General features: G+C 41.6%; 11 protein-coding genes and 8 long non-coding RNA genes across 69 annotated transcripts; 10 read left to right on the forward strand and 9 right to left on the reverse strand.

Moving 5' to 3' along the window:
- Nucleotides 1-377: 377 nt before the first annotated feature.
- Nucleotides 378-7575, forward strand: LOC310703917. The gene is made up of 3 exons (XR_014524468.1): nt 378-443; nt 2143-2217; nt 7430-7575. It is a non-coding gene; the product is annotated as an uncharacterized lncRNA (long non-coding RNA).
- RMND1 (required for meiotic nuclear division 1 homolog) lies at nt 2877-20774 on the reverse strand. 5 transcript variants are annotated; one of them, XM_083496554.1, is made up of 13 exons: nt 20569-20713; nt 19909-20113; nt 18575-19086; nt 14992-15100; nt 13436-13511; nt 12503-12542; nt 11519-11619; nt 10608-10714; nt 9452-9516; nt 9279-9355; nt 7582-7702; nt 5709-5825; nt 2877-4420 (listed from the first exon to the last, which is right to left on the reverse strand). In XM_083496554.1, exons 3-13 carry the CDS (start codon nt 19070-19072, stop codon nt 4388-4390), a joined length of 1344 nt encoding a protein of 447 aa, XP_083352680.1. In that variant the 5' UTR covers nt 19073-19086; nt 19909-20113; nt 20569-20713; the 3' UTR covers nt 2877-4387. The 5 variants fall into 5 exon arrangements, with proteins under 5 accessions (XP_083352680.1, XP_083352684.1, XP_083352683.1 ...); XM_083496558.1 differs by having other exon boundaries at nt 18575-18648; nt 20024-20113; nt 20569-20712; XM_083496557.1 differs by having other exon boundaries at nt 18575-18648; nt 20569-20712.
- A 67-nt stretch (nt 20775-20841) lies between these two features.
- Nucleotides 20842-83517, forward strand: LOC310702450 (uncharacterized protein). Its single transcript, XM_083493932.1, has 19 exons — nt 20842-20977; nt 23201-23306; nt 23900-24135; nt 26423-26588; nt 27644-28400; nt 30250-30721; nt 31956-32061; nt 33295-33530; nt 34888-35053; nt 54002-54133; nt 57008-57264; nt 58264-58408; nt 60251-60436; nt 66040-66357; nt 71424-71624; nt 73708-73881; nt 74647-74889; nt 75628-75864; nt 82109-83517. Exons 1-19 carry the CDS (start codon nt 20916-20918, stop codon nt 82295-82297), a joined length of 4389 nt encoding a protein of 1462 aa, XP_083350058.1. The 5' UTR covers nt 20842-20915; the 3' UTR covers nt 82298-83517.
- On the forward strand, nt 36292-37870 carry LOC310703863 (damage-control phosphatase ARMT1-like). The gene is made up of 2 exons (XM_083496656.1): nt 36292-36391; nt 36712-37870. The coding sequence occupies exon 2, from the start codon at nt 36745-36747 to the stop codon at nt 37471-37473; it is 729 nt and encodes a 242-aa protein (XP_083352782.1). The 5' UTR covers nt 36292-36391; nt 36712-36744; the 3' UTR covers nt 37474-37870.
- Nucleotides 83518-90327: 6810 nt separating the features above from the next.
- ESR1 (estrogen receptor 1) lies at nt 90328-295855 on the forward strand. 12 transcript variants are annotated; one of them, XM_083496475.1, is made up of 11 exons: nt 90328-91343; nt 111512-111669; nt 186198-186700; nt 207606-207677; nt 211083-211273; nt 229218-229334; nt 249324-249656; nt 271017-271155; nt 281285-281418; nt 285481-285664; nt 289774-295855. In XM_083496475.1, exons 3-11 carry the CDS (start codon nt 186267-186269, stop codon nt 290006-290008), a joined length of 1839 nt encoding a protein of 612 aa, XP_083352601.1. In that variant the 5' UTR covers nt 90328-91343; nt 111512-111669; nt 186198-186266; the 3' UTR covers nt 290009-295855. The 12 variants fall into 12 exon arrangements, with proteins under 12 accessions (XP_083352601.1, XP_083352595.1, XP_083352599.1 ...); XM_083496476.1 differs by lacking the exon at nt 90328-91343 and adding an exon at nt 131071-131136 and having other exon boundaries at nt 111037-111669; XM_083496470.1 differs by lacking the exons at nt 90328-91343; nt 111512-111669 and adding exons at nt 158890-158907; nt 288762-288813.
- Nucleotides 93200-94975, reverse strand: LOC310702427 (uncharacterized protein; the record flags this gene model as incomplete). Its single annotated transcript, XM_083493904.1, has 2 exons — nt 93200-93685; nt 94171-94975. The coding sequence occupies 2 exons, from the start codon at nt 94973-94975 to the stop codon at nt 93225-93227; spliced, it is 1266 nt and encodes a 421-aa protein (XP_083350030.1). The 3' UTR covers nt 93200-93224.
- On the forward strand, nt 192742-198668 carry LOC310703926. Its single transcript, XR_014524477.1, has 2 exons — nt 192742-197887; nt 198582-198668. It is a non-coding gene; the product is annotated as an uncharacterized lncRNA (long non-coding RNA).
- On the reverse strand, nt 212760-317263 carry LOC310703887. Of its 4 annotated transcripts, none has more exons than XR_014524425.1 (5): nt 317127-317263; nt 222514-222629; nt 216892-217041; nt 213412-213591; nt 212760-213086 (listed from the first exon to the last, which is right to left on the reverse strand). It is a non-coding gene; the product is annotated as an uncharacterized lncRNA (long non-coding RNA). The 4 variants fall into 4 exon arrangements; XR_014524427.1 differs by lacking the exon at nt 222514-222629 and adding an exon at nt 214071-214302 and having other exon boundaries at nt 213412-213554; nt 317127-317252; XR_014524428.1 differs by lacking the exon at nt 222514-222629 and adding an exon at nt 214071-214302 and having other exon boundaries at nt 317127-317252.
- Nucleotides 317264-317301: 38 nt separating this feature from the next.
- LOC310703892 lies at nt 317302-332685 on the forward strand. 2 transcript variants are annotated; one of them, XR_014524436.1, is made up of 3 exons: nt 317302-317425; nt 318525-318605; nt 329995-332685. It is a non-coding gene; the product is annotated as an uncharacterized lncRNA (long non-coding RNA). The 2 variants fall into 2 exon arrangements; XR_014524437.1 differs by lacking the exon at nt 329995-332685 and adding an exon at nt 329437-329567.
- On the reverse strand, nt 320557-594014 carry SYNE1 (spectrin repeat containing nuclear envelope protein 1). Of its 21 annotated transcripts, none has more exons than XM_083496325.1 (147): nt 593559-593795; nt 582875-583133; nt 557176-557237; nt 551136-551231; nt 548948-549031; nt 548365-548385; nt 547465-547557; nt 545519-545697; nt 543898-544094; nt 543585-543694; nt 539661-539711; nt 534122-534229; nt 532710-532847; nt 531302-531466; nt 526506-526618; nt 525721-525889; nt 522379-522475; nt 520818-521020; nt 518271-518435; nt 517303-517455; nt 516660-516803; nt 516036-516209; nt 514300-514458; nt 512850-513014; nt 511880-512014; nt 511479-511637; nt 510435-510643; nt 509681-509789; nt 508873-509037; nt 507138-507305; nt 506791-506967; nt 505752-505892; nt 504159-504319; nt 500533-500680; nt 495394-495621; nt 494678-494776; nt 493848-494035; nt 493592-493715; nt 492129-492295; nt 491324-491477; nt 490413-491041; nt 488881-489060; nt 487950-488100; nt 487337-487495; nt 485614-485796; nt 484211-484312; nt 483288-483491; nt 481294-481501; nt 480637-480749; nt 479510-479715; nt 477788-477943; nt 476956-477247; nt 475608-475780; nt 474640-474949; nt 473095-473259; nt 471409-471765; nt 469889-470025; nt 469390-469567; nt 468148-468330; nt 466849-466992; nt 465875-466030; nt 464631-464795; nt 464056-464228; nt 461757-461910; nt 461189-461332; nt 460113-460277; nt 458647-458964; nt 457032-457187; nt 455771-455941; nt 455212-455538; nt 454844-454996; nt 453642-453809; nt 452734-452910; nt 452132-452278; nt 450823-450948; nt 449535-449711; nt 447456-447721; nt 443912-446072; nt 441816-442153; nt 440942-441086; nt 440553-440771; nt 438877-439139; nt 438022-438187; nt 436369-436524; nt 433956-434108; nt 431913-432095; nt 430143-430280; nt 427815-428000; nt 426602-426724; nt 425640-425822; nt 424579-424722; nt 420324-420521; nt 419096-419236; nt 415633-415764; nt 413293-413454; nt 412895-413089; nt 411677-411850; nt 409330-409521; nt 406759-406890; nt 405931-406037; nt 404801-404954; nt 404447-404578; nt 404196-404351; nt 402040-402249; nt 400937-401038; nt 400642-400761; nt 399067-399267; nt 398112-398285; nt 397543-397674; nt 395997-396193; nt 394263-394395; nt 393122-393304; nt 391247-391396; nt 390085-390258; nt 389508-389663; nt 385816-385971; nt 385168-385338; nt 384041-384174; nt 383006-383210; nt 381601-381783; nt 380429-380575; nt 379942-380096; nt 378762-378909; nt 376415-376509; nt 373776-374010; nt 372403-372597; nt 371823-371948; nt 371183-371338; nt 368780-368938; nt 368298-368464; nt 357797-357959; nt 353846-354033; nt 352670-352820; nt 349566-349748; nt 349245-349382; nt 347318-347509; nt 346331-346664; nt 344885-344953; nt 342921-343063; nt 339983-340109; nt 337338-337549; nt 335360-335560; nt 334363-334491; nt 333686-333898; nt 332697-332789; nt 329527-329585; nt 320557-321608 (listed from the first exon to the last, which is right to left on the reverse strand). In XM_083496325.1, exons 2-147 carry the CDS (start codon nt 582939-582941, stop codon nt 321359-321361), a joined length of 26460 nt encoding a protein of 8819 aa, XP_083352451.1. In that variant the 5' UTR covers nt 582942-583133; nt 593559-593795; the 3' UTR covers nt 320557-321358. The 21 variants fall into 21 exon arrangements, with proteins under 21 accessions (XP_083352451.1, XP_083352450.1, XP_083352448.1 ...); XM_083496324.1 differs by having other exon boundaries at nt 406759-406893; XM_083496322.1 differs by having other exon boundaries at nt 415633-415800.
- LOC310703893 lies at nt 321906-329517 on the reverse strand. Its single transcript, XR_014524438.1, has 2 exons — nt 324062-329517; nt 321906-324021 (listed from the first exon to the last, which is right to left on the reverse strand). It is a non-coding gene; the product is annotated as an uncharacterized lncRNA (long non-coding RNA).
- A 15229-nt stretch (nt 594015-609243) lies between the features above and the next one.
- On the forward strand, nt 609244-652137 carry LOC310703865 (VIP peptides-like). 2 transcript variants are annotated; one of them, XM_083496659.1, is made up of 8 exons: nt 609244-609426; nt 640367-640730; nt 642360-642480; nt 646718-646858; nt 647138-647242; nt 648519-648656; nt 649159-649279; nt 651761-652137. In XM_083496659.1, the coding sequence occupies exons 3-8, from the start codon at nt 642374-642376 to the stop codon at nt 651767-651769; spliced, it is 621 nt and encodes a 206-aa protein (XP_083352785.1). In that variant the 5' UTR covers nt 609244-609426; nt 640367-640730; nt 642360-642373; the 3' UTR covers nt 651770-652137. The 2 variants fall into 2 exon arrangements, with proteins under 2 accessions (XP_083352785.1, XP_083352784.1); XM_083496658.1 differs by lacking the exons at nt 640367-640730; nt 642360-642480; nt 646718-646858; ... (2 more) ...; nt 649159-649279; nt 651761-652137 and adding an exon at nt 616248-618703 and having other exon boundaries at nt 609247-609426.
- An 83767-nt stretch (nt 652138-735904) lies between these two features.
- FBXO5 (F-box protein 5) lies at nt 735905-749809 on the reverse strand. Of its 3 annotated transcripts, none has more exons than XM_083496568.1 (5): nt 749683-749809; nt 739834-740529; nt 738983-739073; nt 737204-737377; nt 735905-736880 (listed from the first exon to the last, which is right to left on the reverse strand). In XM_083496568.1, exons 2-5 carry the CDS (start codon nt 740487-740489, stop codon nt 736629-736631), a joined length of 1173 nt encoding a protein of 390 aa, XP_083352694.1. In that variant the 5' UTR covers nt 740490-740529; nt 749683-749809; the 3' UTR covers nt 735905-736628. The 3 variants fall into 3 exon arrangements, with proteins under 3 accessions (XP_083352694.1, XP_083352693.1, XP_083352695.1); XM_083496567.1 differs by lacking the exon at nt 749683-749809 and adding an exon at nt 742265-742557; XM_083496569.1 differs by lacking the exon at nt 749683-749809 and adding an exon at nt 741400-741553.
- Nucleotides 742729-753486, forward strand: LOC310703890. Its single transcript, XR_014524434.1, has 3 exons — nt 742729-743015; nt 744082-744143; nt 753391-753486. It is a non-coding gene; the product is annotated as an uncharacterized lncRNA (long non-coding RNA).
- On the reverse strand, nt 749174-755888 carry MTRF1L (mitochondrial translation release factor 1 like; the record flags this gene model as incomplete). The annotated part of the gene is made up of 7 exons (XM_083496563.1): nt 749174-749910; nt 750874-751010; nt 752815-752932; nt 753320-753483; nt 754631-754814; nt 755224-755303; nt 755561-755888. The coding sequence occupies 7 exons, from the start codon at nt 755886-755888 to the stop codon at nt 749695-749697; spliced, it is 1227 nt and encodes a 408-aa protein (XP_083352689.1). The 3' UTR covers nt 749174-749694.
- Nucleotides 755889-763069: 7181 nt separating this feature from the next.
- Nucleotides 763070-821766, reverse strand: RGS17 (regulator of G protein signaling 17). Of its 7 annotated transcripts, none has more exons than XM_083496665.1 (5): nt 821507-821609; nt 784037-784180; nt 767127-767204; nt 764263-764497; nt 763070-763437 (listed from the first exon to the last, which is right to left on the reverse strand). In XM_083496665.1, exons 2-5 carry the CDS (start codon nt 784153-784155, stop codon nt 763249-763251), a joined length of 621 nt encoding a protein of 206 aa, XP_083352791.1. In that variant the 5' UTR covers nt 784156-784180; nt 821507-821609; the 3' UTR covers nt 763070-763248. The 7 variants fall into 7 exon arrangements, with proteins under 7 accessions (XP_083352791.1, XP_083352789.1, XP_083352790.1 ...); XM_083496663.1 differs by having other exon boundaries at nt 767127-767216; XM_083496664.1 differs by lacking the exon at nt 821507-821609 and adding an exon at nt 810812-811000 and having other exon boundaries at nt 767127-767216.
- On the forward strand, nt 814590-823087 carry LOC310703885. The gene is made up of 3 exons (XR_014524421.1): nt 814590-815639; nt 818104-818298; nt 822761-823087. It is a non-coding gene; the product is annotated as an uncharacterized lncRNA (long non-coding RNA).
- Nucleotides 823088-1061005: 237918 nt separating this feature from the next.
- LOC310703907 lies at nt 1061006-1066633 on the reverse strand. Its single transcript, XR_014524458.1, has 4 exons — nt 1066584-1066633; nt 1064168-1064254; nt 1061461-1061503; nt 1061006-1061067 (listed from the first exon to the last, which is right to left on the reverse strand). It is a non-coding gene; the product is annotated as an uncharacterized lncRNA (long non-coding RNA).
- Nucleotides 1066634-1087151: 20518 nt separating this feature from the next.
- On the forward strand, nt 1087152-1112243 carry OPRM1 (opioid receptor mu 1). Of its 3 annotated transcripts, XM_083495953.1 has the most exons (5): nt 1087161-1087963; nt 1099446-1099798; nt 1101563-1101672; nt 1101944-1102083; nt 1107139-1112243. In XM_083495953.1, the coding sequence occupies exons 1-5, from the start codon at nt 1087746-1087748 to the stop codon at nt 1107410-1107412; spliced, it is 1095 nt and encodes a 364-aa protein (XP_083352079.1). In that variant the 5' UTR covers nt 1087161-1087745; the 3' UTR covers nt 1107413-1112243. The 3 variants fall into 3 exon arrangements, with proteins under 3 accessions (XP_083352080.1, XP_083352078.1, XP_083352079.1); XM_083495954.1 differs by lacking the exon at nt 1101563-1101672 and having other exon boundaries at nt 1087152-1087963; nt 1107139-1107326; XM_083495952.1 differs by having other exon boundaries at nt 1087157-1087963; nt 1101563-1102083; nt 1107139-1107326.
- Nucleotides 1112244-1114883: the final 2640 nt, after the last annotated feature.

Raw genomic sequence — 1114883 nt, forward strand, 5'->3', positions numbered from 1 at the left:
CCCCACCCCCAGCATGGAAGCTATGGCTCTGCTGGGGCGTGCATGCCCACAGAGGGCTCTGAGTGCCCGCTCTGGCGTGCGTGCCATAGGTTTGCCACCACTGCTATATAGTCTAGCTGATCACTGCCTGAAAGGTTTACTGGAAGCACAGTAGTGAGTGTCGGGTGCGTAATAGGGCTTCTTTCGCGATCACTAGGACTTAAGGCTGTAGCAGCTACCCATGGAATTGGACAAAATGCTGTTTTCCAAATATCCCAGCTAGACGCAATCCTTACATGCACTGAAGGTTTGTATAACTTCTAATAATCTTGCAAATTTTGAATTTATTTTTTTAAATACTTTGTTTGGGGATGTTAAATCTTAGTGATTTTTTTCTTAGTGCCAAGATCAAGTTAGGACTTGCGAGAAACTTTTCTTAAGTATAAAACAGGAATGGGCCTTAGGTACGTAAGAGATCCATGCCCACTCAGATTTGTACACGTTGGGCTCAGTTTACACATTGAGGTGTGAGAGCTTGCTGGTTGCTTACATGCTATTGGAGATGGGCTCCCTTCTGTCAATTTGCAAGCCCTGAATAGAAAGAAGCCCTTTTGGGAACTCCGTTTTCCACAGCTGGAGCAATAGCCTCCACGCTTGGCTAGGGCAAACAGATGCTTTAGAGCTATACAACTAGTAGTGCTAGGATGATGTGTTAGTGAGACACCTCTTCCCACTTATCTCCTGCCCCTTCAGGTAGTGATGAGTTGTGAATGCTGGAATAGAGCCTTTGGTTTTAAACAGCCTGAAGGCATCCTTTCACATGGTTGGTTGCTATGTGAACCAGTTTCTAGAGGGATAACCATATTCTGCAGCAAAAATTAGACTTCCTAGTGCCTTTTAAGCCTTAAATTTACTAGGGACAAGCTATATCACGGGTTCATGCAGCCTAGTGGTGTATTCTGCCTAGCAGCTCTGATTGCAAGATAGGTGTTTCCCTGGCCTGCTGTGATCCTTTAAATGGGATTAAACCTTCCATTCTGTTTTGGATGGCAAAAATCAAAAAATTATATGGCAAACAAGAAAACCCTCTTAGGGTATTTTGATTTTGTCTGAAATTATTTCCTTTACATACTCAGTTTTCTCAAGTTATTAAAACCTCTAGGTGCTATAGATACAGTTCTCAAATCCTCATCTATTTCAAATTCCTCTTGTGTTTTGCAGTATAGGAAATAAATTTGCTTGTTCTTCAGTACATTGAAATAAAATATGCAGACTCACAAATGGATGTTTTTCCAGAGAGATGCTAGAAAAGAGGAATTGTAGCATATGCACCACCCCGCCATAGTTACCTCACAGGTTTTCATATTTTGTGTGTGGTTCTGGATCTATAGTTCATCTCCATATATTCGTCATTAAGTAGAATAATTTTCTCTCCCTGTTACTGGTTAATCCATTGCCCCAGCTGCCAAACTAAAATATGTTTAGAAACCTGGGAAGAATTTTCCTCCCTTCACACTTGCTGGAATTAAGGAATTCATGATTGTTCTATGAACACAAACAATACAGTTGTGGACAAAGTTAGTAAAAACACGCTTCTTGTAGAAGTCTGGCTTATGGACTTTGTTTAGCTCACTACAGAATGAAAGATGAGCCTGGATCAGGCCAATGGCCCATCTAGTCCAGCATCTCCACAGAGGCAAACCAGATGCCTGCAGGAAGCCCATCAAGGGGGCCTGATCACAAGTAACCCATGTACTGTAATCAGTCTGAAACCAGAATCTCTGTTACTGCAATATGTGAAATAACTATGCTTAATAGTTGCTTAGAAATGCAGTTAGCATTTGATACGTAATACAGAAAGTAGATTGTGACCATAAAGCACTGTTGACAAGGACACACGATCTGGCACTTGTAAAATACAAATGTGTAATTAAAACCCCGTTATTCCAGTTCAACCCATGAATGATAGAACTGAACCTTTTGATAAATTGCAGTTCAGTGGAGTCTCTGAGCTCTCTTTGAAGTCCCCCCATTTTAAGAACAGTCAAGCGACCCATCATTAAGCAAGAAAAGGGATTAGATTCAGGATAATTTGAAGGATATCAAAGCTGCTACCCAGGATGTTAAGCCCAAATTTCATCATTCAACTATGCTTATTTCCAGTTCATGTTGCCTTTCAGAAGTGGTTCAGTAACTTGTTCAACCCACTAAGAAGCAGTTCAGATACATTTCGTACAGGTAATCAAATTCTGAGTGCTACATGAAGTGTAAAATGAGAATATTCAAATGTTTAAAACATGTCATTTCCTTGTACTAGTAACACACCCTACAGAGGTTTGTCATTTCACTTGACCAGAAAACAAGCACACGCTAAGCCTTGCTGGTATGCTGCCCAAAATGGTGCCCTTGTTCTCTCTCTCTCTCTCTCATGTAGCATTTTAGGTACTCTGCAGGCAATGAAGCACTATGATGAGTGTTTCCCAGCTCCCTCTTCAAATGTCTGGCTGCCAGTGGTGGTGGGAGAAACTCGTAATAACCTATCAAATCGCAAGTGTACTTGTAACACTACAGCAGGGAGATTTTGCCATGTGAATGCTGTTTTTGGTGGGCGTACTGCTGGAGTGGGCCACCCTCAGTCTGCTTTTGTGTGTTCCCTAGAGCTATCTGACTTATTTTCCTCATACTTGTACTTGTTGTGATGAGGAGAGAAAACACTGAGTGAGAAGAGGAAGAAATATATATTACCACAACCATTTCTTGCACGCACGCACACACAAACACATTCACATTCCCCTACCTCCAAAGTAGTATGTGACACTTGGGGGGGGGGGGAATTGCCCACTCCTGGTGTACTTCAAAATGCATAAAACCACAAAGTTTGATAACTACTGACTTAGGGGGGGAAAAGATGATGAAATTTTTTATTACTATTAGCTATAATTTGACCACGCACTTCCTTTAGGATCCCAGGGCAACAAATAGATAGGCAGTTAAAATCTTGAAGGGATACAAAACAGTATCAGCAAAACAATTTAAAATACATAATTCACAGTACAGACAAGGAAGAACATGTCATCAGCCGTCTTCACCCTTCCCCAAAGATCCAGATAAACAAGTAGGCCTTTAGCTGTCAGCGGAATGATATTTGTGCAGGGAAACTAACTCTTAGGAGAAGATCCATAGGGTGCCACAGTGGAGAAAACCCTATTCCCATGTTTTCATTTTGACAAAGCCTGTTGGTTGGAGATTTCAAGTAGGACTAAGACATCTGTAAACATTTTGATGAAATTTATGCCTACACATTTATTAGTCCCACTTGAAATCTCCCACAAGCAAACTTGATAACTGTCTGTTGCTCCTTGGAGAAGTAGGTTAAAGTCAATCTGAACTAGCTAGGTGCTTCTGATTGAAGAGACCGTCATATTTAGTGCATCGTCTGGATAGAAATTTTGGGGCAATTCCAAATTTGAATATGCTTTATTTAGATCAGGACAGCAAAATAACTAATCAGAAAGAAACAGTTTGTGCTTGGTGTGGGGAGTTGAGATAAATGCAGGATAACTCACTTTCTGAGTCCTTTTTCCAATTTCCTACAAAATACATTCTTTTGTCCATGTCTCTAGAGTTAAAAGAGACAAATGCTCTCTCATCCTCAAAAGAACCTCCTAACTTCCTGGGACAGTTACTGGTTTTTCTGTTTATGGATTCAGTTTCAAGACTGAACCAGTTCATCAGTTTGGGCTCCTACTTCTGGCCCAGGCCAAGAGCTATGTTTTTCCTGAGCTGTTCCTACGTATGCTGCGTACGGGGGAAAACATGTTTAAATCCTTCCCTATTTAAAAAAAACTGCACAAAACAAATTAGCATGTTTGGGAGAAGAGTTCAGCCTATTTTTCTCCCAAACATGCTTATTTTTCTATGGATAACTTATTCCCCACATACACAGTAGTACAATACTGGAAGTGCTTCCCTCAATTCTGGCAAATGTGTCACAGTTGTGGCAAAATATGCACCACACAGTGAGACATAACCCATATAAAAGCCTTATTTTACATGGCACAGACTACTGCATCATTACATAATTTCCTGCTATACAGCAGATAAAAAAACTGCAAGTGTGGGTACAGCTTTAGTAAGCCAGTCTTTGGTTGTCTGCTTTCTAAACAAAGGTACAGTATCTTAAAGAAGGATCAATATACTTGGAAATATACATGATTTCTTGGAAACAACCCCCAATTCAAGCTTTGGTCTAACCTCAGTGAATTCAATAGTTTCGTTAGCAGCAAGTGTCTATACATTTATTATAAGACTTGCTGAATGTGAAGAATAAAGCTGAAGTCCAGCAAACACAAGGCTGTTGGGATTATCTTCACAATCTTCTCAAACTTCCCTTATCATTCACAAGTTATCAGAAAAGAACTCTGCCAAGTTCAAACATGACCTGCAAAAGAAATAGAATTTTATTACATTTTTTTCCAAGTGTTTTCATTGGTAATGAAAGTCAACAGATCCAAACTCTTCCTTACAGTGGTATTTAAAACCTCACTTAAAAAAACACACACCCTAATGCTAACTAATACAAATAGGGCCCCTTACTCCAGCACAAGCAATCTGTTCAGCAGCTAAAGGCAAAGGGATGGTTAATATTTTCATAAGTGACAGAAGATTCTAATGTTGCTCACTCACCCATATAAGCCTGGTGGCTAGAAAGATAAAGAAACAGTACTATTCATGCAAGCAAAGGCCTCTGTAAGTCAGAGGTAGGCAGGTGGGGAGGGGATAGGATGACAGGATAACAGCCTTCTTTCAGACACTGACTTAAAAGGTGGTCACTGAACAGCTCCTTTCATCAGCAGGTACTACTTGAATTGTTATTCAAAGTCTTCTGCTTTGCTCTCGCACTTGCACCTCAGTGTGTGGGGAGTGACTGGGGCTCTGATTTTGTACATAGCAGTTCCTTAACTGGAGAGAACAGTTCCCAGCCACTGCTTGACTTAACAGGTGTAACTGCTGTTGATTGCCCCCAAAAACCAAATGCATTTGTAGTTTGCGAAATAAAAAGTACACAAATTCCAGTAACACAGGAAGGAGGTAATTACAGATCAATATGCATTCTTAACTTAGAAATGCATCATGTGACATAGAAAACAGTGTAGACAATGTAACTTGTGGCTTTCAGGGCATGTAAACTCAGAAAGCCATGAATACGCTTGGCACTTGAACTACATGCAGGTTACATACCATCCCATGATGGAATTTTGTGATGTGAAGACGTCCTAGAGGACTAATTTTGATTTCTTCTTCTTACATATAGGTAAAAATTATGCTGGTGCAGCGTGGTGGCCAAGTTGCTTGTTCAAATCTCATTTAATCAAAGTCCCTATTCTCTCAGTTTCAGTTTGGCATTTATGATTTAGGGATAATACTGGCCTACTTTATAGTTCTGTTGCCAGAATCATCAAAATAATGTGTGTGAAGCATTTTGAACACTAGAGAGTGCTATATCTACATAAATTCCTAGAGGATATTTACAAAATTCTCCCCAACTTTCCCGCATCATGTTTAATTAAATTGAAATTGTATCAAGACGTGATTCAGTGAACTTGCTAACATTATAGGAAGTGATATACTGATTGTACTCACAAGGAAAGAGCTCAATACATGTTTGTTTCAACAAAGCTGTTAAGTTCATACTAACACTGCACAGCAGCACATTGTTGCAGACTTACCTCTATGGTGATGAGTATCACTATCATCCACTCTAAACGCAAAGCATGTTTTTCACTCAAATGATTTCTCATCAAATCTGTCAGCTCTGTGCAGTGCTGGAGCTTTTCATTCACCACCTGCAACAGAGGAACTGGTACTTCAGAAATCCTTGGGTAAACAACTTGTTCAAGGTATTCTCACCTAAACAGCTTATCCACTGAATGGGGCTTAATGAACATACTGAAGTTTGATGAACTATATCAGAACTGATGTTTCTATCAATGAATGCAGCAGAGCACCCAACACCATAAAGTTAGCATTAGGAGTTTTGACATCTCAGTGTTAGCAGATTTATTGAACTGTCGTTTACAAATATAGACCACAATGACTACATCAGCCAGAACTTTGTTCATTAATAGTTACTAAAATTGAACAGTTTCTAAAGTTTTGGGTTTAAGTAATGGAAGATGAAGGCAAAATCCAACTCAATCCAGTGCAAAGCGTCAACTTGTAAAGGATTCCCATAGACTTAACTGAACTATAATTTCTCCTCCCCTACATGCATGTGTGCATAAGCATGGGATAGCTGCAAACCATGAAGAATGAATTAGAAATGACTGCATTCCTCTCATATCTCCATCAAACACTCCTGTCTGTTCAATCAAGTGACAATCAAGCTGGACTGCCCTAACTGCAACATATTTTCAAAATAATGTCCCTTTCAAATGCATTTTAGCAAAAAGAGTGCAGTTTTGGACTCTTATCACCTGGAGGGCAAAAATCAGCACTTCCTCAAGACCTTGTTTACATAATACAGCTCCTAGTTCTTACCAATGGAGACCCTATTTCAAACCAAGTACCAGCCACATAGGAATCAGAGAAACTCACTAATGTAAGACTTGTACAGGCCTGCCAGAGTTTTCACAGGCAGCTATGGAACCACACCTATCAGCAGGAACAGCAGTTAATAGATTGTCAAAAGATTCATTGTGATAAGCAGATTAATATCCTTTAGGAGAGAAAACCTGGCTTCGTGGGAATCAGGTTACAGATGCTTCAGGTTACAGACGCCGCTAACCCAGAAATAGTACCTCGGGTTAAGAATTTTGCTTCAGGATGAGAACAGAAATTGTGCGGTGGCGGCAGCCGGAGGCCCTATTAGCTAAAGTGGCACCTCAGGTTAAGAACAGTTGTTAACCCGAGGTACCACTATAATGCGGGATGAGCTTGCTATATGAGAAAACTATACTGCAATGAACAAAATTAAATACAATACCAGCAAGCCAGCTCTGAGTAGGAATGGAAAAAAACTGGACATATTACCCAAGAGAAAGAGAGAATAAGATTTCCAAATAGCTAGTTCCACCTTGCTAAGAAAGCAAACAGAATACCAGTTTACTACAGGGATTGGTTTTTTTTGTTTGTTTAAAATTAATGGCATGATGCCCTAAACCACGTAATGTTCTGCATGTGCACTGCCCCATGGAAGCCCTTTGCTCCTAGAAAAGCTGCTCCCAAAATTTGGTGGACCCTCTGGAATGGCCTGTAAAGAGGGTAGTATACACCCTGTGAAGTGGGAAGAATCAACAATCCCCCAGCCAATACTAGGCAGAAGTATCTTCTAACTACACATGGGTCACTTGACGAGTCCATGCCCATATTCTTGCTCATCAGCAATGAAATACTTGTACACAATAAGTGCCTTTATTTACTTAAATTTATGTCCTGTCTTTCCTCCAAGAAACCCAAGGTGGCACACACGACCAAGAAAACAGAAGAAGGAAATGGAGAAGGATGAAAAGTTTAAGACTTCTTTGAGGAGAACCAATCTGTGAACAATTGGCAAAAACTGAAGTTTTTGCTGCAGCAAGAAAGCTGGAATTGTGTACCTACCTTAACTCTGCGACTAATGCTGAGAAACTGGCAAGTTTTATCATATAACTGTTCAAGATGCTCTCTATCCCAATAGAAATCTGGAGTCATCAGCAGGTCGGAACTCAGATTTATGCGGTGCCTGAGGAAAGGTAGGTAAATACATAGATTCAGAGCAATTATGGGTGGTTCTTCCCTCCTAATCTGAGTTAATAATTATACCTAGGTGGTTCAGATGTAATGCCAAACCATGGTTTGACACAAAATGAATAAGCACTGGAAAACTCTCAGGCTTACACAATCCATTTTTCTATCACATGCTACAGCTGCTTCACTTGCTTGAAGAAAAATAATAATTTTCCAGTACCAACAAAATGGCAACCTATAGTGTGCCTCACACCAGGAAAATATTATTTTATCAGAGTGAAAAAGGGGTATTCCAGGCTCCTTTTTGTGCCAAACCATGAAGGCTCTATGAAGGCTATACTGGTCACTCAAAACAAAGTGATGATTTTCATATTCCCTTATGGGCTTCTTTGAGAGGAAGCCTGGACTATAAATTTTAAAAGTAAATATTCATTACTTTAAAAAGGTACAAATTTAATTAAGAAATTGGGCGGGATTCACCTAATGAATCCTGTCAGTGGAAGTCCTGCAGAAGGGGTTCCACAACAGGGCTCCCCCCCCCATGCCCCCCCCATTGGCGCAGGAGAAGCTTCAGAACAGCACATGGAAATTGTTCTGTCTGGCACACTGATACACTTGCGCAGACGGAACTTTTGGAATAGCAGGACATTGAATTCCACCCATTATTTTTGAACAAACAACTATGTTTGTTACTGAACCGCTTTTTTCCCTTGACTACACTATCCTACCAATAAGATCTGGAAACAATCCTGCTCTCTGGTTAAGACCTGTTCCTGCAGCAAGACTTCTCATGATTAGTACTTCTCAGTGGTACTTCTAAATTCTTATGATTAAAGGATTTAGGGCTTATCTCCCATCTCTAAACAAAAAGAGATTCCCTGCTCTCAGCAGCTGATCTAAGCTTTATTTACCATTACCCTTCACAAATCATTCAGGTCTATTACAGACATTCCTAGAAACAGGATTTGGGGAAAATACAGAACTTGTCAAGGTTATAACAGACACACTTGCTTATGCTCTTATCACATATGAAGGCTTAAATGCAGCTGCACCGTACACTGTAGCTCTTAAAAACTGTTACAATAAATCCATAATGTTATTCAATAAGATTTCCATTCAACTGAAGATTCTAGTTTCATGTTTAATAAACACCAGTTAACAGGGTACGTATTTCCAAGTGTTTAGATAATATGGTGCTAACTGGGGTGTGTAGGAAGAGACATGACTGCATCGTGCTCTTCCACTGTATTTAACATTTTTGTTTCTAATCCTTGGTGCCCTAAATCGATCCACCTCTTGCAATTAGTAGGCTTGACTTTGGGTGTGAGCTTAGGATATCTTTAAAAAGATGATGCTAGATTTCTATAGGAAGTTTTGCTTCTTAAAAGGGAACCAATAACTGTGTTGGTAGTGAAGGCAGGGGGTAGAAAACGAAGGTGGCTGGAAGTGAAGGATCAAAATATATTGTAAACGTCTTCAGGATGCCTTGTGGGAAGCTATTTATAATTGAAATAAATAACAACGAAGTGTCCTGGAAATTAAGTTAAGTTTCCTTGTTTTAATGAAGATACCTCAACGCAAATAATTCCCCAATTTTCTGCATCACATCAGCATGAGAGAGCTTCACCTTCCTTCTTGACTTTAGTATCTGTTAAAAAGAGAGTAGTGAGACGTTAAGAGCGAATATATGTTGCAAATAGCTCAATTTAATAATAGTACGGAAGACCAATGAAGCAGTGAATACCTCAGGTATTGACTGGATAGATTCTACAAAATTATCCAATGATGATTCCCAAATTGCCAGCTTCACTACATTAGGGAAAAGTACAAGAGATTTATTATTCAAGTTCACTACCCTTTAATGTTTTCACAAAACCAAGTCCCTACTTTCAATTACCATATTTTTCCGCCTTTAAGACACCCCCAAGTATAAGGACACCCCCCCCATTTTTGGGGACTCAATTTTAGGAAAACAAGGGGAGATGGCCCAAAGTTGTTGAGCCTCTCCCCCTACACAGCTGCAGGCAGGAAACACTCCCTGCATCATTTCCCATGTGCAGCAGCATCGGGGGAAGTTGCACTCCCGCCAATGAGCTGGCTGGCTGCACGCAGCTTCTCCCCCCCCCCCCCAGCAGATGCGGGCAGGAATCACCCCCTAGATCGCTCGCTGCGGCATCGGGGGAAGCCATGCTCCTGCCGACTGGCTGGCTGGTAGCACACTGCTCCCCCCCCCATATGCCACTATCCGTGTATTGGATGACCCCAATTTTTAACATGATTTTTGAGTCAAAAAACCTCGTCCAATACATGGAAAAATATGGTATATGATGTCTTCGCAAGGAACCTAAAAAATGCATGCTTGAGGGCCAAAACAGATGTCAGGTGGGAGACTTGCAATCAGACTTCCCAGTTGTTAGGAATTAAAAACAAACTTTAAAACAGCAATGGAGTAGGGATGTCCAGGTTTTAGTGACAGCAGGTAATAGGTGGTAAACTCCCAATCTAAATCCTCCCCACCACAAATTATTAGCCTTAGGCTACTTCCTGCAAAGCTGAATTGCTTTAAGTGGCACTGAACTCCAGAAGTAACTCAAGAAATTGCTTATCATTTGAATTTGATATCAAGAAGGAATTGTCCAAAACAGACATAGCAACACACATTTTAAGGATACTTTATCAGTGTACCTCTGTAATGATCTCTGAAGTTCACTTCAAGTTCTTTGCATCATGCCGAAGTAATACTACTATACATAACTTATCTCTGGTGCACATTCCCAAGCTATCCTCATACACACATTTTAGGTAACACTTTGGGGAAAAGTTTTTCGCAGCACATGCTACACATCCCAAATTCTGATGCAAAATGCTGCTTAGAAAGCCTGATGCAATATATCACTTACCAGAAAGGCAAAGAGCATTTGAAAAAGCAAACTTCTCTAGAGTAATTTCATCAGGATCTAGTTCCGAATTTATCAGGATTTCTCCTCTATGAAGCTTTGACTGTGCTCTGTAAAGAGCAAGAGGAATACTTTAATTGACCACATGCACCAAAACAGAATATGCCTAGTATGAATCCATGACACATAGGAACTAGCTATACTATACTTTAAAAACAAAAACAAATCAGAGCACCTAAGAACATGCTTAGTTCCCGTCACAGATAATGGAAGAAAACTTCAGACTTGTTGAGCTTCTTTTTCAACTCTATTTGTCAAACAAGAAAAGCTCTTCGCCTGAACAGGGAGTTTCAAAAGCTGCTTAGCAAGTTATTTGGGAATTTTTTTTTAAAGGGGCAAGTATATATGCTGGCCGACTGAGGCAACAGAACTCTCAGTGGCCCATTGCAATTCCTTTCTGAGGTCAGTTGCATCCACCATTACTTTCTCTTAAGTTAGTGCAGGTGATTCTTAAGGTTAATTTATCTTGGAATGAGTGTCAGTTGGTGCAGACTGAAGATACTGGTTGGATGTGTGCAATCGCTTGCTGATCCATGTCCCTTGTGGCTTATAAAGGGACCAATGAAGTTATTAATACAGTACCTCATTACGAGAGGCAGTGGTCCCCAGTTCCCTAAAGGTTTTTATTATTATTTAAATAAGAATATTTTTGTGCTCCCTGTCTCAAAGATGGCAATGGCAATACTTTCTTACTTTGCAAAGGAATTGCAAATGCAGCTTTATTACAAAGATTATGGGAGGTCTAAACAAGCTGGCAGAGTAGCGTAAATATTTAGCAATGTTTTCAGGAAACAAATATATGCAAGAAGCTACATTGCACAGAAACTAGCACTTGATGACATACAAACACTTACTCTCCTAATCTGTAGTTCATCTCTTCATTTTCCCAGTGAACAAGCGCAACTTCGTATGGCTGAATTTCATGCCTTTCCAGCATTTGCATGATACTCTTCATCTAGAAAAGATCCTGCATATTAGAATTGCTGACAAATGCTAGGAGGTCATCATATAAACCTGCAGGCTAACAGTCATGGTACCTTCAGCCAGTTTTGAAATACCATGGAGAGGGAGGGTGGAACTGCACATCACAAGGAAAACAACTCCAGCTTTTCCTTACAATGCAAATACAAGGGCAGAGAGAGGCATACTTACAAAGGGAGAATTGACCTAGGAGAGGAGATGCTTCACACTTCCCATCTCTCAATCCCTCCCCCAGAAAATGGTCTCAGGCAGTTTTTGTTTTTTTCTTAACCTGGGCTCTGAAACTGGAAGCAAGCCCATTAGAGGAATAAACCTTAAAAAGAGGAGGGTGTGCGAAGGAAGGCTAAAATGGTATGTGTGAGAGAGGTTAAGCATCCCTGCCTCCTACTACTTTCCCCCCTACAAGCAACCTCTGACACCACACTTCTGTAACTTTGCTAGGCGCAGATGTAGGACTCTGTGCTTGCAAAGGCAAAATATAACTCCTCTCAGAGTCTGGCTCTACTTTGCACATGGCCACGACCCATAATATCTTCTGTCTCATCTCATCAATTTCCTACAATTTTCTACACTGACAACATTGTCTTTATTCTCAAATAATAACTTGCAGAAATACATCATTGTGAATAACTTAGTTTTTTTAAAAAAATAAAAGCATCAAAAGACATGGGACAAAAACTCTCACTGCCCTTCATATACAATTTTTTTAAAAAAACTGAAAAATTAGACTGTAAAATGGAAAAAAGATACATTAATAGCATTTGCTAAATCTACACTTAAATCTAGCCAAACCATTTTATTTTGTGGAACTGCAAAGACCAATGGAGTTTACCTCATAAAATTTGGCTTCCACTTACTGTTTTTTCTTCAACATTCCAGAACACAACAGATCCTTCCCTGTATGAACAGAATTTCAAGGTGGTGTTAGCAGCACAGATTATGTTTCATGCTTACATGTGTATTTCTTGGCAAGAATAAATACTATTCTAGATAAGGATGGGGAGGAATTTAGTTTGTTCCACTTTAAGTGAACTGACATAATTCACACCCAAATTAATACACAATCAAAACAAAATTATACTTTTAAGATTTTAGTGGCAATACGTGGCTCAGAAACATACAGATGCATACACTGAGGGGAAAATACATATTTAAATAATATTTTGTGATTAAAAATTAAGTACATAAATACAATTTTTAATGGAGTTTTAAAAAACCCAGAATAAGGCAGAAGCAGCATGGAATCAATTTATGACTGTACTGATGTGAAACTGACACAGACTGAATATAGACTGTTAAACCTACAGTCCTCAACTCATCCAAAATTTTAAATCTTAGTTATCTGGCTTCATGTGATCAATTAACCAATTACTATGGTGATGGTGTGTTTATGAGGGTTCAGAAAATATTAAATAGCTTTAAAAAAACTTTTAAATGGTTGCAATTATTTATTCTCAAAAAAATATAGAGTGCAGAGGCTGGCCATCACATAGTACAATTCTATACATATCTAGAAAGGCATGAAATTGCAGTTGTCAGTCCTTGCCCCTGTACTCATTGAGAATTACTCTGGAGTTTGTGTATAGCTGATGGCCTTAGGAAAGCGCTGCCACCCCAGCCTCCTTCATTACAGCAAAGAGGGAGGGGGAAAGATCTGTAGTTGCTTGGGGGTTAAGGCCTTTTGAAGCCCAAGTCCCAGAGTTGCTATCAAGCTAAGCAATAAAACCTATCATTTTGTGTTACAATATTTTTTTTAGTTCACATGCACTTTATTGCTGGGCATTGTTTACCTGAAGAAAAAAATTATTCCAGGATCATATTCTTTCGCTGAGCTTTCTGTACCAATCACCAAAACGTTTGCTGCATCTTGTTTAAAAGAAAGCAGATTTGGAATCATATTCTGAGACACAGAAACAGCGTTTAAAACCCTGTAAAACATTTACCCTACAACCCCAGATATAATTATCTGGGCTAAACCCCACTGAGAACTACATCTAAGTAAAACTACTGGGTTGCATTGCATGTGTCCATTTAATATACAGTCATACCTCAGGTTGAAGTAGCTTCGGGATAAGTATTTTCGGGTTGCGTGCTGTGGTCAAAATGATGTCACGCGCATGCGCAGAAGCAGCAAATTGCGACCCGCGCACACATGGGTTGCGTTCGCTTCTGGATGCGAACGGGGCTCTGGAACGGATCCCATTCGCATCCAGAGGTACCACTGTAGTCCTATTTCAGAACCTTTGAAATGTTAAAGGTACCACTTGCAGATGTGGGGAGAGAGAGATTTGGCCTGCTTGAGTCCATAACAGTTCCTAGTACAGTGGTACCTCGGCTTAAGAACTTAATTCGTTCTGGAGGCCTGTTCTTAACCTGAAACTGTTCTTAACCTGAAGCACCACTTTAGCTAATGGGGCCTCCCGCTGTCGCTGAGCAATTTCTGTTCTCATCCTGAAGCAAAGTTCTTAAGCCGAGGTACTATTTCTGGGTTAGCGGAGTCTGTAACCTGAAGCGTCTGTAACCCGAGGTACCACTGTATACTGAAAACAGAATTAGGGGTTTGAAGTACTCATACAGCTCCACACCTAAGCCTCAAGCCCTTTAGCACTATATAGCACAGCAGAGGATGTTTGCAGTACAGCGCTTCCAAAAGCATTACAGAATTCATGCTCTAGGATGGCTGGTGATGTGAATAGGAGTACTTCTATTGCATGCAGAATACACATGGCAACTTTTTCTTTTCACTTGTACATGTGTACAAGTGCTATTTTCAGATTAAAGATCTACAGGCATTGATGAAAAGAAATGCTGTCAACATCTGCAAATAAAAGTATGTTCAATAGTGGTATTGTTTTACCCTCTGATCTAGAGTGACAATTTATGTTCAGTTTAAGAACCAATAAGCCGTTATACGAGGCCCTTCCTCAGTTTACTCATGTAATAAATAATATCTCCAAATTACTTTACAATGCTTGCCTACCAAATTGCTCTTATGAATTTAAACAATATCAGAAAATATACAAGAAAGTGGAGAGGATTACCACAAAGAACAGGTCATAGGAAAATGTTTTGCCAATGTGCTTCTAAGTATTTAAAGTGTTTGTCTCATTTCAAAGCATTAGAAAGATTAAATAGGCATGCTTTTGGTGAAGTAGCAGCTAAGCCACATTACAGCATGCAATGGAGCATGTTTCAAGATGCATTTCTGTTCAGAAAGTTTTGAAAGAGAATTTTACAAGGTGATAATCATTATTCCACAGTTGATATAAACACTGCAATTTTGTTACTAAGAGGAACTGTGTTCCATGTATTCAACAGAAGAGGGGCAAACTGTTCAGAGGTCTACCTCTAGGTAATGTTCTTATTTCAACATAGCCATATGACGTCAGATCATGGCATAGGGTACCAAGATTATATTCTTCTGCTGTTGCAAAGGCTGTGCACTGCATCAGATCCTGTGCCAAAGGAACAAAGTTTAGTTTAAGAAAACAATCAAGTGATATATTTAGAGGACATTTATTTGGCTTATTCACCAGCACTGTGATACACTCGACTGTTCTATGACCCCTGGTATCAAAATGCAAATGTCACACAAATACTAGGAGAGCTATCCTAGGATTTTTGCTAATAGGTAAAATCACTGTGCTTCACAAATCCTATAATTAAGTTTCAAACTGCAAGCCTTTCATGAATACCATGGTATAAGATTCCAAGTGTAAGATCTTGCAATAGGCTTATTTATTCATTTTGCCTGTTGAACAAGACCCAGAGCGGCCCTTTGGAAGCATCCTGGAGTTTGCAGGGTGTAGAGAGATGCAAAAGACTCAAATGCAATATGGCTATGATCCTATACAAACTTAGTTGGGTGCAAGCCCAACATATTTTGTAGGATTCAATTCCAAATAAATAAAACCAGGCTGCAAGTGAAGTACTTGAGTAAATTACTGCCCAAATGTTTTATCCCCTTCTTTCTCTCCCCTTAAAAAGGGAGCATTATAAAGATTACTCTCATTTTCTGTAACTGGAATAAAGTATTTTTTTTGTTAACTTCAGCACTTCATATAATCTAAAAAAATGTGTTACTGACAAGTATTTTGTTATCTGGTGTGTGTCAAGATTAACACTTGCCCTCGCAAAAAATCCAACATTAACATCCAGCAGGTGGTGCTCTGCATCAAAGAAAGAGACAATTTAGTAACTCCAAATGTTTTTATGTACTATAGTCTGAGTCAGTGCAATCTCTGGCACAAGGTTTTTCCATGTGGCAGCTTTCGCTGAAGTAACCTACCCTTTCACCATGTCTGACACTTTGCCCTGTATTTTTGAGATGGAAAAAACCACAGCAACAGAAAAAGGTGTCTGCAAAACATTTATTTGTGTGTACGGTAATTACAACCCCCCAAACGTTTTGGGTGTTTAAAACATCAGTGTTTTCAGAAACCAACCTGCATTTCAGTGACATGGAAACTTAAGAGCATACTCCACACAGCACAATATGTGCGTGCATACACACACACACACACACACACACACACACACACGTACACACAAACGCTTGTAGCAATGTAACTTGACCAGGAGCAGCACTTGGGAGATTGCATCACGAGTTACACAGAAATTTCACCGTATATAACAATTATGAAAAAAAAACGATGCTCTTTGGTGGAGGGAGCAAAAAAAGAACCTACCTAAGGCCAGTGCTTTTTTTCCTGGGGGTACGCATACCCCTACGCATTTTGTAAATCTTTGTACTTTTGTCCATTTACTGTATTTATTTTGAACTATAAAATGGTGATTTTCTTGAGTCAAAATGAGAGTAGCCCTAAACATTTATTATGAAAAAAAGTACTGCCTAGGGCCAAAGAAAAAGTTGGCAAGCTCTGGGGGAAACATTTTTATAAAACGATGCTTGATTTGGAAAGAATGGTGGTTTTCTTTTATTTCTGGATGGGGTGTCTGTATTTTTCAGTTCCTGTATTGAGGATACTTGCAAGGGAGGTAGGGGCAGGTAGTGTAGCTTCTAAATCGGAAAGTACAGTGACTCCAGCCTGGGAGGAAGCCTTCTGTCTGATGAAAGCCCTTCTCTTTCTTTGAGGCAGGAGAGGTTTGGTGGGAAGATAAAAGCATTCTTGCCTGTGCTCAGAGTCACTTTTTGCACATTTCAGCTGACTGGTAAAAAATATTGTCAGGTATCAATTCCAGCTACAATTCTCATGCCTACTTCACAATGTGGTTCACTGCAGATGTTTAAAAAAGAATGGTTTAGACCAGGGGTCAGTAAGGTTTATCTTGCCTGGCCTGTTCGGTCGCACGGTGATCCCTCCATGAGCCGGATTGCGTGCGTGCGATTTTTGGCCTCTGCGTCTGCACAGACGCGATTTTCGGCGCTGCAGAAACAAGTCCCCGTGCCATGCTGCACCAGTTTAGCGCAGTGCATGAGCAGGCAGCTCGGTTTGGGGGCGGCTCGTGGGCCAGTCAAATGACCTCTGCGGGCTGCTTCCGGCCTATGGGCCTTAGGTTGCTGACCCCTGGTTTAGACTGAGACTGGAAAAGTAGCCATAGTTTACTGTTAGTCTATATTGATACCATCTGTGAGCCAGCTAGGGTTTTCAGAGCTGTTCTCTACAGTGCAGCAGTGGCTAAACTGCTTTGGCCCAAGGGCTGCATTGACGGTCAACCACCCCTCTAAGGGTTATATGCCAGTGGCGTGCATAGATGACATATTCACATTTGTATACACACACTCTATACACACCCCTCACCACACATACACAACGCACATATATACTCTCACTAGACATGATGGTCTCTTGTCTCTCTCTCTGAAATATATGCATTCATACACTCTCACATATAAACACATGCACACACAGGTGCAGTCACATAACCAACATTTCCATGTCTGTCCACTCCAGGTGGCTGAAAACACTGCCTTTTACTTTGCAGAGTAAGCAGCTGTATTTCTCTCCACCCCACTTCAGCGCTGGAATGAAGGTAGGTAGAAATGCTGCCTTCTACTCTTAAAGAGCAGGCAGGGGGTATTTCTGATGTTAGAAGAGCCTTCTGCCTGCTCTTTATTTCTAGAGAGCAGCAAGCCCACTTTACCCATAGATTTCAGAGGGGCTCTCTGTAGCTGCCAGTCAGCCAATCTGTATTTACAGCAAGCCTCTTTGAAGACACGCTCCAAGGAACAATCAGCTGCTTGGTGCTGAAAGTACATCTTCAAAGGAGGTTGCCAAATCCACCAATCAGTTGATTGGCAGATACAGCTACCTCCTTTCAGATTTAACAGGTACCAATCACCTGATGTCATTATGAGTGGGTGCTCCTTCCCACCTGTCCAAGATGGCCTGCAGGGATTGAGGGAATTAGGAATCCAAATCACCATCCAGATTCAGCTCCCTATCCCTGAAGCAGTTGCTTGCTGAGTATATTTAAATGCCACATCTATTCAAATACTGGTTTTCTTTTCACAATTTAAGCAGGTTCATTTTTGTTCTATCTAGGGTTTCTATCATGCATTTTAAGTGAATATTATTTTTAATTCAAAGAGGGTCTTAAACTGTGCCTAGCAAGCCCCCACACACCAAAACTGATGCAACATATCTTCAACAGCACTCAAATGCCACCACTAAGGCAGGAATGAAAATAGAAGTAACATGACAAGAGTCATAGGGACTTTAGTAAAAAGAAAACGAAACCTCATATTTGTGCATGAACGCTCTTCCTTGGTCTGCAGTCATCGACACAGCCAAAGTTGAGGAATTGGGTCAAGAAAGAGTTCATGCTTTCATGGGCTGTCCCACCCTGTACTGTTAGGAAGACAGGAGTTTTCTCATTCCTGCATAATACTTGTTATGAAACATTATTCTGGTCTTCATAACCCTTCAGTGTTATAAGTACTACACTTCAAAGTTTTAATACTTTACCTCAGTTTCAGACGGTAGTGGCAGATTAGCTCTAGATGGCTGCTTGGTCCTCGATGCTTTTGGTAGCCTTTTAGCTGGCAAAATATGTTGATTTGGCATAATTTTACTACTTGATAAAACTGAATAATGTCTATTTGGTATATCTGTAAATTTTCTCATACACTTTGCATTGTGCTTGGAACTTGTGTTTTTAAGAGCACAAAATTGTTCCCTGTGTGGTGGACAAACATGCATACTCAAATAATTCACAGTCTTTGCTGCAATAGGAACGTTAGCTTGTGGTCTCTGCCATTCCTTGGCTTGCACACAAAGCCTGCTTAAGCAAGAAGTTGTTGCCTCTGGAATGCAGATACTGATGGATCTACATGCTAATAAAGAATTGCTTGACACCCCTTGAAGATTGTTGCTTGATGCTGAAAGCCCATATTTATGCAAGTGTTGGCAGTGGCTTGTTTTGTGTGAAGATCTAGCCAGGAATCTCAGTAGTTTAGTTGCCATCTTTTCACTGTGTCCTGAATGAGAGAGTTATAGTGCATCAGCTTTCTGACAAGGAGCAATATTTATCATTTTATAAAAACAGTTCTGCACTACAGCAAGTCAATCACATCAATAATAGGGCTCGTTCTGCATTCATAGGCTCAGCTTCAAATGAAGCAAGCAAGGAAGACTGCAGCAATACATTTACTTTACCCACCACAGCAACATAATGGCCAAACATGGGGTCAGATCAAAATATTCTCATCAAAATATCTGTTCTCAAACATATTAAAATTTGGTTAACGGCAAACAGGGAGATGCATCTTTCTTCCTTTTAGCATAACTTTAACCAGCCAAAGGTAACTCAACAGAATCTGTGAGTCAGCCAATAACTAAGACAGTGAGTGTTCAGTTTCACCAACTGGGGAACAGGATAGGCTAATAAATTAGACACATCATACACTGAAACACGTTGAATAGCATGGTACTCTGACTGAATAAGGTCAAAATGTATTCCTTAGACCCTAGGTTCTTAGATTGTGGTGTGGCATAGGGCACCTAAAGGAAAATTATTTGAGAATGGCCCTACAGTAGCTGGGATCCACTAGTGAAGGTTTGGCATTTCAGTCACCTCTGCCTTCATGTAGATGGCACAACTTTGCTGTGAGGTGTGAGGAGATGAAGTTATAGTGACAGAAGCTCATATGACACTTTCCACTTCTTCTCATCCCTGCAGGTGAGACTTGGCACTGCTCAATGTACTTGGCTCTGCTCAATGTACAGATGGAGGAGCTACTGCCATATTACCTAGCTTCAGGCCACATAAACACAGCTTTGTGAAAGAACTAGGCACTTGCCTGCATAAAGATTGTCAGCGCTGAGCTGGGTGGAATGGAATTACGGTAGAACCCAGTTCCAAGAGCTTGAGAAGTGCTGCCTTAATGGTCTATCTTGCATTTGACTGTCACTCACATGATCGTTCCCCCTACAACTGCCGGATATCTCAACACAGGTCCAATCTTTCCTTCACTGCAGAATTTTCTCCCTCAGGCCAGGCCATTCCTGCACCAATCATATTAGTATTATTTGGATCAGAAAAAGCTGGATTCCGGGGCCCCCAGGAACTACAGGAAACATGGGAAATGCCCAGGAATCATGGGAGCCGTAGGGCCTCAGTATCTTCCCAGCCTTGCCCTGAAACCCTCCCTTACAGCGCCCAGGTGACAGGTGAAATTAAGGGTGAAACCCACACCGCTTCCCGCATTCATGCCAGAGCGCCTCCATTCCTCCCACTAACAAGACCGGAAGGTTGCGGGGAAGGACTCCGCTGGGAACCATATTGCGAGCGCAAAAGGCGACCCGCCGCAGGTAACCATCACAGTATCCGATTAGGGCGCTTTAAGCGGGTGCGGGAGGAATGACCCCCCCCTCCGCTCGCACTCTGCCCCATGCGCGCGCCCCAAACACCATCCAATCAGAGGGAGACCCAGTTCCACGCGCAGGAGCCTTTTACCAACCTGGCGCCGAAGCACAAGGTGGGAGGAGGACCCGCTCTCTCCACGGAGGGCCGGCGGAGCCACAGAGTCAGCCCCGCCCCCTCCGTCTGTGCGGTTGACGCGCGACGTCATATTCCCCGCCCAAGAGCGCCGATGAAGGTCGCCGCCTCCCCCTGAGGAGGCGATTACCCGCAAGGCCTCGCGTTTCGTTTGGCTGTGTATCCCTCCGCCGGCCCTCCTTTACCGAAGGGGCTGGTTTGCTTCAGCGCCCCTCCTCCCTAAGCCCGTTGAGCGAGGGAGCTCAGCCGCCGACCAATGGGAACAGGCGTTGCTTGGGAAAGCGCGCAGCTGCGCCGGGCGGCGCTACGATGAGCAAAATGGCGGCGCCGACGGCAACGCTGCCGCCTCAGCTCGCGGGCAAGTTCAAGGGGTGCGTCCCGTCTCCGCCGCTTCGTCGGGGGCTCTGAGAAACGGGTGGGCGAGGGGTGAACCGTCGGCCATTCGCGGGGAGGCTGGAGCTGTAGAGTACCAGGGGACAAGGGTCCGGGTCTCTTCCCCTTCTCGCTCGGAGAGCCGGGGCGGCTGAAAACGCGGCACTCTAGTGAGCCGCTGTTTTCCATTTCTGCTCTTCTTCCTCCGAGCTCCAGTTCGCTTTGCACGGAAAGCCGACTTCCAGATTCGGAGCTGCCTCCGCGAATTATTTGCGAGTGTGGCATTTGGGGTCTCAGAGGGGTGTCTGTTCCCCGCACTTTGAACCGCTTCTGGTTGGGAAAGGGAGGTTTCGCAATAGAAGCCAGGAACACAGTGGCCTTTTTCGGCTGTCAGTGGGTGGTTGGGTCCGCTCCAACCCTCGTGCTGCAAGTATTCACGTTTTCCCTGCTCCTCCTGCAAATCACTCGGTGGTTTGCAAAACCAAGTTTTCTATTACGTCGCAACAAAGCATAAACCATACATGTTTCTGAGCCGGAATTAGAAGTGAGTTTCCCATTCAGGCTTGAGGCAAAACCAGGAAGTTAAGTCAGAGGAACAGAGCGTATGTGAAGCTAAGTTTGAGATGTCCAAATCATGATTTGAGCAATGTCTTTGACAGAGGACTATTTAATCAATATGTTTGTATTCTCGCGTATTACATTTTATTTTAACCATGCAGTTTTCTTTGACACAGAACCTATGGGCTGCATGCTGCTTGTCATGGGAGGTGGGGCGCTGGGGGGGGGGGTAGTGAGGCCAAAATTTGACACACACCATAACCTTCTGGCAGGGTCCTAGAGCCCTGCTGCCTCCTCAAAGCTTGGAAGTGCTAACTAGGCTTTGGGAATGAGGCGTGAGAGCTCTAGGACCCTGTCAGAGCCCTCATGCCTCCTTCCCAAAGCCAAGCGCCTCCTTACTTTGCTTTGGGAAGGCAGTGCAAGGGCTTGGGGGGGGGGTCAAGATGATCCTTGTGGTCCCTTCCAACTGTACAATTCTATGAAAACCATTTTTGAAAATATGTTTATCTACTGTGAAACCCAGCAATAATACTTGAATTGCCATTGATTAACAAATCATACATTTTCGTACTATTCTAGACAATAATTCAGATGTACTGACATCAGAAACAAGGCATTGTCTCCCCCTCCTCTTTTTTGAAGAGAACTAAGTTGTTTGTTTGTTAATAGTAAAGAAATAATAATAATAACAATAACAATAACAACAATAATATGGTGCCCATCTGACTGGGTAACCCCAGCTACTCTAGGCGGCTTCCAACAAATTAAATGAATGTCTGAAGACTGACATTTTGGTTTTAAGATAAAGATTATTAAAAATGTTACCCAGAGTAATAAATACCATCCTTTAGATATGAATTAGAATATTTAGCTTATTTGAACAAGTTCTTATTGGTCTGGGACATGGTTTAAGGAAGTTGCTGTGAACATATGAAGATGAAGTGTAACTGCAATAATCCATCCTTTATTTTCCATGGTAAACTGTGTGAGATTAAGACCACAAAACTTTCCCCCTGCAAGTCTGGACACTTGGAAGTAATATTTCTGCTTAATTTTCATATATGGAATCAGTGTATTGCTTAGGACTGCATATCAGTTGGGCAAAATCTTAATGGCTTCAATGTGATAAATACTGTGTTTGCATTGAGATGTGGTGTGGAGGGGTATGAGAGGTTTAGAAAAAGGCTGTGTTTAGACATAATGATAAACCATAATTTATTGTGTATAAGAATAATAGACCTGGGCTCCTTCCCTCTGCTCTTTCTCCTCCAGAGCCACAAGGCGGTGATGGGAAGCTTTCACTTCTAATTTCAGTTTTTTACAACCGTAAATTGTGGTTAATCTTAAATATGGCATGTTTCAAACAAAGTTTAACCAGTTCGTCAAGTTCAAGCAAGAAGATGAGCGTTGGTTTAATGAAAATGGAAGTAAAACTTTCCAAGCTTGTCTTATCTACAACAGGGAGGGAAGGCGTATGCAAGCTTGGGAGGAGGTGAGGCTCACTTTGTGAGCCAACATAATTATGGGTTACCATGATATCTGAACACAGCAGTTTACTCCTTCTGTGTAGAAATTAACTGTAATAAAGTTGCCTGATGGTGATTCTGATGGTGATGGAAGTGGCTATTTACAAGCCTAAAACAATATTGTTTTGTTCTTCATAGATCCTTCGCATACAATACAATTAAAGATAGGCTGCCTCTAATCCTGACTAAAGTTATTGATACTCTGCATCGACACAGAAATGAATTCTTTGAAGAACATGGAGAAGTAAGAAATTGCTGCCTTTTATTCTTTCTCTTTCAATGCTGTTCTCTTAAAAACCTTAAGCAAATCAAACTTTGTGTAATTATTTCTGCATGCTTAAGAAAATATTTTTCTGCTTCCATAAGAACATACAAAGAGCCTTGCTAGCACAAACTAAAAAGCCAGTATCCTTAGTGGCCCATGTATTTGTCTCAATTTTCCATTCAAGCCTTTTCAGCTAGTGGCCCTCATCACATCTTTTGGCAGTGAATTACATAAATTATTCCTTGTGTGACCAAGTACTTTTCTGTCCTGAATCTGCTGCCATCTGTTTAACCAGATAACCCCAAGTTCTAGAATTCTCTGTCCACTTTTCCCATGCCATGCATAATTTTATAAACCTGTAACGTCTCAGTCACCCTAGGCCCTGAGGCTACAAGTTGCCTACCTATGGACTAAAGCATTTGGTTGTCATGTTTGACACTTGGGTTCTGGACTTTCGCTTTTGATTGGAATTCAATCAAGTTATTGCAACTCTACAATTTATTGAAGAACATAACTTTATGAACAAAACACATTCAGATTGAAAACATTTATCCATTTTCTCTTAATTTTAGAAAGGTATTGAATCTGAGAAGAAAGCTATAGCCTACCTCTCCAGGTTACGGAATGAGCTGCAGACAGACAAACCACTGATTGCCTTGACTGATAACCTCCCTGACAGCACTCTCTGGAACCAGTGCTTAGAATATCATCAAAGTTTATCAGATGAACCACCAAGCTGGTTTCAGTCTCCTTGGCTATATACAGAGTGTTATATGTATCGTAGAATTCATGAGGCACTCGCTCAAAAGTAAGCATGTGTGTTGTTTGCTGTTGTATCGTTTCCGTCTGTGGGATGGGGAACTGGGGAATAAAGTTCAAGCTTAAGGTAAAACAGAGAAAATAACTCAATCTTAAGTGCCAGCTGTTTTCCTTTTTTTATTCCTTCTCCTGACTTCTAGTCAGCAACAGAGTGATAGTTGCCTCTTGCATCTGGCACCAGGAGCCAGAGCAACATAGCAGCAGTTTGGGTAAATAGACACCATCCTGTGAAGGACTCCAACAGCCATTTCTGGGCTTCGGTTATTTCCTCTGAAACCTGCTATGCGGTACACAGATCAACAGCAGAGTGCCAGTGGAACATCTGAAGACTGGGGAAGGTGAACTTTGTTCCTTCCTAGTGACTCTTGTCTATTTCATGCATTCTTAATATTTTCTAATCCACCTCAAAACCTAATTTAGTAGGTATAGTATAACTACAAGTTGGAATTTTAGTGTCACTTCTTGCTACAAATTTTGAAGTCTTTGTAATTCTCTTCTTCCTTTGCTTTCTGATTAATGATAGACCTGTAAAGTGATTTGTTCACTTTAGCCTACAGCTTAATTGAATGAAACGAAAACTGTTGGCTACTTTCTTTTTTGAACCCCACCCATAGAAAAAACAGCCATCAAATAAAATAAAAAAATCAGTTGAAAAATACTGTAAAGTTAATGTGATAAGAATAATTATATTAATTTACGTAACTTATAACCCACTTTCACAGCTTATACAGTGCCTCAGGATATAGTAGTTACCCAAATCTGGAGTACAGATTGCATGTGGAGTCCTATCAGATGACATTGAAATGATGAGGAAAAAATTGTTAACATTATTTTCTCCTGTTCCTGGAAGGATGAAGGAATACCTTGTTTCTTGGGAAGAAAAAAATGTAAAGTTCGTTTCAATTTTGAAACCATTCTGTGTTTCATAATTACAATGTTTATTTGTTATATATTATTGCTTGGAATTATTTCTCTATAAAAGGTCGTATAAGCTCATTAAAATGTCAAGAAATGTGTGCTTTGCTTATGAATTAATTATTTTAAATAACAAAAAACATTTTATATTGAACAACTTCAGATATTTGATTTCTGTACTTCTGTCATTTTTATTAGACAGGAGCCATGTGTGTTAATAAGGGAGGAAAAAAATATGAAATATTCCTGGTATATTTATAACTCAAGCTATTCTTTCCTTCTCATGCATTTGTGTACCACGTCCAAACCACTGGTCAGAGTTGGGTAATAGGGAACAACTGCAGCTCAGTAATAGAGTATCTGCTTATCAAGCATAAGCTCCTAGTTTCAATCTCTGGCATTTCCATGTAGGAATGGGAATGTTCTGTATGAAAACCCTGAAGAGCTGCTGCCAGTCAGTGTAGACAGTACTGAACTACATTGGACCAATGCAGAAGGCAGCTTATGATTTTATATATTTGTTGCATGTATCTTATTTGGTAAATATGAACTGCAGATTAAACATTCCTGCTTTCTGCTCTTGGCCAAGGAAAGAGAATAGTGGTGGGATGGATTGGTGTATTTATGATGAATGCTACAAGTATGATGAGCAGGGGCAGGGAGAATCCGAGAACTTTTGTATTTGTTCTCAAACACCTTTCTAACATTTACATAGTAAAATGAAACCTGTTTGACTAAGGATGGAACTTCCTGTTGTTCTTTGTAGCTACACTATTGGGAGCTAAGCCATGGTTTGGCTGAGTGTTACATGTTACATTATGTGTCCTGATTCACACATAACCCTAAGCCAAAACGTGGCTTAACATAAATAAGCAAATGTGCTAGTGTGGTTAGGAAATCACAGGTAGTTCACTCCTCCCGCTGCTGCTACACTACCAAGAGCTAGCACATGGTTTGGCTTAGGGTTCTGTGCAAATGTGCTCCTAGCTTGTTTTTCTCTAGACAGACAATGAGCTGTATAACTAAGGTTTGGCGTGAGACAAACCACAAGCCGAGATTCACAGGTAACACTAAGCCAAACCATGGCTTAGCTCCTAATAGCGGAGCAACAGCAGGACCCAAGAAGGAGTGAAGTGCCCTAGTTTTGTACAAGTATACTTGTTTATGTATATTAAGCAGTGGTTTGGCTTAGCATTTTGTGAATGAGGCCCATGACTTTGAGCTGGGGTGTAGAAGTATACAACATATCACCATGTCACAGGGTAAGCAATTGGCGGGGCAGGGAGTTCAACATGTGGATGTGGTCTTCAGTATTTATTAAGGTCAAAAACTAATTTATGTTTTCCCCCTTTTCTGTTTAGCCCACTCATCAGTGACTTTGATGTGTTTAAAGAAGAAAAGATACACAATTTCTTTGAATCTCAACAAGCTATAATTCTAATGAGTACTTATCTGCTAGAAATATTGAAAAACGTGGAGAAACTAGATGAAAATTTATTGGAAAAGGAATTTTTTAAATTGCTTCAGGTAAAACTAGTAATACTTACTGTTTATTTAATGTTGCACATATTTTCTAATTTTTAAGTTTCTTGTTTCAAAGATGGCCTAATGTAAAACATGAGACGTATCACATTTCTGATAAGAAATGTTGAAAAGTTATTCCATGCCAGCAGAATAATTTTAAGAAAGTTAAGATCCTTCAACAACTCATATACTGTTTTCTGCAATGTTGTTTTAAACGGTGAGTAAAATTCTTATATCATTGGCTGCACTTCTAATATTGGGGCACAGAAACGAGCACATAATTCTTTTTCATGCACATAATTATTTCACAGCTCTGAAATAGATGTTTTTGAGATGTTAATTTTTCTGAAATTTATTTTCTGCTATACCCATGGCTTCCCCTGATTATCTTTCACAAAATAGCATTTACATTCCTTCTGTTTTTTCTCTCTCACTTATAATCTGTTGTCACTTATGCCTCATTGGAACCTGATTTTGGTGTCCTTACAAAGTTACTGATGTGATGCTCATTTGTTGAAAACTAATAAACATCACCTAAACTTGCGACTAAAGTATGATGGATGTAGTTTTTGCTTTTGAATTTAGAAACCTGGGAGTTAGTTGTGCTCCGCAATTCACAAGATGATTTGCTGCCCTGGGTTGGGGAACGGCAGAATATAAATTGAATAAATAATAAAATTATCCCCTCTCCCAATAAATCAGCATCCTGCTCTAAATAAGGGATATATGTATTTGAAAGGAGGCTTCAGTGTCCATATCCCTATCCTTAACCCTATCTTGCTAGGCAATAGCTTGTGTAAATGGGTGTTGTGTGCATGGTTCCCCAGCTTAATCCAACAAAGGTAGTTGATATTTTTAAAATAAGATTGAATCCCCTCAATTAGTTGTTCAGAAGTAAGGAGATTGATTCAGACACTCTTCTCTGCTAAACAGCTGACTACTGGGAATCCAGCTTTTTTAAGTATGCCGTTAAATCTGAATCTAAATATATGTGATAGATAGTTTAACAAGGCATTACTAAGCTCACAGGGATTGTGTACTTTTTCTTCTTCTTTTAGGTTTCACTGTGGGGCAATAAGTGTGACCTTTCACTGTCAGCCGGTGCAGATAGTTCTCAGAAGTCTGACCCATTACAGTCTGTGGAAGAGTTAAAACCTTTTATCTTGGTGGATCACATGGAAAAGCTTTGGTCACTGCTTATAAACAAAAAGAACATGAATAAGCAGACTACCAGACTTGATATAGTCCTGGATAATGCTGGTTTTGAACTTACTGCTGACCTTATACTGGCTGACTTCTTGTTATCCTCCAAATTAGCTACTGAAATTCATTTCCATGGGAAAAGCATCCCATGGTATGTGTCAGATACTACAAGGCGTGACCTGAATTGGACAATTAAGCAGATGCAGGCAGCTAATCACAAGGGGATGTCTAGGTGTGGTGTCTGCTGGGAGGGCTATTTGAAAAATGGCGCTTGGATTTATCATGATCACTTGTTCTGGACCTCACCACATGAATATTGTAGGATGGCTCAAGTGGCTCCTGATTTGTACAGTGAATTGCAGAAGTCAAATTTAATTGTTTTTAAAGGTGATTTGAACTACAGAAAGTTGATAGCTGATCGGAAGTGGGAATTCACAGTGCCGTTCCATCAAGCCTTGAACAATTTTCACCCTGCCCCTCTCTGTAGCTTAAGAACGCTAAAATGTGATATCCAGGTTGGGTTGAAACCTGGGCAGGGTGAACAGCTTACTAATACTGAACCTGAATGGATGATCATTGGGAAATATGGAATAATTCAGTTTGATGCTGCTTCATGATTGATGTGCAAAGTTTAAAGGACAGTGCTGTGCTAAATGCCTTTGTTGGTCAAGGTTGAAAGACCGCTGGCTTTCAATATGCATGTTCTCTTCTACGGGTCTTACTGCTATTTTTAAGGTGGTGTGCAATTGTGACATTTTACAAACCCTTTTCTGGTATTCATGGTCTTAAAAAATGAAAACCTCATTATTCTTAGATATTTGTAAGTAAAGAATGCTTGACAGAGGAAACACTGAGAGCAGCTTTAGTAGCTGCGGTTTGTCTGGCCTCTATTCTAACATTAACGACAAAATATTGCACTTTGATTTGCTAAAAGTTTTTGCTTTTCTGTAGCTCAAGTCTTACTTTAAAGCTGCCTGAACTTCTCTGGTCAAGATTAGCTTAAATAAATAAATGGATTCAAATGTATTCAATGGATAGGCTTGAATTCTTTCTCCAGTATAAGCGGTATCTGCATCAGTTGGTGGTAGTTATTATAAATTACCGTATTTTTTGCTCTATAAGACTCACTTTTTCCCTCCTAAAAAGTAAGGGGAAATGTGTGTGCATCTTATGGAGCGAATGCAGGCTGTGCAGCTATCCCAGAAGCCAGAACAGCAAGAGGGATTGCTGCTTTCACTGCACAGCGATCCCTCTTGCTGTTCTGGCTTCTGAGATTCAGAAATTTTTTTTTCTTGTTTTCCTCCTCCAAAAATTAGGTGTGTCTTGTCGTCTGGTGCGTCTTATAGAGCGAAAAATACGGTCATCTAGTACTATTGCGTAGATGGGTTTATGATACAACAAGGTATTCAGGTGCAGTCATCTTACATAATTCTAGATGTATTCTGGCTTTTCAATTGTACTTTCAGTTGTTGAAACAGTCCCACAATCCCAATAAGCTCTTGTTTTTCCAACACCAGCATCTATCAACAGACCTCCTCAGAGTCATGGTGCAAGGATAGTCAAGCAGCTTTATCTTTTAAGTGTAGAATCAAAATGGATTTTCAACATTCCCTCTAGTACACCCACATTGATGCTAAAATTGTGGTGCTGGCAGTACTTTCTTTAGTTGGAGTCCATTAGGGTGCATACAATACCAAATTACACGAACACCTAAGGTACACCTCTGTACCTCCCTGCCACTGAGACAGTGGCAAGATCTATTTTGTATTCCTGTAATTATTAAGAATTAGCTAATATTGTCACCTGGTTCTTCAATAACAATCCCAGGTCCAAGGGTCTTCCTTCACCCTTAAAGAAGAATATGCACCCAGGACCAGTATTTCCTCATCTGTATAGTCTGTCCCTCTTACTCCAAGTTTGTCTTGCCTAGATTGATCTTAAGCTTTGAGTCTACTGCAGAGCCCAGACTCTTGTTCAGGGATACTGACAACATGGGATAATCTCAACTGAGACATGAATGACAAGCAACTCCCTGTCCCTTAAGCCCGTTCCAGGGCCAAAAACAACACGTGTGTTGGGGGTCATGCATCAATTGGAGGTGCACAAAAATGTAGCTGCCTGTATATATAATTTAGAGGTGTCTCACTCCTTTGGCTCTGCTGTGACCAGCTCCATCCTCTCCCTCAACTGTCTCCTTAGTGTAGCCATTCCACCAAACTCAGTGGGCAATCTGGGAGGCAGAAGGCTCCTTCCATCATCAGCTTTGCTGAAAGCCCAGCTCTATCAGGCACCTCCTACTCATCAACTGTGCCAGCTGGTCATTATAAGAACAACTGTTCTAAGAACTGGTGCCTGAGTTTAATTTTTTCCTCCTCCCTCCCAGTCCCTTCTCCCTTGCGTGCCCCGTTTTGTAAGTCTGCGGTTATAGAATATACACAAGAATCCTAACTACCTTCTGCAGCTTACTTTTTAAGAATAGCTCCCTCTCCCCGCCCGCCCACTTCGCGTCTCTTCGCTCCGCAGCTACTCAGCGCCAAGGATCCGAGGCGGAAGCCAGCTGTGCCCGGTCCTAGTGAGGGCGGAAGAGGACAGAAGATAGTCTCACAGGGGAATGCGCGCGCATCTCGAATAGCCACTCAGAACGAGACCTGTGACCTTTTTTTCTTTTTCCCGAGGGCGGGGGGAGGAGGAGGCTCCTCCGCTCCTCTACAACAACCCCGCCCCCCACCCCTCTTCACTGCCTCCTTACCGAAGGAGCTGCTTCGCTCTGCTCCCTTTCTAAGGCCGCTGCGCGAGGGAACGCAGCCGCGGACCAATGAGAACAGGCGTTGCTTGGGAAAGCGCCTAGCTGCTCCGGGTGGCGTGCCGGGAAGGCGCCGCAGTGAGCAAAATGGCGGCGCCGGTTATGGCAACTTTGCCGCCTCAGCTCGCGGGCAAGTTCAAGGGGTGCGTCCCGCCGCCGCTTCGTCGGGGCTGTGCGAAATGGGGCTGGGAGAGGGAGCTTGTGTCCAGGTCTCTTCCAGGGTCTTCCTCCCGCTCTTACCAAGACCCTGAGCTCCTGTGCCACGTTTGCTTTGGGCACAAGACCGGTGTCCAAAGTCTCCTTTTTCGCGCAAGGCTTTAATAAGATTTTATCTTAAATCAATTTTCCATGCTCCTTGACTAGCAAGAGCATCGTAAGCGTTTTCTCTCTCATGGCATAAATTCCATTGTGTTCAACAGGACTTTTATTAGTATATTCCCCCCACACCCCCAGACCGGGTTTGAAAGCGGCTTGCACAAATGACAACAAGGCGGATGAAATATGGAAAGCTAAAAACTTGCAAAAATGATCTTTAAAAAATAATTAAAGTGTAAGGGAATTAAAACAATAGAGAAACGAATCGTATTAGAATACTGTACAGATGATAAAAACAACTTCGTATATAAGAGATGGAGGGAGCATGGAGTGACAGTTGGGAAATGACAGTTGGACGAAGGAAATGAAGGGCTCTTCCATACAGCAGTGTGCTGTGGACTCTGTGCTCCTTACCTGAATCCTCACAGCCACATCAAAATGTACCATGGTATTTCCCTATTTAATGTGAATTTATGGTATTTGTGGAAAATCCAATAGTGGTGTTTTTTTTTCATTCTCCAGAAACTGCTATGTGGAAGTGTCCAATAACAGTTTAGGATGCTAATAGTTCTAATCCTGACCTGATGACTGGTAGGGTAGCCAACAGTAGGTAAAGCTAATGACAAGGGGGACCAACTATTCCTACTTTTAAACCCATTCTCCTCACTTCCAAACTCCACAAAGGAAGCACTGAGGCTAAGGAAGAGGAAACTGACAACCAGGTCCACCCCCTAGGCTGGCTATGTTAGAAGGCAGGAGCCAAAAGAGGATGATACGACAATGCTCTTAACGGGCCAACCAACCCTACTGTGATGTGTATTTAGGACTGTAGCCTGGAGCTACAGTGTTCTGAAGCATACGATCTATGCAGTTTAATGTTTCTTTATAACTGTTTTTAGTTGTACGTTTTAATTTATGCTGTGAGCCACTTTGGGTCCTACAAAGGGAGAAAGTTGTGATTTTAAAAATATTTAAATCCTAAGAAAAGGATACATTACAATATAAATACATTTAGATATTATATAGATATAATATTTTGTTCTTCATAGATCCTTTGCATACAATACAATTAAAGACAAGCTGCCAGTAATCCTGACTAGAGTTATCAATAATATGGAGCAACATAAAAATGAATTCTTTGAAGAACATGGTGAAGTAAGAAATCAGTATATTTGACCTTTTCTTTCTTGATATTTTATTGGAAATCTTAGGTCTACCCGTACCTTTTGAGAATTGTTTCAAATGCCTAGAAAACATCAGATTTCATTTGAGCATGTGAAGAGCCATGCTAGATCAGACTAGAGATCTGTCTTATCCAGCATTATGCTTCTCCAGTGGCAAACTAGATACAATGAAGGGAATAGGCATCTTCCACTGTCTTTCACTATCAACTGGCTTGCAGTAGCATAACTGCTTCTGAACATGGAAGTTCTCTGTAGCCATTGTTACTATTAGATAGTGATAAGACTTTTCCGCCCCGTGAATTTGCCATTCCCATTCAAGCCATTTAACTTTTGGCAGTCACATATTGTGCACAGTGATATCAATAAAATATGCTTTGTGTGAACAAGCATTTTCTATTGTCCTGAATCTGCTGCCAAGTTATTTGCATTGGCCTTAAGTTTTTAACTTTGAGACCATGCTGGGGGTTCCAGTCACAAAATGGCTACCACGGGAGGTGTAATATAGCAACATGACTGCTATGGGAGTGGCCATGGCACAACACAAAATTAAGGATACAATAACACTGAAACTTCCCAGGACTGCATACCTAATCTGTTGAAGTTTTGCACACGAGGCAGAAGCAGGAAAAGGAAAAGGACATTTAGGGAGGTAGAAACAGCGTCTCTTTAAGACCCTGTGGATTCCTATTACCTAGTGCCCAAATCACAGCTCTGACTTCACTCATCAGCTAAAAACACCTGACAGGTAGAAGCAGCCAGGTTTGCTCATTTCACAGAAATTGCTTAGAAGTGTATCTATACATTTTCCATTATAACTTACCATGTCTAGGGGCACCAGTTAAAGTCTTTCAGGCACCACTATGCCCCATGGGCACAGGGATGGCAGCCCTGGTCTTAGAAATTTGTTTCTAACTCTTAAACCACATTTACTTGATTAACACCCAGGATCACAGACAGGTTAGCAATGCCAATGTTCATTCAGCTTAATTCAAATACTATGTTGTTTGTTATGTTCCCTGCTCTGAGAGCTATGTCATCTGGATTTGCACTTTTGATAGGAACTCCTGAGAAAATGACTTTTTATAGCTGTTCTGGTCCTTAAAGCACTGTATTTATCAAATAAGATTTGTTTTTTGTGGGGGAAAAGTAAGTTTTATCAACACACACATTTGATTGAAAATATTTATTTCCTACTTTATTTTAGAAAGGTATTGAAGCAGCGAAGAAAGTTATAGTCCTTCTGACCAAGTTACGAGATGAGCTGCAGGCAGACAAGCCACTGACTGCCTTGAATGATAGCCTCCCTGACACCACTCTGTGGAACCAGTGCTTAGAATATCATCAAAAATTATCAGATGGACCACCAAGCTGGTTTCAGTCTCCTTGGCTATATACAGAGTGTTATATGTATCGTAGAATTCATGAGGCACTCGCTCAGAAGTAAGTACATAGGTTTATATATCAGATAGTAAGCAGTGGCGAGCATAACACATCCATAAAACAACACAAAAATAGTTTGCCAGCAGCAAACTGCATATCACTGGACAGTTGAGCCACTTTATATAGCAGAAAAGTACTGTGTCAACAAGAGTCTCACATAGGCAGCTGAAACCAAGTACCAATGGTGCTTGCTTAATAGTAATAGGCAAGGAGTTCCACAACCTAGGTGCAATCATGCTTAAATGCCTTCTGTCTTGTAGAAGCAACACAAACATGGAACCCTTAACTGCATCTCCAACTTAAAATATCAGGTATATGGGGAAAGGTGGTCCCTCAAGTCAGCTGATTCCAAGCTGTTTAGGTGTTTATATACTAACAGTAAAACTGTGAATTTGGCCTGGTAGGCTATAGTCAGCCAAGATAGGTTTTTACAAGACAGCTTTCCATCAGCAGCAAACAACTCTTATCAAGTGGAGAGTGACGCCTTCATCCCAGTGGTTCCCCTTTATCACATACACAGCACAACAACACAATGACCTATCCCCTCCACAAGCAGCATATGAAATATTATGACTAACCTGACCCAACAACCCTCCTCACACTCACAAACAAACCACCCTGAAACCAACTGAACTCAACCAACCAGGCTCTGGACCCTCTCTCGCAATGCCAATAAAAATTAAATCTACAAATAAAAGCCCTACCCATGTGATGCTGACAATATAACATACACAAACGCTATGCAATAGAACAAAATAATGTTATTGTTCCACCTCTCCCCTCTCTTCCCCCACAACCGCATTTCTAGAATGACAGTGACTCATACACAATGTAAATGAACTGGAAAAGGCTCTATAAATCAGAAATGGAGATGCTATATGTACTTTCCCCCATTTATTTGTTTGTTTTGTAACACAAGAAAATCTCTCATAAAAACTTTGGAGAAAAAAAAGAGAGGAAGTGACCATACTACTCCCTCCTTGAGGACACCAGGGATCCTAATACAGAGAACTGTGAGCTACATTCTGAACCTATCCTGTCATAAGAGAGCTTGGACACACTGCTGCAAGCGCTGTGTCCGTGGGTGTAGCCAGGGGGGGGGGCAGCTGCCTCCCCGAGCAAGTAAATCAATAAAAATACTTAACTAACCTAGGTTCTGCCCCCCCCATAAATCCTCACTGCACCCATGACTGTCCACATCTTCAGGCCCCATCAGCTGACACTGATCCCACAGCACCATGCTAGACATGACATACTACAGTCTCAGCAGAGACTGCAACGGCTATGGGAGAAAGTTTTTGGCATTTAGTGATGTCAAAGACTAATGTATTTTTATGTTTCTATCCCTTCTGTTTAGTCCACCCATCAGTGACTATGATGTATTTAAAAAAGAAAAGGATCATGGTTTCTTTGAATCTCAGGAAGCTATTATTGTTTTAAGCACCTATCTACAAGAGCTGTTGAAAAACATAAAGGGCCTAGATGAAAAATCCCTGAAGGAAGAATTTTTGAAGCTGCTACAGGTAAAATTTTGTTTAAATAATTTATCTGTTGCACATATTCTGTAATGTTAAAATCCAGTTTAAATATCTAGTTTCAAATATGACCTAATGGAAACCATTAGTGATAATATGTTCAGAAACTATTCAGGCCATCAGAACCATTTTAAGTGAGTTCCTATCTTATAAACCTCCAACTCATCATACACTGTTCTCTGCAATATTGTTGAAAATAGTGACTACTGAGGCCCAGAAACAAGCATGACAAATGATCTGGAATAATACATAGAACCCCAAATCTGTTCCATGCACATAGTGGATTTAATAACTAAGGCAAAAATATTTTTATGGAGAGTTTCTGGCATTTATTCTCAGTCATACACATACCTTCCTATGATGATTCTTCAGAAAACAGTATATCAATTATTATCGTTAGCTTGCTTTTTGTTTTTGTAGTTTGCCAAACTATTAATTCATAGGTATTGATCTCTCCTTTGCCAAAACCTGATTAGGGCATGCTGCCAAAAATATTGCTACAGCTTTTACTGTGAGAGAGAAGGTTCAGAAAGTTTCTACAACATTTAAAGGCCTCTCCAAAATGAAATAGGGCTACAGGAAGGCACATATATTGGCCATGTTTGATGGGGATGATGGAAGTTAGAAGTCGAACATTGGGAGGTCACAGGTTCCCCATCCCTTCTTAGCTAAATCAGGAGTCTGCTTTATACTGAGAGATTAATCATATAACCCATCTGCAGAAAACTGCTAAATGCATAAGCAGAAACTATATTAATTACACTTTGGCCTCAACTTTTCTGTAACATCACTTGTTAAAGGTAAAGGGACCCCTGACCATTAGGTCCAGTCATGACCGACTCTGGGGTTGCGGCACTCATCTCGATTTATTGGCATACAGCTCATCTCGATTTACTGGGAGCATTGGTGTACAGCTTCCGGGTCATGTGGCCAGCATGACTAAGCCGCTTCTGGCGAACCAGAGCAGCACATGGAAATGCCATTTACTTTCCTGCCGGAGGGGTACCTATTCATCTACTTGTACTCTGACGTGCTTTCTAACTGCTGGAGCAGTTGGCAGGAGCAGGGACTGAGCAACGGGAGCTCACCCCGTTGTGGGGATTCGAACCACCGACCTTCTGATCGGCAAGTCCTAGGCTCTGTGGTTTGCGTCCCAACATCACTTGTTAGTATTCAATAAAAACCAATTTATTGGTTTAGTTATGTTCTTTCACTAACAGGTGTTTCATACATAACACATTAGAAGGAGGAAGGAGAACTGGAGGGTCACATTGGCCCCCTGAGCCTGAGGTTCCCTGGCTTAGTGGATTGGAACCTGACAGAACAGTAAGTGTGTCTTGGCAGAGAAACTGCTACTTCCTAAGCCTGTTCAAGGTCAAAAGAAGTGGATTAATTCTCATTTTTCTTACATTTCTTATTAAATTTTATTAATATTATACTTTCCTCTTGGGAATTAACCCACTGCCTTTTCACATTGGTTTCAATGGAAGTAAAAAGAAATACTCCGATTCTGACCTACTTTCTCCTGTTACAACAAGCAGAACTCTCAGTAGCCCCTCAACTGCAGTCCTCGAAGATGCACTTGGTGTATAGTAGAGCAAGGATCACTTGGCATACAGATTAAGGTGTACTTTTTCCTTCTTTAGGTTTCTCTGTGGGGTAATAAGTGTGACCTGTCAATGTCAGCTGGGGCAGATAATTCTCAGAAGTCTGACCCATTACTGTCTGTGGAAGAGTTAAAACCTTTTATCTTGGTGGATCACATGGAAATGCTTTGGTCACTGCTTATAAACAAAAAGAACACGAATAAGCAGACTACTAGACTTGACATAGTCCTGGATAATGCTGGTTTTGAACTTACTGCTGACCTTATACTGGCTGACTTCTTGTTATCCTCCAAATTAGCTACTGAAATTCATTTCCATGGGAAAAGCATCCCATGGTATGTGTCAGATACTACAAGGCGTGACCTGAATTGGACAATTAAGCAAATGCAGTCAGCTAATCACAAGGGGATGTCTAGGTGTGGTGTCTGCTGGGAGGGCTATTTGAAAAATGGCGCTTGGATTTTTCATAATCACTTGTTCTGGACCTCACCACATGAATATTGTAGGATGGCTCAAGTGGCTCCTGATTTGTACAGTGAATTGCAGAAGTCAAATTTAATTGTTTTTAAAGGTGATTTGAACTACAGAAAGTTGATAGCTGATCGGAAGTGGGAATTCACAGTGCCGTTCCATCAAGCCTTGAACAATTTTCACCCTGCCCCTCTCTGTAGCTTAAGAACGCTAAAATGTGATATCCAGGTTGGGCTGAAACCTGGGCAAGGTGAACAGCTTACTAAAACTGAACCTGAATGGATGATCATTGGGAAATATGGAATAATTCAGTTTGATGCTGCTTCATGATTGGCTTGTGTAAAGCATTGCACTGTTCATGAACACTGTTTATGATGTTTAAGATTGGAAGGTTTACTGGGGTTCAATATTAATGTTATTTATTTTGTTCTACAGATCTTCAGATTTTTAAAGTTGTGTGAAATTGTGAAATTTTACAAACCCTTTCCTGTTATTCTTAAAGTATCAGAACCATCTTAAAGGCTATCTTTCCTCTATTCTTAAAATATTTTTGGATAGGGTCAAGAAGTGCGTGTTTTAATGGTTTGCCTGCATCTGTCCTCTTATACTGTTTTAGTTATTACAGTGCAGCACTTTGCCTTGTGTTGTATGTTACATTTACAGTTCTTTAGCAGACGTTTTTATAGCTGCTTTGGACAAAATTTAATAAAATAACACATGTAAATAAGCATCTTAATAATTTCTTCAGTATAACAGCTGCATGCATTGGTCAACAGTAGCTTAAAGCAGAAATGAGGAATCTGTGGCCCTCCCCGATGTTCTTGAGACTCCAACTCTTATCAGCCCCAATGTTAAGAATTGATTGGAGTTAGACAACCATAGCTTCCCCATCCGTGGATTAAAGAAACAGGAGAGGGAGTGTTCTGGATGGCTCTGGATGATAATTAGGATACATTCAAATCCAATTTCAGGCCCATGTTTGGGATGGAAACAATGTCTATTTAGAATCATAGAATCATAGAGTTGGAAGAGACCACAAGGGCCATCGAGTCCAACCCCCTGCCAAGCAGGAAACACCATCAGAGCACTCCTGACATATGATTGTCAAGCCTCTGCTTAAAGACCTCCAAAGTAGGAGACTCCACCACACTCCTTGGCAGCAAATTCCACTGTCGAACAGCTCTTACTGTCAGGAAGTTCTTCCTAATGTTTAGGTGGAATCTTCTTTCTTGTAGTTTGGATCCATTGCTCCGTGTCCGCTTCTCCGGAGCAGCAGAAAACAACCTTTCTCCCTCCTCTATGTGACATGCCTTTTATTTAAGGCAACCTCTCAAAATCACAATAGCTATTTTCCAACAGACGTATACCTGAGTCTGTACCTTAAACTAGAAGATGTTCGTGAAACAAAGTTCAGTTTCTAATAACCTTTATAGGAATATAGGATGCTACATTACACTCAGTCAGACCATTGGTCCATCTAACTCAATACTGTCTATAGTGACTGGCAGCTGCTGTTCAGATAGGGGCTCTCTCCCATCCCTACCAGCAGTTGCCAGAGATTGAACCTGGGACCTTCTGCATGCAAAACAGATACTCTACCACTGAGCTACAGCTGTGTCTCAATTTCTCTGATACAATGTTACCAATATGCCTCTTTGTGTAGCCAACACAGTGTTCCACAGATGATTTGGACTACAGCTCCCATCAGCCCCAGTCCTCATTGCTAATGGTCAAGGATAACCTATGTTTTCTATGTGTAGAAACCCTTATCCCCACTTTTCAATATGATGTAATGGTAAATCATTAAATCACATGCACAGTCCAAAATGGAACTGTCCAGACATAGGTTCACCAGCTCTTGTACTGTTTGTGAGAACTAGGTCTATTGTACTGTGGCAAATAATGACCTTTTGAGACAATCTACAAACCCTTTTCTCCATATAGCATCATCAATTTGCATAGTACATAATATCACCTCTAATCACATTTTGCATAATATTTAAGCCTCCAGGGACTCTGTGTGCCTCTCCACATCTGTTATTGATTGAGGGTATTTATATTCAATGTTAGTATCCAATCCACCCAAAGTGTTCCACAGATGATTTGGTCATATCTCGCCCTTCCTAATTCTCTGGTAGGCTGATTAAAAATGTTTACATCTATTTCTTTCTGGTTGTTCCTTGAGCTATAGGGCAAGAATCCGTGGCCATATGCAGTTATTGTATTTCAGACTGATTAGTGGTGGCAAAAATCAGTGCTTCATTTGCAGTTTGAAAGATGTCTTTTATTTGATTAGAAAGGTTTTCAAATTTCTGTGCAAGTGGTGCCAATGCAGTGGTCCAGTCACATATTAGGGCTTGGCAAATTCTGTCAGTATAGGAATCAGAGTCTCTATCAACCTCCATAAGTGCTGCCACTTTCCCACCTTTCTGTGGGTAAGTGTTGCCTTTAGACATATCACTATCTGAGGCCTTGTGTGAGCCCTCAGATATTGAGCCTTCAATTTGCTTTCTTTTTAAATAGATCTAAACATGTGGTCTTGCATTTAGATCCTCAAAATCCTTGAATCTTTACCATTCCTGGTGTGTAAAAAAAATTCTATTCCAAAGCCTGTGGTTGTCTTTCAATTAGATTTTTGCCCCATCATATTCAAAGACATAAAATTATGTCACCATTTAGCTTTGGAGCTAGCCACACACCCATTGTATTTGTTGTGGCATTTAATATATGCATTATCCATCACTACTTTATAGGGACAACACACGATCAAACTAGATGAGATACAAAATGCTAATTAGAAGCCACACCAGCAGCAAGAGAACATGATTGCCATCAAGATCACAACATGCAGAGGGGAGGTTTAACTTTAACCCATTTTTTCTTAACCACAAGCCTTATGAAAAAAATTAAGTTATTAGCTGAGCTTTTCTCCCAAGTCTAACAGCTCTGTGACTGATTTTCATTAGGATTGTGTTGGAAGATGAAAATATGGAATCTCTCCTTCCTGCATATTGTGGCCCTGATGAAAATTGTGTATGTGTATTGTGTATGTGTGTTTGCTATATATTTATATTTAAAATTGATATTGTAGGCAAGAACATAAACATACGTGTGACCACTTTTTCTTTGGCCCACAGCAGACACCAGGGGTGTTCAGGGGTACTGAGCACCTGTTGGAGAGCCATACATTTCCTGTATCTGACAGTTTTTGTACCAGTGTCCCATACACCAGCATCACTAGACTACAGTTAAATCATACCATTATAATAAGAACTTTCAGGTGTTGGTACAGTTTCTTATTATGCTACCAATGTACATGACACTTTACAGAGTCCTGTAGACTGAACAAAAGGTCTCACCTTGCCAAATAATGTGAATTTTGGCATCAAAAGCCATTTTTATTTGTAGACTTGCTGCTCCTCACAATGCATACAAAATACACATAAAGTATATGGTTTCAGTGTATTACACGTGTTCATCTGTGTATGAGGTCTCATATTAGTTTACAGGTTTAAGAATTACTGATGCAGCATGGGATAAATGCATGCAGAAGTGATAACAACACAAAGAATATAAACATATTCAGACATGTCAGAAGCCAAGTCACAGTTTCTCTGTGTTACTGTAGGTTTTGTGCTTAGCAAATGCTAGAATCTTTTATGTTCTCTAGAAATAGAGGCAATTAAATAGAATGCATTTTCAACGTTTTAGTCTGAAAATGCAGTACTTTTCTTAGCTCAAAAGCTTGATCTTCCTGATGATAACATCTCTATTCATGCAATGTAGTGGTAGTAAAAACATACTAATTATATCTGCTCCCCTCCCTCTTTCTGAAGATCTTCTATAAACAAGATTCTACATATGTTACGGGTAGAATGCCAGTTTGTAATAAATCTTGGGTAGATGGATATTTGGTAGTCAGCAAAAAAAATTCTAATCTATCTAACATCCTGTCCAAAGTTCTGGCGATTATCATAGACAAGGCAAAGTGGTCCACAAGAAGAACAAAGGCTTTGTTCCCTCCTTTCTCTTTTTATTAATAGGAGTGAGTTCTCCTTTTGGAAAGGAAATTGGCACACTTTAAAAAGCTGGTTAAAATATATCTAAAGAGGGTCATGAAAATCCCACACTCCCACTACTGATAAATAATTAGAAAATGAGTAGTGGACTCTAGTGGAAGCTTTCCCAAGTAGAAAACTTAAATTGTTTTCTACGTTTCCACAAAAGGATTAAAGGCTTATCTGAGATTTTTACTAAGTGTTCTGGATTTTACAAACCTTTACCAGTAGACTTTTATGGGCTGAAATATGATTTCTAAGGGAGATGACCTAGAAGTCTAATGAATTTCATAAGCTGGCCTCAGTTCTAACTAGTTAATTGTAATTGGGAATAGAAGCCGAATTCTTTAGCAGTTGGCACTTTAAGATCCCAATTTTTGGCGTATTAAGTTAAAAGACATGATTTGGGAGGACAAGGTAGGATATCAATCATTAAAATGGTTATTATTTGAAACACTGTTTCATGCCATCAGTTCTCTCCTTACCTACTTAGCAAGGTAAAATAATATGGTTATGTACCAGCCTAATTTTCAGTTTGGATTCAGCAGTTTGTAAAACAGAAAGCCTCCATTCAGTGTATTAGTGGGTTCTCCAATTCAATTCATCCATTCGAGTCCACTTCATTTTCTCTACCTCCTCTCCCCAGACCCCACTTCACTAGCAGGAATTCAAACAATGGGTATACCTTCATACCCCCTTTATAAAAGTAGATGAAATGTGAGGGCACAGTAGCCCCTCCAGAGTGGATAAATTACAGACAAATAAATCCAAATTTCCTGAAAGGGCAAGGTTCATCAGTCTGAAAATTGCAGGCATAAGGAAAGGTAAGAAATGTGCCAGATTTCAGGCAAAGAAATCCAGGATCATTTGTGCTAGGTACTTACAAGCTTTATGTGTTAGTCACAGCAGGGGTGGGGAAATTTTTTCAGCCCAAGGGCCACATTCCGTTTTGGGCAATCTTCTGGGGCCACCTGTTAGAGATGGAGGCAAAAGTGGAGCAATTGATGTGATGTGCTATTATAGCAGTCTTCAGATATCTGAAGACTCGTTCCCTACTGCTCCAGAGGGCAAAACAAGAACCAATGGTGGAAACTGCAGAAAAGCAGATTTCAGATAAACATTAGGACAGGGGTAGTTAACCTGTGGCCCTCCAGATGGTGTAGGATTCCAGTTTCCATCATACCCAGCCAGCATTTCCAATAGTTGGGAATTGCAGTCCAACAACATCTGAAAGGCCAGCCATCCCTGCACTAGGATAAACTTTCCCAAGGTAGAAATTGTTCAACAATGGAACTGACTGCATAGGGAGAAGTGCTTTCCTTTGCTGGAACTATTTATGTTAAAAGGACAGCCGTCTGGACAGCCGTCTGTCAGCAATATCTGTCAACTATACTGTGGTTGCATCACTGCAGACGGCATTTAGAAGAGAATTTGGTTTAAAAACCTTCAAGCTTCCTTCTAACTCTTATTTTTTTTTGCTCCCTGGAATACCTATGATGCTGTATCTGCTCTCCTTTTAAAGTGTTTAAGCTTTTAATATATTTGATATGTTTACATTTTTATCATTAAAAAAACAATGAAACGGGAAAACAGGATATAATATTTTAAAAGAAAGAATAAAGAAGAGCCATTTGTCGTCAAAGCTCTAAACTTAGGACTGTTTCATACTTAGGTGTATATACGCCTATAGCACTTAAAGTGTGCACGAAACGCATAGAGAATTTGCTAAGAATACAAGATTTTAAAACGCAACAATACAATGTGTGGAAAAGGCGTTTCAAATTCTCCCCACCCACCTGCAGGAAATTACAAATTAATTTGCGTTGTTCTAACTCAACCTGTAAACTGTTGGAAGTCATTAAGCCTCGCCAGCTTTTCTGGTGCCACCACCAGCCTAACCTGATACGGAGGGCAATGCTTTCCTTGCCCAGTTCCCAAACATTTGGAGGGGAAGACAAACGTTATTCAGTTGGATAAAATCCAACTTCAAGACCTCTCGCGAGAAGAACTAATCAGCCGTCCCCTCCAATCTACAAGCTCTGCAGTGTGTGCCTGTTTCCCTGGAGACCAGCGTCGCTTAGCAAGATTTGTGCTGAGGACGCGCGCGGTCGATTTCCCGGGTAAAGTTCTGATCGAACGTTGGAAGCCGCGCAGCTCAGGTCTAGCGCGTGGCGGCCCCGGGGGAGCATGAGAAGCAGCAGCAGCAGCTCCCGCGGGGGCTCTGCCTCTGCCAGGCTCATCGATGTGACCAGCAACGCGCCGTTGCTGCTGCCACCTGCCTCGGCGGCAGCCTCGCTAGAAGCGGAGGTATGGACCCCCAGCTCCAGTCCTGAGCTACTGGTGCGCGGCTCAGTGCTTTGGGCAGGCCCCGTTCTCTCAAATATAATATCCAGAGTAGGCACCCCCAAACTCGGCCCTCCAGCTTTTTTGGGACTACAACTCCCATCATCCCTAGCTAACACGACCAGTGGTCAGGGATGATGGGAGTTGTAGTCCCAAAACAGCTGGAGGGCCAAGTTTGGGGGTGCCTGATCCAGAGGCAAGGTTTTCTCTTGGTATGGAAAGAGAAATCCTATTAATACATTCTGTTGGTACATGTTGACTATTTACATGAGTAAATGTGTAACTGTGTGGTTGCCAGCACCCGCCCTTTTCCTAAATTCAACAGGTGAAACTTTCCTCATCGCTGAATCTCTGTGGAAGGAAAAGTGGCATCTCCTGAATTTTACTCAGCACACAGCTGTTATAGGAATAGCAGCATCACCAAGAAAAAGACAGAAAGAAAAGGTTTCGACTCCTATCGTGGTACAGTACAAGTTGGGATGTGCTGTAGTTCCCTCTGTGTCGCTGCAGTAGCTCAGATGTGCCCCCTAGCTTGCACTTTGTTTTCCAGTTCCGTTTTTAGACCCTTTATTGATGTCATGGCTGAAGTCCTGTTTTAACTCTGGCCCAGTCTTCAGTGCTGCAAGCCTCTGGTTACGGTGTTTGTCATGTGCCTTGACTATAATTACGCAGGTGACAGTATTCAACCAAGTTACAGTGATAAAAAATGGTCCGCACAGTTAGGCACCAGCTCCCATCAGGTACAACTAGTGTGGCCAGTGATGATAGAAGTTGTAGTGCAGCCACATCTTGAAGGCCACAGGTTCCTGATCCCTGTTTGGACCAACCTTGAAGGTCCTGCTTCAGCTGCTCCTGGCTGAACAGGCAGCAATTGGAGCAGGGTGTTTGCCGTATCAGAGAACATGTCATCCCCCCACCCCATGAATTTTGCTTGGTGCCTACACTGTCATTTAGATACTAGAAAGCCATTTTAAGTTCCTGGGACAAATGCTGGCTGGGGTTTTTGCCGCTGTTTTTAACGTCCGTTGTTAAATCGTCAACTATTTTCTTTATATGATCTTTCTAAAAAAGATAATGAGCTACCTTAAGCATTATCACCAGGAACGTGATATAAATAAAACATTTAAAGCATTGTTAATGCGCACAAATGCGCACTGGAGTTGCAGTTGTTCAACATTCAGAACCTACTGAGTCTTTACAAGTTAGAGACCAGAGCCAAATTGGGATACTCAGATGAAGGGTGGTATATAAATATAATAAATAAAAGATAAATACAAACTGCTCACGAATAATAAGGAACAGACTAGAGTGGTACCTCGGGTTACAGGCGCTTCAGGTTACAGACTCTGCTAACCCATAAATAGTACCTAAGGTTAAGAACTTTGCTTCAGGATGAGAACAGAAATCGCACGGCAGCGGCATGGCAACAGCGGGAGGCCCCATTAGCTAAAGATTAAGAACAGTTAATCAGGTTAAGAACGGACCTCCAGAACAAATTAAGTTCTAACCCAAGGTACCACTGTATAATTTTACGCTGTATTTTGTAATGCTTGTTGGGTAAATTACTATATAGGAGAATTCTATATGTTTTTATTTCTCATCAGTATCAAATTGCAAGCATCCTTTTTAAAAAAAAATAAAAAAGTGGTTGCCTAGGATTCTGGGCAAAGGTCTTTCCTAAACTTGCCGCTTGAGACCTATGACCGAAGATGCCAGATGTCTTTTTGGGTTTTTTAGAGCAAAACGTGTTCTACAGAAATTCAGAGAGTTAGGCTAAGTACACACTATACAAATAAGCATCTCCCAAGAATCCTGAGTACTGCTGTTTGTTAAGGGTCCTGCGGATTGTAGATCTATGAGGGGTAAACTATAGCTCCCAGGATTCTTTGGGGGAGATGTGCTTTTAGTATATGGTGTGTACACAGCCTTAGTTCACATGTTATACTGGACTCAATAATGTGAGCAATGTAACATGGTTTTGTTTGTAAACTATGAATACAGCTGCTGTAAAGATCTATTACCACATCCACCCCATCATATAAAGCACTGTTACCACTTTAACAGTCATGGCTTCCTCCAAAGAATGCTGGGAACTGTAGTTTGTTCAAGATGCTGACGGCTGTTAGGAGACCCCTAGTTCCCTATCCCAAAGTGGTTTAACAGTCAATCTTCATGCCTATGGAACTCTGGAAATTGTAGCTCCATGAAGGAGTTACTCTGTGTATGGTCTCTGTTTTACTAGCTTACATATTATGTCACTGGTGTGAATGGGTGACTGAATGTTGTCTTAGTCTTCCGTTTGTGTTCCTCTGTTGTTGGAAGAAACCCACACATCATCAACTTGTCTGACCACTCAGTACCTGTTCAGTATAACTTGCTTCATTTGTATTTTTCTTGGACAAGAAAGCTAACTACTAGTAAAAGTTTTGGAAGCAGCAAAAGGGAAGGCCCTCCCTAAAAAGAATTGTTCTGTGTCAGTTCTCAAGGTCTGGTAGCAGATCAATCCATTTCATTTGCTGTTTCATTTCATAGAGCACAGCTGCAGTGTGCCTTGTATGGTATAAAGCACTAAAGATTATTGTTTCAATTATACTTAGGTACAGCTTGGTTATTAAAGCTTATCTTTCCTAATTCAAGGACTAAACTGTTTCTTGTAAAATGCTGCAAGAGGGAGTATTTATCCAAGGTTTTCCTCTTTTCAGTTCTTTATCTTTCATCCAACTCAAGGCTTTGATCTAAAGTTCAGAGAAACCCAGGAAGATTGTTGCTCAAGTTTCTCATAGGACCTTTCCAGATGATGGGGCAAAAGACTAAGATTTCATGTGTAGCATTTTATTTGCACTACACTTATACTGCATATAGTTACAACACCTGTAATGTAATACCCAGTCTCCACATAACATATGGAGACAAGTCACTTTGTGGTTTTCATATGTTCACTTTAACTTATGCTAACCTTTTTCTCTAGAGTCCATAATAATAGTGTATACTGCAAACTCATTGATATTTATAATTAAAATTAGAACTGCAATTGCATCCTCTAAAAAGAAATATCCCACATCATCCAACCACCTTAGGGACTGCACTCCACATATTTGTAGGGTATACTCCTTAGCCTTTTCTTCTGAAGGGGTCCCACAAAGCACTGGGTACTTTTGTAATAACATATTCTCAGTGCACATGTAATGCAAGCCCAGGAACAAAGTGGAAGCATAATCTTGGAATATGGAAGTAGGAGAGTGAAATACCTAAAATGGATGACAGTCATGGAAGTGGATTGTTCTGTTTGTTTGTTTGTTTGTTTGTTTGTTTGTCCGTCTACCCACCTACCCACCCACCCACAGGATTTATAGCTCTCTCTTCATTGATACTAAAACCATGATGGGATACAACATAAATATGAGTTTGTGTGAATGTAACCACATCAGATTTCCATGGGGAAATTCCTTGTTTGAAAGCACCCTTCATGTCAAGATTCTGGATTGACATTCGGTGTTGTTTTTCTCTATATCCAGATAATTACCAGCAGTCCTGGATTCATAAACATACAACAATTGCAAAATTGAGCATATTGATTTATTGGATCTATTGTTCAGTTACAGCAAAAAAACAAAAACATCTTTATACATTTTTTATAACAGTAGCAGCCAGACAAAAACAACCAATCCACTTTTTTTTTTTTTTGCCAGTGAGCAACTACTTATCTCTGTTCTTTCTTCTTTTTTCAGGCTCCCTTCCTCTACAAAGGCAAGGCCTTTTATAGGATTTGTTATTATTTTATAGTAGACAAATTAAGCTCCTCATCTGCACCTTCTAGTAGCAAGTAACGGTTTCCTATTAAGCCTTTGGCATAAGCTCCCCATTGTCAAATTTTAAAATGTTAGCTCTTCAGGACAGGGACCTGTTTTCTTGTACACTGTTGCCACAACATTCCTTATTTATTACATTTTAAACCTACTTTTCCTCTAAGGAGCTCAAGGTGACATTTATGGTTCTCCCCCGTCTTATTTAATCTCAACAATAACCCTATGAGGTAGCTTAGGCTGAGAAACAGTGGCTGCCCCAAGCTCATCCAATGAGCTACATAGCTGAATGGGAATTTGAACCCTGGCCTCCCAGTCCCCGGACCAGCACTCTAACCACTACCCCACACTGATTCAATACTGATTATATTCTAAATCCTAAGGGTGTGTTTGCGTGGTTGGCTCCTAGGCTGATGTGATTTTGTAAAGTGTACAAACAATCAACATAAAATAACTCTGTGAGCACCTTATTTTTAGGCATATATGTTTGCTGCATGGAAAGCCCTTGTGTTTAGAAGGTGACATGTAACTTGCATGCAGATCACGTGTGTTTCTTTTGTTGCAGTCAATTGTAGCTACAGTGGTGCCCCACAAGACGAATTCCTCGCAAGACGGAAAACCCACTAGACAAAAGGGTTTTCCGTTTTGGAGGTGCTTCGCAAAATGAATTTCCTATGGGCTTGCTTCACAAGACGAAAATGTCTTGCGAGTTCCTGCAGGGTTTTTTCCCTCCCCCCCCTTTTCCCCAAGCCGCTAAGCCGCTTATCAGCTGATCCTAAGCTGCTAAGCCGCTTAACAGCTGATCCACTAAGCCGCTTATAGCTGATCCCCTAAGCTGCTTAACAGCTGGTCCGCTAAGCCGCTTATCAGCTGATCTGCTAAGCCCGCTAAGCCGCTAACAGCGCTAATCCGCTAAGCCTCTAATGGGCTTGCTTCGCAAGACGAAAAAACCGCAAGACGAAGAGACTCGCGGAACGGATTCTTTTCGTCTTGCGAGGCACCACTGTACTTAACTTAAAATATATGGCATGAAATGTGTGAATGTCATACATTTTTATTTATTTATTTAACAGAATGTATTTATCAATTAATCGTCAAAAACTTATCCGTTTACATATGAGGTATGTACATGCAGAGCAGGCTACTTCCTCTCTTAATGGACATTATTTTTCTGTAGGAAAGTGGCTAACCTATTGGGACAGGGGTGGGATCCAGGACAAGTGTAACCATCTGCTCACCATTTGGTGTGGTTTTACTTGCATTTATTACCTGTCCATTTCATAAAACTCTTCTCTTCTGTGGGTTGCTTTTGGGATATTCAAGTATAAAACTGGTCAACCTGAAGGTTACTGGTCATCACTAAGGTAATATTTCCTTTGATGACCCAATTGATCTGTTAGGTTCTGAAACTCTCCATAAAAAACCACTGAGCTTTTGCTGCCAGAAAAGCAATTTGCAAACTCTGTGTATGATGAAAGCAATTTTGCCTGTGGTCATAAATCTGTGCTTTGTAACTTTTGGAATTTCAAAGACACAGCGGGCATCCAAGCAAGACTCTTCTTTTGTTTGCATTTCAGCTGCTTATCATCCAGATTTCGGTAAAAAATAAATCACAGAAATATTTTCTTTTTAAAACTTATTTTTATTCTGTATTTCTTTCCCTATCCCCGATTGAACTTTAATTTTCCCATCCCTTCTCTCTCTCTCTCTCTCTTTAAATGTTTTTGGTGTGGAGTAATGTGTCTATGAATAACATGTAGGCAAAGCTGTATGCTTTATTTTAAACAGATTGCCAGTAAAGCGTAATCCCAAGAAGATGGAGACATTATTAGAGTCCAAAATAAATGAATATATCTGATTTATAGATCCAACCCAGCAGAACATGTCAAGGTCTGTTTTTCCTTGCACATAGACTAAAGGGAAACAGAAATATCCAAAAATCACATATCACATTTAAGATGATTATATAAGGTTGACGCAATGGTTGTTGCACAATGGGGAAAGCTGGTGGGCGTGTTCTTAGCCACATGTTGCAGGGATGCTACCTAGATCTTGTGAGGACAGTTAGTATAATAGATTGGGAGGCATGCTCTGCTTTTGCCTTTGCAACTTTTAAACCACCCATATATGCTAGGCTCCATAAATATCCTGGGTTTGCTGCCTGCCTGGAACTGCAAACACAGGAGATGGTTGAGCACCTGGCATGGTGGATGGGATGTGTTAGGCTCTGTAGTTCCAAAGCTATTCTGGCACACAGTCTAGGCACATGGATCAGTTCGGAGTGGTTGTTCTCGTCTCTCGGCCGCTTTTACTACAGCATTTCATATGGAAGTAGAGCAGAGGAAACCACTACCTCATTACTTTACCTGGTTTTTGATGCCCAGTCATCCAGCAGTTTAGAACAGAAATGAGCAAAAGGTATTTCCTTTGTGTACTTTTCCCAGCTTTATTTTATGCAGCCTGTTTCTTGGATCTCAGTGGATTTACGATTGCTAAAATATTCTCTGATTACAGTAACCTTTTAATTGTATATACCTTAGTGACCATCTGTGCAGAAATTCAACAGACAGGCCAACACTTCACATTTGGGAAAAACTCATTTGTTGGTGAAATAATACAACCTACAAATAACAACTAAAACAGCAGGAGCTGCTACAAACAAACAAACAAAAATAGTAATGTATAAAAATTTGCCAAGCACCAGAAACAATCTAGGTGCTGTACAATTTCTTAATATACAGCTTTTAAAGGCCTAGGAGCCTTGCTAAACATAATCTAACAGCCATTACCCCCCATCCCATCCAGTACTGTTTGTTGTGTTTTATTAATGCAACAAAATACAACTCACATGCCAGGTGTACCTAGTAGGCAATAAAGACAGGACCTTTTCAGTGATGGCCCCTAATCTCTGGAACTCAGTCACATTAGTTCTGGCCTTCAGAAAGGATTTGAATGGTTCAACTGAGATGCTTTTCTTAAGTTTACTGCTGGCTTTTAGACTATGTTATTTGACCTTGTGCTAGTTGGAGAGTATACAATAATGGGGGAAAGCAGTGATTATGGCGTAAAAACCTCTCAGATGAGGTGCTTAAAGGAATAATCAACAATATTTAAGCCATAACAATATGAAACATGAACCCCTTCCTGGGTCTGTGAGCATCATACCATTTGAGTACAGAACATCCTTGTAAATAAGCCCACAAAAGTTAGTAGCCTGCACCTTATTTTGTCAACCTAAGAGTCTCATAATTTCCATGTTGTCTGGAAAAGACTGAAAGCCTTCTCTTCTGGACTGGAACCAGAATGGAAATGAGGCTTGTTTCTTCCATGCATGCAAGCTAGCAGCAGAGAAAGGGGGTTCCCTTTGTGTGTGGTCATCACGGAAACCGAAATGTTGCAAGGAGTGGTGGAAAGAAGGGAAGAAGAACAGAACAATCTGTCCCTCTTCTGCCATCCCACTCACTTGCCAGCACATAATTCCTTGTTGCCTACAACAAGTGGACAAATTGCAGAAAAGAAGCCTGAAATAAAAGCACTGGAAGGTTTAGGTTTCTATTTTTCATTCAGTCCAGAGTGTAGACAAATTGAAGCCAAGACACAAGGTGTGTTCAGGCAAACACTGTATCTGTGGGTATTTGGGGAGGTGGGGGCAGAGGCAGGCATGCATGCTCCATCCCCATGAATATCACCATGTTAGTTTAGTTCCCAGCCTTCACTGTATTGAGCAGGGAATGTTTACATGGGGCTTCTACTCACATTCTCTTGAATGCATGTTGAGCCGTCTGAATGGTTAGCTGAAATTTGTTTAGATGCCTTTGTCTGATTATTTATACACATAAAGATTAACCCCAGCCTTCCTTAAACCTCAAATCATACTTGTACTGTTTATCTATTCTTCATAGCGTTAAATACAATTCTGCTCCAAAAACACATTAGGTTTAATTTTATTCAAATAAACAATGCAACAGTTACCCAGATGTCATGTTAGAAGCATATTTGGAAGGCACGTATTTGATTGTTCTCACTTTCACAAATCCTTGCTTTTATTTAAGATAATTGGGCTTTGGGGGATAACTGTTGCCAGCTGTTCTCAGACTATAGAAACAACATTCAGGATTCTTGTACAGCAAGAGAAATGTACAAAACTACAAAATACCATCAACATCCTGAGTACTGTGTCAGCCAAAAAAATAAAAATCCAAACATGTATTCATTTAAAAACTATATTCTACTTTTCCACTTTAATAGAATGTCTACTTTGGAGACTTCCGGGTTGACGCGATCTGGAAATGGCGGATTCCCTCCGAGTTGCGGAGGGAATCGGCTCTACCGAGGATGGGTCTTTGCCGCGCCGGTGACGCGGGGACCCTTAAAAACCGCAGGCGCGGAAGCCTGCGGACTGAAGACTCGGCGGGTGCCTTAAGCGCCCCCCCTGATTCGCAAAGAGCCTTTTTAAAGGCTGCGGAGGGGATACGGGGGTGGCGTGGCACTGAGAGTCGATCGCTACCTTGGTAGAGCGAAGCCGCGAGCCATGACCAGAGAGCGCTGACTTCCTTCCTTGAAAATTTGGACTGAAAGAATCACCCGTGAGTAAGACGGATTGGGACTTTAAAAAATTTACTTTAAATTGGAGACGACCGGGGGGTGTGCTAAAAGGAAGTCCGCACCCCCCCCTTGCAGACGATCTAAGCAACGACACAAGAGCTAAGCTGGAGAGTCTACCCTTGGCGGGGTGAGTGAAAAAGGACATTAACTTCCAAGATTTAACTAAAGGAAATTTTGGGCTGGAGAGCGGAGTTTTGGAAACCTTCCTTTTGTTTTAAACAACCCCCCCTCCCGGGCTCGGGAACGTCCTGCTTTTGTGCCTGCGTAAGAGCTGCGGAGTTTGACAGCTGTCAAAGCTGCCAAACGGGCGGTTTAAAGTGAGAAATTGCCATTTAAGATCCCTCTGGACTAAGACGAGTTATAATTGAGCTAAAACTGTTGGAAACAAAGTAACAATAATCAGTTAAAGGATTGTTGGTGAAAAGGCAAATAAGTAACCAGATTCCCCCTAGGGGGAATTCTGTGAAACTACAATGGATACAATGGCTGTGGAAGGAAAGTTACTAGTGGAAATCGAAAGGATGTTTCAACTGGTGGGAATCTTACAAGAGCAGAGCTTGGCCATGAATAAACAACTTGAGACTATGACCTTGGGAACAGGCAACTCTGCTCTTTGTATTGAGGACCTTAATGAGAAAGAATCCACAGCTGATTGGGAAACAATATCTACAGAGCTGGAAGAGACTAAACAACAAGAAAAAGAAGAAGTAATCCTGGGAAGCAACAACCAAAAGTTGACATCTGCGGAATACAAGCAAGGAGACGCTGGGAACATATCTACCACAAGTCTGCGAAAGACACAGAAGAAGAAGGAGGAGGTCCCAAGACAAAATGGAATACAGGAATTTAAAATAAAGAAATATGATTGGGGCCTCCGTTTGGACTTAGACTTTGAAGGGATAGACTTTGTGGAAATTCTTCAGCAGTTACTTTGGAATCTTCCTGTGGGAAGAGGATACACTTTGATGGTGAAAGAACTTTTCCCAGACTTGACGACTGACATAAAGGACTACCAACAGGACAGGCGAAGAGGGACTGAAAGAGATTTGAAAGCCTCGGACGTGAGGAACCCAGGCTGAGAATCTCGAATTTGGATTTTTATTGGGAAGGGACAAAAACCGGGGATGGGAGGGAGGGAAGAAGAGACTCTTATAAACTCTTAAGACTTCTAGGTTTGGTTAAGATGACTCTTAATTAAGATAAAATGAAAATCGATGGAAGAGAACTTAAGTCCAACTTATGAAAATCAATTTTTATTATAAAAAAGGTAATAAGATGAATAAGATTGTTAAGAGGAGAAACACCAACTTGCTGATATAATCTTGAAACTGGGATGCACGAGGGGAGGTGGGGGGAAGTCAAGGAACAAGGTTATGAAATGGGGATTTGCTGATTTTATACATGTTTTTGTCTTTTGTCTTCTTTGTGTATGTTTTGTCTTTATAAAAGCAGAAAACCAAATAAAAATTTTATAAAAAAAAAAAGAATGTCTACTTTGACCCATGAAGCTGTTTTGACTTAGCCACACACACTTGCCACACACACTGCACACCTGATGTCATATATGGCATCACCCATTAGGGCAGGCAAAGTTGTGGCTGGACCACGGGGTTGCAGGCACTTCTTATCAGCTGATTGGCAATACCTGGAAAGCCTGGGCCACAGCAATTTGCAAGCACCAGTTTGCAAGCTGAGTATTCCAATGACCAATAGCCATGATATAGAACAGAGGCCTTTCAACCCCACTTCCTGGGTCAATCCCTCCAGAAACCATCATAGCCATCATAATACTTTAGCTGCAAATTCCACTCTGGCAAGGCAATCCAGAATTCTACCATGGCTGATGGCATTGAAAGTCCCTGAGAGGCCCAAGAAAATTAACACGACGGCACTCCCCCCAGTTGATTTTCTTGCCCAGGTCATGCACCAGATTGGAAAGCTGTCCTTAAAATTGGTCCTTTGCAATCCTAAGTGAAGCAATAACAGAAGAAAAGAAAACAAGGAGTTCTTATTCTTTGCCTTTGACCCTGACTATACTATTTTCACTAGGGAGCTCATAATTATTTTTTGTCGGATGTTCCTGTTACTCGAGAGCAGCTGTGCCACTATCGGAATGCAGCAGAAACGGCTCGTAGTGAGTTAGCAGCACTCCTGGTGAAGTATGAATGTTCCCAGGCAGAGGTAAGTTTGGAACTGACATGAAAATGTTTTTTAACCTTTTTGACCCACAGAAAACATCCAGTGAGCTACACTTACCAGATGGTACATGCTGATAAATGCCTCATTTTACAGGTATCCTGGTCATGGTTAGTGTATTTGGCTTGTGCCCAGAGGTTTGTCTCCTCTGAAGTCTCCAAACTTTCTTTTAGGCCTTAGACTACAAACCAGAAGTTTCACTGAGTTCAGTAAGAATGACTGATACTGGACTATAACCTTAGTCTTGTTTCCCCTTGGCTTAGCCATCCAGGTCCCATAGCCCACATACTACTTAAATCTTATTGAAGTGAATGGAATGCGAGCAAAATGGCAGAGGAACAGCTGAAGGTGCTTTATACTGTGTCAAAGCATTGGTCCAACTAGTTCAGTATCGTCTACCCTGACTGGCAGCTGCTCTCTGAGCTTTCAGAAAAAGGGCATTCCCTGTTTTAAAATGGTTTATCCTGGTTAATAAGACTTTGTATTGGCCATGCCTAACTAACCATTCACAGCACACAAACTGCAGGCTTCAGGAAGTTGTTCTCAGGCAAGAAGCATGAGTGCTGCGACATCCCTGTGCATGAATAAGCACATGTACAGTGTTTGCTATATCCATGACGGTGTTCTTCTACAATTTGCATGGCCTAAGCACTAAAATTGGCATTTCTCATCCTCTAATTTTCAGATTTCAGGGTGGTTTTCTAGTCTTAAGGTTGTGAAGGTAGTGGAAGCGACTTGCAAGTGATCATGTGTGGACTGGACCTTCTAAGGACATTTTTTAGGACTGGGCTGGTACCATTAAGTAGAGTGAGGCAATCACCTTATGTGGCAGATGATGTGGGCAGCAGCAGTCTCTCTGCCCAAGCTGGTCCCAAGTCCCTTGGCCATTCTCCTCTGCTGGAGATTATAACTATGTGTGCCAGAGGCTTATCATACATCCCCTAATGTAGCCTGCTGCCCTCAAGTGCAGTGGAGAACACAATCCCATTGCTAGTGTTGACTCAGCTGCAATTCCAGTCAACTTCTGTCCATGAAATGAGGGTGGCAGTGTGAATCTTCTTCAATACATGGGTAAGCAGTATAATTTACTTGATCTGCAGGTCGATCTGATGCATTTGTCCATCAGATTGTAAATGTAGGTCACACATGACAAAATAAGAAAATAATCTGCAGACTTTTTTGCTTTTTCCACATTTCCTGTTTTTAATTAATGGACAGTCCATTAATTACATGTAAGAGAATATGCTTTAATGCATAAACTTTAACGTTGTAGCAAAATCCAGTACATTCAATAGTTGGTTCCTTTGTCTTGTTCTTTTATTATGGGTGTAGGTTTTTGCTTTAAGAGGTATAGTTTACTAGTCTTTTGATTTTAATCAATCAGTCAATCAATCAATCAATCAATCACTTAATTACTTTACTGCCTTTCATCCAAATATCACAGGGCTGTTTACAACATGAAAACACAAAACACATTACATAGTTGCAAAAGTGAATACATTTGTTGTTGCCAGATCCATTTAATTAACTTTTGAGTGAAAAGTGATTTTCTTTCCTTATTGCATCTTGTTAGCATGTTAAGTATAGTTCCCACGATTTTGAAGTGCAAATGTCACACTTCAACATATGGTGAACCTGAAGCTTTTCAAGCACCTGTTTCCATAAATTCTGTTAATAGCAGTTCCATTATATTTATTGTGCAGATTAAAGTTTAACTGTGTAAATGCTGCAGTGGTTCTCTTTATTCCTGTTTAATAATCTGGTTTAAAACCCTCATCCTGAACACGTTTCAGCAGATATTTGCAAAATAAAGCAGCATTGACTTTATATTCAGTCAATCACTTTGGTTCAACTAGTTTGGTGCGAGAGCCACTTTGAGAAGGTCCTGTGGCTGTGAGTAGAAGGCAAAACCTTCCCCAAGTAGCTAATTTCATTTCTGCAACTCACACTTTGACTCCATCTTCCTCTATGAGTTTTTAACTGGGAAATTGAGAATTGTTCTTTAAGGACTCAAATTGCTGTTCCGTAACCATATCTTAGCTTGAATAACTAAATTTTTATGTGATTTTTTTTTTAAATTAAAAATCATTGTTCAGATAATACAGAAAAAATAATGTTGATGAGGCAGGATGGCTTCCATTTATGAGTTCCATGTGAAATAAGAATAACAATCTTTGCTAAAATCATCTCCCTTTGTCAGAAGTTTGGGAAGTGGCTAGCATCATAGTAATTTTTAAGAAAGCTTTAAATACTGAAAGAAGGACACCCCCCCAAAAAAGTGTGAGGGGAGGTAGAGCCTCACATAAATACTCAGACATGGAAGATTTAGTATGCTGTGCTGCTTGCCCAGAAGCGTTTTTAGGGGCAAGAAGGTGCTATAAAACTAATCTGTAGTAATAGTTCATTTGGGGCATGTTTTGCAAAGAAAATGTTTTTGAAGAAACTTGGTCTACTTAACATGCCCTGATTGATATAGAGGGGTAAAACATTTCTTCCATATGGTACTTTCAAACCAATCCTATGCACATTTACTAAGAAGTGAAAGGCACAGATTTCAGTAGACCTTGCTCTCAAATTCATGTGCATAGGGTTGTATCAGGATTGTTCTTTTCACGCGCAGTCCACCCTGCTGGTTAAATTTAATACACTGATGCAAGAAATCAAAACAAATTTAAGTGAATAGGCAAATTTAAAACTGTCCTGGGAAGGAAGAAATTCAGTAATTAAGATAATAACTTAATAACAAGTAATTAACTTATGCCCCCCTCTCCTGATACTTGAAAATGGTTAAAATATGCACTGGGTCATATTGAGATTTCCCTTGCATGCCTGCATTTCATGATCCATTTCTGTTTATAGCTTCAAGATCTTAAATCCAAAATAGCCTCTAAAGAAGTATCTGTTCAGGAACTGAAGGCTGACGTTGAAAGTTATAAGGAGAATGATGCTAGGCAATCTTCTCTACTCCTCTCCATGCAAAGCAGACTCCAGGAGATTGAGAAGGAATCTGGAACAATTGCCTTTTCTAAAAAACAAACAGACCTGAAAGCCCAGGCCATTCTCCAGGAGAATTTGGAACTGAAAGAGAAAACCAGTGAACTGGAAAGTAAAGTCAGGTAATGACATCAAACAAACTGACATCTTAACCTAAAATAATTGCCCTAGAGCAGCCTTTCCCAGCCTGCTACTCTCCAGATATTTTGGACCACACCTTGCTGGCTGGAGCCTGGTAGAAGTTATATTGGAAAACATCTGGAGGGCACAAAGTTGGGGAAGCACATGTATTTTCCACTGACTTTTTTTAGTTTCTGTGGTCAGTTGGAAGATGAGAGCTTGTATGTAAGAGCTAATAGGCTTAATAACACTAGCTTTTGGGGTAATTGTTTTAGGAGACTATCATGGGGACTTGGTCAAAAACCTTATTGAAATCAAGATACAGTATGCTACATCCACAGCATTCCCCTGATATATGAAGCTTGTAACTAGATCTTAGTAGCTTGTTGGTTTTATCCTGTTTCTTTGGTGCATAGAGATAGGGAGGTATGATGTAAAAACCTTTGTAAATGCACTATGGAGTTTGACCTAGACTCCTATTGAGTATAGTTTGTGACCTGATTTCTGACGGAGGGCAGATGTTTTAGAACTGGAATTTTGATTTGGTTTAGTTTAATTACACTTACATCCCACCTTTCCTGCAAGTTGTTCAGGGTGACATCCGTGATGCCTCCCTGAATAGAGCATTCCACAAGCAGGGAGCCACTACAGAAAAGGCCCGTTCTCGTGTTGCCACCTTTCAGGCCTCTTATGGAGTGGGCACATAAAGAAGGGCCTTAGATGATTAACACAGGGTGCAGGTTAGTTCCTTTGGAGAGAGGCGGTCCTTGAGGTCCTGAGCTGTTTAAGGCTTTATTGGTCAAAGGCAGAAACTAACGAGCAGCCAGTGCAGTTGGGCCAGGATTAGTGCAGTATGCTCAAACTGTCTTGTCCCAGAGAGCAGCCTGGCTGCTGAATTCTGCACCAGCTGAAGTTTCCACTGTGTTGATGTATAAATGTTCTTTGTTTTGTGTCCATCATATAAGCTGTTTGGTTTTTTGTTTTGTTTTATATCTTTTTAGAACCTATTTGAATGAGTCCGAAGAGATCAAGACCCAAGCCTCTAAGGCCAGCAGGGTGCATAATGAATTCATTGCACACCTTTGTCATTTTTTTGACATGAGCATAATAGAGAAAGAAGAGCCACAGGAAATGCTGCTCTCAAAGGTTTATGTTTTATATCATAATTTGAGACATAGCCACATTTGTATGTATATCACACCAAACCCAGAGTTCCTATTTTTTACTATGTCATGTGCAGATGATTGAAGAGCCTAATGAGAAAGTGTGACATACATAGTGTCGTAGGGGGTTTGAGGAGGAGAAAGTCTGAAACCACAAATATTCAGCAGTGGATGTGCCAGAGCAGGAAAGCATAATTTGCAAGAAAGGACATGGTTCTGAAAAAAATGCAGGCATGGATCCAGATTCATATTGGAAGGTCAAGCTCATTTCCTTATCCAGGGCCACAGGCCCAGTTCAGAAAATCCCTTGGAGAATCCCAGTCCTGTTTCAAGAGCCCAGTATTAGGTCCAGGCATTCAAAATGGGCAGATTGCTGAAAGGGATATCTGGGAAGGGAGATGCAATCCTTAATGACAATAGCAACTCCTCCTTCCCGCCCACGTTGAGGTTGAGGTTACATCTGGAAAACTAGTGGACACATCAAGAAGAGCTTCTCAATTGTTCCCCTCCATCTACCCATGTTTTACATGCCAGGTTTGCATGTTCTTCTCATATCAAATCACAAATAGCTGCTGCTTTACCTTTTAACTGACCTGACATTTAAAAGCAGCATCTCTGTGATTTGTGGGACCACAGAGTGTTATTGAAACTGAGTGATTGACCAGAAGAACCAGCTGCGTTTTCCCCTTACCTGGTGTGTCCACCTTCTGCCACCATTCTACTAAAAAAGGTAAACTCTAGGGTTGTGCGCTCATCTCACTCTAGAGGCCGGGAGCCAGCACTGTCCGAAGACACTTCTGGGTCACGTGGCCAGCATGACGAAGCTGCTCTGGCGAGCCAGAGCAGCACACGGAAACGCAGTTTACCTTCCCGCTAGTAAGCGGTCCCTATTTATCTACTTGCACCCGGGGGTGCTTTCGAACTGCTAGGTTGGCAGCTGCTGGGACCGAGCAACGGGAGCGCACCCCACCGCAGGGATTCGAACCGCCAACCATGCGATTGGCAAGTCCTAGGCGCTGAGGTTTTACCCACAGCGCCACCCACGTCCCCTTACTACATTCTACTACATACCCCTTATTACCTTAATTACCTTATTACCTTAATGATAGCTCTGCCTTTTCCCAGGCATTCAGAAGGAGCCCACTATAGCCTGCTAAGCACATTTCCAAGGTAATATAATTCTGATAGCCAAATGGACCCAAACAATCCTTTCCCCCTGAAACAAGCCAGTGGTAAAGGTATTCCAGTGGTTAATATGTATGGTAATAATGAAAGCAGCAAAAGACCTAAGGCTGGAGCAATGCCGTAGAGCACAATCTAGCATTTTATATGTGGTTGGCCCTAAGCAAGCTCCTTGCAATGCTTCTTGACATAAGACAGGTTCTTCCATATTCACCACCACCACACATTTAACCTTGCTTTACAGCTCGATGCCCAAGAGGTAGAGAAACTGTCAACCTTGAAAAGGGATGTAATTATGGTAGTAAACCCAGCGAGTGGATATAGCATACCTGATCAAAGCAATGCTTCATACTTATCCAGAAATGGTTATTCTTTAGGATGTGTGAGATGTGGCCCAGTAATGTGTAAATATCTATGTTGTGAGACCCACGGAATAGCAATAGCACAGAGCTGTAAGGTTGTTTAGGTTATGGCAGAAAGCATTTGTATTACTTGAAAGAGTTTAACTGTGATTGGATCATGGCTTTAGTTTAAAAGAAAATAATTATAATTTGATAAGCAAGAGTATTTAAATGTGCATAAACCAGGAAGGGGGAGGGAAGAGTGTTAAATAACCACTTTTAACTAGCTTCCATGCTTCTAGATCAGTGACATGCACGAAGAAAATAAAGTACTAAAAAGACGGATTGCCACACTCCAGGAGACCACGAATGTTCATGACATGGAGTCAAAAGCAAATAGAGAAACCATCATGAGGCTCGTCTCAGAACTGAGCAAAGAACAGAGGCAGGCAGCATCCTGCTGTCAAGACATGGACAAGTTAAGTAATGTAAGTCTTTTTCATTTTTCTGTTGTGGGGCATCGAGTCTTTATGCAAAGGCTTACAGTACTTTGAAGAGAGGTAGGTGGTCGCTTGTCACAAGTTTGGGGATGGAGAGAGAAGTATATGTGACAAAATGTTTTCTTAGAATCAGACTAGACAAGTGCAAGCATTTTTAATAGACAAATTGCCATATAGGGCTTTAACCTTTTGCACTTCACAATGGTCCCTATCTGAACTTGGAGCCCCATGCCTGATTTCCATGTAGGGAGAAAAAGTCTCATTGATGTGAATGGGAGTTTTTTCCTTAGGAAAGTTGGAATCCTAGAGGGGCTTTAACTCTTTAACCCTTGTTCTCGATCCAAATTCAGATCAGGAACATAGCAGGAGAAAATGAGTTGAAGCTTCCCTACTCTCCATACTTGGGTTTCAATCCAGATCAGACCCCCTCACAGTGTCCATTTGTTTTTAAAAACTTTGTACTTAAGGACACAGACATTTCTTTGTTTTGGCATATACCAACTGCAGGTGTCCCTGATTCTTTGCAGCTTCCGTCTTACAGTGAAAGAGCTGCCAGATGACATTTAAAAATTGATAAGTTTCTAAATTCTCCTGCTAAACAAGCAACTGTAATCAGGGGCAGCTGTTACACTGAAGTAAGCACATACACACAAACATATGCACAGGTTCCAGATGGGAATCATTTTCCTGCCTCTGGTCTCCATCTCTGTATGGGTCATTGCGAACTGGGGTACCTCGTTTTGATTTTTTTGATTCAGATACAAAAACCCCAAACTGGTTGACTGCAGCTACAAAGGACAGCTGTAGCAACTGGATTTTAATCCAGAAGCCATTCAAGCAACTGGTCATGTAATGGTAATAAGGTAAAAGCAAATGTGGTTGTCCGCACAAAGTTGTAGTGGTTCTCGGTGCAGGAAGAGTTCAAGAGTTACTGAAACAGATGTTCAGGCAAGCATTAGATATGAGAAGGTGAGCAAAGAGAAAAGATCATGAGTCACTCAGCTGATCTGGCTTAAATTAAAGGCTGATTTATCTAATAGATCTTAAATGGGTAAATGCTTTTAAAATGCATCATTAAATGAGTTAATGCTTTTTTAAAAGGAACAATAAACATGTCACATGAATCTTGTTGAAAACACTTCAGGAGTACATCAAAATATAAAGTTAAACTTATGTTTTGTCTGAAAACTTTAATGGTAAACAATGGAACTCAGTCACGTTTAACTTGCATAACAACAAGACCTTTGTGGGATATTGGCTTTCCAGGAAACATAGATTCTGTAAAAAAACACAAGGCATGCATCAGATCACATCTCAGCTGAACTCAATACAGTCCCGAAACTTCTATACTGTTGGTGATGGTACTTATAGGAACAAATATGTTCTTTATTAAGGGATGTGGTCAGACATACAACTTATGAAATCATGGAACACATTTGATAAATGATTTGGATTGAAGTAAGAACACTGCTTTTGGGGTTGGTGGTCATGGAACTTCCCAGATCTCTTGTACAGTTATGTCACTCAATTCAAGCCCTTTTAAAATGTTCAGCATAGATGTCACACATGTTTACAGGAACTGTGGTGCACTTAGGAATTGTTGTAAAGGAAGGAATATGGCCCTTTGGAAAGTCTGTTTTGTAAGCATAGACTGCCTGCCAAAACCACAATGGAGAATACAGCAGTGACTTATCTGTCAAATATTAACATTTTGTTTTATTTCATGAGATATTGGAAACATGATCAGATCTTAATATATCAGTTGTTTTGAACACTTGCATTCAAGCCACTCACCTATAAGATCCCACCCTTCATCATACGTGATTTTGGGGCAGGTAAGAACAATTTAAAAAACTATTAAAAATAAGAAAACCATTAAAACAGTCAAGACAGCAACAATGATTTTTTAAAGAATTGAAACTGGGTGAAATGTGATAATGGAACTTGATTCAACATATCTTCTTCCATCTTCAACTGATATTTTCTTGCCTTCATCATGATAAAGGCTAATTGGTGTGTGTGAAACACTGTGCAGTATAGATTTAAATAAAGGAGCCCCCACTCCCCTTTATCTGGTTTTGTATAATGTCATTGCAAATTTTGGTCTCCTTTTAAAAATACAAGATCATTGTAACAGCTTTGACGAGATGAAGTGTCATGGGAAGAACCTGAAACAAGAATAATAATTTAGGAACAATTTTCATTTGGACAGAGGGTAGATAGCTGCCATTTAGACCATTGCCAATGTCACTTTTTCTTTGTTTAAATAAGGGACAAAAATTCAAGTTATAAAAAATAATTCTGTTTCCTTGGGATTTTTTACCCCAGAGTATCTGAAAACTTTGTCAAAAAGGAACTTGAAGTAATTTATAAATCTTCAGTTGCTCCTTGGGACATATATTTTTTTAAAAATCCTTTTTTTATATACAGAGACCTGTTCCAACCTCAAAGGCGGTACTATCACTCCCCGCTTCCCTTTTACATTGTATTGAATTAATATCTAGTTTCTCTAAAAGCATTTCCAAGGGTCAGTTCACATAACTCTATGAAATCTTCCATAGAAGAGTGTCATAGAAATTTTTATAATAAATAAATACTGCTTGCAAATGTGCTCGTACAAACTACTTTGCCATTTCACTTCCGGTTTAATAGCAAGCCATAGTTTGGCATTCCATCCAAGCCAAGCTACCTATGCTTCATGTAAATCACAGTTCACCCACAAAGTAGGATCATAAATCATAGTTTGAACTGAGTTTTCATTCCTGATATTTGACAAACTATAGGTTTATAGTATTCAAATGGGCCATTGCACGAATGAAAAGGGACATGGTTTGCAGTAACAATAGTTTTCTAGTTTGGAAGTAAAGTCAAGAAGGACCAGAGTGTTTCTGCTCTTTCAGGTTCACTGTTAAGCTACTGGATCCTGTGAGCTGTGTACTGTGTGTTTACTGTGCTAGATGCACTTAACTCTGGATAATTAATTCACGTCACAAGCAGAAAAGCTGTGCCACAAACAAATGAACATATTGCTTGTTAGGCAAACGCTGCTGTCTGAGTTATAATTAATAACGGGTGCTACAAAAATAGTTAAACGAAGTTTGAAATTAGTAAAAGAAAACTTACTCCTTAGCACTGGATAGGCTGGATTAGAAGGCTGTTCTGAAGTAGGAGATCACATTATAACTTGAAAGTGTGGGTCACTTTATGAGAATTGGTGAATTTTGCTGTAAGGTGCTTTCCTGTAAAGTAGCACGTATACTTTCTTGCCAGTATGTATATCACTGCATGCAGTAAACATGGATGCTAGGATATCTCTGCTTTCCTTGCCTTTTTGAGCATTATGGATATTAGCTCTGAAAACCATAAGGTAGTATCCAGCAGAAAATAGAAGGAATTCATCAGCAGAACTGGGGCGGGAGGCAATTTTTGGAAAATTGTTGTTTCCTCTGAAGCCCCCTGTGCCTCCCCTACATCTGCTAGGGGCACAGGGGTCTGCAGAGAGGAGGGAATAACTGAAAAATTCCTCTTTGCCTGGTTGCACTGACACATTCTGCAGTGGATGGAAGCCTTTGGACACTACCCACAAAATCAGAAGGGACTCTGGATCCCCCATTTTGATTCTTTCTCCTGCAATGGATGTCTGCCTCTCTAGTCTCCCTGAAAACCAGAAAATGCCACAGCTTTCTGTTAACTTTCTTCTATAGTTGGGAAACCTTTCCTAATTGTTAGATCTAAATCAGTTTCCCTGTCATTGCTTTTGCTTGTCATCCCCTCTTAAACCTCCCCACCTCCGTGGTTCTGAGAAACAGTTTTTTGTTGCTTCCTTTCTTGCATCTTTTACAAAATGCTTGAAAATCTTGCTTTGCTCTAGGAGAGACACACCAAGCTCCCTCAGTCCTTCCTCAGATGATGTTTCTTTCAGGCTTCTTATCAGCCGTTCTTCTCTTTGAATTCTTTCCTCTCTGGTACACTCTTTGAATCACAGTGCCAAGAACTGTCTGCAGTTCTTCATCAAAGAATGAAACAAATGTAATCTGGAATGTTTGTTTTTCTCTCATTAAATGCAGGATGGCTGCTTGTAATCATCCTGTTTTTCTTTAGAGATTTCAAATTAAGCTGTATCCCAACCAATATCATTGTAATTTGACCTTAATTTTGTCCTTCATTGCCCCAATATGAAAGAGTGCACCACAGATTATAACTTTCTTTTCTGTATGAGCTTTAGAAATAGGAAAAAATCTCTGTGCCCCACATGCACCAACATGTGTGAGGGACGGGGCTGCTTTCTGGGCCTTGCATATGAATAGCAACATACGTTTTCTGTTGCTCACAGGAGTGGTTGGAAGAATCTGTCCATTTGTTTCTCTTTGTTTCTAAACGATGTTGTGCTGCACCTGCGATGAGGAAAGAGTGCATTTGCTGAAATAATATTGCAATCTGAAATTGTTTCCTCAATTTTCTGTAATATCAGTAATTTAATTCTTGGCGCTGGATTAGATTCCTCCCCACCAAGATCTTTTAAGAAAAGTAGCAGGAAAATTAAATTAAATGGAAGGATGCCAAAATATACAAAGGCAGATTTTGTTGAATGTGACGTCTCCAATTAGAGTAGGTTTGAGTGGTGACAAGTATGCACTTAACACTTCTCATTCTTCTTATAAAGAATCTATTCTTAGAGTTGGGATAATTAGGGAAATAAACTTGACCCTTCAAATCTAGCATTCCACTTCCCATTTGGCATCCAGAACCAGATAAGTCATAAAAAACCAGAACAACCTTTCAACATGCACTCAGCTGGTTGCCTAATTCTTGCATTTTGCATAGAATAAAAGTATTTCCTATTCCCAGTTGTTAATGAGAAGGTGCATTAAACTTGTAGGATTAATAACCATTGCTGTTTTTATAGATTGCGTCTAATTTAAACAGTTTGTTTCTGTGTCCACAAGCATCTAATGTTTTTATTGCCAAACTCCCACAGCGTTTCATTAAATATCACCAAAATTTTGCTTTGCCAGTATTTTTTCTCTGAGGCAGTGAGTTTTGGAAGCACATTGTATGAATGAGAACCAAGCACTTTGTGTGTGTGCGTGCGCAGGCGCTTGCTTAAATTTTAGACTCCCTACTGCAACAGTGCCTCTCCAAAGCAAACAGAAGGCCATTCTGAGCTGATATGGAGAGTTTGTGATGGGGCAGAGAATCCTCATAAGTATGTAAGAATCTTAAAGGTATTAAAAGTAGGTGTCATCTAGTGATTTATAGGTGGGACTACATCATTTTATGAAATATATAAATATTTTCTCATTATTATTATTATTATTATTATTATTATTATTATGTAATCTAGACTTCTATGAATGGCATAGAGTAGGACAAGCAAGCCCAGGTCCGCATCCCCAAATATTCCCTTCTCCTAGCTTGTGCTGTGCTTTATTGTCTTATCATGGATGTTCAAAGAGGAAAGTATGGTGAGTGGTGGACATGGCCCCTAAACTTCATGTTGATTACGCTGAATGCAGAATCTGCAAACCTTGTGCATTAATATAGAAAAGGGAAATTGGGGCTACAATATGATTGCTGTGGCTTTTATTTAGGATCTGAGCAGCACCACAGCAGCTAAGCAGAACCTCGAGAGGGAGATCAGAACCCTCCAAGAGAAACTGGCTGCAAGTCAAAGGGCTTGGGAAGTCTTGCAGGAGGAAATGAGCCACCTAAAGAAACGTTGCCATGAGAAAGAAGAGAACCTGAAAGCAAGCATGGAAGAGGTCAGGGCTGAAAAGCGTCTGCACGATGCCTTTAAAGAGCAAATCATCACCCTGCTTGGAAGCAGCTCCATTACAGCCAGTCGATCTGAGGAGGGCATTGTAGAAAAAATTCGAGAAATGGCCCGCATGGAGGAGAGCAAAAAAACAGTATGTGGATGTCTATTGTGACTGCTTGAGAAGCTTGATTTTCTGTAGCTTATTTTCTGTGTGAATTGAAACCTTGCACGTGTTGGCTGCCTTGTTCTGCATAGACCCTTTGCGAAACAACAAGAAACAAACAAATCTAAGGCTTTCAGCTTTGGAGTTTAAGCACCACAGCATCTGCCTCATCATCCCAGAAAGTAAGCACGGGTACTTTGCAGACAATCCCAGAGCCCCATAGCAGAAGCATGTCCAATTAAATCAAAGCTGATCCAATCCTTTCCCTGACCACAGGTCCACAGAGAATGCATTTTTTGGCAGTAGTGCTGCTGCCCTAAACATTTCAATTTGGCCAGCCTGAGCATATTTGGCCAGCCTGGGTGTATGGCGCAGAGCCTACTTTCCTTGACAATAGAGAGCCTTCCTCTTTTCCATTGCAGGGGAGATGATCTAAATAAGAACAATCTAGGGAGAGGCAGAGCTGCAAACAGGCACTCATAGTAGTGGCATGGATGGAGGCTGCCTTCAAAAATAGTAGTAGTAGAATGAAGAAAAGTCCTCCGGTGGAAAACAATCTATACACATAAAATTATTTATGCCCTGTGGCCTTTCTGTTGCATGAGAATTTTGATATGTAAACTCATGATGAAAGTATGTGCATGCATGAATTATAGCATTAGATGTTCAGAGCTTTGCCAGATCACAAGGCTTTTGCAGAATATATGAACCCTGTCAGATTTCAAGTTACAACAGCATATCCCACCACAATACTCAATCATTCTCTTTTTTCATCATTATCTTTTTGTTTGGTCTCTTAAATTCCCATTCATTACTGATAAGAATTGGTTCCATAACTGTTGACAAAACTTCCAGAGCCCACTCTTCCCTGTCTTTGAAGACTTCATGTGCGGCATTTTAAAATGAAACAGGCAAATTATGGGCAAAATTTTAAGTCTGTCAGGTGAGTTATTAGGAATAAAAATGATCAGTTTCACTTTTGGGAGGCCTGTCCATCTGTATATTGTGCAAGGCTGCTTTTCATTGTTAAAATTTCGCTGAACTGGAACTCAGTGACTGAGCAGAACTGTGTATATTGATGGTATAATTTCCTTTCATTTCAATTTATTGCTAGTGGGAGATCTCAGAGTGAAATCACAAATCAAGTAATAACCGCAATATTGAATTTTATCAACTTTTGCTCCTCCTGTGACTTATTTTTTAATTTATTATGGGTCTCCATATTAATTAATCTTTATAGCTGTCACAGCAGAATCCTACTCAGAAGTAAATCCCATTGATTTCAGCCTTGCACTACAGTGTATACCCACTTACTTGAGAGAAAGAGTCACTGAAATTAATGAAACTTACATCTGAGTAGTATATCATGTGGTGCAGCACCCAAAGTGAATATTTGCTTATTGTAAGACTTTCAGAGTAGTTTCCAGTTGAAAATGCATTGAGTTAAAATAACAGTATCAGCACTAGTTGTGACTGGTGTTTTATTCAGTTAATCCAGGAAACAATTTAGCTTCCATGTTTTTGCACTAAGGGTGGAGAAGCTTTTCGACTCTTCAGGGGTGCTGTATATTGGGATATCTGTTGGACACTGCATGTCCACAGTGGCCAGGAGCCGAAAATTGGTGTCGTCCACATCTACCGCACCCCTAATACATGCACACACATCCATCAATTCTCTCTCTCTCTCTCTCTCTCTGGTTTGAAAACCACTTCTGTTGACACTGCAGAGGGAGGTGCAAGCTGTACGGGGAGGCCCTGCAGGCCACGCCCCTGCTTTATACTAACTGAAGTTTCTGAGTAGCCTTATACATTGTGTTAGGTGGAGGTTACCTAAGATACATAGCTATCTATGGTCAAGAAAAGCGCCAGTGGCAAGTTGATTGTGAAAAGCACCAGTGGGGAGTTCACTGAGGAATCCGGCAAATTAGCTGAAGTGCCTAGGTGTCTTGAAGGTTGGCTGGCTTGAACAGGCTGCTCCACCGTGCCACTCTACCTTCACCTGTCATCATTTTGTGACTGATGCGCCTTAGTACTTTCAACTGTCTCAAGTGGGTCCTGGGGCTAGAAAGTTTGAGAACCCTTTATATTTTAAATTGGAAAATGAGCAGGTGAATGAACCCCTTGAGGCAGGAATGATGATGATTGGAGTAGAGCATGTTACTCTTGCAATGGCGGTGCTATTCCTACTCCATGTCTTGGAGGCTGCTGGTGAGGTGGGGATAACTCTCCATGTAGTAATAGCTTATAAATGTTACCTTTGAGTGGAAAGATCTTTTAGAATTTCAGTGATATCCTCATGGCAAGAATAGCTTTGATAAAAGAGACAAAACTTTGGGACTTGTGGTAGCAGGTGGCTGGGAAGTTAAGCACCCTTTTGTTTGGAATGGAGATGAGATTGTTGGGTTGGGTTTTCCAGAAGGATTCTGAGCCATGGCTCATGAAATGCTGTACAAGTGGGCTTGGCAGAAACATTTGAGGCTACCACAGAAAGTAGGGTGCATACTTGTCCATATAGAAATGGCCACTCTCAGTGAAAGCAAAGATGGAAAAGTACTGTGTGGATTTACTGAAGAAAAGTGAGCCTTAGGCAAGCACATAGTACAGATTTGTCCTGCTTACATGGCCCCAGAATGATGTCTGTCAATAAGGAAGAGTGCACTTCAGCCTCTGGAGAGTTCCTATTTGAAGGTCAGGAACTGAGATAACAGTGTCAGAAAAGACTTGAGCATACTCCAAACTTGTTTTTCCAAGGGAAGTGCTATCAGGTTTTTTGGCTGGAGTGCAGATACACTTATACTTGATCGATCATCTGCTGGCCTCTTCAAAAAAGAAAAGAAAAAGAGTGTAAAATCAAATCTAGCATGTAGTGTTTAGGTGCAAGGCTCAAACAATATATCTTTTTAAACCCACAGAAATTCTAGGGTTTGCTGTTAAATAAGTTATCTAATATTTTTGCCTATATTCCAACAACTCATTGAGACAGGTGAGGTGGTAGAAGTGAGGCTTTGAGGCCCACATTTTAAAATAGCTAGTGTAGGATGGTGGTAAAGTCATCTAGCGTGTGGAAGCTTTGGAAACTATGTGGTCCTATATTTTTGAGAAGGTTAAAATGATCTAATAATCTTCTTGTGGTATCTCATAATGCCTTCACCCTGGGCGGGTTGTATTATTGTGCTGGAAGTAGGGAACAAATAACACCCCACTGCTGCTGTCACTTTGTTTAGATGAGCCTCAAAGCTTCCATTCTTTCATCATTCCTCACCAAAAAAATTCAAGAACCATTTTGCTACATTAGGCTATAGTCAGAGAGCCAATGGGAAGCTGCAAGGATCTTACCCTGCCTGATCTCTGGCCTTCACTAAGTCTCACAGGAAGCTGGCATATGACTTTTTTCCTACTGTCCTGTTGACCAAAACTAAAAAGTTACAGCATTAATTTTTAATTGCTTTGACTAAATTTGCTAAAAGACTTTTGTCATTTACTTTGGGCCCTTGTTTAGGCTGTTATTTGAAGGAGATTCCCCCATTGCCCTATCTCTTTACATAATGGCCCTAAAAGGGGGGGACGACGACCCACATTCCCTGGTTGGGTGGTGGATTGCCAGGTTTTTCCATCTTTCCATTAGGAACAGCTGGCTTGGTTTGTGCCCTATTATTGCTTGGCTTGATGTTTTCAACTGTGCGGCTCACTTGTTTGCATCTCTTTGTTGCTGTTTGCGTTTCATAGCATTTATATACAACCTTTACCCTGTGTGCCTCAGTCTCGGGTAACACAACTCGTTTGTATTTGAAATGTTGCAATCTTTAAGTGCTGAAGCGGGCAGTGGAAAAGTTGTGCACATAAATGCTTGCAAAATCAGGCCAGCTTGCAAACACGAGGTTTACATCTGCTAATCAGGAACACAATTTAACAATATTTTGAGAATGGAGCTAAAACTGTACAAATAAATACCTAAGCCACTACAGAGAAGTACAATTAAATTTAAACCATCTTATTAATGTGGTGAGTGGAATCTAATACTCTTAATTATAAGAGTCTAATGGAAGATTTGTAAAGTTAACAGTTAAAACACATTTTAATCATTTATACAGGCTTGCATAATAGGGTTTAGTCTGTTTTTTTGGCTTTGGCTACCCTGGTTTTAGGTTTTTTGTTTTAAGTCGACGTAAAATGCATGTCTTAAAAGCATTCCTGTTTTAATGTCAAATATGTTTTAATAATATATTAAGTAGTTCATTCCAAAAGTCAATCTATTGCTTGCCTCATGCCTCAGCTGCTTTCAAGTTCTACAATTTAATAGATCCCACCCTTGTTCCTGGGTATTTGGCCAGAGCATGGTCTTACTGGCTTCTCACACCACGGCTTGTCATATTTTATTGGTATGTGGTCTTTCTGTCCAATTTGAAACCTAGTTCATTGTCCAGCTTGCCTGCCACAAACTGTGGTCCAAAGCCTGTTACTCTTCTATCTGTCTCTCATCCCCCACCCCACCCAGCCTTTTGTTTCTGAGAAGGACTTCTGATTTGGAGAAGTCCATGTAGACAGATCCCCATTAGTTAAGTTTTGTATGTGCTTGGCACACTGAATCAGCCTGGCACAATCTATAGCAGGCTTCCTCAGACTTGGCCCTCCAGATGTTTTGAGACTACAATCCCCATCATCCCTGACCACTGGGCCTGCTAGCTAGGGATCATGGGAGTTGTAGGCCAAAAACATCTGGAGGGCCAAGTCTGAGGAAACCTGATCTATAAGCCTCACATGGACTGCAAATTCCAGTGATGGTTCAGTGATGGTTGATTGGCAATATAAGATGTCATCTGTCTTTATTACAATCAAGTAATCAAATACATAATTAAGAGCTGGTTGGCAAACAATCTCAGGCTTGAAATAGCTATTTGTTATTTATTCAAATACAGTGTTAAAATGCTAGTTGTCATATGCTTATTTGTTGTGTAATCTATTTCTGAAAGTTTGGCAATGCCTCTCTTGCACCACAGTTTAGTTTCAAGCTCAGCCTCTGACTTTAGTTTGCTTTCTCCTCCTGCCCCCCTTAGATGGTATCCCAGCTTGAAAGCCAAATAGCTAAATTGACTGAGGCACTGGAGACTCAGGCTGTATCACACCAGGAAGTTTTGCAGAGGACCAGAAAAGCAGAAAACAAATCTGAGACACTTCACAATCAATTGATGTGTCTGGAAGCGGAGCTGGTATCTGGGGACGTGATACGAGATGCTTTGAAGCTCGAGAAACAAAAAGTAATAGCTTCTATTCATAGTATGTGCACAAGGGTAACTAGAGAGAGAGCCCCAAATGCAACAGAATTCATGTTCCAATATGCTGGTTCGATCATATTATTATAAACATCTTCTGATGAATGAGTAATTCTTTCAGTAAGCTTGACCATTTCCAGTCATCAGAATAACTCATGTAGCTGACCACTGCTGCTCAAGGTTCTTCGACTGTATTATACTGCACTTGCAGAGTACTGCCAGGAACCCCAAAGGATAACTTTTAAATTTGCCCAGAGAAAAAGGAGTTAGTTTTGAGTTTCAAAGCTAGCTGAGAAAAGTGGCTGATGTTTCATGGGGTGCTTGGGTGTTTAGATTAGCACTGCTTGCTGCATGACTGTTTCCGTACCTACAACCTGCAATATCCTAGTAATGTAAAAGTTGTACACATTACTAAACCAAGAATCTTAAGGAGTTGGGCCTCTAAATTAGGGATGGGGAACCTGTGGCCCTCCAGATGTTGCTGGACCACAACATTCAGCATCCCTCACCGCTGGTGATGCTGGCTGTGGAGCATCTGGAGAGGTTTCCCATTCCTACTCTAAAGGAAACTGACTATGTAAAGCTCTCCAGGAACTGCCTAGAAGTTGGGAAATGGGAAAATGAAACAATATTTTTAATATGAGATTGAAGAGTTACTGACAAACCACCTAAGCTAATTTTAGGAGCAAAGCTTGAAAAGAAATCCAGTGCATTTCTTAGGATCTGCAAGATTATGCAGTTTCCCATCTTGGTTAATTTGGCTCCAGAGATGTAGTCATAGTAGTCTGTTACAGCTAATACACAAAATAGTTTTGTAGCACTTTAAAAGACTTACATTTATTTGGAGGGGGGTTGCTTTTGGTACACACCAATAACCTGCGTTATTCAGAACAGCCCTTGTTGTTTGCTTTTTGATTTGCACACATTAAAAATGTGCTATATACATGATTGGTGTGATAGTATAAATGGGAACAACAGGAAAATAAATTCAACTTCTGCGTTTAATAATTCTGATACGGTAGCTTAATCTAATATGTATCCCTGCAAGCTGTTCTTTCTTTCTTTTTCTTTTTCTTTTTAGAACTGATCTTTCCTGCACATATTGCCTCTTAGCTAATTTGCTTTATAGGTCATGTTATGCAGGCTCCTTCCAGCTAACCTTGGCCCCAGTTTCAAAACCACCTACTGTGAGAAACACATATTTAGGGCATGTTGCTTTTTAAATGACTTTCCTGGTGCTGAGAGAGAACTGTCTGCAGGAGGTCATTTTCTCATATGAATCAGGGGAGTGACAGCTTGGTCAAAATCCAACATTTCCCCCCACCTGCTAGATGATTCTGTGACTGTGGCTCTGGGAGGGAATGGGTCATTCAACTGGATGTTTGCTGAAGTAATGTGACCCTGGTGGCTGAGTGTTTGGGGGAAGGCATGCTGATAAAAATCAATATGGAATTTAGGGGAAGTTATTGCTAGATCATCTGCTACACTTATTAAAGAAAAGTGTCTATGTTTATGTGACTGCTAACTAGCTTAAAATGCCAATTATGGCAAGTCCAATGAAACGTAAGAAACATTATTGAACCTACCCTGTGGTGTGAAGATGGCAAAGAAGCAGTTTTTCTCCACCACCATTGCATGTTCACGATGTCATCCAGCATAGCCTTTCTGAGTGGTTCAGGGCTTTTTGCTGCCTGGCCCAGTGGGAAGATATGGAAGAACTGTAGCTCAGTGGTACAACATCTGCTTTGCATGCAGAAGGTCCCTGGTTCAATGCCCAACATCTCCAAATAGGACTGGGAACATCCCCCAGGTGAAACCCCGGAGAACTGCTGCCAGCTCAGAACTGCTGAGCTAGATGGACCAATAATCTGTCTTGATATAAAGTCTTCCTATACCCAAGCAGACCCTGTTTTGTGCACACGAACCCTGCCTGAATTCCACCAGTTATGTATAGAAATAATTACATTATCAAAGTACCTACTAGGGAAAAAGAAAGCACTTTTCCTTTTTGAATGTATTTTTGTTGCCTCTTTTCATTTATTTCTGCATTTCTTCCCATTCTCTGAAGTATCTTAAATTCCTGGATCAACTTTCTGAAAAGATGAATCTTGACAGAATGGCAGCGGATATTGGATTTGATATGAGGTTGGATGCAGTGTTGGCTCGTGCAGACCAATTGATCAAACTGGAAGGAGACACGTTAACTGAGAATAAGATCATGGCTCGCAATCTACAAAGAAAGGTAGGAAAAGTGGAGCAAGATTTGAGAATACCACCTTTCAAAACATAATAAAGTGTAGCGCCTGATTATTTAGACCCGCATGGAGTAGTCACTCTAGCAGTTAGTGTCAGATCAGTATCAGAGAGATTTGTTGTGAGTATAAAAATGGGGGAGAGTGACAACCATGTATGCTGCCTTGAGCTTTTTGGCAAAATCCTCCCCATCACTTTTGACAGACCTTTGAGCAGAAGCAAAAGAGAGAAATTTGGGATAGGAGGTTACAGTTCTTAGAGATTCTGGGGTAGTGGAACCATGTATGAGGGAAAAATATGGTTTCCTCTATGAGTAGGCTATGGGGTCAGTCATCTCTTTTGTAGTGTCCAGGTAAGAATTCTTCATCACTACATAGTGTCATTCCCAATTGCTTTAGTGGCCCCATTTCTCAACCATACAACAGCCATTCTGTTGAGTGATTTGCTGCCTAAATGCAGCTTAGTTTTAAAAGCAATCTCCGCCTCCCGAGAAGAACAGAAAGACGCAAACCCTCAGACAACATCCTAAAACAGTAACACATTCCACTCAGTCACCCAAATCTCCACTGCCCCCACGTCAGTGTCCACCTCCTGATCTGCCCTTCAAAGATCCCACTAACATTTGCAAAAAATGTTAACATTCATGTTTTCTGTGGGTGGCAAATAAATAAATATTCACCATGACATTTCACGGTGAAGTGTGATTTTGTGGTGTGTGTATGTGTGTTCACTGCTTTTTAACTTTTCAATGTAGTTGAGAACTCAGAAAGAGCAGCTTGACAGCAAAGAGCTACATATGAAACTTTTGCGTCAGAAGATAGCACAGCTAGAAGAAGAGAAGCAAGTGCGCACAGCCCTGGCTGTGGAAAGAGATGATGCCAACCTGATGGTCAGAAAACTACAAAAAAAGGTGGACAGATTACAGAATGAACTTGCCTTAGCAAGAGAAACAAATACAGACCTGAAAGCTAAACTGGCTGACACCAACGAACTGAAGGTGGGGGAATATGATACCTATCTCTTTTAAGCCATGCTCAAAAGGTGTACAAATGCCAGTGGATAGTTTAAATTTTACATATGTGTATCCAAAACTGTTCAGCTCATGCTGAGTACTGGGCAAAATAGAGCAATTTAGAAATGCTGAGAAATTTGTGTTCTTCAGAATCTTGGACTTCTGCTTAATGTCTTAGTAGATAATAACACAAGCCTATGCAAGTCTACTCAGCACCACTTGTTTCTGGGTAAATGTAGGCAAGGGCCTTGGCAGTAGAGCACACACCCTGTGTAAAAATTCCCCGGATTAATTGCTGGCTTCTCCCCCTCTCCGGATCTGATTACTCCAAAGCATGCATTTTCATCCCCACATTAAGGGGAGTGGAGTTTAACTTTCCCTTCACACCATTTTCTAACCGAACCACCCCCACCCAGCCAAAGCTGCAATTTATTCCGGGGGGGGGGGGGGAGAGATATACAATGTCTTATTCAACAAGGCAAATAGCCATCTGGGGTAGCAGGATTTAGATCAATAAAACAGCGCGAGGGCATGCAGAAGGTTAACCACACCATCCTCTGCACCCCAGCAATCAAAACTGGCTGCTTTTACATAAAAAATGTAAACCTCAAGAGATCTCAGCAGGGATCTCTCACATCTTATGTAGTTTAGCTTTATACCCCCTTGCGCTAGATAGCCTACTGTTTACACCCCTCCTGAGGCAACTCTGGAATTTGTTCACAGATCAGGACACTGGAGCAGGACAGAACCATAGAAGATCTAAGCAAGTCCCAAGAGAAACTGGAAAAGATGAAGGCAAAGGCTGAGAAGCAGCTGACCTCTGTCAAATCAGAGTTGCATGATGTAGAGCGTGAAGCAAAGGAAGATAAAGAGAAGGCCAAAAGCAGACTGGAATCTGTTACCAGTGAACTGGGAACACTTAAATCTACTCTACAGGCAGTGATGAAAAGAGAGAAACAGGTATGTAACAATATGACTGATAAGCAGCTCTTGGCATTTCATAGAATCATAGAGTTGGAAGAGACCACAAGGGCCATTGAGTCCAACCCCCTGCCAAGCAGGAAACACCATCAGAGCACTCCTGACATATGGTTGTCAAGCCTCTGCTTAAAGACCTCCAAAGAAGGAGACTCCACCTCACTCTTTGGCAGCAAATTCCACTGTCGAACAGCTCTTACTGTCAGGAAGTTCTTCCTAATGTTTAGGTGGAATCTTCTTTCTTGTAGTTTGGATCCATTGCTCCGTGTCTGCTTCTCTGGAGCAGCAGAAAACAACCTTTCTCCCTCCTCTATGTGACATCCTTTTATATATTTGAACATGGCTATCATATCACCCCTTAACCTCCTCTTCTCCAGGCTAAACATGCCCAGCTCCCTTAGCCGTTCCTCATAAGGCATCATTTCCAGGCCTTTGACCATTTTGGTTGCCCTCCTCTGGACACGTTCCAGTTTGTCAGTGTCCTTCTTGAACTGTGGTGCCCAGAACTGGACACAGTACTCCAGGTGAGGTCTGACCAGAGCAGAATACAGTGGCACTATTACTTCCCTTGATCTAGATGCTATACTCCTATTGATGCAGCCCAGAATTGCATTGGCTTTTTTAGCTGCTGCGTCACACTGTTGGCTCATGTCAAGTTTGTGGTCAACCAAGACTCCTAGATCCTTTTCACATGTACTGCTCTCAAGCCAGGTGTCACCCATCTTGTATTTGTGCCTCTCATTTTTTTTGCCCAAGTGCAATACTTTACATTTCTCCCTGTTAAAGTTCATCTTGTTTGTTTTGGCCCAGTTCTCTAATCTGTCAAGGTCATTTTGAAGTGTGATCCTGTCCTCTGGGGTGTTAGCTACCCCTCCCAGTTTGGTGTCATCTGCAAATTTGATCAGGATGCCCTTGAGTCCATCATCCAAGTCGTTGATAAAGATGTTGAATAAGACCGGGCCCAAGACAGAACCCTGTGGCACCCCACTAGTCACTCTTCTCCAGGATGAAGAGGAACCATTGATGAGCACCCTTTGGGTTCGGTCAGTCAGCCAGTTACAAATCCACTGAGTGGTAGCATAGTCAAGACCACATTTTACCAGCTTCTTTACAAGAATATCATGGGGCACCTTGTCGAATGCCTTGCTGAAATCAAGGTAGGCTACATCCACTGCGTTCCCTTCATCTACCACTTAGCAACTTGGTATCTGAAGCAATTTCGGGTGTGTGCTTTAAATGTCATATTCCTTTTTGTTGGTGTGAGTTTAAAAAATACTCTTTAGTTTACAAAAAGTTAAACTCCATAAGTGAATGAAGACTTCTTTTTTTACTAGTGTATTATATATGCCATTTCAAGGTTGTTGTTGTTGTTTAGTTGTTTAGTCGTGTCCGACTCTTCGTGACCCCATGGTCAGGCACTCCTGTCTTCCACCGCCTCCCGCAGTTTGGTCAAACTCATGTTGGTAGCTTCGTGAACACTGTCCAACCATCTCGTCCTCTGTCGTCCCCTTCTCCTTGTGCCCTCCATCTTTCCCAACATCAGGGTCTTTTCCAGGGAGTCTACTCTTCTCATGAGGTGGCCAAAGTATTGGAGCCTCAGCTTCAGGATCTGTCCTTTCCAGTGAGCACTCAGGGCTGATTTCCTTAAGTATGGATAGGTTTGATCTTCTTGCAGTCCATGGGATTCTCAAGAGTTTCCTCCAGCACTATAATTCAAAAGCATCAATTCTTCAGCGATCAGCTCTCACTTCAATACATCACTACATTTCAAGGTAAAGGTAAAGGGACCCCTGACCGTTAGGTCCAGTTCAAGTCCGTTAAGATAGCCAGTGCCAAAAAGAATTTGCCAGTCCAACTCTTTTTACATGAATTCTCACACTCAAAAGCCCCCTGAGCTGTGGAGATCACAAATTTGTGGGGTGGATGCTGTATAATGTCTTAAAGGCTTCTGTATATAAAATACATAATTGCTATCCTACTTCCAAACTTCATTGAGTCAGTATATTGGTAATTATACTGATGGCACTGGCTACAAATATAAAAGCACTGACTACTCTTTAGGGGTTTACGTGTAAAAAGGATTTTTCAATAGACCTCTCAGGGGACTAGTTGGCAATCAGGCATCATAGTGATCAGTGTACTGGCTGTGTTGGTTCCATGTGAAACAAATAAGCATTCACTTCTTCCTGTTCTTCAGCCAGAGCTATTTATTTCCCCAGCTAATGTTGCTCTCTCACAATCATTCCACCTCAAATGGCCTCAGAGTAGATGTAAGCACCTCACCTTTCTTCCCTCCAAGCTCTCCACAGCTTGTTGGACTACAGCTCCCTTCAGTCCTGACCATTGGCCACGTTGGGTGGGGCTGATGGGAGTTGGAGTCCAATGATAATTGAAGGGGTTCCAGGGTAGCTCTTCTGTTTTGCTCTGAAGAAGCCTCTTCCCAGGGCCCACAAAATATTGGACAGACCTTCCTTACACCTTCATAGCCAGAGTGGCTTCTGCATTTTATACAAAAGCTTTGAGATTAAACTGCTCACACAGTATAGCACAGCACTCATAGAATAGAAGTGGTTGCCCTTTTCCATGAATAAAAGTAGTTGATTTATAGAAAGCACTTCATTTGATAATAGCACTGCTCTTGGGCAGATTCCTGACAGCTTGTCTTTATTCTCAAAACAAGGATAATGCAATCTGTTGCATCAAATGCCACCTATTCTAATAACACCAGATTAAAGAGCACAAACAATTGTAAGCATTTGGAAAAAGACCTTTTTGGACACAATGAACCACAAAGATCTGAATATATTTTGACATTGATTCAAGTCATGCAATGAAGTGTGTAATATTTAATGTGTGGTTGCAGTATAAAATAAACAGAACTTCAGATTCCTCCTCAACTGCTTTGACTAAAAGTTGTTGAATTTTCAAGTTGGATATTTTGCAGAAGACAATCGCTTCCAGCTTTTTTCCTGGAACTGAGCAGGAAAGGAAACCTAAGCTGAATATTTATCCATCCATCCTTCTTTCTTTCTAACTACTCAATACTTTTCGTGGAGGTGGTAAACCTTGAAGCTGGGTTTTATCATTTCATATAAAATCCAAGGACTCATATGACTGACTGTTCTTTCATACAAAAAAAAAAATCCTTTCTGTACAGAAAGCTAGAGGTCAAGGATCTAGCCTTACTGAGTCATGCTAGATTTCCACATTATTATTCTTTTCTGTGGAGATGTGCATTTCTGCTGAGGTGAGCTCTCCCACACTGGACATCTTCAGGCAGAGGCTAGACAGCCACCTGTTGGGTATACTCTAGTTCTGGGTTTCCTGCATCATTTAGGCACTTAGACTAGATGGGTTTTACAAGTCCCTCTCCAACTTTGTATTGTTTTATGTGAGTACCTACATGCATGAAGTGGCATAGACCAAGCCCATAAATTCAACATGTACAGTGGTACCTTGGGTTACATTTGCTTCAGGTTACAGACTCCGCTAACCCAGAAATAGTACCTCGGGTTAAGAACTTTGCTTCAGGATGAGAACAGAAATTGCGCAGCGGCAGCAGTGGGAGGCCCCATTAGCTAAAGTGGTACCTCAGGTTAAGAACAGTTTCAGGTTAAGAACGGACCTCCAGAATGCATTAAGTTCTTAACCAGAGGTACCACTGTATGTGAAAGTCAGGTCAATAATGCCTCATTATAATTTATTTTAATTTATAATCTTTATTCAGTATTATGTAACAAAGAAAGAGAGCCACTGCATCACACCCAACAGACAGACATGCATATACACCAACCATCCACACACGCATGTCCCATCCAGAGAGAAAGAGAGAGACAGAGAGACAGCAAAGGTAGGGCGAGGGTGGAAAGTCAAGGGCCATTGCTGTAGCCTCCAAGTCTGGCAAACCACATTGGACAGTGATACTCAAGTACATTGCTAAACGCCATTGGCTCTGTCTCCATCCACTTCTGGCTTTCATTCACCATCCGCATGAAGCGTCTTCCAATAAATACTCTCACCCAAAGGAGTACAACCACCAACAGAGAAAAGATTCCCCATCCTTGCAAAGAGTCCCTGCCAGATTTTAACACCCCACTTTGGTGTTTTTTTAAAGGACATGTAAAGCTTTTTAGTGACATTGAGTTCATTTCTTGGTGTGATTTTATAGTAGAAAGGCAATTATTTTCTGTTTCATAGTTTACATTCTATGCATTTTATAAATTATTGTAAGCTCTCTTTTTTATGACGATAATCATTGTTTTCATTAAAATTTCTATGGCTACCCATCTATAAAATTCTCTGCAAAAGTAAGCATTATACAACATTAGAAATGCAAAATATAATAACGAAAACAACCCCCCAACAAAAATGGCAATACAAAACCTTTCTCCTAGCACAGACAGAACAAAACAATTTGGAGCTAAGCATAAAGCCACAGGAAGAGAACAACTTCTTTATAGTAGCACTCTTGTTGCAGAGATATTGCATGTTCCCAGGATAGAATCATAGAATTATGCAGCTGGTTATTCCTGCCTAAGTGCAGAAGCTTATATTTGTCCCTGTTAAAATTGGTTTTGATAGTTTTGGCCCAGTTCTCCAATTTGTTAAGGTCATCTTGAATCCCAATTCTGTCTTCTGCAATTTTAGTTACCTTTCCAGCTTGGTGTCATGTGTAAATTTGATGAACCTCTGCTCAATTCCTTCACCCAAGGCATTTATAAAGACGTTGAACAACAATGGGCCTAGGATAGAACCCTGTGGCACTTTCTAGGATATACTGTGGCGACAAGTGCTGGAGATGTAATGGTCAATGTGCAAATTGTATACACACACACTGTCCAGTAATTCAGACATGTTGGTTTACCATTCAAAATCATTATTTTAGAAAAGAATGGATATTTGTTATTAAATTACTCAAAAATATTGTTACTGAATTATCTACAAGATACAGTCCCAGAGTTAGACCTGGAAATAGATTTAAATCATTTTAAAAATGACCAAAGACAAAGTGTGGAAAGCATCATCATTTTTAGCTTGGCTTGAGAGGATTTGGAACATAATAATAGTAATCAATTTTGCATGTTATATAAGAGAAAAAAGACAACAAACAACTAAATTTATAGAACTTTGTCCAGCACTTACCTATTACATTTTGCAATTATAAGGCTGAGGACAATATACCGTATTTTTCGCTCTATAAGATGCACCAGACCACAAGACGCACCTAGTTTTTGGAGGAGGAAAACAAGAGAAAAAAAAAATATTCTGAATCTCAGAAGCCAGAACAACAAGAGGGATCACTGCGCAGTGAAAGCAGCAATCCCTCTTGCTGTTCTGGCTTCTGGGATAGCTGCGCAGCTTGCATTCGCTCCATAAGGCGCACACACGTTTCCCCTTACTTTTTAGGAGGGAAAAAGTGAGTCTTATAGAGCAAAAAATACGGTATATAGAATTTATTTACATTCTTATAATTTTGTAATATGATCTTGGTTATATTCATTTACGTTCATTTACATTTTCGTTATGCAATGTGTTGTTTTTTGTTAGGATTAATATTGAAAACAAAAGCCTTTTCAGACAAACAAAGCAATAGCAATAGCAATAAAACAGCAGCATAAAACATTCAAACTTAAATTGGTATAAAACCCCAAGCATCTTAAAAGGGCAGCAAACAAGCAAAACCATCTTCCTCTGGCCCCAAAATAACAACAGACACCAGGAACACTCCCTGCATTCCTTGGCAGGGTGCCTCACCACCCACCTTAACATAAATGGCGTGAGAATTTAAGAAGATCTTCAGATGCTTATGTGTCGAGTGCCAGCTCGACATCCGAAGAAATCAGTCTAACACCAAGATAGGTTGAAGAAATATGGCTGCTTTAGAGCTACTGCAGCACAGCCTTTATTGTGTGAAGTCAGAAAGATACAAAATACAAGCAAAGCAACTTGTTCTCAGCCAGCAGATAAGGGCCATCGCACTAGACCACGCAAGCGGTCAGGCTATGCTACGTTAACCAATCATTTGGGACAGCACGAGCTATTCACGCGCTGTTCATGCTCCAAGGATGCTTTTAGCTATGAAATCACCCTGCAATAATAAGAACTTTGCTCATGCTCTCATGTACAAGCAATAATTTTCCCACACTTATGGCATGGACAGATTGGTATGGGAGGAGGAGACATGAGATATAATTTAATCTCTCCCCCCCCCCTTTTGTTTTTACAGCTGGCGGACTTCAGAGAAGTCGTCTCCCGAATGCTGGGTCTCAATATTGCCACCATTGCTCTTCCTGACTATGAAATAATTACTCGTCTAGAGGGGCTGATCCATTCCCATCCACATCACTTTGTTCCCTGTGTCTGCTTCAAAGATATGTCGGTGAGGCAAGATGGATCATTGCAGCTTCTCCACTGAACACGTTCCCTTTGCAACAGTAATGAGGACTGAGTAGAATTCCTGTCCTGGTGGTCCTCTTCTCTTTGCTAGTATAAATGTTCCAGGATTTGACACTGAATGTTGGTGATAAAATTATAGAGGGCCTACAGTGAGAGTGCTTTTTAAAAAAATGCAAATGTCTGTAATACGTTTCAGAAGATCAATCAACACCCGTGAAGTTCAATAGCCATGAAGTATCTTAATAAACAGCATTCTGTTACAGCTGAACATCTTATGCACTGGATATCAAAAATGGAAAGAACATTATTACCGTTGTCATCCATTAGTGAGACCTTGCTCATGGACGCTGCCTGAGCCCAATTTTGATCAGTTCATCTGCCGCAGGTCATCCCACCACAGAGGGTCCCCTTATTTTAGGGGCCATAGAAGTTCCTTTCCACCAACCCTCTTCCATGAGTCCTTCTTGGGATCCAAGTTTATGTGTCAGTGCCCTTGTTTTGCAAAACGAAAGATAAGAGTATTCCACAAGTCATTCATGTTCTTTTGGCTGGGCACAATAATCAGTTCAGCACTTTCACACCAAGGCATCCCAGTTTGCGTTCTTTCCAGTCTCTTTTTTTAATAGCTGTTCTCCACTACAGTACTTTTGTTTTTTTTCTACTCAAGCTGCCACATTACAACTGTCTTTAGTTAACAGATGAAGAACATCCTAAAAACTGTGCCAAAGATTTTTATTTTTTTAAAAGAGAGCTCTTCAACAGGATTTTTGATTCTCCTCTTACGTATCCTCATTTATATTTCTTATGACAGGTTACCAGTTTTAAAAATTGAGAGCAAATGGGAATAACATGACAGATTAGTTGCAGCTGCGGAATTCCTTGGACAAAAAATAGAACAAAAAAAGATGAATCCAAGAGCTCCACCTCATTCAACTATTAATGCTTACAAGAAATGCTGCAAAAGAACACTCTGTTGCACTGTTCACAGATGGACACAGATGTGCAAGTTACAATCCCAGCCCCACTTTATGCAACCCCTGCTGCTTTCTGAAGCTGCCCAATTCTGACTTCCAGTTAGAATTTCTCTCTTCCCATTTCTGCTTTTCCCTTTCTTACCCCTCCAGTTTGTGTGCATACAGTACAGTAAAGTCAGAAGGGAGTTGCTTTCACTTGGTTTCCAGAACAGCAGCTATATTGGTCTACAGTACTGTAAATGAATAAATATGTACTTGACAATAACCCCATCATATCTAGTGGGACTTTTGTCTGAGTAGACCTGCATAAAATTTGGGAGTTAAAAATTTGAGGTAGTCATGGTTAAAATTGAAACGGGGCATTATTTGTTCTGGATTAGTTAATCTGGAACACTTTTCTGTCTGGCGCCACCCATAAATAGTTCTAGTTTTGCTGCCATGTAGCCACAGACAGATGATGCCAGGTTTTTTTTTCTCCAGCTCTGTTACAGAACTTTGATGATGATGCTCCATATTCTTAAGATTTACCACCTCTTCCATAATACATATAGTTGAAAAAGCAAAAAAGAAATAGAACAAATAGAACCATTTAAGTACTCTATAATGAATCTGTTTTGCATTAAGTAATACCTAATTAACACCATGTGGTTCTAATTTGTTTTCAGTAATTGACCTAGCAATTTTAAGTTTCGGTGCCACTTAGAAGTTGGTGCAGCAGTTTAGACATTTACCAAGTCAGCTGTTCTATTATGGTTTCTTGGCATTCATGTATTCAGATGTGACTGGCTGTGAAACTGGGAAAGAGAACAGAGGGGGATGCAGCTTTTTTGAGTCCTGGAGGACCTGCTTCCTGCTTTACAGGCCTTTCTCACCTGGCCTGGCAGGTTCTACTGCTGTTTTTATTGCCCTGTTTAAAGTGTTTTGAATTATTTTTAATTGCTTTTAAAGTGTGTGCTTTAAAATTGGGGGGTTTCGTTGTTTTTAAATGAAGGGACGTAGGATGTACCTGGGAGAGAGGAGCTAGGGAGAGCAGGGGCCACCCTAATTTCAGTGGTTCTTGACAAGGAGAGGTATGGAAGCACAAGCCAGGGAAGGGGCATATGGCAAAAGCAATTAGTGGCTGTGCCATATGCTAGCCCTTCCTCCAACCTGGGGTATTGTGGTTGTCCTGTCAGCCAGCCCTTGAGTCTGTGGCTGTTGCTGCTGAATGCCAGGTTGGTTCTGAGTAAAGCCTCCCTCATCCATGATCCGATTATGAATGAGGAGGCCAAACTGGTCTGTATCACTGAGACCTGGGTGGGTGCGCAGGGTGGAGTTGGTCTCACCCAGCTGTGCCCACCTCGGTACTCGGTGCAGCATCAGGGCAGAGGAGGGTCGGAGTTGCTGTAGTCTGTAGAAATTCCATTTCTTTGTCCAGTTGGGAAGTGATCCAGAGTGTGCGTTCCTAGTGATGGGCAATTGCAACAGATTAGAGATTCTGCTGGTTTACCACCCACCTCCCTGCCCAGCGGTCTCCCTGCTTGAGCTGGCAGAACTGGTCTCAGAAGCGGTGTTGAGGACTCCCAGACTGCTGGCTTTGGGAGGCTTTAACATCCATATTGAGGTGACTGACTCTGGGGTGACTCATGGCTGCCATGACAACAGTGGAGCTGTCTCAACATGTCACCGGCCCAACGCATATGTCAGACCACACTCTGGATCTTGTTTTCTCAACTGGGAAGGAAGAGGGTGGTCTGAAAGTGGGGGATATTGACATCAGTCCCTTGTCATGATCAGATCACTTCATGTTGAGATTTAGGCTTTCAGCACATTTCCCCCTCTACAGAGGTGGGGGACCCATGAGGATGGTCCACCCTCAGAGGCTGATGGATCCAATGAGATTCCAGATAGCTCTGGGGGTTTTCCAGCTGATATGACTTGCACTGCTGTCAAAACCTTGTCTGACCTCTGGAACATCTGAATTGTTCAGGCCGTTGACATGATTGCCCCATAGTGCCCTCTCCTGCTTCATGGAACCTGCTTGGCTCCCTGGTGTACTCCAGAGCTTAGAGTGAGGAAACAATCGAATGCTGATGAGGCATCATCACCATGCCTGCCTAGTGGGAGTGAATTGAATCCTCATTGTGCCAACTGGCAGAGCTTTTCCAGGTAGTGCAAGACATCTTAAGAGTCTAGCCAGAAGGAAGCGGCAGAACCGCTATGACTTGTATGCAAAGCAGTTTGAGGATAAAATCTCTTGAATCCACTGGGATCTTGACTGCTGGTACAGCAGATGAATATCAAAGAGTGTCCAGAGCACTTTCTAGTCTGGTTGTGTTGGATGAGTTTCAGTTAGTAAGGCTCAAGGATGTGGACAAACGTGCTTGGATCTGTCAGGGTCCACTTGTGCTCAGGACCCTTGCCCTTTTAGGACCTGAACCAATGGATTCAAGTCAGAAGAAATGAGATTCTGTTTAAACATCAGTAAGAGCTTTCTGACAAGGAAGAGTTGTTTGACAGTGGAACAGACTCTCCTTCCTTGGAGCAGAGGTTCATAGACTAACAGAACTGAATCACAGAAACTTTATTGGGCAAGGTTCTTGAGCAGGTGGTTGTGGACCATATCTAGGAGCTCTTGAAGGAAACTAATTTTCTAGATGCATTTCAATCTGGGTTTAGGGCCAGTTTTGGCACAAAAACTGCTGTGGTCACTCTGTATGATAATAATTTTGTGACTCCTCTCATCTTCAATGCCTCATGTCCCTTCTGAATCTACCCTAGAGGGTTGGGCAGTTTGCGGAGAGTGGGTACTGTAGGGAGAGGGATTGTCAGAAATTGCCTTTTCTGTTCTGCTGTCTGTTACCAGCTGCTAAGTACCGTATATATTTAATAGCTTTTCAAAACTTTCATAACTCAAGCTCCCAGTTCTTTCTTTCTTTTTCATAAAACTCAAGCTCCCAGTTCTTTCTTTCTTTTTCATAAAAACACACAGAGACACCTGGCTGTAATTTAATCAATGGAAACTGAAAGTGCACTCTGAGTTGTATTGGAGAACATTTGTAGAAAGGAGATCTATAAACCTTTTAAATAAATACCCTTCCAGCTGTGTAGCACACACTCTTGACTATACTCAGAAGTAAATCTGTTGATTTCATTGAATCTGCTTCCTAGCTAATGTGCCTTTGGCTTCAATCCTATGCAGTACACAATTACTGTACCTAGGAGTAAGTCCACTGAGATACCTGCTTTTTCCAATTAAATGTTCATAGGATTGCACATGCTTGAAATGCTTGAAAATACAAACCTGCAGAGGGCAGAAGGGAAGCAGGGGGTGGGAGATTGACCCCAATTATTTGGTAATGATAAAAAGAACAATTCTGTGTGTATGGATCCATAAACACAGGCAGTTGGGAAAGATTTTGTATTCATGCACTGTAACTCAAAGACATAATAATTTGTGGCTACAACTTGGGAATAAAGAAGTTTTAATATTGACAGTGGGACGCGGGTGGCGCTGTGGGTAAAACCTCAGCGCCTAGGACTTGCCGATCGCATGGTCAGCGGTTCGAATCCCCGCAGCGGGGTGCGCTCCCGTCGTTCGGTCCCAGCGCTTGCCAACCTAGCAGTTCGAAAGCACCTCCGGGTGCAAGTAGATAAATAGGGACCGCTTACTAGCGGGAAGGTAAATGGCGTTCCGTGTACTGCGCTGGCTTGCCAGATGCAGCTTGTCACGCTGGCCACGTGACCCGGAAGTGTCTGCGGACAGCGCTGGCTCCCGGCCTATAGAGTGAGATGAGCGCACAACACTAGAGTCTGGCAAGACTGGCCCGTACGGGCAGGGGTACCTTTGTTGTCGTTTAGTCGTGTCCGACTCTTTGTGACCCCATGGACCAGAGCACGCCAGGCACTTCTGTCCTCCACTGCCTCCCGCAGTTTGATCAAACTCATGCTGGAAGCTTCAAGAACACCATCCATCCAACCATCTCATCCTCTGCCGTCCCCTTCTCCTTGTGCCCTCCATCTTTCCCAACATCAGGGTCTTTTCCAGGGAGTCTTCTCTTCTCATGAGGTGGCCAAAGTATTGGAGCCTCAGCTTCACGATCTGTCCTTCCAGTGAGCACTCAGGGCTGATTTCCTTAAGAATGGATGCGTTTGATCTTCTTGCAGTCCATGGGACTCTCAAGAGTCTCCTCCAGCATCATAATTCAAAAGCATTAATTCTTCGGCGATCAGCCTTCTTGATGGTCCAGCTCTCACTTCCATACATCACTACTGGGAAAACCATAGCTTTTACTATATGGACCTTTGTTGGCAAGGTGATGTCTCTACCTTTACTTTAATATTGACAGTATTTACTTTGCTTCTGTGCTCGTTTAGTCAAAGCAAATAAAAATAAGTCCAATGTGAACAAAGTTCAGAGGGGTTATTGAACTGTGCAATTAGTGTCTGCTGAAAGCAAAACTTAATCATCTTCTGAATTTTTAATGAGGAAATTTTACAGGGCAAATTTATATTATTTAATTCTAAATTTTTGTTTTTGATAATATCACTCACAGCTGTCTTAATCTAGATATACTAAGAGCTTCCACAAAAATAGAAACTGTATATTTAGAAAGTAAAGCACCATAAAAGTAAATCTTATACAATAATTTGTGGGTTTGGAAGAGAGAATACAGAATGAACCAACTCGTCTTTGTCAGAATTAAGACCTAAAAAATTCATGCTACAGCTATGACATATATTGTTTATCATCATAAATGTATAGCAATTAGTTTCCAGCTACTGAGGATGCTTCTAGGTGGTGGGTTAATATGACATATGGATTGTTGAAGTATCACACAAATGGTGTGGTGATGTAGAGAAATTCAGGTTTCCTAGAAAGAGATTTTCAGGATTGTAGATTACCCAACAAAGGAGGGTGACCCCCACCCCATGACCTTACTGTCAACTTGTTGAGTGAGAGGTTAAGGATTTGTGTCATAAAAATCTTAACATGTACCTGTTGACAGCAGCCCATATGACAGCGTCTTGGAACTAGAGGAATAGATTGAAGAATAGTTCAACAGAATACGGCAAATTGTCCTAACAGAAAAGCTGAAAGCAGAAATGACAGTTCAGAGAATACAAAAATCAAGGGACACATTTCATGAAGCTTCATTTGGCATGTGCAAATAGGCGAGGACCTGGAATAACTCTGCCAGACAGTGCAGAGAGCATTTATAGGTTAAAGTACATGGTGCTTCTTTGCAAACTATTCCTATAAATACTTGCTACATGCTCTTGGTGGAGGAGAAGGGAAAGGGGCATGTTGTATTTGCTTAGGTTGATTCAGAAAATATATATGAAACAACAGGTGGTTGTTGTTTTTTAACGTACTGGATTTTCCCTTAAAAGAATAAATTCAGATTAAAAGACAAAAGAAATAAGTTTGCCATTTGATGACAGTGTCATGTGACTGCTGCAAGAAAACTTCCATGAATGAGGAACATTGATCACCACAATAAGCACCACCTGCAAACACCGTGAATCTATTTTAGAATAGAATAGAATAGAATAGAATAGAATCATAGAGTTGGAATAGACCACAAGGGCCATCGAGTCCAACCCCCTGCCAAGCAGGAAACACCATCAGAGCACTCCTGACATATGGTTGTCAAGCCTCTGCTTAAAGACCTCCAAAAAAGGAGACTCCACCACACTCCTTGGCAGCAAATTCCACTGTCGAACAGCTCTTACTGTCAGGAAGAGCTTTTAATTTGGTTAAGCTTTGGACTGTAATCTCTAGTGATCACTAGTTGAATTGACAGAAATGTCATTGCTATAGATTTACAGTAGAAACTTTGTTTTACTGTTTGCTTTTAAACAACTGTTCTGATCAGTATGTTAAAATAAATCTTTGGAGGTTTACTGCTGCCTCTGCTTGTCTTTTATTTAACCTCATTTCAATTGGCTGGCATTACAATATGCTACAAATATTCAGCTAGTAAAAATTATACTAGCCATGTACACGGTTTGTATGCATATAAAATAGATCTGTTTTGAGTCTACTTCATGCTGAGAAACATTTGTCAATTTTATGTTTGTGGAAATATAAGGAATCGTATAAAATCACAAGCAACATTTAAATGATTCCCACAGTCCCAAGGAGGGCATTATATTGGAGCATGCAATATTTAGACCTATTGGGGCTGGGGAGGACAGCTTGGCATCAATTTGAAATTAATTAGATAAATTAATAGTACAAGCCTAACCACGTCTACTCAGAAGTAAGCCCTAATTCAGTGGTGCTTACTTACACCCTGGTAAGTTGGTTTAAGATTGCAGTCTAAATGCATTATAACTCAGTTCTTTGCCTGTTTACTCAGAAGTAAGTTCCATTATATTAAGTAGTCCTATGTTAAATGTGCATACAATTGCAGTCTTAGCTTCCAGCATTAATAAAGACTTAATCAGATCAGAAAATTTAGAACCAATTCTTCACACATCACCAATCCTTCACACATCACCCCCTGCCCCATAGCTCAGTAGGTGAGCACATACTTTTCTTGAAAAGGGTCCCGCATTCAATCTGCTGCATCTCTTTTGGAAGCAGAGCTGAAAGGACCAGTGTATATTTGTTTTCAAAATAAATAATAAATGAAACAAATGAGCTCCATTTTAGTTATAAAAACAAATGGGGATCAAATGAATTAGTTACAAATGAAAATACATTTGCTCTTTTTAAAATTTGTTTCACCCATTTCAGTTGAAGCAGCCTTACAGGGGGAGAGGAAGAGAACAGGCTGTGCCTGTGCACCTTTTGAAATGGAAAAAGCCCACACCCATTTTATAGGCAATCTAACAGAGATGTGGAAGATCTGATGCCTTGAATGAGTAGTTGGGTGTCTAAACATTAGAATAGAGACCACTAAAGTTGCAGGCAGCTGAAGACTGTATGGATCACACACTGAAATAACTGGAAGCCAACGCAAATGGAAGTTGAAGAAAAGAATAAGCTAGTTCTGCATCAGACATGAAACAAATGTAATTGTAGCAAATGAGTAAGAAATTAAGTGAAACTTTATTAAATAAACACTTGGAATTAATAACTAAACAACAAAAAAGAGTTCACACCTAGATGTCACTGTGCTATATGGACAAATGATCTGGCTCAATTTAAGATAGGAGCCCTATTCCAGCAATCTTGCCCTAAGAGACAACAAGGGGGCTATAGGGGTATACGTTTAGCCAAGCCCACAAAGGCTGCGTGATAACCCTTGGCTCCTAGCATGATCCAAGTGAACTTCTGAAGGAGGAAGTACACTGGTTTCATAGGCTCAATATTGGTATCAGTGTTCTGGATTGGTATAAAGCAGTTTGCAGGTGTTCAATCCTGGCCTGGGAGGATTGTGGATATTACTGGGCTTCACAGATTACAAGCTTTAAAGTGTGCACCTTAAAAAGTGAAGTGAATGTAACACGTTGCTGCTTGAAAGGAGGGACATTCTCCTGTAGGAGGAAGGGGGGAAGAGGCTGTTTGGGTTGCCTCTGCCCATCTCCCCACTGGCAGGCAGTAAAATCTTTTTATAGAATACACGTGAGGCTAAGACAAGCCCATTTCCAGTTCCAGTTCCTAACAGCCCCACCGCAGGTGGCTTTGCCGGCTGCTCTAGGCAAAAGAGAAAAGGCGGGAACGCCATTTTGGAATGGACTTTCTTCTTCCTTTGTCTCTCTTCCTGGCTCCTCTTTCTGCTCCCTTCCGCAACTCCTGCCAGGTTTCCACTCTCTCCTTCCCCTTCTCCGGGCGTCCATTTCATGGCCTTCCCACCCCACCTCACCCCGTGCCTACAGTCTTGGGAGGCCTTCTGTGTGGGGTGGGGTGGGCAGCCTCGGGAAAGGGCTTCAGTGCAGCGGAAGGGGCTTTTATCAGAGCCGTTTGAGAGATGGATCTCTCTGCAGTCTTCCTGAATCCAGCAGCAGCAGCGAGTCCCCCAGCCACGGAGGTTGTGAGGGACCAGCGACTCCTGTTTGCCTGGCCTGGCGCAGGCTCTGGGCCTACCTGCAGGCCCCAGGCCCACTCCACTTGCCACAGGCCTATCAGGGCTCCCTCAGCTGGAGATGGAACTTATCACGGTAAGTACCAATGTTTGCTTCTCCTGGCAAGATTTGGTTGCGTCTCCCTGTCAAGAATACTTGAATTTGTCGGCACAAGTTGTATGAAATGACTTTGGAGCAAGGGGGATCCAAATGGTGACTTTCAGTCAGCCACAGGCAACGCGGTTAATGGTTAGGGGAGATGGGTGCTGTAGTCCACAGCATCTCAATGCCATGTGAATCAGAGAGTAGATGGGCCAACAAGTATCTCCAGGGGACTTAAGCAAGCAATATTATTGCTGTTGTTAAATTTATTAGTTGCTTTGGGGGGGGCACAGACAACTTAAAGCAAATACTACAGGAGGAGACCAAAAAAATCAATATAAACAAATCATATGTAGTCTATGGTAAAGCAGTAAAAGTGTGGACTCGCTAAACTCAAACGAATGTATTAACGTCAATGCAAAATATTGAAGGGGTAACCTTACTTTCAAAGAGATCTGGCTTTAAGCCGCTCTAGATTTAGAACCTCAAAGGATAGCTGTTTTTCACCCAGAAGGTACTAGGTATGGGAGGAGTCCTAATTGCTGGTAATTAACAGGCAGCCACTGCAAATCCTATACAGAAGTCATATTTTTTCTTATGCAAAACATTAATTATTGGGTTTTATCAGCACAAACAATGTTCAGCAAAGGCTTTCAAACTGCAGAAAACAAACAGCAGGCAAAAGAAAAAATGTCAGATTTCGTTGTCAGCTTTAAAGGTCACTGGATGATTCATAGGACAAGGGAAGACCACTGCTGCATATTGCCTTTCAAAAAATGTCAGGCATACATATCTCCAAACTATTTGCCTTTCACAGTTGACCAAGGGGGAGTAGTCAGGTCCCAAGAAACCAATTACCAATGATGGACCTGGACAGCAGTTCCATTCTTCACACCCACAATGCAGTGATGTCTTTTTTGATGAAGGGCTTCTGGATGGAAAGTAGCAAAAGAATTACCGTATCTCGCCTGCTTCATGGTAGAATGGTAGCATTCAACCATGCTACCATCTCTACAGTGTGAGCAAGGACAGAGCAGGGACTACTATATGCTGCTATCTGGTAACTTTGCAGGCACTGTGTGGTAGAATGTCATGGGCAGTGATGGATTCCTAAGGCACCATGACTGAATCAGCCTTTTGGCCCTTGGCCTATTTGGATATGAGAGAAAATGTAGGGTATTCATGGCAAATTTTCCAAGGGTCTAACAGCATGTTCTTGCTAAAAAATGTCTACCCAAAAATAAGTCCCTGTGAATCAAAGCACATGTATCTCACAGAGATATCTTTTCTTAATAGGACCTGAACCAAAGTTGTTGTTGTTGTTTAGTCGTTTAGTCGTGTCTGACTCTTCGTGACCCCATGGACCAGAGCACGCCAGGCACTCCTGTCTTCCACCGCCTCCCGCAGTCTGGTCAGACTCATGTTTGTAGCTTCGAGAACACTGTCTAACCATCTCATCCTCTGTCATCCCCTTCTCCTTGTGCCCTCCATCTTTCCCAACATCAGGGTCTTTTCCAGAGAGTCTTCTCTTCTCATGAGGTGGCCAAAGTATTGGATCCTCAGCTTCACGATCTGTCCTTCCAGTGAGCACTCAGGGCTAATTTCCTTAAGAATGGATGCGTTTGATCTTCTTGCAGTCCATGGGATTCTCAAGAGTCTCCTCCAGCACCATAATTCAAAAGCATCAATTCTTCGGCGACCAGCCTTCTTTATGGTCCAGCTCTCACTTCCATACATCACAACTGGGAAAACCATAGCTTTAACTATACGGACCTTTGTTGGCAAGGTGATGTCTCTGCTTTTTAAGATGCGCTCCATAATCCAGCGCATGTTTGCAATTTGGTCTCTGGTTCCTCTGCCCCTTCGAAATCCAGCTTACACTTCTGGGAGTTCTCGGTCCACATACTGCTTAAGCCTGCCTTGTAGAATTTTAAGCATAACCTTGCTAGTGTGTGAAATGAATGCAATTGTGCGGTAGTTGGAGCATTCTTTGGCACTGCCCTTCTTTGGGATTGGGATGTAGACTGATCTCCAATCCTCTGGCCACTGCTGAGTTTTCCAAATTTGCTTGTACATTGAGTGTAGCACCTTAACAGCATCATCGTTTAAAAATTTTAATAGTTCAGCTGGAATATCATCACTTCCACTGGCCTTGTTATTAGCAGTGCTTTCTAAGGCCCATTTGACTTCACTCTCCAGGATGTCTGGCTCAAGGTCAGCAACCACACTATCTGGGGTGTACAAGACATCCATATCTTTCTGGTATAATTCCTCTGTGTATTCTTGCCACCTCTTCTTGATGTCTTCTGCTTCTGTTAGGTCCTTACCACTTTTGTCTTTTATTATGGCAGTGTTTCCCAACCGGTGTTCCGCGGCACACGAGTGTGCCGTGAGACATCGGCTGGTGTGCCGCGAGATGCCTGGAGGGAGGCGGGCGGCGCGGGGCGGCGGCGGCGAGGAGAGGCCGCGCCTCCTGCTGCTGCCTGGCGCTCCTCCTCGCAGCCGGCAGCGCTGCCTGGGCGCCTCCGCGCGACTCTGCCTCGCTGGGTTTGGTCTCCCAGCAGAGACGGGTCACACGCGCACCTCCCTCCCTCCCTCAGCCTGCGCGGAGGGAGAGCCAGAGAGAGGCATCGCTCCTGCGCTCCGAGGCGGATTGAGCGCAGCTGAGAGGAGCTGCCGAGGGAAAAAACTTTCACTTTTGTGCGTCCCTCCCGGCGTGACGCTGCGCGCTGACGTCACGGGGCGGGGCTTTAATGGTGGTGTGCCGCGAGATTTTTTTTCAGTAAACAGGTGTGCCGTTGCCCAAAAACGTTTGGGAAACACTGTATTATGGTAATCTTTGTACGAAATGTTCCTTTCATATCTCCAATTTTCTTGAACAGATCTCTGGTTTTTCCCATTCTATTGTTTTCTTCTATTTCTTTGCATTGCTCGTTTAAGAAGGCCTTCTTGTCTCTCCTTGCTATTTTTTGGAAATCTGCATTCAATTTCCTATATCTTTCACTATCTCCCTCGCATTTTGCTTGCCTTCTCTCCCCCGCTATTTGTAAGGCCTCGTTGGACAGCCACTTTGCTTTCTTGCATTTCCTTTTCATTGGGATGGTTTTAGTTGCTGCCTCCTGTATAATGTTACGAGCCTCCATCCATAGTTCTTCAGGCACTCTGTCCACCAAATCTAAATCCTTAAACCTGTTCCTCACTTCCACTGTGTATTCATAAGGGATTTGACTTAGATTGTATCTTACCGGCCCAGTGGTTTTTCCTACTTTCTTCAGTTTAAGCTTGAATTTTGCTATAAGAAGCTGATGATCTGAGCCACAGTCCGCTCCAGGTCTTGTTTTTGCTGACTGTATAGAGCTTCTCCATCTTTGGCTGCAGAGAATATAATCAATCTGATTTCGATGCTGCCCATCTGGTGATGTCCATGTGTAGAGTCGTCTCTTGTGTTGTTGGAAAAGAGTGTTTGTGATGACCAGCTTGTTCTCTTGGCAGAACTCTATTAGCCTTTGCCCTTCTTCGTTTTGATCTCCAAGGCCAAACTTGCCAGTTGTTCCTTTTATCTCTTGACTCCCTACTTTAGCATTCCAATCCCCTATAATGAGAAGAACATCCTTCTTTGGTGTCATTTCTATAACGTGTTGCAAGTCTTCATAGAATTGGTCAATTTCAGTTTCTTCAGCACCAGTGGTTGGTGCATAAACTTGGATTACTGTGATGTTAAGAGGTCTGCTTTGAATTCGTATCGAGATCATGCTATCATTTTTGAGATTGCATCCCAATACAGCTTTTGCCACTCTTTTGTTGACTATGAGGGCCACTCCATTTCTTTTACGTGATTCTTGCCCACAGTAGTAGATATGATAGTCATCCGAACTGAATTCGCCCATTCCCGTCCATTTTAGTTCACTGATGCCCAGAATGTCAATATTTATTCTTGCCATCTCATTTTTGACCACATCCAACTTACCAAGGTACATGGTTCTTACATTCCAGGTTCCTATGCAATATTTTTCTTTACAGCATTGGACTTTCCTTTCACTTCCAGGCATATCCACAACTGAGTGTCCTTTCGGCTTTGGCCCAGCCGCTTCATCAGCTCTAAATCTACTTGTACTTGTCCTCAGTAGCATGTTGGACGCCTTCCGACCTGAGGGGCTCATCTTCCAGCGTCATAACTTTTATATGCCTGTTGCCTTTGTCCATGGAGCAGGGATACTGGAGTGGCTTGCCGGTTCCTGCTCCAGGTGGATCACGTTTGGTCAAAACTCTCCACTATGACCTGTCCATCTTGGGTGGCCCTGCATGGCATAGCTCATAGCTTCTCTGAGTTATTCAGGCCCCTTCGCCATGGCAAGGCAGTGATCCATGAAGAGGCTGGATCATAGTACTGTACTCAATAACCGTTACATCTTCTATCACCTTATTGTCTATAAGGAGGGGGGAAATGCAGCCACTGATGTTCCAGGTTGAAGGATTCATGATTCTGCCTTTGTTTAGTTAAAAAAGGACAATATATGAAGAATATGGGTAGATTTAAATTTCAGAAGTAATTCTTTATAAATTGTGCATGCCCCATGTGCTTTACCCAAGCGACAGAGGTTATTTTGAGTTTGCCCAGTGAACTTGCTTTACTGCTCCCATGTGAAATTCTTGCTAAATTAATTTTATTTCAGTCCATTTGGAAATATATTTGAATATTCAACATTTTAGGGAACAATGATGATGACAGAAGAGTCTGTCTATCTGTTTATCTATCTATCTAGTGTGTGTGTGTGTGTGTGTGTGTGTGTGTGTGTGTAGGAGAATCTAGACACACACAAATACACTGTGTGTCTGAGACTACCTATATGTTTAATTCAATTCCACTGACTTTTCTAGAAGTACAAACAGCACACAAGGTATAATTATATATGGATCAGTTAATTTCCACGGAGTTAATGTAGCATGAAATGCATTATTCATGGCTGATACAATTCCAGCAAAGGATATAGATTGTATCTTTTGTAAGTGATTATAGGGATATTTCAATTTATGTCCTGCCCTGTAGGTGTGGGTAAGAAATTGAACATACAGTGCTTTACTTTCTTTCTGTCTCCACCACCAATGGCTATGGGTGAGAGCTGGGTAAAGGGTGGAGCATGGGAACAGATGGGAAATAGGAAACTCTGAAAGGGTGGCAGGTATAAGAGTGGGGCAAAGGGCTTTTCTTCACCATTTGTACCCCATTTCTTTCACTCCACCCTGTATGTTTGTGCAGCTCCCACTTGCTGATCTGTACTTCCGTTTCTCTGAACTGTGTCCAGTGTCTTTGAAATAAAATATTCCTAGTCAGCTTTGCAAAATGGTATGACTTGAATCTAAACTGCTCTTCCATAAGTGGCAGGCATTTCTCAAATTCAGTTGATTCTGCCTCCAACTGCAGGCCCCACAACAACATTGCATGCCACTCCAGGTATGGCTTTTTTGGAGTGGAAGACAAGTAACTATTGGCTGTAGTGAGAAGGGGTGGGCAGGAAAGCACAAGACTTCCATTTGCACTTCTTTGGATTCTTCTGTATAAGCCTTAAAGGCTTTGGAATGACTTTGCTGACAGAGTAAAAGCAAAGCTAATTATCTCTAGAGCACTTCAGAATCTAATTTTTCAGAAGTACCAGCTTGGGATTTTTAATTTTAAACCTATGATTTATGAGCTGGTGGCTGTTACACTGAAGTGCTTATACTTGATTAAAAGTGTCTTTATCGAAAATGATCAATCTGTTTCTTATGCACTTCAAAAAGAATTTCTCCCAAATGGCATTATATTCATTCTAGTTTATCTAAAAAAGGCTTTCCCTACCTTGGGATCCCAGATATTATTGGGCTACAGCTCCCATCATCCCTGACCATTGGCCACGGTTGCTAGGGGTGATAGTAGTCAAGGTGCGTGTGTTTCATATGCATCCTTTGTAATGCTGTAATGTATTTATGTTTCTGTTTTTAAATGTGTTGTAAGACCTTTGGGCAACATGCAACTAATAAGTCAAATAAATAAATTATCCAACAATATATCGGGACCCCAGGCTGATCTTTCCTGTTTTAGAGATTGGAAGAATGAGAAATTTAATTCTTTTCAGAGGGGCATACAAACCATTGTTCTATATAGCCCAGAACTTGTTCCAGTGTATGAACTGAAAGCGCATTAGGCCCCCACCTTGCTTGAAGTTAAACAATACTTACAAGGACATTAATAAACTACCAATCCGTAAAAATAAATATATATAAAAAGGCAGTCTACACCAAAATACAATCAAATCAGTACATCAAAATTGTGGGTGCCTGCCGGACATCTGTAGGAACAGTGTTCCAAAATGCAGATGCCGCTGCACTGAAACTTTGGTTTGAATGCAAGCGAAATGACTGCAAGGCAGCTGCAGGACAGTCAGGATGATGATTGCAGCAATCTGGTTGGTGTGTAAGGGTCTTTCAGGTGACCTGGTCCTAGGCCAGCTAGGAGGTTGTTGCTGTTGTTACTGTTATTTTTTTGTAGCTTTATTTTGTATCCTATGATTTTTGAGGAGACTGTTCAATTTGGTTGTGTAGCTTTTGATGTTTTGTTTATTGTTTATGACTACTTTTGTTATGTTTGTTATATATATTTGTAAGCCACCTTGAGCATGATTGATTGATTCACAGCCTTTAAGAAGCCCTTTGAAGTTTTAAAAAAACTTTTACAGCACTCAGATCATCTGTACTTAATTTGTTATTAATGAACTATCTTTTTTCTTTCTTCTTCTTTGGCAATCACTTTTAGCTAAGTAAGATGGTCTTCCATGAATATGCTCTTAACAGTGAGTCCGTAAGTGACTGGAGGCCAATTCTAGATCCACACATCCTTCCATAGTGGGGACGTAGGTTTCTGGGAGGGAGTTGATCACGGTGAGGGTTTGCCAAACGTGCCTTCTTCTTAGCTTGTTTCTTCCTTTTGTCCTGAGTTTGTGCTTTTCAAAGTTCATGATGCCTTTGGTAGAGGCTATTCTCCAATTGGAGTGCTCGCAGGCCAGTGATTCCCAGCTGTTGGTGTTTACATTTTATTTTTAAAGATTTGCCTTGAGAGTGTCTTTAGACCGCTTTTGCTGTCCACTGGCATTGCACTTTGTTGTTGTTTAGTTGTTTAGTCGTGTCCGACTCTTCGTGACCCCATGGACCAGAGCACACAAGGCACTCCTGTCTTCCACCGCCTCCCGCAGTTTGGTCAGGCTCATGTTTGTAGCTTCGAGAACACTGTCCAGCCATCTCGTCCTCTACCGTCCCCTTCTCCTTGTGCCCTCAATCTTTCCCTACATCAGGGTCTTTTCCTGGGAGGTGGCCAAAGTATTGGAGCCTCAGCTTCAGGATCTGTCCTTCCAGTGAGCACTCAGGGCTGATTTCCTTTAGTATGGATAGGTTTGATCTTCTTGCAGTCCATGGGACTCTCAAGAGTCTCCTCCAGCACCATAATTCAAAAGCATCAATTCTTCGGCGATCAGCCTTCTTGATGGTCCAGCTCTCACTTCCATACATCACTACTAGGAAAACCATGGCTTTTGCTATACGGACCTTTGTTGGCAAGGTGATGTCTCTGCTTTTTAAGATGCTGTCTAGGTTTGCCATCGCCTTTCTCCCAAGGAGCAGGCGTCTTTTAATTTCGTGACTGCTGTCACCATCTGCAGTGATCATGGAGCCCCAAAAAGTAAAATCTCTCACTGCCTCCAATTCTTCCCCTTCTATTTGCCAGGAGGTGATGGGACCAGTGGCCATGATCTTCTTTTTTTGATGTTGAGTTTCAGACCGTATTTTGTGCTCTCCTCTTTCACCCTCATTAAAAGGTTCTTTAATTCCTCCTCACTTTCTGCCTTCAAGGTTGTGTCATCTGCATATCTGAGGTTGTTGATATTTCTTCCGGCGATCTTAATTCCGGCTTGGGATTCATCCAGTCCAGCCTTTTGCATGATGAATTCTGCATATAAGTTAAATAAGCAGGGAGACAATATACAGCCTTGCCGTACTCCTTTCCCAATTTTGAACCAATCAGTTGTTCCATATCCATTTCTAACTGTAGCTTCTTGTCCCACATAGAGATTTCTCGGGAGACAGATGAGGTGATCAGGCATTCCCATTTCTTTAAGAACTTGCCATAGTTTGCTGTGGTCGACACAGTCAAAGGCTTTTGCCTAGTCAATGAAGCAGAAGTAGATGTCTTTCTGGAACTCTCTAGCTTTCTCCTTCGAAATCCAGCTTGCACTTCTGGGAGTTCTCGGTCCACATATTGCTTAAGCCTGCTTTGTAGAATTTTAAGCATAACCTTGCTAGCGTGTGAAATGAGTGCAATTGTGTGGTAGTTGGAGCATTCTTTGGCACTGCCCTTCTTTGGGATTGGGATGTAGACTGATCTTCTCCAATCCTCTGGCCACTGCTGAGTTTTCCAAATTTGCTGGCATATTGAGTGTAGCACCTTGACAGCATCATCGTTTAAAATTTTAAATAGTTCAGCTGGAATGTCATCACTTCCACTGGCCTTGTTATTAGCAGTGCTTTCTAAGGCCCATTTGACTTCACTCTCCAGGATGTCTGGCTCAAGGTCAGGAACCACACTACCTGGGGTATACAAGACATCCATTTCTTTCTGGTATAATTCCTCTGTGTATTCTTGCCACCTCTTCTTGATGTCTTCTGCTTCTGTTAGGTCCTTTCCACTTTTGTACTTGTACTTGTCCTCCGCTCTTCCTCAGTAGCATGTTGGACGCCTTCCGACCTGAGGGGCTCATCTTCCAGCGTCATAACTTTTATATGCTTGTTGCCTTTGTCCATGGAGTTTTCTTGGCAGGGATACTGGAGTGGCTTGCTGGTTCCTGCTCCAGGTGGATCACGTTTGGTCAAAACTCTCCACTATGACCTGTCCATCTTGGGTGGCCCTGCACGGCATAGCTCATAACTTCTCTGAGTTATTCAAGCCCCTTCACCATGGCAAGGCAGTGATCCATGAAGTGGGGCATTGCACTTACCACTCTTAAATTGGGAATAGAGTAGTTGCTTTGGAAAATGACAATCAGGCATCTGAACAACATGACCAGTTGGTCATGTAATGAACTATATACTCTGTAAAATGTACAGCATTAAGACTAGACTGTTAAAACAGATAATGATTCTAAACCAGAGATCATTCTTTTTTGGGGGAATGATCTGCTACACTAACTAGTTGCTGGTACTGTACAAATAAAACAAATAGTTCAGATTGGGCCAACCTAATGCTTGGAGATCTCTGTGCCTGATTTTAAAACATCAGGTTGAGTCTGGTACAAGTGGCTCTGTAGGAGGTTTTCTTCAAAGGTTTGTGATATTTCTAAGAACAAATAGAGTTAGCACTCGTGTGTGTGTGTGTCTGATTTTAGCATCCTATTACTAAAAAAAATACCAGCTGTTAGAAATAAGTTATTTTATTTCCCCCCCTTTGCTCTTTAATATTGTATCTGTTAGATATGAAACTCTTAACAATGCAGAATAGCAACAGAATAGAAAAGGAAAGTGGGCTTTTCATTGAGATGCAGCAATATTTTGTCTATGTGTTTCCATGTTTTGAGTATAATACAGTTAATATATAGTAACATTTTTCATTTATATACAGTAGTATGTTACAAGAAACTAACATGAAAAATAAATGTGAGATTATGTAGCATTCTTACAGTTCTTACAACATTTTAAGTTGCAGTTGCATTTGATCCATTTGATCAGTCTTAAAGGGGGAATAGTTTATCTGGGTTTAGGAAATCATGATGTGTCAGTTGGAAATACTCAACATGCATATCTAATTCTCGTGGACACATCAGAAGTCACAGTGGAAAGTACTTGAATTATACTCTGAATTAACAATTTGGGTTTTTCTCTTGTAAATGTTTTAAGTAAGATACTTATTCTATCAGAATGCTTCTTTTATTGATTCAAATGGCTGGAATATAATGCAGATTTAGAAATGGATGCTAGGATAATAGCATGTTTTTATTCCTGGCTGTAGTCTGCTTTTGATGTTTGTAATTCTGTGAATTATTGTTGATTTTCTTAAGTTGAAAGTATAAGAGATCCAAGTATGATCAAAAGCTGATATGATAGAATACATATATAGGATTTGATGTACTAGTTACCTGGATATCTCAATGGAGGTGGTATGTCTGCTGATGTGTTGATGTACTTAAGGGTAACATGCCTCTTTGTACCAGGGCATTCTCTAAACAATAAAGCAGGCAAGAAGTTAAATCACTTCTTAATATTTTATTTGTCCATCTCAGAGGGGAGAAATGAGGCTGTATTGTCATATTGTGATAGTTACAATCATTGTCTCCGTGTCATTAAAAACAGTAATCATAACTTTTGCGTTTTGTATGCCATGTTTGAAAGAATAAGAAAACAAACAAGCATCACGAGTAGCAATGATAATTCCTAAAATATTGTCCATCCACTCCCCACTCCAGGGCAACAGAGTGCATATATTTTTCTTAAACAGAATGACATACCAGTGCTCTATCAGATGCCAATCAGATAAAGGTCAGCTATTGCACACCCAAATAAGCCAGAACATGAAGGGAATAAGTCATTTGGACACATCTGTGACTTAAAAAGAAAGGAATGTGGTAGGAAAATGCCTAACATCAGCTATAATGCCTAATACATTATATATTTAGTAAGTGTAAATTTGCATCAAACAGAATCAGGGACATTTGAGAGTTTTCTCACCACTGTTCCACCCCCCCCTTTTGTAAAAACAGGTAAAAGCAAAGGGACATAAAACAAAAAAGAGTTAGAGACTATCATAATGGCAGAACACAATCTTTTTCATTTCAATGGGTTTGTGTTGGATAATATTAATAATAAGAACAATCTATGGCAATTTAAACTTTGTGGAGGAGTGTTTTTGTTTGTTATTATAGTATTGTATATCAGATGAGGTATAGAAATTTAATTAATGATCATGTAATTGATGATGATGACCATGATAATAAAGTTGCAATCCCTACAAGCCTCTAGGGAGAAAATGAGATGTTGCCCCAGCAGGCCTTGGGTGGACTGTAAATATTTAACCAAATGCATTAAAGTTCTGCAATGTGACTGGCAAAAAAGCACATGGATATCAGCATCTCTGTCTTGATGAAGAAATATTTGATTATTTCTGGATATCTGTCTACATTTATTTCACAATTATTTGGGAAATGATATTTATGCAGATTGGCAATATCTTTCCTAATTATTTTATCATTACAAAATACTTTTATAAGCTTGTTTCAGCTGCAATGCTATGTCATGCACTTCTGTTGAGTACCCTTTTGCCTATTTAACTGGCAAAGATCTGATTTATGAAGAGAATAAACCTCTAGATCACAAACACTTCCCTTTTATATGTCTTATATCCCAGTTTTATGTTGGAGTATAAAAGAACTTTATTTTGCCACTTTAGCATGATTCATATGATCAGTTTTCTCACAGTATGATAATATTTATGGAATAACTTCATACTGGGATAATCGCAGAATCCAGATCGCAAGGATAGGTCTACAGTTCCTTTCTCATGCACCAGAAACCAGAATTCAGTTGCTCTTGCTGATGCCATGGTGGGCAGCAAGGTTAGTTCGTTGTAGCAAAAAAACCACCCACCACCAAAGAATCTCATGGATCAAGTTTCTAATGTTTACTGACACTGGATGATAATTGCTAAAATTCAAAATGCGTACATGAGTCAATGCAAATCAGATATGCAAATATCTGATTTATGCATATAAGACATGAGGACCAAATTAGGTGTACAAAAAGATAAAACGCAAACATACTTCAAAGCATACAAAAGTTGCAATACTTGTCTAAACATGAATGCTTTTAGCAGGTGCCGAAGAGTGCAGTGAAGACGCCTGCTTAATCTCAAGAGGCAGGGAGTTCCAAAGTGCATGTGCTGCCACACTAAATGATCACATTCTTACAAATGCAGATATTTTTCTGGTCCATTGGCTGTAATAAATTGAAGTGATGATTAGTTGAGAGACACAAGAGCCTGCCAGTTTGATTGGGGGAACAGGAGATGAGCTGTGGAAGCGGCTGCTTAACACTTTTTCTTTCTACTGTTCCTAGACTCCAACCACCCTCCTCTAGCTGCTGAAAATACCTTTCTCTTTTAAAGTGGTGACAATGTGTGCCTCCCGACACACAGTGATTCAGTCACATACCAGAATGTTAGGTTTGTGCATTTAAAGAGGATTAAGGCACACTCTATCATCCTAGACTAACAAGCGCAATGAACTCCCCCCCCCCCCCCGCCCCATTTGGAAAGCGATGAGGAAATACAATGAAAATGTGAGGCAGTTATACAACTAAAAGGAAGATCTGTCCAGATCAATCTTGCCCTAGATTACTTCAAAGTACATTATGCCACCCTGCAGCAAAAGGGGCGAGTGTCACGACCTCAGGGCCCAGCTGCAAACAAGATTCAGAGCTGGAGGCTATAGAGTCTTCAACAGAGGACTCAGACAAGGAGCCATGTTAGGTTCAGGGCTTGGAGCCTGGTGCTGGAGAACCACTGAGTCTACAGAGCATGAGGCTGACCATCAGGAACCCCCAGAAAAACCTCCCTTATAGCATCAAAGGCATGAGGCTCCCCAGCCACCTTCCCCTGAGAAATCAAAGGTCTCCCACAGTACGTCCAGCAGCCTTGGAAGTACACTAGGTGAGAAACTATAAATGGAGGAGTACCCATATTCAGGCCAGAAGACTGGCATTTTAAGAATCTGAAAATTATCCACAACAGAGTGGAGCCTCGAAGAGGTGGAGGTGGGAGGCTTAAAAAGCTTAGTCTGCACCCAACCTTTGCTGGGGTGAGTTGTTCACTCAGAGCAATCAAGGGTCCAACAATACCTGCCTTCTCTGTGGGATCTGGCATCAGACCACAACCTGACAGTGGGTAAGGATGGGCAATGGAAGACAGTGGTTGTGTCTTTGTGGGAAGGACCCATTTCAGTCTTTCCAATGCAACCAGAGGCATTAAGTTTACTCTTAGGTCTGCCCGGGTGCCCCTCTGCCCTCTCCTTCCCAGCCATCTCCTACTTGGCTGGGAGGGGAGCAGAGATGCCAGGATGCTTTCCTCCACCACAATCACAATGGGCACAAAGAGGAGAATCCTGTGTAATCAGGAGCTCATGTTCTTGTCCAGCTTCCCAGTTGGTGAGCACTTTAAGACTGCCATGATGCTTGGTATGCTCACATGCCATTGCTCTCGTCTATCCCTTTAACTTTGGATTCTATAAACATGTGAGTTGAATTGGTGTGAAATCTATGGGAGTGTCTGATTTGGTCAAGGTGTGGCCTGGTCAGTGTGACTGTAGGGCATAACATTTTAACACGCAATTACTTCTCTGCTTGGTGATCCTGTTTTAGTTTCAGGTCTTGCCATGTGATGCTCATGTGTTTGATTTAAGACTGGCAATACCACAACTCTTGATGCAACACTGGCACATCTTTTCCTCTGAGATATGGCTGTCGCTGGCTCTTCTTTTCTTTTGGCACCAGCTTAAAACATGCCTGTTTATTCAAACATTTGGAAATGGTTAGCTTGGGAATTTTATAGATGATTCTCTGTAGTTTTGTGATTGATGTTAACTGATTTTATCTGCTTTTATGTTTTGTTTAATAGATTTGTTGTTTTAAATAATTCTTTATTGCTTCACCCTGAGATCCCGTGACAAAGGGTAGGTTATAAATATCTTAAATATTTATAATATAAACATACATATTTTAAATCATACTCACTTTTGCTGAATCCCACTCATAATGTTTGGGGTTTGCTAAGCAGACTTCAGAATCATCCTGCAAGAGTGGACCAGTTGATCTAGAACTGCAGAACTGGATTCATTTCTGCTTTCAATTCTGGTCACCAAAATCTATGACAGTTATCAAGGGTTTGGTGGAATACTGCTCTTTTGAGCCTCCTCAGGACAGTTGGTACTCTGCTCTTGTACTAACTTATAGAGCAGAGTGGTCCAACACATGGCCTGAATGCCGCATGTGGCCCTTGAGGCCTTTTTTGGCAGTCCTCAGCAACATTTGACACCAGCCCTCCCCTCCCAGCCCTTGTACTGCTCTCCCAAAGCCAAGTAATGAGGTGCTGGGCTTTTGAAGGCAGTGTGAGGGCTCTGAAAGGGTCCCAGAGTCCTCCTTCCTCCTTCTCAAAGCCTAGTTAGCACATTACCAGCTTTGGGAAGAAGATGGGAGGGCTCTAAGACCCTTGCAGAGCCTTGTACCTCCTTCCCAAAGCCCAACACTTCACTAAGCTGGCTTTGGGAAGGCAGCATGAGGGCTGCAAGAAAGTGTCAAATTTTGGCCTTGCTCTCCTGTGCGGCAAGTCATTGTACAGCCTGCTGGTTCCATGTTGAAGTACTCTTGTGGTCCACTTGGTATGAAAAGTTGGACTGCCTTGCTATAGGGTGTCCAACAGCTAGTACAGTTTCTATTCAATATATGCTCCTGATTTGATCATTGTGTCAAGTACTTGATTGTTGTAAAGTGAATAATCTCACTCTGATGTAGCCCAGCTTTTTTATTGTTTCCAAAATATTTACCACAATATGCTCAGTGATTTTGGAAATACTTTCAACAACCCAACTAGGGTACCTCATGATTAATACGTTAGTACTTCTGCTGAAGTTCACTTGTTGGACAGCAGCAGTGCTATTATCACTCTCAAAAATTATTTCTCTCTTCACTCAGAGCTGATTACAGCAGCAGTAGTCAATATTGTGCTCTCTATATGGTGTTAGGCTACAACTCCCATCAACTCTGTCGGTCATGCTGGCTGGGGCTAATGGTTGTAGTCAGACAACATCTGGAGAGCTCCATGTTGGGTATCTGATATGGGTATGTAAATACTCAGGTGGTTTGACTGCTGGTGCTGACTGTGATGCCTAGAACTAGAATAGGAAGTATGAGTATGGATGCAATCCAGGAACAAAATGCTCAGTTCCGGTGTAGGTTGCTCAGTCAGATCTCTTACAGCTTAATAGTTCTCTTACGTATATTTCTGTTTTGACTACAATTGGAATACATTACCTTGAGTTCTAGACAGAGATTAAATAGAGATATAGCAGATTAAATAAACAGTAGACAGGGAGATGAATTCTTTATAGGCATATCACAATGCTTTAAAAAATAAATTGCAGGCTTTATATTGCGGTACTGATCCAGTGTTATGAAATAGGGATAGAGATACCTCTATTAAGTGCTTTTTAATGGGGGGACGCAGGGGTACACATACCCCTAAATATTTTGTGAATCATTGTACTTTTGTCCATTTACTGTATTTATTTTCCCCGATTTGAACTATTAAATAGTGATTTTTCTGGAGTCAAAATGAGAGTACCCCTAAACATTTTTAAAGAAAAAAAGCATTGCCTCTATGCATAATATAGCAGGAAGCAGTCTTTCCGTAGCAGGAAGACAGCAAGATGGACTGTATCAAGCAATTCTACGAAACTATAAAAGCTGGAATGAACACAAGAAATGTCAGGGACAGGACACAGCTAAGCCCTGAATAAGCTGGTTTCAGCTTTCAGCTCTGGAGATGGGTAGAAATTTAAAGGGGAAGCTATAAATCAAACTCCTGGGATGTAGCCTATTTAGTCATTATTAGACTGAGCCACCATTGTGTATATTTGGCATGTAGCAATAGAAAGACATTAAAATTATGTATGTCGATAATCAAAATTTCATGTCAAGAAAGATGGATTCTATGATCCCCTGTATGAATTAATCATTTATGCTTCTTCAGTTAGTCACAGGGAGAGGCAGAGGGCTGTGGCTGCTGGTAATGAGTAGGCTTTCTTTTCTAGCTTTAAAAAAGTGATAAGATTTTATTCACACACTTTGCAGCCCATCTTTGCAACTTTAAGTGTCAGAAATTTTATTTTAAATGTAAACAACATTATTCAGGGCTGACTTCTGTACCCAGTACAATCTTCTTGTGCTTGAGTGGCAGTGCTGTGCAGAATACAAGCATCTCTCCCATCCGTAGAAACCATCCTTGGGCTCAGCATGCAAAAAGAGAGCAGGAAATAATAGTGGCATTCTAAGCCACATCACAGGAGTATCCCCTCCCCACACCAGAATGCTGTGATAATGACTGATTCAAGGATGCTAAACATCAGTTGTCATCTAGGATATGTGGCAAAACAGTAGCTGTTAGGATTAACCAGAGCAAACCTGAATTAGGAATTGAAACTGATCATCTGATTAGCAATGGGGATTAGGGAATTAGCAGATTAGGGAAAGATACAAAATGGATTAGAAAAAACATCTGAGGATAACAGTGTAATCTGCAGTCTGGTCCTAGGCTGAGAGTGCCTCAGATGAGGCAGATGAGGTACATCCTCTTGATTTAATTTAAATACTTTTATTACCGTATTTTTCGCCCCATAGGACGCACCGGCCCATAGGACGCATCAAGTTTTTTGGGGGGGAAATAAAGAAAAAAAATTATTTCCCCCCCCCAGGCGCTTGTGGGACAGGCAGCGGGGAGAAGCGCTCTTCTCCCCGCCGTCAGCCTCCAAACCACTTCGGGAGACAGCGGGATGGCGGCGTTCCGCCTCCCTCTGTCCCCCGACCTTGTGGGGCTGGCGCTGGGGCTCTGCTGAAGCCTGGAGAGCGAGAGGGGTCGGTGCACACCAACCCCTCTCGCTCTCCAGGCTTAAGTGAAAGCCTGCATTCGCCCCATAGGACGCACCCACATTTCCCCTTCATTTTTGGAGGGGAAAAAGTGCGTCCTATAGGGCGAAAAATACGGTATTTAATTTTGGGATTGAAAAAAACTTCAAACCTTAGAAGTCTGCAAGCATGTGAAAAAACTTTTTTGGAGGCAATTGTTCTTGCATGGTGGGGAATCTTGGGAGCCGTAGTTTGTTCAGTGTGTTGAGTGTTGTTAGGAGACCTGTTTTCCCCCTCAGGGAGCATACAGGTTAACATTTACAGACATCCTTTCTCCTGCAGCCACCTGCACCCATCAAGAAGCTTCTCTGGACAGTAGGGGGCTCTCCTGAATAAGGTAGGTTGGGGCATTGTGGACTGCTGCCAAAATCAGAATTGGATCCTAACATAAATTGAAATAAGGAAGTTCACAGGAAGTGGGTTTCTCCTCCCCCACAGCCCCCACCTGTGTTGTTCAGGAAGGGCCTTTGAACACCTGGAGAAGCTTACAGAGGGAAGGAGGGGACAGGGTACTTTAAGTTTTTTTATTTAAAGGCAGTTATAAATTGCTTAATATTTTGAAATCTTAGCGACTTGGAATTCAAGCCATTACTTTTAGAAATTGTATCTAAAGTGATTGTTTTTTGTTTTTTGTATTTTATGGTTTTACAGTATGGATAGCTTGTTCAGTTCTTGCTTGGCATAGAATCATAAGGGACAACACAGATCATCTAGTCCAACTCCCTGCAATGCAGGATTTCTTTTGCCCAAGGTGGGGCTCGAACCCATGACCCTGGGATTAAGAGTCTCATGCTCTGCCAACTGAGCTATCCCAGAGCTGTAATAATTTATTTTTATAAATAATGACACACCAATTTTTTTTTTGAAAGAAAACATTGTACACTGAAGACAGCTATAAATTAAGTACACTGAAATACAGATTTCTTATGAAAAGCAGTTTCCTATTAAGGCACTGCAAACTGGCTGTTAAAATGGAAATGTGTGAAGAAATTGCAAGCTGTTTTTTTTAAGTCCTATTCCTTGTGTATTTCTGGATGTAGACTATAATAAAAATATATTATTTATATATAAATAAATAACATTTATTTATATTATATTTATTACTATAATATGCATTGATATTTTATGAAATTATTATTTTATTATTTTATTTTATTACTCCTGAATGACTTACACCTGTAGTGTGTGTATTACTCAAGAGCTTTCACATAAGTAGTCCATGAGCGGGAAAGAAGCTATGGTGTATACAAATCTATTAGTATTAACATATATAAAAGAAACCCATCAATTAAATAAAAGTATATGAAATGAATTGGGAGACTTGTCTAATGAATTCATAAAAGCCCTGGAGTCTAATACACATGCTCCCTGGTGATAGTAGGTTAAGTCAGATCCATTATTTATTTCATAAAATTTATACACCACTTGATTGTAGAAAACCTCAAGATGGTTTACAATAAAATCACAACCATACTTTAAAACACACAGAAGTCAAAATACTAAAACAGATTAAAATTATCTCATGATGGGGTCACCAACCTGGTGCCCCCAAAGGCCTCTGAACAGAGGCACCAGACTCAGCTGTCTTATTTTAAAGCAATTTCTGTTAAAGGAGCTAGCCTGACTGCTCCTACCTGTCGCTTTTAGCCAAAAGTGAAGTCAGAGCTGTAAATCATTAAGTAGGTTGTGTGGGCACCAGGCAATAGTAATCCTTAGGATCTAAGTAGGGCTGAGTTCATATAGGTGTAATTGGAGTAATTGCACCAGAGCCCATGCTAGGATATGCCGCAGACTCTGAGCTTTCATTTTAAAAAACCAAATCTCTAGTACTTTTAGATAAGAAGGTATGTCAGACAACCTTTTAAGCTGGGATCACTAACCCAGAGCAGGTGGAGAGACAATAGCAATGCTTCCACCAGCTGTGCAGCACGGACCACTTGGTGGAGTTGGAAGGGCCCACCCACTTGCCACTCTGGTTGGCTGTATTAACTCCACCTCTCCTTTCCAGAGGGAAGGACTTCCCCGGGCAGTTGTGGGACAAAGATGGAAAGAAAAGGGTAGGATAAGTCAACCTCTATAGGTTTTTGGAGGGTGCATGGACTGAGGGAAAGGTTGAGGCTGTTTCACCTCCTTTGCTTTGGCTTCCCATAGAAATACTTTTGAGAAGGTGGGGGAGAGATTATTCCCAAGTGGTTTTAATGTGGGACAGTGCAGAGACTTTATCATAATCAAAACATTTTCCCCAAGTGTTCCCAATTTTTTTTTGGGGGGGCACCCACTTTTGGGGGCACCCATTTCAGAGACATTCATATTATCATTACTTATTCCTCCTGTCTGGCCCACAGCAGGGATTGTTCCCAACTTTTTTTAGGAGCACAGTGTGAAGGCAGAAACATGATTATTGTCTCATACATTCCCAATTTTGACCATAGTCACATTTATTTAGGTGAAAAAATAGGGTCCCCACAAAGGATTGCACACAGGACCCCTCAGAACATTAATCCACCACCAACAGTCTTATATAATCTTATCTGGAAGCCACGCAGCAGACAGTATTATAGCACGTAACAATTCAAACATTTGCAGACGACTAAAAGTGTCTATGACTGTGCAATTAGACCACAGGGTTTAATCCATTTAATTTACATTTATTAACCCACCTCAGCATTTTTCATATAGGGAAGCTAATATTTTGTCTTGTTTTAAAATTCATTTTTCACCATATATCTCCTTTAAATTAGGTAAGCAACTTGTTAGTTTGCTTTCTGTCTCACAGGATCTGTTTGTGCCCAAGGCAAACTTAAACAGCTGTGTTCCAGGCAGAAATGGGAAGATCATGTGACAGATGGGAAGGGCTTAGGAACCAGTAGGAAACTAATCCCTTTCAGGGCCACTTCAGGCAAATATCATACTACTCAGCAGTAGGTGAGTGGAGGGAAATGACGGGCCAATAAACTATCTTTTGCTTCCAAGGACTAGGTGAAAATGCATACAGCTTTAACGTACCTTTGCCAACGTTTTGAGCTTGTGGCCCCATTCTAATGAATATCTAGCAGCATGCATTTCCTGCCTACTCCTTAACTAATGCATTTTTAAGAAGCCCAACTTTTTTTTGTTGTAGAGGGGGGAATTTCTACCTTCTCCACAATTTATAACATAGGAAAAGAAATTCATTTGGACCATCTTAGCATTTTCCTGGCAAATTAATAGCACTATATCCTGTCATATATCTCTCAGCCTTGATGGTAAGTTAAAAAACAAAACTATAAAGTGCAGAGAGAGAAGCGGAGAAAACAGGATTCACAGGGCTCTTTGGGTATTTGATAGATTTCCCAACCTCTAGCGTATGGTGGTGCTAGTACTTTATTTTTCAGCCAGCCAGTCAGCCAGCATGATTATTCATTTTACAGTTCTATCAGCCTCATAGTTACTGCCAGAAAGAGAATCTCATCATAGCTGAAAATACAAGCACACATGCAGCAGAAACCACTCAATGGGAAAGACATTTTAATGTCTCTTGCTCCAGCTTTTGTCTCAGAATGAGAAGATTGGCTGCAACTCAGATGATCCTGTCAAAGTAGGTGACTATCTTACTTTCTTGAATGTTTGTGGTATTGGCTTTTTTTAAAAGACGGCTATAAGTTAAGTACACACCTAGGAGTTATGTGTGTGATGTGGGATATAGTTACTCATTTTCCCGTAGCAGTAAATGCATCCAATGATTGCATTCCCACCCCCGCGAATAGTGGCTGAGGACGGTGTTGCTATCTGGAATCTGTGTCTCCGGCTGTGGAAAACTGACATCTGGAGCAGTAATTACTGGGGATGTAGGGGGAAAAAAATAAGTGCTTCCTTTTTCACAGAGCAGGAATAACAGTCTGTCTTCAGCACTCTGGGTGAAAAAATGTTTTTAGAACTCACTTGGTTGAAGTGTCATATTGTAAGGATACCTGCAGGGAACCACATGGATCTTTCCATTCAGTTATTTATGAATGAAGCCAGAAGCAATTATGTGACTTCGGGCTTCAAAGGCTGTTTTAACTTTGTGTGTGTGGCATGTGTATGTGTAAAGGTAACGTTAAGAACATCACCCTCTACGCAGTTCTGCAGCAAGACGAACTTTCAGCTGCAAAGCAAATTAATTCACCTTTCAGTTTAGCTGGCATTAAATACAGCAGATGTTTTAGAGTGAAAAATGTACCATGTAAGCAGACCACTGTCTAGGCAGACAGGACAATTTAAGCTTCTTTCACCTGCAAGCTCTAAATTCAGGCTGAGCGTGATCAGTGCAGCGCTGTGGGATTGGCTCTTAGTTGCTTGGCTGCCAAAATTCAAATGACTCCCAGAGCGAGAGCTTCAGGGTCTACAGGTCAAGTTGGGAGTGAAGTTCTTTGTGCAATATCACTTGGAAGAACGGTGTGTTCTCAACTGTACAGAAAGCATTGAAATGTCGGAGTGGATGCCCTATCCCCGCTCCCCAATTTATCTTAATTCATGAAAGAATTATGTTTAATATTAAATATAAAAGAGAATGTGTAGGCATATACGCATGGGGCGCATGTAAAATACTAACAGTGTAATTCTAACTATCCCCTATCAGAAATCCTATTGCAGTCAGTAGGGCACAGATACGTGGAGTGCAGGGGTTGGGAGAGAATTAAAGCCAAAAATTAATTCAGTCAATTCATATCATAACACAAGCAGAGTTTACAACAGAGGAAAAACAGTCACAAACAAAAGGGGAAGAGAGGTTGCTTCTTTACATGCTTTTTGGAGGTAGAATTGAAGTGGCAGTCCTGTGCCCTTACCAGGGAGTAATGCCCATGGAATTCAATAGGACTTCCTTCTGACTTACTGTGGTTAGGATTGTGCTGCAAGTCAGGCAAGAAAGAGAAGGCGAGGGTTTAAGCAAATGGATCAGCACTACCTGTATTTTAAAATCCCCCTTTGTAAGTTTGTGGGGGGAAATACAGAACTGATATTTCTGTTTACCTAATGGAGCATTTTATCCCTCTTTTGTATCCTTTTCTCAAATGGCACCAGAGTGAGTTCTCTCATCTTGAGTTAACTTGGCCACCCATATCATCCCGCAAAGCGATAAAGGTGATTTTACCATGATGTTTGGTAGACAAACTGTAAACCTGTGGGCTCAGCATCTTCTTAGAACGCAGAGGAAAAGGTAGTGGTCAACTTGGACAGGACGCTTCCTGAAAACCTTTGGTCACACTTTTAAGACTAACATGTAACAGAATAATTACACTCACTCTGTATTAAGACTTATGCATTAGCTTTTTGATAAATGGGGGTGGGGGGTGGGGAGACATTTTTTCAACAACATAGGAATTCCTATTTTTCAAGATCTCCATGAAATGGATTATGTATCCTTGGCTGTAGCCTTACACCAGGTGACACCACTTGTCTACTTAATCCAGTGTTGTCTACTCCAGCAGGAGTTTCCCATCATCTGATTCTTTTAACTGGATATGCCAGAAACTGAACATGGGATCATCTGCATGCAAAGCAAGTGGTCTGCCAGTACCACTGAGATATGGGTCCTCCCCACCAAGGAACTTTGCTTTAACATTGTATACTTGCACTGCTAGATGGCTCTAATTTGAGAATTTAGATGTGTTGCTTCAGCACTTGGGATCCCTGTGGTCCAAATGTACCCAGTACAACAGCTTACATTGATTTTCCCTCCAAGCTACACACCTAACTGGGGCTTACGTGGAAGCAGCACAAGCTTGTGCAGCCAACATGACTAGGTGTGTGTGTGTGTGTGTGTGTGTGTGGTTCTTCTCTTTTTCCTGGTTGGTTACTAGACCTGCCAAGGCTTCATTACCCTGTTACTGGTGTTCTGTGTTGAATTAATTGCATTTTGTTTTAATTGGCTGTAGTGATACAGTTACCACTACTAATTCTCATTTGCTATTACTCCATGGTGTGGGTGCATCTCTGCTAGCTACTCTTAAAGTGGTGCCAATCTGCTACATATATACATTATTTCTTGCCAAAGAAATAAAACAAGACAAATGCCTAAATGAGGCATAACAAAAGTAGGAGTCCATTCTACTATCCTGTCAGGAAATATGCAAATACCACCTAGCCAGGAATACCATTTTATGTAACATAGGTTGCAATCCTACACCCACTTAGCTGGGACAAACCGCACTGGACACAATCTGAATAGACATGCATATGACCTATCTAATTGAAATGGGATTCTGTTTTAGCCATGCCAAGTTGTTTATTTTCCTCTCACTGATCTTTGAATTGAATATCCATACAAGTTACATACATTCATACATTTCAGGCCATCTCTGCATTCTGAATTTTTGAAAACAAGAATTGAGATGTTGCTTCATCCCCGACCAGCCCATGACCTGGAGACGCAGCTGAGCAGCTTTTATTGAGAAGCTGCCTACATGTCCAGCAGAAATGCACGGAGCTGTACTCCTTTAGATTGCTGGCGGAAGATCATGTGTTTAAATGCTTCCTGGATTTCATTTCTTGCACAAAGAAATCTAGTTTGTGGGTAAAGACTGTAGCACCATTTCTTCTATCTAAAGGACATTTTTAAATGACTCCTATTAAAAACATAGGGACGCGGGTGGCGCTGTGGGTTAAACCACAGAGCCTAGGACTCAGAAGGTCAGTGGTTCGAATCCCCATGACGGGGTGAGCTTCCGTTGCTAGGTCCCTGCTCCTGCCAACCTAGCAGTTCAAAAGAACGTCAAAGTGCAAGTAGATAAACAGCGTTTCCGCGCGCTGCTCTGGTTTGCTAGAAGCGGCTTAGTCATGCTGGCCACATGACCCAGAAGCTGTACGCCGGTTCCCTTGGCCAATAAAGCAAGATGAGCACCGTAACCCCAGAGTCGGTCACAACTGGACCTAATGATCAGGGGTCCCTTTACCTTATTAAAAAACATACTTTACCCCAGTATAGTCTGAAGTGATGTAGTTCCACAAAAAACACAAGAGCTTACCTGTAGTTTGAAGGTTAGAAAATTTCTCTCAGTCTGATTTAGAAACAGTGCCTTTATAAACTTTTCGGATCTGAATTGGTATTTCAGGCTTTCCCAAATAGTATTCTGGACATATGATTCAGAGATGACTTCACACTGTGAACTGAGCCCTCTGATGACCTTGAACTATTAATCCTCCCCACTCTTCCTATTGAATACAGCTTTGTGCTCCTTATATAAGCAAGAGGTCATGGCCACAAGACTCAACCCATAGCAGGAAGGCTGCATTTGTTGCAGAAGTTCTCTGTAGCATCCATGTGCATATCACATGTGTTCATTGGAGCTAGTCAAGTCTGGTATTTTTTGGGTATATTACCGTATTTTTCCGTGTATAAGACGCCCCCATGTATAAGACGACCCCTATTTTTTAAAAACCCCAAATTAAGAAATTAAGTTGTTTAGCTTTTGGGGGGTGGGCTGGGGGAGGTCACTTCCGCCAATCGCTCACTCGCCTGCCCGCCACTGCTGATCGCTTGGCACAGCCACTGCCGATTGCACACCTCGCCGCAGCCGCCAATTGTCTGCCCACTCACCGCCACCAACAGCCCACCTGCCCACTTGCTGCAGCCATCAATCACCTGCCCATCACCTGCCCATCTTGCCACAGCCACCAATCACCCGCCCAATTGCCGCGGCCAATCTCCTGCTTACTGCTGCCATTAATCGCACATCCCGCTCTGTATTCACTATCCATGTATAAGATGGCACCCAATTTTTGCCTAATTTTTTTAAAGCAAAAAGCATTGTCTTATACACGGATTTTACTAGACATAGAAATCTAGATGAAAATCCAAGCTGGCATCTCTAGTATCAAAACAGCATGTTTCTATCTGCATATCTTATAGCCAGTGTGGGGAACCTTTGGCTCTCCAAATGTTGCTTTACTACAATTCCCACTGGCCATGCTTTTTGGGGATGATGGGAGTTGTGTGTCAGCAACATCTGCAGAGCCATACCTGCCTTATAGCAAGGTAGAGCAGAAGGAATTATATGCATTTTACACAAACTTGCTACCTACCACATCGTTTTGCATACTTTAATTGTTTTCCTGGTTTTGTAATTTGTGTCAACATTTTATAAATCACAAGTTTATTTAGGTTCTAATGAGGCATTTCTCCTAAAGTCTTGAAAACGAAGAATACCAAATAGGAAGAATACCAAATAGTAAAGAGATGCCTTGGTACTGATGATATAATATTAAAGCCCTATTGCATGCTCTAACACCTGTTTTTTTCCCTGCGGTTTGTGTTTGGTTAGAGGTACTGCTTGTGGTTCTGCTGATCTGAAAGACCTGTAGGAAATGAAAACTACTGTAGCTTCATTGGCTATTAAAGACAGCTGCAGTGAAATATATGCATTCCTGATGTTATTTAAAGTACTGTGTGTGCGTGCGTGTGTGTGTGTGTGTGTGTGTGAGAGAGAGAGAGAGAGAGAGAGAGAGAGAGAGTGTTCTAATGCCCAACTACAGGAATGTCAACCATGGCCTGCATTCAGCTCACCTTGTATGCCAGTGGAAGCCAGCACAAAGGCTCTTGCTAACACAATGCTTTCCCCCCAGGCACCCCCATGTCTCCCATTCCACTCCGGAGGGTCAGGCGAATCTACAAAACCCAGTTGGAGGAGAGGGGATTTGGCAAGCAGAAATGCTTGTGATGATGGAGTGATCAGAAGACTGACATTTCATTTCTCCCCATACTATTAACAAGTTAACCATATTGTTACACAGTATAAGCAGATATACTGGGTTGTAGGAACTAATGAAGTTTAGGAAGCTGCACTCGATTTATAGCTCTCCTATCAAATTGAGATGAAATAAGGCAGTCTAGGTGATGTAGAGTTTCTTGTAAGAAAAGGGCATGTTTGTTTAGGAAGGTTTGAACAATTGGTGCAACTACTAGTGCTGAAGAAACTGAAATTGACCAGTTCTATGAAGACTTACAAGACCTTATCGAAGTGACACCAAAGAAGGATGTTCTGCTCATTATAGGGGATTGGAATGCTAAAGTAGGGAATCAAGAGATAAAAGGAACAACTGGCAAGTTTGGCCTTGGAGATCAAAACGAAGCAGGGCAAAGGCTAATAGAGTTCTGTCAAGAGAACAAGCTGGTCATCACAAACACGCTTTTCCAACAACACAAGAGACGACTCTACACATGGACATCCCCAGATGGGCAACATCGAAATCAGATTGATTATATTCTCTGCAGCCAAAGATGGAGAAGCTCTATACAGTCAGCAAAAACAAGACCTGGAGCTGACTGTGGCTCAGATCATCAGCTTCTTATAGCAAAATTCAAGCTTAAACTGAAGAAAGTAGGAAAAACCACTGGACAGGTAAGATACAATCTAAACCAAATCCCTTATGAATACACAGTGGAAGTGAGGAACAGGTTTAAGGATTTAGATTTGCTGGACAGAGTGCCTGAAGAACTATGGATGGAGGCTCGCAACATTATACAGGAGGCAGCAACTAAAACCATCCCAATGAAAAAGAAATGCAAGAAAGCAAAGTGGCTGTCCAACGAGGCCTTACAAATAGCGGGGGAGAGAAGGCAAGCAAAATGCGAGGGAGATAGTGAAAGATACAGGAAACTGAATGCAGATTTCCAAAGAACAGCAAGGAGAGACAAGAAGGCCTTCTTAAACGAGCAATGCAAAGAAATAGAGGAAAGCAACAGAATGGGAAGAACCAGAGATCTGTTCAAGAAAATCGGAAATATGAAAGGAACATTTCGTACAAAGATTACCATAATAAAGGACAAAAGTGGTAAAGATCTAACTGAAGCAGAAGACATCAAGAAGAGGTGGCAAGAATACACAGAGGAATTATACCAGAAAGATATGGATGTCTCGTACACCCCAGGTAGTGTGGTTGCTGACCTTGAGCCAGACATCCTGGAGAGTGAAGTCAAATGGGCCTTAGAAAGCACTGCAAATAACAAGGCCAGTGGAAGTGATGGTATTCCAGCTGAACTGTTTAAAATTTTAAAAGATGATGCTGTTAAGGTGCTACACTCAATATGCCAGCAAGTTTGGAAAACTCAGCAGTGGCCAGAGGATTGGAGAAGATCAGTCTACATTCCAATCCCAAAGAAAGGCAGTGCCAAAGAATGCTCCAACTACCGCACAATTTCACTCATTTCACATGCTAGCAAGGTTATGCTTAAAATTCTACAAGGAAGGCTCAAGCAGTATGTGGACCGAGAACTCCCAGAAGTGCAAGCTGGATTTAGAAGAGGCAGAGGAACCAGAGACCAAATTGCAAACATGCGCTGGATTATGGAGAAAGCTAGAGAGTTCCAGAAAGACATCTACTTCTGCTTCATTGACTATGCAAAAGCCTTTGACTGTGTTGACCACAGCAAACTATGGCAAGTTCTTAAAGAAATGGGAGTGCCTGATCACCTCATCTGTCTCCTGCGAAATCTCTATGTGGGACAAGAAGCTACAGTTAGAACTGGATATGGAACAACTGATTGGTTCCAAATTGGGAAAGGAGTACGGCAAGGCTGTATATTGTCTCCCTGCTTATTTAACTTATATGCAGAATGCATCATGCGAAAGGCTGGGCTGGATGAATCCCAAGCCGGAATTAAGATTGCCGGAAGAAATATCAACAACCTCAGATATGCAGATGACACAACCTTGATGGCAGAAAGTGAAGAGGAATTAAAGAACCTTTTAATGAGGGTGAAAGAGGAGAGCGCAAAATATGGTCTGAAGCTCAACATCAAAAAAACGAAGATCATGGCCACTGGGCCCATCACCTCCTGGCAAATAGATGGGGAAGAAATGGAGGCAGTGAGAGATTTTACTTTCTTGGGCTCCATGATCAGTGCAGATGGTGACAGCAGTCACGAAATTAAAAGACGCCTGCTCCTTGGGAGAAAGGCGATGGCAAACCTAGACAACATCTTAAAAAGCAGAGACATCACCTTGCCAACAAAGGTCCGTATAGTAAAAGCCATGGTTTTCCCAGTAGTGATGTATGGAAGTGAGAGCTGGACTATAAAGAAGGCTGATCGCCGAAGAATTGATGCTTTTGAATTATGGTGCTGGAGGAGACTCTTGAGAGTCCCATGGACTGCAAGAAGATCAAACCTCTCCATTCTGAAGGAAATCAGCCCTGAGTGCTCACTGGAAGGACAGATCGTGAAGCTGAGGCTCCAATACTTTGGCCACCTCATGAGAAGAGAAGACTCCCTGGAAAAGACCCTGATGTTGGGAAAGATGGAGGGCACAAGGAGAAGGGGACGACAGAGAATGAGATGGTTGGATGGTGTTCTTGAAGCTACTAGCATGAGTTTGATCAAACTGCGGGAGGCAGTGGAGGACAGAAGTGCCTGGCGTGCTCTGGTCCATGGGGTCACGAAGAGTCGGACACGACTAAACGACTAAACAACAACAACAACAACAACATCAATACAGTTTGGAGAAGGCATGGAAACCTAATCCCTGGTATTGGTGAACAGACTATTGTGGGTGACTAGATTATAGTTGCAGATGCTGTGGACTTTCTGACTTAGGGTCATAATGGGTCCTTAACTTTGTGTCTTGCCCCTCAGTGTAAGAAAACAAACCAAGGTATTTGTCACTGCATATTTGAGAATGTTAAAAGCATGAAAGAGAGGCTCATGCCATGAGCCCCACAGTATTGTTAGGATCAGGCTTAGGCTGGCAGACTGACGCAGGAGATGAAGAAGAAACAGAAGAGGGGGCTGAATGGTGGGAACCTACTTTGAAAGAGGGGATCTCCTTTTTCAACCCTGATGTCAGGTGGTTTGGAAAGGGGAGAAGGGATACCAGCTCTTTCCTCTTACCTTTTTGCAACATGGAGATCCTCAGTGGAGGCTGAAGAGGGCTTTGATTAGCTGAGGGGGACGTCTGAACAGGAGGTGGTAGTGATTGAACAGGAGTCTGAACAGGAGGGTGCGGTCTTGGTACATAGAACCAGGCATGGTCTTTGCAGATGGGAGCAGACCCACCAGTTCTGACAGAGCACATGTTTGCAAGCTTAGCATTCCTGTGAGACAAGAGTCTCATGGGCAAGCATGCTGTGCCTTAGCCCCAAAAGCTGGTGGGAAGGGTGGGGAAGCTGTTGGGTCATCTTTGTCACTTCCGTACAGTTCTGTATTTCTTGTCTTGCTCTTGAAGTCCTGAAGTGACTCCAGAGTACAGTGTCTGCTGTTGAGCCTGTACCATTACTTGTCTGAATAAAGATCTCTTCCTTATTTACAAGTAAGAGCCTGTGTGTGTGTGTGTGTGTGTGTGTGTGTGTGTGTGTGTGTTGGGTGGGAGCCAGGATAGGCCTGCTGTATCTTTGTGGTTTGCCCTTTGCTGATGTGGTGTTGCTGTTGCTTCTGAACTTGTGGGAAGTCCATTACACTGTCAGCATTGCCAATTTTCCTGTTTAATGCAAAAGGAATTTGGGTGCATTTTCTCTTGCTGCTGCTCATATTGGGCACAGTTCTGATTCAGTGCCACAGAAATATGGAGTTGTTGGCATCTGTTTCTCACTCAAGAGACAATGGAGTGTGGCTCCAGTGGTGAAGTCAAACCATTGAAGAATCACAGCGCCTGCTATGGGGGGAAGCCTTCTTAACTGTGGCCGTTAACTGAAATCTGACATGAGCAAAGACCTCCCTGGTCAAGTTTAAATTTCAGCAGATGATCAGGGCAAATTGGTGGGCATGGAGAGATGAGCAAGAGCACAGGTTTCAGTGAGGAAGATGCTAGGCTTCACAAGCTGCTCAAGAAACATGACTTCCCACACTCAGCGCCTGCTCCAAACAGCTGTGAGCCTGCCTTGCATGCTAAGGGCAAAATCATCCCCATAGTAAATGGTTTTCCCAGTTCATAAAAATGACTTAACAACCACTAATGTATAAATATAAGCCACAATTCTGATGTTGGCTACATGTGGTTCAGTGGAACTAAAGCAGTGGTAGGGGAACCCTTTTTGGAGCAGCGGCCACATTCCATTCTAGGCAGTCTCCTAGAAGTCACATGCCAGTGGTGGGCAGGGCCAGAGGTACAAGGAGGTGGAGCAACAAAGTTAGATAAAATATCTGCATAATAGGCTAGTTTTACACACCCTCCTCTATACCCCTCTAGGCAAGCAAGTTCAACATTCCAGCCAGGCAACACTCAAGCAAGATGTAAAGCAGGAACAGTGAGAGTTGTGGGCTGGAGAGAGGAGATGTGGCTGAGGAGGGGTGTGTGACTTGAGGACAGTCCTGAAGACTAGACAGAGAGCATGGAAGGTCACAGGTTCTCTACCACTGGACTAAACATTTATGACCAAAGTAATTTTTGATTAGTAAATGTTCTGAATTCCTTTTCCTGACTCACAACCACCAGTATTGAAGGTTTTCTTGGTAATAAATTAAACATGTACACTTTTAGTCTATAGTTACAAGCATTCAGTGAAATGGCATAACAGAAAATGAGAGAACTTTATGGAAAAGGATACAGAAAAGTTAATTATAATATAAATCATATATAGAAACCTCATTTGGCAAATAACATCCCATTTTATATTTTCTTAATCTGGCAGGAGAGGGAAGCTCTGTTTTCTTAATAAGGGCAAATCTCAAAGATTTTCAAGCCAGCAATGAGCAAATCATTCTTGGCAAATATATTCTTGGGTGGTGTATACAATGGATGAACCCTGATCCTCAGGACACTGAGATTCAGTATGTCTCCTCCAGAAGGAGAAATCTGTGATTTAAGCCCTGGAAAGTTCAGACCCAGTTGGAATATACATCTTCTTTAGCTGAGTCAACACAGAGGTAGTAAAGAGTTCAAGAGCTTCTTAAAATGCAATTGCAGATGATAAAAATACAGACTTAATCTTCAAACTATAAATGGAAGAGTTTGGGACATTTTAATGAAGATCTCCTTTTATCCCACCAGATATATCAAAATCTACTACTGTGAGCAACTTACTCATAGGAAGATTCAGCATAAATCTTTGAGAGAGAATTTTCAGTCAAGGTTTGGGGAGTAAGACATAAGGAAGATAAGGATGAAAAAGACCCATAACTCAGTGGCAAAGCATGTGATCTGAATGCAAGTGAGCACTAATTTGTCTCCTAAAGGTCATCTAAGGGACCTTGAGATCCAGGAAAGTTATTTTCCCACCACACTCCCAGTACTGGACTGTAGATGGATTGCTGGTTTGGCTCCAGATAAGGCATGTACTCGTATTTAAAACCAGTAGTCTCTTAATAACAACTTAGACAGGAGGAACTCTTATTAGAGATATATACCACCAATGAAGGTAGTAGTGCAGCTTGTTCAGGTGCAGCCTAATTTCTCTCTTCAGCAATGTACCTTTCATATTTAGATGGTTGAACTCAATCCTAAAGCTATATTGAGATGTTTATTAATAACACTCTGCCATGTGAGATGAATCCATAATGAAGGAAAATGTGATTTAAGTGACTTTATACCATCCCATTCCTTTCTGGAAGCAAGGACAAACTATTCCAAAATATTCTTATGATGTGCTTTGCAGATGTGGAATTTTGTGGTTACAAAGAGCATTAAGAAATTATTTGTGAATTAGCACTCTAACTAGTCTTCTAAAAAAACAGGCTGGTGGGCTTATCCAGGAGTAGATGTGCTAGTGGTTGAAGGACTCTGCCCAGACTCTTGGAAAAGACTTGTTTCTGATCAGCAGATCTTATGCAGCCCTTCATCAGGAACAGACCCACACATTGCACAAAACACCACTGAGGAATATCCCTTTAATAAAATACTTAGTTTCCTACAATGAAACCCAGTGTTGGAACACTAATAAGCATTGGGTTTTGTTCAAACGGAACTAGCAGTTCCCAGAACTATATCCTTATGGGGCAGATGATGCAGAACAGACACAATTTTATACCATCTAAGCTACAACATAATGAGGCTAGAGTCATTGAATTGAAACTGAATAAGTGCCTTTGACTTCAGTCAGTGTTCATCAGTTTCTTCACCCTAACTGATTCAGGGCTGAAGACCTAATTCAGTTTTGACTGGTACTGGTAACACAAAAGCCTGAAGGGTACAATTTTTAAAGAAAAAAATCAATGTTGCATGGTAAATAGAATCAGATGGACCAACAACTATGAAATTACACAGTTCATTTCCAGGTAAATGGTGGATTGCTTTTCCAACTTAATATTTAGTTCTTTTTAATTGGGCATTTGAAACATGCCACAGAGTGCGTGCAGAGTAGACCACACAGATGGAAACACTGAAGAGACGCAAAAATATATTTGCATGGTTTAATAACAAAACTCCTCTAACATACATCTTACATAGTATTTATAATCATCACCCATCCATTCACCAGGGAGGCAGAGTAAGGTACATACAGCACATTATATACCATTCACAATTGCTGACACAGCTAATTACAGCAACTTATCAGTTGCTTGGTCCCTTCTCCTGCCACCCTAGCAGCTTGAAAGCACATCAAAGTGCAAGTAGATAAATAGGTACAGCTCTGGCGGGAAGGTAAACGGCGTTTCCGTTGTTGGCTGATTAGTTGTGCTGCAGAAGCCGTGCTGAGGAGACCACAAATTACAAGGAATACAGAAGTAACTTTTGCTAGGTTTTAATAACAAAAACAAAAACTCATTTTACATTAATTATAATATATCAATGACCTAACCACCAACCCATCCAACAGGGTACTGAGAGAGCTAGGTGCTGCTCTTTATATACTATACCCAACAGCTTAATCACCACAACTTAACAGCACCTGCTATACTGCTTCACAGCTGTAAAACTAGGTCACGTTATTTGCTCTGGCCCTTTAAGAAATACACATCTTGTGGAACAATAATGAACCTTCAAATTTAAAGAGACCATTCAACATCTGTGTGCTGCTCTGGTTTGCCAGAAGCGGCTTAGTCATGCTGGCCACATGACCTGGAAGCTGTACGCTGGCTCCCTCAGCCAATAAAGCGAGATGAGCACCACAACCCCAGAGTTGTCCGGGACTGGACCTAATGGTCAGGGGTCCCTTTACCTTTATCAGCTAATTACAGTGACTTATCAGCACCTGCTGCACAGCTGTAAAAATTAGGTCAGGATATGCCTCCTGGCTTTTAAAGTGGTACACACAATAATGAACAATAACAATAATGAACCCTAACATTTAAACAAACTATTCCACACTTTTTTGTCCATTGCCTTATCAAAGGTCTTAAGCAACTGGAAACTTTCCTTTGTGCCCAGTACATTATCGTACTATTGTTCCTAGATAACATTGACTTATTCATTTTAACATTGACTAACTCATCTTATTCTTTGCAACAATCTTCGTTTTTGTGATTTGTAGATTGTGAGTTGACTATTAGTCACTTCTTAATCAGACTGTGTTTCTGTGGCTCCTTTTACTCTTATTCCATAGGTCAACTCACTTGTTGTTTTTGTGTTTATTGTTTTTGAACTTCATCCAGCATGTCAGTATCTTTCTGGCAGTGTTGAGCCTGGAATGTCATGTGAAAGTACAAAGGCAACAACCAGTTCATTTATTACCTTGTTTGCCTCTTTCCCTTGGCCAACTCTTGGTTCCCTTCCTTTCACTAGAGATGCTGTTGCTGCCACAAACCATCCCAGTCCATATCCCTAAAACTACATATTTGAAAAGCAGACAACCAAGAAAATGTTTCTCTTCCCAAATAGACCTGTGAGATCACTACAGTCATCAGATGATGCTTTGCTGACAGTGTTGTGATCTGCAGAAATCCATCCAGCAAGAACATGGTCGCATGCACTTTGTGGAATGAACTTCCCTGTGCAATGTGAGAGGCCCACATGGTGGCTTGTTTCAATAACCTGTCTTTTTGCACAGGCATTCTCAGATCATTGATGCCAACTTTTAACTGACCTCCAAGCTCTCACGTGGATGTTCTAGAGTGATGGAGTTCTAGAGTATGGGGAACATCACTGAAAAGGAATTCTCTTTTGGTATTGCACCATGACCTCCCTCCAGAGGCAACACACACGATAATCAAATACATCAGAATGATCTTTGCAAATGTAACTGATATCGGAGGGAGAATGCACCAAATTTTTTAAAAAGAAAGATGCAGATGACGACGACCACACTTGGTCCTGAACTTACTATTGGAGAGATTAAATCAAGAGAGAAATTATTCCATATCATTTCTGTTTCAGCTGTTGCCCAGTATAATATGTGTGAAGCACTGAATTTTTAAAAAAGCACTATATGAATGCTAAAAACTATTATGATCATAAAGAGCTGTAGTTCTAGGTACCCTTTTGTGATCCTTACCACAAAATCATGATTCTATCGCAGTGATGATTTCATAATAAATACGCAGGTAATTGGTTCTGCCTACATGATTGCAAACTTTTAAAAAGCAACACTGTAACCAACATAAAAGCTGCTTCCATGGTGTTCTGTCATAATTAAAGCACCATTGAACTAAGCCTGTGTGATACTGATGATAGTACATCGTATTCATATAGCCCTTCATTTATTATTTTTATTTATAATACAGAGAGTGCTTAAAGCACATTATGGGAAGTGCTTCCCATAATCTCAGCTATTGCTTGCAACCCTGTTGCACAGCAGGCCACCACTATCTCCATAATGCAAATGGGTGGTGGCTAAGGCTGTAAGGCAGTCCCGTACCTATGGCTATCTAGTAAGTTGACAGGGGACATGTCTCAGCATGCCTCTTTGGTAGACGGGTGTTTCACATACAAATGTTCTAGTCTCGTGGATTTTTGGAAATGGCATGTCTTAAAATGTTTGGTTTTTTTTACTGAATATACTCATGATCAAAATATACACATGTAATACTGCAATAGCTCAGCAAAATATGCACTTATAACATGGCGATGTGGAAAATATGAGATACACACACATACAGACACACTTTTCTTCCGTTTCGGTTAATTAGTTAATAATTCTAACCATGACCAAACTAACACACATATAACATAAACTCAAGAAGCAAACAAAGAAGAGGAGGAGATAGTATGGAGTTTTGGAGGAAAGACATGCTCAGCACTCTAGTCTGATCTTGCTCTCTGGCCTCGCATTGTAAACTTGGCCTCAGTAACATACAGCTGGTATGAACTTAGTGAAAGGCTAAGTTAGGGAAGAGCCAAAATACAGTACATGTCTAAGCACAGTCACATGCAAACACAGAGATGGGAAGAGGGAGCAGATTTCTAGGGAAAGGACCTCTAGAAGGTAGGATTGAGAGTAAAAGTTGCCTTTCCCAGCCCCGATTGAAAATAAAATAGCAAGCAATGAAAAACACTGTGGAATTTCAAAAGGCGTGCATCAGGAGGCTAGGTTTTTTACTGCAGCTTTCTTATACTGTCTTCAGAAATTATTCCATTAAACTGTTATGGGTGGAATTTAACTCAAAGGTCCAGCTCACCTGTGAAAATTGCATGAGACTGAAATAGTGACTTTTCAGACTCATCAATCCTAAGAAATTTTGCCATGGATTAAGCAAATTGAATAGTGTTTTGTTTTTTTGGTGTGTGTGTGTGTGTGTGTATAGAAAACTGCTGTTAACAAATAGACCTCTTAGTGTATAGTCTTTCAAGCTTCACAACTTAAAAGCATTTAACTGCAGAAAGATTATTGTTGCCAGCAGAGGAGAGATAAAATCAAGGATATTTTGTTGTACATGCTTTCTCTTGAGAGTTTTGCCCTAGCAAAGTTTTAATTATGAGAGCTGCAGATGTACTTTATACTTAATTAAATGTTCTTTTTTTGTGCTATGTTATACATGTATAAGTTGGGTAAATTAGGGCAAAATCTTACCTAAGAATTTCTCCATGACTGCATATAGAATCAAGCTATCATTCAACAAAGCCCACAATTTGCAAGTAAAATAATTATGACCTATTCTTACAGGGGCAAATATAAATAAGTCTTCTCTCGGACAAGTATTGATTTACATCTAATAAGACTATTATTCTGGCCTGCCACTGCTCAGCCAAAATGGAGCTCTTCTTCATGCCTTGGTACGCCATTTGAATAACAAGATGGTGGGTTAGATAAGCTTTTGGTCTAATCCCGTATGGCTTTTAATATCCTTTTAAAACATACATTTGCAACAAAAATAGAAAGTGTGGGAAATCATAATAAAGTAAAGGTGAGAATGAGGAACCGTGATCACATCCTCCATCCTGCATAGCAATGAAACAGTTTATTAAAGAGGCTGACATAGCTTGTGGCGATGGGGTTCTCTAAAACTACATTTGAGACTAATTGCACCAGCTTGGTTAGAGAGACCCTATGACAGTAAGGTAATTGTACACTAATAGCATCCCTGTTCTGTCTCTTTGGCCCAATACCACAAAAATCCCTCAAACCCAGTCTCACTATGATTTCTTTACGGATGACAACCACCCCCTCACTCTGTCCCTCTGAACTTGGCTAGTGCTGCATCAAGAACCCAAGTGGACACAGCTGGCTTTGCTCAGGCCATCTACCCATGTTTCAGTTGTACGTGCCAAATTCCCCCCCCCCCCAGCCACTGTCAAATGAATGGTGGATGTTTTCTTCTTGGCAGACCTCACATTTAGCAACACCACCACCTGACCAGAGGGTCAGCTGGCCAGCACCCTCTGATTCTGAAATATCCTGGAGGGAGGCTACAGGCAAGGGTAATTCTCCCAACCTACCCCACCCCCACCATTGCATATCCACTACTTGTGAATATTCAGAGTAGCCCTACCTTCTTAAACTTTGGCTGAATTGTGCCCATTGTATCTTCAGTCGTACCTTGGCTCCTTAACGCCTTGAGAATCAAATGTTCCGGCTCCCAAATGATCAAAAACCAGGACTGTGTGTTCTGGTTTTCGAACAATTTTTTGGAAGCCAAACATCTGGCACAGCTTTCGCTATTGTTTCTGTCGTGTCTGCGCAATCAAAAACCAATCGGAAGCCGCACCTTGGTTTCCAAATGTTTTGGAAGTCGAACTGACTTCTGGAACAAATTCCGTTCAACTTCCGAGGTATGACTGTATAGTGTAGATCAATGTTCAGGTAACTAATATGCAAAATTAAACTAGATAACGCTCCAGATCTGTATTTAATGCCCATTCTGTTTCACAACACACTTGTCTTTGAATCCATTGCTATTGATAGTATCTAATAGGTTGAGGATATAGCTCTTGGCTACTGTCATAGTAAAAAATAAAGAATGATCAGCAGAAAATTTGTTGTGTTACCAAGAGATTTTACTACCTTTTAAACAAAAATACTCAGTAATAGGGATTTGCTATTCACAACAATGTGGAAATAATTATATCGTATCACTAAAGGGAGCTGATATGTTTCAATATGTATGTGTGATAATTGAACATGGAACAGCTAGTCAATCTTGTTCTACTGTTTGGGGATAGATTTAGAATTCCCTATTCTCATCCTAAATGAAAATAAAAGTAATGTCTGTAATGAAATTGAAGAAAGCTTCCCTTTGAATTGAGTGTGGCCAGTTATTCTAGCTTAAGTGTGACAAGATCCTATTGTGAATGGTTCCTTGGCAGATAAGTAACATTGCATATCACAAGGAGGAAATGCCAAAGCATTTTTGGCTGGTACAAGCAGAAAATGGGGCCAAATAGATGCTTCAGTGAGAATAACACTAAGGCCAGTTCACACAACCTTTTTAATGTCGTGAGGTATGTGTGAAATGATAATTCTCTGAGAATGGCATGGGACTGGACTATGTTAATGCAGCCCTCATGTTACTGCAGTAACATAATAATCTGGCTTGAATTCATGCAACATAGTGCCTGAGTGGTAAAGGCACCTGGAGTAATTTTGCATATTTTAATTCTGTCCATCGGTTATGAAATCAAATGGAAAGCTCCATTGCACAAGAGCACCTCCTTCCCTCTGCATATATCCCACTGGGTGCTATCCTCCTGAAACTGAAACTCCTGAAACTCCTTTGCACTGTGTCCAATGGGACTTACTAATAAGTATGTTTTGGACTGCATTTAAGAGAGTGAAAGGCAATTATTGATGGTACTGGGCACACCATTTTTACAGGATCTATGGATCACAAAAATAAGCTCAATGTGATACAGGTTGAGATTATGAACATCCTTCCAAAAATTTCTGTTATGGTGCTAGCTTGCCATTTGACTTGTATCAAAGGACATTAAAAAACACCCTTTAATTATGTTTCATAAATGTGAGGATGCAGCAGGTTTGTTCAGCAAGAAACTTGAATAATCACTGGGGTAAAATATAAATTAGGATGCCCAAACCTTTTATTGAGAAAAGTGCATTAATCTACCTTCATGATGTTAATATATTTTGCAGAATCTCCAAAAGTTCACTGGGAAGAAGATGATTTTTCTGAGTTCTATGATTCAGAAATAACCTTGAAATTAATGGTGTCTCTAACTTGGTAGCTACCTGAATTTAACTTGATTGAATGTCAGAGTAATGTGTAGGTTGGGATCCTTTCAGTTTTACCTCATGTCTGTTCTCATGTTTTAATCTGCAGCAATCCTTTGAATTAAATAATACAAAGGCAAGACAGGCATGTGCAATAGCTTTGTAAATGATCTTAATATAAAACAATTAACTATTAAAAGAATAGACAAAGATACAGCTGTCTTGTCATTTAGTAAAAAAAACCCCATTGACTGAGCCATGAAAGCTTTTAACTAAGAAATAAATATTTTTTTTTCAATGAAGGACCTAATGATTGACATAAAATTGTCAAAGCAAAGTTTTAGTAACGGCCGCTTATCCAGTCCTAGGGTAGGTGGCGGTTGTGGCCTGTTGCGACCTAACCCCTGGGAGCAATGCTGGGCTGGACGACCAGCAGTTGGGAAATCCCCTTGCTGGCCACGGAGTAGGGCGGGAGTTCCTGCCAGTCCCAGTTTTGAATTCCAGCCAATCATGCCAGTCCATGGTGGGGCAGGGCTCAGGAGCGAACCAGAGTGGAGCAGGCTTCACTACAGTACGTCCTCTGGATTTAAAAGACTGGCTGCCCTGACTTTGGGACTGCGGTCAGGCGAAGAGCACATCTCCCCATCCCTCCCTCCCTTTCATGCTTTGGGACTTGTTGTATATTAATGTTTCTTCCTCTAGGTTATGTGATTGACAGCCTTGCTCTGGTTCTTTAATGGTTGCCGTATCCAGAGCTGGGAAGGAATTTGCCTGCAAATAGATACACCCTGTTTGCAGGCTTTGCCCTCCACATAGCAATGGTCACAACTTTAGCTGACGTAGGCACTGGGGTGGAATTCTTCCTTCAGCAGTGTGGGAGGGCCATCCATGTAGACCTGCATCTTGTGATGGACCCATTAATCCCATGATCAACCTTTCATGCCTCAGCTTTCCACCAGGATGCTGGGAGGGATACATACCCAATGCCTAAACCAAATTCTACATACGTATATCTGGAATATCTGGAATTGTGCCCAATTTCAAATCCCAGAACATTGTTCTTGTCTCATTTGTTCACCTTCCTAGACTAGGACTAGCTCCTGGGAAAGGGGTCACTGCAAGTGGGACTACAACAGGTACTCTTGGAAACGGTGAAGCATTTGTTGTTGTTTAGTTGTTTAGTCATGTCCGACTCTACATAATTCTGAAATGATTTGCTTCTAGGCTATTCTTGTTTTGGAGCCCCAATTTGGCTCAATAGGCCTTGTAAATATTCCTAATACACAAACAACAATGTGCAGAGGAGAGGGGGAAAAAACCTCAACTCAAATTTAACAGGACTTTAAAAAACAAATTGCCCAAGGTTGATGGTTGAGAGGTTTTAACACTGGATGCCCTTACTTCAGTGGAAGAAAACTGAACTTTTCTCTACAAACTTTACAGGCCAATATAGCTCATGTGTATTATATGTTTTAAAGTTCATTTCTCTCCTCGGCATTCTGCTGCTTCAGTCTCCCTCTGCTGAGGCTTTTCTATTTTAGTTCACAAGGTCCCGTGACCCTGTCAGCCAATAACAGAACAACAGAAGCAATGGAAACTTCTTTCTGAAATAAAAGTAAGTCAAAATAACTCGGCTTTTTTCACGTTCTGCTCTTCCTCAGAATCACTTTTGTTTACTGCTGTTTTTATTTTCAGCATGTTAAACACAACTCATGGTGCCCAGGGGAGTAATTAAAAAGTTTCTTCAAACTGTGTTTTCATAACGTCACTTTTATTTATGGTGTGTCTTCGGTATATTGCAGTGTGACTGATCCTTCAAAAGAGCAACCAAATTGAAGGAATGCCTGTCAGAAGCTGAATAACTTGCACATAAATGCAGATTTCATCCTTATTTTTTTCCTAAAACTGGTCCAGTAATTCAACAGTTACTATTCAGTGAGGATTTGTGTGCCAGGTCTCTCCCAGTTTTCTCTCTGACCCATTCAGGAGCAAGGAACGAAAGTATTATTAAAAAGGTCACATGTTCTAGCCATGACAAATTGCACATAAAACAAGTTTTTAAGCTGTTATCATGGATTTCAGTACTATTAATCTTAAGTGGTTTTAAGATTTTAACCTGAATTAAATAGTTAGCACACTTAAGAGATATTAAATAAGTAAAATGAAAATTAATCCAGCAGGATTTGGGATGACATAACTTTTATGTTCATGAGATTCATTTGTATCCAGGATGAACATAAAATGTGCATACTGTACAGGAAACAGTGAATGCACACAACATATCTGGAATTAGGGCTACATCTTCAGATTAGAGTTGTTGTCTTTTACTAAAATATTCTATAAATATTTTAGTGACAAATACCCCAGTGTATTACGAACGAGCCTTTGTGAAGTGCTATGTTTGTTTCCCTGAGTAATATGTGGTAGTTAACTCTCCCCCCCCCCCCCCGGTAATAGGACAGAAACTGTGATATTGGATTGGCATCTCTGTGTGAAAACAGAAAGCTTTCCAAGTTACACAGATTTCTACTCTTAGATAGTAATAAGATATGGTCCAGTTTTAGCCATATAAAGAGAGTGACTTTTTAAAAAAGAACTATGCGGCAATTTAATAATTTAAGGTCAATGCCATCTTAATCACGTAACATTTAGCAGATGTTACTAGTAATTAACTCATTGTGTATTTAAAGTAACACATAAAATATTGTTTTTCAGTTGACCTGTTTCTTTTATTAAAAATAGCACTATAGTTTAAACCCATAGACCATAATTATCTTACAGATTTAAACTGTAGTAGTTCCCTCCTCCCTGGGAATTGCAGTTCTACCAGAAGTGATTACAATTAAAGTGGTGTGTGTGTGTGTGTGTACAATCCGTGCATCAATACAGGATCACAACTTCAGAAGAACCTAAGAAGTTGCCTTGTACCGAGTTAGACCATTGATACCTCTGGCTAAGTACCGTGTACAAACTAGACGTAATGTTAATTGTATGGATGCAGTTAATGTGCATAAGTTAAAAAATGTAAATAGCAGCCATGGGAAATCAGAGCAGCCTATCTGGGGATTGGGTGGGGACAGGGGGAGCGTCTCAGTGGTCAGAGGATTTAGTGCATTATGCACCAAGAACCACTCTTTCCCTGTCAATGCCTTTAGAAATGTCAAGCAGAACACAGAGACAGAGCTTCATGAAAAATTAGATAGGGAATAACAAACTTTGATATAATATAATATAGAATATTATAATCTCAAGTTTTAAAATATTTTCATTATTCTACCTAAACATAGCATCTAGAGCATTGTGCAAAACAACCTAACAGCCAATATGTGCATCCATGATACGGGAAATGATCTCCAGAACCCCAAATCACATTTTGTTTTAGCGTATAGCTTATTGTGTGTTTTTTTTTTAATGAACTTGACTAAGTCTGCTGGTAACCATATTCCCAGATATTTTGATATTTTTTATAACCAAGGAATTTTTTTAAAAGCTTTTGGAATATGTTTTATTCTCATTGAAATGCTGTGTTGAGGAGCCCTAGACTTCAAATTGGTAGCCAGTATAGTTCAGCTAGGACAGGAGTAGGGAATGGGTGACTATCGATTTCAGTTTCTCTCAGTTTCTAATTTTCCCAATCTTAAAGTTCATTTCATCATTGTGCACTAAGCACAGTTTTTGAACCATCTTCACAGGCTGCCCAGCATAGAAGGAGATTACTAGATGGATGACTCTGCCCAAATACCAACCAAATTCCAAACCCAGCTCTGTCCTCTTTTGGTGGAGAACTGTTTGGCTGTCCCCTCATATAATAAAATAAGAACAAAATAAGTGAAAGAATAATGAGAAGAGAAGGAGTGATACTTTCTTCATTAGCAGACTTTCAGTGCATGAAAGGTGGTCATAAGAATAAGGACTTACAGTTTGCAAATCCGTAGGCAGAAGGAACAGAGTTAGCAGTAATGTGTCAGAACCATAATATTGATATCCTAGAATACAAATAGGAGGGTTGTTTTTTTTTAATGTTAATAAGTTCGATCAATAAAGCCTCTGACTTTTTAATCCACTTTCTAGCTCCCTCTGAAGTGCTGAAAGGCAGTCAGGTAGCAAGATATGTGCTGTAAGAATAGCTTGATTTTAACTATTCCCCCATGCAGTGCTTGTAACCCAGACCCAGCAGGCATGTAACTTGTGAAAACCAAAAACTGAATCTGTTCTGAAACAGATAATTATTTTCATTATTCAATCTGAGTGAAATTCATGCATGAAGTAAGTTAGGCTTTGAGCCTTTTTTATTCTCAAGTAAAGACAAAGAGGCCTTTATAGTTTCATATTTGTGTGCTTTGAAAGAAGAAAGAACATATTCATATGGGAAATAATCAGACGTGATTGCTGAAAAAAGCAGATATAAACTTTAAATTTTTAATCTTACTAAAACTAATTTTATGTTGAAGTACCATGCAAGTTCCAAACAAGCAATTTACCTTCATTTCTTTCTATCACCTGCCTTTTCCAATGCTGACAGCAGTGTACAACATAAAAACAACTACAAAGTCACCCAGTAAATTAACAATAACACAAAGTTAACAAGTAGGGTTCTACTGTACTGTCCAACTAAGTAGCCAAATATCTTCAAACAGAGGGCCTTACATAACAGCCTGAAGCTCAGGTAGATGGGAGGAGCCTCCCTAGCTCAAATGTTCTTCCATAACACCAGGGCAACCTGATGCACCACTCACATGTAGGGCATGGATTGAAGTAGGACCATGCTTTTAGCTCCACCCCCGACCTGGGTTGGGGAGTTGATTTTCAAACAACTGCACATTGAGCACAGTTGTCTGCATGAGAATCATTTAACTCATTGTCTTGTTAGCTTAATTTAAAATAGATTTTGCTGGTATGAAAAGCAGAAGAACACTGAGTGAGACTAATAAAACTTTGAAGGGAAATAATATGTTCCTAGGGATCTGTAACAAAACCGCTACATTCAGACAGAATCATAAATCATCTAGAAAGCAGGAAGATAATGAGGGAATGTGTAAATCTTCAGATGAAACCTGTTATTGAAGTATGTTATAAGTGAGAGTAAAAGTTGAAGACTTAGTAGCATAGCTGCCAGCTGTCAGTGATACCTCAGCGTTGTAAATGGAGATGCTAGGAAAAATGCTTAGTGGTGTAGTTGCCAGTGTGGTTGCACATGAAACTGTAAGTAAGGCGCACTGTAAAAGTAATCATATCCGTTTTTGTCTGTGGAATTTGTGTACAATTTATTTTTGGCGGATAAATGAGTTCATTTCCTCACTTAACTGTACAGTAACACTAGCTTCAATCTATGTCTGGTTATGAAAAGCTATACAGATTCTATATAATAAAGGAGAAAGAAGAGCCTTGCTTCAGACCTGAGTAAATTGCTTCAGAAGAAAACCCTCTTTGCCCCTTAAAAAAGCATAGAGCCCCAGGAGAGCTTAGCTTTAGTGCTGAAGAGAAGGCACATTCGCTGACTGCTTCAGATGAGTGGCTCACAACACTGTCCAATATACTTTGGACAGTACACTTTGACTATAGCTCTTCTATGACCCACATTTTGTGACCACATCTTAAGCATTGCTAAAACACTTTGCTGAAATAGAGTTATGCCACTACCAACACCACCATACTTTAATGTTACTTTCTGTATTATGGTGCTATAGTGCTAGAATGCTCATTTTAAAAGAAAATTAAGTTTCCAGTTACCACCATTTTAGCAGCATGGTTAATGATGGTTAAAAAGATTTCTATTAAACATTTTTCTGTAAAAATGATGTTATAGCATGCATGCATGCATGCAAACATATATTTATTTGTATGCCACCTTTCCATGGTTAAAACCATGTTCAAGGAGGCTGACGACATGTAAAAAACCCCACATAATTACAAACAACAAAAATAGTCATAAACCATCAATAAAACATCAGAAGTAAACAAATGGAACAATTTCCACATAAATCATAAGAAGATATAAAATAAAGATACAAAAAGTTAATATCAATAACAGCAACAACCCACCCTCAGCGAAACCCTCTAAACAATACCCCAGCCCAAGGGTCTGTTCTGTAAACACCCCCCCCCCAGGCCAGGTGAAAAAAGGTCTGCCAGGCAGGTAACAGCTCTTCAAGGACTCACAGCCAAGATGGTCTTGACTTATAGCCAGCATGGTTATGTTATAGCACTATACCTCCCTATCATTAAAATGTAAATAGCTCGAAAAGCATTTTAGCAATAACTAAAAGATCACTTGGTTAAAAAGGGGGTTGTCTTAAAATGGTACCTGCCCCAGAGTACCAAAGTCAGACTTCTGCCGCCTGAGGGGGAATTTTTAAAAAAAGAACCACAAGGAAAAAACCAAGATGACAATGACTGCATGATGACATTGTGTGGATGCCATGTAAAAAGTGAGTGAAAAGCACCTAATGTGGAGCAGTCTCTGTTCTTGTAAATAGGGTTTTTAAGCAGGGAATTGCTTGTGGGAAGCAAGTTGTTGTTTAGTCGTATAGTCGTGTCCGACTCTTCGTGACCCCATGGACCAGAGCACACCAGGCACTCCTGTCTTCCACTGCCTCCCGCAGTGGGAAGCAAGTATCTTTGTAATAATTGCCTATATATATCAGCAGCACCTTTATGATTATATATTGCCTTTTTCACTTTACGTTAACAAACAAATCTTCTAAAAATGTTGCAAAACTGTTCTAGTTTCCTTGCATGACTCACTGAAGCTAAGGCAATGGAAGCCCACAACAAATATGTATACCGCCTTTGAATTCCTTCTGGAGTAGTTTTATGGGTTTGGCCAGAGATTAAAGAGAGTTAGAAAAAGGTACAAGTTATGCTGCAGGCAATGATGGCTGACGCTATCACCTTTCTCTATCTCTGTCATTCTGCCCCAAGTCTTTGTGTCAGTCTATTTAGTTTATTTCTTTACTACATCTGGTACATTGTCTTAAGACAGGTCCAGTTGGAAGTCTATTTATTTCTCAATCCATTTCCCCAGAATCTGGGGTACAGTACTGGCTTCTCTCATGGGTTTTTGAGGACGAGTGAAATAACGGTGCTACAGTATGCTGTAAATAACGTTGCAGAAGTTTGGATAATGATGAGACATTTAGATGAGAGTTATGCTAACTCTCATGGTAATTAGCACTTAATAGGAATCAATTGCTGGAAGTAAGAACTGGAATGCAAAATTTTGAATTTGCTCACATAACATAGTAACAGAATATCACAATTGTAGCTGTGGCTGAGACTATGAACTGTTGACATGTATGTTGCCTTGCCTGTTTACTTTGCTCCGAGATGGTCTTGAGTTTACTTTTTATGTTGTTGCAATTCTGTGGTTTTTAAAGTCTAATTTGTAGGGGCAACTTTCAGTTGCTGAGGTCCAGGTTTGTAAGCAAATCTGGCCAACCATCTGTATGCTTGACCTTGTCCATCATTGTTCATCACATTCTAACAAACAGATTGTCTGGTTGGATCCGGGAGATGAGAGTGGGACCAGTTTCTTTTGAAGGAGACAGTGATTTGGCCTCTGATGAAAACCCTAACCTGGATCCAGAAGAAGTTAGCAATAGACCGGTACCTAACCTTCCTTGATAGTAGTTGCTGAAGGGTGGTTGTTGGGCAACTCTATATACTTTTGGACAAAGCTGATTTCTAGATTACTTTTTAATTTGGAGTAGGTTTTGGAACTGAAACTGCCTTGAACAACCAGCGGAATGGCATTTATTGAGGGAAAGGCAGGGAGAGTGTGACCTTGTTAATTTTCTTAGACTTCTTAGTGGCTTTTGATACTGCTGACCATGTTGGGCAGGCTTTCTGAGTTGTGGATTGGCGGCACTGCTTTGTAGTGGTTCACTTTTAATTGGAGACTAACCCCTTGAAGATTCTATTTCTGGGTCCCATCTTTCCCCGCATGATGTTTAACATCTATATGAAACAAATGGGTGGCATCATCTGAACATACGAGACTCAATCTGTACCAGTGTTTCTCAAACAGTGGGCTCAGACCCATCACTAGGCCTTGGGCCACGTTCTGGTAGAGCTCAGTGCCACAGCCTCTCCAGCGCTTCCTAACTTGCCTGCCCCCCACACTATGTGTGATGGGCAAAGGTGGTAAGTTTACAAATGAGTTCAGTAGAGTAGGCATTACATTCCTCCTCTGAGGTAAAAGGGCCAGAAAAGATAAAAGATGAATAGGTATCATCATTATCATCAACAAATAAATTGGAAATAGAATAGATGAGTGTAAGAGAAGAAAATTATTATAGGAGGAAGCAGTAGTGGCTGGTGGGGCTGCATTGCTCCTGGCTTACTGGGAGGGACCTATTATAGCTTCCAGTTGAGCTCACAATAAGATGAGGTAATATGAATAACCAATAGCATCCCTTATATTCCTAAAGTTGTTTGGCTCTGGCTACAAATAGCCAATGAAGTCTCATCTGTTTACTCTAGCTTGGCGCCTCAGTCTGAGTAACTTGTTGGTTATGAACACGATGGTTAACTCCTACACTGACTGGTTAGTCAGTCACTACCAATGATATTGTGTTGAACAAGAGGTCTGACAAAATGATTTTTCAGTAGCTTGTCACTTTCAACTCAGTAGATCCATGACTAGACAGACATAAGAGAAAATTTCAGAAAGAGGGATGTTAAAGGGTTTAAAGGGTTTGTATGCATTGTATCAACCAAGCAATGCCCTAGGCCAAATATGACAGGTTTTGACACAGTTTTCCTTCATAGATCAGATCTGCTACGTAAGTTGATATTGTGATCCACCATGGGAGGGGTGTGTCTTTAAATGGAGCTTATAAATGCTTTTTAAAAAATAAATAAATAAAATGAAAATAAATAAATAAAATGGATGGATGGATAGATAGATTAATGCAAAAAAACAGTGAGCTCATGTTCTATTTTGGGGGATATAATTAACAAAGAAACAAAGAGGTAATAGCAGCTTTCTGGTAGCTGTGTTGTTTAGGTAGCAATAAAATTTACAATAGACTTTAACTTCCATTTAACTGCATAATATAGGCTTGAGAATTCCTGGCACCTCCTGGGCTGGTTCCCCTCCCTGATAGGGGCCTATCCCCCTTGCTACTCTCAGAAATAGCCAGTCACCAGCCCTCTGCTTCTGGGCAGAAGGAGAAAGCTATGCAAGTGGAGGCTATTGGTCTGTTCCCTTGCTTTTATCACTCTTAATAAGCTGGACATGAGCGGGTGAACAGGCAAGGGAAGAATAAGAAGAGGGCTAGACGTCTGACAGTTGGAGTATGAGCCTCAGTCTTGTGATGTCAATGCCATACACTCCAGCCATTATAACAGGACATTCCTGGAATTACAGAAGCCATCCCAGCTTCTGATTTGATCCTGGAGTGTCCCAGGGATGCGCTGGCCCTTGCAGTGGTGCCGTGCTCTTGCAAGAGTCAGCTAACTCGTGTAAGCTGCACTCTGGTGTAAGCCAGCTGACTTGCCTCCTGATTTTCATCAAGGGAATGTTGGAGGGTGTTCAACTCCTGATACTGGGTCTACATCTACATACAGTGGTATCTACGGTTACAAAATCCGTTCCAGAGGTCTGTTCGTAACCAGAGACCACTCGTAACATGAGGCACACTTCTGCTAATGGCACCTCCTTCTGTTGCTGCGCCACCGGAGTGCAATCTCCGCTCGCATCCCGGGGCAAAGTTTGCAACAAGGGGCATCTACTTCTGGGTTAGCAGAGCACGTAACTCGAAGAATTCGTAAGAGGGACAGCTCGCAACACGAGATACCACTGTATTTTGCCAAGTGATGTGCAACCTATGCAGTCCTATGCATGTTTTCTCAGAAGTGCCTCTTCATCCAATGGGGATTACTCTCAAGTAATTAAGAATGGGTTTTCCTCCCATTCCTCCTTTGCCTCCCTCCCCCAGCTGTTCTGGATGATCAAGGAACCCATTGGTGCAGCAATAAAGTGCTGCTGAGGTCTCTCTCTCCTCCAGTGGAACAGTCTCCAGTGGATCTCAGTTGCTCTCCTTCATGGGAGGGTAAGTCTGGCTCTACCCCATATAATTGATAACTATTTCTTTCGGGAAGCTTTTAATGTTTGATGTATTATAGTATTTTAATATTCTTTTGGAAGCCGCCCAGAGTGGCTGGGGAAGCCCAGCCAGATGGGCGGGGTATAAATAATAAATTATTATTATTATTATTATTATTATTATTATTATTACACTGTCATGTGGCTTACAAGTATTGCTTAAGAAACAGCAACTGATAAAACATACTAAAAAAAAAGCATCAAAATGACAGTTGTAAAGCAATAGCTAATGAAGCTGTTCTCAGCATTTTTCCACAAATGAAAAAGCAAGGCCTTTCCACAATTTGGGTGTCCCAGCTCACAAGGCCTTATTTCTCATACCCACCTCCCCAACCCCCAAGTCTGTAGCCAGAAAGAATGCTCTCAAAGGGAAAGCAATGTTTTTGGGCATGTTCACATTGAAAGTATTTGCACAAAATGCCCCCCTCCTGCCAGTTTTGCTGTTTTAATCAGTCAATTTCGTTTCCTATTGGAGGTTGTCAGGTCATTGTATGTGCTTTCTAATAACTGTTTGCCTAAATAGTCATACTATATGTAATTGATCCTTGTGAATTGGCAATAGTTTTGTCAATGTGAGCCAGAAATGACTTTCATACTATTGTCTGAGCTCAACGTTTTCTAGGGGTTTGGGCAGAACACTTTGTCCTGTTGCGCTTTCAAATATAGTGGTACCTCGGTTTAATAACAGCCCTGTTTACGAACTATTTGGTTTATGAACTCTGCAAAACCAGAAGTAGTGTCCCGGTTTGTGAACTTTACCTCAGTCTATGAATGATATCTAAACAGTGGAATGGCACTGGTGGCGAGAGACCTCATTAGGGAAAGTGCGCCTCGCTTTAAGAACAGTTTCGCTTTAAGAATGCACTTCCGGAACGGATTAAGTTTGTAAACTGAGGTACCACTGTATGAAACGTGAAAAACTGGGAATGGAAACAAAGTAGGCAGCTGTGCTGTTATTGTTGCAAAGCTCAGAAAGGCTTAGATGCAAGTCTCTTTCTATTTTAATCTGAATGTTTGTGGTTGGGAGTGGTTGAGATAAATGACTTGGGGCTCATCTTGAGGCTTAGGGCAGTGTTTCTGAAGTAATTATTTATTATATTAATTTGGCTTTCCCAAACGTATAATAAATCCCAGAAAGTACTTTGCAGTATGTTTATCTTTACGCAATGCCAAGCCATGTCCTTATCCTCATAAGAAACAGTTCTATTTGTGTTTGAGTTTGCAAATTCTGACCTGAAGCAAAATTACCCTTTTCAATAGGAAATGAAGACCTGCTCCCTCTACTTCAGGATGAGAAGTAAAATACAGTTTCATGGCCTGGGCAAGAACATTAAAAGCAATATCCTGGCCAACAGTTTGCTTACTCAGTATATTACTCTTCTCCTAATTCACCAAACTGGATTGTTTTTCGTTCAGAACTGCTGTGTCACGTTGCTATATTCTATGCCAGTCATACTGAATTTCAAGGAGGTGTCTGTGCATGCAGTAATACACCTATATATAGATTTTAAAACATCAGGAAATTACCAACACTACAATCCATTTTTATTATTTTGTTAACACCCCATTTTCTTAAGCAGCCTTCCTGTCAACAGTGAATTCCTTGTGGAACTGTTCATGGCCATTCTCACTACAGCAGGGAAGACACTTCTAAAGGGAAAGCTCTACTTCTAAATAACAACGCTTGAAGGATTTGATTTCTGCAAATTCCTGTGTAAGCTATCCTGATTTGCAGCTTGACTAAGGTGTGGATTAGAACATAATTATCTTTATGATTTCACCCTTCTCCAGATATTGTGATATGGTTCTTGGCTCAGAAAACATACCAAAATGTGTTAAACTGAGTAGTTTAGGAAATTGTTCAGAAATGCATACGTTGAGATAAAAATACATATTCAAATACTATTTTGTGATAAAGTTGGATTTATATGTAGATGTTTTTAAAGAATCCAGAACAAACTTAGGAGTGATCACATGAAAAATTTACACAGACTGGAGATGGATCTTTTCATTTCTTCAAATACACATTTTCAATTCCTTTTGCAATGATGCTAGGTGCAATTAAAAATAATACTTCAAGATATAATATTTTTTGAGCTTTTTTTCTTTATAACATGAAGGACATACTTATGCACAGAGCAATGGATCCAAACTACAAGAAAGAAGATTCCACCTAAACATTAGGAAAACTTCCTGACAGTAAGATCTGTTCGACAGTGGAATTTGCTGCCAAGGAGTGTGGTGGAGTCTCCTGCTTTGGAGGTCTTTAAGCAGAGGCTTGACAACCTTATGTCGGGAGTGCTCTGATGGTGTTTCCTGCTTGGCAGGTGGTTGGACTCGATGGCCCTTGTGGTCTATTCCAACTCTATGATTCTATGTACGATGCCTTTAAAAAAAGTGGCTTTTACAAGTTTTATGAAATGACAAAATGTGTAAGGTTTTGTTAAAAATAGCATATAAACGATTATTCTAGCTACAATGGGCTCCCTTTTCTTCAACTAAGAGTTATAAAACCAGGGAATATTAAAGAAGATTCTAGCTATCATTTTTAAAAGTGGAACTACATATTATGGGAGACACAAAGCTGCAGACAAAAATGATGAGCTTGTGCCAAGTTATTCTCTTCCATAATGTGGGAAACTTGTGAATATTTGCAGAGAGAGAATTTGGGCCAAAAGTGAAATGAAATGAAATGAAATGTGGCAGGACTCAGTGTTGGCCTGGACACATCCAATAACCAAAGTAACAAAAACTAGACAAAACAAATGGCCAAGGCAGTGTTTTTTGTCTTGGAATACAAATTACAGCATGCCATTGGTCAGTTCACAGTTGACTGTGTGCCTTAAGTGATAGTTTTTGCAAAGTAATCAAGGGTTCAAGCACTCCCAACAAGACAGTGGGCAAATTCTAGGCATCTTGAGTAAAAAAAATATGTTGGATATTGGACAAGCTGAAATGATGATGATATAAGGAACCTCTAATGACCCGTATGAAATATGTTTGTGGAATCAGTCCAGTTTGAAGTTCAGAGGATGAAATCTTGCCAAATGTCCCATTATTGTAAAAATAGCCCTAATAGTATGAAGGTCTCCTCCTTCAATAGCAAGGGTTATTATGATGATTTGCTGGCTCTTATGGAACAGTGCAGTTACATTTTTAAATGTTTTCCCTATAGCTACAAGTTTGGAGCATTTGTTTTTAATGCGAGTTGAAATGAATACAGTAGATAACACAAGATCACTCTTACTGTTTTTAAAATGGGGTCATCATCCATTTCAAATAGACGAGGCAAATCAGGTTTTATCCTTCAGGAAACACAAAAATCTCAAGGGCCTGATGACTGCACCCATTTAGAATTGTACTTGAGAGCTGTGAATGAGGGACATTGTTAAGTAAATGTAACCACTGCTTTCTGTATGACATGCTTTTAAATATTTTTAAATACAACCATTGTATTTTCCCTAGTAAAATATTTTAATAGTGTAATACATGGGTGTCAAACACAAGGCCCGCGGGCCGAATCCGGCCCACCAGCCCTCGTCATGTGGCCCGTGTAGCCGCCGCCGGCCGCCGGCCTTCACCTTTTATTCTCGCTCTTTTTTTTTGACACAAGAAAGCCGCCTCTTCAGCACATGCGCGGCAGCCTACAAGCCAGAGAATGTCTGCCCTCTAGTGGCACCGGCCGTTCTACACAGGAAACCTCCACTTTACATGCATTCAGGAAACCTCCACTTGTTTTTATATTGAGCGCATATTGAGTCCTATGGATACAACCGGCCCTTTGAGGGTGACCAAACTGCTGATGCTGATGCCCCCGATGAATTTGAGTTTGACACCCCTGGTGTAATAGCTAGAGACATGTGAACCTAAGTCCTGTGAGAAATTTCACCATGATTTATCTATTATTTTTTAAAAAGATCATCAGAAATACTAGTGGCTTCAGTGATTTCTGCCTTATTCTTTCAGTTATTGTTAAGGAGATTATTAGCTTGATTCTGCCTCTCAAAATACAAGATTTTCACACAAACTCTTACATGCACTGTAATAAAATCAAGCATATTTGGGTACTTTCATTTATTATTCGAGGGAACAATCAGTAACATATAGTTTATAAAATTTCAAGCAGTTTTGTGAAACAACATAAAAATGGGGTGAGGAAATACCCACATTGTTACAATTTATGTATTTTTTTTACCTTGCCCTTCTCATGCACATAATTTACAGCAAATAAAGAAGACAGTGAAATAATATTGAAATAAAATGCAGCAAAATATAATACAATGGAAGCAGACGTAACAGATTTTTCAAAAGTACCTAGGTTTAATGGGATAAGATGGTCTACAATATTGGTGCAGCCACAGTGAACTCCTTATCTCTTTTAACAGCCATCCTTGCTTCAGTCATAATAAAGAGAAGACTGAAACAACCAACTTAGCAGGTTGGTATGAGATTCAGTGATTAGGGCTGGCCCAAAATATTTTGTCGCCTGAGACAAATACAATGTCAGTGCCCATTCTGCTGGTGGACTGGCAGCTGAATCTTATCTCAGCTCTAATGACACCTCCCCCTGTAGGTTAGTTTAAGGGGTCACATGATGGGCCATGTGACATAACACCTCTGTCATTCACCACAGACAGCTGGGGAGCTCTCCAATGTCTACTTGAGGCAGCTGCTTCACTCTGCCTAATAATGATAGAGCCAGCCCCCAGAAGTGCTCCTTAGGTAACAAGTTAACTTTAAATTAACTTTAAAGATAATTACCATCAGTTTGAGTTGTGCCTAATACTTTAAAGGTGTTCTGTGTATGTTTCTATTCCAGCCCATTTTAATGATTGAGGCTATGTCACATTAGTGGCTTTAAACCCAGTGGCGTTGTGTTCTCCCGCTGCATTTTAAGTCACTTTTTCATGTTGCTGTTCATACCAGAGAGTAGTTGGAAGGAATGTTTTGATCCATTACCATTACTTAGTTTGTTTTCTCATACTGAACTCCAATTCACTGACGCTCTTGTGTGTGCATGCACTTCTACAAGTAGCCTGGAGAGCAACAACACGAGAAAAGGCCTTTTCTGTGGTGACTCCCCGTTTGTGGAATGCTCTTCCCAGGGAGGCTTGCCTGCCACCTTCATTACATATATTTAGGCACAGTGGCGTAGCCTCAGTTACTGGTGCACAGAACCAACCCAACCCTTGCTGATGGAGCAAAGTGGGGCTGCCTGCCGACCCATGCAGGGGGGAACCCAGCCAGCTGATTCGGCATTTGGGTGGGCACAGAGAAGCACTGAGTCATGCTGGGGGTGACTGGTTCATGCCTCCACAAAAAATTGTGTGCCTAGGGCTGCAGCCCCATCCCCAGCACCCCCTCGCTATGCCCCCGTTTAGGGACCAGGCAAAAGTGTTTATAACCAGGCCTTTGGATGATTGAATGTTCTATGTCCTTTTAAATGTATTGGTTGGAGGAAGGTTATTGGTTTGCTTTTTTATTTTGCATTTTGTGTTCTTATTTTGTATTTTCATATTGTGAACTATCGTGCGATCTTTGGATGAAGGGCAGTATGCACATTGTATTATTCTTATTTTTAATCAGCTGGAAGCTGGGTTGAGGGAAAGTGAAGCAAACAGAAGTATTTTTCAAGAAGCTATAGGATACTTATGGATTGGGTACTTGGCTTCAAACACTTTCAAAGAGTCTGAGCTGGAGCCAGAATAAGCAGCAATGTGTACGTGCATAGCCTGTGTCTATGAATGGAGATCCATGGCCATATTAGAAATGTGAATATTTTAACATTTCAAATTCTAAGAACCAGATATAAATTAGAAACCATCCTGTCTGTGCTTTGTGTGCCACAGAAATGTCAAATACAAGCCAAGAAGATATGGGTCGAAAAGGGAAATGTGCCATTCAGAATTGTGACCCAGCAACCCTGTTTTTGCCTCACATCTGCTATATAAAAAAAGTGAGAATTTGAAGCTGAAATGGCTTTAGGAAGCATAACATATGCTGATTTGATGCGATCTTTATAATTTTACCTGTAAATCTGTTAATCTAGGGCAGAGGTGGGGACTCAGGGACCAAATGTGGCCTTCCTGTCGTCTGTGTGGCCCTCAGAACTCTTCCCAGTCCACACATCATCTCCTCAGGCCACACCCCTTCTTGGTCCTGCATTACTTTTTGCCCACCTGGAATGTCTCCTTTAACTCTGATCAAGCCTCTTGCTTATCTGGATGGAAGATAGAGGTGGAAACTAGTGAACTGTACAAAGGTAAATTTTACATTCAGTGCTCTGCCCATCGCTGGTATGTGGCCCTCAGAAGGTTGTGCAGAAAGGAATGAGGCTGTCAGACTGAAAAAGGTTCACCACCCCTCTTCTAGGGTATAATGAATATCAATTATATATGAGGGCAGTACATTAAAGTTGAAATGTTAAAAATTATAACATAAATAGTCTTAATGTATCCCAGGGTGAAGCTTTGGTTGGATGCATAATGAGACGCAGCACTAGATCTTTGATCTTCTGTAATGCTCGTTTCCTGACTTTCCACTATGACATGAACCATGGAACAAACCATAAAACAGGCAGACAGCGCAATCCCTTCCTGAGCCAACCAGCGGGGTTTAATTTGGTCTCACATCTCACTCCAACACCTTTCTATCTCCATGCCTTAGTAAGGTGGCTGGCATTGCCTTTCACACAAACACTGCTAGGACACTTTAAAAATTAAGTAACACTTTAAAAAGTTTTAAATAACTGAACTGAAACAACCGTGAATTTTGTCTCCAAATGGTTGCGATAATGACAAAAGAGTGTTTGTCCTTCTGAGCCAAGAGAAGTTTGGCAATTTACAGTAAGTTATCTCATCTGCATTCTAGCCTTTAATTTGATCACGTGGTTTGTCACCATGAGAAGAATTTTCCAGACTAGATATTTTCTTCAGAAGCAGTACTGCAAAATGACATGTTATTTCTTACCGATTGAGTGGATTGCACCTCTTATGTGGTAGTTCAACAGTGCCACTCCAAGGATAATGGCAGTTGACAGGGACTATAACACTGATTTAGAATTAGTGCACAAATAAAGGGATTCTTGCTTTGGGCAATATTACTAAGTAAACTGAATAGAAGGAAAATCTGATGCTTGGAAAGGGCAAATGGGAGTTACACAGCTTGTAGTTTACTATTTTCTATTACTGTGATCTATCATTAGGGTATTATATTGCAAAGTTTTTATTTCTGGGAACAAAAACAGTGCCACAGGCAACAAAGAGGCTGCTATGTATCCAAGCATCCAAATAGCCTTTGAAGGGAAAATGGGAATTTCAACTAGCCAACCAATTACCGTTGTTTTTTTCTTGCTTGGTAATCTAAATCTCCTGAAATAACCAAATGTGTTTCTTTTTGACATAAGTACACTTTACAAACTACAGTCATACCTCTAGTTGCGTTCAGGTTGTGGATTTTCAGGTTGTGAACACGGCAAACCCAGAAGTGTATACTTCTGGGTTTCACCGCACGTGCAGAAGCATTCTTCGTGCTTCGTGCATGCACAGGAGCGCTCTATTTCATCATGCGCAGAAGCGGCACCCTACTTACGGACTTTTCGGGGTGCGAACGGCACCCTGGAATGGATCGCGTCTGTAAGTAGAGGTACCACTGTATAGTATTAGAAGTTTCTTCTAAATTGTCCGACCTTGCCAGAATTTTTCCTGGAGATTAACCTTACAATAAAATTTTTCAATATGCTTGAGATGCCAGCCTTACATTCCCAGGTAAAACTTGTGCACTTGTCATCCTATGTTGATCTTCTAAGAGAGCCCTATTGATTTCAGGAAAGTATGCATAGGATCACAACCTTGATGTGTTTAATTTTGGAGACATTCAACCACAAGGCAATTATTACTGCCATTTGTATATGTTATACATTTGATTACACCTAAGCTGACTGGATGGCAATAAGAGTAATTTTCCATTAGCTAAATTTAGAAGACTGAACACTCATAAAGTTAAGCAACTGGTGTATGTGTTACTATGAGACTGTAGCCTTGATAACATCAGAAAGAAAAGGTAACACTGAAAATTGCTTTCCATTGCTATAAATACTCCTGGAAACAGACCTTGAGCAGTGATGATTCTGCAAGATTGATTTCCTGTGCCTGTGTCTTTAGGGCAAGGAGGTTTTGTTTACAATTACAAATCTTTTTAAAAGTTATTTAAATAGATTGAATATCAGTGTTCTTTTGTGCCCATCAAATACGTGCTTTTCCCACTTTGCTAGTTTCTGAGTCCCACAAAATATTAACAAAATATTAATATTAAAATGTTAACGCACCAGAAAATTGAGCCAGGAGAGGTGACCTTTTGGGCTCCAGGGTTAGCAAAGAATTAGATTAGTACGTATCTAATATCCCTCTGTGGATTGCTACAGAGTGTGATCTGCAGCCACAGGCTGTGTGGTAGTATGTAAGGTAAAGGTAAAGGACCCCTGGACGGTTGAGTGCAGTCAAAGGCGACTGTGGGGTTGTGGTACTCATCTCGCTTTCAGGCCGAGGGCTTACCCTCACTTTCAGGCTGTGCTTGTCCACAGACAACTTTCCAGATCATGTGGCCGGATCATGTGGCCAGCATGTCTAAACTGCTTCTAGTACAGCAGAACACCGTGACAGAAACTAGAGCACACAGAAACGCCATTTACCTTCCCGCCGCAGCAATTGGAGATCACTCCGTCACAGGGATTTGAACTGCCGACCTTCTGATCAGCAAGCCCAAGAGTCTCAGTGGTTTAGACCACAGCACCATCCGTCTCCCATACATACTGCGTGGTGGTATGTATGAGTTAGTAAGACCTTTGGTAATGGATGAGATCAAGTGTACTCCATTGGGTAGTGTTTAGAATTTAGTTGTGGAGTAGTCGAATTCAGATGACCTCAATGCTTCACCACAGCTTCATTTCTAAAATGACATAATTGGCCTCACTCTCAAGAGATGTGGCAGAGAATAATAAGCATTGCAAATCATTTTGCGCATGAGGAAAATGTTAGGAAAATGATTAATATCAACTCCTCTTCTTTAGCAGATTTTGGGCAACTAGGAAATGAAAAGTACAGACCGAATGTAAGAAAAGTAGGAAAATGCTGTTCTGCGTTGTCAGGATTTTCATTGCCTCTTGCTCAGTCACTGTCTCATATACTTGAAGTGATGAACAGTTCTCCTTTCTTTCTTCACCAGATCATTGATGCTAACTCCTACTTTATAACAGCTGCAAGCATTCTGTGCCTGCTTTTTTAATATAAAAAGTAGAGAACCTATCTAAAAAGCCCAGCTAGCTCCAACCTGCTGTTCAAGGCTTTTTGTGAGGGACTAAAAGAAATAATATTCCTTTCCTCCTGAAAAAGATGTTATATTTCACTTCCAAAACAAAACCCACTCCTGTAAATTGCCAGCTGAGTTCATGGGGTATTACTTCTAGGAAAAAAAACATCCAAGAGGAAAAGAAGTGTGTGCAACTGTTGGTTTGAGCAGCTAGGAAAAGCAAAATGGGTTTTCTTTCTTTTCTTTTTACAACAGAAATTTTTAATTAAACTGCCAATGCTTTAAACAAATGGCTCAGTGATAAAAGTACTTACTCCTTTTCCATTACTTGTTTAATTTACATGGTGCTCTGTGGATTTTTGCTTCACAGAATGAAATGGACATATACAGGCTAAATCAATATTTCATGTGGCATTCTGGCATCAGCTACTTCTTAAGCAAAACATAAAGTAGTCCCTGGCCAAAGATGCTGTTTAACTGTGTGGCAAACATCAGCTGGAAAATTACAGAATTTGGCCTCCAGCAGGGATATCCAGTACATCCTGAATCCTGCTAATCCCAAACTTACTTTAGAAAGAAAGTTTATAGTCCTCTTACTTGGGTAAAGGCAACATAAGCTGACAAATGCGTATTTCTACTGAATTTTAGGCTTTGCAGGGTGGTCCTGGAAGTCTCTGTATAGAGGCAATTCAGTATGTAAAAAGTGGGTGTTTTTAAGAGGTGAAATAAATGAAATGATACGTGTTGTGCACATATGATAAAGAGACTTCAACCAGGGACATTGCTAGGTATGTAAAGGACTGAGGCAGAGGCGCATGACACAGTAAGAAGTTAGGGATTATAGATCAAGCGTTGCTTACCTCTCAACCATTTTTAGTTCAAAACATGACCCTAGCCTGGACATGACCCTAGCCACAAATCCTTCCACAGTGGGGACAAAGATTTCTGGGTGGGAGTTGATCATAGTGAGGGTTTGCCAAACGTGCCTTGCTCTTAGCACGTTTCTCCCTTTTGTCCTGAGTTCTAGCATCTTCAAAGTCGATGACACCTTTGGTAAAGACTGGTCTTCAATTGGAGCATTCTCAGGCCAGTGTTTCCCAGTTGTTAGTGTTTATATTACATTTTTTAAAGATTTGCCTTGAGAGAGTCTTTAAATCTCTTTTGTTGACCACCGGCATTGCACTTTCCATTTTTAAGTTTGGAGTAGAGTAGCTGCTTTGGAAGGCAATCATCCGGCATCCGCACAACATGACCAGTCCTACGAAGTACCTGAAGGATTCATTGGCAGTAAAAGTTGGGGTCCTGGCTAGATCCAATTGGCGCTCTGTGCCTGCCACAGAGCTTTTATGAGAGCTTTGGCCTGTTCGTATCCCATGCTGAGTAGAAAACCTGGAGAGATGTTAGTTGCCACAGCCGTTTTCTATGTGGTTTGAAAATCATCATTCATAGTTAGTGGGGGAAGGCCAAGGGGAAAATAAAGATAGTCTGTTGGCATTCCTAAAGTCTGCTGGGATCTCCTCTCTTTCCCAGAATTTTTCAATGAGCTTGTGTTGTGTAAGTTCAATTCCTCCCACTTTGAAGACTTCGGCAGGTATCCCACCAGGTCTGCTGGCTTTGTTGTTTTTCATTTGGTTAATAGTTGTACACAACTCTCCCAGATTTGGAGATACTGCAAGCTCATCTCTAATTTGTTTTTGTGGAATTTGTGGGAGGACCTCAGCAGCTACAGGGGAGTTGTGGTTAAGGAGATGCTGGTAATGTTCTTTCCAGTGCAATGCAATAGCTTCTTTGTCTTTTAGAAGTTTGGTACCGTCTGTTGAGTGTAGGGGGCATATGCCATGATTTATTGGCCCATAGAGCCAGCTCCACATCAGCCTGCTGAATTTGCCAATGACAGGCTGGCTCAGAAGCCAGGGCACACACTGGGGATGGGCTTGATGGAGCAATCAGGCTTCCCTCAGGTCTGCTCCCAGGGGATTTAAAACTATCCATGCTGACCCCCGACACCCAGCTCTCCTTTCTTGGATCAATCCACCCATCCACTCTATTATTATTGCATTTCACATATTGATTTGGCTTTGCTATGGTCACCATATTAGCAGGGCCAGGTAGGAATTTGCCTATCAGGCAAATTGGTTATGGCCTGAAGTTTTGCCTACCTCATAGCAATCATTACAACTTGGGCAGTTTAGACATTGGGTAACCTTAGTCTTGGATGGGGGGGGGGTTGTACCCTCTTCTTCCCCTCCATAAATAGGGTATCCTGATAAAGGGATCCAGGAAGGAGTTGCTTCTGTCCATATGCCCAGATGGGGGCTTGGACCTCAGCATTCCTCTAGGCGGCGATCACTGTAGGGATCCCCCTATTTGAAGTAAGACATAGGAATCACTACTGCCGGGTTGACCCTTGATGTCATTTCTGGCAGGCATTTCCATTTCTTAATATTTAATGGAGGTATCTGTTTAAAATCCTTCAATCTTAAACCAGAACACACCAACGTTTCATAGCTTAACCGCCTTTAATGGTATTAATATTTGTACCTGAACATGTTCTACCCTGAGTTTTCTGTAATGCTGTTTATTTAGTCTATGAGGCAACAGATAAAAATGAAATTCCACTGTCAGCCAATTTATGGGGTTGTTGATTTGAGAATTTCTATTAGTCCACAGTAGGATTGTGTATGTGTGTAAAAAAAACCCAAAAAAAAAAAAAACCCCTCACCAGGCATGGGTTGATTGTGCAAAGCTCTAATTCTCTAGAGTCTGCGTTTCCCTCTTAATATTTTTTCTTCCCAGGGTATTCTTTTTTAATTTGAGAATAAAGAATAAACATTTTCGGGAGAAAACTATTCATACTATGATATGACAAATATTGGTCTCCTGATATGATCAGCACTCCATATAATCTGGGCTAAAATACAACATTTTGAACAATATGAAAGGAAATCAATGTGTCATTCATTCTGAAAAATAATATATCTTCTGCAATGCCTCACAATATTTTATTTTCCCTTAAGCATAAGCATATTTGTTATAGTAAAACAGTGAAGAAACAGGAGCGTCAACAAACAACAGAAATGATTTGGGGTTTTTTTCATTGGAGGCAATTGCACAGGCCATCTGTTGAATTTAAACTGGTCCCTGCCTCACTTCTAGTGCCTAAATGATTTAGCGGTTTAATTTGCTTGTTTTGTGAAAAATTCCCTTTTTGGCAGGCAAATATGCCACCATAGATTTGTGAAAGTGGCTGAAATTATAATGAAAGTGTTCTTCAACCTTGGCTCCCAAGTAGTTGTTGGCATCCTCAGGCAACTCATCCAATGATCAGGAATAATGGGAGTTGTAGTCTAAAATATGGGGAACCAGCCTACATCACTACAGGTCTCAAACTGATGTTCCCTGTGACTAAAGGAAATTAATCCCCCCCCCCACAAAACTATGGGTAGAATTGTTTTTTTGGGGGGTTATTAATCAAATTCATAAACTCTGCTGCTTTTCACAATTTAGTCAAATCACACATCCATTTATCTCGGGGGACAATGGAGGCATGCACCTTGGGGTGAGGTCAAACTGTTGGAAGCTTGCTGTCAGGAAGCACTAGGGGGAGACGCAGCTTGATGGAGGGGGAATGAAATCAGCGTAACACCAAGGATCCAGGAGAGCAAATGGGAGAAGAGGTGGAAGGGCTCCGGAATTCTTCCTTGGAAGTCAGTGAGGAGAGCCCTGGTCCTCCACTACCCACGCCCTCCTTGCGCAGGAGACTCCCGCGCAATGAGAGGCGGAGACGATTGGGAGTCAAACAACTCTTATGCTGGCAACGGTTTAAGAAATGCCCAGCCTCTGCTTGAAGATCTCCAGTGTTGGAGAGCACACCACCCATCTATTGGTTCCATTGTCAAACTGCTCAAAACTTCCAGAGGTTTCTCCTAATAGAATTTATTCTCAAATAAGTATTCATGGAATTGTGATCTTTCTTGTATGGTAATGAAGGCATGCACCATCTGTTCCATCAACTAAAAGAATCCTTTTCACCTGAATCCTTTTTGCCCTTTACAGACGTGGTACAGTTGCCATGAAAAGCTTCTACACTGCAGATGTAATGTACAGAGCAGTTGGCCATGATGACTGTCATCATCACTGAAGGAGGCCATGTTTACACTAGATATTGCCAGTGACATCTGATGTGGTGTAGAAATGAGAGCCAACACATTATGGATGAAAATGGTTCCATGTAGAGTCTATTTCAAGTAGTCTGCACATGGCAATTATAATATGTATCCAAAACCAAGTGTGATGGTGAGATTGTTGCTATTCTGCAAATAGTTCACTAGTTAGTTTATTTCTATACCACCTTTCAGCCAGAAAGCCCCCCCTCCCCAAAAAACCCAGTTTAATACAAATGCAAACATTTAATACAAATACAAAATTCAAACAATTGAACACAACTTTCAAAAAATGAATGCAACAAAATCCTAACACCTTAAAATCTAAAAACCTAAAGCCCAAGGGTAGTCATCCCCCAAATGTCAGAGGTAGCAGGAGCAACTCCTCTATACAGTGCTCTCAGGCAGGGCGTGGGAAGGACATGATAGGTGGGAAACCTTTCCCCCCATACTAAGCCTTTGTTTTATCCCCACAGTGGCAAGATGCTTTAGCTCCAGCTTAGGTACTGTAAAATTGTCCACGCCACATGTCCTCATGGATAAAACAGCATGGAGCAATTCACAATCCAACCTGATACGCATTCTGTGGATAGTCTGTGTGTGTAAGGATAGACAAATTGATCTATTTCTAGTCTGCATCACTTTCAAATTTTCATCACCATTTTGTTCTGCTTCTACAAATAAAAAAATCTGCAAATTACATCTCCACAAATATTCATGCTGAGATTTGTATTTCTACCATGTTGTTTCTCTCAAAATATCCATTTTAAAACATTGATACATTTTTGGAGCCAATAACAGTCCACATGAGGAAATTTGGGTAACTAATATGGCTAAGGGATGCCACTCAGATCAGAATATGTTAAGATTAGCAGAGATAAAGCATTGCTATTTGTGGGTTGATAACAGATTTATTAGTATTTTAACTATCTATATCCCTTTCATATACTACTTTAGGGTTGTTGCTAGTGTCCCTCCCTCCCCACTGCAGTTAATGGGAAGGAATTAACAATGCCATCTTCAGGACAGGTGTAGATTTAGGGCTTTGTTGGGGGTTCTGGGAATGAGGAGGCATATCATCCTGTAGATACATGGTCTCCCCTGACACTCCCCATTTACTGCTGGTAACACAGCAACAATAGCAGAGCCTTTTTCTGCCGTACTGAGGTGTGTGCCAAATCCCTCTCTTCACTTGTGGACCTCCCTCTCCACCAGCAGAGAGGGAAATCTGTTTTTCTATATTTTAGGAATATTTCTTCCCTACTTCTCTGTATAATTTGATTTTAAAAGTCATTTTAAAAATACCTGATTTGAAATTAAAATTATTTATTAACTTTTAAGGCATTTGTTACCTGAAAGGGATATCACGTAATTGTAACTACAGCGCCATTTTTGGTCTTCTTCCTTCTTCATGGCATGATCCCAACCAGTCAATTACCATGTAGTGCACATAATAATGTTTTGGCATTACTGAGCAAATCAGACTGGGACCAACGAAGTCACTGAATCTAAATAAACTCTCCCATTGACTTTGAATTGGGAGAAAAGAAAGAGAATAAATGAGTCTGTATGTCTCAGGCAACTGGTTGATGTTGACTTGCTGTGCTACTGGTTTCATTTTCTGCCCATGCAATCGTCCTAAGATTCGTTTCTTTTTTACCTGTTTACTTGCACCCTTGCACTTTTGTACCCCTTCATAAAGGTGCTCAGTTGAGCATCCCAAAAGAATAAACATGTTTTATGGGAATTACAAAGCATGGAGTCATTTAAGTTAAGCACAAGTAATTATTAGCAAGCTTTTCTGTTACACATTTTGATCCAAGTTGTGGCTACTGGCAGTAGAGCCATTTCCTCTTTCTCTCCTTTGGGAGGAGCAAGAGTGTAACTGCAGATAAATAGTAACATCCATAATAATTCATGAGTGCACATACAGCTTTTAAAACCTAAGAAGAATGCTACCAAGACAAATGGAGTAGATCTGTCAGACATCATAAAACAGCATTGTAGACAACTTTTTCTAGACTTCTTACTAGCTCTGCCCGCCTGCCTGCTCATATGTATTTTAGTCATTTGTGGTCTGTGAGAAAAAAAAGGAATGGAAAAGAGCTAATTTTGTGCAGCTTCTCTCCGTGGTTGCCTCCAGATGATTCTGAATTCTTAGAAGCATCCATGGAAAAAAATCTCTAAAAAGCCTGAATTTAAAGTAATACCTATTTTTAAAGGCAAAAGGTACTACATAATCAAAGAAATACTGATTTATTCCTCTGTATTGAACTTGGATGATAAGGAAAAAACCCCTCTGATTTCTTTAAAACAAAGTCTCAGCCATATTTATTTACATAGGAAGAGCCTACTGGATCAGACTAAAGACCCATCTAGTTCCACAGTGAGAAGTGCCTCACAAGGAGGACATTAGAGCAATAGCAGGCTCTTGTTAACAACAACAGAAAAAACAACAGCAACTTATTCATTATAACCCACCCACCTTGCCGGGCCTCCCCAGCCACTCTGGGCAGTTCCCAACAGAATATATTAAAAACACGAGAATATTAAAACATTAAAAACTTCCCTAAACAGGGCTGCCTTCAGATGTCTTCTAAAAGTCAGATAGTTGTTTATTTCTTTGACATCTGATGGGAGGGCATTCCACAGGGCGGGAGCCACTACCAAGAAGGCCCTCTGCCTGGTTCCCTGTAACCTCACTTCTCTCAGTGAGGGAATCGCCAGAAGGCCCTCGGTGCTGGTCCACAGGAACTTCTTTTATACCACATCTGCCTTCATAAGCCCTTAAACATGGCTACCTGCTGGACCCTTAGACTCTTCTTAGACAAATCAGTCTTCTGTACAATATCATTGTCATTCCCATGGCAAAGGTGTTATAAAGGATGTTTTTATTTTGTTTTCTTTTGATTAATTCTGAGTGCTATTGTAGTAACTTTTTCTGTAAAAGTTGCAATCTAGCACTCAGTGAACTGTTTTTCAGCGTTCAGGAAGATGAAGCTAGTTACTCCTAAAAACATAAAACATGCCACATATATTTATATAAAATACTTTAGTCCTGACAAAACCAAATTTAGCAACGAAGAACAAAACTACAGTAACAGAACACCAAAAAAGAAAGGAGGGGGAGATTATGAAAAGATGATTTATAAATAAACTTTTCCTCAGTTCATTTAGTAGGTGCGCATCTTTAACTCTTTTCTTAATAAGTGATCTTCATAAAAAAGGTCTCCCAAAATTGCCCATACCATTGTAAATTCAATACAGTTTTAAAAGATACTGTGTTTACTGCAATTTGCTTCTCTTAATGAGGATGCTGCAACTTACTGATTTCCTTTGTGAACAATTGCTTTAAAATAACCAAGGAGGATACTTTTGAGTGTTGAGGGTGGGTATGTGGCTAGTTATAGCTTTAGTCTGAGCAAGTATTTCTTATCAGAATAGTTGTACTTGGCAGCAAGATCAAAATATATATAACATACCTGCTCCAAAAGTGTGGCACCGCCAGCACCTGTCCCTCAAAAAGTTATAAATTCTCCCTAGATTTATTGGCGTTAATTACCATCTGAACTGAATTTTGTGGAAACTTTCCTTACGATTATATGAGATAATGTGTTAAACATTTTTATATGTTATTAAATAGTCCAAATATTTTCTAGTAATTGGTCTCCTGTAACACCTTCGGAACCTCACAATATAGAGAACCTAGAACCTGCTGATACCACCCTAGTCTCACATGAGAGGCATGCTTTTATGGAGCTTCCTCAGCCTTCTCACACCATTGTACCCAAAAGCACTCGGTCAGTTGGACTGCACATACCTAGGTCAAGGTTGCAGTAGGTTTAGTTTGGTGAGTTTCTCAGGGATCAAAAGGATGACAAATGGGACACCCTTCCACTCACTCTTCTTTCTCTGGCCTATACACCTCTCCTCTTCCAGCTGCTTTACCACTTGATTCTGCTGAGTGAATAAACTGCTCTTTTGAAGGCATTCGGAGTTGGAATTTTCAAATGACTTTGTGGCTTGCTTTTCACAAGTCGTTCAGATGCTTCATTTATGTCAATTTGCTATCATCGCCAATAACAGCATTGTAGCCTTTACAGCAAGAGGCTGGATGTTAGTCATAGGACTGTCTGTATTCCATGCGAAGATGCTTCAAAACAGAGTTTACAGAAAATATAACATTCCAGATTAGGTTGAAGATGTAATGAATCCGCTGTTGTCACAGTTCAGGAATATGTAGCCCCTTCCCTCCAAAAGAAAAAGAAAAAAGCTACAAGAAAGCATTCAGGAGTATTCATCTCAGGTAGGAATCATAAATCTTTTCTTGCTTCACTGATTCTTTCAACGGCTTATGATCTTCACAAATTCTACCCTCATTTATTTTGTTTGCTTTTCAGCCTGTGGAATTGTTGGCAGGTATTCTGGTACGTTGGCTTGCCCCCATGAAGGGGATTGGTAAGCCATAATTTTCGTTTTCATTAAAGTTTCCTTTCACATAGGGGACAAGGTTGGGCAAAGGACATCTTGTGCACAGTGAAGCAGCATTCACTTTCTTTATGATTTAAGCTTCTTCATACTTAAGGGCAAAGTCCTTCCAAGTACATCAGATGTATTTTCTCCACTTCAAGTGGAAAATTGATTTTATAGCAGTTACTCCTGCTAACTTATTGCTTGATGATATTTCAGAAAAATGTTAAAATTATGAGCCAAATCTATCTTTTCCTATTGCATACTACACAGCAGCACCCCTCCACCAGTAGTTTCTGACTGGAAAAACTTAAGAGGGTTTTTGTTTGCAGTCAAGTCAATGGAGCAACCAATGGCATGGGTCATGGGTCACTGATTCCCCCGCTCTTCCTCATACCTCTTACCTAAATTTACTGAAGCTGTGCTTCTTGATTCTTCATGGTCCCCATCTTGTTTTCTACTGCCTCTTACACCCTCTTCTGTGCCTCAGTGGCTGCTTCAAAATTGCTGCATTCCACATTTGGGGGACTATGCAGCATAGTGGGTCTTTGTAATAATAATAATAATAATAATAATAATAATAATAATAATAATAATAGTAAATTAATTTATAACCCACCCATCCAGCTGGGCTTCCCCAGCCTCTCTGGCCACAGGCACACAAATTTACTTATTTTACATTTCTATCCCACCTTTCCTCCAAGGAGCTCAAGAGAGCATACTTAGTTCTCTCCCTCCCCATTTTATCTCCACAAGAGCCCTGTGATGTGTAGACTAGTCTGAGCAGCAATGACAGACCAAATATTATCTAGTGAGCTTCATGGCAGAGTGAGGATTTGAATGTTGGTCTTGCAGGCCCTAGTCCAACACTGTAACCACTATACTGCACTGTGATACAAAGTGGAAGGTCTCTACAAGTTGTGGCTTGTCAGTATGAATGCGACATGCCAGCTATATATTGCACGCTTCTGGATGCATAACAATCAATGCTGGTTTTTTGCTGCTGGCCTGAGATAAGAAGTAGTATATGTGCGCGCACACACACACACACACTTTTTTCCCCTTGGAAAAAATGAAATTTAGCAGAAGGAAGAATAAGCATTTTTCAAACATCAGACATGAGAGTTACTGGGTAGCAAAATCTTATTACTTTCTAGAATCTTAGAAATTGAGAGATAACAAGAAATATTTAAGTTTTATTGAAGATGCATGCCTTTTAAAATTCAGAAATATCTTTCTTTTCAGAGCTGCAGAACATACATTGTCCTCAGAATGGTATCCAATTTCTTACTGAATGACATCCTAGGAAAGGAACATGTATATTATCAAGAGAAGGACGGTGGGCACTCTGATAGCTTTAAAAAATTGATTACTCTAAGTCAGAATTTCATTCCTGGTTATTATCCTTGGTAGCATCACTGTCTGTAAGACTGCAAATCCAGCGACTAAGCAAGCTCAGCACGGTCTACCAGACATACCGTATATTGTGATTTACCAGGTGCTCACCACTTTTTTACATCCCTGTCTGAAATGAGGATTGTTCCCACACAACCTTTTACCTTTGCCCTCCATCCCTCCCCATGCATCTCAAAGAGAGGTTGTCTATGAGAAACTATTGTAGCTCCACTGCTTGAGCAAGAAAGTGGCTCACACAGAAGGTGCTGGCCACTTAAAGATGCTGCTGGACTTCTTACCCATATGGGGAACTAAGTGGCATTTTTCAAGGATGGGAAATTGGCCCCAGCATTTCAGGATCTCATTTCATCTTGATTTTAGCTGCCAAACAGCCTCAACCCCTAAGGGATGTGCCTGTTACCCATGCCCTTAATCTCTCAAATAACTCAGGTCACTTCCAAACTATTGCCGTTTTAGGGTGGTTTTCAGTTACATTCTGGCCAAATCCAGGTATCACAGTAAAGATCCTGCATTAGTATTTGCACAGTCTTAGGAATGTTGTAGTGCAGTTAAATAAATAAGGTTGGGCCTAGTTAACCCAACGAAATGCATTGGCTCATTATTCTAGATTTGGTTGCAAATATAGCCTACTGGGGTCTTCATGAATCTATTTCACAGATTTAAATAAATGGTAATGTCACAGCGCTGTTAGACTAGATGTTGAAGTCAAAGAGTTGTTAGACTAGTTGAGACTATTTTGGAAATTACCTTGAGGCAAAAGGTGCTGTAGTTGTATAAAGTGGTATTGCTTCTTATTTAATGAAAACTGGGTGGAGATTTCATAGAGCTTGAAGGGAGAGTGTGGGATTCCTAGTGAGAAAGGATAGTCCAACATGAATGATGAGCTGACTTGCAAAGGAAAAACCAATGACTAATGCTTGACTGTGTTTGGGCAGAATAGCCCATTAATAGCAGGTACCATAGCAAATAACATGTAGATATCTTTTGTACCAGATGTGTAAATAAATTATGTGTGGCATTGTTGGCTATCTTCTGGAGAAACCATTCCATCAGTCTATTTTCTAAAAACTAATGTCCGTTAAAGTAATTTCTTTTCAATCAGTGCTCTGAAAACACTGTCCTTATTCATTGCATAGCTGGAAACATCAGCTAAGTTAGTCGTTTCTATTTTGCTGATGCATTTATTTTTATGCACACAGCTTATGCTAAAGTAGGACATCCAGCACTTTCCAGGCTGGATGCTTTCCTTCCCATCCGCTCTATATCTGCCTTCCAGTGGCTCCCCCCCCCCCCGCGCTCTCATGACTTTAAATATAGTCAGTGCTTTTTTCTGGGGGTATTCAAGGGTACGCAGTACAGATGCCCAAAGGTTCAAAGTGGGACACTTACTGTAGCAACATGGTGAGTGCTGGCACCTTTTTCTTTTAAAAAAGCACTGAATGTAGTCAACATGCATTACAAACTCCACTGGAGAAAACTGTGGTGGGAGAGGGGATTTTAGAGCAGGGAAGGTTTGATAGGAAAAGTGTTTTGCAACTCCACCCCAACTGCATTGCCACTTCCTTTCACCCTGACTGGGTGACTGTGACATGGTGTGTGTAATAAGTAGTTTGGTAGCCCAGGCATGCCACTTGCCCTTGAGTTACTGATTCTCAGCCTTTAGATTACTAGTGGTCTTTTTCATTCAAATAATTCTTTAAAGAAATATAAAACACAATTCATTATTGGTAATACTATCTTGTTCTGAAACTGCCTAGAAAACACACAAGGAATTTTGATAATCTGGGGGTATTAGAATATCTGTGTTACTGCTAATTACGATTCTGTTGCATACTGATTCAACAAACTGAGCATTGGTCATACGTCAGTGGCAAATTAAGTCTCTTATGAAAATTTTCTGAAATGCAACTGAATTACGTGAAGAAATCCTTAATGTAGAATCCACTTGCTCACAAAGATTTATGTCTCACATTAGTATTAAAGCTAAACAACTAGTTTGTAATTTATACAGTAGTTTGAGTGTATTTTCCATTTCTTAAAAAGGAGGGGAAAGTTTGGCCAAAAAAAGCATGCAGAATAGAAGAATTTGGCTCTTTGGTGGAAAAAAAAACCCAATGGTTTTGGTTTGGGATAAATTAAGTGGATTTAAACCTTTTAGTTTTTGCATACATATAGTGGTTTTAAAATAATCTATAGCACAACATTTGCAATTATGGCTAACCTCATATTAACTTTTTTGTGGCTGAACTGTTCTAAAATCAGTGTGGTTTCTAGAATATCCTCCCAAATCCAGCTGTTTCAAAGTAGTAATATTGATAACCATGAATTGCTTCCCCAGCCATGGGCTCTTATTTACAAAATTATAGCATCTGGATGTCTCCTAGGATTTCCTATTTTCATTATTTTGCTGGTGGGTATTTGTTTATACCAAGAATATGAATCATGCATCCCTTGCACATACCAAATAACATTATAGTTTCAGTTCTTTGACTAGTTTCGGGCATGAACTGCAAGTGTGCTCTGCCGCTCTAAGGCAGCCTTGCTGAGCTCTGGCAAAGCCCATACGTACCTGGGTGCTAGAGACCATGCAGTACGCAGGCTGTGCAAAAGCCCTGCTCTGCAGCTGTTCTAGCGGCTCTGACAAGTCCATTTGGAATCTTCCCTTTCAGATTTCTTTAAAATGTGTCATATGGCTCACAGTGTCTTGTGAAAAAGACTGTAAAATTTATTTTGAAAGGTGACCTTTTAAAAAGAAATGGCTAAAATAATCAGTACAATACTAAGTGCTGATTGAAAAACAACTACAAACCCTACAGGGAAATGCCAGTAATTTATTACTTTGCCCCCAAAGATTACTTTTGTATTTCACCAAGCATGTGTTCTACTACTCTATCACCCTAATCATGTGGCAACCCTATGATTATCATTATGAAGAAGTGCATTTGTTATCGTGAATATGCCACATGACACAGTGGAAACTAAGGAAAACAGAAGGGCAGATGAGGCAGGGATAGTGAGCCTGTGGTCCCCCAGAAGTTGGAGAAGTACATGCCATGCTGGCAGGGGATAGAAGGAATTACGACAGTACAGTGGTGCCTCTGGTTACATACTTAATTTGTTCCGGAGGTCCGTTCTTAACCTGAAACTGTTCTTAACCTGAAGCACCACTTTAGCTAATGGGGCCTCCCGCTGCCGCCGCGCCACTGCAGCACAATTTCTGTTCTCAATCTGAAGCAAAGTTCTTAACCTGAGGTACTATTTCTGGGTTAGTGGAGTCTGTAACCTGAAGCGTATGTAACCCGAGGTACCACTGTATGCCTCTGGATGCAAGCTGCAGGGAATCACAAATAGGGAGAGTGCTAATGTGCCCACGCCTTCCTTACAGGCTTCCTATAGAGATCTGGATGGCCACTGTGAGAACAGGATGCTGGACTAGATTGGCCTTTGGACTGATCCCGCAAGGCTCTTATTATGTACTTATTATGCACTACCAGGCCAAGATAGCACAGATTGCAGGATAGCACAATTAGCACAGATGTTTGATTTGAGAAGTGTCAGTTTCTACTTCAGCTCTCATGCAAACGTAGTTTAATATTTAGGATAGTACAGTCTTAATTGATGGGTAGAATCTTGAAAAGGAGTGCTGCATAGCAGTAATTTCACTGGCTTTTTCTGCATTCTCAGAAACTGAATTGAATATAGTATCTATGACAGCATTGATGATTTGGAACTTCGCCTTTGAGAAATAATTATTTGAATGAAATAGGCAAGGCTATAAATCAGCAGAAAAGAGATAAGATACCTGGCCTTGACAGATAACTTCAAAACTGTTCAAAACCCTGGAAGATTATAGCAAGCTGTATTTACATAATGGTCTGATTTTGAGGCAGGGCTAGGTAAAAGGGTGTGTATGATATGAAATAAAAGGGAACCTTATTGTCTCAGGCTGAAGGAAGAGAACAATACTCATCCCTCCTCCAACAGGTCTTTTGTACTATTATTATGGCATTAGATGAAAAATATACGGATGGGGGTTGCTCCAAATTCAGGTGGTACATGATCTGATGGCCAAGCCACACATCACAGGATGTGGCAAAAAGGAGTGCAAGAGCATGCACATTTCTGCTCATCAGCAACTAATAATAATGATTACATGATACAATCTCACAATATGTGAGGGAGCCTGATTAATTGATTGAAAAGCTTGGGGATGTTATCACTGAAGAATCATTTTGACTTGTAAAAATGCTAATTGTGACTAGAAAATTGGTGTCTTGTCTAGATGGCCTAGAGTTCCACATTTCCAATTCAATAATGTACTATTTTAATTGTGTAGACTTGCAACAGAGGTCGCCAACATGCAGCTGTGTTTGCTAGTAGCTCCTATGGTGCCTGCAAAAATCTCAGTAAATTTCCAGTAAAAAAACAACAGTGTGTACAAAAAGACTGTCTAGCTCAGCATCTCCTACATTGAATGCAGCCCCTTAAATATGCTCACATTTCATTGGGTTCCAAGATAGGACACCCACCTTTTCATCTATTCTGAACAGAGGGAAGGTGTAAGGAACTGCTGTAGGTGCTTTTTTCCATTGACAAGACAGTCATGAGGAAGCATGCCTGCACTATTTTGTGGCCTTGTGTTTTCCTTGTCTTTGAAATGTGGCAACCATTTTGTGGTATATCTTTGTGGTATATCATGACAGTCACTTTGTAACAGGTATGCACAACCCTTTTTTTTCAAAATTCCAAACATGCCCATTGGTCCCTAAAGCTTGATGGCTCCTTATTTACAGCAATGCTTGCTGTGTCATATAAATGAAATAAAGTTTTCTATGATTTTGGAGTTATACACTAACTTCTAGATCAAGAATATGAAACAACCATGGTGAATCCACAAGTTTAACCAACCCTTCACTTCTATGCTGAGGTCTGAGCAGAAATCGCCACAAAATTCTATTTGTGTTGTGAGGGAAGCATCAATTAGTGTCAGTGGAAATTTCTCTACTAATGCAGACAGTAGATCTTTTGGTGGTGGATGGAGAGGGGATTTTATTTGGCCATAGCAGGGGCAAAAGCATTAAAATCTCCCTTACCTCCATGCATAAGCTCTGACTACGAGGAGCCAAGACAATTTCAGCCTCTAATTATTTTTTTAGGGGGTTGGAGCCCCTCAATGTTCAGAGGAAGTCTTATGTTGTTGCATTGGGCTCTCCTGATTGTCTGGTGCCTCTGCCTCTATAGTCCCAATCTTATTCAGGTCCAGGCAATGGCTGTTTACTGTTAAAATAGAAATATGTGGTGTTAAATAAATATATCTAATGTGGCATGTTGTTTGCTCATTTGCTTGGAATTCAGTGGTGCCCCGCAAGACGAATGCCTCGCAAGACGAAAAACCCGCTAGACGAAAGGGTTTTCCGTTTTTCGATGCGCTTCGCAAGACAAATTTCCCTATGGGCTTGCTTAGCAAGACGAAAACGTCTTGCGAGTCTTGCGATTTTTTTCGTTCCCCCCCTTTTTCTTAGCCGCTAAGCCGCTAATAGCCTTTTAGCCGCTAAGCCGCTAAGCCTTTAATAGCTGCTAAACCGCTAATAGCGCTAAGCCGCTAATAGGGTTGCTTCGCAAGACGAAAAAACCGCTAGATGAAGAGACTCGCGGAACGGATTATTTTCGTCTTGCGAGGCACCACTGTAGTAAAGGCAGACAGTGAAGTATTCTAAAAATATTTACCCCTGAAAAATCTCTCCACAACTCATTCTGGAAATAACATTCTGCATTAAAACCATTTCATTTCACTTGGAATCATATCCCACACACACTACAAAGGCTCAGCTAACAATTATGTATCAGAACCATACACAATCCTTTACAAAAAAGAAAAAGAAACATAGGCCACATGAAAAGCAACAAGTACCTTGCCATATCTACCAAGAGATGATCCACATATGACAGAATGAAGTAGATAGCTGAGGAAGTACAGTATAAACTTGAGCTGTACTACTTCATATTGCAGGCATGGGAGTGGGGTGTAATCTTTTTGAATACTCTGCCATGTAAAAATATATCAATCCTAATTTTTTTGCACAAAGATTGTGGGGTGGTTATATAAGATTAGTTCTTTATTGGATATGAGTTATGATTTGTTTTTTAAGAGGTTGTATGATGTGTCAAGTAATTGTTAACCAATATTTTCCCATCATTTTATTTATTGCATAAAGTTAATTTTTAAAGTTGTTTTAAGAGTACACGGCCTACTTTAATTGCACAGCCTGAATTTGCTGGTGTATGATTGAATCATACTCACAAAACAGTGGCAGTGTGGAAGTGCCTTAATATATCAGAGAGACTGTAGCCCTCTCCCTGACCTGCTGGCTAACATTGAAGAGATTTTGATTTGAGGGAACATTTAAAAAAGTTTCAATTCAGTTTGGTGTGGTGCAGTCCAGAATGCTACCGGATCAGTCTGTGCACCTTCTTTTGCGCAACTTGTATAAAGCAGAAGTTTTAAAATACTGAATCTTGCTTAACAGTTGTGCTTTGTTAGATTTCTAGAGAGAACTTTTATCAGCCTTTTAATTGTATATTTACACCAATTCTGGTGGGCCTGTTAGTTTAATTATTAAGATTATTGCATGGCTACTTTTAACAAAGCATCATCACTAAGCTGGTTGGCTCTTTTGAGTGTATATATAGCAAAGGAATGGATCCAGGCTTGGTCATGCTTAGAATAGACTCATTGAAATCAGTGGGACTTAAGTTAGTCGTGGTTAACAAGACTTGTCTATTTCAATGGGTCTGTTACAATCATGAATAGGCTTGGCTCCAACCCAAAAATATTACAGGGAACATTGGCCTGTTTTTGTTTTTTATATCAGCTATCTCTTTTCAAAATGATTGTATTAAAAATGACTGCATCTAAGGAGCAGAGAGTTTATTTTTGAGATGTTAACACAGAACATTGAAATGTAGGATTGGAAAAATGTTCTAAGGTTACAGAAGCATACTAACCATAGGATGGACTTTATACAGTAGTGCATGACTGCAATTCATCCTTCATAGATTGAAATCTCGCCCCCCACTCCTGAAATTTCATTAGAGATAATGGAATCTGTTGGTCTTGTATCTTTATATGGCTAGTTACAGATAGCTAGAAACATAATAGAGTGAATTGAGTGCATTTTTAAAAATTGGAATATACTTTAGAAGTCATGATGATGGAGTTACAGGGCCTGGTATCTCCTATATGAAATTAACATTTCTAGGAAAAACTGCATCAAGAGATAGCATTTGAGAGGTGGGCCACTTTGAAAGATGAAGGATCTTATGTAACCTTCAAAATACAGTGTATATAATATTTTGGGCAATTATCCTTTCGCTGCATTATTATCCTTTCACTGCTGTTATTATTAGGTTTTCTCCTTGTGTTAATGTTTGTGTGTGTGTGTGTGTGTGTGTGTGTGTGTGTATATCCCCCAGCCTGCTTCTTATTTGCATCCCACTGTCGTCGTTCCCCCCCCCATGGTTATATTTACGGCATATTTAATATAATCTATAAAGATGTTGAGGGTCTCTGTTAAGACATGCAAAATACAGGTTTGAAAGCTGGCTTTATTAACAGGCAGCAGCTGCCATTCAATTCATATCTCTGTCTTTTTTTCTATGCACCTTTTTTAGAGCCAGCGTGGTGTAGTGGTTAAGAGTGGTAGACTCGTAATCTGGGGAACCGGGTTCGCGTCTCCGCTCCTCCACATGCAGCTGCTGGGTGACCTTGGGCTAGTCACACTTCTTTGAAGTCTCTCAGCCCCACGCACCTCACAGAGTGTTTGTTGTGGGGGAGGAAGGGAAAGGAGAATGTTAGCCGCTTTGAGACTCCTTCGGGTAGTGATAAAGTGGGATATCAAATCCAAACTCCTCCTCCTCCTCTTCTTCTTCTTCTTCTTCTTCTTCTTCTTCTTCTTCTTCTTCTTCTTAGCGGGTTAAGTTACTTACAGATTCCAGTTGAAAAACACTGCATACATCAAACTCCTAGATATTCTCAGATGTTTTTTCTATAGGTTTGATTAACCATGTCTCAGATTAGAACTAGTATGCGATCAGAGATGTAGGACCTGTGGTGTCCAGATGTTACTGGACTTCCAGCTCCCATCATCTCTAACCATTTGCCATGCTGGCTGGGTGATAGGAGTCCTAGATCTTCTGAAGGGTATGAACACAAACCATTTCCTATTATGTGTGATACCTGATGGTTTTCATAGTCAGAACTGACCTACAGAAATGGACTTAAATCTTTTGATTTCACTGGATATGATTACTCCGAGTATGATTGAGTTACATATCACACTGAATTTATAAATTGCTTCATCACTGAAAAAAAGCAGTGCATAAGGCAATGCACAATAAACCCCATTAAGAATACAGATATATACTGTTGCCCCAAGCATTGTATGTCTAGTTGCATATATTTTCCATCAAATTGTGAACATTTAAATAACCCTCGAATGAAATATATACATATGGGATAGAAATGGCTCCTACAAGAAACATCTGGAACAAGGGCTCAGATCCCAGATGTGGCAATAAAGTTATGAGCAGGCCATCCAGCTGACTTGTGCTGGCATGAGGACTAGAAATTCAATATGCACCGGCAATATTCCGGTGCATCTAAATTTTAAGATACAGTCTATTAGGAACCAACCAAACTGTAAGTCATCCCAAATGCTTCAAATAAAAAATGTCAAAAGTCCTAAAAGAAATAATGTCTTGTCATGAATACATTATATATATTTATTATTTGCATTAAATATGAAAGTATATTAGGCATATAAATCCCCATAGACAGAGTTTACTATAACCTCAAACTGCAAATGTCCCTTATGCTTTCCAAAACAAATAAAACTGATTCAAGTGTTGAGCTTTAGCCTACCTGTTCTTGAATATCTGCCCAAAATAGCCAATAGTGCAATCCTACACACAACTTCTTGGCAGTAGAGTCAATGGGGTTTATACTCCTGGGTAGGAGTATATAGGATTGCAGCCTGAGCCTATAAATACCTTAGAAACAACAGATACAAAACTGTCAAACATATAGGTCCTATGTTATAGGCAGTCTTAAATGCTCCAAAGCAAGTTAGATAGTAAAAACATGCTGTCTTATCCTTAGACATGAGATTGATTCATCTGCTTACACTACATCAAAGTTATTCTGACGGTCAACATAATAGCTGAGCAGTGCAACACAGCAGTAAGTCCTACCTCTGCAGAGTTGCAGACGACTTGCAACTATATATATTCTATGCCAAGACCATACTGAAATAGAACAGAGCTTTTTAATACTATTTTCTATTTCACCACTGTAGTAGGTATGAGTTACTCGTGCGTAAGCTGGTGCCTCTCTAGGCTAATTTGCCTTGTTAAACCTTTCTGACTGCGCAGCCCCTTCTCATAGTGGCTGCCTCAATCGCTGTCAGAATCCGTCAGTGGGCGTTTCTTGAACCTCTTCCAGCATAAAAGTTGTTTGACGCCCAGTCTCCGCCTTCTCTCACTGCGCGGGAGCCTCCTGCGCAGGGAGGGCGTGGGCAGCGGAGGACCTGGGCTCTCCTCACTGATGTCCAGTGAAGAATCCTGGAGCCCTCTCTCCGATTCCCCCATCAGCCCCCCTCTATCCCTGGTGTTGCGCTGAATTGCTTCCCCCTCTACTGGGCTGTTTCTCCCCCTGCTGCTGGGTCCTTCTCCCGCATCATCAGAGAGCCTCCCCTTCGCCTCTCGCTCTGATGTCAGTTCCCTGACAACTACATTGTTTTCTTTTAAAATGTGGGATCATATCACTAGAAAATGATGCCAGTAATTGCCAGTGCCAAACTCTGTCACCATTTTGTGTTTGGTGGTTCTCAGTAGTTTTCAGCCATGTCAAGTGGGCCCTGGGGCAGAAGATTTTAGGAGACTTTTTTTTTTTTTGCCCTTGCTCATCCATACAATGACTATTATATGTGTCCAAAACAAGGTTTCTGGTCTAAATTTGTCTAGCCTCAGTTTCAAGCCACTTCAATGTGCCTTTTTTGTGCCTTTTTTACACCAAGAGAAGCATAATGCATCAATAGTGCACCTTGCATAATATCTGTTACGCCATAGAAAATCGTGCCTTTGGACAAGTTGATGTATTTTGAATCGTTGTGTTTGTCAAGGAAAGAATAAATATATAGCTATCTTTAATGTTAGCTTCGTTAACACTTAGTACTACCATAGAGAGTTTACTGCCCAAGAACAATCCAGACTATTGACCACTCCAGTGTATTTCTGGAGTGACACCATTTGGTTTGCCAGAAAACAATGCAAACAAGAGAACAAGCAAAGAAACCAAGATTGTTGAAATAATGAATAACCCTGATTTCCTACCCCGCCCCGCCCCCGGCACTGAACTGTGTTCTTTGATCTTTTCTGTTCTGAGTGTTGAAACATCTGCCAAGAAAAAAACAACTGTTGCTGAAACACCAAAGTCCCGTTTGTTCCACTCCAGAGATGAAAATGCATTTCTCTCTTTACACAGCAGCTGAGATGCAACATTAAAGCATTAAGGCTCAACGAACCAGTGGCTTTTCCTGCTGTTGATTTTACTAGCCCCTTTGTTGGTGTGAATATTGGATGGAGTTTTACTTCTGCTTTGATTTGTGCTTGCAGAAGCTATTGTTCCATAACCATAAAGCTGATTCAGAGTGTCCGTATTTTGCAGTGCTTAATACCTGAGCGCAGTATGCATGCAACCTTTGCAACATTGATATTTGGCGTTCATTCTTCAGTCTCCTAATGGTGGAGCGAGCTTGAAGCCGCCACTCTCTAGCAATTCCAATGCAGCTAAAATTGCTGTCTCTGCACTACTATTAGCCATGTGGGGGACAGTGATTTTGAGCATATGCAGAGTTGTGGTGGAGGGGCAGGTTAAAGCCTTCATTCCCCAGGTATCAATATCATTGTCCCTGGCACCCAGTGATCTTTTCCATGTTGTCCACTTGATGGCTGATCAGCCTGGCAGTCAGGAAAAGTGCACAGGGGTCTCTGAATCTTGGAGCACTGAATGAAGAGCAGCTGAGGGACGCATGTAACCCATGGACTGACGATTATCCACACCTATCCTAGGGTACAAGCCTGATTCCACATTAGTCAAGCCACACTTTGTCTAGACAAAGAACAAACCCTGTTATGTATATTGTTGGGAGAGGGCCCTTATTTGCTCATTTCTACTGTAGGGCATACTGACCTTGGCACTGTATTTTTTTGGCAAACAAAATCCTTCAGTAGTGAAACTTGCTTGACAAGGGCACATGAAATTCTTCTTTTCTTGTATCAAAATCACATTTGTGGTGAAGCACTCCCTACTCAGTAATTAAAGCAAGCAGTATGGTGAATAATGCTCAATATTCTCCTCAACATAACAGTACAAATGAGTTCAAATAACTAAATGCTTCTCAGCAATAATTCAGTCTTCCAAACACTAATTCTTGGCAATTTCTGCAAATTAAACAACTGTGAACGTCTGCAATGCAAATGCTACTGGAGCCGTTATTGCTCTGGAGAAGGCTTAATGTCTTCCTGGATTTCTACAATGCTAATGCATTAATGTAAAACGTTCCCCTAGACTCACTGCATAGGGTGCTTTTGCAGGCTACGAGGATAAGCCTCAGGTCAGAATGCCTGTCTTCCCATAACAAAATAAGTTCTCAGGTCAATTCAGCCCTTCTTCTATTGATCTTTGCCAGGGGTTTATCTATCAGACACAAATCTCCTTGGGTTTCCTAAATTATGGAGGACCAGACTCATGCCTGAAACTGATAGAGAGATGTGCAACTATTCTAAAGCCACTTCCATATGCTTTGGGATTATTCTCTAATCCTTTCCTTCTGTTCTTAAATTAACCATATAATTTGTACCATATTGGATAAATCCTTTAAGCTATCTCCTCAGATTCACCAGCTGTATTTTGTACATAAGACAAAGAAAAGTTCAGTTGCAAAAAAATACTAGTTTCATATAGCAGGTTGCTATTCATACAAGCTAGACTTTGAAATGTGAATGCCGACAAATCCAGATACATGTTGTGAATGTCTGAAAGTAGGCATTTAACCATCAGTGGTGGAAATCACATTTAAGTGACTGTAAACTTTCACATGGGAACATATTCACAGCATTTGTGTTTAACATCAAACAGGACTTTGGGCAGGAAACTTACATTGAGTATGGTATGTTTTATGCCAGTTCCTTTGCTTGCTTCCGCGAGAATCTAGTTATGTGATCAAGCTATTTTTGAATGGATATCATTTCTGCTTGGGTAGTCTCATTGGGTGGGCTATGCCCCCAAAGGAGATCTATGTATGTGTGTTTATCAGTTACAGTTTGTGGTGTAGGCATGACTTGATAAGAATACATTTATGGACAACTTTGGTGGGGTGGTTCTCCAAGCTTCAGCTTTAGCTAATATTAGGTACTCCATAGTTCACTGTGAAGTAGATGGGGAGTAGCTTTATCAGAGCAAGTGGCAGTGCAAAATTGCAGACGCAGGAGCCTGATCCAGAATGGGACCACTGGAGGAAGCAAAGGGATTTTCAGAAAATTCCACCCCTAATGCAGAGTTGTGATTTATGGTCATGCTAACCAATTTGTTACAATTGTATTTGATTGGAGCTGTCATCTCAATGCAGGATGAATGAGAAAAGCTGTCATTCGTTCACCAGTGACAATTTCCTGTAAGTGGAAACTTTTTTTCTACTTTGAAATACTGGCAGCAGAGATTACAACAGTGTCTGTACTTAAAAAAAAAGTTGAGGCCTATTAGACTAAGACAGTAGGATGTAAGAGACTCGATCTTTACTAGTTTTAACACATGCAGTGGGGCCAGTTTTATTCCAGTGGGCCATTGGCTCTCCTTAGTCATGTAATGGTGTTTTAATGCTTGACTGTACTGTTTCTGTTGTGTTGGTAATTTGTTATTTTCTATTATATTAGTGCATTGATTATATCGTTCACATTTTGCAAGTTGCTCTGTGTAGCTTTTGAAAGAAGCGTCGGGTATAAAATACAACTAACTAAATATGAGGTGGTTACTCTAATGCTTATGCCATCATATTCCACATACACAGTTACAAAAAGCAAGGAAAAAGAAGAAGAGTTTGGATTTGATATCCCGCCTTTCACTCCCTTTAAGGAGTCTCAAAGCGGCTAACATTCTCCTTTCCCTTCCTCCCCCACAACAAACACTCTGTGAGGTGAGTGGGGCTGAGAGATTTCAAAGAAGTGTGACTGGCCCAAGGTCACCCAGCAGCTGCATGTGGAGGAGCGGAGACGCAAACCCGGTTCCCCAGGTTACGAGACTACCGCTCTTAACCACTACACCACACTGGCTCTGCATCCTCTGTGGCAAGAGCTGTGGTCACCTGTCTATTACCTTTCAGGTATGGGACAGGTAAAACCCTGGGACCAGCCTGAAAGGGAAGAACTGGGGGCTCACTGATCCTTCCTTTCTAGTTGCTGGTTCCATGCTTTTTTGAATGTGGCACCTTTTTCTGTCACCTTACAGTATGTAGAATTGCAGCTAACAAGGAAAAAATGGGGGCCCATATGGAATGCACTCTCATTCCTTCCTTAGCAGGTGCAGCCAGCAACCTTCCTTTGCAGCCATAGGTTGAATTCAAGCTATGGCTGCAGAGGGAAGAAAGGACAAATTGGGAACACATTTCTAATTCTTGCTTTGAAGTGGAATCATCTGATGCCATATGATTGACAGGTGGTCCACAGCTCTTGCCACAGAGTCTGCCTGTCAAAATGGCCCACAAGAGTGTGTGTGTTTTGGATCCATCCCACCAGCCAGATCCAGTTTCCAATCCCTGATCTATGTGATTGCATGACTGAAGGACATACTGCTTATTATGTGAGAAAGTCGTCCCACTTCCGAGTGGGATGGTGTTGCAGTCAGGTCACGTGTCCTCCACACACAGCGGCGGCTGGCAAAGCCCCATGTCATGGCCCCTGGCCCGCCAATCCAGTCAGCCGGGGAGGGTGGTGGTGGCTTATCTCTTTTAAATCGCAGCACAGCAAGGGGATCTTCCTCTTGTTAGATTGGATGTAGCAATATATTTATCTGGAAGGCTAGAAAAATGGGGCGAGGTTAGTGAATAATGTTTCTCTCCCATTTCCCAGTGTAAATGCTTCTCCCTCCAGCTGTTGTTTGACTTGCTAGGTAGACAAAGAAATACAGATACTGTCTTGTGTCTGTATTGTTCTCCAGCACAGAAAATAGCAAACAATTTAGCAAACAACAATAGCAAACAACAATCTAGTTCAATTCCTCTCCCTCTATCTGATCTATTTGGGAGCCCCTGATTTTTTTAAAAAGTCAAAACAATAACAAATGTTAGCAAGCCAGAAGTTCCAGTCATGGATCTTTTGCATAATTTGAACTTTGGCCCTAAAACGATAGTTGGATTAGGGACTGTCCTCCCAACTGTGGCAGATTTCAAAAAGCACCCAAAATATGAAAAGTAGGCAATATAATATACTTAGTGCTTATAATAACAACATGAGTTTTTGGTGGCATTTCTTTCCACATATCTGTTTCTTGAGCTACTGTAGTTTATATATATTTTTTAACACCATTCATGTTGTGAATGTTCATGTTGTGTTTCTTGTGGTGGTTTTCTTGTATCTTCCAGCTCTTTTAAAAGACAATGTCTACAGTATGGAATGCAGACGCAATCTGGAACCACTCAAACTTGATTTCAAATTACTATGGTGGAGTTTCTTCTAGAGTTCTGGCTCTCTGCTTGTGGTTTTGCCTCCCAGCAATGCTTGAATGTGGACAAACTGCTGGCCCAGTTTCTGTCTTGTCTTTGCTAGCAAGCTTATTTCCTCTTTCTGATGGAATAGGTTCTACAGTTTTCCATTGTAAAGTTGTTAATCCTCTCATCCTGCTGTGGTTTCACATGAAGTTTTACCCAACAAATATAGTGATAGCTAAAGCTCAGTGTGGATTTCAGCTCTATGATGGCCAACTTTTTGTGATCATGTTCTCATACAAAAGTTTTTGAAAACCCAAGACTAAAACTGACAGCAAACTGGCAAACAGATATTGCTCTTCTGTCATTTTTAGTTAAAGAAAAACAAACCTTGTACAGTCTTATGCTTCATATATGTGTGTAAGAGAAAGAGAAGTCCTGCTCACTTGATCAAAGAGCTATAGATCTGTCAGTTTTCATTTGTTTGTTAGTACTTTAATTTCAAATTTTCAGATCCTTTTCTACCAACATAGGCTGCCTCCTGTGATGGAGAATACTGTGCAGGGATCATAGGGAAGAGCCTGTGTAAACAGAGCATGCTGCTTGAGACAAAAGAAGGTATCGCAGTACATAGTAGGACTATGGGCATCTAGTAAGATTGCTCACCTAGCTTAGCAGCCCCAAAGAACAAATCACCAAAAAGCTTTGAGAGGTCCAGAAATACAACCAGTGTTACCATCTTCATACACCTGAACCCTGAATGCACCATTTCTCCATTTCTCTTGACTTGGGAACTTGGAATGACAGAGATAAATGAAAGGGAAATAAACAGACCATGCATTCCAGAAATATGATCATGTTCCTCAAGATTTATGAATTATGTAGAAAACAAAGAAACCTTTGGTTGGATCCAGACATAGAGTAGACCCACGGAAATAATTGAGACTTGAGGTAGTCTTTTTGAAATCTTACCCCTCCAAAGCTTTTGAATTTTTTTTTTGGGGGGGGCTGTATATTGCAATGACAGTGGCTTACTCACCTGAACCCGTTTTACAACCCCTTGTCTGAGACAGCCTTTTATTATTTAAAATTGTCAACAGTTGTCTCTTCACTGAGTTCAAGTGCATAGATCCTTAATGTTTACTCACATGATTTATGTTCTGGATCTTTATCATCCTCATGGCTGTAGGGTGAATAGAGTCAAATGAGGACAGGACTCCAATATATTTAGTAGTGTAGAGGTTGGAAACTATAAATTGAAGCTGGAATATTACAACAAGTTGGCAAAAGGAATAGCCTCTTTGCCATTTTACTGGAAAAAAGAAGGCTTTATACAATCAGTTGTAGTAATTGTTCAGTTTTCTGGTTTAGCACTGCTTTGTTTCAGGTGTTAATGTAGCAGAAAGATAATGTATAAACTATACTTAGGAAAATTAAGAAAACATCAAAACAGAGGAATGTGAATTGTATAATTTATTTTCCCAAGCGATTATGATCTTTGAGTTTAAAGGCCCAAATAATCTAAAAAGTCAAACACACACATAAGATAATGAACTTAGATGAACTAGACACTGTTCATCGTTCAGCCCCCAAAAGAACTTAATTCAAACTGAGTGAATGGGCAATAAAATTGCAAATGCAATTCAGTGTAAACAAATATTAAAGTGTAGGAGCAAAAAAATCTCATTTCCACATGTACACTCATGGAGTTTGAAGTGGTGGTGACTGACCAGGAATGGGACCTATGGGTTGTAGTGCGTAGCTCAGTGAATTGCCAATATTCCCAGAACCATACAACAGGCATTAACTCCTACCTAACACTGTTCTCCACTCCATTCTAGTTTGTCAACAACTTTCTTGGAATACCGGTGCTCAGAAGTGGTTCAGATGTGGCTTTGGTTACAGTTTTAGTACAGTACACAGTGCCTTCAGGAAAGGACATAGGTTGCCATGGCTGGCCCAGTCTGGCTTGTGTTAAAACACAGCAAGTATAAAATGCTCAATAATGCTTCTAGGCTTCCTCTATCATAGACTGGCATCTGAATGTTCTGCCTTCTCCCACAAGTTCTCTACCTGCATTCTCTGCCTTGTTCAATAGATTCTGGATTCCACATTCTCTACCAGAGGCTCTTATGTATAATTTTCAGAAAACACCACTTGAGGAGAGACTGAACCCTTGGAAGCACTACAATTCTGAAAATAATAGCCACATAATCAAATACATCTTCTGCAGAGTATAAACTTAAAGCCATTACTCAGCAAGATGGCTTTGAAAATAATTGCTGTAATTCTGATGACAAGGAAACTAGACCAGCACGGGGGGATCAGTTTACTCTGCTAGCCTTATAGGGCTCAGCTACCAGGCTTGGTTTACTTCACCCAGTTGTGCTACTCTTTGATGACACATTTTGGGCAAGTGCTAGTTGGAAAGGAATACTTGCTGGCTTGGTGTATCCTCACATTTGGTCAGGCCTGCCCAGCTCATTTTGGGTACCATCTAATCACCCTCCCAGCAGTGCAGTTCATTACACATCTGCCTGCTTTGCCTCTTCCTGCTTTGCCTTGGGTAGCAACATTCAGTTTTTGAGCAGAATCTGAATGAGGTATTGGGGGCTTTCTTATGATGGTCATAGGTCCTACATTACAGAGTGCAACTTTCTATTTAAAGAGCTTTCAGTGGAGAATCCTCTACTGGATTATATGAAGGGAGAGCAGAGACCTTGAAGTTGTCCATCAACAGCACCTGGTAGATGACTGAGAAGACACAGAAGTCACTTGGTCGCAGTCTTCCCCACTATGATATGTATTTTGTTTCTATTTAGATTATAGACATTATTTATAAATTTGTATTTATACCCATAAATTAGCATATGCAAATGCCATAGAAGCTTGTGCCATTTTGGGTGGCGGGGGTGGGGTGGGTGGGTGGATGCCTAAGTGGCCACACGAGACCCTCTGTCATTGTTACTCTCCATGGAGTTTTTTCTGTATCCCAGGATGGAGGGAACAGTGACCATTCATTAGTAGCCAGCTGCCCTAAGCCAGCCACTGCTGGACTTAAACTGTCTTCCTGAATTATACACTGGCCTAGTTGCACCTGCACAGTACAAACCACAATCCTCTTTGCCTAGGGAGTCAGATGACCCCAAAGAACTAATCTACTTGTGTAATCAGTAATTATAGATTTAATATTGTCTCCAGTTATGATAGTTAGAACTAAGACTCCACTGTTTAGCTTATTCTTGTGGTTACTTTCCTTTTCCTATGTAGTGTGTATGCTTCTTATTCTGGGCCTATATATTAAATAAACAAGAATTTAACAGTGGCAATGAGAAAAAAACCCAGGTATGCCATCCTGTGGAAAAACTGAGGAATTTAATTCAGAAACAGAAGAATGGCAGCAATATGTTGACATACTGGGCCACTATTTCCTTGCTAATGTAATCACTGAGATGACAAACAAAAGGCAGCATTTCTCAGTGCTTGTGGATGTTCAACTTACTCCCTTTTAAGAAGCTTGTTAAAACCACAAAAGCCAGAGGATAAAAGTTTGGCAGAGTTGCAAAAGATCTTGTCTGACCACTATATTCCAAGGCCAAGTATAATTGTGAAACGTTTCAAATTCCATAATAGGAGGTTGAAGGAAGGTGAATCTGTATCAGAGTATATAGCTCATCTCTAAAAACTTACTGAACCCTGTTCTTCTGGAAATCTGGAGGGAACGTTGAGAGACAGATATGTGTGTGGAATTAGTAATGGAAAAAATAAAAAGCAATTACTGGATGATAGGGATCAGACCTATGAGAAAGGTGGCAACTACCATGGAAGCAACGGTGACAAATGTACAGGATTTGCATCTTGACAACAGAGAAACTCAAAATAAGTCTATAAGTCAAGTCTGCAGCCCACAGCAGATGTTTAGAGATCTGGAAAGGTGCTATTGTTGAGGAGGAATGCTGTCAGCCTATGTTGGTAAACACTGAATGTCCCAATGCTATAAATTCATAAAACCTAGGCATTTAGGAAGAAATCGTAAGGAGGTTGTCTGGTTCCACAACCAAGTCAGTCCAAGAGAGAGGCAAGAAAACAAAAATCTTATTATTTACAGATGGAAAGGGGAGAGGAGGCAGCTTAGAAGATCCGCTTGGTTTACTGTGTAATAGAAAAAAAGGAGACTTATACTGTAACTGTGCAGTTCAGTAATCAACCAGTAGGCATGGAAATACTGTAGAGTCAGGGGCTTCTGTTACAGTTCTCAATGAAGAGAGTTACCAACAATGTAAAGGAGACCTGAGTCCATTGGCCAAGAGAATAGTGAAATTAAGGACTTACACTGGCAGAAATCTCCTAGTCCTAGGATCAATAAGAGTTCAGTCACATACAAAGGTCAACATAAAGTCTTAAAGGCTTTAATAGAAAAGGAAGAAAGGCCAAACTTTGCTTGGTTCAACATGGCTGAAGGAAAGTAGAGGCATAGAAATTGTCAGACCTCTCGAGAGCCACCCTAAAATATTTCAAGAAGGAGTAGGTACAGTAAGAGGAATAAAAGCCAGTATTTATACCAGGAGGGCAGCCAGCCAAAGTACTGTAAAACCAGAGCAGTGCCCTGTGCTCTCACAGGGAGAACTGAAACAGAACCAGGTAGATTGGAATAAGAAGTCATAATCAAATTTATAAATTAGACATTTACCCCATTCCAAGAACTTAGTACTTGCTCGCATTGCTTGGAGAAGGCCTCCATTTTAAAAGTAGGACATGCCCCAGGCTTACCAGCAGATGGAACTTGAGGACTGCAAGAAATTCAAGTGTAACAGGTTGCCCTATGGAGTTTCATCAGCCAGAGATATATTCCAAAGGGCCATGAAAAAGCTCCCAAAGGACATCCTGGAAGTTGTGGTGATGATTGATTACATTCTCCTCATCACATGCGAAAGATCAGGACCATCTTTCAAATCCTAAGATAGTATTTGCTAAAACCATCCTCTTTTGAAGATTGCCCTATGCAAATCACTGGGCTTTTAGAACATCTGGATCTGTCCCCTGTAGAGGCATTCCAGATCAGAATGTGGACTCAGCAGACTCCTGTACTATCTGGGGTAATCCATTACATTTTACATGGGCCGCAGCAGAATCCAGGAATGAATTCCGGGCAATGAATATAGAACCGAGCTATATTATCCCTGCATCTTGTGGGTCATGCGGGTGGTGTTACCATGACAAAAACAGCAAAGGGTTCTGAGACGTTTATATGAGGTGCCTGCCAAGAATTTTCTGGATGAAAGCTGTAGCTCGTAGTGATGTCTAGTGGCTTGGAAAGAGTTGTTAAGCACTGTTCCCAATGTCAGCTGCATCAAGAAACTCCAGCACAGACCCCCTTGCACCAGAAGAACGTACACTTTGGAACTTCCTGCCTATTGAGATCAAGTAGGTGTCCACATGGTATTCTTTTGGAACCTGCTAAGAACATTCTTGTTTAGACAAGCCTACCCAGATGCTTGGACGTGGGTGGCGCTGTGGGTTAAACCACAGAGCCTAGGACTTGCCGATCAGAAGGTTGGCGGTTCGAATCCCCATGATGGGGTGAACTCCCGTTGCTCGGTCTCTGCTCCTGCCAACCTAGCAGTTCGAAAGCATGTCACAGTGCAAGTAGATAAACAGGTACCGCTCCGGCGGGAAGGTAAACGGCGTTTTCGTGCACTGCTCTGGTTCGCCAGAGGTGGCTTAGTCATGCTGGCTACATGACCATGAGCTGTACGCTGGCTCCCTTGGCCAATAAAGCGAGATGAGCGCCGCAACCCCAGTGTCGGCCATGACTGTACCTAATGGTCAGGATTCCCTTTACCTTTACCTTTACCCAGATGCTTAGGAAGTTGAAGTAATTCCAATCTGCTTTAGTATTTTAACTTTTGAATGATTTAATGTATTGTTGTGACTTTTCCCTTGATTTTATTGTTTTATCATTTTGTAAACCGCTTTGAGGTTTTCTACAATCAAGCGGTGTATAGATTTTATGAAATAAATAACATAAATAATTTTGCATTTAGACTATGCTGGCCCCTATTTTAGGGAAGAGGATTTTTTCACAGAGGCTCATTCAAAATGTGGAGAACGTTTTGGCTGTCCAGATGTTGCTGAACTACAGTTCCCATCATCCTTCACCATTGGGCATTCAAACATCATCCTATCACCCAGCTTCAAATGACCTTGTTGAAAGAGCAATAAGGGATTTTAAAGAAGTACAAGACAATGCCACAAATCATCATAGGCATAAGTTCTGGCCAACTGCTAATGGGAAGGGGACTAAGGACTCATCTGGATTTACTGTATCCTGACATGAAAGAAGTATGGGGGGGAACTACTTAAAAATCCCTACATGGCTACCATGTCAAAGACTTAAAGGTTCAGAATTCATTCTTCCCAAAAAGTCTCAGTACCCACTAACTTACATGGATTCCAGGGATGACCTGATAACAAACGGGGCCTTTATTATTTAAAGTTGCAGTCTTCTAATAGTGAGTAGTCTGTAAGTATTAATGTGACATCTACATGTGGATAGATGCATCTGAAGTACTTGAGCTGTCACCCAAGAAGAACCAGAGCCCTGGAGAGTAAGTGAGAATTCTGAACCTGGTTGTTCAGGGCTGTTCATAAAAACTGTTCATAAAAGTCAGAGACACCAGTGACGGACAGAAGAATCTAGAGGAGATGCCCACTCCTGAGGAGAAGTGTGATCCAGTGAGAGAGCAAAGAGCTCTTATGTTATTTGAAGGACTATGTCTGAGTTGTAAAGTAAGGGCGGAGCAGTGTTGTAATTGGTTATAATAGAGTTAAATATTGTCTCTTAGTTATTATGCCTTGGAGCTGAGACTCCACCCTTTTACTTCTTCTGAAATTACTTTCCTTTTCCTATGTAGTTGTATATTAGCTTCTTGTTCCGTGCCTACTATGTGATTAACCTTGATTTCTGTTAAAGAGAAGAGAGCCAGTGTGGTGTAGTGGTTAAGAGCGGTAGTCTCCTAATCTGGGGAACCGGGTTCGCGTCTCCGCTCCTCCACATGCAGCTGCTGGGTGACCTTGGGCTAGTCACACTTCTTTGAAGTCTCTCAGCCCCACTCACCTCACAGAGTGTTTGTTGTGGGGGAGGAAGGGAAAGGAGAATGTTAGCTGCTTTGAGACTCCTTAAAGGGAGTGAAAGGCGGGATATCAAATCCAAACTCTTCTTCTTCTTCTAAATAAATAACTGTTGTATCGCTGAATGATGAGACCACCAGAGCTGGTCCCCCCTCCATCTGTGTCATTTACTAAGTGAGGTTACCAGGGCCTTCAGCATGACTTCACCGTCAGTCTTCGGCCTGCCTGACTACAGCTTCCCTCCATCCTGACTGCTTGTAGTCCAAAACTTCTAATTCCCTGTAGGTGAGTTGGCAAGAGGAGGAGAAGAGATGGCGAGGTCCTTTGCATTGGGCTGGGTTGTACCCCACACATAGTGCAAACATAATGGACTCTTTGTTGGATTCAGGTGCCAATCACAGAGATTGGCTTTTAAAAATACTTGTCATCCAATGGATTTCTGATGGTGTACAACAGCCATAAAATTATTCAAAGTGCAAATACAATAAAATTACTTCCTAGTAATTTATAGACTGAGAGGAAACAAAAGACTATAGAAACCAAAAGCAGACTGAGGTGATATAATCGTTTAAAATTCCATGCCAAATAAAAATGTCTTAAGTAGGGATACAAAATAATTTATAAACATGCTGAATTTTTTTTAAAAAGTGTTTTCCTGATTAATATGCAAATTGGAGTATAGGGACTCATTGGATTTCATACTTCTCTGAATTTTGCAATGCAGTTCTGAGCTTTAAAAGTGTGTAGAGGTAGGGGATGCATACCAAAATGAGTATTTTGGGACAAAATGCTTACAAAGATACAATTTAAGGAAGTGTATACAATTTAAACACAGTTTTTGTGTGGTTTAGAAGAACAGTTTGCAGAAAACAAAACAGAATGGAAACAGAACAAAACAAAACTGAACAGATGTGAAACTGACAACAAACACATCAGGCAAGCTTTAACTATAATGATACCTGGTGGCTGACAGGTGGATTTATTTATTTATTCATTTTATTTTATATTTCTACAATTTATATACCACTTAATTACAATGGTCTCTAAGTGTACAAATGGTGTACAAGGACTACAAGCTAATGAAAATAAATATTAGTTAAAGCAATTAAATCAGAGTCTGACGGATTGAGCAGATGAGATCAATAGTGGGTCCAACGGTCAACAAGACGGTTTCTGCATGTGCTGTAGAGGAAATTGAGAGGCAGATGGGATTAACAACCTGGGAAGGTATCCCATCTAGGAGAAAGAAAGCTCTGATCCAAAGCCCCTGCTGTCTTGCAGGATATATTTGGGAGAAGAGAAGGCTAAGAAGAAACCCTACACAAATCCCAAGTGGAGTCCCTAAGATGGTTGGATGGCACCTTGTACGCCTCCTTCCAGCAACTCCCCGAGCCAAGCACGTACCAAACGTATGACTCTGCTTTCTTTTGGACCACATTAGTGAGGCCGAGGGGAGGGTGTCATTCTCTGGGCAGCCTAGGACCTCCATACACTTCCTAGGCTTGTACACTATGGAAGGTCACTTCAGTACTGCTAACACAGATGTTTGACACTCCCCCCCCCCACTGCCTGGAGGTGCACTCCATTGTTTCTTGAGACAGAAAGATACCATCAGAAGTTGCCAGAAATTCAACAGGGACCTCAACTGAAAAGGAGTTATATAAAATTGGACCTAAAACACTGAACACATTGCTGCTGGTGAATATGAGCCGTGTATCTGAGTCATGGGGGACTACTAACTGACTCCCCCAATGACCTCAAATAAATACAAGAAGCCTGAAGCTGGCCCAGTAGCACATGAGCAGCTGGTGAAAGCTTTTCATCAGAGAAGTGGGGTGCTGGCAGCAGTCTGCCCCCACCAACAGTTTAGCCTATGATGTTTACACTAGCTGTAGTGTCTGAACCAGACATAAGAGTGTATTGTAATCATTGAGTCTTGCGGTTGCCAATGCATGAATCGCCATGGCCAAACTATCCTTGTCCCACCCGCCTGTCAAAATTGGCCCCTTGGGGGATGGAGTGAAAGAGTGTCCAAACAGGATTGAACTCCCCAGAGGAGCACTCCTAGAGGATTCAGAGGAACTCACTAGTGCACCCAAACTAGGTAGGATTGTACTCCGTATGCATCAGCGTGGGGAGTTCACTCTTGCTTTCTACAGGTTGGCCAATCCAGCTGCATCTTTACCTTTTCACACACCTGGTGTGACAAGTGAGAGGCAGCTGGCTGTAGTATGGGAAAATGCCCTCATGGGCCAAATGGAAAAGCCTAGTTGGCTTGTGGTAATCCCAATGTAATCCAGCTACAACGTTTCCAGAATAAGGTTAAATGTTGCCAGGCTATCTCTGCCCTGAAACAGCCAAAGCTGACCAATTGGTCAAAGCTAGAAGGTGGGATGCAGCTGGTGCTGTGGGTTAAACCACAGAGCCTAGGGCTTGCTGATCAGAAGGTCGGCAGTTTGAATCCCCGCGATGGGGTGAGCTCCCGTTGCTCGGTCCCTGCTCCTGTCAACCAAGCAGTTCAAAAGCACATCACAGTGCAAGCATTTCCGTGCGCTGCTCTGGTTCACCAGAAGTGGCTGTACGCCGGCTCCCCCGGCCAATAAAGTGAGATGAGCACCGCAACCCCAGAGTCGGTCACGACTGGACCTAATGGTCAGGGGTCCCTTTACCTTTAGTAGAAGGCACTCTGTTGCACCAAAGCTACCTGACCCTCATGTGACATTGTCAAACCAAGGAGCACCTCCATGCTACATACCTGCTACTTCTAGGAGACTGCTTATCCAGAAGCAGAAGAATTCTAATCCACCAGTCCTGAGAGCCACCTTCCCATATATTTAGAATTCAGTTTTGGTTTATTGACCCTCATCCTGTCAAGGTAGATCTTAAGAGGTCTTCTCCTTCTGTTGAATGTGCTTTGGATCACTTCCTTGAGTTTTCTGGAACTCATGTTCTGCAGACGCCATAATGTGCTGCACCCTATTTGCATACTTTAGTTTGGATTACGTGGCATAATTTGTGAGAGGTTGAACTTGTGGGTTCCTGTCTCGGGAATGGGATCCTGGTTTGGATGTCTAGTTTAGATTCCACCTTTCCCCTTAAACTCAGCAAGTTCAGTTTAATGTTGAAATTATGATTCAGGTATGTTAACATTGTCAGGGAATTGTGTATAGTAATTACATTTGTCTGCAATCTCTAATGTACCCTCTGCTGTAGCATTTTTCCCCAACCTCAAAATAATGTGGTATAAATTCCATTTAAACATGTTCATTACCCTTTGTGTTTGTAGCTCTTATTTCATTGGACCCCTGGTTTGGAAAATATAATAATGCTAGATTAAATGTATGGCTGCACAAATAAACTTCGTGTATGCATTAGCCAGCTTTAAACTTACAACCCAACACTACTGCATTCACATATTTCAGTAGATATACGAACGGAGTGACATTGGTGTCTTATGAAAATTGCAAACACATGTGTGTTCAGAGAGAGAGATTCACACACACACACACACACACACACACACACACACTCTTTCACTTGTGCTCTGGGGCATATATACATGCATGTTTGTAGAGTTTTTGTAGGATCTGTCTGTATCCTCAGGTATGTGCATCTTTCTTTCCTTCTTGTGCATATCAGGCATATTTACAACAACCATAATTCCTCACCAGATTTCTGCCATCTATTAAAGCTAGTAGGGGCAAGTATGAATGTGAATATCTATTAAAACTAGCAGATTAAGATCCAAAGAGATTCAAGATATCTTTAATCGTCTTCAGATATGATTGGTGAAAATAGTACCTGTATATTACAAGGTAGCGTTCTGTAAAATGTACAATTTTGTTATTCACTGCAAACACAACTTATGTAATTATGCACCTTGTTACTCATTTGTAACAAAGTCCTTTTTCATAATTTGTGATAAAATTGTTTCAAAACTATTTTTTTGGTTATAGAGGCAAATTCGTGTATTCATTCATATCTCTGCATGTTATTTGTTGTATATGCTAAAAATGTTTAAAACAATCTTTTGTATAAGGGTTTGTAATCTGAATAACAAATAAGCATTTAAGTATGGAATTGCATTCATACATTCACTTGGCTATCTATGTTTCAGTTTCACAAAAGGTTTTGTTTGTTTTTTAACCAGCGGAGCATAGATAGCTGTGAAGCTATCTGTTTGAATAATTTAATGGCTTCTTTGTTTCTACAAAGTTAAAAATCATGAGATGGCAAAATAAATTATTCTGAAGTCTGTTTTGTCTTAAATTTCTTTTTATTTGAATATGTTAAAATGATCCCTTTAGATATTTGCAAAGCTCTGCTTTTTATAGATTGGTCTTAATGTTAAATTGAAGATAAAAAAACCTAGACTTTTGGTTGTTGTTGCTAGATTTATTAGCTCTTTGTTTTCCATGCAGCTAACATGTGGTTAAATGTCAAGAGGCTACATGTTTAAGCAATGACTGCTTTCACTATATATTTTTATTTGATTTCGCAATTCAAAGGAAAGAAGCATGCTGATAAGCACAATGGCAGCATAACTGCAGGTTTAACTTTTCTTTCTTTTCTTTCTTAAAAAAAAAATGCTTTCTGCTACTAAATACCAGGAATCATGATAATTGCACTAGGCATGTTTGTGTGCCTTTTCTCTGACTTAGATACAGAACACTCTTTGATTTCTGGAATTTGACAGTCTGTGGCTGGCTGCACACGAGCAAGCAAGTGTGCCTTCACAAAAACACACTTTACCGTGCCACTTCTCAACTACACTGTAGTCCTACCCAGGGTCATTACAGTATACACTTTCCATATTTCTAACAAACATGAAAATGAACAGGATAGGAAGTAGACAAAGAAAGAATAACTGAAGCCTGGTAGGGGTATACAACATGAACAGACGAGGCTCCGTGCTAGCCTTCGGAATACTTAAAAGCCCCAACCCATTTGCTCCTCAATGCCTGCCTTTGATTATCAGAGCCACATAAAGAGAAAACTTAAACAACTAGTACATTGAAACAATGATTTGGTATAAATCCAGAGTTAATTGTTTTTCAAGTGATGTTTAAACCAATGCCAGTGCAAGGCAAAAGTATCTGGCCTATTGCCAGCACTGTTGTAAAGCATATTAGCTCAGATGAGAAGTACTTCAAGTTAGAGTCAGAGAGTGAGAGAGAGCAGGAGCGACACGGTTCCCTGTGCTTAGACTCTGCTCAGTTATATCTTCCTCCTTGCTGGGACTAGCTGGATACATGCATACTCGGATCTGTTAGCCAGAAAACATGGGTTTTGCCCTATTTCAAGCTGATTTCTGCTCTTTTTTCAGGTGGATTGCCAGCTGCTGATTCTTCTTCTAACACCCTACCAAGATATAGCACCCTCTCTGCCACTAACAATGACCATGACCCTTCACACAAAAACCTCCAGTGTCGCTTTACTGCACCAGATACAAGGCAATGAACTAGAGCCTCTCAGCAGACCTCAGCTGAAGATTCCTCTGGAGCGGCCGATTAGTGAAATGTATGTGGACAGCAGCAAAACTGGAGTTTTCAACTACCCAGAAGGTGCCGCTTATGATTTTTCCACTACTGCTCCGGTGTACAGCTCACCCAGCCTCAGTTATGCCCCTACGACAGAGTCATTTGGGTCCAGCAACTTGGGAGGATTTCATTCTTTGAATAATGTTCCTCCGAGCCCTGTTGTGTTCTTACAGACGGCACCTCAGCTTTCACCTTTCATTCATCACCCCAGCCAGCAGGTACCTTACTACCTTGAGAATGAACCGAACAGCTTTGCGATGAGGGAAGCGGCCCCAACAGCCTTCTACAGGTAAGTCATGCCACTGATTTATTTGAAACAGAGCAGGTGTATAAAACAGTGTTTAAAGCAGGGAGAGAGAGAGAGAGAAGCGTGATTTCTTTCTTTCTGGGGAGTTATGCCATCAGAATTGTTGAGTCACCGCTGAATTATTCGACTCAGCGATAGTGTGGTGTAAATCAAAATGTCTGTTGTGACGGTTGGGTAATTGTTGCTGTGTACGCTAGAAGCGAAATGCATATGAAAAACAAGTTGGGCTGCCTTGGGGAGGGAAAACAACCCTGAAGCCCAAAATAGTGAGCTAGGACAGGACATAACCAAACGCTAGCAAATTCAGATGGAAGAGCAGCTATAATGCAAGAGTTTTTTGAATTATACCAATCTGTTCCTTCTATACGTTTACATGTTTGAACGTTAAGTCGGTGGACAGAAAGATTTTTCCACGTCTGCTCTTACACTGCATCAATTGACTTTTATATGAAGTGTTCAGAAAATTAGAGGGTTGCCCTTCCAAATAGTTGTGATTAACTTAAAGATGGTTCTTCAGTCATAAAGAAGCTTTTAGAAAGTGCACCTAAGGCCACGGAGGGGTAATAAGGTAGTCCTAACAATACTTGTGTGCGCACACTCAGTCAATGGTGTGTTTTAAAAGATCGGCTTCTCAGATGTCATTTCTCTGTAACTTGTAGTACACTAAGTCTCAGAGCTGATAAGATTTTTTTTTAAAAAAAAAATCCTTCCCTTTCGGAGAATGAGGGGGAGTAGCATACATTGGCACTTTAATAGGCCTGCATCTATAAAAGGATTTTAGGGCTCTTTGAACTTGCTGGGGGAATGTGGCTGGTACAATGGTGACAGAAATCATAAAAGCATGAAACAGAAAGCATTGCTTAACTCTCCCACCAACTATATAATTCGTCGAATCAAGTACAACTTGCACACACATGCGTCATGAGTAATGAAACTAAGTGGAGGATCCAGAGAGGGATTGAAACACCACTTATTATTATTATTGCAAATAATACTGTAAGATGCACCTCTTCTGCATTTGTGATCACGTTTGGGGATCTGTTCCAAGAATATTGGGAGCATAATTCTGCAAAATAGTTTGCTGCATTGACGTGAATCTATGTTAATCAATGTGCTTTCTGCTCTACTTGAGATTTCCTTGCTGGTTCCTAGAAATCCAAGGATGCCTGAGCAGCAAACAGACTGTAAAACCAGAAGTAATAATTCCTGCAATATTTATAATTTGTTATCTGCCATACTTACACCTTCAAACACAGAACGTATTGCTGGATTTTAGCCATGGCATGTGTTTTGGTTATGTATTGCCACAGAAGCCCAAAGTCACTCGCCAAAGTCTTGCTGAGCCTGTTTTAAAACACACAAACAAACATGTTCCATGAGACATAAAAACAGATAACTTTGAACTGTTGGGGGAAAGTGCTGTTAAGTTACAACAGTGCCAATGAGATTAGAACAAGTGTACAACCAACATGGAACCACTGTGGGCTCCTTTAGAAGAAGGCACAGGATGGAAATTTAATGATAAATAGATAAATAGAAGGAAATGGAACATAAACTGACCTAGCAGCTTCCTAATACATTCCTCTAGTGGAAATTACAAGAAGATTAAAAAGGCCACCCACTAGGCCGACTAGGGCATGAGATGCTGCTGAGTATGCAACCTGCCACATATCAGAATGAAGAATGTACTGTCTGGAAGACGTTGATTGCCTAAACTGGAAAATAACAGCTTTATACTAAATTCAGGTAGGTAGCCGTGTTGGTCCGACGCAATCGAAATACATAAAAAATTGTCCAGTAGCACCTTAGAGACCAACTAAGTTTGTTCTGGGTATATGCTATCATGTGCATGCACATGAATATCTTCAGATATACTGTACACTTCTTCAGGTATACACTTCTTTAGGTATACACTTCTTCAGATACATATTTCTGAAGAAGTGTGCATGCACATGAAAGCTTATACCCAGAACAAACTTAGCTGGTCTCTAAGGTGCTACTGGACATTTTTTTATTTATTTTGAGCTTTATACAAAGTCACAGAATAGTGACAACAAAAGTAGTTCTTGAGGAATAGCCATGTATTACCAACTTTTGTGACTATATACAAAGTTATTTGCAATTGATTTCTCTTGGTGTTTTGTGAAAGCTCCAATGATGATCATTCCATTTAGACAAAATCATTTAAATAGTACTTTATATATATATATATATATATATATAGAGAGAGAGAGAGAGAGAGAGAGAGAGAGATAGTGCTAAAAACTCAGACATAAAGTCTACAGGGGTTTTTTCAGTCATGGAGTGAATGGAACTGCCAGCTCCTGATTTCTGTGTTGCTTAACATGACTTCAGTAGAATTAGATAATGGTTCACTAAGCCTAGTATGGTTTGGCTTCTTTAGCCTCAGTTCCACTAGACTTGAGAGAAAATAAAATATTTAATTTTCAACTGTGTTATCTTGTAGAGTTCATAGTGGAATATAATTTTTCATTGTGGCATTAAGGTTGCATTTAAGTTACGATGGAGCATTTAATTTTTCTATGGATTGCCCAAATGAGGTGATATCAGCATTCAAAAAAGAATTGGAGGTATATTTTGGCTAGTGTTATTCTTCTTTCTCTTTAGACTTTTCGGAGGAGCTGTATTCTGGAAAATACAATGTGTTTGGTAGTCTGCCTTTCTTTTTGTCCAAAAACCTTTCAAGCATTTTACACTCTTTTTTTCACTGTGTTTTAAAAATAAAATGTTACTTCTACTTTTAAAATATTGCTCTATTGCAAAAAGTTATTACTGTGCTTTAACAGACACTGTAATAGTAGAAATACTCTTCACTTCTTATTACAAAAATAGCATTTTAAAAGATTAGTAGCCGCATCTATATACACTTTAAATTAATGTATGTTGAAATTCTACATGTGCTTACTCAGTATTTGGTCCCGTTGAGTTGCGTAAACATTACTGATAAGGAAGAATGCATAGGCTTGCAGCCTCTTCATATTTTAAACACACTGTTTAAAAACTCCCTATAATTTTTTCAGCTATAAATGATCAAAAATATTGAATTAAATAGTTTAGGTTTCTTAAAAGAATTGCTTATGATATTTAAGTTTGTGGTTAGGTCTCTTACAAGTTAACAAACTGTCAGTGGTCTGGACTCTTTTTGTATAGTATTTTTCTAACACTACGATGTAGATTTATTTCCATTTGTGACTCAGCCCGCAAGTAAGTCTTACTGAACCACTTAGTTTATCGATGGCTGTAAATATGTAAACAATTGAGTGAGACTTCTCAGTAGGCATGCATAGGTTTGTACTGCTACTCTCTGGTGTTTAAGATGTTATAATGTTCAAGACGTTAACTGTGCTTACTTGGAAGTAAGTTCCATTAGTTTTAATGGAAGAATTCTTTAGATTGCAGCGTTATATGCTAAATTCTCATACAGTTTCAATCTCCTTACTAAAAGCATCCCCCTAGGAATATATATATATATATATATATATATATATATATATATATAATCTGTACACAGGGAGTTGAAGCTAAGATACTGTAACTTTTAGCTAGTCAAGGACTGAGTTGGCACTTGAACTTGTTTGACTGAGCCCTGCATGGCAGGCACTGAGTAACAAAGCAGGCAGTTTAGCATTGCATAAAGCTGTAAAGAAGAAGATTTCAGTTGCCACCACTTAGCCCTAAACAGCACTAGAAGTTTACTATGGTAACTGAATGCTCACGAATGACCGTGGAAGGAAAGGTTAGAGTAAATTCATTCATTCTTTCATACTAAAAGCACTGTTTGTGGCAAATACATTTTTAGTTTTATTACTGGGATGCCTTTTGGTATACATTCCAAGAAGCTCATCAGCCGTTTCCAGCCTGGCATTCTGAACTACAACCCCCATTTTTTATGCTGGTAAAGCTGATAGGAATTGGAGCCTTAAGACATCTGAAGGGCATTCAGTTGGGCAGGACTGGGATATAGCCTTGTGAAAAATGAGGGTACAGTTCTTACAAGTATGCTTTTTATAACATGTCCCAGCTGTAGATCTATAATAATCTGATTTACATATTTGCCTGGTGTGTGTGTGCCATGTGCAAAGGTAACATCTGATGTATTGCCACCCTCCTGAAATTTTTCTGTGAGCAGAAATTGCTTCTTTGAAGCCTGCAATTACATCTTTGCTCTGATAATTGGCAAGGATAGTGTTGATCAATATAGTTGAATGTTGCTTTTAAAGTTTCCCTGTGTTTAGAGTACTAGAAACGGTTCTGCTGAAGTTTGTTCTTGTCTGCAGCAAAGCAAAGAGTAGTCTGGCTTCCACGAGGGCATGGCTTTCCTCCCCTGCTTGCACAATCTGAATGAGAGTGGAGGAAGAAGCAATAAGAATAAACTATTTTCAGTTCAGATAATGGGCGCTTTCATTGACATGCTTCATTTTATTTCCAATTAGAATCCCCCTTCTCTCCTCATTCTTGTCAGTGCCATTATAGCTCATTGTTATTGTAAAGACTGAGGACTGGTGTTACTCCTTGAACTTTACATTCAAGAGAGCAGGCACAGAAATACAGAGCATTCATGGCCAACAGCTTTCCTCTGCTAGGGTCCTCACCTCACCTCTACCACTCGGTAGCTTTCCATTGCTCCCTGATCCCTAGAACTCATGGGTGCTATTGTATGTCACCCCAATGCTCGAGCAGTGCGAGATTCCAGGGGTTGGACTCGATGGCCCTTGTGGTCTCTTCCAACTCTATGATTCTATGATTCTTTCCCTGGGTTCATGTTTCCTTTTGGACAATGAGGCAGAGTGGAGACTGTGGTGTCTTTATGATATATGGTTTATTTACACACCTATACAACCTGACCCTACAGTGGAGGGGTTTACAGCATTAACACACCAAAAGGGTCTTGTTTCTCCCATAGCCACAGCCTTGGATTCAAACAGACATCAGACATTGCTCTGTCTCTCTCTACTCCCAGCTTGCTTCTTTACATCTGGCCCACGTCACTACAACTTTCAACTCTTATATTTGTCTTTTTCTAACTACCAGCCCCACCCATTTGTCGCCTCACACAGATCCGTTTCCTTTGTTTCCCCATCACCCAGGCAATCACCTCACCAGGAAGCTAGCCTGGCTTATATTCTAACACTTGCAGGATCCAGGGGTTAGATGGGTCTCTGCATACAGCCTACTTTCTCTACCCAACACAAACAAGTGCCTGCTCCACATCTCCCCACATTTGGACTGGCAGACTACTTGTCTGCCCTGTACTGCTGCCAGTGGTTTTTTTAGCTGATTGCCCAAACCTTTCTTTACATCCAGTGTCTATCCTTTCAACGATGCGCTTGCAACTCTCTCTGAGCAGCATGAGGAGCATGTTACAGATGGGGTCAAGGTAGAGAAGACCTTCTTTTGTAATCCAGCAGAATTGCAACTAGAAAGCTCAGCGTGGCTGAATGTGCTCATGCTGTTAAAGCAGCCCAAATGCTTCTGTATCCGGCTGAGCTAAATAGCCACTTATAAAAACCCTTCAGTGCTCACAGTAACAGGTTAGAATAACTTCTCTACCTATTTATGCATTGCCAGATTGAGAAGAGTCTGATATAGGAGTTACATCTTCTGGCCTTGATGTTGACCTTGATCTCAGCTGGCAATTATTAAAATCCTTGTTGCCTTGCACTCTAATGTCACCTTTAAGCCTTTGCTAGCCATCTGTCAAACAATACAAAAGTTTTTCACACTACACTGTTGAGTCTTTGCACACTGATTGAGTCCACTGGTATAGACAGTCTGTAGCTGATATCCTAGCTGAAAAAAGTAACAGAAGATATTATTACTAATTAATTATCATTGCTCAGGGGAAGAAGAAAGCTATTGTTATGGATCTGCTTTACCAGAAGCATTGAAAAGAGTGGGTACACTGTGTGCTCTCTGGTGGCTCTCTTAACAGTTGTAGTGTAGCGTGTCAACACTGGTTAAACTGCTAGTGAAATAATGAAAAAATGAAGCATGCTATTTATGTGTTTTAGAATATATTCAGTTCTGTTTTGGAAATTATTTGCTTTGGGCGCTATAAACTGGTAAAAGATTCATATTTGACTCATCATCTGTTTTTAAAAGCATTTTTTTTATTCTTATGAACATGATCCAGTTTCTTCTGGTGAAACTAATTAGACTGAAGTGTGCTTAACCTTAGCCAGATTGTGGTCTAATTGTTTAAATTTCAACTGTTTTGCATAAACTGATCTCAATATATATGCTTTTTTGAGGGTGTGGGATTATTTTGTTAAGTTACATTTTATGAAATATACTACAAAACATGGATACTTCCCCCCACCCATTACTAATAAAAAGATAAAAGTATGCCAGTTTGTGAGACACGTATAGGCTAACAAGGCTGGCTCTAGTACTCGGCAGAGAGAGGTGGGCACCTTGGGTGGCAGAACTGGTGGTGTAGGACAGAGCTGTTTGCCATACAGCATGTCTTGCACCCTCTAAGCCTGCCAGCTATCTGCAGGAATGGTGGAGAGAGTGGTCCCATCGTCAGTATTGAAATAAGGTTTACGTGCTAGTTTGTCTACGTTCCGCACATAGAAGACGGGCGCCATATTCCTCAGGCAGCAGGACTGTGTTGGTGGTGTACACCAGAGGCGGGACCAGAGGGGGAGCAAGGGGGCAAGTGGCCCCCCCAAATAAGGAGCTGGCCCCTCACTTGCCCCCCTTTCTACATTCTTTTCATTATCATATGATGTAGAAATATATTTTGCCGCTTCTACTTTGTCGACCACTCCTGGTGCCGCCTCTGCTGTGCACTGCCATTAATAGCACCCATTTGGCTGAAGCAGTGCAGCCTGTTTTACTTGGAATGTGACTTTTCACAGCTCTTATACAATGAATTTTAAGTATGATGGGCAAAATTTATATAGCTAGCTGGAATATTTTTTGCTCTCTGTCTCAAAATAGAGTTAAGGTAGCATAATAGCTGTGACTGAGCTGTACATCTGTGAACCAAATCAGTGGTTCAACTCTCACTTCTTGCACATTTCAAAGGGAAACTCCAGTGTGAAACTGATGAAGTGCAACTTATCAGACAGCTAAATGGTTTCTTGTACCACTTTAGGTGTTGATTTAATCCTCAATGTTAGTTGATTGTGTGATCACCAGTTACTGCTGTTGTGAACCTACTGGAAATTGAGAAAGGTGCTGCCTCTTAGCCTCAGGCCTCCTTCCTGCATTGGCAATATGCAAATAACAGCATTGACTGATTTTAAAGGATTGTTGTAGGAATTACTGAATGATGTCTGTAAAACACTACACAGATGCTTATTATTCATAATAACACATTTTGCAAAGGCTGACCTATAGAAGGGCTACACATGCTCAGTATTAGCACTGGAACCATTTTTAAAAAATTATTTAATGGAAGTCTCTGTGTTCTTTTCCTTTGCAAGTTGTCAACGGGACATGCAAATGACATTAGTGTAGACAGAGTGTGGCCATTCATGCACTGTAAGAAAGGAGGAAATGCCAAAAGCAAGGACAAAAGAGGACACAGGGTTGCATTAAATTTGTAGAGTATATGATAATGTGTATGTAATTAGAAATAATTACTGGAATTTAAAGACAAATATCATACCTCTCACTATAGTTGGGAAGACTGTGGCAAGGTGACCTTGTGTGCCTGTTCAGTTTTTTGTCTAGATGCTAACTCCTGATAATCTACTTCAAGGCCCTTCTTACATTCTTTTTCTTTAAACTAGGCACAGACAAGACAAAGAGAACTATCCTTTGTAAAGTGAGACATGTGGTCACCCTACATTACTGTTCAGTCCAAGCAGTGTGGTTTGGTCATGGATATGAATCCATTGTTCAACTATGCTTTCTGATATAGGCCATCTTCCTAGTTTATCACATGCTGGGAATACAATAAGCTCTCAAATTATGCACACTTAACTTGTGCACATTCAGCTTTACTCGCTTGCAAAAATAAAATAAAATTAAAAAGGGGTCTGATAGGAGGCGAGGAATGTGCGGGGAAAAAGACTTTTGCAATCCCACTTGCCATTGAACCCAATGTATTTTGACTATATGCAATTTTGGCTTTAGGCACGATCCCTGGAACGTAACCCCCATGTTTGTTGCGGGCTTACTGTATAAAGTTCTGCTTCATTCCAGGAAGGACACATACTAATTGGTAGTTAAACACATCCAACAATCACAGTGCATAGGCCCTGAAGGGAAGTGGAAAGAGTCGCCACTTAATGATAAGTGAATCCTGTGACAGACTCACAGGAATAAAACAGCAGATTTCTTTCCTGAATGTCTCTAGAAAATCCAAAAGGGAAAACCTCTGAGCTTTCCAGACTGAACAAGGTTTTTTTGCAGGTTGCCTTGATATCATGTTTAGAACTTTTTAGAGTCCAAATCTATTCTGATTGTGTGTTTGCACTTTATGTGCTTTAGTTAAGACCTATAAACATCAATTACTTCCTATTATAGTAAAGACTAAAGTAGCAGACTTCAAAGTAAGTAACTACTACATTTATTATTGTTGTCGTTCTTGTTTCAATTTGTATGCCGCTTTCCCACAAATCAAATCAATGCAGTAACCGTCAACATGCCAATTCAGTTCAAAACATAATACAGCAATCCAAATAAATAATTCATTTTGATAGTCTGGGTATTATAACATTTTAGATTTATTATAAAATGAACTATCGATCGTACCAATTGATACCAGTTAGTTTTAAAAAATCAGAATCTGATATGACAGATATTTCCAGTGCAATCAGATATTAAGAGTGAAATAACCAGCAACCAAGTACATTGTGGTACTAACAAATAAAGCACACATTTTTATAGGGGTTAAGAATTGAAGTGCACACAGCTCCTAGCAGCTTTATAATTTACTACAAAGTGCACAAAAATCACCTTTCATTAATCCTCACAGGAAGCCACTCTTCTGTCGACAATTGATGGCTTCAATGACCTCTTTCAGTCTGGCCTCTCATCCAGACTCCCATTAAAGCCATCAGATAACCACAGAAACTAAGAGTATATTTACTTAATGTCAGCACTGAATTAGGTTACTGAGTGTCCATACAGCGGTGCACAGAAATCCGTTAAGAACAGTTATTCAGCAATACACACACTTTACCAAACATGTCTAATGGAGAAGTCAGAAAAGATTATCTGTACACAGACATGTTCCTGTATCTTTCCCCCCATCTTATGTCTGAGTGTTGCCACTGTCCCCTTTTTTCTAGACTAGGGATACCACTATGGCCAGTGATCAGGGATTATGGAAATTATAGTTCAACAATCTCTGGAGGGCACAGTGTTGGCATAGGTTTTTTCTTAGTGGCGCAGTAAACAGGTTTGGGTTGAAGTTTCTGTCCTGAAGCCAAGTGGTGGGCAGACAGGTCATATAATGTCCAAAAGCAGCCTAGAGAGGGCCAGCTTAGTTGACCTGTGTCTTGAAGTGGCTCATAACCCAGGCCACGACCCTGTCCAAACTTCTCCCTGGAGACTGATGGAGGATACACACCCAGTGTCTGAGCCAAAGCTTACCCACATCTGTAATCAATAAAGTTGTGGCCATTTTTTAATCCCAAAGTTGTGTCCCACCTATGCTCATGTTTCTGCCCTCAGAGGGTGGATCTGCAGTTAGCCTACTATACAAAGATAAAATTTACATTCATTGCTCCCCCCCCCACTGAAATATGGCCCCTGAACTGTTGCCCAGAATGGAATGTGGCCCTCGCCTTAAAAATGGCCCCTCTGTCCCTGACCTAATAGACCAACACAGTACAACACAGTACTTGTTTCACCCAAGTTCAAAGAAGCCACAGAGGCTATTTATTTTTGCCATTTTGATTTTGCAATATTAAGGGTAGCTGCACTTGCCAGGATGTGATATGGATAGTCTACTGTCCACATGTATGTTATTATAATTTATATTTTACAAGCCCTGATACGTTTACGGGACACTTGCAGCTCTCTTTCTAGGGCCTCTTCACACCATAGCAAGTTCTTTGGTGCAGTGACTTAACACTGGGCAGATTGGCAGCAGTATATTTGTTTCTTCTTCTGTCTCGGCAACAAGATGCCCACCTGCTGTCTGTAATTTGCTTTCTTATTATGGACTGTTTTATAATATCCATAAAACTTAATAGTATGACTAGCAGCATTCGTATAGTTTGAAAGAGAACATTCCTATATCTGACTCAGCAGGAAATCATTAAATTACAGGGTGGGGTGAGAATCAAATTGGCTTATTTTTAAAATGAAGAATGGACAGAATTTGCTTTTCATTAATGCTGCGATCCTTTTTAATAGCATGTTGAAAGACATTATATGTTACTCATTCATAAAGTTTAAGATACTTAAGCAAACTGAAAACTGTTCTAGGTTGGCTACATTAGACCAGTTATCTGCTATAAAAGAATTATGAAATTTATTAGACAGAAGAATCAGAAAAAATACTACTGCATCAATGGGAAACTGTCTATAAATCTAGATTTTCCTAAATGTCAGGTTTTGTTGCAGTTACTTAAATGGACACGCCATTCAAGCTTATTTGAATAATTCTGCATATTATGAACTTGATATATTTGTAGGTATATGAAATACCTATAAAATACAGTAAGAAGCCTATGGAAAAACAATGGCAGCAGTTATCTTAAACTTGAAGTTAAAGGCAAAATATCCAGCAACTTTCATAACACAACTTGGACCTAGTGTGTATAAGTTTGTATATTTTTTTAGGTATATGCCATCCTACTAACTTCTTGACTGCTATATCCAGTAACAGCTGAAAAGTGGCAGTTGCAGAGAATTATATACACGGAATTATGATCATGTACCAAATGTTGTTTACTGGTTTCCATTAGTCTTCTTCATAAATGTCCAATCAGAGTAGTTCATGCTTGTGGTCTTCTCAGAGACATGTAATGTGGTACAGACAACTTCATGTGGGTCCTCATTCACAAACTGAAAAACCATAATGTGATTTTTCCAAGTTAAGGAAGGGAAGGTTGGGCCAAAATGAATGAAATCAATGTCAAAAGGTAGAAATGTAAGGTTCTATACTTAGGCAGGTACAGTATAACCAGCTGCACCAATATAATACGGGGAACTGACACATCACTGTTCCATTTATTTACCGTATTTTTCGTCCCATAGGACGCTCCGTCCCATAGGACGCACCTAGTTTTTTTGGGGGGAAATAAAGGGGAAAAATTTCCCTTTATTTCCCCCCCCCCAAAAGCAGGTCGGGGAAACAGAACCAGGTCGAGGAACAGCGGGATGGCGGCGCTGCGCCTCCCTGCTGTCCCCGGAGCTTGTGGGGCTGGCTGATGTCTGCCCAGCGCGAGCGGCGCTCTGCTTCAGGGCTCCCCTTGCGCTGGGCGGCAGGCTGCTATCCGCAGCGTGGGGAGCCTTGCGGGGAACTCCTGCAAGGCTCCCCACGCTGCGGATGTCTGCCCGGCGCGAGGGGCGCTCTACTTCATGGCGCCCCTCGCGCTGGGCGGCAGGCTGCTATCCACAGCGTGGGGAGCCTTGCGGGGAACTCCTGCAAGGCTCCCCACGCTGCGGATGTCTGCCTGGCGCGGAGGGCGCTCTGCTTCAGGGCGCCCCTCGCGCTGGGTGGCAGGCTGCTATCCGCAGCCTAGACATCCCTGCGGGACCTCCCGCAGGGCTGCCTAGGCTGCGGATGTCTTCCTGAAGCCTGGAGAACGAGAGGGGTCGGTGCGCACCGACCCCTCTTGCTCTCCAAGCTTCAGCAAAAGCCTGCATTCGCCCCATAGGACGCACCCAGATTTCCCCTTCATTTTTGGAGGGGAAAAAGTACGTCCTATAGGGCGAAAAATACGATACATACATACATACATACATATTGCCCTTCACCTGAAGATCACAGGGCGGTTCACAAAATGGAAACATAAAATGCATAATAAAGCAAAAGCAAACCAATAATGCTCCCCTCCCCAGCCAAATGCCTATCTGAAGAGAAACATTTTCACCTGGTGCCTAAAGATATGTAATGAAGGTTCCATGCAAGCCTTCTTGAGGAGAGCAATCCACAAACAGGGAGCTACCTCAGAAAAGGCCCGTTCCTATGTTGCCACCTTCTGGACCTCTTGTGGGGGAGTCACAAAGAAGGGCATCAGCAGAGTCAAGGTCAGTTCATATGAGGAGAGGGTGATCCTTGAGGTATTGTGGTCCTGAGCCATTGAAGACTCTATAGGTCAAAACCAACACTTTGAATTGAGCATGGAAATTAATCGGCAGCCAGTGCAGTCGGGCCAGGATTGGTGTAATATGCCCAAATCATCATGTGCTTATCTGGGTCGAACTTCAGTTTGTTGGCTCTCATCCAATCCATTACTGAGGCAAAACATTGGTTCAGCACATCACTGCCACACATGCAGGTTTAAAGAGCTGTGTGTCTTCAGCATATTGCTGACCACTTACTCAGAACCTCTGAATAACCCCACACAGTGGTTTCACGTGACTTCTGTTTCATCATTTTTAGTGATGGCATCCTACTAACATTACTAGTGCTCATCATTCACAGGTGAGACAAGAACAGTCTGCAGATGGGACAAGTTTGGCTCTGATGGCTATTCTCACTGTCTTATTTCCTGTGGTGTTTTCCAACTGTGGCCTCCTCACTTTCTGTTTTCTGGGCACACTTCTGGTGAGCATGAAGGAGGCATCTTTTAATTTCTCACCACACACTCCTCCACCAGCAATTTAAGAGCAGTATAGTATTGTGATGATGGTGATGATAATTATTATTATATAAAATGATAATAGTTGAAAAAGAGGCAGAAATAGAAATATCGAGACTGCTCATATAAGCAAAGAGAGAGTAGTAGAGATAGCAGTATGGCAACAGAAATGGTGTGCTTTTATTTTTTTGGCAGTTCTGCAAGTAATAAGCCATTATGTAAGCCACCTAGAAGAATGAAAGTATAATTGAGTACACTATATGTGGAATTCTGAGGAAATGAGATTCTGACAGACTGACAAAGTGCAACTCATACACTAGCTTTTCAGTTCAAGTTGTACTGGTTTCACATAGAATGGGAAAGTAATATATCAATATTGGAGCTGCAGGAAATGCCTAGCCCTAGTTTTTCCCGCATTTATGAGCCAGCAGGAGTTCATTCAACATTTCTGTGGCATTCAACAGACCACAGAAGCATTTCAACAACTGTCTGTTTCAGGGCCAAACTAGATGTGACATACAGTCCTATCTCTCTGCCAACAGGCTGTTTGTTTATTTGAAAAGAAGCCTCAGAGGCTGAGACTGGGAGTGGAACGAGTAGCAGGCTTCATTAGCCCTTTGCCCTGTGCCCGTTTGTCCTGTGGAGAAAAGATGTAAAGTCCAAAACCAAATTCATGCAGTGTTTTGTTTGGGTTTTGCATTGATTCCTTCTTGTTTCACTTCACTCTGTATTTGTTTGATGTACTTTGTAAATTCATTGGACGTGAATCCTTGCTGAACAAGACTACTATTAGTTAAAGTATTGTTAGGAGTTTGTAGCGGGTATATACTCTGGGTTCCTTCTAGGCCTGCGTAGAATCTAGTAGAAGAGCTGCTGAACTCGTCAGGCAAGTTTCTTTGAGAGCCAGTGTGGTGTAGTGGTTAAGAGCGGTAGTCACGTAATCTGGGGAACCGGGTTCGCGTCTCCGCTCCTCCACATGCAGCTGCTGGGTGACCTTGGGCCAGTCACACTTCTTTGAAGTCTCTCAGCCCCACTCACCTCACAGAGTGTTTGTTGTGGGGGAGGAAGGGAAAGGAGAATGTTAGCCGCTTTGAGACTCCTTAAAGGGAGTGAAAGGCGGGATATCAAATCCAAACTCTTCTTCTTCTTCTTTGGAAGATAATGGCTTTAGTGGCCAGTTAGGTACAGTGATTTAACAGACCCAAAGAGTCTGTCCTTCCTTTTGTGTGGTTACTGTTTCGCAATTCTACAGTAATTATACCACAGCCATCTAAATCATACAGGGGGTCTCCATGGGTGGAAATGGCTCCCTGCTTCAGACTTTTGCCCTGGAATTCGTGGTGGGCTCTAGTGATGCTCCTGAGAGGACAGGACTTGGCAGCTGTCGCCTGTGCATGTTTGAATGTGTCTACAAATAGAGACTTTGGGGAGAATGCACCAACCTTGCCTCAGTTTTCTAGTCAGTTAGCTGCAGCCCAGTTATTTTCTCTTCAGTCAAGCCACATCTCTCTCTCCCCAATACAAACTGCAGCCAATTCCAGACTGTATCTCTGCCCTTTTCTGTTAGCTGGAAGGTATCAATTTCCTAAGCTCTGGTGGGAATTATGATCCTAAAATTGGAAGTTTCCCAGCAATCAGAGGAACATTAGTTAGCAATAAAACATCAACTGAACATCCTAGACTATTATAAAACCATCAACCTACCAAAGCATGGTACATGATGTTTCTATATTTAATTCTTTAAAGATAGAGGTAAAAAGCAACATTGGAAAACTGAGTTCAGTCAGTCAGTTTTATTGCACATAGCCAAAGGCTGCTGCAATGTACTCAGGATCATTCAACAATTAAAAGAAAATACGCTGGATTAATACAAAAGACTTAAAACATTTATATTATCAAGACATTACCTTGTTTAGAGTTTAGAGCTATAAAAGTACCTTAATATACAGGTTAAGACATTAAGCAATGAAATTTATAGGCTAAAATTGGAAAACTGAGTTAACAACCAACCTTCTACCTATATAGTTGGGAACTATCATTAGCTGAGTTCCTTAATAACTGTGAGCTCCTCCAGACTGGTGGTTTTGTGTATGTGTGTTCTGCAACATGTCTTTGATTTATAAGGACTTAAACAATTCAGGACCACAGTACCTCAAGGACTGCCTCTCTCCATATAAACCAACCCAGACTCTGTGATCATCATCTGAAACCCTTCTTAATGTGCCTCCTCCATGTGATGTTCAGAAGATGGCAACATGGAAATGGGCCTTTTCAGTAGTGGTTCACTTTCTGTGGAATGTTCTCCCCAGGGAGGTTTGTCTGGTGCCTTCATTATACATATTTAGGTGCCAGGCGAAAATGTTCCTCTTCAATCAGGCCTTATTAACAGTCTATGTCCTTGTAAATCTGTGAACAGGAGGAGGGGTTATCATTTTGTTCTTGTTCTTGTTTTTATTATATACTTAATGGTTTTAGTCTGTATTTTATGCTGTGATCTGCCCTGAGATGTTAGATAATAATAATAAATAATAAATTTTTATTCACCGTATTTTTCGCCCCATACGGCCGCACTTAGGGGTTCTTTTTGGGGGGGGGAATAAAGAAAAAAAAATCCCCCCCCCCAGGCACGGGGCTGGTGCGGGGGAAGCCCGAGCTTCCCCAGCCCCCAGAACAGCCTGCTATCTGCAAGCCTAGGGAGCCGCGCCGGTCTCTCCAGGCTTGCGGAGAGCTGCGTGAAGCCCGGGGGTGCTCTTCAGCGCACACCAGGCTTCGGAATGCAGACAGCTCTGCGCAAACTTTGGAAGCCTGGCGCGGCTTTGCGCCAGGCTCCCTAGGGTTGCGCAGAGCTTCCTGAAGCCTAGAGAGCGAGAGGGGTCGGTGCACACTGACCCCTCTTGCTCTCCAGGCTTCAGCGAAAGCCTGTACTCACCCCATAGGACACACACACATTTCCCCTTCATTTTTGGAGGGGAAAAAGTGCGTCCTATAGGGCAAAAAATACAGTATATCCCGCCCTCCCCAGATGAAGGAAGGCATACAAAATTGATTGATTGATTGATTGATTGATTGATTGTGTTAGTGGTGGATTTATACTGAACTGTCCACACATCATTTTTCTCTATTAGTTCTTTTGTGCTTCCCTATATATTGTGATTTTAAAATGGATAGTGTAATTTGTAGATTTGGGTCTATGCATGTATGCACAAACATACCAACCCAGGGTTCTGATGTGATCCAGGAAGCATATGACCCAGCCCCAATCTCTTTTTTTCTTTTTCTTTTTTGGGAGCGGGGAGCTAATGTTCAATTAGGGTAAAGATGACTCACACCTTATGAACCCTCATGCTTAGTTTGACAGTGATAAGAGGCACCCAAACCTATACCACCACACTTTCCCGGTGTCTGGGCATTTACTGCATTTCAGAAGGAGTTGTGTGCACATATAGATGTTTTCCAGTAGAGTTGAAGTTATGCCCCTGCCCATATAGTGTTCCTCTTCATGTTGAAGAACTCTGCCTGTGTGCATGTATAGAACACCTTCCAATGTCCGCCGAATGTGGAGGCAATGGGGGAATGTGGCGATGGCAGGCAGAGCAATAATGTGCAATACTGTGACTTCCTGTGCACATTCTTTCAATGTGCAGAGGGGTTCATGTGAGCCCTCCTAAGAGCAGAGGCATAAGATGGTGGGAAGGCCATTAGGGGCTTTGAAAGTAAGGATAAATACTTTCGTGACATAGATATATCAATTGTTCCTCAGTCCACGTTACTAATTCCTACACATACAATTAGAAAGCTGGACAATTCAAAGAGATTAACTGGCTTTCCCAAGGTCCATATTAATTTGATGTCTCTTAGTCCTTGTAAAGACAATATCAGTGATTTGGGCTCCAAACTTTCCAAGTGAATACTTTCAAAGTCTTTTCTATTATTTTCTCCTAAAGGTTTGGCCAAATCTTGCATTATCGTTCTATGCATTTAACTTATTTGCCAGTTTCCACTTTTACATAATCACTGTGTCTTTTGTTGCAAAAGCACTTCGTAAAGATGTCTCTTTGCTTTATGAAACATTTGATTGTGTCCAAATTGTCTATTAGAAACCGTTTTTGTGTCAGCACGGAATCTACATCCTATATTGTATTAATTCACTTCAGATGACAGGCCAATCCCACAGTAAATGATTAATTCAACTCTGTAAATGTCAGCCCTGGTCGTTTGGTTTAAGGTTTCAGTGATTTGTGAGCCTCAGTCCAGGCTTCAAAAATTTTGGCAAGTTTGCAGCACTTTGGAAAGGGCAGAGGTTGCTTGTAAAAGTGTGAGGTCAGTGGTTTTACCCCCCCCCCATAAGTGTCCATTTTCTTGATATAAGTCTTTAATAAGATTATATGAATGTTTTAGGCCAGGCATAGGCAAACTCGGCCCTCCAGATGTTTTGGGACTACAACTCCCATCATCCCTAGCTAATAGGACCAGTGGTCAGGGATGATGGGAGTTGTAATCCCAAAACATCTGGAAGGCCAAGTTTGCCTATTCCTGCTTTAGGCTGCAATCATGCATACTGACCTGAGCTTGCAGAGCACGGTGTGACTTATTTATGAGTAAACATGAATCAATTATGTTGCTAGTTAATGAATGCTAATTCTGACTCTGTTGCAGAAGGCGAATACTTTGGTTTAGAGTCCACTCAGTTCACTTCAGGTAGTTGTTCTACTACGTTGTGCAACTGACTGTTTCCCAGGACTCAGAATTAACTTTCTTCCTGCAGTTTGTTGATCTTCATAGGGATAACTCTATCTTCCAGGGTAAATAATAAGTTACATCTATTCAAACATATCAAGTCTGCAAACTCACTCTGTGTCCTGGGTGTCAGAATGGAATCCTGCAGCAGACCTTGAATCGGTGATTTGAAGGTTGTCAGGCAGGGATTCCACCAGCTCTTCAGGGTACTTCAGGGACAGTTTGTTCACTGGTGGAAGGAACTAGGAGGCTGGCTCTTTCTAGCTATGGGTTGTTTTCATCTTGCTGCATCTCTCATTTTCGCTTGCCCCATCCTCAAGTATACAGGTAAAGGGGCAGATGGATTGTCAGTTTTATCAATTAGAATTTTGGCAGTGAATTGGCAATTCTCTCAGTTTCTCATTCCTAGTGTTCAGTTCACCGTATCAATTTGTTGTTGTTATTGTTATTGTTATTGTTATTGTTATTGTTATTGTTGTTGTTTAGACTTGTCAGCATTTTAAGTGTACATTTCTCCTCCTGTTCATGTATGGGTATGCACTTTTTCCTAATATACACATTGCTTTGCAAACAGTTTCCCCTAATTGATCGTCAGTTCATTTTCAGGTCCGCACATTAGTGTCCAAAGCTATAAACAACTTAGACTATAAATATCTGAAAGGAGAGCTCCAGCCCCATCTACTCGCAGAATGATGCTGGTGTCATTGAGTGCCCTGCTCTGCCCACCAAAAGTGCAGGTGTATGGAGGTACCACTGGCAGGATTCTCACTGGTGGTTGCTTATGAAGCATCCCCAAATGGGACATTCTGGGGGTGGAAGTAGTAGGGTCTAGGATACATGGACTCCTGTGCTGGCCACACTGCTGCCAATTTGGGCCAAACTGCTATGCTATGCCATGCCATGCCATGCCAAGCAGAGTTTTGTTTATCCCAGATGCAGCTGTGACTATGCTGCTCCATCATACCTGCTGCTGCCTAGCCAGTCAGAATTCCTCTACTCACTGTATGAAATCCTTTTGGAATGTAACACTGTAAATAAGATAAGGTAATAGAAAGCACAAATTGTTTCACTTCCTCTTCCTGCTTTTCAGTAATGCATGGAAGTATAATAGAATCATAGAACTGTAGAGTTGGAAGGGATCCCGGGAGTCATCTAGTCCAAGCTCCTGCAGTGAAGGAATCATTCCATTATCAGCCGGGATTCTAGAATTTTAATTAGCCTTTAAAGGAGATGCCCTCACCTGATTCAAACCACACTACTCTGAGATCTGCCTTCCATTAGTTATCATGGGCTGTGCTGAATGGATGATTAAAACAGAGCCTGCACAGTTGCAGCTCCCATGTCCTCCCTACCCTCTTAAATTCACTACATCAGTAAGCATCTTGACTGCAGTTGCATCTTTCGTGCCCCTTGGAAGCAACAGGTTGTCCTGGGGCCCCAGAAGCTTCTCAGTCTGAAGCTGGAGGGCACGCTACATTTTATTGTCCCTCTTCCTCAACAGGTAGTTCTTGTTGCTTTGAAGTCATCCTTTGCCTTACACCATGTCCTCATTTTATTTTGTTATTAGAAGAACCCTCTCCCACTCCCTGCCGAACTTGACTAAAATGAATTTGGGAAAAACACTGACATATTTCTACTTTTTGACATCTGGGACCCACAGCCTTCAGTTGCTTTCCAGTGCCTTGTTTGGTCCCAATAACTGTAGGCAAAGGAACTTGCTAGACCACTGAATTCTTCAAGGGATACAGGGAGCTACTGAAGCTTAAGTCAAAAGGGAATACGGTACTGAATACATCTGAACCACAGATTGTAAGCTTTGTTTGGTTTTGGTTTTCTGATTCATGCGCAGACCTTTTTGGTACGTGTCTGCAACAATTAAGTCTAGGAATGGTGTTTGGTTTTATTGCTTGTCAAGAGTACAAAAAACATTAATGTTTCTTAACAGGGAAGCCTGCGGCTCAAACTATCAGCTGTCTGCTAGTTGGAGCCACAGGCAAACTAGCAGCTGTCACTTGTTTTTGCGAAAATTATCTGTAATTTTGTCACCCCAGTGTTAGATTACTACAGTACACTCCACAAGTGGCTTAAGGCTTGAAACTATACCAAAGAATGCCTTTGGTGGCAAATAAATTTGTTCATTATTAAATGGTGTTCTGTGCTAGTAAACCAGAAACAAATTGCATCTATTTTTCATTTTCTGCACCAGCTGGAAACCAGTTACTGGATGACATTCAAGCTGTTGGTTAGACTGATAAAACTGTTTATGGTGTCCTTGCTGGTTATTAAAGCAACTGGTGCCCATCTTTTTAGTAACACAAGGCGAAGGTTACCCAAAAAGCCTCAAGTTACAAGCATAGGATGTTTTTTGCACTTATAAATGGGCTATTGTGTCTACACATGGAAGTATGTAATTGGGAATAGTCAGCTTATCAAATACCAGTCCTGTGAACTGCAAGTGTTTTTCTGTTAAATGCTTTTGGAGCTTCTATTATAAAAGAGAAATAATACTATATCACCCTTTGAAAAGTTGTATGGGTGATCATTCTGACAAAATATTCACATTTACGCATTGGCAGGAATCATTCTGAAGCCTGTACTTCAAATGACCTTTTGTGGGTGACCGACACAAGAAAAGGCACTGCAATGATAGTTATTTTAGAGATGGATTTCATGAGCATTGTTTGTGCCTAGGATTTCAAATGTTCTGCTCTTGTAACCATTTATGTGCTGTTTTTGCAAAGAGAGAGATTTGCTATGCAAATAAAGTGAAAGTAAGGGAATAGAGAAAGTGTAGAAAGACTGAAAATGGGAAGAAAAATCAATGGAAAATGAAGGAAACCGATTGAAGGGCTGGTTTGAGGTTAATGAGTAAACAGTACAGGAAGTGAAAGTGAATGCTACAGATGGATAGGAGAATGCTAAGGGCATTTATCTTACTGGATGAACATTGTGTCTACTTCTGATTATTTCAGATTCCCTAAGCCTCCAGGCTAGCTGCTCTCTGAGGGTTATCTGTTCTTGGCAGACTTAAAAGAAGAGTTTTAGCACCTGAAAAAAACGGATTGGCGGTTTTCTTTAGACAAAGAGATGATATTTGTGGTACACCCAGTTCTCACTTGCTGTTCCACATGCTTGGAACTACCTCATGTGCGATGGCACCTCTTTTATTTCATTGCAGTCCCTCCTCAAAACTCGTTTTCCCTGAAGTCTTCAGCATAACCCCACTAGGTCCCATGCCCTACTTCATGGAGAGCCTTTTTCCAGATCAAGTGCCGTATTCCCTTTGGGCCAACCTTCTAGGATGGGAGGGCACATGCCAGGGGCAAAATTGGGTGATGGAACAGAAGCAAGTTTTATCTTTGTACAGTAGGCTAGTTTCTTTACCCTTACACTTCACTCTTTCATCCATCTAGGCAACCAAGAAGCATTACGAGGGTTAAACCGGGCAAGAACGCTCAAGGAGAGTGCAAAGCAGAGCTGATGAGGTGTGTGGCTCAGGAAGGGATGTGGCCGTGGGAGAGTCCTGAGAGTTGCATCCCCACTGCCTCAGTCTCACGCCACATTCTGTCCCAAATAAAAACGAATGCTTAAAGTGGCAACAATAAACAAACAAAAATCTGAATGAAAGGGAATTCCCCCACCCCCTTTAAATGTAATCTTTTAAGGTAATTTCCAGAGGGGCATTTTTGACCCACTGTTGAAATGTCAAAGAAAGGTCTAGGCCAAGTGTTTCTGTCTAGCACTATTTTATAGTCCTGCATTGAAACAAAGTCACTTAAAGGTGCATCTTTTATTCACATAAATGGGAAAATTTACTTTTAATAGAGTGACTTTGAAAACTCATACATTGTAGCAGGTGTGGGGAACCTCTGGTCCATGCTTGCTGGGGCTGAGTTGTTGTTTAACATTTCGAAGGCCAAAGGTTCCTCACCCCTGCATTGTAGGTGCTCTCTCTCTCTCCCCCCCCCCCCCCGTGTGTAATATCCACCCTGCACGAAACCTGGAAATTGTCCTATAGCATTTTTGTGGTACTGGGCGTAGCTTCTTTCAACAAGATTGCATTGTGCTTGCATGGGAAGTTCTCTTTAATAATCAGCATCAACAAAATCTAGAAAAGAAATCAAGGTCCACTCATATTTTACCAAAACAGCACTTGATTCTAAAATCCACATTCTAAGAAATGTAATTGCTGCCGGTGTGTGACCTACTAGACTAGTTAAATAATAACTTTTCAAAACAAATGATTGTGGGTGCATGGATTAAATCAAGGCTTTGCTCTAATTAACCTATTGCTCTTCTCAGCTATTTACTCAATCTTTAAATGGATGAATACATTTATGCATTTTTTTCAGGGATGAAAAATGAAGTGGGTGCAAATAAGCAAATCCACCAAAATGCTAATGCAAATTACAGACTTTAAATAATTAAATAGAATAGTTGTTGTTACATATTCAAGAGCATGGTGCATAGTCTGGCATCTTTTGCTTTTGATTTGGTGCAGACTGCTCCATGATGGAGCAGTGGGGGAAGATAGCTGCCCCACTGGCATCTATCTGTCTCGAGAGACAGAGGGCTCAACAGAATAATTTGGTAAAATAGTACCGAAATATAGAGGCATATCCCAGAGCTATTAGGCATCATAGTTCCAGGTCTCATTACACTTTCTTACTTGTAACATTTAGGGCTTATCCACACTTATCTTTCTTCTGTGCATTAAAGCATGTCGGAGCATCAATTCTTTTGCTCCAGAGCTTTCCCCATGAAAATCTGCTCTTTAAAGCTGAATTGGGAGCAAATGACAATCCACAAAAAACCCGAATAGTAGGAAACTGGAGGCACTGAAGCGTTTCCATTAAGCTCCAATATCATGGGCTAGAAAACTCAATTGAAATATGTTTCCCACATTTCTGCACAAAATATCAGCTTTAAAGAGTTCAGGAGTCGCAGTTCAAATGTTCAGGAGCCAAACAAGACATTCAGGACTAGGCAGAAGCAACTAAGATGTCCCAACCATTTCCATGACCTACCAACCAAGCTATTAAAGGCAAGGTGTGGTGTGCTCACTTTTAGGACTCACTTCTTTGTGAGAATGTCAGGATTGCAAAGGAGCACTCTCCTGGGGCATATGAGTCTGCTCCTATCTGCAGAGGAAGCTCCTAGTTTTGTTCAGGCTGTTGAGCAGATCCCGCCACCTCCTGCAGCTGCCCACAGACCTCCCCAGCTGCCACTGCTCTGCTGGGAGATCAGGATGGGAGGAACTAGCATCCTTACTCCCTCTTCTGAAGTGGCTGAAGTCAAGAGACACTGGAGACATCCCTCCCCCCCCCCCTGATTCCCACCTATCAGCCTGCCCCTGACACTTTCTTCCTCCGGCATTGGAGCCTGCCAACCCAATCCCAACAGAGTTATGAGGCTCATGACACATTTGTTGCATTAGCCTTTCTTACACTCATGCAGTGTTGGTTATCACCAAATACTCTGTCACACAATACATCATTAATTTGTGGAATTGATGGTCACTGGGTGAATTGATGATGATAGGTCTCTCCCACTTCTTAGCCATGATTTCAAAAAAGACGGGATTGCATTGTCTAGAGGAAGTATGACACTTGAGTGTCAGTTGCTGGGAGACAAGAGCAGGGGGGAGCTATTGTGATCATGTGTCTCTTGTGGCAGGGGCAGATTATGGTACTATGATGCCTTGAGCTAGGCCAAACTTTGGTATTCCCAGTCCATCCCTCATGACATGCCAGCCTTTGAGAAGGACATATGAGTGCTCTGGCAGGGTCCTAGAGCCCTCTCATCTCCTTCCCAGAGCTGGAAAGCACTAACTAGGCTTTCGGAAGGAAGCAAGAAGACTCCCAGACCCTGTCAGAGTTCTCATGCTTCCTTCCTGTAGTCAGGCAAGTGCTTGCTGAGCACCCTCTCTGCTTGATGCCCAGTGTGGAGAAACTGCCCTAAACCTCCCTCTGCTTGTGGGTAGAGAAAGCATCATATTTTGAATGGGGAAAGCTTAAAATGCAAATTATCACCACAACAAACAATCAAACAAACAAACAAACAAACAAACAAACACCTGGGCCAATATTAATTGTGTATGGGACTTGCATGCTGCCCATCTTTTCTTGAAAACTTCAATCTTTCTTACTCAAAGCAAGTAAATCTCTCTGTGTGTTGTTGGTTGAATGTTACCAACTTTGGGCTTCCCAGAAGCATCTGCTTGGCAACTAGGAAATGGGATCTTGGACTAGATAGATGCTTGGCTAGGATGAAGATCCTGGTGGCCCTTCAACTTGTCACAATGGCTAGTGGTCAAAGATGATGGGAGCTGTAGTCAAACAGCATCAAGAGACTTACTAGTTCTCCACTCCTTCACTCTGATCCAGCAGAGCTGCTATTGTCCCCCAAGCATTCTGGTTTAGCTTGGAGCATCACATAATGCTTAATCCTGGGAAGAATTGCTTTAAAATTTTGGAGAACAGTCAGTACATTTAGCCATCACAGTTCAATCTGAGTCCACTGCTTTCTTTTAGGTTAATATTCTTCTACAGCTAAAACAGTTGCTGTAGAAAATCAACATATCAGTAAAAATATATTTTGGTGCAAAATGGCAAAAGTTGATAAAGTGCAATCCTTCTTGCTCTTTTTAGGAAACACAAGTTTTTAGGAAACACAAGCACAAAAAGTGGCTCTATGAAATAGCTGAGCCACCACTACCTGAGTGCCTAGCAGTGGTCCTACTTCTCGTAAACACTAGGATGCTGCCATAACATTTGCATCTGGGAAAGTCTTCCCATACCACATGTTGAAGCAGTCAGGCTACTTACTGTAAATCAAACAGGTGGCAACATCATCAAGGTCAATGAGCTCTTTCAATGTTCGTTTTACAGGCCAGGCTCAGATAACAGGCGTCATGGTGGCAGAGAGCGAATGGTCGGCGGCAACGAAAAGGGAAGCTTGTCCATGGAATCCACCAAGGAGACCCGCTACTGTGCAGTGTGCAATGACTATGCTTCAGGTTACCATTATGGCGTATGGTCCTGCGAGGGATGCAAAGCCTTCTTCAAGAGGAGTATTCAAGGTAATAATATTGTGGCTACTTAGCAAATACATGACTTGTTGTAATCAAATAAGTATGCAATGTATCAGAGAAAAGACTGTACAGTGGACGCTTGAGTTGCGAACGTGATCCGTGTGGGAGGCACATTCGCAACCCGCAGCGCTGCATCTGTGCACGTACGGGTTGTAATTCAGTGCTTCTGTGCATGCGCAAAGCACGATTTAGCGCTTCTGTGCATGCGCGACCACCAAAACCCAGAAGTAGCCCATTCTTGTACTTCCAGGTTTCGGCGCATCCATAACCCCAAAAAACCGCAACCTGAAGCACCTGTAACCTGAGGTATGACTGTACCTGTAAAATTGTGAAAATAAGCTTTGTAAATTATAAGCTTGATAATGCGAAGCTACATTTCAGGAGCTAAATTGCATTTGAAGCCCAGAACAAAAATAAAGAAAAAAGTGGGGGTGGGGGTGGACACTCCCAGCATGTTTGCCATCAGACGATTTTGATTTGTTTGGTACACATATGACATGCCTGCTGGATCAGGCCAAGGGCCCATCTAGTCCAGAATCCAGTTCTCACAGTGGCCAATTAGATGCCTATGGGCCACCCATTTGGAGAGATCTCTTTTTGTTTTAGCCACCTTGAACAATTTAGTATCATCAGCAAATTTGGTTACCTCACTTCTTACTCCCAACTCTAAATAATTTAAAAGCAAGTTAAAAAGCACAGATTCCCATATTGAGCAGGGAATATCACTTTCTGCACCCATCCATTGGGAGAACTGCCCATTTGTTGCTACTGTCTGCTAAGCTTATTCAGGAGTCTTTGGTGAGGTACTTGGTCAGAATCTTTTTGAAAGCCTAATTGCAAAATGTCAACTGGATCACCTTTATCTATATGCTTGCTGAAACTTTCAAATAGATTACTGAGATAGGGCTTCCCCTTGCAGAAGACATGCTGGTTCTGCTTCAGGAAGACTTGTAGTTGATAATTTTATTTTACAATGCTTTCCAACAGTTTTCCTGGAACAGATGTTAAGCTGAGTGGCCTGTAGTTTCCAGGACCTCCCCACCCCCCACCCCAATTCCCATGTATTCAGCAGTGCTCCTTCATCACACTCTGCTTGGTTCAAGAACATTTTTCTGGCTATTGTGATAAAAACACACTTTTGTGATAAAAAACAACAACAGGCACATACAAACAAGGAAAATTGAATGGAACCAAGACCCTGCTATAGTACTTTACAGTTCTGGAACCCACCCCTCCTAAAAAAAATAAATAAATGCATATGCCTGGAAAACTACCTCTCATAAGATCTTACTACATCTGTAGTAGAACTATGCATGTTTATAATTTATGCAGCATTCTTTAGGGTATGGAGTGCAATGTAGTTCTTAACGTCATTTGTTCACACAACTATGTGATTTCGGGGAGTGCGGGGGAAGGACTGCCAAAATGAAGGACTAGTTGTAGGAGGCCTAGAGAATGATTGCAGAGTATATGGTTCATTTTCAATGGGCTTATTATCTACAAAGTCTTAAACAGCTTGAACCTTGAGAATTATCCCAACTGAAAGTCACTATGACAAAGGCAGGGGCATAGAGAGACAGAGAGAGAGCCTTGGTGGTTGCTGAACAAATGTTAAGCTTTTTTACACCAAACACTTACAATAATTGGGGTTAGGGACAAGTGAAATGTTATATTGTAAGCCACATTTTATCATTTCTGTATTTATTCAAAAGTATCTTCTGAGATTTCAGTGAAAGTATAGCAGGCATGGGAGAGAGGCTCCTTAACTGTTTCTGTCTTCTTCATCAAGCTGCTTTTCAACCTGCAAATGGAAGATGTGTCAGAAAAATAGCCAGAAGGCAAGGAACAGAGCTAAAAACTTGCAGTCTCATTTAAGAGAATAAAATGTTGGAGGAAGAAATACATACATGTGTCTGCATGCAATATACAGACTGGCCCTTAAGGTCTGAACACAGTTCTATGGTGGTATATGTTAAGGAAGGAAAACCCTGTAATGGCATGATTTTAAATGATTTCAAATCATTCTGCTGGCATTGTGTTAGCAAGTTAGTTGAAGTGATTGCTCAATCAGTGAGCAGGGGAGGGGGAAACATGCACATGCAAATCCAACTGGAAAATAGGTTCACCTAAGTGGGTCCATTCCCTTTTTAAATAAGGAGAGATGAACATGTGGGGGTGGAAGTCGACAGTAGAGAAAAGGTAAAGGCCCAAAGGCATAACAAGCTGCACCCACTCCTGACTCAACATCTGCAGGGGCTGCTGCCAAATCCTGGAGATAATGTAACATTTGACAGAACATATTTGTGCTGTAAAGAGAACCAGCATAATTTAATTCTACTTTAGCTTGGGCAGCTCTTAGCATTATTACACTGGGGTTCTACATTGAGTCAAGTAAAAAAACAAACAAACTAGCTTACACTGGTGTAACTCAGAGCACACACAGAACATACAAAAGCCAATCAACCTTTTTCGGATCCCTTCAGTCAACTTTAAAGAGCACAGCTAAAAATACCACAAAAGAGCTTAAAGCATTTAATATTTAATAATTGGTGTTATAAAATACAGTTGCTTTTTGATACAGTTTACAAACTGCAAGGTATGAACTCACTGCAACAGGTTCTCACATGTGTTAGCCTCAAGAATCCTGCTTTCTTGATATTGAAAAATCTTCTTCTGGATAAGCCCTATGATGTGGTTATAAAATTGTTGACATCTGTCGGTCTTGGGCGACAATGGAAGAGTGCGTTTTTGGGATGAAGTCAGACTTGTTGAAGAGTTACAGCACCTGCTATGGCTGTAGAGACCAATGGGGGAGAGACATGTTTTGTTGCAGTTGAGCAGATGAAGGCATCTGGTTGTGCTGTTGCAGATGCACCATGGCGTTTCTTCTCTCTGTGCTCCTCCCAGCTGTCATTACTCCTCTGGTCACAGCCTTCAGTATGCTACATTATGCTTGTTTGTATCTCCAGTGCATGCTCATGCTCATATATCACCATATCTACACATGTAAGTTGGGCCTGCAATAAAATATTTTAGAGTATTATCTCCCTAAGAGGAGTGGTCATTGTAAGTGCTGCTCAGATGTCTTTAGGGGCAGGTTCAATGAGTGCACCACTACTCTTGGCTCTCATTGAAATTACACGAGGGGAAACACCTGAGTAGGGCGTGTTTTACTATTTTCAGCAGACATGCTACAATTCTGCATCTTAGACTGCTCTCAACCATAGATTTGGAGTCGTGTGTTTGCCTCTGTGTGGAGAACTGAGCAAGGCTGCACATCATGGCCTCACTCCTTATATTGCATATCACACCACTCCCAAAGAAGCTGCAATAATCAGGACAGTTGATCAGATTGTGATCCTGATCACATGGAGTTCCTATTCGTGAGTAGTTGCTGACTTGTAGCTACCTCTTTGTAGATGGCCACATTCAGTGTGTGGATGTTGGGTAGAGCAAGCATGTGCAAATAATGCAAATGTCTGCCTGATTTATTTATGTTTTTAAATCTCCATGTACCTCTCTCTCATCAGTATTTTGTAAATTTACAGGTTCCTGTCAGATAGTTTTATGGTTTTTGTGTGTGTATGTTTTATAGCCTAACATTTAAGTACACCTGAGTACCTAATATATGTAGAAAGCGCTATATTATTTTTGGATGATCCCATTTCACTTAGAAATTGATAGGCATTCGACCACTGAAGGTCACTAACAGAAGGAATTCTTTTTTAAAAAAAGTAAAAGTAAAAACCCAGGTGTTATAAATTGTTAAGGCAGTACATGCCTGGTTCTGCAATGCTCCTCACAATAACATACACTGGTTTGAGTCATCTTGAAGCTACAGACACAGTAGGATTAGCCCTTGCACCTGCATGCTCTTCCACACTAATTAGAAATTAGGTTGAAGGTTCATTAACCGTCATTCCGATCTCCAAATATAAAAAAATTAAACTAAAATGGAGAAAGAGGTATTCACCATTTACTGACAGTAAGTGCTTCAAAAGAGGTCAGTGACTTTTTCTGCTAGAAACTAAACCACCTCTTATTCTAAGTTTGAGGGTTGGAATAAAGTGCTTGTTTTATTGCTCTCTCTCTCTTTCTCTCCCCTCTCTGTGTGTTGTTTGTACAGTAGTTCACATGCTGTCTATTTGCAATGGCTTTTAAGTACACCTTGTTACTTACATTACTTCAGAATGCTTGAGATTAGTTGGTGTAGCAAACATAGCTGTCAACATTTCCCTTTTTTAAAGGGGGAAAACCTGCTGTTGACTTCTATTGGCAGAGCTTGAGATGCAAGATTGATCTGCTCCTACCCAGCCTCACTTTGGATTGTTCTGCCCATCATGTTGATTTACTTTAGCCTCTAGTTCTACCAGACCAACACAAAACTCACACTCCTCCTTCCTATCTTTTTGTGAGGCTGCCATTCGGTCTTAGGTGCTGAAGTGGCTTCAGCTAGCCTTGCTGCTAGCCTCTCACAAACACAAAGGTATTACTAGACTTTCATAATCTTCCCCTGCCAGCAAATCTCCATGCTCTGCCGAGAAGCATCCTTATCCACGATCAGTGCTTAACTTGAGGATAAGATTATTTGTGTATTTTTTCACCCTTTTTGCTAATTATTGCTCTGGATAGCTAACTATACAACTTTTTTCTTAGTCTAAGAGCACCATTTCTTTTTCTCCTTACTCCACTGCATTTTTCTGAAGTGTGTTTGGCAGTGGCTTCAGTTGCTATCTCCATGGAGGAGCCTAGAACACAAAAGCACTCAAGTACTAGTTTATCACTCAGTTTAATCTCCTCTCCATAAAAGTTACTTGAGAGGGGAAAGGGGAAATATCATAAATATCACTCAAACAATGGCTCTTGACTACTGCTGATGTTGCTGTAGTATAAATAGTTATGTAGCTGAAGTTTCTCTCACTCTGAGCCACATGGAAAAATAAAATCGCATTTGCGGTTGGAGTGCACTGAGGAAAAAATGCTTTCAAAACCTTACATGATTTTGCAGCATGAAACTATCTATTTCATTTTTTTGTCTCATGACATAAAAAAACATTCACGTTGTCAAAACAAAAAGCTTTCTATTCTGTAATGACAATGTAGGAGCCCATTTTATAGTAAATTTTATATTCTAACAGTAGACTTAAGCCATCTGCTGAAAAGGGGTACTATTTCAGCATGTTCTGTCTCAGAATGTATTTTTGTTGCCATTTTGTACATTAGATCCCAAAGATACCTAAACACATTTACTCTTCTTTTTGGATTGGATACAGATGTCCCAGTGCAGTGAACATAAAAATATTACGTACTTGGATCTGATTATAGAGCAGGAGATACAATAAGCCAACGCTTAGGAAGCCTAGGTTTGTCAGCTTTCTTGCATAACCAGCACAGCTGTTCAGCATGCTAGAAAGCCAGCCTGGATCCACGCAACACCAACCACACCCTTTCCTCATTCAGCTTCTTCCCAGAGCCCTTAGGCAAGGAGAAGCCAATCTGTAGTTTTCCAGTTGTTGGACTACAACTCCCACCATCATTAACCATTGCCATGTGGCGGATGGGAGTTGCAGTCCAACATCGGTTGCCCATCCCTGCTGTTTTCTTACCTTGTCAGTCTGTGTTGCATGGGTGTGTGTGTGTGTGTAGTGCCTCAGTTAGGATGCATGTGACACCACTTCCTCATGCAGCTCTTTTCCCAGCCAGTCTTCTCTGATTAGCTAATGAAGCCACACACAGTTTTCCAACTCCTGCTGTACCTAATGGTTGAACAAAGAACATCTTCAGCCCTGCCTTTCTGTGCTTGTTCATAATAGCAGATACACAGGATGAAACTTTGCAGCTAACCCAATAAATTCTTCCAGTATATTTTCTCATGCATCTGATAAACCTTTCTCATGCATCACAAATTCACTTGTCAGCCTGAATTTGTGTTGCCCATTCTACAAATCTTAACATTTTAAAAATCAAACAATTTAGAGAATAGTATATAGGATCAGTCACAGGTGACTTTAATAAGGGCTCATCCTTACTGTCACTCAATTTGTATTTTTATAGTTTTAATTCCCCTGGATCTGAGAGCTTTATCTTGTTGTTCTGCAGCTGTGCCTTATGAAAACCCAATCTTCCCACTGAATTGGATCTTCTTAGATGTGTGAAGTATTTGAAGAGAGCCATTTTTAAATAGTATACATTCTAGTCAATATAGGTTTAGCTGATGCTAAATGTAAAGATCAATTTGTCAGTTATGAACTAGGAACATTTAAAGTTGGCTTTTTGGCTCCATACTGCACAGAAGAAGTATATTTTCACCAGCCAATTTCTTTGTCATCTCATGAATATAAGATATATATTTATTAGAAATCCCCCTGTAGAATATTCTCCCAAGTATGTGTTCATAGGAGTGCAGTCATAGATCCCATTGTAAATAAAATAGTGAAATTTAACTCCTTTTTTAATCAATGGAACATAAGCTAGCCCTGATTAACTTGCCCCATTGATTTCAATGGGGTCCAGCAGGAGTTAACTTTTTACTTAACACAATTTGTATACTAATTCTCAAAACCTCTAAGTGGTTTACATAAACATCTTCATCTCCTTTTCTTTAATCTTCACCTGTTTTTTCTTTTGAACCCCATATCTTAATGGGATGATAAACTTTTTTGCCTGTCATTGACAACAGATGTATTTTTTAAAAGTATTCTGAAACTTAAGGAGAGAATTGCATACAATATTTGGGTTACTAATGGATTGCCATCTTGAATCCATTTGCTGTTGCAATCCTTTTTTTCCTTTTTGATGAAAAGCTGACCTTTCGATATTTAAAAAAAAACCATTTGTATGTTGGTGTCTGATAAGTTATTTGGCATATTTGGCATTCTCCCAAATTTTGTTTAAGATTCCTTTTGTTTGCCACATGGAATATGTAGCAGTTAATAGAAGCTCAGTTTCCAGTGCATGTAGGTCATCAGTATTTTTTCAGTGTTATGTCCAAATCAGCCTCTTACACAGAGATGAAAGAACCCTACGTGCAACCACAACTTTGTTTGGCCAAGACCTGTTCAGCTTAAAATCAGTTGCTTCACCTGAGATTGAGCTGTGTGCACTGCTTATGACATTCCCATTTCTTGACCCAAGCCAAGAGTTCAGAATGCTCTGACCTAAGCAGAAGCCCACCCCAGGACTTATTGTAGGCAGGCAGGGGTGGGGGGAATTCTAGAAGGAAGGAACATAAGTCTGCATGTAGCTAAAAGGAAGGAAGGAACTCTGAAGTAAGCCTACCAAGCATAGGCTGAGCCCAAATTTTTATTTTTAAGGGTCTCAGACCTCTGAACCCAGCATAGCCTAACTTCATACATTTTTGAGTTTGAATCGTTACAATTCTTATCTTTAGTTAATTTATGTTATCTTTAAGGCTTTTGCTAGCAAGTTTGCTTACTGGGGTCATGTTTTCATCTTGAAAACTGTGCGACATTTCAAGTCTTTCGATTGACGCAGATTAAATGATATTGCAACTTCTGAAAATGTAGTATAAATAACTGAAACAACTACATTTTTGTGGAAATAATTACACTGATATGTCTCATAAGCCCTTCCATTAGAATAATCCCTTTCACTCAGAAGACATTGAACACAGAAGCTTTGACAGTTTCACACCAGACGTTCCAGAGACATTTTAATTAACAAATATATCATTGACAATTGCTGACTATGTTTGCATTTAATTTACAAGAGCTGATTGATATGCATGTCTGTTCACTCCCTTCCAATATTCAGTGGAAATAAGAAAATAGCTGACTTTGTTCTGAGAAGCACACTCAGTTACAGGGGAAACAAGTTAGCTATGGGGAAACCCTGAGTTTTGCAGGAGAGTGTGTGTGTGTGTGTGTGTGTGTGTGTGTGTCTGTGTCTGTGTCTGTGTCTGTGTGTGTACGTACATCTTATTGATGCTTGTGACAGAACCTCAAGGATAGCCACATCCTCCTCAGGACCAGCTCTGTCTGGAAATCTCCTCCTGCTCTTCCGGGCTTGGAAGAACCCCGTGTGTTTTTTTTCAGGGGGTACTTAAGGGTACGCAGGACTGACACATTTTTTGTTTTTTGTTTTTTTGTTAAAGAGTTAAAGACTTACTGTAACCACTTCATGGTGAGTACCATCACCTATTTTTCTAGAAATGTCCCTCAATAGCACCAAGCTTAAAGGCGAGGTAAAGTCTGCTCCTCCAGCAGCACTCAGACTCCAATAACTTTCCAAATCATGAATCTATTCCCTTGCAATGCTGCCAGAAGATGGGCAGGCCAGGGAGCACACATACTATTGGCTCCCAGTAGGCCTGAGAGGACTCTGGCACTTGACATGTTATATAATGTGTTTGCCTTGGGTGACTTGGCAGAAAGGCAGTATAGAAACTCCAGAAGTAAATGAATACATAAAATCATATTTTTTAAAAGGAAAATAAGTTCCTATAGTGAAGGCTCCAACCTATAAGAAAATAAGATCCCTGCTGGAGGAGGCGAAAGACCCATGCAGCCCAGTATCCTGACCTCATAAGCAAAACATGAGCACAGCAGCATGCTCCCCAAGGCAACACCCCCCCCAAAACTCCAGAAAATAAATGCCCATGCTTCTTTTATCTCTTTGCTAATACATCTGCTACAAACATAATTCAAAATCCTCTGCAACATTTGGTTGCAGGCCTCTACTTGTATTAGTCGAAACCTAAATACCAGGCTAATAAGTGCAATGTAAAATTTAAAGGGGAAAGTTTCAAAGGGCAATTATAGTGGGAGACAGGAATTCATTAACAAGTTTGATTGCATTTTCTATAGTTTATTTAAGAACTGTGTGTGTGTTCCTCATATTTTAAAGAGTAAGTTTCCTTCCATTTGGTTGTATATTGTATTAAGATGCGTTTAGTTCTCCAGCAGTGAAGATGTTGTTGCTTACGCTTCATCTTTGGTGCGCTCACCTTGTTAAATGCCGTGTTTCCTTGGGCTGGGCTGATTAAATAAAATATACTGACTTTTCTTTCTGCTAAGCAAGCATTTCTGGACAAATGCCTTAATCTAGCTGTTGTGGTTGTGCACATAAAGCCTCTAAAGAAAAGCCATTAGCACTCCCAGAAACTATTTGGAAGAAGTTAAGGGTATTGGATTTTATCTCTATCCATGCCCTCTTCCTTGCAAAACATCTGATTTGTGTGATTACTGAAAGAATCCATAGCAGCTTTTTACATATTACTATTATTATTTACTTTATTAAATTTTGAATCATCTTCCACATAAGTCTCAAGCCAATTTACAGAAAAACAACTAGAAGTTGCTTTGAAAACAATAAAGATGGGTTTATAAACAATATAAAATAAACACCTAAGGCAAATACATTTTTAAGCTAACTGAAAAAGGTTGTTGAAACAAATATGTTTTCAGTTGTTTTGGGAAAGTACAAATAGAATCCCAACAGAGATTCTGTTCCGAAAACAGGGCCTGCCACACTGGAACTCTGCAAAATGCAACTGAGCATGCTCAAAAATGCAAGGTAGCATGGTCAGCTGCAGCAATGGAAGTATGTGCCCTTTTACTGCCCACAGTTGAAATCATACTTCACAGCACTAGAATACAAGGGAGGTCTAAATAATGAACAAAGAATCAGACACTATGAATGTGTGATTTAACACCCAAAAGAGAGTCAGAAAGCCTGTGTCTAGAAATCACACATTTTTGTATGTTTTGAAGAATCTACATTGGAACTGAACTGAAGAGCTCCAAAGCAGAGAGCATGCTCAGTTTCTCGCCCTGTAGTCAATACCACGACCCTGTCCATACTTGCTGTCAAAAGAAACATGAGCAGAAGTTATGGGGTTCCACTTCACTGATAAAATGTAGGTGCGTATAATGTGGCAGAAATATAAAAGGAAACTCCCAAACTAAGGCCCTCCAAGATGGCCAAAGGAAGGGTGAGATGTGTCCTTGTATTTCTACTTTTATTTGGGAAATATCTTTAGATATATCCTAGATCTAAAAACAGTGCATTCAATTTATTAGCAATTCTGACCTCTACATCAAAGACAGATAACTAAATGTTATGCATATAGATATGGGATTAATTTACTACATTATTGTCCTCTGTATATCAACAATTACAACAGTTGCCACAGTAAGTTTGAAACCTCCCAGAAGTCAATCATTTGGACTCCAGTTTTGCAATACTATTCATGTTTCCTTAAAAATGAAATAATTCTGTTTCCCAGTTTGTTTATATTTAGAATTTTACAGCAATATCTAACACATGTTGAAATTATGGTTATTACAAATGAATTATGCTGAGTCAAATGAAGTAAATCCAGGTTCTAGGATATCTAGCATAGTATTGGCATATATTTCATTTAATGATGTATTTGTTCAGCAAAAAGCCAACTTGAGTGTTTATTTGGGGGATGTAAAAATTATTGTGAGTTTGTAAGTGGGATGAGGTCAGTTCTAAAGCTTCCATAATTTATTATTTGGTGTATGTAAAAGAATTTGGGTGTAAAGGTTGTTGTGAGTTTGAAAGCATGATGAAGTCGGTTATAAAGGTTCCATTATAATAAGTGCAAGTTAGAATTATGCTTGTAGCGGCACAAGGTGAGAGAGAGCAATATAAAAGATTGGCTTGATGAAAAGAATTTAGTGAAGTGAATGAATGAGAGAAAGCTCTGTTAGTTTATTTCAGCATAGCTGGAAGCTTCAAATTTATTAATTTTGTGTTGCTGTTATATTAAGGTTTGTTTTGGTTTGATTCCTATCCAAATCTGTTCTAAAGCAGTATGGCTGGAGTAAAGCAGTATGCTCAGTTGGGACAGAGCGTGCAGAAGCTATGCATCATTGCCACCATTTGCTATAATCTGTTATGTTACTGTAAGAAGGGAATTAAAATGTTTCTTTTATAAAGGCATATGAGTACACAAAAGCTTCTATCGTATAAAGCAGTGAGTCATTGAGAGGCGTTCCCCTGCCTCTTGCCGCTCCTGCAATGGAGAAGGGCATGAGGTTCTACAAGAAACGTTTTTCAAAGTTCACTGCCCACCTGGTGGCAAAGCTGGACAAGGGAATGCCTCTCACCGACCCAGTGAGAGGGGAGGCGTTCCACAGAGCATTGCTGCTGGTCCCTTTTCCACTGGGGTGGGGGAGACCAGCGGAAAACCTGGGCAGTAGAACGTTGTGCCTCCCTGCTGCTGCTGAAGCCTCCCTTACCTGAATTGCTTCTGTGGTGGTAGGGCAGTGGGGACACTCATGGGAGTGCCACCTCCTCAGTTTCCACCACCTGAGGCAGTTGTCTCACCCTGCATCATGGATGGGCTGACTCTGCTCTGAGAGAAGGAGGGGAAAACAGTCACACTTGTAGTCAGAAGCCCCAGCTGAGATTCTTCCACCAAAACACAGCTCAGCTGCGGGCAATTCATATTTCCTCCCACCCTCCAATGCAAGTAGTTGAAAAGAAAATGTGATGTTATTGTGTTAGTATTTACACACACACACACTTCATTTGTTGCTGTTTGCATAGGATTTCACACGAGGAGATGTTGTTCAACAGTGTTCACATCTCTCTCCACAATATGTTGCCTGGGCCTGAGGCCTAAGAGGTTTGCCTTTCAGAACAGAGTGACAAAGTCGTGCCCTCCAGTTGTTGTGGGCTCCAGTCTCAGCCCGGATGGCAAATGGTAGAAGTGATGGGGGTTGTAGTCCAAAAACATATGGAGTTGGTCACCATGGCTTAGATCTAAAAAGAGAAAGTTGTTCACACAACAGATCACTCTCACGTTCAACACCCCCTGCAACCTTACACTCACAAAGCAACATCACCACTCTGGTTGGTCAAGAGCCCCTCCTTGATGTGTTATGTTGTGAGAGGCTGCAATGGGAGAACGGAATTGTCAAGAATTGGGTGGCAGTGCACATGATGCTCCTGCTCACACAAGCTTCCTCTACCCAGTTGTTCAAGATTCTCTCTCCCACTGACATGACTCATATTATATGGGGAGACTTTTGGGGGGCAGAGAGGCTTCAGGTAGAAGGAAGGGGTAAGCAGCCCTCTCCTTGTGCAACCTTTCTTAGTGCAGATGTTTTGCCCTCCAGTCTATCATAAGTTGAAAGCTGCCCTATGTTACTGGTTGACTTTATATAATAAATATAGTAAGTTAGTAAGAAAGCAAATAAGTGCACAGTGCAAAGTTCTGCAGAGTTTCATTGCACAATGATACCTCATGTAACCTTTGCATTTCTGCAAGCTTCTTTATTCATGATGCTTACATTGTTTTAATTAAAACTCTAATGCAGGGGAGCCTAATCCCCAGTTTGGGGGTCTTATCTCTCACCACCTCGGCAGCAGTATTTTTGGGTTGTATAAAAAACCACCAATTCTGGTGGCAGTGACAAAAAGAAACGAAAAAAGCTGATAGAATGCTAGAGTGATTTGAGGGCAACACGCTGATGGGGATGCAAATGAGCACCAGAATGATAATTTGATGAGAGAAGAGGGGGGTGGTAATGATTAAAAGGAAGAAGGGTATAACTCGCTTCCACAGCTCATCTGCACAAATCAGCTGAGGAGAGCAGACTGTGTGACTTTGTTTATGTCTGTCTGCAAGTCTTCCTGTGTGTATGTGTATGCAAGAGTGTGGGGCGGCCACATCTACTTTTGGCCACATCCACCTCTGGTCAAATCCCTGGATGCTCCTGGAAGGGTTGGCCAAGGGTGAATCTTACCCTCAAGCCAAAACAGTCTAGCCAGTGTCAGTGCAGTACATGCAAATCTCCATTAATTTCATTATTGGGGTACCAGCTATTTCTCTGAGAACCTTTTATAGATGATGCTATATTTTAGGCATTTCTGCCCATTTTTTTGCATGCAGGATATTTGATAGTGGTGGTGTCAAATGTATCACTTGCAGTTTTTAGAAAAAGCAGACAAATACTTTTTCCACATGGCTCTGCAGCTACGTAACTTATTTTTTCATCCTGAAAGATGTGTTCCCCAAAATGCTCATTGTCTCATGGGTGATAACAGGGAGATGGTGGTGAGTGATTGATTTTGTTTTTTATTCTAGTACAGCTGTTGGTTTGATCACATGCCAAGCACTAAAAAACAATTGTGATTTATCAGCTGGAGAGAGTAAGGGAAGATAGCATAGCTCTGTGCCACACTTTTCATAGATTGGAATCTGCACAGTTGATCGGTTCAGCCATTTGGCGGGGGTGTAGGAATAGGATGTCATGTGTAAGTGTCATCTGGAAAAGGAATACTCCCTTTTTATTATCTGTCTGAAATGGGAAAAGATATACAATGCGGGAACAAAAGAATCATAAGACTCTTAATGGATCTCTCTGGAAAGATTATATACCTAAATCTAAATATCTATTTTTTTAAAAAAAAATGAATTTGCATTATTGCTGATACCACAGAACAGGCTGCCTCAACCTCAGCCCTCCAGATGGGACTACAATTCCCATCATCCCTGACCACTAGTCCTGCTAGCTAGGGATCATGGGCATTGTAGGCCAAAAACATCTGGCGGGCCAAGGTTGAGGAAGCCTGCTACAGAACATAAAGTTGATGAAATCAAAGCAGATTGTGAAGAATTCAGAAATACCTCTCCAAGCTGAAAGGGCAACAAATGGCAAATGATATTCAGTGAAAGTAAATGTAAATTGGTGCACATTTAATATGTGGTGTGAAATAGTGATTATAATCTAGAAAAGTGATATTGGGGCAAGGACTGGACAAAAATACTGTTGCACACCCCCTCAGTCTCCAAGTGGTATGAGATTCCAGGAGTTCCAGGCACTTAACCAGGGTTAATATTTCTTTTTGGAAATGAGGCATAGTGGAGACTGTGATGTCTTTATGATAATATGGTTTATTTACATATATACCTGTGCACATATATACACATATCTACAACCTGAACCTGTGATGGAGAGGTTCACAGCATCAGACCCCAACTAGGGTCTTGTTTCTCCCTTAGCTATCTGGAGCGGGGCGGGACTTAGTGCCCCGCTCCAGATGGCGGCGCAGAGCTGCCTGCCGTCCCGGGATCAGCGCAGCTCTGTGCGGCCACCGGGAGCCGGGGGCGAAGCCCCGCCCCACTCCCGATGGCGGTGCAGAGCTGCCTGCAGTCCTGGGACTGCAGGCAGATCTGTGCTGCCATCCGGAGCGGGGCGCTAAGTCCCACCCCGCTCCAGATGGCGGCGCAGAGCTGCCTGCCGTCCCGGGATCAGCGCAGCTCTGCGTGGGAGCCGGGGGCGAAGCCCCGCCCCGCTCCCGATGGCGGCGCAGAGCTGCCTGCAGTCCTGGGATCATCGCACTTCTCCCCATCGCCAGCCCCACAAGCTCGGGGGACAGCGGGGAGGCAGAGCGTGCCTTCCCACTCTTCCCCGAGCTGGTTCTTCCAGCCCCGCACCTGGGGGGGGATTTTTTTTTCTTTATTCCCCCCCCCAAAATATCTAGGTGCGTCCTATGGGCCGGAGTGTCCTATGGGGCGCAAAATACGGTATCTACTGAGATACAAATGCACTAGGTCTGTAATTCTAAACACACACTTACTGCACAGTAAGTCCCCTTGAGCTCAGTGGGACTTACATCTGAGTAAATATGCTTGGTATGTCTACTTTAGGCACACCAAATTGTTTAAAATTATTTATATAAGCCATAGCTCTGGTCAGTATCATTTGCTTGTCAATTTTGGGTGGTGTACAACCTTCACTCATACAATGTTAACCCTGACATGTTCTGCTTTTCATAATATAAGATAAAATACTTACAGTATTTATTGCGACTTTGTTCCATATTTATTTTGATAGAAACTTGTTTTGTTTTGGATTTCAGGGAGGGGGTTTTCCCACTCATCTCCATAAACAGTAAACACTTACTATTAGTATTTTATTATTTTGAGTTTTGAGTAAACTACCCAAAGCCAGTTGTTAATGATTATTCACTTAATCTTTAATCTAACCCACTTCACTGGAAGTAAGCCCCATTGAATTGAGTGGATGTTTGGTTGTACATTTTGTCTACTGTGTCTCTTATTTAGCAATGGCAATTAAGTTTAGCAACTTAAAGAAATTTTTTTATACAACAAAGCCATGTGCAGTGGTACCTAGGATTACAGACGCTTCAGGTTACAGACTCCGCTAACCCAGAAATAGTACCTCTTGGTTAAGAACTTTGCTTCAGGATGAGAACAGAAATTGTGCGGTGGCAGCATGGCGGCAGGCCCCATTAGCTAAAGTGGTGCTTCAGGTTAAGAACAGTTTCAGGTTAAGAACGGACCTCCAGAACGAATTCAGTTCTTAACCCAAGGCACCACTGTAATAGCTTTTGGCCAGTATGAGCAACAGAATATATTTACTGGTCACACAGAATAAAGCTTTAGCTTAAAGTCAGGAGCTTTCCTTTCGTTTGTAGCTATGCTTTGATTACTACGACTTCTCATCTCAAATCAATCTGTCTCAGGTATCCTGTTCTGTTCAATCACATTTAAGGTCATGTATTTGTTTCTTTGACATCCTGCAGAATTGTATAACAAATCTGATGCTAGACATAAGACTAGACATATGATAGCTCTAAGTCCTTTATGTGGAAACGAGGTTTTATTGTGACCAGTGGGATTTATTTTTGTAATCTAGAGTTTCATGTACACAAGACATTCTGATTATGAGAAAAAGTGCTTCAGACATACTCTGACATTTCCTAATCTATACAGTGGTCGTTACCTTATGAAAGAGAATAGAAGCATGTGTTGTTGCAGAGGATGTGACTCCATTCCCTGGGTTTTAGGTGTTTTATGATTAAAGGTAAAGGTAAAGGGACCCCTGACCATTAGGTCCAGTCGTGGCGGACTCTGGGGTTGCGGCGCTCATCTCGCTTTATTGGCCAAGGGAGCCGGCGTACAGCTTCCGGGTCATATGGCCAGCATGACTAAGTCACTTCTGGCGAACCAGAGCAGCGCACAGAACCGCTGTTTACCTTCCCGCTGGAGTGGTACCTATTTATCTACTTGCACTTCATGCTTTTGAACTGCTAGGTTGGCAGGAGCAGGGACCGAGCAATGGGAGCTCACCCCGTTGCAGGGATTTGAACCGCTGACCTTCTGATTGGCAGGCCCTAGGCTCTGTGGTTTCACCCACAGCGCCACCCGCGTCCCTGTTTTATGATTAGTAATTCTTATTTTAAAAATTTAAAACTGCCTTGGGTGCCTTGGCAAAAAGTTGGTATGTAAATCTAATAAATAAATATAATATCTGTTAGGAAGAATATTATATAATAACTGGAGTAGTAAACTGTGACATTCTCACTGTAAACAATTATATAGGTATAAGTACCAGAGATCAGGAATGCGGGTGGCGCTGTGGGCTAAACCACAGAGCCTAGGACTTGCTGATCAGAAGGTTGGTGGTTCGAATCCCCGCAACGGGGTGAGCTCCCGTTGCTTGGTCCCTGCTGCTGCCAACCTAGCAGTTTGAAAGCACGTCAAAGTTCCTGTGATGCCTCTGTAGGGTGTTTAACCTGTGTGGCTACAAGATGAAAACCCACAAATTTCTCTGCACGGGGACTATAAAATTGCTCCCCAAACTTTGTTTATGATAGTATGTGGCTTATGAATTGGTAGTGAAATTTAGTGACTGCTGCAATTTTAAATTAATTATACCACATAAAGTCATGCTCAGAGTAGACCCACTGAAACTAATGGATTTAAGTTGCAGCAAAGTTGCTAAAACAGTAGGTGATATCCAACTAAGTCACACTCAAAATAGACCCATTCGTTTCAGCTGTCTACTGTAAGTATGACTAACACAGAATAGTCAGTCTTTATTTTCTGTGGACTCTAATGTAGTGAATATATTTTGATACAGTACAAACTGAAGAAGTAAAATGTCAAGACATTTCTAATTCCTTAGGTGACTAGTTTATAAATAAAATAAATTATAATTCTGAACAATACTTTTTTTAGGTGTTACGTGGTGTGTCACTAAATTATATAGTGTCTTCTGCTTAATAGGAGGAATTTTATTTATTTTGTTTATTTAGTACAAGTCAACAGACTTGTTCTTGGTATAATCTGATAGTAGCTTCTTTAAAAAACACACACTTTACCTTTGCTAACATATAATGAATGACAGAGGACTGGGTCTGATGAGACCAAGGCCTCCAACAAGCTCACTTTCAGATCCCTGACCTGAATGAAGAACAAACAGTTCTGTCATAAAATTGTTTCATTGTGTGCTGTACCTTGTCCTGTTTAGCTGTGTGTAGAAGGAGGACTGGCTAGGATCAGCTCTGTATTTTCAATCCACATCAAGGCTTCAGTACCATAGGATTTTTGTTTTTATTTCAACTAGGAAATACAAAATTCTCAAGGGAACACTAATACACATCCAGTATACACATGATGAAAGCTGTACTCCTTTGTTAGATCAAGAAGTAGGTCAAGAGCAAGTGACAGGAGTTTATTTTATGTATTTATCTGATGCACATCTACCTTGCCTTTCAGGACACACCACCTTACAGAAAAATATAAAAATATATAAAAACTCAAAAGGCAGCACCACTGTAAAATAAGATTTCAAATATAAAAATCAGCAGCAGTTTCATTTCCCCCCAGCAGAATTTGATACAAAATACTGTCTGCCGCAGTTTAATTAATTTGTCGTGCTGGAAAAACATTTAACATAGACTGGGTTGTTGTTTTTAAATAGAAATGTTTTCAACTTCAAAGCAATGATAAGGTCTTCTGTGGGAAGAGAAATGTGGGACCACTATTGAAAAGACAATGTCCCTCATGCCAACCAACCAGCAAGAAATGTAAAGTAAAACATTATAGAAGCTTATGAAAGCATTGTGTTTTAGGGGTACCTGTGAAAATTGTCACTTTAATGTCATTTCCCTATGATTTTTACAGGTCACAATGATTACATGTGTCCTGCTACTAACCAGTGCACTATTGACAAGAACAGGAGGAAAAGTTGCCAGGCTTGCAGGCTCCGAAAATGTTATGAAGTTGGAATGATGAAAGGTGGTATGTATCTAACCATGTACAAATATTTCTTAATTAATTCATCTCAATTGTATAATACAAAGTTCTTAAGGAGAGTGGCAATTAATTTTATGAAATTGAAGTTTTAAAGAGAAAACAAAGGACTAGGATTTTAGAATTCATTTACTTCCATAAATCATGGTCAAGACTACTAATGAATTTTATGTTATCCTGTAATATCCTAGACAGGAACTGAAGTGCAAAAAGCAGAGATGAACAAATCTTAGTTTCTCAATTTTAAGTTTGCACTTTAAAAAAGTAATCACAACAATTAATTAGCTTGTTAGTGTACATTTCTTCTAGTATACACATTCTTATGCAATCTTACCTAATGTACTTATTTTTCAATGAATATTCCTAATAGCAATGCATATTTTTGTGTTATTTTCACTAAGATATGAATTAATATGCATTTGCCCCCTTAAAATCCACATGGGGGGGCAGATCTGCATAGCAAAATTTAGAGAGGTGCAAATTTCAAAGGATTTCCAAAGCTGCATTTCAGTTTGTGCATTGTTTCAGGAAGAGCAAAATAGGAAGTTTTATATTGAAATGTGATCGGAACTAAATTTATTCTGCAGTTCTGTGCTGAAGGCTGCAATCTACTTTTAGGTGGACAAGTGTTCTTGATCAAAAGCAGTTTCAAAAGAATAGTCATGAATGAAATGGAAATTAGTATGGACTCCTGGCCAGTTCATACAATCCTTTGAATTTAGGTTGAACTGTGGCAGATAGCAGCTGGCTATTTGTATTGAAGGGAAATTTGTTTGTGTGCAGAAACAATAGAGTTGACTGAATACTCAACTGCTGAGCTGCAACATGTCCGTTCTGACAAAAAAATGGGTCATTAGGGGAGTAAAATACTAAGCACATTATTTTACAGTACATAATGAGGTGATTACAGTAAACCAGTTCACTGAATTTTTCAATCAATCAACTTGGAAAACACAGGAATGAGCTAATGAGTAGTACCTGCTTATCTGCACCATATTGCAATATATGTTGTAGGTATTTCTCATCTATATGTTGTTTCATTTCCATATTTAATAAAATATCACACAGTGTAAAAATTATATATTTTTGCAACAACTTTTCCATTATGGCTGGTTGCCAGACTATATCATACAAGTGGTCAATATTCATTAATTGCAAGGTTTTCCAGGTTCTGGCTAGTAGCATTCTAGGTACTAGGTACATAAATAGGTTAGTACTTAATTGGACAATATATAAACTACATAAATTAAGTAAGCCTTACTTAGCCTTAGCCTTTCCTTGCTTCTGTTTCACAGTATTATATTTTTTGTATTTTTGTGACATTTCCCCCCCAAAGGATGCACCTAATAGCAAAACATCACACAGAGCCATCCTAACTGGGCGTGTGAGGAATACAGTAGAGGGTGACCCACTATTTCTAAAGCTCTACCACCTTACACCAGCCAGGGCAGGAGGTGGGAGGGAAACTTTGTTAGAAAATAAAATAAATTTCTAAGACATTCCTTTTAGAGAGTTTGGCTAGTCTTCATTGATTAGCTGTTGCTTCATAATGATTATATTGATGCAAATGTGAAGAATTTTACTCCCCTCTGTTCTACTTCAGAACAGTTTACTGACATATCGGACCTCCTCTTGATCTTGCCGCTTGTTTTCAATTATACTCTGATGACAATTTATTATATGCCAAAGGAAAAGCAGATGATTATTAAAGGAATTCTCAGAACCAAAGAGGAAATAATTTTTTAATGCATCATCTGGAATCATTCCAAGAATTCTAATTTGCCTTGCAATTATCTTGAATGCAACGTTATACTGTACTAAAAATAGTACTTGGTGAATGAGGAAGAAAAATACTCAAGCTGTAGGAAACTATTTGTTTTGTATCTGAAGTGAATGTCTATAATATTTTCAAAACATACTGTCCTGTACCAACGTAAAAATGTAGTTATTAGTACTTGTGTATTTAAAGAACCAATTAACTAAAAGGACACTGTCAAAATACTTATAGTTCAGAAGTATTTTCATGCTCTGTAAATACAAAGAGTGTGCTGGTTGTTTAAACATACATCATAATACTGCCTGTATCCTATTACTACATCAGAAGTGCTATTTACACCTAACACACACCAAATATGCACCTGGATGATAAATCACACCTATCCTTTCTGCTCCTAATTATGTAATTGCTGTCCTCACCCTGCTTAACTCAGTCTGCTCTTCTGATTTGGAAAGAGTAGCTTATCTCAACATTTCATAGAATCATAGAGTTGGAAGAGACCACAAGGGCCATCGAGTCCAACCCCCTGCCAAGCAGGAAACTCCATCAGAGCACTCCTGACATATGGTTGTCAAGCCTCTGCTTAAAGACCTCCAAAGTAGGAGACTCCACCACACTCCTTGGCAGCAAATTCCACTGTCCAACAGCTCTTACTGTCAGGAAGTTCTTCCTAATGTTTAGGTGGAATCTTCTTTCTTGTAGTTTGGATCCATTGCTCCGTGTCTGCTTCTTTGGAGCAGCAGAAAACAACCTTTCTCCCTCCTCTATGTGACATCCTTTTATATATTTGAACATGGCTATCATATCACCCCTTAACCTCCTCTTCTCCAGGCTAAACATGCTCAGCTCCCTTAGCCATTCCACATAAGGCATCGTTTCCAGGCCTTTGACCATTTTGGTTGCCCTCCTCTGGACACGTTCCAGTTTGTCAGTGTCCTTCTTGAACTGTGGTGCCCAGAACTGGACACAGTACTCCAGGTGAGGTCTGACCAGAGCAGAATACAGTGGCACTATTACTTCCCTTGATCTAGATGCTATACTCCTATTGATGCAGCCCAGAATTGCATTGGCTTTTTTAGCTGCCGCGTCACACTGTTGGCTCATGTCAAGTTTGTGGTCAACCAAGACTCCTAGATCCTTTTCACATGTACTGCTCTCAAGCCAGGTGTCCCCCATCTTGTATTTGTGCCTCTCATTTTTTTTGCCCAAGTGCAATACTTTACATTTCTCCCTGTTAAAGTTCATCTTGTTTGTTTTGGCCCAGTTCTCTAATCTGTCAAGGTCGTTTTGAAGTGTGATCCTGTCCTCTGGGGTGTTAGCCACCCCTCCCAGTTTGGTGTCATCTGCAAATTTGATCAGGATGCCCTTCAGTCCACCATCCAAGTCGTTGATAAAGATGTTGAATAAGACCGGGCCCAAGACAGAACCCTGTGGCACCCCACTAGTCACTCTTCTCCAGGATGAAGAGGAACCATTGATGAGCACCCTTTCGGTTTGGTCAGTCAGCCAGTTACAAATCCACTGAGTGGTAGCATAGTCAAGTCCGCATTTTACCAGCTTCTTTACAAGAATATCATGGGGCACCTTGTTGAATGCCTTGCTGAAATCAAGGTAGGCTACATCCACTGCGTTCCCTTCATCTACCAGGCTTGTAATTCTGTCAAAAAACGAGATCAGGTTAGTCTGACATGACTTATTTTTCAGAAATCCATGCTGACTATTGGTGATCACAGCATTCCTTTCTAGGTGCTCACAGACTGTTTGCTTAATGATCTGCTCCAGAATCTTCCCTGGTATTGATGTCAGACTGACTGGGCGATAATTATTTGGGTCCTCTCTTTCCCCCTTTTTGAAAATAGGGACAACATTTGCCCTCCTCCAGTCTGCCGGGACTTCGCCTGTTCTCCAGGAATTCTCAAAGATGACTGCCAGTGGTTCTGAGATCACATCTGTCAGTTCTTTTAATACTCTTGGATGCAGTTCATCTGGCCCTGGAGACTTGAATATATCTAAACTAGCCAAGTATTCTTGTACTGTCTCCTTAGTTATTCTGGGCTGTGTTTCCTCTGCTGAATCATTTGCTCCAAATTCTTCAGGTCGGGCATTGTTTTCTTTATCGGAGAAGACTGAGGCAAAGAAGGCATTGAGGAGTTGATGGTGCATTTCACCATCTTCTCCTCTGAGTGACCCCACTGTTTCTTTGTTCTTCCTTTTGCTACGGACATACCCATAAAAGCCTTTTTTGTTGCTTTTAACCTCTCTAGCAAGCCTGAGTTCATTTTGTGCTTTAGCTTTTCTGACTTTGTGTCTACATGTGCTGAATTCCTCTTTGGTGGTTTCCCCCCTTTTCCATTTTTTGTACACATCCTTTTTTAATCTTAACTCAGTTAAAAGTTCTTTAGATAGCCACCCTGGCTTCTTTAGGCACCTTCTATGTTTCTGTCTCATTGGTATTGCCTGAAGTTGTGCTTTTACTATCTCCCTCTTAACAAACTCCCAGCCATCATGAACTCCCTTTCCTTTTAGTATTACTGTCCATGGGATCTCACCCAGCACTTCCCTAAGTTTTATGAAGTCGGCTTTCTTAAAGTCAAGAAATTGAGTCCTAGTATGCTTGGCTGCTCCTTTCCGCTGTATAGAAAACTTCAGAAGAGCATGATCACTCGCGCCTAATGATCCTTCCACTTCTACCCCACTAACCAGGTCATCAACATTGGTTAGGGCCAGATCTAAAATGGCTGTTCCTCTTGTTGCTTCTCCCACTTTCTGGACAATGAAGTTGTCTGCAAGGCCAGTGAGGAATCTGTTTGACCTTATGCTCTTGGCTGAGTTTGACATCCAACAAATATCCGGGTAATTAAAGTCCCCCATTACTACCATCTCCCTTCCTTTTGCATGCTTGGCCATCTGTTCCAGGAAGGCATCATCTATGTCCTCTGTTTGGCTTGGGGATCTATAGTAAACTCCCACAATGAGGTCTCTGTTATTCTTCTCTCCCTTAATTTTGACCCAAATGCTCTCACTTTGGCTTTGAGGTTCTAAATCTTGGGTCTCTTCACAGGTATACACATCCCTGACATATAACGCCACTCCTCCTCCTTTCTTGTCTGGTCTGTTTCTCTGAAATAGATTGTATCCCTCCATTATTACATTCCAATCGTGGGACTTATCCCACCAGGTTTCAGTGATGCCTATTATGTCATATTTAGTTTGCTGTACCAAGAGCTCAAGCTCATCTTGTTTATTTCCCATGCTTTGTGCATTAGTGTACAGACATTGAAGTCCATTAAACATTCCCCCGTGTCTCTTATTTAAGGAATTTTTACTCCCACCACTAGGTCTGCGTGCTGTTTGCTCCATTTGGTCTATGACATTTGGATGATCATCTTCATCAATTGATAGACTCCTACCTTCAGGAGCACTGTCTCCCTCCCCCACATTAGTTAGTTTAAAGCCCTCCTGATGAGGTTTCTGAGATTTTTGGCAAAAACATTCCTCCCAACCGTTGTGAGGTACAGCCCATCGCTTGCCAGAAGTCCCATCTTCAAGAAACTGCAGTCCGTGATCTAAGAATCCAAACCGTTCCTGTTTACACCATTTGCGAAGCCAGTTGTTCACTTCCACTATTTTTCCCTCTCTCCCTGGGCCACGTCGTTCAACTGGGAGGACAGATGAGATGACAATTTGTGCATTTAATTGCTTCAATTTCCTGCCCAGAGCCTCGTAGTCTCTTTTGATCTTCTGGATGCTATTGCTTGCAGTGTCATTGGTTCCCACATGAACCAAGAGGAAGGGGTATTTGTCAGTGGGTTTTATGATTCCTTGCAGTCGTTCAGTTACATCTTGGATCTTAGCCCCGGGGAGACAGCACACCTCCCGAGACATCTTGTCAGGCCCACAGATCACTGCTTCTGTTCCCCTCAGTAGGGAATCCCCTATCACCACTACACGCCTCCTCTTAGGTTTGGTCAGGGTTCTTCCGTGAGCTGTCCGTTCCAAGGTCGCCTGCACATTCCCTGAGGACTGACTTTGCTGCTCATCTTCATATACCTGATCGACTGTAATGAGGGAGAGATCCTCAAATGGAGTCTGTTCTTCATCTTCCATGCTAGGGGAGAGGACTTCAAAGCGATTGTGTATTTCTAAACAATCAGAGCAAACCCTGGGCCTCCTACTTCTTTGAGTCACGTTTCTCCATATATCTGGCACCTGTGTTGGTGAACTAGCCTCCTTCTCAGGGGTGTCCCCCGTCTCCTCCTTGGTGGAGACGGTGTTCTCTGTTGCTTCCAAGAAGAGCTCCAGCTTTCTAATTCTTTGGAGCGTAGCTACACGTTCCTCCAGTTGCTGGACTTTGTCTTCTAAGAGTGCAATCAACATACATTTGCTGCAGGTAAAGCTGCCTGCAACCTTTGGCAAGATGGCAAACATTGCGCAGGAACCGCAGGCGACTGCAGCTGTTCCCTCACCCTCCATCTGTCGTTGGGGGTGGCTACAGTGGTCCTCCATCTTAAAAAGCGTGAAGACAGGACAAATAACCCCCCCCAAAAAAAACCTAGGTCTCCCCCAACAAACATTTGAGACTAGCTCCCCTAAATCTAAAAGATGGACCGAACTGCGCGTGCTGCCAGGCCTGCAAGGCTGCACCGCTGCCCTGCAAGCTCTGATAAGCTCCTCCCACAACTAATCACATGACTCAACAGAAACCCTGCCCCCTCTGACCTTTGCACAGGGAGAGCAGCTAATCAGCCACAAGAAACACACACACAAGAAAACTCTTTTGCTCCTCCTTCAGCTGCTGCCCTGCAAGCTCTAATTTGTTAGGTATTAAAAGAGCTTTGGAAGGGCCATACAGTACCTCAGTGCTATTATAAAGATTGCCCAGATGGATAGTCCAGTTCTTCTGTTCATCTTATAACATTGCAGAGAGACCATGTTTCTTGGATATGAAGGGTCCCTTGGGATTTGTGAATGTAGTACGGCCTACTGATACGTGCAAAGCAGCGATATAACAAGGACAACCATGTTCAACAATATGTATTGGGCAGCAAGAGGCAAGCAGATACTGGCATGTAATGGATTATTCTTTCGTCACAGACTTTTTACACCTTAACTTCCAAAATAAATTGAGCAGCCTTATGTCTTGTACATGAAGAACATACTTGTGCATGAAGGAGACGCTGAAGTTGCTCACCTGCTGATGTCCATTGGGTGACATTGTGCAGTCAAGTAGCCAACCCATCTTCAAAGTGGTTGTTCAACAGGAGTTAATTTCATCCCCCCCCAACACATATATCCCACCTTTCTATGGAAGGTGGCTTACAAATAAAAATATAAATCACAAAATTCAAATAAGCAGCAATAAGGTGCTCTAAGGGAAGCCGATGAGGAACCTAGTGGTAGATTGGAATAGTCACTTCTGCTCTTCTTGCATTGTTCCAAGAAAAAAGAAAGATAGATCAAGGGATGTTCCTCCTGGTTAGCCAGGAAAAAACGGATCAGTGCAGGCAAAAAATATATGCTTGATTGTGATGGGTTGGAGGGGGGAGTAGCACACAGTTTCTGGCAAACAATGTATTCTTATATTTATGTTTCCACACAAATAGAACATATACATTTATGTTCCATCATTGAACAAAGCATCACAAACAGAGAATCCTTTTTCATATTCTGTTGGGATCTCATAATTTTTGGCAACATGTAAATTTCAAATACAGTGGTACCTTGGTTTGCATACATTTTTTTTTATATGATATTTATTGAAAAGGTTTGGATACATTTTGGAATACAAACCTGGAAGTGCGTGTCCTGGTTTGCAACCTTTTTTTTTTTTTTTTTTTTTGATAACCCATTTTTTTGGGATTATGAACAAAAAAATTTTGGAGGCCCCATTGGCGAAAATGTGCCTTGGGTTACAACCTGTTTTGGTTTACAAACGGACCTCCAGAACAGATTATGGTTGTAAACCAAGGTACCACTGTACAGTATTGCTTGTAATAAGATTATGCCACATGGGCAATTCCAGTTAACATTGGCAGGAACAAATAGTGACATTTAATCTCTAGTACAAGGAAGTAAAGAGAAAGTGCTATTGTGATTTGTTAAAGTATGTGATGAGTCATATAGCGTGTGTGTGTTTCACAGCCTTTAGCAAAGCCTTGTAAAGTGATCCCTAAAAGATTAAGTTTTCTCTAGTCTTGATAAGCAGCTGATTCTTGTCCAAGAATTCTGCTACTCAGCATCAGTTTTGTTTTGTGCCTTCACTTCTGAATAAGGACCATAGTTCACAAATTATGAATTAATTTCTTGCTGTTTTTCTGCCTTTTCTTTCTGAGGAATAGAAACATGACTACAAGAGGTTTCACCTGTGATACTTTGGTCTCTGAATTGTTATCCTTTGTCCCTGCACTCACAATGCCTAGTTATGCACCTCCTCTATTTACATTTTCATCAGTTTTATCATTGTCATCCCAAGGGCATTGCCGTGTGTGTGTGTGTGTGTGTGTGTGTGTGTGTGGCAAAAAAGGTGCTATTTTTTAAGATGTTTATTGCAACCACAAATACCAGAGCATAAAATTTGGCAGGGTTACAAAAAATCTTGATTGACCGCTGAATTCCAAGGCCAAGTATAACAGGAACATTTCAAATTATGTAATAGGAGGGGGAGAGAGAGCTGAATTTATCAATATAGAGCTAATCTCAAAAAGTTTACAGAACGCTTCTTTTGGAAATGTTCTGGAGGATATGTTGAGAGACAGATTTGTGTGTGGAGTTGGTGATGTTGTAATTCAAGAGCAATTGGGAGCTGAACTGGGATCAGTCTGTAAATGTGGAAACTACCAGGGAAGCAGCAGGGACAAATTTACATGAGTTGCATCTTAATTTTAAAAAAGCAACCCAATATTTGGTTGCACAACCAAATCAGGCAAAAAATAATAATTCTTATTTATAGGAGGAAATAGGACAGGAGGCAGCTGAGGAGATCCATGTTTACTTTGTAATAGAAAAAAAATGTACAGTTCAGTAATCATCCAGTAGGCATGGAAATAGATAGAAGGGCTTCTGTCAGTGAAGAGAGTTACCAACAATGAAAGAAGGCCTGCATCTACTGGGCAAGACAAGAGTGAAAATAAGGACTTTGACTATTGAAAAGGCACCAACCCCACAAAATACTTAAACAAAACCTTGTGCTACTGAGCAGACAGACAAAGGGAGGGTTTCCAGTCACTCCATTTTGACCCCAGTTAGTTTTGTCCTGTGATGCTTTATCTTGTAGACCAGGGACAATTCTGTCCCATAAAATAGATCCAGCAGCAGAAGAATGGCCAATCGGTTAGAGGTCCAGTGGCATCCAAGCCAAGAGCCATCAACATGGGCCATTGAGCAGACACAGCACCTCAGCTCTGCTTCCCTTTTATATGTTGCATGCTAATTGCAGCATCTGTGCTTGATGAGGCATGTGACCCTCACCTGTTCCAAGCCTACTCCAGCTGAGGAATCACACCTTTCCTCCCAGAGCTAGCGAGCCCCACCTGGGCTCAGGAGCTGGGCTGTGGGCCCTTGCCTGCCTTAGCCTCCTAGAGTGCCACTCCTGCTGCTCCCTATACCTCAGGGCCCACCATGTTCATGGAGACAGGGGCTCTCTGGCACTGGTAGTGGGTCCTGCTGCTCTGGTTCCTGTGCATTGACCTTTGTCCCCTCACCATCCTTCATCACCCTGTGAGTACTTCCTTTCCCATCCCCTGCTCACCTCAATGTGTCCCAATCCCAGCTACCCTTCGCCAGGATCCTCTTCCTCTTCCCCACCGTTCTACCAGTTCATGACAATGAGCTCCACAGCTTTAGAAGCAAACCGTAACAAATTTTGACAGATTTTTGTTGTTATTGTTGTCCTGGATGGTCTGCTATTAGTAGTGAGGGCACAGTAAAATAGAGTGTGTGATCACAGCCACATCTCAGGCAGATGCTAAGCAATAATGCAACTCTGCAGCAGTAACTGGAATCTGCCTTCAGGCATACATTTCAGAGCACATAATGTAGGAGAGCTCTAGATAGAGGCTGGGCAGTTTGTAAGAGTGGCTAGCAACATAGAAGGGTTGTATTTATTCACTCAGGTTGAGTCTAGATAGGTGAATTAGCCTTACAATGCAGGCTCCTGGGAGACAGCGGATCTCATAACTGTTGCCACTTACTCTGCTTAATCTCTTTGCTCCTTCAGGAGGCTGCTAGGTTCAGGAGAAATGTTTGTATGCTGATTAAACAATTATCTTTTATCTCACCAATTTAGAAAGTGGTGCAAACCTCAGCAGGTAAATAGCTTAAAACGCCACACTAAGCTATGTGATGTGACAGTAAGAATAAAATAAAATGTTCTCTTGAAAATAAATAAATTAAATAATTGTATTAATGTTGTGTAAACATTTAGACTACCCTTTTAGACTGAGAGCCCACCATATGCATTGCCTGTTTCACTGTCACCTGCTTCTCTGTATGCCACTTGCACAGAAGATTATGCTCAAAGGGGCCTATGAGTTAATCAAATGTGCAATATTTGCCCAGGCCTTCCAAAATTATTAATAATGACAATAATAACAACAATAATTTAGATTAGGAAAGGCAGGCTTTAGAATGAGATAAATCAGTTTCTAAACCAGGAGATAAATGAAGAAAAAATTGTTTCTTCATCTCAGGGTTGTGGGTTTGAGCACCATCTTGGGCAAAAAGATTCCTGCATTGCAGGGGGTTGGACTAAATGACCTTCCAATACTATGATTATATGATTCTAACATGTTGCTATAATTTTGCCAAAAAATATGCAGTGGTACCTCTGGTTACGGACTTAATTCGTTCCAGAGGTCCGTTCTTAACTTGAAACACCACTTTAGCTAATGGCGCCTCCTGCTGCTGCCGCGCGATTTCTGTTCTTATCCTGAAGCAAAGTTCTTAACCCGAGGTACTATTTCTGGGTTAGCGGAGTCTGTAACCTGAAGCGTATGTAACCCGAGGTACCACTGTATAAACCCATAGCAAAGATTTTTATGTATTCTATATTTTTAAAGTATATTTGAACTACAACAGAAAGAAAATATGCATATTAGGCACAAATTAAATAGTTAAATAATTGTTCTGTTTTAAAATCCCAGCAGTTTAAAGTAGCAGCAGAAATTAACTCCAAAAAGAAAGAAAAGACAAAAATAGACATGCTAGAAGGCAAGCATAAAATTCATGAAAAAATCATTGCATATTAAATAAAACTAGTAAAATAAGCTCATCTAAATTAATTAAGGATGACTTTGCTAAAGTTATTAATTGGACTCAGTTTTTCCAAATTTATATTATATTGACAGTGTGAGCCTGTATATCCATTGAGATAAATGGGGCTGTATCCCAGAGTTTGTATTATATTGGAACCTGGTTATAGGATTGGTACCTGTACTGAGTAGACATATACATAGGGTTGTACAGGTAGATGTGAGTTTTAGGACACAATTTCACAAAGGCTGGAATTCTAAACACACACTGACAAGTGTGTAAGTACCATTGAACCCAATGTGACTTGTGCCAGAGTAGACATGATAGAATTGCACTGCAAAGGATGAGGTAGTAGTTGCAGCTGAAATACTGCATTAATAACTTCAGTAATAGTTTTCTCAAAATGTACTGCTGTAGCACATTGCATTGCATGGGTATAAAACTGGCATTGGATCTTGACAGTGCCAACACTTTCCTGCCCCATAACTGTAATATAAAAGATTGAATGCTGACATTTATTATCTCTTGGGCCAAATCCCTCACAATAACTTTCAGATAAAGTGCACTGTGGGCGGCTACTGAAAAAACAACACATTTATTCCATTGTGTTGGCATGTTTGCTTGCTGCCTTCCACCTCCCACTGGGAATCCCAGCCAGATGGGTAGAGTATTAATAAAAGTATTACTACTACTACTATCATCATCATCATCATCATCATTATTATCACTACTACTACCACTACTACTACTTTGACTGACCTAGCATAGACACTTGTGGATTGGCTAATGTTTTAATCCTGCAGCTGGCTTCTACAGAGGATTACTTGTGCAGAACAATGGTAGCATATGTCCAGTGTCCTTCAGAACACAGAATAGCAAAATTTATCAATTTGTAAAGTGTGAGTGACAGGTAGTCATCCCATTTAGCATACACAGGAAACAGTACTGTGCATGCTGCCTTCTGTAACCTAATATTGTCTTCAGTCCCATCCATGTCAAACATGAACAAAAATGAAAATACATACTGTGCTACCTGATATTTTAGGTAGTATAGAGGACATGGTAGTTTGGGGAAATAGTTTAAGAGGAAAACAAAGATATATCCCATGGTGCCTCAGCCAAAATATTCTGCTTCAGGCACAAACACACATAGAGTAGCAATATTTGGATCAATGCACAAACACAGCTGGAGGGAGGGAAATTTAAGATTGAGGCTTCTTAAAAATGGTTTCCTTGTGTGCTTTATGCTCTAAACAGCACAATGGAAAGTTGATTTATAAGCCTGTGTCACATTGACTGGCTTGTGCCAGACCAGACAATTTGAGATCAAATTGATGGCTGAAAGATTTTTTTAGAAGGCTGCAGTTGGTAATTTTTATATTCCCCTCCCCCATGACTTATATATTTGTCCACTTGACATATATAGAGGATAGGAAGAAAATATCTTGCATTTTTGCAAGAAAGTACTCGTATTCTGCACCAGCTAGAATCCAGACAAGTGCATGCATAACAGATTGTGAATCTCACTTTGGATTTCCCTATTAGGTTTGTTACTAGATGTTTGGGGAGTAGGGCTACAGGTACATGGTCGTTTTTGTGCCAGCCAACCTGGCTTGCTCCCCCACAAGTATTTATGTTGAAACAAATATTAGATTATTCTATGCAGGCAATAATTGAAACGTGTAATTTGAGGGGTCGGTAATACATTATGTTGCCTTATTCTACAATATAAGATTTGTTGAGACCAGATCTTTATATGGATATAGTAAATACGGAAGGGACTATAACTCAGAACATCTGCAAGAACAGTACAGCCAATGGAAATTCCAGATTCCACTTAGAGCCAATTAAGTTTTGTGCCACCTAAGCTGTATAAGAACACTGTCCACAAACACTGGCTTCCTTTTAAGTTTTATTGTTAGTAGATCCATTGAAATCAATCAACATGTCTATGTTAGGTCCATTAGTTTTAGTAGGTCTCAGTAAAACCCATTCTTTGCTTGGCCCCTCTTCAGCTGGGGGGGGAGGGGCTTCCATTAGTCAAGGGCAGATGCTATGATGCAGGAGGGTCTGGGACTATATCCTATTCTCCAAGAGAATAAAAGGGTGCCTATTGGAAGCAGAACTCAATGCTGTCACATTGTAAGCTGCTTTCAGAACTAAAAAGCCACTTCCCTTCCCCGGGGAAATGGAGTTGCGGGCTGGACACGATTCTGCCCCATGCATGGGGGTGTAGCTAGCCCCTGCGTCTTAGGGAGTCTCCCTCCCCCCCCCGGCACCCTAGGCTGACCAGTCCGGTTGGCCAGGGGGCGTGGCACACAGCATTTAAACTGCCTGCATGCGGGAACTTGCCCCTTTTTTCTGGTTTCTGCTCACACAGTTCTCCCTCCCTCCCTCCCTAAGATTAGGCTCTTAATCCTTTGACCTTGCTATGGACCTTGGTTGGTCGCCTGTTGAAGAAGCCTGGTAGGATTTTTTCCCACTTGACAAATTGGCACCAGCCATTTGGTTTTTTCGCCTACCTTGTAACAAATTGTCACAACTTTGTAAGGTTTGGCGGTTAGGCATTGGAGTATTCGTTTGGAGGTGAGGGAAGGTAGTGGCCATCACCTACTCCTCCTATTTCAAGGGTATTCTGTTAAAGGAATCTGGGGGGCGTGGCCCCGTCCGAAGCCCAGGCGGGGCTAGGGTCATGGCACGACCCCTATTGGTGACCCTGGGGGAGTTCCTAGTCGATGTGCATCACAGGGCTCCCCCTACTGGTGGTTAACCCTTCTGAGACTTCCTGCAGGTGGGCAGGAGTCAGATATAGTCGGTTCAGTTCCAATGCCTAAGCCAGTACCACTCACATTCTGTAACCAATAAAGTTGTGACCTTTTCAGTTCAGCCCATTAACCAAAATTTTGGTGTCAAGTGTCCTTATTCCAACAAAGGGGGAGGGTTTGGGGCCTTGCCATGCAATGAGTTTTTCAGAGTTCTTGCCCACTGCTTCCAGGCATCCCTGCATAATATCACCTCAGAGGGCTTTCCTGATCTGAGGGGTACCTTGATAATAGAACTGAGCATGATTCTCCCACTCCTCATGTTCCTTTTAACCTTGCCAATGCCAACAACTTCAAATGAATCTGAGGGAATTGTTTTTGTGTTGCTGCCAGGCGCAGGCACTCAGTTGAGATTCCTGCATTGCAGGGAGTTGGACTAGATTTCCCCTCAGGGTCCTTTCCAACTCTATAATTCTATGACTTTATGATAAAAAAGTGAGCATAGAAATAAGGAAGATTATTTACTGCCTCTACACTGACTGGCAGGAGCTCTTCCGGGGTTTCATACAAGAGTGTATTACAGCCCTGCCAGAAGATGCCAAGGACAGAACCTGGGACTGGCTGCATGCCTTTGCTACACATTGTGTGGCAGTGAAGAAGATATAGCACCACCGCACTGTAAGTGATACAGATGACTGAGCAACTCTATGAATTTCCACGTGAATTTATTTCCACTTGCTGCCTATATTAGACCTCTGTCATTTATCAAAGCCCTCACAGGTCTATAAGATAAAGTGACCCACTAAAATAATGTCATTCATTCATTCATTCATTCAGTAATTCAATTATTGAGTGACTACCTGTTCTTCACCAAAAAGTCTCATATTTTAGCCATATTTTGCTTGTATTTGTTTTTAAATTGTGTATGTGTTTCCCACCCTGGGCTCCATCAGGAGGAAAGGCAGGGTGCAAACATTCAACTAAAATAGCAATACATAGCTGGACAATTATATTGATTGAATGAAGTTCTGAAGCAGGAATTAAATAATTTTGGATTTTTCAGCATGTGGTAAATGCCTGTCACTTGAAAAATCTTATCAAGTGAAAAATTTCACTTGAACAATCTATCACCAAGATAGCTGTCTGAAAGGACATTTCTTTGAGTCCTGCAGCTGTCTCCTAAATGTTAGACGGAAACCTGTAATAGAAGATGTCTTCCCCACACCTATCTCTGCTCTTAGTATAAGAGAAAAAGTGGCAGCTGGTCACATCTCCGTTCACCCTTGTCTTCTCATGGCTTTATACAGATGTTATTTTCTTCAAATGACCCTTTTCTTTTTTGGCACCATCATTTATATAATAAATATACTTGGAAAGTTTCTGATAAATACAGATGTATAGTCTTCAGAAACTTTTATTATTTATTTATGTAGCATGGTCAGTACGCAGGTTGCCTTACACAGCATAAAAGGGCAGATTCCCTGCCTTGTTATCATTAATTTCTACATATTCAAAATTAGGCTGCTCTTGCATCCACTAAATATGATTTTTCATGGGCTAATGGTGCTAGGAATATGATGTATACACAAAAAGTATCAGATGTAATGACAATTATTATACAACAAACCAACAATACCAAAAACTGGCTTATGAATATAAAGGTCAATTTTACTAGAATAGGTATATAACCTCATAAACCTACTAAACAATAAGCAAACTAAAGTGCAGTCTGCATAACCAAGTCTGGAGATATTCATAAACATAGAATGAACTAATGTCTCTCTCTTTACTGTACTGGTTGTGTATGCAGTAAGTATTACATTACACAGCTGGAGCAAACAAATTGTTCTTCAAATAGTTTTTCACTGGACGCACAAAGCCACATATGTAGGAGCAGTAGCGACAAAGCGTACTTCAAATAGTCATTTGCTGGAAGCGCTAAGCGATATATGTATGTGCGGTTGCAGGAAAACAACTCCTCACTACTCCCATGGTGAAAATGGTACAAATAGTCAAATGGAACCAAATAGAGACCTGCTCTCTGGATATTATCCAGGTTTCGCAGCAAACTTCATTAGTCAATAGTGCTAAATAATACAAAATGGCATTCCAGTTACAATAAATGAAAGACCATAAAATATATGCAATACCATCTTATGTTGTGTCTTACTTAATCACTCAACAAGGTTCGCTCAAGACAAAAGATCATACGAAATGCTCACAGTCACAGTGAATATGGTAACAAACATGTAAATACATTACAGGTGCATGGAATCAATCATCACATTTGTACATTGTTAAAGGTACAGTAACGCTTCTCTGTTACTGCTAAACAAACAAAGGCACAAAAATTAATTTATATATAACATCCAAGGTCAAATACGGTATTCAAACCTTTTGGAAACAAGATTCCTAAATGAAATATTAATTTGTACTCCTTTTGTAACAAGGCTCTTCGTACAGCAACAGATCTAAAGGGTAGTTTTTTAAAAGTCCACAGAAGGAAAAAACTCAGGTCATTTTCAGTGTGAGCCTCTTGCTGGAAATGCTGGACTAACGGGGCGTCTAGACAAGCATTGCGTATTTTGGACCTGTGCTCAGAAATGCTGGTCCTGGTTGCACGAGTAGTGCTACCTACATGTAGAATATGATCCCTGGAGGCATCTTTTCTATCTGTTCAGAAAGAACTCACTTTTTTCTGTTATTGTCCCTGTCTCCATTTCCGTATTTATTTTTTCTTTTCAGTGAGGCAATTTTATATGGCCCATCTTCAATTGAGAGCATTTTAGTGGGCACTATTATTATTTTTTGTTTTGGTTTGGTTTTGCTTGAGAGCAGGTGATTTAACTTTAAATGTGAATGGTTTTGAGGTTGTTATATCAGTTCTACAGTTGCCTTGTTGCTGCAGAACACAGAACGCTGTTGGCTTGAATGGAAAGTAAAATGGAACAAACCCAATGAGCAAAGGATATGATTGGAGGAAGGGGGTAGCACAAATGGCATGCTGTTGTTTTTGTAGATGAATAATCAGGGGTGATGGGAATTGTAGTCCCACAACATCTGGAGTGTGACTTCTTCCCCACCTCTAGCCAAGCTTTTAAAGCAAAGAATTTGTTTTACACTGGGCAAATAGTTGCTTCTGTGCCATTCATCCAATAGCTTTAATCACAGAAGATGAAGATTTAAATATTTTAAGAGTAGCAAAATTACCATCTATAACATTTATTTATTTTTATTTTGGACTTTTTATTTTCTGTGATGAGCTTTGGTAACATTTTTATTGTAGTAGTTAGAATTTGTATCTACTTACAGGAAACAAATAATGTATTGTTTGTGAGTTTTGAGTAATTCTGAATCGATTCAGTTCATTTTCTGGTTTTTCTTTTGTTTTTTATTGTATTTTGAATTCCAGCGCTGTGTTTTTGTATAGGAGTCATATATGAACCTTCTAGCTTCATAGTCAGCTAAGTTCTAACATAGCTTTTAGGCTTTGGTTAACACTTAGCTCCAAAAGTGAATCATTCAAATGGTAGCCTAGTAGATCTCCCCCCCCCCTTTAGGAATTTGTGTCTTGTCTGCTGCTCATGTTATATTCCTTTTTTTTGTACCGGGTACTCACGATAAAATTTGATAAGCAGAAAAAAATGGAGGCATTCAAGGTTTTTTCCACCCAAAGAGAAAAGTGCACTTACTCCCTTTTTGTTCAAGAGAATTAATAATGATCTCTCCTTGTTTCTTCTCCTTCTATGGGATAAGAGCTAGTAAGAAAAAAACCTATAAATCTCTTATGAGCAGTGATGCATCTACAGATTTAAAAAAACCTTTGTCTCTGTAGGTCAGAACATTTCTAGCTGCTGATGTAAGAAAGACAGAATGCATAAAATTAATCTTTTTAAAATTCTCAGTTCTAGTGCCCAAAGCTGTCTTGAGGAAATTTCTATCAAGTGGATAAGTATTTGCAACTTGTTGTTTGGAAGAATATACTGAATATACTGGGAGATAAATGAGCCAAAGACATTTATACTGTAAGGAATAGTTGGTTTTCTTGTCAGAGATGAGTAATTAGATGCTGGTTCCCAAAATACAGGGTGATACATGTACATAGAGTTTCACACCAAGTTTCAAGGATGCTGTGGCAGTCAAGAGCCAGCCTTGATGGGCCTTGCTATGCCCACCCCACCCAGGTGCTGACACTAGGCTTGTTGCCACTGCCGCCATCATCTGCCTCTTTCTGCCTATGGCTCCATTGACTCTAGTTGCACCACTGATTAGATGAATAAATTGGCATTGGAGAGAATTGGCCCCAGAGTTCAGAACCTCATAATAGCATCAGGTTCTGCATATGCAGGCTTTCTAACTCAGTTCAAAAGGAGAAGATTGCCCATATGTCCTTCCTTTTGTGTGCAGAACAGCTTCGTCCATTTAAATGTTAAATCATGGTTTAATGCTCTATTGATGTGATGCCATGAGCCTGAGCAAAGTGTCAGGCTCACAAGTTCCCTTCTCTCTCCCCCAGTCTACTACTTGGCCAGCTTTTCATCAAGCAATGATTAGTTTTAAAAGACACCTTCATAATCCATGGTTTGAAGTTGGTTTGTTTAGAAACTAACCAGTGTTTGTTGTAAACCAGGATCTCTGGTTCATATATAATGTTAAGATGAGATCCTTTGAAAGTGAAAGTAAAACACAACAGAAGTTATCCTCACCGTGCAAGAAGAGGGGACGGGGAGCTAGGGAACCTTCAAACCTGACATTTTGCTCTGGCTCATGGAGCTCATTCATACAAGAAATAGCTTAGCATTTCTTGTAAACTAGGCCAATAGCCATGACAAATCTGTAAAGGTTGTATTTTAGTTGCTTGGAGTTCTAAGATAGCCCACACATGTTTAAACACATAAACAAGAAGTCAGACATGCACATCTGCACTTTGTTTTTAAACAATCACATGATTCTTCATAGTAAAGACACATTCAATTAGTAACTGACATAATGCAGGATACAGTCAATTTACAAGGCAAATAACTATGTGAAAATTATTTCCCTTCGTTCATATGCTTGCCTATTCTGTTTTCATAGACCAAACTAGTATCATATTAATTGTGAGCCATGTGGCAGAATTCAAGAAGCTTCTGATTGAGTTGTCCCTATTAGTTTGCTAGTTAGATTTGTCGGATGGTAAAGTTTTGCCACAAGTTTTGCTGTTTCTGATGATAGGCTTCTTCAGGCATGTTGTCTTTAAAATAAAGGATCAGGTGGCAAGTGTGGATTTGCAGAACCTCTTTACCTGGAAACAATTATTTGAAGAGTTGGAAAGTTGACAACGTGCATAAATTGCAATTAAATAATCCAACCTTCTTAGGTATTTCTTTCTTTTTAAATTCATTCAATTACATGTCACTCAATACATAGAGATATTCACAATGTAGAACAGTTCTTTCCAACCTTAGAAGACATTTTTTCCAGAAGAGATATAGGTGGAAGCAGCACCACAAACTTCAAGCCTCATTGTCAGATTTAAACTGAAGCCTTTAAGTCAAGATTTATTGGCTTGGGATTGATTAAATTATTAGAGTGTTTTGTACAGAGTGAAGTCAATGCTTAAACAGAGACATCCACCCACACCTTGCCTTTTATGTGGTAATTACAGTTTCCCAAGTAGCAGACCGTTTGTTTGAAACTTCCATCAAGCAGTGGCTCTTTTTATCCTTTTCTTTTTCATCTCATTGGTACATTGCTAGTAGTATGCCAAACATTTCTTCTGCAGTTTTCCTTGGCTATTCTCCATCAATTAATGTGAAAACAAATTACATTCAAGAACGATGAAAGGCAAAGGAATCTTTTGGTAAAATTTTGGTGGAGTGTTTCTTTGTTTTGTTTTGTTTTTGGGTTGCATTTCTCTTCATTTGTTAGATTTTCAAGTAAAAATAAATAAATAAAAAGGAAAGAAAAGGGGGAAGGAAAAAATAAAAGACAGTAAAATAAAGAAAATAATGATGATGATGTATAAACAATACTACTACTATTAAAAAATATTTCCCATTAATTTACAGTGTAGCTTAGTGCATAGCATGGCTTACGCTAGAGCAGAAAATTGGATTCATTGGCATTTGCATCATTCCCAGCCTGGCTATTGAATAGTGCTTCAAAGAAGAGGGAATTATATTAACTGAATTTTTATGTTCTCTCTAGGAATTCGGAAGGACCGCAGAGGAGGCCGTATATTGAAGCACAAACGCCAAAAAGAGGAACAAGACAACAAGAATTCGGGGATTGTTGCTGAGAGAAGGAGCCCAAATCTCTGGCCAAGTCCTCTGATGATCAAGCATAACAAAAAGAACAGTCCAGCCTTGTCCCTGACTGCAGATCAAATGGTCAGTGCCTTGCTAGAGGCTGAACCACCTGTTGTCTATTCAGAATATGACCCTGGCAGGCCTTTCAATGAAGCTTCTATGATGACACTGTTGACCAACCTGGCTGACAGAGAACTGGTGCATATGATCAACTGGGCCAAAAGAGTTCCAGGTAAGAATATTAGTAAAGGATGTTTGAACAGCTGTTCATACCTCAAGACAAACTGTTGACTAGATTCTGCTTATGCAAATGTGTCTGAAAGTTTGGAGAAACATTACTTCTTTTCTCCGTTCACTGAACACAATTATCTCACTATATTCAGTGGCATTAACTTGTTCTTTTCCAGAATTGCTATAGCTGGTATAAGCAGAAAGGTTTGACAAAGAAATAGTTGCCAGTTTCTGTTTGATGATCTCATGGATGACATAACGTGTAATCATGGCAGTTCATAGTAGCATGAAATGTTTGTTCCCACATCTTCAGGCTAAATTTGGGCTATTCTATCTTAACTAAAAGTGATTTAAGGTCTATAAAAAGGTACCATATTGCAAAGCCCGAAGTATTGATCTATACAACTGATGTGCAGCAGAATGTGCAAAACTAAGGAATGGCTGGAACTGAAGAACACTTGGTTTATCACTGTAGGCCAACACTATCCTTGTATAATCAAAGAACACCTGAGCTTTCAGCCACTAACCAAGAACTAGATATGATCTATCCCTGTGCACAATTTCATATTTTTATTTTTTCCAGCTTTTTCCAGCCTTGTACTCTCAAGATGTTTTCGACCACAGTTTCCATCACCTGTGCTTACTAGAAATAATGGGAGTTGGAATTCATACAACTCCCTTATGGCTTATAGAACAATAAAACAATGATAAAACCACAATTAACATGATATCAAACAATTAAGAACACATCTGCATAAAATGTAAAAACAGACTATTCTGTTCAAACACTGTCAGTAGATGCATGCTTCTGAAGAAAGTCTGGATCGTTAACAAAAATACGAAAAGTACGTAGAGATTTAGATGAAATAGTAATTGTATCTATCATGAGGTTTTGTGGGTCACCAAGGGCCAAACTAGATGTGATTTTGATGTTGCATGGTGAATTCATTTATTTAAAATCTAAATAGCTGATATGCTGCCCCCCTCCCCCAAAGCCAGACTGGGACCGAGGTGTGGGAAAGGGAGCTTTAACCCTTTGCCCCCACTTTGGTCCTGATTGGAATATCCACCCCAATTTACCTGCTTTGCAAATTGGGAAGGAAGCTCTTGCAAGGCACCAAGGAGAACATGCCTTTGATTGTGCATGGCCGGTGCAGGAAGGGACCCAATTTGAATCTGCAGTGCAGCAGGTTCTCCACATTGACTATGTAAGCTTTTTCCTTAATCTGCTCTGTAACTCCAAACTGCGTGAAGCAAAAAACATCATGTCAAGTTCAGACCTGTGTGCATGTTCGCACAAAAGAAAGTTTTGTTGAACTCCTAAATAATGATTGCAAGCATAGAGACTGGCTTGTGAGTAAACAGGGATGAAATTGTACAGTTAGTGATAATTATATTTTTACTGTCCTGAATCAATCATAACCTATAAAATGGAATGCTACTGTAGGCCACATCCATTATCCTGGTGATACTATAACCATTAACTGTGCAAAATGTCATCCCTCACTTAATATGTAAGGTAGGCAGGCATGTTTAATGTGATGGTTAGTTAGCTGACAATTGTGGTTAGACACTGAGGTAACAGAACTAGTAGCTAATAGTACAGTTACTGGGAAGGGCAGGGTTGATATTTTTTTTCTTTTTTAATAAGAAGGTTGAAGTGGTTGGCATTGCTTTTAGTAGGCTTGGTTAATGATTTACACTCAGTACAGTAGCTGCATTATTTAATGATCCTAAAATGGTACATTGGGCATGCGGGCTTTGAAGTTTCAAGATGATTCATGGTGCTATGGTTATTTTGTGGTTTCCTGAAGCTTAAAAGATAAATACTTGGCACTGTGTTTTTGTTTTAATGCCACTGAAGTTGCTGGCTTTCTTAAGGCATTGTTTTCTCATTTGACCTTAAAAGACTGTTCGTGAAATTAGGAACACTCTGTGAAGGACCAACAATAGCCACGTTTCTTCTTCTTCTTGTTCTCCTCCTCCTCCTCCTCCTCCTCCTCCTCCTCCTCCTCCTCCTCCTCCTCCTCCTCTCTCTCTCTCTCTCCCTCCCTCCCTCCCTCCCCCTCTCCCTTACACCAAAATTCTTGGTTAATTTTGTGAAATTTATTTTCACAAATAGAAAATAAGAGATAATCCACACCATTCAAGTGTAATTATCTTCCATATACTGTTGAAAATATTATTGTTTGAAATTTAATCAGTCTCCCAAGTTCTGACCCAAGTGTGTAATTGCTTCCGCACATGTCCAGACGCCGGAAATTGCGCCTGTGCAGAAGTGATTTTTGGCGTCTGGACATGCACAGACGTGATTTCCAGTATCTGCGTGTGCGCAGACACAATTTCCGGGCACCGCTCGATGAGTCCCTGTGTCGCGCTGCGCTGGTTTAGCGCAGTGCGCGGGGGACTCGCCAAGCAGGCAGCTCGGTTCAGGGGTGGCTTGTGGGCCAGTAAAATGGTCTTCATGGGCCGCATCCAGCCCATGGGCCGCACGTTGCCGCCCCCAGGTCTAAACCACCTACAGAGGGAGATGGCAAAGCATGTATTGCAGCTACAGTTTTAAGACTTCTCTTATTTCAGCTTCTCCGCTCTCTCTTAGCCTTCCTTCTGTGCTGGGATGCTCTTAAACCTGCAACTCTCCAGGGGAAATCATGGTCTCTAAAGAACTGACAGATAAACATTGGGGTAGTTTAGTTATTTCAGGGTGCAACACTGAATAAACACCGCTTTTTGTGTGAAGGTGTTTTCCCTTCTCCAATTCATGTTTAACCTTTATTCTCATGTTCTGCATTTTTCTTTCTCATATTCCAATGCTTATGTATCTCTCTCCATTATGACAATTTCATTTGTGGTCTACATTTTACATTTCTTCTCAGTATTGTTCCCCCCCCCCGCCCCCCGAATTGAAAATATTGAGTCTAGGTTTCATTCACATTGGGGTGGCTGAGCTGTGACCCTCCAAATGTTGCTAGACTCCCCTCATTTGCCCTCAGACAGTGTAGCCAGTAGTCAGGGATGATGGTGGTGGTATTATTATTATTATTATTATTATTATTATTTATTTACATGCTGCCCACCTGACTGGGTTGCCCCAGCTACTCTTGGCAGCTTCCAACAAATTAAAACATCAAACACAGTAAAACGTCTAACATTAAAAATTTACCTATACAGGACAGGGCTGCCTTCAGATTTCTTCTAAAAGTCAGATAGCTGTTGATTTTCCTTTGTAGGTAGTTGTAATCAAACAACTTCTGGAGGGCCACAGTTTATAGTCACTGCTGCCTTGTGTCTTTAGTTTTTCTGCTGTTCTGAGATTCATTTATTGTAGGAGCCGCCAACCTTTTTGGGCCCATAGGCACATTTACAAGCAGGAGAAATTGCTATGAGCACCACACATTCTACAACTAAGCACATACCATATCCTGTTATGTTGGCCGCAACAGAATGCTCATGCATTCATATTTGGGACCCGCCTTCTAATTCTGGGGTGCCAGACATTGAATTTAGCATTTTAAAAATATAAACCATGTTAAAATATAAGCCAAGATGGCTTCCAGATGAGGTAATTGCCTGGAGAGATGAACCATTAAAAGAGCACAAAGAAATGGGTGATGCCCCATTAAGAAGGCTATTTACAGAGAAACTGTGGGCAGACAGCAAATGGAGAAAACCCCTCCATGGGGTTAGAAATAAGAAGAAAAGGCAAGAGTTTTCAGGTTGTATATATGTGTAAATAAACCATATACAGTGGTACCTCGGGTTAAGTACTTAATTCGTTCTGGAGGTCTGTTATTAACCTGAAACTGTTCTTAAGCTGAAGCACCACTTTAGCTAATGGGGTCTCCCGCTGCCGCCACATGATTTCTGTTCTCATCCTGAACTAAAGTTCTTAGCCCGAGGTACTATTTCTGGGTTAGTGGAACCTGTAACCTGAAGCGTCTGTAACCTGAGGTACCACTGTATCATAAAGACACCACAGACTTCACTGCACCTCCTGGTCCTAAAGCACACACAGACCTTCTCCAGTCTTCAGAGACTGGGTGGAGGTGAGGAGGCAGAAAAGCGTCCTCCTTTTCTTTCAGCAGTGGCAGTTTTAATCTGAAATCTCAGGCTCAGTACTGCGCCCAGAGCTCAGAAACTGCTCACATTAATGAAATTCCCTGTGACAAAACGCACCTGGAACAATGGGAGTTTCGGACGCTGGTAACCATATATTGTTTAAACACTGAATTGTATCTGTATTTACCAATGAGACTGGTGAGAAATAAAGCCATTTGAAGGGTGTAGAAGAAAGAGAGAACTGGAAACATCAGCCACTATAGGCAGAGTCCATTTATAATGTAAAGTAAGACAAGGTGGAATTGCTGATGCATTTAATGAGACCATAGTGAAAGGAACATTTGGGCACAGTGAGAGGCTATGTACCTGAGAAGTATTTATGTTTGTACAAATACACTGAATTTATTTCTGGCCAAAATAAGCAGTGAAAGTGTAAGCAGAATTACTGCTTTCTGTCAACATCCTCCAATTGTACAGGCTGGGGCTGTGAAATACTGAGTTAATATCTAACTTGCAGAAGCTGTTTCAGCACACATGAAGATAAATTCACTGTCTTTTCAGTCAAAGTTGCATACTCACTCTAGCTTTCCCACTGTCTAGGAAGCTGTAGTCTACGTTTACATCTACTTGGGTTTTCAAAGACTTGTTTTGAGGCATTTCACTCCACCATGGTGATATTTAAAATAATTTCAAAATAGGTAAGAGTACTACTACTAGGACCAACATCTCTGAGTATAAATATGTGCAGTGTTTTGTGTTATACAGAATTCCTCTACCCAATAAATCCCCTATCAACTGAATGCTTGCACAACTACAAGTGATCCTAATAAGAGATAGCAAATTATCTATGTTTTACCCAGGCAACATACTCCAAAACCAGCTCCTTCAGGGCCAAATGGTTTAACAAAGGTGTGACCTAGAACGGCTAAGGATACTTCTTACTGATGGGAGCCATGCCTACCCTGGTTAGCTTACCCTTGTATGAAACGGATGATGAATGCATGAAGCAAACTCCTCCTGTCCTTGTGGGATCTCCCTGTGTTGTCCGGGGGGGGGGGGAGAGAATCTAAATCATTCAGGAATCCTCCACAAGTAGAGTAGGGCTCCCCCACTTCAGACCTTTTCTCTCAAATTCATGGAGAGGGACTGGAAAAGAGACAGCGGACGAGGGTGGGGAGCAGTTAGGCAGCTCATTTACCCTCACAGATTGTTTCACCCTATATGAAAGCCTGAAGTGTGCGAGTGTGTTTGTAACTTTGGATGCTCCTGAGGAGTATAATGGCACTCACCAATTTAGAATGGGAAATAGAATACCTCTTCTAAAGTGGTTGTGAATTTATTGGAAACACATTATTAATAATTTGGAAGGTCATTTATGAATTTGATTTGAAGATAAAATATAATAGCATTCCTAGTTATCTGTTACCACAACTCTTCACTGTTATTTGTACAACTGCGCACTGGGTGGACAATATTTACTGCCATATGGAAGTGGGAGGGAAGGTGCAGGATATCATGAGGTTACCTAGGCAGATGTAACAGTGAGGAGAAGGAGGAAATAGAGTGCCATTTCAGTGGAAAACAAGCTTTTAAGATTTGAACCTTATCCTGCAATATGCCAATGTTTAGTGCTTCAGTTCCTGTATATTTTTCATGCAAAACATCGTATCTCATTAAAGAGATACAGATCATCTTACAATAGGACAGAAGGCAATGTAATGAACTTTAATGAGAGACGTTAATGTTTTGCTTCTCTTAAATAAGATAATGCATTTGTTTGGGTGACAAAATATGCAAATTATTTGTAGAGCTTTCTGAAGGAATAAGGATTTTCTCTCTCTCTGAATGTTTCACTAAAAAGCTAATTATCTGGAAGTCTTTCTTTAAAAACAACAGAAGCTATGAAATATCCTCAAACACAGCAGGATGGAAAGTCTGACACTATGTAGATTTAAGTGTTTGTTTCCTTGAAAGTAAGTCATGCTGTGTCCAGTTGGATATGCTTCCAGTTAATTTCACATAGAATTGCATCTTTCATTTTAGCTTTCTGTTGGCTCAATTTTATAAGACACGCACAACAGCTCATTAGATTGGGCAGTAGACTCATAAAGACTGACTGTTGGGAAGAGATGCTCTGCTGCTATTTTCCTTTTTCTCCAACACTCCTGTCGGAGGCATTTAATGAGGCATTGGCTTAAGTAAGAATGAGGAAGGCCTTTTCCCATTCCTCTCAAGCACCTGGTTGTTTAATGTCCAATAGACATCTCTGAACTATAGGAATCAAAGGCTATGGATCCTCAGGACACTTACAGAGTGTAGCCTTAATGTATGTACACATGGACATTAATGAGCATTATGTACCACTGCACCAGGTCTCCTTTGCTATTCTGCATATTAGTTGCAATCACATTAAAACAGCTTCCTACCATATCTCAGCCATATAATTGATTTTCCTATTTGAAGACACCATAAAAGATGCATTGAGGTTAGCACATTTCCAAACCTGGATCTGTTAGAGCTCAGCCTAACACTCAGTTTGACAGGCTACCATCAGTTACTGTAGTATATGACCTTCAGGGAACTGCACCACAACACTAGCCAGCAGTAAGGGGTCCTTCCCATAGAAACATGACACCTTTGAAGGACAGGCCATTGTTCACTGAATGGACACCTGCAGCATTTCTACTTACCAATTCCAGGCCTTGTATTCAAAATGCCTGCCTCCTGCCTGTAGTCCGCTTCCTTCTCTAGCTTGAACCTGCTCTAGCTTGCTGTAGCCCCAAGTTACTCCACTCCCATCCCCACTTCCTGCAGTCTCCCTGCGGCATGGAACTTGCTCCTGGAATGGATTTTTAACCCCTGATTGCTTGCTTTCTAATTATCTTTCTCAGATCTCTACATTACCCTGGTATCAAGGGTATCTTTTTACTGGAAGCTCTATTGCTTCACTGAGGAGTCACTGTCAACCAATTTCCTTGCATTGCCAATCTGTTCCCTTCTTTACTTTGTGTGACAGTGCTGCACCACAGTTGATAAAGATGGTGCTTTAGGTATGGTGCAGGCCCATTCTACTGCACCAGAGCAACATTGCAGGATGGCACTGTACACTACAGATTTTGACACTTGGATGTTGCAGCAATACTTAATTTCCATACAAAAGACTTACTGACTGGCACAGAGAACTATGCTGCTCTTGGTTCAGATGTAGATTTACAAAATTGTTTTTTGGTGTTTTTTTTAAAGAAATAAGTGATCTTATGGCCTCATGAGAACATTTCATTGAATTTTTAAAGAAATTATCTGTTTCCTGGTGGATTAATTTTGTCTCTTAACCATTTACATTCTCTAAATTTCAGGTCACTTGTTGCATTTTATTTTATTTTAGAACATTCTATTACTTTTTTTCTCAGAAATCTTCCTTTTGCCCCTACATTCCACAGAGTAAACCACTTGTTTGTTTTGCTTCTTTCTGGATTTGTCCATAAATGAACTTGAAAGCCTCATGCCATCTCCTTTCCATTTGGAGTTTGTACTCTGCATGCAGCTGAACTCAGGTTAAGTACAGAAATTAGAAGGGTTTTTTGTCTCTTAAACTCCTGACACTGATCCCAGCCAGATTGCCCTGAAAGGCTCAACACCTACAATAGTTAAGGCCAAACTAGATGCATGGATGTTAGTGCATATCTTTAATATTTAAATTCACTTATTATCAATTGCTTTTTCAGGTAAATTACTTGTTGAGAAAAGTAGAAAACAAATTAGGCTGCAATTCTAGTCCCTTTACTGGAAAGTTAGCCCCATTGCATTCAATAAGACTTACTTCCAAGTAGATATGGCTAGAATTCCGTATTATGTTTTGTGGGTTGCATCCAACTAAGTTATACTCAGAGTAGATCCATTAATGTGATGTCTATTCACTTCAATGGGTCTACTCTGAGTATGATTAATGTTGAATATAACCCTTTGTGGACATTGGGGGGGCAGATGATCATCTCCCCCCCCCCATCCCCACCCTTAAACTTTGACAAGTAGGAGGGACAACCCACCTGCAAAGTCCCTTTCGGCCAAGGCCCACTTTTACCTGCACGACATCTGATGTCATATATGACTTCAAGTGTGGGGCAGGTGGGCATGGCTTGCCAGAAACACCCTCATAGGCTAAGTTGGGAGGCCTGATAGACTGGACTAGGCCCTCAGGCTATAGGTTCTCCACCCCTGGTGTGCATTACGTAGAATATGTTGACAGTGCCTATCATTTCAGTATGTATGTTCTTATGTTATATATGTTTAATAGTTTGATTAACTTTGCATTTGAGGCAAAAATATTAGTTAATAGTACAGTCGTACCTTGGTTTTTGAACAGCTTAGTTTCCGAATGTTTTGGCTCCCAAGCGCCACAACCCCAGAAGTGACTGTTCTCGTTTGCAAACTATTTTTGGGAGCAGAACATCTGGGGCTTCCATGGCTTCTGATTGACTGCAGGAGCTGCGCTTTGGTTTTCAAAAGTTTTGGAAGTCGAACAGACTTCCAGAACGGATTCTGTTTGACTTCCAAGGTACAACTGTACTGGTATTAACTGTGACAAATGTGAAGGGATAGATCAGGCATAGGCTAACTCGGCCCTCCAGATGTTTTGGGACTACAACTCCCATGATCCCTAGCTAACAGGACCAGTGGTCAGGGAAGATGGGAATTGTAGTCCCAAAACATATGGAGGGCCGAGTTGGCCTACAGTTGGTAGATGATAGATAGGTAGACAGACAGACAGATAGATAGATAGATAGATAGATAGATAGATAGATAGATAGATATCAATATATTATCCAACCAGAGGAACTGTTTCATGCACATAATTCAATGATCATTTAGCCTGCCATAATTTCTTTGAGAAATTTGGCTGCTTGAGATTTGGCAGGCACATGTACTTTCAGTGTATCTCATTATTTAACAAAGAAGCAGTTCTCAGTTGAAAGAGCTCAAACTTGTTAGGTGAGTGATGTGTTTTCTGGGAACATGCTGCTCATTAACTGGTTATGATTCTCCAGAAAGCCAAGTGAATACAAATGGTCAGCTGCATTCCAACTTCAAAATCTCCGCATAATATATTCCTTTGAGCTCTCAGATTGTGACACTCCCACACAGCAGTTAAAAGTATTCATGCTATTGCAGTTGTTAAGGGAAATTGCTATAATTTATTTTGCTGCCCCCTTTCTCCTTTCCTTGCACATAGCCCTGGAGGGGACAGATGGGAGAAGCAGGACTCTGTTTAGCTTTATGATAAATTTATGATAAATTTGCTTTCCCAAGCAAAACCAGGCACATCATCCAAATAATGGGTGGGAGATTTGATATTTTAATAAAGATTGCAATGAGATTCTCTTGAAAAAATAGTTTTCTGCAGACAAAATATTATTTAAATCTTACCCTTTCATACTAATGCTTTAGAGGCTTAAATTCACCTAAGTGGATTCTGCTTTCAGTGCTGCAGGCAAGACAGCGAAATTAGTTCTAGAATGTAGAAATGGAAGGAAGTACATCTATGTCTGTGAGTACACTCACCTGCCCATTTCCCCATGAACAAGCTGTTGGAATTCTTCAAACCTGAGCTATATGGAGACATCAAAATGGGTGCAGGTGCCTCTGCCAAAGACCAATTCTGTTTTCTAATGACTTAAAAGAATTACCAGTATCTGAAGAAGTGTGCATGCACATGAAAGCTCATACCAATAACAAACTTAGTTGGTCTCTAAGGTGCTACTGGAAGGATTTTTATTATTATTTAGTTCTGAAGATATAGTTCATTTATTTGGTACAGCACAGTATGTTCTCAGCAGCTTCTATTTGTAGATGAAGCACTGTCAGATTCAAGTTCATTTTAGATTTAGCAGATTCTGTTCTCCGTAGCCTTTTCTTGAAGGAATCCGTTTCTGTGTTTGTTTAATATGTTGGCATTCCTGATATGATTGCTGATCATCTCAAAGATAAGAACATTCCCTATTTTAAAAAGAGAGAAACTCACTGAAATGCTGTCTTCAGTTTGTTTTCCCCATTATTTTAGGCTGGGTTTGAATTTCACATTAAAGCTTAGTTAAAAAGAAACTATGGTTTTATGTGAACAAGTACTGTAGTGTGCTCATGCACACTCCTCATCAATCTCTACTTTAATCCTCCCCTGCTCCTACTGTTGTCTCAACAGGGAGGACATAAACCTGAGGCTGACTTTATATCATATGTGAACCAGTGCTTGTTTTGCTTCAAGCAAAACCCGAGCAGAAGCTGAGCTTTGTTTCTGGCTTACTTCTTATAGTTTGTTTGAAGAAACAAATCACAATTTGTTCCTAGTGTGGCAACATCTGTTCATTCTTGTTAAACCTTTGTTCATTTTACACTATGGGTTAACGTGTTGGATGAACCAGTGCTTACTCAAACCATTGTCACTGGCTTAAACTAGGAATCAAAATTTTAAATTCCTACTTTGAGCAAATGTTACTGATTTTCTACTTTCCTTTAATTAATGCACATGTATTTTAAAGTGAAGTATGGCCTCCTGTTAGTTTGAAAGTAGGATTCCTCCATATCTCAGAGCCTTATCCATAGAGGAATACAGGAATGAGAGCATAAACTGTCAGGAGCCCTATTCGGACATGGAGCATCACATTCGTGTGTGTGTGTGTGTGTGTGTGTGTGTGTGTGTGTATTAGTATGTCCATTTAGTTAGTAGCGAGGACTGGGATTGGCTACCTCTAGTATAAATACAGCAACCAGATACTTGGTCCTTGCCTGGGAAACAATGTGCTTCCATACATGCAGGCCAAAGTAGCTAGGATAGCAGCCGATCTTGTGTGCAGCATTAACTCCAACACCAAATCTCAGTAAAGCAGTAAGAGGGAGAGTACCACATGAGTATGAGGAAATGAATTAAATCCCCCTCCTACCATGTTTCCCCTTCAAAACCACTTCTTAAATCTGTTTTGCTCTTAGTATTATTGCAAACATGGAACCCCACTATCTGGTTTATGAAGTAGTAGTTTAAAAACAGCAGGGCTAAAAGAAGCCCTCACTGGATCCTACCACCTTGGGATATTTTCAGCCAAGTTCCATTATTCCATTTTTGGGTCAAGTGTATAATACGCATCCCTGATAACACGTGCAACAGTACACAGAAATGCAAACATGTTACCAAAACAGGTGAAGTTTTCAAGATGTTGGGGCAGAAGTCACAGTTTGTCACGGGGGTATTGCTTTGTACACCAAGTATGGAGGGAGGGGAGCAATCAAACATGCACCTGGGTTAAAAATAAAGGTTTGCATTTATTGCAAAATAAAGTAATAATACTAATACTAATAATTTATTACTTATATCCCGCCCATCTGGCTGAGTTTTCCCAGCCTGGTGCCCAGCAGTGCTCTAGTGCCTGTGAAGCTACCTGTGGCACCCCTGAGCAAGTGCCCCAAGACTCTGAACTATCTGTCTGTCTGTCTGTCTGTTAGTATCTATCCCTCCTAGAAAGGTATGGAGCCAAAGAACTTACCTCAGGACAGGTGGTGGTAGAAGCCAGGGGTGGCAAAAGCAGCTGCTCCCAGGGTTCTAGGAGAAGTGCCCCCCATCAGGAACTGGTGGTACGACAAGTGGGGGGGGGGAAACGCTTGACTACAGTTCCCACTGTCCTGCTCCACTGGCCATACTCACTAGGGCTGATGGGAGTTGAGGTTCAGCAACATCCAGAGGGCCAAGGGTTCCCCACTCCTGTATGCTGTGTGAAGCATGGGACAGTCTTAACTGCACCATGACTGAATTCCTAAGTCTCTGAATCATGTGAGGGCCCATGGCCCTCCATGAATAGAGGTTAACAACATCTAAAGAAGACTTAGGTCTATCTGATATGTGTTGTTGTTGTTTTAATGCCACTGCTAAGTTTACAGTTGTGCTCCCTTTACTTATACTGACAGGACATTTAATGAATGTTCTGGGAAAAGAGGCCTCTCTTTTTGGTCTGTGTGTCTTGTTTCAGCTTCCAAAATATCACAGAACCAAAAGTGCTCCCTTGAGAGCCAACAGAGCCAGTTCTCATGAAGTAGCAGGCAGCCATTATTTAGCTGTCTCCTGCCAGTGAGGGAGTTCAGTAGCTGCTGTTTTTTATGGTTGGTATACACGCTCGATAAGATAATGGTAATGGGATGGAAGACTTTGCTCAAATATTGTTTTACTACTATCTACAAAAATAAACACTTCATAGGTCTTGTAACATTTCTCTGGCAGGGAACTGCACATAGCCTTGTCTTCTAGTAATTGTATCACTTAATTATGTGATAAGACATTGTGTTCTTCAAAGAAGCACCTGAAAACTCTTATAGTTAAAACTGTACAGCCACTCCATAAAGACAACAGAGGAGAGTGAGATCTGGAGTTCAAGCTGATTAATACAGAAATCAACAATAGGTTTAGATTACAGGGGTGTCCAAACTTTTTAAAAAGAGGGCCAGATTTGATGACGTGAAGGGCCATGAGGGCTGACCAAAGTTGCTGACCTTTTTTTAGATTGAAGTTGTAGTAAATACAGGGAACAAAGCAGAAAACACTATCCTATCAGCTGATGTGCTCTGAGGACTGCCACTCTTCCAATATAAAGAACGAAATCTCAATAACCCCTAATGGATAGGAACCTATTGAAAATGCACGATTGTTTGCACATCAACAGTGAAAATGAGCATTGTTTCATTTCCATCTGCTTGGAAACACTGGATATGCAGGCTGGTTCCTGTATGAGCTGATTCCCATTTATGATCATCTCTGGGATATGTGAGGCGGCTGCTGGGATCATGACCAGGCTCAGATGGAGGCAGCTTCTGAGCTAGCACTTGTATAGCTACTTGAATGCTACCTTAAATTTAAACTGGGACAGCTGCCACAGAACCTACATAAGCTGACTAGAAAACTTTATGCTTACACCAAGAAGCCTTGGGGCTGGCTGGGTATTGCCTCTAGTGCATGCTGGATCTGGTGCATACTTACTACAAGTATGAAGAAGAAAAATAATAAATCAAGTTGTACAACTAAAAATTGTCCAAAGCAACTGGAGAATATTTTTATTCAGTTTATTTCCCTGTAGAAAGTTGTTGCTTTTGTTCCTTGACTTTAAATGAACTGATTGAATAACCAACCATTTAATCATTTTAAGTGATTCCGTAACTCAGAGCATGCATGCATATGTGTGTGTGTATCATGTATGCCCTACAGATGGAATATTGCAAGTGCTAGCTGAAGGCACAAGTTTGACCAGTTTAGATAAAACATTAGACATGTCCTTTAAAGTAAAAGGCATAATGCAACGTTGACATTTTTATGGCCATCTCTATAATTATAATTGTAAATATTAACTGCAATTTCCCTTTAAAAGGTTTTTTCTGACTTGTATATAGTAAAGCCCATAACAGCAAATATAAAACAACCTTTTAAAATAATTTACACCAGATGCTAGTTTCTCTGACCACATCTCTCCTAATGCATGCTACCAGCTAATTGGGCTTAAAGGGGTAAATTTACAAATTGTGGTTCAGTTTTAGGTGGGATGCAACATCTATGCAGAAAGGACCACTTTGGAGCAATTGGCTAAAGGGGAATATAGTCCTTTACATCCATTTACTATATGAGATAAGGACTATGCCTCAAAAGGCAGTTTACAGTATTTAATGTCTGGTCTATTTTTACAGAAGGAGGAACTGGCTTATTTTTTTGTTTTGTTTCATTTTATTTCTGAAAAATGCATACAGTTGATCCTGTTTGTCAAGGGAAGTTTTGCCATCGTTAATCAAGATCTGGTTGGAAATGTTTAACAAATCTCTGCAGATCTATGCAATGCAAAGCCCAATCCAGCCCAAATTGTGCACTTTTTAAGCCCCATTGGTTTTAGTGAGAGATTTTAATATATGCTTACATCTCCACTATTGAAATTAACGAAGTATTTAAAAAAATGAAATTAATTGATTTTGGCAAGATTCTAGACATATATTTTGGCATCTTGCTTGTGTTGTGCTTTATGTTTTAGGGCACCAACCTCATACTTCAGCCTATTCACTCAAAGTGGAAAGGTCTTGGTTTTAATGACCCTGAACATTTCAGCAAACTTGGCCACCTCACTGCTCACTCCTAACTCTACATGGTTCATGAACAGGTTCCAATACCAATCTTTGTGAGACGCCACTTTCTACGTCTTTTGGAAAACTTTCCACTTATTCCTACTCTCTGCTTCCTGCTACTTAACCAACTCCTGATCCACAAGAAGACTTCTCTTATTCTATGACTACTCCTATTATTCCATGACTGTCAAGCTTAATGAAGTTAGTTTAGCAACATAAGAATAGCCTGCTGGATCAGACAAATAGCCCATCTAGTCCAGCATCCTAGTCTCACAGTGGCCAACTAGATGCCAGAACGTGAGCACAAGAGCACTTTCCCCTCTTGTGGTTTCTAGCAGCTGGTATTCTGAAGCATTGCTGCTTCCAAATTTGGAGGTAGTGCCTAAGTATAATGACTAGCAGCCATTTGTCTTACCTACTTTTAAAGCCATTCAAATTGGTGGCCATCACTCCCTCCGGGGGACGGGGTTCCAGAGTTTGACTGTATGCTCCATAAAGAAGTATTTTTATTTTATCTGTTCTAAATTTTCCATTATTCAGCTTCATTGGATGTCCACAAGCAAGCTACTAATAAGCTCTGGGCATACATACTGCTTCCTCTCCATCTCCATTGACTCCTCCAGTAGGGAAAATGATAACCAGGACCTTCATCAATATTTTGAATGATGGTTTAGCAAGCTGGAAAGGGCTGCCTGACACAGGCCAATGTGGATGAATCAAGTTCATATGCATAAAGTTGATAGCACATAGGTCTATTCTGTTCTTATACTTCTGTTTCTGATTTGCTGCCAACTCTTTGCAACGTATAGCCCATCTGAATTAACACCCATGTTATTCTTCTTTTCCACATTTGACAGGAGAAAGCACTTGTAGTGTAGGCAGCAGATGAACACAAGCTGGGATTTGCCAAATGGTAACTTACTGTGGTAGAAGTGTAAGCATGTAGGGCAGCCACTTGTCTATAACTGTTGCTCATAGACAAAAGGTTCCCTCCACCCACTCACTCTTCTGCTTCCCTGGATTTCTGGTAAAGAAGTAAACTTTCCCTTCCTCCTTAGGCAGGTGCCACATATGACCCAAAGAGTATTTACTTTTCTTTCATTATGAAACAGCAAGTCATAAAGCTGTACGCTCTTTTTTTCCTATAAAGGGAGAATAAAATACCATGGGGATGAAAAGCTTTCAATATGCAGATAACATCAAGCTATATTTCTCCTTTTCCCTGCTTGTGCTATTCACTAAATAACATACACATAGTAAAACTGTCAACAGCACTTTTATCTCTTAAACAACCAACAGCTGGCTTAAACTTCATGCATGCAAAAACTAAAGTGATGTTGCTCAGATGGAGGAAGGTTTATCCAAGAAACCCTTTTGCCTCCTCATCCTTTACTGCTGTTTTTCAAAAAAAGGTTTTTCTAAGTCTCCATGAGAGGGTTGGGGACTAGCCAGTTTTTCATTCCCCCATGGAAAATCATTTGGGGACTACATTCCAGTGGTGGCAGGTTGAGAGGTAAAAAGTGGGAGCAATGGATGCAACTCCATTGATTTACAAGGAGCAATATGCAATATTCATTGAAAATACGTTTGTACAGAAGGCTTTTACACTCTCCCCTGTCTCCATTATTCATCCAGCCACGCAAGAGACATTATCATAGTTAGCTTTCCCCTCATTAACCGCAGGCTGTAACCAAGATTTGTTCTCATCCAAGCTGGTTAAGCTCTCTCTTCACTAACCTAGCTTTTGATAAGTGAGGAGAGAGCTTAACCAGGAATCCCAGTTCAAATGATATACTAAGGCAAACCTTGACTCGTTGTGGCACAGCAGTGGAAAGCACCAAGGAGCAGCAATGTGGCTGCAAGCTCCTCTTGGTGAGCTTGAATGTTCAATAGTTTGGCTTACGGTGTAGTGCAAACCCGGTCAATGTATTGGAAACTTGGATCCAGAGAAGTGATGCATGTGTATGTACTGAGTAATTTGCAGACAGAGAATACAAAACACAACTCTAATTAAAGGCAGGCAGCTGTAACTGAAACAGGTAAGCTATCAGCTTGAGATCAGTGCATGGGTGGTTGTACATACACAAAAAACTCTTGTTTGTTGTTTTTAAAACAGTGATTTCCACTACCAAAGTGTCAAGCTGTTTTGGAGACTGAACATTGGCTTGTCACTTCGGCAGCAGGAAATACTGCACCAAAAACAATGGATGAAATGCTGGCTGTGCATGTACCTGAGCTATGTGTGTGACTATTACAGTTCTTTGTATCGTGGCCGAAATCAGTAGAGGCAAAGCATATTTTGTGAAAAGAAAGTCTTACCAAGCAACACACAGGTAGACATTGGCTATAATCCACAATAGCAGCACTTGCATTTTGACAGGGAACATTTATGCGTCATTTATGAACCATTTGGACTAAAGTGAATAAGCAATAGGGGGAAAGGCTGTTGTTATATAATCTGGTGTTTTCCCTATATAAATGTGGTCTTGATTATGTTCCTGTTGACTAGACCGAAGCTTGAAATGTAGCCATGGTTCTGGAGTGCCAAAAGTTTGGCATTTCAATGTGAAATAAACACAATTTTAAAGAAAAAGTTGCTTGCTTGACTGAGCTGTCAGTGCCAGTGATCCTTTTTCAGAGACTGCAATGCCGTGCTGAGATGCAAAGTATAGTTTGTTGCAGAGGCTGTATATTCATGGCCTTGAGGCCCTAAGGATACTCTAGGTTCCCTTTCTGAATTTTCAATTTTCATTTAAAAAATGCAAATCTCTGGCCCTTTACTTCTGGAGCTATAAAAAAGTGTAGAAGTAGAGGTTTATCAATTTGCTATGGTCCATGGGGTCACGAAGAGTCGGACACGACTAAACGACTAAACAACAACAACAACAGAGGTTTATCAATTTGCTCAATGAATAAATTTGCTCCTGGCAGACTCACAGATAAGTTATTTTGTTTAAGTTTCTGCAGAGTAACTTATCCTACCCTCTGAGTTCCCACATAAAATTAGGAAGCATTTTTTGCCATGATTTCAAACTCTGTACTAGATTTAATGTGGAAGCAGGAACAGAACTCTGGATTGTATTATATTTATCTTCATGTTTGCAAAGCTGTATTGAGGCATTTCCAATCGAGATGATTTCAGTAGACGACCTGTTTTAAAATCTAATATAGTTCAGAAAGAGATCACCCAATTAGTAGTTAAAAACATCTAGCTACTATACTGGATTTAAATATTACCTTGTGCTGGGGGGGGGGAGGGGGCAAAGGTTGCATGCTCCTGCGTTCCCCTAAACTTTATTATGAGTTCTTCTATCCTTATAGCAAATGATAAAGCAGATAGCTTCAATATAAAACACACTTGTTTGATTCCTGTCTGTAAATCTTTAACTTAATTTGTAGTGTTCTACAGTGGCTTTAATGCATTCAAAGAAAATTTCAGTTTATATTTAAACACTAAAAAGTTTAAAAGGCAACACTCCACTCCACTGTGTCAAATGCTTTCTTGATGTCAGCTCCTTCCTTCTTTGTAATGATGCCTTTATGTGGAGAGCTCAGTGCCTCTTCATTACAATCAAAACCAAGAACAGCTAGGCCAGAAATTCCACAGCATCACCAATTTGGGGGTGGCACTAGCCTGACCATAGCCTCAACCATTCTTAAGCTGCTGCAACTTCAAGAAAGGAATGGGGTGCAAGCAATGGAATAGAAATACAGGAAAGGGACCTGGCTAATATTAATGGGCAGGGAGTTCTAAAGAGTAGGTGCAGCCACACTAAATGATCTATTCCTGCGTTTAGTTACATCTATCTATTTCTATTAACTGGGATCTCAGATTCTATCATGTTTGGGGAATAAGATTGATACAGTTTTAAAATAAAAAAAAATTAATTCATCATACCTTAAATCGAAACTGGAAGGAATTCCCTTCCTTTTCCAATAATTTATTGGTCTTTTTTTTTTTAGAGAGAGAGAATGGTTGTTCTACAAAAGTAATAATGTTAGCAGTTTCTCATCAGTATTGATTTGCTCTGACTTTTTCCTGAATGAATCTAATTCTGCCTAAATATTTGGCTCTGAATTTTCTTAGTGCAGGGTGTGGAATCTTTTTCAATGTGAGGTCCATATTCCCTGCTGGGCAGTCTTCTCAAGGTGTGGTGGGTGTTGCAAAGTGGGTGTGGCCAGACACACACTACTGCCCATCCTCCATCCTGGCAAGCAGGAGGCATTATCACAGGACGCATTCCAGTGGGTCCAATCACTAGAGGGCACAGAGCAAGTGGTGGCTTAGGGGGCATGGGGTGGCAGAGTCCTAAGGGGGGGTGCATGGAGGTTGTATTTGGTCCCCAGGCTTGTGGTTTCCCACCCTTGTTTTAGTGCAACATTTTTACTTTTGTAATTATTTATTTGATTTGAACCTGAAAAAAGTATTTCCTATTTTGAGAATTCTAAGACCACCAGAGTATACAACAGAAGTTTCCATTTGCTGTTTCAAGGTTTTTGATAAACAATCTAAAAATGAAACAGAGGACTCGTGCATTCTCTTTGTCAGTACACCACATTACTCACACCAGCAAAACTAACACACCTGGGGGGGTTTTCTGCTTCCCAGTATATTGGGGAACCTCCAACTACATTAGTTTTGCTCTGACAACAGGTTTCTTTCTTTGCTGATGAAGTGGAATGCACTCCGTATCATATGGCCCTTCAGCCAGCCTTCTGCTAGTAAGATTGCTACATTAATTTCATTTTTTTCTATTTTGGTAATTTACGGTTAAAATTATTTTATTATTTAATTTCTAAAATCACTACAAAATAACTTCACTGATCATATTATTTTATTTCAAAATTTAAGGAGAGGCAAAGTTCTCCTAGGCATTCAATTAAGTTGTTGCCTTCTGCTTTTTCTTTTAAACATATTGGTTTAATATTATTACTGCTACTTCTGTTGTCACATTCTTTGACATGATCTTCCATAGGTTAAACTTTACTTTCAGTGCTTAATTGGGATGCCAGTAAATACTTTAACAAATATATGTATTTCTTCAAGGTTTTTTCTGTTTTTACTGATAATTTTTTGTTTTCTTTTTGTAAACTGCTTTGAAGTGTAACTGCAACATAAATCTTGTGAAATAAATAAATAAAATAAATGTATCTCAAACAATGAAAGAGCAAAAAGAATATATCAAAATTGATATATAAGTTAAAACAATAGATTGCATAGTTTCAAGCTCCAAGCAACCAACTGTGCAATACTTCCCCCAGTTCCAACAGAAGAACACACAGTTCCCAGGTGCAAGAGAACACAGAGTTCCCGCCTCTAATCAGAACACACAGTTCCTAAATCAAAGCAATTTGTTGCAGAATTTTGGGCTTAGGCAATCAATTGCAAATTTCCCAATAAACAGTCAGGTAAGAAAAAAAAGCTCTCCTTACTTGTACAAATCCACATTAAACAGGTGTAGCAAATACTTGGTTGACTTGGTTATCTTCTAATTCAGACACATCAGACACAGCCTAAGTTTATGTCTAATTATCAAATCATTTAACAAGCAGAATAGCTAAGTTATTCTAGACAAGAGTATACCTCCTGACACAAAACCTTAAGTCATTAATTGCTGCTTTTGATGCAAATATTATTCCTCTATTATCCAAATCCTAAAAACCTTGGTAGGATTATTCTTTTAAGCAAAAGACACCACTTCTCAAAACAATTCAACCTGTGATCAGGGACCAAGAAGTAAAATAATCTGTCTTCTCAATACACATCCCATGCTAGTTATTGTTACTGAGAAGTTCCTAAAATAGACTAATTACACAGCTTCACCAGACAAAAGTAACTCAAGCAGCACACATAATTCCTTTTAAGAATTCATAGACAGAGTTCTCCACATCCTCTCCTGTGAGCAATCTCCAGAGTATATTCTGGCGATTGTCAAGCTGTGGTCTCGGCCACTAAAATTCAAGATGCCAGAAATGACTTGGCAGGCAGTAGGCATTCCACCAACAGTCTCAGTTACTCTTTTAGCACCCAAAGGTGATAGGACAGACCAAGGTTGCAGTCAGGGGGGCAGATGTTCAGAGTTGGATCTATATTTTTGTGTGGAGGGAGGGGTGGCTGGAGGATTAGCCAGCTTCTCACCCATTGTCTAAATTAAATTCATTCTGATTGGAAGAGTAATCTCATAAAATAAAAAGTCTGAGGTGCCTTTGTTTGTTTGTATTTATCCTGGCTGGTATGAACAAGAATTCCAGGTGAAGCAATCAATGTACTCACCCTGGCTATGGGCCAGGGGGCAAAACAGACTGGAAACACACGTTTTAGTATGCTGGTTTCAAAGATGTGGTTTAAAAATGTAGCCAGAAGGTTCTACATTGCAAAAGGAGTGTAAATTCATTGCAGAATATTGAGGTCTGAAATGTGAAAGGACTTAGAATTAAAATAGTCAAGGATTCCATATAATATTTTCTTTATCATCTGTTGATGGACTATCTATGCTCCAAGTGTCAACACCCTTGTTTAAGTTGAGGGAAGATTGGGAGTACCATGTAGCATAATCATGCCACGATACATGCATGGAGCCTTGGTATGGAAGGTTAGCAGTGTGTGGTTTATAGTGCATGAAGATTCCAAATGCGTAGCTTAAGAAGGAAAGCCAAAGATTTTACACTACAGAAGTAGCGATTTTTATATTATTAATTTTCAAGACCACAGAAAATCAACAACTTGTCAAATTACTATTATGCATTTTAAACAACTGTATTAATATTCCAATAGCAAACACAAGGGGGAAGGAAAAAATATTATTATTTAAAAAGTTAGCTATGATTCAGTCTTTCTGATCTGAACTAGTCCAGGGAGCTCTAATATTCTCCCCCCCCCAAAAAAAAAATCCAATATGTCTACTTGCATTTAAAGAAAGGTTTTATTGTCATGTTTGTGTTCCACCCTTCATTTGAGCTTGTAAGGGCAGCATGCCTGAGGCGATCTTGTTTTTCTATCACAACAATTCTGTGAAACGGATTAAGGTAAGCGATAGTAGTAGTATTTTCTAGGGAACTCTGTGCCAAGCAGGGTTAGGTTTCTTACACCCAGCCCCCCCCCCACTGTATTATACCAGCTACTGTTTTCACATTGCCACATACTGGTCTTCATTTTCTTCTTTAGGGTTTGTGGATTTATCACTCCATGATCAGGTCCATCTCCTGGAATGTGCCTGGCTTGAGATACTGATGATTGGCTTAGTGTGGCGGTCCATGGAGCATCCAGGAAAGCTATTGTTTGCCCCTAACCTGCTGTTGGACAGGTCAGTCCACATGTTCTTTGTTTATTTCTGTTATTTACTGTTGTAACTGTCATGCTATGCAATATTATTAGTATCAGCCTGACCTGCTACCATGCCATTCATACCAAATGCCAGTCGCAGAGAAGAACAAGCCTAAAACTGGAACACTAACAGTATTGTAGCTATACATTTACACAATGAAGCCTGGAGTCAGGATGCAGATCAATACCAGCAACAAATGCCACCTAACCGATTTCATGCTATGTGTGTATTTGCTCAACCATATTTCAAGAGTATTACAACGAGAGAGATGAGCTTAGTAGTTTCTCCAGAATGATATTTATTTGTTTATTGCATTTATATCCCATCCTTTCCCCAGTATAGAACTCAGGGCAGCATACATGTTGTTTCCCTGTTTCTTCTAAACAAAGTTAGCCACTTAAATATAGGACTTGCTTCTAGTTAAGCGAACATCTGGCAGGTTCTGAGATTTTCCTGTGATTTTGGCAGATACTTTCAAACAAATAACTGTGTGAAAAGTGCTGAGAGAGAAGTGACCATTTGGGGATCAATATTTCTTTTATCTATGAATTTGAAAAAAGCAGCAACAGTAGAAATGAACCAATAGTCAAAATAGCCTGTTTTTCTTTTTAAAATAGGCCAAGGATTGCTATTCCATTATTAGAGGCTGAGGGTGGTTCTTTGCAGCACACAAATATTTCCTTTAGAATTGAGCCAGGGACCTGGTTTCTGGTGGCTGCCATTATCGCAGCAGCCAGAGAAACAGGATGGGAAAATATTGTTGTCAATCAAGTGCTGTTGTTGGTGTTTATGTTGGTGTTTGAAATATTCCCCTGACCTTTTATTAAATCACAGCTAAAACTGTTTTAGCTTTACCATTTGATATTTCATAGCTATTCCTCAATTGACCTTGGAATTTGAAATGGTAAGCTGGAATGGAGACAGCTTGGACAGCAGACATCCTACATATTCATTCTTGAGTAATGCAAGGGGTAGCAAAATCAAACCACTGCTTTCTTTATTGGTGTTCCTTTATTAGTAAGATGTAAATGAAAAAATAATAATCCCTCATTCTTGCAGAGAAAACGTTTCATTAGTTTTTGCAGTGCCACCGCATACAGTAAGAACGCATACTCCAGTGGAAAGTTAGGTAGAACTGGACCTTTTTTAAAAAACGATAACTATTTCAGTTTTTCCTGTTTCTTTTTGGGATTAGGTACCATTTCTATTATCAAGCAATGTTCAAAAGAATGAGGAATTCAATACTAGCAGTTCACAGACAGTGCAGTTTCAAAACATCCCTTAAAGGGGATTCTATTCACAGTACATTGCAAAAATCCAAATGAAATGTTACCATTGAATGGATAACTGTGGCCAGGAGGAGCTGAAGTGGTGCAGGAGCCTAAGCTGATGAATGGAACTTTACAGAGTAAATATAAAATAACAACAAAAATAGCAAATAAAATAAGAACAGCAGCAGAGAAAACAAGACAAAAGATAAAAGGTTAAGGAACAGGGTGGCTAGATGCAAAAGAGGGCAGGGTTTCTTGCATAGTAGAGGGAATTTCAACAGGTGTAGTTTGTCATGCAAAAGAACAGGCATTTTTCACCTGCCTACCCTGTTGAACCTTTTTCAGCTGCTTTCAAAACTTATGATAAAGGTCCTTGCAAATGATTTTTCAATGGCTATAGTCATGAAGTGCAGAAGCATTTTCACCAGGCTAGTTCAGATAAAATTTTAGATGCTGAGAATTCAGTGTTTTCAACACATCAAATAATTGCCAACTGAAGCCAGGAAGAAATTCCCTTGTTTCATAAAAAGGCAGTAAATGAGCAGAAAGCTTCCCCCTCCCCCTTTCCTTTTAAGTCACTGCATAAAGACATTTTCAGATGCCGGATATGAGACTTAACAGACTGTTAGCCACTATCTTTATTATAATTTCTGGGTTGGAACTACTAGCACAAATTCCACCGAACAGCAGAATAATGTGTGGTCTTTAAGAGCACAATCCTGTTTATGTTTATTCTGAAGTTCATTTTATTAAGTTCAATGGGATTTATGAAGTCACTTCTGTTGCACAATTTAACTGCTTAAATTGTCAAAGGAACTTTTCTGGGAGATATTTATTAAATAGATACCTTTACTGATTTTCAATCCTGCAGTACACAATAAATATCAATAGTTATCAGGATAAACAACTCAGTAACTAAGGGCACCAGGGACTGGTACTAAAGTTCAGGGAAATCCTGGGTAAACAGAACATAAGATGACCCTGCTGGGTCTTGCCATTGGCTCATCTAGTCCAGCATCCTGACCTCAAAGTGGCCAACCAGATGCCTGTGGGTAGCCTGCAGCACTTGAGTGTAACACTAGCTGATGGCAGCTGTGCTCTGCCCACTTGCAATTCCCAGCAGCTGGTATTCAGAAGCATACCCACTCTGACAGTGAAGGTGGAACATGTCCATCCTGGCTTGTATTGTTGATAGCCTTTATCCTCCATGATAAATCCAACATTCAGCTTCATTGGATGCCTACGTGTTGTGGTGTTACGAGAGAAGGTGCAAATGTTTTCTCCACCCTTTTCTCCATATCTACCATGCATAGTTTTATAAATTTCTGTTACTTCGCCTCTTACTCTCCTTTTCTCTAAACTAAAAAAATCCCAAATGCCTTCCTCAAAGGAAAGGTGCTCCATCCCCTTGATTATGTTAGTTGCCGTTTTCTGAAGCTTTGCCAACTCTGCTATATCCTTTTTGAGGTGAGGCGACCAGAACCGTACACAGTATTCCAAATGCATAAAATCACCATGTCCAGCAAGTCATTAAAATATAGAAATGAGTATTTCCGTTTCCAATAATGGATAATGCTTTTAAGGCTGCAATCCAACACACATTTAGCCCCATTAAACTTAAGGGACATCTGAATAGACATGTCTGAATAGGCATGTACATGATTGTGTTGTGAAATAATTAGCTTCACTTCTACATACCTGTTTCTTTCCATTCCATCAAATAGTTTTCTGTTGAATGCTCTTCGTGGATATTGTTGCACTTCACTCTCCAAATAGCTTAAACTACTGAGACCTAATTCACACTGCTAAATTCCACTATTCAAAAGTATATGCAGGTATATGAGGACATAGACAAATTGCAACATGGAACAGGCTACACATACAGTAACCTAGCAGTCATTTTTGTGATTGCAGGTGCTGGGGAAAGTGGAAGCAGTTATAGAGATGGCTGCTAGATCATCATATTTGTGCCAGCCTTTCTTTAGAGTGGATATGCACCCTATATTACAGAGGCCAGTCATTTGATGGAAGGGCTGTCAGAGGATAGTAATCTATTGGAAGGCATCAGCTATTGTGGTGGAGCAGCTGCAAATGTTCCTGAATGACATATATCTGCTTTAATTGGGGACTGAATCAGCCTTGGTGGCCCTGAACAATGGCCTTTATTAAGAGGTGGATGGGGGAATGTGCCCTCTTACTTGTAGTTTTCAGTGGCTTTTGATACCATTGACCACAGTATTCAGAGAGCAGAATTGAGAGAGTGTACCTCACCCTTTGGCACTTGTAATAGTTCCCACAGGACACTATTTTGTCTCCAGTACTATCTGGGAGCAGTCATTAGGAGTTTTGGGGCATGGTGTTATCAGTATGCTGGAGACACACAGCTCTATTTCTCCATAACACCTGCATCAGGAGAGGTTGAGTATTCTGGATGAAGGCCAGTGGACTTAAGCTATTATCTTGGGAAGACAGAAGCTTTGAGGGTATGTGGCTCCATATCTGGAAGATAGACCAATTGCTTGTTCTGGATGGGGCTGCACTCCATAAGAAGGAGCAGGTACGTAACTTGGAGTATTCCTTGATATATAATTGTCATTAGAGGCCAAAATGATCTCTGTGGCTAGAAGTGTCTTTTGCCATTTTCAGCTCAGATGCCATCTACTGTGTATTTGGATTGGAATAGCTTGGCCACTGTACTGGTGACCTTGAGAGTGGATTATTACATTGTGTTCTGTGTATATTTACTAATGAGGCTTTATGTATGGGATGGAATTGTGGTATATGTGTGAGAGTCATATTGTGTTACCTGTCCATGTGTGAGTTTGTGCGAATGTGTGTGAAGAAGAGGATGGTGGTAAAGTGAGGTGTATTAGCAAGGCCAGAACAGTATAAGATATGACATTGAGGTCCACCAGATCTGGGCTGAGATATGACCTCCAGAGTCTCAAACTGTTCAACTCAAAGAAAACCTAGTAGCCTTTAGGAACTATTGTTTTCCCAAAGGCTGCTGGCAATTAGCGTAGACCTTGGTAAAGCCATTAAGACATTATGTTCTGGAATGCTTCTATTCAGCCTTCCTGCTGGGAGTAAAGCAAGACGCTTACAATAAGCTACCTGAAACTCCAGCTCTGACCGTGGTTGGAGAGGCTAGTAGTTCCAAAACCAAACCCTCTTGGGAAAGGTACCTTCAATGGGCAATGGTGTCTTCTGCATCCCCTTCTCACCACCACCATTTTCTGGACTAAAGTGAGTGGCAAATGAATGGTGCAGAGGAAAAGCTGGTTGTGGGCCTCCAGGTGATACTGACCATTGACACTGGCCTTGGGACACACTTTCATCCTTCCCATGCCTTCTGACTAGTGCACCACTGCCATCACTAGCCAGATCAGAAGTGTTTATAAGGAAGGGGTTACTCGGAAATCAAGGATGGGTAGGTGGGAGGGAGTGTAAAGGAATGCAGAGGGCTTAAGTTTTGTTTTTATACTGAATTCAGGCAGTCTCAGAAATAAATCAAGCTATCTCCCATTTCTTGTGAGTTCATTCCTCAACACAGTCCAGATAAAATCCTATAATGCAAAAGACCTCACAATTTACTCCCCCCCCACACACTTCTGATACAGTGATAGATTATGCAGCTAGAGGATAAACTGCTATCTAGACTCCTTTAACCATTTGATAAGACTGCCTTTCCTGTCAACTGGGTCTCTTATGTGTAAAACTAAATAGTAGGCATTTTGTTGTTCTATAATCACAGACAAAATAGAACAGTTAGTTAAACCTGGTGCTATGGATTTATATTCACATCCACTATGAAAGCAAAGGTGGCACATGGATAGAGTTTTATCTTTGAATTTGGGAAATCAGTAACAAATGATAGTTTAGTTGTTAGCTTTTGCTACACCATTAATTTCTCCTAGCACAAGCTGAAGCATATTTGCTCATATGTAAGTTTGCCAGATGCTGGTGGACGTTCTTGATAAGGATGCGGCTCCATTTGAATGATTGTTTAGGGGCCAGGGAATTGTCTGCTCTGCCGGTTGGTCTGGAGAGAGGGTTGACTCCTCCCTCTGGAAAGGAGGCAAGAGGCTTCAGTGAACCCTGCTTGGTCCTTCCAGTAGGAGGTGTCATCCCCATCAGGAATGTTCTCCAGCAGCATATTCAAACAGAAATTTATGGTAAGACAAATTTCTGTTTTCTACTGAATTCAATGGCAATTATACTCTAGTAAAGGTTACATATAGGGATGCGGGTGGCACTGTGGTCTAAACCACTGAGCCTCTTAGGCTTGCCAATCAGAAGGTTGCGGTTCAAATCCCCGTGATGGGGTGAGCTCCTGTTGCTCGGTCCCAGCACCTGCCAACCTAGCAGTTCGAAAGCACTCCAAAAAGTGCAAGTAGATAAATAGGTACTGTTCCAGCGGGAAGGTAAACGGCGTTTCCATGCGTTGCTCTGGTTTTGGTGTTCTGCTGCGCCAGAAGCGGCTTAGTCATGCTGGCCACATGACCCAGAAAAACTGTCTCTGGACAAACGCAAGCTCCCTCGGGCTGTAAAGCGAGATGAGCACTTCAACCCCAGAGTTGTCTGCAACTGGACTTAACTGTCAGGAGTCCTTTACCCTTTTAAAGGTTGCATAGGATTTTAGTGTCAGACTCTGTTTACTTTGTGTGATGCTGAAAACTCTATGGCACATCGTTAATGTGGGGGATAGAGTTATTATATGCATTAATGAAGCTCCTCATATCTGAACAACAACAATAATCCAGACTACTACTTCTTAATGTGCGAATCAAGATAAAACCACACACTACTATGTAGAGATGAGTGAATATCAATTTGTTGCTCATTTTTTCAATCTTTGTTCTCCACATTTTCTCATCAGTTTGGTATTTTTAAATAAGTCCTTCTGAAAATTCACCAGCATTTTAATGCAGTTTTTTTCTATGTTTTTGTATGCATTTTTGCTTAAAATACTCATTTTTGCAAAACAGTTTCTTCTAATGTGATGCATTTTGGTGTGTTATTTTCACTAATATATGCATTTGTGTGTATGGTTCACCCTGGTGTGTACATTTTTATAAACATTACTTTGCTGGAAAACTGCACCACAAAATTCAGAGAAGTGTGAATTTCAAAAGGTGACGTATGTTTTGGTTTGCATATTACAAAGTGCAAATTAGGTAGATTCGTTTTTAAATGCAAACTCAATCAATCTTCTTCCCTATCTCTACAGCTAGAGTCATTCTAATATTACTTCATAGCTGAGTCTTAGTCTATGGTAGAGAAAAAATAAGCATAAAACTTTAGAACTGATTTTAGAGGAGGGGGGATTTTGGTACTTCTCACATTAACACAGAGATGAAACAGGATCTCTATCCTTCGAATAATATTGTGCAGCTATTTCTTTGCTATTTCTAGAACAAGCTACAACCAGAGAACTCAAATAGAAACCTTTTACCAGTGCCTCAGCAGAGGAAACCACTTCCAAAAGGATGATTTACTTTACAGACTGGCCTCAGTCTTTGAAAAATGTTCTTTGCTGAAGTGCTGACTGCATATTTGGATATTCGCTTAGAAGGCTAAGCAGCAGTCGTAAATAATTGCTTTTAATCATCCCTTCTTGGAAGCAGACTCTTGGTAAAACCTTTCCAACCACACACTTAAAATACTTCCATTTACTTTTATATAACAAAACGTCTCAGGGCACCAAACTGGGCAAAATTTCCACCTCTCTGAGCATGTGACAAAGGGATTTGCCATCCCACAGTGGTTACTTTGTCTGCATTCACTTTGCTTGACAGGTTTGGTAGGCATGTATGCATATATATGAGAGGCCAGGAACCTCAAGCCTGGGTTCAAAAGTGACTCTCTATGCCTTTCCATCTGATCAATGGGACTCTTCCCAGGCTCCACTGCTCACTGGCCCCACTGGGCACCCCAAGTATTTTTGCTAGGTGAATGAATGGAGAATGGGGTGCATGAGAGAGTGTGTTAAAAGTAGCCACTGATCAAAAGTAAAATTTACCTTCGTGCTCTGCACACTTTTACTTCGGTCCTCCTACACTGCTGGCATGTGGCCCTTGAAAGATTGCCCAGAAGGGAATGTGACCCTCAGGCTAAGCATGTTTACCCCAATCTTGTAGATCAGGGGTGTCCAAACTTTTTTCAAAGAGGATTGAAGTTGTTGAGCTTCTTTTAGGATTTTACCCCACGAAATAAACTGCCACATGGGCTGGATTAAACCCCCCACCAGTGGGCTGGATTAGGCCCCTGGGCCGGACTTTGGATATGCCTGCTGTAGATACTCAGAAGGCATGAGGTCCCATTGAGCCATTGTGCAAGCCCTGTCATTGTGCTGCCCACGTGCAGGGAGGAAGGGCTCAAGAGAGAAGCCTGCTGTAGGGTTGCAGATAGAGCTCCACATGTGTGTGTTGAGCAGGCTCTCCTTGTCAGTTCTCCTCCCCACAAGGCATGGTGTGTGTGAGGGGGAGTCGTCCATAAATTTCATCCAATCTAATTCATCATAATTGCACCCATGACCTTGTGTCCATGACCAAATGGCACTGATGAAGGAATATCTTCAGAAATGTATTGATTCCAGTCATATGAAGCAATGCTATCAATAGAATTTGCTGGGGTTTGTGGTTGGATATATTACTCAAGTGTACTCAACCAGTTTTATACTTCTGTTCTTAGCTCATTTTTCTTATTAAGATTTTATTGGAGAATAAGATTTTCTTATTAAGATTTTATGGCTTAGATCATAGGGCAGTGTCGGAAGATACTTCAGGTGGGTGGGACCCATAGCTGTCTGTTTATATAATGATTGTTGCCAAGCCAAAATCCACACAGGTGTTTCTGAAGCAGGATTGAACAGTCAACAGCTGGCAATTAAAACAAAACGACTGAATTATATTGGAACATGTAAATCCCTCTGTCTCCCCTTCTTCCCACCCCATTACACTGGTAGCTGAAGCAATGTTCTTTTTTAAGTGACTGTTAATAATCTTAACACTTTATCCCAGCTAATCAGTCAATATGACAATTTCAGTTTTTTTGCAAGCCAAATGCAACCTTCTGCCCTGTGCAGTACATTCACTAGCTCGCCTCTAACATATATGTTCTTAGCTATTAGGTAACTCAAGTCATGTACTGCAAGAATAGTATTTATGTGCAGAATGGAAGGAATTGCTAACTGATCATAAAAATGTAGTCACTATTTGTATAGATGGAGGCTTCATTTATGTTATTATTAGTGGCTTTCCTGCTGGTACATATACAATTGCAATATATTTATGGAACTGTCAGCTCCTATCTATCCTCTATCTATCATCTATCTATCAATCATTTAACTCAATTTAGCAGATACCCTATAGCAACTGCTCTTGGTTGCATGCAGAAATAATTGCAGCTCAAAATCACAATTCCTCATATATCAAAAAATCAATACAGCAGCACTTAGAAAACAATTAGAGAAAGATCACATTATTGCAAGCTTGAATTAATACAAATCCTGGAAATATTTGAGAATACAGTATTGGATCCTGCTCTTTGGCATGGACTGAACTTCATTGCCATTTTGCCTAACCCATTTTACAGTTTTATGAGTTAGAACAAAAATGAAATTTCCAGCCTAGCGGCAGCAATTCAAACTCAATTAACTCAGTGGGTGTGAAGGAATTCAGGTAGAAAGACTTCTCTCAGATTTTCAGGTCACACAATTTCCCTCCTGTATATACTACCCTTTTGGCAACGAATATAATTATTATAAAACATACAGCCTCCTAGAGATGTTTAAATAAAACAGGTATTTTCTGTAGTTTTCAGGTAGTATTGAATTTAAAACCAATTTTTAAAAGATGCAGTGCCTTATGGATGCTCATTACTTATACTAAACACCATATTAAAAACATGCAAAAAGATTCCTATTTTCCCAGGCCTTTGACTAATTAAACAATCTATGGCTTTTTAAACTGAGTTACTGTTTTAGTTTGTTATTATGTTGTGTATGTTTGTGTTTTTATATTGTAAACTACCCTGTGATCTTCAGATGAAGGACAGTACAGAAATTTAATAAATAATAACTCAAAAGATAATTCAGGCTGTAATTCTATACCCAATGAACTCAGTTCCTGAGAAAATCTGTATAGGAACCCACTGTTAAAAGATTTTTTAAAAAATTATATACTTGTATGACTTACTAGAATAAAAGCTTATTGGCATCCTGTTTATGATCTCTTTCCCAAGAATTAAATGTTTGAAAGAAAATCACGCATTTAGGTCAAGCTGTGTTATTTGATATGGATAACAACCCATATTTTATTTGACAACTAGATTATAGCATCTGGATAATGTCTGATGAAGAAATAAGCTGCTTTCCAAGTGATGAGAGGAAAGAATGATTCTGAAGTTTGTGTATATAGCGTGTATTACTTTCTTTAGTTTCTGTGGATTGTACTTAGTACTTTACCCTTAAAAGTAAGTGATTGCATGCAATTGAAGTGGTTTAGGATTTAGTGCTCCTTCAGTTTTATGCAGCTATAATAGTAGCACTTCCTGCATTTCCAGGACTCCAGCCACTACAAATATAAAAGTCTTTGAATTCTTCATCTGGTAGGGCCTCATCACTGGTTGCCTGTGGGTTGTTGATTCCCTTCACTTGTACAGATCTATTGTCTTTCTTGGGCCAATTTTCATCTCTGACCCTTGGGCCCCAATTGGTTTTCTCTCCAGCTCACATGTTCTACACTCAGATTCAGTTGATGTCTCAGCTCTCCCTTTTGAGTGCTAATCACACAGAAACACACGTGCATCACTCAGATTCTGATCTTTTCTTGCAGGAATCAAGGAAAATGTGTTGAAGGTTTTTTGGAAATATTTGACATGCTGCTGGCCACATCTTCCCGCTTTCGAATGATGAACGTCCAAGGGGAAGAATTTGTGTGCCTTAAATCCATTGTCCTACTCAATTCTGGTAAGTGAGATATGCTTGTTAAGGGGTCAGCTCTAATTTCAAATTCCATGTTGCTACTTTTTCCTGTTCTTGTTGCCATACAGTTATAAGTAAAAAGTAAAAATGAAACAGAGTGTGTGTGTTTAAATTGTGGGGCATCATAGTTCTCCTAACTGTAGGGAGTCATAGTATTAATCTAACCATGTGTTATAATCTCAGTACTGCTTGCCAATCCATGCCTGCTCTTTAAACTGGACATGCTAATTACATTTACAGAGTTAGCATCTATATTTGGCTGGCAGACACCAGCACCACAATACCTGATATATACCCTGGGAAAGGGCAAAATGAATAGGAAAATTAGGTGGATGGGAAGGTAAAAGGAGAGTGGGTTGGAAGGGAGAGAGAGAAGAAAGGAGTGATGGGTATGTGCATGTGCTGTATGAGAGAGAGGAAAAGATGGGCATAGGGAAGGTGTCTTCCATTTGCCACATACCCTCCACTGTGTTTAATTGAACAGGTTGGGCAAGGGAGGTAAAGTTTGTTCCTTCTTCATTCAGTCATATTTGTGTAATGTGTGGCATGTAGGGGGGGACGTATGTGCCCATGTGTATGTATGTGTGTGTGAGGTGTGTGTCTGTGTATGTACAGGTTTGTGCCCAGTGGAGTTGGTGAGGGTGCATCCCTCTCCCACCAACACTACAAATTTTAATGGATCCACATTTGTGCTAAAGTTGTTCAGGCAGTAACAAGGAGCTTAATGCTAGTATGTAGCACAATAATTGAATTTCAGAGCTGCAAGCAAACCCTACCCACATCTTCCACTCATGGACATGTGCTTGCTCCTTTTTTGGGGGGGGGGGTTACATATGCAATTGGAAGCTTGTTCCAACGTTAAGCAGCATGTACAGTAAGATAAAGTTTGTTAACATCGATAAAATTTCATAAACTTTTTGATATCCAAAATTCCCTCCAGATATTCCCCAGTAGATGTGGTAATAATCCATTTTTTCTGTTGCATCTTCTTATAAGATACTATTCGGGCAGCTGCCCAGGTTCAATAGATATTTGAAAGGCTCTGGACAGTGTGAGATTGCTAATCCACCCTTCCACAGGGAAGCCAAAGAAATAAGCAAGTAGTGCAGAAAAGTATTTCCTAGGGTTCACGAAAGCTTGAGGCAAGGCCCCAATGACATGCATCAGATACTGTTGCATGACCTACAGGTAAAATCACTGCTTTGGGCATTGCACCAGAACATGGGACACAAGGCTGCTTTGCAAAGCTCCTGTGATTTCAATAGTGTTGGCTTTACTTGTCTTTGATACAAAGACTTGAATGGACAAGTGAATGTGAAGTTTCATATCCCCTACATCTGCCAGCATTCCCCAAAAGTTTTGTCAGAGGGTTTGGTGGGAGCTCCAGAAAAATGTGAGATGATGAAGGTGGAATAGCTTCAAATCAGGGAAGAGACCAGATCCTCTATAGAGGCTTTTGAGGGTGTGAGTGCAAATGGCTTGGTGGGGGGGAGGAGGTGAAGCTAAACTTACTTCTGTTTCCTTATCTTTGAATGCAAGCCAGTATTTCTGTAAATGTAGTTTTGGTATCTGCCATTTGTTCCACAATATCGCATTCCTGACTCGTGTTCAATTTGTTGCCCATTTTGATTACCAGCTCCTCCTCAGTTCGGACAGATAACAGGCCACACATCCCTCATATTATTTGAGGCTTTGATTCTAGTTTCTTATGATGCTGTAGCTTGTTACATATTTTTTCTTGAATCTCATGTTATTCCTATTAGCTATTCTCTGAGGGTTGAATTGCAGGACAAGCTGCTGTAGTCAAAGCAACAGACAGCACAAATTATTGTGGCATCAGCATTCTGAACAGAATATGCAGGAGCTTCGTTTTGATGTAAAAAAAGCCACAATTAATATACACAAGGTATTATAGCAATTCTAGTTGTAGCTGAGGACAACAGAGCAATGCTGTTGGGCAACAGAGCAAAAACCAGTTTGGGTTTTCTGAGGATTGCTGTTTGCTCCAATCGAGTGTGTTTTTGCGGGGAAAACTCCAGGGCAAAAAAGGATGCTTGGGCTCATGGGCGTAGCCCATGGGCGTAGGTCAGGGGTCAACTGCCCCCCTAAGTAAATAAAAAGCAATAAAAATATAAATCTGAGGTTCTTCCCCCCTAACAAAAGCCTACCCCCCCCCAAAAAAAATCTTGGCTACGCCCATGCTTGGACACAGAGCTTCAAAGTGTGGACAATGCCTAGAGAGAGTAGATGAAAGGTAAGTGTATAAGCCCCATCACTGGGAAGGGGAGGAGATGGATGTCATTTGGTGGGTCACAAGTTATGCTTGCTTTATTTTTTTATGAGCATTCAGCTGCATGCAGGCGGAATTAACATTGGCCTAAAGTGAAAGTAGTGTTTTCACCCTCCCCTTCTGTTTGTGTTTGCAGTTGCAAAATATAGGACATTGACACCAATTTGTGAAATTTTATCCAGATATTTGGACAGCAGCGTGTCTCTTGTTGCAAGGACAGAAGCAGTATTTCATCAGCTTAGTAACAAAATGGAATCTGCCCCTAGATTCACTGTGGAAGAAATGAAATTAACCCTTCAACTTACAAAACAAAGTTGTATTTTTGGGAAACAAACAAGCAAGCAAAAAAGTATTACAACCATGCACTCTATGGAGTGCAGTAGTGTAGCACTGTATTCTGGGGCCCCAATCCAAAGAAAATTAGTCACACTTTCTTGAATGCCCTGGAAACATTGACTGTTACACTTCAACCCTTGGCTCTTACAATGAGTACATATTTTTACTCAGAAGTTTTCTCACTGAATATAATGAACTTAAAATCCAGTTCATTAAACTTAGTATTTTACAATAGCGCATGAATGTAAAACTGCAGTCTCAGATTTGTTGCAGCTAACCTGTCCTGTGGATTTTCATGTGATTTTAGCATAATGAACTTCCTAAGGATTAGAGAGTTTGAACACCAAACTTTGAGACCCATAACCAGTTTTCCTGAGTTTAACTGAAGATCATGGGTTATATATATAGTCTATTTAATTGGATGGGGAAACAAGTATAAACTCAGCACTTAGGCATTGTCAGTTTGCCTACAAAACTACTCATATATTGTGAAATAGTGCAAATGACTTTAATAGGAAACTTCTGGAATTAATGTGTTGTGGCTTGCAGTCCAAGCAGCCCAGCTGCAAAGTTTGAAGCAGACTGCCAGAATGCTGATGATATGATAAAGGGATGAGGAGCATGTGGCAATGTGACTGTCTGTCTTATATCTAGCAATCAAAGTTTACATTCACTTTTCTTTCCCCTTTTTTGGTGTGTATGGTGAGGATGAAAGGCTTGTTTCCATAATTACCAATTCAGAGGGAAGGTTAAGACCAAAGGTTAGCTCCAGTCTTCCTTCTGAGATAAGTTTTAATATGAGACCATCTTTCATAGGAGCTGGGGTGTGTGGAGGCCGGATCTTTACACAGAATACTGAATTCATGTGTGAAGACTTTGTGTCACCTTTATTGAATATTATTGAATATTTGAATCTTCCCTAAAGGTTATGATTTCTAATGGAAGTTCCACACCTATTTTTCTTTTTGATTGACCAGCTATTCATGCTTCAGTCAGAGAAAATCAGATAGAGATAATCAGTTGATGCCTCAGTTGGAGCCAAAGTGGAACAGTACTGTAAATTTACATTGGTTCTATGCCATTTTGTGGATTTAATTTCAGTCTGCTGTGGTGTTGAGCTTCAATTATTTGTTAAAAGTGCTTAATATGTTCTCTTTATTCATAGAACACAACTTGAGTGTGTTGTGGTTTGTTCTCGGTCCTGTGTCTGTTTAGTTCATTACTTTGCCTTGCCTTATCTGTGCTTTAACAAAATACAATAAATTTAATCTTTTAAAAGGAAAAAAGGACTAAAAATCCTAGGTAAGAGTGTTTACCACCTACATTTGTAGTGTGGATATATATGTTGTCATTGAACAAAGTTCACATATTAGAATCCTGCTGCCACTTCACTTTTTTCTCTCTCTTGCCTTCTTCCATAGGTATCTACACATTTCTTTCCAGCAGCTTAAAATCACTGGAGGAAAAAGACCATATCCATCGTGTTCTTGATAAAATCACAGACACCTTGATACATCTGATGGCCAAATCAGGCCTCTCTCTGCAGCAGCAGCATAGGCGACTGGCTCAGCTCCTCCTCATCCTTTCCCACATTAGGCATATGAGGTGAGTTGCACTAGTGAATGCTAACTTGTAAACAAAGCAGACATCATAATATAATATGCTACAGGGAGTGTCAAAAATGTTCTTTTCCCTTCACCATAAGGAGATATACCGACAAGTACTTCTGCAGACAAGGTTGTCCGCTCTGAAATTATTTAATTAACCTCCATCACCTCTAAACTTGAGAGGTCTGGAGGGTGGCAACACGAGAACGGGCCTTTTCTGCAGTGACTCCCCATCTGTGGAATGCTCTCCCCAGGGAAGTTCACCTGGTGCCTTCATGATACACCTTTAGGCGCCAGGCAAAAACATTCCTTTTTAACCAGGCCTTAGGATGTCAATCAAATCAACCCAATGTCCTTTTAAAATGGGGGGGGGGTGTAAGGGAGTTATTGGGTTGTTGTTGCTTTTTTGTAGTTTTATATTTTGATTTTATTCTGTGAACCACCCTGAGACCTGCAGTTATAGGGTGGTCTATAAATTCAATAAATAAATGTCGCATTTGTGAAAAACAGTTACAATAGACTCTTTCATGTGGTTCATAGTCTAATAGAACCACCTTCACCATTGGGGTCTGGTAAGGACCCCAAGATCTCCTGCAACAATTTTGCAGATAAAATCAATCAAATTTGGAAAGAGGTAGAGTCCACCGTGGTAGCAGGGCCGGAGCGGGGGAGTGCCAGTGCCCTGTCTAGATGAGTTGTATGGGATCAGTTTCAACCTGCTACCTCCAAGGATGTGGACAGGCTGCTTGGACAAGTAAAACCGACCACCTGTCTCCTTGATCCTTGCCCATTCTGGCTCATAAAAATGAGCCAGACAGGGCTGGGCAATGGGCTCTGTGGTGAATGCTTCCCTCTGTAAGGGAGTCTTCCTGGACCCCCTTAAAGAAGTGGTTATTAAACCGCTTCTTAAAAAACCATTTTTCAACCTGGTCACCTCGGCCAATTATCATCCAGTCTCAAATATTCCAATCCTGGGTAAGATGATTGAGTGGGTGGTCACTGAACAACTTCAAGCATCTCTAGAGGATGTGGAACATTTGGACCCCTTCCAATCAGAGTTCAGGCCTGAAACCACCTTGGTCATGCTGGTCAATAATCTCCAGCAGGCTGGGGACAGAGGGGAAAACTGTTCCCTAGTTTTGCTGGATCTCTCAGCAGCTTTTGATACCATCATAGTATCCATCTGGACCATCTAGGAGGTTTGGGAGCTGGAGGCATTGTTATGTAGTGGTTCTGCTCCCTCCTAGTCTGTGTACAGAAAATGGTGTTGGGGGATGAGTGTTTGGACCTGTGGGTGCTCACTTGTGGGGTGCCTCAAGGTTCCATCCTTTCCCCCATCCTTTTTAACTTCTATATGAAGCCGCTGGGAGAGATCATCAGGGGGATTTGGCTGAGTGTCCACCAGTATGTGGACAATACCCAGCTCTACCTCTCATTTAAATTGAAACCAGTGAAGGTGGTGAATGTCCTTTGTGAGTTTCTTGGAGACGGTTGGAGGATAGGTGACGGTTAACTGATTGAGGTTGAATCCTGACAAAACAGAAATACTGTTTGTGGGGGACTCCCTGGTCCTGAATGGGGTAACTGTGCCCCTAAAAGACCAGGTACCTAAAAGACCCCCAGGGTCATTTTGGACTCACAGCTGCCCATGGAGGTACAGGTCAACTCTGTGTCCAGGGCAGCTTTCTACCAGCTCCATCTGGTACACAGGCTGAGACCCTAACTGCCTGTACACTGTCTTCCCAGAGTGATACATGCTATTGTTATCTCCCACTTGGACTATTGCAATGTGCTCTATGTGGGGCTACCTTTGAAAGTGACTTGGAACTACCATTAACCCAGAATGCAGCTGCTAGACTGGTGACTGGGAACAGCTGCCAGGGCCATATAACACAAGTCCTAAAAGATCTACATTGATTTATGCTCAGAAACGTACTGGGAGCCAAAGTGTTGGTGTTGACTTTTAAATCCCTAAATGGCTTTGGTCCTGTATACCTGAAGGAGTGTCTCTGTTCCCATCATTCAGCTTGGACACTGAGGTCAAGCTCTGAGGGCCTTCTGGAGGTTCCCTCATTGCAAGAAGTGAGCATATAGGGAACCAGGCAGAGGGCCTTCTCAGTAGTGGCACCCGCCTATGGAACTCCATCCCATTAGAAGTCAAAGAGATAAATTATTATATAACTTTTAAGGCAGCGCTGCATCAGGAAGCTTTTAATGTGTGATGTTCTGTTGCAGTTTTGTATATTTTGTTGGAAGCTGCCCAGAGTGGCTGGGGCAACCCAGTCAGATGGGAGGGGTACAAGTACCGTATTTTTTGCTCTATAAGACTCACTTTTTCCCTCCTAAAAAGTAAGGGGAAATGTGTGCACGTCTTATGGGGCTAATGCAGGCTGCCCACTATCCCAGAAGCCAGAAGAGCAAGAGGGATTGCTGCTTTCACTGTGCAGTGATCCCACTTGCTGTTCTGGCTTCTGAGATTCAGAATATTTTTTTTCTTGTTTTCCTTCTCCAAAAGCTAGTTGCGTCTTGTGGTCTGGTGCGTCTTATAGAGCGAAAAATATGGTAAATAACAATAATAACAACAATTCATTAAAACAATGGAAAGTCAGATAACCTAATGTTTCTACACACATGACAAGCACATACTGGTATGCCTTTTAGGTTTAGGTTTTTTTAAGGAAGAAGTAAATTGTGACTCTTATTAGTAAAAGATATATAGTAAATTTCCAGGACAGGAATGAGAAGAGAGAACCTCTAATGGTGCACTAAAGTATAATTTATTCAGGCCACTGTGTTTAGATCGCACTCTTCATCAGAGGCAGTATAAAACAATCTTTGTTATTTCCAGCATCAATCGTACTCCAAGGAGGCCAGTTAAAATTATTGGACATTATTAACTTAGGTCCCATATCAATGGGTCTACTCTTGAGTAGCCCTTGGCTACAGACCTCTGTATTTTGGACATGTTCTGTTACAAAGCGATTCATGTCATTAAGATAAAGCGCATTGGACTGAATGCATTAAATTTTAGTACACCTCAGACATTCTCTTTTCTCATTCCTGTCTTCCATCCTTTTTTCCACTTTCCCTGACAGGTCACAATACATGGCTGGAAGGCTGTGTTTGGGGCCTTATGGTGAAGGGCTGGTAAGAAATCTTATAAAGAAATAAAATAAATAATAAGTTATGTGTGGGGTATATAAGCAATTGTACATCTCTACTGAAACATGATACTGTAGTGGTGTTTTAAAATGAGGGCAGGGAAGGAAAGGGGCCTATGAGGGAAGAGTCAGGATCTGTGGACAGGCCCAGAGCCACTAGCACCACCAAATTCTTATCATAATATGGAGTGCTTTTAAAGAGTAGTTCAGAATTCATAAACATTTAAGAAATATGTCAAGTTGCACTATTGTTCCTTCTTTCTTAGAGAGTGTAACCTAACTGGTAGCAGCTCTCCAGAGTTTCAGACAAGTCACAGTCAAAAGTTCTACTGGAAAACACAGAGGGATTGAACCAAGGCCCCTATGCACATAAAGCAGGGTAGCCAATGTGGTTCCCTCTCTTGAGACTACAGCTCCCATCATGCCAGATCCTTGGTTACGCTGGCTGGGACTGATGGTTGTAGTCCAACAATAACTGGAGGCCACCATATTGGCTATCCCTGGGGTAAAGCATGCACTTTTTCACTGACCTCGAGTCCTTTTTCAATGTTACTGAGTTTTCACCACTGTGCAACATGACAGCAGTAGAACAATCTTAGAATGTCAGTCACAATAGCATTACTATGAGGACAAATGTATTGCCTATCTCTCTAGGGAATTGCAACATTTCTGAGACAAAGATCTGCAGCATCTGGATATGCCCTAAAAATGTTGCAGAGTCTCGTGAAGAGACTTAAGACATGTTGGTCTCGGAAGCAAAAAGAAAAAGAAATGAATTCAACCCCTGAATAGTATCATCACCACCACCACCATCGTGTCAATAGGTGGCACTTCTCAGGGTATTCCAAAGTTGGATTCCCCTACTTTGTCCTGTGGTAGATCCATGCCTGGAAGTATGATTTCTCTGCATGATAACATCTTGTTTTATTTCTATGTGAATCTGCAGCAATAAAGGAATGGAGCACCTCTACAACATGAAGTGCAAGAATGTGGTCCCTCTTTATGATTTGTTGCTGGAAATGCTAGATGCCCACCGTTTGCATGCCCCTGCAGCAAAAAAACCACCGCCACGTGAAGATGAGGCCATGAACCAGTTAGCAACCACATCCACTGCAATGCATTCCTTACCACCTTGCCGTGTGAACAAAAAGGAAGATGCAAAGGAGCCAGAAACCAAATGAGAGCCTACATTTCAAATAGCCTACAGCTTTCTGATAGTCCCATTAAAAAACTACCTACTTCAGGCTTAGCTGAACTGGTACCATGTGTAAGCACTCCAATACTCAACCAGTGATTCCCAAAGCATTGCTTGATGATATTGTTAGTGGAATGTATAATTTTGGACATAATATGGGGAGTCAGAAACAATTATCTCTGTTTAATATAAACATAACATGATCATGAGGATTCCTGAGGTCTTTTAGCTGGTATCAGACTGAAAATTTGGGTGACCTTTCTCTTTTAAATCAACTGAGCAAAGATCCCAGCTGAGTTTGAGTAGGTGATGTTTACATTTGATGTTCATTGGCTCTTTGATAAATGTAAGAACCCTATTCCCCCCCAGCACACCCACGTACACACAAAATGATGGCGAACTACTCAGATTTTGTTAGACTCCAGTCTCATTCATATTTCAAGAAAAACCAACAGGATTTAGAATATCACCATTCAGGCTTTTTTATTGTTATTTCAGGGACGTAATCTATACACAGCTAAACAAAAACTTTAGACCACGTGAACAGATGACTTCAGCAACAAATCCTTCAATTAACTTGTTATGAGTGACAAAGAAGTGCTAGGTTGCAGTGGCACCCATAATGGGCTTGGTACAGCATTACAGAGCTTATGCTGGTAGAGATGGAACAGGTAGTTTTATGCAGAGCTATTTTTTCTAGAAAAAGAAGTGCCGGAACTCACCACGAATACCTCCCTCATTCTTTTAGAATGGCAATGGCGCCCACCTGAAAGGTGCCAGAACCCTTCTGAGATGTGCCAGAACCAAGTTCCAGTGAGTTCCAGCTGGGAAAAGAAGCCCTGGTTTTATGATCACATAAAGAATTCTTAGATGGGTAGCTACAGGCAGAATCCAGCACATGGGCCTACTAATTTCTGCAATGTGTTTGGAATGAAAGGATTGTACAAAAGTACTGTGCAGAAGTATATCCTTCCCACAGTTGTCTGGGAGTCAACCCTGCATTAACAATTATAGCAGAAGTTTTTTATATATTGCCTTTGACCAGAAAGGCAATTAATGCATTTTATAAATAAGCAGAAGAATCAAAATGGTTCAGTTTAGACACTACCTGATACATTATAGTATGAGATGGCAAAATCTGACTGATCATGTGGGAAGTTTTGTTGGTGCTGCCAGGAAGATACCACACTAGAATGGGAGCTTCCCTTTGTATGTTGCCATTTTGTACTGCAACTGAACAGCTTGCTGCTGCATACTTGGGGGTAGCAGCACTCTCACTTGTATGAATGGCATTGAATTTGGTCTCAAAGAAGAAGCTTGTATCCTTACAATTGCTGGGAAACAGAACAATTGTATCTATTGTATACTATCAATACTGCACAAGAGGACAATAATGTGGGGTCTTTGGGTTCTACATAGGTACAGAAGTGAGTCTTCATGTTTGTGACTGGATGCTCCCCAGTGTACAAAATAGCTCTGTGTTGAGTAACTACTGGCAAAGAGGAGGGAGGTGATGTGAGTAAAGACAATTTGTGTTGCACTGCATCCGAGGTCACTTTCTGCCATTGGCCCAGGCACATACTGGCCCCAACTAATGATGATGAGCACACACACCTGGGGGCAGAACGGAACCAAATCTGCAGGTGATCATCATGAGCTGCTTTTGTGGTATATATTGTTGCGCTCCTGCCTCTACCCAAAATCTATAAAAAGCAGTACAAGCACTAATGTTGTGAATAGTTTTCATCTCGTCTTAATTTTGCAAAATGCGCTCACCAATGCCTAGATATTGAGCTTTATTTCTGGTGGCCTTGCTTTTTATTAACGTAATGAAGTATTTGTCTTTCTGCATTCAAAATGTACAGCAAAACAACAAAAATGGTTCTGCTTTGAAACTTCCCCAAAGCTGTTGGGGACTACAAAGTGCCTTGTCAGAAATTGACACATTTTCAAGTGATAACTGCTTTCTTGTGTATTGCATAGCATGAAGTATAAGCAAGAAGTCAAAATGTGTGTAGGACAACATTTAAAATAATCAGCAAAGTTTATCCATTTGTATCCCAGTGCTTATAACACCCAATACATATAATTTGTACCCTTTTTCTAGGGGGTATTTTTAGCTATTTCCCCAATCCTCTGTTTCTTTGTGGGCACAGAGCTTTATGTGTGTACAGAACTCCTGTGCTTGCAAGGACTTATCCATTAACATCAGTGAAAATGGCACAAAGGACAGCCAGGGGCTTTCCCTCCATTATAGTGAATAGGGAACAATTGTCAGGCACAAGAGCTCTGTGGTTGCATTGGATAACAGAGATGTTGAACTCTGGATGGAAGGTAATGTGTACAACACAAATTAACCGTCATTGATCTAAATACATCTGCTTTCTTGGTTCTCCTACTTAATAGCCACTTGTGTAAATTACTTAAATAGATCTGAACTAATTTTTGTAATTTATAGACATCAGTTTTGATAAAGACTATGGAAATAATTGCTTTGGCTTCAGAAAGAAGCAAACAAAAATAAGACAAGCTACAAAGAAGCTGTGGGTGAGGGAGGGGAAATGTCAGTTTGCAACCAGAATTTGTGGTTTTAAATCTCTAGTTTTAATGCCAACATACCTGTGGCACGTTTAGCTTGGGAGTCCAAGGGGGGAATGTGTTACTTTCTATTAAATCTGTTTAACTTTGCAGGGGTGGGGTGGTTAGTTGTTACTATTGTTAGATTGTTGAAAGCATTGTTTTATCATTATTATTGAAAGCACCTTAAATGATGTAATGTGTGTGTTTGTATGCATATTATATACACACATGCAGAGCTCACCTAACAGACAACTGAATGTAACTGTTGTATTAACCCAGTCAACCGACTAAAATACAAAAATCACCATATGCTGTTTTTATACTTTTCAGCTATCCTCTCATATGCAATCATTTGTGCCTAAGGCTTAGCGATTGTTAGAAATCACTATTTCATATCAATTTTTATATTTACATTAGCCAAGACAGCACTAATTTAGCCTTGTACCTAAACACGATGAGGAACTATCCTTTAATGAAGGAAGGACATTCAAGGCAGCTAATTACGTTTCTTACCAAAATACTACTAATGATGGATATGAAAGATACCAAATATGGCAAGGATTGGTTCTTCTTTTTAAACCGAACGGTTGATACTGCACTTAAATTTAAAGACCAAAACATAAAACGCCCTGGAGATATAGAAAATGTAATCTTGCTACATGCCAAATCATTGTAATATGTTGGATTAACTTGCCTTATCTAATGTCAATTAACAGGCTCACTGGAAATACACAGGAGTGGAAAAGCCTTGAGTGGTGATATTTGTCTCTTTTCATTATTTCTTTTTTTGGTAAGGGCAGTTTTTATAGCCAAGTATGAAAGCCATTCTTGTATTTAATGGTATTGTGGACTCTTGCCTCACCCAGTCATCGTTTTCTGTGTGGCAGGGTTATGCTTTTCTGTATGCTCATGCCATCTGAAATGCCCCTACTACACACAGAAAACAATGAGAGACTTATTGTTCTGTCTCCTGCATGGAAAAAAATTAAATCTGTAAGAGATAGTGCTGTGCAACAGTAATTGTCTTTTAAAAAAATCCTTCCAGTAGCAACTTAGAGACCAACTAAGTTTGTTATTGGTATGAGCTTTCGTGTGCATGCATACTTCTTCAGAAGTGTGCATGCACACGAAAGCTCATACCAATAACAAATAACAAACTTAGTTGGTCTCTAAGGTGCTACTGGAAGGATTTTTTTTATTTTGTTTCAACTACGGCAGACCAGAATGGCTACCTAACTGTAACGAGTAATTATCTTATCTGTTTGGATGGCTTGCCACCAGAACAGGCACAATTTAGTGAACTTGAACTGTGAACAACCAATCTGATCTGCCAGACTGTCTAGCCACATCCTAACACAAAGGTGAATCTCTACCTGCATCTTAATGCAAGAGTGAGTGCATAACAACATCACAGTATTGTGTTCAGTACTAATTATTGATGTGCCGCACAGGTAATTTGCAGCATACTCACATTTAACTTGTATTCATCCAGTTTTATGAGATTGGCAAATTTAAAAATTTAAATTAAAATGGGGACAAAAATATGGGGGGGGGGGCATCTGGGGAAAAGAACTTTGGCAATCCCACCACTGCACCCAATGTGTTTTGAATATACATGATTTTGGCTGTAAGTGCTATCCTCAGAATGTTACCCTCACATAAGTTGAGAGTTGCCTGTATTAGTTACATTCCTGTTTATTGCTGGGGGAAGCCAACTGAGGGAGAGCAAGAATTACAGTGGAAACTCCTGGATGTTTGTGTATGTTGACTTTTGCCACTGCACAATTGATTAAGGAATTTTCATCTTAATGTAGTCTCAAAACACTTGGGGCAAAAATTGCCCGTTTTTTTGTGTAATCTCTCACATTACTTACTATCCTGTTAGTCTCATGATAATATTCTGTGACAGAAAACAATGCAAGTGGCCGAATTTTTCCTTGATGGTTTCCATTAGCCTATTGCCATTTAAAAAGTTGTCCTTCTGTACATAATTATCAACCTATACTTGCCCATTGGAAAATTAGCTATGCCCTGATCCGGCTTTCATCGTGTCTTACAACTAAGTCCTAATTGGGGAAGCACATTCCCATCCACCTCAAAAAAACACATCTAGTTAGTTTTAAGGAGCCTAGATAAGCATCTTCATTAGCATTTGCTGTACACATGGAATCCTGCTTACACAGCTTTCATTTGCTGGATTGTGGTGCTAGTACTTGCCATACAATTTGGTATGGACTTGAGCCTTCATTTTACAGACATGTTCTCAGTGCTACTGCTTTTAAAATGCAAAGCTAAAAGCCAACTTTTAAGTACACAAACTTTTGAAGATGCAAATGCTCTGCAGGGTAAGTCAAATTAATTGTTTGCTCTACATTACACCAATTTCTGAAAGCTTTTTTTCTAATGTATCTTACTGTGGCTTTGTGAAGTGAGTCTTCAGAACTGAAGTGACTGCTGAGTCCAGACTTGATCTTAATGCAGTGTTTTAAGCTATCTGTCCTAGTACATAAAACATTGTTGGAGTGGAATTGTGACATAAATCTTGGGGTACCAAAAATTTTCTTTTACATGAAAAGCCTTCTCTTTATAGATGCATTCTCTAGTTTTAATTCAAATATGGATGTGTTACTGTCTGGAATATTGTTCTGTATGTGATCATTGCCTTTTGACGGGCACTTCAACTTTGCACTGTTCTAAAGAGATTTTTGTAAAGAATCTACTTTTTTGCATTCAAATGTGCCTAAACTTATATGCTGCCATGCTGCAAGCCTGTATTTTAGTAGGAATGTTGTCCTGCTGTGCACCTTTTTCTAAAAAAATAAACAAAAACAAAAAACAAGCAGTGTACTCAATCTTGAAGTGCCCATCTAAGAATGGCAGAAGGATGCTAGTCAGAGAATAAACTCAACAAGCCACTTTATGCCACCTTATTGTATATATTTTTAAAATGAAGCTTTTTGTGCACTACAATATCCTTTCATTGTAAAGCTTTCCCTTTATTATGAGGCTCATGGGCCATAATGTATTTGTTGAATTATTCTGCTCTTTTGCTGATGCATGTAATGGTATAATTGATGTCCCTGTTTTGTTAGAATATTGCTTTGTTAAATGAAAGAAAAGTTTAAAAAGGGTAAACTTCCTTTTTTTGCACTTTCAAAAAATGTTACAAGCAGCTTCAGAAAAAAAATCAGCAGGATATCTGATCTGTCAAGATTTTCTCAGCTTTGATGTCAAAATAAAACAATGAACCACAGCACATTCTAGTTTGTGTATTACTAAAATATATTACCTTGGGTACAGTTCTCAATAATGACTGGTTACATTTCCCTCTCATTTAGCTTTAGTAAAAAAAACAAAACACAATTCTTTGGTTTTGAAAATAAGTGAAGGTTAAAACTTATGTACAATACAAAAGTAAACACACAAACAACAAAAACTGAAAATTTTACATTAGTTTTAACCTTCACATGAGGATCTGAAAAACAGATTCATCCATTTAAAAACAAATCATGCAACCTTGGGCTTGTACCCCCACCCTGCAAAATGATTTGATTCTACATAATAAAAATCCTCCTTCCACTTTTATGCTAAAACTCCCAGAATACAACTGCTAAATAGATGAAATGGTACTGTGCAAGAATAATCAATTTCAAGTTTAAGGGACCTTGAAAAGAATTTTTTTTACAAGAACCCTGATGTCCATTAACCAGAGCTTACTTCAAAATACTAATCCCCGTGTATGTGTAGCAGCTGTATTCTGTGAACTAAAAATGGGGGAAACCTGCATATGCAGGTACATATACAGCATACTGCAGATCAAAGATCTAATACAAAACACTATCTAGTCAGCAGAGCTTCCCAAATAAATGGTGAATGGCATCCAATAAATACTCCTATTTTACAGATAAGAAATGAGTACAAGGCCAGGCATGGCAAATGATATTTTTTTTGCAAGTTTACTTATTATCATTAAGCTAATGCGTGCCATAAACTTTTGCCAATTTACTTGCAAATCTCTCACATAGCAATCAGTAGATCTTTATATTGTTCTCCCCTCCCATTTTAAAGAAATCCTTGTGTGATAGAGAATTGGGACCCACTTGAACAATATTAGGTGTCTCATAAGGGCTAGATCATACAAGCACTTGATTAACCAACATTTGATGAAATGCCGTTGAATGTATGAACTGACACTGTTGAACAACATTTGGTGTATTAAAAAACTTAAAAAGGAAAAGCCCTAAATGGGCAGAGGGACCTCGAACACCAGTGAGCATGCTTGGTGGCTACAGGAAGTGGGATGGAGAGTGGGGGTGTTTGAAAACACTCTGAAAACCTTGAGCAGGGAATGAAATTGTGTAACCTGTATCAGGACATAGCTGGGTGGCTGGGACCCTAAACAAGAGCACTCCACAATGCAGCATATTGTTGTAGAAAGCACATCAAAGTGCAAGTAGATAAACAGGTATCGCTCCAGAAGGAAGGTAAATGGCGTTTCTGTGCGCGGCTCTGGTTTGCCAGAAGCAGCTTAGTCCTGCTGGCCACATGACCCGGAATAAAGCGAGATGAGTGCTGCAACCCCAGAGTCGTCCGTGACTGGACCTAATGGTCAGCGGTCCCTTTTACCTTTACACTTGATGAACCTGCAAGGACCCAAGGTAAATTATTCCCAAGTCAATGAATGGGTATGGGGTGAAGACTGGTTCATAGGTTGGTTTTTAAAAGTTCAAGAATCATTATCCATAGCAGTTGCCTGCTATACTATGAGTGATAATTACTGTTTTCATCAAGAGAGGTTTCTTCCTCTCTGGGGAAAAAGGACGTGATGGAGATTCTGCTAAATTGTTGGTATATGTTATCATAGTGCTGCTGTAACATCACTACAAATTGAATAATATATTGCACCAGTATCGGTGGTGGTCCAAGACAGATTGGGGAGCCCTGGGCAAGAGAGTCATGAGGGGCCCCTTAAAGGTATGAAAGCAAGTCAGGCATAAAATATCACTTAGTTATATATATGAAGCTGCAATGAAAATATGGAACTATGTATCATAATACATTCATTGTGGTCACTTTTTATTACAACAGGAGTGGAGAATATTACTTTATATGTTGTATCAAAACTACACTGAAAACAAAGCAACAATAAGCAAGCCATTACTTCCACATGTGATGCTCTTAAATACCATAAACAGAAAGAGCAAACACACACACAAAGCATACTGTGTGATATCCACATAGGCAGGTCATGTGGTGAACTGGTGATATCCAGTACACTGATAAAGAACAGTATAATGATTTAAGGTTTAATTCTCTAGTGCTCTATTAAATGAAATTAACGTTTCCAAACCTTCTGGGATGATAAGTCCTAAATGAAAACACTGTAATCCAAGCCTCACCCAATTTTATGTTCAACTGAAATAAGTGTTCAATCTTACTAGTTATTCTTGCAACACAGATGAGCACAGATTGATTGGCTTATTTTTCTGCAGAGGGGCAGGGAGCAATTTCAACATTTTGAGTTCTAGTGAGTATCAACAACCACCTCTTTAACTCAACCAACAACTCTGTTGAATCCACGTCTCCCTCAAAGTGCAAAGATTTAGCATCAAATATGAATCCATTATTTGTCCTTAAACTGCACCATTTTGTTCGATCTGTGACCTACATGAACAAGATGGCTGCTGCCTCCTTGTGATGTCCTGGTCAACTGGGTATGAGCATGAGGACATCTCTCAGCCAAGGAACTACTACTGATGTGGATGGCTTTGGGCTAAGGGAGAAAAGGTCATCTGCCTGTGCTTTTGTAGGGAAACATTTGCATGCTTGCCATGCTGCTGAACTCAACACAAGGTAGCCTGAGACTGACTGACTGACTGACTATAAAGGAGGCAGGCAGGCTTTTGTACTTGATTAGAGTGTGGCCGCAGGTGGTTGTCCCAGCCAACACTTGCAGTAAGCTGTTGCTGCACCTTGTCATAGCTGCCAACTTCTCCCTTTTCTTGCGAGGAATCCTATTTGGAATAAGGGAATTTCCCTTAAAAAAAGGGAAATGTTGACAGCTATGCACCTTGTATTCCACAAAGATACAGGGGAAAGACTTCCTCGGTGCCTGCGTGTGAAGATCTGAAGGGAGAGCCTAACCAGATTCAGCTGCTACATCCCACAATACATTAAAAACTCTCTTATAACACTCTTAACAGTCTTGGCTTCCCCTAAAGTATCCTCCTGGGAACTGCAGCTTGTCTTGGATACAAAAAATGGATTGACAGTTCAATGAGGCCAATCTGGTTGACAGCCCAGCTGTGCCCCTATATGGACAGGAATAGCCTAACTTCTGCTGTCTATGCTCTGGTAACCTCTAGATTAGATTACCTAGCTGGTGCAGAATTTAACGCCCAGGTTGCAAAACGATTTGAGCATGTAACGCCAGTCCTGGCCCGACTGCCCTGACTACCAGGTCCACCTGGCACCTTGGTTACATATCTTCAGCCGCCAAGCAGAAACATTCCTCTTCTCCCAGGCCTTTTGCTAATTAAACAATTTATGGCCTTTTAAACTGTGTGTTTGAGAGAGAGGGGGATTTTTTGTTTGTTACTAGGGTACGTATTTTTGCGTTTTTATGTTGCAAACTGCCCTGTGAGCCTTGGGTGAAGGGTGGTATAGATATTTAAGAACTAAATATACAAATAACAAATAAATGAAAAAGAGCCTAAACCCTATACCTTTTACAGTCACACTCCAGGATAAGATAAACAGGACTAAAGAACGTAGAAGGTGGAAATAAAGTAAACTGAAGAGGTTTTTCCATAGCAACAGATAATCCATAAACATACTGTGGCTGCCTCAATAGTTTTTAATAATAATATTGCCAATACAAAAAATTATCTTTATAATATGTGATGGTTCCATCACATCATTCTCTGAAAGTCTTCTTTGGAGATTTCTGTTTGACTTCAGTGCCTCATGCCTTTCCACTCATTTACAAGTTCACTACTTTCAAAATTAACTTCCTGACCAGCATCATAAAGGTTTCTGCATTTCTGGAAGTGTAGAGACAGCTTGCTGAAAGTGTAAAATTACTTGCTAACTACAGCCCACTCACATTGCTTTTTCTATGGGCCTTTAGACCCCCATCGACTCCACTTTAGAGCGGTGTCTTGCTGACATGTCAATAGATGATTGTTCAGCTGTCAGAGATTGGGGGCTTGAGAAATTTGCAGGCAGTCCATATATTACATTAGTTCAAGGCAGGTACTGTATATATCTTCTGGCACTGAACACCCACTCTTCACTAAAGCTCTCCTTCATTCTATTCCAAAGTCTCCATCAGGAGGCAACTTAATTTACACTTTCTCCATTCCCTTTGCCAGATTTTGTGGCCTTCATGAAATTTCTTTTTGCAAAGCTGAATACAAGCACCACTGAAAATGCAGCACATCTCAGCTTCTGTCTTAGTCAATGTTCTTTTCTCTTTTCAACACGTAAAGTCATACAAGTTGGTGGCCACTACTACTACACCTTGGGCGGCAAACCACACAGGTCATCTACGTGCTGTGTTTAGAAGTATTTCTACCTACTAAACAATTCAAAAGAGCCTATTTATATAAACTATTTTAGCAGCAGTCTGTTAAGCCACCTTCAAAGTCTGATGGGTTAAGCAAGTAATTTGACAAATGGAATGGGTCTTTGTCCAAGAAAGAATGTGCACAATTAATGATTTCCCTCAGAACAATAACCCTTGCTTATTAACTGCAGCAATAATGTAGTCTTACACTTATTGTGAGCATCTGGTTTTCTCTATTTTGTAGTTCTTTAAAAATATACTTGAAAGACTCTGTGTGTGCGCGCGCGTGCACGCGTGTGCAGAGACGAAGGTTGACCACAGTTTAGTGTAGAATTCATTTACACAGACACAACTACTGCAGCTCATTAAACACTCTACAAAACACCTGGAGAGTTGGACTCACAGCAAAAGCAGCATTCACTCAGATACACTGCCCCCCCATACACTATACAGACTTTTACATAGGTGTGGCCAGCACAACAGGGCTGTAGAACCAGCCTCCTGGAAGCAGCGTTGTTGCTGATGACTGGGGCAGGGTGGCAGCAATTATGGAGATGTGTGGCTATCTTGGTGGGAGGGCCAGATTGGTTATATTGGTGGGTTGGCACCACCCTGACTTTGCCACCACCCTGGCCCACACTTCCCAGGATGTGGAAGCTGTTACGCTGGCAACTGACACCTGTGAGTTATTATTGTGGTTGTTATGGTTATATGTACTTCTTATTACTAGTATTACCTGTCCTTCACCCCAGGGTTCCAGGGCAGGTTACAATATTGAAAACAATTCTAAACAATTTACAATCGCAAAAATAAGGTGGGTCCTGAAGAGGTGCGTCTTCAACGTTCATTGGAAGCTGCATAATGAAGATGCCAGTTGCACCTCTGTGGGGAGGGAGCCCTCAAAACTTAAATACTTCTACAGAGAATGCCTTTTGACAGGCCACCACCACTTCCAAGGGTCAAGGTGCTACCAGGGCACTACTAAGAGAGTCCCCTGCCAATCTTAGTATCCACACTTGTTTTCTCCTGCTCTGGAGGGTAGGACTCGGACCAATGGCCTCAAGCAACAAGAAAAGGGATTCCGACCAAACATCAGAAAAAGCTTTCTGACTGTAAGAGTTGTTTTACAGTGGAATGGTTTCCCTCAGGAGTGTTGGAATTCTGCCTGGTCAGAGGAATGTGCCACAGCGTAGGCACCGGCAGATATTCCTGTCGACCTCCCCGCGTCTCCACTCTGCTGATAAGCAGGCGAGGTCCCGGCGATTCTTCTCAGATGTGTGAGAGGAACACACCGTTCATCATCTCTCCCCTTTGGTGTCCCCCAGGAGGGGAAAGAAGCAGACAGAAAACTATTTACATCCTTTATTTCTGTCTCTCATATCAGTACAGAGAAACATGTCTGCACTCGACAACAGCAAGAAGAAACTCCTCCCATGTACTTCCAGTACGGGTCATATGACACACACACAGAGCTAACATCCGGTGCTCAGTACAGAATGAACTGCCCCTTTGTTTCCATGGCAACAGTCACAAACATCCTGTCTGGCTTTCCAGCCACAAGCAGCTGACTGAGCTGCTGGAGCCTTTGCTTGCTGCAGCATTGGTGCTTTATGGTAACATCCTCCCCCTAAAGTATCAATGAGTGCTGCGAGCAAAGCGTCATCCAGAGAAGAAAACAAACAGTTGTTATACTTATAACATTCCCCTGTTGTTTCAGTTCCACCCTTGGAACTACCCGCCACTGGTTTTACCAATGTACCTCTCTGGTTGTGTGACTTCACATTTCCTTGGTTAACGACTCTCTGTTGTGCCTTTGTCTCTGACTCAGACACAGCTTCAATCTGTCCTTGATCGTTTACAACAGCAACATATGCAAGGTTAGCAAACTCCTTTGAATACCTCTTGGGTGGTACACCCTTCGTTGCTCTCTCAGACCTACGTAAGAGTTGCTGCTCTTCTCTGCTTTCTGGTTCAGCCTTTGAACTTTCTGGAGAACCAGTACTAAGCTTAATCAGTGGTTCATCCTCCTTTTCTGAGGGTCTAGTCATTATTTGAGATTTCCTCTCAATGACTGTGACAACTGAGCTGTCTGAGCTATCAGTGTCATCATCATCAGTACCACTGAACTCAATAAGATCAAACTCATCATCATCATCATCAGAATCATCTGTGGAAAAAGCGTGAACTATCACTCTCTCCTGTTCAGGAGCACTCTCTAGAAACTTTGTGAGAATCACCTGACCAGATTCAGATAAAATTACTCTGTAGAGACCTTTTTCATAACCCACAAAGATGCCTCTGGCATTCTTTACCCCACTTGGAGCTTCTGTTCTCACATGAGACCCGAAAACCTTAAAATAGGCAACAGAAGGTTTTCTATTAAACAGCTTCTCAAAAGGAGAACATCCCAACTCTGTTGAGGCTTTTCTCAACCACACATGAAGATAGGACGCTAAAGATTCGGCCCAATAATCATGTGGTAAATGTGAACTCAGCAATTGCGCATGCATCCCCTTTTGCAATTCTTTGTTCACCCTAACACAGACACATTTCTTCCATGCTTCTTCGGAACTAGCAAGTTTGTGTCTTATCCCTTTCTCATCCAGGAACCTCTGGAAATCCTGTAAAAGAAAAACTGGCTTGTCATCTGTGAAAAGACAATCAATGTTAGCATCATGCATAGTTTTAACCTTGTCACAAAACTCCTGAAACTTTTCTAAAGTTTCCTGCGGTTTCTTCATCATATAAACCCAAGAATAATTAGTGTAACAATCAACACACAAAAGGTAATATTTTGCACCGCCTCTAGATGGTTCTAGGGGACCAATCACATCAGCATACACCCGCTGAAAAGCTCTGTGGACCTTTTTGGCCACCTTCCTGGTGTTCTCTTTGTTGGTCAGACCTGTAAGAGAAAATTCGTTAGAATCAGAAGTATTACATTTCATGTAATCACTTTGATCAAAAGTCAACAAATACAGTCCATCTTTCTCTTTGGCAGTAAGAAACAGTTCTCCATCTTTGTAGATCTTGCATCTTTTAGCATCATAGTACAGTTTTAGTCCCTTCTTTGCAATCTGCGAAGCACTCAGCAGACTAAATTTCAGTTCTGGAACCAGGTAAACATCGCTTATAGTCAAGTTCAGACTCTCAAGATACACAGTCCCAATTCCGGTAGCTTCCAGCTCTTGACCGTTGGCTTGTTTCACAGTGAAGCTTTGCTTCTTCAACGTCGAAAACAGTTCTCTGTGTGGGCAGAGGTGCTTCGTGGCGCCGGTATCGATTATGAATGCGTTCCCAACATCTGGCGTGGTTCCTTTCGCCATCATAGCCTTTGCAGGTTTCACCTGGCACTTGGTACGGCTTTTGCTTGACGCCTCAGGCTTCGTAGAGCTGTTCTTGGCTCCTTTTGACTGTCGCGGCTTCTTACAGTTCCGCTGTAGATGCCCAGTCTGTCCACAATTGTAGCATCGGACGGCACTCAATGCTACGGCATCACCAGCAGTGGGAAGATTTGAACTCTGTTCTTGCCTCCCTCTGTCTTTCACTTCCAGTGCAGCAAGTCTGTCGTGTTCGTTCAGGACGACAGCAGACACTCTTTCGGCGGTCAGATCCTGAGCAGGTAGCGAACCAAGCTGACTGGCAACAACCTTGTAGGTGCGGCTAAGGCTGTTTATCATCATGAAGCAAAACACTTCCTCCTGTAGACGGAAATTACGTTCCACCATCTGTTGACGCAGATACTTCATCTCAGTCAGGTGCGCTTGAATATCTCCATCAGGCGCTAATCTCAGATTGGTCAACTTCTCAAAATACAGCAACGCTGAAGAACCAGCATCTCTCTGATGCGTTGTACGCAGCGCGTTCCAAACCTCTTGCGCAAATTCCAAATGCTGTATATGCACAAGCTGCGAGTCTGACACACACAGAATTATAGCAGTCCTAGCCTTCACATTCTGTGACTCCCAAGCACGCGTTGGTGCTGCTGGGATGGGATTCTCAATCACCCCAAACAGTCTCTGATTCTGCAGCAGGGCCTTCATCTTTACAGACCAAGATGAATAATTGTCATTGGTCAGGAGGGGTGGAGAAGGCAAACCTCCCCCCTTCTTAGCATCCATTTTGAGTCCTTGCATTGACTCTAAAACACAAGCCTCTAAAATCCAATAGCTGGCTTGTTTACACTCTTGACACCTGGCAACTCTGACACTGGCTGCGTTGGAAAGTCCCTTCCAGCAGTTCGTGAGGACCTAGTCATAACAAAACTTTGTTTTCGCCTTTCTGAGGCATTGTCTGACTGTCCAGCCCTCTCGAGTAACTTTCCATTTCTCCTCTCTGAGGCACAGCCTTCTGAAGGACGTTGCCTAGCAACAGCGCATTCCTTTCCTCGGACAGGAAACCACAAAAATGCCTGGTATGCAGGCCTCTTCTAAGTTGGAGCTGCTTTCCCACACACGCTCTCCGTGAAGCAGAGAATGAATCAATCTGCATTCACTCTTTTAAGCCCTTAAAAGTCTCATACCTTGAGCATCGGCTTGGTTGTCAGCTTCTTCTGGTCAGCTTCTGGCTGCAGAGAATCAGCCTCTCACTTCAGGCTTCCATGGAGCAGAGGAGGACAATTCACCAGCCTCTCATCCAGATGTCCGATGGATCGAAGAAAACAGCAACCATCCTCTGCTGCCACTTTTGGAATTCTGCCTGGTCAGAGGAATGTGCCACAGCGTAGGCACCGGCAGATATTCCTGTCGACCTCCCCGCGTCTCCACTCTGCTGATAAGCAGGCGAGGTCCCGGCGATTCTTCTCAGATGTGTGAGAGGAACACACCGTTCATCATCTCTCCCCTTTGGTGTCCCCCAGGAGGGGAAAGAAGCAGACAGAAAACTATTTACATCCTTTATTTCTGTCTCTCATATCAGTACAGAGAAACATGTCTGCACTCGACAACAGCAAGAAGAAACTCCTCCCATGTACTTCCAGTACGGGTCATATGACACACACACAGAGCTAACATCCGGTGCTCAGTACAGAATGAACTGCCCCTTTGTTTCCATGGCAACAGTCACAAACATCCTGTCTGGCTTTCCAGCCACAAGCAGCTGACTGAGCTGCTGGAGCCTTTGCTTGCTGCAGCATTGGTGCTTTATGGCAACAAGGAGGTTGTGGACTCTCCTTCCTTGGAGGCTTGTAAGCAGAAGTTGGGTGACCATCTGTCATGGATGCTCTAGCTGAGATGCCTTCATTGCAGGGGGTTGGACTAGATGACCCTTCGGGTCTCTCCCAACTCTACAATTCTATTATTCAAAGAGGATCCATAGGAACAAAGCCAGTCTTTCAGATATCTGGGGCCTAAATTGTTTGTGACTTTTAATGCTAACATGAGCACCTTGAAATAGCAACCAAATAATTATATTTCCAGGACCTACCCTACTTTCTATGAGGGCCACTCCATTTCTTTTACGGGATTCTTTCCCACAGTAGTAGATATGATGGTCATCCAAACTTAATTCAACAGAGGACGAGATGGTTGGACAGTGTTCTCGAAGCTACAGCATGAGTTTGACCAAACTGCAGGAGGCAGTGGAAGACAGGAATGCCTGGTGTGCTCTGGTCCATGGGGTCACGAAGAGTCGGACACGACTAAACAACAACAACAACACCCTACTTTCTTGACTGCAGTTAGTTTTAAACTGATTTTGATGTTGCATTTTTAAATTGCTGTAACCCGCACTGGGACCTTAAAGGTAAAGGGTGGGTACAAAAAAAGAAAATCAAATAAGTACTAGGGCACTATTCAACTAAGTTTTACTTAAAGTAGACCCATTAAGAACATAAGAACAGCCCTGCTGCAACAGACAGACTAGTTGTGCACCTAGTCCAGTATCCTGTTCTCATGATAGCCAACTAGATGCTCACAGGAAGGGCTTAACGTAGACCTGTTCATGCATTTCACTGGGTAAAACTTAGTGGACTAGGTAAAGGTAAAGTGACCCCTGACCATTAGGTCCAGTTGTGACCGACTCTGGGGTTGCGGCGCTCATCTTGCTTTATTGGCCGAGGGAGCCGGCCTACAGCTTCTGGGTCATGTGGCCAGCATGACTAAGCTGCTTCTGGCGAACCAGAGCAGTGCACGGAAACACCGTTTATCTTCCTGCCAGAGCGGTACCTATTTATCTACTTGCACTTTGACGTGCTTTCGAACTGCTAGGTGGGCAGGACAGAGCAGGGACCGAGCAACGGGAGCTCACCCCGTCGCGGGGATTCGAACCACCAACCTTCTGATCGGCAAGTCCTAGGCTCTGTGGTTTAACGCACAGCACCAACTGCGTCCTTCTACTACCCCTAACAAATATTATATATAATAAATAATAAATACTATAATGCCACAAAAATGTAATCGATTTTGACACAAGATTTGATTTTTTTCAAATCAACATAACACAAAAACCTGACCTGATGAAGAGAAACGGATGCCATTTCCTGATTCAGCTGTGCAAAAATACCCTAAATCAGTTGTAGAAATCTAGACAACATTCAAAAAGTAAAAAATTGTTGCCCAGTGATAAGTTGTGCCACTACCAAGAAGCTGATTTTGTAGCACACCCCATGGAACTGTCCCAGTAAGCAGCAGTGATGCTCTTGCCAGGAGACCAGCTTCACAATGCAACCTAGCCAGCTATTTCTGCTTCAACACCACAGAAAGCTGCTGGAGTATCCTGCTTTACTAATGGCAGTCTTCTAATTGAAATAGTTGTCCAACTGGAGGTCTGCCCACTTGAAGTCCAACTTAAAGATAAAGAATCATAAGGAGAGAACAGGGATCTTTGAAGGTGCTGACCAACAGTCTGCACCTGGACAGCAGACAGAGAATGAGCACAGGTCACTTGGTTGCACTCTTCCGAATGCAGTGCTAAGTGGGCTATGCATGTGATCAATCCATGCAATGGAACCTCCCCCGATCTCTTCTGTGTGCCCCCATACCCGTTCTTGGGTTTCCTTCAGTCCTGTGGAGGTGCAGGGTGTTGAGGTTGGGAGGGGTGAGGTCTCATTGTGTGAGCGGACCTCATTTTGTGCATGCAACAACTTAGTTGAATCCCACCCTATGTCTATTTAAATTATAGTAATTATGTTTAAATACATATCTATACTGTAATGAGTGTGGGGTTGCTCGTGCGTAAGTTACCGCCACTCCTGGCTGTGTTGCCTTGTTAAACCTTTCTGTCTGGACAGCCCTTCACTTTGTGGCTGCCTCAGTCGCTAGCAGAATCCGTCAGTGGGTGTTTCTTAAACCTTTTCCAACATAAAAGTTGTTTGACGCCAAGTCTCCTCCTACTCTCCCTGCGCAGAAGTCTTCTGCGCAGGGAGGGCGTGGGTAGCGGAGGACCCGTGCTTTCCCTGATGGTGTCCGGTGAAGAGTCCTGGAGCCCTCTCTCCGATTCCCCCATCTGCCCCCCTTTATTCCTGGTGTTGCGCTGATTTGCTTCCCCATCTGCTGAGCTGCTTCTCTCCCTGCTGGGCCCTTCTCCAGCATCATTTGAGAGCCTTCCCTCCGCCTCTAGCTCCGATGGCAGTTCCCTGACATATACATATAAATTATCTTAAGCAAATTAAAATGTGTGAGTGACCCCTTGAAGTTGCAAATGTATGGGCATTGCTTCATTGTATATTTTATTTTACTTATGATTAGAGACATATTTCGAAGACAGGAGTGCCTGGCGTGCTCTGGTCCGTGGGGTCACGAAGAGTCGGATACGACTAAACAACAAAGAGACATATTTCAGTGCTTTGTGTTGCTTACTCTTCTTTCCTGGCATTCTTACTGACTCACCAAACAAAATGACAATACATGCTCTCCATCCCCTCTCTAGATATTTTATCTACCTGTAAATCTCCAATGCCTTTAAGATGAGTCTCATGGTCAACAGTACGTGCTCTTTTCTTTTCAAAACAAGCCCATTGTTAAGAAATGGGTTTGGTTTCCTATATTCTAGGCCACTTCTAACAGAAAAAAAATCATTGTTGTGAGTGCTACCCAAATGTGAATTGATCAGCATTTTATGCCTCACAAGCTGTTGTTGTATGTGAGCCTGTCTACATGGCAACTGCAAACACTACCAGTTTGGCCCCATAGCAAGCAGCCAGATGGATGTCTGGAAAAAGGCTAGCACATTAACCCACAGAGTGGGATAGCAGTAAAGGGACACTGCTTGTCCTATACAGTAGATGCCTCCTACCTATCTCTCGCTCCCCTGCACTTCAGGGAGCTAACAGGCTGCGGCCTTCTTGCATACAACACCAGCTGGGCTTCATGCATGCATCCAGTTCTACAAGTAAGCACCATTCAGATGAGTTCTAGGACACACCAGCATTAGTTTAACAACGCAGTTTCCTACCACGTTAAATCCCACCCATCTTTTGTGCTGCACTTCTCTGACCCCAAAGTAGAGTTGTGACTCATCACTCATCCCATCTGGTATCTATCACATTCTTCATTGGTGTTCATAAGCGAAACATAGTGGTGTTTACATCTCTTTGCTTCAAATAAAATAACATATTAAAACAACACAGAACACTCTTAATCATTCTCTTTAACATTTCTTTCTACTCTGAAGAACAGTCATTTCATATAATTCAGATTTTATCTGCTATTTTTAAGTCATGACGGAGCTTTTCCTCTAACCATGTGGTTATTTATTTATTTATTTATTTATTTATTTATTGGATCTCTCTGAAACAAGTTTATACAGAAATGCTCCTTAGCAATTCAAGCAGATTGTATTCACTGGGCTATTTTCATTTTTAAGATTAAGGTTAAGGGACCCCTGACCATTAGGTCCAGTTGTGGCCAACTCTGGGGTTGCGGCGCTCATCTCACTTTATTGGCCGAGGAAGCCAGCGTACAGCTTCCGGGTCATGTAGCCAGCATGGCTAAGCCGCTTCTGGCGAACCAGAGCAGCGCACGGAAACGGCGTTTACCTTCCCGCCAGAGCGGTACCTATTTATCTACTTGCACTTTGACCTGCTTTCGAACTGCTAGGTTGGCAGGAGCAGGGACCAAACAACGGGAGCTCACCCTGTTGCAGGGATTCGAACCGCCAACCTTCTGATCGGCAAGTCCTAGGCTCTGTGGTAAAATTAATATAATGTAAGTATGAGAAGAGGAATTTTTTTTTAAGTACTTAAAAATATTATTATTGCAGTCTTTAATTTTTTCAGACCCAGAACCTACTAACAGCCAGTGATTTTTTTCTGGAGAGACGAAGGGGGACGCATACACCTAAACATTTTGTGAATCTAAGTTTAGCCTCACTGAGGGGCAGTATTTCAATATGAGTAGGAAAATGAGAGTACCCCTAAACATTTTTTTAGGAAAAAAGAACTGCTTACAGCAGATTACAAAATAACTACAACTTTTATTTTCTTTAAACATATTTTTAAATCTTTGCCTTGGACTGAAAAGATGAGAGCAATAGCAAGAAATCTGTACTTCTAATTATTGCATAGAAATGATAATTTATTTGGGGGCATTTCCTGCTATTCAATGAGAATCTCAGAGGGGCTAGATAGCTTCATTTCCCCTCAAACGCACAATGTACATGACATACTGAATGCAAACAAACCATGAAAAAGAATCTCTGAATTGAAAGTGGAGACACTATTTGTACTTTTTGTTTGTTTTGTTTATTTATTACACAAGAAAGTCTTTAATAAAAACTAATTTTAAAAATAAATAAACTACTGAAAACTTTTGTTGTTGTTGTTGTTGTTGTTGTTGCTGCTGCTGCTGCTGCTGCTGCTGCTGCTTTTGCAGCTGGTCATCCCCACTGTGGGCGAATCTACACTCATGTTTCATAACATTAGGAAAGGGTTAAGAAAACGTTTAAAAATGTAAGGGTCATATTACGCTTAGTTTAGGACTTTAATAATGTGTTATTGAAATGTGACAGCAGAGGGCGTTGCAAAGGTACTAGCTATCTTAAACGGGGTAGAGTTTGTGGAAACGTAATGAAAGGGGCAGAGGAACCAGAGACCAAATTGCAAACATGCGCTGGATTATGGAGAAAGCTAGAGAGTTCCAGAAAAACATCTACTTCTGCTTCATTGACTATGCAAAAGCCTTTGACTGTGTCGACCACAACAAACTATGGCAAGTTCTTAAAGAAATGGGAGTGCCTGATCACCTCATCTGTCTCCTGAGAAATCTCTATGTGGGACAAGAAGCTACAGTTGGAACTGGATATGGAACAACTGATTGGTTCAAAATTGGGAAAGAAGTACGACAAGGCTGTATATTGTCTCCCTGTTTATTTAACTTATATGCAGAATTCATCATGTGAAAGGCTGGGCTGGATGAATCCCTAGCCGGAATTAAGATTGCCGGAAGAAATATCAACAACCTCAGGTATGCAGATGACACAACCTTGATGGCAGAAAGTGAGGAGGAATTAAAGAACCTTTTAATGAGGGTGAAAGAGGAGAGCGCAAAATATGGTCTGAAGCTCAACATCAAAAAAACAAAGATCATGGCCACTGGGCCCATCACCTCCTGGCAAATAGAAGGGGAAGAAATGGAGGCAGTGAGAGATTTTACTTTCTTGGGTTCCATGATCACTGCAGATGGTGACAGCAGTCACGAAATTAAAAGACGCCTGCTTCTTGGGAGAAAAGCAATGGCAAACCTAGACAGCTTCTTAAAACATTCTTAAGACATCACCTTCTCGACAGAGGTCCGTATAGTTAAAGCTATGGTTTTCCCAGTAGTGATGTAGGGAAGTGAGAGCTGGACTGTAAAGAAGGCTGATCAAGGAAGAATTGATGCTTTTGAATTATGGTGCTAGAGGAGACTCTTGAGAGTCCCATGGACTGCAAGAAGATCAAACCTATCCATTCTTAAGGAAATCTGTCCTGAGTGCTCACTGGAAGGACAGATCATGAAGCTGAGGCTCCAATACTTTGGCCATCTCATGAGAAGAGAAGACTCCCTGGAAAAGACCCTGATGTTGGGAAAGATGGAGGGCACTAGGAGAAGGGGACGACAGAGGATGAGATGGTTGGACAGTGTTCTCGAAGCTACAAACATGAGTTTGACCAAGCTGCGGGAGGCAGTGGAAGACAGGAGTGCCTGACGTGCTCTGGTCCATGGGGTCACGAAGAGTCGGACACAACTTAACAACTAAACAACAACAATGACGAAAGAGAAACTAAATGGGACTGACATTTTAGAACGATATTTCTAATATCGTTCTAATAACGTTTTAAAGGTGTGTGTGTAGATCCAGCCTCTCTCTCTTTTGTTCTGTTAAAAGAACAGCCCTTAAGCATAAAAAGGAGGCCATTAAAAAGGAAAAAGGGGTGGCCCACCCAATGAAGCTGGATTCAGGGCAAACAAAAGTACACACAGTGCACATTTTAACTGTGGAATTAGCTCCCACAAGAAATAGTGACCACAGGCTAGGATGGATTTAAGAGGATTAGACAAATAAGGCTATCAACACCTACTAGCCACAACGACTTTGTTTCACTTCCACTGTAAGAGGCAGTATGACGTATGACTCTGAATACAATTTGCTGGGAATCACAAGTGGGGAGTGTGCTGGGGCACTCAGATCCAACTTTTGGGCCTACTATTTCTTATGTTAAAACCTACACTTATGCACTCTACATAAGTAATGTTATGAGTTGCCGGGGGGAGGGTAATATTCTTTGAATATCCAGGCTAGTTTCCTGGTGAGGCGATTGCCTGATGGGTCATTAAGGAGAACACAGGACGGGGCTCTGTAAGAGATAGCCAATGGGTGGGGTAGTTAGAAGGACAAAGGCAGAGTTGAGAGCAGAGAGTGGGATATGAGCTAGAAGCAAAGCGGCAATATGGGAAGAGAGAGATGTTTGATTTCTGTTTGAATCCAAGGCTGTGGCTATGGAGGAAGGAAGGAAGGCTCTCTTGGGGCCTTAATGTTGTGAAGCCCTCCATCATAGGCTCAGACTGAGTATATACCGGTAAGTTGTTTAGACTGGAGCCCCTGGAATCTTGCACCAGAGACTGAGGTGGCATGCAACAGTAATATTAACTAAAACTATGACTATTCTTGTTAATATTTTTGTCTCCATTGATCAGTGTGTATTACCAGCATTTGCTGGTGGAAAATTCTGTATGTTTACATCTTGCTCCTGTACATTCCTACTGACAAATAAATCTCCCCTTCTCCAATCAGACTTGCTTCTAAATTACAATAAATCTATTTTAATAATTTAAGTTTCCTTGCTTTAACTCAGCTCACCCTGAAACAAAATCAGGCATGTGTAATGCATACTCATTTAGAGGTATAATTAATTTTGTTTTATAGCATTAGTATCTGTTGCCAGTGTTGAAAGATAATGACGAAAATACCAGACTTTATGGAGCTATAAGATGGGAGATTGAGCCCTTTGGCTGCTATCTCTGGCCTATCATGATCCCAGGGACAACCCTGGTTAGTTCACACATTTCACAATGTGCAGACACTCTCTGAGGTTATTTTTAACAGCCCTGAACAATAATTTTCAGACTAGCACTTAACTCAGGATAGCTGCCACCACATAGTAGCTGTCTCTGGCACAAAGATTACTGTGGAACCAGGGAAGAAGAACTGATTTAAGACTATGGGCTCTTTTCATACTTACTCCAACAAGACAGTTCCACCATACTCTAATTACCAAAAATTTAGGCATTGGAATTGTGTGTTCAAACAGTGCCAATTCTCTTTTTACTTGTTGTTTTGTGATATATTTTAGCATGAAGGAACTACCTACATTACCCATAATGGGCTTCATGTTTCCTGGCTTGGAGTAACACACATTTATCATTGATGTTGACTGCTCTTCTGTTCAAAAGTTGCTGTTGAGAAACTCGTACTTAAAAAATAATTTTTTAAAAAAGTGTGCATGCCCATGCAAATACCCGCATGCATGCCCCCTGGGGATCTCAGGTTTCTGGAGCTTAGGGAGGGGCAGGGAAACACTAATCGAGGGGAAAGGCAAGAACACACAGCACAAATACAACCTGCCAAGCACCACCCACCAGTGTGGCCACGAAACACTGAAAACGATTTCAGAAGCATTAAACTGAAAGTGCTCATTTGCACCTGAAGGTGCACACAGTTGCGCACCTGGAAACAATGACCGGCATACACATGAATGCCCTAGAGTGGACACAGTCCAGGTAAGTTAAGGATCTGGCCTGATCACATACAGTACTCAGACCAGAGCTGCAATCCTAATACACACTTAGCTGGCAGCAAGCCCCATCAAAGCCAGTGGGATTTACTTCTAAGTAAACATATACAGAATTGTGCAGCACATTCAGGTTCTTTCTTGATCAGGGCTTAGGGAAGCTTCTGGTCCCCAATCCTGGATAACACTTGAGCCATTGCAACAGCAGTGGTGAGCATGCATGGCATGTTGTGGCACTTGTGTAGTACTGATATACAACACTGAATGGTGCCCATCATATACTCTCACTGCCTTTCAGTTTCATAAGCTCAGTAAATCATTTTTATAAGACACAGAGTCAATATCAAATGAAATTCAGGCATACCAACCAGATACACAACCCATGAGATCAGCATCCAACTTCTCAGAGAATGAAGTGGCATTCTGCCACCAGAGATTGAGCAATAACTGCCTGTGACTTCCTTAGTATATGACGGTGTGATTTGTTTGGTTAATTCGGAGAGTGAACAAGATTCTGGCATGAGCATATGGTATTCAGTTTCATAGAGGAACAGGCTCTGAGTGCCACTTGAGATTGTACATATGACTGATACCAAGCAGAAGACAGACATGACATTTATGAGCATCATAATTCTCCTGTTTTAATAGCTCAAAAACAAGTTCTTTCAAGACAGAGTCAACAGTTTACCAACATCCAGGTAAATTAAATTAATTGCTCCAACTTTTAATAATGAAATAATCTGATAAGACAACAACCATGGTCTGAACTGAGTTGCTTTTGATGGATTTGAGTAGTTCCTACTTGTCCTTCTTTCAAAATATTTCAGACTATGTCTACATTGTTGTTTTTTAAAAGTATATATTCCATATAAGTAATTTCCAGGGTATTTTCCTATGTATATATTTCAAATATTGAAGATACTTACAGGCATTCATGCTGAATTATACTACTAGTGGGTACACTGACAGTGGTAGTAGATCTCTGCTCAGTGAATTTTCTGCAGCATAGTGAGAACCTCCCCAGAAGATAAGGCCCCTCTCTAGTGTTACAATTAAAATGCATCCTGTATCTTCAGATATTATTTCAGTAAACTGTCAACCACAATAAGCCCAAAGCATTAGGTCCAGCTTGTATATTTGGAAACCTAGTATATTAATGTTTATTAGAGAAATTTAAGCTTAAGAGAAATTTAAGCTTATGATATTCACATATTATGCTTTATAAAACATGTATCAAATCTCTTTACATATCTCTTTACTATATTCTATTCTTTCATTATTACTGAAGCTGTGTTGTTATTATTATTGAAGCTGCGATCCAGTTAGAAATTTAACTTTTGCATGAAGCAGCCTTGAAGTTTCAGCAACTTCTCAAGAACAACAGATAAGCTTTAGTAGTTGCTTGGAAACAACATTCCAGAGGTGTTTGTTTGTGTGTGAATGGATTTTGCTTACAGGAGTAGATAAGAAATAGGTTTGGCCTAGCAAATGAGCAGTGCCACCAATATGCACTTTTGCTCTTTACTATGCTACAAACTTTGGACCTACACAAAACTGAGGCTATTCCCATGCATGTGAAGAGGACAATGGTGAGACAAACTTGGTTTTTGACTATGCTGTATTCACAGCCAATTGCATTCTTGATCTTGTAGGATAGGACTATGCTTCACTATTCCATGTGTATATAAAGGCAGTTCTGCCCCAGTGCCAATTGGGAAAAGGCAATTTGGATGTAGAAGCCAAGGCAGAGAAACCAATTGCAGAGAAGGTCTAGAGTCGGCCCTCCAGATGTTTTAGGACTACAATTCCCATCATCCATGACCACTGGTCCTGTTAGCTAGGGATGGTGGGAGTTGTAGTCCCAAAAACATATGGAGGGCCGAGTTTGGCCATGCCTGGTCTAGAGCAACTAAGAAGACTAAGACGACCAATTGGGAAAAGTATTATAATTCGCAAAAAGGGATTACAATTAGACTTAAACAACAGAAATCCAAGGTGTCTGCAGCATTCATCTCTCTCTCTCTCTCTCTCCCCCCCCCCCATTTTTACTTGTCACAGCCCCAGTCTTTGGCAGGGGAGTAGGTGTGTGTGTGTGTGTGTGTGTGTGTGTGTGTGTGTGTACCCCATCCTTTGTACCCCATGAAATAGGGTTAGTGTGCTAAGGAAAGTTATACATTCACTACACTCTCCAGCCACCTGTTTCTAGGACTTTTCAGAAGGAAAAGTCCCAACTATGTAATATTGATTTCAAAGAATAAAGCTTTGAACCTTCATTTTTTGTCTTATCTGGAAGTGCCAAGGATTGAACATATGTCCTGCATAGAAAGCAGGTGCTTTAACACTGAGCTGGTTCTGCCTAGAAGTAGCTAACACTGACTAGCATGAGCTTTTCAAGATCTCTGGGTTTTCTCCTAGTCCTGCTGTGCTGACCCTTTTTAAACGGAGATAGCCAACAGTAAATCTGAACCATTTTCCATGCAAAGCATATACTCAACCACTAAGCTGTGGGCTCTCTCATCGATTTCTTTCCTTTCTTCTTATTTAAATTCAACACACGGCAAGCATTATCTACTGCAGCATTAAATGCTACTAAAATGTTGACATTTTGGATGCAACTCTCAGGAAATTGAGTAAAATATAAATTAAGCGAAACACACAATCACAACAATGCTGGAAATTAAGTGGATACTATAAAGATAAATTTACTGAGTACAATTGAAGGGCTGGGATGAATTAGCATATTCTAATTCCCTGTGCATATTCCCTGTGCTCCTGTAGACTCTGCAACTATTCAGCTTATATCCACCAGCCTTGCAAAAAATTAACAAGGGATAACCCCACCACCACCACCTGCCCCAATACACATATACACCTACTTCACTCCCCAATTTCCTTTTCTCCTTTCCTCTGTTACTGGCCCTGCCCCCAAAACTGAAGTTTAGGACTCAGAGCTCCAATGTATTTCCCAAGTTTATCCTCAAATGTCAAGCAGGAGACAATGGCAAAATGGTGCTTTTTGTCAATTGCCTGTTTGACTGACCTCAGCTGGGACTTGTTCCATATCCTCATGCACATTGTAAATTCAGCCTGCACTCTGCAAGCATAGATAGCACATTTCTAGCTGCTGACATGCAGGTGTGTGATAGGGCAATGGAACTACCACAACCCAACATTATACAGCCCACCTGTGGCTATTCTGCCCTGTAAATGTTAACTATTTGGTTAAGAATGACTCCCCCCTCAGACTTCGAGTAATTGAGGGGGGGCTGTATGTACAATTTTCTAACTATTAGCTGACTCCTGTTGAAGTTTCACTTCATGTGCCATTTTTTGAGGCAGGTATATAGACACATTTTTTTGTTCAGGCTTTTTTTAAAAAAAGTAATCCCAGGTGTCTTGGCCTACAGGTGCTTCAAATTTCAGCTTCCTGGGCTGTGAGGAAATTCCCTCACCTTTTGAAGAAACACGTTTGGCAACATACAAGCAGAAACATACAAGGCTCCCTTTTTCATAATCGTTCTGGTCACCAGGGTAACTTGTGGAACTTGTGAGCTAAATTTCAGCTTGTTGAATTAATTGGAAGTATTATTCACCATTATGAGTGAGGCCTAAGAATCCTTAGTATAATATCAAATTATGTTAATCAACCACATTTTCAAATACTGTAAGTATCTGCTCATTCCAAGCAGGAAAATGACGCTTCACCCTGACCACAGTGCTTTAAACAACTGAAAAGCAGAAATTACGTACCTCAGGGAGAAGCACTTCTTCAAAAATCACTGCCCAGTTTCTTCCACCTTTGTTTCCTTGCAGGCTGTTTATTTGTGTGCTCACCTTCTAGCATCTTCTATTCTTTGCTGGGCTCCTGAACTCCACAGTGAATATTGCAAGCTACACAGAGGAGGAAAACTATGGCAGGTGGCAATGAAGGGAAGCAATTGAGTTTGCCTTCCAGCTGCAGCTCCACTCCACCACCTCAAAACAACACTGAGAGAGGAAGTGATCACATACAAGCAGGAAGCCAAGGGAGCAGCACACGTTTTTGCTTGGTGAGAGGGCAGAATTTGGTGGTGAGGGACTTAAGGAAGTTTAAAACTTGCAGGGATATTTTGGGATAAACTAAACAGAAACCAGCCTATCCTTTCAGCATTTTTCTGTTTGTGACTCTAACCACAGCTGCCTCCCCCCCCCCCCATTGTGTTATTGCTATCACAGCTGTGCCGTTACCATTTCCCTGGTTTACCTATAGTTTTGGAAATAACCTGTATGCTCAATGTGTGTGTAAAATCACAGGCCGCACATTTCAGTAGAACAGTTGTTTACACTACCAGTAAAACATTTTAGGAGAGAAATATGAATTTATATGGTGCTGGTTTTCTTTTAGCCTCTTCCCCCAAACACCTTTGTATCTTGATAGATTTAGATATGTTAACAAGCCTATTCTGGCATTTTCTCCCACAAGGTTATAATTGCAGGAAGGGGGGAGACTGGGCTCATGCTCCCTGGCTCCAACCCTTTTATCACATCTGTGTTTGCCAGGCCACACACCTCTCGTGCATTGCTAGGATAATCCAGGACCTATAATGTGAGGAGTCTATACCCTCACAGCAGACTGCCTGCAGAAAAAGTTACCCTTACAATATATGCAAAGACTAGATGATGAAAATGCAACTGTGATCACCACTCTGCTATGCAAGGGAGCTAGCACACATGCAAGGAAGTGTTGCTGGCCCACCCTCAAGATTTATGGTTTGAGATTGCAAAATCTTCATTAAATTACTTGTTATAATCTCCTTGCTGCCAGATCCACAGATCTCTGCCATCTCCTGCTGCCTTGATCCTAGGCATGTCCCATGCTGCTAATTAGTTTTCATGTTAAAGGCCTTGTAGTTAACATATAAAGCCCAGAACAACTTGGGACCAGGATACCTGAAAGACTGTCTGCCCTTATATAGATCAGGACGGCTACACTACTAGAGTATCATTAGGCAGAGATGTGAAAACAGGTATTTCACCCTCCACCTAGTGGACGCACACCCCTCCCCTAGTCATATTTGGACCCCCACAAGGCTTCATGTTGCTTTGTTACTGTGTTGTTTATGGACTTTCCTGATCTTATACTTCCCCCCTACCTCTATGTTTCTTTAGGGCTCTTCCATAGGAGGAGAGACACTGATTGGGTCAAATCCCCCCCCCCCTTGAGTGGAGGAGTGCTACACAAATACATTGGTAAGTGCACACTGCTTCTTGACATTATGGGTAAAGGGGTGGCTAAGCCACACAGCCCTATGACTCTGCTTCATGCACTTCATGCACTCTTTTAATGTATATGTGGGGAGGAACTGGTGCCCATCTTTTAACATTCCTCAAAAGTCTACAAAGAACAAAAATGCCTTACATGAACTATGTGTCATGAAAACAGAGGTGTTTTTGTCAACAGTTTAACCAGCTGTGCATACGATTTCCCTTTTGTTGAAAGGAGAGAATGATGATGCTCTGCAGAGCTATAAATTAGTGTGTAAGCCTATGCCTTGGCTCTACTAGAGAGCAATATCTGAATAAATATACAACTGCATATTCATCTACCTATTTCCCTTTGCCTCCCACAACAACTTCCCATGAAAGATTAAGTTCTCCTCATATAATCTGAATTCCAGTTTTGGCTGATTAATGCCAATAGACATGTACAAGTGTATGCAAATTGTGGCTTGTGGCCGACTGGAGAGCCATGGGCCAGGAACAGCAGAAGATGAATGTAATTCTATTGCCATGAGTGTGAAAGAAGCTATAGAGAAAACTGAACAGAAGCTGAAATAGAGTTTGCCTTAAACTTTACCAAGTGCACTGCAGACTTCCTTCTAGTATGAAGTCTTAATATTGTCTGGCTGTAAAAAGTTCAGCTCTAATCACACTCTGAGGGATAGATCAGTTTTATTCCTTCATGGCTTCCCACACAGCATTGATAATTCTTTGGTGAGGAGCAAATAAATATGTTGGAGATTTCTAGCTTTGTTGAGCACAACAATTCACAGCCTGTCCTAGGGAATGACTGTCAAGCCCATCTTCAGCATAGATCAATCTTGAAAGCAGTGGTGGTGCAACCTCCTCCTGAAGAGGCCACCCCTGTAAACTGAGGTATTATCAACCATTGTCGTGTTGCTAATGTCCCTTTCTTGGGCAAGTTGAAAAAGTGATGGCTAAGGAACTGCAAATGTTATTGGATGGAATGTTTTATCTAGATCTATCTATGTCTGACTTCAGGTCTGGGTAAGGCATCAAAACAGCCATGTAGGAACAGGTACGTAGCTTGGGGGTTCTCCTAGACGCAAAGTTGCCACAAGAGGCTTAGGGGGCCTCAGTGAAAAGGAGTGCCTATGCCTAGCTCTGGCTAGGTCATTCAGTATGACTGTAATCCTTACTCTAATAGCCTGAATTGCTGCAATGCAGTCTATATGGGGCTAACCTTGACGACAGTCTGCCAATGAGCTACTATGTCCAATTCAAGACATTGATACTGATGTACAAAGCCTTAAATGACCTACTTAAAGGAGCACATCCTTTGGTACTTACTGATATGCTCTGAGGTCAGCAGGGGAGACCCTGCTCTATATCCTGTCAATGATGATATTCTGAGGCAGGGCTGTCTCAATAACAGCACCCTGAATGTGGAACTTTCTCTCCAAGAAAGTTGAGTCTACCCTGAAGCCTCAACAACGCTCCCCGCCCCCGACAACCTGTGTTTGGCTGGAATCACAGACGGGCCATTAGAAGCAGACACAACCATTGGGGAAGGAAATTAGCCCCCCCCCCTTCAGCCGCACAGAAACGGGCGCCCAATCCCCTGCCCCCACCCACTGGGAGGAGAGGCAAGTAGTTCTTGCCAGGAAATTTAGGTCACAAATTGGCTCTGCAATTTAATAGTCCATTTTAGATGCTTAAATTATATATATATTGAGCATCACATAGTTGTGAAAGTATTTCCTCATGTAGATGGCCCTTATGAATTAGACCATTCTTTTAATTCAACATTTTTCCTATAGACCAGAATATCTAGAAAACTATCCATAACTGTGCTTGCCCTGTATATTTCTAAATAGATTCCCATGGCCTTAATAATGTATTTGGGGTGTGTGTGCACGCGTGCATAATATAGTGAGAGTGAGAGAAAGAGACTGAGAAATTTGGCCTTGACATTTTGCTTATATATTGCTCCAAAATAATTTTTAAAAAGCACATAGACAAAAATTTCATGGTTTTCTATAACAAGAAATCAATACAACAAAACTAGTTTTAGCAAACTGTACATACATAAATATGTTTCTTTTTTAATACTTAACATTCATGATTTTTGTTCATAAAGCCTTCCATGATTTATTTATTACATCCATTACTTTTTTAACTATAAAAAGTGCTGTTCTGATTTACAGCTTGTGCATCCAAAGCGAAGGTTAGAACATCATGCTCCACCCAAAACCCCACAAAAAATGGGGAAATAATACATGGCCTTGCAATCTCTTTAAAATTTATGTTACAATAGTCTAGAATCTCTTTAGCAGAGTTTGGTTTTTAATGATTCTATGAGTGTGTGTATACTTGTAAAATACCAATAATGCAGATAATGAAAGTTTGAGTAATAGATCTTTATGAGCTGCACATGGGAAATATCTTCTTTCAGACTGAAGTCCTTGTCTATGCATAGTACAGGGCACTGGCCCAAATTATAAAAGTGACTGAGAAGTCCAGAATATTGGCAAAAAAGGAAAAAAAATATTCTATCACTTATTTCATAGCTTTTTCAGTGCCAGAGATGTGAGTTTTAAACAATGCTACTCACATAGTGCATGACTCATTTTGGTACTGATACATATTTAACTTAGTGCCAAGTTGACTTATTTTTGTGTCCAAGGAGGTCACAGGAGAACTACTCTGCAGTGGATGTACCTGCATTTGATACAAGCTTCTCTGCTGTCTTTCCAGCTGCTTCATAAAGGTGGCGGGCCATTAGTATACCTTAGCATGGGGTGAAAGGAGCGTGCAAAGTTATTGGAGAGGGCGCAGCTATAGTCTTCCTCCGTCATTGGCACCAGGCAGGCAAGACCAATTAAGAACAGCAAGAGGAGCTGAAGTGGGAGAGCGGCTCGGAGGACCCTGAGGAAGAAGCATTGCTGCTGCCGCCGCCGCCGAACTGGCTGAACCTCAGAATGGGAGGAATCTAAGCCATCTCTTGTGCACCTAAAGAGACAATCCAATACAGAAATAAACCAATGCATTACTGTGAAATGACACCCAGGCCAAGATGCTGCCTGAAATATCCATGATTTAGAGATTCCAAATGCATTTTACATTAAAGTGGACGTTTTCTAGTTACTCGAAAAGACTATTTGGGTATTAGAAATTATTTTAAGTAGTATGCTACCCTCTTTCCCAAATGTAACACCACTACATCAGTCACCCATCAGGTATATCAGTCACGATCCATGCTACTGATCAACAATATTTCTTAAGGAGTGTAGCCCAAGTATTCCCCCCCCCCCATGTCAGGATCACAGTAAGTATGCCAATATCCAATTAGAAGGATTTTAGATTGCACAGTACAGTGTAGCTCATTTTGCACTGAATCAGCAATTAAAAGCAAATGTGGAACTTCAGATGTACCATTCCTCTTTGAGTATAATTTACTACCCTGGAAAAAAGAATGCAGTACAAATTAACAGAAAGACTGTTGCTTGTCCTAACAAGGATTCTTTTTATTTCAGCCAGGAAATAATATCCACCCTTCTGCCTTGTGATTAATCAAAGCAACTGCATCTCCAGTTGCTATCATTGCAAGGATGATGAGGGTAGGGGTGGGGAGAAAGTCTTTTGTTGCCACTGGACAAATTATGGGCACATATCTTCCCACCCTTCAAAATCCTCAAGTAAACCAGGAAATTCTGTTGGCTACTTTTAGTTGACTAATGGAGACCTGAATGTTCAAAGCTAATAAATGATTAACTGTTTGAGATGAGAGAGCTGACAAGAGGTCCAAGATCAAAAACAAAAGGTGGCAGATTATTTACAGGCACATCACTGAAACTAGGATGGAAAGCTGCTTAGTCTGTTATTAAGTATGCAGCCTTCTATTATGAATGCATCAAAACGATATGGCACATTTAACAGCATCAGAGCATTCTATATTAAAGTTCAATTAGACCCAGCCTTCGAGCATCTGACAATGCCAGCTTGAGGAGTTAATGGGCTTAGGTATAGACAAAGGGAACAGGTAGTGCTGCCCAACTGCCATCTTAGGCTGCACAGCCTTTAACTGTGACTATTTTCTCACATGGCTTTTACTTAGTCCACAGCCTTATGTGCATTGTATGTGTCCAGAATTGTGCCTGCTGGCCCAGTGTCTACATACTGGAGGTGGCATTTGGAACAGGCATGCACATATAACCTATCATAGCTCTGATTGTGCAATAATAGAACAGACCCCATGTACAGACATCACCTCCAACAGTATAAAAGTGCAGCGAGGAATTGAGATCAGGAAGCACAATCCTGATTCTCCCACTAGCCAAAAACCTCACTGTATGTGGAATTACCATCTGCATTCTATCCCCCCCCCCAGCATCGAACAATAACACCATCTTCCAAAATGCTTAAGTTCTTGAACCACTTGGCATTCTGCTGCCCTTAAGCCTTGTCTATAAAAGAAGGCAATAGGAAATATTTCTTGGGGGGGGGGAGTTAAGTCCATTCCAAAACAATTTGTCCTCCTACCTCTCTGTGGTTGTGATAAGGCTGGTATACCCTGTTGATGTGGCCTCTGCATTTGTTCAGGATGCAGAGTGGAGAGAACTGGGTTCAAATTCTGCTGTAGTGTTGAGACTCTTAGAATTGTAGAGTTGGAAGGGACCCAGAGGGTCATCTAGTCCAACCCTTGCAATGCAGGAATTTTGGGTCTGACCTGATCTCTTAGCCTAATGTATCTCAAAGGGTTAAAATTGCATAAATTTGAGAGGACAAAACAGTAGAACCCATGTTTGCCAACCCAAGACACTTGGGGAAAGGGCAAAATAAAAAGGTTATTAAAAATGCAAGCCATTTTTACATAGGCTGAAAATCCTGTTGACACTTTTTAGATAAAACTTAATTTAAGTTGGGACTGCATTTTGGAGCTTATAAAGCTTGTTTCTCCCTTGAGGCAGGTTTTATAAATGTTCAAAGTTCCTTTCTGAGTCCTAATTCAACAAACTTCATAAGCCTACCCAAAAATAAGCATGGCATATTATTGAAACATTGGTCTTTCTTCAGCTACTGGCATTTTTTCATCTGAATTTAAATTTTTATCACCTTTTCCAGTATTTTTTTAAAAATAGACCTCTCCAGTTCATCTAGTTCAGCTACTTATTATTTTGTTTCTCTTTTTACATTTGTTTCTAAATTGCTTGATGGTGTGCTCTTAGATTTTTAGAAATTATCTGACTCTTATTTTCCCCCTTTTTGTTATTTTAACTTTTGTTTCCTGATCTATCATGCAATAGAAACTACTTTGCTTTCCTTAATCTTCTTTCTTTTCGTTCTTACTCTTAATTTGTATTCAGCTTTTGATATTGCTTTATTTAAAGCACTGTCTATTTCTCTCTTTTGGATATCATATTGGCTTTCAGGGTTCTGCCTTTCTTCCATGTCTTTATAGACACACTTTCATGTTCCTGTTCTAGGTATAGTGGTTGAAATACAATCCCCGAGTTAACTTCCATGCTGTTCTGAAGGGTCCCTACCTGTCTGGAACACATTTTGTGGGTGCAGGGTCTGGCAAGATACTTAAAAACATCTGAAAGCCTTTGATCTTATTTATGGGATTCATAGCCAGATTACACTTGGTTAACTCTCTCCTTTTTTAAATGACTGTCACCAACTTGTTTAAGCTAGCCTTTTTGGGAAAAGCACTATGGCTTTAATTTCTTCTTTGCTTTGTTCAATCATTTTATAGTTTTTTGTTGTTGTGTATATTAGATCATAAAACCTGGGCAGGGCATGTTTGCTTTTTTGTTCTGCACACAGCCTAGATATTTAGACACTATTAATTATTTATGTTGTTTCTTTATTTCATGTGGTCAGAGATTTACAAAGCCCTTGACAAACTGGCGTTTATGTTTTTCATAGACTTATTAATAGAGCTGTAAAGCTCCAAAACACTTGAGAACACTTCTGGGTTGTTGCACATTTCCATGGAACTCACACACATATGTCAGTATGTGACCCCGGGGCCATATGGGGGGCACCTTCATAACCCATTGTGAAGTGGGCACTTTGTGTTAAATACCAATGGCTAATTGGTGCTCTTGCACAACAAATGTTGCTTTCAGCAACAAAAAAACACAAACGCCTGGGCTTTTTGCAGCAAGAAAAATGTTGGGAAATTACACTGGAAAGTGCACCAGTGGTGATGCCATATACCTTCCACATAAATTTTGAGAAAACAAATCAGGATGATTGCTCATTATACACTTCATCTGGAAGTGGACCCCGTCATATAGCTCAAATCCCAACACCACAAACAAACCGGCTCATGCCAGATTCTAATGCACCACAAAAAGACTGGTGGAAGGAGCAAGGAACACTGTTGCTAAAGCTGCCTTTACGATAATAGTTACTTTACTACACACATGTTAGTTCAAAAGGGGGCGGGGGCAGGGAGACCCTCTACCCCATATTACCCCATGCATATTTCTATAAGAGAAGCATACACATCCATTATAACAGTGTACAATTTACATCCATATACAAAGGACAAGGAATTATATGTCTGAAATACTGTAATTACTAAGAGTGCTCCAGAATTATCAGGAAGAGAGCACCATCATGCACATCCTAGATTTTTTAATGCTGTAAGAGAGGCATCAAAATGATGGTCATATATTTCCAGTTTCTAGGGAACCAATTTTGAAAGGCCAATTTTTAGCATATTTTTATATGTAACCAGAAGAATTTATACACTAATGGGTTCATTAATAATTATTGAGCTGTGGTTACTGAAATCATAGGGCTGGCAGAGGTGAGTCTATTAAGATCAAAACAAGCCTTTGGGGTAAGTCAGACTCCGTATGAGGCAGCTTCATATGCAGATGCTGGGCTGGGCAGCATCTACCCTGGAACACCTTTGTTAATTGCATGTATTTGTAATCTACCAAAGCTGTGTATTAAATTTCTTATTTCTTTTTTTTCTTTTGCGAAATGTTGCATTCACTCAATAGATATGCAATATTATTGTGTTCAGTAGGAGTAACACTTGATCTGACACTTTGTAAAGGTTTTTTAAATCAATCATCACTTGTAATAGCTCTGCTGATTTTGCCTATCACTAAGGTCTCATTTGTAGTTTCTTCATCTGAAGTAGATTGAGACACATGTTGCACATGGCTGAACGAGGGCATTTGGAGTCGTGGACAAAGCTACAACTAACAATTGTGCATAAAAATGATTTCTGATCACAAAACGTTTGTTCTGCTCATATACCCACTGCCTTGCTTCCTGTGAAAGCCAAGATGAATCTTCAAGTCTGGATTACTATTGGGAATAAAAAGTGCGGTAGAAGAATGTAGCACTTGATTAATGGGTTCTGAGACTACAGACTGAATCACTGGCGCCAAGACCTTTTAGGGATCCTATAGGGTAAACACTTCGGAGAAAAGGACACAATTACTCTAATCTCTAACATTTTTATCTCATAAAATATCTATATTGACTCAAGCCTATGGCTGCAATCCAGTGATACAGCTCTGCTTGAAAAGGTCTCTCAACTGTTGGCTATGGCAGGAAAAATCTCTGAATATGTGTGCAGCTCCATCTGCCTCTGCTGGCAATACCAAGTCTCATGAATAGTTTTGGATATTGATATACATCATTGGGGTATTTTTGTACTAATTACTGATGGCATGGGGGAGAATATCCATTCCTTTATGCAACATTTCACTTGTTTATTTTGATTTTATCCTGACAAAATTCAATGTCCTGGAGTAGATAATTCTATCTATCTCTATCTATCTATGGCATAAAGCAGCATCTAAGTGCTGCTTAACCTGAAGTTCTAGTAAGCTATGCTGAGCTATGCCAATGTGCTAGCAATTTTATTGCTGCACCACATACAATGGTACCTTGGGTTACAGACACTTCAGGTTACAGACTCCGTTAACCCAGAAATAGTTAAGAACTTTGCTTCAGGATGAGAACAGAAACTGCACGACAGCAGCAGGAGGCAACATTAGCTAAAGTGGTACCTCAAGGTTAAGAACAGTTTCAGGTTAAGAATGGACCTCCAGAACGAAGTAAGTTCTTAACCCGAGGGTCCACGGTATATGCACTGTTCCCTGCCAACATAGGTGTTTTGCACCACCCAAAACACACCAATGTGAGAAAGCCAGGGTCCATAGGAAGGGCTGAACCGTAGGTAATGCGTAGTTTGACAGTACCTGTCCTTTGGTCTGATGCAGCTTCTTCCAGATGAGTTTGCATTTAAAACCACTGCCCTTTTAAATTTGCAACAGCAAAATTCCACGGGTTAAATACCTTGGTCTCCTTTTATGTGTCTAGTCTCCCAAGGATTGCTGATCCAGTGCAAGATCAAACACAAGGTACTCAGATCAGAGGCAGGCCAGGTTATTAAAAGAACACAGTGACAGCTTGTACTTCTTTATCAGTCAAAACCACATTACACATCAACTGCAACCTGTCTGGCTCCCATGCTTGATTAACTTCCTTATTCAGTAGAAAACTCATTTGTATTCCGTGCTTGACTGAATGACAAATTGTCTATTGTGTTGTTCTGCTAAGAGATGTGTTAATAAACAGTGCTGGAGAAAGATGCATAGATGCCACAGTTAGAACATAGGCAGGATCTAAAGCTGCAAAGTGGTGGTGAAGCGCATGCTGAGCCAGTGGCTGGCTCTTTCAATGCCAGAACGTTCTAAAAAGGAGGCGTGTGCATGTGTGTGTGGAAGAAGAGGGAAGAGGAAAGTTGTTGTACACAGCAAGCCCTACTGGTACCATCTTCCCAAATGCAACTTCATTTCACAGACTGGTCAGAAAAAGCAATGCTTTGTTTTTGTTCAGTAAGCAGTCTCTCCCCCACCCCACCCCCGTTGTGTGAAAAATAAGGTCCTGCCTCATACGGATTGGAAACAAATAGTTTTTCCTTAAGTTTCTTTCTTGACAACAACAACAACAGGCAACTAAGAGGTAGTCCCAGATATTTTATGCATTTAAGCAAAATTTTGGAAAACTCTGAAATGTGTTCTACTTCATGTGTCACATGACCTCTGGGATTTGAATTCATTTTTGTTTATGAGGGCAAGATCAAGATATGAGGGTGGGTAAAACTGGAATAGCCAAAGAGCCCAGGAACATATTTTTGTTTTGTTTTAATCGAAGCTACCAACACATTTTTGTTTTAATTATGAGTCTTTTAAAATTTATTTTACTTTTATATAGCTGAAATTTAGAGTTATTTTGTATTATTCTGAGCTCCATAAAGCAACCAAGTAGTTTTCCAGAATACCTTCCTCTAATATATTTTTGAATTTCAACCAATTGATTTTGACACTGCAAAGTGGATGGGCACTTTTTGTGGAGCACTGAATACATTTCCTCTTTCAGTCACTTGATGCTTGTCACAATTCAAAAGGCACAAGCTGTGCATGGGTGTAAAACTTTAAGGGACTATAAATGACATGTGGCAAGAAGCGGATAGTGGATTAGCATTAGCATTCATTCTCCCCTCCTATTCATTTCACAATGGCGTTTTGCTGAGAAAAATGTGGTTTGCAAAGGAATGAGTGCCCTTGATTTATCTTGTGATTGATTTATTCTATGCTTGTTTGACTGGCTGATTTATTGTATAAAATGTATTTCTGTCGCACTTCCCATACTTTTAGATTCAAAGGGTCCAAATAAAATAAGGTACAATCCAGGAAATGCTAGGCATGCCATCCCCACTGAAATGAATTGGAACACGACATTTAGGTGCACATTTTAGCTCCATTGATATCAATGGGACCCAAGCCTTTCTAACTTTTAGTGGGCTTCACTGCAAGGGATGGCAGACAGTAGTACTGTTGTTGGTGTGAGCTACATTTTCTGGGTATGTTCATTTCTGTATCTCTCTCTCTCAATCTCTATCTGCATTGTCAGGTTCCTGTTATTAAAAACAACAACAGATGTCAACACTGGACAGGGACGTAGAATATAAATGGGCATTTTCTGGAGCTCTATTTCAGGCCAGACAAAGAAGGAAGGGGATAAGAAGGTAGAGTGAATTGTTGATTGGTAAAAAGGTCACACATAGACACACAGACATGTATATATCTATAGATACATAAATACATCACACTGACAATGACAGAATGCAGAAGCACTGTTAGCTGCAGAGAAGACAGGTTGCTGGTCACAAGGTGAAAGCTGGAAGCTACAGCTGTTTACTCTCAAGTGCTGGCACCAAGAGGGGGTATGGTGCTCTCATAATGCCCTGTGTCTGCAAGCACCTTACTAAGGTTAGTATATTGCATCTGCAAGGAAGTTGTCTCACAGTGGAGAAAAAAAGATGTGCTGCTGCCATATCTTCATTTTCAGCGTTATCTCAGGTTTTGGACTGTGCCTGGAGTCATTAAATATGAAAACCCGCAAACTGAACAAAACTTTACAAAACTTGAAAATAAAGGAGGCAAATCTTAAGAGGATTTTTTTCATTTTCAGATTTGCGGGTTTTGTGAATTCTGATATACTGTATTGGTCTAATACCTGCCATAACTTAACATCTAGAAACAAAGAGGATGATAAAAGTCTTTGCCATGGACCTAAGCATAGATCTGCCAGTAGTTTCTTAGTGGCAAAATGATGGATGCAATGCATACATCCATTTAATCAAAGGCATCTAAATAATTTAAATGTAGGTTGAAGTTCATTGGAAGCAAAAGCAGAATACTATTGAGTGCTTGTAGTGCAATATTTTGTCTTAGTGTAATTTGATACTTGTAGGAGAAAGCCTACACTTAAACTGCTTGATGTCTTTTTTCATCAGATTAAATGTGCACAGTTACATATCATGGACAGTTTCCATCATCCTCTTGAAGTTCTAGATCAGAGTGCAGAAACCAGGAGAATAAGGTACCTGCTGTGTGGACTGCTGACAGAGGGTCCAGGCTGTGAGACATTACATTTGCCTCGTGGCTGTTTGCAATGAACAGGGGTAAAGAAAGAAGAATGTTCAGTCCAGGCAAATAAAGGCAAGCTACTGATGAAAAACAAATTAAAAAGTGCAGCAAAGGAAACACAAAATCAAATGAAGTTACTAATTTCCATGAATCAAGGAAACTGGCTTTTCTTTTCTGCTCCTAGTTGAATATGAAACTGAACGTACAACATGAACTTAAAATGACACTGTAGTCAATAAAACAATACAAAGAAAGTGCGGTGTATTAAAAAAAGAATCTTACGGTTAAATGCCTCAAGCAATTTGCTGTATTAATTCATATCTATTCAAAAGTTACACTTTTGTTTGCTGATGCTTCAAAAATATATTCTGTTTTTAATAATAGTAATTATTATTTTAAGAAAATGTTTCCTTGTTTTGCATCAGTTATCTTTAGAGTCATTCTTTGTGTAAATGGAAGTGGAGGCACCTGTCTCTCTGTGACAACTTTACAGGGGACAGTGGAGACTGTGAAGGGAGGAAGAACTGGAGAAAATCAGTGCACCGTCCACTTCCTCCAGTGCTAGTGGAATTCCACTGAATGCAGCTCTGGATTCAACCCTATTATATTAGTTCAAATTTGTTGTGGTGAACATTATATTTTTTTTTACAAAAAAATCATTTCTATTTGAAAAAGTTAAAGCTAATTTTCAAGATATACCTTAGAGAAACCATCTGTCTCATACTGTACCCCAGAGAAGGTGATGATAAAAAGAAAAAAGTGTGTCAATCAACCAAACAGTGCTCTGTTTGAAGTGACAAATACAGATTTAAGGCATTGAAATTGTGCATGTTGCATTTCTAACCATTGTTTAGTGAATGTCTACTTGCTATGATAAGCTGCTATTTCTACTCATATCCATAAGCTAACCATGATATATATAACTTATATTTTAGAAATGTTGAAAGAAAAAAAGGAAAGTCATGACCCAGGAAACAAAACTGCCATGATTTTTGTGTATCTTCCCCTTGAAAAGCCAGTGTTCCTTTACATTCTCAAACTAGGATCTAAACGAAACTAGTGAATGTATTGAAATCAATTTTAAGAGGCAGTAAGGTTCATAAAGACAGAACTCAGATTTTTTTTTATAAGAGAGCAAATGAAAATTGATAGTTTTCTAAAAGCTAAGGAAAGCTGAATAATACTTAAATTAAAACGAACAAAAAGAATGAAAACCAAGTTCCCTACAGGACTCAAAGTGAAGAGTAGTACATTATGTGGCTCACAGACTGGCTTTGTACTATATTCCAGTGGCACAAAAGGAAAATGCAAGTAGGTGGAAGGGCATGTGTGGTGGGTAGTATCAGAAATAAAAGAAAACAAATTATTATTCACACAAAACTTTGGCATATGCATGCCTGGAATTGTATTGCTTTTACTCCTTCAGCAAGCCAGGGAGTGTGTTGCATTGGGAAAAAAACAACTTGCTTTCTCTGTTTGCTAAGAAATCAGCAGCATACCGAAGAAACAAGTTTTTATTGCCAACACCACCACAAAACAAAGAGCAACAGTTGGAATAATTTTGGTCGGGCTTTTGGGTGACACCCAGTGGTATCTGCCCACTGGCATAAAATCCACTTGCACAATGTAAATTCTGGTTTCTACCTTCTCCTCCAGCCCCCTGTGTGCCCCCCCAATCTGCTCTAAAGTGTTCCTGACCCTCTTACTCGAGCAGATTTTGGGGGTCTTCAGGGAGGTTCAGGGAGGAAGAGAGCAAGGAGAAATCCTGGTTCATGAGCTGATTATCAATTGAACTATGATGGCTCTCACCCTTTGCCCTTCATTGCAAAGGACAAGGAAGACAAAGCTGCTCATTTTCCACACTCAAGAAGAGCAATTCCACCCTTAACATGTGTATGGTGAATTTTATGAATATAAAATTGTTTTCTTGAATCCCTGGGACTTCCCTACAATATTATCTTATCACTAATAGTGATAGCTTAGCAGCTTCTGTGTTGTGTTTTGTAAGTGGTCCTACAATGTTATGGTATTCATCAGGTGACCTTAGAAATGGGATTTTTGATCAGGATGCCAACCAAGACAAAGCACCCACCATTGCAGCTCGCTACTCTACCTAGTACCCCCCAAATTAAGGCAAATCACTCAAGGCCCCATTACCCTGAGACTCTGACCTTGCCACAACTACGCAGGGCCTTTGTAGAACTAAGATTTCAACAGATGCCCTCAGCATTTTTAGAGGGGAAATACAGTCATACCTCATGTTGCGTAACCTTCAGGTTATGGAATCTTTGGGTTACGGCTGCGGCAAACCCCCAAGTGGGCTTGCTGCTCGCACATGCACAGAAGCACTCTGCGGCGGCATGTGTGCGCGCAGAAGCAGTCCTCTGGTTATGGAATTTTCGGGATACGGCCAGGCCTCTGGAACAGATCCCGTTCAGAACTGGAGGTACCACTGTACTGGGGAATTTCCCATACGGATTGCAAATGTATACATGGATGCAATCAGGTAGAGGACATCACACACTACCTGCTGACTTGACCCCTGTATACAACACCCAGAGGAAAATTTATATCGCCAATTCTTAATTGGCTTCCAGGTTGATCCACACAGGAAGTGACAGTTGAACTCCTAGCAGATAAACATCTATATATTACACAACAGGTAGCCAAATTTGCACTGGCAGCCAAGAAGCTTTGCTCTAGCTATGTGAATTTACTTCAATCTTAAGTCTTAATGTTGTAAATTTCTTTTTATGTTGTAAACTACTACAGGTTACGTGTATAATTTTAGATGAAAGTTTCCTTTTATTCTCTGTTGTCCATTGTAAACGCCTTTGACTATATACAATAAAAATATTTGATTGATTGACTAACATGTCGTGAGGCACCTACCACACTTTGAGTCCTGGTTTTACTATATATAGCATTTTATAATCCTGATTTCATGCAGGGAAGGAGATGCAGCAAAGTTTAGGGAGGCAGTGTTTTGTTGGAGGGAGAGCTCTTCTGGGTTGGTGCCTTTTTCTTGCCTATGAGGAGGAGGAAGGTGGCGTGGACCTGTCACCTGGCTACAGCTACCTGGAGCTTCTACCCAAGAGCTAGCAGAAGGTATCTGGTGGGACATTACCGTTCTCTGTCTGCTTGGAGTACTCCTTCCCGATACTGGACTGAGGGATCCTGAAGTGTCCAGCTCATCAGCAGATGACCAGGAGGACAGATCCTAAGGTTCAGAATCAGTGGAGATTAGAAGGGAGAAAACACTATATATAAACTTGGTTCACAAAAAAGGACAAAAAATGCAGACCAACTGCTCGCAATTTGAAACGAAGTTGCTACAGGTTATGCAACACAGTTTGTGAAGACAAGCATACAAGTATTCTACCTTGCCTTGGGCAGAGAACTGTTATTTCTGGCCAAGTCAAGCCCGAGAAAACAGTTGCTCTTTAATGTGTGTGGTGGTTTTTTCCCCTAAGGAATAGGTGGTGTGTACACAATAAAAATTCCCACTTGAATTGCAGATTTTTTTTCCTACACAGAGATATACACTAGACAGACTGAAAACTCATTGTATTATTTGTACACTGTGGTATATTTTATTAGTAATGGGGAATAACAGAGGGACTACTTGCAATGGAAAGTATTCAAATCACCCTTTCAGTACTGAGACAGGTGTATAGTGTTTTTATTCATTTGTCAGCTACAGGCTGGAAGTGTTGTGGCTATATTTTTTTTAAAATATACAGTACAGTATTTTGCAAAAGATTGTCAGATTTGGATCATAGCAGAGCAGCAAAATATACTTTTAACGAATACATATTTGAGATGGAAAATACATTCTGTCCCCTATCAAAAAACAAAGGGCTGGTGTAATTTGGAGATGGACCACTAATATATTGCATTGGCAACAAGGTTTTTGCTTTTGCTTTTTAACTAACTGATTCCCCCCAGAAACAGTAACTTCAGATTAAAGTGGTGTGTGTGATCTAAGCATTTTGATGCCAACAATGCTCTGCAAAAAACTTGCACGAATGATGTCACACTAAACATCTGTCTGGAAGCAACCTAGCAGTGAACAGCCACAATGACTAGTAGATTTGCCGTGGCAGAATGACTTACCAGCTGACTGCTTGAAACATCTAGGATTTTCTCCAGCTCCTTAATGTGATGTGAAACTTCTTTAAGGAGCATTTTGAGTCTGTTTCCAATCACATGGACCTTCTCTTTGGCTTCTAGACAATCCTTGCCTTCAGCATTGACTAGCAGTTGGCAGGACATGTCTTGAAGAGATGCCACCTTCAGCTGAGATTCTAGCAGTTCACGCCTTATTTGCTGTCAGGAAGGGGGGCAATCAGATGCATTTTGTTGCTTTGAATGAGTCAAAATATAATTCAAGTATTTTTTCTGATCTTAAAACTCAGGAACAGGGACCGATAAAGCTAAACTACCATACACTTGCTGTTGCAAATAAAAAAGAGATATCCAAATTCAAAAGAGAGGATTAATGATTGGCATTTTATTCCAAAAGCATGTCTGAACTGCACACTATTTTGCAAGTTCTGCATTTGCTATAAATATGTCATTATTTCAGGGTTCCCACTGCAAAGAAAATGTTTTAAAAACAGATTGATGGCTTTCTATACCAAATCAAGAAGATCTTAGCATTCCTGATAGTCAATACCAGGAATATGCATTCTCGATTGGCACCAAAGGATCACAATATGTGTTCCAGATACTAGTTTCTATGTTCTTTTTTAATCTCTGAATTATTGTTCCTTTAGAGAAAGGTACTGTACCATTAGTAGCCTGTGATGATCCTGCAGAGTGTCTGAATCCAGATTTGGATTGATAGGGACAATCTCATTTTTCCTCCTGTCAATGTTCTCCAGCCACAGCAACAAACCGTGGCTCATCTCATGGAAATCCTAGAAGTGATAGATGGAAGTTTAATGCCAAATGTGTTTTTTTGTGTTGCCCAGAACTCCAAAGATGCATTCAAATTTTACATTATCTGATCCTCCAAAAAATGAGTTGTGAGCATACATCCTTCTCCCCGCTCTCTGGCCCCACTTGACTTAACAGAACACTTCTAGGTTTGTCAAATCACAATTTTTTGTGATGTCAGAACTGGCAAACTGGTTTGAGCGATCCCTGTAAACTTGAATTGAACCAGTTTGCAGTTCTGCTTTGGAGTGATTGCTCTGGTTCAGTAGTCACAACAAATGAGAGAGCATTGTATTAAGCAGGCATATGAGAGGGAAACCAAGCAGTTCTGCACAGCTTGATCTTCCAAACCACATTTGGATTGGCGAAAATTATGTATGAACAACATGTTAAGTGCAGTATGAAACATATGTAATGCTGTTCTGTGTAACAAGGCCTTGATGGCCTTGAGTATTTAATACACCAAACAGGAAGTAGCTACTAATATTACATCCATGTTTGAATCACTTTTCACAGGAACAAAATCCTACATATGGTATAAGGCCTGTCACCTTAACAATATGCCAAAAACATCAATAGAGAAAATGTGCAAGGCAGTTTTCAGGAAGCAATTTAGGAAATGTGCAACAGATTTTACCTAATACACCAAAATCTTTTAATAATTAGGCTTCTGGGCTTCAAAAATACTTGCTTTTTATGCTCTTGTCTAAAATGTCTCTGTGATATATTCAAGGCAGGATATGATGGTGTGCACACATTAAAGTAACTCATTTAAGAAAATGAATGTAATTGGTGCAACATCTAATCCAAGAGTCGAAGGGGAATGATTTTGCATAGACCAGAACAGACCTGACATTGCATTAGAGCGTTCTGCAGTGAACAGCGCCATTCTTCTAGCATACTACAGACATGATCCCAGCGCATGTTCATCTGAGACAACCGTTCCTGCAGTTTCTTGTTTTCCTCACTGTCAGACTGCATGAATTCTGAGCTGCAAAGGTTGATGGACAAAATGATGGCTTTGCGGTTATCAACGGCCTTCTGTAGCTCCTTGGGGAATGAAGAGAGACGGGAGTAAGCTTTTTTACAGGAAACATGCTCGAGAATTCAAGAAGAAACAAGTTCCACTATCTCTCTTAAAGTTTCATAACTTAAAAGACAGTTACTGTGTCTTTATTTTTAAGTGATACGTCTGGCTTCTGACTAGTAAGAACCCATTTTTATAAAGGTCTCCGATTTTATGTTTGCAGTGAAATCCAGAACAAACTAATAAAATATTTAAAGACGTAAAGCCTTATGGCATGGTTGAATTTGATGGGGGTTGGAACCACAGGAGTTGGCTTTTTATTCATACTCCAGACTGTACACATAACCTACTTTCAGACTGTTGCTATTTTTGGAGTGTGGGGGATTCAATTACACACTGGCAAATCCAGATCTCAAAATTATAGTAGATTCGGAGGTCTTGTGCAGGAAATCTGCTTCCCCCCCCCAAAATGACTTTTTGAGGGAAGTGAATGGAAATTGCACCGCAAAGTGTGGGATAGTAGTAGTTTTGATGCAATGTCATCTAGTCTCTCATCAAACAAGTGAGGATGAATGCTCATTAAATAGACATCATCTAGCTTCCCCTTAAACAAATTAGGATCAATACTCAATAAGCATGTCATCTGGAAGCAAGTATTTAAATACTTTGGGAGGAATTCAATGTTGGGCTATGGCAATTGTTCCACCAGCATAAACATTTCTGTTTCCTTTGTGGAATGATTCCCCTCCCCACACAGGCTCTCCTGATTTCCCCAAACGAGTTTGGGGTGTGGGGATTGAGAAGGGGGAAAGTCCAACTGTAGTAGTGGACGTCATTGTGGGCTAGCTAGTGTGAGTTGTTAGCTGAATCTGCCCCATACAGACACAAACTTCAAAAAAGAAAGAAAAAGCGTGAATATTGTACCTCACAATGTCAAAATGCTGAGACAGATAGTGTGCTGTGTCCTGGACTAGTCTAATTTAGAACAAGCCTCTGAATTTCGCATCAAAGAGGGAATTACCTTTCTCTAGAGCAAATGAATTGATGTCATCGTTTGGTTTAGCTGAAGTACTGCAGCCTTAGTTTACGAGGCTTTAATTCAGGCTCAAAGGAAATATTAATGCCACATTCATGTAAAGAAATTGTCCTCTGGATCTTCTGGAAACAGCTATGGGCCCACCCGGATGAAGTATCCCCCACACACATCAAGATACACTGTTAAACCCATTAATGCCTAGAGTGTAGACATTAGTCCCTGTCTGACTATAGGACAAATTCCAAAAGAAAAAAAGAATATTAACCAAAAGGAAGTCTGATGTTGACCATACTGTGCACTGGTAAATAAGCAGAGTTCTTTTCTTGGTTCTCTCAAAATGCCACAGATTTAGCTGATCTGAGTTGGCAGCCTGATGCCTTCACTACATTATAGTGCTCTTTGTAAAGAAAGTGTGGTTGCCCTCCCCTTGGCTTGCCTCTTAAGAGCAAAATCTTCTGCCAACCATCTTAACCATCTGCCACCATGAGTGTCTTTGGAGGAAGATGTAGGATATGAAGAGAAGGAATGAATAAATAAATAATAAAATGAATATAAACACTGGCATACTATGTAACTTAAAGAAGAAGAAGAAAACTCCAATGAAATTGACTATCATAGTCTTTCATTTCCAGCCCTTTAGTATATGAAGAAATGCAGGGTCCAGAAATTGGCAGTGCTTTTTCAATAGGAGCTGAAATGGCACCTCACAAAAATAAAGCACATTAGAAAATCAACAGAAAAGAAGACCAGGAATTAGAACCTACTTTCAGTTTTTTAATCCGTAGCTCAATGGTTTGTATATCCGTGCTGAGATCAAGGCAACACAGTTGTTCCAACTCTTCTTCAGTTTCTCCAAGCCAAACCCAGATGCTGTTTAGGTCAGAACTAAATTGCTGCCATTGCTGAAGATTCTGTTTCATCCTCAGTTCTTTACTTAAGGCCTGGGCCTGGATTAACTCCCACCGATCAATCACACCTAAAGGGAAAAAGATCTCTCTGTAGGAGCAACTTCCTTCCTGACTCCCCCCTCCCCGCCCCCCAATATTCCATCACACGTCAGCATGATCAAGAAACAGAATCTAGGGTGAAGGTGTGCAGACAAAGGCAAGTTAAATTCTGGGCTGACCAGGAACCCTTAGGTTCCATGCCAATAGTAACACCTGAGGACACTCATATAAGTGAATGCCTGCCATCCAGTCTTAGAATGAAAAGTAATGCACTGAACTTGGGGACTGCCTGGACCAGATACCACTGACAGGGGCATCATGGGGGAAGGAATGTGTACAGAGCTCACAGAGAGACATTCAGAGTCCCTTCTAGGTAAGGCTGATCAAGGTGCTGGTGGTACTGATGGTGCAGAAGTTTTCTGAAAGCCTAACTTTGCCCTACCTTAGTTGCTGTGTGTTTTGAAATCCTCATGGCTATTTATTTTCTCCCTAGATTTAATAATCTGAGGGCAGGAAGCAGGAATGCCAGCTTGGCCCCACAACCCTGGGTGCCTGGGGCCGTGGGTTCCATGTAGTGCAATTTGTGAGTGCCCGGCCCCTTCATGAGGAATTTTGTGGGTGCTCGGGCACCCGGTGAGTTGGCACCTATGGCAGGAAGCATTTCCCTCACAATGAAATTGCTTCAGAAATATGGCACACATTGATACATACTGCATCCATTATAGTGGACATTTTGCTGGGAAACATATAGATTCTGTATTTACTCTGTACTCTGTTAATTGGTAAAGTAATAGCCCAAACAAGACAATTCTCACAGAAGGAATTGTGCTAATTAATTTACCACAGCATCCAAAAACTGCACTAATCATTATCATGACATGCTAAATTAACTAATGAAAGGGATGAATACTATGCTGTTTTCATTAAGGGCTATAACGAAGCTTCACACAAGCAAATCAGTCTGAGAATTTCCCACCAGATTCAATTAACTGTGACACTCACTCCCCTGGCTCCATCATTACATAAAGTTCCAGATTCCAAGGCAAAATCTTAAAACAAAAACAAAAACCCATTTCTAATTTCAGTTTGAGATGCATGCTCATTTTTAATTGCATGATTGCTGTGACAGAAATCGATACAGCCTTCCTCTCATCTTGGTGACTGCTACTTACCTAGACCTCCAGTAGCACCTCAAGCCTTATATTGGATCAGTCTATGTCAATTTGTATTAAATATGGAGCTTTGCTCTCTTCATCCATAACCTAAAAACCACACCCCCAATAAGCATTACAGTAAGCCTGCAACTTATGTGGGGGTTATATTCATGCCTAAAGGGAAAATCATGTATAGTGAAAACCAGTGCTTTTTTCCTCTGGCAGTACTCAAGGGCACACAGTACCTTTTCTTCTAGAAGAAAGGCATTTACTGTAATAACTTTGTGCTGAGTACCAGGACCTATTTTTTTAGAAGAAAAGCACTGGGATTCAAAACCCATTGGAGTTGAATGGCTGGTGGGATTGCCAAAGTCATTGTCCTCAGAACCCTGCCCCCTTTCTGCCCATTACTTGTTTGTTTGTTTTGCCATGCACATGAAGCTGAAGGTGCACAAGTAAAATGTGTGTAAGTTGCAGGCTTACTGTATTCCAGTTTGTTCACAAATTCAGTTAGCTCACTTCCATCCACTGCCTCAACATAAGCCAAGACGGAAGCAGCACCAAGATTCTGAGATATACTATTAAAAAATAATAATCTATAACAACATTTAACATTTGTTGGGAACATATATTAACTAGGTGCCATACAGGAAAAACAGCAGTGCAAGCTCATGTACGTTACTCACAGAAAGCCTCACTGACCTCAGTGGGACTTACTCCCTAGCCAAGTGTGCATAGAGGAGTCTATCCTAAGAGCTTCAAGGAAAATACTTGATTAAAACTAGAGCTAAGAAAACTCAGGCACTTCCAAATTCTTATAAAGACCCATAAAGTCATTTCGTACAATTCATTAAATTTAAAATAGTGTGTCACCCTGATACAAGTCTTAAAATAAAATCATTAGGAAATTATTCGCATCAGCCTCTTGAATCTCTCTCGCTCAGAATGAGTGGAACAACTTAAGCCAACTTCCATAAATACTCTCTCAAGAATGGACTTAGAATTGGATAAGAGCCCCAGAAAACTGTTGTCATCCTGATGTACCAATGATAATGTGTGTCCCATGATCAAACAGTGAACAAAAGATTCCAAAAGATTGTGCAATCCCCTGCTAATTTCTTGGTAAAGACCATTAACCAAAGCTGCCACTGCAGTCTCAGTGCTGCTCCAAAATCAGATTGTAAAGAATAAAAAAAACAGCTGTCACCCAGATGTGCAAGCAGTACGATGTGCTTCCATGATTCAATGCTGCATGTCATTATCACTTGTTTTCCTCACATTGCAAGTTCAGTTCTGAATATTACTTACCGGCTGTTTGTGTCTCCGTGCTGTTCAGGTTAATAAATCCAGACAGCTTTTCCTCTTCCTCTTTCAGTTTGTGCTCAAGTCTTCTTACTGAATCTATGCTCCCACTGCATTCGCCCAGAAGCTTCATCTGTTCGAAAAAGAGAGAAACCACTTCTCATTATTCATGACCATGATGGAGAAACAACAGAACTAGGAGCAAAATCCTAGGAATGTTTACTCAGAAGTCAGTCCCACTGAGTTCAATGGGGCTTATAGTCAGGTAAGTATACATGGGATTACATTTTAAGATTCTAACTACAAAACAATTTGCATACTAGTTCTTAATACAAGTTATTCCATGATGTGATAGCTAGAACTCCACTGTCTTAATGGTTTGAAAACGTTGTATGGCTATCCCCTTGTTTTTAATGGCAATTAAACACAAGAAAGAGAGAAATTATGGGTTAACAGGAATGTTTTTGCTATTGCTGAAATTTCAGATATTTAACTAAGAAACTAATGCAGAGTATAAAGCTAAAACTGAGATCACAGTTTGCTTTTAACAGGCACTTCAGGAATCACTGTTAATTTTTTCTTTAGTGAGATGTGAGTTGTTGCTGGGCAAGCACTAAATCTATAGTAATTCACCAGATTGGGATCTAAAAACCCTTGGACAAAACCCCACTTAAGATGTACACTCTGTCACAAGAGACCAGGGCCCTGCGGGACTTGACATCCTTCCGCAGGGCCTGCAAGACAGAGCTGTTCCACCAGGCCTTTGGCCAGGGCACAGCCTGACTCCCTCCCTCGGCAATCTTCGCAGAGCTCTGGCCCAATGGTTGCTAGTGGCTTGAATTAATTAATTAATTAATTTTTATAATGAATGATTTTAGAATGTTGTTTATGTTGTACTTTTGTACTGTTTTATTGTTGTTAGCCGCCCTGAGCCCGGCTTCGGCTGGGGAGGGCGGGATATAAATAAAATTTATTATTATTATTATTATTACATCCAGTGCAATTTTTTAAAAAAGTTTTTCCACTTAACAGCATTGCAAAGGGTTGGACTAGATGGCTCTCATGGTCTCTTCCAACACCACAATTCTAGGATTCTATGCATCACAAACTGCTTTTGAGAGATCAGTTTCAAAACAGGTTTTCTGTTGTGACATGGTGGTGGTGGCAGCTGTTCAAGAGTCCCCTGCACAAGCAAAACTAGTTGCATGGCTCACTGTATCCTTGCCCACCTGTCCAGATCACAGTTCACAAATCTTCAAAATGTTGGTGGGTGTGATTTATTAGGTTGTTGCTTTTTTCATAAGTTACCAGTTCTATTATTCCCTGCCTGTGTCTGCTTTCCATTGCAGCTCTTGACCGCTGGAATGCTCTTCCTCCTGTCATTTTGGCGTTCAAGAAATCTGAGGATGAATCTCTTCACTCCCAGCTCCTTTCCCTTCCTCCCCGCCCCCTCCCTAGTATTGTCCTGTTTTTAATTATTTTTCAAGCCTTTCTTGTCTTTGTATGGATTTAGCTTTAGGTGTTGTATGAATAATAATAAATTTAGTAAACCCTTAAAATGTGTGGCACACACGTACACCCCCCCCAAAAAAAAAACAGAAGGAAAAAAGCTTCAGAAGGAGAACTCCACAAACAGCCCCATCATAGCACAGAGAGACTGAGAGGGTGTGAGGGGAAATCCTGAGATGGATAAATAGAACAGAGTGGTTGAACAGGAGGAAAGAGGAAATGTACATAGAAGAAACAACACCATCATTGTCTGGGTAGATCACTTCCTGGTTTACACTAAGAAGTTATTTTTCAGTGTCTCTAGGGAGGGAAGAAAAAGTTGCCCAATGATATCAGTGTAGAACCGAAAACATTTAATGCACCTAAACCAGGTGTGAGTGAGTTCAAACTCTAAAGGCAGGAAAGAACTCCTGCCAGTTCTCAGTTTTTATTCAGTGTGAGACATTTAAGAAACAAGCCCGGTAAAGAAAATTCCTAAATAAAGCAGTTCACTGTCCCTAAATTGTTAGCTTAAAGTAGAAAAGAGAAAAGAGTGACTTATAACAGCCCAGAAGTGTATCTCTCACGCTGTGAGCCAGACTCTAGGTGATTTACTGTGTTGTCCAGAGGTATTAGATCCATATTGCAAGCTGGGCTGAAGCTGAGAGTAGCTTACAACAATTCTGCAGTGTTTTCTATTGCTTTCTCTGCCCCCCCCAAAAAAAATTCAGATTGGGCTGACAAAAATCCCACAGTACAATTCATTTTTATATCTATTACAAGTAGAAGTGATAGGCTGGCAGAGTGGTTTTCCTGTGGTGTAGCACATTGCTAATATTGCAATCCAGAGGTGGGATTACTTAAATTTACTCAGTCCAAATCAACCACTTAATTGCTGGGTAAAACCTCATGCTCCATTGACTTGCATGCACAGTGGCTGCTGTTAAGTGTAGAGTAGTGTAGTGTAGTGTAGTGTAGTGTAGTGTAGTGTAGTGTAGTGTAGTGTAGTGTAGTGTGTGGTGTAGTGGTTAAGAGCGGTAGACTTGTAATCTGGTGAACTGGGTTCGTGTCTCTGCTCCTCCACATGCAGCTGCTGGGTGACCTTGGGCTAGTCACACTTCTCTGAAGTCTCTCAGCCCCACTCACCTCACAGAGTGTTTGTTGTGGGGAAGGAAGGGAAAGGAGAATGTTAGCCGCTTTGAGACTCCTTTGGGTAGTGATAAAGCGGGATATCAAATCCAAACTCTCTCTAATGTGCAACAACTAAAAGGAATAATAAATTTTGCATTTGATGGAAGGAACTCTATACCTGATGCTAACTTTACCCCCCCCCCCAAACCCTCTCAGCAACTGGCTCAGGTAAGACACACACACACTGCGAATAGCAACAATACAAATAGCAATGAATAGCAATTTTATGTCCAGCCACGAGGGGGGCTAAGCTCACAGTACTTACATAGCCTTTGTAGCTAGAATCTAGTTCCGGCCCTGTTGGTGTTTTACTGCGGATTATGTTCTCCGTTTGCTGTATTTGGAAACGGCTGGTGTCTAAGGCCTTGTCAAGCTGTCTGATGTGTGTTTCTAAGGAACATGGTTCTCCTGTAGAAAATATAGACAGATAGATGTTGCCAAACTGAAATGTCTCAGTGAGTAGGAGAAAATACTGAAGGTGGTGCTGCTAGCTTTGAAAGCATGATAAAGAGTTAATTACAATAGCATGCAGGTGACAAATAGATTTGTAACTATTATACAAACATATCTGCAACTATGTTGGTTAGTGTGTGTACTGAGAAATGAATAATTTTTAAGCGGGACATATCAGGAAAATTCAATTCCCCAAAACAATTCTAGAAGACTGAGCACTCTGCACTCGTTTCATTGTATCTTCAGGCATTTTGCAGTACTGTACAGTGGTACTTCATGTTGCATAACCTCCAGGTTACGGAATCTTCGGGTTATGGCCGCACCGCTCGTGTATGCGCAGAAGCGCTCTGCGAACCACATGTGTGCGCAGAAGCGCTCTATCATGCCGCGTGGATTTTTTGGGGTGCACATGGCACCCTGAAACGAATCAAATCCATAACCAGAGGTACTACTGTATTTATACTAAGCAGGCAACTGGTAAGAGCCTAGAAACTGATGCATTCCCCACACACCCCGTATAAATGCTGGGGAATTTTATAGTCTCAACATGCACATACACATTTACTTGAAAGCATGCCCCTCTGATGCGGGTGGCTCTGTGCGTTAAACCACAGAGCCTAGGGCTTGCCGATCGGAAGGTCGGTGGTTCGAATCCCCGCGACGGGGTGAGCTCCCAGTGCTCGGTCCCTGCTCCTGCCAAACTAGCAGTTCGAAAGCACATCAAAGTGCAAGTAGATAAATAGGTACCATGTTTCTGTGCGCTGCTCTGGTTTTGCCAGAAGCGGCTTAGTCATGCTGGCCACATGACCCGGAAGCTGTACGCCAGCTCCCTTGGCCAATAAAGCGAGATGAGCGCCGCAACCCCAGAGTCGTCCGCGACTGGACCTAACGGTCAGGGGTCCCTTTACCTAAGTCCCTCTGAATTCAAAAAGGCTAACCTTTGAGGAGATGTGTATAGTGTTGTACAAATAAATATAGTTTTCCTAGATTTTCCTGAAAACTTGAAAATATTTGTAATGCTCTGAGCATTACTGCTAATTTTCTGGTATGGAAAGGCATTATGCTAAAACTCATGGAAATCTGTAAGCACATGGCCTTGAACAATAAATTAAACCATAAAGCAGTGAAGTGACCATAGGACAAATCTTTTGCTACAGAAAATGACTTAAAGACCCTTCCATTAAAGCCATTTCAGGGTGCCTTATTTCTTCTTCAGAAATATTGGGCAATAGCCTGTATCTTACTAATATTGTGATATTTCAAACTGTGCAAGAGGGTTAGGGAATATAGAATCAGAAAGGGAGATGTTATCCTATTTTCACATCCTCTTCTCCCAACCCTCCCAAGCTGATTCATTCTGGGGTGTGTGTGTGGAATGTTAGTGATATATTATTACTTCAGATTTGTTTAAGGAAGATGTAAGACAGAGACTCTGGCTTTTGAGCAGTGTGTTATCCTAAATATCCTTTTACTCTCTTAAAACACTGTGATTCTATGATTTCTATCTCCCACCTCTCCCCAGGAAGCACAAAGTTACATAGATGACCTATTTCCCCCTCAATTCATAGGCTATGCAACAGGAATATTAATACCATTATTTTAAGCAGAATACTAAATATATAAGCAAATATCCTTATTTTCTATCAACATGCTGGCACTGATGTGTGAAGAAGAGTGGCTGGGATAAGTAGTGACTAAGAAAGCAGATATGCCAAGAAAGAAGGCAGTGTTATTGGTGGTTTAGGTCTGGCAATCTTTATGATTTCTGTTGCCTACCATAGACATTTCTAATAGCATTTTCAGTAAGTTTTATATAGGCCTCCGGGCTCCCAGGGATCACTATATCTGGAAAAATAAAACACAACCCAAAATGACTGCTTATCAACAATTATTTCAGTCTCCTTTGCGTCAGGCACTGAATCTCCCAAAAGGAGAGAAAACCACCAGTTCTCTACTGCTTTTGAGACATTAACTGAAATTAATCTTTGTGTATTCTCCAAAAATGGTTCAAGGATCCAAGTGAAACAGGCAACAAGGGGAAACCCTAATGTGCAATTACATGATGAGAGACCAGAACTGTGTATTTCAGTAGGACCAAACATGCAACCCCCATCTTGTTGTACTTCTGATAATGAAGCCTCATGAACAGAAGCCTATTCTGTGACTTTAATCTGTTTTTATTTATTTATTTTAACCCTGGGACCTACTGGTGAACAGTATCTGGGAGCAGTGTGTTTGCTGGGTAAGCTAGGCTTTTAGTCTGTCCTTGCAGGGATGTTCTTGTAATCCCCAGCTAAATCTTAGTTTTTGTATTGTTAGGCGTATATATTTCAAAGAAACAAGCATAACTGAATACACATGCTTCCTGTTTGACATGGAAACCAGTGTTGTGTAACTATGTATTGGACCAGGACACAAAAATATAAATCAGGCTTAGGTTTGTGGCAGATGTGCATGTTATGCTCACTTTTGGGAGTCTCATTAAATTCCATAGTACTATGGAAACACTCACAGGATCAAGTTGACACCATCCTTTTACCTCTGCTGCACTGCCCCACAGAAACTGTCGTATTAAAATATTCTGCATGATTATTATTTTCTAGGACCAGCATGGTCACCCAGCTAAGCATGCTTAACCCATGAGTCTTAAGAGTCAAAACGGCACTGCTAAATTGCCACTGATGTAAACTCCTGTCTTACCTAAACAAGGGGTGTGCCTGATCCTTTTTGAACATGGCACCCATGAATTTGACACCACAGACTTTTAGCTGTGTGCTAGGCAAGGCAATGTGAGGTGGTTTTTCACACATCATTGTGGTGGCTGGGAATACAGCAGCTGGCATTGCAGAAGCATTCCCTTTACTAGTTCAACACATGGGGGCTAATTAAAAACAAAATTCATCAAAGTTCATGAGACTAGGCCCTGAACCACAATGACTTCAAGCCAAGCTATTAACTAAACTCAAAGTTTTCCAAGAAAATTTGCCTTCTGTGACTGCTATGACTAATAGGGTAGCGCCAGCTAATCTATTCTGTTTGAAAAAATCTCTTCCAGTTCCTTCTCTGACAGTCTATGAAAATTTCCTAAAAAGCAACCATATGTCAGAGCTGTTCATGTAACCAGCAACTTTACGCCAAGAACTAGGCCAATAAAGGTCAGCTGACTTAGAAATGTCCCTGCAGAGCTGTATGAAGGGATTAGAGATGGGTGAGTGATTATACCTGCTAGGCTTGCTGCTCCTCTGAGATAAAACTCTTTGTCTTCTTGCCCCTCCACTTCTTCAGAATGCAGCGCTCTTGAAACGGCCGTCTCCAGGTCCCGGCTCAGGTCATAGTCATGATCCCATTCCAAGGGGATGGAATCTACACTAGCAGGAGTGTCACGTCCTGACCTTTCACTTCGGAGAGGCTGGGGAAGAGACAGTGAGAGGTTGGAGGAAGGGTGTGGGGAGAGGACACTGTCTGCAGATTTGTCATGCCAATGTATGTCAGAAAGATCTCCCGATTCATCCAGATCCACTTCGCGATCAGAGAGGTCATGCTCATCATCTGTGAGCTAGAAGGAAACATTAAAGAGTCAATTAATAGTCTTCTCAATGGATCAGTGCTAGCTCTAGCTAGGTCAATAAGATAAAAGTGTCATTGTGTAACATTCAAACTCACAACATTCTCATTATGCTTCTTTCTTTTCTGGTTTTATGGGTGTGTTGTTGTTTTTAAAACTCCCATATAACACTAATAAAAAAAGCTAAAAATAAGCATGTCTTGTATGTTTAGTGCTCATCTCTATGGCTGCCTATCAGGTAATTGTCTCTGTTAGATAACATCTCCTTCCAGTCAGGAAATTTACTGCAGTATCTCGGAAATGAGCCAAAACAGTCATGCATTTGGACCAGTACTAGGTCCTTTTCTTTCATCTTCTGAAAACAGCAGTCTGGTTTCCAGATATTTCTTATGTACCTCTCTTTTGCATTTTCAGCCTGGAAACTTAAATGAATAATGATGCCTCTCTATATTTAGAAGTGTACCTTTCTGCAAAGAAACAAAATAATGGTCCAGTGGGATCCACTGTGCAGTCCATTATGGATTGTGTAGCTCTGATCTTGCAAATTTCATGCTTATGCATTCACAAAGCTTTAAATTTGCCATACTGAATGTCCTACCTCTGTAAGGCTTTCAACAATTGCTTATGGTGGGAAAAAAACTTACCGGGAGGCGGATTAGTTTTTTATGATACCGTTCAACTCGGCCGAAGACCTCCTGGCAGTATCGCCGAAGTTCATCAAGCTCTTCTTCAATGACAGCTGCATCCAGAGGCTCACTTTTTTCTATCAGCTGCTCACCCTGGGCAATGATCTGTTCAATTTTGTTGTTGTTCAATGATATCTCCTGCTGAAAGGCCTGCATAGAATAGTTATAATGAAATTTTAAGAGGGTGTGTGTGAAATGTTTCCAGTAAACATATTAATTAAATGATCATTATACCACCTGCTATTTAAATACAGATATTTCAAGACAGTTCAGATAACCATTAAACTAGTACAATTACTGAAAATCTATAAAACATTTATATTATGGAGAGTATCTAGATCAGTCTTCTGTAACCTAGTGCTCTCCAGATCTCTCGGGACTTCAACTCCCATCAGTCCCCGCCAGCACTGGCTAGGGATAATGAAAGTGGTAATTCCAAACATCTGGGGAGCACCAGGTTGCTGAAGCCTTGTATACAACAAGCACACAGATGACCAGGCAGTTGATTATCCCATAGGTAAACAAAATAGAAGGAAGAACACAAAGATTCTCAAGCCATGCTTTTGCATTGTCAAACCGCTTAAGAAGCCAATCAACAAAGATAATGTATATTGTATTCTATTTTATATTGTTATTATACACCACCTGGAAATAACACATAAAGATCCTGCATTCCTAATCTGTTATGTTAGTTGGTGACAATTTCACTTTATTTAAGTTCTTTCAGACTCAGGTGCATACCAAGGTTTTAAAATATTTAAACAGCTATCAGTATAAACAAAATATATGTGTTTTTTGAGGCACCATCTACAACACAGTTGTTCAGTCATGGTGCCTCCAGCAATAGCCCAATGATATAATTAGTTGAGACAGAAGACTGATTTGATCCTATCTACTGTCGGGAGTCTATATTCAGTTCTATATTCACCACACAGACCTGATTCCTGGAACAAAAGTATCCTTAGTTGTTTTAAACTGCAGAGCGAATGCAAAATAGGCACACAGGTGATAAGTCGACTTGACTTCAAAACAAAACAAAACATGCCACTAGTATCATAGTAACATAGACATTTGGCAGAAGACCTGAATCCAGGAACTCCTGAGTATGGGGAATCACAACTGCCACCAAGAGAAGCAATGATGATGGACCCTTAATCGTTGCTCCATCTACTGTTTCCCACTGTGACATGGAAGGGAAGGGCTGTGGCTCAGTGGCAGAACACATACTTTACAAAAGGTCCAGGTTCAATCCCCAGAATCTCTGTGTAGGGATGGAAATATTCAGTGTGGAGAATACTGCACTAGATGGACCAATGGCCTGATGCAGTATAAGGCTGCTTCCATCTGAGAATCTTTAGTTAGGACAAAGCTTGGGTGCTATACAACCGAAATGTCCCATCAGCTCAAAAATGTTCACTTGTGCCAAGGGACCTTCTCCTCTCTATTCCCTTGTGTGCACCTTGTCCCCTCCCCATATCTGCTGTGGAGGGTTGAGGGTAAATCCAGTACAGATTTAGGGAGCATGCTGGGGAAGTAGTGGTCTTGGGCAAGTGGAAATCCTTGCACTGATGGAAGGCTTACTTGGTGCTACTTTAGATACAACCCAGTGACTTGTGCTGGGCATTTCTCCATCTCTTCTCTAAATATGGGTAAAGAAAAGCAACTCGTGAACAAACAATTAAACTTTCAGATGTCATCTGTTTGCTTTCGCTTGCCAGAACTGATTTACTTGGTGTGGGCTGAGAATCCCACTTAGTGCTTTCCTTTCCATTTTCATGTTTATGAAACTTGCTCCGAATAAACCTTTTAAATAATGCGTAAAGTGCTTATTGGGGTTTTTTTGTTTTGTTTTGTTACTGTGTGCCTATAGGTTGCATTTCTATACCTTGAGCTGCTTTATCTTGGCCTGAACATCACACTCTGAGAAATGTTCAATGTTGGTTAACTGTAGATCCATCTCTGTAAGCCATACTAGAATGCTGTCGCGTGCCGTCTCAAACTCCTCACGCTGACCAATGAAATGCTAAAAAAGGAAATAAACCTAATTTAAATGCTTATAGCCTTCAACTTTATCAAACATAACTTAAGCAGAACCACCACAACTACCACATCAATTAATAAAACTGCAATGTTCTCAACAGCAACTCCCCCTTCCCCGATCCAAAAATATACCACCATAAGGAATGAGCTACGAATGGAGAAATACTTTAAGCCTGCGGAGGATGGAGGTCACTCGCTTTTGTAAATTGTCCCATCTCTGGTTTCCTTCATGGACCATCTGCTTGAGGCTGCAAGCAGAGTCAGTGCGGTTCTCTCGGGCCAAGCGGCGGTACTGCTTGTTAATCAGTTCCAGCTGAGTCAGGCTTTCATGAACTTGTCGCTGAAAAGCCTACAAGAATAGCAGCAACAAAAGAGCCTATTAGAGCACTGGCCTCTGTAAATCATGGTTTGTATTTTCCTTGTCCTTGACCTTGGCAACAGGACCACAGAAGAGAAGAGATCTTTGTAGCTGGAAATTACTATCAAGGATATTACATGCATGTATGAAGGGGTAATTTAAGAAGTGACTTTTGATTGGTGCTACAATATTCTACTAAGAATAAATCAATTCAGTTTTCCCTTAAGTGAATCCAGAGCTACACAACACATGTGATACTGGGATGTCACTGGATGAGACCAAAAGCACATCTAGAGTTGCATCCTGTTTTCAAAATGGCCAATAAGATGCCTATGGGAAGCCTGCAAGTAGGACCTAAGTACAACATCAGTCTCTCCATTTGTGAGTCTCATATGATCAAAACCTTTTTTGTTATGGGAATTCAAGGACTGAGATAGGATGTTGGGCAGTAATCATTTGTGATTCTACAAAATATCCTCTTGGAAAACTAAGTAGATGGTGTGTGTGTGCATGTGTGTGTTTGGGTGTGCTAAATCAACATTGGGAGTGGGAATGAATTTTCCATTACAACAAATTGGCTAAAGATCCTAGTCATAATTTTTCCGTTGTCCTGTAGCTTGGTGTTATTAAAAGTTTTGAAGCAGCAAAAATCCCCACATGATTCTTCCCATTAATTAACAACTCAGGTTAAATGTCAATACGTTGATGGGTAAGAAAGAACGAAGAGAAGAGAAGAGAAGAGAAGAGAAGAGAAGAGAAGAGAAGAGAGTTTTCAAATGCAATGGAAATGGTAATCAGAGGAACAAAACATGTGTTAAGATCAGCAAAGTATCTCTCTTACAGAAACAAAATGCACCTGTCTCTAAATGTATCACAAATACATTTTATAACAGGCAGCCCTTATGTCTAGTGAACCACAGTTGCCATGTAATCTGTTAGTAACTTTTGTTCAAAGGATGGACAGCTGCACATGCTTTCAAGCTCTCAGTGCTGTATTAACAAGAACATGTTTCTAAACTGACTTTAGCAACCTCGTTTACAGTGAAGTTCAAAAAATATATTCTCAGAATTAAGTCACACAGTCACACAAATGAATTAAGTCATTTAGACTTGTTCCTAGGTGAGTGTGTTTAAGCCTGAAGCCCCAGTCGCCGGTTAATGGCAATGGCATGAGTGAGAACCGTCACATCAGCTAAGCTAGAATTTTAGAATCCTCATCCTGATAATGAACCAAAAGCACCATTAAGGACATAATCAGAGAAACTCAAGACCAATCTTGATAACCATTTAGGTTCTTGGTACATACAAACTCTACAGAAAAGACCAATGTATGGTTTTTAAAAACCTTGTGGTGTAACGATTCACAAACAAGAAGAGGCTCCTGTGCCTTTAAGAAACTGTATATAGAAGGTGGCATTTCAGAAAATGATGCTGTTCCACTTCTACACAATTGTTACAGGAATCTCACCCTCTTTTGCCTTTTGTCACCTTAAATCCTTATTCTGTGACAGAATATAGAAATAGTGAATGAAAGAAAAGTTCCAAAGCCAACTAGAATTATTTTTGGAGCTTTTCAGTGACCAGTTAATTTTTTTTTCTACAGTAATTATACAATTCAGCATATAGGAAGGGGAAAGTGATTTGAAACAGTGAGAATACAAGGAGATGAGACAAAAATTATAGGACACTAGCTTCAAGATGAAATCAAGCCAGTTTTAATAAGAAAGGCTAATAAATATACTTGGTTGAGTTTCAGTGGAAATCATTAAATATATGAATCTTCAGTGAGTTAGGGGCAGAGGAAATGAGTAAGAAGAAAAGTTTGAAGAACGTTTTTCTTCAGAGAAATTGATTACTCATCCTGCAAACCTAATAATGCATACGAGTGTTCGCATGATGAAGTCCTACTTGGAAGAGCATAGCAATAGTTTGCAAATGAAATTAAAGAGAAAAGAAAGGATGGTGGGAAATTACCAAGTTTTTAAAAATTAAAAACTTGCGTAAAATTGGATGGCAAGTAATGTTTTGAACAGTTCTCTACATTGTACAATCAGAAAACTCATAGTGTTCACGTGAAATATTTCCAGTCCCCTAAATCATGCCAATGAGCCAATTAGAGCCAGTTAGCTGCTTCCTGGTTCAGGCAAAGCTTGCTTGCATTGAAATTGGCAAACTATGGTTTGCATATGCTTGCCAAACCAGAATTAGAACCTATATTTTGAAGCTGTTTTCCAATACTGGTATGAAGGTTAAAGATTACCTATGGTTTGCCTGAATTAAGCAGTAACTAAAGACTCTTGACAAATTCCCATTCCTTCAAAGAATGATTTGGAGATTTGGAAACAATGGCTGCATTCACACATATTGCTAACTCACTATTTAGCATTCATGCATGAGCCTTGTGCCCACTCCTCTTGCCACTTTTCTCAAGGATGAGACTAGAAGGTTTTGCTTCCAATTTTCAACTGACCATGGATACTTGTTAGGCTGGAACCATGACTATGGTTGGTGTTGAAATGCAGTTTAGGAAAACAAGCCAGTATTAACCAGATTTGAAGCTAGCTTGTTCACTTAACCCAGAGTTAACACTAACTAGTTTGTCTGGTTTAGGACTTAAGAATTAACTACAGTGAGTTAAAAACAGAAGGGAAAACATCCTATTGCCTTCTTGTAGCTGTGCTAAAGGAGAAGGGGTGGGTGGGCAGAAGAAACTGAGGCCTATAGCATTATGGAAAGAGTGAGCTTTCTTTGTCTCTAGCCAATTATTTCTCATGAGATGGCTGCAAAAGTATTAATCATTCTATATTAATAAAGAACTTTCCTATCAAGTAACATGCTCTCTGACAGGGCAAGACTACGCTCACTGCTGTAATAGGATCAAAAGGTAATATATTTCAAATGTAACAAGTCACCTCAAATTTCTTTAGTTCTTCCTTAGCAACCGTGTACAGTACGCCAGAAGAACTAGGGAAAGCAGCTGTTCTTTCAGAAATTTTTAGCCAATCTTCAAAGCGAGAATAATCATCCAGGAACTTTTGCCACAGTCTCCATGTCTCTTCAATCCTGAAGCAGAAAATGAAAAATGAGGATAGGATGTGATTCACTTTAATGATTTTTCAACTTCTCATTTACTTCACCAGCTGCAACAGGGAAATCATGCTGCAAACTTAAGCATGCCCAAGCAAACAACAGTTGTACTGAACAATAACTGGTTCTTAACCAAAGCTTGACAGTAAGTTTGATTAACAAGCAATGAAAATCGTTGGCTGAGCTGGAGCAAGACAGCTGTGGGCTGTTGATTTTTCTCTTTATACATGGCAAATTCTCATTTGGAATTCATATAAAAATTGTAAGACGTTTATAATAAGGGTACAGTAAACCAAGTGCTGAGCAGAATAGGTCCAGAAATGCAATCTTGCTTTTACAAACTACAGCTGCTCTCTAATGATTTCTGAGCACAAAAAGAAACTTTCTCTGTGCATTAAATTCTCTGTAGTTGCCCTATGTTGAATTTAAGGGACAAAACATCCTGGAGGCTTCCTTTCACTAGCACATGAATTGGTATGTCCATCATGCAGTATAGCAAATTACTAATCATACAGGGACTCACAGCATTAAATTGTAAATCATCAAAGGAAATAAAATGGTCATCGAGATAAACTTATCAATGGGTTTAAAAAACAATAACCAACACCCCAAAACATTCACTGTGATGTTGGAAACTATCTTATATAGAGATCATTCACCCATCTAGCTCAGCATTGTCTACACTGCCTGGCAATGGCTCTCTTGGGTTTTAGAGAAGTGTCTTTCCCAGCCCTGAATGGATATGCTAGAGATTGAACCTGAGATCTTTTGTATGCAAAACATATGTTTTTAGGATGTGCAGCAGTGACAGACTCCTTGAACTATATATGCACAATCAGATTGCTTGAACTATATGCACACAACTCTATGTTTAGATCCAGCCCAAAGATTTGGGCCAAGATCCAACAGTGGGTACTCTGTTGAATACAGAACTGACAAGGTTTCATCCATTCTAAGCAATACTGAGAATCATCTGAGGACTCTCTGGGTCGAGCGCTTACTTGAGTCTCCTTTCCATTGACATAGCACAGATGTTCCGCCACCTTCGGTCCAGGTTCCGTGTGGCCTGCTGGATGGAGTCACATTCTGTTTCAGTGGCACAGGCGTCACAGTCATGGAGCAGAACTTCACAAAGGTTGAGGACGGATGCAACTCCAGTGCTATGTTTCTCTATGTCCCTTTGCAGCTCCTATAGGTCAACAGATGAGCTTGTAAACATCTTAGACAAAAGAGGAGGCAAGCTTTAAAAAAATATGCAGCAGAAGCAAGCAAGGCAAACTTGGAACAGAAATGGATGAAAGCAGCCTATTTGGCAATTGATTACAAAAAAGCCATTCTATGATGAGTGGTTATCAACTTGTCCAACAGTTTTTGACTCAGATTCTAATTGCATGTACTGAAAAGTAAGGTCCACTGAAATAGTGACATTTAGGGAGGAGAGGGAAGCAGTCAGTCACCACACCTACCCACCTGTGTTCTTCTAAAGTAAAAGTAAAGCAAGGCATTTGTACTAGCTATATTAGCACAAATATTTTTGCTTAAAAAGAAGGAAAAACGTATGCTGATAACATTGATATACATATTATGGATTACACAAAGTAAGCACTCCTTTATTTCAATTTAATAATGAGTGTATCTAGGAGCAGTTCTTTGAACCCTGAAAATCCTCTTAAACCTCTCTACTGAATTATGAAATAACAATCCTTATACAATCAAATGAATTGAATTTCTGAGTAACTTCTCTTTCAGGTGTCAGACAACTGAGTGGCACTTCAAAGCACCCAAAGTGCTTCCCTGCAACGACTTGATTTGAAAACTAAAATTGTCTTTGTTTAGCCTTTATCGTCACTTCTCTATCATTAACCAGCTGGGAACTTATTGTGGTAAGTAGTTAGCATAGTTTATACAAACCTTAAAGTCTGGAATTAAAGGGAGTTATGTTAAACTAAGTTTTACAATATTTAATATGCCAACAAAGGCAAGTAGCTTAATTTTAATAACTAGTGAACATTTTTGATTAACAAATATTGACTTTTGTTTATCAAATCAGAGCCTGATTGATCTAGAAAATTATCTAGTAACAATTCACAAAACAGTGCAAGTGTGCATCTTCTGTTAACTTCAACAGGAGTTGCCTCAGACAAGAATTACTGATGTGAACAATGGTGCCTTCTGGGTTGTATCTGCTATGTTGTGCCATATATACATCTTTCATGGTCCCATATGATCCCTGTTTGGAGGAATATGGATAAATATAGACTATACTATTTTAAAATACAGGCTAATGTAAAATACAGGACGGTATGTGTTCCTCAAGGGCCAGCTTTGGCTGGAAACAATTCAATAGATAAAAAGGTTAGTGTGAGACGCATGTGTGGTATACAGTACATGGTGATATATGCAGTACAAAAGGAAATTACTAAATGGATGGATGGGTGGGTGGGTCATATGGCAATGGAATCATCCTCATAAAAGAAGTTAACCCTAAGCATGTGATTCAACAGTTTACAGTATCCCTTCTGGACTAAACTTGAACAGTACAACAACAATTCTCAGATTACTGAAAATTTCTAAACCCTGGAATTATTCTTGTGAAGCAAGAATAGCTATAACTATGGGACAAGTTTCCAGTGAGAAGATGTCACTTGGTTTGAAGTTCCAGTAACATTTCACACTCCTTCCTTGACAACATTTTGCCTTGTTTACATTTCTCCAAAACGTTTAGTTTCCTCCCATGTTTCAAACTATACCCTTTCTTCTCTTCCATTCCTTGAATATTGTGTGTGTGTGTGTCTGTGTGTGTCTAACAGGAAATATAACACCAAGAGCAGTGCTCTAAGTAGTAATACAAACATGTTTTCATGGAAGGCAATCTTACTCGGCCATGAGTGATTGTCAAAGAAAGAAAAGCTCAGAGTAGGCCACTGAAATTGATGACTAAGTTAGGTCCATTAGTTTCAACTCTGTACCCTTTGACTGTGGGGTACAAATTCAACCCATTTTAGATGCATTGCTATGCCAGAGTATAATTGTGAATAAATGGTACCTAGTTTTACTTTGAATATATTAGTACTAGTGTCTGGGCAAAGCTGCAGAGTCACTAGCTTGCAGGATTTGCAAGATATATGCCTCTGGGGTAAAGAATGACCCCCACAGAAAATGTATTAATGGTTCAATCCTTTTTCTGGGGCCTTCTCAGAAATAAGTCTCACTGAGTTCAGTGAAACTTAGTTCATAGTATTACAGAGTATTATATTTTTCCGTATTTAAAGCTTTTTTTCTTATTTTTTGTACATGTGCACATACAGTATTCTTGTGATCTTTTCCAAATGAAAAACATCTGCATAGGTGTCTAGATATTAACCAGGTGCTGTAATTTTGTGCCCATATGTACCTGTATGCCCCAGTCAAAATCTACATCATACATTTCATTGTAGGCAGTCTCTGGCCTTTAAACCCCAAGGCTGCAATCCTATGTACACTTACCTGAAAGTGAGGCCCATTTAACTTTCTAGGTAGGGTTTCACTATTAATCTTAGCCCTGTGGCATGTTTCCTGAAGACACATGCTTTGGAGAAGCAGACTGACTGGAAAAGTTCCAATATAGTGAGCTCTATCAGGAAGACACCAGGGGTGGAATTCAACATCATGCCAAGGCGATCATTCTATCAGCCCAAGCATTTCTGCTTGCCAGATGGAACGATCTGCCCTCTCCCCGCCAGCCCATGCTGGCTTTTTTTTGGGGGGGGGGGTTAACTTTGCAAAATGCAACATCTCCTGGACTAATGTGTGAATCAAATTTTGCATTCCTCTGAATTTTGCAGTTCTTTCATTAAAGAAAATACCCAAAACACTGCATTTAACTTTAGGACAAAATACATTTAGAAATTTTGTGATATAGCTATATCTATCTATCTAATCCAAATGCACATTTTTGTTTGGACACTTTCTTAAAGCTGCAGATTAATGTAGAAACACAGACTTATGAATGGTCATATGCAAAACTGATGTGGACCCAAAATAGACTAATCCATCCATCTCAGTGTAAAGGTAATGAGTAAATTTGTGCTCAGCCTTTTCACTTTAGACATTGTAAAAGCTACAGTTGGGTCTTGCCAAAAGTAGCTTTTCAGTTGTAGTGAGAAAGCTATGATTCTTTGACTCCTATATGGATTTTTTTCTAAGCAAGCACTTAGAATGGGGTATGCCGAAAATTATTTTAAAAACAAGAAGAAAACCTTATGATTAAGTAAATGTATGGAAAGAAAATGGCGAGTTGAGATCTCTAAAGGGCATTTTTAGGGCTACAGATTCATATAACCAAAAAACAATACAATGAATGCTCAACATCTTAACAATGGCTCAGGTCCCGTCCCCCCCTTCATTCTTCTTGTTCTGTGTTCATGGCTCTGCAGGTTATGCACAAGCTTGAAAGTTAAACATTATTTCTGTATAGCTCATGCAACCCTGCATGCAAAGGAATTATAGCACATGTTTAAAAACAGCCAACAATGAACATATCTTTTGGCATCCCCAAGTATGGAGAGTCTCAGGCATTTATAATGCTTGCAGTGTACAAACACAGAAGGCTTCCTCTAAGTCTATGGCAGTAAACAGTGCCTCACAATCCACTCCAAAACTCCCACACAATGAAAAGCTAATTACAGCAGAAGCTGACATTCTGGATATAACATCACAGTGCCTTACCTCATTTGGTAGGGTCAGTGAGCAGTTCCATGTTGACAGCAGAAGACTCTATCAGAGTAATGCTATAAGCATCACCTGCCATGAAATTTAAGGGCATCTTCCTCTCACTGCCCTCTTGCAATATTGAGCTGGATACAGCAGGCCCAAGCCTGTACCACACTTGGATCACTCTCACCTTTGTGCAATGGGGAGTGTGGGTGTTTCATGATTTTTTTTTGTTCTTCTACCTCAGATTTTTGTTTTACCTGCTGCTCATTTAGTTTCCTTTGAATCTCCTCGGAATCACAGGTTTCATAGACAATGGGCTTGGACAATTCTGACTCAATGTGGGCAAGCCAAGATCTCAAGATGCTCATGTTCTTATCCAACTGCTGGACTGCCACCAGGGTCTCCTTCAGCTTCTTCATCCTGCAGGATCACAGGCAAGATCATGAGTATGTGACTTAATAGTCTGCATTGTTAAACAGCATCTTTATTCTCGTAATTTCCTGTACAGAAGTAGTTGGGCTTTTACATCTGAGCACCACGCTCTTAGGTACAAATATTATAAACAAGGGCTTATACTTTTAACAAAATGTATCTTATTTCATGACCACATCTTGATACAGAAGGCACTGCCAAGTAGGAAAACATTTTTGTGAGATTAATATACATAGAAAAATCTGAAACGTATCTCTACAAACCCTATTTCTGAAGTCTTGGACTCTACAGCTCAGTTCTCAGAACACACTGGGAGTACTAAACACAACAACAAAATGCTTTCAGATGTAAGAGTGAATTGTAGCATTATTTTTTACTGTAGCACTACTCTTTTTACTGTAGAAGTAGTTCTTTCAAGATGCAGTGCTGTTAAGAGGAAGAAAAGACTTCTTGGTACCCATTTTGGTCCAAGTACAGTGGTGCCTTGCAAGACGAAAAGAATCCGTTCTGTGATTCTCTTCGTCTAGCGGTTTTTTCGTCTTGCGAAGCAAGCCGATTGACGGATTAGCGGATTAGCGCTATTAGCGGCTTATCTGCTGATCGGATCAGCTGATAAGCGGCTTAGCGGCTTAGAAAAGGGGGGGGGAGGAAAAAACCCCCGCAGGAACTTGCAAGGCATTGTCGTCTTGCGAAGCAAGCCCATAGGAAATTCGTTTTGCGAAGCACCTCCAAAACGGAAAACTCTTTCGTCTAGCGAGTTTTCCGTCTTGCAAGGCATTCGTCTTGTGGGGCACCACTGTAGTATTTGCCGTTGATAATAGCCACCTTAACTTTTATCTTGATTAACAAAGAAATGAGCTATTATTCAGAATTTTTCAGGTTATTTTTTTCTTAGTGCAACAACTGTGTAGTTGTTATGGGGAATCCAGACCTCTTTAATCAGTGCATAACTTTTCATGTGGGGCTATCGCATTTTTCCCCAACCCAAGATTGCACTATTTTTTGCCAACATTTTAATCTCTAACAACATAATTGATGCAGAACAGTGTATTGTCTTTTGTGGTTAAGCTATATCCACAACAAACCATTGGCACAGCTCAAAACAAAAGCTGAATGTAAAACAGAAAAAAACTTGGCCCTAAAAATCTTTGGGCCAATTTATTTTGCTTCTTTTTTCTTCCCTGTACAATTAAGTACTTCTTTACTCCCACATACAGGATTGCATAGAAAACAGGTGTGGGCTTTCAGCACTTATACTTCTCCACAGGACCTTCCACATGATGGAAAGGATCATGTGGAGAAAAGAAGTGGCTGGTTCACATATTCAAACAGCCATTTCTCAACTTCAGTAGGAACAGATTTACTAATCTGCAGGGGCCTTTACTGAAACCTTGTTAGAAGTACACTGGTGCGTAACAAGAAAATTAACAATTCTGTTTGGCTGCTTTTGGAACATAACTTTCATAAGCAACTAAATAAAAATTCACTTTGTTTTCCAAGGGCTACAGCATGTTATATTAAATTGTATTTTTTTCTCTCATTCAAATTTAAATTTAAAATAATATATTTCTTATAATATACACTTATGATATAACACACACACAAATAAAAGAAGTGCTTTATAAAACTTCCCCCAAAATCCCGGTAGTGGCTGAGTGTTATATAAACAAACTGCTCTTCTCACAACATAAATGTGATAGTCAACTGAAGGCTAAATGATTTTCAAAGAAATACTACCTAGAAGCAGAACATATCCAGTTACATTTAGAAAACCAAGTACTATATGTCACAATGACACACAAAATGCGCCCAAAGTATTTACTTTGATTTTACAACTTTCATTTTCTTCATGACAGCAAATCTATCAAATATTTCTAAAGCAAAATATGTTACATACAATTTCACCCCATTAGCCTTGAAAAAGACTAGCAAGGAAAATTAGTGAAGGCAGATGAAGCAATTCTTTTCAAAACAAGAAAAGTAATGAACAAACTTATGGATGATTTACATGGATCCCGCCCCCCCCCCATGGGAAACAATTTCCCTTTAATTAACAGATTCCTAATAAAAGATATGCCAGAGTGTTTTTACAGTGTTCAATTACAGGGCGCAGAAGGGACTGGTCCTGCTACCTTTTCTGACAGGTCCCGTAGCAGCTGTTTTAGAAGAAAGAGGTAGCCCCCCCCCAATTGATCACAAGGTGTAGTGCATGCACACTATTTGAATGGGAATGCTCATTAATTTTTGGGCAACCCCCTCAAATATTTTATTGGGGGAGGGGGGCAAAGGGACCTCAGCCCCTAGGAATTGGCTCCTGTGTTTAGATGGCTATAGCAGGCATAATTTGGTTTAAAATGGTTGTGGTGGGGAGAGTACCCAGAAGATAGGATTTCACTGAAGGCTCTCGCACCCCTGCCCCAATGTGAGCCTTGGATATTGCACTCTGAATATAACATATTCCAAAATGTATATGCAATACAGTGGATGCTTGGGTTGCAAACGTGAGCCATGCGGGATGCACGTTCGCAACCCGCGTCTGCGCACGCACGGGTTGTGATTTGGCGCATGCACGACCACCAAAATCCGGAAGTAGCCCATTCCGGTACTTCCGGGTTTTGGTGGTCCACAACCCAAAAAAACGCAACCTGAAGTGGCTGTAACCCGAGGTATGACTGTAGTTGCCTTTTCAGACACAAAGTGCTGGAATAGGTGCCAGTCTGTCAGGAGAGAGCAGCCTAAACCAAAAGGTATACATAGGTCCACTCTGTGCATGTGCAGCTTTTAGAATCTTTTGCTTGACAGGTCCCAATCTGATCTCCAAGCATTGTTTTCCCATAATGCCTGAACACCCTAGGGCTGCTGCTGCGCAGTCGCATGGAAAGGGTGTGGCTTACCTACTACGCTCACAGATGGTCTTAATTAAAAAGCAAAGTGGTAGAAAAGTCACAATCATGCATTCCCACCCTGTAATTGTGAAGCATTCACAGTGCAAATTCGCACAATTGCAGGTGGAGCTAAAAGCACTGTACCTTCAAATAAAAATAAAGTGATTCCAGAAGAGAAAAGGACTTAGATCTATAGACGGATTGAAAAAAGGCACAATTTCCCCCTTGCTGGTTGGTTAATATATGAAACAGCAATACCGAAAACAGCTTAAAAGTAAAAATAAGATAATAAATGAAGGCATTGAGACTAATTGCAGCATTTTCCTTATGTCTATATTCGGGGGGGGGGGGAACAGGGAAAGCAAACACTTGGGTGCTCTTCTAGACATTTTTGCAGGTTTTTCTGGCAACATACCAGGCAGCTTTCCACCTCTGCCTGAAGGAAAGTGTGAATTAAATAAACACTTTTAAGTTTTAAACACCAGCAACTGAACCAAAACCTCACATTGTAAACCTGCTTTGACTTAGGTAAGCTTATAATCAAAGTCTGAGGGATATATCCACACGCTTTGGGTTTGGAGAAGATTAAGTAGAAATCATGACAGAGCTATCAATAGCTTTTCATTCATCAAATGGCAAATCCCTTGACTAAACCTAGCAACATAATTTGTGCCTCAAACAACATGGAAAATAAACATGTGTCCATGGGCTTACTCCAGCCATTTTGCTCTCTGGCTTGAATCAGGGCTTACGGGATTTGTTTGCATGCATGTTATCTAGGAAACACAGTTGTGTGGGAACAAGGACACATACTAACTCACATAGATGTGCAGGAAAATGTCATGAAAGACAATGGAATGAATGTAGTTCCTGTTGTGTGTATGTGAGAGACAGACCACAGCACAGCTGCAGACAGAGTAGCTTTTATCTCCTTTGAGGTAAATATGCAGCAGTATCCTTGGGAGTCAGTGTTCTAGGAAAACCTGCAGCGATTCTGAAAATCCCTGGGCATGCTGCTTTAAGAAGCTTGGTCTAAGTCCTTTCTCTTGATTCAGAGAGCTCATGTTCAAAATAGCAGCTTGAAATCATCACATGATGGGTTTAAACAAGGTTATATACATTTAGCAAGCCTGATACACAAGTACAGTAAGTCCCCTGTGACTTGCTGTACATTCCTTACAGCCCACATCTTAACCACTTGACCTTGCTCACTTTCTAATCTAATTGTCCAGGGTCATTATTCTTCATTAACAAATATCTGTAACTTTAAAAGTAACATTATATTTTCATTACAATAACTAGTTTAAATCCTAAGTAATCTGGCATTTTTATATCATTTTAAGAATGTATGTGTGGGGAATTTTTTTTGGTACCATTAAACACTATGATATTTCTTTTTAGACGAATACATGTCTTAAAGTATTTTTATACTGAACATGCATTTACTATTATTCAAGTGCACTACATTGTATCATGAAGTCATAGAATCATGATTAAGCCGGACAGCTGGCTTCTAATAATAACTTGTAATGGTTTTTTAATTTTTTTAAAAAAAGAAGTGTAAGGTTTTTTCAGATTTCCCCCCAGCTTTATTTCAATTCTTCAAGGTATAACGATACAGATCTTAAGATCTTTAGAAAAAAAGCAAGTTGGATTCAGAAAATATAACTATGTATCTAGAACTTAAAGCATTGAAGAAGAAAATAAATCTATTTCCTAGTGACTGAGAAAGCTGTATTGCAGCTCTGATACAGGTTCACTTATAATAACATTCTCTTAGGAAATAAGTAACACATAAAATGCTATGTATAGCTTGCTGGTAATATTTAGAGTGTCTTTGGTGGTTTAAGATAAATTCAGAATGCTGATAGCAAGGATCAGAGCGTATATCCTGCTTGAAATACTTCTGTAAAACCAGTCTCCATGCCTGCCCTTTTCTGTGCCTTCCTTACAGCACATGGAAGACTGTGAAGTCAAATGCATTTTCTGCTATGGCTCATGTGTAGTTTGTGATCCTGCATTTAACTGGCAGTAAAACTAGGTGTACGGTTTCACTGAGCAAGTCACTCCGATGAGCAGGGTGGTTGTTTCCAGTTCATTTTGCTCATTCCAGAACTGCAAAGATTTGTGCTTTATAAAATGTAAGGATCTGTTTATCAGCGCTTAGCTCCCACTTAGTCACCTACTCAACATGGAAAAGGTCTAAAATAGGAAAAGAAACACATAAAAGAAAAAAATAATAATGAATCAAAATGTTCACATGCCTTGTCACATCGCAATTGCAATCAGGGAGGTCCGAATCCACACTGCGGTCATCTGCCATCTTCACGGCCCATAAATCCACCAACACCAGCATTAAGCTTTCCAGCACAAAAATTAAGAACATTCAGTCCAAAATCTTCTCAAGAGTGTGCCACACAGAGCACCATGTGCACACACAAAACGCTCACACTCCCAACAAATGTTAGTAACTCACTGCCTGATAATATGAGCCCAAGCAGTGACAAGTGGTCATGTTTCTAAATAAAACTTACATTCATCAACATGTGCCAGGGTGATCTCCTGGAATGTAGGCCACGAATGGGGGAGGGAAGGGGGGGGGAAGGCTCCACTGCACACTCTGAACAGTTGTAGACTCAACTGTCCAAGAGTCCAGGAGAAAATGTGCCCGGTTATTGTAAACAAAGCAGAGGCTTGTGTGTTTCTTTCCTTGTTTTTATGGGTAATATTGGGGTGATTTCTTTTTATAAGAGACAGAATTCCTACTGGACTATAAGAGGCAAGGGATTAAACAAATGAAAAGAGAAAGGAAAAGAGAAAAAGTTTAAGTTCAGAATAAGTTTAAGATTACTACAGCTTGAGTAAAGATACAAAAGAAATTGGCACTGAGCACATTCCTTGTTTAATGATTTTATGCAACCCACCCACCCCAAGAATGAGTATAAATAAACTTGGGCACAAACCAGCCATAGTGAAGCAAGTCTCATTGGTATTAAGGAGAGGCACACAAGCACACATGTAACACTTGTACTGACAGCAAGGGAATTTAAAATGTGTTTTAAAATGATAGACATGGACACTCTATTTTGTGGGGGAGGGAAATCATAGTAAATTTATTTATTTTTACTGAATGTATTTTTATCTACCCAATCAACCAAATGAATTACAAGGTGGTTTTAGAAATAGTATATTCATTTGAACCGGGAAATAAGTTTGAAATGTTAAAATAGCTGATTCTTATTTATTGATTCCCGTGATATCAAAGAAAGACATTTGAAAACAAAAGTGAATGATTTATAGGGGTGCTGCGTGGAAGAACAGATCACCTGGTATGGTGGAGCCGAAGCAACAGCCTCCTAGCAGCGATGTTGCTGCTGTTTACCTGGAGGGCGGCAGTGTTGAGGTTAAGGCTATGCACCTGAATGCAGCATTGAAGACAATTTTGGGCTAGATGGAACAGTGATCTGATTCCATATAAGGCAGGTTCCTATGTTCCATCCACTGCCTTCTTTGCTTTTCACTTTGCTTTGCCAAAGGTGAGCACTTCTGCATTCAGGGCAGGAGGGGAAAATGGGAGACAGGAATTGAATGGGTACTTCTCAAGTGCGTTTGGGGGGAAACCTTCCACCTCTTTCGGGATGGAAAGTTGTACATCCCCAGCCAGAATAGGTGCATGTGCAGACCATATTATTAATAAGGAAAAATTCAATGTTAGCAATTGCAACGAAAGGAATTGAAAATAAAATTTACTATGAGGTATTGTTTATTTTTATACACCACCTTTCATCACCTAGAATCCCAATATTCAGAGTCAGTGAGCTGATCCAATTTCTGTAGCCAATATTGTATTGGGTTTTATCCTCCACAAATGGAAGTCTATTTAATCCAGCAATGGATTCAATCTTGGGACTGGGGAGGGAGGCACTTTGTGCTTACCTCTCCTCCCTCCTGCAGCTCCCTGTGCCATCTCCCACCCTGTTCCAAAGGGGTTGCCAACCCTCTGAAACAGACTTCCTCAACCTTGGCCCTCCAGATGTTTTTGGCCTACAACTCCCATTAAAATCAAAGGATAAAGGTTGTTATCCACCTGGGAATATCCGTAAAGGGGCAGTATGATACTAATCTCCATAGGCAGGTGTACTGCTATATAAATACAGGTAATCAAGGAAAGAGGAGACAGGTGAAATAACCTGATGGGATTCAAAAACAGATATCGTAACACAGGCATGGGAAAGCTTTCTGAGCCCAAGGACCACAACACCCTCATGCCAGTGGTGGGAACGTCTGGAGGCAAAAGTGAGTGGAGCAACAGATGTGACCTTCACCTTGTGCAGTAGACTACATCCAAGCCATGAGAAAGCGGAACACAGAAACACACTTCTCTACCCAGGCAAGCGATAGGCCTTATCACAGTCCAAGGACACATTCCAGACCAGGCAAAAGAATTTGAGGAAGGCTGGTGAAGGGCCTGGGAAGAGTCTCAAAGGCCAGATAAAGAGGTGTGGGTGGCCTTGTTCAGCCCCAGAGTCTGAGGTTCCTTGCCCCTGCTCAAAAAGGTGAGGGGGAAGGGAAGCAAAATAACCCACTTGTTGCACTGTAATAGGTTCCTTATAAGGACGGGTTAGATGGCAAAGATGAGCGTAGAGAAAATATTATTGAACGGTTGCATGATAAAGGTTTGCAAAGTTGCATGGGATATCGAGAACGTGTTCAAAGAGATACAATCCCTCTCTCATAGCGCTAGGAGTGGAGACCACACAAAGAAACTGGCAACAGCTTCAAAATAAACAAAGGAAAGCATCTAATTACTGCCACAAGATCTGGCAACAGGACTCTAAAGCTTAGGGTCTTACTACATGTTGCAATGATTATGTGATTAGCAATTATGCCAAGGATTCTAAAAAGAAAATACAAGGCACCTCAGAGTGGCGGGGAGGATGGGTAATAGCCAGTGCTAGGTGGGGCTTAAGCCTTCTCTCCCCAGCTGCAATTCTCCACCACCACCACTAACTTGCCCTCTAGCACGTTAGAAGTGAAAAAGACCAATTGCCATGTATATTTGGAGAGAGATACATGTTGCAGTGCCTCTAACCATCTCGTTCCTCCCCACCCCAGATGTTGAAGTTAGGCTCCTTATGAAATGGAATTTAAATATATATATATACATGGTACAAAAAAACAGAACCTCTCTAGGTCCATAGATGGTTGCTTAGGGCAAACTGCCCAGTGGAGGAGCATGGCACAGAGATTTAGGCTGGCTTAGAGAGTTTCCTAAAAAGTTTCATGAGACAAAATAACCAGGTTTTAATGTGGGGCATAGCTGAGAAAGACAAGATACGCTTTATATACCTAAATAGGATTAGCTCCACTGCATTTTGTCTTTGCTTTTTCCTTCTAGGCATGAATGGCTATCATTCATTCTCACGAGGTGACATAAAGCCTGTACTTGGGGGCAACAAAAAGAACAGTACCCTCCAGCAGTGTTCCCCAAGAGCCAAAGGATCCAGATACCCCTGCTCCAACCAGCCAGCAGGCACTTCAGAGCTACTCAGGAGGAGGGACAAGCACATGGAAACACCTGCTTCGGTCGCGGCCTGGCTGAGAGCCAGGAAGCAGGGGAGCCTCCAGTGCCTGCATAAGCTCCCAGTCTGAGCTGCTTCACTGATGAGGCAACAGCTCTCATCTAAACTCCAGCCTCCTTGACCTGGGGAAATGGACAGTAAAGGTGCAATGAGGGAGAAGCTGCCTCCCTGGCCTGACAAAATGGTGCAGCCACCATTGAGGACTTCATGAAAGCAGATCAGTGTTCTATGAACTGCTGAGCTGTGATGACACAGTTGAAATCGAGCAAAACATTTGGGAGGTTTGAGAGGAAGCAGCAGAATCCAAATAGAAGCAACTCATTTAGTTAAATTAGGAATGCATTAGAAAGCATTCTAAGCAGGATAGTGTGTGTGTGTGTGTGTGTGTGTGTGTGTGTGTGTGTGTAAAAATGGCCTTTGGACTTACTGAGTGGCCAGCTACTGCTCTTTATAGGATTGATAAATTTGGAGACACTGTTCTGCAAACCATTTGTACAAAATAAACAAAAATGGTTTCAGAATGCATGTACAGCTCTAGGTCTACTGTTTTCTATAAAACCACATCCTGAGGAGCCAAACAGGTGTTGTAAGAAATACCACTTCCTGTTATAATGAGACTAATGTCTGTGTCTTGGCATCTGCTTTGAAAAATACAAACCTTTACAGGAGAGTAAATGGTGTAAAAGTGGCCACAATGGCTAGAGTAGACTTTACCAACCAGTTTCCCTCTAAAGGTTTTGGACAAACTCCCATCATTACTGTCTGTTGGATAGCTCAGCTGGTTAGAGTGTGATACTGACAATGCCAAGGTTGCAGGTTTGATCCCCGTATGGGACAGCTCCATATTCCTGCATTGCAGGGGGTTGGACTAGATGATCCTCAGGGTCCCTTCCAACTCAACAATTCTATGATTCTATGATCCCTGCCTGTTGGGCCATGCTGACTGGGGCTGATGGGCATAGGAGTCCAAAACATGTGGAGGGCACCAGTTTGAGAAAGGCTGGCTACACCTTACAGAGTTTTGCACAGCATAGGGCAAAGATTCAGAGCAATGACAGCCAGACTGCTGACTCTAGCTGCATACACACTTTTCATTCTAGAATCAATGAAGACTGAGTACTTGTTTTTCCCCTATGCAGTCATACACACAATCTAAATCTAGTGTGGAGTAATGGTTAGAGTGTTGGAATAAGACCTGGGAGAGCAGGGTTCGAATTCCCACTCCGCAATGAAATTCCCTGGGTGACCTTGGGCCAGTCACTGTCACCATCTCTTAGCCTATCCTACCTCACAAGATTGTTGTGAGGATGAAATGGGGAAGAGAAGAACCGTGTACACCACCTTGAGATCCTTGGAATATAAAGGTGGTATAGAAATGCAATAAACAAATAAAAATAGATGTATTGTTTTGTCTCTAAAAACACTTCTTGAGAAACTGGTTTCATTTTGAAAATAAACGCTCACTGCAGATTGATTCTGCACTGTCTTGTCTTGTGTTCTTTTTTTTTTTTACCCACAAAAAATTTTTTTTGGGGGGGGGCAGGGGTTGTTACATAAGAGCCCCAGATGCATTTGAATTGTGTAACCTAAATTTGCAGGTATACAGTTGAATCATACCTGCAAAAAAGCCACAGCCTGAAAGCAGCCTAGATACCCTTACAATACACACAGTTATAGGTTGAGCGCCAGTATCAAATTTCAAAACAAACACAGACATTATATGTCAGGTACTATGGATCATGAAGAATAAATGCCAAGAAAGAAGGACAGTAAGAAGGATGATGGTTGGTTAAGGTAAAGCTTCAACTTTGTGTTTAGCCTGCTGTGATGATCATCAACACAAGCAGCATCTATTTTACCTGGCTGCAATGAGATCCAGAAGATGCTGCCATCTGTCATTGACCTTGCCAAGTTTGTACTCAATCTCCAAAGCTTTGCTTTCATGGCTTGCTTTAGCAAGTCGCTCTCCCATTTGCTGGAGCTGGACTTTATTCTCTTGAGCGACCGCAATTTCATCTTGATAATCCTGGATGACAGAGGGATTGAGAGAGATCATAAAGCTTATTCACAACACCCTCCAGCTGAAGACTATAAAAAACAGGTACTTTTTAATGCTTGTTTCAACAAAGCCTTGCAGAACATTTAAATCATACAGTAGCTAAAAACAATGTTCCTTCCTATTGCTTACCTAGCAGCAATGACATAATGACATAATAAGAATGAAATACAGACACAAATTATTACACTAGATTATTTCCAAGTGCTTACCTAGCTTAATGTAACTGTCTAAACTGAGAATGTTTGAAGAAAGGTCTACAAAAGAAATTCAGAAGCACTGTACCTTTTTGAGTTTTTCTATCATTTCTTCAATGAGGATATCTCCATTCTGGGAAACTTTACTCTCCATTTGTGTCAACCATTCACAGAGCTCCTTGTTCTTCTCACTGAAGACTGCCCACTCATTCAGTCTCTCACTCACCTGCTGCCGTCTCAAGGAAACCTTTAAAAATTTGTAGAAGGAAATAAATAAATAAAATCACACTGTGACAAAAACAGAGTCCTTGAGCTGCCGTACAGGTGTTTCTGCACTGAAGAGAGAAGTGCAGACAAAACCTTTCACGACTCCTTTAACAGCTTAATGATCATGGTTAATCTCAGGATACTTCTGGATCAAATCCCATTTAAGTCAGGAAGGCATTTTCAAATACTGGAGGTCACACAAAGATGAACTGTAGTCTTCAGTATTATGCACAGGCTCTGTTCTACTGTCCTAGGTGTGTTGAGGTGAGGACATCCCCATATAAGCTGAAAGGGTGTCCTAGAACCTTCCTACAAGTCAATATTTCTGTGTGGCAGCAGCAAGGCCTTGGTACTCCCTGCTTATTGACATTAGGCAGACACCCTTGCTATACTGTTTTAGATGCCTGCTAAAATAAAATAAAATAAAATAAAATAAAATAAAATGATTTCAGTAATCCAACCCAGACACATAAATTAGTTATGTATACATGGGTTTTATTTTACATTTGCTGATTTTATATTGTTTTATGTACACTGCTTGGAGATTGTTTTAATTAACTGGCATATATTTTTTCTTCATACACACACATATATACATAAAAATAAATAAATATAGGCCAGTCTAGGTTTGCCTTGAGTTAATATGAAACAGAGAGTTGCTATTTGAATTCATACTTTAAATTGGGGGGGGGGGGGGAGGACAAAAATTATCTTAACATTTAGCATGTGAGGAAGACTTCATCATGAAATGAGAACTGAGGCAAACTTTACGTCACTGCAGATCTAGACTGAAATACTTTTACTGCTCACACTAATAATTTAATCTATATTTGCCCAACAGGCATTTAAAAAATAAAAGCCATGCAAGTAAACTGGCAACTCAATCCATAAATATGGCCACTATTGGCACCAGATTATATACAAGTAATATGCCCCCAAGCCACAAATCCCATGGATTTGCTTGTCCTTTTCTAGCCAACATACCTAAAGACATGAAGGATGACATCAAAAAAGCAATAAGCAGTAAGTCTTGGGGAGATAGTACAGCAGGAAAATAATAGGTGTCTGGTTTAACAAGATGACCCCTGCGTATGAAATCATAAGTACTCTGTTTTGATCTTAAAATGTAGACTAAAGGAAGATTAGGAAGATTCAAGAAGATCTTGAGAGAAAATGCCCTGCTATTTTTCAAGACAATAGTATGACTACAATCTAACGGCATCCTACTTACTGCAGCTGTTTCATCTTTTCTATAAGTGCAGCTCCTTCTGAGTTTACATAAGCTTCTCCACTGAGGAAGTGAACACTTCATAAAATGACTGCAGCAGGCCCCCGTTTTTGTGTATTTTAAGCTGAGATGAAATGATACCCCATTTCCTTTTGCGGTTCTCCACACACTAGCATTAGCAAAAGTGTGGTTCTAGCAACCCTGCTTGTAAATTCTCCTCTAGCGCACAGTATAACCATCAGATGGCAAAAGGCTGGTAAGTCTAAGTTTGTAGCATGTCAATCCTTACTTTTTCTAATTGAATGAATAAAGTTAGGGGCTTCCTGGGCTGGTGCAACTGTCTGTAACTTCTTACTGGTTCTCATATTGCACTGGAAGTTGCTTACTGGTTTAAGAGGGTTTGTTATTATTATTTTTAAATGATGCTGTTTTCTACTCAAAATTGAAACTAATCCTACAATTGTTATGCATGCTGTTCATGCATTCAGACCTTTCTATAACAAAAGCAGTATCATATGGAAGCCCCATTTGTATCCCCCGTCCCCAATTTATACATTTATTTTTGAACAATTTCAATAGACTATTATACAAAACAGAACTACAGATACACAAACACAAAGAAAGGGAACGGGTGGGGAGCAGGCACATGTAGCTGAGATTCAATATCAATGAAAGTCTACTGTCTATTCACAGAAGTCCATACAAAGAGTCCCAACAGAGCTCCATTTGTGACTAAGACAACCCCATAAGCTTTGCAGCCAATGGGACTATGTCTCTTTATTACACATATACACACCAACTTTCCTTCAAGCAGCTCCTGGACCTGTATCAAGGCTGCTCAAGAGAGCTTCATTGTTGAGCAGGAAATTCTAACCCAAATTTCCCACATCTAAACTCAACACTCCAGATGTTACACTACACTGGTTCTCTGCTCTGACCTAAAGGTTTGGTGCAACCTAATGGTGAATGCCCCCCCCATGAATTATACTATTTTACCTGGTGACACAGTTCTTCCCATTGTCTGTGCAGTAGTTCAATGCGCTCATTGAGAACTGATATATCATCTGCACTGATAAAAGAGGACAGAGTCTCCTTCAGCAGAGCTAGGTGGGCAAGATCATCTGTCCACCCCTCAGCAGCACTCTCTAGCTCCTGGATTGGAAGAAGAAATTCTATAAGGCATTGGAATATTTGAGAAATACACCTTTATTATCTGCTTTTGGTGATTCTGTGCAGTACTATAGAAGAGTAACTCTTTTCTAACATTAAATCATTATAATTAAATAAAAATAGTTATCAAAAGCTTCCTATCCTAAATAAGAGCAGCAAAAAACAAGTATCTGGGTTCTGGTTCTTTGGCTCAATTCAAACATTCTGGCTTTGAAACATCCTTCCCCCAGCACAGTTGATCTGATCAAAACTGGAGCCCTTCTAAAGGCCTGATTTTAAGCAAAACTTGAGATGTTGGGACATCTGATCAAGGCCCCTCCCCAAATCTGGTTTGACTCTGTGGCCCAGCAGTATAGGCTAGTCTGCCTCATTTTCTGAACAATGGTTGCCGCAGCCACTTTTATGCCATTGCAGCTATATAGCATCTCCTTTGGGGCCAGAGTCCCTTATGCAGGAGCGTTTTTACCTTACAACGAATCTGTTCTGTGTGGAGTTCATCATGATGGTCTGGCAGTGGCTGGGAGAGCTTCTTCTTGAATGATTTTAACTTTTCCAGAGAATCTGCTATGCCTTTTTCACATTTCTCCCAGTCCTGAAGGGAGAGGGTGTGGGGAAAGACAATATGAATGTAATTTTCAGAATCCGGGCAAGGAAAGAATACAGAGAATATGCAAAAAAGAAAAGAAAAGGGTGATGCAATTGACCAATGCTTCCTCAAAGTTACTCTAAGTGTTTTAACTAGTTTGCAAAGAATCATGAAAAATATAATGAGAACAAGATCTCATCTCTACAACGCAGGGCTGGGGGACATGGGTTCCTCTAGCTGTTGCTGGACTCCCAACTCTCATCCACCTCAGCCAACATGAGCAGGGATGATGAGTTGTAGTCCAGCAACACCTGGAAAGCCACAGGTCCCAAACCCCTGATATGAGAAGGCAGTTATGAAGAGAGACATGGACAGAGCTGGGGTCAGTGACTTTGTCTTTCTCACAGAGGCATTATAAAACAGCATTATTTGAAGTGGTGAATTCATTAAGTAAACTTACTTTTAACAAGAATGTAAGCTGTTTCTTCTGTTCCTCAAGTTTGAGGCTAGCCAATTTCCAGCACTCCTGGATTTCTGAAAGTTCAGACTGTAGGGATGTTTCTGTCTCACCATCAGCACAGAGTAACAGCTGCTTCCCTCCTTCCACTGTTAAGATGTAGCTTCCTTGCTGGCGAAGGAGAACTTTTTCTTTAAGCTGCAAAGACCAGTGACATTCTTCTAGCATCATTCTGGTTTTTTTCACAATACTTTCTTTGATGGATCAGAACTACTGTAAATCCCAAACTATTATAAGTACTCTTATTCTTTTTATCTAAAGAAGATTTTTTTTTTGCAATAGTTACCTGCCTTATGTCAAAGAAAGAACTAGTAGTATCTACAATAAAGAGGCACCTACCAACAATTTCATTTGCTGTTCCTCAGGGCATGGGAGAAAGGGGGAAAATAACCTATTTTCTCTTTCCTCTCTCTTTCTTTTCTGCTCTCCCTTCTCTTTTTTTATGAATCCTTTTTATTTTTCTCTGTATCTTTCCCAAAATAACTCTCTTCCCCCTCTATCTTTTATCCCTCTACACACATGCCTCCTACTACTGGGAGGCCACCCCATATACTGAAAATGATAGTTAGAAAATGTGTTACCAAAATATTTGCAAAGCCTTTTTAAAAAAAATTACATTTCACTCTTCCTTAGAATGCTCAGCAATTTACATCGGTTTCCCAGTTTCTCTCATACAGCACCTACAAAATACAGCAGGCACCCCCAACCTGCTACAACTCCCATTGTCCATAGCTAACAGGACCAGTGGACAGGGATGATGGGAATTGTAGTCCAAAACATCTGGAGGGCTGAAGGTTGGGGATGCCTGAAATATAGGAATGCTGTAGCATCAGCTACCCTTCAGAAACAGTGTCTGATGCCTCCCTTCCCTTTCCCCATATTCAGTTTCAGAACTTTAGTGCTATTATCCTTTTCTTTTACTGTTTATCAGCACAACTGCAGGAGAGACTCCTTTCATTGTCTTCTTTTATCCCAGTTACTACAAATTCCCAATACTTCATACCTATCTACACTATGAATCTGTATATAAGATTTGAATTTGGCTGGTGAGCATTAAGGTTCAAGGACTCCCTAAAGATGTACACCAAAGAAGTGCACCTGGAACAAGCCATTCACAGCAAATCTGGGGAATAAGCAGCAATTAGGTATGGCTAATGGGGAATCAGCCAGATGCTAGGCTGATATTTTATATAATATCCTTTGTATGTATTTTATACCAATTGCGGCTACAACGGATGAATGTATTCACTTTTTACTTACAGCAAAAATTGCACTTAATTCCAGTTTTATAACTTTAAGGGCCTGCCAAGGTTTACCTGCATTTCATCCAGCAATGCTCTAGCCTGCTGCAGTGGTATAGGAACATTGCCCAGCCCACTTGCTGTCTGACCAGACACTTCCATCAGCCACTTGCGCAATTTCTCTGCCATCTCTCTGTAGCGTTGCCACTGGCGAATCTGACTGTCAATTATGCCCCGCCTCTGCTGGGCTCTGCGAATCACCCCTTGCCACTGATTACTGAGGAGGGCCAGTTTCAGATTAAACTCATCCCTATAAGAAGAAAGGGCACAAAATGAAGGATTCATTCAGCCAAACAGCACCAAGAGAGCTTCCAAAAACTGTAGTGTCTGTGAACATGATATGCTTTAATTTAACAAAAATTGGTTGATGTCAGAGCTCCAATTCTAAGGTCTTATTATCATACTTCTGGTGTGATCAGAGGAGCTAAAGCTAAGGCAGCTGGAATAGCCAGGACCTTTGTCTCTAAGGTTTCGTTGTGATACTACAGAGTATCTGCAAAGTTCTTTGAAAGAATCAATGAGGGCAGATGAGGAGCAAACAAAAACAAAGTTCAAGGGTAAGATTATAAAGACCGCAAAATTCCACCCGGCTTCTGATATGTCCTGTATACATATATTCCATTTTATTGCTAGACATGGCAATTTAGTCATCTTGGCTTAAGTATTTATCAGCATATAAACACTTGTATGTTTCGTCTAGACCAGAGTATTTCTATGAGAAACATTTTTACTGAAGTGCATTTTCCTCAACACTCTAGAGATGAAAGCACCCCTGTGACTGTTCTTTAGGTTCACTCTGCTCCATCTTCCTTCTGACTGAAGGTTAAGAATGTCAAAAGTAATTTTTGAAATCAACACATGCAAAGTTTGCCGCAGCTAGCAGTTTCTCCTGGTCACTTTTGATTTTTCCATCTGAGTAACTGACACGAACAATCACCTAAGTACACTGACAAAGCACAAGCTGAAAAATAATATTTTGATGAAATTTATTCCTTTTTGTGCTGCTTGGCAATGCACACAACTGCTTGTACATATCAGTAAGATGGAGGAAAAAGAGGGATAAACAAAAGTTGGTCAGACTGTGATCTCTTACAAAGTTCAGTTTTTAAAAAGCGCAATAATGAACTGAAGAAAAATAATGGCATAGCACTACTTCAGAAAGAAGAGCAGCATTCAAGAAGAACTTTTGTTGCCTAATATTTTTTCCCAGTGCCCAAGAAGCTTAAACCCAGCATTTACATCTCCCACATCTTCCAACTTCACCTTCATTAGAGAGTCAACTGGACTTTTGTAAAGGGAGTCCAAAAGGATGCTAAAGGAGGGAAAAAATTATTTGTAGCTGTCTCCACTGTAGAAGATTTATTTTGTTTTATTTCTTATTCACCCTTTACCATAAGGTTCCATGGAAGCTTACAACAATAAAATATACCATTTCAGATCACTGTGCCTGAACTAACTTTTTCCAGGAGAGGAATACAAGGAACTGTGGCCAACAGTGGTATCAAGAGAAAAAGCCCTAGGTGTTACTGAGAGACTACTAGATCAACAATAGTAACACACAGGACCCAGCTAACATCCTTAAGAAAGCAACTCCCTTATGAGGAAAGGTTTCACCAATGGGAGCTTTTCAGTTGAGTAAGAGGAATATAAAATAATTAAATGATGCATGGTATGGAGAAAATGGACCCCCCAAAGCTTTTCTCCCTCTTTCACACCACTAGAACCTGGGATCACCCAATATAGCTCAATGCTGGAAGTCAGGACAGACAAAAGGAAGTACTTCTTCATGAATAATTAAACTTTTGGAATTTGCTACCAGAGAAGATAGTGATGGCCACAAAACTGGACAGTGTTAAAAGAGGATTAGACCATGTCATGAAGGATAAGTCTGTCAATGGCTACTAGTTATCATGGGGGTGTACTACCTCCAGTTGGAAGTACTATGTCTCTACAGACTAGCTGCTGGGAATCCCAAGTGCAAAGAGTGTTAATGTGCTCAGACTCTGCTTGGGGGCATTCTGCAGGCCATGGAGGCTGGATTCTGATCCAGAAGGCTCTTCTAGTATTCTAGTTGTAAAGGTTATAAGAAAGTTCTTCTAGGAAAAGGCAGGGGGGAGCCTATTTTTCCTGGCAATTTGTGTTAGCACAAATAAGGATACCATTAAACTGGAAGGAAAAATGAAATGCTATCATTAGGTATACTACAATAATCTGAATATTGTATCTGCTGCTGTGGACAATTTCCCAGGCTATTCTTCTGAATGAACTATCCAATTTAACTTTCATTTGAAGAAGAACACAGTTGGCAGCTGGATGTCCAAACGGTTGTACAAGAAAGCAGGGGGAACAAATCAACAACAAAACCCTTCAGCCCACCCACCAGCTGGCTGTGGAAGCTTCAGTGCAGCAAAACAGAATGGAAACTGTGGTGTAGCTGGAATTAGTGTGTACACATTTGTGTGTGCAAAATGCCAGCAGTCCTGTGCTGACCTACTGCTAACCGAGCAACTGCTTTTTCAGAGGAAAAAACACAGGGGCATGTGTTCAGAAAATCCAACAAATTTTGCACTTTATGTGGTTGACACTTTGAGTAGAGCAGAGAACAGAGAAAAATTCTGCAGAATTATAAAGAGTCAAGTTCTGCACATTCTTACCTGTCATCCACCTGTCCTTGCTCAAGAAGGTGCTGACCATCCATGATGATGGAATGTAAAATCTGCTGCCGACTAAACATCTCTGCTTGGAATAGCTAGCGTGTTAGAAGTTTAAAAAAGAAGGGAAAAAAAGGGGGGGGTCAAATAAGCTTAAGGACACTGAAGCATTTGGCTCCAAAACAATTTTTCCACTTAGTCAGTATTCTTAGAATTCAGCTTTTTTAACAGACTGCTCTAAACAAACAAAGTAACTGGTTATTGGTACCAATTGACCTAAGTACAGTTTCCCAAAGCCTGGATGACTCGTTAAGTAATCAGGATCAAAGTGTCTGGGTTTTTTTTTGTGGTTTTCAAGTTATTTGGTCTATGCCATGAAAATTGAGAGCACCAAATTTTTAATCCTGTTTTATATTAATGATAGTATATTGCTTTCTATGATGTATAAGCACTGTAACACATTTCAAGTAGTGTTTGCTAGAGATTTTCCTTTTGCTTGTTTAATCTTTTGTTACACAACAGGGGGAAGAAACTTCATTTTAAAGGGAAAAACCCTGGAAGCATACTGTATTCTAAACACAAACACACACATTGCTTTTTCAACTTTTAAGATAGCATGGCTGAGCATTCCTCGTTATGTTTACAGCCTGTTCCCTAGAGACCTCTGGTGGCAATAAGCTCCACTGTTAGCTTCCCACAATGGAAGACTTTAAAAATGGAGACAGAAGAATCGCATTACAGGTGAAGGAATATGCAATGATATATTAGCATGTTTAGCCTGATAGATTAAAAAAAATGACCAAGGGCTTCAGTTACTGACCTACTGAAGCATTATTTCCCTCCCACCCACTTTAAAAATAAATATCCCAGGATCCTGCATATATGAATACCCACAGATCTGACAGTTCAGTCTATGACCTTTCAACAGTGAGGACAACAGGAGACAACAGCCCAACTCCCAATGTCACCCTCAGACAGAGCCATCTATTTAACTGAAGTTTTTATATATACTCAAAACCAGATTTCCTATAGATGATATAAGGATTTGAAGGAAGTAATGTACCCCAGAATATATTTACCCTTAACAACTTGGGACCAGTTTATCTAGGAGATTGCCTTGCCCCACATGTGCCCACTTGACTGCTACAATGAAGAAGAAGAAGAAGAAGAAGAAGAAGAAGAAGAAGAAGAAGAAGAAGAAGAGGAGGAGGAGGAGGAGGAGGAGTTTGGATTTGATATCCCGCTTTATCACTACCCGAAGGAGTCTCAAAGCGGCTAACATTCTCCTTTCCCTTCCTCCCCCACAACAAACACTCTGTGGGGTGAGTGGGGCTGAGAGACTTCAGAGAAGTGTGACTAGCCCAAGGTCACCCAGCAGCTGCATGTGGAGGAGCGGAGACGCGAACCCGGTTCACCAGATTACGAGTCTACTGCTCTTAACCACTACACCACACTGGCTCTCAATGTGGTAGAATTGGCTTAACCACTACACCACACTGGCTCTCAATGTAGTAGAAACTGGCTCTCAATGGGTGGAATTGGCTAACTACAGGTACCGTATAATACCCATTTGTCTTTCTAAGTCCTCAGTCATTTAGTGTGGCAGCTCCTGCACTTTGGAGCTCCCTGTCTGCTGAGATCAAGCCGGCGCCTTCACTGTACTCTTTTTGGCACCTGCTAAAAACATTAATGTTTAGACAAGCCTAGTCAGATGCTTAAACACTTGAAGTAATTTGTAATATGTTTTAGCATTTTAACTTTTGTGTGTTTTAAAGTATGGTTGTGAATTTTTCTTGATTGTATTGTTTTAGCTTTTTGTAATCAGCTTTGAGTTTGTTTTTACAACCAAATAGTATATAAATTTTATGAAATATAGCTAGATGATAGATAGATAGATAGATAGAGGATGAGGAATGGACTGAACAAATCAAACTATGAAAATCATTTGACAAAGTAAGACTTCAAATAAATTAACACCTGACTCAAGTACCCTCTTCTAGTTGTAGAACTCAGACTAAGCACTCTCTACAGTCATCTTGCACAGTACATTGTGCAGAAATTCTTCTTCTTCATCATCATTATTATTGATTAAATTTATATATACCACCCTTCATATCTGTAGATCCTAGGGTGGTTCACACGCAGCAGTTCCTACGGCTGATACCAATGGACTTCCAGCTCAAATATAACACAGTTAATCAGAATGAGTGAAGAAGGTGTATGGAAGATGACAAAACCTAACACTTGAACAACAAACGCTTACGGTTGCAGTGGTTGCAATCTACAAACCACTGATCAATCCAGCCACAGATTGGATTGTCAGTTTGCTCATTTTTTCATTACAACTTGCCTCGTGCGCCCTCTGCTGTTCCAAAAGAAGTTGGTAGTTTCCTGAAATCTCAGCAGCCAATTTCTGTTCCGTCTGAACCAAGAATTCCATCCAAGTCTCACATTTTTCTAGGAAGGTCTGTTGCTGCAGCATGAAGGATTGCAGCTTACTGCAAGGATAAAAGAGTGATTCAGTAACACCTCAGAGCTTGCTAAAACAAATTTACAGCAGTTCTTAAGGGAGCCATTTCACTTCACTTTGGCCTAAATGAGATTATTTATTTATTCATACTGGGTATTTTTTAAAAAGAAAAAGTACGTACATAAAAATTAATTTAAAACAACTACCACAGTAAATAAACACACACATTTCTGCTTGCTTATTTCATTAGTTTGAATGTTAGAAGAATATGTTTTCCCCACTTAAAATGTACCTTTAGTTCATAAACAAAAACCCACAGCTACCTTCATTTTGGAAGAACTGATTTAGCAAAGCAACCTCTGTTTCAATAAATGAAGTGATTCGCTCATTGTTGCTCTTTCAGATAATTCACTAGTAAGTACAGGAGATTACTGTCAGGTAAGTGGGTACAGGAGGGCAATTTCAGGAATGAGTCTTCTCAAGCTTCCCACGGGTACTAACGCTGTGCGCACACACACACATGGGGTTGTGCCCCTGCTCACTTCAAGCAGGGCCCCAAAGTTGGCAGGCAGAGGAACTAGCTGAGCTGGGGCAGGGGGAGGAGGGCTGCTGCAGCCTGCTGCGGCTGCCCCCTCCAAAGTTTGCTTGGGCTGCCCATCTACAATCTTTCATTTGTGCTGAAATGTGTTGTCATGCTGTAGTTTGCAGCAGCACCTGTTGGCAGCCAAACTGCAGCACGACAACACATTTTTATAGAAACAAGTAGAACTAGCTTTCCCAACCTGGTACCCTCCAGATACTATGGATTATAAAAAGCCCCAGCTAGCACAGTTGTGGTCCAAAAATATCTGTAACGTACCAGGTTAGGGAAGACTAATGGAGATTATTCTGCTTTCAGGAACACAGTTGAATCCATCAAACTTTTAATTTCTCCCAGTCTTATGAAACTATAGAATAAGTTTAAAAACCAAGCCTGGAAGCATCAGATTTATTTAACCATGCTACATTAAACCTCCATTCAGTCCAAGTTAAAACTTTGGTCCTTTATAAGTTGTCCCACCTGAATCTTTCTGTGGTTTGTGACGAAATAATGGACCAATGCCTATTTAGATTTTGCATCCTTTTGATTTCTTTATCATTCAGGGGTAGTCTATATCCCAGCTCATTCAGACGATCCATATCTGGTGCCATGCTGCTGAATTTTAACATCTGGCGCTGTATAGTGACAGGGAACAAAGAAGTAATCAGAGCATATGGGCTAGGGTGCTGATCATCAGAGAACCAGAATGAACATACATATCAGTGCTTTTATGGATATTCATGTAAGATGCCTTTCATATTTTAGCACAATTTTAGATTTTAGACACATCCATTACAACAATAAAACATATTCAGTTTAAATCCTTGTGTTCTGCTGGAAAACAACAACTCACAGTTTACTTTATTGGGGAAAAGGTTCCCTGAAGTGTTTGTTCTCATTAAACATACTTTGGTATCAAACAAATTTTGCAAGTAAAAAAAAAATCCATGCTTCTGTCCTAACTCACTTTAAGCTCTTCCATTCTATTCCGTATTGTGGACAGATCAGATGAACTACTTGGGTCTTGTTCTTTTAGCACTTCTTCAGCTTGCTTTATCCAATCCTCTAGTCCTCCTAGGCTCTTGGAAAATGTCTGGTAATCTTGAACCCCAGCCTTGGATTAGAAAAAAAGGAAAGGAAAGGTCATAAATTATGAAATGTGGGTTTCTTTTGACTAATTGTCTACCAGTAACAGTGTATGTTAGCAAATATTGCAGCTTGGGTGAATCAGAATGGAATAATCACAGTTTCTGGCGTTCAAAGGCATTATTCATGCAGGAACTATTTATAAGAAAAGTGGAGATGAGAGAGAGAGAGAGGGAGAGAGAGAATGAAACAGCAGATATCTTGTTTCAACAAGCTGGGAGAGAACAATAAACTAAATGGCTCAGCTTTTAGAGGTGGAGTTAACTTATAAAGAGAGCTATAAGCAAGTACTGGCTAGATTGCTAGATAAATATGGACTTCTTATTGGCTCTTTTTTACGTTTCTCCTCATGCACTCCTACCCTGATATTTTACCAACTGAGAGAATCTATATACTACCCTTTTCTTGTTTTTTTCTTCTTATTTGTTTTGTTTCCTATTTCATGCATAATTAATTAAAACCTTAAAATAATAATAATGTGGCAACTTATGAGCTCCATACATTGCACAAAGACTTTTCCTCCTTTTCCACAGACATCTGTCCTGTTGCCATGGGGCAACTCATCCATAACGTGACCATTTTAGTCACAATAAGAGCAAAATGCTAAATAAAGACCAAATATCATTGTTTTTGTGTCATTCATTGCAGACATGGTTGCTGATGAAAACTTTCAGACCAGTCATTCAATATGGTGACTACTGTTAAAACAATGTGACAATAATGCTATTCTGCAAAAGCTGGTTTCATTTGCAGAAGTGATAATTACTATTATCATGTCCTAAATAAGGCAGTACGACAATCCCAACTTAAAAATAATAATAGTAATAATTTTATGCCACCCATTTGACTGGGTTGCCCCAGCCATTCTGGGTGGCTGCCAATGAAGTATTAAAATCACAGCAAAACATCAACTTAAAAACTTACATGAATTATGTGAGCAATGGAAGGTACTGGGAAAGAAGGAGCTGTAAGTGTGTGGTAAGGTCTTCCTACCTGTAGTATAGATTGCTGCCTGCTCAGAGCCTGTTCTAAGGATGATAAATTCTGGTTCAGAGAGACTTGACCATACTGGAGAGCTGCTGCTGCAGAAGAGTCCACCTGTTGCTTCAGCTGTTCCCCCAGTTCATGCAGGACAAACAGAGAATCCTGCACAGTCTTCATGCCTTTAAGCAAGTCCTGCAGAGATTGTGATACTTAAAAACAGCATACAAGTAGCTTCTGAGGGGTGATTTTTCATAGTGCAAAGTATTATCGAACTTAGAATATGTTGACATTGACCTCAACATAATAAAACAATATACATTAAACTGTTACAGCTGTGTTAGCTCTCCTGGAAGAAAATGGTATTGACCATCTTGGCTGTGAGTCCTAGGGACCTGCTCCTTGCCTTGCAGGCAAGCATTCATGTATTCATACATACATAAAGGTAAAGGTACCCCTGCCCGTATGGGCCAGTCTTGACAGACTCTAGGGTTGTGCGCTCATCTCACTCTATAGGCCGGGAGCCAGCGCTGTCCGCAGACACTTCCGGGTCACGTGGCCAGCGTGACAAGCTGCATCTAGCGAGCCAGTGCAGCACACGGAACGCCGTTTACCTTCCCTCTGGTAAGCGGTCCCTATATCTACTTGCACCCGGGGGTGCTTTCGAACTGCTAGGTTGGCAGGCGCTGGGACCGAATGACGGGAGCGCACCCCGCTGCGGGGATTCGAACCGCCGACCATGCGGTCGGCAAGTCCTAGGCGCTGAGGTTTTACCCACAGCGCCACCCGCGTCCCCTACATACATACATACATACATACATACATACATTTATATGCCACCTTTATCTTCCAAGGAGCTCAAGGTGGTATACATGGTTCTCCTCCTCCCCATTTCACCACCACAACAACCCTATGAAGTAGGTTATGCTATGGCTGGCCCAAGTTCACCCAGTGAGCTTCATGGCTGCATGGGGATTTGAAAACCTATTCACTGGATGGTGCAGCCATCATTAACAGGGAAGGCAATAACACAGTCCCAGGACTATGAAGATGTAGCAATCAAAAGGATCTGGGTTCAGGGGTAAGGTGGCAATAAGCAACCTTATCTCAACCTCCCAATTTGCTATTTGGGGGAATACCTTAGGGTCTCAGGGCAAATTTGGTGTGGGGAAATGTTTTGGAAAAGCTGATCTCGTTGGTCTATGAGTGGCAATGGTCTGAATGGAGGATCAGGGACTGGAGCCTGGGAGAAGAATGAGTATGGTAAAGGTGTATTGGAAGAGAAGGGAAACACTTCATCTGTTCCCTTGTCAGTATTCAGCTAGTTTTTAAGACTCCTTGCGTATTTAACATTAGGGACCTTGCTGCAGTTTAAAAGTGTGGACTAATGGCACAGCCTTCAGTTTACTGAACTTACGTTGCAATCATGAATCCAAGCAGTAATTTCATCATCAGCAATGTCCTTGCTAGCTGCAGCCTTCAGAAGTTCATTTGTTCGGTCCTCATACTGCTGAACTGTGGAGCAGCACTGTGTGTAATAGTTTTTGTACTTTTGCCAGAGCTGAAGCAGACCCTTACTGGAATGCAGATGCTCTGCAATTTCTTCTAGAAGGTTGTTCCACCTAGTGATTATAACCAATGGATTGTGAGATAGAGGAGCTCACAGAGAGAAAACAAAATAGACTATGGAAGAACTTTTGAGTACATCTTCATCTTGGGTTTCAAAACTTCTGCATGAATCAGATGGCAATTTGGCTATTTCTCACAAAAACAATTTGAAAAAAGGAACACCAAGTATGTTGACTAATGGACTTTGAAGCCAATCTTCATAACTCTATGATGACCTTTGTTTTGTTCCAGAAAAAAGTAATTTAAAAAAGAGACATGTAGGGGTGTGGGTGTTAAAGAAACCCTTCATTTGAAAACTACATGTGGAGAAAAGAACAAAAAACATCATGTAGAATGAAGTGGTAGGCTAAGGAGGTATAATTCTGGACACCATATTGCAGATAGAAGGACCTGTGAATGTTTACTCACATTCAAAAGACAAACATGTAGTAAACTAGCAGATCAGAATTAAAATCTGACCACAATCTTCTCCCATGGGGTACTCTAACTCACACGACTTCCAAGGGGGTTTATTAGAAATGTGTGTGTGTTTGAAACCATAACTTAACTGGATTTGGGTGTCTACTTTGCTTTGAAGCTTCTTGTTTATACCGGAACTATTTAACGTTTCAAATGGTATCAGAAAAATATTTTTGTTTTGCCTGTTTTATACAGATGACTTGAACAGCCTAGAGTTATACTGGCTCAGAGAGAAACGGGTTTTCCTTACAGAGCTGGGAGGATTAAGGTAAAACTATTTGAGGAACCTGCAAGCTTGTTTTGCCCCTCCCACCTTCAGATACCTATTTGGGATTACGTTTATAAAATACGTTTGCTTTCTTACCTCAAGTTCATTTCTTTCAAAGTGTTGTTAAGTACTTCTGTGACAGGTGGGTGGCATTCTTTCAATAACTGATTGGTCACTGATCCAAATTTCTGTAAGCTATGGTCTTGCTTTTCCAATTCATCCTGCAAGTTCTTTAAAAAGGGGGAGAGAGATTAAAGTGGAAAGAAATGTGCAATTGCAACTAGGAAGGAAGACATGGAATAATAAATCACTATGTTATTTATTCACAGGCAGGAGTTACCCATTCGAATTCCAGTTGACGTGACTCCAGAGAGACTACGTCGGAAGAAGAGGAGTAGGCCTCTGTAGAGACCTCCAGTGCCACTGCTGTCAGACAGTTGAACAGCCTGAAACACATTGCCTGCCCACAACAGCCTCACACACTCCACCTCAATCCTAGACTTTCCCACTTCTCCCCAGGAGCAAAGGTGGCATTGGGCCTAGCAACAAGTCCAGAGCCAATGAGGATGCTGTTCCCAAGCAGTCAGAGGAATTCACCACAAGGTCTACTCAGGAGGAGAAGCACAGGAGCATATGTACAGTGGGACCCAGCAGATAACCAGAAAGGGGTAGGAGCCACATAAGAGGATATAAACCTCCCAGTGTCTTGTGGGTTGCCTATCAAGTCCACAGCCGCATAGCCAAGCCCAGCTTGCTCCAGCTCTGAGTTCCCAGGTTGTCTTTCTCCAACCTGGTTTGCCCTCCTCCCAGGTATGGGGAGCTGATGATGGATTCCCCTATGCATCTGATTATAGGTATGTCTGACTTCACCTTTTATGGATCCCCCTTTTATTTACTTTTTACCTACTGAACTTCCAGCACCAACTGAAGATTTTTTTATTATTATTCCAGCAGGCATTTTAATTGCAGTTTGATTTTAAAGTTTTACATTTTCTTTTCAGAGTCACACCTGGCAACCTGTTAGCAGGAACTAAAATGATGCTAGGAAAGAAATGTAGAAATCCTAAAGCACCACTGAATGAAGAACACTGTAGAACAGGTTTGCCATGTTTTAAGCGCAGTTTTAAAAGCCTTCAATTGGCAATAATTTGCTTCCCTGCAAAGTTTGGAAATTTCCCCGACTTTCCTAAATACACTAAAGGCTTGGATGCTCATGTCCTTACCTGGAGGTTATCAACTTGAACCTTCACTGCTTCCAGGGAACCTGTAAGGAGATGAAAGCGAGATAGCGAGTATCTGGCTTCCATCAGGTAACTATTCAGTTCTTCATAAGCTGCTTTATAAGAGTTCCACTGATCAAGGACAGACTGCAGCAATATTTTCAGCTGGCCAACCTGACAGAAAAAGAAACAGAACCAAACAATAAATAAAAAAGGAAAGTATAAATGCCATTTGCTGCCGGTTTAAATCATTCTGAAGACAAGGTTACTATTTCAGATTTTATTATTTTCTCTGGTCTAATATTGACACACACACACACCCGTCCCCTGCAGCCGCCAGCACCACCTATCATGCTGATATGGAGCAGATTTTCAGGGGGCAGAGGGGTCTGCAGTGGGGAGGAAGAATTGCCAAGGGTCACCTCTTCCTCATCATGGAAAATCTGGATCCAACCAATAGCCTATGTATTCTTTAGTGTTGTAAGATGAGTTGCAATCCAAACAGAGTAAAATGTTTAAAAAGCTCTACATATATTCTACACAAGTGAATCAAATTCCTTGGCTAAACTGCAGCAACACATGCACAAATTCCAACTGGCTGCTCTTTGAGCTAAAATTCCCCTCTTCATAAATGCAGCCATACTTGCTTACCATGTGGTCCAAATTTGCCCAAGAATGGTTTAGTTTCTGAAGTGTGTTCATGACAACAACTGAAACTTCTTCTTTTTTATTCTGTATCAAGGAAAGGCCACACTGTTCCACTTTCTCAACTTCCTTTTCCTTAGCTTTTATTTGCTGTTCAAGTTCCTGAAAGAAATACAAATGACCATGGTTTTGTTTTAGGTTTTCAACTTTCTCAAATGTCGAAAGCATTAACAGTTCCCGATAAACAGTGAAAGATCTGGTGGAGAATTTGCACAGCTCTCTAATGCAACAGATTCGCCATAAATAATGATTCACATATTGCCATTTCAATTCTTTTTAATTAAAACAATAGGCTGTATCAAATGCTGTATGGACTTACCTTTCCACTCCTCCTCCCCACACCTCCCAAATCCACTCCAGAGAGTCTCCTAACCCACTGGAGTTACAGGGAAGAGGAAAGAAACAGTAAGTTCCATCATACAAGTGGAACAGTAGCACTGGATACCACCCTGTGTTTATTCAGAATCATCACATTCTGAATGCGATTCTGAATGTCACTTAATTAGATTGCACATGGCCCATAACTAGAAATCACAAGAAGACTTCTGCATAGTCTTTCGTAAGGTTGTATATTACCTATATTTGCTGTTAAAATATAAAGTTACAATTAAATAAAATTACAATTGCAACATTTTTGACAAGTTGTTCCAGTTCTGTTTTCTCAGTATAAAACACTTTTTTTTCTATTTCCTGGCAGACCAATGCTTCACTCTTCATTTTGGAATGGTTTAATGGTTAACATATTCTCTTTTAGATTTACACTGAGGTCTACAACAAAATGTTCAAATAAATAAATAAAATTTAAACTGGCCTGAGATCAAAGGAAAGAAAAATGCACCAAATGCCAAAAATACTGGAAGAGAAATACTTTCATCTTTCCAATCTCATAACTCAATTAAAGTGTCATGCTTGCTTCTGATTTACTGCAGACATTTTCCTAAACTATTTGAGGAAAAATTGAATGCGATCTATCAGCAGTTAATATAGGAATTGCAATATTTGCATTACATTGCTCTAAGAATGGGTCTAAGAGTAGACCCATTAAAATCAGAAGACTTAAGGCTAACTTATGCTGATTGAGTTCAATGAATTTACTCTGAGTATAACTAAGTTGAATATCACTCATGTCTAAAGACTTAGAAAAATGGTTCCTTTGGGTTTTTAGCAGACAAATTCCTGCCAAAATATGGCCTGGTTTGTGTGACACGCTAAGCCAAGCTGTGGCTTAGGAAGCTTGCAGCTAGTTTGCTCCTCTTGTCCTTTTTGCTACCATGCCACTTTAAGCCAAGTTAAAGTTTGGCTTACTATGCCATCTGAATCATGACTCATGGTTAAGCTCTCTCCTCACTAAACCAAGTACAAACCTTGGTTTGTGGATATCTCTATCGCGCACTGTCACATAAAGACAATAAATTGGATGAGGTTCTAGATGTTTACCACAAAACATCTGGGTGCTAAATTATACTTTGTGGTTATTGCATTGTGTAGCAAAATAAGGATGCGGCCATAGAAAGTTAGGCACATCTAAATTTAGAACATAGGAGCAGCTTAACGTAAGGCCCACTTAGTCCACCATCCTGCTCCTACTTTGGCCAACCAGATGCGCAGTACTGTGCTGAATTTTCCTGTGGTCCATGAAAGTTGTCATTTGCAGAGAGACTGGGAAATGTTTGCAAACTCCACTCTTGAATGTGTTTTTGGCACCTATCTGCAGCCATGGCTTAGAAGGTATAAGGAAACACAATGTCATTGCCCAGAGAGTGGGCCGAAGTTTTCAATGGACATCCCACTGCAAGTATTGTAGTGTGAAAAAAAGAAAGAAAACAAATACATCCGCATTGAAATGCGGATCCAAATTCAACAGCGCAATCCACCCAGCCTGTTTCAAGCAAGCATTAATGTAGTGTCACAATTTTATTTATTTACCACCTCAAGTCAAAAACAAATTCTTAGTGATTGTGATTGGTCAAAGGCTTACTTATACAGGATGACAAGCAACCTACTAGGTTAAAATAATCATCATGATCATGTTAAACAATGAAAAAAGGTATCACCCCTCATTTTTTGATAGGTGCCGTTTTGATAATTAAGGTAGACCAACATGATCTGAAATGTTATATTTTAAAAACAAATTTGCTATTTGTCAGGACAAAATTTCTTTAAAAAGACTCAAGACTAGGTTTTCTGTTCATCTAGGCTACCAGATGACCAAAAATATACCCCCCCACAAATGTTTCCCTTCATTTCAAAAATCAAAGAGAATAATTGAAATTCCTGAATACCACCCTGTTCCTGATACTGTGATGTAAGCTATTTGCCAGCCACTTAAAATAGAAATATCTTAATGCTTTAATAGAAAATCTGGTCCTTGAGAGAATTGTTTAGTTTTCAAAGTATAGAAAACATTCACCTCAGTCTAGTGGCACATATGCGAAGTTCCGGAAAGGTCTACAGGATTCAGGGTGGTCTTGAATTTAGGTCAGAGCTAAATAATGGGACAGCTTATCAACATAAGAGAGTGATCCAGACAATCTACTGCCATATTGAATTACACCGACAGAGCCAAGCTAAGATCTGGAATCTAGGTCAGAGCTAAGGAATGAAATATCTTTATCAACATTAAGGGGGTGATTCCAATGATCTACTGCCATATTGAGTTATAGCTAGAAAGTGAAAACAGAACAAATACGTCACAGCTTATGCCTGAGACACAATAGAGACATGGCCACATAAAATTGAGGGATGGAAAGGAGCAAGGGGTGTCAGGGCCAAGCAACACCCAGCCTGCTGAAAGTAGTGATGGGCCTGATGGAGGCCAGTAAACTGAAGATGAATCCTGGCTAGGCAGAGGTGCTGTGAATGGGTGGTTGCCATGTTTGGGAATTAGGTATCTGGAAGAGGTTTCAACCTCCTCCTTTCAATGCAAAGGGAACAGGTTCTTAGTCTGGGACTGCTTTTGGATTCCAACCTGGATTCTAAACACAGCTGTTCCTGGACCAGGATAGCCTGGCTTCAGCTGACCATGTCCTAGTGACATCAGGCCAGGATTACTGTAATGTCTTCCAGGTGTGTTTTCCCTTGAAGACAGCCCAGAAACTGCAGCTAGTGCATAATGCAGCTACCCGGTAGATCCAATGGGCCAATGTACCACAGGTTCTGAAAGCACTACACTGGCTGCCAGTTACTGGGTCAAATTCAATACAATAGTACCAGCATACAAATTTCTAGATGGCTTGGCACCCAAATACCTAAAATAATGCTTCCTCAAATATTTGCAAGGGAAGCTCTGTTGGCGATACTGCCCAGCTGGCATTGACCTGTAAGACAGAGCCTTCTCAGCAGTGGTTGCCTGTTTGTGGAATATCCTCCCTGGTGAGGCACCCGTCTCCCTCATTACTAACAGTCAGGAGAAACTTTAAAACAGTCCTGTTTACAGAGGCATTTGGTGGCTGAAAAATACTGTTCTTGGCAACCCTGCAATTATTAGCTGTGAGACTACATGACTCTTTAAATGCTTGTGTTTTATTTTTAATTTTATTGTATATGACCATTTTTGTGTTTGCTACCCTGGTCTCCTTTGAGAGAAAGGTTAGGACAGAAATGCAGTAATTTAACAACCACCACCACAGCAGCAATACCTGACAGTCTTTCAAGGCATTCTGGACTGAAGCCTGATCTCCAATTTTCTGTTGTTCCTTCAGTCTCTTCTCCTGAGTTTCAAACCACATCTTCAGGGATTGAACACTGTCTTCATATTCTATCCAAGATTCCAGAAAACCTTCTAACAACTGAATCTGAAAAAGATATGCAGATATTTTAAATAATGTACTTCACAGAGTTGAGGTAACCACTTCTTTCAGTGGAAAGTACTTCTGTATTAGTTCAAGCTTTCTTAGAACATAGCATTGTTCCGAGAGCATCGTAGGGCAGCGAACTTCAGGGCAGTCAAGTTACTTTAATAAACAGTAACAGTAAGAAAAAGACTTGTCTGCGTCTTACATAAGGTCAAATTCTTAGAATTTAGGTTGGAATGCATTTTCACCTCCCCCCCCCCACCACAAAGAACCCTGCTATGAAAATTGCTGGGACAAATACTTTGGTCCAGTACTAGCTCTCACACATAAATAATGGAATTCAGATATGTCTTTCCCTCTGATTAATAAGCAGTTTATGCTCTTGCCATTCTCTGTAAATTTGATGGGCTTATTTCCTTACCTTTTCTGTTATCAGGCCTTGCAGGACCTGCCAACGCCTATTCATTACTCCAAGTTGTTCTGCAAAATCAGTCTTGTCACTGCGTTTACTCTCCACATCCTGACTAATCTGAAGTACTGATTGGTTAACAAAGTCTACAGTTAACTGCTTACAGTTGACATCAATCTTGAAACCCTAGTGAAAAAGCGAAAGAATGGAAGCTATCAGACATTGCTTTACAGAAAGAAGAAATGAATGCTAGTAATATCATGCTTTGCCAAAACCCCATAAAAATATATAGTTCTAAGTAATGTATTTTGGAAGGCTAATAATAGAGACAGAGTCACTATGACCCCAAACAGCGAAAGCAATTGTTAAGATACTGGCCTGGTTGGCTCCTCATGTTAAACCATAGTTTAACTATGGTGCTCCTGGTCACAACAGGAGCAAAAAAATGCAAGCTTGTTATGCTGACTGAGCCCAGGCTTGTGGTTTGCCAAACAAACACTGCTCATTTGCATTTAATTAAACATTAGCTGTGGCTGAACATGATGTGCAAACACAGTCATTGAATTTTGGGACAGATTGAAAACCCACCACTGAAAATAAAAAAAAAATATCTGGGTAGCAGACAACTAACTTGTTCTGTCAGCACAAGGATTTATGCTTACGCAATGGAAATTCCTCTCCTGTCCCCACAAACATCCTGTGCCTTCTACAAATGTGCTCTGGAGGGTAGCGAACCTCTGGAGCAGATTAGGGACTGCTTGTGTGGGAGGGGGGAAGGTGTCATTGTGCAAGTGTAAATCCTTGCGCTGACAGAACAAGTTAGTTGCATGCTGCCCTCTGTGTGCTGATTTTCAAAAGCAGGCCCTATTACAGAGGCCCGGGAAGTAGTACAAGACTCTGCAGACACTGCATTTAATTTTCATGTAGGAAAAAATAATTTTGTTTCAAACGAGTCTAATATTGGATCTGGTATACTAAAACCAGTAATGTCTATACAAAAACTGATTTTAGTACCACTGGAAGTGTTTAGAATTGATAAAGCCATGTTATTTGGAAAGACAAAAGTTGTTATTTTAATTCAGTCATTCACATCCTAACTCATAGGTATACTAAAATTTTGTTATCTTATCTTTGGGCTGATCTTCCTACTTTCCAAGTCTCCTGTACCACTTACCTTATATTTCTGAAGATAGTCTTGAATAACTTTGTGTCCTACTACATTTTTAAAGTTTTCCTCATCCTCAGAAATGACATTTTCCATCAATGAAATCCAACTCATGACTTCCACGATGGCATGACGAGAAGGAAGCTTGTCCATTTGGAGCTGCAAGAAATAAAAAAAATACATAGTTATGAAACCCAAATAATAAAATCCATGAAAGAATGGCTCATTCTAGAAATATGCGATAAAACATTATTTTTATTATGTTCTATGACACATGTAGACATGTGTAACAAATATCTAAGTTTTTAACAAAATTATTTGGCATACCGAAAGAAATAGGGTAATCCCGCTTGACAGATTTGTAGTTTAGATAGGTTATCACCTTTTGAATATTTTGAAACTTGGCAACATCTTTATTGAAATCTGGTGCCTATTACTGAATGCATTATACAAATGAGACTTTGTCAGTTATAATAGTGCTGGGGTTTTCCCCCTGAATCTTTTGCTTCTGCAAGCGTACTGAACTTTTCTGCTTCAGGCTGTGATCCAAAGCATATTTATTTGGAAATGTCCTATGGAAATCAATGTAACTTTCTTACAAGTAAATACGCCAGAATCCTCACAGCATGGGGAGTTCATCAAAGATGTCAGCCAATTTGTGGAGTGGCTTTCATGGCTGAGGACAAAGTAGGATCTTCTTGCAGGATCCTGGGGGGCGGGGCTGGCCTCTTATGCAGCTGGTGAAATCTTGGGGTGGGGCAGTGACTGATTTCAGCAGGTCTTTTCCAAATAAATATGCTTTGGATCACTGCCTGTGGCAAAAAAGTCAGTACACTTCTAGCAACAGAAGATTCAGAAGAAACGGCACCACCTGACAGACCCAGAGATTTAGTATAAAGGTCATACTTATTATATAATAGTATGACCTGCAGTAAATTCAACCAGATTATGAAAGTGATGGCAGGTGGACTCTGGGCAAGACAGGTAGGGCTGCTTCCCTATGTTTCTCTGAGCATGTTCACTCTAGCAGGCCTACATTCCCCAAAATTCTTCATCCTTAGCTAGGGGGATGAGGGGGATGATCTTGTCCAACATTCGTCAAGGCCCCAAAGAGCAACCTATGAAGCCAGTCAGCAATGGAAGTTGTTTGGAAAGTTCTCTTTCCTCAAGGATGCTTCAGGGTACTTATTCTCATTCTTAAAATCCACTTACCTGCCCACGATAAATGTCAATCAAACAAAAATAGCAGCAAGTCAAAAAATAAAACCACACCTCTAACAGCCAATTGGAATTCCAGACAGTAGGGAGTAGGCAAAGAAAGGGAGTCCAACACGCTAATCAAATACAACCTCACAAAATTCCCACTCAGTTAAACTGCCCCTCAAAGGGGACTAGCTGCTTTCTAACCAGATCTCCCTCCCCCAATGCCAGCACACCAGAAATTTTTTTAGCGTCAATGCAAGCATTTAAGGATGGTCAAACCCAAAGCAACCTTCCTATAGCAATTGTGGGCTGCTGTTTCTAGCCCAAGTAATCACAAAATCTCCCAGACAGAACCCAACATGGTTCATGGACCCAACAAGGGATTTGCAAACAGTCACATATATTGAGCTGTGCTGAGGGGCAAGGCATAGCAATAAGTTCAACAGAGGCATTTGCATAGCAGGCTTTATAAGGTAGCGGTACTGAATGAAAGCAGTGTTAATGCATATGCAATTTTGTTGAGGGTATGATTTATATACCTATAAATCCACTTACTGAAACATCACTCTAATAACATCTGGAAACCTCACTGATTTCAGTTAGCCATACTTTCACATAAATGTGCCCTGGATCACTTGCAAACATAATGAATTCAGATGTAATGCTGAGCATCTGCCATACCTGATGCAGTTTTTCTTGCACTATAGGAATCTGTGTGAGTAGCTCTGTCCACTGGTTGTCAATCTGGGACAATCCTGCCCTCAAAGCTGCAGTATCCACTTTCTTCAGTCGCAGGAGTTGGTTTCCAGTACTCAGAACAGTGGATTTCTGTGATGACTTGGCATCAACTTCTTTAGAAAATTCCTGGAAAGATTGGCATTTGGTATAACTAGTCGACATAAACATGCTTAGCAGCAAAAATGTTGCCAATCTGCACTATGTGTGAAAATAACTTTAAATGCATTGTGTCCCAGGTGAACTCATGAATGTCATTCAAGGGGGGGAGTGGGAATGGTCACAGGTGAAGATAATGTGGTAATATATGGCCCATATACTGGATGATGTTTTCCCCAGCTTGCTTGCTACGGAAACCAATAAGAAGTTGAAAGGCTTGGGCCCACCACAGCATAGCATTAATGCACTTTCCCACAAGGCCCATTATAAGCTGCAGATCCTGCCCAATGCCCTCCCACCACCAAAAAGGGGGAACTGAAAACCTCACAACCCCCAGACCAATGGTGGTTGTGAGGAAAATTCCTTTCCAGGTCTGTTAATCAGTGACCAATTTCTGTCCACAGCAAGAACAATTTTAACAGTGTGTGGTGGGTGGAGGAGTCTGCAACGGCAATGCAGAAGTCACAGCCCAGGCTTGAACCTACAGTAACTTTTCCCTCTGGTCCATGCCGTAGGCCCCACCTCCACAGAGTCTACCAAGGTTTTTTGACTGGCTCCCTGGATGAGCCAAGCCAGCATCTAGTGTGGTGGTGCTAAATGGGGAAGTCAGCCTACTTATAAAGGCGCACCAAACTGGGAGCACCTCAGGGACCTGACATGTAATGGCAGCAAGTCAAGAATGATTTTTTTCACTGCAAAAACTACAAAAGTATAATAAGGTAGTAAGAATTCCAGAGCAGTAAGTCTCTTTAGCTTGTGAGGAAGGTAGCAGCTTTGCTCAAACAGTCTTTTAACTACATTGTTCTTTGATTAAGTAGAAAAACTAATCAAAACAATACATTGTAAAGTGGGGTCTTGGTTAGGGTGGTGTTATGATAGCAGGATCTCCTGAAACACACAGCTGGCAAGGATACTTATTGCATCTTACCAAAAATGCATTCAAGTGATCTCTGACTGATTCCAGTTCTTGAGGGACTGTAACCGATTGCTGGGTCCAGAACTCCAGACGATCCATTGCTGACTGGAGCCAATGAATCAGCTCAGCTGACTCACTTTGATATCTATTGGGCGGACAAAGGACAGACACATTTCACACCTTACTTCAAATATTGGGCAACCCTGAACTTTCATGAGTTAAGATCCTCCCCCAATTCCCTGACAAAATCTTTCTCCTTATATCACCAAAATTGATGTACAGGCCATAACAGATTTACGCACATCCAAAACATCACTAAAAAGGCGAAACGCTTTATGGAACGTAACCTCCGCACAAAACGAGGATTGCCTGTATTAACTTGAAACATGATTGAATATTCCTGGGATAGCTCAGTTGGTGGAGCGTGAGACTCTTAATCTCAGGGTGATGGTATCAAATCTCACGCTGGGCAAAAGATTCCTGCTTTGCATGGAATTGGACCAGATGACCCCTGTGGTCCCTTCCAACTCTACAATTCTATTATATTTTACAAGTTACTTTTTCATTTAAAACTATGTAATTATGCACACACAGCTGCTTAAATACATGTACAGTGGTGCCCCGCAAGACGAATGCCTCGCAAGACGGAAAACCCGCTAGACAAAAGGGTTTTCCGTTTTTGAGCTGCTTCGCAAGATGAAGTTCCCTATGGGCTTGCTTCGCAAGACGAAAATGTCTTGCGAGTGTTCCAATTTTTTTTTGCTTCCCCCCTTTTTCTAAGCCGCTAAGCCACTAATAGCCTTTTAGCCGCTAAGCCTTTAATAGCCGCTAATCTGCTAAACCGCTAATAGCGCTAATCCGCTCCGCTAGATGAAGAGACTCGCGGAACGGATTATTTTCGTCTTGCGAGGCACCACTGTACTTCTTTACATAAGAAGTACACTTTTCTTAGTATACCTTAGTGTCTACTGTTTCCTGATGTCTTCAACTTGGTTGCAACTCACGATACTCACATTCGACTTTGGGAATGTATTTTAAAAGCATATAAGACATCCCCAGAGTATGTGATTTGTGGAACTCTAGACTTAAAATAAAAAAATTCCTTCCAGTAGCACCTTAAAGACCAACTAAGTTAGTTCTTGGTATGAGCTTTCGTGTGCATGCACACTTCTTCAGATACACTGAAACAGAAGTTGCCAGATCCTTCTATGGCTACCTATCTACTACTAGACTTAAAAGCTACTTCTAGGTTTATTAGCATACAGAATGCAGAATACAAGCTGTTATGGTGATGCAATATTCCAAAATACGTGATAGTGGGACTGTACATATGTAAATAATCAGCCACAAAAGTTCACAGCAGGAACTTGCACCGGAGATACATATATGCATTTTTTTTTTTAAAAAAAGTTTATAACAAATATTTTACTAGATCAAATTTGAAGAAAACTGTATTGGAGATGGAGAGAATTTATAATTAAGTCTGCTTTCGCCTGTTCAAAAGATTGATTTCCTAGGAACTTTTACAAAGTTTTACACTAAAAAACAAACAAACTTTAAAGGCAAGATTTGATTGCTGGAATGCAAAATGGTAAAGCAGTTAAGTCCCCCTTGTTCAATGTTGTATTATTTTATTGTATGTTGTATTATTTTATTGTTGTTAGCCGCCCTGAGCCTGGCTTCGGCTGGGGAGGGCGGGATATAAATAAAATTTATTATTTATTATTATTATGTGATTAACACTACCTTGTCCAGTGTTTAAGTATAGTTTCCAGTCTATGCAGTTCTTTGGTGACCTTGCTGGTATTATTTAACCATTGCTCCCCTAGTTGGTTTAGCTGAGTTTCCAATTCTGAACAGGTGACGGAGAACAGAAGTCTTTTCCCATCATCCAGTATTTGGTAAAGCTTGGGCTGGTATTCAGCAAGGCTAGATTTCAGATGCTGTCATGGCAATGAGAGAAAAGAGGCATTATCAACAACATTTTTCCCCAGCAGGTCCCGCAGTGGGTTATGACAACTGAAAATCAAAATAGAAAACAATTGAAACAGATTGTAATCACAGGAATAGGGTAAGCTCTGAAAACACACATCTGAAGCATCAAAGGCCAAAGCACAGAGGTGCGTCTTCAGCATTCACAGGAAAGAAGCCAGTTGCACCACTGTGGGAAGGCAATTTCACAACTTAGGGGCTACTACAAAGAATGCCCTCTCCTAGGTCACCCCCACCCACAAACTACCAAGAGGACCCCCTCCACTCCATGTTGATCTTCCCAGCCTCTTCCTCTTCAAATTCATTATGAAACCTAGCAAATACTTCCGTGGTAATTAAATCTTTGGCAGTTTTTACATGTTACAAAAGGATACCAACAAAGCTGAACATTGGAAGATTTAGGACTAATGGAAGTAATTCTTCACACAGCACACAGTCAAACTGTGAATCTCGCTCCTCCAGGAGGCAGTGATGGCCACCAACTTGGATGGCTTTAAAAGAGGATTAGACAAATTCATGGAGGAGAAGGCTTTCAATGGCTACTAGCCAATGGGTATGCTCTGTCTCCACGTCTTCCAAATTCCAGTTGCTGGAAACCATGGGATTGGGAATTGCTCTTGTGCTCATCTTCTGCTCCCTGGTTTCCCACAGGCATCTGGCTGGCCACTGTGAAAGCAGGGTGCTGGAGCGGATGGGCCACTGGCCTGATTCAGCAGGCTAGTCTTATGTTTGCATGTCTTTTGCATATCTATCGTGTAATGTAAAAACTAAATTGTCCAGAATGTGCATTTGATTTTAAAACAATTCTCTTTCACTCCCTGTTCTCCAATAACATAATTTAGATATGCACACAAATATTATACGAGACGCAAATAATGTACACAGTCTTAGTGTCATGTGTGGTAGCAATCATCGCAACGTGTGGCTGGAAGACACACTGGGCTGGATCCTCAGTGGGAATGGGCAGAGGAAGACCCCCCCACTCCATGTTGTGTGTGTGGGGGAGGACCAGCGGGGGGTTACTGGATGTGGTTCATGCTGCAGGTGGAACGTAATACTGGTCATTCCCAACTACGTATCAAATAGCAGGCGGACTGGTTGATCACTGGATGCATGCCCAATGCCAATGCAAAACCTGCTCTTACATGTAATCAATAAAGTTTTGTCTTAATTTGAACGCAACATAGAATAGAAACTTCAGTCATGCAAACAGCAATCACCTGAGATAAAGCAATAGATGCTTTGTATTTTTTTAAAAAATAAAAATCAATATTTAAACTGTGGAAACCATCAAAATCACCTGGTAAAGTGCAATCCGATCTGCAAGCCTCTCCTCAGATTCCTCTACCAGACCCACACTAGGAATGCTAGTTTCAACCGTCTCCAGCTGCCGTGTAAGATCCTGATAATCTTTTTGCAGATGTGTCCAAGTCTATAAAGGACATGCACATGTTAAAAGCTGAACCAGTGCCTTGGTGATTTCCAAACGCATTATCTAAAGAATAGTACAATTCTCATTTGGATGCTAAACCATTGTTTAGTGCAACACCACAGAGACAAATCTTCTCCCAGACTCACTCTCTTCACTTCCTTCCGTATGGCTGAGGAAGATTTTGCTTTCCTTCAACAATTTTACAGCTAACTATGATAAGCACTCATAGACTGCATTTGCATTACTATAACCCAGCTTATTAAGCTCCTTGGCTCCTTCTTTGCTCCTCTCTTTGCACAAACATTGGGGGGGGGGGGGACCGACCAGGAAGCCGTTGTTAACCATAGCTTCCTGTTATGTGCAAACTAGGAACTACTGAGTGAAATGCACTTGAAATATCCACATTTTAAGGCAAGGGAAAAAAAGGAAGTTCTTACCTCTAAAATATATTCTAGCTCAACACCCCTCTTGTGAGCCTGTTTTAACACAGCAGAGGCTTGTGCCATCAGATCTCCATGGAACTGAGTTTCCTTCACAAGAGCAAAGCTGCTAATCTTCCTGAAAAGTGTTTCCGTCAGAATTACGTGTGACTCCAGTCCCTGGAAATATTCCTGAAAAATGATACACCCCATCCAAGTATTATTATTTGTATCCAGCTAGACTAAACAGTATGTTCCTATGCACGTTTACACAGATATAAGTACTATTGGACTCCATATTACTTACTCCCAGGTAAGTGCATAAAGGGCAGCAGCATATATTCATTATTTTTAATAAATTATACTAATGTGCTGCAAACTTTAGATTTACCTAGATGTTTAAACCATGGGCTGTCCACACAGATTAGCCATCATTTCTTTTTAGTGCAACTTCTAGCAGAACAGATGCTGGTGCAGGATTTGTGCATAATTTTGTATGTGCAGAAATTAACCCTTGCTTTATAAACTAGCATTTTGTATTTATATTATTTCCTTTACAAGTATGCTAGTGATCAGTTATAGGTTTCCCACAGACATTTGGTTGGCCACTGTGAGAACTGGTTGATGAACTAGATGAGCCTTCAGAGTGATTCACCAGAGCTCTTCTTGTGTGCTTATGGTCAACCTCCTGAAATGCAGGAAAGCCTTTTCAACAGCATCCCTCCAGGTGGTCAATACATTTCGGCTCCTACTATTGCAACAATATAACATGGCAATATATAAAGTATCAGAAAACAGAATCTATCATTTTTTACCACTATTTTCAAATGATTCCATGTGTCATTAAATCATAACAGATCTCTTTCCAGAAATGAAGAACAGAAAAATTAAAGGCAACTACAACAACAGAATGACACTAATGGAAAAACAAGATATTAGCAATAAATTAAATCTAAGAATTACATATTTTTACCTTGTGCTTGTCCAGAAGAATTTGGACTTCCTCTTTAGAGGAAACTATCATTTTCTGGTCAACTGACATCTTTTCTTTGCCAGTTTCAATTAGGTCAGCCAAATCCTGCAACGCTTGCTCATACTGACCCTTAAGTGCCAGATTTTGGTTTAGCCCACTGCGCCGGGATCCTATGACCATTATCAACTCATCATACATATCCTGACATAGGAGAAAAGAGGCATAAATGTTCTGCCTTAGAGTCACAGAGAAAACTCATGCAAATATTAAACACTGCAGATCAGGTCAATCCATTTTGCCAGTATTGGTTATCTGGGTCAAAAATCTATAAGGAATATATTTCATTTACTTATTTCAAGTATTTATATTCCATCTTTTACTAAGATTTCGGGGTGGGTTACAAAAATTCTAAAAGTAAAATAACAACAAATTAGATTTCTTGGAGACTAAATTTAAAATGCTGTATTGCAGATGTAGTCAATGTGGTACACCCCCATCATCTCTGAACATTGGTCACCAAGTTGGGGCTGACCGGAGTTGTAGTCCAACAACATTTGGAGTGCACCATATTAGCTCTCTTGCCACAGAGGCATCCCTGCCCTCGGTCTCGGTTGTAGATGTTGTTCTGGGAATTCTGACTGCACTGCACTGGGGAGAGTTGTGTCCTGTTTTTTTCCTGGGTGCCTTATAATGAATTCAGCGAACTCATAAAAAATATTCTAATGTAGTCATTGACCTGGGAATTAACTTGTCTGAAAAGCCAAATGAGCTTTAAAAAATACAACCAACCATCAAAATTTTGACTGATTTCAACAGTGTGTTCTATATGAAAACCATGGGCAGAGGCCACAGTTCAGTGATAGAGCACTATTTGCATGCAGAATATTATGATTTCATTTCCTATCACCTCTAGTTAAAACTTATTGGGAGTCATATATGGGAAAGTGCTCTGCCTGAGACTCTTGGGAGTAATTTGCAGTCAGTGTTGGCAATACAAGGTTAAGTGGCCATTATTTCTTGTGTCAGGCACTCTTTATATTCTACTGCCACTGGCTTTCTGCCATTCAGTGACTGCAAAATATATTTGTTCATTGATGAAGAGAGACAACTAAACCCTCACAGAATATGATCTAATGTTATTATGCAGCAGGTAAAGAATTTGCATGATCTGAAACAGAAAATCAGAAGATGTTGAAAAATGGAATCCATGGGCTCCAACTCTGTAGGGCTTAGGTGTCTTCAGCCCCTCCCCCCCCAAGTCTGTTGGGATGGGGTTGAGCCCCCACAATCTTGAAGGGCTGGGCCTCACAAAGGTAGCAGACCATGGCAGGCCTTGTGGCAGCGGGCCTCACAGTGGCTTCCTCCCAACGCGCATCACGTGTGATGTCATGTGTGCGCGATGGCCCCTCCCAATGTTGGGCGCAACTCGGCGCCTCTGCTGGGATCATATGTATATATGCTATGATTTATGTTAATATTACCTATAAATAATAATAACTTGTTACTTACAAATAATTTAGTACTAACCATTTTTCAAGAACAATGTTATCAAGTTCTTAATAACAGGTTATGTACCTGAAGTTTTGTTAGCTCTTGCATGGAAGATTGGTCAATCTGCAGTTTATCCCCACGTTTCTTTAACTCACTGATTGCTGCATCTAATTCTTTCAGTCCATCTTCTGCTTGTTGAATAGCCTATATAAGAAAGAATTATAACACTGAACCTCCAGCGTCACAACAACAGTGATGCATGATGTCAGAGACAGCAACTCAACAAATGTGTTAAGGCTGTCCAGCAAAGTTTTTTACTTTTAGGTTAGATAATATATATTTCCCCTCTCCATGGTTAGTAACAGAAAGAGGGTAGTACCTGCATTTGTTCTGTTTCAGGACGTTCGATTGCTTCAGCTAGTTTCTGCAGGGCTATATACTTGTTATCAGCCAGTGATGTGAACATCAGTTTCAGGTCATTCTGTCAGTGAAGAAAATTTTATGTGAGATTTTCAAAATGGTAGAATGTTAGCCAGTGCTTTTTTTTCTAAAAAAATGTTTAGGGGTACTCTCATTTTCCTACTCATATTGAAATACTGCACCTCAATGAGGCCAAACTCAGATTCACAAAAAATTTAGGGGTATATGTACCCCTGCGTCGTCGTCCCCGAAAAAAAGCACTGGTGTTAGCCATAATTTGGAGTGATCCAATGTCAGTCTCTTTCATTTGTAATGTGAGGCAGTTAGCTTGCAGCCTCTACTACTCAAACTCTTTCAGCAGGAGGCCAGTCCACTGTCCCTCAGACCTTGTGGGGGGGGGCAGACTATATTTTGAAAAAATAATAATGAACAAATTCCTATGCTCCCCAAATAACCCAGAGATGCATTTTAAATAAAAGGACACATTCTACTCATGTAAAAACACACTGATTCCCAGACCGTCCGCGGGCCAGACTGAGAAGGCGATTAGGTTGGATCCAGCCCCAAGGCCTTAGTTTGCCTACCTATGTTCTACATTGTTCAAATACACTGATGCTACAGTTGAGAAATGGGTTATCACATGAGCAGTCACAGAATCACAGAACTGTAGAGTTGGAAGCAACCACAAAGGTAATTTATTCCAACCTAACCCTCTGCAATGCTGGACTCTTTTCCCCAATGTGGCCTTTATCCTCAACCAGCAATATTTTTCTCTCACTCTTTTTCCTTCCTTTGTTTGTTTATTGAACACTGATCATGATAAATGATGCCTTTTTTATCTGTTTTATTATTCGTTATTTGTTGACATATGTGCTGATTGCATATTCTCAAAACCATTTTTATATATCTTATATGCATTCTATTTAGCCCAAGGAAAAGTTCTCCGGAACTCAAAAGCTAACTCACTGCTTTGTGATCTTTCGTTGTTCCTATGATGTTCCTGTTCAGAAAAAAATATCTGAAAGGGGAAAAAAATCATTAAGAAGTTAAGGGAAACTTTACCTGAAAACTCAGAATATGCTGAAGTCTCTCTTTCATCTGATGACATCTTTGGTTTACCAGTGTCTCCATTAATATTAGTCTCCTTAACAAACAATCCAAGGTGTCTTCTATAACATCTCGATTGTCAGCATTGTCAGGAAATATGTGAGAAAACAAATTCTTGTTCTTATCCATTTTTTCTGTCATCTCCTTGATATCTTTAGCCAGAGCCTGGAATATATGTGAATAAAACCAAAAAACACTTGAAAATATACTCTCCCAAATATTAGACCAATCATTATGAAGATGATGATGAAAGAGAGAATATAATACCAAAGTATTATATTCCTATTTCTTCAAAACTTGTTCCATGATAGGTTAAGATCATATAAGCAAAATGTAGGTATCTTCATTCAGTACACAGTTAACCAGATCCAGTAATTTCAGCTATGTAGGGCAGTTCTCAGGCTGTAATCTAATGCACACTTATCTGGGAGCGAATCCTGCTGAAAATAGTGGACTTACTTCTGAATAATCATGCTTATAATTGCACTTAATGTGTAGGCAGGAACACCACTGCATATGCAGATTCCATTTATGTACAAAAGTCTCACTATTCATATTAGTGAAAGAATCCCTGCACAGATTGCTTCACCCTAGATACACATGTAGAGTTCTGTATAAATGCTCCATTGTATTCTCCTTTCCAAGATGTCTGTTGATTTCTGAAATATTACAGCATATGGCTAGAATAAATATACAGCAACAGAATTTTTCTGATAATGAAAATCCTCTGTCTTATTGAGCACCTACAGAGTCACTGTCAGTCTAAGGCTGTGTGCACAATTACTGGCTTAAAATACAGCTAGATCATTCTATTTCTCAATTTGGACCATAGCTGCTTTGGGGGGAAATGGATAAAAATGCAGTATTTCAGAAGAAACAACAGAAGAGATACAGGATTGATATGGATTGTGGTTAATGTCATGTGTACGCCACTTCCCAAACCAGCAGAGGGAGTGCCCTGAATGCAGAATAAATGGGAATGTGTACATAGCCTAAAGTAGGAAACAGAAATACTTTTGTTTACAACATTCCATGTTGGCACCTCTGCCCCACCCCCACCCCCAAATTGGATTTCCTGTTGCCTCTTATGTGCACATATTCACACTTCTTTTGATGTATGTATGTACTGCAGTAGTTTTGGTGTATGAATGTAAGCATGGTTTTGCAATTGGGCAAATGTTCTAATCCCTTCTTGTGTACACTCCAGAAAGAAGAAGAGCAGCACTATCTCTCAATACCACCCCTCCTCCGGACGTACATAGCAGTAATGTACATAAATGGTGGGTGACATAGATGTGAAACATAGAGACACCATTGGTAGAGGTGAACACTTCTTCGAGAGAACAATTTTGTCTCTACTGAACTATGACAGACTTGCCAAATGCAACCTATTTTATTTATCTCTTAAAACCAGTGAGGCACACTAAGAATGACACCCACTGCTACATAACTCAACTTTTCCACTTGCGTATTCTCCACCACCATGGGGGCACACAGGTTGGATCTAACGGCACTTGAGGTGTCTTTACCTGTGATTTTTTTAGCAGCTCAGCAGAGGAGCAAATGAACCTTGCACTTGCTCTTCTACCTATCAATATCACATTTAAAACTGTAGGCATAAGCTGTATAGTCTTATGTTTCAATAAATAAAAAAGTACAACATTAAGCTGGCACTTTTTTCTTGATGAAGGCCTCCCCACTTCCTCGGTTCTAAGTCTAGCTCCAACGTTAATGCATCTTTCTTACTGTTGTGATGGATGGGAACTTCTCAGTGTTCCACTACTGGAGGAAATTCATTATGCAGTGGCAGAAGATAAAACCTTTCCCATAGTGGTACCTCTAATGTGGCTGGAGCCATCACTATTTATGTTTCATCACCAGGTAAAAAAACATATCTCTTCAACCAAGCCTTTATAGGGAACAACCCCAGATTAGTGTATACGATGACATAGTATATTTTATCTGGTATTTTAAGTCATTGAATTGGTTTTATTGCTTGTCTTTTAATTGGGTTTTGTTATGTTTTGTGCCCTGGGATCATTAATTAATGAAAAGTGAGAGAGATATTTAAATAATAATAAAATGAAGATGGCAATTTTAGGACCACTTACTTCCTGGTTATAAAGACAAGCTTCTGTCACTTCGGGCAACAGGGCTGTGGCAACAAACAAGTGCTCTTCAACACCATCTAGCCAGGAAGAGGTGGCTGAAACACCACGGTACAACTTCTGCTCAAAGTGCAGGCTCTCCTTCTCCACACCTCCAGGCTGAATAAGGCACCACAAAAGAGAGAGGCAGGTCCATTAGTACAGTAGTATATATTGAACTTCACAAAAAAAGTGAACATAATCAAATATCCTACCTGGGAAGAAGCGTCTTCAAAAGCCTCATTCAAACCAACCAATAAAGATGCAGCTGATGGTTTATCTTGAGATTGCCCTTCTTGTTTGTACATTGGCATGCCAGATATAAGTCGGTTTGGCCTGCTGTAGAGCTGCGAAGGAAGGAAAAGGTAATGATTACAATTTTCAGACGTGACAAAAATTTAAATGAATATAATGATTTTATTCTCCTTATTCAGTTAGTAGGGCTTTGATTTCAAGTGTTCCTTTTTTCAATTTACATTCTGAGAAAAAGACATTACTGGGTTGTAGATTTTACCATTTTCTTTTTCGGTAAAGAGTGCTGAAAACAACAGTTTTGAAAGAAAACCTACCGGCTGCTCTTGTTCTTGTTCCAGAGCATTCTGCAGCAGCCTGTGCTTAATGCTGAATTCTTGATGGAGGCTTTCCCACTTCATTTTCATTTGATCTTCAGCTGACGGTTTTTCTCCCTCTAAACCTAGTTCCTCTGTTAATACATCAGGCTTCCTGTTGATGGAAAAGACAAATATGAATTAGCAATACTGAAACAGCAATATTTCTGGAATGACTGTTACTCTACTGTACTCTCCTCATCAAAATACTGTTCACAGCTGATATGAAGGGTCAGTCATGAAAGTTAATGTAAACCACTGAGATTATGCAAGTTAAAAGTGGACGCAAGTGAAGGTGACTTGCACCCAGTGACTGTGTATGAAGTCCTGCCTGGCTGTGATGCTGCTGGCCACCTCCTACACTTCCAGAACACTTTAATTGGGCTGTTTTAAGGATTTCATAGAAATCTGAAGTACTCATAGTATTTATGCACTAAAACTAGGAAGCCTCATCACTTCTGAAATCAGTAACATTTGAGATTGAAGGGTATGATTTTTGAGGCACTGCATTAAGGAAGCATTTAATTCTTTACAAATGTAACCCTTCCAAAGTTTTTAAAATTAGATACAACAAATATTAATTAAATTTATATTACGTATAAGAATAAACTTTAGGTACCTTTCATAAGAAATCTGCAAGTCGTGCATTATGAGTTAGTATGTCTCTTTTTAACAAAGCCTTGTGCTGGCAGGCTTTGTTTGATCCTCTGCTTATCTTACTTGGATATATATATATATATATATGCAGGTTTTGGTGTCTTCGGGTGTCTTCCCGTGTAAGAGTTGACACCCGAAGACACCAAAACCTGCATTCCTGTACCCGTGAAAATCTACGAAAGCATATATATATATATATATATATATATGAATGATGTTTAGACTAATTAGATAAAAACAACAATATGCTGTTATGATCTAGCCAGCAGTTGTCAAAATCTTGAATAAATTCTGAGAATCTTATTTTAAATGTAAGCTGTTTTTCAGATTTCATTTACAATAAAACACAAACAACACATGAAGTTATGAGCGCACACTGGCATGATCAATCAATACAAAACTATTGGACAAGAATAAAATGCATCAAGCCACACCTAAGATGAGAGTTTTCTGAAGTAGATTGCTGTGTTAGAATTTCCTCTCCACGACTTGCCACGGAGCGAAGTAGGTTCTTCTGCTCTGCTAGCTCTTTCTCTAGCTCCTAAAAAGAATCAAGCACAATTGGCTGAACAGCATCCTGTTTACTATTTAAGAATACTAAATACAGTACAACTGCTAGAATACATCTTAGGCATACAGGAAAATGAAAATAACCAAGATTTCAGATAAGACTGGCCATAGTTATAATGCTTCCTTGCATCTTCTTTCCTCCACAGACAAAGGGCTATCCTTAAATTGAGCTGAAACTTAAATTGAGCTTAAACAATCACAGAAGGGTCAAAGTGCATGTGATGGGAGCAACCAGTGAACACAACTCCCAAAGACCACAAGGGGTCACAGTTCCCTTCATGAAGGGGTGTCGTGTTATTACAAGTGGTACCTCGGGTTACATACATTTCAGGTTACAGACTCCGCTAACACAGAAATATTACCTCGGGTTAAGAACTTTGCTTCAGGATGAGAACAGAAATCATGCGGTGGCGGAGCGAGGCCCCATTAGCTAAAGTGGTCTTCAGGTTAAGAACAGTTTCAGGTTAAGAACGGACCTCCAGAACGAATTAAGTACATAACCAGAGGTACCACTGTAACGGGAAGTGGGGCTGTACTGCTGGCCCCGCTGCCAAAGTTGCACAGCTCTCCTGCTAGCGGGGGGTCCACATCACAGAATGTGGACATCTGCAAATGTGAAGTATACACAATTCAAACAAATGGTTCACTGCATTTAAACAGGTTTAGGATTTGTAGTAACTAAGCACACTCACTTTTTGTCTCTGCAGGCTGCTCTGCTGCTGTTGTGAACGGGTTGTCCGTGCCTGAAGCAGCCATTCTTGGACACTGGGGCTTTGAGAAGTGGCTAGATCTGGTTCACACTCCTCCTTTTCCTGTATAGCACCCTGCTTTAAATGAATGAATGAATGAATGAATGAGAGGGTGGGAGGAGGAATACAAGCGGAATATGAATTTAGAGAGATAGGATTATCATTCTCAGGTCTGGATTTGTAGTCTCCTACTTCTTCGAGAGATTAATAAATAATAATAATAATAATAATAATAAGTCCTGCTTTAATGTGATTCTGGTACTTTAATGTGATTCTGGCCAATGCAATTCTGGGCTGCATCAATAGGAGTATAGCATCTAGATCAAGGGAAGTAATAGTGCCACTGTATTCTGCTCTGGTCAGACCTCACCTGGAGTACTGTGTCCAGTTCTGGGCACCACAATTCAAGAAGGACACTGACAAACTGGAACGTGTCCAGAGGAAGGCAACCAAAATGGTCAAAGGTCTGGAAACGATGCCTTATGAGGAACGGCTAAGGGAGCTGGGCATGTTTAGCCTGGAGAAGAGGAGGTTAAGGGGTGATATGATAGCCATGTTCAAATATATAAAAGGATGTCACATAGAGGAGGGAGAAAGGTTGTTTTCTGCTGCTCCAGAGAAGCGGACACGGAGCAATGGATCCAAACTACAAGAAAGAAGATTCCACCTAAACATTAGGAAGAACTTCCTGACAGTAAGAGCTGTTCGACAGTGGAATTTGCTGCCAAGGAGTGTGGTGAAGTCTCCTACTTTGGAGGTCTTTAAGCAGAGGCTTGACAACCATATGTCAGGAGTGCTCTGATGGTGTTTCCTGCTTGGCAGGGGGTTGGACTCGATGGCCCTTGTGGTCTCTTCCAACTCTATGATTCTATGATTCTATACTGTAAGGAAAGCTTATGTGGCCTTCCATCTGAACAGCATCTGAACAGCACCTCAACTGCGATCTGAGAAACTTAAATGTTCACTAAATAGTTTCTGAATACTGCTGATGTTAAGTATCTACTTTGTGCCATTTAGATTCCAATTTGATTTGTGTCACTCTCTTCAGCACATTTCCCCTTTACTATTCTCCAGAGCTATGTATAGCTGCAGATTACAGAAAAGCTACTGCTTGACCTCTTCAAGGTCAATATTCCAGGCAACAGGTGTTTGCCATACCATAATGTAGAACAGTTTTGGGGTTAAGAAAAAGCTCCCATACATTTTAATTTTCAGTTTCATCTGCCATGAGATTAATGACACAGGTACACTATCCTGCTTCAGGATTAGTGATCAGATGGGTTTGCCATTTCTCAAGTACTGCTCAAGTCTCTGGTCACTAATCCCCAGAGAATTCCTTATGCCCTTAACATGCAAAGAAGAATTATACGTAAGTAGGGAATCACATGCTTACAAAGAGGTTTTGGTTTGTTATGACATCAAGTAGGGAGATAACATCCAAATGGATCAGGGAGGAAGTTGTCTCTTTCTGTGGTTTACTAAAGGCTGCTCTTTCAGCAATTTAACGAGCTGCTCTTTCAGCAATTTCATATATAAAAAAGTTGGCTTTGAAGATGGTGATCTTCAAATATTGCTCCAGGGAATGTTGTATGGATACGTACAGCGGAAGAACTGAATCTCAGAGGTAGATAATAATACTTAAAAACTTGTGTGTAGTTCTTAATACACTAAGTTAGCCTAACAAATATTTTAGCTGAATATTAGGATCCTGATCCAAAGAGATACAGAGCAAGTTCCGGTCAAACGTAGGAATTGCCTACACTCTACCCCATCCCCAAGGCTCACTGCTGCTTCCATATCACATGAAGCCATTGGCAGCATTAAATATACCCTAATGTGAGAAAACGCTGCCAGGAAAAAATGTGGATGCACACATGTATGTAGGTGCATGTGAGTAAAGGATTCTTTTGGGGGAATTACAGCCAGTGTTATCATGAAATAAAAGGCATAGAACTTTTAATGTCAAATTTGCCTCACACCCTAAAATAAATGCATGCACCTTAAGCCAGTGAAATAATTTTGCTGCTGGGAATAGTCTTCTGCTTACAGGCATCATACGCAAAATGATGGTGCACAATTGTTGTTTTTTAAAAGCACTTGCCTCTTTCTCCTGTCTAGGAGATATGTGAATGAACTGATCTAAATTAATAACTAAACTTGCAACATTTTAAAAAGTGCTTTGGGGGCACAGGGCAAGGGACAGACAAGGCTACAAATCCCAATCTCTGAACACAAACAAATATAGGCTCCAATTCAAGCAATTTCCAATTGAACAATGGCAAAGAAGAAGACAAAGACAGGGAGCAGGCTTTAATAAATTTAGCTCTCCGTAAAGGTGATAATAAAGAAATTAAACTGTAACTTGATGGGTAAATTCTAACTGACAGGAATTTAATTACTGCCAGGTGTATAATAATGACAGCCTCTTCTTTTTCAAATTTTCCCCAACCCACAGAAGGAAAAAATGCAAACCCAAACCCTCCCCCTTAAAGCCAATTAGGAAGAGCTCCTTACTTGGATGATGATCTGCTTGTCGTGGAGGACTCTCTGCAACTCCAAAAGGCTTCCCTTTAGGGTTCGGAGCTTTATTGCCAGCTGCTCTGCCTCGTCCTTGGTATGAGCTCTTCCTTCCATGAGAAGGTTTTCGTTATGTACAGACAGCTCAGACAAAGCCACTACCTTCTGCTCAATTTCCACAAGCATGTTCTGAAGCAGCAGAAACAAGGAGGCAAATTCATACATCTTGCAGCATCCGCAGGGGCCTACCTCATCCTCATCCAAGCTAAGAGCAAGGCAGATTTGCATTGTTGCTCCACAGAGTTTTCCACAGAGCCTTCACAAATGTGCTTCCAATATTCTGCATTTCCCAAAGCTCTGACTTTTATTTTTACATACAAGAAACATCCAAAACACAAGAGTCTGCATTGTCTGAAAGCAAAGACTTTTTCACAGCACAGACTTTTTTTTGCATTTCAGTGATATTTAGATGCTTAAATGCTCTAGTTTTTTACTGCATCAATATGTCAGAACCTATGACCCCAAGATAATGGCAATTAGAAGATTATGGTTGCTCTCTTCTCCTCGTTTTGCCACTTCTGCCTGTTGTATGCAGGGAGATCCCTTTTTCTGCGCTCATCTCCCTTCCCTCCTCCTCATTGCTCTGATTGTATTGATAAGCTTCTCTGCTTACTGTGGATCTTTCTGATTGGTGCATGAATGGCCCTAAGATCCTCCACATAATCTTCTTTAGTCTAGAAAGAGATTTATGTCTTTGTAGTGACAAATCTCTGGCATGTTTATTTTGAAATGCAGGTAAGTACTTCCACAGCATACCAAAACGGGGACAATATTCTGACAACAAGTTTAAAGACTTTTATTTAATTGCCCTGAGCAATTTAATCTGATGACAATTAAGTCAGAAGGAGGAAACGTAGAAACTTAAGGATTGTTTTAAAATGGCAAACCAATCTATTTAATTCCCACTTTTAAAATCTTTATTGCCAAAACTGTCATTCTCAATAGGCTTCTGTGTCTGTGGGGGTGTTGATATTAGCTCAGATTTGAGGTGCATATGGTAAATTGGCTTCCTTAAAAATGTGGTTTTAGATAGGATCAAACACATGAATCAAAAACAGTTTTAGGGGGCATTAAAGAATATAAGCATGTTGCTACCTAATTTCATTAAGTTCATAACGGACTCATATCTCATGTTCACTTGTTTAAATCACAATCTGTGATATATACCTAACAACAAGCCAGGGTTCTGAAAGGGGAGCACATGAGTTGAAAGCTTTGCTCAAGTTTGTTCCATGGCTTAGCATTCTATGAAAACACAGTCAGAGATTAACTCCAGTTTGTTTAAAATTTAAGGTGATTGTGATAATTTATTAATTGCCTTCTACAAAATCATCATCATAAAAATGGGGGGGGAGTTAAAAGTGCAAACAAAAAAGAGATACACTTAAAACAAAATTTCCAATCTTTCCTGTGGCTAAAGTAGAGAAGGAGAAAGGAGAGGGAGCATGGGAGTTCAAAGCTCACTTCTGTTCACTCATGTAACACTAGACCATCATTTAGGGAAGAAATGGGATACCTGTGGCCTTCCAGATGCTACTGAATCCAGTTCCCATCAGCCAAGGAAGCCAGTGATCAGGAATGGTGGGAGTTGTAGTCCAACAACATTTTGAGAGCCACAGGTCCCCAAATAATGCATTAACCCACTTAGAAGTTTTACTACAATTAAGCAGTAAGCAAATTTTGTTACAAACAAACAAACAAACAAACAAACAAACAAACAAACAACTAATAGTTTAGTGCTATGTCTGAAATGAGCAACTCAGTCCTTGAGTGTGATCTCATTTAAAGAAGTGAGCATGAGACATGAGTCTGTTATGAACTTAAAAAGCTTTGAGAATTCTGGAACACTTTTATTTCTGCATACTGCTTGGATAACCGAGTAATATTATTTGTTGATTTCTTTAAAAATGAATAGGGAACACTTATTTGCTCTATTTGAAAAAGTAGGCCCAAAACACAAGATTTTCTATTCAAAAGTTCCAGTGATTAAAACATTAGGACCGTGTCTAATTTGCAAGCTGCACAAACTAGTTCTGAATGTCATCTGTCTATTTAGCCAACACTTGGTTTAGACACTGCTCATTCCACCTTCCAGATGTGGCAAAGTTTCAAGAGATGTGCAGGTGCTACATGCACTGTAAATGCAAAAAACAAATTTTAAATGCACTGCTCAACACATGAATATGAGTGATATGCATGTGAGGAGTCCTAATTAAAAACACATACAAGAAAGCCCTATAAGTGCATCAGAAGTAATATTTAGACATGATGGTTGCTATTTCACCTGACAGTCAACCAGCTGGGAATCCATATCCATGGGTTCCTCAACAGTAACCGATGAGGTGTCCAGTGTAGCTTTCGTATTCAGGAGCCAGTGGTCAAGTTCATCCGCTTCAGTGCGATATCTTTGCAGAGCTTGCTCTTGCCGTTGTTCTTCTAGTTGCTCATTGAGTTTCTCCTAGTAATTAGATGTGGCCATTATTTGCAATTCTTTCGAGTTTGAAGGAACAAAATAGATGGGTTGGATCTACACTTGAACTCCATGGAGTGCTGCTCAAGTTCAAGGAAAGGGGCAGATGGCAGAGTTTGCCAGTTCTTTTCTCCTCAAGCCCCTGAAAAGTTGCTGCAGAGGGTTGGGAGACCTTCGTAAACAGTGTTTGAGGTGGCACTGGGGGAAGGGGGCAGATCAGCTAAAATCATCACCTCATTTGAGGTGGCACTGGGGGAAGGGGGCAGATCAGCTAAAATCATCACCTCATTTGAGGTGGCACTGGGGGAAGGGGGCAGATCAGCTAAAATCATCACCTCATTCCCTTTCTTCAGGGGAAGCCTGCACTGTATCCTAATTTGTCGAGGGACAAGTTTTGATTCACAGAAACCTCATACATGTGAATAGTGGTGTAAGAATTTTATAACAGAAAGTGGCTTGCTGAGAGGAGAAAGGAAGCACTCTATATAACTCTACAGCAGATTATAATATGTACTCATTTAAGGTGAGTTCAGGTAATTTTTTCTTAACACCGTGATGTGTGCTGAGCAGCTTAACATAAAAAAATGGAAATTAAAGGAATAATTTAAGAAATGACAGGGAATAAAGAAGAGATGTGGAAGGCAGCTTAGTGTGAAAGGAGAATCAAGCAATTGGAAACATGGCCAGAGACTCAAAGAACAGTGCAGAAGGAATCTTACAGATTCATCTTACAGATCCACACAAGGTAAGGTAATATGATGGATTAGTTCACACAGGCATGCACATAAATAAAGTTCCTACTATGTGTTTAAACAGCACTCAGTGATATGCAGCTGAATGCATGAATAGGCTCTACTGAAAAGCACTGGTGCCACGTGAGGTAAGATGCAAGTTCTGCAGCCCTCGTCAAGTGATAAACATGTTACAGCAGCAAACGAAATGTAGGGACACTTGGAAATACTTGAAAGACCATGGAAGGCCTTACTGATTGAAATTTGTCAGGATGAAAACTTCCTTTCGGTATCTTTGTACCTCAAGCAGCTGCCGTTTCCCTGAAGCTTTCATCTTAATGGTGGCCATCCTCTCTGCTAAGACTGTAAGCGTAGATTGTAGAGCCAACTGGTCGGCAGCATCTGTATCTAGTGGTTCAGACACCAGCTCGTCTGCTAATGAAGTTTGTAGCTCACTAATTTCATCCTGAAGCATTAGGATCTCATCCATCAAAGCCTAGTTGTTGTTGTTTTCAAAAAAATCACAGGATAAAATTGGGTGGGTGAGTGGGAAACATTATCACACAACTAGAAAATACAGACTTTCAACATATTTTCAGGGCAGACAGTACAACTGTGCCAGGAATTTGGATTTTAAGACTAAAGACCTGTAAGTGAACAAGAAGCAAACAATTTATCTTGCCATTCATTTATTTTTACCTGATGTTCAGCCATTTGGCTCTCTGGACTCTTCCCAACCCCCAGGCTTTCATTTAATTTCACCTCGATGGCTTCCATTTTTGTGGATGTAGACTGGAGGGAGTCTTGGTACTTCTGCTGGCGTTCAAGGGCCTCATAGAGGGTACGTTGCTTTTCACTAATCTACAAGTAAAGTAAACCGTGACTAGATATTCAACTCTTTAAAAAAACCCAACAAACAATTCTTTATTCAATAAAGTAAAAGAAACTGGCATTGATATACCACATGAGAACAAAAATACACAATATATGGAACATAATATACAGAACATCATAAAAACCCAAAAAGGGAGGGAAGCAAAGTTATACATAATAAGAGAAACACCCATGGAAGCAGGGAGTGGAAGATAATTTTCCTGCCCTCTCTTCCTCTCAGCAGCCCCCACCCTGTCCCCTCTCACAGGGATCTGATGAATTGGGTAGCTGTGATGCAGGAGAGTTGAAGAAATGGAAATGTTTGCCCATAGAAGAGTGAATTATGTCTGAAATTTTATCTATTATAATTACAAATCACATCATTATGCTATAATTTCCCTATACAGTGGTACCTTGGTTTAAGAACAGCTTAGTTTATTAACAACTTGGATTAAGAACGCTGCAAACCCGGAAGTAGGTGTTTTGGTTTGTGAACTTTGCCTTGGAACAAGAACATGTTTCACTTCCTGTCGAGTGTGTTCCATTTGTAAATTGAGTCCCCCACTGTTATGGGAAAGCACACCTTGGTTTAAGAATGCTTGGTTTAAGAACGGACTTCCGGAATGGATTAAGTTAGTAAACCAAGGTACCACTGTAGTTGGAGCTTCGTATGATCTCTGATGCAGTTTGGCTGCTGTGGACATAGTGATACAAAGCTTTGCACAAATGTGTTTGTTTTACACATGAATTTGCATAAAGAGTACAGCACATGGTTCCTGGGATAAGCAGTTGAGTCCACACTGCTGCCATTCAACATGTTACGGGCATTATCTCCATGTGTTGGCATGGATGTCTGCACTGAAAAAGCCTACATAGGAGCTAAGAGGGAGTCAATTGTGGATTACAGTGGTGCTTCGCAAGACGAAATTAATCCGTTCCGCGAGTCTCTTCGTCTAGCGGTTTTTTTGTCTTGCGAATCAACCCTATTAGCGGATTAGCGGATTAGCGCTATTAGCGGTTTAGCGGCTATTAAAGGCTTAGCGGCTATTAAAGGCTTAGCGGATTAGCGGCTAAAAGGCTATTAGCGGCTTAGTGGCTTAGAAAAAGGGGGGGGAGCGAAAAAAATCGGAACACTCGCAAGACGTTTTCGTCTTGCAAAGCAAGCCCATAGGTAAAATCGTCTTGCGAAGCAGCTCAAAAACGGAAAACCCTTTCGTCTAGCGGGTTTTCCGTCTTGCGAGGCATTCGTCTTGCGGGGCACCACTGTATACTATTTTTATACTGCCCTTCAATCATATTCCTGGGGCAGTTTACAAGAATGAAACATAGGGTGGTATCCAGCTGGTGCATCCCAATTTCTTGAACAACAGAACTTTCCTCCTCCTCCTCTTGAGCACACCCCACAAAATCTCTAAATCTGCTCCTCAGTGCTGAGGAAATGCCTAAAACAGATTTAGGGGTCCATGTGGAGATGGAGAGAGGGCAAGTACCACTGTGCAAGTGGAAATCCTTGTGCTGGCAGGACACATTCACTGAATACGACTCACAATAAACTTAAAGGTCACAGGATTATAAAAGCAGTCTACAGCAGTAAACGAGATCTACAAGCCTTTGGAAAATTCTGATGCTGAAAAATAACAGTTGGGTGGCAAGCAAACCTCTCTAAGGAGAGCATCCTGCTATTGGGACACCACCACCAGGGCAGCTCTGTTTGGTAATTGCCTACCTCACCTCATAAAAAGGTACTCACCTGGAGACAGGTAGTCCTTCAAGTACCCTGGGAGCCACTGCAGTTGGCACAGCACAGTTGTGATATTATCAGAATACCCAGTCCGAGGTGGAAATCTAGCAGCCACATTGTTAAATTATCTGAAGTCAGAGCTTCAATAATGGAACCTAATTGTCTCTGGCCTCACTACTTAAAAATAATGTATGCCTTCAGAGGCTTTGGTATACTTGATGAACTTATTCAAAACCTTCAAACTTTCTGCATAGAAACTTCCTTACAGCTAAAATGCCACCACACCAGTTGGTTCTCTCCCTCCCTCTCTCTCTCTCTTTTGTCATGCATATATTTGCAAACAATCCACTCTGACACAATCACCTAAACCACACAAAAAATTATAGTAACATCTCTCCTTTTCCTCCTTGCACCAAGAGACTTACCACATTCTTCAGTGTTTCCCAAGAACGTTGTAAATCATCCAGCTTGGCACTAGTGGCAGACTCTAACCCCGGCTCAGAGGATTCCTGAGTGGATGAGGGGCTGGGCTGAATCTTTGAAGCTTCTGTCTGCAACTGTTCAGCAGATAAGGCTTGGTAATAAGCAATGTCCTATGAGCATGAAGCACAACACAGCAGTTTCAAAAGACATAACACACTCTTGAAAATGTCAGTTTATTCTTGTTTACTGTTGTTGCTCTGCACAGCTTAAATTTACGGCTTATCTTCTACAATCATTATTTGTATGTATTGTTGTTTTTATCTTTTGTTTTTAAGTAAATTTCCCAAGAAAACACCCACAGCTCTGCTCACAAGCCATAGCTCTGTGAGCTTTAATATACATTGTTAGTCTTATAATGAATCCTTCTAATGATGGTCCCTCCATCTAGCAACCAATATAGGCAGCAAGTGGCTGCAGAGCCTCCTTCTTCGATTCTGCTGCTAGGAAGGTAAGAGTGCTGTGTGGATCAACACCCCTACTACAACTGTCACACCCCTACTACAACTGTCACCTTTAGGCAAAATAAAAAGACAAAAGTGCTGCTACTTACTCATTGCTACTATGACTCTCCCTCTTTGATCTGACAAACTTGCATTTTTAACTCACTCAAACTCTAGGTTGGCCCAATGCATATTTCTTACTTAATTTCCCATGTTACAAAATACATTGCAAAAAATAAATAAATTATTCCTGAGGTTCTTGTATTTTACACTTGCAATGCAACTAAACTTTGCAAAGTCAATGGCTCATTATCTCACTTCCTACATTTGCTTTGCTTATTATTTTAACCTATCAATTTCCTTGTTGAATCACAATAGTGGTGCGTTTTTGCTTTTGTTTGGAGCAAGAAGTACTTGCTACTAGCTTACAATAATTAGGTAATGAATAAATTGTTCTTGCTCTGTTCCCATTCTTTACTAGTGAAGGAGGAATCAGTTTGAAATGCATTTATCCATGGGAAATGGTAGTTCTGACCTGATCAAGCTACACCCGAATTGAACCTTCTGTTGAATTGAGCACTTGCTTACAACTCAAGCATTTTATTTTTAAGAAAAGCTCCAACAAATGATATACTGGCACCCCCCAGTAGAACTGATTACATATATATCTCATATGAAAGAGTCAAGCCTTGTGCTATACCTTACTTCTGCAATATTATGTTATAATACGTAACTATGTATATAATGCTGTATTGTGTTTTTAATATTTGGTTGGCAGCCGCCCAGAGTGGCTGGGGAAACCCAGCCAGATGGGTGGGGTATAAATAATAAATTATTATATTATTATTTTTCCTGTATATGCAGCATTCTGTGTATTTGTTTATGTGCTGGTTATTTTAGGAAACTTGCAGTATATAACTGCATACTATGATATGCATAAAATGCATATAATAACCATATAATAATTACGGTACGTAATGATGCATATAATATGTGAGGAAATCTATCTATGAGAGAATATGCAAGAAAAGCACATTATTTTTCATTGAGATCAAGGAGTGAAACAGGGAGAAGAAAATATCTGATTGGATAAGCTTGACATCAAGGTGTGGTTTTTTTAGCCCTGCATCTCTATTTTTATTCATTGCATTATACCATTAAATATCAAACAGCTTCAGAATGCTCATTAATTAACAAAGGTACCTACAGTGTCAATTTGATAGAGCTGTGCACTGTAATTACTGAAAAGAGAGCTCATGTTGAAAATAAAGCAATGGAATGGAAACAATTTAATCCACATTTACAAAAGTCACCATCAATAACGAAATAATATTAGAACAAAGGAAGATCTTTGCAACTACCTAGTAGCAGAAAACATGCAGATAGATAAAGGGACAACAAAAGCTGTGTTTTGTCAGGATCTTCTGTAATGCTGAAAATCTTGTGCATGCTCCCATTCTTTTATCCGTATCTCCAGTATCAGATAATTGTAGAGCTGGAAGGGAACCCATGGTTCATCTAGTCCAACCCCTTCCAATGGGTAAAGGTAAAGGACCCCCTGACGGTTAAGTCCAGTCAAATACGACTATGGGGTCATGTGGCCAGCATGACTAAACTGCTACTGGACGCCGTTTACCTTTTTGTCACAGCAGTATTTATTTATCTACTTGCACTGGCATGCTTTCGAACTGCTAGGTTGGCAGGAGCTAGGACAGAGCAATGGGAGCTCACCCCGTCACAGGGATTCAAATGCCAACCTTCTGATCGGCAAGTCCTAGGCTCAGTGGTTTAGACCAGTGTTTCCCAACCTTTTTTGGGCAAAGGCACACTTGTTTCATGAAAAAAATCTCGAGGCACACCACCATGCCAGATGGGGAAAGGTCACTTTTTACTTATGTAAAAAAAAAATAAAAAAAATAGTAACAGCATAGAAGGTAATGGTTAGGCTAGCATCCCTCTTCCAAATATGCTAGGTTTTTATTTGCAGGGACTGTTCTACATGGGAAAGCATTCAGCACTGTCATTCTCCCATCTGCCATCTGAATTGGTACTATTCTGGGTCAACTTACTCTGCTGCATGTGTAGATGAAAATGGCACCAAGTGTGGGGGAGGGGGCAGAACAGGTTTCAGATACAGGATATTAAGCATACACGTACTTCAGATTGAACTGGTTGCTTGCTTTGCAAGTTTTCATTTCCCAAATGACTGCCTTGGCAAGCGCAATACCTACCAGGCTCAACGCCGGTCTCGCGCTGCCGCTTCCCGGGCTCTCAAGGACCCGGGAGGAGGAAGGCGTGAAGGGAATCCCGAAGGCGCGAAAACCTCGCGCATGCGCAGGCCTTCCGCCTGCGACAGCCCAGTAGGCCGGCCGAAGCGAGCGGCGATGGGATGTGGGAGGGAGCTCGCTCGCCGCCCCGCGTGTGCCTATGTGGGGCACGTTACAGCCCCGTGACGTCAGCGCCATGCAGGCAGCCAGGCAGGCAGACGGCGAGAGCCCCGCGCTGGGCGGCCTCTCCTCGCCGCCGCCGCCCCGCCTCTCGCCGCCCGAATCGCCCGCCTCCCTCCCACGGCACACTAGGCAACGTCTCGCGGCACACTAGTGTGCCGCGGAACACCAGTTGGGAAACACTGGTTTAGACCACAGTGCCACCCACTCCCTTAACACCTTGCAATGCAGGAATCTCAACATGCGGTCCCTCATCCAATCTGAACCCATGCTTGACCCTGCCTAGCATTTCAAGTGTGCTAGGAGTTTTAATGCTGCACCGCATTTATCTATTATATACATTTTAAAGAACAGCATGTAGTTTCACTTTAAATAATAATATTAAAACAAAAGCTTCATGTTTTTTTGCCCTGAGAAAACACTTCCAAGTTAACTGACAGGACAAATAAGGAACTGCACACTGAGGACCACACATATTTGCACACATCACAATTGAATGAAAGCCAGCAGGGAGATACCTGGTTAACAGAAGCATCTGTATTAGCCACAGGTGAAGGAGAGCGACAGGCAGGTGGAGAAGAAATCTCACTGTTGGTTCCCTCTTCCCCAGACTCCTCAGTAACAGGTGACAGAAGTGTGTGACAGCGACCAGCAGTCATCTGCCACGGGAAATGCAATCCCAAATGACAAGAAGATCATTCAGTCACCACAAGGATTTTTATTTAATGCAGTCATATGCTTAGAGTTCTAACAGACCATAGTTTAAGAGCCTGTAGTTACATGGTAAGCAAATTTCAAAGGAAGTCAGAGCCCCTGTACCTTTAATAACTGTGCGTGAGAATTTTATTTGGCAGGCAGTTTTCCTCACCTTACTATGAGAAAATGTTCATGCCCAAGTTCTCTCTTTTCCATAGCTATTAGACCTAGAAGCCCTGTCCTCCCTGGCATCTGATACATACCAACAAAACAGTATTAATAATGTAGACAAAGAATGAAAGTTTATTTACTCTAGTTCTGAAGTATTTAAGTGATAGCATTTTTGAGAACATATTTAACTTTATCCACATACACCATAGTTGTAGGAGATATCACAGGAAAATATTGGAACATTCAGCTAGGGAAACATGTACCTTTCTACTAGATAAAATATATTTGAGGAATGTTGCAGAAGAAAAGCAGATCCACATGTAAAGATACTGAAAGCAATAAACACATACAACTTAATAGTAAAGCATCTCCTATGGATTCTTTATTCCAGCAAGGTTTCAACTGCTATCCAGTGTACTTAAAAATAAAAAGTTCCATGCATATGCAAAATAATAATTTCAATTTCCCCCTCTCCCAGTTCTTCACTTAGGTATACCAAGGGAGGATAATGCACAAAACAGAAAATAGTAGTAATAATAATAACCTCTTGGGAGTACAAAGTGAAGCTATATTTTGTTATTTTATAAATGTGATTTTATTTGGTGGTTCCGAGGAATTATCCATGTTTAAAAAGCTGAATTGCCAAAAGCCACACTCATACACACCCAAGGATAACAGTAATTGCTGGTTTGTAAAACTGAATAACCACAGCTGCATAAATTTGAGCTCCAGTGCATTCTAAGCAGCAACACCCAGACATCTCATGAAGACAAAGAAACAACATGGACTGTAGCAATCTTTTGCATAATAGTGTCAGAACCAGTATTGTACATGACTAGTGGCCTCAGGAAACAGACAAATTGTACATTTATTGCTTACCATTACTACAGAGGGGTGAGCTGAGTGTGCTGAGAGGAGTTCTTCTGAATCCAGCTCCTCCATTCCTTCTGAAAGTCCTTCCACTTCTGTTACTGTTAGAAGCATAGTGGCGTGCTTGGCTTTCATTGTTAGCATCTTGCACTTGGAATTCAGAGATGCTATTTGCTCCTGGTAGCCTTTGATCTTCTGTGCCAGCTCCTGAGGAAACATTTTCTTCCTTGAGAATCATATGCAGCATGTAGAGGCCGTAAGAAGGAGCAGCAATTCTGCTTCCGTTAGAGAAAGACCGGCTTGCTTGTCTAAGGTCAGCCAATAAAATCACAGCTCTGTGTTTCAGAAGCCCTACCTCAGCAGCAGCAGTGGCCGAACAGCAGGATGTTGATTGTGGAAAACAAACATGTCAGGCTGCATCGCGCTACATACACACAGAGAAAGGCAGAGCTAAACCACCGAACAGAAAGCTATGCAGTGAAAATGGAAAAGCACCATGGAAAATCTTTCCTGCCTGTCACTGATAGAAGGGGTGTCTGCTAAACTCACATTATCATTTCTGGGGATAAGCAAATTCTGCATTAAATCCTGCTGAAAACAAGAAGGGAAATACTCATGTCTGCCGTGTGAGATACTAAAATAAGCTGAAAGTCCCCAGATAAGGCATGCCAAGGAAATGAGGTCATGCAATGACTTGGAAGTTTAAAAAAACATGCAGCATTCATTTCTGACCAGACTGAATACAATGAACAGAGAAGTTAATGCACAAGGCTGTCATGGATTAACAAACACTGTGGCTTTCTTCTTGCTTTGTTCTAAAATGCTGGGAGCCGTGATAAACTAGTAGCTTGCATTTTAATATCACTCTGCAAGGTATTTATTTTCTTTTAACTGCCTGTTTAGAGTCACAGCTTGGACTGGGTCCAAATTGTACTCCTGAATAAATTAGCTAATTCTGTACTAATGCTCTAGTTGAACCCTCTCTGCAGCAGCAAAATTACACACTTAAGAATACACACTATTGATTGCTGTTTCAGTCTAGTTTTGTAGATTATGTATATCACCATGGCACAAGAACGTAGCTAAGGCATTACAGGTAGATCAGCTAAATATTTCCAGTCAGGTTTGTAAGAAATGTGTATGAGGGGACAGCACTGGTTTCTGAGGGCAAAGGCACAGCACTTTGAAAGGGGCAACAATTACCGTAGCTGATATCTGACTCTTTGTAAACCCCTGAGCTTTTGCAAGTGCTGATGGCAGCTGATTGTTAGCACCTGTAAAGATCTGTGACTTTGCCTGTGCAGTTCAATTTCAAACTGTGTTGGCAAACAGGTTACTTGGTGCTATATTTGATATCAGGTGATTCACAAAAGTAAACAAAGGATGGAGTAATACTTAGAGGGAAAACATGACCATTTTAAACAGCAGATGTTTAAAGCAGCAATAGAGAATCACTGAGTGGGGGAAAGTGGCTGTTTTAAACAATGGCAGGTGTTTGAATAGAGAAAACAGGGGATGACACTGCGGGGTGAGCGGCAGTTTGATACACAGTTTGACCACAGCAAGAAAGAATTTAGAAAGACTCTGCTATATTAGCTTTTGGGTGTTAGCTTCTGTGTTGTACCCATCTCTGCTACCTCTCCTTGTTAAAACTCGTTTGTTTGTTTTTAAATGCCATCAGTGTCTTTCCATCACTACTTTTAAGGCACATGCTCTTCCTTTTTATGATTAGGTAAAGGCACCCCTGACCATTAGGTCCAGTCGTGACTGACTCTGGGGTTGCGGCGCTCATCTCGCTTTATTGGCCGAGGGAGCTGGCATACAGCTTCCAGGTCATGTGGCCAGGATGATTAATCCACTTCTGGCGAACCAGAGCAGCACATGGAAATGCCATTTACCTTCCCGCCGGAGCAGTACCTATTTATCTACTTGCACTTTGATGTGCTTTCGAACTGCTAGGTTGGCAGGAGCAGGAGCTCACCCCATCGTGGGGATTTAAATCACTGACCTTCTGATCGGCAAGGCCTAGGCTCTATTGTTTAACCCACAGCGCCACCCGCGTCCCTTTTAAGATTACATTTATTTATTTATTTATAAAAACATTTCTATGATGCAATGTCATAAAATTTCAGCGCAATGTGCAACACCACAAAACACAGTGAAACACAATATATATAATCATTAAAATAGTTGGCTAATTAAACAGCTTTCAAGAGACACCTGGAAGTCAAAAGCGAGGAACCTGCCACATCACTGCTAGAAGAGAGGTCCACAGCATACGACTGTTTACACTAAATGCCTACCTTCTAGTTGAGATCTCTGTAACACAAGGGACAACTAAGAGAACTCCTCACTAATCTGAGTGAATAAGCTGGTATGCAAACGTGCAGGTATTCTGGATCCAAATTATTCTTAAATCAGATGTGGACTGTACAGACCTCAAACAGAGAACATCTGAAAAACAGAGGACTATCCTCTGACAGACCTTCAAAATAGAGGCCTGTCTTATTTAAAGTAGGACACATGGTCAACCCTATTTTTTCCCTTTCGAAAGAGCATTTTCTGACTTCATATGATGTTTGCTTAGTTTTTAGTCCTCAAAAAAAGCAGGACGATTGTTAGATTGTTTTCAAAAGTATTCAGCTGGAACAAAGTGATCTCATGCCATTGGTCCCAAACATGTTTTTACAGTCTGACAGCTCAGAGCAAATGAATTAAGTATAAGAGAAACTCCTGCAAAGCTTAACCTGAATGAATGCCTAAGGGCTGGAGTAATTTCACAGTGAGATAGCCAGTATCATGAAACCAGTCACTCAGGTTTTTAATGGATCTTTTTTTCCACCTGTGAGACAAGGAATCAATGCAGAATGCTTAACAGCCTGCACATCTTTACCTCCCAACAGGATGTGGTGATTATTGCCTTGTTTTTGCATATTCACTTCTTGCATGAATAAATCAGCAATGGAATTAAGCCAAAGGGTGCCTGATAGGAATGAGATCCAAACAGGAATAGACAGAGGTATGTGACTCATATGAAATGATAATGAAGCATGGGATAGCACAGCTGGGTTCAGGCACCAAAGCCGAAATCAGATACCAGGAAGTATATTCCATTTCTGCTTTGAGGTTTTTAGCCAATTAACTCATTTATTACTGATTAACATTTGCTGGTGTTGGGGAAGGTCAGCAAGGAGTGGGCAGTGGTGGGTTGCCACACAGCAGAGGATGAGAAGCAAGAGGAGGCAACTGGCATGCTCCTTGTAGGCCACATCTGCTGCCCCAAGGCAACTGCCTCACTGGTGGACCAGCCCTGTGGCTTGGGAGGAGGTTTATATGTTGATTCTCATGCTGCTGTTTTAATGGTATGTCATTACTAGCCACCATAGGTCTCCGATGCACAAAAGCTGTGATATAAGTGTTTGATTTTATTTTTACTTTTACTTTGTAACAGGGCGAGAGGATCTGTTTTCTCCTTGAAGACATGTACTTCGTTAAATTTAAGAAAAATAAGTGTATGTCTTAATTGTTCAACACAAACCATATTCAAGAGACTCAGATCTTGCAATATTAAACTTTACACTTCACACCTATGAAGAAGAAGAAGAGTTTGGATTTGATATCCCGCTTTATCACTACCCTAGGGAGTCTCAAAGCGGCTAACATTCTCCTTTCCCTTCCTCCCCCACAACAAACACTCTGTGAGGTGAGTGGGGCTGAGAGACTTCAAAGAAGTGTGGCTGGCCCAAGGTCACCCAGCAGCTGCATGTGGAGGAGGGGAGACGCGAACCCAGTTCCCCAGATTACGAGACTACTGCTCTTAACCACTACACCCCACATCCAAGTCCAATGGCATATTTGGACAAGCTACATCCAAGTCCAGTTTTGCTTCTGTGCAATGGCACTTAAGATTTTTAAATGACTGCCAGCTATTGCCTACAGACACTGGGATATACCTCCCAATGCTGCATATATAAGTTGTACAGTTGGCAGTGCATCCATATAAAATGGGAGAGGGAGGGATTGAAAAGCCCATTTGATATAGTCTCTTCAATGGGAAATAGCTACTGTTGTGGAGAGGAAGCAGCAAAAAAGGGGGTTGATATATATATTTTTTCCTCTCCAGTCTGAGTCAGAAGAGACAAAAATGCCAGGGTCTGGTATGACTGCAAGAGTTACCGGTAATACTCTGGAAAATGGGAAAGGAAATGGAAATTTAAGTTTCAGGAAGTGCAAATGAGTTACAGATTAATCTTAGGTACATTACCTCATGGCATGAAATCTGGGCTTGCAATTCTTGAATGTTGCTTGTTGATATGGGCTTGTCCTGGATCTCACGATGAGCTCTCTCTATTAGTTGCTGTAAATGTTTCATCTCTTGTTCATATTGCTCATACTGTACTACTGCTTCCTAGAGAGGAAATATGCCAGGGCCAGGGGGAATACAGTGAAAGCACACCAGAAAATAAAACACCTATTGTGTACATGTGTGTATCATTCTCTTTAGGACTATAAATGCTATAAAAAGCTAGATATTTGCAGTGCAAGTAAGACGCCATTAACATTTTTACTACTAAATACTTTTTTTAAACTTACACACTTTAAATCTGACTTACAAAGTAATTAATTTGTTCCAAATGTTTGTTGCAGGGTTATAACATAATTACTGGGGGATGGGATGCAGATCACTGATAAACCAGAGGTCTAAATTTCATTCCAGGTTGTTTATCATGTGAAAAACGAGTGGTTCAGTATTTTTAGTTTGTAACTTCTGAGAGATATTGCACACTTTCTTTTGAGTAATATAGGCAACAACCATTTTAGGCACGTCCAATTGACGTGCGATTGCCAGTGTGCAGTTCCTTTTGGACTGGGAATAGGGCAGAATCATAGCTGTCAACTTTCAGATTTGAAAATAATGGATCAGCAGCCTCGAAAATAAGGGATCAGCAGCCTCACCTGTCCCGGGGACAGTCTACGGGATATCTTACAATCTGGGATAGCAGCGGGAAGCAGCGGGAAACAGTGCTGGAATAAGGGAATTTCCCGCAAAAAAAGAGAAGGTTGACAGCTATGGGCAGAATGGGGGCGTGATGGGGGCGGGTCACACTTATGTGTGTTCAACTGACACGTGTTAGAGGCCAGGAATGGAACCTCTGCACAAAATGGTGGCCGCCTGTATATATCTGTATGTAAATGTTCTTAAACTAGCAACGATTCTAGAAATTCAAAACACATTTTTCTTTGTTAAGAAAGCTCTTAAGAAAAAATGACATTTACTCCAAACTGTGATATTGCCACCTCTTTTCACATTCAATTTATACTTGCCTGCATTATGTTGTACTGCTGAATAGCAGTGTGCTGTAGATGGCTAGCATCCTCCTGCAGCCTGAGGGCAGTGTGACATATTGGTAGCATGGTGACCACTTCTTCAGGAATCCGCAAAGCACTCTGGCAGATCTGCACTGCATGAACCTTTGGCTTCAGTGACTCCATTTCAGAAAGCAGATGCTAGAAATAACATGAGTGCGATTAAAAAACACAACTTCTCATGCCTCCATTGACCTCAATAGCCTTTTACTAAAGTGAGCTCAACAAAAATCTCAAAATGTGTGCTAAATGATTTATTGGTAGGACATGTTGAAAAACATTCTCTACTACATTTTCACACTTTAGAAAATCAGTTATATGAGGTAATGTGTGTAACAACAACTAAAAGCATCAGCACAAAATTGCCATCTACAGCTGAAAATATTTAATATTACCTTTTGGATTTGACTGAGCTATGCAGGAAAAGAATCTGAGCAATTTATATTTAGAGAAGTTCTTGGGGTTGATTGTTTTGTCTTTTTAAAATATAACAACCAAATATATTTAGCTATTCAGTGGGTGATTTCAGTTCAACTGGAGGACATACAACAGTATCATGAAACACTGTTTTCCCAAATGTCTGTTTTTATAACACCGTAACAAAATCAGTGCCATCAACAATGAAACAGGATTTGTCCTTAGGAAGACACTAACAGGGGATGCTAGAGAAGAATAAATTCATAGGCCAAGTAATTTCTACGTTCTGAATGGACCAATTTTTCCAAGTACTATTGTTCAAATAATTTAACATTTCCTACACCTACAAAAACAGAAGTAGAGTGCATAAAATGGGTTTCCATCCCACCTCAAAGCAGGCCCCAAACAGAACTTAGTCACTTCAGTCGATGTAAATAAATTTCCATCTAAAGTAATACTTTGCTGCTCTCCTTTCACAAAAATTATCTTATAATCAGTCTAACCTGTCGGTGAGAAAGTTGTTCTTTCAGACTCAAACGGCTGATCTCTGAAGATGTCAGAGTTGCTTGGGCTTGTTCTAAAGCTGTTTGAAGAGCCTTTACCTCGGTTTCAAATTTCTTCATATCCTGGGGGGAAAAAGTACAGAAAAACTAGGAAAAACACAAGCCACATTAAACTTGCATTAAGATACATAAGTCAGTGGTGTTATTTTAAGTGATCTCCAAGCCTCTGGAAAATGGAATACATATCATATGCATTCTCTGGCATATTATAGTTCCTCATCTTCTACAGGCAGCAACCATTTCACATTGGGTTCCGTTCCCGGTCCCCGCACACTTCAGCAGAACATGCATAAGCGTTCTCTTCCCCCATTCCCAAAGTACCTGCATGTCAGCAATTGCACATCAATTGGACACACCTGAAACTGTTGCCTCCTGTACAACCTTCCGTCTATTTCAATGTGGCTTGCATAGGAGAACTGTCCTGGGCATTGTGCCCTAGAAATGCAGTATATTTATTTATTTAGGCTCCTAAGTATATTTATGTGTTTAAGCAGGGTGTCCTACAAAAAGTTAAGATTAGAATAAAACATATACCGTATTGCCCTGAATATAAGCTGCACCTTTAAAAGTCAAGGCTTATTTATGGGTGTGGCCCACCTCCTGGCTCTAATGCCCTGAACGGGGGGCAGCCAACGCTTGGTGTCCAGCTCCCCAAGCCGGCACTGGCGTTCAATTCCAAGCTCACTACACACCCGCCTCCTGATACTACAGCTTCCCAGTTCTACCTCCCCAAGCCAGTGTTGGAAGAGACTTGGAAGTGGCAGGCGGACTGCGCACCATTACCCCATGCTCCCTGGCTGCTTCCTGGGGGGGGGGAGCCACGCTACTTTGCCAGCAGCCTTCCCCCCAGCAGCTTGGGGGAGGCTTGGGAGACACGGCCAGGATGGGTGCCGTTGTCCCACACCCCCAACAGCCCTTGTGAGCAGCTGTTTCAGCAGCAATACTGTAAGGTCATGAAGATAAGCCACACTTTAACATTTCACAATCGGAATTTGGAAAAAAAGAAGAAGTGTGGCTTATATTCGGGCCAATGCGGTAAGATTACAACAAACATTACTAAGGAATAATCACAAGAAGATGTTTTATATTAGCCTTGTGCAGTCATAAAGCAGACCTGCAACTGTCAGCTAGATATGAAGGGCACTCCGAATACCTTGGCTGCATCCTGAACATTCTGCAGTCGCTGTCTGATCACTTGCTGCAACTCCTCAGTCTGCCGCCCAAGCTCTGACACTTGTTGAGACATCCCTTTGGTTGAATACACACTCGCCAGATAGTCTATCTTCTCAGTCATGGCTTCAAGATCTCCATGGATCTCTCCAGATTCTTCAAGCATGGCCTAGGTGGGAGTAGTGACAGAATTTGTTTCAATATTCAGATTATGATTTAAAAAATGATAGGCTAAAGTTTACGTTCAACCATATTGTGTCAGCACTCAGACTTCATAATGTTATCCCCTCCCCCATCATATGTTTGAATAGTGGCTTGCCTCAGACCTCAGAACCAAGGCATAAGGCATCACAAGGATTTACTAAGAATACAGGTATCTAAGAACTCCTCTCTGATTCCTGCCAGAATTCAGGAGGCACCCACTGGTGAAATGAAGATCAAGCAGGAGTCTAGAAACTGTCATTTATACAGCTGCTGTCAGATGTGCGTGCAGGAGCCAGGCCCTGTGACCAACAGGACTCTGCAGGACTGGAGCCTTCCTAAGTTTGTTCTGAAGAGGCAAGGCGCGGCCACACAGGTAAGGCCGATTGGTAACTCACAGCACCTGGTGGCAAGAGCTGAGAAGCGATACAAGGTCAGCATTTTCCCTTTGGCTCCTTGCCACAGCAACACGTTCCCTGCCTTGCTGCGTTTGACTCCTTGCTTCTTGATCCTCGGACTCCTGACTTCATGACTCCTTGCTTCTTGATCCTTGGACCCTTGACTTCGTGACTCCTTGCTTCCTGACCCTCAGACCCTTGGCTTCTTGACTCCTGGCTCTCTGGCCCTCGGACTCTTAGCTTTCCGACTCCTGGCTTCTGGACTCCCGTTCCTGCTCCCACCCCGCCATCTTGCCCCCGGTCCCGACGTCCCCAGCTGGGACTTCAATCGCCCGTGAACTGGACCTTTACAGCTGCCTCACTGCATTTATGGTCTATCATCATCCACTCCCCTGAAAAGATACCAAAGGGAACTCTTCCTAGGCCTATTACTCCACCAGAATTGTCCAGGTAAGAGAACAACATAGAGTTCCCAGTGGATGAAGCAATCACCACCCCCTGCCCCAATAACCTATGGAGAACTATTGTACCAAGTCTTTACCTTAACAAAATGAAGTGGGCAGCTGAAAATTTCTGGTATTTCTAACACTATGTAGTAAATTATGAGAACCTACTGAGCAGCAGTTTCATTAAGCCATGTAGTTAATGGAAAACTTATTACATGATGACTATCTGCAGTACTTGAAGCACGATGTATAAAGTAGTTGTCTTATTTCTATAGGGTTGCTAGACTGAGACAGGAAAATTTAGCACTCATTCCTCTAAAGGTAAAGGTAAAGGGACCCCTGACCATTAGGTCCAGTTGCGGATGACTCTGGGGTTGCGGAGCTCATCTCGCTTTATTGGCCGAGGGAGCCGGCGTACAGCTTCCAGGTCATGTGGCCAGCATGACTAAGCCGCTTCTGGTGAACCAGAGCAGCACACTGAAATGCCGTTTACCTTCCCACCACAGCGGTACCTATTTATGTACTTGCACTTGACGTACTTTCGAACTGCTAGGTTGGCAGGAGCAGGGACCAAGCAACGGGAGCTCACCCCGTCGCGGGGATTTGAACCACCGACCTTCTGATCAGCAAGTCCTAGGCTCTGTGGTTTAACCCACAGCGCCACCTGCATCCCTCTCATTCCTCTAGTGATGAACTATTCATCAACACCAATACTTGGAGCCAGGAGTAGAATGTATTAGTCTGGACAGGGCCTTGTGTGCCTCACACAATTCTATTATACACATCCTCTGTTGCAATATTGAAGGTACAAAAACTCTATCTCAGCATGTGATTATAGACATCCAAATACACTCTGTTACAAAAACAACAACAACCCCAATTGGTATACAAACCTCTGTGTCAATCTGTCAAAACCCAATAAGGAAAGAACTGCTTACTGGCAACAAATGTGAGGCAGGGTACTTTCTTATGCCAACGGCATTACTTAGCACAATAAAAACATTTTCATTTGAGCATCAGTGGGGCAGGAACGCATGTTGTTTGATCGGCTACTTCAATTTATTTTTATATATAATATTTATGTAGACCTGGCTTCCAGCATTATATATCATGTATATATTCTGATATTATATATCAGAAAACGGCACAGACTTCATAATTTCATTTGTTAACACAATGGTATTATAGTTCAGAGGTAGAAACTATCTGTGGTGCAACAATTTGTGCCTTCATATATTATCTGAAAAATGTTTTTTCTATAATCACCTGATGAGTCAAAAATTGATCACGAAGCTGAGTGGCAGAATTCCATGTAATGCTCCCATGTGTTAGGATTTTAGCTTTTTCAATCCATTTCAGTATGAATTCTAGCATCTCATTATATTCTTCTAAGTGAGAAATGGCCTGAAAAGACAAGTAAAATCTACTTCAATAAATCCAAAGTACAGTCTTGCTTGCAAAAATACTTTTGGTTTCTGAAATGGTGTCACTTTATTTACCTAGCAATTTTCATTACTTCCATTCTTCTAGTTTCTTAACATTTACACTTCTCGATTACTGTTCTAATGTGCTGATTGCATTAAAATTGGTACATTTGCCATATGCCTATTATGCCTACTTCTTACGCAGATGAAGCTATTTTGAAAATTCGACATGGAAGAATTAGAATGTATTGATGTCAAGGTGTGGGAGTATCACTGCATACATACTAAGATAAATTTGGCTCTATCACAAATGACTGCACTGCTTGCTTCCCTGATCTACAACACCTCTTCCTTTATTGACTGAACTATGTTTTGTGAGTACTCGCACAGACTACAAGCAAAGGACCAATCCCTTTTAAGGGCAAGCAATATATTGCCCTACACAGAAATATATCAGGCGGTTGTTTATATTTCCAAGATACTTTTCTGGACATTTAGTATATTGAACAATTAGGATTATTTAAACCATATTTAGGATTATTTTAAACCACTAGAAACTACTGTTAGTCACTCAGTAATATTAGCATGCAATATATCACATAGGCAATTGGTATAAGCTCATGGAAGACAAGAGGCCACAGAGTAACAGCAAACACGTGTCCCCTGGCTGAGGGCCTCTAGTGGATAAAAGTGAGTCATAAGGGCTTTATGTCGCTTTCAGCCTTACTGTACTTTCTGAAAAGCCCTTTGAACTTACTGGATTTTAAGAGGCCCTCTAAGACTGCCATCCTATGCATATTTACCAGAGTAGGCATCAAAGGGGAAAAAAAGATGTGTTGTAAAGCTGTATATTTTTTTAAAAGTCTAAAAATCTTTTAAAATCTTAAAGACATTATCATCTAAGGATAAACATAATTTCCACTTTCATCCCTTCTACCATGTTGCCACAGTAGTGTATTCTGCAATTTAAAATCAAAATTCATGCCAAGAAAATCTGAACTCTGCAATATGACCCAAAGATACAAACTAAAAATACTTGCATATTTTTGCACAATTTTTCCTGTAGTCTGGTTTTGCTAGTTATTGTTTCGGGGTAAGGAACTATGCAAGGAGCTGGCAGCCTCAACTTAACCTACTGGAAATTTCACTTTGGCTTCTCAAATTACCAGCAGACAATGTCTATATTCACAGTTTAGAGGGCAGGAGACTTGGGGGGGGGGGGGAGGCAAACGTGAAATTCCCTGGAAACTGAATTCTGTGCACAGTACCATGTTCTCTGTGCTCCCATGGAATTGTGGTGTACAGTGGTACCTTGGGTTACATACGCTTCAGGTTACAGACTCCGCTAACCCAGAAATAGTACCTCGGGTTAAGAACTTTGCTTCAGGATGAGAACAGAAATCGCGTGGAAGCAGCGGGAGGCCCCATTAGCTAAAGTGGTGCTTCACATTATGAACAGTTTCAGGTTAAGAACAGACCTCCAGAATGAATTAAGTATGTAACCAGAGGTACCACTGTATTAAGAGTCCTTCATCCTGCTATTATCTGTTTCAAAAATACTTGAACATCTCAACAATATTTGAAATTGCATTACGCTAACGTAATACTATACCTGACTCAGCTTTGATGCCCTGTACTCAGCCTGTCTAATAGTTTGCTGGTGGAGAGCAGTCAGTTGGCTTATCTTGCCAGCCAGGTGCTTAGCCAGCTGAGGATTCTGCTCTGCAAAGTCCTGGACAGCTGCATCGAGTTCCATCAGCTTTATGTTGCAACTGTCCAATTCTTCACCCAGTAGCTGGAGGGAGAAGAAACTGCATTACTTGCCAAAAAAATGGAAAAGACTGAATGAAAAAGAGAAAAGTGGGCAGATTGTTTCCTTTCAAAGTCTTGTGAGTACTGTTACACCATTTTCAGCATTTTTTTGTATGGAATGAGAAGGATGTGCAGATTTCTCTCCTATAGCTTCCAGCTCAGTTTCTTTGGAGTGGCTGGTAATTTTCCTCCCACGCATGCAAAAGGAGTTATTATTGTTATACTAAGCACTAAGGTAAGAGTATGGACATGAACACGCCCGGGGGGGGGGGGGGGGAGAGAGAGAGAGAGAGAGAGAGAGAGAGAGAGAGAGAGAATCATTGACCATACCATGGAGTTGTACATCTAAAAGTGAGAAGTTCCCAATACTATATATACGGTAGTCAGCCCAACAATTTGTAGGATTAGATGTATATAGTATGCACAATGCGACACAAATGGGGGATTTAGATATCTATACATTTTCTCTATTGATTTAAAAGTAAGAAACATTGATAGCTCTCTTTTTAAAGAATGACATAAAGACAATCATATTGATCACATTTGCACAGAATGATATGCCAGAATTTTGGCTTATCGTGGTTTAGCATGAACAAGTAGCATGCTACTGCAGTTACTCTCATTTTGTTCCTCCTTTGGTGGGAGTAATGTTTGGCTGCAATATCCAAACCATGGATCAAGTTTGTTGCTCCTTAACCAGACATATTGCTAGCCAACCTTAAGCCATGAGTACAGTGGTACCTCAGTTTAAGAACAGTCTGGTTTAAGAATGGTTTGGTTTACAAACTCAGGAAACCGGAAGTAATGTCCTGGTTTGCAAATTTTACCTCCATCTAAGAACAGAAGCTGAATGGTGGAAGGGCACCGGCGGTGGGAGGCATCATAATAATAATAATAAATAATAATAATAATAATAATAATAATAATAATAATAATAATAATTATTATTTATTTGTACCCTGCCCATCTGGCTGGGTTTTCCCAGCCACTCTGAGCGGCTTCCATAGAAACCAAAAATACACTAAATTTAGGGAAAACGCACCTCATTTTAAGAACGGTTTTGGTTTAAGAACGAACTTCTGGAACGGATTAAGTTCGTAAACCGAGGTACCACTGTATTTGGTTTACTCATTGTTATTTGTTAGAGAGTAATGAGCTTTAGATATAATGGGGGAATCAAGCTTCCTGGTTTATCCCACTTATGCCTGGGGAGAAGCATAGTGGAATCAACTAGGCAGTGTGCATCAGCATGCAGCTCATTTGCATTAGAACATGATAAGCCAGAAAGTTTGGCTTATCCTTATGTGTGAAGATGGCAAATTCTCAAGCCATCTTTTGCTTTCACACTTGCAAAAATGACTAGCATCAACTAATGATTTCTATGTGTGAATAAATGATCACAGATCATCAGAGAGCAGAGACATCAATCGTTTGCAGGATCCTCAAAGAAAAGCTTTTCATTAAACTTTCAGCTGCTCCATCAGCTCACAAGAAATAAATTGATACACACACATACACGAACCAGCCATTAGTCAAATGCAGTCTTAAAAGCTTTCACGTATGATACCAAAGGGTGATATCTTCCCACTTTCATTATAATCCTTCTCTCTCCATGCTCCAGGTTTCATAACACAGTACAGGGGAAGTCCAAATTGTGTCCTCTACATGTTGTTGGATTCCAGCTCCCATCAGCCTCAGCCAGCATGGCCAATGGGACTTTCAGTTCAACATCGTGAGGGCACTAAGTTGGCTATCCTTGATATAGATTTTTTTGTGGTAAATATTTGATTCTACAAGATTATTAAATAGGGAGTGATTCTGTACAAAGTAGAATCTTATTTACCCTTTGATCCATTTTAGCTTGTGTTATGTTATTTGTCTTCTCCTTCAGTTTAAATAGAATTGAATCGAGCTCTTTTGCAATCCCTTGAATCTTTTGATCAAATTCTTGATTCAATGCTTTGCTCTGCTGAGCTTCTTTTTCTTTGGCTTGAATCTGCCAAAAAACCAAAGTTAAAAAAGAGCAACTAAACATGCTGGTTTACTATACATCAATTAGAGAGAATCAGTGTGACCACAAAATTGTATGTTTATTATGTATGTAGTTTTGCATTTCCTTAGACAAATGCAAGAAAGTTGTGGCAACTTAACAGAGTCTAACAGTAATTTTTTACACGAACTTTTGCAGCCAAGTATCTCTCCAAAGCGTGTTCTCCTTCATGGAGAGCACGTGTTGCGGTGGGGGCCGCCAGGACACTCCAAAGTTGGGGGCAGGCTAATTGATCGTTGGCCACTGATGCGATTGGGGCTTCCCTTGTTGTTGGGAAGAAGTTAATGTTGCCATTTGTTGACTGACAGCCAGAAATGCTAAAACTCCTTGCACGAGGCTAGGGCTTCCTCTTTTCGACCGTGCATCGGATTGCCCGCCCCCCCCTCCCTAGAATTAAGGGTTGTTCGCTTTGACCTTGCTATGCCTGTCATGGGGTCGTCTGCCCTTGGGGCAGGGGCCCGGTAGGAATTTTGTCCATCTGGCTGATTGGCTGGGGTCATTTGGTTTTTGCCTACTGCGTAGCAAATCGTCACAACTTGTAAGGTTGCGGTTAGGCATTGGTTTATGGTTTGGTTGGTTGAGGGGCAGTGGTTAGGCATTGGTTTATGGTTTGGTTGGTTGAGTGCCTGCCCTTGGTAGGTTGAGTGCCTGCCCCTCTAATGCTGCTGCTGCAAGGGATTCCGTTAAATGAATTGGGGGCTAACTATTGCTTGTCCTCTCTGTCAAGGGGGCTCGGGCCATAGCAATGAGCTCCTGGTTGCATTTGGGGTGAGGGCAGGTTCCCTGCTCCGTCACTACCCCCAAGTGTATTCCCCTATTCTGACTTTCGCATCGTGCAGAATGTCAGTCTGCCCGCCATGGTGGGGGCAGATAGTCGCAACCAATGCCTAAGCCAGTGTTTCCCAACCTTTTTTGGGCAAAGGCACACTTGTTTGATGAAAAAAATCTCGCGGCACACCACCATTACAGCCCCGTGACGTCAGCGCGCAGCGTCACGCTGGGAGGGACGCACGAAAGTGTAAGTTTTCAATTTTTTCCCCTCCCCCTTGCCGGGGAACCTCCAAGCTTTGGGGGTGGGGGGGAGGAGGCAGCAAAGCGAGGGACTGAGGGACGGCGGCAGCTGAGGCGGCGGCGGCTGTTGTGGTGGTGGTGGCGATAGCGGGCGGAGGAGGGGGCGGCGGCGGGGCCGAGGTGGCCGGCGGTGGCGGGGGAGGCGGCGGCGGGTGGAGCAGGAGGGCGGCCGAGGCCGGTGAGGGAGTAGGGTTGCCCGGGGCTTGAGGAGCCGTTGCCGGGAGTTGCTGCTGCTGTTGTTGCTGCTGCTGCCCGGACATGCCGGCCTCCTCCTCGTCCGCTGTCTCGCGCTCCTCCCTTTTGCACGCGCTGCCCCACCGCCGCCCCATTGGCTGGGTCCTGTCAGCTGATCCTGTGTTATTTCCTGTGTGTGTGTGTGTGTGTGTGAGGGGAGAATGGAGAGAGAAACCTCGGCACCACCACCGCGGAGCCGCCCCCGGCTCAACGCGGATCCTCGCCGCCGCCGCCTCTCACCGCCCGACTTGCCCGCCTCCCTCCCACGGCACACCAGCCAACGTCTCACGGCACACTAGTGTGCCGCGGAACACCGGTTGGGAAACACTGGCCTAAGCAACCACTCACAAATTTTTATTTTAATAAAGTTGTGGCCAAAATTATGCCAAAAATCTTAAACAAAAAATTCTGTGTGATGTGTGAGTTATTGGGGTGGCCCTGGGGACCTTGACACGCAAGAGAATACTGGGACAAGAGCATGCTTCTGTCTTGCTGTATGTAAGTGAGGAGTTTGACATAGGGCTCAACTGAGACTTCTTCACTCCTTCTGTCTCCCCAGCTGGCCTCTTGGCCAAATGTGTGTGTGCATTAAGTAAATTGCATGCAGATCCCTTGAAAAGAAGGCAGAGTTAGATGTATATATGGAAAGCCCAGATAAGCTCCTGCTGCAAGAAATGGTTGCTGTACAGTAGTGCCAAGGACCAAGCAAGGTGGGATAGGGAAAATGCTTTAATGATCTCTACCAAGACCCATTTCTATATCCACAGCCATATGGGGGGAGGAATTACACCCATTTTGTGGGGTTGGGATTGTACATGAGTGCATGTGTGGTTTTACTTCTCATTCTGCTATTACATGACTCCATTTACAGAATCGATAGTATTCACTTCAAGTATTTTACCTGTTCATGTATATTTACAAGTGCCAATCCGACTTCTGCTAACTGAAGAGAAAGCTCTGAAGGTAAAATGGTATAAAGTCCCAAATATTTGTTCTGCTGTTGTTCAGCCATTTTCTCAACAGCCTGGCGGTGAATAGTTGCTTCATTGAGGAGAGACTAACAGGAAAGAGAAAGTATTGCCAAAAGAGTGGAGAAAAATGATAGGTTTTAGAGCTTCACATTTCATACGGTTACAAAATAATGAGTGGTGTTCTCTGAAATTTGTCTCCAATATGTCAAATCTCACCCACCTCAGTGTGTCTATTTTGACAACAGAGATAATCTAAGATAATGCTGAACCCTTTTGTATGCCCACAGCAAGCAACCTTGACCTGGATACTTCTGCATCACTGGAGTCCTGTTACTTCCAGAACAATGATAATGAGGGAGACCAGCTCAGTGAGCAGTGTCTTAATCTTCCTCACATGATATTTCTTGGGAAGTAGGATAGTAAGAACCCCAAACGACTGCACTTCTTTTAGCCTGTTGCCAATATTGCTTCCTCTCTAGTATCCTCTGAGTGATGGTTCTTTGGGAACGTCATCAACCTCAGGCGTCCTGCTTTTGCACACATCAGTCATAGAGGCATTTGGCAACCATCCAGCCACAGCACACACATCAGAAACACAGCTTTAACTGAGTCTTTGAATAGGATTCACCTAATGTGTCCCATCAGCAGAAGCCCTGCACACTTGCAATGCCCCCCTGCAACACTGGCTTAGTGGATGGGTGAGAGAATCTCCAGAACAGTGCTTTTGCGGCAAAGAGAAGGGCATATTTTCTATCTGGAAGGCTGGAATGCTTACACTGACTGAACGATCAACTTAGCACAATGCTGAATTCCTCCTTAACCTTGTCCAAAGCAGAGCCTCACTGCAGGAGTATTTCATTCCAGGTCACCCTGCTCTCTGAACCAGCTGGCCACCCTTTGTCTTGATTACAGTTTGTACTGTGCCTTGTCAACAAATCTTGATGCTGTACTATTCTTGTGTGCTTTTTCACTAACACATGGTCTGCAAAACTTTGCAATCCATCCACTGCCTTATCTCTATTTCTGGCAGTGGCTTCCATGTTGGATTCAGTCACAATTATGAAACCAGAAATATGGGTGACAAACGCAAAGAACTTGTTCTGATTTAATCATAAAGCTGGTTTTGAGTTGTTACTCGGATGCTATAAGCATATAAGTAACATTTGTTTTGCACTGTAAATGGAGATAATTTAAAAGGTACAGCGGCCTGCTCTGCCCCCATTTTTTTTATGAGACACTTGACAAATATTGTATTACATAATCCACTGTATATATAATTAGAACACTGTAATAGGTAAATTTTGGGATTCCCTTTATTGGAAGTTTTAAATTTTTTTTTGAAAGGAATCTGTGAGAAATACTTTAGCTATAGGATTTCACTAAATCAGTGGTGTTCATGCTTCATATCCTAAAGGAATCCTTTTAAAACTGAATTTTCTCATGTCTGTCTGCTGTGGAACCTCAGTTTGCTGCAAAGAATGGTGTGGTACATTCTAAAATGTGCACAGGGCACCACAACCACTCTCTACAGAAACACCCAAATCTACAGAAACACACTGGCACTGTATACAAGTCTGACATACCTGCAATTCCCCAAGCTGAGGATCTATCTCAATTGTAGGATTTAATAAATATTCTCTGGCTTCCTGAATCCAAGACTTCACTTTATTAATCTCTTTTTCAACTTCTTCACGCTCTTTAAGTTCTTGTTTAACCACTTTTCCACTTCTTTTCACCTTTTGTTGCATGCTTAAAAATACAAACAACATTTTAAAGATTTGAGTAGCACACTTCTCCATACATTTGTCAAAAACATGGAGTACATTAGTGGACACATTCTATTATTTATTAAATTTGTCATTTATATTTTAAATGGAATATAAATGTTATTATTATGGCTGTTAGTAAAGGTAAAGGGACCCCTGACCATTAGGTCCAGTCGTGACCGACTCTGGGGTGCGGCGCTCATCTCGCTTTACTGGCCGAGGGAGCCGGCGTACAGCTTTTGGGTCATGTGGCCAGCAGGACTAAGCTGCTTCTTGCGAAACAGAGCAGCGCATGGAAACGCCGTTTACCTTCCTGCCACAGCGGTATCTATTTATCTACTTGCACTTTGACGTGCTTTCGAACTGCTAGGTTGGCAGGAGCAGGGACCAAGCAACGGGAGCTCACCCAGTCACGGGGATTTGAACCGCCGACCTTCTGATCACCAAGTCCTAGGCTCTGTGGTTTAACCCACAGCGCCACCCACGTCCCTAGATTATGGCTGTTATAATTAATTAAATCAGCAAGTTTAAGTTACCTATCCTATGCTGATGGAAACCAATATTGTGTACTTGTACAGTTTAAACTGTTATATTCAACAGTGAGAAATTCACAGAATATATACAATTATGGATCATAGCCAATATTTACAGTTTAAAATAGCTTTTTCTTACTTCTGGCATCTGTCTTGCATTGCTTTGATTTCTTGCATGATAGGCATTTGCTCTTGGGAACCAGAGGCTATTTCTGTGTCCCGGAGCATGCTAAAAGCCTGTTGCTTCAGCAGACCCAGAGATGACAATTGTTGTTCAAGTTCCAGAATGAAATTACTGTGATAATCCAGAAGATCCGCAAGTTCATTCTTTGAGGCCTTTTCTACTGAACTTTCTGGTAAGCGATCTTGCAACTGATCAAGAGTTTCTGTTGCTTTTTTCATCTAAAGATGAGATTTTAAAAAACCACACACAATAAAAAACATTTCCTTAAACTCGTCAGTCACAATAATTTACAACCATTTTAAAGGCTCTGAATTGCTTTCCCTTATATTTTACAGTTGTTTATAATTAAGCTTTCACATAATAGTAATATTTTTAAAAAATAGTTTGCCACTCACAATTGTACTTCTGTAATTAGGTTATAGTATGTTTGATTTTGTTAATAACATGCTTACTAAACATGTTACAAGACAGTGGTGTTTTGTAAGCACCACAGGACACAAACTTAAGATCTAAGTAGCACTGCTATCTCAATGCTTCCTAGCTTGTTCTGCAGCTGATAATACTCCCTCCCACCTGTTCCCAGTTCATCAGGAGCTGCAGCAGTGGCCCTGTGTGGCTGTGGGAGAAAGGGCAGGAGGCTTCAGGGAGCTTCTGCCCAGGGAGAAGTACTTCACAGAGTGTCAAGGGTGGAGTCTCAGGTGCTGCAGCATGGGCGTTGCCAAGGGGGGGCAGGGGGCAGCCCCCCATCAAATAAAACAATAGAAATACTTAACTGACCAATCCCATCGGTCCTGACCCCCTAACAAAAATCCTGGCTATGCCCATGTGGTGCAGGGAGCCAGTCAGTTTCATTGCTGGGCTCCCAAGGGGAAGAGCTTCTGGGGTGGACCAGAGAGAAGACCACAGGAGTCTAGTCCACTCCAGGAGCATAAAAGTAGGACCCGCCGGGCCTTCTCCATCCCTTTCACTGATCTTCCCATGCATTTGTGCTCTTTTTCAGATTGCTGGTTCTTTCCTACTTTCCTACGGCAGAAGAGGCATTGGGCTGGATTCTCAGAAGGCGAAGGAGAGGGGTACCCTGATCCAGCACACAGGAGATCCCCTTAAAGGGTATTGGAGGGCAGATTTCTGTCTTGACAGCCCCCCTCACCGGTGGCCAAAGGAGGTTTGCCATAATTGGCTCATGCTGTGATGAGCCTCAGCAATTGTCAACCCCTGCTGTTGAAATATAGCTCATCAATCTGTAGGTAGGCTGGTTGAACACGTGGGTACCCGCCCAATGCCTACACCAAACCTGTTATGTAATCTATTTATCTAACTTAGATTGTGTTCGTCATATTTTATTGCTTGTTCCCGCACCACACACAGCTACCCTGTGCGTTGGTCCGCAAAGGTTGATTAGCTTGCTTCATCACATCACTGTAAGATATGCAGTTAATCCAATGAGAAATTATTTGTTTTCAGTGAAAGCCATCTTTAGTGGTATTTATTTCCATGTATATGCAAAATATTCTTTTCCTATAACTCTTCATTTGAATATTTGAATATTGACATTACAAATGCAAAATATACTTGCACCAAATGGCTAATAGTGAATAGTTAGAGATACCAAATAGCCTTGATCCTTATACCTTATTGTTAAATACATTCCATTTCTGCATTGATTCTTCCAAAATCCTCTCCTGGTCTTGGGCAACACTTCGGAGCCTTGTCCACCGCTGCCAAACGGTTGTCATGGACCTACTTATGGTTGCCTTGCTGGCATCGTTGCCTATTTTCTCTAGGTGGCATGCCTTCTCCTCCAATGATGTGACCTTCCCATGAAAAGAGTTCACTACAGACACCAGTGACTGAGGAAGCAAAGAGAATGATTTTTCGTATCTTATGAAAATAATATATATATTTTTTAGCATATCTTATGCTTCATTAAGTGTGTAGCATAGCTGAAACAGATTGTGTTAAATTAAGGCCTGTGGTTTCAGTGGAGAAAATATGACCTGACATAATTCAGAAGCTTTACCTTATGTGATATTAATTTTTCTTCTGCTTCAAGACTGGAAGTTGCTTTAGCTACAGAAAATTCAGATAATTTCTTCTCAGATTCATTCATCAGGTCAATAACTTGCTGCCTTGCCACTTGATACTCCTGCCACTCAGAAGCACAACTTGAAAAGAAATCAAACAATGGAACTTATTTCTGAGCAGGCAATGGCATGTATAGTTATTTGAAATCAATGGCAATTAAAACCCGCAGTGCTTAACTTTGGCTGGATTGCACTGTAAATGTTTTATAAAATAACAATAGTAAGGCAATGGCAAAATACTGATAGTAAATATGAATGATGTGAGGCAAGGTCTTTTAATTGCATTTAATTCATTCAAATTATGATGGACCAAAAACAAACAAGCCTACTACTCTTTTTTGAGAAACAGCCCCTTGAAATTTATTTATTTATTTAAAAATACTATAAACCGTGTAGTATATAACAACTCTAAAGCAACATACACACAGACACAAATGGGGCTCGGATCCATAGAAAAGTGGTTCAACCCTAGGAGTCAGCAACAGAGGTAGATGCTTGCCCAGCTCATTGATATCTTTATGGGAACTGCTCCAGAAGCCAGGAGAAGATGGGTATGTCTCTGAACCTGCTATGACTGGTTCAAAATGTTGACTGCAGGGCTAATCTGAAAGTGGGGAGGGTACACCACCACCGAGCACCCTAGCAGGAAAAAAATCTACCTTTTTACAAGCCAACAACAGAAGTCATGGATTTATCCTCCCATTTCCCAACAGCTGCCTTTCTGAAAAGAGGACAGCAACTATCTTGTCATTTTGTGCGACAACCATCTGCTAGACATATTATCTGACATTTCAAAAACTGAAAATGTACCTTTGCAGTTGTACTTTCTGGGCTTGTGCTTCTTGTTCTGATTCCACACCTTTCTCTTCTAAAGCCTTCACATTCTGCTCCAGCTCCTCTTTTCCTGTGACTTGAATAAAGGGCTCCATGTCGGCCACAAGGGTCCGCAGTTCTCCCAAATGCACACGGAATTGCTTTTCAGTGCTAAAAAAATCTATATGGTTCTTTAGATTTTCCTCCGAGTTCTCCATATCGAGGCCATTGCGTGCCAACTGTAGCAATTCCTGGGCGTCTTCAAGCCAGTCACTAGCAGTCTGGGAAACCTGGTAGTATCTTTGGCACAGGCTATATAATTTATTCAATTTATCCTGAAAACAAACAAATTAAAATGACATGTATGGTCGTTAAGAAAAAACACCACTTATATAACATACATAATTAGGGAGGCTGTGATAACCAGCAGGTTTGATTTAACACAGTTCTGCTAAAATGAACAGCGATGTTGAATCCACCTTCTGTCCAATCTATCTGGAAACCGTACTGGAGTTTAAGAGCAGGGATGACTAATGCAAAATACATGCATTGTTGAATACAACAGATAACACCTGCATTTGGAAATGCATTCAAGTGTGCATATATATATAATCTGTACTCCTAAAAGTGTTACTAGAGACACTGAATGGTTTCTATTAAGTTCCAAGATCATGGAGTGGGAAACTCAATCAAAATAAAGGGACAGGTTTCCCACATTCCTGCACAAAATATCTGCATTAGAATTGTCTCACTATTGCTCATTATTTTATGAGAGACAGATTTCCCCTCTTCCACAACTCTATTAAAGGGAGCTTCTCTTAGTAAAAGCCACTGATGCCCAAGAAGCAAAGTTATGATCCTACAGCATATTTACCATGGAGCAAGTCCTACATGCCTCATGTTTATGGCCAGACTGTTAGTAGAGTGCATTATGCTCATGTCCACAGCATGAGGCAGATCAGACTAAAAGGAGAGAGTAAGTCTCTATGCAGGGATGGATTAATCCATTGCTAGATTTTTAACATTAATGGTCACAAATTGCTCAGCTGAGCGTTCATTTTCTTAGGTGAAGTATATTAAAAATCCCAACAGAACAACTGTGCAACAGGGCAGGCTGGATGCCTTATCTCTTAAGTATAGAAGCCGATGTGCTATATAAAATTAGTTTTGATCTGATCAAAGACTGCAATTTTAAAAGTAGGAGAATTTTTTTCAAATGGAAATAAAGTGGAAGTATACAAAAATAAACATTACTTCCCATCTTACTGTTGGTTTTATTTCATTTTGAAAAATACAAATTTCATTTTATGGTTTATTATCATTTCTATTTTAAATTAGATACATACTTGGGCACCAAAATCTTTTAAGTGATTAGGACCTTGCCTCTATGGTCTCAGGAGCTGTGGACTAAAAAACCTTTGGTGTATAATAACAACTTTTGGGTTTTTTTAAGTGGCATTTACATTGCATTTGCTGTTTAAGGTTCTGTTGGCCAGGTTCTCTGGTAATCCTAAACCAGGAGTGTAGGCACCTGGAACAAAACACAGCCACTTTGCTCCTCCTCTGATTCTACTGATCTAACCAGATCTAAGCCATGGTTTGTCTTGCTCCAGAAAAACCATGAGATATACACAAAGTTTGATGTTCTGAGTAGAAGCACCATGAGTCCGCATTCAGATATGATGCTAAGCCAAACCATGTCTTATATAGTGATAGCACAGCAGTATGAGCAGGACAAGAGCAAAGTGGCTACTTTTTTTGCTTTAAATTGTAATGATGATGATGTATTTATACTACACCCACTCTGGGTGGCTTCCAACAAAATATTAAAATGCAATAATTCATCAAATATTAAAAGCTTCCCTAAACAGGGCTGCCCACATCCTTGCTTGTTCACGCATAACCATAGTTTGGCTAAGAATTAGGAGCAAACTGAGCCAATGACAGCCATACTACCAGCATGAAATCTAAAATTGGCTTCAGCAGGTTAACCCTGGTTATTATGCCATACTGATCATTGTAATACAAATCTTTAATTCCTTGTCTTCTTAATGTTGGGGGAAAAAAATTAAAGGAATGCAAGATTCACTGACCTGCCGCTTGTGTATTGCTTCTTTCACTTCACTATCAAGTTCAGAGAGTTCGGCAAGACTATTTTCCAAGTCAGCAGGTATCAGTTCTTTGGCCTTTGTGTATTTCTCCTTTTCTTTACTGCTTAGTGCTCCCATTATCCTTAGGCTGGACTGAACTTCTTCCTGCTGAATCTGAACTTTACGAATCTCTTCCTGGATAATGTTTAGCTTTAATTCAATACTCAGTTGATCGTTCAGTTCTGCCTTAACGTGCCTCAGCCAATCAAGGGAGCGACAGATTTCAGTTTGAAAATCTATGCTTTGCACCAGTCTGTTTTCACACTCTATCACAGTATCACCAATGGCAGTCTGCAACGTCTTCAGCATCTCCTGCCAAGTTCGCACCTGATGATTTGCTCCTTCATGCACAGATGGGTCAAGCTGGGAGGAAAGCATCTCAAGATGTTCAGCTATGCGTTTCAAAAGGATCCCAGCATCCTGCAGACTGCCAGCCAAGGAATGGTACATTTTCAGTTTTTCCTCTGCTGGGAGTGTTTGTTCATTAACTTTTGCTTGCTCTTCTTTTACAGAATTTAGCTGCATCTCAAGTTGCTTACACATTTCTTCATGTTCTTGATATGCTTCTATCATATCTTCCAACTGGTTTACTTTCTGTTCTATTTGCCTTTTTAGTTTGTGATACAAGGTGGTAAGCAGTAGCATCTCCTCTGGCAGCCATGGTTGCCCAGTGCTCCGAAATGCTTCCTTCTTCTGGTTTAATTCATCAACAGCAGCACCAAGGTTTATGACTTCATCCAGGATGCTTCTGTAATCTTGCTGGAGTGACACAGCTTCTTTGGCTAAGAGGGTAAAAGGGGCCTTATGTAGGCTCACTAGTTGATCTTCCAATTCAGACAGAGCCTTTGTTGTCAATTCAATTAATGATGCATATTCATTACGGGCCAAGATTGCTTCTTGGACTTTACAGAATTTGTCCTTAGCCAGAGCAACAATCACACTAAATTGTTGAGGCAAGGCATTCAGCTTTTCATCAAGATAAGAACGATCCATTTCATTGAGTGATGGTAAGATTTCCTGGCCATCCCTTTGCAATGTCAACAGAAGATTTTCATATTCAGAGCACTGCTCAAGAATTTGATGATACTTTGCTAATTGGGAATAAAGTTCAGAATTGCTGTTCATTAAATTGATCTCTGGGAATGAAACAATATCAGACTGCTTAAGCCAGTGGCATAATTTATCCAAATCTTCCTTGAAATATTTTCTAGAAACCATATGTTTCTCCAGGTCTATTAGTCGCTGGCTACATTTTTGCAAAATAGTGTCATACATGTTCTGTAGCTCTTGCAGTTTCTCTAACACTTCAGTCTTCTCTTGCTCTGTTGTTTCCTTCATTAATGTCCTCCCTTGAGACCACAGTGCAGATATTTCACTCTGGTAGGCCTTAAGGCTGGCTTGTGTACTCTTACAAACCCGGATCTGTTTGCTTACATCTTCTGGTAGCAAACAAATATGCTCATAGAACATTACCTTTTTCTCATGTTGTTGAATGTGATTCATTGCTTGAAAGGCTGCCAGGAGGAATTGGGTTCTTTCAGATAATGCCTTATTCAGGTGCTTTCTCCTCTGACCAACCAAATCGCTAAGGCAATCCACGTGATTTTCGGCATCTGATAGGCATTTCTGGAGCACCTGTCTTTCATTAAGCCCCAAATTAGTCATCACCCTACTGGCATCCTTTGTAAGTGCTTTCAAAACAAGTTGTTTGGCTTCCACTTCACTGCAAATGGTGAGATGATCCATGAGGAAGTTCTGAGCCAGCTCAGGTGGTGGACTGTGTTTGAGAGCTTCAGAGATGCTAGGTTGCTGCTCTTCTGCCCATTCCATTAATTCCTGAAGTTTAGTCTGCACCATACTCAGCTCTTCTAATGTTGTGACAGACAGCTGAATTTTCCTCTTGATAAGGTCCTCTAGCTGGATCCAGCGCTGCTCAAAGTGTCCCGTCTGCTCTTTTACTAACTCTCTGTCATCCAGATTTAGATGTTCTGTTATTTTCTGCTTCTGATCCTTCAAGTCTTCAAGAGCAAATCGTCTCTCCTGCAAAGCCAATGCTAGCTTTTTCAAGGCCTCTAGATGGGTAGTGGTACTTTCAGCATCCGATCTGTTAGAAACAAGTAAATTAAGAGCACAACTCAATATAAACAATAGCACAGGCATTGGGTGGGGGGAAGAGGTGTTCAAGCAATGTGAAAATCTGAAGCATTCTTTTCATTCCCTAAGGGCATTAGAGATTTAAAAATCACATGTAAAGCAATCATTGCGAAACACACTGTCACTGCAAAGTTCTGTATAACTGGAGATGTCACTAGAGTGCATAGGTCTTTGCCTCCAAATATGAACCCCAAGATAAGCATTGCAGTCCCCCGTGTTCTTCTGTTGGGTTATAGACCAAATATATCATCTCCTCTCATCCATCCAGTCACCCACCCACCAATCTACCTGCTCACCTTGGCACCTGCTTAGCCTGCTGCTGCTCTGGCAATGGTGGGAGGAAGAAATGCCAGTATCTTTCTTGCTCCTCCTCCCTTGCTCTACCTGGCTCTGCTACAGCAGCAAGACAAGTGCAGATACCACTCTGAATTGTAGTTGTGGGGACTGGAACTTTATAAATGGGTGGAAGGTGGGCTGGAGAGAGGAAGACTGAAGATATGCAGATGGATATATTTTTAATCTATATCTCAAAAAGGCTTCAAAAGGTCATGCTTTTCTGAGAGTTCTCTATGAAACCTTGTAAAAACTGAACTTACAAGGTGAGCTTGAAGAGGAGTTCACCCATCTAGGTACACTATCCTTTCAATCATTTCAGCAAACCTTTGAGGCATACTGTTAACTTAAAAGCATCTACACACACTGCCAGCTCTTCAATCTAAAATATGCCAATATCTCCTATGACTGTAACATTGCCCTAACCCTATTGTGCCCACAAGCAGTGCAAGCATGTGTTTAGACTTGCTCACTCTTGACTTGCTCATTCTCTTCTTCCATTTTCATAGTTGGTCCTGAAGGAGAGAGGGACTTATGGAGGCATTATAAATAAATAAATAAATAAAAAACCCTCAGGTAGGGGGACATGAGTGCGGAGGCTGTAGGAGGGCCGATGCTCAGTACTAGAGCACATGCTTTGCATGAATGAAGTCCTAGGCCCAATCTTTATCGTAGTCAGTGAAAAAGATCCTAGGGTAGCAGGCCTAGCAAAAGTCTTTATCTAAGCCCTTGGAGAGCTACTTCCAATTAGCACAGACAATACTGAACTAAATGGACCAAAACAGCTCAATGTAGTCAAATTTTCTATTCATTACAATTTGCCTTTTAGAGGAAAACCTTACCAATGTGGCTTCCAAAAGTACAAGAGCAACATTTACAACAGAATAGATTTAAAACCAGAAAAGTATAGTTCTAGACTCTAATGAAAAGTGGTCACCTTAGCAATGTCTGTATCAAAGAAGTGTTACAGATTTTATTGACTCAACCCACAAGCCCCTACCTTGCCAGGTTGTCCCATTCTTGTGTAAACTTTTCCAAAAAGACTTCTACGACGTTTAGGCGGTCATGATAGTCCTTTGTCCTCTGAAGATCTTCCTCCCTGTGTAGGAGCACATTACTTGTTTGAAGGCAAAGGTCCAACCAATGGTTGCTCAAGCGTCCTACTTCCTTGTGCTCTGGTGACTCCTGTCCTTGGGTTAGTTTGCTCACCTTTTCAGTCACAGCTGTCAAAGCTGTCTGTTTAGACTGCAGCTTCTGACTGAACTCCTGTATGAGGAGATACAAAAAGGAAAATGGTAATGAATTAACAACCTGAGAACTAAATGAGAATGTATAATGCATTCTATTTAGGCTGTATCACAAAAACTTGTAGAAGACAGATCATTATTCTTCTGTTTCATGAGATGTCAAGATTTCTGTTTTGACAATTCAGGGGAAACAAAGAAGTAAGAGCTTTTTCAAATGGCAAATCTTCCTTCCAGATTCAGAAAGAAAGTTGACAAAGGATCCAACAGCTCCCTTTCCCTCTTCCTCACACCCTTAGAAAGGAAACTGTCTCTTCCTTGTCCTGTTTTCTGTATAATGTCCCATGAAGAAGGCAAATTGAGCCTTAGGTTGGAAAGCCTTAGGTAGAAATTCCAATACAGTGGTACCTCAGGTTAAGTACTTAATTCGTTCTAGAGGTCCGTTCTTAACCTGAAACTGTTCTTAACCTGAAGCACCACTTTAGCTAATGGGGCCTCCTGCTGCTGCCGGAGCACAATTTCTGTTCTCATCCTGAAGCAAAGTTCTTAACCCGAGGTACTATTTCTGGGTTAGTGGAGTCTGTAACGTGAAGCGTATGTAACGTGAAACGTATGTAACCTGAAGCGTATGTAACCCGAGGTACACTGTAGCTCCTTTTTTAGAGGCAAACTATATGCTATATGCAAATGTATGCAACAAGACTACCAATAGTCTTTTTCTTTAAAATAAGCTGCTCCGGTGAGAGTTTGGGGTACCCAGACCCTCTTTCCCTGTTTAGTGTTTCTTTGCTCCAAAATACTCCTTGAGCAGCTTTCCCACTGGATTCTCACAGAGCAGAGCAAACACAGCTTTGGAATCTCATGGGTAGAAAAGCTACTTAAGGTAGTTGATTTGGAGCAGGGAAGATGCATGGAGCAGGGAAGAAGTGAGGAAAATGTTATGCACTCTCTTCCCATCAATTCTCTGTTCTAAATGCCCCTTCCCTGAGGCTACTTTTCTTTTTTAAAAAAACAATGACTCTTGCTCTTTAAAAATGTAGGATTAAATTTACTACAGTTTTCCATTATGGGTTACATACAGCAAATTCCATGTTAGAAATATGTGCAACATAGTCACACAGGCTAGCTCTGTCCTTCAACACTGCTGTGTCCCATCATCTTACTCTTCCAATGAACGTCCACTTCATGTTGATCAGAAAGGGTTCCCCTGGCTACAGATGATTTGGGTCTCTCTTCAAATGTAGGAGCTGTGAGGAACTTTTTCTGATCAATATGAAATGGTTGTTTATAAGTGACAGCAGCCTATGGCAAAGGTAGCAGGCAGGACCGGTCCATGCCGTCCCACAGCTTCCTTCATGTTATGTGGAGTGGATCACGTGAACTCCCTTAATGTACTTTATCAACCTGGCATTTTGAGATAACCTGGAGACTGTTTTACCCACGCGTAAGCATAGAATGTATTTTGAAAACTCGGCCACTACCTACTTCTCTAAAATAACTAATCAATTTCAGAGGAAAATGTCTTTATTTTGCCAGCTGAAGGTAGCTGTCTACCAAACCTAAGTGGCCTATATCAGTTTCCTGGATTATGGTTGATTTTTCAGAAATGAAGTCAACTGTATAACTCAAAAGGGCATTCATCTTCCATCTCTAACATACCGTGGCATAAACACATAAAGTGCCACTCCTGCCCACATTCTTTCTGCATACCTGCACTTCTTCCAGAGAAATATATAACAGTCAAACAGTGTCAAGAATATGCAAACATTAAAATAAAAATAAATCACCTGTTAGCTACAGATTTCTCTTTTATTTGAATGGAAGCTGCCCCTTACCTTCACCTGCAACACCATATTCTGAGCAATGTTTATTTCCAGCTCTGCCCCTCGCCTCTTCATATTCTGCAGTTGCTGATCTGCATCCTGAAAACATATCCAAAGCTCTGCCTTCATCTGCTTTATTTCCTCCCAGCCCTGAGCAAGGTACTGAGAGTTCATTATCCGATCTTCAATCTGAAAAATATGTGGGAGGGTAGCAGGAACATTTTAATGCAATTCTTTATGGGCTGTCTTAAGATGTACACTACCTCTCTTTATGTAGGGCAGACTCTTGCGATAGATTTACAGCAGGGGGTGGGGATGGGCCACAGAGATAGAGGATAAAGGAAGCTTGCATAAGTCTCTGGGATCCAGAATGACTTAACCCTGTGAAATTTCAAAACCAATATGACCATAGCATGGGGAAGACTCCACTCATTAAATAATTTTATTAAAATTAAGGATAGAAACGGATAACACTGACTGAACTTTAAAGTTTCTCTTTGCATCTTTTACCTCTCTTTCTAAAGGCTTTGAAAACATTGTCAGCAGTACCGGTTTGTTTGGACTATAGTTTATAGATGGCCTGGATTTGTATTATTTTGCTTTCTGAGAAGAAGAGTCAATCTGAATGTTTACAGGAGGTACAGGTCATTGCTGAACAGTTTTTGTGTATAATTTATTTGTCAACAATAAATATTTACTATGAGCAAAATTTATTACTATGGAAATATCATTCAGAACATTTTTTAAAAACAACAACAACCTGATTTGTTTGCACTGTATAAATGCATGTGCATAAATGAATGCATTTGTTATACTTTAAAGTTAATATGGCTGCTCTGTCATAGGACAGAGAATTTAATAATGAAATGGAAAAGTCAATGTATCCATTAGGGTTCCTACTCCTAATGTGCAACTGCAGTTGCAGTTTTGTTGCATGGCGGATTTCAGCTTCAGAAAATATTAGAATCTTTTATGTAGCAGCAATGAAGAAAGCTTAAATATGCAAACTCACTCTGAAATGCTGCAATACTCTACAGTAAAATAAAGGCCTGACTTTTTAAAACAATACTGATATATTTTAAACATTGCTAGTCTATTTATTTACGTGCTATAAAGATATACCACTTATTGTTTTCTAGGTATTACGGCATCAGTTGGTATGCTGTTGATGCACATCTTTCAGATGAAAATCGAAATAGCTTCTTCAAACTGCTATTACCTAATATGACCCTTGTGACACAGTAAGACAATTGCACCTCTAAGAAGGATTAGAGGAGGTCTGCCACAGTTTATCCCATACCGTTTGCTTTGTCAGCTGGATGTCTGTTGCTGTATTTTTCACTGTGCTGTCTGATAAATCACACATAGAGCACAAAAGATCCAAATAGGTGCTTGCTTGCTCCTGCAGGGCTCTGAAATGCTTAACCTAAAAAGAATAAGAAAAGTTTTTCATGGGAACATATTTTCACATTTCACCAAGAAAGCTTTCATTTATACAATGGTCTGATGAACTGAAAACAGGAGAGAATCATTATGGTTATTTTTGTTACAAACTATTCAGAAAGGTGTATAAATAATAAATAACAAAGATGCAACACATCAACAAAGTATGCAATTATCCATCCACTCGTCAACTTGTTTCACTATATTAATGCATGCTAATATTTAAGTTTCTATTTAACATTTCCCCAAAAAACAAAGTATCTGTTAGGCTACTTGAGATCTGACTGAAAGCTATGTCCAGACAAACTGACTTCATAAAACAAAAACAGGACAAGATTCTGGTTCTTGGAGAATTAACAATAAGGGATTGGCTGTCTAGACCAACTAATTACTGTCCATCTGAACAGATTCATCACTGTCTGGCTTCTAATTTCTTAATCCAGCCTAGTCTTAATAATATTACAACCTCAAGTAGCAGCTTTTCAAGGGCAAGCTCTGCAAGATATATACTCCTTCATGAACGGAATATACTACTTAATTTTTTTAAGTAGCGTTACAATTTGGGGGTGATAAATCTTATTGAGGACACAGCTAGAATTCCTCATTCTGGATTCAACATGCTGAACACTTCCATAAGATTTTCCAATGGCTCAAGATACATTTAAGAAATTTGGAGAATAATAAGTAGATACAGGATTGTATCTTAAAGCGGCTCCAAAATGCACATTTGGACTTGTTCATTTTGACTTTAAAGTCTTTAGGGACTTTTTGCATAGAGATGCAAAGTATATCTTTTGAACACTAAAAACATTTATTTGAAATTCACGCTGCAATGATACAGAAAGGCGTTACCAAACAATTTCTGCTAGACATAGCCAAACGTGTTGAATATCATTTGGAATACAGAGTACAGTTCTGGCCACCTCAACTCAACCTGGGAGGATTAAAGGACATGGGGGAGGATAGCATCAAAGCATGCCCCTAGCTCAGGTGGGGGCCCTGCCTGGCCAGAACCCCTCCCCCAGTTCCCAAGTGCGATCCTGGATGCTTAGCCCACACCAGGGTCCTGCACAACTCAACTCTGTTTAATTATGCACACATTTGGATTCAGCCATTTTGGTAAATACTCTATTTTGATCAAATGTTTCAATATGGACTGTTCTTACCTGCTTAACAGCATCTGCCATGCTGAAAGGCGGACGAGGATTTGGTTTTAACTCTGGCCGAACAGCAGAGAGCCAAACTTTACATTGCTGAAGTGTGTCTTGATGGTTAACATGTTTCTGGAGTTCGTGCTCCAAACTCTGGTACACCTACAAAAAAAAAAGCATGAATAAGTTGCCTAATATTTCTGATGTCATTATCGAAGATAAAACTTTTCCCAAGTTGACAGGCTGGCAGTAAACTGCTAACTTTACATATAAAACACCTAAAAACTTTTTGCTAACTGGCCGTATGGAAATGTTGCAAATATAAGACATAAGACTCCTAACATACATATAGTCTATATTAGCAATATAGATATTACTGTAGTTTTCCGAAATGAGTTTCTAATGACCTGTGTTCCAAAATGAGTTTCCAATTCAACTCTTAGATGAGATTTCTTCCATTTTCCTCCATCTGTAATTATGTTCAGTTTTCAGTTCTTCAGATGCCCATTTTGTACCCTATTTGCCAGTATTTTGCATTATATTGTATTTTTTGTATTGCATCTAGTAGATGATATATTACAATGACATCTACTAAACATACATGAATAGGGACTTACCCTCTGAGTTGTGCTACATATAGCTGAATAGCTATCCCTTGTTCCCTGCAGCTGGGTTTCTATATTTTGCTTAAATTTTGCTTGGAGATGCTCTGCACACTCATTTATCAAGTCATCTCCCTTGCTTTTAAGGCTGTTCAGGCGATCTTCAAATCCAGCAATCTCTTCCATCATTGCCTAAGAAAGCAGCATTCAAAACACCACAACATATCACAGAAAATGTTTACAGCATTTAATATTCACCATTCAAAGGGGGGCAGGCTAGGACAAAAGGAGTTGAGCTGCCTCATCCTACACTGTGCCAGGCTCAAGCTATCAGGGCAGAAGGGAGGGCAGAGAAATACTTTGTGCTCCTCCATATATAATATATAGCTGTTTCCCTACTGGAAGCAATGGGAGGGAAAGGGTAGGAAGAAATTTACTGATGCTCAGAAGCATGATTAAATATCTCCCCAGTTTCAGAGCATGTCAGATGGCCAGCATCGCTTTGCATCTTTTAGACCCAGGCCACAATCCAAAATGCCCCTATCATGCATCCTGTTAGGACATACAAATGTCACAACTCTAATGTCACTTGGGGCGACAGTCGTTTGAGGGACCAGTGTCTTCAGAGAGCAAGGCTCCAACATTGAATCGGTCTCTCTGACATCAGAGCTCTGTCTCTGAAGTCTCATAGGTAGAGCCAATCTCATCTAGGGACCCCGGGAAACCCTCATTTCAGTATCCCAATCAATCTGATCACGTCTCATGTGCCTTTAAAGTAAACATGAACTTATGACTTGCTTTTCTGTAAGATGAACTTTTACCATACTTATATCTTATATATGACCTTTCGAAATATTATTCACCTCATAAGGCCCACTACAACATACGAAAAAGGGGGTTTGTTGCTGCCCATTTAGACCTACCTTGTGGTTGGCTAAATGTTGTGTTATAATTTCTAGATTAGTGTTCTCCATAAGGTCAGGAGTAACCAGCCTGCTAGACATCTGTAACAACCACTTTTCCACTTCTTGTAAGTCAGTGTTATATTCTTCATGCTGTTTCACTTTCACCTCCAAAATTGCAACATGAGCCTGCATGATCATAGAAACCAGTCACATTTAAAAAACAGTTCCAAATCATGCCCCCCTCAAAATACAGATTGTAAAAGCATGAAAATACATGTTTAACTTCGCATGAGAAAGTTTCATTCTTTTGCCAGAACTTGTTTGTCATTACACCTGTGCCCTGGGATGCTCCTTTTTATAACACTGTTCTCAGCTCTTCACATGCATTGTTTCCTCAGGCTGCCTCAGTACCTATTTCCCCCCTCTGCTCTTTCTAGAGTGATCACAGTCCATACAAAGTATCTTTTTATAATACACTGGAATAAAAGAAATACTTTAAAAATCTAATCTAAAAAGAAACAAGAGCAAAGAGAAGGATGATGTTTTGAAATGTGCTTGTAGATCTGTACTGTGGTGTGCAATTTGCAGCTCTTTGCAAAAAAAACAGAGTGTTGTGCTGTGGATCTTTATATTGGCCAAGTGCTTGGAAATTTCCACTTTAAAAGAGGCGATCTGCAGCAAGATGCACTAATTGACTAGAGAACAAGAGGAACAACAAACATTTTAATCTTTGTTTGTGTGCCACCCCACCTGCAAAAATTACTTGTCTAGTCACCTACTTCCCACACCCAACAGGAAAGCTCTGCAAATTTAATAACATTTTGTTAGTGTAGGTTATTTGCGGACTGCTGTCACCAGGACATGAAGAGGCCTTACTGCAGGCAGCCTATGTTTCAAGCCTAAATTCACCTGTAGAAATAATTATTACCATCTTACAGCAGAAAACATGGCTTATATAGAGCCATAGCTTGTATTCCATGTAGCACGAAGGCTAACATTTCACCAGCACAATGATTTTCCTTGCACAACCAAAGCTTAATCCCCTTCCTGCCCGCCCCCATCTGTTCCAGGAGTTCTCTCAACCTTCCAAAGCAAATTTGGGGATGGCATGGGATGTGTACAGGCAATGAACAGGGGAATTCCCATTGCAGTTATGAGAATCCTTGTGCTGGCTTCTCCTAGTGCACTCGGTTAGCTGAATAAGACCCTAGGTATTTTACCTTTGCTGTGCTGCAGAGCTCCTGGTATTCAGTTTGAAGTTTCTGAATGTTCTCTGCCAAATTAACATCACGCACTAGCTCAAGAAGGCATTTTCCTTTTTCTGTCACAGATTTTATTGAAGGCTCATGGGAAAACACTGTCTGTTGAATTGACTAAAATGAAAAATAAAGTTAAACTGTGCTTCAAAATGAATACAGGATTTATATATAATACACAACACACAGAGTATCATTATTTTCTTGTGTTGAGAAAGAACCCATTTAAAAATGTGGTGTGAAGTTATCCTTAAAATATGGGAGACTCACAAGCAAGTTACATTTTCTGGCTTAAGACTTCACTCATTTTATAGCTCACAATATTTATTTACCTTATATTTGGATAGCTGTGCCTTTTTCTCATATAATTCCATTTTGGGATCCACCGTGGTATGTAGTACAATCTGATACTCTGACAGCCACTGAGTCTGTACTTTGTACTTATCTAAGAATTCCTTTGTCAGGTGGAGACATTTCTCTAAGGTTGTGTGTTCTTTCCTGATAGAGCTGGTCATCTCATCAAGTTGCTCCACACAACCATTGATCTCTTTCTTTAGCTGTTCCCCTTCATTTGCCTCCATGTACTTAATAGCTTTCTCTCCTTTTTCACGTGCTGATTTCAGTAAATTATGACCCACATCCATGTCACTCATGAGATCCTGTAAGAAGAAAAATGGACAGTTTATATTTTGGCCTGCGACTGAAGAGTGAATTACTTCTGCAGAATCAGTTTTATTCCTACTGCTGTGCATCAGGAGCTTGAGATTTTTCTTCTGTTATGGTCAGTTGTAACCGATTTAAGCTTTCTTATGTTTTGCAACCTCATTATGTACTGCTGGTAAAATATGTGTTGTTTTAAATTGCTGTACCAGTGTCATATGCAAACTATACCTCAAGCTTCTGCATTTTCTTCTCCATTGCTGCTTTATCTACAACATCAGACTTCGTCACAACATCTCTGAATTTCCTAAGCGTAGCTCCAAACCATTCCTTGTAAGCAGCGAAGCACACTTCAGATTCATCCATACTTCGAATTTCATCTTCAAGGAATTTTATTTGCTCCTGCAAGCAAATTTTAAACAGGTCTCACTATTGACTATTTATCCATTTCTTGTATCTCTTTCCATTTCTTGCATCTCTTTTAGTAACTACAAAATACACCGTTTATAAATAAAACATAGATCAGGAGAGGCACTTACTTTCTCCCAGTACGTTTCTGAATACAATTCAAAATGTTGATGCTGACCTTTAAAGCCCTAAACGGCCTCGGTCCCGTATACCTGAAGGAGTGTCTCTACCCCCATCATTCAGCCCGGACCCTGAGGTCCTGTACAGAGGGCCTTCTGGTGGTTCCCTCACTGCGAGAAGTGAGGTTACAGGGAACCAGGCAGAGGGCCTTCTTGGTAGTGGTGCTTGCCCTGTGGAACGCCTGCCCAACAGATGTCAAGGCAATAAGCAACTATCTTACTTATAAAAAACACCTGAAGGCAGCCCTGTTTAGGGAAGTTTTAATGTTTAATGCTGTATTGTGTTTTTAATATTTGGTTGGGAGCTGCCCAGAGTAGCTGGGGAAACTCAGCCAGATGGGTGGGATATAAAAAATAAATTATTATTATTATTATTATTATTATTATTATTATTATTATTATTATTATTATTATTTTTACTACTACTAAATCATTCCTGTCACACACACACACACACACACACACACACACACACACACAAATACCAAGCTTATTGGTCTACTTCAAGTGCCTACAGGAAAACAGAACATTCTGTGTGCTTCTGCGGATAATACAAGCTTCCTTCATTCTTTATTTATTTCCATGTGTTGAAGGAGAAGCAAGACTGCACTGCTGGCCCTGCCTCTATTATCATCCCTATCTTCATATGGCTATATCAGCAAGGAAAAGCTACATCTAGAAGATAGAATGGGACTGGAAGCAGATCATTAAAATCAGTGGCAGCTTTAAAATTAAATGGACTGAAGGACTCCTAAACTGCAGTTAGGACTGTCTACAGTATATGTGAACCAGTTAGCCTGATGGAAAAAACCTGTTACTTTTCAGTTAACAGTGAATAACTCTCTCTCTCTCTCTCTCTATATATATATATATATTCTACTTCTTTTTTCATTTTTATAACTCACCAGTACTTGAAGAACTAGAGCTTGGTACTGAGAGGCAAGGTAGGTTGCTTGCCTTCCCATCCTGCTAGAAGTATGACTCTCCTCCAGAATTTGCTGGGCTAACAATCCAACTTCTTCAACTTCATCTTTATAGACTGTTATCTCCTCGTGCCATTTCTGTGGAAAAGAAAAATATTCATTTTTATAATATCACAGAAGTGACAAAAATGTGGTTTAGGAACTATTAAAATGAAAACAGAAGAATGGAACCTCTCTTTATGAAATAAACAATTATAAGCATGGCATTTTAAACACAGAGCACTTATACTATATTATTTTTGTGGAACAGAAAAAGAACACTGAAATAATGATGCCCAATCCTAAACACTGATTCAGATTAATGTTCCACTACTGGGTGATATACAAGAAAATGTGGATGTGCTTTGTTTGCAGATTTATATTTATGTGTACTGAATTTCTATTCAACTACCAATTACATATCCTACACATAAACGTACACACTTAATCTCCTTCCTCACATGATCATAGATTGTTCAGCTGACTCAGTCACACACACAGACGGGTCACAGATCCCATTATTTTGCACCTACGCATACATTTACACAACTCATTTTCACATGAAGCCAAATCACTGATTAGAACTGTTTCATGTCTTCTGTACTCTTCTGCACCAGCAACACACAACCAGTCTATCACTAAGCTCCAATCTATCTCTGTATCCCAACTAAAAGCACGCAATCAATCCCAGCAAGTACCTCCACAAGGAAAGCCCTTGCAGTATAGAAAGGCCACCACCTCCCTTATATTTATTCTGAACTCAATGGTAGAGCAACTAGGGAGAGCAACTTGGGGAGTGGGTGGCATTGTGGTCTAAACCACTGTGCCTCTTGAGCTTGCTGATCGGAAGGTCAGCGGTTCAAATCCTCTCAACAGGGTTTGCTCCTGTTGTTCTTTCCTAGCTTCTGCCAACCTAGCAGTTCGAAAGGATGCCAGTGCAAGTAGATAAATAGGAACCGCTGCGGTGGGAAGGGAAATGGCATTTTCGTGCTCTCTGGTTTCTGTCACGGTGTTCCATTGTGCCAGAAGCGGTTGGTCATACTGGCCACATGACCCAGAAAGCTGTCTCTGGACAAATGCCGGCTCCCTCGGCCTGAAGCAAGATGAGCACTGCAACCCCATAGTTGCCTTTGACTGGACTTAACCATCCAGGGGTTCTTTACCTTTACTTTTTTACTTAGTAGGCCAGAACAAGCTGAGTATTCTTATTCCAGCCAGGATTCACTAATATGTTCCAGGGTACTTTATTATTTCATCTATTTTTATAATGGTCCACCAGAGAAAGATACGCACATCATTCACACATTGCAAGAATACTGGTGACCTGTGTTCAGACTGGAAACATTTGCATTTACATTTATCCCAGAAATACCAAATAGTTGGCACAGGTAGAAATAAATGCCCAACTTTCAGATGTACAAAATTACTTACTAAGTCAGCACCTGGAACAAATTAGTTAGTAAGCTCATTGGCAGGACAAATGCAAATTAGCAGGCTGCACATTCTAAATGTAAATCCAGGCCCATTATAAATTACCATCATCATATAACTTAATCACCTTCATTTGTTGTAGCTGCATTTCCTTTGTGGCTCTGTCAGACTGCCGCCCATTTCTGATGTTAACTTTCTCCTCCAGAGTTTTGAGCCACTCATCCACCTTCAGAAATTTGTCCTCCATCAGCCTCAGTCTGCTTAGGGTAGTGTTTAGTTGCATCCTGACCTCAGAAAGCTTGTGTTGATAGACTGTCCAGTCTTGACGTACAGACTCTAGTACTCTGTCTTCCAATTGGGGTATACCCCATGGGATTACTTCTTCCCTGACATGGAGTGCTGCATTAAGCAAGGCCTGTCCCTCAGCACAATGCATCTGTAATTCCTGAAAATGCAGGAAGATTAGCATTAATCATTCCATAATTCCGTACAGAGATTCTGTATTACTGTATAAGCCCCTACATTTAGCTGGGATATATTTGAGACTGCATAAGTGCATTTCAAAGTTCTCACAGACATCAGTTTACAATGAACAGATTATCATAAAATTTCATAATATTTGCAACCAACACACATCATTGCCTGTAATACAGTGGTACCTCGGGTTAAGAACTCGGGTAACCTGAGGTACCACTTTAGCTAATGGGGCCTCCTGCTGCTGCCGCTGTGCAATTTCTGTTCTCATCCTGAAGCAAAGTTCTTAACCTGAGGTACTATTTCTGGGTTAGCGGAGTCTGTAACCTGAAGCGTCTGTAACCCGAGGGCCCACTGTAATGAACTTTGGTGGTTGGATACCTATCAATGTGGAAGCAAAATGGGGGTACCCAAAAATAAAATAGAGATTATAACATTCTCCCTATGAATATAGAAGCATATCAGTTTGTAAATAAAAAGAAAAGTATTTTTTAAACTATACTCAGATACCGTCATCAAACAGCCTGATGAGGATCAACAAACCTCCTTGATGTGCAGTGTCTTTTGAAGTGTCAGATAAAAAAGAGAGACAGCAAACAAGAAAAAGGAAACTTGGGACAAGAACAGTTATGTTCCAGTAAGAACAGAAAATTGGCCCGCTCAAGGTTCCGATAATTTATAGGAATGCATGAGGATAGAGAAGATGCATGCGGTGAGGTTTCAAACTCCCCTCCCCACATTATACAAGGACATTTCAGGAGAAAGGAAGGAAAAGAAACACACACACACACACACACACACACACACACACACAAGCTAGCTAGCTATAATAAGCCCCCATACATGGTTGGCAGCCTGCTGCAAACTCGAGCTCTCCAGTGCTGTATATCACAGCAGGGAAAGGCCTCAGTGGGATGGGAAAGAAGAATTCCCTTTTCCTTCCTCCTCTCGAATGCCCCCCTCCCTCAAACCCTAAACAAGAACACAGGGTTCCAGGTTGGCTAATGCCCTGAACAGCAGCACTGTTCTTAGGGTATGGGGATACACTGCAGAAGTTACATTTTTTGTGCCACTTGTACTAAATGTTCTTATTAGGGCAATACATGTATAAAACTCTACCTGGAGCTTTCCAAGTGTTGCTTCATGTCTCTCTGCATCGCCTTCAAGATGTGACAAGCAGTTGAGTTTGTCCTGTTCTTTTTCTAGCCATGCTTCAAAGGCCTTCAGGTTTATTTGGTACTCTTGATGCAAGCGGACCATTTCTTCAGCTTTAATTATTGCCTCCTGTTGTTAGAAATAGCTCATTAGTGTTGAAGAGAGAAAGCTTCCCTGACACAGACCAAATATGTTGTGTGGCCTTCTTCAAACAGATGCCCTCCAAATGTCTTCAATGGCCAATGGTCAGTGAGGATAGTCATTCAAACAAATGAAGGACACCAGACACGGAAAGCTAGTGCAATGTATAATAAAATACCGTATTTTTTGCACCATAACACTCACTTTTTTCCTCCTAGAAAGTAAGGGGAAATGTCTGTGCGTGTTATGGAGGGAATGCCTACGGGTGGCATGCCTACGGATTTTCCTCCTCTAAAAACTACGTGCGTGCTATGGTCAGGTGCGTGTTATAGAGCGAAAATACGGTAATAATATCTGATTTCTCTAAGTTACCTGGCTCCTTAAGTGGTAGATTACTATGAATACTTAGGAAAGATATAACTGGGGAACAGATAAACTAAACACAGCTTTTGCATGTAATTTGATTTACTCGTAAATTACCGTATTTTTTGCTCTATAAGACTCACTTTTTCCCTCCTAAAAAGTAAGGGGAAATGTGTGTGCATCTTATGGAGTGAATGCAGGCTGCGCAGCTATCCCAGAAGCCAGAACAGAAAGAGGGATTGCTGCTTTCACTGCGCAGCGATCCCTCTTGCTGTTCTGGCTTCTGAGATTCAGAATTTTTTTCTTCTTGTTTTCCTCCTCCAAAAACTAGGTGCGTCTTGTGGTCTGGTGCGTCTTATAGAGCGAAAAATATGGTAACTGGCATCAAAACTCAACAGTAATTTAAGGTTATCAGTTAAATTAAGCACACAAATTCCAGAATTCCACAAGCAAAGACACAAGAAAAGCTTTGCACACTTTCTTTAAATAACTCTACAAAATGAAAAGAGCCATAGAATTGTCAAGAGAAGCAATACCGTTATCCTGTCTTTGAGAAACTGGTATCTCTCTCGAAGGTCCTGAAGTTCAAGCTGAGTTACATAATGTTCAGTCATGCCCATGCCTTTAATTTCAATTGTCTCTAGCAGTGTGCTGTGACTAAACACTTCTTCCTTAAGTAACTGTAAAACAAAAAGAGTGTTAACAACCTGATTAGAAATGTTTAGAAACGACAGTTGCTTCCATAATTTATCAAATATGAATTAAGTATGAAGCTGACAAGGAGTATAATAGAGTTATGCAGCAGTTAATTAAGCAATATCAAAAGCACAATTTTTATAAATTAATACATGTTTAGAGTAATTAAGTTTTAATTAAGAACATAGGATGGGCATATCCTGAATGTACGTGCATAACCAGTGTACACATCAGAGTCTTATTTCCCCCCCAATAGCAGCCGTCTCACATTAAAGAAAAATTGCTTGACACAGTTTAGAAGTAGTTTATAATGTGTCATGAGAATGCTACTGCTGTAAGTAGAATGTAGAGTTCTTGGCTGCATGTGTGGATGCTGCTACAATTTTCACAAACGGGCTTTTCACAAACCTTAGATTTGCTGAGTGCAGAATTTTTCTCCCTAAGTTCAGCACACTGCCTTTCTGAAGCATTCATGATTGCTTCTATTTTATCCATCCAGCTAGTAAACTGCCGAACATCATCTTGATAACTTGTCCATTTAGAGAGTGCTCCTTCCAGCTGGCTGAAATGTCAATGAATATATGCACACACATTTAAGAAGTTGAAAGAGGCCCATTTATTCATATTTTTTCAAACATGAGCATTCAAGAATAAACTAATAACATAATGTATGCTTATAGTTTTATATATGTAGCAGCTGGAGAGTAGGCATTTATTTTGTGAACTGCCAGCACTGACTTTTCTGTGAACTGCCTTGAGACTTCCAGGGTATAGGGCAGTATATAAATTCTAATCATCATCATCATCATCAACATTCTCATTCTGCTCTTCAGCCAAAGTAGGCTTCCAGAGCAGCTTACAAATGTCAGTGCCCTAAGACTTATAATCTAAAAGACACAACACAAAAGGGAAAGGAATTTGGAGGAAGAGGATGACAACTCATGTACTGCTTTTAATTGTGGCAGAAATCTAATATGGACTGTTTGGTCCAGCTGATTTATGGACAGGTTCTCATTCTTGTCTTGTTGGAAAGGAAAAAAATATACATGAAGTGATTCTGGAATGCTTGAAATCTTTGCACTCCCATTAAGTCATGTTTATACTAGCTCTTTATGAAACTAATTAATGAATAAGGGACAAATTATGGTGGGTGTGATCCTTGATATTCAAATACAGTGGTGCCCCGTAAGACGAATGCCTCGCAAGACGGAAAACCCGCAAGACGAAAGGGTTTTCCGTTTTGGAGGCGCTTCGCAAGACGAATTTCCCTATAGGCTTGCTTCGTAAGAAGAAAGCCCATAGGGAAATCTCCGGGGACCTCTTTTAAATGCTGGTGGTGGGGAGCAAAGTCTTCCCCCCACTCCGGCCTTCAGAAGAGGTCCAGGAAGGCCGGCGGGGGCCGAAAGGCTTTGCTCCCCACCGCCAGCATTTTAAAAGCAGTCCGGGATAGCAGGGAAGCGCTTCCCGCTATCGCGGACAGCTTTTGAAGGCAGGCGGGGGGGAGCAAAGACTTTCGCCCCCCTGCCTGCCTTCCCGGGAGAGCGGAGAAAGGCAGTGCATTTCTCCGCTGTCCCGGACGGCTTTGGAAGGCAGGCGGTGGGGAGCAAAGACTTTCGCCCCCTGCCCGCCTTCAGAAGAGGTCCAGGACCTCTTCTGAAGGCGGGCGGGGGGCAAAAGTCTTTGTCCCCCCTGCCTGCCTTCCCAGGGGCTTTTACATCGCCCCGGACAGCGGAGAAGTCCTCCGCTGTCCCGGGCGATTTTAAAATGCCGCCCGCCAGCATTTTAAGATCGCCCCGGACAGCGGAGAAGTCCTCCGCTGCCCGGGGTTTTTTAAAATGCTGGGGGTGGGAAGAAAAGCCCTTGTCCGTCCCCCCAGCCTTCAGAAGAGGTCGGGGGACAGACTGTCCCCGGACCTGGTCTGAAGGCGGTTTCCATAGGAACGCATTAATTGATTTTCAATGCATTCCTATGGGAAACCGTGCATCGCAAGACGAAAAACTCGCAAGAAGAAAAAACTTGCGGAATGAATTAATTTCGTCTTGCGAGGCACCACTGTAATGACCAATTCTCTCTCTTTTTCTTAATTCATTCACTATATCATTTAAACTGGAATACTCATAAAATTTACTAGGAAATAAAGCTCACAGAATGCACTATACTGTACTTCTGAGCAAACTTGTTTAGATTTGATAGCTGAGAAATTTCCCATGTCTAGTAATCCCCCAGAGTCTTAAATGGTTTTGAACTTCTATTGTTTTCCTGTTTGCATCTGATACCTTGGGTTTATTTTTTTAAAAAGAGAAATTAGAATAACTGAATGCAAAATTTCTGAAAGTGGAAAGTATGGACTCAGCTTATGAATATAGACTCCACTTGCCCAAAATAGGCCAGTGTTCAAAAGGAACACTCGGGAAATGTCTGTGAGAAAATGGCACACTGATGGTTTACAAATTTAATTAAGCATATATCTAAAGGATTTAAAATGCAGTTGTTGTGGGTGGTATCCAACAAAGCACTTCTGCTAGTGCAAAGATTTCTGCTACTGCAGTGGAACTTCCCTTCCCATTCCTCTTCCCGTACACTCCTAAAATCTGGTCCAGAGAGTTTCACTGCTAAGCCAAAAGTCCTTGTAGAACCACTTCATTTGATACCAACCAGTATGTCCAACTGCATATAAGTTTCTTTTCAAAACCCTCACTCCTTTTACCTTTTACATTGGATACAAGCAGACAAAAGGGAAGCCCATGTGTCTTTAAGTGTTCTCAGCTGTTGTTCAATGACTGGCACTCCTTCTACTGAAGTATTTTGCAAAACAGAGTCTCCTCTTGTTAGCACCATTTTCATTTGGATTTCTTTCTCCTGTTTCACCGACAGTAGTGCCTGTAAAACAAAAAGATTCTGTTTCCATCCTTATCATTATGCTGTACTCCTTCCACAAAATTTAATTATAAATCACCAAATTTAATTGCAAAACAAAGTGTTCCACAGCACTACCATAGTTTCAGAAAAATGTCACAAAGGTAGAAGTAACAGTCTGTTTTTTCCATTAGGAGAAATGATAGAGTCCTTTCCTGCTGTTTTTAGAAATGAGCCCTCACACTTGTTGCAATCCTACACATAGAGCCAAAATACCTGATGTATGCAAGCAAGTGCAATTGTGACAGATGACCTATTCCCCCCCCCCCCAATGAAAAGATGTTTAAGGAGGAAGCAAGTAGAGAATTGGAAGATGCATTTAACCATTTCCCCACTAGTTTTCTTGGGGAATTCTCATTCACTTACCTCCAGCTTTGCCATTCTACTGTCCAGGGCATTTTTGTCTGCTGTGAGATGGCAGTAAGATTCTAGCATCTGAATTGCATCTGCCATCCAGTCCTGAAGCTCTTTCAGATCATGAGAGAACTGCTGGTGCTCTGCTACAATTCTGTCCATTCTGGATACCTTTTCCTTAAATTCATACAGATGTTAACATTACCAACCATTCAGATAATCTATCATTCCACTAGAGTTGAAAAAAATCAGAAAGGGAAATCTCAGAAAACTAAAGTCAGGATTAGCCATGGGCCAGAAAGTTAGATCGATGAACTGTCCAAATTTCTTTGCCTTTGAGATCCCCGTCTGTTCCAGCTTTGTGTCTTTACATAATGGGTGTGTACAGCACATGTATAATATGTACTCGTACCCTATGACTGAAATACATACATTTCCTGCTGCATTTAAACTGAGTACATGTGGTACAACATTATAGCTATGGTCTACATCACATGTGGAAAACATTTTTAAAAGGGCATTTATACTTTTCATGCATTATGTGTTTTTGTTATTTATGTGAGGCATTTTGGTTGAAAGACAATCTCCTGAGGAACCCTTTGGGAGCCTATGCTACTACATGAGCACTGCATGGGCCCCCAAATGAATCAGAGGTACTGTTCGGTGATACCACTGATCACCATGAATCAAAAAGCCCACAATGTTTATTTCCTTCAAAATAACATGAAAAGAACAACTGGTCTTACGTGAAATGTAGTTTTGAGACTGGGGCATCGTATCCAATGGAATTGAAAAGGTGTTCACCCTGTCATCCATTGGATACGACGCCCCACAAACTAAATACGAGGGACAGTCTCTAAAAAAAACTAACTCCCCCCCCCCGCAGTGTAATTATTTATGATGTTAAGTGGACCTGTTTTAATCTTCCTTAAATGCACTACTGCTGGGTGTGATGGTTTCTCCTTCTACAACCTTTTGGGGATATCCTACACTGGCTGAAACACTATACCAGTTGCAGTACAGCATTGGCCTGACTATGTCTTCTTGCATCTAGAAGTCCTGCATTAACTTATATGCTTTATACTACTATTTATGCCTGCTCTTTTAAGTATTGCTGAACATTTTTATCAGTATCTCTGTTAACATCACCAGCACAAGGACATACAAAGAGAATTGTTTATTTCAGGATACGAGCTTTCATATTTTTTTTTTGTTAGAAGTGTTGCATAAAAGCACACAGGGTGAAAGCGCATTACCTTTGTTACATTGCTCAGAGCAAGATATTGAGAAGATAGCTGAGATACTCTGTGCATGAAGCTTTTGCTGGCAGCTTGTTCTTCCCAAAGCTGCTGAGCTTTTTCTTTTAGCCTGTCGAGCTGAGGTTCATGACACCTTATTTCCTCAAGGACAGACTGTAAAGCATAAGCATGTTTCTGTTAAGTGTGGGTGCAAAAAAGCAAACCACAAAGGCGGCAAGCAGCAAGGAAATTAAAAGGACGGCCATCTGCAAAGATCTGTTATGAGACATTGACATAAAAAACTGTTCCAGATTATCAGTTCATAGAGCAAGGAATGTGAAATTGTTACCTATTTGTTCTCTGTGTGTGTTCATGTGGGGAATATCTCTCCACAACGTAGTGCCTCTGTTGCTCAGTAATTGAATCCCAATATTCTGTCAGTGGGGAGGTGCATTAATGCCCCCACCACTCCTCACTACCACCTCAGTGTGGTTGCACGTGTCACTGACACCATCAGAATAATGTCTGTGATGTCATTCTTGTGTCAATCCATACTTAATGAGTGGGAGGAAAATCCTGTATAAGCCAAAAGCTCCTGGGTCTAAAAATCAACTTTGTTTGGCTATTTTTTGTTTGTTTGTTAATATGCTGAACTTGAGCATTTTCTTGCCCCTACTATATTTTGTGAACTTTTACACATCCACATATCCTACATTGGAAGGATAATGTAACCCTCTCTGCAGCACACCTCTCTATCTTCAAGTGTATAATAAAACAGGGCTAAATATCATCCTGTTAGTAAAATATTTTATACGGAATTAGTATTTTTCAGACTATCCTATAAAGGATAAAATGCTATTAGGCTATACCTTGAACTGATAATCTGAATCAGCCTTTGTTTAAGAGAAGGCAACAAAGCATGACATCAAGACCCACTGTAACCACAAACATGCATATACATGGAAGGCCTGAAGCCCATATATCATCATCACCTGTAGTTTCTGCTGTTCTCTCCTTTTAGCCGGAAGGTCATGCAGCCGATTGCTGCTATCATGTACCATCGTCTTGGTTTCATTTAGCCAGTCTTGAAGAGGTTCAGCACTGGTTTCAAAGTCTTTCATCTGGATCTTTAGGTTCTAGGAAAATATGGAAAAAAGCTTGGCCTTCCAACACATGTAATGCAATATTTAATGCAAAACAGACAAGATGAAGTACTGTTGGGGGACGGATCTTCTGACATTCAAATTTTTACTTGTTTTCCAAAGGATCAGCCACATTCAGTTTGGGGCTATTAGAGTCAGCACTGCCATTGGATGCTCAGACGGCATGAAGCATTTTTCACCAGCTTAGGCTGGTGCACCAACTGCAGAACGTGAAGTTAGTTAAAAAATATGAGGGCTAGACTGCTAACTGGTACAGGGCGTATGAAACACATCTTGTCAGTCTTAAAATGGACTCCTAGTCCATTTCCAAGCACATTTCAAAGTGTTGGTGTTTAAACCTTAAAGTTCCAAGGGCTTTGGATCTGGGTATCATACAGATCACATTGTTTTGTATGAAGCTGCCTCAGAGACTTTCCTCTAGCATATTTTTTTTTTAAAAAAATGCATGTATATCCCACCAACATGGATTTAAAAGTAATGCATACTTGCTTTGACTGGGGTCATCTTTGTACTGCCAATACTTTGTGGGAGGAATTCAACTGCAAATTGTGCAACTGAAGTGAATCAAATCAGTCTGTCACACTAAAACAAATAATCCACTAAAAAGGGGGGAGGGTTATTAAGAAAAGTGTTGGGGAAATACATGGAAAAGTCTGGGGTGAACTGATGAGCGGGAAGATACCTGAACACCACACAAACAACTTAGGATAAATGTTCGTTGTCGGAAAATGTCCCTACAAACAACTCAGAATGAATGTTCAATAAAGAACAGACATAGTCTAACTTGCACATATGCTTTGTTCAAGCAGAGCAGAATGATCAATCAAGAAACAGGTTATCTGGAGGAGCCCTGGAAATCATATAGTATTCATCAATTTTAATTTAATTTACTGATCCATTTAAAAACATTTCTAGCCATTTCATGAAAAGCAGATAAACTCTTCTATAAATTCTGAAGCAATTCACAATAGGTTACACAAATAAGAAAACCTTCATGATAAAATACAGCAGTACATTAAAACCTCAGTAGTTCTAGTTAGCATAGCATTAAGCATGACTATCCTTAAAAGGAAAATAGAAGACTGATGTTTATGATTAATCTGCTTATTTGCAATTGGTCACAATTACCTCCAAAGAAGTTTCCTTCTGGTGCAGGGTGGAGATAAATTTTTTCCAGTCTTCCTTAGCTGTAGCAACTTTAGCTTGGATAGATTTAGCTTTTTCTTTTGGCAAAATAGAACTTAATAATTCTCCTTTGGACACTACCATGTTTAATTTATGTTGGCCTTTTTCAGTTTCAGATAAGAATTCCTAAATCAAGAGATGGTCTTATATAACTATACAGCTTGCAATAAATAAATATGAATATAGCCTTATTCAAACAAATTAAAAAGGCAAGAGACTGGTTGCTTGTTCAATCACTTGTCCCTAAAATTCTACTCAAGTGAAGACTCTGCCTCAGCTCACCCCCAGATCTGTTTTTACTTAGCACAACTGAAATGAGGAGATTCTACACCAAACCTGATATATATAACCCATGTTCTAATTAATTAATAATGAAGGATTTCCCCCCCTTTTTTGCTAAACAGGCAAGCTACTCTTCACTAACTTATAACTTTATCTTCAATTTGCTTCAGCTGTCTGTCATAAAGTTCCCTTTGGTCTTGATTTCCCTAATGTCCTCTGGAAATCAACAGGAAAAATATCTTCCATTTCAGATGCCTGGGGTTGCATTTTGTTTTTGACAAACAAATGAACTTTTATTTAGATATATACTAAGGAAACTTGAACCTCATATTATCCCAAGAGTTCTGGCAGACAATACTAAGTAGGAACCAAGTGTAATTTCAGGTTCCACTACATTCTCCCCTTTATCAGGTGTATGTGAGTTTTATAAACATACTGCAAACCCCAAAGGACGTATAATACTCTTCTCCTATTACTGTGTTTTTAATTATGCAGGATTATTAGCAAAATCTGCAATTGGAGTATATTTATAGATTGCTTAAACACACACAAACCATTTAGTATTCTTCATTGTATTCATGAATACACCTCTCTCTCTCTCTCTCTCTCTCTCTCACTCACACACACACACACACACACACACACACACAGCGTTACCCAAATCTTATAAATTAACCTAAAAAAACAAAATGTTTCCTGCGGGGTAGTACATTTCTTTTCCAACTGTGTTTAAGCACTGTTAAAAATTAACTTTATGCTAAGACCGTCAGAGCAGGTTATGGTTTCAGTTCCACATTCCTTTGATACAAATGCAACAGGCAACGTTATTCAGGCATAAAATGTTGTTTAAGTGGATTTTGGAAATGCTGGAACAGCTTATTAGAATAGCTTATTAGAATTTACCTGTATTTTCTGGATATTGGCCGCAGCTTCACTGACATTTTGAGGCACATCAAAACATTTGGCAGTAGTGATTTTTGAATTGACCAGCCATTGTTGGAAGTCTCTGAATACTGTCCTGAATCTCTGCTGCAAGGCTTGCTCTTTACTTTGGCAACCCTTTGAAGCTTGTAGACAAAGACTTCAGAGTCCCATGTTAGTCAAATGAAAATGTAGATTGGGATTATGTTAGACAAAATGAGGGAGATATTTAATCCAGTACAATACAATACACCAAATTAACATAAAAATGTGTTACACAACAAAATACTGCAGTACTGCTGTGAGAAACGTAAATAACATCTGCATTGAATCTGTTATCTCTAAGTGAGGAATGATCTAATTCTTAATGCTTTTGCAAGATTTTAATTAAAAAGCTAACATTCAAAGAACATCACGGTTAAGTCACGCAACACAGACATGCACAGTTTTTTGGTTGTTTGTTCTATAAAGTGAAACTCACCTGTTATATTCCTTAATTAACTGTGATACCTTTGCAGAATAGGTACTTAAATCTTTGGAAAACCGACAAAGGTCATTCAGCTGCATTTTTATATCATCGTTCATATGTTCTGCCTTGGTTAGGGCACTCAATGTTTCCTAGTTGAAACAAAACAATACTAGTAAAATATATGCATTTGCATACATGGAATTATCCCTTTTTCGTGAAATGTATACATTGGCCTGATCAAAAGTCAAAGTGGGATATGTATGGATTTCATTCACCCACAAATAGCCGCTGTGCTCTCCATTTGCTCCTCCCTTTACAATAGATAGGTACAGCTTCCTGGTTTGTTTCCCTAACTAGAGCTTCCTGTTACATGCACCCAGGAACTATGGTTAGACCTGCAAATCCGTGAGATTCCAAAGCCAACAACCATGGCTTGGATCCAGACTTCGGGAGTGATCATCAAACAACTTATAAAACTGAGTAACTTTTTTGTTCCTACTATGAGAGGGCTTAGTGCAAGATCTGAAATGCTGCTGTGGAGTTTGATGTATATAAGCAACAGCTCTGACTTTACAAATACTGGAGGGAAAAACCATGCTTGTGGCTGGTGCGTGGGTGAGTGCAGGACCCATGCATGGAGTCTGTGTGTAAAAAACTTGATTTGGATAATTCAAGAGGAGAGGCAAATTTTGTAAGGTTTTGAGAGCATTTGGGGGCTATAAAATGGGATGTAAGTATTCTAAACTAGTTTACTTTTGACACTTTCTTGAAGCCAATTACACTCTCCAAAAGTCTGTTCCAGGTGGTTGGGCAAATCTCTAGAGCGGTGTGTTGCGTTCAGAGGGAAAGGGGGAATTAGCCAAGATTGCCTTCTTTTCCTTCCCAACATGCACTGGTTAAAAAAACCTTCAATGGACAGAAGGAGCCCTTCCATTTACAGACGGTTAAGTTTGGATTCAAGTTCAAATTAAAATATGGATTTCTCCTATCATTATGGTCCATGATCATTATTCTTGGTCCAAAATTATACAAAACCATCAAGGAAACTGATTGTTAAGACCAGCAGGAAATTTGGTGAAAAACACTTAACCCAAGGCCAGCAGGACTACTGGTTACCTAAACCCCTTGAAACAGCCCATGGCGATTGCTGCCATGAAAGCTGAGAAAGTTAAACAGAAAACAGTACTCAAAGCTTCTGCATCCTATTTCTGCCTCTGCTCAGAGGCCCCAGTTTCAGTGCCACGAGGACCGAGTAATGAAATGCAACACATGTGTATGCAGAAAGCCATGAAATCACTACACATAGTTTCCACACAAAAAACTCCTTCTACAGTTTGCTGTGTAGCTGGTTTTAGTGCTTTCGAAGTTAACTTATATGATTTAGTTCTAAAAGTGTGTTCCAAAGTTTCCAGTTTGGCAACAATTGCATATTACACTCTCTTTGTACAAGCGGCTTTCCCCCTCCTCCCAGGCTTTTGCAGCAGAAAAAGAAAAGAGCAGAAAGAGCTAAAACGGAAACAAAATGGTTTTACCTTTTCTCGGTGCCAGCATTCCACCAGCTCTTTGTCTGTCTGCTTACTATCCAGAGGGGTCAGCGTTTCAGACCAGGTTGCGAGTAGTGTGCTGAAGCGCTGCAGGGCCTCTTCCAGACGAGAAGCTTGCATGGTGAATTCCTGCTCTGACAGAGCCATCTGAGTGTCCAGCTCCTGTAAACTGTTTCGGGTTTGGAATGCAGTCTCTTCCCACTGCTTCCAGTCGGAGTGAAGGGCCTGCATTTCGGTCTCTATGTGCTTGCACCCCTGAACAGTTGTGTTCTTTTTCACCGCTGGAGCCAGCGTCTGAACTCTGTTTAGGCGGCCCTCACCAGTCTGTCTGGAATCTATCAGCTCCTGCAATGGAATATCGCCATGGCAACTGAAATGGCTGTGATCCACTTCAGCTGGATAACGGCATGCTTACTACAAAACGACACACAGCATTCTGCGGAAGAGCTACACTGACTGCTCCATGTTCACAAACAGTTTCACCCAAAATATATATTTTCTGAACAGTGCCGAGCCTGTGCTAAAATGTAAGTGAAAGGTTAAAATAACAAAGCAGGAAAAAGAAAAAAGGAAAGCTGTGCACAAAGTCGCAACATTAGCACCAAGTTACAGAGTTTCAGAATCTAAAGCCCTCATATTTTCCTAGAAAACCAAGTTCGGATTGATTATAATTAACATGGCATGTGGTCTATTTTATATGATACAGATTGTTGTATATTCTGGACAGTCTTGAACTGAGCTGTAAGGTCAGACGCAGCAATTGGAAATATAGAAACATTCTAGGAGAAAAAGCACCCACAACTCATGTTTTGTTTTGGGTATGATAACTTAAGGATGGTGTTATCCTCAAATTACCAAGTGGCCAGTTGCCATGTGGTATATGTACTTTCTCCGTTATTTCACGATTTCTGATTCTTCATCTTCTTGTTATTACAGTCGTACTTCGGAAGTCAAACAGAATCCGTTCCAGAAGTCTGTTCAACTTCTGAAACATTTAACTTCCAAAGCGCAGCTTCTGATTGGCTGCAGGAAGCTCCTGCAGCCAATCGGAAGCCACAGAAGCCCCATCGAACGTTCAGTTTCCAAAAGAACATTCGAAAACCGGAACACTCACTTCTGGTTTTCGATCGTTCGGGAGCTGGAACGTTTGACTCCCAAGGTGTTTGGGAGCCGAGGTATGTTTGTATTAACTAAGCTTATATAGCCAGTCATCAGCATAAAATCCCTGACTGACTTACAGGGCAAAGAATAAAATACATTATTACAAATACAAAGTGACGGTTCAAAATACCAACAAAAATAAAACACAGCATAAAACGTTAATGTTTTAGCATACAGAAATACAGTCAGCTAGCAGCTCAATAAATAAAACACAGCTTACAGAATGAGAAGCCAAGTTTTGTTTGTTTAAAATGTTACCTGTTTAAAAGAACTGGATATATATAAAAAGGCCTTCAACTACTTATGCTGTGTATAATTTTGATTTATTTTAAAAAGCTGCAGTTCAGCAGTAGAGCTCTTAACATAATTTGAAGTAGCAGGTAAGCTCTCAGCTGAATTTGTAATATATAATGTAAGAAATAATGTTTTCTTTTCTTAATGCTTATTTTACCATGTCTTGACTGATATTTGCTAAAGTTAATAGGTTAATAAGCTACTGCAGTAGTTTCTCACATTAATTTTGGCCAGTTTTTTCTGTATGGCTGATGAATCCCCTGACGCATCTGACCAGCGGTGAAGCTCTTCTTTTGCGGAATTAAGCCAGTCGGTGAATTCATGAACTGCATCGAGGTATAGTAGATGGTCCTTAACAATATCTTCCACTCTCTTCATTTTTTCCTATAAGTGAAAAGGAGATTGTGTTCAATGCGGTGTTTACAGAATAACAATGCAATGAGTTAGTTCTGCCAGAGGACCTATATTTGTCTAGTTTCTACCCAAGAAAACAGACCTCACCAACATTTCACCCCTGGAAAGCCTCAGTGACGCTGGGGATGGGAAGTCAGGTAAGTGCCCCTGCCCTGCCAAACTACCAGTCTGATCCCAGAAAAGCTGTGGTTGATCTTAACTATGATTTAGACAAACAAGTCATCTTCAAACCATGGTTTATGATCCTATTTGTTTTCTTAATTACCTATCAGAATTAACCAGTGCTGGGGTGGGCATACTACTAAACCATGCTTGACTGAAAATGAATGTGAAAGCTTCCAATCTTCCCCTTGCAGTTGTGCCAGAAGAAGAGAGGAGAGGATAACACACAAGGACTTGTGTATATAACAATAAACCACAGTTTAGTTTTATACTAGAACCGAATCAGATCACTGTGAGTATAGATTATGTGAATGCTGGCATTGTATATTGTTTCAATAATATGGTTCTCTATAGTGGTAGAGTATGACTAGCCTTCAAGATGTTGTTGTACTCTAATTCTCAGCAGTCCGAGTCAATATGGCTAATAGGGATGATGGGAGTTGTAGTCCAATGAATTTTAGAAGGCACCACACTGGCTACCCCAATACAGGGCCTCTTTGCTCTAGCTACACACATGATGAAATATTCTTATAACTGCAGCAATATGTTTTAGTCCAAAGGAATATACATGATGAGTCACACATATCTTATGACTGAATCGTTCCCTTGCATCCCAAAATAGCAGAACTACTTGATTCTTTCAGGATTTGCTTATCCAATAAGCAATGTCAGATAATGAACCATATTTCCTCCTGGAACTCACTGCACTGAACTCTTGCTTGAAGCCACAGAGCAGACAAGATAAACAGCTACTTAATTTTTTGTTTGCTTTCTTGAGTATTGTATTGCATAGACTCTACGTTTTACCATTTACAAAATATTTATTCTCTACTATATTTCCAATAACTTCCTGTCAATATTTGCCTGTCCTTTCATGGTAAATAAAACCAATTGTATTGGAATGATCCACTCAAATCTTAGTTCCTCCTGAGTTCTCTGACAGGTTTTAAGCATCTCATGCTACTGTATAAGGTCAGCATAGTGCAAACGATGCCTGTCCCTCTCGTTCTCCTTCTAGGTGTGTTGCAGTGACTCAGCTGGATGGAAGTTAGATGAGTGGCCCAGCTGCAACATGGTGTCCACTGCTGATGCTGCTAAGCTACTCCAAAGAAGTTTAAAACATTTAAGCACAGCATCTCTTGGATTAATATACTTCCATCTATATGGGAAAGCATACATAATATTTACCTTGACTACCGTTGCAATGTCACTGAACTGGATTTTCAGCTCCTCTTGAGCAGCCTCTCTGAAAGAATCATCCTCTGTTTTCTCATACAGTTCTCTGGCTTTACCCATGAGCTGGTGCAAGTCTTTAGAATGGTTTTCCACTTCTGCAACAATAGTCTGGAAATGGTCCAGCAGGGAGAATTTCTCTTTCAAGCCATTCTGAGGCTCCAAAGGCTGCTCCACTTTGTGGTCTACTGACTCCAGCCACTGGTCTAGCTGACTTTTCCTCTCCAGATATTCATCCCACTGATGAATCACAGACTCAAGCAAGCTTGCAGTAAAGAAATGCACAGTGCATTTAAAATCTTACACCATTTACGAGAATGAACTAGATTTAGGGCTGCTGTAAAACACCTCCTGCCAATTCAGCCCCCACCCCACCCCAAATCACAGGTGGCAACTGGGAAAGAAAAAATTGTTATTATTGAGGAGTGAGGGGGAAATAATCAAAATGATTTGGGGGCGGAGAAGGTTACATGTCTCTTACTTAACCTTTTTCATGAACAGTTGTTTGTTTCCTTCTCATACCACCCCCTCCTTATTCTTGAAAAGGACATGTTTTACACAGAAGACTGGCCAGTAGCCATCACTGCCATGCCCCTAAGGCACTCTGCTCAGAACTGGCTAGTTGGTTTTGGCTGGCCCTTCTCTCCCATAGCAGCCTGCCAGGCTCCCATTCCTCAATGTTCTGGAGGGCCTCATTGCCCTTCCAGAGATACTTTGTCAGGGTGTAGGCAGATGCAAGATCAAGGAGGGGACCAGAATTTTTTCTTTCATGAACTTCCTTCCTTTCACTTATCTTAGAATCCAAATCAATGCAAACCAGTCCTAAGCGAATTAATTAATCAATCACCAGGTAAGATGAACTTTCAATGAAGAAAGTTACCAAACAATGATCACAAGTATATGTAGAAAGCGAAATAACTTACCTTTGACAGCTCAGGGAGGTATTGATAATGCTGCTCCAGAGATCTTTTAATGTTTTCAATTGGGTCTGTATCGCTTTCTGCCCTTCCTCATTGCTACTTTTAATGGCTTGTTCACCTTTGCCAATGGCCATATTTAACTTGACTTCTCCCTCACCTTTCATTAAAAGGATCTCCTAGGAAGCAAAAGGACTGTAAAGCTTCAATAGTTCACCCACATTACCCACAAGAAGAATGCCACCCATCAAGTTTTGAAACAAAAACTGTATCATATGTGACATTAGAAAGGATTACCTGTGTAGTTTTTTCTATGGACAATACTGAATTCTAGGTTCCTCTTAGCAAGCCCTTTTGGGATTATTATAGAATTACAATAATAGTTCAGCCTGATCTAGCTTTTAAAGTGTTGTCACAACTAGCACTAAAGGTGAAAGAATATATTGGCCAGTAAGCCACAGAAACGAATGGATAGGTTCAGCTTTTGAAAGCAAGGGGAATTTTGTCTCTTAGAATGGAGGAGTAATTCTGATTACCATTTGGCCTGCTTGAGGGATGGTGATGATAATGATTCTTTAAAAGGTAAAGGGACCCCTGACCATTAGGTCCAGTCGTGGCCGACTCTGGGGTTGCGGCGCTCATCTCGCTTTATTGGCCGAGGGAGCCGGCGTACAGCTTCCAGGTCATGTGGCCAGCATGACTAAGCTGCTTCTGGGGAACCAGAGCAGCGCATGGAAATGCCATTTACCTTCCCACCAGAGCGGTACCTATTTATCTACTTGTACTTTGATGTGCTTTCGAACTGCTAGGTTGACAGGAGCAGGGACTAAGCAACGGGCGCTCACCCCGTTGCGGGAATTAAAACCGCCGACCTTCTGATGGGCAAATCCTAGGCACTGTGGTTTAACCCACAGCGCCACCCGCGTCCCAATGATGCTTTAGTTGCCTGTTATACTCATGGTGGATCCTCTTTTAAAAAACTGTGGCTGTTATTTTAGTTTTTAATTTTAGTGTTCACTTCATGGTCACTTGTGTTTTGGTTTAACAGCTGAATATTATTCTTTTCAAAAGTGACACATAAGGTTACAAGCGAGGAAATACGGACAATTCTGTATTTTCAGTAACCCGGTTTTGTCTTTGATCTCTGTTAACTAAAGATTGAGTTTTATCTGGATTTAGGAAGCATATGAGGATAAACATTTGAAACCTTTGCCACCTGGGTGCCTCACATGCTTTGGACTACAACTTCCATCAGCCCCCACCAACACAAGTGCTGGTAATTGTCACAAAAACTTCTGGAGGGCACCCAGCGAACAGTTCTGATACAAACAGTTCCATGATTTTGTTACTTCACCTGTATTTGCATGAGGCGTTTCTCCAACACGACTTTGCTCCCAATGGTGCCCTCTGCAGAGGCCAGCTTTTCTTGCACATCTTTCACCCAGGTCCACATACCCTGCATAGCTTCTTCTAATGCTTGATGTTCCCGGAGAGCCACCTGAGAGGTCTTCAGCTTTTCCTTCACTGCCTTGATTAGGTTATGGTAAGCAGAGAAATGTTGAGAAGCCAGACGGACTTCCTTCCCAGTACTATATCCTTTCTCATTTAAAACCTGTGACTTCTGGGTCAGTTTATCAAAGGATTCTCTAAACAAAAACGGAGAAGAAAGCTTACGGAGTTACACATATGAAAAACTATCGACAATGTTCAATATTGCAATATAGTTCCAATATGAATGGTAAAAGATTCACATAAGGGTACATGAACTAAACTGTAATCATAATATAATAGTGGGCCCATAGTCACATCCCACATCCTTAGTCCTTAATAAGAATGTGGTTGTTAAGGGGACTGAGACTTGCTAGACTGTTGATGTATTTATGTGCCACGACTCACTTATGGCAACGGAACAAAACCTGTATGGTGGATATGAGAAACGGTTCCCTGAACTGACTGCATATTGCAGTGTACGCAAACTTCCCTTAACTACTAAGCTATCTTGAATAAAAAAGTTCAGCACTAGACCCATATGCATATCTCACTTGTTTCTTGATTTCAATACATTTTTTATTTGTCACTGTGCTGGTAAAAATACACATTAAGCAAACTATTTAGGATCGTGTAGGCATTATTATATAATAGAGCAGGCAAGAAGATAGGCTATTTAGGTAAAGTTTGTTTTTTACCTGGCCACCAGCAGCTCTTCTAGGAATGCTTCCACTTTCTGCACCTCATTTTTCTTATCAGAAATATTCTGTTTGCTCTCACCCAAAGCTTCTGTGCTTATCCTTTCCTCCATTTCATGGAGCCACAAACTCCAACTCTTGCACAGATCCTCAAAGCTGTGAACAAAACAAAAGCAGAAGTATGCAACTGTTGCTAGATAAAGAGAGAATTCACCTGCTATTACACAAACTGAGAAAGAAATTTGTCTAGATATCAGTTTTACTTTAATGCCTAGTGCATGAGAGCAGCACACAAACTATTTTTGTTCAGTGACGAGTAACCTAAAAATACTCAACAAGGATCTAAATATGTCAAGCAAAACCGTGGGAATTATAGAGAGAATGGAGCTTTCAACATTGTAAAAGTGGCACAGCTTAATTTTTTATCATAGTCTACGTGGAAACTAAAGGCAATGGAAGGATTGTTCTCTACAGCCCGACTCATACATTCACCCCTCTTGTGACTCCAATATATGCTGTATGCGTGTGGAGAATACATACATACATTAAAGCCTAGAGCAGGTTCCCACTTTCAGAGACCACCCCTTGCAATGTGTGGATGGGGGGGGGGAGGGAGTTAGGGCTGATGAGGAAACAATAGGCCAGCAGGGATAGAGCTAGTGAAAATTATCCCACTCTCTACCTTACACAAATGTAATTGTGAATTGAGGGGTGAATGCCCAAATATGGTTATACAGGAAATATAAATGTCAAATAAGCCTATTTTGGTTGTTCTATTTCCCCTCCCCTTTCACTCTCTCTCTCTCACATATTGAGGACAGGATTCACCTAATGAGTCCCGTCAACAGAAGGTTTCCATTTGCACAACAGGGCTTCTCCCTGCTCCCTTAGTGCCCCTAAAGCTGGCTCAGGGGTCCAGGAGAACTCTTGGGACAGCACACGGGCAGGAAAGGGGGGATCATTCTGTCTGGTGAACCAAAATGCTTGCCCTGATGGAATGATCACCTTAGCACGATCCTGAATTCCTCCTTTAGGGTTGTAACCTCTTTCCAAAGATACTAGGCATCTCCATTTACACATCTAGTTGAAGCAGGAGAAAATGCAGACATGGATCGTTTGGTCCATTCTCTCCCCAGTTGTGCTGTTTATTGCCCACCATAATCTGCTGGCCTGTGTGACATCCTGGAGACATGCTTGCCACCGAAGATGAAGGGAGTCAGGCAAATAATGAAGGAGTAGGCAAATCCACAGCCCCTTTTCTCCTGCTTCAACTGGAGTGTCCAATGGTCAACAATCCTACCCATATCTCCATTTTAACTGTACAAACTAGAAAGAAGGACTGTTTGCTATGAGCACATGAATAAAAGTATTCAAAACTGGACTTGTTGCTGATGTTATGTAAGCAAGAGGACTGAGACCACAAACATTCCTCCCTGTAAAGGAAATGTTTTGACATGGTTACCAACGATTTCATAATGTTAAGCTATATGCTACTGTTTTCTTTTTGTCAAGCAAATCCACTTTTAGGAGAGGCCAAAGTCCAGTGGCCAAGCACATGCTTTGTGTGCATAAGCTGCCAGGCCCAATCCAGTTAAAAAGCTCTGGGGCTGCATGGCTGCGAGAGTCACTGTTGGTCAGAATAGGTAGACCAAGACCACAAGTCAGATTTATATGGATATTTTATACACTGCATCACATGCACAAATGAATAAAACAACCTACCTTCCCAGCTCCGCAATGCATTCTTCCAGAGCTTCTTTATCTTTCAAGCACTGTTTAAAGAATCCCTCAAAGTCCTGATGAGCTTTATTTATCTGTTCCTGGATGCTATTCACAGATGATTTAGGTAGGAAAGCACACAGATGTTCTCCTTCCTGGGAAGCTGCCGCCAGCTTGCTCCTTCCTTCCTCAACGGAATCCAACACTTTCTGAGTGGAACAAACACAGAATTTTACTTGGGAAAGTGGGTAGAGGAAGGAAAAAGAAAATGGAAATGAAGAAGATTGGTTAAAGCATGAATGTTAAGAGCAATTGTTTAGAAAGCCAAGACTATATATACATAAAGATTAGTTGGCACAGACTTCCTTTGAATGTACCACTTCAGATGGTAGACAGAAGATTTGAATGTTACTCCTTGTTTAGAAAACAAATACAAAGTTCTTGTGTATAGAAGACCAACTAGCAAAAAAATTCTAACCTGCAAATTTTGTATGGAAAGAGAAAGTTTGGTATGAACCAACATTCTGCAATCCACCTTACACTTGCATAGTAGCATCCAGGTATGCAAACAACCATGGTAAATGCTGTTTTGAGGAACCATCTTTATCATCCTTGGCAAGTAAAGGGAGGGAGGGAGGGTGGTGGGGCTAGATCTTGGTGGGAGTAGGTTGCAAGGCGCTCTCTAACATCCACAGTAATCCAAAAGACATCACTGGAAACACAAAGGGCCTGGTAGCATCATCAGTTAAGACTGGGTAAAATTTAAAGTCAGATTAATGTTGGTACATTCAGTGAGCATTTCCCAGGGGCTTCTCCATAGCTGCAATTGACGGTATGTGTATTATTTCATGCCATAGATACATACAACATGTCACCATGCCTACAATGTTTTTGGGAAAGATGCTATTTGTGACCAGTAACATGCTAGCAGTATCCTGTCTTCAGTGAGTTCTTCTGTACCTGTTATCTTTGCGCCTTCACCAAGATACTTTTTTCAGAGTTTTTGCTGGTGGTAATGGGGATGAGCATGCATGTTGAGCACCCACAAAACCCACAAGGCTTTGTGAGTGCTTAAAGGGTACACCTGCATGACCCAACAGACTTGAAAACCAAACAATGTGTAACGGTACCTGCAGTTCATGGAGTTTTGCTTCGATGGCTTTACTATCTCCAGATGTAATACTTAAGTCTTTTACAGCAGTCTTCAGGTTAGAATACCAGTTTTGAAATCCACACATAGATTCTTAAAAAAACAAGAAGGGATAGATATAAAACATTATTATATTATACAAAGATGCTGATATTCTGTGCTCAGAATTCATCAAGAATACTCTGTTTTAATTATTATTTTCCACTACTGACTTGTATACTGTAATCACTGCCACTAGAACAATGGCATAGATTTCAATTCAGTAATAAATAACACTGAATATTGTTCTCTATGGTAGACCACTTTGGTGTTAGCAAAACCAAGGAAGCCTGCAAAACAGCAGTGGCAGTTTAATAGAATTAGAAAACAGAAATAACAGCTGAGTTATTCTGGTGAATACTGACTAGGACTCTCTGTTTTGAATAGTGAATATATTAAGACAGTTTATGCAAAAACCCAGCTACTTGGAAAGGTAAGTAAAACAAGTTTTTGGCAACTTGAGTTTTAGGAAAGGCTATGCATAAAAATGAGTTAGTGATGTTAATGGAAACGTTTCACCAACCAAAGCTGGCATGATTCATCTCAAGCAATTTCATACATTCCTGTGGCTCACATATTAACAACCATGACAACTCACGGAAGAAGTGTTTTTCCAGGGACTCTTGCATGGAAGTCTGTGTTTTCAAACATAACTGGTTCACAGCCTCATACTTCTTTATTAACGATGTGACAGTGCCCCCAAGAGTCTCCAGTTCCACAGACGGATATTTGCGACACAGGCTGTTAAGTGTTTCCTGAGTGGAATCAAAGTTGCTCTGCTGCTGCTGCAGGTCCTTTTGTATTTTCTGAGGGAAAATTTGTAACATCAAATAGAGAACATTATGTTTATTTAAATCTATCATGAACACATACATACCATCTTACTTATTTAGATCTATTCCCTACTTGGAATTGGAAGGGACCCCTGAGGGTCATCTAGTCCAACCCCCTGCAATGCAAGAATATGCAGCAGTCTCTTAAAGGGGTTGAACCTGCAACCTTAGAGAGGGAAATATCAGCCATCAAAATAGAAAAGAAATCGATTTTAAATTATTCTACTAACTGTTTTACCTCTGTATGAAGTACATTGAAACTATACACCATTGTCCCTAATTTTGGGACACTTCCTCATGTATCAGTTGAACTGAAGTTTCTTGAAATGTATGTGCAGCCCTGCTTACATTTTTTCTAGACTTCGAATCTAAGCCTTAGACCCTGGAAATACCTCTGGTTCATTGCCATTATATAGCTTCCAATATCTTTGCTACAAGTTTCTACCATGCCTAACAAAGCAGGAAATTTCTCCACTCTGGATCATATGAAAACTTCTGTATAGTGATAACTTTTCACATTTTGACTTGGAAATAGATGGCTGATTTCTAGGGGGAAAGCGAGGGGGCAGGGGGAAGGAACAGCTTGCTTGTTGTCCTCAGTGCTTTTTTCCTTTAAAAAATGTTTAGGGGTACTCTCATTTTGACTCAAGAAAAGCACCATTTTATAGTTCAAGTCGGGAAAAATAAATACAGTAACTGGACAAAAGTACAAAGATTCACAAAATGTTTAGGGGTATGCGTACCACTGCGTACCCCCAGAAAAAAGCACTGGTTTTCCTGATAGTTCTAAACCAACACATGATAAATGCACTATATTAAGTTAGTTTAAAATCTCGTCCATTTCCTGTAATTGGCATTAAACAGTGAGATATCTGGGGTGAAGTCTTTTTTTTTTTTTTTTTTTTTTTTTGGTCTCTGAGCTAAAGGTGCCATGAAACCAGGGCCGGCCCACACATGAGACAAGGTAAGGCAGCTGCCTCAAGCAGCTGGATCTAGACAGGTGGCAGATCCGGCCTCCAAGGAGCATGCTGGCAGTGGCTGTGAAGGTGGTGGTGGTGGGCAGCTGCTGCAACATGCTCCTTGTAACCCTGATGTGCCGCCTCCCACCACTGCCACCTCATTTGTGGTGAGCAGGTGCAGAGTGTGACCAATGGCAGGATGCCTATGTAGTGACAAGGAGGGTTGTGGGGACAGGGAAGGGCTGGCACAGGCATGCTGAGGCTCTGGCCACTACTGGAATGTAAACAAAACACTGCTAAGAGGGATCAGGAGGTGGCCAGAGCTGAGCAGGGCCGGGAGCCATCAAGTCTGATACACTGTCCTCTCCCTCCTGCTGGTCGGCAGGGCGGGGGCACCCCTGCCGCACCTCACAAGGCAACTTCATGAACTTGGTTGTTAGAGTGGTGAGGCCGATGCTGGCCAACTGCTAACTTCACGAACTTCAACTTCAATATGCTTCCCTCACCTTGTATGCTGTCCTGGTTGGTGAAAACAGAACAAATGCCTGAAGGAGATGGAAGCTGGGGGGAGCGGGGCGGATATGAACATTTTTATGAAAGGCAAGAAAGCAAACTGGTTCTGGGCAGCTCTCTACTTCCCACAAGTTCTATTTTCTTCCTTCTATAAAAGGTAAAGGTAAAAATCTGCCTTCTACCACAAGGTGATGCCAAAGCCTCACTAATGCCCTTCTACAGTGACATAAGAATGGACATGGAATTCTGATGAACCATAAATACTATATTGTTTTTGTAATACTCACCTTGACTGTGCTTAGACCTGACAGATCCTGGCTATGAGCACAGCTTAGGAGTGATTCTTCCATTTTGGTGAGCCACTTCTCCATCTGATTAACAAAGTTATGTAACTGCATCTTCTGAGAACTGAAATCTTTTAGTGTTTCTTTTGCTATCTCAGACATTTCTTTAGCGTGCACCAGTTTTTTCCTTAAATCTGCTTCTAAAAACTAAAACAAAAACAAAAACAAGCAGATTCATTAAAGCAAATCCTCCCTGTCATAATCATAAAACAACTGAAAATAATTATTATCCCACTTCTGTGGTACCATTTGTTAAATAAGAAAACATAAGGTCCTTTAATGAATCAACAATATAAACATTAAATCCCACAAGTGGCAGCTACAAAAGTAATAATGTTGCAGTATAGCCTTTCACCCTGAAAGGAGTCCTCTTGATCAGGACTTCAGCTAGCCTTAAACAGAAGCTTGCAGAGGTGTTCAATGGGGGGGGGGGAGCTGATAACTTCCCTCCAGCTGCCAGTACCAAACTTTAGCATTTTAGTCTTACAAGGTGGCCCCATTTTGCTTTCAAGCTGGCACTTGACCACCTGCCTTCATTATTAAAAGGAATAATCTTATTGTGGCTGTTCTTTGATACAATCTTCAGCCTAACAACAGGAATTTCACAATAAGGCCATCTGATCTTTCTTCTATGAAAGAATCAGGATCAGTCACTAAGTTACATGACGGATTTTTAAACACAGAGAGCCAAATATAGACTCCCTCTCATCTATGTATACAGTTTTGTAACAGGAACATTTAACAAAGATTAGAGCTATTAATTCAAATCAAACTTCATAGAAGCCTGAGACTTAAAGAGTGTGAAAGTCTGTTCGGGCTCCTAAAGGACCTTAAAGAACTAGCTGCAATGGGCTACAATATCTTACCTGAAGATTTGGGGGAACCTCTTCTGCATTTACTAATTCTTTAAGCTCAGATATTTTTGAACTGATTTGTTCCACATTCTGTTCTTTATTTATAATTTGAGACTGTAAAAGAGCACATGAGGAAAAATGGCTTTAGTTTAATATCTCCATCCCAAGTCAGAGGTTTTCAACCTTTTTGAGTCCACGGCTCCTTAACCAACTACATTCTTTCTGTGGCTCCCCTGTGGGACTCAGGAGCCCAGTTGTGTCACCCCTTGCCTGTAGAGCTAGCAGCCTCTCACCCTTTTTCAAACCCCCTCCTGTGGAGTGTTCCCTCAGGCTCCGTTCTTTGGGAGTCCTCCAGGCAGCCTGTGCTGCAGCCTCTGGTGTCTGTGCTTACCCCCACCCCCCACCCCAAAGAGAGGTGCCTGCAAGAGGCACCATTCTCCTGCAGAGCTTATAGCCAGGGCTGCTGCAATAAACAGCTGTGCAAGCCTTGGGGAGGCAAAGACATCAGAGGAGGGAGGGAAGGAAAGAGGGACAGAGGCCAGTGTTGCTCATGGCACCCCTGACCGTCATTCAAGGCACCCCAGGGCGCCATGGCACACTGGTTGAAAACCACTGCCTTAAGTGCATTCATCCCATATAAGTGAACAGCTGCCATTCATTCCTATTGGAAAAAGTAACTTGGGTCATGGTGTCAGGAGTGCGTGCAGGAGCCAGGCCTGTGACCAGTAGGGCTTCACAGGACTGGGGCCTTCCTAAGTTTGTTCTGGAGAGGCAAGGCAAGGCCGCACAGGTGAAGCCGCTTGGTAACTCACTGCACCTGGTGGCAACAGCCGGGCAGGAATATAAGGGATATAAGGTCAGCATTTCTCTTTGGCTCTTCACCACAGCAACACGATTCCTGCCTTGCTGCGTTTGGCTTCTTGCTTCCTGATCCTCGGACCTCGGCTTCCTGACTCCCTGCTTCTTCACCCTTGGACCCTCAAATTTGTGACTTCTTGCTTCCTGACCCTCGGATCCCTGGCTTCTGGACTCTTGTTGTTGCTCCACCTAGCTTTCCAATGCCAACCATTACTGAGAGGAAAAGGCAGACCAGCAAGGCAACAAGGAGTTCAGTGCAAGCATGGTGGGAGCCTCTGATGGAATTTGTGACTGCAGCCACATTTTGTTGATCTCCCTGCTGCCTTGTCCCTACCCCTCTGTCTCTGGAAAACTGGCAGTAACCCTTGGCATTGGAAGCCAGATGAGCCAACCACCATTGGATATAGGCACAGGATCTAGATAAAGGTAGATGCATCCTTCTCACTCCTCCTGACTTTTTCAATTCTGCTGGGAATTCTTCCAAAAGCATTTAACACCTGTGAATTGTGTGTATTCATTGGATGTGTATTTGTTGCCTGTTAACAATTTAACGGTACCTGGCATTCTTCCAGGAAAGCCTCGGTTCCCTGGCAGCTGGCCAGGTTGCTGACAATGCCATTCATCTGTGAGATGGAGTTGTTGCACCACCCATCCACATCATCACCAACTGCCAGGACATCTTCCCACAGTGACACACTGACACTCAGCCTATCTATGCTATCGTCAAGCTTCTCTGAAACCTGTTATGCAAAGAAAGCAATTAGGGATATTGCCTGATTAAATAAATCTTTATTGATTATTCTAGTAAGTTTAAGTCAATTAATTGCTTAACTAATTGCTTAGTTCTGCTGACCCACCTGTCATTCTAGCACAGCTCACGTTGATTGCTAAGACAGACTGAGAACATCCTCCTGACTATGCCATCTGTATACTGAGTGACAAAGGTGCCAGATTCTTTGTTGTTCTTACAAGATCCAAGTGTGTTTTCAAGGACCCCTGCTTAGTCACTGGGAAAAGGGAAGACCTTCCTCAAGGGTTCAAATTTATCCTCATGCCAGAAACAGGAATTTATTTTAAAGAACTTGTAGCCTTGCTCAGGAACCTTTGTCCAGTTGCATTATCTTCACTCCCTAGTTGCATCAAATTATAATGAATTTCTACCCTACCACCTTCCTTCTCTAGTCATCACCACTAACCAGAAGCACACAGAGGAGCAGCAACCCTAACAAAAGGTAACCTTTGTGCTTCTTATTCCTCCTTGATCTACACAGAGTGAGAGTAAAAAGCCAAGCTGCCTCTGTGGCACTGGATCTGGGGGCTTGGTGTTAACTAGTGCTATAATCAATGCCTCATTCTCTTCCTGAATTTCAAGGCTGACTCAATTACATAATGCACTGTGTGTGAATATATTGGTGTGCTTTTCTCTTTAAGAATAAGAGCTGTGTGGGGCACAATCAGGATTGGAACCATTACATGTAGGGAGGGGGCTTAACACTTTCCCTGATGAAAGCTTTCCCTTCTGAAGTAGTTATTTCCTGCCAGGAGAAAAGACACACTTTGAGAAATCAAATTCACATTTCCTTCCGTTTTATATAAATATAGTGTACTTAATAAACTGTTCGGCTGAGACTGCAGAGATCTGGGTTCAGACCCCAACTAGGCCAAGAAACTTACTGGGTGACAAGGAGCCAGTTCCTGTTTCTCAAGTCAAACGACACACACACAGGATTGTTGAGAACTGTATGGGAAAACTCTGCATATGCTGCACTGTGCTCCTTGGAGAAATGATGAAATGCAATTCTGATACTTAATAAAAAAAAATCTTTCAAGGTGCCATGAATTATTCACAGTATATGTATAATACAGGCCAAGTTCTGATTATATATAACCCTTCATTCCCATGATTGGACTCACATTTCAGTTACTCACATGATCCAAAAGAAAAGCTACTTTGAAATCTCAGCATGCTCCTCACTAATAACAGCTTGTTTGTATTTAACTTTTTGAATTACATCTTAAATACAGTGGTACCTCTGGTTGTGAACGGGATCCGTTCTGGAGCCCTATTCGCAACCTGAGCAGAACACAACCCGTGTCTGCATGTGCGCGGGTCGCGATTCGCCAGTTCTGTGCATGACGTCATTTTGAGCGTCTGCGCATTCGCAAGCTGCGAAACCCAGAAGTAACCCTTTCTGGTACTTCTGGGTCGCCACGGGACGCAACCTGAAAATGCTCAACCTGAAGCAAATGCAACACAAGGTATGACTGTATACTGCTTACATCCAGCCATTTGTCCACAGTGCTGTCCATGTCAACTTTTACTAGCATGGGATCACAGTTGGGAATCTTTTTCAGTTCTGCTAGCAAGTGTTTTCCTTTGTTAGTGAAGGCATCCAATTCCCTCTGTCTGTCATTCAACTCATTTCTGGCTGCTTCATGCTGGGAACAGAAACATTCGCTTGTTACAAAAATCTGTAAACAGATTCACCATCCATTCTGCCTAATCACCTTTACACGTTACATTTTAAACTTTCCATCATGACCAACTTAGGCACCATTGATTTCAAGCAACTACTTTTATTTTGAAAAGGCCAATCTAGAGTTTTGCAATAAAGTTACTTACTCATTGTAGGTAAAGCAATGCACATATGTTTTACATTGCAGATAAAGATCACAGTCAAGCAACTGCAACCAAACCCTACTATTTCACTTGCAAATGTCTGCTATGCATTACCTTATCAGTGGACGTAGGATTACCTTCTCACGTAGCAGCTCATTGCATAAAAGAATCTATCCTCAAAAGTGAAGAATCGGCAGATCACTATAATCCTGCTAAAACGATTCACTAAATAATTACTACTGCTTTTTTTAGGATGAAAATATTTTAATTTACCTTTGATAAAGCCCATCTAACATCTTCCTGGTCCTTCAACATGGCTTTTGTCATTGTAACATTGCTAGCAACCTCTATGGCTTTGCTTACTGTGGATTTCAGGCTCTGATATTCTCTTATCAGGTCAACAAGGACACAACACTGCTCCTGCCTATGATGTGGGGGAAAAAATGTGATGACACATATGCTTTGTCTACTATGCGCCCAGAGTATGATTGATCATGCAGAATTTCCTGTTGCCTTGTAGTTCCCTTCCCATGATTTGCAGCAGCAGATATGAGCACATGCACTTTGATACAAAGGTCCAAGTAGAAAATGGAGGTACGTACATAAAGCAGCCGATAAAGCTGTTTTGCTCCTTTGAGCAGCCCTGTTCAAATGCTTGTGAACAGAACTAAATAGTCTGCAATTTTGCTTGCAGCAGTATGCTTGCCTTGACCACGTAAAGTGGAGCTGCCACTCTTGCCCTTCTCCTGGGTCTAGAAACTCGCATTTGGGGCAGGGGAAGGTAGCAATAGTTACCTCTGGCACAGAAATTTACAATGCAATAGTGACCTCTTCCAGAACCTTGGTAGTGTGTATTTTCCTGACAGAGATTGGAACTATCAATCCCAGAATCTAATAGGGGTGGAATAAAAACCTCCACTACTTTCTCCTGCTCCAAAGGTAAATTTTTGAACTAAGGGGAAGGGAGAGGTAGGAGGTGCTTTGTGATTGACTTTAAGCCTCTATGGGCATTCAAATGCTAGCAGAGCATCTGCCACCATTCAGCTGGAGTTTTTGCAAAGGCTTGACCCTCTTCAGAGCAACTTGCAGGGTAAATATGAAGGAGGATATTTATACCTACAACTTTAGCAGCGTGTATTAAGTCATTACAACATCTTCATAAAAACCTTCAATGTTTAAATATTGCAATTAATTAAATACCTACTTTTCTTGAATAAGTTTCTTAGTATCCTCCCAGGTGACTTCCAAACAATTAATATCCTTGTCAACAGCTTGAGCAAGGTTTATATCTCTTTGGGCAATTTGCTTTGCTCTGCTCATCAGCCATTTTAGTTCATGCTGGTGAGAATTCAGTTCATCATCCAACTGATTAAAAATCCTTAATCTGTAAATCAACATATTTATTACGTATTGTTAATTTGTTTTTAGGTTTCTTTAATAAATAAATAAAAATAACATCTCCAAACAAAACAGACAAAGCTACACCTCTGCAAACAGACAAAAATATAATACAATATTTTGTTAAGCATCACAATAACATTCTAGAGCAACTGTGATGATATGAATCAAATTGTAGTACGATATATATTCTAACAGAGAGAGCCAAAGTGGTGTTTTTGTCTTCATTAAATTTTTGTATTTATCCCATACTCTATACAATTTTTTTTCCTAATTATGTGATTTGTAAATCCTTTGTGTACTTTCACATTTTCATACCACAAATATTATCATGAACTTCTAAATCTAAGATATGTGAATTCTCCGATGTCATCCATTCCTTCCACCAACAAATACATGATGCTTCATAATATAATCTCATATCTGGCAGAGAGAAACCTCATCTCTCTTTTGCCTCTATCAATATTTTATTCTTGGTTTTTCCCCTTACCAGATATATTTAGAAATATCTTTTTGCCATACATTGAAACAATCTGTCTTGCCAATCACTGGAATTGATTGAAACAAAAATAACATTATTGGTAATACATTCATTTTTATAGTCGACACTCTACCTAACAGTGAAAGTTTCATTCTGTCCCAAAATTGCAAATTATCTTTATACAGATTTATATTATTTGCTGTTAACCATACACCTAGCTACTTAGGAAGGTTAACACCAACCCCATTCCTGATGGAAAGTGTACTTGCAAATATTTTCTGAAATTTAGTCTATTTTTGTCCAATGTTTGGTAAGTTCTATTATTGTAACTGTTTTCCATACAAATGCCTTCACACCTTAAATTTTATATCCCGTTCCATACAAATATGTATGTTTTAAGCGTATGGCATATAAAATATCTATTGTTTTGACAATTAACCTTATTACTTTCATCAAGAAAAAGGATGAAGGGCTAAAACTAACAACTCCACTGCACCATCAACCTCAACCTAGACCAGTACCATCTTATAATGGAAACCTACTGACTGCTACACATACCTACATGCTTTGAGCTTCCACTCAGAATATAGGACGAGATCCATTGCCTTAAAACCAAGCCCTATTGATACAACCATGTCTGTTCCAATTCTTTAGATTAAGACCCACAACTTACAGATTTATAAATGAGGTCAACAAGACCAAACAGCAAAATAAATAAATAATAATAATAAATAAATAAATAAATAAATAAATAAAATGCTGTTCTGACTCAATACACAATCTTAGTAAGTGAAATGAGTTAAGAACCAGTTGAGAAAGTTATCCTCATGTGATGCATGCATTCCTTTTTGTTTTACCTTTGCTGAACTTCCTGAAGGCTTGGTTCATTCAGTCCTTCCTTGTCAGCCCTTTCTTCGATATCTTCAATGCTTTTTAAGAGCTGTTCTTTGCGTTCCATGACAGACCTGTGCAGAGCTCCCAGGGCTTCTGCTTCACTCTGCTTCGTTCCCAGCAAAGACTGGACGTACTCTAATTCTATGCAGATATTGTCAGCGATACTCCTGCAGGAGATTCTTTGCTCAGAGCTTCCATGTTTTAAATGATACTGTGCTTTAGTAAGGGATGTATCTAAACTGGCTGCTGTAGATTCCAGTTTGCTGACATCTTGAATAACCTCACTCAATTCCTTCTCCAGCACTTCGGATTTAGACTTGTCCATGTTTCCAGTAGTTTCTACCATCTGCCTCAAATGGTGAAGAACTTGTGATGCAGCAGTATGAAGCTCTAAGAAGGCCTTAAGGTGGGGCAATGCATCTTGCCTGCGGCTAATTACCTGACTGGCCTCTTGATACAGCTGGAGACAGTCTTCAGCCTTATTCTGGAACACACTGTGATCTTCTGGCCGACTGAAAGAGCACAGCTTTTCAACATGACTCTTCAGACTCTGTAGTTCTTTGAACTTTCCTTCCACTTCCATTCTGTGTTCCTGTTAAGATGAAGGGTAGGGAATAAAAAGTGTTATAAAGCAAAAGGAAAACACCTCTTCTTGGCATAAGCCTTGCTTAGCACTGCCAGCAAATTTGATAAAGTCATTTGATGTTACTAAATTTCTGCTCGTTTCCTCCCCCCCCCCAAATTCTGTACAACTTCTTTTATTACAGGCAGCCTGCCATTTACGAGCATTCAATATGTGCACAACCATGTATACACACATCATACCAGACCCAGAAGTGACCCAGAAATGTCATAAAGATGTCACTGAATTTACCTTATTGTGACATACAGCAGGCTGTTGATCAGCTGTATTTATTTCAGATGTAGAATGTAGTTTACCAAGAAATTGCTTAATCCAGTCAGAAAAACTGAGGAGTAGCTCATCGTACTGTCTATGCTCAGCAACAACAGACTGGAGGAAATTTATCCTGGAAGATGTTGAAATTAACATTTTCATTTTTATCTTGACTTGGTCAGTTTTTGTTTTTTTTAGTTAAGGATGCAATAAAAGAATGTTACATATTCAATTATGTAAGTAATGTACAGCACAATCCTCTGTGTGGGAATAAAAAACAGAGCTGTGGGAAATAATAATGATAAACAGGTACAGCTAATCAAACACAAATTTTGCATGGCTCATCCCTGCAGGGGCACAGTCAAGTAGGAGAGCTGACACAGTGAATAGAAAGATGTATCACTCAAAAGGAAAACAATCTCATAACATCTTCTCTTTCAGAGTGCATTCTCAAATAAACCTTTGTTGGGGAGCTGACCAAGTGAATGATCCCCACATTGAGGTTGTATAAAGCAGTTCCTATAACCTACTCTGTTGCTCAAAGTAGACATTGTCTTGAACTTCAGAGCTGAATGTCTTCCATGCAGAAGACAGAAAAATGCCAGTGATTGTACATATGGGTTTCTTGGATTGTTGTACTCTCCACTTTAGTCCCCATCAAACAACATAGTCCAGTGTGTGATTTCCATTACATTCGACACATTAACTTGTGGCGTTCTGCATTCTGTCAGTGATCAGCATCTGTTTGCGAGTAAAGTGCTGCTATTTAAATAGAAACACAAACCTTTTGGTAATTATCTGAGGTAGAGTTTTCCATCTTCTATCTAAGTCTTCCAAGTCTTTTTTAAGTGTTTTCACACTTTCGCTGGAACTTGTTTTAAATAGTGATTCATTTAACTGCAGTAGGCTGGTATACAATGTAGCATAGGATGCAATATCAGATTGCAAATCCTGAGAAACAAATATATATCTTAGTGTCAACCCTTTAATATGTAAATATTATAATTATAACTTTGAACCAAACACATCTAGAGAAAGTTAAATTGTAAGTGACTAAATTGTGCAGTATTTAACGAGGCATTGCAATTGACTGAATTTATTATGCAAGTCTCAGTGCTCATTGCTGAATGTTGTCCTGAATTGGTTTCCTTAAAACAATACTGGAAATGTATAAAGAAAATTCTAACAACAAAATTCAAATTAAAATATAATTATTTTAGATTTAGAAAAAGTAAAAACAAAACAAAACACCAAATAGAAACGACAAACAGTTTGAGAGCAATGGGAAACTATGCTTACTGAAATCCTCAGGGTGGCTCGAAACAAAGGGTGCCATTGCTAGGATTGATTTTTAACTGCTGCGAGGCCTCCAACATGTTTGGCAACTGTAACAAATCTGGTTTGCCAAAAGCATGACAACACAGAGCTGATCTCACACTGAAATATATTACAGAATTTGGTTCCATGTTGGTTTCACCAACAGGAAAGTATATGTCACTGCAATTTGGGTGAAAAGTAATCAGAAAAGGATGCTGAGTGTTGAATGGTGGTGACATTTGATATAAAATGTTGCATTTGATATTTTATGTGTGCAGATTATCTGTTGAATTCATTTACCATGCACATGAGCATATTTGCAAACCAGAGAAACTGTTGTAGGCATCATATATGTTACTGAGGCAAGGTGTACACAACGTGTGGCTACTAACCCAAACACTTCTTTTGGCGGTCCCACATAGGCAGTCAAACAAGAGCTTTGCTGAGACCCTGGTGGGTTGCATTCAGCTTAATGGACCAGCAATTGTGTTCGCTTCAGGCATTCCAGAAACTGGGAAAATCAGTACCTAATCTTTGTCAGCACAAAGATTACTGCTAGTGCAATGGGGCTTCCGCCCCTCTGCTCCCTCTGAATTCACCCCATGTCCTCCTCAAATCTGCTCTGGATGGTTGGGGGACCCCATAACAGATATAGTATGTGTGTGTATTCTGTTGCACAAGCAGAAATCATTGCATTACGGAATTGCTTGATTAGCACTATGTTGAATACAACCCTATGTCTTGAGCTTGTTTCAGTGAGCAGATTTTAAAATTATGCCTTAAGCTTAGCTCCTTTCAAGCATTCAGTGGAAAGCTGCCACGAGTTGCAGGTCTACACATTGTTTTGTAAAACAATAATAGCATGTAATTATTTCCCAGTATAACCTACAAGAACAATGCAAGCAACCTATCCCAACCCACAAAACTTACTTGGACTAACTGCAGCTCACTTTCCACTTTGACTCTGTCAGCAGAAACATGTTGCTCTGAAGGTCTGGCTGCAGCTTCACACCTTTCTAGCCAAATCGTGAAGGCGGAGAGCTCCTTCTCCTGTCTACCAGAACACAGCCAAAAATAATAATAATAATAATAAAAGAGCTCATCAGTTCAAGTCCCATGAAACCAAAAGCTGGGAGACAGCTGCAGATATTTTTTCTGCCTGCATATCACACAGTGCTTTTCTCACCTCTGCCACTGTGCTAGGTGAACCTCTAGCGAGGCCTGTCTATCTTTAGCTTGTCTCAAAACCATTTCATGTCTTTGCTGAAGCATCAAAACATCCTGGGCGACTTTTTCTTTATTCATGATCTTGCGAGAACCAGATGACAGAGAGGCCAGTGTTTGGTTCATTTTTTCCAGAACTTGACAGAGATCCTTATTTAATTCAACACAACAAAAGAGAAGACAATTACCAACCCTGTGGCCCTCACATTGTCTTGCACATAGCTAAAAAGAAGTAGAACTAATTATGCCATGGCTTTATTTAACTCATCCTCAAGTGCAGTAATGCCAGAAGGTGTTCAGGCTTGACTGGTTGTATAAGTGCTCAACCCAGGCTGATACATAGAGGTTATAAGGCTTTATTGATGGTGGCACCACATCATGCAAAACTATCTGTAGTAACACCACTATGCTGTGGACAAAAGGCAACTGTTGTCATATTTTATTTTTTCTGGAAGGCTGAATTGGGGGAATGCCTCCCTGCAACTCTTACAGCTTTCTGATTAGCCTTCTTAAGACTGTCTTAGGGCAGTAGTGTTACTGGGTGGAACTGAAATAATATCTTTTTTAGCTAACTTTCCCCCACCTATTCTGTTAGTCCTGTTGACCACCACTGCTCATGCTTGTTTAAAACAAATGGGGCTTCTCTCTTGCCCCCACAACACCAAGATTGCTGATTGCAGAAGTAATGTTCAACCAAGATTTCTTCAGTTGGGTGAATGTTGGCTACAGCCAGTACAAATACCTCTTCCATGCTAAACATGAAACTAGGTAACAAACTTTATATATATTTACCGTAACATTATGAAGGGCCTTGTAAGTCTCTGCTGAGGAACAGCATGAAGTATCAGTCTCTGCCAGTTTTCCTTCATATCTGCACAGCTCCTCTTGGGCCTAAACCAGAGAAATTAAGAAAAAGTACTAAATATTTACAAAGTTACAAATATCTACACATCTATGCATGCTTATATGGTAGGAAATCCCACCGGTACCCCCACTCCAGTTAATTGTGCTCAAGGTAGAAAGCTCTGGGCTGCAGCCAACTAAGTTCTACTCAGAGTAGACACATTGAAATTAATGGACCTATGTTAGTCATGTCAATTAATTTCAACAGATGTACTCTGTTGAGTAGGCCTAGCATTGCATCCAACTCTTTGGAGGAAAACCTTACACCCGTAACTGGACCAGGTCCAGCTGAAGTTGGTGGGGCTTACTTCTGAGTAGACATAGACAGTGTTACACTCCATATTCCCAACAAGAATGGATAATTCTAAAAATATGGTGACACTTTCTGTTCTGCAGGCAGATCAGTCTAGTTCATCTTGGTTTTAGTTTAGTTTTAGCATTACATTACCCACAAAGGATTGTAACTCATGCGTGCAAAATACCCCATTAATTCAAATGTGTACAACAGAAAGTATTTCTTTTAAGTGCACTTTTTGAGGTCTTCCCTGACAGTACATTTAATGGCCACTCTCTTTTGAATGACAGAACAAATTTACGGTGTCTACCTTTGCAAAGTTTTCTTCAAATTTTTGCTGTACTGATGCCTTTCCAGTTACTGATCCTTCCAGATGCTGTGTACGATCCCGGAGTTCTTCCCAATACCTTCTGATCTGTGTCAACTTGGCTTTGATATGTGCTGATTCTCCAGATGTAAGATATTGAGAAAATGACTGAGCATCCTTTTCTAAGCTTGGGATTTCATTTTCCTTGTCGTCTATTTCTTTAATAATGACCTAAAATGCAAATAAATTTGTACATAAAGAATCTATAGCATGTGTTTATTGCTTTCCTGCGAGCCATGCACATATATAGGAGTTAGTTACATTTGTTCTTGGGCGACTTCACACATTGCAGCCACCACATGAAACCAATGTAAATAGTTCCAGATAGCAGCTGCAGATGGATGGTGAATGATTCACAAATGCACGGGACTCTCTCTATGGAGAGCAAGCAGCCCTCCATTGCAAACAGTTATATTGCTTTGTAGCAGGAAAAACAGTGAAAGACAATTAAAGTTTTAACATGATCAGCATATCACAAACTCAGTAGTTAAATTGTTAATGGCAATATTGTGCTGTGGTATATGTATGGAATATACAGTGCTTTTTTCTATAAAAAATGTTTAGGGGTACTCTCATTTCCTTACTCATATTGAAATACTGCCCCTCAATGAGGCCAAACTTAGATTCTCAAAATGTTTAGGGGTATGTGTACCCCTGCGTCCCCCCAGAAAAAAAGCACTGGGCATATATCACAGCACTGCATTATCAGTAACTATTTAACCATTTGATTTTTAATATGCAGATCACGTTAAACAATAATGGACTTTTACTAGTTTTTCTGCTAGAAAACATTGTGCCTCCCCCATAGCAAGTCAGAAAAATTATGAAGTCAATCTTTAAGATGATTCCATGACAATTCACCAGATTTAAGTTTCCCAGTATGCATTTGGAATTAATCAAATTATAACAGGCTATCTTTTGTCAGTATTTTCACATGGCCTGTGGGAAACACTCTGACTGCTATTGTAGCCAAAATATTTCATCTTTCTGTAAAGCAGGTAGCTGTTATATAATCTTACTCCCACACTCATCTTCTAACATGCAGCAATAAATGGAGAGTGTAGGTGGCTTTTGGACTCCTGTCTACCAACCATTATTGTGACAATAACTATTGGCGTTTCTCCTGGTTTATGTGCCCAGCCAGGCTAACATGAAATTATCCATTTATCCTCTTTCACCTAGTGATTCTGTTAAGCATCTGAGAAGCAAGAAGGGATTGTGGGCATTTTGCTATGGGCTCATTTTGTTCCACAGAAAAACAATCCAGGTAACTGTGTGTGTGTGTAATCAGAGTTGGAAGGGACCCTGAGGACCATATAGTCTAACCCCCTGGAATGCAGGAATATGCAGCTGTCCCTTACGGGGATCAAACCTGCAACCTTTTCATTATTAGCACTACACTCTAACCAACTGAGCTAACCTCATGGCAGGCTTAAAAAGATCTAACTTTAGTTCTCTAACCACAGGGTGCTATACTTTTGTGAGGGGAATACTGCTCTCAAACATAACTCTCACAGTGCCTCCAAATTACAGTTCTTGGGATTTTCTGGAGGAAGCCATGACAATGGTATAAAACCAATGGTATTAAAATGGTATAAAACCAATATAAAACAAAAGGCAATGGCAATAGGTGCACAAGAGATGTATATATAATATGTCTTTCTCTTCTAGGAGTTCACAATGCAATTAAATATAGTGTTCTTTAAAAAGGCTTCTTGAATTACTGTTAATGCCCAAAACCCTTTGAGGGAAAACTCCCTTCATCAGAGGAATTTTGAAAATATAACGAACAGTGTGGTTTGGATGCTAACTTCCACTCCTGGAAGAGTGGAAGGAGAGTTTCTCACACTATTTCCTTTTCAGCACCCTGAACTCTCCAAAATCCAGTCATCGGTAACCCTTAAGAAATGATGTGGATGGGTCGCTCCCTTACATGAACAAAGAAGCATTTTATGCTCCAAACCTTTATATTTAAAAGTACGTTTTATTGTATTAAAATGCAATAAAACATATCTTTGATATGATAATAGTGTGCTGTTTATATATTACTGTATTGTTTAATATGAACCACATTATATTATGCAATCAGAATAAATCTTCACATACATACATTTCTTGTGTACTTATTGTACTTGCTTTCTATTTTTTTTTGCCTTGATTCTGACTTTTGGCTTTTCCTAGAAAAAAACTATATTGCCTTATAGAGTGCATATGTCCACAGTTGTCAGGTTATGGTGCTAATTGCTGTTGTCCCCTCCAAAGCAGAAAAGGTGAAATCCAGTTCTATAGTAGAACTGAGCACAGATGCACATACCCTATGTGTGCTACCTTTTCATATACACTGAATGGAAGAGGCCAATCCTTTCTCATTTACATTTTTTGTGTATTATAAAGAGGAAAGTTACAGTTGAGACATGCATATGCCCTTCACAATTGACGCAAGGTGCAAATATGTTATACTTTGGCATTTGTAATCCAGAACAAGAGCAGGATGTCACGTAAAATCACTGTCTGGATCTCCAGTTGGCCCTCCTTATGTTGCTAACCAATATTTGTCTCAGATTCTTGCAGTTAGAATGGTGTTAATGACGATCAAACAGAACCACCTTACTAGAGGAGAATTATTTACATATCTGTCTCCCCAAATGCATTATCAATACCACAGTTAGGCACATGCAACGAGAAGCAACAAACAAGCTTCAGATGACTAAACCAAGTGAATGAAGTCACATGCTTATATACACCCTTATTCTAGGAATGTGACCTAGAAGAACGGCAGTAAGTTTGAACCTGAAGTTTAGACATCCACTTAACTAGTTTCATTATTTCTGTATATATTTCCTTGTTCAATTTTGTGTGTTTATATTTCTCTTTTAATGCATTTTTCTCAAAATATCTCATCATTTAGTAATATTTATTTATCTTCTGTAATTCAGTTGAAAATATATAAAGGATACACCAACTCATATAGGCACACCGACAAGAACAAACATATATATACTACGACACAATCACTGTGTTCACTTATTATGTCACACACACCTTTGCTAACTCAATGCCATCCAGATGTTTTAGACTCCCATCAACCCCAGCCAGCATGGCAATGCACATTGCACGAAAGCATAAATGGCCCAAAAGTCCCTACTTCACTAGGCTACATTGTACTGGCAACAACAAAGCATAATCCCTACCTTGTCATGTTAGCTGACCCTGAGCTTGTGGTTGTTTTCCCCCAACCATGAGCAGCAAGCCATTAACAAATCTTGGTTACCACACATAGTTTGTTCAGAGAGAAACAAGCCCAGACTTGTGGTTTGCTGCTTCTGGTACAGCCAAGGAAACGAGCGCAGGAGAAGTGAGGCAGGGACTTTGGAAAAGTGTGCCTTGACATGCTGCTCATTTGCATTAAACAATAATTAAACTAACTATGGTTTAACATGACATGCAAGCTGGGCCATTAACACACACCAACACGAACCAAAACATCACCACCACAAAACAGTATTTGCAAAAGATGTAATATGTGATTTGTAATTGAAATTGTAATATTGTATATTATCCAGATATTTTTGTTTGGAAAAATTATTTCCCATGAAATCTATTCCACCATCCTTAGCAAATAAAAACAGATAACATAAAACTGCAGTACATACATTTTTGTAGTAATTAGGATAATTTGCTACTGTAAGTTTTAAAGAGTATTCCTCCCCATCGTTTTAAGACATAGTGGATGTACTCCTTTTCAGATTTAAGTATAGAAATTTAATGACACTTTTCTACAGCTTATGTTCTGATTTCAGAAAGTTTTATCAAATATGTATTTCAGAATACAGAAAAAAGAGAGTAATGGACTACTTTTAAAATGCCTTCTGAAGCCACAGTACAAGCTAAGAAACTTGCCTAAGATTTATTTATTTATTTGGCTGAGATCGTCTGCTATTCATGAAGCAGGAGCACTTAAGCACCACTGATTTTCAAGAAACTTAAAAGGACTTGAATAGAGTAGACCTCAAGCTGTAAGCTTGAAACTCTAAGCAAAAATGCTCAATGGAAGAAAAATAAAAATAAAAACGATATTTTCATTTCTGGGACACATTAACCCCAGAATCCATCGAGAATGGTGAACTTCACCGGACCTGACACCACATATAAGTCATTGCGGAGGGAGTAGCTTGCACTTCTATTCCCCCATGGTGCAAAAGTGGTCATCAAGCACTGCCATGCTTTACTATTTACTCTTATGATGCTAGTAAATCCTTGGTTGCAAGTGTCGTTGTTTTTAAATCTAGGAACCACCATCCTACAAAAGATTATAAGTTCTAGCCATCTGTTTGGGGGTGTGTGTGATTCCAGTCACATAATAAAGGCATAGCTTTCAGCTGAATTATTTGCCACTGAGATAAAGAGAGAGTTGAAAATATGTTTGTGTGTTTGTGCATTTGCAACAAAATGGCATAGAAATAAAAACAATCCTCTGAAATGGGCAACTTTTTCTTGTTCACAATCAAGGAGCACTTGAAGATACTATGTGCATCTGATATTTTATTAATGCACCTGGAAAAAGAAAACAGAACCTAGCATATGACAAAAAGAATTCAGAGTATGTAGCAAAGGTTTGAGTACAGAAGCTGCTGAGCCCAGTAGTTGCTTTATTATTTCAGCATTATTTGAGAAACAAGATACACAAAAATCATAAATTATCTACCATACTGGAATAAATTACTGTAGCCACTGGCTGCAATACATAGCACGATATAAAACATTATACACTCTGTGAAAATATACCATGAGGATATTTTGCAGGTAAAGAATATTAATGGAAAATATATCTATCTATTCACACCATTATATGTTTTCCTGTTACATAAACTAAAAGGTCTGAGTGTAAATTCAACTCTATGGGGGGGCACACCTCCTGCAAAACCTTCCTCCTTAGTATCTTTGTCTCAAAGTGTGATACATTCTTTTTTACATCTTTGCAGCTGTGAAATCAGATAAAAGCATTTTCCTCTCTTTTGAAGCTTTCTAGAGGAGGAGAGAGAAAGCAGTATTTTAATGCTAAATATAATGCGAACCAATCACCTTAACTTGGCTGATTTGCATATCCAAGGACGATGTTGTTTCCAAGGTATCCAGCTCTTTTTCTTTTTCAGTGATCCAGATGGACAAAGCTTCAAATTTTTTGCCAAAATGATCCCACTTGTTTTTCACCATTTCCATGGTTTTAATACTAAAATCAACCATATTTAGTAGAAAAAATAAAACAGTTTGTTACTGTTGAACTATGCCCATTTTCTTACATCTCCAGTTTGCTGAAAATGCTTACATAATAGCACGCCTTTTTTATTAATTTTTAAAAAGCATATTTCAAATGTCGGTTTACAGGTTTTATAAAAGTTATAGCACCTTAGGAATCTGCCCTTATATTACCTCAGTAGTGTGGGAGTTAAGGGACACGGGTAGCGCTGTGGGTTAAACCACAGAGCCTAGGACTTGCCGATCAGAAGGTCGGCAGTTCGAATCCCCGCAATGGGGTGAGCTCCTGTTGCTCGGTCCCTGCTCCTGTCAACCTAACAGTTCGAAAGCACGTCAAAGTGCAAGTAGATAAATAGGTACCACTCCGGCGGGAAGGTAAACACCGTTTCAGTGTGCTGCTCTGGTTTGCCAGAAGCGGCTTAGTCATGCTGGCCACATGACCTGGAAGCTGTACGCCAGCTCCCTCGGCCAATAAAGCGAGATGAGTGCCGCAACCCTAGAGTCGGTCACGACTGGACCTAATGGTCAGGGGTCCTTTAGTGTGGGAGTTGCTTGGCTACTTCCCTCTCCTAAAAAGTTGTGTGAATTAGCATAACTTCTCATGTGTGATTTTAAGATGTATAGCAAGAGCAGCCTGGCAAGAAGCTACCCTATAGCACCTACAACATTGCCAAGAGAACCTAAGAATGATTTTTTAAATAGGTTTATTATAATTAGGGACTTAGCCATTTAAAAATTTGGAACCTATGAACGCCACTCAGAGCCATTCAAATTAACTGAAGTTCTGAGGAGATGTGACTTACCATGAAACCAAGACAAAATGTAGAGAAGAGGTTTTTGAACATGTGCATATTCCTACCTACCTACTCTGCACCTTGGTATTCAATGCAGCGTTGCAGCTATTTAGTGCATGTACCTATTTGATGCTCACACAGTTGCAGCAGATCTGCTTTGGCACCCTTAGGATATTAGCTTTCCATTCTTCCCCTCCCTTTAAAAACATTTATGGATTAAGGCTTTGGAGTAAATCTTGGAGAGCATGTGTACAATATTTGATGAAATCTCAGACTACTCAGAGCTACTGAGCAAGGCCTTGAAATGGCTCCTGTTCACTGTTCAAGAGTTCATGGTCATTCTTACTACATTACTTTTTCACAGTAATGTAGTTCCCTCAATCTCTATTGTGCATTTTCTTTGTTCCACTTCTGTTCATTCATAGCTACCATTTTACCACTCCCTCCCACCACCAGGTGTGTAACATGCTTCAACAGAGCATCCCTGTGTGATTGTGCTCATGCCACAACTGCTCTAGAAGAGAGGGAGAATGCTTCTCAACAAATACTGCTTGATGTGTAGTAGCCTAAAACCCACTCTACTAACTTTTGTTGTTGTTGTGCTGGATTTCCTTTCTGGGCAAATTTCAAACTTGCAAAACCCATCAATTCCAAAGGAATATGACTGGCTTTCTTTACAACTGATGGCGTACATTTTCTATCTTATTTAGGAAGACAAGTCTATTGTTAGCTGAACTGAGGCAAATTGGGCGCAAGGAGCAGGGCAATCTGTGAGGCTGCAAAGAAAGAATGTGCATTACGAATCATACAGCTATATACATACATTAGGGTAAGTACATATCTGAGAAAGTCAAAGTCAGTTGAAGATGCATGCATATTTTTCAGCTTAATTATGATTGTCTTGCACCTTGTTCATAGATCAATTACATTACATCTGTTAAAACATGCACTGAAAAACAGCATCTCACTGGAAGCAAAAAAAAGGCACTAGAAGTCTTCTGAAGGAAACTTTTCTACTTGTGGGAAAGAAAGAATAAAGACCACTAAAAAAATTACATAACTGGTGTTAGGAGAAAGAGAAAAGAGCAATATGGAAAGAAAGAAGCCACTCACAACAAAACAAATAGCATATGAAATTGCATTCCCCATGATTACTTCTGGGGCAATATTGTCTTACTAAAATGCAGCTCCTCTCTAAAGGTAGTGAAAATTAACCATGAAGTAGGTAAACAAATTTACATAGATTTATTCAGCAGAAAAAAGGGAAGGTATAATGAGAAGCCAAATGCAAAAAATGACATTTATTTCGTTGTACCTGCATCACTGAACACTGTTCATTCTGAAAAGTAATGTCCCAGAGAACAGAACACTGGACTTAGATCAGAAGTAATGTGGTTTAAATTTCTGTCCAGGCATGAAATCAATGGTTGCCTTGAACAACTCACTAACTTTCAGCCTCAGGTTCTCGCCTATGAAATGGGAATATTAGTGAACTCTCCCACAAAGGCGTTGTGAGGATGAATCAATCTTGAAAACTCTTTTGGGACTATATGATGCCATGGATGCATTGATTTGTAGAATTTTCCAAATGAACTAGGATCTCAACAGAACCGGGCAGCACTTCTTGGGAGCAGCTCCTTGGGCTGTGGCACTGCAAATATATGTATCAGCCCTGAAAGGCAGCAACAGCGATATATTTAAGTTTTTGGTTCATTTGTATGAATAAATCTTTGGAGCAATGTGTGGACATTGAAGTGAATGTGTGAATTGGCAAGTGACCACTGATATTTTGATTTTTGTTAACCAATAATGTGAGTTGTAATATGGTTGCACCTTTAGGCCTTTTAGGAATGTTGATGGCTTATTCAAAAGCCCTGCTGGAATTAATAGGTGGTTTACATATTACAGCTGCAAATCATTTTAATTGTCTCGTGCAGCAGTGTAAAAGTTGCTATATGTGTAACTGCCATAACATGTTAACTGGTCCTAATATTTCCAAAACTGGACCATTAGGCCAGATCCAAGTTAATGAACATGAGGCAGAAAATAGAACTTTGAGCTGAAAGTCCACTGCAATGAAGCATCATTTTTAGCAACAAGAAAAAGAACTGGGTTTTAACTTAAGTGAGGAAAAAGGCACATTTTTATATTCTCGTGCACACAGACTGGGAAAATATGAAGAAAAATACTTTAAAAACTAGGCTTCAGGCACTTTAGGATATGGCACTATTCATTTATCCTTGCCTGAGTCAAATAATTTACTATGTGTGTTACTGAAGTGTATTATATTACTTCAGTTCCATGCTCAATTAACTGTGCTTAGTTACATTAAAATTAATTGGCTTGAACATGCATAATTGGATTTATAATTGCAGCTTAGCATGGCAGTTCTAAGGTCACTTGCATGGAATTGAGTCCCACTGATAAATGAGAATCTGCTTCTTGGTACAATGCACTGAGGGACGAGTTACTATTTTCTGTATTGGTTAGTCAAAATAGTTGTTTATACTCTTTCAGTACTACATGGTAATTTCTGCTGTATGACAAGCTGAGGTTTACAAAGCCAGTTGTGAATAAACACCGCATTTTGATAAGACAACAAAATGTACAATTCTTGTGTCAGGAAGGAAATAATACTATGACTGTTTAAGAACATACTCTTCTTCAAGTGAAGCTTCCATTTTTTTAACTTGTTCCCGGACCGACTTTGCTTGCTGTTGAAGGGTTTGCTTGTTCTTCTCACCAAGCTGTATTGCAAAAGACTTCTTGACAAGAGTCTCAGCCTCCATGGCCATGGCTACTGTCTGCTTAGAAAGTGCCTGTAAAGAGGTGTGGAGTTATGAACAGAATATATTTGTGGGGAAAGTCTAGAGATACATTGTTAGCAACTGGTCAAGCAGTGATCATTATTCATCTTGAGTGGATACCTTTGTAAAAAAAGAACTCCCAGAACACCACTTCAAAAAATTACTACTAGAGTGGTACCTTGGGTTACATACGCTTCAGGTTACATACACTTCGGGTTACATACGCTTCAGGTTACAGACTCCACTAACCCAGAAATAGTACCTCGGGTTAAGAACTTTGCTTCAGGATGAGAACAGAAATTGTGCGGCGCTGGCACAGCAGCAGCAGGAGGCCCCATTAGCTAAAGTGGTGCTTCAGGTTAAGAACAGTTTCAGGTTAAGAACGGACCTCCGGAACAAATTAAGTACTTAACCCAAGGTACCACTGTACAAGTATCTCTGGTTTAGATGAGGAATACCCCCAAAGAACAGATTGCAAAATAGTATAGTATATAAATAGGTTTTTGAAAGGAACTAATAATAATGGATTGTTATTATTTATTTCCTTTATAAATCACTTCCTATGAAGTAATTCAAAATGATTTCATAATACAGGGTGGCCCAAGAGTAGGTATACTTTTAAAAACAAACAAACAAACAAACAAACAAACAAACAAACAACAAACATTTTTCTTTCCTGATACTGTGAATGATGAGAACTTGAGTCAAGAACAAAGAAAATGGATTCTAAAGCAGTATACCTACTTTTGAGCCACCCTGTACAATGAAACATATCTAAAGCAATGGCATATATAAAAACAGTTCTTGGCTGATATGTAATGGGAGGCAATTCCAAAGGGCAGATGCTGCCACACTAAAGACTCGATTCCAACACCATGCAGAATATATCTTTGGATAAGAGAGTATCTATAGGATTCCCTCTCCTGCAGAGCACAGTGATCAGTTGGGTATGTAAGTGATGAGGTAAGATGCTCTTTTAGGTGTCCTGGTCCTAAGCTGTGTAGGGCTTTATACATCAGCACCAGAACTGGAGGTGGTAGCCACAATTCAGTCCCACTGCCAATGAAGCAGCCACCATGCCAAAGATTGCCAAAAGTGCACAGGGCCTGTTTTCCACTACCTGAAATCCTGCCCGACTGATAGATTACTAACTTGGAATTGGCATAGTCTGGTCTGCTGCATTCTGTGCCCCACTGTAGAAAGAGAGGAAAACCAGGACTCTACTGAACCTATGGGAATTGTTTATAATGGATGCTATGCCCAGGTTGACCAATATTGTGATGCGTGTGTTTTTTTCTTGAAAAATATACTATAGCACATTTTCAAGGATGTTGCCCAAGGCAAAAACAAGGAAATAAAATAAGATATATATCCTCAGCAAAAGAACCAATAGCAAATAGAACCAATTATGATTGTAAAATTCCAAGTACAGCAACATACATACCTTTGTCTTTTCTAGTTCTGATGACAAACTCTCTAAGCTGCTAAAGCTTAAGATGCGTTCAAGAGCAGAGCTTGCATGACTAAGGTACTTTACAACTGTTTCTTTGTCCCTTTCAAACTGTTCCCATGTGCTTACAGTGAGCTACAAGAAAGAACAAGAAGTAAAAGAAAAAGTTTGCCTGCCCTGCAATTTACTAGCAATATTGTCAAAGTTGATAATGACCTGGTTTGAAATATTAATTTTGTCTAGCTCAAATGATAATGAGTCAAACACCATTTCCCCCGATAGGTTCTTCTCCAACTCAGAATGCAAAACAAGCTTCTGAACATGCAAAATCAGTCTATTTTAGCACTTCATCTATTTTTTTGCTCATACTCCATAGACACTAATCACAGTTCAGACACAGCTATGCAAAAGCCCTGTAAAAGCTTGCTTTTAGGGCTCTAGAAAACCCTGCAGCATCTGAGCCACTGGCACAAGAAAGTTCCCAAGCCTTGAGAACAAGGGAGCTGTGTAATCACTGAGTTTGTCTCAGCAAGAATCACGATCTGCATGAATTGATGCTTAGGCAAAATCTCTTTATACACACTCTGTAAGCCACCACCCCCAACCCATGAAACTGTTAGGAGCTCCACCTTAGGACAGTTTTAACGTAAGTCCCATGGCCCAGAAGAAGGTATATAGAGTATATAAAAGGAATATGTTTAATCTTCTGCTCATGCCAACAAGGAACTTTCCTAGTGCTTTGTCAGAGAAGCTCAAGGTTTGCATAACTGCCTTGCTCTGACACTTGGGAGCTTCCCTGTGCCAACAGCTCACATACTGTACCGCTCCCTGGAGCTGGAATGTTTGTGTGTCTGCATACAAGTGCAAGGTGGAGATGCTGGTGTTTCACAAGCAGAAAAAATGGCCAAGTTTAACAAGAAAATGTATTACATTGTTCAAACTCAAAACAAAACAACTAAATATAGAGCAAATAAATCATAAACAAGGGGACTGTTTTTGTTTCTCTGTGGAGTTACATGAATAACACACTGACCTGCAATTGATCTTCACGTTTATCCATAGATTGCTGCATGTTTTCTAACATACTCTCCAACTTCCATAGCTCTTCTTGCACAGTGGGTGACAGACCACCTTCAATCTGCAGCTGCTTACCTCGGGCCATTTGCTGTTGCACATCTTGCCTCTTTTCATGGAGCCTCTTTGTCTTTTGCTGGGAGAAAACATCGGTAAGGGCTGAAGCAGATGTAGACATACTGATTCCCTCACTACAGAAATAGCCACATAGCTATGTATATATATACAAGTGGCAGTGAAAGAGGTGACTATAAAAGTGCTTACTACCGAAACAAGTGAAGGTTCACATATGGGCTATTGTCCTACCTGGTGATACTGAAGGAGTTGCTGAGCCTGTAATAAGCTTTCAACCTCTAAGATTTTATCAGCTTCTGCCTGAGCTTCTTTTGAATTTGTGATCAGTTCTTCCAGATTGACTTTCACCTCTTCTGTGTGCTGGACGCAATCACCTACAGCACTCAACATTTTCTCAATCTATTGTTAGGAGAAATATTAAACCTCTGTGAAGCAGTTCAGTGTCAAGAATCAATACTTTCAATCAGGGGTGAGGAACCTTTGGCCCTTCAGATGCTGCTGAACTACAACTTTCACCATTACTGGCCAGTGAACATTTATGCTGGGGCTGATGGGAGTTGTAGTTCAGCAACGTCTGCAAGGCCAAAGGTTATTCACGCCTGCATTTAATGATTCAAAAAAAACCCCTGAATTTTGCCAACTATTAAATTTATTATTTCCAAGTTTTTATTTTTTGTCACCACAGCACACTGCAAGTATGTATGAGTAGATTCCCTCCATTCCATTTGGTTAATGCTTTCTGAATTTGCTCTGTCTCACTTTTCCTGTTTCCAGTTCAGCTTCAGAGATTTTTTAAACGAATTGCAGAAGTGGCATCATTCAATGACTTTCCCCTCCATACTAGTACATATTTTATATGCAAAGTAGCAAACCCATCCTCCAAGTGGGATCCTTATGCAATCATAATGGTACCATTAATGCACATGAGGAAGCGATTAGCAGGCTCAGGGGAAACCCCAAGGATATTTAGGGAGAATAAAAAACAAATATGTGTCTGAAGCCCCCCCCCCCAAAGCCCAGTGAGGGCTAAGCTTTCTCAAGCTGCATACACAAAATACATTTAAAGCACCCATTTCAAAGAACCCTGGGAACTATAGTTTAGCCCTCAGAAAGTTACAGTTCCCATGATTTGGGTGTGTGTGTGCTTCAAGTGTATGATCGTTCATATGCAACCTCAGAGGCTGCATCTTGGGGTCTCATGCATCAGTTCAGTCCATATGAGTAAGGGCATTCTTTCAGATAGCCAGGTCTCAAGCTGTTTTGGAATTTATAAGTCAGCCGACAAAAACACCCCAACAACAACAACTTACACTTGGCTCAGTATCATCTTGGCAGCCAATGCTGCTCTTTGAGCAATGATATCACATATTCACAGAAGATGTTAAACTAGCACTGGGAAAGGACAGACCTCTGTGGTCAGGATATAGCCAGCCAATACAACACTTGGAAACTGACCCTGTATAAAGGAGCCAAACTACTCTAACACAGTGCCCCTTAGTCCCAATTCGCAGAGTTGGTCCCGTACAATACCATGTTATCAAGAGCTGCAGGGATGTCAAGCAAGATAAACAGGGCCACACTCCCCAATCTCTCTCCTGATAAAGGTCATACACAAGGGCAACTAAGGCTGATTCATTCCTGAATCCAGGGCTGAACCCACAGTGGTATGAGTCCAAATAATCCATTTCCTCCAATAGTGTCTGAAGCTGTACAGCTATCACCTTCTCTAGCACCTTTCCCCAAAAGAGTGGAATGTACAAGGAATAGTTCTCACAAGCCTCCAGGACCAGCACACTTTATTTTGAAAGCAGCCACACTACCACCTCTTTCAGAGCATCACCCCTTCACGCAATGAAGTGTTCATCACACCCTAAATCCAACCAACCTCTCACCTCAGACTCACTCAACTCAATCATGATGGGCAAGCGTAGAGAGGGCATATAAGCACAATGAAGTGATACTATACCTCTATCAACAAGGCTAAGAGGCTCTTAAAGTCACTTGAAAGTCTGGAAAGCTCATCCTCTTGCTTTTTGGCTTCATTCTCTGAAGAAACTTCAGACAGGGCAGTGAGCCTAGATTTCAACCAGCTGATAGCTTCTCCTTGCTTGCAAGTTTCTTGCTGAATTTCCTGAAATATAATTAATACAGAAATTAGAAACACAAACAAACAGTTTAGTCAACAGTTGTGAGTTGCCCCACTACTTGATTCTGTTTCCCCAGGAAGTGCCAGTTCTCTTACATTCCACTGTTTATATAACCTTGTTTACATTTGCTATAAAGATAAAGGACCCCTGGACGGTTAAGTCCAGTCAAAGGCGACTATGGGTTTGTGGCACTCATCTCACTTTCAGGCTGAGGGAGCCGACGTTTGTCCACAGATAGCTTTCCGGGTCATGTGGCCAGCATGACTAAACCACTTCTGGTGCAACGAAACACCATGACAGAAACCAGAGTGCACGGAAATGCCATTCACCTTCCCGCCGCAGCAGTATCTATTTATCTACTTGCACTGACGTGCTTTTGAACTACTAGGTTGTCAGGAGCTGTGATAGAGCAACAGGCGCTCACCCCGTTGTGGGGATTTGAACTGCTGACCTTCCAATCAGCAAGCCCAAGAGGCTCAGTACTGTAGTTTATACCACAATTCAGTGCTCTAAAATGCCAAAAGCAGAAAAGAGCTTATTTGCACTTTCAGTTTCTACCATCTGAACTCATCTTGCTAGTATTACAAGCAAAAACATCTATCTTATTTTCAGTAATTCTAAATGTACCTCTATTGATGTTTTAAAGTGATTATATTTAGTGGTATCACTGGCACCATGCTTAATCTTCTTGAGCTGGGCTTCCCTTGATGAAATCCAGCTTTCCAATTCAGAAAATCTGAAACATAACCACATAAACAACCAACAGCCAATAAGGAAACAGCAATAGTCATTTATATAAATCTTAATGGAACTAAAAGAATAGAGTTTTGAACTTACTACACCTCAAAAGGCTTCTGACTGTTTAGAAGGGAAATTGCCTCTGTTAAATGTTTTCAGTGATGGAACATTTAAAGCTGGTGAATATACTTTGGAAACATCCTGATCCTTCTTCTTTAATGCAGAGCCTGTACTTCTCTTAGGTATACTTTTATATTCTGTGTTGCTGTATATATGTAAGATTGGAAAAATTTCCTCTACTCCAGAGGAGTATTGTTGTATATTAGGGCTTATCATCTGGGGCCCTAGGACTCTAAAAGCCCTATGTAAAAGTTCAGTTTAGGACCTCTAAGGAAGGGAGGGAGAGGGAAAGGGAGAGAAGGAAGAGGGCAGGCAAAAGAGAGAAATAGAAGGGAAGCCTATGAAGTTTTGGCTCCAGCCCTGCCTACTGTGGGACCACAGCTGCCCACATATTACTCCTACAGGAGTGAAGTTCTATAGTTGTAAATTTATTTGGGCATAACAAAATGATGAGCAGGAGTGCTTTTCTAATTATCTTCACCAAGGTTTTATTATGTCTTTACCATTGTCAGACAAACAGTACCTGTCCTTGTAGTCTTTCCATTTATCTGGGTGATCCATTAGCTTCATGTAGGTTCTGGCAACCAGGGATTTAAGTTCACTGAGGCTTTTCTGGCTACTTTGTGATGTTGTCCTAAGTGGATCCGATTCAGGCAGTTTCAAGCACAATTCATTAATCAGATGCAATCTTTTCTCACATAGCTGTAAGGAGCCTTTCTCGCCAAAGAACAACTGAAGGCAGAAAAGGAAAATGATTGCCAACTCCATTGATATATTTGATGTAATATACCTTCCATTACGGGTATTTGCACGTCTATGGAAGATAAAACTGACTCATGAAGTTATAAAACCTAAAGGTCAGGTCACAGTCAATAATAATTTAAAGTCTGAGAAGTTAAAGCTGAAATCCTAAGCACACTAACTCTGTGTTTCTGGCAGTATTTTGAGCCCAGTTCACATGACAGACTTACATGCTGTTGATTCTGAATGACTGCTTTTTCACATAAATAAGCTCACACATAACCTCATAGTTTCTCACATAGGTATTTAAAATCTTGCAGGTACATTTCAATTTAAAAAAAGATATGACAGTGCATTTGTGAGAAGACACACACCTTCTCTCCAGCTTGTGCCACCATTGCAAGGAATCCAGCCCCTGCCACATGGTGTTGTTTTTTATACTTTATTTTTCTCTTTCCTCTTGAGTATTACAATTACTATTGAGATTCTATATATCAAGTATGACTGTTTAAAGTACCTAATGGGCAGCCCTCCCCATGTGATCACTGTTGACCAGGCACTAGTAGTTTTGATTAATTTTTTTGTAATCCCTAAACTATACAAGTACCCTTGGATCACAATCCAAGTTGGAGAATCCTATCCATTTGGCTGTGGAAGTTGAAATCATATAGGGTTTATTTCAACACAAGCATATATTGAACAGGAATGTAAGGATCATGTTGCTCATCTTCTGAAGCACATTGTGTACTTCATAATTCTCATGGAATTGTACAAGCTCATATGTACAATTTCTACATGTACCCATATAACTGCTTTTCAGGCTTACCTTGTGCTCTCTAATTATCTTCTCACTGCTCTCCTTGGACATCATCTCTTGCTCTCGAGCTAGTTCAGCATGACATTCTTGCACTGTTGCTAGGAATTTGCTCTTTTCCACTTGTATCTTCAAGCGAAGTAAATGGTATGGAGCTTCCAACTGGGCATCCTGCACCCCATAAACGGTGGGAGAGGAAAGAGGAAGTTAACATGATACTCATTTCCATTATTTTATAATATGATGTTAATATTTTTTAAAATATTGTTTGAGCTGCACAATGAAAGTCAATATAAACACATGGGGATTTCTAATTTTGCCTGTTCAAGAAAAGCTGAGAAGAAAATTTGTACAAAGAGACCACCCACGGAGACCAAGTGGAACCATGCTTACTTAAATCTGGAAATACTAACCTTCCATTGCTTATGTAACTTCCTAACAGCTTCCTGAAGAGCACGTTGTTCTTGCTCAGGAAGGATATCCGTAAGCTCATCACAAGCTTTCAGGAAAGCATTTAGCACCCTCTGGTCCAACTGACTGAAAAAATCCTGATGTTGAAAAATAATAGTACATAGTGATAACGTTACTGCTTTGCTAGGGAAAACACACAACTGGTAACAAAATCTCAGACTAAAGGAGGAAGGTGGTATTGCTGTTGGGCCTGCTTTTATGAATGGCATCTGAGCCTATCTTGTCCAAACTACCAGAAAAGCATGGCCAATACAAATACTTCATATCACTAGGAACTTAGGACATGTGGGTATTTTGGAGTTGTGGTGGTAATATTGATAACGATAACGATAAATTATTACAATGATGAAGTAGTAGCCACATCAAGAAACAAGGTTCCATATCACCACTTTCCTCTAAAACTTTATTGGCAGGAAACAGAGCTAGTACATAATTTATATTACTAAGTTCCATATAAAATGTCCCTTGTGCTGCTCACTCCCCATCCAGCTACACAAACCCCAAACATTACTCAGAATGGGAGGCCAGTTTTTATTTCTCATGCAGCTACTCATGGGAATTCTCTTTCAAGCTATGGGGGAAAGGTGTGGATGGACAGCTATATGCAAGTACACACCGACTTTCTGTTCTGAGTAACAGATGGTACACTGTGATTTGTGCACATCCACAAAGGTGTGAGGTTATTTTCGTCCTCTCCCCACAGGCAGAAATTTGCCTGCAGCAGGAAAAGGTCAACCATATCCTAACTTATGAGTCTGGAGTAGGTTAATTCTCAATTTCACTAAAATCAGCATTTTCAGAAATTATATCCTGTCACATACAAAGATGTAAATGCTTGCTTTATTGTGATTCCTAAATATACATTGCTATCAGCTGAACAGGATCATGTTGAAAATAAGGGTTTATACTCACGGTATGTTTTCTGAGAAGTTCTTCAGGTCTGCCTTTTTCCTTTAGACAACGATGTGCTATCTGTAGAACATTTTCTAATTCTGTTCTGGATTCCTCAAACTGCTTCATCAAATGACTGTTTGCCTCCACATTTTTCTTCCAGTCACTTGTCTTCTTGACCATATTCTTTGTAAATGAAAACAGGAAAAGATAACAATAACTCTAGGGGTAGTATGCAACAAAGAATGGACCCACTGAAAAAAATGAACTGAAATGAATGAAGTTATCTCCATTAATTTAAATAGGTCTACTTTAAGTAAAACTTAGTTGCATATCACCCTAGTTTTCATGATTATGTTACTCTACTCCAAATGGAACAAAACAAAATGATGAACATTTCCTTGTTTCCTTTTTAGCATTTCTTTAATAAGAAGCTTTGAAAGAATCTGTGAGGGTGGGTTAGATTTAGTCTGCTTTAATATGCACATGGCCTGAAAACTGGACATTCTGAGAGCTATAGTGCTTAAATCATCAATGGGAAATCAAACAGGGCAAAATCAGATACGACCCACAATTTGTCTGAAATCTGATACAGTATATTGCTAACATGCCAATATCTTAAAAGTAATAGTTCTGAAAACCTAGTTTAAACTGGCCTTAGTTCCTAAGTCCCCAGACCTTCTCTTTCTTTCCATCACAATCACCTGCAATACCTGAAACCGCCTCCATTTCACACTGCAGTTACTGGGACCAGCACATTGGTGAAAGGTAGAACCAGAAACATTGAGAGAGAAGGAGAAATATTTCTCCCTGTCCTCTCAAGCCAGTGGTGTACTGCTTAGTGGCCCTTGTGGAAAAAATGCTTCCCCCAAGGCCACTGGACCTGCACAGCATGTCTCCCTTTCTCTCATCATGAAGGAGCCACTGCCATTTGCCCCAGTAAGTACAGTTCAAGGAGGAAAGGGTTTTGGTGGCCAGGGGCTAAAGCAAAAGGTTAGGCACCTCTCCTCCACTGGACCACCATTCCAAATTTTCATCTCCTGAAGCAGCTTGCCTTTGAAAAAAAATATGCATGTCACATGTTGCTAGGTTCTCCGGCTGCTTCCTTCTCTACTCTTGTCATCTAGCCTGCATTTTTATTTCTACAGCATAATTTGGCAAGGGTTTACCCAAAATTTATCAGACTCAGACAATTTCAGGAAAATCTTCTTTGTGTAATCACAGAACTGAAAGATAACTCAGAGGCTGCCTAGTTCAACCTCTCAACTGAATGCAGAATCTGTGATGCAGGATGCAGCTAAAGCATCTCCTAACAGAGAGATGCCCAGCCTCTGCTTTCACACCTGAAGCTGCCTTATTTGACGTTATCTGGGTGGCTCTGGCTTTCTTCTCAGACATTTGAGATGAAGGCTCAGCTCTTTCATGCTGGGAGTGCTGCAGAATGGACCAACCTCCTCTCACAACAAATTACCTGAAAAGCAGCTTGTATTTCTACTACTTTCTTTTGAAGCACCGAAAGATTGAAGTGGTGTAACACCTTACTTGAAGTCACAAACTTCACAATGGTCTGACTGTTTCTCTCAATTAGTGATATGTCTTTCTTGCAATTTTCTTGATAAGCTACTAGATCCTAAAAGAAAATGAAAAATGAAAGCAAAATTAAAAGTGTTTTTACAGTAAGGAAAACTAAACAGTCAAAATAACACCAGTCCCAAACTAATACATCCATGTGGTATAGCCACCTTTTTTCTTTTTTAACATAATAATAATGAGTGAATTTATCCTTAAAATACAGTAGTTGCAGTAGTATCATTTCACAAAAATTAGATGCTATTTATTATTTTGCAAACATTTTTTAAAGGTCGTAGTCATGTGTGAGGTTTATGTGCACTGAAGCCCCAATGTTTTCAAATAGCTCTTGAGCATTTGAAATGAAACAGGATTGATCATGTATTGGCCTTTTAATGTAAATTTTAGTTGTTAAAATATTATAACAGAAGATTCATTGATACTCATTAAATGCTTCAAGGCTATTTTCCTATGTAAATATGTTATATTTATGACAAACCCGTATTGTGGGCTTATTAGCATTCAGAAAGCAATTTCTGTGTCATATGGAAAATTCAACTGTAACATTAGTTATGCATGTCTTAGCAGGTGACTAAGGCTGCAGTTTTAAAAGCATCTTGTATATAATTGAGCCCCAGTAAAATCTAGTGGGGGGCTACCTTTGAGTGAATATACTTGGGATCAGGATTTAAGTTACTCATATGTATGTTCCTCTGTCTCTATCACTGCATTCCCCAGAAGATAAAGAGGCACATCAAAGCAAAAAATAAAAGGCACTCAGCAAGTAGAATCCATTAAATTTTAATGATTATTGTTTAAAACATCACAAAAAGTAAGGTGGTGCCTTAAGTGTTTTAGAAAGTACCATTATTGTAATTTTTTTAAGCAAAGATCAGCAGCCTGGAATAATCTGGAAGGTATGGTTTAATTATGATTTCTCCAAAGCAGGATTATCTCCTGAAGCAGAGCCTGTGGTAGAGGGAACTTGCTTACCAGACAATTTATTGTCATATTCCTTTGATTCCTTACAAAGATTTACTAAAGTATTCCTTCTAATGATAGCAGATGAGATTCCTGGGTTCTAATAGAAGTGTGTGATAGCTGCATAGGTCAAAGAGCTGCATATTGCTTTAATAAGGATAGATTCACAACGCTGTATGCAGTGAGGCCTTTTTTCATGTTCACTCAGAAGAATAACATTTTTTCATTGGTGCACAGGGTTGCTGCCTAAGCTTGCAAAGGTGACTTCTGCTTTCAACACTCTGCACTCAACACACTGTTTACGATAACGTGTAGATGCATGGCAGCTTTCCACTGCCATGTAGGTCCACAGATATTTTGGAGTAGTGAGAAATATTAGCGTGATGAATGCAAAAATGAATGTCTGCTCCCCAAGGTCTCTGGTTAAGAGATCTTTCCTGGCTCTGCTATCTGACATGCCAGGGATTGCACATGCTATACCACTGAGTCAGGCCCCCTAAGGTGAGCTTCAGTTCAATGCAATCTAAAGTGACTTTTGTGTTGCCTAGAGTGGAATATTGGGTGCATTCTTACAGAGCTGAAACTGGAGCAAAATATGAATCTTTTTAGTATACTGTTCAACTGAATCTCCCCTTTGAGCATTCATGGAAGAAATACCTGATGTTGCTGTTTAAAAACATCGGCAGGCTGGACTTCGGGGTCTAGGACAGAAATAATTTCATTGACTTTCTCAAGAGATTCATAAAAATTTGTAATTTGCTTCTCCAATTCTTCCAGGTGAGGCAGCAGCTGCTGAGATTCATAGAGCACAACCGGACAGGTACCATCTACCTGAAAAATATATATATTCACATTATTGTATATTGTGCATTTTTAAAGTAAAATGGGCCTTGTAATGCATCTTTATTCCCTTAGCACCAACATAAAAGGTTTAAAATAGTAACAGGTTCCTATAATATTATTCACTATATGTTGACTTTAATATGTAGTTATTAAATTATCATTAGAACATTTGTGTGGGTGATATGTCATTCTACTGTCTTATACTCCACATCAGCTTCTCTCTCCCACACATTTCTCTGCCTACCCTTTTAGCCTCATCTTACCTGCCATCCTTGCCTGATTTCCTCTTTGATAGGGCAAATAATACTGTAATCCTACAGGCACTCATCTGGGATAAAGTCCCACTGAATTCTCCAAGACTTACATCCAAGTAGGCATGCACATCAGTCCTGGCCTTATATCTAAGCCTTAGAACATCTTCAACAATTGCTTGAATACCTTGCCAAGCTGTCCTTTGATTCCTGACATAGTTGCAAGCATTTCATTGACTTCTTCTGGTGGAAGTTCCTTGGTAACAAGTTGTGCTGTCCTTGTAACCATCTTGTACTGTGATTCCATCACAGGCACTTTCTGTTTAATATCCTGCAACAAATAGTTCAGCAGTAACTATGTATGTAGGTATGCACTTTCTTTTTATACAGTGACTGTCCGGCTAGTTGTAGGTGCAAGATCTACTCTGAGTAAAACTTAATACTACCTCTGGTCCACCATTATAATGACTACACTACACCAGCTCTTCCTGGTTCTCATGTAAGCAAGGGAGAAATACAATGAAAAGTGTAATATTTGCAAGGAAAGAAAGTACCTGAAAACCAGAACATATAAACTGATGCACCAGCTAAATAAGGCTCTGTCCTAGAGGATGCACTTTCCCATAAACCCTGGGTACAACAGGCAGGACAGGACAGAAGACAAAGAAATAATAGTTGGGTAAACTAAACCCAGTCCCCCAACACCCTGGACCAGTGTGGGAGGTGGTGTTGGGAGCTGAAAGGGTAGCAAAACATCACCTTGCTCTCTCCATTGGACTCAACCCTGAATGTTTAAAGAATGGTCTCTGCTGGAAGAAAAAGAAACTTGCCTCTATTTCTTGAACAAACATTTTCATATTTAGAAAGGACACTTCTAAAGGAACACGGAATTTCCTCTTTGCTTGATCAGTGAAAGCAGACAAGGTAGCTACACCATCCAAATATTCTTTTCTCATTCTGTCTAATTCATCAGCCCGAGCGTACTATGAAAGCAGATAAAACAGAGGGTCAATAGAACACTGACTGGTTCAGGAGCAAATGCTTGCATTTCATCCAGTATTATTTTTAGAACTCTGTGAAGTGATATTTTCGCATTGAAAATAGCATTAAGTAACATGCACATCTTTACAGTGGCATAGGAAGGGGGTGCGGTGGGTGCGGTCCACCCCCAGGTATCATCATTGAGGGGGTTGTTCAGTCAACAGGCGCGACAAAATGTGGCTGAACTCGACGCTGTGTAGTGGAGAGCGTATGGATAAGGAGTCAGCATTGTATGTTCTGCATCTAAGGTCAGAGGAAGTATGCCAGAATTGCACTGGCAGTGCCACAGGGCTTTCCTCCCTCCCGCTCTGTTGGTGGGGGAGCCTGTGCCTGTGCTGTTGCCCCCTGAACTCACTCGGGCTCAGGCATCGCCCTTAAAGGCAGAGGCAGGCAAACGCTTGGGAGCTGTGCGGAGCTGCTTCTCTCTTCGCTGCCACACACTCTGTATCTCTTAAGCACCTACACTCAGGTATTCATGGGTTTCTTTTCCTGAGTAATGGGATGTGTTTTTGAAGTTGCGAACAAATTTACATGGTGACCCTTTCCTCCTTCTCTCTCTCTCTCTCTCTCTCTCTCTCTCTCTCTCTCTCTCTCTCTCCCCCCTTCCACCTTTCCACATATCCCCGCTTAACTGTTTCCTGCCTCGCTTTAAATCCTTTCTCATGTGAAAAGACACCTTGGGGAAGTGATTTTGCCCTTTCAGCTCCTTTTTGTGTCAATGGGTAAAACTATGGAACAAAAACCACCAAGGACATACTTGTTTGACTTGCATAAATAACTCTCTCCATCGTCCATTCAGCAACAGCAGCTGTTGTTTTAAATCTCTGGAAATGGTCTCATCACACGTCTCGATCAGAAAATTGCCAGCATCATTCATAGCAGTGTGCTGCTGAATCCACTGCGGTAAATGCCGAAAGAAATCCTAAGAAGAACACAACTAACAATGAATTCTGAAAATGCAAACATAAAAACCTCACACCACTTATTAAATCATCATTTGGTTTCCTCCTTACTTCCCTTTACAACTAGTCTGACAATGTCTGTTTTCTGCATGTTGTAAAAAACAAAAAACTTTTGGTACCACTTTGTTATGGGGGCAGGTAGTCATCATTAAGACTACCCAAATGAAGATTTGAGACACTGAGGTGCAACCTTGCTTTATTTACAGTTCACGCTTCAACAAATACACTTGGCTTGATAAGAATAAATAGGTAAGCTTCTTCCAAACTTTGAAGCTACAAATGTGAACAAGAGCAGCTGTGAGGTGATCCCAACCTCTTCAACTTCATACTGGGGGAAAAGGCTGAGGACTGTTTGGCAGCTGTGTGGCCAAAGCACTCAAAGAACCTTGGAGACTCTGTAGGACTAAACTGGCAAAAGAAGCCACCAAAATATTTACTGGCCCTGCCTTCTAAAGGGAAGCATGGGGGCACCTATGCAGAAACTGTACATATCAGAGATTCCATGTGTGTAAGGAGATCCTGGACAAGGCTGATCTTTGAAGACACTATGCATGACAGCCTTCAGCAAACTATGATAATAAATTATTTCTACTACCTATTTCTTTCCATATTCTGAGCCTTGGCTTCTTTCAAAGCTAATCCTCTGATCACTCTTGTCGGAGGACCTGAGCATATAGTGGCTTCACTACTGTTGGTGCTACATCTAGGTGTATGTGTCTCCTCTTCCCATCTCCTCTTTCTGGGAGATGATGCCAGACCTGTATCTACCTCTGAATCCTCCTGCCCTGCAGGGGTGCCAACTTGAATAATTTTTTTACGGGGAGGGGCAGGTAAGCAATTACCGTATTTTTCGCTCTATAACACGCAGTTTTTTCCTCCTGGAAAGTAAGGGGAAATGTCTGTGCGTGTTATGGAGCGAATGCCTACAGATGGCAGGGGAATCCGCTGCAGTTGTGAGCAGTCCGTGACTCTCTTTGAAACTGCAAAGCGGGTGTAAGCGGCTCCTGTCAGCGAGCCTAGCCCGGAGGAGGGAGAGAAGCAGATCGGGGTTGGTTGCTTTAAAACAACCCCGTGCTCTATGTCCCTCGAAGCAGATCGGGGTTGGTTGCTTTAAAACAACCCCGTGCTCTATGTCCCTCTCTCTTCTCCAGTGAGCTGCGAAGTAGCAGCAAAGCTTTTCAGCCAGCCTAGCCGGGAGGAGGGAGAGAAGCAGATCGGGGTTGGTTGCTTTAAAACAACCCCGTGCTCTATGTCCCTGCCTGCAGTTTTTTGCTGTCCGATTTTGGATCAGCCACTGTAGGGGCTGTGTGTGTGTGTGTGTGTGCTTGAGCTATCGTTCTCCTCCTCCTCCTTCCTGTTCACTCTCACAGCACCCCAGCGCTCTCCTGTGACTTTAGGATTGATACTCTGTGTGTCTCTGTGTGTGAGAGGCATCCTTCTCCTTCTCTTGCTTCCCCTTCACTCTCCCAGTGCCCCTGCTACTCCCAGCGCCCCTGCGACTTTAGGATTGATACTCTGTGTGTGTGTGTGTGTCTGTGTGTGTGTGAGGCATCGTTCTCCTCTTGCTTCCCGTTCACTCTCCCAGCGCCCCTGCGGTCTCCTGCGACTTTAGGATTGATACTGTGTGTGTGTGTGTGTGAGAGAGAGAGAGAGAGAGGGGGGGGGATCGTTCTCCTTCTCTTGCTTCCCACTCCCAGCGCCCCTGCCTCTCCTGCGACTTTAGGATTGATACTCTGTGTGTCTGTGTGTGTGAGAGGGATTGTTCTCCTCCTCCTGCTTCCTGTTCACTCCCCCAGCGCCCCTGCGACTTTAGGGCGACTTTAGCATGGATCCACATGGATCCTCAGGATTTTTGCATTGGGCTACCCCAAACTCACCGTCAGATCACATGTCTGTGGCCACAGCATGAACCACAAAAATCATACATCCACTGTTTTGTTTAGAATATTTTTTTCTTGTTTTCCTCCTCTAAAAACTATGTGCGTGTTATGGTCTGGTGCGTGTTATAGAGCGAAAAATACGGTACATGACATGGCACATTTGAATGGCAATACTCATCAACTTTGGGGGGCACTGGCCCCCTCAAATATTTTATTGGGGGGCCTGAAGGGACCTTGGCCCCTAGGAGTTGTCTCCTATGCAGCCCTGTAACATCTAGCCTGCCCCCTTTCTAATAGCTGACCAAATCTATTGTAGCTAATTATTTGTTTTGTTAGCAAATGATGTTGGTCCACATGTGTCCAGTGCTGCTGTGCTTAACGTTCTTTGGATCAGGGTCCCTGTTAAACAATGGCAAAGAGCACACACAGCCACTATAGCATTAATCAAAGAATATTCCTTACCTTTTTGGCATGTTCAGAGTGATTCAGCATTTTTTCGGCATCTTCTAGCCAGGCTTGCAGACTGGCCACTGTGCTGCTATATCGGTCCCAATTAGCAATGACTTCTTCTAACATGCTTCTCACACTTCTCACCTCTACTGACAAGTGCCTCCACTGTGTTGTTGTCTCATTCATGAATCTCATAACACTCTCTATCTCTTCAGCTGAAATACAGTACTGGAATTTAACATAAATCTTGACCCAACTGAAGTGAGTATTCCCAGCGCTGCAACTTTTAATCCATTAATTGGCTAGATTAACCAATTCTAAAAATTTTGATTGGCCCCAGACTGTGCCCTGGTTAACTGGGCAGTAGCGTTTTGCTTTTGTTTTCAATATTTAACCTGGTACAGATGAAAACAGCATATGGTGAGCAGCATCTTTAAAGAAGTATCCCTCCTTCTCCCTAATTCAGGGGGGAATAGAATGTAGCTTCAAATATTATGTCTGCTACAACCAGTGCTTTTTTTCTAGAAAAAGAGGTGCTGGAACTCACCATGAACGCCTCCCTTGTTCTCTTATAATGGTGTTGGAACTAAGTTCCAGTGAGTCCCAGCTGAAAAACCCCCCTGGCTACAACACACATGCACTCACAATCTCAACACAGAGTGTGCTTTTTCACTTCAGAGCTATTGCCTTAGGTCATATGTAAATTTAATTAATATTGCCATCCCAATGGCTTAAAAATATGAGCTGGCATGGTTAATTCACCCCACTAACGCTAAAGGGAGGGATTTTTTTAAAATGGAAAATGGCGGGGGGGGGGGAGGGAGGCAGGAGAGAATAATCCACCTCTCCACCCATCTCCATAGGGAATTCTCTTGTTTGTATTTATAGAACATTCCCTAGTGCTTGGTAATTGCTACAATAACGGTACAAGGTCAGTAGTATTATTACCCCCAGCCTTACTGCAGGTGTGAGGCTGGGCTATATGGTTCTTATTTATCCTAAAGCCTAGTTCTTATACCACTGGAAATACATGACCAAGAAAAAGGAAATGGTCTTTGCTGTATCAATGCAATCTTAAGGCTAAGAATTCAAGCACTTTGTACAAACAATAAAATATGTAAGGAATATCACAGTGTATCTGTTCATTTCTTATACAATGCTGGACTATGGATTCATAGAAATCTGTTTATCAAACAAGGAAGCAGAAAGCCACATCAATTTCTCTGTACTAAGGGTAGAACATGTGGATGATACAGGTGCCTGAAATCAACAATGATACACTCATTAAATTACTAGCTGTTACCTATAATGGTGTCAAGGGACTCCTATGTTTTGCTTAGGGATTGCTTGCTTCCATATGCTTCAGTGCAAAACTAGAGAATGCCTACTGTGTTATTGCCAAGAATATTGCTTTGAATTTTCTTCATCTAGTTGATCTTCTACTTAATTTGTACACTGAACTCTAATTTTGTCATGTTCCAAATTGCTTAGCAACAGTTCAGCTTGATCATACAGCAAAAATGGAGCCCAGAATAACTTTAATCTAATGCCAAACAAATATATTGTTACTTACATGAGCCATTAGCTCTGGCATACATCTCAGCTGCCTTTTTCAAGATTTGGTAAGTAACTTCATACTGCTCAAAAAATTTGTTGTTTTCTATAACAGACTAAAAAGAAAGAGAGAGAGAGAGAATGCAAATGATATTGATACAATTTATGGGGAAATAAACATTACCTACATTTTCATGTATGTTAAGAATTTTGTCTGATTTCATCTTTCTCTATTGGCTTATAAAATGAAATATGGAAATGCTTCTGAACATTAATAAACTTTACACCATCATCAAAAAGTGCATTACTTTGTAAAAATTAAGAGAGGATTTCAATAATCATTGAGCACAAATTATTAGTTATTGAAAGGTGTCACAATTAGGGATTGGGATGTCATTCAGATTAAATGAATGACTGTCTTATAATGCATCAGAGCACTGGTCCGTCTAATTCAGAGTTTAATTTTTTTTATTAAATTTCCATTTTGCATTTTAGAATATTCACTTAAACAACCTTAAAATATCAATGACTTCCCTTCCTCTCTTTTCATTTTGAACAACATGAATCCCTTCATATTTTATATAAACTAATTCAAGACTGTCTATAGTAATGTGCAGAGCAGATTTGGGGATGGGATGAGAGTAGGAGAGGGAGGCTAACCACTTGTGCTAGTGCTAATCGTTGCATTGGCACAAAAATGTTGGTTGAATACTGCCCCATATCTATTCAAATATCCTATTGAATTTGATGGATCTTACTTCAAAGTTAAGTGGGATTTGGCTTGCACAGAAATGAATGGAGAAAAGAGAATACTGGGGAGATGAGTGACCTGTCTGCAACTACAAAATGCAGCTTGACTTTACTAGTTAGCTCCTCTAGTGTCAACTTCACATGTTTGCAACTGTAAATGATATGTTGCACTGAAGAACAGACTAGGGACTCAGCTACACAGCTGCAAATAAAACTTTTAAATGTGTTGTAAAGTGTAACATACAAATGTGACACTAGATGCAAAGTTCAACGTACTTTTCAAAACATTTTAAAATAAAGCATTTTCACAGTGTTTTTTATATGTGTATAGATTCCACCTAGGTCATTCTCTTCCCACGTCAACAATCAGTAGATAATTAAAACAGATGGGACCCTTCAGCAAGATGTTGCAGTGTTCGTAACTGCTCCAATCTAGCACCTTGCACCCCAACCTGGCTGACAGCTCCACCCAACAGTCTTGTGCTCCAACAGAAGGTCAGCATTCTGAAAGGGTTGTGGGGGGTATGGGTATATTGTGCCCAATCCAAGCTGTATTGAATTACCTTATTTCTCCATTAATTTCTATGGATGGCTCTCTCTCCCATTCATGGGGTCATTTAAAAATAGCTTCTTGTAAAACAGGAAGTGACCTTTTCTGACAATGAGATGGTTCTTCCTACCACACATATATATACATACATTTCTCCACACTCCTGTTCCAATTACTCCATTCTGTTCCAACCTCTCACTCAACTGTCAGCTCCCCCCACCTCCTTCCAGTCTTTTAATGTACTGTTCCATCATGTTATTATTGGACTATTTTAGGGTACCCCCCTTAAGTTTCCATCCCCAGAAGTTTTTTTCTTAAAAAGTGTGCATATCTTGAGGATATTCCCTAATCTACCCAGAGTTTTCTCTTGTATGGGGGATGGTACAGGACACTCCTCTATTCAGTAATGTAGGTAATTATGGAGAGTTCTGGCACAACAGACATTTTTGCAGTCAGTATAGCATGTATAGATTCCATCACTATCCTTTTCTTTTCTTTTTTTAGCATAGACGTTTTTCAGTTTGGCAAATGGATTACTGACATTAGCAACCTCATCAGATTCTGGAATATATAAAATAACAAAATGCACTTATTCATTTTATGTAAAAAAAATTATGAAAGCTTAATAAATAGGTTTAAAAAGAGAGCTATTATCTCACTTATTTGGTTTTCCATTTCACTTCAAAATGCATGTCTACTATCCAAATGATTATTGGCTAACTAGGACTATTGTCTCACTGAGGCCATGAGAATAGTTGGTATGAGTTGAAGATTAGTTAAGTCCCACTTCTATGACTGAGGGCACTCTCCATTTTGCTTTGAATTAAGATTGTAGCAGAAGCTGCTTTTAACACATATATGTAAGTTTGAGGCATAGAAGGCTTTCCCACCTCTTTTAAAAATGGAAGCTATGATGCTCAGATTCTGTAAAAGCAACCAAACAACAAAATTTTCACCACTGCTATCTCAGCCATAGAGACTTGTTGGTCTTGCAATCTTTAGGAAGACTTGGGATGCAGTGATCAATACACCACATTAGTCTACACCATGGTTGTCAGCTGGGACTTGGGGCTGCTCTATTAGTTATACTTAGTTCCCGTTGAAACCAGTGGAACTCAAGTCATAAATAGATCGTTCCAATAAATTCAATGGAACCTAAGTAACTTAGTCCAGATCCAACACTATGTGTGGAACAGCTTTATAGTGATATAATATATCAATATATTATATTGATTATATTATATTGAATATATTATATTGATATATTCTGTGCATCAAAAATACAAACCTGCCTCATACTGGCCAGAACATTGGTCCATCTAGCTCAGTATTACCTACTGACTGGATTTCCAGGATTTCAGCCAGTAGCCTTTACCAAGTTCACCTAGCAATGACAGGGTTTGAACCTGGCACATTCTGCAGGCAAAGTGCAAATTCTGTAACTGAGTCAGTTGCAGTGTAACACAAAACTGCAGGTTCTTAAGTAAAATGCTAAGAAAGCTGAACATGAATGCTTTGTGACTGCTTAGGAGGGATTGACAGTTGCCTAGTAAAAAGAGCATATATTAAGAACATGGGCGATGCGGCACAGTGTGTTCCTTGACTCATCACAATGTGGGAGGCTTCACCTCCACTCATTCTGTAATTCCTTTCTGTGGAAAATATGTTAGCCTAGAAGAAGAAGGAAGCTTTTTATTTCCAAAAAGGAAGAAAGATTGCCATCATACAGACCATGCAGCTGTGGGTGTTATCCAGCTGGTGTTATCCATCAGCAGGAGAGGGAGTGAGGCAATTTTATTTGCCCTGAACGCTCCCCCAAAATCTGTTCTGGAGGATTGGGTAGGCCCCCAGAGCAGCTTTCAAGGGGCATGGGGATTGCATGGGAGAAGAGTAATTGCCAAAGGTTGCTTCTCTGCTCATTCCGCTGAAGGATGTGCTCCACCAACGGAGGGGCACCATTTTGACACCATCCTGTAAGATTTATTTATTTTTGCATTCTTGGTTTATATATTTCATTTACGTTTCAAAGTTGCATTCAAAAATGAATCAAGATAAGCTTACAATATAGTTTTGAAGAAGTAGTTCAACAGATTCCCTTCTTCCATATTTGATAATCCATGATTTTAATTTTGATTCTGCAAGGACCAAGAGTGATAGCAGACGGTATTTCAGTTCCAAGAATTCCATTTTCAGCAGATGGAGCTCAGATGTAGAGGCAACAAATTCAAACCTAGACATGAATCACACTATAGTTAACATTCAATTTGCAGAAAATTAAGTTTTCAGGCTGCAAATGCAAAGCCTAAAGGCACATTTAATTTTACATTGTCATTATTTTGTATATTGCTAATTAGTAGCAAACTAATGACTATGTTTTTAAGTGAAGAAAATGTGACACTGCTCTGTAGTAAACATGCTTACATCAAAGTACATTTCATTTAATTCAACAGAGCTTGCTTTTTAGTAAATATATTTAATACTGTAGTCTAAATGCTTTTCATTGTCAAGTAAGATCCTTTTCCTACTTCTCCCATAAATAAGTTCAAGGTGTTGTTACATAACATATTTCCTAACATTCACTGACAACAAACAACCACTATATACATACAGAGAGAGAGAGAGAGAGAGAGAGAGAGAAAGATAAAAATCCACAGCTTATTTAATTTTAAGCTTTTATCAGTAATAGCCAGAAAAGGCTTTGCAAGATGTTTACAACAACAACTTGTTGTTTCCATAGACAGTAAAAGCGCACTGGAAACCTAAGAGGCACCGATTTTAACTGAAAATAATGTAAATCAAACAGATCCTTTTATCATTGCAGCATTTAAGAATGAAATATGACTTACCTCTCTGCCATATCATCTAGCTGTTCTGGTGGAACAGGGACTCCATTGACAAATCGAGCTCTGTGGATCTCCTGGAATGTCTTTTTGTAACCATCTACATTTTTAAGCACATCCTAAATTGGATATTTTTTTAAAGGGAAAGAGAAGGCGAAAAAAGGTTCACCGTAGACAATTTTAATAAGTACAATTTTTAAAAGCTGCACTGATGACTCAGTGTATGAGAGCATTTGATCACGCTGCTACATTTATATGCGAGGTAAAGCATTTACAGCAGCAAAAGCTTCTACAGAAGGAAAGTGCCTTGTGAGATACTGAGCCAAAGCTGTGCCTAATAATTCTGGCACATTTGAAAACAGGCAATAGAGGCACTGCCTAAAGCACTTACAGCTTGAAGGGAACATGTTGCATAAGGTATCTATCTACCAATCTATCATTTGTTGAGATAAAAATCAACAGTTGGCAGCTGTTAACATTTCATGTCTATAATTTTCCACCTCAATCCCAACACTGCACATTTACTGCACTGCTCAAAGCACCTGAACAAATTCTTTCCCCTCTTAAAACCTGCAGATTTAGATCCATCAAGTATGTTATGTATTCAATGCATAGTGAACTTTGGCACATGAAATAAGACTGATCAATAAGTATTGTCTGTGTTAGAAGCATGGGAAGCCGCTAACCCATGCTGATAAATACAAATCAGTATAAGCCTAATAATAACTCTTCTCTGTAGTATCTAAGCAACAGTACTTCAAAGGTTTAAGGGAGATTACATATTAAAACGAATTACTAGTAATCATCACTTAAGAAATATCCAGACTGAAAAGATGCTACATGTATCTGTCCTTGGGCTGCCTGAGTGTGGAGGATTTAGTGACGCACAGTGGCGTAGTGTGGGTTGTCAGCACCCGGGGCAAGGCAAGTAATTTGCGCCCCCTAACTCGTGGATTTGCGCCCCCTAACCCTAACCCCCAGATGTTGCGCCCGGTGCGGCCGGCCCCCCCTGCACCCCCCACGCTACGCCACTGGTGACGCATAGCCCTTATGTAAACTGACTAGCATAAGGTTGATATAGGTAAATAAGTAAGCCAACTTCAATTTTTTCACTTGTCATTCTTGCGACAAAATTACTTCAAAATACTGCTTTTCATAGCCCTTAACTTGAAAGACAACAACACATCCAAGTAGATTTACAACAGTAAGGAATCAGAATGGGCTGCTGCCCACAACCACCTGACAGGTGCTGCTGCTACTGCCAACAGCTCTGCCACTTCTGCCTATTGTGGCACAATGGCTACTGAGCTGATGCTTCATAGATGCTTTTTAGTTTACATACTCACTGTGTATAAACATCTAACACAGCTACAGTAGTACCTCGGGTTAAGAACTTAATTCATTCTGGAGGTCCGTTCTTAACCTGAAACTGTTCTTAACCTGAGATACCACTTTAGCTAATGGGCCTCCCACTGCGGCCGCGCCACCGCTGCATGATTTCTGTTCTCATCCTGAAGCAAAGTTCTTAACCCGAGGTACTATTTCTGGGTTAGCAGAGTCTGTAACCTGAAGCATCTGTAACCTGAAGTGTCTGTAACCTGAGGTACCACTGTACTTGTACAACTGTACAATGCGCTGGGCTGTGTACAGTGTACTCACAATTAGCTCTCTCACACCCACGCCAACAAATACACAACAAAGTACTAATAAAGACAGGGGCAAGAAACAGAACACAGCTGCAAATTAAATGCAAACCTAACCCAAACAACTAGAGCCTAAATCGGTAAAAGGGCAGTGGTACTGCCCAAGGAACTAGTAAGAGTTTTTTAAAAAAAGGTAAGAGACTCCTGACAGTTAAGTCCAGTTGCAAACGACTCTGGGGTTGCGGCACTCATCTCGCTTTACTGGCCGAGGGAGCAGACGTTTGTCTGCAGACAGTTTTTCCGGGTCATGTGGTCAGCATGACTAACTGGCTTCTGCCGAAACCAGAGCAGCCCACAGAAATGCCGTTTACCTTCCCGCTGGAGTGGTACCTATTTATCTCCTTGCACTTTGACATGCTTTTGAACTGCTAGGTTGGCAGCAGCTGGGACTGTGCAACAGGCGTTCACCCCGTCGCGGGGATTCGAACCGCCGACCTTCTGATCAGCAAGTCCTAGGCTCTGTGGTTTAGATCGACCACAGCGCTACCCACATCCCTTAGTAAGACTTAGATGCAGACAAAACACAAATTAATTTTATATTATCTTATCCTATTGTCTTATTTTATTTTATTGAATAAGTATGGGACTGGAATTGAGATATCAGGATGGATTTCAATGTCACACTATGGTGAATGTCCCATCAGCACAAGCAGTGCAGCTTGTCAGGTAGAATGATCCCCCCTCTCCTCCCCCTGTTCTGGGGCTTCTCCAACTCCCCGTGGGCCAATTTCAGGGATGCCAGTGACAGTGGAAGAGAGGAGTGAAAGGAGCTTGCTGACGGAACTCATTAGGTGAATCCAACCCTGAGCGTCTGTTGTGCGCTAGGCAAACTGACATGAGGTGATGATGAAACTGAACACTGGCTTGTGGAACATAAAAACAATTGCAGCAGAACAAAAAATGCCAGATGAATGTGCAAAAGAATATTGGAAAGGATTGAGGCATGTTTGTACATCCCTAGGTGGAGAGCAATTCTTGAAAAATGCAACATTTGAAGACAACAACAAAACGTAATGCCTTACAAGTGCCTGAATGACATTTTCAAGGAGCTACAGCTGTTGATAAAGAAGCATTCTAAACACTATAAAGTTGCAGAGATAATAATTTTGGGAAGTATTTATAATTGTAAAACATTTCTTTAAAAACATGATCCATCAACTGAAAGTTATGAAGTTTAAATGGAACACTTTGAGGAGGTGGATAGCTCAGTTGGTTAGTGCTGACATGCCAAGGTTGAGGGTTTGATCCCCCTAAGGGGCAGCTCCATATTCCTGCATTCCAGGGGGTTGGACTAGATGATCCTCAGGGTCCCTACCAACTCTATGATTCTATGAGGTAAAGCTTGCAATCAGGAGCATTAAAAATAATTTGAGAATTATACATTCCCTCCTGGCTTGCCCTAAACTGCATGCGGGCAGCATACATGCAAAGTACCAGTCATTATTTGCAACTGGAGGGCTCTGGATATTTCCTATATTGGCATCAAGTCATTCCTCTCCTTCCCAGATGCTCCTATCTACAAGCTGCTCATGGTCACAGCCAGGCAGGCATCATTAAGCCCTATGCTGATGGCCTCCTAACACATGCAATGATGTACATTTAAATAAATTTAAGGCAGGAATCCGCCAAGTCCTACTGAACTCAACTGGGCATTCTTCTGAATAGACATGTATAGGATTTCATTGTTAGTCACATTAGTACAGTTAAAGTAGTCTATTAAAAGCACTGGGAGACATCTTCCAATCTTTAATTTGGAATGGGACCTGTAAGCTAGATTGATTTAGAGGGCATCCACCAGATGCCCCAAATTAATCTGATTTTAAGAAGGACACATTTAATCCCATGTCTAAATTCCCCACTTCAGATCTTCCCATCGCAATTCAGAATGAGAAAACCAATTAACTAAATATTAACTTATGTCATAACAAAGAAGAATTTTTTTCTTACAACTTTGCAAAGAGATGCCGCACATTTTAATAGCAAAAAGAATAAGAAAATAAATCATTAAGATCAAACAATTAGAAGACCTTTGTAGAAAGCCCACTTAAAATTGCATAGGAGTAAATAATGGCATTTATTTAATATCACTAATATTGTTTCAATACCAAAGAGAAAATGGGGTGCACTTTTTAAAATTAAAACATATTTCATTGGGTTGAATGGAACCAGCCTTCACCTCCCACAAATGGAAGGGATTCTTCTGTCAACAGATCCAGCAAAGGAATCCCAGTGGCAGAACAGGGGAGGAGGCAATTTTCACTGAATATTCCCTCCCCCTGGAGCCTGCCATAGCCCCAGAAAATATGCAGTTTGCTTCTGAGACTCTGCAGGCCTCCCTTTCTGTTTTGACTGGTGCCCCATTCTGCACTTTGGCTTTTTCATCAAGGTCAGGAAAGATCTCTGCTCTGACAGAAACCATATTCCAGCTGCTGCCCTTTCTTCTTAAATGCTCTTGTCATGGCGCCATTCTGGGGTGAAATAATAGTGGTTAAAGCTCCACAGTCAAGCCCCTCCCCTCTACCAAAAAGGCAGAATGAAGTTACGAAACTATCACTTGGTTGGCAGGTGGTTTCCAAAACCTTTGGAAACTTATTCCTCCTTGAAATTGCCCTATTTTTTTGCCCACTTATGCTTGTGTTCCTTAGTTTTGTGCTTAAGCACTTAAGATATGCATTTATTAATAGGGATATAAACAAAGCAAGAGAATGGATGAAGTTAGAGGGAACAGAGAAAGCTGGCCAAGTGTTCATTTAACCTAGGCTGCTAACATATCGCTCATGAAAGCAATGTTTCATTCAGGATTCTCTTTTTATTTCAAAGAATGTAGCAAAACTAGCATAACATATTTGGGCCTCCATTCAGAAAACATGATAGCAAAAGCTGAAAACAGTAAAGGAAATGCACACCCTTCTTTTTTAAAAGTAGGATCTTTTTTCTCCTATTGTGAAGAATACCAATCTATCTTGGCCTCCTTCTTTTTACTTAGTTTTTGACAAAAGAACCTAACGCTGCTCATGTTATCAAAATATCATCCTACACTGTGTTTTAGCAAAATGTGATCATTTTAATATAACCGTTATGAAGAATCACACTACAAACCTTTTGCTGTCCAAGCTTTCTGTTTATGATGTTTGCTGTTTCCTCATGAGCTTGTTGACTGATGATTTCTTCCGTAAGAGAAGCCTCTGCACGATGAAGCCAGGCTCCAATAGTACCCAGAGGAGCAGGGAGAGATTTATCAAGGTGCAGGTGCCATTCAAATATCTGGAAAATACAAACGTTAAGACTGTTAGTAGCATCAGCATGTATAGTCTGGGGGTATTATTTAGGGATGTGGGGGGATGTAATGTATTTGATTCAAAACCCCCAGATACACATGAAAATATTGATAAATAATGATGTTGTGAACACAATGCTAACCATATGGTTTGGCTCCTCCACAACAAGCAGAGGTGTAAGTATATTAAAAAATTCTTTATGGATAAGCTGACAGTTGCATTAAATTGAGATTTCAGACAAGTGGCTAGTGTTGCCATACAATAACAAAATTTTCAGGAAAAATATATATAAATCAATCTAGTAAGAAACTTGAAGTACCTATACTGTGATATACACCATTCTGCTCCTATCAGCATTTCCAGTTCCTGAACTGTACCATCTTTCCTTCTGCACGAAAACTTCTATACCTGTTATGTACTAAGCTTGGATCCTAGAACAATAGGCAGGTAGGATCCTAGAATGCAACAACCTGATTGGCCTGCAGGAGCAGCCCAATCAGGCCCCAGGAGGAAGTCAATCAGCCTATTAGGCAGGTAGGATCCTAGAATGCAACACTCTGGAATATGGCCAGTGACTGTGCCTTTTTGTGTATGGGCTGTATAACCAGAAGAAGCAGTGAGCAATGGACATGAACATTGCTATGTCTTCTAAACAGTATAGTTGCATAGCTGCCTAGTAGCTACCTGTGGGGAACATAGAGTAGATTTTAGGGCCACAGAAGGGAGGAAAATACTGGGGTGTGGGTGGGTGGGAGAGAGAGAGAGAGAGAGAGAGAGAGAGAGAGAGAGAGAGAATGAATCTCTCTTATTCAGGTGAGATTTTCACTAAATGGTGGTGCTGTCCAATAAGGGGTAGGCCTTCGCACCTGCCCCGCTTACCTGGTTGATTGCCACTCAACCTTGGATGGGGAATATCAGGCCAAGGGAGACTATGTGTGAGAGAGAATTTTGGCTCATGCTGGAAGCTTGGAACACAGAGACTTGTCTTCCTCTGTGCTAAACCCAGTGCTATGGCTTGGGAACCTTATTGGGAGGCAAGACTTGTGGAGTGTTGATGCTATGAGCTTCTTCATGCTATGCTCAGATTGTATAGGTGTGCAAATCAATCTATATATCCTAAAGAGACCACAGCCTCCATTTACCTTCATTCTAAGAAAGCGGTGGTACCCCTGGAGTATCTCACTGCTCAGAGACTGGGATGTGTGCAACAATATTTTTTGAAAACTTACCCGGGAAGTAACTCTGTCCCATGCTTGCTTCACCAGAGCTTGATCAAGAGACAGTTTGCCATCTTTCCTTAGAGACTGTATTGCAGATTCAATCTGTTTCCTCTTTATTTCATACTGTACTCTGAAATGTTTAAAGGACTGCAAGGAAAACAAGAGAGCAAGGATAAAGGAAATATTGGCAAAAGAACAAATAAAGTTCCTCCCAAGCCAAAATAGAAAAGCAGACATAAGACATGGCAAGGACCCAATATTCTTCTGACCCATATAGGATGGGAAGCAGAACACTCAAGAAATTAATGAGATGAGGGATAGCTCAGTCAGTAGAGCATGAGCCTCTTAATCTCAGGGTCATGAGCTTGAGCCCCAAGTTGGGTGAAAGATCCCTGCAAGTAGGGGGTTGGACTAGATGACCCTCATGCTCCCTTCCAAATCTACATTCTGTGATCCGTAATACTGGACAAACCATGCATTTGTAACAGCATCCACTGCTAATCAAATTCCTGCTGCCTCTGGAAAGCTATTTGAGTTATCTGGAGGAAGCAGGGGTACGTGGACAGCACCACCACCCAGCACCCTTGTGCATCTGTTATGATACCAGCATTCTGGGGCCCCATGGATCACCTTTTCCCAATCTGAAAGCTCTAAGCAGAAGCTAGCTTCTGGGCTAAATTTAAAGTGCTGGTTTGGACCTATTGTGCCAGACAAAAGCATTTACTTTCAGCCAGGCTTTAACTTGGAAAGTTTTAGATACTGTGCCCTCCTTTAGTGGATGGGATGTATTATGCTGCCTTTTATGTATATGAACATTTTTAGCTTTTGTTCTGCTTTAGTTTTAAATCAGTTTTGTAATCAGATAACAACAACAACAGCAACAACAGGACTTTGGCTCAGCTGCCTGCCTGCTTGAAGCACTGTTACTGCCTCCAAGCTCCAAGCCCAGCAGCATCTATAAACAGAGGAAGAGATCCACTACAGGGCTCTCTGCCAAGGAGCACCTCAGACCTGAAACCAGTCCTGCAGAGACAGTGCTGAGGGCTTGTTCTACACTGAGGTGCTGCAGTACATTTGGAGGCCTCCAGTTCTTCACAGTTCCTTGATTATATATTTGAAGTGTGCTTTTGCACTATGCTGGCTAAATCTGAAATTAATCTTGGAGTTTTGGTCACGTATGTGGTGGGATTAGATCACATGTAAGCTTGAGAATGTGTGTCTGTCCACCTGCCGTATGAAAGGCTTTCTTCATTTTTAATTAAGTCTGAAATGCCCTCTTCTCCCAACAAACTCACATCAAGGGAGCATTGTGAAAGTTTGGCTAGCGTAAGCTAACCACATGCATAACACTTGCTTCAAGGAATCACTATTTTTTAAAATCAAATGTTTAATTTTGCAACAAAAAACCTCCCCATTCTTACCTGGTACTTCTCCTGCAAGCTTGCTTCCACCATTTGTGCTCTTGTCAAGTCTCTTTCAAATTGTTCTACCCATATTTTCAGGTCTCTTAGCATTAGTCTGTCCTCTCTCTGTGACAGGCAAAAATAAATAGGCCAAATGAAAACCACATCTTGTTTAAGATGTAAGACTGTGTGTGCTATAAATTGTGTTATCATGCAAAACCAGTTTCACATTTTCCAAGTATGTGTACAGCTTTTGCTCTAATTTTATGTTGTGAACTGCCCTCAGATCTACAGATATGGGGTGGCATACAAATAATTTCTTTGTTTCTTCATAGCATATGTGTCCAGGACAGCTGTCTACCAGCTCCATCTGGTACGCAGGCTGAAACCCTACCTACCCGCAGAATGTCTCGCCAGAGTGGTGCAGTAGTCTCCTGCTTGGACTACTGCAATGCGCTCTACATGGGGCTACCTTTGAAGGTGACCCAGAAACTACAATTAATCCAGAATGCAGCAGCTAGACTGGTGACTGGGAGTGGCTGCCAAGACCATATAACACTTGTCCTGAAAGACCTACATTGGCTCCCAGTACGTTTCCAAGCACTATTCAAAGTGTTGGTGCTGACCTTTAAAGCCCTAAATGGCCTTGGCCCAGTATACCTGAAGGAGCATCTCCACCTCCATCGTTCTGCCTGGACACTGAGGTCCAGCGCCAAGGGCCTTCTGGCAGTTCCCTCACTGAGAGAAGTGAGGCTACAGGGAACCAGGGAGAGGGCCTTCTCGGTAGTGGTGCCTGCCCTGTGGAAGGCCCTCCCACCAGATGTCAAGGAAATAAACAACTATCTGACTTTTAGAAGACATATGAAGGCAACCCTGTTTAGGGAAGTTTTTAATGTTTGTACTTTAATTGAGTTTTTAAAAATCCTGTTGGAAGCTGCCCAGAGTGGCTGGGGAGGCCAAGCCAGATAGGCAGGGTATTAATAATAATAATGATAATGGCGTGTCTTCATGTTTGGGCATTCTCAAAAATCATGGGATAGTCATTGTGTAAGTCATTTGCTTTCACCTTGATGCAGCACCACTGAGTCAGATTACAGGAGCCCTATTCTTGTATTCAGACCTCATGAGACACTCACTGCACTGCACTTACTGTCCCCACCCGAGGAACAGAAAAAGCTGCCTTACACTGAGTCAGACTATTGGTACTTCTAGGTCAGTATTATCTGCACTGACTGGCAGTGATTTGCCAGGGTTACAGGCAGGGGCCATTCCCACTCCTACCTAGATGTGACTGGTTTGAACCTGGAACCTTCTGCATTCAAAGCAGATTCTCTACCACTGAACTACACTCTTTCCTCTTATGTCAGACTTACACACACACACAGTGGCAGGGACACTTAAGGATGTGACAGCAGGGGTGGGGATAGTGAACAGTGTTCTGCTCTTCCCCTCATTTGATTACTACCATGTGCAGTATGAACACTCAAATAGGGATAATGCAATGGGACTCTAGGGGACTGCATGGCCATGAAAGCAAACTTGAGACTGGGGATTGGGAACCCATTGCCCTTCAGATGATTTTGAACTCCAACTTCCATCAGCCCCAGACACATGACCAATTGATAGATGGAAATGATGTTCCTGTGAGAGGTTGCAGTCAAACATCTAGCAAGCACAGTGCTAGTTAGTGCATGAAGGGGTTAAGACTGGAGTTGATTCCTATGCTCAGTTAGGTCATGCCCCCTCTCCTCTGGAGAGGAAGCGAAGCTTATTTCATCTTCCTTCCTATCTCTCTTGCTGTATCATGTAACCAACTAAGGAGGATGTGTGTAAGCTTGCTTCTGAGCTTACAGCACATGTTTGGAATTATATTCTATATTTTGCCTGTATTATCCTTTCTGCTGCATGGAGCAATGGAGGATTGAGACATAAAATCTGTAAGTAAAACATTTTTAACTTACTTAACTTTGTGTGGTCTGCTTATTGCAAGAGGGGCTGAAAGAGGTCAGCTGCTGTGTGCAACTGAATTGGGTAAAAAGGTTTAACAACCTATATTCCTAACACCATACTGCTGTTTAACAAACTGAATTCAATCTAAGCAAATATTTGAATTTATATCTTCAACAGATTAAGGTGTTATTGAGACAGAACTGTACCATTAAAAAAAGCAAACCCATTTGCTATTTGGCACCTAGGGAAATGTTTAAACAGGAACAAATGCATTAATCTAAAAGAACAGAAATGGATGCAACATAGACACATCTAGGAAGTAGCACAGGTACTTGTGGTGCACAATGTGGCATTTACTGGCCTATCTTTTTTCTGGGAATCAGGATATTTGATGTCACCCATGGCTGCTTCCAACTTCAGCGTGTTGCATACCTTGTTACACAATAACAAGGTGGTATTCAAAAAAAGAAAAAAAGGGGGGAGCACAACTACAATACAGTTACAATTCAGAGTAAAATAGCAGGTTAACAGAAAGAAAGCAGCTAGTATTAAAAGAAGTCAGCTAGTATTAGTCACCAATAAAGGCCTCAGAAAATAAATGGGTTTTCAGCAAGTGTTGAAATTGTAGGATGAGCTGGTGATCAAAGTGAGATGGGGTAGGATTATTTATTAATCTATATATTGCTTCAGGGCAGAATAGGTTTCTAAGTGGTTTACAAAAAATAAAAACACATAAAGCCATTAAACTAGATCTATAGTTAAAATATACCATAAAACAGTACATACAGCAATTAAAAGATAGGACACCAAGGACCGGAAATCAGGGGAATACCTGTGTAAACAAGTGTGTATTCAAAAGCCAGCAGACTGCCAATACAGATGGGCCTCTTATAGTACTACTAGTACTACCTGCCTCCATATTACTGCAAGCTGAAAATGGTCATGCCATGGCAAGCTTAATCAGGTTCCATTTGTTGTCATTTTACTTGTGCTGAGGCAGGCCTCAATCTATCCTACGTCTTTGTAACTGATGTAATTGAAGCTAATGGGATCTGAAATCATCCATTGCCTTTTTCCTTTCCACTTTGAGCACTATGACTAACTTTTTTGCACCCACTCACACTCACCCCATAACATTAAAGGAGAGCCCGTAGTGTAGTAGTTAGCATATTGGGCTTTGATAATGGAAAGTTGGATTCCTATCTCTACACCACTACAAAACTACTGGGTATCACTGGGGCAATCACCATTTGATCCTAACCTAACCTTTTTATTTTCAAAGAAAGTGGAAAATAGTTATCATGGAATATGGGAACTCTTTGGAAGAGCAGGATTAAAATGTTATAACTTTTTAAAAGTTATTTCTTTACACACACACACACACACACACACACATATATACACACAAATTTACCATATGCTTGAACATCAGGATGTAGGGCAACGTTGTTTTGGAAAATAAAGTCATTTCTCATGGTGATATCCAACTAGGAGACCTACTAAACTTAATGAACTTAGGTAAAGGTAAAGGGACCCCTGACCATTAGGTCCAGTCGTGACTGACTCTGGGGTTGCACTGCTCATCTCACTTTATTGGCTGAGGGAGCTGGCGTACAGCTTCCGGGTCATGTGGCCAGCATGACTAAGGCGCTTCTTGCGAACCAGAACAGCGCACGGAAACGCCGTTTACCTTCCCGCCGGAGTGGTACCTATTTATCTACTTGCACTTTGACATGCTTTTGAACTGCTAAGTTACTACAGTTCTGAGAATGACTAACATTGGCCATCACCATGTAAAAATAAAAAAGCCAACTTAACAGGATTTGGCTCTCAAAATGTTGTGTTTTAGCTATGTATAAAGAAAAGTGAATAGCTTTCTGAAGATTTGCTGAACATTCTATAGAGCATCACTATTAAAATGCAAAGAACAAACTAGACACAATGTTGCAAAAGTGCAAACACATCTCCAGACCAGACATCCTTTCCCCTCTTCATTTTTCTGATAAAAGCAGCTGCAGACGTGTGGGTGGCATTTGGTTCAGAGCCATGGGAGAAGGGAAGTTTACCCCTTTCCCACTGTGCTGATCCCTTGTTGTGAATTGTCCTTTCAAAGCAAGTTTTCCGCTCCTGCCTAACAGCAACTCTGTCAAGGGCAACAACACAGGGGGAAAGGCTCCAACCTCTGTCCCATGGCTGCTGTTTTTGGAGTGGTAGTGAGAAAGGTGCAAGAGGTAAGAACATAAGAAGAACTTTGCTGGATCAAGCCAAAGGCCCACCTACTACAACACTCTGTTGCCACAGTCAACAACCAGATGCCCATGAGAAGTCCTCTCACAGGAAGCAGGCAATTAGTCTGATACGTTTACACATCTCCAGAGTCCAAATAGAAATATTATTTCAAGTTGAGCTAGCAGAGTATATGCTATACTTGCACAAGGTCTGAAGTTCCTGGTGAGGTAATGGCCTATGTATGGTTCCTTAAGGTAACAAAGGAAGTGGTTCTGTGCCAGGCAGAAAATGGGTGGGCCCTCCTCCCTCAACTGTCTGGTAGTTAGAAAGACAAAGGCCAGAGTTAAGAGTTTGTGTTCTGTGAGCCAGAAGCTGGAAGCAAGCTGGGAAGCCAGAAAGACACAGCCATGCATGATTTCTGCTGGAATCCAACGCTGTGGCTATGAAAGAAGCAAGGCCCTTTTGGAGTGTTAATGCTGTGAACCCCTCCATTGTAGACTCCGGTTGTATATACGTGTAAATAAACCTTATATCATAAAGACTCCACAGTCTCCACTATATCTCATTCCAAAGGAAATATAGACCCAGGGTAAGCGCCTGGAATCCCTGGAACTTCACACTGCTCAGAAATTGGGTGGCGTGACAAAATATGTACATTAATCTATCCACTAAGATATGGAACAAGCCAGATGTGTATCCAATTGTATGGATATTGTTCTACTTTGCATTTTTTAAACTATTGTTAGTGACCTGGCTGTTTTAAATCCGTGGGGTTTTTTAATTCACAATGTTATTTTATGCTCTTTAGTTATATTATTTTATCGTTGATTTTTCTTTTCATGTTGTGAGCCACTTCAAAAGTTAACCTGGCAAAGGAGACTAGTGTACAGAAGCAAGTTTTTGCATGCAGATTCTGCATCCCTTATTTGGCCAAATTTTCACATCTAGCAGCTGCCTCTGAATGCAATACTTTCCTGATACTGGACTAAGACTGGCTACAAAGTGTTGAATGTTTGACTTTTGTTGACAAGAGCTGGTTGTCAGCTTTGTCAGCACCTGGGGACTATTGAAATGTTGCTTACACAGTTTTGCCTTGAAGAGTATTTTGTTATTATTTGCTACATTAAACTGGCTAGTATATGTAACTTTAGATGACATAGAAAGTATGTTATAAAATGTTTAATTAACTATCTGTTATATAAGGATGATCAGTTAAATATAGTGTCTAAAGATAAAAGGTGAAGACCCCCCCCCCAAACATGCTAGTTAATATCTAGCAATGCCAACTATAGGTTTTTGATGATCAAGTGGTTTACATACATAATGATAAATAATATAAACTAGTGAGTCAGTTTAATTCACCATGTTTAAACCTTACCTTGTATTTAGGTTTAGAAATAACAAAAGATGAAATTGCTTGAAGTGGCTTCTAGCGATATGAAGAAAAATGGATAGCGGGAGCAGAGAAAGGCAAATAAATAAATAAACAAACACAGAAAAAAGAAAGAAAGAAGAGAGAAGTACATTGAAAAATGTATGTACATTATTCTTCAATGCACAGGAAGTTGCTAAATCTTCAGGTCCAGACCTCTTGGAAGAGAGAAGACTTTGAGTCTTGGCTCCTTGTTGATCAAATATTATAACTTATCTCTACAGTTCCCAACTGTAGATATGTTTCTCAGTAGCCGTAAAGCAGATAAGAGGTGGGCACAAAGTTCTAGGGAGAAATAGGCTCCTGAGACATGAGATGCCTTCCCTTCTAGGCAAGACAAGGGTTGACTGAATGTCCCTAGTACTGAACCCTCACTATATTTGGATTTACACTAAATTAGTGTGTGTGGTTGCACCTTTGCTAACCTCATCCTAACACAATTTGGGAAGTAGGGAGAGCACTGTTTAGTTCTTATGCTTTAAGGCACATGTGAATACCAATGATAAACAATTTTACAGGTAGAAATGGTTAAGTACCAATCAGCAGAACTTTTTGAGACTTCACATCAGTAGTCATACCAACTAACAGAAAATCTCTGAACAATCTTTAGTGTAATTGCATGAAAGAAACCTCTGTGAAAACTAATGAACTGCTAGCCAATGAAAAGAGAAGTAAAATAGTGATCACACAAAATAGTATGAAAATGTTAGATTAAAAGCATTAAGTAGCATCTGTGGGACAAAACAGTACAACAGAGGCACATAAAGTCAGACAGTCACAGTCACAAGTGATTTTTGTAATCACTTAATGATAAGATTCATGTGACAAGTGATCTAGTGAATAGGTCTATCATGCTTCCTGGCCTTGTAGCAGGAAATCCAGCAAATTACTTGACTGCTATAAACACTTATTTCTGGGATAGTAATAAATAATTATTTGGCTCCTTTCTACTTTACCGATGGCATTTCTCCCCTTTCATCTACCTCTGGTTATTGCATTGTCAATGCCTGGGTTATCCACCTGAGTTGATTGTGTTCTGCATTTTGTTCAAACTGGTTGCATTATTTCTTCCCCTTGTATTCTGTATTCCCCTTTCTTCTCAACACTTCTGTTTAATGGCATTCACTGAATGTGTCTTCAATTTAAAAAATAAATAAATTAAAAAATGTTTAATATCTTTTAAAAAGAAACAATATGTCTGTTCTGATAATTTTTCAATTCCTGTTTTTTTTTTTGTATTATGGGATGGAGAAAGGGAACCCAGCCTTATAGTGCATGGGTGGCCAACCTGTAAACCTGATAAACCACAAGTAGCACTAAGAGCAAGATCATTTGACACAGCTGGGCAGAAACAGCAGAGGTCTTCTGTCTGGCTGTTCCATAGGGAGGGCTGCATTTCTGTTTGCTGCTCTTGCACAGTGCAGCCTACATGTTTTTGGGGGTCAGTGGAGTAGAGTTGCTTCTAGATCAGGCTTCATCAACCTCGGCCCTCCAGATGTTTTGAGACTACAATTCCCATCATCCCTGACCACTGGTCCTGCTAGCTAGGGATCATGGGAGTTGTAGGCCAAAAAACATCTGGAGGGCTGAGGTTGAGGAAGCCTATTCTAGATGAAAAACCAAAAAAGCTGGTGGGGGAGAGATTTACACTTCTATTGTATTTTCTCTAGTTCCCATGTAAGGTGCAACACATAAGAGAAGGGCAAGAAGGGGGCCGTGATCATAGTAACCTCCCTTCTTTTCCACTTTGCCTGCTTACTGCTCTCTCTGCCTAACACCAATGGGGAGAAGTCAGATGCTACACCAATATCTCAAGGGTTATCTCATCATCCAAGCCACCAGTTATAGTTTCTTTCACTGGAAGGAATGGAGGCAAAGAACACCATGGAATGGTGTTCCCAAGTGGGGCGCCAAGTTGGAGGCATCTGGTGGAGAGAGTGGCGCTATGCACTTGGTCTCTCATCATAATCATTTCTGAACTTACCAGGAAGGGGAGGTTCATAGGTCCAGCAGCAGAACCAATCAGCTGATCCAGCTGCCAACCTCCCCGCCACTATAACCCTCTCACTCCCAGTAAGTGCAGGGATGCTACTGATGGGAGACAAAGTGAGTGGCACAAGACCCTTCCAGCTGCCTCTGTGCCAAATAGAAAACGCAATAAGCGCTGAGAAGAGGGGAGTATACACAGAGCCTGATAGACACACATACACCCTGATAGACAAGGATTTTCCTGGGAGAAGCCTGGTGAAATTGACAAACCCTGTACCAGGTTTCTCCATAGGTGGCACTGATAGGGAAACTCCTTGTTGGTGTGCATGCATGCATGCATGCATGAGTGGGTATATGCACATATATGTGGCAAAAGGGGGCAGGGTGAGCTTTGCTAGTGCTGCAGAAATAGAAAAATATGTGACCACCAACCATATCACAAACCACTGCTCCACACTAAATAAGACAACAGTGCTATATTCTGTGTTATGCCTGAATGCACTGCACTGCAACTACGGACAAATCAGCACTGGAAGAAAGATGAGATGACAACAGGGAAATCACAGAGACCCAAAGGAAATGCAATTTTTCTGGTGATTTTCAGCAAAAACTGAGTGACTTATTTTAGCAATGATTTGTATCAATACATATTTGTCTAGTAAGTAATCTCCATTTCCTATTCAAAAAGCTGGAGGCGCAATACATTCTGAATTTTATGGTCTTGTTCTTTTGATAAAAGGCCTCTTACACCACATCCATCTTCTACATAGAGGACATGGCAGTGTATTTTAAAAGGCAGTTACCAAGGCTCAAATACTAAGATAGAGAGCTGTACTATAGGACTGCAATGGATCCTGCCTCCAATGAATTTAGCAACACTGATTCAGCCAATAATTGCACCAGACTAGCCCCAGCTCCTACTTTTTGCATCTAGTGAAATCAATGCCCCAGCTGCCCCTGAAGTCCAATAGCAAATAGTTCTTATTAGAAGCACGCGAAAGCTATACTATGAACTGCTTCCCTAGATATGGCACTGATCTACCAAGATGTAAATAACAATGTTATTTTTCTCTTGTTATTTATATCCTGAGGGGGCATAAATATTTAAATATATGTGTGAGCTGCAAAGAAAACGCTTTGCATTATCCCTTTACATTGAATGATTCACCGTCACTGCTGAGAGCTGAGCTGGAAAGGGCATAAAGTCTACACACTTCAGCCACAAAACTCATGGGTTATTGCTGAGAAGCACCAGATGCATTTTCTCTGTCCTGCTGCTGGTGAGAAGCTGAACAGATTGTCTCAGTAGTGGCACTACTAGCCCTTGCCAAACAAAAGATGGTATGATCAGGATGAAAAGCCAAATGAAAGATTGTTTGCTGACAAAATATACTACAGTTAGGCCAGTCCAACAGGAAAGAAATACAGAGCAGAAACAGATTTTCTAAAGTCAACAATCCAAGTGAATTAGAAAGGACAGATGAACCTTTCATGAACCCCATGTCAATTATTTGCACTGTAATAAATTTTGCATTCTTTACTTATATATTGTTCCTTACATTGCAATCCTACACACACTTAGAGAGGAGTAAACACTATTGAGCTATATTAGACTTACTTCTGAGTAAAAATGCACAGGATTGGGCTGCATATAGCTTAATAGTTAATAGGAAACAAAAAATGCTAACATTTATTCCCCCTAAATTGTACTTAATCATCTTCTCTCAACAGCCCTCAACTCAAACTATTCCTAGCTTCTTTAGACCCCTATTGTGCTTTGACAGAGAGGATACAGAATCAATGTCTATGTAAAATATTGTCCACACTGCACATATTGTGTAAAAGTTGTGCAGCCTATGTAAAATAGAATTAAGAACATACATCCATCTCCTGTGCATCACCGGCTGCATTATGAGGATCTGGGAGGTGTTTCAGGAATTGTGCTACATAGGTCATCACTGATTTCTCATCTGGCTTGTCCACATCCACATCTGAAAAGAATGAGGAAGACAGTAAATTAACACAAAGCTGAACTGTATAAAATGTTGGGACATACACTGCCCTCAATCATGCAAAATTAAAATATCACACACACACACACACAAGTATTTTAAAAAGAACTCCCTCCCAAAAACAAAACTAAAATGAGGCTAGGGTTACAGTTCAACAGTGGTTAAATTCAATTATATGATACCTTCAGGATCAAGAAGTCTTGGAATTCCTAATTCTGACTCTGCAATTGTAAATGCCTCTTCCAAATTTTCCTTGTTAGATCTTGTTTTCAACCTCTCCAAGTCTACTAGTTCTGGACGGATGGCATGAATAACTGAATGAAAGGCAACACCACTCCTCCAGCTTCTTCCAAAATCCTTGACTTCAATTCCAGCTTGCCTTCACAACAAGAAGAAATTACTTTGTAACAACCTGTTCTGACCCCCAACTTTTATCTTCACTTATATCATTAACCTGGGTTTGGGTTACAATTTCTGCAATGCCTGGAACAGAACTTTCTTTTCAGTTGAATTAACTATAGTTGCTGTTCCTGATTTTACATAAAACACCCGTCTTTCTTTTCAACTCGTATTCATGCAAGCTCTCATTTATGTATGACTAAATAAGGGGGGGGGGCAGACTGAATGATGGACCCCAGCAGACTTTGTTAATTCTGCCTATAAAACAGTTAATTTCTAGATAATAGCCTTGAAGTCCACAACAGTAATGGGGAAGTTGGGAGAGTTCTTTACAAGGCAGAAGAATAAACAAGAAAGGGAACAGAGAGCATGCCCTGCAGTTGTCCTTGAAAAACTGAAGGATTGGTGTCTGTGTCATACATACTATGTTTCCATCAGTACATCCCAGAACAGTATTTGCCCTCTGTTGCAATGACATGATATTGCTGTCTCCTGCTCAGTTTCATTTCATTATTTATTGCAGAGTTATCTAATTTATCAAGGTCATATCCTATCCTGGTTATATATACTCAGAAGGTGGCGAAGAAGCTGCAAGCAACATAAAGCCACACTCTACACTGGTGAAACTATCTAGAAAAACACACATTCTCTCTTGGCCAATCCATTCTGGATGTTAGATAGCAACTGTCCAAACTAACTAGATGGATAGTACACCAGCACTGCCATAATCACAGGCAGTTGAACTGTAGGTTGTTCAAGCTATTTAAAGCAAACACAAATTGGTTAACAGTCTGATTACATATGTTATTGATGAATGTTGTTAAGAGATTCAAACAGCTGAAAGCTGTTGCTATACACTGCTCCAGTTGCTTGCTTTCATCTAAGCTTCTCTGTCTTGTCATCTTCCTCTGATGCCTTCTATATCCCACACTCTTCTGGCTTCAGTTAAGACTAAACAAATGCAGTGCCACAAACTGTAGGCCAAAGGTTTCTTTCCATTGTGTTCTAAAAGCTTAAAATTGAAGATACAGAAATACACATATTTTTCTTTATGTGCAAATATGAAATTAAAGTTGGCATTATAAAATTACTTAGATGTTTACAAAGAGAATGTTATATTCAATCACTGGCCAAGTTGTGAGGATACATTGGCAAAGTGAAGGAAAATTCAATTAGTGAAGTAAGGTACAAAATCTGATAGCACTGAATTGCTCTGCTCATGATTTCAAGCTGGGAAAAGAATTTTAAGTGTTTTGACAGTGTATTGCCTCTTACAGCCATTCTGACAGAAGACAATTTCCTTTTCAATATTTATTGATCTCTCTGGCACAAACCTTCTTCATTTGCAGGTGCCATAAATTATTACTACATTATTTAGCTAATATCAATCTACAGATTACTCACTTTGCTGCTGTGTACTGCACCCATTTTAGCAAAGCCTTCTTTGCATTCCCTTGGACTTTGGTGACCACTTTACGCTTGGATGGTGGACTGGCTGTCTCAGAACTGACAACACTGTCCACAGATGAGGTACTATTGGAGAGTGACTGGAGCTGAGGGAGGTTGCTTGTAAGCTCCTCAATCTGTTTATGGAATAAAGTTGGTTAAGTGTAATGGAAACAGTCAATTTACAAAAAGCCTATTTCCTTCTGCAGATCAGATCGTCTAGAACTGGTCAGTGGATCTCATAAAAAAAAGACCACACCAAAAATAGCTGGGCAAGATCAAATGAACTCTTAGCCAAACTCTAAATTTTAGGACATGCCTCTAAAAATGTAGGGCAGATCACTCTTAGGAGCATTGGTCATACTTTGGCCAAGTTATGGCTCAATACACATGCTATTTATGTGTAATATACAAAATATAGAGGCCACATATACATCCTTTACACACAGTACTAATGCACTCGCAGATGCCATTCCACATGATAGTGCAATGGCATTTTTAGTAGCCGTAAACATGTCTGAGGTGTTCATAGGAGTAGGCAGCACTGTGAACTAGACCTATGTCTGGAGCATTTTCACAGATGTCTCACATCTGGGCCACTTTTCATCCCCCCCCCCGACCCTGAGTTACTCAAGGTAACATAGTTTGAAGGTGTTTGTCCTATGATAGCATCTCTAAATAGAGGCAAGGTTAATGTAACTCCATTCTGCCCACTGAATTAATGGGTGGGCACAAGCAGCCAGTGAAAAATTCCTGCTAGCAGCATCCTGCAGAAAACTCCAAAAGAAGGTGGAAACTGTCTGAGCCAGCCAGGTTCCACTGGATCCCTATCAGCCCCATGGCATTAAATTTAATTTGGGCTCAATTGCTGCACCAGCTCCAGGCTGGCACAGTGATTTGCCTTTCAGCCTGGTTGGCATGAGTGGTTGGGCTGTGGAAATAGTCTCATTGCTTTGTTAATGTCTGCTGCTGCCCAGTCAGGGCTTGCATTTCAATGAAACATACTCTTCTGCTTTGTACTTCCTGTAAGGCCTAAAGGAAGGGAAGACTGCATAATGCATTGCTCCTGTTCCTTTTCCAACTATATAAATCACGCAGATCTGATTTGCTAAGTTGTGGCCATTAATTTGGAAATGATTCAAACTTATTTGTACAGGACTTTATTTCAGTTAATTTTCTTTAGGGCTATAGCCGAAGTTTCTTGGCTTTCACATACAACCTTTGATGGGAATTGTATCCATTCCATATTGTAGTATCTATTTATTATTAGTACTGGTATTTATTAAACTTATATCCTCTCCTTCCTTCCAAAGGAACCCAGGGCTACATTTGCATATATAGCCACATGCAAATTAGGGGTGCTAGTTTAAGTTTGGAAATGATACTGGATAACAGAATCAAGTATTTTTAAAATATGTACAATTTGACCAACAATGACCAGTGAAAAGGGAAAACGGAAAGCCACATTATAGCAATTACTATAGGGCTTTCTTCAGATCTAGCTCTTCAAAATAGTAAAAAACAAAACAAAAAAAATCCCTGTCAGATCTCTTTATTGTTCCAATAGCATCCTTAATGAAGAGTCTCTTAGATGGAGTTTAAATCTACCGCCTAAGGGCCAAAATACACATTATATTTACTGAAGTCATTTGTATATAAAACAGCTGTGGGGCAATCCATTTTTGGTTGGAGCAGAAAGCAGCATAGGGAAATTTTAACCCTTTGTTCCAACTGCTCTAAATGTCCCCATTCCACGTACCGCAAATTCTTAGGAGCTAATTTACTTCTCATGATACACGAGCAGTTCTGCCACAGAACATTAGTGCCCCTTGACAAACCATTTTGGAATTATTGCTATAACTATTGTAGGCTTCTCTCATACATTAAATAAACAGCAACTGTACCTGAAAATACAAAATTATAGTCCACACCAGCCCAAGCACAATAGAAGGTCTACCATCAGCAATGTCAGTTGAATTAATGTTGACAAGCTTAATCTGTTTTAGGGAAAGAAAGGCACACTATTATCACCCACAACAGAAAGCCACAGCAACGGAGTGATTTTTATAGCAATGTGGATTTTTTGGGGGGGAAAGTGAAGCTTAATAAGCATAGTATATAGTATTTTTGAGAAAGAGAACATATAAAATAATCACAGAAATGACGTATAAAATTATGTATGTACTTTTGAATTTAAGATTCAATTGTCCTCAATATACACAGATGTAACAGGAAAGCTTGCCCTATTGTGAATGAACTGCAAATATGCCTTTATAGCTGAACTGGCATTAGCGGCAGGGTGCTTTGTTTATTTTCCCCAGCTCAAACAGAAGGACAAGGCAATGTGACAAAGAGTGAGCATGGGTGGTCAAAAGCATGGCTGATCAGGCTAATGCCCATCTAGTCCAGCACCCTGTTCTCAGAATGGCCAATCCAATGCCTATGTAAAGCCCCCTCCCCCCACCCACCCACTGCACCGCTGAAACTGATTCTGGGGGAAATCAGGAGAACCCTCAGAACAGTGTGCAGGAGAGGAGGGTTCCATCTGCACAAGCAGGACATTCATTATAGTGCAATGTTGAATTACACCCACTTTACCTTTACTTTAATATTTAGTAATGTGGCTAACAGCAGATGGAAAAGCTGTACTATTTAGGCTGCAATCCTGAACCCAGGAGTAAACTCCATTGAACACAGCTGCGTTTCTAACATGCTTAGAATTGTGCAACTCATTTTACTGACACTCATTTTATTCAATTGACTCATTTATATGGTTTAATGTTTCATAAAATTATTGTACCAACCGGTGATCCTCTGTACACAGACTAGCATGAAAAACAAAACAACATATATTTAAAATGAATTATCTGAATAATGCATAGGACACAGAGATGAGAGAAGACAAAAATATACCTTGTTGCCATATACAGAAATCAGTGAATACCATAAAGAACCTGACATGCTTATTTCATGTTCTTTTTTATATCTATATCTCACATGGTTCCTAGGAGGCCACCTATCCAGGCACTGATCAGACCCAGACTTGCTTAACTTCAGCAAGATGCCTTCAGACTAGATGATCCTCAGGGGACCTTCCAATTCTATGATTTTATGAAATATTATTAGCTAATATATTTGTATTCAGTTTTAGAATTCTATAATTCTTATTTTCTCTCCTTGACCTTTTCCATTTCATATGTTTCTTTAAAAATTCTTGTTAGAGAAACAGATTAAATGGAAAAGTCAACCAAGATAAGGCAGTGGCAGCAATAATAGCAAAATTTATAGTAGCTGCTTTTAGAATTAGGATCATGCTAATGCACTCTGAATGACTGTAGTTCATACACAAATTGCAGCTGTAAACATCTAGCTATCTGTGGGACTTACCCGCCGTCCTTCCAGGAACTTAAGGGCTGTGCCAATGTTGGCTACTCCATGAATTCTCTTCAGCTTTCGGCCTTGTTCACAGGGCTTTTAAAAAGTACAAACAACAAGGACAATTAAGTACCACCATGGCCTGACAGTAAGACCCTAAACACACTCCTCTTGAAAGGAAACTTGGTGAATTCTGTCAAGATTTGCTTCCAAGAAAATGTGCTGATTTCCCTTCCTAAAGTCAATATTCTGATTTATTAAACAACAACAACATTGACCTTTTAAAGTCCTTCTTATTTTTTTTCTGACTCAGCATTGGCTCCTTACTTCCAGTTATGCATGCAAACCAACTACATATAACTCAATCACTGTAAGGTAATAAAAATAAAAAAATTCCTTCCAGTAGCACCTTAAAGACCAACTAAGTTAGTTCTTGGTATGAGCTTTCGTGTGCATGCACACTTCTTCAGATAACTGAAGAAGTGTGCATGCACACGAAAGCTCATACCAAGAACTAACTTAGTTGGTCTTTAAGGTGCTACTGGAAGGAATTTTTTTATTTTGACTATGGCAGACCAACACGGCTACCTATCTACTACTGTAAGGTAATAAAGAAGCTTTATTCCCAGAACAAGCAAGTGGCCAGCCACAGATCCCAAATGTGGTAAAACAACAAAACCATTTTATTTTATTTTGTTCTTAATACCTGTTTCTGACAGCTGAAACCTGGAAGAGAAGAAATGGCTCTGGAACTAGCCTTATCTATACCTCTTTAATGTCTCACAGTCTTTAAGTCCACACAGTAACCACACTTTAATCAAAATAATCTGTCTCTGCCTTTCAATGTGAATGTGGTGAAACACACTCCAGAGCATTTTATTAAAATTCTACCACAAGAGGGAGGATTTCAATATCAAAACAGGAGAGACCTTGATCAAAAGTGCAATTTAAACAAGTAAAAATAAGAAGGACCATGAGAGACATATACCTCAAAAAAGATGCTTTGAAGCAAATTTCACTCAGAACATTGTATGTCACTCTACTAAATGGTCTGCAGTCTATGACTAACTTTATGATAAAATTATTTAATTTGCTGAAATCATGTTTCATATTTTATATAGAATGAGTGTTCACAGGTTTCATACAAGTGCTTGAGGAATTAGCTCAGGACATTGTCACATACTACTCCCTCTCAGCTGCTTCCCTGCATCCCAGCTGAAGGTATACTGGGCCTCGGCCCAGTGTACCTGAAGGAGTGTCTCCACCCCTATCGTTCTGCCCAGACGCCAAGGTCCAGCGCCGAGGGCCTTCTGGCGGTTCCCTCATTGCAGGAAGCAAAGCTACAGGGAACCAGGCAGAGGGCCTTCTTGGTAGTGGCGCCCGCCCTTTGGAACGCCCTCCCATCAGGTGTCAAAGAGATAAACAACTACCTGACATCCTAAGGCAGCCCTGTTCAGGGAAGTTTTTAATGTGTGACATCTTAGTGTATTTTTGGTCTTTGTGGAAGCCGCCCAGAGTGGCTGGGGAAACCCAGCCAGATGGGCGGGGTACAAATAATAAATTATTATTATTATTATATGACAAAGTTGTCAGTGAGGTGCACATAACTGAAAGGTTCTTCATTTTGGTGCAAACAGCTCCTTGTGAATTGCTACTGCAGACCAGCACTGGCACTTCTAATTGTGTACTCTGAATACCTGCCCTAGCCTGCCTCTGCCCTAATTGCTCTGGGTTGTAGCAGCTCAGCTTGCCTGAGATGCTGGAATAGATTTCTATTTTCTATTTTCTAAACTGTCTGTTGAAGAAACCTGCTTTTGATCAAGCTTCTCTAGTTGTGCTTGGTTTTCCCTGGGAAATCCTTGCCTGGAACCCAACCCTGAACCTAAATATCTAAACATAGATATAATATGCAACCTAAACATCACTTGCTGCCCACTGGACTAGCTCTTTCTGAAACCACCCACTGAGTGAACCTGATCCTGCCAGGACTGCTGGTTCATATATCAATCAGAAATTGGAGACTCCATAAAGTTTGTACACATTACTTATTGAGTGGCACGGTGGGGGTGGGGAATCTTGGCATTTCTATGTCTAAAAAATTGTCACATATTTGAAGCTACACTAACATGGCATATTAATAATGATGATGCAAATTAAAAATACATTATAAATAATATATATGTCATAGGAAAATACTTGCCAGTTTTTGTCCTGAGAGAACCTCCAAAAGGGATATCAATACTATTCCATCTTTGATGTCTTCAAACAGATCATTGACCACCATGGGAGGATTGCGCTGGGAGGAAAAGAAGTGGAAAGAACTCAGATGCAGAAATTGAGTTATGCATTCTTTCCTTGCCACAGGTTAAGCATCTCTATCCTACTCCCTGCTGCTGGCCATTCTATTTACATTTTAAAGATTTCTTGTATGGGTGGTATAATATATTCAGTGGTGTAGTGGAGAAGAAATGAAGAGGAGCACAGCTCCAGAATGTTGTTGGTTTTTTTTTTACAGACCAGCAGTAATAAAAGTCATTTATCAGCATAAAAAGGTAACCGGTGGCCCCTCCATGATCTGGAAACAAAGCTTTAAAATCTCACAATAGTTTGTGACAGATTAATGCAGAGGAAGTCAAAGGATGAGGAAAATAATCAAACAGAAGCTGAACCATTGTAGAATGGTGACTTTACCCCCATTCTATTGTCTTGAAAATGATGACTATGGACTTGTTATGAAGAAACTACCCATCCAAACTATTTATAGGAATATGCACATGCAAGTGAGCTTGCTCTGTTTATAGCTGGGAATGGTTATTCTGCTTGATGAAGCAGAATAACCCAAAGACTTGCAGAGCCTTTCACTGAAAGAAGGGATTGCCTCATTCTTATATTTTTAAAAGCCTTGTAAGGAGATACAGGATCTACCCCTCGAGGTGTTCTGCAAACAGAACACAAAGCAGCATGTTTTTGATACAGCATCAGATTTTCTTTTTGTTGTGGCATATTTTTCTGATTCTTAGGCAGGGTAAACTGGTTAAGTTTCATAAAGGTAAGAGAAGGCATGACAGCAGAAGCAGTAAGACTGGCAATATCATTCTTCTAGCTCATAACTGTTGCAGATATTTACCATATTTGCTGTCTGCTTTACTCTCAAGTCTCAGCGGTGATGTTGACAAATGTCAAACTATTACCGTATGTACACCTACTGTATCTTTTCCTGTCCAATTTTCAAAGAAGCCGAATGCTTTTAACTTACACAAGCACTTGACTCTGTTCATGTAATGACATCTGAATATATAAATCTTTGTGTGTTCTCTAGCTGCTTGGTGGATAATAGAACAGCACCGTCATAAATCTTAAGATGCCTACTTTATTGCATGCAGTCTGTGCTTATGAAAATGCATGCCTGTACAGCACACACAAGTCTCCTGTGCTGCTCCTACAGATTAAAAGTAGATGACTGGAGGCCTCATAAAGAGTATTTCCCCAGAGGATGCTAAGACAACATAACTGGGCATAGCACTCCTGTTCTGCAATAGGTTCACAAAGCAGAAAATATTGTATCTTACGGCTGGATCTTTAGTTACAGGAGTCACATTGTTTGCTGATACCTGCTGGTTTTGTCTCTTACTGGTCTGTTATAGTTCAATCATATTTAGAAGTGGCTAACCATACAGTTATTCACCATATCAATGTCTCTCCTCAAAAAAGGAAGGCTAATACTAGTATGTGAAATAACTCAGGATGGGTCAAAAATAGCTTCCCTTTTCCACCAGTCCATTTGTCCCCCATGAAAATGATGGGATTGTTATTTGTAGCTTTCATGAGGCAGAATAAATGTCCCCCAACATTTTGAAAAGGGGTGGGTGGTTTGGTCACACTTACCTTTCTGATGTTGGTGACTTGCCCAAGGGTCTTCCTTCAAACTACTCTTTTTTATTTTTTAAAAAATGGGCTCCTGATCATATAGAAAATCTGATTTCCTATGGGCCAGGCAGGAATATCTCTGAGTACAAGGTTCCCAGGGAAAGCAGAGCATGTTAAAACACTCTCCCTGCTTGGTATAACTATGCCCATGGGATCTATGCTACGCCATGATGCAGGCAGTGTGTTTCTTGCCTAGCCCCAAGAAAATGCAACCTTGTATTTTGCAACACTCCTCCCACAAATGGCAGAAAACAGATGACCTGGAATTTCAACCCAGCCCTAGAAATAACTATCTAGCTGACCCATTACACATGTTCTGATGCTTCTCTGGCAGTGTAGAAAGCAAGCAGAGAAAGCATGAAACACCCTGATCCTGTAATGCAAGAACTGACTTTAAAATGGTTTCATTCAGTATTGTTTGCAGGAAATACTCTCCATGAAATATGAAAAAAAAACCATTTTCTCATATAAAGTCATTAATAAACATTAAACGACCTTATTTGATCAATTTTCCCCCCATCTTGTATGTGAATAATAAATAATGAATGTGACAGCTAGAAAGAATAAAATTGATATGGCCATTTTCTTAGTGGACAAGCTATCAATATATTCTATAATAAGACTACTAAACTATCATGTAAACTGTTTTGATTTTAATAGAAAAATGATGGTACACAACAGAAGGCAGAAGTTAGCAACGTTGGTTCACTGCATGAAAACAAACATGAACTTAGCACACACACACATGCTACCTACTAATACAGTTGTACCTTGGATCCTGAACACCCTGGAACTCAGACGTTTTGGCTCCCGAATGCCGCAAACCCGGAAGTGATTGTTCCAGTTTGCAAACTATTTTTAGAACCTGAACATCCGCCGTGACTTCTGCCCCTTCCAATTGGCTGCATGAGCTTCCTGCAGCCAATCAGAAGCTGTGTTTTGGTTTCCAAACGTTTTAGAAGTTGAACGGACTTCCGGAACAGATTCCGTTTGACTTCCAAGGTACGACTGTAGTTCAGTCACAAAGCTATTTATACAGTACAAATAATACTGATTTAAGTTGGTGAATGTGCCATTAAATCAAGACAGTCTAGCTTTATGAAATTTGCAAGCACAAATGCAAAATAGGTTGTGTGACACAAGGTTTACAACAACTGTGGAAGAGTAATGTAAGTTTTATGATAGATCTCTGATATAGTAGACCAAGTGTGGGCACCTCCAGTGTCCCAGGCCTCCCCATTTGATCTACTAGGCCATTCTGCCAAGCTACAACCACCTTCCATATGCCTGTTATATATGATGTCAGATGCAGGATAGGTAAAAACCTAGCTGGGCAGGGGTGTCTGCAAACCCCATTTAGAGTTCTGTACATTACAAGTGGATATGCAAGACCTGATAATCAGCTGATTGTCACATCTTGGGGGTAGGGGGTTTGAGGTCACTTATGAGAAGAGGAAAGGGAGTTGAGGGGAACTCTAAGGAGTGGGAAGAGAGGATCTGGGGCAAGCTGTAAGGGGACAGGGCTGGTCAGGTATAAAGGGATGGGGGTTGACAGAGGGTGGGGGGGTTGGCAAGTTGGCAAGAAATGCTTGCAGGGGAAGCAGCCTCTGCTCCAAAAATAAAAGTGTACTAGTGTCATAGTATTTTAGATCATAACTAATCTTCGTACAATAGCAGCACATATGGTTTGGGGCTTTGCTCTCAGCAGGTCTGATATTTACGAGGGTGTGTGAGCATGCAACTCTGCTGTTAAGGAGCCATCATCACAAGTAATTTTGTGAACACAGTAGGAGGCATATGAATTAAGTGGAAGCATTTTTAAAAGGTCAGCATGTTGGCTTTCCCCACACTGCTTATTCGCTGAAATGCGTAAACTCAGACGTGATTACTAATTAAGCATATGGGTTGTGATGGCTTTGGCAATGGTGATTCTGCCTAATGAAAGTGCTCAATTACACACTCGTATACAGACACTCAAGCAATGGGCATAATCTAGAAAAACTCCAGCTCTCCTATTTATTTTAATTGGAGAGATTTAAGCACATTCGTAATACATTTGTAGTCCACCTTTTTTTACTACTATGTGCTATCCACAGAAAAGATAAGCCCCGTTGTCCTCCGTTTCATTAAAGACATTTTCACCTAGCCATCACCTAGCCATCCCTCTGTATCAGGAACTCCTATTTCTGAGACCTCTAGGCTCAAGGTACACATTTTACTTAAAATTAAGTATCACTGAAAGTAGTCAGGATTTTTCCAGGGTAAACATAGCCTTACAGCTGATTCTGTGCTTGTTTATGTGTAAAGTTCCAATAATCTCAGCGGTAATTATTAAATTTGCATAGGATTACACAGTGACCAATCAGATGCCTAGAGGAAGCCATCAAGCAGGATCTGAGCACATCAACACTTGTTGTTTCCAACAACTGGCATTCAAAGGTTTACTGCCTCTGACAGTGGAGGTAAAACTGTCATTACAAGGAGACATTGATGGCCATATCTGCCATGAATTGTCTAATCCTTTTTTAGCCATTCACGTTGGTGGCCATCACTATTTCTCGTGGAAGTGTTCAACTATGTGCGTGGTTGATCTAAGATTGCAGTCTTAGTGGTTTCTATTTGCTATAGAGGGGAAATAACCGGGCCTTTCCATGGGGTACTTGAGCTAGGGATTCCTTTTCCTGGGGAGAGATCAGGAATAAGCCTCGGGTTCATGTGCTCCTGCTCTTAACTTCCCAGTTCTCCTGCTCTAACTCCAGTTGGAACATAACAAATTAATCAGGATACCCCAGGTTTTGAAACATAGGGTCCATCTGGAGCCCTGGGATAACTTTTAGAATGTGAGTTTTATCCTATAAGATCAAAGAAATAAAAAGTTTAAATGAACACAGGATCTTGAACTTCATCTGTTCTTCCCTTACTAGGTGAGGAAAGAAAGCAATAGGCAACACACAAGCTCAAAGCCAGCTATTTCTAATATTTCCTTGAGGTTGCAGACGTGGGAGGATAGCCTCTGAAAATGCCCACAGATATTTTTCAAGAAGTGAAGCCGGAACCTAACATATTTCTTTGGAAGAATGTATGAAATTGGGATTTTCCTGTCACAATGCCAATAACAACACAATGGGGGATGGGGGGATGGGATGTAAGTTTGACTTACTTCTAATAATGTACACCATAATTCCCCCCAACAGTATCCACTCATATTTGGAAATTGAGGCTGGAAAACTGAACTGGAAAAATATTGAGTCATTCCTTTCAAAAGCAACTGTAGTGAAGTAGTGCAGTAACATTTTCATTTCAATACACAGTACTGTCATTTTGATCACAAATCTTTGATGTGAAGTTAATCCAAATCAAGCATAGATAAATAATGTATTTAAAAGTACATCTCTCTCACACACATATATATTTAGAAATGTAGTCAAAACATTTACAAGGCTAACTTTCCAAGGTTGTCAGTATGAAACACAGGGAAATACTTTATTTTTAGGAATTTGAAATAGAAGCCCTTAGAAGTATAAGTACATCCAATTCTTCAATTTCCCTTTTATTTCCTCCCCAGCATTATACAGGAAACACAAGTTTCTACTGATAATACCTAGCAACCTCTATTGCCGTACATATTTTCCACATAGAAGAGTTTTTGGACTTTAAATCATTGCAGTTATGGAAAACTGTATCCGCTTTCCTTAGCTCAAAGCCTCAAACAAATTGGATACAACTACAGAAGCATTCCTAACCCTCTGGGAGGAGCAGGTCTGAACAGAGAGGCAAAGCCATGGTTGAATCTAAAGCCCTGCCACTCATGTGGGCTGAGGCCGAACTTGCAGAAGTAGCTACACCCACTGAGTCCATTGCCAACCATTGGACAAAAAGAATCTTGTTTGGCCCTGCTCTGCCCCCTTCTCACCCTAGAAACACCTCATTTGTGGAGCTTCTACTAGCTTCCACCAGTGGTAGCTTCCACCTGCCCATCCTTTCAGTGGATGTAGTAGGGACCTCCCCTGCCAGTGAAGAGCAACTAAACCAAGATGAGCCTGGTGGTGAGGGTGGGAAATTTTGACACATCTAAATCTCATTTAGTGTGGTGGGTTTGCTCTGCTGTTTAGGGATTGCTCCCTGTTTAGGGAAGTTTTTAATGACTGATGTTTTAATGTATTTTTAATCTTTTGTTGGAAGCCGCCCAGAGTGGCTGTGGAAACCCAGCCAGATGGGCGGGGTATGTATGTATGTATGTATGTATGTATGAATGAATGAATAAATAACTGCTAGTTTTACTGTAGGTGGTGGGAGAAAAAAAAATGTATTACCTTGGCCAGATGAGTGTTGATCCATTTTGTGAAAGTCCTCTTTTGCACTGACTCCTGCTCATCTAAAAAAGGAATAAAGAGACCATTATGTTGCACTGGTATTCTAGTCAAACTTGTTCTGGCAGTAAAAGCAGATATGCCCAGTTCAGATTTTTTAGAACCCAGTTTTAAAATAAAAGCCAGCATACTCATCTGACAAGATGAAGAAAGCAATATTTTTAAAGCTTTAGAAAATGGAGGGCAACATGTAGAGTGGTACAAAACATACATTCTTTGCATCATGTTATATTTATATATCGATGTCTATTGTCTTTATAAATTGAATGCAGCTCTAAATAATAACAAAATAAAAATTAATCTGAACAGGCATGTGTGCTAGATGGATTTTAATAATGCATTTGATACACTGTACAGCAAGGGTGAAATCTAATGAACAGAACTTTATGGTTTCTAATTCTGGGTATTAACCCTGCTGCATTAAATTACTGCATTAATTTTAACGCAGGCTGGGAGTAGGGATAACAAATGGTGCCTGATCTGGTAAACTTGGCAATGGACCGCCAGAAGATTTCAATGAACAAAACCAGCTCTCATCTACGTATATCTGTATGTATTCACAGATTTCTCTGTTAGTCATACCATACTATGTAAACGTCTACAAAGTTTGCAAGCTCATTTGCCTTACACACCAACTTGATCACATGTATCCTTTAAGAACAAAACATATCAGCTCTCAGCTTCCTGACCACTTGCTACAGATAATAAGGCATGTGATTAATTATTTGCAAACTATCGCATTAAGTATTTGTAAAGTTAATAAAATTAGTAATAAAACTAGAATGTGATTATTTTCCTATACAGTGGTACCTCAGGTTAAGTACTTAATTCGTTCCGGAGGTCCGTACTTAACCTGAAACTGTTCTTAACTTGAAGCACCACTTTAGCTAATGGGGTCTCCTGCTGCCACCGCACCACCAGAGAACGATTTCTGTTCTCATCCTGAAGCAAAGTTCTTAACCTGAAGCACTATTTCTGGGTTAGCGGAGTCTGTAACCTGAAGCGTATGTAACCTGAAGCGTATGTAACCCAAGGTAGCACTGTAGGTGCTTGTATAACCTTATTGAGTGTAATTACAGAATTATGGGGATTGTCACATTGTATCATAGCAAGCCCCTCCCCTTTCCTCACTGCCCTGTCTTACTTCAAGATTTTCGCCATGAATGCAACCTGGGAGCAGAGGACAGCTCAGTCGGTAGAGCATGAGACTCTTAATTCAGGGTCATGGGTTCAAGCCACACATTGGGCGTAATATTCCTGCATCGCACGGGTTTGGGCTAGAAAATCCTTGTGGTCCCAACTCCCTTCCAAGGCAATGGTACCCAAAATGATTCATTAATTAATTGATTAATTAATTAATTATTAATTCCATCTAGTGTATTCAGTTACACACCATGTCACAAATGCTCTGATATGGGAACACAATTTTTTAATTCATTTATTTAAAAAACCATGAAATATAAATATAAAAAATGTTTAGATCCTGTCAACTCATATAAATTAACAAGGTGGTGTGCCACAATATATACTAACACATATACTGTATTGGGCTTCCGCTGCTGGAGTGGCTGATTCATCCTGCCCCCCCATGGTTTGGCAGTGTTTTGTAAATTTGGATTTGTGGATCAAACTGTTATGTATAAATGAAAATATGTGGATTCCATTCACTGCCATGTTGAACCTAAATAGGGCTATACAGTATATATTTTCCCATTTGTTTGTTTCAACAAAAACAGCCCTTTTAGAGTATATTAAGAATGTCAAATTACATTTCCAAGGGATTTTGTTGGGGGAGCAAAATAGATTCACTTTCCTCCACAATCCTTTAGGAGGGGGCTTGCCTCTTGCTTCTTAATTATTTTAAGCCAAGTGATGTGCATTCTTGCTTGTACATTTTCAGTACATTATCAGTTAACGTCCTTCTCTTGTTAAGGCACTCAAAACTTATCACAGTTCTGGAGAATCCTGTGGACTCTGGACAAGATAATTTCTAATTCCCATACCTCAGAATACAGGCAGTCTGTAACTACTGGATGGAAAGGAAGTGCTGTAAAAGTTGAAGACCTTGATTTAAAACAAATAAGCAAACCAACAACAAAAACATAGCTGCTGTTTTTATGTAGCCTTTTTATCTTTTAAAACATGAGAATTCATTCCCACGAATTTGTTTCATTGGTTTTGGTACTCTGAAAACTGCCCCAAAACAAAAACAAGACGTATGAAGGCTTTTGCCAAGTAAGCCTGCAGAATTATTCCTAGGCATTTCCATAGCAACTCTTTTGCACAGGCATCTCCACCATTGTTCTCATTCTCACAGCTTCTCTTCTGCACATGTGCCCTGATTTTCACATAGTTTTCAGCAGAGGGAGCAATAACTTTATATCAGTGTGATAATTATATATATAAAATCAGAGTATAATGAATGTATGCAGTGTGGATTTTTAGGATTGTAACGGCAGGTTGCAGTCTTGATCCCGATGTGTTATGCATACTTTAACATGGAATGGAGGAACAAGATAGAACAGGAAAGGGAAAAAAGTTTATCGTGGTGTTGAAATGATTAGTTTGGTAATTAATGTGGAAGTGATTAATCTGGCAAAACTGTTTGCGCAAGAAAAAAAACAATATCAAGTACAAAAATGTGTTGGATAGCTAAAGGCTGGTTGTGGCTTATATAACTTCTGTCTGGTGTGTTAAACAAATTTGGAATAGTTTAATAGCAAATGAGTGTGGTTTTTAATGAGCAGCAAGTTTTATAAAGCTTTCAAGGATCTAGCTCAACCTGCAGCCTAACTTAACTAACTCCCTCCTTCATCCCTCCATTGAAGGTACACTGAGATAGAGGAGCTTTCTTCTTTTTGAACTCAGTCAAAGTCTAGTCTTCCTTCTGTCTATGAGCCCTCACAGCTGTCAGGTTAATGTGCCAAACAACGTGCTTCACATTGCCTCAATCATCTTCCCAATGAGTCTCCATTTTGTTTTAACAAGGCTTGATTCCTGTCCTGATCCTTCCTTTCAGCATGTGTTTTCCTACCTCCTAGGATCCCTGCATGGATACAGGAAACAGGACAAGTAACTAAAATATGGATGGACTCTTCCATAAATGTTTGGGTATTGGTTTTTTTAATGATTTGCTTGTTTATTTATATACTAACTAACTAACTGAGGACTAACTTAGTTCAAGACTTTTGGATTCATTTTTTATTTTATTTCAGCAATTCTGAAATCAAGCCAGGCTTCTATGTATCACAATACATATATACGTAGCCTAAGGCTCAGAACTGCCTGAGCTTTACACCAATTAATACTCAAAACAGTCTCTGAAGAGGATGAATTCTTAAAGCAATTGAAGCAGGCTGCTTCCTATTTTCTTGAAATGCTGTATTTAATAGGCTCACCAGTTTCTGTTATCCTGCCTCAACAAAACCCTGTAATTATTTTGAGGCAATTAGTACCAATTACAACTAATTTAAGAAAATAGCTCATTCGTTGAAAAATGTGTGGTTTGACCAATAGCATGGAGCCATCCTGAAGGCTGCTAGGCTAAGTATACATTACAATATATGGCAGCCTAGCTTGATTTTGCTCAAGCTTCAGCCAGTCCCATTGCCTTATGACAGCAGAGAATAGAAACTAATAGGCATTAAAAATAACTTACTGAAACAGAAGAGGCTTAGCAAAGGGCTGGGCCATTTTTCTTATATTCACCTTGGAAAACCCCTACATTAAAGAAAAAGGCTGATAGAGTGCATGAAATAGCAATGGTTCCTCATTCTATGGGTCTCTCATGAAATTGCAAAGAACCTGTTTCCAAATCAGAGTGATAGCATACATAGAATAGCATAGCAAATGCATTTTATGCTGCTTTCAATGGAAAATCATAAACCACAGTCATAATGTAAAGAAGGCACCAAGGCACCAAATAATAATTTGCAAGACACAGCAGCATTTCTTTATAATGGCAAACATTTTAGCTTTATTGAGATTTATTTATTACTTCGGAAACTGCAGTTAGCTTAATAGTTTAACTAATTGTGCTTTTATCTTGAAATTTTAACTTGTGAATAGCCCTTAGATCTTTTGATGAAGGGTGGTGCATAAATCCAATTAATAACAATAACAATAACAATAGCTATAACAATGAATAGACCAAGCAGGCTATGCCACTGCAAGAAATGAACAGTTACATAGAGTATGAGCCAAGTACTCAGAGGATATGTGAATAGCTTAAGAGGTTTTTGTAAAATCCTAAGGCTTTTATACCAGTGGTTAAGTCATTTTTAAAAGTAATTTTTTTAGTCCTCACACATTAATTAGAAAGTGTGCAGGCAATCATGGTTAAAGGACATTCTCAGTAAAACAAGTTACTTTACATAGTGTTTGCTGACCCACAGATATGAATGCCAGAATCATAAATAGTGTCTAGTTGCAAAATTGTTTCTTGGATATTTTCCTGAATAAATGCTCCAACATTTGGCATGATCCTGCCTTAGTTGAATATAAATATATAAAATCAGCCTAATCATTATGGAAATAAAAGCCTCTTCACAATGAACTCAGGCACGTTAACCAAGCCAAGATTGTGGGAAGCAGTAGCAATATCACAGTGCATACTGACTTCTGTTATAGCAGGCGGTATGTACTGCTTCATCACAGCAATGTGAAAAAGGATGCATTAATGAAACCAGTCACGGTATCTCTCCATTGTGACACAATGTCTGCAGATAGGAAAATTTCACCCACAAAATGAATAGGATGTGGCACAGTTAACCAAAGAAACTGGTCACTGGACAAAACCAAAGATAATCATAGCTAAGAATGCATTCCAGATGCCCAGCAACTAGGACAAAGACGAAATACATTGTTGTTGAAACTGGTGAAATCTATAAAGAAGCTTACTTAAAACTGAGGTCTACTGTACTGGCAATCCTCCTTCTTGCTACATTGTGTAGTATTTCTTTTTTAATTCAATGAAACAACCACTTATCAGAAGTGTACTGGTCAGCTTGAGTAATAGTGACAGGCTCTATCCCTTATTATAGTATTGGATTTCAGCTCATCACATTTGTGTAACACTGCTGTGCCTTTGGTCAGCTTAATCACTATGAGTGTTCAGGGGCCAGATGAAAGCATGTTAATGGCTTTTAACACCTGTGGATGGTTTTCCAAATGAGCACCCAAGAGGATAGGATCACAGTCAAGAGCTCTATAGTTGTGTACAACAGAGAAACAGTCAGCAGTTGCAAGTTTTGAATTTGGAAAATAAAAAACTGAGTTTTATAGTGGGAATTAGCCAAACCAAGGTTCAGCTTTTGAAAAGGAAGGCTGCACCAGGTGATGTTCAGAAATCTGATGCCATATCAGCAACTTTCCTCCCTGCTGCAGGAATGCCTATTTACTTCCAGAATGTCAAATTTGTAAACAATCTTTGTAAACAAGACAATCATCACAAAAATAAATAAATGATGTGCTAATGCTATTTCATTTGAAGGAGAGAGAGAAAAGAATGAAGAACTTCTCATTGCAAGGATGAAGCAAGCAACAAACAAAACTTTTTGAGCAATTGGCTTCCTACTATGTCTCCTCTGTGGGTCACTCCCTTTTTCAAGTACAGTAGCCTTGGTATCTCCCTCCCTTCCTCCTCCCTCTTTTTAGGCAAGCTATTATTTGAGTATTATTTTAATTAACATGGGAAAGTACCCTTTCTTATTGTCCATGTTAGAAAACCAAATAGTGTCTCATAAACAAGCATGCCCAGACAAGTTTTTCTGGACACAGTGCCATAGTATGCAGAGCTCAGGCATTTTATTCCTCTACTACATTGCATGACTGATTTCCTTCACAGCTTTGTAAACTCTTTGCATAATTTTCTTTCCTATTAGCTTTTACTTCTTTGGAATACACAATATATTTAATCTGCCATAATATACCGGGTATGTATTTTCCCTTGAAAGTTAAGAGGTGTCTGAGATCATATGCAAAATGCACAAAAGGTTGCCTTCTTCAAAAGTCAAGGAAAATGCACTGGCACCTGAATAACTAATTTATTAGATAAGAACAGAGGAAGCCTCTTTATACTGAGTCAAACCATTGGGTCCACCTAGCTCAGCATTGTCTATACCATCATATAGCAGCTCTATAGGGTTTCAAAGAGGGCCAGTAGTTACTGAGGGAGGGGCTTGGTTAATGTGTATGTGGTAAGAAAGGCATGGCACCAGTTTGAGATTGCTGGCTGATATCTCTATCAGGGTTGATCCTGGCAAATGGATAGCACCCATTGACACAAATCTAATGGGGTAATCCCACCAGGATTCCATTCAGGGATGTTCTATGGCCTGTCAGCTCCTAGCTGAGCTTTCGGACCCACTCAACCCCAAGGTTTAGACTAAGGATCTGACCTCATGCCTTTTTTCACCAAAAGTTGTTACAATTGCTATGAGGAAGGCAAAAACCCCAGACAGGCCCAATACGTATACTGGCAAATTCCTTCCTGGTCCGTAATTCCTTCCTTCCTGGTCTGGAATACAGCGACTGAGCAGTTCCACAACAAGGTCATATATGTGCACTACCTTCTTACCACTAGGCATGGCCACAATATGCAGGGTGGGTGGGAAGACCAATTCCGACTGCACTGCCAGGTACCAGCATAACCGGTTTTTATGCCCCACAAGCAGACAAGACTGGAAACTGGTTCAGCCAGGTCTGCCAACAAGGCATTGCCCAACTCTCTGGGCCTCTGGCAAATTTAAATTTAAAATTATTTTGTGGGATGTCCTGCCAGTCCCCACAGCCAGGTGAGGTCAGTCCTGATGTCACCTGACCACGTGGGCTAACTACCACCGTCCCTCAGCTCCCCGGCAGTTGTACAGGGCCACAGTGGCCGCCACCATTGGAATTACAGTAAATTGCTTTTTCATAAGCAGGGGTAAGTTCCAAACCTGTTCCAGAAATAAAGGGGGCATAGAGAGGAGAAAACGGAATTGGGGCCTGTTTCTTCACACTGCATCCATGCATTGAGATTAAAACTGCATAAGTCCTTTCTCATTTAGTTTCTCTATATGTGTACACGCACACACATACAATGGCTCTGGTTGAACTAGCCTAGTCTGTCCTCCTTGCTTGCATGTTACTCTCCTTTCTCCAGCATGGCTGCAAGGAGGAGGTCAGGAGCTTTAGCTTCTATGTTAGATTAATCTCAGTTTAGCATGTCATCTGAACTCTAAACTGTCCCCAAGAAGCAATCACATAGCCCTTAATATAGGCATAACAAATTATTACAATATGACATATTCGTCCTGTGGCAAGTCATATTTTAAGAGTAATGCAGCATGACAGTAGGCCTAATAATGCTTTGAAAATGGAATGCTTGAACATACCATATTTTTCGCACCATAGGACGCACTTTTTCCCCTCCAAAAATAAAGGGGAAATGTGTGTGCGTCCTATGGTGCGAATGCAGGCTTTCACAGAACCCTGGAGAGTGAGAGGGGTCGGTGCGCACCGACCCCTCACGCTCTCCATGCTTCGCACACCTCTCCGCAAGCAGCGGGACCGCTCCCACTGCTTGCGGAGAGCTGCCAGCATGCCAAAGCCTGGGCGCGCTGAGAGCAGCGCGCCCAGGCTTCGCGGACCTCTCCGCAGGCAGCGGGAGCGCTCCTGCGGCTTGCAGAGAGCTGCCTGTTTGGGGGCTGGGGTCGGGGGAAGCGCGAGCTTCCCCCGCCCCGTGCCTGGGGGGGGAAATAATTTTTTTCCCTTTATTTCCCCCCCCCCAAAAAAACTGGGTGCGCCCTATGGTCCGGTGCGCCCTATGGTGCGAAAAATACGGTATATAGTACAATCGTATAAACTGTGTACACACTCCCAGTTGCTCTGCATCCAATTCTCTCCCATCACTGGTGTAGGACATGGGCTAGTTTTTGGGTGTAAAAATGATGTCAGGGAGGAATTCTGCTGGGGAAACCTGGATGTACAGTGATGCAATGGAAAAAGCAGCAAAAACAGCTTCAAAAGCTAAAAATCACCTTTGGGAGAGGTTCCCAATAAAAGCTCAACAATTTGGGGGTGGGTTTCTTAAAAAAGCTCAACAACTTTGTGGGTGTCAGGAATTTTACTTTTTGCTGGGAATCGAGTATGAGACACTTAATCTCAGGGTTGTGGGTTCAAGCCCCACTTTGGGAAATAAATAAAATAAAATAAAGCAATTCCTGCATTACAAGGGGCTGGACTATATGACCCTTGTGGTCCCTTCCAACTCTACAATTCTATGAAAATGGCTTTACATGATCAGGGATCCTGCATAACTGAGGAGCATCTGGTTTATTCTATTTTCAGCCATTATAAAGATTTGTCATTGCTGAGTCTCTTGCACAGATACACAAGACTGCCAAATCATATATAAAATCTGCTAGTCCGCCCCTTAGTAGTAACAGTTTAATAAATAAGTGTTTAAAATGCTATATTTTAAGGGCCTCTGCTTTTTAAAAACAATTAGACTAGTACTTCAGTTTTGGGAAAACTACACATGGAAGGTCATAATAAATTCTGAGAGGGAGAAACTAATTACCTATATACTAATCTCTACCAGGGAACCAGCATCAATCTGGCTTCTTGTCATCTTTGCTTTTTAGGAAGCATTTTGGTATTGCTGCTAAACCTGGAAAGCTTGTCAGTTTGGTGATGCACATATGGTGCACTGAATAAATGAGTTATGATTAATTTTCAAGCAGTTAAATGACAAACACACTCCATCTGCAGAGGAAAACAAAATGAAGGTGTCCTTGATTCTTTGTTTTTGGCCTGCCTTTTTATTTATGGACAGTTCAGTATGTGCATCCAAAGAAAAACTGGTTAGTGTGGGCATGTGAGCTGTGACTTTCCTTCTTACAAATAACTGCAAGATACATTGACAGTTGTTTTTTTGAGACAGCAAAGCCCAGCATAAAGCACTGCAGTGGATATTGGCAAAAAGAATTCAAGAGGTCAAAAACATAAAGCACAGAAATGTCCAGTATGTAATGAAAGTGACCTAAGGAATTAATAAAATTTAAGAAGAGAATGTGGGGTTATTGTATTGACAAGAAGTTATTCCACCATAAGCTACTATATGTCAGTCGCTTCATAAAGCTAGACAATCTCAAGTTATATTGTCGATTTTAATTCTTTCTGAATGTTTTAAACACTTGTTTTTAACTGTTTTGCTGATAATTTTATTGTTTTTACAAGTCACAGTAGAAGTAATCATTATTTGACAAGGCACTCTCCCTTTCTTCCACCAAAAATACACTAAAACATGTCCGAAACACCCATTTATCATGGCAGTTATATTTTCTACCCTGATTTCATTTTTGGAACACTGATGATGGGTGGAGGGCTGTGGAAACCAGAAACATGGCTATGACTTCATCTGTTCCTGGTAAAACAAAACAATTAGACCTCCTACACTGTGAGTGTTAATGATGTCAGATTGTTTTTAGAGTGTGCCTTAAGCCGAATTCACTTTAAAGGGGGGGGGAGGAGGTAAAACATGTGTTGTATCTTACAATTCCAAACAGCACTTCTAACACAAACAAATCACATTTGAAAGACTTATGGATTCTGCCTAATTTAGTGGTGCTTCACATATAATTGGAATTTCCACCCCTATTCATTTTATTGTTTTAGTTCTTGCTGGGGTTTTGGCTGGCATTTATAGTTGTGTAAGTCACCATGATTTTTTTTTAAAAAATACGATGATTCATAAATACATACACAGTTGTAGTGGAAATAAATGTTTAACTCAACCATGTGTTTATAATGCAAAGGGTACAATACACCGCATAGGCCAGTGATTTCAAGTCACCACACCACACCTCCTTTTTTCCTTCTTTAGAGACAAAAAACATTTCTCCCCCTCCTATGTATTTTCAGTAGTGTACCCACATCTGTGAAACTCTGGTTACTACTATTCTTCCTCCCCAGCATGATTCATAACAGCCAGAGCTCCACTGCTGCTGCCACACTGCACCACTGAAGCCACTGGGCAAAGCCAACAGCTCAAAAAAAGAAAAAGGAAAAAATGGAAGGGGGAGTTGCAGGGGGCTGACAAAGGAGACTTAATTTGCACCTTCACTTACATTTCATTTAGGAGTTACAGCCTTCCCCCCCCCCCACCAAAGCTCACACCCCACTCCCAAATTCAGCTGATACTCTGAAACAAAATGATAGCTCAGTTGGTAAAGCATGAGACTCTTGAATGTGGGGCTCAAACCCCACATTGGGCAAAAGATCCCTGTATTGCAGGCACTTGGACTAGATGACCTTCGTGGTCCCTTCCAACTCTATTGTAGACTCTATTGTAAACTCCAGAGGTTTTTCTCACTTGCCTAGGCTCCCATCCAGAAAACCTGGGAAGCAATTTTGATTTGGTGATGTCACATTACTCACACATCCGTAGTGCATCATATCAATATCTACATCAATAAAATAAATGAAAAAGTACATTAGAAAGAATAATTTCTTCCTGTTGCCCCAGGTCCACTATGTTTCTATCAAGTGAGCAACTGCAGTAATCTAGGTGGTAACTCAGCGACATGGCAATAAAAACGCAGAGCAGCCAATCTGAAACACACTTGAGAGCACAGACCAGGATTCCAGCCTTGAAGGTTTTAACAAAAGCCTATTCTTCTGTATTCAATAGACAGCTCCATTTCAGATATCCTGCATCTGCTCTCTTCTTTTTTCATGTAATATCAAACGATTTTCTCACAACTAACTTTCTGCAGAAGGCCTTCATGAGTAATATAATTTTTGCTCTAAGTCACTGTATATCTTCATTTAGTACCTAGGGAGGGGAAAAGACATTCATGTACATTATGAGTAGCTATTTCTGGCTATGTCAGAGTCAACTACCTACTTGGGACCAACTGCCATTCCTCTTCTTTCCTCAGAGACTTCCAGCCGGTACCTGGTTTTGCTTATTTTCCTCTTCCCTCTCCATTTCTTTTAAATTGTATTCCTTAGATTGTAAGCCATTATTATACAGTAAACTGTAAAACACTCCAAGTGCCTTAATAGACATAAGGTATTTAAATATATAATGCATACTTTCCCCCAAATTAGCCCATGTTTCATTTTGGTCCTTCGTTCAGCACAATGCAATTCTGTTATAGAAATTACATATTTTAGTCATTCCAGATTTCCCTCTTTGGCCTGGATGTGGTATAGTTTACAGACAATAACTTTTATTGTAACATGAAACAAACAATTGTGCAACAAAATGCAATCTTAGGAAATGTTGGCTGACTACTTAGTTAAACTTTAGTGATTTTTTTTTTCCTTTTACAGATTTACAATATGTCTGTTAGTACATCCGAGACCAAAACCTTCTAGGTTTTCCATTACTGGAAATTTCCTTGCTGAGCAGTCAGATTTAATAGCAGGCATAATTAATTACCTCTGGAAAAATGGGAAGAAAAATTACAGTATTTAATTTTATGTTCTGTTAAGTATAGAGAGCTAGGAGCCAATGTAAACCTGAAGTGTCTAATGCAGAAAGCAGTTCAGCTTCATATCATTTTCTCCAGCAGCCATACTGCTTGCCTCTACCCATTCCTTGTTGTGCAGACAGTGTGTGGGATTCAAAGCTACTGGAAACGGGCTGTGCTTTAAAGAAGGATTAGAGACCCACTAAGACCACCTGCAATTTTGTAAAATAAGGAACATGAAAATAGTAATCTACTTGTGGTCTTGAGACAATAAGCTTCTCACATAAAGCTGTCATGATGGATTGTCCCTCCTTGGCTTATTTAGCTGCAGTTCAGAGTATACAGCTGAATTATGAGGGTAGACACAGCGCTGGAACACCTTTTATTGTTACTCAACCTGTTTGTTAAATGTGACTGTCATGGCCCTCAATATACACAAAACAAAACAAAACAAAACAAAATGGTGAGGCAGGGAAGCCCAACCCCCGCTAGTCCTTGCAGGCTCCCCTCCCCCCCCGCCCAATTTGGATGAGTCCCAAATAAAAGACACCACATTATTGAATGGGATCAAATCAGGCCACAACTTTTGAATACAGATGAAGAGGTCTGGCATAGGCAATGGGCAATCATTTATTTCTGGCCCACTTGCTGGAAATGACATCAAGGGTTAACCTGGCAGCGGGGATTCCTATGATTTACATCAAATAGGGTGATCCTGAAATCCAGGCCCCCTCCTGGGCATATGGACAGATGCAACTTTTTGATGGATCCCTTTCATGGGATACCCTATTACTGGAGGGGTAGGTGAGGGGACAACCCCTAGACAGGGAAGCCCAACTCTGGTAGGCCTTATCAGGGGTCTGTCCCTGCCCCAGTTTTAACCCCTACAACATTTTGTCATGTGTCCATTAGAGCTAATGCTGCCGTTGGTTCCTTGAGGGCAGGACATGGAAACAGGAAAACATATTCATGACAGTTGAGCTTTCTCACAATAAAACTTTTCCTGAACTTTGCATTTTGAAGAAAAGCAGATGCACACATTTCTAAAAAAGATACAACACATTATTTCCCTAAAATTGTGTGTGTGGGGGGGGTTGCTTTTGTTTGTTACTATGTTGTGCATTCTTGTGTTATATTGTGAACTGCCCTGTGATTCTCAGCTGAAGGGTGGAACAGAAATGTAATAAATCATATTAATAAAAATAAAATCAATCTACATTTTATTATTGAACTTCAGCCCAATTTACCCCATGCACCGAAAGGAATTATATGTATTCTGGATTTTCAGTTTAGTGTGTTAGTGCCTTTTACTGAAGGAAAAGGCAGCAACGTTTTATAATCTGTATCCATTCAACAGAGCCAGGACCATTTTGATTTTTCCATTACTCTACAGACCCTTGCAAACTTTATAGTAGGCATAATTACCACTCAAAAATGAAATAATATAGTATTCCTTTTATTTTATGCTCTAGTAAGTATAGTGGGCTATGAGCTTATCACAACCTGAAGCAGTTAATACATAATATAGTTTATTCATTCCAGCATTAATATAGTGCCACTTGTTTCTTACCATGATGTTAACAGAATTCCCTCTTGTGTGGCTATAATATTTAATGTATTTGCTAGAACATAGCAATTTACATGAATGCAGCTAGATTATAATATATCTCTCTTTGATTACTGGAGTTAAATATCAATTTTGAGTGAGGGTTGCAAAACATAAATAGATTTTAAAGTTTAAGGCAGTAGCGGTTTATTTCCATTAATTATTTCTTATGTTCTTCAAAGCTTTGATAGTCTACTGGTATGATAAATGTAGAGAATGTAATCACTGGCCTGCATGATACAAGTACCAAGATATATTTGTGAGTCTACTCACAAATGAATTATTTTATAACATGCAATATATATTTTCACCAAGCAATACCAACCTCCTCCCCACCAACCACCAAAGCTGCTTATAGCTGGCTCTAGTGGCAGCCAGCCACTTCAAGTCTGCCTAATTACTGCAAGGGAGAAATTCAGAAAGCAGCTGGGCATCACACAATGTTCAAGTATGCAACAGAATTATAAAAGGTCACATCTGCAGTAGATTATTTTCAACTGCACCGTACTTTATACTGAGATTTTGTGATTTGCGAATGCTGGTTACAGTTCAATTTATACATGAGATTCTGTGAAAATAAACACACTAAAGGCACCCATGCAACTGCTAAAAATTAAGCATTTCCCATCTCAAGTTTGTCATCTATGAACTTTTTCCTCGTCCTCTTTTTGGCTTCAGAGTTTTATTATCCGCGTCATTATTTGGATGAAGACGACTGTTTATCTCTGCAGAACTGGCAGGAAAATATCTATGCTTATCTCATATTTTTAGTGTGAAAAATTAAAATGTCAACCAAACACTACAACAGGGATGGGGAACCTCTGGCTCTCCAGAAGCTGTTGGACAAATTCCTTCAGCCCCAGTTAGTCTATTGAACAGCATTGCTACTGATTGGAGATGCTGAAGCCCAGCAACACCTGGAGGGCCACTATCTCCAGATGGCTATGAAAGCTATCTTAGATAAGACCAGACTATTGGTCATTTTAGTTCAGTATTGGCTCCATTGACTAGCTAGCTATTGCTGTCCATGGTCTCAGACATGGATCTTCTCTAGCACTTCCCAAAGATGGCAGGGACTGAACCAGGGTTCTTCTGCATACAAAACATGTACTCTATCATGAACTATGACCCAACCCCAGGTCCTCCATCTATTCACTATATTTTGCTTTTTACTCTGAAAATCTTCAAAAAACCAGTAAACAAAATGTCAACAAATAAACCTTCTAAAGTATGTGATTTTTTCAAAAGCTATTATTTTGAAGCCTGCTCTGTATGGCTGAATGGTGTTGTTCAGACAGGACTTTGCGGCAGAGCTCCAGAGCCCCATTCAGCAGAATGAGCAGGAGGGCTCCCAAATAGAGTAACCAAAGTAGCACACATTAACATCTAAAGAGGTGAACTGCTGTAAGACCATTAAGTACAGTGTCTAAAATTAGAGCAAAGAAGAGAACACACTTAAAATACAGTACAGAGGTGATGACTGACTTGTGCCATCTTGTCTTGAACCACAAATCTACAGACATGCTGTGGACCACCAGAAGGAAACTCAAGACAGATGGTCTGCATCTGTTTAGAGGAACTCTGAACTGCTGTTAAGTTATTTAATGTCTGGGAAGGCTAAAGAGAGTCAAATAGGAAGAGACATACTATATCCTGTTAGTGAAATAATGTCAGCATGCAAATCTAAGTATTAAGTCTATTTTTTTATTCTCTCCCAGGCCCCAAAACATTTAGACTGTTATCTCCTTATTGCTATGAAATGCTGCTGTCTAGCAGTTCTTTAACTAAAGAAAAAATACCACGCAGCATACATGAACAGTCCCATTCAGCTCAGCATTGTGCTCCTGACACTGGTGAAAGAAATACCCCCAGGAAGTTTACACAAGTCTCACTGGAAGTGTCAGTTCCCTACTGCTTCTCCATGGCATCTGATAATCTGTGGAAGTCAAAAGTATCTGAGGAAAGAGGTGGCACTTCAAGCTATCATACTGTGCAGAGAACTAAGCTCTGTGCTTTCAAAATAGCACCAGTTAATATCTAACATTACTTTCACGTCTTCAAACCAGTTCACAATCTGTAAGGCACTGTCCTCTTACCCCGTGGCTGCAGCTCTTACTTCCTGGAAATTGTAATTAGGATTGCAGCCTTTTCCAAATTGCAGGATGACGATGATGGCAATTGTTATGACATTTGCACAACTGAACACCAACAGAATGAAGAAAAATGGTTTACTACTGAAAGCCTTGTGTTGTTTAACAGTAAAGGGGGTGGTGAGGTTGTAATGAGCTAGAAAGTTTATTCAGTGAAAGGAAACTAAGGGTGCATTCCAAACCCAAGATCCACTGGGGTGAGCCAAGGCTGAGGTAACTCCTCAAGAAGAAGTGGGCCCCTATTCCAAACTCTGTCATATGATCTAGTAACCCAGCATATGTTGGTAAAATGGGTGATATAAGTCAAACTCAATTTTAAAGTCTTATTCTTGCTCTGCCAGGCTTGGGCTGGTTCAGCTGGCAGTAACCCACTCCTGAATGGAGTTTAGAATAGGGGTAAGTTACACCAGTATAAATGATGCTGGCTTCCTACAGTTTAGATTGCTCTGCCTTCTCTATAAAGTGTAATTACCATTGAAAACTTCTTAACACAGCAGCAGCTATGTTTATGACTCCAGGTCCAACATTGGAGAGATGTCCAATGTTTGCTGATGTTCCCAAAATGTTGGTTGAAGCATCAAGAGTCTCATTGCTACTAACATTCCCCATCCCATAAACCTTGTGCTGCTTATTTAGAAAATAGGAGTGGAAGTAGGTATTCTAACGGGGGACAGCATTGTTCATGTGGTTTATAGCTTTGGATCCATCTTCTAAATTAGAGATGCCAGCAAAGTCATTCTGAGCCAAACTCAATTATGAACTAAAGCACCTCTTAGAAGCCATTTTCAAATTGGATCAAAATATGAGTTGGAGAAGAATTTCCAGCTTCCCCTTTGCCCACCCTTGCTGTTCCAAAATGCCCTGAATTGCCAGCCTCCTCACATACTTCATTTCCCCTAACTTATCTAATAAATGGCAGCAGTGGGAGCAACAGAAGAGGTATGTAGGACAGAAGGAGGAAGCAGATTATCTCTTCCCTTCTTAATCTATTGCTCTGCAATGCACTGTGATGCTCTCTTCAGCAGCCCTCATGAGAAGTACTTCTCCCATGATCCCCTGGTGTGGTAGAGCCACAAAGACCTTGTCTCCTCTCCCTTCACATCAGTTTTGCTGCTTCCACTGCTGCTCACAAATAAGTGAAAGGAAGAAAGGGTGTGATTTGGGGTTGGCAAGAGGAGTGTCTGGGGATGGTGGAGGTTGGTGGGGGAATTTTTCCAAGCCCCTCTGGGTTATTGCCTTGGAAAAGTACAAGTGTTTCCAATTTCAGAGAATTCTTTCTGATGTAATGCAAGCAGAGCTTTGGAGAGCTTCTGTACCTCTACTCTAGATCCATTTTTAAGCATGGGAGTTCTGCTGGGAAACTTCGAAGCACCTGGCAATGAGATTATTATAACAATTATTTTCATAGTCTTCTGAGAATACCTTTCCGTTCTGACAACTTACTGTTCATTTTATAGCGTACGCCTTTGCCACAAGTTACTCATGGTGTGAAATCAACCCCAAGGAAACTCTGTGATGAAATGATTTTGGCAGTATAAACCTCTTACTCTGCATGGGTTTCCAATTGCCTTTTTTCTCTGGTCTTGTATGTCTTACAGTTCCAAAGGTATGGCATTCTTGATTTACACAGTGTGACATCAGAATTAGCCACTCTTTCGCTCAAGTAATATAATGCAGGTTCTCTAGCAAATTGTATGCATTTTTAAATTTAAGTTGTTAGCTAATATTTAGATACTGTACAGCGTTCAACAGAATTTTAGAGAAAAGTTCAAAATATATAGCAGGTTGCTGCTGCATATGTTTAAAAGCTGACAATTAGAAATGTTTCCCACCACTGTCTTACAAAGCTGTGACTGTTGTAGACTAAACCCATCAATTTGTAGGAGAAATTCAAATATTCATTAATATAAAATAACAAAAATAGTTTTTGTAAGAGGAGGAAAGGGTGATGTTCTAATTTCCATCCTGACTTCCTGTTTTGAACAAATCAGTTTGCCATGACACTGGAATCAATAAAAATATGGTTGCAAAAACATTTCTGGTATGAAGGCCAACCAAGATTTAGCAAATCAGGAATAAGGTGAAGTAATCAAAGTATATGGTAATAGGAGGTAAAGAGAGAACAATGTGTGGAGCACACATGTACAGAACTCATTCACAATGGTCAGGTTATGGTTTGGATATTAAATCTGAATAAAGCTTGTGGCTGATATGGTTTTTGTTTGCCCAGATTTAGATCATGCTACTTGCGACTTGTAGTCAATTACGTGCTTCTTTTGCAGCAACAGAAGTTTCTTCATTCTTATTAATCCCATCATAATTTGCTCTGATTCCGAGTCCCATTTTAATTAACATCAGAAATTTTTCTTTCTATATGTGTCTGATCCTCCTTCACGACAATATTTTAAAAGTACAACCTCCTGCGGATTCTATAAGCAGCTTCTTAAGATAAAATCTTGACGCACAGAAAACCTTCCCGCCTTCATACAAGTCTCCTAATATTATTCCTTAAAATCTCTTCTTTGTTCTCCAAGTACAGAAATTTCACTGTTATGCTATTCTGGTTTACTTTTGTGAGGTTTGTGATGGTCTATCCATCTTGATTTGTCTTAGAATTCCATTCCAAGAGTCATTTTCAATGACTCAGTGAGAAATGATTCATATTTGCTCCTTTTCAACTCTTTCCTGAATAACAGGTTACACTTACATGTGTTACTTCCAATGTTCTTTATTCAATTACAGCCCAGTTTTCTGAGTTCTGTTCTGCTTTTCATTGTGTCATCTTTATGGATCTCAGATTCTACTGTATGCAACTTCTAAATAAGATCAACTGTGGTTTTTTTAAGTAACATGGTTAAGGTAGAGATCCCACAATTGACTTCCATCTTAAAATTTACTCCATGATCTTTTTTTATATGGAAGTTTAGTGCCAACCCCTGATCTCATCAGCTACATCACTTCCCTGTCTGTCAATATCTTAGTCAAGGTAAGCTTTAAAGGCTAAGAGTGATGGAGTTGTATGTGGACCACCCAAACACCACACACACAGGGGTGAGTTGAAATCTATTCAGCCATGAAGTTTTTTTAGTGGCTTGGTGCAAATAACTGCCTTTCAATATAATCTGCCACAAAGAATTGTTGAGAGGATAAATAAGAGATAAGCCCATGTACGTTGGCCTGGATTTTTAAAGAGGAAACATGCAAATCAAGGTTCAAAATGTATATCCACATATAAGAATTCAGCTGCCAACTTCCATGGACTCAGTAGTGCATATTTAGTTTTTCATTTATTGGTTGCTTTGGCTCAGATCAGCTTTGCCTCTTAGCTGTCTAATGATTTTATTTCAAATATTGCTGTTGGTTAATTTGCCCAGGCAATAGGTATAGATGACATTTATTAAAGAAAGCACATACTGTACATGCTTAAGGCAACTACAACAAAAATCTTATTCGAGAGAAGGAATACTTCACAGAAATACGTAGCAAATCAATTTTTTCTAGTATGCTTTTGTTAGAACTTTTGTAATTTGAAGTATTTGAAGTATTTGATTTCCTACCCACATTTTACAAAAGTTTATACAGAACTTTCAATTTTCAAAACAAACACTTTGAAAATGGAAAGTTTTATACACAGTATGAGCTAGGTATTATTTATTATTGTAAGATATGCAAATACTTCTCTCTCTTACTATATTTTAGTAGCACTTCTAACCTTTGCAGCACTCAGTCAAGATTGATAGGTCCAGCTCTCTGTAAATCAGAACTATAAGTACAAATGTGGATGAGCATAAGTGGTAGACGTACCAAAGTAAAAATGCAAAAAAAAATTTTATTACATATTACAAAACATGCAATTTCCCCCCTACTTGGCAATAACCACAATGTGAATGCATGTGGGGCGGAATGATACACATGACATCTGTTTGCTCTATGTTTAGATAATGCATGACAATGGCTTTTTTCCTCACCTCCATGCAGAAGAGCAAATCCAAGCTGGATTCAACTTGGTCATAGTTTTTTAACACTTGTATCACTGTTTAGGATAAGATAGTAGCCGTGTTGGTCTGACATAGTGGAAATAAAAAAAATAAAAAATAGTCCAGTAGTACCTTAGAGACCAACTAAGTTTGTTCTAGGTATAAGCTTTCATGTGCATGCACACTTCTTCAGTATCTGAAGAAGTGTGCATGCACATGAAAGCTTATACCTAGAACAAATTTAGTTGGTCTCTAAGGTGACACGACTATTTTTTTATATATTACTGTTTAGGATAAGTTTAAGATAAGCATAACAATCTTGTAAGTTCCCCCCTTCTCCTTCTTTCGTCCTATAATTCTTTTTATTTTAAATAAATAATACATTTTTAAAAACTTGTGTGTCAGAGCTAAAAGCAAACGGAAATGTGGGAAGTACTAAGCACTGCTAGCAGATATTGAAAAAAGAAAAACCCGGCCTATTTCTTCAAAACTCAAAAAATGAAACAAAGTATTGTTTCACGTTGTTATGAGATTGGTGGTTGAACTAGATGACTGCAACATCCCTTCTAAGACTGTGATCAGGAACATTTGGTGATGAGAGGTGCTGCTATGCGCCTGGCCTTCAAGCAACAGAGCCACTGCTGCTTCCCAGGAGGAAGAGGGGGGAAACAGCAGGGAAGTTGGCACTGTGTGGATGCATTGGTGGAGCCAATTTGGTGTCCCCACCAATGCAGCTGCACCACAAGGCTCTCCCTGCTGCCTTGTCCCTCCACTTCTTCACTCAATAACCAACAGCATCTCTACTGCCAGGAGTGTGGCATTATGCCTCTCTCACCAACCACACCTGCCTGTGATACTTGTGGAGTCTAATGGTAGGGTCTGTGAAACCAGCCAAACCAGAATGACTAGCAGGGCTGTCAGAGATTGTCTTAGTGGTTTAGCAGACCCACCTAGCACCTTACCTTGCTATGCCCTGTAGCTGGAGTCTTCTGAAAGAAGAGACTTTTGGGAAGAAAACTGACTGTACCCCCTTCCTCCTCCCAGCTGTAGAATGTGCTAAGAGAGAAGTTTGAGTAATTGGAGTAGAGAGACAAACTGAGTTAAAACTAATACAAGGACACAGAAGGCCAAGTTGCTCACTGTAAGGATCTGTGCTGCAAGTGGTTCCCTTAAATATCTGATGGGGAGAGTATATTGGGACATCTATTTGACTTAAGCGGCATCTTCACCTATGCTCCACCTGTATAAGTGTGTGTGTATGTGTGTGTAACAAAACACCAGTAAGCCTCCTGTGATCTGATTCCAAAGAAAATAGACCCTAGTTATACACACACCCTGGAGTTTTCACTTCTTTGGGAAGTGAGCCATGCTTAAAAGTATCTTTAGATTTGAAATGCTTTATTTGAAACAATGGGCTCACAGTGCCCAAACAGGGACAATCATGTATTCTTTAGCTGCCCAGATAAGAACTGCTCTTGGGGGATGAATGATCTCAATCTGTCTACTTTGCTATGATTCCTATAACTCAGGTTTGGCTTCATTATTTCTCAAGGTGCAGGTGTGTGGTGGAAAAATTGATAACAGAAAAAAGAATGCTGATATAGTTGTTTATTTAGTACATTCTTCCCTAACCTAGATGTAGAACATCTGGAAGGAGTCATAATGATGGAAACTATTGAGTTGCCCCAAAATCCATCTAAGTCTTTATGCACAAATATTTTCTCTATCAGACAAAGTACACATAAGATCCTGCCAACATTTGTACCTCTTCTCCATTACCTTTCTGTTCTGTTGAGAATTCTCTATATGGCACTTGAGACAGTCACCCATTCTGTTTTGGAATTACGTGGAAAACAATGATTGTTCTGAAATGAATATGAAAACTTAGATCATGTGATGTTGAGCCATGTGATTCAAGAGCTGGTGGCTGCTTCAGGGACAAAGTAGGCATGACCTATATTCTTAAAGAACTGCAGACTCAGCCCATAGCTTCCCATTACTAGGCTATGGTGAACATTAAATAGGATGACCTATGTCTACTTCCCCAAGATGCTTTTCAAATTTTTGAGATTGATAGGTTTTGCCTTGTGCAAAGGAGTGGACAAGATGATCTTAAGGAGCCTATCAACTATTTAATTCTAGGCCAACTTCTCTAGGGAGAGCTTTCCACAAATGCACAAATGGAAGCCACTGCAGAAAAGGCCCGTTCTCGTCTTCCTACTCTCTAGACCTTTTCTGAAGGAGGCACATGAAGAAGGGTCTCAGATGATGCTCACAGGGTCTGGGTAGGTTCGTCTGGAGAGAAGTGACCCTTGATGTATTGCAGTCATGAGCCATTTAAGGCTTTATGGGTAAAAACTAGTACTTTGAATTGTGCTCTGAAACTAATTGGCAGCCAGTGCAGTTGGGCCAGGATCAGCATAATATGCTCAAACTGCCTTGCCCCAGTGAACAACCTGGCCGCTGAATTCTGCACCAGCTGAAGATGGGAACAAACATTTTTGGTTGTCTTGGTAGATGACCTATACCATGAATGGAGCAGAGTACCAAATCTACAGACAGCATCTTTTTTTGCTGTGAAACCAGCAGGAGTTAATAGTACAGATAACTGAATTTACTTTGCGAATTTAAGCAGATATGATTATAACAGTAGAATGGGCATGTTAAAACAACCATGTAGGTTGGGCAGATCTGTTTTATCCAGAGTCCTGCCAGGGATGGCAAAATTGCAGGTCATGATACATAATTAGTGGCTTGTGTCTGGGCTGATAGGGTACAAGTTGTGCAGACCTGACATAGCATTTTCAAGTCTACAGGGATATTTATAATTCCCTCATCACTTATGTCTGACATCTACTAGAGCTGAAACTCTTAATTCATAAAGGCCAGAAAGAGTCTGCACTGCAGATTGTCTGCTCATCCATAATGCAGGACCACAGCCTAAAAAAAGAACTGTACTCAAGCTCGGCAGAGGTGAAATATTTATTTAACTCCTGTTTGATCTTGCAGCAGAAACCAGATGCTGACAATACAAAGGAAACTCTCTTTATTTTAGAGCAAGGAAATGAGCGAACAGGTTAGAAAACTGTGGGTGCACTAACATAAATGTCCATGTGCCAGTTTATTGCCTTCCCCACCCTCCCTTCTTCTCAAGCATCATCAGTTACATAAATGAGTCATCAGCAGTTTGAGAAATTTCCAAAAGAATGATGAAAACTGAAAATGCACTCATGTAATGTTTCAAGTAAAAGTTACTGATGGGATTAGAGGTCTATCCAAGTGGGGCACAGTGGAGCCATAATTCCAGGGACGTAAAATACTGATAAGTCCATATTGAGGGCCCACATAAAAATTCAGAAAGGCAACTCAGCTAACACAACTCAGGTTCTGATAAATACTGTTAGGTGCAGTAAAAGGTTACCTGATGACCAGCAAGGGGAAAGTTCAAGAAATGTGGTGAGAAAAAAAGCAGAGGTCAGGTTTAAGATAATAAAAGCAGGGAAGTGGTTAGTACCACGGAGAGCTCCAAGTGATAGTGGGGCTGGAAGAAAGACAAGCTGAATGCAGTATTGTTCCAATGACAAGCAAGCTCTTAACTGAGCCTTAGATACAAATGCACATATATTAATTGCCTGATCTTAAGCCAATGTAGCCAACTGGCCAGTTTTGAGCTAGCTTTTCAAGCTTTGGGCCCATTGCTAGATGAAATATCTGTATTTATTATACCCTACATTAGCTTTGGGTAGTATTCTACTAATATGTTCTCTCAACACAAAAAATATTCAGCTTCTGCAATGGGACTTCTCTCCTCTCTTCCGCCCACATGGCCTGGCACCTTCCCAAATCTGTACCAGAGGGTTGGGGAAACTCCCAGAACAGATTTAGGGGGCATGTGGAGGGAGCAGAGAGGGAGAAGTTTCCACTGTGCTAATCCTTGTGCTGATGGAACTGCCTTAGCACAATTGAACATAGTAGTTTCCATGTGTTCCACCCTATAACCAGAGACATGAGATTCTTCCCCTGTCCCAATGACTGGAATCTGATTTTGTTTGTTTAGTTGAATTCAACTGCAATCCAAATCTGCTTTAAAGCAGGCTGGGAGGGGGGTTGGTGTCCTTCCACTTACTTCTGCCAGCTCAGCAAATCTCCCACAGGTATATCCCCACAAGTAGAACCTGGCACAGCCCTGAAATGGGGCACTCTTGAAAGTGAGGTGAGTCTGAGCATTGGGCATTGGGCCCAATCAGTTTGTTCTGCCTGCTTCACCATCATTTCCCACTGCTGCCACTGTGAATGGCCAGGCAGCAGATGTCGTGGCGGTGGTCAATGTGGTTTCAGATGGAATAAGATTTTGTGGTTTTTTTGCTATGGTTTTCATTTACTTTTTTACTTTAAATCATCTAACATTTATATTCTATTTTTTGCTTTAAAAACAAAGCAAACAGTATTTTGTATTACCAAACAGTAATACAAAAGACAATAAAGCCAAACACTAAAATTACACAATTGCATAATTAAAATAACTACAACTATGAGCAGCAAGATAGCAAACAATAGAAGACATCTCAATTAAGCACATCATGCTGCTGTAAAAAATGATAGCTCTTTTCTTCATGAATAAAACAGTCACCTTTCCTCTTCTATGAACTAATTAGCATACAGTATGTACAATCTATTTTATTTACCAAAAATATTTTAATGGATTCTTTTTTAGAGAGTGATCCCAGGGTGGGGTAGATTAAATACTGTAAATTAAAATGAAACGAGTCCCAACTACAGTAGTCAAATAAGCAGATGAAAAGGAGTAGATAAAACCACAGTGAAACCAGTAGCAAAAACAATATCAACCCCCCCCCCCATAAAGCCCTACTGGAATAAGTCATCTGAAGTTGGCACCAGAAACTCAGCCTTACTGCCAATCATACTTCAAGGGAAAGATTATTCCCCCACAGGGCCCTTTTCTTAGTTGCCACATGCCATATTTCCATTGAATGTGGATCAACTAGGAGAGCTTTAGCTGCTGCTTTTAACACAAAGGTAGATGGACACAGAGGGAGATGATGCTTCAAATATATAAGTTCCCACATTTTTTTACAATTTTATAAGTTATTATTAGTACCTTGAATCTGGCAAATTGGCAGTCTACAATCCTCTCAGTATTGGTGTAAGATAATTCTGAGGAGCTGAAGTACTCAGCTATCTAGCTGCTACATTTTTCACTAGCAACAGCTTCTGAACAATCCTCCACATACATTATGGTATTAAACATGGAAGGTTATCAGTGTATGGGTCACAGTGGCCAAGATGTCCCTATCCAGGAGCAGCCAGAGCTGGTGAACCAGCTGAAGCTTGAGAGAGGCACTACTTGCCGCTAAAGCTATTTGTGCTCCAGGAACAATACAATCCTAGATCAAGGAGTATCCTTAGACTACAAACCTGTTTTTTCAGAGCAAGTCATGTACCTAATTCCAGTATCTGGAAACCACCAACCCACATGATCAGCATCTTGCTGGTATTCAGCTTCATTCTATTGGTTCTCATCTATTCCATCATGTTCAGACACTGGTCCAGGGCCTGCACAGCTTCTCCAGATACAGATGACAAGGAGAAACAGACATTGGTGTTGTCTGCATATTGATAACACCACACACCAAATCCCCCGATGGCTTCTCCCAGCAACTTCATACAGACATAAAGCAACCAGAGAAGACAGGATGAAACCCTGTGGGATTCCACAGCTGAACCACCACGGGGCCAAGCCACAGTCCCCAAATGCCACATTCTGAAACCAGTCCTACAGAAAGCAGCAGAGCCACCACAATACAATGCGTCCAACCCCCAACCCACAGTCAGTCCAATAAGGTACCATGTCAGATGGTATCAAAAGGCACCATGAGGTCAGCAAAAATAGCACACTCTCCCTAGCTAAGGTCATCCATTAGAGTAACCAAGGCTACTTCAGCCCAAAACAAAGCCTTTGCCCATACTGAAATGAGCCAAGTTATCTCAGTTTTCCCCCCAGTGTTACTTTCCATCTGTATACAAAGATGGCTATTGCCACTTGTACATGAGCAAATTGATGAGTAAAGGGTAGTTTCACAAGAGGTGCATGGAGTGGCTGATTAGAGAGCAGTGTCTCGGTCAATAGACCACTGTATACATTTTCATATGCTTTTAAATACCTTTAGCTATACAGGAGCAGAAACGTTATTATCATAAGCATTTTATTGTTAGGAAGTGGCAATAAAAGTAATTTGTTCTGGACATAAATGAATCCAACAGCACATATCCCATACATCTCAACAGGACTTGTCCAAAATTTCCCCGTGGTGTTGCCTTATGTTTTCAAGAGCCTAACACGCACGCACACTGTGTTCCACTAGACTTCAGTAACATCTGAAGAAGTTAATATAGCAAAGCTCAGCTGTTCTCTGTCAAGTTGCTTACCTTGGAGTCTCTGCATCACACCAGCAATATCACGAGGTGTTCTTGCTACTAGTCTTGAGGTGGCCATTGTTACTGTGTAGCAAAAAGTCTGCTGTTTTTCCACTTTAAGATGTAAGATTTTGATTACTTCTTTTTGCAAAACATCATGAGTTGTAGCACGGCATGCCTTACTAAGTCACTGCAGCTCTTCAGTCAATACAAGTGCAGCTCTCAGAAATGGCGGTGCTTTAGGAATGCTCTCTTTCAGGAGACCTGAAGTCTGAAAAGACAGAAAAATGCAAGAGTGGGCTTCAGAGAACACAGTCTTGGTATAAAAATACTTCACTATATTGTCACTAGCTAATACATTTAAAAATCTGGGTGCCTTAGCTGTCCCAGGTGACTAATGACCTAATTCTATGAGCCACTGCATTGGAAAAGTAGCACAAGGGCTGCTGCACCAGAGGAACACTAAAAATTGTGGGCTGCTGCTGGTTTCCCCTTCAACCTTCAGTACAGCAGCATTGCCACATAAAAGACAAGACTATGTGGCTGGGAAATGGCTTAGGTGGCAAAGAAGGAATGGGGAAAACATGAGTTCATGCAGACCATTTTATGGGCATTTCATCCACCATGGATTCAGCTTTGTACAAATCTACATTCCTGACATGCTGAATTAACCATTTATAACAATGTGCATCTTCAGGATTGTGGTATATATCTATACACATATCTTTCAACCTAGTTAATGGACAGTTTCCTTAGAAAGTAGTGAGTGCCATGGTTTGATGGTTTCAGAACACAACACTACACTCTCTGTAGTTAAGCACTTAAATGCAACCATTGTGGGTGCACAGTATTTACTCACAATGCTACCTCTTCTCACAGCCAAGACAGAAAGAAGGACTTGCTGGAGTGTATAAAAACAAATAACTACCTGCTGATGGTGGAAGAAAGTAGTATAGAAGCCTATCTCACAAAAGGCCTCAGTAAGTAAAAAGGATAGGTGGGACTGAGAGGAGCAAGTATGGGAAGAGATAGCTAGGTTAGCTTATTATAGGCAGCAAAGCAGCATTTGAAACATTTTTCTAGATGCGTTTTGCCCACAGATTGTCTAGCCAGAGTGGTGCATGCTCTAGTTAGTGGTCCCTTGGTTTACGAACTTAATCCGTTCCGGAAGTCTGTTCTTAAACCAAAGCTGTTCTTAAACCGAGGTGCGCTTTCCCTAATGAGGCCTCCTGCCACTGGTACCCTTCCACCATTTGGCTTCCATTCGTAGACCGAGGTAAAATTCGCTAACTGGAACACTTCCGGTTTTGCGGAGTTCATATACCAAATAGTTTGTAAACAGGGCTGTTCTTAAACTGAGGTACCACTGTATTTCCCGCTTGGACTACTGCAATGCACTCTATGTGGGGCTACCTTTGAAGGTGACCCAGAAACTGCAACTAATCCATAATGTGGCAGCTAGACTGGTGACTGGGAGTGGCCACAAAGACCATATAACACTGGTCCTGAAAGACCTACATTGGCTCCCAGTACGTTTCCAAGCACAATTCAAAGTGTTGGTGTTGACCTTTAAAGCCCTAAATGGCCTTGGCCCATGGTACCTGAAGGAGTGTCTCCACCCCCATTGTTCAGCCCAGACACTGAGGTCCAGCACCGAGGGACTTTGGTGGTTCCCTCACTGCAAGAACTGAGGTTACAGGGAACCAGGCAGAGGGCCTTCTCAGTGGTGGCACCCGCCCTATGTAATGCCCTCCCATCAGATGTCAAGGAAATAAACAACTATCTGACATCTGAAGGCAGCCCTGTTTAGGGAAGTTTTTAATGTTTGAAGCTTTATTCTGTTTAAAATTCTGTTGGGAGCTGCCCAGAGTGACTGGGGAAACCCAGGCAGATGGGCAGGGTATAAATAAATTATTAGTATTATTAGTATTAGTTGTATTAGTAGCATTAGTATTAATGTGAGCAGTTTCTGAGCTTTGGGAGCAGTACTGCACCTAAGATTTCAGATTAAAACTGCCACTGATGGAGTAAAAGGAGGACCTTTTTCTGCCTCCCCACTTCCAGCCACTCTCTTAGGACTGGAGAAGGGACCCTCATAAAAATATTAGGGGGGCGGGCAGAGGATGGGTGGCTTTGGGTTTGTTGTTTTTTTTGCAGTCTTCAGATGAGCACTAGACCATGTGAAAAATGAGTAAGATCTTAGCTGCAGCTCATTCATTTTCAGCTTTGTATTCTTGTAATTTAAAAAGTGTACCTAGACATTCCGTTGCAGTGCTCATAACCTAGGTTTAAGGTGCCATATAGCTCCTAGCTTTCATATCTCTGTTTTGAACACCGCAGCAAAGGGGCAGCAAGGCAGAAATACAGAATGTGGCCCTCAGAACATAATGGACCAGAATTATGGTCCATAATGGTCAGATCACACAGCTCCATCCCAGATATCTCTTTCTCCAACACCTCCAAACATTTCCTGTCCTCATATGCCAGAGAACAGCATCCGTCTCTGCATTCTCCTCAAAAAAGGGGGCAAATTTGAAAAACCAAATGGGGCATAAAGTACGGTATCTATACACTCAACACATTCTAATGAAACATGTACTCAAACATTTAAAAATAGCAATATACTTACACTGACAGTACAATTTTATATAGTCTTACTTAAAACTAAATCCACTGAGTTCAATGGAGCATACTCACAGAAAACTGAATATACAATTTCAGCCTGAAAAAGGCTTGTCTTGAAATCACATGGCTTTATTAATTGTTTGTGCCACTTCCAAGACTTCGTTTCCTCACCAGATTTTTGCACTGTACTTATATTCAGCAGTTTATTCTGTTTTACCTATGACTTGCACACAAAGCTGTTTTTTGCAGCAACAGTGCAGTTGTAACTGCACATGTGGGAAAATATTGTGGTGTAGTAGGACAGTGTACTAGTAGTAGGATAATGCCAGAAGTATTTTCCTTGAGTTCCACCAGCAATCATTTATGCCTGAAGGCACAGGATTTATTTACTCTCTTAATATCATCTTACTTTTCAGTGCGGCAAATTTTATGTGTTCTGTAATATTATGCAATATGAAACATTTCTGTCCTCTAACAACACAGCATTTATTTAAAAATCAGGAAGTACACACACGCACACACACACCAGCAGCATTGATTAAAGACTGTAAGTGAATCAAGCCAGTCATTTATAATAGCATAGATTATCAACCATGAACGCTAGGTATCATGGGATTCAAAATACATTTAACAAGCTTAGCATAGAGCTGTTTATACTGTTGCTATAATAGGAGCACCTCTTATTGTGGTATATTTATTTATCCATCCTTAAAAAAGGAGAAAATTTGTTTAGTGTTCCCTCTCACTTATAAGGGAGTTGTTATGAAATGAACCTTAAAATTCAAAGGTCCTGCCCTATGGCCGGATTTCAAACAGTTTCCCTGGGGGGGAAAATTGCCTTTTCATATTCAGATAAACAGCACACACTATATGTAGTCAAGGTTTGATACAATAATCCAGTTTTCTGTTCCCTTAAACCTCTTTCTTCTTCTCGTCACACTGGGGTCCTTTCTGTCATTTGGTTTGTCTCAATAGGCATGCAAGCTCTGAGCAGCAAATGTTTCACCTATCTGTGGCAAACTGATGCACAACAAAATGGCTCTTGTATGGCATCCCTGGTGGAAGGAGAAATGAAATGAAAGATGCAATGGCCCAGTTCAGATGGCCCAGTTCAGATGATCGTATCTCAGCTTATTAAATCAAGATACACACGAGTCTTTTGGTTCTATGGTTACCAGCTTTAGAAGAAGTCAGGATATATATATTGGCTTGTTCTGAAGGTGGCAACCATAGTTTCCCAATTCAGACAAGACAGAAACTATGGTTAATTAGAGACGTCCTGGTTTAAACGTAAGTTTCACCAAGGGGCTGCATGCAGAGGCAATTGACTTGTGCATATTTATGATTTTCTAAATGTGGCCCAAGATGGATGAGATGAAGTGGTATTTTATTGAAGACTACTACTCTGTGTACAGTGTGCACTTCCTTTTATGAAGGGTAGGTTAGCAGAAATTATAATGACTGTCGGGATGCTTATAGATATAAATACATTTAGTCTATTGAACCAGAATGTTCTGAAATAAGCTACATTTAACAGTCATCCATCCCCAAGGAATGGCAGTTTCGCTTGGCTGAAAGAGTCTGGAAGTGCTTTGTTGTAAGTGGAGGCCACCAGGCAGGCTATAGACAAAACAGACAAAGCCATTAGAAAAGGAATATGTGGAAGAGGAAGCCTGTGATAAAAGGGAAATTTCATGAAAATAGGAATGCTTCTCACTATCAGGGAGCTATGCATTCATTCACATCTACTCTTTGCTCTTTTTCCAAACAAGCTCAGCATGCCTTATATATGGTTCATTAAAAAACATCTGAGCATAAGAAGGGCCTGCTGGATCAGGCCAATGACCGTCTAGCCCAGCATCCTGTTCTCACAGCATTCAGCCAGGTGCTTGTGGGAAGCCAAAAAGCAGGACCAGAGAACAAGAGTCCTCTCCGCTTCTGCACTTTCCATCAACTGGTATTCAGAAACTTTACTGCCTCTGATATCCGACTGGTGGTCTTCCATTCAGGCAGTGTATAGAACTCTGCAAGCATAAAACGTGACTTTACACTATTTTCTAGACCGGAAGGATGGATACACCTGTAGAACATATACCCTGACTAGGATCATGTGTACAAGCAACATTTCAAAGGGACAGCTACCTGTATGTGACTCTGTCGCAACAACCATTACAATAATTATTGCAACACCTTAAAGACTAGAACTTTTATCGGTTAGTGCATGCTTGGTATGCATTTTATGTATCAATAAAATGATCTAAATACCAGATCATTGGATGACAAGATGCAAAGATGACAATACTGACATAATTTGATAAATATGGGATATTAGAATGGTATGCTGCATTTATGCAAGCTATATAAGAGTTAAGTAGTATATTAATTGTTGAAATACGTAAATGTAACTTTCATTATCTGATTAAAATATGAATTAAATTGGTTTTATTTTAATACATGCAAAATTATTATTTCTTTAAACTCTCAGTGTCAAAGGGATTCCATGTATTAGTTATTTCAAGTTATATGGAGACAATATATGAGAACCAGTATTAGGAAACACTCTACAGATTTGGAATATAAATTAAAATTCACATCTACCACTTATTTTGTTTACATTAGAATAGCTTGTTTACACGAACTGTTGAATACCATTTTTTTATAGCTTTATTACCCAAGTGTGGTAAGACTTTAAGCAACAGATAGCCAATTAATTATCTTTCTAAATGTAAAGTGAGACTCCAAGCTATATTGTATTTGTGGTAAATGTTACACTTCTTTGTGTAGGGTGGCAAACTAGACTTGTCTAAACAAAGGGAAATTAAGCTGCAACAGATGGGCAGAAAAAGAGCATTAACAGAAGAGGAGACAACATCAACAGTATGCCCACTTCAGCAATCCTAGACATTCAGCAGAATTACCACAGAATAATAAGACTGCATTCTTGTCTTTATTTCAAACAGCAACAACACACCTGTTGGTATGATTCAAATGATAGTTGTTTTTACACTGAAAAATATACATGCAAGATGGACAGCTGTGAATGAAGTATGAGTAGTCAAACGGCTGAGGTTCCCTGAAAAAAATACATAATTGGGGTTCCCTTCTTTCAAATTTATTGCAATCTCATCAAACACTTACATGTCATTCATATTGCACCATGTGTGCCTTTTAAGACTTGCTTTTTGTACCTTCATTAAGAAATAATTAATTGTGCCCCTAAGAATCCAATTTCAGTCACTTTCCTCCCAAAAAGCTGACATATGACTCAAAATCAAATTGCCATAAAGTTATTGCTGCATCTTTCTTTTTTTAACATAAAAGGTCAATCGTATGGAAACTGAAGTGTTTTAGGGCCTGTTCACATCAAGTATTCATCCAGGGCCAACCCTGTATTTATAGGGTGAAGGGAGGTGGAATGTGTGACTTGTGGTTGTCAATGTTGTCACTGATGTTTTATATGCAGTTCCATTTTAAAGTACTGTCATCATCCTGGAAGCTGTTGTTATTGCATGTAGAGTGTTCACACAGATGTCCCTAGCTCACACAACCACTTTTACTACTCATTTATGAGCCCTCCTTACAAAACACCACAAGGAGATGGAGGAGAGGTCGGCATGACATGATAACGACAAATGTGAGAAGGTCTTCAAAGATAATGATTCCTGACTAACATGGCATGTTTTCCATACAAATGCATCTAATTAATGATATCAATGTGTGATCCTAGGCAACCCATTCCTCTTCATCTGCTTTTAACTGCAGAAGGACAATTAAGGGCTTGCACCACCACACCTTAAAGGCATAATTCTATGCCTGACAAGTGGGGTTGAGATAATCTACTTTACTCTCTAAAATTTGAGCTCTACTTGGATACCATACAGTAAGCACTTACTACAGGAAAGCCTAGCTTAGGGTTGTACAAGTCTTTTTTTAAATCCCAAAAAGCCAAAAAACACCATGAGCGATCTACAATGTGATCTGCCACGTTGTACAGTAGATCACTGGTGCAATTGCTTCATCTACAAATGCTGTTGAACTGCTCACACTGTGCAGATGTGTTTACCTGGAATCATGGCCGGAGCCAGTTCTAAGGTCAAATCAGCAACATAAGCATAAACATTGGCATTGCATTGTGAGATGACCTTACACCTACTCATTCTGGGACTGCCAAATTATAAAATCAGGGCATTACAACTTATCTTGCTTTCCCTTGGGCATACTTTACATTACATACCTTTAGTCACGATAACAGCTTCAACTTCCACATATAAATACAAAAAATGCCATGTAAGATTCACTTCCTACTGTCATGCAATACTGGAACTTGCTTGCATTCTCAACATGCCTCTAAAACATTAAGACAAATTTCTGATAACCAGAAATATCTGGTTATAATGGCAATACAAAAAGTCTTGTGACAAACTGACTGAGTAATTGGTTTATTGGGGAATGAGCTTTCATAAGGAGGAGAGGAAAGGCTATGCACTAGCTGTATGGAAATGAAATCAAAAAAATTGAGCAGGTCATTAACAACAGGAATAGGGGACCTATGGCCCTCTAGAAGTTGTTGGCTATGGGGATTATAGGAGTCAGAGTCCAACAACTTCTGGAGTGCAGCAGGTTCTCCACGTGGGCTTAAAGTTGCAGAAGGTTCAATAGTGCTTTGAATGTTTCGTGATGATTTTATATTGCTATACACAGCTCTGATATTGCATGAGGGGTGTGTGTGTGCGCGCGCGCACGTGTGTGTGTGTGTGTGTGTGTGTGTGATGTACTCCTATTCCCCAATCCTAACCATGATAATTCATCAGAAAATCAGATTCAGTTCAGTGTGATTTAACTCTGACTAAGAAAGTGCAGTGTGATCCTGTACATGTTTACTCAGAAGTAAGCTCAATTAAATTCAATGGCATGTACTCTCAATTAGCATGGGTCTGCAGAGATAAGGCACTCCTGCCATTGGCAGCCTACTTCTGGAAAGGAGTGTAGCATTTGAAAGATGATCAAGGCACAAATATATACTGCAGTCATTAAGTCTGGCAGGTCTTGCAGTGCTATTAAGATAATATAAAGTGACACTTCATTTCTTTGTACTACTGAGGGTAGGGGTGTCCTGAGGTATAGATGTACTGCAGAATTATGGTGACATTTCCCTTCCTACCTCTCAAAACAGAAAGAAAATATTTTCTTTTCCTGGATACTTGTGTCCATATCATCAAGTGATGTAATTCACACTGGCTTCATGAAAGTTAGCAGAGCCCAGTCAAACAGGAAGTCTGTTTATGGAACGGGAGGGGGGAACTTTTGGTCTTTCACATTTATAATTCAGCTTCAATAAGCCAAGCTACACATTATAATTTTTAAACCTATTGTTTACAAGCCATTAAGTAAACTTTTTGTTTGAAATACAACATATGCTCCCTCTACAGCTTTCTACATCACATGATACTTGGACAGTCCAAAGATTAAGGTCCATCCTGTTCATAATAAGTAACAAACAGTAGAATTGTTAGTCACTAAATTAAAAAAAAAAGTTTATGGAAGTTGAGAATCAGAGTCAGCCTCATCACAAATGAAAAGGAAGGAAGAAAACAAGTTCTGCATACTACTTTATACTATTCTACTTGAGGTTAGCTCAGTGAGTCTCAAACCTCATTGAAGGGGGTGGATGGGACATTGGGAGAAAATATATGTTAAGCTGCAGTGAAGGTTCTAGAGGTAGATGGCACCAATCAAGCCCTGTGTAGAATAAATCCTCCCACCAATGAGGTGATTTCAGGTGGTCACCTCCCCTTCTGCTCCGTTATTCCAAAGTGACTCGAGCATAAAACATTCCTAAAGAGCTGCATTGTTCATATTTTTTTTCCACATGACTTGAGATGGGAGTCAGAGTTAACCTGTCATACTGTTAGTACAGGTTTACTTCTCCAATTCATTGACCCTTCAACTCAGTAGCAGCCCCTGTGCTCACAAGTGTGTGCAGATACCATTGCATACTCAACCATAGACAGAGTTATTGATGCTGGATTGGGGAGCTACAGTAGGTAATGTAAGTTCTAAGAACTGGAGAAAACTAGGTTAGATGCTTCCACTTTTGATCCGAAACAGTGTGTGCTAGGTCAAAAATGTATCATGCATCCCTGAAGATAATATGTATCTGCTTTCATAAACTGACTGCCCCAAGACTATTACAAAATTGAAGCTATTGTATATAACAAATAAAAGCTCATAAAGTAAGGAGAGGCAACATTGATAGTGAAATACATTTCCTTTAAGTTTCTAGTATGCCATTTATGAATTAAGCTAAGCATCCTGATCCTGCACATGCTTTAAGTTCAATGACAGTTGTTTCCTTGTAAAGCCACAATCCTACGTGGTAGCTGCACATCTACTGGGTAGCTGATCCCTGGTTTCAGTGAAACTATCACTAATTGAACATGTAAACAACCAGACTAGCTGCAAATATGCCCATGACTCCAGCCTTGCCCCTCAATGTCATGCTTGTTTACTCATAAGTAAATCACTGTGTTCAAAGGGATTTTCCCACAAAGAAGTAGATGAAGCATTGTGACCTTGATTAAAGCTCTTGTTGATTCATGATCAAATCAAAGTTCAGAACAGATTTGTTTCCTCTAAAATTGTTTTTTTAACCCCCCCCCCCCGGAGAAACTATAATTTTTATTTATGCAGTTATTTTTTAGGATCAAATGCTAAAATACACCTGTTCCTCTGTTGGAAATAAAACACATAATTCATTATTTACAAATTGGGCCAGGATTAGTATCACACACACAGCTTTTTAAAAGTGTTTGTGGGAGGGGAGGTTATTGTTTTGACTATTTATTTATGCTTTTATCTTGTGTTTTCATTTTATGAACTGCCCTGAGATCTTTTGATGAAGCGTGGTATATAAATCAAATGAATGAATAACATAATACAATGCTTTTAGTTCTGCTCAGACAGCAGTCTTGGGGTTTGACCCTTGGTGTCCCTGCCAACACTACAATTCTATGACTTGATGATTCTACGAATCTCAGCACCCTGCAGGTGTCCGAGGCCATATGGACGAAAAATATAGTCACACAAGCACACACAGGAAGGCTGTTGACTCCTTGGCATTAGCATGAATTGCTTTGTGTGCAAAGCTGGTTACTAGTGTTACAATCAGTAAGTAGCACAACAACAAATTACAAGGTTAGAACAGCCCAGCGGATAAAAAGTACCAACCCACAAAATGTTTCATGAGGTGCCTTGACCAGAAAGAGCTGTAAATCACTGAGCAACTGACTACCTCCTAGGCTGAGCTAATCCACCAACAGAATCTCCAGCACTGGCATGTTACCGACTAACGGAATGTTCAGTGTGAAATGAACTGGCTGCTAAATGTTTCTGCTTGAAGTTGTACATATAGTAGATTAGTCCAGCTGTAGTCATGGGTTATTGGTTGCACTTCTTTTGCACATATGAAGCAAAACTATTCTTCAGCTCTCAAAAAGAAAGAAAAAATGCAAGAGTAAACAGGCACCAAAAAAAGTGAGTCATCACTTCCAAGGCAAAAGTTATTTTGCTTTCAGTTACATGAGCTGAATATAAACTATCAGTGTGACAGGCATATCCAGCTTACTTCTTGCAAATATTGCCCACCCTGCCACCCCTCCCCAGTCAGCAGTCCACATTGTATTTTCTTGGAGAAATATCCATAATCAGGTTTTGGGCTGTTTTTCCGCCCTAGTAATAATAATAATAATAAATACTTGATTTTAGATCTGGCTCAGTCGCCCACAAAACTGAGAACCCCACAAATCAAGAAAACGATTTTTGCCCCCAATTTGCTTTGGCTGGCCCTAGGCTCCGGCTTCATTGCCTGCGAGTCGCATGATGCGGAGATCTAGATCCCAAAGCGCCCTTCCAGCTGCCCAATCCCCAAGGCGGCAGCAATGCTGTCCCTTGTACCTGCCCTGCCCCAGCCTGCCTCCTCGACGGACATGACAGCGCAGAAAGCAGAAGCATCCCCTCTGCGCCGGCGACGAGGGACGCGAGAGCCCGCCAACGCCGGCTGTGGGTTTTGTACCTCCTTCACGCTCCCCGTCCGGGACTCTTCGCAGCTGCTGCTGCTGCTGCTCCCCCTTGGCCAGCGCTCCCTGCTCGGCCCCTGCGAGCCACCCTCTGCGGACGACACCCGAAGCGCTGCCTCTCTCCCGAATCCCAGGGCTCCGGAGCTGCCAGACGCCGCGGGCTGCTGGCTCCCTGGTTACCGCGGGCAACAATCCCAACCCGGCGACAGGCGTATACACACGCACTGCTGCACCTAGCAGCAGCCGCGGCCGAGAAAGCTCCGCCTCTTCTCTCCCCCCCCCCCTCGCTTCTGCAAAGCGCGCGGAGCTTCTCCTCAGCCACAGGCGCGGGGGTTTTCTCTGCGCGCGTGAGGGATGGGAAGGCAAGCAGGTGCGTGCGCGTCTACTGGGACGACGAGGGAGGGAGGGAGGGAGGGAGGGGGAGCTGACTCGGGGTGCTGCGTTTTGCTCCCCCCTCCCACCCCGCAGAAGGATGCTGCGCGAGGCTAGTTGTGCGCGCGCGCGCGGCGCGGCTCCATCTGAGGGAGCCACGCAGCGCGCCCGGCTAGCCCGCCATCCCGAGAACGAGGGCGCGCGCCTGTCCTGCTGCGGCGCCGGAGCAGCAGCTGCGAGGGTGTTTGTTGTTAGTGGCGCGTGTGGCCGCGGGTGTCGCTCTCCCGCTTCCCACCCTGGGCAAAAGGACAGGAGGAAGGGCTCCTTCCAGCTCCCTCTTCGTCTCTTTACAAACACACGCACGCGGGGTTGAGGCACCCAACAGCAGCCGGCCGAGCGCCTTCTGCCAAAGCCGAGCTGCCGCTCTCGGAGCGGGTGGCTGGCGCGCGCGCGTGCAGCGGGCAGACTCTGGTCTTCCTGCATGGGAGGCCCGCCATTTTTTTCAAGGGCAGATTCCCTCACGTGATGCCCCGACTAGATGCGAGAAAGCGAAGGGAGGCAGGAGCGGCGCCTCGAAGCAGCCCAGCGGCGGCGCTTTTCGCCCAGTTGACGCGCTCTGCCGGCGGCGATGGGGTCTTTTCACCTGCAACTGGCATTTCTAGGTCGATACTTCGTACAGAAATTGTGTTAAGGGCACTGTAAGGTCATGCGATGTTCATAAGCAACAACCCTCAGCTATTCGTTGTCCTCTTAACATGGAAGCCTTTGAGGGTCTGCTTGACATTGAAGCCACTTAAGCCATTGCTCGTCAGCTGGAAGTGGACATGGGTCTGTCTCTGTAGAACAACGTGGCACTTGAAATAACGTTATTGGGACATGATAGGGTATGGCCACACTCCAGTTTCCTGTGGTTTGCTGGGTTTCCAGTGCGGAGTTGACACATGGACATAAGAAGAGCCTGCTGGATCAGGCCCATGGCCAGTCTGTTCCAGCATCCTGTTGTCACAGTGGCCAACCAGATACCTGGGAAACCTGCAAGCAGGATTTGAGCAAAAGGGCTCCCTCACTTCCTGTGGCTTCCAACTATTCAGAAGTGTTGCTGCCTCTAATTTTTAATCTGTGTTCACACAACATTATTCAAAATGCATATGTAACCTGTACTTTGTTATCAGATGCTACCGCTCAATGCATTGCTTCTCAAACCAGCTTCACACCAGATGGAGTTCATCCCTAATTCATGTCTAGCTATAGAGTGAAGACATCCCTCCCCATCAGTGCCCCCTGTGTGTACACAAACAGAAACAAGTCTGACACAAATGAAGCCATGCTGATATCAACAGCTATGGTGGGAAGAGATGTGAAACACACCATACAGAAGAAACAAATTTGCCTGCGCTCCAAGGTGGTCATATGAACACACCCATAGGAAGCTTCCATATACCCAGACCACAAGTCCATCGATTACCGTATTTTTCTTCCTACTCTACTTCCTGTTCTTTAACCAGTCACTGATTGCCCTGAACCCCTGGCCTACCTGGCATTGTCAAGTCCAAAGTCCAGGGCTCAGTCCACACAAATAAAGTTCCAAGGTCAGGAAACACAGTCCTCTGCTTCCCTTTTGTACTTTGCATGCTGATTGCAGCATCTGGGCTTGATGAGGCATGTGACCTTCACTGGTTCCAAGCCTACTCCAGATGAGAAATCACAGGCTTCCTCCCAGAGCTAGCAAGCTCCACCTGACCAGTTAGTGAGCTGTCCTGTGGGCCCTTGCCTGCCTCAGCCTTTGCCTCGGAGCCTGCCATGTTTATGGGTACAGGGCCCCTTTGGCCCGGCTGCTCTAGTTCTTGTTCGTTGTCCTCTGTCCATCCTCTGTCATCCTGTGAGTACTTCTTTCTCCAGCCCCTGCTTGCCCCAGTGTGTCCCAGTCTCAGCTACACCCCTCGCCGGGGTCCTCTTCCTCTTCCCTGTCATCCAGCCAGTTTGTGGCACTGATCCATAAAAGTACAAATAAAAAAATTCCTTCCAGTAGCACCTTAAAGACCAACTAAGTTAGTTCTTGGTATGAGCTTTCGTGTGCATGCACACTTCTTCAGATACACTGAAACAGAAGTTGCCAGATCCTTCTATATAGTGAGAAGGTGGGGAGGGGTATTACTTAGAAGGGTGGTGGGAATGGGTGATTGGCAGATAGCTGAGATAGGTCTTACAGGAAAAGGCAAGGGGTGAGAAAGTGAAAAATAGCTAGTCATGTATAATGAGATAAGAATCCAATGTCTCTGTTGAGACCAGGTCTCTCCATGGTTTTAAGTTTGGTAATGAGTTGCAATTCAGCAGCTTCTCTTTCCAGTCTATTTCTGAAATTCCTTTGTAGTAAAACACCTACTTTGAGATCTTGTATAGAATGTCCTGGGAGATTGAAGTGTTCTCCTACTGGTTTTTCTGTTTTCCTGTAAGACCTATTGCAGTCGTTAAGAGTCGTCAACAGGCTCATCTCAGCTATCTGCCAATCACCCATTCCCACCACCCTTCTAAGTAATACCCCTCCCCACCTTCTCACTATATAGAAGGATCTGGCAACTTCTGTTTCAGTGTATCTGAAGAAGTGTGCATGCACACGAAAGCTCATACCAAGAACTAACTTAGTTGGTCTTTAAGGTGCTACTGGAAGGAATCAGTATGCTGATGACACCCAACTCTATCTGTTGATGGATGGCCATCCTGACTCGGCCCCAGACACACTGATCAGATGCTTGGAAGCTGTGGCTGGATGGTTACGTGGGAGCCGGTTGAAGTTAAATCCTTCGAAGACAGAGGTCCTCTGGCTGGGACGGGACGATATGGGATTGAGGGGGCAACTCCCATCTCTTGCGGGGGTGCAATTAGTGCCAGCACCGTCCGTCAAGAGTTTGGGTGTAATCTTCGATACCTCCCTTTCTATGGAGGCGCAGATTACAGCTATAACAAAGGCGGCATTTTTTCATCTCCGCCAAGCTAAGCAGTTGGCCCCTTACCTCTCTCGCCCTGACCTAGCCACTGTGATCCACGCGACGGTCACCTCCAGACTGGATTATTGTAACTCGCTCTACGTGGGGCTGCCCTTGAGACTGACCCAGAAACTCCAGCGGGTGCAGAATGCCGCAGCGAGACTCCTTACGGGGTCCTCGCTGCGAGATCACATTCATCCGGTGCTATACCAGCTGCACTGGCTCCCGGTGGAGTACAGGATCAGGTTTAAGGTGCTGGTTTTAACCTTCAAAGCCCTATACGGCCTAGGACCCTCGTATCTACGGGACCGCCTCTCCTGGTATGCCCCACAGAGGAACTTACGGTCCTCAAATAAAAACATCTTGAAGGTCCCAGGCCTCAGAGAGGTTAGGTTGGCCTCAACTAGAGCCAGGGCTTTTTCGGCTGCGGCTCCAACCTGGTGGAACGCTCTGTCACAAGAGACAAGGGCCCTGCAGGACTTGACATCTTTCCGCAGGGCCTGCAAGACAGAGCTGTTCCACCAGGCCTTTGGTTAGGGCACAGCCTGACTCCCTCCTTTGGCAATCTTTACAGTACTTTAGTTCATGGTTGCCATCAATTCTGATTTTAATTAATTCTTATGATGTTTTTATAATGTTGCACTATTTTAGTGTTGTTAGCCGCCCTGAGCCCGGCTTCGGCTGGGGAGGGCGGGATATAAATAAAATTTATTATTATTATTATTTTATTTTGACTATGGCAGACCAACACGGCTACCTATCTGTAACATAAAAGTGCAGGTACTCTCATCTCAGGGCTGCTAAGTTTGCTTGCTAAGAAGCCTTTGATGAAGGACTTTATCCAAGCATCACTGTTACATAAGAATAAATACTTCAGATATTCTAACAATCAGTGAGTGGTAGTTTTGTTTATTGTTTCTAAGTTCTGTCTTAAAATATTCCTATGTGATGGGTTTTTGATGCTATTTTCCCCAATTTATTTAAATTTAATTGATTAAAAGTCAAATTATTAATCAAATAAAATGATTTGAAAAAATATTTTTGTTTTATGTCTTTATTTATTTTTATAATATTTTAAATTACATTTTCTGTTTTGTAATTTCAAATAAACATTTTACAAACTTTAAATATCCAATGACTCTCCTTCATCTCTTTCCGAGGTTTATTTTACATATCATACATCCCTGCATATTTTACTATAACCATTCAAATCAATTTTCCACTTTTATATCCATCAAAAATTATTTACTCTGTTGAATTTATCTTAATGCTGCCAGTGTTTTCAGCTGTGCAGTTATTTTCCATATACTCAAAATATGTCTTATATTTATTGGCCAATACTAAAAAAGCAGCTGCTCAAAGTGAACTAATTTACAATATGTTGCAGTAAGATATTGTTACATATATATAGGGCAAAGGTGCAAATCCTTCTAATAACAGAATGTGGAACGAAAAATGTACAATTATGCAGTTATTACAAAGCTTGGAAGTTATCTAAGTGTTAAAGAAGGCAGAATCTTAATATATTTAGACAGAATTTGGTGATGTGTATTGCTATAACAAGTTCTTTACAAGATAATACAATGTGTACCAAATTATTACTTTTAATTGATAAGACTGGTATAACCAGTTAACAGCCCAGGTGGTGTCCAGTGGGTTTCATCTCAATTTTGTTTCCCTTGCCTGTTCACCATTCCCCTACCACTTAGGGGAGTCCTCAGACTGAACACCAGTCATGAAATGACCTGCTTATGTTAATAATACTGTTTTTTCCTTTCTTTCTCTCCATAATGTATTACTTGGCAAGTCAAAGCTTCAGAACTCAGTAGACACAATATTTATATTTTTTTTGTCTAGTATATGCATTATTTTGATCTGCCTTTTCACTTGTGCACTCTGCTAATTTAATATGATCATTTTCGGCTTCTGCTCACAGTCTAGCAATCAACTGAGCACTGCAGAACGAAAGCTGCAGTATAAAGAGAGGTAAGTGACAGGAAGACATCTAAGTAAGAGCTAAAAATATAACATTAGCCTATTTTCTCTGACTCCTGTTTATAACTTGGAGCCAAGAAAAATGTTGTGGTTTTTGCATGAACACTAGTTATTGCTTATTGGTATTTGTCATATTTTGCTATTTCTGACATCAAACCCACTTAGTTCAGTGGGGTTTACTCTACAGTTAGGGCGCATAGGATTTCAGCCAAAGACTATTTTCTGCACTATGTACAGGTGCATTTGAACTATGGTTCAAGTGAGATGGTGTGCACGCTCACGACCATGCTTTTAGAGTTTCCCCAACATTTCCCCCACTTTTCACCCTTAAATGAGCAGCTTCTAAGCAGTTTTAGAGGAAAGACTACAGTGATATGGGGATGAAGCAAGATACATTTTTCAGATTCCTGTGAACCAGCATGCATTGGAAAAAAAAATAAAAATTAAGCTCCTAGATGTCTGCATCAGATTTTTTTCGGATCCTGGGTGATTTTGCACTTGTAAATTTTCAGTCTCTCCAATATAACCTAATGCACAGCTGCTCATTGAGTCATTTTTTAACTTGATGGCATAATATAAATACTACAACTCCATCCAACTTATAGATAGCTGAATTTTTGAGCACACAGAGTACAAGGAATTCTGATTGCTAAAAATAAAGACAGAAAATAGGGCATTAAAAAAGCAGTGTCTGAATTCTAGTTATGCTATAGAAATGTATTTATCATAAGAAGTGAAGATTAGTTGCGATAGAAGGCAGGTAGAACACAGAGTAGATAGGATGGAGTCGTATGGCTGTGTGCATTTACATATCTGAATTATCCTGGGATGGGGGGGAGGGGTACGTTGCATTTCTGTGCTGGGGACAAGCTACACATGTCTCAGAATGGAGAGATATGGAAGTTTCTCCATCAAATACTTCCATCCAGCTAGAATGCTGCTTGCAGAATTGAACCACGATTAGGGACAAAGAAAGCTGCCTTATACTGAGTCCATTTAGCTTAGTATTCCCTACAGTGATTGGCAGAGGGTCTCCAGGATTTCACTCTCTCCCAACCCTACCTAGAAATGCAAGTGAAGGAAGTGGAGACCTTCTGGATGCAAAAAAGATGCTCTATCACTGAGTTACAGGCCTTCCAGAAATGCCATGGGAATTCTGTATTTGCCACAAGCAAGAGAGCGTTAGTTGCTCCTCTGCCTTCTTGAAATTGGTGGGGAAAGGTATTTTTGTCTTAATCAGTGCTGGATTTACGTATAAGCTAAATAAGCTATAGCTTAGGGCCCCACTCTCTTGCCCCCCAATATACTTCTTAATTGTGTTTCACTATTAATATATTTCTTCTTAAATGTATTTCAGTTCAACAATTACTTTGATAAAATACTTATTTTGTTATGTGCAAATGGCTTTAGATACCTATTAGGTCCATAAATTACCATATAGCATATATTCAACACAAAAAACAGTGACAATTTATTGTTGACAAAGGACAGCTGGACATATAAAAGGCCCCATTACTTTCAGCAGCTTAGGGCCTCATCGAACCTAAATCTGGCCCTGCTTACCAACAAACTTTAGGTATGGAGAGAAATCAGTGAGATGAAAGTTGTAATAAATAGAAACAAATATATAAAATAAATATAAGGTAAAGGTAAAGGGACCCCTGACCATTAGGTCCAGTCGTGACTGACTCTGGGGTTGCGGCTCTCATCTCGCTTTATTGGCCGAGGGAGCCAGTGTACAGCTTCCAGGTCATGTGGCCAGCATGACTAAGCTGCTTCTGGCAAACCAGAGCAGCGCACAGAAACGCCGTTTACCTTCCCGCCAGAGCGGTACCTATTTATCTACTTGCACTTTGACGTACTTTCGAACTGCTAGGTTGGCAGGAGCTGGGACTGAGCAACGGGAGCTCACCCCGTCACAGGGATTTGAACCGCCGACGTTCTGATCGGCAAGCCCTAGGCTCTGTGGTTTAACCCACAGTGCCACCTGCGTCCCTAAAATAAATATAGGTAAAGGTAAATTGGTCAGTGACCCCATGATGGTTAAATCCAGTCAAAGGCGACTGTGGGGTGCAGCACTCATCTCTCTTTAGGCCGAGGGAGCTGGCATTTGTCCGCAGACAACTTCCTGGCTTATGTGGCCAGCATGACTAAACTGCTTCTGGCACAACGGAACACTGTGACAGAAACCAGAGTGCATGGAAATGTTGTTTACCTTCCCGCCACAATGGTAGCTATTTATCTACTTGCACTGGTATCCTTTCAAACTGCTAGGTTGGCAGAAGCTGGGACAGAGCAATGGGAGCTCACCCAGTCACACGGAATCAAACTGCCTATCTTCCGATCAGCAAGCCCAAGAGGCTCAGTGGTTTAGACCACAACACCACTCACGTCCCTAAAATAAATATAAGTGGCTGTCATGAAGGTACTGAAAGCTCCCAAGGACAGTGTACATATTTATGCCTTAAATCCATTTCAGCCTAGCACTAATCCAAATTAAAGTAGTAATACAGAAAATCTCATACTGTTATCATTATTTAACAAAAAAAAAGGACAAGACCCCTGTGAAGCATTAGCCACTTAACAATGTTTTTTTAAAATATATATAAAAAAGACCGTATTACCAGTACCTGTTCTTGTGTGTCTTACGTTGTTTGATTGCACTGAGGAAGTTGGCAGAAAAGGAAGTGGTTGGTTTCATAGTTGCCTCTGTTTCCTTTTAAAGACACATTCTCAGTCTTACTAGGTAAATATCTCATAACGTTTCTTCTTCAGAAAAAAGAGAGATTCAGAATGGTTACACGCTAAGGAGGAGAGGTCTCATACCTTAAAAGTAAGGGTTCTTCTTAAATTAAGAAATGTTAGGGCTTATGTGTATTTGTAGATTATTCCTTTAGCAATCTAATCTTAATCTTAGGCCTAGTTGTAGTCTAGGTGTGGTTATTCCCTATACCTACTCAAAGGCATTACTTTATTACCTCTTAGCTTTCAGAAGATAAGAGAGAGCATCACCGTTACTCCCGCAACTGGTTTTCAGTGCTTCATCTGCCTTCTGAGGCACTGAAAGCCAGTTGTGAGACTGGTGGTGATGCTCTCCCTTACGTCCTATATGGGAATCAGTATGATAAATGAAAAGAATGCCAAGGATGCTGTGAGATGTCTAGAGGAAAAAGGGGACTGAATAAAAGTGCACCAGAGTTATGACTCTCATAGAAGATGCTCCAAGAAATGAGAAATGTGTGAAATTTAATGCAAGCAGGAGGGCAGAAGCCTGCATTCTCAATGTGCTGTGTTTCTAAAAATACCCCAAGCACTATATACAAATACACGCCGCTAAGTACAAAGGCTGCTTGCAAGATCTTAGATTTCAGCTATGCAGTACAGGTGTAAGTTTTTCTTCTCTGCAAAGCAGTGGCGTAGCGTGGGTTGTTAGCACCCGGGGCAAGGCAAGTAATTTGCGCCCCCTAACCCGTGGATTTGCGCCCCCTAACCCTAACCCCCAGATGTTGCGCCCGGTGCGCCCGCCCCCCCCCTGCACCCCCCACGCTACGCCACTGCTGCAAAGTAACCCAGCCACTTCTGTTGTTGTTCATACTGCATCTTCACCTGAACAGTTGCTTCAAAGGAAGCCCTCACGTGCTGAGGTATTCAGGAACCTGATCTTCCCCAGGGCCTCCTGCACAGATGCAGGAATGGGACTATACAGTGGAGATGCGGGCAATATACTCAGTACAGGGGCAACCTTAATAAGTCTGCAGATCATTGCAAGTCAAAATGGAATATCTTTTTTAAAATCATAGGGAGAAGCTTTCATTTCCAGAGTGGGACAATGGCTGGCTCTGGAATGTTCATGAACACTCTAGCCACTCACCCATAGAATGCTGACAAACAGTGCAAATTATGTGAGTGAAGTGAAAGTTCAGTTTGGATGGGAAGAATGTTCGAAGTGCAGGGGGATTTGAACTGGGGAGTCTGGCAGCAAAGCTTAGACACCTTACTCCATTTGCCACTGGGACTGTTCTTGGACTAAGGATCTACCAGATCAATATCTGTTATGCTGCAGCACCCATCATATAATGGCAGGAGCCAGAACTGTAGCTGTTCAGTCCAGCCAGGATCACGTAACTTTAGATATCAATAGGGGTTTGGTTGGTTATAAACAGTTCCTGTTCCAAGCTCCATGTCTAAATATGAGCAAATTTGCCTTGCCTTTGACCATTGTCTTCTGGCCAACCTGGTACTAATATCCAGCCAATCTTCCAACTACATGTCTGACCTTGCCTACATCTTGTTGCCTGCTCTCATGCCTGACCTCCAGCACATCTATTTTTTTTTCATCTCAGTTTCATTTAACTTGTGCTTACCTTGTCAGAATCATCTGCAGCAGAAGCTGCCAATGCAAACTCCTCCATTGGCACCCCTGGCCAGAGCATGCAGACTCTGAGCTTTCTTTAAAAAACATAAAATAGTAGCCCTAGAAAGAAATGAAATAAAACGAGCAGATACCCTTCTAAGTTATTTCTGTGAAAAGAGACAACCCGGCTGTTCCTATCTGTCAGTCTTTTTAGCCAATGAGTGAAGTCAAACCTGTGATTGAGAAGTAAGTTGTTTGGAACCAGTCAATAGGAATCTATGGGATTCTAAAGAGGTGCTGTTTCCCCCTACTTTTTCTGCTCCTTTCTAATTTACTGCTCCTTCAAATCTCCATACTTTGCACTTCTTTTTCACATAGCAACCGGGAAACAGCTTTCCTGTGGCAGGTTTGTCTGAGATCAAGGTGAAAAGTAAGAATGCATTTTGCATTTTTTTTAAAAAAAAATGTGTCAGGTGAAAATTCTCCTGTCATTTCAAATGAAGGCTTTAATCCTACACACATGCACATGCACCAGGTAAATTGAACACCTTGTTGCTTATTTCTGACTAAGCATGTTTTGCGCTTTTTATAATAGACAAATAGCAGGGAAAGTCAGTAGCTAAAAATAAGTTATTGCATAATGGCTAATTTGTTACACTTATATAAAAGGTAGTCGCATACCACCACCTTCTGGACAGCAGCATTTTCCTCCTTAAATTTCTACAGGAATCATATATAGCAAAGCTGTGAACTGTGGAATCAAGTCAATGAGCTTTCCATGACATTTAATTTCAAGAAAATGTACGTTTAAGAACTTCTAGAACCACAGCAATATTGTTATAGTGCTAGCCAGCCATTTGCTTTGTTCAATAAATTACTTGCCTGTGGGCTAAATGTTTAACTAAGCTTTTGGGAGTTAATTGTTAGATTATCATCTGACAGTTGGAGATCTCTCCCTGTTGTTTTCAAGGAGATAGCTTGTTATTACCATACTGTTAAGTCAGGGATGGGGAATCCCTGGTTGTCCTGATGTTTTAAGCTTCAGTCAGTTCGAAAATAAAACTGCTTATTAATGGTATTTGGGAGTTTAGTCCCAGTACTGGTTTTGAGTGCTTGATTTGCCCCTGGTATCTGTCATTATTACTATTTATTTATTTATTTTATATACCCCTTTCATCTCAGAGAAGCCCACTAATTACTAAAGACAGCAATACCAGCTTTATCACACCAGCAGGAGGCAGCCTCCCTGTTGCATTGATTAACAGAGTTTGGGGGCTAGACTTTTGAGGGTTGATGCTTAATGGATGGGCTGACACTGACTCCAGTTGGAGGCTTGTTAATCTATACTGTTAATCTATAGCCCAGTGTCTTTGTATTTGGGAGTTTGTGGGTGCCTGTGGCGGGATGAGTGAGCTCAACAACTCTGGTCAAGCCAGTAGATCACTTGCAGTTTTTTTTATAGCGGGAGTAGATCGCAGTCTCTTGGAATTTGGACATGCCTGGTCTAGGGGAACACTAAGCATTCTAAGAGATGTACATGCAACCTGCCATTTGCACACATTCAATATGTGCATGGCCATGCATATACACATCGGGCCAAACCTGGAAGTGACCAAAAATGCCACAAAAAGGAGCAGAATGGGGTGGGGTGGGGACAGGGTAAGGGGCAGAAGAAGATGTTTGTTTGTTCCACTGAAAAATCAATGGAATATATGTGATTTCACTGGTGCACATGGTGCCTCGGAACATAACACCCATGTAAATGGGGGTTCCCTGTAGTTAGGGATATTATTAATAGCCAGAACTGCCCTTATCTGGGGTGGGGTAGGAAGTAGTAAGAATATTTATAACAGAATAATTGTCACTAATCAATAGCTGAGAATAGTGTACTTTTGATGTGCCTGTCATTTTAACATGGGCTTGATGGAGCCTTGGGACGCGGGTGGCGCTGTGGGTAAAACCACAGTGCCTAGGACTTGCCGATCGTATGGTCGGCGGTTCGAATCCCCGCGGGGGGGTAAGCTCCTGTCCTTCGGTCCCAGCTCCTGCCCACCTAGCAGTTCGAAAGCACCCTTAAAAAAAAGTGCAAGTAGATAAATAGGTACCGCTTTATAGCGGGAAGGTAAATGGCGTTCCGTGTGCTGCACTGGTGCAGGCTCGCCAGAGCAGCGATGTCACACTGGCCATGTGACCCGGAAGTGTCTGCTCCTGGCCTCTAGAGTGAGATGAGCGCACAACCCTGGAGTCTGTCAAGACTGGCCCGTACGGGCAGGGGTACCTTTACCTTTACCTTTTACCTGATGGAGCCTTACAAAGCTTCCTATCCAAACCCAGTCAGGGAATTCTCCTAAACCAATCCACCTTTTTTGTTTGTTTGTTTGTTATTTTCCATAGCTTCCACTGGTAGGGACTCTGTGGAAGGGCATAATGGGTAGAGAGACATTTTATGGAGCCTCTGTGATACATACAATTACCGGTATATGAGCTCTCCTTCTACTCCACCAATTATAATGACAGGTTTTTAAAAATAAATTATTCATTCCCATATCATATGTAAGACTTGATTTTTCCAGAGAACTCTAAAAGCCAGAAATCTGCCATTGATTTGCTCATTAAAAGTTTTTGACACATTTTTTACCTCACCTTTTGATATTGACAGGTCCTTTTGAGCATACATAAGTATCTCTGTGCTTTTTATCTCTTAGATATCTTAGTGCCTCAGTGGGGCAACATATTTGCCTTTGTTTTGTCAAATGTCAAGAGTATAAAAAGGCAGCATGAGCCGTTTGAGAAAGAAATTTGCAAGCCAGATTCAAAATGGGCATGACGACATTTCAAAGACAAAATGCTTATTTACCACAGTACAGCAGTGGCTCGTGCAGTGGTTTGCTGGACAGCTTCAAGCTTCTGCTGTGAAGCACTGTTGTATGGCAGGAGAACTTACACTCTTACCACTTGAGGTCACGTGATGGTGACAAAGGCTATGGGACTCTGCACAGACATGTGGCTACTGAGTGTGAGCAGGGCCCAATGCAGGCCATGACACCTGCAGCCTGTGCTGGCTAGTTATGCTTGCATGTGCTGAGGTAGCAGCCCCTGTGCCTCTGGTGCGTCTTTGTGAGAGGATTTGCCAGAGGTCTTCATTGTGTGAAATGGCACTTCTTCTGGTGGTTTGGAATGGCCAGCATGCCTTCCTGGTAATGCTGCTGACAGGTCCAAAGCAGTTTGAGAAGCGCCACTTTTGTCCCAGCAGTACCTCTCCCTGTGCAATCCTGCAGATTATTTCACTGAATGCTGGGAGTAAGATGTCTGGTCTGAACAGCACCACTCCCAGAGCAGTTGCTCAGGAAATGGTGCTGAACAAGACCGTCTCTTACACCTCACACTGGGAGTCTTGGGATGGGCCAGGCAGAGAATGGATGTGGCACACAGGCTGCAAGTTACCCAAACACGTCTAAAGCCAATAAGGAAGGAAATGATTCATTTGACACTGCCTTTTGGCTTGATTGCATGGTGGGAGAAGCAGAAGGCAGGATGTAAGCCACTACAGTTTTGCTTGGGAAGCAGTGCTACCTTCAGGTCAAAATCAGCACATATGAAGCCCAATAATATTGTGTCTGCATAAACTGACAGTGTGTCCCAAAGGCTTCTACAATCATATACAGTGGTACCTCGGGTTACATATGCTTCAGTTTATATACGCTTCAGGTTACAGACTCCGCTAACCCAGAAATAGTACCTCAGGTTAAGAACTTTGCCTCAGGATGAGAACAGAAATTGGGCTCCCGCGGTGCGGCGGCAGTGGGAGGCCTCATTAGCTAAAGTGGTGCTTCAGGTTAAGAACAGTTTCAAGTTAAGAACAGGCCTCTGGAACAAATTAAGTACTTAACCCGAGGTAAAGGTAAAGGTACCCCTGCCCGTACGGGCCAGTCGTGTCCGACTCTAGGGTTGTGCGCCCATCTCACTTAAGAGGCCGGGGGCCAGCGCTGTCCGGAGACACTTCTGAGTCACGTGGCCAGCGTGACGAAGCTGCTCTGGCGAGCCAGCACCAGCGCAGCACACGGTAACGCCGTTTACCTTCCCGCTATAAAGCGGTACCTATTTATCTACTTGCACTTGGGGGTGCTTTCAAACTGCTAGGTGGGCAGGAGCTGGGACCGAACGATGGGAGCTCACCCCGCCGCAGGGATTCGAACCGCGACCATGCGATCGGCAAGTCCTAGGTGCTGAGGTTTTACCCACAGCGCCAACCGCGTCCCGGAACCCGAGGTACCACTGTACAAATATTTGCATCATTAAATTTTATCCTGGGGGAGTGCTCGGGGATTTCTGCTACATAGGCCAAAAATAGTGAGTGGAAGCATATCTGATTCTGTATGGTTTATTTGACTTCTACCATGCCAAAATGATGGACTCTGTGTTATTGCAGATATTTTCTGGCTTGTTTGACTATGGATTCCTCTTAGCCATGCTACTTCAGAGCTGCAGAAGTAGTTTTGGTGAGTGCTGTCCACTACTAACTGCTTTTCTACAAGTTTCCATTATTATTATACATGTTCATATAGCTGTTTTTTAATAGCTGCAGAGGAGGCAGCAGTGGGTGGCATTTTTGGTTTTGCCTCTGAATGCAAAACACCCTGGGCTTGCCTTGCTGGGTTCAGGCCAGCAAATATGTGGGTTCAGGCTGCTCAATCTGGCCTCTAACTAATGTGGAGAGCTGCAGATTTTTTTAAATAAAAAAATGCATGGAATGGACAATCCATATCAATGCTAGCAAAAGGTGGGCTTCTCCTCTTTCAGTGAATATACCAGGCTCCCTATTCAGAGAAGTGAGACAGTGATCAGGAAGCAGGTCTGGGCATCCAGCAGCAACAAGTCAACACCTATTCTCCCTTCTGCTCTTTTCCTTAAGAGCTGGGAGACAACAAGAGTCAAGGGTTAGCTTTGTTGCTTCTGGGGAATTGAGGAGGTATGCAGATCAGACCTGAATCTCCGATTCTGTTTTCTTGTTTACAGTAAGAAAGAAGCATGAATGAGGATGGAAGTCTGGGTATTTCCTTTTCTTTAGGGAACAGTGTCAAAAATGCAACTAAAATAATGTTGAAGTTGTACTCTTCATTTTCAGCATTTGTTATACTGCCTATTAGCAATAAGTTCTGTGGAAGGCGTTTAAATGTTCTTTAAAGCCATTAATATTTATTTAAAGCAACAGCTGCAGGAACATGAACATAAAAAAACCAAACATCAATTCAAACAACATTAGATTAAAGCAGAGCAAAATTAGTAGTGCCCAAAGTCTAAAAAGGACTGGATGTGTTTTTTTAAACAAACAAACAAACAAACAAACAAACAAACAAACAAACAAACAAACAAACAGAACATACTGAGGCAAAGTGAGCTGCCAAAATGATCAGGGCATAGGCATCAGGGGAGAGCATCCCACAACTGGAACGGCACCACCAAAATGGCACCCATTCACATCACCTCATTTGGTGATGGTGCCCAGAGAAAGGGCCTCTGAAGATTATCTGTGGGTCCAGGATGGAATATATGGGAGGACACTATCTTTGGAGCTTTAATGGTTAGTACCAGCAGTTTGTCCTGGGCTGAGAAACAACAGAACACCTTTCTGAAAAGTGCAACACCACACCAAGTTTAGAGATGTCCAGTCATGAATTCCTAATGTACAAACAAGTTGCCCATGTGTGTGCTTTTGAATAGTTAGGAATGCAGGGTGAGGCTCTCTGTGCACAGAAATGCTGGAAAAGGAAAAGTAACTCTCCTCTTTATTTTAGGGATGAGCTTGATCCAATAACAAGTAGAACACAGGGGGATGAAGTATTGTTCTTGAATTATTCACTGCCTAGCCGAGGAAATGACGAGAAGGAAATCGTCCCCCTGTCTCAGGAACCATGTGGCAATCTAAGATAAGGCAAACAGTTGCTAATTTGAGTATAAAAGCAGGAAATGTGATACACTGATTTCCTTTCATGCAAACAGAACAATCTGAGGGAATATGTAAGGACGTTCTTTTCCAAGTCAACTTTCTAATATACACCAAGTGTTCCACTGTGGATATTTTCATTATTTTGACAATTTTGAATACCATGGATGCCAACAACACCAGTTCTGACAACTTATTGCCGAGTAATTTCTGGGGTAAGTACATATCATTATGTGACTTATAATTATTTTCATATTTATATTCTCTCTGAATTCTGTCTCTGTGATACAATTATGTTGTCCATTAGATGATGTCTTTCTAACGTGTTCATTATACACTTTTGTTATAATATTTTACAGTATATTTTACAACAGGCATATCTGCAAACATGGTAAACCCTAATATTTTGCTATCCCATTTTCCCATTTCATTGAATGCGTTCAACATTTTAACAACCATGAGAAAAACTATACGCTATTTATTATTGTTTTGCTTTCTGAGGAAAGAATCAGCCAATTATTAAGAAAACTTTGTTGAGAGGTTTGACTAAGGATTTTTGATCATTACAACACTAAGTTCAGAATTACTACCAGCCCTGGTTACATTTTTCAATACTATAAAGGTGTGTGTGTGTGTGTGTGTGTGTGTGTGTGTGTGTGTGCTTGGTTTTCTAGACTGGGGCAAGTTTTTCCACATTCCTGGGCTTACTGGCATCCTCATTACTATTATTCTACTAGATCAACATAGAACATTCATTTCTTTTTCAAACCCCAGGATATGGAAAAAGCAGAGCCCCTCCCCTATGGCAATAGCATCAGGCATTCCAGCTACTTTAGCATGAACTGTGAAACAGGAACAGCCTGCCCTGTTTTCCCTTGACATAAGTCTATTTAAGTGTCAAGTGAGATGATGTCAAGAAACATGGGCAGTGTGCTTCCACCATAAACTGTTAAATGATGCTCCCATCCCACAGAGACATTTGTTTGGGGCCCTTATCTTTGTGAAGTTCTCACTTCTCTGGTGGCTGCCTCCTTGAGGATAGCGCTTCCCTCATGCAGATTCTCCTTCGTTTTGGGAGAGGAGCCCCCCATCCCCAGCATCACATATCCTTCAGGGATCTGGACAGGCCAGATTTAGATTTGATGAGGCCCTAAGTTACTGAAGTTAATGGGGCCCTTTATATATCCAGCTGTCCTTTGTCAACAACAAATTGCAGCTGGTGTTTTGTGTTAAATATATGCTATATGGCAGTCATGTCCAACCAGTCAATCACGATTTACGGGTCAATCACGGGGTGTCTGTGGTCGATCGTAGTCAATCTGGTGATTCTGATCGATCCCCCCCCCAAAAAAAATCTCCTCAAAGAAAGCTGAACAACTTTGGTCAATCCAATGGGTAGATCACTGCCATTATTTTTATAGTGAGAGAAGATCGTAGTCTCTTGGGAGTTGGACATGCCTCCTTTATGGAAATTTATGGACCTAATAGGTATCTAAAGCCATTTGCACGCTGTCAGGCGCTGGTTGCTCGTGAGTAACCAGGCAGGACTCCGTCCTGTCTTTCCAGGTTTTATTGGTGCAAACTATTTACAGTGTAGAACCACAAAGTTCATGTCCGTCTTAGTCACTTGCAGATTCTGCGAGTGGCCCCTTCCGGCTTCTCCCCCAACATAAGAACTTAGATACCCCAAATCTCTGCCTCCCCTCCTTATGCTTCACTCCTCTGTGCAGGCTAGGTGGTGGAAACGGCATGTCTGCTTCCTGGATAGCTGGGCTAGGTGAGGCGCTTGGGTTCTCAGTAGCATCTTTGAGCCCTCCCCTCGTTTGGTTGCCCCCTTCCTCCCCTGCTCCACTGGAGGTGTGGCTTTCCCCACAGTTGAAGGAGGCGCTGCTCCTCAGAAGTGTCAGAAGCTCTCTGTATCCCCCCGGCTCCCTCCTGTGTTCCCTGACACACATGCAGAATGTAGGCAGCCTATACAGTGGTACCTTGGTTTACAAACATAATCCTTTCTGGAGGTCCGTTTGTAAGCCAAAACAGGTTGTAACCCAAGGCACACTTTCACCAGTGGGGCCTCCAAAAAAGAAGAAGAAGAAAGAAAAGGGTTGTAATCCCCCCCCCAAAAGGTTGCAAACTGGGACACACACTTCCGGAATTGACGTGTTTGTAATCCAAAATGTATGCAAACTAAGACATATGCAAACCAAGATACCACTGTACATAGAAATGAGCAAACCAGTGATATTTAGGGGAGCAGGCTAGCAGGCAGGGATATTTACATCATAGGAGCCTACACAACACAAAACACTGTTGCTGTATGTAGGTTTTATTTTATTTGTTTTTTATCTTATATTTTAGAAATGTACATCATTTTTCTTCTTTTAATTTTTTTTGGGCCCCCCAAGAGAGTGGGGCCCTAAGCTAAAGCTTGCTTAGCTTATACGTAAACCCAGCACTGAAGCTGGAGCAGTTTGAGAATTACTGTCCTAAAGGCATGGGAGTTTTGAGATCAGAGGTATCAACAGCAACTGTGATTATCCTAGGTTCGAGGAGAAACATGGATTCAGTCAGTATGATACCCAGGAAGGCATAGAGCCCAAACCTTTAGAGAGTTGGACTAGGACCTGGGAGACAAGGGTTCAAATCCTCACTTGGTCATGAAGTCCACTGGGTGACTTTGAGCCTGTCTCTGTCCGTCAGCCCAACCTACCTCATGGGGTGGCTGTGCATATAAAATGGAGAGTGGGAAAAATGTGTTTGCAGAGGTGGATTTAGGGGAGCTCAACTAGTTTGCCTGCACTGGGCACTGAGTCAAGAGGGGAATGCCACAACAAGAAAAGGAAGGTGAGAGGCAGGGGTGGGGAACTAATTTTGGCATTGCACAGGGAATCACTGAAATTTGAAAGCCCCAAGTCCTTCACTGGTGTATGCACTTCTCTCTATTCTGCAGTCAAGATATTCTGGACTAGGGTAGAGGCTTGTTGGAAGTAGAGCCACATACCCTTTCTGGAAACACTTTGGAAAATACCACGAGGGACTCTCTGCTGAGGGTCTGTAGGGAAGGAGGCAATCTTGCAGATATTTGGGACCTAAATCAGTTTTTGGGCTTGAGCTAACCCTTAATTTCCCTGGGAACAAAACATGCATCTGGGACCTTTAAAGAGGGATGAACCCAGTAATGGAGTGATAGAGTCCAGAGCAATTTACCCACCTGAACAATTAGGAGTTTTGTCAATTTCTAAAGGGTAAAGTATAGGGACGTGGGTGGCACTGTGGGTTAAACCACAGAGCCTAGGACTTGCCGATCAGAAGGTCGGCGGTTCAAAACCCCGTGATGGGGTGAGCTCCTGTTGCTCGGTCCCTGCTCCTGCCAACCTAGCAGTTCGAAAGCATGTCAAAGTGCAAGTAGATAAATAGGTACCGCTCTGGCGGGAAGGTAAACGGCATTTCCGTGCACTGCTCTGGTTCACCAGAAGCGGCTTAGTCATGCTGGCCACATGACCTGGAAGCTGTACGCTGGCTCCCTCGGCGAATAAAGCGAGATGAGCGCCGCAACCCCAGAGTCAGTTATGACTGGACCTAATGGTTAGGGGTCCCTTTACCTTTACCTTTAAAGGGTAAAGTAGTTACCCATTATTTTTATTTTTGGTGACAAAAGTAGCAGTCAAAATGTAGTGGGAGGAATACTGTGCCATATTCATTATACTAATAAAAGAAATCCACCCGTCATTCACATTGCTGCTGAAACCAGCATATTGTAAATGTGCTGGAAATATTTGTTCACATATGGCAGGAAAAGGAAGTTGGAGTTCAATGTATAATGTTAAAATAAACAAATGCACAGCCTTTCTTCTCAGCTACATCTTTCCCAGTCACAAAGCCAAAGTTTTGTTGACCAAATTTTTAATGCATTCTGCAAATGTTACAGGATATTTTGCTGATTGTAATGTCTGCTGAATTTCCGTTTTTTTGTAAGGAACACCTGAAGCAACTTGGCTCCACATCAGGCATCAGGCTTGCCAACTTTGCAAAAGCCATGCTGATTGGTGGGTAACCAACAACTACAGGAAACTGAAATGTCCACCTCATATAATTTTGAATATGAAGAAAAGTCATAAATCAAGCCCCACCTAGGTCTGGGTGATGTTATTGTCCCCTCTTACTGTCTAATTGCCTTCTGGAATCGTAATTATTATTATTATCTGCTATATTGCATATGGCCACTTATTCTTTATGTGGGGGATAAGAAAGGGTAACATTACAGAAATGGCTTATGACCACTTCAGTACTATAGAAACATCGGTAATAAAGGTAGGTAACTACCTCATGACATAATTAGCTTATTTTAAAAATAATTCTGCTGTAATGATTCAGGTTTCAAATGGTTAAGTGCTTTATTCTGAGTATCTACTGAAACTCTAAGAAAGTAGCTTTTCATCTCTGACAATTTCAGAAACAGTTGTTTACTGACAACATTTATCTTAATCTTCTTCCATCATGGAGCTCAATGTGTTTTTTCTTGTACAGTTGTGGTAGAAGTGTTTTCAAGTGCTGTGAATATTCAATTATGCTTGTGGTTTCGCATGTAGCGGGGAAAGAGGGATGCCATGTTTATGGCTGATCCAGACCATATTCCCAGAATGCACTGGGCTAGCTGTAGTGTAGTCCAACCCAGGAATTACAGGAGGAAGACAAGGGGAAAAGCAAGTTCAGGGAACAAGATTACCATTCTGCATCTGCACGTAACTGTTAAGCAGGCAAGTGAGGAACTGTAAAATAAGCCTGCGCATTTAGTCAACAGCCTGAGGAGTTCAGGATCTCAGACATTTCCCTGAATTGTCAGACCTTGACCTGCTTAGCTTCAGCAGGGTGGCTGCACGAGCCCTTAGACCCAGCGGCGGAGGAAGCCCAGGGGCGGGCAGGCCTCCCATAGGGGCAGTGTGGGGCGCACTGTGGGGCCTCCAGAGTCTGCCCTCCTCCTCCCACTCAGTTGCCCTATAGCTGGAGGGGAGGCAGCGGGTGGACCGTTTGGGCAGTGCGGAGCCTGCGCGCGCCCAAGCCACCATGTCTCTCCCAGAAGAGACGTGTGGCTTGGGTGTGCTGCAGACCCTGCAGTGAGTGCCACCCGGCATTTTGTCACCTCCCTCAGTGGTGACACCCAGGTCAGACCGCACCCACCACACACCCCTTCCTCCGCCGCCCCTGCTTAGACCATGTCCTGGGACCTAACATGTCTTTCTGTGCCTAACACCATAGCAGAGCAGCAAAATATATAATAGTCAGTTTCTTGTACCTTTAATACTTTTTTAGGACGGGGGAATGTAGCTTGCCACGTTACAGAGCCGCAGCAACATAAGAAGAAGGAGAGAGTACCTTCTGAAACTTCCCCATGGGAGTTGAAATGATTGGAGCATTGCCATCAACTGTGGTCCCAAAACAGGCAGTACTTATCTGGCCAGCCAGTTTTTGTGGCTCTGAGAGCAGCGTGGTGTGCGGGAATCACAGGGCAAGTTTTTAATGGCAACAATTAGCATCAGCTAATATCAAGCTGTTGCTGAAAGGCACAGGAAAGAAACTGGTCACAAAGACTTTTCCTGGTGCAAAGTTGACATTTGGTAGTAATGATTGTGGTGGATTACCATGGGGAAATATATTTTGGAAATAATACATATCACCTTCCTACAACAGCTGTAAACCGAACTGGCCAAATATTTCTAAAGAAATATATCAACACATACACATCCAAGCCTAGATATGAAAAAGAAATGAGCAGAAATTCAAATATACCCAGAAGAACCAAAGAGAAATTTACAGTCAGAGTCATAAATGCCTTCTTTATTGAGATTGCCAATTTGGTTTCAACAGTTTTTGTAGCTACTTTCACAAGGAAACCTTGTGAAATGAATTGTTATGTAAGAGTGGTCATGTAAGGGTTCAAAATCCTACTAAATGTGTAAATTTCTGGTAATATTCCCCCCTCTTATTCTCTTTTTAATGGCTGTGTGGACTGGCAGGGGTGGGGGAGTGTTGGGCTGTGAAACTGATATATTCATTTATGTAGTTTTCCAGCAGAGGGCAATATACTTACACTATATGGATATATTGATCATTCTAAGGAAAAATTGCAGAGTCTGTTGTTGTTGTTGTTATAAAAAGATGCAACAATATTATTTTGGTTTTATTTTCTGCAACAGATGGCTAGCTTACTCTCTGCCACACTCTCTGATCTAGAGATGTGTGAAATCGCACTCCTGATAAATTTTGCCACACTTATTCACATGATTTAGCTTTCCTGGAAATTCTTCACATCAAAGGCAAAATTTATTTACCTCAACTGTTAACTGAAGGCATGTTTTAAATGGCAATATTGTTCTTCTAACTGAAGGGCTTGTTCAGCAGAACAGTCTACTTTCTTACAGAGTACAAACTTGATGTGTGTGGTGAATGCCACTGTGCAATTGGACACATTCTCAAAGGGAGGACTGATTTTTATTTATTTCATATTTTATGTATTTCATACAATTTATTTACCACTTGATTACAGAAAAAGCCACAAAGCATTTTTTAATTGCTTTAAAAAAAGATTAACCTTTACAAAACAAATGAAGGCAAATTTTCTACTTAAACAAGGACAGAGATACATTCAAAATAATATAGTTTGTGAATACAGAAGTTTGTGAACACACTGACCTTATTTTCTTAATTGATAAATAATGTGAAAACTGACCACTAAAGTTATGCAAAATTGAAGTGATAAATCTTGTACTCTGTTTGGTCTACCTCAGTCAGCAGTCTTGAACACACTTCAAAAGTCCATTTGATTTTGGACTTACAGCTCAGTCAACATGCTTAGGATTGCATTGTATATGAGAAGTACAAGCTCCATTGATGCACAAAATAAAGCTTTTATCCTCCCACACATTTTAGTAGAGTTGTTGTATTTTTTTTCATTGGAATAGATGGCCCTCAGGGTCCGTTCCAACTCTACAATTATATGATTCCCTGAAATATTCACCCCATTTTACTTCTTTTGTTTTAGATCATATGATAATAGCATTTTCCGTTTCTATGGTCATTGGACTTGTGATCGGAGGTGTAATCTGGGCATTGCTGGCTTGCCTGTCTAGTCGCAGAGCCAGTGCCCATATTTCCCAGTGGAGCACCTCATCCTCTAGCCGGCGTCCCAGAGCTTCTCGTGGATCTTCTGCCAGCAGGCCAGGATTTTATCGCAACAGCAGCTGCGAACGCCGCAGTAACCTCAGCTTGGCCAGCCTGACCTTCCAAAGGCAAGCTTCCTTGGAGCAGGCCAACTCCTTCCCAAGGAAATCAAGCTTCCGAGCCTCAACGTTTCATCCCTTCCTGCAGAGCCCCCCGCTTCCTGTAGAAACGGAGAGTCAGCTGATTACGTTGGTACCAGCCACCACCACCACACTTACTGGGACCACCACCAACAGCCTATCTCGTCCCGAGTTCCACTGGTCCAATAATAGTCTTCGTGTCTCCAACTCAACACAAACACCACCTCCTGCTTACGACTCTATCATAAAGGCTTTCCCAGACACTTGACTCCAATTCTTGGGGATGTATGTATATAGAAAGAATCTCAGTTGTATGATTTTCTGTGGGCTCTATGAAGACACCTATGAAGTCTACCATTGCAAGGACCTGCAGTGCGGAGACCCAAGTGATAGTTCCATGCCCCTCTATGATAGGCATTTGCTGGAGTGAAACCCTGATGTCTCTTTCGGCGACAAAGGCCTCTCTTGCGCTATTATTCACAATGGTATGCAACATCACTGTGTGTTTATATTTGCATTGTAACCATTGCCTTTAGTTTAGATGCAGACTTCATCTAGTCTAACAAATTGACTCATTTCTGAAGACACAGAATGTAAAAATAGTTATCTTTGTGAAAATCCTCCAGTTAACCTTAAACACAGTGATGAAACTGCTGTTTTTATTTAGGTTTTCTTTTCTTTTCTTTTCTTTTTTCCTTTCTTTTCTTTGTCAAAGCATTTTCCTCTGGGCATTTTGATATACAAAGTAAGTAAATAAATCCTACCACTTGTTCATCAGTTGGCCATAAAGGTAAAGGGACCCCTGACCATTTGGTCCAGTCGTGACCGACTCTGGGGTTGTGGCGCTCATCTTGCTTTATTGGCCATAGTGCCATGTGATTACAAGATTTACATGATTTTTAAAAATAGATGTAAATAGCTTAGTATTCGTATTATATTTCTGTGGGCTAAGATCCTCGATTTATGTTTTAAGATCTTTCTAATTGGAACCATTGTCTGATTAAGGCTGCTAGCTTCACATGCTTTCTTAGGAGTAAGTCTCACTGAATTCAGAAAGCTAAACATCAGGGTAGATATAAGAAAAATCTCCTAGAGAAGGGGTTCCCAAACTGTGGTCTGCAAGCTTCATTCAGGTGCTCTGTGGAGTGTCTCTACAGAACCCTTCCAATTTGAGTTCTATCGAATTCTATGGAATTCAAAATGCGATAGAGTAAAATGCAATATCAGAAATAAAAGAAACAATCAAAAATTGTACAGCACATTACATTTGTGACAACAGGCAGGGAAATATAATTCCCAACAATTTCCAAGTGGTCCATGGGAGTGGGGGTGGGGAATGGGAACCACTGCCCTAAAGCTAAAAAAAAAAAAAAAGTGTGCAACAATGTCAATGTTAACCCCAAGATGAGGGGATTCCTGAGTCAATCCCTCCAATAAGCCTCCTAAGCATGAAATAAAAGAGTTGTGCAAAGGAGAAGTATATGTCAGTCATGCTTCTGCTTTCCCTGTGATGAGTCTTGGTGCTTTTATTGGGATGTTGCCATCAAATCACATAATGTTAAATTTTGAGCTGGTTTCAATGCATTCCAATGCTTGCAGGCTGTCAAAGTTTTCAGTTTGGCAATAATCATGCCTTGGATTAACCTCATTGCCTATGATACTGCCACTGATATTATTAGTGTACTTACTGTTATTATTAGTGTACCTAGAAATATATCACAGCAATGAAAAATCCCTGAGCCTTTAATTCTGCTTCCATTGCCTGCTGAGATCAATACAATTGCTGTTCAGAAGAGAATAAGATTTCCTCCAGAATGCATAGCTAAGTTGTTCAGTCTGTGTTTTCGATGATAATGGAAAAGCTCTTTAAATAAATGGTTTTTTTGTTTTTTTAGTATTTACTTCTGGAAATGTTGCAAATGATCTGTATATAGCTTATATAAGGTATTATCCCATGTATAGCATTAGTTTTCATAAGGAATTTATGAGACTGCATTATGTACTGTGTTTCCCTGCTATAATTTACACAGGATGCACAAAGGAATATTTTGTGTGCTCAGGTCAGGGAAGCTGAAATATGAATCCTGTGGTTTGTGGTCAGTTGCTTGATGGTATATATTTAAAGACTAGACAAATCTCTTTTTTATCGGCATGTTGGAAATGTTGGGATTTAAATAAAGTCATAAATATTGCTCTATGTTATATTTTTGGTTATTTTAAGAAATATTCCAATTTATACCTGAAATGAGTTTTCCCCTTACTGAATGCCATCAGATTTGTACCCTTGAAAATCTGGCTACAACAAAGCACTGATTCTTTATTTATGCTGTAGTTGAGAACTTGGAGAACGATAAAGAAAATTCCCCAGCAGGACCTCTTTTCTGCTCTTTAGCACCATTGATACTGACAAGCTATTTGTGCAAATTCCCTTGATTAATTCTTCTCCTCCTTGGCAGGAAGGCCCTATGGCAAGTGAGCTACCTGTTCCCATCCCTACCTGTCTCTGTTTCTTTTGACTTGTTAGGAGGGAAGAGACTGCTCTTATTTTTTATTATTTAATACATGTTAAGCTGTAGAAAGAACAGACTTGGTACCCACAGGGATTCACCAGGGGGCAGGGTGTGTGTGCTCTAAGTAAAGAGCCCTCCCTGAGGTTTCTGCACAAAGTAATTTCTCTTTCCCCTCAATTTCTGTCCCTAGAAGGTGTGCTCTTTGGGCTCGGAAAAAGTTTTCTGTTGTTTTCTACTTTCTGCATGCTTCACTTTTAAAGTACAGTGGCACCTTGGTACTCAAATGACTTGGCTCCCGAGAAAACCGGCTCCTGAATGCCACAAACCCAGAAGTGAGTGTTCCGGTTTGTGAACGTTTTTCGGAAGCCGAACGTCCAGCACGGCTTCCGCACCTTCCGATTGAGTGCAGGAAGCTCCTGCAGCCAATCGGAAGCAGTGCCTTGGTTTTCGAACCATTTTGAGAGTCGGACAGACTCCTGGAACGGATTAAGTTCGAGAACCAAGGTACCACTGTATCTCTTCCCTCCAAATCTGTACTGCTCCCCTGGCTACTTTATCCCTTCTACTTTCTCTTCCACTTTATAGTATGCCAAGGAGGAATAGGGCCCCCTCCACAGATGTGAAGCTGCATGGAGATGTGGGTCAGCTGTGTCAAGCCTCTGGCAAGTTCCAATTGCAGCTAGCTGTGTATAATCTTCCCAACTACAAGGAGAGGCATTATAGCCTATTTAAATTACAGCAAGTATAACTAAATTTGCACAAGTATGTATAAATGGAGGGACGCGGGTGGCACTGTGGGTTAAACCACAGAGCCTAGGACTTGCTGATCGAAAGGTCGGCGGTTCAAATCCCCATGGCGGGGTGAGCTCCTGTCGTTCGGTCCCAGCTCCTGCCCACCTAGCAGTTCGAAAGCACCCCTAAGTGCAAGTAGATAAATAGGGACCGCTTTCTAGCGGGAAGGTAAACAGCGTTTCCGTGTGTGGCGCTGGTGCTGGCTCGCCAGATGCAGCTTCGTCACGCTGGCCACGTGACCCGGAAGTGTCTTTGGACAGCGCCAGCTCCTGGCCTCTTGAGCGAGATGAGCGCGCAACCCTAGAGTCGGTCACGACTGGCCCTGACGGGCAGGGGTACCTTTACCTTTACCTTTATGTTTAAATTAACATTTACATATTTCTGGCAAATCCATGTCATATTTTATGGGGGTGTATTTTCCCTTTCTTAGCGAGGGTCTTTCCCACAAAATTATTAGGGCTTCAATAGAAGCAGGTACAGTGGTACCTCGGGTTACATACGCTTCAGGTTACATACGCTTCAGGTTAGAGACTCCGCTAACCCAGAAATAGTGCTTCAGGTTAAGAACTTTGCTTCAGGATGAGAATAGAAATCGTGCTCCGGTGGCGCGGCAGCATCAGGAGGCCCCCATTAGCTAAAGTGGAGCTTCAGGTTAAGAATAGTTTCAGGTTAAGTACGGACCTCCGGAATAAATTAAGTACTTAACCCGAGGTACCACTGTATAGGGAACTCCCCGGAGGGCCTCTGGAAATTAACTAGATTCAGTTTCTGGGGTGGACCATCCTAATTGTTCCCCCAGGTCTGCAGTGAAGAAACACCTCACCACATCTAATCCAACCCCTTTTCACACCCTTGGCACAAAGGACTTCTTAACCTATGTACTGAATTCTAACAGCTTATTTTAAAAGCTGGATGGTGTTTTGGGGGCCCCCTTTGGGGCCTGGAAGCAAAGGCAAAGATTTTCTTTTTTAAAAAAAGGAAGGAAAGAGTGATGCAATAATTTTCTTCTGAACTTTGCAATCTAGGGATTTTAAAATAATACAGCACTGATGAAATACAGTACATAACTTCCAGACATACATACATAATCAGGCACAATGGCTGCTTATATTTCTATTGGTAGCACTTTATTTCAATTACTTTAAAGCCACAATAGCAAAGTGCTTATTTCTCCATGCACGCATAGACACTGTTCAGGGACAGTAGCGTTCCTTTATCTCCTTATAGGAGCAGTCAGTGGTACAGCACTCTTCTCCAATGCTCCCAGAAACACCTCCTGCAGGAGAATGGGAGATCCATATTTAAAATATAGTATTCTGTATGAAAGCTGAAGTCACTCTCTCGTACATGCATCTTTCAAGCCTTATGTACATTTGGCCAGAACTATGGGGCTTCCTTCAAGTAGAGAAGTAGTCCTTCTCAAGCCTACTAGTCAACGCTAGCAGGACTTGACCCTATCATTCCTATTTTCCTTGCCTTACAAGTCAACATACGGGGGGTGTAGAGCAAGTGACCAATAAGCCAGGTTTCGGACATATGCAGGATGCCATCCTTAACCATTCTGTCTCCCATGGAGGTAACTTTCATAACAGGTGTAAACATGAGTAGATTCTCCCCTCCTATGAGACAGGATTGACTCAGGGAAGCCATGTTCCTGTGGATTTACGCAAAGCTCAGGCTTTGTGAATCAGGGATCTTGGCAAGGTTAGTGAAAAGAGCTGATATTTTGGAAATGTGGTGACATTTAGGGCTGATCCTGCACTTGTTTACTCCAACTGAGTTCAGCGTTGGGCTTCTGTCAAAGTAAGTGTGCCTAGATTGTCAACTTTAGAATTAAGCAGTTTTGTTTGTAGCCATTTGTGAGTTTTATTTGAATTTTAGTGTTTTGCTTGTTTTAAATGAGAACTGACCAGCTCTTGGGGGGTTTTATGCATTGATACCTGGCCACTGTTCTGAAATAACTGATGAATGAGTTTGAAGTATAGCTTATTAGCTCCCCAAACTTTCCTATGTAAAGTTTGATGTTGACTATTCTCCAGATATTCTCTGCCTACTGAAAGCTTGCTAGCTAAGTAAATTCATCTTTACCATGAAGAGCTGAAAGTCACTGAGAGCATATTCAAAATGCAATAAGAAGCTAATCCATGAAATAAAAGCTAATCAGAAATAAAAGGTAATAAAACAAGAAACAAGGAACAAGAAATAAATTTGAGTTTGGTAAAGCAATCATAAGCAAATTATCTGTGGTAGGCAACAGAAAACATACCTTGGCATAGGTTCTTAACCAGCTCAGCATAGTGAGCTCCACATTCCTTGATACGCTCATCATCAGGAAAGCCATCAGAAAGAGAAAGGATTAGTAGGAGAGGAAGAATAATGGTCCAGAGCGCCATGGCAAATTTGACCTGTAGGAAAGGAGAGAAAAGTCAGATGTGAGTAAAATAAGATTGAGCCTTGATTTCATATGCCTTAAGGATAGTCTGTCTGTCATTTGGCTTTGACCATGGAAGGCAAATCTTCATATCTATAAGCAAGGCATTTTTAACTCAAAGACAGTGACATGCTCAAGGTCATCTGGTGAGCTTGCCTGTGAGTGAGATTTGCACTATGGCTTCCCATGTTCAGATCCGGTCCTCAGTGCACTACATTATCAATGATCAGTTGACAGCTCATGTGTCTGATCTGGTCTGCCAAGCTTTCTTCTGTGAATTGCCAGCCAGACCCTCAACCTAATTTGGCAGAAATGGCCTAAAATGGTAGAGCACACCTGCACAACCAGAGTGATTTTCATCCCCACCGTGCAGGTGGGTTGGGCAGGAAGGTCTTGGCCTTTTTGCCAAATCTCAGCACCACAATGGAGACAGAGATCACCCCTCCCCTTTCTCATCAGTTGATTGACCTGATAACTTGGGAGAGGTGTTGTTTATCAGCTACACCACAGAATCTGATACACAAGATGAAATCAGACTTCTATCTGAGACGGCATGAAGAGAAGGATTCCAAACTGCCCCAAGAAAAGTGATCTGGAAATGTAACCACACTGTCTCCCGTCCATATTTAAAACCCAAGGTTGAGTGCAAATGGCACCGATTGGCTTAAAGCCACGTGTCCTTGGCACCATCCTGGCCAGTATTTTTGCAGGTCTAGTTCACTAATGGCCTGGTCCGATGTTATCTGGGAGCCACAGGAGGAACTGCAAGAATGCTTCCTCCAGTTTTAATGGGGCAATAGTAGGAACATTCACTCTGGGAGCCACAGGAGGAACTGCAAGACAACTTCCTCCAGTTTTAATGGGGCAATAGCAGGAACATTCATTCCTGCTAGGGCACGTTGTTCTAAAGGCTTCTGGTCCATGGAGTCACAAAGAGTCGGACACGAATAAAGGACTAAACAACAAAGTATACATAAACATACTTGCCTGACATGATTGTTCATTGTGCTGTGGTAAGAATGTCCCCCACCATTGCCTCTCTGTCACCACTGTTCCTGTCATCAATGCATTGTGGTGGGATGGCCTGATGAGGGGAGTCTGTCCTGCATGCATAGGCTCCCCTGTAAATTAGCACCTTGAGGAAACAGACTTAAGCTTGAATCCAGTACTTCTGTCCAGAAATGCACCATTTTTTTTAAAGGTAAAGGTAAAGGTACCCCTGCCCGTATGGGCCAGTCTTGACAGACTCTAGGGTTGTGCGCTCATCTCACTTAAGAGGCCGGGAGCCAGCGCTGTCCGCAAACGCTTCCGGGTCACGTGGCCAGCGTAACAAGCTGCATCTGGTGAGCCAGCACAGCACACGTAACGCCGTTTACCTTCCCGCTGGTAGCGGTCCCTATTTATCTACTTGCACCCGGGGATGCTTTCGAACTGCTAGGTTGGCAGGCGCTGGGACCGAACAACGGGAGCTCACCCCGCCGCGGGGATTCGAACCGCCGACCATGCGATCTGCAAGTCCTAGGCGCTGAGGTTTTACCCACAGCGCCACCCGCGTCCCTCATTATTTTTTTTACAACTCCATAAAACATGCATTAAATCTGTCTTAATTATATTTTAGCTCCAAGACAATGCATAGAATCATAGAACTGTAGAGCTGCATGTTTTGGACAATTTTTTTACTAATGCTGTGTAGAATTAAGTACCATTTTAATATTGTCTTTCAGGTTCACACCAATAAGCATTTTTGGAATGTTTTCTAATGCCCATGTCCATTCTACTTCGATGATTGTTAACCCAATATTTGCTAAATCCCTTTCCCATTTCCTTTTATATGAAGGGTGAAGAGATTCTTTTGTATATATTGAGAGTGTTATTACTTTGTTTTTATCATTTCACTTGAATGCTGATTCCTGATGTTAAAACAGCACCCTTGCAAGGTTTCTTCAGTAAGGGCCCAGCAGAATCCATATCCTCTGATGCCTGTTTGCACTTTTCACATTTCCCTGTTTCCTAAACAGAAACCTGGTGACCTATCTCATAATGATCATTTGCATTCTGTGAAAGAAGATGAATGATTCCAGCCGTATCTGTTGGAATGTTGACCTTTCATTGGTAAAGACTTTCAACCCTGCTGTTCAGACACAGACAACTGCTCCTACTTCATGAAATCAAATTTTTAAAGTTCGCAAGCAAATCACCACATGTTTTGAGTCATCTCAGTATCTGTTTTTAAGCGTAAAACGAAAACTGTATTTACTGGAAATGTCTGCTCAGACTTGTAATGACACATGCCAGATCCCTGGCCTATAGATTACTTTATGAGATTAGGAGATGCTAGTGATGCAAATCAGTTTCTAGAGAAATGAAAGAAACAGGAATGGGGAAGGTATCTCTGGCATGGCATGTCCAAAGGAAACAAAATTAATACAGCTGATGCATCTCATACAAAAGGCAGTCCCCCCCCCCCATCACTGACTTGATAACACCATTTTTAACCAATGGCTGATAACTGAACTGCTATCAAATTTTGGACTGCAAGCCCTGATATGACTAAAAATTTTGTAAGCTTGCAACTAAAGTGTCAACTGGTTGCTGATTAAGGATCTTGCCTTTTCGGTGGTGGTAGGTTGATTCTTCCATTGTTATTTGCAAAAATCTGAAACCTATTTGAAAAAAGGGAACCAACTCAACCACTTTTTTTCTTTCAAAAATGGATGACTTAGGGTCAATTTGTACATTGCTTTTATGAAGTGTGTAGATGTGGGTGCAAACATGATTATACAAGGAATAATTCCAACTAACATTTCATCCAGTCCTGCTTAGTAATGGCAGAAAGTGAGTTGAGGCAGTGTCTGACAAACAATATTTGTGATTATTCCAAAGTTTTGAAGGGAAACTCATACCACCATGTGCATGGCACATGCACACACAGAGTTTTTAAACAGGGCCGTCGAACAGTTAGTAAATATAGTTAAAGTTCAATTGGTTGAAAGCATTGTAGGACTAGCTGGGATTCCGAAGCAAAATGACTATGTAAAATGCCATTTGGTTCAAGAGCAAATGAACTGTCCTTAAATGCATGCAGGAATGTATTTATGTGACATTAAAAGGAACCCCGAACAGAGAATACTTTGACAACTATAGTCCTTTACATTGTTTCCACATGCCTTGAAAAAGTATCATTTCTAGCAAAAGAATTGATCTGAAAAATTTATTGGTTTGCTTTATTTGAATAGCTCTCAGACAATCGTTTGCTAATATGGAGCCACTATTTTTCCTTTCCGTAATCCCATGCTGCATACCACCCAGAGACACAAGCAGCTATTTTACAAATCATTCAGGTTTCCATGCAAAATCTAGTAAATCCATGCTATATGAAACAGCAGCCAGAAAACATCAAGGCCCTTGTGTAACATCAGCCTGTCCTCCATTCTAATTCTGCTCATGGCTAAATGTTATTGCGTGGCTATTCCCTCCCCCTCCACAGATGGCATAAATGAAGACCAGGACACCAGCATTTTAGGTTAATGGGCGAAAATGGCCACAACTTTATTGATTACAGGCAAGAGTGGTATTGGCTTTAGGCATTGGCCCTACCAGACTAACCAGTCTAACCGGTGAGGGTTAAGCACCAACAGGGGGAGCCACCCGAGATGCATATCCCTAGGTGCTCCCCGAGGGGTTACCGCTTGGGGGCGCGCTTTAGGCCCTAGCCTCCGTAGGTTTCGGACGAGGTGACGCCCCCCGGAGTCCTTTAACGAACTACCCTCCAAGCCTTGGGGGAGGTGATGGCGATTCCTCCCCCCCGATCTCATTTGCATGACAATACCCCGGCCAATGCCTACCGCCAAAACCCAGGAGTTGTGACGTTTTGCTACGAGGTAGGCTAAAAAACCAAGTGGCTTCAAATTCCAGCCAATTAGCCAAATGGAAAAACTCCTACCAGGCCCCTTGCGGCGACCAGCCGAAACCCATAGCAAAATCAAGGGCAAACCTAAAGGGCGGGTGGGTGGGAAACCTCGACGGGTAGGGAGAGAAAAGGGGCGAGCCCAGGGCTGCCCCGACCTTAAGTGGCCTCTTGAAGGCCCGCCCCCGCCGCCAGCCGATTGGCTGGCGGTGGGTGGGGATGCAAATTGAGGGAATCCCTGGCTCCCACGAGGCTGGGGACAGCCCCGCGGGAGTGTGGGCGGAGTCATGAGCCCGCAACCCCCCCTCCTGAGGTTCGGTAGGGGCATTGCGCCTTTGAGTATATTGCTGCTGGCCACCCCAATCTCTGCCAAGAGATGTCCGAAATTCCAGGAGTCTTGGCACTTAACCAGGATTTGTATTCCTTTGGAACAGAATAGCTATATATAATGCAATGGATTAGGTCATAGCTGATATCTCTGTCTTGAAATGCTACTGCAAGAAGTGAAGCTACAGAGAACCAGGCAGAGGGCCTTCTCAATAGTGGCACCCACCCTATGGAATGCCCTTCCCTTCAGATGTCAAGGAAATAAACAACTGTCTGACTTCTAGAAGCCATCTGAAAGCAACACTGTTTAGAGAAGTTTTTAATGTTTGTTGTTGTTGCTTTTTTATTATTGTTATTGGTGTTCTGTTGGGGCCGCCCAGATTATTATTATTATTATTATTATTATTATTATTATTATTATTATTACTTAGTATGCTGTTAAAAGTTCTAATGTCTTACTAGGGTGACTGCTTAAGAGTTGCCATGTGTCCCCTAAAAAAGATGTGCAAAACCTCTGCAAATTTAGAATTACTGTTACTTACATAGAAATACAGGACATCTGACCACAGTGAGGTAGGATGTGACTTACCAAACTGAAGTGGATTGGCTTGGTGGCCTGTGTGTCACTGCTCAAGTGTGCTGTCCAGATATTACCTGTTGATGAACAAATTCAATGCCTCTGCGGTACCCTCATTTTTTGGTTTTTAAACTGGACTTTTAATGGAGAGTAGAGTCCTTCAAATAGAGGACTATCAAGTAGAAGAAATGACCCTCCCGCCTCTTACTTTCCAGGATGCTGTAATAAATAAGGAATGTTCATAAGGCAAGTCACTTCTTGAATGACATGCAGTTACCATCCTCCCATTCCTTTGCTGATGCAGGTGTCAAGAACCTTGGGCCTGCCAGATGTTGCTGAGCTACAACTGCCACCATCCAAGGCCAGTGGTCCATAGCTGTCAACTTTTCCCTTTTCTTGCGAGGAATCCTATTCAGAATAAGGGAATTTCCCTTAAAAAGGGGAAATGTTGACAGCTATGCACTGGTCATGCTTGCTGGGGCTGATGGGAGTTTTTGTTCAGCGTTATCTGGCAGGCCAAAGGTCCCCTCACCAGTGTTCTTGTTTCAGAGCTTAGGTGAAAGCCTTACTCCACTGGTTTTCTTACTTCTGCTTCATTGACTTCAATAAACCAGAACATTCTCATTTGACACGGTGATTATCATTCAGTAGCATGAAACGTCATTTATTGCAAGATGGTTAAGGAAGAAGAAGGTCACTACAGGGAAATCTTGAACCGTACATTAACTCCAGGAAATAACTGAAGCCAGTGAGTAAAGCATAGTTCATGGATGTCCTGTATGCTGAATTGTGCTGCCCTCAACAGTGCTCTTATAGCTCCATCTCTGGATGGACTGGGACATAGTTCTGGGAAAAAGAGGCATGTATCAAAAAGTTCACAAACAGAAGGAGTGCTTTGGGTAAATACAGTGGAGCAAGCAACATAAGCCTTCCCAGCTCACTTGCTATTGTTTCTTTCTTTTATGCTGTTTTGTGTGTGACATCTCAGGTATTAGAGAAATTTTCCCTGACAGGGACTCGGGGGACTTAGAGCAAGAAAGTCTTCACCTGCTCCTGGAAGGATGAGAAAGAGGGAGTCAGTCTAACTTCTCCAAGGAAGGAGTTCCAAAGTCTGGGAGCAGCCACCAAAAAGGCCCTTTTTTCCACATCCCTATCAAGCGTCCCTGAGGGTGGTGGGAACAAGAGAAGGGCCTCCTCCAAAGATCTTAAAACCTGGGCAGGTTCATATGAGGGAACATGTTCTTTCAGATGGCTTGGACCTAGCAAAAGAACATAAGTAGAGTGGCCAAGCAGATTCCATTGGGAAGGCCACAAACGGGATATGAGGGCCACAGCCGGAATACTGCTTCCAATTCTAGAGGTAGTATAGTATAGTATAGTTATCATTTACTAGCAGCAATTGATAACCCTTATCTTCCATAAATTGATTTAGATTCCTTTTAAAATCATGTAGCTTAATGGCCATCACCATATATTGTAGCGGTTTCATCATAATATTTTTTATTAATTTTTCATTAATAACAATATAGACCACATTAATACAATACCAAATCATAATTCAATTTAAAAAGCCAATTGTCAGATTCCAAATTAAACATTTTGGTTGACTTCCCATGTTCTGATTTTAGGAGATTTTTAGGAGATATTGATTCCTTGTTCCCACTCCAATTTGCTTATTTAATCCAAAAAATACAGTTCCGGCATTGATCCTTTATTTTAACAGCCACTGATGTGTTGACTTTTGTTCGTATTTAATTGTTCCATATCCTTTAATTTGCAAGAGGAGTTAATACCTGGTAACTTTCTGTGTGGATTTTTTTTTTAAAAAAACGTTCAACCTTCCTTTCTGGTTGCAATCAATCATTTTTGGCATCCCCCCCCCACTCCAAGGACTCAATTTTACTGCATAGAGACCTTTCACCATCATGCTTTTCTTAAAACCGAAAGTGGTCTGACGTCTGACCATTACTCCAGGTAGACTTCCAGCGTTTTCTTTGAATACTTTCCCATCCGATAACAAGCTGATATCTCGCCAACACCATAATAAATCAAAGTTAGAGTCCTCCGTAGGAGGGTATTGCCACAGAACATCCCAAGATTTTCCACACAGTTCCATTCTTTCAATTAATCCATAAGCATTATAAAGTTCTTGTTGATTCCCTCCGTTAATAATTGCTATCCATTAATAATTACAATCCATTAGTAACTAACTTTTTTTTCTTCCGTGAAGAGCTGCAAAATCGTAAAACAGCATAGTGAATATATAAAGACAAAACAAAGGGTTCTCTCCACCACATACCGATCCAATTACGACAAAAATCTTTTCCAGATCAAGACCTTGGCACTCAGTGGCTGATTCATTTAGCAGGTTAATTTGTCTCCTTTTTCTAGAACATGCCAGTTTCTTAAGTCCAAATTCTGATATATCTTATAAAACAGAAGAATCTCCACTCATGGTGACCACGTTGGAGAGTTTCCGATGTGTGAGGAGGCTATGCACTCAGCGTCCCCTCCCCCCTGCATTCTGTAGGAGTGGAGGCAGGTACCAGACGATCTGTGAGTGAAAGCAGTCAGGGGGGGGGGGGGCTTGCAAGGATAATTACTCTCAAATTATCCTTAACTGGCTGCATGCCTGGGGTCTGCTATCGTAGGAACTGTGGTTCACCATGGCAGCAAAAACTGGAAACCCTATTGTGGAGGTTTTAAACCGTATTTTTCGCTCCATAATGTGATGGCCTGGGAATCCGATTCAGAGGGTGAACCGGAGGAATCCCAGCCTGCACAGGAGTCCCCGCCTCCAGGGCCGGCTGAACTGGGGCAGGGCTTTGATTCTGAGGCGCCTGCACCTGTGCCGGATCCTCAGGAGCAGGCACCAGGTGAATCCACTCTAGCTCCAGAGGTGGTTGAGGACTCAGTGCCTACAGGTGAGTCTCCCCCTGAGCCCAGTAACTCTTCAGCCTCTCCTGAACTGCAGAGGCTCAGGGCAGAGAGGCGAAGGGAATTGGTTTCTCCCAGGAGGAGTGCTCGCCTTAAGGCCAGGAGAGGCGGGTCTCCTGGGGGCCGGGACCGCCCCTGGCCTCAGAGAAGATAAAGGCCAGTCAGCCCGGTCCCAGGTTGCGGGAGCAACGTCGTTGTTGAGTACCTGTTCCTGCCCGGACCCAGACCTGACCCTCCAGTGTTCCTGTCCCCGCCCGGCTTCCTGCTCCGGACCTTGCCCCGCTCCTTGTGTGACTAGTGACCCAGGACCGGACTTTGACTACGCCAACGGTAACCTTCCCCGCGGGACCAGCACACATAAGATGCACTTTCCCCCTCTTAAAATCTAAGGGGAAATGTCTGTGCGTCTTATGGAGCGAATGTGTGGTCCCTGGGGCTGGGAGGGGGGAAGCCGGGCTTCCCCCACTACCAGTCCTGCAAGCTCTGGGAGCAGCTCTGGGGTAGCCCGTGAAGCCTCTGCAGGACAGCGGGGAGCCTTCATCCCACTGCCCTGGGGAGGCTTCGCGCAGCTAACCCTGGCTTTTGTGGGAGGTGGGGGAAGGGACAGAGCGAGGCTCTCTCACTTCCCCCACCTCCCGCAAAAGCCCCCAAGAGCCACACTCCCTTTAAAGAGCTGCACAGAGTGTGTGTGTGGCTCTTGGGGGCTTTTCCCCGAGGAGGGAGAAGGGCAGCCTGCCACTGACTGCAAGCGCCGCACACACGCTCCATAGGGCTCATGAAAGGGAGCGCTGAGCAGAGCCTGGGATGCATACAGGCTCTGCTCAGCTCTCCCTTTAAATAATATTTTTTTTCTTGAATTCCCCCCCCCAAAAAAAAGTAGGTGCGCCTTATGGTCAGGTGCGCCTTATGGTCAGGTGCGCCTTATGGAGCGAAAAATACGGTATCTAGTATGTTAAGAAATATTTTCTGAATTTTCCAATATTCAACTTCATTGGGAGGTCCCAAGTTCTAGTATTATGAAAGAAGAAGGGTGAAAGCATTGCTTTCTGTGCACGTGCTCCACACTATCAATGATTTGATATACTTCTTTCATTGCCCTCTTACTAAAAGGTCCTATACATTGTAACCTCCCCAGAATTACTCTGAATCTCATCCTGGTACAAACCTGTCGCTTTTGGTCATTTCACAGGGAACACATCACACACACACATACACACACACACACCATATTTATATCCTTCAACTCCTAATCCTTCATGTCATAACGTGCATTTAAACATATTTACTAGGATCACAAGAAGAGATATAAATAGCTGCTGTCTTTCCTGCTAGAGTCTGGATATAACATTGATCTGCAGATTGATTTAAATGGCACTCTCAACGTAACAGGTGCAAAAAAGGGGAGATTTGGAAACAACAGCTCTACAGGATGGGTGGAAGCTTGACGCAAATCAACAACTCATATATCACTGATGTAAGACCTTTCAAGGTTAGCGACTTTGGCATGGCTCACTCAAGTCTGGGCAGACAAATACATTTCAAGCCCAGGAAAAGAATAGCAAGAATCAGAAAACTATAGTATCAGAGGATAACCCTCTGATAATCTTTTCTCAACCAGTGTCCCAAAGTTAGATATGGTACCTTATAAGTAAACCCCATGGTTTTATTTACATTTCATTGCTGATTGGTGCTTTACTGGGCGCTCAGTCAAGGGGGTCGCCAGCAGGCGTGAGGCCCTGACAAGGTCCTCGAGTCCTCCTTCCTCCTTCCCAAAGCCTAGTTAGCACTTTGCCAGCTTTGAGAGGGCTCTAGGACCCTGGGAGGGCTCTAGGAACCTGCCAGAGCCTCACACCTCCTTCCCAAAGCACTGTGCCTTCCTTAACCACCTTTGGGAAGGCAGCACGAGGGCTGTGGGGAGGCATAATTTTTTGACCTTGCGCAGGGCACTGTATCACCCAAGTTCACCACTGTTTTACTTAAACATGACATGAGATTTGCACAGGGCACTGTATTACCCAAGTCCACCACTGTTTAACCTAAACATGACATGAAATTTTCCACCTTGAGCCTTGCTTGACTTTGGTAGGAGCCTGATACTGGCCTCATCTTCATACCTTGGAAAAGTCAACATATGCAATTCAAGTTGCTGTTGTTGTTTAGTCATTTAGTCGTGTCCGACTCTTCGTGACCCCATGGACCAGAGCATGCCAGGCACTTCTGTCTTCCACTGCCTCCCGCAGTTTGGTCAAACTCATGCTGGTAGCTTCAAGCACACTATCCAACCATCTTGTCCTCTGTCGCCCCCTTCTCCTTGTGCCCTCCATCTTTCCCAACATCAGGGTCTTTTCCAGGGAGTCTTCTCTTCTCATGAGGTGGCCAAAGTATGGGAGCCTCAGCTTCATGATCTGCCCTTCCAGTGAGCACTCAGGGCTGATTTCCTTAAGAATGGATAGTGTTTGATCTTTTCGCAGTCCATGGGACTCTCAAGAGTCTCCTCCAATACCATAATTCAAAAGCATCAATTTTTCGGCGATCAGCCTTCTTTATGGTCCAGCTCTCACTTCCATACTTCCATACATCACTACCATACATCACATCAAGTTGCTAGCAAAGTCTATTCAAACTCCTGAATGGATGCCTTCAAGCTAATGATGGTACAGGAGGCAGGCAAAGAGACGGCCACTTCAGTTAACTGCTCACTGTCCCAAGTCATTCACCCTTTTGTTAAGCAGAACACACACAGAGTGAGAAACTAATGGGATGACCAAGTTTTAGCCATTTCTCACTAGGATGGTCAAGGTGAGAAAGGGTTAGGCCACTGTTCATTTTAAATCCCCTCCCTTTCCTACTAGAAAGAATGTTATTTTTTAAACCCCAGATTCCCAGTAGGCAGTTGGCTCTGCTGACAGGCAGCTATCTCTTCCAGCCCCAACAGGACAGAACTTACACAGTGCTCCCCAAGACTCAGCACACTTCCACTTCACTTTAAGAACAGGTATACTTTCCTTCCTCCCCCTTTCTACTTCTAGCTAGGGTTTATGGCAAAATTGTCATGTCTACATTCCTGTAGGGAATCCATCACTCTTCAGATGTTGCAGGAGTCGCTGCCTGCTTAAACTGCAGTTTTTGCAATTTAAATAGTCACTTTTATTTCATGTAATCATAGAATCATAAAGCTGCAATGTTGGAAGGGACCCCGAGGATCATTCTAGTCCAACCCCCTGCAATACAGCTGTCCCATATGGGGCTCAAACCTGCAACCTTGGTGTTATGAACACCGTGCTCTAACCAACTGAGCTATCCAGGCTCAACCAAGCTTTCTTTATTCCTCTGTGTGAGAGCTTCTTGGGAGCATAAGTAAAAAAGTAAAACACATACTCATAAACAAGTGTGCATTATAACTTCAGCAGAAGATTCTAAACCTCTCAGCAGTGTGTATATACACATACATGAGTGCCGGTTGTGCACATGTGAATCCAGGTACACTCTTGTAAGAAGACCATGCTGCAAATCAAGGGTTAGTTTCAGGAATCAGTGTTTCCTCCCTTTTTATTTCTTCATATAAAGCTGTTACACTACACTTCTATTCACTCCCACTCCATTCTATTCTGTGAATAACCCTGTGAAGTTTTTTGGGTTGAGAAAGAGGGACTGAGCCAAGGTCACATACTATAGTCAGCTTTATGACTGAGTGGGTTTTCCTGTTGCATGTACAGTGAGGCAGACTATTAGTGCTTCTAGATAGGGGTTTATTTAATATTGCAGGTGAGTATTCGGATACCTCAAACGGGTTAAAAATAATAATCTTAAATACGCATTAGATTTTCCTGTGAAGGATAAATCCAGATTAAATGGGGAAGTGGGAATATAAAGTGCTGGCATTTTGATGCAGACAACACCATGTGGATTATTAAAAAAAAACAAAAACTTGCATGAATGAGCAGCAAGCATCTCAGCACAGGGTTTGCAAGCACGCTATATTTAATTCAAAACATGTTTCCTTCATAAACTGTGGTCTGGTGGGCTTATGAAAGGATCTGTTTTGTGTTGGTGTTGATGTTAGTAGGGCAAGGCAAAAAATTGTTTCAGATAAGGGGAAGAAGTAGTCAGCTGATAAATATCACCTTGTGATAAGTAAGATTTCACAGGGGAACAGGAACATAGCATCTTGCCAGAGATTTGAGAAAATGGATCGAGAGTCTTTCACATTTAAACTAGAAATGTTTTAATGGCCATCAACCCTGATAAAAAGTGTCATGGGAAGCCAAAATTAGATTAGGAAGTTATTTCTTTTCACCGCAAGGTGGTGCTCTCATGCCATGTTGAACCACCATGTTCTCAAGCCATAAAACTCTGAACTCCGTTTTGTGGTTGCTATAGTAGGCCTGTGACTTTTCTCAGAATAGAGAATTGAATTGTATGGTGTCTACATAAAGCAGAACATGTGACTATCACTTTTAAATATATGTTCCCTGAGCCACCTCCAAATAGCCAGTGCTATTCAGATTGATGCCCTCTTACAACCTTTCCTTCTCTTTGCTGTTTCATGTCTTCTTTCCCAGTGAGCAGGAAGTGCAGATTTACTTATATTTATGTGCAGATATATACTTATATTTATTCTAAAACAACAAACAAACAAACAAATTCCAGCCCATTCCAGACACTTGGAAGTTTCTCACTAAAATGAATGGGAGGTACCTGGAGAGCTAAGCTGAACTTTCATACTGATGTACACCATGTTTAGATGTTTGCCACCACTCAACAGAAAGAGTCTTTTAATCTACCAGTGGATGTCATTAAACCATAACGCTAGATCAGTAGCCCTCTTCTCATTCAAAGCAGTGTGCACCAACCAGAGGATCAGATACCCCCCAAAATAAGCTGCTGGGCACACAGAATCATACAAGAGTTGATCCTTCCATGCCCTTCTAGGCCACTGTGGGAAACAGCATGCCGGATTGGATGTTTTGAGCCAGCAGGCCTCATCTCATGTTCTCACAAGAACTGCAGAAGAGCACTGCTTTGCTCTTACACTGTTTCCATTCACTTCAGTAGGTGGCAGAACTTTGAAGCTGCAAAAGGTGCAGAATTCAGTCGCCAAATGGCTGACGGGGACAAGATGGGTCTGAACACCTAACAGGACACCTGACGTCACTGCATTGGCTACCAGTTAGTTTCCAGGCCCAGTTCGAAGTGCTGGTTTTGACCGGCAAAGCCTTTTGTGGCTCAGGACCTCAATACTTCAATGCCTGATTCTCCCCCCCCCCCACACACACCGTGTCCAGGAAAAAATGGGACAGCCCATTTTTTCTCACAAGATCATGATGGCCATTGCCAGTGCTGCAATCTCATGCACACTTGCCCCCCAAAGCGTTTTTTCCAGGGTCGCAATATTGTGTGGTGCCTCAAAATGCACCCCCCAAAAAGAGCTCTTGGGAGGGTGAGATTGTGGCATGGGTCATGTGACTTGGGAGTGCATCCCAGAAGACACAGACTTCGGTTTTGTATCTGAAAAAGTTGGATGAAATGACAAGAGCCAACCTGGACCCTGAATTCTTCATCCAAGGCCCTGTGTGTCCCCCACTGAGGGAGGTGCAGAGGGAGGAGGCACAAGTATGGGCCTTCTCGGTGGTGGCTCCTCATTTATGGAATGCTCTCCCCAGGGAGGCTTACCTGGAACCATCACCATCTATTTTTAGACAACAGGCAAAAACATTCTTATTCACCCAAACTTTATTTGTGTGCTTATTTTTTTTAAAAAATGATATTTATTAAAATTTCAGAAAAAAGAATTACATAAAAACAAGAAGTACAAAAATAACAGACAAACCTAAAAATACAAAGAAAATATAAAATACAAAATACAGAATAAAAAAGTGAAAACACTTACAAAGGAAAAAAAAAGAATCAATCTTTCCATGCCTTACATTCATATCCTTGTTTCCCTGACCTCCTCATACCTCCCTTTTTTGTGTTCCAATTCAATTAGTTAATTCAGCAATTTCTTTCCCTCTTTATTTTCTCCTAATCCTTTAACTTAATATAGTATAACTTTAAATTTTTACCTGATATCAATCCATTTTTACATACACCTTTATAGCATTACTGCTTAAACCACTTAACTTCATTCTAACATCATTCTAACATTCATTAATTTTACAATATTTCTGTAGATAATCTTTAAATTTCTTCCAATCTTCTTTCACCAACTCTTCTCCCTGGTCTCGGATTTATTTGTGTGCTTACTTTTAATGGGGTTGGGTTGGTTCTGCTCTTTTATATATATTAATGGTGCCTTTTAGATTGTTTTTATGCTTGTTTTTAATCCTTTTTGTAAGTTGCTTTGAGTTAAGCTTTCTAAAAAAGAGAGAGAGAGAGACTAGTGTTTATAAGTGCTATGGACTAAGTACTTTGTTTGAGTCCTCCTATTTCAGCACCCTTTCCTATTCTCCTGCTCACTTTCTATATCCTACTTGTAAAGTTAAATATTAGGAAACTTAATGAAGAACAGGGTGACCACAAGAAACCGATGGCCTGCCCTGCCATCCCACGGCATGACTGTTTGTTTCCCAGCCAGTTACAGAGGAAGAAGGGGAACAAACTTCCTGGAATCAGTCCTTTCCAGGAACTCTGGTTTAAGTCACCCTGCTGTCATCCCAGAAAACAAATCCAGACAATTTCTTTTTGGGTTTAATTCATTTAATTTTTATGTAAGTGAATTAGAAAATGTGATTAAGGATTACTGAATATTCACCATCAGGTTTGCCTAAACTCACAAATACATGAAACAGGGGAGAGATGGGAAGTTTATTAGAAGGAAGAGGAAATGGTAATATCTTCCACATTTATTGGGTTTGGGGGCTATGAGTCTTATGTGATTTACTTTTGAGCAAGTCATCTTAAATTTCAGTGGCATTTGCTCATGATTTGGAAATCTCTGGATAAAGATCAGGAGAAATTAGCTTGGTTTAAGAGTGAGAAGAAACAGCTCCATTCAGTGGAAATTAAACATTGTTTCTATTCATGCTCAAATGTTCCATGGAACCAATGGAACTTTAATTTTGGCTGGATCATGCCTCGTACATAATCCACAACTGACCAAGTGATGGTTGTTTGCTGCAATCTTTCTACTTTCCTGCCCTTTGGATGGGTGTTACATAAGAAACATTAAAAGAAAAATGCCTGTGGACAAACTCTCTGGATTATCCAACCCTTGGCACAGCCTTAAACCGACAAAACAGCTAAGAGAGTCTCATTTGAATGTCTTCTACCTCCTCCCACATTCGATCTTTCCATTGTATACCATCTAGCCTGATTAAAATTACTGGGAAGTTTAACATGCAGATAGTGATATTTTGGTTGGCCCAATAAAGTTATTGCCCTAATATGAATTTTGGATTATTTCTTACAGGTCAACATGGCTATCTTTACTTTTTGAAACTTTATGCTACTTATATACCTCTCATTGTCCCCACTGAGCCTCAGATTCAGAGCAGGAGTGGGAGACTTTGGAGGACAAGGACTCAGATGGAGAGCTGAGACAATGCAGCCTAGCCCATTTGGCTAACATCCCCTCTAGATGCACCTAATCTAGGGCTCTTGAGCCTTGGTTGTTTCTCTTGGACTGGAATTATAGTTGCTACTCCTCTGCCTTGTTAAAGCACCTAGTCTGGTATTTGCTCTTCCCTAGCCACTTGGTCTGTGCTATTAGGCTGCTATAATGAAAGTTTGTAAAAACCTTTTTAAAGGCACATGTCTGCAGCTGTTTAAAAATGTCTGGATTGCCAAGGCACACAAAGTGCTCTGGAAGTCTGTGCTTAGACTTCATCCCACCATCGAACCTTGCCTTGCCGGAGCCCTCCAATGCACCCCGCCTCTCTAATTGGGATTAGTACAAATCTTTGTACAAAATATTCTTTGTAGAAGAAACCTATGTAGCCACATCCTTTGCAGAAGAAACCTGTTGCCTATGCTTAATGCATAAATCATGTGTAAGCCTACAAAATGTGGTGGGAATATAAAGACAGAGAATGCAGCAGGAGTGGTCAATGCAGTGGTTTGGGGTTCCAGAGGCATCCACCTGACAGTGGCATTGCTGCCGCTTACCAAGACTGTGGGGGAGGTGGCCCTGGCAAGGCTGGGGCTGCGTGGGTGCTCCTGCTGCTGTGCCTTCAGAGCCCCAGCCTTGCTGCTTATGAATTGCAAACTTCAATCCCCTGCCCCACTGCACTGATAGCTCCTGGAATGTAAATATCAGATTTGGCCCTGGAATACTTTTTCTACATATCTCCTAATACTGCATTTTCAAGTGATGTAAGATCTGTGCGTCACAGCTTAATAAACACTTCAACCTAAAATTGGGTTATTGTTTTAATTTTATATACTGTGATCTTTTTATGTGGGCCTCCTTGAGACTTCCAGGTATAGGGAGGTATATAAATTCAAGAAGAAGAAGAAGAAGAAGAAGAAGAAGAAGAAGAAGAAGAAGAAGAAGAAGAAGAAGCAGCCGCCAGATGTTATTGGACTCCAACTCCCATTATCTTAAGCAGTTAAGAAAGATGGATTTTAGGCACTACAGGATGAAAGCCATTCCCTCTGATCCCATAGTCATGATCCTTAAACTGTTGTTTATCATCACCTATTTACTAATTTCCCATTTCAAGACCACCCATCAACTGAAGTCCTCTGGATGGTTTACCAAACGTGATAAAATATGCAAATACAATGCATAAAACTCAGAGCCTGGCATAAACCTCTTCCAAAAACAACATATAAAGTGGCCAACATAAAATGAACATATTGATATGAAATTATATACATAATATTATAAAATGAAAATATATTAATGCAAAGCTAATATGTTATTGGGGTGACCGTGGCTACTGAATGGTTGGGGGAAAGCACTTTGTACTTGGTCAGAGACCTGTGATACCTGGCCAGCTTGCATACTGAAAGAAATAAAATTAAAACAACAGTTCCACCAAAGTAATGAAAGCAAACCTGGGGGGTGAGTATACACCTGTCTTCTAAAATTTGCTATTACAGAAAATGTTTCTTTCGCTGTGCAAATGGTGATCAACTTGGAAGGCATAAACCTAGCTGTAGGAAATGTTAAAAATGTATGGGTGTCAACTCCCTGGGACCCTGGGTGCCTGAGCACCCACAAATTCCCCATGAAGGGGCTGGGCATCCACAATTTTTGATGCCAGGGCCATGCATGCTGCATGGCACCCACAGCCCCAGGCACTCACAGTAGTGGGGCCAAGTTGGCACTCCTGGTGAGGATAAACCTCTAGGACAGATAGCCTGTTCTCTACATGCATGCTGGGAAATTGTCCTGCTGAACAGATATCTTTCAATTATGCTTATATTTCATATGTTACAAGCCACAGCCTTTGGAAGAGGATCTGAGGTGTGGCTCTGTTGAGCCCTCACTCAGATGAAGTAACATTTTTTGAGTCCAAGGCTGGGAATTTCATTGAAACTTAATAGGTCTATCTGGGGGGAATTTTTCACTTTACGAGTCGTTTCTCTTTTTCAGCACCAAGAATTGGCCTCATGTTCTATGCGTCTTTCCCTTTACAATAAATAATGTTTAACCAGCTAATTCTGGGGAATCAGTGATACAAACAAACTAGAGAGTTAAATGTCAGCCATTATTTGGTTTAGTTTATGGGTACAAGTTTTGACTAATGCTTTATTAGCTGGGATTGCTGGAATGGGCAAACACGTTGGGCAAAATGAGAGAGAGAGAGCAGCAAGTAGTCCTGTCTTGGAAAAGAAAGGGTATTGAAAAGAAAGGATATCTGGCAGAGTGAAGAAATACGAATATATGAAAAGTAAAATATTAAAAAGGAACATCCTAGGTATTATCTGCTCCAGTGTAAAAATGTAGGAAATTCTACTAAGCAAAGCACTTAGGTTTGCTCTCTGTGTAATATGAAAATAACTTTTAGTATAGCCTGATGTTAAAATCAAACATACACAGTACTCAAACTTAGTTGTTCTTTGATCTGAGAATTTAGAAGTCAAAGACATAGTCGTATGTCTTGAAATTGATATCAGGATCTTCTGATATTTCTTGCTCATCTTTCAAAGACGTGTCAGGGAGCTCTGGCTTGGCAATTAAAAAGAAATTAAAAGAATTGGGGAGAGAAGAGACCCACTATGGGTAACTATGACTTAATGCTCTGGGTTTCTGTTTTATAAGTCCCATCTTCCTGAAAGCAGGATTTGTGTCTTAAAAGCTGCATTCTTTGCCCAGTCCAGTGTTACTCATGTTAAGTCATTCATCAATATAGCAATAAATCAATTTAAACAGAGAGGAGGCGGGGGGGGGGCTTCCCATGAATTAAATATGAACTTCCTTTGTCTCACAGCATCCTGGACAAAACAATCACAGACATTTCCATTCATCCCCTTGGGAGTGTGACGTCTCCAACGTAACGCTCTTTTTGAAGCGGAAAAGTGGTCCTGTGTATATAAACCCTATAAGATGAGGCTGCTTGAAAGGCTGCACAGAGTGCACTGAAGGGGGAGAGAGGCATTCGCCCAGGAAGGAGAGCTGCTGAAACTTCAGACCGGCAGTTAGAGGGAGCAGAAACGGACAGGCACTTTCCTTGGCACATTCCTGCTCAGCACCTGAGGAAGAAACTTGTGGATCAGCCAAGGAGCTGCCGAGGGAATTCAGCACTTCGGAAAGCTCCTAGTGTCGCCTGCCTTTGAGGTTCCTCTTCTGGATTTGTAAGTAAAAGTTTTAGGAGTTTCCCTTTGTGGTGCTGGTAGATTTCAGTTCAGAGAAACACCAGACTAATGTTTGTTTGTGGCAAAAGAAATACGGCAAAAAAGTTTCTATGCACAGACTGGAAGCAAATCTGGTCGAGAGATAATTCTTCTTTTGATGCCTTTACTGATTAATCTCCCAGATAACTGAAGTTGTTTCCTTTGGCCTCAGGAAAAATAATCAGTATTTCAGATCCGCTCCTGCTTTTGATCTTACTTCCGGCTGTTATGGGAGTCCCTGCTCACTACTCTTTTTCTATTTTATTATCATAATTTTGTTTCTCTTTCTGCTTTCTTCTTCTCCCTTATCCAGATTTCTAGAGTGTGAATTGTGTTGCACATGACCTTTCCTCTGAAATTGTCCACTTCAATTTCACATGGATTTTATTCTTAGCAACATTCTTGGTATCTGATGAAGGGAATGCAGCTCCCCCTTCCACACTGGGGGGGTTGTGTGCAGTTGTAATGTAAAACAATGAAAAGAGATGCCTTTGCATGAGAATGAATGAATTATCGTTACAGCCATGTGAAATCCCTTTCCAGCTCATTAGTGCCTTGTCTCTAATTCCAAAGCCCTTAAAGTGGAAGTTCTGGACCTGTTCCCAGTGAATTTCAACGGTATCGCCAAGTAACTGCTCCTGGGTTGCAAACAGCATTTATTTACTATCTTGATTCAAAGCTGTAAAGAGGAACTGCACTTTTTGTCTTCAGCTGCGGTCCTGCGCACAGTTATCTCTGATTGAGCAAAGTGGGACTTCTGAGTAAACATGCTTGCTCTGTACATTTCATAAATTGTATGATTTTATATGCTGAATTATATACATGGTGCATTTTCAGTTGTTAAAGCAGTAAAATACATTTAGGCTCAATAAGAAAGTAAGTCAGGTGGCAGAAATATCAAAGTTATATGGTCATATTTTAATACCAGACACAGGAAAATCACTATGAAAATCAAACTGATTTAAATTAACATTTTGACCCCAGTATACTATTAACAAGGTGATTTCTTCTGTCAGTCTGTGTACCTATCTCCTCCTCTCTCTCTGCCGGCTTGCATGTCAACCCTCTGACTTTTTTTTAAGTTAAGCTTCGCCGAAAGCTTCTAGGTAACTTATACTGTGTATCTCACCAAAATAAGCACTTTTAATGCATGAAGAAGTTGATCTGTCAAGGCAGCAAAGAATCATAGAACTGTAGACCTAGATGGGCATCTAGTCCAACCCCCTGCAACGAATGGTTGTTGTGATTCATCTTCTCATTCATACAAGAATCATCCATGCCTTTGCTACCAACTGCACATTACTTATCTCACAAGGAATCTGTCATAAGAAACTTATTTGCCTCTCTCAACCTTCTTGTTCAAGGACAATTCCTTAACACCAGGAATCCAAATGATTTTGCCCAATTAATATTTTAAATTAATATAATTTTTTAATATTTTGAAATGTGCCCTACAGTGGTCTTCCTTTGCCTATTCAGAATTACCAATTTCATGTTTATTAGGCCACCCTTTGCCATGTCTTTTTGTTTATGCAAAATTTGGGCATTGACAACAAGAGGTTAACATTTTTTAAAATTATCTTTGTCCAGGCAGGTCCACAGAGATGGAACATGGAAGTGGCCCCCAGCTTCTCCTCTCCTTTGCTCTCCTCTATGTTCTCTGCACTCAAGCACTCGCTTTACCTCCTCTGGGAACATACTCTGCTATGAGGTAAGGGTTGCTCCAGCTAAGCCTACCTAGAGAACAGCATGATTTGCAAATCCAACAGGAGATGCAGATGTCACAAAACTGTAACAAAAAAAACCCCAAACCCTCCAGTTTGAAATGCTCTAATGCTGCCTACCTTGCAATGGCCAACCTGAATGTGCTTAGGAAAATTTGCAATATCATTTTACTTGGACTAGCCAAAAGGGAACTGAGCACTTTTTTGAAAACTTAACTTTGGGCATAGCTTGACTGGATATTTCATGTATGCTTTTATGCCTTTTGTTACTGACTCTCACTGTTTCGTGCATAAGAGGCTAGAAATAGCTAAATAGTTCAATACAAATGAACAGGAAGAAATGAGGACATATTTACTTGGCAGTAACTTTGATAGATGTTAGTCCAAAATGTTCATCAAATTACTCAGTTCAGTGCCCTTGAAAAATCATTGAGATTCCTTGCATGCAATGGAAGTGCATCTGCAACTTTGCAATACCTAGCCAAAGAGTGAAAATACGATGGCTCTCCTTACCATTTGCTTTATCTGTTTTACTTCCATGCCATCCTTTTAACCCAGCCTTCTCCAACATAGAGCTCTCCATATGTTCTTGGACTACAGCTCCCATCCTCCCTGACCACTGGCCATGCCAGCTGGGGCTGATGGAGTCTGAAATATCTGGAAAGCCCCAGGTTAGGGAAGGTTGTTTCAGCATTCGTTATTACTGTGTTGAAATTGCTGTTGTAAGCTTGGTGTGTTCTAGGATCCATGCCCAGAGCAGCTGGGGTACAATAAATCATCATCATAATCATCACCATCCTTCTCCTCCCCAAGGGCCTGACTTTTAGCTTCCAAGGGTCCTCTCCTTATGAGAGGATGCAGGTATACACACACACAGCAAGAAGTGGGGACAGAGAAAAACAGTCAGGTGTATTTCAAAGCAATCTGTCCCAGGGATAAAAGATAGCTCTTTGATTAGCATTTAACATAGACCTGGATATTCTTAAAACCACACATGTTTACTGCCCGGTTACATATTAAAACTCAGATAAAAATGTTTAGTAAATAAAACCAAGAGGCATGTTGCCTGATCACTATCTACATATTCCAGCCACAACAGGAGAATCTTTAGACACTAACTAGAAGATTCATCCATTCCATCTTCGTTCAAAAGCACTCAAGATCCTATTCATACAGTATACGGTAATAAACTCACCTATAAGTGAGGTGGGATCACACTGGCAGATCCAGCACCCCAACCTACATAATCTCAACTGAATATCTAAAAGTAAAACAGAGCGCCAAAATAAAACTTTGTTTTATAACAGACAACAAGACCTTGTGTATATCAAGCAAAGTCTGTCCTAAGACTCCTGACTGCTCTTCTGCCAGGAGACATAAAACCTCTAGCTTTAGTTCAGCTTCCATTACTACAAATGTTTAATATGGACTATTATATGGAAGAAGAATATAAATCCAGATCAACATGTCCACAATTATTGGTTGCATTCATACTCTTAATGGCGGTTATCATGAGCTGCTTGAGTATTAGCACTCAACAGTCTAGGGTCTAGCCTAGTTTAGCGGTCATTAGCAGTGAATGCCAGCCAACTAAATGTCCAGCTTCAGAAGCACATTTATGCTCTAATAGCTTGTTAATAGACACAGAAGGGGCACGGCAAGATGAAAGGCATTCTTGTTGAATTGTGCTTTTGAGAACGGCACTCGTCTGTCAGAAACAATTTGGGTCATTCTAAAGAGGATCCAGATATTCTTGTGTTTACCATTAGATCATGATTAGGACTGACAGAATGGAATTCCATACAAAGAGACAGCCAGGTTGAAGTGAAACATAGGTAATATTCATCAAGTGATTTTCCATCACAACTACCTTGGTATTTAATCCATGATAAGAGGAACATATTACTCAGGGGTGAGGAACCTGTTGCTCCCTGGATGGTATTCAACTATCTGGTATTCAACCTCTGCCTATGCTGACCTGGGCTGATAAAATTTTTGAGTCCAATAACTTATGAAAGGCCATCGGTCTCTCATATATGACTTAAAATATTTTTTTGCAACCCTGTGCTTGAAACAGACATCTTATAGAACATACGGTAATCATAAACTCAGATGTCAAATCAACGCAAAACCATCATTACAAAGGACTTTATAGCATGTCTATGTATTAAACACATTGGAAAATTCATAACTGAAGCAGTTCTAGAATCAAAGGGCTGGAAGAATCTTAAAGTGGGCATCACAGATTATATGTTTGCTATAAGTAGCACTCAGTATTGTCCATGGATCTTACCTCAGAAAGAATTTTATGTTGAAGAATCCTTAGGAGAAATATGGCTTTTATTAAAGCCTTTTCTGAGAAAATTTGGGAAAACAAGTGCTGGGGGTTACTTCCACCTCTTACCAACCCCCAGGAGCTTCAAGATCCCATTGTGTATTTTAAGTGAGCATTAAATGTCCCCCAACTCATGTTTTTTATTAGCAGAAACATGACTTTCAACATCATATCAGAACTAGGACGCTCTCTTCCTTGAGTCACATGACATATTAGTTTTAGAATTTATGCAGGTTATTGGGATGGGTGATTGTTGAGAGTGAGGGAGGGTGAATGTGTCCAGGTGGTGGTTGACTGAGGAATTTTGGTGGGGACTGAGTGGAATGGATCTTGATTTATCTGCTTTATATATGGTATTATTTAATTTTGGTGTTTAATTTCCTTTGTAAACTGCTTTATGATCGATTCTGATAAAAAGTGGTATACAAATACTTGAAATGAAAAGATAAAAGCAGGAAGGAATATGGAACTAGTCATCTCAAGCCAGAGATGGTTGTCAGTTTCACAGAAAAAAGTTAGCAGATATTCAAACAACAATCTTTCTGATCTTAGTTTTTTTTTACTTTTTTTTTTTACTTCCTGTATATATCTGATTGGGTCACGTATTCAGTCCTGAACAGTTCAGTGTGATTACCTTGTGGTTAATAGTTGGCATGCTATGAATCACTTTGTCCAACCATTGTTTCAAAACATCTATTACAATTAAATTGTTTTATTGATTTGTCATTTGAGATTATCATTCATTTGAGATTATCTATTGGCTACAGTTGTCAAATCAGCCCTGGGAAGCCAAATGTTTGGCCAATTCAGACACAATTCAGTGATGTTTGAAGGTACCCCAAACTTGTCAGGTAAATTATCCAAAGAGACTGCTGGCTGGGGGTTTGATTTTATGAAGAACAGCATCAGCAAACTGAGGAGGCTTCTCGTTTACATTTGTGTATTCGTACAAGGAAACATTCTTTTACTTACAGAAAGCCTTTGGGGGCTCTGTAAGATCCTTTGAAGAAATGGAGCTTCTTCAATTGTATAAGATTGCTGGAGCTTGATAACAGGGTGGTCAGGTGAAATAGAGGACAGAACTTCGACACTTTTAATAGTGTAGAAGAGGGAAATTTGGCAGGAACAGCTTATTATGCTAGCTACATGTGCTAGAATTCCCTCCTCTACACAACTGTTAATGGTATAGCAATCCTGTCCTCTTTTTAACCTGGTCACCATACTTAAACCATGGTATTTGACTTTTGCATAGTGTTCTACTTTCCCTTGTCCTGCTCCCATCATCATGTTTGAGGTTTATCAATATAACACCACAGGGACTGCCATGTGCACGCATTTATACAATAAGTTAAATTACAGACTGAAGCTGCAATGCTATAAACATGCACCTGGGAGTTGGTCCATTTGTGGTCAATAGGACTTCTCAGCAGACATGAATAGGATTGCACTATAAAAATCTCCTTTTCACACTGAAACTCCCTTAGGTCATTTACTATGGTTGTGATCAACTGAAGTTAACTACTTTGAAGTCCCCTTGATTTGAATGGGAGAGCTTAGTGTACCTAAATCTATCCCATTGGCAAGACCATGTTTTCTGTATTATCTTATCAGCACATAATGAAATCATTCTGCATGTATAACTGTTCATTGTGAAGTCTGTACTGAAATAATTAAAAGAGTAGGGACATCTGCATGATATGGACACAGTTTTAAAATATCTGCAGCTGTGACTAATATTCTTCATTGTCATAATGAATGAGAATAATGATTTCATTTATGAATTGCTTACTATATGCATCTTATAGTAATAGTCAATCTTAACCTGGGAGGCGATTGTAAGAATTCTCTAGCATCTTCAAACATTGTTTTCTTTTCCTCTTCTTCACTAGATTAGGAAACAGAATGCCATTTGATGGGGCAAGTGAATCTGATCATTCTCAAGGCTCATTAAAATCTGAGGCTGACATTTTGCAAACTACACTACCTGAGAATGACAAGTTCTATTATGATGTGTACAGAGCTATGGAGAGGTAAGGCATTTTTTTTAAAAAAATAATAATCTAATAATCATTGCAAATCTGAATACTGAACTGCTTGTAATTTCACTGAGGCTTTCTGACCATTCCTCTCTCCCTCTTTCATGGCCTTTAAGCTATGTTTGCATTACTAGAATTATGCAACTGTAAGGATCCACATATCTTTAGCTGCAGTAACTATATGGTTGTCTGTACATTAGCTGTAAACATGAAACTATATACAATCTTGAAAATGTAGGTCACAGCTTTTTACTGTAGGACTTTCAATTGCAGGAACACAAGACATGCCGATGGACTCTTCACAAGCGGCTACAGCAAACTTTTGGGTCAAATTTCGGCAAGAAAATATTTGGAATCGCTTATAGGAAAAAGAGTTGGGTTAGTAACTATTCCTCCTGTTTCCCAGACTCAGCCGGTTTCCCCTACATTCCTCTTAAAAACCCACATTCCACTATGTTTGAATTCAAACATTGATCATACGATCATCATGTGTTTGTATTTTGTTGGCATCTATCTCGGGAGACAATGGAGGAGTGCAACTTTGGGGGGTGAAGCTGAATTGCTGGAGAGTTACAGTGCCTGCTGTGGGTGTAGAGACCGATGTGGGAGAGACATGTTTTGTTGCATCTGGGGCAGATGAAGTCATCTGGTTGTGCTGCTGCAGGTGCACCATGATGTTTCTTCTCTCTGCACTCCTTCCAGCACTCATTTCTCCTCTGATCACTGCTAGCAGGCCACCCTTAGTGTCTCCACTGTTCTGAAAGTGAAACCTGAAAGCCAAGTTTTTAAAGTTGGATATCCATAATTGGTACAAGCTTATCCATAACTGGTACAAGCAGTGTGCCAAATATGGTGGGAGGGATGTAGTCGTAGCTTTGCTTGCATAAAATCCCTGTTTAGTTTCTGATATCTTCTGTTGGAGAGTCAAAGAATCATAGAGTTGTAGAGTTGGAAGGGATCCCAAGGGTCATCTAATCCAATGCAGGAATCTCAGCTAAAGCATCCTTGACAGATAGTAAAGAGACTGCTAGCTGGGAGAGCTACTGACAGTCAAAAGTATAAAGGCAACTCCATTTCATATTATGCTGTATTTTATCCACCAAGCATTTGTCACTGCTTGTTTTGCTTGAAATCAATGAGAGATCCATGCTTATTTTGCACTGGTTTCAGTGGGGTTTCCAAGCATGCTTAACAGTGCAGGACAGAACTCAAAAGTATCTTTTCAATATTTATTACCACCAGATTTGAATTCTTTTCAGAGTAAATTTGGTTTAGTCAACTAACTTTTACTCAGAGTAATCCATTATAATTAATGGCCATGGCTAACTTTGGCCCATTGTTTTCAGTTGGTCTATTCTGAGCAAACAATAGATGAAACACAACTGTAAGAGACAGTTACAATGCAATTCTATATATGCCTACTTAGAAGTAAAACCCTGGTGGGCTGGTGGGATTTGGAGTTCGGCAAAGGTTCCCCACACCTGTGTTAAGAACATGGTCAAGAAATGAGGTCATTGTATTAATGTAGTAAAAGAAAAGTGAGAATAGACTTTCCATCAGTTACTTAGCTTTCAAGAAATACAACCTGTGGGTTTTGAAATTCTTGCATTTTGATTGGCTCCTGTATTAATTGCAAGTCTCTTTTATGTTCAAGAAATAACACTCCCCTTGATGAACAGACACCGCCAGTCAAACGCCATTCAGATGCTGTCTTTACTGACAACTACAGTCGCTTTCGAAAGCAGATGGCTGTGAAGAAATATTTGAACTCTGTTTTAACTGGGAAAAGAAGGTAGGAAGAAAGAGTGCACAAAAGACAGGTGGTTTTTTTTTAGAAGTCTCCAGCAGTGACGAGCTATTAACACAATCTTCCTTTTAACATATAGAAAAGTGCAAGCAACGTTGTATCACAGCGGCTTTCTTCTGAGGACAATTTATAACAAAAATAGCTTGAAAGAACAAAGATTGTGTACAGAAAGAAAGGGCATCATGATCCAGCCATATTTTTCCATGCTTTCTATAGAAGGCATGATTTAACTAAGAATGTGAGAACTAACCCGCTTGTTCTCAAGCAGCAATTACATAATTATTAACTAAAACGTTCAGCATTATGCCTTGAGGTAAACTGATTTCTATAAAAGTGCTATACATTGTTTTGTATAATAAAGCTAGACAGGTTGAATCATTTTAATAAAGGCTAATGATGCAATAAAATGCAACAAAGGAGAAAGTTTCTAAGATGAATTCCAAGAAGAAGTAAATTAAACTAAATCTAAGCTTCTGCTCTGCCACAGTCAGGAAGAGCTAAACCCAGCCAGCGTTCGGGATGAAACGGAATTGCTTGACCCTGCCTTCTCCGAAAACTATGATGATGTCACTGTAGATGACCTTGAGCTTCTGAATCACCTCCCATTGGTAAGTCTGAACATCTTCCCAACCAGAGTAACCATCTTACGTTTATTATGTGCATAGTTCATATGTGCCACCAGGGTTTTCCAGAAAATTGCTCTTAATGACATGACTCCCATATGACATTTCTGTGGGAATCACATCACAGGAAGATAATTGCATGGATTAAATAACGATATTATCTGTGAAGTATTTCTAATGAAAATGAGTGGTTTGATAGTGTTAATTCGCCTGGCTCACTTGGGTTTTCTCAGATTGTGTGTGCTAAGGCATGAAACCCAAACTGACTTGTTTAATTAGGGTGAATAGTACTGTGTCTCTGAGGATAACTGCACTGGCATTTCTTTTAATTAAAACAAAAATAAGTCCACCCACACCTTTCCTCATACCTTTCTTGGCCTTCTGATTAGTTGAAATCTAAGTCGCTTCTGAATCTGACCATCTAGTTAGTGGGTAAGCATAAAAAGATTCTTGGCCAGAAGTCTGGTTCATATTCGTATTAGTGACACTCACACTGTGGGCTGCTATTTACTAAGGCTGCAGTATGAACACAAGTTACCTGGGAGAAAGCCCTGTTGAATTCAAAGGAAGTTATTTCTCTGTAGACATGGGTAGGATTGCAGCCTAAGTGGGTCAAAAGAGGCACTGTGGGGAGGACGTTGACTTCTTATATCAGTGAGTACCGAGGATAATATGGGTAGATGGCATGCAATCAGTGTCAAACATAAAATGATTTTTACACTTATTAGAGTTTGAATTTATTGAAGTGAAGTTTTTTTTTCTGAAGGAGTCCTGTGAAACATAACTTGAGAGAAATTATGCATTTATTTAAACCATGCATCCCCATCCATCAACAGGAGTGGTCCATTTCAGGATGCCTCTAAGGGTGCTCAGTCTCACTAGACTGTACTTTGGGGTTTTGCCCCCTTTGTTTTTTTGTTTAAAAGAAATAACCCCCACCCCTTTGCTCTTCTGCATAACTCTAAGCATCCTGCTACTTCTCTCTTGTTTCTACTTTGGCTCCAATCCTATTGGGCACTCAACCATCTGGGTTTGCTATTAGAGGAAATGATGTGTCTTATCATTCTTATCTTATTTTGTCATTGAGATGCTTAAAGACAAGCCCCTATATCTTATTGCAGCTCCTATTTGGGCAGTTAAATGACATTATTGGCCATGCCATGAAGATGATTTGATTTACCATGACATTTTCCCAAGGAGGTCTGCATTTGTACAAGTTTATTGTTGTCTACTGGCTAACAGCCCAACAACATGAGCCACTGTTGAACAACCAGGGATGGGAAAGCTGTGGCCCACCAGATGATGTCAGACTACAAGCCCTTTCATCCCTGACCATTGGTGCTGGTGGGAGTTGGAATTAGCAACATCTGGAGGTGGCACAGGTTTATCACCTCTTATACAAAGCCCACAGCATTGGAAGAGAGAGCCTTGTCTCTGGCTCCAGATCTTTCCTGAAAGCAAGTGCAACCATTAGCGATGCTGGCAAAGAATATGAGGCCTCTGGATTGAATAGCCCTGATAGAAATACTAGAGGTTTGGACTTCTGTCCTTAACCAGGCAATGGACAAGCAATTTCAATAAGTTGCTTTCCAAGACTTAGCCCACCCCCTTGCCCTGGTTTCACTTCCATCTCCAGATCATACAACCAATTCTGTAGGCCAGCAGTAGGGAACATTTAGCCCACCTGATGTTGCGGAACTACAACTCCCATCAGCTCCAGCAAGCATGGTCAATGGCCTGGGATGATGGGAGCAATATCTAGAGCACCAAAGGCTGTCCACAGCTGCCACAGACCGTCAGTAGGAGAATATCCACTGATTAAGGTCCAGTTCCAGCTAAAGTCTTGGAGCTGAGAAAACATAGGTCATGTTTAAAATGTTTTTATCCTATACACTGACCTAACTGGGTACAGTGCCTGTGTTTGCATATGGCTGCCACCTGAGCCACATCAGCCCCAAACATTTTGCTGCCTGAAATGATAGACAAAACTGCACTCCTGTTCCCACCCATTCCACCAGTTGACTTGTACTTCAACAATGATGATCTGATAGCTTCTTTGCTACACCTGAGGGTGGCCTGCTAGCTTGAGGAGCATAGAGCACAAAGAGCTCTGTTCTTCAAGAGAAGGGAATGCTCTGAGGGCTCAGCATAAGTGTCACGAAGTGGGAGACTGTTACATCAATTGTATACCATCAGAAGCATTGCAATAGCAATCATGGTTCATTTGATTTCTTTACCTATAGTGCAATCCTATACATCTACTCAAAAGTAAGTCCCAAAGAATTCAATGGGACTTACTCCCAGGTAAGTAGGCAAAAGACTGAGTGAGTCACTCAGACGCATTTCTAGCATATGCACTGAGAACTTTTTTAAAATTCAGGATTACTGTATAACCTTTTAATAAGTGTTACCATCATTTTCTAAATTAATGTTTCTAAAGTACGTGTTATTTTTCTCTCTCTCTAGAATGTCTGAAGACAACTCCATAAAAAGAAAAAACCCTGCAAAAAAATCCTAAAGATGAGATCAAACTATTTTTTTGAGTTTCTCATAGTATTTCAAAGAGATGATTTCCGTATTTAAACCAAAACAGATATATTGTGAAGTGAAAATTGTGATATTTTTGTTTCTTATATAATAAAAATGGATGTTTACACTGTAAATATTACTTTAGAGTGATCTACCTAAAGCTGTACATATGTATGCTAGTTTTAACTCACAACAAATCCTATGATCTCTTATGCTGTAAATCTGTTATTTTGATAACTGCATTTCAAAGAAAGACAAGCAACGCACAGGACAGAAAGTACATTAAACTGCTGCTTATGGCTGCATATACAAAATCACTGTATGCTGATTAATTGCTCCTTAGCACTTAAACTACTATCTTGAACTCATGAACTGGATGGGCAGAGAGTGAGCTTTCTCACTTTTTTAGTGCAGTGATGGGGATACAGCATGACTCCAAATGAATTAACTATATTCAAATTGCTGCTTCACTATACTTAGAATTGCCTAAGATGAAACTGGAGAGGGATATGTTGAAGAACTTTTCTAAAGCAAAATGTTGGTAGGAATTTAGGAGTGGTGGTGGTGAAATATTTTTCAGTACAATTCATAACACATATCAGGTGCGCTTCATGCACCCCTAAGGTGCCATTGAACCCTCTTCTCCCTGCCAGCAAGATTCCAGACAATCCGGAGGGGTCTCCTAAGGCAAAATATCTGTAGGAATTTTGAGGACACTGAGAAGAATCTCAGTCAGATGAGAGACATTTTTAAAACTCCCCACCCCCAGGTTTAGTAAATGTTCCCCCACCTCCAAATGTAGATAAACCTTTGTGAAAGACTACCAATTAATGTAAAAGGGAACAACACTGGATGGATTTTTTCATAGGCAACTGCATCATTGGTGCAAATTCAGATTATTTTCATAGCCAAGCAAACTAAAGTCAGATATATATCCTGTATATTTACAGGTATCTTTTTCCATTTAATGATATAGCTACTGGGCTATCAGAATCAATGTAATCCCACAATTGCCAAAGGTGAACGCTTCCCCTCGATTTGTTAAAATCATTGATTTGTGCTAAAATAATGGATGCTAGGATTAAAGTGCATTTGACATTGTATATGTTTACCAATGAAAGTATTCCATATATATATATATATATATATATATATATATATATATATATATATATATATATAGGACTGGAGATACTTTACTATTTTTTTCCAAAATGAATGTAACCGATGAAATATGCAGACAATAAAGACATTTTATTATCACTGCAAATATCATTGGTTTGATTCAGTGCTGCAATAAACTGGGGAGTTGTCAGGTGATAGACATCACCCTAACTCTGTTATTTCAGGAAGCAAGAGAACAGGGGTCAATACAAAGTAAAAGGAATAGCACTCTTCAAAGCAAGCTCACACCTTGCATTAACTGACCTTCTGCAATGCCTGAAATAGCTCCAGGAACTGCTCCAGTGCAACAGAATGGTCTAGACAAAAGCTGCTCCTACCATTAGGCAATGTGAGGCAGTGGCCTCAGGTGGTGTATTACTTTGTCTTTACCATCAGTTTTGTAAGCTCCCTTGTACACATTCACTCTGCAGCTGTGGGTGGGGGGCAGCACTACAAATGCAAGCCCCACCCGCAAGGTCCCTGTGTGTGTCACCCTGTGTGCTAAGTCCCCAACCATCTCCACGTTAAGCGAGGAAGGTGTGCAAGTGGGCATCTCAAGCAACGATCTCTCTTGTAACAACTGGAGGAGTGTTACAAGAGTGTTCCTATTTTGCTCTGTGAAATTATGGTGTGTTTATGGCCATCACGAAAGAGGGGTGCCACAAAAAGCAGAGGTGGAATAAATGGCACTCACATAGAATATTTGGTTCTCCAAAACAGTATGAGAAACTCATAGGTACCCAGGAGCTCCAAAGAAAATGATTTGATTTGCTTTTCCAACAACCAAGCTGATGTGAAAGAAGCTCACAGCATTAACAAATATGAACAACACTTCCTAATTCAAAATAAATATACAATAAAAGTATAATTAAAACAATGAATGCAGTGAAAAAAAGAAAAGTAAAGTAAAATAGCACAAAACACCAGTCGTAAGAACATAAGAAGAGCCTGCTGGATCAGGACTATGGACCATCTTGTCTAGCATCCTGTTGCCACAGTGGCCAACCAGATGCCTGTTGGAAACCCGGAAGCACAAGAGCTCTCTCCCCTCCTGTGGTTTCCACCAACTGGTATTGGGAAGCATTACTGCCGCCAACTGTGGAGGCAGAGCACAGCCATCCTGGCTAGTAGCTTTCAACATAACTGTCCTCAGTGAATTTTTCTAACCTTTTAAAGCCATCACTGCCTCCTGTAGGAAATTAATCAATCCCACTGGATATAGCTTAGGAATGCCAGTTAGCCATGTGCCAAGAAATGGGGGGTGGATCCACTAAGACATCCTATCTCTCACCTAAGGTGTACAGCAGTACCTCGGGTTACAGACGCTTCAGGTTACAGACTGAACTCCCAGCTCCCAGTTCTTCCAGCTCCCAGTTGTCCAGCTCCCATTTGAAGCAGCATCTACAGGTTGCCATTTGAAACAGAGAACCAGGAAAGCATAGGGAATGCTTAACCTTTACCCACCTGCTCTTTTCTGCTGCAACTCCCACAAGCCCCTTTGTCCCTCTATCTACAGAGTTTGGAAAAATAATGTGTAGAGGAAAGGCCAGTACTCTTGACTCATGGGAGAGAGTAAGAGAGTAGGCCACTAGGGTTTAACTGCATGTGATTTGTCTGTACTGTGCATTCAGTGTAACCATCACATGTATCTCTGTAACCACCACCCAGAAATTCTTTCAAGCAACTGATGCTGAATATGAAATTGAATAGATCTGCACCTAAGAACATAAGAAGTCCAGTATTCTGTTCTCAGAGCTGTTAATCAGATGTCTTTGGGGCCCAAGTGCAACAGCGCTGTCCCCACTTGTGATTCCAGCAATTGGTATTCAGTAGCAACCTGGCCACTGAAGAGAAGCTGGCATTGCATACCTTCTCCAGTCATTTCCAGCATGCATCTAAGGCACCCTGCACTGCAGCATGAGCCTAGCCGTCTCTACAGGATGATTTAGTGATGGATTTCTTGCAACAAGCAATGGGTTGGGCTAGGCAGCCTATAAGACCCCTTCCAACTGTGTCCTTCTGACGTCAACTGTGCTCACTTGAAGACAAGTGTGTGCAGGCAGCAATCCAAACCACACTTACTGAGAAGTCGGTGTCACTGATACCAGTGGGACCTGCTTCCAAATAAACATGGCTAAGATTGAGATGCACATTTTGTGACAGTCCATTGTTATGGAAAGGGAATCTCATGCTCATCACTTGTAGCATTTGTTATCTATGGAAAGCTCACATTTGGGTGTGAAGAACACATTTCACAAGATCAACCAGCTGACATTTTCTTAATGTCACCAGACTGATTGGTGTTCCTAAAGCTTAGGGCAGGACCCTAGAGGGTCAGACATAAAAGGAATCTCAGATTTTTAGAGCAGGAATTGGCTTAACGTAAGTTGAAGTGCAATATGGCTAACATAGGCAAATGAGTTATGGTTAGAAGCTGGGAAGCAATAAGATAGATGCAGTAGATGTTAGAATATTTTGTAAGAATGGGAAAAACTAGATCTGCACTGGATGGTGGAGTTATTTTTCTAGAAAACTGGCACAAGCACACAGTAGGAAGTGGCGTTCTCATTTACAAACATTCTCTGCCTTGTTTCCAAGCAATTCCCCAGCTTGAATTAGTTTGGTTTACTGACTTCTGCAGCACACTGACCTTTTCATGGGATAAGCCCAGCTTCTGTGGAGCCAGCATGTGTGGTCTCTGGAGACATGACTTACTCAAATAGCCACAGATTACATTCAACTGGAAAAAGCCCAGAACCCAGTTTCCTATTGGAACCTCAAAAAATAAATCACTTGCCTATCTGAAAAGCCTGTTCAAGGTTGAAGCAGAGAAGCTGAAATATTGTTTTCACCTAAATCATCTTTAAAGTCTGAGTCACCCTATCTTTGAATTCTAAATGCAACAACAGCTACCGATCCAGGCTTTATACCATATTCTACCACTCTGATGGCTGATTCCCATAGCCTTTTTATGCATGCATTGATTGATAAAACTCACTTTTCAATTTTTTCCCCAGGGCATTCTGAGTCACAGGCAGGACACATTTCATCATTCCCAAGACTGATAGTAGAACTTATATTTGGGCATACTTCTATAAGTCAATAAAGGCCTTCAGAGTCTTTACATTTGACTCTGAGGCATTGATCAGCCCAGCCTAAAAAAATTAACAAGATCCCATAACTAGCAGCATGAAACCAATACATTGACACTACCAGCAACCTTAATAAAAATAATCTTAGTCAGAAGCCAATTGAAACAGATGGGTCTCCAAAGCCTTTCTGAATGCCAGCACTGATACAGCCACTTACACATCTCTTAGGAGGATGTTCCAAAGGCTAGGGAGTTGACATGTGGAGTTTCTGCATCATTTGGGGTGTGGCTCCTTCTAGGTCAGATACTTTTGCTGCATCTCTTGTATTGGAGCAACTGGATAGTCTAACTGCACCCATGAAAAAGCACAGAATTATGTGCCTTTGACAGAGGCTTTCTGGGTGTGAGAAGCTGTCTTACACTGAGTCAGATTATTTGCCTGTATTGTCTAAGCTGGCTGGCAACACTTTCAGACAGGAAGGTGTTTTCCAGTCCCAAATGAAGGTGCTGGGGATTGAACCTGGGACCATCTGGAGGCAAACTGGGTGCTCTACTAGGGTTGCCACATTTCATATTTTTTTTTACAAAAATGCCCAAAAAAAACACCCACGTGATTTTTTGATCGACTTACCAGAACAAAACGCCGCCTTTTGGAAATTCCCCCCAGAAATCCCCCCCCCCGGATGTCAATTCTACCTTTGCAATCCAGACGTATGGCAGCCCTATGCTCTACAAACTGTGTGCTATGGGCAAAGGGTAAATAAAAGAATAATGAATCAATCCTCTGTAGATGGCTTGGTTGGGCTCACAGGAGCCCAATTCTTTAATTACATTACATTCATCACAATAATTAATCACCGAAGGCATTTTAGAGCACTTTTCCTGTGACACACTACTGTGCCTTGCTGTTACACTTAGGAGAATATAGCACCAGAATCTACTTCTAAATGGATGATGAAATTAATTATTGTATAAAGTGCCTAAATTTTTCTAGGTACAATGACATGGCTATCACCACTTTCTCTTTCTTTCTAGACACTTCTTAACCAGATACTGACAAAGTAGATTGAGAGAGAGGAAGCCAGCATATAATGCTTCTGAATAGATAGATAGATAGGTAGATAGATAGATAGATAGACAGACAGACAGACAGACAGACAGACTGCAGTTGAAATCTAGCCAAAGCATAGTGCTGGTCACCATTGGTGGGAGGGTGACGGTAGAGCCAAAGGATTTTCAAAAGGATTACCTACTGGATTATTAGCTTGCAGCTGTGCAGGCATAAAGAAATCCAACTGAAAGCACAGCTTGGAAGATTACTCTGTGATTCATTCTGCACTTGAAAGAGGTGAGGGGGGTCACAAGTACTTACCCTAATTCTTTCTACCTTAGAAATGGAGCCAACTTTTGAAAGAGACTGGGGTCAAGACAGTAGTGCCATAGCAGGCACTACAATGCTAGTCTTTAAATATATTTTCTTCCAAGTGTAATCAATTCAAAGAGCTCATTTTTCTAGGCTTTAATATGGTAGAACAGTGTTTACACGTTACTTATATTTCAAAGAGTGCTCCTCACATGAGATAATTAGGCTGCCTTTCGAGAGCAGAACATACAGAACATCACGTAAGAAGGTCAGAGCAGCTTTTCCTTTTGTATGGGGGTTGTTTGTATTTTTTAAACCCACTCTTTTTCTTTCAGAAGGACCTCATTAAGAACAGCCTACGGGCACTTAAAAATATGAAAGAACAATACTGAATGTTTCTCTGTTTGTGGAATTGCTCAAGACCTACATTAGCTCCCAGTATGTTTCCATATGGCGGCTGTTGTTTCCGTGACTTGTGAGTGAAGGATGGCTGAGGTAGTTTCCCCCATTCTTCTTTCCTGTCCTTTTAAAATACTTTGACAAAGAACAGCCTTTACTATGTGCCTTCTCTGCCCCATTGCTTTGATAGGGGGAGAGAGGAGGTGGTGCAGTGCTTCTCTCCCTTAGTGTGTTTTAATACCTGAGTAGCACTGTTCCCTTTTCTCGCCCCTCAGCTGTGTGTATGTATTTCCCTCTTCTTTTATAGGCCAGCTTCCAATGTGGGGCTTATATATATTCCATCCCCCTCTCTCCATACCACAGTTGCCTCTGGGAAGGTCCAATGGCTGCTCTTATTATTCCTATGACTTTTAAATACCGCCTTTCTTCCAAGGAGCTCTCAAGGTGGTGCGTTTATTCCTCCCTCCCCCGCTTCACATTTTACCTTCACAACAGCCCTGTGAGGTTGGTTAGGCTAGAAGATAGTGAATAGGCCAAGGCCACCTAGTGAGGGTGATTGCTGAGTGGTGATTTGAACTCTGGTCTCCTGAGTCTAGTCATATATAACTTTAATTTGGGAAGCCATGCTGCATTATAGTAGCACTGCAAACTCAGACTATTAGCTTACCCATAGAAAGGCTCCTTTGCAATCCTTCATACAGAGCTCCATATGAATGGTACTAATAGCATTAAATCTCTGCTAGTGCTGTGGAATTATTCTGCACTATGCATCAATGGTGACTCCTGTTATTTGAGATTTTTAATCAGGGTTTCTTCCGCCTGTGTTTACTTGGATCAAACAGTATGTGGCAGTTTTAATTCATCTTCATGGAAGCGCTGTGGTGTGGGAGTATTCGCTGGCATTTTTGAGCACTATATATACATCTGCTTAATACATAAATGAATTGCAGCTGAATTACTGTAAGTGCCTTTTTTTGAGAAATTGAATTTTAACTGTTTTAAAAGAGTATTTGTTTAAGAGGGCAGCCTTTTGTCTACTGCTCTGTCCTTTCTGATCATAAAACTGTTTTGTATAGATGAGTTGTTCTCTTTTTTTTTTTTTTTTTTTTTTTTGATATGTTGGGATGGAAATGTTCGGGATGGAAATGTTTATCTGGAATGATTCCCTGCCCCTCCCGAAGACATTTGCAAATTACAGGAAACGATTGATTATACCCCAGCCCCTGACTTGTTTGTATGTATGAAAACATTTTAGAGAAGCAAACAGAAACCGCCAAAACTGAAAATTATATAATAATATCTTTATTGTCAATGTACAACCTGTGTACATTGAAATTAACCGAGCCTCCCCCCCAAACACTCAATCTCATTGCACTCTGTGTGCTTGTCGCACAACACACCAACCCCGAAAATCAGTTGCACTATATTATTTTCCATTCAGCAGCCTAACAGCCCACGGATAGAAACTGTTTTTTAGCCTGTTTGTACGACTGATTATACTTCTATATCTCCTGCCCGAGGGTAGAAGATTAAAGAGGTGCTGGCCAGGGTGTGAATCGTCCCTGAGAATTTTTCTTGCTCTCCTAAGGCAACGATCCCTTGCAATGTCATCTAGCAGGCTCAGGGGACAGCCCATGATATCATGTGTTGTGTTCACCACCCTCTGTAAAGACTTTCTGTCCATGGTTGTACCACACTGTGATACAATATAAGAGGACACTTTCTATTGTGGAGGTCATCAATTGTTGTTTAACATTGTTCTTTTGCAAGACCCTGAGAAAATTGAGTCTCTGTTGGGCCTTCCTAACCACCTGTGTTATATTGTTTTTCCAAGTGAGGTCTTCACTAAGGTAAACTCCCAGGAATTTAAAGGAAGAGACTCTCTCCACACTTTCTCAGTATTTTGTACTCTGTGTGGAAGATACCAGGCTCTGATACTATTCATAAAATCTGCCTATCATTGGCATGGTCATTGCCCCCTGAGTACTCAAGGGTATGCAGTACCGGCACCTTTTTGTTGTTGTTAAAAAGTGTGGCACTTACTGTAACAACTTCATGGTGAGTACCGGCACCACTTTTTCTAGAAAAAAAGCACTGGGCATTGTAAACCATAATGAAGCAATTGGAGCTGAGGCAAACAAAATAGGTAAATTTACTCCTACAAAAATTTTTAAGGGGCCACAAGGGAGGAGAAATATAGTTTGAAGAAGGAAACAAAGGGCACAGGTACCCTATTCCTAATGGGCCTCAGAAACCTGGCCCTGAAAACACCATTTACAGCTGGCTCTGTATTGCATGCATTTTGCACCTAGCTATCAGTCACTTGCAACCAAGTGAAGGTGCCCAGGTTCAGGATGGTGCCTGATATCTCCACCATCTGGAGGTGCATGCCTGGGGACAGTGTTAGAAGCTAATATATGAAAGCTAGGAGCTAAATGGCACCTTAAGCCTAGGTTATGGGTGCAACAACGGAACGTCTAGGTGCACTTTTTATAACAAGAATACAAATCTGAAGATAAATGAACTGCAGCTAAAATATTATGTTCATTTTTCACATGGTCTAGTTTTTCCTCTGCCCACCCCTCTAATATTCTTAAGAAGGTCTCTTCTCCAGTCTTCAGAGAGTAGCTGGAAGTTGGGAGGCAAAAGAAGGTCCTCTTTTCCTTCCACTCTGCAGTTTTAATCTGAAATCTTAGATGCCCAGAGCTCAGAAACTGCTCACACTAATGAAATTCCCTGTCACAGAATGTGCTTAAAACAATGGGAGTTTCAAACACTGCCTGGGGATCATTGGATCGTTACTGTTTCCACACACCAACAACACACCCTGTAGAATTCTATTCATTATATTTTATCTGTGCAATCAGAATGAATTTCAGGAACCATAAAAGTCGTATTGAAAAATATGACTTTTGAGCTGTCTGGCCCCAAAATGGCAACTAAGCATTCTATTTTGGTGACTGTAACCCTGGTTTAAGGAGCCATTTGACGCCTACCTTATATATCTGAGTTTCTAACACTGATAGCATGTGGGTTCCATCCTTCCTTCCTCTTAAGCTAACAGAAACCTTTGCAGGATTTATGAGGTTCCTTTGCTAGCTTGCAGCATTTGGAATGCAATGTATCTGTGTGTTTTCTTTGTGATCTTTCATCAGCCCCAGTTGCTTATCTTCTTTGATGTAATTAGTAAGTTTTTCAAGGCTTGATTTTCCTTTCCTCCCACTTGGGAAAATATAGGAGTCCCCAGAGTGTGACCTTTGGCTTTTTGTGTGACGGCAAAACAAGAATTTATTCAAGCTAAGAGCTATACCAGCATTATCATTCACAAACTTCACACATTCAGCGTATTCCCCAGGATCCTCACGGACTCTTTCCCCCTTGCAGGTTTTTTTAAGAGGATGCAAGTGAAGTTTGTTTCTAGTATAGCATAGTTTAATTTAGCTTTTTTCTTTGCTCTGCATTAGTAACTTTACTTTTATCACAAGAGAGTATTTCAGTTATATTGTTCAGCGAGCCTAGCTCATGACAACTTCTCCCAGTTTTTGAGCTCAGAGTAGACCCACTGAAATGAGTGAACCAAAGTTAGTCATGTACATTAATTTCAATGGGTCTACTCAGGGTATCACTAAGATATCATGCAACCCAGAGAATGTGGCACTCCATCAGCCCTAGCCAGCATAGCTAAGGGTCGCCTGGTCCATCTGGAGGGCCACAGGGTCCCCCTCCCTACTTTAAATGCAAGTTCCAATAAAATGAACAACATATCATCCAGTCACTATGTTGTTACATCATGTTTTAAATGAACACTAAAACTTAAATTTCATCATTGTAGCCCAAGCACATATCTCTTTACAGGTAGCATTATTTAATTTTAAGAAGTGCTGACTTTTTATCTGAAGCTTTTAAGATACAAATCTCTTTACAACATCTTGTATGGGTTGTTCTTGAATATCAGCATCTCAGAATTTTCTACTTTTTACACTGAATTAATTTTACAATGAATGATTTTAGAATGTTGTTTATGCTGTACTTTTGTACTGTTTTATTGTTGTTAGCCACCCTGAGCCCGGCTTCGGCTGGGGAGGGCGGGATATAAATAAAATTTATTATTATTATTATTATTATTATTATTATTATTATTATTATTAAGAAGTGTTTTTCCTCCTGTGCCAGGTTAAGTTCTGCATCATGGATTAACAGATAATAACACATCTCAGAAGAGAATAGAATGTATTCATTCCAAAATCCTGTAGGCTTGCCTAAACGTCCTCCAAGTTCAAGAAAATGTAAGTGACTGGACTTCCGGGTTAGCGCCTTCAGTAATGGCTGAATTCCTCTGATCGGGAGGAATTCGCTTCGTGGAAATTAGGGTCTGGCTGCCACGGCGAAGGCGGGGACCCACCAAAAATCACAGGCGGGAGAAGCCTGTGAACGTGGGATTCGGCTGGCACCTTTTGCGCCTCCCCTACTCGCGGGGAAACCCAGTTTCGGGGATCCGGAGCGACGTGGGGTGAGTGGCGCGGTGCTTCGAATTGACTGCTTCTTTCACGGAGTGAAGCCGCATTGCTGTTGCCGGAGAGCGCTGACTTTTTCCTGTGGACAATTTGATTTTAAAACAACTACCCGAGTGGAACAGAAAATTGGATTTTTAAACGTCTTAATTTGGTACCGAAACGGGGAGGTTTCAAACAGGAAGTCCGCCTTCCCCTTTTGTAAATAGACTGAAGCAAAAAAGGCTGCAAGCTAAAGTCTTGGAAAGCTTTTCTTAAAGGATTAAACTTCCATTGGCTAAAATCATCAAACCCCCCTTGGAAGCAGGAGGAGAGGGGGGAATTTTTAGACCTCGTAAACCTGCAGGAGAGAGTGAAGAAAGTCAAATTACCACTGCTCTGAACCTGGAAACGGGCTGCTAGTAAGACTGAAGTTTTGGATATGCTCATTGACTGTGAATAGATAGTTTGTTGACAGTAAGTTAAAGAAGAGAAATACATTGTTTCCATTGTCTCCTTCTGCATTTAAAAAGGAGTAAATGTAATTGAAAAATTGAAACTAACTTTATTGTTGGAACTGTGCTTAAAAGGATTGATACAAATAGAAATTGTTTCCCCCTAGAGGAAGCTTTTGAAATTGTTACATGAGCGGAGCTGGGGGAATTTCCAGCTGTAAGACAAGACCGTGAGAATCTGGGATTGACCTTGGACCGTCAAGAATGTTGACAGAAGAAGCCTTAGTGGTTGCATTATGTAAGATTAATGGCTCACTGGAACAGCTCCACAGGAAGACGGATGTGATGATTATAAAAATTGATAACTTGGAACAAAAAGTGACTAACTTGGGACAAAAAGTGAATATTAATACAGAAACTATCCAGGAATCGATACAGGGATCTACTTTGACATGGCAAATTGAGGAGAAGGCGGGGGAGAAAGTTGTTAGAGCCCCAGCCTCGTGGATGCAATTTGATGACTATAAGTTGATGCCTTTTACGACTGAATTTAGAGAAAGCCAGACTTTGAGGATTGGAGTCCCGCTTGGACTGGAGAAGGAAAGTTGGATAGATCCCTTCACACAGGGATTTATTGACCTTTGGGACCTGGACTTGGGTCAGGAGGAGACTGGAGTTGTGGGGACCGCCAGACTTGGAGGAACTTTGAAATACGACTGGAAATATCTTGTGAACTTTACTTTTGACTATGGAGATTTGGCTGATTTGTCGAGAAGGAATAAAAACATTGTTAGGTGGGAATTTCCCCGAGATCTACTTTTCAGCATCAAAGGAAGGAAAATAAGAACAAGATCAGGAGAAGACAAAGTTAAGTGCATGTATAAACATGAAGAAGACTCGCAGAAGGGACTTGGAAAAGAGTTAAGAGCCTCGGACAGAAGATCACCAGGTTGATGGACTATATGGAATTGACGGAAAGGACTGGCAGAATCCGAGACCAGGGAGAAGAGACTGTGGAAGAATATTGGAAAAAGTTTAAAATCTATATATGGAAATAATGTAAAATTAATGAGTGTTAGAAAAATGTTGGAAGGAAATTATATGGCTTTAGTAGAAATGTTTTAAGGAATTAAGTATAAATAAGTAATATAGTTTTAATGGAAAATAAGGTTAAAATATGTTAAGATTGTCAGTGTTTGTAAAAAGCAAAAAAAAGAAGGAAAGGGTTCTGACCTCCCTTTATCTTCTCAGTCTCCTTGTCGATACAAAAAGAGTCCACGGGAATATCCTTGCAGAGTTTTATTAAAAGTCTTTGTGCAAAACACGACTGAATACACACCAGCACCAACCAACCCAAACACCAGCCAACACACAAACCAACAGTTCTCACCTATATATACAGCCTGCTGCAAGCCGCTGAGTCATGCTGACCCAGCTTTATTCACATTAAAGAAACAGCGGCCATTTTAGCCGTGACACCCCTTCTGTTTCTTAAATGCGAAAAACCCCAACAGAAACAATACATTACAACAATACAACAATACATTATATACATAAACCCAGTTTTGTCATCAATTCATTATGGCATGTTGCTGGCAAAGGCTTAGTAAACAAATCAGCAATATTATCTTGTGACTGACAATACTCCAGTTTGATTACCCCATTCTGTACACAATCTCTCACATTCGCATGACGGATAGCAATATGTTTTGATGCGGATTTCATTATTTCCGAGCCCGCTAATGCAATGCACGATTGGCTATCTTCATACACTTGGATAGGCAAATCTACTTTACAATCTAGATCTTTTAGTATCTGTATAACCCACATGATTTCATTGCATGCTAGCGACAGGCTCCCATATTCTGCCTCACATGATGAGGTCGCAACAAATCCTTGTTTCTTTGACCTCCATCCAATTATGTAATTGGCAAACATCATAACCATTCCACTTGTAGATTTTCTAGTAGCTACACAGCTTCCCCAGTCCGCATCAACAAATACTTCTAGTTTTTCATCTTGTGTACTAGAGATCTTCAAACATACATTTAATGTCCCCTTTAGATATCTGATAAGCCTTTTCAAAGCACACCAATCGGCAGTACTGGGTTTAGATACATGTTGGCTCAGAACATTTGTAGCACATGCAATGTCTGGCCTTGACCACTGGCTTAAATACAGCAGTGATCCTATTTTTGAGTGATACAACTCAGGCTGATCAAATTCATCATCACACAGTGTCTTTGGGAAATCTGGTGTCATGGGAGTCTGAACTGGCTTGCAGTTTTCCATGCCAAACTGCTCTATTAAATGAAGAATTTTCTCTTTCTGGCTCAATAGGAAGCTTCCATCAGCTTCCTGCCTTACTTCTACTCCCAAGTAATTGCTTACAGGCCCTAAGGCTTTAAGCTTAAACCTCTTTTCTAGTTGACTTGTGAGCTTCTGGATCTCATCTGTGGAACTCCCTGCCACAAGCAAATCATCAACAAAGACTAAGAGCATTAGATATTTGTTGCCTGTCCCCTTGGTGTACAGACATGGATCAGCCACACTCCTTTTAAAACCAAGTTTTACAAGGGCTTCATTTAAACACTGGTTCCAACACCTTCCACTTTGTTTGAGACCATAAACAGCTTTTTTCAAACGCCAGACTGCACCATTCCCCTCTTCAAACCCAGGGGGTTGTCTCATTAACACTTCATGGTCTAAATTTGCATGCAGATATGCAGCATCAACATCAAAATGGTGCACTGCTAGTTGTCTTACAGCAGCAATGGAAAGCATTAAACGAAAAGTTTCACTCTTTACCGTGGGAGAAAACACTTCATCATAACTCTCCCCTTTAATCTGAGTGAACCCTCTGGCTACTAATCTGGCTCGAAAACGTGGTTCCCCAGATGCAAGGGTTTTCCTTTTGTAAACCCACTTGCATGACACCACTCTGCCACCAGGTGGTGGCATTATGACCTCAAACACTTTGTTACGTTTAAAAGAGTCCATTTCTTCTTTCATAGCTTGTTTCCACAAAGCACGTTCCCCAGGGGGTAAGTCTAAGACTTCATTATAACTTTGTGGTTCCACACAACTCACATTGCATACTCTCACTCCTCCTAGGGTCAAACGCTGAGGAGGTACACCCTTGTTTGAACGCTGGGAGCGCCTAGGCACAACTACTTCTTCTTCCCCCCTTATCTCTGGCTCTTCTTCCTCTTCCTCTAGAGAAGTATTATCTATTGCCACATCTTTTGGGGAAATCTGTGCCTCCTCCTCATCCTGCTCCTGTGTTGCCAATGGCTGAGAAGAAGCCTCTTCTCTTACTTGCAGGGGCAGTAGGCAATTAGGGTTGGCATGGATCGCAGTCCATCTGTCCTGGTCAGCGAAGTCTGCACTTCGTGACAGAACCACACGTCCTGGGCGTAAATTGAAACGCCACCCTTTGCCATAGGACTGATATCCCACAAACCGCAGTTTCTGTGCTCTAGCACCCCCTTTCTGACGCTGAGCTTTGGGAATATTTACATGTGCCCAAGAACCCCAATTATGGAGCATTGTCCACTCTGGTTCTTTACCAAACAATACACGATAAGGTATATCTTTTATAGAGCTTGACCAGGTTCTATTAATCAAAAAGTTCGCGGTCAGAAAAGCCTCGCCCCACAGCCTATGGTTGTGACCCAATCCTGCATCCACTAGCAGGCAGTCTTTTACTGACTGTATCACAGCCCCACGTCTTTCACACAGACCATTTTCAGCAGGGCTATAAGGGTTAGTCAAACGGTGAGTGATCCCCTTACGTCGCAACCATGCCCCAAATTGTTTGTTCAGAAATTCTCCGCCCCTATCTGTTTGCAACTGCACAACAGGGCGAGCGAAGAGCTTTTCAGCTTGGGCAACCCATTCTCTGAATGTGGGGAAACACTCAGATTTCTGCTTTAACAAAAACAGCCAACTAAAACGTGATTTGTCATCTATTACCAGAAAAGCATATCTGGCGCCCCCTTCAGTCTTCTGTGGAAAAGGGCCTATCACGTCACAATGGACAAGTTCTAAAACCTCTTTAGATACTCTGTCGCTTTTAGAAGCCACAGGCTTCCTCTTAGATTTGGCCATTTTACATACATTGCAATCTAGGAAACAGTTACAGCTATTTACTTTTAGGTTCTTGCACACCTTTTGCATTTCTGAAAGCACACGGAAATTGGCGTGACCCAGTTTTCTGTGCAGTTGATGTACACACCCCTTATGAACTGGCAAATTATCCTGAACCACCTGGGCTGCTTTAACAGGCTTGTTCTGCATTACAAATAACCCATTTTCCAACTTTGCATGGCCACATACCTGAGTTCCATTCTTTATCAGACAGCCATCCTGCGTGAACTTAACACTATACCCTGCATTAATCAAACAGCTTACAGACAGTAAACAATAGTCCAAACTGCTGACAAACAGAGTCTCTGGTAGAGTAGTGTTCAAGCACTGCAGGAAACATGTTCCCTGGCCATCAATCTTGCTTCTACGACCATCAGCAAGATAAATTGAGTCTTTTCCATCAGCTGGCTTCTCCAGGGTCTTAAAGTCCTCCCGACTGTTGCAGATAATCCTGCTGCTGCCAGAGTCCAGCAACCATGTTCCCCGAGGTATCTTTCTCTCCTCCCGAGAAAATGCAGACACAAACTGAGCAGAACGCGTGTTCTTCTTCCCTGAAGAGAACCCCTTCTGCTTACGTTTCTGCGTCGATTGCTGTCTCTGCTCCACGTCGTCTCCTGGAAGTCTTGCCCTGCATTGGCTTTGGAGATGCCCGGGTTGGTTGCATCTATAGCATCTCCTCACCGCCATGGCCAAGTCCAAACCCTGGCGTTGCTCCATTGGCAGATTCTGCTGCTGGCCCCCTTTGCTGTAACTCCTCCGTTCTTGGAGTTCAGCCTGTCTATCTGACCTTCTTTCTGCTTCTTCGGTCAATCTGCCAACCACATACTCAAGGGTCAGATCTCGGGGACGCATACTCTCCATGCTGTTAATCACAGGCAACCAGCTTTCAGGCAAACTTGAAAGGATAATGTAGGTTTGGTCAGTCTCATCATAATGCTTACCTCTCTGTTGTAGTTGAAGAAACAGAGATTTCAGCGTTTGAAGATGAGTTGCCAAACTCTCACCTTCCTTCATAACAGTCCTGAACAGCCTTCTGGTCAGAGAAATTATAGTTCCAGCAGTTTCTCTGACATGCATTGCCCTTAATAAATTCCAGCACTCAAACGCTGTGCTGGCATTTGCTACATGCAATAACTGAGAGTTGCTCAAACACAGCATAATTTGGGCACGGGCCCTTTCATCTAGCCGTTTTTTCTCAGCAGAGTCCCGTCTCAAAACCTCAGTTTCAACACAGTCCCATAGTCCATCTCTCCTTAACAACTGCTGCATTTTAATTGACCAACTCAGCCAGTTGCTCTCTGAGAGAAGTTCAAAAGGGATGCCTCCCCCAATATTTACAACTTGGGAAGACTGGAAATCTGCCATCTCTGCTGGTGCTTGCTGAGCCCCTTCTGTAGGGCCTCCAGCAATCTCTCCTGACTCTCTCTTTAGAGTCCAACTAGATGGTCCTGGCTGGCACTCACCGGCTTCTAGCTGCTGCCTCTGTTGACCCTCAGGTCCCGCCTGGCTCTGCAACTGGTGTAGCCGCTCTGTGAGTCGCCTACTGTGGTCCTCTAGCAGTTCAAACTGTTCCAGTAGCCGACGCTGAGTGCTTTCCTGATCCTCAGATCCTAGCCGCTCCAGCGTCGCTGCAGACAGTTACAGCTTGCCACCAACTGCTCCAACGCACAGCCACTGTCTCTGTACACCACCAGGACTCACCAGCTCCTTGCTGAAATGCTGTTAGTCGTTTTGCACTCTGCACATGCTCAGAAACACTGGGCCCATAACCTGTCAGTGTTTGTAAAAAGCAAAAAAAAGAAGGAAAGGGTTCTGACCTCCCTTTATCTTCTCAGTCTCCTTGTCGATACAAAAAGAGTCCACGGGAATATCCTTGCAGAGTTTTATTAAAAGTCTTTGTGCAAAACACGACTGAATACACACCAGCACCAACCAACCCAAACACCAGCCAACACACAAACCAACAGTTCTCACCTATATATACAGCCTGCTGCAAGCCGCTGAGTCATGCTGACCCAGCTTTATTCACATTAAAGAAACAGCGGCCATTTTAGCCGTGACAAAGATAATCATATGACAGAAAATAGAGAAAGATGGAAAGGATTTGCTGAAATAATTAATAGAAATGGAATACAAAAAGGGAGGTGAGAGGAGGTCGATGAAACAAGGGAATGAAAGAGAGGATATTGAGATGGTATGATGTGTGTTTTTTGAACTGTTTTTGCTTTTGTTTTGTTTAATGTGTTAATGTTGTGTTGTGTATTGTTTATATATTGTATTGTATGTTTTTTCTTCTTTTTTCTTCTTTTTTTTCTTTGCTTTTCTTCTTTTTGTAAGGTTTAAAAGTAATAAATATTATTTAAAAAACAAACAAACAAGAAAATGTAATTGACTTTTAACCTGGGAGATCCTGAGTGACCTTTTGGAGTGAGAGACATCCAGATCCTTAGCTGATGTGTAGAGCAGTGAAACAAAGTACTCTGGACTATTAATTAATTATTACATTTAGATGCCACCTTTTCTCCTAAGGAGCTCAAGGTTGTGTAGATGGTTCTCCTTGTCCTCCCCATTTCATCCTCACAACAACCCTGTGAGGTAGGTTAGGCTAAGAGATGGCCACTACCCCAAAGTAAGTCAATGAGCTTTGTGGTTGAGTAGGGATTCAAACCCTACTCTCCTAAGTCATAGTCAAACACTCTAACCATTATGCCACATAGTTTGAAATATCATTCTCTAGGGGGCTGCTAAGTCTATAGCCTCACAGTATTCTTTCATATTCTTCCTGGCTGCATTAGTATCATGAAAATCCAAGCAAACATTTTGAAAAGAATAAACTTCTAGTCTTTGTGGCAGTGATTCTCAATACTAAACAAGTAATCCACTCCTTTTTCCATAGTATTTGCATAATTAGCTTAAAATATGTCATATACTTTCAACTTTTAGCAGCACCATTTGGCCTCCTGGTAGATTTATAGCATCTTCTCTGTCTGGCCCCAGGATACACCCCTCTTGAGTGCTTTTGTCTGGCAGAAATGTGTCATTGAAATGTCCTTGTGCTTGTTTGGATCGAGACAGGTGTGTAGAAACCTCTGGCTTTTGTGTGGTTGGAATGTAGTCTAGTGTGCAATACAAATGCCACATCCATTTCTCTGCCCATTTTTGCTCCTTCAATGCTCCTCTATTCTGTACCTCTTAGGAATATGAGAACGTCTGCACCATAAACAACTTATTGCCCACACTTCAGTTCCTCTGTGTCAAGAACTGCCTCCCTAGCACGGGGACAAGTTGGAATATATTATGCTTCCATGTGGCCTGGGGTTTGTAACATTACTTGAAGTGTCAGTCTTTCCTATGCTGCTAATAGCTCCCATGCCAGCAGAGAAACATAAGAGTCAGATTTTGTTTCCAAATGGCAGCTTTTGTCCAAATTAATTTGCCATAGTAGCCCTTTAATATGTCCACAGGTCTCTAATTGTGGATGCAGAGCTTACACTACACTTGTACATGTATCACTTTTTTACGATGGCACATATGGATGAAAATGGTTGGTAACTACATGACAACAATTTAAAATCACTGTGCACTGAGCGATGGTCAAGTCAGTGCAAATGAAATGTTCAAACTGTTCTCCTCAGTTGTCTTTCTCAAGCTATCTCACCTGTGTGGCCTTCCTGAGCTCGGGTGAGAACTATTAGTTTGACCAGGATTCTTGCTTTTTCTTTCTTTTTTGAAATGGGTACACAAGACTTTCCCAACAGTTAAGAGGAGCATGAAAAATAAACCATTCTTGATTCTGATCAGGAATTGGTCTCGCTCATTTGCCAGTTCTGAAAACATCGTGTGTTCTGTTCTGTGAAGACATACTACGCAAGAAATCAAACTTAATAAGAAAAGAGTAAGTATGTTGTTTATAGTCTACATTTCAATGGGCTGAAAATACTCTTGAACATGCTTTTTTAAATCTTCTCATTAAGTCTGTATTTCACAATCCATTTACCTGAGAATAGTCATGTTAAAATAAATTGGAAAGCTGCTGCTATTGCTGAGCCACCAAGCAGATGCACATGCAGAGGGATGTTGAATTGAAGGGGGTAAAATGATGCTTGGGCCCATATTAGCATTATCTCCAAAACCTACACCTTTTCTGGTCTACTAAAGTCAAACAAGTTTTGCTATCAAAAATCTCATTGCTAGGATTACAAGGGGGTTCATTCACTATGGTAGGAAATACAAGAAATGGATTGATTTCACAGGTGTAATCCTCTCTATCTACCTCTAGTCTCCTGCAGACACTCTCTTCATACCCATTTTGACATGACATTATATTATATTATTGTCTCTCAGTTGGAAGTGTGGCACTGCTGTTAAGAGTCAAGATTCACTGTATCCACACTATTCCTCCTGCTTCATCCATTGGGCTACCTTGGCTTATCTTGAAGTGTCATCAATGCAGCAGGTGGTACAGCAAACATAGCATGAAAGTAATCAAAGTGAAAGCAATAAATATTTTTTACTGCCACCTCTTCAGTGTTTTCCAGTGTGTTTGGGATCAGAAACAACTCTTCATCAGGTATAACTGATTTAGATGTGACATTTTCCCTGCTACGATAGAGGCAATTTGTTTCCCAAAAAGGAGCTGTATACACATTTTCTTCAGGAATAGAGGCAATTTCTTATGGGCAATTGGTGTGCGTCTTTCTTTCTTTCTTTCGTTTATGTGTATACATCTATCTATCTAAAGATTGGTCAGTCTTGGGTCAAATAAGGGGATATTCATTTATTTAAAAACATTTGTGAACTGCTTACATTTTGAAAAGCCCAAAGCAGTTCACAGCAATGCATTAGAACGTATCAGTACAATAAAAGATTTGTGGTAAAACAGCAGTACAGCCATTTTTTTCCCAACCACGTCTAATGACATATAAATATTATCCCATCCACATTGGAGTTCTTTATCAATGAGCAGATATGTCTCTTACAGCATTGAGCTGTGTCTCACTAACTGACCAGTTTGGATGGCAGGATTAGCATGGATTGTTTCTGTGGAATTAGCAAACTGCTGGGAGGGGTTGCCAGTTCAGAAGGGAAGACCCTTGCATACAACCCTGCTCATGTTGTTGGGTCATTTAGATGTTCTCCCAGCATAGCAGTAGTCAGGGCTTTTTTTATGGGGATACGCAGGGGTACACATATCCCAAAACATTTTGTGACTCTAAGTTTGGCATCATTGGGGGACATTATTTCAATATGAGTAGGAAAATGAGAGTACCCCTAAACATTTTTTAAGGGAAAAAAAGCACTGGTAGTAGTACCTCTTATAAAGAGCTCTTTCAACTTGTAACACTTTGGAGTTAAAAAAGAAACCAAGTTACTCTGATGTGATTCTTTTAACAAATCCTTTCTGATTATTTGTAAATATATATTTGCCAATGACTCATCTGTTGATTGTCTTATGATGTCACCATGCATCATGTTTCCTTTTTAATATACACTGAAACTTCAAAAAGCCCCTTGATTCCAACAAAGCTATAACCTCTTCAAGGCTACTATTGTTGGCACTTGCAAAGATGGAATAGATGACCTCATGTTGTGTTTGACAATCATGCAAAAGGTTCTTTTATGAATTAGCATTGTGTGAGCAGCATTCTTCTGTATCGGGATATCTCTCTTTACCTCCATTTTTACTGTCACAAGTGGTTGCAACAGGTGCAGAGGTATTGACCTTGGCAACTAAAGAGACTGTCAAGGCTTGCTTGAACTGAGGCTTAGACGATTTAAAGGTGACAGATAATATCATCCCTGTCAGAGGAGCATGGCTCTGGGGATTTCCAAAAGGACAGAAACTTTGATTTGTTGGTGAGCTTAAGATGTCGGTAAGAGGGCATTTTAACCTGCCGTGTTCTTACCATGGCCTTTACTGGCCTAGCTACAAAGCTCTGTTCTGTAAATCTTTAGCCTCAGGAACCTCAAAACATGATAATTACATTCTGATGTGCTTAAAAAATAATTGTCCCAGAGGTGAAGAAAATGTTAAACGCAAATGTGAATGCTCAGCTTCAAACTGGAACTGATTTAATAAACGTATTAGCAGTGGCGTAGCGTGGGGGGTGCCAGGGGTGCCGGCCGCACCGGGCGCAACATCTGCGGGGGGCGCGAGTCCAGAGGGAAGGGACAAGTTCCTTCCTCCGCCGGGCTCCCTGCCGCCACCGCCAGCCTTGCGCCCTAGCGCGCGCGCGCCCCCCACCGCCGCTGCGGCTGTGCTCCGCAGACTGGCCGTTTTATTTGGCTTTGAAAGCCCAACAGCTGCAAATCAGGCGCTCTCCCCCGACCCGCGCCCAGCGCCTCTCCCCTTTCTCTCCCGCTTCTCCCTTTCCCAAGGAATCCGAGAAGACCTGTGTTTAATGAAACGTGAAGTGTGAAAACTTCCTGAGCTGCAGAGGCGACTCCTTAATGATGTTCCCAGATGTGGCGGGGCTGGAGAATGGGGTGAAGGCGCGCAGAGGCGCCTGCCGGAGAGGGAGAACCTCACCTTGCCGCGGGCACCGCTAGGGCCCGGGTAATGGGGGGAAAAGAGCTCTCCAAGCCGCGCGTAATTACGCACCGCAGAGATTCTGCCCTTGCGATGGGCGGCTTCCACCTCGCTCTGGAAAACACCCCGTCCTTGTTATCTTCTTTTTTTAAAAAAATTATTATTTCTTTTCGCGCTGGGGACTTGTTTCATGGGGCTGAGGGGAGGGGAAGAGTCCGATCACTTGTTTAGAAAACGAAAAAGCGGGGTGGGGGGGAGGGAAGAGGGCTGCCAGCACCTCCGAGCTATTCCGGTGAAATTCAATTTGCACTGAATTCTAAAGATCCTCTCGCTGATTCTCTTCCAGGCTGTTACGCGCCGCAAAGACAGCTTGGAGGAACAGCCCACAAGGCAAAGCTGAAACTCCTTCCCTACCACAAAAATACTTTGTATTGGACTTTGTGGTTGGAAATAATTTCACTGGGTGCCCACCAGATACCCAAGCGGTTGCAGGGAGAATGGGGCTTTGGTAATCCTGGTCCCTAGTTAATTCTGAGAGGGTGTTTTTCGGTTTCCCATGTGAGGGACAGAAAGGATGAAATTTCCACCCTATCTGACACAGCCTCATAGAATCATAGAATCATAGAATCATAGAGTTGGAATAGACCCCAAGGGCCATCGAGTCCAACCCCCTGCCAAGCAGGAAACACCATCAAGCACTCCTGACATATGGTTGTCAAGCCTCTGCTTAAAGACCTCCAAAGGAGGAGACTCCACCACACTCCTTGGCAGCAAATTCCACTGTTGAACAGCTCTTACTGTCAGGAAGTTCTTCCTAATGTTTAGGTGGAATCTTCTTTCTTGTAGTTTGGATCCATTGCTCCGTGTCCGCTTCTCTGGAGCAGCAGAAAACAACCTTTCTCCCTCCTCTATGTGACATCCTTTTATATATTTGAACATGGCTATCATATCACCCCTTAACCTCCTCTTCTCCAGGCTAAACATGCCCAGCTCCCTTAGCTGTTCCCAGTGGCGTAGCGTGGGGGGTGCAGGGGGGCCGGCCGCACCAGGCGCAACATCTGGGGGGGGGGCGCTCGCACTCAAGTGCTAAAATCCACGGGTTAGGGGGCGCAAATTACTTGCCTTGCCCCGGGTGCTGACAACCCACGCTACGCCACCGCGTATTAGGGTCTTTCATATTGTTGGTGGCATAGCAAGGTAAAGTTGCCAACAAGGCAGGGCAAAAATTCAGTTCAAACTATTGCATTTTAAGATGTGGACAAAATAAGAACAGTTGGAATGCAAATGTACAGTTAGGAAGAACAGTCTTATATATAGCTCAATTTTTCAGGATTTAACATTACTTCTTGTACTACTTTCTGGGCAATTGATAGTAAATATTTCCCTCCCCCTTTTCTTTGTGTTATTGTATCACTTCAGGTCTTCATTATACTCAGGTCTCATTAAGGCCTAACTATGGTCACCAAAAACTGCTTCCCTGTCTATCTGTGTCATGATCTAGGGATGGTCTCCAGGTTGTGGCCACAGGAGCATCACCCTTCCATAAGCACTGCCAAAATTACCATTGAAAGTCACTGCAATATCCTAGCATCAGTTGTGCTTCTAGTGCTATGTGAAATCAGACCACTGGAGAGCTGCTTTCCTCTGGCCACCACACTGGAACGACAAAGTATTATTGTTGTAGGCAGAAGGGAAGCCTAAAGTTCACATGCTACTTCTCCCATAACTGCATTCACTCCTGGACAGAACACGTGCGGACTCCTGCCCAAAACAGTGGGAGACGATCTTAACTTGCATGTAAGACAGAGTTCTTTATTCAAGCAATTAAAGTGATGGGCTTAGCAGTAGAAGCCAAGAGTTCAGGAGCCAGACAAGAAGTTCAGAACTGAGCAGAAGCAACGTGTATGTCCCAAACTCCTGCCAAGCTTTTAAATATGAAGCATGGCAAGAAGGCCACATTTGTAAATGTACACTGGGTATGGGTGAGTCTGTACCCATCTACAGAGACAACATCTGATTGTTCCCCTTCTGACTCCTGTTCATTCTCCATCGCCTCTACCTCAGTGGGTGGTCAATGCCCTCCTCAGCTCCCAATGAGGCTCCCTGCTGCATAGGAGAGGTGGAAGGGAGAGAACCTACAGGTATATATGATTTCCTTCTCCCTTCTACTTCCTCCTCATCAGTATGACCCCAATCCTGATGGGGCCACAGGACTTATGAGAATAAGTTGCAAGCAAGCACAATTGGTGACATAGAAGAAGAAGAGTTTGGATTTGATATCCCACTTTGTCACTACCCTAAGAAGTCTCAAAGCAGCTAACAATCTCCTTTCCCTTCCTCCCCCACCACAAACACTCTGTGAGGTGAGTGAGGCTGAGAGACTTCAGAGAAGTGTGACTAGTCCAAGGTCACCCAGCTGCTGCATGTGGAGGAGCAGGGACGCGAACCCTGATCACCAGATTACAAGTCCACTGCTCTTAACCACTACACCACACTGGCTCTCAACATCATCATTGCTGATCATGGGACACCAGAAAAGGCTTGCCCAGTAGAGTGGAGCTACAACACTAACTTCCCAGCAGGAAGTACTACTGCTACTTACTGTCAGGGAGAGGGGTGCGGTGATGGGGAGGTTAGCAGAGCCAATCCATTGTTCCCATCAGGAAGCATCAGCTCAGCTGTTTCAGCAGGGCCTGCCTGTTAATACATCAGTCTTAGCTTCCAGTTTCCCAGCTTTGTGGTGCTTGAAATAAGAGGGGTTTTAGTAACTGATTCTGTGGACAGCATGGGATGTGTATGTGAGCCGTCCTGCGCCATCATGCCAACGTCTGCCTCACGGGATGGAGTGCTTTTGCTTGTGGTTGGGTGCAGCAGTCCTCATAACTTTCAGAGTGAGCTGCCCAAGCCGATATGCTTTTTTGATCAGGAAGCATGACAAGTACACTTGTAACAAATTGGAAAATGAAATAACACTGACATTCTCCATTTGGCAGAGCAATGAACTGACTCATGCAGTTGAATAAAGCCAGTGTATTACTCTTGAAGCCTTCATATCTTTTTCCAGCTCGAGCACTTACGCAGCATAGAAGTCTGTGACTTGATGACTTTATTCTTGCCATAGTAATTTAAAAAGTAAGTTCTGGCATCATGGTTTCATGCATTATTGTAGATTATGGTGATCTGACAATAATTGTATAATGTGTGGAAATGGGAAACGTTGTGGTCTCTGTTAAACACAATGTAAATTTCCTGTGCCTCACACATGGAGAACATACACCATTCACACAACGGCAAATCTTGCTCACGGCATATCAGATTTCAGCATGGATTTTATGTGCCTTTGGTAGATGGTATAGCAGTATATACTGTATATTGTCCAGAACTTGCATTGCCTCATGTTGAACCAACCCATGGCCTTAAAAGCATTTGAAATGTCAATATTCCAAATTTTGCCCTGATCAGATGTTAGCTGAACACATGGAGGGGAACGTGGGTTCATGTATGCTCAACCTCATATTTTAATGTCTGAAAAGCCTCCATATGGGCTTTCTCCATGAAGCTAGGAGCTCTGGTTGTACTTTTCCTTCAAAGACATATGCACAGGTTTGTTTTATATCTCTTTTCAGAGTAGTATTAAGATTCATTTTTAAAAAAATTGAAAAAGTAATAGTAAGATGCTATTACAACAGGAAACCAGTTAATATTTGGAAAGAAACTGAAGCTGATTTTAGATACTTTTTTTAAAATGCCTTTTTAGTGGCCTTCAAAATATGTATTGTTCTTATAATATTATAACACTTTTTCATACTTAATTTCAGTCTGTATATTTTGCTGTTGGCCCCAGCAACCCTAAGATGTACGAAGGTGATTCCTGCACTTTAATACCAAGAGTAGTGTGAACAAAATGAATCTTGTAAACTAAGGGGAAGATCAGCCAAATGAAAGTGCAATAAAAATGCTATGAGCATCTCTCTTCTATAAGGCTATTCTAATAGGTAGCACATTTGAAACACTGCTACAATATGGACATAAAATTTATTTTGCCGAAAGGAAGTTTTGAATTGATTAAATTCCCCCACTAAAGCCATAGTTCACTGGGTCTTAAAAGTGAAACAGAACAAGCCATTTTCAATAACAATTTTCAATAGATAAGCAAATACAATAGAACATTAACTTGAAAGTCAGGAGAAATGCATATACTCAGTGATGTTAAATCTATGGGATAATCACATGAAAGATTTCTGAGCTAAAGAATGTGATTTGGATGTTGGCTATGGTCAGACTCTCCATAGCTCAGCAATAGAGCCACCACTCCTCAGTGTTCAGCCAGTCCCTGACAATATGCTTCACCCCCTAAAACAAGATCAAGCTGGAAACATCTAATCTTTTCATGGTCCTCTCAACCATTCAGTATGGAAACAGAAAAGCTGCAATGGATGGAATCTTATGCTTCTTTCACAGCTCAGTTGATCAACCCTGAGCAAGGGCTACAGCTTAGTGGCAGAATGGTTGCTTTGCATGCAGAAGATCCCAGGTCCAATCCCCCAGGATCTTCAGGAATGGCTAGGAGAGATCCCAGTCTGGAGTTAGCTTCCTATGTTCCCAACCCTAGTTCCACCCCATCACTGATTTTTCTAATTCCATATTGCATGTGGATTGATTGACACTTTTGTAATTTTCTTCAGGTGGCACAATGCCTGCATGGTCCTCTGAAAACAGTCTCTTTCTCTTGACATCTATAGGTAAGTTCAGAGCTTTTTTTCTTAGAAAAAGTGGTGCCGGTACTCACCATGAAGTTGTTACAGTAAGTGCTATACTTTTTAACATCAACAACAAAAAAGAGGTGCCGGTACTGTGTACCCTTGAATACTCCCTAGAAAAAAGCACTGGATAATTTCCACCATACAATTAAGTTCTTAATAAGTACCTGAAGGAAGAAAAGCTATCACATCTGGTTTCCAGAGGGCATATTGAATATTGACTGTAATCTGGATCTCATTTGGAGTGCTCCTTTTGGGTTTCACGGAGCCAGGTGAAGACTTATTAAACTGCTGTCAAATAATCTCTTTGTCCAGCAAGACAGGACAAAGTTTGCTAAGACTATGTGGTTTGCAGCAGATGGGGAATGTTTGGGATTCATAAAGTAGAAGAGTGCCTAGCTAAATATTGAACTTGTATGCAGGCTGAAGTGGTCATGTGAAAACAAAAGGTCTGTCTGTGACATTTGCTGATACTAAAGCATGGTGCCAAATATAGGAAAGAACCCTATGAAGCAGGGGAAGAAGTATCAACACCAAGCTTAAAAGCATTGCACTCAGTATTTATTTCTGGTCTCCGCTGATGGACTACATGATGACTGTTTTGAAAGAGCACCAGGAACATAGCTGAGTGGTAGAGCACATGCTTGGATGCAACCATATTCTCTCTTGTTGAAAAGATCAGATAGCAGGTTTCTTCTTGAAACCTTGGAGAGCCACTGCCTATAGGCTAGATTGACAGTCTGATCTGGTGTAAGGCTAGAGATGGAGGAAGAACCCATTTTAAATAGATTTATAGTTGGAACCTGCCAGTACCAACCCAATCAAGCTTTGCTTGCATTGGACTGTCTCTCATTGAGTACCCGTTCGTAACTGAACTGTTCATGTATTATTCTTCATGTGTGTTTTTTTTAAAAGCCCTACTAATTGTATGCCAAAAATACATATTAGAAAGTCTGGATTATGCTGTACAATATTTCTGTAGCATAACTTTATAATATCAAAATATATTTTTTAAACAGTTATATGCATTGTTGTATGCATCAGGTCATGTGCTGGTTACTTTAGGAAACCTGGAGGGTATATGTGTATAACATGCATATATTATACATGTAATTAATATATATATATATATGATGTTACATGTATAATAATGTATGTATGTATATAATAATGCATATAATACGGTAAAAAAAAATTATATTGTTAGCAGAATGGAATTGCTTCTTATGAGATGGAACTAGAAAAATATTCGGTGAGGTTTTCTGAAAGTTCCATCCCTCTATAAGGCCACTTCCTTTGCTTTAGCTTGGAAACATAAACACATGACTGTTGCCCCAATGATGTGCCTTCTCAGCCCTCAGCTCACCACCATCCTGCCCCCAACCCCACACCAATAGCATTGTTGAGAAGGTGGCTGCATGACACCACCATTTGGTGCTGGCTGTCCTGGACAGGGAGTTAAAAAGAAAGAGAAGAGAAGTTAAAGAGAGTGGGAGTGAGAAAAGGGGTGGCAGAAAGAGAGAAAAGGAGGTGGCAGAAGGATAAATATCCCATGAAGGAATGTGGCCCAGGACAAGGGGAAAGGTTCCTCACCTCATCTTTAGAGACAAAGAGTTGTATCCAATGAAGGCTTCCCATTCGCACAAGGACAAATATGGGTATGGGAGGATCCCCACTCTCACATCTCCCTGCATGCCCTCAAATCTGCACCAAAGGGCTTAGAGTAACTCCAGAAAAGATTTGGGGGATATGCAAGGAGAGCAGAGGGAAGTTCCTCAGCACATGCAGAAATCATTGCATGGACAAGACAACTTTGCTGGATGCAGCCTTAAGTATGTGCATTGATTTTGAAAAGAAATGAAACCATTTTGATTGTAGAAATAAATGAGAATTCAAATGAAGGAAGAAATCCATTCATATCTCGTTCATTTCAACTGGAGATGTGTACTCCCTGTACACATCACCAAAAGGTTAGAGGAAAGTGGGGGGAAGAGAGTTGATAAGCTCTGTTTTCTCTCTTCACCTTTTAAAATTGACCATAATATGAGAACCCTGGCTCTTCTCAATCTAAAATTTGTCAGAGATGATCCTTTGGAGAGGCAATAGAAGGTCTGAAAATGGCATAACAATTGGATGGAAAACCTCAAAGTCGTCACCAGAAGAAATGCAGCTGGAATAAATGGGGGATTATATAGGATGTGCCTCTAAAATGGAACCTCTTTTAAACAATCTGACAATTGGCATGTCTAATGCTTTGAGGGAGCCATAGAAAACCTTAAAGATATCATTCCATTTGAATCAAATACACCCAAAGGTACAGGCAGCAGAAGACAGACAGGATCTCCCTTTGATAGTAACAGGAGACAAAAATAAAGGAGGAGAATAATTAACATAATGTAATTCAAACAAACAAAGCAAATTAATCTGGCTAGCTTAACTGGTAAACTAGGAGAGCAGGAAAGGAGAATTTTTAAGGATGATTGGAAAATGTTTGTTGATTATTTGAAAGATTACTGTAAACATCTTAAAACATTAGCAGGATTAGAATAATAAATCTAGCAGTAAAAATATAATCAAGAGAAGAATTGGATGAGCTAAAATAGATAGTAATCAGAGTATGCAGCAACGAAGCAATGTAATGAACCATTGAAGTGGGGAGAAGGGAAGTTGATGTTTAATGTATGAATTGTTCGATGTGTGTTGATTTATAATTTTTTTAAAAAAATAAGTAAAGTTTTTAAAAACCATAATAATCTTTTAATAACACAAGCAAATTGGTAACTAAATGACACCCCTTCTTGCACACCCCTATTAAAGATGCTACAGGGCCCAGCAGGACACTTGTTCCAACAATATTTTAATAATTATTTCAGGCTATATAGCCTTATGAGTTGTTGTTTTTTTACATTTTCCTCCCCGATTGCTTTATAGCCATGCAGTCCACAGCCATAAATATCAAAGGGAGTTTGCTGTTGGCTTTAATGCAGTATTGATTTTTTGTGTTATTGCTTTTATTAGATAAAAAAGGAAGAAAAATCTGAGTATGTGTACAGAAACTAGTATAGACACAATGAGAGTTTGTTTGGCATGGAATATTTGGCACACCATCTTTTCTTTTTTTCCTTTTTTTTACCACTATAGACCCTTTGAAAGCATTACTTTTCACAGCAGCAGATCAATGCACCGAGGCCAAAAACACAAGACAAATGATAGTTCACTAATATTTTCCCATGAATGCTTATGTGCCCCCCCCATCCTGCTGCCCTCCCACCATTACAAGAGCCAGAACTTGGTAAGTAGCCTAAGAATGAGGAAGGAGTAGCTGTTCACTTGTTGGCCCGTTTCTTTTCCTGCTCAGATTGTAAACTCAGTCAGATAAGAAGTATGGCAGGACATGGACCCAGTTCAGCACTGAAAGATTGATACGTACACATTACACGCACACCAAAATTATATTTCAAAACTAGATTATAGTTCAGTGACATAATTGCTTTTGATTCAGAAAACGATGGGCATCTGGAAGCCTAGTCTCATCCATGGATCACCTTATTTGGATCATTCTGTGGAATTTCAAACAGCATGAAGGAGACTTGCTGTTGTAAATTGGTATGGTGAATGAAACAAGAGAGATTAAAAAGGGAGAATGTGTGGAGGAAAGGAGAAATCTTAAAGGGCTTTGATAATCTAGGGATAAGCCTTGCAAATCCTAGATGCTTATCCATATCAAACTTCCAACATCTTAAAACTACTTCCATTCTCCACTTATAATTCCTGTCCTTGGGCTATTTTAGCAATCAGTGGAATAAGGTTGCCCTGTGGCTCTCACAGATAAGTACTGATGCAGATTTGGAGACAGGGGGAAAACAGTGAGCCAAATATGATTTGTAAAGCAAATGTGATCAATCAGGGTAGCCTGCAGAACATGAAGATGCCCCTGTGTAATAATAGATCTGAAGGCCAGAAAGGACAGGCATGAACGATTTGCTTTGTAACCTTAAATGCAAAATATCACTTTTTGATTTCCTGCATCAATCCAACAATTTTGTCTGTGTTCTGTAAACACAGAGGCTATCAACTTTGACTGTGGCTAATTTCTGTGCATTCTACACAAATTAGAGGGTGTGTTTTCTAATCAGCCTTAAATATAGGCAGAAGCCAAGTAAAACTGCAATCCTTGTTGCATGCTGGTGGACTGGCAATCCAAATTCTTGATTTGGCTGATTAGTTGTAAACAGTAACTATGCCAACAGGTCTGTGTAGTTGTTTGAAATATTACTGAGTCACCGGTCAAGTTAAGGATTGTTCTGTACTGCTTTTTACTGTTTGTATGCTTCTATATTGCTGCCCACCACCCTGATATTTTATGAGAGGGCAGTATGTCAATATACAAAATTCAGACACTACCATCACAGCTGTAGTTCGCTTCTTCGGATTCCCTTGTTCAATATCGGGGCTTGACTGTGGAATATGTGAGGGAAAGCTCCTTTGAGCATGTGCAGATACATTTTCTTCTCCAGCTACTGATCAACTACAACTTACTCATGTATGTACATCCACTCCTTCACACACAAAAGGTCTTACAAGGCTTGTGGTATGACTCTCATATAAGTCTGAAACCAAGAAACCTGAGCACAGCCACTAGCTCATTCAACAGTTTTGAAAGAATCTGGTCCTTCTTCACTCATCCATTGTTGTTTTCTCCTGGATATCTTTTAGTAGCTCCGTACTGATGTGGCTTGTCTGTCTGTCTGTCTGTCTTTCTGTCTTTCACACATGCCTACACACACTTTGTGACTGTCCAGGCACATTCTCTATTTCCTACCCACCCAGGGCTACCTCATGTTAGCCCAAGAACCCATTTTCAGTACCAAGGTTGAACCTGGAGAGTCTATACTTTCATTCTATGGGGGGGGGGGGAGGGAGTCCACTTTGTGTTTCTGCCACCACCTCCCTTCTTTCCAGTCAATTTTGTCCATAAAAAGTCAGACTTCTGAGGAAAGACACAGGGTCAGTTTGGTAGGAACTCCAGTTGTGTTAAGGAAGGTTGCCAGCCGCATCTGTGGGCTGTGAAAGGAAGCAATTTTGTGGAATATGCTTAAAAACACAGCCTCCTGTCACTCATACATGTCTCTTTCCTCTCCTACCAGCTCACCAATCAAAGAACTGCAGGCCCCCCTCTTTCCTTTCTCCCCATGAAATGGCAACTCCACCACAGCCACAATGCAAACAATTGCTTATTTTGGACAAGGCCTGTGAAAATGCATATGGAATGAAGGGGAGAGCTTACATTTTAAAGTGTTCTTTGGGGAAAGGTGGAGGGAAAGCCACATATACACTTGCCGGACTGCAACTTTTATTCCTCCTTCCATCCGTTTGTGGAAGTGCTGGATGAGGTCTGGCTGATAATTAGCTGGTGGCAAATCTAATTACGCAGTATTCCCATTGTTTAATTGGCCTTTTCTGATTTCAGCCAAACTGGTCAGTTAAGTACTAATCAGATTTTTCGTTCTGAATGAAGGCATGTGGGCTCAGCAAAAGGAATAGGGAAAACACTGAGCACACAGGGAGGTGTACAGCTATCACTGAAATGCCCACTTTGGAAGAAATTGAAACATGGTTAGCTTTCCCATCCTCTTCAATGTCTGTGCGATGAAAATAGGTGCACTTGTTTTATGCTGACAGATAGGGCTGGCGTGACCATTGGGCAGAGGGAGGCAACTGCCTCAGGTGACAGTTGCTGAGGGGCACCACCACTACTATTACCTCCTTGGCTGTTCCCCTCTTGGAGAGCAGAAGTGGGTGTGGTGGGTGCCATGCCCCGCACCCTCTAAACTAGCCAGGTGCTACTGTCCTGTTGGCAGCTCTGGGGTTTGAGCCAGATCTCAGTCTAGTCACCTTCTGAACATGGAACAGGAGCATCATCTTGTCCTTTGCCTCAGGCAGCAAAATGTCTTGTGCCAGCTATGTTAACAGATGTGACAGTCATGATCAAATAGGATGTAAAGGCCATGCCCAAGAGATCCAATGTCTGAAAGATATTTTAAATCCTAAAGTCTTTATCTGAAATATGCCCATTTTTTCAGGGTGTAAAAATAACTCTTCTTCCAAATTACCCAAAATAAAACATTCATTATACTTTGGAAATGAAGTGAAGTAGGTTGATTGGTGGGATATACCAAAATCCCAGCAGAAAGTGTCCCACTCAATCCAGAACACATATTATAGTCTGGAATTTCATGCATGTGGAGCTTGTGCATATTCTTATCTCTGAGCTCTTCCTTTAAAATTTGCCACAGTTGGAAATGTTGGGAGAAAGTTGAAATTAAAAAGAATTTTTTTGGGAAACCAAAAAAGGAGATGTTTTAAATAGCAATAGATGAGGTAGGAAAGCATATGAGAGCATCCTGCACCATCTAGAACAGAATTTCTGATTCAAACTCTATTAGCTGCTATACCACTTCATTTTTTTCTCCCATTCTCTGCATGAATAGCATTCTCACCCAAATGCTCTTTTCAGAAGGAGCAGCAAGCTTTGTGATGGATTTCCTCCCCTGTAAATGCAACAATGGCAGTGCAAGGTGACAGTGGTCAGACCAATTAAGGGATTCACTATACAGTATCCCCTTTTCCAGCTGCCTCCAAAATGATGATGACCTTGGAGAAAGCAATAAGAAAAGATAAAATGCATTTAGAAGAGTACATTTATGAAACTCTGCATAGAGCAAGGGGAGTGCATTTATTACAGCCATAATTTTTCTAGTAAGCTTTTATCATGGGCTATAGTTCCACTTTCTTGCCATTGTATGGAGGCATGCTAAGTGGGTGAAGTGCAAACACACCGGAAGCAACAAGCAGAGGGTTTTTTAAGTTAAATGTCCCCAAGAGTTATGCTCTCAAGGTGCTTCTAAGATGGCCACTGCTGGTGACAGTTATTTGGGAAGTTCCCCACAGTTTTCCCATTGCCAGCTTGCCACACAATTAAAATCCACAGGATGACAATATTATAAGGCTACCATAATGTCAGATGGTGGGGATGGGGATGAAGATTTGTTTGATTTTTACCCCATCCTTCCTCCGAAAGGAGCCCAAGGCAGCTTTACAACATCAGAGTTAAAAATATTACAAAAACCAAAGCAAGTGAAAACACACTTCTGCCATATACAACAATTTCCAATGCTCCTAAAAACTTATTGCCCTTAAAATATCAAACACCTTGTTGAAAAACCAACATTCACAGGTTTTGTCAACAACTGAACTTCACCAGAAAGGGATTTCTGTCGTTGGGCCACCACCACAGAGAAACTTATGTTATGGGTCACTTCTTCAGAGTCCTGTCCATTTGTAGCACCAGCAGCAGGGCCTTCCCATTCAATGGTATAGCTCACATTGGTTGGTACTGAGGGAGGTGCTAAGTACTTGGACCCTCAAGCCGCATATTTATTCGTTTCACACAATTAATATATATGCTGCTTGACTGTTAAAAGCCTCAAGTGGTTTTTACAGCAGTGTACACTAGTAGCATTATGAATTGGGTCCGATGGTGCACAGGCAACTAATGCAATGCTTGAAGGACCAGCGACACATAGGTCCACCGTGCTTCCTCCCTCAGCAGCTTAGCAGACACCATTTGAACCATCTGCAGCTTCAGATCAGCCAACTTGAGTTCACAGAGCATGGAAAATCTGTGAGCAGGGCACACTACACTGTTACTAAGGGTTTTTTTGAAATCACTCAGGTGGTATAAAGAAAGAACTGCTCAAGAACCTGTCATCAAAACAATAGTTAGCCATTTTAATCATTCATTTGAGAATGTAATATTTGATTAAAGGTAAAGGTAAAGGGACCCCTGACCATTAGGTCCAGTCACAGACGACTCTGAGGTTGCAGCACTCATCTCGCTTTATTGGCTGAGGGAGCCGGCGTACAGCTTCCGGGTCATGTGGCCAGCATGACTAAGCCGCTTCTGGCAAACCAGAGCAGCGCACAGAAACACTGTTTACCTTCCCGCCGGAGTGGTACCTATTTATCTACTTGCACTTTGATGTGCCTTTGAACTGCTAGGTTGGCAGGAGCAGGGACTGAGCAACGGGAGCTCACCCCGTTGCGGGGATTCGAACCGCCAACCTTCTGATCGGCAAGCCCTAGGCTCTGTGGCTTAACCCACAGCGCCACCTGCGTCCCAATATTTGATTATTGGCTATCAATTCAGGTGGCTTACAACCAAATCCTACATTATTTCTGTTAGAATAAAGGATTAAGATCTAGGAGGATTCTGGGTAACTGGATAAGAACAGCTGACCACTGTGAGGTCATTATTGTGCCTCAGTCAACCCAAATGAGGAACTCATTGCCCAGGCAGGTGCATTATGTGATCCATGAGAGCAGCAAAATGCAGTGGTATCTCTCCTTACGAACACGATTCATTTTGGGGTGCCACTCGCACCCCAACAAGTCCATAAGTAGAGTGTTGCTACTGCATGTGCGCGAAGCGCGATAGAGTGCTTCTGCGCATGCATGTGTGGTGAACCTGGAAGTAAACACTTCCATGTTTGCTGCGTTCGTAACCTGAAAAGCCGCAATGTGAAGCAAACATAACATGAGGTATGACTGTAACCAGACCGTACAATGGTGATGAGATAAAATCAAGCCAAATCTTTATGGACAGCAGCACGTAGGGTAAGGGTTGGCACTGCGTCCCAAGATCAGTTCATTATTCCATAAGCCCCATGTTGATAGAATGGATCCACTGGGTTTAGATCACCCCAAACCCATTCCATTCAGCCAGTGCTGAACCTTGCCGTGGTGCAAGCCAAGCAAGCAAGGCCTCACTGGAGGACCAGGGTGCAGATTTCAACCAGGCAGATACCCAACCCGAGCTTGGGGGTGCTGTAGTCCATCTTCCCCTCAGGCCCCTTATGCCCCCCCATATTATGTTTCTCCTGCCCAATGCCATTTCCACCCTCATACAAACAATGTTCTTCCTCCATAATTTCACTAAGGGAAAGGCAACCCCCCCACCAACAACAACCAGGTTGAGAGAGAAAAATCCTTTCCTGTCCTGTTAACCAGCAACCTAAAATTGCTCAGTGAAGGCACTAACCTGAGGGTGGGCAGATGGGATGCTCTCAAAGCAAAATGTTTCTGAGCTCCACTTTGCAAGGGCTCATGGGGCAGCTTTTTCCCATGAGCCCATCGCACAGACAAGATACTGAGCAAAACCTTGTCTGGTATTTTGCTGCAATCTATGGGACCCAGCACCACTGGGCAAAGGCATCTCACACTTATTGGGCATGGAATGAGGCATCTCAAGAAAAAGGCTAGATTGCTGAAATTCTGTGTGAATCCCTTTCCTGCCCCCAGCAAATAATATTGAGCCTGGCCCATATTTGTTGGGAAAAGGCTAGCCTTTTGCAAAAGGAAATAGAATAAAAATCACAAATTGAGTTTGAAGACGTTGAAATAATAAAAGGTGCTGCACACATGGTATCCTTGGATTAGGGATTTAACAGGTTTTTATCTAAAAACATGAAAAGCCTCACTGAATGCAAAGATACATAATACATTCCTCAGCTGGATTTTAAACATGCAATTCAATAAAATGACCAGCTGGTAATGAAATATAGAAAAGAAATAGAGAAATGGATCTGCCGTTCAGTCAATCAAGTTTAGACAAAGCAAATTCCTTCCTAAGGCTGGAAATAAACAACAGTGTTGTTGTTTTTCCAGGCCTTGAAAGTGATTATGATAGATGTCTCATGGCTTTTGTTTCAGGGTTGTCTCCGATCGAACAGATTTTATACAAAACCCTCTGGCTAGGCCAGTGTGGGGCATGGGAAACTTGATGGGAAGCCCATTTCTCTCCTCAAGGGTCTGTTCACATTACCGGTAGTAGCTGCCCTTGACAAATTCCTTCCATGTGAGGTGGGCTGCCGCCCCTGTGCTGCCCACCTGGCTGTAGTGCTGCTTCCACTTGCTAGCACAGAGCATGGCAGAGTGGTGATGAGGGTGGGGGAAAGGACTGGCCACAAGTGTGCCTTCACTGGTGTCTGCCATCTCCCACTCAGCATCTCTCCACCTTTGCTGCTAACCTGCCCTGTCCTACCCCATCCGAGATCTGGTGACTGACTGTGGTCCATCAGCAGCACCTCACCTCATGTGCCACAACTGAGCTTAGGAGCACAAGCAGGCCATTTGCAGTTGAGGCAAAGTTTGTGAGAACTGGTGCCTCCATGTAGTGGCTGGCCATGCAGCTACCATTATTCACGTGGTGGCTGACGCCCTCCATAGAGAGGAGCCAGTAGTGCGTCCCTGTGAGTGTTACCTAGTGGCAACCCTTGTTCATTTCTGAGGTGCTGATGGTGAATATCCTAAGTACATTTTAGTCCGTTTTCTGACTTGGTAGCTTGGTGGTATGGTGGGGTGTGCATGCCCATTACTCCCTTTGCTGTACTGTATCTTCCTTGATTAATAGCTCTTTAAGGCATAAGAACATCTCTCAAGACAGGTAGTGGCAACCCAAAATGCTGGATACATTTGCAGTTAAGTTATTGTGTGTGTGTGGGGGGGGGGTTCAATCTGTTGGTACTATCAGAGACTGCTAAACATCGCTGTTTGCTTGTTTTCTTCTGTTTTTGACGTCTTCCATTCTGCCATGTGTGTCTGCTCTCTCCGCCGAGTTAAATGAAAACAATTAACTCACAATAAAACACAATTTCTTCAGATAGCATTTTGTATGTGTAAGGGTCTGAACTAATTTTTGCTCATTGTGGAGGGGTGAGCTGCCATCTCGTTCTTTCTCGTCTTTGTGAAGAGAAGGGACTGTGGGAAAGAAACTTCTTATATACTTTAACCCACTTTACAGGGGATGTGCATGAAGTCCGGATCCTTATAATAATTAATCTGCCCTCTTTGCTATGCAACAAGATGAGTTCAGAAGAGATGCTGAGATGTAATTGCTTACAAATATTCTGTGTGTATTGAGAAGCAGTCAAACTGCAGCTGCTTCCCTAACTCTTCCTTTGTGCAAACAGATAATGAGTTGTGTAAAGGACACAAGGTAATAGCAGAGCATAAGCTGCCAATGAAATACCAATTTAATAGGAAGTGTTGACTGGTTAAGATGATCACCCTTTGCCCTGGTCCCATCCCATGCCTACTGAATCTGCTTTTTGGTTTACCAGGGAGATGGCGCAAATGTAGGCATCAATAAAAATGCAGTAAATTTGTTTGAACATAGGAAATTGCTTACTAAGAACCTATTCTGTGATGGTGGCATTATCACCAACAACACAACTTCATCTCCATCTTTGCATTCTCATAGTTCAGTCTAATGGAGCTTTTCTGAGTGGTTCAAGGTCTGCACCAACTTGGTTCCCCACCCACACTCTCTCCAATTTATCCTCACAGGTTTTGAGGTAGGTTAGGCTGAGATGGTGACTGGCCCAAGCTCACTCAGTGAGCTTCATGGCTGAGTGGGAATTTTCACCCGGGTCTCCCAGGTTCTAGTCCAACAATCAAACCACTATATCATACCTCATTCTGATATTGCCTGACCCTTGGTCACCTGCTGGACAAACACTGTGTGAAGGAAGGAAGTTGCTGTTCTCTCCTCTACAGTCCTCCCTGAATGAAAAGGTTTTGTGCACATTCTCTGTCCCTGGTCTCTCTTCTCTCTCTCATCCAGCTTTTCTCAAACTTGGGTGCCCAGATGCTGCTGGACTACAACTCCCACCATCCCTAGCTAGCAGGACCAGCGGTCAGGGATAATGGGAGTTGTAGTCCAACAATATCTGGGGAGGGATCCAGATATTGAGAAAGGCTGCAGTAGCAGAATGGGACAGTGGCAGCACTTACCTGACCTTCTGGCAGATGGGAAGCTGCTGCTTACTGGAAGGGAGAGTGGGAAGAGAAAGGCAGTGGGGAGCTTGATGCTGTGCAAAGATACCAGCAGGAACACTGTATTGGCACCACTGGTGTGTTCCCTGCCACCTTGTTTCTCCCTTGTAAGCAGCAGCGACTCACCTGCTGGTTCAGTGCTACCACCACACTGTCTGCAACTGCTCCACTCTTAAATGCCCTAGCTGAATCTCCTCAACCAACTCTTCTCAAAATCACATCAGAGCCAGTCATAAAATACTATCAAATATGATATGCATGTGGTTTTCAAATGTTTTCTGATAAATGCAGTTCTTTGTAAATTGACTTCGTAATCAACTTACAAAGAACCCATCATTGACTCATGGGGGGAAAGCCCAGTGATAGTCTCCTGCTGGCTGCAGTTGAGGAATGTTTGGGTGTGTTCTGAGACAAACTCATTTCACAATGCATGAGTCCCAATTCTATTCCTTGTGGACACTGTTCTCACACCCTAAAATATGCTCCAGGATCCTCTGCAACATGCAGGGACTCCTAACATCTGCATACATGTCAGATGTAAACTTGGAATTGTTCCCTGAAGAGAAAAAGGTTGGAATCTTTGAGAGTTACTCTCAAGTACAGTCTTACCTTGGTTTTCGAACGCCTTGTGACTTGAACATTTTGGCTCCCGAATGCCACAAACCCAGAAGTGAGTCCGGTTTACAGACTTTTTTTGGAAGCTGAAAGTCCAACATGGATTCTGCAGCTTCCGGTTGAGTGTAGGAAGCTCCTGCAGCCAAATGGAAGTGACTCCTTAGTTTTTGAACATTTTCGGAAGTCAAACGGACTTCCAGAACAGATTCCGTTCGAAAACCAAGGTATGACTGTAGTAGCTATGAAAACTGTCAAATACTATTAGCAGGTGCCAGGTGTCATATAATGTTATATGCCAAATACTGAAACCATAAATTATTGACTGTTGAATGCAGGTATTCAATGTGAGTAACTATTCAATTGCTCAGAAAATTCCCAGAGAACATTAGCCATGAAGCAGCATTCTGGGGGGGAGGGGATTAGGCGGGGGGACGGGGGACCCCACTCTAGTTCTTAACATCTCTTATTGAACTCCTGTGAATGAGACTGTTTAATATGTCAACTATTCCTTGCCCTTTAGAACTCTTTGTGTACTTTCCACAAAGACCTCCACCTTCCTTTCTCTATAAATGTTGATAATGACATTTTCAGGTATTAAAAGCCATAAAGATCTCACACTATGCTATAATTAAGCAGTATGTCACTGTTGCACTTTGACTTCAGAGCATCATGAAGAAAAAGCCTCACCTTAGAGAGTTTCTGAATAACATGTTTGTTACAACATGACCTTGACCTGCAAGCTGAGCCTTGGAATAGCGAGAAACTATTCTAGCTGTGCTTTCCAGTTGAATCACTTCCTGCTCCACCTCAATATGGAGGGGAAACTTCTGCAGTGTGATTAGTATAAATAATCATTCATTGAAATGCATGCAAAATCACACATATTACACTTACTCCTAACTAACTAAATAAGATATCTAGTGCTGACTTTCAAAATATTCTGTTTCTGAGTTGCATCTGCAATATGCCCCCCACAAACAGAAGAGTTTCTTTTGTCTACAGAAGATTTCTGATCCAGTGGAGGAGCCCTATTTGGGGGGAGATGGGTTTTGATGATTTCTCCCTCCAGCTGCAGCCCCATATACCCCCCCTAAATCTGCACCAGAAGGTTGGAGGAGGCTCTGGAACAGTGTGAGAAGCGGCATGGCGGTGGCAGGGGAAAACTGAAATTGGCCCCAATGGTTCCCTGTTTTTACCAGCCAGAGTATCCAGAGCAGAGCTTCCCTCATGGAATGAGGAGCAAACTGTGGGTCCAATTCCATCACTTTTAACTTTAACATTGTGATATGTATATATTTAGCAACAACTCTGTTCTTTTTTAAAAAGTAATTTGCTTTTCAAAATGTGTAAGTTCTCTATAATACTCCAAGGCTTTTTATTTTCAGCTGGGAAATTAGGCCAGATCTGTATTTCAATAACGTTAAGTTGCCTTCAGAAAAAAATCAAAAGAATGTTAATGATTTTACGTAAATGCACAGTTCTTATTCCTGTACTATTTTTCCCCCATCATGACAGTTAGCAAAAGGGGAATAGGCTTTGATTGGGCCTTGAGTTATGTAATATGCAAATATGGTCTTCAGTTTATTTCAGACAGTTAATACTGCAAGGGAGGCATTTTCTCTTACCACGGTTTTGTTTGCACTCAGCTTCCTGGATTGAACCCGAGTCTCCCAATATTGAGCAATGACTCTACAATTTTGGGTCTGGTCGTTGCTCAATATTGCAGTCAACAAATGATGAAGACACATAAATGTTACCCTGAGAAGAATAGAGCTGGAAGGCATCTCCTATGCTTTAACATACTAGTTCCAGAACAGAGTGTGCTGCAAGCCAGGAACTGTTGGAAGTACACATTCAGACAAACTAGCTTCATATAGCTGAATCAGGAAAGCTAATCCATATGTTGTAGTGGAAGCTTTCAATGACCCTGATTATGAGCAAAATTCACATGAAAAAGAATGTTACTTTGGATGCCACTCTACACTCACTAGGATTTCCCAGCACCCTGACTATAGCAGTCCCTCATGTCCCAGGTGAAGCAGGTGCATGAAAGGAGAGAGGTTTGGGCTTCCCAGCTCATCATCTTTCTCTGAATCAGCATATGGGAATGTGCACACACATCATAGTTTGAAAACAGCTGGCTCTCGTTCTGTTTCTTCTTGGTCATTTCTATTTTGGCAACTTCTTCGTCCATAGCTGTCAACTTTTCCCTTTTCTTGCGAGGAATCCTATTCGGAATAAGGGAATTTCCCTTAAAAAAAAAGGGAAACGTTGACAGCTATGTCTTCATCTGGATCCTGTAGAAATGTGGTGACACCAGCTTTTGTGGGTTCGAACAGTAAAGTCAGCAGGGGCTCATTCTTCAGTGGGAGTTTTCTTGTCCTTGCGATCACTGGATTTGGACATGGTGTTTGGAGAGATCAAGACTTGAACCTTGAGAGTAGGAGGTGAGGCCTACTCTCACCCCACCGGTGCCCCTGGAGAAATGCCAGGTGAAGTAGGTGAGGCATCAGAACTGTATGTTTCTGATATTGTCTGAATAGGGGTGTTTGGGCATGAAAGACCAAGACCGAGGTCTGCCCCCACATCCCAAGGTGTATGTCTCTCTTCATATATGGACAAACTTTACCCATCAAAGAAAAGTCCAGTAAAATGGGGTTGGGCTTGATGATTCTCAAGTGTGGTGTAGTGGTAAAGAGTAATCTGTAATCTTGTAATCTGGGGAACCGGGTTCGCGTCTCCGCTCCTCCACATGCAGCTGCTGGGTGACCTTGGGCTAGTCACAGCCTCACTCACCTCACAGAGGTGTTTGTTGTGGGGTCTCTCTGAAGTCTCTGAGCCTCACTCACCTCACAGAGTGTTTGTTGTGGGGGAGGAAGGGAAAGGAGAATGTTAGCAGCTTTGAGACTCCTTTGGGTAGTGATAAAGCGAGATATCAAATCCAAACTCCTCTTCTTCTTCTATAATTCTATGATTCTGTGATATCAGATCAGGGGATGGGTGGGGAGGAGGAAGCAAAATCTAGCCTCTTTCCCACTCTCTTCCAGAAAGGTGGTTGGTGGGGGCTGCATTTTTATTTTAACAGTGTCATGCAGGTGCAGCTCCAACTACTTGATCAGGAATTGTGCACCCAGTATCAATTTATATATGCAGCTCTCCATCCAGCAAGGACAATGCAAAAAGCTCTACCACAAACCCACACATGTGTGCATATGTGCATATGCCCCTGGCTCAGTTAAAGTATATATATATATATATGGCATGGTAAAGGGTGTCTATATGTGCAGGCACAGTGATGCCCCGGCAATCTAGCTTCTTGTTTACACCTCAAAGTGCTCTAGTTTTAGAACTGAAAGAAAAAATTCAGACATCTTGCCTGTATTCCCAATTTGTCTTTGAATCTTATTTTCTACTCTCACTTGTCTACTGTAATTATAAGAGCAGAAACATCTTAATCTTCATTTGCATCTCTCGAGTGCAGGAAGGAAAATGTATATAAAGGTAGCTGTTGCACGCCACCCCAGTCTCTGAACAGTGCGAGATTTCAGGGGTTCCAGGCACTTACCCGGGGCTCATGTTTCCTTTTGGGAATAAGGCACAGAGGAGACTGTGGTGTCTTTATGCTATAGGCTTTATTTTCACATATATACAAACTGAGCAAGCGGTGGAGGGGTTTGCAGTATTAGCATCCCAAAGGGTCTTGGTTCTCCCATAGTCATGGCCTTTGATTCAAACAGAAATCAGCCATTGCTCTGACTCTCTCTCCAGCTTGCTGCTTTACCTCTAGGACACTTCACTGCAAATTCTCAACTCTAACTTCAGGCTTTGTCCCTCTATCTCTGAGTTGAGAGAGGGACTCCAAACATTTGCTATCTCGCCCAGGGGCCCCTTACCTTTGTTCTCTTAATGGCCCACCAACTAGGCTATCAACTCAAGACAGGAAGCCTTCCACCTAAAGAAGATTCCACCTAAACATTAGGAAGAACTTCCTGACAGTAAGAGCTGTTTGACAGTGGAATTTGCTGCCAAGGAGTGTGGTGGAGTCTCCTACTTTGGAGGTCTTTAAGCAGAGGCTTGACAACCATATGTCAGGAGTGCTCTGATGGTGTTTCCTGCTTGGCAGGGGGTTGGACTCGATGGCCCTTGTGGTCTCTTCCAACTCTATGATTCTATGATTCTATTCTATGATTCTATGAAGCTAGCCTGGCTTATATTTTAAGACTTGCTGGATCCAGGAGTTAGAAGGATCTTACACACAGTCTACTTCCTCCCCTCCCCACAAGCTCATAACAGTAGCCCTTCCATTCCCTGGGTTTCTCCCCTCTTGCCACCCAACATTAAACCATCATCATCATTTTCTATACTACTAATTTACTGAAAAATTAATATTTAATAGGTTAGTTAATTACAGGATCTGGCTGCTGTCAGTTACCAGTGCATGTAAAAAGGCAGTAGCTAAAAATATTTGCCTCCCTATGGATTGGATTCATAACTGAGAGTTAAATAATTTATTTCTTTGACAACTACTCTCTGCTCCACCTCTATCATTTTAGCAAAGAAATCCTAGTATTTCAGAAAATTAAAATTCATCCCCTTGGCTTATTCCATCTGATGTATATTTTTTAGGATGCTAGGGTTCATTTGACTGGTAGATTCCCACAAATCAGAAGACTCATCCACATTCAAATGGAAAAGATGCCATAAATAGTGCTTTATAACAAGTAAGCCCCTTTCCAAAGATCCACAGGGCTCAAAACTAAGCGAGGGATTCCCTGCACTGTTATATGGTGAGAAATGTTCCGTCTTCGTGCATGTATACTCTGCATTTTGTAAAACTTTGGCATTCAACCTGCTCCCCACCCCCCACTGCAAATCACCTCTTGTCCATTTAAAGAAAAGCAACTTGGTGGTTGCAACTGTGCCCACAAATGTAAGTAAAAAGTGATGCAGACTGGGGCAAAAAATCTTGCAGTGCATACGGCTTTTATGCTGTGGCGGTGGACCAGAGTGAGGACTGGCTCTGTCACATCTGCTGCCAGAGCACCGTCCATTTGAATTTGAAGGTTGGCAGGAAATCCCACCCACCCCTGCAACCAGCCGAGGCCAACAGCAACACCAGCTGATCATGTGGACACATAGCTGTCAAGTATCCCTTATTTGAAGGGACAGTCCCTTATTCCAGCGCCATGTCCCGCTGTTGTCCCTTATTGATGGATGTCCCTTAAATGATGTCCCTTAAATTTCAAAGGAAGCAGCTCCTCTCCCTCCCTCCCAGCCGGCCAGGGAGGAGGGAGGCTCCAACTGTGTTGCTTGGCTGTGTTGCTCACCCAATAAGAACGACTGGGGGGTGGAGCTTGCATGCCTTGTGTGTGGCTAGTTCATGCAAGCTGAGGGGTTTTTTGAATGCTGGACGCCATTTTGTTGCACGTGCTGCTGCAAACTTTGCAGTGCAAAGCCAGGCCGGGGAGCCATCTTAAGTTGAGGCTGCATAGGCCTTGTGGTGCATGTGATTCAGATTCTATTCAGTTGAACCTCTGGTTACAAAGTTGGTTGGACAGTGTTCTCGAAGCTACCAGCATGAGTTTGACCAGACTGCAGGAGGACAGGAAGACTGGAGTGCCTGGAACAGGTGAGGCTGCAGGTCCCTTATTTTGGCTGCTGGTCCTTTATTTTCAAGGCTGCTGGCCCCTTATTTTCAAATCTGTAAGTTGACAGCTATGTGTGGACATCATCTTCTTCACACACTCCCCACCTCCCCTGGGCCACAATAGCCACTGCTGTCTGCAAAAAGTAAACGGTCTTTCTGCATACACCTATTTTGTGCATTTCTGTGGGAAACTGGTGTGGGAACTTGTTTGGGCACCTGCTGTGTTTATTTATGCTGTGTTTTCTTTGGGGGGGGGGAGCAGCCAGGAAAACTACAGCATGAATATTTTATTTTATTTATTCAAATAATTGTCTCTCACTTTTTGACTTCCAATGTGACTAAAAAACACACTAAAGCAACTAACTGTAAAACAGTATAAAAAGCAATTAAAATGGAGCACATTGCAGCAGGAGCAAGATTCCATCACCTATAATAGAACTTAGGGGAGACCAAATTTCAGAAAGTAAACTAAGCAAACACCAGTTCAGGTAATGTTTTTAGTTGCCAGCAGAAAAGAGGGAGGAGGGGGGAAACCAAGCCTCTTACTGCAAGGAACTCTAAAGCCTATAGGCACCCATTTAAATCAATGAACTTGTTATTTAGGTCCAATGGGTGGTAGTCAACTCAGCTTTACTCAGAGGCGGCCCATTGAAATTAATGGATCTAATTCAGTCATGTTCACTAATTTCAGTGGGTGTATTCTGAGTAAAACCTAGTTGAATACCACCCACAAATTTCAATGAGATTGTTCTAAGTATGACTAACATTGGCTAGTATCCTATGTACCACGCTGGAGAAAACCATCTCCAATGGTTACTTTTGGAAGATATGCTGTCCATTAAAATGCATTTCCATTTACAAGCATTTTTAATTGGGCTACAGCAGCCATCACCAAGCCACAGATAGGCTTCTTTTGTGTTCATTTCCCATATGGGTCACTACTGTCTGCTGCAGCTGGAATGGTGAATGGGCAAACCAAGCAATAAGTTGGTTGAGATCTAGATATCACATGGTGTGACAAGGGATGTTAAGGGGGGAGGAAGTGAGTCCATTTGCATTATCAGTCCTGCTCTGAGAAGAATAGTCCTGGAGATATCCTCCCAGCTCCCCCCTCTGCTACCCCACTGGGTTGCATTGTAAATTACACTGCTGGCAAGACGATGACCTGCTGGAACAAAAAGGTATTCAGTCTAAACAAGAAGGACCAAAGAGGATCTGCACGGGCAAGATATTCCAGAACAACAACATGAAGGCCCTACCTCATTCTCACCAGCTGAACCTTAGATGGCTATGGGCATCCAAAAAGACCTCTGAGAGACTGGGCAGGCTCACATGGTAAGAGGTGTGGCTATTAAATAATCCTTATATAACTGTAAAAGGGTCATGTGATAAGCCATTATTGACAACAGCTGGTTGAAATCACTGGAAGAGGTTTTCAAGGAGGAGAGCTAGTATATGACAGAAGCTACAAACCACCAAAGTATCAGGTGATCATTGTGCTTACCCTGTAGGCCATGTGATCACATGAAGCCATCATAATAATTGTAATGCTGCAATTTCTGTTTTCAAAAAAGAAAAAGGACTCATAACCTTTTTAAACAATTGGTTTACAAATACCTCAACCTCATCTGAAGGGCACATGTCTGTTGCAATATAAAGTGTGCAAGTTTATACAATACCAGATCTGGAATGTTTATCATTTACAAATGGTCTGTTCATATGTCTGAGTGCATAATTAATAAAAGATGGAAAAGCTCAGCAGTAAAAGACAGCTGTGCTGGCTGCGGAAACATAATGAAGGCAATTTAATAGACTTTGAAACAGAAGAAAAATATACCCTAACCTGAATTTAAGCCCAAGCAAATCAACTAACTTTTCAATGGAAATCACTTTAACCAGCCACTGCAGCTTAGACATATGGAACCTTCAACCCTCATTTTCTCAAAATTCCTCTTTAGGGACATGGAAAGAACTATAAGTGAATTTATTGACTAGTGTTCAATACGAAATAAAATCACCAGCCAGTGAGTCAGAGGAGATGGTGAAACAGAGAGCTTTCAAGTCCAGAAACAGTCTAATCCTTTATATCTACATCTGTAAGAAGCAAAACCTTAGGAACTGTTATGTTGTTGACTACTAGTGACAACACATATCCTTCCTATCAGTCATTTATATAAGTATGTTTTGAAACTGTGCAGGAATGGATGAGAGAAGATTTTCACTGGTTTTCCCCTTCCCCTCGGCAAGCTCCTGAAATTTTGTTCCAGAGAGTTGCAGGACCCTCTATAGCTGCATGAAAGCCCATGCAGGTAGCTGCAAGGGAAATGAGCAAAAATCACTTCCTCTCCCTTCCTCCAGTGGGGAGCCTCAGTTGGATTTCAGCTCCTTCTGTGAACAGAAGAGTTTTTCCATTCATGGAACAGCTGGGGGGTTATGATCCAGTCCATTGTGCTACCCCTGCACAACAAGCATGTCAGTTGGATTTCTATCCTCATCTCATCAGATGAAAAACTAGTCTGGCAGCTTTTGAGGCTTCGGCCAAGTTGCTGTGAGCCCATGGTTGCAATGGAACCTGAATCCAAGCCTGTTCCCAGAATCACAGCATTTTCTTTCTTCTGGGCTGAATATCAGCAGAGGATTTGGATTTGGTCAAGTGGATAAGGTGTAAGGAACATAAGAGTTGGCATAGCCAATGGTGTAGAGCTGGTCACCAGCACATGGGGCTGTGTAGAGGTGAGGTGGGTGGGAGGGAAATGAACGGAGTGTGCATGCACATTTAACTGCTTGATGACACCCAGGAGATCGGAGCCACAGAAATAAGAAAAGAAGGGTCGTTCGGTTGTTTGGAGAGGTCACTTCCTGTTTCACATGAAGAAGCCGTTTTCAACAGACCCCAGCAATAGATGTACACAGCTGTATTGTGACAGCACAGGTGTTGAAATTTTGCACCTCTAACAATTTTGTGCTTGTGACAACCTCTGCTATGCCCCCCCCAAAACTGTACCACTGGGTATAGCATAGTGATCAAGAGTATGAACATTTAGTTAATACCTCTGATGTGAGCACAGTGTTAAGCAAGACACTGTTCCTCATTCCAAGACCTCCATCTGTGTTACAGATTATAGTATTGTCCTACCTTAAAAAGGTAAAGGTACAGGACCCCTGACAGTTAAGTCCAGTCGCAAACGGCCCTGGGGTTGTGGCACTCATCTCGCTTTACTGGCTGAGGGAGCCGGCATAAAGCTTCCGGGTCATGTGGTCAGCATGACTAAGCCACTTCTGGAGAAACCAGAGCAGCGCACGGAAACACCGTTTACCTTCCTGCCGGAGTGGTACCTATTGATCTACTTGCACTTTGACGTGCTTTCGAACTGCCAGGTTGGCAGGAGCTGGGACCGAGCAATGGGCACTCACCCCGTCGTGGGGATTTGAACAGCCGACCTTCCGATTGGCAAGCCCTAGGCTTAGTGGTTTAGACCACAGCGCCATCCATGTCCTACCTTACAGGGGTGTTATAAGGATTACTGAGATAAATTAATGATAAACCTTATTAGTTACTACTGTATAAAATACAAAAACAACATACAGCATACAAAAAAATGTGAAGGCTTTTGGGCACTCAGACAGTCTATATAAATGGGCTTTTTGTTATTACTATTTATAATAATAGCCACTGTTATTATTATTTTATAGATGGAGAAACTGAGACTAAGCTGTTGAGTATTGCTCACACAGAGGGGGATATAACTGGTGTAAGGCAGCTTTCTGACTGATTGAGTTTTGGCACTCTTTAACCTAATCCGTAAGCATCTTTCTATTCACCAACCTGAGAGTAATTTTGCTTGGTATTTAAACTTGGAGTACAGGAAGCAATGTTATTCAAGAGGGAAGAAGACTATGAGTAAGAGGGATGTGTGTAAGGGGGGGGGGGGAGAATCTAGCAGCAGTGCTTGTGAAGTAGCACCAAATTAGATTTCTCCCCTCCTTTTTAATCTGACATTAGCATGCTGCCCTTTACAAAATGGCCTGAGAAGTTCTGAATCATAGACGATGAGTCACAAGAACACTGGAGCATTTTTAATGAAATGTTAATTTTTTAAAAGTAAAATCAATGCAAAACTGTTGACTTTAAGCAGAAGAGTTTGACTAGTATTGCTATTATTATCATGCGTGAATAGTCGGGAATACTACTGCGCTACCCAGGCTTGTGCCCCGGAGAGGTCACTTCAGTGCTGCAGACACAGGAGAACATGTACCTGATATGAGAGTTATTTCCCAACAAAGCTTCCTGAAGGAACCTTGGGAATCCTTGTTCTCAGTCTCTCTTTTTAAAGAGCAGGTATAGTGTATACCATATGGACCCCATAGGTTGAGGTATAAGTGGCTTGAATGTCTCAGTCCTCAGTTGAAAGGGTCCGAAACAGTCCAGTTTCTCCAAAGACTTTTTTAAAAAATATATTTTTAAAAAATAATTTTTATTAACCGGCCAATCAAATCAAATTAAATCACATCACATAAATTCTGAATTACAAAGCCGAATTATAAATTTTGTTGGGGGGACCCATATTTCAAGATCCGAAGGGGGATTCTGATCATCTTCTTACTACTGCGTTAATGTCCAAATCAGTCCAAACAGAGTTCATAATTCTATCCAGTCTTATCTTGCTGTTTCCACATCACATCTTGTTCATATATTTTCTCCTTTTTCTTTATGATCTCTTCTGATAGTCTCCTTAAGCCGATAAACACCATAATGATCCTGTGTGAATTTTTCCGTTCTTCCAATCCTCAAATCGAGATGGTTTCCACATATCATCGCCTTCATAAATAACATCGCTCTTTCCATCGTTAATCTCGCAAAACTGTCGCTCTTAAGTCCCTCTGAGGAGTTTCACCCACAATATAAAAACAGCTCTATTTCTCTCTTTCTCCTCCCAGACTCAAGACCTCTGACAGATCTTCCCAATATGGCGATGGCATTTCCAACTGCGTCATTTCAAAGCTCTTATACATTCCATGCTCTTCTTAAAACATGCTTTGGTTCAAAAGTTTATCTCCACACAGCCTTAAATCCACAGCTTAAGTCCTTAAAATGACATTTCTGACTCGTAAGGGGAGGGGATTCTTGTTTAATCACATAAGAAAAGAAAGGAAAGTTTTTTCCCCCCTCCCCCATCAGTCATTTCCCATACCGAATCTTGGTGTAGTTTCTCATGATTTATTCTTGTCTTGTTTTACCAGAGATCTCTTCTGTTAGCAGTCTTTACTCCCCCTCCTTCCTTGAAATATGTGCATTCCTTCATCCAAATTGTTTCTTTTTGAAGTTCTTGCAGCTAGTGGCGCGGATCAGGGACGGCGTCCAGGAGCACCGGAATCCCACAGGAGGGCTTTGTGCCTAGTGCCCCCATCCCCACAAATTCGGGGGTGGTATAGGGCACAGCAGACAAGGCAGTCCCCCCACCATCCTGGGGGGGGGGGTAGGGAGGCTAATTACTCCCATCATAGCCTCCAAATTACCTCGTGTGGGTCGGAGAGATGTTATTGTCAGCCATCTTCCGATGCGCCCCCTAGTGGCCCCCAGTTTCTCCAAAGACTTTTATGTATGGTTGGGGTAAAAAGGAGTGAGCCACTTATGTCCATGCAGATCTTTTCCCCTGAGATCTCTCCTCAATATATATTGGTTGACAATATAAAATGTGGACTATTGTTAATACTACCGCTAGGTAGATCCAGATCTGGTTGAAAAGCATATCCAGTGAGTGCTCATTGATGGTTCTGCATCAACCTGGCAGGATGTCTGTTCTATGATGGGGCATAGGTTGGCTTATCAGATTTGAAGATGTCCCAAAGCTGGGAGGGATAGCCAACATCAGAGAAAGCAGAATTAAGATTCAGAATGATCTTGACAGGCTGGGACACTAGGCCAAAACCAACGATTAAGATAATGGTAAAGACCTGGATTTAGGTAAAAACAAAGCACAAATATTAGCCTGTGGAGACCTGGCTTGACTGCATATGAAAAGTATTTACATGACTTAGTCTGGCTAAGCCAACATGGCACCTTCCAGATGTGGTCTACAATTTCAGTGCTCAGCTACGATGGAAGTTGTAGTCCTCAACATCTGGAGGGCACTACATTGGCTATCCCTCCCTAAGTTGTTCCCAAGCTGAACGTGAGCTACTCGTGTGATGCAGCTTCACACCTGTGTCCAGGTTGTAAAAAGTAATAGTTCCACTCTGTTCAGGGTGTATCTCTGGGGTCCCAAAAATTCTAGTCTTGCAGATTTGTGATTCAGTTACTGTGAAGGCAGCTGATGACCTTCTGTATGCATTGGTTTTAAATTATTGTTGTTAATTTTTCTTACTGATAATTTTCTTGTTTTATCTTTTTTGTAAGCCGCTTGAGGCTTTTCTCCTTCCTAGAATCAAGCAGTGTATAAATTTTATGAAATAAATACACACACACACACAGGCTGCATCTGGTTGTCAGTGTCACATTTTAAAGAGGACACTAGTAATCTTCAGGTGTTTCATATTTGTTGTAGTGCATAAGTGCACAAATGAGGACAAGTGCAGTAGCATGGAAAGCCTGTTGGATCAGGTCCATCTAGTCCAGCATCCTCTTCTCACAGTGGCCAACCAAATGCCTATGGGATGCCTGAAATCAGGACTTGAGCACAGCAGTACTCACCTAGGGCCACAACACTCAACTGTTAGCAGCCACTCCCGGCGCACTGTCCACTCTCCCTACCCCCCCCAACCACCACCCAAGGGTTGTAAGTGCCATGACAGTGCTCTTGAACCGTTATTGGATGGGCTAGGTGGCCTCAGCAAAAAGAGTATGGAAAGACTTTTAGGCTGTCACTCTAAATTGCTTTTATCAGTTGCATAATTAGTTTCACAATTCCTATAAAATCCAAACAGCTTCTACACACTATACCGATCTGCCTGATTCATCTCGGGCAGGGGAATGAATCCTCTCAAATTCATAAAATAGTAAAGGCCTATGAAATCCAAAGTAAGCAAATTAAGTATGACAGTAAGTGCGGCTTACTTCTTAGGTAAACATGGTTCAGATCTGGCTGAAAGACATAATACAGGACAAACTCTTAGATGTCAAATATCTTTTAGAGACATACTGTAAATATTAGCATTTTGGCACCAAAGGGTGAAATTACGTTCACACTTGTAACTAGATAATGGATATAGTTTTGATGAACCATAACTACAAATCAATTTCTCCATGCAAGTGACGTTGAATGATGGAACACAGATAGAATTACATATTGTGCCCTGAGGAGCTAATAGCATTTCCTTCCATGGGAACCTGTTCCTTAGAGTAATAAAGCTGTGCAGAATGTCATTAAAAGATCGGGTAATTAACTTTCTGTGTAGATGTTAACAGTCTGCGAATTTAGTCAAAGCATCACTCTCAGAAACAGTCAAATATTAAAGAAATATTAGAGAATCACAAAATTCAATATTCCCAGTAGCATACTGAACTGGTTGATGTAATGCAGTTCACAAATTTCATTGAGGATGACTAACATCAGAGGCATAGCATTAATAATTTGGCATTCTTGCTTATTACTTTTCTTCTTAAAATACTTTAGTCATTCACTCAAAGTTGCCTTTTTGGGAGACTCAGCCTTCTCCCTGATTTGCTAGCTTTCCAGAAGCAAGGAGCTTTTTACATGGGCAGGCCCATTTGCAGTATGAAATGGAGTCCTATTTTTCAGTCTTTGTTTGTCATGATATCCCCACCCATGAGCCCCATTTTTTCAACTCTGCATCCTCTCAGTACAATCCTATGCATGCCTATTGAGAAGTAAGTCTGATTGAGTTCAGTCGGATTTATCCCACAAATGTGTAAGATTGGCATCTGAACCTCACAAAGGTCTCTGGTCCTTTAACATAACTCTAACAGGATTCTCCCTTGCTGCTATGGAACTATGGGAGTTATAGAACACCCCAAAATGTGTGTTGCCCCCGCTCTAAAACCATCCCTCAAAACTCAACTTTGACGTGATCCTCATCCCTAACTTATTAAATAATGTGACATGGCATTTTCCCACATTCGTCTCTTGCTAGCATTGTTTCTTCTTCCTATTCCCATCATTTCCCTACCATCTAACTGAGATTGTAAACTCTTGGGGAGCACAGGCTTGTCTGCTTTTGCCTATGAAACTTATCAAGGCTTATATGCTGTATAAATTAAAAAACAACAACCATTATTTCAAAAAGTGAAACACAGTTTTTATAGTACTCATTCAGGGCCAGTGACTCCTTGTCTTAGTTTGCTTGCTAGAAAGGTCAATGGCTTCTGGTCAATTAGCAAAGATTCAGAAAATGCAAATTTCTAAGAATTTCTTTTCTAAATTAAAAGGAAACGCAGAAAACTGGTAATAGCTGCAGCAAATAGGCGTTTACAAAGCTTTGATAAAAGGTGGCGAAAACAACACCTGTTTTTGTTTCTTGCATATGTGTGCATTATGTTTGTTCCTAGGAGACTGCAAGTTGAAAGGCATAAGAAGTAGACAAAATCTGTGTGTCAGCAGGTCAAGAAAAACAAAAGGCAGGAAAGCATACCTGCTGCTCTCACTGAGTGAACAGCTCACATTAAGAGCTCACACTTCTGCACTAATCTGCTGTACAAGCACAAGAGTGCTCCAATCGAATTTACATGCAAAACCACAGGAAGGTTTGGGTATAATCCAGCCACTTTTAAATCCCGTAATTCTGCCACTGAAACCAACAGGATTTAAATAAGATAAATTTCAACTTTTCAACAAGCCACAATTCCTCATTATATTCCAATTCAGGGTGGGGGGAAGGAGGCTGTGGTTGGTTTAAACTCTTGTTAGCAATTTTATATCTTGGCTTGTTCAAAACTAGATTTACCTGTTGGGTGATGTCCAAGGAAATAAGGAGTGTCAAGTTGATGCCGGTGGGTTAGAAGAAGTCCCTTTGAATGCTCTGGTTTGCTTCTTTGGAGCAACATCCTACAAGGCAATAAGTGCCAAGGGCATCTGCTTGCTTCTCAGATACAATATACACACCTATACCGTGAAGAAAGATAAGATAGAGAAAAACTGGATGTATATACAGTTACTGGAGAGCTGTCACCGTCTCTCCTGGTTGTCCCCCTGCAGCTTGCCTGGGCTGCTCACTCGTCTCTCTGGACCAACCACAGGCTGCTCTCCTGTCAAGGTGCAATTTGTGTGGCCACCTATCAGGACCATGCAAACTGCAGTGTGACAACATTATTATAATCTTATTATATATGAAGATATATAAATGCTTCATTCCTTTTAGCAAAATACTGGCAGTCTGGAGGTGCCCACTATTCAGCTTCTGCTTCCACTTGACTTTCTCCTCCTCACAATCACTTTCTGGAATAGGATATTTGTTATTTTGCAAGCCTCCATCTCCAGATTATCCTTGAAATGGAAATGTTTGACCTTCCGATGGCATCGTCCATAAGATTCACAAGTCTGTATTGCAACAGTAAGGCATCCACTGGCCCCACACAATACCTAGTCCTTCCCAATATTGGATTTCTCCTTTTCCCAAACATTTCTGTTCAAAGGTAAGAACCATAATATATGGAAACTGGCATAAAATCTCTTCAAGTAGCTTAGAGAGTGGACTGCTTAATGAGAAACCAAGATCAAGGAGCTAAGAGGCAGATATTTCTGGGTTGCTTTTCTTTTGAATGATACTTTGTGCAGCATATGTGTGGAAAGCCACCTGGATTTAAAAATAAGCAGCTCTAGCAAATAAAATGGCTGGTAGTTAAAGTTTTCTTCCTATACGATTCCATACTCTGTAGAGCAAGAATTAAAGATTGTGAACAAAACAATCAGCTGAAAACTGTGGAGAAAGACACAAGTGTTAATGTATGCTTTATCAACTAAATATCTGGCACACCCATAAAATGAGTTACAGGTAGGTAGCTGTGTTGGTCTCCCAAAATATCAAGACTCTTCTCCCAAAATGTAAATGCGATTGTTCAAGGCCAGAATGGGCAATGGCACTTAGGAAATCCCCAGCAGGGCTGTCCCAGGATGTTTTGTTGTGAGTCAAGGACCCGCCACCCACATAGGATTATAATAAGACACAAAGACACATTATTTTAGGTTAATGGGTAAAATTAGGCCACAACTTTATTGGTTACAGCATGTGAGTGGTATTGGCTTAGGCATTGGATAAAACAGCAATACATGACTCCACCCCGCTCAGTGGGGAGTCATTTCAGGGTCTGCTCCCGCTCACAACTCCTCCCCTCTGAGAGGAGGAGACGTCCTGCTTGAAGCAAAATAACAAATGTTGCCACCTCTTCTACCCTCCCCGCTGCCCCTACTCTTTCTCCACAGCCCTAGTGCTTCCTTCTTCTTCACAGTAGCCCCCCCCCCCCCATGGTCAAGGTGGCGAGAGAGTAAAATGAGGCCTGAGAGGAGAAGGTGGAGGACGGTGGTGATGGGTGGCAGCAGCAAGCAGCATGTTCCTCAGAGGCTGTCCCACCTCACCTCATGGGAGGCTCAGCCCTGATCCCAGGTCATATAGAATATAAATGAAAAGTGGGCAGACACTAAGGTGCAGCTGAAACAGCAGATGAGACAAAGGGAGCAATTGAGAGGGATGAAATTGTAACCAACTTGGACACCTGCACAAGACCATACAGTAGCCAGGGTGAGGTCATGGCAATAAGTGCCGTGGGCAGAAGCACTATTATCACATTGCTCTCCAGAGGCATCAGCAAGTATCCACTCAAGTGGAAGGACTATGTCACACCCTAGGTAAAGGTAAAGGGGCCCCTGACCATTAGGTCCAGTTGTGACCGACTCTGGGGTTGCGGCGCTCATCTCGCTTTACAGGCCAAGGGAGCTGGCGTACAGCTTCCGGGTCATGTGGCCAGCAAGACTAAGCCGCTTCTGGCGAACCAGAACAGCGCACAGAAATGCTGTTTACCTTCCCGCCGGAGCGGTACCTATTTATCTACTTGCACTTTGACGTGCTTTCGAACTGCTAGATTGGCAGGAGCAGGGACCAAGCAACGGGAGCTCACCCCGTCGTGGGGATTCGAACTGCCAACCTTCTGATCGGCAAGTCCTAGGCTCTGCGGTTTAACGCACAGCGCCATCTAGAACACACACAGAACGAATTATTTAGCTTTGTATCTGCCTGCTCGCTGGAAATATCTAGGGATTTTTTCATTTAATGTTTATTGAGAATATGAGTGTAACATATGTATTATCCACTAAATATCTGGCATTTGGCCCTGTTAAAGCAAACAGCTATAGCCCAGGAAGCCAGCTTCTGGAGAGCTGACTCAGAGGTGCAGCCTGGCTGGAGGAGTGATATACTACTCTCCACAGACTCCCAGGCCTCGTCAAGAATAAAATTTGATTTACCATTAACTCAGCTGTAGTGAGTTCATACGTAAACAGCAGAAGACAATGCAAGGCAATACATGGAGACATTCTAAGTAAAGCTTCAACTTGATTAAATAAATTGTAATAGATTAATTGTGAGTTTTTAATAGCTTTTCTGTGAAATTTGCTTGTGATCAAAAATAAATTTCTGGACAAACCCATGTGTACAATTGTGAGCCATCCTCTCCAACTCCCATCTATTATTTTTTTAAAAGTTACCAACTTTTTTTAAAAAAATATATTTCAAATATTAGGAATCATTGCATCCAAGGCCCTCCTCAGAGAATGTATGTCTGAATCATCCTCATCCAAATGTCACTGAACTTCCACTCTCAGTTAGGCTGCTGGCAGTATGGCTGTTAGAGCTGGAGTCCAGGGACGCACAATTCTAATGAAACTGGACGGGGGGCTGTTGTCATTTGACTGAAGCAGCCACTGACGACCACATTGGCCTTGCAGTCCGTACAACTGCTTAGTCCAGCCTGACACCTTCTGTCAGCAGACAAACTGGAAGAATAAACACTCTGCTGCGTTTTTCTCTGTCCTAGTGTAATCTCCCAGCTTTAATTCATTTCTTTAGACTAACACTTTGGGTCTAATGAGACTTACTTGGATGCAAGAACCATTGATTTACGTAGAACTTATTTCCAAGGAAGTGTTTCTTTAAAAATCCTAGCTAAGGATAGGGAAGAAATTGGATTCAGTTTGCTTTTATAGAGAAACCTATCTAATCAGCACTTACCAAAACAATATGGGAACTGAAATATGACCATCTTTGAGAATCCATTTTCCTCATAATTTTGCAGTATAGTTCTCCAGTCAAGTAGCATGCACAAAAATGCATTCATTCATAAAATGAATTCATAAAAAGTATTCATATAATGTAGCCTCCGGTATTCCAGTTGAGTGTGTGAATACTTTTCTGACTATGTAAAACTCACTAGATACTTGGATTAAGTGTTCCTTCACCGTGTCTATGAAGTAGAGATGTTAGCTGATAGTTTTGCTATATGGCATGTGAATTGTATTAATCTAGAAATAGCAACTATTTTTGCATCTGAATTTGACTTATTCTGCATAGCTCAGTATTAGATTGCAATGTATGATGATTAGAATTAATTGATAATTCTGTCAAGCAAATTGTGGCTTTTCTTTTAAAATCTAAATTATAGATACTGTTTAATGGCCCTTTCCTTAGTAGGTTGTGGTGGATGATAATATTCATTCATTATTTCATCCAGAATGAAACTATCTCCTACTCATGGCAAGAGTTAAATATAGAGCCATTTGTAGATGTCTCTCAGAAGATCAGAGCAGTTGAGTTACACAATGACATCAGAGAAATGACTTAAAGAGCAGAGTTTTTAGTGCTCTATCAAGAAAGGTGGCCAATTACTTTGCAGATTCTTGGAACTATGTTCAGTTTTAAATGGAGAAAGTAATGCTACGTATCAGGCCACATAACTTCCTAAGCCAAATGAAGCCCTTTCATGATCTAATTGCTCTAATAAGCATGCAATTTCAATCACAGGCCATCTCTTGAAGAAAGGACAAGAGTATGATTAATTGTCTATTGTCTCAGAAACAAATTACGTTAAGTCACAAAATTGTATGACTATTATTTTTTTGCCACTCAAGTGGGAGACTCATGAAAAGGATGGTGATGCTTCCTTACACAGAAGCTGATTAGGTTCCCTGATGGATTATTTTTGCCCTTTCCAACATGCCTGCTGTCCATTAACTTGCAAAGGCAAATGGAGCCTGACCATGCAAGAGACATTGCTTGATGGCATAATAAATTCTGCAAAATCCAAAGAGCCTAGATACTATGCCTATGGGGTGCCTTAAAAGAGTGTAAACATTATACAAGTAAATAAAAATGGCAAATGATGTCATTGGTTTAGCCTATGTGTGCCAACCACATTTTTCTCAAGCCATCTCTGTCTCTTCACCAGGGCCCCAGTTGGCACATTGATGCTTGAGCATAAGGATCAAAGTAGATGGAATGTCTGTCATGTAGTTGATTTTTTAAAAAACAAAGAGTGTGCGTTATTCACAATGGGAGAGAATCTGCCACTGACATCAATGGGAGCCTTCCATTGTGAATAACTGACATGCTTTTGGGAGGGGAGTAATTCCTGTTGGAACAGCTGTGGGGGCAAAGGTTTAATTGAGTTTAGTTGTTCTTTGGCTGTGTGATCCCTTACATGTCTACTCAGAAGTAAGTCCCCATTGAGTTCCTTGGGGCCTGCTCCCAGGCAAACAGTATAGGATTCCAGACTAAGCATCTCAGATCATGGAGTATTCACATGCCACTGGACTACAAGGCCCATCATTATTGACCACTGGCCATGCTAGCTGGGGCTGATGAGGGTTGTAGTCCAGCAACACATGACGGCCATTTTGTGGGTTACCCTGCAATAATCTCCTAGCATAGCTTAAAATGTTAACACTAGGCAGAATGACATTTTTGGTTAGCATTCAGGTTCTCGTCTTCCTTTGCTTGAAGTATATGGTGGACTTTAGCAATTCAGACTGCAGACAGGGAATAGCATCTTGGAATGTACTGCCTTAAAAACAAAATAACACATTTATTTTGGCTAATAATAATAAGTGCAGCATACCCAGCAGGGGTGGGGGTGGGGAGGCAGAAGTCCTATCTTTGAAATCTCCCTGAGCTGACAGTTTTCTCCTTACCAGAATCTTTGTTACATGGGGAGCCTCCAAATGTGGCATCTCGCCATGTTGAATCTATCACCTCATTCTGCTATATGTATAGGCCAGGCTTACCTGAAAGGTACTTGGAGGAGGGAGCATGCTTGTTTTCTCCTGCTCTGGAGGGTAGGACTCAAACCAATGGTTTCAAGTTTCAAGAAAGGAGATACCGGCTAAACATTCGAAAAAACTTTCTGACAGGAAGAGCTGTTCAGCAGTGGAACAGAGATGGTGGACTCTCCTTCCTTGGGGGTTTTTAAACAAAGGTTGGGTGGCCATTTGCCATTGAAGTTTCAGCTGAGATTTCTGCATTGCAGGGGGTTGGACTAGATGACCCTTCCAATTCTTAAGATTCTATGAAAGAATCATTTTACCCATTTTACAACTAACTGATCACTGTCCTCCTCAGGTGAGGGCCTCCTGTAGGCAGCATTTTTTTCAGGAGGTCCATCCTGCACAATAAAGAAGTCAGGCCTTTAATATGGTGGTACCTACCCATGTGTACTCCCTTCCCCTGAATATTAGGCAGGAACCATCTCTGTTGCCTTTTTGGTGCCCCCTGAAGACATTATATTTTCAACAAGCTGCATTTGGCCTCCAGGCCTGGGGTTCCCTTTACGGACTGCAACATTTCTACAGCAAAAGCTTCAGTGTCTCCAATGGCTGTCTTCTAATTCCGCACGTATGTGTTTAAAATTACCCCAGTGCCAACGCTGGAGCAGGGCTGAGTCATCAGTTATATTTATGGCCCATAGCCTATGCATTTTTATGGACCCTAAAAGATAAGAGGAAAGACATGGTGTAGGATAAAAGGACTGAATATATTAAAATAACTTTAATTTAAATGGGAAATTAAAAGACAAGAAAAATTAAAGTAGATTTGAAACAAGTCATTTTCATTTAACTTTTTATGGGAAACAGAAGATAAAACAAATATTAATTATTCACGGAAAGGGCCATATCCATCTCAGGAATTTCCTTTTTAATATATTAATGTGAAGATTGTGTCTATATATTTTAAGATTGTGAACATTTGTCATGGCTGAAGTGGTTATGTGTACGATTGCTTCAACATGTGCCTGACGCACTGCTGAACTGATATTTATTGGACTACTTACGTAAGAACATAAAGCAAGTCTGCTGGATCAGGCCAATGCCTCCTCTAATCCAGCATCCTATTCTCAGTGGCCAGCCAGATGCCTGTGGGAAGCCTTGCACAATTGCCCAAGGAGCAGGCTTATTTACAAAGACATTTTACCTTGCAGTATGTCAAACTAATGGATATTTTTAGGCAATCACATCCACAAGTACTCAGAAGGAATGCATATTTAAATTAAGCTTGCAAAAGATGTTGCTCGCAATTCTACAATAAGGTCCTGCAAGGTGCATTAAACCAGTCGAGATGGGATGCTCCCTAAAATCTTTCTTTAATAAGAGATTCTCAGTGAAAAGGCCAAGAAACCCTCAATGCATGAGGCAGGAACAAATCAGCTACTTCATCTTGCTTTTGTTTATGTTCCAGACAAAATCTCCAAACATGGGTTTATTTATGTTCATGCTCCCAGTCCTCTATTACTCATGGATCACTTTAAAAGTGGAACTAATAATTTTAAGACGACTAGAAACAATTGTTTACAAGAACACTGCCTTCTAATGAATTCAGTGGCATGCACTAAGGAATACAGCTTGAATCTAGCATTTCCAAGCTTCGCATAGCCCATGATTTCAAAATAGCTGATCTCTGAATCCCACTGGCTAAAGGATCTGACGTCACTAACTCCAGACAAGCAAGAGAACTTTCTGAGCAGAGGCTACATATAGCAACAGTATTCATGGTTGACTAAAGGTATCTAATGACATTGGTTAGATGATCAGGAACCCTACAGGAGTTTGTCATAAAACAGGAAACAGTGGGAAACTGACATTTACTTGGCAAGCCAAAGCACCAAAAGTGCTTGGGGTGTGCTTTGTGCTGAACCAAAATGACAGAGCAGAATATGATGAGGCTTTGACAGAGCAAAGCACATTATATGATCTGCATTTCTGTGCCAATTAAGGATGCCCACATTCTAGGCTTCCTCAACCTCGGCCCTACAGTTTTTTTGAGACTACAATTCCCATCATCCCTGACCACTGGTCCTGCTAGCTAGGGATCATGGGAGTTGTAGGCCAAAAACATCTGGAGGATGAGGAAGCCTGCTATATTCTATTCTATTGAAATCAAGGAGGCTTTTGTGGCCTTATTTGATGCAAGTCTGTAGGCCTTGTTTTGATTTCTTCCATTCTGTCCTTGCTACAAGTTCTGCTTACTGTTTTCAAGTATTCATTCGTTGTGAGTACAGTGGTACCTTGGGTTACATACGCTTCAGGTTACAGACTCTGCTAACCCAGAAATAGTACCTTGGGTGAAGAACTTTGCTTCAGGATGAGAACAGAAATCGTGCTCCGGCAGCATGGCGGCAGCAGAAAGCCCCATTAGTTAAAGTGGTGCTTCAGGTTAAGAACAGACCTCCGGAACGAATTAAGTACTTAACCCGAGGTACCACTATAGATTATTTAGACTATTCAGACACCATATTCTGTCCCTGCTTTACCAGCTGAATCTCATTTAGTCAACCTCTGTGATGTTTGTTATCAGATGGAGAAATAGTTTTCCAGGCCTTGCAGTTAGCTTCAGGACTCATGACTAAATGTGTGTGTTTTGTGCCAAATTAGATACCATTTTTCTCTGGTACATATTGGCCACACATACTTTGTCTTTCCTTAATACAAATACAAATCTTTAAGTGCTTTCTTGCTACATTCTAGGAACCCAAATGCAAGCAGGATGTATGAAATATACTCAGAGAGGAGCGTGGATTTCATGCTTTTTATTCAGCTCATAGTGGAGACGAGGAATGGGACTTCCCCCAGAATGTCTGCCTTATATACATTATTTACACAATGGCCCCCAGGTGATTGGCTAATTCTGGGATTCTCTGGTAGGCCAATCAGGTTGCAGATTCCTTTCCACCTAGAGCTGGAATGGGTGGCTCCTGTGGACCAATCAGACTGCTGCATTCTGAATCCTATTGTTCTAAGACCAATCAGACTGATGCCTTTTGGATCCTATTCAACTCAGTACATAACAATGTATAATGGGGGAAGGCTGCTAATGGAATACAACACTTTCCCAGTCCGTTGAAGCTCATTGACATAATCTCAAAACAAAATTAATACAACAAATGGTGCAATCCTAACCTTGGCCACTGCCTGGCAGGGCTGAATGGAGTGGTGCTGCCATCACTGTATCCTCAGTCTTGTGCATGACAGCTGGGGTGAAAGGGAAGCAGGCAGATCGTTGCATGTCATGAACTGGCAGGATGCTGTGGAAGGAGAAGAGGATCCCAGTGAGGGGCAAACTGAAGGTGGGAATGGGGAGCTTGGGGGGCTTAGGAGGTACTTACAGGAAATCAGAGGATATTGAGGGAGGGAGCAGCTGAAAGTTCACAGGAGCCAAAGGAAATAGATACATTTCCAGAACCAGAAGTGCCCCCATCTCTGTGGACACGTTGGACTCCAAAGCATTGGGAACAATGGAAGGTCTAACTAGCTGACCAGGTGAAGACCATAGGGCTTGTTAGGTCTGGGAGGAGGTTTAAAGTCATTCAGCTGGATGAGGCTCAGGGCAGGTGAGTATCACATGCCTCATCAAGTGGAGAAGCTCAGCTGCTCAGCTGCAGCAAACCCAGCTTGAAGTCAATCAAAATGGGAAGGATACAAGGGAAGCAAAGCAATGGCTCTTTTGATGGACCATAGCTTGGCTGTTTTGGGAACTCCACTGGGTTGTGCCTTTGGGACTGACTCCAGGTTTTCCAACCCTGGAGCTACTTCAGAGGAGGGACGAATGACTTTGGACCTTGCTTGGTGTATTGGACCTGGACTGGCATTTGACCCTTTGGTTTGTCTAACTACTCTCTAGTGTTGCCCTTGGAATTGTGAGCACTGTTGGGACTCAACTTGGGTTATGCTTGGTTTCGGGACACTGCACCCTCCTGGAGCTGGTACAGCAATTGGGCCTTTATCACTCTCAATGATATCACTTGATGGCATCCAACAAGATTCGGAGCTGGTTCAGCTCCTCCCCACCCACACAACACCCCATTCCAGAGCTCTTCTTCACTGACTACCACCAGCAGGCAACATACCTGCCCTCTTGCTGATTTGCCAGACAGGAGGAGGAGATCCACACCACTAGAATGATTCTGGGATGAGGAGGTTAGTACAGGGTGGCAGGGCTTGGCGGAGGGATACATATGCTCAATCTGCCACCACCAAGACTGTTGCAAAGAAGGTTTGGATTACCCTAGCTGTGCAGTATGAAAACGCCCTTTGTACGAGAAGAATAACAGTTCTAGAAGCAGAAATCCCCCCACTCCACCCCCCAACTGGCATATTAATGGTACATGTAACACACTCTCTCTTAAAAACAACAACCAGGAATCAGTTCTACATTGGGTCAAATACAAATATTTCAGAGCATGGTCCAAAGTGTTGCCTAATCAGTTAAGAAATGCACACAATCCTTTAAGTTAGGCTGTAGCCATTATTTTGTCAGCACCTAGCATGCCAATGCTCTCCTTTCCTATTTTTCCTGGTTCCTTGGTTTGTGGGAGGAATAGATTCTTAAGCAAGTGAGAGACCTTGGAACATTTGAAAATCTAATATATAGGCACTGATTTTATTTTAACTTGGATGCTGGTTACTAAGGTGCTACCATGGCTGTGGGCCTTACAAGGCTTACTTTAACAGAACTCAGAAGTAGCACAGGACCAGAATGGTAAAGGTGCATTTTGTGAACATTTTCATCCCCAGGGGAGTCTGAAAGGTCTTCAAGAGACAGGATTGGAGGGAACTAATGCTGGGTGTCTTCCTTGCAGTGCTGACAGGCTACAAAATCTGCAGCGTAGTGAGGCTAGATGGGTAACAGGAATGTCATCTTTCTCCCATTGCATTCAGAGTGAAGAAGAAGGGAGGGCTTTATCTGCCCTCGGTGTCATTGCCACATACAGCACTGGCCAATGGGGCTGCACTCGGGTGGAGTGGGAGAGACAGGTGCATTGCTCTCCTGGCTTCCGAATTCTGTGTCCTGCTGCCTGTTAAGGGTGGAGGGGATGGAGCAATGCAGCAAGAATCTCGGTCAGTGTGGCTGTAGTGGGGGAGTCAATCTGGTATTCCTGTGCCTGTACTATTCCACTGCCTTGCCCTTTTCCTTCTCGGTAACTGGCAGTGACACACAGGTGCTGGGAAGCCAGGAGAACAATGCCACCTGTGCAATACTGCTGGCCACATAACCAAATCTTACTAGCCACAGGGCATCACAGTCTTGTGTTCACTACATGATCCCTGGTTGGCTTTGATGAAACAGGCTAGGGAACCTGTTACTCTCCAGATGTTGTTGGACTTCAGCTCCTAAAGGTCAGGGGTGATGGGATTTGCAGTCCAGCAACATCTGGAGGGCCACCCTGTTCTCCACCCCGATATGTAAGGTGAAAACAACTATAACCGAAGCTATCTGAACTGTACATTCACATGATCAGTTAAAATAACTTCTGTGTCTGGATGAATGAGAATATATCATACCTCAAAGTGAATGCCGGGTAATAAATTTTAACACCACCACCAAATGAAACATTGCTGGCCATTATCAAAATTTCACCAGTGCTATGGGTTTCTGTAATAATTATTTTAGGAGAAGGGGATAGTGAGGCAGAAAAAGGCTCACTTCCCAGCTAATTTAGGGCTTTATTTAAAGGAGTGATAAGTAGCGTGAAATCTGGAAGAGAGTGAACCCAAAGTCAATAGATTCCGGAGGCGGTAAATGAAGACTAAAGCTTTCTTTATCAAGAGACTGGCTACAATATGCTTTTGTTAGCACTCTTAATAATATAATTATAGCAATGCTGTACATAGGTGAGGAAGATGAAATGGAATTATTACTTCATTCTTGTTATTGTGTAAGGTGTAGGCAAGAAGCTGTTAGCCTAGTTTTGGATTCTGTTTGAAGATTAAAGCTTGAGAGATACAAAATGATACACATTCTTACCTTCTATATATGTTCAAGGACAAAAAGGTAATTATTGAAGGGGTGGTCGGTCAGATCTTTCAATGGGAAGAATAAAAAAAGAAAAGAATTTATTATAGAAATATGGAGTCTAAACATCTTAAGTAAAGAATTGTTTGTACCTTAGCTAATTTAGAGGAAAACCTTCTATCCCATTTCCTCCCAGTTGCTATCTTCCCCTTGCTATGTTTTTTCTATTTCCTTTCTCTTACGCAGAAGAAAAGTGCTCCAATTCTCAATATCTGGAAGCAGTGGCGTAGCGTGGGGGGTGCAGGGGGCCCCAGCCGCACTGGGCGCAACATCTGGGGGTTAGGGTTAGGGGGCGCAAATCCACAGGTTAGGGGGCGCAAATTACTTGCCTTGCCCCGGGTGCTGACAACCCACGCTACGCCACTGTCTGGAAGAGATTAGTTTTTTAAATAGAATCAGTAACACTCCCACCTTCTAAGTGCACTCCCAGCTGCCCCTTTGCATCCAAGTCTTGTGGTAACAGGAAAAGGCATGAAAGGGCTAACTTTTTGGTGCAAAGGGAGCATCAAGAGCCTTGGCTTGCATTCACATATAGGGTTTATTACATTAGTTTAACTGATTATAAGGCTGGCATTTCTGTCCCATTTTCTGACATTCCTTTCACACTGCACAAACCTGTTCCATCACACCTCAACCGTTGTACCGCCATGTTGCACTAAATGTCATTTGCACAGCAACAAGCAACAAACATCAACAGGGGCCAATGTGTTATCCCTCTCACTCTGCATTCTGCCATTCAATGCCAAAATACCAGCCTTCTCATTAGGCAAAAAGAAAAAGCTTTGAAGTGGGCATGCCAGGATGATTGCACCTGACAGCTTGTCACCTGAGTGGTTGTGGCATGAACCCGTGAAAAAGGCAGGAAAATTACCACACAAAACTGGATTGAGGAGGCTGCAAATTCCAGATTTTTTCTGGAATAATATAACACAGAAATGAGCACTAAACTTGTGCTACATTCCTTCAGTTGGCTGGAAGTAGCTTTTATGTCTTATGAAAGCTCAACATAATGCACAGAATATCAGTTAGGAAAAAGTCAGGAAAAGGGAATAAACTGCAGTTAGAATTCTGCCTCGATGGCTTTCCCTTTCCTATATTTGTACCCATTTTGCAAGGACAATCTGAGGCTTCTGTAGTGTAAACACTGGAGGCAGCCATGTTGTTTTCCATGCAATTCCCCCTGGGAGTCACCAAGCCCTGCCACTCAGAGGGGGAAGTTCTTTATGTTCACAAAGGTGAAAGGGGGGATATGACGGCAGTGTACAACCTTGCAAGTTTTGTTTTTGTTTAAAAAATAATCTAATTTATATCCCATCCTTCCTCCCGAAGGAGGCCAGGGCAGTAGATGTATCTGCAATATGTGTTTCTGTGCAAACTTTTAAGGATTTCCCCTTGAAAATCTGCCTGGAAATAAGAAAAGGATGGACTTAGTTCTATCCCTTCTGAGAACTGGACTGAACTCTCCATAGCTCTGACCATCTCTAAATTTAGGTACAACATTTGGTCTCTATAATCTTGCAGTGATGTTTCAATGGCTATAACAAAAATATCTACCCCCAGTAGCTATTTCAATGGTGATAACTTACATTGTCTGAAATGATTTGAAATATAATTTAATTTAATTAGGGAGTAAAATAAGAATGGGAAATATATGACCTCTGGTTATGTGTCCATTAGACAAGTTTTTTTTTCTTTTTCTTTTACCCTTTCCATTGCAATGCATGAAAGCAGCCGTATCTTACTCCCTCTGGCTCATACTACTCATTATACACAGAGTAATGAGTCCTGCCCTACAAGTGACAAAACAATAAAACACATGTATTTTAAAACACACCTCATCACCCTGGGCAGGTTGTGAGTCAGAGCAAAAGAAAAGTGGACAGAGAAGGGCTGCTTAACCTCTTTCTTCCCAGTCATTTTCATCTGAAGATCACCCTTTCCAAACTGATTTTTCAGCTGTAGGTTGGGATGGGTTGGTGTGTGCAGATACAGAGACAGGCAAGAGCACAGCTCCCATTAGCTGTAATAAGATTTTACCATGTAAGATCCTTCACTGGCATGATTACGCTATGCAATACCCTCAACGTGAAAATAACAGAGAGCTTAAGCAGGATTACTTTTCTCATCTGGCTTCTTTCAGGGGCTTTCTTGTTCTTAAGAAAATAATTTGGACACAGATATGCCTTGGTATCTGAGCTATACCCTGAATAGAACACAAAATTAGACATCTTGACATTTCAAGTGTTATGGATACAATGTTGAATAGGATACAATATTTACTGCCAAATGAAAAAGGGTGGTGGCTTGGGGGCACAACTGTGGGGAAACCATGCTTCACACAGTAGTGAAAACAGATGAGATGCAATACATTTCTATTAGTATTGCATTTATATAGCATAAAAGGTAAAGGGACCCCTGACCATTAGGTCCAGTCGTGGCCGACTCTGGGGTTGCGGCGCTCATCTCGCTTTATTGGCTAAGGGAGCCGAGGGTCATGTGGCCAGCATGACTAAGCCGCTTCTGGCGAACCAGAGCAGCGCACAAAAACACCCTTTACCTTCCCGCTGGAGCGGTACCTATTTATCTACTTGCACTTTGACGTGCTTTCGAACTGCTAGGTTGGCAGGAGCAGGGACCGAGCAACGGGAGGTCACCCCGTCGTAGGGATTCGAACCACCGACCTTCTGATCGGCAAGTCCCTAGGCTTTGTGGTTTAACCCACAGCACCACCCGCGTCCCTTATATAGCATAGTTCAGTGCAAAAAGTAATTCCTGTTCTCTGCAATTCTTATAACAACCCTGTAAAGTAGGCAGGTATTATTACTGCAGCCACATTGTTGATGAGGATTTGTAGCAATATGTTATTGTGCAGGGCTTTATATATGAGGTGATATTTGAAATGGGGAAAATACTAGCTCAGAGCTCATTTGCTCTTCACCATTTCTTCAAGAATCACCTCAATATCAGACCTTTAAAATGCTGGGGGGGGGGGGGAGAGAGGAGTAGGAAACCTGTATAATAACCGAGGGAAGAGAAGGATAGATCAGTGTTTCCCAGCCACTGTTCCGCGGCACACTAGTGTGCCGCGAGATGTTGCCTGGTGTGCCGCGGGAAAAATTAAAAAATTCGAAAGATTTTTTTTTTAAGTCAAATTTTCGATTGGGGCGCCGTCACTAGATGACCCCTGGGGTTCCCTCCCTCCCTCCCGCTCTGCGCCTCCCTCCTCCTCCTCCTCCTCCGGGGAGGCCCTTCCTGGCTCTCGGCCAAGGCTTGGCGGTTGCCACTCACTCACTCGCTCGCCCACCCGTCCCTCCATCCCTGCACCCGGCCTCTCCCCCTCCGTCCCCGGCGCGGGGGCTGCCGGGATCCGTAGTCCCCTCGCCCTTGGGCTCCGCGCCCGCGCGGGGTGCGCGAACAACGTTTCCCAGCGTGGCCTGGCGGGCCGGGCGTTTTGTTTGAAGCGCTCTTCTCCCGGCCATGGAATGAGCGCAGCGGCGGCAGCCGGGCGGGCAGGGGCTCTTCCGCGCAGACCCCGCGCAGCCTGCCTGCGCCCCCGCGGAGATCGGGCGGCAGGATGGAGCCCGGGGATCCTCGCGGAGGCGGAGCGGCGGAGGCGGAGGCTGCCCCCCAGGTAGGGCTGCGTCGGGGGGTTTTTATTTTTGCAATGCTGCATCCGTGCCGGAGGGGACGCATCGGACCGCGGGGAGACCCCTTGGCGGGCGTGCAAGGCAATGCATGTGTGCAGGCGTTGCATGGAGTGCAGTGCAATGCAATGGGAACGCGGCGCCCTGCATGCATGCATGCAACTTCCACCGGCGCTCCGGACTTGGCAGGTGAGGGGGGTCCCCAGTGGGCGGCAGAGAGAGCCGGGAGGGCGAAGGGAAGCCGGGGGGAGCAGCGCTGCTCCCCGAGCCGAGCCCGGGGGGAAACTTCGGCGTCGTCGCGCCGGGTGTTGGAAGCGGAGGCTGGTGGGGGCCCCTCACCTGCAAAACCTGGTCGCCTCTCATATATTTCGTGCATTGCATTCATCGCCCGCTTTCTCCTCCAAGGAGCTCCCGGGGCGCGCGTTGTTCTCCCCGTGTTATCCTCGCAACAACAGCCCTGCGAGGTGGGTCAGGCGAGTGGCCCAAGGGAGCACCCAGGGATTGTCCTGGCCAGGTGGGGTGATTTGAACCCTGCTCTCTGCCCGGTCTTCGTCCTCATTTAGCCCCCACATGTGCATGACTGTGCATGACTGAGGTTTTTCCCCCTCGTCTTGGCTATGGTGTGAGTCTGTGCTGTTAATTAATGGGGTTCTGCCTTCGGAGAAGATGAGCCAGCCCTCAAGGAGGTGATTATGTAATTTGCTAGCAATTCATGTCCCTCCCGGCGTGACGCTGCGCGCTGACGTCACGGGACTGTAATGGTGGTGTGCCTCGAGATTTTTTTCATGAAACAAGTGTGCCTTTGCCCAAAAAAGGTTGGGAAACACTGGGCTAGATAGAGGGTGAAAGGAAGGGGAACAGCCTAGAAACTTCAAAAAAAACACCTTGGGGCGTGTATTACATTTCCTCTAGCACTCACCATTTTGGATTTATTTGGGGGCCAACTGTGCAAGTGATTCTTGGTCAGGTCCCAAATATTCCTGTGAATGGTTTCTATTTTTAACCCCTCATTCTCATACACGTTTGCTTCCAGTTGGTGGAACTCACAGTTCTAGTAAAAAAGAACAAAGTTGATCCCACAAATCTGAAGTCTGCCCAGTTCTGCAATAAAGTACACAGATCCCTGATATCTATCTGCTGCTGCTTTTTTCAGATCAGCCTTTGCAGCTGCTAGCTGGGGGCTGATGGGAGTTGCAGTCGAACCACATCTGGAGGGCTCCAGGCAGACCTAAGGCTTCAGTTGGGCTCCTGAAATTGTTGGTGCTTGCTTTATCTTTGGTTATATTGTGATTTTATTGTTTTACTGGGCCAAGTGCTATTCTGATGTTATCACTGGCTAGGGTTTCTTTTTGTTTGCCTTTATTGCTACTGCCTTTTCTTTAGTTTTAAACTGTATTGTTCGATATGTTATTGTGATAAATTTGCTTAATTTATATATTGCTGTGCACTGCTTTCTTAGGAACATTCTTCTAAAACACTCTTCAATAAATAAGCATGGAGGGGGAGAAACATCCTTCCCTCTTGCCCTTCTCACTAACACAGGCACCAGTTGCAAGCACCATTTTTAAACTGCCAGTTATGACTGGGCACCTGTTTTTTTGCACCCCTGGTTTTACGTTTACTTTTGCAAGAGCAATTCTGTGAGCAGGAACCACTAAGTGCTGGTTTCCAAACAGTCAAAATGAATACCTAGGCCCTCAATGCCCCTCATGATTGCACAGTGATTACTGAACAGATGGCCATTTGAGGCATCATTCGTTGCCAGCCAGCTGGTGCACTGTAGGCGGAAGTATCAATATTTTTGGCCTTGGAAGGATGGCTATCTATTCCACTGCCAGACTGAGAATAAAAGGAACCTTCAGGGGCATGTCTGGTTGGAGAGTTGTCTAAGTCACCATGGCAGCAGTTTTTGTCTCTGGTGATGACACTCCTTACACATTACTTTTTTAAAAGGGCACTGCTTGTCTGCTGGTTTATTTTTATGGATTCATATACTCTGTCCTTGAAGAAAACCTTTCCAGAGTGGCTTGCAAAACAGCTTAAAACAACCAAAGATTTCAAAAAGGTATTTTTAAAAATTCAGTATCTACCACCCAAATGTTAAAAAAGTGTGATGGTGACATAGAGGTGAAAAGACATGTATCATGCAGGTACAGAAAACTGGGTGTGGCTTCCTTTTGTGATGGATGCAGCAACACACCATGGTGGCAAAGCTGGGTTACTTTTTATGTGTAAAATAAATCTAAATGAGCATGCAGATCTTTCTGATAGAGAGCATTTACACATTCTAGCCAACTAGAAAAACAGTGGAAATATTCCCTTCCACACACTCAAGAAATTCATCACATAAATGTGGCCATTTGTTGTACCAGTTTTTTCATTCCAGTGTTTTTGAGGGGAAACCCATCGGTCCTCTGCCTAATGTAGGTGGTGTCAAATATGTAACTGGAAGACCCCATACAATTTCCCTAAGACCCATTAAGGAAAGCAGCCAGGTAGATTGCAAAATTTAAAAAAATACACCAGCTTAATACTGTTCCTTGGGAAGAAATAAAAATATAGTCTCAATTGTTTTTCTGATATTCTTCTAATGCACACAAATTACAGAGGATGCAGTATTTGGCCAACAAGATGCAAATGTTTGCTTTTGATTGTTACTGGCAGTGAAGGCCTTTTATGCTTCCTACATTGTCATCTGCTTCAACAACATTAAATTCCAATTTGTTGACATCTGGTTCCACACAAATCAAATCAGAGATGTTTGACATTACCAAGCTGTACTCAGCACACTCGCAATAAAGAGCAGGATTTAAGAAAGGCACAGAACTTCAGGAATGGCAGTAATCGTAGCCTGAGCAGGAGGAAGAATCAAATCTAAGGCTGTGATCCAAAGAACTGTGCATATTTACCATGTATAAATTAAGGTTTCTCTCATTTATGGCTTTTTGTGTTCCTGCACCAAAAGGTTGGTGTGCAGGAGGATACAGGGACTCCAGAAAATGGGGGGAAAGGGAACAAGAGCCTCCCTCAAATTGACAAGGGCCTAGATTCCTGACCTCTAAGTTAACCAATAAAAAAAAATATACTGTTGTAGTTAACGTAGAAGCATAGCCCATTTTCTGGAACCTATCAACTGAACGAATATACCGTCTTGATTTATGTGCCTTGGAGCAGAGTTTTGCTATGTAGAAAGGAAGTGAACCGAAGGTTAATGTAAGGAGAGAGGATATTGAAGGCCAAACTTGCTGTGTTTCAGGACCATGGATAGCAGCATTGGGTCAGGAAGCAAAAAACCTGGAGTAGGGGGACCATCCAGCATCCTGGACCAGGACAGGTAGCAGCAAAGAATAACCAAGGATGCAGCAACACACCAACTTTCACGGAAGACCTTGTTGTTCAGCTGAGAAAAGAAGCCCTCCTATATGAAGGAACTAATGGTCCATCTGTGTGGGTAAAACCTCAGTCCCTAGGACTTGCAGATCGCATGGTCGGCGGTTCGAATCCCCGCGGCGGGGTGCGCTCCCGTCGTTCGGTCCCAGCGCCTGCCAACCTAGCAGTTCGAAAGCACCCCCGGGTGCAAGTAGATAAATAGGGACCACTTACCAGTGGGAAGGTAAACGGCGTTCCATGTGCTGCGCTGGCTCGCCAGATGCAGCTTGCCACGCTGGCCACGTGACCCGGAAGTGTCTGCGGACAGCGCTGGCTCCCGGCCTATAGAGTGAGATGAGCGCACAACCCTAGAGTCTGGCAAGACTGGCCCGTACGGGCAGAGGTACCTTTACCTTTACCTTTAATCTGTGGGTTGACTCAGATCAGGGTCAGAATTATTTTCATTGAGCTGCCACCTGCAGTTTAGAGGTTCACCACACATGGTGTTAAACATACAGTTCCAGCAGCATTAGTCCTGACTGTGTAGTCATGTAGTTTAGTGTTGCATAGATGGGATTTTTAAAAACTGGAAGATGCCTGGATCAGGACTATGGCAGTAGGGGTGGGCTTTAATCCTTTGCAACTGTTAGAATGTCAGACCCCCTGCCAGGCTGCTGTGTGTCCTGTGAGGAAGCTGCCATCTATGTCAATGAGTTTCAGATTATACCTAGATCTTAAGTTCTCAGAGTGTTGATTTTCAAGTAATGTCTGGCTGATCTAGATACCATAAAAGTTATTGCATTAACATATTTTACTCAATGCCACTTAGCTTGAATAACAGCATTGGTGGTGATGAGTAATTTAACAGCTGTAGAGGTTCCTGCTGCCAATTCAGCACTAAAAAAGTACAGTAATCTAATGTTGTAAGGAAATGTTATTGTGCTGCAAGCTGCAGAGGAAGCCCACTCAGGGAGGTTAAATATGTAAGGGGTGACTTCAGGTAGATTTCTTCCATTTGCATGAATCTTGACTGTTTTGGATCACCTTGCCATCTGATTTCACAATAAGCCCCTGTCATAGCCACATTTCACTGTAAGCACTTAATAATCTTCACACACATTTCTGAGTGTCCGGTCTAATCCTCTGTATTCAATTCCTATTCATAGCCCCCAACTAAAATGAAATTGCTTAAACCACCAGGACCTCATTGCAAATAATTTGTTCTCTGTATCCTACTAGAATGGTTTTAAACAAGCCTCCTCCCTCTGCCACCAAATGCTTAAAATGTTTCTTGGTAGTGGAGGGTGAGAGCTGGGAACACCCAGACACATCACTTCCTTGGTTTTGTTTAGGATCAAATTAAATGTAGAGGGTGTGCCTTCTGTCCTGACATGGGAATACAGAGAGCTTCCTAATACTGAGCTGGACCACTGATCCATCTGGCCTGCACCAGTGCTTCTCACACTTGAGTCTTCAGCTGTTGTTGAACTACAACTCCCATCATCCCTGACCATTGGTCCTGCTAGCTAGGGGTGATGGGAGTTGTAGTCCAACAACAGCTGGAAACTCAAGTTTGAGAAACACTGGGCCGCACTGATTGGCAGTGCCTCTTCAGAGTTTCACACCAGTCCGACCTGGAGGATTGAACAAAGAGCATGTGGTCTACCACTGAGTTATGAGCATTCATGTGGGAAGCATCCAATTTGGACAGGGCTGCAGCACACGTATTGGTCTAAACCTTTCCTCCTGCCCTGTGTTGAGGAGGTGGCGATGATAATGGCCAGCAGGCCATTTTCTGGCTTGTTTGGAGCTAATATGCAGCCCTACACAGAGTAGTACCAATATTATTAGCAGTTTAATAATGTGTTAAATTTACTTTGCAAGATCATGCCTGCATAATAGGACTATTATATGTTAGTATCATTATGCTCCTTTGCAGCACTGATGAGAGTTCTCTGCTGAATTATTCAAAAGGATAGCGCCGGAGACTATTACAAACAAAATTATATTTATTCTCTCACATTTTCCTTCTGCCTGGAAAAGCCTGTCTCTTTCAATGAAACTTAACATTTAAGACATTCGTTTATCTCAGCCCACCAGTGTTTGGCCCTGCAAGAACATCAGCAGGATCATACTACAAGCAAGAGGTCATGTACCTTCTGATTCAGCTACAAATCTATTATTGCAAGAATCATGCATGGGCTGAATTTTACATAACAAGATGCAGGGATTAGATGAAGACCGAACCATGATCCTTAGAGGTGCATATATATCAGATCCTGTGTAAGTACACCTTTTTTTATCTGTGGGTTGTTTTGTTTTTTTTACAGATGGGATCCTCCTTAGTGAGGGTCCTGGTTGCGCACGGGCTCCTAAGGCACCCCGCTGGGAGAGTTGTCATCAGGCGTGGCCCAAGCCTTAACCATTAGGCCCCAGGATTGTGCCAGGCTGTTTGGGCCAATCGGGGCAGTTGGCGCGATTCCTGGGGTCTATAAAAGCGGAAGCGCGACGTAACTGAGGGTACTTGCTTCGCACTGCCGAACGCCTGTCCTCCCTACCTAATTTTAGGTGCTGCTGCTTTGGCCTTGCTTTGGATTGGGTCACCGGCTTTGGAGCAGGGGCTGGGTAGGAATTTTTTCCATTTGGCAGATTGGCTGTAGCCACTTGGATTTTGCCTACCACCTTAGCAATCATCACAACTTTGTAAGGTTTGGCAGTTAGGCATTTGGCTTATTGAAGTGTGTGGGAGGGAAGGTCCCTGCCCCTCCATGAAGAAGGGTATTCCGGTAAAGGAATCTGGGGGTCCTGGATCTCATCCGAAGTCTGCTTGAGGAGCTAGGGCCATGCCAGGACCGCAGGAACTCCGGGGTGAGCTTTGGTTGGTCTTCATCGATGTTACTCCCTCGTTTGTTGTTTACCCGTTCACACTTCCAGCCAGAGAGGCAGGAGTCAGTTATAGTCTGTTGCCAATGCCTAAGCCAATACTGCTCACTTTGCTGTAATCATTAAAGTTGTGGCCGAAATTTTGCCCAATAACTAAAATTATGTGACAGTGTGAAGTTATTTTCGGGGGAAGGGCTTGTGGGCCTCGAAGCGCAACATTATTCCACAGCTCAAGTTGAAAAGCAGTTTACAGTGTAACACAGAGGCCCGGGTTAGATATAACAGGCAAACATGGTTTCTTACTACATAAAGAAGCTACATAAAACCTCAGGCTTTCACACTCCCCACTCCTCCTCCCTTCTTTTCTGAGGAAATGAGTGACAGCTTTCATTCCCCATTTCAAACAAAACCAAAGTTCCCTCTGGCATGACAACTCAGGGAGCCATGGTTTATTTAAACTGGTTAGCGAAGACAAGTGAATATCAAGCTGTAGTTTCATATCCTTGTTTGTTTTGAAACTATGGTTTGCATGAGCTACAGTTCCCTGAGTATGCACATCATAGAGAACTGTGGTTACAACCAGAAGCTTTTGATTTCTTTCTCTAGCATGTAGTAAAGGAAGCAAGGAGCACACAAGCTAAAGGCTCATGTGACTTATTCACAATGCTGGAAACCATGGTTGGTATAAAGAGGAAATAGGAGGTTACACTATTAGATCATGACCTTAAAATATCATTCATTCAAATACACCTAAGAATGAATATTTTCTGCAGTTTTACTAGACTGAACAAGATTCTTCCCTAGTGATACATTACACAAACCTAAAGCATTATGGTTCAGATGGATGTTTACCCAGAGTTTTGTGCAGAGCTTGTTTGGTTAGCTAAGATTAGCCGACTGAAATAGAATTCTTGCAACCCCATGCTTAATGTGGCTATTGGAATTATCACATGAAGTCATAGTCATTTGAAATTTCACAATAAAGTTGGGAAATAATTTGTACAAATTACGGTGATACTATTTGCTGCATTTTCTGTTCTTCTGGCCCCTGCAGAATCTATATAACTTACACGTTTGGCCTAGAACGTTTTTAAAAGGGAAGATCTTATTAGGGATACATCTGTGTGCAAGAAAGAGATCCTAAGATCGATAATGAAAGGCAATGTCATTATGGAGCACTGCTTCAATAGACTAACCCACCCCCAGTCTTTGGGTAATGCAGAGCTGTGGGAGGAGGAGGTTACAGAGAGGTTAAGGGGAAGATAAAAGACTTTAACTTTGAATTCATTGCAATAATGCTTCTGAAACATCGCTATAATTTTTAGGCTGCTATTCTGACTTTATGAAGGTAACAGAAAAGGCTTTCATTTGCTGCAATGAATAAGAACGCTGCCCAGTCCTTTACATCCAACTTTAGGCGAGTTCAGCCCTCCCTTCTACAAGGAAGACCGTCAATGGGGCAAAGTGGCTCAGCTGCTTAGTGTGGGGTTGGGAGGATGCAGAAGAGACTGAATAATGTCCCTTCTGTTTCAATTATGCTCCCAAGCACCTAAGGAAACTATGGAATTCACTGCCACAAGAGAGGATTCGACAAGTTCATGAAAGATAAAGCTACCCATGGCTTCTAGTCATTATGAGTATGTGCTACCTCCACCCAACTTTTTCAGACCCAAAACCAGGATGTGCATCTTCCAGGACATGCTCCCAGGTTAGTCACATGACCTGTGCTCCACTTTCACCTTCCAAAAAGCACCCTGGAAAAAAGTGGCCACTGCAATCTTGCGTGAAAAAACAGGATGTCCTATTCTTTTCTGGGGCACTTGGCAGGTATGCAGTCATGGAGGAAGCTATGCCTCTTGATACCAGCTGGGGGAGGAACCCAGGCTTGAGTGCTGTTATGCTCAGGTCCTGAATTTTATAAACCATTCCCTTAAGCAGGGGCATTCTTTCTTTTTCCAATGATCCACATACACAATCCTTGCTGCTAGAATAATCCAGTGCAATAACTTATCTCTATCTTTAGGGACTGCATGCTGAAGATGTACTAGTGAGTACAGTATATGTTTGGGTCCAACCATACTTCAAAATATTGCTTATCTTGGATGCCATTTCATAGTACTTTTTAGCTTTGGGACGGTTCCACAAGCAGTGGATAAAATCTGCTTTATCCATTCCTCATTTATATCATCTGCCATTTCCTGTTTTGCATACTCTAAATACAGTGGTATCTTGGTTCTCAAACTTAATCCATCCCAGAAATCTGTTCCAAAACCAAAGTGTTCCAAAACCAAGGCACACTTTCTCATAGAAAGCAATGCAAAATGGATTAATCGGTCCAGACTTTTAAAAGCAACCCTCAAAACAGCAATTCAACATGAATTTTACTATCTAATGAGACCATTGATGCATAAAATGAAAGCAATAAACAATGTACTGCAGTCACACAATTAATCAGTAGCTGAACTGGGTTCCACACAGTCACAAAAACAAAACAAAAAGAGCGGCAAAAACAAAAACTCAAAATAAATAGCAAAAAACAGACGGACCTCAGAGTAACACTCAAAACGGAAGCGTGGCACTCAAATCAGAAGTGTAACACTCAAAAATGTTAGTGTGGCACTCCACTCAAATCGGAAACATAACACTCAAATTGGAAGTGTAACACTCTTATGGAGCACATTTCGCTTCCGAAAACAGTTTGCAAAGGAACACTTACTTCCAGGTTTGCAGTGTTAGGGTTCCAAGTTGTTTGAGTACCAAGGTGTTTGAGAACCAAGGTACCACTGGATCTGAGTTGATGTTAAATGCCACATTGTCCAAAGCTTTATAGAATTAGCTATCAATGTTAATGTTGCAATATATTTGGAATTATTTTCCCCTATATATTTCCAGACATTTCTTGGGATTGATGTCCCAGTCATAGAATCATAGAGCTGGGAGGGACCCAAGGGTCATCTAGTCCAACCCCTGCAATGCAGTCATATCTTCCCATTTTATAACATGGTTCACTTGTGTACTGAGTGCTATATGAATATTTTTTTAAAAACTGGACACACTTTTGACAAATTAATTTCTCAACATTATTTGGCTGCCTTAATCCTCCTCTGTAAGTTCACAACCAATTATATTTAAAAAATCTCTAATTTGAAAATATTCATACAATATAAATTCTATATCTCTCAAACTTTCTCTCACTTGGTCTTTCTCTGTATCTGATCATTGCCCATCCAATCAATAAATTTCTCTTTATGCCAGTTTGCAATTCATCCTGAAGTTCCCTTTTTATTGAGCAGCGGATGAAATAGCTGTAAAAACACTGCTGGATCCTTTCTCTAATTTTCTGTGTCTTGGGTGCATCCATAACAATGCTTGGGGCAGAGTTAAATTAGTAGAGTTGGGGAGTTAAGTTAGTGTACCATAACTTGATTCAGACTTCTGTTAAAAAATTAACCCTGCAATTGTACTGATTTATTTGAATAACCTTTTAAATTATGCGTTTATGCTATATGTATACTGCTCTTGAAACACATTTGTCTACTGCAGGGCAGGAGTTCCCTAGGAGGGAATACATTGCTATTTTTCCGTGGCAAGAAACATAACACTCCAATCTGGAGGTGGAGAGGGTATTCTGTTTCCGTTTCATCCTTGAATACCAAGGGAATGGATACATAGGAGAGAGCAGGTAGGGTTAGAAAAAAACTGTTTGAAGTTATTTTTTCTCTTTTGCACTCGGCCCCCTGTGACTGCTGTGAGTAAGAGTGCCTTTGCAGAGGTCAAGTCTGCTGATTCAGAGTCTTAGCTTGAAAGCTCATGAAAGTTTCTGAACGTGCTTAGGTCTGCTGCAGCAGAGGCCTGATGGGAATAAAATTTAGGGATTAAAAGGTGTATTTCAATTAAACAAAGCTCCAAATTGAATTTAATATTTAATAAGGCATATGAAACAAGGGAGGAAATTAGATGGGAGCATCTTCCACTTTGGAGTCTTCATTTCCTTAGTTAAGAAATCTGACAAAGAACAGGGTAACAATATTTTCTTCTTCTTCTGCAATTTGGGCTGCAGTAAAATCTTTTCCAGCAGGTGCTCCTTTGTTAATCACATTTTGCAAACATGACTATTAAAAGGCAAACATGACCATTAAGTCTTAATTCCCCTGTGATATAAAATACAGACACCCAGAGGGTGTTTAGCCACACATGTAACAGATGATTCCATGCTTGGAATGTCAGAGTAGTAATATATCCCCCCCCCCCCAATGTGGCACACATAGCTTATGCTTAACTTTGATACAGGCTTGCTATTTCACCTATGCAAGGCATCACTTTGTGTTGTAGTCAGTCATAATTAGAGGCTGAACTTTTTTCCATTTCAGACCTATTCAGGCACACAATTTAGTTATATCCATTCTTAAATTTGTTTTGCGTGTCTTATGGTGCTCTATTGCCTTTGATCCGAACAGAGCATTGCAGGGGGTTGGACTAATGACTCTTGCGCTCCATTCCAACTCTACAATTCTATGGACCATTTTGTAGTAGTAGCAGTAGTAGTAATTTTATTATTTGTACCCCACCCATCTGACTGGCTTGCCCCAGCCACTCTGGGCAGCTTCCAACAAGTACAGAAGCATAATAAACCATCCAACATTAAAAACGTCTCCATACTGGGCTGCCTTCAGGTGTCTTCTAAAAGTCAAATACAGTCATACCTTGGGTTACAGATGCTTCAGGTTGCGCTTTTTCAGGTTACGGACTGCCAAAACCTGGAAGTACAGGAACGGGTTATTTCCAAGTTTCAGCAGTCACACATGCGCAGAAGCACTAAATCGTGCTTTGCGCATGTGCAGAAGTGCCGGGTGCAACCTGCGCGTGCACAGACGCGCAGCTGCGGGTTGCGAACGTGCATCCCGCACGGATCACGTTCGCAACCCGAGCGTCCACTGTAGTTGTTTCTTTCCTTGGCATCTGATAGGAGGGCGTTCCACAGGGCAGGCACAACTTAGAGAAGGTCCTCTGCCTGGTTCCCTGTAAATTCACTTCTCACAGTGAGGGAACTGCCAGAAGGCCCTCGGCGCTGGATCTCAGTATCCAGGCTGAACAATGTGTGTGGAGACGCTCTTTCAGGTACACTGGGCCGAGACCATTTGGGGCTTTAAAGGTCAGCACCAACACTTTGAATGGTCCGGCATCCTGCTCTCACAGTGGCCAACCAGATGCCTGTGGCAAACCTGGAAGCAGGACCCGAGCACAAGAATCCTCTTGCTGTTAGTAGTTTCCAGAAACTGGTATTTGGAAGCACCTGCATAGTGCTGTGTCCCAAACCAGAGAGAATATAATACAGGAAATAAGGAAATGTGTACATATATTTGTACTAACCACAGCATACAGTCTTTCTTGGAGCAGAATTTAGATTTTAAAATGTATTCTATATAGATATACCACTTCCCATGGAATTATTCACTCCTCATGTCACTAGGATTTTAGATTGGAAATGGCATTCTACTTTAAAATGAGAAGCATGCCTTGTTTAAAGTAGCTGCTTAAAATGTATTTATGAGCAAATTGTAACTGATCTTTCCCCCAGTTCATTGTGTTCTAAGACACATCTGCATTTGTAATGCAATAAGTTAAACTGAATTAAATCCTCACAAAACAATACTAAGTTGAAGACATGTACCTAACAAGCTATATGGTTCCCTTTCCGATTCATGCCTTGTTAACAACTTACAAAATTAAAGCTCAAATGAGACTTTGTTTCTCGTTTTGTTGCCTGAAAATGAAAAGATGTAGTTTGCCCTCTAGTGGGAAGGAGAGGGGGAAACAAATACAAGTTGTGAAGAACAGAGCCAATGTTCAGTCTCATCATTGCCCTGGAATAGGAGGCCAACCTTATCCTCTCAATTATTCATTTTAAGGCCAAATCGCCTTGAGATAATCAGCCACACCCCTCTGATGAACCTATGGAATGCAGACTTCATTGTACCATTGTACCAAACTGCCAGATGGTGGGAGCACCACGTTGCCTCCAACAGTATGTTTACTGCAAAGTAGGTGGCCATGGATGATTTGGGCTTCTATCCTAAACACACTTACAGTGCAACCCTACATATCTTTACCTGGAAGTATTTCCCAATTACTGCCAATACGGGTTCAGCAGTAGTCACCCCTGCTCTCTCAGACTTCTTCTGAAAAAGACCTTTCAAACCTGAGATTCTTTGCCAACCAGCTTTTGGCTGTGTGCTTGATGCTTTTATTGTAGTATTTGTGTGTGTTTTTTAGTATCTTGTGATATTTTATTTGAAAGCTGTTTTAAAATATTTAAATAAATTAGATCAAATGCTCAATAAATCCTCTGTATCAGCTTTATGTGAACAAATCAGGACTGATGTTGAATGTACAAACAGGTTGCCTTGAAGCACCCAAAGAGCCACAACAGAACAAGACCAGGTAGAACCAGGAATATAGGAAGCTCTCTAACACTAGGACAATCCCTTAAGTCCATCTTGATCAATATTGTCTATGGTGACTGGTAGCAGCACTTCAAGGTACAAAGTTCTCTCCCAGGCCTACCTAGAGATGCTGGAGATTGAACCTGCAAGTTTCTGCATGCAAAGCAGATGCTCTACAGTGGTAGCTCGGGTTAAGTACTTAATTTGTTCCGGAGGTCTGTTAACCTGAAACTGTTCTTAACCTGAAGCACCACTTTAGCTAATGGGGCCTCCTGCTGCTGCCGGAGCACGATTTCTGTTCTCATCCTGAAGCAAAGTTCTTAACCTGAAGCACTATTTCTGGGTTAGCGGAGCCTGTAACCTGAAGCGTATGTAACCTGAGGTACCACTGTACTACTGTGCTACACCACTTCCCTAAGAGGGAAGGCAGAGTAAATGGGAAAACACGACGGGTAAATTTAGATAAAAGTAGCACTGTGCATTTACTGTTGCCTTTTCCAGTGTTTGAACATGCCAAGGGGGCATGTGGAGTAGTCCATCTCCTGGCATCCTTGCAAATGGATATGCACAAACATCAGAAGGGAGGGTGCATTTGGTAGGGATGTGGGAGAGGGCCTTCTTGGTAGCTGCTCCCAGACGTTGGAACTCCTTTCCTATAAGTTAGATTGGCTCCCTCCTTGTCCTTCTGCAGGCAAGCTTTTGGGAACTAACTGCTTTTAATGAAAAGGCTGCTGGTGAGCTCTTTTTATTCTAATTATTTACCCTGGTGAGAAACTTGATTGCTGAATTCTGCACCAGCTGAAGTTTCTGAACAGTCTTCAAAGGAAGCCCAAAATATAACCTGTTGCAGTAATCTAACCTAGGTTACCAGAGCATGGACAACAGTGGTTAGGCTATCCCTGTCCACATAAGGGCACCCACAGATCTCTTCACCCTGCACCTACTTTCCAACTTCCTGTATCCCTGCTTGGTACACCAAAACTGTAATAACAGTATGTCTTGAAGACAGTTTACTTAAAAACTGTAGGCAAAATTTATAACACAGCACGGTGAACAATTATAGCACTATCATGCCCCTACGGGTATTTCAGGGTTTCTGTATGGGATTCCCCTTGATTTTTGGAAGTCCTTTGTTCCAATTCCTGAGATTTTAACTTCTTGAAATTTAAATTACATATTATTTTATATTGGATTTTTTATTATTATTATAGTAGGCCACATTGACACCCAGGTAGTAAAAAGTAGGACATTTTTAAAAATAAGGTGACTGCACTACAGAAATCTTACACTTACCTTTTCATCATGAAGTGATTAAGATTCATAAGAGATGTCTTCCTGACACCAAATAATGTAAGCAGCCATAAAAGAAAATATAAAGACATGCAGAAGAACCACATCAGATCATTGTGGCTCCTTTCTCCTTCCTGATCCCATCTCTTTCATTCCCTGCAACCCTTTCACTCTGAACTTGTTTTGTGGGCTTTCTGTAAAATTATAAAGTCTAAACATTGGTTTTTTTAAATGGATTCAGGCGGATGTCTGTGGTTCTCCAGGGTGGTGAGATCAAGAAAAAGGTTGTGGATCATGCCTTATAACAACTCATAAAATGAATCAAAATGCACTGTAATGTTTTTCTTCTCCCATTCGAAAACATGTTTTCCTAGGACATTTGTGTATATGCTGCAACAGCCCCATCGTGTGGTCTCCTTTAAGCTATGCAATAACTAAGCAGTCACTGTAAAAAAAGAAAATGGTGTAACTTAGGCCAGTTGAAGGACCCTAGAAAAGATACCAGGCCCATGCAATTTTTCGAGCAACTTACATTTTCAAAGCACGATTGTGGCATAATTACTACTAAGTACCTAAAACTGCATAAGGCAAAGCTAAGGCTATGTGCAATATAATACACAATCAATGCCAAAGAACTTCTAAAAAACTGGAAGAGAAAATGCTTTGTAGGGAGCAACATTTCACTGTTAGGTTTCCTTAAGTGCAAAAAGTTGGTAGCAGTGTCACAATATAGCAGGAATCAAGGGGATACATCAAGCACCGTATTTTTTTGCCTGATAGGACGCACTGGCCCATAGGACGCACCTAGTTTTTTGGGGGGGAAATCAAGGGGAAAATTTTTATTTCCCCCCCCAGGTTTGCACAGCCACCCCCAAGCTAGAAGAGGGAGACAGAGCGCTCCGTCTCCCTCTTCTGCCTTCAGGGACAGCTTCCCTAGCGCATCCCGCCGGGCTTGCAAGACTTGCGGATAGCTTCCTGAAGCCTGGAGAGCGAGAGGTGTCAGTGCGCATCGACCCCTCTTGCTCTTCAGGCTTCTACGAAAGCCTGCATTCACCCCATAGGACGCACACACATTTCCCCTTCATTTTTGGAGGGGAAAAAGTGCGTCCTATAGGGCGAAAAATACGGTATATGGGCAAGAACTCAAATGGGCTAAGCGCCACACCACTGTGCATACAAGTACCACAGGAATCCCCACAGTAAAATAAGCATACCAGACAGAGCTTAAAATGCTCCCACTCTCTGATAAGTTCTTGATTTCTAAGTATGGCGAAGAAATTTTCTCTCCACCTGCATGTGTAATATCTGTCGTGGAACTCTTTGTTATGAGAGAGGATTAAAAAACACACACAGTTCTTGTTTTTATTGCTCAGGGCAATTTTCCGTTCTAAAAATCTAGACCAGGAGTTGGGAACCTCAAGGCCAGAGGTCAAATGTGACCCTCCAAGCCTATTTGTCCCTAGTGACTCTTCATTCGGCCTGAACTGTGATGTGCCCTTGGCTAGCTTGACATGGTATGTGTGACTGCCTCGCCCATTGTATGGAGTTCTGTCCATGCTGGAATGTACCTGTCTCTAGTTAATTGTGTGCTGTAACAAACATAGTGCTGGTATTATTTATAAAGTTAAATTTATTTTTCAGCATAGAGACAGACAAATATTTAAGTATTTACAAGTATATAGGCAGGAGAAGCATCTTGGATTTGAAGAAAACTAAAGGGATAACTGGCCATCAGGGTATTTGCCCAGGAATGAAATGGGGGCATGATAAACAGTATTGTTTCAGCAGTTATGAAGACCAGAGTGGTTATTAATCCCAGTCACATCCAATGCTTTGAAAATAATTAGACAAAACTTGGTCAATAAATATTTCAAACCGCAAATACAAGGGTATTATTGCGTATTTAGCAAAAAATGCATTTCATATCCATTGTCATTCAACAGTAAAGTTCTAAAAGCTTTTGTAAGGCATGAAGTCTGAATACATTAAAACAAAAGCTCATTTCTTAAAACAAATTTATTCTACTGAACTTTCAAAACCTAATTCCACTTTTTGTCCAGATGCTACCCTCTCCATCCCCTTAAAACAAATTGAATTTAATTTTTTTTGGCAAATACCCTTTTTAAAACAGCAGGTAGGACATTTGGAATAGCAAATTCATTTTTTAAAAATTTAAAAGCATCTAACCCACTGGAAAAGTTCCAAAATACATTTATGTTTTCATTCTTTTTAAAAAATGGTTTTAAACAAGTCACTTCTTTCTTTCATATTCACTCTTTTGGACTTCCAAATCAGGTCCCATGGTACAACAGCCACAGCCTGTCCCTCAGTTCAAATTAAAGCCTGCGTAAATTTTGTTTGCTTTTTTTGGTACCAGGAAGGGGTCCTGATTTGAAGGAGGGCTTCAAAGACTTTCCACTTGAGCAGTCCTTGGCACTATGGTAGCTGCATAAGCACTTTGTGCAAAAGTCAAAACCACAGCCTTCACGGATACATGTTGCCCTCTGCAGATGGGAATCATACTTAGCAGGTGAACCACAGTAGCTGCAGACTTTCAGGCTTTCAGTGTTTTTCAAAGTCATGGCAACCTGTTGAGCAAAATAAAATATTTTTTTAAAGGATTTTACTTTCGTAAACATCTCCCTGAATCAAAATGAAGCTCATTTAATAACACACCATGTTTTTACAGCTTGCTTGCCCTTCTAAAAAGAATTTAAGGCTTCCCCTACTTCAAATTCATTGTCAAAAGATACAGCCTGTTAAACAGTTCAATATGTTGCTCACTTAATCTGGCTTCACAAGGTTTGTACTGTATAAGAATAACTGGCACATGATATGGGGCCATTGTACTTGAAATTATTACTAACAATGTGGCATCACCAGAAGCCACTCAGAATTAAAAGCACTTTACCTCGGAAAACTGTGTGTACCGGCTGTAGGAGGAAGAGCTCTGATTGTCCACCTTGATTCTGGATGCTTTTTTAGAGTTTTGTGCAGCTGATACTTTCTGAACGTGAGTTAACGGTTCTCGACAAAGAGCATATTCCCTTGTATCACCCTGTCTGGAGGCCTTCACGCTGTTATTCTGCCAAGAAAATAATGTTTATTACAAGACTGCGGATTAAAAAAGAAAGTAAAGTGCTAATTATCTGTTAGTATACACACACATCGGAACCTGCTTTTGTATTCAGGGAGTAAAGAAACAAAAGCAGAATAAGGAAATTTAGCTGATACTTCGGAGACGTCTTCCTTCTAGTTTCTGACAGTATTCCTACAAAAGACAATCTACTATCTGACCAATAGATGGCTCAGCACCTTTGCCAAATTCTCATGAATAAAAGACCCCTGGTGTAGAACACGGCATTTTAACTCACAGCTTGTATCAGCCCTCCAGGTGGCATATGGCCCAATAGCCTCCAAATGTGTCTTTGGGGACCTTATTAAAAATTGAGGTATTAAAAATTAGATTAAAAATCTAATTAGATTAAAAATTAGTGTTTTTTGCTTTTGGAACTTCCAAAGAGAGCAATACAAATATGGATTGGCCGGCAGGCTACTAAATGTATGTGTAGGCCAATACCTTCCCCAAATTTATCTGCAAGACTGGAACCAGGGCTTCAAAAAAAAAAATCTATTTGATGGACTGCCTGTAGCAACAGCCACTGGCCACATTCACAATCCAATCTTGGCTTAGTAAGATGAGATATGTCTGAGGCTCATAGAAGTATAGAGTTGGATGGGACCATCTAGTCCAACCCCCTGCAACGCAGGAATCTTTTTGCCCAATGTGCATGCACCCACATACAACACCTTTATGTAAGCATGCATGCATGACAGGAAGCCTCTACTAGTCATACATTTCTATTCCAACCGAACTGGAAACTATGGTTAATATCACCCAAACAAACCAGGTTCTGAAAACCAGCTTTTTAAGCCACCATTTTCTCCTGGTTTGGACATAATGGGAAATTAGTTAATTGTTGCTTCCTAGATTGTATATTTGCAAAGCGCTGTGTGTGGTTGTATGAAGTTTCGGAATATCTCAGATGATTAAAACAAGATTTGATTGTACAGGCATTGCCACTGGCAATCTAGCATATAGACTCCTGGCATGCTTTGCTGCTTGCACAATTAGCGGGGCAAAACAGCTGCATGCAAAGCTGACCAAGGCCCAGCCCTTACTCTTGAGCCTTGCCACATATATTAATCAGGCCCTACCAAGTTATCTGGCACAAATAAAAGCAGGCTAACAAATCCAGCCAAAACTTGTGGGCCTGAGAAAACGAGCAAGTTACCTTTACAGGAGCGGTGTATATACCTTTTCAGCCCAATGGCCAACATGTCAGTGGTGGGTGGGGCCAGAGGCAAAATTGGGTGGAGCAACAAATCCAAATTGTGCCTTTGTACAGTAGACTAGTTCCTATGCATGAACCTCTCTACCCTCATAGAAGGAAGAGGCATCATCAGAATTCATGGAGGCATTTCAGCCATGCATGAAGACTTGGGAGTACAAAGGAGAGCCTGTGAGGTGTGTGCCCTGGACCAGACAGAGCCTGAGGTTCTCTACCTCTGCTTTTTAGCTTGTGTTAGCAACCAGAGGCTTGCAACAGAAATAATAGAACCCCCTGCCCCAGTTCCTAGATGTGTAGGTGCTTCAATAATAAAAACAGTAGAAAGTAGAGATTCTTACCAAAGTCAATTTCAGTGCTTTGTTATACATCTGGAAAGCCCACTTGTCATCTTGTAGAATTTTTTTCCACGTAGTGCTCACTTTAGCCACACTGTTGTGAAAAAAACCATCAGTTATATTCAGAAAATAAGACCAAATCCCGTTGCTTAACCAAGTAAACAATTCTACCTACAGATACCTTCAAGGCACCATTTATAAACCTGTTCATTATTATAAATCTATAGGCAACCTCAGTGCAGAGCTGTACATTCATCTCCCTCCTAAGCCCTTTTAGAAAGGACGTGCATGTTTCAGAAGTGTCCACTCTAAGCTTAGGAGTTGGACAGGTTCATATTCTATTTTGAATAGTTCGAAATGAAATAAAGGAAAGCAGAAATGAAAAATGATAAAGGGTTCTAACATCTACAAATATAAAATTGTTTTCCCTACCAGTGCCTTAACAAATTAAATTGAATGGGTAACATCCAATGTCATGTGAACAGACTTCCCCTTCCTCGCCTCATATGCTCAGAGGGTCTTCCAATCCTCCAGAGTATATTTTGGAGTTTGGTGCAACTGCAAAGGTGAATAGAAAGAGGAATCCTGTTGCATAACCAACAGGTCTCTTCTGCTGATTGGATGTCACCCAATGAAGGTCATTCTGAGATATTAATATTTATTGCCAGAGCACTGGGAACAGACAGTAAAAGAGAATATTTGCACAATACTTCACATGGGTATGCTAGCTGACACATAAGTTATGTCTTCATGCAGTATTCGTCCATGAGGAAAATTAGTGCACTAAAAATGGTCTCTTAAGCTTGACCTTATAATTCAGCTTAATGTACAAACACCATATTAAATGAACTCACTTTATCAAGTCCATATAGCTGAGATGTTTTAAGATACTTGCTAGTAGATGACTGAACTTTCCATGGAACAGCTCACCAAGAATGTCTAATTTATCTAGTCCCATTTTTTTGCCAATTAGATTCCTAAATTCCATGTTTTGCTTGGAAACAATCTTATCTAAGACAAGAGCCCATGTCTTTGGATTTCTTCTACTCGTTTTTTTCAAAGTTGAGCAGACAAGTTCTTCAAAATGGAGGACTGGAAGCAAATTTTTTCTTTGATTAAGATGGTGATTTGGTGTATTATTGATGTTTCCTGCCAAAGGCATGCTATCATCGTGGACAGTAGATTCGTGCTGATTGCCCAACAAAGAGGCATACCCACTGTCCTCATTTCCATTGTCCATTTCACTGACACTCTGAACATGCCTCCACAATATTTCTTGGTTTTCTTTGTTGTTATGTACAGGTTCCTCGCCACTTTGGATGCTGACACTCTTGGTACTTCCATTGTGCAGGTCACTGTAGAAAACCTTCTGATAGTCTTTACTGCAGTCTTTACAAAAGTCTTTATCATAATTAGCAATACAGAGCTCTTCTGATCTTTTCTCTGTTCCACCTGGTTTTAATGGTGAATGTCCACAGTGAACATAGTAACAATTAACATCACGTTTCATTTTCAAAGTGGTTTGTTTTTAAATATTGTCAGAATTGTATCTAAAACAAAAATAAAAAGACATTAGCCTTAAAATTATTTCAGAAGACAATCTGGAAGCATTGTTGAAGGGCTGTTTATTTGTTTTAAAACATTTAATTCAACACTTTCATGTTAATATAAAATTACGCTGCAGAAATATAGGGCTTTTTATACATGTGATTATTTCTTACGGTTTATAGACAGCTCACCTTAATACAAATGAACAAAATAACTTACTAAACACATTTTATAAGGCATTTTACCTCTAGCGAAGATGAGGATAAACTGCCAAACCAAAAATTATTTACTCTGCATAGACATATTGTATGCCAGGTATGGAACAACTTGGAAAGCTATAAAAGGAGGGCTACAAAATGGCAGATCAGGATAGATGGTCCTGAACTGGCATGTTTGTCCAGTTCCCTGCTGTACAGTTAAAGCATTATCAGTGAGATTTCCAGCTGGGTCCTGGGGAAATAATGGTTCTACTTTCTGAAGGATCATTAGGGGTTTCCCCTTCATTCAGAATGCTGCTAGGGAAAGGTCAGGAGAAATACGGTAGCCTTTCTCCAAGGCGAGGCAGTCATGGAACCTAGTGGTGGCTAAAAAAAATACAGCTATGGTGCATTAAGCACACCGCTAGTCCTTTTCTCAAGCACCCCACTCAACAGTGAGGTACAGTTTGTAATGTGAAGGGGGTGGGGAAATACAAATGCTGTTTTGGGCATTACACCCTAAAAGGCAGTACTATATATGCTGTGGGGGAAAATATATTCAGATGTGAGGGAATCACACTGCCGTCCCCAAACGAACAATGAGAAAAAGCCCCCCACCCCCAATATCAAGGTGAGTGGCAGTTTCTGTCTATCGGGCCTCGCCCACCGACCCACCCCTATTCGTTGGTTAGAGCAGTCCAAAATCGCTGTTATTTCTCCTCAGCCCGCTGCCATCTCTGAGGGGTTGGGGAGGCGCCTTCTCAAGCAGCGCGGGAGATGGGAGAATGGACATGGGAGGCCCGCCCTGCCTGGTTTCCCCCTTAATAAATGTATGTCTTTCTCGGGGGGGGGGGAAGGAGGAGATATTAAGTGGCACCTCCGACCCCCCCCTCCAATTCAAGGCTCGAGCACGCGCTTAATGGCTGCTCCCACCCTGGCGGGCTCCAGATAAGAGAAGCGAGGGAGGCGCAAACTCGCCCGCGCCCTGCAGAAATGGTGCCCACCAGGCCTCCCAGGGCAAGAAAAATAAGAGGTTGCGGGGCGAGGTGGAGAAAAGGATCTCGGGTGGGTAGAAGAGACCATTCAGTGTTTTTTCAAGGGCTCCCCAATCCATACCCCACGTGCGCTGTAAGGCACAATTTGGGGTGGGGGGAGGCGGTTGACCGGGGTGGGGAGAAACCCATCTCTGGAGCAGATCGAGGGATAATAAACGAGTTCAGTAAACGGAGAAGAGCTAAGGGGGTAAAGGGGATCACCATTTCCCGCACTTTAAAGGAGCTCCCCGTCCACTACGCGGGAGAGCGACTCAGGGCTTCTCCCGCCGGCGGGACTCCTTTCCAGCGTCAGTTCCCTTTTATTGGGGAGAAGAGGGGGAAATATGGACTTTTTCAGCCCATCCATACCAAGCTGCATCCTAATCCCTTCCCATCCATTGCTATCAGACGTTCTTGGGATTTGAGCCCCCCACATCGCCCCCTCCCCAAAGAGGGCATTTCAGCCTTGCAGGCGCCTCTTTCATCCCTGCTTCCCTCCCCTGTACCTGGAACGGAGGAGTCGAGGCACTTCTACGTTTTCCTTCCTACGTTTTCCTTCCCTTTTCTTCTTCCTCCGTCCTTTTCCCTAACGGGGCTCTTCCTCGGCGCTGCTTCCCCAGCCGCCACTAGCCCGCTTGCCTGCTCTGGGCGGAATTTCTTTGCCGGGTACTTTTAAAAACTTTGAATCTGGTATCCAAAACTAGAGGAGCCAATGGCGAGCCGCTGCCGAAGCTCGGCGGCCAATACGGGGAAAGGGAGAGGCGGAGGCCAATGCCCGCTCGCGAGAGGCGGAGCTGCCGTTGGGGGTGGTTTTCCCTCTCTCTCTCTCTCTCTCTCTCGCCTGACAAGAGGTTTTAAAGGCTGAGGGCGCGAGCCTCTGCTACTCCGGGCCTTGAGGCGGCGGGGCGGGGAAAAGGCGTGCCCATCCCCCGCCCCTCCCGCGCGCGCGCTGTCTCTCTCGAGCTTTGGAAGGAGACGCGTTGGAGCGCGGGAGAGGCTGTGGCGCCTGCCCACGATTTCGAAAGAGCTCGCGCTCTCCTTCCCCGGGCCGTTCTATTGGTCAGAGTCTGGCGCCCAGCCCCGGGCTCCTGCGCGTTCAGGAGACACCATTCGGGCCTGGCGGGCTCTCCGCCTCTTCAGACCTCTTGCCACGATAGTACGTATTAGGATAACTGAGGAGGAGGAGGAGACACGTAACACTGTACCGCCTCTTAGACATGTTCCATCTCCCCCGGCCTGCGGTTTTTAATATAACAGGTACAGGAAACTGGTATATAATTAAGTCTCCTTCTTAAAACTAGAGCTTTTGCAATTCTGAGTATGATTAACTTGGCAGCAATTTCCTAAATTAATTGGGTTCTTATAACACAGTCAAGCAACAGGGACCAGAAACTGACCTAGGAGTACAGTATTTCCTTCTATGATACCTGGTTTTTTTGGGGCCCGGGGGCGGGCTGGAGTGGATTGGCTTAGTTTAAGGAAGGAGGCAGATTTTATTGTTCAGCTTCTCAGGTATTTTATTTTATAAAGCCTACTAGTTTTAAACCCTGCTGCTGTAAACAAATCCTAAAGCTAAAGCTTTTCACAGAATTAGGCTGTAGCTTTAAGTCTAAGTAAGTTTGGAATTAAAGCCACAGCTTGCTCCAATATAAGGGTAAAGGGACCCCTGACCATTAGGTCCAGTCGTGGCCGACTCTGGGGTTGCGGTGCTCATCTCGCTTTATTGGCCGAGGGAGCCAGTGTACAGCTTCCAGGTCATGTGGCCAGCATGACTAAGCTGCTTATGGCGAACCAGAGCAACGCACGGAAACGCCATTTACCTTCCCACCGGAGCAGTACCTATTTATCTACTTGCACTCTGACGTGCTTTCGAACTGCTAGGTTGGCAGGAGCAGGGGCTGAGCAACGGGAGCTCACCCCTTCGCAGGGATTCGAACCGCCGACCTTCTGATCGGCAAGTCCTAGGCTCTGTGGTTTAACCCACAGCACCACCCACGTCCCAATATATTCATCCTTAAAAAACACGCTTGTAACAGTAATGACTGTACTTTGTTGGTCCATGAAAGCGTGGAATTGTAGAGTTGGGACTATGAGGGTCATCTAGTCCAACCCCCTGCACTGCAGAGGGTTTTCCTGTAAACAAGCCTTGGGCTATTATCTTTAATTGTAAGTTTGCATGTATTCAGGAGGAGAAGCAGATATAAGCTGCAAGTATGGGAGTACATTCTATTCTGATACTCTAATGGTGCAATCATGTCTTGCTGCAGTGGTCTTGGACAATGAAGTCCAATATTTAGTTTAATCTCTCTTGAAACTTCCCCAGCTACCTGATGGAAATTGCTCCCATTTCTGAATCAAGGACAGCTTGGTGAAGCCTTATCAAAGGTATAAACATTATGAAATTGCATTACAATTAATTTTGTTATTGCCATTATTCTAAAATAATAGAATTATAGAATAATAGAATACAATAATTCTACAATAGTAGAATTGGACAAATTATGCTAGTAGACTTCAGTTTAAAGCTACAGAATGTAATAAGATTCCTTCTGCCATGTCTACGCCATTTTCCACTGGTTTTAGTGAAAGTTGAATGCACCAAGGCTCTTTCCAGGTCATCAGTTTGCAGCAGTTTTATGTTTGTGCAAAAGATATTAATACATTTCCACAGCTATCAAGAGTGTTAACTGTGTGGGACTAGGAATGTACCATTACCCTATCTTTCACCCCCTCCCCAAACACATCAGTTACAAAAGCAGCATGGAAGTGCATGAGAGGCACTGGGTACAATCCTAGATAGATGCACTAAGTAATAATTGTGACAGCTATACTTTCCTATCCAACTCTTAGAAGACCAGCTCTTAACAATTTTTATTAGCTTGTTCATAGAGCCTCAAAGCTATCCATAGATTCATTCAACAAATAATGTATCATGAGTAAACACATAACACTTCATGCCTCTGAAGTGTTTATGCAGATCTTTACACATAAATAGCAAACACTAACACATTACCTTTGCCTCCAGCTACAAAGCTATCAGCGTTGAATAAAAATCAATGTAATACTTTGTTTTTTAAAAAACCAAACAGGGTTAGCAAGAAATACTGGCCTTTAGATAAGGCTGTCTGCTACACTGGAGTAGGGTATGATAGTATGGATCTTTCTGCCACAAATTTTAGTATCAAAAGAATACATTATTTCCCCTCTATGTCTAAACATAAAGCAGCATCTATAGGATACTTGTGCAGAGATAAGAGTCCTATGCATAAGTCCCATTGAGTTCCAACAAATAGACTGAAAAACAGTTTCTATCCAAGAGCTGTGGCCTTTTTGAATGCTGTAACTCGATAGTGTGACCTGGGAGTTTGATGGGTGTGGTGTGGGTGTGGTTGGAATGTGCTTTGTTTGGTTGTTGTTGTTGTTTTGCTTTTGTTGTTTTAAGGGATGGCATCCAATTTCGTTGCACTTTGTGCAATGTTGCACTTGTGTAAAGACAATAAAGAATCTATTCTATTCTATTCTATAAGACTTACTCCCAGGTAAATGTGAATAGGATTGATTCTAAAATTGATCTTAAACACAGTTACAAGAAAGCAACATTTTATTGAATTCAGAGAGACTTGCTTTTGGATAATTGTGTTTAGGATCACACTCTAAATATGCAGCATATTTGTTGAGATTCTCCTAAGTAAAAATGTTAATATCACATTTAAATGTTTTTATGATCATTAAAGAGCCAAGGCATCTTTCAGCAATACACAAGCTAATATTCCAACAAAGAACAATAAAAATACTTGGAAAATCTTTTACAGCAAATCAGCATATGAAATAAAATACTACGAAGTTGTTTTTCCAGAAGCAAATGCGCTTCATATTTTAAGAATTTATGATTTAAACCTAACAAAAACTTGTGCTTTTGAGATAGGCATAGTCCTCCCTGAAATTCATTTTACTATAGCATTATAGTGGCTTCACTGCAGAAATGCTTTCTCAGCTTTTAGGACATTCAGGTAGAAATTATCTTAAATCAAGTAGTTTTAACTACCCTCACTTAATACAGCAACGTAATTTTAAACTTGGGTAATCTATCCTTTATTTTCACCACTTGTAGACCCATAATTTTGTTGTGGCCTATAGGTGAAACAAATTAAGATTACCGTTTCATATCCATCATCTCATGTTCTCCTAAATTGTAAAATATCTTTTGACATAATTTCATTATCCCATGTTGAGAAATTATCACTACAGATATCGGTTTTGTTTATGCCTTTTTAAAGGAAACAAATCCTTATATATAGGTGCTTCTTTCCTTGAAACAGGTGAGGCAGATGCTTCAACTTGCCTCTTTCAAGCATAAACGCTCCAGTTATTTACCGTATTTTTTGCACCATAACACTCACTTTTTTCCTCCTAAAAAGTAAGGGGAAATGTCTGTGCGTGTTATGGAGGGAATGCCTACGGGTGGCATGCCTACAGATTTTCCTCCTCTAAAAACTACGTGCGTGTTATGGTCGGGTGCGTGTTATAGAGCGAAAAATACGGTAGTTGTAGTGATGCAACAGGTAGACGTAGACAGGAAATAAATATGGCAATTAAATTTAGGGTAGGTTTTCATCTTTTCTCAGTGATTAGAAATAAATCTTATCACTGAGAACAGCCCTACGAAAGGTAAGGAGAAAGAGCTTACTAGAGCTTACTGCCCCAACAAAGAAAGACCAGGACTGTACCCTGCCTTTGATGTAATCATGCCAAGTGATAGAATTAGCTGTCTTGAGGGCAAGGGGTCAGGCTCTTCCACTGGATTTAATTGTTACAAACTGCCTTCAGGGCAGGGCAGTAAGGAAGGCAGCCCAACAGAAAGGTAGGGCATCTTTGAATCCTTCTGCCTTTGTGCTGTAAGCCATGGTTCTTGAATCTTATGAATAAAAACAAGCCACCTATAACAGGGGTAGGCAATCTAAGGCCCAGGGGCCGGATACGGCTCATTCGCCTTCTCAATCCAGCCCGCAGATGGTCCGGGAATCAGCGTGTTTTTACATGAGTAGAATGTGTCCTTTTATTTCAAATGCATCTCTGGGTGATTTGTGGGGCATAGGAATTTGTTCATTCCCCCCCCCCTCCCAGAATATAGTCTGGCCCACCACATGGTCTGAGGGACAGTGGACCGGCCCATGGCTGGAAAAGGTTGCTGACCCCTGACCTGTAACAACTACCAAGGACAGAAAAGAATTTCTGAGCAAAGGAAAGCTATCTCAGTAAGGCTCTATAGCTCTCTATATGTTGTTTTAAAACGGTGTTTTTTTAAAAAAACAAACAAAAATAAAAGCCCACACATTTCTTACCAGAGAGCTTATGTTAGAGAGTGTACAAGTGGTAAAAGAGATTGATCCTACTGCACTGTGAAACGGGTAAAATGCTAATTTGTGTACATCATTTTTATCTTGGCTTTAACATTATAAAGAGTGCTATCACTGGCATTATATATTGAAAGATAAGAGTGCAAGATACTGAATTCTCAAGTTAAAGATTGTCATAACACAAGTCATCTCTTGTTGCAAAGCTTTTCCAGTTTGTCCCAAAGAATCTCTTGGGACTCACTTTTCAACCCTATGTCCTTGCATATCTGGGACTCCCAAAATGTTTCATAGTTTCACAACTGGCTCTAATTTCCCCCCACCCTGAATAAGAACAAGCAGGGAATGAAATGTAAAAGCTGTATGAAATAAATGTGCAAAGAACTTTAAAAGTCCCGCAACCCCCAGCAGTATGGCTGTATTCTGTTACAGGATGATACAAGAGAATAATTACAGAAACCTACTGAACTGCTGGGATAAATCTCCAAAGAGAATATCAGACTGTTTCTAACTAAATCACTGGATCAGAATTTCCCAACTTCAAAAAAGTTACTTGATCTTCTGTGAGACATTTACAAATCACTATTAGATTACCGTATTTTTCGCCCCATAGGACGCACTTTTTCCCCTCCAAAAATGAAGGGGAAATGTGTGTGCATCCTATGGGGCAAATGCAGGCTTTCGCTGAAGCCTGGAGAGCGAGAGGGGTCGGTGCGCACCGACCCCTCTCGCTCTCCAGGCTTCAGGAAGCTATCTGCGAGCCTTGGGAGCCCGTGGGAGTTCCCGCCGGTCTCCCAAGGCTTCTGGAGAGCAGCCTGCATCCCGAAGCCCGGGGCGCATTTCGGGCAGATACCCACAAGCCTGGGGAGACCAGCGCGACTTCTCGCCAGGCTCCCTAGGCTTGCGGATAGCCCCCCCCCCAAAAAAAAACTAGGTGCGCCCTATGGGCCGGTGCACCCTATAGGGCGAAAAATACGGTACCTCAGCCTGAAACATGCCGAAGATATTGCTACGGGCATGTGTGCAGGGGTGTGTTTTCTTATTAGTAGCTGGTTTTTTAAAATAAAAAATATTAAATCAAAATTCTTCTTGAAAGCTTTCTACTTCAAGGTTGTACACAGGAAAGTAAAGTCAGGGGGCAATATCCAACAAAGTAGTTCCATCAGGCCAATAATTGGTTTGTGCAATGGAGCTTCACCTTCATGCATTCCCCCCCCAAATCTGGTCCAGAGGGTTTGGGAAAACCCAAAGGCAGATTAAGGGGGGCACAGAGAAAGGAAGTTCTGTTTAATAGACAGACATCCTTGTGCTAATGGGACAACTTGGTTGGATGTCCCCCAACATTTCCATCCCTATTTAACAAATTCCTGTCAACTCATTGTAGATAGAATTTCAGAGCAGATTATCCAGTGGGGTTCTTTTTCACAGCACAGTCACAGGTGTGAAAAGCACAGAAAAAGGAACTCCCTATATAGAAAGCCAATTTGATTGGAGTTTGCCTCAGTGCAAGGCGTTAAGCAGCCCACTGGGAAGCTGTGAAGATGATCTTGGACCTCTGCAATTGGGAAGAGTAGAGTATTTGAGTGTCCTTTTAAAGACTTGCCATATAAAGTGAGGACTTTTATTATTCTTTTTCAAACCAGCCATTAGTCACTTGCCTGTGAACCATAAGGCTCTTCATTTCCTCTAGATTTCTGGGTTACGAGACAGCAGCTAAAATACCAGTGACCTAGACTCTTCCTTCTGTTTGAAGGCAGGCTCTAGGGGATATCCAATGTGATGCCCTTCAGGCATTGTTATACTCCAACTCCAACTCCCATCATTCCTGGTCAGCTTGGCCAGTGGTCATGGATGATAGAAAATGAGGTCCAGCTGGCTACCTTTAGGCAGGCTCTAAGGTTCCAAAGTTCCCAGTCAAATTTCCATGCGTGGTGGAAAACTAGGACATGTAAGTATGGGGTGACCAGCTATTTAGACAGCAGGATGGAAAGTGTAACAGTGTTCTCTTTACTCATGGGATCCATGTGCATAACTGGGCCAAAGGATTCAACACAAGTAGGCTCAGATTTTAAAGAAGTTTCATTTAACATAACAGAGGGGCAACCAGCAAAAGCCCAATCCTCTGACTTGCTATGACACCACAGCTGTTAGAATCTTATGTATAATTTTCTAACAATGTCGCAATAAATAAATTCAAATTTACATGTGGTGACAAATCCAAGTGCCACTGAAAACAATAGAATTTCTTCCAGGTTTTAGATTAAGGTATCAACATTGTAATAACTTAAAACATCATGTTAGCTTTCTTATTGCACTGAATGATTTTCGCTGTAAAAAAGCTATTGGCAGTGTGTTCTCAATTTCCTGCCCACCTCTGAAGAGTACAGCACCAGTATCCATTCAAAAATCTGTCTCAAGTGTCAATTTGCTTAGCACCATTAAAGCTGTCTGCTTCAAGAAGCAATTTGAGAATAATGCTAACTTCACCCTTTTTCACAGAAAGAGAGATTTCAATGTCAGGTAGGTCCAAAGCTAGCAGATGCAGGAAGCTAGTTGGTTGCATTCTGTACCTGTGGGGCAGATCATCTCAGCCTGGTTGGATCACTTTCAGAAATAACTTCCAATACAGTCTCATAATCAGCATATTCTCTTAGGGACTTTATCATGTCATCTAGCAGTTCCTCCCCCAACATGAACCTTTCAATGTCATGCACTGATCTGCTTATTCTGTGATCAGTAACACGATCCTGGGGAAAGTTGTAGGTTCTGATTTTCTCCGACCTTCCTCTGGACCCAGTCTAATCAGAAAAAGAAAAATTTGATCAGGGTTTTTTTATATATACCTAATCCTTTGCAGAGTTAACATAACCAAAAAGACCCAGAAGATAAGCCCTCACCCTGAATAGCTTACGCTCTAAATTTCTTGAGCAAAATAAATAAATGTAGTGTAACAGGAGAGGCTTATAGCTCTCTCCATTATGCTTACACCTAAAAAGCAACTACTGTAAGTAGGAGAAACAGAACATGTGTACTGCATCTCTTATAACATTTCCTGCTTCTGACAAATTGAGGCACCACTTCTCTCAGCCAGTCAAACTTTTAAAGGGAACAGGAGGGAGAGCAGATGCACTTGGAGGTGCCTTGGGCTCTCAGAGACACCTTGCCAGAATATGAAGAAAACAAGAGCATGCTGTATCTAGTTCCTTGGCGACTAACTGGGTTATTGTGCCATGAACAAGAGCTCAGATACATGCATGGATTGGACTGAAAACATATGAGAGATGCAAATGTATTGGAAAACACTATAGGAAACTTATTTTCCCTGCACAAATACACTAACTACTATACCACACCTTCTCTGCCCAAGGTGCTACCAGAAGAACTGTGAGGGCAGTTTCCTCGCCTTCTGAGCACAGCTATAAAAGTCGGGGTGCACACTAATAAGTACTGTCATTAGTTACAGGGATACACTTAAGGGTATTAACAGACATGCTGGTAAGCTTTATGCTCACTTTATTTTAAGTGAGGTGTTAATTGTTAAATTACTCTACTTCACTGTGCTGTTTAGGAAACCTATTTTTTCTCCACCACACAATGCCTATTAAAATTCCAAGCTTCATGCTGTAGATTTCTTCTTTGTGCCCTTCAGCCCAATTATATCATCAGCTCATGCCTTCTTGTCATGTTTGATGTACGTACTTGTCCCAGTACAACTTAAACTCAAGTTTCCAGGCACTGACGAAGAGTAAATTAAACATTACCTGAATCTTTCTAGCAATTTCTGTTTTTCTGGTCTCTTCTTCAAGTTTGATACTGTATAGCTTGGCACGAAGGATCTTCATAGCCTTTTCTTTATTTTTTATTTGAGATCTTTCCTGCTGACACTCAGACACAACACCTGCAGCAGCAAGAAAAATGATGTCAGTCAAAAACAAAACAAAGAGTGCCAAGGGAAGGATGAAGGCCAACTTTCAAGGAGCACAGTGAGATCTGACAGGCAATTTAAGTTACACAACTGCTAGTTTCTGAACTCAGGGCTTGGGGAAGTATATGCTACTGCAATGGCAGCAGTGTGAAGCCTGGTGATTACCAAGATAGCAAAAAGAAAGCAATAAGCTCCAGTGGGAACAGAGCACTGTTCCTAGGGCCCATCATCCCCGACTACGCGAAAAGAACTGGAATCCAAAAGGATCTGGATACTCAAAGGTTAGTCAACCCTGCACTAGAAGCAGGACATCTGGTAGGCATTTAGCCCCAAACAGAAAAAAACAAAATACATTGCTATGCTATGTTGCAATTTAAGCAGAAAAGAGGGAAGGCACTGAGGACTGGAAAAGAGAAATAGGAAAAGCTAAATATTAAGTAGATTTGTAAGAAAGGAAGGACCTTGCTGTGATTATGCTTTACTACTGGTAGGTTATTCAGAAGGTACACCGTCTGTTGCAAATAGCATCAAAAGAGGTTAAATGTGGAAACACAAACCCTTTGCACTGTTACCTATAACTAATTCCCACATACTCCAGGAATTCAAATACTATCTGCAGAATTCACACTTATGGTTGGTAAAAACTGTAGTTCAAAGTGAAAATTCATGTAGAGGCCACTGATAATCGTAGCTTTTAAAAAAATAGATTAAGGTATCACTGAATTCACAGGTTAACGCCACATTTATTACCTGTACATGCAAAAGTCTTGAATATGAATGGAAAAATTATGTATTTGTGGATGTGTTAGTCACCCAAATATACTTGTTGGAGAAGCAGTACTGGTGGCAATCCTAGGTTTTCTGACATGTATATATGAAGTTGCCTTACAATGAGTGTCACTCAGTTAGGTGGACGCAACACCTCCCCATTCCATGAATCTCCCTGGCACAAAGCTAACTTGCTCAACGTCTGTTTTTTTTAACACCTTATATAATTAAGGTGTTCTCAGAGCTTTCTCTAGGGTAGTGATCCCTGGTGGGTAATGCAAAGTCAAGACTAGCTTCTTGCTTCTCTACATTATGCTGCATGGGTTGGTCAGCAGGTGGCTTCTTCCATGGGTCAGCATCTCTGGGCCAAACACCTTCATCTAGCAGTGGTAATGTGTGCAGGCTTTTTGTGATCTCTGCATTCTGCATGCCATTTGCTTCTCTCTGGTGGCTTGTCCAGTTCTCATTTTAAGGGCATTGCTGCCTACGTCCATGCTTTTTCCACTGTCTCCCTCTCACACACCACCTGCTTCCCACCTACACACTATTAACTACTTCCTGCCCACCTCTCCGTCTCCTTAGGTTCTTGTATCCTCTTGTTTCCTCCACCTCACCCCATGCTCAGGTTCTTGGTTTATTTTCCAGCCACCAGCCCTCTGTGTCTCTGCCCCTCACTTCCAGTTAATTCCACCCCACCATTTCTACCAGTCTTCTAGCCTGTCTGCAGCTTCCTAGCACCTGTGTATTATGTCCTTGGCAGGCACAGAGGTCTGCAGCCACTCAGAGGTGGCCCAACAATGGCAGTAAGAAGGGGAGAGCAACAGTGACCCCTGACACTGAATGAGACCACTCAGTCCATCGACTCTGACTGGCAGCAGTATCCACACTGACTCCTGGAATCTTCTGCCTACATAGCATTTGTACTGCTACTAAGCCAGGCTCACTGTTTGTGTAAATCATAATATGCAGAAACAGATTTCACCAAGGTAGAAAGAAAGTTCTAATGTACCTGTGGGAATATGGACTATTCTTACAGCGCTATCAGTTTTATTTACATGCTGACCACCAGCTCCACTGGCTCGTTTAGTTTCAATACGCAAGTCTTTAGGATTAATTGTCAAATTTATCTGCAATGTGAAAGAGACACATTCAACTTATGCTTTGTAAATGAACAGCAGATAATTCGATTTACAAATCATTCTTATTTAAAATGACAAAGCAAGTTTTTCACTGACACCTGGGCCACCCACCACCCTTTAAAACACTCTTCCGAAACAATAAGCTGCCTTCTGCAGAGAACTATGTATACCACCTAGAGCTCCTTGGCAGAAAGGTGGATTATAAATGAAATAATCAAGTAATAAAATCAATAATTATTCTGAGCATAGTAAGTCTACACAAAAGAGCATATCTGAAAGCAGAATATTTGAGCACCTACTCAGAATCATAGAATTGTAGCGTTGAAAAGGGACCTTAGCGTCATCTAGTCCTGCAACTCTGCAACTGTATCATACCTCATCTGGTTGTGGTAAAATTGCTACAGTCATTGTGCTGGTGTGAATGCGTCCTTGCTTTTCTGTCTTAGGCACTCTCTGGACACGATGTACACCCCCTTCAAACTTCATCTGTTTATACGTGTCGAGGCCTCCTATAACAGCAGATGCATGTCTCAAACCACCTTCAATAAAAATAAAAATGCACTGTAACTGTATAGTACAATCCATTTGGAAAAGTTGACTGAAGGATTTATATTGTGACTGATTAATTTAAGCTTACAACCAGAGTTTGTATTTTGTTCTTAATTTTTGCCCCGTTCCTAGAAAGTTTATAAATAACCGGATATACTGATAGCAAACTTGTGTGTTGTTGAGTTAAAGGGGGTATCACCATGCTAAGGAGAACCCTAAGGTTGGCAGAAGTAGAAAAATTCATCAGCATAAAGAACCTAAGACGCCCACCACCCACCCCACTTCACCCTCAAATAAAGCCAAACCATTAAGGACTGAACATGAATAGCAGCCAGAGAATGCTGAGTGTCTGTTGGAGTAGTAAAGGCAGAAAACCAGCAGAAGAAAAGGAATGGAACATCCTGAAAGAAGAAAGAACTGGCTGGAACACCAAATAGGAGCATTCCACACCACAGTATTTTGTTGGGGGTCCCACTCATGTATATTATTGCTTTTACACTGATTAAGTTCAGACAGTCATCTCTGATCTTATTAACCAGACATATGTTCATGCCCATGGTTTGTGCCTTTGCCTGCACATGCAGCCCCTTAACGCCACAACGATCAAACCAGGAAGTTTCCAATTAATCACAGTTTTCTGCCTCCAACACTCTTCCGGTCCGTATCTTTGGTCCATTACTTAGTGCAACCAGCTTTGGAAAGGCCTATCATAGCCAACCTATGAAAATACTCATTAATTCATATAATATTCCTATAAACTAGGTAATTATTATAACAACATATAATAGGGTAAGGAACTGGCCCTCCAGTTGTTGTTGGATCTAACTGGATGTAATTGTTGGATGCAATTTCTTCAGCAGAGTATTCTAAGAGGGTTACTGAAGGCAGCTTCAAACTGTTTTTATGCTACTATTTTCATTTTATTCATGTGGTTATCATACACAAGAGTGCATGCATCTTTAAACACTAGGTGCATACTGGGCAAACCTCTACAAGATTCCTAGACATGTTTGCTGGATTTCAATGATATATAACCATTCATACTGCAACACTCATATTTAGCAGCAGAAAAAATAAGATGTCCCCTGCAGCAATGTAATGTCTAGGGTGACAGCGGTATATGCACTGGTTACTTACCTATGTCACTAGAAGCATATTCCAGAACTTCAAAATTCCACTTTTTATATGCAGCATACTGTTGATACATATCAAACATCTCTGCTGTGAACAGCATTGCTTCCTGCCCTCCAACTCCAGCAGTCACTTCCATGATGAGATCACTTCTATCTGTTTCTTCTGAAGGAATCAAAAGCAATACAATCTGTAACGAAAAAGGGATGCCTTTCTACCCAAATAAAATCTTCAGCCAATAGTATCCGATCACATACCTTGCTGGAACACATGCAATAAGAACAATAATCAATATATATATACAGTTGTACCCTGGTTCTCGAACAGAATGCGTTTGAGAAATCTGTTCGACTCCCGAAACCGTTAGAAAACCAAGGCACGGCTTCCGATTAGCTGCAGAAACCAGGAGGACATTCGGCTTCCAAAAAGCGTTAGAAATGTCACTTCTGGTTTTCTATCGTTCGGGAGCCGAAATGTAAACAGTTCCATGCGTTCAGCAATATGAAAATAATACTGCATATCATATTCCACTCTGGAATTATTCCCACAATGAAAAGCAATGTTTTAAATAAAATGAATAAAAAAAGGAAGCAATGTACCTGGTGTTTCAATTCTGCTATCTCTTCCTGACAGGAAACAGCTTCTTTTTCCGCCAGCCTCCGCAAATCTTCATGTTCATCTAGAATACAGCTATTGTTAGCAAATAATGCCTGTAACGATAATACAACTAAAATACCCGGCCCCTGTATAAGAATTTCAATGCACTAAATGCAAGTACTAATAGCGTTACATGACGGCGAGATGGGATGGTCCCTGCAGGAAGACTCGCCTCTCTCCCTCTGGTACAGACGGTGTGGCAGCCACCACTGAAGCTGCGGCTTAGGGCAACGAGCGCCAAGCGGGCTGTGGCTACGGAGTCTGCCGAGGCGGCCTCACCTTCCTGCGCCAGGCGCTCCGTGTCGCGCAGCTCCTGCTCCTTCTCCCGCAGGAGGCGAATCCGCGCTGCCAAGTCCGGCCAGGAAGCCCCGCGAAGCAGCCCCCGCTCCTGCTGCTGCCGCTCCAGAAAGCGCTGCAGCGCCGGCAGCTCGAACAGCTCGCGCAAGCCAGCCTGGCTGTTGGAGGAGCGCCGAGGTGCCGTCGTCTCCCACCGCCCCGGCGCGAGGGCAACGGCGAGCGGCGAAGAAGACGAGGCGCGCGACCTCCACCTCCGCTGCTGCTGCTGCAGCCGCCGCCACAACAGACTGCGCCCAACACTCCGCCACATGCCGACGGCAAACCACGCTCTCCCTTGCCCGGAAAGTTTCCGCTTCCGGTCACGAGGCCGGCAACTTCCGGAAAGAAAAGAACCGGCCCCGCGTCCAGCATAGAGATAAAACAAGAGTGGGCAATACGAACCGCCTTCACTTCGGGTTCACATTTGGACGGCGTTCTATGCCGGGTAGGAACCGCGTTGGCAAATCACGGAAGCGCTTCATTCCCGAAATAAAAAAATTCCTTCCAGTAGCACCTTAAAAATTCCTTCCAGTAGCACTTCATTCCCGAGTCTCTTTAAGACCATGGCCAGGGAATACCCGGGTTCCAGTCCACACATACACGCACACACCGGATACGAGGCTCACTGAGTGGGCTTGTGCAGTCACTCAGCCGAGCCTACATGTCAGGGTTGTTGTGAGGATAAGGGGGGAGTGGGAATTGCAAGAGCCGCGCGTGCTGCCCCGAGCTCTACGGAGAAAAGGCGGGAGATAGAGGTAGGGGGTAATAATGCGTGGGCTTCTTTTGCTGGTACGGGTTGTCATGTGTTCAGTTGGGCACTGTCGTGCAGGGCTTGCATTGCTAGTTCCCATTCACTGAAACGGCAGCAAAATCCGGAAAAAGCCGAAAAGATGCGACTCCCGTCGGGAGGAAGGAGTAAACGTTTCTATAAACATCATGAAATGAAACATTAGAGGGAGGTAACCCAACCAGAATGGTTGCCTCCCGGTTTCTGGGCAATTAATTGAAAGGTGCTGGGATGACTGACAAACACAGGTATTTGTTTACCTGTGTTGGTTGTCAATTTTTCATTATTATTATTATTATTATTATTATTATTATTATTATTATTGAAACACCAGTTTAACGGCATACTAAACATCAGGTTAAAAAATAAAGTGTGTGTTGCACCTCGCCCTACCCACAGCCAACCAAGGAGCACCTCTCCAGCAGAAGTAGAAGTAAACATGATGAGGGTAGCCAGAAGGGTGCAGCTGCCCCCCTTATTCAAGTAAATAATTAAAAATCCTTAACTAACGGAACAGTCGTGTTGCAGATAACTCGGTTCTGCCCCCTAACATAAAGCCTAACCCCTATGACATAAATCCTAGCTACGCCCAGTGCTTTTTTCCTTTCTAGAAATGTGGTGCCGGGACACCCCACAAAGTTGTTACAGTACGTGCCACACTGTTTAACAAAAAGAGAGAGGTGCTGCCGGTACTGCGTACCATTGAGTACCCCCTAAAAGAGCACTGCCTATGCCCATGGAAGTAAACTATATAGTTTTTGTGCTGGGGATTGTAGTGGCATGCACAAATGCTTCAGCAGAATAAGTACTACTGTTAATGCTGCCTTGTGAATGACCAGTGTGCTTATTTTACATACATTTAACCTTTATGTAATTTTCAACATCTGGGTTTTCGTATTTCATTTTTCTCTGATATTGTTTAGATTTTTCTTTCTCCACCTTCATGTGTACCTAACAACTTAGGGATAACACTTCATGCATCTGATGGACTCTAGTTGGCGAAAGTTTCTGTCATGAGGTTAGATTCAGACTTGCCCTTGTGCAAACTGAACAGCTCCTTCTGTCGGTGGAAGGACCAAGGTCTGGAGAGGAGACATACTGGGAAAAGGTGTGTGTGTAGGATTTCCACCAATTTCTGTCTTTATTTCTTCTTGAAGCCCCAAGCCCCATCTCCACCCCTTCTTTAGTCAGAGTGTACTGAGAGCAGAGTTCCACCTATGGATTTTCCAGATCCGGCTCTGTGCTGCTCCCTAACATGGAAATTGTTTACCTGGGAGAAATAGTTAATATACTTGAGCCCTGTATATGAACTCCTATATTGGTGTGTGACTCAAAATACAACAGTATATTCTAAAATGAGTCCCTTTTCTAACTCATCCCACTGATCTGCTCTTGGGGTCAAACAGATCCTGATTAAGTCAGAGATGGGGGGGAAATCTGATGTATTAGACAATGACTCCCATTTGAAGTATAAAATATAAAATTTTATTAATAATTATTGTTCATAGTACAGGGGTACAACTATACAGAGAGAGTGTCTGTGGTCTGTAATCACCCTTCGCTAGTGTTAATTCCTATGGGGTCTCACACATTTCCCCCTTCAACTCAAAATCTCTCAGAAGTGTGAATACAAAAAACCAATAACGAATTATTAACATGTCTTGTATATTACCTGCTGTATCAGCAAGTGTTGTTAAGAATTTTACTAGTTGTCAACACTTTAGATCCCAAGACCTTGGATATTCCTCCCCCATTCCTCAATTCACTTTAACTGGGATATATCAGAAACCATATAAAAAGTATAGGAAAGGGGAGATCAAACAGTACAAAATAATCAATCCTCTTCCATCCAGAGGATAAATGAAGCATGAAGTGGGCAGCATGTGTGATGGGGTGGGTGGGTTACAATATAGATCTTAACTTCCAGGATCTGGTTCTACTTCTAGAGTGGCACTTTTCTGCCTCCTTCCTGTTGCAGCACTGAGCCCCTAAAAAGCCACTCTTTTAGGTTGGGGATCCTCCAGAATAGCACAGGAAATGGCAAGGGGGCTAGCGTGTTAACGGAGAACTAGTGAAATTAAGGACCCCCCTGGTTTGAGTGAGTAGAAGCACCTTTTGCTAATACAACTGCATCTATGAATTCAGGTTTATGCCCCAAATGCCTAGTAAATTGCTGTCATAAGCCACAGTCCATAGAGCACCCTTACTTATAAACATTCAATAAAAAGATTAGTTGGAATAAGAAATATCAACAGCACTTAGATGAATGAGAGACATGTGTGGGCTTTTGCATGATCACAGGGTATAGATAATTTATTCCAAGCCATTTTTAAATAAAAAGTTTCATATTTATTTCATATATGTGTGGCCTCATGAAAATCCAAAATCCAGGAAGTAAATACAGTTTAAATCTATTTTCGCCTGCAAGTAGTTAAGTATAGGTAGGCATTTGTTTGTTTGTTTGTTTTAAAGTTATTGTATAGCGCATGCACAATACGGTAATCTTTTTAGAAGTTTAATCATTGGCTGCTCACATTTTGCAAATATACCGAGAGCAATGAGATTATGTTACCGTCTAAAACATTGCCAATACTGCATCAGTTTCATAAAACAGATTGAGGTATGCAAAAGTGGCACGAAAAAACTCTGGCTGTTTTTGCAGCCACAGGAGTTTGACACCAACAACCTGCATGGGTTTTTTTTAAAAAAAAACAACAACCGGCAAAAGGCATATATATCCTGTGTATTTAAAATATACATCTACTCCTAGGAAGAACATTTGGAGTGTTGTATGGTGAGTCTACTGACCCCTTAAGAAGAAGGACATAGACTGAAATGTTAACACAGTCTCATTGCAATAACACACTAACCAATTTCTGAAAAGTTTGTTTAAATGCTATACATTCCCCCCTCCCCCAAATACAGATACTATGAAATCCTATGCTAGAATTCAGGGTGATGTTTTTGGGCCCTTATAGTTTTCATCAAGTTTCCTCAGAAGTTAAATTCTGTCAAACTGACAACTCGCCTACTGTATTAAAAGTATCTTATAAAGATAGCTTCTGATTAACAGGTCACCATCAAATAGTAACATCAAAATATGAAGTCTAAATATTGAAAGTTGTATACATGCAGTATTCTCTAATTACATAGTACCTAGTTGTGTGCACCAGAGATAATTGTGTTTCAAACACTGTAACAAACCTGAATTCACACCATATATATACAGGAAGGGTGCTATATATTCAGAGTACCATAGTAAATATGACGTTAACTGTGGTGCTCTTGATATGCAATACCACAGTTAAATCAATTCTGGTTAGGAAAAAAACCACATATCTTACATTTATTTCATTCACAATGAGAATTTCACAGTAGGAGGAGGCATTTCTCTGTCAGTTCCACTCCCCTTGTCCATTCCCACCCCCCTTTAGGGAAAAAAATTCTGTCTTTGTAAACATCTTCAAAGGTATTATTCTATCAATGTATCTTTAAAATTTATTCATAATGGTAAATAACTAACCAACATGAATAAAGTATATCATAACACAATAACACTTTTCAGACAAAACAGATATTTATTAAAAGAATGTCCTTTATAAATAATTCATCTTGCATTTTAAACTACAGTTTCATAAACAACAATATTTAAAAGTGCTGATTATGGTAGGATAGTCAGCAACGCCAGTGTAAACAGACCTTTTATGTTTTCTGCTTTGCAGAATTTCCTCTTATTTATTTATTTATTCTCTCTCCTCTTTTTTTAAAACTCCCATTTTGTCAAACACTACCACAGTTATCCAAAGAGTTGCATAGGGAATAAAGAATAGCCCTTTAAAGTCATTATCTCCTGAATTCTATATAAATTACAAAAAAACCAAATGAGCTTAAGAAAATGAGCAGCTAAATTGCCTGCGTCTCCCTCCCTCCCTCCCTCCCTCCCCCCCACCTAAAAGTTCTACAGATTTCAAGTAAAATAATAAGCAAAAATTCCCCACGTCTGCCCTTTGACATGTGTTCAATAAATTAAAAATGAAGAGGTAGCAAAGGAAAGAGAGGGAGAAAGAAAGAAAGAAAGAAAGAAAGAAAGAAAGAAAGATCATTTTGGAAACATATGAATGGCCCAATCACCAGCAAAAAGGGATTTAGGAAGGGGGTATTTAGGGTACTCTGATATTCTGCTGGCATGGATAAAAGGACTTCTGGTGCAGATGTTTAGGACTGGGGTAGGACTATCCAGCTCTGAAAGTTATTCTGCACCAATCAGTACCTATTCCGGCAGAGAGTCCTTTTGGCCACTGCAATGGAGCTTCAGAGGACATCCTATTCAGCACAGCCCTGGGTCAAATGTCACCTAAAGATGGGAGGGGGGCTGCACCTCAGCATGCTTGGTGGCCCTTCAGAGATGTTGCCCTTTAGGAATAGCTTGCAGACAGGAGGCCAACATTTGAGAACCAAAGTCTACTCAGTTAACACCACAGTGAGGTTTATTTTAAACGAGGGCCAACCACGTCAACTGGCTGACATTAAGGGAGAAGCATCACTGAGGTTTTGGATGGTCAAAAAACCCCAAAACAAAACTCTTCAAAACCCTATGGCCTGCTTTAAAAAAGTTCCTCAAAGGAAATATGTCAACACGCACCACTGGTTTGAACAGCTGTGAAAATGTGTGGTGTTTTCTTTCAATTTTTAGATTAGATATTTATTTGCAAGGTCCAAGCACATATTTAAATCAGGAAAGTTTATTTTTTTAAAAAAACCACATTAAGCAGCTACCTACAAAACTAAACTAGCAGCAAAGGGAGTGTGTATATTTCCCCCCCAGGGATCTCGACCATTGCACAAAAGCAATGAATGGGAGTTCCACAAAAGCCCCATTACTCACTGCCTGAGCTCACGTTCAGTCCAGAGTGGCTTGTGCAAAAAGATGGCCCAAGTAAACTGAGCTTAAGGTGGCTGAACTACTTTGTTCCCTCTTTCATTCTAGTGCTTAAAAGAAGTCCTTTTGTTTGTGTGATTTTGTTTTTGAACAAAGAACAAAGATAATAGAACACCCACCGATCTCATCCTTGGGCCACTTTTTTAAAAAAATTAATATTTATTTAAATCTCTGTAAACTTTTTCTACTCCACAACAAATCCTTCAAAATTAGGCAGGTCAGAAGATAGTCTTCTTCAGCCTTTTTTTTTTAATAACAATTTGGTTTCAGTTTCTGGAAAACACATGAACATTCCATTTCATATGATAGCACTTTTTAGAAAAAAATAACTGACAGACAAATAGTAGTCCTCAGTGTGGACTGAAATGCTACATCTAGGCATCTTTCCCTTTAAAAAATTTAAACTTTTTAATTAAAAAAAGTAAATTATCAACCATGGTTGTGTGTATGCATTAATTTTTTTTGTTTTCTGGGTTTTTGTTTTGTTTTGCTGAATTACATAACATTACACAGCAGCGTGAGATAACTGGATAGCCAGTCTTTAATAAATCTGTTACATTATCCGACATCTGAAATGTACATTGATTATCTGTTCTTATAACAATTAAAAACAATGTCAGCGCATATACTATGTAACCCCAACATGGATCCCTTCATGTAATTGTGCTTTGTTTATGTTTATTTTTTTTTTTGACATTTTGAACTCTGCAATGAAAATGCCACAATTATGGCAGTCAACAAGAGGAACCCCTTGTTTTGAATTTTTAAATTAATGATAAATAACACACACATGCTCCATCTCTCTCTCCATCTTACACAGAAAGCTTGTCTGTCTTCCATAGCAATGGATTTTCCTCCACAGAGCGCTTGGAATAACATTGCTACACTTCAGGGCTAGTTTCTGACAGTGTTCGCATATGTTGTTTAAAAATGCAAGTTGCTTTTCGGCCTGTTCCGAGGATTCCTGTGTGTACTGTAAGACCATATTGCACAAAATATGTTATTAAATACCAATATAATTTATGTTGTTGGATTAAATATTGCAACAACAAAGTGGTAAATGAAGCAGTTTTTGCTTTGCACATGCTGTGTGAGGGTACACAAGGAAATACTTCATAAAACGACACGCATGTCATTGCAATCTCAACTGCAGCTGTGAAAAGTGTGTGAAACGAGTGGTTATTTAGCAAATCTACTCTTTCCCCCTTCCAAACTCAAGCATGAAGGACCTTGGTAAAATGTAGACAAAGACCATTGCGTGTATTTGTTTTCTTCACAGTAGCCTGAGTAGTGCTAAACTGTAGTTCTCCAGGAACTCAGTTCCAGATGTTAGTAAACTACTAAGGTGAAGACAGATGGAATACAAAAAGAGAGCTCGTAGCATGTCTCTCGGCTGTGGGGTGAACCTGGCTTCCTCTCAGCCTCACAAGCGAAAAGACAGACGTAGACATGCCAGCAAAGAAAAGCCTGGCTCAGCTGTCAGTCTTGCTCCCCCCCCTCCCCACTCCATTTAATGGATGAGCCACCCACCTTTTCTCTCTCTCTTTTTAAAAAAGCACAGCGTTCAATCTGCTCATTTGTCACCTTACTCATTGAAAAAGGATACGTTTCTTAAAGTGCAAAACTGCTCCAGCTATTGCGGGGGAGGTTTTTCGGGGGGTGGGCTCTGCAAATCAGCACCGTGCACAGCCAGACTCTGCTTCAAAGGTGCAGAACTGGTCCCCCCCCCCCCCCAGAGGTTGACGTGGGAGAAGAAAGGTACGTTTTGGATTGAATGCAGCAAGGGTGCTTCCAGAGCAGCCCCGCCACTCTAAAAATGCTTCTTCTGTCTTCATCCTAATAGTATCTCCACCCTCACCCCACCCCCAAAAGCTAAATCAGGATTTCAGCCCCTCTCAAATAGATCTAAGTTTCAGAAGTAGAGCCCACAGTACTTTCGACAAGAGACTTATAAATCTGAGAGTTCAAAAACCTTGGGAAAGAGTCTCTGTGCATTAACGTATAGATCTGAAGTTGAGCGTCTTCGTACATATGCGGATTGGGATCCAACAAATTTCTGTTGATCACTTCTCGCACCCGTGAGTCTAGACTAACCTAAAGAGAAGAGGAAGAGAAGTTGATCAAGCCCTCACTCAAGAAAGGTATACAGATCTCACTTTATGGCTTCAGTCTTACTCAATCGCCGTTGCACCCAACTGGATCTTGCCTATATGGAAGGACTGTCATAAGCCCTTTGACATCTTTATCAGTTGTATGATTGATATGAAATGTGCTGTGTTTCTTTAAATCAATGCAAATGAAAATGGAATGATACAAACCTATGCATTTTTGCCTGAACTACTGAGTCATTGGCCTGGGTGGAAAAGCATAGACATAGGACCATTTCAGGTATTTATTTATCTGTTCCATACATTGTTAGTCCAGTTTGGTTGCAAAGCAAGCCCGACCCTCTGCCTCAACTTTTCCCAGGACTCTCTCCATTGTCAGGCATAATGCCTGCTTTACACTATCACTTTGCTGAACAACTGCTGCCATGTTCTTTTCACTTCCCATTATTAGAGAGCATTACAGCAAAGAGTTTATCAATTATGGCGCCTTTACACACCACTTGTGAAGGAGTTTACTTCATGCTTTCTAACCTAAAGGCAACTGCAAGCCTTTATGGCAGGGGTTTGGAACTTTTCCCTTTGTTTTTGTAGACTGCATTCCAGCTGCACAAATCATATCTCTCTCCATTCTTCACCCAACAAGCAAGGGGAATTATCATAGTTCAGGCCAGTCAAAACACTCAAGGGGAATGCACAGCAGAGCAGATGAAGGGCATGGCCCTCAGAGAATTCCAAGGGCCAGAGAGAGCAAGGGGCCTGGGGCCACATTTGACCCCAAGCTTGTATGCCCATTTGGAATTTATGGTATTACCTCTTTGGGTGAAAGTATAGAAATGTAGTCTTCGTATATAAGCCTTGCTTTTTCTTCAACAATTTCTTTGTTCTGTTCCTTCTTCAGGTCTTCACATGCTAGCCAGAACAGCAAGTTTTCTTCGCTATATTCTGTTCGAAGAAATTCTCTGAAAATATTCCTACCGGCTGGTGTTTTCATCATCTTGTCAAAATTTTGAGCCCAAGACAGGATTTCATCTTCTGTAGGGTTTTGGCTGCAAAACAAACAAACAATGACATGAGCAACAACAACGAAAAGCTATTCAGTGTTTCTAATTCTAAAAGCTAGCAGTCAAACAATTCAAATTTAGAAAGAGGTGACAGAAGTAGGTTGTCAGGTTATGTACAGGAGTCAGAGATGAGTGCTGGGATTGGGGACAGAGATTTTGTCTCCCATGGAAATACAAATCTTATCCTAATCCCAAAGTGCAGACCTCAAACTAACAAGTCAGCAAGCGTGGATGGAGAGCAGGTGCATGCCCCCCCCGGCATGCATTTACACCCCCACAGACCATACACCCTCTCCAATGAAAGCTTCACTCTTTGACTTGAGTTGGCCAGAGGGGAAACATGAGACGTGTGAATTAATTCTAAAAAGGATATTAAAATTTGTTTCTATAAGCAAAATGGCTGCGCAATGGATTATTAAAACCTTTATTCAACTTATAAAGACCAGAAATATCGGATACCATTCTTTGAAACTAATGGATGCTATGTTATGAAAAATCATTCTTGTCCACAAGATGGCATTGCCTTGAAGTGGAAAGGGAAGAAAAAAGTTAGACTGAAAACCATGAAGGCAATTTTGTAAAGTCTCAGATCTTGAATTGGTGCAATAGTTTAACTTAACAACAACAACAGTAAGCTCCAATACTCTTATGTTTGTAATTTATAGCATGTAGTAAGGTTATCAATAAGACAGGATTAGGCCAATAACTTGAACTAATATAAAAAGGGAGGAGCAGCAGTATAATGTCAGAAATGAATTGATGCTGTAAAGGGAGGCAAATGAAAGGGGATAGGGAGGCTAATGAAAAACCAATGAAAGGAAAAACTGGGGCAAAAGAAAAAGAACATTGTGTGCATGTGAATTCTGTATAGGTCAACACTGGCTCCAGCCACACCTATCACTAACCACACCCACTAGAACCAAAAGCTCACACACTGCCACTTGGGGCCTAGAAGGCTGTCTGCTCCTAGTGTAGACAACACTGAGTTAGATAGATTAATGGTCTGACTCAGTATAAGGTAGCACGTATGCCTGAAAGGTAACTACATCAGTGTAATTGTGACATGGGTATGTGTCTGATGACAGAACAAGGGATGAACTTCCCTGCTCTTCCAGAACCTCAGCTGAGTGTTGTCAGTTGTGTGAATCCTCAATGGATGATGCAACAGAGAGACTCAGCTCAGATGACCATTAAAATTTCAACTGTGCCTTCCTGAGCCTTCCACTTGCATTAATTAAAAGATCTGGTTTCTGAGATTTCAGTAGGAATTGCCCCCACGCTTGCCAGCATGTTTCTACAACCTGTTAGTTAACAAACTAACAGCCTGTTACTTAACTAACAAGCAACCTGTTAGTTTCACAATCTGTTATGTATCAGACCATTGTAACTAACATTGGTTATAACTATCCACAGTTCTCTAGGTTCATACATAACATGGAACTGTGGTTTATTCAACAGCAAAAGTGAAAGCTTTCACTCCCGTTTTATTGCACAAGGAGGAGAGAGGACAAAAACACACATAAGCCCATACCTGTAAGCAGTTTACATAAGAGTATAAAATATACATTAAAATAATGCTAAAAACAGATATTAAGAACAGCAAGTAATTATACTAATTATCAGAAACTGATAAACAGTTTTAAAAACATACATAATAAAATTAACAGTGACTTACTAAACTGTAAGAAGGCATAGAAGTATGGATGAATAAGAATGCCAATAGTTTGGTAGCAGAGCTCAGGGCTCCATATAGTTATTTGCTTCTCACCATGACAAGCAAAAGCAAAATAAATTACGCAAAAGAGTCAGTGTGCAAAATTTATTCAATTTCCTAATTTATATATGATGATGAGTTCAGCTTTTCTTGGCACAGAATTTGTATTTCCATAACACAGGAGTTTTAACACACACTTATTTTTGCATGGAGCATGCACAGCCCTGAATCTAATTCTGCTTCTTACAGTTATTTCTCTGCACAGAAAAAAATGCATTATTATTCATTGATATGCTGACAGAAATGAGAAAGCATGCTTGATTTTATTTTATTTATACCACAACTATGCATCAGCAATGCTCCTTTGCTGTTATATTACATGAAGACTGGATTGAAACTCAAATTTCTGGTTGTTGCTTTTGTATGAATTACAGGAAAGCACACACAGTGAAGCAACTAACAGTGCAATCCTGTAGATGTTTACTCAGAAGTAAGCCACAACAAAGTAGTTCCATCAGGTTACCAGATGTCCCCGTTTCCCGGGGACTGTCCCTGGATTTACAAACCAGTCCCCATATAAAATCCATTGAAGTTGAAAAGTGTCCCCGGATTCATTGAAAAAAATCTGGTAACCTTATTCTGGCTACACAATGAAACTTCCCTCCCTTCTACTCATTTCTTCCCCAACTTGTTCTGTGTTTTTCCCAACCGTCCAGAGCAGATTTGGGAAGAGGGGAGGGAAGGAAGTTCCATGGCACAAACAGAGATCTTTGTGCTAAGGTAGCCATTGATACCACCCATTGAGTTCAGTGGGACTTAGTCCCAAGTATGTGTGCAGAAGATTGCGACCATCTTAGTTTATGGTAAGAGGCAAATAGAGAAGACAAACAGCAAACTTACCACTCTTCTATGACTTGAATACTCTCCATTTTAGTTGTGTGTGTCGGCCTTCCTGTACTGTCCCCTCTATCTTCATTCCTAACAGTGAGGCTGCAATGTAGTACAACACTTTATTTTGTCTAGAGAGAATTAATTTAAAACAATGAATATACAATATATAAAACAACACTGAGGTTTAACGTGAACCTGCATTCTTAAAGGAGACATTGTCTTGGTGGCAAATGCAGGCCACCATTGGAATACCCATCACAAAAAGAGATTCCCCTGACCTTGTAAGACTCCTCCATCTCCTCTACTCAAAGGAACACCAAGGGAGACAGATTGTATATTTAATATCAACACCTCAATTGTAACTTTTGTAATCTTTATTTGTTTCAGTGATTAAGTCCTGACAATAAACTGTCTCTCTCTATATTTTAATATTTGGAACACATATGTGAACAGAACAGAAAAGAAGAAAGAAAAGAACAAAGAAAAGATGTTCCATATTGTCATTATTTAAAAGGCCCAACAGTTGTTATTTTCATAAATAAGTATTTAAAGCCAGACATACTGTATCAGTATGGCATCTACGCAGGGGCAGCCTGCCCCGTTTTGCCATCTGAGGTGAAACAGGAAGGTGTCACCTCCACCCGGCCGAAACGTCACCTACCAGAATTGTGTTGCTTCTGGTGAGATCTTGTGAGATCTCGCTGGGAGCTGCTGCCACACAATTCTGGAGCATAGCTGTCGGGCTCCACAATTGGCCTCCTTCTACCTGTGTGACAACGGGCAGGGAGGAGGAGGCAGAGCAGGGCCACAGGATTTTTTGGGGGGGGCAGCCCCCTCCTTGAATTTTTTGGGAGGCTGAAGAGCCCTCAGTCCCCAATACTTGGTGCACCTGCCTGGTTTAAACTGGGGCACAATCCAGCAAATCTGGTACTGCTACTATGCAACATCTATTTATTTCAACTAGAGCCATTAATGTTCAGCATATATCTTTAAGAAGTCATATTATCATTCACAATGTAATCGGGTGTAAAAACATATCTATGTACAACAGTATGCCCTAGCACTACTGGGAGCTTGTCTTATGATGATTGATGACATTGTCCAGAGAGTTAATCCAAACTATACATCATCTTCAATGAATAAAACATAGGTATTGAGCCTCCAGCCATCGTTTAATACTAAGGTGCAAGGAATACTCCTTGGCTGTGAGTTCAATATGTACCACTGTGATAAATGGCACTTTGGCCAGTAATCTCTTCAAGCCAATAAAAGCATGTTTGCTTTCCAGCAAAAAAATAAAAATCAAATCTACTTCCAATTACTAGATGCAGAGAACAATGTAAATTTCTGCACCCAAAGACCTGTTTCTCTCTTTTATAATGCTTAATGGATAGTAATGGGGGAATTTTTTTTCTCCTACAAAAATATTTGCTGTGAAATAATATTTGCTTCCCAAATTTGTATGTTAGGTTTCTATGACTATGCTTAAGATCCCTAATAGGTATATTATTCACAACAAAACAGTAGGTATACAGTAAGCTAATTTATAGTTGCAACTAGGCAAAAAATGGAGTTTGGAATAGTTTCTGCTTGAGCTTCTCTGGATTTCTAAGGGAAACAAAGACTAGATATCCCCCCATGGGGCTGCTCACAGTCCTAACCAGGACCCACAGAAAGCATTCATGTAGGTTGTTAGTAAAGTTATAGGTTGTTAGTAAAGTTATTCTGTGGGCACCATCTGATTCTCTACAGCACTGGAGTCAAGGGCTGTTGAAGAAACTCTCCATACAGAGGATAAAACTGGGGAAACCTGGCACTAGTGGATCCATGCAATTTTACTTAAAGCAAAAAGTTGATTTTTTTGAGATTTCATCAGGGGAACCACCTGAAGCCTTGACAGAACCAAAATGATTTTCAATAAGGATAGTGATAGTTCTATAATTGTGGCCAGCCATGCCCCCCCCCCCCCAGTAATCCACGTTTATGGTTAATGGGTCACCTGACTAGTAAATTAGAAATGGCAGCCACCATTTTCGATAACACTGTGAGGCTTCAAAATTATGACTTCTGCTCTTGGTGAAAAAATTAGTGAAATCTTCTACCTGTCTTATTAAGTTTACTGGGACTTAATTTCAGAGTCCCAGGTAAGTGTGCACTGGATTTCAGCCTTACAGTACCAGCCATTTGCAGCACATGCCAATCAACCTAAGCAGTGTAGAATAGTCAGCTATAAACACTGAAAGCTCAGTTTAAGAGTAATGAATGAATCCTAAAATCTCTTGGTGAACAGCTTTGTGCCTTTCAAGTGTCCCTGCTGAACTCAGAGCATACTTTTTGAGGGGTATGTAAATGTTTGAGGGGTATAAGCCCACTAGTCTGGCTTAGCACTAATATTCATTCATGTGTACCCAGTGTTTCTAAGAAACTGAGCAGGGTTATAATGTTGCCCTTGGGAAACAGAGTGTGCCTTTCCATAATTACTTAACCCCTTTGTAGCATGAATTGTATGCTAAAAACTGAACCGAGGGGGGCAGAACTCCCCTTCCCCCCAATGTGTCAGTTTCCGAGCATATTTCTGTCTTACAGGCACTATAAGAATACTACTATGTCATTGGTCTTTGGTCTGCAACAATGATTCAGCAGTGATTCAGTAATGCAGCAGTAACTATGATTTCAATGGAGAAGCAGAACTGTGTGTGTGAGAGAGAGAAATTTGCACCAGTTGACTTTCTGAAGAGTCATAAAACGGGAAAGCGCCAATAGAACAAATAAGCCACCTGCTTTGGGAGTAAATGTTGAACATCACAAACTTGTGTTGTAGACAGTGTGATATAGTAGGCAGAGAGCATGGACCGTGGACCAGAGTTACTTAGGTACAATACTATTTAGAATCCTACTTGTGACCTTGGGCTCTCCACAGACTTTAAAGCTGCATTAGGATATCCTTGGAGGTTGTTGTGAGGATGTAATAGGGGTGGGGGGGATCATGTACTTCTCCCTCCCCAAACATATGACCTGCTTGGAGGAAAGGTGGGACAAAATTGTGATGAAGATGTACCTGTCCATTACTCACATTCATTCACACCCCCAACTGCATTCATATTAGTCAGGTTCTTGCTAAGCAGCTGAATTCAGTGACTGTCTAGATGAGCATGTACAGGATAATAAGCAAAAGGGCCATTCCTATATATTTGCTGTGCCAGCAAATATATACTTAGCATGCAGCATGCATTGCACTATGGCAACATGCTGTAACCCAGATGCTGTGTGCGCTATAATACAGTCAAATAAATGTGGCTTATAGGCAGAGATGCTGGTTGAAGTGTTTAGGGAATGCCAATCTATTACAATGGAATGATTGAAAATGGAACTTGTGAAAGTTCTTCATTTCTCATTGATTCGTATTTGGACAAAGTTTTATTGAATGCATATAGTTGGCAGGTATGTAATCCCCACCCACTGATCTATGGCACTGCTGATAGCTCCCTGATCCCTCTTCCGCTCTTTTCAGGTGATCCATGCTATTCTCCTTGCTGCCCATTTTAAAATGTCTGTGTATGTGCCTGTACACAAAACATAAAAATGACAGTGGTGAACAGTGGCAACAGGGAAGAAGGGACAAGTCTTGACACCAATTAAACATGCAGGGGACTGGGCAGAAGGTGGAACAGCAAGGGGAAGCACTGAGCTTGCTTTGTCTGCAGATCCTTTGAAAAATGTGTGGAAAGCTCTTGTGCCATAGGACTGAGTCAGAAGTCTTAACTATTGATTTTCCCTGAGTAAATGCACCCCCTAGAGTATTTAAAGTGTAAATACTGAACTTCAACATGATACAGTAATAATATAAATAACATGCCTTATCTATTAGAAGGGAATACGTAGCCTCTTTTTTTTTTTTTAGCGTTATCTCTCTATCTAGAGTGTGAGCTGATTGCCTGTTTTGGGGGAAACAGAGTATCTGTGCTAGGAAAACATACAGCACTGATCATCTTCTTGGCACTGTGGTTGTTTTCTCATCCAACAACTGGAACGTATCTATCCATGTGCAATGAATGTGACAATCCAGCTAGAGCAGGCTTCCTCAGACTTGGCCCTCCAGATGTTTTTGACCTACAACTCCCATGATCCCTAGCTAGCAGGACCAGTGGCCAGGGATGATGGGAATTGTAGTCTCAAAACATCTGGAGGGCCGAGGTTGAGGAAGCCTGAGTTAGAGGTACCATGGATGAAATTCAACATCATGCTACTATGATTCTTCCATCAGCATAAGCATTTCTGCTGATGGAACTATCTCCCCTCCCTTGATGTGCTGTTTTGGGGGTTCTCCCAACCCCACTGAGCTGAGGAAAGCAGGGGCATACAGGGGAGCAGAAATGAGCAAGCTCCATTGTGCCAGCAGGACTCGTTGCTCTGGCTCCTGCCAGCACAACTATTGAGTTGAAGCCGGCCCCACACATTTGAATCATTCCTGATCCAGAATGAAACTAAACCAGACCAAGTTAGAGCAACTGTCAGATCAGTACTGTGAGCATATCACAAGCCAAATGTTTATGACTAGGATGTCATTAAGTACATATTGCATTTCTCAGTGATCATGTGATTATTGCTATATGAGCTGTTCGGACACTGCCAGGCAAGTGATGAAAACTGGTCCACCACAATGTCCCATTTAAGTATGTGACTGTGGCCATTTTAATACAGGTAAGTAGCCATCCATAATGTTTGCTCCAACCAGCTGCAAGTTGAATCATGTAAAGTGGAACATAAAGTGCACCAGGGGAGGTTTAAAACATATTTTGGAGAGGGCACTTTGGAATCAACTAACATCTGGAAACAGAAATGATGGGATGAATCCCTCCATGCGAATGAACATTACAGGAGAAGCAAAAATGAAGGTAAGAGGTACAAATAGAATTCCATGAAGCCAAATTGTGAAAATGAAGAAAAGGGGAGAGAGACAAGGAGGCACGATGCACATTCTGTATGAAAGGATGCCTGAGCACATCAGTAGGGCCTCCACATGGATGAATATTTATATTCTGCCAGATTTTTAAAGGCTGTTTATCTTCTTTGCCTTCTGTCTTAAGAAAGAGTAGGGCTGCTTTTTAATTGAAGGATTCCACAACCTCTTGGTTTTAAGTAAGGAGACAGTCTTGAAAGAGTTGCTTAATTCTTTGGAGTCCAGAGATAGTGCTTGAGTTCTGTTTAAAAATCCCAGACACTTATTCCTGGTGCAACTGACATTTTAAGCTGATTTGGAATGATACATAGTTGGAAGATAAACCCTCTGCAAGCAGGAAATTATTCTGTGAGCTAATATATCAGCCAGAAGTTATATCTTTCATCCTCCACTATAGGGGGTGAAGGGGATATTTTTTTTTTATAATTCCATTATCAAAACATTGGCAGTGTTTGCATGTTGCAGAAAATCTTAGAGGATTATTGTGAATGCACAGAAGGCTCTCAGCTCACTCCTTCCCCCTAATTAATGGGAGCAACAGACCATGATCCCTCATGTATCATTACACCTGACTGGGGATCATGGTTCCTTCACTTCAAACAAACCATAAGTCAGGGTTTGCCCAATGTGAACTGGGCCGCTGAGTTAGATTCAGTCACTAAAGTCAAAACTTTCAGATGTGTCTTCGGAAACTCAAAACAAGAGTTTTATTTTGATGCTTGGTCTAATTCCCAACTCTCTTACCTGCTGCTTTTTATTTATAGAGTTTCACTGGCAAGACTAACCCAAGACAATCTGCTGCCTGAGGCTTCCCACCAAGTCAAGGTGCAAAATATCCAAAGCCAACCAAGTTATTTTGGGACCTATGGCAGAAAACCCCGCAAGCACTTGTTCCCTTCCCTAACCCCAGTTTATTGACCCCCCCCATCCAGATGTCTGTCCAAAACCTTCACAGCCTCTCCTGGTTCCAATGGAATGGAAAAATAGAGCTGTGTGTCATCAGCATATTGATGACACCGTGCTCCAAATCCCCAGATGTCAGCTCCCAACGATTTCATATAGGTGTCAAATAGCAAAGGAGACAGCTTGGGCTCTTGAGGGATCTCACAGGTCCAAAGCCATGAAGCTGAGCAACCATTGCCTAGTACGACTTTCTGGTAGCAACCCTGCAGGTAGGAGCAGAACCCCTGTAAGATAGTACCACCACCTTCCTCAGTTGCTCCTGAAGAACACCATTGGCAACGGTGTCAAAAGCCCCTGAGACGTGAAGAGAACCAACAGGGTAGCACTCTCATTGCCTCTCTCCCAATACCAATGAGTTCAATGTCATTACCTGCTAACTGCTGCCCATCACACCACTCATAAAGGTGCAAGGACAGTAGCTGAATTTCCTAGTAGGGGATTAAACAGGTATTCTTGGTCTCCAACGATGCCAACATGCCAACCTCACTAAAATGACAACATGAAATCCCTCCAAACCATCTTGCAATATGCCCATGAAGTCAGAAAAATCAAAATTCCCCAGTCCTTATCAAACTGAAGAGACTAATATATTTATTATTTTCAGTGAGCCCAATTACACTGTTTCAAGTAAGCTCCCTGAAAACAGTTTCTTGACTGCAATCATTTTCCGTTTGAAGGGTAAATATGATAGGAGGGGTGAGCTGGATCCCGTCAATAAGCACACCACACCCAAGCTGCTGCTGGTCGTTCAACTGAAAGAAGACTTAAGTTGGTTCTATACATAGCAGCCAGGAACCATGCCTGAGAAAACATCACTTCCATATACACAGGTGGCTATTCTTTGTAGATATGAGTTTTGCATAGTTCCTGAGCTGAGCAGAGAGTGTACCAAGATGATGTCACCCCTGTTAGGCAAATGCAGTCTATACAAGCTCATAGGAACTTACTGACAGATGACACATTGTTGGTCTGCGCTGGCAAAGCACATTATCTTCACAGTTTCTAGCAATGGATTTTTTTTTTTGAAAAATAGGGGAAATCATGCCAATGCTGTATCTGTCTTATGGACTTGAGTTTCACTGCAGTCTTCTGAATAAAAGAGAGTAAAACGAAATGAAATGTAGGTCACAGCCACACCATACATCTAATGCACATCTAAAGCACATGGCGTCCTACAAAGGATCCTAGGAACTGTAGTTTAAGGGTGCTGAGAACTGTAACTCTGTAAAGGATACTTTTGTATGTGTGGATGTATCACATTTATACTTGGTACTCTAGTTGTTGAATAAAGACATATGAAAGGATTGACAACCTTAACTCTGGCATCTCTGCCACTGTTTCCTGTCCCTTCAGTTGACCCTTATACAGTTTTGTAATTGTTTATGTCCTGAGGTGAACTTGCCTTAATTTCACATAATGCACCTTGACATTCAAAACAGTGTGGAGTCTTATGGGAAAGAGAACTGCATCTTGTGGGAAGGGGTGTCCAATTTAAGAAGCCAAAAGGACATTGAGGTTTTGTTTCTTTCCCACATCTTGCATCCTGAGCAGTTTTGTAGCAGACTATTTTTTTTTTTTGCATGGGGCTTTCTTTGGGACAAAACATAAAATCTTTCCTCACACATCAATTTAAGTGTTACTAGGTGTGAGAAAGAAAACTCTAGGTGTGCAGAGCAGGCTGTGTTCAGAGCTTGACTACACAGACCAAAGGAAAAGGCAAGTTACAGCATTTCCATCTCTGCCTTCTAATAAGGCTAAACAGTGTTATCATACACACTCACTGTACATTTTTACACATGTATACTCAGAAGTATGTCCCACTGAGGTCAATGAAACATCTTCCCAGGTAAGTGGGCAGGTAAGTAGGGTTACAGTCTCCATCACTCTTCTGCATGCTTCCAACAAAGGCTTCTCTGTTTACTGAATTGTAGATACCTGCTCTACAGACCCTGTCTGTCCCATAACCTCATTATGTCGCTACTAACACCTGGCAACTTCTCTTGATGCAACCCAGGTGTACCATATCCCTAGGGATTAATGAAGAGAATGCAGCTAGCTCATCAAGGCCACTATTGGCTGCCAGCTAAGTAGGGTGGCCATGTGTCCTACTTTATAGAGGATGGTCCCCTCTAGTTGAAGGATTACCAGAGGACAGACCTCCATTTGAAGGTGTCTTCTGTTTGATGGGCTGCCAGGCCAAGTCACAGACATAGGGCAATAAGTAGGGAGAGGGATACCCTGGCATTGCCCAGCAGTGGTGAGCAATTGGACAGCAGACTGAGCAGGTACAGTGGACTAAGCACAGGGCACATATTTGCATATAATTCACATTAGCTAATGCATAGGCATATTTAAAAATAATTATATAAATCAATGCAAATTATATGCAAATCTATGCCCTGTATTGGCTGGAGGACACTAGGTTGGTGGAGGCTGTTCTACCGCTATGATCTCTGCAGTTGGCCAGGTGGTTGTTCTAAAATCCTCAAAAGCTGGTGTCCTCCTCCCAGGGAAAGGATTTAAGACATTGTCAGGGAGGCACAAGTGCTAGAACTTGGGAAAGAATAAGCAGCTCCTCCAGGCTGCAGGCTCCTGAAAAATTTACTCCCTTGATTGTAAATGCAACTGATAAGGTCAATAATTCAGTGCTGGAGGATGAATCAATGCAAAATCTTTATGTAGCGGAGAGCAGAACTACCAAGCTTCAAACCAACCCCTTGCTTAAAGATCAGAATCACTTGGCTATTAAGGAACACAAAGCAGACTCCCAGGGCCTCACAAAATAGTGTACGAAGAAGTTATTTGCATTCAAATAGACAAACTGGAAATGTTCAGGTTAATGAACCTGCTTTGCTACTTACTGAAGATTTACTCAATGAGACATGAACAGATGATGCTACCTACCAAAGCCCTGGGTAGGCTAGACCCAGCAGGACGTAGAAATGAACCCCTGGTGGGTTGCCATATGTGACTGGTGGGTTTCAGTCAGCTTGATGGGCCACAAGTTGTGTAGGCCTGCTGCTGAGGTTTTTTTTTAGTGTGAAGCTCAGTAATTTCTTTCATCTAAGTATGGCTGAAGGCAGGCAATAGCTCTTAAGGGAGTTAAAAACTGCTTGAAGAGAAGCATTTCCTCCAATGGATCCTGCCCCCCAGCTGCCTCTGGTCAAATACATTTCACAGAGTTCTTTCCCCCCTCTTCTTCAAAAACTGGTCACCAGGGGCAGAAGTGGGATGAGACCGAGAGTATATAGACCAATGAAGATCAATCCCTGTTTCAAACTGCTTTCCACTCGGAAAATCTCCACAGCTATGTGTGATAATATAGCCAGCCATCTTTATAAATAATCTGACAGCCTCAAATTTTATAGTGATAGCTACATTTAAATAACAGGAGAGAAATCTGGCTCCTAGTGTGGGATGGAGAACAAGACGCTTAATCTCTCTCTCTCTCTCTGTAGGTCTTTACCAAAATACATGTATAGCTGTCAGACACCTCACAAATTCACTGTAAAAATAATGACAAAAGCATGGACGCTGTGACTTTTTTTTTATAACTCCAAGTTAGCTGTTAAACCCATACAAGGAAAAAATGTTCCTTTTAATAAAAAGAAATATTTGTGTAATAAGGTCAGAAGCAAGAGCTTTCAGACTATCGAGGCAAATTACAAAACCAGAAAGAAGAGGTTTCTTGCCAACAGTGACTTTTGCTGACTCTGAGTACTTTAGTGAGCAGCCTGAAGGCTTGCCGAGTTCACCTGGTTCCAGTGCTGGCGTGCTGCCATTCTGGGCCTTACACTTCCATGCCCAACTCTGACTTTTCACTTTGAAGGTCAGGAGCCAACAGCCAATTTTTGAAGAACCAAGACCTTGTATTGTACTTCACTCTATTAAAATAATGTAAAACTTTTGTTTGCTTACTTGCTGGGGGGAAATGGTGGAAATACTGTCAGTTTCTGAACTAATCTATCCACCTTACGTTTATGACACTGTGGCAGAAGTAAAGTTTTTGAGCTTTGGTATGGTTTCATGATGGGTGGTGTGATTTAATTAGTACTATATAGGGCATGTTCAGGGACGGGAGGGCCTAGAGTTCTATTAAAATGCAGGGTTCTTCAAATTTCAAGGCACATGTTGCAATAGGCTCTTCTGCCACCTGATGGAATTAGTATATCCTCCAACATTTCTCTGGTGAAAATAGGGATGTCCCATTCCATTATGATAATTTTACTGGGTTGCCCCAGCCACTCTGGGCAGCTTCCAACATATATTAAAACATAATAAAACACTAAACATAAAAAACAACAACATTCCCTACACAAGGTTGCCTTCAGATGGCTCAGGGGTTAGATAACTCCATACCCTCCAACATTTCTCCCGTGAAAACAGGGAGATCCTAAGGAAAAGTGGTACATTCCGGGATCAAATCAGAAACTGGTACGGCTTCTCTAAATCAGCAACACCCCAGAAAATAGGGACACTTGGAGGGTCTGAATTAGGGGCTTTAAAAATATTTCACAAATTCAGCTCATCAGTTGCCCCCTAAAATTATAATCCCCAAGGAAAAGGAGTTTTGTTAGTCCTAATACATTAGGAAAGTATGCCAAGCCATTACAGCAAGAATGAGGAGCTGTGGTTCTCTAGATGTTTTGTTAGATTCTCATTCCCATCAGCTCCATCCAGCATGGCCAGTGATTAGGGATGATGGGTATTTTAGTACATATCTGGAAGACCACAGGTTCCCCATCCCCAAGGTGAGATGAAGATGGTGTGACTGAAGATTCTGATGCCAAGGTCATTATTGAAACTTACTTATATAGTTGCAGTTGTTACAGCTGTAATATAACTGATGGCTTTAACCATCTCTAAAGGGTCAGTCAAGCAGGAGGTCAGTGCTGTTCTGGCTAGAGGGAATAAGAGGTTGTGAGACTGCATAATTCGAACCAGTTGTTCTTGCTTCTCTTTTAAAAAAAATGCTCACTCTGATGCTTTGTGTGGATGGAGGTGGCAGCAAGATGAGGTGTGTCTTAGATGCCAGGCATAAATTGAATACAGTGCAGATTTCTAAGTATCTGAACTAAAGAAGTCTAACGGGAGAGAGTCATCTTATTTGAGGGTTTGGAGGACATATCCATATGAAAATATGGATCCAATCTGCTTCAAAGGTTGGTAAAAGAGACTTGAATGATTCTTAGGACTAGGCAAGTGCATAGTCAAATAAGTTATTTTCATTTTTAAAGAATGGACTACAATTAGCGATGTAATATTAATACAAATGCAATAATTTGCCAGCTGAAATAAACAAAATTTTAAAAATATCATGCAAGGGTATTCTCACACGGTTTCTTCTGAATGTCAGTCAACACTTTATTTGCTAAAACCAAAGGTCATCATAACTTTCTTAGAATCCCATAGGCTATGCAACCACATGCACACATTTTCTTGCATTGTTTTGTGGATAGAGCTTGAGTGAAAAATGGATTGGTGGAAAGGAAAGAGATAAGGGAGGTAAAAATTCACTGTGGGTATCTCACTTCAGCATATGTTTTTACATCTCTGAGTTGCTCCCATATCCCAGCTGAACTACCTGGATGCCTTCTTATCTATTTTTAGATGGAACTGAGGGCAGGTTGGGCAATTCTCTCTCTCCCTCCCTTTTTTAGTGGGATGGGAATTCTCCATAAGAAGAGCCTGCTGGATCAGGCCAATGGCCCATCTAGTTAAGCATTCTGTTTTCACTGTGGCCAACCAGATGCCTATGAGAAACCCACAAGTAGGACCTAAGCACAAGATGACTCTCCCCTTCTAAGCAACTGGTATTCAGAAGCATTAAGCCTCTGATGGTGGAGACAAAGCCCAGCAATCATGGTTAGTAACCATTGACAACCTCCTCTATTAAAGTCCTCCAAGTTGTTGTCCATCATTGCCTCCTGTGGGAGCGAGTTGTATCAGCTTCCATTGTCCCTTAAGGCAGACACAGACAAGTATCCTTGGCTCTTCTCTTTCCTTGGATCTTGGTATCCAGATTGAATGCAAGCCCCACCAGTCAAATACTATGTCTTTTTCTTTGTTTGTTTTTTAAAAAGATATTAAGTAAACATGTGAAATAATCCTGGGGTAGAGCAGTTTTATGCCAAACTTGCCTGCACATAGAAAATAAGCAGGTAAGCAACCATTATTTCATGCACCCTAGCTTTCCAGAGACAAAAGGTTTTCTGACCAGGAGGAGGAGCATTCAGTCCCATCTGCCTCCAGAAATGGCACAGCCTCTAGGATAACCGTATCATGCTTTAAACAAAACAAAATGTGTAGATCACACTTAGTTACATTTAGAGAGGCTCTGACTAATCTTTCCTTACTTTGTGAAGGTTCACTGCAAATGAAATCTTGATTCATCAGTGAACTTACTTAACCAGCAGGAAGAAAGTTAATGAGAAGAGATGTCTGTCTTTCTACGAAATGACATTTTTGCTTATTCCTTAACATCCACTCTTAGGTCTATATTTCCAGCTAAGAAACCTTGCAGTATTAATAGGTACCACGTGGCCTAATGCCTATTATTAAAGAGGCATTAATGACAGAAGAGGCACATCCTCTCTTAAACAGCTAATTGTTCTCATGCCATATCTAATGCTTTGATTGATGTCATAAATTTACTATCCACTGAACAAAGGTGTGGGTATTTAACTATCAGTTGCTGTGCAAACAAAAGGCTTAATCCTCATTCTGATTCAAATGTTGGCTGCAGTGAAAGCGAAAACTAAACATCACCTGACATGAAATGTGCCAGTCAAACAGATGCAGCCTTAAGGATGACTGGTGCTTTTAAAAAGGTTCCGGCTCAAGGGTACAAAGGTCTTCCAAGCCTTTACCGGGAACAGAAGCATGCACGTCAATCCACTGGAATTACAGTGTGGTCCAGGGGATGAGTATTGGGCATGGACGTTAAGTGACTGGCTTCCAACAGCAGCCTGCATGGTCTGGAAAAAGAATTTATTCTTCATTTATAAAATGGGCATCAAAATGACCTTAGCAGATTTTATAAGAGGCTTTGGGCTTTGGGAGGGAAGGGGAAATGCTGCTGCAAAATGCACTAAATTCTCTGTCCCCGCACCATGTGCAGGTGGAAAAATGGGATAATTTAAGTGAATCGGTTGGGCAGAGCGGGGTGTTGCTTGCTTTCATTTTCACTGGTACCTATGTGGCTGTTCTGGCAATGAATCACCTCTTGACAGCCTTTGCTCCACCTGCAAATGCCCTGGACTGAAACTATGGATTGTATCCAACTAAGGCTTGGGGGGGGGGAGGGTGAAAGTTAGTTATTCATTTCAGTGGGTCTACAACTGCATTTGATAATGCCACACTAAATGGATATTTGCAGAGAAAATGGCAACCACAGTCCCCACCGTTAGTGCTGCTGTGCTCAGCTTTCCCACAAAGCCTTTGGATCATCTGCTTAGTTATAGTAAGGTGGAGACTAAGCCAGAGTATGTGTAATTGAAATAGTCACACATTCTTCCTCTGCCTTCATCTTCCCTTTCCCCTGTTGCTTCTTGTGCCTATTTTAGATTGAAAACCCTTCAGGTAGGGACTTTTTATTTGCAGACCAGGCTGTACATTGAAAGTTCTGCGTAAATGGTGATGGTCATTTCCATGGTCATCTGCACCATTCAAGGAGCTTATTTAAGATGAAACTCACAACTGTTATTTTTGCTGGAGCTAAATGGCCACAGGAGTCAACCTGAGTTTCTATATGGACACAGCAGTCATCGTGTAAAGAGTTAAGATGCAACTTCATCATTGTCCCCCCTTAGCATGAGTTGGATGTGCTGCTGTAATTTTAGTAGCCTTTAGAATCATATATTTGATTCATTTGGTCTTCAAAGATCTGTGCTGTATCTTTCCCTGTTTCCTGAAAGAAAACCAATTTTTTAAAAAACCCTTCCACTGCAAATGTTAGAGATGGAAGAAAAAGTTATTAGGCCATCCAATCTGTTTCTCCTTACATTCTTTTTCCATACTTTTGTCCAATCTAATTCTAAGAATTGCAAGCAATAGCATTTCCACCACAACTTTGATCCTAACTTTCTAACGTTATTATTTTTTAAAGCAGGCAAGCTGTAACAGGCTTGCCCAAACTCTCACAAGAACACTGTATAACTAGCAGCACATAATCTGTGCCGACAGACAGTATTGCAACTTACAAACACACTGAAGACTTGGGTTGGGGGGCATGTAAGCAATGAATGCTGATGCGTAGATCCCAAATACTCACAAGCTACTATATGGGGACTGTGGAGTTTTGGAGTCTTGCCAAGGGCAACATTGTTTTTAAATACCATCTGAGAACGACTTCAAGCTAAGAAAAGTTCCCAGAGAAGTATAATGTAAATAAATTCAGCTTGCTTTTAAAGAGCAGAAAAATACAATTCTATTAGCTGACAGCCATGGGTGATACTTGCGTAACACAGAGAAGAGCTTGAATTATCCCTACTATTTACTAGCAGTGTGTGTGTGGTGAGGCAGAGATGTGGATTTGCCCTACCAAAATCGGGAGGGATGCAGCTTACCTGGATGGGTATAGAGTGGGGAAGGATGTTGCCAAGCTAGGACTGTACGGGTACCAGTGGATATCCAGCTTCCAGGTAAGCTGAGGTGAGGTCAGTGTCGGGAGGGTGGCTCCATATTCCTGCCCCACCACACTGGCTGCTACTGCTATTATTCACCTATATATTCACCTATATTTAAAAAGTCTTTTTTATTCCTTATCCAGCATGCAAAAGCAATCAGGAGAAAGCTTCATAGCAACCAATTTTCCCACCCCTTTCCCAGACAAACAAACACTTGGCTTGACCCTGAAGAGCACTTTGATGTCCATGACTATATAGCATGGACATCAAAGTGCCCTTCTAGGCCTCGGCCCAGTGTACCTGAAGGATTGTCTCTACCCCCATTGTTCAGCCCGGACACTGAGGTCCAGTGCCGAAGGCCTTCTGGCGGTTCCCTCACTGAGAGAAGTGAGGTTACAGGGAACCAGACAGAGGGCCTTCTTGGTAGTGGTGCCCGCCCATCAGATGTCAAAGAAATAAACAACTACCTGACTATCAGGGAAGTTTTTAATGTTTGATATTTTATCGTGGTTTTTAATATTCTCTTGGGAGCTGCCCGGAGTGGCTGGGGAAACCTAGCCAGATGGGCGGGGTATAAATAAATTGTAGTTGTTGTTGATGATGTGAGTTGGTAGCCAGTGTGAGGACTGCATTTGGCCACGAGAGAAAATGGTCACATGATGGCTTCCCCATACATCCAAGGCACAATTCACACACATGAACGGTGATATGGACAGCGGTTTGCAAAGGCGAATGGCATAGGTGCCGTTGGCCAGAAATATTTGGAAACCATCTTCCCCTAGGAAGAGAAATGGCAGAATAATGGAGCAGGAAATCTTCTCTGTACATAATGGTTTCTTTCAAGCTTATAAAACCACACAGTGCAGGCAGGGATGCGTGGGGATTTTGCTCTGCATTTTTAAGCAGACTGACCCGATTCACACTTCATACGGTTCTGGATTTCTGTCTCAAGGTTCTGCCCTAATGGCACCATTGTTCCATCTTGGGGTCTGTTTCTTCATCACACTACAGCAAGGCAGGGGACCTTTTTAATTAGCCCAGGGGTCACATTCCCTTCTGGTAGCTTTCCTGGGGCGATATGCCATTGCCAGGCCAGAGCAACAAATGCAAACTTTGTCTTTGGTAGCCCAATTTCTTCACGTTGACACATTTCTCTCCATCCTCCAAACAAGCAAGTAATCAATGTTATCAGAGTCCAAGGACACATTTCAGCCAAGCAAAAACACTCACGGAGGGTGCAAGACAGGGCTGGTGAGGGGTGTGGTTTGTGAGAGTGTTTGGTCTGGGGAGATTCCCAAGACTCAGAGGATGACATTTGGCTCATGGTGCTGAGGATCTGTATCCCTGCTATGAAATTTTAGCTACTGGCATTTCTAGACAGATGTGTACACATGGGAAACCCAGAGCATCTAAGCAAGTAAATAGCTGTATTGTAACTGCAGCCCTGTTGATGCCACTGAGCTGTTCACATGCATATAAATATTGCTATATTAAAAGTTTTATATATACACTTTTGTGACAGGCATCCTAGGCAGGCTATCCCAGCCTAGAAAGATCACATGGTTATCTGAGGTTATTTTAAAAACAGGAAAATAAACACTAAATTTCAGTCTCATATTTCCTGAGCTGATGATTCTTTTAGGAAGAGCTGAACAGCAACTATTTCCTGGCCTGATCCCCATTAAGATGACGGCTCTTTGCCAGTTGAAGGATCTCAGTGGAATTCGAATGCATCCTGACTATAAATACATTCTGTAGGTTATCAGGTAGAAATAAACAAGACAGTTTTGTTCATGTTTCCCATTAATTCAAAATGCACAGATCATCATCCATTTTCTCTTCCCCATGCCCTGCTTCCCCAAATAATCAGAAAACTACTTTTTTGCACATATTTGCTACATTACTTTTTTTTATTTCTACAGTTGGAAGTTTTCATAAATATAAAATTTGGAAAGTCTTTTCAAATGCCCATCTTTTAAAATTGGTTAGGGGAAAGGCAGTTCTCCTAGAACAACTTTAGAGAGGGTCAAATTATATGCCAAAAGGAAATGCACACAAATGCTCTTCTTGCTTCGCTCTGGTTGCATTATCAGGAGGGAGCTCTGTGTGTGCGCATGTGTGCACAGAGGCTTAGGAATCACATTGTTCAATTACTTTCTTTTTTAAAATGTGCAACATGAGCACAACGTTGAGAGAAGACATGAAGTCTGTGTGCAAGCAATGAGAATCAAATGAGCGTTTATAGTGCAACAACCTTACTGCACAGAAAAGCCCCCCCCCCAGCTTTTTACATTAAGCCTGACAACTGATGGCTTTGGGTTGACATTTACCTGCGCTAGCTATGGTATCAAATAGACTGCGTGACATACCATGAGCAGCTGCAACAACAACACCAACAGAAGCAACATGTGTTGTTGGGCCTTTGGTTTCCAGGTGCTTGAGACACAGCAGATGTTTCTTCATTTTGTGGCTGTTGCCTTTTTCTCATTTCAGCTACTTCAGCACCCCAGTGGCTACAAGAACACAGACATAAAAGAACATGAAGGAAACGCAACCTGCATTTGTGCTCTTTCTAAATTGAAGCCAACGGCTCACGCCCTCTTTCAACTTCAAAATACAAATCAAAGCATCGGCGTGACATCCTGTCTGCCACTTTGTGTCTCAGGTGAAGTGGGATTTCCAGGGACCCTAAGTGGGAGGAAGGAGTGCAGAAAAGAAGCTACACAGAAGGTAAGGAGTACAGGGCAAATTTCCATCTGCCAGTCTCCATCTCCCTAAACCTTTCTGGAAGCAAAGATGGCCTCTAGACTTAATCAGGAGAACAGAGAAAGGAGTTCAAAGGGCTCCCTCTTCAATGTGCATTCCTGAAAAACGGTTCCCTCTTCAGCAAATATATTTTCTGTAGTGATGTGGGGAGAAGGGCAGATATCTTTCACTGCCAGAAAGGTTTTGAAGTGTGGATCTGGGGAGATAGTGCTTCAGGGTTGCTTGCCACAAGGCTTAACACCTAAAAGATGTTCACAGATCCCATCTTGCTGTTTTATATTCCTTTGGTTTAAGAAAGTCTTTTTGTTACCCATGTTCAGTGGTACACATCTCACAGTTTGTATAGCACTTGGTAGTGTTTAAGATGCCAATGACAATGTGACTATCACAGCTTTTCCGTCTTTCTTTTCTTTTTGCAGAGAAAGAATGTCACTGAAGACACACAGACATATTCCCTGTTTTACTCTAAACAGCGTGGCAATATATGCCTTACTTTGCAGAGGAACATCCTCTATTTGAAGGGCTGGCCAGATGAAGCCCAGTTTAAAAGAAAAAAAGAATGGAGAGCAGGAGCCTGAAATTTATTTTATTTTTTATTTATTTTATTATTTTATTTATTTTATTGCACACAATAAAATCCCTTTATTGGCGAGCACCTGGTCAGTCTTCCACACTATGATGAGATGTATTCTAATTCTATCTCATTTATAAAATTATTTCTAAATTTGCACTTAGGCACGTAAATTAGCTAAGGTAAATCTGTGTTCTAGTTTTCCCCTTTTTTGGTAATATATTTCCTGGCGGTTTCTTTTTCTTTTTTTGCAGTGCTTAAGTGGCCACTCTTCTGGGTTCATATAAAAGTAGATATTGTACCCACGCAACATGGACAATACTACTTTCACGATTTGATTGTGAGCCTGGAACAATTTGTGAAAAATGAAATCAATGTGCCTCATTGCTTCTCACTATGTTGCCTGCCGGATCTTTGCCAATCTCGCTGGTTTTTGTTATTGCAAGCAGAAAACATATATTGCAAGCCCTGGTGAAGCACCATAAGTCACGGATAGGTTGAATTCTGCTGGATATGTCATATCTATCTATACAATAAAGTTAAAATTGGTTAACTCTGAGAATTTCTTCACAAGGAATTATGAAATACACTGCTGAAAAAGTGACAATTTGAAGAGGAAAAGTTTGTGGGGAAATATCAGTTAAATTCTTCAGGGGAGCAAACTCTTATCTGATAGAGTACCTGGTTTTAATAATTATTTTAACTGTGTAATATATTTAATTCTGTGTTATCTGTTCTACTTATTGGAATGGCTTTGTAAAAATGTTAGACATTTTCTCTTATATATATAAAATCAAACTGTTAAGGTGCCCAGTTCAGAAACCTCAAGACTTATTTCATTGTAATTTGGCTGGCTTTATCCACTATGCCTGAAAATTTCATTCACTTCTCCCCAAAAGGGGAAAAAAGCAATACCCATGTTTAAAAATTCTGAAATCATCAATGGGGGGTGGGGGCGGGACGGTGAAATGAATCTTTGTTTTTCCTGAAGCAGACTTGGCCTGGAACCTTAAGCTGAATTGAGCAGCATCTGAAGCGATTTGGACTGAGCTGAACTGTTTTGGAAAAGCCAGATTAGGGTCTGAGCTGCATTTTGAAGTTGATGCACAAAAATACCACATTTTTCTCATGGCAGGGTAGGCATTTCTCTCTCTCTGAGAGTTGTTATTTTGAAACCTCTGCAACTCGATTAATGAAATCTACAAAATTTAGTAGTCGGACAGAGGAGAAAACAACCTCCTCAGGAAGCCCAAACCTATGCATATTTATACAAAGAAATAACTCCTTTTGAATTCAACAAGACTTGCACCTAAGTAAGTTTGCATATGATTTCTAACTTAGATATGAAGTTCCATGCCACAGCTTGACTATTTACTTAAGATTCATTAACACCCGAAACACTGGAAACCGCAACAGAGAAGCACAAGCCTCTATACTGTTGATGACAACACCACCCTTCATTCAATATTGTGCTGCTGTTTTCACTTAGTGAGTCAATCATTCAATTGTGCCAACAATGGCCAGTGTTAAACAACAGAAACAAGCGAGAGAAAAGTTTTATTATCATTATTATTATTCACAGGCCAAGAGAGTCGCGTGATTTTTTATAATTAAACCACAAGCTATCTCCTGAGGCTTGGTTCTCCATAAAGTGAAGCCCCACAGAAGCTTGTTACCATATTTAGGGAGAATTAATTATCACAGACTGCACTCTGCCCACAGAAGTAATTAGCAAAAAAAAAATTTAAAAAAAAATTCCCCATGCTCACACAGCAATGCCTTGGGATGGGACCTTGGAAGATCCACACCTGGTACCAGGAATGTTTGCTTCTTCCTTGTATCCATTCACATTCTCAGACCTTCACATAACTAGGCACAGCTCTATGACTAGCAAAGTGCAACAGACAATTTCTGAGTTGAACAATTGCCTTGCCGACTAGAAAGCAACTCCATTATATTATTTACTTTCTATACACTTCCATTACACAAATCCAGAACCGGGATAGTGAATCATCTAAAGAATCCTATCTAAATACACCCTATCACCTGCATTTTATCGGCACACAGAACTGCACCTACCCTCCGCTGACCCCCTCCATCCACTTCCACTATGGTTACAGTCCTCTGTTTATTACACTTGTGCCCCATTTGACCTCCAGAAAGCTCAAATCAGTAAGTATTCCTGCTCAGCCTGCTTAGCTTTGGCAGCATAACTGCATCATCCAATTTGAGAGCATCTCTGGGGCCTAAATAAAGCTGAGGGGGAGGCGGCGGGCGGACCGTTTGGGGCATCGCAGAGCATGCGTGTGCCCAAGCCACTGCGTCACTCCCAGGAGAGATGCATGGCTCGAGCGTGCTGCAGTCCCAGCAGTGAGTGCCACCCGGCATTTTGTCACCTCCCTCAGTGGTGACACCTGGGGTGACCCGCTCCCACCGCACCCCCTTCCTCCACCCCTGGGGAGGGAATCACTAAAAAACAATCAATCTGCCCTGCATCACACTCTTTTGGAGCTTCAATTTAAGTAGGAGAATTTTCAAAATTAATCCGGAACTTTGCAGTAGCCTTTGGTTAATTTATGCTCCATCCCGCCTCCATTTATCAATGTGCATGGAATACTTCCCACCAGTATGATTTTCGGCTGGAAGTTTTCCATTTCTGAAAACACATTCTTTCTTTAAATTGTTTAGTAACAAAATGAATGGCTACGGTGCCAGTCTAAAGGTGTAGGTAACTCCCCTCCCCCCAAAAAACCTGCTATTTCTATTAAAGCAGGTGGATGTCTAGAATCACAGAATTGGAGTTAGCCTTGAAGTCCTCTGCGGCCACATTCACATCATGCATTTAAAACACTCTGATACCACTTTAAAGGAGTCATGGCTTCTCCCAAAGAATCCTGAGAGTGGTAGTTTGTTAAGGATGTTGAGAGTTGTGAGGAGACCCCTATACTCCTCCCAGAGCTACAGTTCTCAAAGTGCCTTAACAACCTGTCTCTCCACACAGGCCACCCTGGCCATTGCACTTTGTGAGGGGAATATGAAATACCACATTTTTCAAATAACACAACAATCAAGTTGGAGAAAACTAATCCCTTGCATATTTCCCAAGGAGATAGTCTTTGAACTCAGTAAGATTTAGCGGTAAATAAAGGAGCATATGTATCTGTTGAAAATCATGACACTCTTTCATAATTGGAAAGGTGAGAATGAGAGATCACAGATTAATCTGTAGCATATTTTCACTTCCAGCTCTCTACATGAAACGCTTACAAGTTTTAACTATTTCCCCTTTTTCTTGCTGCTACTTTTTTTCCTTTACTTGTAAATCAATTTGAATTTTGAAGTGTATGCTGCAAATAAAACAGACTCCTGTGATTTTGTATTCCTTTGAAGCTAATGAATGTGAAGGACTACAAAATTTGTTGTGATTATTCAAGGCATATATCTCTATCATCTTTAAGTTCAAAGCTTTCGGGGGTGGGGAGTATCAAAACAAGGTATGCTCATCACAGAGACTGCTCTGGGTAATTCACATGCTTGTCGCGGTTAAATTGTTGTGTGCTGACTTTGAACACTAACGAATCAGAGCAGGATACCCAGATTTCATGCAAATGAATACGTGGCTGTAGCTGGCACTGCTCAGTCTTTTCCTTTAGCCAGGTAAGGAAGAGGTTCCATTGCAACCATCTACTACAAAGAAAACCAACAGGCCATGACAAAGTCAAGAACAATCATGGGATTTCTCCTTAATCCTCCCCTTGTGTGCCAGCTTTGCTGCTTTTATCTTGGTTTGTTTAATGAATTCATCATTTCCTATTACATCTGAACTGGGAAAATTTGGCTTAATTTTGGTTTACTAACCAGCATATAAAACCATGATCTTCTAGAGATACATTTGGGGAGAAAAAGATAAGAAATGTAAAGAAACAGAAAGTCGCCACTTAATCTGTTAAATGCCCTAGATTGGGGCATGATACTTAGTTACAAATAATCCGCAAATTTTCCAGTTTGTATTGAAGAAAACCCCAAAGGGATTCTTCTCCTTCTCATTGGTGCAGAGAGTCAGGCACATACACAGCACATGTTAATGGAATTATTATTATTATTATTAATGCTTATACCCCACCCATGGGACACCGGCTCCCTCGACCAATAAAGCAAGATGAGTGCCGCAACCCCAGAGTCGGCCATGACTGGACCTAATGGTCAGGGGTCCCTTTACCTTTACCTTACCCCACCCATGTGACTGGGTTTATTCCATACTGGGTTTATTCCATTCTACTGAAAAAAAGTCACAAGTGAAATCTTATTAAGAGACGTCTTTGGACCTTATGCACTGACAGCTACCAGAAGAGGCAAAACCAAGCTCCAACTTTTCTTTGCACCTGCTCAGCAGACATTACATTGATTATTTGAGGCTCCTCTGAGTTCTGTCACATTCCAAAATTAGATGATGACCAGAGGCCTTCTCAGTTGTGTTACCACACATGTGGAATGCCCTTCCCAGGAAGGCTCATCTGACACTGTGCAATATGGTCTTCCGGACTAGGTGAAGACTTTTTAATTTTAATTCGACAGGGCTTAGCATTGCGAACTTTCAGTTTCATAGTTTCCATATCAAATTTAGTATCCCTCAAGTTGTTCCGATAAAAGTGTTCAGAAATCTCTTGAGGACAACGGATGCCTTTCCTCTTCCTTTCTTTATACACACCTCAAAAATATGTAGTATCTCTTGCTTTAGTGATGTTTAAGGAAATGAAGAAACTCCAAAGCTGCTTTCCAATGATCTAATTCCATGATTAACTCTAGCCTATTTCTGTTTATTGCATCACTACTGACTAATCTCATACTCCAAAGATGTATATTAAGAATGGGCTATCCAAACTCAAACCTTCGTCCTTTAAATCCTGTGGGCACATTGAAATTACAGCACATAAATATTGTGGCTTGTCAGATCTGTGCAATTCCCAGCTCTCTAATCTTACCCTGAGTATTAGCACAAATTTGCAATCCCCTAGCTGAGCTATTATACAGGAAGCTATTAAGAAGTTCCTCCAATTGCAAAGGCAGGGGAAGTCAGCATATCCACTTAATTTTGACAAATAGGACCCTCAAGATCAGTAGATGAGGCTGTTTAGAATGTTGTCTTTATAGACTGCTGAACAAACTATGACAAGAGTGTCAATTATCTTGCAGATTCTCCTATAAATCAGATTCAGTGCTAGGTCAGCATGTCTGAAATACTTATAGCTGAACAGAATACAGGTTCCCAAAACTGAATGGGGAAGTTAGTTTCTACAGCTGTCTATATGCAGCAATGCTGTCTATGCAGCAATGTATATTGTCAGCTCACAAGTCTCTTCAACTTTTTGGAAGATCAGTAGAGTAGGAGTTCGGAGCCTCTTGCCCTCTAAATGTTGCTGTACTACAATTCCCATTGGCCATGCTGACTGGAATTGCTGGGAGTTGGAGCCCAACAACATCTGGAAGGCTGAAGATTTCCTACCTATTTTTTAGAGGCTGAGCATTCCCCCTTTGTGGGCATCCATCTATCTTGGGAGACAATGGAGGACTGCGCCAATGGAGGTGAGGTCAAACTGTTGGAAGGTTGCAGCACTTGCTGTAGCTATAGAGACTGATATAGAAGAGACATGTTTTATTGCAGCCGGGGCAGATGAAGGCATCCAGTTGTGCTGCTGCAGATGCACCATGGCATTTCTTCTATCTGTGCTCCTCCCAGCAGCCATTCCTTCTCTGGTCACTGCTATAGATACACAACCTGCCTGTCTCCAACCACTGTGGTCATTTGCAAGGGATTCACACACAGCAGGGCTGATGTTGAGCACTCCTCTTATCCAAAGCTAAAATGGGCATCTCCTGATGTGGTTTTTTTAATAATAATAATAATAATAATAATAATAATAATAGCAACAAACATAATTATGATTGTTACCCTCTTGCAAGGATGTCTACATTGAATACTTGGCAGCTATAATGCAGATCCGTTACAGTCAAACCTTGACTCTCAAATGCCGCTGTTTTGGAATATTTTGGCTCCCGAACGCTGCAAACCCGGAAGTAAATGCTCTGGTTTTCTAACGTTTTTCAGAAGCTGAATGTCTGACGCAGCTTCTGCTTGAGTACAGGAAGCTCCTGCAACCTCAGTTGTCAAACATTTCGGAAGCCGAATGGGCTTCCGGAACAGATTACGTTTGACAACCAAGCTTTGACTGTCATTGCAAAGGAACCATAGCTTAGGGTTGCTATATGGCTGGATTTTCCTGGACATTTTAGCGATTTCTGCCCAGACGCTGCTTCCGACTGCAGTATTCTGGATATGTCCGAGAAATTATGGATGTATGGCAACCCTACCATAGCCTGGTGACCCAGCACATGCTGAATGCCCCAGTTTCAGTCTTTAGTTTCTCCACTAGAGGTCATGGAAAAGTTCTCTGCCTGGCTTCCTGGAGAGGACAACTGCCAATATGTGTGGGCAATACATAAATGGATGAATAACCTAGCCTAGTATAAAGCAGTTTTCCAGTTTAAGCTGTTATCTTACTATTGCTGCCTATCAAGAATACTGGAATAAGAAGAAACTATGTTTCAAAGCTACCTTTTAGGCCTTCAGGGAGGTAGCTGAACTACAAGTGAGTGATAGCTCCAATCAAGACAGAGTAACAGCTAGCTAGATTACTCCCAGACTACAGGTTGCCAAATGTTCCTGCTTCTAATGGATTTTGCATTCTTCTAAAGTATTTTCTGTTGTTCCAGGACATCACAGCTACATAGAAAACGCTGCATGTCCTGTATTTTAGAACACTAAATCTTAATAGAACAAACACAGTGGGTCTATGGCGTCCTTTTTATAATTCAAATAAAACGTCTTGCATTTATTAGAGGACTTGTGTTCTCACAGTTTCACTCCTATTTAACTTGCTACATTTTTATAGGGAAGGCTGGGGCAATTTAAGTTTGGATTTCAGAAATATAATTTCTCTCTCCAAGTTCAGGTGAATCTGACATTTTAGAATTGGTTGACATTTCACTGACTAATTTAACAGTTAAAATAGTGCTGTGCTAAATTTTCACGAGGTTTGATATTCTGTCTTGCGAAGTGGACTTCTAAGGGGAAGGAAACCTCATACACCATAGCGGATTTTTGCAATCTCCCTCCCCTCCCACTGCCCACATTCACAGTTTCATGGCCATTTTTAGGGATGCTCTCTATTTCAGTGCATGATCCAAGCCAATCAGACATCATGTAGTGAGTGTGATGACCTCACAGTGTCATATAACCAATCAGATTGGGCTTTGTGGCAATATCACAAAGGGGCAAAGTCCTCCCATTGCCTTCATTCTCAATGAGGCACTAAATTAGAAGGAAACATTCTTTTTGCCCAAGTAACCATTCTCTGCCTTGCGTTGCTGATTTCATGTCCTGCAGTATTTTCAGACCTTGGCCTCAATCTAGTTCAAGTCTATGTACGTTATGTATAACTAGTTAGAGAGCACCTGAACGGGTCACTGAAAGTCGTGCACTGCAAATAGCAAACAACTACATCACATTGCGGGGGACGCGGGTGGTGCTGTGGGTTAAACCACAGAGCCTAGGACTTGCCAATCAGAAGGTCGGCGCTTTGAATCCCTGCGACAGGGTGAGCTCCAGTTGCTTGGTCCCTGCTCCTGCCAACCTAGCAGTTCGAAAGCATGTCAAAGTAGATAAATAGGTACTGCTCCGGCGGGAAGGTAAACGGTGTTTCTGTGTGCTGTTCTGGTTCACCAGAAGTGGCTTAGTCATGCTGGCCACATGACCCGGAAGCTGTACGCCAGCTCCCTTGGCCAATAAAGTGAGATGAGTGCCGCAACCCCAGAGTCGGCCATGACTGGACCTAATGGTCAGGGGTCCCTTTACCTTTACCTTTTACATCACATTGCATTTCTAGATGTGCACCAATATGCAGCTATCTTCCTCCTCCACCATGTCACTTTCAATGTGATGTGCATTCCAATGGGCATCCTATCTAACTAGCCATCCATGCATGGCTGAATTGAGTGTAAGACTTATCAGCCCAGTTGCATCAACAACACAGCCCAGTGATTCAGCTAAGGCTAGACCTCATGGTTGAAATCCAAAACCCCAAATCCCCACCACCCCAAATTCCAAGAGAATGGAAGAAGATGGGGACAGCAGCAAATAGGACCAGTGTCAGCAACTGGGCCAGTATGAGCATGCCAGGAGCTAATGGGGCTGACACTGGTTGCTGAAGTATCCTTCCTTCCTTCCTTCCTTTTATAAAAAACAGCAACATTTCATACTTAGGGGGACAGCCACCTAGGTACATACATGGTTGTAGAGACTCATTATATTACTTAACGTTTAAAACATATTATCATTTTTTAAACAACAAAATCTTGCTTATTTCTACACAAATGTGTTTAGCATTAGAGCAGGAGCAAGTTCCATTTTAGTCCAGCCTGTTACAACTTTATTTGCAGCTGCAAAAATGTCAGTTGATAATCGTCAGAAGAGAAAGGCTTGTCAAGTGGAAAACTTGCAACACTGCAAACATAAATTTTACCAAGGACTCATCCATACTGTTGTTTTATGTGGACAGCAAGCTTCCTGCACCCCCATTAATTCTCCATCATCCATATGATGTTCTCCAAATAGCTGCCTCCTCACACTTTCCCCTCCCGCAGTCTGGATTCTCTCATACGAGGGATGCACTGAAAAGGAGACAACTGAGAGAAAATCCAGACCGAGGGAGGAGGAGAGAGTGTGGGAAGGCAATGATTTGGAGAAGAATGTCATATGGATAACAGAGAATTAATTGAGGTTTCTCTCATGTTTCATTTTCCGAAGCTTAAGTTCAGTTCTGATATTCCCCATCAGTTTGCGATTTATTTTTAGAAAGCCATTGCCAGCATTTAAGTGCTAATCGCTGGCCACAAGGGCTATGTTCTGTCTCCACTGCTGGAAGCAGCATGGCTCTGAACACCAGCTGCTGGCAATCACAGGTGGACAGAGTGCTCTTGCCCACAAGCCCTGCTTCTGCACTTCCCACAGGCATCTGGTTACCCACTGTGAGAACAGGTTGACAGACTAGAAGGGTAATTGCCCCCATCCAGCAAGGGCTTCTTAAGTTCTCGTGATGTACACATTTCTGCATGCAATTTTGCCTAGTATTTTTGAAAAGCTCTTCCTATACGATTTTCATCAACAAACACATGCATTTTAGGCATGCATTTGCTCTAGCATATACATTTTTGCACATACCTGGAGAACTGCACTGATAAAAATTCAGAGGGGTCTGTATTTTGATTTGCGGATTGTTTCAGAAATAGTGCAAATTAGATCACTTTGTTCCTAAATATGAACTGCAGCAAATTTGTCCCCCATTTCAAAGTATGACTGCTCCCCAAAAGAGCAGCCCATGCCTCTTCTTCCTCTCTCCTTTGGTAAGTCACAAAAAAGGTAAAGCAATTTCACTGTGTGCTTCTCTGCCTCCACAACAAGCAACAGCCAGTGGAGTGGAGTGAAATTCAGGAAGCATGTAGTATGGTGATGTTACATTAAGTATTTTGTAGTAGTGGAAGTCACAGCGGAGGGAGGAGGAGGAGATAGAGGACCGGAGATGCAGCCACTTGTTTGCAGTAAGCTTTAGTTCTATCCAAAGCGAAGGAAGGCAAGTGGATAGCAATTTCTTTCAAAACCTGTCTCCATAATTTGTTTCAATTCAGAACAATGAGTTTCAAGGTAGTACAAGTTTCATCTTTGTGTTGCAATTTGATGAATTTTTATTGATAAATAATAATATAATCTAAATATCTGAATACAGAGATTCACACTCAAGCAGAAAATATTTCTACTCATACAGGTTAACGGGGCATATCATGGTTAGAAATAAATCACACCCTTAAAAGCACTGTAGCAAACGCACAGGAACATGAACCACATTTGAGCATTCTTTAAAAGCTAAAGGCTGTACTCAGGAATACACTAGATAAACTGGAGGTCTGGGGACAATTTTAGTTCCTGCTGCAGCCGTGCTTCTTGCTGCAGAAGTCTTACAGTTAGAGAACTGCAATTTTCTTCCTTATTGGATCATGGAAAATGTATTAGTGAAGACTGAAATCAAATGAACATTATAAGCCTTTCTCCCTGGGCAGGGAGAGAAGGGATCTGGTTTTGGTCATCCATTTTGGATTTATTCTGTGTCTGCTGAAGTGAACAGGTTGCTGGACATACTTATTATAGTGGTCTTCAGTGTCTGCGTAACCTTCTGCATCCACATGAAGTGAGAATGTGTGGCAAACTTATTCATGAGAGTGCTCATCAATTCCCACTACATTGCTCCTGTTCTGTGGAATGGCATTCCTATCAAGATATGACAGGCACCCACTGTCTGCACTTTCTGACAGGCTTTCCCAGCTGGGTATATGGGTCTTTGCTGAAAGTGTCTACTTTATTAGGGCTTTTGTCTTGTTTTAAATGTATCTGATGTTTTTGTATTTAACTGCTTTTTAATAATCTTATGTGTGGAGTGCCTTGAGATGGCTGTTTGTTTAACACATCATCATCAACCACAATATGCCCAAAACAAAACACTCAATCTGTATTGAAGCAAAACAAAAAATTGAGCTAACTAGCACTAAGGAAAGGTATCAGAAGTGGAATTTCATCTTAAGCAGCCAGTCTCTTACTAGCTCCTAACTCATGCCATGCTACCAATACTTTGCTGTGAGACCCATCAAACACAGCCAGGTTCATTATTATTTTTTTTTGTTAAATGTGCACAGGACTATGCTGTAGCTGCTCCTTTTACCATTTCAGAACAGTTATGATTGATAAAGTAAGTAAGCAAGAATATACCACTCACACGAATGGCTTTTAGGACAGCAAAAAACACTGAAATTTATATCCCACCCCACTTCAAGGCTTCTTTAGGTATTCTAGGGACTTGGGTTCCCTAAGTACCAGAAAACTTTCAACACAGCAGCCAAATCCCAGTGGGCCACTATTAATATACAAACTTGATTATTAATAGCTTTCCCACCAAATTTTTCTATATTAGACTTGCAGCAATGAAATTCAGTGAGTAGCATGACTACAGGCTTTAGAAAACTACGGGGAGCAATCCATTTTATAAGAGTTATGGACTGCATAATGTACTGCATTGCCATTCTATGCCTTCTTTTGTAATACAGTATGTGAAGAGAGTACTGTACTTAAAACCAGAATTTTGGCATAGACTATGTGCTCAGTCCAAAGTGGAAGGTCCAGCACCATTTCCTAAATTATAGACCATAAAATTTGATATCTATTAGAGCCCTGGTGGTTTTCAGATTGTTTTCTAGGAAACTGGGGTTCTTTGAAAGCATATCCTTAAAAGTTTCTTTAATGGCAATGCTATGTACTGAAGTTCTCACCCTGGGCCAGCAGGGGGATACTGTAGATAGTTTTACTCAGGTCCACATATGCAAATAAGGGATCGAAAGTGACGTTCAGTGATTGGATAGTTACAGAAAGTTGTTACAGTTACATTGTACTGGAACTCTATATAAGCAGGCTGGCGGAACCCTTCAGTTCAGTTCTGCTCTGGCCTGGGAATAAACAAGAGTTGTTTGAAGAATCGCTGCGTCATCTGATATGTTCACCCACAACTTAACAGGCAAGCTGAGCTTCCCTGAATATAGCTTGCTCACCACAGCTGATCTGTCCCTTTATTACACAGCTATGGAGAGGTTTTGAGTGTGTTCTAGTTCACTGTGCACACTCAGTCACATATTGCTGTCAAAGGGGAAATAGTGTCAATGAGTTCAGCTGGAACTCTGTACATGCCTCGAGAATATGTGCGATTTGGCTTTGCTCTGAGCAATGAATGTGCTGTTATGGTACAAGGGAAACAGGCTGTGCTAGTAGCCTGCTTTGATTTCAGCATATGTCAGGCACAAGCAGGTTGCAATTATCTAACTGATTCCTTGGATGCCATGTTATTTTACTTTGGGAATTGTCACAGTTTCTAAAAGGGAATTTTTTGTTTCAGAACCAAGGTTTGGTGGGTTCGCAAGAACCAAGGGAAGCAATGGTGGTGGTGAATCGATTTGGAGTTGGCTGACTGGCCTCCCCAGTGAAAGCTAGGATTCTGCCACTGTTCCAACAGGTGGAAACACTATTTTAAATACCTAAACTCCTGCTGAAGCATCCAAGACTAGTTGTGGCTCTCACCCTGCTGCTACAGCAAACCATTGTGAAACCATGATCCAAAGTGTTCTTCCTATTCCTTTTACATAAAGGTAGGCCAATATATTGACTGGACTCTATAGTTTCTCTCTAACTTTTGCATCTCCATTATCTCAGCCAACTCTGGCTCTCATAAGACGGAAAGAACTATTGCATGTAACATTTTCTCATCCTGGTTCCCCTGCTCTCGCCATAGCAAAGCTGAGTCTCTTAACTCCATGTTCAGAAATGCTTCACTTCTAGTCCTTCCCCTTTTGTTTCTGCAGTAGTAATAAATTATATGCTCCATACGGTATTTTGAGCCACAAAAACAGTTGTCATTGCTTCTAAATCATTTTACCTTGGCATGATCTTACTCCTAAATACTATTATTCATTTGTAAACAAACATTGCAATTGCAACAGCAAGAGCGGTTATTGCTTTTATTGGGTTTTACTGATTACCGCTGAAAACCGCAAAGTAAACAAGCCAATCCCAGTTAATGCCATCATGTCTGTAGCATCCAATTTTCTCCACTAAAGATCCCTCGATAAGTATTGCTAATTCACCCAAATTAGCCATTTTGTGAGTACACGCGTAAAATACATGTTCAAATAAATGTGTGCAAAGGCACACACACTTATCAGTAATAACAGGGCTGGCCACTGATCTGGGGACACTAGAATATATCCCAGAATCCTACGCAATGAAGTGGGAAAATTTAAAACCACAAAACTAGAACATTTGTAGCTCTATATGGAGGTGAATATACCAGTGACATAATTTTAGATATTTTCTTCTCCATAATATTCTTTTTAAGGTTCCTAAATCATTATTACATTACCACAGCAACACTACACTTGATCTTAGCCAAAAGGCCAAGAAGCGATTTACCACAGCAATCAGATTTGCTTTTTGAAGCTGTAGGTGCAATGTCTGCTTTCAGATTTGTACCTCAAATTTTTGGACAACACTGAACCACAGACAAGGACCACAGACGTAAGATTGCAGCTGATTCCAGTGTTTCCTTGAGCCCAGAAGGGCCAGATTAACAAGGACCTCCTTAGAAGGCATGTTGGCTATTCTTGTGGGATGCTCTCCCCAGGGAGGTACACCTGACACCAACTTTATCTAGTTTTATGTGACAGGCAAAGATTTTTCTAATGCTACTAATAATATTTGCCCTTTGGTATTAGCTTTCTAAAGATCAGCACTAGCATCTTGAATTGGGTCCAGACATTAATAAGGGAGAGCATTTAAAGATTTCTTCTTTCAGATGCTGAAATGTATGAACGATACATCTTCTGTTTGTGTATGTCAAGTTAAAGTTACTCAGCTTTGAGAAAAGCAATGTCTCTCCAATGATCTTACAAGTACAGTCGTACCTTGGAAGCTGAATGCCTTGGCACTCGCACGTTTTGGCTCCCGAATGCCGCAAACCTGGAAGTGAGTGTTCCGGTTTGCGAACGTTCTTTGTAAGCTGTACATCCGGTGTCCTGCAGCCAATCGGAAGCTGTACCTTGGTTTCCAAATGTTTTAGAAGTTCAATGGACTTCTGGAATGGATTCCGTTCAGCTTTCAAGGTACGACTGTAGTAGAACCCTCCATTCATATTTCTGCATTATCTGTGCAATAATCCAATCAACTAAAATTGTGTACCATCAACCTTCCTTCCTTCCTTCCTTCCTTCCTTCCTTCCTTCCTTCCTTCCTTCCCTTTCTCTCTCTCTCTCTCTCTCTCTGGTTCACTAAAATTAGCTTTTGAAAGATAAGGAGGGATTCTTGACCTATCCCGTGAGGATAAATTATTAGTGCGGTTGAAAGTGATGCTGAGAAAGACGGACTGTGAATGAATGTACAATGTAACATGGAAGTCTATAATTTCTTGAAAAGTTAGCAAAGAACTAAGCTTACGTCACATCAGACACAGGAGGAATTATTTCTTTGTGGTTCCACAGACTAATTTTCATGATAATAAATCATCGGGTAAACCTTTCGTTCCAGTTTCAAGAGATTCCAATCACAACCATTCCTCAGCATTTGCTGCTTCCATGCACATAGTGATGCCTCTTATTGTATGATCAAAGGAAAGACAATCAAAACTGCATTTGTATAATTTGATTTAATAAGGGTAAGGAAACTATAGTATATGTTGTGTGTGTCATTCCCAAAGGACTACTGGAGATGCTAAGCATGCTTAAGGAAATGCTTTTTCCTAGGGGTTGTTTACCCTCTCCTAGACTGGATCATTTCCACTATCCTCAGGCATGATTATAAGGATGTCTTTTCTAAAATGGGTTAGTATTAGTTGATAGAATTGCTATTCTTTACACAGCTTGCCTCAATGTCCCACAATGTCAAATAAATGTCAAATATACTTCATATATAATACAAAATAAAACATATCTAAAAGTGATAAAAATAATAGAAAAAAGGAGTAGCAAAAAGGAAGAGTGGGTTTTAGGACAGGATTTTTGAATCATCAAATCAAGTTTAAATCCATGCTCTAGGTTGTAATGTTTGTAATGAGAAAGGTCTGGGTTTCTGATGTTTATGGGGGCTGAAATGGGGATCAGAGGGAATAATCTGTGATGTCCCAGCATGCACTCACACCACCTGCTGTATTGTGGGAGCTGTTGTCTCCCAGCATGCACTGTGGAGCCATTACCGTAACTTCAGAGTACAGTGGTACCTCAGGTTAAGTACTTAATTTGTTCCGGAGGTCCGTTCTTAACCTGAAACTGTTCTTAACCTGAAGCACCACTTTAGCTAATGGGGCCTCCCACTGCCGCTGCGCCGCCGGAGCACGATTTCTGTTCTCACCCTGAAGCAAAGTTCTTAACCTGAGGTACTATTTCTGGGTTAGTGGAGTCTGTAACCTGAAGTGTAAGTAACCTGAAGCGTATGTAACCCGAGGTACCACTGTACTGCATTAACAGTTTTTTTAGCACTAGCCCATAAAAATGTCAGAAAATAAAAAAGATTGACATATTCTGCAAAATTCAAGTTAAAAGTCATCAATTACGCAAAAAAACATGGAAAAAGAGAGAAAGTTTGAACTGCCCCCCCCCCCTGAGTGCATGATCAGAAAGTGGAGAAACAGGAAGAACGTCTACTCAAAATGCCAAAACAGAAAAGGGCCTTAAGAGAAAAACCAGCAAAATGGCCAAACTTGGAGCAGAGGCTTAAGACAAGGATTATGGAGCTATGTCAAAGTGGGATAAGTGTGTCAACCAAGATGATACAATATGAGGCAAAAAGGTGTGCAAAAGAAATGAACATTGAAGACTTCATAGGAAAGGCAAAATGGTGCTACAACTTCATGAGGAGAGAAGGCTTGGCTATGTGAACACGAACCAAGTTAGCGCAGAAAATGCCACCTGCTTATGAGGATAAAATTCAAGCATTTCACTTCTATGTCATAAAACTCCGGAAAACATATGCTTTTGAACCAAGTCAGATTGCAAACATGGATGAGGTGCCTCTCAATTTTGATGTGCCTTCCAACAGAACTGTGGATATGAAAGAGATCAAAAGAGTGGCAATCAAAACAAGTGGTCATGAAAAGACCTACTCTACTGCTGTCCTTTCATGTTGTGCAGATGGTACCAAACTGCCTCCTATGCTCATTTTAAAGAGGAAAACGTATCCTAAAGAGACCATACCACCTGGCGTTTTTGTCCAAGTTCATGAGAAGGGCTGGATGAATGAAGATTTGATGGCTATTTTGTTTGCAAAGATTTGGTGCAGGTGACCTGGAGGGCTCTTGAAGAAGCCAGCTCTGCTCATGTATGATCAGTTCCATGAACATTTAATGGAAAAGACAAAAAGGGTTGCAAAGGATGTGCGAACACACCTAGCCGTTATTGCTGGTGGACTTACAGGTCAGCTACAGCCGCTAGTTGTTTCACTCAACAAGCCATTTAAAGCATGGGTGAAAGAAGAATGGAATACATGGGTGCAAAAGGCAGGTAATAACTTGACCCCAGCGGGAAGAGTGGGGGAAAAACCCCATTACTGAGGTCTGCAAATGGGTCATAAACTCATGGAGTGGAATCAAAGAAGAGCCATCAAATCCTTCAAGAAATGTGGAAGCAGCAATGCCATGGATGGAACTGAGGATGATCTCATATATACGGTAAATACAGTGACTCAGAAGACAGAAGTGATACAGTAGAGGTTGAAGAAAGTGATATGTCTGGACCTGAGAGTGAGGCATAGTTTTTTAGTGTTACCTACCTGTATGCACTCTTCTGTTTGTGCACATGTTTGCTGCAGTCATAGTTTTACATGCATATTCACTAACTACCGTATTACTGTCACTTAGGACCTCTGCGAAGGTTCCATTGCTTTGATTTTGCCTCTGTTGACTCTCTATGCCTCTGCGTAGGCAAATGAGACATTATAATCCTTGCTGGCCCTATGGCTGTTCTTATACTGCATGTTATAATAACGCTGACTACCTCCCTAAAGATAAAAAATAAAATTACCTACCATAATTACAATACTAAATATACCGGTAAAGTTGTTCTATTTGATGTTTAAATATACGGTACTAAATATACCAGTGTTTTGAATATTTAATAAAATATCAGAGTTGTTCTGTTCGGTGTTTAAAATATTTATTTCTTAACTTTGGGCTCAAAAAATAGGGATCGTCTTATACATAGTGACATCTTATACATGGAAAAATACGGTACTTGTTGTAGCATCGCTTTGACATACTGTCACAAGCTTAAAATGGCAGATCACTCATAGCCACTTGCCACTGTAACTAGGTAAATCCAAACAGAGGAGTGGGCTCAGGACCAGACCAGACACCTGTGTTGTGAACCCAGCAAGTGCACCTCAAGGATGTCAGGGGCTGATGCTGGGCTGATAAATAACCATGTGCAAAAATATGTTAGGCTAAGCTAGGGGTGAAGAGGTCAAACTGAGGTCACACTAGCAGGAGCAGTTCTCCATACAGTTGTGAACTCACAAAAGTGATAGTGAGAGAAAACAGGTCACTTGTGTGTATGCCCCAGCTCTTTGCTGAAAGCAAATCACTGAGTTATGCTACTGACAAGCTTCCTAAATTGAATCCAGTGATCTATCTCTCAGGGAAGTTCCTGGTTCATTGATCAAAAGGAAGGTGTGAGGGAGAGCTGCCGGTGTAATAGAGTTAATGAAGAGTTATTTGCCTTGCCAAATTGTGGGATCTCTTTATCAAGGAAGCCTAATAACACATACTCTTTTCAAGACAAGTGCCAGAAGCTTTGTTTAAAGACTTCCATTTTATGGCTTAAAAGTAGCAAATAAGCTACACAGAAATAGGTAGTTTTCTATTTGTCACCATCATTTCTTTCTCTGCTCTGTTGGACACTTATTGTACGTATCATTACGTGACAAGAAAATGTCCCTTTCTTACCAAATTCTTCCTTGTGTGTGTGTGTGGCAGCACACAGCACTGCCAACTCAAATGATCTTCCACATTTATCTAGTTCAGCTGCCCACCTTGAAACAAAAATCCCTATATCCTATCATCTGTACTACACTAATAGAAGCAAGCAAGCAAACAAAATTATAGTTATCTGTAAGCAGAGGCAGGAGAGAGCCATCGGTTTCATTTAGTTAATGCATTTCATAACCATGCCTTCTTCACAAAAGTGTGAAGAAATAATAATAATAATAATAATAATAATAATAATAATAATAATAATAATATATTTATACCCCACCCATCTGGCTGGGTTTCCCCAACAACTCTGGGCGGCTTCCAACAAAAGATTAAAAGCACATTAAAACATCAGTCATTAAAAACTTCCCTAAACAGGGCTGCCTTCAGACGTCTTCTAGACGTCAGATAGTTGTTTATCTCCTTGACATCTGATGGAAGGGCATTCTATGTTGAAAACCATCAACATAGCATATAAATACTACACACACACACACACACACACACACACACACAGTAGTAACTTGGAGCAGGGCTTTTAGTGTGGCTGCCCTTGTTCTGTGGAATAGCCTTCCTGTTGAGATCGGACTGGCACTCACTACTTGCTCTTTCTGGAAACAATTTAAGACATTTTTGTTCCAACAGGCTTTCCCAACTGGATAAATGGGCTTTCACCATGTGCAGGGGCAGAGGGAGGGGTGTGTGGTGGGCGCAGTCTGCCTCGGGTGTCACCACTGGGTGGGTGACAAAATGCCGGGCGGCAATCACTGTGGGGCCTGCAGCGCGACCGAGCCACACATCTCTCCTGGGAGTGACGCGGTGGCTTGGGTGCAAACAAGCTTCACGTTGCACTAATGGTCCGCCCGCTGCCTCCCACCCAGCTGTAGGGTGGCTGAGTGGGAGGAGGCAGGCAGACTCCAGAGGTCCTGCAGTGCACCCCACCCCTATGGGCGGCTCACCCCGCACTTGCCCTGCCGCTATGGGCAGCTTGCCCTGCCCCAGGTGCCCGAGTGGCTTCCTCCACTGCTGACCATGTGTGTCCACTTGCTAGGGATTTAGTTCTGTTTTAAATGTGCCTATGACACTTGGAAGGGCGGAAGGCAGGGGGACCAACTGTAGGTGGAGCCAGAGCCAAGTACCGTATTTTTCCTTGTATAAGACTAGGTTTTCTCTCTAAAAAATAATGTCCAAAATTTGGGGGCGTCTTATACACGGGGGCCATCTCCCCCCATTTTCTTAAATCGGAATCTCCAGAAATAGTGTATAAGAAATAGTCTTATATATGTTGTTGTTGTTGTTGTTGTTGTTGTTGTTGTTGTTGTTGTTGTTCTCTAGTCGTGTCCGACTCTTCGTGACCCCATGGACCAGAGCACGCCAGGCACTCCTGTCTTCCACTGCCTCCTGCAGTTTGGTCAAACTCATGTTAGTAGCTTCGAGAACACTGTCCAACCATCTCGTCCTCTGTTGTCCCCTTCTCCTCGTGCCCTCCATCTTTCCCAACATCAGGGTCTTTTCCAGGGAGTCTTCTCTTCTCATGAGGTGGCCAAAGTATTGGAGCCTCAGCTTCAAGATCTGTCCTTCCAGTGAGCACTCAGGGCTGATTTCCTTCAGAATGGATAGGTTTGATCTTCTTGCAGTCCATGGGACTCTCAAGAGTCTCCTCCAGCACCATAATTCAAAAGCATCCATTCTTTGGCGACCAGCCTTCTTTATGGTCCAGCTCTCACTTCCATACATCACTACTAAGAAAACCTTATACATGGGGGTGTCTTATAGACGAAAAAATATGGTAATTCTATTTTTGTCCCCATCCTCCTCTCTGGGCCATCGCTTGATCAGGTTGCAAGCAAGAAGGCAGGCAGGCAGGCAGGGCCTGGCTAAGGGCAGACTTATGTCTCTTTTGTTCTAATGGACCAACTTTCACTGCAGCTTCCAATACTGAATCAGACTACACTTCTATGTCTCTGTGTAGGCTTAGGATGGTAGAACCTCAATATATTCCGAACGAACATGGAGTAGGAAAATAGATGTTACCAGTGCTTTTTTTCTGGGGGGGGGGTACGCTGGGGTATGCATACCCTTAAACATTTTGTGAATCTAAGTTTGGTCTCATTGAGGGCAGTATTTCAATATGAGTAAGAAAATGAGAGTACCCCTAATCATTTTTTCTAGAAAAAAGCACTGGATGTTACAACAAGTGTTGAAACTTTACAATATGCATCTGAACATCAACAGATAACCAAAACCATTCAACATTTGATGGTAAGCAAGACACATCATTTAATGCTGGCTATCGTATTTAAATTTACATCACAAACTTATGTATGAGGAAAGACGTATCTATTGTCGGCCAGCCAAAAATTCATCTGGATTTGTCAGTGTTTATACAAGAATGTCAATGTTTATCATATTTTTGCATGTTAGGAAGATATATGCATGTAGAACTGCACATGCCTGTGGCCTCTGAAACTCAATCGTTTCAGCCCATGTCTGAGAAGGAGAGTTACACAATTTCAGACTTTTTCAACACCTTTTGAAATCCAACATCACCTCCCAGCAATGATAGCCACAAGAACCACAAGCAGAACTGGCCAAAATTAGTCATTAATAACACCAGTTGCAAAATTCCATACATTTCCAGTAAGTGGCACAAACCTATTTCCCCCCGATTCCCATTTAATTTATTGCACCTTAAAATAATCTGGTGCTTTTGGCTGGACTGCATCCCTTATTACTTTTGTTTTCCTTTGAAAAGAGAGAAACCAAAATTTTAAACCAGAGATTGAAATTCTGGGAAGTGGAACCATGTGTGGGAAATGTGTGAAGACACTGAGGAATATGCTGTAAACAGTGACAAGATTGTTGAACCAGATGCAACCTGCCCTTGTGGTGTAGTGGTTAGAGTGTTGGACTAGCACCTGGAAGCCTAGGGTTCAAATCCCCACTAGACCATGGATTTCACTGGATGACCTTAGACCAGTCACAGCCTCGCAGCCAAACCTACCTCACAGGGTTGTTGTGGGGATTAAATGAGGAAGGGGAGAACCATGTATGCCACCCTAAGCTCCTTGGAGGAAAAGGTGGGATATAAATGCAATAGATAAACATAAAAAATTACAATGTGGTCCCCATTACTTTTGTGGATAAACTAATTTGGTTTAATTCAGCAATTTGATCAAATAAATCTAAAACTCTTATGGACCTGCAGTTAATCCCTGTGGCTTCAATCCTTCAGCAACAGCAACTTAGATGAGGGGTGTGTGTTTGTGATTTTTATTGTAATCAAGGATAAAAGAGTTAACACCTTGTGATGATCACACAAGGTCCCCGGACGTTTAACGGTCTAATGATCCCTGTGTCACTGTGCTCGCTTCCCCGCTGCCACCAACCAGTTACTCTCTGGTAAAACACTCAGACTCAGTTTATCGTTTCTCCGATAATATTCCTGTCAGTACCTTAACTTTAGTTTCTTTACCGGCCTATACCTTCCTAATACCTTCTGACTGATTATCTCAACTGTTTGACTGACTTCTCTTTTCTCACTCAAAATTCTCAAATTTTCTCACTCTCTCACACCAGACTAGCCCAACCCACAGACTTATCTTATCTGTCTCCAGACTGTCTTCTCAACCACCCTAACTCTAACTCCAACTCCTCCTCAAAAAACCTCTGTGCTTAAACCTTATACACAGTTAACTCTGCCCCCTGGGTTCCCACTGGTTAGTCATTTTACAAAGACTCTCCTCCCTGAAAGAGAGGGGAGTGGTTGTGGGCGGGAGCCCGAGCACTGCCCAGCAGGGGGCATTGCCCCCTGCCTCCAGCTCACCTGGCTGGCGCTCACGCCCCCCCGGTGGCCACCCAACCAGGTGCCGCGGAGGGGGCGTGTTCAGCGGCCTTTTGTGGCAGCGCCAGCCTCTCCCTGGCCTCTTTCCTCGTCGTCGTCCCGTCGCGAGTCACCAACCCTCCACTCCCTTTTAGTTAGGGCTTAGGTCATTGGCCTTGCTATGGACCTTAGGTTGGTCGCCCTGGTTGCCCGGGGGGCCTGGTAGGAGTTTTTCCATTTGGCATTAGGCTTTTTGGTTTTTTCGCCTACCTCGTAGCAATCGTCACAACTTTTGTGGTATTGGTGGGTAGGTTAGGCATTGGAATAATGTGTTGTGGTGTGTCGAAGTGCTAGGTGTGGCCATCGCCTATGCCTTCAATTTTTAGGGGTATTCCGTTAAAGGAATCTGGCGGTCGTGTATTCTGTCCGATGCCTGCTTGGCGGGAGGCCATGGCACGACCCTCGGTGACAGCAGGGGTGAGCCTATAGTTGGATTAGCATCAACAGGCTCCACCTACTGGTGAATAAACCCACTTGTTTCGATCCAGTGCCTAAGCCAATACCTTTTCATTGCTGTAATCAATAAAGTTGTGGCCTTTTCTAGCCCATCAAACCTTATATCACGTGTCCTTGTGTCTTCATTTCACTTCAAGGTGGTTGGGTCCTCGAACCACAATTAGTTAACTCTTTCCCTATGAACCCAGTATGATGTCACACACCTAGGAGGGCAAACGCCACACATTCCTTTCCCAATTTCATGAATTTCCTAATTTCCTAATTTCATGAATTGAATTTCATGAATTTCTTTCCTAATTTCATGAACTGAAAGTAAACATTACAGTCACCCCTCCATGAAATACAATCATGCATTTCATGTATTAGATTCAAGAAGCCTAATTTTGTGCAGGATTGCATCCTAAAATACCTACTGTTGACTCTCTATTTTTCTTGCTAATTTTTCTAAAGGGCATCTCTGTAAGTAAAAATAGTTTTTTATTAAGTGATTGTGGTTGGGGCAGAAAAGGAAGCTACCATCAGGTATGTACATAACGTGATGACAAGCTATTCTTAAAGTGCAATTATCAATTGAGTATTTATCAAGTAATAATTAAGCGAAGTTAAGCGTGGTCCCGAAGGAATCATTCCCAGGCCAGGGCTTGATCATCATTTTTATTAATGACTTGGACTCAGGAACAGAGAGCGAGTGTGCTCATCAAATTAGTACACTGTGCTAAACTGGAAGGATCGCCAATACTTTTGAGTTTATCAGGAGGGTGCATAATTATCCTGGTAAACTGGGTAATTGGTCTGAAAATGAAAGAAAAAGAAAGCAAATTCAGCAAAGGCATTCACACACCCTGCAATGTTTCACAGATGAGAGCAGGAGCCTGAATGTAACACACCAAGAACCCTATTCCTGCACCCAGTCCCACACTGGGAGCCACTACCTGACGCTTCCTCCTCCACCACCGTTACTTGCTGCTGCAGGTTCCACTCTGCTTGCTGTGAGCTATATTGTTAAAGAGCCTGTGTCCAATGCTCATTTAAAAGCTAAGGGGGCATTTGTTCATTTGGTTTAACAAAGTACGTGTTTTCAATCGTTCAAAATCTAAATCACCGGTTGCAGCATCTGAAGAACATTCCGCCAAGCAGCCCAGATGTTGCTGAGACAGCGGCGTGCAAGAGAGGCAGCGTGGGAAAACCCTTGGCATTGACTAGCACATTCCAAAGGTGGTCCAAGGAGGGAGGGAGGGCTTGATCCCTATATAAGGAACAGCCTGCCTTCCCTCCAGCCTCTCCGCTTTGCAGCAGCTTCCCAGTGTGCTTTGGGGTCGCCACTAGGAGACTATGTAGGATTCCCCCCCCCCATCTGCTTCATTCACACTTGACAGGGTGCAAGTCAGACTACTGTGTTGTTTAAATAGGTAAATCTGCTTGATTTTGTCACTTTTGGCAGTTTAGATGTGGGGAATGAAATAGTTTGGTTGAGCCTGGTGATACCCTTTCAGCACCTTTCATGAGATTGGTCAGCCCGGAGGCTCACTTTTTGGACTCCACAGTTCAGAGGGTGAGGTGGTATTATTATTATTATTATTATTATTATTATTATTATTATTATTATTATTATTACAGTGGTACCTCGGGTTACATACGCTTCAGGTTACAGACTCTGCTAACCCAGAAATATTACCTCAGGTAATATTACCCAACTTTGCTTCAGGATGAGAACAGAAATTTTGCTCTGTCGGCGCAGCGGCAGCAGGAGGCCCCATTAGCTAAAGTGGTGCTTCAGGTTAAGAACAGTTTCAGGTTAAGTACGGACCTCTGGAATGAATTAAGTACTTAACCCAAGGTACCACTGTATTATTAATTGAACTTATACACCTTCCTATACCCAGAGGTCTCAGGGCAGTTCACAACAAGACCACAACATATAAAATCAAAAGCAATAACCCAATAACCCCCCCCCCCCAAAAAAAGCCACATTTTAAAATGGTGTTGGATGTCAATAAGATCAACCAAAGGCCTGGTTAAAAAGGAGGTAGGGGCCTCCTTTGAAACCATACTCAAATCAAGTAGGCTAGGGAGCTATTCCCCAATTCCTTGGGCAAGGCTATAGTTATCCAGTATAGTCAGTTCCCGCCCCTTCTGCCGATTTTAATTGAAGGTTATATAAAAGTGGCCTAGTTTATGTGTCTGCCTCTTTATTTGGCTACTGGGAAACACATGTAGCAGTCTGTACATGAGAGTGGATAACCTTTGGCCCTCCAGATGTTGCACAACTACAACTCCCATCAGTCCTAGCAATCATGGCCAAGGCCAACAATGATGGGAGTTGTTGTACAATGAGGTCTCATGTGCCAAAGGTTTCCCACACCTGAGTCACATGGATGCGGACTAGAGATGAGATGCATCCAGTCTTCACTCAGATATCTAACTTATAGAGCAGGGGTGGGGAACTGGTGGACACCCAGATGTTGTTGGATTGACTCATGACTCTCTTCGTCCCTGATCATTGCTGGCTGGGGCTGATGGGAGTTGGAGTCAGTCCAACAAGATCTGCAGGGGCCCCTCTCCTGTTCTGGAGACTTCTAGGACAGGGTAAAAGACTGAAGAATGCCGACTCTGGTAACTCTTGTAACTCACATTAACAAACATGTTAATAAGGCATTTCAAAACACAAAAAAAGTAAGCCAAGTGAGAGTAATCTACCAGGGATTATTCCTGATACAGAATAACACGTTCCTACAGGACTGAAATTTCTCATCTTCCCTTCACAATTTGGGTATTTAAGAGGTGATTTATTTATTTTTTAAGATGCATTTATATTCAGCTTATCTTCCAAGTATAAAAATGCCATACATGTTTTATCTTCACAACAATCCCGTGAAGTAGGTTAGTCTGAGAGACAGTGACTGGCCAAAGGTCAACCAGTGAGCTTCCTTGTGAGTGAGGATTTGAACTCAAGTCTCTCATATTCGAGTCCAGCACTCTAACCACTGCCTCCACATTGGCTTTTAAGAAGCTATAATCAGGCTATTTGAATCCCTAGAGACGCTAATTCTGATGCCCTCACAACATATTGTGCAAATACCAAGGGTGCTTCAAAATCAGTGTTTATTGTGTGGTTGGTGCTTCTCATGCATGCCAGTCTCCACATGATGCCATTGGTATCAAAATTCCAGTTTGTATCCCTCCCCTCGCCCCTGATTTAATTTGGATATACCCTTTTGGCAGAAAACCCAACTATATCTCTCTATCTTTACCTATCTCTATATATCTAATGATCTATTTGATTCGTGTGTTTGCAATATTAAACCCCCATCTGGAAGCACCCTGAGAGATTTGAGTGGCAAATTAGGAAGCCTCAGCCTCCCTCCCCCACCCTGTTTGAAGCAAACCTCTGCCTTGAATACAGTGGATGGTTATAGGCATTCCACATTCTCATAAACTCAGACCCTCCTCTGCAATCTGAGAAGAATAAAACTGATCTACCTTACAGGATTATTTGCCATATAATTACAAACAGAATTACAGGATTACAAACCAGAGAATGTGCAGGAAATGCTTTGAACGCCCTAAATTGCCTCATGAATGCTGACCAGTATAACGGTTTGGAACTGCCGTACGAACAAAATTACATTAGCGATACGTTAAAATGCGATCTCACTTCGCAAGGAACTGCCAGCTAATATATAGCATTTTGCCATTTCTGGAACAAAATCAAACCGCGGATTTGACCAAGTATCTAGGTACTTAATGCATGCACTAAATAAATGCACTGAACCTGCTCTCTCGCTTGTGCCTGTTACAATGGGACTTACTGATGGAGAGAAGCACCGTGCAGTGAATCCGCTCTTCAAATGAGGCAAATCAGCATCAGTCCGATTGTCTGCTTGCATCTGCTTGAGGCTGAGCATGGCAGGAATTAAACGGTAGCAGTGTGAAGCCTGTGATGATCTTGCCATGAAGAAAAACGTACACTAGATGAACCGCTCCCGAGTTCAAAAAGCAGCATTACAGCAAACATGGCTCATCACTGAATTTTTCATTCAGTCTGCATTTCTCTTCCGCCTCTCCTCACCCAGATATTAACGCACCTATCAGTGCGTGCACAAAGACTCAGGAATTGTCGCTTGAACATTCCAGTCTAAAACACGGCTCCTTTTCCCCTGAGAATGGCAGAGCAGATTCTGTGCCAGAAGGCTCTGTTTGGGGGAATCCCCTGCTGGGAAGTGCAACAACCAGGCCCAGCAGGGCTGTGCGAAAGATAACATGACCTGGGTCTATAATTCCTGGCACTTCTTTGCTTTTTTGTGGTAGCCTGACCTTCAATACATCCCCCTGGTGACCAAACATCATCAAATGTGACAACTTTAGGGAATTAATAGAAAGCCGGCTTCCTCAATTCATCTGATTGGAACTAATATTTTCTAAAACAGCATCAAGCCAAACCAAGTCTGAACCAAAAGACAAGTGAAAGAAGTGGGTCTTCAAGGCTTTTTTTAAAAAATAAAAAATAAAATAAAAAAGTCTGGTATCAATGTGGCCACAAATACCCCTATGAAGAGGGAGTACCATAAGCAGTGGGCCACCACCAAGAAGGCCCTGTCTCTTGTGCCTGTCTTTAATTAACTTGAGAAAAGTTAATTAATTAAAAGTTAATTTTGGATTTTGCTGGTATTGTGTAATCATTCTAGCCACCTAGCTTGACTTGTACGGGAGCTGCATTATGTTTTTAATTAATTGATAAAAACAGGAGGTTTTCTGCTGAAAAATATACAACAGAAAATTTTCTAAATTGAGGATGCCTTGATTAGGGCAAAGCTAGATTATTTATTTATTTATTGAATTTATATACCACCCTATACCCGGAGTTCTCAGGGCGGTTCACAGAAAATATCACAATAATATAAAATCAAAATAAGAATAATAACCCAAAAACACCCCCTCCCAAAAAGAGCCACATTTTAAAATGGGTATAGGATGTCAATCAGGTCAATCAAGGGCATGGTTAAAAAATAACGTTTTTGCCTAGCGCCTAAAGGTGTATAATAAAGGCACCAGGCGAACTTCCCTGGGGAGAGCATTCCACAGATGGAGAGCCTCTGCAGAGAAGGTCTGTTCTTGTGCTGCCACCCTCCAGACCGCTTGAGGAGGAGGTTTAGGAAGGAGGGCCTCAGAAGATGATTTCAGGGTCTGGGTTGGTTCATATGGAAGAGGCAGTCTTTGAAATTAGACACCATTCATACAGTTATCAGTCTGGATCACGACCCTAGCAAGTGGAGCAAGAGGTCCATTTGTGCCACACAGAGGTCCCACACACCTGCTATTCACGTTAGAAGAAAAGCTTCCATTGGTGTAAATAGAGTTTTTACCCCAATGCAAGTAGAAGGTAAGCTCAGAAGGGAGGGGTGTATGCAGTGGCGTAGCGTGGGGGGTGCAGGGGGGCCCGGCCGCACCGGGCGCAACATCTGGGGTTAGAGTTAGGGGGCGCAAATCCACGGGTTAGGGGGCGCAAATTACTTGCCTTGCCCCGGGTGCTGACAACCCACGCTACGCCACTGGGTGTATGTAAGAGAACCATTTGGCTATGCTCTATTTCCACTGGCAGGAGCACCATGTCTCTGAATACCAGTTGCAGGGATCTGCAGGTGGGCAGAGTGCTGTTGTGCTCATGCCCAGTTGCAGACTTCTCACAGGCATCGGGTTGGCCATTGTGAGAACAGGATGGTAGACTAGGTGGACAACTGTTCTGATCCAGCAGTCTTGCCTTATATTCGTATATATGCTGCCTTGGGTTTCATGATGGAAGACAATCTGGATATTAGTTTTTTTAAAAAAATAATAAGAAGTTATGTTTAGGGAGCTACAGCTGAAGAGCAGCTAACTAACGTTTTACATAAATAAGATTTTTTTTTTTGTCTGTCTCCAGTCTTTGTGGGCTTTGAGCATGCAGCAGCCGTAGGAATACATTTGGCAAAGCTGATTTAGGCAGGGAACACTGTAACTGGATGCCAGCACAAGGTTATAAAATCTGCTGCCTGTCACAATTAGCAGTTTTGCGGTTATTGAGAACGCCCGACTGAACAAACTCAGCAACATCTGTTGAACCTGCTGCCTTCGCTGAGATGCAGACTGGGGTTGTTCTCTCCCATTTTAAAAGTGTTTTAAAAGCGACAAAAGAGAGACAAAATGAATTGGGGAAATCATGCAATGTAATTTGTTCACTGGACGAAGCCGGCCGGCTATTGGAGGGTCATATTCAAAGCCCAATGAAACATACAAGGGAAAATGGGGACAGGCTTCATGTTAAATGGTAATGAAGGAAAGAATAATATAGCAGTTCATGAGATATATGAGTAATCCACTACTAAAAGGTTCAGGGACATGCTGCACCACAATTTTTTGAAAGATGTAACACACACACTATACTGAAGGGTCTTAATTTGTTGTTTGCTTCTCTCATTCTCTATGTTACTCACTCATACTTGAATACAGTCAGAATTTCATTATACACAACAACACTAGCCAAGTTAAGAAATGGGCATGTGTTCATTGGGGCTTACTCCCTAGGAAGGCTTCATCTGCACAGACTTGTAATTCTCAGAGTGGTTTAACAGTCAATCCCTCTTTCCAGGGAACTGTAGCTCTGTGATGGGAATAGGAGTTTCGGCATCCTTAACTAACTACTGTCCCCAGCCAGGATTTTGGGGAAAGCTACAGGTGTTTAAGATGGAATGATATGGCTTGAACCACCTTTAGGAAAGCACCTTTAGCTCTCAAAAATGGCCCATCTTGATCCAGCCAACTGAAGCTCAGTATTGGCAAGCCACTTATTAAATATACAGTGGTACCTTGGTTGTCGAACTTAATCCATTCCGGGAGTCTGTTCGACTCCCGAAATGGTTCAAAAACCAAGACGTTGCTTCCGGTTGGCTGCAGGAGCTTCCTGCACTCAAGTGGAAGCCACGTCGGACGTTCAGCTTCCAAAAAACGTTCGCAAACTGGAACACTCACTTCTGGGTTTGCAGTGTTCAGGAGCCAAAAGGTCTGACTACCAAGGCATTTGACAACCAAGGTATGACTGTAGTTTGAGGATATGATCAAAGGATAGGGAAGCCCTATGCTAGGACTCCACACATCTCCATTATACTATCGACCATGCTTTCTTCTCTACCAAAATTCATGCCAAGAGCCTTTCCCTCGCCATATACAGTAGGGCTGGACTTTGGGACTGAAGTGCCCCAAGTCTAAGACCCTGAGTCTGTCAAATATCACACCTGAGACCCCCTCAGCCAGCTTAGTGAGGGAAGCCACTGGGCAGCAGAGAGGGTGGTATATCAGTAGCAGTTAAAGGCGCCAAGTCCAGATTGTAGGTGGATATGCTTGGGCTCAGTGCAGGATAGGCTCAGGGGATGCAACTCTCACAAGACATTAACATATGCTCATTTGTTGGTTAATGCCAGCATTCATTGCCTCAGACTAACCAACATATTCCAATTTGTTGGCATGAACACTCCTTTTCAATAAATTGCTTTATTGGGTCTAGTTTTTTTCAACGTTAAATTCATTATAAAGTAACTTCTTAGTGACAGAGGATCTGCTTTGTATGTTGAAGGTCCCATACTCAGGGAAGGCTGACTGCTAGCCATGATGGCTGTGCTCTGCCTCCACAGTCAGAGGCAGTAATGCTTCTGAATACCAGTTGCTGGAAACAGCAGGAGAGGAGAGGACTCTTGTGCTCAGGTCCTGCTTGCAGATTTCTCACAGGCAACTGGTTGGCCACTGCAAAAACAGGATGATGGAGTAGATGGCCCTTGACTAGATCTAGCAGTCTCTTCTAATGTTCTTATGTCTGAAACCCTGGAAAGCTGATTCCAGCCTGTGTAGGCATCACCGAGCTAAATTGACCAATGATCTGACTCAGGATAAGGCAGCAGTTACATTCCTGAGGAGTTTTACTTCATTACAAAGCAAAGTGATAGGATATTGATGGGGCACCATTCCAATAGTTCTAACCCCACATATCAGGCTATTTTCTGTCAAGAGTTCACACATAAATTCTCCATTTTAAGACATTCTTTAATCTGGATTCTTATTTGTCTTTCAGATTCAGTCTACATGAAGACGGGTGGAAGGCAGAAGGCAAACAGTGCAAGCCATGTATGCCAATTTAGATTAAACAAATTCAGTGGTACCAAAGTAGCTTTAATACAGTGCACTAAATTAAATACTTTGTGAACAGGAGACTTCAAGTCTCACAGCCCTATTAATGAAGTATTTAAACTAAGCCTCACATTATAGGATGGGGGCGCTCATCTCTGTCCTAGTTCATAGGACCACCGAGCCTTGTTTTCATTTGCACAAAGATTCCACACATGGTCTGCACAATTTGAAATCCATCAACTGAAACACAACTCACCAGCCAGTCTGCAAGAATCCAAGAACCTAACTGCCATTGGTGCCTTTAAAAATCTGGTTGCCGGCAGCCTCCTTGCAGCAATGACAACGAAGTACTCTTCCTCCCTCCTATTTATTTAATTATTTGCTAAAATGTCTACATTGCCAACTTCAAGAAAATGTCATGATGGTGAAAAGCAAACAACAAAATAACACCCAGAAAATAAATACAAAATGCACCACAAGCCTGTGGATTGGATTAATAAATCAATATAGTTGGATCACCCCAAAGGAAATGCATGAGTGAAAAGTTTTAAGAAGGCATCTATCTGGTTCTTCCATTGTGCCAAGAAATGCATCCTTGCCATCAGACACACAACTTGGCAGCTGTTTGACAATCCTGTTTTAGTAATGTCAGGCAAGCAGCAAAAAACAGAAGGTTTATCAGGTCTTTGGTGAGCTGATGCTAGTTTGGTGGGTCACCATTTGTAGATACTCAGAAAAGCAGGCTCAGCAGAAGGCACTGCTTCACTTTACATGGTGCAAACCACGTTTTGTGCTGTGGTAGGTAAAAATGATCAATAGGACCAGGCTGCTGATAGCTTTGCATGGATGTTTCGATCCATCGTTGCCAATGCATCTATCAGATAACAGTGTTCTTCCTTCCTTCCTTCCTTTCTTTCTTTCTTTCTTTCTTTCTTTCTTTTTAAAAAAGTTAAATTCTCCCTTCAATTCTGTTCCAATAAAAGCTGGATTCTCCATCCCATATACATCTTCATATGTTTATATATTTTACCAAATATATTTTGTTTCTGCTAGCCATGGTAAGGGGCAAGAGCTATGAGGATAACTGAAAACCAGTCTGACCATTCACATAAATTCTGCTCTTCTCGAGTTGCTGGGATTTTGGTTCACCCCATGTTTTTGAAAACATCTTTGTGGCCTTAAAAGACAGAAACTTGCTTTTAAAATACTTTAAAAGCTGATGTGCTGAACCTTCTGATTATTGAAAAATGCTGCATTTGTGGATTGAAACTACAGAACACAGATGATGCCGCCTGCAGTATCCTATTTACTCTTTAACAACAACAACATTAGAAGCCTCCTCCTTGCACATTTGGGGCATTGCTGGGCCTGCTGCAGACTGCATGGCATAGACAAGACCCTTGGATGACTAGACAGGGATGGCCAGATCGGCACCATGAATGAGGAATGCTGACTTCTAGGCATGCACTGATGATAACTTTACCACGCACCAAAGCCTGGACCCTGCTGAATAGGCCTAGCATAGCTGTGTGTAATGGGAAGCCAAATTCAAGGTGAAAGTATTCTGGAGTCTCCTTTCTACAAAATTCCATTGCAGATGCCAGTCAGTCAGACCCAAAATCACCACCAAATTCTCTCATTTCCGCCCCCCTGCCTAGAATATGCTGTCAAGTTTATATGTATTGTCTTGTAAAAAGTCAACCCAAATGTTTGATTTGTCATGAAAGGCCATGTTTAGAAGCTGAAACAGTCGGCTATTGAGTATTGTCAAGGGTTATAGGCGGCTCTTCAACTCAATATTCACCACTGGCACATGTTACCAGTACCTGTAGGTTGCTACTATTTTGCTTATCTTCTTTCTTCTAAAAAGCTTCACCTACTGATTCCTGTGTATTATGCTGCTATTAAAACCAACGTCCAGACAAGTTGGCAACCCCTTCTACCTAGCATATACAATACATGTACCCTGCAACTCTTTGCAAGCCAATTAAAAATGCAAGAGTTGTATTAACAGAGCAATATAATCCAGTGAATGCAGATTTTACCCTGATTTTTCATTGTTACAACAACCCTGTAAGGTTTTTTTATTATAGCCTAGGAGGTAATAACTAGCCAGCAGTCTCCCAGGAAGCTTTGTGTCTGAGCAGAGATTTTGCACTCGGGTCTCTGTAGTTGAATGTCACTACTCTAGCAGCTACATCATTATTCTTACACACTTGTAAAAAAATATTGTCCTTGTTTTCTAGTGAGGGGTTTCTCTGCAGACGATCACGGCATAGAACTGATCAGCAAGACAAGAGCTAAGCAAATATATGAGAGCTAGGAAGATGGATGACTCTTAGAATAGAGCAGCCTCCATCAACTCCAACCAACATAGCCAATGCTGAACTACCAGCCCCCTTCATCCCTGACCATTAAACCTGCTGGCTGGGGCTGATGGGTGTCGTGCCAGAGTCCAACAAGAATAAAAATCTGGAGGATGACAGGTACTCCATCCCTGCTCTAGGGCAGACCACCAGGAAACTAAGCTGAAGACCAAGGAAGTTTGATGAAGTACAGTGGTACCTTGGGTTACAAACGCTTCGGGTTATAAGCACTTCAGCTTACAAACTCTGCTAACCCAGAAGCAGTACCTCGGGTTGAGAACTTTGCTCCAGGATGAGAATAGAAATCACGTGGCAGCAGGGCGGCGGCAGTGGGAGGCCCCATTAGCTAAAGTGGTACCTCAGGTTAAGAACGGTTTCGGGTTAAGAACGGACCTCCGGAATGAATTAAGTTCGTAACCTGAGGTACCACTGTATTGATCGGAAAATATGGTCCCTGAATCTTCATTAGAAGCTCTTCCTTCCATTATTCTTTACTGTTTCCTCAAACTCCATTCTCCCTCCACCTAGTGAAGATTTGTTGGGTTCCTTCACCAACACACAACTTAGTTCTTTCTGCTTAGATTCTAGAACTGTCTGGAGGAAGCCATCTTGATTAAATGAAATAGAGGAAGAAGGGTGCCAAGCAGTTTATCAACAAAGTGGGCCAACCAGAGGTTCAACCACATGCTTATAACCTCCTGAGCCCAGAGTTCCAGCCAACATCCACGATAAGTAGCATGTCCCCCTGACAGCTAGGGGCAAAGGAGCAGGCCAAGGTAACATGGAGGGCATTCTATTTCCTCTTTGTGTCATGTCCATGCCTTTCAATCCCAATACTTCTGATGAGAGGGGAAGTTCAACTAGTCCTTCCTTAGGAAGCTCATGAAAATGTCAACACACAAACACACAGAGAAATAGGGCTACTTATGTACAAACCATGGCAGTTATGCCAGGAAGATTGGAAACTGCAAAAGAGAGATGTTTGTCCCTGTTGAAAAGACATGAATTCAAGTCATTTCTCTGTTATAATTTTATTTGCTACCCAGTATAAAGGAGTGAATTTTTAGGGCAGTGATGCCCCCCCGACTTATTTAATACATTCTTATGCATGCTGCGGATAGATACCTAGAACTGATTCTTCTTACAGATCATGTGCATGTGCGTGTAAGAGAAAAAGACAGAGGAGAGAGAAGGGGTGGCATAGAAAGAGTGTGCGGACCATGCAATCCTGTAACCTCTTCCCACTTTCGTTCCTTCCCCACTACTGGCATACAACCCCAGATAAATTACCGCTCAGGGAATGTGGCTCTTGAAATTTAAAAAAATCCCTCACTCTGGTCCATTCCACACTGACAATACTTTGGCATGCCATAAATATAGGCCTGGTCCATGCAGTATGTTAGAACTTCCATATCCTCCACTTCACCTCCAACACACAGCTTTGCTTTATTTTTATGCATCTTTCATGTTCTGCTTTTCAAACAAGACATATGAGGTTCCTTCACTCATTCAGCTGCAAGGGACACACATGATACAGGAGCCAGGAAGTTATTGAGAGAAGAAAAAACTGATAAGAACAGATTATAGTTTTGTTTGACGTTTCATTAGTCCCCTGACACTAATAATATTCTGAGTAAGAGGGGTGAGAGTTTAGTTTGAGACTAGCCTGACCAGGGCTGAACCCAGAATCTATTTACCACGCCAAGATTTGGCCCTTGAACATATGAACTAAGAGTGCCTGAGAACATGTATAGAGTGTATCTCCATCACCAAAGAATTACAATAGACTGCCCACTCATAAGCTGAAAGTTTAAGGATTCTAGGAGTTTGAGCGCAGCTTTTGGTTTAGTTTAAATCCAGAACTTCCTTTTCCGCAAATGACAACAGAAGAAACCACTTTTCTGATGCAGAACTGAGGCCCCTCTCCTGTGTTCTCATAGGGAATTACTTTTGACTAACTATGCATAGAGATTAGGCTATAAATGGGAAAAAGGAGGTGTGCAGCAGAAGCAGTGCAGAGATTGGGCAATGAAGAATGCTATGGAATAACCACATCCCTGTGACAATAATTTTCTGATTGATTCCAATTTAACACACATAGTATGAATGAAGTACAGAAACACAAAGGCAGGTTGTCGACTTGTCAGGGCCAATGCTGGAAAGCTAGACTGGGGGAGTGAAGAAGTACAAAGGCCATTATGAAGGGAGTAAGGATTTTGTCACACAAATTACAAGCAAATATATGCTGGGGTTTGCAGGCAACATTTTGGGTGAGTGCCCAATACCCCTTCACCACTCCCCTGGAGACCTTCCTAATACAACGCTATAATGGAAATTAAGAAACTAAAACATTTTACAACTCTTTGAAGAAAGATCCCATTAATTCAAATTTTAAAAGAGCATAGAAGTAGTGGTCTTGACTTGAGTAGCCCATCTACCTAAAAATTATCCTGAGAGACCAGAAACCGACTGGAAGGAAATGAATCCTAGAAGCTGAGAGGTAAGCAGAAAAGAGTGTTGAGACATCAGATCTCATGGCTTCCTGGAGAGAAAGATGGAGGGAGAGCTGACTTTGAAAGGAAGATCCCATCCATCACAATCTGCCACCCTTCTCTCCTTACCCTGTGTATTGTCGTCGTGTGTCCCCCCCCCCCAATTACACACACATACATGCCTATTGGCAGAGTCAGCAATTCCGCCAGGACACTCTAAGCAAAAACTGAAGATTTCAATCACTCCGTCAGTGTATCAGCTATGGGGGGGTGGGCAACAGATTTTTATTCTACCTGGGGAGAGATGCTCTGCTGCCCTTCTAGCCTAAGCAGGCTGGCAAGGATCCTGCTAGCTGTAGCCTAGTCTCTCTCTCTCTCTCTCTCTCTCTCTCTCTCTCTCCTCCAATCTCCCCCTCCCCCAATATTTCCACAGAAATGGGGAGAAGAATCTGGCCAAGTCCAAGCCCCCCTGCCGATGCCGCAGAATGCATGAAGAGGGTGGCTGGGTGGCGTTCAGCCAGGAGAGGCTCTGCCTGGTATAGAAAGGGGGGAAGCATGCCTGGCTCTCCCTAGGAAAGGCAAAGAGGCTGTCTGTCACCCCTCTCACCCCCCTCCCATCCCTCCGTGGTGTCCCCTTCACACCAAAGCAGCTACTAGAGATTCAGTGGGTGTTTCTCCTCTTTTCACCCCCTCCCTCTTTCTGAAATTGGTGGCATGTTAAATTCCGTTAGGGGTTGTCACTGATTATTTAAAAGGAAAGAGTTCTAATCCAAGATTTGGAAGCGCTTAAAAAAAACCCACAACATTTTTCTTAAATGGCTCTACACGTTGCCAGGATCTTTATGCATTAGAGATGTGAGGGGTGTGAATCGGCTGGAGACTTTCAGGGAATCAACCCAGATACCTCTCTGGGAGGCATTTGAGGGAATTACAAAACAAAACCACCCAGCATCTTTTCATCTCTGAAAAACGGACATGTGCACATTTCAGGAGCTCTGCCACCCCTCTTTTCAGCGCTACACCCCTTTTTACGAAATTTCTCCCCACCCACCCGGGAAAAAAAACCCCTCCTCTTCCCAACCCCATCTTCTGCCTCTCTGACTCGCTCGGTTTCCAACCCTTCGCTCGCCAAGCCCGGCAGCATCCTTCTCCTCCATCTGCAGCCCCCGTGTGCGCGTGTGGAAGTCGGTCCAGGGAAGACACCCCGGCGAGCCTCTCTCGCTCCCCACCCCTTTCTGCATCACTGGAGAGAAACAACACCCCCCCCCGCCGGCACCCAGCACACCCGGAGGCGCGCACCTCTGAAGGCGCCGCCAGCCCCCCCCGCTCGCCCTCCGCCCGCGCGGAGCTCCCTCTCCCCTCGCTAGGCTCCTGATGGAGCTCTCGCCATTCCCCCCTGCATGCATCTGGGTCCCTCCAAAAGCAGACATTTTGGGGCCGGGGCTCCGTGCGCGGCCGAGATTGCCAAAGGGAAAGCGCTCCGGCGTCTTACCCGCCCCCGCCTGGCTGCGCGCGCTCCGCCCTGAGCGATCCCGGCGAAAAAGGCTGGCGCCGCTGGTCCCTAGCGGAGCTGCTGGGCTGCCATCCGCCCAACTTCAGCACCCAGCCGGCAGGGAGAGAGAGAGGAAGGGAGGGAGGGAGGGAGGGAGAGGGGGGAAGGAGAGAGAGGGAGCAAAGCAAGGGAAGGAGGAGGAGGAGGAGGGTGGAGAGCCCAGACCTCAGTCTGCGCACGCGCCTTGCCGCCAGCGCTGGCCCCGGCACAGCAGCTGGAGTTTCCCCGCTTCTCCCGAGCGTGACTCACTCCTCGCTGCCCCCTCCCCCGCACACACGCCGCCCACGGTCCCCCCCCCACGCGCCGCCTCCCCCCTCCCCGGGGAGATTCCGAGGAGGTGGGGGAGGAGGCTGTCTGGCGAGCGGGGGAGGAGGGAGGGGGAGTTGCCCAGACTAGCCCCCCCCCCACCCCATACCCACCCACCCACCCACCCTCGGGCTGAGTTTTCCGGAGGAGAGAAGGCGGCACGTTGAAAAGATCCCCGCGAGCAGGCCAGCGGGCCACGTGGTTGTGCGGGGCGCGCGCGCGTCCAGGTGAGCGCCCGGGCGAGGTGGCGGGAGCCGCTCCAGATTTATTTGCTCATTTATTTGTTTCATATCGGAGAGAGGAAACGGCTAAGTTTCGGCCAAGCAAGAGAGAAGAGCTGCCTTTTTTCCGGTGGGGAGGTTGGCAGCCGAGCTAGATTCGGACTCGGGCGTCCGAGCGCAGCGGGCGGCCGTGTCGGGAAGCGGAGCTGCCTCCGGAGCCCGGACGACGCTGAGAAGTCCGGCAGCTTATACTGCTGGGATGGATCCGGGGAATAAAGAGCAGACCACCCCCCCCCCAGACACGACATCAGGGGCAGCCTTTGACTGAATGCTCTACGGTCCACCTAGTCCAGTGGGTCCCAAAGCTCCCTACCCTATCAAAAAGCATTGTCCACTAAGGAAGATAACAACACAATAGAATTCCAAACAGTTACAATTAATTGCACATTTATTTGAAATTCAGTTTAAACTATTTAATTTAATCGATTCGACACTGCTTGATACAGTGGTACCAGTTGCAGATGTGTGCGATGTCCATATGCTACATATCAGCTGTAGGAAATCCAAATATAACCATGATGCTTCACACAGTCAAAATCTGTGAAGCTGCCTCTGGCAAGTCGACCAGAAAATGGATATGCTGTTATTTTTTTACCTGATGTTACAGATGATGAGGAGGTGGTGAGGCCTGTGGATATTCATTGTAGCAACCCCAGAAGGAAAAGAAAATATTGTGACCGATCTTCTGTGCACTTTCCAAAACACGGAAACTGCTCCAACCCAGCTGCACATTGGCGAAGTATGGAGAAGCACTGAGTTACATTCTTGTCCCTTCTCGAGAGCTGCTATTCAATATATACAGGGGGGTATTTCAGCAAGCTGAGATTAATTTCCAGGGCTAATCAAGTGACAATTTTGTTAGGGAGAAAAACATTTTGAAAGAGTTCTGCATTTAGTGCAATGTAATGTTAAAGAGAGCTGGTCAATGGCTTTAAAAAATATAGTTCAGTTTCATTTTCACATTGTGCGAGCAGGTGTTTTCTGAAGTGGTTATGAAAGAGAGAGCGGGGGCTTTGATAATGGCTGTATTCTAGCCAGAGCAGCACCTAGCATTTGAGAGAAGGATGGGCCATCCTGTAGCTCATATATAACGTAGGGCTTAATAATGATATCTAACACCAGTGCAACATAATCTTCATCCTTTGCCCAACTTGCCACAAGATCAAAACTGCAAGAGTAGAAGAAACTCAAGTCAACATAGTAACACTGATAGACATGCCCACAGCATTCCTGGAAGTTCTTGTCACCAATCATGACGTTGCACACTGACACTGCGCTCACAGTACCCATGCACCAATCAGTGTGCAGCAGTGGCTGAACAACACCATGGAGTCACCCAGCTCTATACTCCATGCACAATTTACCACCCAGTAATGATAGCACTACACCACCTGTCCAAATCACGCTGGTACTGCAAGTACAGGCTCAACATGGAAAGCCCAGGAGAAAGGCTTGAGTCCTGCTGTAGGAACATAGGGTGCACCCAGCACTGCATGCAAGGAGTTCCACTCACATGATGAGACTTCTGTCTCCTCTCCTTGTAGGTCCTGAAAGTCTCCCAACCCTCTGGATGTTGAGTTGGGAGTTACAGAGGAGAGACAAATCCGAGGAGAGGGAGCTTTGGATATTAATCAATACCTCTAGGCCAGTCTTTGCCAACTTAGTGCACCCTAGATGTTTTGCACTACAACTATCAGCCCCAAACAGCATAACCATGCTAGTTCAAGTTGATGGGCATTGTAGTCCAAAGGACTTGCAGGGCTCCAGATTGGCAAAGGCTGCCCTCACCTGAGGGGACTTCCCCCATATAATAAAATGATTGTTTATCTCAAGCATATTGTCCTCAACAACTTGAAACACTGATAGGATGCAAATATGTCTAATAATAAATAGCTATGTAATGTTACATATTCTTCTCTTTTATTTATCTGTATACAGTGGTTCCCAAATGGCTTAGTTGAGGAACAAGTTGGCTCCCAAATGCCACAAATCCGGAAGTAAGTGTTCCAGCTTGTGAATGTTTTTCGGAAGTTGAACGTCCATTTCAGTTGTCGGCATTGTTTCTGGGGCCAATCAGACAATCAGAAGCCGTACCTTGGTTTTTGAACGTTTTGGAAGTAGAATAGACTTCCAGAACGGATTGAGTTCTGGAACCAAGGTACCACTGTAATTTTGTTTGTGTGTAATCTTCACAGTCAAAAAATTGCAGGATTTAGAGTACAAGTGAGTATTTTAGTTTTTGTTGTGATTTATGTGGAAATTGTTTGGTTTGGTTTTGTATTTTTTAATGCTTTATTGTTTATGTCTACTTTTGTTACATTGTAGTTATGCATTTTCTCATGTTGTAAGCCGCCTTGAGCATATTTTGAACTGTGGAAAGGCAGCATACACATAAAATTATGTATGTATGCATGCCCTGATAGTTTAATGGAGAAACTTCATAAGGCGGCCTAACACAGACTCAGGAGCACCACCAGAGAAAGAAGATTAAACATGAAGGGAACACAAACACTTAAACTGAAAGTAAACAGGGAAATAGCTCTGTTTGCAGTTTGGCAGCAGAAAACAGAGAGAGAGAGAGCATTTAAGTTTGGCCCAAGTAATGCATGGCTATAAACTTTGCTTAAAAGTCTTGGGAAAGTAATGAGAAGATGCTTGCTTGAATAAGGTCTAAATAGGCTGTCAGAGTAAAGTCTAAATGGGCAGTCAGAAATGAACGGCACTGTGTCTCACTTCTTGCTAGCTCTATGATATGCACTAGCATTCATCTGAATCTGAAGGAAGTTAGGGGCATGGGGAGCTGCCTTAAACCATGTAGACAACTGATCCATTGAGCTCAGTATTGTCTGTATTGAGCGGCAGTAGTTCTCCAGGGTCTTCACCATGCACAGTAGGTGCTGTGCTATTGAGCTGTGCTCCTCCCCCTTGTTATCAGCTATGGCTGCCCTATCATAGGCCAGGATCTTCGAAGTGCTTTAAAGGTAGGTGGATGCAAGGCAGTTCAATACGTAATTTAGAATTAAAATCAAATGAGGCCCCAACTGCACTGAAAAGTTCACAAATATTATAGAATGGTAGAAGTTTGCTGTTCAGAGCTCTGCTTCTCTTCATGAGTGCTCAGCTCAGCTCCAGCTCCAGTCTCTTCATAGAAAAGCTGTTCCGAAGGCACTGCAAGCAAGACTGTGCAGTCGGTTGCTGGGTTGCAGAAAATGAGATGCACACACCCCTTGTGCTTCTTTATCCGTTGGCTACAATACCATTCCTTTTTTCCTGGTGGGGCAGGGTGTGCTTTCTTCAATGAGAAAACCGTATCTTTCCCACTGTGTTTTTTCAGACAAGGGGATTTCCAGACATCATGGTGGCATGATCTGACAGGGGACATACCTCGTGTATAATGTTTAATGAAGGTGCCAGCCAAACCTCCCTGGGGAGAGCATTCCAGAACTACAGAAAAGGCCTGTTTGTGTATTGCCAGCCTCTGGACCTCTCAAGGAGGCACACAAAGAAGGGCCTGTGATGAGGTGGGCTGCTCAGTGGTGCCGTTGTGGAGCCTGCAGCTGGAGCCCACCATGGAGCTGTCCAGGGTGCCTTACTTGGCATCAACACTAGTCCCAGACCTAGTGTTACTTTGCCTTGCTCTTCACCCTGAACCTGAACTCTCCCCTTGGGTCAGAGATCCCCTGCACTGCTGAAGCTGTTGTGTGAAACAGGACACTTGCTTCCAATGGCCTCCCTGCCTTGTAGGGGGAGGGGTGAGGTGGTAGGACCGCTTCCAACACATGGATTTGTTTTTCTGTTGCTCCTTTTTCGGCCCTAAAGAACCATGGACATGTTTCCAGACTATTCAGGAGTGCATAAAGGTAAAGGTAAAGGTACCCCTGCCCGTACGGGCCAGTTGTGTCCGACTCTAGGGTTGTGCGCCCATCTCACTTAAGAGGCCGGGGGCCAGCGCTGTCCGCAGACACTTCCGGGTCACATGGCCAGCGTGACAAGCTGCATCTGGCGAGCCAGCACAGCACACGGAAACGCCATTTACCTTCCCGCTAGTAAGCGGTCCCTATTTATCTACTTGCACCCGGGGGTGCTTTCGAACTGCTGGGTGGGCAGGCGCTGGGACTGAGCAATGGGAGCGCACCCCGCCGTGGGGATTCTAACCGCCGACCTTCTGATTGGCAAGTCCTAGGCGCTGAGGTTTTACCCACAGCGCCACCCGTGTCCCGCAGGAGTGCATATATGTGGAATATAATATTGGTCCATTCATGGTTCGTACACAGAGAGGAAGGCTGGGAGGGGGTATGGGTAGTTCATACATGTGGAATCAATGGTGCAGTTCAATGGATCAACCCAGGGACTCAACAATATTGATGGGAATTACCGGTATTTCACAATTTTTTTAAATGAAAAAAATCTAGCTGTTGCTGGTTATCACTAGCACTCTCAATTGGACTGATATTATAATGGAAATTTCCTGCATTTGTTGGTCCCCCAGGCACTACAAGCCATGCTAGTACATTCAGATACACTAGGCTAGTAGTAGTGTCTGTGGTGGGTGACTAGGAGATCAAGTCCTTCATGCTATTCCTGCAGAAATCAACAACAATCATGAACTCATGGGGTCATAGGTTCACATGTGTGCCTAAGATTATTTAGAGAGGACCTCTTCAAAGTGCCCTCTTGAGTGGAATCCAGAGGGTGGTGATGAGAGACAGGGCCTTTTTGGTAGCAGCCCTGCTACAGTGCCATTCAAATAGGTTTCTCTCTCCCTGCCCCACAGTTTTAGTGCCTTTTAGTGTTTTATTAGTTTTCAGTGACACAGTGCTTGGGTTTAAAAGAGAACACTTTCCCTCAGTAGACAGTTTTAATACAGATCATTGGAGTTGACATTCTTGGTGTGAGGAAATCTCTTCTTATATACAGTTACATACAGGGTGGTGTGTTTTTTTAGTGATTGCTTGATGAGATGCATTTATGTATTTTAATTCTTGCATTTCTGATCCTTTTATAAGTCACCCAGAGGCTTCAGTGTACAGTAGGGGACACACACAGATAGGACCCAATTTATTCAGTGTTGGCTGCAGTGTGCTTTAAAATCCTGCATGCTTTGGCATCTGTGCAATAATATCCAGATCACTGCACTCATGGGAAGTACATGCCACATAATGCTGCCCTCTTCTGTACACACAGTGCTTATACAAAGGGCCACCAGACCTGCTGCGTTCTGCAAAGAATAGATTGGGTTCTTTATTAATAAGCTGTCCTGTGCATGCTCTAATTATGCCCCATTGTTCTATCCTAGTAATTTAGAAAGGGAGCGAAGCTTGAAACTTGGAGAAAGCCTTTGGAAGAGACAGGGAAGGCTGTTAATTAAATGCCTCTTATTTGTTATTTTTAAATAAACACTCTGATTGTTGAAGAAAAACCAAAAACAGCCATATAAAAATAAAAATCTATGTTGAGTACAGGTTCGCAAACTCTCAATTACAGATACTTCCTGGGCTGGAAATCCCAGCATCAGAATTTCCAAGGCATTTTTTAAAATGCCACTCAGGAAACAACAAAAATTATGTTTTCTGTCTGATGCCAAGGCGAAGATTCAGCAGGGACTGTGATTTGGAATTGATATAGATTTTATTGTCTCAGCCAGAAAGCGATAGCAACCACAATTAAAAATGAACCACCACACAAAATTACAAGAAGAGTAAAATAAAATATGAACAGCATAATATAATGCAATATATTAAGCAATAATGCAATCATGGGCTAACAAATCTTGATATCAGATCCTTATGATCAACCATACATTTCTGCATATATATTTTTGTCGCATTCTGGCAGCACTTGCAGCAACGGCTTCCATCTTGTGCCTGAGGCTGGAGTCGGATTCACCTGGGAAATGATGGATTTTAGAAAACCCTGAATATCAAGTTGAGCTGCTCATCCCTGATTTAGAAGACAAAGGCTGAGGAAGTAATGATACATTTAGTTCTATGAGGCAGACTAGAGATTTCTTACAGAGCATTGAACTGACACTGTTACACATGTCACATAATACTGTACCCATTCCACACTTGTAAGAAATGGTGGCAGCTCCTACACTTTGGAATTCCCTGCCTGTTGACATCAGGCTGGCACCTTCACTGTAATCTTGGTGCCTGCTTAAAACATTTTTGTTTAGGCAAGCCTACCCAAACATGTATTTTGTTTCTTTAGCTGCTGCTGATTTCTTTAGCTCCTTCTGAATATTTTTAATTCCTGTTTTTAACTTTTTATCAATAGTTTTTCCTTGTTCTCTTTTATACAGCTGCAAACTGTGTAGAGGCTTTCCCCCTTTTAAAAACAATCAAGTGGTATATCCATTTTATTAAATAAAGTCTTGATTCCAATATACTATCCTTTAATGCTGTCTTTGTACCTCGGGGAGTGGGGTGAACTGGTAATAACATTATTGTGGTTCAGTCCTGTTATAACTGAAGATCAATAAAATGCAGTTAAAAAAACAAAGTGACCTAAAACTCTATAGCAACAACTAGTGAAATTGTGGTTACAGCCATTCCAGTGGAATTCAGCTAAAAGATTTGGGTTCTCTTCTTAAGCAGATTGCATAGGAAGTCAGTTTCAAAATGACTTTGACTTCCAAATAACCTTGTTCTTTCATGCAACCATAGCCAAAGAAATTGCACAGCCATCTCATCATGCTTGCTTCATGATTATTAAACACATGTGATATACTGTATTTTTCCGTGTATAAGACACCACCATGTATAAGACGACCCCTATTTTTTTTAACCCAAAATTAAGAAATTAAGTTGTTTAGCTTTTTGGGGGTGGGGTGCGGGAAGGTCACGTCCGCCAATCACTCACCCGCTTACCTGCCACTGCCGTTCACTTGCCACAGCCACTGCCAATCATACACCTCGCTGCAGTCACCAATTGTCTGCCTGCTCATTGCCACCAACAACCCACTTGCACACTTGCCGCAGCCACCAATCACCGCCCGCCTCGCCACAGCCGCCAATCGCCTGCCCAATTGCCACAGCCGCAGCCAATCACCAGCAGGCCTTGCCACAGCCACCAATCACCCGCCCCATCACCACTGCCAATCTCTTGCTTGCATGCTGCTGCCATTAATCGCATGTCCCCCCCTGCACTCACTTTCTGTGTATAAGACGACACCCAATTTTTGCTTAATTTTTTAAAGCAAAAAGCATCGTCTTATACATGGAAAAACACGGTGTGTGTGTGTGTGTGTGTGTGTGTGTATGATTGCCACCTTGCATCCCATACAGCAATATCAGACGGCCTTTTCCCTGGTAGTGGCACAAATGGTTGTGGCATGTGGCTGCAAGGTGGGCAGAGGTGAGCCTGACTGCTTTCACATCAGACAACAATCAAGGCTGCATTTGCCATGCAAACGCATGTGGGCTTTCCAAGAGGGACATCTGAACAAACAAATAACCTGTCTAGTAGTCCAGCATCTTGTTCTCACAATGGCCAAACAGATGCCCACCAGCAGGACCCAAGCACAAGAGCAGAGCTCTCCCCTCCTGTGGTTTCCTACAACTGGTATTAGAGGAAGTGTTGCTGCCTCTTAAGTGTAGAGAAAGAGCATAGCCATCCTAGCTAGCAGCCATGAATAGCCCTCTCCTCCATTAATTTGTCTAATCCTCTTTTTAAAGCCATCTAGGTTGGGGGCCACCTCTGTCTCCTGTGGCAGTGAGTTCCAAAGTTTCACTGTGCTGTGTGAAGAAGCATTTTCTTTTATTTGTGCTGAATCTTCCAGCATCTGACTTCATTGGATATCCATGAGTTCTAGGGGTGTGAGAGAGGGAGGAAAGCTTTCCTCGATCCACTCTCTCCATGCCCTGAGTAATATGAAAATCTGCATTTTAGAGCATCCCTAACAGCACGGCACAGCACATTTGGCTGAGAGCAGTCGCAACACGGAGAAGAAACCTGTTGATATTTGTACATCTGTAAAAACTGGCCCGACATCTTAGCCTCACATATCTTCACACAGCTGTTGTGAGACTAACACACTGCACTCAGAACCACAGAAGAAAGGCCTCTTCTTAGGACAAAGACATTAAAGCCATTAGAAATGACATAAACACATTCCCTTCAAATGTCCCATGCAGGTGTGACCTAGTAGGTCAGAGGATCGTGTCTCTCCTTTTCATCCTTTGGCTTGTTTCCTGGCTTGTTCTTCTGTGTCTCTGTCCATCTCCATATTTATCATTTTTTTGTTCATTTGCTCACATGATTTGTGTTTATTTTCTTTTTGTTTTTGCTGTGGTTTCTGGGTTTCTTCCTCCTGTAATAATATTGCTTTCTGCTTGTTTGTTTTTTGTGTTCTTGCAGATGAGGAGCCTTGTGGATGGGAGATAAGGATACCAACAAGGGCCTTTGTTCTTTGTGGGAAAAGAGCCATGCTTGTTGCTCACTATTAAACCATTACAAATGATAGGAAAACATTGTCTTGCTGTATTTCAAAGACACACAAACCCAACAACGGTGGCTTTCTGATATTCAACAAGTGTTGAGGTCCTTCTTTGGAAAAATAAAACCCCAAGCAAAACAGATATGTTTTATGAACAGTGGCATATCAATATTTGAATAAATAAATGTTAATAATCACAAAGTGAATATCATAATTTTTTGAGGGTGGTGCATTTTAACCCAATCCTGGAGCCCAATCCTGGCAAGTTTTCAGCACATGGTCATCCATTTTCAATTGTATTTTCTCACCATTAATAAAGCTTTGCATCAGATACACTTATTAAAATATGTGTGGTTTGCAAGCAATTGCAGCAAGCTTTGCTTCTTTCCCATCTGTCTCCTGCCAGCACCAAGAGTTGAAGTTTTCTGGTTTATCTAATCCAGGCATAGGCAAACTCGGCCCTCCAGATGTTTTGGGACTACAACTCCCGTCATCCCTAACTAACAGGACCAGTGATCAGGGATGATGGGAGTTGTAGTCCCAAAACATTTGGAGGGCCGAGTTTGCCTATGTCTGATCTAATCCTTCTGCTGTGCTAGGAATTCTGATAAGATAAATTTGGGCAGATTCCATCTGACCCCTGATAGTCATTACCAACTGCAATGAATTTTAGGTGTCTTTTAAATTTTGTTTTTTTATTTGTTCAGGCATTTGGTTATTTGACTGCAGGAGCTGTTTTGTCACTCTCGTGATACCTGTTAAATTTGAAATGTTGTGTTTGTGGTCTGATATTTCAGGCTGCTTTCTTTTATTATGTATTATTTATGGTTATGTTGTACTCTGCTCCAGGGCTAGTTTTAATGAAGAGTGGGTTATAAATTACCTAAATCAATAAACCAATATTTGTTTCTTCAGAAAATTTCTATGCCACTCTTCAGTGCAAGAGTTTCAGGACTGCATATATATGAAAAATTAGAGCTGTGTTCTCTCTCGCTTTCTCTGAACCTGCCTTGTTGACTGACATCAATCAACAGAACATCAACAGAAGTCAACAGAGTATATAATGCCAGAATTAAAACTAGTTTACATCACATGCCCAGGCAAATTATTTTTAAAAAGGTGTCCACCTGATTCTAGGATGACATCAGGATTGACACGGGGCAAGCTTCTTTCGGAAAGGCATTTATCCCAGGGTGCTACAACTAAGAAGGCTTAAGGATAAATGGACATAAATCTGACATCAGGAATCACAAGCCAGACAAGCCAGTAGGAGAACACTTTAATCTCCCAGGACATTCAATACAGGATCTTAAAGCAGCTGTCTTATTACAAAAGAATTTCAGAAACAGACTTGAAAGAGAAGTTGCTGAATTACAACTTATCACTAAACTGAAAACTATGGTGAGACCTGGTCTTCATAGAGATATTGGATGCATACTACCCCTTGCTTTTTCCTGTGGGACTAATTGCAGTTTTTAACTTGCCAATCAGAAGGTCGGCGGTTTGAATCTCCACGACGGGGTGAGCTCCCATTGCTCGGTCCCTGCTCCTGCCAACCTAGCAGTTCAAAAGCACATCAAAGTGCAAGTAGATAAATAGGTACTGCTCCAGTGGGAAGGTAAACGGCATTTCTGTGCGCTGCTCTGGTTCACCAGAAGCCACTTAGTCATGCTGGCCACATAAAGCAAGATGAGCGCCGCAACCCCAGAGTCGTCCGCGACTGGATCTAATGGTCAGGGGTCCCTTTACCTTTACCTTTAACAGTCGTCAACAGGTTTACCATACCCATTGAGTCAATCATTCATTTCCTACTACCCTCCTGGGAAAACCCCCCACCCCACCCTCCCACTATATATAAGGGTCTGGTGACTTCTGTTTCAGTGTATCTGCATGCACATGAAAGCTTATGCCAAGAACAAACTTAGTTGGTCTCTAAGGTGCTACTGGGCAATTTTTTATTTTATTTTTTTATTTTATATTTTGACTAAGAAGGCTTAGTGATCTAGTTTACGTCAGAGGGCTGCAGAGGAGAACTTCACACTGGCAGGCTGCTGTAGTACAAGTTCAAGATTCATGGCTGGGTGGGAAACATGGTTCTCCAGATGTTGGACTATACAATGGCTATCATCCCTGACCATGGGCCATGCTGCCTGGGACTCATGGGACTTGGTGTTCATCAACATCTGGAAGGCCAACCCTGACTTTCAGGCACGGTATTTTGAGGAAACACCCAGCAAAAATTTGAAATAAATCCAAAATGATTCATTTCTACTGGGGGGGGGGGGTTAGGCTTCCAGTTCACTTGGAGCTTATGCCTCCTGTTGCCAAATCCTATTCTTCAAAACCAGAATTGGGGAGAGGGGAGTGGTTGAAAAGAGGAAGGAGCTTTGTAGATGTTGAAAGACATTCAGTGATCACTTCTCATGTTCCCAGACATTGTCCTGGCACTGAAAACAGGGACTTTGGAAATATGTGCCAATCAAGGGGGAAACTCAAGTTTATCTCAAATTAGTCCCTGACTACTCCCAATCAGAATGGATGGGGGAATTATTTTTAAAGATGGGTGCATGTTTTATTATCATTCCAACCACCACTAATTGACTAGGATGTGCCCCCCCCCATACGATACACCAGAGCAAAGAAAGCCCCACACAATATGTGGTATCTGCAATTCACAATTAGAGGGCTTTGAATATTCAGTCAACCAAGCCCTTAAATTGGCTGAACACTCTGAACTGCTTTATTCATGTTTTTTCCAAGGGTCAGCAAAGACACTAGGAAGTGAACCATGCTTCCAGCAGAGAGGGGTCCAAACTGTTCATAATTATTGCTTTGCTTTCTTCTGCTTGTATAGCAACTGGCTATTTGCTGGAATTGCCAAATTTAGAAACTTGAAAGAACTAATTAAAAATCCAATTACTTCCATTAGGAATCTCTGACCTGTAAAAAAAAATTTTTTTGGAGCCTCCTGGATGCTAAAAATAGCCCTGAAACCCTATGACAATTTGACAGAAAGTATTGGGGGGGCATGGATAGATTCCATGCAAATAACAGAATCACCCGCTGCATATTTTCATGTAGCCCTTCTGATGTGTAGCAAAGGAAACGTGACCTTCAAGTTATTTGCAAGCAAAAACACGTCTTAATGAGCTTTCTCATTAAATATTTGCTTTTCGTTTGCAGCTTTGTAGATGTGCTAAATTTTTGTTTTTGCAACAGAAATTGGCAATCTCATGCCCCAGGCTAAGAGGAGAGCTGAGCAGCCCATCTAGAAGCACCATGCAGCACACTGCACTGAGTTCAGCCTTCTTACAACTGTAGCACCTCAGGAAGATCATATGACCGAGCCTTCCTCAACATGGCACTGTTAAGACATCTGGGGCTGCAACTTTCAGAGTTCCTGACCGATGACCATGCTGGTTGGGGCTGATAGGATAAAGAAGAAGGCTGAGCAGTGATATGACTTGTTCCCTCTGGGCAAAAGAAGCCCATTTTCCAAATATATATATGGTCAACTGTTTCCTCTGCTGAACATGCATTGGGTAGTCTTCATTAAATTAAAATTGCACCTCATCAGCTTTTTCTGATTCACTTTTTCTGATATTGGTGAACTGCTTCTTTTGTCTTTCATTGTAGAATAAGTCTTACATGGAGTCAGATCATTTTCTATCTAGCCTATACCAACTGGCAGTGGATTTCAAGACAGGTTTCAAAGGAGCCTTTCCCCAGCCCTACCTGTAGATCTTTGGGCTGAACTTGGGACCTCTTGCATGCAAACCATGCAGTTTATCAACGAGTCATGACCATTCATCAGAGAGACAGGAATGTTCAGGCACTGGGTGTGTTACCTAACTGGCTGCATCAAATGTACAGGCCAAGAGCAGATTATCCGAAGCCTCCGTTTAATATTTGCAACTTTTAAGAGCGTTTCATTTACATAATACTTCCAACTTTATAATGAAATTTGAAATGGGGAACTGTGCCGTTAGATCTTTCTGCCTTATCACATGCTTGGCATTCTTAATGGTCATTCATTTTTCAGAATATCCCCAAATCTTGTTCCAGCTCTATAATTTCATTTTGCAAAGAAAAAAAGGCGAACCTTCTTTGCAATCTGTGCATGGCAAGTGGCTATTAAACCATATAATTCAAGATTCCAGAGGCAGGCTCTTAGGCCCTTATTTGATCTTTAATCAATTTTTATTCAGGCAAATATCATTTGCTGTCAACGACTTCAGACTGAATAATAGCCCTGAAGTGCCCATTGATCCTCAAAGTGCTCGACCAGCCCTAACCCTGTTGAAGTTAATAGGATTTTTGTTCTTTATATTACCTCTTGCTGTATCCCCAGCAGTTTTCATAATTGCAAGAAGCTCATCCTAAAGTGCCAAGGTTAACCCTTTCTGTGTATTTGTCCTTGTGGGCAGGAAGAGGCTGAACAGGGAGGAGACAGGCACCTGTGCTTACTGAAAGAAGATGTTCATTTAGCTCTAGGGGCTTCAGGGTTTAAACCAGGAATGACATGGAAGCGAAGGCACAGAAAAAACTCAATATGGAGGCCAAATGGCCGAAATATTGGGAAATTCTGGAACAAGATGGAGAGAGAATAAAATTGCAGAGCTTTGAAAAATTGAAAAACAAAGTGCGAGATTGGCTCCATTATTATCAAATAATGGAGGCATACAAATTGGACAAAAAAGTTGGTTTCCAGGTGGAAAAATCAAAATTGGAAACAGAATTGTTAGATCCAAAAACCAAGAATTTGTCAAGAATGTATAACTTGCTGTTGAAATGGAACACTCAGGATGAAACGGTGAAATCAGCTATGATTAAATGGGCACAAGATGTTGGACATAACATAATGATGGCTGACTGGGAACGGTTATGGACCACAGGTATGAAATTTATGGCATGTAATGCCCTAAGAGAATATTTAATGAAAATGATTTACAGGTGGTACATGACACCAGTTAAGCTTGAAAAAATCTATCATTTGCCCAATAATAAATGTTGGAAATGTAATGAGACTGAAGGTACATTCTTTCACCTTTGGTGGATGTGCCCAAGGATTAAGACATTCTGGGAGATGATATATAATGAAATGAAAAAGGTATTTAAATATACATTCCTTAAGAAACCAGAGGCCTTTCTCCTGGGCATGGTCGGCCAATTGGTGTTAAAGAAGGATAGAACTTTTTTTATGTATGCAACAACAGCAGCAAGAATACTCATCGCGAAATATTGGAAGACACAAGATTTACCCACCAGGGAAGAATGGCAGATGAAGTTGATGGACTACATGGAATTGGCGGAAATGACTGGCAGAATCCGAGACCAGAGGGAAGAGTCGGTGGAAGAAGACTGGAAAAAGTTTAAAGACTACTTACAGAAATACTGTAAAATTAATGAATGTTAGAAAAATGTTGGAATGAAGTTATATGGCTTTAGTAGAAATGTTACAAGGAATTAAGTATAAATAGATTAATAGAGCTTTAAAGGGAAAAATATGGTTAGAATGTGTTAAGGCAGTTATAGGATAGAAAACAGAGGAAGATGGAAAGGAATTGCTGAAACAATTAACAGAAGTGGAATACAAAAAGGGAGGTGTGAGGAGGTCGAGGAAATAAGGGAAAGAAAGATAAGATGTTGAAATTGGATTGTGTTTTAAATGGTTTTTGTTTTGTTTTGTTTTGTTTGTTTCTTTTTTGTATTATATTGTATGTTTTTTCTTTTTTGGAGTTTTGTAGTGTTGTGTTTAATTTGTTGGAAAACTAATAAATATTATTTTAAAAAATAAAAAATAAACCAGGAATGACAAACACTTGTAAATTTCTTGAAACTTACCCAGACAGCATTTTTCATTGTGGAGATGCAGAAAGAAAACAATAGTTTTATAGTTTCTTTGAAGTTGTTCCAAGTTCAGGTTTACAGAACACTTTTTTTTTTAGGCTTACAGTATTCGTACTTGCCTAGATATGGTAAATGTAGCGAATCTTTATTCCACATGCCTGCTGTACCAGAGATGGGTATAAGGATTTCTCCTCTTGTTCCCCTTGCAGGAGCACCGAGGACAAGGGAGAGCTGGCAGGCAGGAAGGAGTGCTTAACCCTTCCCCACCTACTGATTCTCCCAGAGGCATACTATCTCTGATAGGATGGGTAGAGCACAGCCATCATGGCTTGTAGCCATTGAAAGGCTTATCCTCCAATGAATTTTTCCAGTCCTCTGTGAGGGAAATGGGGGTCTTCTAACAACTCTCGGCACCTTTAACAAACTGCAGCTGCCAGGAATATTTTGGGGAAAGCAGTAACTATTTAAAGAGCTATAGCATTGCTTTAAATGTATGGCGAAGATGGGGCCTGAGAGATTGAGAGATGAGAGAATTGTATATGGGGAAAGAAGGAAGTAATTAGAACTAATAGATGCTAAATATAGCTTACTGTCCCCAAAGAGCTCATAAGCTGCAGGCAAGCATGCACATAGGGGAAACGAATATTTTCCTTTTCCTTTTTTTTTAAGTGTTAATTCAAAATGCTTGAATGGACTTTGTTATCAGGCACAGACAAAATTGTCAAACATATCAAACCAGATGATAAGGAAACTATCAATCTGAAACTTGAATTGCTTGTACATGCCTCTATAGTCAGTTGCTCCATTGGCTAATATTTGCATTTAAAATGGCTTATTTTGCTTTCCTCAACAATCCATAACATATAAAAACATACATGACCAAGGGACACTAGGAAAATAAGCAAATTTGCTATTTTCCAGACAGAAAATGAATCCCACAACCACCAAAGAGCAAACATTACACTTCCCCCCCACATAGAATAAGATAGTAGCTGTGACCTTCCTCCCCCATCTGCTTTTTTCACCTTCCCAGCAAAAATTCCAGAATAAAAACACTGTGCTCTACTTAGCAACCCAGGTGATTAATCTGGTGTGACAAGTTGCATAATATACTATACCAGGAGTGTTCTACTCTGCCACATGGGGCAACATGAGACGGCAATGTGAAAATGTAGGGAAACTCCCTATGGAAAAAGTGTTTCAAGGTACTGATGACAGCCTTTTTAAATGCAAGGCCTATCATCTGATAAAACAATTTGAAAACAGCAGCAGCACATATGTAACATCAATTCTAATTCATGACAGATACCCACTGGGATAAAGATTTCAGAAGGCTTGTTGAAAGGCAGACATCTTTAGCATGGGCTGAAAAGACTATAGAGAAGGCGCCTGCCTGACATTCAGTGGGAGCGAGTTCCAAAGGTTGTCAGCATGTGGGAAACCTGTCACACAAGACAATGTTGTGCAACCTCTATGGCAACTGCTGCTGCTGCTGGAGACAGTTGTACGTAGAGCTTGAACATCATTACATCAGATCTCACCCACTGACTGTAATTAAGTAAGCAATTAAAAAGGGAGCTCCCCAGACGCACGCTGTTTCCTATATTCCACCAAATCATTTTCAGCAAAGAAGAACCTCACATTCCCAGATCAATCTCTTAGTAGAACAATTCCTTGTTCGGATCTGTGGGAGGGAGGGGTGTGTGTTTTTAAATAAAAAATCCCTTGCCCCTTCGAAAACTGACATCGTGGTTTTTATATGGTTACATTCATGAGGGAAAAATAGTAATAAAGAAGTTGAAACCAAAAGAAAAAAAAGAAACAACAAGTAGAGCCCCCCTAGAGGTGATAATTGCCTTGCAGTTTCCATGCTGCATCCAAGCATCCCAGCAGTAGGAGGAGGTGCAAAGACTCCTTCAAGGAATCCTTGGAGAATCAGCAGCTGCTTCGACTCCTGCTGTTTGATGGAATCGGCTCCACTGGTTTGCTGCTGGTACCACTCCAAGCCAGCAAGAGGCACAGGCGCACAGAAAGGAGCCTTAGGCTGGGCCAGCTGTTTGCCTGCTTATTTATTTCATTAAAAGCATCTGTACACCAAATGACAATTTTCAGGTCACTGCCCTGTGCTATTCTGTGGGGTTTGAGCCCCACGAGTGAAATTTCCCAAGGTGATCTTATAGGGACAAGCAATTTTTCAGGGTAACCTCCTACCGAGCTGTTCCGAGCTTTTATATAGGTTAGCAATATTTGGCCCAGTGTCTCCTGCTCTGATTGACAGAAACTACCCAGAGTTCCAAACTGAGGTATCTCTTGCCATGTTCTACTTGCTGTTTTGAACTGGGGTTTGTCCTAGACATGGAGTTTTAGGCTGAGAAAGACTTCAGAGTTGGCTTGGATTGTCAAGAACATATACTGGAAATTACACGGGAGCTTAGAAAGCGTTAACTTTCCCCATGTGTGTTAGAGGTCCTCCTGCACCTACTTGGCTTTCTGAAGTTCAGTGGAAAGAGGCCTTTTTACTGGCACTCCACCCACTGCCAAACTGGAAGTCGCTTCAGGGAAGACTTTTTATTTTCCCAAGATACCCAGCATATGACCTAAGCCGGTTTCAAAGCTGCTGACATGTTGTCTACTGATTCTGCAGGGTCCCCCACCCCCCCCCATTCTGTGCTATTTCTGTACTAATAATTTTTTAATTGGGATTTATTTTAAAATGTAAATATTTGTTCAAAATTGGTATTGTTTTGGTGATTGTTATGAGCTGCCCTGGGGGATCTGCAAAACTCATGGGCAGTATATAAATATTCCAGATGGACAAAATGTTTCCACAGGTAAATGTTTAAATTTTGCACATGTAGTGGATGAAATATTCAGCTGCTTATAGAGGAAAAATGGGTAGGATCAGCTTGTCAATCAGCTAGCACCAGTGTATTTTTTTCTTTTTTAAAAAAATGTTTAGGGGTATTCTCATTTTCCTACTCATACTGAAATACTGCCCCTCAATGAGGCCAAACTTAAATTCACAAAATGTTTAGGGGTATGCACACCCCTGCGTCCCCCCAGAAAAAAGCACTGGCTAGCACCTTACCTTACCTTAAAAAATAGTCTTCAAGCTGTGTATATGGCAGCAAGTCCCCCCCCCCCCAATAATGATAACATGGTTTCCCCCCCTAAAATGTCCCAATGAAGCTTTTGATCAGATCTGTTTCTGCTTTCTGTAGCAGGGCTCGACTGATTTGCTTGCTGAAGGTATGGTGAGTGCCTGACTGCTTCTCAGCATTCATTATGCTCTGTGCTACAATGGATTCTGCAACTGATGGATGTGGCAGAAGTTACAAAATGACAGAGTCAAACCTTAGCGATGCAGATGCCAGCGTTATGGAGTGGTCCGTGAATTAAAGGACCTCATCAGTGTGGTACTACTGTTATAACTGATTTTTCGTTCGGATAATCGGCATCTTGTGTTGCCAACAGGTTTAACCGGGTCCTGCTGTTGTGGCTGGATAAGCAGGAGTTCGAGAAGCTGGCTATGTTTATGGTTATGCAGCTAAAAGCATCACCAGCTAATTCACACATATCAAGCCTCTGTTAAAGGCACAATGGCAGGGGACAACTGAAACGCTGGCAACTCTGCTGTAATCTAGATTATCCTATAAGGAAATGATTGGTGTTGTGAAGGGTTATCTTCATAAGGTAAGCCTAAAAGAAGAAAGTATGGATGTGAGTGGAAGTGGTACATGTTGACTAGGCTGTCCCTATTATTAAGCAGAGTGAGATAGCTGCCTCTGGTGGCAGATAATAAGGAATGGAGAGAAGACAGAAGTGGCCTTTCCTGAGTTCCCCAAGTCTAGATTTTTCTGAGTCTAGTTTATAACCTGCCACAATCAGGTAAGGTGGAGGGCTCTGTCATCTTGCCAGCGCTGAAGTAAGAGCCAGTTGCATGTCTAGTTGGCTTTTGTGCATCTTGTCATCTCAGCCAATACCTTCTTTTGGGACAACTCTGTCGTGTGAGGGTAATTGGGTGGACTGTAAGTAAATCAGTGGAGAATGTATGAGGTGGAGACTTTACCATTTTCTTTGATGCGTATGGCTCTGAGACTACTGCCTTGAGATCTGCGGATGGATAATACCACCCTGAGATCTGCGGATGAAATGTGGTATACAAATTTAAGAAATAAAAATAATACTGGGTCTCACATGACTATGAAATATAAGCTGATAACATTAAATAAAATTATGGGTACATGGCTAAAAATTGTCAATTAACAACAGTTAGGATGAAAATCTGAAGGCATTATTATTTCTTAAAGGTGCAAAATGCCTCTGGGGTAATTTATTTAAAAAAATAAATTATGATTTATTTAAAGAAAGCCACACAAACCTGGGAGTTTGAATGACTGGCAAAGAGTGAATGGAGTGCTTTGCAGAAGGTTCCAGGTTCAAATCCTAACCTCTCCAGGTAGGGCTGGGAAACTCCTAAGACCCTCTGCTTCTCAGTGTAGACAACATGGAGCTAGATGGTCCAATGGTCTGATTTGGTATAAGGCAGCTTCCTATGTTACTATGAAATTAAAATGGCTGCTTGTCACTGCCACGTCCAGGTAAGGCTGGAGCTCACCCCTCTTCCAGGTCACGAGAGGGCACTTTGCTGAGGGTCCCCTCAAACCTGGAGCAAACCCCAAGGAAAAGATACCGGAGAATTTTGTTTAGTCTGCACTTTTAAGCAAATCCATTTAATATGCACTTTTGGGACTAATATGCAGATCAGAACACAACTACTGTTTTGATTATGCAGTTCCCCAAATTTTGCAATGTAGCTCTCAGCTCAAGATGTGTATGTACAAAAAATATACACGCTTTAGGGAAAATGCGCATGATTTAAATGTGATTGTACCCATATTTTTACCCACATGCATTTCCCCCTAAATGTGATTTTTCATGCAGTTTTTAAAAAGGCAGAAAATGGGATGGAAAAGATATATACCTGAACACATGCAAAACTGTCACAGATTGGAAATAGACTGCTCTGTCTATCCCTACCCTAAGACTCCTGGTCTGTAGGAGTGGGTATGTTGTTGAAGCAAGGAATTGGAGAATAAGGAATTGTTTTTCCTTAATAGCTTTGTGTTGCTAGTAGAAATAAGATTCAAATAGAAATTGTAAGGCTGTCTGCTGTATTCATTTGCCTTCTGGTAAGTGATCTCCATGCCATTTTCTTAAGCACTTGCCTTCTGGGGTACTTGACTTAGACAACTGTCTAAAGTGACTGTGCTGAAGTGGCACTGGCCTCTTACTTCAGGAGACAGGCTGCCTGGGGACCATTTTGGTCTCCATTAGTATATAAATATTTGGGACTGGTGTCTGCCTGCCATAATGCTGGGGTGTGGTAGTTTACCTGTGTGTCTCTAGGGGACACCTAAAAAAAACCATTGCACCCAGCAAACAGTAGGCAAGCAAACAGGAATAGAACCCCACTATAAGAAGGGATGCACGTGGCGCTGTGGTCTAAACCACAGAGCCTCGGCTTGCCAATAGAAGGTCAGCAGTTCAAATCCCTGTGATGGGGTAAGCTCCCATTGCTTGGTCCCAGCTCCTGCCAACCTAGCAGTTCAAAAGCACGTCAAAGTGCAAGTAGATAAATAGGTACCACTCCGGCAGGAAGGTCAACGGCGTTTCTGTGTGCTGCTCTGGTTCTCCAGAAGCAGCTTAGTCATGCTGGCCACATGACCCGGAAGCTGCACGCCGGCTCCCTCGGCCAATAAAGCGAGATGAGCGCCGCAACCCCAGAGTCGGTCATGACTGGACCTAATGGTCAGCGGTCCCTTTACCTTTACCTTCTCACTCAATATAAGAGACAAGGGGACGGGCCATCTTTTCCTATTCTATTGTGGGGACACAGTTCATTTAGACAGTAGTCTAAAGCACATATGTCGAAGGGAGTGACTCCCATTCTTTTGGACTTGATTCCGGGGGTGTGCATAATAGGTGCACAATGCCTGGGGCAAATGAAGGTTCCGAGTCAGTTATACGAACTGTTTAAACACCACGTATTTTAAAAGCAAAGCTGAATATGTATCACCATTTTTACACCCTGTTAAAGCAAACTCTCTCAACCGGAATTCCACAACAAATGAAAGAAAGCAGTCCACGCACAGCGTTTTTATATGCTGCCAAGAAGAGAGAGCACTTCTGAGATTTCTTTCATTTGTATTGCCAGAGACCAACACAAGAAGGCGCTAAAACACTGCAGTACTTCGCTGGCTGCTGTAAAAGAAGGGATCGCTTTGAGCAAATTGCATCCAGCAGGCATAGACATGACTTTGCTCTGCACTACTGCCCTCCTTTTGAAATATGCACCATCTCTCTCTCTGATGAACTTACTGTTTATAAGAACCCATTTTTAATGAGAGATGGGTGAGGGAAGAATGCTCCGCACCACTACCTCTCCTTAGATCTCAAGCAGGTTTAAATATTACAAGCCTGGCAAGAAGCAAACTTTGGCCAAAAATTTAGATGGCTGTCACTTCCTTTCTAGATGTTTTTTTTGGGGGAATTGGAGCCAAAGAGAAAGCATTTGTCTAAAACTTAGACAGGCAGAAATGCCCTGCTTAATTTTGATCTCTTAAGAAATGAGATTTGAAATAAATGTTGGGAAGAATTTTCTGACAGCAAGAGCTGTTTGACAGTGCAGCAATCTTCCTCCGAAGGTGGTGGGCTCTCCTTCCTTGGAGATTTTAAAGCAGAGGTTGGATGGCCATCTGTCATGGATGCTTTAGCTGAGATTCCTGCATTGCAGGAGGTTGGACTAGATGACCCTCAGGGCCCCTTCCAACTCTGCCATTCTATGATTCTACATTGAGTAAATCACATTGCTTGAATGGTTGATTCTGGATTATAAGCCTCTATGACACCACTCTTCTTTTAAAAGGTGGGAATTTCAGGTACAACCCTTGATCCCTGTCTTGGTTGACTGGATGCTTGAAGTCAGTGGTGATGGTGCTAGAGAATCTCTGGCCTTCCAGATGGGGAATTGGAACCCTGCATCGCCTGGACCATATTGTGCTGGCTACCACCAGTGTAGACGAACAGCTGCTATTGCCTAAGAGTCAAGCATTCTCTTTAACTGCGTAGAGAGGAACAAGGAAGTATGTGGCCCCACTTCTGAAGAATCTTAGCTGCCTAAACAAGCCATCAGCCTTCAGGCTTAACAAAGCATATTAGCTGCTACAACAGAGGAATGGGTGATAGTTTTCAAGAGGATGAACTCAGTCATTTGGCAAAGAGAAGGCTGGGAAGTTAGGGAGAAGTTTTCAAAGTTGTTCTTGTTGTAATTCGATTACCCTACTATTAACAATTAAAACAGATTGCAATCACAGGAAACCACAGGGTGGGCCCTGAAATCACACATCTCAGGTGTCAGAAACCAGGGTAAAAAAGTCCATCTTCAGCTTTCGCTGAAAGTTGCATAGTGAGGAAGCCAGATATACTTGTGTGGGGATGGAGTTCCACAACTTAGGGGCTGCTATAGAGAATGCCCTCTTCCAGACCACCCCCCTCAGTTTCTAAGGGAGGTGGAATTACCAAAAGCGCCCCCCTCTGCTGATCCAAGAGAATCTGTAGGGAAGGAGATAGTATTTCAGATATTTGCCGCCTAAGTCATTGAGGGCTTTAAATGCTAACGTGAGCACCTTGAATCAGGCTCAGAAACAAGCTGGCAGCCAATGCAGCTGTTTTAGAACAGGGTTTCAACCCTAGTCTTGCTGCTGCATTTTGGGCCAGCTGATATTTCTGAGTCGTCTTCAAGAGTGCGTTGCAATAAACCTATGTGGAAGTTTCCAGAGCTTGGAGCATCATGGACAAGTCATCTCTGTCCAAAAGGGGCTATAGCCAGCTGTTGCTCAAAACAGGACAGGCACTCCAATCACCAAGGCCACTTGTGCCTCAAATGACAATGTTAGATTCAGGAGTACCCCTAAACTTTGATGTGATATTAAAAGAAATAGGGATTGCTTCTGTTATTGAGAAACTCCATTCCAAGATGTCAACTGGGGCTTAAGTAAAATGATTCAGGAGCCTATTTAGCATTCCTAAACTACTTAATATTTAAATATCTCCAAGTACAAAGTATTGTTGTTGCTGTTTTTGAAATTATTAAATGTATTTACATCCTGCCTTTATTCCAAGTTGAGATTCAAAGCAGCTTAAAACATTAAAAAACAACATTATAAAATACAAAGTAATAAAACTATACCTTTATTATTAACTCTCATAGTTTTCAGATGTTCTAAGCCTGTATCTCCACATAGACATTTTCTGCCTTTTTTGCTATTTTTATAATTTACTGTTTCATTTGAAATTTCCACTTGATTCATTTTTTAAAAACTGCACACTAATCCTTTTGGATTGAAGAGCAGGGTATAAATATCAAAAACTTAAATGGAAATATGCCCAACTTCAGGGTTGTGGTAAGGATCAATGGAAAAGTCATAAATCATTTTGCATGGTTAGAAGTGTCACTGTAATAGAACAATACTCCTGCTAAATAAGATGAACATTATTTTATTTTTAACTAAATAGCTGTTAGGCTAGGGAAATCATATCTTTAGCTTAAGTTAATGAACATCCAGTTACGTTAGATTAATTAGTCTTAAATTGGTTCAAGGCCAGTTATGCTACAGTAGCTCCTTGTATCAGGCTTAAATGTTCTTAAATCCTGTAACTTTCTCTGCACTTTGAATTGGAGCTTCATTTAGACAACTCTTACCGGCAGACTCCAAAAAAACTTCATTTCATAAATTAAGATAAGAGTTAATGGGCTGAAGTTGGTCCTTCAAAACAACGTAGCACAGTATCAATTTGTTGCTCAGAACAAATCATGGCAGGCGCTAAGCATCTTGGATCCACTGATGCTGCAGGGCTTCATCATTCATCAATGTCTGATCATTCATCACTGCCACATCCCAAATATGCAGTAAGACCTGGTTGCTCTTGCCTAGATGTCAACAAGCTCATGGTTATAAGCAAACATTCAAGAGAACTATTTCAGCACAAGGTCTGAATTGTGTTTCCATCCCTGATGTTGCAACGGGCTTCTTCATTTGGAAGGAAAACTGGAATGGCTGCTAGTTTGAAAACTCTGCTAGGCTGTCACCAAATGTCATCTAAAATATAAATTTTAGGTGTTTCTATTCAGAATTTCTGATGAATTTCAAAGGAAACCAATAGAGTGTTGATAAGAACAATGACATTTCTCCATGTGTCTTTGTGTGTCTTCCTATGGAAAAATATGCAGCTGGCTTAAGGAAGAAGATACCTAAAGCATACAATTGCATTTCCTCCATCTGTTTCTCTTGTTTGTTGGAATTCTGCAACATACCTAGAGCAGGCAGATTCCACTGAGGTCAGCTCAATATTCAATGCATCCTGGAGCAGCTCAGTTCTTCCCCATCCTTGGAATGCCTTCTTTTAGAGCTTTCTGCGGGGGGGGGGCACCCAGTGGTGACACTTCCACCCACTCACATGATCTGTACGCAGAAGAGGGTGTTCTGGTGTCGCTCTGCAGGTGAAGACTGGGAGACATAGGGAGGGCTGGTTGGGTTGCTCTGAAAGTTCTGGGTAAACATGCAGAAAACTGCAGCTGTTCTTAGCTAGGCATAACTAAATCCCGCTCCAGTGTTTTCACCTGCGTTTTTCAATGATACTTTGAAAATAGAAATCTAATCAACTAATAAACTATGAAACATTTTTTTAAAATAATAGCTAGATTGAGCTTGGCAAGAATATTTCAAGACAGCATGCATATTACCAAAACTTGCTTCTCTCAGCTTCTTTGATTTATTAGAGAAAAGAAATGAAATTATATAATATATAAAAGTAAAATGCAAGAAAGAATGGCTGTAAGAAATTTATTTTGTTCCCTATGGAATTTGTTTATTCTTCTTTGGAACTGATTACTGTATATCCCAGCTCTAAGCATGTCTTCATTTAGGTTATACTTTTGATAGCTGCACTCTATTTTAAAATCCTTCAATGGAAAAATGTAGCCTAAACCTACATTCATAGGAAATATTTTTGTCTCTTTATTTCTAAAATATGGCATAACCTGAAAGCATCTCTCATGACACAGAAGAGATTTTAACAAATAAGGACATTTTTTTGTACAATGGTCAGCTACTTTTCAAGTTAAAGTATTTCTGTAAAAACATTTCCCAGAAAAAATAAATAAAAAGTGCTCCAAGGATTTGTTCACACCACCACAATATATATGTGTCTTTTTCTTCCTTCTGAGTGCCGTATTGTCCTTGGGAACAGACAGCTAATTCTTTTTTTATCCAGGTGTTTAAAGGCTCATTGCTTTTGGAAGAAAGAGGCAATGCAGCCTGGTAAGCAAGAGAAAAATCACTGCACCATATGTCATGCGGTGGATCTAATATAGCTTACTCAACAGTGAACCAAGTAAATCACAGCTGGAAGCAGAGCAGTGGTGGAATAAACTACAAGGCTGAAGTAAGAAAAGGTTTTGTCTTTATAATGCTATTTATTTATTATTATATTTATATCCCACCGTTCTTGCAAAAAGCTGATATGAGTCTCATTCTCCACATTTTATCCTCAAAACAACCCTATGAAGTAGGTTAGATTGAGAGATGGCAACTGGCCCAAGGTCAACTAGTGAGCTTCATAGATGAATGCAGGCTTCAATTCAGCTCTCTCAGGCCTTAGTCCAACACTCAAACACACTGATTTAGGAACAAAGTACATATGACACTATGTCCCTTCCTTCCTTCCTTCCTTCCTTCCTTCCTTCCTTCCTTCCTTCCTTCCTTTCATAAATTATTCCGTACCACCAGATTATAGAACATCAGGATGGTGTGCAATATTAAAACATAAACACTATTTAAGAAACCAAACAGTATGGGCCATCTACACTAAATGCCCATCTTCTTGCTGAGGCCCTCTGTAACACGGGAGGACAACTAGCAGCTATTTTCTGGATGATCTCAGTTGTTAAACTGGAATATGAGGGCTCCTAAGACCAAATTGTTTGGAGCTTTGCATATCAGCACAAGAACCTTGAAGCTGGCCTGGTAGCATATGGGAAGCTAGTGCAGATGTTTTAGCGGGGCTGTCATATGCTCTTGGCCATCTGCCCCCATCGGATGTGAGGGCGATCTGGCTGTGACATATGTCACCCCATTGATCGCCAGGGTTGATTTGGCTGATCTGGCTGGCTAGGCAGGTGTCCCCTTCCTCCCTCACTGCTCCATGTGCATCCCTCCTAAAACTGTGTGCTGGGTGGAAGAGGACAACCATCCCAGATAGAAGGAGTGTACCGTTCTTCGGTCAAGGGTATATGATAGCTGCGCTCCCCTGCTAGAACCTCCAAACAAGTCTAGCTGCTGCATTCTGTACCAACTGGAGCTTTTGGACCAGCCCCACATGGAGCGGAAAGAAGTCTGCAAAAAGTTGAAGCAACAGTCTATATATTCATCAGCTGGGAATATTATATGGATATTAAAGGAGGAGAAAATACTGATACCAATTGCTGGGAATCACAAGGTTGGGAGGTTGTTCTCTGCTCCTGCTTTTGAGCTTCCCAAAGGCATCTGGGTGGCCTTTGTGAGAACAAGATGCTGGACTAGATGACTGTTGGCAGGATCCAGCAGGTTCTTCTCATGTTCTTATGAGGAGGTATGTATGCTTTTCACTGTAAGTTTTACAATATGTTATGATCTTGTTGGTAGAGCTTGAGACTCTGAATCTCAGACTCATGGATTTGAGTCCTACATTGGGAAAAGATTCCTGCGTTGCAGAAGGTTGGACTAGATGACTCCTGTGGTCCCTTCCAACTCTACAATTATACGATTCTATGATTCTATGTATCTGCTCAATTTGAGCAACCATTCTCTCTCTTTTCAGGAGAAGGTGATCTGGGCATATAAGTGCACAGGTGTATGTATATCTTTGTTTCACATGAATCTATGCACTATGAAAGGGGGTCTGCTGCTTCATTGCACAACCTTGGCTTCCCCGTTGACATGTGAACTGGCCCAAGTATGCCATTTGAGTTGTGGATCATATATATCTGGTATGTGCAAGAAATGCATAGTTATTCTGTGTTTCCTGAGTGAACTTGAGGGAGCAGCCCTTCCTGAGACAGATGGAACTGCAGTAGTGCTTGAAATATATCCTGCAGAGGTGATAAGTCAGCTGAAGGCAGCAGGGAAAGCTCGTGCCAGAATCTTTATGGATCATAAATATCTGAGGAAATATGCTTTCTTTTAAACCAGCACAGGTAAATGTCAAACCATTAACCCTCAGAGCTATAATCTCCCAATGAAACAAAGAACAGGATAAATTAATTCTAAATTATCATGTTTGAATTATATTTACCGTATGCATTTGGTGCATTGCAGTGAAAAAATAGAACCTCCATTGGTTTATTTTCAAGTGATTGAAATCAAAGGGAATGAAAATTATGAGGAAGAATAGAAAGTTTGTCTGGCCTTTCAAGGACTCTTGTGTGTATGAAGGCAGGGCATTTTAAGGCAGACTTCAGGCTAGTGGAATCTACTTTTAATTTCCACTAGAATCCCCAGTGCAGCATTTTACTATTCCCCATGGGAATGAATGGCAACCAGTCATCTATGAGAGGAAGTTAAAGGGAAGCTTTTGGAACACTAACATGACAATCTAAACCAAGCCAGGCATTGCTGAGGCACTGGAGCACCTGCAGCCTGGTTACACATGCTGCACATAACTGGCTCCTGGGTGAAGAGGAAGTGCTTGGAGATGGTACTTCCTGTAGAAGTGAGTGGGAGGAGGAAGTGAGTGGGGTGGGAATATCTTTCACAATGTAAAGAATTATGGTTTGCAATAGAAAAACACGTAGATTTGTGACATCCCTAATGAACAAAACTTTGTTCGTTAATTGGCAGCAGGGAAGAGTCCTTTCATAGTTTAAAGCGTCAGGAGATAAACTGGACCTTTTTCTCAAATGGCCAGGTTCAGATGCAGTCTATGTCTTACACTGCTTTCAATCAAATGCACATGGAGAGCACAGGAGAAAGTGTCTGTTTGTCTAACCAAATGTCATCGGTTTTTCAGCTGTGTTGCCTGGCTTCCAAACTCTTACCTCTGATTGATTGACTGCCTAGGAAAGAAAAACATGATCGCTTGATGCTAATAATTAAGCACTAGAAACTCACTTATACTCCCCATCACCACAACAAATGTGCCTGGTAAAATTAATGCTTCAGTCAGACTAACGACACTGGAGACAATCCCTTTGGAACTAATGTTGTGTCCACTTTTGAGCAGTTACTTGGCAAAAAATTCGCCATCCACCACTGTTGTAAATATACTGAAGTGAAATGACTGAAAGGTGAAATCACTGCCTTTCTGGCACCACCTCATGGTAGTACCTCAGTGTTCTGGGTACTGTGGTTCACAGCAGGTCAGCAAAGTCTTGATGGAAATGACGCATAAAGCTTAACCTTTAATAATTTTCAGTGTAGCTCTGAGTGAGAGGGTGAGGCACACTGGCCAGCTGGAGTCTCTCCATTATCAAACCCTGGAACTCCCAATAACTGAGTGGAGAGAATTAGTGATTTGCCTAATACTCTCTAACCAGATGGAATCTGAAGTTTGGCTATTCGGGGTCCAATCCTACACTAAAATTCCCTTTGAATTCGGGCCAAACTTTTATCATTCACAATAAGAGAGGACTGATGACATAGCAATGCTTGCCAGCCTATACAGGAGAGGCATTTTCTGGAACCGAAACTCATATATTTTGGAAGTTGAGGTGGAAGCAGATATTATGAAAAACACATGGGACTGCTGCTGAAGACACTCACCACTCTTGTAATGAGATGGATGTGTTTCCGTAACTCCACCCATGCGGCAAGACCTGGAAACAGCAGGCAGCACTCTTGAGAAGCTGCTGGCATCACAGCACCTCAACAGGCTCACCACTGGGACCTCCATAAACAAAATCCCACTAGCCCAGGCAGCAACCATCTTTGTTTCCAGTAATGCTATGGAAGATGGAAGATGACACAACTTTGAAACTTTGTTGGGGGGAAATGGCTGCCAACAGAAATGGCTCCATTGGGCCTCATTTCTAGTCAGCTTTCATCTGGGAGCAGTGCTGGATTTACGTATAAGCTAAACAAGCTATAGTTTAGGGCCCCATTCTCTTGGGGCCCCCCAAAAAATTAAAGAAAAAACAACAACTGGATGTACATTTCCAAAATATAAGATAAAAAATAATAATAAAACCTACATACAGCAACAGTGTTTTGTGTTGTGTAGGCTCTTATGATGTAAGAAATGGGCCCCGCCTGCTAGCCTGCTCTTGAAAATATCCCATTACCCTCAGCAGTTTGGGCCTCATCGAACCTAAATCTGGCCCTGTCTGGGAGCAACCATTTCAGCAGCAGGAGAGCTGAGAAACAGTGCTCAGTCCATCAGCTCTGCTGTGAAAGATCAGCTCCTTTGGGCCTTGTGGGCAGCCATTCTATCAAACTGCCTCTGCGGGAGAGAGAGGAGGCAGAGCTCAGTCTTATCTACTTTGCTGCAGGCCCAGCTTCACCGGGCACCTGCTGCCTCTGAACTGTGACAGCTGGTAAATATAGAACTAACTGTTTAGAAATTGATGCCTGAGTTTTGATCTCCCTCTTCTGTCCTTCTTGGGGCTCCATGGCCAAATGGTCAGGGGTGGTGTGAACTATAGTCCAGCAACATTTGAAGCCATGATCCTAGCCAGTTGTGAAACCCAGGATTGCTTATGTTGCATAAACTGGTGAAACGCAGATGTGTCAATTTATTTATTTTATTTTGTTTTATTATTTATTTTATTTGTATACCCCCTCCACTTCATCCGAAGATCACAGTGCAGTTCACACCATAAAAATGCAAAATGAGAACACAAAATACAGAATAAAATCAAGAAGAACAACCCCCCCCACGCAAAAACCCCCAAATAACCTCCCTCCCCAAAGACGTTTTTAAGGTCATAAATAGCCGAAGGCTATTTTAAGATTTTATTTATTAAATAAATAAATAAATAAAGTGAATGACTTGTGCTTTCTGTTTTCTTGCACTCAAATTGGAAGTTCCCACTCAGTGTGCAGAGGAAGAACTTGGGCATTCCCTTCTGTAGTCAACGCGTGTGGAATATGCACACCTTGCAACACGGAAGTGCGCAAGACATGCCTTTTACATGTCAAGACTATATGAAAAGTTGCTCTCTGTTGTGCATCACCTCTGGCGGTTCTCTTGAGATCTCACAAGATCCCTCGATAGTTTGGCGAGATCTTGCTAGAACCAGCTGCTGCAGCCACAACATCAGGAGAGGGTCTTCTCAGTTGTGGTGCTCCATATCTGGAATGCCCTCTTTAGGGAAGACCACTTGACACCAACTTTGATGTCTTCTAACTGCATGGCAAACACTTTTTAAAAATTGCCTAAACATTCTTGTTTGTTGTACACAGCTTGCTTAAACTTGAATTTTGCAACCCCCTTAGAATTTATTGATTTGCCTAGTTTCTGCTTTTTCCTGTTTCGATACTATATTTTAATAACATTGTTTCATTATTCAATATCAGCACGGCTCTGGGAGCCTAATGCTGAATAGCAGCCTATAAGCTCATGAAATAGACAGGTTACCCCAAATGTTGCTAATTGGTGTTAGTTTCTACTTTGGTTTGCAGGGGCTGAAAATGCTAGCAGTCCACGGCATTTGACATTGCAAGAGAAACCACAGCGTTCATGAATGAGGATAATTGGAACCCTGTGGTGTTTGGCTTTGAAGTCTGCTCTCTGGAAAATGTGTTTGTCCCCTTTGAGGGGTTTTGCGGCAGGAACTTGGAAGCGCAGTGCACACACGTTGCAACCACCTTCTTACAAATCATTTGTGACACTGAAATGCTTTGTAGGTTTGTTTTTTTGCAGAAGTTTTGAAAGGGCAGCCTTTATGAGATGAGTTTCCTTTTGAAGACAGATTATGCCTTTGTTCATATATTTTCCGAGGGCTCATCCATCCCCCATCGTTCAGCCTGGACACAGCTCCAGCTCTGAATGCCTTCTGGCAGTTCCCTTCCTGCGAGAAGTGAGTTTACAGAGAACCATGCAGAGGGCCTTCTCGGTAGTGGCGCCCTCCCTGTGAAATGCCCTCCCATCAGATGTCAAGGAAATAAACAACTATCTGACTTTTAGAAGACATCTGAAAGCAACCCTGTTTAGGGAAGTTTTTAATGTTTGATCTTTTATCGTGTTTTTAGTATTCTGTTGTGAGCCGCCCAGAGTGGCTAGGGAAACAACAACAATCTGTTTGTCCCATGATTTCTAGGCATGGGTCCAAGAGGTTTTAGTTTTGTCCCACCAGTTTCTCCAAAGTAACCAATGGTTTGCTGCTGAACTGGAACAAATGACAATTGGGTTTTCTGTGGCTTGATGTTTGTTCCGATCAAGCAGTCAAAAGAGGGTTTTCCTGGGGAAACTACTGGGAGAAAAGAAAAGAAAAACTTGTGGGACAAAGGGAAGTGTGGATGAGCCCTGTGTCAATGGGTATCTTCAATTTTGTTGTGAATGAGTGACATCACATGACATGGTGTGGCTGCTGCATACTTATATGCAGCCCCCTCCCTTTTTTGAGGAGGAACATAATCAGACATTGTATCAGACATAACAGGAGAGGAGAGAGGGTGTGGTTTGGGAACAACTTGCGCAGCCTCTATGAGGCCCTGTAAACCTCTCATCTGGGAGTCAAACTACATGATACATTAAATATATTATTGCATGCATTCCAGTCTCTGAGTGGTATGATAATGTTTAGCTTATTTTTTAGCTGCTGTTTTGCTAATAATGTCATTTGAATGGCAAGTGGCATAGAAATATAATAAATCAAATATTATGCTAAGTTGCTGTGGCGGTGGAGAGGGTCTTTTTAGCTGTGGCCCCATGCATATGGAATGCTCTCTCTGTAGTCAGGTCTGCTGGGAGCTATCATGAACATCATTTCAGTGCTTTTGTGAACTGTTCTATTTATTCACTAGCTGTTGTTTTTTTTTGCTGCAGAGGTTTTCTGCTGTTGGGGGGGGTCTCTTATGGTTTTTGCAATTTAAAAAAAACAATGTAGTGTTGTCCATTTTTAGGCTACAATCTTTTGTAAGTTGCTTACAGATTATTATTTTTTTATTAAGTGGCCAACAAGCTAATAATGAGCACCAACATCAAGCCCCATCAGCCTTACAAACCATCAAGTGGACAACATTTTTGAAAAAGACATGATGTGGGAGATCTGTAGAAAGAAGACTTTAAAGCACCCATGGAAACTTCTGCTTTAGTTTTGAAGAGAAACACTTCATTGATGTAGTGTTTTTCTGCTCTAAGTTTAAGCCAGGCCCAAGCCACTGTTAACCTCAGAAGGGGGGAAATACGCAGGCCATCCATGGGTGTTCTAAAATCTGATCACAGATTTCTCACATCATGTCTGCTTCAACTTATTGAGTGTGCATAAAACCTTCCTCACCCAAAAGTGTTATACAGTGGTACCTTGGGTTAAGTACTTAATTTGTTCCGGAGGTCCGTTCTTAACCTGAAACTGTTCTTAACCTGAAGACCACCTTAGCTAATGGGGCCTCTTGCTGCTGCTGCACCGCCGGAGCCCGATTTCTGTTCTTATCCTGAAGCAAAGTTATTAATCTGAAGCACTGTTTCTGGGTTAGCGGAGTCTGTAACCTGAAGTGTATGGAACCTGAAGTGTATGTAACCCGAGTTACCACTGTATTGCCGTTTTCATTTTTGCTCACTCTCTTTTGATATCATCAAAATACAGCAGTCCACAGTTTCCTGTGTTGTTATCACATGTTTTTTCTGACCTGATTCATGGCTGCATCCTGCCTAGCACTGACAGGTGAAGCACTATTTGGCTTTTCTCAGGTGGGTTAATTAGTGGTTATTATTAGCCTGATAATTGCTCCATGAATTGCCTCAATGTCTGTTTCTGTTCCCACAGGGGAGCTATCAGGGTTTTTAATTGTTTCCTTGTATTATTATTATTTTATGAGTGACCTAGTGCTAGTTTTCTATTTAGAAAGACTAAAAAATGTGAGCAATGGAGAGTAATTCCCCAGCTGTCATCAAAACAAGAAGTGAAAAAATGGGTCCAGCCTGCGAGTCATAAAAGTTGCACTGAACTTGCTAGGAAGTTTTGCTGAATGGGAATTGTGAGTAAACATAATAGAAATATCTATTATGGGGAAGAACACTGGTGGCCAATATAGAGCTATATTAAAATGCTGTGGGGAACTGTCATTTTACTTCTGCTCCTAGATAATTGCAGAAAAACCAATATAAGTGGACTCTAGTGTAAAAGCAACCCTAGTCATGCAAGTCTGGAAAAGAAAAGTGGGGAGGGGGAGGAAATCAAGCAATAATGAAATGGAGCACAGACTGGCAATGAATTATTGTTCTATCAAACTTGGAACAACACGCCATATGTCTAAAAACCAAGTAATGTGCAGAATCCACTAGGCACCCATAAACCATCACAATACATGATGCTGGGAACCTCTACTGCTTCTTGAACTTGCCTTGCCCCATTCATTTTAGTGTGGCATGACTGGGCTCAATGTCTCCAGAGTATCTGTGGGTTATTTAATACAAGAAATGATTTCCTTATTTACTGCTTGATAAATATGCCCTTGAATGCCTGGATTCTAGCTAATATTCTCCAGAATGATTTCAAAAGGTGGCTTTTGGGGAATAAAAAAAAATAGAGGCTATTTATTTTACTTTAAAGAGGTAATGGAGCTGCATTCCATCACTTCTACAGAAGCAGCTGTACCCAGCATATAGATTCAGTAATGGAGGCAGCTGTGTCAATTCAGAACTCCCCCACAGAGCATGTGGGCATTGAAGTTTCATAGTTCCTATAAGAACTGAACACCAGAACTCCCACAAGGGTAGGTCACTACAACTAAACTTCTGAAATTCCACTTGTAAGCGCGCCTGCAAATTCCATCCACTTCTGCCAAACTAAACATTTAGAGATGTTTCTTTAAAATGCAAGCAAGCAAATGAACTTTAAAGGTGCCCAGGACAAAAACTTCTGGACCTATTTGCTTGTTATCTGGCAAGCTTTATACCCTCTTGAGGGGCTGATATCTATCAAATATATATCTAATATCTATCTGTATCTATCTGATATCTATCGGTATCTGTTTTCTGCTTTCCCAATTGTGAATTGGGAGGAAGGAGATAAAACTAAGTGGACTAAGATTCACTTTGAGCCAAACTACACAGCCTATAAATACCTTGGACATAGGCAGGCTGCTTCCTCAGTTACGGTCCTAACTGAATCATGCAGTCAGTGTATGTTTCCCCTGGACCTTCTCAATGGGAAGCATGAAATACAGTGCAAGCTAAACCATACAATTGTAACCAGAAGGTCTTGCTGATTTAAAGAATGGACACCTTTATAAAATGATACATATTCTAGCCAAATTTTGCCCAGTGCCCATATGCTACTATCTACACCTAAAAACACACTGGAAATGCTCTCTTCAAACCCTCTAGTCACAGGTGGGTTAAGAGCAGCACAGTAATTTGACAAATTGATCCAAGAAGCAAGAGACTGAAAATCAATAGTCCAAGGCAAATCAAAACAAATCCCTGTAAACACCCCCCCCCCACCTGCTGGTCAACTTTTGGGAATGTATCAAGCCCATTGCAATGTATCTATAGTCCTTGGTTTGAAGCCTGTGAAGAAAATTACTTAGTGAATCACCCTCTGCAAATTTGCCATAGCATTTTCAAAAAGGGCAAATGCTTCGGTTTCCTTGGGCTCCTTTGCCACATTCTCTGATGACCGGTTGATTATTTTTCTCTCAGAGGGAGACTCTCCAGAAAGTGGCATTTGGCACAGGCATTTAGTGACTCCACTAATTTTGTCCAATTTAAAGGAAAAGTTAGCAATGGTATGTCATTAACAGCTGCCTGGATTATTCTGTCACCTTGGCACAGACACACCACCACTACTGACCAATTCAAACTCATATTGAGATACAGGCTACGTTGGGGACCAAAAGGAGCAAAATAGCTCAAAGTCTTGTGATTCATGCAGGAATTTTACATTACTCATCAACGGGACAAACACTGAAAATGACATGGAACTGGCTAGTCACAGTTCCACCCTCCTGTGCAAAGTTAAGCAAATTGAAAACAACTGGCTTGGTGTTTACTACTCTGTATAGGACTAGACTGAGTTTGCTTTTACGGGCCTTATACCAAGTCAGACCAGCTATAGCTCATTGGCACAGCACTTTCTTTGCTTGCAGGAGGTCCAAGTTCAATCCCTGGCATCGCCAGGTGGGACTGAGAATGTCCCCAGTCTAAAACCTTGCAGAGCTGCCAGTCAGTGTTGACAACACTGAGCTCAATGGACCAATGGTCTGGCTTGGTATAAGCCAGCTTCCTGTGCCCATCTAGCTGAGTACTCTGTGTGCTGATTGGTCGTGGCTCTCTTGGGTTCCAGACAGGAGCCTTTCTCTGAGCTAGGGCGCCTTCTCTATGGTTCTAGTAAAAGTATTGCCTGATTGTGGATTTTGGCATTTTCTTTATGAACCAATACAGCTTCCTGTGCTTTTTGTGCATCCTGGGTTATATTCAGTTTGATGCTACTTTTTTCTTATTTCAGCGGTATCCATTATTCTGCAGCTATGAATCCATGCTTCTCTTCCCAAATTACCAAGGAAAAGGGACAGATCTTTTACTAGGAGAAAAAGCTGCCTATGTAGACTAACTGTTCACATAATTAGCTTAATATCAGAATCACCAGCCCAGCTAAGGTTTTCATTAATTAATCACTTCTTCAAAATGAAATAAATGTGGTATTTCATGCCCGCAGCACGCCTTCACTGTTTCATTCTTTGCTGGCTTTTCTTTTTTAAAAACCAAATTTCAGCCCTATGACTGAGTAGTAAATACAATAGTTAATTAGATGGCGGGCCTCAAGCATCACATTTGGCTGAATCCAAGGCACGTATTGATCTCAGTATGAGGCTCTTGTAAACAAAGCTGTTGAAATGCTCTGAAGTGTTTACATGATGAACATTGCATAACAAGATTACCCGTCTGAAATTACAAAAATCTAAATCTGCATGAAATAAAAATAAGTGACTGGAGTACCACTTACACTCAGCCATAGACATATGCAGACAGCATATAACTAATCAATGCACTAGACCTGACTCAAGCTTAGAAATAACTCTCCCTTTAATGAAAATATGGCCAGAAAAATATTGAAGATGTGTCTATATGAACTTTCAAGTTTTCTATAATAAGCAGGGCTTCAGTTGTGGCTGTGCTGTGCAGGAAGCTTAGCTTTCATGACCTGTGGTGCTGTCACAGCAAGAGTTTGGGGCAGAAATTCTTGGTCTCACGCAGGAAAATTAGCAGGAGGGCCCCCAAACGCAGCAGTCTGGCTCCTCACATTTTGAAACAAATACACATTTCCATCTAAAAACCCTGAAGCCCAGAGTATAACATTACCTAACAGAACCACTGTTTGTAGTAGCCTTCTGGCTACTGGTCTTTTGGAAGGCTACCCAGAGAGGTGAAGGAGGGCTGAATTGGCCCAAACTGAGGATGGGTAGAAGATGGGGCTTTGGAGTTTCATTAAGGTTTCTCCCCTTCCTTGAATAATTCCAGCACTTGGGCTTTTTCTGTTCTTCTCTTCTCTATCGAAAGAAGAAATATTCCAGAGGTTCTCTCTCAGTTTCTGTAAGCTGATGGTAGAGATTCATGAGTTCTGGAGCTGGCAAATGTGGGAGATACAGAACCCACAGATCTGAGTGGTCCCTGTGAGTACAGGATGTTGAATGAGCTGGGCCTTTTGGCCTGATCAAGCCATTTCTTCTTCCACTCTCATAAGCACATTGCTAACACTTCTCTGCCTAGAACCCTCACAGGATTGCTTTGCCCAGCTGCTTGGCTCATGTTCTTGACTTTGAATGAACTCAGAATTCTGTCAGGCGGTTTTCCTACCTCAGCCACTGACAGTAGATTAAGGAGAATGATGGTGAAAAAGAGCACTATAGCTGGCTGGTATGTACCCAGCAAATTGAATTTACCTCAGTTTTCCTAGCCAGGCACCCAGTTACTGTATCTTGGAGGTAAACTACAGACTATACTTTGAAAACTGCCAACCAAGAAGGCACGGGTAATGTCAGTAAAGATGATCAAATGTGGCTAATGACCCTAATGCAGGCAATTGAAGCCTGCTGTGCTTTGGGCAGTCTTGCACTCCCAACAGCCAGTTAATTAAATGCCAACCCAGCCACTTAACTTTCAAATAACTGAAAATGCAGTTAAGTTCAGCACTGGGATCCCACGACCTTGTTAACAAACAACTTTGTTTCGGCAGCACTTGGAAACTTGAGGGGAGAGACAAGCAAAGGCTTATATCACTTAGTTCGTCACTTCAAAGTCAGCTTGGAAACCAAAGGGCAGGGAGGAAAATATGAGGTTCCCAGGGACTTTAGATCCAGCACCTAGCATAATGTCTGACCCAGGGGTGCTCTCTCTTTTATTTAAAATATGCAGACACCCTTCTAAGCTATTTCTGTCAATTAAGCCAGGCTGGCTATTTGACAAAAATTGCCCTGCATAAGAATACCTTTTATGTATCAAACTCTTGGTTCAACTGGTGAAGTAGCACCCAGAAGATCACATGTAATATTTAGAGTTCAGAACATAATCTTAGTCTCCTAGCTTTAATCAACACATTTATTTACTAAAAATATAAGATTGATCAATCATATGTAAAAAAAAACTATAATTTAACAATTTAATAATCAAATACGTTGAATTTCAGAGTGAGACATGCTACTTGATTACCTGACCCGAGAAGCAAGCCTTGAGTCTCTCTTAGAAGCAAACTCAGCTGATATCAAAAAGGCAAGTTTTTACACCCCATCTTTCGTTTGAAGAGAAAAATGTATGGGGCATATCTAAGGATGATTATAGTTTCCCAATCATCAGAGGGAAATATCTACTTCAGAGGAAGTGAAACTATCAATTTTACAGTGCATAAAGCCAAAATGACATAGTCAAAACACACTGGGCTCAATGGCAGGTGATATAGCCAAAGTCTTTTTTCCCTTTCTGCCGCCTTTTTATTTCTTTCTTTGCCAAGTGCATAAAGCTGAATGTGCACAAGTTTAAATGCACACGAGTTGTGAGTTACGAGTTGTGTGTAACTCTATCAAGTTTTAAGGTTGCACAAAAGAAGTACTTTGAGTTACAGGTTGTAAAAAGAAAAATGGCAAACTAAAATAAGCAGGTGTTTAATCATCCTTTACTTTCCTATAAACCCAGTTGTTTGAAGTGGTCCTGAGCATACCAAGACTCGGGACTCAAAGATGTGAATTTCATTAAATCATGTTGTTCCTAAGGATATGGTTTTCCATTAGGTCACAGTGTTCCTTTCTGGTTAGTTAGATTTCAATTGCCAATTACTCTTTAAACATTATTCATGGTCCACATGGCCTGTTTTCCAGCTTTGTGGAACTTGAGCCAACAGGAGAACATCTTAACTCTGATCTGAGACAAGCAGGGTTTTGTTTTTGTTTTAAATCATTGAATCTTCCAGATCATCTCTATTTTCAGCTCAAATTCAATCACATACCAGCAAATTCAGGTCACATAGGTAGATTTGATTGGGAGGTCTTGCAAAGAAACCAGCTTTCCCAACAGATCACACTTTCCTTTTTGTGGTAATGAAAGTGGCAGGGAAATGCCACAGGGAAAGCGTGGCTTGTATTGACCCAATGCCATCAAGCCCTCCCTGCAAGCAAATCAGGATGAATGCTCATTCAATAGCCAATGCCATCTAATCTCTCGGCAAAGAAATCAGGATGGCTGAACTGGTCACCTGAAAGCACTCTTTCAGTTGTTATTGTCTTACCTGTTACGTGCCTCATGGGTGACAAGAATGCCCTTACCTTCCACATTTTAAATATTCACTTCTAACTCCCTATACTTCCTGTGAGGTAGGTTGGGAGGTCATAAGATGCTGCCAACTTCCCTCTTTGCCAGCAAAGAGTGACGCCTCCCCAATGTTGTGGAGGAAGCTCTGCTGCTGTTATTGTGCTCTCAGCAGTGGGGTGTGTGGGTGGGAGAGAAATGGGGGGTGTCCAGGAGGGGGGAGTTGGGGAAGGCTGCTGATTCACCTTCAAAATGGGTCCAACGCTACACCAGCCTTGGAGATGCTGTAGTAAATTTTATCCAGTCAGTCAATGGAAAGGGGGAAGGGTTGGGGGGGGAGTTTCCCACCCTCTTCTAGTATGGCCAGAGCAAGCTGGCAGACTTTAGAAACTGGCAATTCCTCCACTATGAGCAGTGCCGGATTTACATATAAACTAAACAAGCTATAGCTTAGGGCCACACTCTCTTGGGCCGGGCCCCAAAAAATTGTAAAGAAAAAAAAATGGATGCACATTTGCAAAATAGAAGTTAAAAAACAACTAAAATAAAACCTACCGGTACATACAGCAACAGTGTTCTGTGTTGTGTAGGCTCCTATGACGTAAGTAATGGGCCCCACGTATAGCATATATTCAGCACAAAAAAGTGACAAATTGCTGTTGACAAAGGACATACAGTGGTGCCCCGCAAGACGAACGCCTTGCAAGACGGAAAACCCGCTAGACGAAAGGGTTTTCCGTTTTGGAGGCGCTTCGCAAAACAAATTTCCCTATGGGCTTCCTTCGCAAGACGAAAGCCCATAGGGAAATCTCCGGGACAGCGGGGAAGCGCAGCGCGTCTTCCCCACTGTCCTCGGACCTCCTCCGAAGGCTGGTGGTGGGGCGGAAAGCCCTTCTCCCCGCGCCAGCCTTCGGAAGGCTCCTCCGAAAGCTGGCGGTGGGGAGAAAAGCCCTTCTCCCCGCGCCAGCCTTTGGAAGGCTCCTCGGAAGGCTGGCGGTGGGGAGAAAAGCCCTTCTCCCCGAGCCAGCCTTCGGAAGGCTCCTCGGAAGGCTGGCGGTGGGGAGAAAAGCCCTTCTCCCCGCGCCAGCCTTCGGAAGGCTCCTCCGAAGGCTGGCGGTGGGGAGAAAAGCCCTTCTCCCCGAGCCAGCCTTCGGAAGGCTCCTCCGAAGGCTGGCGGTGGGGAGAAAAGCCCTTCTCCCCGCGCCAGCCTTCGGAAGGCTCCTCCGAAGGCTGGCGGTGGGGAGAAAAGCCCTTCTCCCCGCGCCAGCCTTCGGAAGGCTCCTCCGAAGGCTGGCGGTGGGGAGAAAAGCCCTTCTCCCTGCGCCAGCCTTCGGATGGCTGTCCTGAAGACTTGCGGTGGGAGGAGGGTTTTCCTTCCCACCGCCAACATTCAGAATGCTGTTCTGAATGTTGGCGGTGGGGAGGAAAAACCCTCCTCCCACCGCAAGCCCCGGGAACAGAGGAGAAGCGCTGCACCCCTTCCCCTCTGTTCCCGTACCTGTCCTGAAGGCTTGTGGTGGGGAGAAAAGCCCTTCTCCGCACCGCCAGCCTGGCAAGCGGTTTCCATAGGAACGCATTAATTGATTTTCAATGCATTCCTATGGGAAACCGTGCTTCGCAAGACGAAAAACTCGCAAGAAGAAAAAACTTGCGGAACGAATTAATTTCGTCTTTCGAGGCACCACTGTATAAAGGGCCCCATTGCCTTCAGTAGTTTAGGGCCTCATCAAACCTAAATGTGGCCCTGGCTATGAGATATCATCACCACTTTAGGATTGCTTGGCAATTTTTTGTGGCATCATCTACGGTTTCAGGCCCCTTTAGTTGTGGCACCCCTTTGGTGAAATTGTCCCCTCTGTGTGCCTGTTGCCTCCATTTTGATCCTTTCCGAACCAAATGTAGACCTATTTTTGCTGGATTATGCAGCTTGTGCTGTTTTTTAAGCAGGAAATTGAATTGATTAATGTTTAATGTTTTAATTAAATTTTAATTATTTTTAGTTGCTTGCACTCTGTGTGAATCCCCTGGAGGACATTGTTGATTGGGTGGTCAACAAATATTCTAAATAAGCCGACTTCCGGAGGCGGCGCGAAACTGTAATGGCGGTCCTCTTCGTTCTCTGAAGAGGGGCTCCGCGGAAAAGGGTCGTTCGCTGCGGCATAGCGACGACCCATTAAGATAAACCACGGGTAGAGTGAGCCCGTGGCCGTGGGACTCGGCGGGCACCAGAAGCTGCCCTGAAAACACAGAAGGGACCCCGTAAGGAGACCCGGAGTGAAGGAGGGGTAGCGGTGCTGTGAGTTCATCGCTCTTTCCGCGGAAGTGAAGCCGCGCGGCTGTTGCAGATGAGCGCTGACCTTTCTTCCTAAAATCAACACTAAACTGCAAGCAACATACCCGTGAGTAAAGGGATTTAAATTTGGTAAAGAATTTGTTGATTTTGGCTGAAATCGGGAGATGAGAAAAGGGAAGTCCGTCTCCCGACATTGCTGACGAGATCAAAGCAAAGCCTTAAGAAGCGGAAGCGCTTGAAACGGGACTTTGGGAAGTTTTAACTTTCTTGCGCTACTAGATCTATTCTTTATTTTACGGAAGGAAGGAATGGATATTGACTAAATTAAGCTGTAAATGTGGACTTTCCTCCTTTTTCCTGCCTCTTTTGGTTTGTACTTCTAAAGAGTCAGACGTCGGACTGCCGGGGAGAGAGGTTGCAATAACTGCAGAAACAGTTGCAAAAAACTTTTTTGGAGTGCAACTGATACATTTGAGCAGAAAAGACTGTATGAGACTTTGTTGCAAGCACCGTTGATGGAACTTTGCTGAACTTTAAGAGGTGCTTTGGGGAATTTTTTTGGCCGGTGAAGGGACTGTTGGATTATTGGATTTATTGAGCAGAAACAACTTGGAATTTTAATGGCGGAATACTTCCTTCTTTGTCTTTGAAACTTGGTGGCACTCCCCCTACAGGGCTTTCGGATTATAAAATCCTGGGAACTGATCTTTGTTTTGGCTTTCATTCTACTGATTGTTTATAACTGGTTCTGTCTTTCCCATGGAACAATAGACAATTTGACCTTGAACACTGACAGATGTGTAATGAGTGGTGCAGGGAGAACAAGAGCATCTAAAGCTAAGGAAACTAAAGAGGCCAAGGAAAAAGAAAAGGAAAAGGAAAGAAAACCAGGACAATTTGTACAAACAACACTGACCCAAGGACGCCGATCGTCGGTTCCAGCTGTACTGGTGACACAGAGGGAGCAAGCTGAAATAACAGAGAAGCCCACTGAGGAAGATATGGCAGCAGGTGGGTCAGACACACTATTAAAACAAATATTGGAGCAGTTATCAAGCTTAAACCAGAAGGTGGATGACCAGTCTCTGAAAATAGACAAAGCGACTTCTTCGATACAAAAATTGACTGATCAAGTTTCCCAGCATACGCAAGCAATAGAGAACCTGCAAGGTGCAACAGCGGAAAACCGTGAACTAGCTGGAGAAGCAATACAAAAAGTGGGAGCCTTACAAAAAGAAGTTGAAGAAATAAAAGGAGAAGTCAAGCCTCTGCACAAACAGGTGGGTGAACAACAAACCTACCTGTCAATGGTGGAATTGAAAAATCGTGAGAACAACATCAAATTGAGAGGCATTCCAGAACTTGAGCAAGGAGACTTGATTGGATATCTGACACAAGAATTTTCAAAGTTCTGGGGCATAACAGAAGATACAGACTTTAAAATTGTCTCGGCATACAGATTGGGAAGATTGGTAAGGAAAGACAGATCCAGGGACTGTTTGATAATTCTAAGATCAAGGGAAGAGAGAGACAAGATCCTAGGCCTTCATTTCAAAAAAGCAATACAAATACAAGACAAAAGGGTGGAAATTTATAGAGATATCCCAAGACAGCTGTTGGACCTTAGAGCCACCTATACAGAACTAGCAAAATTACTGAGACACAACGCAATTCCCTACAGGTGGGAGTTCCCACAAGGATTATCCTTTACATACAAAGAAAGGAAGGTTAAAATTAGAACACCTGAAGACAACCAAAAGTTCCTTCACGACCACGGTGAAGATCTCCAAAAAGGAGCAGATTGGCTTCCACCTTTACCAACATCAATTCTGCCTGGAAGCGGGCCAACGCCTGCCCCCTCGGGATCGGAGCAAAAGGAAGACACCTCATCTTAAGAACATCTCAACTAGAACAGGATGTCCCTGCAGCTACTTAGTTGGAATATAAATGGCGGGAATTCTCCGGAAAAAAGAAGGAGGATATTTCATATCCTAAAAAAAGAACAATTGGACTTAATATGTCTTCAAGAAACACATGTGACCAGGCTCCACAGGAAAGTATTAATCAATAAAAGATTAGGCCAAGAATTTATCTCATCAGACAAAGTGAAAAAGAGAGGCGTTGTAATATATGCAAAGGAGAATCTGACACCAAAATTCTTATTTAAAGATGACCATGGAAGAATTCTCGCAATTGAAATTCAAACACAAGGGGAGAAGATTCTGATACTAGGAATTTATGCACCAAATGATGGAAAATCAGAATTTTATAAGAAGCTGCATGAGACACTGCTCGACTACCTGGACTATTCTAATATTATCGTGATGGGAGACATGAATGGGGTGGTCTCAACAAATATGGATAAATCCCAAAATCAAAATTTAACAACAGACGGCAGACTCCCCAAAACGTTTTTTGAAATGACAGACAATATGGACTTGATTGACATCTGGAGGACAAGGAACCCCTTGGGTAAAGAAGGAACCTTCTTTTCTGAGGCCCATTTGTCATGGACACGAATCGACCAAATTTGGATATCTAGAGGGCTGGCACCTAAAACAAGAAAGGTGGAAATCTGCCCAAAAACCTGCTCCGACCATAATGCCTTAAAAATGGAATTGAGACTTATCCCAACCGGATCCTTTAGATGGAGGATGAATGACACCTTGCTAAGAGATCAAGAGATCGTTAAGAAGGCCCAAAAAACTTTAAAGGACTATTTTGAAATAAATTTGAACACTACGGTCGAGAAGAGAACAGTCTGGGACGCAAGTAAAGCTGTAATGAGAGGGTTTCTGATACAACAGAACACAATAAAAAGAAAATTTTGGAATGGAAAAAAGGAAAAAATTTTAGAGAAAATAAGTGAAGGAGAGAAAAAGCTGAGGACCAAACCAAAATCAAAAGAGGTATTAAGAGAAATCAAATTCCACCAAGCACAATATTCGAAACTGATTAATCAAGAAATTGAATGGAAAATTAAACAAATGAAACAGAGATCGTTTGAATCATCAAATAAATGTGGAAAATTGTTAGCTTGGCAGTTGAAAAAAAGACAAAAGTTAAATACAGTTACAAATTTAGAGATTCAAGGAAAAATAGTGCAGAAACCAGAAGAAATAAGGAAGTGCTTCCACAGATACTTTAAAGATCTTTATGCACAGGGGCCTCAGCAAGAATTGGAAATAGACCAATTTTTGAGAACAAATGGTCTAACTAAAATAAGCCAAGACCAAAGAGTAATTCTCAACAGTAAAATAACCCAACAGGAAATTGAAGGTGCCATTCGAAATATGCAACTCGGCAAATCTCCAGGCCCGGACGGGCTCACCTCCAAATATTATAAGACTTTGAAGGACTTTTTGATACAACCATTATTGGAGGTTTGCAACCAGATTATGGAGGGGAAGAGGGCACCGGAAACGTGGAAAGAAGCATTCATCACATTGATTCCAAAGTCGGAGATGGAAAAGACCCAGCTTAAGAACTATCGTCCCATCTCACTCCTGAATGTGGATTACAAAATATTTGCAGACATTTTAGCAAATAGATTTAAAAAAGTATTAAATGAAGTAATTCATAAGGACCAAGCAGGTTTTCTCCCTGGTAGACATATGTCGGACAATACCAGGAACATTATTGACATATTGGAGCTTTTGAGAATTAGGAACACAAGGGCCGTTTAAATTTTTATTGATGCGGAGAAAGCATTTGACAACATTTCTTGGAGGTTTATGAAGAAAAACCTGAAAGGGATGGGAGTGGGAAGGGGGTTTGAAAATGGAGTAGAAGCAATCTACTCAGAACAAAAAGCCAAACTGATAGTGAATAATGTGGTGTCGGAGGAACTCAAAATTGAAAAAGGGACACGACAGGGGTGCCCCCTATCTCCTCTGTTATTTATTTCTGTCCTGGAGGTATTGCTGAATATGATCAGAGAGGACCGGTTGGTGCAGGGTATAGTGGTCGGAGCGAAACAATACAAATTGAAAGCTTTCGCAGATGATCTAGTCTTGACATTACAGGAGCCAGAATCTAGTACAAAAAAAGTTCTTGAACTTATCTCGGAGTTTGGTCGGGTGGCGGGATTTAAGCTTAATAAACAAAAAACCAAGGTTTTGGTTAAAAATCTGACACCTACAGAGACAGAGGGGTACCAGAAAGAAACAGAGTTAAGTGTGGTGAAAAAAGTGAAGTACCTGGGGGTACTTTTGTCCACCAAAAATTTAAATTTATTTAAAGATAATTATGAAAAATGTTGGTTGGAAATCAAAAAGGATTTGGATATATGGGCAAGATTGAAACTTACCTTGTCAGGCCGAATCGCAGCTATAAAGATGTGTGTTTTGCCAAAAATGTTATTTTTATTTCAAACCCTACAGGTCGTGGACAGAATGGAATGTTTTGGAAAGTGGCAGAAGGATATATCTAAGTTTGTCTGGCAGGGCAAAAAGCCCCGAATAAAATTTAAAATACTAACTGACTCAAAAGAAAGAGGGGGGTTTGCCCTGCCGGATTTAAGGTTGTACTATGAAGCTGCAGCCTTCTGCTGGTTGAAGGATTGGTTCTTGTTGGAAAACACTGATGTCCTAGACCTGGAAGGGTTTGACAATGTTTATGGTTGGCATGCATACTTGTGGTATGACAAGGCAAAGGTTCATAAATTGTTCAAAAACCATATTGTCAGAAAATCAATATTTGCTGTATGGATGAAGTACAAGGATTTACTAGAAAGTAAAACCCCGAGGTGGTTATCACCAGTGGAAGCCAAAGTTTCCAAAAAAAGGCCCAATATGGAGGCCTACTGGCCAAAATATTGGGAATTAATTGAAAGAGTTGGAGACAACTGGAAGCTCCAAAGCCAAGACAAATTAAAAAATAAGGTGCGAGACTGGCTACATTATGCTCAAATGCAAGAGGTTTTCAAAATGGATAAAAAAGTTGGTTTCCAGGTGGAGAAATCGAAACTAGAGACGGAGTTATTAGAACCCAAAACTAAGGTACTTTCGAGAATGTATAACTTGCTGCTTAAATGGAATACACAGGATGAGACAGTTAAATCGGCTATGATAAAATGGGCACAGGATGTAGGACATAACATTATGTCTGAGGACTGGGAAAGGTTATGGAACACCGGTATGAAATTCACGGCATGTAGTGCCTTGAAAGAGAACATTATGAAAATGGTATACCGGTGGTACATGACCCCAGTCAAGTTGGCTAAAATATACCACCTGTCTGATAATAAGTGTTGGAAATGTAAGGAGGAAGAAGGGACATTCTTTCACCTCTGGTGGACCTGCCCGAAAGTAAAGGCCTTCTGGGAAATGATATATAATGAGTTGAAAAAGGTATTTAAATATACCTTTCTTAAGAAACCAGAGGCCTTTCTGCTGGGCATGGTGGACCGGAAGGTGCCAAAGAAGGATAGAACTCTGTTTATGTATGCGACAACAGCAGCAAGGATCCTTATCGCAAAGTACTGGAAGACACCAGATTTACCCACACTGGAGGACTGGCAGACACAGTTGTTGGACTACATGGAGTTGGCAGAAATGACTGGCAGAATTCGAGATCTGACCGAAGAAACAATAGAGGAGGACTGGAAAAAATTCAAGGATTATTTGCAAAAATATTATAAGTTGTTTGAATGTTAAGATTGTGCATGATTAGGAAACGTCACGCTTCCGCAACCTATTTAAGCAAGGGATAAAATAAGCCTAGATAAAAAAGAAAAGGAAACAAATTTGAAACAATATATTATGTTTATTGCGAAGGTACCAAAAGTAAACTACAAACTTTCGAAATTGGTAACATAATAAAGTCAAAGATACAATAAGTTATGAAACAAGGTAACAAATTGCTGATCAGGTTAGAACAATGAATGCAATGTTGGGAAGATGTGGGGAGGTCCAAAAGAAAGTAAATTTATGAAACATGATGTGTAACATATTTTTTTTCTTTTTTCATTTTTCTTTATATATAAAAAAAATGTTTCTTGCATGTTACTATGCAAACTAATTTGTGAACCTATGAAAAGGAACGCAATAAAAAATTTTATAAAAAAAAAAAAAACAAATATTCTAAATAAGCCTAGTCATTTCCTTATAGGCAGTTCATTTACGTTTAATGAGAAAAATTAAACCACATTCCCAAGCATCAGACATTTTGAGGTTTCCTGAATCTTTAACCCAAAGCAACACAAAATTATCTGTTTTTCTTCACAAAGAAAAGTAACAACATATATTTTAGACATAAAAATACTTATTTCCTGAAAGATATATATTTTCAAAGTTTGTGCCATTCCTTAAAAAGTAATATTTTTTCTCAAGTTCCTGTAAATATTTTCTCAGTTGGAGATATTTATATATTCATATATAAGTCAAACACACATTCTCATACAACTTCTTTAAATGATATGAAGAATTAAAGCAGGTATTAGATGCTAATTATCATCCATAGTATAAATAGATGTGGGAACATACATTGGCTGCTCTAATTTATTCTTATAATCACTCTGAATGGCTGCAGGGGGAAGGGGTCCCAACCAGAATATTACAGATATCTGGCTGTGTCTCAAAGGACTTGAGTATAACTCTGTTTTTACAATGGAAAATGTTAATATGCTTTTGAGGTGTTCCAGGGAAGAAGCAGCACAAAGCATGAGGCATGTGGGAATAATTTGGTCTGGTTCTTGTCTGCCTGGCCTTGTGAGACTTCAGGGTGGAAGAACATAAACAGAATGATTGTTGGAGAGATATCTAAATATGAGAGAGCGTTCAATGTGCATCTCAGTGCATTGGTTGGATGCATTTATAAAGACTTTTTAAAACATCATGGTATGTCAGCTGTAGCCAGTTAAATCAGGGATTATTGCCCTAAGGTCTTGATGCTGTCTTCCACAGGGAATTTGAAATTGCAATGATTATTAGTATCATCATTATTTATTAAATTTCTATACCGCCCTTCACCTAGGAATCTCAGGGCAATTTAAAATATAAAAACACAAAAATATATAATACTTTTTTTTAAAAAAAAGCAATACCCCCCCCAAACAGAATGTGAAATATATTAGGCTTATGGCGGAGAGTGAAAACAATTTTGGGGGGTGGGAGGTCCAGTGGATGTGCGCCTCATGTTCAGGATCTGACTGATCACCATTCTGGGGGTGGAGGAGGAAAACAATTTCTTCTCATAATTTTTCTCTCTTCCCTGGGAAGAGAGAGAAGACAGTTCCCAGGATTCTTTGGGGGAAGCCATGACTGTTTATAGTGGTATGATACTGCTTTAAATGTATGGTATGGCCTAAATAAACTAGAACACTGTGGTTTTGCATGTGTCAAGTGAACTGCATATGTGGGGCATGTCTCGGAGGGTGATTATTCATCCTTGCATCAGTAGTGGACTAGATCAGACAGCCTTCACAATTTGCAGCCCACCAAGTCGATTATAGCTTACCAGCCATGCTTGGAATGGGAAAAATTGGGGCACTTGGCACATTACATGAATGGAGGCTGTATTTAATGGGGCATGACATGCAGCCTGGAATCGATGGTTTTTGGTCCTTTCCATCTCTATTATCCTATTGTGCTGGTGCTTGTAGACAGACAAGGGAGTTGCCATGGTATCATCTTCAGCGCTGCTTGGGCATTCATCCCAATAACAAAGGGAGAAGACTCAGCAGTGAGGCTATTCAAACTCCAGACAGGAAATTCAGTGTTGCTGGATGTTGTTTTGATGCTAGTTCCTCCCCAGTGTAATGCGCGGAATATCCTGCTTTGCTGTAATTTATATTTCCACATAATAACAGCAATCTGCCTAGAATTTGCAGTTAAAAGGATAAATTCATCACAACTAGGCCTATCTCTTTGAAGTCAATACAAGTAGAGGAGTATTTGTATCATCTGCCATTTTCCTTCTTCCTATCTGCTTAGCTAAAGGCACGGTTTCCACTCTCCATAATATGTTTACTTCATATTAGACATGGCATATCACTTAAACATGTGGGATAACTTTCAAGTGTTTGATCCAAATTTAGTGGCACAGAGCTCAGCCCAAATCACATTGCTTTCTGAGTGAGATGAACCAAACTGCCAAAATAGAGGTGACTGAAAAGTGTAAAAAGTCTGAGAATGTCTCAACCATAACATGCTGAGTGCAAAATAAACCTCAGCAGCATTCAAGACTTGACTTGCTTTGGGTGAAGGGAATCCTGGCGCTGTCAAAAAGCATCAGCATCGTGGGGACATGGTGCTGAAAATACACATCAAATTAAAAAATTCCCAACATTTGGGTTGGAAGCATTTGCTGACCTAGGGGTGGGAAGCTGGTGGTCCTGAATATGTTGCTAGACTATAGCTTCCCGCATACTTGACCACTGGCCATGCTGGTTGGGGCTTATGGAACTGGAGTCCATCCTCCCTGTTTTAAAGGAGGAATACATTATTTTTGAAGCTGGAGGTTCCACTTTGCTATGATTGCTGTCAATCAACTGATCCTGCATAAATGCACCTAATTCCTTCTTTAAAGTTGTGTGCATCCCATGTGAGCTACTCTTGTCGGTTTTTCCTATGCCTACAAAGAAGTGGCCAGTGGGGAGGGGTGGTTCCAGGGAACGGAATCTCCTGGCTGCTGTAATGGAGGTGAATTTTCCCTGGCGGCAGATGACAGAACCACGAGACCGATGTAAAATACTCAAACAAGAGTTTTATTATGACTACACAAACAACAAACACAAAGCATGTGGGTGTTCTCTTTCTGCAGGCAGTTGCAAACGGCAACTTCTTCTCTCTTTATACACATCACCAGCTCTGCCTAATTAGCCGAGAAAACCCACACCCAGAACTCATAGAACATGTCCTTAAAGTTATCTGCACCCTTTTCCTGTTGCGTGACGAGTGATACCTAACATGCTACAGAGTGGGACAGTTAGTTGCTGAGGTTAGTGTGGCTGTAAGGTTGGGGGAATGTGGGTGTACTGGCATAAGTGCAGGATTAGCTCTCTTGGTGTGCCTGAACTGCGCTACTCCCAGACTGTCTCCATACACCACTGCCTGGAGACAAGGGGGTCTCTAGCACCTCACCCCACCAGTGACCAGCCACTCCTGTGCCCACCATGATAAATCCAAATAAAGTGTGTGTCAACACAAAGAGCAGGTTCACTGTAATAGCAGAAGAAAGTGTTCTGGGTGCCTTCCTTCTGCCACATCAACAGCTGCCTCATGCAGTGTACTTCATTATAATATCTAAGCTGTCCTTCACCCGGAAAGGGTTTCACAAATCAACAAGGCAATGGCATTAAAAGGGGTGTGTCCTTTCAAACAGCTTAGAATATCACCATCAAAAGTGCTTGTGCACTGAAAAGGATACAGTGTTGGTGCCAAGCGTGCCTCCTTCAAGTGGGCATTCCACAGTCAGGGACACTACAGAGAGAAAGTAGAAAAGTACTTTCTCTTTTCTATTTAATGATGGAACATGGGGAAGTGCCTCCTTTGATATTTGTTCTGATACTCTGAAACAAATATGAGAGTGAGAGTAGGATTGAATGGGCAGCTGCCAGCCACAATTCCAACATCAAAGGGGGTATGACAAGGTTGTTTATTATCTCCCCTTTTATTTAATATGCACACGGGTCTCACTGTCTGAACACAACGCTCAATGGGTGAGCATTCACATAACAAGCCAACAATTTCTGTTGGTTCCTATTGGAAAATTTCTAATGCACTCCTGCACATGGAATTTTGATCCCAAAATGATAGAAAAATCCAGGGAAATCCTCTGAGACCATGCAAAAAAGCAATCAAAGAAGGGAAAAATGCTGTTTTGTCTCTCCCCTCCCCTCCCCCCATCTTACCATGGCTTCTGGCAAAACGGCACCCTTTTAGAAGGCAGCAGGAAAACGCAATGTTGTGTGCAAATTGACTCTGCTGTGTCACAGCCCACAATTTTTCACAGCACTCTATACGCTTGGCATATACACTCTACACTTGTGAGCTTTAGTTCACAAAGCTCAGGGAAGAAACAGCTGACTGTCAAGAGAACTCACTTAGCCTGCGGTTCCCTCCAGTCATTAGATAGCTTAATAGGTTTGACCAACTTGCCTTGATGGACACTAAATGGCTCTGCTACTCCCATTGGCCTCACTCATATTGATAATCAATTGCTTTCTTGCTTTTTTTGTCGTGTGTCAAGTTTAGTCCCGATTTGTTTGACAAGCTCATTGAATCCTGCTTTCAATTTTCTCTAATTTATTTATTTTCCCTTTCCCCTGCTTAGACTCCCGAGAGATTCTTTGGGGGGTAGCTGTGTGATTTAAATGTAAGATGTGAATGTGCCCATGGTTGGCTAGTGTTCTCGACGAGATCAGACTTTGGGCTGATCTAGCAGGGCTCTTACTATTATAGCATGACCTGCTGAAAATGCACATTGTTCTCTCTCCCACTTTATTCTTTCAGCAAAGCACAAACCAAGACAAAGCAGTGCACTCCCGCCCATTTCCAAAACTCAGCAAGGAGAGTATATTTCCAGAAATGGATTCCTCTACTTGGTGAGCATTGCATTAATGCTGATTTTTCTGAAACTGTTATGTACTTCCATATGCCCCAGGTATTAAAAATGTCAAGGATTATAAAATTAAGTCTAATCTCACTTGCCTATTCACCTTCTTTAGCCATAAGAATGCTCCCAGAGATACTTTACTACATTTTTGTTCTACTTTGCATACATTTCTATGTGCATGCCATGAACCACCTTTTTAAATAGGCCCATGAGCCCTTTTTTTAATGCAGGCATTACTATTTTATCTTCCAGAAAATGCCATCCTTCCATATTGGCCCCTGACAAGCAATAATAGTTTCCTCCAGCTTTCGAATTCCAATTTGACCTAAGACAATGTTAATGTCACAACATTGTTCCTGTTCTGGCAATTAACTTGAGAAATGTGCTGCTCTAGTACTAAACCAGGAATATAATTAATAAATGTGATCTATGACATTTCATTTTTAAGTCTGGGATTGAAGAGAGGGTTCTCGTTTTTTATGAACACTCATAAATTGAAAGTTGACGAAGTTTCCTATAAGTCAGGCTGATTTCTAAAGTGTGAGTGTTTGTGTGTGAGAGTACGGTTGACTTGCTGACTGATTTGTGAGACTCAGAATGATGAACCTTAAATATTTCCCTTTTTTAATACTTGAAAAATTCTGTGTTTGTCAGCTGCTTGCTGGTGGGCACCTGGCTCATAGCCACCACACAGATAGCTGCGGTTTGTGCATCTCAGTGCAAGTGGTATAAAAGCAAAACCCTTATTTCATTACATGTGCAAATCCATCCATCCATCCTTCCATCCCTTACAGATTCTAGAGATTAGCTGACCACAAGTAAAGAGGCAACATGAACAGTATTTTCTTGCTCATACAATGCCTTAAGAGGTCATGAATCTCAGGAACTGTTAGATTAGAACTAGGAGATGTTATTCACATGCCCTAGGGCAGAGATAAATTAAATTAAATAAGAAGGGAGACAATATACAGCCTTGTCGTACTCCTTTCCCAACTTTGAACCAATCAGTTGTTCCATATCCAGTTCTAACTGTAGCTTCTTGTCCCACATAGAGATTTATCAGGAGACAGATGAGGTGATCAGGCACTCCCATTTCTTTAAGAACTTGCCGTAGTTTGCTGTGGTCGACACAGTCAAAGGCTTTTGCATAGTCAGTGAAGCAGAAGTAGATGTCTTTCTGGAACTCTCTAGCTTTCTCCATAATCCAGCGTATGTTTGCAATTTGGTCTCTGGTTCCTCTGCCCCTTCGAAATCCAGCTTGCACTTCTGGGAGTTCTTGGTCCACATACTGCTTAAGCCTGCCTTGTAGAATTTTAAGCATAACCTTGCTAGTGTGTGAAATGAGTGCAATTGTGTGGTAGTTGGAGCATTCTTTGGCACTGCTCTTCTTTGGGATTGGGATGTAGACTGATCTTCTCCAGTCCTCTGGCCACTGCTGAGTTTTCCAAACTTGCTGGCATATTGAAGGTAGCACCTTAACAGCATCATCGTTTAAAATTTTAAATAGTTCGGCTGGAATATCATCACTTCCACTGGCCTTGTTATTAGGAGTGCTTTCTAAGGCCCATTTGACTTCACTCTCCAGGATGTCTGGCTCAAGGTCAGCAACCACACTACCTGGGGTGTACAAGACATCCATATCTTTCTGGTATAATTCCTCTGTGTATTCTTGCCACCTCTTCTTGATGTCTTCTGCTTCTGTTAGGTCCTTACCACTTTTGTCCTTTAATATGGTAATCTTTGTACGAAATGTTCCTTTCATATCTTCAATTTTCTTGAACAGATCTCTGGTTTTTCCCATTCGATTGTTTTCCTCTATTTGTTCATTTAAGAAGGCCTTCTTGTCTCTCCTTGCTATTTTTTGGAAATCTGCATTCAGTTTCCTGTATCTTTCACTATCTCCCTCACATTTTGCCTGCCTTCTCTCCCCCGCTATTTGTAAGGCCTCGTTGGACAGCCACTTTGCTTTCTTACATTTCCTTTTCATTGGGATGGTTTTCGTTGCTGCCTCCTGCATAATGTTACGAGCCTCCACCCATAGTTCTTCAGGCACTCTGTCCACCAAATCTAAATCCTTGAACCTGTTCCTCACTTCCACTGTCATAAGGGATTTGATTTAGATTGTATCTTACTGGCCCAGTGGTTTTTCCTACTTTCTTCAGTTTAAGCTTGAATTTTGCTATAAGAAGCTGATGATCTGAGCCACAGTCAGCTCTAGGTCTTGTTTTTGCTGACTGTATAGAACTTCTCCATCTTTGGCTGCAGAGAATATAATCAATCTGATTTTGATGCGGCCCATCTGGTGACTTCCATGTGTAGAGTTGTCTCTTGTGTTGTTGGAAAAGAGTGTTTGCCAGCTTGTTCTCTTGGCAGAACTCTATTAGCCTTTGCCCTGCTTTGTTTTGAACTCCAAGGCCAAACTTGCCAGTTTATCTCTTGACTCCCTACTTTAGCATTCCAATCCCCTATAATGAGAAGAACATCCTTCTTTGGTGTCATTTCTATAAGGTGTTGTAAGTCTTCATAGAATTGGTCAATTTCAGTTTCTTCAGCACCAGTAGTTGGTGGAAGGACAGATCTGAAGCTGAGACTCCAATACTTTTGGTCACCTCATGAGAAGAGAAGACTCCCTGGAGAAGACCCTGATGTTGGGAAAGATTGAGGGCACAAGGAGAAGGGGACGGCAGAGGACAAGATGGTTGGACAGTGTTCTCAAAGCTACCAACACGAGTTTGAACAAACTGTGGGAGGCAGTGGAAGACAGGAGTGCCTGGCGTGCTCTGGTCCATGGGGTCATGAAGAGTCGGATACGACTAAACGACTAAGCAACAACAAATTCTACCATAATCACTTCCTGTGCCAGGGTGTGACCCAAATTCTAGCAAAATATTATTTGCACTTTTGACTGAAATGCTACACACACTTACTAGGGACCATAGGAGCCAACTCCCAGAAGCCGAAGTCCCTTCGCTGCCCCCAATAAAATATTTAAGTCCCCCCAACCGATGGGCATTGCCATTCAAATGGTGTGTGTGCACCATGTCATGTGGGGTGGAGCTTACTGCCCCCCCCGGGAATATTTTATTCAAGCACCCCTGTTAGCCCCATTAGACACAATAGAACAGATTCCTGAGTAAGCTATGTTTGCATAGGATTGTACAGTGTAAAACCCATCACTCATTTCTGTCTTTTCAACAGACTGGGTTTTTTTCATGATAAAATTATGTGCTTTGATATCAGGAGTAGTATTTGTGTGTCTGTGGCAAGGAGAGAGAACAGTGCCCCACTGGACCATTAGCAATAATCCAAGGAGAACTCAAAATAAGGCTCCATTATAATGCTGTCATCCTTCTCTCAAGCACTTTTTCAGACTGTTATTTCAAACTTAGTTGAAAAAGGGGAAGAATGTGTTTTGTTTTGTTTAAAAAAATAAATGCTTCAAAGTATTTCTCCTATTTCTGCCCCCGAAGCATCTTGTTTGAAACACGCACAATCCTTCCTTCATTTCAGACAGAACATTTTGGAACAATTAGGCTAAAGAATTCAGCTCTTTGGTACATGCAGTGCAAAACCCCAACTACAATTAGTGAAAAATAGGATATAGGCAGAGTTCAGAGGTGCAAAAAAGTTTTAAAATTCTGGTACAATGTTGATTTTTAATGGTCACCTTATAAGTGGCAGAGATGGAAGATTCATGGTTTTGCTATATTCAGGATTTAGTATTAAAATAGTATAAAACTGGTTTATTAAAAGTCATAGCATACTGTTAAAACTTTCTTTAAAATGCTGCCAATTAGCTACCGCAGTAGGTTTATGGCATTGGTTTGGTTGTAGAAAGATTGCGACTAGCATACCAAAAGATCACATCGCCCCTTATATACACAGCCTAGCACTATGCTCTATGTATTTCCATTCTAAACTGTCACATTTTCAAAAAAGGGAAAAATATAAAAAGAGCTACAATATGCTCCCCCCCCTTTATAGAAGACTTCGCCACAATCTTAATGGCAAGTCCTGCATGAATTGATTGGCTTGCCTTTGAAAATTAGTATTAGTATTGCAGTCTTTACTTAAACTTCATTTAAGATTTTTCTTCAGGACTCCAGGGTAAAACTGTTCCTCTCGCCTTACCTGTAATTTTCTTAAATCTATTTATAATAAGATTTATGCCCTCATATGTTAACTCTGCATTTTTTTAAAAAAAAGCATTTCCCCTTGATCACATTTCATTTCAATGTGATTTCTCACATGGCATGGAATATGCAAAATACTGAAGTAGTACAATATCTCCTCAGTTCCTTTTCCCACAATGAATATTGCATCAAATATTTCTTATCGCAGCAGTCTTTCTGGTGTGACTTACTACCAAAGCATTTAAGATCTCCATCCTGATGCTGTCATCTGCTCACTTTGCTTTTTCTAGTATAAGTCTCCTTTCTCCTGTAAATATAACTACTCTTCTTGTGCTCTGTAACTCTTGTACCTTCAATTTTGGATGTGAATTGTTGTGATTCTGTCAGATTGTTTTGTATTATGAATTATGTACCGTAAAAGGAAAGGTTTCTATGAAAATTCAACTATTAAAAAAGGATTGGGTGGTTCAGTGGATTATTCCTATGTGGAATATGCTGACTTTCAAATGAGCTCATTTTGAAGCATGGCTGTATCCCATTGCAATTTCTGAAATGTGCTGCACCTGTTCAACTGACTTCCAACAGATTCCTGTTATCAAGAGAAGGAAAGCATAAAATAGCTTCAAGAAGGTGAGTCTTTGGGCTCTGTAAAACTGACATTCACTTGATTCTAGGTTCCCCCTTGATAAGTTCATTTTTAAAAAACCAATCATTATTTGCGACACATTACAATTGCTGCCTTTCCCCCCAGAGAATCCATACCTCCTCTCTACCTCTAGTTACAGGTAGGCATGACTGAGCTGACCTGATCAGATTTCAGACTTGCTGGAATTAGTTCTTAGCTCAGAAACAAAACAAAAATTCATTGGAATGTATATTTTAGGACAAGAAATGTGTATACTGAGGTAAAATATTGATTTAAATACACATTTGGTGATAAAATATTGTTATATACAACCCCTAGCTGACACCAGTGTTACATGCCACCCCATATATACAACCTAAGCCTACAAGGGAGGGGCTCACAACATCAACAGCCCAAGAGGTTCTGAACTTAAGCAGACCCCAACGATTGCTCTCAAATGTTGCTCTCTGACTCTCTTTCTCCAGTCTGCTGCTTACTAACTCCACTGCATGATGCCTAACTCCTCACTAACCTAAGCTCTGACCTTTTCTAACACAGGGAAAGGCCACAGTCCTTTGTTGTGTCCTAATGGCCCATGCCCAGACTATTACCTCAAAGGAAATTAGTCTGACTCAATTGACACTTACCACATGTTGATTCCCTAGGATTTAGAAGTGTCTAATACAGTTTAGGAAGTTTGTTTAGCTTAATTAGCTTTTCACACATGCTAATTTCCAGCATCACACACACACACACCTTAAAACACATTGGGTCTAGCACACAAGCCTTAGTTAAATTCTAACACTAGCTTGAATCAGGAATTTATGGGAGTCTAGCACCCACAAACTAACAAAAATATGTATCTAAATATTAATTTTGTGATAAAAGGTTTATTTAATTATGGATTTTGAATGGATTAAAATAATTGCAGATTATGGACTGGATGAAATGGATTTATGAATGAGCACATGAAAAATGGATATGGACCAGAAAGGCTGTTCTGTTCATCCCTAGTTGCAGACACCCAATACAGTGGTACCTCAGGTTAAGTACTTAATTCGTTCCAGAGGTCTGTTCTTAACCTGAAACTGTTCTTAACCTGAAGCACCACTTTAGCTAATGGGGCCTCCCGCCGCTACATGATTTCTGTTCTCATCCTGAAGCAAAGTTCTTAACCCGAGGTAATATTTCTGGGTTAGCGGAGTCTGTAACCTGAAGCGTATGTAACCTGAAGCGTATGTAACCCGAGGTACCACTGTAATTGTATCAAAATGCCCCACTACGCATTCCATTGGATGGGTATTCTGATGATTGTGAGTTATACATCCTGTAGGAGCGTCTCCACCCCCACCATTCAGCCCGGACACTGAGGTCCTGCGCCAAGGGCCTTATGGTGGTTCCCTCACTGCGAGAAGTGAGGTTATAGGGAACCAGGCAGAGGGTCTTCTTGATAGTGGTGCCCGCAGATATCCCTTGACTCATATGCCATTTGTTTGTTTGTTTTTGTGTTGGGTAACTAGGAGTTCTGGGAAATATTACCTCTCTATAGGAGTAGGGAAGAGGATATACTTGATCTCATTCCATTCTCATTCATCACAGCCATGCAAGACTTTTGATCTTAAGACGTATGAAAATCCAATGTTAGAAAAATAAATTTGTTTTCACTTTCTTCTTCCTTCTCCAAAGAAAGAATACTCTTTCTTTTGAAATATGGACAACCATCACATCTTATTTAGATGAACCTCTTTACTGGCAAGATGAGTATATAGTGCTATGTTTCTTCTACCAAGTGATTTGGTCAACAAACATAATTACAGCACAGTAGGCTCCAGTAGATACCATTAACATGTTAATAAAGAATCCAGTAACTACCTCTCAGAAAATCTGAGTGTTGCCTCTCTCCCAGTTTCAAAGCAACAGAGAACTATTCTTAATAGAATAGAATCCCTTGATGCTCTGTTGACAATACATTTATCATACGCAGTTAGCTGCTAGCCTAGCATGTGTGAATAATAGGGATGAAATTTTCTGAAAATCTTATCTACACACACACTTACTTATTTTTAAATTCCCGAATCACTTTTTAGTCTCAGTGAGAAGGGATCCCCCCAATCAACTAAAATAAAAACAATAATCACACATTATATGTGTTGTCATATATATAATGTTCTACACATAAACATTCCTAGTTTCCTCCAAGCCTACATAAACAGATACATATAACTGTATAAAATACACTATTAATATGCTTATAAAATTATGCTGCAGAAGAATGGTATAACATGTGGCTTGCCCTTTCTTAAAATATTATATGTATATTTTTTGCACATAATTTTTCATATGATTAGGCCTTTTCTCAGAAACCTGGCAATCCCTGGAAGTTATAATAATAATAATAATAATAATAATAATAATAATAATAATAATAATAATAATAATTTATTATTTAAACTCCACCCATCTGGCTGGGCTTCCCCAGCCACTCTGGGCGGCTTCCAAAAGAATATTAAAATACATCAAACATTAAAAGCTTCCCTAAACAGGGCTGCCTTCAGATGTCTTCTAAAAGCCTGATAGTTGTTGTTCTCTTTGACATCTGGTGGGAGGGTGTTCCACAGGGAAGGCGCCACTACTGAGAAGGCCCTCTGCCTGGTTCCCTGTAACTTGGCTTCTCGCAGTGAGGGAACTGCCAGAAGGCCCTCGGTGCTGGACCTCAGTGTCTGGGTAGAACGATGGGGGTGGAGACGCTCCTTCAGATATACTGGACCAAGGCCGTTTAGGGCTTTAAAGGTCAGCACCAACACTTTGAATTGTGCTCGGAAACATACTGGGAGCCAATGTAGGTCTTTCAAGACAGGTGTTATGTGGTCTCTGCGGCCACTCCCAGTCACCAGTCTAGCTGCCGCATTCTGGATTAGTTGTAGTTTCCGGGTCACCTTCAAAGGTAGCCCCACGTAGAGCGCATTGCAGTAATCCAAGTTAGAATTATATTGACATTTGATAGTAAAAGAAAACAGAAAAATCTAGGCCAGGGGTGAGAATGTGGGCCTCCTAGATATGGGCTGGACTACAACCCCCATCATCCCTGCCCTTGCTGGCTGGGGCTGATGGGAGTTGAAGCCCAATGACATCTGGAAGGCTGATCTAGGCCATCTGTGCATTTCCTGGGGAGGAGTTCCTCTTTCAGAAAATGGAAAAAGGAACCAACCCCAGCAGCAGAGGTGCATAAACTGGTTGTGGCTAAGAAACAAAAACTAGTTGAAAATGTGAAGCTAGAAGGCATTTTTGCAAGAAATCATAAAATAATGTAGGGTTCTCAACTGGCTTTAACCATTTTTATAAAGTTAATGAACCATCTGGTTTTAGATTGAACTTAAAAAACTGCATGTTACTAGAACGGAAAGTTTAATCATCATCATCATCATCACCTTCATCATCGTTATCTCTATTGAACATGATGGTACTTGCTTACAATTAAACAGGCACTGACATGCACTGTAGGCCATGATTCAGTCTTCTGCACAAGAGAACTTTTGATCATCCAGTCACTATTTCTCCCTGCCATTGCTTGGACAGGCCTGAACACACCACAGTACCTCTTATAGGAAGCCTATATAAGCCTCCCATATACAGATCCAGCCAGCCCTCTCCTCCCTAGGACATTGGGCAATGTCTATTCATGCTCTCTGGATAAGGAGGATCCATTTGAACTTGGTGAACAGCATAATTTCTTTCCATGTCCCAGTTCATGCCCCATTCAGGGCAAGGGCGCTATTAGTATGAGAAGGAGCCATGACATTCGTCCAGGAACTATGTGGTTCTTCCTTAAAACCACTTTCCATCTCTTATTCTCAGGGAAGGGAACAATCTCTGTCTAGGTTGTAGACCTGAAAATAGTTATCTCAATTTTTAACACCAGAAATCTAGGCAGTTCTACAACAGCAGTGCGCCAATATGAGAGTTACTTTGATAATTTTTTTTGTCATATGCTAATTATGAAGGGGGGGCACCCAAAATCTTTGACTATGCAATCAGACACTGCATAAAATCTTCCCCAGGCAATGTAGTAAGGAACAGACACATTTTAATAACTTCATGTTGATTACTCTCTTTCCAGAACAGAACTTTATGGCTCTAATTCTTGATGCTCTTTTATAGTGCATTATTTTTAATGAGCAGCCAGATTATGTAACTTGCCACAAAGCCATACACATGAATATTTATTGCTATTAATTGCATCTGCCAATGATTTAGATCCTGTCCAGTGCTGTTTAATTGGAACACACAGAGATTACATGATCACTTCAAAGCTGCACTCTTCATTAGCAAGTGAGCTAACCTAAACATGGAGGGGTCATGAACTGCTTGGCCTTATTGATGCATTGTATATGCTATTATTAATACTATTAGAAAAGTATCTTTATTTTTTTCAAATATATCCTGATTACTGCTCTGCTAATTACTTTCGTAACCTGAATCTAACAGAATGTGCTTTAATTTTAAGGCACACAATAATGAAAGATCTATTCCTTGATGCAGATGGTATGTGATTTTTAAAAAATGTTGGAACAAGGCTCTTACATGCTTTCAGTTACTGAATTTAGGCCGCACTCCTTACCATGTCTACTCATAGGGAAGACCCATTGAATTCAACCGACGTTACTTCAAAGTAGGTGGAGTTAGGATTGTGTCCTGTGTCGTTCACTCCAATCCAGCAAGAGAGATCTGCATGTCAGCAGGTGTCAGGGCACATCATGATGCCCATCTGAATGTCATTGAGCTTGACTAAGCATATGGGCAGAACAGTCCAAGCCTCTGTTCCACTGTGCTGGATGCTGTTAAGATGAGGCAGAGGTATCTCTCTGACCAGTCCGGCCTGGGTCCACCAATGATCAGTTTCCCAATGCAGCTATTCAAACAGCAGGCAGGAGTTACCACTGGCGGTAGTTGGAAGTCCCCAAATGGGGGATCCTGAGGTCATCCTGCTGCTGTCACATGATTGCAACAGGCCTCTCTGAATCACCAGCCTAGAAGCTGGCATAGCAAAGAGGCATTGCTCCTGCTCCCCTTTCTGCCTTGGCCAGCATGAGATGTGGGGCTATGGGTGTGGTTTCATCTATGCCACTCCCTTAAGTCTTGCTGCAGGAGACTAAATGTATGGATTACAGAAGAGCAGAAGAATAAAAAAGCTGAGGTTTCCTAACAGAAATGTAAAGTGAGGAGGGAAGGTGAGAGAGATGCTCATGCCAGGCAGATAAACATTTTGACTTAGATATCATTTGTAAATAAGAGCTCATGCTTCAGACAGCTGTTTTCCTCTTCCCTCCCAATCCATTTTCCTTTTGTGCCATGGGCTTTTATATTGTAAGCCTGAGGGCAGGGACTGTCTTGTTTCTGATCTTTCTCAGCTGCTCTGGGAGCCTTTCTCAGCTGAAAACAAACAAATGAATTAAATGAGCATGCCCTGCCTCCCAGATTCTGAGCAGCTGTTTTAAGAAACAAAGCAGTGCAAGAAGAAGATCAGGAGAAAAGCTTACTCCAAATCAGTGGACGAAAGGGAACGTACAGCTGTCAGTTTTTATTACCCCTGAGGACAGGTAGGTACACTGAGGAATGCAGAAATTGGTATAGTCTTGATCTATGGATGACAGAGGCTGGCAATGCATAATCTTTGACAAAGGAGCATTAACTTTTGGACTCACTGTTCTCATTTGATAGATCAGACTGTAACACTCCTGTGGACTATAATAAAACAGCACAGAATGAAGAAGATGCAATGGCAGAAATGGCAGGAGATGACCTTTGTATCTTCTTATCAGCTATGTGAAGTAATGGGATATTTTCTAAAGATTCTATTGTGGCTTCAAGGTTCTGCTGAATGCCTAATTTCAATATGTGAAGCTCATAATCAAAGAACCCACTTATGCCATTTCCCTTCTTCCAGCCTTCATAAAGCCGCATTATCAGTATGGAACAAAGTAATAATGGTACTCGAAGAAAATTTCAGATAATGCTATTTTAACTGCAAATTAAAGCAAAGCTGCGGTAGCTGAGAATAATTTGCTGGGAAATGGTGAGTATTATCTGCATGGGATTTACCTCCAGAAGTTTTCTCTTCTGTTGCAGAGGAGAGCGGGGCAGGATGAGGAGGAATTTTCAAGGTATAATTTGTTCATCTCTTTTGAGATGATGGGAAATAACTGAGCTATGTTACTCTTGTTAATAACTTCTGCTGTTAAATTGCATGCTAGTAGCCCCTCCATTCCTGGAGGTATTTAAGTGGGAGGTGGACGGCCATCTGTCAGGGATGCTGTAGTTGTGTTTAGCATTGCAGATCCGCCACTGAGTCCAGGGGTTGGACCATATCAGGCCTGGGGAACCACTAGCCAAACATGGGCCACCAGGAGTTCAAAGTTGTCCCATGAGGCTATTTTCCCCAAACCACACCCATATATGATGATAGGTGTGGGCAGCGCTTTTCTTCTAGAAAAACAACTTAGTGAAGCTGTTACAGAAAGTGCCACACTTTTAACTAGATCTTTTCTGCCCCCAGAAAAACAAAAGCACTGGATGTGCAATAGGTAGAGATGGGGCTGCCAATGCACCATTGGGATCCTTAAAGTGCACACTTGATTGCGCATTGGCAAGGGAAAGCAATCTTTGGCTGTGAGTGAGTTTCTCTCTGCTGGGTAATAAAGTAGCCTCAGGCACTTTCAAGCCCCTTGTAGGGTTCTTTGCAACCCTAGGTCTCCAGCATTGAGATTTCAAAGCGCCCAATCCCTTGGCATCATTGTGATGCCATATGATTGACGAGTGGGCATCCCTGCCCACCTGCCAAGTTTGGTCCACAAGGCCAAGATCTGATAAGAATGTGGAGCCAAAAGGTTTCTTCAAGCCCATTAATGATTCTCCAACCCTACAATTCTGTGCACAGAGAAGATTAGGATTGAAATGATAGTCAATGGAACGGATAATCATTTTCTGTAAATAGTCTGTTTTCTTGGTTTTAACATTACAGGAGCCAGAATCTAGTACAAAAAGAGTTTTAGAACTGATTCAAGAATTTGGTCGGGTGGCGGGATTTAAGTTGAATAAACAAAAAACTAAGGTATTGGGAAAGAACTTGACATCTTTAGAAACAGATGGGTTTCAGAGGGAAACAGAATTAAATGTGGTTAAAAAAGTGAAATACCTGGGGGTCAACTTGTCTTCCAAAAATTTGAACTTATTTAAAGATAACTATGAAAAATGTTGGTCAGAAGTTAAAAAAGACCTAGAAACTTGGTCAAGACTGAAACTTTCCTTGTTGGGCCGAATTGCAGCTATAAAGATGAACGTTTTGCCAAAGATGTTGTTTTTGTTTCAAGCCTTGCAGATCGTGGACAGAGTGGAATGTTTTGGAAAGTGGCAGAAGGATATCTCAAAGTTTGTTTGGCAGGGCAAAAAGCCCCGAATAAAGTTGAAAATACTAACTGATGCAAAAGAAAGAGGGGGGTTTGCCCTGCCAGACTTAAGGTTATATTATGAAGCTGCAGCCTTCTGCTGGATGAAAGATTGGATTTTGTTAGAGAACACTGATGTCCTAGATCTGGAAGGTTTTAATAATTCGTTAGGATGGCATGCGTATTTGTGGTATGACAAGGTAAAAACACATAAAATGTTCAAAAACCATATTGTCAGAAAAGCAATATTTATGGTCTGGACAAAATACAAAGACTTACTTGAAAGCAAGACCCCGAGGTGGTTATCACCAATGGAGGCCAAGGCCTGGAAAAAACCCAGTATGGAGGCCGGTTGGCCGAAATATTGGGAAATAATAGAAAATATTGGAGATAATTGGAGGTTGCAGAGCTTTGAAAAATTAAAGGATAAGGTGCAAGATTGGTTTCATTATGCCCAAATTAATGAGGTTTTTAAGTTGGATAAAAAAACAGGATTCCAGGTGGAAAAATCGAAACTTGAGACAGAGCTGTTAGAACCAAAGACCAAGGTACTATCGAGAATGTATAACTTGCTGCTTAAATGGAACACTCAGGATGAGACAGTTAAATCAGCCATGATAAAGTGGGCTCAAGACATTGGGTATAACATTATGTTTGAAGACTGGGAAAGGTTATGGACCACCGGTATGAAATTTACGGCATGCAATGCCCTGAAAGAAAACATTATGAAAATGATATACAGGTGGTACATGACCCCAGTCAAGCTTGCTAAGATATACCATTTGTCTGATAATAAATGTTGGAAGTGTAAGGAGGCTGAAGGGACATTCTTTCACCTCTGGTGGACTTGTCCAAAAGTGAAGGCCTTCTGGGAAATGATCTACAATGAGTTAAAAAAGGTGTTTAAGTACACCTTTCCTAAGAAACCGGAGGCCTTCCTCTTGGGCATTGTCGGCCAAAAGGTGTTAAAGAAGGATAGAACGTTTTTTATGTATGCAACTACAGCAGCAAGAATTCTTATCGCCAAATATTGGAAGACTCAAGATTTGCCCACACTGGAAGAGTGGCAAACGCAATTGATGGACTACATGGAGTTGGCCGAGATGACTGCCAGGATCCGAGATTTGGGAGAAGAAGCAATGGAGGAGGACTGGAAAAAATTTAAGGACTATTTGCAAAAATTTTATAAGCTATATGAATTATAGGATTTCACATGATTTGGAACGTTAGCTCCAGCAATGAGAGTGGAATATATATGAAATTAGACAATATTAATGAAAGAACCAATGTTTAAATGTTTAATAATGATAATATGTTTGTTTATAGAGTAAATGGATAATAAGTGATTTAAACTTAAAATGCAATTGAAAGTACAAAAGAAACACATGAAACAAGGTTATAATTTGCTGATAAATTTATTATCAAGATTGCACTGTGCAGGAGATGTGGGGAAGTTCGATGGAAGATTGAAACAAGCTTTTGAAATAATTTGTCTTTTTTTCTTTTCTTTTCTTGTTTTCTTTGTTTTTCTTGTACTGTATATCTCTATCTGGAAAAAATGTAATAAAAATATTTATTTAAAAAAAAATAGTCTGTTTTCTCAAATTCTGTCCTCCACCAGAAGGTTAAGGCCAGGGGGCTTCCTTTGCTGCTCTCTAGCATTTGCCACCCGAGAAAGTCACCTCATTCCACCTAATGCTGGGGCCAGCCCTGTCTTTAAGTGACCTGGCTGCAAACCATTCAGTGGGGGTGGGGAGAGTTTGCCAAAGAATGAAAATGCAAAGGATAAATTATTTGCTTGCATAATGCTGGCAAAAAATGCCATACACCTAATAATACTTCCACTCAACTTCGTGTTCACAAACCTAATTGATTTGGCAATTGTACAGAAGTTTTACTTCATGCAGATAATGGTAGCACAAAGACATCTGAGTTCTTGGGGAAACTTTATTCCTATTTTATTGTTCTTTTATCAGATGGGGCATAAATTAGTTCTCTGTCTTTTAATCTTCTGCTTTTTCTTTGCCATTTATTTCATTTTTGAGGGGAAAAGAAAATAACAGGCTTCTCCGATTTTCCTTCAATCTTTTCCTCATATGATTTCCAAGAATTTATTCACTATGCCTATAATTTTTTTTGTACAGCTGTCAAATCCATTAGGTTTGCTTACAAGTAGTTTAGTAGGAGTAGGGCCCCCCCCCCCATTATGGAAGTCTTCTCTAAGTCTTGCATGGCAAGTGTAGTAGCAAATTTTTCAGGCTCTTTACAACAGGAATAATGTGCCTCTCTCTTCCATATCCATCCTTTATTTTTCAAGCAATTTTCCTGTAATTTCACATAGCATTCTCATCTTGTTTCTTTTTGTCATTGTGAGATATATCTCATAGTGAAAAGTGTTAAGAAAACAATTTTTTTTTTCTTTTCTATAGGGCACTTCTCCCAATATAAAGTTTATAGGGTCTCTTTGTCTTTGTCATTTTGTGGGACGTGGGTGGCACTGTGGGTTAAACCACAGAGCCTAGGACTTGCCAATCAGAAGGTCGGCATTTCGAATTCCCACAATGGGGTGAGCTCCCGTTGCTCGGTCCCTGCTCCTGCCAACCTAGCAGTTTGAAAGCACATCAAAGTGCAAGGAGATAAATAGGTACCGCTCCAGCGGGAAGGTAAACGGCGTTTCCGTGTGCTGCTCTGGTTCGCCAGAAGCGGCCACATGACCCGGAAGCTGTACGCCGGCTCCCTCGGCCAATAAAACGAGATGAGTGCCGCAACCCCAGAGTGTCATTTTGTCATTATTTAACAAACATTCTTGTGGCTTGCATAGTACAGTGGTACCTTGGGTTAAGAACTTAATTCATTCCAGAGGTCCGTTCTTAACCTGAAACTGCTCTTAACCTGAGGTACCACTTTAGCTAATGGGGCCTCCCACTGCTGCCTCGCCGCCGCTGCCCGATTTCTGTTCTCATCCTGAAGCAAAGTTCTCAACCCGAGGTACTATTTCTGGATTAGCTGAGTCTGTAACCTGAAGCGTCTGTAACCCCAGGTACCACTGTATCATATTAAATTATTTTACCGGTTCTAATGGGATATTATGCAAATAGAAAATCAACAGCATAAAAATATACTTTTTGGGGAGAAATGAAGCAGTATCTTTCATGGATCTTTTTTGCTGCTCCATTAAACTGTATCTGTTTACCTGTGAAATTCAAAAACAAGAAGTATTGTATGTCATGCTTAATGCCATTTAGTTGAGCCTGGAGGGACTGTCTTTCTCTGTAAAATTTATCTTCCTGTTGTGTCTTTTCAAGTGTCTGTCTTAAAAGGCTGATGGGATAATTTTCAATGTGTCTTTGATGACTAAGAAGTATATATTACAATTGAAAGTTTATATCCAGTTGCCTTTCTTCATAAGCTAGAACAGCATAGGTTCTACTGGGTAGGATCCAGCAGAACTTGAACAGGCATCAGAACATGCCCTCCGCAATCTACTCTGGAATTTGGTGGACCCTTCCAAGCAGATTTTTGGGGTACACCTGGGGCTGCAGGAGGGGAAAGGAAATGGAAACCAAAAGTCACATTACAGAAGGAGATGTCCATTGTGCCAAGCGGGCAGACTTCATTGGACACACACTTTCTCTAGGACAATGTTCACTCACATCTACAGCCACCAATAAAAGCATTTGGCGATCTCCAGTGTTAGTAATATTCAAGAGTTAAGTTCATTGAATCCAGTAGGTTTGCTCTGACTTGGATATCATCCTGTAAATGTACAGGGAAGAGAGAGACCAGCCTTTGGCTAATGGTAGCCAAGGCTCATTAGGCAGAATGAGTGGAAGGGTCTCCAAGTGCAATGGGGCTCACTGACCACATTTTGAAGTAATACACAACACCATCTGAAGAGACCGTCCATAAGACCATTCAGTTTAGAGTTTAAAATCAGCTAACCACACCATACAAACATGAATGGAAACAGAAGCAGGTGCTAAATTTTGTTCTGTGCAGGGAGCTCTCCTTCCTCCCTGTTTCGACACATTATAAATTGGAGTTTGGGAGCAAAAGCTGGTAACTGCCTTCCCACCCCTATAAGCAAGTAGATGGATACATTGTCCCCTCACCCCTGCTTAGTTCTTTCTTTTTTAAAAAGGAGCTCTCCCAGCTGTTTTTCCCCTCTCTCTCTTTGAAATTGCCTTATATACGAGAGCCGGCCAATCAATACGCTGTACAATCCTGTTCTGAGAAACTGAATGACAGAATAACAGAAGGGCTGACCAGTCAGTGCTGGGCAACTCTAAGTTCTATTCAAACAGGAAGATGTCCACATGCCCAGAATCTCTAAACGAAAGCTGAGCAGATGTCACAACGATGGTGGTGACACTTTCATAGAGGTCACTGCTGAACTCATGTTCATGATCTGTGCACACTTTTCACACTGAGGTGGAATATACACATGGATTAAAACCGTTCTGAAAATGTTTTTTTTTTAAGCGTTTTTAAAAATACATGGAATTTCCCTTAAGGCTCACCATCACCATGTATCGTCACATTGTATAAAGGTAAAGAGACCCCTGACCATTAGGTCCAGTCGCGGATGACTCTGGGGTTGTGGCACCCATCTCGCTCTATAGGCCGAGGGAGCCGGCGTTTGTCCACAGACAGCTTCGGGGCATATGGCCAGCATGACTAAGCCACTTCTGGCGAACCAGAGCAGCAGAAGGAAACGCTGTTTACCTTCCCACCGGAGCGGTACGTATTTATCTACTTGCACTTTGGTGTGCTTTTGAACTTATAGGTTGCCAGGAGCAGGGACCAAGCAATGGGAGCTCACCCTGTTGTGGGGATTCGAACTGCCGATGTTCTGATCGGCAAGTCCTAGGCTCTGTGGTTTAACCCACAGCACCACCCGTGTCCCGTCACATTGTATATCGCACTTAAAACACACTTTAAACCAAGCACGGCCAAACTTGGCCCTCCAGATGTTTTGGGACTATAATTCCCATCATTCCTGACCACTGGTCCTGTTGGCTAAGGATGATTAGAGTTGTAGTCCCAAAACATCTGGAGACCAAGTTTGGCCATGCCTGCTTTAAATGTTTTATTTGCAGCTGTATAGCTGAGTCCTAGTGTCTGGTGGGGGGACAGCAAAGTTGGGGTTGCATGGGCACACTAGTGGGATTGGCTCACTGGTGCACCCCTGACCTTGCCACCACCCTGCCCTGCGCCACCCTGGTAAGTGGTAGTGATGCTGCTGCCAGGGCGTTGATTCTGCAATGCCGGCCATTCCCGTCCTCAACAATGCTGAAGTTGAGAGAATAAGCAAAGCAGCTTTTAATTCCTTTAGTTGGGAAGAGTCTGAATTCTGAAACTTTCATCACTTCAACCACATATAATATGATGCTTTGACATTAGACGATTGCAATCAGTGTTGTTATGACCCAAACTCTCTGCCAAGTCCAAGTGTTCTCTTCTAATTGCAGTCCTCTGTTGCTTGTACTCGCCATGGCTGTGAGCTGAATTAAATGTGATGAACTAAATTAAACCTGTGATAGGTTGTACATTTTAGTTTTATGACCAGCTCTATTTTCTTGTGTAGTGTTTCTGGCAGCCATTGATCTGGAACTGCCAGAGAAAGGTCCACCATGAAGATCAAGTACAAATATTGTTCATCTTTAATCTTTGTCCATAAATATAAAAAGGTGGTGAAGTGAAAGCTACTTCCATTTGTCATAGAATCAGAGAGTTAGAAGGGATAATCTAGTCCAATGCCCTGCAATGCAGGAATATGCAGCTGTCCCTTACAGGGATCGAACCTGCAACCTTAGCATTGTCAGCACCACACTCTAACCAACTGTTGCAATTAATACACTGGGAACCCTATCCACTTGAAGATATGCCAGTTCATATGAATTATTCCTTTGCTAAAACTGATGAAAGTAGTGGAATGCTTAGAATTTAAAGTTTTAAAGCATGAGGTAAAATTCTGTAGTACAATGTGGAGGTAGTGGACCAAAAATCCAGGCAGTGATTGACTGAATCATGTAACAGAAGTCTGAGACGGGTACAGCAGTCATTGACATTGGCTGAGAAGCTCCAATCTTTAGGGGGTAAAAACATTATTAGAGTGCAAAGTCAGAGGAACATAAAGAAGTTGAGGTATGAGAAGGTGCTTGTTGCCTAACCCAACAAAAAGTTTAAAAAACTGAGGCATTTCCATGCAGCTCCTTCTTCCGTTCAAGTCCTAGACTGGCTTTAAGGCCTGCTGTCACTTCAGTGATGTAATTAAACTCAACACACACAGACACACTGACAAACACACACTTGTGTTGCCTCTGGAAGACATTTGACCCACCTGTGGTTCTTTCCAATGGGTCTGCTTCATTTCTTCCCAATGGCTCTGCTTGATTTCACTGAAAGAAGGAAGCATGACAAGAGAGGGCAGATGTGAGACAAGCAGCAGAATGACTGTCTGCAAAGTGTGACCTCTGACAGAGGAATCCAATGATCTAGATCAGGGATGTCCAACAGGTCGATTGTGATGTACTGGTAGATCCCTGTGAGGTTTTGGTAGATCACAGTTGATCTCTGGCTCTCTTTCCTTAGCGTTGCTAAAACTGACTCCTGCCATGCCCCCTCACCCTTCTTCTTCTTTTTTTTATAAAAATATTTATTAAGATTTTACAAATTATAACAAACATATCAATACACACACACACAAACATGCCCCCTCACCCTTCCCTCCATTGTTGTATGATCTCTGGAAGGGAAGACGGAGCTTTATCTGTGCTGCTGTTTCGATCCATAGTGATCATCTTGTGAGTGATTTTACCCCTCTGTCTTTTGCCTTTAACCCCCAAAATGGAACTCCTCCCCAAAGCTTTTTTTAACCTCCCTTAAAAAGCTCAACATCTTTGAGTTGCCCCTCCAAATGGGCCTTTCCTACTACCAAAAAAAGGTGAAGAACCCAGAAAAACCAGGGGTAGATCACTGCCAGTTTTTATTTCTGAAAGTAGATCGCAGTCTCTTGAGAGTTGGCCACCCCTGATCTAGATTATGCCTGCTGGATAGTAATTGGCTCACCTCTACACTAGGAGGCACAGTTATGCTTGGGGAAGGGGAATTTACAGTAGGTAGCTGCCTTATCAGACCATTGTTCCACCTAGTTCAATACTGTTTACACTGATGGGCAGCAGCTCCTCAGCCTTACCTGGAGGTGAAGAGCTTTAACCCTGAAACTTCAGCATGCAAGGCAGATTCTCCATCACTGAACTGTGGCTCTTACATCAGTAGGATGCTAGCAATAAAAGGTGGAAAAGGAACACACCCTCCTTTATCTATTTGCCTTCTCCCTACGATCCTTAGGATTGAAAGAGAGGAAGGGTATCTAGGATGTTTGTAGGATTCCCCCTGCCTGTTGTGGGTGATGCATACAAAGGGGTGCCCTGTGCATATTTTAGGGTGTAGGTTCCTAACCTAATGGCTGTGAATGTGCTTACCAGTGGCTTTCTCAGTGCATCATGCTTAGAACTCTTCTGCTCCAGGTATCTGGAGACTCAGTCAACATTTGTGGTTGGGTGATTTGATCGCATTAAGAAATGGGCAGGGAGGAAATCGCCCACAAAGTGGCGAAGCTTTGTGTCCCTTGCATATAGATTGTGAAAGCTGCTCTTGTGTCTATTATGAAGGAGGCCTGCTGGTGTGAAGCGACATGCTTTCTTGTCCTTGGTTCCCCAAATCTCAGTTTAGTGTACCTTCTTTGGCCAAATGGAGATCTTTTGTCAATAATCTAAGGAAATTCTCAAAACGGCAACAAAGCCATTTTTCTTGAAAACAGGAACATCTGATGGCTAGTGTTAACATTTACATGGCAGTCATTAGTGCAGTAGATCAATAGAGCTGGTCTGTAAATTATCTCCTTTCAGTTTGCTAATTTTCAAAATTTCAATGATTTTTTAATCTAGCTTTCCACTTGTCCCCACTTTATCCATCATCAATGTCAGCTGTAGGTTTCATTCTTCTTTTCCTCCTACCATGTGTTCTATTTCCCTACTTTATGTGTCTTATAATTTCTCTTTTTATTAAAAAAACCCTCTTGCATGTATATATCCACATACACACGCTTGATCTTCTGATCATTTTAATCTTTTTACACTTTCTGTCTTTTACATCTCTCCTCTCCTCCATGCCCCCAGTCATTCTTTTCTGAAATACCTTAAATTCAGCAATCTTTTTTCTGGTGTTGTGTATGCATTTTCCATTGCTACAAATTGCTACATTTTTAAATGGAAAACTAGATAGAAACTAGAAAGGTTTCCACAGCTGCAACTTTTCCACTTCTGGTTTTTATTGCAACAGTGTTTTTTAACTTGAGCTATTCTGTTTCATAACACTCATCTCAATTAAGCTGCCCAAATTAATGAAAAAATATATAAAAGACCCACAGCCCAAAATCTAATTGACAACGCTGAAGTATCTGTTACCCAGACTTAAAATTGTGTGTTCTGCCCACAAGTCAATGGTACACTGTAGTTCAGAAAATTAATTGCACACTCCAAAAAATAACTGCCCAATTCAAAGATTAATTGCACAATCCAAAATTACTTGAATGGCCCAGAGATTAATTACACAGCCTGATGTTAGCTGCAAAACCAAAAGATGAATGGCTATATATTACATTGCTCTGATTAAGCTTTTAAAAATGGATGGTCACTGAAACAGACTGATGAGTCTCCCAAATGATCCTTTTCCAAAGCGTTCTAAATTGAGAACACTTACCTTAATTTTGATTTTATTATCTTCCTTGCAGTGAATTGGGGTCGGGGTGGGGATAAGAGAAGTTTGATTTCAAAATGCATTCAGTCCACACATGCCTTATTTCTGCTATTTCTATGGTACTGTGCTTTTGCTGGTTTTCCTGGATAAGCTCAAGGCTCACCTTGAAGAGTAACCCTAGCTGCACACTTTAGTGATTGTGCTTCTGTTGTAACTGGGTTTGCCATATTTCAAACAGTGAAGGTCTGGACAGAAAAGTTGTTGAGGTTTTTTTTAATATTATTTAGTTCTGCTTAAAGTTGTTGAGCTTTCTGGGCAAAATCACAAAAAACATGCTGGTTTTGAATTATTTTTATGGAAAATCAGCAAAAGCAGCACTGCCAACATGGGCTGCCATACATTCAAATTTTCCGGGGACATTTCGACGATTTTCGGCCAGACAGTATTCCTGACTGCAGCATTTTTGCTGACTGCAGTATTCCTGATATGCCTGGAAATCCCAGACATTATAGCAACCCTAGTTGACCCTGAAGTACTTCTAGCTTGCCCTCTAATATCAAAACTAGAAAATGTGGATATCCACAGCTGTTTGTATGCCATGTGAATGCTGGGCAGCTTCAAACAAATGCAGATCTTGAGTTCTGAAGCCAAGTCTGCATGTCATCAGCAAAGGTTCATCTTTGATCTCCAAACATGGCCCACAGGGTTCTGTCTTTGCTGCTTTAATGCCCCAGGATTTCAGCGTTTTGGTTTCACTTCTGTCACACCTGATTCTTGCCCTCTGTTATAAAAAGGCATGAATAAGGGACTGCAGATGATAGTCCAAGGACTTTAAATATGAGCGTGTTGTGATGACTGTAATTATTATACCATTTGCATCTTTGAGACTGCATGGCTTTTTCTCTTCCTCTGTAAACAAATGGGAAATGCATTTTCTGAATGTATGATCTGTAGCTGGAATTAGAAACCATTGCCATAACCTATTTGGACTCTGGTTCTAGCAAGAGTGTTCTTGATAAGCAGATCATTAATCAAATGTCTCTTTTCTGCTATTGAAGGCAACTCATTAATTCAAAGTAAGCAGAAGAAGAGCATTTGCATGAAGCTCCCTTCCCGTTTTTTAATTACACCAAGCCTGCATGTTAGATTCAGTAGATGAAAAATGAAAGTATGCCTTTATTTTAATCATGATTTTAATCATTTTGTTTTCAAAGGCAGGACGATAAATAGAGTTGCCGACACATAGTGCTCCAGGTTTTTATTTCCACTTAATTGCAAAACTCCAGTTCCTCCCTTAGGGTATATCTTGGCCAAATCCTGCCATTCTAATTTAGAACTACTTGGGCCACAATGCAAATAAGCTCTTGCTGGTGCAGAAAGAAATCACATCAACATGCACAGGCTACGATGATATGCCTTTACCACCAGAATATAACTGAATCCTTGAAGCAAATATATTTTGGCAGAGTTCATGAACTGGACTGCTAGACAGTGCACCTTTTAATATATGAAAGGTAGGCTTTTGCATCAGGTAAATAAATAGAAAGCAGTTATTTGAAGCTGTCCTCCATCCAGGCTCAGGTTTTACAGAACTGACTTCTTCATGGGTCAAAGAACTCAATACTGAAAATAGCAAATGTCACACAGCAGAGTAGTATATTCTTAAGTAGCTAGGGCTCCATGTGCTTTAAAGGCCACTCCATCTTTTGTTCCATTGTGATTTAAGAGCAATCAAGGATGTCTCTTTGCTTACAACAGCTGCATTCCAAATTAAAAAAGCAGAGTGGTGTTTTGTATAGCTGCTCCACAATTTTGAAACTCATTTCCCATGAGGTACTTCAAAGTCTGAACCTGAGCATTTTTGTGGCAGAGTGGGGGAGAGGATGGATGGCATTCAACTAGATCAAATATTTTGACTCAGTTTCCCTCACCCCTCCAAAATATGGATGGAGGGAACAGGGAGAAGGGATGCTGAAAACAAAATATTTTGCAGGTTAAGGGTTGGGAGAAAAATATATTTAAAATGGACCAAACTTCGGCTCTCTTGCTTGAATACTAGATTACACTATATTTTTGTTTGTGGCTTTGCATTTCAAGCATAGTACGATCCAAAAGTCACAGATGAGAAACTGCATCTAAATTCAATGTGACAATGACAGTAATCTGCTGAAATCTCTTTCCACATAAGACCTAAAGAAACAAACAGGAATTGTAAACAATGCCTTGGCATTTTGCACAGAATCACAAGCTAGTAAGAATTTTTGTACAGTAAACAAAGACTGGCTATTTTCCATGAATGAAACATTTTAAAACTAGTTTAGTACTATTCTTGTTTCCACATAGAATTGAATGGAACTTAAATCAATCCTCTCATCTTTCTCTTTCCAGTTTTCCTCTAGAAGAGTCAGGGCAGATGGTCCACAACCACCCAATAAAATCCCGATATGACACAAATGGGACATACAAAACTGTTGTAAAAGTGCTACAATATCTGTTTAGAATAGCACTGAGCTGAAAATACAGTTCAATTTTTTGCAGCCCATTTTTTGCAGGCTCAAAAAATGGGGCAGATATTTTAGCAATAGAGTGGTACCTCGGTTTATGAACAGTCCTGTTTCCGAACTATTCGGTTTATGGACTCCACAAAAACGGAAGTAGTGTCCCGGTTTGCAAACTTTACCTCGGTCTAAGAATGGAAGCCAACCGGTGGTAGGGCACTGGCGGTGGGAGTCCTCATTAGGGAAAGCGGATCTCAGTTTAAGAACAGTTTCGGTTTAAGAACAGACTTCTGGAATGGATTAAGTTCGTTAACTGAGGTACCACTGTATTAGTTTTGAAAAATCAGTGAGTGCTTACTATGATGGTATGAGCAGCATTTTAATTAGATTTTTTCTTTGCTTCTTTTCAAAAACATTTGAAGTTGATGCACTGCCATTTTTCTCAATGCTTCTGTTTAAATGACAGCATGTCAACCCACAACATCATTTCAGAGGCATTGCTGGGGAGCAAGAGAGTGTGATCCCATCATTTATGATTGCAACCCTCACCTCTGATCCATTTTTAATATTTTCCTCCCAACCCTTAACCTGCAAAATATTTTTGTTTTCAGCATGCCTTCTCTTTGTTGCCAAGTCACAAGATCAAGCCTCTTTCTCTCTTACACCCACATACTCTACAGAGGTATAATTATTAGGAGTAGGTACTCTAATAGCTAGATGACCAGTCTAGGAGTTCTGAGTGATAGAGGAGGAAGTGGGGTGGTAGTTGTGGCATCAGATACATTGTGCTGCAGAGTTCTTGCCCCTTCCATCATACCAAAAGCCATTGTTTTCTGCACCAACTTTTCTACCCTTTCCCCCAGCTACAATGGATTATTTGTTCAAGCCTTCTTTCACATCCTTTGTTATCTTAGGATGCCAACACATCCTCATAGACTTATTAGTCTGGTAACACTGCTATGAAGTATGTGTTAAATGTAGAGTTTTCATCCAGACTGAGGTCACACCCAGAAGGTCCTGGTAGGCTGCTGTTCCTTGTACTTTGGAGAAGATGACGTATCCTAGGCTTTGAAGTGTGTCTTTAGCTAGCTTTGTTTTGCAGTGTTGAAATAGTTTTGTGACAAAGCTATTTTACGTGTTGCTTCTTTCAGGGTAAGCAGAGTGTTCTTTTCTAATTTGAACACCATTCCCACCATTTACAATTGGTTTATTTCATACCAAGGTCATTAATGACTGATACAATTTGGGGCTGGTACAGTAGAAATGTGAAGGCAGCTTATAAATAAAAGAGAAACAGTTTGTGCTCAGAAGCTTGACTGGAGGCGTGATGACCTCTTGAGCACGTTGCATTACTTGACCTAGAAGGAACATGAGTGAATGCAGCATAAAAACACACCTATTAAAAGTGCAAGAGTACAAATTTTCAGGGGACAGAAGCGGCTTATTTGGCTTTGAACAAATTCACTGGGTCCAATCTGACCATGTGTGCTGGCCAGCTGCATGCTGGGGAGGAGGAACCTCCCTGCATGTCCTGTCCTGACCCTGATAAGAAGCATATGGGACAAGATGTCAAGGCAGGCCAGTAACTGCAGCACCCTGGAGAGCTCCAAGTGAGCAACTTGCTTCAATGAAGTCTAGAACTGGACTGAAATGAAATTCCTCCAGGGCCAGATAATCTCTCCCAGCCCCTTCCATGAAGGTTTTAAAGGGGCAGGCCTGTCTCTCCTCCTTTCTTTGGACCATTCTCTCCAGGCTCATTTCCTATGCTGATGGGCTGACATGAGAATGTGCAGTGGGGAAATGGTTGCTTTGGGGGCAAGGAGGTTCAGGCTCTGAGCACAGACATTCTGGAAGTCCTGATTCATGCTCAAGGGCCCCAGAAGCAAATGGGCTCAGGCTCAACATTAGTGCTAAAATTGTGGAAACCTTTGGGAAAATATTGTTGCAATTATGGTGGCCATCCTGTATCTCTGCGCGTGCACACACGGAGCCTTTCTGGATCAGGTGAGATATCTTTAAACCCACTTTCCCAGATGTGATGATGGAGTTCACTGAGAACAAACAGGAATAAGTTAGTCTGTTTCATTTGGGATATGACAGCTAGAGTACCCAGGGAGATATGCAAAGCTGAACATATATACATTGTAAGGTTTGAGCTATAAATTATAAGTCCTCACAAAAGTAAGGAACATAAAAAGCTATCTTACAGCGAGTCAGATCACTGCTCCATCTATCTCCGTATTGTCCACACTGACTAGTAATAACTCTCCACAGAGTTTTAGACAGTGGGCATCCCTTTTGTTGTCTGGAGGTACCAGCAATGGACCCTGGGACCTTCTGCATGCAAAGCAGATGGTCTGCCACTGAGCTAACACAACACTAATGTTGTTGTAAGAAGTAAGATGGATTGATTGTATCCAGCTGTGAGTCTTTTGGAAGGAGGTGGTGGAATCTAAATAAAACATGCAGTTACATTTGATTAGTGGCTGTTCACAATTAGTGACCCAATTTGGATTTTAACAGCTTTTTCAGCTAGATAAAGTCATTCCTCAGATCTTCTCGCTGACAAGTATTTCACATAATATTGTGCAACTCCCCCTCCTATTTTTTCTCTTCTATTCTTACGTTGACAACTCTCATTTCCCCTCTACATAGCATTTACAAGTTCTTGTTATTCTTCTTGTAGAGCTGTCACCAGTTCACAATTACTTTTCATTCCAGAGTTTTCTGGCTGTATCTGATTAACCTTTAGTAAACATAGTAAAAATACAGGTACATTCGTCAGCCAACTTTGGTCTCTAGTAGATGCAAGCAACAAATTATTTCACCCTTTTGCTATTACTGGCTTTTGACAGGTGCTGTAATCTGTTTATTCTTTATATACAGCCACCATGTGGGACAAAATTCATAGAATCATAGAGTTGGAAGAGACCTCAAGGCAGTTATCAAATTATCCTCACCTGTCTCTTGATCTGGATGCTTAAGCTTTTATCTCCCACACTCATTTTGGTACCAACTGAGTCATCAAATCTTCAGCAAGATAAGGTGAAACGGGATGATTTCCTTTTTTTTTCTTGAATGAGAGATACATGACAAAGAAACAGGCTCACTTGGCAGCAAAATAGAAGCCCTGGCACATCATTGCCCTCAAGCTATGCATCACATCTCTGTCACCAGATACAAGAAATTGCCCTGAGGCTTTTCATATTCTCTAGGAGGCAAGCTCAAAAAGCCAGAGGTGGAAGGAGAATATCAGGAGTCTGACTCAAGACATAGTTTGATTGTACCTTCTGGAGATGTTTTGTGAAAAAATGATGCCAGTCTCTTTTTCATTTGTTTATTATGAGCATACATAGATGCAGTGCTTCTTTTCTGTAGGTGTTCAATGATATTTGGTACCAGCACCTTTTTTCTAAAAGAAAAGCACTGCATAGACGGTACAAAAAACTGCTTGCAATTTCCATTTCTTTCCAATTTTTTTATAAATAACTAACCAATCCAACTCAAACTGATGGTAAACAAGCACTAATGGTAAACAAGTGGAGCATTTTACAAGCCCACAGAGTAAACTTCTACAGGTTTATATATCCATAGCTATTCCCTGCTTCTCCTCTTTCTAATTTGAGAGAGGGTTTGCTAAAACTCAGTTCAGAATTTGTTCTTACTGCCAGGGCATGTGAAGTTACAAACACTATTTTTATTTAATGTATTTATATCCCACCTCTCTCCCAGGTTGGGATTCAAGGATGCTTAAATTTAATAATACATTATTTGGAAATAAAACAAAAACAACCTAGTTAAAAACATTTTATGTGCAGGTTAAAATGTAAATGATCTACATGCAAGAGATGCTCAGTTTGAACTGTGGCTCTGTGGATTAGCTGCAGACGTTGTTTTGAAAGAGACACTGCCAATGATGAGAGAATATGGACTACAATTTAAAAAACCCAATGAATAATCCTTTTGTGTGCTTTCTCTTATTACCAATTGTGTGTCTGCTTTTTTCAAAAAAATATCCTGTTTAACAGAAGCAAAATATCTCTGTGTTTCCGTCTTTATTTTTCTAGAAAGAAAACAAGAAAATATTGGCAAAGTTATGCAAAACCTATTCCAGTTGATGCATCTGGTGTTGTAGCATTCAGCTCTGAACAAGCAGCTTAGCTGCAAGCCCTAAATCCTCTAGGAATGGGATTTTTTTGTTGGCTAATTTTGCAAATACTGTGACTGGCCTTCTGTTATAATCAGGATCTTTTGTTCTTCTTGACATGCCATGTAATGCTGTATCTCCTTATTAGTAAAGTGGACATGCAGAACACCAAAACAGAGGAAGGGACAGGAATAGAGGACATCCATACAGATGGGAGAGACCCTTGAGAAATGATTTTTAAAACCCTACCCTATGCCTTGCAGTCTGAAAGACCACAGACTAAACCAGATATACACCTGGCTGCTAGTGAGCCCATCAGCATTGCTTTCAAATGGAATGCAAATCTTCAAAGGGAAGAGCATCATTCCAATGTTCTTGGAACTGTAGTTTATCCCTTAGAGCTGAAATGCCCAGCACCCTTAACAAACTGTAGTTCCCAGGGTTATTTGGGGGGGGGGAGCTGTGAGCTTTCAACATGCATTAAATGTATTTAAAATGTATGTTGTGGATGTGACCTGTGTGCATTCCACTGAAAGCAATGCAGCCTGACTAGAAAGCATCCCCAGTCATATGAGGTTTTGGTTAGGCAGATCTGCTGTAGGCTTGCGATTCATTCCTGATCCAGCAAGTAACATGTGAGCCAACCATATGTCTCTCCTCCTGAGTATTCTCTCCTTCTGAGCTTTCCAGCAACTGGTAAGATCTCCACTCTTTAGTACTACTTTAGTGCTAGTTCCATAAATCATTTTAAGGGCTAAGGTACAGACAAGTTCTCATTAAGAGAAAACTGTATCCATTATCGCTACCACCCCCTGGAATTTTTTCCCTGTCGTTAGATTTGGCAAAAGCATTCTGGGCAATAAACTACTGTTACGGTTCATGTCATGAGGCCAGGTGGGTAGAGCATTTTGTGGGCTTTTGTGCGCGCGCTTTTAAATCGTAATTTTAAAATATTAGAGTTATTTTGGTTTCAACTGCAGCACAGCTTGATTGGTTGCTATGGGGCCTCCTCATTTTTATACACTTTTACACTGGCAGTAAAAATCCATGCCAGAGACAGAAGACGCATCTTACCTTTGCTATTATGTGATCAGCAGCCCCAAGCACCACAAAATTGCAGGTCTATTTGTGCACGGCTTTCAATCTGTTAAAAGTATTTTGCTTTCTTTATTTGTGACAACCATGCTTTAGCTTTATGTGCTAGATTTTTTAAAACAAATAAATAAAAAAAGCAAGGAAGGGTGTGAAGAGAACTATGTGAGGTTGCACACTGCTCTAAGAATCAACAGGTTCACTAGTTCCTGTTTTCTGCCTCTATCTGTTCCTGTTAACAGCCTTTTTAGAACGACAAGTACAGAGCAGTGCAATGGCAACTGAGGAGAAGCATGGTAGGATCATTGTAATTAATTCCCTGCCCAGTGTTTACATCCATTCATAGTCCCAGGCATAGGATGTTTGCTCTGGCTTGGAGCTTTGGTAATTCTGCCCTAAGCTGTTTGAGCAAAGGGAGAGCACATATTTGTTCAGTTTTATTTCTATATTGGCTACAGACCACAACAAAAATGCAAAAATATCATACATAAAATGATTGATAGCAGAACAAATATCTAACAGATTATAACAGTGGCCAGCCTTCTCCAAGCTTGGGTTCCCAGATGTGGGCTAGACTCCAAATCCCATCATCCTTATTGCCCATGCTGGTTGGGGATGATGGGGCTGGTGATGAAGATAGCACCCACTTGCACATCAACAAAGAAGATGCTAATCTATCTGCAGAGATACACATTTGAAGAGAGTTACTATGATTTAAATAGAAATCTGATATGTAGGCAAGAGTGTGGTCAAGTGACCTGTGCGCCTACTCAGTCTGCTGCCTAGGTCAGGCTTCCTCAACCGCGGCCCCCCAGATGTTTTGAGACTACAATTCCCAGCATCCCTGACCACTGGTCCTGCTAGCTAGGGATCATGGGAGTTGTAGGCCAAAAACATCTGGAAGGCCGAGGTTGTGGAAGCCTGGTCTAGGTGCTAAGTGTACATAGGCAACACCATGGATACTGACCTCTGTATTTATTTATTTATTTATTAAATTTGTATACTGCCCTATTCCCGTAGATCTCAGGGCAGTTCACAGCATCAAATTACAATATCAAAAGCACAAAATAAATACATAATAAAAACAAAAACAAAAGACACACTGACCCATTGCATCTTCTATGTTTATTTATTTATCTTTTATGTTTATTAAATATTTAGTTATATTTCATAATGTTGAATGCCATTTTAGTTTGGACAAAATTGTCCAGACATGTAGAGTGTTGACATACATTTAAAACTCGTTTTTTTTTAAAAAAGCTTACCATCGATTTTCATTACTCTTGAATGTTTCAAATAGCTGTTTTAAACTGTTGATAGATAGATGATAGATGGATAGATAGATAGATGATAGAGTAAACTGCTTTGAGGCTTCATTAGAATCAGGTATATAGAGCTTGCAAAATAACAAACAAAGAAACACAGCCATTCCCCCGCCCCCCATTAAAATTGTGATAGTTATCTAAAGCAGCTCCCCGGGCACAGTTGGAAAAGCTTGAAATAAAAGAATCTAAAGTCCCCATAACGCTCTTCAGATAGAGCCGTTTCAAGCTGAATCCACAGGGGCATATGGAGAGTTTGACCTGTTAATTGTTAGCGATGTGACAACAGCATGACCAAACAAGTATTTTTCTTCCTCTCATAGTTAGTAATCAAAACCTAAGCCTTTTAGTGCTGTGCCAAAAGCTTTTCTCTTCTTTTTTTTCTTTTTTCTTTGGTGGTGTGAGTCATTCTATACTCATTAATTAAAAAAAGGAATTGCATTTGAAAATTATCATAGGAGAGAAATTATTTTGCTCAAATTCTTATGGGCAGGGTGCAGAGGTTGGGTGCATTTGCCTAACATTTGAGATGGCTACAGGGTGCTTGTGAGTCTGCTTTCTGCAACCCTCCAGGGTGCCAGACTTCCCCCCCAAAGCATTATGTCCTTGGCTGAGATTTCCTGTGAGGATATGAGATTGCCAACTGCATGCCTACGAGCTAGTCACTTTTTCTACATGCTTTCTTACTTTTAAAGTAATCCGTGTGGATTTTTAAAATATAGTAATAAAAAGAACTTCCTTTAAAAGCAAGATCAGTGAGCACACCAGAGCATCTCCAGAGCCCTGTAGCCAGCCAGCCTGGCTTCCTGTGATTCAATTAAAGCTTGAGGGGAGACATCATGGATAACTCCTCCCATGGGGTTTTCTCAGATCAGGAAGCACAGGCAGCTGGGGAGGCTGCAAAGTGCTGGAGAAATGGTTAATGGAAAAGAAAGCACACACATCAAAATACCTTAACCAACGCACAGACATGAGGTAAACTCAACCCCACACCCACCAAAGATATAAATAAATTCTAAAGTGCCTCAGGAATGAGGCAGAAAGATGGAAGCCACTTTTGCAGGTCAAGAAAACTTTGGAGAAATTGGAGGACAGGTTTCAGCACAGCACAAATTCACATTTAGACCCAGAGGAGTAGTTTTTCATTTCTTGAAGATTAGTACCTTCAAAATTCTCCAGATTGAATGAATGTCAGTTATTTTAGCTTTTTTAACTGCTGCTATGCCACCAATGGTGGTGATTTCCTCAGGTTTTGAAAGAAGTTTGAACAAAATAATTCGGTTACCCATTGCATTTTATAACACATTCCATGATCAATGACAGGGAACTCTCGCAAGTTAGATTATTCCATCTCCAGCCCGATTTGATGCTGAATTGTTGCAGAAACACTTTATGTGTGATGCGTTTCCAATCTGAAAATGAAACGTTGCATTGCTTTTCACTTTATGTGGGGAAGTAATGGAAGTATTCCTCTTTCAATAACACCAATCAGCAATTTGCAGAGGAACCCTGGAAAAGGTAATGTTGGTTGATTCCCCCTCTCCCCTATAGCCCCCTGTGCTCCCCCCATCTGCTCCAGAGAGTTCCAGAGCCCTTTGGAAGTTCATGCAAGGAGCTTCAGGAGAAAGGGGGAAATTGCAGCAATTGTTTCTCCCCTGTCTATTCATGGAAGTCTTTGCTGCAGCAAAGAGCTTCTGTGAGCTGAGGGTCACCAATGGATATAGCCCATGGTTCCAATTACTTTAATACTGGGCTTCAGTGAGTGGCTGCAATGGATCTATACACATAGCCACTCTTACAGTATTTGCTGCCTCACAACAGTGTGAAGCTGAGATCAGTTAATTATTTTTGTCTGCATGAGCTTTACTTTTAAAAGTTAATGTGGTTTGTTCTGCCTCTGCTGTGCAATGAGAGAAATTTGCAGACATCATAAAGGCAAATCCTAGAAAACCAATTATACACATTAGGATTATTGCTATCCTGCTGCTGACTTACGCTCCCCGACAAATAATGCACTGTATTATTTATCAGCGGTTGTGTAAGCGCTTGATGGAATAATTGATTTCAATACAATCACGAGAGCTGTTCTTAGATTCGATGTACTTACACTGTCATGCCTGAATCTGGCAGGAGGTGAACTCTAGTTTGCAATATTTAGTATCTTCTACTAAATAATGGTTGGTTTTCAATTAATGAGTCCCATCAGTGGAAGCCCTGGGCAAGGGCATAGAATCTGAATATAGGGTCTGTGGAGACCTTTTGAATTAGCTAACCCCCCAGCCCAGGGCTCTTATCCACAACAAACAATTTTTTCTGAACTCCCCCAAAGACCCTATCAAAAGAAAAAGAAAAAATGTAGATACAGTACTTGGGTGGTAGTGGGCAAAGAGGGTGAAACCTATTCACCCATCTCAACACCTTGATATGGATTCCGATTGGCTCTCCCTATTCATCAGATCAATCATTTGATGAGTGGATCAGCTGAGGGTGGCTGTTTGACTGTGTATTTTGTAATTTGCATGTGCCTGTGTGCAAAACTGTGGGGTGGCCATACCCACCAATGGCATGCAGCCCCATAGAGCTGATCAAGCATGAAAGTAGCCCTTAGGCCTAAAAAAGCGCCTCTGCTCTAGTTACTTGGTTTAGAAGCATGCTTCATGGCCTTTATCTCAGTTTGATATGACCACTATTTGCCTAGCTTCAGATATCACTGGCAAAGTGTCGACAGATTAATGTGGAAGACATTTCCACATCTAGCTGACCACATTTCTGATAACATTTGAAGAACAACTTGCATTGGCTGTAGATGCAGGTTTGTTGATCCATGACAGAAGCCAGCTCCAATAATCTCTCACTAATGCATGGCCATATAATATTTTTGTCTCTTCACTGCCATTCCATGATTTGACTTGGCTATTGTTGACTTACTTCTCTTAAACATTCCATGGTAGAACTCAATATGGCAAGGGGAAAGCATTCATCTCTATATAATGAGTTACTTTTTCAAAGAACCCTGAACTTTCAGAATACTCTAAAACTGTGTTGGAAAAACATTATTCGGTGTAATTTCTGACATCTCCCACAAGTACGGAATCAACAATGATGAACAGTCAAAATAAATGAGTTTGGCATTCACCAGAGTGACAATCAGCGTGTAGGCTGGTTGTAGTAAATTGGAAGGAATCTGAAGAAAACCAAAATGTATACAAGTCCTGGAATTTGATTGTCTTTGTATCTATTTTTTATTAAGTTGCCCTTTCTGCTGTCTGCCAGTCTGCCATTTAATTTGAAGGGATAACTCAAGCTATACAATTCAATTATTATTATTATTTTAAGAGTCAGGATAAACATCTCACTGGAGCAGGTTATTTGTGTTGACAGAATGCAGGGACCACAACTAGATTGGGCCTGTTGTTGTTGTTGTGGGGTGAAAGCTATTGAAAGCTAGACCCCAGATTTGCTCCTCATGTTTTGTTTTGTTTTCTGGCACCATTTGTAAAAGTCTCAATTCATTATTTTCTTCATCTATTTAATTTGTGTGTTGCTTCCCTCGCAAAAGTCCTGAAGCTAGTGACAAAAGTACAAATATAAAACAAGCATGCAACATAGAAAATAAATGAGTTCTAACAACAGTATGCTGAAAGGTCACCCACAAAAACAGATCACAAAACTCCTCCCACCTGACAGAGAGATGAATCAACTGCAGCTAGAGACATCATAAAAGACAGTGGCCCATATTAGTGCCCCAATATCTGGGAGAATAATAAAAAAGAAAAAAAGATCTTCACCTGATGCTGGAAAGAGGACAATGATCTGAGGAGCTTTCCTGAGGAGAGTGTTCCACAACTAGGGGTTTACCACAGAAAGGGCCTGTTTTCCCCTTGTTATCCTCCACACCTCTTCCTCTCTGCCATTGGGTCTTAGTACATCCATACAGGGAACTGGGGTTAGTTGATAAGATATCAAAATAACTGCTGCGTTTCTCTGCTGTGGCAACTTCAAAGGCTGACAGTGTCTTGTCTCATGAAGTTGTAGGCAGAACCATCCTTTGTCTGATGCAACCGGATGTATGTTTTACCCAATCAACTTTATTTATCATCATCAAACCTTTTATTGGCATCACGTACAACATCCAAAACAAATCAATACAGAATTACCACTTACCCGGTGGCACAAAACATTTGCTAAAAGAAAGGAGACAGAGCAGGCTGTCATCACATCTCTTGGTCTCCAGGGAGATCAGACGTCTGCAGTGTATTTCCAAAAAAATAATAAAAAATAGAGATATTTAGCCACTAACTTGGTGAGCTCCTGATCAACTTTATTTTAGCATGATCCAACATGGGTTGTCTTGCAATATGGATATATATTGAACCCATTAATAAAATACAGAGCCACTTATATGCCTGATTTGAGGAGAGTGGGAACAAGTTTTATCCTTAAGAAATGTGGTCACGTGCAGGGGCGCCATCTCCCCCTCAGGATTGTGGATGCCCGCCGCCATAACACAAATGTGTGACATCACATGCACGTGCCTGCACGTAGTGCAATGCCTCATTGCATTATTGGAGGGGGGCTCCTCTTCCTCCTCCTCCTCCTCCTCCTCTGTAGCCAGCAAGGTGCCCTTTTCCACAGGGAGTTTGCCATTGCTCATTGACCTTGTGGGTGCCCAGCACCACCAATTATATTATTGTGGGTGATCAAGCACCCATGGCCCCCTTGAGTTGGCTCCTATGGTCATGTGACATCATATGACCTCATGAGATCGTATGACTGAAATTACAGAGAAAGCAAAAATAAAAAAAATAAAAATCTGCCACTGGATTTGGAAGCTTTTTGATTCAGTGTCTGACTATACACGACCTGAGATTACATCTAGTTCCATGATCTTTTCTAGAACTTGTCAATCCCTTTAATGCTATGGTATAAAGCATCTTCTATCCCTCTTTAGGATATGACTATGACCAGTGCATGAGTAAAAGTTCTGTTGAGTACCCTTGGAGGCGCAGCACCAGAAGGAAGATCTTTCTCCAAGCAATCACCTTGTGGATGGCGGTGCCACAACTGTAGCCTTTCAGGTGCTGCCCTTCATAGGCAGGTAAGAAGAACTTTCTGGAGGGGAATAAATGGGTACCTGAAGAGGCATGTATTTTCTCTCTCTTAAAGGGAGGTGACTAGTGCCAGCTTCAGGGTATTAGAGAGTGAGGTAAACACACTGAGCCTCTTTAAGCTGTAAGAAAACGGAAGGAAATAAACTTGTTTATTCAGCCCAGTGTGTTTTAGTCCAATTCCTTCTTCAGCGGCACTCTGTAATGGCAAATTTTAATCCTATTCTCTTCATGCTGTTGCTTATTTGATCCCCTGCACTTTGTGTTTTCAGGAAAACCTTTGAAAAAAAATAGCCAATGTGGTGCCCTCTCCCAACAAAAATTATATTTTGAGGAAAGACATCTATAACCTTTTACGGAAGGTCTAGATAGGGGTAGTAACCCATGGCCTTGCAGTTGCTTCTGTACTACAATTCCCATCACCCCTTTCCATTGGCTATGCTGGCTGGGGCTGATGGGAGTTGAAGTTCAACAACCACATTTGCTATCCTTGCTTGTTAACAACCAATCGCTCTTGTGAACATGGTGGTCTCCACCCACGCTTTCATTGTCATTATTGCCTTCTCACTTTTGCTTTCTTCTTCCTGTTAACCTGCAAGGCAACTGGATATTTCAGGGCAAAGTATAGGAAGAACTGCTAATCCATCAACTCGATTGCTATGACTACTCATTGATTCTAAGACTATTCAGTCATCGGCAATGTAGATATTGTAAGGAGCACATGCTGAAGAAATATCAGATGTATCCTTTTCTTTAGCATGAGAGATCCATGTAGCAGAAAAATCTAAACAACAGAGATTTATTAGGCTGTCACTGCTAATGGCAGACTGTCAGGCTGGGAAAGAAATTAGGGGGTGGTGGCTGAATAAAAGGAAGTCTTCTAAGAATGGAAGATAAATGAATTTGTGAGAAAAGCTTCTTGCTTCACTAGACCAAACACAAATCAGCTCTGTGACCTGGCAACTTTGTTTTAGATTTGTTCTTTTCAAATCAAAAGAACTGGCATCTGACTCAGTACCTGGTGATGCTGCGACAAGTAGGTGCTGCATTTCATCTTAAACCCTGCCAACGATAGATGAGCTATCTTATTTAAAGCATCACATGCTCATGGCAATAGCAACCAGACAGCTTGTCATTGCGGGGCATTTCCAGACAGTTGTTTTCCAGACAATAAATGCAATTGAACTTGTAACTCACGTGTGCTGGTCCCGGGGGTAAGGTACCGTGAGTGTAGCAGAGTCCACACGAAGAGGGGCGAGGTCCGATGCAGAGAGCCGGGCGGGGAACAGGAACGCTGGAACAGAAGGCTGAGCAGGTAACAGGAACACCGGATGGTCGGGAACAGGAGGCCGAGCAGGGAACAGGAGTACTGGATAGTCAGGAACAGGAAGCCGAGCAGGGAACAGGAGTACCGGATAGTCAGGAACAGGAGGCCGAGCAGGGATCAAGAACACAGGAAGGTCCGAAGCCAACAACGACGTTGCTCCCGCAACCTGGGGCCGGGTTGACTGGGCTTTTATCCTCTTCTAAGGCCAGGGGCGGTCCCGGCCCCCAGGAGCCCCGCCTCCTCTGGCCTTAAGGCGAGCACTCCTTCTGGGGGCAACCAGTTCCCTTCGCCTCTCTGCCCTAAGCCTCTGCAGATCAGGAGAGGCCGAAGGGTTACTGGGCCCTGGAGGAGGCTCACCTGTGGCCACTGAGTCATCAAGCCCCTCTGGGGCCAGAAGGGCTTCACCTGGGGCCAGCTCCTGATGCACTGCCACAGGTGCAGGCTCTTCAGCATCTAGGCCTTGCCCCAGTTCAGCCGGCCCTGGAGGCGGGGACTCCTGTGCAGGCTGGGATTCCTCTGTTTCATCCTCCGAATCGGAATCCCAGGCCATCACACCATCCCCCCTCCCAGGCCCCCCCCTCAACCGAGGGTCCGGACCCGGCTTGCCGGGGTACGTCGCATGGAACTCTCGGAGGCAGGCAGGTGCGTGGACGTTGGCCGCTGGTTCCCAGGAACGGTCCTCCGGTCCGTACCCCTTCCAATCAATGAGATACTGCAGCTTTCCCCTGTGGTATCGGGAGTCCAGGATGCGTTCCACCTCGTACTCAGGCTCTCCCCGAACCAACACCGCCTGCGGTCGGGGACGGTTCGGGTGGAACTCGTCGGGTGGGGCCACCGGACTCAAAAGGGACCTGTGGAAGACCGGGTGAACCTTCAGGGTTGCGGGTAACCGGAGACGGAATGCCACAGGAGAGACTTGGTCTACGATAGGGAACGGGCCGGTGAAGCGGGCGTCCAACTTCCGCGAAGGTCGAGAGGGGTGGAGGTGGCGAGTGGAGAGCCAAACCAGGTCACCGACGCGAAGTTCCGGCCCCACCTGGCGGTGGCGGTCGGCCTGGGCTTTGTACGCTTCCTTGGCCTGGTGCAGTTGCTCCACCAAAAGCTGTTGCTGGGACTGGAGCTCTTGAAGCCACTCCGTCACCGCCGGGACCGCGGATGCCGGCAGCACCTCTGGAAACAGCCGTGGATGATAACCATAACTGGCCTGGAACGGGGTCTGCTGGGTGGACGCATTCACCGCGTTGTTATAGGCGAACTCCGCCAATGCCAGGTGGTCGACCCAGTCATCCTGCTGGTAGCTGCAGTAACACCGGAGGTACTGCTCCAGCACCGCGTTCGCCCGTTCCGTCTGGCCATCGGTCTGTGGGTGGTAGGCTGACGAGAGGCAGACCTCTGTCCCAAGGGTCTGGTGTAATGCTCGCCAGAACCGGGATGTGAACTGAACGCCCCGGTCGGACACCACGCGCTCAGGTAGTCCATGCAGGCGGAAGACATGCTGAAGGTACAGCTGAGCAGTTTCCTTGGCTGTGGGTACTGTGAGGGTTTGATTAGCTGCTTGTGCGTGAAAACGTGCTCCCTCAGAGTTTGTGCGACCCCACAAACCTCCGTGTGTGACGGAGCTCCTCAGACATGTCTGCTCTAGTCACTAGTAGAGTCCGACAGTGGCTGTCTGCGGAAGCGTTTCCAGCAAAGAAGTTCCTTAACGGAAACGCGTCTCCTGGACTCACGGCGTGACAGTTTCCTGCGAGGTGTGGGTCTCCCTATGGGAGACTCCGATACCTCCCCACTGTTCTCGCTGGAAGCCTCCCTGAGCCCTCCCTCCTGCTCGCATTCCCTCAGAGACCCACTCCTCCCCCTGCTGGTCCCTGCTTCAGCAGTTGAGTCTCTTTCATCCTGCCTGAGTCCCTCCACCACCTGATGCTCTGATGGCAGTTCCCTGACATCCACCTCCCCTCCAGGGCCCCCCTCACCCCCTCCCAATTCCTCCCCCCTGGGAGGTGAAGGGCTAAAACCCCGAAACGAATCTTCCTCATCTTCTGACGTCTCGAACAATTCTCTCCATCGATCGTCGTCCTGGCCAGCTGAATCCTCCTCCTCTTCAGAATCTGGGAACCCCTCCAACTCCTCTTCCTCGTCGGTGGTGGCAAAGTATTCCCTTCGGAACCTCGCTACAGGCTGAGGTTTACGTGGGAACCTCTGATGAAAAGTCTCTATTAAAACCTCGTCATTGACATCCTCTGCCCTAACCCAGGTGTTTTCCGACTCCGGTTCCCCTTCCCACATTACCAAATACTCTACTTGATCTCCCTTCCACCTGGAATCGAGGATCTCCGCTACATGGTAGCTGTGTTCCTTCTCCTCCATTGCTGGTCCCCTAGTGACCCTCCCCTCACTGTCTCCTCTATACGGTGACAGCAACGACCTGTGAAAAACTGGGTGCAGCTTCATGTGGTTCGGTAACCGGAGCCTGAAAGCCACTGGATTGACCTGCTGTATGACTTCAAACGGACCCAGCCTTTTGGGTCTTAATTTCTTACAACCTCCTTTGAATGGCAACCCTTGGGTTGACAGCCACACCTGGTCCCCCACCCTGATGCTTTCACCTTCCCTTCTGTTTTTGTCTGCCTGCCTCTTATATTCCTCCTTAGCCCTGTTTAAGTTGAGTTGGAGCTGGCGATGGATCGCTTCCATTTCTTCCACGAACTGTTCTGCAGCTGGAACGCTCCAGTTCTCCCCCTCCCCCCCTGGGAAGGCTCTGGGATGGCACCCGTGATTAGCCAAAAAGGGGCTCATCCCCGTGGACACGTTCTCTGCATTGTTGTAGGCAAATTCTGCCAACGCCAGCTTCTCCACCCAATCATTCTCTCTGTCATTAACATAACACCTCAAATATTGTTGGAGAACCCCATTTGCTCTTTCCGCCTGCCCGTTGGTTTCAGGATGACGGGCCGTCGAGAAATTAACCTCTACATGCAGTAAGCTCATGAGCTTCCTCCAGAACCTGGAAGTAAATTGTTTCCCTCGGTCTGAAACCACCCTCAAGGGGGCGCCATGCAACCTAAACACATTCTCTACAAACAATTTGGCGGTTTCTTCTGCTGTAACCGCATGTGAGCAGGCTATGAAGTGGGCCATTTTAGTTAACAGGTCTACTACAACCATGATGGCTGTTTTCCCTCTAGACCTTGGCAGATCAGTCATGAAATCTATTGCCACTGCTTCCCACGGTCTCTCAGGTGTGGGCAGTGGTTCTAATAAACCAGCCGGTGCCTGCCTCTCCCCCTTGGCTCTTTGGCATTGTTCACACCCTCTCACATACTCCCGCACATCTTCCCTGACCTTGGGCCACCAAAATTCCCTGGTAACCAGCCACATGGTTTTGTGTTGCCCAAAGTGCCCTGCTGTGGGGCTATCGTGCAGCTGCTTGAGTACCTTCTCCCTCAATTCCCCTTCAGGTATATATAACGCTCCCTTATAATACAATGCCCCATTTCTCTCCTCAAAACCACCGGATTTGTCTTCCTCCCCTCTGAGATCCCTGAGTTTCCCCTGGGCGTATGCATCCTGCACCGTACCCTCTACCAATTCCCTTTGCCCCACCAGAGTCGCCCCACACACCCAGCGGTCCTCTGGAATGATATGGGTTTCTTCGGGTGCTCCCTCCCCCTCCAAATATTCAGGTTTGCGTGAGAGAGCGTCCGCCCTAACATTCTCTGGGCCTGGCACATAACAAATCTCAAAGTTAAATTTGGAGAACTCTTGGGCCCATCTCAACTGCCTTTGGTTGAGCACTCGCGCCGTTCTCCAGTACTCTAGATTTTTATGGTCCGTGCACACTTGCACTTTATGTTGTGCACCAACTAGCAGATGCCTCCATCTCCGGAACGCCTCATGAATAGCAAGCAGTTCTCGGTCGTACACCGTGTAGTTCCTCTCGGATTTGTTCAGCTTCCGCGAGAAGAAGGCACACGGACGCCACTCTGACTCCTCCTTCCCCGGCTGCAGAAGAAGCACCGCCCCTATGGCTCTGTCAGATGCGTCTGTTTCAACCCTTAGCTTCTTTCGTAAATCCACATGCAGAAGTTGTTCTTCAGAGGCGAAGGCCCTTTTCAGTTCCTCAAACGCTCGCTCCGCCTCCGCCGTCCATACAAACTTCTTTTTACTGCTGAGACAGTCAGTGATGGGCGCCGTCAGATGGGCGAAGTTGCGGATGAACTTACGATAAAAGTTTCCAAACCCTAGGAACCTCTGCACATCCTTCTTGGTTTTGGGTGTTTTCCATTCCAGCACTGCCTGTACCTTGCCGGGATCCATGGCCAATCCCTTGTCTGACAGGCGGTACCCCAGGAATTCCACCTCCTTGGTATGGAACCGACACTTCTCCAGTTTGACCCACAGCCTGTTGGCTTGCAGTCTGCTCAACACTTCTCTGACGTCTCTCACATGTTGCTCCTCATTCTCAGAATACACCAACACATCATCTAGAAAGGCAACGCAATTCTTGTAGAGCAAAGGGCCCAGCACGTGGTTCATAAAAGATTGAAAACACGCGGAGCCTGCTTGTAATCCAAATGGCATAACGAGGTATTCAAACGCCCCCAAAGGGGTAAACATGGTGGTTTTCCATTCATCCCCTTTCCTTATGCGTATCAGGTTGTACGCCCCCCTTAGATCCAGCTTTGTGAAAATCTTTCCCTTCCTCACCCTGGTCAAAATATCATCAATTCTGGGCATAGGGAACGCCACCGGTTCAGTCACTGCATTCAGCCGCCTAAAATCACATACAAGTCTCGGCTTGTCCGCATTTTTTTTGTCCACAAAGAACACTGGGCTCCCCCCTGCTGCTTTGGACTCTCTGATGAAGCCTCTCTTCAGGTTCTTGTCAATGAACCCTCGCAACTCCTGCATTTCCCTGTCTGACATGGCATACAACTTGCCCACGGGAAGCTGTGCTCCAGGGAGTAAATTGATCTGACAATCAAAGGGTCTATGAGGTGGTAGTTGGTCAGCTTCCTTCTCGCTGAACACGTCGCTGAGATCTGCATACTGTGGTGGTACCTTCACCTTCCCCATTACTTCAGTCCCTGCTAGGGTGGCTTGGGCCCCTGCTGAACCCTTCTCCCCTTTGCAGTGTTCTAGGCAATGTGCTGAACCAAAGGACACCACTCTTTGATGCCAGCCAACCAGCGGATCATGTAGAGCTAGCCAGCTCATTCCCAAAATAATGGGAGCGCCTCCCAGGGTGGCCACATTAAACGCTATCAGTTCTGTGTGCCTTGCCACCCTCATTATCATTGGGACAGTCTGCAAGCGGACTCCTCCTCCCAACAACTCCCTGCCATCAATCGTGGTCACCTGCAGGGGGTTGCTTAAAGGGATGGTCTGTATCTGGTGTTCAGCAGCAAACTCCTTGCTCATAAAATTGCAGGAGCTGCCTGAGTCCAATAGCGCCTTTATTTTTAGGGGGTGCCCATTCTGCAGCTCTAGCTACACTTCAATCACTAGAGCAGGTCGAGGAGCTTCTGGCACGGGCACTTTCACTGCTCTTTGGCCTGGCTGCAGTGCCCCAATTGTGGCAACCAGGCGTTGGCTTTTACCTGCTCCGCTCCCCCTTCTTCTCCCCCCTCAACAGCTCCCACCATCCCTTGCCATTCCTTCCTCTGGGGGCAGACTCTGGCAAAGTGGCCTGGCTGTTGGCAGAGATAGCATTTCCGGGGGCCCTTTCCCTCCTTCTTAGCTCCCTCGCTGGTTTTTGAAAATGCGCGCGCGCGCGCTGTTCCGATTTCCATCGGCTCTGCCGGCGGGAAAGCTGGCTCAGGAATGTCTGGAATGCGGAACTCCTTCCAACGTTCCCCTCTCCCTTCCCGCCTCTCCAAGGCTCTTGCCTCCTGCCGCGCTCCTATGGTCAGCGCAGATTTGGTCAGCTGATCCATAGACTCCGCCCTGGGGCTCCGTGCCAGCTCGTCTTTCACCCCCGAAGAAAGACCTTCTTCAAATAGCATTTGAACGGGTGCCGCCGATAAATCCCAACTCAGTCTGTGAATCAGCATGGTAAACTCAGTCCAATATTCACGGACAGATCGACTTCCCTGCTTACAAGCCATTAGCTGTCTGCGCACCACCCCTTCCTCAATATCGCTGGAAAACATGATATCCATTGCACGAAAGAACTTCATTGTGTCCTTTAGTATGTCATTGTGCGTTGCCATTAGGGGTCGAACCCAGTCTCTAGCCCCTTTCTCAAGATGCCCAATTACAAAAGCAACTCGCGATTCCTCATCAGGGAACTCATCGAACTGCACATTAAGGGCATATTGCATCTCTGTCCTAAAAGCATGGTAGTCCTTGGGGTCCCCCCCAAATTTCTGCACCAATCCTGGTACCTTTCTGGGGAATTGAGTGGCTCTCCCCTTCTTGTCTGCATCCTGAGCCCTTCTCTCCTCCAGCCTCGCCGTCTGCAGGGCCAGTTGAACCTCCAACGCTCGGTATCTATCTTCCAAGCTTGGACCAGCTCCAGCCCCTGCTCCTCCGGTTCCGGTTGGTTCGCTCATGATGCCTTCTCTTGCACAGGCAGCGTACAATGACTGTCGGACTGCTGTGAGGGTTTGATTAGCTGCTTGTGCGTGAAAACGTGCTCCCTCAGAGTTTGTGCGACCCCACAAACCTCCGTGTGTGACGGAGCTCCTCAGACATGTCTGCTCTAGTCACTAGTAGAGTCCGACAGTGGCTGTCTGCGGAAGCGTTTCCAGCAAAGAAGTTCCTTAACGGAAACGCGTCTCCTGGACTCACGGCGTGACAGTTTCCTGCGAGGTGTGGGTCTCCCTATGGGAGACTCCGATACCTCCCCACTGTTCTCGCTGGAAGCCTCCCTGAGCCCTCCCTCCTGCTCGCATTCCCTCAGAGACCCACTCCTCCCCCTGCTGGTCCCTGCTTCAGCAGTTGAGTCTCTTTCATCCTGCCTGAGTCCCTCCACCACCTGATGCTCTGATGGCAGTTCCCTGACAGGTACAGATGGACAGGGAGCGCAGTGCACCATCTTGGTGAAATGGTCAGAGAAAACCAGAAGGCAGGTACAGCCACGAGACGAGGGTAAGTCCACTACAAAGTCCAACGAAACCGTGTGCCAAGGGCGCGGTGGGACTGGCAATGGCTGAAGTAGGCCGGGGGGTCGCCCGGTAGGTCCCTTGGCGCGCCGGCAGACATCACAACCAGCAACGTAGCGAGCCACGTCAGCCTTCAGGCGGGGCCACCAAAACTCACGACTGACCAGATGGGTGGTCCGATACCGTCCAAAGTGCCCCGCTGCTGGGGCATCATGGGCCATCCGGAGAACCTCCAGCCGTAGTGGCCCTGGCGGGATGTACAGACGACCGTGGTGCAGCAGGAGGCCCTGATGCAGGACCAGCCCCGGATACTGTGGGCTGGACCCTTCAGCCAGCTCCCGGAGTCGTTCCTGGGCCCAAGCGTCGACCCGCTGCTGTTCCCGCACCCGAACCTGCAGTGGCTGCGCCTCCTGGGTGGCCAGGAATGCAGCCGGAGGTAGGATCGTGGTGGGTTCTGCTTGCTGTACCGTGTCTGCGTTGTCTTCAGGTTTCCGGGACAGGGCATCCGCCTTCTGATTCTGAGAGCTAGGGATGTAGCGGATCCGAAACTGGAACCGGGAAAAGAACAACGCCCACCGGATCTGTCTTTGGTTCAGCTTGCGGGTGGTCTGGAGGTACTCCAGGTTCCGGTGGTCGGTTCTCACCTCCACCGGATGTCGTGCCCCCTCAAGATGGTGGCGCCAGACCTCAAAGGCTACCTTGATGGCCAGTAGTTCCCGCTCCCACACAGTATAGTTACGCTCCGCTGGTAGGAGCTGGCGGGAATAGAAGGCACAGGGTAAGAGTGGCGCTTCAGGACCAACCTGTTGAGACAAGACGGCACCGAGAGCCGTACTGGAGGCGTCGGTCTCCACCACAAAGGGTCGAGAGGGGTCAGGATGTTGTAAGATTGGTGCCCTCTGGAAACAGGCCTTCAACCCCTGAAACGCCTCCTCTGCCTCCTTGTCCCAGGAAAACGGCGTCTTTGGGCGCAGTAGCCGGGTCAACGGGGTGGTGCGATGAGCATAATCAGCGATGAAGGTCCGGTAGTAATTGGCGAACCCCAGGAAACGTTGTAGGTCCTTGCGGTTCCGGGGTGCCGCCCATTCTTGAACCGCTGTCACCTTCCCCGGGTCCATTTGCACCCCATCCGGAGAGAGCCGGTGACCAAGGAAGTCCACAGTCCGCTGATGGAACTCGCACTTGCTGAGCTTTGCGTACAAACGGTGCTCACGCAAGCGTTGCAGCACGGTCCGGACATGTCCCTCATGGCGAGCCGGGTCACGGGAGTAAATCAGTATGTCATCCAAATACACCACCACGTACTTGTCTAACAAGTCCTGAAACACGTGGTTGATGTAGCGTTGGAACACAGCAGGCGCGTTGCACAAACCGAACGGCATAACCAAATATTCGAACTGCCCGTACCGGGTCCCAAACGCTGTCTTCCACTCATCCCCGGCTCGGATCCGAATCAAGTTGTAGGCCCCCCGGAGGTCCAGCTTGGTGAACACCTGTGCCCCTTGCACCCGCTCCAGCAGCTCCGAGATAAGGGGCAAGGGGTACCGATCTGGGACGGTAATTTTGTTCAGGGCTCGGTAATCATGGCAAGGGCGGAGTTCCCCACATTTCTTCTTAACGAAAAGCACTGGTGCCGCGGTAGGCGAGGTGGAAGGCCTAATGAACCCACGCTCCAGGTTCTTGCGCAAGAAGTCCTGCAAAGCCTCGCGCTCTGGCTCTGTTAGAGAATATAAGCGACTCACTGGTAAAGGCGCTCCGGGTTGGAGGTCTATGCCGCAGTCAAAAGGCCGATGCGGCGGCAGCTGGTCTGCCCCCCGTTCCTCGAACACGTCCTGGTAGTCCTGATACACGGCTGGGAGCGTGGGTGCTGCCTCCTCTGAGGGCGCGGCCGCCAGCGTCCCGGATTGAGCATGGGAACATGGGTCTGGGAAGTGCACGGTCCGTTTGACCCAGTCAATCTGAACGTTGTGGGCTTCCAGCCAGTCCATCCCGAGCACCAGGGGGAAGCGGGGCATAGAGGCAATGTCCAAAGTTCGCAACTCCCGGTGCTGCTGGAAACACAGGACCAGGGGCTGGGTCTCCTGAGTAACGGCACCTGAACACAGAAGTCGTCCGTCAATCGCTTCCACCTGGACCGGTACTGGCTTGTTCCGAAGTGGCACCTGATGATGGGCGGCAAAAGCAGCGTCCATATAGGAGCGGGTTGCCCCTGAATCTACCAAAGCATGGGTGTGGATCCAGGGCCCACCTGGAGGGTATAAACGTACCGAAACCATAAGATGTTGCAAGTCCATTGGTGCAGGCCCATTCTGCGCGGTTTGGGACCCCCGGTAGCTAGGGCCATCAGCTACTGGGGTTGGCGGTTTCCCTGCGGCTGGCGTTTCTCAGGGCAAGACCGAGCGAAGTGTCCACTTCCGCCACAGTAAAGACAGAGATTTCCCTCCCGACGCCGCGCCTTCTCTGCGGGGGAAAGGCGTGGCTGCACTGCCCTGAGCTGCATAGGCTCCTCCGTTAAATCAGTTGTGACCGTGGGGCTGCCGGAAAAAGCTGGTGCCGTGAACTGGAAGTGTCGGCGACCCCGGGCCTGACGACGATCCTCCAACCGGTCGTCTATTTGTAGACTCCGTTGAATGAGAGTGTCTAGCGTGGTGGGGCGTTCCATTGTGGCCAACTGGTCCAGTACCTCGTCCGAAAGCCCTTCGAGATACTGGTCCCGCAGTGCCGAATCATTCCAGGTCAAGTCCTGTGCCAACAGCCGAAACTCCGTGGTATATGCGGCCACCGTGGACTTGCCCTGTTTCAAACGCCGAATCGCCCGGTTGGCTTGACTCCCTTTCTGGGGGTTGCCGAACGCGGCCTCCAAACGATTGCAAAACCCCGTATAGTCTGCCAGCAAGGGGGAGTCTTGCCTGAGTAGCGGCAACGCCCACTTGGCCGCCTGGTCCTTTAACAAACTAATCAAAAAGTGCACCTTGGTGCGGTCGTCAGGAAAGTTCCGGGCTCGCCCCTGAATATACAGCTTGGCCTGGGCCAGGAACATGGGAAAGCTGGCCGGGGCTCCATCAAATTTCTCAGGCAAAGCCACTGGGTACTTGCCAGGAGCCGGGGCGTCGGCCCCAGGAGCCGGTAGGGCTTCCAAGCGTTGCTGAAGTGCCACAACCGCGTCACTGAGCTGCTGCACGGTGTGAGTCAAGGCCTGGTTCTCCTGGGCCAAAGTCACCAGTGCAGCCGCCTGGTCAGCCATGGCCTCTGGGGCTCTTCCCGAACGCACCCCTACGAAGGGGGAGTGCGGGTGTGGCGGGAGCAAACTGTGCTGGTCCCGGGGGTAAGGTACCGTGAGTGTAGCAGAGTCCACACGAAGAGGGGCGAGGTCCGATGCAGAGAGCCGGGCGGGGAACAGGAACGCTGGAACAGAAGGCTGAGCAGGTAACAGGAACACCGGATGGTCGGGAACAGGAGGCCGAGCAGGGAACAGGAGTACTGGATAGTCAGGAACAGGAAGCCGAGCAGGGAACAGGAGTACCGGATAGTCAGGAACAGGAGGCCGAGCAGGGATCAAGAACACAGGAAGGTCCGAAGCCAACAACGACGTTGCTCCCGCAACCTGGGGCCGGGTTGACTGGGCTTTTATCCTCTTCTAAGGCCAGGGGCGGTCCCGGCCCCCAGGAGCCCCGCCTCCTCTGGCCTTAAGGCGAGCACTCCTTCTGGGGGCAACCAGTTCCCTTCGCCTCTCTGCCCTAAGCCTCTGCAGATCAGGAGAGGCCGAAGGGTTACTGGGCCCTGGAGGAGGCTCCCCTGTGGCCACTGAGTCATCAAGCCCCTCTGGGGCCAGAAGGGCTTCACCTGGGGCCAGCTCCTGATGCACTGCCACAGGTGCAGGCTCTTCAGCATCTAGGCCTTGCCCCAGTTCAGCCGGCCCTGGAGGCGGGGACTCCTGTGCAGGCTGGGATTCCTCTGTTTCATCCTCCGAATCGGAATCCCAGGCCATCACATCACGTGTTGCAGAGGAGAAGAGAGTTGCCACGGGCTTTGAACTGCATACTCAAATTACTTGGCCTGGCTTCTTACTCTTTGTACCACCAGCATATAGCAACCTGCTGAAGGAGTTGCTGGCCTGGTCTCTGTACCACTGCAGTGCCATCACTGCCAATGGGCAGAAGTGGCATTGCAGCTACCAATGTTTGCTAAGCTGAGATGGTGCAAGGAGCCACTAAAGCTGCTGACTCTGGTATGGCTTCTCAGTCTGAGAGGTGTTGCCTTGACAGGAGAATTTTAATTGTTGTAAGAAAGGTTGTCATCAACCCTAATGTGTCAGCCATTTTATTGTTTTACAAATACTGTGTTTTTCTGTGTATAAGACGATGTTTTTTACTTAAAAAGTTAAGGCAAAAATTGTGGGTCATCTTATACAGATAGTGAATGTAGAGTGGGGTGAGCGGGCGATTGTTGAATGTGCGGGCGATTGTTAGTGTCCATATTGGGTGGGCAGCCAATTGTTGGTGACGGCTGTGGCGAATGCCCCCCCCCCAAGCTCAGCAACAGAAGTTGGCTAGCTTTCCTCTAAAAAGCTCAAAAACTGATGGGAGACCTCTCCAAATATATTGATTTCTTTATTTTGGGTCCAAAAAAATAGTCTTATACATGGGGGCATCTTATACGCCGAAAAATAATGCTATGCAGAGTTTATATGCATTTGTGCACACATTCCTTGGCTGGAGAACTGCGTTGCAAAATTTGGAGGGCTGCAAATTTCAATGGATAACTGGCTTTGATACACATAGTGTCTTGGAATCTACAAACTATGTAAGTTTCCCCTTAGGCTGAAACGGAATCAAATTTCTCATTTTCCTACATTGAGCAAATGTAATAGTACTGTTGTGTCCTTGGGAATACCAACAAAGAGAGAGCTTACTTGGTTACTTGGTTCACAAACAATGCTGTTTTATACTTGTTATTAACCAATCAATTCTCAATGGTTTTTCACTCAAAGCAAGAAGAAAAACATGTTTTCACTCCTCCAATGTGCAGAAATCAAGTTACCCCTGACAGATTCCAATGACATCTGCCAAAGGAACACAAGAAGAGATTCAGCTCAATTGGAAGAAAACAGAGTGCTAAGTGTCGGGTATCTATAAATACAGTGGTACCTTGGGTTACATACGCTTCAGGTTACATACGCTTCAGGTTACAGACTCCGCTAACCCAGAAATAGTGCTTCAGGTTAAGAACTTTGCTTCAGGATAAGAACAGAAATCGTGCTCTGGCGGCGCAGCGGCAGCAGCAGGAGGCCCCATTAGCTAAAGTGGTGCTTCAGGTTAAGAACAGTTTCAGGTTAAGAACGGACCTCCAGAACGAATTAAGTACTTAACCCGAGGTACCACTGTAGTGCAAAACAAGTGAGACCTGCAGCAAAATTCAGTTCAGCCAGCCAGCCATGCTCTTTCCCCAGGATATTCCATTTCCCTCTAGTTTCTGCTCCCAGCCCCACAAGACACTCAGCATTCTTGGCCACTGTCTGGTGGCCTGCTTTGGGGTCCCTGCCTTGAGGGGGCCCATCATATATGTGGGGTCGGTGTGGTGAAGTTAGAATGCTGGATGGAGAGTTTGGAAATGCAAGTTCTAGTCCTGCTCAGCCATGAAACTTACTGGGTTATTTTGGACCAGTCGCTCACTCCTAGTCAAAGCAACCTCACAGGATTCTAGTGAGGATAAAGTGGGGAGGAAGAGAAGGCTCATGTAAGCCATCTTGGGTTCCTGGAATAATATAAATATAAATATAAATAAATATAAATATAAATCATTTTTAAAGCCTGACTATAGTAGGGCTGGGGTGGTACTATTAGCCCTGCCTGTGGTTGCGACTGTGTTGCTCACGCTGTCATGACAAAAGGACATTTGTTTGTTTTCTGATTTCTTCCATTAGCTTCAGGACAGTCACACTGTTGGGATTCTGAAAGAAGAGAGTTGGCATCAATGCAACAATGTCAGTGCTGATGTGCTTCTCTGCATGTTTGATGCCCAGGGTAATTGCCCCCTGTGTGCCCCCTTACAAAGGGAATGCAGCCCTGGATTCCCCACCCCTGATTTAACTCATGTGAGGTGCATTAAGTCCAGCATGAAATGCCCATTTCATGAATGAACACCAACACAGCTTGGGACCCACTACACAGAATGCAGCTCAGATGTCAAAGTCCCATTTTCCCCCAGTCCCAGGTAAGCAGCAAAGCCAGGAGATGTATGTTAAGCCCCTGGCAGGCTGCCACACATGGCTGGCAGTGGATCACAATCTGTGAAGGCCAGAATTTATGTAGCTAACTTTTACTTTATTTTACTAACACACCAGAATGTTCTTCTCTACCCTTAGAACATTCCACTCATTTGAAGATAGTCAGCTGAGATCTATAATGATAAATTAAGACAGCTTTTATAGCTGTTTAACTATTCCATTTTTATGTCCTTATGCATATGCAAATAACTTGCTACAGACATTTTCAAGTTAATGCATTTATTCCTTCCACTTTTCTGTTTCTGTTTAAATGTGGAGGCTCGTCTTTGTTGTTCTCACAGGACGTTTCATTTGCTTCTCTTCTGCTGCAAAGAACAGCGAACTGCCTTTTCAGTGCCCTTCTTACGTATTTTCATTCCTTGCTTTTCAATCTAAGAATCATTAACTATATAACTGAGAACTATTGTATGCCACTGCCAATGTCATAGGCATAATAATTATTGCATTGTGGTAACATTCACTGTGGGGCGTTGCAAAGATTTTTACTCTTTTCTCCCATCCTGAAATAATAGAGATCCAATGAAAAGCATTTCCAACCAGTAAGTAAGATAATCACAATAGCTATCTCTTAAACTGTGTTGGTAGGAAGAGTCTTCATTAACATTAACATGTATCTTACCAGGAGGCACCTCTGATGACAAAGGTCATCTCATTACAGAAAAGGCAACCCAAGTGTAGAGACAGAATTCTCTGAGTGGATTGGCCTTCTGATTTACCGTGAAGAAAAAATAAATAAAAGTATTATTCAGATGCAGAGGTACATACACAGCATGCCTACTCAGTACAAATCAACAATCATATATTTAGAGAACTCATGTTTCCAGGTGCTCCCTCTTCTCCCTTTTCTGGCACCCTCAGAGCTAAAAACATTGGCCATGCAAATAACAAAAGGAACCAAAAAGGATCAGAGCAAAAGCCTCATACAGCATCCTCTGTTCTCAGAGCCCAACCAGGTGTTTCTGAGAAGCTTCTGAGAAGCAGGACAGCAGCACAACTGGCATTCAGAAGGATGCACCTACATACCTGGAGGTAGGATAGCAAAAAACCCATCATGATTAGTAGCCATTAATGACCTTCATTTCCAGGAATTTGTACCAACTAAATTGGCAACCATCACTTCGTCTTTTATAGTGTAAGCTTTGATGGACTACCAAAAACCCGTTGCTGAAGAAATTCTGTCTTCAGCCCCTTCTGTTAGATTTGTTTCTAGCTTCCAGCCATCAGATCAAGAAGGCTAAATGGGAAGTGATAGAAGTAGATGATATAGATCCATTACAATCTGGCTTCTGTACAAGATTCTAGATGGGATTCTAGTTATAACCTATACTAGGTGAGAAACACAGGGAGTATCAGCTTTTGGATTCTTCTGGATCAGTCAGTGTCTTTTATTTGACAATGGTATAATTTTGGATAGATTTTCTGGATAAGGAAGGGGCACTGATTTGCAGTAGTTCCACCTTCTTTGCCTACCATCCCAAATAGTTCCAGATGGTGATGCTGGGAGATTGTTGTCCTTCCCTTTGGGAATGATTCCATGGAGTCCCACTGGGTTCCGGCTTCACTTCTATGCTTTTTAATGTCTATGTAAAACCACTGGAAAAGCTCATCTAGGGATCTGAGTGTGGGAGCACCAGTATTAAGGAGAACGTGCAAGTGGGGTCCACAGATGTACTGAGTAGTTCCTCCCCCTGCTGCCCACATGTACAGTGCAAATGTCTGAAGGGAGGGAGGGAGTCTGTTGGTATAGGCCAGGCTTCCTCAAACTCGGCCCTCCAGATGTTTTGAGACTACAGTTCCCATCATCCCTGACCACTGGTCCTGCTAGCTAGGGATCATGGGAGTTGTAGGCCAAAGACATCTGGAGGGCCGAGTTTGAGGAAGCCGGGTATAGACTCTATACCTCATAGAATCTTATATGTATGAAGACCCACTTCCTTCATATGTTTGTACTATGAGTTTACTGTGGTGATATAACCTCAGATGCCCTTACTGCCATCCAGGCAAGATGACCTTGTCTTCTACTGGAAGTAGAAAGGGTTGTGTGTGTGTGTTTTGTAGTGGCCCCTGCTTTCTGAAACAACTCCAACAGGGAGCTCTGTCAGGCCCAGTCCACTCAAATTTTTAGGAGGTCAATACACATTCAGGCCTTCTGAGATATGGAAGATATGGCTTTATGCCATGGCTACTGTTGTTTTTTTGTCAATGTTTTAGTACATTGTGTTCTTGTATTTTTAATTGGCCTGTCCATAGCTGATAACACCAGCTAGAAGAAAGATGTTTTTCTTTAGAGGCAGATGAAGCACAGTTTTTCAGCTGTGCCTGTTTTCGGCATGCAAGATACCGATGAGTGTGTGTGTGTGTGTGTGTGTGTGTGCTTGCGCTGCAGTAAGACAGGAGGGAATTGAGGACTGAGCTGTTTGTAGACTATTAAGGGTTAGACGACTGATTTGAGAAATTAGGGCTAACACAAGTCTGTATCCCTAGTGCCTAATGGATCCGAGAACAGTGGGCATCATGAGCTCAATAAATCATGCCAGAGAAGCATTACTGCTTTAAAATGAAATTAAAACCACAGTGAATACGGGGAACATAGTGGGTTTTATAATACTGAATTTAAAATGAAAACACTTCTTATTGCTTCTTGCATAATCTTGCTACACAGCTGAGTTCAGAAGCTACATTAAATATGAATACTGGCATAAGGACTGAAAAAATACAGCTTCAGAGGCTTAACTTAAGGATGAAGAGGACTGTCTGACTTTGTTTCAGCATTGGTTGAAAACCTGGCAACTCAGGGTTCATCCTCTTCTCTTTGGTGTGAGATTTCTTCCGTTTGTTCACCGACTTCTCGACATGGGTCTGAGAGGGTCTTCTTTTGTCCCTCCGCTTTCACAGAGAAAACCCATGGTTAACAGCAGCATTGGAATGTTCTGATTCAGCGGTAAACTATGAGTTTTCTTTGGAAAAGTGGTGGGACAAAAGGAGAACCTCTAGGATCCATGCTGATAAGTCACGGGACAAACAGAAGAAATCTCAGACCAAACAGAAGTGTGGCATAGATGTGCCCTTGCTGATGCTTTGGGGCAATGTAAACATTGTAATTCATCCTCACTTGTGGATTGGCATCAGTGCCAAACTAGATAGGCCTTGGGTTTGATTCTGCAGGGCTCTTCTTATGTTTTTATCATGGCCACAGTCCAAACCATGAAAAAGCTTCAATTTGCACCTGAAACATCAGAGAAGTGGGACCTATGCTGTAGTAGTGGTTGGTAACATTTTGACTTGGTAGGATCACACTTTTGGACCTTGCTGTTTTCACCACAGTAAGACTTGTATAGCACTTATTTAGGAAAGTGTATCATTCCACATGTGCAGAATGTGACTGTCACCTCACTCACATTTTATTATTCTCTGCACAGCTATGGACAGGGGAAGAGCTTCTATGTAAGACAGGGGCCAGATTTGATGAAGTGAACATGTGTGGATTTTACCCAAGGAAATTAACTGCCACAGGGGCCGGATTAAACTGATTGCAGGGCTGGATTAGATCCCTGAGCTGGACTTTGGACATGCCTGGTGTAAAAGGATCCTAGTATGATTTTCAGACAATATTGACACCACACCTTTTATTCAGAAACTAAGCCACACCACACAAGTTTTTGTATTCATGTACATCTGTAGATCTATTGCCAAAAAAACAAAACAAAAAAAACTAAATAAGCACCCCAAAATGTGAGGAACACTTGCTTCCAGATGCATGCAGTTTTCCTCCTCCCTGTTTACTTCCTCTTGTATGAAAAGATACATCTGCACATTTGGACTACACATTCAAAGCTTGCCTGACACTGAATGGGGCAACCCCTGTTCATTCTGTGCATGCTGTTGTAGATATACATGCCATGCTACACTGCACCAGGCTATGTTCCTTGTATCAGTTTTGCTTTGTATGTCATTTCCATGGGGTTTCATGGTTTCCCCTTTCCCATAGAAACAGTAACAGTAGCAGTGCCTTCTGCCAATGAAAGTGCAACTTGATGAAGAGCTGGAAAAACCCACAGAAAACACATGAAGTTTACAGCATGTTTATTACACATTTCTCTGAGTGGTCACAAAATGAAATGGAAGAAACAACAATCTGCCAGCTAGCAAGAAATATATTTAGTGCTGTTGTTTATTTGCTTTCTCTGTTCAATTAAATTGGCTTTCTGCCTGCAAGGCAGAAGACATACTGTATGCCTTCAGTAATTAGAAAGGGGGGAAAGGGTGGTATTCAACTAAGTTTTAATCAGAGTAGACCCACGGAAATCAATGGACCTAATTTAGTCATATTGTTTAATTTCAATAGGTCTACAATGAGTAAAAAGCAGTTGGATATCACTCCAGCCATGCTGTGGAACAGTAGCAAGATTAATCAACATAAACTTTTAGGTTTTATGAATCATGTACAGTACTAGAAACCTGTTTGTAGTTTTCTATGTACAAGGTCCACCCTTGTAATTAAGCACCAGAAACATATAACTTTGCAGCTGGAAGGTACCTGAAAATAATTTGGTCAAATGTAGTTTGTAGAGGTTGTTAAAGATGTATAATAACTCATTGTCCTATAGTGTGCCAAAGGCAGACACTGGAGGGACTAGCTGGATGTCAAAGACTGGTCAAGTTGATGGCAAGGCATAATTCTAAACTGCTCAGACTAGTGCACAAACTTGACATTATAGGAGCTGGAGAAATGAGTGTGACTTGACCTACTCGGTTCTGTTGCTTAAGAGTCTTCTTTGCTTATTTAAATGATTGCCCTTTCTCTTCAGTTCAGAGCACGATGACCTTTGTGTGGTGTTTGTTCTCTCCTTCTGCATCTCTTCATCTGACAACTGACAGTTTAACTACAATAACAGCAAACCTCTTGTCCCAGGTCACCTGTCTGTCTCCAGGTGACAGTAGGCAATCTGCTTTGAAAGTGAAGCCCAGGCAATGAAAGAGCCCTTAGTTGTTTCAACACAAGCCGCAATCTTCTGATAACATCACTGCAATTATCTGTTTATCCTACCTGTTAGCAATGTTACCTTCAGATTCTATGTCCTTAAATGCAAGACACATTTCTAAATTTCTCCCTATTTGTATGAGACAGTGATCCATGAACTCTGAGTCACGATTCATGCACTGATGCACTGGAATCGAAATGCAATGGCAAAGAGATAGCTCTAAGTGGCAAATCACTTGTTGTGAACTGGATTTCCAAGACATTCCAGGTATTTTAACCATGACAGTAAAAAAACCACCCAGAAAGTGGGGTGTGGCTGAAATCACAGAAACTGTGTGCGGGGAATGCTTCTTGTGTGTTATTTTACCGCATGAGGCTGTCTCCATGTGGTTGCTTTGAAAGGGATCAATGACGTGGCTGCTTCAACAAAAGACTTCCGCTTCAGTTAGTACTTTGGAAAGTTGGTATGTGCAGGATTGCTAGTATTCTCCTGACCTAGTTGTTTCCCTCCATTTGTTGCTTGTTGGCCCTCATGGGAGCCTTCCTTCTGCATTTCCACTTGTAAAGTGTAAAAATTTGCAGGAATAGAGGTTTAGTATTACAGTGGTACCTCAGGTACCTCATAAGTACTTAATTCGTTCCAGAGGTCCGTTCTTAACCTGAAGCACCACTTTAGCTAATGGGGCCTCCCGCTGCTGCCGCACCACCGGAGCACGATTTCTGTTCTCATCCTGAAGCAAAGTTCTTAACCCGAGGTAATATTTCTGGGTTAGCGGAGTCTGTAACCTGAAGCCTATGTAACCTAAAGCGTATGTAACCTGAGGTACCACTGTACTATTATTCAATCAATCGGTCCTTCCTTAAGCTTCTCCCTGAGTGCCAGATATTGTTGCGGCTTCACCTTCCAACAACTCCAGCCATCAAACTCAATGGTCAGGGTCCAGCAAAGATGGAAGCTGTAGTCCAAAACATCTGCAACATTGCAGAAGGCTGATCTAAATGATTTTCATGCTTCTTTTCAGGACCGGTAGGGCAGGCATTTCTTTTGAAATTAGAATGTGTGACTTACATTATAATAAATTTGCTGGTCTTAAGCAGCCTCAGGACTTTGATTGGAAAATGTAGTAGAGAAAGCACACCAAATCTATATGATACCATAAGAATATGCTACTGGCTTGGGATGGCATAATAGAAAAAATAATTGCAAAGATAGCTTTATGCTAGATTAAAATCAGGTAGTTGCATTGGTCCATTATAACAAAACTGAAGGGTGAGCTAGGGCAGCTGCCAGCTGCCATGGGTCATTTTTGTCTATAAATTATGAAAACTCAAAAAAGTGTTGCATTAGGCCATAAATCATAAAATGAGAGTACTGGATCAGATCAAAGACCCATCTAGTACAGCATCTTGTTCTTACAGGTGGCCAGTCAGATGTCCATGGGAAGCCCACCAGAAGAACCTGAGTAAAACTACACTTTCCTACCTGTGATTTGCAGCAACTGCTATTCAAAGGCCTACTGCTTCTATTATTGGGAGACAGAACATAGCCATGTTCATTGACAGCATCACCCTCCATGAATTAGCTTAATAATCTTTGCTCCTAGATTTTGAGCTTCTGTCCTTCAGATTGGCTCATTGATCTTTATCCGCAGAGTCCAGAACTTCCTGGATCAGATGATCTGTGCCTCTCCAAGGGTGGAACCCTGTTTTGCTGGAACCGTTGAACGAAGGGTAGCGTGCTGGCATGGAACAGTACGTGTAAACCCACCCCCCTCGGGCCCAACTGCAGCCCACACAGTGCTGTGGAGGGGAGGGGAGGAGAGATCTTTGAAAGCCATTCACATTGGTGGCCATCACTAGCTCTTGTGGGAGTAAATTCCATGGAGTAGGTCACATTTTATTGCTATTTAGGATTATTACTTTTTTTGCAATGTGAACATATAGGGAGAAAAACCACTTAGCTCAGGCAAAGCTGAAAATTGAGCAATTCTTCTCAGTATAATAACATTCTGCTGGACTTCAGGGGATGAACACTGATACTGAAAACCTTGGAAGGAAACCTCAATGCATCCTAAATTATGGCCCTAAAATATGCAGCTTTGGTAGAAAACCAAATTTGTTTTTTCTTTATAATAAAAACCTAAATTACATTTTAGGAACCCCTAGAAGTTCTCTTTTAGTTATGCTGAGAATCGAAACTGGCATGATACAAGCAGTGATTCACACTTACTTAAGTCTGGGCTTATAAGGTATACTATATATCACATGCTGGACTTCCAAAGCTTTGTTTATGTGAACAGATTCAATATAATTTCATCAGCCCCAACATGTGGCATAAATAAAACTGCCCACTTGTTTCTGATCTATGGCTTTTTTCATGAATTATTTCAAAGCAACGTGGCTGCTGCTGACCACTAAATTAGAAATTTAAAAACACTTAAGGGATCGTTTTGTGCAGAGAGATTTATCTCTATTGGCAAGCCTTAAAACAGCATACGGATATGTGATGATTAAATTCCATCAGGGTTTGGAAAAGTATTTAATTGATCTTGGCTTGTTCATTTCTGAAAATGCATGTAATAGATTTCTTTATCAGTTACTGAAAGATGCAAGTGGGCATTTCTCACAATGGAAGGAAGTAATATTGGGACGTGTGCTTTTTAAACTTGTTCATAAATCATCCGGGGTTAGGGATAAGCAGCAAGGTTCTCAAGTATGCTGATGGTTCCACTTTATTTAGGGTGGTTTTTTATTGTATTTTAAGGATTGCAATAAGTTTCAAAAGGAGCTTTACAAACTGGATGAACGGGCAAGGAAATGCTAAATGCATTTATTTTGCTATTGTAAGTGAGGAGCATTAGACCTGAAATATATAAAAATATATATAAAAAATGCTTCACATATGCCTGAGAAGGCAGTGATTGAGTTGGCTAAATAAAAAAACACACCAAGCTGGCATATGGCAGCTGTGAAAAGGGCATATTCCATGCTAGGAAGCATTAGGAAAGGGACTGAAAATAAAATTGCCAAAATCATGTGACTGAAGTGCCAATTTTAAATTTATTTTCAAAAGTCCAATACAACCATCTGTCCTGATCCACAGGGCCAAAGCAGGGCCTGTGCATGTGGTTTGGTGCAAGGTTTCCAAAGAAGGGTGTCAAAATGCCAGAGTGATCAATTCTAGTCCTTTATTGTAAATAGGTGAAAGCTTACAAGGTAAGGCGGGAGACCTTGCTACCTTTACAGACCCGGGACAGATGCCGAAACAGCAAGCATTCTTCATGACTGCCGGCCTCTGGTCAAGCATTTTATGGGTTACTTATACAGTGGTACCTTGGGTAAAGAACTTAATTCGTTCTGGAGGTCCGTTCTTAACCTGAAGCACCACTTTAGCTAATGGGGCCTCCCGCTGCTGTTACGCGATTTCTGTTCTTATCCTGAAGCAAAGTTCTTAACCTGAGGTACTATTTCTGGGTTAGCGGAGTCTGTAACCTGAAGCGCCTGTAACCTGAAGTGTCTGTAACCTGAGGTACCACTGTACAGAAAACACCGTACACCTGCTGGCCAATTAAGCCCACCTGCCTCTGACGATGTAGGTGGCAGGCCTCCAAACTGGACTGACAACTTGTCGCTGTTGGCTTGAGATGCTGTAGCCGAGCATCCCAAGCCAACAGATAAGCATAGTATCAAAGCAAACCAATAAGCATATATCATAGCAAGCAGATAAATATATCTGAGCTCATTCTTGCGGCAAATAACAACTAGGGGTTATCTTGACTATGAAGTTGACGGACCTTCCGGAACATTTTCACCATTTGGTTCCAAGCACCATCTCCAGAGCCAGACTCATAGGGAGCCCTGCAGTGACCAGATGCCCAAAGGACATTCCAGATTCCATCCCAGAATGTTTTATCTTCCTTTGTATTTATTTATTTAAAAAAGAGCATTATCTACAACCTCTTAATTTACAAATATATAAGGAAAAACATGCAGACAATCTCCTACCAAATTGCTTGCTATGAAAACCTGCTCCCAGATCCTCTTGCTCTGGCCAGTCAGTGCAAAGGCAACAATATGATTCACAAACATTTGTGTTAACTTTTCCCCTCCTCCCCAAAAGCCACTTTCACTATAAAAAAGCAAGGGGGGGAGGCCTGGGAGTTACTACACAGCAGATCCTCTTTCAATTGGCAATTCAGAGAAAGCACACAGCACAGGCAAGTAACAAATTAAACTTAAGTAAACTAAAGTGTGTCATCCCTGTCCATTTACATCACTACAAACAGGGAAGTGAAATATCTGACCTGGAAGTGGATTCATCCAGCAGTTGCAACATACTGGTGGAAAAGAGGAGCAAGACCTAATAACCAACAGAGTTGTCATCCTTTGTAGGGGAGCAGTATTACTACTTGCTTGTCACCTTCTTCAATAAGATTTCCCCCTGTTCACTAGTTTCAGTGTCTCTACAGCTGTGGTGGCTCTCAGAACCCAGTTTGCTGGGTGGGATAGAGCCACCATGCTAGATTATGTGCAGGTTGATTGTTGTTGCTTACTTAGTAGGATGGAGGATGTGTGTGTTGAGGCAGAGGTTAGCTTGGTGCAAAGCCAATCAGGAAACCCTGCTAGTGTGTTTGCACCACGCTGCCCTGACCCCCCTTGGTAAGCAGCAGCAGCTCACCTGACGGGAAGCTAGTGTAGTGGCCAGTGGTACCTCCTGCTTCTCCCCCCCCCCAAGTGTAGAGGAAAGTATGTGTTAACTAGGACAGTCTGGTCTCATGCCTCCCAAGCTTTGCCCCTTCCTGCCAGCTCCCATTTGGGATGCTGCCAACTGCTTCCTCGCGAGTTTCATTGGGGCACTGGTGCAAAGTCTCAGAGCAGGACCAGCTTCCTCAGCCCCTTCATGATCTCCCACTTCTGGCACCCTCTACTAAGTAAGCCTGGGATCAGCACACCTACAACTTCTGCACTTTAATTTTATTAATAAATATATATATTCATGGAATCAGAGAGTTGGAAAGGACCCTGAGGATCAATTAGTCCAACCCTCTGCAATGCAGGAATATGCAGCTGTCCCATGCTGGAATCGAACCTACAACCTTGGTATTATCAGCACAATGCTCTAAACAACTGAACTTTCCATGTGTTCCTTCATGAGCATCAATGCTATATATTCATATGCAAGTCACAGCCACTGAAAATTGTAGAAGTGTTACAGTTAAGAATGTCAAACCTTTTAGAATGGGGGAGGAGGACAAGCTTTAGGATGCAATCCCATAGTCACCTGTCATTGAACATAGTGGGGCTTGCTTCTGAATCGATATGCACAGGATTGCACTACAAGGTAAACATGAACCTAAGATTGTTTGTAGCTCTGTGTTAGGATGGGTCCTTAAATTGAATTGAAATAGTTCATCAGAGTAATAGATAACACCAAGACTGAAATCAACAATTAATTAGAATTAGTCAATGACTATATCAGAAGCAGTTTACAAAATGGATTTCAGTCAGGGTTTTCATTTGGGGGGAAAACCCAGATTGTTTCATTGCTTACCTATATTCAGGTAATGAACTAAAGAAGAGTGTCCTTTTAAAAAGTCACAGAATTTTGTTTGATCTGTGATATTTAGTCAAGAACAGCTGAGCTATCTTTGGATCTATCTTTGTATTATGGAAGATTGCTAAGTGTTTTAATCATCTGGCAGCCCTAATACATGCTCCACATTTTAGCCCTTTACTTCATGATAAATTAATGCTTAAGGTTCTGGTCCAATTGTAAAGTTACTTTATGCAATATCTTTTCCCCACCTACTTAAAAATGCTTTTTGATTATCTACCTTCTGCTGCATAACATTAAGCGAATGCCAGAGTCTTCAGATGTCTGTGACTTTTTATGTGCAAAGGGCATTTCAGATGTTGCTTGTTTTAGATGTTGCTTGCATAGCACATGAAAAGCAGAAGGAGGGGATCCAAAGTCTAGCTAACCTTTGAAAAGCGAAAGTCATGACAACAGTCATATCATGTTCGTACAATTCACCACATCAAACTTGCTGTATTATTTTTAAGCAAAATCCAGTGTTTTCCTGGGAAGGTTTTGAGCAAGGCAAAACGGTTCAAGCTTGTACCCACAGCAGGGAAGTGGAAGTCCTTACACAGCACTTCTGCTAATGGGACTCATTAATATATTAATATATTACTAATAAAATTAATAATATTAATAATATTAATTTTGTAAAATTAATTTGTATTGGAAACTGTCAATTAAATAATACAGAATGCTTTTCTCTTGTAATTGTATTCCTGGGACTGTGTTACAAGCCATATCCATGTGTTTTCAGGTGGCCAGCCCCCAATTCTCATATGATACAGTCACTGTAGGGAAATTTACACAAGTTCACACTTTGTTGGTTCACACAAAAAGTGCATTTGTGTGAGCTTGGCATTGTGGGCAGTTCAATGCTGTCTCCTCCCGCTCCTAAAGCAATTACATTAGGGCTGCCATTATGTGTCAGTTTGCTGGTGGCACTCCTGCTGCTAAGTTTGATGGAAGACCTAGGGAAAGACCTCCTCTGGCCCTGCCTTGTGCCACCACTGTGGACTCCCCCCTGGCCAGCTTACCACAGAACCCTGGGTTGCTTTGCGGCATCAACACATTCACATAACATGCTGATCGTCTGCAAAAGTAATTGTAACTGGCAAGTGTAAATAATTTAGCAGAGCAATTAAACCAATCTAGAGCTGCTGCACATAGCTTATAATTTATAAGGATGACATGTTTATGTTATTAGCATCTGCCAAGCTTCATATGTTGTGAGGGAAGACTCAATAACCCCATCTTCTTCTGTCTGCACCTACAATCTTTTGGAGGCCTCTTTGTACTATGTAACTTAAACAACCTCCCCCCCCCCCCACCAGAGACCAAGATAATTGCATCAATAGGAGTATAGCATCTGCATCAATAGGAGTATAGCATCTAGATCAAGGGAAGTAATAGTGCCACTGTATTCTGCTCTGGTCAGACCTCACCTAGAGTACTGTGTCCAGTTCTGGGCACCACACTTCAAGAAGGACACTGACAAACTGGAACGTGTCCAGAGGAGGGTAACCAAAATGGTCAAAGGCCTGGAAATGATGCCTTATGAGGAACGGCTAAGGGAGCTGGGCATGTTTAGCCTGGAGAAGAGGAGGTTAAGGGGTGATATGATAGCCATGTTCAAATATATAAAAGGATGTCACATAGAGGAGGGAGAAAGGTTGTTTTCTGCTGCTCCAGAGAAGCGGACACGGAGCAATGGATCCAAACTACAAGAAAGAAGATTCCACCTAAACATTAGGAAGAACTTCCTGACAGTAAGAGCTGTTCGACAGTGGAATTTGCTGCCAAGGGGTGTGGTGGAGTCTCCTACTTTGGAGGTCTTTAAGCAGAGGCTTGACAACCATATGTCAGGAGTGCTCTGATGGTGTTTCCTGCTTGGCAGGGGGTTGGACTTGATGGCCCTTGCGGTCTCTTCCAACTCTATGATTCTATGATTCTATGATTCTATGATTCTATTCTATAATGAATAGTTGTGTTTCCACACTAGCCGTTCAGTGCAACACAGTAATGAATTAGTGCAGAAGAACCATGACCGTTTGGGACATCTACATGTCAGTCATTATTCAAGAATGATCCAACTCTGTTTTGCCAGGCTTTCTTTCATCTCCATCACAATCTCGGAAAATCTGGCTTCGCGGCAAAGGACAGAACTGAAATCCTAGCAGGTGCAGACACACCACACACCAGTATTGCCCCCCCCCCCGAGGTGTGTTCTTCGATGTGTTCAATTATGTTTACACCTACTTTGCACTGATTTTTGTGTGGAAAGCACAGCCAGAGATGGGGTTTTTTTGGGGGTGGGGGTTGCTTGTGCTTGCCCTCTTTCTAAATTCTCATTTATCTAATGGGCAAAATGATTGCCAGGGCCTCTTCCCTCTCCCACCCTTTCTTAGAAAGAGCCAGTGGATAATGTTCTCTTGGCTTTAGAAGTTGTAAGGATCATAAACAGGAGGAATCGTTGTGTTAAGAAGAGCTGCAGTCCGCCACACACTTCTGTGGAGGTAATCCTTATAGAAAGTTCAAGTGAATGCATATAAGATTGGGCTGTAACAGTAGCCCTTTTCACGTTGTTAGTTTAAAATTAGTCTAACATAAACATAGCTCCATCTTTGTCACCATTCTTGTCACCTTCCAACTTGTGGAAGGTGAACTTCTGTGGCTGAGAATCTTTTGCATCTATGTTGGCTCCCCAAACATTTTAGAAACCTGCAAAAAATTGTGCTTTTAGCTGCATTCTGATGTCTCATCACAGACATAGGGACTCTGGAGGACTGAGACACCTGACTGCGTGGTTCACCTACACCTGAGCAAGGGTTTGTCTGTTGGGTCTGTTTACAGACAACCAGCTGCAGCCCATGGCTGTGAAAAGAATATATTCAGCATGGTTATGTGAATAAAGTATAAATAGGGCCATGGCTGAGGACCACTAAACTACAACTTAATGAGGGAAGATTTTAGATCCCATAATTCCAATGAAACACAATTACAGTCTTTGCCTCAACCTACCTACCCTGTTGCCTGGTTTGAAGGGAACCAAGTAATTACTCAGTTCTTTGTTTTTGAAACATCTTTGTAAGCCTATACTTTTTCCTCAGAGGTTCTAATAGCAAGCATAATTTTAAAAGGGAATGATAGTCCTGTTGGAAGGAAAAATCTCTTTAAAACATCTTTGATGTTTGATTAACTTTCATTTTGTTCCTATCTTGAAAGGTCAGCCCTTGTCAGCTGGATTGGATCTTTTCAATTTTCTAATTATTTTACAAAATGATGTTTTGTTTTCATATAAAAAGAGGCTTTTATCTCCAACTTTTAGAATTAATAGGAAATATCAACTGCCAGCATTAATAAGAGAAAAGTGTACATTATGTGATGAAAATATATTTTCTTAATCCATCTAGAGGGACAACACTGAAGTACCGGTAATATCTAACTGCATTAAAGGGAAAAATGATTTCAGGTAAAGCAGGCAGAATAATACAAAAGCATTCCTTCATTTTTGCCGTAGTCTCACAACTGTTCAGATGAACTAGGGATTTTTTAGAACTGGGTTTTTTATTCTATATATGCAAATCAGACTGCTGGTGAGCAAGTCAGAGCTCAGTGTATATACAGGGCCGTCTTTAGCATATGCGCTGCTGGGGTGCAAAAATCTGCCCAGCGCCCCCAAATTTAGTTTAGCCCCCAAATTAACTTCAGCATTCATCGTAAAATGAAGAAAAAATGCAGCTCATGGAATTCATAGTGTGTGCATATATACCTAGGTATATATGTATTTTGTTTTTCTAGCTTGATCAAAAAATGTTATTATTTCATAACAGGTAGATAGTTAAGAGCTTAGGTGGTTTCAGCAGTGGGCGCCTGGCGCCCCCCAGAATTCAGCATCTGGGTGCCCCACACCCCTTGCACCCCTGGGTAAAGACGGCCCTGTGCATATAATGGATTATTTATTGAATTAATAAGTGTTCGTTCACCTCCTAGCTGACACATTCCAATTTATTGTAAGGGAAAGCAGTTCTACTGGGTTGGCAAATAGATTCTACACCTGTAAAACTGGTGAAAGGACATCAGAGAGAGATTTTTTTGTTAGTGAGGGATGGAAAGGAAAGAACTGCTGAGGAGATGAAAGAGGATTCAGCTTGACATCCCCTCACATGAGAGCATTTGCCTACCTGGGTGGCGAGTTAAACGCTGAAGGAGGAGAATTTTTTGGCAGTGGTATTGTGCTGATAACAGAACTTCTATTCAGCAAAGCCAGAAGAAAGCAAAACCAACTTTTGCAAAAGTCGTCTTGAACACACCAAGCCAATTTAATGCATTTTATAGCTTTCACTCTAGGCAAAGATGTGAACATTTTTTCAATTACTCTGGGACACGGAAGAAATGCAATGGGCATTTCAAAAAGGTGAAAGCAGCCTTCATGACCAGTTCTGGTCTCCTCCTGGGCTCTGTCACAGTGGCAATTACTGCATGCAAAGTCACTGATTTGGCTGCTGCTTGACCTAGGCAAGTTTCTCTCTATATCAATAGATTTCAGTTTTGTGCACCAGGGAATGTCAAGTGAAATGATGAGGCCCGAACACTGGCTAGTGCTAGATGAACAGAGTATGCATTCTATAATCTGCTCCAAAACCTTTTATCACCACATAAGTTAGGGATGGGGAACCTGTGGCCCTCCAGATCATGTTGGACTCCAGCTCTTATCAACCCTGGTCAGGGCCGTAGCTAAGTGAGCTTGCGCCCCTGGCAGAACCATCCAGATTGTGCCCCCTAGTCATGGACAAATTAGCTCTTCCTCCCAAGTAGACCCGGCAGCCCCAGCCTCCCCAGTGAGTAGACTGGAGAGCACTTGCCTCGCAATAGACCTGGAGGCGCCAATGGGTCCCTGGGCCAGTAGACTGGGCAGCGCTTTCAGCCCCTCCTCCAGATAGACTGACACCTCCCAGCTCTCTGGCAGGTAGACTGGGGTGACCAGGGGATGATCGGGCAGCTGCAAGCTTAGCTTTGGTCGGTGGAGCTCCTGGTGAGCGTTGTTCTGTGCAGCAGCCCCACCCTCTCCCCAAGGCAGGCAGGCAGGGACAACCGGCTGTTAAGATTCCTGCTCCGTGTTTGCAGTCATGGGATTGTTGTCTGTCACATGACAGTGTATGTTTTCATTCCACAGTGTGGGAAGTGACAGAGACAGGATGTTTGCGCTACTGTGTTCCGTGAAGTGGGACTATTGTCCTTTGTTCTTTCTCTCTTTGCTGTCTGATGAGAAAGAGGAAGGAACTAAGGCAGAATGCTCTGAGTGTATTATATGTAAATAAACGCAGATTAGCCAAAATGCTGAGCTACTGAGTTCTGTTACGCAAACTGCTAATACTCTGAGGATCCCTGAGTGTGGTTTTTGGCATCAGTCGCTGTGATGTTTGGGCAGAGTAAAGCTCTTGAAGCTCCTGAATGATCAACCAGGATGGAGAGAACATGCTAGCCAATGCGTTTGGGGGCAGCAGCTAACCTAGGGGACACAGGGCAGGCTCTGTGTGATGCACACAGCTCTGTCCTCCAACCCCTCTGTCCCATTCATCCACACCTGCTGCTGGAGGTAGCTTGCTCACTCTGCCTAAAGGCAGAACTGGCTCACTGGGTGGCCTTGAGCCTGTCACAGTCTTTCATCCTAACTTCTTACAGGGTTGTTGTGAGGATAAAATGGGGAAGAAGAGGAGCCATGTATGTCACTGTGAGCTCTTGGGAGGAAAGGTGTGATATAAATGTAATAAATCAATAAATGTTTCCACATACAACACTTAGGTAACTTGTTCCCATTTTACAGATCAAAGGCAAGCAATTCAGCATGTACCTGTAGGAGCCAGCTCCTAAGGTCTGAGGTCCCTTTGGCCCCCTAATAAAATATTTGAGGGAGCTGGGCCCCACAAAATTGATGGGCATTGTCATTCAAATGGTGTGTATGCACTGTATCATGTGATTGATTATGCAGGGTGGGACTTACCTGCCCCCTCATATATTTTTTCAAGTTGGCACCCCTGCATGTACCTATTTCTTTCCATAATCAAAGCCCCACTCTCTCCTCACTTGTCAAATGGAAGGTTTGTTGTCTTTCTGTTTCTTCCACTAGGCTTATACTTGAGTGTTGCAACCATAAGGGGCCTGTTTAAGCTTCCACACAGAGAGTGGGTTGTTTGAAACTCTTCAAAAGCCTTACTTGAGTGGCTAATCCAATTCAGTCAGGAATGTGATGTCTTCCAAAGGTTTGTCTGAGATGTATGTCTGCACTGAAGAGATGCAGTTGCAAAGAACTTGTGTGTTTCAGACCAATTAACTGGGGCTCGTTAAAAAGAAACAAACAAATATAATTGTATTTGTGAGGGTATTCTTTTATACCGGCAGCCTGTAGCACCCTTCTTCTTATCAGATGCAGTCTTTGGAGGAGTCATTAAAATAAAAATGCTAAAGATAAGTGAAAAGTAATGATCATTGGAAAGTACATTCTTAGACCAATCCTTAGAAATATAAAGGCTAATTGCTGTAGTGGGCCAGACAGAAGCAACAGTTAAGTAAGATGTTTACCGTATACTGAATGCTGCCTGGTGATACAAACACAAGCAATGAACTTTCAATTTGACAACTAGTTAAAATGAAGTTGGGCTTAAGAGAATTAGGGGAAGGGCTAAAATCTGCTTTGGATGTGGAAGATCCTGGGTTCATCTCCCAGCACCTCCAGGTAGGGCTGGGAAATATTCCCTGTCTGAAACACCTTGAGGCAAGAGCAGTATGACATGCTAGAGGGCTGGTGAGCTGGTTGACCATCTGCTTGGAATGCTCATCCATCAATCCTCCATCAATCAGGGACTGGGATAGAAGACCTGCAAGACCCCTCTAACTTTATGATTTTATACAATCATATGCATTTCATCAACTTTCTTTTTTCTTTACTACTTGTGTGCCCTGATACAGCACCACAGAAAGCAAAATGGATGTGATTAGGTACAAATAAAGTCATGCTAAGAATTTTCTTTTTGTGTTGGTATGGAACCAATGGGTAGGAACCCATGTGTGCCTCAGTAAAACGCCACACCGGAAAGAATTTTGATGCAAATCATTCATGTATATGGTCACATCAAAATGGTCCTCTCCCCCAGTTTTTAATTAATATCCATGTTTATGTTGGCAATAGGAAGGGGGGGGGGAGAAAGATGCAAATGAACTGGAGAAATTGAAAGCAGAGGTGAGCCCTGCCTGCTCTAATTTTGGAATTAATTTGAAATTCTGCTCGCTTAATTGGATGTTGGGAGGACAGCAGAGCAGAGCAAACAAAAGCATTAATCAAGCCACAGAATGGGACGAGGGGGGAGATACTCCTATTCCCCCCTCTACTCTTGATTGGTGTATAGAAGGTATAACTGCAAATAATGCTACTAGGATTGCTGTCAGGTCCTTTCTCAGTAACCCCTGCTTGTTATTTTAAGAGCTTGCATTGCACAGGTGAACTCTTGGAGATCCTAAACATTAGCAGGCTGACAACACAACTGTGCAGAGCGAACTCACATTCTCCACCAAGAGTCAAAGTCTGGCTTGAAAAGAACACATGCAAATATCCATGTCCAAATTTGCATAAAATTGCTCATTTTTCATGTTTATTCTGAGGATGATTTATGTAGTGCCCTTTTAGAGTGTGAGTCAGGAGGTGCATGTGATGGACAAGACTCCTCCAAGCCCAAGGCAGCTTGATAATAGCCATTGCTGCCTCTTCGACAGTGACATGTATTTACATTTTTGCCAAATGAGGGGAGGTTTCTGGATGAATGACAGGCTACTGTTGAGCTTTATTGCAGGAGATCAGTAGGTGAGGATTTTTCTCTCACAATGGGGTGAATGAAGCTTGCTGACAGGAAGTTTGTTTCATTTAGGCATTTTATTTTAAAAAAATACCAGAGCAGAAAGTTGGCAGCTCCTGGGGCCCTGTTGTGCAGGATGGGTGACAAATCCAGTGCTTTCAGTTTCACAACACTGGGAAGATCAACTACCTGGCTGCATCTTGATCAATGACCGTTGAAGGAGTCCATGAACTTTTAATACTTTTTATGCACTGATCTCATTAGGAAAAAAATGAGATGGCTTTTCATCATTTTATCAGCCTTCATTACTTGGGGAGGGGAAAATAGTGACTCCTTGTATATTTAATCCCATGAAATACAGTCAGTGCATTTTATGTGGTTTGGAGTGTATTGGTTGTGGGTTTATCTGTTTTTTTAAAAGGTCCTCCTCTAGGTTTGAGAGGTCTCTGGGCAAAATGCACCATGGTAGGTCTCTCCCCACCCCCCAATTGTTCAACCCGGATACTGAGGTCCAGCTCCGAGGGCCTTCTGGCAGTTCCTTCATTGTGAGAAGTGAAGCTACAGGGAACCAGGCAGAGGGCTTTCTCAGTGGTGGCACCTGCCCTGTAGAATGCCCTCCCATCAGATGTCAAGGAAATAAACAAATATCTGACTTTTAGAAGATATCTGAAGGCAGCCCTGTTTAGGGAAGTTTTTAATGTTTGATGTTTTGTGGCTTTTTTATTATTATTAATAATATTCTGTTGTGAGCTGCCCAGAATGGCTGGGGAAACCCAGCCAGATGGGTAGGGTATAAACAACAACAACAACAACAACAACAACAACAACAACAACAATAATAATAGGGTTCTGGTGGGCTTTATTGGTACTGGTGGGTGATAGCAGGCAGCAGAGCTACAAGCAGTCCCAAGTGACTGGGTCTATAACCTAAAACAAGGTCCATTTCCTCAGTACAGCCTAAAAAAACAAGGTCCATTTCCTGTGGTACAGAAGGTGGATAAAGAGAGCCAGCCAGCAAAGTTTGCACAGAACAATCCATTTTCCCACTGTCGTCTCTCCAAAATCACTTTGTAAAATGTTCAGTGTTGATCTAGCTATTAATTCCTCAAGCCCACAGCCAGTCACTATGACACAAGGTGGGTTTAATAAGGGACATTATGTTCATGACATATAATATTTGAAGAGAAACTAATCAATTCTGTGAAGTGTTCAGTATGCAGTTGCAGATTTTATGGTATTTTCAACAACATAAAAGTAGTTGGATCTTTTGTAATATGTCACTACCCAAGGGGTAATGAGGTTTATTAGTTAGCTTATCTTTCAGACAACCCGTACCACCCCACCTTAACCCCCCCAAAAACAATAAAAAGTGAATATATATCATTGTGCAATGTGCCTGCGTGTCTTAGTAAGAGCCAAATAGCATGTTAATTAATTAATAAAAATAAAAATTGGAACCTTAAGCTGGCATTTCGTGGAGCTAGGACAAAATAGCTCTAAAAGATTGAAGTGTTTTGTTTTTTCTTTCTTTTTAAAAGCTTAAAAGAAGATGCTTGCTATGGTTTCAAAAGCTAGTTTAGATGCCCACAAGAGACCAGACATGCCCCAAGCTGGAACAGAATGCCTCAGAGGAATGACACCATATTGCATTTTTAATGTTAAAAAGAAAAGTGTGTGTGTGTGTGTGTGTGTGTGTGTGTGTGTGTGTGTGTAGAAAGACACATGCTTGACCACCTTGAATTAAAAAAGTTACCTGAAAAATCTTAGAATCTCACCCTTCCAAAGATTCTGCAAAAGTGTGTGTCTGGGGAAAATATTCAGGACCCCCCCCCCCCACTATCAAAACAATGTTCCATTATTTCTTAAGTCACCACTAATAACAGTGCACAATGTAATGAGAGGTTGAGAGGGAAGTCTGATCAAATAGTTATGCTATTTTAGAAAATATGACATAGCTCCTACCCCACAATCAGATTCTACATCCCAGACTTATTTCTGACTGAAATAGATTACAATTAGACATCAAGAGTGAATAAAATGTCAGGGATCAATTATGTTGCTCTGGCACTAACATCTTCCATCATCCTAGGTGTGCACGCTGCTATATATACCTATATATATACGTGTGTGTGTGTATGTATATATATATATATATATATATATGCATATATGTGTATATTTAAATGTGTGTGAACAATAGGAGGCAAATTACATAGCTGAAAATAGATCATTCCAAGCTTCCCATGCTAATAGCAATTTAAAGCTGGTTTTCTGCATTCAATCCAGAAAAAGCAATGATTATTTTAAAAGAATAGGTTATATTTGGCCTCAACATGTAAAACAAAAAATGAAAGGAATATTATAATTGTGCAAATAACCTTTATATAATTACAGTGGTACCTCGGGTTCCAAACGCTTTGGGTTCCAAACTCTGCTAACCCGTAAGTAGTACCTTGGGTTAAGAACTTTGCCCCAGGATGAGAATGGAAATTGTGCGCTGGTGGCATGGCAGCAGCGGGAGGCCCCATCAGCGAAAGTGCACTTCAGGTTAAGAACAGTTTCGGGTTAAGAATGGACCTCCAGAATGAATTAAGTTTGTAACCCGAGGTACCACTGTACTCTGTAATGGTCTATGGTGAGTGGGAATTTTGGCTTTGCAAATACAAGCAGCAACAGATAGTGTGGTTGGACAGCAGCACTCACCTGACCTCCGGTCGACCATGCTGCTGCCTACCAGGAGGTAGAAGGGAGGGGAGGAAAAGGCAGCAGTGTGATGCAAAGATGCCAGTGAAGCCAATTCAGGGCTCAGTACCTTTCCCCTATGCTGATCCCACTACTGCCTCGGCCCACTCCCTCTATAGTACCTCCTGGTAGCAGCAGGCATGCAGCTGGCCAGAGGTCAGGTGAGTGTCACTACCCTACCTCATAATCTGCTACTAGTAAAGGCACCCATATTAGTATGTGATGTATGTATGTCTCCCTTTGCTTCCAGTGTGGTGTAGTGGTTAAGAGCAGTAGTCTCGTAATCTGGGGAACCGGGTTCGCGTCTCCGCTCCTCCACATGCAGCTGCTGGGTGACCTTGGACTAGTCACACTTCTCTGAAGTCTCTCAGCCCCACTCACCTCACAGAGTGTTTGTTGTGGGGGAGGAAGGAAAAGGAGATTGTGAGCCGCTTTGAGACTCCTTCAGGTAATGATAAAGTGGGATATCAAATCCAAACTACTACTACTACTACTACTCTTCTTCTTCTCCTCCTCCTCCTCCTCCTCTCTTTAAATTCCTGATTGATCAATGTTCCCAATATCTGATTAATCAGATCCTCTTCAAGGAGGGTAGCATTGCCTTCATGCAGCGGATCACCCGCCCACCCCTTTATCTGGTGCGTTGGCCTTGCAATGGACGTTGTTGGTCGCCTGTTTTGCAATGGGGGCCTGGTAGGAATTTTTCCATCTGGCTGATTGGCAGAGCCATTTGGTTTTCATCTATGGTGTAGCAATCGTCACAACTTTGTAAGGTTTGGCCATTAGGCATTGGATCAGCAATGTGTGGGGAGGGGAGGTGCGGCCATCACCTGCCCCTCCAAGCTCAAGGATATTCCATTAAAGGAATCCGGGGTTGGCCTGGGTCTTGTCCGAAACTCCGCGGTAGGGGCTAGGGCCATACCATGACCCCATGGGGACACCAGGGGTGAGCTCGAGTTGGTTCACATTGGCGGGGCTCCCTCTTGCACTGTATCACCCTTTCATCAGATTTCCCACAATGCAGGTGGGAGTCAGCTATAGTTTGGATGATTCCAATGCCTACGCCAATGCCACTCACATTCTGTATTCAATAAAGTTGTGGCCTAAATTTTGCCCAATAACTTAAACTAAAATCCTGTGTCACCGTGTCTTCATTTTTTGGGGGTGGTTGGGGGTCTCGAAGCGCAATTCTCACAGTTGCTTCTACATAGCAGAGATTTAATCTTCTCTTACATCCCTCCAACTTAATTTATAACTTCAGTCTAATGATTAAAATTAAAAGAAAACTACTAATTTTGGATACTGGATTTCATCACTAAAGGTGGACAATCCATTCTTGTAAGATCAATATTCTTACAAGTGCCACCAGCTTTTAATTTATTTGAAGGCTGAAGAAATTGCTAAACAATTTGCCTCAAATCATGAGCTCTTGATACTTTGTACCTCATACTCTGTCTGGCAAAGTTTTGACTTATTACTCTGCCCTGCACATAATTTTCTCCACAAAAAGGTTGTTATTTTTTCTGTCATGTCACATTCATTGCTTTGATAAACTGTTTACCAAGGAAGAAGATGGATAGCTTCCCTGCATGTCCATTTAATGCACTGGCAACTAAACTTAAGGAGAATTCTGAAAACTTTTCCTACGCTCATAAATCGTCAGGATCTGCATGCATGTGCTCTGATTATGAAATGATCTGATTTCCCCATTGTGTAGTATTTAACTAGGGAAGAAACACTAATAATTGATTTCCCTAGCCAAAGGACTATTAATCACACTATTAGTATGCAGGTATGCAGTCAATTAGTTTACATCAATTTTTATAGGGAGTCCAAATCTATGCATCCACAGCAGCTCATGCAGCCCAAGTTAGAAATTTGGCATGGTGTTTATGGGATAGAGGAAAAACAACCCCAGCTCTGTGCTCTCCATCCTGGTCCGTGGTATTCAGAGGCCTCAGCTGTGAAAGAATATACTGACAGCTCTTGGGGTGCAGAATTTCCCCTCTTATGGGGTCAGCATGTCACCAAATTGCATGCACCTATGTGAAAAATGGGAAATCTGGAATCACATATTGCAATATGGATCTGTGGTACAGATCAAACTGGATGAGGCACAGATTGATCCTGCCCAAATAAGGTCCAACCCAAATAATAAATAAAAAGCTTTCAAATGTAAAAAAGTGAAACAGTTACGCAGAAAAGCAGGACAACTCATCAGATTAAAATATCTCCACCCAGTCCCCTTGCTTTTCAAGAAAATGCCATGGAGTAATTTCCTTTCAAAGTTTATAGAGCTTGGGGACAGGATTATTAATATTTGCAAATAAATTCTTGGAATAATATTGCACAGACTCTGATTGTAAAGTTTGGAGTAACAAATACTGTAAATAAGGAAACTGATTTCAACTCGTCAGCAAAAGCAACTGAAAACATATTCTTATTACTTTGCCAAAGCTGTTATATTTGTTTTATTTTATTGCTGCAACTGGGAGAAGTGCAAAGCTAGGCAATAACAATTTAAATTGCCTGTGTAAAATACCTATTTCTTCTTGTTGAGTATAGGTTGATTTACAGCCTATATCCTGCCCATTTTACAGTTGCTGATGAGTTATAAGATGCCAGCTAACATTCCATTGCTCCCAAATACATTAGCATTGAGGACTGTACAGTGGTACCTCAGGTTAAGAACTTAATTTGTTCTTAACCTGAAACTGATCTTAACCTGAGGTATCACTTTAGCTAATGGGGCCTCCCGCTGCTGTCGCGCCACCAGAGCACAATTTCTGTTCTCACCCTGAAGCAAAGTTCTTAACCCGAGGTACTATTTCTGGGTTAGCGGAGTCTGTAACCTGAAGCGTCTGTAACCTGAGGTACCACGGTAGTTTGAGGGCAGAATGTCGTGGTCTGTGAGGTACAGACTGTGGATCTAAGCAGGTCTAGGCATGGCCAGGGGGTTGGAGGCTACGTGGAAGCCTTCAGCATCATAATGCTTTTAATTATTATGTGAGGAACAAATGAATTTTCAGTGCATGACTTTCCCCAACAAAGGCCACATCTGCACTGTATGTTTAAAGGAGCGCTATACCACTTCAAAAAGTCATGCCCCCTCAATCCTGTAATTTACTTGGGAGTGTTGGAAATGGTAGCTCCAAGAAGGGAAAATTACAGATTCCCTGGGAAGAGTCATTTGCTGTAAATGTGCATTGAATATGCTTTAAATATATTGTGTGGATCTGCTCAAAGCTATGGGGTTATTATGACCAAATATCCCCCAATTCTTCCTTGTGTGCTTATCCTCCAAAGGGTAGCTGCAAGGGTGCAGTGGCAAATTTTGAAGCATTAAGAGCTCATCATGACAGTCCCCAAAGCCATGACCCGAAGGGAAATTCAAAAATGCGGGTAGCCATGGAATTTTATTATAAAAATTAAGGAAGAATTATTAGTCTTCATGAAGCAGTCCTGTGGTACCACAAAGGCTCAACTTTTTGTAGCATAGTGCTGTGGATTGAGACTTGAACCTTCTGAATGTATAGTACTGTACTGTATGTGCTCTCCTTCTGAAATATGGATTCTCCACACCTAAACTACCCAGTAAATTTGTAGATGAAATTTGACCTTGGCAGTTCCTGGCTACCCCTCTTAGTTTATCATTAATGCACACCAGCTCCTAAAGAAACAAGCTTCAGCACTGCAGAAAGAAGGGACTTACAATTCAAGATAATGAATTGCAATAGTGGACATATTTTAGTCCCTGTCAATCTGTTGATTGTACAGCCACATACTCTAGCTTTGTATAATATTATTACGGAGCAAAGCTGTAAATTTCATCATTCAGTGATGGGTGTCCAAGTGCACCAACAGCAGTAGATATACTTATGCCTATTTTTTTTGGTCTCTGTATCCAAATTCTACAAAAAGGCAAACTGTATTCCTGCTAGCTGAAAATGAATGTGAAAAAGCACACAGTAAAAACACCTTAAGATAGCAGAAACAACATAATTAAAACATTAAAACGCCAAACTCTTGACATTGATTTGCAATGTGTTGTTTTATGAAAAATCTACTGCAAATCAATGAGTTAATGGTTTGTTGATGATACTAAATTCTTCAGGGTTATTAAAACAAAAGGAGGTTGTGAAGAGCTCCTAAAGGACCTCTCCAAACTCTGTGAATGGGCAGTAAAGTGGAAAATGCAATTAAGTGTAAACAAGTGCAAAGTGATGTGTGCCAGTGCAGAAAAGGTCTTCATTTCTCATGTATGCTCATGGGGTCTGAACTGGGAGTGATGGACCAGCAATGGGACCTTGGGGTGGCAGTAGATAGCTCAATGAAGATGTCGACACAGTGTGTGGTGGCCGTGGGAAGGCAAATTCCATGCTAGGGATCATTAGGGAAATAATTGAAAAATAAAATGGCCAATATCATAACGCTGCTATACGAATCTATGATGTGACTGCATTTTTGGAACTCTGCTTTGTTCTGGTTGCTTCACCTAAAAAAAGGATATTTTAGAGTTGGGAAAGGTTCAGGAAAAGGGCAACCAAAATGATCAAGGAGTGGAGCAACTCCTTTATGAGGAAAGGTTGCAGCGTTTGGGACTTTTTAGTTTAAAGAAAAGGTGAGATTTCTGAGCCGCAGGTTATAGAGAGAGAAAATTTATTGGGATTTATTCCACTAAAGGAAACTACAGGTACCTTTATGACAGAAACTCTTCCTGAACAGCTTGAGAAAATAGGATTGCCAATTGAGAATCTGTGTGGTCAAAGTTATGATAATGGGAGTAACATTAAAACCCACATGTACCTTTTTGTGCCCGGCAATGCACACTCTTTAAAGTTGGTAGTCAGTGATGCCACTAAATGTTGTCTGGAAGCGACCATTTTCTTCAGTTTGGTTCAACTGATGTACTGTATAATTATTTCTCTGCATCAACTCAGAGTTGGTAAATTCTAACTTGCCATGTATCAGACTTAGGCAGAACTGTTCAGCCATTTAGTGAAACAAGATGGGAAACCACTGAGATATCGTACTGGTAGTATAGATGATGATTTAGTAGAGATCTTTGATGACACAAGCCTCAAAGGTTTATCTGGAAATACTTCCCAAATTAAAGCTAAGGCCCTTGCTGATGCAATTTTTAAGTTCAGGTCTGTAGTATCCCTTTTTGAAGTGAATCTTGCAAGCAAAGTAAGGAAGCCAATTTAAGTTAAGCTGCAAGCCAATTGCAAGTGGCCAAGAATTACCTAGTGGGCTGCAGGTGCAGTGAGGGCTTTCAACAAGTTTTGATAGATGCTACTGAGATTTTAAAGGAGGTGTAAATACTGTACTACCAACATTTGAGACAGAACAAGTTAGAAAAGGGCAAAAGAACTGGCAGCTTGAGTAGGAGGCCCAGGAAGATCAAAGAAAAAAATCAAAGTAGGTTTCTACTATGTTGTCTTAGACATGACCATGCAATCTGCTGAAGACAGATTCCAGCAGCTGCAACAATATAATTCACCCTATGATAGAAATTTAAACAACAACAACAGGCTTCCTATATGATATATATACTGTATCAACAAAAAGACTTACTGAAGATGTACTTAAGGCCTACAAGAATTTAGAAAAATCACTGGTGCACAATGCAAACAAAATTTATAGCAATTGTTCAAAGGCTTCCAAAGGAGGAAAAAGTTACTTTTTAAAGTGGCTTTGTCTGAGAAAGATGAAGCCAAGATTTAGTCACAAACCCTGAGTAATGAGATGATTAGACCATAAGAGTGAGGAATATAATTCATATGATGGCTTTATATTTTGATCTGTTTAGACTATCATGATAAACGGTAAGGCTTTTTTTTTTAAAAAAAATGGCTATACAGTAAAGATTGATTGGATGGTTAAGTTAATAGGGATGTTAGAGAATAATTTAAACAGATTTTAATTTCATTTAATACAATAAAGATTGATTTGATCATAAAGTTAATAGGGATGTGACGATAGGGAATAATTTAAAAATAGCTAAAGTTAACTTCTTTATTGCTCAATAATATGATGTTAAATTAAAATTGTATGCATGCAAGGCAATAATGCAGGAACTGGTATTCTGTTCCTTTCTTATTTCCCTGGTGAGGTGTCCTTGTTTCTGTTTTGTTTTTCATGTTAAATTGATTTTCTATCTTGAATAATAAAATTAAGAAACTTCATGCTGCCTAACTCAAGAGTAGCAGCACATCTTGCAGGAATTGGAGAGGAGGTGGGATGGGGACACACCCAGTAATCAAAAGGCTGCAAAAGGGGATCACCATGGAGTATCCAATGAGGAAGGGCAAGATCCAGTTATGGGAGAGAGAAGAGGGGCCCCTGACTGTGCCACAATTTAAATTTCCCACAGCCACGCCCCCAACGGCACTGATTGGACAGTGTGGCCACCCCTGGGCATGGCCCTGCCCAGCAACGATGGCACATCCGGGACTGTACAGGGGGGGGGGCTTCAATCTCCACCCTCCACTGGATCACTGCAGGGGCCTGGATGCCTGGCCACAACGCTGCCCGCCAGAAAAGGTGAGTGGACTTTAAAACCCCCCTCAAAAAACTAATTTGAGCTTTTTTAAAAGCTTTGTGGAAGAAAGGCCCTCTAGTGAGTTGCATTTCAATTCCTTACAATGGATTAGTTGAAAACCAATTTCTTTAGCTTTCATTTGTGAACTGCCCAAACAACATTGTTTAATTAGGTGGCATATAAATGCCATATATATTATTAAAAGGACATTCTCAGTACAAATGTGCATTTTCCTTCATCATTAGTTTACATTTTCACTTGGGATTGAAATTAATTATCATCACCAATGTCACTGGAAAGTCTTTCATTGATTTCAATTAGGAGAGGAGCAATGGGATTTATTTCCCTTTATATTGATTCCGGTATTTAAATCTGACAAAAAAAGTCCTCTCTCTCGTCTTCCATGTATATCACAAAACTCTAACGTACCATAAAGGGATTCCATTTTTTCCCAATCAAACAGACCATTCTTTCAACATGGCTGCCCAGTTTAGCTATTTTTATTAAAACATGGAATATGACTAGTACAACAAATAATAGATGCATATATATTGTATTTTTATTTTTATTTCTATTTCTTAAAAAATATATACTGCCCTTCATCAAATGTTCATAGGACAGTTTGCAACATAGAACATAATAAACAATATAATAGAAATATATAACATGACACCCGTACAATACCCACCCACCCCAAAAAATTAAGGGTAGTATTCAACTAAATTTTACTCAAAGTAGACCCACTGAAAGTAATGGACCTAACTTAGTCATCTTAATTAATTTCAGTGGGAGTGCTCTGAATAAACCTTGGCTGAATATTATAGTATATAAATGCAAGTAATATTAATAAGCAATAATAGTCATAATACATAATAGTACCTAATGCATAATAAGCAATGATACTAAGCAGCAATATCAAATTAAAAACACAATGTCAACTCAGCAATAACTCCACAACCCTGCAAAATACAGAGTCTCTTAACGTAAGTAATTACCTACTTATCTCAGATGCAACTATAATACATATAACATATCTAACAACAGCAGCCTTCTGAAAAACCAGGGAAGGGAAATAAGCAGTAGCATACCTGAAGTGTAGAAAGTGTACAAAGTGCATATATTTTTTCTGTAGCCTAAATCTCAGCAGGAAATGATCTGACCATGACAAGGGACTGATGCCAATACCCCCCCCCCACTTTCAGATCACCCTCTTCCTGCCCAGCTGAGAAACTAGGTCCAGAGTGTGGCCTGCCACATGCGCCGGGCCGGTGACATGTTGGGACAGCCTCATGGTTGTCATGGCAGCCATGAAGTTCCAGGCCACCCCAGAGCCAGTCACCTCAGCACAGATGTTGAAGTCCTCCAAAGCCAGTAGTCTGGGACTCCTCAACACTGCCTCCGAGACCAGTTCTGTCAGCTTGGGCAGGGAGACTGCTGGGCAGCGAGGTGGGTAGTAAACCAGCAGAATCCCTAATCTCTCCTGATTGCCCAGTGCCAGGAACACACTGGATAGAGAGCCTGGAGTTAGAGAGATGGAATCTCTGTAGACTTCAGCAACTCATCCTCCCTGACCCTCAAGTCTGTTCTGATGCTACACTGAGTACCCAGGTGGGCACAGCTGAGTGAGACCAACTCCATCCTGCTCACCTACCCATGTCTCAGTGATACAGACCAGTTCAGCTCCTCATCCACAGTCAGATCGTGGATGAGGGAGGTTTTACTCAGAACCGACCTGGCATTCAGCAGCAGCCACAGACCCAAGGGCTGGCTGACAGGACAACCATAATTCCCCGGGCTTAAGGAGGGGCTGGCACATGGCACAGTTGGCTAAATACCCATTATTCCTGCCAGTTACCCCATCCTACCACAGAAGCACATTTGGCCCCTTGACCTGAGGCTCCGCATGCTAAAGTCAATAATTCTTTCACATATCATATAGAGTACAGCTTTTTACTGGGCATTTTTCATTTCCCATTCTTATGTATTTAAAACTATTTGTTGCAAGAAAATTACCAGGCACTTTCTTTTTCAAGCCAATGGATTCAACAAACATCTTCTTCCCATTGGGGTGTTAAAATATCTCTTAGGATATTCCCCCTTTGACATACCAAAAGAAGGGGAATTTTATTGGGACATGACTGGAAACTAGGGAATACTTTTCTACAACTTCAGTTGAGGCTCTTCAATTTCCTCAACTCTTATCTATCTACAGTGTTGTGGTGGCTCTCTGCTCATAGCTTCTTCTTTTTTCTCATGCCACAAGACACAGCACGTGCTCGGTGAATTCTCAGCAGCATTATCTTTCCTCAGAGAAGTGCCCTTCTTTGAACTGCTGTAGATGCTGCTCGCCACTGTTCTGCCTGAATAATCTGGTTAGGCAAGCAGCTCTGACTCTCCTAGTGAAACGTTTAAGGGGAGCACATCAGAGGGACCTAGACAAACAGCAGCCAGACAGCATGAGGTGTTTGCACAGTTGACTGGCTCGTGAGTGAATTTAATGCTCCTGCCAACAAGCAGACAGTACACTTGTTTCTTTTGAAGAATGGCTTCTAAGCTAGCAAGGGCAAACGTCTGTCAATAGCCCTGTGTGTTTGACCAAATGGAAGAGTTCTTTTGAATTCAGTGGCAATAACAACACAAGTGGAGGGTCGGATGTTTCCCGCTTTTATTAGATAGCAGGTTTGAATACAGCACAAAAAGCAGTGAAACAGTCTTTAACAAAATAACACAGCATGAACAAGATAAAACGACTTCCTCGTCCTGTTACCAGGAGCCCCAGCAAACAATAACAGAGAGTCCAGGTGGCCAGTACACAGCACCCTTGCTGCCAGGTGCCACATCAAAGCTCAGGGGCCAGACCTCATCTGAGAGATTTATATACTCTCTAGGCCAGCTTTTATCAAGCTTGGGTCCCCATATGTTGTTGGACTACATCTTCCATCATTCCTCACTAGCAGGACCAGTAGTCAGGGATGATGGGAGTTGTAGTCCAACAACCTCCGGGGACTCAGTGTTGAGAAAGGCTGATCTAGACTCTTGGTGGCTACATGCTGGCTGACCCAATATCTCAGTTCATCCCACCTGGTAAACTAGGCCAATATACAGGGATCAGCATAATTAATAATCCCTGCAGCTGCACTACTGCCTGAAGACACTCAGTCTACAACATGGCCATCAACTACCATTTTTTCATTTACTGGTTATTAGCTTCTCATCTGTAAAATGGAAATTAGAATGAATTAACTTTTGAAATTAGTTACAGAGTCTATTAAGATTTCTGAACTACCTCAACAAATTCTGTTTTTCAGAGGACAGTCCTTTACTCAAAGGCACCCACTATTTGAACATTTCTAAAGGCATGAAGGTCTCTACCAAGAAACTGGAGGTGGGGGGACTTCACTTCTGTGCAGAATGTAGTGGTCTTTTCCTCTCTGAACTATGACTATCCCTGAATAAAACACTTCTACTACAGAACGTGTGCCTGTGGGGGGCAAGAAGGGAAGAGGAAGATGGCGGAGGCTCATATTTTTGTAAATATACATATATCTTCCAACATCCCACTGATCAAAATTGGGACGCTTGTTTTTCATGGGAGTTGGGGGACTTATACAAGAGTGTCAGACCAAAAAATGAGCACCTTTTGGTCCAGCACTATGGCATGAGTCAGCTGGCTCATGCCACAGTTCCGGACCAAAAAAACAGGACATTCCAGGATCAAATAAGAAGTTGGGATGGCTTCTGTAATTCCTGGATGTCCTACTTAAATTGGGATGGTTGAGGGGTATGACATAGAAAAAACAGCTCAGACACACCTACTAGACTTGTGGAAGCTCCCTGTGTCACGGGAAATCTGTGTCATTGGGAAATCTAGGGTCTATGTAGCATGGGGTCTATGTAGCATAGGGTCTATGTAGCATGGAGAGCCTACATGCATAGAAGCAGGTTTCCTGCTTCAGACTGCCAACCTTCAGTTTGCAGACAAGGGCTGGATCTAGACACATCAAAGACGTGTTTCAGTTAAACATGTTGTAAACTTTGTATGAGAAATCAGATTGGCAAAAATGAAACTCCACAGCGCCCTCTGTTGTAATGGTGTTATAATGCATATAAAGTGCTTTTTCTTTGCCAATGTAGCTGAGTCCAGTGATTGAGATAAAGGTAGTTGCTGTGGCAGAGAGTCAGAGATGTCCTCTGGCTTCTGTTAGGAACTGGAGGGTTGTATTCTTGTGCCATCATGGTTCACTAATTACAAAACTTCTGTCTGTCATATGTAGAGTGATCTGTTTAAGCTGATGCCCATTTTAATGCAACTCATTTTTTGTTTTTGTCTTTCATAAGGGAGACGATGGCAACAAGTACAGCAATAAAAAACTGCATGTTACTGTTAAATGTCTGTTAATTATTACTATGAGATTTTGATAGGCTGGCCCTCCCACTATCTGCATGTAAGCCAGCTGCATCTGCAATCTTTGGCCTGTGATGAACGTTACACCCTTTTTTGTAGTTTAGCATAATATAGAACTTGCTGTTTGTCTGCGGTTTAAATTAGGGACAGGCTTAATTAATATCAAAACCAATTAGTATCTTTGCAGTATTGGTACAGAACGTGATTTTACATCAAAAAAGAATTTAAGCCAAGTAATTGGATGGATAAGCCTTTGAATTAAGCATAATGAAGCAAACCGTGAACTAAAAAGCGGTAACAAACTCTATTTCACTGAAAAAGATATGGCCTTGTTCTCAAGTTATTTTTTAATCAACTCTTTGATTAGATGCCAGTGCCTTTTTAATTTTATTTTACAAAATGAAGACATCATGAGACAGTGTTTCTTAGTAAAGGGGTGGACTGATTTCAGGCTTGTTGGATCTATTTTGGTCCCCCCCCTCCCCCGAATCTCAAGATCCACCAATCAGGACCATAAACTAAAAAACATAGATGTGTATTTTCAGGACCCACCCTATTATTCTGAATGTAATATGTTTTAACCATTTTAAATTCTGAATTTTAAATAGTGGTAACCTGCCCTAGGACTTGCTGGTGAAGGTTGGTAATAATAATAATAATAATAATAATAATAATAATAATAATAATAGGAAAATTAAAAAACAAGATACTTCTGAGCTCATTCTAAGTCTAGAAAGTTGTTTTCGGTACCAGAAACAGAATTAGGTGCAGAGTCCTTTCACCCTGAAGTCAGGCGAGAGACAGACTAATCCATTCCTGCTTATTCAACAAAATATACAGTGGTACCTCGGGTTACATACGTTTCGGGTTACATACGCTTCAGGTTACAGACTCCGCTAACCTAGAAATATTACTTCGGGTTAAGAACTTTGCTTCAGGATGAGAACAGAAATCGTGCAGCAGTGGCGCAGTGGCAGCAGGAGGCCCCATTAGGTAAAGTGGTGCTTTGGGTTAAGAACAGTTTCAGGTTAAGAACAGACCTCCAGAACGAATTAAGTTCTTAACCTGAGGTACCACGGTACAGCAATGAACTACTGCAGGTAAAGTGCTTGGCGGGTGTCAACTTTAGATTTAGCCCCTTCAGATAACTCCACCTTTTAGTTTCATATATCTGAGACTGCATAGTTTACATCCTCATTAGGCATGACTTTCATGGCACAGCTGGTCATATGGAATAGAATAATATTATCCCCCCCCCCAAGAGCTCCAAAACCACAGTTGTCAGAGTAACGTTAATGGGAAACTGTTGCTTGTTTAAATGTGGAACCATGACTTTCCAATCACTTCTTCATCATTCTATAATGTGTAATTGCAATGTGGAGGTAGATTTCAGATCTTGACTTGAACCTCCCATAGTTTGCAACTTCAGCGCTCAGTTTCTGTGAATTATGTGACCCCCTAGGGATTTCTTAATTTCAGTTTCCTTTAGTTTCTCATTTGCCCAATCTTATGTTTAGTTTTTGACATTTCTACATTGCTTTTTTATTTAATAATAAAAAACTCATGAAAATTCAGCATCATTTTAATGTGAATTTCTCATCATACAGTATGTGCATTTCTATATACAACTTTCCCTAATATGCTTTTTTTGCAAAACCATCCCCCCCAGCACTTTCTATGTTATTTTCACATTTATACACACACTTTCCACTGGCATATCTGTTTTTATACTTTGCTGGAGAAGTGCATTGCAAAATTCAGAGAAGAGTGAATGTCAAAAGATGCCTGTTTTTCAGTTTGCATCTTGTTTCAGAAAGTGAAGTGCAAATTAAGTAAGCTCTCACTTTAAATGTGAGCCGACTCAAAATTTCTCTTGTATTCCTAGTGAGCACTGAACATGTGAGAATAAGGCCAGGGCAGTCACAAAGCTCAGTGGGTGACCTTGAGTGAGTCACTTTCTCTTAGCCTTATCTTTCTTCCGGTGTTGTTGGAAGAGAAATCCCTGGATGTATGCCATATTGAGCTCCTGGGCTGAACAACACCATTCATGGTGACCACAGCCAAAGCTGGGAAAGGGTGGTAGTGGTGGGAGGAATTCTAAAGAAATGACTGTAAGGTAGAATTAGTATTTGTATGCTTTTTCTTGAACTGGAGTACATTTGTGAATTTATACATAATTTGTTTGATGACATTATTCATTTATTACATTCCTTGCAAAGGAGCCCAGGGCAGCAAGCAACAAGTAGTAAAACAACTAAAAACAGCTTAAAAACAATTCTAGTACATATGCAGACTGTGAAAGATCTCAGCTTAAAAGGCTTGTTGAAAGAGGAAGGACTTTGGTAGGCTCTCAGAAGTCAACAAAGATGGCACTAGTCTAATGTGCAAGGGGTATTAGGTAGGTATATAAGGGGTCAGACCATATTTCAGGTATTTATTACCATACATAGTACATACTACTGAGGCCCTTCCATAGGTTCCTCTTATCATTAATCTGGGCCTGGCTGTGATTTAGGTTTTTTTAAAATCTTGTGTCTCCGCCTACCATCTGCAACTGTTATCTGGAGATTTTATGGGGTTGGATCTCTGGAAAGCACACATTTTCCTACTGCAGTCTTTCAGCCAGCAATTTCATTTTTTTTTTAAAAAAAAGCAAAGATTTATCTACATGGATCCATTCAGTCACCTGGAAGCAGCTGGTTTTTAGTAGGAAGGCAGCTGCTACGCAATACAGCCTGGGTGACTGAGCCAGATAAAATCTTCTGATGAATGGTAGCAGACATCTCGGTAGCTGGACCTGGAGAGAGGAGTGGCCTAGGGTAGACACAGCAAAACACTCGTGTAAATAGCTCATGCCTGCCGCAAAACAGTTTCATGGTACACTGGTTACCGATTGTGTACTCTGTAAAGATTAACCATGAAGAAAAACAGTGTGGGATATATCCAGATAAGAGACACGCTGCTGAATACGTCTCACAGATTTTAATTTGCTACACTGATTCTTGATATGTGTTCCCTGAGACAGTTAAAATACTAACATGACTTTCAATTAGTACACTCTAAAAGACTATGGGTTTTGAAAATACACTGCTGGCATGCTCAGATCATTAAATTTTCAGAGCACAGATTCCTTTCCTTCCATATCTCTTGGGGATGGATAAATTCTTGGTCTACAATTACAGGATTTCCTGAAGGTGCAAACTGAGCCAGTGTGGTGTAGTGGTTAGAGTGTTGGACTACTAGTTGATCGGGTGACCTTGGGCCGGTCGCTGCCTCTCTCAGCCTAACCTACCTCACAGGGCTGCTGTGGGGATGAAATGGGGAGGAGAAACGGGTAAAGTGCTAAATGAAGACGATTAGATCGAATGAAATACACATGCATTTCAACTTATCTGTTATCACTTTATCTGCCTTGCTGGAGAAATACCCAAGTCTGTGAATTATCGCACAACTACTATCATGCATCTCCACTGACAGCTAACAAATCTGGCTTCCTTCTGAAATGGAACCGAATGAATGTGTGTGATCCTGCAGAAATAGACTCATTCCCTTTCTCTAATCAAGTATTTATCATAAAAAACTCCTTCAGCCTATAACAAAAACTGCAAAATGAATGTGCCAGATACACAGCTTGGGGGCTGCCACAGAAAATGCCCTCTCTCAGGTTGCCATCCCCCTAACCTCTGAGGTTGTGTAGCTACAAAGAGGCCCCTTCCACTGAGCTTAAAACCCAAGACAGTCTTCAGGGAAGGAGACAGTCTTTCAGCTATTTGGGGCCTAATTCATTTAGCACTTTAGACACTAATGTGAGCACCTTGAATTGGACCCAAGAACAAACTGGTACCCAACACAACTGTTTTGAAACAGGGATAATGTGGATTCTAAATGGAACTTTAGCCTGACTGATGCCTATTAGACCAGTTGAGGCTTCCAAGTAGTCTTCAAGTAGTTAGCCTTATTTAAATTCATTGTAATAATTTGTTCTGGAAGTCACCAGAGCATGGAGTGAAACGGCCAAGTCATCTCTGTTCAAAAGGAACCATAGCTGGTGGACCAGTGTAGTTGAGGAAATTAAGGTAAGGCAAGATAATATTCACCACTAGGCTCTGTTTTTAAGTCGAACATGTGGTCCTCTAGATGCTGTTGTGCTACAGCTTGCATCATCCCTGTCCATTGACCATGCTGGATGGAGCTGATGGGAGTTGGAGTCCAACAATCTCCAGAGGGTCACAGATTCCCCATTCTTGTTTTCAGCAATGGACTGATTCACTCATGATTGCAAGCAACAGAATGTGTGACCTTCTTCCACTTAAAAATATTATGGATTAAAAGCATTGTTTTGAGGTGATACTAATATTCTGCCTGTGGGGTATCATATTGGTGACGGCCCATTCGTACATCCTCAAATACTGCATTCATCAAGTGAAGAATGTGCAATATTAATCAGACTGATGTCCATCTTACACTGGCCTGTTTCATCTCCTCTGTACATGACTGAGGAAAACTAAGTTTCGTTTCCTCTGTTTTGCCCAAAGTCATCATAACCAGCTATTCATTGCAATGATTTCAGGATATTTGAGGTGCAACCAAGCAAACACTTTGTGAAATCACTGAAACTTTTTTCACCAGCTTGAACGTGATTTGTGTCAGAGACTTTAAATTATACCTTGTCTTGGTAAGCATTGCTTCTTAAACAACAGCCTATATCCAGCAGACAAGCTCGTCACCACTGTAGACAGAAGCAGAATGGTGACAAACAGGGAGAGTTATTAGCTGAGTCTTTTTTCTTGTTTGCCTGAAAACACTCTGATAGGTAAGGCAGCCGGTTTCCTAATATTCTTGATACAATTCAACTGGTTTTACTAGTTGAAAACTCACAGTGTTTGCAGAGTGCAACGGCTTCTGCGTTACTGTACTTTGCTGACACAATTACTCTCGTGTTCAGATTTGTACTGATGAACTTCCAATAAAAAGAACCCTCCATGTTGCAACAGGGCAGACAAGACTGTAGCCTTCTACATTCAGCTCCTGTGAAATCTCAGAGAGCGTTTTAAAGATAGCACCACTGAGCTGTAAAATGTCTGTTTCACCGGGAGTGCAGAGAACAAACAGCTCTTAATTACTTTGACACACACTGAGTCAGCTTGTCATTGAATACAGACGCTTCTGAGATTGTTGTGTTTCAAGCCTTTTCTGAACAAAATGAAGATGACAAGGCGCCTTTGTTTCATATTAGCCATTAAGGACTACTGCATAATGAATCTAAATATGTCAACTGACATCCTAAGTGTGTAGATTTTCTTTCTTCTTCAAAGGAAATAACATAGCTAGCAGGAGCTATGAAATGTTAACTTAAACCATGAGCCACAGAATGCAGTTGCTTAGAAGTACCAGTTCCACTAGTACTAATGGTGGGGCTTGATCATCCATAAATTCCAGGACAACAAGACAAGCATTTGGGTGGGCATATATGGGGCAAGGTGATCTTGCAGGTAAACTGGTCCCAAGTGGCTAAGTCAACTAGTTTACCTTGGAGATCACCTCACCCCATATCCAGGCTTGTTGCCTGCACTGGGTGGCCCATGAGGGGATGCACAAGGAGCCTAGAGTTCAGTGGGATGATTCCTGGGGCATTATAGTCACTCTGGAGATCTCGATTCAGGTTTCTACGGTTCAAGGTCCCTTCAGTCAAATAGCGCAGGTTGTGTCTCAGTACCCTCCCCAATGTTTTGGAGCCTAGAACCTGTACCCAACATCTCTAGAAGGCCCCCTACTTATTGGAGTCCAGGCTATCAATTGGAGTGAGTGCCATGATAGTGACTCCTGAAGTTCTTTTTGCTTTCTTCTCAAGGCTGACATCCTAATGGCCAGAGCAAAAAGTTCCAGCTGAGGGTTTTGCAAACAACCACCAAATTTTCCAGCCAGCCAGGAGACAGCAGCTAAAGTTTATTGCACAACAGCATCGCAAGCCATCAATCAGTCGCTGAAATAGAAAAGGTTGTGGGCTCCTGATGGATGCAGCAGACATGAATGATCAATGGTGGCCACAACTGTGCTTAAAGAGCTCACAATGTTCTTGCTCTCTCGGGAGCTCTGAGACATCATCGCTGAAGAGGAAGGGAATAATGTTTTCCCCCTTCAGTACTGTAACCGCTACAAGAACACATTGACCCCCACATCCTCTGTGTGAGAGACATCTGCATTACTTCTATCAACGAAGGGAGGTTTCCTAAACCTGTACACAGTTTCCCTTAATTGCAAGAGGTATTTCTTAAAAAAGAAAAGAAAAGAAAATTGTGTGGTTTTGCTGTTTTGCTGCCATGGGCTCCTTTGGGAGGAAGGTGGAATAGAAATCTAAGAAATAAAGGGAGAGTAGGTGACATTCTTGCACTGTGAAGGTGTTAGTAATCACCTGTAAAGAGGGATGGACCTAGGGCAGCAGTGACAAGCATCCTAGTTCTATCCCCCTCCACTACTATTTTGATAGCCTTCCAACATATGGGAAACAATTCTTAGAAGGCCTTTTATCATCTGCATTTTAGAACCCTGGAAAGTCCCTAGCATTGTTAGGGACCTTTGTGGGGGAGCAGCTGTCATAGTTGCTGTGTTAACTTTCCCATATCACTATTATGATGTATTTGACGCTGTTGCCTAGAAATCATGGGATGCCTACTACTTATTCTGGTACAAGTCAGCAGGTGGCAATGATAAATATAAACTTGGCTATAGGGATTTTTTCTTTCTATTTTCTGCTTTATGGCTTTTTGTTAGTGGGAGTCTCTATTGCAGTAACTGTGGTCAAAGACACCGCCACCTGGTAGATGTTTTATGCAGTTGAGTTCATGTTTGCTGATGGCAATATTTATGAGTTGAGAGTATTCAGCCTTGAAGGAATAAAGACAGCTTCTGCCAGCTCTTAGAGGGGGAAAAACAACCAAAAAAACAAGAAGACAATAATGCCAGAAAATAACACCACCTTAACTTGCAGAATGATTTGAAACAAAAATAAGTTCTATCCTCTAAGGAAAGGAAAGCAAAACAGGAAAAGCAATGTGCTATGAATATAGATATAGATATATATCATTGCCCCCATGTAAAATATAAAGAAATGTATCTCTGTTTTAGATCTCCTTGCGTGAAATTTTTCTAAGCAATAAAGCAGGGGAGTAGTCTGTTTTCCAAAAATAAAAAAGGATTCTGATAAATGGTCAGTTATGGAGGGTCCCCTACCCGCTGCCAAATGCAATCTTTGGTTTAATGTCTCCAACTATTCAAGAATTTCTCAAAAAGATTGATACTAGCTAGAGAGTGGAGGAGGGAAGAAAAGCTTTCTGGGCAGCATATAATATGTTTTTTTTGAGAACACAATTCCACTTCTAGGAGTCTCATTTTCTGAAGTAAGAGATGTTCAGTAATGAAAAAGTCTATGTGAAGGTGATTGAACTGCTGCCCAAAATTCACTCTCTTGTATCTTATGCAACTTAGGAAAAGTTGAGTGCTGGGCCAAATATTTCCCCTCACAACTGCCACCACAGAAATGGTGGTAGACGTTTTTGACCACTTTGTATATATTTGTGTGTATGTTGGGTATGTGTGTATTTGAAGGAATTCCAACAATTCTGTGGGGTTTACCATTCTCCTTTCCTAACCAGAGTAGGGACATGACACTGGTGTGACTGGAATCATAGGACTGCACTACCCACCTGCTAGAGTCTATGGCATTCATTGATTGCTTCTCTAGTGATTAGCATTAGACCCACTGATTAAATCAGTTGCCTAGTCAAATATCAACCATATCAAATAAATATCAAATATTTATAGGGAAGGGGCTAATATTTTAGCATTCAGATAATAGCTGAGATGAAAACTGTGCAGAGGAAATTTTGGAAACTAATTGTTTATATATTGTATTTCACTTGTGAATCACTTCCTGAGAGGCATCTCAAAGCAACTTGGAATACAATAAAAACATACAAAAAGTATTTTCATTTATATAAACAGTTAAGAAAATTGCATATATAAAAACATTTTTTAAAAAAAACCATGCAAAATAATTTAAAAACAGCAATCACATACATAAGACAAGTTTCAGATCCAACACAGATATCAAGTGGGATAAAAAAATCTCCACTTAGAAGGATTGTTGCTAGAGGAAAGTACTCAACAAGGCCCCAGAAATGCAATAATGCTTGCCTGATATATAATTTAAATAAACTATATACAGTAGAATTGGTACATTATTGCCAGAGAGCAATGACATTACTATATGTTTGGATATTGTCCATAAATTTATCATTCCAGAAAATAATAAAATTTTGAGTGGATTTTTAAGGCCAAATTATTTTGTCTGGCTTGGTAGTAATATTTCCAAGTATTTTCATTTCTGGTATGTTTTTATAACTTGCATGAATCTAAAAGTATTCCTTTTACACCATCACCATCTGCTTGAGCATAATAAACACATGTTTATACAACAGGCAAGTGGAGTTCACAATGGCAGTCAGGCCAAGGATTTTGACTCCATTCCAACTAGCCCTTGCTGTTGGAATACTATTTCCGATTGGTTGTGAAGCACCCAAATCCATTGCCACCAGCCCTTGGGAGTTGGCCAGTGTTAGATCTTGAGATGGCACGTCAGGGATCCCACTGGGCCATGGGGGTGAGGAGGTGGGTTAGGGTCTGGATCCAATCCTACATGTGTTGTTTTTATTGCATTTTAAAAGATTGCCCTTGAGATGCTCTCTCGTTATGGAGAACAAAGTCAGAAACTTAGAAAGGAAGGCAATCAGGAATCGTTACAGTAATGCTTCTACTTCAAATTAGCTTATGCAATTACCGCTGATAACATTTGAAAATTTTTGTTGCAGGGTGGGAAACATGGATCTCCAGATGTTGCTGAACTACAACTCCCACCAGCCCCCACCAGCATGGCCAATGGTCAAAGCTGATGGGAGTTTAAGGCAGAATCAGAAGAATCTTTATCTGTATCAGCCACTAGCCATAACAATAAAATAAAACACAATGTACTGAAGATAGAGGTTAAAAACTTAACAATACCAAATACATTCTGGAGGTTTACATCAGTAGTCAAGTAATATATCTTATTCTAATTGCCTCTTCTAGAAAATTTGCATTTTAAAGCACTGTTACACCACTGAATGGTAATGCCTCCCCTCTAGGAATACTGGTTTGTTAAGGTGGCTGGGAACTGTAGCTCTGTGAATAGTCTCCTAACAGCTCTCAGCACCCTTAGCACAGTTCCCAGGATTCATTGCGGGAGTCCATGGTGGCTGAAGAGTGCTTTGAATGAATGGTGTGGATAATAATAATAATAATAATAATAATAATAATAATAATAATAATTTATTATTTATACCCCCACCCATCTGGCTAGGTTTCTCCAGCCACTCTGGGCAGCTTCCAATAGAATATAAAATACAATAACCTATTAAACATTAAAAGCTTTGTCACTGTAGTCCAACAACAGCTCGAGGGACAAAGATTCCCCATCTCTGCCCTTCTAAGTGTAACATGATGGCGATAGCAATCCTACTGCAGTGCCCATTTACAGCTATTATCTCTCTCCTCCCTCCCTTTCCCTTTCATGTCATAGGGGGCTTTGTTCCTAGTCCACTACTGCTAATGGAACAAGTAGTTCCTTGACAAGGGTAACCACGTCAGTCTTCAGGAACAAAAACAAAAAGTCTTGTAGCACGCTAAAGCATCTTATGAAGTCTATGAATCTTATGCGACAATAAATTTGTTAGTCTCTTTTAGCACTACAAGACTTGGGGGGAGGGCTTTCAGTTAATACACAGAACATCCAAAGTCCCCTTGGCGTCTTCTCCATAGGCTAGGCTTGCCATCGGTCCTCTTCCCAGCAAACAAACCTATGGAAAGGTCGCCCATCTCTCTGATTCTATAAAAGACATGAGTAGAACTACCTGATCCTATACAAGTTGACTAAGCAATTAACTAGATTTTTAAAAACTACCCATCTTTTTCATGACAAACTGAGATCTTCATATCTCATTTAGGATGTCAAGCATTTTCATCCTTGTTTCATATGCACTTCACTGAATTCCCAATTATATACTGCAATTGTTGCTCTCCTTTCATCCCATTTGACTTCTCTCCAAGCTGCCTTAGAACATTGCTTTGGATACATCACAGTGCCTCCTGCTCCTTTTAGCTACAAGTACCCGTGCACCCTTCCAGGAAAACAGCATTTCTGAAGTCTGTTTCATAAACTAGAACTAGATAGTTCTGATTGGAATTGCTTCCATAAAAGCTGATACTCTCCCAAAGGACTGTAGAGATCTAATCACTGCAAGAATTGCTTGCTGAGTGTAGCAAAAGCTGTAAACACTTCTATGGCACTTATTGCCAGGGGAAAAATACTTTCTGCATTCATATCTGAGATCTGCTTTAAGAGATTAGAAAATATCGAGATTAGAAAAGAGAGAATATAACCTTGTGGCAAAGGACAGATGCAATGCCTAATGCAGGGACGGGGAACCTGTGACTCTCTAGGTATTGTGGGGCTATCACCCTTGATTACTCACCACACTGGCCTGGCTAGAGCTAATGGGAACTGTAGTCCAGCAACTTCTGGAGATCCATCCCTAGGTTAAGTATTAAGTACATAAATAGAGCATAATGTCCCTGTCTGGAATCCAAATACCAGTAGACATTATTGAGCTAGACAGACCAATAGTGTGATTCCATATGGCAGCTTCCTGTAGTCCTGTGGTCCTATGCAGTAGCTCCTGGAGAATCCAGTCTAAGTCTCCTTTATCAGCTATTCTGAGAAACAGTTGCTGCTGTTTTCAATTCTGCCATCCTTGCAGTTCCCAAGACAATTCAAGCCTCTCTCTTTTTTCAAAATTCCTGGTCTCTGTCCTATACCAGGTGCCTGCTCATTCCTGTTTTTGCAGGAAGCATTCTGCATGCTTGAGATGGAGCACACACAAATATTCCTGATGGGTAAGGGTTATACTGAATGGTTATTGGGCAGCCACTCCACAACCTGATATTTATGCATATAGGATTGCAGTCAAAAGAATAATCCAGTTTCCCAACCCTCTCAGTTGCAAGTTATGTTGCAGATTAGTTAGTCCCTGTTCAGGTACAGTGGTACCTCGGGTTAAGTACTTAATTCGTTCCGGAGGTCCGTTCTTAACCTGAAACTGTTCTTAACCTGAAGCACCACTTTAGCTAATGGGGCCTCCTGCTGCTGCCGTGCTGCCAGAGCATGATTTCTGTTCTCATCCTGAAGCAAAGTTCTTAACCCGAGGTACTATTTCTGGGTTAGCGGAGTCTGTAACCTGAAGCGTATGTAACCCGAGGTACCACTGTAAAGTCATTGTTCAGGCAAAGCTAAGGGCAGAGACCTTGATGCCTGTCAAAGTCAAGAAAGACCTTTGCAAATGGTATGTTGCCTGCCAAATCAATAATATTTTCCCTCCCCGTATCAGCAGCTCCAAAACATGTGAAATAATGTTATATTTAATGAAAGTTTCTGTGCATCTTCGTTGTCTCTAGCACTGATTAACTATATCTGGCTGCCATACACCTGGAAACAGAGGACATGATTTCCAAGCAAGTTTAAACCAGTTTGGCAACCTGGGACCATCACGGGATATTGGAACTTTAAATAAAACAACTGTCAAAAACACTCTGGCACCCATGGAACAACAAAATGGATTTTGCAATGACAGATGCTAGATCCAATCCAATTGAGGGCCATCTGCCAATAGGCACACTGCACTAACAAAGTCAATGAAGACAATTATGCATACAGTTTCATATAAATTAGCTGTGGCTTAGATCCAAGTATCATTCAGGGGAAGTTGCTGATTTCCTCCCTGCTGCGTCCCTCAGAAAATTGGAGGGAGAGGCTAAGGTAGATCCTTCATGGGGACATGGAATATTGCAGATGTGCTGGGATGGGGACGACAGCATCTGCTGCATGAGTCCAATTGCCTTCAGGTTGCCCAGAAAAAGCTTTGGATCCAGGTCTATCCCACCCTTGCACAACATTACAAATATATGCTGCATGTGGCCAGTGATTGAAAATCCAAGTCTTGCTAGTCTATCCTGAAATATCAGCTAGCCATCTTAGAATGGCAAACTGATGTTACCCTGTTTAGCAATGAAACAGCAACTTGTGCTTTGAAACAACTGAATAATGTCAGTTGATTAGTCATCTGCATATTAACCAGTCAATTAAATGTGAATATTCATATTCCCCAAACCTTAACGTAGTTACATGAGTGGTGCCTTTTGAAGAAGCATGGATTAAATTTTACCGTTTTAACAAGTCTACTACTTTTAAGAAGTAGATAGGTAGCCGTGTTGGTCTGCCATAGTCAAAATAAAAAAATTCCTTCCAGTAGCACCTTAAAGACCAACTAAGTTAGTTCTTGGTATGAGCTTTCGTGTGCATGCACACTTCTTCAGATACACTGAAACAGAAGTTGCCAGATCCTTCTATATAGTGAGAAGGTGGGGAGGGGTGTTACTCAGAAGGGTGGTGGGAATGGGAGATAGGCAGATAGCTGAGAGAGCCTCTTGACGACTCTTAATGACTGTAATAGGTCTTACAGGAAAAGGCAAGGGGTGGGAAGGTGAGAAATGGCTTAGTTATGTATAGTGAGATAAGAATCCAATGTCTTTGTTCAGCCCGGGTCTTTTCATGGTTTTAAGTTTGGTAATGAGTTGTAATTCAGCAGCTTCTCTTTCCAGTCTATTTCTGAAATTCCTTTGTAGTAAAACAGCTACTTTGAGATCTTGTATAGAATGTCCTGGGAGATTGAAGTGTTCTCCTACTGGTTTCTCTGTTCTGTGATTCTTGATGTCAGATTTATGTCCGTTTATTCTTTGGCGTAAGGTTTGGCCTGTTTGTCCAATATAGAGAGCTGAAGGACACTGTTGGCATTTGATGGCATACACAATGTTAGACGATGAGCAATTAAATAGTCCCGAGATGGTATGTGTGATGTTGTTGGGGCCAGTAATGGTGTTGTCCGGGTGTATGTGGCAGCAAAGTTGGCATCTGGGTTTATTGCAGGCTCTGGTGCCAGTGTCTGTGTTAAGTCTGGTTGTAGTATTATTGTGGGTTAGGAGTTGTTTAAGATTGGGTGGTTGTCTGTAGGCAATGAAAGGTCTTCCTCCCAGAGCTTGAGAAAGAGAACTGTCATTGTCCAGGAGAGGTTGTAGATCTCTGATGATGCGTTGTACTGTTTTAACTTGGGAGCTGTATGTGATGACTAGAGGTGTTCTGTTATTTTCTTTTTTGGGTCTGTCTTGCAGCAAGTTCTCTCTGGGTATCAGTCTGGCTCTTTTGATCTGTTGTCTAACTTCATCTGCTGGGTATTTTAGTTCTGAGAAGGTTTGCTGTAGATCCCTTAGGTGAGAGTCTCTGTCTGTAGAATTGGAACAGATGCGGCTGTAACGTAGTGCCTGGCTATATACAATGGACTGTTTGGTATGTTTGGGATGGTAGCTAGAGGCATGTAGATATGTTTGTCGGTCAGTTGGTTTGCGGTATAAGGTGGTGTCTATGCACCCATCCTGTATTTTTATAGTAGTGTCCAAAAAATGTATTTCTTGCATAGATTGATTCATTGTAAGGTTGATTGTGGGGTGAAAATCATTAAATTTCTGGTGAAAGGTGTCCAGGGTCTGTTGACCATGTGTCCAGATGATAAAAATATCGTCAATGTATCGCAGGTACAAGAGAGGTTTGAGTGGGTAGGAGTTCAGGAAACGTTCAAGTAACACCCCTCCCCACCTTCTCACTATATAGAAGGATCTGGCAACTTCTGTTTCAGTGTATCTGAAGAAGTGTGCATGCACACGAAAGCTCATACCAAGAACTAACTTAGTTGGTCTTTAAGGTGCTACTGGAAGGAATTTTTTTACTTTTAAGAAGAAATGCTATTTTCAGTGTTTTCATTTCCTATTACAGTTCAGTCCAATTCAAGCATTCTGCTCATGTGTGACTTATGACTCCAATAGCATAAGCTCACATGAAAGTTATCCCATATTCTGAACTTCAAAATCATTGTCAATTATTGCCATGTGCACATCATCAAAGTGGTGTGCTTAGTGCAATGATCTCTCCTCTGCCCTGGTGAACCACAATGCATCCTTATCTGACTGGCAGTAATCACATGTGCTTTGTTTACAAACTGAGTAAATTGACATGGAATCTATTAAAATTCCAGCCATCAATGGGCTCATCACTGGAAATGGAGAAGAGAAGGTCCAATTGTGATTGTGAAAGAAATATTCAACAGACTGATATGGTCTGCAAGAAAAGGACTGAATGCAAATTAACCTGTCATTGTTGTGCTGTGTGGTCTGGATCAAAACTTTTAGACTGTTTGGTTTCCTTAGCAAAGAGTAACTAAAGTAAGATCATTTTGATCATATGCCTTCAGTGAACATTTTTACCTCCTTGAGTAGCTAATGCATTCTAGTAAGCAATATTTGAGAATGTGCATATAAAATGATGCTTGGTTGTTTAGTCATGCCTGCTATACAGACCATGCTGGCATAGTAAAGAGAAGTTAAATACTGTATTGCTTTTCACTACAAACCTAAGAAATTGCTTTACCCCATATCTCTGCCTGGTAGCTGTGCTACTTAGATGGGGTGCTAATAAGAGTACTACATGTCCCAAGGATGCAATTAGTTTATACTAAGGCTTTTGGTGATGCAGCTCCAGCCCTCTGGAAACAACTGCCAACTTAAACTAATCATGAACCTAGCATCTTGTGCAGCAATTGAACACATTTTGATTTAAGAATGCTTTCCTTGAAATGTGACCCAGTCATTTTATAGAATATTAATTGTAGAAATTGTGTCATTGTGTTATTGCTTTTATTTTATTGCTCAGTGGCCAATATTATTTTGTACTTTATATTATATTATATTGTACACTGGTTCAGTAACTTTTGGGTGTGAGGTGGTTGGTTGGTTGGTTGATGATAGATAGATAGATAGATAGATAGATAGATAGATAGATAGATAGATATAGATAGATGATAGATAGAAGATGCTGAGGCTTCTTTATGCTTTGAAACTGTAAAAGGTGTTTTGAGTGTTTTGAAAACCATAATTTTCCTAAGTGGCTTTTTGAGTGATCAGTATAATGGCTAATGGGTTCTGACAAAATCAAATGGCCCCAGAAATCCATCTTAAAAATGAAAGCTTTGACATTGTTCAGCAAAAGGCTACCTTGTTCTTCCACAAAGTCTCCTCATTGACAGTTTAGGAAATATTGTTCAGGAACGTTTTAACGAGACTTGTGGTTTACGTGTTGCTGCTAAAATGTTTTCCAAGGAGTCAAGGAAAGAATACAGCTGCACTTTTAATGTACCAATAAAATGCTAAAGAATACAGAGAGAGAGAGAGAAAAATTATTGCAATTTCCTTCAGAGCCCTTTAGTGAAACATAAAAATAGCATCATTTTACAAAGCGCTGTAAGTTTCTTACATGACTGTTCTGTGATCCTCTTCGGTAAGTATTGTGCTTCCTTGGTGGCCCTCTTGAGAAAACCGTTGGCTTATCATTTAGAGTTGGCGATCATCTTTGCCATTTCCTTACTGCTGAGAATAATGAATTCTTTTTTCTCCTGTGCCTATCGTATTTGCCACAAGCTTCTGTTGTCACTTTCAAGTACTATAAAAAGTTTTGTCCACATATCTAAAACATACAATGAAAAGCTAGATTTTTTTCAACAGTCTTCTGTGAATTTTATGTACTTTGGAGATAGCTATCCAGTCACCTTCAGGATGTTATTGGTCTCTAATTCCCATCAGCCCCAGCCAGCAGGTCCAACAGTCAGATATGATTGGAACTGTATCCCAGTGACATCTGGAATGCCAAAGGTTAGTCACCCAAGATCTAGAAGGCCAAAAGTTAGTCACCCAAGATTCAGAGCAGGGGTGGGCAACCTGCAGCCCTCATCCTAATTTTACACAACACTGTCTAATTTCAGAAGGCCTCTGCATTAATGCCCCAGAAGGTCATGCTTCTCCCATAACCACAGCTTGGGATTCAATAAGAAATCAAGCATGGCTATCATGCAGCCTATCGGTCATCATGCAGCCTAATTCCTCTCCAAACACACAACAGTATTATTTACTTAACAGGAAAGAGTGGCAGCAGGAGAAAAGGGGATCATGCAGATGGTTAATCCTTGCATTCAGGAACCTTGCACACAATAATACAAATGTGGGTTGGTTAAACCGCAGCAGCCCTTCCTTGACATACATGGCCTCTGCAGGATTGCTGGATAAAAGGAATTTTAAACATTGTTTTTCTATGGCACCTTCAGTTGTTTTTCCATAGTAGAAGATGAGAAGGAGATAATGGGTACCAGGCTACCGCAAATGACACTGCAAAATTTTATCAAATTTATCAATTTAGGAGTAACAGCACCTCATATATTTTATCAAAAAAGATGAATAACCCCTTCATGCATGTACCTTTCACACACCTACCAAACCTATTCAGAGTGCAATTTTGAACTGCTACTTCTCCTACAATTGACTTCTCCTGTGGTGTTTTTCCTGCTATTGCTGTAGTGGCCTTCACAAAAAACACCCGTCCCCGAACATTCCACATTCTAGCTAGGACTTCAATGAAAATGTCTGCTAGCCTCCTTCCAAAATTAATTTTGCCATCATTTATTAAAGGGTTGGCAGCACCCACTTCATCACTGCGTATGCCAACCTTTAAACGAAATCCAGCATTTTGAAAAGAGCATTCCAAATCCACGAGGGCAGCTGTCAAGGTGCATTTCCTCCCATAGATCAAGTTACATTACAACACCCTACTGCATGCAACACATAGGAATGCAGTTAACTTATGCTGGGATTTTTGTAAATTGGTAATACAGGAGTGATTCACCGGGGTGGGGTGGAAATAATCTCCACTCTAGTGTTTCTTTTTTTTTTTTTTTTCCTGTTGGCTGACCTTGTATTTTTTAATGCAGTATGGATCCAAGTTCATTAGTCTTAAAAAAAAAATCACAACACATGGATCTAAATGAACACCTAATGATTGGCTTCGAACTGCTGTCCTGTATCCAGGAGCAACTAATAGTTTTCAAGGTTATAAATCCAAACAAATCAATACCCAGAATTTGGTTTGAATTCTATACTGCAGTAGCCTTATTCAGGTGTGTCTTTTTCTATGCAAGTAACGTTTCTCCATGCCGTGCTATTCACATGCTGGGGGAAATTCTGAAGAAGTGGGGAAGAAACTGGTTCCATTTATCTGGAATAAATCCAGCATCATATAACCAGTGTGCTTAACTCTAATTAATGTTATGACAATAGAGTAAGCTGTACTGCCAGGCTTAGCTAGGTCACACCCCCTCACATTGGAAGGAAGAGTTACCAAACGCTTTGCCCTTTCTGCTTTTGGAAAGTCAAATGAAGAGGGTGAAAGTGATGGCCTTCTGTTGCTTGTCCGCAGCACCTGGAATTTAAAGTAGGGTTATCAGATGTTCCCAGGGGCAGTCCCCAGATTTGCAAATCTGTCCCTGGACAAATTCTGTCCCTGGAATGTCCCCAGATTTGTGAATCTGTCCGTGAGAAACATGGCAGCGGCATCCTCAGCAGCCCGGAGCCAGCCTGGTAGCGCAGTTGGCTCTGGCTGGCTTCAAGAGCTGCTCACTGCCGTGGCGCCTGCCATTTTTCCTCACCGAAAGTCCCCATATGATGTGTCTTGTGCAATCTCCTTCCCCCTTTGTTTTGACTGATCAGGGGAGGCTCGGGAGACACAGGTGGGCAGCCGTTGCCCAGTTTTTTAAAAAACTTTGTGCATTTATGTTTCACAGGGTGCGAAAGAAGGGCTTTGCACCTTTATACAATATGCATGTGTGCTTGGGCTCAGGGTCTTTTGCCTCACTATCCCCACTACTGCCACCCTGTTGCTACTCAGCTTCAAAAAAAGAAAAAGTAAAAAAGTCCCTGGATTCATTGAAAAAAATCTGGTAACCATAATTTAAAGGCTTTGCTGATCACAACACTTAGCCCCACAGCCTTATACCAAGACAGAACAACGGCCCATTTAGCTGAGTATTGTCTGTACCAACTGGCAGTGGCTTTCCAGGTTTCTGGACAGAGAGTCTTTCCAAGCCTCCCTTGGTGATGCAGAAGATAGAACGTGGGACCTTCTGCATGCAAAGCAGATGATCTGCCACTGAGCTGCAGCCCTTCCCTCTGTAGCTACTGTGGCTAATCATTAGCAGGTCTTTCCTCCATGTACATATCCATTTATTCCTTTAAGGGAGAGAATATCATTCTGAGTCAAAACAGAGTTGGTTAGAACAGTTTTTACCCTTAATTCATCAATCAAGTCTTCAGCTCTGGTATTGTTCATGTAATTAATTGTATACATTTAGTTTGCTTAGTGTATAAATGAAAATGTGTCTGGAGTGATGTTAAATAGGCTTATTAATTAAACGTGTTTGTCTCTTTCCCCTGAGCAACGTATTAATTCATTCATTGCTGAGAGGTAAATCTCTTAATCAGTTGAGATGAGAAGGATAAATCTCTGCTTTATTCTATCAATGTGTGTGTGTATGTGTTGGAGGGGGGAGATTGCTTATCATATTCTAATTTGCAGAAGGAAGTGGACTATAAGGTCAACATCTATCTTACTCTTACCAAAGTGAACTGATAGAAATCATTATGGGACTAAATTGCTCTTCATCATAGGACGATTAAGAATAATATTTCTACCTGTCAGTGAGAAATACATGTAATTATTAGGAGTGCAGTTCTGCTGGTGAGGTCACTAAAACAAAATAAATACTCTTAACAGTACAGAAATTCTTTATGGGAACCAGTGGGCTATCAGACATTGGATCTGGGAGAGGAAAGACCAGGAGTGGCCCAAGCCATTTTGTTGCCTGAAGCAAAGAACAGGATAGTGCATTCCCTATCAACGGAACACACACTCTGGCTAGACTTGTGGTTGAGTCTTACTTCAGCACCGGTCCTCCACCACCCCCATGGGCAACAAGTTAGCTTATGGGCAGCAGGGGCACACCACAGAGCACAAATTTCCACATCCCAGAACTTGTCGTCTGAGGCAGCTGCATCACTCTGCATCGTGGAAGGGCCAGACCTGGGAAGGACACCTGCAGAGCCACTGTCAGTCAGTGTTCACAGTACTTGACTAGATAGATCAATGCTTCAACCAGAGCCGTCAGTATTTATGTGACTCCAGTGCTGAACCCATCTGAGGATCACAGCTGCCAGAGATGCTCTGGAGTCATGTCACTAATCCGTGCTTTTTCTTGAAGTCTTAGAAAAGACCTCCAAGAGATCTTTGTGGATCTTGTTTGTTAGAATTTTTAATGGAAGCAAAAAACCAAAGCATCCTCTGGAGGCAGGATGCCTTCTTTAGTAACAAGCATCCTCTTCTCACTCAGACTTGTTCATTCCAGCCTTCATTTAATTAAAGAGAACAAGTGTGTGTGTGTGTGTGTGTGTGTGTGTGTGTGTGTGTGTAAATCAAGAGACAGACACCCCCGTAACTTTCAGACACATTTAGATGTTGTTCCAAAAATAACCAGGTTGCTACTTCTCAGATGTATTTCTTGGGGGCATTTCTTTGAGCTCATCTTGTCACTTCTCCAATAATGAGACAGTTTCCAATTCCCATGAAATTCTCTCGTAAATATTTCATAGTTGTATAAAATAGTCTTGCAGGAAATTGTGTGCTGAGTGTCTCTGTCAACAGCCAGACCTTATGGTTCCTTTGCTCAGAACACATACAAAGAGATACAGATCAACCTTTCATTTGCTCAAAATGACTGTTCTTCTCCTATTCTTTCCCACTTACAGGACACTGTAAGCCAAATTCCCTTTATTTATTGACTGTCTGTGTTCACTTTCTCTAGCCACAGCTTAAGGTACTTTGATTCAGCAACAGTGTGAATTTAGACAATTGGTATTAGACGCCAGCTTCATTCTCAGAAATGTAATGACGATTAGTCATCTCTCTTTGGGCCGGTTCTCTCTCTTATGAGAATGCATTTGGAAATGTATAATTAATACAATGTGCCCTCTACCCTTGAAAGAAATAGGCTTTATGATCTAAAATACTACTTTCATCACTGGTAGTCACTATGCCTCTTCTTTTATGTGCTGCAGTATATATTACTGGTATGATTATGAGTGTTTTTGAGAAGCAGAGTAAATTTATGAGGCCATCTCTCACAGGGAAGAAATGGAAACTGAAAATGGGGAGTACATAAGCAGATCAATTCCAAAATCCACGTTAGGGCAAATGCTTTCTTAGGCCAACCAAAATGTTACAAAAGAATGCCAACTTTTGCATGCTCCAGAATTCTCAATCAGACTAGAAAGCAAACAAATTTCTTTCTTGGGTTCCACTTCTGCTGGAATCCAAGGCTGTGGCTATGCAAGAAGCAAGGCCCTCTTGGGGTGTTAATGTTCCATCGAAGACTCAGGTTGTACATGTGTGTAAATAAACCATATATCATAAAGACATCACAGTCTCTGCTGTCTAAGCAACTGGAACCCCTGGAATCTCGCACCACTTGAAGGTTGGGGGTGGCATACAACAATATATTGGTGAAAATAACATACAAGCAAGCACCATATTGGGGGAATTGCTTTGCAAAAATGTGTTTACTAGGAGAAATTTGCATTAAAATGTTGATGAATTTTCATGGGGGCTTTTTTAAAATTGCAAACTGATGTGGAAATGGGGAGAGCTGAACTGAAGCTTGGAAAAATGACGCAGTGAGAGAAACCAAAATTGACAATTTTTCTCATCCCAAGTTGAAGCCATGGAAGGCATCTACGCCTGGTCACCATCTTAAAATGAAACATAGGAGGAAGTAGCAGGCATTCAAATGAGCCTCTATCCTTTGCTGTTTTCAGGTAGCACCTATGGCTTCTTGGGAAGAAGAAATATACCGTGGGTTTTATCCAGAGTTAGCCCCACTCAGAGTACGCTTCTTTGTATTAAGCAACTGGACGAATTAAGTCTGTTGTTTTTAATAGGTATCTATCTATCTATCTATCTATCTATCTATCTATCTATCTATCTAACTATCTATATCTATTATCTATCTAGTTCATTTATATGCAGCTTCATATTTCAATAGAAATCTCTAAGTGATTTACTAGGGCTACTTGGGTGCATGAATGGATGGCAGGTGGCAGAGGATCCAACCCCCACAGCAGGTTGCCAGGAACGGAAAAGACAAGGAAGAGTTCTTACCAATTGCTTTTTATTCAATATTCACAGAGAGAGGCTTGGAAATGCAGCCAGTATGGTGTAGTGGTTAAGAGCGGTAGTCTCGTTATCTGGGGAACCAGGTTCGCGTCTCCGCTCCTCCACATGCAGCTGCTGGGTGACCTTGGGCCAGTCACACTTCTTTGAAGTCTCTCAGCCCCAGTCACCTCACAGAGTGTTTGTTGTGGGGGAGGAAGGGAAAGGAGAATGTTAGCCGCTTTGAGACTCCTTAAAAGGGAGTGAAAGGCGGGATATCAAATCCAAACTCCTCCTCTTCTTCTTCTTCTCTTGGAATAATGGCATTGCCCTGAGTGAGTCTCCATTCCCTTTTTCCTTTCATGCGTCATCACTATGAATGCTGAGAAGTGCCCTCTGCCTTTTCAGCTCTTTGCTCTCCTACTTTCAAGGCTCGCCAGGTTCTGGGAGGGGGGTCCTGGAATGCTTTCTAAAGACACTGTGTCCTTTAGCTATCACCCCTCTGGTGCTGCTGCTTCTTCCTCTCCCATTATTTCCCAGCTTTCTCCCTCATCTGCCTCCGAGCTGTGATCTCCCTCAAACCTCTGTTGTAATTCTGAACTGTCTCCTCCTCCTCTGGAAGAGTCAGGCTGGCAATGGGAGAGGGAGTGAGTTGAGCAGAGGGTGTTATTACTTCAGATAATTACAGAAAGAAAAGTCCCAGTCAGCAGCTTCCCTGTAAGGATGATGTCAGGGAACTGACATCAGAGGCACGGGAGAAGGAGAGGGTCTCTGATTCTGCAGGAGAAGGTCCCAGCGCTAGGGGGAAACTCAGCTGGGAAGAAGGGGAAGAGAATGAGTGTAACACCAGGGATCCAGGAGAGCAACGGGACAGGGAGGTGCAGGGGCTCCAGGACTCTTCGTTGGAAGTTAGTGAGGAGAGCCCAAGCACCCCGCTGCCCACGCCCACCCTGCGCAGGAGACTCCCGCGCAGTGAGAGGCGGAGACGATTAGGCGTCAAACAACTCTTATGTTGGCAACGCTTTAAGAAACGCCCACAGACAGATTCTACGAGTGACTAAGGGCAGCCACGCTGAGATGGGCTGTGCAGTCCGGATGGTTTAACCAGGCAATCTAATGCTCAAACGGAGCAGGATTACGCACGAGTAACTCCCAACCACTACAGATGACTTCAAGCTCCTCGGGGGGGGGGGAGGTGTTGTATTTGCCCATAGGGGCAGAGATGTCAGTGATAAGATTTGATGGACATGCATGGATATGTGGAACAGCCCTTACGCAGTATGAGAAATAGGGGCAAAGAAAGATGCTACACAAAATCCCTCCTGACAAACTCGGTGGAGATTAGTTTTCCATTTCTCATCAGTACAAACTTTCCTTCCTACCCTGTTCCGCAGAGTCATGGAGCAAGACAACGCTCTCCATGAATCATGTGCAATGTTGTTGAAGTCAAAAGGATGTGATCATTCTAGATGAATGCTTGTCCACTGCTTACTTGGCAGACCTAATTACTGTCACTTGTAAAGTAATGAAGCACGGAAAGGCTATGAATGTCGATCCCTCTCAAAAACCCTTCGTGCATTCAGAAATGAAACCCCGCTGCTGGTGCAAGGAGCTTGTTATCTGCTTGGGCCTTTCAGGCAGGTTCTGGAAGGATTTACACAAGATTAAGATAATTGATTGATTCCCACACATGGATTAATGCTTGTGTTTACATGCCTGGTGAAATCTCTGCATTTGTTCTTTCCTCTGCAAGCTTCTTAAGATGTGGAAATAGCTGAAATGGAAGAGCTGACATTTTGCTGACCCAACAGAGCATTTGTCCTGGGCGGTAGGTTTGCAAAGTCCATCCAATGGCTTGTACCTGAGCACTGCTGCTTCTGCTATAACCACTTCCCTGAGCATCCATTTTTGTAAGTTCAGCAAACGAGGGCTACATTATATCCTACGGTTGTTTAAAGATTAACCTGGAGTTAATTGCTCTGTGTCTCTCTGTCATGGTCTCTAGGAAACGGCAAGTAGATTTTGGTGTGTGGGCTAGGGCTGGGGATGAGGCAAGATTCACAGCATGGCTCAAAGAACTGCCATTGGATATATTCAATATTAAATTTCCAGAAGCAGCAGGACATTATGAGAGTAGTATTGCCTCCATATGCTTTGAATAGCCCTTATTACCAGGGATAATCCAGATGAAGTCTTCCTATTTTGCCTAGAAAATCACTGTGTCCCTATTTTGCCTTTCAACTAAATGTTAGGAAGGCAAATTAGAAATTGTATTCATGTGTGCGCTCACATGTGCTAGAATTTTTAAGGTTTTAGTCACCATCCACACACGAAGCTGGCAGTCCTATAACTACCTACCTCGGACTAAGCCCTATTGAATTCAATGCAACCTCTCTCTAAGTAGCCATGGTTATATGCTGTGTGAAGAAGTTCTTCCTTTTGTTTGTAGTATTACAAGAGGCAGAGAAAAACTTTTCCCTTTTCTCCACACCTTGTGTAATTGTATGCACCCCATCATGTCTGCTCTTACTCGCCCTTTTTCTAAACTAAAAAGGCCAAAATGTTTCAACCTTTCCACAAAGGGGAGTTGTTCCAACCCCTTGATTATTTTAGTTGCCCTTTTCCGAATCTTCTCCAGCTCTGCAATAACCTTTTCGAGATGAAGTGACCGGAACTGCGCACAGTATTCAAAATGTGGTCTCATGGTATGTTTGTACAGTGGGATTATGATATTGACAGTTTTATATCCAAACCCTTTCCTGCTCATCTCTAGCACAGCATTCACTTCTTTCACAGCTGCCTACCCCCCCCCAAGTCCCTATAATGTACAGTAACTAAGGCAAAGCACATTAATAATCACATCTTCTCCCCCTGCTTACACATCCCTCCATGACCCCTTTTTCTGGGATGTTAGATTGTAAGCTCCTTGGAGAAGGGACCTGCCATGCCTGTTCTTTCCCTGTTCTTTATTATTGTAATACTAGTTAGCACTACTACCACCATCATGAATTCTTATTCTCACCAATTGCAAAGCGCCCTTCCTTACTCAAATGCGATGAGAAATGGTTGACTTGGAACAAGAAACAAAACCATCCCCTGAGCCTTCTCAGGGGCTCCTGATACAAGCCATTATACCCAATATCCAGTTTCCTGAGCAGGCAATCTCTGGTTTCCCAAGACAACAGAAAACCAATATATAAAGGCATAACATTTTCATTTAAAATAATGAGTTATGAAATTAGTTTTTGCCAAGGCATCATGTTAATGTAACATGACAAGCAGCTTGCTTTTGTCCAAGAAATCACACACCTTCATGATTCATCAGTCCAGAAGAAGATGGTGCACTTGCAAATCAAGTTAGCAATGCAATAAGTCAAGCCAGAAAAAATATACTATCTAGTGAATTCATCTTCCTAAGTTGAAAAGACATTGATTCCGGAAGCATTTTTCATTATACTGGGGATAGTTTAGCCCCTGTGATTTATTTTTAAATGGTCTGTCTTTGTTCTCCTTTTTATTGATGGCATGAAGAGTGCACTTGGAAACTATTCTAAATTGAATATGTTTCATTTTCTGTTCCTAACACCGATCTCTGCCTAGGTCACTCCCCATCACTTACCTAAGTCATTCTCTGCAAAAATTACCCCATGGCCCAGCACACGAGAGACCAGTGTAATTTTCTGTCCATAGTGGTGGTCAATGGGTATCAGAAGTATGTGGTTGAGTGGATATATGTGCAGGTGGTCCAGAGACTGCCTTAATATAAGGACAAACTCTGCCATGGGCAGTTGGATCATCCCCAAAGGGAATGACACCAATAGGGTTTTGCCCTTGGAGTCTTCACTTTGGGGAGGTACAAGAGCAGGGGAGCCCCCCTCTTAGTCAAGATATGAAATTGTAGGCCAGACACTGTGACTCTTATGCAGGGTGATAGCCTGAGGTCAGGGAAGTTTGGTTTGGTGATGTTCCCTCTGAGTGAGAAATGGTGGGAAGAATGTTGCAGTGGTGCTATTGTATTCCAACTGACAGTGGGCCTAAGCACTTACTATTGGACCATAATTTATTATCTGTGGCCCTCCTCTCCCAGCTGCATATAATGATACTAGATGTGTCAGGGTGGGCAAGTAGCAGAGAGTTGCAAATTTCTGTGGTGGTGGACAGGGGAAGGTATAGTTAGAGTGGAGGGGCTTACCACCATTTGGGGCAGAGGACTATATGTTTGGTTCTTTTTTCTAGCCCCCCAGTTCTCCAGAAGTTACTGGTAGCTTATCTCCTTGGTGGTGCCAAGTCAGTCCATAATAAGACCATGAAAGTGCTGACTTGGCATATATCAAAGACAGTTGGGTGGATGAGCTAGGCGAGGCTGACCTAATTCAGCTGTGCCTGTCTGGTTACTCAATAAAAGAATGAACAGGGTGGTGATATAATGACTACTGCAATTGACACAAGATAATACCACCAAGGCAACTATCTGTAAACAAACAATAAATGTCCATAAAAATGGCAAAAGTAGTTTCTTTCCCAAATTGGTTTTCTCTTAAACAATTGCAAACACAATTGGAGCCACTGATACGTTACAACTGAACTCTTTATTTACTGTGTTTGCAATTGTTTAAGATAAAACCTATTTGGGAAAGAAACTACTTTTGCCATTTTTATGGACGTTTATTGTTTGTTTACATCTGGGTACTTGGTATGGCGCCAGGCCAGACTGGGGGTATCAAAGGAGTGTTGCTTTTGCCCATAGAAGCACCATCTCGTTTAGCAGAAACCCCTTCGATTTTGGGATGGTTTAGAGGGTCTGCACCTGGTGTTGGGAGGGACAGACAAATTGCAGGTGCAGTGGCCATCCTGTGGCCTTAGAGATGGGGCCTGAGTCAGTCCTTCTGCCTCTCCTTCTATTGGTTCTGCTTACTGGCCAACTGCCTCCTTGGCCATCACAAAAGGTCCACTCTCAGGGGGGCAGGGTGGAGGTTGACTCACATTGTTCTCTGTCCCCTTCTGTGGCATCCAGGAAAAACAAGGCAGGAATCTCTCACCACACATTGCTTGGACCCTCCCCCATGTTCTCCCTCTATTTCTTCCTCCTCCTCTTCCTCTGACAGATCCTGACAGATTAATTTATTTAAATATTGTAACTTGACATTGTTTTGATCCACTCTGGAAACTTATGGTGAGGGATGGGCAAGGATTCCTAAAAATAAATGAAAGAAATAAACTACAGAAACAAAAGCCTGCAGGGCATCCAAATGCCATAATAATATTTAGAATTTATAGCATCCCTATCGAGAACTGTTGTACTGCAGCAGCTAAGAGATTGAACCCCAAAATTGTAAATCCCTGGTGAAATCTTGCCCTTATCAGGATCCTAATAAGAGACCTTGAACATCTCTTGCTGTTAGGCACCCCATCTGCATTATCAAGACAGGAATACTTTATTAGCTTGTTGGTTTCATTTTAAAGAATATTTGTTTATTATATGTATATCAAAACCAGGTATGCCCAAGGGAAGATGACATATGTCTAATGAAGCACATAGGAGTTAAATATTCTTATCAGTCATAAGGATGCTACTCTCTTCCCCTTGTAACTGCTGGTAATCAGGACGTTTGATGTCAACAGTGTTAATAAAGAGATGCATATTCATAAGATTTGGTAATCAAGTTATTTGTTCATAAAAGTTGTATGTCAGAGTATGAAGTGATAAAGTGATAAGCATGGATGATCATTATGCAGTGTTCCTAAATAATAATAATAATAATAATAATAATAATAATAATAATAATAATATCTTTATTGTCATTGCCCCCTCTCGGGGACAATGAAATTACTTGGCTGCTTCCACCCAAATGAAAAGTTGAAGCACTTTAATTGCTATAGTTTGCATTTTTTTTTTAAAGATCCACTTGTCAGAAGGGGACAGAAAGAGAAGAATGTCTTGCTAATGATAACTTTGTTCAGATGAATTAGAAAACCTTTTTTAGTTTTCTAGAATAAAATGAAACATGTAAGAAGCATCAAGTTCTGAAGTGACAGCAAAGTGGGAACCATGAAAAAAATTGTTTGAATATTCCCAAGTATTGCTAAAATGAAGAGGAAACATGAAATAAGAAGTGCTAACATTTACCTGTTGATGAATCAGTGCATCTGATAATAAAGTCATTGGCACCATCGTGGAAGGAGCTTGGGATATTAACACCCAAAAGAGAAAATCCAACAAAGAGAGATTTGACCTTTGTTCTTTTGTATCACTGCATATTTCATACATGTCACTGTGTGCCCATAGCTCATTTTATTGATCACCAGTATGGCATAGAGAGTCTCCAAGAAAAGCCTAAATCTTGCAGCCTGTACAAAATGTGCAAATCACACAAATTGCATGAACTTCTGGTGTATAATTTATTTGCTTTGATGCTACTGGAAGGATAAAGAGTTTTGTAGGACATGAAAGACCTGGCCCCCTTCCATTGCCTTTTTTTATTATATTAGATATATGAACCCTCCCTCCCAGACACTGCTGGCTGTGCCCACATGACCAGAGGAATCCTGAGACAGGAGCCTGCTGTATATACATACATAGGCTTCCTCCGTGATTGAGAACTCTGTCTATGCAGGGTCCTCCATCATAGTGGAAGCTTATGGTTCTCCTCTTCAAGTTTTCTCCACCTTCACGTGGATGCTGCGTAGGTTGACAGTGATGCAGCACTGGGGACAAGGCTTGTGTCGCATCTGAAAGATTCCAGTGTCAGCCTTAGGCACAACCTCCAACTTTTCCCAAACCCAAACAACCCCATGTCACCCCGCCATGCCACCTTGCCTCCTACCATCCCCCTCAACTACAAGTGTACCCAGGCCTCCTTGACCCACTGCTGTTGCCTCGTCATCACTGCTGTCACCGCCGTTGCAATGAGGCTGAGGCCTCCTTTGCTGCAAGGCCTGCCATGGCTGCTGACATACTTCTGGAAGTGCGGCCTGGCTCAGAAAGAGTCAGCAACTGACTTCCGGGGTGGCGCCATCGGCAATGGCGGACTCCCTCTGATCTGGAGGGACTAGCTCCATGCGAAACGGGCCTTTACCGCTACAGCGAAGCGGGGACCCTTTCAAAAATCACAGGTGGATGAAGCCTGTGACCATGGGACTCGGCGGGCACCTTTAGCGCCCCCCCAACCCACAAAGGAACCCACTAATGGGCTCCGGAGCGAAGAGGGGGAAGTGGCGCGGTGCTGAGAGTCAACTGCTTCTTCTGTGGAGTGAAGCCACACAGCCGTTGCCGGAGAGCGCTGCCTTTTTCCTGGGACAATTTGGCTGCTAAAATAATCACCCGTGAGTACTTAAATCTCGGACATTTGGACTTTAAATAAGGACTTGCGAGCAAAAAGGAAAATTGGACTTAAAAGTTTATTTCAATTTGGCACTGAAACGGGAAGGTCTAAACAGGAAGTCAGCCTTCCGTTTCTTTGTAGATAGATTAAAGCAAAGACATGGCAAACTAGAGCTCAGAAAATCGCTTGTAAAAGGTTAACTTTCATCATTTAAAATTATTGAACCCCCCTCGGAAGCAGGAGAAGAGGGGGGATTTTTTTCGGACTGTTTAAACCTGCAGAAGTGAGTGCAAAATAAAGTAACTTTCCACCGTCTTGATCCTCGAGCGAGGTGTCAGGACTGATGTTTTTTGAAGCTCATTGACCAGAGACAAATGTCTTTGACAGATAGCTAAAAGAAGAGAAACATAGTGATTCCACTGTTCCCCTTCGCATTTTAAAGGAACAAATATTGACAAAATATCTGAAAAAGGAAACTTTGTTGTCAGACTTGTCTTTAAAAGAAAGAACAATAGAAGTTTTCCCCCTAGAGGGAGACTGTGAAACTGTAACCATCTTGCAGCTGTTACTGATTACAATCGTGGGAATAGACTCTGACCTTGCAGGACAATGTATCCAGAAGCTTTATTGTGTGCTCTCTGTAAAACAAATGCCCTACTGGAACAGCTACATGAGAAGACGGACTTGATGACTGATGCGATCAGAAATTTTGAACAGGCAGTGGGAAATTATATGGAGCCCACCCAGGAATTAAATCAGGAGTATGCCCTGACAGAACAGATGAGGGAAGAGGATGTTGCTGAATCTGGGGCGCCAGAGATGGAGGGAGCTGTGGCCCAGCAGGATCATGAGCTTTTGGATTTGACAAATGAACGTGGAAAAAGCCAAATTTTGAAAGATAAAGTTTGGTTTGGTTTGGAAATGGGGGGTTGAATAGACCCCCCTATGCAGGGATGTTTGGACTTTTCAAGTCTGGCAATGGGCCGTGAGATGTTTGGGGTTGTGGGGGCTCTTAATTTTGGAGGGACTTTGAAACATGTTTTTAAATACCATATGGAGTTTAGTGTGGACTATGGAAAGGGGGCTGATTTGTCGAGAAGGGTCAAAAACATTGTTAAGCTGGAGTTCCCACGAGTGAAAGGATCAGGAGACAAAGGAAAATACAGTTATCAATATGAAGAAGAGCCGCGGAAGGGACATGGAAGAGACTTAAGAGCCTCGGATATAAGATTGCCAGGTTAATGCGTTAGATCGATGGGATAAAAAGGACTGACAAAACCCGGGACCAGGAGGAAGAGACGTTGGATGAAGATTGGATTGTTTTTATTTTCTTTTTATTACTAGGATTGTCTTATAAAATTGATGAATGTTAGAAAAATGTTGGAACGAAATTACTTGGCTTTAGCAAAAATGTTTAAAGAATTATGTAAGAATATTATGGTTATGAGAAGTTGGCAAAATAATAATTAAGTTTTAAGCTTTAAGGTTTTTTATAGTAAGATAAGATTAAAATAGATTAAGGTAATGTAATGACAGAATATTATGAAATATGGAAAGGATTTGCTGCAACAATTAATAACCAGGATACAAAAAAAGGGAGGAGGAGGAGGTCAAAGAAAGAAGGTAATGACAGTTGAGGATTTGAGAATGATGGATTTGTTTTTGAGTGTTTGTGGTGTATTTTTGTTTTTTGAACTTGTATTGTTTGATGTGGTTTTTTTCTTGTTTTTTCTTTTTCTTTTTCTGCTTTGCTTTCTTTTGCAATTCTAAAAAATGCTCAATAAATATCATATTAAAAAACAACAACAGAAAGAGTCAGCAACTGGAAGCTCTTGGGTGGGCCCCAACCCCTAAATTTTCAGCAACAGTTGCACACCACTCTTTTAAATGGAGGAAGACATCATTCTATGCTCAAGTTAAAGGAATATGCAGTAGTATAGTGGAATTGAAGGCAGTGAAGTAAGATTACCACAATGATGTGCATTTGCAGTGCTTAACAACTGGGAGTCACCATCTACTCAGAAGCATGTGTCAAACCATTCTGGAACCACCTCAAATATGTGTATTTCAAGGGTGATGAAAGTGACACATGTCTTTAATATGTGTCCCAACAATATGTGCTGTTGTAAGGCAAGGATGGCTAACCTGTGGTTCAAAGTGTTGGTGCTGACCTTTAAAGCCCTAAATGACCTTGGCCCTGTATACCTGAAGTAGCGTCTCCACCCCCATCGTTCAGCCCGGACACTGAGGTCCAGCTCCGAGGGTCTTCTGGCAGTTACTTCATTGCAAGAAGTGAGGTTACAGGAAACCAGGCAGAGGGCCTTCTCGGAAGGGCGCCCACCCTGTGGAACACCCTCCCACCAGATGTCAAGGAAATAAACAAATATTTGACTTTTAGAATACATCTGAAGGCAGCCCTGTTTAGGGAAATTTTTAATGTTTGGTTGTTTATTGTATTTTAAATATTTTGTTGGGAGCAGCCCAGAGTGGCTGGAGAAAACCCAGCCAGATGGGTGGGGTTAAATAAATAAATAAATCCAAATGTTGTACTCTAACACATCAGTCCCAGTGAGCATAACCATGGGAGCATGATGGGAGTTGTAGTTGGACAACACCCGGAGGACTAAAGTTTACCCACCCCTGATCTCAGGAGAGATGGGAACTGCTCCCCTTAGTCTGCTTTTTGCAGACTAAACCATAGTGAGTATTATTTTCTGACTGCATTCGATTTGAAAAGCTATTTAAATCAGCAAAGAGAAACTGCAGGTATGTGTATATCTATTTATTAGATTTTTATCCTACCTTCTGCCAATAAGTTATGGGTGGTAGGCAAGGATTTTCCTTACCCACCTTTACTCTCACAATCCTGCAGAGAAGGTCGCCTAGCAATTTTATGGATGAGTCAAAAGCAGGTCTCCATGGATTAAGGCTGGCATTTCATACAGTATCCCTCACTGGATCTAATGTGAAAGCATGAAAGAGAAGCATTTTTGTATTTCATTGAAAGCTGGAGGAGATTATTTTCCCCATTTTGGTCCAAGTTTTTTTTTTTAATGTATAGAAATGTGTGTTTTCAAGTAGAGTTGTGTGTTGAAGTGCATTTTAGGAAATAAGTGGTCTTCTTTTCTAAAACATTTGGTGTACAATTACCCTGAAATCCAGTTGCTACGTTACTGAGTGCCAAACAAGACATGCACTTAAATATATAGCAGGCAACTATGTATTTTGATTCTTTCCTAACCACTTAGAGGAACAGAGTTATTGTCCCATTGGAAAAAGAAGAATCAGTCATTAACAATCTGCTGGCAGCAAAAATGTAAAGATAAATTATTAACAAAATTGTCAAAAACAAAGTGATTTCATTAATGCCTGAATGGTGTGCTCCCCCCACCCAAAACACTTTTCTGTCTTTTTGGATGGAAGCTGGGGGGCCTCATTCCCCTGTGGGAATAATAATTCAACAAGCTTATCTAGTCTTTTCTGATTCTTTCAGTGCTCTGGCCCCTAGAATGCTAATTCAAGAGCTCCTTGCTCTTTGTAAAACATCACAATTGCTCGTGAACATCACAAGCAATGGAGGGCACATCAAAACCTGATCATTTGCTGCAGAATTTTCTCTAGCTATTTTCGGCACTCTTCCATCGTCACAATAAAGCAAGTCTTGATGAGCTATATAATACAAGAGCACGTAGGTTGTAATTTGCTTGGCAGTTCTGAAAACAAAGCCCAGAGTTTAGCATCTTCCCGGTCAGTTAACAAGCTGAATTTTGTATACATTTTAAAAGGAAATGAGATAGTGGTGGTGGGAACAGGAAGGTAGTAGTTACAAAAACCATTAGATGTGACCAGGGAAAAGAATGCAGTAGCGGTGCATTACTATATACGTTCCTCAGAAATAAGAGTCTTTGAGTTTAATGAGTCTTACTCCCAGGCAAGGGTGGTTTAAACATGTTTTAATTAAAGTGCTTTTCTTGGCATTAGTGTGACACTTTTGTTAGGTAGGATGGCTAGCTATGCAAATTTGTATGCGGCAATTTATATATATTGCATGCGGTAATTTACGGTATGTACACTGAGGTCCAGTGCCAAGGGCCTTCTGGCGGTTCCCTCACCGCGAGAAGTGAGGTTACAGGGAACCAGGCAGAGAGCCTTCTTGGTAGTGGCGCTTGCCCTGTGGAACACCCTCCCATCAGATGTCAAGGAACAACTATCTTACTTTTAAAAGACATCTGAAGGCAGCCCTGTTTAGGGAAGCTTTTAATGTTTATTGCTGTATTGTGTTTTAAATATTCTGTTGGGAGCTGCCCAGAGTGGCTGGGGAAACCCAGCCAGGTGGGTGGGGTATAAATAATAAATTATTATTAAGGCCTAAATAGCGATATAATTGCTATAATTAAATCAAAATATATTACATCTCACTATAATGAGGAAGACACAAGGTGACTGATCAGCCTGCTGGCCAGGTTCTGTAACTATTGATGGGGTTATTCAAGGTCTTTGTTCTCCTTTTTGAAGCTTCCTTCTCTTTAAACCAGACTTTAAGAGGACAGGTCATGGGCCAGGAGTCAGCTTCACCTGACGTACTTCCAGTTCTTAACCTGAGGTACTTCCAGGTTAGCGGAGTCTGTAACCTGAAGCACCTGTAACCCGAGGTACCACTGTATATCTTTAGGTAGTTTTAGACTCTGGACTTAATGCTCTTACAGCAGATCCTTCTCCATAGATACAATGTACATTCATTTATTTTAAACTGTGGTCTGCCAGCCATGCTGTATTTTGGGGTTTTCCTCATTATGCTGAGCAGGACAGAACCTGGACTTCCCTGCCCCAGTGGCACCACTGATCTGGCGTCAGTTTAGGGCAGGATGCTGCTGCATGTGCAGCCCACCTCCTCCATCCAGTTATCAAACCTGCACATGACCAGCTCTACTAGAGGGGCAGAAACTCTGTTTGGATGGATGGAGGTGGCATATTGTTCCCTCACTGCCCCCTAATGTATTGTAAATTCAGAACAGCTGATCCACACAGTCCCTGCTTTTCTAACAGGGACTCCATTAGGCAACCCCAGCAGTTGTGCACACACACAAACACACATAATTGGACCAGATCCATGGCATCTCCTCTTCCATGTCTTTTATTTATTAAACCCTTTTCTCATAAATATTTTCCCTCTCCTTTGAAATAAATAAAAAAATAGCGTTTTCTAATGAACTGTATGACTAACTTGTTTCCAGGTTATGGATTGATATGAACAGCAGATGAATGCATTTTCCCAGGGAAATATGAAACCGACATCTCAAACAAAGGCATTGGAGTGTTGTTGTTACCCCACCTCTCCCTTTTCCTGGTAGTTCTGACAGACAGGGTTTTTGACAGCCCCATAATAGTCGTCTTCCTTTGTTAGCATTTAAATCAACATCAACAAGAGATTTCAAGAGAGCTTTCTGCTGTTTCAAAAGGGCCCCACTAGAATGTTAATAACACAAATCAATAACAGCACTTGATAAATGAACAGTCTGTGTACGAGGGCTGTTTCTCATTACCTTCCACTTCAAAAGGCACACATATCGCTTATGAAAAGTCCAGACTGAGGGTTTGCCACAAGTCTTGTGACATGGGTACTGGGACAAAAAAATATGCTGCTCTTAAGAATAGCAGACTCTCATATAAATCTAATAAGGTGAGTTGTGTCTATTATATCGTTTCATCTGCCTTTTCTTTCTTGCCAACTCTCTCTCTCTCTCTCTCTCTCTCTCTCATGATCAGCAGTTGCAGCACAAGGATAGAAGCCACAGGGGAAGGTGCATACGTCTGGGGTGTAAGCTCAAATACTTGTAGGCTCAGACCAGGAGGATGCAAAACTTTCAACTTTTATTGTTGAAAGCATTCCCACACAGCTAACATTCCCACACTTGGAAGATATCTAAACATGCTACCACCCTCAAGCCCTTTCCAGGTACAGTGGTGCCTCGCAAGATGAAATTAATCCATTCCGCGAGTCTCTTCGTCTAGTGGTTTTTCGTCTTGCGAAGCAACCCTATTAGCAGATTAGCGCTATTAGCGGTTTAGCGGTTTAGCGGCTATTAAAGGCTTAGCGGCTTAGCGGCTAAAAGGCTATTAGCGGCTTAGCGGCTTAGAAAAAGGGGGGGGAAGCGAAAAAAATCGCAAGACGCGCAAGACTTTTTCGTTTTGCGAAGCAAGCCCATAGAGAAATTCGTCTTGCAAAGCACATCGAAAAATGGAAAACCCTTTCGTCTAGCGGGTTTTTCGTCTTGCAAGGCATTCGTCTTGCGGGGCACCACTGTATTATAATCCCATGTGGGAAAGATCCACTAGGGTAGAATCTACACACATATAAAAATCATTCTGAAAATGACTTTTTTCCGAGCATTTTTAAAAGAATACAGTGGTACCTCAGTTTTTGAATGTAATCTGTTCCATAAGACCATTTGAGTTCCAAAACATTCAAAAAACAAAAACTCAACATGGAAGCAGAACACAGAAGACTCAATACAGAAAACTCAATACGGAAGTTGTGTGGTACGTTTGACTTCCGGAAAGTGTCTGAAAACTGAAATATTTACTTCCGGGTTTATGGTGTTCGAAAACCAAATCATTCGTCAATGGAGATGTTCGAAAACCGAGGTACCACTGTACATTGAATTTTCCATAAAGCTCATCATCATCATTTAGTGCCTCATTGTATATTGCACTTAAAACACACTTATTTATTTATTTATTTATCTGCAGCTGTATTGCTGAGTCCCTAGGTCTACTCCCCCCACCCTCATGACTTGGAGAACCAACTTCTGAAGCATGGGACCCTTGGGCCAGGCTGGCTGGAACTGATGGGAGTTGTAGTCCAAAATATCTGGAGGGCACCAGGTTGAAGAAGGCTGCCTTAGAGTATCATTATATCTTCTGCCTTAGAAAAGATTCTGTACTACAAAACTGTAATGGTTTTTTTCTCACTGAAATATGCCTATTATAACTTTGTCAAGTGCCAAAATTCTCTCTATTGAGACCTTTATGGATTGCAGTTCCCAAGGTTTCATGTAGGGTATGTGAAGCCATGAACCATTTTAAGTTGTTTTGTAGACACAACCCTAACTAAAATAAGCACTGATGGTCTAGTTTGCTGTTTTGTTTCTTGAACAAAAGCAGCTTTTATACTCTGCTAAGGAGGTTTGTGTAAATAAGAATAAAAGCTGTGTTCTGGTAATTTGCCTTTTATGTTGCCATTTCTAATTTTGTTTTCAGCTCGTGCTCTTAATGCTATGTCTAATTATTAAATATTAAATAGAATGTTTGCAGAATAGTTAAAATGTAGAATATTAAATTGATAATGAAATAATGCACCGACTCTATATACAAACTGAAAGTCTGTAGAACTTAATTAACATTAATATATAGTGCCATTAATGATGCGTCTTCTGTACATGAATAAAGCATTACTGGCATTTTTGTTTTTCCCTCCTTTAGTAACTAAAGCATAAATAGAACAGCTTTCATGCTTCACTTTTATTTTGGCTATTTGAGAAGACAACTATCTTACACTGCCCTCTTCACTCTTGCCCAGTGGATAGACATTTGGCTTGGATAACCTTGGTTTAACTCCCACCTTAGTGGTGACAAGACGTTGGCGCTGATCAGAGGCAATGAATGCAAATGTTCAAGGCAGGGCCAGGGAATGCACACGAGCCCCAGCCCCAACACTGGTAGGCATGTCACCCCCATCGAAGACTGAAAACTCAGGACGGACTAAAGGAAATGTATTTTCACACAGCAACATTTCCATACTTATGTAAATTTATGGCCTAAAATATTTTGCTGCCTGAGGCAAATGACAAGATGGTGCTCACCATTCCATATAGAAAAGCTGATCAGGTTAGCAGCCGTATTGTCTTTCAATACCGGTGATAGGACAGTTTGCTTTGGAGTGCAGCAGTCCAGCTCAGGGTGCTCAGAGTGCCCTCATAGGTGCCCCTCAGGGTGCTCAAGGTGCCCACAGGGTGCCCACATAGGCTACACAGCTCTGTCCTCCAACACCTTGTTGACGCTCCCTGTCCCCCTCCCAGCATCTGCCGCCTGAGGCCGCTAACTCATTCTGCCTAATGGTAGAGATAGCCCAGCCAGCAATATTAGCAAGCATTATCCTCCATGGATTTCTGCTGGCCAGGTGGACAAAACTAATAACTGGCTAAGGTACTGTAGCCTAAAGCGGCTATGTTTCAATATTTGTACTGTTCCTGTCTCAGGGAAGTATTTCTTTTATTATTACACTCATTTTTATAAACTAGACAGCCTGCTGCTACAGTCCCATATACGTAACCTTCACTAATTGCACTAATAATCTGATTTCAGAGGCAGCAAGAACAGTCACAGCTCACACATATGCTCAGCTTTTCTTTTCTTTTCTCTCTCCCTTCCTGGGTTCTTTTTTCTGTCTTTCATGTTTCTTGGTAGAGAACAATTACCCAGGATGGCACATTCTCATCATTCTTCAATATTGCTTACATACTGAATGTGTCTTTATGTACAACCTTAATAGGGAACGAGTGAGGATAGGAGCGACACAGGCCAGATCATCTAATGGTTTATACAGTTCTCAATATGTGATTTATTGGGCAATAAAAATTGCCTCCAAGCAACACTTGTTGCAGTGATCATCTCAGCTTGCTTTTTTAAAGTCAGAAAATACCACTCATCCTTCTGCAAAAACAGAGGGCAAAAATGTGTATAGGTGTTCAGAGGCCAGGGTTGGAGCAGGGAGGTAGTGGTCTAAATTGTAGTTTAAAATCTAAGACTCTAATCAGTGCCAGGTAAAGACATTCACAGGCCCTAAACTAAGTCAGGTATAAGAGGCCTAGTAGAATTGCTCTCCCTCCCCTCTGGAAATTGTGTATTATTCTAACAGAAATAACAATGAAATTAGAAAAAAGTTTAATATTTGCATATATACTGGTGCATGGGTGAAGGGGAAACTAAAAACTAAATACAGTGGTGTAGCACCCTGCTTGTGGTTAACGCTTAGCTGGAATGAAATATTCAACGCAGCAATAGAGAATTTAAAATAATTATTTATTTGTCAGACAAATAAATGAGAGGCACAGTGGTATATGGTTACCAAGCTCTGGCCTGGCCTCCTGCCATTATGGCCAGCACTTATATTCCCTTAATCCAGCCCCCTTTGCTCCTCCTTGGGCTGCCTCTGTCCAATCAGCCTGGTTGGATTTCCTATTGGCTGATTGCTAGAACCAATCACAAAAAGATACACCCATATCCTCCTGTCCTTATATGGAGGACAAAGAGCTATATATAAATGACAAATAAGTAATAATATATCTTACATGGAATCTTAATTACCAGCTCACCTCTTGCCCTCCTTGCCCTATTGCCTTCTAAAACAAATGGTTAATCTTAAATTTTTATCTTAAACATATGTCAAGGATCTTGAGTTTCACATCAACATTGAAAGATCTACTTCATTTGAAGGTTTCTAAACAAATGTCTGACAGCTATATATCAAGACTGCTTGGATGGCGTCTTCTTGTCTGGCAAGAGGCTGGGCTCAATGGCCCCTGTGGTCTATTCCAACTCTAGGACTCTATGATTCTATGAAATAAGAATCTAACATCTAAATTTGTTACTTTCTAAATCCTTTGCATAGTTACATTTAAGCCAATATATTTAAGCTAATATATTTCATACATTATCATAGGTAACCTTTTAAAAGAATAAAGCTTCTCAAAGTAGAAAGGAAGGAACTCAGTAAAAAAACAGTTTTTAAAGAAGGCTCTTTAGTTTACACCTCCCCCTTTCACCCTCCTTTCCAGCCTCAAAATAAAATAGGAAGAAGCTTCTTTTTCCCCAGCCAAGCCAGTTGCCTTTTCTCTCAGTTTAAGAAAGAAACAGTTTTTAGAAGATTTCCTAAAAATGCTCTCTTTTTCTGTCAGCTAGATGCTTCTCCCCATTTGCCTCTGGCCTTAGAAAATACAGCTCAAGGTTTAAGAGAGGCCCATGGTATCATTTTACTATTTGCCCATTCCTAATTATATTTATCTCTGCCTTTGTTATCTTCTGTAACATGTAGGGTCAATGTCCTGCTCTTAGTCTGTATTTTCAGCTTTTACGACTTTGAGAATTGTTTTCTGCTATCAATCAAGGGGGGGCCCTTGTCTTAGGAGAATGGCCAAGGTTTTCTCTGCCTGGCATGAAACATTTGAAAATCTAAGCCCTCTCTTTAATATACAAGCCCTGATCAAACATTAATAAAATGCAGGCTTATGCCTGATGCCTCAGTGGTAGCTTGGTTCTTCAACTTAATCTGTTCCGGGAGTCTGTTTGACTCCTGAACCCATTCAAAAACCAAAGTGCAGCTTCCAGTTGGCTGTAGGAGCTTCCTGCATTCAAGCGGAAGCTACATCGAACGTTCGGCTTCCAAAAAACGTTCGCAGACCAGAACACTTACTTCCAGGTTTGCAGCATTCGGGGGCCGATTTGTTTGGCAACTAAGCCATTTGGGAACCAAGGTTCCACTGTAGTACCTATGTTTAGTTTGGCCTTCTCTTGCCTGGTGCACTTCAGATTTTTAGACTACAACTCCCATTATCCCTGACCATTGGCTGTGGTGGCTGGGGCTGATGGGAATTTTAGTACAATGCATCTGAAGGGTAACAGCTAGAAGGCTGAATTAGACACAGGTACAGTACTGCTTTTTTCTCTCTAATGAGGGGATATGTGTACAGAGTTAGAATAGGGCTTCTAGAAGTAAAAATGAAACAGGTAATAATGTAATGCAAGTCATGACCTCAAGCACAATGTCTGTGACAAAAGCCTTTACCAGGAATAAGATAAAACCATGGAATAGAATATGAAACCAAACATAAATTTCAGTGTGGATCAACTTAAATTGCCCAAACCTTAGAAATCTCCTTTTCAGGAGGTAAAATGAATGTTGCAGGGTTTGAAATTCATATTTAAGAGAACGCCACATTTTAGCTGATGGTGTTGAGTGACTTCCCACGAGAAAACTGAAATTAATACATAATAATAAAATGTAAAGAATAGTCCTGACCTTTTCCATTTCATCTGAGTATGAAACATCATGTTGGTTTTAATCAGAAAGCCGCTTTCAAATTAATGTGAAATACTGGACATGACTCAATTTGGAACAGATGCACGCAAGTCACGCCCAGGCAATTTGCCCCATGATTCTGAAAAGAGGAAGATCCATTTGTCACAAACAAAAATGGAGAGAACACAGGAGTCTCATTTTTCCTGTTAAGATACACGTACGAGGGGCATTCATTGAAGATTTCCCCTGACATACTTCCCATGGACTGAGACAAACAAAATTGGGCACAGTTATTAGTCCTTCTCCACATAGCTACCAGCAAGAGTTAAACACTTCTCCCATCGCTTTATGCAGCTGTGGAGACCTCATCTGTAGAAGTCAACAGGTTGCATCAGAAGCCACAACTTGAGCTCAGAAATCAGCATTTCATCATCTGGAAAAGCTTGTCCCTCAAAAATAACATCATGGTTGGAAAGAGGTGGAAGTCTGATGGTGCGAGGTCAGGAGAAGAAGGGGGGGGTGAGGAAAGATTTCATAGCCACTGAACCATGCTTCCATCTGAGCAACATGTGAGTTGTGAACCAGGGTGCTTTCCTGCAGGAGGCAGACACCTTTGGTCAGCATACCATGCCTCTCGAGTCTGATGGCCTTCCGCAATTTCTGCAGCAGTGGAGCATAGTATGTCCCGGTAATTGTGGTACACTTTGCCAGGAAATCCATCACCACTACTCCGTGCTGGTCCCAAAAGACTGTGAGCATGACCTTGCCCACTGATGGTTGGACACGTGCCTACTTAGGAGGTGGTGAGGTAGAGTGCTTCCATTGTTTGGACTGGAATTTAGTCTCTGGGTCATAATGATGGACTCATGTTTCATCCTGAGTAATTGGTCTGGTGAAGAAGTCATCATAGTTTCTGTGACACATAGCCAAACGAGCCCATGAACATGTGACTCGTTCCTGCTTCTGGAAAGGCATCAGCAGTCGGGGAACCCACTGTGTGGACACCTTTCCCATGTGCAAATGGCCGTGGATGATTTTTTCTACAGAACCGACACTGATCTTGACATCTGCAGCTAGTTGGCGAATGATTATGTGGTGATCCTCCAGAATGGCGGCCTCCACTTGCTGGATGGTGTCTTCATCAATTGAGGGCTGTGGTCACCCAGGAATGGGAGCCGTTCCACCGAAGTCCGACCACACCTGAACTGATGGTGCCAGTGCTTGACTATGTCATACGATGGCACATCCTCCCCATAAGTCCCTTTCATCTCATCAAACATCTCCCGTGGTATGTCCCCTTTCAAGTACAGGAACCTGATGACTGCTCTGCTTTCAACTGGTTCTATTATCAGATGTTACTCCACATTAGCACCTGTAACTGAGAAACTGTTAGAGCTACAAATTTCCATGTTACCTGTGGAGAGATGCACAATTATACATGTGCAATTTCATCCTCCTACGATAACCGAAAGTGGGTCAGGGGAAATCTTAATGAATGGCCCTCGCCGTATCGCTGTGACAGGGACATTCTGACTGTGTGCTGGCCCTTTTGCATCAATAAGAAATCACTGGATTGGGAATATAATTTTGTACAGGATCTGGTTTCTGCACATTGTCTAATGCTCAGTATAGAATCCCAAGGTTATCAACTTTGCTTTTTAAAGCAAATGTCCAGCTACCATTGATTTCACATCAGTCTTTCAGCCTGATCCTGAAATATATGTGTGGAAAAAAGCCCATTGATTTAATTAGCGTCACCAATTAAATGTGCTTAGGATTGCAACCATGAGACCATCAGTCTTGTTTCATATTGATTTAACATTAATGCTTTCTTGTCATTCTGCCAACGCCCCTAAGCCTTCTCCCTCCCCCACATACACACTCAAATATTTAGATGTGAAGTCTAGAATGAGGCATGCTAAGTCCTTAAGTATAGGCAAAATGGGCACATTTATAAAAGAATGCAAGCTATGCTAATAGTGACATTTGAAGGCCAAAATTGTACACTAGGAATATCACAGGCTGCATTAAGATAGCACTTTATTTCATCTTCACAATGTTTCCTCACCTGCTCATTTTCACATTTTATGTGATCTTTCACACAGCATAGAAGCCATTTCTAGAAATCTAGTGGACTCTAGCAGAAGCTTAGTTAATAGTCTCGGGGGGGGGGGGGAGTCATTTGCAACCCCATTAACTTGGAAAATTGCAGGACTTTTGTGCTGACAGAATTTGGGCTGGTATGACAGCCTATGCTTCTTTCCCACCCTTTAAAATTTAGCACGAGGTGGAGGTCTATCAATCAAAAAAACACTTTTTACAAGGAACTGCCTTGTAAAAGGAACATTAGCAATTGGGATAAAAGTACAGACATTATACCCAATAAAACGAATGTAATAAATCCCATGTTTGGTGAGAATTTTAGTTCACACATTGTACCCATAACAGGAGAAATCTTCACCTGCCTCTTTCTTCCTCAACTATCACTGCTCCACATTGTCATCAGCTCTTTGCCAGAGATATAAATGAATTGCTAGCCAAGCACTTTCCTTCTTTGATCACTTTTGTACAGCCAGTGTACCAAATGCCTGCCTTTCCCCTTACAAAACAGGCATTACTTGTTTGGTGTTATGTGTACTAGGGAAAACTGCATACAATTCTCTTTGGGAAAAAGTGTGTTCCTTTAATGACAATCTATGTTAGAGTAATTGAAGCAATCTATTACATTTCCTCCTTTAGATACCCTCTTCTAAAGACATTCTCCATCTCAAAGATTATTGTCAGAAGGGGTGATAATATGTCCCCAGTACCAAGTTACTCTTGGAGTCCAGTACTGCAACCAACAGTGAGCTTGCATCTTTGAGGATATCTTGTTTATTGCACTCTATGTCCTCTTTCACTTACACAGCAACACCAGTAACCTTCCCCCTTCCCTTCTCTTCCTAGTAGAGTTTTTCCCCCAGGGACAATGTGTCCCACTGGTTCACCCAACCCCACCAGTTTTCTATTATGCACTCTGTATCTAACACTTTCCTTTAAAACCAAGCCCTCCAACTTACCAACGCCGCTCCCACGAGCGACGTCGTGTATGGCTAAGAGGCTTCTACCATTAGCATACAAAATCCTGTGCATGGTGTCTCTTTAAATGTCTCTAGCATGTGTGTTTTATTTGTAAATAAAAAACAAAAAACAGGTGTCCGTTGTCTTTCTAGTGGGCTGAAGCATGTGTGAAACCCCAAACCACACATCATACATAATTCCGTGTTATCATCCTTTTAAAACAGAAAAAACACACATCCCGTGGAACATTCAAGATGAAAAGACAGGAGGGAAGTGGTTGTTTAACCCTTTCCCCACCTGCTACTTCCTCACTTCAAATCACCGCCTGCTCCCCTGCCCCTTGAGGTGTTCTGTGTGTACACTGGCAGTGGTGCAGTCCAGATTTCCATGGGGAAAATTCAGCTATGGAGAATTTGGAGCAGAAAAGCAGCTGGTGGGAAAGTGGTCGCCACTTCATTACTCCTCTGCTGAAACCTGTACCTTTCTGAAGCCCTTTCATGAGAGGAGGCTGTGGCCTGGGCCTCCTTTCATATAGTTGTATGTAACATTTAAGTTGTCTCTGGGGTACGGATATCTCAGAATTAAGTCTGGAAAGTTCTATTGCCTGCTGAAAGGTGAAACAAGTACAGTGGTGAAAATGTTCCGATTCCAGAATAGAAATAAGCCAGGGTGAATATTAAGTTATCAACTATTTTCAGTCTTTCCTCAAAATTCTTGCTCTTGCTAAACTTAGCACTTCCTAACAGGAAAACTAATAGAAACCTGAGCCTGCAAGTATTGTCATGACATTTGCTGCCAATTTAAACAGTGAGACACCAAATTGGCAATGGAAACAGATTTTATTTAGGGATCAAACAAGGACAAATATTGAAAGAAATTCTGCTTTTCAAATGGCTCAGGGAAATGCCACACAGTACTGTGTACTCTAAATGCCTGTGAAATTGGTTGAACAGCATGGAAGCATTTGTGACAAGACTTATAAGATCAGCTGTTGAAATCTTCACTTAGAAGGTGGTGGTGGTGAGAATCATTCAACACATCGAAGCGTACAGGAAGTTACATCATGCAGAAGACAAATGTAATGGGTGTTTTTTGCTAAACATACACTCTCTTATTCACATAAAAGGACGATATAGAGGTTGTCAAAAATGTTTGAACTTCCAGAAGTGGAGTGACATATAAGCAGCAATTTTTTTAAAAAGTTATCTCTGCTCAGGAGGAAGAAACTTGCCCTGGATATGATGCAAGTAAAAGAACAACAGCAAGACATGGACAAAGGTTCATTAGGAAGAGATGACAGAGGTGTCTGTGAAAAATGTTGGTCAATCAGTAATGAAAACTATCAACTAACCACAGATTGATGAAATCACAGCCCCACATGTCTAAGCCACCACTTTGGGCCCTAGAATGTTGCAGACATTTATGCAAAGCCTCTGCACAGCAAGAGCTTTGGAGTGCTTGGGTACTATAAACCAGTCCTCCAATGTTTTTCAACACCTAGGAAGCCCTGTGCAAGGCCAATGACTGGAGGGCACGATGTAAAGCTTCTGGAATTCAGTGACTGGAAGTGAAGAGCCAGGTTTGCAATAGAAACCACTTTCTGAAATAATCAAGGCATACATAAGAACTATGCGGTATGCTTGCATCTCTCAGCCATTAGGGACGTCACCAATTTTTCTACTTGAGACTGCAGATCTCAGTCAGTCACAAAGATGAGTTGAATGTTGAATGTTATAGCCACTGAGGTTTTTCTTCAGGTCAGATATGAGCCTGCCAGAGAAGAAGGAAAGTACACCCATCCTGCTACACTTTCCAGAGAACCTTGTGCCTGCCTTTTCAGACACAGCAGCAGTTTCATTTTGCTGTCGGACTTCCTGCCTTGCCTAAACAGACACAGCAGTGAGCTCTCCATGGTCCTGACACAGCTATCCTGCTGGTCTCTGCTGTGTGTGACCACAGCAAGTTTCGTGCGTGCAACAGGGTGTGTGTGAAGGATACTCACCCAAGTTGAATATTTTTTTGGGGGGGGGGGTCCTGTTGTACTAGTAATAACATTGGTTGAGGCATAATGATTTGGCTTGGAATTTGACTTGGAATAAACTGAGTCATTTTCTGAGTTTGGGGAAGGGAGGCAGTTTGATCTTCCCAGCCTAATGGAATAATATCAATCAAATGTTATTACAGTCAGTCGACCATTAAACAAAGTACATAATATACAGTAATTCAAAATCACAGCTCCAGTAGATTGAATCATCAATTATTAAAGGTGACAAGATAGTAGCAATCATAGCAGGTCTGAGATACATTGCAACATCCATATATATTGCCACCTGTTTGGCAACAGTTTTATTAGAGCTCAAAGGATCTACCAGTAAATCACATAATAAGGGGTTGGATGATGCATTTGTTAACCCCCTCATAAAATCTACAGTAGAGCAATGCACAAGAACTGTTTAATGGAGTTTGCCCCATCATTATTTGCAATTCAGCCAAACTTCTTTATTTTACTTAAAGCATCTTATTACATGAGGATTACAATGACTATGTTAATGTCTACATATAGTAGGAGGGGGGAACTGTTTGCAGAGTGCAAAGACATTGAGCAACTGCTGCTTATCTGGGTGCCTGTGATTCTTCACAGTAAAGCTTGATAGCTGTTCAACAATGAAACAGCATTTCAAATGTATTCTACATTTGGAGTTATCGAGAAACAGCATGTGTGAATGATGCAAAAGTCAAACATCCAATGAAGATGCTAACTTGGGAATGGACATGTGCCAATGGCAAACATTTTTAATGTGAAAATGGGATTTTGAGGGTTCCAGTCATTCTTCAGCTTGCCCTTTTATTCATGTTTGTTCTCCTTCTCTATTTCTCATTTTGCCACCACTGGGAAGAAAGAGGGTTTTTTTCCTGCTGCCTATCTGATTCCAGCCAGTTGAGAAATATTTATAATATCATCATGGTACCACACACACAGCTTTATTGCAGTCCATAGACCCAAAATACACAATACAACAATATATCAACATGGTATTAGGTAATGAACTGAATTGGTCTGTGCTGCCAAGGGCAAGGGAAAGGCTCACATTCCTTCCCCTGAAAGGGGAAGGAGAAACATAATTTTAAAATTTCTGGTTATACTCTTCTCTAGAGGTGTATACAAATATGAGCAAATTTCATCACTTGGAAAACAAGTATGGATCTACAACAGGGGTGAGGGTGTTGTGGCCTTTCGTATCCTTTGGGACTACAGCATGCATCCTTTCTGGGCATTGGCCATGCTGGCTGGGGCTAGTCGGAGAAGGCGTCTGACAACATCTAGAAGGCTGCAGGGCCCCCACCTCTGATCTAAGGATCTAATGGACACCTCACTGGAAGGGGTGTGCTTTGCATGCAGGTCCTGTCTCCAGCATCCCTAGTTAAAAAGATTACAGATTACAGAAGTTGGGGAGAGATTCAGTCTAAAACCCTGAAGCGCTACTGATGATTAAAGCAGATTATACTGGTCTTGATGGAGCAATGATCTCAGCAGCTTCATACATTCATGTGGATAAATTATGGTCCAACAGCCAATGTAGGCACAGCTTCATCCAAAATATACCAGATGCCTTCCATGTACAATTCAATATAACAAGTACTTACACACTAATGTGATAAGTGCATTTCCATCAGCAGATATTACATTGCATGTAAATCTATTCCCAACAGTGGTCAATCTAGTTGATTTGCAATTCCAGTTGTCAAGCATAGAATAATGATGTATTGTTTGTTTAGCTTCAGAAAGGGAAGCACTGATTCTCTCGCTAGAGGGGACCTTTCCAAGGACAAAGCGGATGGAAGATGCTTTCATGAAGCTAAAAAAGAGCTAATGTCAGCCTTTAGCACAGGAACTGAGAAACAAATGGTGAACAAAGAGTTCCTAACACCATGGGCAACTTAAAGAGACAAAAATCAAATATCCAAAACTGAGATCAAAGCACCAAGTCCACAAACTACTCAAGGATAAGTACTCCAAATTTTTCAGCATCAGGTGCAGTCCAGTCTCACGTTTGCTTATTCAGAAACAGCTCCTATATATCAAATGGTCCTTATTTATTAATGCGCACCAAGGATTGTGTTAAACACTATATTTTATCTGGATGCATTATGCTCTTCCTCCAGTTTAGTAGACACTATTGTCATGCACTGGCAAAGTCAGGACAATGCTGATAGAGGGTTTGCTGAAGATCCAGGGGAGACTCCAATGGGATGGGGAGGTTTCTGACAGAGTTGGGGCAGCCTCAGAGTGAGGACCCAGCTTTACCTCAATCTGTTCTCTCACTTCACCTGTCTCTTTAACAAGAGTCATGAGCCCCACCTCTCTTTCCCCAGCTTTTGGAGCCTACTTCTGACACTTCTATGGTGCCTATTGTGCGACCCACCCTGGCACCATCAAGCACTGGGATTACTGTAGCCCTGACTTTCCAGAGGGAGACATTCCACTAGCCCCACCAACCCCTCAGGGGGCAGAGAAACCTCCACCATCACCTAGATCCAGGAGGTGCCAATTGAGGCAAGAACAGATGATGCCACCAACTAGGCATAGTGAGAGATTGATTGCTAGGCAGCAGAACTGCTTGCTGCAGTATTCCTGCCCATTCCTTTCTATAGGATCTATGTCTAAGCTTTGGGAATCACCTGCTTTTGTGTAGCTGTACGTTGCATTAATTAAGTGCCCGTTGGGCCTTAAGCCAGTGATTTGCATATGTATCACAGCAATCTGAACATTAAAGCCTCGGGAAAGCATTTTCCTTTGAGTTCTTCAGCAACTGGGAGCAAACAAATAAAATTGCATCAATGGGTTAATCGTACCAGACTGAACTAAAGATCTCCCTGTGTTTCAAAGCTTAATGCATATTGAAATTAAGTAAGTGCAAATGCCAAAAGGAATAAATTCAGGCTGCATGAAAGTTACTGCAATCATTTGCTCATATTAAAATGCAGTCTTGTTTTACAAGGGGAATGGCTAGCATTAATTTCCCCAGTAAACACAAAACTGCAACTGTTTAAGTGTTGTCATTTCCAATGGGCAGGTTGCCCCTCTTCCTGAAGGACTACATTATGCACAGTTATCACTTCTCACCTATGCAATGTCTAACAAGGCATTCTCAGTTACCCACTGCTCAGGGGAAGCAAGTGCAAATATGTGCATCTCAAATATACTGGTGGGCATTGGTGATGACAAGCCATTAGAATATTAAACATATTTGCTGAGGAAAACCCCTCATATTCAGCTGTGTTTCACCATCAGACAACACTGCTTGGAAGCAAGTACTTTTGATTAAGTATTGTCAATTAATCATATAACATATTACATTGAGTTCTTTTTATCAGTATTGCCAAGCCAAGGGTCAGAGTATATTTGTTGTTGTTTAGTCATTTAGTCGTGTCTGACCCTTCGTGACCCCATGGACCAGAGCACGCCAGGCACTCCTGTCTTCCACTGCCTCCCGCAGCCTGGTCAAACTCATGCTGGTAGCTTTGAGAACACTGTCCAACCATCTCGTCCTCTGTCGTCCCCTTCTCCTTGTGCCCTCAGTGTGTTATTTATTGAATGTAACTCTCCACATGTACATGTACATATACATATACATATACATATACATATACATATACATATACATATACATATGCATGGTACAAAAGAACGCACACAGCAAGCAGTTATTTCCTAATGATGCTTCATTCATAAGCATTTAGGTCACCAGTTTTCGCATCATGTACTACCAGAGAAAAACAAAGAGCTGTGTGCTTCCTGCTTTGAAAAAAATATATATCTCAAGTGCAATGATTCTTGTGGGTTTTCTCCAATGAGGCTTAACTAGAGACATGGGGTGATACCATTTCTCCATGATGGCTTCCACCTTCTTCTTTGTAATGCCTAGGTCCAATGGGAAGAAGGTTTATCAGAATCTACTGGTTGATCTCTGGGTGATATGCAGTAGCTCTGCAATGGTTTCTGACTCCCAGTTGTTTCATAACAGCAAACATGAGAATTACTTATTCCACCTATCGGGGGTACCCAAACTTTTTTCAAAGAGGGCCAGATTTGATGACGTGAACATGCAGGAGGGCTGACCAAAGTTGTTGACCCTTTTTTAGGATTTGACCCCAGAGTTGTTGAGAGCTTTTTTTAGGATTGAACTGACCGACACGCCAGATTAGGTCCCCAAAGCAGACTTTGGGCATGCCTGGCCTAAATGATGGGCTTTTGCATACAAGGGTTGTATAATACATTCAGTTCTGGTACTGAAAACATATTCCTAGGCTCAAAGTGTGCTCATAGGCACCCAGTCCTCTCAATCTAACAGAATGTGTTTTGCATCTGGCTGTCGTTGGTGGATCCTGACCTTCTAGTAAAAAAACCAAAGTAGATCCACAAGTCAGAAATCTGCCCCCCATGGCCTCTCATACATTAGAGTCAATGGAAGAAAGAGGGGTTTGGCTTGAGAGCTTTTACTCACATCATATATATATATGCAGCAGGTTTTAAAACTGTGAATCAATAGAAAATCTGTTCCTTTATGAGCTGTGAATTTTCCTGTTGAAAGGGTTTCAGAAATCAATATGCTTATTTCTGTTTTCCCCTAGATTAAATTGGAGAGTAATTTGAAACAATAAAGAACTCCTTTGCAGTACTTTACAGCACTTTGAATAATTTTCTTTTCATAGGAAAAAAAAATGCAATTAAATGGCCAAGCCCTTAAGGTCATGTGTGGAATAAGATTAGACTATCTGCTTTCCCTCAATAGGCAAACGAACCCATTATAAACTCAAATGAGATGGAATAAAATGCTACCTTGGTGTCTATTAACTTTGCTTTGCCAGTCTAAGCCAATTTGCTTCTACCAGAGTTACTGTCTGTGCCATTATTGTCTATTAAACTAATTTGTAGATCAGCATGAGACAGTATTATCTTTGTAATTCACTGGTGTTGATTAGAGAATAGACTAGTTACCCAAGTGTTTTGATTGATTCCCAGCTTTCCTCTCTCCCCTGCTTTGACTGTCACCTCTTCTGAAAAATGGAGTACAGAAAATTGCTCTTAAAAATGGATGAATAAAAATGGGTCATGTGGTTGTTGCCACAAAACTCACTTTGGTTCTATCATTTCTTTGTATAGTCATGGTGATCTGATTTTGCTGTTCTCATGTGTCTTGATGATAATCTACGTGCTACATTTTGTTATGTGATATTTCAAAGGATTAGGAAATGCAGGAACCCCTCATCTGCATGGCCATGAGAATATACAAAATTCAGATCTCTTTTCTCTCCAAATCCTCATAGGAAGCTGCTTTATACTGAATCAGATCATTGATCCATCTAGTTCACTATTGTCTACCGTGATGGGAAGCATCTTTTCAGGACTGCAGGTCGGCATGTATGGAACCATCTCAGGATGGGTTTGGCTGCCGCCCTCCTGCTTTATGTTGATTTAGGCAACAGCTAATGTAAAGGCCTTCAAGAATAAATGGGTTGGTTATTTATTTATTCATAGTATTTTGCTGTACATTTTATTTACTTACTGCATTTATATCTGAAGACGTAAATGAAGGCAGCCCTATATCGGGAAGTTTTTAATGACTGATGTTTTGCCGTGTTCTGTTATATTCTGTTGGAAGCTGCCCAGAGTGGCTGGGGCAACCCAGTCAGAAGGGCAGGGTACAAGTAATAGATTATCATCATCATCATCCCACCTTTTCCTCTAAGGGGCTCAAGGTGGCATACATGGTCCTTCCCACCCTCATTTAATCCCACAATAATCAAGTGAGGTAGGTTAGACTGAGAGGCAGTGACTGGCCCAAGGTCACCCAATGGCCAAATGGGGGATTTGAACCCCAGTTTCCCAGGTTCTAGTTAAAAATTCTAACTGCTACTCCACACTGCTTCTCTTTAGTGCTGCGTGCAGAAACTATTTTTAGATTTCTTTACCTGGAACATAGTGAAATGGTAAAAAGCCTTACAGATGTGGAGAGGGGGGACACCAATGTCTTCCTTTCCTTTTTGTAATAAAACATCTAATTATCACCAAACAAGCATTAATATATAGACAGTCGTGAAACGTTTCGATTGATTCATGACTTTCATTTCTTAATCGAGTGTTTTGATATAATCACCTTTTTTTCTTTTGGAAAGCTTTCTCTGGAGAATCGATGACATACTTTTCATCCTTGCAGCAATAAAAATGGAGCTGGTTTCTCAGTCTTATGGAGCAGCACATTCCTAGGCATGTCTACTCAATTAAATTAGTCAATTACCCCTTGATACGTGTGCATAGCCTGGCCCTGATTTTGAGGTGTTCACATTTATTCCCATGACTTTGATTCTGAGATTTTATTGGTTCATCGACCATAGAGCACACACACACACACACACACACACACACTGAAAACAGACGATGCCCATCCTTTCTCAGACTTGAAAAGCAATCACACGGCAATTTTTATCGTCCAAAGTGCTTCCTGCCTGCCCACTGTTAATGTTCAAGCACAGAAGCTATACTCCCGTGCTGCTTCATATAGTTTTCATTACAACTCATGACCTCCTTGAAATCCAACTGTGAAGGAACACCTGGAGGTCAAAAGGCACAAAACATTATCAGAGCAATGGTCGGATTCACCTGTTAGCAGCAAGCAATAATCCATTTAAGAGTTTGAACTGAGGCAGCGGGTGTTTGTGTTTAAAGCATTACAACTACTTAGAGCTGCAAAGATGATATTGGAGAATCCATTTTTCTCACCCCACTATTATCTCCAGGTTACAGCTCACTGGAGCATTTCAAGCTGTACCTTGAAAAGGGAAAACTAGCTCCCAGCAATATAGGCAGTGCTGATGCAAGACAAAGGTGTCTGCAGCGGTGTGTACCGTGTGCTTGTTGCATCTCTGGTCATGACAATGTGCCCTTGTGCAGTTGGATTGGGTTCTTTGCTTATGACTTTGGTGGTGGTGACCTGATGATAGGAACATAGGAAGCTGCATTATACTGATGCAGTCCCAAAGTCCTGTCCTGTTTTGAACTTGGGTCTCCATCTGTTGTTGGACCACAACTCCCATCATCCCTGACCACTGGTCCTACTAGCTAGGGATGATGGGAGTTGTAGTCCAACAACAGCTGGAGACTTAAGTTTGAGAAACACTGCCTGGCTAAATTGTCTACACTGACTGGCAGAGGCTCCCCAGGGTTTCGGGCAGGGGTCTCTTCCAGCCCCACATGGTGATGGCAGGGATTGAACTTGGGACCTGCAGTGTGCAAAGCAGTCACTCCACCATTGAGATAAGGCCCTCCCCCCTTTTTTCTAACCAGCAGTATAGAAATATATATAGAGAGAGAGGGGGGGGAATTAGTATATTCCCCAACCACAGTGCATAATTAAAAGAGAGAGAACACCCTCCCCCCCAAAATAAGGAAATCACTGCCTTTTTAAAGAGTTTATATTTTCCATTATGATCATTATGAGGTGGATATGATTCCAATTTTAATAATCTCATATTTTAATTTCTCCCTCACGGCACTGAAATCTATCAGCCTACCAAGCAGCCTTGGCTGAAATAAAACTTTGTAAAGTTTGTAGACTTCCAGACCCAACTTCCATAAACAGGATGCTATCAAAAATGGCTCCTGCTGGCAGTTACCCGTAGCTGAATTTAAAGCACCCCAGCTAGGCTTGTGAGCCTGCAGAATCTACAGCTCACCACAGTGGCAGAAAATCCTAGCATCTAAAAGCAAGCAATTGCCTCATATTTTCCCACTTCCCTCTCTCGAACAGAGAATACCTCGCTGCTTTTACTAGGCTTACATCTATGGTGACTGTACTTTACCCTCTATCAAGCTAGAAATAGTACCCAACTTTTCAAAATGTATTAAGATAAAAGAAAAGGAGGCTGACACAGGCTACCCTACTGGGAAATTACATGTAATCAAACCACTTTCACAGTGGAACAGAAGTAGGGGCTCTGTTTCAGGTAGTAATATGTCTTGGTCCAGGTCTACAAATAGCCAACTTATCAAGCTACACCCCCCCCCCCTTAAACTGTGTGGGTGACTGTTCCAACCACAGGAATGGGGCTAATTGCCCTGTATATTAATAAATAACAGCCCAGTGATGATAAGAAGACTAGTAGCAGCCGATGGGGGGGGGGGCATGGAAAATTGGGGGAGGTAACACATTGCAATAGCACCATTTCTTTTTCTCAGTAGGGAGAAGCCTCATTTATTTCAAGGAAGTTTATTCAAAGTAAAATATATCAAAAACAGCCAATTGTGTTTTATCCTGTAAAGGCAGCACACTTGGGGGTTGGGGGTGGGGAGCGGGTGAAAGAAATAATGCGGACAGAGTGGAAAGTGCTTAAACATACATACCACAACACACAAGACAGACTCCCCTCCTCTATCCAGCATCAGAGTAGCAGCAACAATCAGCTGCTCCTGCTTTTTCCTGCTGCACTGGGATGCCCTGTCTCCTCCTAAGTCCCTAGTGGGGATGGTTAGCATTCCTTCATCTGATTGCTTAGCAACAGTAATGATGTAGTTAAGCAACCTTTGCAATAGCAGTTTCTCTGTATCTGCAGCCTTCAAGCGCTGCCTCCACCTTTTGCTTTCTAACATGCTTTGTAAATGTCTGAATTCCTTAGCTTTAAAAAAATAAAAAAGTAATAGTCTAAGTCACCTGCTTGCTGGCTTAGGAACTCATTATGCCTTGAGAGAGAAGCTCCAATGCTGCCACTGCCGCTGTGTGTGTGTGTGTGTGTGTGTGTGTGTGAGAGAGAGAGAGAGAGAGAGAGAGAGAGAGAGAGAGAGAGAATGTGTGTGAAGCATGCCACACAATTGCAGGCTGGTCAAACAGCTACTGATAGTAACCAAAAGTCACAGCTTCTAAGTTCCACATGCTGCACACAGCTGGCATTCTTTGTAATGGTTCTGTGCCGTAGGCAGAAGAATAAAGTTTAAAGCCCTTCTTGAATAAAAGGTAGAAAATGAAGAAAAATGGGTATATTACACAACATGCAGAACGTAGCAATGTCATCAAAGCAATGACACAGCCTTAGCAGGGTTTACAGAATACAAGGCTGCATAGGTGCTTGTCAGGCGCTGGTGGTGGTTGCTCGTGAGTAGCCAGGCAGGACTCCGACCTGCCTTTTACAGGTTTTATTGGTGCAAACTATGTACAGTGCAGAAACCCAAAGTTCATGTCTGTCTCAGTCACTTGCAGATTCCGGGAGTGCCCCCTTCTGGTTTCTCCCCCAGCATAAGGACTTGGACACCCCAAATCTCCGCCTCATCTCCTTATGTTTCAACCTCCTGCACAAGCAGGGTGACGGAAGCGGTGTGTGCACCTCCTGGCCGGCTGGGCTAGGTGAGACGCTTGGGCTCTCAGAAGCATCTTCGAACCTTCCCGTCACTCGGCTATCCCCTTCCCCCTCTGCTCCACTGGAGGTGTGGCTTTCTCCACTGCCGGAGGAGGAGCTGCTTCTCAGAAGCTTTGGAGGCTCTCGGTATCCCCCTGCCTCCCTCCCCCATTCTGATGGCAGTCCCCTGCCAGTGCTTAACAAAATTAACATCTAAGAGCAAAGGTAGACATTAGAAATGATGGTAGCCAATTTTTTTATCCCAGAGTCTGTCTCCATCACAAAACTGAAACTGGGGGTGGAGAGTTTCATTCTAATATCTAAAGTGCTGCACAAGGGTGCAGAAGCCTAAACAGCCACTTATTCCTGCCTATGGTCCATTGATTTGGGAGTTTCTGTGCTCTGGTTCACCAGAAGCGGCTTAGTCATGCTGACCACATGACCCGGAAGCTGTACGCCGGCTCCCTCGGCCCGTAAAGCGAGATGAGCGCCGCAACCCCAGAGTCGGTCACGACTGGACCTAATGGTCAGGGGTCCCTTTACCTTTACTTATACCAGCTTGGCTTATTTCAAGAACTGGAGTTAGGGGTTGGGGGAAGGAAGTCAGATAGTGCAAGAAATGTTCTAGCCCCCTGGCTTGTGGATTCTTCTGATATTAAATTTGACTTCTATCCATGGGTGTAACCAAGGTGTGGGGTGGAGGGGGCAGCTGCCCCCCATCAAGTAAATCAATAAAAATATTTAACTAAACAAGGCTCTGTCACCCTAACATAATGCCTGGCCCCCGCTAATGTAAATCCTAGCTACACCCATGCTTCTATCCCCTAACGTGGGGGGGGGGGGAGAGTTATGTCTGGGTGGTTTCCAACTCCTAATTGTTTAATAATGGCAAGAACAAAATGATGAAACCCTGCAAAAAGTAATAATGCTGAAATGAGGAAAGCTGGAGGCAGGATTAATAGTTGTGGATTTTTTTAATGGAAGTAATACTTGTTGAATTACTGTCGTTTCTATTTTTGGCACCCACTGATTGTACTATTCAAAACCTGCAACTTTCTTTAGCTGCTGAAACAGAAATATTTAACAAAGCTAAGTAACTCTGATCCTTCACTCTCACTCTTTTTAAAGCCTTGTTTTTTTCTGCATTAAAAGAATGTGCAATTGTTTTAAAATTGTGGTTATTTGTTTGAGTCCAATATTGTTATGTTAATTTTCTCTCTCCTCTTCCATGCCACCTTCCACCCATCTGTTTTTAATAGAAGTACTCTGACTTCGATGCCTACTTCGATGCCCACATTATAAAGTTTATTTATATTGAGAATTGCCTGTCCATTTAGTGGCTTCCAGATGTAAGAAATGGCAAGTACTCATCTCTAAATTTATTCATTCAAATAAAAGGTCACACTTACCAAAAACAACATTATACAGACCAACTAATCAAGGCGGTGTGGTAGTACAAAATTTGAAGCAGTGGCAACACTCCTAGGTCTTAGCAGTCACCATATTTCCCCCTTCGCTCTTTCTATTCTAAGGAGTCTTGGGGTTGGGGGTGGCAGCCACAAGCCAGGAGAAGGAGCACAGCTGGGAGACTCACTGCCACTGAATAAGCAGGGTAAAAAGGAGAATGATGCTATTAGTGGCTACTACTCATGATGTCAGTGCTCTCCATCCATTGTTGGAGGAAGTATGCCTTTGAGTACCAGTTGTTGGGAATCACAAGTGGGGAAAGAGATGTTGCGTTCAGGTCCTGTTCACGGTGTTCCAAAATCATCAATGTGAGAAAAGGATGTTGGACTGGGTGCACTTTGGCCTAATCCAGCAGGATTCTTCTTATGTTCTTAGGAACCAGTGGCTATTTTACCTGAACATTAGACAGGTGTGGATGAGAAAGGAGCAGGGTCCTCTCCTTTGTGGAGGATGTGTATCTCAGTGTCAGAAGCCTCTTTTATAGTAATGGTTTCTAGCCTCAGGATACGGGTTACATACGCTTCAGGTTACAGACTCCGCTAACCCAGAAATAGTACCTCGGGTTAAGACCTTTGCTTCAGGATGAGAACAGACATTGCGCAGTGGCAGGGGGAGGCCCCATTAGCTAAAGTGGTACCTCAGGTTAAGAACAGTTTCAGATTAAGAAGGGACCTCCAGAATGAATTAAGTTCTTAACCCGAGGTACCACTGTACTCAGAATCTGCTTTAGTCAACTGTGGTGTAGATTCTGAGTTTTGAAGGTATACATTCATTCTGACATTTCCCCAATTTTTGATTATGAGTTTCATTTCGGTAAAGACCTAAGAAGCAGTTCTGCTTCTTGTATACTTTTATACGGAATTTTAAATGTATTTTAGTTTGCTCTCTTTTGATATGGTTTGTGGACTAACTCAATAGATCCTTTTCTATTTGGTGCCAGAAAGATTCAATAAGCACTCCCTAATCCTAAATGTTTTAATTTGTCATCTCTCAAAATAGAGAGGCGTCAATTCTGTAAAATGCACATGGGCCAGAAAGACCAAACAAAAGCACTGAGCAAACAGGGCTCAAAGAAGAAGCTGTGCTCTAAAACCCGAACACTGTCCATACGGCAGAAGAAAGAAAGAAAGAAAGAAAGAAAGAAAGAAAGAAAGAAAGAAAGAAAGAGGCCTTTCTAAGATCCCCAGAAGCTCCTTCTCATCTACACAGATGGCAATATATTAGATGCAGCAACCCAGAACATTTGACACTCCAGGTCTTTCTGACCTCAGACTAAAACAGCAGCCAGCTAGATGCAAAACTTAGCTGATCACAGTGTATGTGGGCGGGAAGGAGATTAACTGTCAGGGGAGAAAGAAAGATTAATATTACTCTAATAGGTTCTCTATTCATGCATTCATACAGTAGAAACCAAGGCATACATTAATGTGCTGCTCAGAGTAACAAATGTACCTCAGCCTCTGGTAACTTGCTGTGAGAGTCCGCTGTAATCCCAGGCTATAGCTAGAGATTTCATATATATATCTAGATTATCTTTCATACCTGGGTCGCATTTCTCTGAATGTTGCATATGTCAACAATATCTGCCTTCCTGTTTCCTTGCCACTTTATTTTAAGGAAAAATCTTTATTCAGGAAAGTCAGGGTTTGGCTGCTGGGAGTAAAAGGCTAGGCAGTTGCTTTGAGTTTTAATCTGTTTTTATAAATAAAAAAGTATTATTTTATAGATTTTAATGGTTGGGACCTCTGAATTCAGGTATGTATGGGGTTGTTGTTTTTTTAAAGTAAGTAATGTTACTTGCCTCACAGTATTGCAGTACAGATCTCCAGACATGGTTCAAGGTATTGGCATGAAACTCTGAATGCAGCCAGCCCACCTAGATACATAAAAGGTCATTGTTTCTTCCATGTCCTATTCTAAATTTACCGTATTTTTCTCCCTATAGGACACCCCGGCCCATAGGACGCACCTAGATTTGGGGGGGGGGATAAAGGGGGGAATTATTATTTTTTTCCCAGGTGCGGGGCTGGGGTGGGGGAAGCCCGAGCTTCCCCCGACCCCAGCCCCCAGAACGGGAGCCAGAGCGATGCCAAAGCTGCGCGCAGCTTCGGCATCGCTCTGGGAGCTTGCCGGGCTGGGGGGAGAAGCTTCCTGAAGCCTGGAGAGCGAGAGGGGTCGGTGCACACCGACTCCTCTCACTCTCCAGGCTTCCGCGAAAGCCTGCATTCGCCCCATAGGACGCACACACATTTCCCCTTCATTTTTGGAGGGGGGAAAAGTGCGTCCTATAGGGCGAAAAATACGGTAATACTTGGACCTTGCTGCCTGGCCTTAGATCACTTTTGCATACAGTGAATACACAGAGGGAAAGAGGGATCTGCTTGCTCACCCCACTTCTAGCCTCCACACATTCATTCCCCCTGTGGGCTTTCAGTTTTGAAGTGTCAGTCTACAAATGATAGAGCACCCTGTTTATTATAGCACACTTGAAGATCATGATTCCAGTTTCAAGGAAATCTAAAGGCTTTACTCCTACTGGTGAACCCCATAACAAGGCACATCTAACAGCTCCTTCATGAGCTTTAACATGGCTCTTCCAAAACCTTGGAGGAAATAATCTTCCTCTGATGAAAATCAGTGATGATACCCATGAGGTTTATATCTGTTAATTAAATTCCATTGGTCCTGTGAGTTTTGAAGGATCTCTGGGATGATGATAATAGCGGTTTAATCTATTTAAGAAAAAGCAAGCCTTGAGGAAAGGATCAAAAGCCCACACTACTCAGTGGCGATGCAAACCTTTGTAAATCGTATGAACAAGTTTTTGGATATATGATTATAGTAATATTATCCCAGCAATGTCACATTCCGAGAGTTGAGGAGATGGATTTCAGGCTTGTATTGCAAATCTGATTAAAAATCTGGAGATTTTCATAAGTCATGCCCTTTCGTTTTATTTCCAAACTAACACCAGAGATATATCTGTTCAGCCACATGGATGTGGTTGATTGATGCTTTTGTTGTTTCCAAGTTGAAATACTGTCATTTCTATTTTTGGCACCCACTGATTGTACTATTCAAAATCTGCAACTTTCCTGAGCTGCTGAAACAGAAATGTTTAACAAAGCTAAGTAACTCTGACCCTCACTCTTTTTTTAAAGCCCTGACTTTTTTCTCCATCAAAAAGTGCAATAGTTTTTAAATTGTGGTTATTTGTTTGAGTCCCATATTTTCATTTTCTCTCTCCTCCTCCATGCCACCCATCTGCTACGTTACCCTTTACTCTTCATAGTGCTAGTGAGCTGAATGAGCTTTATCCAGTGGGAAAGGCTGCTTAGGGGAAACAATGGGAGGAGTTCAACATCACTCTATGGTGATTGCTCCATCAGTGCAAGCATTTCTACTTGCCAAATGGAAGGATCTCCACCCTCCTTCCCCTGTGCACTGTTCACGGAGGGGGTTCTCCTAATTCCCCAGAGTTAATTAAGGGTGGCAGGAAGAGAGGTGGGAAGTTTAGTGGGACTCATTAGGCTGGCTCCCACCAGCATGCTTGTTTTGTTGAATCTGGCCCTCCAAATTTGTAAAAAGCATTGGGAAATGGGGAGAAAAACCAATTATTATTATTATTATTATTATTATTATTATTATTATTATTATTAATTTGTATCCTGCCCTCCCTGGCCAAAGCTGGACTCAGAGCAGCTAACAACAGGTAAAAATAGCACACTGTGCATAAAATCGCACAGTCAATTAATTAAAATGCATTCTAGAATCAATTCAGAATCAAATTAATGGCAACCATTGGGTTAGAGTTCTATGAAGATTACAGAAGGAGAAAGGGGGTCAGACTGTGCCTTGGCCAAAGGCCTGGCGGAACAGCTCCATCTTGCAGGCCATGCAGAAAGATGTCAAGTCCCACAGGGCCCTAGTTTCTTGTGACAGAGTGTTCCACCAGATTGGGGTCACGGCTGAAAAAGCCCTGGCTCTGGTCAAGGCCAGTCTAACCTCCCTGTGGCCCGGGATCTCCAAGATGTTTTTATTTGAAGATTGTAAGGTCCTCTGTAGGACATACCAGGAGAGGCGCCCAGTAAGTACGAGGGTCCTAGACCGTATAGGGCTTTAAAGGTTAAAACCAGCACTTTAAACCTGATCCTGTACTCCACTGGGAGCCCATGAAGATGGTATAGCATGGGGTGAATGTGATCCTGCGGCTAGGACCCCGTAAGGAGTCTCACCATGGCATTCTGCACCCGCTGGAGTTTCTGGGTCAGTCTCAAGGGCAGCCCCACGTAGAGTGAGTTACAATAATCAAGCCTGGAGGTGACCATTGCGTGGATCACAGTGGCTAGGTCAGGGCAAGAGAGGTAAGGAGCCAACTGCTTAGCTTGGTGGAGATGAAAAAATGCCACCTTTGTTATAGCTGCAACCTGTACCTCCATAGAAAGGGAGGTGTCAAAGATTACACCCAAACTCTTAATAGACAGTGCTGGCACTAATTGAGCCCCCACAAGAGATGGGAGTTGCCCCCCCCAATCCCATATTGTCCTAACCCAGCCAAAGGACCTCTGTCTTTGAAGGATTTAACTTCAACTGGCTCCCACATAACCAACTATATAAATGGATAGCATATGGACACATTTTTGCTATATATTACAAAGTAGTACTCATGCAAATGACAGATGCTAGGGACGTGTGTTAGCTTTTTGTGGAAGCCAGATAATAAGGTGAATCAGGGTGATTTGGGTAGACCTCTCCTCCTGAGTCAAAGCATAATGTCAACCACTGCCACCTTGAGTTGGTTAAGGGCCCTCACAAAGCCTCATGCTGCTCTTTCACTTTGTTTCAGAGATTTCTCTGTGAGTATAGCTTTCTATGTTTCTGTATATCTCTGTGTTTCTCTAGGTACATGAACTTAACAAGAAGGGAGGCTGTCCAACATATTGTCTACAGCTCTGCATTGTTTTTGTTAAAGCAGTACATCATATATATATTTTTAGGTTTTTTTTTTAAAAAAAGCATGCCAGAACTCTTCAAAACTCTGGAGGCAGCATCACAGTATAAGGCCTCTCAGAGGCCTGTAAGTTCTGTCAGAGGACACAAATAACCACTGGAGAGAAAAGATTTTGAAATGTACACATGACTCAGCCACCTCTTAATTGTTTTAAAGTAAGGAAGAGTAAGACAAACTTCCACTCTCCCTTCTTATAAGGAAGGAAAGTGAATCCCTTTTGCTTCTCCCACAAAAAGCCCCTGAGGCTATTTAGCTGCAATTTGGCAGCCGTAATCAACTGTGAAGGGGCTCCTGTACCTGTAAATTTCATCCACTTTGGCCCATAGGGGAGTACGTAATAGCTGTTATTTAGATTGAAAAGGGACTACACGGTTACATCTTAACAGAGCTGCTGGAAACCGAAACACAGATTGAAGTGGAGAGAGCACAGAATGCCTCAGAAACAGATCAGAATTTTTAAAAATGCATATAAGAATATAAAATAAACATTGGGGCCTGTGCACACCCAAGAGGATGCCTCATGGATAATATTTTAAGGATTATAATGACTTGGCCAATGTAATTAAGTTTTGGCTATTGCTTTAGCGTTTTTTGTTTTATTTACTGGCCATCATTTACGCCTGCATTTTGCAATGGCAGATGCACCTGTATCTTCTAGTGAATGGGTAGGCAAACTAAGGCCCAGGGGCTGGATCTGGCCCAATCACCTTCTAAATCTGGCCCGTGGACAGTCTGGGAATCAGCGTGTTTTTAGGTGAGTAGAATGTGTCCTTTTATTTAAAATGCATCTCTGGGTTATTTGTGGGGCATAGGAAATCATTCTTGCCCCCAAAAATATTGTAATGGGAATTGGGGTTGCTTGTGCTTAAACTGCAAACTGCTCCAAGCTGGTTGTATAGCTAAACCTTTCCCTGGTTTGACAGCCCTTACAACGCGACTGTCTCAGTCACTGGCAGAATCCGTCAGTGGGCGTTTCCTAAACTTCTTCCAACATAAAATTTCCTTGACTCCAAGTCTCCTCCTAGATTCTCTGCGCGGAAGCTTTCTGCGCAGCGTAGGCGTGCCAAGCGGAGGTCCTGTGCTCTCTCTGCTGATCTCACTGGAAGAGTCTCGGAGCCTTCCCTCCGCAGTACTCTCGGCCTCCCCTTTCTTCCTGGTGTCCCCTGGATTTCCTTCCCCAGCGGAAGCTCTCTCTCTCACCTTGCTGGTTCCCTCCCCTGCATCATTGGGGAGCCTTACCTCTCCTCTTGCCTCTGATGGCAGTTCCCTGACAAATATAGTCCAGCCCCTCCCAAGAACTGAGCGACAGTGGACTGGCCCCCTGCTGAAAACTTTTGCTGGCCCCTATTCTAGTGATACAAAGTAATTACAGACGTGTGGCCTCTGGCTCACGACAAGAAAGCACTGGCCAATTTGTGCAACCCTTTCAAAAGAGATAATGAGAGCAGAGAAGACCGAAGAAATCTGTTAGACCCTGACTCTCTTTCAAAGGCAGAAGCCTGTGGCTGCTAACTGGAGTGCGACGAGTAGTACCCTGCACTCTGCATCCCAGCTTCCTGCCATAGAGATGGAGCATGCATTACAGTTGGGATGGGCGAGTTGTGGTCCTCCACACATTGTTGGAGTTCCACTCCTACAATCCCTGCTCATTGACTGTGGCAGCGGAGACCAATGAGAGTTGGAGGCCAACAACATCTGAATGTCATGCAACATTCATGCATCAAAGTCACCCCAGGGGTGCTACTGAGCATAAGGATACACCATATCCATTCAGGTACTCACCTTAACTTTGTGAGTTTTCACACCCACCCCAAGTATACTTGAAAAGTGGAAAAGCGTCACACCTTGACTGTGTGTGTCTTAACATGCTGAATGCTTATGGATATCATAGCCCAGATGGGGACCATGTAAGGAGGCTGTTTTCTACAGCATCCCTGTGGGCTGAGACAAAAATAGGGTGCCCATGGGAAGTTGTTTTCAATGGCTTCTCCTGAAGACAACTATAAGTTTTTCTAACCCTTGTAACATCATCATCATCATCATCATGATTATTATCACCACCATCATCTCACTGTTCACCCTAAGATCATGGGTTACAACAATCTAAAATAGAGCATTAAGTAGTTTAATACAACTTACAATCACAAAAAATAGAGTGAGTCCTAAAAATGTCACACCTAACAGACAGCAGACCTGAGCCTTCAAATGCAGGCAATAAACAGGGAATGTAGGCTTCATCTTCATAATTTTATTACGGTCAAAGACCAGCTCGAAAAGCACAACTGGGACAGCTTTCAAAAGAAAAAAAAATACATTTAAAACATTGTACAACAACAGCTGAAAGATTAAAATTTGAGATGAACGCATATACACATAAAGACCTAAAATTTGAGCTACCAATTGGCCCTGCCACCATGGAGGCTGACTTCAACTGTTTTCCTAGTGAGCTAATTTGTTTCAGGGGGTGGTCTGCACCTGCAAATCTGCGCACAGAATCTGGTGACCATCCAGGTCGTCTTGTGGTCTTTGCCTAAGAGGAGAAAATTGAGTTTAGACTTATCCAAAAGGTTGGCAAGCCTCTCCAGCTGAGGGTCAGTAGTATCTCTGTGTATCTCGTCATAAAAGGGACATCTAAAAAATAAATGCTCAGGGCTTCCTATTTCCCCTAATGGGCAGGCGCAAAGTCTCTTAGCATGCGGGACTTTTCCAAATGTTCCTTCCAAAACCAGCGAGGGCAAGGCCGAGCTTCTGGCTAGAGTAAAGGCCCTTCTTGTGTTTCTTGATGCAAGAAAATAGAGGTATGCTGCCGGGGCTGCAACATATCTCTCATTTTCTACAATTATATAAGCGGGGGACCTCAAGCAGTCATGCTGTCTCTCTGTGTCCATGATTCTTTGCCTGACCACAGATCTTGCTTGACCCGGGCCCAAATTTAAAAGGGCTTGAGGAGCAAAGCCCAATTCCTGAAGAGTATTCAGAACTGCTGTCAGCCAGCCAGACTGGAACCAGTCACGTAGAATCAGTGGAGCTATTCCTCGTGGGAGCAATTTCAGCATCAGCCATTTGTAGATGGATGTTAAACTAATATAAGCCTCTACTCTCACCATCCCAGTTTCTAATCTGACCCATGTATTTGGAACGCATCTGGAGACTTGTAGGAGGGCTCTGAGGAGTTTAGATTGAACTCTTTCAAGAGGAGAGAAGGAAGAGGATGGTGGGCCTAAGAAGGCTCCATAAAGGAGCTGTGTCAACATTTTGGCCTTATATAGTTTTAGGGCCGCGGGGACGGAAAAATCCCCTTGTGTTCTAAGGAATTTGAGGGTATAGTTTGCAGATTATTCCTCAACACTCCTGATGGAATTTATATGAATTTTGTTGGATCCTGAAGACTGGACCGCCATTCCTAGGTACTTATAGTTCGAGACTTGTTCTAATTTGTGACTTTGGAGTTCCCAGCTTCTGGGCTTTGGTTTTTCCCCAAAAGTGAGAAGTGTAATGGTGATTTGTTCTATTTTATGTTCTATATTCTATATTCTATATTCTTTTTCTTTTTTTCTATTTCTCCCCCCCCCCTTTATTATTGTCAACTTTTTCTCTTATTATGTCTATGTATGGAAAATAATAAATATTATTATGAAAAACAAAAGCGAGAATCTTGGTCTTCTGATAATTTATTTTAAGGCATTTTGTTTCACAATAGACTGCAAGTTTTCTTAAAGCTCTACTGAGCCCTATAGGGGTTCTAGAGAGTATTACCGCGTTGTCTGCGTATAGCAGAACTGTGATACAGTCATGCCTCATGTTATGTGAGTCAGTGAGTCAGTGTGCCAGTGAGCCAGTGTGGTGTAGTGGCTAAGAGTGGTGGACTCGTAATCTGGGGAACCGGGTTCACGTCTCTGCTCCTCCACATGCAGCTGCTGGGTGACCTTGGGCCAGTCACACTTCTTTGAAGTCTCTCAGCCCCACTCACCTCACAGAGTGTTTGTTGTGGGGGAGGAAGGGAAAGGAGAATGTTAGCCGCTTTGAGACTCCTTCGGGTAGTGATAAAGCGGGATATCAAATCCAAACTCTTCTTCTTCTTCTTATGTTTGCTTCATGATACGTTTTTTCAGGTTGTGCCCCGTGGCAATCCGGAAGTACTGGAAAGGGTTACTTCCAGTTTTTGCCACTCACACATGTGCTGAAGCGCTAAATTGTACTTTGCGCATGCACACAAGTGCCAAATTGCGCTGTGCACCTGCGCAGATATGGCGCTTCAGGTTGGGGGCTTTTCATGTTGCAAACGGGCCTCCGGAACGGATCCTGTTCGCAACCAGAGGTACTACTGTATGCCTATTTGCAGTCTTCAGTGGATGAAGTTTGGGGTTATTGAGAGTGTTTACCAGGTTATTGAGATAGAAATTAAAGGTTTTAATGGGGTCTGTTAGGTGCTGTGATGGCTTGATTCTTCCCCACAGACGCGAGACAACTCCAGCAGTAATTATCTCAGGTTTATTGCTCAAACTCATAAATCACTGCGGAGCTCAGTCTTCGGCATGCTCATCCTAGTTTGTAGTTGCCGAGTCTGAGCTCCTCCAGCAACGAAACCCCCACTTTCGCTTTCTTTCTTTTCCCCTCTTCTCACAGATTCTCTCGAGCCTACGATTTTTTGGACAGGCTATTTCTGGGATCTCTGCATCAGAGTTCAAACTGGAGCCATCAGTCTGTGCCCCCCCCCCAGCTTCTCCTCTCCCTGCTCTTTGTTCTGTGAGATCAGCTCCTACTGCAGCTTGGCTGCTCCTCCCCCGCTTCACATTCCAACCTAATCACATCGCTTGCCTTCTCAGGCTCTGTCAGCGGAGGCATGAGAGGCTTGAGATTCACGGAGCTGACAGGTGCCCTAAGCGGCTACACCTGACTCTAAGGGCCATGTTTGTGTGAACAGCCTGTAGTAAGTGCAATAGCCTTCTGTCGATGTTGGTGGCCCTAAGTCTGTCCCGTAGTCTGGTTCTGGGGACTGTGTCAAAGGCTGCTTTTAGATCTACAAAAGCGGTGAAGAGTGAAGCCTGCACCCATGTTAGGGAATGTGGGCATTTTAAACAGAGATGTGCTAGAGAGGAAGTGTTTTCCCCCTCCTGCTTTGTTTCCATCACAGTGCCCCCTCCTTCCACCGCTATCACACAGCAAGAATTTTTAAAGAGGAAAAGCAGTGGCTGGAGGAACAGTTTCGCACTCCCCTCTTACTTGTCACTTTTCTGTTGAAACCACGATCTCATCCTACTCGACGACCAATTGGTTCAACCAGCATTTGAAGACATGGGTCTGCCATTCTCATGTCTAGTTCCACCCTTAGAGTGAAAAGTGGGAAGGGGGAAGGGGTGATGAGCAGGGTCTGAATCCTGCGCTCACAGTAGTTTTGCATGACCACCTGCCGAGGAGCTGGTACAGCAACAAATCAGTACAGAAGCTGGTTTCTCTCTCTCTCTCTCTCTCTCTCTCTCTCTCTCTCTCTCTCTCTCTCACATTTTTATTTGGTTTTACAAATGTAAATTTATAACAATACCAAATGCACATCTGTATATAGAGATTTCTCTGAATCTCGAGACTTTCCACCACCCCTTCCACGGGTCTTATTGTCAACATTTTCAACTGCATGTTATTTCATAATCTATATTTTGTATCTGTCCATATTGTCCAAAGAGTAGTAGTAGTAGTAGTAGTAGTAGCAGTAGTAATTTATTTATATCCCGCCCATCTGGCTGTAATGTTACATTACAAGCAATATTAAAATCCTGCTAATGTTTTCATCTGCTTACAGTGGTCTTCTAAATAAATTATAATTTCCCCCCATTCTTTCTTGAAGTTTTTGTCTCCTTGGTTCCTGAGTTTTCTGGTCAGTTTTTCCATTTCATTGTAGTCCAACAGCTTGGTTTGCCATTCCTCTCTGGTGCAGCTGTTGTCGCAAACATAAAAAGTGAGGCTGGCTTTTCTCCATCACTGTCACAGCCTTTTGTGAGAGCAGTTCTGCATACATCCAGCACAACAACAATTACTGCTTCACTGTGAACAAATGGAAGAATGCTCCGTAACACACACCCACACATTCCGCTGTGCCAGTAAATCCTGACCCTCCAGCAGATGACATCATTGCTTCTACTCTGAAAAAAAAAACTTGACAGAGTAGCCATTGTCCCTCACCCACATTGTTCTTGATTCACTAGCATCACTTATCTTCACAGCAGTTACAATTTTACTAGAAAAAAATCCACATATGAACAGCGGATATGATAAAAGGTTAAGTGGATTTGAAGCAGGGCAGGGAGAGAGTTAATCAGAAGTACCAGCAGGGGGCACCAGAGGAAAAAGTTTGTTTGTTTTTGTTTGTTTGTTTAAAAAACATCATCACCAAAATGCCCATAATCTTTTCCACACAGTACTAATATGGGCAGCATGTACCCATACCAACTCAATTATATTTAATGTAGAAAAAAGAGATCTTTGGGGGGAAATAACATAATGCAGGATCACAAATAGGTTATTTGATATACCGTACTATTAGCAATGCTAAGTAATGATAGCAGTACACTATTTTCTCTCTACTTCCCTGATGAGCTACAATGAAAGTTGACTGGGATAATGACGTGCTTATCTGCATTAACACATCCATTAAGACACATATCCCACATATTTAATTGAGGAACATTAATTGGACTTCACTGCACATTTTTTCTCTGTGTGTTGGTGCTGCTGCGAGGCACTTTAATGGAAAACGTAAAAAGGGCAATAACTTTGAGATGCTAATGACCATCTAAGTGCATGAAAACAACATTCCTAGTTGGAACTGAAAAGTGGGTGTGTTATTTATTTCCTCTGCCCTATAGTCTGCAAATAACGCTTTGACTCTCAACGGTTCATCCACCTTATTTGTGTCTAATTTAGATTCCTAAGTATGTGTCTGTTCCCTCCTTCCCTTTGCTTCAGTTCTGCCATTATGAGGCTGATATCTCCTTAGCACTTGTCGGTCTGATCCTCAAAATGAGTTGCCTTTAGGAAAGGAACTAATTGGCCTCTTTTGCCTTACTCCATACATGTCCACTCAGCCATTTCAGTCTGCAGAAATGGCACTTGTAAGAAATCAATCTTATAGTGTGGTGACCCCTTCACTTGCCTATTGACATCAGGCCGGCACCCTCAACTGAACTCTTTTTAATATCTGTTTAAAACATTTTTGTTTAGGCAAGCCTATCTGGATATGTAGAAGCTGAGATGCCCTTTTAGCCTATTGCTGATTTTAATTATGTTTTGACTGTTTATAAATACAATTTTTAAAAAGAGTTTTAATATATATATATATATTTTTAAAAAATCCATTTAGAAGTTTTATTACAACCAAGCAACCAATAAATTTTATTAACTAAATGAAAAAATCTGACAATATGCTTGAATGAGCCTTGGACTCTTCTCTTCCTACACAGCCACAAGGCACAAGACCAGAAGATTTGGCCTCTGTTTTGCACAGGAAGCCCCTGTTCCTTCCTACGGAGATTCAAGTAAGAATGCCTTTTATTTACATACTATGAAATTACAGTTAGATGTAGAGAGGACCATCATTAATATAGGTGTGTTGTTGTTTTTTAAGCATGCTGGCTGGGTACTGTGGTGCCACAGTAAACCCTGGCTGTGGGTTGACTTTAAAATATCTGATGTTGCCCAAGCTGGATAAAGGTTATTACATTTATATACTACCTTTTCCTCCAATGAGCTCTAGGAGGTACACATGGTTTACCTCTGCATTTTGTCCTCACAACAACCCTGTGAGATAGGTTAGGCTGGGAGCAGGGCTGTAGCTAGGGGGTGGTGAAGTGGGCCCCCGCCAGGGGCGCAGGTGGGGGGCACAAAATCAGCTTTAAAATGTGTCCATAAATATGTCTATAAATAAAAATATTGATTATTGCCTCATAAGAAAAGGTTTTTAATAGAGGGGGGAGGGGGGAGGTTGGAGGAGAGGCAGAAAGAAGAGCTAATTTGTCTGTGGCTAGGGGGAGCGATTTGGACGGTTCTGCCAGGGGCAGACTCATTGGACTACTATTACAAATTACTATTTCTAATAGTACTATTACTATTACAAAAAAAGACTCATTGGACTACTATTACTTGCAATTTAGCTTTTGATGTTAGAAGTTAATAGAACTGTACTGCCTGGGATGATATGCAAGAATATTAGTAAAGCTAGGTTGTGGGTCACCATGTTTAGTTCACTTGGTGGCAAATTTTGGCATTTCTGTCAAGAAGGTCTTTTGAATCTATTACCTATTCATTTATTCGAATATTTTTAGACAGTCCCTAGAAATACAGCAAGGCAGTATACAGCATGCAGAATTACAATATTCAGACAGCATATAGTAATTTCTTTTCTCCTGCTGCTGCATCTGCCTTCTCACATCTGTGGCAAGGTTCTGAAGCTATTCAAGAATCTGCAAGGCCAGTATAGCAGAGGCAGATGTGGGTCAGACAGGGTGGAGTTCATACTCTGAGCCGCATGGCCGCATGCTCAAAAGTGGGATGCCCACTTTTTCTATCTCTTGAGTTAAAGCATTAAACGTCTCTAGAACTTAACTCGCAAAATCCATTCACTCTGGCAAAAGGATTTGTCTCCTGGTCTACAACCTAGTTGTAATTATTGCCCTGCTAGATATTTAGCAACACTAATTATCCCCGGATACAGGAGAGCATCTTCAATGGCCAGGTTCAACACTGTTATGGGAGGCCAATTTATCAGACTGTCTTGGCAGTTCTTGTAAAAATGGCTTAGCCGAGACATTAGCCCATGTCCTCGTATACTGCAATTTTTATAAGGATATAAAATCCCAATTTATCTTCCTAATACTTTCTCTGCACTTGGGGAACACAGAAACAGTCAATGCTTATATTTGACTGGTAGACTCTGGGCCTCAGATTGCATAAATTATAGCCAAGTTCTTCACTGTAGCCATCAAAACTAGCCCACAATTATTAAAAGGAAGATGAGTTCTGCATTTTAAAAAAGTCTATTTTTAACTATTTGTGATTGCTCATGGATTTTGTTATATTTTTTATTTTTAAAGGCACAGTTTATGTGCCTTTTATTCTCCTCTCTATGCTGTGGTTGTCTTGATAACCCTGCACTGTATTTGATGGTTATGGTTTGTGGATCAAATAGATATAGCTTAATTTCACCCACAAGATCAATGAAGTAAAATACTTCCTAGGCACATTGCTCTCCCCAACCCCCATATCTTAGTTGGGGATTCTCAGGCCAGGAGGCCAAATGTGGTTCTTTATACGACCTTCAAGACTGCCCCCAAGCTTTGTGTTCTCCTCAGGCCACACACCCTCTTCCCAGCACCACACTCTGGCCCTGATCTGCATCTTCAAGAGTTTTACTTTGCTGAAATGTGTATCAGGGGGTGTGTGCATAAACCTTTGACTTTTGTCTGGCTAGAACATGGGTAGGCAAAATAAGGCCCAGGACCGGATCCGGCCCAATCGCCTTCTAAATGTGGCCCATGGATGGTCCGGGAATCAGCGTGTTTTTACATGAGTAGAATGCGACCTTTCATTTAAAATGCATCTCTGGGTTATTTGTGTTAAGATTCTTTTCCCATGTTGCAGTCATGGGATTGTTTTTATCACATAACGGTGTATGTTTTCATTCCACATTGTGGGAAGTGACAGAGACAGGATGTTTTTATTACTGTGTTTCCGTGATGTAGGACATTTGTCCTTTTGTTCTTTCTCTTTGCTGCTTGAGGCTGAAGAGGAAGGAGCTCAGTTGCGATGCTCCAAGTGTGTATATGTACATAAACGTAGTTTAGCTGAAAAGCTGTGCTACTGAGTCTGAACGCTGACTGCCTATACTCTGCTGATCTTGAAGTGTGCTGATGCCTCTTGGTATCAGTTGCTGTGATTTTCGGGCTGGAAAAAGCTTTTGAATCTCCCAAACGACCGACCAGGAGGGAGAGAACATGCCAGTTGGGCATGTGTCTCTGCCGGATTCCTACTCGTGTGTAGGACCCCCTGACAAATTTGTGGGGCCTGCCTGGTGTTTTTACATGAGTAGAATGTGTGCTTTTATTTAAAATGCATCTCTGGGTTATTTGTGGGGCATAGGAATCCGTTCATCCCCCCTCAAAATATAGTCCAGCCCCCCACAAGGTCTGAGGGACAGTGGTCCGGTCCCATGCTGAAAAGGTTTGCTGACCCCTGGGCCTACTGTAACCTACTGTACAAAAAATAAGAGTCATATCCCTTGCTCTACCAACATTTTTGCCTATGACTCCACTCACTTTTGCCTCTGGCTCATACCCACCACTGAAATGTGGCCCCTGACTGGCTTCCCTCTAAAAATATGGCCCTCAGGCAATAAAAACTTATCTGCACCTGTTGTATTCTGCAGGCCTTAAAACTTCAGTGTGTGACTGAAATGAAAACACAATGCTTTCTGAAATGCATAGAAATAGTTTATATTGACTGAATTCACACAACTAAGTTGGTCTATTGTTATTTAGGGGAGAAGGGGAAACACTTGTTCCAATTTCATGAAGGAGAAGGAGAAGTCATCAATCTAATCCTATTTTGTCTCCTCACTCCTAATGTCAAAAACTGCTTTCCTTTAATCACAGTGCTTCAGTGAAGAGACAAAGCACGATGTCATTGCAAAAGGCAACCTGCCAAACCTAATAGACTGCCTCCGTTTTCTAAAAGAAAAAGAGCAACTGAAAATTGTTCAAAGGATGCAAGTGTTGAGAATGAAAACATGTGCTCTTTTTCCTGCCTGATCTAATATTTATATTCTGACTCATTTCAGAGCAAGAAAGGCAAATGTATTGGTAATGATCAGAAATGAAGTATTTGCTGTGCTGACCCACGAGAAACAGTTATTCCAACCACCCATCTTCGGCATGCTCCAAAATGGACCACAAAACAGAATTATTGTCCAGAATGCAATGCAGGCCGTGGGAGCGGGCTTCCATTCACACACATCTTGCCTAGCAGGTATGCAAGACAATGAGAGGAGGGCTACATTCTGCAGTCAGTACATCTCAGCAAGATGCTCTTTTGCACTGCATCAGGACCACTGAACACTTAAGTCAGGGCTTATTATTCCTTTGGCTGGAGAAGAGGGCTCCTCGAACAGACATGAAGATTGTGCCTTTTAACTTTTATAGCCACTTGGTTTGCGTCTCATTGATTTAGATTGGAAGGGATAAGCACAAAGTCAGCTCTGTCCCTTTTGAAATCAATGGGGTTTAAAATTGCTGCCTGATTTAAAATTCCCTCAATGTTCCTTTTGGTAAAATGGTTAAATAATAAAATGGTTAGAGATTGACTTCTCTTAAAAAATGTCCACCTACACATTAAACACAGGGTCCTTATCCAGAGATATTCAATCCAGAAGTGAATATATTTTTAATGATAAATCAACCATCACACCCTTTATTGACAAGCCTTTTTACAAACTAGAACACTGGGTACAATTCAAGCAAAGATAAGCACTTTCTTGTTGATTTAAAAGGCAGAGTGCTTTATACTTATATTCTTGCATTGCAATCAATGTGCCACAAATTTATCCAATAGGATTTTAAAGCTGTCCAAGTAGACAACCATCACTACAGCTTATGGTAGTGAATTGCATAGTTTAATTTCATGATGTGTAGAGAAGTACTTTCTGTTGTCTCTCCTGACTCCATCTTTCCTCATAGGTTAGTTAGCTGGACCTCATGACTATTTTGGTTGCCCATTTTACTTATTACATGCCTTTTTTTTTACAAGGACAGCAAAGTAGCATATATGGGCCATTCTTTCCCTTTTATCCTCACAACAACCCTGTGAGGTAGAGGTTAGGTCAGGCATAGGCAAACTCAGCCCTTCAGATGTTTTGGGATTACAACTCCCCTCATCCCTAGCTAACAGGACCAGTGGTCAGGGATAATGGGAGTTGTGGTCCCAAAACATCTGGAGGGTCGAGTTTGCCCATGCCTGGGTTAGGTTAAGAGCAGGGCCGGATTTAGGTTTGATGAGGCCCTAAGCAACTGCTGGTAATGGGGCCCACCTGTGCTTTGTCAACAACAAATTGTCACTGTTTTTTGTGTTGACTATATGCTATATGGTAATTTATGGACCTAATAGTTTTCTAAAGCCATTTGCACATGTTGCCGTGCAACCAGTCCATGCAGAATGTAGGCACCCTATATACAGAAATGAGCAAACCAGTGATATTTTAGGGAGCAGCCTAGCAGGCGGGGCCCATTACTTACATCATAGGAACCTACACAACACAAAACACTGTTGCTGTATGTAGGTTTTATTTTATTTGTTTTTTATCTTATATTTTGGAAATGTACATCCAGGTTTTTTTCATTTATATTTTTTTGGGGCCCCCAAGAGAGTGGGTCCCTAAGCTATAGCTTGTTTAGCTTATATGTAAATCCAGCGCTGGATCCCAAAGGGCCAGATTCAAATAACTCAATACACTAGCCAGTGGTGAAGCTGCATGCTCCGCTACCAGGGGTGGCGAGCAGGTGAGGGTGTGGCTGGTGTCCCCTGGGGGGGTGACACACCCCTGGGGGCATGACACACTGCCCGCAGGGGTGTGGCGTGCATCCTGAAGGCGTGGTATGCCGCTCCCAAGGGCGTGGCGTGCGTTCTGAGGGCGTGGCACGCAGCCTGTGGGGGCATGGCGCCCAGCGCGGGGGGGGGGTCACGGCGTGTGTCTGAGGGGGGCCCGCTGCGATGGCACCCTACTGGAATAGTGGTGCCTGGAGCGGTCTGCTCCCTCTGCACTCTCATTCCTCCGCCAGTGACACTAGCCATCACGTGGACTCCTGCAAGTACATTGGGGCTTCCTCTTTCCTCCTGTCTTCCTCATACCTCCCCCAAATGTGCTCTGCAGAATCAGGAGAATGGGCAGTGGGAGGAGACAGGGGGCCATTCTTTCACTACAGAAGAAGCGGGGGTCACAGCTCAAGGCACATACACTTCTGATGTGTCCAGATTTTAAAAGACTGGAAAATGCTTAGCAAAGTATCCCTCTCTGCTCTCCTTATTTCCATAGCATCTGGTTGCCAGCCAAAAATTGCACACTCTCGGCTAATGCTTATGCACATATGCAATGAAACACCTTTATCTTTGCTAAGATGACAACTTCTTTCAGCAGCTCCAATTAGCCTTTCACAGCACAATTTGGATAAATTAAAGCAGTTAATGGCTGATAGGTTAATTGGAAGTGCTTGACACTGAATTAAATGACTTGCTCTTGAAAAGCATGCTAATTCCTATCGCATGTATTCCATTTAATTGCATTTTTTAAAAAATGGCTATGTAATTATAAACCCAGTATTTGCGTTGAACTGTACATTCAACAATTTTCATCAAGTCTTATTAAAATCACTCGTTATTTTAATATTTCTTTACATTTGCAAAGTTGAAGAGGTTCCATTTTATTTATTTATGTATTTAAACATGACACACTTGCCAAAGACATTGAAATCAAACATTTGCTTCAGTTAAACTTCATGGTACAAGGTCACCTGTAAGATGGTAGAACACAAGCTTTGATGCAAAAGGTCCCATGGTTCAATCTTGGGTATCGTCAGGTAGCAGGCTGGGAAGGGCTCCTCTCTGAATGTCTGAAGAGTGACTGCCTGCTAGTGCAAGAATGATGTAGATGGACCAGTGCTCTCACTTGGTATAAAGCACTCTCCTGTGTTAAAGGTAAAAGGACCCCTGACCATTAGGTCCAGTCACGGACGACTCTGGGGTTGCGGCGCTCATCTCACTTTATTGGCCGAGGGAGCCGGCATACAGCTTCTGGGTCATGTGGCCAGCATGACTAAGCTGCTTCTGGCGAACCAGAGCAGCTCACGGAAATGTCATTGTGTTCCTGTGTTAGCTGCTGCTTTAATTCTGAGTAGTAAACAAGCTTCAAGCAGCATCATTGTCACAGACCTTGAAACCCAATGAAATTACAGAACTGCATGTGTAGGTGGTAGTTCCAAAACTGTGGTTCGTGGATTTATTTATATCTGTTGATTTGAGCATGCATTGTTGTTTGGCTCTTTGTACAAAGATTCACATAAGAAGTTAATCACTCCAATCACACTGTCCCAGCCAGGGAGTTCAGATGGCGATTATATGATGTTTCTCCTTGCAGATCGAGACAAGTTGGTTACAGCAAAAGTTGCAAAATTATTGGCAGCTTCCAAAAAAAGAAGGGCCATAATGCACTGTTTTAAAACATATAATTTTAAATTCTCATTGAGTTTGATAAGTTTATCTGCTTAATAGTGTTAACAGTTTTGTACTTGTGCACAAATTGTGATGACTGATATTTTTATTTATTTCAGTAATTTTAACTACTTGTTATCCATACATGTTTGTATTTTATACCCAAATAGCAAAGGTCAACGGCTCCTGCAAATGAGTGTGTGTGTGTGTGTGTGTGAGAGAGAGAGAGAGAGAGGGAGAGAGAGACTTCTGCAGTTGGTTGTGTTGACATCAGCAATACTGTCCCATTAAGCAGCATTAAATTTGTCTATAAAAGGAACTTCAATTAAAGCCTTGTAAAGCTTTTATAGGCGTCAAATGTCAGACCCAGCTGTTTTATGGACTTCTTCCATGCCCGTGTCTCACACCATTTCTCATTAACTCCAGTAAAACATTTCTTCACTTGAAACAGAAGAGCCCAAAGAATAGTGCTCTATCTTGAATGCTGTCTGTTCTGTCTTGATGCCATTTCTCATGTTTCATACCTGGACGGAGGGAATGTCAGGCCCAGGGGTCAAAAAATCAGATCCATTGCTCCACCCACTTTTGCCTCTGACCGCACCCAGCACTGCCAATGCAGCCCCCAAAAGGGAATGAACTCTGCCCTCTGGGAAAAGTTCCCATTCCCTAATTTGTAAGCAGTGTGCTCTGCCTCACCTGAAATGAAAACCTCTAGCGCCTGTTGGTTGCTGCTGCTGTGACTAGAACAAGTGGCACACTATGAAGTAGCCGTGGCAACAGAAAACATTTTGATATAATGGTTCCAAAAAGGGAAAGAATACATCAAGGTCATTTCAACCCCACTTCTGTATTCACTTTGATTCCACCCCTCTTTGTCCATGCAAGAACATTTCTTGACAAGCAGAGCTAGCAACAGACTTCAGCCAAGCACTGCACTGTGGCATTATGGAATGTCTGATGCATAATGGGATTACACGGCGGGGGGGGGGGGACCATGATCCCCCTTCCTCCACCTGTAACCATGGAAATGGAGTCTGCTGTACAGTCTGAGGTTCTCTCACTTCCCGATGCATCCACCCACATGTCAGTTTTTTGTCCGTTTGTGAACACCATGCAAATATGTGAACAAATGGTTTTTCATTAGTTTCACTGAATGCCTGAACTTTCAGATTTAAACTATAGTTAAGTTTACCCAGTACAGTGGTACCTCAGGTTACAGATGCTTCAGGTTACAGACGCTTCAGGTTACAGACTCTGCTAACCCAGAAATAGTACCTCGGGTTAAGAACTTTGCTTCAGAATGAGAACAGAAATTGTGCGGCGGCGGCATGGTGGCAGCGGGAGGCCCCATTAGCTAAAGTGGTACCTCAGGTTAAGAACAGTTTCAGGTTAAGAATGGACTTCCAGAACATGCAATAAATTTAATGCAACTTGGCAAGGCACCCGGACCAGATGGTCTATCAGTGAAATATGACAAGACATTGAAAGATTGGCTCGTTCAACCTCTGGTAGAAGTATGTAATTTGATTTTACGAGGGGGCAAAGCACCTGAAATCTGGAAGGAAGCTTATATTACTCTGATTCCCAAACAGGGCCAAGATAGATCTAATGTCAAGAACTATAGACAAATCTCCTTACTTAATGTGGATTATATTTTTTTTTGCGAATATACTGGCTAACAGGCTTAATAAGGTTTTGTCTGACCATATACATAAGGACCAGGGAGGATTTCTGCCAGGAAGACATATGAAAGATAATATTAGGAATGTTGTTGATATTTTAGAAAAGTTGGAAGCAAGAAAGAACTGCAAAGCAATGTTAATGTTTATTGATGCAAAGAAAGCCTTTGACAACGTATCTTGGAGTTTTATGTTACATAACTTTGAAAGTATGGGGGTTGGTCAAGATTTTTTAAATGGTATCAAAGCGATCTATCAAGAACAAAAAGTTAAAATTATTGTAAATAATGTGGTATCGGAGGAAATTAGAATTGAGAAAGGAACCAGGCAAGGGTGCCCATTTTCCCCTCTGCTGTTTATTTCAGTCCTAGAGGTCTTGCTAAGTATGATTAGAAAAGATGAACAAATTAAAGGTATCACAGTAGGATCCAAACAATATAAATTAAAAGCATTTGCTGACGATTTAGTATTGACATTACAAGATCCAGACTCCAGTGCAGTAAAATTACTGGAGCTGATACAAAAATTCAGTCAGGTAGCAGGATTTAAGTTAAATAAGAGCAAAACCAAAGTATTAGAGAAAAAACTAGATAATGATGAAAGGAAACTATTACAAGAAAAGACGGGCCTAGATTTCGTGAAGAAAGTTAAATATCTGGGGGTGATTCTGTCTGGGGGAAAATTAAATTTGTACAAAGATAATTATGAGAAATTGTGGAATGAAATGAAATTAAGAGAGATTTAGAGATATGGTCAAATTTAAAATTGTCATTAATGGGCTGGATCGCAGTGTTAAGATGAATGTATTGCCAAAGATGCTTTTTTTTATTTCAAGCCCTCCCAATCATAGACAATCTGAAATGTTTTAAAGAATGGCAAAAAGCGCTATCTAGATTTATCTGGCGGGGGGGGGGGAACCAGAATTAAATATAAACTACTTACAGACTCTAAAAAAAGAGGGGGATTCTCCCTGCTAGATTTGAAAATATACTTTGAAGCAGCTGCACTTTGCTGGATTACAGAGTGGATACAATTAGAAGATACTGATGTTTTAGATTTGGAGGGATTTGACAATGTGTTTGGTTGGCATGCATATTTATGGTATGATAAAGTAACTGCTCATAATGCATTTAAAAATCATGTAATTAGGAAATCGTTGTATAATGTTTGGATAAAATCTAAAGATCTTTTAGAAAGGAAGATGCCCAGATGGCTTTCACCAATGGAGGCGAAGGCCCAGAAAAAGTTAAATATGGATATCAAATGGTTGAGATATTCAGATTTATTATTGGAGGATAAAGAAGGATATAAACTAAAACCATTTGATCAAGTTAAAGATAAGTTAAATTGGCTACATTATCACCAGATTAATGAATTATATAAACTAGATAAGAAAAACAGTTTTGCTTCTGAAAAATCTAAGTTGGAGATGGGGTTGTTGTATTCCAAAGTTAAAAATTTGTCTAAAATGTATAATTTATTGTTGGAGTAGCATACAAAGGATGAACAAGTTAAATCAGGGATGATAGATTGGGCAAGAGAAATAGGACATAACATAATGTTTGAGGATTGGGAAAGATTGTGGAAGAAAGGGGTCAAGTTCACTGCATGTACTGTACTAAAGGAAAATATAATGAATATGATGTATAGATGGTATCTGACTCCTGTTAAATTAGCAAAGATTTATCATAACTGTGATAATCAATGCTGGAAATATAAAGAAAAAGAAGGTACCTTCTATCATATGTGGTGGACCTGCCCCAAGGTGAAAGACTTCTGGGAAAAGATTTATAATGAATTGAAAAAAATGTTGAAATATACATTCATAAAAAAAAACCAGAGGCCTTTCTTCTAGGAATAACAGGTCTGGAATTGCCCAAGAAAAATGTTACATTATTTTTGTATGCCACAACTGCTGCTCAATTTTTACTAGCCAAGAACTGGAAAAAGCAAGAAGTACCAACAGTGGAAGAATGGCAGATGAAGATGATGGATTTTTCGGAGCTAGCCTACCTGACTGAAAGAGTCCGTGACCAGAAGGAGGAGGAGTATCAGGAAGAATGGACAAAATTTAATGACTATTTAGTTAAATATGTTAAGTTAAATTAATTGGAAAAAGCTTGCAAATACCGGATAGGTTTAGGATTTAAATATGTAATGTAATGAATTAATATGTTTAATACTGAATTGGGAAGAAAGAAAGATGTTAAGTGATTAATTTTATAAGAATACTGATTTGGAAAACCGTTAAAATGATATGCACTGAAATCTAACCAAGGGGATATGAGGAAATCATTTAACAATGTTAATTAGATTAGTTTTAATAAGGTTATGATTTATGTTTGTTTGTTTATTTGTTTGTGTGTTTAAATTTTTGTGAAAAAATAAAAAAAAATTGAGGGGGAAAAAAAGAACGGACTTCCAGAACGAATTAAGTTCTTAACCCGAGGTACCACTGTACAAAGGACTTGTTCACACAATTTTTTTTCTTTGCACATGGAATCCTTTCTCATCTTCTGAGTTATGTTGTATCCCTTAGTATCTTTCTTCAGGAGTGAATTTCCATTATGATCATCGGGCTTGCTCTCCAGAAAATGTGTCTCAAATTGCAGGCTTATAGTGATTGATGTGCTCTGGGAAAATTATGACTCCCTGTGATTATAGAGCGCATATCAGTCAGTGTAAAATTGGCAAATGATCTTTCATCAAGTGAGAATTCCTTCAGTGGGCATAGGCTTCCCAGGTGATTCTCTGCAAACCCCCCCCCCCCACACACACACAAAAAAACCCCAAGAACAACCAGCAGGACCCCTATGACCAATATCTCTTTCTGTTTCCCTATTGTACATATAGTCCATTACAACTAACATAATGGTTTCCACCTCCTGGCTGGACAAAGTTGTCTTCACTGCTTGTTCTCTCTGTTTTCTCCTGGAGGTAGAAGCACAGGAATGTAGGAAATGGCAAGAGTAACAAATCCAGACTACCTCTGTATTTGAGGATACAAGAACACTTGGGATGCAGATGCAAGTTTATGCCCTCCTCTCCTCTATATCCATGGCTCCAGATAGCAGGACAGCCAATTCCTGAAAGAATAAAAATTATGATACCTAAGCTGGGCTCTGGGGCACAATCCAGAAGTGTCAAGGGGTGGAACCTGGCACAGCAGATGGTAGAGTCACTCTAGTATGTAGCAGGCTCAAGGGGCAGAGCCACTATGCCTGAGGATAGATCCCTTAGAAAACACTATCTTCATCAGCTTTCTTAGAAGGGATGCATTTATATACAGTACAGATAGTTCTCATAACCAGTCCATATAATGCAAAGCTGCCCACTAACATTGGGGAAGCATAATCTAGCCTGGCGTGGCTAGACATATAACCAGCACCTCACATTCAGATACAGCTAGCAGGGATGCAATGATAGCTAGCGTGTCCCTGCAGCAGCCAATATCCAAAGTTGGACCGAATATTTTGGAAAGGAAGGAGGACTTGACAGTAACCAGGACAAGCCAGGTATCTGTCTCCCATGTTCCATAGTTATAGAAGCCTTGGCTGCAGATGCCCTAACCTGTCTTCATGTGACTGCCAGTGAAGTTGGCTGCTCTGAGGAAGCTGCCTGTTGTTGACTACTGTGTGGGTTTCAGTTGAATGCATGAGAAATCACATTGCTAAATAACACCTACGCGCATTGTAAATATAATTTACAATTTAATGAAAGGGCAGCAGAGTTCATGGTCTATTCTCTAGTTCACTGCACAATCCTAATGCATAAAAAAACATTTCATGAAAAGAAGATGCATAATGTCCTTTTGGCTCTGAACGGAAACAGAGCATCGGAGAGCTTCCCGTGTTTTGAACTCTAAATGTCTGCACAGAAGTGATGCGAACACAAATAGTCTATACTCTTAAAAAGCATGCACAGTGCTAAAATTGTTCAGTCTGGCCTTAATCTAGAGAGTACTGTATAGCTATTTGTACCACGACACAAATGACTGAACTATCTTCTGGGCTTGGAAGCTGACGTCCTTGGAACAGCACAGCTGCTTACTCACCTCATCTATTCCCCCCCAAAAACAACAACAACAACAACAACAACAACAACATTTAATTCTTTTTAACATTGCTCTGCTCTTTCTCAATATAAATATCCATCCTTTCAGGTCCACTTGGGACACTCAAGGTGTCTAACTGCATAGAAAGAGATAAGAGGTGCATTAAAATAGCACATTTAAACACCTCATTTAAAACCAGCCAGCAACTTCAGCTCCTTCAGCCCGCTAATAACACAACAGGATTCGGGGACTAAGATTGGTTCAAGCTAGTCTGGTCTCACAGCTTCCAAATGACTGGCAAAGTGATAAAATCTTTGCCTGGCAGGCTTCTAGGAAGGACACAGTGGCAGCTACTGCATGTCAAGGCAGGGGGTGCTTCAGGGGGTGGGGAATTTTTTTCAGTCCAAGGCTGCATGCCAATGGCAGGTGAGGACAGATGCAGGAGTGGGCTCCTACCTTTGTACAGGAGGTTGCCTTTAGTCAGGGATTCTATGCACACCCCAAACACACAACTCTCCATCCTGCATCCAAAAGAAACAGAGACCATCATCCCAACCCCTGATGGATGCTAGAAGAACTCATAGCTCACTCAGCTACCTATTTTCCTGTAACTACTACGTGATGCATGCTACATGCTGGGAATCTGGGTCTGCAAGAGTAGCTCTCTGTGGGATGTAATCCATTGGTACAGTCAAGTCCAACATTCCTTATTTCCCTAGAGTGGGCACAGGCAGGGGGACATCCAGTCAGTGTAACTTCCTGTTCCACTGGTCTGGAGTTTCTACCCCTGCATAAGACCTGGGAGATGGGTGTGGCCCTGGCTGACTCTATAAAAGAGTCGAGTCATGCAGCCATTTTCTCAGTTGCTCAGTTTGACTTGATTCTTGTTGTCTTGTTGCTGTTCTCCTGCAGCCATTTTGTTCTATAAATGTAATTTTGCTGTCTGCTGGCTCTCAGCCAGCAACACATGAGTTCAGTCTTCCTATGAGATGAACTCACACTGTTTCTTTATGTAAGTACCAAGTAAAATGAAATGTAAGTAAACATTTTTCTACTTTACTCAGAAAGACTCTCGTGTCTTTATTATTTTAAGAGGGATCAAAGTGGACACCAGGAAATAATCTTAACTAAGAGATTCAAACAAATCTGCAAACTAGCTTCCAGCTATATTGAGGGGAATCTGCTCTTCTACATCACTTACTAGCATGGGTGAAGGAAGGATAATACTTGTCCAATATATCCTTTCCTACTATCCTTAACATTCCCACACTCTCTTTGCTGCTCAGACCTAGCAAGGAGACCTGTGCCCTGGTTCCCACCTCAAAGCAGATAACAGAGGCATTTGCTTGCAAGTAAACTTTAGAGCCAGTGTGGTGTAGTGGTTAAGAGCGGTAGTCACGTAATCTGGGAAACCGGGTTCGTGTCTCCGCTCCTCCACATGCAGCTGCTGGGTGACCTTGGGCCAGTCACACTTCTGTGAAGTCTCTCAGCCCCACTCACCTCACAAAGTGTTTGTTGTGGGGGAGGAAGGGAAAGGAGAATGTTAGCCGCTTTGAGACTCCTTAAAGGGAGTGAAAGGCGGGATATCAAATCCAAACTCTTCTTCTTATTATTATTATAGCAGTCTAATTTCTGCAGACTCTGCAGCTAGGAAGGAGCAGAATCTAGTGTAGGTACCCTTCTAAGGCACAGGAATGTAAAGGTAAAGGGACCCCTGACCATTAGGTCCAGTCATGACCAACTCTGGGGTTGCGGCGCTCATCTCGCTTTATTGGCCAAGGGAGCCGGCGTACAGCTTCCGGGTCATGTGGCCAGCATGACTAAGCCACTTCTGGTGAACCAGAGCAGCACACGGAAACCCCGTTTACCTTCCCGCCGGAGCGGTACCTATTTATCTACTTGCACTTTGACGTGCTTTCAAACTGCTAGGTTGGCAGGAGCAGGGACCGAGCAACAGGAGTTCACCCCGCTACGGGGATTCGAACTGCTAACCTTCTGATTGGCAAGCCCTAGACTCTGTGGTTTAACCCACAGCACCACCCGCGTCCCTGGGGCACAGGAATAGCAACAATAAATCTAGTCCAAGGTTCAAGAGCCCGAGAATAAGATTTCCAATACTCCATGGAAGCTGTGACATTGTTCTAACAAGATCCTCCACTTTCCTGTCCAGCTTTTCAGCTGAGGCAAAGAAGACTCAGCCACTGGTGGATATCCCCATCCTTGTGAGCTTTCCTGGCCTGGAGGTGGTGCTTCTCTGAGAATGATGATTCTCCTCCATTTTCCTGATTCAGTGCCTCTTCCTGGGGGAGATTGCTGGGTGTGTCTCCTCCTCAGAGCTCTTCTGCTCTGTCACAGCAGGTTGTGCCCCTGAACCTCTCTCATCCTCCACAGGCTAGGAAGAGGCAGCCACTGGGTCTCCTGCCTTGTCAGATCTAGGTACATCTGGGGTCAGGGGGGGGGGCTTCATCAGATGGACTTTGCTGCATATTCTTTTTCCTCCCCCTGTTCCAAGTCCTCATCCTCAGAAGCCTCCCACTCCTAACTGGAATTTGAGGCTTCATGGGGAACCATGACAGCCAGTCCTGCAATTCTTCTAGGATCCACAGAGCGTCAGATAGCCTGGTCTGGCATCTATGTTCAAAGAGGCTGCTGCCTTGGGTAATGTGGCTACCTCTCTTGCAATATCCTATTTAGACAAAGCTGGAGGGTGAGCCAAGTTAGTATGAAGCTCTCTTAGTATGAGCTAACTCCCCGAATGTTAGCCATTGAGTCACATTTTCAAGACCTACCATAGGCCCAATTGCTGACAGCTAGGGCAGAGTCCTTCTGGGATGAAGACTAGTGTCTAGGTGGGATTGCTTTTTAATGAAGGCCAATTTTGGAGGATACTTCTGGCTCCCCTATGCTGCTTCTGGCTTCAGGAATATATTTGGGCTTTATGTGTGTCCTGACCCTTGAATGGTTGCTCTTGTACTGAAAAAGCCAAAGGGGGCAGTGAATGACTCTGCAGAGGCGTCCCTCTGTTCTCTTTAATGTCACCTTAAAGGATATGCCCAGTGCAAAACAGTGTGGAAGGAACAGGCATAAGTTAACAGAGGTCAAGTAATTATGCAAAGTAAGGTTACAACAACTAGAAAAGAAAGGAAAAGAAGACCTGCTCCAGTTCCTTCAGGGGTGCAAGGTTAACTCAAAGCTTGTTTAACTGAGACTTCCTGGTTATATTGGTTGGCGAGAAGTGGAAGACTTTGGATAGGGGCTGCCTGCCTGCAGAGTTCCATGATGATCACTCCACCCTGGGAGAAATGGCTGGATTAAGGGGAGGAGGCTTGCTACCACTCTTTTCAGGACTCTGCAACAGTGGCAGCCTTTGCAACAGGGCAGCAGTGCCCTGTGCAATGCTAAAATGTGACACACGCCACACCTCTTGTGCTCCACTCTACAGCATTGTGGTGGCACCAACAGTACGGTGCTCAAGGTGACCATACTGGTTGTGCTACCCTAAAACCACCTCTGCGCCACCATTCCCATGATCCTTTCATGTAACAAGGGTCTCTCACCCCTGCACTTCTGTTGAAAAAGCAAGCCCTTTTGAACTGCTTCGTTTGGGGTCATCCTGGCTTGGCTGCCTTGGCTACCCCCACTTGGGATGCTGCCTCCTGCCACTTGCTAAGCTTGACTGGGGTGGTAGGGCAGCACTCCCTGTTTTCATTGCCATCACTGCCTTCCCAGCTTTTCACCACAGACTGTGGTCTGGTTCTCAAGTAAGTAGGAAGTCGAGCCCCTCACATGTGGGAAGCAAGTGCATGAAATCTCCCCTTGCAGTGAGATGCATGTCTCTTATCTGGCTCCAAGAAGGTAGAATGTCCTCCCTGCAGAAGTGAGCAGCTTCTGCCGGTTGCACTGAAGATATACCTCATTACCTTTGAAATCTGAAGAATTGGTTTTGGTGTCCTCCCCTGCAATGTGCTTTCTGCATTACTGATTTGGGTGTCATGGGTTGGGTTGTTTAACTGTTTTAATTTTTGTTTTTATATGCTGTAACCTCTTGAGACTTTTTGGTGAGCAGCAAGTTAAAAACCACAAATAAGAATCGTAACAGCTCACATGTATCTCTACAGGGAGACGCATATTCCAGCTCCCATTGTAGAACAGGATGCATGGTCACGCTTAGAATGCTGGAAACTGCTCATTTCCTGGGGAGTCAAATAGGTTAATAACAGCAAGGAGCTGCTGGAGAAGTACCTTGCAGCCAGGCTTACAGAGCCCCAAACAGCCTTCCAGCCAGATATTTTCTGCTTAAGAAATGTGTTTGAGTGTGCTTCTAGCCACAAAACAGCCCTCAATGCAGCAGTTGCTTGGGTCACCAAATTTCCTGTTTTCTGCTTAAAAGGCCAAACCATTAGGGAGGCCTTATGGTTGTTTGCCTGACATTTGCAGTAATTGACAAGGTCTTTCCACATAAATTTCATAAAAGCCTTACTTAGAAATTATAATGGGCGGTGGCAGAGTGTGCGTGTGTGCAACCATGAAGCAGCAACAAATCAGGAATCAATTTGGAAGTGGGGGAAAGACCATTTGGGAACTATTCGTTGTTCAGTAGTGCTGCAGGCTTATATTTTGGATGTTTATCACCACCCCCACAGAAGCGTGAGGAGATTGTAATGGGAAACGGCTTACTCTTCAGGCGTTTCTTTAGGTCAGATGCTCAGGCACAGTGTGGCAAACACAAAGATTCTCATTTTCTCCAAAGCTGCATATAGGTTCACCAGAGCCTTTAGCGAAACAGGAAAGGTTAATCTTATGCAGATGAAGAGAATGGAAGAGGGAAGCCATCAAACCTTTTCAACACAATATAAATGGAAATGTGAATTTACCGTAGTTGCCACACACAGCACTAGGAAACCCACTAAACTTAAAACTGCTGTGTCGGCTTATTGGGATTGAACAGAACTGAGCTGATGGCCATTTAGCAGAACCAACTTTATTGGTAATTGACTCACTTTTTTTAACACACTATTAAGAAAACAAGCCAAAGGGATATCTAATACACCCTGTTTCTCATCAGATGCCTATAGGAAGCCCAAAAGCAGGAGATGACAGCCCTCTCTCAATGTTATTCTCCAGCAACTGGTATTTCAAAGGCATGCTGCCTCTGAACCGAGCAATCCTAAATAAAAGTCATTGGCATACATAATGCTTGTGAATTTGTCTAATCCCCATCTAAGCCATTTAAGGGAGTGGTCATTATGACACTATGTGCTATTGCCACACTTCTGCCTTTCCTGAATCTTTAGTCTGCCCCACCAAATAGCTTATTGCTTAAAATAGTTTAAAGGGCCTAGGTACAAATCCTTATACAGTGGTACCTCAGGTTAAGTACTTAATTCATTCCGGAGGTCCGTTCTTAACCTGAAACTGTTCTTAACCTGAAGCACCACTTTAGCTAATGGGGCCTCCTGCTGCTGCCGTGCCACCAGAGCACAATTTCTGTTCTCATCCTGAAGCACTATTTTTGGGTTAGCGGAGTCTGTAACCTGAAGCGTATGTAACCCGAGGTGCCATGGTATTGCTGTTTTAAATTTTAACATTGAATGAGCAGAAGAAGAGGGCTATGGACCTTGGGCCATTGCACTGAAAGTACAAAAGCAAATGTACATATTACCCATGTTTACACTCTTCAATAGCTACCCTATGCAACATTTGAAGCCATCCATCTGCAGCAGTGGCAGGCAACCTCAGGTTCAGGGGCCCTATGTGCCCCTCCATGCCTCTCTGTCTAACCCTCCATAGACCACACCTCCTACACCAGGCCACACCTCCCTTGACTGCTTTTGCCTGGCTTATTTGGAAGGAGATATATATGGGTGTGTGTGTGTAAATCTATCACTTTTGCCTGGCACAAAGGTCAGATTCAAATCTACTGCTCTGTCCACTTTTGCACACGGCCCCACCCCCTACTAGTATGTGGCCCCCATAAGGTTCCCCAAGAGGGAATTTGGCCCTCAGGCTCAGAAATATTCACTGCTCTTAATCTGTGGAATATAAAAGAACTCTCTGTCTTCCAGCCCCCAAAGCTTCTAACAATGTGACTCCTCGTGGTTCCTTCAGTTCAAAAATGTCATTTTGCAGTAAAATCAAATGTAACAACACCAGCTTCATATTTTGTACTATTTTCCTTTGTAAGCACCCCATATTGAGTAATAGGAATGCAGAGAAATAAAATAAGCCATACATCTATTCAAGCAATCAATGTGTGTTCAGGGCAACAAATTGGAAAATACGAGCATTCGAATCTGTAAAGAACGGATAAGCTGGGTTTGGCAAACAGCAAAATCAGCTGTATAATGTGAAACTGTTGAAGTGAGGGGTGGGAATGAGAGAGGGAAGGCAGAAGAAAACATGCTTTATGGCTGAGTTTATAAAATGTTCATATTTGTGATAAGTGGAATAAAAATGCAATGCATAAGAATTTGGGAATGCAGCAGTCTTATTCAGAGCAGATCCATCAACAAATTTAAGTCTGCCATGCAATTTAGTCAGATGCAGCCCATATACATGTATATGGACACATTTTTCCAACAACAAAAGTGGTGGTGAGGAGAATATGTCTCCAAGGAAGTGAATGTCTAAAACCTGGCCCTTCTAATTCCACATCTGTGCTAAACCATTCAGTGACAGATATTGCCAGTGCTCTGCCAATTAATTTTTAGACCTGGTTTTTGTGAAATCAGTGTATACCCAGAAAACTTTCAAATCACTGAGACTTTTTCATTTTTGTGGCAATGTGGTTATTGAATGACTCTGTGCTTCTATAGATGGATACGCCTTATTAATAGTGGGAGAGAAACACAAAACAGCAGATTAGAGAGTGGTAATCCCTCAATATATTGCACACAATTTTGAAACACAAAGGGTGCAGAAAGCAAGTTTTTGTTGGGCAATGTAAGGCTGCATTTGGCTGCTGTGTCAGGGCAGCATCCAAGTATCCAAGCGAAACAGTATCCTCTCATTGAGTTATTTTGTTTAGGATATTTATAACCCACCCTACCTTAGATGGTCCCAGCAGGGCAGGAATGTATGCATCATTAAACCAACAAGAGCAACAGCTTTCAAATCCAACACCCATAAAAAAAAAATTTTAAAACAGTGGTTAAAACAGTTGACACCAGCACTTGTGGAAGAAGGACTTCTTAAAGCTGTCAAAATTGAGCAGCTCTCAACAATAAACCTTATAGCTGCAGGGCAGCAGAGCAAATTCTCCAGTGCAGAACCCAGACATGAACCAACGTAATATGAAATAACTAGAAAGATGAGAACATCAAAGATTGTTGGGTAGCACTTGGTTTCCCTGCCTTTCACAAATAATAATAATAATAATAATAATAATAATAATAATAATAATAATAATAATAATTTATTATTTATACCCCGCCCATCTGGCTGGGTTTCCCCAGCCACTCTGTGCGGCTTCCAAAAGAATATTAAAATACTGTGATACATCAAACATTAAAAGCTTCCCTAAATACTCTTAAGACTTCAATTTCCATCCTCAGGTTTTTGAAAGTTTGCATTAATCTACCTTCCGAGATAGGGTTAAGAACTGTCAAGGACTTGGCACAATTGCAGTGCAATATGACTGCTTCATACAATTGCTGCAGTAGTGCTTTCAGAAAACACTTCAATTATGATGGATTCTCTGCTCAAAATCTCACCTCTGCCAGCAGATAGAAGCTTATCTTTTCTTTTTTAGGTGACATAGGCTTTGATATTTTCCTTGTTTCTCAATTTTAATGTGCTGTTCTTATCAAGCAAGCACATAACCACTGATTTGATTCCACGTGTTCAGGCACTGCAACATGACACTCCAAGAACAAATATCCTGATCTAATTGTATTTGGCATATTATTTGTGGATGCCAGAACCTCATGGCTCTTCTCCCTGCTGACAGGATAACTACGGAGCTTGATTGTTCATTACCATAAAAAACAGATGGTGTTTTCGCCTCTGCTTGAAGCATCACAAGTAGCTTTCCTTTGTAGATGATTTGGAATTGACCCCCACAGTAAGTTGTTCCTACATGCAACAGAAGCCTACTCTTTTAGAAGGGAGCACAAATCTCAAGAGAAGTTGCACTAACTAACAACTGAGGCAGCATGCACCTTATACAGTGATACCTCTAGATGCGAATGGGATCCGTTCTGGAGCCCTGTTCGCATCTAGAAGCAAACGTAACCCGTGTCCGCACGTCTGCTCATGCACGGATCACGTTTTGGTGCTTCTGCGCATGAGCGTGACGTCATTTTGAGTGTCTGCACATGCGCAAGCGGTAAAACACGGCAGTAACACGCTCCATTACTTCCGGGTTGCCGCAGAGTGCAACTCAAACGCGCTCATCCCGAAGCACATTCAACCCGAGGTATGACTGTACATTTAATGCAATGTGATACCACTTTATACAGTACAGTCATACCTTAGATCCCGAATACCTTGCGAGTCGAACGTTTTGGCTCCTGAACACCTCAAACCCGGAAGTGAGCGTTCTGGTTTATGAACGTTCTTTAGAACCTGAACATCCGACACAGCTTCTCCGGCTTCTGATTGGCTGCAGGAGATTCCTGCAGCCAATCGGAAGCCACACCTTGGTTTCCGAGTGTTTTGGAAGTCGAACGAACTTCCAGAACGGATTCTGTTTGACTTCCGAGGTACGACTGTAATGCTTTTCCCGCAAGGAATCTGGGGAACTGCAGTTTGCTAAGGGTGTTATTGTTAGGAGACCCCAGAGTGGTTTGACAGTAAACCTCTCTTCCCAGGGAACTCTGGAAATTGTAGCTCTGTGAGGGGAGTATGGGTCTCCTGAACATCTCCCAGGCAGGTCCTCTCAGAGATCTGGACAGGCCTGGGCTACTTTTAGTTTTTGAAGGCCCTGGACAGAATAAAAACTAAAATGACAACACTAAAAACAAAACAAGGCACCAAAAATAGAGGGAGACATGATTTTAATGTGTGTGTGTACCCTCACTCTAACAAATGCTTTTTTATCCATTTCTAGTTGACAGAGTGTGTCACATTTTGGTCTGACGAGTGTAAAAACAATTGTGAAGCTTATGAAATGCTGGAAAATTAACAAGTGTCCAGCTCCATCCTCAACATTCCTGGATGCACCAGGTCTATTTGCTCCAACCCTGACCTCCTTGGAAAATCTGAAAAGAGACTGAGGGCTTACCTACACTTCCACTTGTGCTGTGCATTCTAGGCACATGTCTGTATGGAAAATGCAACCTGAAGACAAAAATGTATCGAGGTGTTACTGATCTAACACAGAGCCCTTCCTGCCCCTGTTCCTCCCCCCTCCCTCGTTCTTGTTAAGTGTTTTGATGGTGTGAGAACAGTCTTAGATGTATTGAGAATGTCAGGAGGAGGTAAAGCCCCTCCACACAGCTGCCTCATCAGTTGTGGAGGATAATGCTGGGGAGCTTCTTTGATGTTGGACATTGTTTTGAGAAAGTGAGGCATTGGGAGGGGGTGGCTAATGGATGATCTGCACGTAGCCAGTCTTGGAAGCCACACAGGCTATCCATAAAATCAGGCGGTTTGGGCAGAGTTTCTTTGAACCTTGTGCAGGGACTGATCAGCCACAGGGTTGCGCAAACTAAGGCTACCTGCAGGAGTCACTTCGCCGCTGCTTGAGGGCTTCCAAGTGGCAGACTGAAGTGCTTGCATGGTATGTATACCTTGCTTGCTGCTGTAGAATGAAACCTTTGATCTTCTCACTCCCTTGTGTATTTTGTATCGCTTCTGAATCTCATTTTAAAAGAACCACCTTGGATTCGGCAAGACAATGTCCAAGCGGTTTTGTCTTTGCCCTGCCACTTTCCCCCTGGAAAACCCGCTGTTAAATGGGAAGAAATAGAAATCCTTGAAAAACCCAATTGCTATTTGCTCTAATTCAGCACCAAACCACAGGTTTCCCTAGGGGAAAGCGGTGAAGCAAACGGAAGCATGAATGCGCCCCTGTAAGTGCATTTGGCTGAATGCACTTAAAAGGTTCCTTGCAATTGAGAATCCCCAATAAGGCAGGTTTGCTGGTTGCAGGGATGCCTTCATGTGCTTGCAAGCCCTCTTTAGGCCTTCCAGCTCAATGGGTCCAGTTGCCATACCCAGGGGCGGAGCTACCTGCCCCGGCACCCCGAGTGGTGTGGGGGCGGGGCTAGCTGCATGTACGGCGAGCGTCCCTAGCCACCTGCCACCCGAACAGCGAGCGTCCCTAGCCCCCTGCGTGGTGAGTGTGGGGAGGGCGCTGCTTGCCACCCACGCAGCGAGCTTCCCTAGCCGCCTGCCACCCGCATGGCGAGCGTCAGGAGGGGTGCCTCTAGCTGCCCGCAGCAGCATGGTCCCTAGTGGCCTGCCACCCGCGCAGTGAGTGTCCGGGGTGCCGCTCGCACAGCAAGTGGGGGGGGGTGTGGCGTGGCGATGTCACCCCCCTCATGGCTAACACCCGGTGCGCACCGCACCACCCACACTCACCTTCCTCCGCCAGTGGCCATACCTGCTGCCCGCCCACTGCCCTCAGTTTAAGTCTCCATGCATTCTGTAGAACACTTGAATATAGTCAGAGCCCAGTCTGGGGTGTGCTATGGGCAGTAAGGGCAGATGAAGCTATATTGATCTTCCCACATCATCCTGCCTCACCACAACAAGAGCTAATTATGCCTAATTTTAAAATAAATAAATGACACCTACACTGTCATCATACATGCTGCAAGGAATCTGTATACAGTGGTACCTCTGGTTACATTCTTAATTCGTTCCGGAAGTCCGTTCTTAACCTGAAACTGTTCTTAACCTGAATCACCACTTTAGCTAATGGGGCCTCCTGCTGCTGCCGCGCCGCCGGAGCACGATTTCTGTTCTCACCCTGAAGCAAAGTTCTTAACCCGAGGTACTATTTCTGGGTTAGCAGAGTCTGTAACTTGAAGCATATGTAACCTGAAGCATATGTAACCCGAGGTACCACTGCATATTGTTGTATGTGAATTATTATGATTCTGTAAACCATTCTCCTCAGCAGAAGGAAATAATATCTAGGTCAGAGATCTCATTATTTCCTTCTGCTGAGATCCTGCGACTGTTTTGTGTGGCAATTTTATGTTTTATTTTTGCATTTTAACTTGTGGCGCCATTTGCCAAAGGGCAAAATATAAATAATTTAAATAAATAAATAGATGCCTTTTGGGGAGCGTGAAGCAGTGGAAAAGCAAGAGTATGATGGATGAGAACAGGCATAGATTTCCCCCACTTAAAATAATAATAATAACCTGCCCTGACTCTAAGAAAATATTGATTGAAAACAAACTGGGGTTTCTAAAAAAAACAGTGTATGGTGGACTGGCATTATATGCAGCAGAGTAATATTTCCAAGATGTCTAGTTTGATTTCCCATTACGTGCTTATTAGGCAGGTTGCACTCCTGGGACAAGCAGGTTTATTTACAGGAGCACATTGTAAAGTTTACCAAAATCCCATGGTTCAAGTAAGACTGAACTGGAATGTTTATTTTATTTTATGGAATTAATAAGCAGCAATGGCGCAAGTTCAAGAACTGCAGCTGTTATGGCTCAGCTTCTTCATGGCAAGACTCCCAACAGCACCAGGACTAGCTGTTAATAATATGAGAAAGGCCAGGAGCTGGTCTGAGGGGGCACTCAGTAAAGTAGTGTCCTCTATTAAGAGTCCTGGTTATTTACCTGGCTGCTTCAACAGTGCTGTAACAGTGGTGGGTGTCTGGATCTTGCCACACATTCAATTTCTCACTGCGCCCAAAAGAATTTCACACTGGCATAAAATTTTAGCCTCACACAAGGCACCATATTATGAAAGATTACCAAAGTCTGCCCCTGCCAAGAGCAACACTAGATCCTGTACTAGATCTAGTTGCTTGGCACTACTTGGCCAGGCTAGGAAATAACAGGGGGCAGGGCTGGTATCAGCAGGGCTGACCCTGGCCCTGTATAAGCTAAGGAGAAATCTCCTGTCATTTCCTTCCAACATAACTGGATCTCTGCTGTCATGAGTGCCTCTACAAGACAGTGGTGGTACCTTTCCCCCAGTGTCAATTCCTATCATTATCTCCTCAGTGCCTAATACTATATCACACATTAAGTCTCATCTGCACTATACATTTATGGTACTATACCACTTGAAACAGGCATGGCTTCCCCCAAAGAATCCTGGGAACTCTAGTTTATTCAGGGTTGTCCCATTCACCTCACAGAGCTACAGTTCCCAGAGTGCTTTAACTATCAATCCCTGCGCAGTTCTTTGAGGGGGATAGAAGTCTCCTAGCAACTCTCGGGAATCTTAACAAATTAGTTTCCAAGATTCTTTGGGGAAGCCATAACTGTTTAAAGTGGCATAAACCTGTTTAAACATATAATCCTGCTTAAACATATAGACCAGATGGGGCCTTAGCTTCACTTGACGCCACAGCCTTCAATGCTAATTTAATGGATGATCAACAACAATCTCATTTAAGCTTCTAAAAAAAAGAGAAAAAGGTAAAGGACCCCTGACAGTTAAGTCCAGTCACAGATGACTCTGGGGTTGCAGCACGCATCTCGCTTTACAGGCCGAGGGAGCCGGCGTTTGTCCGCAGACAGTTTTTCCGGGTCATGTGGCCAGCATGACTAAGCCGCTTCTGGCAAAACCAGAGCAGCGCACAGAAACACTGTTTACCTTCCCACCTGAGCGGTACCTATTTATCTACTTGCACTTTTTGGCGTGCTTTTGAATTGCTAGATTGGCAGGAGCTGGGACCAAGCAACGGAAGCTCACCCCGTTGCAGGGATTCAAACTGCCAACCTTTTGATCAGCAAGCCCAAGGCTCAGTGGTTTAGACCACAGTGCCACCTGCGTCCATTCATTTAAGCTTCTACAATTATTCAAATATTTCACGAAAAAGCTGGTGGTCAGTGGTTTGGAGGCATGTGCTGCTAGATATCATTTACCCTTCCTACCTTTGATCTTTGTCTTCAACATAGTGAAGCAATAGGGCTGAGACTAAATAACTTAGGTAGGAATCCATATTTTTTTTAATTACGTAGGAAAGCCTCAGAGCACCATATTATGGTCTCAGTAACAAAATGCATTAACACATACACCTCTCAGCCAATAGTTAATTAATTACTCAGTTTATTGACTGCTCCCAATCAGTACTGGTGCAAATTTACTGTTATATGCTTTGTGTTCTGTTTCCAGATTTGTCTCTCCTTTGTGAAATTGCTTCTTGCTCTTCTAGCTGGGAGCTACGTATGATAGCTAGTGGGCATCAACAAACTCAAGCTCAAGCGCTTGGCAGCTCCTGGGAGAATGTAGGACCAGAGAAACCCTGTCTCTTGATCCTATTGGCTCCAAATCCTAAATTTTTCCCCTACCCTGTGCATGCGTTAGAAACATGCAGACAGGGTCCCATGGAAGATGGGGCTTTGGTTCAAATAAAAATGTCACCTTACATATTAGCCCTGAAGAATTTAGTGCAAATTTTAGACATGAACACTAGGAAAACCATTTGCAGAACCTTAGCACAACTAAAACCAAACATCAGTATACTTAGGGTGAGCATATAGATCACTTGATTTCTCATCATTTTGGACAGGGCTTGCCCTACTATCAGGCAGAGTGAAGCAACATCACAGGCAACAGATGCTGAGGGGCTGAAAGCAGACAAGACTATGTGAGGCATGTAGCCTGGGTTTTCTAAGCCACTCTGTTTCCCTCAGGTGTGGAGGACTCTGCCCCATCACCAATTCTGAAGTCATTTGTCTATCTGGTCACCTTTTGAACAAGGAATGTGAGAAGCTCAAACTTGTCCTGGTCTTTGATGAAACACAGCTGAGTATGTGAACTATTGAAAAGCATTGCATTTTAGTTGCTCTGATGTCTGATCTCCAGTGGCTGATTCACACACACGGAAGGCATCAAGAGAGCAAAATTCAGCTGTGAAGCAACCCTCAGCAGTACATCATTAAATTAGAAAAAGCAATCCAGTATGTCTTATGTTAGCATTGCATTGTCTCGTCTTCCCAAATAAGACAAAATGCCTTTGTCTTGAGAACCCATGACTATTAATCATTTTGGATTTGCAGGATCAAATATCTGGATCCAGCTTTATGTGGTTGCTTGCCATCTCCCCCCTTTTAAAACCTTGAGGAACAAAGCAGAGAGATGAAGACATTCAGGTCTGACCTTTAATGCTATGAGCCTTGGCATATGGTTCATTTAAAGTGAAAGTGGTGGTATCTAAAAAGTCAGCCCTGGGTAGACCAGGCCATCTGCCAGTGGCTTTTAGGTGAATCAATTATCAAAAAGAGAAAAATGCGCAGCAGAGTGCTTTCCCTCCACTTGTAGTGCTCTGCTTTTATCTTCTATGTTTTCAGCTTATGGTTGAGTGGAAAGGAGGCATTTTCCACACTCAAGCAATGGCCTTGAGATCTAATTAACTTGCTGGCAATAATAACCAGCAGTCTGTTCTCCCCCTCCCCTCCCTCCCCCCCGCCCCGCTGCTGCCTGACAACATGATTCAGTTGCATCAATTTGCTCCCAACAATTTTCAAGGCCATGAATCTCAGTTGAAATCGACTGCAGCCAGTTTGATCTCTCCGCTGAGTTTGTTATGTTCAACAGATAGTGATTGGAAAAACAAGCATGCCCCCTTCATGGCTCACCTTGTGATGGGACACCTACTTCCACCTTGCCATAACATGGTGTGTGTGTTTCTGGGTTTTCCCCCCAGCTTGAACTCACTGGAACTCAGTTCCAGCACCTCGCAAATGGGCACCACTGCCATTCTAAGAGAACGAGGGAGGTGTTCATGGTGAGTTCTGGCACCTCTTTTTTATCAAAAAATAGCACTGTCGGTGTATCACAGTCATCTCCCATCTTTATAGAATAATGGCCAGGGATAATGGGTTGGCATCCATCAACATCTGGAGAGCTACAGGCTCCCCATACCCCATTTTAAGAGCACGAAAGCATATGGCACAAGAGCTTTGGCAGAGGAATGTGAAAACAGCACACAGAAACAGAAAAGGTTATAAAGTGGAATAGCAGGTTGTCATGGACCAGCTTTCTGCATGTGCAAGATAGCAATTCGCTAGATAAATTATGCCAGCAGGTAAGAGCTCATTACAGGCAGGTAGGCTCTGCAGCATGGCATATGGCTTATCAATTTCATAGCATCCATCTCTTTAGTAGAACAAATGCTACATTCACGGCTTCAGCATAATGGTCCATGAGAATGCACTCCACAAGAAATGAAGACATTTCAGTGAATTGCGGTTTATTGGTTCTCCCTCCCAAATTTAAATGAGGACCATGACATAACATGGGGATCCTTACCCTGGCATTCCTGGAAAGGGGGCAGGAAGGGCACAAGAGAAGTCAACTTAAATTAGGCATCTTGACCCTTGTCATGCACAATAGACTACCCAAATGGATTGCCAGCTGCTGCCACCTCCTGAATTTATTTTATTTTTATGCCATTTTATATCCTGCCTTTCTGGTGCCTATGCTGACAGCAATTAAAGCCAGCCATAAACTATTGTGCAATTACAAAAAGGCAATATAATAAAAAAAAGGACAGTGAAGCCTAATAAAACAAAAACATCAGATAAAAAACTATCTAACCCATAAAATACAGTGGTACCTCGGGTTACAAACTTAATTCATTCCGGAGGTCTGTTCTTAACCTGAAACCGTTCTGAACCTGAGGCGCACTTTCGCTAATGGGGCCTTCTGCTGCACCACCGGTGAGTGATTTTTCGTTCTTATCCTAGGGCAAAGTTCTCAACCTGACGCACTACTTCTGGTTTAGTGGAGTTTGTTAATCCAAAGTGTTTGTAATCTGAAGCGTTTGTAACCTGAGGTAGCACTGTAAATGTCTGGGTACAGAGAACATTTTCACCTCACAGCAAAACACCATAAGAGAGAGGGGCACCTTAGCATCCCATGGTGTAAAGGTAAAGGTAAAGGGACCCCTGACCATTAGGTCCAGTGGCGGACGACTCTGGGGTTGCGGCACTCATCTCACTTTATTGGCCGAGGGAGCCGGCGTACAGCTTTCGGGTCATGTGGCCAGCATGACAAAGATGCTTCTGGCGAACCAGAGCAGCGCATGGAAACGTCGTTTACCTTCCCGCCGGAGTGGTACCTATTTATCTACTTGCACTTCATACTTTCAAACTGCTAAGTTGGCAGGAGCAGGGACCGAGCAACGGGAGCTCACCCTGTCACTGGGATTTGAACCACTGACCTTCTGATTGACAAGCCCTAGGCTCTGTGGTTTAACCCACAGCACCACCCGCATCCCCATCCCATGGTGTAGAGTCCCACAAATTAGGGACAGCCACAGAGAAGGCCCTTTCTTCAGTGTTCATCAGTCAAACCATAGATGGAACATACAGAAGGGTCCTTCAGATCTTAGGGCATAACTAGCATGGTATCCTGACCCTTGTTTTAATTGTGGAAATTTAAAGTTGAAATACCGTTTTTCCAAAAATCCCTACAATTGGGACAAGAAAGATAGACAAGCAAAGGCAACAGTAGGCTTACTATTGGAAGGTAGATAACTATTCCACATAAGAAATAAGGCCACATATCTGGGAAAGAGGCCTGAGTGGCTTTCTTCATTTCCCCTTTGCCTTCCTTGCTTGCTTCTGTCTGTAACATCTAATGGCTGATCCTCTTGAGTAAAGCAACCTTGTTAAACCTTACAGCTGTGTGTGCCTTCCTTGGACTAAGATGGAGAACCTGCTTTGCAACACACCTTAGCTTTAAAGTAAATAGGACTATTCTCTTGGGTAATAGGTTCAAAGCAGAGATGTAGGGTGAAATAAATCAGGCTGCTCATACTGTTCTTGGATCACACCTGCTGTACTTTCGCCAAACAATTATTAATAAAATATACAGAACATACCACCAAGATAAACGAGAAAAGTATGTTCTGACTTCTGAACTTGTTCTTGCTGCTAGATAGATAGGAGAAGTCTTCTGTGTGATCTACTTTTGGCAGCAATCGCTGAGTTTGGAATTGGCCCCTCTCGCTCTGGCCTCTTGGCAAATGAACAGCATGACCCATGCACAGGACTTGGAGAAGTATTTATGGATTGCTACTTGTGAAATTGTTGCAGTGTGATCTGCTTCAGGGTGTTGGCAGGGGTGAAAGGAAGGTCAACCCTGATTGCCCACTCAAGTTGGCACAAAGGCAGGCAGGAACATGGGGTGGGGTGAGGGAGCTTGGGGTGAAACAAAAGGTCAAACTTGCACATTTTCTGTCAGTTAACCAACTTCCCATATCAAGAATCTTGACTATTACCAGATGAAGATTTAGGTCAGTGCTACCAGTTCACCACACTGGGCTATGGTTACCAGATGTCCCTGTTTCCCGGGGACAGTCCCCGGATTTACAAATCTGTCCCCAGACAAAATCTGTCCCCAGATTTCATTTAATGTCCCCGGATTTATATTTTAAGTGTTGTAGATTTATTAGTAGGGAATGAATGTTGTGTGATTGGTTCAGTGGCACAAGACACATCATATGGGGACTTCTGGTGAGGCAAAAAGGCAGGCGCCATGGCAGCGAGCAGCTCTTGCAGAGCCAACTGCACTACCAGGCTGCTGAGATTGCTGCTGCCACTGCTGAGGGGGATGCCTGGCACATCAACTGGGGAAACTGCTGACCCCCCCAACCCAAAGCAAGCTGGGAGCAAGAGTGCCTGGCCACCCAGCCAACTGCTCAGCAGAGCTCCGGGGCCAGGAAAACCCCAGAGCTGATGCAAAGAGAAAAAAGAGGGGAGCCCCAACCTTGCCGCGCTGCCACCCCATCTGCTGAGGAGGAGAGGGAGGAGAGCACCGGGAGGTTAAGGACACATGGCCAAGCCCAGGCCTGACCTGAGCCTACTCCACGGCAGCTAGCACTCCAAGAGAGCAGGCCAGGGCCCAGAGGATGGCCGCACGACAGGGGAGACCACAGAAGAGAAGATATTACTTCTTAATATTTTTTTAAAAAATAACCCCAGATTCTTTGAAAAGAATATGGTAGCCTTACACTGGGCGCCAAGCCTAGGGGCCGCCAGATGGTGTCACAACTATGATATAGTGCATGTGCAGAGCAGAAGGCTGAAATCTGAAAGATCCAAGCCCGCCCCTGACAGTTAGGCACAAAAAAATTGACAAGGACCTTCAGACTATATATGCCGTTCAATATGAGGCAGGGGGAGAGGGGAGAAGCAGCTCAACTTTGGCTAGGATTATATAATGACATTGCCAGCTTTGAGTATCAATACATACATCAAAGCAACCCACTCTTAATTCATGTCTTGGGAAGGGCAACTTGGATTTCTCAGGTGAAGGAACTAGCATGAAAAGAGCAAACATTTGTTTTCTCTCTACACCCACAGCCAATGTTTCTGTTGTTCATGTAGTATTACTAGTTTTCTGCATCGTGCTGTGTTGAAATCTGTCTTCCAATTTCCTGAAAGTTTTCTTAATCTTAAATAGAGGCTTCTCTTTTCTATGTCATTCTCAGTGCAATGAATAATTTCTTTAGAAGTTCTGAAGGTGCAGAGCTTTGAGCTTACCTTGTCATTGCAAGGCGGCTGAGGGTGGTGTATGTGGTTTTTTTCTAGCCACTGAACATTTATCTGGCACTCTGCAACCTCTTGGCTGGGCTGGCAGCTGGCCATGCTTCCTGGTGGGAAAGTGCCCCATGGGAAGTCAGGATGGGCTTTAAGTGAAGTGTGGGCACCCAGGAAGGCTGCAGAATACAGGCCAGTGGTGAGATGATTTGTAGAATGAAAGGAAGGGCACCCACAAATACCCCATGGCCACTTCAGAAGTAAGATAAATGCAACCCCATATCTCTTCTTTTTCCTGTCACCTTTAACATTTTTTCACCTGCAATTTCTTTTCTCATTAATTGTTGGAGAATGGTAGAAAAAAAATGCAGCAACCATAGCCATAACACAACTAATCTCTGGCTAGTCATTTGTCACAAAGCTAGCATCTGGTCTACCAAACAACAACAACAGCAACAACAACCCTGACAGCATTAACCATAATTTACCCAGTTCGTCCATCCACCTCCATCTATGTGCTCTGCAAAGAATGTCTTCCTTTCTCACGTTTCATTGGATGACCCATATACTAGCGGCTTGGTCTCCCAAAGCCTTTCTCACGTCTCTAAGATCTGACCATCTTAACCAATGGCAGTCAAGTACCCCTGGCTTACCCTACTCCTCTGTGACTGGAATGCTGTTCATCTAGTCATTGCCAGATGTTTAATCACCACAAACTCTCCTAGTGCATTGCTATGTATCTATTTATAGATTTGTCATGGATACAGACACACACATACATACACAGCTACAGCTATACACATCAACATAACAAATGCAGGTTTGCATTAATAACATGGCAGCTGAAGGCAGATTCACACACGACATTTCTGAATCTGAAAACTCTCCCCGCTCCACACACACACCCTGTCAACATACCTCAGCATGCCACACTGCCACATTACTATGCGGAGGTCATTTTACAAGAGCCTGGTTGCTTAATAAAAAATGGCCGTGTAGACTCCAAACAGCTTTACCAGGATACAAATATTCCATTTATTTACATCTACAGTATACAATTCTCAATTGCCAGTAATAGTTAGTGCTTGAGGATTGCTCCAGATGGACTATTTCTTGGTAATCCATCCTTAGAGTACCCAAAGTGAGGTGAGCATTTTAAATATAATCTGAGCTCCAGATGCATGTTGAGTATCTTCTTCCATAGAAGAGACATCTGAAAGAAATGATGATCCCTTTATTGTCCTAAGGATTTGCTCACATAACATGATGGATTTTCACATGGAATAAAAAAGGAGGGGAGGATTCAGACTGAGGTATCTTATTTCAAGAATTCCCAAGAAAACAGCACAACCAGCTATGTGCTGACTGACACAATGCAGCTCATTATAATCAGAGTTATATCTAAATCAGTATAACTAATTGTGAAAATTATCTCCATGGATTTTCCCCCTGATTAAACCCACACAGTGTTTCTCCTTCTCTGAACATATTTTGCCACATGCCTTCACTTCAAATCTGCTGTGGTAATGTCACAGTCTGATTTTTCAAAAATGCAAAACTGAACTCCCAAACAGGACTTCTGGGCATATGCACAGTGTGATTTTCCACCACCAGCAAGAATAATCACAGTCAGTAGTCATTCATTGTAAGAAGTCAGAAACTATGTGTGATATCCAGTGTTAATCAATCATAGAGTAGACCCACTGAAAGTAGACTTTATTTCAGTGGGTCTCGTTTGAGTATGAATTAGTTGGATATCACTCTACTTTTGACATCACTGACATTTTGACATTTTTGAGCCACTGTGATAACACATCCCAATTATACACATCCTGAAAGGGTGTCTGGGTTTTTGACGGGGGGGGGCAGAATGATAGAAGAAAACACCAAAGAGAACATGATCGTTCTAATGCAATCAGGTCTCCTTTCAAGCTGCTGTCTTTGTTTTAATACCATTGAAGCTGTGAAACATGATGTTGTGCATGTTTATTCAAAAGTCTTCACACATTCAATGAGGCTTTTCCCCAAGTCAGGTGATGTCAGGTGTGAAGAATTCTTTCCCTCCCCTGATGGCACCAAGGAGCAGGGAGAAAACAAGAAAGTTCTTACTTATGATTTATTTCAGTATCACGGTGAAAGACAAATAATCCTGTCATTCCTCACTGATGGCGTTGCTCACACTGAGCTCCTCCCCCTTCACTCTTAGCAACAACACCTTCATCTGCAGCTTCTGTCCATGGTCAACTGCCTCTGTGCCCTTTGTTCTTGCACACGTAATGAACACCACATTTTGGGGGAAGGAGGGTCAGTTATGCTATCCAGTGACGTGTCAGCTAGCTGCTCTGCCTCCCTTCCTCCTCCTAACACCTCATAGCTCTGCTGTTCACCTGTCTCTGAGCTATTATCTTCCTCAAAGCTCTGCTGTGATTTGAGACTGCCTCCCTTTTCTCTGAGAGTTACCGGAGAAAGGGGGGTGACCTCCACCATTCCTCCTCCTCTTCAGTCCAGTCCCTGGCAGGTGAATAGTTAATAATTTAGATCCTACTTTTCTATTACCTGGATAACTTTAAAAGAGGTTTAGACAAATTCGATAAAAGTACATTAATTCTGAGGCTGAATAAAAATTAAGGGTCAAACTATATCTATCTATCTATCTATCTATCACCTATCTATCATCTATCTATGAGGTTTAGACAAATTCATGGAAGATAAGGCAAGCAATGGGTACTAGTCATGTCAGCTGTACTGGAATACCAGTTGCAGGGAACAGCACTGCAAGGTTAGGTTTTATGTCTCTAAGCGGAGGTAAGATGTCAGAATGGGGAAAGGTGAAGAAGCACTCATGCACAACTGACTGATCTCACTTTTAAAGAGCAGGAATGATTACAGTGGCGCCTCGCAAGACGAAATTAATCCGTTCCGCAAGTCTCTTCGTCTAGCGGTTTTTTCGTCTTGCGAAGCAACCCTATTAGCGGCTTAGCGGCTTAGAGCGATTAGCGGTTTAGCGGCTATTAAAGGCTTAGCGGATTAGCGGCTAAAAGGCTATTAGCGGCTTAGCGGCTTAGAAAAAGGGGGGGAGCGGGGGGAAATCGGAACACTCGCAAGACGTTTTCGTCTTGCAAAGCAAGCCCATAGGGAAAATCGTCTTGCGAAGCAGCTCAAAAACGGAAAACCCTTTCGTCTAGCGGGTTTTCCGTCTTGCGAGGCATTCGTCTTGCGGGGCACCACTGTACTCAGGAAGTGAAGGAGTCCTTCTCAAATTTATGCCCTCAGAGGGATGGCCTTGCATGCAAATTTCACCCAGTTCTGCAAAAAAAAAGTTAGAGATGGTTCCCTTCTGCAGGGGAAGAGTGGTGATCACATTTTAGAGTTGTTCAGCACAAAAGTCCCTAGAATTATTTACTTGTAATTTGCACAAATCTGGAGGGGCTACCATGCTTACAAATTTTATCCACTTCTGTCAAATAAAAAAAGCTATAAGCATTTTAAAACTTTCCAATAGTGAATGTAGATTGGGAAAACAAAGTGGATTTGAACAATCAAGTCCAACTGTGTTGTTTTTTGAAGCTCTGAGTTGAAACTGAATATTGTGGTTGGTCACATTTCTACTAGATAGGCCTTTGGTCTGATCAGGCAAGGATCTTTTAATGTTCTTATATACAGTAATAATTTAAAGCAGATGCGGGGGATGCAGCAAGATAAAAGAAGAATTCAAACAATGCAAAAAAAGGAAATACTAAGAAAATAAGAATTTAAAACAGCACTCCCCAGATGAGTGCACATGGAATATCAGCCTTTGTCTTAGAAACTCATTCAGTGCACAGTGCTTATTAAACATACTGGTTTGTATTTCCATTTTTTAAAGCGTCCCCCCCCCCTTTTTCCTTACCACTTGTAGGGTACAATGATCACTAAAAAGAGAATGAAGATTCTTATTCCTGTTCTTGACCATTTTAAACAATGTAGTACCTGAGCACTCAGCACCACCTCTGGACAATAGCAGAAAATGCAAGGGAGAACCAAGCTGAAAACATGCTTTAAATGCAGAGCACATAGGAGAGATTAATCTACCAAACAGATTCATAAGCAACAGAACAAAGGCACCACATCCTTTGTAGAATATGACAGAACTGATAGGTGACAAGGAGAAGAGCAGGCTTCTATCTAATGTGAAAATCTAATCAACAACCCAAAGTGCTTTCTCTCACAGTTAGAATAATTGCATGTTACGCATTGCAAAGTGGGCTTCTTCTTTGTTTCCAACATCAAAAAAATATTAAGAATCAGATCAATGTTTTTGTCCTTTTGCAAGGCATTAATTTTGGTCAGGACTTCTTCACACTACCAAGGCTCAGAAGTTGTGCTCTCTGAATGGTTACCCCTGATGACACCTATGTACCTAGAATGGTTCAGAGGTTGCATTCACACACCATTTCTGCAATGTTTCCTAAACTTAATACCTGCATTATATTTGAGCTTTCACACAACATAAAAGCCAATTCCAGAAAGCTAATGGAATCTAGTGGAAATTTAGTACTCATTTCTGTGTTAATTGCTTCCAGCGCAAAACATCAATTTGCAGCCCCATTAACGCAGGAAATCACTGGAGTAAAGTGACAAAATGTGGAGTGGTATATACCAGCCTACAGTTCTTTCCTGCCATTTTCATGGGTGAATCATGGAGGAACAGAGAAGCGCACATGTCCAGCAAGGTGGCGGAGTAGCAACACTGTCCAATGGCATTTGTTGTGTCACACCATGTCTATTGGTGTGAATGCAATGTAGTGCAACATGCTGGTTTATCTGTCAAAAAGCCACAGTTCCATAACACAGTAGTTACTGCAGTGCGAAAGGAAAGTTAGAAAATGTGACAGAAGCTCTACCACCATAATCAAGATTTTGAAACCTGGAGATAAAACAATTCAGGGGGAAAAACCTACAGTAAAATTAATGCAGTGAGCTCACCTTCAGCCCTCACAAAGTTTACAAAAGAGATACAAAAGTGGTCTCTACTTAATCATAGGCCTGTTTTAAAGGGAAGGTGGCGGCCAAGTGTGAAAATCTGAGTGTTCTATTGTCTGTTATAGAAACAGATACACACGAATGGACGATGGAAATAACTTGGGAGAAAACAGCCTATTGACTTTAACGACGCCAAAGCTAGTGCCTCCTTTGTGCCTTGTATGCAAAAACTTGCATGCCTCCAGCAAAAGTAATGGAACATTAATTGGCAATGCGTCAGCAAAAAACTAAAACTAAAAATACCGTGTCTTGGACATTATTTGAATCTGGTTACATCCCCTTGGGTAATCTGCAACTGTTTATTGTAAAAATTCTAATGTAGTCACTAAGCATGCAGTTGGTATCTCATCTGGCAGATCCCATAAAGCTTCCTTATAAAGATGAACTTGAATTAAAAGCTCATAATGCTTCTACGCATCCAGATAAGTGACAAATAATGTAATCCTGCAGTCCGCTATGCCTGGTTAAGCCTACTGAGTTCATTGGGACTAAGTGAGTAACTGAGTCCAGGGCTGCAGCCAAATCCTTTATCAAAGGGGAAACTGACACAGCTTCTGTAAGCCAGTAAGGCCTTTTAAAGTAGAGTTTGCCAAATGCAAAATTCCAAGAAAACAGCTGTCCCAGAGCTGCAGTCTCTGGAAAAAGAAGAGAAGCTACTATGTCCAATCAGGAACCATAATATTTTGAAATAAAGAACAGTCCTACAAAAATAGAGGCTGTGATGGGTCCATAAATTCCTTTTGGAATGTGTGGGTATCATTCACACATGCATGCACACGTGCATATTCTTGCACAACATAAAGTCAGCAGGCAGCTGATGATACTCTGGAGCAATGAGAGGCAGTTCTGCAGTAGGCCACAGCCAGCATTGTCAATGACAGGGAATGATACTCTGTGTGGATAAGACTGAGAGGTTTCCAATTCATGCTTCTTTTCCCATTACATCCACTGCTGCAACAGGAATAATTAGAAAAGGGATAAGTAGAACACTGACCCTGCTCTAACCCAGAAGAGACAGACTTCTTGAGCCAGTCTCTCCCAACCTGTTGCCCTCCAGATGCTGTTGGACTACAATTCCCATATTTCCCTGACCATTGGCCAAGATGGAAGGAGGTGATGGGAGAGTCTAAAACATCTAAAGAACACCCAGCTGGTCTAAATGCACAGCTTGGTGTTGACCTCCACATGGAGTTATTTCTGGACCATGCTGCTTCAGACTTAAATGGTGGAGAAGCCCCATGCTCTCTACAAACATCCCTGCATGGAGAAAACAAGAATATTAGAAATAGGATTTTTGAAAGTAGCACTCAACCTTGCTTCCATTTCATGCAAAAGGGGTCCAAGAAGACCTAAACCACACAGTAGAATTGTTCCTTAAAATGAGTGCGCCTTTTTTGTACCAGAATGAAGCCGCTCCAAGTGTTAAGCAACAGAAAGCTAAAATGTCTTCAGCATTGCTAAAGTATAACTCTTAAAAGTTGAATTTTAATGACCTCATTCGACCTCTTTCATTTCCCAAGCTGTTTAATTAAAGTGACTCGGGTGGTAAGCCCTCCAGGTACAGAAATGAAGATTTTGAAACAATGATTGCTGCAGCCTGTTTTGAACCCCTGCGAAAGAGAAGCCTACGAATAGAAACAAATAAATAAATCACACAACAGCGTCACCGGGTATCCAGAGGAGGGAGGGCAGGAGAAAACTGCATTTATTCAATGAACATGTCACCCACAGCCTAAAAATAATTGTGTGGAGCAGGCTCCAGGAAGCCTGCAGGTTGTGTCGCACTGGAGAGGAGATAAACCCTAAATAGAAAGACAGGGGTAACAGTCTAGGAGAGATTTTCTTTTCTTCAGAAAGGAAAATTAATGGTGATAAGAAGCTTCCATTTTCCCCCTGCAAATTGCTGCAAAAATGTGGAGAACTGAATTTAAGGCTGGAAAAATGAGAAACAGAGAGAAACGAAGTTGGCAGATCCTTTGATTCCTAGGTGGGTGAGAACTTACCAGACCAAAATTCTTTCTTGGAGATCAATGGGTTTCCACAGCTCTGGAAAAAATGAAATGTTTTGTTTGCCCCTTACAGGCCGTCCATAGGAACAAGCATAGTGCATAGTCTTATACTAGTCAGGCAATTGGTCTACTACCTGGAGATGCTGGGCATTGACCCTGGGACCTTCTGCATGCAAAGCAGATGTTGTTTCATGAGTTACTGCCAAAGAGTTGTCCCTTCCTCCAGTAGCAACACCATGTATTAAGCAGCTCTCTTTTTGAGGCTCTGGGGTTCCTCCCTGGGCAAGAAGGTATCAAACTCCCTTCTCTTGCAGTATTCAACTTTTCCACTTTGACACTGAAGGGAGCCCTTTCCTTTCCCCCACCTCAATTTGCTATTCCAGTTTTGGCTCGCAACAAAAAGTTTAATTCTAGCTGTCTGGCCACACTGAAAGAGACACAGCATGTTCCCTCAAGTGCTGCAGATCTGTCCACTGGGTAGAGAGTTAAGTCAAGAAATAGTGGTATAATTTCAGTAAATCTGGTTAAGATTTAATTTTGTTCCACAGGGGGAGATGTGTTATCCGTTTAGTGATGAATGTTGCTCAATGAAATTACAAAGTGGGGTAGAGGGAGAAAGACTGTGGCAGCTGCAACCATTCCAGAAGGTATCCATTACTATTGCCAACCTCTATAAAGTGTGAATGCCTATCACCAGAGTTTCAAGGTAGAAGTCCATATTGGTTACCAGTGCAACATAATGAGGATGTGTCAGCTTGTGTTAAAAAGCACAGAAGGACTATTTGCTAGAGGTCTGCAGGGTTCTAAATCTCACAAGGAGCCTTCAGAAGTAGAGGAGTCTCCCTGCTTCAGACTTTTACACTCCAACTCTGGGGGAGAGAATGGCAATAATGGTTCAGGCAGGGGTATGGAGCTTAGCTTGTTAAACCACACTTGGGTATTGCTTTTACATGCAACATCATTTTGCGCTCTCTCGGCTCTCAGCTGGACGAACATCACCTTCACCAAGCTTTGACAGGATCTCTTCCTTCAAACCTGAGAGAGAACCCCAGCTACCAAGAAATCATCTCCTGTCAATAGCTCCCATTACTGAATCATCAATCAATTACCCTTGGACTCTTAATGAGTCATCAGCCTGAAAGAAGAAACCAGTTTAGGCACAATCCACTGTGAAATTTTCCTGCTCTTTGGAGTGAATGGGAATATCTTTTATATATATATGTGGTATATTGTGCCCTTTCACACCAATTAAAAATTGTGTCATTTTTTTGTCACTTTGATCTGGCTTATGTGGGAATATTGTGTTACTAAATGTGGGAACTGTCAAGAGGGAAAGTAATAAAGAAAGTTGGAAATTTTGTTATGTTCTTCTTAGTTTCTATATAGAGATTTCAGTCCACGCTTTACCCAGAAAAATAACACATGCAAGAAAATGTGACATATTATGACTTTCTTCCTCTGTTATGTAAGTCAGGCACAAACAGGACGAGGATCAGGCACTATTATGATTTGGTGGTGGTGCTGACAATGTTTCCATCTGGGTCATGCACTCACATTATAGAGGATTTGTGTTCCATGTTGAAGAAAGTTGATGCAGGCAGGGGTGGCTAATCTAAAACCCTCCAAATGTTGCTCGACTATAGTTTGCATCATCTCTGATCATTGGCCACACTGGTTGAGGCTCCTTGGAGGTGAAGGGCAGCAACATCTGGAGGACCAGAGGTTAACCACCCCAACATGCAAGTATGTCCTCTCATTCTACATTTCAGGGATAATGCCAAGGTGGCCACCTACACATCACTCAAGAAGAGCAAATGCATCCTCACAAGAGAGGACAAAGCAGTGCACAGATCTGCATGCAATTTGCATGTGCTTATTTGCAGCTATAGATGCACATTCAGAAATTATTACAATAATTTAAACAGAAATCAAGACAACTGACCCTCCGGGGAAAGGCCCAAGGGTCCTGCTGGCCTACTTATGGTTCTGTCCAGTTGTTAACAGTTGATGGGTGACTTCAGGGCCCATGATCTCCCTTCTTATAGTTATTTATGTTTAATTTGGAACTGGACTGGACCAGGAAGGGTTGGTAAGGATCGGTGGCACCACACCCCTGACCTCCCAGCAGCGGAGTCACTACCATATACTAGAGGGTGTGAGGCAGCAGGCAGATTCAATGGCATGGGTGCTTCGGCAGAGGCAATCCAATACTCCTGCTGATGAGCCCACACAGCACCAGCTTCCCTGCTGCCTCATCTTCTCCCTCCCAGTAAGTTGCAGTGACTCCACTGCCAGGAGGTCCTGTGTACAGCTCCTCACTTACTACTCCTGGACTTGACTGGACTGCCCTTCAAATAAAAGAAAATTTAAAACAGAGGACTGACTGTTGTCTGTAAAGGAGTCACGCCTTCCCTCAGGATATAAGAATAAACAAAAGAGAGGCAACATTAATTAAGGATGCTGTCTATTGTGACAAGTATTTGCAGTGGACATAACAGAGGCAAGAATAAGTCTTATCTGTTGTCCAACATATGGACAAGAAGTTCTTTGTAATATATAACTAAAAGAAGGAGACGTGTTTGTTGCTGTCCGTGTTGGCATTCACAGCGAGACAGCATCTGTAAATGGCTAAGCACTTCTTTTTATTCATCTAGCTCCTCAACCAACTCAGCCTATGGAAACAGATTATTGGTTAGATTACCAGTAGTACTGTCAGGACTGGTGGTAGCATCCTGAGGGAATTAGAACCAAAAAATGGATCTTGGCTTGTGCGTGGAACTGGCTTTATCTATTAGGGAAAGAAAAGCACTAAAACTCATTTAGTAAATATGATTGGCTGTGTTTATCAGTAATTACAGACAGGTTGAAAAGGACTGGGAGTTCAGTGTGTACGCTGGGCCTCACCTTGAGTGCTTTATTTTCTGAGTTTCTTATAAAGGTCTGTGTGCTACTAAAAGATTCTATCTTCAGTCTTAAAGTCACTCAAACGTTTCTTATCCACTGAGAAAAACAACAATGGTTATGTCCTCTATGTGGCCTTGATAGAACATAGAAAGTATTCACATCTTGTTTTGAACTGCCACTTCTTTCCCCCCTCAGTGTCACTTCCCATTCACTCTGCTGAAACCTCTGCCATTGCTAAAAATTACCACTTACCCCCTCTCACTTCTCCTCCATCCCTGGTCAACTCAAATGTCTGCTGTTGTTAAAAACTGCCACTGTGGTGCAGCACTACAAATACTCCAGTGGGGACTGTGTAATGATAGCCATCTTCCGATCTGAAAAGTAAATTAGGCTTTTATCCTATACACTCTTACCTTGAGAGTAATAACCATTCAGTTCAGAGGAGCTGGTGCTTACTTCTGAGTAGACATGTATAGGATTGTGCTGTTATCTAATTCCCAAGCCTTTTAATATTTCTATTCACATAATTTTTGCCCAGAAATTTCAAACCACTACAGAAAAACATCCCCTGCTCTCAGGTTTACAAACTAAAATTACATGACACAAATGGAAAGTAGTTTAGAAGGAATGAGGAAATAAGCAAACTTGAGTTCAGGTTCTTTGTTACAATTTCTAGTTATTATGCACCTACTTTACTAGTGACTTGAGATGGTATCTTGTTAGACTTCTGGCTCCCAAATTCTATATTCTGGCCACTAGGCTTCTCCTTGCACCACAGATCTATCTTCAAATATCTGCCCCACACTGCCGAGACTTTATAAAGTCTTTATTGTTGTTTCAGAACGTGCTTTTACTGAATTTAAATTAAACTATGGTATTTTATTTCTCCAATATATATGATACAATTTGGATTTGAACCCCCTGAAACATGTGGTGAGTCATAGAATAGTTTGAGCTGTTACCTTTGGTCAAGTTTTGATTGCTTCAAATAATTTTTATTTATTTATTTAAAACAAACTTTATGAATTAGTATTTATTTGATACACAAATTAAGCTAAGAATGGAATGGTAAAAGCAGTGGTTTAAAATATCTTGTTTGTTTTCAAGGAAATAGTAAAGATTTAAAGACAAGCACTGGATGACTGTTGCCTACACCTCTATAATCCAGTTGTATGTTTGAAAATAAAAAAGATATTTTTAAAAAAATGCAAAATGTGTGCAGCACTCTCTGCTTCAAAGGAAGTAACCACAAATGTACTCTCTATGGAGCACCCTACTGCTCAAGGAAGTGGTGAGGCATTAAACACCGTACAAATGTGGTGTAACAGGTCCATTGGATAAAACATATCCAAGTAAATATGGATGCCCTTAAGAACAAGTGAAAGTCATAAAAGCATGGAATATCAATGCTGGTATTGATATAAATGGTTGATGCAAAGTGCTGTAAACAGGCTGCCATGCATCTTCACACCTAAAATTGCCCTATACTTTTGGTTGTCAATATCACTATTATTTCATTATTTGCTCATCTATTGATTACAATACTCTGTGCAGCTGCACACTTTTGAAACCAAGTGTTTTTGGCTGATGGATACAGTGTACTGAACAAATACAAATACATAGTTACTATGATCTGTCAGAAGGTACGAGTCAATTATTTGCAATAATATTGAAACTGCTTGCTGTTCTCAATTTCTGTGCCAATATTATATCATTGCATACCAAGCTTGCAACAGAGTGCATATTATATCAACGATCACTTGCAAAGGTACACCTTTCCCCTTCTTCTTTTTAGCTACAGGATGCCTAAAGTATACAGTGTCGAGGCATTAGAGGAAAAAAATAGCCACTAGTGGTTTCAATATCAACAGGATTAGTTCCATAAATCAGTGCAGCAGCTGGGGAAGGAGGGCTATCAGATTGAAAGGGTGTTTTTGTTCTGATCTAGAAAAATAGACTCCCAATATCTAAGCATTCTAAGATTAATTTAATTTTTAATATGCTCTTGAAACCTCTGCTAATGAATCATGATTGCTATGTGAGTGATTCAAATTATTATAAGTGATGATTCACTCCAGGTGTTCAAAAGTGACACAACCCCAGCTCCCATTTCTCCTCATTATTATGCCATTTGATTTGGAAAGGAGGGTGTTAAGGAGCCTTGTGGCACATCTTTTAACAAACCATAACGTTTCTGAAAAACATGGAGACACCCAAATCACTTGCATCTTCCTTTTCTTTGGCAGCATCAGCTCATCATTCCATGTCAGCTTGGTACCAACAAGCTGTTGCTAGGATGTGGATGTTTCCATGGCAATAAGCAAACCACTTAGCAGAGCTAACAAACAGAACTCTCTTTTGCTCTCAGCTCCCTCCCGCACCTCATCACGCTTGCTCAAGGCATAGTATAGGTGTATTCACTATTATTAAGCCCCAACAAAGCTGAGAACACAGCATGGCTGATTGCATCTTTTCTTGTGTAGAACACATCTGCAAATTCGATTATTCCAGTGAAAGTTTTTGATGGGGGGGGGGTTAATTTAGCCCTTGGGAGTAATGTGTGGCTGTCTGATATGGAGCCTGACTTCCAATGGATAACCCAAAGTTATCTCAAGAGTCAGAAGGAACATCCAGTTTCTCTTAAATGAATGTGGATTGCAGGATGACCCAGGTGCTCTCTTGTTCTTTCTAGATGACTTAAGGATGCCTGATAGCTTCCTGTAGCACACTCTGCAAGCATGAAGAGACTGTGTGTGATTGCCACCTGTTGGGTCTGAAACTGTAACTACAGTGTTGTGAGCTGCGATGGGCAAATAATAGGACTTGATGGAGTGGTTGCCCATATCGCTCCAAATACCTGTTTCCAGCTTCAGAGGTTCTATGCACATAATAATAATAATAATAATAATAATAATAATAATAATAATAATTTATTTGTACCTCACCCTTCCCAGTTCAAAAACCAGGCTCAACAACAAATTTAAAACACTTAAATATAAAAGCAGCATAAAATACAGTATAAAAACATGAATAACAATAAAATTCAAAAATCAATTAGATAATCCCCAGGCTAGCTGGCTGAATTGGTCCTACTTGGGCCAGCAAGGAGGCTAGGGGAGAATTAGCTGTGGGGTCTCAGAGTGGGTGATCTTCATAAAAGGGGAGAGGGAGAGAAGGGAAGGGAAATAAAAGATCAATCTGAATTCAAATTAAAGGCCAGTCGGAATAGCACTGTCTTACAGGCCCCAAGGTAGGAGGTTAAATCCTGAAGGGCCCTAGTGTCATGGGACAGAGCATTCCGCCAGGTCAGAGCCATCACTGAAAAGGCCCTGGCCCTGGTGGAGGATAGTCTGACTTCATTAGGGCCCAGGACCTCTAAACTATGGTTATTCATTGACCTTAGATCCTCTGCGGGGCATACCAGGAGAGGCGGTCCTGTAGCTACAAGGGCCCTAAGCCCTAAAATTCTGCTGTTTTAATGGAAAATACTACCACTTTCAACTTTTCCTACATTCTTCAAGATGTCTATGTTTTAGATGAGTCATCTGATGGCATGTCTTCAGTGTAAACAAGTAGCTTGGGAACCTTTGTTGCCATTCATTGCTACTCTGTTTCCGTAGAAGAGAGGTAGGTGCTAAGTAGAACATAGGAAGAGGTGTTATTGTCAGTTTGCATTTCTTAGTATTGATCTGATTTGTAGAGATCTTTCCTGTTCTGCTTAGTCCAAGAGGGTTCTGGATGCTTGTCTGTAAGAAAGAAGGTTACTGATGTCAGGGGAGCTGAGTACAGCTGGTTTAAACTGGTTCTGTTATCCTTTCTGTCAAGGTCATTTTGACTATAATAGTCAGGCCAGGAGGAGCCTGGCTTTCACACTTGCTCTTTCTATCTCTTTGTTCTGGTGTGGTGTTCTATATGCAGTGTTCAGGTTTAGTCTTACTGTAAGTTCTTGTTAGTTTAAGTTAAGTCTGCTGCAACTGGATTTCTTATGGACTGTGCCAATCCTGAATGTATTGGATTTGTGACCATTATGCTTATTTGCCTTCAGTAGCAGTAAAAAGCAGAGACATCACCTTGCCAACAAAGGTCCGTATAGTTAAAGCTATGGTTTTCCCAGTAGTGATGTATGGAAGTGAGAGCTGAACCATAAAGAAGGCTGATCGCCGAAGAATTGATGCTTTTGAATTATGGTGCTGGGGGAGACTCTTGAGAGTCCCATGGACTGCAAGAAAATCAAACCTCTCCATTCTTAAGGAAATCAACCCTGAGTGCTCACTGGAAGGACAGATCGTGAAGCTGAGGCTCCAGTACTTTGGCCACCTCATGAGAAGAGAAGACTCCCTGGGAAAGACCCTAATGTTGGGGAAAATTGAGGGCACAAGGAGAAGGAGCTGACAGAGGTCGAGATGGTTGGACAGTGTTCTTGAAGCTACCAGCATGAGTTTGACCAAGCTGCAGGAGGCAGTGGAGGACAGGGGTGCCTCTGGTCCATGGGGTCACAAAGAGTTGGACACGACTAAACAACTAAACAAAAACAACAGCAGTAAAGCTCTGCTGGATGAAGTACAATTGCCTGTGGTCTATTTTTTAGGAACTCTGCTGCAATATGTTTAAGTTTTGCTCCACACACGACAGTTATGCCAGGTCAGGCCATTTGTCCCTCTAGAGTAGTGTCCACTCTGACTGGCTGCAGATCTCAAGCAGAGCTCTTTCCCATCACTTGCTACCTCATCCATGCATCTCTAGAGACTTAAATCTGGGACCTTCTTGTCATGGACTGGCTAGAAGCAGAGGAGTGGTAAGAGGCACCAACTGGGGAACCCCCAAGGGAACCCCCAGGGGAAGATGGCTTAGAGCCAGGGGATTGGTGGTGGGACAAGGATGCGAGGTCAGGGGAGGGGAGAGGGAGCAGACTGAGAGGAGGAGGTGTCGGAAGCTGAAGCAGGAAGAGTCTGGGGCATAGAGCAGTCCAGACTCAGAGGCTGGAGAGGAGAGGTGCCAAGAGACAGCAATGAGGCAGGCTATTTAAGAATGCATGAAGTCTCCCCCTCCTGCTGCAACCAGCTCCCCTCTGCCCCCCCCCATCTCCTAGAACATGCAGAACATTTCATAAATGAAAAGAGCAGAGGAGAGATTGGTTGCATGCAAAAGCAGTCTAAGAGGAGGGGACATAGGCAGCTGTTGAAAGGGGGGGACCTTCAGTCCTCACAACTGCCTCATTGAGGCAAGACCCACGGCGTAGAGTTGCTGTAATCACTAGGCCTGCATTGTTTTGAATAAAGATTTGATTTCATTGACACTGTGCTTTTTATTGCTGACCTACACCTGACTCCGGCTCCTGCATGGAAAGCACTTGCTCTCCTGCCAGTGGTGGCTGATGCCCATTGGCACTGGTGGGGCAGAAGGCAGAGAGTCCAACAATAGGCAGATCCAGACCAAATGACAGATGGAACCAACTCATTCTAGCTTGACCTTCCTCCTGCCTGCTGAGTTTTACCAGGCCAATACTGAGACTAAGGAGGAAGGACAGGCACAGCAACCCTGCCCTAGACTGGTTGTAAGTATGACAGCGGAGGAAGCTAAGGAGCTGGTTCAATTCAGACTGGGTTTAGTGGAGCAGTGCCCCAGCGGACCAGCTTCCACTACTGAACTATACTCCTGCCCCATAACTGTGTGTAACTTTCCCCAATAATAAATTGTCCATCTTAAATTGGTTGTTTTCCCTCATGAAAGGCTGAGTCGCAGAATGGAAAGAGCAAAAAGCCAACCAAGTTTCTTTTGTTACACAAAGTATTTTAAGAGTTAATGCTCTGAGTCTTCCACCGTAATTTCTGGCAAGTCCCTTAACAGCCAGGCAGAAATTCAACAGGAGCATGGATGGGTGCAGCAATGAAGAAATCTTCACCTGCAAAGTTTCTGCCTGACACACAGACAAAAGGGTGGCAATTATTTGGCCCCATCCAAATATTATAATGTAAATCATAGAATGCTTCCATATGCCACAAGAAGCTGCCTCACTTAGTTAATAAACAGAAAATGCTATAGATAGGGTTGCCAACTGACCAGAAAAAAGAGGGTGATCTGTTCCTTTCGCAGCAACACAACCTGCCGAAAACAGCAGGTGAAACATTTTGTAGGATGGTTATAAGCCCGCTGTTCTTTGAAGAACAAGATTTGTTAAAGGCAGTGGAGTAGGAGGCAGTTTTTAAAGACCCAACAAATTGGCAATGGGAAATAGCTCATTAAACAAGTTACTACCTATTTAGATTTCTCATTGCTATTTTGGTGCAGGGGTAATTTGTCTCTGGTGCCAATCTTGCCAATTTTTCTGAACTAGCAGTAAAAAGAACTTGTACTGTCCTTTGGGCCTACGTGAATCATCTGCGGATGATGAACATCAGCATGATTAAGAGTACCAATTCACCACAAACCCATTCACATGGAAACTATTTAGCGACAGACAGAGAGCATGGAGTGATCAAGTCCCAATGTGCATGTAATGCTTCAGTGGCTAAAGAAAAACAGGATGAGCAGAAATGCTAATATGTAGGTAGAGGGGAGAGGGAAATGGTTCATTTCACATTTAAAAGTAAACCTACGTAATTCACAGTTTCCAAAACTATACACAAACTGAAAGACAGCAATCCTTCAGAAACTGCACTTCTCCAAATTTTGCAATGCAGTTCCCTAGCCAAATGATGTATAGAAAAATGCATATATTAGTGAGTATAGCATACAAAAATGCATTGTATTAGGTTAAATTGTTTTTTAAAAATGTGTATATTACATAAAATTACATACAAACCTGTATATAATTGTTATTGTTTTTATTTTGATTATGTATTTTGTGGCTTTATATTTTGATTTTATTCTATGAACTGCCCCGAGACCTCTGGGTATAGGGTGATCAAGATATATATATATATATATATATATATATATATATATATATATATATATATATATATTTATATATAGTGTTAAAATGCTAATTAGTTTTCAGGAGGACTTTTTTAAAAAATCATCATCATCATAAACTGATGTGGGATTCTAGAGGATTGAACTGCAGCTTAAGAAACAGAGAAACAAAAAATGACAGATCCAGACATCCCTAGGAAAAGGGATTATGAATCCTTCATTGAATGGTAAGTAGTAGAAGAAGAAGAGTTTGGATTTGATATCCCGCCTTTCACTCCCCTTCAGGAGTCCTCAAAGTGGCTAACATTCTCCTTTCCCTTCCTCCCCCACAACAAACACTCCGTGAGATGAGTGGGGCTGAGAGACTTCAAAGAAGTGTGACTGGCCCAAGGTCACCCAGCAGCTGCATGTGGAGGAGCAGAGACGCGAACCCCAGGTTACGAGACTACCGCTCTTAACCACTACACCACACTGGCTCTCTTGAGGACAAGTAGAGGGTGGGATTCCCTTTTGGGTGTACCACAATTGTTTTTTCCGAAAGACAAAACCTGTTTTTTTGTGCCTTGCCTTCCTAAAATAAGACCATAAGAAAAGCCCTGCTGGTTCAGACCAGTGGGCCATCCCGTCTAGCATCCTCTTCTCACAGTGGCCCGCAAGATGCCTGTGGGAAACCTGCAAGCAGGATTTGAGCACAAGAGCCCTCTCCCCACCTGTGGTTTTCAGCAACTGGAATGATGATGCAAGAAGGGCTGTGGGGTGGGTGTATTTCCCTGGGCTAATGATACGCACAACATATTTTTAGGAGCTGTGTCTAAATATTTCCAGCATGCTGTGCACAATATGGTTGTTTGTGCCTTCCTTCAATATGTGATAACATTTGTTTAATGATTTCTCAGGCACCGACCCAAGCTTGACGGTATCTGCTGTTAAGTTCTAATGAAACCGGGGGAGGAAGTCGCTTACTAAAACTGGAGCAGTATATTCAGCAGAAGCCCCTCCAACTTCCCTTTGAAACCCAACTGCAACATCTTGCCTTGGGAGGAAATAGCATTCATTGCAAGAGAACTTCGTTCCTTCTTCATATGCATGCTTATTGTTTCATCCTTAGGTTTTCCTCTTTGATATTTTTTTCTTCTAGTCTTAGGATCACTTGCACTGCTAAGATTTTAAACTGCAAACCAGTTCTGTGTCAGGAGAAAGCATAATACGCATTGCCAATAATGAGGAAGAAATGCACTGGCTCTCTAAGAATGTAGGATAAGTTTATCATTCCTTTTTATTTAAGGAATGATTGACAGCTGCCCCACAAATGATTCCAAAGTGGCGTACAATAGAAATATAAAGGAACAATAAATAGAGGGAAATAGGTATCTACATAACAATTTTGCAAAAGATCTGAAAAGCATTTAATTACACAAGTTCTGTATAGTATACAATATAAAATAGGCAAGTCACCTTTCAGGGAAAGCCCTCTCTTGAAAGATAAACTTCCAACAGCAAAAAACTAAAAGCAGAAAGACCGAGTTTGATTGGAAGCTGATCCCACAGAGCTGGAGATGCTACACTAACAGCTGATGACTGGGGCATCCCCCCATTACAGGAACATATGGGCAAGGTGGTACATCAGATAAACTGGCCTCAAGTTGTACACAGCTTTAGATGCTAAAAGCAAAACCTTGAAGTGAAATAAAGTGCTATCCCACTATATAAGCAGCCTTTTGTCTGATTGTATATGTACATATGTATGTATGGAAGTTATGTATTTCAAGCAGTGCTGTATTATTTCAAAATCCCTAGACTGCAAATTTCAGGTGAAAGTTATTGCAACACACTCGTTTTTATCTTGTTAAGAAAATTTCTGCCTTTTCTTTCAGGCCCCCAAAGAGTCCACAAGAAACTATTCAGATTTATTTATTTTTTAAAGACATGGATCAAAAACCCATTGAAAAAATTGTGGCAGATCCACACTATACATTTAAAGCACTTCCAACACACATTTAAAGCAAATGTGCTTCATGAAAGAATCCTGGGAACTGTAGTTTGTTGAGGGTGCTGGGAATTGTAGCTCTGTGAAGGGGAAACTACAGTTCCCATGATTCTTTGGGGAAGTTATGTGCTTTAAATCTATGCTGGATGTACTTTAAATATGGTGTGGATCTAAAGGCTGGGTGCAATGGATTAATTTGGAATAGATGACATTCTATGGATGAGGGTTGAATTATATTTGGGCATTTTCTTCCCCTCTAGCACTATCAGTCCATCACAGCTAGCATCATGGAAGGTTTTGAACATGCTGTGGAAAATAGCACAATGAAAGGAGGTGGCTGGAAAATTAAGGAGGGGTTTACAAGGTTTACAAGCTGAATGCCAGCATTGCTACTTTTGCCTTTGAATGTAACTGCTCAGTGATTGGATCCCTTCTAAGAAACCTGCAGGGCATCCTTCTCCAACCTGGGTCTTCAGACACTGTTGGCCTCCAACATAATCCTCAGCCAGCATGGTTAATTGTCAGGGCTGATGGGATATGTAGTCCAACTTCTTGGGAACCAAGATTGGAGAAGACTTCTATAGGGCAAAGGTTGGACAGTAACTGGCCTGTATTAATGCTGCCTTATTGCTTGCTCAGGAAATCACATTAATGGCCTGAAAGTATAGTGAGATGCCATTCAGCAAGGTGGCAACCCCAAATATCCCTTCTGCTCCCCCAATGTGATCTCAGCTTTTAAGGTTTTTAGATGTCATGGCTATTTAAAGAGATGGAAGTATGGAATCTCAGAGGCAGCATAAAGAGTATTCTGAACTGCTTGCTATCTACTCAGACAGGTGTAGCTTACCTTAAGGGGCCACTCCAGAGCCCATTGAAGTAACTTAGATTTTCCCCCAATTGACTTCAGTGAGCTGAAATGTGGAAGGCAAAATGAGTGAAGTGAGCAGTAAGCATCAACAAGGGAGAAGCACATTGGTATTCAATCATGGAAGCTGGAAGCTTTCTATTAAGAACTTGCCTTCACGACGAGTCAAACCCATTCTTCATGGTTTCAGCTGTCAGGGGGACAAATGTATTTAAGATGGCTATGCAGAACAAAGGCCTGAAATAAGTTCTGAAAGCAATGTTGTCCATTGATGCTTGCTATGCTTGCCCAGAAAACCTCCTTGCCTTCCTTCTTTGCTTACCAGCTGTAGATCAAAGTTAAGGTTACCAGATTTTTTTCCCTATGAATCCAGGGACACTTTTCAACTTCAATAGGAATGATAGGATTTTGTCAGGGGACTGTCCCACTGGTCTAGCCCTTCTGGCCTAGCTGGGGGCTTAAGCCAACCTTCCCCAACCTGGTGCTCTTTTAGACTACAATTCTCATCAGCCCCAGCCAGCACAGTTGGTATGAAGGCTGCTTTAGGCTTCTTACAGGATAAGTGTGACATGTCTTTTCTGTGCTTTGTTCCTCCCCAGGACAAAGGGAGAGCACTTATTGATGAAACTGACTTCTCCTCCTTAGAGGTTAGCGTTGAAATTGACCATGAAACCATTTCCCTTTACAATTTCACTGATAAGGGAGAGGACCCATTGCCCCCATAGAGTTGCTTCAAGTCTGAACCTGGCTGGGAGTGATGGGAGTTGTAATCCAAAACAGCTGGAGAACAGCAGATTAGAGAAGGGTGACTTATGTCATCTTGAATCCCAAGAGCCATCTTGGACCCCAACTTGGGAGAGAGATGGGATAGGAAAACATTAAATGGATGGATGGATGGATATTCTTCAGATTGGGATGTTAACGTCTCCTTGGATCACAACTTTCACAGCAGATTATTGTCTCTTCCAGGTTTTTCTCCCAACTGTCCATATCCAAAGGCTTCTGCTAACCTAACAAGTATCCCTGTAGGTCAGCTACCCATCTGAATGCATCATGTGTTCTTTCAAAATTGCCTTTTCCCATAGTTAATTTTATACAGCATAGCAGCTTGACAATCACTAGCTCACCAGAGCGAAGTCCCAACTAAAGAAGAATGGCAACTTAAGCTGACAGAATATGCACAGATTTCAGACTTAACATGTAGAATAAGAGAACTAGAAGAACATACATTTAGAGAAGATTGGAAAACGTTTATTGAATATATGGGGCGAATTGTGTACACTTGAAAACGTTGACAGCATTAAGATGAATTCAACAGTGTAAATAAGTTTTGATGAATGTAATAATGGAATACTGAATGGTTTAGGTTTTGTAAAATCTGCAGGGATTTATGATATGCAAAATGAACCACGGAAAGAGAAGAACGGAAGTCATTGATATTTTAAGGACGTATTAATGAGTACAGTATTCTAAATTGTAAAACAGAAAAATTAATAAAAATTAACAAAAAAAACCCACTCTCACCCAAACTGACTTGAAATGTAGTGGTGGCAATATGACATTGGTGCATTTTAAGCTGTTAATATGTACAAAGCTAAAGAGAGAGAGAGATGCCAATTTTAAAGGGTATTTTAAAAAGGCACATGGATACTATTATGATTTAAAAATAAAGCAAAACTGTGAAGTTTCAAGGTTTGCTCTCTTTTGTGTCTCCTCCTGAAAAAGGGGAGGTGGAGTTCCTAAAATGATTTACAGATTCAGCAGCAGGCAGCAGCAATGAAGACAATTCCTGGTTTTACTTTTCTTTTTCTTAAAGCATTTTAATAGGGGGAACTTCAGGCCTTCTCTCCTCATTGCCCCTCCTTCCACACCCTCCTGCATCTGCTCTGGCACTGCAATTAGCACAGTGGGAGCCAAAAGTTCTTGTTCCATTGTTTCGCTTCCCCTTTAGGCTGTGACGAGATTGCAGGAAGCAAGAAAGATTCTGTCCTAGATATATGCGTGTGCAATTTAATAGTGGATATATTCAAGGAAAGGCCTTTATACTATGCAAAGTATCTCTCTGTGCCTAGCCTTGTGAAATCTCCAGCAAATATTTCGGTTTCCTATTCAGAAGAATAGACAACAGCTTTCGATTGCAGTGGTCCAGATCCAGCTTGGGTACCCACAATTCTCAAATTCCCTGTCTCAGCGATGGAACTGCTGACACTGAACATTCAAATTTTCAAAGAGCCAGGCATATTTCTCCTCCTACTTGCAGTAGACATACCTCTGGGAGCTAATAGTTAAGACCTGGAGACCAGCTGGAGACTGATATAAAGTGGCTGACGGAACGCAAATTGTTATAAATGTTTTGTGGCATGCACATGAATTTCCTGTTTGCAAAGTGTATGGTTGGAAAGGGCCTAATAGGATAGGATTCCAAAGGGTATGATTCCCAGGTAAGTGTTACAGGCTTAAGAATTGGATTGAGCTAGTTTAGAACCTGCATAGGTGACAACTCCTGGGGCCCTGGGTGCCCAAGCACCCACAAAATTCCCCATGAAGGGGCTGGGCATCCACAAATTTTGGTGCCAGGGCCATGCATGCTGCATGGCATCCATGGCCCTGGACACCCATAGTCGCTGGGCCAAGTTGGCACTCCTGAGAACCTGGTTTCCAGTAGACATCCAAATTGTACTTGCAATATTATTGGTCATTTCTGTTTAAATCACTTGCAAATGAGAATGCTAACTTCATCTTTTCCACTCTGCAATTGATTATGAAACTAGTGGACACTAGAGCAATTACTTCTTTAGTAATTAAAGAAATATGTCACATACTCTAAATTATGGATTCCTTTAATGCTTTTTTAATACATAGTTTGTAAATGCTAAAATAAAAAAAAAATCCTTCCAGTAGCACCTTAAAGACCAACTAAATGCTGTGCATGTGGTATTAGCTTGAGAAAGGGGATCTAAGAAAAATAGCCCTGCAAAATGTAGAAAATAGACTGTAAGCCTGCTAGCATTTTTATATCATGTCTGTTTAAAAAATCCATCTCATCTAACTATCTGGATTTATGAATAAGATTCCCAGGAATTGTGAACTCATATATACCAAGTGTCATTTCACGACTGAAGAGGTGATAAAGTGCCACAGTAGAGTGAAACTAGGCACTTCTCTGGGGAACTTTCATATTTCAAAATCATATGAATAGCATTTTTCTTTTTTATGCTAAGGTTTTTCCAGGAATCCTTATGTACTGTAGAAGCTAGTCATACTACTGGGAACAGTAAGGCACTACTTGACCTATTGATTTCAGTTGCCGTAACCCAGTCCGAAACAGTGGCCAAAACATTTTCCAATGCAATGAAGTTATTCAAAATGGTAATACACAACAAATGTTGTAACTCACAGAGCTGGTGGGTGGGTGTGGGTGGGTGTAAGGCTGTGCACACACACACACACCCCAATCTGATTCAGGGTCTGATATGGTTATTTAGATTGACCCTGACCTGGGATGATCTGGATTGCAATGCCCCCCCCCCCCAAATCAGAAATCCAATTGATTTGCATTGGGAATCCAAAATGGCCATAATTTTCTTGTTTTTCCATATAGGTACATAATATTTGAAGGCATGGTAGCCCCCAGAAGGGTGGTTCCAGAACACCTCCATTGTTGTACATTTTGGTTCTCGAATGCTGAAAACCTGGAAGTAAATGTTTCCATTTCTGAATGTTTTTCAGAACCCAAATGTGTGACACAGCTTCCACTGAGGGCCTTGGTTTTTGAACATTTCAGGAACCAAACGGGCTTCTGGTACGGATTTTGAGAACCAATTTAAAATTATACTGTATGAGTGCTGATTGTGCACTGACTGTATATAATATATTCGACAATATAAAATGTACTTACAAGGCTTACACATCCCAAAATACTGAAAACACTGAAAACAGAACACAGCTGTAAATAAAATGTGAAGCTAATCTAAAAACTAGGACCCAAATGGGGGCCAGGGGGTGGGAAGATGGCCCTGCCTAAGTAATGAAGACTAAAACATAGACAACAAACTTTTTGGCATGAGATTCTACCAAGAGGTCTCAGTGAGCAAAGTCCATCTCCCATCCCTTTGTCTGTTCTCCCCTTCACCCCATCCTGGCATTCTCCGTATCTGGTGCTGTAATTAATAATTGCAGAACTTGGGAGAGTGTCTGTCTGTATTTAAAGAGACTGATTTTTAGTTCCAGATTAGCACAAATCACTATAAATCCCAATCCCTCCCTGTAGCAATTTATAGCTGCCTCGACCTGATCCAACACCTAACTATTTGCCATGCCAGCTGAGGGAAATTTACATCTCCTCAGACCTCCACTTACTATGATGCTAGTATAGGAGTTGTGAAAGTTCTGGAGGGAAACTCCTAGGCAGGAGAACCATCAATTAACATTGGATATTGGAACCTTCCAAGCACTGAAGTAGCCTCACCCCCAAGCCTTGCTGCCCTCCTTGTCAGGGCCTTTGATCCAGCACTCCTTTTCTTCTGTTGGAACAACCAGTGCTTGCCTCTGCCGGTATCTATGTGTAGGACTCTCTCCCCTCCCCACCCCATAAACCACCTGATTTCAAGAAACTGAATTGTGCTTGGTTATTGAAACAATATAAAATACCTACAGTTAGAAAGTGTTGCTGCTGAACAAAGCAAGGGCTCTTGGAGAAATCTTCCCTATCCAGTGGCAATTTCCAGCTGCCTAAGCCTGAGAGCTGCTTTCACACATTTTGGACTTCCTTGGCCATCCTGGTCTGGGCTTCTGTATTGATTTTCACTTCTCCGTATATGCAGTGTCCTCTTGGACTCACTTTAAAAGTCCTCAAAACTTCCATTTCCACATTAAATGAATGCTCCGTTTTCTGATTACCTTGTTGTTGGGATGCTTTGGTTGCTTTCAACATTTGCTCCATCTGGGGTTACACATTTATCACATACAAAAAAAATCCCACCACTGACACTAGTCTGTCAGGAGCTCCTTGCTTCCCTGAGCAATGAAAAGTCAAGGGGCTGGATGCATAAGCACTGGATACTTTTGTTGTTGTTGTTGTTGTTGTTGTTGTTGTTGTTGTTGTTGTTGTTGTTGTTGTTGTTGTATTTGCTTTATTTCCAAATAAACAGGTAGACCATAATGGGGGCCAATGAATTCCCTCAACAGAAAGCATAGATGTGAATCCTGCATCATATTATTCAAAGAAAGGCCCTTGGACTCCAAGGTGCTTCCCTTTCAGCTAACTCACAGCTCTGACAATCTCATTCCTCTGTCCTTCAATACAATAAAATTTGCTTTTAACTGTCTCTCAGCCCCTTCTCCAAATGGGTGTCTGATGGATGTCATATGCCAAAGGCTAGGGCTTTTAAGGTACCTTTACTGTTCACTTCAGCACCCTGAGCAAAACCTTCCTGATAAACCCATTTAGAGTAAGCCAAACTTATAACAGCCACAATCATATTGAGGAAAACACATCTGCTTTCTCAAACCAAAATGGTGACTGTGCATTTGATGCTGTGCCCTCCAGGCCTAATTAGACAACTTACCTGCAAAAATGTCGCACTGAAAGAGAACTAGATGCTGACATTTGAAAATGTATGAAAGACAAGAAGAACTAGTGTCTGTTGAACAACTGCCGTAACACTAATTCTGTACAATTTCTGTTTAATATTTTTGATTATGAGTTGCATTAACAAATATTGGAAGGCAGTGGTAACTGTTTTCGCAGAATCACAGAAGCATAGAGTTGGAAGGGACCCCAAGGATCATTCGGTCCAACCCTCTGCAGTGCAGGAATCCCCACTAAAGCACCCATGACAGGTGACCATCCAACCTCTGCTTAAAAACCTCCAAGGAAGGAGAGTCCACCACCTTCAGAGGGAGTCTGCTTCACTGTCAAACAGCTCTTACTGTCAGAGAGTTCTTCCTGATATTTAGTTGGAATCCCTTTTCCTGTAACTTGAATCCATTGGTTTGGGTCCTAGGCCCCTCCCCCCCCCACACACACCCTGGCCGTTCTCCTCTGTTGGAGGACAGAACTGTACCTACAACATGTCATGTCCAGGTCCCCCTAAACTGTCCCACTGCCAGTCCAGTTGATCTCTCAGTGTGGCAATGTTGTCTAGTCCTTCACCTCAGGCACGTAAATATATTGGATTGTCTCTGGCTTTTTTCTTATGAAAAAAATGATAGACCAGGTACCAATTGTTGATTTCCTTGATGGCCTAGTCATTTATTACTGCCAGATCAGATTTGGGTTTTTTTTTGTTTTGCTTTGTTTTGCATTTTAAAGCAATAGCACTTGCTCACATTTTCAGTTTTATTCTCAGTGCAACATTTTAACCCACTATCACAGATTGCCCAAAGGTCACAAAATGGGTGTCTGGCTTTGGAATCTGCACATAAAAGGGTTATAAAAATAAACCATGGCATGTTTTGCATACCAAAATACAGCATTTTGTCACCCAAATGATACTACTTTGCAGGGGTGCCTGGTATTTAGGCAGCTATGCAGTCTTTTTATGAAAGCATGAAGTTACAAGGAGTCTGTGTCTGTCTTTCACTCTGATGCAAGAGGTACTTTATATGCTGAAAATTACAATCCTGAATCCACTTACCTTGGAATAAGCATAACTGAACACAATGAATTTACTTGTTGAGTAGACATACATAGGATTGCACTATAAATCTCTCCCAATAAAGCCAGTTAGTTGGCCATTATCATGCTGACCTCTGGGCAAAATCATGCCCAGTGTGAGAAAATAGAGGCATAGCATTAAGCACAGAGAATGAAAGAAATCAAATGATAGCAAGATAATCTTGACAGATCAGTACTGGTATTATGCTCTTAGCTAAGGCACATAAATTCAGTTGCCTTCAGAGACGAGCAGCAGATCCAAATGAGCTCAGAATTCCAGCTTAGCAAAACGTGCTTAGACTTCAGTTCCACAAATGCAGCAGGATGCATCTTGTTAGTTATAAAAGGTAAAAGGTAAAGGACCCCTGGATGGTTAAGTCCAGTCAAAGGTGACTATGGGGTTGTGGCGCTCATCTCACTTTCAGGGAGCAGACATTTGTCCACAGACAGCTTTCCAGATCATGTGGCCAGCATGACTAAACAACTTCTGGCACAAAGATACACTGTGATGGAAACCAGAGTGCACAGAAACACTGTTTACATTCCCACTGCAGTGGTAGCTATTTATCTACTTGCATTGGTGTGCTTTTGAACTGCTAGTTATATTCCAGCATGGCTGTTGTTAGTGGGTGGCTCAGATGACCTGAGCCCAAGGTCTCCTGACCCTATGACTCCCCTTTAAAAAAAGTAGTCCCCCCTCAAAAAAAACACCTTTGCTTACAGGGCAGTTGGGCACCCAGAGGCTTCTAGCTATCTGCTAATGGTATGCAAATTTGTATCATGGACTTCTGCTTAGCAATGCTCCTGTATTCCAGGATGTGCTTTTCCAACTTTTCATTTTTTTCAAATCATAAATTCAATTCTCCACATTTCTGCAATGATTTGCAATTGTTATAAATGCTGATGGAAAATTGTCAGCATTTTACTGCAGATTTCTCCTTATAAACATATTGCTGTATGCAGTTTTGACTGAGATTCACATTTCACAAGCCGTGCTTCATAACATAATACATCTTTGTATGTTATTTTTTGTAATATACACACTTTTATTATAGTTGCCGATTTTTGTAACTTGACTGGAGAACTGCATTGCCAAAATTTGGAGAACTGCAAATTCTCCAGTTCACATACCATTTCAAAATTGTGAATGTGGTATGTTCGCATTTCTATGTGAATGGAACTGAATTTTTTTCCCATCCCTAATTTCAGGCCACTCAAAGCCTAATGCTTGCTTTAAAAGCCAAAATAAGGCTAGATACTATGATATCCACTCATGGAAAAAACCCTCCTAATGGCAGGAGAGGCTATTGTCACAGATCTAGTGTACCAGAGTCTGTTAGTGAATGGTAGAAATTAATAAATGGTACTATTTAGATAATATCTGGGATATGAAAGGAGAATGCATACTGCAGAACTGTGTGAGACAATGAATTCCTGGGTTAGCTTATACAAACCGGCCTGGCCTGGCTAGCTAACTGCAGAGCCATTGAGAAACAATGGGGAGCCAGGTACTTGGCCATGAAGAGAAATTGGCAGTGCAAAAAAAACTATCCTTCCCCTCTGCCCTGAGGCGTGGACAGAGGCAGGAGATTTCTGAGGTTGCCAAGGTGATGGGAGGAAGTAGGCAGAACTCCATGTGTTGACTGGAGGAGGCTGCACTGAGAGACTGGGGGCCATGACTGACTGCTGCTTTCGACCCAGGTTTCCTGAAGCTATGTGAGGAGAACGAGAGACTCTTGGATAAGGTTACCAGATTTTTTTCAATGAATCCGGGGACACTTTTCAACTTCAGTGCATTTTGTATGGGGACTGATTTGTAAATCCAGGGACTGTCCCCAGGAAATGGGGACATCTGGTAACCTTACTCTTGGAGTATAATGTTCTGCACTCTCTACATTGAAGACTTTAGATGTAGATGTGTGTAAAATACATCACAAGCCTCCACTGTGCCTTAGCTTTCCCAATGGAAACACAACCCTGGGTGAGCGCCTGAAACCCCTTGGAATCTTGCTACCCATTGGCAGAGATTGAAGGTGGTGCACAACCTTCATAACACCATGTTAGCTGACTCGGTCTTCCCCTTTAGATGGGGCATCCTCCACAGCAGCAGGAGGGAGTGGTTGGCAAAAATGGCCTCACCCACTGAGTCCTTCCATTCACATTCATAGGAGGACACCTGCGATCCAACCCATGAAGTCAAAACCTCTTAAGGAGAATCAGAGTCCTCCTGGTTCAGGCATTTACTCAGCTGGCCAAGCCTTTTATGGGATGTAAAAAATGAATGCTAAGCCCTTGCTTCCAACAGCCTCCTCAAGTACTTTGTGATGTGGACTGTCCACATTTGATGGCCCAACTCACACTGTTGGTACCACTCAGAAGTGCAGAGATTGCCCAAACATGGTTCTCAAGGAATCAAGTTTCTATGATATGTTCCTTTGGAGAAAGGGGCATGCAGCCTTTCTTCAACCCCACAGAAGAACAGATGACTAGGAAAGTATCTAAACCAGGTTTGACATTTAAAAAGAAAGAAAGAAAGAAAGAAAGAAAGAAAGAAAGAAAGAAAGAAAGAAAGGAAGGAAGGAAGGAAGGAAGGAAGGAAGGAAGGAAGGGCAGCCACTGATTTACAACTGATACGCTTCCTAAAAATTAGATGATATTTTGTGTCTGAGATCATTTTCTATTTTTTCCTTGGGGTGAGGATGCCAAGGTAGCAGTTTGCAGCCCTACATAGTTATCTCATGAAGTGGCAGTTTGTCTGTTGCTGTTGCTGTTGTTCTCGTTCTCTCTCGCTCTCTCTCTCACCCCTCCCAGAATAGCTTCCCAAAATTTTCACCCAAAGAAATCTGTCTTCACACTGAACATTGATATCTGTCTACATAACTTCAGTTTTCTCCCAAAACAAATTAGTCATCGCTTGGGCAGAAATGACATTTCAGGTTTCCCTGAGGGTGGCTGCAAAAGATTTGATTACAGGTAAATCTGTCACCAGCTCTGAGACCTAAAGTGCCTTAGGAAAAGACAAGCTTCTGAACAAGGGCACACACAGTGATAGGTGCCATCAGCCTGCCTCCCCTTGCCTGCCTCCTGGTTTCCCTCCTAGAAGTGTTGCCTTGTGATCCTAAGCACATTTACATGGAATTCAACTCCTTTCATAGAATCACAGAATTGTAGAGTTGGAAGGGACCACGAGGATCATCTAGTCTAGACAGGATCCCACATCCCTGAGATTAAGAGTCTCCAGAGTGATTCAGTCAGAGCATGAGACTCTTAATCTCAGGCTCGTGTTGAGGGGGGGGGGGAAGAATCCTGTGTTGCAGAGAGTTGAACTGGATGACCCTCATGGTCCCTTCCAACTCTGCAATTCTGTGGAAAAGGCTTCTATGCTCTACCAACTGAGCTATCCCTCCAGTAATGCTTGGGACAATGATGTTAATATTCAGTACTCATGCATTCTTCTGGACTCTGCCTGCTTAACTTTTTTTTAAGTACCCAAACTGGGATGCAGTCCAAAATCTTCTTGAAGTGAGCTATAGTTGCCTGCAAAAGTACAGCAACCTTTCTTTCTTCTACCTGTCTCCAGCACATACAATTTCTGCAGAGGAGCTCTGAAAAGAACACTTTCCCCTTGGGAGTATTCATTGTTGTGAAAGGAAAATCAGCTGAAAGCAAGTATTTCTGTCAAGGGTAAGTCCAATAAGAACTTTGTTCTTGCGCCCAAAAGCCTTATGCGGGGGATATCTGTCTCTGCTATTGGAAAGGCCATACCTTCTCACAGTTCCCAATCCTTCCTTGTAGATACCATTGCAATCTTTTGCAAAGAGCTGCTGTTTTCTTTTGGCTTTGTTCTTTTGTTCTTGCAGCCTTTGTGATAGCAAATAATTGCATAAGGTCAGGCACAAGCCCTGCCACTCTCTGTGTTTCTTTTGCAGTCCATATGTTTTGCCTTGCAGTCAAGCAGAACAGTGAAATTAGCACAGCGAAAATGAAAATGATGGCCAAAGGTAGCACCTATGCTTTGACTAGAACAAACTGCAAGTTAAAATCAACACACCAGTTTTCTTTCTCTGCACAGTATTTTTGTTGTTGCTGTTAATTTGGGGGAGCACATTCATACAGACCACTGACTCCTCACACCTGAACCATTATCTTTCTTTTTTCTAACACAGATACACACAGGCAGATTTTATTTCACCAGGCATAGCTCCACAAAATGTTTTTGAACTTCACTTTGCAATCCTAAGGACTAGAAACTTTGTGTGTGTTGAATTTTTAAAAAGTGAAATCCTGAGGATGCTGAATTCAATATATCATATGAATTTCTGCACTTGTGAGGTCCATTCGGAGATGTGCAATACAACAAATTCTGACAGAGCCCTTAGATGACCAGAACTTAGTTGCTAAGGTGCAGTAGAAGGGGAAGCACAAGATGGAGCGAGCAAACAGGATGAACCAAAGAGACTACTGAAAAAAATAGAGCAAGTTGCCACTTCTCCGCCTAGTCTACCACACACAAAACCCAAACCTACATTTAACAAAGTCAAACCACAGCTGAAGTTAAGAAACTCGCGAATTACCCCATTGGGAGTGTCAGTTTTTAAAATTACTATATTTTATTTGACATTTGTGCATGACTGATCTGCACCTCGTGGAGTTTCATTTCCACAGTTTGCCAGATCAGCCCCAAATGGATAGCTCCATTAAATAATCAAGCCATAGTCCCAGGTCTTGCTGGAACATAATTGTAATTCTATGTTTAGAGAGGAGAAACGCAGGAGCTGCTTCAAAGAACACTTTCTACTACTCAGCATGTGTAATCAAACAAGGTAATATATACAGCTCAAAGCATGCTGTCAACTGTTTTTTGACCTCAGTCATATACACAGAGCATGCAGCCATGAAAATCCAAGGTAACAATAATGTAGTTTCCAAACAATGTGTACTACTGAAAGCATCCCTTCATTTGATCCATGTTTTCTTGACGACAACAGTCATCATTAGGGAACATAAGGAATGTTTACAACAAGTGCCTACAGCTTCTTTACTTATTAATTTGTTTATTAACTAATTGGATGAATTTGCAGGCACAGGAGAGCCCCTTCTGAGGGGATGAAGCTTGTTCAAATATGTGCTCTCAGTGGCTGCTAGCTACAATCACTATATTATGCCTCTGCTGTCGGAACCAGTATGCCTTTGAGTACCAGATGATGGGAATCGCAAGTGAAGAGAGTGTAGTTGCACTGAGGTCCTGCTGATGGACTTCCCATAAGAGATTGGGCAGCAGCAGCTTTCTCAAAACCTCTGGATCCAAGGAGTGCCTCTTTAAGAGGGGCTTCACCACACCTCTTTCAATGTGGTGGGCATAACTCCCTCCCATTCTGAGGTATTGGCCACTCACTGGACTGACCAGCCCACCCTCTCCTACTGGATTTTACGGGCCATGAATTATGATGGGCAAGGGCAAGCATTCTGTCCAGGAACTCAGGCCACAACAAGGAAATGGATCCAACTGACAGTTCTTATTTGTTCTTTTCAAAGAAGTTGGTGCATTGGAGACCTTCACCTGCTTACTTTTCTTGGTTGTTGTATTCCAAAAGCTGGAATAATTTGATCCTGCTGTTAGCACTTTACTACTAAACCTCTGGCAGCTTTTAGCATAAAAAAATAATAATCTAATGACAAACATTTTAAACAATAAAAAATGTGGTGAAGCAACAGAAAGGCAACAGCCTCCCAACCATTTCTACTCCAACATTGTGCGTACCTCTCCCCTTCTAAAAAAATATGCTTGATATAATTTACGGAAGGCCATGTGTTCCCCTCTCTCTGGTACTGGAAGCTCACACCTGACCAGATTTTTAATTTTCTTTTTAGTTGCAGTGAGCAGCAGTAGAACAGTGCCCGTTGCAGAAAGACTGTCCTGTAATTATTATGCGAGGGAGACTTCTGGCAAGGGTATAAATGCGGTTGAGTCACGCGATCATTGGTCTTCCGGATAAGAGCCCTCTTCGCTTTCCTTTATTTAAAACAAACAAAGCACCAATCTGCTGGCAACCATTGGCCACTGCAGCCTAATGCCATCTCATTGTTCTAGGGAAGCTGCGTGAACGGAAAGAGCAAACTTTCCAAGTTCGTTACATAATCCAAGGTAGTCGCAGCCCGTAACTCGGGCCGCAGACCGATAGTAGCTAAACCCCCTTCCCCTCAACCTAGAAAGCACCGTAAACTCAGCCCTCCGGCCACTCCCTGTGCTGGAACCCAACTCTCACGAACAATTAACCCTCTTCCTGCGATTATTAAACCACCTTTGTCCTGGTGGCTGCTCTGGTTAGCTAAAGAAGGGAGAGACCGGCGGAGGTGGGGGTGAGGAGAGCGCCACAGCTCGCTCGCGAAGCGGGACCGCCTGATCTCAAGCGCTCCTGCCTCTGTGCAGGTTGGGTTAAAAAGAGTCCCTCCCCGCCTCCTCGTCCCATCAGCTGGAGGCTCCTCCTCCCCATGCTTAGCCATCCCCCTGGCACAGGTGAGCGCGCGTGTGTCAGAGCCAGCTGTGGGAGCGCACATGTGTGCGGTTGCGGGAGCGCGCGCACATCTGGAGGGAGGGAGCGCAAGCTTTTGGATTGCTTCCTTCGTCCCGGGCTCCTTGGTGACTCCTCTGCGCTCTCCGGCCCTTTTGCTCCGTGCGCTCCTGTCGAAGGAAGCGGCGGCAGCTCAGAGCAGAAGGCAGCGCTTCTTTCGTCTCCCGCTTCGCCACTGGCTTAGCTGGGAGGTGTAACCCACTGGTCCGTCTCCCTCCTTCTCTCTCCTGCGTCTGGGGCAGCCTTCGACGGCGGCAGGGGTCCCGCCCTCCTGCACTGCAAAGGGGAATTTGCCCTGAGGCTGTCCGGTCAGCACCAAGGACAGCGCACGCAGTCCCTTGGAGCCTCGTTGTGGTCGGGCGGCCGCTGGCCGGGACCATGGGGGGCGAACCCTGGAACCAGAGCGAGCCCAACAGCACCCAGCTATTATCCTGTGGCGGCCCCAACAGCAGCCTGGAGGCAAACGGAGGCAGCCTGTGCTCTGCCCACGGCGTCAGCCCTTCCATGGTCACGGCCATCGTCATCATGGTTCTCTACTCCGTCGTGTGCGTGGTGGGACTCTTCGGCAACTTCTTGGTCATGTATGTCATCATCCGGTAAGAGGAAGCGGGTCTCGCGGGGAGGCGGTGGCGGGGTGCTTCCTGAGTTCCAGCGAAAGGGCCATTCGTGCAAATAGGCAAGGAGGGGCGGGGGGCTGGGGCAACTTTCGGGGCGATGGCTCTCCCCACCACCCCATCATGGAGACTGGAAAGGGAGGTGGTTCCCTGGTCATTTTCAGGGTGCTCCTTCAAGAAGGTGCAGCCAGGAGAAATGCAGTTCTTTTTCTTTGGTCAGGAAAGACCCGGAGAACATAAGTGTGCCCTTGAGAACCCTAAATCTGCCTTCCCCAACCCTGCTGGCTGGGGTTGATGGGAATTGTAGTCTCAGAGGGGGCACCAGGTTGGGGAAGGCAGACCTAAAGGTTTGGCTGGGAGGTGCTCTTTGGAAGACCTTCCAAAACCAGGGATTCTTTTTCATGTGGGACCCATTTTCTGCAGAAACCCCTTTGCACAGTTCACAAAAGGAGATATTTGTTGGACACATTTAAGGTGGACCAAACTGCAGTAAACCAATTGGTGCCCATGGTGCCATGGCACTTCTCATTCTCACCAATCCCTGGCTATGCTTACCACTGCCACCATGTTGATGCCTCTTCCCTCAGGAGGAAATGTATTCATGGGACTTTGCTGGTGGTGGTGGGGAATCATGTTGAGAAGAGATGCAGTCATTGCCTCTTATTTTGATGCCTCAGGACTGATATGAATGGCAGTTCTGAAGACTCTGTGCTGGCAGCAAGAAGAAGTGTGTAACTGGAAAAAGAAAGTTGTAACAGGGAGCATGCCTGATTGTGCAAGTAAATCGGTTTGGAGTTGGAGTGGTGGTCAGGTGATAAGACTTTATTTTTAAAAAGAGAAGAAATTCTTCTTGAGTGACAATATGAATTTTTACAGGTGAAAAGTTTAATATATGTATTAGATAGGAAAAAAACTTTAGGTCATAGCTCTTCCTATATCCATGGAGAGAGAAAAGAACAAAACAATAACCCCTTCACAAGTAGCTCAAAAGCAGTGCCTTCTATGGCCAGGTTTGCTGTCTTAGAAATACATGACTGTACTCTTTTGCCTGCCTCCCAACTAATAAATCACTTATACAGAGATGAATGCCAACAATCCTTTCAGAAAAAATAACAGAATTTAATGGTCATATCCCCCCTACTGACTTTCATACCAAAATGTTCCCACTTTATTTCAGTTGTGAAAAGATCTGAAACCCACCCACCCCCATTTAAAGGTTTGCATTTTCTGGGCAAGTAAGCTCCTCTTCCAAAGAAATGTTGTGCAATATTCTTCCACAGAAATACTTCTGTCAGATGCAAGTTTACTGCAAAGAGATTTGTTGCCCATTTGGGGGTGGGGGGGGCGACACAACACTCTTCTGTATGTGGAATGGGTTTTCTTGTTGCCTTTGTGAAATTAGATTTCTTTAATGAATGCCAGGTAGGACAGCAATCAAATTTGCTCCTAGCACCCGGCTAACATTTAGGAGAAACAAGATTACAATCAATATCTAAAAGAACACAGCACCATCTATTGAAACGATTGATAACAACAGGTGGAAACGGCTGCTTCTGAGACAACATTGGAAGGGGGGCGGAAACCAGTTTATTTATCTGAAAAATTCCACCTGGGATGGACAAAAGCCTAAAGAAGCAAAATCTTAATTTGCAAGTAATAAAGGTATTCAGTCATATTTTAAGATTTAGTAGCACCTGTAACAAAATCTTGCAGTGTACCCCTCTCAAAAGTTCCCTTAACTTACTTCCCTGGGAAACTATATAAGCAATAAGCAGCTGAAGTCAGCCTCTTTTTTCCAGCTGACACTCAAAATTCATTGGCAACTGAATTTAATTTCTTTTTGTTGGGGTGTGTGTGTCCCCAACCCTTGGGTCCGTGTGTTGACATTCTATTTCAACAAACCTCAGAGTTTTCCAAAGCTTACCACCCTCTTTTTCTCTCAATGGCCCAGTTTTGACTACATAACACCAGCATCACCCTTCGGGTTCTAGAGGGGCCTTAGGCAAAACTGTGCTCTCCCCCACACTCAGGGAGCCTACCTCCTCACCACCATTATCACCAGCTGCTCCTACTGCTGTCCCCATCCTCTTCATCATTGTGGTGACCCGCTTGCTTGACAGGCAGAGAGCCAATGTGCAAGCAGACAGTGGCATCGACTGCTCCTCCCCACCACCACCATTGGTTGAACCAGAGAGGTGAGTGATCAAACAGGAAGAGGAATAGGTTCAGGGAAGCTCTTGTTAGGGAACTCTTTGCTGGGTCATCCTCAGCAGCTGTCCAGCCATGCTAACACTGGACACCAGCCCTGCATTCACCACCTATGTCTGCTCTTAGTGGGAAGGAGTGGTGCATGTTGTTACTTATACAGCGCTATGAACTCCTTGCAGGCTGACCTGTATTGCCTTTTTTATTATTATTATTTCATCCTTTGGTTAAGAACTGAGCTAACTCAGGTTGCACAAGTAGGGATTGTGACTGAGAAGCAACACCACCTTTGACAATGATTATCTACTGTTTATTTCAGCAACATCTGCTGTTTATTTCAGCAGCAGCAATAAGAAATCTGCTTTCTCTGTCTCTTTGCAATGCTATTTCCATCTGCCTGGGAGTAAGCCCTACTTGACTCAATTGGCTTCCTTCTTCGTAGATGCATTTAGAATGTCATTGCTCTTTCGTTCATCTCCTGTTCTTCCTTTATGGGACTCAGGACAGCATGTATGGGGCTCCCACTGAACCTCCAGGAGTTGAATCCACAGTCCCACACTGCTATAAGACTAATTATTGAAATGCATTTCCTTCCTTCTCATCATTGCATAATGACTTAATTGCTTTTTCAACAGTGGTTAGAGTGCCAGGGGGATCCAATTCAAATCTCCACTAAGCCATTGAGGTAACTAGTTGGCCTTGTTATGACAATAAAATAGAAGAAACATTGTGAGCTACCGAAAGGTCTTTGGAGGAAGGGTATGTGTGGGTGTGTATTTGAGCTGATGAATGGTTTCCCACTCCATACCCCACAATGACCAAGAGCAACATTTTCATTGACAGCAGTGGATCTGAACTCTAGGAGGCTCCTTGAGAAGCACAGCAGCAGCAACCTCAATACTGAACACACAAAAAACCAAAAGTAACAGGCATCCTTTTGGGGCCAAAAGGAAAGAGTAGATGAATTCTGGTGTGAGGAATGTGCATTTCAGTCTATACTTGGCTATGAAATTCTCTAAGGCTCAAATTACATGTGATACTCATTCACATGTACCATCCCCCCCCCCATTTTTTGGTAAATCTAATTTTTAATTGTTTTTACAGAACATTTAAAAAGTAGCAGGCATAGTGTGACAATGCATAATCCAGACATTGTTCCTTTAAAAAAATATGAAATAAAGCAAAGTATCTGCTGGAAGAGACAATCTTGAGTGGGTGACTGTATAACTCCTACTTTTTAAGCATTTGTTCATTGATTCCCACCCCAGTAGCTTTCGCACCTGTGGGAACAAATATATTGGGACCTGCAGGTCTCCCATTCTGGAGAGAAAATCAACATGAGATTAGGGAAAGTGGCATAAGGAGAGGTAAGAGTGAAGCAGAATGGATTAGCTCCCTTCTGTTGGTGCTCTGATAAAAATACCAGTCTCCCACAACTGCTTTTTACTTTTTTAAAAAAGAAAATGTGGATCAAGTGGAGGAACATGTGTACTTTGAGTATGAATGACCATGGGGAACTCACTTTCTCTTGGTACTGTGAACAGTTCTATAGAATAATAATGGCATGCTAGACGTAAAGACTGTCAATCAGAAGAAACACTTCTTACTGCCATTGACTGGATTTGAGTAAGCCTTGTGTCTGCATAAACGTGGATAGAGTTACAGTCCCCAAAGTGTTTTTCACTTCCTGAAATTTTGATTATGAGTCATGTTTGATTACACTCCCTGCCGCCGCAATGCAAAGAATTAAGTCATTATTGCAACAGGTAGAAATTGGGTATCCCAATTTATGTCTGCAGCTATACAAAGACCACCCTGCCTGAAAATTGCAGAGAGTGAGGACCCTGCATAAAAGGAAGTATATGCAGAATGCTTCCATTCTGGTAGATTATTTTAGATCCATACAGGCAATTATTTTAGGTTAATACAATGACTGAAAGGATTTGTTTAATCCAAGAATGCTCAAAACATCTGAGAAAGAAGAGCATACAAGTCCAGTCAGCCTCCCTAAATCATGGGCTGGAATTTACTCAGGGCATTGTTAAATGGTGGTATTTACTGATGTGCTAATGGCCACCAATTGAGATGACTTTAAAGGGGGATTAGACAAATTCATGAAGGACAAGGCTATACAGTCACAATGGCTAAACCACCTCTAGGTTTGTATTCAGCATACCACTCAGTGCTACTTACTGTGAAACAACAGTGGAGAAAGACTATTGATCTCATCTTCTACTCATGAGCTTCTTATCTGATGGGCTACTGTGAACAGATACAATAAGCCTTTGGTTGGATCCTGAGAGACACTTCTTCTGTTCTTGATCAGGAGTGGGGAACCTTCTTCAGATAAAGGGCCACATTACCTTCTAGGCCAGTGTTTCCCAACCGGTGTTCCGTGGCACACTAGTGTGCCGTGAGACGTTGGCTGGTGTGCCGTGGGAGGGAGGCGGGTGAGTCGGGCGGTGTGAGGCGGCGGCGGCGAGGATCCGCGTCGAGCCGGGGGCGGCTCCGCGGTGGTGGTGCCGAGGTTTCTCTCTCCATTCTCCCCTCACACACACACACAGGAAATAACACAGGATCAGCTGACAGGACCCAGCCAATGGGGCGGCGGCGGGGCAGCGCGTGCAAAAGGGAGGAGCACGAGACAGCGGACGAGGAGGAGGCCGGCATGTCCGGGCAGCAGCAGCAACAACAGCAGCAGCAACTCCCGGCGACAGCTCCTCAAGCCCCGGGCAACCCTACTCCCTCACCGCCCTCGGCCGCCCTCCTGCTCCACCCGCCGCCGCCGCCGGCCACCTCGGCCCCGCCGCCGCCCCCTCCTCCGCCCGCTATCGCCGCCACCACCACAACAGCCGCCGCCGCCTCAGCTGCCGCCATCCCTCAGTCCCTCGCTTTGCTGCCTCCTCCCCCCCCACCCCCAAAGCTTGGAGGTTCCCCGGCAAGGGGGAGGGAAAAAAATTGAAAACTTTCACTTTCGTGCGTCCCTCCCGGCGTGACGCTGCGCGCTGACGTCACGGGGCTGTAATGGTGGTGTGCCGCGAGATTTTTTTCATCAAACAAGTGTGCCTTTGCCCAAAAAAGGTTGGGAAACACTGTTCTAGGCAACCTCCTGGGGGCCACTTGCCACTGGGTGGAGCCATGGATGGTAAATGTTTACCTTTGTACAGCAGGCTAATTTCTATACACACTTACACATCCTCTTTCATCCAAGCGCATGAGAGGCATTAGCAGAGTTCATGGCCTTATGGCAGCCAGGCAAAAAACACTCTTGGAGATTGCAAAACAGGCCTGAGGAGTGGCCTGGACAGATGGGGGTGGCTGGGGACAGGGTGCCCTAGAGAGGGTCCTTACGGCCAGGTAAAGAGGCTTGGAGGGCCATATCCGGCCCCTAGGCGAACCTGAGTGAAGCCTGCTTGCTCCATTTCTGCTCCCCTAGCCATGCCCCCTTGGCTGCCACAGACTGGCCAGTTTGAATAGCGGGCCTGGTGGGAACCCATGAGCCTCTGCGGCGGCCGAGGAGACATGATAACAGCCAGGAAAATGTCACAGTGCAGTGGGGCAAAGTGGAGGTGCTGCGGTGGGCCGCAACTGCCACTCACAGTGAGGTCCGGTCAGTGGCCATTTTGGCCAGGCCCCTGAAACTCAGTAGGGGCGGTGCTTATCTAACTTATTGTGAGAGGGAGTTCCATAGATCAACACCCACAATGTTGATTTCCCCTTCAATGATCTTGACTTGGGGTATACAGGGTAAAGAGGTCATTAAGGTTTTCTGGGCCTAAGTTATTCAGGGCTTAGTACACTAACCTTGAACCTGGCCTGGTTGATCCACACACACCCTTCCAGGAGAGCAGGTGGCTTTCTTTGTATAAGCTTTGCAAAAGTATTTACATACTTTGATTATATGACCTGATAACAGAGTTTGAGGGCCAGCACTTCTTTTACCCTAACAGACGGAGGGATTGTTTGATCTTTCCATTTACCTTCTTGGCATTTAACTACTAGGTGCACTTGGGCCTGTTTCCTAGAGACATTCTTTGTTTGAGACTGCACAGTTATTGTGATCTGTAAACAAAGACCTGAAAAAGAAACCAGAATGTCAGAGTAGTACGATATCAAGAGGCCTGGAAATAGTTCTGCCAGGAACATTCATCTGGATGCAATATGTTGCTTTTGCAAATCCATTAAAATGATCTCAAGCACAAAGCAAATGATTTGCATGCTCTCCTGTCATGTCTAGCGTTGGTGCCAAAAAATTGTCCTTCGGTTTCCCAGAAGCTTTCTTCCTCTGAAAAGGAGGCTTCGGTTTTAATGCTCCATCTTCAAGGCACATTAGAAATGCTTTAGAAATTGGATGGGGTGCATTTTTGAGCTTACTTTAGCACGGTGAGGTGGCCAGGGATTGCAGGTTTTTTCATTGTAATAAACATTTATCTAGGCTTTGGAGGGAAGCTGTCATTAATGCCAAGTGTACCCCCCCCTGCCCCATAAGCCTGTTTGCTGTATGGGAGGGTCAAGGAAGAGAGGCCATGAGCTAGATCTAAACAGAAGTAGAATCAAAGTGTTTGAACAGCTGCATTGGGGGCTACGCAGTCTGTTTCCAATGAGTATTTTTAGGATGGAGCTTTCAGTCAAAATGATAGCAGCCTTTTACACATATGAAGTGGACCAGGCAGTGCTGCGTACTGAGAATCACTGGAATGTTGCATTAGTTGCTATGGATGTAATCAGTCATATTGTCTTCAGTAAAGTTTGCTAAAAGCACCATTTAAAACATGTATAGTTAAAAATAACATCTTTGAGCGATTTTCTTTCAGATGAAATGTTTGGTTTTCTTAGTCTGCTGCTAAGGTAGAAAATGAATTGTCAGTTTATTTAAAATATTTGTATAGCACTTTCACGCAGCTCTAAGAAAATGTAAGAAAGCATTTTTAAAACAATAATTAAACACAAAACACCCAAAGTAAAATACAAATCAAAACTCAATGATTGTGAGCTGAAATCTGGGCAACCTACCAACTGCTGCAGCAGCCCAAAAACCTCCATGATTTTGCAGTCTCTCCAAGACGGCTGTGAGGGAAGAGTGGATTCTGACCTCATTGGGGAGGTAATTCTAAGCTATTGTGGCAAAGGCTCTAGTCTATGCAGGGATGTTTTAACTCATACAGTGAGTTAAATGCAGTCCCTAATCAGTCAGTGCAGGGGCTCATTCAGGAAATTAAAGACTCTGGTTTGTCACTTCCAGCCCAGGCCAAGAAGTGCTTTCAAGGTAGCCAATTTAGCTTGGTGCAGAATTGGCTAAATATGTTGTCACCACTTAATATTTTCAGGAGGCAAGCAAAAACCACTTGCAATGTGTCTCCAAGGACAATCCCATGTAAAGCACATTTTGAAGCAGTCAATCTCACGGGTCGCCCACAATTCCATTTGCCATGCCTAGAAAGCATGGGTCTGAGTGGTTTTCCCCTTCCCCCACTCCTTCCCAAGGGAAAGCCCACTCTTCAGCCACAAATCAGAACAAAAGATCAGAACAGAGTGGCTGGGGAAACCCAGCCAGAAGGGCGGGGTAGAAATAAATTATTATTATTATTATTATTATTATTATTATTATTATTATTATTATTATAGCAATCAGCTCTGATTGAGCACTATGTCTGCAAAGGATGATTACCATACTTCCTATTACAAACCCTCACTCAAGAGCCTAGGATCTTGCTCTTGATAGCATCATGTCTTTCTTGTCAGGATTCAACTTTTTTAACCTTATCCCATAGCTTCTAGGCCAGTGTTTCCCAAACTTGAGTCTCCAACTGGTTTTGGACTACAACTCCCATCATCCCTAGCTAGCAAGACCATTGGTCAGGGATGTTGGGAACTGTAGTCCAAAAACAGCTGGAGACCCGAGTTTGGGAAGTGCTATTCTAGGCACTAGTTTTGCAAAACTGGGACAGGTGCTCCTTGATGTCTTGTTATAACTGATACCCAAACCAAAAGGCACTCTTTGTCTCATATGATCAGCTGCCCAATGACCAAGGTCAGAGCTACAACAATGAGATGGAAAGAAGTGGAGTAGGGTAGCATTTCGCACACCTTTCATAGGTAAACATGCAGAGATTCCACAGCAGTAGAACCAGGGGTATCTATTATATTGCAACATTTTCAAATGCAAAAAAAAAAATGTGACAATGTTCAAAATTCAAGAAGTTGGGGTTAAATGCCAAATAATGTCAAGTTCTGGAATCCTTGAGAAATTCCCTTCTAGTGTTAGAAGAGTGGCTGAGGAAACCCAGGCAGATGGGTGGGGTATAATAATAATAATAATAATTATTATTATTATTATTATTATTATTATTATTACTACTACTACTACTACTACGATTACTACTACTCCCTCCCTCCCTTTTTAAAATGTAATCTTTAAGCCTTTTGAGCTTCACAGTGAGAAACCGAGGGGGCAATTCCATTCTATACTCACACCTGTGGGGCACCCCATTTAATTCCATGGGGTTTCCTTCTAAATAGCATGAAGAGAATTGTGCTGTCAGTCTCAGAAGTTGGAAGGAGTGAAGCAACACTTTTAGTAGCTAAGGATGAGGCTTCAATGCCTGTCTAGATCTTTGCCCCTCAAAATGGGTAGAAGCAGCAAAAAAGATGATACAAGATAAGAAAATATAAACTAGCATGCATCATTTATACAGATCTTGTTGTAGATTGATTTTTTAGCATGGAATACAAACACAGACCTTACTGTAGCCAGTTAATCAAGCCATCTCCTGCCTCATCCTGACTGTCTACATTGACTAGTGACATCTCTTAAAGCTTTCAGTTGCAGCAGGACTTCTCAATCCATCCTGGCTTCCAAGCCCTACTAAGTGTAATTCTGCCCTTAATGGTCAAAAGCCTTAGCGCAGCCACTTGCTGGCGTTGCTTATGTACCTGAATGTTAACATTGCTTAAGAGAAATTTCATTTGGAAAAGATATTAGCAGCCATCTGGGGAAGGCAAATAAAAGAGAATTGGGAGCATCTTATGAGTTTATATTGGAAGGAAAATAATAGATCTTCTGCCAAGTATCTCGAGTTGTACTGCTAGGATTGCAATAAAGAAATACAAATAAAATGCTTGGTATCGCCTCTTTTTTCATTTAGCTTTGGCTCCTGTCATAAATATGTAATAAAAACCATGAAACAAAATTATGAGAAAGTGTCAAAGCGAAAATAACTTTAATCATAGAAAAACTCTGGAGGTGCGTATTACATATTCCATCTTGAATATGGCTCCTTATCTGTCCTATTCTCACTCGATAACAATAAAGGAGCAATGTAAACACTGCCCTCGCAAACAGGAAATCATCTTTCTTAAATGGAGAAATATGCTATTCTTTATAGGTGTGGAAAAATGAGACAACTTCATCATAAAGATAGGACAAAATGCAACATGGCCTAACCTAAGAATATAAAATGTAATAGGGAGAAAATGAAGAAGGAGGTTAATAAAAATGTAAATGATACTATTTGAGTAGCTGGACAGCACATATTTCTTAACCAGATTTCCCAATAGCTGCATAGATGGTTGCCCAGGGCAGCAATTTATAATGGGTACCAGTACTGCAGCATCAGATAGAAGAGACCTTTCCAGAGAAACATTGGTATGCCTGCTTCTTTTCCTCAGGAATATCATTAGCACAGTTTATGAATTCAGGTTGGTTTATGAATTGTGTGGACATACAGTATAAGTCAAGAGTAACAGGGTCTGGCCTGTTTGGCTTAGCAAATAACTAGTCACAGGGATAGGATTGCAGCCTTTGAATATCAAGCAGGTAGCATAGTCAAGTGGGGCGACTTATAATTTAATTCTAGTGACTTAAGGGAATACACTCCAGGATATTCTGCCACAGCAGGAGCACATATGCAAAAAGGCACCATAAATTTAGGGAGACAGAGAAAGGGGTTTCTTTCAAAAATGGGATTTAGATGGGATTGAGTCAGCATCAGAGCCCTAGCTTGAAAAAGAGCTGTCCTTATGCTCACACAACCCTACTATCTTCACGCTGATCTCAGGTTTGAGAAGGGGAATGTCCTCAGTGAGACCCCCCCCCTCCATTAAGGCTATTGATAAAGGCTCTGGACAAGGGTTGTGCTAACCATGTTATGAGTTAGTGCATTTTCTTTAATACTCATTTTATTTTTCAGTCTCTTCACATATAAAAAGGCCTGTGTGGATGCTAAAGCTGTGAAAATCCATGTGACTATTGCCAGGTGCAGGACAGTAAGCACATAAAGTGAATTTATGCAACCAGCCAGAGTACATCTCCGCTTAAGCCATGCCTTCCTGCTTTTGATCTCTCTTAGATATCTCAAAATGCAGGCATCAAGTGCCTTTCTTGCAGACCCCTTTGCCCTTTGAGTTGGGTTCAATGACACTTTGTGGTAGACATTTATTTGCTGCTCTTTGGCAGCATACAGGGCACCTAAACCCAAGTACCTCAGTTGAATTCTGTTCAGTGGAACGGGCAGCCTTGTCCTATGGGACTGCTTTAGCTGTAGTGGCAGAAACAGGAGTTTATGTCATTGATACTTAAGAGCATCCCAACTACAATGAGTGAAGCAGAGCTTTGGGGCTGTGTCCATAGAAGAGATCTAAAATCACTTTGGTTCTCATTGGGTAAGATGCTGTGAAATAGACACCTTGCTCACCACCTCAATTAAGTGGCCCACAAGAAGAACAGGACAGAGCACAACTCCAATACAGGAGGGACATTCTCACCCTGCCTAGAATAGCTTTCCAATGGCATGATGGAGAGTTCCGCTCTCCTCTCTGTAAGAACATTGTTTTATAAGTATTAATAAATAAGTATTTATATACAGTTATATACATTATTGTATGTATCTGTTTATGTGCTTATTCCTGTAGGAAACCCATAATGAATAGGTACAAAATATGTGCATAAAATTATTTATCTAATTATGTATATAATCTATGAGAAATGTTTATATTTCTACTACTAGAACAGGTGGGGGGAAATAGCATGCTTCTCATCAAGATCAAGGAGAAAAATGGGAATTAGGGATAAAATATCTACAGATAAGCTTGATACTGAGTCCCCCACCCCCCGAAAATTCTTTCTGTACCATATTGCTGGACCAAGGCACAAAAATACAATATTCTTAATCCCTAGTCCTCAAATCAGACACTAGTCTGGTTATAACTGTGTTTGATCTTGCTATAGCTTTTCATTCCTCTGCTTTGTTGACTTTCTTAGATATACCAAAATGAAGACTGCTACCAACATCTATATTTTCAACCTTGCCCTGGCAGATGCCTTGGCAACAAGTACGCTGCCATTCCAAAGTGTGAATTACCTCCTGGGAACATGGCCGTTTGGTACCGCCATTTGTAAGATTGTTATCTCCATAGATTACTACAACATGTTCACAAGCATTTTCACTCTCTGCACAATGAGTGTGGATCGCTACATAGCAGTTTGCCACCCAGTCAAGGCTCTGGATTTCCGCACCCCCAGAAATGCCAAAATTGTCAACGTCTGTAACTGGATTGTTTCTTCAGCCATCGGCATCCCAGTTATGGTGATGGCAACCACCAAAGAGAGCAATGGTGAGTAAGGATTTCACACACCATTTCCAGATGCTCAGTTATTTCAGCAGTGGCAGGAAGGCAGGGAATGAAGGAGAGAGAAACTCAGGCAGAAATCAAATTTCTAGGTTACCTTCCAGTGAAAGTCAGAAAATTTAGTAGCATGTGTAATTTACAATGAAAAAGGGACTTTTCTATACCTCACACTCAAATGGGGGACTCAAAAGGCATCCACCCCCAAATGGTGATACTTCCACTCGAGTGAAAAATCAGACATTTGGTTCACACATTGAGACACACTGATTATGGAAATGGGAACTGGATCTTAAAGGGAGGACATTTGCAAATTAATATCAAGAAAGAGAGGAATGATACCCTGCTAAACATTAAGGTACTCCCAGAACACCCAGAAGTAGGAAATTTGGTATGCACATACATAAAACATGAGTCACAGTGATTACTGGGAATGCATCAAAATAGGATATTTTAATACCTAATAAGAAATAATGTTTACCTAAAAACAGAGGCCGACACTCTGGCAAAGAACAAGCCAGTCCACAAGTACAATGCAAAATAGAGTTGTTGAAGGTTTGTTGGTTCTTCACACACTTCCATCAAACTGTGATTATGTGGGTAGAAAGAAGAATTTCTAGAAGCTGCAAAGAACATTATGGTTGCATAAAGGGAGCCTCATTTAGAAGTAGTGCATCTACATTTTATTTTTATTTTTTGGCTACATCTATCTTTTTTTATGTAACCCATAGTAACTAAGCAGTTTAGGATACAATCCTGCACCCACTTTCCTGGGAGTAATCCCCTTATAAGACAGTGGGAATTACATCTACATAAGTAAAAAGAAGGTTTTGCTGTTAATCAATAAACTAATCAGCTAAGAATGGAATTATATCTTGTCTACTATAAAGTGAGCCGGACCATTCCAGTGGGACTTGCTCCCAAGTTAATGTATATAAGTTGTGGTTCATTTAGTGCTGGAGACCCAATTTAAGTGGTGGCACTGTGATTTAAAGGCACACTTTTATATTTAGATTATTTTAGAATTAGATAGCTACTTATAACAGGGAATGAAAAAGCAAGATATTTAATGTGATTTTTTTCTAATAGCAGTGAACGACACTTTTTGTTATTAAATAGTAAATTATCTCCGACTTTCTTTTGCTCCTAACTGGAAAGAAGGAAGGAAGGAAGCAAGGAGACAGCTATGAGTTCCACTAAGCTATCTAACAGTCAAAGTGATGCTTTTTGCCCAAAACTATTGCTGGTCAGCTTAAGGAAGCCTAGTTATGTGAATCTTACCTCCTATTTTCTCTTTTTAGAGAAATGCTTTTATATGGAAAATAGGCTAATTTAAGCCAACAAGACTCTATTCAGGGATATTTTCCTTGCACAGAAGCACTTTATCAAGGTCCCTGATTATGCAGAGGGTTCTGCTCATTTTCAAGCAAACATGAATAAAACTTCTGCAGACAACTCCCAGTCAACATGAGAAGTTCAGGGATTGAACAGGCAGACATACATAGGGGCATTTGGAGTGGGACTTGTATGTGTGGCCCTGCCCTTATTGATCTTTTGAACACTGAATCTCCCCCCCCCCTAAAAATTCTATGTTGTAAACATCACACAAAAGTCAGTGAGTTTTCTTACAGGCTCACACCACAGTAGAATATAGTTATGGCCTTGGATGGAGGGGGCAAGAGGAAGAACAGGATTAAATGTAAATAAATAATTCTCTCAAACCTCATTTCTTTCTTTTTCTTTTCCTCCTAGGATCTGTTGATTGCACACTTATATTCTCTCACCCAGCATGGTATTGGGAGAACTTGCTGAAAATCTGTGTTTTCATCTTTGCCTTCATCATGCCTGTCCTAATTATCACGGTATGCTATGGGCTCATGATTTTACGCCTGAAGAGTGTCCGAATGCTCTCTGGCTCCAAGGAGAAGGACAGGAATCTTAGAAGGATCACCAGGATGGTCCTCGTGGTTGTGGCTGTCTTCATCGTCTGCTGGACCCCCATCCATATTTACGTTATCATTAAAGCCTTGATCCATATCCCAGAAACTACTTTCCAGACCGTCTCCTGGCACTTCTGTATTGCTTTAGGGTACACAAACAGCTGCCTTAATCCCGTCCTTTATGCCTTTCTAGATGAGAACTTCAAAAGGTGTTTCAGAGAGTTCTGCATCCCCACAGCTTCAACCATGGAGCAACAAAACTCCACCCACGTCCGACAAAACACTCGCGAGCATGCCTCCACCGCCAACACGGTGGATAGGACTAACCAGCAGGTATGACTAGCAGTGGAGATGCCATCTCTGGATTCGGGAATCCCTCCTGGAGATGACATGAATTCTGAAATTACAGTCTTTACTGATGTGTAGCTTCGGGAAGATGTGCCACTCTTTTTGATTTATCTTCCCTAACTGGGGAGTCATGGAATGATGACTCCAGGCACCATCAGTCCCAATTGGGTTTTGGGAAACTAGAGAGCTCCCAGATGTACCTTGCATGGCCAGGCCCTTGTCTGTGTATCATTGTGATATTTATTCCATAGCTGAGAAAGGAGAAGATGCTTTCATAGTTTTTGAAGCAACAGAATGTTTGCTATTGCTTAACATTCTAGAACTGTATATATTTTAAGAACTGCCTTGTACCCAGTCAGAATCAATGTAACTAAGGTCTATCAGCCCTTCTAGCACCTGGCCTTACTGCCAGCCCTCAGGGCCCTTGATAGCCCTCCTTCTTTAGACTTCTGATTGGCAAGCAATAGATTTTCAGTCAATACTTTTAGACATGTCTGCATCACTATGATTCATACTACATGAGCAGACCCTGATGATCCATTTTCCTACCATGGCTTTTGTGAACAAGTAACCCATAGATTTATTTGGTTGTGATCTCACCTTGAAATAGCTATCTATTTTGCAATGGGTCATATGGAAATTCACAATGGGGAGGTGTTTTTGTGAGCAAGCTCGGTTGGGCTGAACTCACAAGCCCCTGATCTTCTGTTGAGTATTCACAATTTATTCAGTAGAGGTATTCCCAGTGCTCATTCCAGGGGCATGTGTGTGTGCGTGTGTCTTGGGGAAGGGTGTTCTTGGGAAAGATGCCCTCTGTTGTGCTCCTTGGGCACAATCCACAAAAATGTTCAGAGGGAAAGAAAAGGCACTTGAAGGATGCTCTTTCTTCTCTTTGCTCCAGCCACTGCTCATAAGCTTAGAGGGGACAATTGAAGAGGGAGCAACACCATGGGGAGGGGGCAGCAGGTCCAGGAAAGAGGTCTAGTATCCAGCATCTGTCGGTGCCCAACAGTACTTGCCCCAATATCCTAGCCCTGTGAACTACCCAAATTACAGGTTTGTTTCACCTTCATTTTGTAAAGAGTAACTGCCAGGGTTGATTCCCACCACAGCTATCAACCACTCATGTGATACACAGACCCCCTACTTTCAGAATTGTTCAAACAACCCTTTCTCCAAGTCTGGCCCTTTTGCATATTTCTTCTTTATCCTCCATGGTGGCTCTCTTCCTCTTCTTAGTAATTTCTCCCCTTTGTCCTCCACCACAGACCACATTTCTGGGGCTCCATGACAGATTTTCATTGTGCATGCATGGTGGGCATTTGCAATGGCGGTGGAGAAATCATTGCAGAAATAAGGGACAGCTGATCAGACAGTTAACAAGGTTGCTGTTGGTGAAGAGCAGCAGGAGAAGGGAATAGATGCTCCTTTTGCAAGCTGGTTTGGGTCCCCAGATCTAAAGCTGTAAAATCTCTCCAATCAAGGCCTGCTCAGAATTTACCTGAAGTGTAGTTACCAACTCTAAGTAGCAAGCAAAGATATCAAGATCATTTAAAAGTGTTACTTCATTATCTTGAGACGAGCATTGTGGCTGAACTGAAATTCGATGACTCTGAGGATGGGGAAAGGGGTCACACTACTAATATTGGTATGGAGATATGGTAAGCTTACGGAGGCCTCCTAAATGCCTTAATGTTTCAACAGGAACTTTGAGTGCCCTTGTCTAACAGAAGTACTCTAAAATTGGGAAATTAAAGGAATTTATGTGCCTGTTTCTAAGAAAAGACCCACTTAGATGAAAAATCTAGGAATATTTATGAAGTCCTCCCAATTTGTGTGTGGTTTCTTGAACCTTGCCTTGAAATGGCGACCTGTAGGCACTTGTCAATATTGTAAAATTTCATTCTTATCTATAACATTCATAACCACAGAGTTCAGGTGAGTATGTGTGGTTCTCCCCTTCCCTGCTGCAATTTAATCCTCACCACAACAAGTGAGGTAGGTTTGGCTGGATGGCATGATAGGGAACCAGTCCAAGGTGACTCCATGAGTTTCATGGCTGAACAAGGAATTAAACTGAGTCCTCCCACTACTCTAATTCAGCTCTCCAACTTTCCATTTCTCTTCGCATTCTTCATTTGAAGTAGTTCTGAGATTCAGGTTCAAGGCCCGTGTCCTACTGCATCAGTCCAAAAATGCCACATGTGCATCCTTTCCAAGATTTATTTTAGCCAGGAGATTTTGCCCAAGGCATTTTAGTATCTGAGGCAAGTGGTGGGATGGCAACAACCCCCAATTCCATGTACAGAAACTGACTGGTCTGACAGCCAGTTCTTATTTCAATACTGGCAATGGGATAGTGTTCTTCACTGCACCTGAGGGCAGCAGGCTAGTTTCAAGTGTTTGGGAGAACCACTGCAACTATCATTCTGAAATGTGCAGGCTGCACCCCATCAGAGGAGGTGATAATACCTGCAAATTCTATCCAATTCTGGAACAAAATGAAAAATATTTTCTTTTTCCTTTTTAATATCAAATTTCAAAGGTACCCTGCATGCAAATCCCCTGCATATATCTGCCTACAATTTGGCAGGTGTGATCCAATGGGGGGACAGGGCTGCTATTCCTGCAAATTTCATCTAGTTCTGTGAAAAAGAAAAGAATCACTATTTTCAGATTCCCCATTATAGTGAAAGTGAGGCCAGGGAAGCTTTATTGTTAGCAGATGGAATTTGGTCCCAATTAATGAGTTGAATTGGAAAGATACAGAACAGCTCTGAAACAGACCGTACTGCTTCCCAAAGCTACAGATGCATGCTAAATCTTGTGAATGGCACACACGCCCATAGGACTGCAGCTCTTCAGAATGCTCCAAAATTTAAAAGGAACCCATTGTGTGTAGGGACATTCTGGGATCATTTCCTTTCCGCTTGCTATACCTCTTATTTATATGACTCATTTTCAAAACTGTTCCATGGCCCTCTAGCAGGTGAAGGAGGAAATGAGAACTACCTCGTATTTTTGTTGAATTTGTTTGTTTTCCCAACATTTCAACTTTAAAAATAAAACCTTAAAAGTGATGGGGGTGTTTTTACTTAGTAGTAGCAATGTGAGTCTGCAGTCATAAACAAAAAATGCTTAAATACTACTGAAATCAACTGGATTTTAGTGGCCTGAGGATAGGATTGTTGTTTAAGACATTACTGTAAATAACATTACATTCAAAAATAGGGTCAGGTTTCAAACAATAGTTTTTCATCAGTGGCTACAGAAAAGAGAACATCTATTAATGCAGTCTACAAAGGACCCATTGAAGCAAAGGAACAATTGTACTCTGTGTTTGATATGTTATGTAACGTAGTGTGTGTTGTATTTTTATATTCTATATAGTCTGGGTTGTGTAGGTCCAAATCTTCAGTTGGTGTAGGTTAATGAAACTTTGTTCAACTCGGAGAAGACATCAAGATGAAGCTGTGCCCAGCATGCCCCAATCCTCTGGGTAGAATATTTCATTATTATGACTCTTCTGAAGTTCTCAACTACAAGTTTGGTAACATGAACCCACAAGGCAGACACTGGACAGTTGACCAAGAGCTTGTCATAAAGGGAACTGCCATCTCAGTTTCAAAGTCCAAATGGATCTACAAATGAACTTTCCCCACAAATCACTCTCATGTTGGCATGTTGCTAGAGAAAGCGAAGATAATGTTAGAAACAATGAATGGAGTGTGAAATGTTGGCAACTGGTGAGAGGGGAGGTTTGCACGGGTGAGAAGGAGGAATGGTGGCGGAATTTGATTCAGTTCACACTGAGAAACAAATCCACACTTTCTGAAACAATATGAGAACTGAAACTTTAAAAACCAAAACTCGCAAATTGCTGCAGAAATGTGGGAACTGAATTTAGGATTGGAAACTAAGAACAAAAACTGACAGCTCCTTCCATCCCTAGTGAGAAGTTGTGGGGGGTGCACAGTGTGTGTTGGAGTGGGGTGGGAATCTCAACATTTAAAAGGGATCCACACTATGAATTTAAGAAGCAGATCCATTTTGACAACTTCATAAACATTGTGGTTCTACTAGTGGTTATTAACTTGAAACCTGAAAAGCAAATATGTTTCTTTGTGTGCACCTTCCGATATTTTCTCCTTTAATCTTGCAACTGCCCACCTCCTTTCTGGGATAATAGGTCAGTTCCAACCAGATGGGCTTTTAGAAAGGTTTTGAGGTAAGAGAGAGAAATGGCATCACCCAGCTGATCTGAGAGACAGTTCCAAGCCTATGGGGCAGTAGAGTCTTTTGAGGGAAGTGCAACATGGGATGCTGCCTTAGAATGAGTCAGGCCACTTGTGTCCATCCAACTGAATATTGTCCATGCTGACTGTCACCACTTTCCAAGATATCAGAAAAGGCTCTCCCAGACCTACCTAGAGATGTTAGGGCTTAAACCTGTGACCTTCTGCATGCAAAGCTGATGCCTCACCACTGAGAAGCAGCCCCACCCCAGTCAGGAGAAGTGTCCATGTCCACTGCTTCTATTTTCCATCCTGCAGTTCTGTATTTTACACTCATATACTGTTGTGCAATTTTTAGCTCATCCAGTATCAAAAGGAGTCCAGAGAGGCAGGCTGATTACCATTTACACAGGAGTAACTGAGGTTGCAAGATTATGGCTTCTCCATGACTACCAGGGGAGTGAATGGAATTTGAAGCTTGGGTCTCCTACCAAGCCATATATTGCCTCAGATTGGGTTACTTATTCTAAGAAAATAAATTAGTGATGTATCAGATACATTGCATGTATTGCAGAGATGAAGCATCAAGGTTTACACTGGAACCAGCCTGGGTTCCTCAGACTTTGTTGTTCCATGTTGTCATGTGAAAGGGTATTCCTACCACCTCAAAATGGCTCCGCTCAGATTTGCCCCCTGAGAAAGGGATGGCTCATGCTGAGCAAATTCGCCCAGCATCATTTGCAAGCAGCAGGGTGGACAAATTAGCTCATTTCTTTTCTCTCTCACTGTATTTCTTTCCTTTCAGTTGGAACTTCTGGAAGCTGAAGCCACACCTCTGCCGTGACAGGGCCCCCTGCCGTGTAGCAACCCCAAACCAGTGCCACTGGGTGGCTGTGCTATTAGTGTGGTGGGGGATATGGAGGAGACTGATGCTCTCTCTTGCCCGCCTCGCCCCAAGGCAAGTGCCTGCATATAGTATCCATCAGAATGATTTGCCCCTGTGGCAAAATCCCATTGCACAAATAACTTCAAAAGAGAGTCTGACCAAATGGGAACTTTGCACTCATCTACGGTACTGAGAAATCGAGCCACACAGAACATGATTCTGAGATTAGACAGCCTTACCTGAAACCAGACTCAAACTGCAGTGGCTCAATGCCAGAGTAATCCCATCTGCCCCCTACTCCACTCCCTAAAAGGATCAGAGGTATGGGAAAAGGGAATCCAGTGGAGATTATCACTCAGAAGTACCGTACTTTTCCGTGTATAAGACGAGGGTTTTTTTACTCTAAAATAATGTTAAAAATTGGGGGGGGGCGTCTTATACACGGATAGTGCATATGCGGGATGGGCAATTGGTTGCAGCTGCAAGCAGGAACTTGTCAGCGGCGATTGGGTGGGTGATTAGTGGCTGCTGCAAAGGCTGCTTAGGATTGGCTGTGGCGGCGGCAGTTGGGTGGCTGATTGGTGGCTGTGACAAGGGCTGCTGTGGATTGGCCGCTGCTGTGGCAACTCTGTGTGCAATTGGTGTCTGCTGGCGGCGAATGGGCTGACGCTTGTTTTCTTCTGTGATGCATGAGATTTCAGCGTCGGGTGAGTGATTTTCATGGCTCAACAACTTTGGCAATCCTCCCCCAAAAAACTCTGAGCCATCTCACCCCATTTTCTTAAATTGGAGTCCCCAAAAGTAGGGGGCATCTTATACACAGAAAAATAAGGTATATAGCCAATGCATTTGCATAGGACTTGAAATAGGTCATTTTTATCTATATGTGTTTAGTTGAGCAGATTCTCTCCCCCCCCCCCAATACAATTATTTCCAACATATCATTCTCAGTGAGAAAAAATGATTTTCAAGCTAGCTGCAGTAACAAGACTGATCAAAGCTACCTCTGAGTGTTAGTGGAGGTTGTAACCCTCATCTGTTGAAGTCCTCCATTTCACTAAGATTTCATCCAAAGAAGATTCTTCATCTATATTCTGTGCTGACTTGGAAAAACAATCTCCTTCTTTACACATTTACAAATATTTGAAGTGCAAAATTATGGAGTGAGGCAGCAGATGGAGTGTGGAAAAGCTTTTGTGTTGTTGCTGAATGTATGTATAAAAACAGAAGACAACTGTAAATATTGTAATATACCATAGTCAATACTTGTATATTCAGTGATAGATTAGGAAATAAATTATATCCATATATTATTACATGTGCATAAAATAATTGTTTGTGTGTGTGAATAACTACACCTGTAAAGTAGTTGAGCATTTCTAATATACTTAAAATTGATTTACTACTTATGTAGCAGGAAATTATTGATTTTGTTTAAAATTAAAAGATGGGCAGTCATATTATATAAGGTTTTTTGTTCTGTTACCAATGCCATCATCTGCTCCTCTGTTATATGATAGCAGCAAAAATAATTCACAGCTTACAAAAGCATACTCTGTAAAAAGAAAAAAAAATCTAATCTCCAGAATAAGCAACAGTAATAATTGTCTAGATAATTTGTAGTTCTATATCATTTTCTACTTGCTGTTTAATGTGTGCTGTAATTAAATGGTCAAAAATTACCCAGGAAGCAAAAAGCACTTTGATGAATTTGTGTGCATTAAAAAAGAAAAATCATATCCATGGTTTCTTTTTAAAAATTTCTGCCACTGCATTTTCATTGCTGCTCTGCTCAGTTGTGGAAGTGGTATCTGCTTAGTGTGTAAAAAAGGAAGTCTACTCTTCATCTTGACTGAGATGATGAAATTCAGTTACTTTTAAAGTGAGATCAAGTTACCTTAGCTTTTTGTATCCATGTGTACATGATTATGTAAAAACATGTATGAAAAAGTGCCTTATTTTTCTCTTGCATCTCAATTCTCTTTTGAAATCATGCTTTTTGCTAGCTTCAGCCTTTGGTGAACCAGTTTTTTTGAAATGTATCATGAAGGTTGATGTTATTAACTGTTTCCCGATTTTGACACAAAATAATGCATTGCACCAAATCATTCCCCCAACCACTGGCTCTTACTGATGTTGAATTGAGTTTTACTCAGCGTAAACCCACTGAAATTTCAGTGGGTCCGCTAAGACTGAAACTTAGCTGAACACCATCCCAACCTTTCATTTTTAGAAGTTACCCACCTAACCAACCATCAAAGCTACTAGGCTCAAATCAACCTTCAAAGGAAGAAAGAGAGAAAAGAGTGGTAAAATCTAAGGAAGGGTGGAGGGAGAAAGAAATGGGGGGGGGAGTGTCTTCAACAGGAAGTAGGTCAATAACTTAGAGATTCCCAATTTTATTTTATTTTATTACTCTGGGATAATGCATTATTTAGATATACTGGCCTAAAACCCACCCATCAAGGCAACAGTTAATTCTATAGTGTTTTCTGTCACCTCTGCACATGGCCATAGCCGGGGGGGCCAGGAGGGGCAGCTACCCCCACTAAATTAATAAAAATCAATAAAAATACACAGCAAACTGAGGTTCTCCCAACCCCCAACAAAAGGCCTGCCTATGCATACAAGTGTGTTAATATGTACAACACAAGGCTTCATCCTTTACCACTCAGTATTGGTTCATCTAGATTGTAGATCAAGAAGGAAAGGCTCTCAACTGCCTACAAATCTCTGCATTTTCTCTGTGCGGGGTGTCCTCACTGGGGCGTATTGCTGTCGCAAGCAGCAGCATCAAAGAAAGCTGGGAAAGATTTTGCGAAAACAGCATGCTACCTAGTAATAAAGTAGATTGTTGAGGAGCATGCTAAGTGAGGAACTGTCTGGATGAATCCCAGAAAGCAAAATTAAAATGGAGACCAAGGTCCATGTTTATGAAGGTCCTATTGAGAACATTTATTTAACAGTGGGGGCATGTGGCTATAATAAGCACACAGGGACACACAAATGCAAAAGTTATGGTTTGGCCATGGTGAATGTCAACTGCATGTTTACAGACACCATTCCTCCTCTTCAAGCATCCCAGGTGTTCATTGGGGACAACAAACCATTTGTCCTGCAAAGTGTGATTTGTGCCTAACACCAAAGAGCAATTCACAGGAATGGACCTGTTTTGGGACAGGTGTGCAGGCTCTGGACCAAGAGTCCATAGGATCCTAGGTATTGGATTGAGCACCAATCCAAGATCAGGAAAGAGCATTCTCAATCAGAAAGAAAATAATTTTGCTCAGGTTAAGATCTGGATTAGCCCCAAGACTGATGGTTAGGCCAGGTCAGAGCAAGCAAAAATAAATAAATTAAAAAATGGCAGTCCTCTTAGCAGAAGAGCTTCAGAAGAACTTTTTCCATTTATGCCAAGAAGAAGTCCAAGGTCACTTGTTCAGCGATGCATTGGACAAAATGTGATTTTCCATAAAATATCAAACAATATGAAGGTTTGTAGCTTAGTGGCATTGCATGCAGAAGCTCCCAGATATTTCCAGGTAGACCTGCCTCCTTCCTGAAACCATGGAGAGCTGTTGCCAGGCAGTGTAGGCAATATTGTACTTGATGGACCAATTGACTGACTAAATATGTTCCTATATTCCTATGTTCCTATATTCCTAACAGCAAAGTATGCGAGCAAAGGGCAGCCATCAGCAACAAGGAGACTGCCTGGGCACCATCTGGTGGAAAGGCAGGATAATAACAAACAAATACTGTACAGCAAACCAGTTGTGTATACAGCTGATGTGAACTAGGCTGCTGCTGATCTCTCTGTAAATTGTTTTACACATCACTCTTGGCCTCCTAATTAGAGCTACTGAAACATTGCAATCCCTCGCAGATAGAATCCAGGCAAGTCAGTCCCTGGATTAAAACTAATTTAAGTATGTTTGTAAAGCGCCCAGCACAGTATGCATCTGCATCCTCAAATCTGGCTTTTGAAAATCAACATGTAAAAGTTTTCCTTGCACAGATGTGAGCTGGTTCACCCTAGTTAAGCCAATTCCTGATATATGGGAAGGAAGAGTCCTAGCATCTACAATGCAAACCAGGCCCAGTTTCTTACAGTTAGGGGATAGGGCTCTACAGGTGGGAAAAGACAAGTTTCAGTACTAATAGTAAAAGGGACAAAGCACTTTCTTTACTCCAGAAAGTCAGGAAACAAACATGCAAACCAGCACCAGTCTTTGGCCTGGAGACTGAACTAGCAAACCATAGATATAACTCTGACCAGGTTGTTTGCAAGTCCAACTGTTTTCTAGGCAGCAGTTGGCCATTGTCTTAAGCAGCTTCCCCATATCTGGTGTCCCCCAGATGTTTTGGAGTAAAACTCCCATCATCACTGACTCATTCTGGCTGAGGCTACTGGGAGTTGTCATCCAACAACATTTGGAGGTCACCATGTTGGGTAAGGCTGATCTTAAGGCTCCTAAATTCTAAAGAAAAGCCCAGTGACTCTTGCAAGGATGTTACATTATTATTGGAAGCATCTTACTTGTTATCAGATGAAAAACTGAACACAAGAGTAGCCCCAGCAGCCAACTTGTCTAAACAACACAAGTAACGTTACTGATCTACACTCAGCACTTCAATACTCCATGTCCATTATGAACCTCTTGAATAAAACATAATTAAAGCAGAGCTCAGAGGTTACTGCATTCAAGAGCTCTCCCACATCCTCTCGGTTACGTCAAACCATTATTTCTTTTATGCCAGGAGTAGAACGATGTCTCTGAACATCACAACCTCTCTCCATGGGTTAGTCAAGCACAAGAATTTGAAATATCTGTTTGTGTGCAATATCGGAACTGTTTTCAGTACATTATTCAATGTATCTTGCTGAAAGTGATGATGGGGAGACCTCGTATCAAAGCATAAACCAACACTGCTGAACTGTGCTTTTCTGAGAAGGCATGAATATTCTTTGTAAATGTGTTACAACAAATTGTGACCTGACTTCTTTGCCCCCAATGCATTAATAAAGAAAAATCTGAATCAAACTTTTTTTCATTTATGTGTGGTGTACATCAGGTGAAGCTGGTGGAAACAAGCAGCAGAAGGGGAGGGCGGGTGGTCAGGAAATCAGCCATCGCTGCGTGGCTCTCCATGGAGACACAGCACTTCTTGTGTGGGCCCATCTCTCCACGGCCCACACCCCAGGTCCAGCTGCCAAACAAGGTCAGAGACCCTCCCTTCCACTCTCTCTTGGGTCAGTCCATTGGAGTTGTACAGTCAGTAGCACAAATATATTTACAGAAGACTCCTATGCATGTCTATTCAGAAGTAAAAAAGTAATAGACCAAGTGGCAATGGCGATGGCGAAGAGGGCCTTCTTCACCTCCTCCATTGCATCTGCAGAAAACAGCAGCAGGAGACTTTTTCAGGTGGTTCGTAATCTATCGGAACCACCTGTACCACCGGGGCCTGGTAGGGACCCCAAGATCTCCTGCAATGCTTTTGCAAAGTTTTTTGCAGATAAAATTGCTCAGATTCAGAAGGAGGTAGACTCCACCGTGGGAGCAGGGCCAGGGCGGGAGAGTACTAGAGTTCTGTCTGGTCCTGTTACATGGGATCAATTCCAATCTGTTACCTCTGAGGATGTGGACAGGCTGCTTGGACAAGTGAAACTGACCACCTGTCTCCTTGATCCTTGCCCATCCTGGCTGATAAAAGCAAGCCGGGAAGGACTGGGCGATGGGCTCTGCGGGGTGGTGAATGCTTCCCTCTGTGAGGGAGCCTTCCCAGACCCGCTGAAAGAGGCGGTCATTAAACCACTTCTTTAAAAAACATCTTTGGGGAAAGCCATGACTGTTTAAAGTGATATCCTAGCGCTTTAAATATGTGGTGAGAATAAAGGAGGAAGAGAGAGGTCTCTTCCTCAGGACAATCTGTCAGAGAACCAGCCCATCACTCTCATGGGTGCTTTGCTAGTTTATGAATTAGCACAAAACAAAAACAAACACCAGCCAGCTAGCCATAGCACTCATCTAGAAAAGAAATCCAGCACCTTTACGTGAAATTTATTTTTAACAAGGGTTGTTTGTATGTGAGAAATTATGCCTAGGGCATGGCAAGTCATGGCTGGAACTGAACCATGACTCTAAGGGTTAGGAGTTATTGCTCTGCATTGTGGTGGGTCTCTGCCTCTAAGCACATATCAGCACAGTTCAATAAAGCTTTTAGTCCAAGTGCTTACAAAGAGCTAGGAAACAGCTGCATCTCTTTGCTTCAGTGTGACATGGATAGGCGAAACCCATTACTTATGCAAATATAAGTAAATTATATTCTGCCCTCTGGCCAAGGCATCTTCAGTTGATCAAATAAATGCATCCATAATACAAAACAGGAACAAAAAGGAAAATATACTCTAACAAGTCCTTGTAGTACCATGAAAACCCAGCAGGTTGCGCTTGTGTGCCATTTTCAAAAACCCAGCAGAGAGAAAAACACACACACACACACACACACACACACACACACACACACACACTGCTTTTTCTAGTGATACAAGCAGTTTTCAGGTACCATATTCTGCTGTCATAGATATTAGAACACTTTGTTTTTCATCTTTAAAAGCATTTAGAATAAGTCATGTCACGGACAATAAATTAAACCCATTTCTTTACCATGTTCGGTCAATTCTTAAGTTTGCAATCACAATGCAAGTCATCTTTTACTAAAGGTGCAATCTCTAGGCTGCAGTCCTATACACACTTACCTGGGAGTAAGCCAGAATTGCTCTGGGAGGAGTGCTTTTCAGGAAGTACTTAATTCAGCTCAGGTAGATTGACATCTCCTTCACTGGAGGTTTTTAAACGGAGGTTGGTGGATCATCTGCCAGAAATTCTTTAGCTGTGGTTCCTGCATTGCACAGGATTGGACTAGAGAACCCTCCGGGTCCCTTCCAACAGCACTACTGGCATTAAACAGAGTGGTGAAGTGCTTAGAGGAGGGGTTGTAAAATGTGGTACTCTCCAGATCTGGTTGAACTACAACCCCATCACACCTGACCACTGACCTGGGTTTGCCCAGACCTGCTGCAATCATAGGAGCCAGTGCCTAGGGGCTGATGGCCCTTCGCCCCCCCTAAAATATATATATATATATTTGAGGGCCCCCAAAAGTTGACTGGCATTGCCATTCAAATAGTGTGCATCTGCACATCTTGTGATCAATTATGTGGAGCAGGGCTTAAATGCCTCCCCCAATACTTCGTTTAAGTTGGCACTGCTGGTTGCAATGTATACCAGACTGACGCTCATACTTGGAATTGTCTTGTCTTTACCAGAAGAAAAAGAAAAGAAAAGAAAAGAAACAGTTGTTCATTCTCTTTTTATATGAAATCTCAAGGGCAAAAGCAGTTTCAGCCTGCCTTCTCCCACGTGCAGTAGAGTGGGGGACTTTGGGACAATGTCAGGAAGGCGTTATTATTAAAAAGCAGAACTTGCCCCAATCCAAAAAACAGCTCAGTCAAGAGGAACAAATTTAATTGGAGATGTATATTCCGTTACGAGTGCTTCACACAAGCCAGGAAATACTATTCTAACTTAACGTCGCAAGAAAGCCGAAGAATTTCCTTCCTTCCTGCTTGAAAATTCACCTCACATAAATTAAAGAAT

This window comes from Podarcis liolepis, assembly GCF_965112155.1.
Source record: "Podarcis liolepis genome assembly, chromosome: 3".
NCBI lineage: Eukaryota > Metazoa > Chordata > Lepidosauria > Squamata > Lacertidae > Podarcis > Podarcis liolepis.

Coding starts and splice junctions, on each gene's coding strand:
- RMND1 (XM_083496556.1), bottom strand. CDS start 19,072: ATGGCAACTAAACTACTGAGATTCCTGGCTAGATCTTCACACAAAACA. Junction 13,512..14,991: donor AATAAGAACATTACCTAGAG/GTAGACCTCTGA, acceptor CTTTTAAACAAG/ATGCAGCAAACGTTTTGGTG. Junction 11,620..12,502: donor GGAATGTTGAAGAAAAAACA/GTAAGTGGAAGC, acceptor GATCTTTTCTAG/ATGAAGAGTATCATGCAAAT.
- LOC310702450 (XM_083493932.1), top strand. CDS start 20,916: ATGAGCAAAATGGCGGCGCCGACGGCAACGCTGCCGCCTCAGCTCGCG. Junction 26,589..27,643: donor AATTTTTTAAATTGCTTCAG/GTAAAACTAGTA, acceptor TTCTTCTTTTAG/GTTTCACTGTGGGGCAATAA. Junction 54,134..57,007: donor ATGAATGTTCCCAGGCAGAG/GTAAGTTTGGAA, acceptor TTCTGTTTATAG/CTTCAAGATCTTAAATCCAA.
- LOC310703863 (XM_083496656.1), top strand. CDS start 36,745: ATGTCAGCTGGGGCAGATAATTCTCAGAAGTCTGACCCATTACTGTCT.
- ESR1 (XM_083496469.1), top strand. Junction 207,678..211,082: donor TGCAAAGCAGAGCTGATGAG/GTGTGTGGCTCA, acceptor TTCGTTTTACAG/GCCAGGCTCAGATAACAGGC. Junction 211,274..229,217: donor CTTCAAGAGGAGTATTCAAG/GTAATAATATTG, acceptor TGATTTTTACAG/GTCACAATGATTACATGTGT.
- SYNE1 (XM_083496308.1), bottom strand. CDS start 582,941: ATGGCCACCTCAAGACTAGTAGCAAGAACACCTCGTGATATTGCTGGT. Junction 479,716..480,636: donor CAAAACTCCATGAACTGCAG/GTACCGTTACAC, acceptor TGTTCCACTCAG/AAAGTGTTGGATTCCGTTGA. Junction 352,821..353,845: donor TCAATGGAAAGGAGACTCAA/GTAAGCGCTCGA, acceptor TTTCTGCTTCAG/GATTGAAGAGACATGGAGAC.
- LOC310703865 (XM_083496658.1), top strand. CDS start 609,258: ATGCAAACAGAACAATCTGAGGGAATATGTAAGGACGTTCTTTTCCAA. Junction 609,427..616,247: donor ATTGCCGAGTAATTTCTGGG/GTAAGTACATAT, acceptor CTTTTGTTTTAG/ATCATATGATAATAGCATTT.
- FBXO5 (XM_083496568.1), bottom strand. CDS start 740,489: ATGAAACGTGATGTTAATTGTTACTATGTTCACTGTGGACATTCACCA. Junction 739,074..739,833: donor AGCTATATGGACTTGATAAA/GTGAGTTCATTT, acceptor TTTTCACAACAG/TGTGGCTAAAGTGAGCACTA. Junction 736,881..737,203: donor GGTACACACAGTTTTCCGAG/GTAAAGTGCTTT, acceptor TTTGCTCAACAG/GTTGCCATGACTTTGAAAAA.
- RGS17 (XM_083496663.1), bottom strand. CDS start 784,155: ATGAGAAAAAGGCAACAGCCACAAAATGAAGAAACATCTGCTGTGTCT. Junction 767,217..784,036: donor TGTTGTTGCAGCTGCTCATG/GTATGTCACGCA, acceptor ACTACATTGCAG/CCTCACTGTTAGGAATGAAG. Junction 764,498..767,126: donor ATTCAAGTCATAGAAGAGTG/GTAAGTTTGCTG, acceptor TTTGTTTTGCAG/CCAAAACCCTACAGAAGATG.
- OPRM1 (XM_083495952.1), top strand. CDS start 1,087,746: ATGGGGGGCGAACCCTGGAACCAGAGCGAGCCCAACAGCACCCAGCTA. Junction 1,099,799..1,101,562: donor AACCACCAAAGAGAGCAATG/GTGAGTAAGGAT, acceptor TTTTCCTCCTAG/GATCTGTTGATTGCACACTT. Junction 1,102,084..1,107,138: donor TGGATAGGACTAACCAGCAG/GTATGACTAGCA, acceptor CTTTCCTTTCAG/TTGGAACTTCTGGAAGCTGA.